The sequence below is a fragment of the Gouania willdenowi genome, chromosome 5 (genome assembly GCF_900634775.1).
Source record: "Gouania willdenowi chromosome 5, fGouWil2.1, whole genome shotgun sequence".
Classification (NCBI taxonomy): domain Eukaryota; kingdom Metazoa; phylum Chordata; class Actinopteri; order Blenniiformes; family Gobiesocidae; genus Gouania; species Gouania willdenowi.
In genome coordinates, this window is record NC_041048.1 from 30,191,802 (window position 1) to 31,276,801 (window position 1,085,000).

The 1,085,000-nt window shown below is 38.8% G+C and overlaps 25 protein-coding genes and 2 pseudogenes across 50 annotated transcripts in view; 15 read left to right on the forward strand and 12 right to left on the reverse strand.

Annotated features, from left to right (window-relative positions):
- Window positions 1–70,663, reverse strand: part of wnt4 (wingless-type MMTV integration site family, member 4) — a 184,944-nt gene extending 114,281 nt beyond the window's left edge. Inside the window, exon 1 of the mRNA XM_028446959.1 lies at window positions 70,506–70,663. Coding sequence (XP_028302760.1) covers window positions 70,506–70,606 — 101 coding nt within the window. The 5' untranslated portion in view covers window positions 70,607–70,663. The remainder of the gene's footprint in view (window positions 1–70,505) is intronic.
- A 63,154-nt stretch (window positions 70,664–133,817) lies between these two features.
- svbp (small vasohibin binding protein) lies at window positions 133,818–138,062 on the forward strand. The gene is made up of 3 exons (XM_028447839.1): window positions 133,818–133,954; window positions 137,027–137,165; window positions 137,236–138,062. Exons 2-3 carry the CDS (start codon window positions 137,052–137,054, stop codon window positions 137,320–137,322), a joined length of 201 nt encoding a protein of 66 aa, XP_028303640.1. The 5' UTR covers window positions 133,818–133,954; window positions 137,027–137,051; the 3' UTR covers window positions 137,323–138,062.
- Window positions 138,063–138,155: 93 nt separating this feature from the next.
- Window positions 138,156–161,103, reverse strand: fbxo2 (F-box protein 2). The gene is made up of 6 exons (XM_028447838.1): window positions 161,005–161,103; window positions 142,572–142,639; window positions 140,776–140,902; window positions 139,259–139,351; window positions 139,049–139,187; window positions 138,156–138,940 (listed from the first exon to the last, which is right to left on the reverse strand). The coding sequence occupies exons 2-6, from the start codon at window positions 142,606–142,608 to the stop codon at window positions 138,806–138,808; spliced, it is 531 nt and encodes a 176-aa protein (XP_028303639.1). The 5' UTR covers window positions 142,609–142,639; window positions 161,005–161,103; the 3' UTR covers window positions 138,156–138,805.
- A 27,994-nt stretch (window positions 161,104–189,097) lies between these two features.
- On the reverse strand, window positions 189,098–663,478 carry LOC114462870 (formin-like protein 20). 2 transcript variants are annotated; one of them, XM_028445952.1, is made up of 14 exons: window positions 663,370–663,478; window positions 661,127–661,331; window positions 660,113–660,174; window positions 659,928–659,993; window positions 658,243–658,450; window positions 657,234–657,295; window positions 657,049–657,114; window positions 194,488–194,698; window positions 193,487–193,548; window positions 193,302–193,367; window positions 193,022–193,169; window positions 192,806–192,913; window positions 192,604–192,697; window positions 189,098–191,642 (listed from the first exon to the last, which is right to left on the reverse strand). In XM_028445952.1, the coding sequence occupies exons 2-13, from the start codon at window positions 661,310–661,312 to the stop codon at window positions 192,638–192,640; spliced, it is 1,305 nt and encodes a 434-aa protein (XP_028301753.1). In that variant the 5' UTR covers window positions 661,313–661,331; window positions 663,370–663,478; the 3' UTR covers window positions 189,098–191,642; window positions 192,604–192,637. The 2 variants fall into 2 exon arrangements, with proteins under 2 accessions (XP_028301753.1, XP_028301752.1); XM_028445951.1 differs by lacking the exon at window positions 663,370–663,478 and adding an exon at window positions 662,866–663,150.
- On the reverse strand, window positions 208,387–208,504 carry LOC114464120 (uncharacterized; annotated as a pseudogene).
- On the forward strand, window positions 213,163–223,508 carry LOC114462869 (lamin-B2-like). The gene is made up of 9 exons (XM_028445950.1): window positions 213,163–213,577; window positions 218,883–219,019; window positions 219,103–219,259; window positions 220,671–220,796; window positions 220,998–221,096; window positions 221,241–221,312; window positions 221,385–221,510; window positions 221,596–221,816; window positions 223,226–223,508. The coding sequence occupies exons 1-9, from the start codon at window positions 213,371–213,373 to the stop codon at window positions 223,485–223,487; spliced, it is 1,407 nt and encodes a 468-aa protein (XP_028301751.1). The 5' UTR covers window positions 213,163–213,370; the 3' UTR covers window positions 223,488–223,508.
- On the reverse strand, window positions 243,979–300,104 carry LOC114462863 (integrin alpha-5-like). 3 transcript variants are annotated; one of them, XM_028445934.1, is made up of 30 exons: window positions 299,759–300,104; window positions 289,171–289,295; window positions 281,366–281,466; window positions 279,633–279,756; window positions 279,478–279,539; window positions 279,338–279,383; window positions 279,079–279,204; window positions 277,957–278,001; window positions 277,813–277,856; window positions 277,632–277,688; window positions 276,621–276,673; window positions 273,690–273,898; window positions 272,654–272,845; window positions 272,516–272,561; window positions 271,828–271,941; window positions 270,038–270,093; window positions 269,484–269,641; window positions 267,174–267,311; window positions 263,992–264,059; window positions 257,374–257,524; window positions 256,292–256,384; window positions 256,052–256,131; window positions 254,271–254,351; window positions 254,074–254,179; window positions 253,541–253,699; window positions 251,593–251,700; window positions 246,561–246,677; window positions 246,296–246,397; window positions 246,095–246,217; window positions 243,979–244,591 (listed from the first exon to the last, which is right to left on the reverse strand). In XM_028445934.1, exons 1-30 carry the CDS (start codon window positions 299,953–299,955, stop codon window positions 244,508–244,510), a joined length of 3,165 nt encoding a protein of 1,054 aa, XP_028301735.1. In that variant the 5' UTR covers window positions 299,956–300,104; the 3' UTR covers window positions 243,979–244,507. The 3 variants fall into 3 exon arrangements, with proteins under 3 accessions (XP_028301735.1, XP_028301738.1, XP_028301737.1); XM_028445937.1 differs by lacking the exon at window positions 289,171–289,295; XM_028445936.1 differs by lacking the exon at window positions 253,541–253,699.
- Window positions 308,611–324,252, reverse strand: bin2b (bridging integrator 2b). Its single transcript, XM_028445944.1, has 12 exons — window positions 323,946–324,252; window positions 321,223–321,303; window positions 317,551–317,605; window positions 316,484–316,578; window positions 314,398–314,493; window positions 314,209–314,316; window positions 314,017–314,102; window positions 313,621–313,696; window positions 313,435–313,517; window positions 312,147–312,834; window positions 309,520–309,615; window positions 308,611–308,959 (listed from the first exon to the last, which is right to left on the reverse strand). The coding sequence occupies exons 1-12, from the start codon at window positions 324,036–324,038 to the stop codon at window positions 308,849–308,851; spliced, it is 1,668 nt and encodes a 555-aa protein (XP_028301745.1). The 5' UTR covers window positions 324,039–324,252; the 3' UTR covers window positions 308,611–308,848.
- On the forward strand, window positions 330,706–342,664 carry txnrd3 (thioredoxin reductase 3). Of its 2 annotated transcripts, none has more exons than XM_028445939.1 (16): window positions 330,706–331,064; window positions 332,132–332,192; window positions 333,392–333,501; window positions 334,084–334,191; window positions 334,325–334,397; window positions 334,487–334,669; window positions 334,737–334,879; window positions 335,126–335,241; window positions 336,318–336,543; window positions 337,280–337,372; window positions 337,908–337,984; window positions 338,600–338,756; window positions 339,796–339,903; window positions 340,057–340,152; window positions 340,232–340,366; window positions 341,781–342,664. In XM_028445939.1, exons 1-16 carry the CDS (start codon window positions 330,948–330,950, stop codon window positions 341,841–341,843), a joined length of 1,866 nt encoding a protein of 621 aa, XP_028301740.1. In that variant the 5' UTR covers window positions 330,706–330,947; the 3' UTR covers window positions 341,844–342,664. The 2 variants fall into 2 exon arrangements, with proteins under 2 accessions (XP_028301740.1, XP_028301741.1); XM_028445940.1 differs by having other exon boundaries at window positions 330,709–331,064; window positions 334,487–334,606.
- LOC114462877 (carbohydrate sulfotransferase 11-like) lies at window positions 357,077–392,180 on the forward strand. The gene is made up of 3 exons (XM_028445963.1): window positions 357,077–357,518; window positions 373,865–373,944; window positions 390,661–392,180. Exons 1-3 carry the CDS (start codon window positions 357,428–357,430, stop codon window positions 391,504–391,506), a joined length of 1,017 nt encoding a protein of 338 aa, XP_028301764.1. The 5' UTR covers window positions 357,077–357,427; the 3' UTR covers window positions 391,507–392,180.
- Window positions 407,849–423,953, reverse strand: LOC114462873 (solute carrier family 41 member 1-like). The gene is made up of 10 exons (XM_028445956.1): window positions 422,878–423,953; window positions 420,715–420,822; window positions 420,194–420,265; window positions 416,457–416,601; window positions 416,211–416,357; window positions 415,048–415,192; window positions 414,840–414,919; window positions 413,819–413,953; window positions 408,763–408,911; window positions 407,849–408,688 (listed from the first exon to the last, which is right to left on the reverse strand). Exons 1-10 carry the CDS (start codon window positions 422,911–422,913, stop codon window positions 408,509–408,511), a joined length of 1,197 nt encoding a protein of 398 aa, XP_028301757.1. The 5' UTR covers window positions 422,914–423,953; the 3' UTR covers window positions 407,849–408,508.
- Window positions 433,323–516,217, reverse strand: phactr3b (phosphatase and actin regulator 3b). Of its 5 annotated transcripts, none has more exons than XM_028445946.1 (13): window positions 515,960–516,217; window positions 477,896–478,054; window positions 477,742–477,813; window positions 473,843–473,983; window positions 473,130–473,363; window positions 472,852–473,059; window positions 469,714–469,904; window positions 468,610–468,763; window positions 444,176–444,231; window positions 439,317–439,378; window positions 439,074–439,214; window positions 436,540–436,616; window positions 433,323–433,895 (listed from the first exon to the last, which is right to left on the reverse strand). In XM_028445946.1, exons 1-13 carry the CDS (start codon window positions 516,069–516,071, stop codon window positions 433,880–433,882), a joined length of 1,623 nt encoding a protein of 540 aa, XP_028301747.1. In that variant the 5' UTR covers window positions 516,072–516,217; the 3' UTR covers window positions 433,323–433,879. The 5 variants fall into 5 exon arrangements, with proteins under 5 accessions (XP_028301747.1, XP_028301748.1, XP_028301746.1 ...); XM_028445947.1 differs by having other exon boundaries at window positions 472,861–473,059; window positions 477,742–477,816; XM_028445945.1 differs by having other exon boundaries at window positions 477,742–477,816.
- On the reverse strand, window positions 517,496–532,068 carry LOC114462862 (deleted in malignant brain tumors 1 protein-like). Of its 2 annotated transcripts, none has more exons than XM_028445933.1 (19): window positions 531,960–532,068; window positions 529,514–529,569; window positions 526,486–526,815; window positions 526,319–526,354; window positions 525,770–526,132; window positions 525,114–525,464; window positions 524,517–524,879; window positions 523,861–524,211; window positions 523,253–523,624; window positions 522,599–522,949; window positions 522,066–522,407; window positions 521,437–521,784; window positions 520,989–521,336; window positions 520,134–520,342; window positions 519,717–519,865; window positions 518,824–519,063; window positions 518,581–518,740; window positions 517,712–517,787; window positions 517,496–517,634 (listed from the first exon to the last, which is right to left on the reverse strand). In XM_028445933.1, exons 2-19 carry the CDS (start codon window positions 529,566–529,568, stop codon window positions 517,624–517,626), a joined length of 4,455 nt encoding a protein of 1,484 aa, XP_028301734.1. In that variant the 5' UTR covers window position 529,569; window positions 531,960–532,068; the 3' UTR covers window positions 517,496–517,623. The 2 variants fall into 2 exon arrangements, with proteins under 2 accessions (XP_028301734.1, XP_028301733.1); XM_028445932.1 differs by having other exon boundaries at window positions 520,977–521,336.
- On the forward strand, window positions 538,766–549,893 carry LOC114462879 (zinc finger protein 827-like). Its single transcript, XM_028445965.1, has 10 exons — window positions 538,766–539,034; window positions 544,881–545,082; window positions 546,049–546,110; window positions 546,230–546,295; window positions 547,882–548,107; window positions 548,984–549,045; window positions 549,165–549,229; window positions 549,362–549,509; window positions 549,618–549,754; window positions 549,821–549,893. Exons 1-8 carry the CDS (start codon window positions 538,958–538,960, stop codon window positions 549,397–549,399), a joined length of 798 nt encoding a protein of 265 aa, XP_028301766.1. The 5' UTR covers window positions 538,766–538,957; the 3' UTR covers window positions 549,400–549,509; window positions 549,618–549,754; window positions 549,821–549,893.
- On the forward strand, window positions 566,948–576,130 carry acot8 (acyl-CoA thioesterase 8). Its single transcript, XM_028445962.1, has 6 exons — window positions 566,948–567,171; window positions 568,311–568,447; window positions 568,581–568,806; window positions 569,869–570,026; window positions 573,137–573,328; window positions 574,995–576,130. Exons 1-6 carry the CDS (start codon window positions 566,972–566,974, stop codon window positions 575,111–575,113), a joined length of 1,032 nt encoding a protein of 343 aa, XP_028301763.1. The 5' UTR covers window positions 566,948–566,971; the 3' UTR covers window positions 575,114–576,130.
- LOC114462874 (arrestin domain-containing protein 3-like) lies at window positions 576,504–585,093 on the forward strand. Of its 3 annotated transcripts, none has more exons than XM_028445958.1 (6): window positions 576,504–576,903; window positions 577,025–577,085; window positions 577,172–577,319; window positions 577,391–577,487; window positions 577,971–578,230; window positions 584,789–585,093. In XM_028445958.1, exons 1-6 carry the CDS (start codon window positions 576,645–576,647, stop codon window positions 585,062–585,064), a joined length of 1,101 nt encoding a protein of 366 aa, XP_028301759.1. In that variant the 5' UTR covers window positions 576,504–576,644; the 3' UTR covers window positions 585,065–585,093. The 3 variants fall into 3 exon arrangements, with proteins under 3 accessions (XP_028301759.1, XP_028301761.1, XP_028301760.1); XM_028445960.1 differs by having other exon boundaries at window positions 576,824–576,903; window positions 577,152–577,319; XM_028445959.1 differs by having other exon boundaries at window positions 576,843–576,903; window positions 577,294–577,319.
- LOC114462875 (arrestin domain-containing protein 3-like) lies at window positions 587,835–594,462 on the forward strand. The gene is made up of 6 exons (XM_028445961.1): window positions 587,835–588,803; window positions 588,909–588,969; window positions 589,056–589,203; window positions 589,273–589,369; window positions 591,402–591,661; window positions 593,134–594,462. The coding sequence occupies exons 1-6, from the start codon at window positions 588,545–588,547 to the stop codon at window positions 593,404–593,406; spliced, it is 1,098 nt and encodes a 365-aa protein (XP_028301762.1). The 5' UTR covers window positions 587,835–588,544; the 3' UTR covers window positions 593,407–594,462.
- Window positions 594,460–599,037, forward strand: LOC114462878 (arrestin domain-containing protein 3-like). The gene is made up of 6 exons (XM_028445964.1): window positions 594,460–596,049; window positions 596,127–596,187; window positions 596,272–596,443; window positions 596,544–596,631; window positions 596,749–597,005; window positions 597,619–599,037. Exons 1-6 carry the CDS (start codon window positions 595,791–595,793, stop codon window positions 597,745–597,747), a joined length of 966 nt encoding a protein of 321 aa, XP_028301765.1. The 5' UTR covers window positions 594,460–595,790; the 3' UTR covers window positions 597,748–599,037.
- On the forward strand, window positions 600,034–608,685 carry ift52 (intraflagellar transport 52 homolog (Chlamydomonas)). Of its 2 annotated transcripts, none has more exons than XM_028445954.1 (14): window positions 600,034–600,191; window positions 600,368–600,506; window positions 602,773–602,860; window positions 603,000–603,129; window positions 603,232–603,307; window positions 603,395–603,466; window positions 603,546–603,672; window positions 603,757–603,840; window positions 603,909–603,977; window positions 605,931–606,085; window positions 606,165–606,252; window positions 608,090–608,198; window positions 608,290–608,435; window positions 608,513–608,685. In XM_028445954.1, exons 2-14 carry the CDS (start codon window positions 600,397–600,399, stop codon window positions 608,552–608,554), a joined length of 1,296 nt encoding a protein of 431 aa, XP_028301755.1. In that variant the 5' UTR covers window positions 600,034–600,191; window positions 600,368–600,396; the 3' UTR covers window positions 608,555–608,685. The 2 variants fall into 2 exon arrangements, with proteins under 2 accessions (XP_028301755.1, XP_028301756.1); XM_028445955.1 differs by having other exon boundaries at window positions 600,034–600,186.
- On the forward strand, window positions 611,340–624,742 carry mybl2b (v-myb avian myeloblastosis viral oncogene homolog-like 2b). 2 transcript variants are annotated; one of them, XM_028445942.1, is made up of 15 exons: window positions 611,340–611,579; window positions 611,938–612,034; window positions 612,127–612,198; window positions 617,240–617,332; window positions 617,425–617,645; window positions 619,479–619,611; window positions 619,691–619,750; window positions 619,841–620,041; window positions 620,124–620,396; window positions 620,508–620,626; window positions 621,572–621,671; window positions 621,762–621,872; window positions 623,784–623,843; window positions 623,940–624,074; window positions 624,150–624,742. In XM_028445942.1, the coding sequence occupies exons 1-15, from the start codon at window positions 611,560–611,562 to the stop codon at window positions 624,276–624,278; spliced, it is 1,824 nt and encodes a 607-aa protein (XP_028301743.1). In that variant the 5' UTR covers window positions 611,340–611,559; the 3' UTR covers window positions 624,279–624,742. The 2 variants fall into 2 exon arrangements, with proteins under 2 accessions (XP_028301743.1, XP_028301742.1); XM_028445941.1 differs by having other exon boundaries at window positions 620,484–620,626; window positions 624,150–624,740.
- Window positions 663,479–668,061: 4,583 nt separating the features above from the next.
- On the forward strand, window positions 668,062–684,154 carry rpn2 (ribophorin II). 2 transcript variants are annotated; one of them, XR_003674043.1, is made up of 18 exons: window positions 668,062–668,150; window positions 668,444–668,634; window positions 669,950–670,045; window positions 670,960–671,135; window positions 671,224–671,299; window positions 671,368–671,502; window positions 672,326–672,502; window positions 672,584–672,702; window positions 672,924–673,029; window positions 675,706–675,797; window positions 675,878–675,992; window positions 678,502–678,696; window positions 678,767–678,853; window positions 678,938–679,033; window positions 679,466–679,541; window positions 680,805–680,934; window positions 681,357–681,462; window positions 683,568–684,154. XR_003674043.1 is itself a non-coding variant. In XM_028445938.1 (17 exons), the coding sequence occupies exons 1-17, from the start codon at window positions 668,138–668,140 to the stop codon at window positions 683,581–683,583; spliced, it is 1,896 nt and encodes a 631-aa protein (XP_028301739.1). In that variant the 5' UTR covers window positions 668,062–668,137; the 3' UTR covers window positions 683,584–683,595. The 2 variants fall into 2 exon arrangements, 1 of the variants encoding a protein (XP_028301739.1); XM_028445938.1 differs by lacking the exon at window positions 681,357–681,462 and having other exon boundaries at window positions 683,568–683,595.
- A 3,689-nt stretch (window positions 684,155–687,843) lies between these two features.
- On the reverse strand, window positions 687,844–694,619 carry ghrh (growth hormone releasing hormone). The gene is made up of 5 exons (XM_028447864.1): window positions 694,539–694,619; window positions 691,602–691,705; window positions 691,315–691,405; window positions 689,676–689,777; window positions 687,844–687,952 (listed from the first exon to the last, which is right to left on the reverse strand). The coding sequence occupies exons 2-5, from the start codon at window positions 691,657–691,659 to the stop codon at window positions 687,844–687,846; spliced, it is 360 nt and encodes a 119-aa protein (XP_028303665.1). The 5' UTR covers window positions 691,660–691,705; window positions 694,539–694,619.
- cdk5rap1 (CDK5 regulatory subunit associated protein 1) lies at window positions 694,323–714,827 on the forward strand. Its single transcript, XM_028447863.1, has 13 exons — window positions 694,323–694,768; window positions 694,841–694,944; window positions 696,163–696,197; window positions 696,276–696,376; window positions 704,024–704,234; window positions 704,464–704,584; window positions 707,536–707,766; window positions 707,832–707,929; window positions 708,024–708,079; window positions 708,978–709,108; window positions 709,207–709,356; window positions 711,809–711,940; window positions 714,602–714,827. The coding sequence occupies exons 1-13, from the start codon at window positions 694,504–694,506 to the stop codon at window positions 714,677–714,679; spliced, it is 1,713 nt and encodes a 570-aa protein (XP_028303664.1). The 5' UTR covers window positions 694,323–694,503; the 3' UTR covers window positions 714,680–714,827.
- A 1,022-nt stretch (window positions 714,828–715,849) lies between these two features.
- Window positions 715,850–725,573, reverse strand: bpifcl (BPI fold containing family C, like). Of its 2 annotated transcripts, none has more exons than XM_028447667.1 (16): window positions 725,274–725,573; window positions 723,269–723,378; window positions 723,068–723,182; window positions 722,842–722,973; window positions 720,206–720,361; window positions 720,059–720,122; window positions 718,431–718,491; window positions 718,264–718,355; window positions 718,008–718,184; window positions 717,864–717,923; window positions 717,620–717,787; window positions 717,477–717,544; window positions 717,345–717,387; window positions 717,207–717,270; window positions 716,482–716,558; window positions 715,850–716,267 (listed from the first exon to the last, which is right to left on the reverse strand). In XM_028447667.1, exons 2-16 carry the CDS (start codon window positions 723,369–723,371, stop codon window positions 716,226–716,228), a joined length of 1,422 nt encoding a protein of 473 aa, XP_028303468.1. In that variant the 5' UTR covers window positions 723,372–723,378; window positions 725,274–725,573; the 3' UTR covers window positions 715,850–716,225. The 2 variants fall into 2 exon arrangements, with proteins under 2 accessions (XP_028303468.1, XP_028303467.1); XM_028447666.1 differs by having other exon boundaries at window positions 725,150–725,282.
- Window positions 725,574–767,937: 42,364 nt separating this feature from the next.
- LOC114462798 (band 4.1-like protein 1) lies at window positions 767,938–899,559 on the forward strand. 10 transcript variants are annotated; one of them, XM_028445797.1, is made up of 25 exons: window positions 767,938–768,064; window positions 830,220–830,337; window positions 835,245–835,412; window positions 842,893–842,997; window positions 855,752–855,794; window positions 855,982–856,057; window positions 856,405–856,623; window positions 858,031–858,118; window positions 858,200–858,352; window positions 862,413–862,510; window positions 866,275–866,450; window positions 869,035–869,264; window positions 869,779–869,814; window positions 870,127–870,171; window positions 871,074–871,214; window positions 872,543–872,629; window positions 874,953–876,311; window positions 878,443–878,493; window positions 879,729–880,076; window positions 880,496–880,621; window positions 888,031–888,090; window positions 890,890–890,988; window positions 893,017–893,097; window positions 893,250–893,366; window positions 896,449–899,559. In XM_028445797.1, exons 2-25 carry the CDS (start codon window positions 830,305–830,307, stop codon window positions 896,452–896,454), a joined length of 3,945 nt encoding a protein of 1,314 aa, XP_028301598.1. In that variant the 5' UTR covers window positions 767,938–768,064; window positions 830,220–830,304; the 3' UTR covers window positions 896,455–899,559. The 10 variants fall into 10 exon arrangements, with proteins under 10 accessions (XP_028301598.1, XP_028301603.1, XP_028301604.1 ...); XM_028445802.1 differs by lacking the exon at window positions 879,729–880,076; XM_028445803.1 differs by lacking the exon at window positions 874,953–876,311.
- A 2,489-nt stretch (window positions 899,560–902,048) lies between these two features.
- cntn4 (contactin 4) overlaps window positions 902,049–1,085,000 on the reverse strand; it is a 325,246-nt gene continuing 142,294 nt past the window's right edge. The window contains exons 5-23 of one of the 2 annotated variants that reach the window (XM_028447019.1): window positions 1,052,616–1,052,711; window positions 1,022,457–1,022,660; window positions 1,017,757–1,017,859; window positions 1,015,674–1,015,858; window positions 995,907–996,046; window positions 989,895–990,024; window positions 988,340–988,490; window positions 943,440–943,567; window positions 923,407–923,582; window positions 920,360–920,477; window positions 918,068–918,226; window positions 917,310–917,459; window positions 915,960–916,030; window positions 915,116–915,350; window positions 914,747–914,862; window positions 912,666–912,852; window positions 912,470–912,582; window positions 911,406–911,574; window positions 902,049–904,797 (exon numbers count right to left, since the gene is read on the reverse strand). In XM_028447019.1, coding sequence (XP_028302820.1) covers window positions 904,706–904,797; window positions 911,406–911,574; window positions 912,470–912,582; window positions 912,666–912,852; window positions 914,747–914,862; window positions 915,116–915,350; window positions 915,960–916,030; window positions 917,310–917,459; window positions 918,068–918,226; window positions 920,360–920,477; window positions 923,407–923,582; window positions 943,440–943,567; window positions 988,340–988,490; window positions 989,895–990,024; window positions 995,907–996,046; window positions 1,015,674–1,015,858; window positions 1,017,757–1,017,859; window positions 1,022,457–1,022,660; window positions 1,052,616–1,052,711 — 2,723 coding nt within the window. In that variant the 3' untranslated portion in view covers window positions 902,049–904,705. Of the gene's footprint in view, window positions 904,798–911,405; window positions 911,575–912,469; window positions 912,583–912,665; window positions 912,853–914,746; window positions 914,863–915,115; window positions 915,351–915,959; window positions 916,031–917,309; window positions 917,460–918,067; window positions 918,227–920,359; window positions 920,481–923,406; window positions 923,583–943,439; window positions 943,568–988,339; window positions 988,491–989,894; window positions 990,025–995,906; window positions 996,047–1,015,673; window positions 1,015,859–1,017,756; window positions 1,017,860–1,022,456; window positions 1,022,661–1,052,615; window positions 1,052,712–1,085,000 lie in introns of both variants that reach the window. The other variant, XM_028447018.1, reaches the window with a different exon arrangement.
- LOC114464160 (uncharacterized) lies at window positions 956,624–956,741 on the forward strand (annotated as a pseudogene).

Here is a 1,085,000-nt window from a genome sequence, read left to right on the forward strand (position 1 = left end):
CTTGGATGGCTGTATTGAAAGTTGAGCTGAAGTCTACAAACAAGATCCTCATGTAGGTTCCTATGGATTCCAAATACTGAAGGATATGGTGGTGGGCCATGTTGACTGCATTGTATAATAATGATAATAACAATACTGGCTTGGATTTATGTAGTGCCTACAGACCTGTTTGTTACAGAGGAAAACTACAGTGCACAAACAGGTCTGTGATGTATTTGAGATGGGGAAAGAACAAGGACTTCATCACCACAGGCTCAGGGCAACTGTCATTTAGTCCACTTTGACTTTTTAGAGACAGTAATGAATAAAACTCAAATACTGTATATATTACTGTACCTTTTTTATTCTAAATGTATTTGTTTTTGTTAATTAAATCAAGAACTGCACATTTGTCATAAGTTAAAATGGGTAAAGTTGCCATTTCTTGGATGGACATGCTTAAATAACATTGTTAACATTATGTGAGACTAAAGGTTACAGATCAGAAGGCTGGATTTTATATTCTTGGACACAATCTGAAATGAATGATCTCAAATAAGTTTTTGTTATGTTTTTAAAAATGTGATGCGCCACGGCTAAAGCACTTGTTTTCTTAGAAAAATTCGGCTCCTAAAAATTAAACACTATTTCTAAATTAACACTATGCTTCGATTGAACATTACTAAAAGCAAAGGTATTAATTGTGGATGTGAATCACAATATAACAGTAGAAAAAGGTATTGACAAACATTGCAGCAGGAGCATAGATGGATCATCATGACCACGAGCCCTGGGCACAAACCTGCCCCCTGCCTACACAGTGTGTGCACCGAGGAACATTGCAGGGATGCACAGCTCTCTGCGTTTCCTCAACACACCTCTTAGCTACACATCAGAAGCATCATGCTTTCAGCTTTAGAGTCGGTTCGTGCATGTTTCGCAGTGAACTTCTGCAATTCATCTGGACTATCAGTTTATCCACGTGATAAAAATCATCTAACTAAAAAGCAAGGAACGTCTGTGTGCGTGTGTGTGTGTGTGTGTGTGTGTGTGCGTGGAACAAATATCTCCCCGATGAGGTGTGAGTTCGACCTGAAACTTGGTCGATGGGTTCCAAATACCCCAGGTGTGTGTATCTGTTATTTTGGAGTAATTTGACATTTCAAAATGTTTATTTTAATTTTATTTCACTTCTGGACGGCCCTGAAATGAAACCTATTCAACTTTTGACCTCAGAATGTGAGGGGGCGCTAGAGCACCATCTATATCTTTTTCACTGCACAGCTCACTTCCGGTGCGTGCATGAGCTCCCGTGGACTTTTCTTTTCTCTTTTGAGGAAAAATAAATTTTTACTATTCATTATTTGGTGATGACATTTCGAAATGTTTATTTTCATGTTAGTTTGACCATACGCTATTTAGACCGGACAGACCTCACCCGGAAGTTATTGACAACAATGGCTGCTGTGTTGAAAGCTGCACATTTCTCAGCAGCGCGTGTGTGTGAGAGAATCAACGGAGGAGAGTTGTGTCCAAGGTAGAGAGTCACACACATACCCACACCGATCAGGTGCGCTTCACTATCGTTCACCGTCTACGTGTGTGTGTATAACGGACCACCATTTAGTCCGGTTACAGTCTGTGTCACGACATCCATCTATAGCGTGGTAGTGACTGTAGTGTTATGCTCTGAGTCAGATCTAAGTGTTTACATGTTACGTAGACGATGCTACATATTGAAGATCACCTGATTACTGCAGCTTCACTGACGACACACCTGCCACTACACCTAACTACTGAAAATAGATATGTTTAGTGACAGTTAGTCAGGCACACACACACTAAACAACAACAAAAAATATAAAAATGACTCAAAATACACAAAACTAAATATTTGTACAAAAATTACACAAAGACCACAGAAAAATACAACAAACGACAACAAAAACATGAAAATTACTCAAAATACACTAAACTAAATACTTATAATCCCACATGATTGCATACTTCCGACGGGCACTTAAAAAAAAAAAAAACACATTTATCATGCGCATGTCTCATAGAATTAAACCAGGGAAACTGCACACGCTATTTTACTTTGCACCTGCAAATATACCCCTTTACAATGCTACAGAGTATGTTGTAAAGCCCATAATTGACAACTCTTCTTAAGCTCCCCCTATAGTCATATAAGGGGAGCTTAAGACTACATACTTCTGACGGGCACTGTACTCGACTTTAAAAAACATACATTTACAGAAAAATACAACAAAAATATGAAAATGGCTCAAAATACACAAAACTAAATATTTATACAAAAAATACACAAAATTACTCCTGAATCACACTACAATAGCAACAAAAACAATAATTATACAAAAATACACATGACTCCAAAAAACATTACAAGAATAATTAAAATAAAATTTAAAAAAAAACGCAAACATTTATGCACAAAAAGACAACAGAAAGATATACAAATACACATGACTCCAAAAAAACATACATTACAGAAAAATACACCATACAAAAAAATATAAAAGTGATGAAGTTATGCACATGTCCCATAGAATTAAACGAAGAAAATTGCACCCACATTTTGCACCAGCAAAAATACCCCTTATGGTAAATGGACTTGATTTATATAGCGCTTTATCACCACACTGAAGCAGTCCCAAAGCGCTTTACATATCAGCTCATTCACCCAATCACTCTCACATTCACATTCACACACCAGTGGGACAGGACTGCCATGCAAGGTGCTAGTCGACCACTGGGAGCAACTTAGGGTTCAGTGTCTTGCCCAAGGACACTTCGACACATAGTCAGGTACTGGGATCGAACCCCCAACCTCTCGATCAGAAGACGACCCACTACCACCTGAGCCACAGTCAGGTGGTAGTGGCTCAGGTAGTATGCTCCCTCATGAATACATACTTTCGACGGGCACTGTACTAGTCTATCTAAAAAGCAAGGAACGTCTGTGTGCGTGTGTGTGTGTGTGTGTGTGTGTGTGTGTGTATGGAGCAAATATCTCCCCGACGCAGTGCAAGTTCGACCTTGAACTTTGTCGATGGCTTCCAAATACCCCGAGTTTGTACATCTGTTATATTGAAGTAATTTGGTCATTTCAAAATGTTTATTTTAATTTTATTTCACTTCTGGACGGCAGCTTTTGACCTCAGAATGTGAGGGGCGCTAGCGCACCATCTATATCTATTTCACTGCACAGCTCCTCACCCGAGCAAGAGTCACGTGTGCAGCCAGAGCAAATTACTGCGCACATAGCCAAGCAGACACAGACTGCAAACACACCAGTGAGAGAGAGAAAGATAGTTTAGACCGGAGTAATTTGGTGTAGCAAAACAGTCAAAATGTTAATTTTATAATTGCGGCTCTCTCGGTAAGAGGGCGATATTGAGCGTGCTACTTCCGGTTCCGGGTTCATGACATCACCGTGTCGCAGTTTGTTTGGGTTAAAAAAAAGAAAAAAAAGAAAAAAAAGGTCAATATTAAAAACGTTTTTGTACCGCTAAAAGTCATTGAAGTTAATATTTCATGGTTATTTAATATTATTCCCGTGATTCCAAACTTCCTTTAAATCTCGGGTCACGGACGTCACTTCCTCCTTCGTCTCCATGACTGTGGGCGATGGCTGTGCTGATGGTCGTTAGCCGATTATATCACATTCTGATTCTTCAGACAATGTAATGTTTTTGTGAGCAGATGGGTCCACAACACGGCTCCACTATGATTATTGTTTGTTCTGCGCAACGGTGAGTGTTTCTTTTTATATTATTCTATGCGCTAAGAAAGATGCTAGCAGCTACAATGTAAAAACACACACACACGGCTGATGCGTGTGCACGGAGTAGATGGATGTACACACACACACACACACACACACACACACACACACACACACACACACACACACACACACACACACTCACACAGTATTTATAATAAAAATATACTAAATGGGTAAAATAAAGCAAAAAAACTAAACAATATTTTTTACAAAAAGTACACAAAATGACAACAGAAATGCATAAAAATATACAAAAAGGCTAAAAGAACACACAAAATTACTCCAAAAAACATACATTACAGAAAAATACACCTAACACAAACAAACATATGAAAATGACTCAAAATACACAAAACTAAATATTTATACAAAAATACACAAAATAACAATAGAAATACACAAAACGACACTAAAAAAGATACAAAATATACAAAATGATTCCAGAGTCACTACAATGGCAACATAAAACAATAATTATACACAAAATGCACAAAAAGACAACAGAAAGATACAAAAATACACATCTCAAAAAACATACATTGCAGAAAAATACATCAAACAAAAAAATAAATAAAAATGAGTATTAAAAAAACAAACACATTTATCATGCACATGTCCCATAAAATTAAACCAGGGAAATCACACATGCTATTTTACTTTGCACTCGCAAATAAACCCCTTCATAACAGAGTACAGAGTATGTACACCTCTTTGTACATTCAACCTTCAAATATATTGTCATTTGGCCATAATTGACAACTGTACTTATGCTCCTACATGAATGCATACTTCCAAAGGGCACTGTACTAGATGGATGTAGACACACACACACACACACACACACACACACACACACACACACACACACACACACACACACACACACACACACACACACACACAAATAAAATAAAACAAAAAACTAAACAATATTTATACAAAAAATTACTCCAGAATCACACTGCAATGGCAACAAAATGTAGGAATAAAGCAGCATGCACATGAATGTTTGCTTCAATGGATGCACACAGCCTGTTTGGAGACGGTGAAGCATGAGGACAGAGATCAGCGATGATGGACTGTCAGGACCAGACAGACTTCGCTGTGATCAACCAAAGAAGCTGCTCTTCATCAACAACTTAAAAGTGCTTTGTGTTTTTATGAGAGAACAGGTTTAATTTGAATAACTCACAGCAGACCAGCCAGTTAAGCCTGCAAGTACAAAAGAGATGAGTGGACATTTTAAATAGTATTTATTTTATTTTATATTGTGCATTATTGGAATGTCAGTGCTAAATGAATATTTGTATATACTGTATGTATTGTTTGTATAGTGCCGTACAGCAGAGAGATACACACAGGTGGTGTGAAAGTTTTCCGGTCGCCGCCAACATCTTGTCTTCCCCCGGTGATTGGAGTAAACTCACCCCAGGGTGACTTAGCTGAGTCATCTGGCAATTGCTTGCCGTCATACTGCAAGCACTGTTGGCTGCGGTGTTAGCATCCTCTGGCTGCTGGTCATCCTGATACCAAAAAGATGTAATGGCGTCAATGCGATTTTCATTTGAAAAATGAAGATTTCGGCGCAACGCTTTTCACCATAGCAGCATCTTTGACCTCTTTATCTTTTTGGATTTCCCGTTTAGCAGATCCGCTCAGGGCTGACTTCTCCATTTACAATTTTAAATTATTTAACATTCATATGATTTTTATTATCATACTGCATTTTCAAAACCACATTAACACTAATATAAATATATTTATGCCCATGCGGTAATCCGTCTATGAGCAGGGGAGTTTGGTTAATGCAAAGTAATGCAAATACAGTTTTCTTACGGCACCTCAGTGGGCTGCTTGGGAGGAGATGAAGAAATCATCCCTCAAAGATTCCGAAGATTTTGTTATGTACTTTGGAAACTGTTAACATTCAAATAGCCATATCTTATTCAACTATTCTTTGATTTCTGTGTGTATGACATCATTAAAAAGCTCAGAAATCACACTTTCAGACACCTCCCATTGACTTGTTCCTGGTGTTTTTTATGGCACTTTGTAAATATGTTTTTTCATCTCTCTTTCATTCTTTTTAATTATGATTGAAGAATGGACTGCATTACTCTTGTGTCTACTTTTCCTTTTTTTATTTATTTATTTACAGTGTGTCACTAGCCCTAAGCAACACATTGTGTTTCACGTTCCCACATGGAAGATTACCACAAAAACCTTGATCCTTGACACCTTAAGGACAGACATACCAGGAGATAGCTGTTTCACTGACCTGCGTCTGTAAGGAGAATACTCAGCAGACCATTCGTCATTTTATTGGGAGTCTGCCCAGATGATGTAGGGAGACACACATACGCACACACAATAGAGTCACTTCATGAGTTGTTCTTCAAAAATTCGCAGAAGTACTTTTTTTTGTCCAAAGTCTGAATCATTTCCGCATGATTTCAGATTGTCCATCTGCTGTTTTTATTCTCAATCATTGACACAACAATGAATAAAAACGTCTTCTAGTTTCAGCCAACATCTTTTGGCAGTGTGCATGCCACTAAATTCATCATAAATAGACAGAGGGTGAAGATGGGTTTACTTTCTGTTAGTCCAGTAATGGGTTATTAACTGAAGCATCACTAGCCAGATCACAGTGCATTGCTTCTTGGCTTCAGTAGTAAGTCACATTATAGCTACTGTGCAGCGAGGGTTGGGGCCAGGTAATTTAAATAAAATTGGAATTCTAATGTGCATTATACATTCTTGAGGCTTGAACTCACAATTCCTGACAAAAAACACAATGCTTTATCTCAGTTAAAGACAACTGCAGTATTAATGTCAAAAACCTATTTTTACTCATAGGAATTCTACAGCTGCAATGATTAGTTAATAAATCAATCAGAGAAACACATAACCAATCTACAACTACGTCATGATGGAACATTCTGCGTGTCACTGAGCTAATTAGCAAATGGTAATGTCACCTGTAGCTTCACTAATTCACTAAAGGCGGGCATATACTGTGCAATTTTTGGCCCATTTTTGACTCGTGCGTCTATTTTTGGGATTGGGCCGAGTCTCAGCTAAATTGTTCGTGGTACATCTTTTAGTATACAAGGGGTCACCAGAAGCGATTAACACTTCACGACCAGCTCCCGATCAGCAATCGTAGGGTTGTAAGAAAATCAAACATGTTTGAAATCCTCGTTGCTCCACGTGAGGGTATCGCACAGTTGTAGCAGTGCTTAACTCAAACTCTCACACTGCGCATGCGTGAACACTGTAGGACCGCTGTAAAATTGATGGACTGTATTGCTCACGTCTGTCCAGCCAGTTCCTGGTCCATCACATCATCGCCACCTTTTCTTTTTGCATTTCCAGTGTCATGTGCGACCATGGCTCAGGTGGTAGAGGGTCGTCTTCTGATTGAGAGGTTGGGGGTTCGATCCCAGTACCTGACTATGTGTCGAAGTGTCCTTTTGCAAGACAATGAACCCTAAGTTGCTCCCAGTGGTCGACTAGCGCCGTGCATGGCAGTCCTGTCCCACTGGTGTGTGAATGTGAGAGTGATTGGGTGAATGAGCTGATATGTAAAGCGCTTTGAGACTGCTTCAGTGTGGGGATAAAGCGCTATATAAATCAAGTCCATTTACCATTTACCATGTATGGACGTATAGTGTGAGCAGTCAGATCATGTCAGAGTGTCGGTCCGTATAGTGTGAGTGTTAGCAATGACTCCAATTGTTCATGTGAGAGTGAAATTCAAAATGTTTTAAAAAATAATAATCAGTTTTTGAGATCAAATTCTGTTTTTTCCAAAAAGTCATCTACCATGATTCCAAAATGTTGTCAAGTATGTTTACAAAATGGTTTACAGTAAAACATTTGATGACTGTAGAATCAATTTTCAATAAATCAGAAATCTGTGTGGATTGTTTGTTTAGGACAGTCTAAAGATGCACAAGTTTTACATCAATTGTGCAAAAATTTTTGGAGGGTATAGGTTTTATACGTTTTATGGTTGAAAAAAAAGACAGAGTGATTGACTTCATAATTGGCAATAGGTTTAAATGTACAAACGTTTCTTGAGTCTGGCACGGAACTGGACCTTAGTCCAAAATTTGGTAATTGTCAGTGCATGGGAAGTATGATTTCCTCAGAAGTAGAAGAAAATGCAGGATAAATAGTCTAAAGAAATGAGCACTTAAGGCATAGTGTCTTAACATCTGTCCTCTGGGTTTGCCTAAATGTCAACATGTTTTACAAAATAAAGCAATGTACTCCATATCAATAAGTTCTAGCCATCTTTTTTGTTCTTGCAGTGCATCTTTCATTCTGTCTCACATTAAATTAAAAACATCTTTGACATTTTGAAGGACATTGACGCGGTAGACTGAACAGAGGATTGTGTCTTCATGGTAGCTATATAACCTCACAGTCCATAACAGTGGATTAAATTTTCTTTTTAAAGTACTTTTTACATATCAAATCGTTTTCCACATGTTGTCAGGGATGTTTTAGTTTTAGTTAAGCTTATACAGTGGTAATAACCTTCACTGTGTCATAAAGATAGGGGTTTCATAAGAAACAGCTGGGACCAATGACTAACTATCTTGCTCACTTCAAATCCTGTGCAGTAGTTGGTTTACTTTGGTGAAACTGTAGCATTGTTTTGCATGCTCTGCCAGGCATTGATTAAACGGTGAGAATGAGGCCCCTCAACATGACAGATTAGTAGGCGGAAACACTCCTCTCTGATTATGACAAAATTGCAAATGCTTTCAATAACTATTTTATTCAGTCTGTACAGGAATTATCCTCTAAATGTATTCTCTGAAATTACACAAAATTAACTTATCAATAGACTCCATTCTCTTAATGCCTCACATGCCTGTGACTTAAATAATTTAGATATTCATTTCTTGAGAACCCATGCCATCATCCTACTAAATCTAAATTTCACAACACCTGGAAAATATCCCAAATTACTCCTATTATTAATTACTAATCGGACGACCCCACTAACATATCTAATTACCACCCAATTGCAGTCCTCTCAACACTTTCGAAATTACTTGAAAAAACACTAAACAACCAAATTGTGGACTATCTTGAGAATAACAACCCACTCACAGATTACCAACATGGTTTCTGACCCCAACGGTTGACCATGTCCGCATTGCTCTTGTTTACTGAACAAATACAGGCTTTCCTGAACAAGGGCACACCATGGGAGCGGTGTACATAGATTTCCCCAAGGCTTTCAACGCGAACCATCACCTAATTCTCCAAAATAAACTTAACTCTAAATTTCTCATCAGATGCCATAGATTTAATGAACTAGTACAGTGCCCGTCGGAAGTTTGTATTCATGTGAGAGCTTAAGTAGAATTGTCATTTATGGCCAAATGAGTATGTGTTTGAAGGTTGGATGTACAAAGAGGTGTACAAACTCTAAAGTGTTAAAAAGGGGTATATACTGTATTGCGGGTGCTCAGTACAATAGCGTGTGCAATTTCCCTGGTTACATTCTATGGGACATGTGCATGATAAATTGATAAAGTTTTGCACCAATGCAGCGGTTTAGGTGGAATCTGATAAAAGACATACTGTACATTTGTACAAATAAAACTATTTATTTAGCATTTAACATTTCTTAGTGCAGTGCTGCCTAGTTTGTGTGTGTGTGTGGGGGTGGTGGATCACTTCTCAATTCATGCACACCAGTCCATCGTACGTGTACCTGCCTGCCTAGTTTTTACTAAACTTACCTAATTAAAGTAGTTAGGTGTAGTGGCAGGTGTGGCGTGACTGAAGCTGCAGTAATCAGGCACGCTTCACTCTGTTGCACCGTCTACGTGACATGTTGTAAATACTTTGGAAAAATTGTTTGGTGTGCAGGCGTACACACGTGTGCAAGTCAGTAAGTGTGTGTGAGTGTTGAATGTTGTATCCTGTCCAATCACAGCAACGATCTGACTCAGCGCGAAACGCTATTCACTACCACTCTATGGACGGGTGTCGTGACACAGGCTGTAACCGGACTAAATGGTGGTGCGTTATACACTCAACACTCACACACACACTTACATACCTGCACGCGTAACAATTCTACATTAAAGTAGGGCTGCAACTAACGACTATTTTCATAGCTGACGAGTCATTGATTGTTGAAACGACTAATCAGATGACAAATCGTACAATTATTTGCTCTATAACGCTACATTCTTTTAAATTTGGCTTGGGTAAAAACAGTAAATAAATGAATAAAAGTGTAAACAGGTTCCTTACAAACACAAATTAAATTGAATACATCAACACTATAATCTGCTTCAGTAAAAGCATTTACACATTTAGAAAATTACTACAATAGCTGCTGACTCAAAGAGCTCATGGGCTGATGTTTTATGAAACATGTTTGTGCATATGGGTCACTACATTAGTGTTGTTGTATATAATTAATTTATTTCCTCATTTATAATGAAATTATTTTCTAAAAAAAAAATAAAAAGCACATGAAAAGTAAAAATAACCACAATAGTGTTTTTACTGCTTATTATAAACCACTGCTGCCGAATCTAGTTTATTTTATATCTGATAATGAGTAACGTAACATAGTAACGAGTAACGCATCGCAGCTCTGCCCAAAAAGTATTGTCACAGTTTTACAGGCTTTAATGGAGGTCGTAGTAACACGCCAAAAATAAACAATCAAACACACAAAGAACCGTCTTACACTGTCATAAACAGTCATAGACACACCATGGGGAACAGAATTCACTCTTTTCCCTGCTTATGCCCGCCCTTTCCCCAGCCACTCAGCCAATCAATACTCAGAACACATGTAAACAAACACACACATTGGCAGAGAAAGCTACACGTAACCATGACGCCTTCTCGGCCATGGGAAATCTCGACATCAGTTAACCACTGAATTCACACAAGTGGAACATAACCAGAACATAGAACCCAGTCCGTTACAGTATGCAGACCAGACCCGGCGGCCCGTGCGTGGAGCGCAGACCTGACTGAAGCACGCAATCATATTTGCTCCCTGCACTCCAGCAGCAAGTGAGGAATCAGCAAAATCAGAAGATAATATTCAGTGAATGTGAACGCTGAACAAACAAAACGCAACACAACACCGTCAATATCCCGTCCCACAACTAGCAGAAATCACTTTAGAAATGATACCACAACAATATAGAAGCGTTTTTGTGTTTATTAAAAAACAACATTAATGTAATAAAAAAATTTTAAAAAAAAAGTGAAAAATGAAGCCCGAGCCCGGCCGGCCTGACAGCTGACTTCGGGCTCGGGCCAAGAGTCTAAACTCTAGCTCCCAGTAAGAGCGCTGAGCTCCCGGTAACAACCACATATTCTTACCGGTAAGAATGTTTTTGATGATATCTCCCTCTAATCATGTCCGTAACTTGCATACAGCTCTGAGCACAGATGGGATGAGACACTCCTCATGAAAAAACAATTTCCAAGACGGTGATGACGTAAACGACAATTGTCAACAAATACATTTGTCGGTGACTAATTCTGTCATCAATTTTTGTTGACAATGTCGACTAATTGTTGCACTGTTACATTAAAGCGTCTGCAAACGTGTTACCCTATCTACAAGGCCCAGGCCTGCTTAGCTTCCGAGATCTAACGAGATTGGGCAATGACAGGCTGGTATGGCCATGTACATAACCAGAGTTAGCTGTTTAAAATTCTCAGCGGAGTATTTCAAACATACTGATTTGTGTCTCTGTCTCACTCCAGAGACACAAATCACTTTCTTCTCCTCGCAATTTCTTTTATGATCACGTAAAAACACGGATTATGACTGAATAATTTTAGCTGCTTCCGTTGTGAAACTAGAAAACATGACAAAATTGTTTTATCATTGCTGAAGATGTAGCTGAGTACCTTTAGATGGATCATCTGTCGTAGCTGAGATTTAGAAATAGCCAGTTTAGTTTAGTTGAGTGAAGTGGCATCAAATATAGTGTGTCAATTTTAATCAGAATGACGCTTTTATCTTGTTAAAGTGTTTGAAATGCATTTCAAAGGCTATGTTCACACTGCAAGCCTTAATGCTCAATTCTGGTTTTGTGCTCAGAAGTATTTTTTTTGTTTGTCTGTTCACATTATTATTTAAAATGTTACCTGTATCAGATTCCAGTGTGAAAGGTTTGCGGCTCCAAACTGACCCGTAATGCGCATTGTTGCGTTCATCTCAAAGTTTCTGTGCAGTGGGAGCTGGAGAATGAATGAGCAGGTGCAGAGGAGGACGTGGAAGAAAAAAATAGAGACAAATATTCTGTGAAACGTGAAACATAATTAAAAATGTTTGCAGTTCAGAAGTTGAGATGGATGAATAGTGATTTTAGTTTGATATTTATTTTACACGATATGTGACATGTTAACTTTTATCCTTCCATACAAGTGTTAAATCTTACCATAAGTAAATCAGTGGCTCTTTGTGGTTTGATGACAGTAAAGACGTGTACTTTTTACTTGGTCTCTTCCTTTTATGAATGGTTAGCATTAGCGCTTAGCTCAGTCTCATGTGTCAGTGGGTTAGCTTAGCTTAGTTAGCGTTAGTCCACTTTCCAGTTAATAAGAGTTACTAGCAGGTGCATCTCTGTAGACGTGTTTGCGGGAGCTTTGGGAGGATCTGACGAAGGATCTTGGACTGGTTCCATTTTTTGGGTGTCTGGTCTTTAACCAAGTAGTGGTCCATGATGTGTCGCTGCACGGTCGCTTCAGGCTGTGACGAGCAGAGCTGTGTGTGTGTGGGAGAGCAGCGGGAGGGGGAGGAGCGGCAGCGGCCGCAGTGCGCACTGACCACAGCATTTACTCACCTCATCATTTCAGGTGGTAAAACATGAAAACTACTAACACAGCTACTTTGGAGCGGCTCAAGCTGTTCATCTGCCTACATCCCCAGAATGCCTTGCGTTTCCGGGTTTTTTGTAACGGAGTTTAGTGAAGTTATCGAGCATTCTATAGCACATATTTTCTATTGATATTGATTACATCTCTATCGCGATACATATAGTTTATTTATAGTATAGTTTATTGCCCAGGCCTACGTCAATGTATCAAACGCGCATCAGATCCGCCCACTCTGAGGTTGCATTGAAAAAAATCTGATCTGTATCTGATTCCGGACCACATATGAAAGTGGTCTAAATCAAAAAAATTGGATTTGGGCCACTTTTGGGCCAAAGTGACTAAATGGCTGCTTTACACCCTGAATAAGTGAGATAAGTTAATGAGGATAAATATAACAGAAATAGAGTTCAGTGTTAGAAAACTGAAAACCTCTAGCTACTTTTAATCCTTCCTAAGTCTAGGTCACATTACATTGCTCATAAGTATTTCATTTTTTATCTTTCCAAGATTTTTACTTCTCCTCAGCTTAGTTTCTTCCACCATATATTTTCCTCTTTCTTCCAACCTCGTCTCTACCATGTAAGACTGTGTCCCATACATGTCTAAGCCTGTGCTCAATGGTGTTTGATGTCAACTAATTTGCTCCAGTGTTGACAGGTGTGTGTGTGTGTGTGTGTGTGTGTGTGTGTGTGTGTGTGTGTGTGTGCGCGTGCAAAAGAGTTCCCTACTTGCCCACTGTGGAGTAATTGCTGCATCTGAATTCGCTGATCAGGATTATGGCAATTTACTCCCCAGGGAGTGTCAAGCACTGTGGGAAAACTGTAAGCAAGAGTGTGCCAGTGTGCCTGCTATTGTGTGTATTTAGCTATGTGGGAAAATGATGTCTGCCCAGAAAAAGTCCACAAAGCCACCTTTTCTCTACTATGTACCTCAGTGGAGTCATTCTAAATTTCCTGGCTGCTCACTATATGTGATTGACCACCAGCACATGAGTTATTCAGTCCGTACTGCCTTTAAATATTTTCTACTCCTTAAGCTAATAACATTCTCGTGTTCTTGACGGACTAGTTACTTGAAGCAATAACTGAGACATGCTTAGCAGAGGTGTAATTTATTAATATTGTGTGGTTAGACTTTTCATCTTGTGCATCATCAAGTAACAAATATGTTCAGCATCAAAACTTTCTTTAAGGACTTTAAATTAATACTATACTACTTTTTTTGCTGCAAAAATTGTTTTGTACATGGTCATCAACTTGGATCACTGTTTAGAAATTAGGAGACAAAGGAGTACCTGCAAAACGGGGCAGATTTCCTACTTGGCAAATGAGCAAAATAGATCTGGTAAAATCTACAATACTTAAAAATCTCTTTTTGCCCTCAATTACCTAATATGTGTCATGTTTCCTCAAACTACTGACTACAGTGCTGTTGAATTTCTGCCCATTCAGAGGATAACTACAAGTAAAACTTTAATGTATAATGCACATTAGAACACCTTTAAAGTGTTTTTTTTTTCCTTTTTTCAATCGTTTTTGTTGGATAAGTGGTCCCACGTGTATCAGCCTTCTGCATTTTACTTGTTTGTACAAATAATGGCTTTTTGGCTGTTTATTCTGGGACATTTTCATACTGGCATGGTCTTTCCTATATCTTCCTGCCTAACACTGAATGGGATGACTTCTCAATGGGATTTTTGTGAATGGACCCATGTTGTCTCTTTGGCCTTGTGTGGCTGGACTGCCAAGCACAAATCTCTGTTTGAGTGCACCAGAAAATTGAGGTCAAACTGAAGGGCAGCCACTCTGAAGACCACAAGACAAGCTCATAAAAGTCTGGTATGGAGTAGACACCTACAAAGACCTTTGAGAAAGAGGTACTAACTATGGCTCTCATACACAAACCTTTATAGTGCCATTGTTCAACAGGATTCCTACCGCTGTGAGCTACAGAAGTAGCTACTTGGACAGATGTGTTTTATGAGATATGAGCTTTCTTTGCTCCTTAAATGGTAACAAAGGAACACAACTCATTTAGCACATTTCCCAGCATCACCATGGAGCACACATGCATTAGTGTCATTTTATATCTTTTTTTTTTTAAAGCCTTCTATTAATTTCTGTTTTGGATGTTTTTTAGGTTTCAAAAATTCCTTTATTCTTTTAAACTCTGTAGTACTTTGAGATTTTCGAATGTAAAGTGCTATACAAATAAAATGTATTATTATTATTATTATTATTATTATTATTATTATTATTATTATTATTATTATTATTATAGTGTAGAACAGTGGGAGAATGCTGTGTTTTTTGTATGCGCCAGTATAGTTTGGTTCTAATATAATGCATTTTTAACAAATAATTGTACAGGTACTTTGTTTTCCAAATAATTAATATAATAATCAATTACTGTATTTCTTGTTTGTAGTCAGCAATCGATATCCTTTACTCAATTTATTCATTTATTGTTTATTTTAAACATTTAAAAATGATTATTTAGACTACTGCAATTAATGTATTCCTAACAACAGAGATACCTTCACATCTCTTCACAAGCACTGTTGCACTGAATTCACACCAATGCCTCTTTTTAATATGGCTAAATATTTTGTATTCACTGTATACTGAAACCCATTGAACATGCTTACAACTGTTTAAATTACACCTAAATTACCCACTGTTGCAAACAAATAGGGAAAATGTGGCGGCCCTCAATTATCAAATTAATGTAAAGCAGAAAATTGCATACAACCATTATCAGCTGCTGGCACACCCTGCTACTGAGCAGGAATGCAGGTTCAACAATGCACTCACGGACACGAGTCACAGTGGAGCGCTGCTTTGGGTTGCTCAAGGGCAGGTCGCTCTGGCTTGGAACAGTGGGGTTAATGCTGCTGTATACCCCAGAGAAAGTGTGCAAGATAATTTTGGTCTGTTTAGTTTTGCACAACATTGCATTGGTGAATGGAGAGCCTTTTGATGTGCCGGCACAGCCTGAGGAGCCAATGCCTGGGGAACTGTGGCCAGCACAGCCTCCACTGGAGTGTATTTGGAGGAGACAGAACTTTGTTGCTTTTAAAATGTAAAGATACCTTAAAATTTTTACAAATGGACTGCAATATCTAATCAGGAATGTGATCTAATGTATCCTAGGTTAAATTGGTTAAGTTAGTTTTTGAGAATTTTATTCAAACTTGAACCAGAGTCTGTCCCTGTACAGCAACCCTGTTGACTGCCTTCGTTATCCTCTTACACACTTCATTTTTACGAGTTCCTTTAATTATAGTTTTTACACTGCCAAAAAGCTTTGTCGTGTTCTCCCCCAGATGTGAGGATGCCGATTTTCATGCCAATGTTCAAATATTATTTGATTTCTTTGTAGGTGACACCACCAAAGCTTAGAAATCACATTTTCAGAATCTGCAAATAACTCAATACGACGTCTGGCCGACTTGTTCCTGGTTTCTCATGGTGCAGCTACAATTACTAAGGGCTGTCATGGGCCAATGTAAGCAAGGAGGCTGCAAAAACAACCACAACCAAGCAAGCAAGTCCTGAGAAGTCAGTTAAATGTCGGGAAAAAAATGTCAAGCCATCAATATGTTTGCACCGGTCATCAAATGCCCACAGGAGGAGATTGAAGCCACAGATATCAACTCAAGAAAGCTCCTCGCCATACAAGGGTTAGGGTTCTACCTCAAGTCCAGTGCCCCAAGGCTATAAACTTAGCAGAAAGCGGGTGACAGAGGACTAGTGAGTGTCAGATCCACTACACAAGTTGATACCAGATGATAACAACATCAGGAAGAAGGAGCATGAGAAAGTGAAAAAGAACCAAGGCCTCAAAGAACAACTCGAGCAGATGTGGAACGTCAAAGGCCAAGTGGTACCAATAGTAGAAAAAGCACTTGAGGCAGTGACTGCCAAACTGGGAGCGTGGCTCCAACAGAGACAATGATATGGTATAATTACTTGCCAGCACAATATTGGCAAGTTTATGCCCAAAACCAGCACTGATCAAATGTGTGATGTGGGCAACATTGGCCCCAATGTCCCACTTAAGCGCACTTGACCCGGTGCCTGCACCAGACACAGCTGAGGAAGTTGACAAGGACAAATGAAGTTCAATAAATCTGCAAAAAAAACATTATGTTTCTGAGCCCATTCAAGTAACAGTCCTTATGTTTATATAGAAGGCAACATTATTGAATAAACACTGTGTACTCGCTGTTCATGCAATTATCCGCTCAGAGGGAACAGCACTTGCTGCTCTCCTGAACTATCACTACTAATTCAATGACTTCAAATTTATCTCTTTTTCCCACTCAGCTCTCCTATGCTTTCCATTTTAAACACTTTACATGCACTAAATGCTCATTTAAAAAGCGAGGTCTAATAGGTATGAAACATCCAAACTGCTTATTTTTACTATTAACTTTTAGTAGAATTATCCTTCCAAAATAGAAATAAAAAGTAGTATTACTGTGTCTACAAGACATTATGGAATTTTAACAAATGCAACTGCTCTGCAACAGCACGAGCAGTAATGTGATCTATTAGCATAAACCAAACCATAATGATGAAGCCAGCATTACAGAGTAGCCAGAGCCTCTCTCCCTGACTTGGTGGTATATGGGTTTTCTGTTGGTTAAATGATTCAGTTTGTTTTTTAGTGTATCTTCAGCCACAAGAATGTCTCTTTCCTTGGCATTTTCATCTTGTTGATCTTCCCTCTCTGACCTTTGTCCATTTTGAGCAGTCATTGCATTCGAACAGTCAAACTCTTCTGCTGTGTCTTGATGATTTCTACGTGTGTGAGGCAATCAAATGTCTGTGTTTCAGAACTAGGCCTGGCCATCTATACCTTCACACTGGGTAGTCTAAAATGTAGGCATCTGGACACAACTAATTGTTTTAAGATCCTTTAATTAAACACTGAAGTGTAAAGGCTGCCGGTGAAGCCCAAATACTTCTCAAGTCTCCCTTCGTTTCCAGGGATTTACGTAAGTAATGTTTCTATGTATTTGTATGTGTTTCCCAAACCACAGTCCTCGTAGTCATAAATCTCAGTATGTTTGGACCTTCATTTGGTGTCCAGGTAAACATGCAGCCATTCAAGATGTTGGTGTCAGCTGCTGCCCTCTATAAATGATAGGCTGTTTGAGCCACTTGGGCCATCTGCTACTAATGATACAGAAGTAAAGTAATTAGTTTTTTCCTCCTTTTGTGTTGCCAGTGGTAACCAAAGACAAAACGTACGGTTTACTTTTGGCCTTTTAGTAATTTTGGTTTGAGCACCAGTTTAGTTCAGGAATCTGATAACATTTGTGCTAATGATGAACTGGCTCACATTTACAAAGTTTATGCAGAACCACGTGGGAACGACTTTTCTCTACATTAGTCAAGTCTAAAATGTTTTATTTGTCTCCGTTGGGAGTCATTTCTTTTTCTGCATCACAATCTCATTCAGCTCAAAATGAAATACTAAGTCTAGAGTAAAAAAAATAAGATTAACAAAAACAACCATGGGCCTCATGTACAAAAGGTACGTACACCCAGAAACTGGTGTACGTCATAATCAATGGTAAAATCCGAATGTTTAAATACTGGAGTGAGAGTAGACAGAGAAGATTTACTGGCCCATGATGATAAGTGGCTCATCAGCCGCTTTCGGTTACCAAGGGCAATTCTCCTTGAACTGTGTGTGGACCTGTGGCCAGCCTTGGATCGCGACACGGTGAGGAGCAGTGCGCTCCCTGTACCATTACAGGTGCTCACCATATTGGGGTTCCTGGCAACAGGATCCTTCCAAAGGGAGCTTTGTGACCAATCGGGGATGTGCCAATCATCCCTGAGCCAGACCAGGCAATTGAACATGCCAACACTATAGCGCAATTTGCAGTGATAGCCGGTTTTCGTAATGTAATCGGAGCAATATCGGCGGTAGACATATTGCTATAAAAGTGCCATCACAGGATGAGTTTATATACGTGAACAGGAAGAAATTCCATTCGCTAATAATGCAAATAATCTGTGATGTGCAACTGCAGATAAACATTGTGGCGAGATAGCCTGGCTCAACACATCATGCGCACATCCTAAATAACTGCATGGTTGGGAGCAGATGGCAGGCGGGCCCTGTGGAGGATAGTTGGATTGTTGGTATTTTATTTTACAAATGTTTAATCCCATTTAAGCGCAGCACAATTGGCTAGTGGTGTGTGTGTGTGTGTGTGCGGTTATTGACTTCCTTCAAAGGGTTAAAACCAGTCATGATTAAACCTGTGTTTAAAAGTGTGAAGGGAATTAATAAGCCACACAGTATCTCCGGCGCACCTCTGTGTGAAGTATTAATGTTGTAGCCCAACATATATTACAATCCTGTTCAATAATTGTATTAAATTCACAGGTGACCGTGGCTACCCACTTAGGACGTGGCTAATGACACCTCTCACCAATCCTCAGACTGAAGCAGAGAGGAGGTACAATGGACTGCATTTATCCGACGTTGTGGCACATACCTGGCTGTCCTTTGTTGCATTGTCTGTTTAAAAGCAATAAAACACAGTCAGCCTTCATTCATAAAGTGGTATTTTTATTCCCAACCATGTCTATCTAAATCTCATGCGCACAATTTGCATAAACCTCCACTTAAACTGTATTGTGTAACAGATGAAATGGTTGATATACAGTCGTCCCTTACGTACTAAGAATAACCCACAATAGACGAACTCCGCGAAGTAGTCAGCTTTCATTTTTTACAATTATTATACATGTTTTAAGGCTGTAAAACCCCTCACCACACACTTTATCCACTCAGACAGGAGTTAACATTTCTCTCTTGTTTAAACACTCTCAAAGTTCAAACCTTCATAGATTTTAAAACATAAACCTGTTTTCAAACATACAGCACTTCAGAGTCACACTGCTAGCAATCAGACATTGATGCCTAATGCAATCAGAGTCTTTGTTGACGATGACGTCATGTCAACACGAACACCGGTCTGTTCACCTGGATGTGACCACTTGGAGCTGTATAACACAGCCTTTATTACCTGGACTGGACTAGGAAGGATTAGGGGTGGAGGAGAATCAGTGAGGAGGTGGTAGTAACAGGTACAAGTTATCTCTGTAGCACTGAGCTAGGATAGCATTAGCTACTAATCACACCAGCTTTTTTCACTGTTGGTTTACACTTACCTTGGGCCTGGGAATAATCGGAGTCACCCACATCTGCTCCGACCACCCCTGAGAGAGCGGTGTTACCCATGACAGAGGCAACCCTCTCGTTTAGCGGGCTGAGTGGCTCTTCGCCCGATCCTCCACTTGTTGTTGCCAGTCTTCTCCGGTTTGCAGATATTCCCCGCTTCATCACCATCTTAATGTCCGATCACTTTTTTTTACTGTGCGTGTTTCCGACCCGACAGCGTTGACAGCAGCACATACAGCACATCCCACTCACTCCTCTTACACTTTGTTGTTATCCCAGATGAGAGACTTCCTAAAAGCATAGCTTTACGTCCCTCCATGCACTTCTGCCACAAGTGCTTCCACCTCACACACATTCAAACGTCAGAATTTTTACGAGCGTACGCCTGTCTGTGCATTGAGACGTATGCTTTTTTCACAGAAGTCTTTCTACATGAGGCCCCAGATCTCTAAATACTAATTTCTACCTAAGCCAAATTAAACATCAATACGAAAGTGGGTCAAACTTGTGATGTGGGAAAAATATGATAAAAGACATTAATAAAATAAAGGCGCACCAGTGCCTTTTTTTTCCAGAGGAGGCTGAAAAGGGTAGGACTGAATGTTGACGTCCTCAGGGTCCTCTACAGCTGTGTGGGGGAGAGAGTCCTGACCTTCTGACTCACAATGCAGAATGGAGAAAGAGATTCTGCGGAGGGTGGTAGAGTTTTCTGCATATTAACTGTTAAGTTTTCTTTTTGAACTAATTTCTTGCTTTTTGCCTAGAGAATTATTTTGTTTATAGAATGAAGTGGGGTAAAAGGAGTCCCAAACCATTGAACTCTGTATATAATAGTTTCTAAATGTTATTGTCATTAACCCAGTCAAACCCACTCAACCCAATCAATTGTAAAATACATTGTTCTGATGGTTACAAAGCAAGCCTACAGAAAGAACTGTAAAAGATAGATATATTTTACATCTTACAATTCTACAGTGCACATTAATATTTGTCTTTTTTTGTTTTAACACAGCAATGTTTGAAAACGTCATTACATTAATGACTTTAAATTAAGGCCACATCATCTCAAGCATGATCTCAACTTAACTGAATGACACTCAAACATTGAGTCCATCTATTCAGATTCAGAGGTATACTGGCTGTTGTATATATTGGACAGAGACCCATTGCATAATCCTTGTGTGTTCAGGCACAAGGTCGCAAACTTCAGTAAGATGTTTTGGTACATATAAGAACTCCCTGATTTCATTAATTACAACAACTCATCCATGTCCCGAAACAGAAACACAACCCAAGACAATCACACTACCAACCGCTAAGTTGGACTGCTGGTGTGATAGTATTTTCATAAAGAGTAATAGTTCCACAGAGTTGGACGTTAAAACTTAGCTAAGTCTAGACCTTTACTTTCACACGCTTGAATCTTCCTCCATGCAAGAGGGATTTTAGCACAATTTTTCCACATCCCACACTAAACTGGCAAAAGCTCTGCAGGGTCAATGAGTAATTTTTCCACTTGCTTTCCTGCTGTAGTTCAAGGACAAGAAGCCTTTTAAAATGTGTTTATTTTATATATATACACAAGGGTTTTCTTAAGTTTTAAAGTATCCTTTAGAAGAGGGAAGGTAGAAGGTGGACAATGGACGTGGGAAGGTGTGTGAGGGGAAGTGTCCCCCTCTCTCTCCCACTGGGCATGGGTGGTCTCCCCAAGGAAATTTAGATATTTTACAAGCTATTTGATGCAAACTAAAAGACTCTGGACTTCCTGTATGTGGAAATGAAAAGAACCATTTACTACTTGTTATTGTGCTTTATTGGCCATTATATATGATACACTGTAGTATAGAGTGTACATGCATGCTGATCTTTTGACTGCTGTCATAACATTGGCTTTACAAGTTATACATTACAGGCAAGTTGTGATAAGGGTGGTCAACACGAGCAAAAGACAATTGAATTACAATGATCATCTGCTCCCAATATTATCCATTACCTGATGGTTTCTTCATAAAAGCTCTTTTATTTCATGTCTTTTCTGATATTTAGTTGGTTTACTGTAATAAACACAGACACACTTGCTCTTGCCTGTAGATTAAAGATATACTATTCAATGCTACCACCTATTAGCTTTTTTACTACTAAGACGACACAGCAGCGGAATGTGTCCTTTTTTCAGGCCAACTACATGTCAGCACTGTAGATGATGACATCACTCATGATAATGGGAACCAATCATTGAAGGAAAGACATTTGGATACTCCCAACTTCCTGTTTCCTGACAGACAGAGCACTGGAAATCTGTTACAGAGAAAAAGATCATTATTCTGCACTTGTTTGATAAAGCATAAATTCTAGGGCAGTAGGGATATTTCATTCCTCGTATTATATCTATAAGTAACTACTTAAAGAAATTCTGAAACCTTTCATTAACTTTGTCTTGTAACACTTGTCCTAACATGGAGAGACAATCTCCCTTCTTCATAGACATTAATTGTAGTAGGTATTTCACTTTTGCCATTTTACTGAAATATTTCCATTATTTAGCAAGCCCACTCCCCACAATAGCTCTAGGTTTTTGAGTGATCCGTTAATAATAATAATAATAATAATAATAATAATAATAATAATAATAATAATAATAATAATAATAATGTTTAAAAAAAAAAAACACTTCCTACCAAATGCTGCTTTTACATAGCCACCTTCTACTATCTGTTGAGATGAGAATTATCTGACACAGGGGCCTAAACTAATCTGTACACTATGACACACTCACCATGGACAGCAAAGCTAATCTGAGAAGCATTGAGCTATCCTCCATGCTGTCATTAACAGACGTGCAACCTACCTGTCCTCCTGCAACTGATTTATTTTACATGAAGCTGACAATTAAACGGAGTGTGGCTGATTACCACGGAGTGCAGCTCAAACAGGTATTTGGGGTACAACGCTGTATCGGTGTGGCCCTGAGTTAAATATTCATATAATTGAGTAACACAAATGTGTTAATTATCAAATTCAACAGCCTGCTCATAGATCCATACAATAGAGGTTTATGTGTAAATTTAATCATGAACCAATTTAAATCAAATATTTAAAAACAAGGAAGGTGAGTCAAGTTTTTTTTTTTTTTTTAAGGCATTGTTGAACAAGGGAATTCTGTGTATTTATCTCTTTCGCAATTAAATATTGCCGGGCTAGAATGGCTTCACGTGTAGTTTGTCCATACACCGGTCCAGGGTCAGGTTTGTAAAGTGGGGAATGTGCTGCTCTTACAGTGGCAGTGTTATGTTGGATTGCTGCATTGTGAGGATACTGCATGCAGGACTATATATGGCACACCTCGTCAGGACTGAGGGACAGCATGCCCTCAGTTCTGTCCAGGCAGTGCCATCGTCCATTAAACAACCCAAATGTTGAGCGGACAAATGGAGGTTATTGTACCTTCACGCTTGATCAGGGTGTGGGAACTGAATCTTTAGCCAAATCTTAAAGAGGTACCAATGGTTTGGAAAAGTGCCTGTTAATGCAAATTGCGTTTGGATGATGGCTTGTTCAACTACACTCTATGGGAATTGTATATACCTGGCATATACAAGGGCAGCAGAGGCTTACTGTAATTGTTAAGGAAGCGGGTTTATAACTAGAGGGCCACTGATTTGAACCTGCTAATTTAAAGTCAGCTATATTATTCTGCGTTCACACCGGATGCATCACGAAATGTTTGCGCAATCAGATTAAATACAAAGTCAATGGGACTGTTGGGCGCAGCATGCATGCTCCCAATTTTCTGTGACATTCCTCATTTGTATTGTGTAAGTCTTTGACAATGATGTCAGGCCGTCAACATGGACACCAGTCTTTTCATCCATTATAGCATGGAAGAGAAAATAATCATGGTAATGTGTGACCACACGGAGCTCTATGACACGGACAGTTTTTTTACGGGGACTGAACCAGGAAGGATTTTGCGCAGCTCCTGAAGAAAACAGTGAAACTCACCGAGTTAGATGCAACACAAGTTAACCTGGTGAATCCAGTGTCAAGCGTTTTGATGGCACTTCAGCTTCACAGAAGGTAAAGAACAGCGATTTTACTGAGGTCTTCCATAGCTGATGGTGAAAATAAAGTGACTCTGGTTGGCAGCGCTTTTATATTGACTTTAGACGTGCATATGAAGCGAATATGGTGAAAATGTTTTTCGATGTGAACACAGTGTGTTTAAAACAGACCAAATGGGGCTGCTTTTCAAGCACTCTGCAAAAGAAATAATTGTCGTCTAACAATAATGCACAAGTGAAGATAAAGGAATGTCTGAGCCTAAGCTGCGGGAGGTTAAATGTTGTTCAGATCAGGGGAGTAGACAAGCACACAGACATATGAAAACATAGTCGAGACAAATGAGGATTTATTCATCACTAAGCTGCAGCTTGGGTTTCAGCACTGATGGATTTGAATTTGTTACTGTCAGTGGGAGTCATTAGCCTTGTGTGTGTGTGTGTGTGTGTGTGTGTGTGTGTTGGTCTCCAGACAACCCGGACGTGGATGTTGAACATGTTTCAGTCACCCTGAGTGATACAGAGTGAAAGCAGCAATCAGAACATCCCTCTGATGAGACACACTTGGCACTGTCCAATTGTGGATCCAGTTGTGTGCATATTTGTTACTGCGTGTGTCTGTGTGTGTGTGCGTGCCTGTGTGTGTGCATGCGTTCTACTAAAGCCAGCCGAAGCTTTATTACCTCTGTAGTGATGTTCAGCCCACAGCTGGATTCTATTGGCTCTGAAATCAGAGAGGAGAAGAAAGGTGGCTGGGCTAAGACAGAAGAGATGAAAGGAGAGAGAGAGGGGACAGCTGAGACCAATGAAAGCCTCTCACCACACAGACCAGCAGCAAGTTCCCTTTTGGAAGTTTCACCAGAATATGTGATGAATCATAGTTATGTCAAGAATGTCACACCTGTTGACCTGTGATAAACAACAGGTTTTTTTCTTATCAAACAAAAACATCAAGGGGTTAGATATTCTTATTTTAGGCAACACATGTATTCTCTAAAAGCTGGAGATAGGCACCAGCAGACCGCCGTGACCCTGAAAAAGGAGCAAGCGGGTCAGAAAAGGTATGGATGTATTCTCTTAATATGCAAGACCTTTCAAAGTTAATTGCTTGGAAGTTATTCAGCTTTCAGGATGTCAGTAGATTCATAATACTGTCTACTTAAGTTTACAATTTTGAAATTTTATGTTCAGTGATGCAATAAAGAAAAACAAAATGCTTCCTCTTACCTTAAGTGAAAATTTAACATGTATTTACATACGGTAGACAGTAATCAAAAACAACAAAAGATACTAGCTGTATATCTCCAAAACATACATCGCCATATACATATAAATAATGCACAACACACTAATAAAGTAAGGAATACAAACGATACATATATTATCAACATTGGATCAGCGGTAATTCTGGCATAATGCAATGTAGCAGGCAGCAATGTACAATACGCTATAGACCGGGGAGGCCACACCTACTGTATGTGACTTGGGATCCTATTTTCAAACTGACTGGGTAATTAAAACTAATCAATTTCAGTCTTGTATTGGCAAATATAACAATAATTAAAGCCAAAAGCAGCGTTGTAGTGTCCAAAGAAGTGGCAGGGGTCGGTAACCCAAGGTCGCGTATCCCCGCGTCTGTGCAAAAGTTAGGGGGAAGGGTGCACCAACGCTCACCATCGCAGACGAAAAGCTGGCGGGAAACTTTGGGGAATCGTGTGGTGTGAGGGAGGGGACACGGATGCACCAAGTAAAACAATGTTTTACCTCAGTTTCAGGGTCTTAACTGGTTCATGGTGCTGTGACTGGAGTGAGTGAGGCCATTATTAGTGATATAAAACAACTATTTGTATGGCACATTTTAAGAATACTGTTACTGTATGCCTTATTGTTTGGATTTCATCATGACATGTAAGCTTTGTCTCACAAGTAGGCTATGTGTGTTTGACGCGTGCACTTTCACTCACTCCCTAGGGGCATCAGTATAATTTTTTCCTCTCTCTATTTTGGCAAATATCCTTCGTACATGATGAGTGTTGAATATTCAATATTTCACACAAATGTATTATTTCACATCGCTGTCTTTAATTTAATCCTTCGGTTGGGGTCGGGGTTTCCCGTTTCACCTGACTTTGTGCATACGGCAGAGTCCGAGCTTCTGTGGAGGTGCATACATTCTCTCTCCAAGTTTTTTTTTTTAATCCCAAACGTTGCTTACAAATGGCGTACCCTTTCTTTTGTACATAGCAGCATTTATAAATGAGGCCCCTGGTCATGGTAACACAGGCAAACTGGCAACTGAGTGGTGGCAGAGGGAGTGCCTGGCCGTTTCTCAATTCATTAAGTATGCATACTCCATACTTGTGAACTCCTGGGTACGGACTCGTCGGAGCAAACTTGGAGAACAAACTTGTGGAGTGCGCAAGCGTGGATTTCACATACTCGTCGTTTTGGGACAAAGCAAACTTCCTGACATCGTTGTGCTCAACAGTGCTCCACTGTAAACATAAAAGAAAATAATATGTATCATTGAGTAGATGTTATTGTTGTAAATATGAATTATTTTGTAAACCAATACATTTGGTGATAAAAAAAAAAAAAAATATGAAAATTGTATGTATAACAACAATAATAAAATATTTCATATCAAAATAAGGTCTTTGAATTCTTAATAATTGTAATAATAATAATAATCCAAAGAATGAATAATTCCGAATAGATTTTGGAAATACTTTAGGCCCACTAACAACAAGAATAATATTGATAATAATAATGATTAAAAAAATAATATAAAAGTAATTCTCCTTTTTGAATAAGGTCTTATAATTCTCAATAATTACATGTTTTAAGTATTACTTTTTTAAAGAAGAAAAAAAAAATTTTGTCCTGAAAATATTTTCCTTAGGACAAAACAGAATCTGCACCACTTCAGGTATGAAATTAAACTCCTAATCTAATGCATTATTATTATTATTATTATTATTATTATTATTATTATTATTATTATTATTATTATTATTATTTTTATGTTCAATATGCTGGTCAATGCATTTTGTGTAACTTTTGTAATGTGCGGCTTTTAGCCTCCTCTGTCGTCATCTTTCAAATCATGCGCTTGTTCGAAGTGCATGCTGGGAGATATAGCTGGCGGAGTACGCACAAGTCTCCTCTGACGCATCCTCGGTAAAATGGGCGGAGCAAGTTCTCATCCGGGGATTTACAGCGGACTTGCTGAGAAGTGGACTTTGGACTTTTCAGGAGTCCATAAGCACACAGTCCGCACAAGTACACAGATGTAGAAACGGCCCTTGAATACAGGGAGCGTTAATAAGCAGATGAGACACAGCTGAGTAGGTAGCAGGAGTAACACTGGCACAGATTACCCAGGGAGGAAGGTGGCATTCAGATTAAAAGTCCAAAGGCAGCAGCAGGCGTGACTAGTATCTACATAACTTGTTTTTTACTCAAAACCTTAAATGAAATTAAGTGTGAAATTAAATAAAGAAATGCACTCTCATCATCCCCATCAAAAACAGAACTCTTTAATGTCATACTGCCATATGTGCATTGTGCTCTTTAACTTCAGCAGCACTGGGAATGATAGGTACATTGGGAAAGGTCACAGCAGGACAAGCATCACATCTATTTGTAAATACTGCTTGAAAGAGCAGTTGAAAACATGACATGTCTTTTATACTAACTTATACTCATATATACTGTATATACATGTGACATATGGATTCAAGTGCATGTATTTGTTACGTTATTTAATATTGTATGGACTGTTTCTACGTAAACTATTTTATGTTTTGGACCCTAGGAAGAATGAGCCAATGCTAATGGGGATCCTAATTAACAATAATCAATACTAAAATGCACTGCTGCTCTGACTGCACTCTTTTGTACTTCACACTTTATACCAATCTGAGAAAATTTACAGTGACTGAGTACTGATGAGTTACCTTGGTGATTGACTTTGCATGTGTTTCTCTCAGAATGAGTTGTCTGCTCATGGGAAAATTCCCACAGCTGCTCAGGAAAATTCACACGGTCATAGCACAACTTCCCCCATGACCTACAGCCCCAATGATGTCACTATTTAAGAGCGGTACCAAGGTATCCCTGGAAACTGATGACCAACAGGAGCAGGCGATTGAAGCGGAGGAAATGGGGCCATATAGCTGTCAATATAACTGTCGCTGTTTCACTGTAGCTGTGACGAACAGCACTGAACAACAATAAATATGTGACCTTGTTGAATGTGGTTTAGGGATTTCACAGTGGTTGTGCATAAACATCTGTGTTTATTAGAGGGGACTGAATAATATTTATTTTTATATAGTTAAAAATAATAATAATTTGGCGATGTAATAAATATGAAAAAAAATGTATCAATCAATATTTTCTGGAGCAAAAATATATTGTCTATCAGGAAATTCTAGAGCACTTCATTCTTCCTTCTGCTGACAAGCTTTATGGAGATGCTGATTTCATTTTCCAACAGGACTTAGCGCCTGCCTACACTGCCAAAAGTACCAAAAGGTGGTTCAATGATCATGATCTTACTGTGCTTGATGGGCCTTCAAACTTTCCTGACCTGAATCCTATAGATAATCTATGGGGTATTGTAAAGATTTAGAGGATAGACACCAGACCCAACAATGCAGATGACCTGAAGGCTGCTATCAAAGCAACCTGGGCTTCCATTACACCAGAGCAGTGCCACAGGCAGATTTCCTCCATTCCATTGATGCAGTAATTCATGCAAAAAGAGGCCCAACCAACTATTGAGTGTTTAAAATATCATTTAAAAAAAAACAAACAAACATTTTGTAATATCCTAATTTTCTGAGACACTGAATTTTTGGTTTTCATAATCTATAAGCCTTAATCATCAAAATTTCAAGAAAAAAAGGCTTGAAATATTATTACTCTGTCATGAATCTATATCATATATGGATTTAACGTTCTGAAATGAGTGACAAAAAATATTGAACTTTTTCATCCATCCATCCATTTTCTGACCCGCTTGCTCCTTTTTTTCAGGGTCGTGGGGGTCTGCTGGTGCCTATCTTTAGCTTTCAATGGGCGCCAGTCCAGCACAGAAACTTTTTCATTATATATTAATTTTGAGATGTACCTGTATTTTGTAGTTATCACAAAATTTTGTCCATATACTGTCCTACATTTTAACAAAATGATCCAAAGGAAAAACCCACAAAAACACCTAAAAGTCGGCAGTTTGAGGATACATCAACTTTAACCCTAACGCTAACGTCTTCTGATCGAGAGGTTAGGGGTTGGATCCCAGTCTATACCTGTCTATTTGTCGAAATGTATTTGGGCAAGACATTGAAGCCTAAGTTGCTCCCATTGGTCAATTAGCGCCTTGCATGGCAGCTCTGTCCCGTCAGTGTGTGAATAGGTGAATGAGCAGACATTGTGAGGAGCTTTGGGACTCCCTTGGTGGTTATAAAGCGCTATATAAATCAAGTCCGTTTACCATATGCTATCGGTATTGGTGATACTGGCCTTATATTTACTTGGAATTGGTTCAATCCAAAATCTTGCAGTATCGCACACCTTTTGCTTTCATGCTTTTTCTCCATTTCTCCCATGCCCACTTCCTAGTTTTGCCACGGTGCATAAAATATTCCGTTAATTCACTAAAATAAATGAGTGTTAAGTGTTGTACCTATCTCTGTCTGTAATCTGCTCATTGCAGAAGGAGAACTGTACCTGCTGCTTGAGTGCATACAGTGGGTTGTCTTCCACTGGACCACCACCTGTTTTACTTGTCAAGGATATTTTAAAGGTATTTTTTCCATTCTTCTTATAACCTGCGATATTTCCTTTACTTCATCTGCTGATCTCCTGGTTATCCCCACAGAAAATAGTCTCCCATATGTAGTTTCTTCTGGTTACAGTAAAATTTCTTTGCTGTAGTTCAAAATCATGTTTATTTGTGTCTTGTAACACCTCCAATTCAACGGCTTCGAGTTTTATTTTGTGCTTTTGCCCACTCAGTTGTCCTACATTTTCCCTGTGCACATGCACAAAATCGTCATTTAGATAGGGCGGTCTCAACCCCGTCGGCACGTACACTGATTTTTGCTGCAATCTTAGTAGATGAGGTCAACAAGTAAGGAAATAGCACATCCGTATTTAGGCACCCAAGCAAATTATAGCCCTTGATTTGATATATTAGTGAATCTGCCTTGTTATTTTTGATTCAGCCATCATATGTAATTTGAGATTATCTGTAGGGAGCTAATATTTGCAGTTTGTCTGAGAACAGGACTTCTAGCAGGGAAGAGTGAGAGCCCAGTTTATGCAGGGGGAGCTGGAATGCTCTCTGGCACTGCTCCCTGTGAGTTATGACCTCCTTAATGAGGTTTTCTCTCTCTCTCGTGTGTGTGTGTGTGTGTGTGTGTGTGTGTGTGTGTGTGTGTGTGTGTGTGTGTGTGTGTGTGTGTGTGTGTGTGTGTGTCTAGCTCATCACTTTTATGTATTTTATTACCCTCAAGTACTTTGTAGAGTTTGAACTTCTTCCTCCAGCTGACAGTTCTGATAACACCTTAATAGCCGGTTCCACATCTGCAGTGCAGTGGGTAAAGGTTTTTTAAACGATAACAGTTTTAATATGCTTACATTCTACACTAATGCTGTGTTTTAATAGATAGTTATGGAAAATATTGACAACAGGTCTGATTAACTGTTGTTACAGTTCAAGTAATCTAAATTGCACCAAAGGTGTTTCTGTATCAACACAAGTATCAACAAGTGAATAGAGTTTGTCCCAATCAAATAAAACACACCTGCATTGTTTTACATTACTCTGGCACATAGACTCTCACATGCTGGGTATTGTTTTTAAAATAAACTAAAAATTTGGGGGGAAATGAAAAATGGTTGCAAATCTCTCAAAACACAAAATTATGTATAATTGTCTCATAATTTTAGAAAATAAGCTAAATTAAAAAAAAAATGGATGAACACATTTTGAAAAAATGCACAACTCGTCCGTCCTTGAAACCAAACCAGCCTAACAGTGCTGACTAATCAGCAGTGGATTTCCCCTCCTCTGAAAGAGGAACAAGAATCATTAAACAGGCCTTCCCATCTTGTCCATTGACCCTGCTTTGCAAGAGATGTATGGTCCAAAAGAAAAGCATAAAACACATAGAAAGCAGACAAAAACTACAAAGACATGATAACAATACCATACATTTGCGTCATAACTAAGCCAATAACACAAGCAATAAAAAAAAAAAACATGAAATAAACATGCATGTAAAACCACACACCAAACTCAGACAGATGCTAGTAGACCACAAAGCCAAAATATATCAAGACCAAAAATGCAATGTATTTTATGAACTTCCACGCAAATCATGCCAACACACATGTACATAAGAGAAACAAGAAGCATGTTTAGGAAAAATTATCAGAAAGAATGTGAAAAGGAGACTGCAGGATGACTCACAAGGATGTGGAAAGAAAAGGCACAACAGAAAAACTTCAAATCTGTAATATTGGACAACTGCAAAAGACAGAATCATGTCATGAACTGGGACAATACAACAATGATTGAGACGGAGGGCAACAAAGGCAAACGTTGGATCAAGCCAAGCCATCGAGATCAGGAAGCGGGGCTTCAACACCATCAACCGGGACAAGGGAGCATTTTCACTCGCTCACACTTGGGATTGTCTTCTCCAGAGACTAGGGTTGAACGATTTTAGAAAATATTGTAATCCCAATTTTTTTTTCCTCAATAATTTGCAATTATTTAATTTTTTCAAGGTCCTCTTCTCATGTATTTTTCAACAACCATAATTAACAAATTAATATAATGTGTTCTAATAAACAATATCAGCTGTATTATACATACATTGTTCTTTCTTATAGGATAGGCCTATATTAAGACAAAGGAAAATCAAGCATGAATTTACATGGGAGCTTTAATTCCTCTTTAAAACAGAATAAAAGTTGATTCCTCTTTAAACTGACCATTAAAACACATAAATCCTAATGCTAATTCAATTCCGAATTAAACTTAAATCTGAATGAGGTGGCTCGTTTATTCCAATTTTTAATTCAGAATTCCTCTTTCTTTTTAACACTTAACTTTCTTAATTCCGTTTTAAGTTCATTTCTGTTGTTTTGCGCAATGACGACATCATCCAAGATGGCCATCCGGACAAGAGCCGAGACTATTTATTTATAAGAGCCTTAGAATACATGGATATAACAAAAAAAGAGTGGATGGACGGAATAATAAACATGCAGACTTTCACACGGACACACACAAACTTATTAAACGCACATCGACCTCGGTAAACTGAACTAGGACCTGGAGGTGGAGTACTGCATTCACAGGCCGTAATATCACCAACTTTATCATTGTACTAGTTGTTAGAGCCACTATCTTTACTAGGGAGCAACTATTTAGAGTTTTACTGGGCTTTTTACCAGTGATTAGCTCCTATCTCTCTTTCGTTCCACAGTCCAAACTGAAACTGTATGTTATTGTCGAGCTGCTGCTTCAAAACTACAATCAAAATAAAAGTGAAAACAGTTCTCATTTGTGGTCTTCTGTGTTAAGCTGAGGTTTGTTGTGTGTTTTTCCCTAATAGGCGTGATCCGTCATGTTCGCTCACTGTCCAATCAGAGCCTTTCCCAACCACCAGAGCTAAAGCGGAATTAAATAAAGCCGCATAAACCGGTTTTCCATGTAAACCTCAATTAGAGCAGGACACTTTAATTCCAAATGATTTAATTTGGAATAACTAATTCCTAATTAAAAAACACATCACCAAAGTGCAAAATGAGTATGACATTGTCAGCCTGAAAGATTCTTCTGTATAGTTCCCAGTAGCTCACAGATCTTTTCCTAGGAAAACCAACATGTCAACTTTTGCTGATTTTAAAGATGAGCGAGTGCAAATCACTATATTTCTTTCGGCCGAGGCAGTGACACAAAGATACTTGCGAGCCATCTAGCACTAATATGATATAAGAACAGTGTAATTTTTAAAGTTTGACTTGTATGATACAAGGTTATTAATTAGAATCAACAGATGATACATACTCATATTCTCTCCCTCTAACTATTACATTCACTCTGTCTCTCTCACACAGACGCGCGCACACACACACACACACATACACACCATCTCTGCTCGCACATGCACGCACTCACATAGTTGTCACACTGGAGTCTTAAGCCATGCTGCCATCACCATGTTCGATGTGTTCTGCATACGTAGTTTTCTTCCTTTAGATTCCAGCTGGCAAGCTTCTCTCTCAGGGCTGTTGCAATGTTTTCTCTCGTGCGGTCATCTGGGAAGTAGGAATCTTGAAGGCAACAAGCTTTGAGATTCAAGTCTTTGTCAACGGAATGCACCGTCAGACTCTGGTATGGCTCCGCTTTTTGGCTTGACCACAGATCAGTTGTTGCTTAAAAAAATTCTAGTGTTTTCAGTTGCGCTGCAACTTTCTGACGTAGCACAGCATCTTTGTTATTGCCAAAATAATTCCACACAACTGACGTGCTGCTCATCTTTGGTACTAAACTTTGTGCAATGTCGGCTTCTTTCAAGCCTGAGGCCAGTGTGCAACAGTTTAAAGCACAGCGTTTACTTATCCACCTGCCTGCTGTGCGCTGGGATCCCCTACAGGTGATCAGGCGTCCTCTGAATAATACACACTTATGTTTAGTGGATACACACACACACACACTTACACACACTCCAACAGACTGTTCACCGCGACCGACGGGTGTGTGAAGTGTGTGCGCGTGTGTGTTTGGGTGGTGTGGGGGTTGGTGGGAGACGGTCGTATCGGGCAGAGGCGCGATTGCTCGAGGCGGCAGGGTTGTCAATTGACGTACAGTACCTTAAACAGACTTCACTTATTGAGCATTTTCCAAAGAGTCACAATTACCTGTTACACATTCACAGCCTGTTTGATGCTCAGATGAAGGTCAGCAAGACAAACTTTAAGCCTGATGTGCGCGATCAGAATGTTTTTATTAGTAGTATATAGCCCACTTCTTAACACACCCACAGTCAAGCATTCAGCTTTGTGTCTATAATATTAATTCAAGTATCTTCAAGTTCCCCAGGGCTCTGTTTTGGGCCCGATTTTGTTTTTACTGTATGTCCTTCCATTAGGAAAAATTATCCAGAGCTTTGATGATGTTTCATATCATTTGTTTGCTGATGATATTCAGCTTTACTGCTTTTTTGAGGACCTCTGAAATGATCCAGAAATTAAGCTCACTGCTGAAATGCCCTGCATGACCAGGCTCCCTCCTACATTAGAGACTTGTTGTGTCCTTATACCCCCTCTCGGAGGTTGATGTCTCTGGATCAGAATCTGCTCATGGTCCCTCGAATTAATTTCAGGGCCAGATGAGTTCGCTCCTTCCAGGTCGTTGCGCCGACGCTCTGGAACGATCTTCCGCCTTCTCTGCGCTCACTTGTTTCTCTTGATATTTTTAAGAGCAAACTGAAAACCAATTTGTTTCAGAAAGCGTTTTAATTCCACTGGATTAAGGGTTGTTTTATGACCATCATATTCTGTGACTGTAAATGTACTTTGTATTTTTATTGTAATTCTGTGAAGCACTTTGTGACTTTCTGTCTGTGCAAGGTGTTATAGAAATAAACATTACTTACTGTTACATCATCTCCGTCATACACAGGGCTTTAAATTAACACCCGCCAACCGGGCCAAATACGGGGTAAAAATTAACTTTGGCGGGTAACAATGTAGCGTTACTAGCCATTGTGGGAATGTTTATGATGACAACGCCACCTGGGGTCCTGCACCCCAGGATATAAATTTCCACGAGATGGGCACAAAGTCTAATCAATTAAAATGATTAAAATAAAAATACAAATTTAGGGCTGAAGCCATACTTACAACCCGGATATCAGGTTGTTGCATCACGCCACAGGAGGAGGTAAACATATGGCTCAGACTCCACAAAGGAGGGCTGGAAAAGAGTTCCAATTAGCTTCCCTAGACCATCCTCCGCTCACCACAAGGCAGACAATCCAGCGCCCTACCTGCAGGATTAGTACTGCGCACCCACACAGACTCCAGGAAGCAGCTCCACTCCCAGCCACACCACGCCACTACAACGGAGGGAACCGGAGTAAACACAGCGCCCAGAGGATTGAAAACCAGAGCATGCATACCTTGTTATGCACACAGCTCCGCATCAGCACAGCGTCAAACGCCCCTTACACACACACGTGTCAGCTCCGTGAAGGAGGAAGAGGGAGAGAGAAGAGGCCAGCTGGGTGCATTTATATGCAGTGCGCTAATCACTTAGTGGCCATACTGCCCCCCTGCAGTAGGGACACCAACTCCCTCTTGCCACATCTACCCCCAGGTTTTGCATCGTCATCCCGACGATGAACTGCAGATCGAATGCTAACACCATGGTCGAAAAATGGCTATTTGGGCATTGGACACAGGCTGTGCAGGCCTACCACCCGTGCCTACAACTGAGGGAAGATGGTGAATATTGGAATGGTGGCCAGCTGTGGAGCGAGCAGTCCATCGTAAAACTTACTGGCTAGGTCCGGGTTGCTCTGATGGGGGCAAAGTATAAGATGGAGTGTTATTGCTCTGAAACCCCTGCTGAGCTGCAGCATAGAAAGTGCTCTGACCTCCACAACTAGGAACCGAAGCTGGTGGCGCAGATGTTTCGGGAACCAAAAGCCACAACTCTCCATCATCGAGGGAGTCACTGTCCACATGGTCCAGGTCACATGGTGAGGGAACCCTCGAGGGAGCATGAAGAGACTCCGGTCTAAGGACAGCTTTCAGCATGTCTCGATGTCCTGTTCGTGCTTTCTGTAGGTCATGCACTGGAGCAACTGTATATACAGCCGCTTGATTTTCTGGGACTTTTAACACCTACTGGGCTCCAGATATCCTGAATTTTGTGATGACCTCGAGCACTGTGATATCTTAAGTAAACCAACTGGCCAGCCTGGAACGGTGCATCACGAACCCGCTGGTCGTGAAGCCCTTTCCGGCGGCCTGCCGGAAAGGGCCAGTTGTTGTTTGTAAACACTTAATATTCACAAAATTTTTCGGTCAAGGCCCACTTGAGTGCCAGAAACCCGAGTTTCATGGAGCTGTACTTATCCATGTTATGCTCAGTTGGTCATAGACCACGGCTGGCATAAGCTACAGGTTTAAGCCCTTTGTCTGTCTCCTGCGAGAGCACTGCCACAAGACCACTAAGACTAGCGTCTACTTCCAAAAGTATTTTTTCAATGCCATTTAATTTACCTGAGACCAACAGAAACTTAAAAGGCTACAAGGAATTCAGAAATAATTCAGACAAAACAACCTGAATATTATTCAGAACCAAAGAAAAAAAAAAAAGTGGCTTCAGCATCATATAATGGTTGTGTTTAGCCATTAGAATGTTCCCTTACAGCTTAAGCACAAAAATTAGGAACAACGTATAACATAAACACAAAAAGCCCTCTAAAATTAATAAATGAAAACAATCTGAATTAACATTTGGAATACATTTGGACTCACTCTGATTGGCAAAAACTGCTTTAAAACTACCAAAAATTATGTGCATATAAAGCACAAAACAGCTGCCCCAAAATTAAATTTAAAATTTTTCAACCCTAGCACAGCTTAAGAGTTACATTGTAAAGTAAACCGTGTGTATTCCAAATTCAGATTATGCTGTTGTATATGCTAATAACAATGAAAATGGAAAAAGAAAAAAATCACTGCATTTTTCTGAGCTACACAATGCAATTCATAGGACATGGTATGAGGCTATTGAGCTGCTGAAAGCAGTGACTCCACAGTAGCGACAGGCTGCATATTTCTAAAAACATACCGTGCAATAGATTTGTTGATCTGTCCCTGGCTAATGGTGTGTTCACACCAAACGTGTGAAAAGCTTAAAACCGGCAGGTTTACATTCACAGTACATGGTGGATGTGCTTCTAGAGAGCGTTGAAGGTCCCGCTGTGCATCCCGCGCCTCCTGTGCGGGGGGCTTTTTGAAGCTTTTTGCACGGCGGACGCTTTTGGCATGCATCTAGTGCTTCCAATGCGGCCGACGCTGGAGTTGGAATTGTGGAACTTTTAGGGCATATCGCGGTTCGTTGACCAATCAGGAGCGTTCCCCAACCGTGACTTATCAGAATAATGAGAAGAAGAAAAAAAACACTAACCGGAGGCAGATGGACAGACTCTCCTGCTGGAATAGAGGGCCTGGAGTTGGGGTCCTGGTAGGAGATGTGAGCGCCGATGCCAGTCCAACAGGTCGTCAAACTGGGCACGGAAGAGATGGAAGTAGTGCTGAAAGTGACTGAATCCAGAAAAGGCGCCGAGGCGCACAGACAACCAAGCCACCTTCTGGATAGTGTAGAGCCGATGAACAGGGGTCGGAAGCGGCGTGTTCAGCAAGGAACTCCAAACTTTTCTTCATTCACCACACTTCTCTATAGCCCTCTGACATCAATCAATCAATCAATCAATCAATCTTTATTTGTTTAGCGCCAAATCATAACCAATGGTATCTCAAGACACTTTACAGTAGAGCAGTCTTAAGGACGGACTCTTCATTTTATGGATACACACATATGCATATATACGTATATACACATACATATGTATCCCACACCCAACATGAATTCATCATGGCGGCAAGGAAAACCTTCTGTTAAGCAGCAGGAACCTTGTGTGGATCCCATTCCTATGATGAACAGCCATCCACGTTATGCTGTGTTGGGTGTGTGCAGAGGAAAGGGTGGAGACAGAGTTGTTAAGACTCTGTAACTCCACACTAAGGATCCCACGGACCTGCAAGACAAAAGCCAGAAGGAGTACAGGAGCAAACACACAAGGGAAGAAGCAGACATAGAGGGAGTGTTTGAGAGAGGAATGGGACCCTCTCCGGTCCCTCTCTAACCTAAATGACCTCTCTCTTAATGCCCTCTCCAACCTCTCTCCAACCGAGCATGCCAGACCCCCCCCCCCGGCAGTCTATGCCTATTGCATCTTAATTATGAGCTATGAGCTGGTTCCTAACTAAAAGCTTTACCAAAGAGGAATGTTTTGAGCCTAACCTTAAAGGTAGAGAGGGTGTCTGCCCCCCGAACCGTGGTTGGTAGATGGTTCCAGAGAAGTGGGGCCTGATAACTGAAAGCTCTTTCTCCTATACTACTTTTAGAGACGAATGGAACAACGAGTAGTCCAGCATTTTGAGAGCGTAGTGTTCTGGGGGGATTGTATGGCACTACAAGCTCCTTGAGATAGACTGGTGCCTGTCCATTTAGGGCTTTATAAGTGAGAAGAAGAATCTTGAATTCTATTCTATATTTTATGGGAAGCCAATGCAGAGAGGCTAATACAGGAGTAATGTGATCTCTTTCCTAGTTTTAGTCAGTACACGTGCTGCAGCATTTTGAACCAGCTGAAGTGTCTTAAGCGACTTGCTCGGGCAGCCTGCTAAAAGAGAATTACAATAATCCAGTCTAGAGGTAACAAAAGCATGGACTAGTTTTTCGGCGTCGCCCTGAGACAGGATAGATCTGATTTTAGCAATGTTACGGAGATGAAAGAAGGCAGTTCTTGAAGTTTGTTTTATGTGAGAGTTGAAGGATAAGTCCTGATCAAATAGAACCCCAAGGTTTCTAACAGTTGTGCTTTGTGCCAGAGTAATGCCATCTAGGGCAGTTAGGCTAGCATAGGTTTCTCTAAGGTGTCGTGGGCCCAGTACAATGACCTCAGTCTTGTCTGAGGTGAGAAGAAGAAAATTTTGGTCCATCCAGGCCCTAATGTCCTTTAGACAGGCCTCAAGTTTAGATAGCTGATTTGTCTCACAGTGCACACACTGTGTCACACCAAAATACATCCGACCAGAAACACTGCCTTCCCAACACAATGTTCCCCACCACTTCACAGTCACTGGGTGAATTATGAACGTAACTGATCACCACAATAGCATCCATTGTATGAACACCACCCCCTTGATCTGCTGGACGCACGTCCCGTGCATCTTCAACACTGGTGACAAGCGTCTGTATTCAATAAGCACAAGCGTCCAACTGCACGATTTTGATGCCCTAAACGCGTTTAGTGTAAGCAGTAAGTTAACAATAATATTTAACATTACAGTATATATGTTAAAAAACATGACCAAAAACTCTGTCAGCGGTGACATGCTTTAAGTGTGAGCTTTTGCATGTGAGTGATCGAGAACGAGCAGGGAGACACGGAGACGTGATTAGTTAAAAAAAAACTGGTTTGTTTCTTTCCATTGGTCGGAGTTATTACAGGTTTACAGCTGCTAGTTGACAGATTTTCGTTGTTCCTTTTTAAGATCATAAATTTTGTAACTAAAGACAATTTCAACCAAAAACTTAAAAAGTGTATCTGGAGGAAATCACCTACCCTAGCTTTAAAATCTAGCCGCTGTTGTTTTGGTACAGAGGCTTCCCTCCATCCAGTGTGTCCACTAACGCAGCGTTAGCTTAGAGGTTCATCGATGCATGTATCTTTTGGAGGCAGATTGGTAAAATAATGCGTGTATTTCCACTGAGAAGCTCCTCTTACTCTGGCATTGACTCGCAATGATTAGCGCACGTCATAGTAAACAGATACAGGCCCACAATGCTTCTTCTTCTTCTGTTTTATGGTGGTTGGCACACCATTCCGCAAAAATATGTAGTGCCACTGTAAACAGGAAGTATACTGCGGCTAGCCAAGTAAAGGACAAAAGCACTATATTGTTTTCTTTAAAAAATATTGCTTTAGAGTACTAGTTACTGTCAAAAGTAACTGATCCTTAAACACATCAAGTGTGTGCTCGGCACAGGTATGTACCTGTACCTTGTCAACTGAAGCCCTATGTTCAGGTTTCTTTGGAAGAAAAGACGCAACAAAGTATTTTACCCTCGATAAGTTGATTTATGGATGGCCTGTACACCAGGAGAGATGGATCTGCTTAAAGTTAAATCTATGGTATGCAACTTAAGTTCTCTGTCATAAATTATCCATCTGGCTTTTTGAGTTTAAAGACCTCACACCAAGTAGAGTTTTCAGGCAGAGGGGCAGAGAGAAAGATGTAGAAATGTTAAAGTTAGTGGACTTGGACTTGATTTTATATAGCACTTTATCCCCACACTGAAGCAGTCTCAAAGTGCTTTACATATCAGCTCTTTCACCCAATCACTCTCACATTCACACACCAGTGGGACAGGACTGCCATGCAAGGCGCTAGTCGACCACTGGGAGCAACTTAGGGTTCAGTGTCTTGCCCAAGGACACTTCGACACATAGTCAGGTACTGGGATCGAACCCCCAACCTCTTGATCAGAAGATGACCCTCTACCACCTGATCCACGGTCAGGTGTGTTTCTTTAGATTAATTAAACACTAATTTTAAAAATTATGACAATACAAATAGAATCCCTTCTCTGGGTAACGTTGGGAGCTAGAAACATCCTAGATGCATTCAGATTGGTAGAATTAACCTAACACAGCCAGGCCTTCCCTTCAATCTGTACCTTCTAAGAGTAAAAAAATATTTAGTCTTTTTGTTTTAAGTAAATATGAGAAATATTTGAATTCAATTTAAAAATATATGCTTAAGGGCTCCAAAATATTGTATCACTGTTCACAGATGCTATTTCTGTTCTCTGGATAAGTCTAATATAGAGAAATAATCACTTACCATACATCTTATGTAGTCCTCAGAGCAAATTACTTCTCACCAACTTCAGACTGGATTTTTTGACAGCATCATAGTTATTTAACAACCACAAAATGCATGGTTTATCCCAGAAGATGTATTATTTACATGTATTTTACTATTTAACAAAGAGTAATATGCCAAGGAGCTACACCTAAAGCCTAAATTAATCTATGTATCACCATCATCATGTCTGCTATCAGTAAATCTGCTCGATTACAAAGGTGTTCTCCCATGTTTTCACAATCACTCAAGCACGAGGAGAACCAAAACCTGACTGACAAGAGGGAGGGTGAACTCCAAAGTATGGGAGCAGGTGAAACAATGTCAAATGAGAACGATGCATGAAGCATGAAACAACAAAGCTAGATTTCCTCTTATTGCGTTTACTTCCGGGACTTAATCAGTGTGTGCTGGACTACAAAGGCTATCGTTTTACGGAGCTAAATCACCATGGTAACTTAGAGAATATTTAGACATTGATGCAATCCTTTCATTTACCGATGACATCCTACAGAAAATCTAGAGATTTTTATTTGATGGACCGATAAAGTAAAATGAGTATCGTAAATTCCGGGCTATAAAGCGCACTGTTTTATTGGCTGCATTACAATAATTAAGCAATTTTCTAAGAAAAATCCACACAAATGCCTCATTCTAACATAGGTTGCACTCTATTGGCTGATGAGGGTGCCCTTTAGACAACTCGGCCACACAGCACGGGCAGGTTGAAACTGATAAGTTTCCTTTACTACATGAAGTCAGCTCCTCGCTGCCCCACGTCTACATATCAGTCCATTTACAGCTTTTTATGGTCACTTTTTACTGGAACCAGACTGATACACCGCTTCGTCCGCTCTTCTTACCGTGAACTACCTCGGAGCGATCACAGCGAGTCGGACTCTGAGACAGAATACGGACGTGATCGCTTCTGAACAAATCCAACATGGTGATTTGGTATCTTCATGCTATTATGCTACGATTATAAATTGGCTAACTTTTACTGTGGACAGAGCGGAGCAGAGATCAGAACAGCCTGGATACAGACTGTACTACATAATGCTTCACAATATGCATTTTTTTTTTAAAGCTGCTGATGTAAAAAAATGATCTACAAAATAGTGTAGTATGAAGTTACAGCTATTTACAGGCAATTTTAGTTGCCAGGTAAATTCTGTAATTTTAATTACAAGATAAAACATGAATACAACTTTTCTGTAAATATACAATAAATTGTTGTAATTATATACAACAAAAACATGTAAAAGTTTACTGTTCTTACAGTAATTAAATGCAATGTTTACAGTACTTTATTGGAATTTTTTTTGCCAAGTGTTTACTGTAAATTCCCCAATAAATTCTTTACAGTGTAAATCTCATTCCTCATGTGATTCTTTTTTGTTTCTGTCTTCACCATTTCTCTTCATATGTAAGTGTGAGACTATCTATTATCCTCCTTTGCCTGTGGGACAGTTTTTAGGTCGGGCCACTGGACTCAAAACGCCACTTACTTTGTTCTTGTTGTTGTGTACACTAGTTAAATTCACTACTCCTCTGTTATTCGTGAATGGATCGGGCTGAAATTTGGTAGGTATAATTTATGGATGTGTACACAGCGATGCTCGGAGCCCGATTTTTTTTATTGGGCCAGCCATTTCCGGTAATTTCCAAATTTATGGGTCGTGTGATATATCGTTTCAAAGGTAATTCAACTTAGATTATGATTACGCCTCGTACAAGTCGATTAGGGGCCCAAAGGGCCCACCCCCTTTTTTTTGGCAAGTTCCATTAGTCGTTTTCTCATTTATTTGTGAGTCAAATATTGTGACAGTTGGTGGTACCGAATCATTGACACTTACCAATACATGAATGGGGCCCATTACTCCGTGTGTGGCACAAGGGTGCCAGGGGGCCCCCGAGGGCCCTATTCTTCAAATGACTACTCCTCCATTAATGCTCGTTGAATCGGGCTGTAAATTGACATGGATATTCTTTGAGCGGATGTCAAGAGCCTCTCGGAGACCTTTTTGAAAAAAGGGTGGGGGGGGCACCACCTTTTCCAGTAATTTCCAAATTTATCGGAACATAGTTGTGTGATATATAATTTCAAAGGCAATTCAACGTAGATTATGATTTTACATTGGACAATTAGATTTGTTTTACTCGGTGGAACTATTTGACTTAATTCTCGGGAACGTGATACGTGCTATTCGGCGCGGAGACATTCCGCGGACCCGGCCGTAGTTCATCCAAACATGTTTATTATTATTTTACATTCAAAGCAATTGCATATAAGCAAAGAAACATTTTCCTTTTGTGAGTCAAGTAAAATGTTATGACCAGAATAGGAACACACACACACAGTCTAGAAACCTTCAATTAGCACTTTCCTCTGCTTTTCGGTGAAGTGCATGTATATAAATCTGAGCAGGCCAAACTCTGTGGTTTCTCTGTTGGTAAGAACTGCGGCAGCGTGCAGCAGCTGAGAAAACACTGCTCGTGTGTAGCTTGGACAGGAGCTTGTAATTGGTACACTCTACTGCTTTGGAACAATTCCATTTGCTTAAGAAATTCTGCAGCACATAGTGTGTTTTTAATCAGTTACAGGTGTCATCAGATTAGGTTAGTTAGTTATTGGGCTGTGTCTGATGCATTGGCAAATATATTATTTACAAATTGGCAAACACATTCTCTGGTAAAAAACATACAGGCAATAATACGTGGACATACCTTTTTTGGACACGTCCTCAGAAGGCCACCTAGGGTTATTGCTTAGTGCTCAGAAGAGCAAACTGCTACAGGTGGACAATACAGACTCAGAGAAAGGAAGGCACCGCTACCAAGTTTGACTATGGAAAAAGTATTGTCACACAGCTGGGGCTGTCACTTTAACGTGTTAATTGCGATTAATTAATTACAGGACAAATGAACACCCCAAAAAAAATAATGCAATTAACTCATTCAGTGCCAGCCATTTTCAAAATTTTGACCCACGCAGTGCCAGACCTGAGAAAAGCGTCTTTTTCTGAAAAAATCTATTAGCGACTTTGAAGCAATTTTTATATTTTTTTTACACCTCAACATTGGTTTCCTACTATAAAACTACAAAAACAACACTGAGATTGGGCTTTTGATGGGACATATATTATTAGTTTGGTAAGTGTCCGTATTTTGTGCGTTTCATAGCCCAAATTACTAAACAGCGCTATTTCCTGGAATGGCTGCCGTCTCACTCCGCTGTAAGGCAGGAAGAGGCCACGCCCCCTCCCAAAAGCACACGGCTGCTCTGCCTCTGTTCCCATTGCGTGTTTTTATGAGTTTGCGCATGCGCAGTCAGTTCCCCAAGATGACAACCAGAGCTGCCTTTGGACGTAAAATGCTAAATGCTATACGTGAGTTCACAGTGCATTAGTGAATTGATCTTATGTGACTGGTGCTGCTACGTTCTCTAGCCAGTGGGCGGTATAACACTACAGGCATAATGACAGCGCTAGAGACGATAGAGAAACTTTTTTTTGAGGCTGAGCTACCAGACCTTCAGCAAAAATAAGGTCAGAAAATTGTTTGTATTTTCTACAGTGAATGATACAAAAGGAAGGATTGACTTTGTGGATACGCCTCACTGAGGCTGTTCCGAGTTGTCATTTTCCCCATGTTTCTGTGTTTCCAACACAAACAACGAATGTGCTGCCGTGTCATGAGATATAACTTGTTGGGAGAGTATGGAGGCTATATTAAATAATTGTTTATGTTTCTTTAATGGTGTTTATGATCTTGATTTTGTTAGATGGCTAAATGCTTGTTCATGTGGATCTTGTTGGGTTTTTTTTTTTCTTATCAATTTTATATTTTGATAAGCGCATTGAGAGGACTGTTGTAAATTGCTTTATACAAATAAAGTTGATATGAATTGAATTAACACTTGCCAGCAGAAACATATGAAATTGTCTTTGGTGGTCTTGATTTGCAACGTGCCTCCCCAACCCCAGTGGTCACAGCACGTCACAGCTGGATAGGGGATATAGTGAAAAAAATGTGGACTCATATGGGGTGCCAAGTGTAAAAATTTAGTATAAAAGTTTTAGCTAACACATTTTCATTATTTATCTCACTTTTCTCATATTTTCCTATGTAACAGTGTGGTTACGGTAGCTGGATAGATAAGGCACTGTGCTAGAAAATTTAAGGTGTTGGGTTCGAGCCTACCATGGGCCATCTTTTTTTATTTCGTCTTTTTTGTCTGCTTAGCAGACCAGTGTTAAAATGACGTGATGGCCTGAAGTTGAGACGACGTCTCTAATGGGTGCAGAATTAAAATTTTTACAACATTTTAGACATCCCCAAAAAGACAAAATTAGAAAAGTGGCCCATGGTGGGCTCAAACCACAGACCTTTGGCTTTTACACTTTACAGTTCCTTTAGTAACTGTGTTGCGGGAGTGTAATGTGAAGGGCAGCTCATCCACCTGCCATGATCACGCGCTCAATCTCTGCCGCACGGAAAGAACCAGCCATACATATCACCTAGCCAAGCGTCGGTGAAGAGGTGGGTGGGAGCGGTTTTGTGTGTCTCTGCTTTTGTATTGGTAGAGGTTACAAGGGGCGGGGTCAATTAGCATATGTGTGAAACATTTAAATTCCACATTTAGATTTAGATTTAACATTTAACATTTAGATTTAACATTTAACATTTAGATATGATATATAACATTTAGATTTAAACATTTGGATTTAACATTTAGATTTAACATTTAGATTTAACATTTAGATTTAACATTTGGATTTAACATTTAGATTTAACATTTAACATTTAGATTTAACATTTATATATAAGATTTAACATTTAGATATATTTAGTTTTAATGCTTTTTTTTACCTCTATATATGTGGGTAAATGTTGTGTTAAATGTAGGAAATGTGCTAAATATGAGAAAAGTGAGATAAATAATGAAAATGTGTTAGCTCCACCTTTCATACTAAATTTTTAAACTTGGCACCCCATAGACTCAGTCATACCAAAAATGCAAGCATTAAAACATTTGTTGCAGCACTCACTGCAGGCATCTCTGGATAATGCTGTGACAAAGACCTGTCTCTCAACCTCAAAAAGTTAGAGCAGGCAAACAGTTCAATATAATTGTGCATGCTCCATTAATAGATTTGCCTTTTCTCAGAATCAGAATCAGAATCAGAAATGTTTAATGGCCAAGTACAGTTTTAAGGACAGTACAAGAAATTTGTCTTGGTAGATGGTGCACGAAACAAAAAAAAAACAAAGAAAACAAGAACAGAGGAACAACCCAGCAACAATAATAATAATAGTGATAAATATAAAGGATGAGGGATAAATAAAGGATAGATAGAGCATAAGGATAAATAGGATAAATATACAGTATATATCAGTGCAGTAGACAATGTCATCATGTTAATCTCTCCCCTCCTTCCAGAAGGGAGAGATTGAAATAGTTTATGACCGGGGTGGGAGGGGTCGGCCACAATCTTTCCTGCACGCCTCAGAATCCTGGAGGCGTGCAGGTCCTGGAGGGAGGGCAGATTGCAGCCGATGATCTTCTCTGCTGAGTGGATGATACGCTGCAGTCTGGCGTTGTCCTTGGCCATAGCTGCAGCGTACCAGATGGTGATGGAGAAGCAGAGGATGGACTGGATGATGGAGCTGTAGAAGTTCACCATCATCTTTGTTGTTCTCCTCCCAATATTTAACGTTACACAGCCTTTTCGCCCAAATATTTGTCAAAGACGCTGTGTTATGTGCGTGAGGAGCTTGTACAAGCAAGAATATGTTTTGCGGTCTATTAAAAAGCAAACCGTGGTGGACAGCCAAGGTGGGCGGAGCAGATGGAACATCTTGAAAAAGGGTGTCTGGAGCAGAGGGCCACATGCCATGGGGTCAGCGTGATCAAATTTTGCCTTAAAGCATAAGAAATGACAAATTAGTTTGACATTGATGAGTTTAAAAGTGGGCCGTCTTCATAAACAGGGAGGACCCTTTTTATTAAAAATGAGCACCCTTTTTATGAAGTGGAAGCAATCCCTATCCAAGCACTTGTCAGACACAGATTGCTTGGAAAGGATTCATATTCCAACCATCTTTAACTACATATTACTAGCTTGTCATTCATTTCAGGGAACTCGAGAGAACAGGGGTAAGATGAGTAAAACATTTTTTTTTTTTTTTTTTTTAAGAATTTCTCACTTGACAAAAGACTTGTGTGGGCCTGCATGCATGTTTGTGCATGTGTGTTAGAAAAAACAAGGCTCATTTGAAATCTCTTCTAATGTATCTAAATCATCATTTTGGTTAATGAGTGATACTAAAATACATACTTAGTCATACAAAAAGATTTGACCAAGATGAAACTATAGCTTCTGCGCAGGCAATTTTGAGCAAATGCTAATTGGATTTAATTCATTTAATGCTTTGATGACAAGTACCACAGTATAATATTAGCTCAATCACACATCTTACAGAGCTTCAATGCTAGTCATCCTCTGAGAGCAGTTTGGGGTTCATTGTCTTGCCCAAGGACACCTCAACACATAGAAAGATATTATTCATCAATTTTCGAAGCCAGTCACCTGTGTGCAAGACAGCAGCTGTTTAAGTTGAAAGGCAGATTTGAAATGGCTGTCAAAAATTCAGATACTAAGACGAAAATAAAATAAAAAAAACACACACAAATTGCACTGAAGCTGCATGGAGATGTTTGGTAATTGGTTTTTGACAAATATTTATTGGCTGGAGTGGAAAAACTGATGTTTAAAAATGCAATTCTTTGCATTGACTCTAATTGTTGGAGTAGTATCAAAATTATGTCAAATATTCAGTTTTTGAGATGAAATCTGATATTTTCCAAACTTCCGGTCTAATGGCTCCAACATTTTGTCAACTTTTTAAAATAGACATTTAAATTGTATATAAATAAATCAAAAATCTGTGTAGAAAGTCTGAAGATGTAGCAAGTTTGGTGTCAGTTGCACAAAAATTGTGGGAGAAGACTTAATGAGTTTTGCATGTGTGACTAAAATTTTAATGTACAAAAGTTCCTTTGGTGTGGTGGTTCCTCTGGCTACATTTGGTGAAAGTTGCAAATCTGTACCATCTATGGTTGATTTGTTGTGAATTTAGTTAAAAAAGAGAACAGTGGATGCCTCTATCCTGACTAACTACAGACAAATTGCTAACCTTCATTGAGAAGCTGGTCTTCAACCAACTGAGTCAATTCTTAACCTTCAACATAATATTGATAAATTTCAGTAAGGCTTTCATTCTCATTACAGAACAGAAACAACTCTTATCTAAATGATTAATGACAAACTTGAACACTGATTCAGGAAAAGTGTCTGTTCTAATTCTATTGGATCTAAGTTTTGTTGCACAGGTTGTAAACCTGGGTTGGACTAAATGGAAAAGTACTGCAATTATTTAAGTCCAAGGAGCAATGTTATTTTGTAAGCATTGGAAACTTTGAATTTGACAGATAAACAATGTTCTGTGGGGTTCCTCAGGGCTCTGTTCTTGCACCCCTTCTGTTTAGCCTCTATATGCTTCCTTTAGGACAAATTCTACAGAACTGTAAGGTTGATTATCAGAGCTACGTAGATGAAAAACACTACTGTATATCTATCAGTGAACACAGATGACTATGGTCCCATAGAGGTGTTGTGTGACTTCTTAGAAAAGGTAAACTGCTGGATGAGTGAAAACTTCCTTCAAATACAGTAAATAATAACAAGATGGAGGTGATTATATTTGATAACAAGGAAAAAAGGACTACTGTCAGCAAGTACCTTAGGTCTCGATCTTTAAAAGCTAAAGACCAAGTCCGAAGCCTTGGTGTTTCGATGACTCAGATCTGACATTCAGCAGTCACATCAAATCTATCACAAAAACAGCTTTCTAACACAAGTGTAAGGTTTCATGGCTGAGATCAGGAGAAGCTGGTCCATGTTTTTATCTCCAGCAGACTGTTGTAATGATGTAATTGTAACGGTCTTCTGACAGGAATCCCCCAAAAGAGCATCAAACAGCTACAGCTGGTTCAGAACGCTGCAGCTCGGGTCTTAACCAGAACAAAGAGGTCAGAGCACATTACTCCAGTTTTAAAGTCTTTACACTGGTTCCCAGTCAGCCTCAGAATAGACTTTAAAGTTCTGCTGCTGGTGTATACATCTGTGAATGGGTTTGGTCCAGAATACATCAGTGACATGTTAGTCAGGTATGAACCCAGCAGGTCTCTCAGATTTATGGACACAGGTCAGATAGATCCTGAGTTCACAGCAAACGTGGTGACACTGCTTTTAGTTGTTATGCTGCAAAGAAGGGGAACAAAGTGCCAACAGAGCTGAAGTCAGCATCCAATGTGATCATTTTTAAATCCAAGTTAATGGTTCTATTTTTCTCTACTGCATATGACTGAAAGGGAGATTTTCAATCACATTGTTGATTTAATGCTTTTAATTGTTAATGTTGTTGATTTTTAAACTATTAATTGTTTTCTGCCGTGCTTTAGCGCCACCTTTAGGATCATTGGCCTATCTTTGCAACTGAGGCAACAAAAGAAGGAAGAGAAAGAAAGACAGGGAGGATAACAATAGGTTCCTGGCAGCAGATGCTGCCTGCTCCCTAATTAAATTTGACCAGTTGCAGCTAGAATATATTGTTTACTTACTTACGCATAAACACTGAACGACCACAATGTGCAGCTGCTGGTAAAATCTGACCTTGTAAAATGAGTGGCTCTGTGTGTATAAAAAGTGTTGAGTGGCTGGGTAAGTGTAATTTCATGTTGGGTTTTATCTGTTGGCGCCAAATCTTCATTCCTAAATATTTCTGACTAGAAACACATCAAGTCAGCCCATAGCATTTTCAATACACACGCGCACACACACCCACAATCTATTCAAAATAGCATTAGTGTTAATATTAGGTGGCTTAAAGATATCCTGCTTCATGTATTAATTGTCTGGAATCTGTTTTTAACTTCTTTAACAATGCAAACTAAAGAAGCGTCTGTTAATTGGAACACATGGCTTTAACTTTTCCTATAACATGGGTGTCTCACCTCAATCCTCAAGGTTTTAGATGTCACCTGTTAAAATGCTTTCATATCTACTCTAAATACAACAAAATTACCTTTAAATTAAAACACATCTCACATCGAAGAACATCTCAATCAATCAATCAATCAATACCTCATCTTCAAAGCACTTTTCATACAAAAATGCAGCTCAAACCAAGTTCACAACACACAGACACAGGTTAAAATAAAGACAATGACATATGACACATGGCTGGGTACAGATGATCTGGGGCCTCATTTATAAACGCTGCGTACGTACAAAGCGTACGTCACAGATGAGCAAAGTTTGGGATTTCTAAAAAAAAAACCTAATGTGCGCACTTCCACGGCAGCTCTGACCCTGCTATATGCACAAAATCATAAGAAACGGGAAACTCCGACGCAAACAGGAGAAGGATGAAAATAATGACAGGTCTGTGAAATTAATAGAATTGGGGTGAAATAATGGAACACATTGAACATTTCACAACACATTATTTGAACGATGCATTTGCAAAAACGGAGGAAAAAAAATATACTGACTGGCTAAATGAACATTAAAACGTACGATCCCCTCGATTGTACTTCAAGTTTTCAGAGCTACCTTCTCATTTGCTATATTGCCCGTCAACATCCCTGCCATTTGCGGCTTCTCCATCAAAGGACTCGTAGCTGGTATCAAATCCATTTGCACTGCACAGATCCCTCTACCAACAGCTGTCAGAAACAATGTATTTAATGGAAACATTTCTTGTCAATTTTTATTTCTGGAATTAATTCTGTTTTCTGTCTTTCATCCATGACCCTCTTCCGGAGATGCCTTTCTCCAACCAGCAACAAGAACCTCTCTTGCATGGAGGAGGGGAGTACAGATGTTGTGCTCAGTTTGCTTCTCACCTTTGCCTTCTCTGCCAAGCATGCGGGCTCCAGCCGGAACGCTACTCTGCCCAATCCTTCAGCTTCAGAGCTGCAGCAACAGCAGCTTCTATAGCCCCTCGGTTATGCCCAAGGCAATGGGCTGCTGGTCATCTTCTGCTTACAAACGACCTGAGGCCAAAGCGATCCCTAAGGCTCCAATACCACAAAATAAAGTCCCTACATTTGTTACTGGTCTCTATGGAGAAAACTGTCGCAAAGAGTTCTACAGTGTGCGTGTGCATGCAAGCATTCACAAGAAGAGCAGTGGGTTTTGTTCAGGAGGGTAGGGTGGATCGTGGAGCTTCTCACAATTCTACAAACTGTAGCTTTAAGGACCCAGATCAGGGCCCCAGAATCAATGGGGATTTTAACCGCTCAAATGAACCAGATTATTTTAGTGAGGGACACAGATGAACCCAGATCCATAAAATCAATCAAAATTTTACCAGTGCTTATAGTGAATGTGCTGGAAAAAAATTTCAACAGACTAAAGCATAATATTCTAAAGATATTTACCATCACAACAATTAGTGAAGCAGCAGATCTTCACATGCACATATAGGTGAGAGAAAGCCAGACCCAGACACAAGATTGTATACTGCAAAAGAAGGTCAAGTTACAGATAACATGGCATGGTTATAATGCTCTAAAATAAAACTAAAAACAATGGAATGTGCACTTTTAGAAAAATGCATCATAAAACACAAATAGCTGGAGACGCTGAAAACATGGAGCGACTGAGTAAGCAAAACACTTAGAGCAACAAATATTCTGACACAGACATGAACACTGACAAGCATAATACAGTACTATGTATGATTCTACTTTATGTAGTCACTTATGGAAAATACAATTTATGAACATAATTTATTAAGTTCTCAAAATGCATTAAACATTTACTTTCAAAATATCAGACCACTGAGAGTGCATCTGCATTTACATTTTATTACCTCACAAACAATCTCATTATTGTGGCTCCAAAGTCTACAAACTGTTCTTACTCTTGATTAAAGGGTCTCTTTATAGGACTGAAAAGGTTGATATATAGTTGGTGTGGCTATTTGTTTTAGTGAAAAGTCCACTAAACAAAGCATGTGCAGGACTAATGTAAAAATCTAGCTCAGCTCCAATCTGCTGGTGCAGTGGCAGAAGAAACTCAAAAACAACATTTGATCATTTAACATTTCTCTTAAAAGTTATTGCAGAACATTGTCCCATCAAGACATTGGCATAAACAAGAAGCTGGCAACATCCCTGCAAAGCTTTCAGTGAAAACCAGGACTGCTTGCTTGGCTAGACAAGACCTCATTGTCCCAGAGTGTAATGAAGTGAAATCAATGTGCTAGTCCAAGGGGGGTGGGCAGCCTTAAAGGCTAGTTTGACCTTTTTGTTTTGGTAATATTTTACCCTTAGTATATCCTATATCACTATATGATACATCAGAGTGCAAAGTTAAATGGCAAAAAGTCAAATTCACAAAACAGTAAAAAAAATCATCAAACATTTTGAAAAATACAATTTCATAACCAGTTCTTAGAAGTTTGAGATCGTATGATAAACAGCTTTTAGGTTGTTTTCATTTTCTGTGATAGTAGCAGAGCGATAGACAAAACATGCAAGATGGGTTATTTGCTGAGCGACAGGCTGCACGCCAGTCCATAAAACCCCCTTTTATAAGGTAACGAAGCACAACCTCTCTCCCCAAGGACCTGCTCATGAATGAACCACTGATATACCCTCTCTATGTTTTAGTGTGTGTGTGCATGGGGAGGGAATGTTATTCTGAATTAGGTTCCTAAATGCAGTCATCAGTGTAGATTTAACAAGTAAATCCCAGATAAGAAAGGTTGATATAGAAAAAGCATTAACGAAGGTATTGTTTTTCATTTGTAGCATTTACCAAGCCAAGCACACACACAAAAACGCACACACATATACATGCTCACATATTAACACTTGTGCCCCTGCCAAATAAACAGTGTTGGTCAACCATGGAATGCTGAGGTATTTACGCTAGATTGTGAGAATTAAATTCCATCGTACTGCCTCATGTTTAACAACACAATCCTCTGAGCTGCTCAGACTGATTCCCCTCGGCTCCAAACTTGCTGAAGTGTCTCCTATTATCCTTGTATGACCCTAATGATTTACCTGTTTGAGTTTAAAAAAAAGGCTTTTTTATTTTCAAAGCAAAACAGATTGTAGCTTTAAAGAACAATATGAAGCTTGGTAAAGAGTTTATCAAGCATGTTATAACTGAAAACTCATCATATTGTTATTGCAATAAAATACATTTATTCATTTTAAGCAATAAAATAAATTTATTTTGTAATGGGAGCAGGTAGGAGAGACTCAAGGTAGGAAATAGAAAGGGTGCAGGGAAGAATAGATTATTTTACAGTGAGGGTGAGATGTGAAGTTGTTGAACATATTGTGCTTATTGTGTTGTGTAATCAAGCCAGTATAGTGACAAGTGTGAAGCTTAGCTTGGCTGTGGACAGAGGGAATGAGTGAGTGGTAGTACCTAAAGCAGGTATTTGGGATTAACGTGTCTAAAGTAAAGCCCAGTATGAGTTTTATCCCACATCCCAAGGCGTGCCAGTGCATCGTAGACCAGTATATGTACAGAAGCCGCTTCCGCAAACCCAGGAACTGCCCCGGGCCCGAAGATGCAGCCAGGCTAGCAGCCCCCCAGACGCCCCCAAGATCCTAGGCCGAGAGGCAGCCACCGCCCCCAACACACACATCCGAGGAAGCCCCAAGCAGCTGAGCACCCAGCGCATCCCACCACCGACCCCCCCCCCATAGACCATTACAAGGCATCATGGTTTTACCCTACTGCTGTTATTTTGTTGCAATAATAACAATGCTCATTAAGTTCTATTTCCACAAAAAAACAAAATTTTGAATATGATTTACCAGTACACCCAGACCAATTATAAATGACCATGTTGGAAAGTATGGATATGGACCTAAAAGTGCTATTTTAGTCAGAGAGATAAATGTTGTTTTTGAAACCATTACTGCACATATTTAGCTGGAGAAGGATGTTTGTGCTGTAACCTTTGTAGGCAGAGGGATTGAACTGTCGTACCATCTGAGTAGTAGCACAATAGGCTATAGTGATAATGGTGACACCTTTTTAACCAATGGCTCACTAAGATAGTGAACCAAGGTTCACTATCTAAGTCTAATGCTGCGTTCACACCGAATGCGTCTTCTGCGGCACCGGTAGCATCTGCCGTACGAAACATACCGCAGGGTCCACAGAATCGAAAAATGTCCCCATTCGCTTTTTACGCACTAAGCAAAGCCCCGCCCACCAGCGACACATCCAACTCGGTGAGTTTCACTGCCTGCTGAAGCGAGGAGCGGCGCTCCTTTTTGTCCTCTAACAAACATAAACCACCAGTGAAAAAAGCCGGTGTGATTAGCAGCTAATGCTATCCTAGCTTGGTGCCGACTTTCAAAGGTGAAATCTACAGAGAGAACTTTTACCTGTTACTACCACCTCCTCACTGATTCTCCTCCACGCCAAATCCAGTGTCCGTGTTGATGGCCTGATGTCATCGTCAACAAAGACTCTGATTGGCTTTCGTCAATTCAATATTTTAAATTCTTGTGGATGTGCGGATATGCTTAAAATTGTGAGCGCGCTCGCACGGCCAAAGCACTTGACGTGCGGATCGCACCACACCGCTGCACAGGAAAGATTTCACATCTGGGATGCATCTATCCGATGACTTTTTTTATTATTTCATATATATTTCAAACAAATGTATTTACCAGTTAGATTTAGTTTCAATCCTTGAGAATTCACCTTTACAGTTCTACATGCAGCCCTGCCCGTAGTCATTTAATATGCTGTAAATCATTATGTTGCAAAAGTAGTTTCCAAAGCTGAGAAATTGTAGTAGCTCTTGTATAAATGTGGTGTAATTGCATTTTTAGAGTCTGGCTCTGTGGCGGGAATCCATTCTTCAACACAAGGCCACTTTAACCTGCAATAATTACAGCAAAGTTATCAAAGTTGCTCTGACTCATTACAGCGAGCAGGGACCTGATGACTGATCACCATGTGTTTGTGTTTGCATCAGTGTTTGAGTGGTCAGGTGAAAGGGATTGCTGTGACCGGGATAGGCTCATTACAGAACCACCTGCGTGTGTGTGTGTGTGTGTGTGTCAGAATAGATGTAGGGTCACAGGGTCATGTTCTAAATCTTATTCTAACAACACAGCGTCTGTGTCCTCCTCCCTCAATAAATAGAGACAGTCATTCATACATACCACCCATCCATCAGAGCCCCCAACACATCAACAAGACAGGAAAAGAGAAACAGAGAGAGAGAACTTAAACAACTCACTATAGAAAAATGTGGTTGTGCTATTTAGCTGATTAGACATTACATTCAACATAGTGGTTTTTTTTTTTTTTTTTTGCTCGTAAAACTGAGTCCCCCCCTTTCTTCACAAAAGGAATGTTATTTCATATGGTGGATTAATTTAATCTAAATAATAACCATTGAGCTATTTTGGTTCTGAGTTAGGCAAAATTAATTAGAGCCTGTCAGTTTAAACAGAAGCAAATGAAGTGGGGTGGATTATAGTTTTATTATCAATGCTTTAATAAGGAGAAATCTATATTTCAGTGAAGACTATGGTAATATTTTCATCATGCTACAATGAATTGATCATCATACCCAGAAAAAATAAATGTAATTCCTGTTGCATCAAACTGCTCAAATGTTGCCCAAGTCATTACTGTTAATATAGAAATACCAAAACGTATGCAGTGATGTTGATAGGTTTTCAGTGTAGTGTTTCAATGTTATTTCTTTCTATTTCTTATATTGTTCTATTTCTTAAATTGTAGTGTTAAACTCTCTTAATGGTAGTATGATATGGCTATAATTAGCAAATATATTAATGTATGTTCAAAATGTATCTGAAATTAAATAAATACAATTCTAAATCTGAAAAGTTTATTGCAGTGGCAGGTTATATTGCACTTTTGTAGCAACATAAAAGAGCACCAAAATAAATTACTAAAATTCAAATGAAAACAAAATGGTGTCTGTTGTACAAAAATAAATTATCAATAAAAGTGCTGATTTTAACACAAACAAAACATTCTCATCATCATGACAGAGTCAAAAAATAAATTGTCACCAAAATAAGACAAAATCTTCTTGTCTGAAGATCAACTAAATCAAATGAACTGAGTCAATCACTATGAAACTTAAAGCACAAAAATTTAACTTAACTCAAAGTCTGTTGAGAAAAATAAAATGATCAGATATGTTTGTGGTGTATTGTAAGCAGCTAGTTAACTTGCTAGTTGTTAATGTAGCGGCTAAACTAGCATGTACACAATGGGATAATGTCTGCGCTGAGTTAATGCATAAATGGGGTCCGCTGACGGCTAGGTTTCTTTTGATAGTTACTGTGATTTTAAACATAAGTTGATGTTCACAATGTATCGTACCTAGCAACATCACTGCTTACTACTTAGAAGTTTATATCTTTGACTTAGGGCCCTATAAAATCCATTTTATTTTTTTCCAAACTTCATTTTTTTTCCCAAATTCTGTTTTCCACTTCAATTTTTTTTAATTCTGTTTTTTTAAGAAATATTTGTCATTTTTTAAGGAAAATATTAGTTTTTAACTCCTGTGAAAAAACAAAATAAATACTAATAAATAAATAAATCATAATTAAACAAAAAATCATGTCAAAAATTAAGGGAGATACCATTAAAAGGTAGATATAAATTGTAGTGACATGGATTATTCTGACAGCTCCTTTTTAATTATTCATATGTCATATAAAGATGTATGAAAACAGCATTAATGTCACCCAATTTCCTCTCAGGCATCAATGGTTTACTGAATCTGATCCGGTTTAATGATTACGGTTTGATCAACTTAGTTTAAATGAACCTAATTTAAATGATCCTATCTTCTGTAGCTCTGATGAGATGTTGTTAGAATGTAACATTCTAATAATGTTTCTCCAACGGACTTTTATTTTGTAAACCGGAAGTTCCCACTTAAACTGTTGTACTTGAGGTAGCTTGCTGACTGTGAACAAGTACCAATAGACACGGACAAAAGGCTGGAATAAGAACTAACAACACGGACTGAGTTATTCTTAGTAAACCAGACACAACAGTTCAAACACTGAGCAGGTGAAAATGACTAAAGCTGATCACGTTCTCACGGAGCACCGCTGCGCTACCCAGAAAACGGACAGAGCTTTACAGGGGGAGGGCGGTGCACTTAATAAGCGGCCCCAGAAAACATTTTGAAATAAAATTCACGTTAACTTGCTAGTTGTTGTTGTAGCGGCTAAACTAGCATGTACACCAGGGGATCGTGTGTGCGTTAAGTTAATGCGTAAAGGTGTCCGCTGACGGCTAGGTTTGTTTTACCAGTTACTGTGATTTTAATCAGAAGTTGTTTTTCACAATGTGTCGTTTTTCATGGGAAAAATGAGGTGCGTCCCTGGGACGCATTGATAGTGGATTTCAGGTTTTTATGCATCAGGGACGCAGGACACGTACCTTGCAACATCACTGCTTATGTAGGCTATTCTGCTCCTGCACATATTTTACAAAGATGCAAACATAGCATCAGGGAATATTTTCCTAGATAGCAGCTGTAGACTGCTGATAAAGAAACCCCTCCATCCATACATCTACAAACTGTACATGAACACATGTACAGTGGTAGCAGAAGGTGTTTGGACAGATCATGTCTGTTAATATGAAACGTTTCTATAAATCTCATGATGCTTTTAGATAGTGCTTCCCAACTTGTACCTCCAGCAGTACTCAAACATTTTGTAAGGAGTGGACTTTTTATGAATTCATTCACATAATGACTACTTTCATATCCTATAACCATATGTCCAAAAAACAGTTTTTCCACCTACTGACATTAAAGCAGAACTAAGCAACTTTTTCACCTTAATAAATCTTTCTCGTAGTCACTCTGAGGGTAATACTAGTGTTTATGGGGTGATTGGGGGGTCTTTCATCTCCCTCAGAAAACCACGGTTGCAACTTTCACTGCTTCCGGACCGTTACTAGTCTCGCAGCTCTGTTCTCGTTCTCGCGACAACACGTACTGCTTTACGACAGCCCGATACACACTAAAGGCGCGTTCACACCGAACGCGACTGTAGTCACTTCAATTGCCCGTGATGAGTCGCTTTAACACAGTGGTGCTTTTTAGTTACTTCATCACTCCAGGGACGTCATTACCATGGAACAATTGTGTGTGTGTGTGTGTGTGTGTGTGTGTGTGTGTGTGTGTAACCACTTCACTTATCATAAACAGGGCTGCTTTTACGCTATAAATGGTCAACTTAGTTACTAAAGGATGAGTTCACTCAGAATGTAGGTTTATTCAAGAAGGTAACCGCTTTAATTTTGTCCCGGTACATTTAGGAAGCCTCCCGCTGCCAGTCTAACTGTAGAGGGAGGGAGGAGCTGCTCTCTCGGGGGGTGCGGAGAGTATAAGACAGTGACATAACCAAAAGAGACCTTTAGGGGGAGTGCTACTTGTTTCTTTGTTCTGTTTTAAGTGACATCTTATGAAACCACTAAATAACTAAGCAAATATATTCCCAGATACAAAATATGTATGAATGCACACAAAGTTGGAAAACACTGCTTTAAGCTAATATCCATTATCCATAGTATTGTATTAGGTGAGGATAGGGTCTAATTCCAGTTGTCGAGGCTACACTGCGCATACATTTTCTCCTCCAGCTTTACAATGGTGTTATAGGGATGTAGACTTTGAAAGGGATACTCTACCTAAATTACAAAGACAGCTCAACTAAAATATGTAATCTTTACTAGTAGGAATTAGATGCGATTTAAAAGCTGCATATACAATAAAAAGCAATTAAAACACATGCTTGAAGTGGTCGACATATTTCACACAGTGATTACTTAAGAAAGTGCACCATCCCTATAACTCCAACTGGCTTTAATAGGTTAAAGACACATCTGATCTTTGAAATTATTGCAATGTCTAACCCGTTTTTGGTATAATCCTTGTTCAGCTGGAAGGCATGCATTGATCTGTAGTAAGATGGTTGATTGTTCCACCAAAACGCTGTGCCACCATGCTGAAGCTCTCTGTCTATCAGCTTTCCTTTACTATGTGCTCTATCAGCCTCAGAGACTGGAGGGGTGACCACTCCAAAACCTAATAAGATTTGGCAACTTCATTACGTTTATTACTTTCTACCATTTCAAACTGGCTAAGATATCATACATTTTAAACCTTATTCACTTTCCTTCCCCTGGTCCAGAAACTTCCATTTATTACCAGTATTTGTTTTTCATTGAAGCAAACGCCTAATTTTAGGCATAAAGAATGAAAACAAATAAGCCTATATAACAGATGTATGACTTCTGCAGTCACCTGCTCCCATGCAATTTTCCTTCACTTGGACAACGTCCTGGGCAAAGGAGGCACATCACATCCGTCCTGTGTGCTGTGCGTGCCTGAGTGTGTTCACTGTTCCCACAACTTCCTAAGTTTGTTTTTGAACTATTCACAGAGATGTCCAGTGGCTATGCCAGTTCTGTCATCTCGCTGCAGAGAAGATGCTCAGTACAGCCTCCTGACTGCTGCTTTCACTGGACAAATGTGTGACGACTTTCTGAAAAATCCACACATAGACCGCTTTGCTATTATGGCCACATCCTCAATTTTAAAGGAAAAAACATAGCGGCCTGTACACTGTAAAATACATATATAAAGTGCATTCATGATTAGTTGCGTTTCGTTTTAAATCTGGAGGTGGTTCTAAGCATATCATTGAAATACAAAACTAACCTGCTTTCATACTCGCTGCACAAAACCCAACTCAAACATTCCGTACCTTGTGTGTACCTTTTCCCAAACTGCCAGATTTTAATTACCCATTGCCCATGACAGACCATCTGACTCACACAGCTTTTTTTCTACTGGCAGATACTCACTGACCTTCGTCATCTTCAGCTAACAATGACTTCTTAACTACTTTAGATGAGATCAGGGATATTCCCATCTGTAATGTGTCCAGTTATCATTATTAACAAGGCAAAAAGACAGTCTGGTGGTTTTAAATCATTGAAAGGGAGTACATAAAGTATAAAGATGGGCTGACTGGACACCAAGTACCATCACAAGTAGACAAATTACAATGGAATCTGATATCCTTGTGCTTGTGTACAATGCCTTTACCTCCCTTTAACATCTGCTTATTATCTATGATAGTGATCGCAATAGTGGCGTTAGTGGAGAAAATGTGCTGCATTTCAAACTGGAAACTTTTGCCAGATTTGCAGCTTAACATCATGGATATTTATTACAATGACTCTTTTCTAAATAGATGAAAGTTTAACCATCACTGAGCAGCTTTATTCTCTTCTGTATTTTGCCACAGAATGCACACATAGACACGTGATTAACTTGATAGTTGAATTTGATTATAGAAACCCGTTAATTTTCAATCAGTCTGATTGACTCGCAGTTACACTGTGTTTTTTTTAACCGTTTCTTTAATTCCAGTCCACTATTTCGTGAAAGGTCCTGAACCTCTGCACAGGCTTTGCACACTGAGATTTAGATGACATATGGACCAAACTAGAATGTTCTTTTCATGTATCCATAGCATGGGAGAAGTAAGCCTATTTAAAAAGCATAATGAGAAAGCAAGTGTAGGGAATGTATGTCTGGTTGTAGGCTCTTGTGTTTGTGCACACACACAGATACTCAACTCCTCCAGGACTACGACATCAAATCAAGACTTATTAAAAGAGCACTATTTCAGTAACATTTACCCACTGCTAGACTCGTAGGTTATCACAATATCAATAAATCCTATTCACTCTCTGGCAGTTAAAGTTACAGTGCGTGTGTTGGTATGCCTGTGAGTGTAAGAGTTTGTGTTTGAGTGATATATTGTCTCTGGCTTTGGGAACTCTTGGAAGTTTCCCTATACTGTCCACTGGAGGGAGGGGACTGTAGTTGTCACGACAACATGTCATTTAGAGGCTGGAACCAGTTAAGCCCACCATAAAGAGACAGGGAGCCCCTCCCTCTGTGCATGCATATGTGCACCACAAATGTTGACGTCTGTTAGCACTTGTCCACTGAGCCTAATAACAGTGACAAGCTGCTGTGATCTCAACTAATGCTGCACACGCAACCAATGCACGAAGCTGTTTCAAAAACAACCAAACAAGTGGTAGCAGAGAAGTAACAATTCTCCAATGGGAATACTCTATAGACAATACCTTGTGAGATTGACTTCTGCAGTTTATTAACATTAATGAAATGAAATGTTCTTGTCATGTTTGATAATCAGGAAACAGAAGTCAAATATATATATATATATATATATATATATATATATATACTTAAAGTTTTAATTAGTTGGAATTTTATATAACTTTTTATAGTTATTGCCGGCCTCCATAACAAACTGTCAGCCAGTGGTATGGTGTTTTAGCACTTCTATCTCATAGAATAAAGCTCTGTGTTTGATTTCTGGAACCAGGGGCCTGTCTGTGTGCAGTTTGCAGGTGTTTCTCAGATTTATGTTTGGTTTCCCTCACAATTAAAACATGTCTGTTAGGGGCTTGTTAATGATTATATAGGTGTGGCGTTCACAGCAGTTTGGGCCAACCAATCGCAGATCTGCTGTTTTGTTATTTGTTCTTCAATGACAGATAAACTTCTTCACCTAAATATTCATTACACAGTGGCAGATGATTCTGCATGTAATGCTTTGGGTAAGGGTTTCTAATGGTCTTAAGAATAAACGGTTGTGTTTAAAATGACTTAACAGATGTGAACCACAAAGTTATCATTTTAGTAGAGCAACACCAGAGTCTGTTTAGGGGAAGAAAACAGTAGCACAGAGGGATTTGAACAATATGTGGAATAAGATGAGAAAACTAGTTGTATTAGCCTCTCATTTGTATCTCATTAATAGACCACAAGGTATCGACATTAACATTATTTTGTAACAGGGTTGCTATCCATGGTAAAGGCTAACCGTAATCAATCAATAACAGATATGTGAGCCTCACCTAAAAAAAAACGGTATTTATTTTAACTAAAAAATTATTTAACTACCTCTGTTATTGATTAGCTTCGAACTATTCCCCAACAACACCACTATGATATATAGTAGATACTGTATATCACCTACCTGGTGCAGGGCAGTCGATAACAGTTTACTTATAGTGACTGCTCTGCCTTTGAATTTGACCAAAGCTTAGCCTAAATTTCAACCTTGAGCCTAAACTCTGCAGTTTTATTTTTCAAAGAATTTTGTTTCATCCATGCTAGTTACTGTTCATATAAGCCCACAGGAAAACTAAGATACCAAATGCATAAAATTGCTTGTTATAAGACAAATCGATTGTATTAGATATAACTGATGACTAATACCTGTAATGTACTAGGTCTGATTTAATCCCTATATTATTTCCAGCATGTCTTTGTGCCAAAACCTTGTCATGACTGACCAAATGTGTTTTTGATATTGCACATTTTAAATGCACATTAATTCAGAACATACCAAATTTTGGTATTTATCATCATCCTGTCCTAATCTTTGGAGCTCAGAGAACTTGACTAACAAAGGCAGCCTGGGTCAGTGGCTCTTGGGGAAAGCTTTCATCACAGTTTGCGTGTATCTGGGAGCTGGGCCGGGAGACAAAATGGGCTTGTATGTGATTTTTAAACATTAAAGCATGCCAAAATTACTTTTATCCAGTGACATTTAAAAGAGCTTTATAGAGCCGTGTGATTATATTTAATGCATGACTTAAGACACTGTTAAGTGGACTCCTTTGGTTAGCAGAGGTTTCAGAATTGCATGGATCCCACTAGTTCAGCTGGAAAACAACTCAAGAGCAAGCATGTCGGGAGTCAGAGAGTCAAGAAGTGCATTTCTTCTTGGGTTTTATCAAAAAATATTAGCACAGAAATTGTATATCATTGATTTATTTGCTACTAAAATTAGACAAATCAAATCAAAGGTATTTTGGGCTGAAAAGGACCACTTCCTACTCAATATGCTCCTGACTGCTACCAAACCTTTATATATAGATATGAAAAAAAAATCTAATTAATTAGAAACTTAATTACTTAATTTAAATTAACTGCTGAACAATATTTCACAATTTAAACGGATTTTGGTATTTGACTGAATCAATAAAATGAGCTTAAAGGTCCAGTATTAAATGCTATTTTTCACCCATCTCCATTTGTTCTAAGTACCCCGAAAACATAGTATTTGAGGTTTAATTTTGCTAAACTCAACTGTTTTCCAGAGTTTTAGCCCTCTGAAAAGTGACTCCAGAGCGGTCCAAAAAATGGGCTGTTTTTGGGCCTACTTCTGCATATACATGAGTAGATGTTTCTGTAGACGCTGACTCCACACAAGAGATGATCACTAGCAATTTTCTTTCACTATCCACACACTCTTTTTATTGTTTTCAGCCACATGGCTGCACATTACAGTAAAACACATGGCTATTTAAGCGGCGATTGTGATTGTGTGTGTGCGGCAGCAGCAGCGAATTCAATCAGCTAAGTCAGCTGCTGCAAACACTCACCGGAGCTGCTACGTCACTTTCTTGTCATCCTCTCCACTATACTTAATACAGAAATAGTCCATTCAAGGTGATAGTCCACTGTTTTGTCCAACCGCTGTGTCACATTTGGTCACAAACACGTCAGATCATCTCAAAGGCAAAACAAGGTGGTGTGACGGATACAAAAAATGGAACTGCTCCGGATGCTACAACATTGCTGCCCACTGCTCCTCAGGGAGGGGTTAAATGCAGAGAACACATTTTGTGTATGTAGCTTTACATATATGACAGTAAAGTATAATACTGTATATAAAACCACATGGTTTGTTTTAGATGTGAGGTAGTTTGAAAAGGAGGAGTTCACTTTCTTATATAGGGTAGGAGGAGCCAGGACTGTCAGAAGGAGTTTCCGCTATGTGACGTCAAGTAGCGAGAAAAATCCAATTCGCCAGTTTGTAGCTGACTTTTTACAAAATGTGGACGAACAAGGGAGGGAAGAAACAGAACATTTTCAACTTTGGCCCTCTGAATGAGGCTAAATGGATTATAACACTGTAGCAAAACCATTTAAGTGATTTTTTTCATAATACTGCCTCTTTAAACAACAAAATTGGGTTTATTATTTTCATCACCGAGTGCTAACGTATTGTGCAATATGAATAAAGAATATTATAATTGCATTGTTCACAGACCAAAAACTTAAAAGTATTTCTTTGTTTCTCACCGTGACTACTAATGATTTGCTGTTTTTTCTAAACATAGCAATTGCATTTGGCAGGAGAAACATTGACTTTTTTTTTAAAGCAGCAGAGGACATCTGTTCAGTTAGACCTTCATGGTAAAGTGCCAAAGTAGCACCGTCCTTGCTAGTAACATAAACAAAAAGGGCTGTTCTAAATTATATATTATATATGGTTTATAATATAATGCACTGAATAAGCAGCTCAAGTACTACCATATATTAAATCCATTTATCCATTAAAACATCATTCAACAATATTTTATGTAGCTCACCATTTAAATAAACGATTATTGGAAATGTTTGCATTGTTTGCAGTGTATACACAACAACTAGAAAAATAGTTTAATTTTTGGATAAAGTTGAGTAGTGATTTGTGGTTTGTGTGTGCATGCATGCATGTTCCTTCAGGAGTAAGTGAGGTAACTTGAAATCACCAAAGCCTTAAGTCTTTTAATGTAGTAAACCGCTGTCTTTTGGTGCTTGTGATCAGATCACCAAAGAATGTTGGTACATTCTCACACACAGGCACAGGATCACAAATTCCCCATCTTTATGACCCTGCCATATATCAGGCCTCTCTGTCCTGCCTCACCCATGCACCCACCCACCACACAAAAAGTGGAAGCGTGCATCTGGCAAAGGTTCTGGTAAAGTTGTGTGACTGTGTTCAGATCAGCGCCTGCCACATGCACACTCCAGTGATCCAATTCAAGTAATGTGTTCTTTGAAGACAGAACTCAGCATCACACACACACACGCATGCGCGCACACACATACACACGGTATAAAACACATTACAATGCACGCATGCACACAAAGACTGTTATCAATCACTGCACTGGCATTCTCACACTATGACATGTTCTCCTTCAGTAAAGCAGAATTTGAGGCAGACCACAGATTTTGTTGGCCACAGACTGTGTTATGAGTGGTCAATTCTCCTCTGTTGTGTCTGAAACTTGTGTTTGAAATGTTTTTATGGTTAAAAACTTAGAGATTATATAATACCAAAAACCTTACTCCGAATGGAAAAGTAAAGAATGAATGAAAATGTCAAAATTGATAAATGACTGAGTCAAGTAAATCTGTTATACCCTTCGTTTTTTGGTTATTTTGTTTTAAAACCAAAACAAAATAACAAATAAACACTGTGGTTATTTTGTTTTAATGATTTAAAGCCAAAACAGAAATACAGCACAATCAAAAACCAGACTAGCAGTTTTTTTCAGTTTTAAAATTAAATCTTCTGTTTGTGTGATCTTTGGATATTTGCGGGAAAACTATAGGACAAGAGCTTCATGTTTTAAGCTCACCACACAGAGAGGACCCACAGATGGGGGCAGTCTATTACTCTACTGTGTTTGATAAAAATGATCTTGGAGCAAGTTGTCCATGCACCTCACACCAATGGCGTAATTTGTGTCAATGACATTCCGTTAAAAAGTTATTGATTCTGTGAATATCTGCCAACTTTACCAAACAGTGTTACGGTCCAAATAGTATCCAAATAAACTGGTGACTATTGACTGTGATGCTGGAGTGAGGAACAATAGGTGTTAGAACTTCTACGATGTGACACTTTTGCAAAAACAATTACAGCTTCTTTGAGGACAGTAAAAATATTTGTTTTGAACGTTATAATACTGTGAGCCACTAACAGCAGCTGCGAAAACACACGGAAGTTGATCACAAGTAATGAGGAGCACCAGTAGATTCATTACACCACCTCTCGTTTCTTTAATCGCATATCATGTGCATGTTTTACATAACATCCTTTTTTGTATTGATGTATTAATAGCATTTCAATTCATTAGTTGCGTGACTTATGCGTTGCTCCTTTTTTTGTCCAGGAGTAAAAGTCTGCCCCCGTGTGTGGGTATACTTTGTGTGGTCAGCTTAAAACATGAAGCTCTCGTCCATAGTTTCACCGTAAATATCCAAATGTCAAATGTCAGAAGATTTAATTTTACAATAGAAAAATGTTGCTTGTCTCATTCTGTTTTGGTTTTAAGTCGGTAAAACAAAATAATTTGGTTTTAAAATGGAATAACCAAAGAACGAAGGGTACATGGATTCAAGTACAATACCAAATACAGTATTTATATGTGCACTTAATCACTATTTCAGTAGTTTTAAAGGATTCAAACATAACGGTCATTATCTGATAGCTCTCAATAATCTAACTTTTTAATTCAGACTAAATGTGAGCCACAATTACTGATTCTTCATTGGGAAACCACCTTCTGCAAACACCTGGGTTTGCAGAAGTGGTTCTTGCGCAAACATTGGTCGTGGACGCACTGGCATGCCTTGGTCTGCAGGTATATCCACTCACCATAAAATAAATTCATTTATTTAATTGCAATAACAAAACATGCATTGATGTCGTAAAAAAAGATTGCACTTCATGTAGTTTTCACCTTCGACAGCATGTGCAAACAAAGTAAAAATAAATACATTTAAAAAAACACTTAAAGGGTACCTGTAGTGAAAATGTATATAACAAAAAATGTGTTTAGTGTATTACCAATAAATAAAATTTGCACCTTAAAAATAAATAAATAAATAAATAAAATTAAAAAAATAAACCATTAAAAGGACTTTTTAGAACTATTTTATATCTTGGAGAATACACTATGGAGAGCCGCCAATTTTGGTCAGGTTATAACGCACTTTTGTTGATTCCTGTTAAGCAGTTGCTAGGCAACAGTGTTCCGTTGGTCTACACAGTTTCTGAACAATGGCATAGTGTAATGCCAATGGATGCAATAACGAGAGAAAAACGGAAGAAATTTGGTGATATATGAGGACCCCTTTAAGCTGAGCTGATATGAGAGGCATCTGCGGGCTAAGGTAATGGGTACAAAATGTCTGAAATCCGACGTGGTCCTTCACAATGCAGCTTGTAAATGTATTTGTTCAGAGCACTACTATATTTCTGCTTACAGAGGATACTCTGGGTAGCTGTCATGGCACTGATCGCATCCCGACCAGATTGTTCCCTCTTTTGTCCTTGTGGCTAACTGATTAACTCTGTCAGGAGAACTTAATCGTTCCTCGCAGTTAGTTGCGCATCATCCCATTAATGAACAGATATCCTTTCATGCAGCTTTCATCCTAGTTGCTGACCATATTTTTGCACTTTCAACACCTAAATACTCATCAATCAGTCTACATCTCTACCTTCCACAATGCATCATGTCTTTAAAGCGACATTGCAATTCAAATGGCCGAAATGGTGGCTCTCCATAGTTTAAGCACATATTTTGTTCAATGGTAATACTGTACATTAAAAACATTTTTGGTTATATACATTTCCACTACATGTACACTGTAAGCCTTTGCTGTAAAATTAGATTAAAATTTGAACAGTAATATATTGTATTCTTTTCATATAATATATTACTGTGACCATATAGCACCTTGGGAACAAAAATATTAACTTACAGCACCTTCACACTTAACTGTAATTTACCACAATTTACTGTAAAGAGCGTTGCATCATGGGAACTTGCAGCTAGACCAAAAAGTGAGGGAAAAAATAACGAGTAGGGATTATTTTCTCTATCAAAATTTTTTTTTCCTGCAGCCAGCTGAGCCAGCCACTCAACGTCTGCTACCTGTACCTGCTACCTGGGTGTCTGAACCAATGTAAGTAACATTTTCCTGGCTTACAATGGCCACATTTACATGGGAGCATTAATCCCTCTTTAATTCAGAATAACAGTGAATTACTCCTTAAAATGACCTTGTAAACACTTAATTCCTCATGCAAATTGAGTTTCAAAATAAACTTCAATCCAAATTAGGAGGCTGGTTTATTCCAGGATGGCCGTCCAGACTAGACCCAAGACCAGGGCCGGTCCTATGCAATTCTGGGCCGGGGAGCAAAACCATTGAGGCTGCCTCCTTTTGTGTACTTTTTTCTTTTCTTTTTACCTCTCTCCATTTCTGGCAACCTGATTTATTTCTATTTAGCAACATGTTTGTGACTGAATCGCAAGCGTCTCTCTCAAGTCTCTCTTGCGCATGCGTGGGCAATACAAACAAGACGGGGAGGGGGGGGGGTGGGTGACGACACAACTTTTTACACATTTTTGGTAATAACTCATTATGGGCAAATAAGGAAAGTGACTGTAAGACCAACATACAGCAAGCCTCTTGTACTGAGTGACAAAAAAAAAAAAAAACTCAACTTTTGGTGGGATTGGGAAGGAGGCCCCCCTCCCCAGGCCTGGGCCCGGTGCAATTGCTCATGTTGCTACCCCTGTAGAACCGGGCCTGGCAAAGACCATTTGTTTAATAAGAGCCTTAAAAGACATGAATATAATGAAACAAGTGGATGGACGGAAACAGAAATATGAAGATATTCACACGGACACATGGACTTACTAAACACACGGACCTCGGCAAACAAAACGGTTTCATCGAGGCATGAAGCACCAGAGCTTCACTAATGAAGCTCAGATCATTATAAAGTTTATTTTTCACTCATCATCCTGTATAGTGGAGGCACAGCAACTGTTGTATTAACTGCTGGCTTTGAGTGACCAAAGTACGGACTTCTATCTCTTTTCTCCTGCTCCATCTCTCTTCTGCTCCGTAGAGCAAAGTGAAACTGTGTGTTATTGTGGAGCTGCTGCTTCAAAACTACAGTCAAAATAAAGGTGAAAACAGTTCTCATTGCAATAACAAAATATGCATTGCTGTCTCATAATGATTGCACTTCCTGTGGTGTTGACCTTTGACAGCATGTGCAGACAAGTAGAAAAAAAAAAAAAAGAAAACAATCACGTTTCTCCCCCTGTCCAATCAGAGCCTTCCCAACCCCAAGGCCGAAAGCAGAATTGAATAAAGCCGAATAAACCAGTTTTCTATGTAAACCTCAATTCAGGAATTACTATTTCCATGTAAACACAAAGCAGAACACTATAATGCTGAATAAGTTTATTCAGAATAACTCATTTCAAATTAAAAAACATCATGTAACCGTGGCCAATATCGTGTGTAAATTAAATGTAGACTTCTGTGGTGAAAGATTTTTCCAATTTTTCTGCATACAATTTGCAGCATTGTGCTTGTCTTAAGACTTGTTCAGCTGAAAGCGTTATTTGTGTTCGTGCTTTTACGCCAAGAACTCGGGCTCGAGCCCCGGTCATGTGCGGTATTTGACTGTCAGGTCTAGGTTCAGCGCTGCGGTCGGGCAGCGTTTTTCAGCGTGACCTCGACGAGTGTGGAGTGGGAATACAACAGTGATGTGCCGTCAGGGTAGGCAAGGTAGGCAGTGCCTACCCAAGGATGAATTGATATTTTGATTATTTGTTTTAATTATAATATAATTATAAATTATTTATTTTCCATTTCCAATAGCCATAAGTTTGAAAGTGTCCGCATTTTGTGTGTTTCATAGCCCAAATTACTAAACAGCGCTATTTCCTGGAACAGCTGCACAATCTCACTCTGGTGTAAGGCAGAGGGAGGCCACACCCCCTGCCAAAGGCACTATATTAAATAATTGTTTATGTTTCTTTAATAGAGTTTTATGATGTTGATTTTGTTAGATGGCTAAATGCTTGTTTATGTGGATCTTGTTGGGTTTTTTCTTTCTTATTATGAATTTTATATTTTGATGAGTGCATTGAGATGACTTTGTTTGCATTGTTTGAATTGCTTTATACAAATAAAGTTGATTTGAATTGAATTAACACTTGCCAGCAGAAACATATGAAATTGTCATTGGTGGTCTCGAATTGGCTTAGTGGTTAGCACGTCCGCCCCACAGCAAGAAGGTCCTGGGTTCAAGCCCTGGGGTGGACTAGAGTCCTTTCTGTGTGGAGTTTGCATGTTCTCCCCGTGCTGCGTGGGTTTCCTCCGGGTACTCCGGCTTCCTCCCACAATCCAAAAACATGACTGTAAGGTTGATTGGAGTCTCTAAATTGCCCATAGGAGTGAATGAGGGAGTGAATGGTTGTCTGTCTGTGTTGCCCTGTGATGGATTGGCGCCCTGTCCAGGGTGTACCCCCGCTCAGCGCCCTATGAGAGCCGGAGATTGGCACCGGCAGACCCCCGCGACCCTGTTAAAACGGGAATAAGCGGGTATGAAAATGGATGGATGGATGGGTCTCGATTTGCAATGTGCCTACCCAACCCTAGTGGTCACGGAACGTCACTGGAATACAACCATATGTGTGTGCCTCTCAGCGCCAATCCTTGGAAAACAGCCAACTCAGGTTGTTGAATGTTATGTACCGTTTGTGACGTTATTGTCCGTACTCACAATCTTAAACCTGTGATGTGTGTGGAAAAAATAAAAAATAGTGGGACAATTATTTTCCCCCTGCTTTGGTGTTAAACACATGTCACGGCAGATTTTAAAAAAACATGGTAAGAGGCGGGCAGCAGTCTCTCTCTCTAACCACATCCACACATACACACACTCGATAGTTACTTACCGGTTTATCCGCTCCGTTTTCCGCTCGGTTTCTCCATCCATCCATCCATCACAGTAGTCTTGGGTGCACACAAGGCCACCGTGAAAATCATCCATAGCCATAGTTAGTAGTCCCTAAAGTAGACAACGTACGATCTCTCATTTCACCATCCATCCATTCAAACCGTGCACCGCGCACACTTCCGGGTTTTATCTTTCACATGCGGGACGTCGGCGTCTGACGTCATCAGTGACGTCAGCGCAACTAACAGTTTTCGTAACAAAACTAATTTAATTAATGTCATGTTGGCAGATACAACGGGGTTGAATTAATAATAAATGGCCCGATTTTTACATAGATGTTAGGGTGGAAATGAATGGGTTTTTAGGTAGAAAACCCTGATTATGGTTTTTAATGGACAAGGGGGAGGAGCCAAGGGCTATAGAAGGGAGCCAGTCTCTGCTCTCCCTGTCAGTGTATGTCCTGCCTGGGTGCAATGAAGCGCTCCTCTTCATCCTGGAGTTTTTTTTGTTATTGTTCACTTTATGGAATAAAAGCACTAAAAATGTATATCCTGGCTATGCCATCATTTATTTAATCGAGAACCACGTCACATATGGTGTCAGAAGTGGGATTAAATATATAAGATGGCCAGCCGCAGAAAGAGGAAAGGACTCCGTTCCCAGCCAAAGTTTGAAGAGGAGTATGCTTCTGAGCTCCATGAAGGGGGTGGTCCCACTGTGCCACCCATGTCGGAATTCATGGGCCTGATGAAGGACTTTATGGATAATCAGCAGAGGAGAGAAGAGGGTCTGATTGCAGAGATCCGTAACCTCCGTACAACGCTGCACTCACCTTCACCTGCATCCAGAGTTGGAGATCCAGGAAGTTCCGGGACGAGTAGTCCGAGTCCGAGGATGGCCCTGCCAACCCCTGGACCTTCAAGACGACCCCAAGGTGAGTCGACAACACTGTACCGGCCACCAGGGGAGAATTCTCGTGGTCTGGATAATGCGCCACCACTGGACTGGCGACCATACTCTGTGGGATACTCTGTGGAGCCAAAGATTCCTCCATTCCAAAGTGGAGAGGACATTGAAAATTACTTGTTGCGGTTTGAGCGCATCGCTAAGACGTGGAGATGGCCAGAGACTGAGTGGGCCTGCCGTCTGGTGCCACTTCTGTCCGGGAAAGCGTTAGAAGCTTATACAGCTATGGACGAAGATGAAGCTCACTGCTACAGAGACTTGAAAACTGCTTTACTAGCAAAATTTGACATTTCCCCTGAAACGCACAGACAGCAGTTCCGTTGTCTCACTGTGCCTTCAGGAGAGACCCCGACGGAGACATATCACCGCCTTAAAAGTTTGTATCGACGGTGGGTTCGTCCGGACCAGCTCACCAAGGAACAGATAGGAGAGCTCGTCATCATGGAGCAGCTTCTTCGTGTCCTGCCACCCGACGTCCGTACCTGGGTTCGAGAGCATGAACCAGAGGATGGCTTCACCGCCGCCAGGTTGGCATTGCAGCACCAGAATGCTCGGCGAGGAGGACCTCCACGCTTCACCAGTTCCACGCCAAGACCTCCGTACCAGTCTGCACCTCCTAGACACACCAGAGAGACCAGCCACGACACTCGAGGTACTGCAAGCTCTGCTCCGACTCAGCCAGCGACTGGTAAGCCCTTCGTTTGTTATTACTGTCGGCAGCAGGGACATAAAGCCTCTGTGAGTCCAGTACGCGGAGACAAGCTCACCGGGGCGTGCTATGCGCCTCGTGAGGAGGGCCAACTGTTCAGTACTCAGGGTATAAAGGAGCGTACTTTTAAGACTGTGACTGTGAATGGCCAGCAGGTGACCGCACTGTTGGACAGTGGCAGCTTTACCTCGCTGGTGAAGAAAAGTTGTGTGCCTGTAAACTGTGTGGATTATGGATCAAAAACAGACATTGTGTGCGTCCATGGTGATCGTCATTTGTACCCAAGAGCGGAGATCACTATGGTAATTGACGGTCAACCATATCTCTTGACTGTTGCTGTGGTCGAAAACTTACCGGTTGATTTAGTTCTCGGTACGGACTTACCTGTTCTCTTGGACCTGTTGCAGAACACTGAATGTAAAATTGTATATGATGATGTGATTGAGATGTCCAGCAAAGTTTCCTGTCCTATAGTTACTAGGGCCCAGGCCAAGGTTGGTGTAGAACCTCTGCCTGACCTAGATAATGAGTTGTGTGAGGGGGGAACTAAGGGTCCTAAAAAGTCTAAACGCCAAAAAAGATTCGAAAAGAACTTGTGGACTGGGAATCCTGATCAGGGGGCGTTAAGTACAAAAATATGGGAAGTGCCAGAGAACATAGGTGCATTACAGAGAGAGGATTTAACTTTGAAGGGCTTACTGGCTAAAGTGGGAGACTGTACCAAGGGGGGCTGTGTGGGGAAGGAAATGATTGTGATAGAAGACGGTGTTTTGTTTTCTATGTATGATGACTGTAAACGTCTGGTTGTACCTGCCACATGTCGACCAGTAGTGTTGCATCTCGCACATTCGCTTCCATGGGCTGGCCACCTTGGTCGTCATAAAACTTACCTGCGCATTAGCTCACGGTTTTACTGGCCTTCAATGTACCGTGACGTGCAAAAGTATTGCGAAACGTGTCCTGTGTGTCAGAAACTATGCGTTCCGCGCAAAAATGACCGTGCTCTCCTTCAGCCATTGCCTGTGATCTCTGTTCCTTTTCGCAGAATCGCAATGGACATTGTTGGCCCACTGGTAAAGAGTAGCAGTGGCTACCAATACATCTTGGTACTCTCGGACTATGCCACCAGGTTTCCAGAAGCTTTTCCACTTCGCACCATCACTGCGTCCGCGGTGTTGAGAGCTCTGGTCCAGCTGTTCTCAAGGGTCGGCATTCCGGACGAGATCCTCACTGACCAAGGGACTAACTTCACATCGCATCTGATGCAGTTGTTCCACCGCCAGCTTGGAATTGCCGGCTTGAAAACAACACCGTACCATCCGCAAACGGATGGACTTGTGGAGCGCTTCAACCAGACCCTCAAGCGCATGTTACAGCGGTTCGTTGATGACACTGGGAAGGACTGGGATCGTTGGCTGCCCTTTGTACTGTTCGCGTACAGAAAAGTACCGCAAGCATCAACGGGGTTCTCACCTTTCGAGCTGCTTTACGGGTGGGATGTTCAGGGCCCGTTGGATTTACTGAGCAAGATCTGGGGAGCTCCCTCCAGCACGGACAATCCAAAGGGGATTATACAGTTCGTCCTGGAAATGCGTGAGCGGTTGGCGACATATCTGGACCAGGCGGAATTGAATCTTCATGAGGCGCAAAAGACTCAGAAGGCCTGGTATGATCGGCAGGCTCGCCACCGTGAATTCAAAGCAGGTGACAGAGTCCTGTTGTTACTGCTATCATCTTCCCACAAGCTTCTGGCAAAGTGGCAGGGGCCATATACTGTCGTTCGGAAAATGGGTCCGGTAACATATGAAGTTCTTCACCCAGAGAAGAAGAAACAGAAACAGACCTACCATGTGAACTTGTTGAAGCTGTGGAAGGAACGGTCCACGCTAGGATCTGTTCTCATGGTCCAGCAAGGGAGCTGGGATAAGGAGGAAGAGGAAGAGGATGTGGACACTACTCTGGAGTCTCTGATCCACACTGCTCCGGCGTCACTTGTTCACCTTACCCCTGAGCAAGCAGCCAGTGTTCTCCATGTCTTCCAAGAAGTTCCTTCCTTGTTTGCACCCAAACCTGGGAAGACTACCCTGGGGGAGTACGTGATCCGTCTGAAGGATTCAAAACCAATCCGCCAGAGACCGTACCGAGTACCCCAGCAGCTGGTGACGAAGTTGCACGAGGAGGTGAAGGAGATGCTGCAGCTGGGCGTGATTGAGCCGTCTAATTCTGAATGGTGCAGTCCAGTTGTCATTGTCTTCAAAAAAGATGGCTCCCTGCGGATTTGCATTGACTTTCGCAAGCTAAACTCCATCAGTGAGTTCGATGCCTACCCCATGCCGAGGATCGATGACCTCCTGGAACGTATTGGCGCAGCGCGGTACATCACCACGCTAGACCTCTGCAAGGGATACTGGCAGGTGCCACTACAAGAGGCATCCCGTCAGTACACTGCCTTCCGGACCCCAGCAGGACTTTTCCAATTCACAGTCATGCCGTTTGGGTTACATGGGGCTCCGGCAACGTTCCAGCGTTTGATGGACAAAGTTTTGGTTGGCTGTGAGGAATGCAGTGCAGCTTACCTCGATGATGTTGTGGTCTACAGCGCAACATGGGAAGAGCATCTGAAGCACCTGTCTTTGGTCCTGGGAAAGATTGCCCAAGCTGGCCTAACGCTGAACCCGTCCAAGTGTGAGTGGGCCAGAGAGGAGACCAAATACCTGGGATACCAGATGGGACGGGGTGAGGTTCGGCCCCAGGTGGATAAAGTTGAGGCCATCATGAAGTGTCCACGGCCACGCACCAAAAAAGAGGTCCGGTCGTTCCTTGGCCTTTCTGGCTGGTATCGGCGGTTTGTACCCCAGTACGCCATGATTGCTGCTCCGCTCACTGCCCTCACTATGAAGAACCAGCGAAATCCTGTGAACTGGACAGAGGAATGTGAGCAGGCTTTCAGTACTCTAAGGAGAATCCTGTGTTCCTCTCCAGTTCTGAAGAGCCCGGATTTTAATGAACGATTTCGGGTGCAAGTGGATGCTTCTGATGTGGGCCTGGGAGCAGTGTTGGCTCAGGGAGAACCTGGTGAGGAACGCCCCATTCTGTACCTCAGTCGCAAGCTGCAGCCAAGAGAAACGAGGTATTCAGTTGTTGAGAAGGAAGGGCTCGCTCTGAAATGGGCCTTGGAAAGCCTTCGCTACTACCTCCTTGGCCGAGAGTTTGATTTAGAGACTGATCATAGGGCTCTCACGTGGATCGAGTCGATGAAGGACAAGAACAGTCGCCTTACGAGATGGTACCTCGCCCTTCAACCATTCAAGTTTGTAATCCGACACAGAGCGGGAAAGTCAAATGTCGTTGCGGACTATCTTTCCAGGTTGCCCCACAGGGTCAACCTCCCAGAGGGGAGGGATGATGTGACGGTGCAAACCCGTCACTAAGCGTACGTTATGGCAAAGCATGGTAAGAGGCGGGCAGCAGCCTCTCTCTCTAACCACATCCACACATACACACACTCGATAGTTACTTACCGGTTTATCCGCTCCGTTTTCCGCTCGGTTTCTCCATCCATCCATCTATCACAGTAGTCTTGGGTGCACACAAGGCCACCGTGAAAATCATCCATAGCCATAGTTAGTAGTCCCTAAAGTAGACAACGTACGATCTCTCATTTCACCATCCATCCATTCAAACCGCGCACCGCGCACACTTCCGGGTTTTATCTTTCACATGCGGGACGTCGGCATCTGACGTCATCAGTGACGTCAGCGCAAATAACAGTTTTCGTAACAAAACTAATTTAATTAATGTCATGTTGGCAGATACAACGGGGTTGAATTAATAATAAATGGCCCGATTTTTACATAGATGTTAGGGTGGAAATGAATGGGTTTTTAGGTAGAAAACCCTGATTATGGTTTTTAATGGACAAGGGGGAGGAGCCAAGGGCTATAGAAGGGAGCCAGTCTCTGCTCTCCCTGTCAGTATATGTCCTGCCTGGGTGCAATGAAGCGCTCCTCTTCATCCTGGAGTTTTTTTTTGTTATTATTCACTTTATGGAATAAAAGCACTAAAAATGTATATCCTGGCTATGCCATCATTTATTTAATCGAGAACCACGTCACAGTAGCTACAACAGTAAGACAAAATTTGCATTTGTGAAGCACATGAAGAGGCAAAATAACAGCTTTTAAGTTACATATGTACAGAGGTCACCCAGCTAGACACCAAAGGATAGATGGAAATGTATTTTCAAATCAAAGCCCAAATTGTGTATTATTTTTTTAAGTGGATTTCTGCACTTTCAGGTTTGACAGCATTTAAAATTTAATCACTTATTTAAAGATGCACATTAGACGAGGTAAGACAGTTACCTGTCAATTCAAAAACTTTGACAAAACATTCATGATGGTGTCTACTTTTTCATCCCATGTTTCAAGAACTCGCAAAAAATGCACTTTGAGAGACATTTCAAACACTTTGCCTGTGGATCTGCGTCACTATCTGGAGTCAAAGTGCTTGGGTGAGAAACCAAATGACACATGTGCCAATGTCAGATAATACTCTGGATTATGCGGATGGTGAGGAAGAAAGCTCAGTTTTTGTGAAGTAAGCAGATGAATCCCTCCGTCAGTAATCCACACCATAATTGAAGATATACAAGATGTCCATCAGATTTAATGCATAATCTAAAAATTATTGACTATCTATATCAAAAGATAATATCAATGATATTATTGACATGCTGAAGTCAGAGGATCTCTTCCGAACATGCCATACTGGTATATTCCAATTGCTTTTTTTTTTCCAACTGCTAACACACTAAAATGACATCCATAACACAATTATTTTAACTGAAACACAGAGAGCAAAACCTCCTCTCAAGTCTCTAAAAGTCTTTACACATTTTCTGCTTTACACACATTTTGCAATTCAAAATGGCACTTTTTAAATGAACTAAGACACAATAATCTGACAGTCACATGTTTGCAATATCAAAACACTGCCATTCAAAATGACACTACATGAGCTAATTGGCCTATATATGTCCCACCTGGCCAAACACCTGAATGCTTACTTGTTAACACTTCAATCAGGAAATAAGCACTATAAAAAGACCAAAGGTGAGCACCTCTTTCTTTTACAACAACAATGGAAGACGTTGCAGAGAGCGGAAGAGGGAGGGTGAGAATGAGAAGGGAGGAAGAGTGAGAGGTAGGGGTAGAGCTGGTAGAGGAGTTCATGGCCAAAGAAGACAACTCTCAAATGAAATCAGAGCACCCTTAGTTGATCATTTCATCAACCATGAGCTGACAATGCAAGAAGCTGAACAGAGAGTGCAGCCCATTTTGAGCCGTTTTACTGTCGCCTCTGTCATCCGGACATTTAGACTGGAGCACAGGTATGGAACCAAAATTTTTTTCACACTATGTAGTACACCACATCTCATAGTGTATCAGTTGGGTGGCACCAGTTTACTTCATGAATGGCTGATGTCATACACTAACTGTACAGGTTTCCTGTGGGGGAAATATATTTAGGCTGCATTGTCCAAGGCCTATATATATATATATATTTTTTTTTTTTTCTTTTTCATTTTTCTAAAAGACAGAGACTCAACCATGGAGGAAGGGGCCAAATGTTCACCGGGGTACAGGAAGCTGCCATTGTAAATTTGGTTTTGTAAAATAATTAAATCAGATTATCATCCAAGACATGGGAATGGATGCTCATGCAATCCCACATGAATTAATCTTCATAGATGAGGCTGGCTTCAACCTAGCAAAGCCCATAAGAAGGGGAAGATTCATCATTGGCCACAGAGCCATTATAGATGTTCCTAGCCAACGTGGTAGGAACATCACAATTTGCGTTGCCATCTCTAATACTCCATCATGCCAACCTTGGACCATACAACACAGCCCATATTCTCACATTTCTGGACAGACTCCACAACATTCTCATGCCACTAGAGCGTATGAATGGAATGATGCAGACCAGCTGTGCTGGCGTCGGGGGTGTCTCATGTCGCCGCGTGGGTGATTGGGGGTGGCCTCCATGGGAGGGGGGTGCTCTGCTGGCAACGTTGGTGTGTGGTTGCGATGCCTGGCTGGGGGTGCATGGGTTCGCCTGCCTGTCGGTCCGTGGCTGGCGGGGTGGCCCTTCCTGGGTGGTTGGTGGCATCCTCTCTCGTTGGGGGGCCGGGGCCACCCACCTGTGGAGGGTGCTATGTTGTGGTGTCGTGCGGGCCTGCGCTGCCCTGGTGTGTGAGCTGGCCTCTCTCCTGCTCGGCCGCCGCCTGCTCTGGCGGGGCGGGTCGCTCTGGGCCGGCTGGCGGCGGGGGTCGCCTCCTGGGCTGCTGGGGGATGTGGTTGGTGCCTGGTTCCACCTGGGGGGGGTCCCGCCGTGCTCCGTATAGCCGGCATGGTTCGGGGGGGTGCCGCGGGGGGTCTCCGGTTGTGCTGCTTGGCGCGTCCCTGGGGCCCGCAGTGCCGCGCGCCCGTCTACGCCATCAACCCTCTCCGGTGGCCCGCCACGCGGATGGGCCGGGCTCCTACCAGACAGGCCTCCTACATGGGCACTTCACATCACTCACTCCCAGCTGGTCTGGCTCACCCACTTGTTGCACCACACTCACACTTGTTACCCAACCCTTGGGGGGCTAGATGGTGGGGCTGGTGGTGGAGGGGGCCACCGCCTGTGCTACTAAGTAGTGGCATGGGGGCGGCACTCCCACCTCTGGCTGCCAAACTAATCCCTCCAATTTTAATTACACCTCAACACACCACCCCTTGGAGTGTGGGACAACCACTTCCACCCTCTGGAGCTATTGCACCACATACACATATATACACATAGGCTGGATGGGGAGCACCGCTCCCCTCTGTTGATGGCTGGGCCGCTGTGTGGGGATCGGGAGGGTGTGGTCGGGCGTGGTGGGGTGGTGGGTCTCTGGGGGCCCGTGGGGGGGTGTTGCTGGGGGCTCTCTTTGCAGTGTCTCTCCGGGCGGTGCCTGACTGATGGGGCATGGGGGTGCCCCTTCCCAACGGGTGGGGCTTGGTGCTTGTCTCGTCTCTTGGTTGCCTTGGGGGCTTGCCTCACGGCTTGTGGGTCTGGGGTGGTCTACCGCGCCGGTGTAGGGGGTGGGCGCGTTGGGGGGTGCTGGCACTCCGGGATGGTACTCTTTGCTGGGGGGCGGCTCTAGCTGTTCCGGTGGTTAAGGTCGGTATCGGACGCTTGGTAGGTCTGTCCTGCTATCTGCGGGCTGGCAGGTGGGTGGGTTCTGCGCCTTTGGCGGGGGGCTGCTGGTCCGCATCAGTTGTGTGCCGTTGGGGTGCCTCGCTCTCGCGGTGGCGGCCGCCAATCGCCCTTGCGCCGGGGGGGGCATTGCCCCGTGGCTTGCGCTGTCCGGTGGGGGGCGGGGCCTGGGCTGCTGTTCTTGCACCCCCTGGGGCTGTGCGGTCTTACTGGGTTGTGGCCTGTTTGTGGGCTAGGGGTGGGGGGCGCCCCCCACAGGGGTTTGGCCCGGGGGCTTGCCCTTGGGGGTTCCCTGTCCTGCAGTGGTGCCCTTGGGGTCTGGCGGGCCTGGTTGGGGGTCTTCTGGGGCAGGTGGTGCGGGCCGTGCCCTACCATGCCTGTGGGTGCGGCGCCGGGTGGCCCCGGCTTGGGCGGCGGCCTGTGAGCCGGGCTCTGCAGTGTGGCTGGGCCCTTTGGTGTGTGTTGGGACGCTGGCGGTCGGTGGCGGAATGCGCTGGGTGCTCGGCTGCTTGGGGCTTCTTTGGATGTGTGTGTGGGGGGCAGTGGCTGCCTCTCAGCCTGGGATCTTGGGGGCGTCTGTGGGGTTGCTCGGCCGTGGGGGTGTGGCCTGGGGCTCCCTGGCCCCCACTCTTTCTGCTGGCCTGGCTGCATCTGCAGGCCTGGGGCAGTTCCTGGGTTTGCGGTTGCGGTTTTTTGCACATATACTGGTATACGATGCACTGACACGCCTTGGGATGTGGGATAAAACTCATACTGGGCTTAACTTTAGACACGTTAATCCCAAATACCTGCTTTAGATACTACCACTCACTCATTCCCTCTGTCCACAGCCACCACCATTATAGCTAAGCTTCACACTTGTCACTATACTGGCTTGAAAAAAAAAAGAATGATGCAGACCATTAAAGAAGCTTTCATCGTGCAGCCCCAGTCAAAAATTGGTTTGCTGACCGCCCACCGTTTCTTGTGCAATACCTCCCACTATACTCACCATTTTGAAACCCTATAGAATAGTTATTTTTACGGCATGGCGGTAGAAGGTATATGACCGGCACCTCAATATGCGCATTCCTTTAGTGCAGGCTTTGGAAGAGACATGTGATGAAATTGATGTGGGTGCGATTCAGGGATGGATAAGGCACTCAAGGCACTTATTCCCTCGATATCTGGCAAGGGAAGATATTGCCTGTGATGTGGACGAGGCGTTGTGGCCAGACCGAGCTGTGCAGCAAGATGGTGCGTAATTATTTTTGTTGCCTATATTTTTTTCAGCAATTTTCTTTTTCAGTTTACTGGGGGTTTTTTGGGAGCATATTTTGTTCATTCCAATGTAAATATATCTGCTGTGCTGTTTGTTTGGGGATAAACAAAATGTTTCAACAGCATGTGAATATCTGCAAATATTTTTGTGCATGTGAACAATCTGAGGAATTTTCAACAACTATTTTAGTATTATGGAAAGCATACTAAAGATGAGAGTGCTTTACATTATGTCCAACAGTGTGTCGTTGGTTAGACAAACATCTGGTAATATGCATGACCTGTGTGCCACTTGGTAGAAAAGTTTGATTTTTACAGTGCTATATGCAGTTTTGGTTGCAGTGCTTCATTTCGCAGGCTATAGGAGGTATTTTGCAGTTTGGGTGTGTGATTCAGTCCTGTTTATGCGGACTGTATATCATAACCAGCTACATCAGAATTTTAATCTCTTCCCGTTTATATGAAATCTAACAGCGACTCCAAAGACTCTAAAATGCAAACGTTTACGGACGAGCCCATGTAAATGAACTTGATTTATATAGTGCTTTATCACCACACTGAAGCAGTCCCAAAGCGCTTTACATATCAGCTCATTCACCCAATCACTCTCACACCAATGGGACAGGACTGCCATGCAAGGCGCTAGTCAACCACTGGGAGGTTCAGTGTCTTGCCCAAGGACACTTCGACACATAGTCAGGTACTGGGATCGAACCCCCAACCTCTCGATCAGAAGACGACCCTCTACCACCTGAGCCACGGTCGCCCTAGCCGTTAAGTTAATGCTATTTTACAGTATACACTTCAGCATATAAGTTTAGCCTTAAAGGTGGAGAGAGTAGCAGCCTCCAGCACTGAGACTGGAAGCTGGTTCCAAAGGCGAGGAGCCTGGTAGCTGAAAGCTCTGCCCCCTGCTCAACTTCTAGACACATTAGGAACTTCCAGAAGGCCAGCAAACTGAGAGCGGAGTGATCTGCTCGGATGATAGGGCACTAACAGGTCTCGAAGATATACAGGAGCTTGATCATGTAGAGCTTTGTATGTTAGCAGGGGAATTTTAAACTCTATTCTAGATTTTACAGGGCACATAACTTTAACTCGGACAAAACTCAAACCTATATCCCCCTTCCTCTTTCTGGCAGGGATAATAAATAAAGTAAAGAATAATTGTATAAATAAATAAAAATAGAAAAATAAATGAAAATAGAAAAGCACCATCCATCCAGGTGGGGTTACACCCTGTGCAGGGAGCCAGTCTAGAAAAACACAATGAATATAAAAAGAATATATACAAAATTATTACAAATATACAATAATATACAAAAACAATACAACACCTACAGCAGCAGCATTAATAAATAATTGAAAAGATTATCGGATTATCGGATTATTCGGACAAGATATTTGTGTTTGCTGAACGCTCCAAAGGTTTAAGAAAATCATTTCCATGTTAAATAATATCTACCTGTGTGATGATTCCTCACATCAAATGATTAATATTGAACTGTTCATTTTGTGAAATTACCTGGGAGACCATTTAGTCTTTTTCTTTTTTTCTTTTTGTATATGTAATCACAAAAATGTTTTAGATTTCATTACAAGATTGAGTTTTTGGTCAGGATTCTGTTCAGAGGTTAATCAATAAAAGTAAAGCTTATGTGTATAAGTAAATATTGATTTTGGTAATACGTTTAATCCATAGTGGTTAAGGACGCTGGCCTTGTAATCAGAGGGTACCTGGTTCAAGCCCCACCTGGGCGATCACTGTGGGATGTTGAGCAAGTCCCTTAACCCCGAATGGCTGCCGACTGCCCCCCAGGGATGGGTTAAATTGCAGAGGACAAATTTAACAACAACATATACCAATAAAGGCTTAAATCCCAATTTAATTAATCTAGGACAAAGCCATGTTTTCTTTAATATATTTACTAAATCACTTCAAAAATTTCGAAAACACTGCAAAATCTGTGTGATCTAAACCTGCTTGGGATTTAGTTGTAAAATAATCATGTATCAGGAAATTACAATTCATTCTACATTAGCTGTAATTTGATTTACTGTAAAACAAAAAACAAACATATTCAGAAATATATACAGTAAACAACTTTATATTGAGTTACAGCATGGTATTGTAATTATAAGTACAGTAAGATACTGTAGAATATTACAGTATTTTACTGGATCACTGCTGCCATTATAATACTGAAATGTTTGCAGTAAAAAGTTTTACAGTTTACCCTTTAATGTTCACTGTATTTCCCAAAGACAAATAATCAATTTAATGCAATCAACGGGCCAACCTTCAGGAACACAGCCCACCTCTAAGTTTTATAACTGAAAAACAAAAATTCAACTTTAAATTCAAAAGTTATACCAGGACTATTATTTGAGTGTATAATTTACAGTGTGTGAGATCATGTGTGAGTGTGCTAGTGTTTGAAGCCTCTATAAAGGACTGACAGTATGTCCAGGGTGTGCCTTGCCGTACACCGAATACCAGAGTGAAACAATAAGTAGACACACCCATGCACTAAGACAAAAAAAAAAAAAAAAAAAAACATCCAATGCACGAAAGAAGAGAATTCAAATGAACTAGACAATACAGAGAAACAAGAAAACTAAATAACCTGACATTAACTGTTACTGTACTACTGGAAAACAATGGCAGAGGCTGAAGTACTGGACAATAGATTCAAGCAGAATTTTAAACTACCAATTTAATAATTGCTTTGCACCATTTAAACTTGGATGATGTAATTTTGTCGAGTTTAAGTTGCAACTTCTTTCATTTCAAAAGCGAGTAATGCAAACCTTTACGAAGGAGCAACCTTTGTAAAGCACCATCGGAAAAGCAGGAGCAAGTTGGCCCGACACAATCTTAGATATCACACAAAATGCCTTTTTTTTCTGAGAAAATAGGCATTTTTTTTTTTTGCTAAATATGTCATTTGAAGTCCTGAAGAAACCAACCCAAGCTTTAGATAAAATTATTGGAGACTATAAAATGGTAAACTTTGTGTTTGAAATTAGGTTGTTTTATAGGAAAATCAAACCCTGAAAAGTGGCTGCTCAAGTATGTCTTTATGGTGGTACTTATTTACTAAAGGCGGGCATACACTTTACGATTTTTGGCCCACTTTGAGCCAATTTTTTCACTCGTGCATATATTTTGGGATCGGGCTGAGTGTGGGCTAAATTGTGTGGCGTGCATCATGTAGTATACAGTAGGCCCTCGCTATATCGCGGTTCGCCTTTCGCGGCCTGTGTTTTTTTTTTACAGTGCAATTTTGGATGCATTTTCTTACAGAGTATGAAAGCGCATTGTGTTCTGCGTCCTGGTTGGCTAATGCTGCGCTCACCCACCAGCGACATATCCAACTCCGTGAGTTTCACTGCCCGCTGAAGCAGTGAAACTCACTGAGTTGGTTCACAAACATAAACGACCAGTGAAATAAGCCGGTGTGAATAGCGGCTAATGCTATCCTAGCAGAGTGCCAACTTTCAAAGATGAAAACTACAGAGATAACTTTTACCTGCTACTACCAGCTCCTCGCTGATTCTCCTCCACGCCAAATCCTTCCAAGTCCGGTCCCGGTTATAAAGGCCTTGTCATACAGCTCCAGGTGGTCACACACAGCTTCTACTCCTTAATAAGACTCTGAATGTGTTTGGCATCAATGTCTGATCGCTAGCAGTGTGACTCTGAAGTGCTGTATGTTTGAAAACAGGTTTATGTTTTAAAATCTATGAAGGTTTGAACTTTGAGAGTGTTAAAACAAGAGATAATTGTGAGAAAATGTTCATTCCTGTCTGAGAAAAGTGTATAGTGTGTGTGAAGAGGGGTTTTACAGCCTTCAAACATGTATAATAACTGTAAAAAATAAAGCTGACTACTTCTCGGATTTTGCCTATTGCAGGTTATTTTTAGAACGTAACCCCTGCAATAAACGAGGGACTACTGTACAAGGGGTCACAAGAAGCAATTCGCACCTCATGACCAGCGCCCAATCAACAATTGTATGGTTGTAAGTATGTTTGAAATCCCAGTCGCCCCTCATGAGGGTATCGCACTGTTGAAGCAGTGCCATGGATCAGCTTACCTCAAACTCTCACACTGCGAGTGTGCGAACACTGCCGACGTCTGCCTAGCCTAATTCCTGGTCCATCACATCGCCGCCTTTTCTTTTTGAAGCTTTTCTTATTGAGATTTGCGAGTGTCTCTCCACTTCCGGGTTCTTCTTCTTTTTCTTCTCTTTTAATGGCGATGCTTCACAGTTCTTCTTCTTCTTCTTCTTCTTCTTCTTCTTCTTCTTCTTCTTCTTCTTCTTCTTCTTCTTCTTCTTCTTCTTCTTCTTCTTCTTCTTCTTCTTCTTCTTCTTCTTCTAATTTGTAAGCTGCATTTCTGGAAACAAGACCCCGACATATCATGTATGGACGTACAGTGTGAGCTGTCAGATTGTGTCACAGTGTTGGTCCGTATAGTGAGAACATAAATTGTAAGCTGCGCACATTCAGACTCTGCAATTTAGTTGCACAATTTGAGCTGGAGCACAACAATTGAAAAAATCGCAGTGTATGCCCACCTTTAGACAGATGTTTTCGATTATACCGCTGCATCTTGCTTTGAATCACAACTAGATGAAGCTAAAAAAAATCAATGAGTGACTGCATTACAAAGAAAACAAAAGGAGCTGGAACATATCAGAAGCTATTGCCACCACAATGATTGACTTCTTTCTGGTCTTTATATGCACACTTCCACACTGTGTATGTGTATGGGTCAATGACATTGCATCGAGACTTGCTAACAAGGTAAGGGTTCTGAGCTCAGGAACACAGACAGATTGTAAGATTTGTGGCTTTATTGCCGAACAAAAGCAGTCCAACTCAAGCTATCTCTGGTCTGTCCATGCAGGAGTCTCATGCATATTATCAGTTGTGTGTGTTTCCTTTTGCTGCTCCCCTGCAATAAATAAAGCAGCTGTAGTTATTCACAATGCAGCACACCTGTAATTGATCAATATAGTCCTTTCCTGACCCTCCTTTCTCGACTGACTCTCTCTCCCTGCTAACCACGGTCCACAATCCCCCACTGCCCGTCTTACCCTGGATTTCCACTGGATGCGTATCTGCACCAAAACTGCTCAATCTGCAGTCCAGCAATCCCCATCGCCTCCAGTTTTGCTGCGCATCTGTTGCAGCAAGGACTCAGGAGATCCGTGTAATCGCGCAATACATACGTGTGACTCAACCATGGATAAATGCAATATTTATATGTGAAATACAATTTTAAAAGTGCTCGGATCGAGCTAACCATGGTAACAACGGAAAGGTCTGGTCCCCTCGAGACTGAATATGTGCTTGGTTTTCGGGTAGAGTCTGATTTGCGAAAAGCAAAATGTTTTGAAAATGTGGTATCAGCGGACAGGTTTTATTCCCCTGAGTCCAAATATGTGTTCGGTTTTGGATAGAATCCGAAATGGGTCCGTTGGAGGTCCCGGAAGGTCGGTATTTTCCCCCTTGAACACATAGTATTTTATTTTGAAAAAAATCCGGAAATTTTATTCTGTGTCTATGTACTACTTCCTGTCCTGCACGGTCTTATTTTTGTTAACTTGCTGCAGAACAACTCCAGTGTTTAGCAAAAATAGAAGTGCTGCTTATTTGCTGCAGAGGGCAGCTGCATGCCTCAGCAGTAACGGTGCTGTGCTGGAGCAGATTCGCATGCGGTGGAAATTGAAACATTGACTTTAATGGAAACCTATCAGCTGCGTTGCTGTTTCGCAGCAGTTACGCATCCAGTGGAATTCCAGGGTTAGGCCTGGGCAACTCAATTGCAATGATTTGACATGAAAAAATAATTTGGACATTTGTTATCTTGCTCCTGAAGAGAAAATTACTTTTTGTTGAATTGAACTGAATTGAAAATTGTGACCACTCTTGAATAAAAGTCACACTTGTGGTGTGACCAAATACAAGTTATAGCCTAGGTTTCTCTTCCTTTTCAGGGGTGGATTCACTAAGATCTCAAATAAAGGGTGGTAATCCAGTTCCCTTCCCTAAATCCTTTATTGACGCAGTTTCCTCACCCACTGCGCAGAATTCACTAAGATTGCAGCAATGATTAGTGCACGTGCAGAACTGGTGCAGACCGCCCTTATTTAAATGAGCATTTTGTACGTGTTGTGTTGAACATGGAGGGTGAACATGAGTGGAAGTGAAAATAAAAATGTGAAGCAGCAGAATTGGAGGTGTTATTAGAGGGAACAAATAAAAAAAATGTATCAATTACATCAGATAGATAAATAGATATTCTTTATTCAACCCGCAGTGGAGAAATGTGCACTGATGTGACTGTGAGTGATGGATGGGTGCATGTGCACGGCAGATCGCGTGCGTGTGTGTGAGACAGTGATCCGCAGAGGGGAGATGGACGCAAGTCCAGCTTCTTTTTCTCTCTCTCTCTCTCTCTCACACACACAAATGGATTCATGAATCGCATTGCTCCCCCTGCATAAATGTATTTGCATTTCCTCCTCCCATATTTTAGCTCTCCCTGGGACATCCACTTACTATGCATATTCATTAGGGGGAAATGCTAAATAGATTGAGGGCGCACTGGGAAGCGCAGCGGTGGCCCACTCCTGATTCCCTGGGCTTTGTACTCCTTATTAGCACAAGGAGTGACATTTGCTCACGTTTTAATACTACAAAACCTTTCGTGAATCCGCCCCCCAGTGTACTGAAATCAAAGTTTCCCAGACATACCTAAGGTCCTGTTTATACAAGAATGTTTTTTAGTGAAAACACAAAAGTTTTATTGCATTTTGGCGGTGTGTTTACAGGGCAACAGCGATTTGGTGCTTGAAAACTGAACTTTTTAAAAACGGGTTCCAGAGTGGATGTTTTGGAAAACGCTACCCCCTCCATGTAAAAAGGAAAATTCTACTTTTTGTGTCACGGGCATACGGTTAAAGCAGACCTACAAAGTTAAAGCCGACCCGGCCCGTAGACATCAGAATACTGCCCGAACCCGAATAAAACCGATCTCTCTTTAAGCCTGAACCCATTGCTGCCTGAAACTATTTACATCTGTGCGCAGCACGAACAAGTAGGCAAGTTTCTTTAATAACTCAGCTTTATTTGATAGCCACTCATTCTGCATTAAACTGCAAACGTGACAAGCCGCTTCATGTATCCTAGACGCTTTGTGCCAGTTTAACGCTGCAACACACACCTGCTCTCTAATTGTGATTGATTAAAATAGCTAAAGAGTTAGTTTAGCAGTTAGCCCGTGAGCTAGTTAAATATGTACAAAATGAGGAACAACATTCTATAGTTTCATGTAAAATGACTGAAACACATCATAAAACACGACTACCACCAGAAAACACAGAGAATTTTGTCCAACGCGTCACAGTAGGGCGTTCTAGTACCTCCAGTTTTAAAAGGAAATGACTTGTATTATAAGGTCAGGTCGGAAAAACCCAAACAATATAACGAAGTAGCACTATGAACAAACTATATTCAGTAACAAAAAGCTTGAAGAAGAACAACAGCATATATCAGTTTTTCAATATTGGCAGAAAAACCGATACCAATGTCCACATGTATTACATTTTATGACAAATATCTGCCATAAATATTGGTGGACCAATAATATCGCTCATACCTAATCCATAGCCTACCTCTGATAAGTCTGCATCATTGTGAGCTTTTAATCAGTTTTGCTCATTCATCTCTTTTTAAACTTAACTCTTTTCTGCTGTACTATTGGGGTATCTGAAAACCTATTTGTTTTTAAGCATTCTTCTGTTGGTTCAACGAAGTGTTGAGAGTTTACTCACTGAAAAACTTGAATCTGGTTGATTCTAAACTTCCCACTGCCTCCATGTACAGGTATTATTGTCTTGGATCTTCCAATTTTTCTGTAACATCTGAGTATTCAAGTTTTGCCAACATGGATATTCCTTGGACTTACAGTCCTGCATTACAAATTTGCTCAGTATTTTGTTCACATATATCTTTTAGGACATCTCCAATCTATCCTTAATCCTATTTTAAATTTATCATTTAACATGATCTTTAAATCTTTGTGCTTTATCACTGTTGTTGCTATAATCAAGTCATCTACTATTATGTTAGCATTACTTTTTACTGTCTTTCTCTTGAGTATAGAAACCATCTCTGACTTGTATACTGTACAAGTTGTATCACTGCGAATTTTTCTTATAACCTTCTTGCTCTATGTAGATTTCACAATCAATCATTGCATAAGAAACAGGTAAGTCCCTAAAAATAATAAGAGGCATTAGGTATCCAAACCACCACTTTAACACTCAGATATACAACTTACATCCAGAGGGGTATTCCATAAAGGAGGGTTAACAAACTCTGAGTCTATCCATAAACTCTGGGTCAACAAACCCCGCGATGGGAAACTCTGGGTATCAGATTCCATTACAGCTTGTATGAAGTGGGTTAATCAACCCTGAGTATGTAAACCTTGGGTTACTGACGTGCACGCGCACCATCAATGGTTCAGAGATTTATTTGAGCTGCCATGGTAACCACCCGGAATAGAGTGATTTATTCACCGTAATGGGTGAAATAAGCCGGTATTTGAGGAATATGAGCCTGTTCTAAAGGTGTGTTCAGTCTTCAGTGACAATAGTGGCTTAAATCACCCATAATTAGTCACACTTTTTGGTTGCTTCATCACTTTATTGCTTCAGTGACGTGACGAGCGGTGAATAATATGAATAAAATGTGTTTGAGGAGACGTGTCAGCAGCATAGGATGTCTGCATAGAGATCCCTCCTGTTACACTGGATAAAAAGACAGTAAATGCCCCTTGATATTGCATCATTTATATTGATTTTTAATGTAATATTGTCACCAGAGTCATCTCAACGTCCTAAAAAATGTCATAAAGAAATCCTGAAGCGGGAATCGAACCCGCTATCAATCACATTCAAGAGCAGCATCACAATTCACTGCACCATCAAATCTTCAAAGATGCATGATCTACAGATTTAACTGTATAACAATATAAAACAACAATCGAGCCTTTAAAGTGGATTTATTTAAATTGTCATCTTCTACTTTATATTATCCACAGGTTTGTATTCAGGGAATTTTACTACAGACGTCAGTAGATGTTTTAATGCAGATCAACCTCTCAGTGTGTTTCACTTAATGATTTGTAGCCACAATGTTATAAAGAAAACTACCATTTTCACACAAAAAACGTAAAGCAACTCAACATTAGTAATGATGTGAGCACGTCTGTGGTGTATGATGTTACTAATGTGTTTCAGAGAAAAGTGTTAAGGTTTATTAAAGTGTTCAGAAACTGGTTCATGTGGGCGGAGCCAGGTAGAAACCCAAGGTTTCTTTGATAAAACCTGCCAGCGACCAGGTTTAGTTCACGGACAATGTTACCATGGTAACATACTCAGAGAAGAACATACCTCTCGTTTAGGAATGGGATACTCAGAGTTTCCCTCATTTCAGCCTGAACATACTCAGAGTTTGAACATAACCCGCTTTATGGAATACCCCTCAGATGTTACTTAAATGTTGTTGTTTCTTGAAAATCCTAACCTATACTTTGATGTGATTAACAGAGTACTTCTGTATTAACATTATTCTGTACATCTTTGTACGGGTCCCCTTATAATAATAATAATAACAATCACCATAGTGAAATTCTTTCTCTGCATTTAATCCGTTTTCCCCAAAGGGGAAACACTGTGCCAGTTGGCTGGCACAGTGTAGGGCCCAAAGAGCAATTAGTGTTAAGGGACTTGCTTAACATCCCAGTGATGGCCCAGGTGAGATTTGAACCGTGGACCCTCCGATTACAAGCCGGCTTCCTCAACCTTAAAAGTGTCAATCTCAGACCAGTACACCCTGAACAGGAAACCAGTCAATCGCATGCCTAACATGTACAAATAGCTAATCAGACTCTCATACCCATTTAATTATACAGTGAATTTAATGACTTTAAATTTACCTAGAAATGATGCTTTTGGATAAGAAGCGAAACGAAGAGTAGCACAGAGAGAACATGCACACTCCTTTTTGCCTTGAGGCAGGACGACAAGACGCCACAGCTGTGCTTCCCACCATTCTCGGTGTAAGCCATTATTTGGAATCATGACATCATACCTTTTTTCCAGCTGATCATATAACAGTACTTTTACTTTACTGTAACCAAATGCTGTGTAATTTCCTTCAGCTTTACTGTTTTTATACATAAATTATACATTTACATTCTCATTGGTAGGGTTTGCGGTTGTTGCGTTTAATATACCAACCCCCAATAAATGTTCAGTATGTCCAAATTCCAACATTCATTATCAAAAAATTAATATTACTTTTCATCAGCTTCCTAGCCTGCTTTTGAACAGCCAATTAACAGTAATTCTACACACTGCAGCCAATGTGAGAAGCGTCTTCTTTTTCCATGTTTGACCTTAATTATCTGTAATTACACAATTAGACTACACGAAAACACACAGATTAGCATATTACTTACACAAACACACACATTTAATATGTAGAAAATTGCAACCATGAGTTTATGTGTGGAGTATTTATTCTGGCATGATTGGTGCTCTGAGAACAGCAAGCCTTTACTGCTGATTCTCCACCCAATAAAACACCATTCTGTTGACAGGGATCGGGATTTAACCAAATATATACAGTACATGCCTGCCATGTACAGGATCACATGGAGTTCACAGTGTGATCGGTGCTGGCGATTGGTCACAAATTTTACCTGAGAAAAAGGACAAAAATATATAAATTTTTTATTTTATTTTTCTCTGTTTGTAAAAGGGTCAATCAAGGCTTTTGTAGTCAGGCCTGCTAAACTATAGAACTACCTACCTGATAGTTGGAAGCTTGTACAATTATTGACCGCATGTAAATGAAGCAATTTCATCTTTTTAAATGGCCTATTGTTCATTTCAAAACTATGCTCCACAGTTTTTATTCTTTTGGTTGTTTATATTTCTATTGAGGTATTTATTCCTTGTAATTTTTTTGTTCAGTTTTCTCCTGCGTGCTACTACCCTCAGAAACTGACATTTTCCCATTGTTGCCACCCATTCAGTTCACAATAGTAGTCAGCTGCAGGTTTTCATCCCAACTGTTTAATCTCAAAATCATGAGTAAGAACTTGCTGCTTGAATGGTCTTTATCAATGAGAAATTATTTAAACAAAAAGAGGACAGTAGTCCTAGAAGTGCATTTTTTTCCATTTCAATAATTTTCTATACCTGGAAGCAATTCACACCAAATCAATTTTGGTCCATACTAAAAAGGAATCTAAAGTGATATTGGAAAAATATACCAGGCAAATTCCACAAACAAATTACAACTTAAAGTAGTAAAAACCTCAAGGAGACCATTCCTAAACTACAGAATACTGTTAGCAACAGAGTCCAGAATATGTGACCTTGTAATAAAATATTTTGATTAATCATACGGAGCTGTATCATTATAATTTTTTTCAACTTGTCTGCACATGCTGTCAAAGGTCAACACTATACGTAGTGCAATCTTTTTGCAACAGCAATGCATGTTTCATTATTGCAATTACAGAAATGAATTAATTTTATTGTTCAAGCTCTCTTTAACAAAGTTAAACTGTGAGAGAGCGCCGTTCACAAACAACAGATCGAATCAAGCTCACAATAACGTTCATTTGGTAGAAATACAATACATTCGGTTCACGTTCTGCCAAATTATAAATGAGTTCATGAATGATCGTTCTGAAGCGATCCAATCCAGAGCTAAGACACGTACACACTCAATCACTCACCATTTCAGAATATAAATCATACTTTAGAAACAAATCAATGATTTTCCAGCAGAGACAGCTCCCAACCTTGAGGGCAGTATCAGTTTGAGACAACCACAAGGTCCAAATGCAGCCAGCCCATTAGAGCAGATTGTCGTGAGCGTGGGCCTGTACTGGTTTCCCATGGTCCAGTGTTTTTATGAGCAACTGGAAGCCATTATAGAGATGAGGGTGCTGAGCAGAGTGGCCCTGTTCCAGTGATGACAGGCCTCTGAGTCTGGGTCACTGTTTCCTCCCATCCTAAATCAAATACAAATGGCACACACACAGAGGCAGAAATGTATGGATATTCAATTTGATTACATTTTTGTTGAAAATAGTATTTTTCCCTTCTCATTTTCAAAATTATCATCATGCTATGATAATTGTAAGGAATCATGTATTTTTGTGAGGAAAAAAGAAACATGGACGTTTAATGAGCTAGATATTTGTTGAAAAAAATGTTGTCATCATGGAACGTACAGACAAGTTTTGGAGTTTAAAGCAACACCATCCACACTCATGGCGCGTTCATGTAACAGAGTTAAAAATGTATAATTCCACTTGCCATCAATATGCACACATTGCATTGAATCAAGTTTATCCCAGCGTCATTGAATGCCTCACCTCTGTGAACGTGGGACGTGCACCCGGAAGGCAGCTGTAGTTCTGACCACGCTGTCTTCTGGTGAGTAGCACAGGCCTTGAGCTCCGGTTTTATTTTTTATTATTTACTTTAAACTTCTAATTTTGTTGATTTTTATATTTTCAGTGTAAGATGTGTGTGTGTGTGTGTGTGTGCAGAAGCAAGGACTGACTGTTTTAATTTCATGCCAGGATCTCGCCAATAAAAGCTGTGTTGGCCAAACGTGACATGGTCTTGATTAAAAACTTAACACAACGCACTGAGAAGAGTCCAGACCGCTACATTCACACCAAACGCAACGAAAGCTTAGAAAGCGGCAGGTTTACATTCACAATACATGGTGGACGTGCTTCTAGGGAGCTGTGCGTCCAGCGCCTCCTGTGCAGCGTGTTTTGAAGCTTTTTGCGTGGTGGACGCTTTTGGAGTTGGAATTGTTGAACTTTTGGGGCATATCAGGAGCGTTCCCCAACTGTGATGTATTCAGAATAATGAGAAGAAGAAGAAAAAAAAACACTAACCGGGGGCAGAGGCAGATGGACAGGCTCTTCTGCTGGAATAGAGCGCCTGGAGTTGGGGTAGGAGATGCGAGCACCGATGCCGGTCAGCAGGTCATCAAACTGAGCACGGCAGAGACGGAAGTCGTGCTGAAAGCGACTCTTGTCCAAGCGCAGCTCTGGTGAATCCAGAAACGGCGCAGAGGAGAAAATAAAGCCAAGCCACTCTCTGGATAATGTACAGCCGATGAACAGGGGTCAGAGGCGGCGTGTTCAGCAAGGAACTCCAGACTTTATTCTCCATTCAACCACACTTCTCTATAGCCCTCTGACATCACAGTGCACACAGTGAGTCACACCAAAATACATCCGACCGGAAACACCAGTCAGGTCTGACCTCGAAAATACTTCCACTGAGTACTTGATAACCCAGCTAGCAAATCATGCTGCCAAACGTCTCTCCAAGCCGCCGAGAACGCACATTTGACGTCACATCCACAGGACTGAGTGGGAAATTTGGACCAAGAATTGCAGTACAAAATGCATCACACAGCCTGTTCAAGGTATTAGGGAGATATGTGTGTGGGCTCCTTCTTTTTGGCTTCATCACCCATTAGCATTCAAAGACTTAAAATTAATGTTTCTTTTTAGGCTGGGCAACTGGAGTCAAAACGCCGCTCACTTTGTTCTTCTTTTGTTGTGTACACGAGTTAAAATCGCTACTCCTCTGTTATTTATGAACGGATCAGGCTAAAATTTGGTAGGTATAATCTATGGACGTGTACTCATCAACGCTCGGAGACCTTTTTTTGAAATGGGGCCTGGGGGCCCACCCCCCTTTTCTGGAAATTTCCAAATTTAGGGGAACGTAGTTGTGTGATATATCGTTTCAAAGGTAATTCAAAGTAGATTCCGATTATGCCTCGCACAATTTGATTAGGGGCCCGAGAACCCACCCCCCTTTTTTGCCAATTTCCATTAATGTGGTTTTCTCATTTATTTGTGAGTCAAATATTGCGACAGTTAGTGGTACTGAATCATTGACACATAACAATATATGAAGGGGGCCCATTACTACGTATTTGCCACGGGGGCCCCCATTTTTCAAATGACTCCTCCTCCGTTAATGCTTGTTGAATTGGGCTGTAATTTGACATGGATATTCTATGAGCGGATGTCAAGATAGGGGGACAGTATTTTTTAATTTATCACAGCATAGTCATGTGATATGTCGTTTCAAAAGAAATTCAACGTAGATTACAATTTGTTTAACTCAGTGGAACTGAGTCATTTGACCGAATTCTCGGGAATTCGGCACGGAGACACCCTTCAATGGTTTCACTCCTACCTCACTGACAAAGCCGAGCGCGTAGCTCTGGGGGATGCAAAATCTAGACACCACACTGTCACCTGTGGGGTCCCCCAGGGCTCCGTACTCGGTCCAACCCTCTTCACCTGTTACATGCTCCCCCTGGGTCGTGCAGTCAGCAGGCATGGAATTAGTTTCCATTGCTATACTGACGACACACAACTATATCTTAAAGTCACTCCCCCTGCTTCCCCTCTGCCTGGAGGAGACAGGAGCGTGGATGAGTCAAAACTTCCTGCAGCTAAATGGCTCAAAAACAGAAGCCATTCAAACTGGAACCTCTCACCAACTCTGCTCCCCCCAATCACCTGTTTTATTTTCTGGACACATCAATCCCCTCTCTCCCTCTGTCACAAACCTCAGGGTTAAATTTGAGCCCCACCTTTCCTTTAACAGTCATGTCACCTCCATCTGCAAAACTTCATTCTTTCACCTCCATAATATTTCCAAACTGCGCCCCTCCCTCTCCCTTCCTGCTGCAGAGAAGCTCGTCCACGCTTTTGTCTCCTCCAGGATGAACTATTGTAACACACTTCTCATCGGGATCCCTGGCAGGAGCCTCCAAAAGCTCCAGTATGTGCAGAACAGTGCTACCAGGGTCCTGATGAAGGTGCGAAGACACAACCACATCACTCTCATCCTCCGTACACTGCACTGGCTCCGCATTCAGTCCAGCATAGAATATAACATTCTCCTGCACACCCATCACTGTCTGCACGGTGCAGCCCCCACTTACCTCACTGAACTGCTCACACCACACACCTCAACCAGGCCCACAGCACCGTCTGGTCACGCCCAGGACACGGCTTAAAACAATGGGTGACAGGGCTTTTGAAGCCGTTGCTCTTCAGAGTGTTAGACAGTTAGTTGTAAGTCTCTTAACTGAACGTTAAGTGATCGGTACCTTACTTATTTACTTTGGGATAATATTTCATCCTGCGACTTTGGTTGCAGCAGAGCAGCCTCAATTGATAGAGATGAATGCATGGAGATTATGAAATATTCAGCCAGAGTTGATTGCCAATTCATCACAAACACACTGCATGGAAAAGCCAAAGGACATTGTCGTGGCATGAATGTTGCTCCGGTAAGAGTTCTTAGACATGACACTCGGACGGTTTTCAATAATATGGCTTTTATTGTTCTTTAGTCACTCACATAGTTTTTTATTTATTTATTTATTTTTTATCTCCTAGCAGTGACTATTAACGACTGTGAGCTCCCTCCAGCCACATCCTGGGTTGATATAATACAGCTTTGATTAATCATATTGCGCCACACCTGTGATTAAGTTGCTAGACCCATATTCCCCTCTAACCTGATATCCACACACCACATACACCAACTACTTAACTTCGGCTGGAGCATCATCACGTCTTTTTTAAATTGGGGCTGTTGAAAGGCTTCCACGTCACCCACTCGCCATGTGACCACAAAAGGCCCTTGCCACTTAGCGAGTAATTTGAAATTGGATGTAGGGAGAAACATAAGCACCTTTTCTGGTGATGTTGCTGGGTGTGGTGCAAATTCTATATATATATACATATATATACTGTATATATATATATATATATATATATATATATGTAATGGTGATATGGTTGGTTTTATGTGAGTTTTTTTTTAAACACAAACCTAAATATTATGGTAGTTAAAAAACACCAGTGTTTTCAGCTGTACTATAAACATGTAACAGATTGACCACCAGTTAATACGTGTATACTTTGACAAGAAGTATGTACTTTAAATCAACTAATAAAGGTTGAGTAGCGACTTTGTTCATCTCTAGTAATCACAAAGCTGTTGCACAAGAGAGAACTTCATCCTCGCCCAGCTGTGTAGGGGCGAATATTCTATAACCTAAAAACACTTGTTTCCGGGTCATATGCAGCACTCCTCTGCTTCTGTCATGCTACATTACATTTGAGATACACATGCACACTTCTCCATGTGTGAACACACGGTTCACCAACTGTTTGATGCTTCAGGGATTTTTTTCCTGCCAACCGATACCAACGATTTACTTAGAGCAGATGTTTCATTTTTTTGTTCTCTGATGCAATAATTTGTCTTTCATTTCATAGGTCAGCACTGTGTGCATTAACGTGCTATTCATTTCATTTTATTTATTCTTTTTCCATGGTAATGCAACATAAAATTGGTACAACAATCCAGCAAACACAACAATAATACATTCCATGAAAAGAAGAACAGGAGTAGGTTGAAGAAAAAAATCTTATAAACTCCTACCCCACTATGATTATTCAGTTTCAAAAATTGCATTACAAAAGTTACCAAACGCTGTAAGAAAAGGTGTAAAGATTTCTGACTTCTTGATACGAGTAACAATTATAAATAATGTTTAGTAACCAATGAAATGTTTCTGGGCAGGTAAACCCCATATGCAATATTTACAGGCTCTCATTATACAAATTAATTTGCCTTGCCTTGCCCTAGTTCATTGAGTGGATGTTCTTCAATTCCAATTTAATGTATTCCTGCTAAAATACCTGAATTTGATGGAAGTGTCATTATGCAGCTTTGTAGAAAGCCTGGTAATCAGCAATTAGGTGCATTGAAGCCGGGATACACCATGTTCAATTTATCCACCGATAGACAGTGTCATTATTCGTGTTTTACAACTTTTTACCATATTATTTAGCTGTAAAATAAATGAGGGCTAATCAGAGAGGGTGGAAAGCCCTGCAGTTCTGCATTATCACACTCATCAGATGCTTAGTGGTTGGTAGTGGAGCAGCACACAGGCCCTCATATGAATACCACATGATGAATGCACAGAAGGGCAGAGATGAAGAAGGTAGACTCTATTTACCCAAAAAACATGCAGCTGTTGGTGTTCATTCACACCATTTCCTTTATTGATTGAGATCAAGATTTGGACTTCTGTTGGTAAAAGCTCATTGAATAGTGGGAAATAATCAGGTTGATCTAAAATGACAAGTCTGTGATATATTTCATCACTTTGCCTCAGATAAAAGTAAGTAAACTTAAACTAACCCCTTTCAATTATAACTATTTGAAATAAGTTTCATAGTAGAGTCTGAAAACTCACATGATCTAGCCATGCATCATGCTCACATGTAAAAAATATGTTCAAAATCCTGATTGGAGATTATATAACACCTTTGACTAAAGATGAGAGTAGGTCAAATAATATCTGCTGTTTTGTTGTACTGTTTTAGCTCATATTGAAGAAGTGACTGCAAAATATGCTGATGAAAAAACAGAAGAAACTATGTATACTTGCATGCTCTGATAAGCATTGATGCTTATTTGTGATAGGACCAATTTGAATTAAAAACTATTTTTCTTTTGGATGCTTTCTTTTTGCATTTTGATAATTAGAGTATTATTCCATATTTATGACATTATATATATATATATATATATATATATATATATATATATATATATATATACATATAGACAAGACAAGATCTCAGGTGTAGACTGTGCATATAACGGCAGGGTGTAAGATGCTGGCAGGGAAAGTTTACACATAGTGTACAGGAACATCTGTGCAGAGTATGGGCTGGAAACCCCAAGGTGAAAGTGGGAAACACCTCCAAACGTTATAGAAAATGACCGAGCTAAGATCCTGTGGTACTTCCAAATACAGATGGACAGAATGGTAATGGCGAACCAACCGGACATTGTGGCGCTGGACAAAGAGCAGAGGAAAGCCGTTGTGGTTGACATAGCAATACTGAGAGACTGCAACATCAGAAAAAAGGAACATGAGAAACTAGAAAAATACCAGGTGCTCAGAGAAGAGCTGGAGAAGGGCTGGAGGGTGAAGGCATCAGTGGTGCCCGTGGTCGTCGGGGCACTCGGGGCAGTGACCCCCAAACTGGAACAACAGCTACAGCAGATCCCAGGAAATACATCAGACATCTTGGTCCAGAAAAGTGCAGTGCTAGGAACATCAGAGATACTGCGCCGAATCCTCAAGCTCCCAGGGCTCTGATAGAGGACCTGAGCTTGAAGGAAAAAGAGACCACCAGCAGTGGGTGAGGAAGAGCTTTATATATATATATATATATATATATACAATCAACTTTATTTTGACATATGTGCAGGAATATACACAAAATTCGTTCTCTGCTTTAAACCCATTCCCGAGGAGCAGTGGGCAGCCACAGTAGCTGCATTTCCATTACAAATTTTCGCAAAATAAAAGCAATATTTCAAAATAAAGTAATAATTTTAAAGTATAATGATAAGAAATGTCCCAGTGTCCTCCTCTGTTTTTCCGTACCAGGCCATGTTTTCTCGGAGAAAAATACCCCTCAGGTCATGTGACCTGAGGGGTATTCCATAAAGGAGGGTTAACAAACTCTGTCTATCCATAAACTCTGGGTCAACATACCCCGCGATGGGAAACTCTGGGTATCTGATTCCATTACAGCTGGTATGAAGTGGGTTAATCAACCCTGAGTATGTAAACCTTGGGTTACTTACGTGCACACGCGCGATAAAAAGCCATCATCAATGGATCAGAGAAGACTCGAGCTGCCATGACAACCAAACGGAATAGAGTGATTTATTCACCCTAATGGGTGAAATAAGCCAGTGTTTGAGGATTATGAGCCTGTTCTAAAGTCTTCAGTCTTCAGTGATTATAGTGGCTTAAATCACCCGTAATTAGTAACACTTTTTGGTCGCTTCATAACTTTATCTCTTCAGTGACATGACGAGCAGGTAATAATATGGATAAAATGTGTCTGAGGAGACGTGGCAGCAGCATATAAAGACAGTGACTGCCGCTTGATATCGAACCAATTATTATTGATTTTTGTTATGTAATATTGTCGCCAGAGTCATCTCAACGTTCTAAAAAATGTCATAAAAAAACACTGAAGTGGGATGCGAACCCACGTGCACTTCCATGACCAGCGTCACAATTCACTGCTCCATCATATCTTCAAAGATGTGTGATCTACAGATTGAACTGTATATAAAACAACAAATGAGCCTTAAAAGTGGATTCATTTAAATTGTCATGTCCTCCTTTATATTATCCACTGGTTTGTATCCAGGGAATTTTACCACAGACTTCAGTAGATGTTTTAATGCAGATCAACCTCTCAGTGTCTTTCACTTAATGATCTGTATCCACAATGTTATAAAGAAAACTACTGTTTGCACACAAAAAAAAAACATAAAGCAACACAACATTAGTAATGATGTGAACACATCTGTGGTGTGTGATGTTACTAATGTGTTTCAGAGAAGAGTGTTGAGGTACATTAAAATGTTCAGAAAAGTGTTCAGGTGGGCGGAGCCAGGTAGAAACCCAGGGTTTCTTCGATAAAACCTGTCAGCGACCAGGTTTAGTTCAATGACAATGCTGCCATACCTTGCGTTTAGGAATGGGATACTCAGAGTTTCCCTCATTTGAGCTCAAACATACTCAGAGTTTGAACATAACCCGTTTTATCGAATACCCCTCTGGTACGTCATGTTTTGTGATGTGTATTTGCAGAAAAAGTGTTGGCATAGGGTTTGTGCGACACATTTCAATATCAAAACACCTTAAATACCTCCTCATAAAAGCGTGAAAACTTTTGAATGTTATGTGAGTGTTTTTTTGAAAATCAGGTGTTTCCATTGTTTTTATTGCACTGTTTAGATTTTAGGCATTACCAAGGGTAATGGAAACGCAGCTAGTGTAGACCCTGGTTAGGATTAAGGGACTTGCTGAACATCCCACAGTGGTGGCCGACGTTGGTTTCCAGCCCACTTAGGTTTGATTGTACTTCTAAAACAGTTTTTTGTTGGTTTTTTTTTTAACATGCATTAAGCTTTTGCACAATGTTATTGCTGTATTCAACTAGAGATATGACAGGAGGAGTCAGTATAGTAAAGCTATAGCATTGGGCAGATGTTGATGTTCAATCTACGAGGTGCAATGCAAGATATTTCTCTATAAGGCTCTAAATTGTGAGACGGTCATAAAGTACTTATATTGCAACCACAAGTTCAATTTTGTTAAACTGAAATATAGTGTGTGTTTTACAGTTCAATGTCAGTGACAGATTTAGTAGCCCAACTGGGGCAGATCACCCCCTAACTCACACCACATTTGAGCTGCTTATAAGAGGACCTGTGCTGTCCAGGCCTGTTTTACTGTGACACCATGTCTTGTTCTCTGTGGGTCAAGTGAATGCATTTCAGCAGCTGTCAGGCTCCAATCTTTAAGCAAACACTGCTGATGAAATCATCTCGGGAAAGCTGCTAAAACTCTTGAACTTCACACTTTCTTCACACAGCCCGTATTGAAAGAGGTTCATGCCTCGGGACGCCCAGAGCAAATTCAAAACAACTGTCTTTTCAATGCACCAGTTAGCTCATGTGGGATGAACAGAGCATCATCATATCAAAATATCATCAATATTTGATTGGAAAACCTGTCTTTGACACAAGTACACCTGGAGCATAATCATACCTGTCAAGTTTTAGATTTGAAAATATGGGAAATCTTCTGGCACCCACTACGAGCCATCCTACCACCCCAACCAAGCTCCAGTATTCCTTGTCTTTTAAAACAAGTGTACAAAAAATCTAAAATATCCAGTCGTCAACCATTTACTAAACACAATTAGGTGATTAAAATGAGGTAGGCCTGACTTTGTTGACATTGAAATGCTGTGAACATTGCTACGTTATAATACAACCTAAATGAAAACATAAAAGGGTAAATGAAGCACATTTTTAGCATTGAATACACTTACAGTTCATATACAAGTCAACACATTGCATATTAATTGTTTATTTTGCATTGTCCTTAAGTTAGACATTTTGTTTTCATTACATTATTTCTTTTAATTTCTCATGCTCCCTAATGTGTTCTCTGGCATTCACTAATTACTTATTATTCACTATTTGTTGCAGACTTTACATCCTTTAAACACTTTTTTTGGAAGGAGTGTATTTGTCATGCTTGTGCTTGGTGGTTTTCCATGCTGATTTACGTTGTTCCTTCCATGGGAAATAGGGATGGGCGATATACACTAAAAAACTTAATGACAACGACGATATATCGCACATTCTTAGTGGGAAATCACAGTTACAAATCTTACAGAACATGTAACTGTGTCCCATCCTGCTCCTCTTTACTGCCACCCAGGCCACTGCAGGTGGCAGTTGTTGCGAGGCTAGTGACAGCGTTCAGTTTGGATAGGCAGAGGAATGTTTTTATTTATTTATCTTTTAATTATTATTACATTACAATACAGGCCATTTACAGGAAAATACAAATTCAGGAAGATGGCGGTAAAGAGGGATAAAATATGATAGTTTCCCGGCCAAAACAGGCAGGAATGAGGAGGTTGAGACAGTGCACATCTATAGGCCAAATGCCACTTTGATAGCTGTTGATGGGCTGATTTTGTGCCATGGAATTGGCTTTGCGCATGTGTAAAAATCATTAATATTACTAGGGATTTAATATATTTTTTTAATTTATTTATTTATTTATTCAGTTTATTTCTGACATGGTTGCATTCACAGAAGTTTTGTTATTCTTTTTTTTTTTTTTTTTTTTTTTTTGTCCATGCCGAAAAAGGAGACGAGAGAAGCAGTTTGCTTATCCAAGTCCTGTCCCCTGTTTTGAACACAGAAAATTTACATCAAAGCTTGTCTCTCTGGTCAAACAGTCATAGGTTGTTCTGAACACAATTTCATTTTTTTTTTTTTTTTGTCCTTTTTTATGTAGGATTTATTTTCATCTGTAGTCAGTGTTGTCTTTTTTCATTCCTCCTCCTCTCCATCGTTGTTCGTGTCGTCCTTGTTCCCTGCAGATTTCATTCCCAGATGTTGTTTGCGTTCCTCCAGTTCAAAAGAAAAGTTAATCTTCTTTCGAAGTTCCTTGTTATCTTCAGATAGATTTCTTAGCATACGAAGGATTGGAAAGACACATACCCCCATCATTAGCAGGCCAAAGATCATGACCCCTAACAGGTAGAGGTCCTCCACATCTTCCACTGAGAGGATTGAGAGGCACAGCATTTGGGTTTTTCCCTTTCCATCCATGACGTAACCACTTGGGAATGTCTCTTTTGGACACGCTGGTTTGTGTTGTTGTGATCTTCTGTTCGTGAAGATTGAGTCGATTGTGTTCATTGACCAGTTGATAAGTTCCATCTCGTTGATGTGTTGATCTCGTATTCTTGTAAGAATGTGTTCCGAGTTTTTTCTTTATATCTAGTCAAGTTTGCAGCTTGTTTTGTCTCTGCATCAAGGTTATTCCAGCTGGTTATAGCTCTATTGACAGTTCTGTATTTTAAAATGTTAGATTTAACCCTTTCTTGTATAAACACATTACTATGTCTTAGTTCATAAGCAGTTTGTTTGTATGTGAAACGTTTTTTGTATTTGATATGGGAGTGTTTTAAGTGAGGCCCTAAATGCGAGAATTTGTGTTTTGTAGTGTATTATTTCTTGCAGTTTTAGGTATTTGGCCTTTTCAAATAGTTCATTGGTGTGTGCGTTGTGTGGTGCTTTATATAGAATTCTGTTTGCTTTTTTTTTAAGGTTATATAAAGGTTCAAGATACGTTTTGTAGGTGTTTCCCCAGATTTCTGAGCAGTAATTTAAATGTGGCCCAATAAGGGAAGAATAGATTGTCTTCAGTGATTTGGTCTGTAGAATTTGTTGTAATTTCCATAGGATGCAGCTGCTTTTGGCAACTTTGTTTTTAACTACTTGTATGTGCTTTTTCCAGGTCAGTTTCTCATCTATCCACACTCCTAGTGCTCTATATTCTTTTACTTGTTCAATTATGTCCGTGTCTAGTTTCAGTCTAATGTTTTCTGTTATTTTTTTTATTTCCAAAACTGATGAATTTTGTTTTGCTGATGTTTAGGGCTAGTTTATTTACATTGAGCCATGTTTGGATTTTTGATAGTTCCTCATTCGTCGTTTCTATTAGAGTTTTATTGTCTTTACCTGAACATAGGATGGTTGTGTCGTCTGCAAACAGCGTTAGTTTAAGGCAATTTGAGACTTTGAAAATGTCGTTTATATATAGAATGAACAGTTTTGCCCCTAAAATCGAACCCTGTGGCACACCACATTGTATGGTTTGGCATGTTGATATGTTTTGTTCAAAGTCAACATATTGTCTCCTATTTCTCATATAACTTTTAATCCAGTTGAGGGCGTTTTGCCTAATGCCGTAGTTTTGAAGTTTTTCTTCCAGAATGCCATGGTTTATTGTGTCAAATGATTTTTTAAGGTCCAAAAAAAATTGCTTTATAAATACAACTATTTTGACACCTGATAATCAAAAGCAAAGGGAGAGGAGATACAGTTTAGCCTCGCCTAGCATAACTTTTAATGATATATTAGTGGACCAATATTAATTGGAGGCTGCTCAAGAAAGGGTTATTTCTTTTTCAATGTTTTCAAAGAAAGACGTTACTTTACTTAGCAAAGGACAGGAAACACCACTGACACTTTAGCCTTAAAACATGATGGCTAAATTCTCCTCAGTCTGTACCTGCTTGTCTAGATTACACTCTCTCTATCTGCCTTCAACACACTCACAGTGGAGGGTCTGTAAGCGTCCTCCTCAATTAGGTGTGTTTAGCTTCAACAGTGTATCGGCGTCGGCTAAGCTGCTGCTCCCCGGAGACCAAGCCTACAATCTTACTGAGTCAATAAATGTATGCATACAGTACTCTGGCTGCCTCACAAAACGAGCTGGACATACACCTCTGACTGCAGCAAAAAGGTTTACTCAGTAGTTTGGTCATTAACAGAGACAGCGACTCCTCTGCAGGCTTCACTCCATGTGTAACACAGGATGGCTTATATAAACACAGCTAATATGCAAGCCTTCCTTTGCCTGTGTGCATAAGCGATAATGTAGCTTTAACCTATGTACAATAGATGTAAAACCACTGTAGGATAGGCCAGATCTCCCTGTGCGTGTGCAAGCGTGTGTGTGTGTGTGTGTGTTGGATCCTCAGAATGCTGCTATTGTTTATATTATTCCTGGTGTGCAGGGAAACCTAAACCTAACTGGGCTGCATGCGCTCTGCACTCCACAGTCCGTCCACAAGCTGTCCCAGACAGAAAATTAGGGTGGTGGGGGTCCAAATTACACTCAGTGAGAGAGGAAAACGCTGCGTTTGTTTCGTTTGCTCAGTGTTCACCATGTGTACAGTGGCCAGAGTGTGTGTTATGGAGACTGGTGGGTATGTTGCTTTTCTCTGGTTTGGCCCACGTTAGACGAGGGCTGCCTCACTGCGACAGGCTCTTTAAGGGGTATTATCGATCCTGTCCAAACTAAACAAGTGTCAGTGTTTGGCAGAGCATAAACAGGAGTAAAAGTGGCACTGAGGGCAAAAATCCTCAATTCTTTCCACTCCTGTCTCAGGGGAGCTGCTCAGGATTTGAGGGAATAATACGACACATGCACCATCCTACGTCATCTCAGTAGTGGAACAATGGTTTCATTTTTGTTGCTTCATTCTGACAACTTTTTAAAATGTTATGAGAGGTCTAAGTGTTAAAGAGGCTTTTAGGGAAATACAGTCACAAATCTCTGCATTTCAGCTCCATACTTCAACTTGAGGGATTTAAAAACAAAATGGGCTTCAGGCACATACTTTACTTAATTTTGAAGTAATTTACATCAAAAGCAATTTACATCAACCATAAGGCTAATACAAAAACATTTTAATTGAATGATATGAGCGACAGTATACAACGGGCTGCAGTGAAGAATGAACTAAAAAAAATAAATAACAATGTAAATCTATTTGAAATATCACATGATAAATAAGTCAAAGTTATAAATGATTATGATTTTAGACATTATTTTTTTTAATAATCTTGTGATTTATTATGTGAAATACTCAGGACTTAAGATACTCAGGGCGACCATGGCTCAGTGGTAGAGTGGGTCGTCCAAAAATCGAAGGGGGTTCAAATCCCGCTCTATCCAAGTCATTGTCGTTGTGTTCTTGAGCAAGGCACTTCAGTCACATTGCCTCGTATGAATGTGTTGAGTGTTGGTGGTGGTCGAAGGGACCGATGGCGCACTATGGCGCTTTTGTCAGTCTGTCCAGGGCAGCTGTGGCTACAATAGATGCTCACCACCACTAAGTGTGGAGAGAAAGAATAATGCACATCAATGTAAAGCCTTTTGAGTGTCTATGAAAAAACACTATATAAAAATCCAATGTATTATTATTAAGAGATATGTGTTGAAAATGTTCAAAATAAAAGCACAGAAATGTAAAAAAATTACATTAATAATGTTGTTAAAATTACATGAACACGGTCCCTTTAAGACTTTTTTGATGCAAAAAAATTGTAATAAGGTGACAAGAGGCATCACAAGAAGGGAATTTGTAACTACATTGGGTTTATGTATGAAATTGATATTTTTTCTATACATTTATATATATTCAGCTGGTTTAGTGGTGCACTTCAGTGGAGTTCAGTGTCTGTTCACAGTGATGAGTCACTTTTTCAGTTGGGCTTTTATTTGATTCTGTCAGATTTTAGTAATCTGGTTGATGATGTGTTCTATAACTTGATGGATTCCTCTCTGTGTTTACACACCCTGCTTGTCTGTGTGTGCGTGTGCATGTGTGTGTTAGTTTTGACGCAGTGTGCACTATAACTGGTGCATTGTCTTGAATCCATCTCCTCTTGTGCCTGGATTAGTTCTTGTATTCTCCCATGTCTTGTAGTTTGGCTCCTTAAAGTTATCTGGTTTTATTTGTGTTTATCTCAGAGCTTTGTTTTAGATTCTTATGTTTTATCATTTTATCATCAAATATACTTTCTAATTCTCTCCTAGTTACCACTAGATAAACTAGTTCATATCTCTATTTTAAAGATATGCTTATAAGGCAACTGATCAGCAATCAATCATATTAACATTCATATTCTTGGTGGAGTAATGGTCTTTATAATATTTTTTTTTATTATAAATATTGCAATGTAAATTAATGTTTTTAATGCTGTGATATGGAGTTTGATGGGAGACATTTTTTAAACTATTTTAAATATATTGCGATTTGTGTTTTTCTTTCTAATCTTCCTTGTTTGTTGCCTTTTTTGTTTAACCATGTTTAATACATACTTACATACATACTGTATGTAACTCAGTCGGTGATGGCGGCCTTCCCTAAACACCCTGAGACTCTGCATTGTGTTTGATGTTGATGCACCGGAGACAGGAGTTCTAATTGCAGCTGGGACCAGGATCTTTTATTTTGGCACACACTGCTCATAGAATGGCTCCACATCTACTTCTGGCACCTTATAAGTGACAGCAAACAATGAAACAAAATGAGTGCAATAATATTCTTGTGCTAACATAAATTACACATTTTCCTAAACTGGCATTTATAACATCACAAGGTAATAAACCAACTTCTCGTTACAATTAGAAATAGACTGAATTAATGAAATTAAAAGCTACTGATGAAATAAAAAGCTATTCCTAACACGCACCCTGCTAACACAATGCTAAAGCTAACTGAAAGGGGGTTTATTCTTACCACACAAAACACAATTACAACTGTATAAAACACATCCCAGTCGGTACATAAGCATAATATATGAACACTTCCATTAAATATATTGGCTGTGTGGCCATTTTAAGTTTAAACAGTTGTATTTTACACACAAAACAATATGTTGTTCTCACCTTATAAGTGACAGCAAACAATGAAACAAAATGGCACCCGCGCCCAGAATAACCCAACCTATGGCGCCCTGTGAGGGACAATCTACATATACAGCCGAACCCTTAAAGGAATACAAAGCGCAACAGCGACACCTTGTGACAACTTTATGTAGCCCAATTTTACCCACTATACTAGGGCTGTGTCCGAATAGTCCCTCCTATCTCCTTTCCTATCCACTTTTCCATAACCCCGTGGATGGCATCACAGGGTTAAGGAAAAATGTTAGGAGAGGAGTTAGGAAACGGCCATCACGTTTGCTTTGACAATAAGACGCACTTCAACTAGGTGACGTAATATTCTAACAGCCGTGAAGGTTAGTGACGTCAGCAGTGGTGAAAAAACTACAAATTTCCAAAAATTGACTGAAATCACAATTATAACACTTTTCGCTGATATTAACTCAAAAATCACAAGGATTGAATGTAAATCAAAGGGAAAAGAGGCTGCCAGGCTACAAGGAACACCAGCAAGGTATTGATACCCTGAAGCCACACACCAAATTTGGTTATCCTATTAAACAGTTACTGAAAAAAGTTGTCCCCCAAATCTATATCCCCCTTCCACACTTTGTGGCGAGGTATAACAAGAACAAAGTGAGTGGCGTTTTGAGTCCGACATAAAAAAAGCGCAAATATTAATTGAAACGTGTTTGTTGAAAGCCAGTATAAGTGACTGCAATCTGAGTGTTGCACTTGCACTATATTCGAATGTTAGATAGATTAGGCCTACCTTTATTGTACAAAAAGGCCACTGAAAATCTTAGCGCATAGCACAAACATGTTTACATTGGTATACCTCTTGACTTATGACCCCCGCAGGTCGCCCATGCGCACTTCCAGAGTTTGAAAAGGCTTATCACACACACACTCACACCAGCCGACTTACTTAGCAATTAAAACCTTGTAGTTGCAGGCCTGAGCAATGCTTGGGAATGGTGAGGCCCAAAACATAATGGCCACTTCACTCTATTCAATTCAATTAAATTCAATTCAACTTTATTTATATAGCGCAAAATACAACAAAGTCATCTCAAAGCACTGAACATAATATAAAGTCCATAGCAAAAAAGAAAGAACCCAACAAGATCATGTTCCCACTGTCGCTAAAACAAGCATTTAGCAAAAGTGGGAAGAAAAAACTTCCTCTTTTGTATAGGAAGAAATTTCCAGCGGAACCAGGTTCAGACTAGACGCATCAAAGGCGTATTGCTGCCCTCCACAGGTTCCGTGTTTCCCCAAATATAGTCCATACCTAAGTGCTGCTTACCCTGTGCTATCCCAGTTCTGTGACTTCAGTTTTAACTATGACTGCAATAGAGGGGTTTGGACTTTCCTTCAATTAATTCCACAATGCATTTTGCGGAGGCCATTTTAGTAGGCTTGTTTACATTCTTCACGGTAGCGTTAGCATTGCACACAGGATTTTTTGGAACTATTCAGTGGAAAATCATATTTCATCGGCTTTGGTACCATATACTCAAATACTCTGAGTCACTCGATAAGAAGGCCCTTACTTGTTACAAGGAGAAAACAGCCGTAATTGAATGTGAGGATTATTACCAGATCGATTACAAGTCTGAGTGGAGTACAAACCATGACAGCTTCCCTGATGTTTCATACCTTCTCGGAATTAACAGACCCAAGTTTGACAACCTGGATCACAGATAATCAATCTTAGATGATCTCAGCACACTGACTGTAAGGCAGAATCGGGAGAATGCTATTCACATGTTGCTTCGGTTTTATTTTATGTGGAGGCTACAATCCGAATGAGAGAAGTGAACACAAAATGAAATGATCAGAACAAATGATTACAGCAATCCATGCTCGCCTTCACCGTTCACTCTTCTGCTTAGCTGCTTCCCCCAGTCCACAGATAACTTTAGGGATGCGGTAAAAGCTTGTTTTAGCCCTCCCACCTCGATTGTGGCAGTTGACAATAGCATATGTTGTTGGCAGTATTTGGAATAACGGCGTTTAAAATAACGGCGTTATGTAACGGCGTTTGTTTTTCAGTAACGGGGTAATCTAACTAATTATTTTTTACGCCGTTACGCCGTTATCGTTACTGAATGTTAAATGCGGTGCGTTACATGCATTGATTGAATAAAATGTTATCCGAAAGCATCCCTGGCTTCTGACTCAACTATTGTGAGGAGGTGGGTTAAAAACAAGGTGAGCGATTATGATTGGCTTAGGCGGCAACATGTTTCATGGTTGTCAATCAGAGCCAGTGTTTTTACACATGTGCCAGCAAGAGGAGGCGGGTTAAAAACAAGGTGAGCGATTGTGATTGGCTAAGGTGACGTGCCAGCACCCGCGACACACACACACACACACACACACACACACACACACACACAAGGTGACGATACAAACACTACTTTAAATTAATTGTGGTCAAAGGCAAGAACGTGTGCGTGAAGTGTTCATTATATCCAGGAGTGAAGACTTTGTCCACATCTGTTGTAAGCAACTCAAATTTAATGAAGCACCTCACGATACACGCATCTAAAAAATGTGAATTATTTGACATAGAGCAACTTCTTGTTTTTTTTTTTTTTGTTAATAGTAACGCAAATTGTTACTTTCCTTGGTAATGAGTTACTTTTATTATAGAGTAATTTAGTTACTAACGCAGTTACTTTTTTGAACAAGTAGTGAGTAACTATAACTAATTACTTTTTTAAAGCAACGTTCCCAACACTGTGTTGGCACTATCGCTCTATGAATGAAGAACAGCAGTTCCCATTCAAACGTTGCCTTCCAAAATGGCAGCAAAATGCATTGTGGGATTAATTGTAGGCAAGTCTCTATTAGCGCTCCTAAGTCACAGACTTACCACCCTAAATTCTTAATTCCCAAAAATGTTTCTGTTGACTTTAGGATTATTTTGATCCTTTTGATTTTCTTTTCAGTTTGAGCCAAGCAGTTTATTACATCCACCATGAACAGTATGAAATTGTTCGTATCCATAATTAAAGTTTCATTCTTTATCTGCTTGCAACCTTTGCACCCCTCTACTTTCCTCACTGTTTCAGTTGTATGTTTTCCTGTATTTCCCCTTTTCCTACTTCCTGCATCACTCGGGGTCAAGCTAGCGCATAGCATTTCCGGTTTTCACTCGCAAAAAGCTAATACAACAAATGACTGGCAGCGGTTGTATACACAGCACTTCCTTTTAGCTCTTCTCAATAAAACAAAAATAAAATACACCAAAACCATCTCATACTTTACATGTTTTTAACTTATACTTTGGTCTTTTTAAACATGTATGAAACGTTATTATTTTACCCATATTTTATAAAACTTATTTATTACTTTTAAACTTTTTAAACTCAAACATACCACTTTATCAATGCATTAACATATTTTTCTTGGATTCATTTAGGCCACTACCTTACACATACAACATAGATGCATACATGAAACTCTATAAAGATGTATGATATTGATAATGGGTTTTAAAGTCAGTCAGTGGTTTCAATCCATGCATTTGTTTTTGGTGCATTAAGTATTTGTATTGTAGTGTGTGTGTGTGTGTGTGCGTGTGCGTGTGCGTGTGTGTGTGTGTTTGACTGATGCCTGGTGTTTACAGGCTCTCCTAAGTGGCACCTAGTCACTGCCAAAGCTAACAAGCCTGCATGTATTCACAACATGTGTGTGTGTGTGTGTCTGTGTGCACCCATATAGATGTGCACGGTGCTGCTAAGTGTGTGTGTGCCAAAGCAAACAGCCTTAATAAGAAGCAGCTCCTGGGACAGAGAGCGAGAAAGTGAGAGAGACGCAGAAAGAGATGGAGGAGATTCGGCCAGGCCAAACACACTGACCCCGCTGTCTCTTGTGCATGGACTTAAAAGGATTCACTGTTCCCCCTGTCCTCCTCATAAGGCATGACCATCACCTTCATCAGTCTCCTCCCCTCACTCCTCCCTGCACGCAGCCTTCACCACTCCATATACCAAGGAGGTGTGAGGGTATAACTATGAGACAGTAGAAGACGGGGTGTATAAGCCGAGTGATGGCAATTAGAGATACATTTGGAGTTGTTAGTGAGAAACACAGTGATTATGCTGGACAAAGTTATTCTCAGTAATGCAGAGGCTTGACAGTTGAAAAAAAAACTGTTTTACATTGTTTTTATTATGAATAGAAGCCCTTCAACCAATTGAGTCCGGTTTCAGAAAATAATTACAAAAACTATGTTCCCTGTAATTATTCAACTGTCAGAGTAATGTTAAAAACCATATATATTGGAGTGTATTTACAAGTAGAAAATACAATAAAGTTATTTTTCATTCCATTATTAGGCTGAATTTTAGGCGTTAGCCAGGGTTTAAGTTCAAAATTCAGCACACAGGGGTATTTCATCAAAGTGTTCTAAAGAGAGCCAGGCCTACGGTTTAAACCTGGTTTACCCAAGCCGTCCGTGACGACGTCTGGACGTCCGAAAACGACGTATTCTAGACATCGCAGAAATACGGATTAGAAAAGTGGTGGCTTCAATCCCTGAACCTTATGCTTTCAAGCACACTTCCTTACCTAGTTTTTACCACTATAGACACATGCTTAAATCAAAGTAACATAACTTGAAGCTTTCGTTACTATACCTCAAACAAAGTGTAATCATATCTTAAACGAAAGCGCTGCTTTGCACTTTAGTTGCAATTCTGAAACACACTTGCTCCTAATGTAACACACTTGCTCCTGCACACTACACACTATTCATAAATAAGACACAGTTCAAAAAGGAAATCTCAGCTGCAAAGATTGATCCAGAATCGGTTGAATTACCTGACAGTAAAAAAGAATAGTTTTTAAAATCCTTCTAACAGCTAGCAACGTAGTATCAGATCAGGCTGTTTACAATAACCTTTTCCCTCATCCAAATGACTATATTTATTTTTTTTTAAAGATAATTCTTGTTTTAGTCTGCACGTTTGCCTGCATGTGTTACTTAGTATAAGTTAATACTGACTGAGTAAGGTAATTGACCTTAAACCTGGTTCCCTAAGGCCACACACAATCTCACAACATATTTGGACAAACACACTATGTCAATATATCAAACTATAAAAGTGTCCACTATTCGTGCAGCGGAGTCTTGTGAGTTTTTACTAATACTTTAACAACAAATACAAGACATTTTTATATAAGTGCAGGGGGATTTTTCTCTTTTCATTACTAAAGGCTTCTGGGAAGGTTTTTTAAAAAGCTTCATTATTCAAAGGTAAGTCATACAACAAAAAAACAATGAAAGTCTGTTTTGATATTCATGAGTCAAAAGAAGGAGACAGGAGATTATGTTTAAAGTCCTTCAGTCTCCAAGAAGATCATAATGCTGGGGGCGTGGTTTAACACAGACATTTCAGGCTATGGAAATTTCCCTGTCAAATGACTTAAGAATTTATATGGACTCTTTTTCTCATCATCTGATCATTGAAGTGACTGAGCCTACAAATGGATACAGCGACATGTTCTGATGTGGAAATGTGAACCTATCATCAATAATAGCTTTACTTTTGTGTGTGCAAACATAAATTCTGCATTCTTTTTGTGCTTAATGTGTTTTGATTGGAAGTTATTTCCTGAATGCATTGGTGTCTTAAAAAGATGACACTTCTTGTAGTCTTGACCTTTGACAGCATGTGCAGACAAATAAAAAAAAATCAAAACATAACAAATAACAAATAAGTGTTATGGTTAAGGTGATAACTCACACTAAAATGCATTGCTTTGCAGTGATGACCCAGAAGTGCCTCAACAGTTGGTGACGCGCAGCATGAATTCATCTTGTGTCACACCACATAGCACATAAACATTAAGTGATGCATGACCCATTATGGTTACGTTCAGTGCAAGCACATTAAATATGAGGAAATTGTGTCCATTTTGTGTGATAGTCACGAAATTTGTGGGCTGGATACTGTGGACGTGTAGATTATTTGATCGGTCAAAAATTAAAGCCACTGCTGAAGGAAAATTAAATTACAAAATTAAAGACAGAACTGCCTAAAAGTGTATAATTGCTTACATTCTAAAATTCTGGTTCAGTGAAATTTGACACAATTCTGACAGCCTGACTCATCAAACGTAAAGAATTGTCTTGACATAATAGCAGTGATTAATGCTTTTAGGCTGGAGATGAGTAACATTTCATTTCATTCAAATCATCATTTGCTGTTATTGAGAATTTAATTCAACACGGAAATGCTGTCCAGTCCCTCCGTTATTTTCCACAGAGTGATTACAATGAGCTTCTTAAATTCCAGTTTTCACAGGATGCTGATTTTGATCTCTGAAACGTTTATTTCCTTGCCAATGTTTGTTTGACCTCAGTGGGCGGGGCCTCCGAACCTGGAAAATTTGAGGGTGTAACATGTTAATGACAAGCAAATTCAGACGCCACATTTATCAACACCCGATCTTTGGTATGCGTAGGTCCTGTCGTACGACACAATTTGCACTTAGATTTTCACGCAAGGTTGATAAATGAAACCCAATGTCCCCCTCCTCCCCGAGGGGCCGAAACATAAGCTCAGGCCGGATGTGGGAATTGAGGCTGCTTCTAACGGGAGACCCTTGTCAGCAGACCCTCACAATATGTTTGATTCTGCCAGGTTTGACCATCAACCTCACCTGCCATCGGCGCCAACTCATCACCAAGTGGTGATCGGTTGACAGTTCCATGCAGTAACACGTTTGTAATGACAGAAAAAATTACATATTGGGCAGATGTTTGCTTTAAAACTGGAGTCTAGTCTTAACACAAGATTTGGTGTTTATGAAAACTATGCAAATTCTATTTGGACTTGAAATAGAGTGAAATGATCTTGACTCCAAGGCTATTGTATGTGATGTTTCTTTGAGAGTTGAGTTTTTGTACTAATTGAGTAAAGGGACATCAAGCAAAAAAAAAAAAAAAAAAAACTGAGAACAGTTTTTTGGCTTCAATAAAGAAAACAGAAAACTTAGACTGACATAGGTCATATTTGGTCTTGTACAACATAGTTTAACTGACCCTGGCAATGTTAGGTCATATCCTGTCTGAATCTTTCTGCTGGTTTCTGCTTAGTGTTTGGTTTGGCCGCTACAAGTCTATTGGGGTTCAGGTGTGAAAAAAGCAGCAGTGTGTTGGACATTTGCATTTGTGTGTGTGTGTGTGCATGCGTGAAACCCTTTGTGTGAATACAGTAGGCCATGTGAACAATAAAAACAGTTTGTAGGAGCGTGCAGTTATTTTAGGCACTATGATGATTTATTTTTAGTTCTCAATACCTCTGTCTGTATCCATATGAACACGTGGACAAGCATTAGTACACTACACACTGCACCGAGGGGTGTGTGTGAACACTGCGTTTGTGTGTATGTGTTTTGGCAGGAGACTGGTGAGCAGGGTTAGGAGGTTGTGGTGAGTTTGTGTGTTCAGGGATGCTAGTGTGAAAGAGCAGTCAGAGCTGTGCTCCTCCGTGGAGAGAGAGTTTCATTGAGCCCAACAAGGCTCTTAACACACACACACACACACACACACACACGCACACACACACACACACACACGCACACACACACACACAGTTGTAGCACAGTCATCTCTTGGGCTGCTCTTTCCACACTTCATGCACCCTCTGCAAACTTCTCTGCCAGAATCAACCCTCTGCTTCCACTTTATTTTCTCCTCTGCTTGTTGACCTTTCACGATTGCTGTCCCTACTGTATGTGCATCACAACACCTGGCTGTCACTGTTGAGATGAACATACACAGATCAGTCATAACATTTTAGAATATCTGACCCAGTTGTTTGCCTCAGCACAATGTTGTCCCTATCACACTGGTTCAAATCAAGAAAGTTTTAAAAATGTATGAATTAATTGCTCAAAATTGAGTCAGAGAAACTGTTCTTCTGCAGGATAGTACTGTGGAAAAAAATAACTAATTAATATGCTCCAGTGTTAAAGAGGCAGACACATGTTGTCTATTCTAAATCACAACACATTTTGCAAAACTTTGCTCATTGTGTCAAAACTCTAAACACAAGCAAATAAGACACAACACTGGGAAATAAACCATTCAAATTGAAACTCTGCTGTCAAAACCTAACAATCATTTGTCAAAATGTCACTGTTATGACAAAATGATACCCACTTCTATTATATGAATAGGCTTTCAAATGAGCAGCAACACGCTAGTCTACTTTATATAAAACACTGCAGTCTATTTTTATTCAGTTCCACAGAAAACACATTTCCACATCAACCAAAAAAAGAAATACTCAATTCAGAAGAATTACAATAACGTATTTTACAGTATAGTGAATTCAGCTAAAGCAGAAATAAAACAAAAATAATTAAAAGAAAAATACACTACTGTAAACACAGACAAACATAATTGTGCACAAGTGAGATTATGGATCCTGCCATCTCAATACGTAACATCCCAAGCAATGTCTTTTCTCGTTAAGCACTGGTAAAATATCCACTGCCTGCAGAAGAGGCATACAGGCATGTGGTTGGCGGTCATATACGCACCATCTCCAAGCAAAGTCCAATGTAGAATTCAGAAATGGTGAGTAACGGGGGCAAGCTACACAACTTAAAATGGGCCATAATTGGTGAACCAGTTCTGGACCAGAGCAGCCCGATGGAGACCAACATTTTCCCAGACAACAATAAACCTGGGCTGCTCTGGTCTATCCTGTGCCAGTGCATCATGAAGTGTGGTAACGTGATATGGTACAGTACTGTAAATACTCTAGATACAGTCTGAGTAGAGAGCTGAAGACATACCTGTCCAATGGGAATGTCATTATAGATGAAACTGTGAACCAGTTTAGATTTGGGTGGACTCTCTATCCAGCTGAGAGAATGGTTTATGGCATGGTCCACCAAAGTTGCTCTTATGTCATCTGAAATATTTGTCCTTGAATGGCCTCTTCAACCACATCCTCCTCTTTGTCTCTTAATCTTCCTCTTCCTCGTCGGCTGGTGGCCTTGGGGGCGGGCCCCGTGGTGTGCGGACCCGGGGCGGCCTGCCTCGCCGGTTTGGGGGGTGGGTGTGCTGGGGGTGTGCTGGTGTCCTCGCCGGGGTTGGGGCGGGGTTGCTCGGCGCCTCGGAGCGATGCTGTTTACTGGGGGGCGGCGCTAGCTGTTCCGGTGGTGGAGGTTGCTGTCGGCCGCCTGGTGGGTCTGTCCTGCCATCTGCGGACTGGTGGGTGGGTCCGGGGCATCTTTGGCTCGGGGCTGCGGTTCCGCACTTGATGTGTGCCATTGGGGTGCCTCCGTCCCCGCGGTGGGGATTGCCGGTTGCTCGCGGGCCGGTGGGGGGCGCTGCTCCGTGGCTGGCGCTGCCCGGGGGGTGGCGGGCCCTGGGCTGCTGGCCTTGGGCTGTCCGGGGCTGTGCGGTCCTGCTGGGCTGTGGCCGGATCCTGGGCGGGGGTGGGGGGTGCGTCCCGGGGGCTTGCCCTTTGGGGGTCCTGGTCCCGGGGGGTGCTCCTGGGGCCCGGGGTGATTGGCTGGCTGGCCGGGCCGGTCCTGGCGGGGGTCTTTCGGGGCGGGTGCCGCGTGCCGCGCCCTTGCATACCTACTGGTACGGCCCCTGCTTGGGGAGTGCCCCGTGAGGCAGGGTGTCGGGCAAGAATAGGGAGCCACATCCCGGCAAGGCGGTCTGGCTTGGCCCTTGGAGGGGGCCCTGGCTTTAAAAAAACTGAAGCCCGTGGCGCGGGCGGCATCAACAAAAGGTGATTTGGGGCGCCATGGGGGGCTAGGTTGGGGTGCCTGGGGGCCGGCGGGGAGACTCCCAGCGGCCCCCTGGTGCCTTATGCGGCTTGGGGTGTGGTCGTCCTCCCTGGGCGGGCTGCTCCTGGTGCTGCGTCCGTTCCGGGTCCCTCTGGCCTGGGGTCGGGTCCCTGCTGGCTCTGGGCTCGGCGGCGGGTGCCCGCCGGCTGCCCGTTCGGCGTGGCTCTGGTCGTCTGCTGGGCGTGGGCTTCTGCTCCTCCGCTGGGGTCTCGGGCGGGGAGCTCTCTGGGCCCTCCCCTCGGGGGGTTGGGCGCGGGGGTGTGTGGGGGGGGGGTCTGGGGGTTGGGGGTTGGATCGGTGGCGTGGTGCGCTGGGTCCTTGGCTCCTTGGGGCTTTCTCGGGTGTGTATGGGGGGGGCGATGGTTGCCTCTCGGCTTGGGATCTTGGGGGCGTTCGGGGGGCTGCTTGGCTGTCGGGTGGTCGCCGGGGGCCCCTAGATTGCCCGCTCTTGCTGCTGGCCTGGCTGCTTCTTCGGGCCCGGGGGCGGCTCGCGGGTTTTGCAGTGGCGGTTCTTGGAAATACATTTGTCATGGATGCACTGGCCTTGGGCTGTGGGATAACACTCATACTGGGCTCAACCATAGACACGTTGTTCCCAAATACCTGTTTTATGGAATTTCCACTCACTTCTTCCTCTGTTCACAGCCACCACCATTATTCCTAAGCCGCACACTGGTCACCAAACTGGCTTGATAACTCAACAATAAGCACAATATACACAACCACAATTTCACATCGCATCACTTGAAACCTATCGACTACTCCCCACCCATTCCATTTCCTATCTTGTATCCCTCTTCCCTGTTAACTTCCCCACCCCTCTCCAACCCCTCACCTTGGTGTAACACTGCCCTCTCTTTTTTACATCCTCCCTTTAATAAAGTATTTCTTACCCTTCCCAAGGGAGAGCTGGTGATGGTCACAATTATGCAATGAAATAAATACATTTATTTAATTGCAATAACAAAATATGCATTGCTGTTAAAAGATTGCACTTCTTGTAATGTTAACCTTCAACAGAATGTGCAGACAAGATAAAAAAAAAAAAAATCTTCCTCTTCCTCTACCTCTACCTCTACCTCTCTATGCCTCCATGCTTGCAAAGTTCTCAAAATGGCTTAACTGAGGGCTTTTTTTTAGCTGGATGATTGGTGTTCAGTTTTTTTAGTAAGTATTTTCAGGTGTGTGTTTAAGTATTTTCAATTACCCAATGTGTGTTGTGTTTTGAATGGATGTGTTTTCCCAATGGTACCCTGAGATTTCCTTTTTGAACTAAGTGTCTTATGTATGAAATAGTGTGTAGTGTGCAGGAGAAAGTGTGTAGCAGAAAGGAGCAAGTGTGTTACAGAATTGCAACTAAAGTGCAAAGCAGCGCTTTTGTTTACGATATGGCTACACTTAGTTTAAGGTATAGTAACAACAACTTCAAGTTATGTTGCTTTGGTTTAAGCAGGTGTCTATAGTGTTCAAGCAGTGGGTAAAAACTGTAACTTATTTATGTTTTACTCAGTTGCTTAGACACAATTCCTGGAATAACTCACCATTTTCTCAAATCTCCACACACAATTTTAAAAACTCACACCCAACAGCAATAACATCTAACTTCTGGGTCCCAATCAGTTTTTACCCTCAGACAATATGTTACACAAGCTGTAAAAACACAGACTATAAGTGTTTGTTACACACTGGAGGGAATAATTCAACACACTGCCACCAAACCGTCCAGAATAGGGTTTAATCAAAGTATTTCCATATTCAGCACATGTACAGGTTCATCAGCCTTGACATCAACATCAGCATGATCTTGTCTTAGGTCAGGGTCAGGCCATAGTATTTCATCAACATCACACATTGGGGAGGATTCACTAAGGGCTCCATTCTCACAGTCAAAAAAGCCACGCAATGACGCTGTTTTTGGCTGTGTGCTATTCTCCCCCAGTACTGATGTCCAACTATTATTACACTGTGTACAATGTAAAGCCACACACTTGTTATTTACAAAAGTTAATAACAAGTGTAACAAGAATGACAGATGACGACTATTGTGTGCGGGTGATGATGATGATGATGATGATGATGATGCGCGCTGATCATTTCTGAATGTTGGAATGTAAGAAGTTAATAAAATCTGGCTTTCCACACAAACAAACGTTATTCTGGCGTTAATATGAGGGGAAAAAAGAGATTTTAACTGTGGCTCAGACTGAAAAAATTATATGATTTTCACCCTGCAGTAATCTGGTCAAATCAACCTGTTACATTGTTTATCAACCAAGGCACTTCAAATTAAAAGTTTGCGTTATCATTTTCACAGATTTCAGTGACATTTACAAGCGTTGGGAAAACTCCATGTTACGTGTTTTCTAGACAGCCCAAAAATAATGACATCATGCCCCAGTCCACCTCCTTTGCTTCAGACCACCTCCATTGACTGACTGAGCGCTTTTGGTCTACTTATGCATGGTGGGCTTGTCGCTCTGGACGCACCACTCCAGTGAGCTCCTGTGTCTTCCTCTCCATGTTTTGACCATCAGGCCAGAATCAGCTGACCGGCTGCTTAAATTACGCAGCAATGGCACAGTGTTCACATATATGATAGTGTGCATGACACAGCGCTACTCAGGAGCTCAGACCTGCTGAACCTCATGTTTTACATGGACAGATAAAAGCAAAGATACATGAATTGGCAGAGTAGCCACATTAAATTAGGAGGAAAAAAGTTAATTATACAGCATTTTTACTTGTTTATTTTGATTTCTACATGATTGAATGTTTGTTCAACAGGCAGAGAAGTCCACCTGCCTACAATTTCACATCTTCAAATGTCATTTTGTGCTTCTGTGTACTTACCTCTCCACATTGAACGAGCAAAATGTTCATTTAAATAGGGCGGTCTCAACCACATCTATAGCGCACCTATTTGCGTTCCATGTTGACCTTCAACAGAATGTGCAGACAAGGTGCTGCTTCGAAACAGCAATGCAGCTGATAGGTTTCCATTACAGTCAATGTGTCAATTTCTACCGCATGCAAATCTGCACCAGCACAGCACCCTAACCGCCAATTTCCACTGAATGCGGCTCTGCTGTGTTACGTCTGCGCCATGTCACCGGAGCTGATAGGTTTCCACTTTGTTCTATGTGTTAATTTCCACAGGGTCTGCTGTGGTGCGCGTCTGCTCCTTCCCAGCTGCGGTAGTCCGGTGCCCTCCACCAGATATACGCAGAGCTTCTATTTTTGGCGGATACTGGAGCACAACACATCAATCAGCACAGAGCAAATGAAGCTAAACAGGAAATTAAGCACGTATTCCGCAATAAAATATTGAGTTACTTTTCAAAATAAAACACTTCAGATTATATTTCAAGTAACTACATCCCCAAAACATCAAAATGTGTAAAAACAAAATCACATTCACTATATTGTTTCCTCTCATACTGTAACTGCACTGTAAACTGCTGCAACTTTGATTTAGTTCATGTTTTACTGGTGCAGTTTTATCTCTTCTCTGTTGGCTGTTGCTTAAAAATGTGGCTATGACAAATCCAGAGAGTCCAACCATCTTGTACTCCTTCGTTAGGAACACTGACCTTGTCATCTGTTAATTGTTGCGTAACACATACCTCCTGCGTTCTCGCGTGATTATATAAATATTGTGAGAACTGCTCTGTCTCGTGATGTCACAGTTGTCCAACCGGAGTGCACCGTGGCACACTCAAAATGCAACCGGTGGAGATTACTGGACGGCGGACAGCGGGACAAACTGGATCGGTGCCGTGGCACGGCGAAGACAGTGGAAACCCCCAGTAAGTGCTGCAGCATGCTGGAGCCCTCTGCTGCAAACACGCAGAACTTCAATTTCTGCTGAACGCTGGAGCTGTGCTGCAGCAATTTAACAAATATAAGACCGTGCAGGACAAGAAAGTAGCACCTAGACACAAAATAAAATATCTGGATTATTTTCAAAATGAAATACTCTGTGTTTAATGCGAATCGTAATTCCATCCATTCACCAAGGTAAACCCTGGTAGAGGAAAACACCAACCTTCCGGGACCTCCAGCGGGCCCATTTCAGACTTTATCTGAAAACCGAGCACATATCTGGACTCAGGGGAATAAAACCTGTCCGTTGATGCAACATTTTTGAAAAAATTACCAGGGGTGGAAAGACTACAGCAAAAACCTACTTTACTTACTTTGATTCAATTACTACTCACGTAAAAGTAAAAAGTAGCTCACTTTAAATGTTACTTACTTTTTTTCTTTTTTTTGGGTGGGTGGGGGCATTTCTCCCATGCAATAAAAAAAAATAAAAAGACTTGTATAAAGATCACACTGTTTTTTTATTTATTTATTTTCTTCAATTAATATTAAAGAACACCATTTCAAAATAACGTGCATGAGAACAAGACATGGTGTGGCTAACCTGGATAAATTAAATAAAATGAATGTCAAGGATGTCAATTCGATGAAGTAAGTGCTTGTGTCAATACATCCAATGTGTCAGAGCATCCAATACATCACCTCTGACAGCAAGAAATGCATACAGTATGTTATATAATGTCTATGAAACATTCTAGGTGGAATGAGCCAGAGAAGGAAAAAATGACACTGACGCCCCAGGGTGACGTGCACACGCCTACAAAAACAGTTCTATATTACTAATAATAATAATTGTAATTAAAATCACATGATCATTGCACAAAACTGCTGATCAATTGGCTACAACACCTGTAGCTGGTATAAAAAGAAATGCGCACACAATGCGTAAAGACGCACAGTGGCTTATTAGGCACTGCTGGAGGACGAGGCGCATGGGAGACCAAAGTCGGCGCCAGGCAGTATTAAATTGGATTAAATTAATTAATCAAATTGTCACATACATATATACTACTACTGAATAGTACTATATGACATATACTGGAATAGCATTAGGGTCTTCAGCTTTATGTGCACAGTGTGCAGCAGGGGTGCAAGAAAGAAGGTAAATAATAGTAAATGAGCATTTAACGACAACCTAATGCTATATAAACACAGCCACAAAAGCAAAGTTAGCTCGCTAACATACCTCTGACCAAGTGGTCGCTACAGACACGGGCCTCAGCAGGCTCTGCTCCTCCTGACCGCAGACGTAGGTTTAAAATGCACTTTTTATGGCGTTGTTCTGTGCCCTCCGTCTGAATTTAGCGCTCTCGCTTTCTCGCGATGCAGCAATGTGAGTAACGTCACCTGACTCAACAGAGCAGGCCATAGACATATACACACTGATCCTAACAGCAGCTCTAGGGTATGTTCAGTAGCACAAATGTAGCAGACTCCCATCCGCATGCAGGATTTATTTTACTCTGTAACGAAATCTATTTCAAATGTAATGAAGTACTGTTACTTGAAACAAAATTTACTTAAGTAAAAGTATTTTAAAAAGTACTCAACAAAAGTAGAAGTACACAAAAAAGCTACTCAAGTAACGAGAGTAAATGTTATTCGTTACTTTCCACCCCTGAAATTAACTTTTTTTTTTTCGGCTCGAAAATTGTGCATTTTGGCTCTCGCGGACGCAAATTGGACTCTGAAAACCAAGCAGATATTCAGACACAGGCGGGACCAGACCTTTCCGTTGATACCATGGTTGGCCCGTATCCGAGCACTTTTAAAATCAAATTTCACATATACTGTAAATATTCCATTTATCCATTGTTGTATCACATACATATATTGCGAGATCATATGTGAATTAGCAGGATCTCCTTGCTAGTGAGACTCTTTGCTGCAACAGACACGCAGCAAATCAGGAGGTGGTGGGGATTGCTGGACAGCCGATTACGCTGCAGTAATGCAGCAGAGCAGTTTCAGAACAGTAACGGATCCAGTGGAAATGCAGGGTAAGACGCCCAGAGACATACGGTAATACACACAATGGTGTGTCTGTACACACATATATAGCGAGTTAATAGGCTGAGATGTGTCAATACAACCACAGGCACCAGTGGGGCGTGCACTATAACTGTTCTCATTCAATGTTCTTGAAGCCAAAATACGGTGCTGAGGAGCGCTTCATCTTGACGTCATTTGGAGCCAGAATTTGTGCAGTTCAGCAGGACGAGCCCTGGTAACACAAGTTTTGATCAACTCAATTTAAATTAACCCAATTTAAATGATCCTGCTGACATCATTCCAGACCATAATGATTAAACAAAAATAAATGTGCATGACACGTAAGAAGTGTTTTTTACCACTAGTAGCTAGAATACTTTAAAGTGTCAGAAGTTATCATTAATCTACAATGTTACAGACTCTACAATCCCTGTTATCGGTGGTCTAGTCCACAACAACAGAACAACTTTTACCACAGACCTTCTGTAGCTCTGATGAGATGTTTAAACGCTCTGAGCAGGTGAAACTGATTAAAGCTGCTGTTGTTCTCACGGAGCACAGCAGTGCTACATGAGAAACAGAAGGAGCTTTACAGACAAGTTAAAGTTAAGTGGGCACTGGTCTGCTCTGCTTGAGGAGTCAGGGATGATTTGCATAGTTTTTTGCCAGGTTAGGTGGTGTTTGAAGCGGCCATGATGAGAGTGGGAAGGACATTTACGCATAAAAAACATCCTTCTGTCCATTTCTGCGTTCAACAATAGATTCCGTTTTCATTGTTTGATTGCGTGATTCCATTAACGTGGATTTTATAGAGCCCTAGTGTAGTTGTTAGCGCACTCAGATACTCGTTGTACCAAAAAAAAAAAAAAAATAGACTCGCTGCAGCGCATACAAGCTTGTGTCCTAGAAACCATCTCTGATTGGCCAGCAGCCCCAGGAAGGCAGTTCTCTGTAATTCTGACTGGTGAACATATACATCACTCAAATGATGAAGACGGAAGAAAAAACCTTAAGCATCTGAGGTTACATTATCGCAGTAGTGAAAACCTTAATATCGACGCGATTAAGGTTAATCGTTCAGCCTTAGCACTCCTGCACTGTTTGCTTTGCTTCTGTTACAATATTTCCCATTGTCTCTCTGTTCTTTTTCCTTCTCTACTCTTTTCACTGATTCAGCATAGCTGATATCATTAAACCTTTTTAACTTTCTCCACTTCCTCTGCTTTCTATCTCATCTCACATTTTCTGTCCATGACTCGGTGCTCTCCTTCACAGTTGCTGTATTTCAGCTGCACGCCTTCACTGCATGCCTCCAACATGTGTTCCTCACTGCAATTTCTGTTTGCCTCTGCATACTGCTGCCATGTGTCCCAACCTCTGGCACATGTTGTACCTCAGTGGAGGGGGTACATAAACCCTCACTGGGTAACTCATGTACCCGATCATTACTCTCTGAAGGACTTCAAACTCAATCATTATAGAGTTCTTTCTACCCTCCTTCCTTCTTCAGTTCTGTACAACCAAATCACTCTTTTTAACTCCTCTAATCTCTTTTTCCAGCTTCTCCAAATTATCCTCCATTGCAATTCCAGTTATTACTCCTTGGGTTACTTTATTTTCTCCAATTGCAATTGTTCCTCCATTTTACAAATAATCTGCAAACTACCATCCCTCACTAACCTCGCCATCTCAATCTCTCCCACTTTACTTTTTAACTCTTTAGTTAACACAAAAGGACCAAACACATGCGCACCCGCCAGCTGTAACTTCAGTATTACTTTGACTCGTTCAGATTTCCTTCGTACTACCTCTCTCTATGCTTTCCTGTAAGTCCTGTTTCTTCGTTATCCCTGTTGCACTGTCATTTCTTCCTCAGTTTTTATTCCCTCCTTTCCCTTTCCCTACTTGAGATCAGTTGGAGTCTGCTGTTGCTTCCTCGTCCTGTGAGTTTTCCTCCTGTGACTCAAGCTCTGACGTGAACACTTCACCCGCCGCCACAGGGCCGGCCTGTGGCATAGGCAGTATAGGCAAATGCGAGGGGTGCCGGCCATCATAGGGGGTGCCAAATTGGCGGAGTGAATTTATTTTATTTTTTTAATTAATTAAACAACCAAAGCACTGATATTATTAGCATACAAAACTAGTTTTAATGAAAATGAAAATAAAAAATGTATTCCCACCCCCCAAATCAATTGACAGGTTGGCGTGACCCAGGCAGCTGGACCGGTTGTTTCCTGTTTGCTGATGCAGCATGTGGCGTCATGTCTAAACAACCAAACAAATTATCTGATGCCCAGGGAAGAAAAAAATGAAAAGAAGAGGAGGACGCACGTGGAAAAGTCAGAGGTAAGCCAGTGTTTGACTATCAAGGATGAATGAATTGTCCTGCATTATCAAACAGGCTAGCAGAGCAACCATGCTAAAGCCTGTTAGCAGCTAGCGCTAAACAGAAATAGATAAAATACTAGCTTAACAAAAGCATTGATTGCATGGCAACATCGGCCTATTCATTTATTTTGTTTCAATTTAGGAGAACTATGTATTATTATGTCAATGTAAGGAGTGAAAAGCCATATATATATATATATATATATATATATATATATATATATATATACAAATGACATGATCTATAGATAGGTAAACATATTATAAAAGGATAAATTATTAAGAAGAATGTTATTAATTCTAATTTAGTTTATAAGTTTTTACTTTTATTAAAACTGTATTCCATATGTAAACTTGTGTTTTATTAGTATTCTGTGTCAATCAACTTTATAAATAATAATTAAATTTCATCTACTTGTATCTGCTTTGTGCTACATCTTAAATTTGTACAGATTTGATTCTCTTTATAAATGAATGAATATTTATCAATTTCTAATCACATCATGCATATCCTATGACTTGGTTTGATTGATAGATTAGCCAGTGGGTTCACATTCTTTATTTTCCCCTTCAGATTCACTAAGGAAATTTGACGATGTCGTCAATGACTTCGCTGACAGGAAAACCAGGAAAATAAACTTATAAGGCTGGACTGAAGGATGAATGGTTGGGGCTTTTATTCAGCTTGTGTTGGTTAAAACTGCTATATAAAGCACCACCAGAAAATGACACTATTTTTACTAAATAGTTATGCAATACCTATGCAAACTGCAATTGTTTAAATTGATGTGTGTTCCTTATTGCAATTTTAGTATTGTTATGTTATGTTATATCTGGAAGTTTTGCATCTTTTCACAAAATATGAATGTCAATAGTAAAACATTTTGGTGATAAGTATTTAAATAAAAAAGAATACTTGATAAGCCAACCCACCACTATCTATCTATCGTTTATCTGTATCTTCTAATTAAAGAAAATGTCAAAAAATAATATTGCTCATGTTTTCTCTTTATGTAAAGCATCTTTGTGGATATGATGAAGACTACTATGCAAGTGTTAGAAATGATTCTTATAATATTGATATAACAATAATGTCAATATCAATTATGTGGTATAAAAAAAAACCTATATAAGGGGGCGCCAAAAGAAAATCTTGCCTATGGCGCCAAAGAGGCTAGAGCTGGCGCTGCGCAGCCATGTCATGCACCTGCTTCTTCTTCTCGACACAACCTGCCCAGAAGTACAATCCGAGGAAACCCTCCTCCCTCCTCTCAGCTTTTATAGGAGGGGCGGGGCCAACAGTGAAAGTAATGACACAGGGGAATTTAAAGAATCTGTTTCAGCCAATATCAAAATACAATTGTAATAGCCGGCGTTCAACCCTTAGTGTCCAGTATATCTGACATTTTACAACTAAATACACAAAATTAAAATACTTTTACTAAAATGTGAAGGGTGGGACTACGATCAATCAACAGCACTACTTGATACCCAAATACATATGTATTCAGCAGATCAAAAACAAAATGAGTGGAAAAAGAAGTGACAGGGAATATACTGTAATTCATGTGTAAGAAGATTACTTGTTTACTAGAAATTATACATTTTAACACGGAATAAGACAAATGTTTTTGATGAGATTTTGAGTCTTTGCTGTTCAAACTAAAATTATGATACCTGCTTCTTGATATTTTATCCATCAATGACTTGTGAGCTACATATAACAACTGCAGCTAGCTTCATATGTTTTTATTTATTTATCCTACGGCGCTGTGTGTTTTACAGTTTAAATAAATCCGATATGAATAATGCAGTTTTAGGAGCATACTTACCTAGCCACGCATCAACAGTAGACCTAATTAACAGAACCCTGACACTCTGGTGGTCTAACATTATTTGTCTTCAGGAATCATCATTTCAATCATCTATTTAAAGCAAATAAGCATGATTATTTCATGTACTGCTCCTTTCTTTCTGTAATTGAAGAGTTCAGGGAGAAAGAATCAAGACACCAACATGCCAAAACCAAATAAAAACAGTGGAGAATAAAGGTTGAGATAATAAGAAAAGAAGGAAAGTTGAAAAGTATCAACGGTTTATCAACCAGGGAGCAAAGGAAGGTCAGACAGTCGATCATGGAGAAAAAGACAGCAAAAAAACAGTATGTTGATGAAAACACACAAAGAGATGGACAGATTTTGCATGGCTTCCACGCCACCTGGCACTTCTAGTGAGGCTGAACTGACACCGGAGCATACACCTGCAGACCAATGAAGGACGACAAAGGCAAAGACGCACAGCAACAGAAAATTACAAAAAATAGTGCAGATGGTCAAAGATGCGCAGCGTACGGCAGCAAAATATTAAAAAAAAGATGTGAGAGGTTAAGGTCCAGGTTGACATTAGACAAATCCAATTGTTCCCCATGAATAATAACACAGAGGGAAGTAGGAAAGCACGGAGTCCCTTCTAGGATCAAAAACCCCCTTTTGTTTCACAATACACTGATTCATCTTTTGCAGCTATAGAAAGAAACATGCATTCAGGAGAGCTCTCTCAGGCAGTTTGCTGAGAAAATACAAACTTGTTTTTTGTTCCAGAAAACAGTAGGTGTCTCCCACAAAAAGTTCAACAACATTATTGACATTCTACATGCAAGGTTCACTTATTAGAAAACTGGTAATCGAAACATTATGGACATAGTCAAAACTTTCTTTAGTCGAGATGACAATAGTCGGGTATCAGCCGGTAAGAATGAAACAATCACAAGATTTTAAAAAAGAAACAAAGAAGGTTCTTCTCTGACACAATGCTGAATTTGCATCAGAAATTGATGTTGGGGGTTGGGGGTTGGGGTCGGTGGTGGGGAGCGCTGGGTCCTCGGCTCCTCGGGTGTGTATGTGGGGGGCAGTGGCTGCCTCTCGGCTTGGTGTCTTGGGGGCATCTGGAGGGCTGCTTGGTCGTGGGGGGTTGTTTGGGCTCCCTGGCCCCCGCTCTTTCTGCTAGCCTGGCTGCATCATCGGGTCTGGGGCAGCGCTTGGGTTTGCAGTAGCGGATTTTTGCACATACATCTGTCTACGATGCACTGGCATGCTTGGACTGTGGGATAAAACTCGTAGTGGGCTTAACTTTAGACACGTAGATCCCAAATACCTGTTTTTGGTATCACCACTCACTCCTTCCCTCTGACCACAGCCACCACCATTATACCTAAGGCTCACGCCTACAACTTCACATCTCACTCTCACTTTACAATAATCAACTCTTCCTCACCCTTGCATTTTTCTACCTTGAATATCTCCTCCCTGCTCCTTTCCCCCTCCACCTCCACCTCCCCAGCTCACACAGATATAACACTGCCCTCTCTTTTTATATCCCCCCTTTAATAAAGTGTTTCTTACCCTTCCTTAGGGAGGGCTGGTGATGGTCACAATTATGCAATAAAATAAATTCATTTATTTAATTGCAATAACAAAACATGCTTTGTTGTCTAAAAAAGATTGCACTTCTTGTCGTGTTGACCTTTGACAGCATGTGCAGATAAAGTGATAAAAAAAGAAGTTGATGTTGGAGATGCCTCATCTGAAGCTGTCCTACTTTCTTCTTTGCAGGATGAAACCTTTTTGAATTGTTGCCCCAAACATCCACAACAGGGAGACGTGTCTGTAAACTGTATGACAATGGCTAAATGAAAGCAGACCAGCTCAAGCACCTTGGGATGATTATCTCACAGAGCTTAAGCAATGTTACAGATCAGTTGTGCTGTGACACACAAGCTAAAGCTTGCATGTAGAGGGAATGTCTCTCATGCAAGAACAAATCACTCACACACCACAAGTCACATCCAGAACAGGAGCCACATGGTGGTACCAGTGGCTCACAAAAAAAACAAGATTACAAAAAAGAAAAAGATGGAGAAAGAGAGAAGGTCACTGAAGCCTGACAGTAATGTCAATGTTTTCTTCTTCTCTTTTTAAAACTGAACCCACGTGGGTAATTATTTTCAATTGATATGTGTACCATAAATGGTTATGGATTAACAGTTGATTTTATTGACCACAAAATAGTGAGATATCAACTAAAATATTATGATACTGATTGCTTAAATGTATGTTCAATTTCATAAATCATTAACTCGGAAATCAATCTGATCAGTGTTATACATTTTAAAAAGAAATTTTGCACATCAATTTTGAAGAATTTTATAAATTGAAGTAAGAACATTTGTTTAAAAAAAATATTTTTATGGATTTTATTGTGAAAAACCTCAATAAGAATTTGTAAAAATAATATTTACACAGGAGCAGTAAACATAATATTAAGAGATTAACATCATATTTTTTTTATTCAAAGTTAAATATTTTGTTTCGGTAGTGACAAATTTGGGGAGAGGAAAAACATTCCCAAACAGTCTGAAAATACAGTATAAAAGTTGACTGTTGTTTTTCTAGAAATGTGTACTTCAGATATTGTACAATATATATATATAGAGACAAAGTTTTGGGAATAAAACATAATACAAATATTTCCAACCTCACTTTGAACCAATTTGGTAGAATGTATGAAGGTAGATATGTTGCAAAATGGGAGAGCTTGTAAAACGTGATGTGAGCTTGTGTATTAAAAAATAAACATACATGAAATAAATTTAATGTCACAAATGATGGAGAAAAAAATGTATAGACTGATATTTACACAAATAAAATTACAGCTGTAAACTTGTAATCCAACATTTATTTACATGTTTTTTTTTTAATTACTTGCGTAAATGATTGTTTACAACCTCAAATCTCCGGTTACAACTTCTCAAATCTGCCGCTACAGATGCACAAACTACTTTTCTTGTGTGAATTTGCACTACTTGAGTTTTGCAAAAATTTTGCGAGACGTCTGTAGCAAAAAATATTTAGGTAAACTTGCAACAGGAGAAATAAAAACACAATACATGAAGAAACATAGGTGGAAAACATGGATACTACATTCACAAACAAAGTGAGGGAAGGTGGTTGACCCCTGTGGTTGATTGCCAGCCATTATATGTCTGTTTTTCATTTGCTGTGCATACGGTACAGCAGGATGGTGGGTGTCTTCAGCTTTCTGCTGAGGGTGTTCTTGGCAGGATATTATTCTGAGGAAGAGTGCTCTCCTGGTAAGAAGATAAATCCAGGTAAACCGTTGGTATGCTGCATGATAAATCTCTGAGGTGCAGCACAGCCAGAGGGAACACATGCAGTCCTCAGGTCCACAAAAACAGCACTGACGAACTTTGGATGACACATAGTTTTGTAGGTGTTTCTTATGTGATGGTTGTTTTTGTCATATCGTCCCCTTATAATGATTGCCTTAGTATTATTAGGATAAATGATTGCTGACCACCTGGATATGGATGGCTATTTTTTTTTTGCACCAAAATGGGAGTAGGTATCAAATGTAAAGGGGTGATCAGTTAGGTTAGGAGAAGTATGTCCAATATTCTATTCATGTAAGTTTCTATTTTAGAAAAAAAAAAAAAAAAAAAAAAAATTATATATATATATATATAATTTTTTTTTTATATATATATATATATATATATATATATACGAGTTTCATCAGGGGAATTTTCTGGTCCAAAATGTCCATTATGCACCTAACATCAGATTTGATAGAAAGTGAGAAAACCGTAGCAGTTTTTACGAGCTAAACAAAGGCGCCATCAGGTGGTCACTTTAAGTAGAACAACAGCACAAAACCATGCTGCGTCCGAATACTCCCTCCTAACTCCTTTCCTAGCCACTGTTCCTTCACCCCCGGAAGTGTTTAAGTGGTGGCCGTGATCAAGAGCGTCCGGGTGCTCTTTAAGCTCAAGAAAATAGGCTCAATGCTTCCCTTTTAACCTCCTTTAGCCTAGGAAACACTAATGCATCCTTTACCAAAGGAGACGAGATAATGCTGACCTTCCTGCAGCGACAACATTTAAAGGGAAACGCACACCGAGCGCTGACAAGTAACGGAGATCTTGCAAGTTACCAATGCAGTAAAATGTCTTCAACAACTTGAAATAATCTAAAACTCATATCCTATTATATGTAAGACATATTATAAGATTAAAACTGACATAAAACAGAGAACTCTGTGATTCAAGAATAAAAAATCAGAGACATTTTTATCCACATGTTTTATTCAACATAATTCATATTTCTGAGTGGAAGGTGAGTATGAGCAACCATTCTCAATGTGATGTTCTGTTTCAATTTTAAATCAGTGTAAAGTTTTATAAATGTGCTTTTAGCAAATTTTTGGAAATTTTTAGTTTTTTCTTTTTTTACCCCCAACGGCTGACGTCACTATCCTTCTGTATACCTTTTGTTTTATGGAGGATCAAGTAATATGGAACGTGTCATATCTCCTTTTTTATAGCTATAGTTTAACGCATATATTGTGCATATTTCTATGGTTTAACAAATAGAGAAGTAGAAATACATTCAGACAATAAGTGGCGGTAATGCCACAACTTGGATGCCGTTCACCGTAAATAACACTGAAGAAGAAGAAGAAGAAGAAGAAAATCGTAATTTGGCTGGCAGTGACTGGGGAGCAGATAGGTTAACTCTGATTATGATTTATAGAGTAATGATAAGATCTGCATTGGACTATGGTTGTTTTGTATTTGGGGCTGTGTTACAAAAGCTGGACAGAGTTCAAGCAAAAGCCTTAAGAGTGTGCAGTGGAGCTTTTAGAACCACGCCCATACCTGCACTGTTGGTTGAAATGGGGGAAACATCTTTAAAAATTAGAAGGCAGAAGCTGGGGCTCCAGTACTGGACCAGACTAGCAGGACTGCAGCATAAATCTGCGGCCAACTGCCTCTTGGAGGATTGTTGGGAGTTTGCAAAAAGGGAGAGAAAAGCGCATTTTCTGAGACATATTTGTCAGCTGGCTGGTAACGTGGGTTTGGAGAATGGGAGTGTTGCTGAGTTAATGTGGTCCCCTGTCCCATTCTGGCTTTTGCCAGAGCCGGACGTTCAATTGGGCATGCTGGGGCTGGATAAGAGTTTTGTTTGTGGCCAAGTAAATGAATTTGTGGCTCTAAATAAAGAAACGGCTTGTCACATTTTAACAGATGGGTCTAAGGATCCGAGATCAGGAAAAGCCGATCTTGGAGTCTACATTATGAATAATGAAATTGGGAAAAGTATGCTTGTATCTGATTATGTATCTGTGTTCACGACTGAGTTGTTAGCCATTAGGTGGGCTTTAGATTGGATTGAACGAAATAAACCTGAGATGTCGTATATATATTCGGATTCCATGGCTGCCTTACAGGCAATTTCTGACCATCCCTCTGGGGCTAGGATAGATACTGTGGTAGAGATTTTGTGTTGCCTTCACCGGATAGAGTTGATGGGGTCTAGTATTGTTTTTTCCTGGATCCCATCTCATTCAGGTATTGTGGGCAATGAAGCTGCTGATAGGCTAGCAAAGAAGGCTCTTCTCGAGACGGAAATTGAATATGTGGTCCGATTGGGGAAGGCTGAGTGTGTCAGTGTTTTCAAAGCTACTGTGTATCAGCAATGGCAAAGGGAGTGGGAGAATGAGTATATTTTAAGTGTCAACCTTGTGTGCAGGGCACTAGACTCCTGTGGGCAACTTGCCGATCAAATCAAGTTAGGATAACTAGATTAAGACTCGGACATTGTGGACTAGCTGCATATTTAAATCGAATAGGCAAACATCCAGATGGATTATGTCAGTGTGGTCAACTTGAGACTATTTCCCATGTTCTATTGGCCTGTGGATGTTATTCTGTTGAAAGGGGAACATTATTTAAAGAACTTTCAACTCTTGGGCTGACAGTGTTTTCAATAAAGTCAATATTTGCACCAAGAACAGAGTCGATTTTAATAGATAAGGCAGTCGTGAGATATCTCCAATCTTCCAACCTCTATTTGAGAATCTAAAATGGAGTGACTCTAAGTGAACAGAAGAGGGCAGCATTACGCTTCTTTTAGTGTACAGCCTGCCGGAAACCATTAGAAGAAGAAGAAGAAAAAAACCCGAAGAAGAACAGCTGCTGGCAAGCTAGTTGAGCTAACGCATGACCATTCCTTTTAGCATTATTAACTTCATTCTTAGAGGTAAGTGTTAATGTGTTAAACTAATTTTGACGTTTTGTTGGCCGAGTTTTAACTCGTCTATGTTTAAGAAGTGTATAAAGCGTTTGTCGTCTGCTTTTGTAATTGTATTTTTCAGAATGTTTTAATGGCCAAGTACAGTTTTTAGGACAGTACAAGGAATTTGACTTGGTAGTCGGTGCGCGAAACAAAGAAACAACTTAGCAACAATGATAATAATAATGATAAATATAAAGGATGAGGGATAAATAAAGGATAGATAGATAATAAATGATAAATAGGATATATATATCGTTTATGATTTATCGTCAAAAATATTCTCACCGGTAAGAATATGTCATCCAACGATATAAACGATAAATTCCGATGTCGGAAATTAGCGAGGATCATGGGCCATTTTTCCCTCAATTTAGCCAAGAATGCCCCCAAAAAACTGTATTCCACGGGCCAAAACTACCCCTGTTTGTTGTCAACTTATTATCCTCTGGAGCGGAACGCTGTTCATGGAAGCTCCGTAGCAAAGCCTCCGCGGTAGCGGTGTGCACCACCGCAGCTTCCGCCACTCAACCCTCCCCACCCACAGACTACATCACGGCTTCCTGAAGCTGCTGAACTGCGATACAATTTTTTGAAAATAACAGGAAAGGATAACAACAGGTTACATGTTTTTTATTATTATTATTTTGCAGAAAGGCTGCACTTGAATTAACTTAACAGTAGCATAACCAACTTAGCATCTGCATTGCTTCACCTCATTGAATTCAATTCAGATGGTCCAGCTCTGTGGGGTCTCCTAACCCTCTTCCCCTGGTCAGCGGTCTGCAACCTTTACTCTACAAGGAGCCATTTTGCCTCATCTCACCCGGAGACAAAAAATACCTTCTCAATAAAGACAATAGTGTACTAAATTCTAGTATAGTTTAAAATAAAATATATTGACATCAAGAAATAAAACAGTATCTTCCATCTTCAAATTCTTACGCATCTCAGTTTACATGAACACAATGTAAGATAAAGAAGATTTTTTTAGTTAATGTATTTGAAAGGTTACAAAAAGTAACTTGAATTTGATAACACATGATCATGTGGTCAACACATGCTAATTGCTCATTTCTTGCCACACATAAAGCATCAGGGCTGGACTGGGACAAAAAATCGGCCCAGACATTTTGAGCTGAGACCGACTCACCGGGTATTGATGGAAAGACAATGAAGCCTATGAATTAAAGCAAACTTTCTTGTGACAATGCTTATACACTGTCTTGTTGGTGTATATGTATTTGTCTAATAAACTTAAACCTACACCATCCTCCCAGTCCCGTTATTCTATACAGTACTTAGCGGAAACCTAAAAGCTGGCTTGGTCTAGTTAACCTCCTGAATAATGTACAACATATAATGGTATCCTAAAATTAGGACAGAGAGGAATAGAAGTGAGACATGATCATTGATGAATATTAAAATGTATAAATAACAGATTTAGTAATATTTTCATAGACTATTTATTCACCACATCAGCACAGAAACACATAATATTTTCTGAGCACTTTACTTGCTTGCACGCAAGTTAGATACAAAGCGTTTTCTCTGGACTGTACTTTGTGCAATGACAGTAAAGTTTAATCTTATCTGATACATTATGATGAGTGTTTTGATCATTTTTATCAGGCTACAAAAATAACTTTCTCAACAGCTCACTCTTCTCAGCTACCCTGTCAATAAAACGTTAAACATGCCTGTGGCTCACCAATAGCTACTCAAAGGGTAAACAAAGAGGGGGCTGGCTCACATCGCGCTACGGTAACCCACAAGGACGGAATGCGAAAGACGTCCGAAAAAACTGGTGGGAAAAAATAATAATAAAATACATCTTTTTTTTTTTTTTTTTTAAACTCAAATTTGCAAAATAAAAATTGTTTTTATCTATAAACTCGATAAATCGATTTATTTATTTTTTTAACCCAGCCCTACTGCATAGTGCACTTATATCAGTTGAAAAATATTGAAGAGAGCTGTAGAGAAACCCTGTCATGCTAGCTAGCATGCACAGCTAGCTAAATTATAAAATGGCCTACTATATCACACCCAAGCTTGATTCATATCTGACCAGCAGTTCATCACTTCTTACCTGTAGTTCAGAGTCCCCTCCACTCCTCCTGCTTCCCCTTCCCCTCATCCACCTGACGCCACATCCACCATCATCACCTGCGGCCGCTTCAGATGCTGCTGCTGCTGAAGATGAAGCTCCGCCATAGCCACCAGCAAACATTTGTTATTTTCACACATTTGGCAACATCTGCCTGAAGAGCTTGTCGTTTTTTATGTAAAATTTTTTCCACACCTCCTTTCCACTTCTTGCTGCTATTCTCCATTTTCTCCTCTCTCTGTATGATTGATTGATTGATTGACAGCCGAGGCCCAAGAAGGAGGGGCATTGGCCCTCGGCTGTAATTGGTCCAGCCCTGAATCAATCATGACTAATGGGCCGATCTACCAGTTTTGTGGACCAATAGGTATCATGAATACCATTACTAATACCATTAGTGCCCGATGGCCAGTCCAGCGGTGTAAAGCATGCATATTTAACCAGCACATTGACTGTTTAAATTAATCTGTTCCCACACAATTAAAATCTGTATTTTCTTCCATAATAGTGTTTTTGTTGGTTTAGTTATCTTACCAGGGATTTAAAACTTAAGCTTAGCCACAGGTGCAGGAAAGTTGATGGTCTGTAGATGTTGCAGGAGGTGAAGTAGGAAACTGCTGAGTCATTGCACAACGTAATTTATTTTTGGTTAACAAATAGTTATATCTTGATTTTATTTGTCATTAATCATTAATTTCCTCTTGTTTATTTAACATTAGTACCAGCTTTATAGGTTTTGTTTTTGTCTAGTTGTGTCTCTCATTACCAGTAATTGTAGCATTTTACGAGTGATTTACATCTCTTTTAAGTGCACTTGTACTTTAGTAGACATTTCATATTTTCTGAAGTCTCAAAGCTATAACATACTTCAATAATCTGTAAGTCTTTTTCACTTGGTTAAAGACAATGTTGCATGTTAATGTTCTCAGGCTGACTGGGTGGCGGGCTGTTGCCATGGAGCCTGCCTGTCGCAAGGACAAGCCAAAGCTGGACTCCACTCCGACCAGAGGAGACCGAGTCAAGCAGAAAACTGCACAGCAAGAGCTCAAACAACGACAGAGAGCAGAGGTGGAGAACATTTCTCTCACTTTGCACACTTTTCTACGTTCCATCTAACATGCAGTGTTCTTCTCATCAGATCTATGCTCTAAACCGTGTGATGACAGAGTTGGAGCAGCAGCAGTTTGAGGCCTTTTGTAAACAGATGCAGTCACAAGGAGAATGATGAGCAATCCACCTGACCTTATAGCCCCTTCATTAGAAACGCAGTACACAAACATACAAGGACACAACATTGTATTCTGATGAACTGGCTAACACTTGAAAAAGAATACTTGTAACAAAAGCGAGTTTCTTTTATTGGGTCTCAGTCATTGACTGTTGCAAAAACTCACAAGGCATATTTATTTTTGCCTATTTGTGCTTGAAGCTGGGATGGACTCTGGTGCCCCTAAATGGAATAAGCAAGTATATGAATTTGATGTGTGGTTTTGAATAAAAATCAACCTATTGTTTGAATATTTATAGTTGTAACTAAGGTGTATTTATATTTCATACTATGTATTTCTGTGATAGCTGTAGCCCCAGTTTAAACCACTTAAAAACCTGATGCTAAGTTCTGTATTTGATGTTAACTGAAATCTCCCATCTGTTTGCACAATTTGGTAGGTTCACAAGAGAACTAAATCTAACTTTTATTATACAGTTGTAGATGGTTGGGAACAAATACATCCTTAAAACATGTTAAGATACTGTTGAATTAACAGGCAGTATTTTTGCAGCATTGCATATGTAAAGCAAGCAGTTTTAAAGAAATACCATGAAGCTGAGTCTCAATGATCCATCAGTAGTGGTGATGATTGACTGCATCTGTGCTGGGATTCTTATGAAGATAAACACTGTGTTCTGTTTTCACTAGAATTTATGACTATGTAAATACATATTAAAAGACAATCACTCACCTTACAACGTTCCCAACTGTAATTTGTTCCATTTTGATACTGTGTGGTCTTACATTATTAAAATTGATCTGCTAATAATGAAATTACTTTTGGTATATGCGGTGTTGTAGTATCTTTATTGATTCATTTAGTCACTTAAGATCAGATGTTGTGAGATTACATACATTGTGATTGTCAACAGCTGTACTTTTGAATTAGATATGATTTTTCCAATTCTGACCCCTTTACTACTCGTAACTACTTTATCTCGTTAATCTTACATTTTCTGGATAAAACTAAGCTGTTAAAGCAATTCAGACCCCCTTTTGTGTGTCTAAGTAGCTCTCAATGTCTCTTACACCTAGTTTTGCCAACATGCAAGCCTGATTGGTAATAATTTTACATCTGCTTTATTTCATAGTCATACACTTCTAGATGATAAGATAAACAATTGAGCAACTCATTGTTCAAATAAGTTAGTTGGTTACCAAGGAAGAGTTAGCATAAAGAGATAGCATTAACAAGTTAGTCCCCAGCTAATGACTAGCTTGTGAGAAAAGCAGCAAACTTTAGGAGTTGGTCAATCACTTAATGTCATCACAACTCTGTGTTCTTATATTCGCCCTAAGATACACAATAAGGTTCTTCACAGCAAAAAGAGAAAAATGCAGAGTAAAAAGATAAGCAATTTCTGCTCAAGGCTAAGCTATTTCTAGCTTATTGATTCTCGTCTTTATTTATTTGTTTCTTTTTAATTCTTTGACTTATTCAGACCTCCACAGTAACAGAGCTTCCAGTAACCCGAACTCCGAACCAGCCATCCCAGAAGTTGGTGTCTTGCCCTCCATGTTCGAAAGAGATAAAGCACAATCCAGGGCCGTAGTCAGAGAATGAATGGCTGACCTGAAAGGCAATCACAAAGATCCCTTAACAGAACGACAGACTGAATGCTACAACATTCCGTAAGATGTCAGCAATCCCCTCCTTCAAAACCCAAGATGGCTTCACAACCTGCTTCCATGAACAGTCGTCACTGTCAGGGTCCAGAGTCACTGGGTCTGGCTTGAATTCCTGAATAACCTCTTGATTGTCGTCCAGGAGACACGCTGTCATCTGGTAAGTACAGCCACAGTCCGTCCTACCGCAGTACCTGCCAAACCAGCCCTGTTTGAATCTCTGATTAGTCTCCAACTCTAGGAGCCAACACTGTTGTCACCTTACCAGTCTTGCACAGTGACCACAGGCTCAGCATTCAGCTGTTCAGTTGAGTAACCTTCAGCTAGCAAGTCGATCACCTGACGCTTCAGGCAAAGCCTAAGAAACAGTGTTTCAGGGGTTCAATGTAATATTAATTCATATTTTTTAAGAGTAATTGACCGTTCCTTCATATTATGTAACGTCGGCTGCTCTGCAGCTTTTTCTCAGTGTTTGTGAATGGTCAAATACTGCAAACAACTATTTTATGTGAGCGCGCACACAGCCAGGTTGGAATCACCTGGTTTAAGTTAATGTGTTAATAACCAGCTTCCAGTGACGTGCAGTCAGGGTAGGCAAGGTAGGCAGTGCCTACCCAAGGGTGAATTGATATTTTGATTATTTGTTTTAATTATAATATATTTATAAATAATGTATTTTTCCATTTCCGAAAGACTACAGTACCTATAAGTTTGAAAGTGTCTGCATTTTGTGCGTTTCATCGCCCAAATTACTAAACAGCGCTATTTCCTGCAGTGTCACTCCGCTGTAAGGCAGGAGGAGGCCACACCCCCTCCCAAAAGCACATTGCTGCTCTACCTCTGTTCCCATAACGTGTTTTTATTTGTTTGCGCATGCGCAGTCAGTTCCCCAAGATGAACCATTTACGTCCAAAAGCAGCTCTCTATGCTGCCTTTGGATGTAACCACGCTATGCTAAATGCTATACGTACGTTCACAGTACATTAGTGAATTGATTCCATGGGACCGCTGCTGCTACGTTCTCTCTCGCTCTAGCGAGTGGGCGGGGTAACACTACAGGCAGGATGACAGCGCTAGAGACGATAGAGAAATTTTTTTTGGCGGAAAAACGACAGCTTTTAAAAGATAGAGACCAACACCTGAGTTACCAGACCTTCAGCAAAGGTCATGTCAGAAAATGTTTCATACTTTTCACAGTGAATGGTACAAAAGGAAGGAATGGCTTTGTGGATGCGCCTCACTGAGGCTGTTCTAAGTTGTTGTTGTTGTTGTGATTTTCTCCATGTTTCCAACACAAACAACGGATGCGCTGCTGTGTCATGAGGTATATCTTGTTGGGAGAGTATGGAGGCTATATTAAATAATTGTTTATTTCTTTAATGGTGTTTATGATGTTGGTTTTGTTAGATGGCTAAATGATTGTTCATGTGGATATTGTTGGGTTTTTTCTTTCTTATTATGAATTTTATATTTTGATAAGTGCATTGAGATGACTTTGTTGTAAATATATATATTTATACAAATAAAGTTGAATTGAATTGAATTCACTTTTGCCAGCAGAAACTTATGTCATTCGTGGTCTTCATTTGCAACGTGCCAACCCAACCCTAGTGGTCACAGCACGTCACTGCCAGCTTCATAGTACGGCTGCTCAGGGAGTGTGAATGTTTGGTTAGATGAAGCCTGCTAATGGAAAGATATCCCAATATATTTATCCAGCTTCTTAGTTTAGGCCTTATAAGCCATTGCTTTGACAGGACATTACAGCAACAATATACTCACTCAAATGAGGTTGCAAAATATTTGGCCACTCCATCAATGTTAAAGTCGTAACCACAGTCTCCAGGCATGTCCTCTACCTTCCATTGGCTCCCACCATTCTCTGTCAGCTCCCAGAAGTCCAGCTCCTCTGAAAAGTGAATTTGCAGTCTAAGCACTGATCTGATCTGATTCAAAAAAATATTGCTTCAGTCAGGCATGTTTGAGTAACAAGTGTCTATACACCAATGACGTTTGACAGTGAAATCTCTTTCTATAACAAGCATGTTGCCATTTGCAATGTACAGGTATGCGCCATCCACCCTATCAATACGCACAAATTATGACAGAGTTTTAAGGTCCCATTGATAACATAAATATTGACAGCAGACAAAACAGACCCAAGAACACAACTGGAACCCTTAAGTCCGTCTTGGACTTTAGTCGCCCTCTCTTTTCTCTCTGCTTCGTGTCTGACAACTTTTTTAAAACAAAGTGGCATTTTTAAAGGGGCGGTATTGTGAAAAAAAAATGACTTTATAATGGTTTTGCTACAGTGATACACATCCCGTTAGCCTCATTCAGAGGGCCAAAGTTGAAAAAGTTATTTTTCCTCCCTTCCTTGTTACAGTATTCCAAATATTTATCCATGGTTGAATCAGACATATGTATCGCACAATTACACGTGAATTGCGCAGCAAAACCGGAGGCAGTGGGAATTGCTGGACTGCAGATTGCGCTGAAGTTACGCAGTGGAGCAGTTTTGGTGCAGATACGCATCCAGTCGAAATCCAGGGCTGTTAGTTTGTTTTGCTTCCAGATCACATCCCCTGGAAGAACTGCATCTGACAATTAATGGTCAAGATATTGCCCAGGTCAACAAAGTTAAATATCTGGGCCTCATCTTGGATTCTCATTTATCATTTGAAAGTCATGTCAAAAAAATCACAAGAGCAGCTAAGGCAAACTTGTACAGCTTTAGAATCATATGGGACAGTTTATCATTTCATGCGGCAAATGTATTTATGCTTGCAATGATTTTCTTGTTTCTCAGTTACCGTTTAACCTCCTGGTCACAGGCAACTACCACAACAATCAGGTCTTTAAGACTGATTTACAACAGAGCATTAAAAACAAGGGCCGGAGTGGGACTCATTTTCAGCCCTGGAGCTTCATACCTCAGACCGGCCCACTTTAGATCAAAACATATTATTATAAATGTTATCATGTTCTTACCCTACATGTTGAGTCTACAATAGCATGCTGTTCTGTAAAGTCTTGTATTTCAGTGGATTGTTCTAAAATATTTCAATTCAGTGCAGGTAAGGGTTGCTTCAAAATGTAGAATTATGTCAAGATGAGCGCACATCTTCAACATTAGTCTTTACAACACGTCCTTTTCAACAATAGCAGATTCTACACTTATCAATGAAGGCAGTGGTTACAAACCTTTTCTGCTGTACCCCCTTAGACAAATGAAAAACTCTCAGGGCCCCCCCACATGCCTGTGGTTATGTGAAAACACCAGCCTTGCAAATAACCAAGTTAACTGTGGTTAGCAGTCTGCAACTATCGTGTTTTTCTGTTCTAAAACTAAAGAAGAGGATGGAAGTCTAACTTTACTCAGTCTCCCTTTGTTAAGTATGACATCATTAAATTCTGACACATTTTAAAAATGGTCTGAGGTCTTGTTTGCTGTTGGCTGCCTAAAGATTTGCCACACGTCCTTTAGTGAGCCTGCACTGCAACATAAGACCATCATATAAAGCACATGTACTGTATATCCAAATGATATTCTTTGACATCATTGTGGACTTTACCTTCTCCACTGGGATTCTTGAGGAGATTTCTGGCCATGATCACAGCTCTCACACACAAAAGGCAGTGCCTGCATGGTAAGAACAGCAAATTGTTTATTATAGATCAATTGTTCAAGTTTATAAGTAGAACATCAAGTACATGATAACACCTTGATTAATAATTAATTTCAAATTATTGAAAACCAGTGTTTTCAGCACCACAGTAGATTTTGGCTCTATTCATCCTCCCTCTGTGTATTTAACATGTCATTACAACTCCTGTACATTTGATGGCGGTATGTATAGCCAATAAAACCAAAGAAGAAGACAAGTTTCTTAAGGCACTTGGTCTGCCAGTGAAGATAAAGATGTTACAGAAGCGGAAAACAAAACCGCATTTTCGGTTTTTGACCGAAACACGTTTCCCACAGAAACAACCCGGAAGAAACAGGATGTGATGATGCAACCAAACACCGCGGCCAGCACACGTGTTTCTGAAAATGGGCAAACTGTCTGTGGAGCGGCTGTATCCCAACTCATCTGAGCACTAAAGAATCTTCTAAGTGGAGGTTGAGACGAAGCAAAAACAATGAAAGTTACACTCTTAAGTGCCATTTATGTTTCTGTCACATCGACGCCTGACACATGGCTCCAAAACTATGCAACAGCAGCATGAAATCAGCTTTAGCCTTTCAGCACGCTTCACTGAGATCCTCTGCACTTCATCACGACTGTACTTGTACAATATAAAGGTAATTACTTAAATTTGGGATTAAAGCAGTGCGCAGAAATGATCCAGATGACGCTCAGAGAACGTAGGAGATAAATTTCACTGTCATTAAGCAGAGAAGCTGCTCTTCATCAGAAACCTCAACGCACTTTGGGGTAGATTCACTAAGATCTGAAATAAAGGGTGGTAATCCAGGTGCGTCCCTAAATCCTTTGGTGAACACATTGTGGCATTAATAGCTACGTGTGTAGACGTGGTTGAGACCACCCTATTTAAATGAACAATTTGCTCGTTCCACGTGGAGAGGTGAGTGAACAGAAGCACAAAATGACATTTGAAGAAGTTCAATTGGAGGCTGGCGGACATCTTTCTCTGCTGCACAAACATTCAATAATGTAGAAAACAAAATAAACAAATAAGAATGTAAATTTTTTTTTTTTTTTTTTAAAAACTGTAACTTTGCTCTTATCAATCCATGGAAAACAGGCAGATTTGGACAGAAACTGTCTCATTGTTAAGGACGCTGGGCTTGTAATCGGAGGGTTGCCGGTTCAAGCCTCACCTGGGCCATCACTGTGGGATGTTGAGCAAGTCCCTTAACCCTGAACTGCTCCCCAGGCGCCGCAAAATGGCTGCCCACCCATCCTCAGGGATGGGTTAAATGCAGAGGACAAATTCCATTGATGTACTAACATTACATGGCCAATTAAAGGCGAAAGCCCCGATTAATTAATTAATTAATCTGAGTTAATGCAGTGTGTCAATCAGTCAGCACCATTTGAAGATGATCAACTGAGCATCATCCAGCAGGTCTGAGCTCTGAGCAGCGCTTGTCACACACACTCTCAGATGTGAAAATTACACAGCTAATCAGCTGACATGGCCTGAAGGTCCTGCCATTAACGCGACACTGGAGTTTTACGGTCAAAACATGTAGATGAAGACACAGGAGCGGTAGTGGTGCGTCCAGCGTGACATGGAGCTCCGTGCAAAGCATCTTCTGCAATGTAGCCACACTTGACTCTACATGGGCAGCCTTGGGTGTCCAGCTAATTTTAGTGAGGTTAGTAACATTCATTGCCATAAATGCAATGGTACTAATAAATGGTATAATCATTGATTTCGGTTTTTCAGTTTTTGACCTAATTTGGTTTTTGGCTATCCTGGTTATTTGGGACAAGTCATTTAAGTTACTAAAATTACTCTAGCAATCGACTTTTTGCAAAAACCCCACCCCCCTTATTTACTTTTATGATGTCCGTCAAGTTCCTGAATTCATCTCGTCTGTAAAGGCTGGTAGAAGTCTGCCGGTGCGTGTTAGTGACTCTTTTTGGAGCAATATATGTGCGATATCCTCCAGATCCAGGCAAAAGGGGTTAGAATGTGCTGTGGAGGGATATATTCGACATACAAAAATAAACAACGAAGGGAACATTACAACTATTGAAGCACAAGCACATCGGTCAATGGTGAAAGGAGAAAAACCCCAGGATCTCTACTTGCTCCTGAACTGCTGGGTACATTTACATATGTTATATTGTTTGTATCCTCCTTAAGCTATAAGAGCATTAACACAGCTAATGGGGATCCTAAAGCTATTGTGGAGGATGTTATTTTGGCTTCAAATTCCGGGTGGATCATCAAGACAATTGGTCCTCCTAATTGTCAATCATTCAGGTGATATGTTAACGTAAGGTTGTTGTACGTGCTCGGCCCTAGCTAGTTGTTGCTTGCTGCACATGCGCACTTTTCACTTACCGGTGGCAAGTCTGACATAGTGGGAAATGTGCAAATCTTCTTTTGGAAAGTAAGCTTGTATGAGAGATGCCAACACCAACTTGTAAACACTTTTAACAGGTGTTCCCTCTTGGGAGCAGGTAGTGTTGCGCATGTGCATTTTTTCAAAAAGTGGAGAGGGCGTTTCTCTGCTAAGCTTCGGAAACATCCTCCTCTATAATAAAACAAACTGTTACATTAGCTAGCTTGCTGAACCTACAGGTGACCCAAGGCTAATAAAATAGCAGCTATTAACGCTGCTAAGTGGCAACAAAGCCTGTTAGTATAGATTGGGAGACTTGTATGCTTCAGGAGGATGTTGACTGAAATATTGTTAATAGCCTAATATAGTAATATGAAAGTTGCTAATAACTGTATACCCCAGTTGTTGTGCCCCCCCCCCCCAACACCTTATTACATCAAAATCACATCAAGCTTTATTGTCATTTTGCTGAACATACAAGATGAGATAAAGTTAAAAACACGCAATACCGACACACATCCTTGAGATGTTTTTATAGTTAAAAAGTTAAATAGTCTAAAAAGCATTCTGAGTGCTTGTATAAAACAGCAGTTAAAGTTACCTTGTGTATTGCAGTAGCAGTAACATTATTGCCATTAGGCTGATTGACAAAAGCAACTCATAGTCGGACCTTGTTTACATTGTAACGGTTGCATATGATTAGACAATGACTGTTTGTGGGCGGGGTTTTACGATAGCTAGAGTAATCAAAGAGAAGACATCATGCCGTAAACAGGTGTGACTTCTGCCAAAGAAGTCAATTGGGCCATTCGACTAAAAGGCTACTTGGGGCAGGAAGGCTGGACATTAAGAAGTTTGGTGAGTCTTCTCAACAGCAGTAACAACAGTATATCAAGTAAACTTAAACTTTTCAGGAGGTCACAGCATTTTTGTTGTGGCCGTGGCTCAGAGGTAGAGCGTTTTGAATCCTGTCCTTGGGCAAGGCACCTTACCCACATTGCCTCAACTCGTATGAATGGGTATGTACGTATTGTATTGCGTTACTTAGCTTCCTTAATTACACGAGTGCGCCGAATGTGAAATCGAGGACGTAAAAACAGCACATCTTGCGTAATAAACAGTATTGTGGGTTTTACAACTGCTCTCCGCACACTCACGTTTGATCTGAGCATGCGCTTGAACAATATTTCTCCACGCTCTCAGATTCAATCTGAGTGCCTGATTGTATTTCTCAGCGCACATTTCACATATTTGGCACAATTCCTCTGGTGAAGCTGTTTGCTCACCTGCTGTGGGGATTTCACTAACATTGCACCACTAGTAGGTGCACGTATAGACGTGGTCGAGACCCTATTTAAAGGAACATTTTGCTCATTTAATGTGGAGAGGTAGTGCACAGAAGAACACAATGAAATTTTAAGAAATTCAATTGGAGGCTGGTGGACTTCTCTGTCTGCTGCATGAACATTTAATAATGTAGAAAACAAAATAAACAAATAAAATAGTTTTTTTTAACTAGTACTTAACTAGTGAATGCTAAAATGTTAACTAGTCACACGAGTGAGAACAGTTTTTACTGTACTAGTTTACAAGTAAACTAGTTGTGCCTCAATGTCCACTAGTTAAACTCGCAGGAGTGTTTTTGGCCTCAGTAGTAAACTACTGGAAGACTTTGTGTGGCACTAGTAAACTAGTTGTGGACAAAACAACATACTAGTGGACATCTGCTTTCAACAATTAACTAGTTGTATCCTACAATTTGACATGTTTACACACTGAGCAGCCAAAACACTTTACTAGTTAACTCGCTGAACACAGATGTCCACTAGTACCCTGACTACTAGTTAACAAGTGATGGACAATTTCTATAAGTACTGCCAAAAAGACCCTGACTAGTGCAACTAGTGGACATTTTGCTCTTACTTGTTAACTAGTTACCTGTGTTTGGTCTCACTAGTTAGATAGCGAGGTCACACAGGGTTTAACTGGTGAAGCTAGTGGACATTTTGACTATTTGTACATAACTAGTACACATTTAAAGCCTCTCTAGTTTACTAGTAAGGACTTAAAGACCCAAGCAGTGATACCAGTGTGTGTTTTGACTTTTACTAGTACTACTAGTAAACATCTTCAACCCTACTTGTTAACAAGTAAGATCAATAAGACTGACACTAGAGGTACAAGGAACACTATGCCCTTATTAATTAAATAGCTAAGCATTTTGAACTACTTTACTAGTAAAGTCCAAATGCATTTTACAAGTGTAACTATTGGACATTTGATCCTTAGTAGTTAACTTGTAAAGGTCATTATACAGTCCACTAGTAGTACTAGTGCCACGAGTGGACTACATGCTAATGAAGCAGGCGGGACAAGGGTTTTGATTGGTCAGTGTCAAACCAGTGTTTTTGCCAGTTTTAAAGGGCCAGCTCTGAATAGTACCTTGAGTTACAGCAGCACTAGGTTTTTTCAGAATTTTATGACCCATGCACATTAGATGTTACATTTTTATTCATGTTACAGAAAAGTTTTGATCTCGAGTCCAATAAACCTTGTTTTATTTGTTCTAAAATTACTAATGATTATTAATCATTGCAGTTTTTGTGGGAAATAAAACAAAAACATGTCACTGAAATATACAGGTAGTAAAAATGTAAACTTTTAAAATGTTTTTTTCTTTGTTTTTTAACAATAAGATCAATTTATTTTTGCGTTATTTCAAGTGACATGTTTTCATGTGAATTGGAAATACACCAACCTAGACATAACGTGATTTAAAAAAGCAAAAAAAGGATCAAGCAATGTCTTCTTTTAAGCAATATATTATAATACAAAATGTGTATTTTATTTAAAACAAATTATTTTTCAATTGTTAGCCAAATATGATGATTAGCAAATCAATATTCAACCACGCTCCTTTTTTAATAATATTGTTTCTAAAATGTTCTCTAACCTCTCTGTCTCTGTTTAAAAATGCTCTTGTCCTCCATCTCCAGAATACCTGTCAGTGTTTTTGATCATAGGCTATGCAACCTAAACCTTTTTATTTATTTAATCTAATGAAAGTTCTTACTATCAATAGATAGCTACTATTAATGACATCACTTTTATTACTTATTTATTTTTTGTATAAAATATGTACTGTTTTGAACAACTGTCAAATGTATACTGTGTGTGTGTGGGTGTGTATGTGTGTGTGTCTATCTATATTTTGTTGTATTTCTTATTTTTGAAATACTGAATTCCTGTATTGTCTGCTCTGCTGTATCTGTCATTTTATGTAAGTTGAGGACCCCCTCAACAACGAGATGTTCCATCTCAAGGGGCTTATCCTCCAATAAATAAATAAATAATAAATAATTAAAAAAATAATAATTATAATTGTTATCATAGCAGAATTGCAATGGAAACTATTGTTATTGTAAAAACAACTGTATTAATTATTAGATTAATACAGTTAATTAATTAATAAATAAAATATTGAGTTTTCATTGGAGTCTAACATTTTCTTACACCTGGACACAGCCTACAGCTGAGGCATTTTAATTTTAATTACTTTAGAAATTAGCAGCATATTATTATATATATATATATGCAACGCACCATCTAGTGGGCATTTGCAAATAGTACGATTTTTAACCTTCACTTAACATAATAAATTCAGTATTAGGATTATTAGAGCCATCTTAAAGAAATATAAATCTACAATTTCGAGGTTAAACTCGTATTTGTGAGAATAAACACATAAATCTACAAGAATAAAGTCATGCATTTACGAAAGCAGGCTATGTAAATGTTAATTCTGAAAGATGTAACCTATCAAAAGAGCAACCTGTGCAAAAACAATGAAAGGAGAACCCTTAAAGCATTTTCCTCTGCCACAAAAGAGACAATTTCCTCCAAGTCAGTGTGATTCTTTTTTGTTAAAAGCTAGTTTCTTTCAGTATCTTTTCAAGGCCCTGATTTTTTATAACAGTGTGATGATGTGCTAAAAGCATGTGTAGTTTCATATCTGCATGACTAAAGCCCCAACACAACTACTCAGATATTTTAGTCAGTTTTTTACAGACTACACAAGGAAGTAGCCTATTTCCTTAAAATCTTTACTAAAGTATAACAAGATGTTCCATGTTTGTCATTTTTGGCGGCTCCTGCTCTTCTGATATAGACTAAAATAACTACATTAATCTCTTAAAGGTTTTAATTAAGGTTCAATTAAGAGTTTAACCTAAAAAAAATGTGAACATTTTCTCTTTAACGTGGCTGTCATACATTTAATTTTGAATGCATTTATTTTTCTTAGTTTACCGTACATTAAAAAATTCTGCATCAAGTTCCAGTTGTTTTAAAATGCATAACTTTGTTGAATTAACAATTTTTCTCCTTTTGTAAGAACTGCATGAATAGTATGATAACGTAACGATTAGAGCTTGGGCTGTCGTTTATCACTCTTCTGACCTAAAGAAGTACTCATACTTATTTTTTCTGTGGATACAGTCATGAAGGGAAACCATGGGAACAGTTATTTTAAGCTTTTTATAAACATAAAATTATATATATATATATATAATTTCCATGCTTTGGTCTCAATGGCAAGTCAGGAAGAAGCAGGTGTATTACAGCACTTGCTCCTTACAAAGGGTTAATTTTTTGGAAGGTGAAAGTCTATATAGAGAACCAATGGGTAGGTTTAGAATATGCTCCGACCCCACCCACTCATTAGCATGTACTTTAACAAGTGTTTTTAGTTAACATTTTTGCCTTCACTAGTAGTCCTAGTGAAATTTAAAACTGCACTAGTTAACAAGTAATGCCAACACGATCCCTACTCAAATAGTGACATTTTGGATCTTACTAGATAACTAGTTTGAGCCTCACTAGTTCACTAGTAAGACTAAAATCATATGAACTAGTGTTACTAGTTGCCCTCAATTGTTAACTAGTGAACATTTAGACTAGAGCCTCACTAATAAACAAGTGAAACGTGTAACTGCATCACTAGTAATTCTAGTGGACATGTGGGTCTTACTAGTTAACTAGTAAACATTTTGAAACTCACTAGTTAACTAGTAAGGTTAAAAAAAGTCAAACTAGTTTAAATAGTGAACATCTTGGCTCTAACTCGTTAACTAGTAAACATTTTGAGACTCACATAGTTAACTAGTAAACACGAAATTAATGTTACTATATTTAGCACCTTACTAGTTAACATGTAGGGATTTTTGTCTCTCTACTAGTTTACTAGTACATGTTTCAGTGTTCTACTAGTAAACTAGTGCAGTCAAAGACCTCACTAGCACAGGAAACTGAGCTTTGATATCAAAGATATCTATTTAATGTTCAATCAGCTTTCCATATACTGGCTTCTGTGCCTGGCAAAGGCCAGTTAACGACAGCAAAACAGTGGAAACCGTTACAGGTTTAATGCTTAAAACCAATTTCACTTCTGTCAGCAGCAGCACTTCATGTCCCTAATAAAGTAGAAGTTCATATCTTTCCATGCAAAAAAATATAGAATAGAAAACTAAAAACATGTCTTACACTTGGTTTAAATAACTTAAATGTCCCACACGATCCCTTACCTTGACCTTCAAGTTCTTTAAGAAAATATTGAAAGTGTCTCAGAACATTCTGTTCAAGGATGTATCGCAAGGTGCCTTTTTCACTCAAGTGTGGCTTGACTCTTGCCATATTGAGGTCTGCATCAGCCTATTAAAGACAAAAACATTGAGTGATAATCAATATAGAGGGATAGATTTCTAATAATGATAGTGGGACAGTATATGTTTGTTTTTAACTTGTTGTCCTTCAGTGGGTCTAGAGAGGTCAGTGTGTTCCTTTAGCATTTAAGGTATGTTAAAAAGTTTCAACCCTTTACAAAGTTGTTCCAGCATAGGGATACGTCGGGCAGCAGGGAGTGCAGCACAATTGATCTGAAAAATGACATCATTCATGATTAATTGATGAACACACAAAAACAATTAGTGTTCTAAGTATTCCACTCAAAGTAATTTATAAAGAGGATGATCCAACGTGTAGTAAAGGCTTAGTAAATAAATTTAAAGTGTCACAACAGACCTTATTATGGAGTTCTTCTTGTTCACCTGTACTGCACTTGTGTAACCACAGGACAGCAGCTCATCACTCATACTTCTAAGGTCCTCATCTGTGGCTGTTCTCATCTCAAAAAAAGGTAAAATAGGCCAAACTAAAACATGTAAATACTAAATACTCTTTAGCCATCTTTACATGCATATGATGAACAACCACAGTGCCCTCACAGGCCACTTTGTTAAGTAGACCTTTAAAACTGTGTTCCCTCGTGGTTTCAGTGACTTTGGACAAAGCATGGTTATTAGAGCAAAATCAATCATGAGCATTTAGAATGCTATACTAATTCAATCAATATGATATCAGAGGTGACTGTGACATCTTGGTGTAGGTATAACCCCAGTTATGCATGAAGTTGGGTACAGGGCCACCTTGTGCCAAACTCACAGCCATAATCTCTTCAAAGCTCCTAAAAAAAGGCTTTTGGAAAAAAAAGGATTATTTCAAGTGATCCCAAAATGTTTAAACCGCAGTATATTCATTTCAAATCTGCATCTTGTTGAGTTTATGGGACTTTTTTCTTTGTTGTCTGTGCCAGGCTCAAAGTAATACAGTTCACTTCCAGACATCATGGTCTGCCAAAGTAGTCAACAAATGAGTTACTTTGGTGGAGCTGTTGTCGAAAAGCCTTGTCATTCTGAAGGTCAAGCTGTAGTAGTGTATAACAGCATGTCTATGGTTCTTCAAAACAAACCTAAGGATACTATCCATCACAGTTCAACCTTTTATAAGCTACTGCTTAGTTACAGAAGAAAAGTAAAACAATACAAGGACAGGTACCTGTTTGGAACTTTTTTTTGATGGCACCCATGTCTACTCCTGCCTCCCCAACATAACCGACATTAAGGGTGCATTTACAACTGCTCTTTTGTGTCTTTGCCATTGTTTCAGTGCTCTATGAAAGAAATTTGATTTCGTGACACAAACAGAGAATGTCTGAGAGGTGTCCACTTGGTCAGCAAAGTTGTCCAATATCTCATCTAGGCTGAGAAAATACAAAAAAAACATTTAAAAACCAAAACCCATTTTTTTTTTTTCCGACATGTTCAGGTTCACTCGTCATTTTCAAGGCAGCTACAGTAAAGTGTTCAAAACATTCTTAAACGTATTGGCGGGAGGTACATTGAGGCAAACAACTTTTTTCCCCCTCAGACAAGCCACAAAACTGGTTCAATGTCCCGAATAATACACACACACCTTTAGGAATAATTTAAAATATCTTGTATGTGTCCCATTCAATACCAATATAATCTTGTGTTAATTAATTTAAGACTCACATTCTCTCTGTTCTCCATCAATCGGTTACAGTGACTCTTCTCTCTTCTTCCGTGTTCAGTCGACGTACTGTATGTAATGTATCATCCTCTGAGAAAACACACCACGTGTGCTGAGAAATACGATCAGGCGCTCAGATTGAATCTGAGAGAGTGGAGAAATATTGTTCGAACATGCGCTCAGATCAAACATACGCGCGATGTGCTGTTTTTATGCCCTCAATTTCAGTTTCTGTGCCGAAAATGCTCTGAGCGCCCTCACGTAATTAAGGAAGCTAAGTATTGCCATAGAATTGTGCATGAATGTTGTTGGTGGTCAGAGGTGGTCTACTTCAGGACAGTAGGCTATGCCATGAAACAATCATTGAAGGTATTCTTACTGGGTTCAGTGGTGACGTGCTGACGTGGTGACGTATCGATCATTTCCTGTTTACACTCTACCGCTGCTTGCAGCGCTCTACTACTGTGTTCTGCTAACTCTAATCAAACTTGTTGTCATTGATATTTTAGCCTTGAAAACACTTGTTTTAATTTTTTACCGTAGAGTTAAACGTACGAAGGTTAAGTAAAAAGCAATCTCGCCTCTTATAGGCAGTGTAATCTCCTTTAAACTTCCTTTTGTCCTTAGCTTAGCTTAGCTTAAATTTAGCACCTATGGCTTCTCTCTCCTCCCCTCCGCTCTCCTGCCCGGTGTGTCAGATGTTTAGTTACTCCTCGTCCTCCTTTAGGGACAATGGTAGTTGCATAAAGTGTAGCGTACTGTTAGATATGGAGGCGAGGATCAACAATCTGGAGAAGCGGTTCCGCACCCCTGATACCAAAACCGAAGCTAGCAAGCAGGACCTAGCCGGTGCGGACCGTGCTAGCTCTAGCTTAGCCTCCCCCCCGGCCAGCAATGAGTGGGTTACTGTCCGTGGTAAGCATAGTCGAAGGTCAAAAAGCCGCTCGGGACACCACCATGTTCACGTCTCAAACAGGTTCTCCCCCCTCCGTGAGGACAACACACTCACCGGGGAACAAACTCTGATAATTGGCGACTCCATAGTGAGAAACGTGAAGCTAGCGAAGTCAGCGGGCATTGTGAGGTGCATCCCAGGGGCCAGAGCGGGCGACATAGAATCAAATCTAAAGTTGCTGGCAAAGAGTAATCGTAAGTTTGATAGGATAGTCCTCCATGTCGGCACTAATGACTCCCGACGTCGTCAGTCGGAAGCAACCAAAGTGAACATTGAATCAGTTTGTGCTTATGCTAAAACAATGTCGGACTCCGTAATTTTCTCTGGTCCCTTACCAAATCTGACCAGTGATGACATGTATAGCCGCATGTCATCATTTAACCGCTGGCTATCGAGGTGGTGTCCAGAAAACGAGGTGGGCTTCATTGATAATTGGAGATCCTTCTGGGGAAAACGAACCTGATAGGAAGAGATGGAATCCATCCTACTTTGGAGGGAGCATCTCTACTATCAGAAAACATGGCACAGTCACTGTTATGACATCTCATGAATGAGACCATGTTACAGAGGGGGAGTCCTCCACGCCCCTCTGCGCTTGCCTTAGGACAGTTTCCCTCCCATTGCTATTATGATAGCTGTGTTCATCACCATGGCAACTGTTGTGATGGTGGTGAATATTATTTTATGGAGACGGTGTCTGTCCCTCGACCCATATTTCACAATGATTTTAACATAAAATCAAATAAAAGAGCTATCAATTATAAAAATCTGAAACACCAAAACATTAAAGCATTAGATGTGCTCTATTAAATATTAGATCACTGAGATCCAAATCTCTACTAGTAAATGACCTTATCTCAGAAAATAACTTTGATTTATTCTGTTTAACTGAAACATGGCTGTATCAAGATGAATATGTTAGTTTAAATGAAGCCACTCCTCCCAGTCATTTAAATACTCATATGCCACGAGACATAGGCCGTGGAGGTGGTGTAGCAGCTATTTATCATTCCTCTCTCCTAATCTATCCTAAACCAAAGGCCAACTACACTTCCTTTGAAAGCCTGGTTCTAAATTTATCTCATACCAAATCAAAAACCTGCCAGCCAGTCTTATTTGCGATAATTTACCGTCCTCCATTTACTGTCCTCCAGGCCCTTATTCTGAATTTCTATCAGAATTCTCTGAGTTTATATCAAACTTCGTCCTCAGTTCTGATAAAATACTGATAGTAGGAGATTTTAATATCCATGTGGACAAAGATAGTGATAGCCTGAGCTCAGCCTTTATGTCCCTAATAGACTCAGTTGGCTTTTTTCAAACTATTAATGAAGCTACTCATCGTTTAAATCATACTCTTGATCTTGTTCTAACATATGGCCTTGATATTAATGAACTAAAAGTCTACCCTGAAAATCCTCTGCTATCAGATCACTTTTTAATATCTTTTAACATTATATTAGAGGATCTCGCACTGTGCAATAAAATAGTTACGAGTAGAAATCTGTCCAATAGTGCTGTGGCTAAATTTAAAGAGGCCATTCCTGCTGCCTTAAACTCAGTGCACCATCCAATAAATAACTATGATATTAATTATAACCCCTCTCAACTGGATCTGCTTGTCGATAGCTCTGCTAGTCTACTAAAATCCACCTTGGACTCAATTGCCCCATTGAGGGAAAAAACTATTAAACGTCAGAGGAAAGCTCCGTGGTTTAGCTCTGAAACTCACACACTCAAACAAACAACCCGTAAATTAGAGAGAATGTGGCGCTCCAATAAAACAGAGGAGTCACGAATACTCTGGCAAGAAAGCCATAGTAAATACATGACAGCCTTACGACATAGTCGATCTACATACTATTCCTCACTAATTGAAGAAAATAAAAATAATCCGAGGTACCTTTTCAGCACTGTAGCCAGGCTAACACAAAGTCAGAGCTCTATTGAGCCCATGATTCCTTTAGCCCTCAGCTGTGAGGACTTTATGACATTTTTTAACGATAAAATTCATAAGATTAGAGATAAAATTAGCCACTCCCTGCCTTCACCTGGGCCTGCTGTACCATTAAATGTAAATAGGCCTAACCTAAACTGTTTCACACATATAGGACTTCAGGAACTTAACTCTATTATTTCATCCTCCAAACCATCGACCTGCCTTTCAGATCCGATCCCAACTAAGCTGTTTAAAGAAGTTGTTCCCCTAGTCTGCCCATCTTTGTTGGAGACAATAAATATATCCCTATCAATAGGCTACGTGCCACAGTCCTTTAAAGTAGCTGTAATCAAACCCCTTCTCAAAAAACCTACTCTTGATTCCAGCACTTTAGCAAACTACAGGCCTATATCTAATCGTCCTTTTATTTCAAAGATTCTTGAGAAAGTTGTGGCGGCTCAGCTCTGTGAATTTCTTCAAAACAACAGCCTGTTCGAGGACTTCCAGTCAGGTTTTAGAGCTCAACACAGCACAGAGACTGCTTTAGTTAAAGTAACTAATGATCTACTCTGGGCTTCAGATGAAGGACGACTCTCAGTGCTGGTTTTATTAGATCTTAGTGCAGCTTTTGACACTATAGATCACTATATTCTACTAGAGAGATTAGAGAAATTACTTGGAATCACAGGGACTGCCCTAAACTGGTTTAAGTCCTACCTATCTGATAGGTACCAGTTTGTACACGTGAATAATAGGTCTTCTGTGTACACTAAAGTAAGCTACGGGGTTCCTCAGGGCTCTGTGCTAGGTCCAATCCTCTTCTGTATCTATATGCTCCCCCTTGGTAATGTTATGAGAAAATACTCTGTTAACTTTCACTGCTATGCTGATGATACCCAACTGCATGTATCAATGAAGCCAGGTGAGACAAATCAGCTATCTAAACTTGAGGCCTGTCTAAAGGACATTAGGGCCTGGATGGACCAAAATTTTCTTCTTCTCAACTCAGACAAGACTGAGGTCATTGTACTGGGCCCACGACACCTTAGAGAAACCTATGCTAGCCTAACTGCCCTGGATGGCATTACTCTGGCACGAAGCACAACTGTTAGAAACCTTGGGGTTCTATTTGATCAGGATTTATCCTTCAACTCTCACATAAAACAAACTTCAAGAACTGCCTTCTTTCATCTCCGTAACATTGCTAAAATCAGATCTATCCTGTCTCTGGGCGACGCCGAAAAACTAGTCCATGCTTTTGTTATCTCTAGACTGGATTATTGTAATTCTCTTTTAGCAGGCTGCCCGAGCAAGTCGCTTAAGACACTTCAGCTGGTTCAAAATGCTGCAGCACGTGTACTGACTAAAACTAGGAGAAGAGATCACATTACTCCTGTATTAGCCTCTCTGCATTGGCTTCCCATAAAATATAGAATAGAATTCAAGATTCTTCTTCTCACTTATAAAGCCCTAAATGGACAGGCACCAGCCTATCTCAAGGAGCTTGTAGTGCCATACAATCCCCCCAGAACACTACGCTCTCAAAATGCTGGACTACTCGTTGTTCCATTTGTCTCTAAAAGTAGTATAGGAGGAAGAGCTTTCAGTTATCAGGCCCCACTTCTCTGGAACCATCTACCAACCACGGTTCGGGGGCAGACACCCTCTCTACCTTTAAGGTTAGGCTCAAAACATTCCTCTTTGGTAAAGCTTTTAGTTAGGAACCAGCTCATAGCTCATAATTAAGATGTAATAGGCATAGACTGCCGGGGGGGGGTCTGGCATGCTCGGTTGGAGAGAGGTTGGAGAGGGCGTTAAGAGAGAGGTCATTTAGGCTAGAGAGGGACCGGAGAGGGTCCCATTCCTCTCTCAAACACTCCCTCTATGTCTGCTTCTTCCCTTGTGTGTTTGCTCCTGTACTCCTTCTGGCTTTTGTCTTGCAGGTCCGTGGGATCCTTAGTGTGGAGTTACAGAGTCTCAGCGGCTCTGTCTCCACCCTCTCCTCTGCACACACCCAACACAGCATAACGTGGATGGCTGTTCATCATAGGAATGGGATCCACACAAGGTTCCTGCTGCTTAACAGAAGGTTTTCCTTGCCGCCATGATGAATTCATGTTGGGTGTGGGATACATATGTATGTGTATATACGTATATATGCATATATGTGTATCCATAAAATGAAGAGTCCATCCTTAAGACTGCTCTACTGTAAAGTGCCTTGAGATACCATTGGTTATGATTTGGCGCTATACAAATAAAGATTGATTGATTGATTGAAAAGGTTAAAAAAAGACTGAAGAGATAGATAATGACACACAATTCGTAGATTAGAAATCCAAACCCAAATTCCTCGACTGCTAACTTGCAGAACAGCAGATCCTCTGTTCGTACATGCTGAATAGGAAAAATAACTGTGGATCAAATGCTCAATGGACAGACGTTAGTCAGCAGGGAAACAACAGGCTCCATCTCCCATCTATTTTGTTGTGGATACTCTACATCAGGGGTACCCACTGCTTCTACTGATCACAGAGGCATGTTGTATCGATTGCGCTCTGAGGCCACAAGACTTCATATATGAATGAGAATGGCACGTTCATGTATACCTGAATCTTTTCTAAAGAACAAAGTAAGCTACAAATACTGAAATCTTTTGTGTGCTGCTCACTGGCACCACTAAATGTGGTTTTTATTGTGGTTTTATCCCCCCACACACTCACCTGCCCTATAACCTCGTAATAAGTAGTCCGACATGGGTCTATCAATTCCTCTGTTTCCTCCTTACTGGATCATATGATTCCTAAGTGTTTTCTTTTGTTTAATTCAGGATTTGGTTAGTTTTCCTGACTTTATTTCTTTGTTGTATGAACAGCCTCTCAGAGAACTCACAACATTTGTGTTATTGCAGATGAGGCATTTGTGTGTTCTGATTCACTGCAGGGATCCAACTCTTTAGCCTGGATCTTTGATGAAGTGAGCAGCTGTGTTTGGTGCGTCCTTCGATTTGACCTGTGAGATTATCTAGGTTAGATGCTGCTGTAAACAAACTGCTGACCGTCACACTTTAATATAGTTTTGGTTATGACATGATGAAATGGAAAGGCAACATTTTTACTGTATATTTTACTAACTGTATTTTCCTGATTGTATTTAAAATAAATTTCAATCTAACTCGGTTTTTAGATATTACAGTTTCAATATTATACAAATATTAAATAATTATTCAATGATCATCAAAAAATTCTTAGCCAGCAGTACACCTTCAAGCTACCTTTTTACATCCATTTTCAGACTCACTTGCTCCTTTTTTCAGGGTCGTGGGTGTATGCAGATACCTATCTCTAGCGCTCATTGGCGTTAGGCTGGGGTAAACCCTGGACACGGTGCTAGTCCATCGCAGGGCAACACACACACAAATTGCCTATGGGGAATTAAGATACTCCAATTAACTTAACAGTCATGTTTTTGTAACTTAAAGAGTAACTAAACCCCAAAAACCACTTTTTTCTGCTGAATACATATGTATTTGGTAAAGGTGTAACAATACATATATGCTAGCGAGAAACCAGAAATGCAGGACCCTCCCCTGTTGCTATAGTCTCCTGCTTGGGAACACTCTGGCTTCCGGGTGAAATACTGCAACGGAGAAAGACCAGTGGATAAAACGAGTGCAGTGTGCCAACATTGTTCAGTTGAGATCGGGTATGTTTCCGGGAACACGACAAACATGCTAACTCACTTGAAACGGCACCACCCGAGTGCGACTATCACTGCGACAAGAAAGAAAACGTCCTTTGTGCAAACGCAGCTGACTTCATCATTCAAGCAGCCTCTGCCTAGCAATTCAGATCTGACCAAAGCTGTAACAACTGCCATCAGAGTCTTTAAAGCAGCGGATAAAAGCTGGTAACAAGCAGTGATGAGCTTATTTCTATATTTCATGTATTTTTTGTTTAAGAATATTATTATTACCAGGCAGCACTTTACAACAGTAAAGTATTTTTTAACTTTATTTTCATATTCTGTATAATGGTAAATATTTTGTTGGTGTACTAAAGTTTTGAATAAACAACAAGCAAATTTATGTTTTGGTTTGTTCCATACTGTACCGAAAATTTACCGAACCGTGACCTCAAAACCGAGGTACGTATCAAACCGTGATTTTTGTGTATCGTTACACCCCTAGTATTGGGGTATTAAGTGGTGCTAATTATTAATCATAGTCCCACTCATCACATTTTCGTAAAAGTATTTTAATTTTTGCGTATTTAGTTGTAAAATGTCAGATATACTGGCCTCTAAGGTTTGAAAGCAGGCTATTGCAATTGCATTTTGCTATTGGCTGAGAAGGATTCTTTGGATTGCCCTGCATCATCAACTTTCACTATTGGCCCCGCCCCTCCTATGGAAGCTGAGAGGATGTCGGAGAGTTTCCTCCAATCACAGCCCTCAATGAGTATTATTGAGGAAGTCCTCTGTTACGTGTGAAACAACCCACTGCAGCGGTGCTGTTTTAAATTTTGTACTTCTATAAAAAGCAGATTCTGCGCCAATCAGGGGGGTTCACCAAGCTATGTGTGTGTTTACAGACACATTTATGCTATGTGTGTATTCCTGTCTGTCTCTGCATGTGCGCGGATATCTTATTGCTATGTGCGTGAAGTGGAGGGAGAGTAGGGCTGTTTGCCCCAGAATGGTGTCTGTAAGTCTGTGTGTGAGCTTTTTACGTTGTGATTTTGTGTACCTGTGGTAGTAGTGACACATCTCAGGTGTGTGAACTTGTTATATGTGTGTGTACAGACACATCATTATGTGTATTGCCGTCTGTCTTTGCGAACATCGCTGACTGGCTGCCTGAGTAGGAGTGTCTTAATGCTACAGCAGTAACGCCCATAATCAAGGCATTTTTTGAATTCCCCCCTAGTGGCAGGTCAACAGAAAGCAGGGGATTAGTTACTCTTCTCTGGACTGTTGGAGTACTCGGAGAAAACCAAAACCAAAAGTGTCCACCTCAGGACTTGATCCCAGGATCTTCTTGCTGTGGGGTGGACAAGCTAACCGCTAAGACACTGTACTCTGTAAAATCTCATGAACGAGTGAAGCTGACTTAAACGCTCCTTTACGGTTGTTCCCGACCCAGACGGAGGTTCAGGTTCTGTTCCACATACTGTACCTGCACAGAAATCATTTCATCATCTATAACCAGTTTTTCCTGTACAGGGTTACAAGGTTTGCTGGAGCAGATATAGGACATATGGGAGTGTAAACTCCCTGGATAGGACTCCAATCTATGGGCATGACAGAGCCAAGTTTGAGGGCCACAACAAAACACAAACCACAAGAGGTTGCAATGGCAATCCTTACCAGTGGGCGACAGACTGACCCCTGCACACCGACAAATGATTTCCTATTAATATATGGGCATTAGGAAAACAGTTTTTAATCATGTATCCTTGACCAGTTCTAAAGGACATTCAAATGGTCATGAAACACTGCGCCTTTGTTCTGCATGTCACTGCTCCATTATGTGCTGTTCCACAAACAGCTGAGTCATCTAAGCCTGCAAAGTTGCTTGCAACAGCATAGCAACACACTTAGTATTTGTCATGGTTATCAAGCTGACTAAAAACACACTGTTCTCAGTTCAAATACACAAGGCAGCATATTAAGCATATAACTCACAGCAGAAGAAGTATGAGCTCCTGTGTCTTCTCTCCGAGCTACACTTGTGTTCCACTGCAGGGTACTGCTCTCATGACTGTGCAGCTTTTATATCCTGGCAGCAGAGAGAGAGAGAGAGAGAGAGAGCGAGAGAGAGAGAGATTTAATTTTTGAATTAACTTTATGTGTCGCTCTTTTTCAAAGAAAACATCTCAACATAACACAACAAAAACATCCACATTGTTACTCCTCAGAGTAAAAATAAATAAATAAATAAACAGTTCATTTACATGAGCACATCTCCAAAATGCAGTGTGTGGTTTTCCACTGAACACAACACCTGGTTAAAACACCAAACCTGCTGGAACGAGTCCAGATCTCCTGCTGCTTTGTAATAGTCTGGACTTCATCATATTAACCCACACAGTGACAGGTTCAACGATAAAACCATCTTCCACCTTCCTCCTATGACTAAAATACACCGACATCTTGACCTGCCCTAAAACAAAGTTTAAAAGCGAGTATTTGTTCTTGTGTTGGTGTGTGTACTTAAAACCCAGGATAAAAGACTGCTTGCAATTGGTAAAAATAGTTTCTAAAAACAGAAACAAGGGTAAAAGATGAAGACATTTGTAAAAACAGTGAAACACAGTCTCTCTTTGGTCGCAGTAGGGACACTTGTCCTCTACTGCCGGGTTGATTGTGGACATAAAGGAGTTCACCGCGATGACCCCATGGAGGACTCTCCAGTGAATGTCTTGTAGAAGGACCTCCACTCAGGTCTGGCTGCAGGAGCCAGCTGCAGATGTTTTCTCCATGGGGTGTCAGCTCTTTTGTCTAGTCTCGTTCTGTTTATTATTTTTTCCATTAGTCTATAGAAGGTTTTCCCTGTGGTCCCATCCAGTGGTGCAGGGTGTATATATTCCATTAAAGGGGACATATCATGGTTTTAAATCCTTCCTTTTTAGATATAAATCATACAGTTGTGGTCTATATAAAGCGGAACTGCAATGCTTGGGTCTGAATTCCTCATTATTATAACTCCCCAGACCCCTTTTCTACCCCTTTTCTGATGTGCTTCTAATAGCAACTCGTTTTGGTGTGGTCTCTTTAAATGCAAATGAGACACTTCATACCCCGCCCCCTCTCCAGGTTCAACTCCACCCTGCTCGGCCATTTTTGTAGTTTGATAGAAGAGATATGGCTATGTAGCGGCGCAGAAAAAGTTTATTCACATGTTATTTACACAATGTCAACAATGGAATACTTGTCTATCCAGCTTTACATGTTTGAGCCAGAGTCGGACCCGGCGGAGCGAGATGAAAATGAAGATGATGAACCTGCAGAACCCTAACAAGTGAGCTAACACAAGCACCGAGCTAACGCTAGCGCCAAGCTAACGTCACGAAATGCATTTTAATACAGTCTTTTCGGAGACAAAAACGGCAAAATGAAATGACTAATGAAAACTTTAGACTTAAATTAAATCACGTAGGCCATATCATCAAGGATCTAAAACGAGCACACAGCGCTAACATATGAAGACGGTGCAACTGCTAATGCTAACAAAACAATGACAGGGACGTCTTATCATCACACTTTTTAGCGTTATTTACAGCTTACCGAAGTGCTCTGTTCGTCGTCTCCAAAGATCGAAGGAATTGAACCCTCAATCAGACAAAGTCTTTCGGCAAATCCTTCTTTATACTGGCGGAGGTTGCTGAAGCAGTCATCCTTGAAGTGCTGCGCGCACACAAAAATGACCTTACCCACAGATGTGGGTACATTTCCGTGAAAAATAAAACTCAACCAGGCACTTTGAAAAGGTTCTGATGCTGGGAGACGTTGTAATGAAGCGTGTGGGTTACTACATCCAACAACCAGACATTTTGATTTCTCCTCTCGTAACTTCTGCATCCTGGAGCTTGGACTACAAAATAAAAGCGAGAAATAAAAATGGCGGATTGCTCGAAGTGTTGGGCCTGGAGTCGATGTCCTAATTTGGCAGTTCCGCTGACGTTATTGTTCAAAAAACGTAATAGAGAATCGAAAAATCGAAACAGATTGAAAAATATGACCAAAACAGAATATAAAGATATCAACGGAGCACCTGAAGAGATTAATTTGAACTTTTCTGTGCTTCTAAACAATCTAAATATACATCAAAATGCATTTAAGGGCTAAAAAAGTGGATTTAGCATGATATGTCCCCTTTAAAGGACCAGAACAGTCCAGTGCCAGGGAAATTGCAGCAAGGGGGTCTTGATCAATCACTGTTTGATTAAAAGAGAAGTTTAAAAGCAAGCAATCATGTCCTGTGAGTCTCTGTCTCCAACGTTCCAAGAGTTTTTGTGTGAGCCTAACTGACGTCAGTCCCAGCTAGGCAGCGAGTCCAGAGGGGTCATCCATCCGTGGTCCAGCTAGCGCCACCACCTGCCCCAGGGTAACAACCCCTGCAGTCTGTAGTCTCAAGGCCAGACTCTGACCTGCCCAGCCAGGAAGGTCCAGACGGGTCCCCCACAGGACTGGCTCTTGGAGAATCCAGTACAGAGAGTTCACCTACCCAATCCTCTCCTTCCTCAGCAGGTTCCACACTTTTATAAAAAGCAGGCAGAGGAGATGTGCTCATGTTTGGTTAAAATAATTCAAATTAAAATCATGACCCAGGCCATTGCCTGGAGGTGACATGGATAAAAAAAAATGCATCTCAGAGAACACAAACTTTGTCGTCGACAATTTTCGGACTTGCAAGAAGTCATAGATTTTATCAGTGAGCAATTGAGAGGCCCTGGGAGACATTCTGGTTACAGGTCGATGTACGGAAAGTGTCTGGGACATGGACTTAAGGTACGAAAAGAGGTCAGCGCTCGATCTGTGAGTAGCAGAGTGCGCCAGAGACGACGACTCAGCAGGAGGCAATATTTTTCTGAAGGACCAACTTTTATTTGGCACTTCGATTCCTACGATAAACTGAAACCCTATGGCATCTGTATTAACGGGTGCATTGATGGGTTTTAAAGAAAGGTTGATCTGGTTGAAAGTAGCCCTAACAAGCAGTGATCCACATGTGATTGGAGGCTACTTTGTTGAAGCCATGGAACAAGTTGGAGGTGCCCCAAGGATTGTCCGCTCAGATCTAGGAACAGAAAACATCATTGTTCATGATATCCAATGCTGGAAGAAATAGGCCTTTACAATTTTTTAAAAAGTAAATATAATATAATATTAATTAATATTATTAATATATTATATTATTGTACTTAACTACAGTGCTTGAGTAAATGTACTTAGTTACTTTCCCACCTTTGTCTAGGTATTCATGCGTCGCCATTGTTTGGATAGCAGAGCAGCCGAATGAAGCTACATTGGAGGAGCAAGCACTGCTAATCAAAGAATTGAAAGTTGGTGGGGTATCATTCAAAAGGAGGGCATTAAATAATGGATACAGCTACTGGGAGAGCTCAAAGATCAAGGCCTTTTTGGGGGAGATTTCCTGGACAAATAATATTGATAGATTGATGTAGCCTACTATATTAACCCTAGGATGTCTTTTATTGTTTGTTTGTTCTGTTTAGTTGGAATTCCATTAGCTAATATACAATATAATTTACAGCAAGAAGAACATTACATTAGCATACTATGTAAAGTAGATCTACCTTTCTTTCTGATTGCAAGAGAAGTAAGCCCTTACACATGTGCATATCTGTATGTATCTTTGTCTTAAGCATTATTTAATTCCAATATTTATTTACCAAGTTTACATGTGGGATAGTGGCTTAAAAGCCCCTGCATATTTGTTTATTTATTATTAACAACTAGTTGTTGTGGCTCAAAGAAAAATATTTAGGCATTGTAATTCCAGATATTATGTTCATAACAAGTGTTATCTCAAGACACTTTACAAACAGCAGGTAAAGGACTTTACTCTTTGTCTGATAACATTACAAATGAGCAGGTAAACAGACCATGCTCATTTTTATTTCCCCAAAAGGCAGGTAAAAAAAAACTTACTTATTGCTGTATTACAAGGACCCAGCTTAATCCGTCATAGTGTGGCAAGAAAAAACTTTAACAGGCTGGAAATCTTCAGCAGACCCGGGCTCATGACGAAACAGCCATCTGTTAAACTGCACTGGGCTTGAAAATGGGATGGGGGAGATAAGATAAGATCCAGAAGGAAGGATGGGATATAATGCGAGGGAGGTTGGTTGTTTGGGCAGGCCATCCTCACAAGCAGTCCCAAGGAACCTAAGTGAGTTCAGGAGCTCCCTACATGCAGGTCGATTCATGCATTGTGTTGTTCTGACGAAGCTCAGAGAGGAGTGCATGAGATACAATGCTGCTATATATTTATGTTTGAAAAAGAAAGTGAAGAGGCACTGGATTTATACGGGATGTTATCCGTCCCCAATTGTTTGAGTAGTATTTAGTGTTGTGTCTCTTTGTCTGTGTCAGGCACCTCTCCCCATTCCACAAAGCCCGTATAGACTTAGAATATAAGAAAATGGGAACATTGAAGGCTAAAGATAATTTCAATTATTGCAGTACTTTCCTTTAAAAGTAACTGCTGCTTCAATTGCAGTGACCTCACACCTGTAACATGCAGCTATGTATTACTGAAAGACCTTAAGTTGACTTATCTCTGAGTGTCTACCTCACTGTCTAATGTGTTTAAATATGTAATCAGACTTTATAGTTTATGAATAAAACATTGTGTGTAAATTACCGTACATGTACCCTTACTCATTTGTAATACATTTGGTTCCATTTCTACACTAGAGCCGGGCCGTCCAAAGTTGGCCTGCAAGCGATTGGTTTTGTATTATTTTTAGTATGTTATGCTCTATTGTTTTCGTACTTTACATACTCTGTATTTCAACCAAAATTAAGGTAATATAGTGCAGTGATTTTTAAGAAAAAAATCTAATGCTGATGTCCAATTATATTATTTTTCTTGAGTTTTAGAAGATTGTTCAAGGCAATGGAAAATAGTGTTTCGATCATATAGGCGGGGTATGGTGTTGCATTTTCTTGAATTTTTATTGCACTAAATGTCTGAAGACATTTCGATTTTATGCCATTAAACACAATAAAGAATAGTGTTCTTCAATTTCAAAACTATGTAAGTGTTTATTTGGCACAGTTATGTTATTGGTATGTTATTTCATGCAATGCAACATGAATGTTTAGTTTTGGCCCGTGGCCCTCCACCGCAATTGATTTTTGGCCCTTCAATGAAAAGAATTTTGGCACCTCTGCTCTCGAGGTACGGAAAAATAGCTTTTAGTCAACTTGATACTTTATCTTCATAGGAGACACCTCCAAACACTGCAGATGTGCTAGTTATATTGTATTAACACACTCTACCATTCAGACAGTTTGAAATAACATTTTATTAAAACATCTTGACTCAAAACCAACTTAAATAAGACTATTGAGCACTATTGGCAGAATTGCAGTAAAAGAGCATGCATGCCAAACATGAAAAACAATGAATGATCAATCTTTCTGCAGACTGAATTCAAACACAGGTAAAAAAAAAAAATATTGATAACTCTACTCCCCACATTAGACATCCATTTGTTGGTCTCAGAATCTAAACAGTTTTCTTAGAACAATACATTTTACAACATGTACCAACTGCTGAATCTTATGTTTGTTTTTTTCTTGGGGAAAAAACAAAAAAAAATCAATCCTTTTGAATTACACTATTTACATTACACTTTGCCAAAGCCCAGTGACCCACGGACTGCATCTATGATGATGTCTGTTCTTCCTCAGACTTAACACCTCTTGGAAGGGAGAAGGTCAAAGCACAGGCAGAAGCGAATGGAAATCTTTTGGTACCATCTTCCTGATCGAAGGATTGGATCACCACCTGCTTTTGGAAACCCAGTGGTGGTTCTGCATCTGCACCACTCACAAAGGCCAGCAAGTCCTCAAAAGAGAGGGAAGCTTGTTTTTCTGTGAACACACACAACATAATATTAATATTTTCTGAGTGTCTAACAACTGCCTAACATGTATATATCCCACGTTCATATTAGATAGTTTTGAATACACTTCAAAGAATTGTGTTGAGGAGACTTTCCCGTGAAAACATTGTGTCCTCCTCAGCATCTCTGCGGTTTGAGCCCTCGTCACTCCACTGAACTGAGAATAAACCCCGAAATGCTGATCTTGTCAGTGGTCCGTCTTCATGTGTGAACACCCTCTGGAAAACATTCCAGTGGCTCTTCACTGTGTCCCATAGCCTTCCACAAGAGTTCATACATTCTATGAACTGGTTCATCATGTTAACAGATCTATGAGTGAACAGGTGTTATTGGTTAAATACAAGAACTTTGGACACCAACGTTAATGCACACAATTATAAGCATTAAGCCATATAATAATAATAATAATAATAATAATAATACATAAATTTTATAATAGTGATTTTTTTGGGAGCTCAAATTCGCTTTACAGAATTAAGGGATTATTCTTTCACTCCACACTTAGTGGTGGTAAGCTATTATTGTAGCCACAGCTTCCCTGGGGCAGAGTGATGGAAGCTTAGTGCGCCATCAGCCCCTCTGACAACCACATTACAAAAGCGTTTGTCTGCTTTTCTCTGTTACTGCCTCCTTAATTTACCTTGCATTTAAACCCAAAGACAACTCATTGGAGAGGAGACCCAAAACATTAAAGAGAGAAGCCACACAAGATTAAAGATTTATAACCCCAAGCTATATTTTATTATCACTGAACCCAAACCCCCTTCAATAATTAATCAAAATTAAATAAACAAACAAAAAGGACTGGAGATCCTGTGAAACAAAACAAAATATGGGAAAGTGTTATGCCAACCATGTAATGGCCCGTTGTTCTCGGTACCTTCCCCTAAAACTGCTTAACCAAAACGAATGTATTGAATAATTCGAAAAACATGACGACTGATCTCCACAGTCCCAACTAAAATAACAAAACCCAGCCATCAAAACGTGTATGAGTAAAACAAAAATAAACATAATAAAAGGCGAAGCAAAAACAGGAAAAAAAAAAAACTAACCACACCGCTCTCCAAATGTTTGTGTGTCTGCTGGCTGTCGTCTTTCCCCACCTGGCTCTACTATATCCACCCCCTCCATCCTGAGCACAAATTATTCTCAGGTACGACACAGGTAGGGGGAGGAGGGAGACCAGAAAAGCAGCGAGAGAGAGAGAGAAAGGCCCAGCACCCAACACCATCTAAACTATTACAATACAACTGTAAAAAAATAAAAATACATTTTGGAGTAAAACACCTTTCCAAAGTGTTTTGTCATTTTTGTTCCTTTATCCACTTCTCACATGTTCCCTTTGCACTGCTAACCCCTCCAGTTGGTCATGTGGCTGGGTGTAGACAACCACGTGTCTCTACTGATACACATGTGATACACATGAGCATCAACAGATGCTTCTTTTCACTTTACAGTAATTTGTTTTGATAGGAGGATGTAACTTACAGTATGTAGAGGAACATAGTAGTACCTAATCATTTTAGATGGATGATGAACACAAAAACACAGGTGATTACAGCATAGCACCTTGCTGTATAAAGTCATCACATACTGAAACCAACCTTTCATAAATACTTTTTACTTTTATATAAAGCATTCTACAAACTCAGTACATTGGAGTGGTACTTATGGAAAATGAAGTGCCTCACAACCTGTCTGAAAATATAATGAAGATTTTGGACATGAGCTCCATAGACTCTGGTACTCCACAGTCAGCTATCCAGTCCTCCAAAGTTGGACGAAGACAGAGCCAGTCTTTTTCTGTGCTGCATGTTGTACCTAAGAAAAAATGTCACTAAGTGAACTTCACAACATGAACATGAGCATAAACATATCAAGTATTACAGAACAATGTCAATATAAATCCAAAAAAAACACCTTCAGGAGTTTTTCCTGGACATCCCTGTCAGGCAATACCTCACACTTGAAGTTTTGCACGTCAGCATCCGCAGCCCACACATCATCTCAAACAATGAGGCCTGGACCACCATGCATAAGAGACCAGGCTGTCAGTCTTCCTGCTGCATAATAAGATTTCTTATCTAAAGCAGACTGATTATATGCAAAGAAGAGGTTTCCTTCCTGTCCCTCAAAGACTCCCATGTACCGGACCTCCTTCATCAGTAGCTTTTTACACAAAAAGAGTAATATAATTTTGGTTTGTAACAAGATACCTACTGGTAGTCTACTTCTTCATGGCAGAATGAGGGAGGAATTGCTTAAAAAATTTTGTTTTTGGAAGAGTGTGTATGTGTATTAAAAATATCATCATCAATGTCATACCTGAATATTTATCTTGTTGGCCCACCATTGTCTTCTGCTAGTTCACCCACAAACTCAATTTTCGGGCGCTTGTGCCAATTAAAGTAACCTTTACCTGAAAAAGACAACAAAAGTATATTGTTATCTAGTGACTGCATAATCGATCTGACTAAAGTAGCAATTATAAATCCATGACCCTATATTCTTTATCAATTCAGTGGGTGTCACTTTCCTCCTCACCAACTCCTTCTGTGTGCGTGTGTGTGTGTGTGTGTGTGTGTGTGTGTGTGTGTGTGTGTGTGTGTGTGTGTGTGTGTGTGTGTGTGTGTGTGTGTGTGTGGACATAGCAGCAACAGCAGATTGGCACACCTAAGAGGGTTCATCTTATCCCCCACTGGCTATATCTGTGTGTTCTCTCCACCACTTCTGCTCTAGATTATAGCATCATATATGACAAGTCGAGTCGGGTCCGAAAATATAAATTCAACCATAACAGTTTGCTGCCATTGAGGTCCAATCTAAAGGAAAAGGGTATTCTCCAAACCAAAATTGAAAATAATTACAGGAACATTACCGAGTGCAGTAATGGCACTTTGAAAAATGCGCTTTCTTCTGACCACCACTGTCAAAGTAGAGTATTTACAGATGTTGTCCCATTTGAAGTCATTCAAAACTTCACCAAGGTCCTTAAGAGCCTTTAGGTAAGGAGTTAAAGAAAACATAATCACTTTCTCTGAATTATCCAACCACTAGTAATTTCAGTGATTGTGATCATATAATTCATAGGAGACGCAGCAGTAAAATTGGTTTCCATTCTAACTAACTGCTCCGGTCGATGGTCACCCCCTCGACAACTTGAAAACAAACCGAAAAATGTGCTACTATTATTTTAGATGGTCATTACTCACACTGAATGGATGATCAGAACGAGGAGATGATAGCATTTAAATTTATTCCTCAGGATCATTCTCTTCTAAAATGTCACTACAAAATCAAGTTAAGAATGAAAAGCAAATCAAAATTAATGAACTCAATAAGGACAAAATAAGCAACAATATTTATTTATTAGTTATGACTAACACTATGTAGATAGTATACATCAGTGACGTGTAGGTGGGGCCATCTTCTGGTATGTCTCCTGCAGTGTCTGCCCTCTGTTCTCTAGCCTGCTGATATACAGTATTTGGGTCTGTGTCAGCAACAGGGATTAAAAAAGTCATCTGAACTTAAACACCAATTGTTAAGTTATCTATTTCAATAAACATTTAGGGTTCAAATACATTAATGACTAGGAGTGTGACGGTACGGCAATATATCCCAATATTTTTTCGCACGATCAATATGCTTACGCTAAGTATCGATTTTTATTTATTTATTTATTTTATTTTAAGATTTATTTTATTATTTTCAAAACCTTTTCTGCTTTTTAACTAAAATGTACAGGTTGGTCTTCACAGAAATGTTGTCACTGTTTGTTGAAGGAACCAATATAAGTGTTTACTGTAATATTGCACTAAAATGGTATCGTCATATCGTGAGATAATCGTCATTGTGAGCTTTGTATCGCGTATCATATCGTATTGTGAGGTACCCAGAGGTTCCCACCCCTATTAATGACTGAGTACTGTAGATATACAACACAGTACTTCCATACTGTTCATTTGTCAAAGAAAACGTACAATGGAGGATGTACTTACATGCTGTGGTGTAGTTGGACTACTACATTGAGGAATGACTGGCAGTGTGTCATCCAAATTGCACTCCAGCTCAGCACTGTGTGGAGCATGTTCATAAAATGACATGTTTACATTACGGTTCAGGAAGAATGTTTTTCATCTCTGGCAACATGGCAGCTTTGCAAGATAAATCACTCTTAAGCAGTAGTGGAAAAGTGTAACCTACCCAAGTACAATTTTGAGGTACTTTTACTTTATTTATACTTTAGTAAGTTACTGCAGAACTTTTACTCGTAACATAGTGAGCCACAAATTATCCATGATTATCAACAAATGTATCCTGGCAACAAACACTGGGAGTTATGAAATACCTGTTTATTGTAGACATGTTGAGTAAATGTCTGTAGAATACCTGAAAAAAATATATCATCCATATGTTTTGAAGACAACATTGAAATTATGTAAATGGAATTTCAACAGAAACATCTGAGTAGTCAGTGCATTATGTAAAAGTAATTAATAGATATTCCTCTGGGGTGCCAGCATTTATGTACACATGCAACTCAGGGGAAGAGTGCGGTAAGGCAGGTGGCTCAAAGACAAAGCATTGTGAGGTAGTTGGCTCGAAGACATAGTATTGTAAAGTAGGTGGCTCAAGGATAAGATGCTGTGAGGCAGGTTGCTCGAGTGCATCACATAGTGTAGCAGGGGACTGGGATGCAGAGTACCGAGAAGCAGTAGACTGGGAGGTAGAAGAGTTTGAGGACTGGTCTGCGTCTTTAGTGAGTTTTGTGTAAAGATATAATCTAAGCAAACAAACTTTAGTTTGATCATAAAGAGCCTCCAATGTGCTGTAAAAGTCAAACTGATGATGGCAAAAGTCTCTGAGTTCTGTCTGACAGTCAGAGAGCTCATGTCTTTCAGACTCTCCATTGCGGAAAAACAGGGATTCTGCTATTACTTTGATTTAATCAACAGTTATAGTTTTTTCAATTGTCAAGTGTACTCTCATCCGACGCTAACGGCTATGCTAACGGCAGTAGGCATGACAAGATCGCTGTTTCCAACTGTGCATCAGAAAAGTGTCCTTTTCACTTTAGCTGGTGTTGGGCACAGAACCTCCTCATGGACATTTCGAAGGATTTAGAGATTCCTAAGTGTTGCAGAGCTAAAGATATCTTGGAATGTGTAACGCTTCACTTTCGGGTCATGTACTTTGGCAAATTGGTAATGGAGAACACAAATAAAGGTGTTCATTTTCTGTTTTTTGTTTTCTGTACCGAAGCAGAAGAGCTTGAAATTGAAAAACAAGGCGTTTTCTGTTTTTTCATTTTGTTTTTCATGTTTTTGTTACATAATGAAAAACAAATGAACGAATGATACACAGATTTTTCACCTCCCAAAACATTAACACTTTGCTGACTTTCCATGGAAAAAAGTATGAATAAAATGTGATATTTATAAAAAGCTTAAAATAACTGTTCTCATGATTTCCTTTTTATGTCATCCCAACATGACTGTATTCACAGAAAAAAAAAAGTAGTTCTTGAGGTCAGAAGAGTGATGAGCCCAAGGTGTAATTGTTACGATATCATACTATTTATGCAGTTCTTCCAAAAGGAAAAAAAAGGTAATTCAATAAAATATGCACTTTAAAACAACTGGAACCTGATGCAGAATTTTTCTATAAACTAAAAAAAAAAATGCATTCAAGATTAAATGTACGACAGGTCAGGAGTGAGCCACGTTAAAGAGAAAAAAATAAAACAAATTTGGATTGAAATCTTAATTTAAACTCGTAATTTAGGAGAACAAAGTCATACATTTAAGAGATTAATGTGGTTATTTTAGTCTACATCAGAGGAGCAGCAGCCGCCGAAAATGACAAACGTGGAGCATCTTGTTATACTTTAGTATGTATGACTTTATTCTAGATTTATGTGTTTATTCTCGTAAATATGACTTTAATCTCAAAACTGTAGATTTATTTTTCTTTAAATACTCCTAATACCGAATTTATTATGTGAAGGTTAAAAATTTTACTACTTGCAAATGCCCACTAAATAGTGCTTTGCATATACGCTGCTAATTTCTAAAGTACTAGTACTGCTAGTGGGTGTTTTTGGCTCCTAATAGTACTACTAGTAGCTTTTATTAGCAGATGATAGTGCATGATGTCTGCTGCCACCTTCTGCTTATATTTGATTGTGCAAAAAGCATAAAAAGCACACAGAACACCTGCAGCTGTACTTCTGAATGTGAAATTATGCATAACAATCTGTCTGTCTGACTTATTGTGGATATTGTTAAAAATAAAAATGCCTCAGCTGTAAGCTGTGTCTAGGTGTAAGAAAATGTTATTGAGACTCCAATGAAAACTCAGTATTTTATTTCACGCTGTCTGTAATAATTAATACAGTTGTTTTTACAATAACAATAGTTTACATTACAATTCTGCTATGACAACAATTATAATTACATTTTAGAAACAATATTATTAAAAAAGGGAGCGTGGTTGAATATTGATTTTCTATCTTCATATTAGGCCAACAATTGAAAACGAATTTATTTTTAATAAAATATATATTTTGTATTATAATATGTTGCTTAAAAGAAGACATTGTTTGATACAACTTTCATTTTGCTTTTTTAAAATCACGTTAGGACTTGGTTGGTTTATTTTCAATTCATATGAAAACATGTCATTTGAAATAATACAAAAATAAATGGATCCTATTGTTAAATAGGATCCAGTGACATGTTTTTGTTTTAACACCCACAAAAACTGCAAGGATTAATAATAATTAGTGATTTTTAGAACAAATAAAACAAGATTTATTGGACTAGAGATCAAAACTTTTCTGTAACACGAATAAAAATATATGGATGGGTCATAAAAATCTGAAAAAACCTAGTGCTGGTATCATACCTGTCAAGTTTTGGATTGGAAAATAAGGGAAATTTTCAGGCGCCCGCTACGATCCGTCACACCCACCCTAACCAAGCTCCAGTATCCCTTATAAGCCAAGTGTACAAGAAATCTAAAATAGCCACTTGTCAACCACAATTATATGATTAGAATAGGTAGGTCGACCTTTATTAACATTGAAATACTGTGAACATTCTTACTAGGGTTGAGTGATATGGACCAAAACTCACATCTCAATATTTTTTCTCAAAATGGTGCTATAAAATATAAATCTTGATAATTTTATTTCAAATGAAGTCTGACCAGAAAGACAATTCTGCATTAAATTTGCTGATGCAAAATGCTACACAGGCTCATTTATTAACAAACAGCTGCACAATGTGTGCCACTTTTGGCTTTTTCACCTGTAAGGGACAGCACGTGTGAGTGAGTTCTGTAGTGTAGCTTGTTAAGGGGAAAGTCTGGGTTAGGATGCACTCATTAATCCACCTAACTAAGCTTTACACATTGTTCTGAGATGTAAAAACAATGTATATATATAAATATATATATTATACATTGTTATTGTTATATGCAACATTGTACTTTTCAATATCGCCAAAATAGAAAACTTGATACATCTTGAATCTCGATATATCACCCAGCCCTAATTCCTAACTTGTACTACAGCCTAAATGAAAACATAAGAGGGTCCTTGAAGCACATATGTTTATTTAATATACTTACAGTTCATATACAAGTCAACACGTTGCATATTTATTGTTAATTTCACATTGCTTGTCTTTAAGTTAGACTTATTATAGACACATTCATGGTGACTTACGTCGTTCCTTACGCTGTGGTAGATGCTAAAATCTCAGTTACTAATGTAGCAGTATTGCTGCTAGCAAGTTAGTCTGGCCTATTAACGGGGTGGGAGAATAAAAGGGATTGAGTTTCTTCCCCCAACCACTCGCTCCTCCCTGGCTTTTTGCTCCTCCCAATACCTGACTCGGGCACTCCTGTTGCACGCTACCGGAACTGCGTGCTCTCATTGATTCCTGGATCGGTAGGTGTGCGACTCGCTCATTTTTCAAATGTTTGATTACCTGATCTTAATGATGGACTCGTGGTGATTACGCATTATAGGGTCATTTAATACCGACAGACGGTGGCGATCATCAGCCTCCCCAAACCTGACCTTGACCTGCAGCGGGTAGGCATTGATTGTGGCTAATGTGTAGGCTACCATTAGCTGTTGTGATAACGTGTCTGTGTTAAACAGAACCGGAACACACCAGCCGCGCAGGACGGAGGTTCTGCTAGTGGGGGAGGGCTGCCGGCGATCGGGACACGGGACCTGCTGGAGAAAGCTAAGTAGAACAAGGACCACTGCTGCTTCGCCTACTGCGTGTCCACGGGAACGCTTACACCCCGAGGCATCGGTAGCTTCGGCTGCCTTAATCGAAGCCGGTGCCCGGCGCGCACTCGGCTGCCTCGGCTTCGGCTCTTAGTGACGGGTATCGCCCGGTCCAGCTTCTGTGTGTATGACGTTGCGTGTCTGTGTCAGTGTGTAGTGTGTGCATGCTTGCGTGGGTGTGTGACGTTTGCGTGCCAGTGTGTGTGTGTGTGTGTGTGTGTGTGTGTGTGTGTGTGTGTGTGTTTTGCCTAAGGGAAGATTCATCACTTGTGTGTTCTTATCGTTCGGTTTTGCATATTGTTTTTTGTCAGATGTATTTGGTTAAAAATAGTTGAATGTTTTGTTTTCATGACAGAATACCCCCAACTGTAGACCTGATTTGTGAACATATTTGTGTTTTCTTTTTGTCTGTGGAATGTCCGCTTATATTGGTGTTTAAATTTGGTTATATTGTATCCTTACTGTGCTTCTCCTCTCGGCAGCAGCAGCAGCCATCGTGGTGGTGGGTCCGAGGTGGTGGTTTTTTTGTGTGCGGTGCAGTCCTGGTGTAGGCGTTTGGGCGTTTCCCCCCCCCCCACATAGTCGTGAGTGTGTCACTTTAATTTGATTTGATTTATTTGGACCCTCCCCCCACGTTGATGGTAGGCCCGGTTGCTGCTGTATATAGTGAGCTTACTCTTTTATATGGACAGTTGTTTTTTTATTGTTAAAGAATAAGCCATTATAAGTTTTTCCACCAAGAAACGCGTCTCTGTTCTCCATTATACACGATCACCTGTGTGTCTTATGTTTACCCCTTGACGGAAGTCTGTTTAAACCTAATTTTGGGGGGTTGGCATTGTCATTTCTTCTACCTAACTGGTGCCTCGCCTTATAACGCCACATTTGGCGTTGTCGACAGGACGTGTATATAGTGAGCGTGGAGACGTGAGGGCTTGGGGTGGTTTTTTTTTTCGTTGACGGTTTCGTTTAAAGGTAGTCCTACGGATATTGACTCTAAGGCGAAGCAGCAGTGCGTTTCCTGATTATAGTGGTTAGATTTAGTGGTCACGGTAGCATAATGGAGGGGGAACTTCAGGATTTGAGGGACTTGGTAGCACAGTTGAGGGCAGACAATGAGAGGTTGCAGCAGGCTGCGCCTGGTCCTAGTGCCGCACCTCTCACTCCCACAGAGCCCCAGCAGGCGTCTTCTGCTACTAGCTTTCCAGTCGCTGAGAGACTGGTCTTAGTACCTAGAGACAGGAAGTGCCCCATCTTTTCAGGTAGATCAGGCTTAGGGCTGGAGGAATGGCTGGAGGAAGCTGAGGCATGTATGCGAGCACGTCATCTGTCAAGATCAGATAAAGCGTTTTTTCTTTATGATCACTTGACAGGAGAAGCACGGGAGGAGATAAATTACCGAACAAACGTAGAGCGCAATGATCCAGACACCATTATTGCCATTTTGCGGGAGCTTTATGGCTGTTCGGACTCCTACGTTGCTTTACAGGAGGCCTTTTTCTCACGACGGCAGCAGGAGGAGGAGACTCTTCAGGAGTTTTTGCTTGCACTCATGAGTTCAATGGCCTCTGTGAAGCAACGGGCTCCAAGTAATGTGCTTAACTCGGACGTTTTATTGCGTGATCAGTTTATTGAGAACGTGTTGGATTGCTCCCTCCGCCGAGAGCTAAAACAGTTGGTACGTCGGCAGCCTGTAATTTCTCTGCTTGAAGTGAGAGCCGAGGCAATTAGATGGGAGAAGGAGGGATTACCAGGAGGGGTGCGGGGGCGGAGTCACTCGGTCCCTTCAGTACTGGGCCTACAGTATGGAGTCCAGCGCGCCCCTCCGGCGGCTAATCCACCACCTAGTGAGCTGCTCGAAGTAAAGGAGATGTTAAAGCTCCAGCAGGTACAGCTTAACCAGCTAATCGAAACACTGGCTAGGCTGCAGACTAACCAGCAGTACAATCGGCCACTTAGCCGGGCTACAGTAATTTGTAGACGTTGTCAGCAACCCGGCCATTTTGCCAGAGAATGTGAGGGAGGACGTGGTCCTCCCCGTCCCCAACCGCGGTCGGCTTGCGCTCTGCCGGGCCTGCAGCCTCATTCCTCTCAGCAGTCGGAAAACTAGTGCCCGCCGAGCTGCAGAGCCAAAGTTCGGAGGGGGCCACCAGAGGCTCATTAGCGATGTCTGGGTACAGGGACCAAGCTAAGCTAGTTGCCGCTTGTCCGCAGTTGGAGGTAGTTATGGGGGGGGGGTACTGGTTCCATGCTTAGTCGATACCGGCTCAATGGTATCCACTGTCACACAGCATTTTTTTAAGGAGCACTTTGAACCGTGGGGCCAGGATAGGCTACAATCCTGTAAGTGGCTGCAACTTCGGGCGGCAAATGGGTTACCCATTCCCTACCTCGGCTACCTGGAGCTTGATGTTGAGCTCTGTGGCAACCTGCTACCAGGATGCGGAGTACTGGTGGTCGAGGACCCTCCTGCTGATGGTTCTCCTCATTTACCTGGTGTTCTGGGGATGAACATCCTGCAAAGGTGCTACAAAACACTGTTTGGCCAGTATGGTCTCGCTCTGTTTGAGCTGCCAATCGTCACTAAAGCACCCCCATCGGTGGCACAAGCATTGCAGAAATGCCACTGGATCCCAATAGACTCGCTCACTACAGTCCCTGGTAGAGTGAAGGTGCGCGGACAGAAGGTTTGTAGGATCCCTGGTGGCACCATGCAGGTGATACAAGCCACCTGTTCAGCCCATTTTTCGGGGGCCAGCGTACTCTATGAGCCCCCAATCCAGGGACTCCCTGCTGGATTGCTGGCCTCCCCATCACTGGTGGATGTGGAGTACAGCACGGCGTATATTCCCATCGTGAATGTCGGTACCGTGGAGGTGGTGCTTTACCCTCGTACTATAGTAGGAGCCCTGGTGGAAGTTCATGTGGCGAGTTCACCCTCAGTAATTGAAGAGGCCTCTGCTCATGTAGCCACTGTGACATTGCAGGCAGTTGCCCCTACGTTATTGGATCAGGTTGAGGCAGTAGACCTTTCCCTCCTGTCCAGAGAGGAGCAGAAGGAAGCGCGCTGTCTTCTCAATCAGTACACTTCTGTGTTCTCTTTCCATGACAGTGATTTAGGTTGTACTAATTTAATTTCCCATCAGATCCCTCTCTTAGATGATGCCCCCATCCGACAGCGCTACAGACGTATTCCTCCCTCGGAATACGAAGTAGTCAAAGAGCATATAAATCAGCTGTTAGGTGCACAGATCATTAGGGAGAGCAGCAGTCCTTTTGCTTCTCCGATCGTCCTGGTTAAGAAAAAGGATGGTAGCTTAAGCCTTTGCGTGGACTACCGTCAACTTAACCTTAAGACAAGAAAGGATGCCTTTCCCCTTCCCCGCATAGAGGAGTCACTAGATGCGTTGACTGGAGCTCGCTGGTTTTCCACTATGGATTTAGCCAGTGGGTACAATCAGGTTCCGATGGCAGAAGCAGATCGGCCGAAGACAGCGTTTTGCACTCCGTTCGGTCTGTTTGAATGGAACCGTATGCCCTTTGGGCTGTGTAATGCCCCCAGCACGTTCCAGCGCCTCATGCAGAGGATTTTTGGGGATAAGCAGTGTCAGGCCCTACTCTTGTATTTGGATGACATTGTTGTCTTCTCCTCCACTTTCCAGCAACATTTGGGGAGATTGGAGGAAGTGCTCCAGCGGCTACAGAGGGAGGGCCTGAAGGCAAAACTGTCTAAATGTTCCTTCTTCAGACCGGAGGTTAGCTATTTAGGGCACGTCATCTCTGCCAGTGGGGTCTCCACTGACCCCACAAAGATTGAGGCGGTAGCTAAGTGGCCGTCCCCCACAACCATCCCAGAGCTGCGATCCTTTCTCGGGTTCGCCAGCTATTATCGTCGTTTTGTGGAGGGTTTTGCCAAACTGGCTGCCCCCCTTCACCGGCTGGTAGCCGATCTCGGAGGGTCGAAGTCCAAGCGGTCTGAGCCTTTGGTTGCGGGCAAGTGGACGTCCGAACATCAACAGAGCTTCGAGGCATTGAAGTCCAAGTTCACAGATGCCCCTGTGCTTGCATATGCGGACTTCTCCCTTCCATTCATCCTAGAGGTGGATGCCAGTCATGGTGGCCTGGGCGCTGTTCTTTCGCAAGAGCAAGGGGGGAAGGTTCGGCCTATAGCATTTGCAAGCAGAGGATTGAGACCGACAGAGCGCAACCCAGTAAATTACAGTTCTATGAAATTGGAATTCCTGGCTTTAAAATGGGCTATGACCGATAAATTTCGAGAGTATTTGCTTGGCCACAGGTGTGTTGTCTTCACAGACAATAATCCCCTGAGCCACCTGTCTTCGGCCAAACTTGGCGCTCTAGAGCAGCGTTGGGCAGCCCAGCTAGCTGCTTTTGATTTTGAGATCCGCTACCGTCCAGGTAAAAACAACTCGAATGCGGATGCTTTGTCCCGTCAGCACCCACCGGTGGCCATAGATTTGGATGCAATGGTTGCCGGTACCGGTCTTCCATCACCCTTGAGGCAAGCTTTGCAAACCCGAGGGTTTGAAGCACAGCAAGCCGCTGTACAAGTATTTCCCCAGCAACTACCCACTGACCTCTCAGCCCTTCAGCAGGCTGATCCGGTGCTCGGTAAGGTGTTGGCATTCTGGCGTGAGAAACGGTACCCAAACCGCGATGAGCGTAGCCAGCTGTCCCGGCTCGCGCTGACACTTCTCAGACAATGGGGTCAATTGGTTGAGGAGACTGGGGTGGCTTATCGACAGGTTTCGCGTTCCGATGGTGGGGAGCCAGTTCGTCAGGTGCTCCTGCCTGTTGCCTTGAAAGCACAGGTCCTTACTGAGCTCCACCAAAATCAGGGCCATCAAGGTGTAGATAGGACCTTGGACTTGCTGAGGCAGCGGTGTTACTGGCCGGGGATGGCGTCGGATGTGAGGCACTGGTGTCAAACCTGTGAATGATGTCAGGTCGCAAAGGATGCCGGGCCATCAGCTAGGAGTTTCCTGGGCCATTTGTTGGCTTCAGAGCCGAATGAAATTTTAGCCATAGATTTCACCATGCTCGAGCCATCTCGTAGCGCACTGGAGAATGTCCTTGTGGTGACCGATGTGTTCAGCAAGTACACCCTGGCCTTTCCGACCCGAGACCAAACTGCATCTACAGTAGCCCAGGTGTTGTCAGTGGAGTGGTTTTCAAAGTTTGGCGCTCCAGTCCGGATTCATTCGGACCAGGGTAGGAACTTTGAGAGTACACTCATCAAACAGCTCTGCAAACTATATGGGATTGAAAAGTCCCGGACAACCCCTTATCACCCCGCTGGGAATGGCCAGTGCGAGCGGTTTAATCGCACACTTCACGATCTGTTACGTACTTTGCCAACATCCCGTAAGCGGGATTGGCACTCCTGTCTACCACAAGTGTTGTATGCTTACAACACTACTCCCCACCAATCGACTGGGGAATCTCCTTTCTTCCTCATGTTCGGCCGGGAGGCAAGGCTTCCAGTCGATTTTCTGTTGGGGAGGGTCCAAGACCCTGTGGGAGGGACTGTGCGTGATTGGGTGCAGGAGCACCAAACTCGGTTGCTTCTAGCTTTTGATAGCGTTCGAGACCGACTAAAGGTCGCAGCCGAGCGCCGTAAGAAGAACCACGACCAGGGTGTTCGACTGGAACCCCTGGTGGAGGGCCAACTGGTGTTGTTAAGAAACTATGGTAGAAAGGGCCGTTGCAAAATCCAAGATAAGTGGGGTTCGGTGCAGCATCGGATGGTAAAAGCCCCGCCCGGGGAGGGCCCGGTGTATGCAGTGGCCCCAGTCAATGAACCTACTGAGGTCAAATGTGTGCACCGGATGCTCCTGAAGGTTGTTGCGGGAGACATCCCCTTTGTGGATACATCCCCTTCTCCTCAAGCTTCTCCTGACCAGCCAATAAGACAGGATGATTCCTCTGGGGACGATGTAATGGCATGGGTGAGGGATACTTCCCCCACACCAGCCAGGCGTGCTTCGACAGTCACCCAGGACTTAACCCCGGCTCTCCCAGCCACGACACTGGCACCTCATCCCGCCGCCAGAGCATGCTCCCCTCTGGGGAGTAGTGGCTTGACTAGGCGGCAAACAACACGCTCCACAGCTGGCCAGCACTCAAACCTCCATCACCTTCCTCGGACGGTTAGGGAGGGGGCCCCCGCAAGACCCGTTTCCTCACAATCAATTGCTATGTCTGTTTTCTTTCGACCATGGAATTAGGCTCATTCATCTTCTATTGGTGCTTCGTCGGGGCGACGATCAGAGAAAAGGGGGGTGGATGTAGCAGTATTGCTGCTAGCAAGTTAGTCTGGCCTATTAACGGGGTGGGAGAATAAAAGGGATTGAGTTTCTTCCCCCAACCACTCGCTCCTCCCTGGCTTTTTGCTCCTCCCAATATCTGACTCGGGCACTCCTGTTGCACGCTACCGGAACTGCGTGCTCTCATTGATTCCTGGATCGGTAGGTGTGCGACTCGCTCATTTTTCAAATGTTTGATTACCTGATCTTAATGATGGACTCGTGGTGATTACGCATTATAGGGTCATTTAATACCGACAGACGGTGGCGATCATCAGCCTCCCCAAACCTGACCTTGACCTGCAGCGGGTAGGCATTGATTGTGGCTAATGTGTAGGCTACCATTAGCTGTTGTGATAACGTGTCTGTGTTAAACAGAACCGGAACACACCAGCCGCGCAGGACGGAGGTTCTGCTAGTGGGGGAGGGCTGCCGGCGATCGGGACACGGGACCTGCTGGAGAAAGCTAAGTAGAACAAGGACCACTGCTGCTTCGCCTACTGCGTGTCCACGGGAACGCTTACACCGCGAGGCATCGGTAGCTTCGGCTGCCTTAATCGAAGCCGGTGCCCGGCTCGCACTCGGCTGCCTCGGCTTCGGCTCTTAGTGACGGGTATCGCCCGGTCCAGCTTCTGTGTGTATGACGTTGCGTGTCTGTGTCAGTGTGTAGTGTGTAGTGTGTGCATGCTTGCGTGGGTGTGTGACGTTTGCGTGCCAGTGTGTGTGTGTGTGTGTGTGTGTGTGTGTGTGTGTGTGTGTGTGTGTTTTGCCTAAGGGAAGATTCATCACTTGTGTGTTCTTATCATTCGGTTTTGCATATTGTTTTTGTCAGATGTATTTGGTTAAAAAAAGTTGAATGTTTTGTTTTCATGACAGAATACCCCCAACTGTAGACCTGATTTGTAAACATATTTGTGTTTTCTTTTTGTCTGTGGAATGTCCGCTTATATTGGTGTTTAAATTTGGTTATATTGTATCCTTACTGTGCAGTCCTGGTGTAGGCGTTTGGGTGTTTCCCCCCCCCCCCCCCACATAGTCGTGAGTGTGTCACTTTAATTTGATTTGATTTATTTGGACCCTCCCCCCACGTTGATGGTAGGCCCGGTTGCTGCTGTATATAGTGAGCTTACTCTTTTATATGGACAGTTGTTTTTTTATTGTTAAAGAATAAACCATTGTAAGTTTTTCCACCAAGAAACGCGTCTCTGTTCTCCATTATACACGATCACCTGTGTGTCTTCTGTTTACCCCTTGACGGAAGTCTGTTTAAACCTAATTTTGGGGGGGTGGCGTTGTCATTTCTTCTACCTAACTGGCGCCTCGCCTTATAACGCCACACTAATCTAACAGAACGTGCAACTGTGTCCCATCCTGCTGCTCTTTAAGAAGGTAAACTCTGTCACATTTTACAACATATTTACACCAGTTCTTTGTTTTTTTCACCGGAAAGTCTTCATTCATCATCTCTCTTCTGAGTTGTTTCCAGGTTTGTTGCCGCTGTCAGCACTAATCTCGCGAGAACTGCCACTCAGGCCATTTCAGGTGGTAATTCTCACAAGGCTAGTGACAGCGTTCAGTTTAGTAAGGCATCTTTTTATTACTATTACATTAAAAACTGGATATTGACAATGGCGGGAAAGAGGGGTAATGTGGGATTTTCCCGGCCAAAACGAGATACTTGACAGGTATGGCTGGTATAACTCAAGGTACTATTCAGAGCTGGTCCTTTAAAGGGGACATATCATGCTAAATCCACTTTTTTAGCCCTTAAATGCATTTTGATGTATATTTAGATTGTTTAGAAGCACAGAAAAGTTCAAATTAATCTCTTCAGGTGCTCCGTTGATATCTTTATATTCTGTTTTGGTCATATTTTTCAATCTGTTTCGATTTTTTGATTCTCTATTACGTTTTTTGAACAATAACGTCAGCGGAACTGCCAAATTAGGACATCGACTCCAGGCCCAACACTTCGAGCAATCTGCCATTTTTATTTCTCGCTTTTATTTTGTAGTCCAAGCTCCAGGATGCAGAAGTTACGAGAGGAGAAATCAAAATGTTTGGTTGTTGGATGTAGTAATCCACACGCTTCATTACAACGTCTCCCAGCATCAGAACCTTTTCGAAGTGCCTGGTTGAGTTTTATTTTTCACGGAAATGTAGCCACATCTGTGGGTAAGGTCATTTTTGTGTGCGCGCAGCACTTCAAGGATGACTGCTTCAGCAACCTCCGCCAGTATAAAGAAGGATTTGCCGAAAGACTTTGTCTGATTGAGGGTTCAATTCCTTTTATCTTTGGAGACGACGAACAGAGCACTTCGGTAAGCTGTAAATAACGCTAAAAAGTGTGATGATAAGACGTCCCTGTCATTGTTTTGTTAGCATTAGCAGTTGCACCGTCTTCATATGTTAGCGCTGTGTGCTCGTTTTAGATCCTTGATGATATGGCCTACGTGATTTAATTTAAGTCTAAAGTTTTCATCAGTCATTTCATTTTGCCGTTTTTGTCTCCGAAAAGACTGTATTAAAATGCATTTTGTGACGTTAGCTTGGCGCTAGCGTTAGCTCAATGCTTGTGTTAGCTCACTTGTTAGGGTTCTGCAGGTTCATCATCTTCATTTTCATCTCGCTCTGCCGGGTCCGACTCTGGCTCAAACATGTAAAGCTGGATGGACAAGTCTTCTGTTGTTGACATTTTGTAAATAACCTCCGAATAAAAAGTTTATGCGCCGCTACATAGCCGTATCTCTTCTATCAAACTACAAAAATGGCCGAGCAGGGTGGAGTTGAACCTGGAGAGGGGGCGGGGTATGAAGTGTCTCATTTGCATTTAAAGAGACCACACCAAAACAAGTTGCTCTTAGAAGCACATCAGAAAAGGGGTAGAAAAGGGGCCTGTGGAGCTATAATAATGAGGAATTCAGACCCAAGCAGTGCAGTTCCGCTTTAAATAGACCACAACTGTACGATTTATATCTAAAAAGGAAGGATTTAAAACCATGATATGTCCCCTTTAAAACTGGCAAAAACACTGGTTTGACACTGACCAATCAAAACCCTTGTCCCGCCTGCTTCATTAGCATGTAGTCCACTCGTGGCACTAGTACTACTAGTGGACTGCATAATGACCTTTACAAGTTAACTACTAAGGATCAAATGTCCAATAGTTACACTTGTAAAATGCATTTGGACTTTACTAGTAAAGTAGTTCAAAATGCTTAGCTATTTAATTAATAAGGGCATAAATGTTCCTTGTACCTCTAGTGTCAGTCTTATTGATCTTACTTGTTAACAAGTAGGGTTGAAGATGTTTACTAGTAGTACTAGTAAAAGTCAAAACACACACTGGTATCACTGCTTGGGTCTTTAAGTCCTTACTAGTAAACTAGAGAGGCTTTAAATGTGTACTAGTTATGTACAAATAGTCAAAATGTCCACTAGCTTCACCAGTTAAACCCTGTGTGACCTTGCTATCTAACTAGTGAGACCAAACACAGGTAACTAGTTAACAAGTAAGAGCAAATGACCACTAGTTGCTCTCGTCAGGGTCTTTTTGGCAGTACTAGTTAACTAGTTATAGAAATTGTCCATCACTTGTTAACTAGTAGTCAGGGTACTAGTGGACATCTGTGTTCAACGAGTTAACTAGTAAAGTGTTTTGGCTGCTCAGCGTGTAAACGTCAAATTGTAGGATACAACTAGTTAATTGTTGAAAGCAGATGTCCACTAGTATGTTGTTTTGTCCACAACTAGTTTACTAGTGCCACACAAAGTCTTCCAGTAGTTTACTACTGAGGCCAAAAACACTCCTGCGAGTTTAACTAGTGGACATTGAGGCACTACTAGTTTACTTGTAAACTGTATGGAGCTTTAATAGTAAACTAGCAATGACGTGCAGTCAGGGTAGGCAGTGCCTACCCAAGGATGAATTGATATTTTGATTATTTGTTTGAATTATAATATAATTATAAACTACTTTTTTTCTATTTCCGATAGCCGACAGTACCTATAAGTTTGAAAGTGTCAGCATTTTGTGATTTTCATAGGCCAAATCGCTAAACATCACTATTTCCTAACCGCTGTAAGGCAGGAGGAGGCCACACCCCTTCTCAACATTGCTGCTCTGCCTCTGTTCCTATACGCAGTCAGTTCCCCAAGATGACAACCATTTACGTAAAAAGGCAGCTCTCTACGCTGCCTTTGGATGTAACCGTGCTATGCTAAATGCTACATGTAAGTTCACAGTGCATTAGTGAATTGATATCACGTAACCGCTGCTGCTATGTTCTCTAGCTTAAAGCGGGATGACACAACAGTCAGGATGACAGCGCTAGAGTCGATAAAGAAACTTTTTTTTGAGGAAAAACAACAGCTTTTAAAAGATGGGAGACCAACACCTGAGCTACCAGACCTTCAGCAAAAATAAGGTCAGAAAATAGTTTGTATTTTCTACAGTGAATGATACAAAAGGAAGGATTAACTTTGTGGATACGCCTCACTGAGGCTGTTCTGAGTTGTTGTTGTTGTTGTCATTTTCTCCATGTTTCTGTGTTTCCAACACAAACAATTGATGTGCCGTCGTGTCATGAGATATATCTTGTTGGGAGAGTATGGAGGCTATATTAAATAATTGTTTGGTTCTTTAATGGTGTTTTACGATGTTTATTTTGTTAGATGGCTAAATGCTTGTTCATGTGGATCTTGTTGGGTTTTTTCTTTCTTATTATGAATTTTATATTTTGATAAGCGCATTGAGATGACTTTGTTGTAAATTGCGCTATACAAATAAAGTTGAATTTAATTAAATTGAATTGAATTAACACTTGCCAGCAGAAACATATAAAATTGTCTTTGGTGTTGACATTGGTGGTCTCGATTTGGAACGCCCTGCCTACCCAACCCTAGTGCTCACGGCACGTCACTGTACTAGTTGACATTTTGGCATTTACTAGTTAAGTAGTAAACATTTCTGAGCCTCACTAGTTAACTGGTAGGGTTTGAAATACTCCAACTACTGTGACTAGGTGACAGTTTCTCTTACTAGTTACCTAAAACACTAAAATAATTCTTCACTAGTATAACTAGTTGACATTACGAGTTTAACTAGATAATTAGTGATAATTTATGTCTTATGACTAGTAAGATGAAGACAAATGTCAACTAGATAACTTGTTTAAATCCTTTAAACCAACTAGTTGACGAGTGTGCAATATGTAAATGAGGTGGGTGGGATTATAACAAAATCCTGGGTCCTGATTTGTGTTATTTTTTATTTTGTTTTGAGAACCTATTGGAAGCCTCAATCTTCACTTATTCCCCACCTCTTCATTATAATTTTGTCCAATAAGTGACATTTTAGATCTAACTAGTCTACTTGTAAAACATGGTCTCACTAGTTAACCAGTATGACTCGTAAAAACAATGCAAGTGCAAGTAGGGAACAAATGTTCTCTTACTAGTTAACTAGTGAACATTTAGAGCCTCACTAGTTTACTAGTATGACTCATAATACCATCTCTACTATAACTAGTGAAACCTTTTGATTTTACTAGTTAACTTGTAAAAACTAAAAACTCCTAACTAGTTAAATAGTAAAGTTAAAAACAGTCAAACTAGTTTAACTAGTGGACATCTTGGCTCTAACTAGTAAACACAAAATACATGTTACTAGTTAACTTGTGGATAATTAGCACCTTACTAGTTAACATGTAGGGAATTCTTCTCTCCATTAGTTTACTAGTACATGTTTCAGTGTTCTACTAGTAAACTAGTGCAGTCAATAACCTCACTACTACAGGAGCATTGATATCAAAAATATCTAATATATGCTCAACCAGGTTTCCATAGAAATCGCAGACATCTGCATGTGTGTAAGTTTCACTAGTTAGCTATCTGAGCCCTTCCTGTCTCTTTTGACCCATATTTATGTGAGACTCAGCACTTTTGCACTTCATGTGCTTCTTATATATTCACATGTAGGGAAGGGTCAGTAATGTATAGATTGTAAAAACATTTTTTTTTAAAGAAGGATGAACTTTTAAATGTACTGATAGTTTTGTGCCAAAATTATTTTTCAGCAGCTATATCCAATGGAAAATGATATTTTCCACTGTCATTACAAATCCTGGTCACTGTACACATTGAAACATTTCTCTTGAATTATTTCTGAAAACCCAGTTTTCTTCTTTATAGATATTTATAAAAATTCTATTGACTCTGAATACTTAAAGTTCTAATACCTTTATATGATGTGTGTGTTTGAGTTAGAAAGCAAGCTCTCTTCTCACTTAGTTCAAATATTATTTTATTTAAAATTTAGATATATAAATATATGGGGGGAGGGACCAAATGTGGAAAAGGGGAGAAACAGATGCAGCGCATTGTGGAGACACTAAGTGGACTTTAGTCAGGAGGCACCCCAGAGTAGCAGAGACCTCTCAGCACCAGTTTCATCCCAAAACTACAGGAGGGACCCTCCTAACACTACCTCCTGCACCAAACCTATGAGAGAGAGAGAGAGTGAAACGGCCCCCAGCTAAAAATAGCACAGCATGGAACCAACTTGATGAGAACCTGAACAGAGTTCTTGAGATTACGCTGGCGTTTTCAGCCGAGAGGAGAATCGACTGTATAACAACCATCATCTTCACCATGGCCAGAGAACGCTTCAGCACCGAGGAGACGAAAAGCACCAGCAGAACCTGAAGCAACCAGCTGAACAGGAGGGAAAAAGAGATCTTGAGATTGAGAGGGGAGATCAAGACTCTCGATAAGCAGTACAAAAGTGCAAGTGCCGAGGAGAAAGAGGGCTGAGGAAGGAGAAGGAGGCCAAAAGAGCCCAGTTCATTAAGGACCCATATAGGTTTACCAAAAGCCTGTTAGGCAAAGCAAGATCTGGGAGACAAACAAGCCCCAAGCAAGTCATGGAGAACTTCTTGAAAGAGAGCCATTGTGATGCTTCCAGGAACCAAGCCTGGAGCACACACACTATGACCGGCGGGACTGAAACTCCTGAGGAGGAACTTGACACCAGCAAACCAACATGGAGGGAAGTAAAGTACCTAGTGCAGAAACCCTGATCAGCATCTGCCCCAGGACCAAGCGCTATACCTTACAAGGTGTACAAGAAATGCCCAATGGTCCTCCGCAGGCTCTAGAAACTCTTGCGGAGAATATGGTCAAAAAGCATCATTCCATCATCCTGGAAAAGAGTGGGGGGTGCTTTGTACTGAAGGAAATAAGACTCCTCTGACATCTGCCAGTTCCGGGCCATTTCTCTTCCAAGTGTCGAATGCAAGATATTTTTCTCTGTCTTGGCAAAAAGGATGACCACCTACGTGGCGAAGAACAGATATTTTTTTTTTTTAATTTTAATTACTTTATTAAAGGGATATTATTCTCACACACACAGGCCCGAATCACACACATGCACAAACAGGACCTGTGAACATACATCAATGGAGAGATGTCAGAGTGGGGCTGCTTCCACAATGAAGGGAGCGCACCAGAGCAGTGTTGGGGTTTGATGCCTTGCTCAAGGGCACCTCGACAGTGCTTGAGAAGTGCCCTGGCACCTCTACCAGAACAACTTCTGTATTTTGGTCCGCATTGGGACTTGAACCGGTCACCCTCCGGTTTCCAACCCACGTCTCTACGGACTGAGCTACTGCCGCCCCATATGTCAATACATCAGTCCAGAAAGGTGGAATACCAGGCTTGATCCAGGAGGCCAAGAAGAGCAAGGGAAACCGTTGTCTGGCTAGACTTGGCCAACGTACACAGATCAATCCCTCACAACCTCATCAATGTGGCTAAGGAGCACTACCATATACCTGACCACATCGGGAGAAAGAGCTCTAGCAACTTCGGAGGATTAAAGTTACGGTTCAAAACTGCCCAGTTCACAACCCAGTGGTGGAACCTCAAAAAGGGACTCGTAACGGGCTGGAACATCTCCCCCATCCTGTTCGTCATAGGAATGAATCTGATCATAACAGCGGCAGAGAAGAAGTTCAGGGGGCCATTAATGGAGTCCGGCACATGGCAAGCTCCAATAAGAGGCTTTATGGATAACCTCACTATTACAAATTCAACTCATGTAGAAGCAAGATGGATCCTGAGGGCACTAGACGATGTGGAAACCTGGGTTGGAACGTGGTTCAAGCCAAGAAAATCGAGGTGCATGGTAATCAGAAATGGAAGAGTGACAAGCAAGTTCCAGCTTCATGTTCAGGGGTAGGCAATACCATTGATCGAGGAAAACCCAAAGTGCCTAGGGAAGTGGTATGACACATCACTCACAGACAGGAGCAATGTTTCCAGGACAGAGAAACAGGTAGACAAATCTCTGAAAAAGATAGAGAGGTCAGGACTACTCGGAAAGTTTAAGGCCTGGCTCTTCCAGCATTGGCTGCTACCAAGACTGATGTGGCTACTGACAATTTACGAAGTGCCCATGACAGCAGTGGAAGGAGTTGAGAAGCGAGTGAATAAACATCTTCGCAAGTGGCTCAGAATGACTTCACATCAGTAGGGCTATACATTCGGTCTGGCCGGATTGAAGAGTTAAAGGTGGCTAAGTGCAGGGTTGTGATGATGTATCAAGATGCCAATGATGAGAAGGTCAGAAATTGCAGGTGTCACAACTAGATCAGGACACAAAGAGGGCAGCCAAAGCATCAGTATCGCAAGCAGTAAGTGATTTGAAGCTGAAAAACATTATTGGAAACCCAGCCTTAGGGAGGCAAGGACTCAGATTCAACCACTTCCAGCAATGGCGTACAGCAGACCCAAGGCAGAAAAGAGAAATGATCCAAGTTGAAGTGGGGTACTTATAGGAGAAGAGGAGGAGGTCTCAGGCAGTGAAACCTTGGAATACAAAGAGCCTATACAAAGTGGGACCTGCCCAAGCCAAAAATCGCCCGGCCAGAACTCTGGAGGCTGGAGCCTTTTTGCATTCCTGCTTCACGCAGTGTACAACACCCTTCCATCACCAACAAACCTCCACAGATGGGGAATGAGGGAGGCTATGTGGAGGGAAAGAAACCATGACGCACATATTGGCAGAGTGCAAGAAGGCTCTTCGCCAGGGCAGATACAGACGGCACCATGATAAGGTCCTCTGTTCACACTGGAACGGGAGAGACTGATAAAGCGGCAGACCAACGAAAGACTTACATCATCTATGCAGTTTGTCAGGGAAGGGCAGAAACTACCAGCCCCTAAGAAAATAAAGAAGGGCCTTCTCCAAGCAGCATAATTATGGGAGATGAGAGTGGACCTGGGCAGAAGACTAGCCTTCCCCCACTGAGGCCCAACTTGGTATTGTAGTCAGTGGAGTCTAAAAAGATCATCCTGATAGAAGTGACGGTCACATGGGAAGATGGATGCAAGGAGGCATATGAGAGGAAAGCTTCTAAGTACCAGGACCTTGTCAAGCGGTGCAGGGATAAGGATTGGCAGGCCTGGCTATTCCCAGTTGAGGTCAGGTGCAGGAGTTTCCTGGCACAGTCTGTGTGGAAAACAGTCACAGCTCTGCGAGTAGCAGGAATGGAAAAAAGACAGCTGTCTGCAGGTTAGGTGAGGCAGCAGAAAGAGCAAGTTGTTGGCTCTGGAGTAGGAGGGAAAAATTGTGCTGGGGGCTAGGAGAAAATGGGTAGTAACTGGCCATCACTGTCGGACCTGCCAACTGGAGGGTGTTGTGGTTTAGGGTTGAAACACCCAGTGAGAGTTGGACACCACCTGGTGATATCTTCTCCTGGGCAAAAGCAACAGTCATGCAGAAATGGCTGTAACATGTAGCATCAATGATGTATTCAACAGTTGCTATTGACGTTGCTCTTGTTGTTGCTGCTGCTGATGCTGTTGCAGCTGTTGATGTTGCTGCTAATTTTCCCCTTGTTGTTGTTGCTGCTGATGCTGTTGTTTCTGCTGATGTTGACATTGCCCTTGTTGTTGTTGTTGTTGTTGCTGATGCTATTGTTGCTGCCGGTGTTGCTGCTGTAGTTGTCGTTGCTGTCCTTGGTGCTAGTAAAACACAGAGAACAGCTAATGAGTCTTCTAAATCTACTGCAGGCTTGTTTCTAGGTGAGTCTCTGACAGAATCCAACATAAAATAAACTAATTCAAATTGTTAAAGGCCATCTTAGATGGCTGATATACACTATTCAAACAATCTATGGAGAGCACAGACACAATTTGAAGTTAAATTGATGCAAACCTCAATACTCTGAAACTGAGACATTAAAACACACATCTGATTAAACTTGTTCTCAGAGTGTGTGTCACTTTAAGGTACACTTCATTTTTGATTAATTATTATTATAGTATTGATTAACTTATCAGCAAACCTCAATCCTCTTACCAGGGGTGTCAAACTCTTTTTAGTTCAGGTCGAAATAAGGACCAGTTTGGTCTTTATTGGGCCAGTATAAAGTACGTAAGGTACCGACAATATCCAAGTAATAAGTAGCAGATATTATTCCCGGCAGGTTCTTCTCTTTAAATTTCCTTGATATTGTAACAAAGTTTTAGATTAATTCAGGGAACCCTTGTGAAATAATTTGTTGAAAATTGCTCAGTTTGGGAAAAACTGAGAGTTCTTTCAACAATTTGCAATTAAAAATGACTGCCATCATATGATATAAGAATGAAAAGACTGTGAGTTTCTTTGAAATTGTGTATTTAGAAAGGCTGAGATATCATTTTTTTGGTCATTTTATTTATTCCCAAGGGGCCGAATTGGATGCTCTAAAGGACCAGAGGTGTTCCACCAGCTCTTTAGTTTGACACGTGTCTTAGACTAAGACAATAAAACACACTGTTGAGATTAAACCTGTGTTCAGAGAGTGTGTCCATGTCTGCACATCACTTTAGATACACATTATTCTTGTTTTATAGTAACTGATTACCTGATTTCCCATTTGTGCTAAAACAATTTTGAAATAAACTTATGAAATATAGTGATGTTTTGAGTAATGATACTTACCATTAGTTGTTAGAAATGTGTTTACACATTCCCATCAGCAGGAGGGTGAAGGCAGTGGTGGAGCTTTAGTCCGGGACTTTTTACTCTTTTTCCCCTGAAAACAAACACATGAAACTTCTAGTCAGCTGATAAAATACTTCCACAGTCATGGCGTCATCACCTCTAAGATTGATGTGTAAACATTTCTGCAGAGTAGACTTACGTAGTTGACTTTGTTGCTCCAGTCGGGATTATTTAAAGCGTGAATACGAGCTTCCTCTTTGGCTTGTGTTTGAAAGGCCTCTCTTTTTTCTGCTGACACTGACTTCCACTGTGGATGAACAATAACAACGTGTCACACACACACGCACACACACAAACACACTGAAGACAAAATGTGAAGATCACAGATCATTCATTGAGAAACAAACCAACTTACACGTTCAGAAAGAAGTTTGTTTACGACGGCACTGTTCCTGATGCCAAGCTCTTTTTGTACCGTCTTTCTCTCGCTTTTTAAGAAAAGCATGAACGCATTGGGAGGTTTCTTTATATACGTTCCCTTATCCTCTTTACGCTTCCTTTTTCTAAAGGAAAACACAAACAGTGAGCAGAGCAGGGAAACAGTAGCTGAGAGTAGTAGAGAGAGAGAGCAGGGAGACACTCTGATCTAGAGTCACTCAGAAAAAAGACAATTAAAACAACTCAAGGACACTCACTTTGGAACTGGGATGGGTTCCAGGGGGGCCTCTGATGGCATGGCTGCCACTACGCCATCCAGATCTCTACAAAGATAACAACATAAACAACCCGGATGAGAAATCATGTCACAAACATGTGAACCAACGTCTGTGATCAATCAGGTCTGTTTGTTTCTTTGTTTGCTTTGTTTTGCTTTGCTTACCGTTCTCCAAAAAGGTGAAAATAATTGTTTCCTTCAGGCATGAGGAATGGCACACTGTAAGACTGGAGACACAAAAACATGAATATTAGACACTCTGTCATGTATCAACCATCCACCAACAAACTAAACACCAGGGTTTTGGTCAATTATAATTATACTCGTGTACAATAATTGATAATTAATTACAATTATGGTGTGGTTAGAATTGTAATTGCAATTTTTTCTTAAATTGTCGCTGTCGTAATTGTAATGAAATTGTAATTCAGTTCAAATAATTGACTCTGTAATTGTAATTACCATGAAAATTCTATAAAAAATTGTCAATCATAATTTAATGCAAAACTGGGGAACAATGTTACAGTTCTATGTACAGTTCTACACGTATGCAGTTAACAACTAATAAAATATATAAAATATTCAAACTTTCCCACATTTTACCATTTAACAAAATATTAAAATATATTTTAATTGATTAGGAAGTCTAACAAGGTAACCAATAGATAGGAAAGAAATTAGATGATAGATATTTGTTGTTAGTGTATTTTACAGCTGATTTAGGACTCGTTATCATAAGAGATGCTAACAGTAAGCTAACACAAGAGGACTGTTACATTTTATGGGGTTATTTATTAAAGTCTCAGTAATTGTGATTAAATGTATTTGAACTTTAGTAATTGAGAATGTAATTGGAATTGGAAAAATTGCAATTGGAAAAAATTCTGGTAACTAATCATAATTGAATTGTAATTGAACATGGATAATTGAAAACGTAATTGTAACTGAAAAAAGTAATTGACCCAAACCTGCTAAACACCACTGCTAGAGTCTGTCAAAGAAACCAAACTGGGTGATATTTAAATGCCTATAATGACTGGATAAAAAGATCTAAATAAATTCATTAAAAACTGTGCTTAACAACAGAGTCTTAATTCTTAATGGCTGAACAAATGCAGGTGCTGATGTTGCCCAGATTGGCTGGATGTGTTTCAGTGATGTCTTACTTGGAGCTCAGTTGAGGATGGAGGAGGAGGAGGAGGAGGAGGAGGAGAAGATGACATCAGGGGGTCAGTAGAGGCCCAGAGCACCATATCTGCAATCTCTGGACAGAGCTCTATCACATCATTAACATCAAGAAGAAGACTGTTAAACTCCTCCTCCTGGACCAAGCTGTAGATGTTGTCCAAAGGCTCCATCAGGATGGTCTTTGGGCTCCTGTGACACAAAGTAAAGAGAATAATAAATAAGCTGCTGAGGCTCATGCATGGGAACCAACACCTTACACAGACCTTAAACTAAACTCACACAGCAGACAAATACAGTATAAGCAGCCATGTGACTGGATATCACCTTTATTTGTATTGTCTTATCTGGATATTAAAGTTTAATTCTTGCATTATAACTAACATTTTTTGAAAACACTTTACAGGACAGGCCTTTGCACTGTTTAGTTAGTTTCTAACACTGACTGAATGGAAAGATGTGTTTACCTTTTTTAAAACTGGGCATTTGGATTCAGACATTTATTAGTTTGTTCCAGACGTGTCAAAAATTACACACACACATCCAGCATAAAATGTCTGAACAGGGTAGAAAGAAGTAAAACATATTTAATCTAACCCTTCTCCATCATTTAATAATCACATAATATAATCATCCAGATTCTACCCATAATAAGGTCCAAATACAATACTTCAATAAAAAAAAAAAATTAATTCAAAGGAAAAAAGGGTACAAATGCAATTATTTGGGTCTCAAATATTTATTTTGCATTTTAAAAAGTTTTTGTTTTTTGAAAATATTTAATTGTGAAGTTACCTTTTTGATTTTGTTTAATTAATTTTTTTTTTTTTTTTTTTTTTTAAATATTAAAGAGACAAATCTACCTCCATACAAAAGTAACGGTCGCGCTTCTAGCCCCACATCCTCCACTATCCACTACAATCCAGTGACTTTGTTCAATTGTCAGTCATGAACGTAATTATTGTGGCTCTGAAACCTGTCATGTTGTCGAGTGTGGATTGGAGACACGGTGAGCTCGGAGCATGTAGCAGCTAGCACTGTCCGAGAGTCCATGCTAGCTGCCTGCTACGTGATTAGCATTGATGTGCTAACTGCTACACGTTTAGCATTGAGGTGCTAACTGCTACACGTTTAGCATTGAGGTGCTAGCGGGAGCTGCAAAGTAAAGTAAACTCTTTCTTGCACAATTTGGACACAAATGGGCTTTTGTTTTCCATCCGGTGTTTTTATTAAATCTAAAATTAACGCAAACAAAGCACAGCAACAACTTCTCCTCTGGGTCTCCTGTCTTGTAGCGTAGTCTGTGCATCAGTATTATGGGTATATCGGGAACTTGTGAATTAAGAAAGGTTCCTAGCTGCTCAGAGTGCAATAAAATAATAAATAAATTAAATAAACTATTAATGCAGTCGTTTTTTTAGTGAGTTATTTTTTCTGTAATTAATTAATCGCAATTAACAAGTTAAAGTCCCAGTTTGAGTTTGAAGGAATAAGTTAATTTGAACGCACTTACTTTGTTTATTGAGAACAAGGTTGTAATATGAGAATTGCTGGCTGATGATGTGGAGAAAAGGCAGCTGGCGATTGTTGGAGTGTTTTCCTTGTTGTTGTGGGAGAAAAACTGCCGACACAAATGATCCTAACTGGAGATTGTTGGAAAACTGTTTGTTTTTTTTCTAACCGCTTCTTATAGAGTGCAGATGTCACGGTTGCCATGGAAAACGTGTTTTTAAAAAAATGCTGTTTTTTTCTTTTAAAGCAACATATTTCTTTTTTTCCAATGTGGATGAAGTAGTGGTTCCTAACCTTTATTGGGTTTTAAGCCCATACAGAGTAGGCCACAATTAGTGCTCAAAGAGACAAAGTGACAAGATGTGTCAGCTCAGATATTTTTATACTGCATTTTACTTGAACTAGATTTATATTTGAGAAAGTGAAATTAATGAATACAGTTATTTAAGATTATATGTAGTGTTTTCTTTTGAGAAAGAAGAATAATTTAAATATATTAAAACTGTATTTTTAATCTTTTTTTTATTATCATTAGTAGACATTTTAGGCGACCCCAAATGTAAAAAAAAAAAAAACTCTGCCTACCCATAATATGGCATAATATGACTCCAATTAAATGTAATATTTTTCAATTAAATATTAATTTAATTTAAATAACATAAAAAAATTTTTAAAAAAAACTCATATTGACGAATAATAGTTAGATTACCCGAAAATTAAATGGGAACGTCTCACGCCCACATTCTATCAAGTTCTATTTTAATCTGGCCAGTAGTTTTTTGGGTAATCTAACAGACAGATGCAGGTGAATGTATAAATGTCTCATTGAGGGGTTGGAAATTGTTAAAATTGTAACTAAACTCCAATGTCACTTTTTTTTTTTTTGCTGAACACACGTATTTAGGTATCAAGTAGAGCTCATTTGTACCCCTTTTATTATTATTATTATTATTATTATTATTATTATTATTATTATTATTATTATTTGGGCCATATTAAGGGTAGTACTTTTGTGTATTTATTATTAAAAAAAAATCAATCAACATTTAAAGTTAAATGTTAAATCTAAATGAGTTTTTATTTTGGTACTTCAGGTGAATTTGCATATTAGCTAAATCTTTAGTTTCACCTGTGACATTTAGATTTAATATTTAGATTTGTTTTAATATATATATATATATATATATATATTGTCCTTTTTTTTCCTCTAACCTTTCACATTACCCATGGCAAAAGGTTTCCTCACTGGATGGAGGAATCAAAAGCACTCCTTTTGGGTGAAGTGAAACCAGTTTTTAGAATGAAAAAGAGGAGACTAGCAGCTAGCTCTGAGGTTTGTCATTTACATATATATATTCTGTACATCTCTGTAAATATGAGTATCTATTACCTACATCTATGTGTGTTATAGTTTGAGGAAGAGGAGCTGGCATATGCTCTCCAGCAGTTTGGCTGGCTTCTGAATGACTCTCCACATAAGGACATTGATGATGATAAAAAAAAAAAAAAATATTTTGGAGCCATTTAAGTTTGTTTTTCCAAACACGGAGGACACGGAGCGGTTTCTAGAAGAAATTGTGGACAAGAGGAGAAACCTGGTTTATTTTGAGACAATAGAACTTTGACATCTAACACCAAGCTTTGGTCTTACAGTAATGTATATAGTTTGCTGTGTAGTTTTATAGTGTTATATATTTATATTTCTTTTCTTTTTAAATTTTTTTATGTGTGTTTTGTCATTCATGGAGAGCACCTTAATTTCTTTGTACATCTGTATAATGACAATAAAAGCTTGTATTATAAAAGTGAGGTTGTTTTTTTTCTCCCCACTGTAACTGATGCTTGTTTATGCAGAATTGTTTTCTTCTTAATTTTATATTTCGTTATGAGCACTATGATTCTTTTAGTTGGGTTTTTATTCTCCATATTACTTGCTTATAACCAACAATACTGATGTGATACTTTGGAACAAAATTGTCCTCAAGGATCTTTGTAACATTTACTGCAAGTGCTCGCCAAGGTAAGTTTTAGTGGCTCAAATGTATTTTTATTTGGCATTGTATACTTAATAGGTTAACAACAGTGTGCCTATGCACAATTGTAACACAATGTACATTTCATATTTTACTGATATCCTCAATATTAGATTTAGGATAAGTATCACAGTGACTATATTCCTTTAGATCTACTTGTACGAGATCTGTGCTTTTACTTCAAAACAATATTTGATTATCAAGCCATGTGATTCTGCATATGGTAAATTATTTCTTGTGTAGTTTTAATGCAGATGTTTATAAATTATGAGCACATGAGACACCATCCTAGTAAAACCTTAAAATTGCAATTTTTAAAAAAAAATAATAGAATACGTAAAACATTTACACAAATTGTCTAAAGTAGAACAACGTCTGGAACGTCTTGATATCGTTTCATAAAACAATAAGCTCCGGACTGTAACAATCACTTTAAGCACAAAAAGAAATATATATATATATATATATATATATATAGATACTATACATAACTGTGACACAGTTATCAAAAAACAGACTTAATGAAATATTTTACCTTCATGTGTTGTACTTAAAATTTTAAAAACATTCAACAACAGGTGTTATTTGAAAAAAACTTAACATATCAGAGAGGGACTATCTTAAGAAACTCACATTAACTAAACTAAAAGAAATTACTGCTATCCGCTCTACATAAGACTCCCTGTTAACAAAAAGCGCTATAGGGAAAAATTAGGCTTTGCTAAACAAAGATTGTTTGAACAGGGGGATAAACCAGGTACTTATCCTACTTGACAAAGAAAAGAAGAGCTCAACTGGGTCGATTGCAGATGGGACCGTGTCTTGTTCTTCTGATTCTATATTTATTAATGATGCTTTTAGGAATTTTTATACAAAGTTATGTCAATCGGATCAGACCAATGATGCTGAAACACTGATGGAGGCTTTTTTCTCCAAACTTGATCTTCCAAATATATCACAAGACCAGAAGTCTACTTTAAATGCACAGATCTCAGTCACAGAACTACATGAAGCCATTCAACATCTTCAGAAAGGGAAAGCACCAGGCTGTGAAAGCCTCTGTAATGAGTTTGATAAAGAATTTCAAAATCTTCTACTAGAATCCATGGTTGACATGCTTAATCATTCCTTTGAGTGTGGCACCCTACCGTCATCAATGAGAGAAGCCAATATTTCCCTGATTCTTAAAAAAGGGACGGACTGCGCCTCCTATAGGCCGGATTCACTATTGAATGTAGATCTGAAAATTGTATCTAAAGTACTGGCGAGACATTTAGAAAAGCTCTCACCTACTATATCTTTATACCCAGCCAATGGCTGCAGTCGTAATAATGGGCCGAGGTCCGTGAACTTTGTGGTCCGGAGGGGCCGCAGACAGGGCTGTCCTTGTCTCCTCTCCTGTTTGCTATAGCACACTGAAAAAACTGATTTTGACCCCTAGTATTTCTTTCATAAGTTTATCTTGCTTGTTTTAATCAATTTAATCATCTAATTAAATCCTACTTATCTTTTTTTAATACATTCAAAATGTACTGTCCCTGTTTCAAATGAGTTGATTTTAATTGTGTACAGGTAACCTAAAAATATTGTGTACAATCAAAAGGCCTGCATACTGCCCTGTCTGCGCATGTGCAAGAAAATACCGCCATTTTACTATCTTCTGGCAGGGACTTTCTCCACCACGAGGAATTTAATTTTCAGCACCAGAGTTTTCTCATTTCTCGGTAAGTAAGCAGTTTATAATTATTGTTGCTTATGGTTATATCTCTAATTTAAAAAAGTGTCTGTAAAAAGTAATTCCTAAACACAATTATTATTTGTATTAACATTGTCAAGGTTATAGCAGCTAGCTTTGGCTGTACACGGCCGCATGTTAGCAACTCTTCTCTAAACTAACATAGGTCAAAAAACTCCATTAGTTTAATGTCAGTATCAAATTAATGGCTCACTAAAGGTTGGCGTTTGTCTTATTTTAATTGTTTTTCATTTACACAGCTAAATAAGATTGTAGGCTTAGCAATTATGTTTCCCACTAGTTTGAATTTTAAGCCTGCCCGGTTATTGAGTTACTCAGGGATTAAAGTTTTCCGTCAGGGTGACGGAATTCCGTCAAATTAAAATTATGAGACGGGAAAATTATTATTATTATTACTACAACAATATTATTATTACGATTACACCGCATAAGAAGAGGAAAAAGACTCTTCTTCCTCTTCTTATGCGGTGTAATCGTTATTATTGTCCGGCCGGACCAGGACCAGGAGCGGGTTCTAGACCGGGTCTGTCCTCACAGCGACCGGTGGGACCGTCTTTTGTGCGGATGAAGCTCTTCATCCCACGGTAATCTGCCTTTATCTCCGCTTGTTCTCAACTGACGACCGAAGGAGCTCCGTTAGCGCGAGAAATGAAGCCTTTTCCCGCTGGAAGCTCGTGCGAAGCCGCGTGGCTCATGTGAAGGACCGCGGAAAGTTGAACGGTTAGCAGCAGCTTGCGGCTAAAGTTAGCTCCGAGTGTTTGTCAGAAACATGTCGGCCAACGACAGCATGGAGGCTCGCTTTGAGAGAATAGACAACATGTTGAAGGACCCGAAGTCAGAGGTGAACACAGACTGTCTACTGGTGAGTACACACACACACACACACAGCCTTTATTGACGTTCGTGACGCGACATCTGTGTGTGTGTGCGTGTGTTTGTTGGTACAGGGTGTCACATTTATTATATAATTTGTTTGAAAGATTGATTATTTATTGATGATTGTATTAAACATACAAACAAAATACACTGTACGACAACGTAAATTCATTAAATGACAACAAAAGTAAACTATGACAAAAACACAAATCAGCCTTTAGTGACGTCAGAGACGCGACACCTGAGCGAGGACAGCAGTGTGTGTTTGTCACACTGCAGCTACACATTGTCAAATTTATTATTACATAATAACACGCATGATCACTATTCATCATTGTTTTCATGTTTAAAACAGGCAAAGCATTGATTATCTATTGATTAATGTGTTTGTTAAACATCTGATGTGTGCGTTACAACTTCCACAATAACACACACACACACACACACCAAACATCTGCAGCATGAAAACATCTAGAAATCATCTGACATCAACAAACGTTTCTACATCTCTGATACAAACCTGGACTGACAACAGACATAGGCAACAGGCGGCCCAGGGGCCACATGCGGCCCTCGTTTTACTTTTGTGTGGGTCTCAAAGTAAAGGCACCTAACTTCAAGAATACATAAGTTCACCGAAATATACAAAAAACAATGACAAAAATTCACTAAACAATAACAAATACACTAAATGACAACATAAATACACTATGGGGGTATGTTATGAATCTAGATTACCTCTATCGCTGTAACTTCCAGGATTTAATTTGTGTGTGCTGGACTACAAAGCTCGTTGAAGCTGAATCACTATGGCAACTAGTCTTTCACAGCTAACCTGGTCCCGACCAAGTTTTTCTCTAGCTTAAATGTTAGCTAGTGATAAAGTCCCGCCCCCTGACCAATCAGATCTCTTAGAAAACGAGCTGTCCAATGAAAGGTGATGTGTGATCATTCACTGTGTTGATCTGATGTGACAGCTGAGCTGACCACAGACTGTAAAACAAAAAACCGCTGACTGGAGAAAGATGCATTCCTTTCATTTACCGATGACATCATATTGAAAAAACAAGATTTATATCTGATGAACTAATAAAAATAAAATAAGTCAGCTGATAACACCTGCGTGCATCGGGCGCTTTCACTCTGATAAATTAATTGATTCATGTAATCTGAGGTAATGCTGAGAGCCTCAGTCCTGTAGATAATATAAAATATAAATATATTCCACTTTATGATGTAGGCTGATCTGTATGAACACAGGATCACAGCCACAGTAGACACGTTAAAAAGAAGAGTAAGTGAAATTTATCAGAATGTCTGTTTATTCTCCATTTATAATCGCACAAATGTAAACATTAACACTCATCAATTACTGCATTAATAACTTTCTGCTTTTACGGCAGCACCAGTGGTGTTTTTGGTCTGAATTATGAATTTTAAGTCTTCATATTTTTAAACTTAAGCAACACGTAACCGATCGGGACCAGGTTATGAAATGGATCGATCTGATCGCGAGTATAAAAGCTCCGCCTCCTGCACTACTGTTGCTCTTCCCTGTCATCTTGGATTTATATTAATTATATTTAAGATCATAAGCTGGTCCTCCTGTGAAGTTGCTCTGCCAGTTTTCTCCATTGATTGGTCAGACGCTGCAATCTCCACCTCTTTCACGTGAGCGCGCACGTACGAGGGTGAAATCACGTTGCTTAAATTAGCGTGTTTTGATCGACGTTTGTAGTCCAGCACATATCTGGAAAGGAATGTTAGGTTAGCTCAAGCCAGCTAACTGAGCTTAATCCAATCTAGATTCGTAGCATACACCCTTTATGACAACAAAAAACGCACAATTCAACAAAATAAATACACTAAACAACATAGATACACTATATGACAACAAATACACAAGACGGCAACACAAACACATAAGACGGCAACACAAATACATTATGCATCAACATCAATTCAATATACAACAATAAAAAACACAATTAAACAGCAAAAATACACAATCCGACAACAAATACAGTAGTCGACAGCAAACCCACATCAGCGGTAGGAAAAATCCTTGAGTTTAGCGCCTTAAGGCTGGGATACACTGTGCGATTTTTTTTTTTTTCAATCATTGTACTCAGCTCTAGCTCAAATTGTGCGACTCATGTGCAGAGCCCGAATGCACGCAGCGCACGATGCATGTTCTCACACTGTACGGACCGACACTCTGACACGATCTGACTGCTCACACTGTACGTTCATACACGACACGTCAGGGTCTAGTTTCCGGAAATACAACAATTAGAAATTAGAAGAAGAAGAAGAACTCTGAAGCGTCGCCATTAAAACAGACAAAGAAGAAAAACCCGGAAGTGGAGAGACACTCGCAAATCTCAGCAAAAACACTGATGGACCAGGTGGTTGGACTGACGTGGGCAGTACAGTCAGTCAATTTTACAGCGGTCCTACGGTGTTCGCGCATGCGCAGTGTGAGCTTTTGCGGTAAGCCGATCCGTGGCACTGCAGCAGTGTTTGGGGTCCAAAATAAAATGTTTACTGTAGTCTGTTTTTGTGAGGTTTAAATAAAATGTGCACTGGAATCCTATGTGGACAATTATTTCTTAAATAAGCTAGGTAAAACCTTTCTTGAAATTATTGAAACCTAAATGGTTTGACCATATTCTTAAGGGCCTTTTTGAGACCAATTTAAATTAGTACGATAAAACTATGATGATTGTCATTCTGTTTTATAGGTGTGTGCAGGTGCCTATGTGGCAGCCGCTTGAGTCGGAAAAGCACTTTGGATGTAGTGGGCAACTGTTAAATCACTATATAATGCATACCATGTGGGTTGGGCTTGCCAATTTTTTTTCAGTCAAATCATTTTTTTTCACTTTAATCCCTGGTTACTCCTTACTGTTTAGCGATATTAAAATTATGCCGTCCACTTTGGTATTTCTAGAAACAAAACTTTATTAAGTAATTCCTTTTATGAGGTTGATTTGCTCCCTCACAAATAGTTAATTCAGCGATATCATGTGGCCATTTAGAAGAAACGCACATACAGGATGTAGCCATTTACTATCTGAAAAGAGAAAAAATAAATAAATTACTTTCAGCAAAAAAAAGAATTTTAATAATTTCAGCCTAATCTTTTCATTCAGGAGACAAGTGACATCAATCTGAGAAGAGGAGCGGTCCTCAAGGGACTTTGCATATACCTTGGAGAAGATGATGCTCATCTGATAAAGGAGTATATGGTGAGGTATTGTTTTTGCATTTGCCTGTCATGTCTGTCTTGTGTCCTCACATGTCTTTTAGCTATTATTATATTATATTATAGCTATAATATAATATATATTATATAATATTATATTATTATATATAACTATTATCTCAACTACATTAAATGTCAACAGCACGACAGTGGCAGCTGTAGCTAAAGGCACAGAGCTGAACAACAGAATTTAATCTCTGAGGGACCAGTGCCAGATGATGTGTGTTCAACAAACTTAAAGCAGCAACTGCGCAGTAAATAAAGATTAGACCGCATACTTGGCTATACCTGTTTGCTAAAAGTAAACCAAGGAAATTAATTTTATTTAATTTTAAAAAAATGGCTCATCCCATTGAACTTTAGTGTTATCATTATTCGTAGTAGTAAGTATATACACCTATGTTAGGTTGGAAGCATGTGTATGTGAAAATCCTTACTTTTGACCATTTCCTATGCTTCAAGTTTTTTTTTTTGAAGGTTCGTCATAACCTTACAATGACATTAAAGAAAATATTTCAGTCTGTTTTACAGAATTACACTGTTTCAGGGCAGTGTAGGAAACATGCAGTTTCTGTTCAGCTGTTTCGCTCTTTCTACTACATTTTTGCCAAGTTTAGTTACCGATCTTGCTCACTGGTGTGAAGTCAGCCTAACGCAGTAATTGTATAAGGGGAGGCGGCTTCACTGGCAGTAATAACGGCATGTATGTGCCAAAGCCTCAGTCAGATAATAGCGCCATCTTTTGGGTAAGATACTATACCACAACTAAATAGCAGTGTATAGGAAACAAATAAATCTATTTATATTATGCTTTGTGTGGGTCACTGACAATAAAGGTAAAAGCACAACCTAATATAGGTAACATAAGGCCAACTGCGCAATAGTTAAATCAAAGAGAAACTTTTCCTGACAAATGTAAAGCCTTTTATTTATGCCCAGTCATAATAAATGTTTTCTTTTGTTTACTTTTTCTCAAAATATACAGGACATCGAAGGAGATGACATCCTGAAAGACATAAAGAAATCTCCTATGGGCATTTATGTCATCAACAAGGAGGGAGGACGGCCGAGACATTTTGATGACATTGGCATTCATGTTGAGGGAGAAATTCTTCTAGACAACATTGGATCTGAAGCTCAAGCCTGCGCAATGATGCTTGGAGTCATTTATGCTCTAAACATGACTTACCCAAAAGAGCTAAGATACTACTACGAGTTCATCCAGAAGGTACTGATGCAGATGGAAAGGGGAAAGCTGTCACCCAGAGTTCTTGGACTACGGAACAAAATGATTGCTGGAGGACTGTAGGAGTGCTAAAGCCACACTCTACATGTAATGCACAGTACATGTTTTTTGGGTCGGGGGGTCAAGAGAACATTCACTCTGAAGTCAAATGCATCGCTAAATGTTGGATGTTAAAAATAAATATTCGTGGACTGTTATTCGGATGTGAGAGGACAGTATCCTCTTATAATGTTCAATGTTAACAACAAATATTGCAGGACTGTCTTTTAATTTGGTTGTGAAATAACACATGTTGAGGTCCAATACATCTAAATGTTGAACATGATGTTAAACACAAATATGCCCATGAGAACATTTGCAAACTAGTCCTAGCATCTGTTTAAAAAGTTTGGTGTTGACCCCCATTAAGGGAACGTTCACTTATACATATCCAGAATATGTTTCAGTTTAGAAACAACTAAATCAGTAAGAGCATGTTCATTTCAGAGGAACAGATCAAAGAAAACCCTTTCTGTTGGACAGCCACACATTGTTAATTTTGTTATTAAAGATGCATTATGTCCTGTATTGAAGGATTGCAAACAGCTCAAAAGAGACCGGAAGAAAAGAACAAAGGAGCCTGTTCTTTTATTACACTGAAGAAACTAAGTAGAAGCTTGTTGTCGTTCATTTATATTTGAGTGAGACTATACAGTCTGGTCAATTTAGAATTTCTTTTGTCTCTTTTTTTTTTTGTGTTAATCCAGCTTTTTTTTAAATTTTATTTATACTTAGTTATGCTTACTTATTGCTCTTTTTGTGGCATTTTTGGGTCATGACAGAATCACAATATAGTGTCTACTGTCCTCCATTGTGGTCTAAGTTCATGTTTGGTATGAAAACTGATACTTTCTTTTTTATATATTCAAAAGGTTATGTGCTGCATTGTATGTTCATGCAGTGAGCATTTAATTCAGTGTGCCTGCAATGGCTGGTTAATGTGGAAATGTTGATGCATATACATTTCATGTAATAAATACAAAATAATTGATTACATTTGGCTTGCTTTATTGAATCAAAGTAAAGACAATATTCTTAACATTTTTAAGTAGATTGAATTAAATTTTATTATGTTTAAATTAAATAATTTAATTGACCTGAATCTACAAAAACAAATTATTAAAAGTAGTTAAGGGAACATAATTTATTTTAGTTCACTGAACATAATTTTAGTTGGACATTTGAGTTGGAAAAGCTTAAACTAATTGAGCTAAAACTACATATTTAATTTATCTGAAATACATTAAAAACATTGAGTTGAATGAATTTAAAAAATACATCTGGATTTAGACAAATTTGTTTCGTGCAACTGCTAAAATTAATAAAATTAAGTTAATTCAACTGAACATTTTTTTCAGTGCAATTGAACCGCTGGCGGAGGCTGTTAGGCGAGACCTTTTAATAATCAGATTGGATGTTAGTGGAAAATCACACAAAATGACGTTATATGCAGACAATGTTTTATTATTTATGTAAAACCGTTCCGTATCAGTCCCTCATTTAATTCAGACAATTGACCAGTTTTCTGGTTATGAAATTAATCTGTCCAAATCTGAGGCGATGCCTCTGGGTAACTTGCAACAGCAGCCTGATATTCCCAATTCGTTCCCATTTAAATGGTCCCTCGCAGGATTTACATTAGAGCATGGAGGATCTATCTTCAAGTAGGAGAAAGGAAACATGCTGAAATGAATCCTAGTTATTAATTAAGATCTGCTTTACAATATAATATACATCAGCTGAGGTTTGTGTGACATTTGGCTTTAAATGGGTGGGATCCATATTTTGACAGGTCAAAAATGCAGCCTGAAAATATATAATTAAAGAGGCCATTGTACGTTCCATAAAATAAAGCAGCCTGTACTCCTGTGCTTGATGTAATACTTATTGTGCTGAGATGACACTTTTTGACAGCAGGTCTAGATAAACAAAGTTCAAAAACAGGTATAGGATACAGGTATAGGATCACAAAACACCATTCAAAAAGCAGCAGTGGTGATCAAAGATGCCGTTTTAAAGTATGTTCTACCCCGTCGGTCTGCCATCGCTGAATGCATGCGTGCTTCCGCGGCTAGGGGGTGCCGATTTTGACGGGGGGAGTAGATTGGCACAACACCGGCTTCAGCGGACTGCATGCCTACATAGACGGTAAAAAAGTCACCTTAAAAGAAAAGTGAGGCTACTCTGGCCAATAGCTTCACTGGTATGACCAAAAAAAAACCTGAATGTGTGTAGTTATTGTGTATTATTATTAGTTGTTGAGATTCTTATGCGAAAATCATCTCCAATGGGACGGAATTAGATGAACATACGTCATTTATTATTATAATATTACAGTGCCGGCAAGTTAGCGCCCAATTTAGTTTATTGTTCTTAACTTCATAATTTTCAAGGTTGGGGAATGTCGCTTTCTATCGTGTCTATAAATGTAAGGGGGATTCGAGAGCAGCTCAAAAGAAAGAGCTTATGTCTTTTTTGTCAAAATAAAGGTGCAGATTTTTATTTTTTACAATCGGTCAGCATGCAGGGGTCACAATACTCATGGGTAAATTCAGAGGACAAATCGTCAAACACATAATCGATACACAGGGCAGGTGGATCATTTTAGTAATCGAGTATAACCACACACAAATTGCATTAATTAATGTCTATGAATCCAATAATCAACGAGTAAACTCTATTATTTTTTAAATGGTGGAAGACAAGATACAGCAGATATGGTCAACTCTCTCAGATATAAAAATTATTTGGGGAGGAGATTTTAATACTGTAATGGACGAGAATATGGACAGAGGCCCCCAAAATCAAGAACAATGATTATAACTGCATTATATTCCTGAAAGGTTGAATTTGATGGATATTTGGCAGACAAAACACCCAGACAAAAGGGAATATACCTGGAGCAATATAGGCAAATTCATGAATTCCAGATTAGACTTTTAATAATAATAATAATGCATCAATTTTATATAGCGCTTTATCATAGACACTCAAAGTCACTTAGTGGAGGTAAGCTACTGTTGTAGCCACAGCTGACAAAGGCGAGGCTGCCATAGTGCGCCTTCGGCCCCTCCGACCAACACTCACTCACGCACGCACGACAATCATATTGTGGGTGAAGTGCCTTGCGCAAGGACACAATGACAGATACCACTGTGGCACCTGGAATTCCCAATGGTCTCCCATCCATCTACTAACCAGGCCCAGACCTGCTTAGCTTCCGAGATCTAACGGGATCAGGAAATGACAGGCTGGTATGGCCACAGCTAATAATTTGGCTAATATCAACAGATACTGAGGATAAGATGGATAAAGTGGAAATCGATCCTGCAATTTTGACAGACCATAAAGTTATATTACTAAAAATCAACCTCGGGAAGCACAGAGCCAATGCATTTACTGACTACTGGAAGCTCAACAACTCTCTCCCTCAAAATAAAACTTTTCAGAATGATATTTTAAAACATATTGAGAACTATTGGAAAATAGCCCAAAAGACAAAAGAGTACAGTAAAAACTGGGAATTGCTGAAATATAATGTTGGACTAATGGTAAGGTCATTCACACAACGTATACCTAAAGGGAAAAAAAAAAGGAAATTCAGATATTGGATAAGCTGATAACCCTCTCAGAGAAAGCCTCTTTGACATCAGAAGAAACAATAGAATTAACAGCAATACAGAATCAGCTTGATCAATTATATGAAGAGAGGGCCAGAGGAGCTTTTATCAGATCATGTGTGAAGTGGTTAGAACAGATAGAGAAATACTCCAAATACTTTTTTAGCTTAGAAAAAAGGAACTATGAAGGCTCCTCTTTACATAAATTAAGAAATAATGATGGACCCAAAACAAACGGCCAAATATGTTGCTGTGTTCTACAGCAAGCTGTATGCAGCTGAAAGGAGGGGGAAATTAATAGATTACTAGACAAAATTAAAACCTCCAATGAGAAGATGAGAATTGATGAAAGTTTTAAGGTAAATTGTGACAAGGATATCAAGCTCCTACAAATCTATGAATGCATTGATGACTTAAAAGACAATAAATCACCTGGCAATAATGGCATAACAGGGGAATTTTACAAAGTTTTTAAGTCATCCATAGCCTCCTTCTTACTTAAAGTGTTTAAAGAGACCATTGATACAGAAGCTCTACCACCAACTCTCAAACAAGACCTAATTAAAGTGATCCCCAAACCAAATAAAACTGGAGACCCATAAGCCTGTTAAATAATGGTAAATGGTAAATGGACTTGATTTATATAGCGCTTTATCCCCACACTGAAGCAGTCTCAAAGCGCTTTACATATCAGCTCATTCACCCAATCACTCTCACATTCACACACCAATGGGACAGGACTGCCATGCAAGGCGCTAGTCAACCACTGGGAGCAACTTAGGGTTAAGTGTCTTGCCCAAGGACACTTCGACACATAGTCAGGTACTGGGATCGAACCCCCAACCTCTCGATCAGAGTACGACCCACTACCACCTGAGCCACGGTCCAAAGTGGTTTGGACCTGAGCCACGGTCCAAACCAAAGTGTTTGCAGCAATTTTTGCTAAGAGACTTAAAAGCGGGCTGCAAGGCATCATTGATGAAGAGCAGTCGGGCTTTATGTAATGAAATATAATGAATGATGTCCGGTTAATTCTTGATATGATTGACTATAAAGAACTCGTACCAACTGAAAGCCTTATACAGTTCATAGATTTCTACAAAGCCTTTGATACAGTGAGCCACCAATTTATGTTTAGAACCCTGGAGATGTTTGGCTTTGGACCCAGATTTCAAAAAGTTGTTAGGGCTCTGTATAATGGATGCAATCGCCAAATTAAAATCGGCAATGGAACAACACCCAGATTTTTCATGAAGAGGGGGATCAGACGAGGCTGTCCATTAAGTCCATTTCTCTTCCTACTGGTTACACAAATTTTGGCTAAACAGGTTAAAATCAACTCTTTTATGCGGATCAAAGCACTCAATACAGAATTTGAGATTGCACAGTTAGCAGATGATACAACATTTTTTTGTCCAATAAGGAGCAGGTGGGAAAGGCTGTGGAATGTATTAAGATGTTTTCATTGGTTTCTGGTTTAAGAATGAACTCCAGGAAATCTGCTATCCTACCTGTCCATACCTGTGAGATGGTTGATATAGCAGGCATTCCTGTTACTGAAACCATAACATACTTGGGTATTACAATAGACAAAGATCCTAAAAAGTGGCTTAACTTTGACCCCATTTTACAGAAAATCTCTAAACATTTCTCTGCCTGGCTAATGAGAGACTTTTCTTTAAATGGTAGAGCGTTATTAATCAAAGTGGAAGGGATCTCAAGGACAGTTTATACCTCATTAGCACTGGAGGTGCCCCTCTCCACAACAAAAAATCTGGACAAAATATTATTTGACTTCATTTGGAGGAACAGGTGCCTTTATTTAAAGGACATACTGTGTAACCCAAGGGACAAGGGGGGGCTTGAGGTGCCGTCATTTACGTCCATGAATAATTCATTTAAAATAAGGTAGGTTAATAAATTGTTCAAGGAAGGAGGTAACATATGGAACATCTTTCCTAACTATATTTTTGATTCTCAGATTGGGAGGGGTTAATTTCTTACTAAGATGCTATAACAGTGTGGAAAAAATATCATTGAAATTAGCACAATTTCACAAACAAGCTTTAACTGCCTGGAAGCTCATTTACAAACAGAACTTCTCTCCAACAAACTGCACAATATGGAATAACACCTGGATTTTTTACAAAATAAAACATTGTTCTTCTCAAGATGGGTGGAACATAATATTAGGTAAACAACTGTTCAATGACCAAGGTTTTTTGTTAAACTCTGAAGAATTTCTTAATCGGTTTAAGTTTCCGGTTCTACCCAGAGAATTTGCTATTGTTTGAAGAAGAAGAGTAGGACATGATGACACCTTCATGCAGCAGCAGCAGCAGCATGGCAGCACAGCAAAATCAAGTCCATTTACCATTTACCATTCCATCACCACTTCCTCACCACCCCCATGACACCACATCACCAGAACAGAAGGTACTCAATTATAGCAAATCAAATAATATCAGATGATCCTGCGCTGGCAAAGGCTATTGATGACAATACAACGCTTGGTGTCAAATTGTGAGAAAAAAACACTCCAAATAACAAACATGGACTTCCCCAAAGTTCAGACAACTCACCTCAGAGATTCACCAAAGAAAATTACAAAATGACAATGAGAAATGGTTAGAAAATTCAATGAGAAATGGTTAGTGTACTTTGCACATTTTAGTTGTGTTTGTTTTTCTGGCATTTACTGTATATATTGTGTGTAAAGTTTGCATGTAGTTTAGATCACGATGTTATTTATTTTATGTTACTTATTTAATAAAGTATTTCTTTACTGTTCCGTCATCCTGGACTTCATTCATCATCATTCTGGGGGCGGGAAGCCCCATAGTCCTTCTTGCCTCCGGCCCCCAGGGGGTCTAGAAACGCCTCTGACTGTAATTATGTACGCACATCATTCCTCTATAGATGTGATGCACTGTAGGAGCGATTGCCACCGGTCCAAGATGGCCGTCCTATAGACGCACCACAATGATGGGCGGCAGCAGTCGATGCGTCTACGTATTATGATGTCTATGGTCTCTACTAAGTTCTTGTATTTTCAGCTTAAAAAAACATATGCTTGTGGGCATGTTTATGTGTACTGTTGATAACACTCAACTGTTTGTGAAAGTTAAGCATAAACAGTGTGTTATATAAATCACCACCGATCGCAGTAAATGTTAGCATGAGCATATGCATGGGTTTTCCCATAGACGTTAGAATGAAGCTAGCTGACTTCTTGTATAGTATTTTCTATTTATGAGAACACTACTATGTATTTGTATGTTCAGTTTACAGTGTTTCCTCAGTAAAGACTCTAGGCGGATCTTCTGAATCAGAGTTTTTCTTGGAAAAAATTATATATATATATATATATATATATATATATATATATATATATATATATATATATATATATATATATATATATATATATATATACAATATCTACAAGACAATGATAATTCATGATGAATACATGTGAAGAGCTAAAAAAAAACATGTGAAAATTGTAAATATATTTGTGGATTTAAAAAACACGTGAAAATTGGGTATCGATTTGTGAATATTTTTTAGTTAAATCTCTCCACATAGATAACCAGTGTTTAATACACACATACTGTGAAGATGTTTTGTGTCCAGATACGTAATTATTCATTTATAGTTTAGTCTTTGCTTACATATTGTTTAAGCAGTCAGCTTTGTTCACTAAATTCCTGAAAAACATCGCTCTACAATCATACAGGTTCTTCCCTTTGTGGTTGTCAACTTTTTTTTATTAACAACAACAAATATACATAAAAAAAACCAAATTAGCAAGGGGGTAGATCACAATATACAATCGCATAATTATGCAATTTCAAATCTATTGTATTTTGAACAAATATTTACAGTTTTCAAAGCCTTTTTGTTATTAGAGCCTTCCAAAATCTTCATATAAGAGAGCGTATCACTATTAAAAAAAGAGTAAAATTAGGTTTCTGTTTGGAGTATTTATATTTATGAAGATACAATTTTGACAAAATATAAAGTAAATTAATAATGAAATAAATGTCTTCATAGCAACTTTGTGGTTGTTGGTTTACATCTTTTTACGATGTGACGTCATCTTTAAAGGTCTTAAAGGTAACAAGCTCATTTTTAACATGTAAAGAATAGAAAGTAGATATTGTTTAAAAAAGTAAGAAGTTAAAGTAACAAGTCGCCAATACAATAAATACTCAAGTAAAGTACAAATACCAATACTTAGGTACAGTTACAAAGTATTTGTACTTCAATACTTGACACCTCTGAAAATTAGTAATTCGTCCAAAAATGTATACTTTGTGTCGACAAAATATTAATATTATTAATTTTTTTTATTTATTTATCACTAAGTCATGTCTGGAGCTTTGTAGTTCGAATCGTTTGCCCTTTGCCTTTTGCGTATACGCAATCGGTTCGAGCACTTGAAAGGACGTTCCACTTTAAAAGAGTCTGACTGTAACGGTGTGTTTCTATCGAGCTGCGTGACACCGGATATGGGGACAACTAGCGCTACTCCGAGCCGCTCAGCGGTCACTGCGCCGCAATCTCCAGCACTAATTTCTCGTTTGCAAGAAAAACACAATTTGCAGAATCTCAACGACAGGTTGGCGAAATACATCGGCAGTGTCCGGGATCTGGAACTACAGAAAGACCGGCTGATGGTTCAAGTATCGAAGAAAAAGGAGGGGGCCACCAGAAAGGTAAGCGGGTTGTTTTAACACTAGAAGTCCCATTGATGGGTCATTTGATCTTTATACCTATAGAGCCCACACAAGGGTCATTTGAGCTGAAGGTTTTTACCTAACACCTTCTCCTAAACTGCAAACAGAACTTAGTTTACATAACTTTTGTTATGTAAACTAAACTAGGCACCACAGGAGGGGGAGCCACTTTTTTTTTTTTTTTTTTTAGTTCTTGCTGAGGTTTATTGATGATGAGTGTGTGACATGAGAAATATACAAAAGAACAACTGAGATTTGTTTTTTGTTTGCTTTTATCATAGTTTAGGAAAACAGAAAAATAGTACACAATACAAGTAATAAAACAAATATTTACAATTTAAAAAAGTATGCATTATTAGGTGTGTGTGTGTGTGTGTGTGTGTGTGTGTGTGTGTGTGTGTGTGTGTCATTTCAACACTCACTCCCTCACTCAGCATTGGTTGGAACATACCTGGCACTGCCATGGTATGTTCTTTCTACATATGCCACATGTGTATTTGTAGCAGTGAACACATCGTACAGAAGCACAATTTTTCTTGCATCAGAATCAGAAATGTTTTAATGGCCAAGTGCAGTTTTTAGGACAGTACAAGGAATTTGACTTGGTAGTCGGTGCCCGAAACAAAAAACAAAGAAAACAAAGAACAAAAAAACAAGCCAGCAACAATAATGATAATAATAATTATAAATATAAAGGATGAGGGATAAACAAAGGATAGATAGAGAATAAATAAATAAATATATATATATATATATATATATATATACAGTGCAGCAGGTGATGTCTTCATGGAGGTGGTGATCGGGTGGTGGGTGGGGTTCATGTGGATGGTGGCATTGGGAAAGAAGCTGTCTGGAGGTTCTGACTAAAACCTCCTTCCAGAAGGGAGAGATTGAAACAGTTTATGACCGGGGTGGGAGGGGTCGGCCACAATCTTTCCTGCACGCCTCAGAATCCTGGAGGAGTACAGGTCCTGGAGGGAGGTTCGAATTAACATATTTATAGAAATAGCCTATAGCTTGCTATACTCCTGCAAATTTGGACCATTTCACACCTGGGCGGTGTCCCTACATGACAATGTGAGAAATGGTCAATCGAGTCCTCTGCTTGTTTTACATGAACGATCCTTTCCAAACTCCCCTGTTTGTACGCCTCTTTTTGTGCCACAGTCAGCCAATTGAGCAACAAACAAGTGAAATCTGCATTACAGTTGATGATACTCATATCCGATGTGAGAAGCAGTATTATATTTAGAGCTCCTCTGCTTCCTACTCTTGTATTTTCTCTATTCACTTTTATTGTTGATAGTTTTTTATTTTTTTATTTTATTTACTTGTAAAGTGTTTTTGAAATGTGCTTATTTTTATTTTTTTTATTTATTTATTCAGTTCATTTCCGACATGGTTGCATTCACAGAAATTCATTTGACATTCAGAGCAAAATCACATCATTGTTTTTTTTTTTTTTTTTTTTTTTTTTTTTTTGTCCTTTTTCATGCCGGAAAGGGCGACGGAAAAAAGCATTATGCTTATCCAGATCCGTCCCCTAATTTGAACACAGATAATTTTACATCCAACCTCGTTTCTTCCCTTTTTTTTTTTGTCCTTTTTTATGTGATGTGTTCTCGTCTGCAGTCATTGTTCCTGTTGTTACTCCTCTTCACTGTCCTTTTTCTCCGTATCTCCTCGGGCTTTCTTTTCCAGTCGTTGTTTACGTTCCTCCAACTCTCCAAACGTAAAGTTCTTCTTCTTTCGGAGTACCTTCATATCCTCTGAAAGTCGCCTCAGCTTACGATCCATCCGGAAGGCACATGCACATGCACATACACATAAATAAAATGTATTGTTATTATTGATAGTAAAGCTAGATTTTCCAGTGTGAAAAGCACAGTATGAGTTCTCACTTTGAAAAGGTAAATTTACAAGGTACACCATTCTCTAACCAGGTCCATGATTATTTTTATCAAGATATTATTTTACAAATTTGAAGGAAGTGCACAAGATGGACAGGCCGATAAGTGAAACAGCACTGTTAGCTGATTGATTTTTTAGCTTGTGTGCAGCATTAGCTTTAGCAGCTAACTCATCATTTCTACTTTGGAGACCTAATGCGGAAATACTGAACCCTAGCGAGAGTGTGAAAAGGCTTGTAAGGTGTGAAAAATTCCTTTCCACCTCCATGTTTGGAGTCAGTCTCTCATCTCTCCCTCCCCTGCTGATTCCTCCAGCAATGGTCACATTGCTTCATTTACAAATGAAAGGATGCTGATTGTCACTGTCAGTTTGAGCTGAGGGTCTTTTGAGCAATTGCCGGGACTTAGAGGGTGTCTGGAAAATCCTGGGACTTCTAGTTAACCACAATGATCTGCTCACCTTGCACCAGAAACAGTCTTCACTGTTACATTTACAAGACGACAGTGTCCCTCAGAACAGCGCTAATCCACCTGGGGTCCCGGTCTACATCCGCCTACTGTGTGAACCTAACCGCGGTACAGAGAGGGTTGGGTGCGTGCTAATTCGCAGCAATTTGTAAATATGCATAACGTGTTTGTTTAGTCACAGTATCACAAATCACGGAAACACCGAGCACGCAACATATACGACTTTTACATTTGAAAGGAGGTTTACTGAGGTATAAATTAATCATAAATCCAATAATACTGCAAGCAGTGGCACAACTAAATAGTTCCACACTATTTAAAGATTAGAATATGTGAGTCCGCACCACTGATTTAATGTGTTTCTGCCTGCTTAGTTCAGGTGTGAATCAGGTGTTTGAAAGTTGAAAATGGGACAATCCTGACAACCAAAACATTTTTCCTGTAAAACTATTTTCTGCACTCCCTGATCATCTCTGTTTTTTCAAAGTTCATGGTGCCAAAAACAATTTTCAAAAAAGCTCATTTTCACATTGTGTCTCCTAAAAAAGTTTACCAGATGTCGTTAGCATCACATATCAGAGATTCTGTACACCTAGGGCTGGCCGATATGGACCAAAACTCATATCTCGATATTTTTTTCTCAAAATGTCGATATACGATAAAAATATCGATACTTTTAAGTAAAATGAAGTCTTACCAGAAATATATTTCTGGGTTAAATTTGCTGATGCAAAAAGTTACACAGGCACATTTATTAACAAAAAGCTGCACTATATGTGACACTTAGGGCTGGATTCACAAAGATCTGAAATAAAGGGTGGTGATCCAGTTGCTTCCCTAAATCCTTTAATGATGCAGTTTCCTCACCTGCTGCGCAAAAGTCACGAAGATTGCAGCAATGATTAGTGCATGAGCAGAACTGGTGCAGACCGCTCCTATTTAAATGAGCGTTTTGCTCTTTTAATGTGGAGACGTCAGTGAGCACAAGCACTGACATTTGAGGAAGTTAAATTTGAGGCAGCTGGACTTCTGTCTGCTGCACAAACATTTATTAATATATATTTATTACCCCTGATTTAAAGTGGGTGCTCCGTCAGGACCTCTAACTTTGCTCTGATCAGTTCATGGAAAATAGGCAGATTTAGACAGAAACGGTACTATTGATCCATTGATCTGAGTTAATACAGCTACACAGTCTGTCAATCAGTCTGCATTCTTTGAAGATTTTGACAAAAGACCTAATTGCGATTTTTCTGACAGATATTGCGATTTCGATTTGATTTATGATTTTTAAAAATATTTTATACATTTAAATGCATATGCGTTTTTTTGTTTTTTTACTCTCCAAATTCTGTTTTCCACATCATCTTTTTTTAGAAATATTAATAATTTTGTTAGAAAAATATTAGTTTTTAACTCCTGTGAGGAAACAGAATACTAATGAATAAAAAACCCATAATTAAACAAAAATGTATATCAAAAATAAAGTAAGATACAATTAACGATGATATAAGTTGTATTGTGAGGAAACAAAATAAATACCAATAAAAAAGAAAACTATAATTAAACAATTGTATGTCAAAATTAAAAATGCAATTTAAAATAATGAGTAAAAGGCAGATATAAGTTGTACTGACATGGATTATTTTATCTGCTCCTTTTTAATTATTCATGTCATATAAAGATGTAACAGAGCAGCATTGTCACCCAATTTACCCTCAGGGATCAATGGTTTACTGAATCTGAGCAGGTTTATTGATTACATTTTTGATCATCTTAATTTAAATGAACCCAATTTAAATGATCCTGCTGACATCATTCCAGACCGTAATGATTAAACAACAATAAATGTGCATGACACATCGAGTGTAAAAAGTGTTATTTCACCACTAGGGGCTAGAATATTTTAAAGCATCAGAACTTGTCATTAATCTACGATGTTTCAGACTTTACAATCCCTGGTATCGGTGGTCTAGTCCATAACAACAAAACAACTTTATCGACAGATCTTCTGTAGCTCTGATGAGATGAGCAGGTGAAACGGACAAAACTTTACAGACAAGTTAAAGTTAAGTGGGCACTGGTCTGCTCTGATTTAGGAGTCAGGGATGATTTGCGTAGTTTTTTGCCAGGTTAGACGGTGTTTAGGTGGTGTTTGAAATGGCCAGGATGAGAGTGGGAAGGACATTTCCGCATTTCCTCACGTTGACGGCATTTACACCTGATTCTGTCCATTTCCGCGTTCAACAGTAGATTCCGTTTTCATTGGTCGATTCCGTTAACATGGATTTTATAGGGCATTATTTAATATACGAGTGGGGACAAGTTAAACATTACATTTTTCAAATTTTATTTTACTGTATAATGTGAATTGTTGGAATGTCAGCACAAAATAAATAAGTTCATATTTTTAATTGATTCTTTCTTTGAAGCATTAACATTGATTTATACAATTGCAATGCTTGCATTTTTGTGAAGTTAGTACACATTTATAGCCATAAATATTAAATACAATGGTACCAGTAATTTGCATGATAATTTCTCTCCATGTTTCAGCCTTGGTTTTCTCATTTTTGGTTTCGGCCAAGAATTTTCACTTTGGTGCATCCCTTGTTATGAGTGCCTAAAAAGCTGTCATTAAGTTTGTTGTCATTTCATTTGAAAGCTTCCTACATCATTTTCAGGATAAGTTAAAGTAAAATGTAACGTCCCAAATCTATTCCTCTATGTTTTCCTCCTGTGTGGTAATAGCAAAAGAAAATCATTACTAAGCAACAACTCTCGGGGTTCCCCGGAGCACCAGACGTAAACCAGCTATGTGCATGCCCTTTCTAACACTGTATGTTTGTTTGGAATTTGTTACGGCATGTCTACAATAGCTTGTGTTGTGTTTCTCTTGTTAGCTGACAGATCTAAAGGTTCTTTATGATTTGGAGTTGTTTGAGATTCGACGTCTTTTAGATCACACTGCTCAAGAGAGAGCCTCGTTCCTAATGGCATTCAGAAAGGTGAAGACAGAGCTTGATGAAACTACAGCCAGGTAAAATGATATGGTGGGGTTTATATCTGAGAACTGAGTGCGTGCTGATAACCCCGTTTCTTCATATTTTTCACACGGTCCAGTGTCAAGAAGAAGGACGAAGATCGTGTGGCAGCCATGTCCAGAGCCGAAGCTTTGGAAAGTCAGCTGAATATGAGTGAAGCAGCTCTCGCCACGGCTCAAAGTCAGAATGCTGCTCTTACTGCTGAGCTTGCTGAGGTCAACAAATGTTTGATACATGTATGTACTGCAGCTTTTTGTGGTTTTTATGAAGTACACAGTGTGCTTTATGATGCACAGAATGCCACTTCCCCAAACGCTTGACAAAAGCAGCCCTAAAATGGGTATGTCTTTGTCTTTAACCTCATCAAACCAGTTGTAGTTTCGTGAGTGGAGCACTTCCTTGAACAACTCCTACACCACAGTTTGTCCATATGCGTGTGTTTGAAATGCTTTTTATTGCATCTGCAACTTCTGAATCTCCTCGCAGTTCTACGAGTAAAGGTTACAGATCATAGTCTTTCAGTTTGGGTATCTTTATAATTTGGGTTTAAAATCCCTTTAAGGGTCCATTCACACCAGTTTAGTCCTGGACTCCATTTGAATGGGCAGAGGACAGCTGATTATTTGATCACCTTGGTTTGTGTTCAGGTGCTATTGTACACAGTGTAAACCTTGTTCATTAGGTACAGCTTTGTAAACGGAGGCAGAACTCAGAGTTTACAGTAGCATATCATGCTAATTAATGAAGCACTGAAGCCTCTGAAACTAAAGCAGTATCTTCAGGCCAAACATCCTACATTTGTGGGGAAGCCAGTGGATTTTTTTCCTTTTAAAGAAAGATTGGCTCTAAATTAGGTTGCAAAGCGGTGGAAATCATCTGGTAAATTTTCATGGGAACTTAAGTTAAAGTTTTTAGTTAAATTTGTGAAATATAAAAAAATAGAAACTTCTAATGGGAATTATTTATTGAAATCATATCCAAACATCAATATTAGCATCCATGAAAATTTATACAATTCAAAACAAAACATTTCAACAGATCTCTTTGTGAGTAGATGTTTACAATTATTCAAGTTGTATACATCTTGTTTTTTAGGATTTAAAAAATCCATTCCTTAACATAAAAAATGGGTTTCAACTCAATGTCTTTATTGCTGAAAATCTGAGCAGCAAAAACAGGAGCACTAATAACAATAACTGCTCCTCAAGCACAAATGGTGCAGTTTTTGTTTTAACTGAAATTATTGCACAATATCTGATTTCACAACAAAAACATCAATATTGAGTAAAAGTTTACGTGCATGAAATATAGTTGTCGAATTCAAGATGATGCTAAAAAAAAAACTATGTTTAACATCCCCATTAAGGAACAACTTTCAGTTCTGTCAAATCCTGTTAAATATCATGAAAGCTTGTAAATTCCTGGGCTTCCTCAACCCTATTCTAAATACAGAAAGAACCACTGACACAAAGATGTCTGTTACCAATAATAATAATAATTTACGAGACATTTTTACCACAAACAACCAAAAAGTATTGGGGTTGAATTTAAAAGCTTTTCAGAGCATCTTTTAAACTATGTTTTTGTTCCACCGCAATCAAAAGCATCATGTTTGTAATACAGCTTGTGATGTGACCTGTTCTACAGAGAGAATACAGCCATGCTGTTGCAAAGTGCCAGCTGAAGGAACAATTTCTGATGCGTGTTAATTTGGAGAACCGCTGTCAATCCATGAGAGAGGAACTTGAATTTCGAAAGAGCGCATTTGAAGAGGTAAGAGGCAATTGTCATGTGCAGTACAGATACCTGATGATAAGATGAAAAATATGCAGCTGCAGGTAATGTTTATCTTTAAACATAAGCCAACAGACTTAAAACTGTTATTAAGAGTTAAGTGTCTTCAATATATTTCCTCAAATTGTCCAGTATTCCTGTTGTGAATATAATCACCACATTTATTTTACTTGAGTTCAGGAGTTGCGTGAATCTCAGCGTCAGCAGGAACAAAGCACATTGGTGGCGAACTCCGTAGTGAGACAGAACTGTGAGTTCAAACTAGCACAGTCCATACAGGTGAGATGTTATAATATTATTTTTCAGCATTTAACTATGTTTGCTCTGAAACCACCACCAATAAACACAAAATGTGAAAATCACAGCCTTGTGTAAAAAACTTTCTCATAATATTTATTTATTTATTCTATTTTATTTTGCCAGGACCTGAGGAAACAACAAAATGAGCAAATATCTCTTTATAAAGAAGAACTGGAGCACATTTATCAGGCTAAGGTGAGTCATCTTCCCTCCCCCAGTTTAATTGAAGGCGTAGTCTCTTAAAAACTTTGTCCTGTCTCCATAAAGCTGTATAATGCTATGGGGGTCACTAAGATAAGTGACAAAGCCATGAGTACAGCTAGAGAGGAGCTCCAGGAGTCCAGGATGATAACAGAGAGCTTTCAACACCAGCTCAGTGCCCTGCAGATTCAGGTTGGTCACACACCTTTTAGCTTGAGGAATCACCCAAGTCACCTCAACAAATAATTCAGATGCTTGTTTTGTCTTTGATTTGAAGGTGACTGCTTATGAGGACAAAATCAGAGAACTGGAAGACACTCTCTCAGCAGAAACAGATAAGCATCGGCGAGCCATTGAAGGAAAAGAGGTTGAGATGTCTGAGATGAGGGACAGGACTTATGCCCAGCTTAGTGACTACAGAGAGCTGCTGGATGTGAAACTTGGTCTCGATCTAGAGATCATTGGCTATAGGAATCTTCTGGAGGGAGGGATAAGCAGGTACATTTGCACTAAAACAAGGTTGGATGATTAATTCAATGTGTGCCTTTTTCTCTAGGTGTTTAATGTTGATTTTGTCTTTTGATTGACTGAAGTCGACTAGTAGATTAGATTTGAGTTAACCGTTAAATAAACACATTTCATGCTGTACAAACATGAGACACGTGACTGACGTGCGCGCTCATACTCGGGGCAGAAACCATGTTGTTTACATATTTGACGCTTAAAAATTGAAAAACCAATGAATGAACCGCTGTTAAGGCTCGAAAAATAGTTCAAAGTATGTATGGAGAAAGCTTGTCACCTGAGGACGCGGCCGCTTATTTAAGGAAACTCACAGGAGAACGATTGCGAGACCCATGCAGCTTTCCCGAAAACGAGTGGTGATCCGATGTGCGCTTCTGGCCCGATGTTCAATGGCCAGACATTTATACATACAGTATCTGATAGAAAAACCCAGTGTGTGTATGAAAGAAAACTTGCAAGCATTAAGTCTCTAGATGCTTATACTGTAACTACTTGTTATGAACAGGCAGGTAGCGGGCAGCTGTGCTCTCGTTAACGAAGGTTTCCATGTATTTCCGCGTATTCTGATCAGTTTCAACAGATGAGTATCCATCTCTACATTATGTCTTCTTCTCACGGTCCCACGGCTGCATATCAGTCCATTTACAGCTTTTTATGGTCACTTTTTACTATCCAGACTGAGATAGCACTCCATTCTCTCTCGTGCACCATTGCCTCAGCAGCGATTATGTTGACACGATCGCTTCTGACCAAACGTAACATGATTATTTGGCAACTTTATGCAGTTTATTTCTATAAATTATCCAGAATGTTTGAGCACTGTGTGTGTGTGTGTGTGTGTGTGTGTGTGTGTGTTTTTTTTTTTGTGACAGGGAAGAGAGAAAGAGAGTTGATCACTTCTTTTCCTTTTTGCTCCGCTTTTACGGTTTAAATGATCAACTTACGGAAATATTAAAGGATGAGTTCACTCAGAATGTGTTATGTGGTTTTCAAGGAGTTAATCGCTTTGATTTTGCCCCGATAAATTGCGTCATTTACATTGATTTTAATGTAATCGCGTTGCTTCAGTCACTTCAGTCGCGTTCGGTGTGAAAGCACCTTAATAAGGACATTTCTAAGGTTCTGACCCTTTAAGGTTAATTTAACAATATTATTAATGGCTAAAATAAGATGATGCTTTATCAGTCCCACATTAGGGAAATGTAGAAACATCACTCAAACAGGTTAATATTTAAAATTCAGAGGATTCACGTCATGCACACTGAGCTGTAATAATATTTTGTGCTCTTATTTTAAGGTGTCAACTTGTGGGTTACACAATGTGATTATGTATGCAAGCTATTCATGAAGCAATATTTCTTTCCTGAAAATGTTTGTTACAGACTGAAGCAGTCCCCCAGCCCTTCTTCTCAGGTCAGCGTCTCCATTGTCAAAGGCTCGTCCCCCAGGCACTCCCCCAAAAGAAAGAGGATAGAATTTGAGGCAGAGGATGTGGCTGAGAAGCATTTAGATAAGGCACAGCTGCTGAATTCTAAGAAGGCCACTTCCAGTTTAAAAATACCCAGCAGTGTTTTGTGTGACACCAGGAACGCAGACAGGTCCGCACGGCCGGGACTGCGCTACACCAGGGCTAGGAGGCGCTAGCCCACTGAGCAAACAACTTTGAAATGATGTGATGGCCCATCTTTGATGGGTGCAAAATAAAAGTTTTTACAACTTTACAAATTCTTGACATCTCAAAAAGACAGATAAGAAATGTGGCCCATGGGGGTTCGATCCATAGACCTTATGCTCTCTAGCACACTTCCTTCACAGCATATGAACATTTGAACAACCAAGGACTGTCGTATTGTCGAATAAAGCCAGATAGTAATCCGTGTCGGGGGTCCCCTCCGTGGGGGGGTGGGGGGCTCTTCTGGCGCCGTTGGTGTGGGATGGCGGTACCGGGCTGGGGGTCGCTCCCTGGGGCACCGGGGGACGGGGTTGGTGCCTGGCTGCGCCCGGGGGTGGGGGGTGCCGCTGTGCTCCGCGGGGCCGTCGCAGTCTGGGGGGTGCCGTGGGGGGGGTCTCCGGCTTTGCTGCTCCGGGGCCCACAGTGCCGCTTGCCCGTCTGCACCATCTACCATCTCGCGTGGCCCGCCACGCGGACGGGCCCGGCTCGCACCGGACAGTCCTCCTACATGTACACTTCACCTCACTCCCAGCTGGTCTGGCCCATTCACAATATGCACCACACACCCATACCCAACCCTTGGGGGGCTGGATGGTGGGACTGGGGGTGGAGGGGGCCGCCACCTGTGTCACTATGTAGTGGCGTGGGGGCGGCACTCCCACCTCTAGTTACCCTACTAATCCCTCCAATTTTAATCACACCTCAACATGCCACCCCCCGGAGGGTGTACCCTCACTTACACCCTCCGGCCTATTACACCACATACACGTATATCCACAGAGGTAGGATGGGGAGCACCGCTCCCCTCCATCCCCCTTCTTTTAATTACACCCCATACATTCACTGAACACACACACTCACACAGGGGATAGGGAAGTGCCTCTCCATTGGGGAATGGAGAGGCACCATAACAGGGTGGTGGGTTGGCTCACATATTTGGGCCTCTCCGGTGGGGGCCTGGCCCCTCTGTTGGTGGCTGGGCCACTACATAGAGTGAAAATACATCAGGATGGTGTGGTCGGGCGTGGCGGTGGGTCTCGGGGGGGCTTTGCTGGGGTCTCTCCTTGCGGGGTCTTTCCGGGCGGTGTCGGCCTGGTGGAGCGCGGGGACGCTTCCTCCCCTTGGGTGAGGCTTGGTGCTTGTTTCGTCGGCTGGTGGCCTTGGGGGCGGGCCCCGCGGTGTGCGGGCCTGGGGCGGCCTGCCTCGCCGGTTTGGGGGGTGGGTGTGCTGGGGGTGTGCTGGTGTCCTCACCGGGGTTGGGGCGGGGTTGCTAGGTGCCTCGGAGCGATGCTGTTTACTGGGGGGCGGCGCTAGCTGTTCCGGTGGTGGAGGTTGCTGTCGGCCGCCTGGTGGGTCTGTCCTGCCATCTGCGGACTGGTGGGTGGGTCCGGGGCATCTTTGGCTCGGGGCTGCGGTTCCGCACTTGATGTGTGCCTTTGGGGTGCCTCCGTCCCCGCGGTGGGGATCGCCGGTTGCTCGCGGGCCGGTGGGTGGCGCTGCTCCGTGGCTGGCGCTGCCCGGGGGGCGGCGGGCCCTGGGCTGCTGGCCTTGGGCTGTCCGGGGCTGTGCGGTCCTGCTGGGCTGTGGCCGGGTCCTGGGCGGGGGTGGGGGGTGCGTCCCGGGGGGCTTGGCCCGGGGACTTGCCCTTGGGGGGTCCTGGTCCCGGGGGGTGCTCCTGGGGCCCGGGGTGATTGGCTGGCTGGCCGGGCCGGTCCTGGCGGGGGTCTTTCGGGGCGGGTGCCGCGTGCCGCGCCCTTGCATACCTAATGGTACGGCCCCTGCTTGGGCAGTGCCCCGTGAGGCAGGGTGCTGGGGATACACAAGGCGGTCTGGCTTGGCCCTTGGAGGGGGCCCTGGCTTTTAAAAAAAAATAAATAAATAAATAAAAAAAACTAAAGCCCGTGGCGCGGGCGACATCAACAATAGGTGATTTGGGGCGCCATGGGGGGCTAGGTTGGGGTGCCTGGGGGCCGACGGGGAGACTCCCGGCGGCCCCCTGGTGCCTTATGCGGCTTGGGGTGTGGTCGTCCTCCCTGGGCGGGCTGCTCCTGGTGCTGCGTTCATTCCGGGTCCCTCTGGCCTGGGGTCGGGTCCCTGCTGGCTCTGGGCCCGGCGGCGGGTGCCCGCCGGCTGCCCGTTCGGCGTGGCTCTGGTCGTCTGCTGGGCGTGGGCTTTGGCTCCTCCGCTGGGGTCTCGGGCGGGGAGCTCTCTGGGCCCTCCCCTCGGGGGGTTGGGCGCGGGGGTGTGGGGGGGGTGGGGGGGGATGGGGTGGGGGGTCTGGGGGTTGGGGGTTGGATTGGTGGCGTGGTGCGCTGGGTCCTTGGCTCCTTGGGGCTTTCTCGGGTGTGTATGGGGGGGGCGATAGTTGCCTCTCGGTTTGGGATCTTGGGGGCGTTCGGGGGGCTGCTTGGCCGTGTGGTGGTCGCCGGGGGCCCCCGGGTTGCCCGCTCTTGCTGCTGGCATGGCTGCTTCCGGGGCCCGGGGGCGGCTCGTGGGTTTTGCAGTGGCGGTTCTTGGAAATACATTTGTCATGGATGCACTGGCCTTGGGCTGTGGGATAACACTCATACTGGGCTCAACCACAGACACGTTGTTCCCAAATACCTGTTCTAAAAAAAAAAAAAAAAAAAAAAAAAAAAAAAGATAGTAATCTTTTCTATCCACATCGTTTTTCAAAGGTACATTGTCAGTTATTTGAAATATTTACCAAATTAATTGTCTGAAACACTATGACAAAATACAACATTAAAATACATTTTAATAACTTTTACACTGTAAGAACATACAGTAACATTCATTTTGGGGTTATTGTAATGTTTATATGAAATTTTGACGTTCTTGTTGTGTGTGCATTTGTTAAATTAACCTGACCCAACGACTTCCGAAAAAGACGTCTTCTCAACGTTGTTTCAACGTTGACTTGCTCAATGGGAGCTTGACAATAATTATTTCTTAAAAAGATTGCAGAGCATAAATGTTATGAAGTACACCTGGATATCTACCTAGTGACTGTGGATAATACTGAATAATGATTTTTAATAAACAGAAGCACATACACACGCATGTGTCAGTGACTGAATGTGGAATTGCAAGGCTGTTTAAATTTCATATGTGAAATTGCTTCAAACGTTGAACGTCATATCAAGGTCCAGATGAGGTCGTGGTCATGACGTCGAATGCCGACCTATTTTGGACATTATATAGACGTGTAGATCAAGACACAAAAGGTCATTGTTAAAGAGACTGGCTGTTCACAGAGCTGTGTCCATGCACATTAATAGAGAGGCGAAGAGAAGGAAAAGATGTGGTAGAAAAACATGTACAAGCAATAGGCATAACCGCGCCCTGGAGAGGATTGTGAAACAAGACTCATTCAAAAATATGGGGGAGATCCACAAAGAGTGGACTGCAGCTGGAGTCAGTGCTTCAAGAACCACCACGCACAGACGTATGCAAGACGGGTTTCAGCTGTCGCATTCCTTGTGTCAAGCCACTGTTTTTTTTTTTTTTAAATATCTTTATTATTTTTTAGAAGAAACAGTTACATGAATTACCAGCTTTTAATCAGTACAGGCAAGAAAAAGCACAAATGATAACCAACCCACATAATGCAAAATTAAGCAAGCGTGTATCACAAAAGCGTGATGTGGGATGAGAAAGGAAACAACAAAACAAAAAAAAAAAAAAAAACACGAAAACACATGAATAAGAGTAAATGTTATTACAATAACAAAAGATTATAAAACAAACTAGAACTGCAAGCATTTATGAAAGGGGGCCAAGCCTTCCCGTGCGACTCTGCCCACAGGTTTCGCGGAGCCCGTGGAAGTACGTCACGAAGGATGACGGACTTTTGGCGAGCGTCAGGACACAGGCCAACGTGTCATTTGCTGTGAACAGGTGGATATGAAGTTTTGGAAGATGTGATTTAAAGTGTGAAAGTTACAGGCCAAAATGTGTTTGCACCCATTATAGCGCCACCTCGTGGTACACTTTTTGGTATGGGTGATATGTGTGCTCTTCTATAGTTACCCTGTTAATATCACAGCCCTCAACATGTTACTTCTGCTGAAATAAAGGTTTGTTTATTTGTATGTTATGTAGTAATAAGCCACGCCCACTTTGACCAATCGCAATTAACTTCGAGATACGGTCCAAGGAACGACCCAAGGTCTTACCCACCAAATTTGGTAAAAATCGGTTGTGCCATTTAGGAGATAATAATTTCTCATAATTGCAGTGCCCCCTAGAGGCCTAATTTATTCAAATTCGGCTCATACACCCACAGTCACATGCCAACCAAGGATCTCTGAATTGGTGGTGTTAGCAATTATTTTGACCAAGATGTGCAACAGTTTGCGTTTTAATAGCTAGCTAGAAAACTACTCGTTATTATTTTGCGCATATTTTACCCGAACAAAATGTTTTGCTGAACTGTAGATCAGGTCCAAATGAAGACTCTACGTGCCAAGTTTCACGCTGATTGGACAAAACCCCAAAGATGAATTTGAAAAATTAGGGTTTTGATATATCGTGACTTACAAAGAGTTGTGTGGAGTGGGCGTGGCCTATGTCAGAAGATGCGAATTTATGTAGGGAAAATGTGGATATGACGTTTTTAAAGATGTGAATTAAATCGTGAAAGTTAAAGGCCAAAATGTTTTTGCAATTATAGCGCCACCTAGTGGTGCAAATTTTGTAAATTTCACTGCCCTCAACATAATAATTCAGCAGAAATAAATGTTTGTTTATTTGTGTTATGATGTAATAAGCCACGCCCACTTTGACCAATTGCGAATAACTTTGAGATATCGCCTCAGGAGGGACCCAAGATCATACCCTCCAAATTTGGTAAAAAATTGGTCGTGCCATTGAAGAGATATAAATATTCGTTATTTGTAGCGCCCCCTAGTGTGGATCTCAGATTTGGTGTTGTTAGCATTTATTTTGACCGAGATATGCGCCAGTTCGCATTTTTATTGCTAGCTAGAAAACTTTACTCATTATTAATTGGCGCATAATTTACCCAGACGAACTAATTTAGTTAACTGTATATCACGTCCAACTGAAGACTCTATGTGCCAAGTTGCACGCTGATTGGACAAAACCCCAAGGAGGAGTTCGAAAAAGGAGGTTATCCAGTTTTTTCGATTTTGCTCCAAGAAAATTTTAGGCTGAAATGGGCGTGGCCTAGCCAAGGTGATTCAGTGCTATTCAAGGAATCTGTGGATATGACGGTTTTAAATTTGCAACAAACGGTGTGGGAGTTATTGGCCAAAACGCGTTGACTTTTGTTATAGCACCACCTGCTGGCGGACATATGTGAATTTTTGCATCCAAGGTCCCCTGAGGGTTTTGGACCCAACCACCAAAGGGCACCGCCCTACCTTGCACAGTTTATTCTGCAGCACCACTTTTACCCAAGGAAAAATAAAAGGTAACAATAATAATTGGAACGATTAAAATAGGGTTCCTAGCACCGCTGGTCCTTGGTTCCCTGGCCCCACGGGCTTGGCCCCCTATTAATAATAAAAATCCTCACAATTACAATAGGGTTCCGAGCACCGCTGGTCCTAGGAACCCCGTGGGGCCAGAGACCACCAATGACAATTTCATATGTTTCTGCTGGCAAGTGTTAATTCAATTCAAATCAATTTTATTTGTATAAAGCAATTTCCAACAAAGTCATCTCAATGCGCTTATCAAAATATAAAATTCATAATAAGAAAAAAAAAAAACAACAAAAATCAACATCGTAAAACACTATTAAAGAAACATAAACAATTATTTTATATAGCCCCCATACTCTCGCAACAAGATATATCTCATTACACGGCATAGCATCCGTTTGTGTTGGAAACACGGAGAAAATGACCAACAAATCGGAACAGCCTCAGTGAGGAGCATCCACAAAGCCAATCCTTCCTTTTGTACCATTCACTGTGGAAAGTATGAAACATGTTCTGACCTTACCTTTGCTGAAGGTCTTGTAACTCAGGTGTTGGTCTCCCATCTTTTAAAAGCTGTCATTTTTCCTCAAAAAAAAGTTTCTCTATCATCTCTGGCGCTGTCATCCTGACTGTAGTGTTATCCCTCCCACTAGCTATAGAATGTAGCAGCAGCAGTCGCATGGGATCAATTCACTAATGTACTATGAACTTAGGTATAGCATTTAGCATAGCGCGGTTACGTGCAAAGGCAGCGTAGAGAGCTGCCTTTGGACGTAAATGGTTGTCATCTTGGGGACCTGACTGCGCATGCGCAAACAGGTAAAAACACGCAATGGGAACGGAGGCAGAAGAGCAACGTACCTTTGGGAGGGGGCGTGGCCTTATAGCGGAGTGAGACTCTGCAGCTGTTCCAGGAAATAGCGCTGTTTAATAATTTGGGCTATGAAATGCACAAAATGTGGACACTTTTAAACTTATAGGTACTGTAGGCTATTGGAAAAAGAAATAATTTATAATTATATTATAATTAAAACAAATAATCAAAATATCAATTCACCCTTGGGTAGGCACTGCCTACCCTGATGGCACATCACTGACAAAGAGCATTATAAAACCTGGTTATTAATTTTCAAGGGGTGGGATCCTGCAGTACTTCTTCTACAGAAGATTGAGAGATCACCCCTGAATGTAGCCTTATTTTTGAGGAGGCAAAGCTCCGAACCTGTAGATACTGGGAAAATTGTGTGGTGGAAGGCTGAACTGAACCTGTAGCTGGTCAAAAGTTTTAATAATACCAATAGCCATTAAGTCTGCTATTATGCAGATACCTTTGTCTGACCAGAGACAGAATGCAGAATGTACAATGCCAGGAGGAAAGTCTGGATTTAGATAAATGGGAGTAAGAGTAGAAAGACAGTCTTCATGAGCCTCTATCTTCCTAATAGCTTTATATACCTTCAAAGTGTTCAGGAGGAGGAAATTGCCCTTCACTCTTTCTGAAACCTATTTTTTAGAAACATAAAATATTACAAAGAGGGATTTGGTCCAGAGGGGCAGCTTCTAAATTGAGCCATGTAGATTTCGAATAATTTCTAACCCATTCCCAAAGATACCTGCCCAGGCAAGCCAGTTGGTAGTATTTAATATTGGGCAAAGCCAGACCACCATCTTCAACTTGGAGCTGTAGCTTCTGTAGTTTCAATCTAGCTCGTTTTTTCTTCCACAAAAAGGATGTCAATCAACTGTTTAGAGTTGAAATCAATTTTCTCGTTAGAAGAACTGGTATCATTTGAAAAATATAAAGCAGCCAAGAGAGTTTTTTCATTTTACCAAGAAAGGACAATGGGGGGGAGGCCAGCGTGACAGATTGTCTTTAATTCTGTGGATTAAAGGCAGAAAGTTTGCTTTATAAAGACCAGATAAATATGTATACCCAAATAGACAAACTCAGAAGGGGACCATCGGAAAGGGGCAGAGCTAACTGATGTCCAACAATTATTATGAGTTAGGGGCATAGCCTCTGATTTGGTGTAATTCATTTTATAGCCTGAGAACCGCCCGAAAGTTTCAATGATCTCGATAACATTTGAGATCGAAACTTCAGGGTTGCTTAAGTATAACAAAATGTCATCAGCTTAAAGCGAAATTATATGCTTAAAGGGACCTATATTGATACCTGTCACCAAAGGATTGCTTCGTATCGCCTCCACCAAAGGCTCTATTGCAAGAGCAAACAAAAGCGGAGAGAATGGACACCCCTGACGGGTGCCATGCCCAACAAGAAATGTAGGTGACTTCCAGCCATTTGTAAGAACTGATGCTCGAGGAGAGTCATATAAAAGAGAAATCCATTTCTGGGGTATCATTCTCAGCCATAAATATATTAAACTGCTCTGTAAAATATTGAATGAATTCTGGATTCTTAAGAAGGGAGTTTTTGAAAAGCCATTGCATTGGAGGACGTTGTTCTTTGCTAGACATGACCTAAAACAATGGGGAGCAATCTGAGATTATAATACTACCACTTGAACATGAAACCACATTCTGGAGGGCATGCCTAGGTGTAAAAAAATAATCAATTCTGGAGGAGGACTTGTGTACCTTAGAGTAAAAAGTATATTGTCTGTCTGTGGGATGAAGAGTTCTCCAAGTGTCAATGAAGCCTATATCGCTACAGCAGGATACAGGATCATGCGAGACGCCAGACCCAACAATGCAGAAGAGCTGAAGGCCACTATTAGAGGAACCTGGGCTCTCATAACACCTGAGCAGTGCCACAGACTGATCGACTCCATGCCTGTGTGTAATGAATAAATATAATATACAAGTTTCACTTTTTGAATGGAATTCAAAAAGTCACCTGTCGCTCGAAGCGCCGCTCCGCAGATGCCGTCACCGGCATCGGGGTGTGGATCATGGGTGGCTTCGTCCGCTGCGCCGCAGCTCTCCACAGGCCGACGAGGAAGTGACTCTACGCCTCGGCTTGCAGAATGCTAGATCGCTAGCCAACAAATCGCACCTCCTGAAGGACCTTTTTATGTCCCGCGGATTGGATTTGATGTACATTACGGAGACATGGCAACGGGAAGATGACTACGTTCATCTTAATGAGCTGTGCCCTCTGGACTGCTCCGTGTTTGGAACTCCACGGCTTATATGACGTGGAGGAGGAGTAGTACTCGTATACCTGGACGCTTTCAGCTGCGGACTGTTGGACATGAACACGTTCAACTCCTTCAAGCTCCAGATGCGAAAGGTTGGAAATGAACACTCTTTTTACTGTGTTTTAATCTACCGACCTCCTGGTCCTGCTCGTTTATTCCTAGATGAATTCTCTGAGTTTATGTCATCTATTGTTAAACTGGAGAGTGTATTAATCCTTGGTGATTTTAATCTACATGTTGATAATTCCTCCTGTCCTATGGCAGCTGAGCTGATGTCTCTAATGGACTCTTTTCACTTTGTACAACATGTGTCAGGTCCAACACACACTAAAGGTCATACTTTAGATTTGGTCTTTTCTTTTGGTTTAATGACTGACCATCTATGTATTGAAGACTTACAAATAAGCGACCATTGCTGTATCGTATTTAATCTGTCAATCACACTGGTACAGACTACTTCTAATGTGAAAAAGCGGAGACGCATTCTTAATGAAGCAGCAATCAGTGGATTTTCTGCCTCTTTTGATCCAACTACATTTGCTAGTTGTGATGATGTTGACACTTTTATGACAAACTTCAATAGCCATTGTCTGTCTGTTTTGGACACAGTAGCACCAGCTAAAAATACTCCAGGCTCTAATAAGAAACCTTGTCCGTGGATGAATGAAGCTATTTTTAGCTTTAGGAGAAGCTGCCGAAAAGTGGAACGGTTGTGGAAAACCACTAAACTTGAGGTGCACAGACTCCATTTAAAAGAAAAGATAATGGAGCTAAATGAATTAATAAAGCATGCCCGCTCTGCTTATTTCACTAATCTTGTTTTGCAAAATAAGAGAAACCCCAAGGTTTTGTTCAATACTATTGAAAATCTTGTTGCACCCTCACCGTCCCATGTGCCTGTACACACACAGGAGGACTGTAACAATTTTTTAAATTTCTTTGTAAATAAAGTACAAGATATCAGGGCTAGCATCACTCCTCCCTTGGTTAGCTTGTGCAGTGCATCAGCCCCTGTGAGCTCATGGTCCTCCTTCACTCCTGTCAGCCTACAGGATGTTCAAGTTTTAGTAGGAAAGATAAAACCCTCATTGAGCACTGTAGACATTGTTCCTACTTCTCTGCTTTTAAATGTTTTTGATGTTGTTGGTCCTTGGGTGGTAAAATTGATAAACCTCTCACTTTTATCTGGCTCGGTCCCCAGCTTTTTTAAACATGCGATAATAAACCCCATTCTTAAGAAACCCAATCTTGATCCGGGGGAGCCTATAAACTACCGGCCCATATCTAAGCTTCCCTTCATGTCTAAAATCATGGAGAAAATGGTTGCTAAGCAGCTAACATGCATATTTATGATAAATATCAATCTGGTTTTAGATCAATCCACTCCACTGAAACTGCTCTTCTGAAAGTTTCTAGTGACGTGATGATGGCCGCTGACTCTGGTCGTTACACAGTTTTAGTTTTACTTGATCTGACATCTGTCTTTGATACTGTAGATCATAGTATACTGGTTGATCGACTCAAATCTGAGATGGGGCTTTCTGGTACTGTTCTCCAGTGGTTTACCTCTTACATTAATGGAAGAACCTTTAATGTTGCTATTAACAATGTTATGTCTAATATGTCCAACCTGTCATGTGGAGTAGCCCAGGGCTCTGTTCTGGGGCCTGTTTTGTTTTTATTGTATCTGATGCCTCTTGGTCAGTTGATCCGTGGTTTTAAAAATGTGTCTTATCATTTTTATGCTGACGATATCCAGTTGTACTGCTCCTTTAATGACTCAGAGTTTCACTTTTTATCCGAGTTCTTAGACTGTATATCCTGTATCAAAAACTGGCTGTCATCAAATTATCTCCAGATAAATTCAAACAAAACAGAAACTCTGATCATTGCTCCTGATATAAACATCCCTCTAATTAAAAACTCACTTGGTGATCTGGGCTCATCTGTTAAAACCAGTCTCAGAAACCTTGGGGTTGTTTTTGATCAGTCCATGTCTTTGGAGGGACATTGTCGTCAATTGACTAAAAACTGTTTCTACCACCTGAGAAATATCTCTAAAGTGAGGCATCTATTATCAAAATCAGATCTGGAACTGGTCATACACGCGTTTATATCATCTCTTATTGACTACTGTAATTCTGTTTTTACTTGTTTTAATAAGTCGACCCTAAACAGACTCCAGACCGTTCAGAACGCTGCTGCCAGACTTTTAACTGGTGCTTCTCGAACATCCCACATCACCCCCATTCTTGCTACTTTGCACTGGCTTCCAGTTAAGTTTCGCATAGAATATAAAATATTAGTTCTCACGTTCCGAGCATTACATGGTCAGGCCCCTAAATATATCTCGGACTTGTTGTGCCCCTACTCATCAGGGCAATGCCTTCGGTCTTCAGGTCAGGGTCTCCTAAAGACCCCAAAAACTAAATTTAAGACCAGAGGAGACCTGGCGTTCCAGGCTGTAGCTCCCAGACTCTGGAATAACCTGCACCAGTCTCTCAGGGAGCTCAACTGTGTGGACACTTTTAAAAAACTGCTGAAGACTACATTTTACAGAAAAGCTTTTAGTTAACTGGATTTTAATTTTTATTTGTCCTTTAATGTTGCTGTTCTTATGATATTTATGCACTCTTGTTTTATTATTCTATTGTGTTGCACTTGTACTTTTACCACAACTCTGTACAGCACTTTGTGATTTTATCTGCAAAAAGCGCTTTATAAATAAACTACTTACTTACTTACTTAATTACTGAAATAAATCAACTTTTCATAATACATATTTAAATTTCATGACCAGCTCCTGGATATCGGTGACCAGAAGGTAAAAACTGCAGCTGCGCTGGCCGATGACTTTGTGTTGACACACAGGCGTAGTTTTGGAGAGGCACATAATCGTGGTGTTGCCTTTGTGGAGGGTCCACTGGCAGATACTCTTCTCATCTTGATAAATTTGAGTTATGTGATGGTGGTGCAAGTAATTTGTAAAAGTTGTGCAGTTATTGTCATAAACTAGGACATTGGAAGGTAGACTGCTGTGCTCTGAAAAATTAATCCAAACGCAGCGATACTCCTGCACAGCCAAAGGGCGCCGGCCTGTCTTGTGTCTGTCTCCTGTAACAGGGACTAGTGGTGATATGGAGGCAGAGTCATTATCTGATGAGCTTGATGCCTTTCTGCCTTTTGTGTCAGATGGTTTGGTTTCCCTAGTTGGTAGTGAAGCCAGAGTGCTCGTTAACATCCTGCGTGACATGGCTGCATTTGATTCCCTCATTCATGCTTCTGTGCTGCCATTTTCCATGGAGAGTGATGTGGGATGCTCTGTTCCCATGTTGTTCCACTACATAACATCATGCTGCACTCTGAACTTTTTCAGGGCCAAGTTGCTGTGGGTCTGCATCCAGCGTTACCAATAAAGGGCGTCACCTTGATTTTGGGAAACGGTGTGGTTTTGTCAGTCCCTCCGATGAGGAAGCAACCTAATGAAAATGAAAGGAATTTCCCAGAGGTATTTACTACTTGTGCTGTGACACGGTCCATGACGCAAAGATAAGTTAGTCTGTGTCAGATGTCGAGGTTTCTGCATTGAGTGTGTTTTCATTGTCCGATGTGCCTCTCAATATTGCTTGAAGACCTGAATAAGAAGTTGATGCTTCTCTGACGGGATTGTTTGAGCAGGTGCTTCCGGTGGAGGAGGGAGGAAGTACCTCTCATGATTACTTTGTGCACAACTCACTGCTGGTTAGAAAGTGGGTGCCTCATGGTAGTAGTTTTAGTGGAGATCACATTTTTTAAGTTGTATTACCATCCAAATACCGTGCCTCGGTGTTAAAGATGGCTCATGATGAATCTGGGGTGTCAGGAAAACTTATAATTGGCCTTGTGTGAAGAGGTACAGTATATTGCTGTGTACATTAAAAAATGTCACACTTGTCAACTCACTCGCAAACCAAATCAGGTTATGGCACCAGGTCCACTGTACCCTATTTCAGCATTAGGAAAGCCTTTTGAGCATTTGATAATTGATTGTGTGGGTCCCCTACCCCATTCCAAATCTGGTGCGGTTTATCTTCTCACAGATATCTCACAGAAAAACGGCTAATTCTGTGGTCCGTGCCCTCTCCCAGTTCCAAAAATTATTCATACTGATCAGGGATTAAATTTTTCTTCCCACCTGTTCTCTCAGGTTGAAGCAACCTAATGTTAAACACAATCGAACCTCTGCTTATCACGCCCAAAGTCAGGGAGCACTAGAACATTTCCATCAGACTCATAAGTCACTGTTGCTGGCTTATTGTACCCAGATGGCGGCCGATTGAGTAGAGGGGCTGCCCAGGCTCATGCTGGCTGCAAGGGAGGTGATGCTGGAGAACACCGGTTTCAGCCCTAACGATTTGGTGTTTGGACATACTGTGCATGGTCTGTTAACCTTATTGTATGACCAGTTGAGAGAGGCAGAGCCTCCCATGAATGTTATCAATTATGTTAATGGATTTCGGCACAGGTTATGTTTTTCTGGGGAGCTGGCAAAACGAAACTTGACTGCAAGATAAAATGAAGAAACTCTATGATTGTGCTGAGCGGCGTATTTTCAGTGTGGGCGACCAGGTGTTGGCTTTACTGCCTATAGTCACTTCCCCATGTCAGGCCAAATTTACTGGGCCGCACAGGGTATTAGAGAAGGTGCCTGAGCATAATTACATTATCTCCACTCCCAGGCACAAAAGAACAACCCAACTGTGTCACGTAAATTTGCTGAAACCATATTACGATTGAGGGTTTGATTCTTCTGCAGCTCAGGCTCAACTCTCTCAGCAGCCTGCGCATCCAGCATGTTCAGTGGGGAGAGTGTCCACAGTGTTTGCTCCTCAAACTGTGGCATCAGAGTTGGAAGATAGGTTACCAGGTCTTAATACTGCTGTATTGCAGGGCCCTCTAAAGAACTCAGTGTTGCTGGGTAAATTACATGTGCAGATTTGTATGGGCTCATTTATGCTTTTCTTTGTCTGTTTGGAGACACTCCCACTCAGACACATCTCAATGAGCATGGTATCAATGTTGGAGATGCTCAACCCATTCGGCAGAGATTTTATTGGGTAACTCCCGAAAAAAGGAAACATCTGGAGGCTGAAGTGAAAAATATTTTGAAAAATGAAATTGCTGAACCCTCATGTTCAAGTTGGGCATCACCTTGCATCCTGGGCCCTAAACCTGACAACACCCTAAGGTTTTGCACAGAATTTCACAAGGTAAGTGTAGTGACTAATCCTGTAAATTTGATTTACTTAAAGGCTATTGGCAGGTCCCTCTGTCGGAACGAGCGAGTGAAATTCTGGCATTTGTAACTCCAAGTGGGTTCTTTTCTTATAAAGTGATGCCTTTTGGATTGCAAATGCTCCAGCCACATTTCAGAGACTTATGACCAAGGTTTTAGGGGATATGAATGGTTGTACAGTCTACTTGGATGATGTAGTGGTTTGAACTGATACTTGGAACAGGCTTTATTTAGCCGAGGCCCAGTTGACAGTCAACCTTGCCAAGTGTGAGTTCGCAAGGGCAACAGTGACATACTTGGGTTGAGTGGTTGGCGAGGGGGTGGTTTGCCCAGTGCAGGAGCTGTTAAGTGCTATCCTACTCCCACTACAAAAAAGGAACTTACAGTATGCGTTTCCTGGGCCTTGTGGGCTATTATAGAGGTTTCTGTAGATACTTTTCTGAAGTAATGGCTTCACTCACTGACTTGTTAAAAGGTAAAATAACCTTTGTTTGGTCCACTGCCTGCCAGGCCTTTGACCAACCCTTTATCCTGCAGGTGATGCCAGTCACGTGGAAGCTGGTGCAGTTCTTTTGCAGGCTGATGACCTGGGTGTTGACAAACCTGTGAGCCTCTTCTCAAAGAAGTTTAACTCCTATCAATTGAATTATTCTACCATCAAAAAAGAGGCTCTGGCATTGATTTGGGCTCACAAGCATTTCGATGTTTATGTGGGTGCTGGCGTTGTGCCTTAATTGTCTGCAATGTCCGAACCAGAGACTGATCAGGTGGTCTCTATTGTTACAATCATATTGGCTGGGAATTTGATTTATTAAGGGTTCGGAAAATGTAGTTGCAGATGCACTGTCCAGAGTTCCTTAAATGCCTAGCCTATGTGTACAGAATGGCCTGTCAGTTAGTTTATCTCCCATGTCACTTCTCCTTTCCCCTTCTTAAATTGCTTCCCACTGGATGCAGGTTGCTGAGGGTGATGGAGTATGATGGCAAGTTTAAGCGAAGATGTGTTAATGCAATGTTTGATTTTTGTGGGGGCCCCATTTTTTTTATGGAGGGGGTTATGACAGTCTCCTACCTAGCAGGGCCCGTTTTGTCTTTTTTGTGGTGTAGTTGTTTGTCTTGCAGATACCTGACTGGTGAGCAGAGCCTCATTAGACTGACTGGGAGCACCTGACCAGTAGGGATGCGCATTGTTTACCGGTTTCATTTGGGAACCGGTTCTTAGTCAAACAATTCTTTGGAATTGCTAACAAAAACTGTTTATGATTCTGCTATTGGTTGTTCCCAGGCTGCACTGCCACTGTAAACAAACCCACCGCACTCGCAAATTTGTGATGACGTCACACTCAAGCGGCTGCAGATCAGAGCTGCTTCATGCCTGCGGTGTGTCGGTCTGGCTGGGCCCTTGGGTGGGGGGCAATCTGGCGTGCTCTGGGGGGCTCGGTCGGTGCGCTAGGCGGCTATGGGCTCCCAGTACTGCTTCTGTTCCGGGTCCTTCTGGCCTGGGGTCCGGTTGCTGCTGGCTCCGGGACTGCAGGCAGGCGCCCACCGGCTGCCCTTTTGGCGCAGCTTTGGGCGTCTGCTGGGCGTGGCTTTGGGGGTCTGCTGGCTGTGGGCTTTGGCTCCTCTGCTGGGGTCTCGGGCGGGGGGCTCTCTGGGCCCTCCCCTTGGTGGATTTGGTGCGGGGGTGTGGGTGGGGGGGGTGCTGGCGCGGGGCCTTGGGGTTGGGGTCAGTAAAGCAATAGAATAAATTGAATAAATTAATTTATTTCATTGCAATAACAAAACATGCATTGCTGTCTCATTATGATCGCACTTCTTGTAGCGTCGACCTTTGACAGCATGTGCAGACAAGTGAAAAAAAACAAAACAAACACTGACCAGGTTTGTAAGATGGAGCTACTGCACTATAGAGATGTCCTGATAACAGTTCTCTTTCATAATATTGCCAATCCTGATTGGCGTATTGAGATAGTGACATACAGTCACTTACTCATAGTAGGTGCTACTTATAGTAGGACTACCTGTGTCTCTTCCCTCGCCAAGGTGCACTAATTGGGGTGGATGGTCAGACCTACTTCTTTTATCAAAGACAAGATATGGCACAGGTGTTGTAAATGTTCATCCCAGCTGGTACTGTACACAACATTGTCTAAGTAGGCAACAGTACAAGTAAAATTTTAATAATCCCATTTGGAATTCAAAAGTATTAACCACATTATGTACATGTAACATATAAAGGTATCAAAAATATATGAATATTAAAAATAATGTCAGATTATATAATTCAAAATGAATAAAAAATATAATTACATTAAATACTATCAAAATTATACAAAAGCCACGTGCTTCGTTGGGCCGGTATGGTTCTGGGGGTGCCGCAGGGCGGGTCTCTGGCTGTGCTGCTCGGCGATGACTTTAAGAAGGAATCACTTGACTTGGGTTTCTTCACCAAACGAAGAGGAAAGTGATCGGCTTGACCATATTTTTGTTGTAGTTTGTTCCCAGTGTTCCCAGTGATATCACCTCATTTAGATAGACATAGATTTTTAGCTGGATTCAGATCAATCACAACTTTCAGTAAAAACACCTTTGGCAGAGTTTTTGGGGAAAATACAAGAAATAACTTCTATGCATCCATCAATAGGACTCCACATCCCACAATGCAATGCACCAAACTTTTCTGATAACATCAATGAACTGAGAGTTTACAATAGAGATCACAACAAACATTTGAGCTGCAATTTTGAACCTTTTACATCTTTTCCTAGAGCAAATGATCTTAGAATTATTCATTTGAGGCCTACACTGTCTATTTGATTTTTAAAAATTATGGTCTTCAGCAGCTTTAAGTACATCCGATAATTCTGAAGCCTCAGTCTGCACAGTACCGTAATTTTCGGACTATAAGTCGCAACTTTTTCCTCACGCTTTGAACCCTGCGGCTTAAACAATGACGCGGCTAAATTGTGGATTTTTCCCAGTTTTATAAACTCCAGGCTGCCACAAAATTTTGCTCCGTCACATCTTCCATGTAATCCTGTTTACAATATCTGCAATGTAACTGAGTCAATAGTTTTCACTTGTCAGAATAGGATCACGTTGAAGACCGAATCTTATTATACACGCCCCTTTTTGTTAAATAAAAGAATGTCCAAGTGGATGGTCGCCGATCAATTCTGTGAGATTGTTTACATTATAACAGGCACAACGTTACCAAATCAATTATGTTTGTTACAAAAAAAACCAAAAAACAATTTTGTTTGTTACAGATGTCAATAGTTTGATTTAAAGATGTCTGTAGTTTTCAATCAACATTTTATACATATGTTTAATTTGAACAAAAGTGTGACACGTTTTTAAATTGTCATCCAATGAATTATGACTTTTTTTTCTTATAATTATGACTTTGTTTCTCATAATTATGACTTTCCTTGGTCATTTTTTTTTTTAGTGGCGACATCGGGCTTCCATAATATCAACATTTTGTATCACTTTTGACTTTTTCCTTCATTAAGGCTGAAATGTGATTAAATTATGTAGTGTTGCTTTTTTCAGGGCCGCTCTGAGTTGCTGAAAGTTGTTTTTAAAATAAATCACATTCAGGACACTGTCTCTTTAAGAATATGGAAACAGCCTCGTGAGCTACAAAGCGTTAGTTAGAGAAACACATGCAGTGTTTTCTCAAACATATTTCAGTGCTTCAACATTGATACTGATAGAGTTTAACAGACAGACAGACAGACATCTGCACTGAGCCTCTGACAGACACCCGCTAACATGGAGGAAGCAGCACAGCTATCTCTGTGTGTCCGTGGACTGGGAAGGAGAGGGAGCGGAGAGTACTTCTGCTCTGTTTAAGCGCTTAATAATCTATAATGTCTGTAATGATGACATGCTGACTAGCAAATGGTGTGATTTGGCAGAGAAAAAAAAAACATTGGATGTTCTGTGTATGGACCACAGACATATGACGCAGACATGGCACCACAAGGGTTAAAATGTGAACTACAGACGGTTTTACGATCTCCATGATTTGGGAGATTGTCGTCATGTTGTAATTCTTAACGATCTAATATTATCAGATCGCACACCCTTAAGCAGAAGTATTGACAAATAGTATTTCCAAACCCTTTCATTTGCAACGTTCAACCAGAAAAGGGTGCCCACTGTCTAATGTTGTTTACTTTAACCATAGAAGCCCTTTATTTCATCCACTCACCCAATGAGAATCGATAAGAGAATTGGTAAGGAATCAAACTGATAAGCAGTATTGATAATGGAATCGGAATTGCTAAATTCTTATCAATTCCCATCCCTATCTCGCGATAAGATAGGAAGTAATGGAGTATTACCTTAGAATCAATATGGATTCTTTAGTTTCACTACATTTAGGCATTTAAAAAATAAATCATTGAAAAGTGATGATTGGAAAGGCAAACCATAGTTATAAATGGCTACAATAGACATGCATGTTTGATGGATTGAAGAAGAAACCGCTGAAGGAAAATGAAGACCTAATCGCTCTAAAGTGCTATATTGCTCAGGCTGAATTCACATTAAATAAAAATTAAAAAAATCCAATGTTAATACTTTATATAGTACAATCCTTTGCATGTTTCTTTTTTGTTAAAATATAAAGTACAACAAATTATTATCACGTCTCCTCTAAAGAAAGGTAAGCTAAGCTTTATTAGAGCAGAAAATGTAAAAAGAAAGGGCAGTGCTACACCATAGTGAGGGGGAAAAAACAAGGAATAAGGAGTTGGGGGGTGTTAATATGAATTATTATTCATGGTTTCTTATTTGAGTATAATTCAAAATCTTTACACTGAATGCCCTTACATTCAATAATCCTGTTAATACACTTTTTTCAAAGCCTATTTTCATGGGACAAGGAGAAACAGTTTCATAACATTGATTTGAACTTAATCTAAATCTAACAACACAAGCTGCACGTAAGCAATGAGACAATCAGATACAAACGACGTCAGGGACAGTCAGATAAAAGACAGTTTGATGGGAAAAAATCAAAACAATTAATATGTAAAAATGTTTGCGTTCTATTTTAAATACTAAAACGTTATACACATCAAACAACTCATATATATCCATCCATCCATTTTCTTCCGCTTTTGAATTATGTCTGACCCAAAAAACGTGTACATGTCTTTATCTCCTGATGAGCTCATGTTTTTGACCCTGACGATCACAAATGCCTTACGTCTCATAACAAAAGAAGACACATGAGAAGCCATGTGTCAGGCCAAGACAAAACTGGATAAAAATGCTGAGAAAACAACATTCGGGGTGAAGTCAGAGGACCCCTGGGGCCTGTTGGTTCAGACCACAGCTGTGTAGGACGAGTGCTTGTTCTTCATATAGACTTGGTATTGTTGTTGATTAATTTCTGTTCATCTGTTAATAAAATGATTGATTGATTCAGCAAAGCAAATCCTCTGACTGTCTCTCTGAATGCAATCTCAGGTTTACACAAGACTATCTTTCTCTACTCTAACAGGGGACATCAAAATAAAGGATTAGAGCTAAGGGATTGTTGTTATGCTGATATTATAATATGATGCTACTATTGTGCAGGTTGGGGGTTCGATCCCAGTCCCTGACTATGTGTCGAAGTCTCCTTGGGCAAGACACTGAACCCTAAGTTGCTCCCAGTGGTCGACTAGCGCCTTGCATGGCAGCTCTGGTCCATTGGTGTGTGAATGTGAGAGTGATTGAGTGAATGAGCTGATATATAAAGCGCTTTGGGACTGCTTCAGTGTGGTGATAAAGCACTATATAAATCAAGTCCATTTACCATTTACGTAGTGAGATTAAAGAGGGTGATAAACTACACAGCTGAAGTACAATAAATGTGACCATGGACAGAGGGAGTGAGTCCTTACACTTGTTAAAAAGCTATTTGTTCGAATCCAATGTATATTATGTCACAACAAGAGCTTTCCCACAGGGCAGATAGCCCCTCCCAGCCAGCCCCCAAACCTTTCAATAATTGTAAGATGTTAATTTCACCTTAATATTTATCGCTAGTTTTCATCTCAATGAATTGCTGAGTGGTACAGACGCCATCGATGCCATATGAGGTCAAATCAGGGTGGAATAAAATGTATCAGTGAGTTGGCAGGCAGAGACATATAGTGATAAGAATGTAAATGTAATAATAATCTGGTCACCATGTCCCACAATATCAGCCAAGCATCACTTTGTTTTTAAAAAGCATGTGAAACTGTTCTCTTTGGTTGACATTTCTCTGCCTGACCAGCAGAAGGCAACCTCTCTCTTTCTGCTCAACCACTATTCCAGTCTTTTCAAGCTGTTCCAGGGCAAGTGAAGTCCACGGTTTGGCAAAGTCAAAACTACCAAATCATTTGCAGAATGTTAGAATGTGCGTCTGATGTCGTCAGAATGACCACTTTCCAACATTTATCTGCACCGAAGGGTGTATAACATTTAAATTACAAACATTCATGTGAGACTATGTTTGGCCCCTTAGTAAAACAATTACAAAACAACCTGTTTTGAGTTGGTATGCAAAGTTAGGCTTTATTTTAGGCCACAACACCATAGGTCATAATATAACGAATACATTACATCATAGGAGAAAGCACCTCCCAATATGGGAGAGGAATGATTCAAGTTAAACACTGCAGTCCATCGGGGGTATCCTGCAGACTGTACAGTTTGACATCCAACAACCGAAAACAACAACAATGTGCCAGAAATTACAAATGTTATACAGATCACTAAAAATCAGAACTTTCCAGAAAACATCAGACACAAGCAATGCAACTCTAGGTAAACATACACCACTTTGGTCAAAAATACTGTAGCTTGAGTACTTTTTGCTGAGTCTTCCCACAGAGACACCTCTGAGGAACTCTGATCTGTAAAAATGTTCTGTCTCCATCCTTTGTGATGTTTTAGTGCAGCACTAGATAGTGTGACTTTCAGTGACACAGCACCCACAATTGTCCCTTAAATATTGGGTTGGTTTGCTTATTATGAGGGTGTCCTGGTATTTCCCTGGTAATGGGACATGTTCCAGTTACTTGGACCAGCTGAACAATAGCAGCTCTGACTTGGAGCTAAGCTTCAGAGGATGCCTGGGGTTTGAGCTCAGCCTTTTCCATGGTTGTACCATACGGATCGGACCGCTTGAAAAAGCCCAACTAGGAAAAGACATGGAAAGATCAAATACAATGTTAAGTGCTTTGAATGCAAAAGTTAGTTTATTGTGTGTCTTGGAATTTTAAAATAAAACCATTGCTATTTTTTTAACAATGTTAAATCTTTAGTTAATTCAGTATTCGCTGAAAATCATAAATTTCTAAAGGTGTGACTGCATCTGATGGAAGCACATGCAAAAGGTGTTTTTTGTGTTTATTACGGTGGCTGAGAAGTGAAAAACACATTTACAAATACCACAACACATTTACAAATTATTGCAACATTTTGAAAATTTACAATTTTGAAAACAAATATACATAATATTACAAAAAAAAAATGCAAATAGAAAAACACTTTGATAAATGTTGAGATAGATTTACAAAGGCACATTGTAATTGTAAAAGTGTTTCCATATTTGTTCATTTTTTTTTACCTTTTGTAAAAGCCTTGAATTCGTAAAAGTGTTGTGGTTGTTAATGTGTTGTGTGAACTCACAATGGAAAAGGAGGGGGGATTATTTTCAAAATAAAATACTCCGGATTGACAGTAACACATGGAAAACACCAACCTTCCGCGACCTCCAGCGGGCCCATTTCAGACTCGGGAAGACCAGACCTTTCCGTTGATCACATGTTTGGCCCGATGCGAGCACTTTTAAAATAATATTTCCGTCACGTAAATAATATTGCACTTATCCATGGTTGAATCACATATATATATATTGCGTGATTACACCTGAATTAGTGGGATCTTCTGAGTCCTTGCTACAACAGATACACAGCAAATCCGGAAGAGGTGGGGATTGAAAGACAGCATCTGTTGTGCTGTAGAATGCACCCCCTTTCTCGCTAGCGTGCACACTTAACCCTGGATTTCCACTGGATGTGTATCTGCTCAGAAACTGATCCGCTGCGTAACTGCAAGGCAAATATATGTGATTCAACCATGGATAAATACAATATTTATATGTGAAATATGGTGGAAGGTCTGTGTTTTCCATCTGTCACAGTCAATCTGCCTTGAACGTTGTGAGTTCACACAACACATTAACAACCACAACACTTTTACAAATGACCACAACAAATGAACAAATATGGAAACACTTTTACAATTACAATGTGCCTTTGTAAATCTGTCTCAACATTTGTAAAAGTTTTTTGCTCTTTGCATTTCTTTTTAATAATTATGTATATTTGTTTTCAAAATTGTAAATGTGTTCTGGCATTCGTAAAAGTTTTGCAATAATTTGTAAATGTGTTGTGGTATTTGTAAAAGTTTTTGCATTAATCTGTAAATGTGCTGTGGTATTCTTAAATGTGTTTTGCACTTCTCAGCCACCGTAGTTTATAGTTTATCTTCTGTTAATTAGTGAAAAATACTTAGCATTCCCATGTTATCCCATGCATATGGACTTCCCATATGCTTGGGTTAACAGAGTGATTACACGTATTTAAAGGTGCTGTACATTTTTACACTTCATTTAGGTTTTTCCACATTTCTGTTACCTTGTACAGTAGATATATGAGCAAGGCCAACAGAAGTAGCCCCACTAAGACAGCCAGGATGATGATCCACACAGGAACCCAAAGGTGACTGTCTGGTTTGTTCCACATCAAAGTAGTCAAAACCTGTATAACATGAAAAGGCACAATTTGATTAATTGCACTAAAATGTACAAATAAATTGAAAAATAGAAATTTTTTTACCTTTTTGGATCCTGATGGTTTAAACTTGGGAGGAATGGAATAGGGCATTTTGTCTACTTTATAGTGAACAGAACACTCCAGTATGTACTGGGCATAGGCCCGCTGTGATAGATTAAACACATCATAATTAATGAAAATAAACAACAACAACAAAAAACCCCACAGCATTTATTCCAGTTACCTCTGACTAAACACAATCTTTCTCCTTCCGTGACACTTGCAGCTTTAAAAGTGACATTTTAGAATCATGGACCTGTTGTCTCACCTCAATGAAGGTTTCTGCCCACAGTCTGGAACGAACTGTTAGGATAGCACTCCCTCCTTTCTCCAGCAGCCCCACATCACAGTGCACCTGCCAGCACTCCACTGCACCAATGCAAGTCTATGGATGAAAACAGACATACAGTAAAAGATTAAACAATATTAATCAGCATTTTTAATCAAACAAATGAATACATTTGACCTACATAGGTAGCATTAACATAACCAATATTAGAATTTTTTGTGATTATTCAAATAAAGGATATTGGTTTGAATTATGCAGGTCACAATAAGTGTGGATAAGAACTTTATAGTGAGGCAAGTCTGAATCATAAAATTGTCACAATTTAAAGGTCTCACACAAGTTATGTTTATTCTAAGCTTAAATCTACTTTAATTCCCGACTGACCGGGAGATACGGATTCTGGTCCAACTGACAGCAGCATCTTTTGTTCTGAAAACTTCCCAATGGATTGTTTTGAGAAGCCTGACACTTCTGATTTTGATAATGTCTCAGGCTGGGATCAGGTGCAGGAAAAGATGAGCAGTGCACCCACACCCACTCAAACACTGTCTGTTGTCATTCAGTAACGTTTTGCGCATTGCATTGTGGGATGTGTTTTTACTTCATTCTTACTGTGATTTCTTGCATATGCCCTCATAAACACTGCTACAGTGACTTTCCAACCCATTTCTGGTGTTTTCACGGATTCAAAGTTTTTGCAAAAATATGGTAAATGTTTATTTTGGGGTTTAAACGGACAGTACAGAACCCGGCCGACATTTATTGACTCGTGGAGTGAGGCAATGTTACAGTGAATACTGGTAAGAAACTAGGAAAAAATTGTCTTTATCTGATTATTAAATGTACTGTATATTGTAGCTTGAACTTAAACTGAAAGCTCCAGTGTTTCCGTCATGGATGTCCATGACTGCGCAGGTCCGCCCCACGTACTGGTCTCAGAGGGAGAGAAATAACAGATGGGATAAATTGCATCTAAACCTAAGAGAAGCATATCCAAGGTGGAGAGAACATGCACAATGAATTTGCAGTCTCAGGGTTTGAGACTGCGATCAAAATGGTTGCATATGCGAGTATGTTTTCAGTGTGTGCAAGTGAAAATTTGATCTGGTCGCATCCGTGCGAGTGCATATGGATGACCTTATTTTGGACGGAGCGGCTCAGCGCTCCGTCACGTCCCACAGAGTGCACTTCTCTCTCTCTCTCTCTCTCTCTCTCTCGCTCTGTGCTGCGGGTGAGCAGACGGTGCACGCTCACGTAACTTGGCTGCGGGTAATGCATCGGTGAATGCACTGAGTATAAACACCAATGTGCTCCTTTGGAGTGCGCGCGGTCCGTGAGCGGAGCCAGGCATAACGAGTCCTTCACTGAGTGCATGCTCACATTGGAGGCAGCAGTAAAAAGGAAAAACGTGCTGAGCTCAGCGATAGAGCGTACACGCTCATCAGAATCAGCATGGAGGGACCAGAACTGAAGGACTATGATGCCAGGCCAGATGTTCAGCTGTGATTCTCCCAGAGCAGGGGTCTGCAACCTGCGGCTCTGGGGCCTAATGTGGCCCTTTGACTCTTGCAATGGCTCCCTATAACTTTAAAAAAAACTATTGAAATAAATACTTATTTTTACAGAGGCTATTAATGATTAATGACAAATAAAATCAAGATATAACAATTTGTTAACCTAAAATAAATCACGTTGTGCAATGACTCAGCACCTTCCTACTTCACCTCCTGCAACATCTACAAACCATCAACTTTCCTGTGACTAACCTTAAATGTTAAATCCCTGGTAAGATAACTAAACCAACAAAAACACTATTCTGGAAGATTTTCATTGTGTGGGAACAGATTCATTTAACCACCAATGTGCCAGTTAAATATACATGCTTTATGTGTGGTAAGAAATGAGCAATTAGCATGTGTTGATCACATGATCATGCATTATCAAATTCAAGTTACTTTTTGTAGCCTTTCAAATACATAAACTAAAAAAAATCTTCTTTACATAACATTGTGTTCATGTAAACTGAGATGTGTAAAAATTAGAATTCATTTAATTTTAAACTGTTTTTAAGTTTCCATTTACATGATCAATATAAATCAAACTTTATTCTATATCATTTTAACTGAATATAATTTAAGACACTGTATTGATTTCATTGAGAAAGTATTTTTTGGCTCCAGGACAACTTTAATCCAAGATTTCGGACCCCTGACCAGGGGAAGAGGGTTACTAGTCTCACATGAGAAACCACCAACCATACTTGGATGACCTATATCACTAAGCATGGTTGTTCCTCCACTTCGTCTTAAAATGGATAAAAAATAACCACTTTTCACATCTGGATGATAACATGTTTGGTTTAAGCACTGATCATTTTTGTCACAGACAGTTTAAGAGCAATCTGATGTTAAGAATTAGAATATACTAAACAGTACAGGTACATACACAACTTTATTTTTCTAACCCATCCCTGAGAAACAGTGGGAAACCACGTAGTAGCGCTTGGGGAGCAGTTAAAGGAGACATATCAGGCATTTAAGTCCTTCCTTTTTTAAATATAAATCATATAGTTGTGGTCTATAACGTGTGAATAAAAAGTTTATGCGCCGCTAAATAATCGTATCTCTTCAATCAAACTACAAAAATGGTCGAATAGGGTGGAGTTGAACCGAGTGTCACCTCTACAACCTGGAGAGGGGGCGGGGTATGAAGTGTCTCATTTGCATTTAAAGAGACCACACCAAAATGAGTTGCTCTCAGAAGCACATCAGAAAAGGGGTAGAAAAGGGGTCTGGGGAGCTATAATAATGAGGAATTCAGACCCAAGCATTGCAGTTCCGCTTTATATAGACCACAACTGTATGATTTATATGTAAAAAAGGAAGGATTTACTGTAAATGCATGATATGTCTCCTTTAAAGCCCAGCACTACTGTTTACAAAATGCAACATGATTCTTTATATAACCTTGCGATGACCTTTCCATGTTTGCAGTTATTATGGTCAATGACAATCACCAATGCTTGGAGAACACAAATCTAATAGCCTCCCTTTCACAAACAATTCCAGCAATCATCGGCAGATGCTGAGCAGAGCTCATTATATCAATTCCTATTTCCTCTGTTAAAAATAATAACTTGGTTAGGATTTAAATGCTTCCCGAATGAGAGCAGCTACCTCTTTCAACAAGCAGGATGAGCTTCAGTAACTACAGGGTGCAAGTCCAAAGACCTGGAAGAAACCCAGTCGGACTGAACTTTTGATAAATGGGCCACTAACTCTTTCAGGAGCCGCTTTTTTTTGACACATGATCAAAACCACACCACAATAACTGAGTCAATGAAGATAATTTCTCTCTGAGAACAAAAACTATTCACTGATGAAGGCAAAATGCTCCTGAATGAAGACAAAACACTAACCAGTAATTTGTTTATTTTTTCTTTTTCTGCCCTTGGAAATCAATGTCTGTGAAATAATTAGTATTTTAGTATCACCCAGTTGAAGTGAGTTTTTTCTCAGAAATAATTTTTTTAACATGTCCAGGTGTTTGTCAGTGGATCATAATTACACTGTGGGGTCCTGGCCTGTCTAATTTTTTGTCCGAACTAAAGTTTTCTACATACGTGATGATAGCAGAACTATTCAACAAGCACTCTATGTGAGCTTTGAGGGAAGAAGACTAACCACTGAGAGCTGTTTTTAGGCCAAGCTACCGGACTCAAAACACCACTCACTTTGTTCTTCTTCTTCTTGTTGTGTACACTAGTTAAAATCACTACTCCTCTGTTATTCGTGAATAGATCAGGCTGAAACTCTGAGCCCGATTTTCAATCCCCCCCCAAAAAAAACAAACAATAGTCGATTTCTCATTTATTTGCAAGTCAAATATTACGACGGTTGGTGGTACCAAATCATTGACACATACCAATATATAAATGGGGCACATATATATGGGGTCTCCAGGTGCAATAATGTGGCAAGAGAAAAAGTCTTCCCTCGAAGAGAAGTTGTTGGGTGTATCAGTTTAACTGGTGGCTATTATTCGTAGTGAGTCATTGCAGCAGATGAGACATTAATGCTTCCACAAGTTCATTTGTCAAACATAACACTAACTCATAAGCGTTCAATCAGTTCAAGTTCAGAAATTATCTGATCCAAAAGAAACAACTGGAACTAATTTAGGAGGTCTAACAGTTGTCTTGATGAGCCTTTGTGTCAGATCACACATGATCAGTTTAATAGCACAAACCGTGTCTGCAATATTACGGAAGCCCTAAAGGGCCATGTTTTCATAATTTTTTTTCCTCCATTTTCCAGTAATAACGACTTAATTTTCTTGAGATCTTGAGATAACGAGACTTGGTTTTCTCGTGATAAGGAGTTAATGAATTTTTAGTACAATAACCTTGTACAGTACGATATGTATTGTGTGTGTTTTGTTACACCAATGTGTATATTATCTGTAATAGCAAGGCATAATGCTATTTCAGCCTGTGTCAGGCCTTGATCGAAAAGAAACCTGATGCTGTGATCTTTATGCTCCTGCTTCTCTGACATTGTTACACTGAATGATGGTTCCTGCAATGATTTATTATACTACACTATTGTTTAGTTTATGATCCCGTTATCTCGCAAAGCAAAGCAAATGAAATGAATTCGTTATCACGAGAAAAGCATGGCCCTTTAGGGCTTCCGTACACTATGTCTCTCACCAATCTGATCTGAAGTTCTGGCAGCATTTCAAGAGAGCCAAGAGAACAAACTGATAGCATTGTGGGAAAAACTATGATCTTTGTTCTCGTGAAGTACTGTATGTAGAAGCTGTACTTTATTACAGGTTGATTTTCCAAATAAAGACAATGCATTTTTTTCTGTATATCTGGATAATATTAAATTGATTCTACCTTTGAGTTACATTTGGGTATAGGGAGCTGCTCACGTCAGGTGTTCAGTAATGAAACTCAAAATATGTTCAAATGTAATAAACAGGGAATAAATGCTTGTTCTCTTACCAGATTAAAATGGTCAGCCAGATGATCTCTGTCCACCTCCCTCCTCTGGATGTGGTGCTCAGTGTTGGACTTCTTGGAAGTGGGGACCTCTCCTGTTGCCAGCTGAAGCTGCATGTTTAGCAGAGGGAGATGGAAATACAATTTAATCAACTTAACAAAGCGAAATACAACCGATTACATGACAGGCATTATAGATGAAAGGTCTAAGGCTGAATAATAGCAAGAAAGTTCTTTGGACTCTTTTGTATCAACTTTTTCCTTCAAACATAGTACAGTAATATACCTTTAAATTGTCCATCGTCATGTTGGAGATTCCAGCCAATCATCACAGAGTATCATGTAGTCATCTCAGACTAACTCTGTATTTCCATTCCCATAGAAAGTCTATGGTGAATAGCATTTCAGTCTCATGTTTTAGTGCTTCATTATGTGTCATCCAGTATATATGTATATATATATATATATATATATATATATGCACTTACCAGGAAACAATAAATTGGACTTTTAAAATGACAGTAGACTAAACATTTGAATTCCACAAATCAGAACAATTGGATGCCTTTAACTTCATAAAACTACTGTAACTTATTGTACTAATCACAGTTTATCAAACATGTCAACCTAAACAAGTGCTTTTGATTGCATATACAGCTTTGAAATCGCCTCTCACTCCTACTAGTAACTACTACGTTACATATAATAGTCTTTTAGTTGAGCTGTGTTCTTGAGGTAAGTTGAGTATCTCTTTAAGAGCCAGTAATGGGATGAAGTTTATGGTGTCCTGGTGATCAAATGAACACAGTGTGAGTGTGTGTTTTTCATAACATCTGGAAAATAACATTTTTCAACACACACTGGGTTGGATTTAGTATATAGGGACTAAATTCTAGAGCAATATACATCTTTAGACAATTATAATTATGTACTTTGTGGTTGAACAAAAGTTTAATGACATGCCCAGGCCTTTGTGCTTTGAGGGCAGGTGTCCTGCCCAACCGTAGATAATGTTTCTCTTAGATTTAGAAGCTATTTATCCCATCTGTTAACCCTATCTTTTTCTGACTCGGGACGGACTGCGCGTTGACTGAAAGCGGATTGCTAACAGTCCACTGCATACACCGAGTTAGAGGACTCCCTATTCTCAGATCGCGAACGCGCATAGACTTTTGACGAGCAGCTCGAGCAGCCAATATTAATGCTCATGGATCGCGCTGTTGGTAGAGAAATCTCTAATTGGCTAAATTCCAGCGTCACGCTCCTGCATTTCTAAAGCTCATTTACAGGGACAGGAGAAGGAGAAGAGATTCACTCTCCACTCAGAACACATTGAATTACAATATGGATAACACCAAAAAAAACTTACATATTGCAGCTTTAACATTAACGATACTGTGTTCATGCATTCTAGTTCTCTTATAACTGCAAGCTATTGTAAAATAACTTCAACTCAAATCTTTTATCATTGATGAATGTACGTTATGGTATTTTTTTTTAAAGATGGAGATGTGCACTCATGTTGAATAAAATCTACATTGTGAGACAACCCTTACTTGCACTTAATTGAAAATATTTTAGAAAAATACACTGAATTACAGTGACTTAATCCGACTGCAACACCCTATCGTTGCATTGTATTGTTAAGTATTCTTAGCATCAATTTCTTTAAAAGCCAATTGTTTATTTAACTAGTAAGTTCTTGAAGAGATTCGAATAAAAAAGTTGATTAATAATAATTGTGACCTCCCCCCATGCATTTCAGACTATAGATGGAGATCTGCAACAACTCCATGAGAAATGTGTTCTTCACTCTTGCCCCATGGCTGCGTATGCATATTTGCAATGGCGTTGCACATAAACCCGTTCATTATGTTTTCACTTCAAAGTTAATGGCCAAGTCATTTGGTGGAGTTTATTTTTTATTGTATGAGTGTGCATGTGTTTTTACCTTGAGTTTCAGAGCATTGAGTGTGGTTTTGGAGGAGCAGCTGATTGGACCCTGTGTGACCACCTCTACAGGGTAGAGCAGCTCCTGACCATGAGCCTTTAGAGGGCATTTAACCTCAAAGGTAGAATGACTCAACACACTTGGACCATTATTCACCAACTGGTAGAAAAAAAAACAAATTACTTTCTGCAATTACATGTGATGGTAAGACACGAAGTTCTATCATGCACATGACATGCCTGAATAAGTGGCTGGTAAGTATATATTTGGGTTTCAATGGACACTTTTTAGAGATACCAACATGACTAGCCCCCTTTTAGAAAAACTTGTTTTTGCACAAGCATATCACTTGATGGAAACATTTCTGATCAAATCTTTTTGTTACCGTATTAATTTCAGTTCACCATCAACAATTCTAAAATATTTCAAAGGTCTGATCATTATCATCAGTCCATTTATAAAGACTGGAGGGATACTTTTTTCAATCATACAAACAGTTAAGAAAGCAGTGAGACAGTGAACTCATAGCGAACCTCGTGAACATGTTGGAGCTCCGGCCCAACATCCTGTTCCTGGCCCAGACTGTGATGAACCTTCCAGTTGGGAGGGGGGAAGATAAATTTGTCAGGTCGAGAAACTCTGTGAACAATTACACACAAACCCAAAAGTTATGCAATAATAACATGGCATGGGGGGGGGGGGGTATTAATCTGTGGCAGTGAAGGCTCACCCCTGCATGATGACAGTTGCCATGGCAGCCACCTTCAGCTCAAACTGCACTACCTCACTCTCAGAATTATTTACATTTTTACTGCAGAACAAACAGACATTATTTGTTTATGCCATGATGAACACCTGCATCCAAACAATATCAGATTTCTAAACATTAGAAATGAATATCAATCAACAATTCTGTTCTTTGTTTACAGAGACTGAAAAAATATCCAATCCAACTTTATTTATAAAGCACTTTAAAAATCCAGAAAGAGGGGGACAAAGTGCAAAAGACAAAGTTACAGAAGTGCATACACTAAAGTAAAAAGATGTGTTTTTTAAAAAGATTTAAAAACAGGCAGAGATGAAGCCTCTCTGATATAAAGCGGCAGTGCGTTCCACAGCTTCAGGCGAAAGCTCTGAGCTTTTTTCTCCTGTCTGGCACCGTTAGCAAGCACTGGTCAGCTGATTTAAGTACCCGAGCAGGGACATAGGGGTGAAGAAGGTCTGCCCGGTATTGGGGTGCGAGGCCATGCAGTGATTTAAAAACAAATAAAAGGAGTTTAAAATAAATCCTAAAATAAACTGTCAGCCAGTGTAAAGTGCTCAGGACAGGGGAAATGTGCTCAAATTTCCTTGTGGCAGTAAAAAGCCGTGCAGCAGCGTTCTGTACCATCTGGAGATGAGAAATAGAGGATTTACTAATCCACATATACAGTGCATTACAGTAGTCCAATCTAGAGGTAATAAAAGCATGGATCACTGTCTCAAAATGTTGCTGAGTAAGCATTTGTTTGATTTTGGCCAGTTGTTGTAAATGAAAAAAGCTTGATTTGGTAACACCTCTGATCTGGCTATCAAAAGTGTGTCATCTAGCTTAAAGCTAAGGGTGCTTTCACGCATATAGTCCCATGTGACCATGTGAACTGTATGAAGAAGAGAGACAAGTCAAATAAATGAATAATGTGGGAGTAATACGGAAGAGGGTGTGAAAATGTGTGTGTTTGTTTGTGTGCTGACAAAGCGGCTCTGAAAATGGATAGATGGATGGATATTTGTGTGTGCTGCCTGACGGAAAGTTAGGTTGTGAGTGTTTGTGCGTGCCTGTTGCCGTGACGACAGTGTGTGTTTGCTGTGTGTTGCTGCTGAGCTGTCACTGCATGGAGTTGCTCCGTTCCTCGGACAAAGGTCTTCTCTGCCTTTATTTTTCTGGCTCCGCCATGATATAAGTTTGAGAAAAGTGTACTGCAGGGTTTTACGTCACAAGCCTTTTACCTGGGTAGTAAATAATAGGGAAAGGTCTTCTAAGCACAGTATATTTAAGTATTAACAGCTAATGAGGTTAGGGATAAAATAAACGTTTATTTGAAATGTATTTTTTTGTTTATTTTATTTTTATCAGTGCATTACCTTTTTTAGGCACATTTTGTCTTTTTCTACCCTTTATCTGTAGTATAGCCATCATTATTACTCTGTATTTGTGCATTTTGTTGTTTTGAGTATTTTCTTCTCTCTCTTCTTCATCCAGTTTGGTCATTACCCCACTATAGGTTTACATAATTGCTGAGAGTTTGCTGTTTCCTGTTTTACCTGATCTGCTTAGTCTGTGTTACATTACTATCAGTTATTTCTGGTTTTCCTGCCGATTACACCACTTAGCTAATAAATAGAGTATTTTGAAAACCTTGGTGATGGTTAGCTTGGACGCATTCTTTATGAGAAGTAAAGGGTATCTCAATATATACACCTGAAGTGAAATAAATAAAATACAACAAAATGCTCTTAAAAAGGGCCTACCTTCTTATCTGGAATCCTATTTGGAGAGTTTTGTAGGTATCTTTTAATCTGGGCACAGTGAAGCGAAGGCCAGCCCATAGCTATAAAAGTATGGAAGCAAAAACAAGACAATTGTTACATGCACAATTGTGAGTAAATGAAAAGTCATTAGCAGGATGATAAGTTTCTTTCTCTATCAGTGAGTTTGTTAGTGTATTAACTGAGGAAGCTCATGTAAACATGTGTGCCATTGGTTCTTACACTGGTGCCAGACTTCATTGGGTTTCCCAGATCACACACCAGATAGCGGGTTAGGTTTTCTGCTTCGTAGCTGCATGTCAGTTGTGTCAGGCTCTGTTGGTAACAGGAATATATCAGATTCAGATGTCACATTCCCTTAAATGTTAAGATAAAGAAACACCACTGATGTCACCACCTTATCAGTCCCAGGTGCCATAAACTACTGTACATCCTTCATCTAATCAAAAACACATTTTAAACAGAGTATTCTGATGATACTGCATGTCTTGGTTTACAGATCTATGCTGCTGGTATGCCTGTCTTAATTAAAAAATGTTGGTGGGAACATCTTTTGCAACTTGGCCAGGCCATCAGGCACCAATCCGAATTGGTACCTGGTAAAAAAAAAAAAATAATAATAATTTTGTTTTGTTTGTTTTTGTTTTTTTAAATGCATGTGTAGGGGCCGTCCTCTGGTCGAGAGGTTGGGGATTCAATCCCGGTCTTTAACAGTCTATGTGTTAATGTGTCCTTGGGCAAGACACTGAAGCCCAAGTTGCTACCAGTGGTTGACTAGCGCCTTGCATGGCAGCTCTGTCCCACTGGTGTGTGAATGAGTTGATATGTAACACTTTGTGACCTCTGTCTGTGAAAGGTGCTACAGAAATAAATATTACTTACTTACTTACTTACTTAAAGCATTCTTAGTGTGCCCCAATTTTTATTCACTGAACCAAATTTTAGCAGTGTTGTACCTTCTGATGGAATTTGTTATGCTGTATATAGGCTAGTTTAGATTCTGATTAAAATATTTTACATCTGAACAAATACTAAAACATCAAATACAGTTTTGTTAATGGTATGGAACTCTAGTTATACAGGATTTTCACAATATACTAAAAATATGTTGTCATTTTTTAATCTTAATAGAGGTGTTTTTTTAAATAATTAAAAAATATATTTTTAAATTAATGACTTTTTCTTCTTTTTATTTGATAACATTTACAAACTTTCTAGAACATGTTACTATTTGATAACCTTGAAACTTTATGCATTGGAAAATTACCAATCCAGACTGATTTCAGTCATCGTTCCAGTCTCACCGCATTGCTACGTGCGATCCCACTGTAGTCCGCCTCAGCAGGTAACGCTACATAAAGCCCAGCCTCATACGCTCCTCCTTCTCCCTCGTTTCTTGCGTTGAAAGTCAGGCTCAAGTAGTTCTCATCGCCAAGGTAAATCTCTGTTCTGTCTCTGAGGAAAGAGCACAAAACACAAATATTCTACAACTGTTCATTTGAACACATTTTTATTCAATCACTACTCACCCCTTGCCAAGACGCTAGGCTAACTAAGCTACCAGAATCAACACAACCTGGATGAGTGATAAACTTTACAAACAACATCTGAAATCACAAGAAAACCAGTCAGTATCTGGTGTGACCACCATTTGCCTACATTTGCTTACAAGTAACTGTTATGTAATCAGTATACAAAAAACATGTAACTGTAATCTGTGACAGTATATTAAAAAATGTGTAATCAGATTACAAGTTGTTTTTTTTTGTAAAAACAGGGATTATTTCAGGGGATTACATTTTAAAAGCAAGCAGAATATGCATCAGTGCATCAACACAGTGCACGCACACACATTGAGACACTTCACGGCAGTTCACCACAACAAATGAACACGTTAAACAAGCTGTAACAATGTAGCGCGGTCACCGCACGCTTGTCTGGAAACGGACCAACGTGTCCGTAGAGTGACTCAGAGCGGCTGGATTTAATACATGTGATCACTGAAGAGTTTTCTAAGCAGAGTTGATAGAGCAGTACGTGTGTTTTATGTTTCTGTTACGTCATCACTGTAGTACTGTGGGACCTCTACACAACAATCTGAAGCACTGCATGTATGGCATTATATTTGTGCCACAACTCTGCTGTTAGTGCACGTCTGAACTTTATCACGACTGTAAATGGTCCACGTTATAAAGATTATACCTTGATTGGATTCAAATTAAACCAGCGCAAATTTTTAATTGATTTATTCTTTTAAGCATTATTTCAATGTATACAATTGCATTGTTTTAATTTTAGTGATTAGTACACATTCAGAGCCAGAAATGCAATGGGGGACTAATAATTTGCATAATAATTTATTTTGGTGTTTCAGTTTTGCCCAAAAAATCAAATCAGTGACCACCCTTGCTGTGGGCGGGTCATTGATTTGACATTGCTTTTACTGACAGCTTGAGTCATGAGGTAAAAGCAATGTCAAAACGCAAATGGAAAAGACAAAGACAAAACAGAAAAAGCAATGACAAAATGGAAAAAGCAAAAGCAAAAGCAAAATGGAAAAAGAATACACGACATTTGGGTATTTTTTCATTATTGATTCTCTTTATATTTCCACATTTTTATTATTGATTCTCTTTTTATTTACAAATTTGTATTATTGGTTTGCTTTATAATTCCACATGCATTTCCTTTTAATTTTGGCACTCCTGTGATTCCAAGTTACACGTGGCCGGTTGGATGAACGCCTTTGGAGACGGCTTACGGTAGAGAAATGAACATTCAATTCACAGGCAACAGCTTTGGTGGACATTCCTGCATTCAGCATGCTATTTGCACACTCCCTCAGATCTTGCAACATCTGTGGCTTTGTGCTGTGTGATTAAACTCAACATTTTTATTGTAGCCTTTTATTGTGGCCAGCCTAAGCTGTGCAGTGATCATGCTGTCTATCAGCATCTTGATATGCCACACCTGTGAGGTGGACGTATCGAGATCTGCAAAGAAGTGCTCACTAACTCAGATTTAGACAGATTTGTGAACAATATTGCTGAGAAATAGTTTTTTGTGTATATAGAAAATATTTTCGGTCTTTGAGTTCAGCTTGTAAAAAATGGGAGCAAAAACAAGTGTTGCCTTTATATTTTTGTTCAGTGTATATACAGTTCAAAGTAGTAAATTTACAGCTTGGAAACTGCTTAACAACATGGAGAGTAATACTCCAAATTGGGCTGGAGCCATGGGTGGAGCCAACAAAGTGAACTAACACAGATCAGTCATTGACATAATATACATGCATTTGTTTTACCTCACATGTAGTGTCAATAACCTCTTTTAGAATATTAGCACATCCTGAGGAATTCAACAGCAATGTTCTTCTAATAGAACGATTGAACTATTTCATGACCCTCAATGCATCAATTACAAAACACAGAGGCTGAATCTGGGCATACATGAATAACTACAGATCCCACAATTAGACATGATTCTTTCCATTGTCAAATCTGTAATTCAAAGATCATATTGTCGACATTTGTAGTGCTTGTTTCATTGATATTTAAGATATCTCACCCAGGGCCAGATTAACACTTCGCTGTACCCTGGGCAACAATTTTCAAGGGCCCTCTCATCACAACCCTAGGATTACTATAATATGGCAAAAGTATAAATAAATTCCAGTAATATACATACATTTACTCACTACGCCAATATCTAACTGTCATCAAGTGCAAATGCTCATAGAAATACAAATGCACCACTATATCCTCCTGTCAAAGCCCCTCACTCACATATGATGCTATGAAAATAAAACACATCAGTATCAGTATAATCTGGCAAAACATAAACATCTGGAAACCTGTCAATTTCTCTCAAAGAACTGCTGATCTGACAAAATACACAGGAGTGAAAAAAATTAACTATATTCGGTATATGCTTCTTTTAATTTTCTGCGTTTCTGATCGCCGCCTTCTTTTTTAGTTTCTGTTTAGCGCTCCCACTTAGCTGCCTCTCAATGTTTGCATATTTTGAGTTGCGTAGTGCAGTGGTTCCCAAACTTTTTGTACCCAAGGTACACCAAAGGACAAGTAAACATCTGAAGGCACACCTATTGTGCAAAATAGCCTTTATAACACGTGTTATCACTCATTTCATGTACAAAATGCAACACCCAATTGCAAATTCCACTCAGGGATCAATGGTTTACTGAATCTGATCAGGTTTATTGATTACGTTTTGATCAACTTAATTTAAATTCACCGAACTTAAATGATCCTGATGACGTCATTCCAGACCATAATATTTAAACAACAACGAATGGATGGTCTCGTCCACAGCAACAAACAACTTTATCCACAGATGTTGTGTAGCACAGATGAGATGTTGTTAACACACAGTAAAGTGGTGGCTCTGTAATTAGGAGTCACTGATGATTTGCGTAGTTTTTTGACAGTTTAGACACGGGGTCTGGGTGGTTTAGGAGCTGTTTCAAGCATCCAGGATGGGAAGGGAGCGGGCGGTGCACCTAATAAACGGTCCCCGGAAACATTTCCCCATAAAAAAATGTTCCATTTTTTCACGGTGACGGCGTTTCATTTATAGGGCACTAAATAATAATGTATGATTGTTGTCCCAAAATCCCACGGCACACCTGGATTTGCATGACAGCACACCAGTGTGCCGCGGCACACTGTTTTGGAACCACTGGCGTAGAGGTTGATTTGCGTCACCTGGCTTTGACCTGTCTGGCCTCCTCTCATTGGACAGGGTCTCAGCTCACAGTCACAGGCAGGTGCAGGGTTTCTGTGCAGCGCAACTGCACCGGGCAGCAGACAGTTTACATTATAAGCAAGAGAAAACCAGATACTTTCCTCATGCCCTCACTGCCACGGGCCCTATAGTGGTCGTGGGCCCCTGGGCGATTGCCCAATTGCCCATATGGTTAATCCGGCTTTGATCTCACCTTCTATTACGACTCCATTTATTAAAGAATAAAAAACTGGTAACAATAGTGCCCTGGCACAATTTAATTTGAACAGTTTCTTTGTATCACATCTGTTTAAAGTCACACTTCTCAGTGTATAACCAAAGTGCCCTGAAAGAATGGAAAAAGCAGAGATGCCAAGTCTGGCCAGACAATCCTGCTCTGTTTCCTTGAGTCTCTAAAGGCCATTCTCTCCTGTGAATGATCTGGGAAATTACCCAAATCTGATCACTGTGATTTGTCTCAGGAAACCCACCCCCACCCTATTCCGCCTGCTTATAATGACGCCACCCTGTGCACAAACACATTTTCCATGTCGTGATAAATCCTCCTGACAACCTTTGGTCTCGAGGCCGTCAAGACCCTCCCCACTAGCATCGCTCACTGGTGTAAAAAATTGGTTGAAGTCTGGTTTGGGGCTCCCATAGGGGTTTCTTTTTTTCATTTAGTTCCATTCTCCCCTCCCCCTTCACAATCCGAGAAGGTATGAACACAGTGACCCCCTTACTAGGCAAGAAAACATCCAGATGATTTTAATTATGCTAAAGCAACCTCAGTCAATGCATAGGAAGCACCACTGGAACCAGACTCCTAAACATGAAGATGGAGATGTGAAAATGACACAAATCTGCACCACACTGCCTGAAATGTATCCCTAATAGGCAACAACTTTAAGTTACAACGCATAGAAATCTGTGACTAAAGTTAGGAAACTAACGTTTTTTTTTTGTTGTTGTTATGCAATTAAAAGGTAAGAGGTTAAAAATAGTACTCCTCAGTTTTGTAAAGAACCAACCTAAAGTGTTTTAAATAATGATAAACATCAAACTCAAAACCACATGACATCAAATGAGAATAAAAAACTGAATAAACACATTTAGTTAAAGGGGAAAAAAATCATTACAGGAAATTTAAATGACCTCCATGTGCCTTTACAATAACTACGAGAGAGAAATCTCATTGCTCAGTCCAGATGTAAGGAAGCACAGAAGCACAGGCATGCTACATTTACAAAGATTTATGGTAATATAAATTATTACAGTACAATAGAATAACAGTTACATTTTCTTTTGAAGTATGTGAAACATGGATTATGAAGCTTAATAAAAACACAAATGGAGCCAGAGGACACAAGCTGAACAGCTGTGACAGAGTCAATGGTAAACATTCCACTGTTTAGGAAAGGCTGGCTAACAGGACAAAGAGCTGCTGAGTCCTCCAGGCTGTCTGTGAAAACTATTTATGTGAAGTGAAAGTGCTGAATCATCTCAATTTAGTTCCACAGCACCCAGAAATGTAGACTTTTAGTTAGTTTCAATGGTGATTGTGTTTCTGCAGCACAGAGAAAGTATCAGTGTGAGCACCTTTTGTGGTTGCACTGTGAATTTTCCAAATACGTGGCTGTTTTTCATTGACAAATCAGAAAGCAGGATTGCTTGATGTGCTGAGCCAGGAAAACATACTTCTGGACAAAAAAAGTACAAGCGTTTCAAAAATGTAAGCATCAATCTCACCTTATATGCTTGCTATAAAACATACCATTTGTGGCCAACTGAGTCAGCCTAGTAAATCCTTGGTCTACAAAGAAAAGTGAGATTAAACACTTTTTGCTATCTGTAGATCAATTCAACAATGTTTAAGTATCTAATCAAAAACTGGACTTTGACTTTTCTTTGCTATTTGCATAGCATCCCATTTTAGTCCAATGACTTTAATGTAGCACCAGGTTACAAGGTTAAAAACTAACAGCAGGATAGAGTATATCTATAGATAGATATAGGCTAGCCATCAAAGCACTCCTTAACTTTAGGTTAATGACAACTAGCATATCTCTTAGACCAAAAGGTCTCAACTCGTGGGTCGGGACCCAAAAGTGGGTCACACTTTCATATTCAGTAGGTCGCAAGTATTTGAAAGTTTGTTTACTCACACCAATACCAGTGTTTACTTTTCTATTCTGTACATCTCACGTCAAAGCATGAACTTTAATTTTAATACATTTCTTGAGATAATTTATTTACTAGTAGGGATGTAATGATTAATCGTAAGGCAGTTAAAAATCGATTCATAGGTATCACGATTCACATCAATACTGTGAAAATTGAATCGCAGTACTTTTTTTAACCAGCAGCTATCCAGAAATGTTGGCGGCGGGCGTAATCTGCTAAAACTTTCTTTCTGGCCGCCTTCTACTTTTAAACATGTTCATAAATGATTCCTTACCCCTTTAGTACCAACAAATATCTGTAAAAGTCACGTTTTTCTATTAGCTATGTCTGCTAGCGTAGCATCTCTTCTTCACTGCAAGATATCTGCATGCCAACCGACCACTGGGTTACCAGCGCCCTCTGCTGGTCCAAACAAATATCTGCCCTAAATACAGTGAAATGAGTGTTTTTTTTTTTTTAAATTGTTAAGGTACAAAATACATTTTCAGTTGCACTTTTAAAAAGAACTATTATGCAGTTTTGCATTGTTATTCCTTTAGTTCTTTCATTCAAGATTTATTTTTAGTTAAATTGCATTGTTTTGAATAGTTTATTAAGGGATTCTTTTGACAATGAAAAATAAAATGAAAACAGTACAGTTTTTTATAGTTTTTTTCCCCCTAAAAAATAAATATTTTTCAGTCATCATTTTTCTACAGTCCCATTTTGTAAAATAAATCGTGAGAGAATTGCATCGTGAACCCAGTATCGTGAATAGAATCGTATCGGGAGTTGAGTGAATCGTTAAATCTCTCTTTACTAGTCCTACATACTTTGATTTGAAAATGTAGAAAAGCAGCCTGTTAGTGATGGAAAATTCAATATTATGTTCATAAATCTATCATTGTCACTCGGGGGCGCGGGCGGGGTAGCTAAACCAAACTAGCAGCACTCAGCCCAAGGGTTTAAGTTGCGTTTGAATGAAGTAAAGTAACAGAAAGGTGATTTCCTCTCACCCATAAACAGCCAGCTTGAGGTCAGGGACACAGATGTTGTCTTCTCCACAATCAAGCTGAATCTGGGCCTGAGATTAGGAACAAAGAGAAAGAGATAAATGAATGAAGACTGGGGAAGAGGAATGGGGAAGTTTGGGATAGCAAGTTCTTAGGAAAGTTAAAGGCTTTGAAGAAAGTGAGTTTTACCAAAGGCCAAAGGATTCATTCATAACAAAATATAGGAGATACGGAATAAGTATATCCTCCAAATGTGCACACAAAAAAGGGAACCCATGTTTTAAACAAACTTATGCTAAGATGTTAGTGAAAGTTTTATTGTGTTCAACAGAAACTGTGTTTCTGTTAAATGTCTTCTTCTGAAACCTTACTTTTAAAAAACGCTAAAACACTATTTAATCATGTATGGTGGAGAAATCTTTCCTGCCATGGCCCTGAAGCTTTATTTCTCCTTACCTAAGTCATATCTGTCTGTTCTCCCATACTGACATTGTTGCCACGGCCTAATGTCACTAGCATATGGGAAGCATTAGAGCCGCAGAGAAAGCTACATTGAGCAAAACACAAAAAACAAACAAAAAAGAATCAGCTTTCGTGAGATTTCAGGTTTTGCTTTAACTTCGGAGCTGCAGGCCATTTAACACCACACAGCCTGGAACACACATGCTTTGTAATACTTACTGGGATCAAGTGAGCAGCCACAACTTATCAATTTCCTCCTCTGAACCACCTTTCATCTCTTCACTTTCATCTCTTTCTCCTCTAATACTGTATGTTTGATCCATTTTTCCTCTGGCTCATTGAGGAGCAAACTGGGCAACTGAATTCCAATAAAAACAAAGCCTGGTAGTTTTTTTTTTTTTTTTTTTTATTACATGGTCCGCTCAGTGAAGCAGAAGTTAGATAAACAGCCTCTCAGGTAGAATACTGTGGATTTGAATCCTTGCCCAGATATAAGCAAGCCTCCCAAGTATTATTTTCCAGTTCCTCGATTTTCCTCCTGAAATTACACACAAGCCACAGACGAAAATGTCTATACTTTACCTGTTATGTTTAAATGAATCACAAGGTTGAATATGTGTGTGATGCACTGACAATCTTTCCTAGGTGTACTTTGCATTCTACTGAGAGTAAGTAAGAGAGGGAAAATATCGTATCTATTCAAAATAGGCCAGCACGGAGTTCATTTCATACTATTTATGATTACACTAATGTACTACAGTTTTATTTTGGGAGTCACTGGCTCTGTCTGTTGGTCCTTTGTGCACATTGGCTGTGTTATTTAAAGCTGAACTTTGAAAGCCATTATTGATTTTACATATCACCTGTTCCCATCAAAGTCTTTAGCAGTTTCAGCTCATTTGCAAATTTGGCTCTGGTTTGAGCACTCTAGAGGTTCAGAAATCTCCATACTTAGTGATTTCAGATTAACAAACCCATGTTTACACCAGTTAAAGTAAAATGAGTTCATGCTTTAGAAAGTTGTACACACCAGTCCAGTTGATGTCAGTAATGTGCTGGAAGATGGCTGTGAACTGCTAATTCAAGGCATAATAGGAAAAAGTGAAGTTTTGTTAGATGTGTTGGCTAATAGATCAAATAAGTTTAAATAAGGTGACAGAATAACAACAATGTTTTCAGTGTTGATTTAGAGGAATCTTAACACTACAAACTTTGGCTCATTCTTTATAAAATTCCAGTTAAAAGCCAATGGTGAATCAGCTCAAACTCAGTTTACCTTCCACTCATATGCACCCTTCAGGCTAGGGTTCTTGCTTGGTGCAGGCGATGACTGGCAGCATATGTAAACAAACCACAACCAGATGTCTTAGAGGGCTGCTCCACCCAAACCCTGACTGTGAGTCCTCCCACTGTGTTTGTGCACAGCCATGACTTGCAAGCCCTCTGCGATCCCTCCGACACCCCAACACAAAACACACTGTTTTTTAAAATAACAAGATAGTTCATTTGCTCATTTACATTATTCGGCTGGAGAGATTAAGCAGTTTGATAATGCATTTAATATAGAAAGCGATGCAAAAGCAAATCCCTATCCAACATAATCTGGAGATGGTAGTAAAAGTTTTGTGCAGATTTGCTGCCATTTTTCACAGCATTGACTCATTTGCACTCTATTTATCCCAGTTCACATCTGGTCCAAGGTACCTCACATTCTATGCCAGTCCATTGCAGGGCCAACACATAGAGAAGTGCAAGTACAGCCTAAATGTGAATGTGGGCTTCCAAATGCACGACCAACATGAACTTGACATGAGCAGACTGGAAAGGTAAGGACATTAATTAGAGAGTAAAGGAGAGAACCAGTGACTGGCCCAGCTACTGACATAAAGATACAGCCAAAAAACACTTGCTTGCTGTTGCAGGTATGTACTGTATGTGGTGCATTGATTTTTATCTAGAATTGAGAAACCATTGATGAGTGCTGCAGTGTTTTTATTGGTGGAAAACCCTACAACTATTGAGATTTATATTTAAAGCAGTATTACATTGTTTCACTTAAAAACTAAAGATTAAGTTAATGCGTTTAAGTTAAAAAAAAAAATCTTCAAGTTAATCAATAAAAGGCAAACAGCAAGACAAATTATGTAGCTGTTTTCATTTTCATATAGTTATATTACTTAGAAAACATTTTTTTTTAAATGTGCAGGTTATTCATTTAAAAATTATAAAAATGTTAAATCAACCCTAAAGTTTAGTCTATTTCTGCTGGAAACTTTTACAATGTTCAGTTTTTGCTTTACATTATTAAGTTATGGATGAATAGAAATTAGATTTAAATAAGGTTGGGCACATGCTTTGTTTTAGAGAGATTTGCTGATCCTAATCTTTTATCACCATCATAAACATCACAAAAGTTGCGCTGCTGCGATGTTTCTGGATGCGCTCTATTCTGCTTCTGCACTTAATTCGTCAACAAGGTCTTTCAAAATAAAAGTGTGCTTTTTCATGTTCACCTGTTTCAATGACAATAAAAGTGTTAGAAAATGCTCCGTATTCCATGATTTCCAGACAGCCAAAAACAATTACATCACGGCCCAGTCCGCCTTCTGGTAAATGAAGCCCATCAGACCGCCTTCATTCACAGACTTATGGTGGGCGTGTCAAGAGCGCATAAAAAAACACCTAAGTGCAAATGGGAGAATATGGCCCATAGTGAAATGTACCTTCTGCTGTAGGTGCTGTTTTGTCTGGTAATCGAGGATGGGACTGAGCCCATACTGATCCAGAGAGGCCTGAGGATCCAGACTGAAGTTCAGACTGATGTAAATCGGTGACAGTTTGTCCCGAAACTCCTCGTCCGCCTGCAAAATGAAAGAAGTAAAGATCCTCAAACACACAAAGTTGTCCATATTGTACATAAAGCCAAAGTTGAATTATAGCTACTGTGCAGCAATGGCCACTGTCAGGCAATTGAAGATAGCAGCTAAAATTCAGTTAGTAATCCAAAAATACACATATTGCATCAAAACAACATGGAGAAGTTGGTAATTTGTTGTTGTTGTTTTTTTACAGTGTTCTATTGTCTCCTAACTGTAACAGTAGCAAGAATTTGCAGGTACAGTTACATTTTGATGCATTTTTCGATAAATCAAAAATTTGTGTGGATCCTATGTGTAGGATAATCTGAAGATTTCCTGTTGAAAGTTTGGTGTCAATAGGGCAAAAATTATGTGAGGAGATAATAAGTGTGAGGGTTTTTGAATTCTGAATTCATTTGCAAATTGCAATAGGTTTAAGTGAACAAAAGTGTCTTTGGTATGAGAGCTACATTTTGCTCAAAGTTGCATCTGTAGCAGATATGGTGCATATGGTACACAGAAAGAAAGAAAGAAAGAAAGAAAGAACGAAAGAAAGAAAGAAAGAAAGAAAGAAAGAAAGAAAGAAAGAAAGAAAGAAAGAAAGTTTGCTCTGATCATAAGAGATTATAGTGAACTTCTCCACTTGTAAAGGTGGCTTTGATCCCAGTCACCACTCCGTGACGCAATCATTGGTGCTGAAGTAGTTTCACCCCAAACAGCACTTCAAACAGTGACCTCAAAGCTTGTTATTTAACCTCTGTCATACCAGTCAGGTAACTGCACTCACCTGCAGTTACATGTGTAAAACAGTCTCTGATTAAAGGACTCCAATTAAAACCATCAGCTTTCAAGCTCCTGAATTAAGAAAGCATCAGAAAACAGGCTTGATTGATGATATGGAAAAAAAGACATGTTCTGATTGCAATGTGACATATGATCTGAGTTCATGAAATACATCAATGCCTCCAATATTTCTTCTTTTTTTGAGTTAATGTTAAAGTGTCATATCAATTTTAGTGAGCTACAAAATAACACAAAGAAGCTTTGGTTTACCACTTACCACCATTTTTAAGAATTATTTTATTTATTGCTGCAAAAAACACAAGTAAAACATTGAATCCCACTACAGGTTCTATTGTATTGGTGTATGATCGGGTGAACCTTAGCTCAGTGGTTGAGCATCACTGGGTCAGATGGTACCAGGCTGGACCAATGTAAGTTTTAAGCATCAGGTTCTGTTTTTTTCTCTCCTGGATTTATATTTGAAACCAAATGTGGGACCACAAACAATATCTTTTTAATTTAAACCTTGAAACAAGCAAAAATTCTAGCAGGACTTTTAACATCTAGATACTTTCCTGTTGCGGAAAGACTTTGGGAAAACAAACAAGGCTGTCAAAGGAATAATAAACAGAGAAAATGATTTAATACAAACAGACGATGCGCATGCACAAATAGATGAGATGCATTCCCAAACTGGGCACTCTTGGATGTAACATGCTAACTCAGGACTGATTGACTTACTTTGGCCTTCCTGCTAGACTGTGAATAAGAAACGTTATAATGCTACCCAGAGGTTTTAGAACAGCAGCAGTACTCAATTTTTCTGACAATTTATACATGTCATGTACAAAACTTAAAGTAAGAAAATACCCATGTATACAATGGGGCAAAAAAGTATTTAGTCAGCCACCAATTGTGCAAGTACTCCCACTTAAAAAGATGAGAGAGGCCTGTAATTTTCATCCTAGGTATACCTCAACTATGAGAGACAAAATGAGAAAAAAAAATCCAGAAAATCACACTGTTGAATTCTTAATGAATTTATTGGTAAATCCCACCAACAAAACCTTGTGAAGACTTACAGAAAACATTTGATCTCTGTCATTGCCAACAAAGAGTACATTACAAAGTATTGAGATTAACTTTTGTTATTGACCAAATACTTATTTATCACCATAATTTGCAAGTAAATTCATTAAAAATCCTACAATATGATTTTCTGGATTTTTTTTCACATTTTGTCTCTCATAGTTGAGGTATACCTATGATGAAAATGACAGGCTTCTCTCATCTTTTTAAGTGGGAGAACTTGCACAATTGGTGGCTGACTAAATACTTTTTTGCCCCACTGTAATTTGTATTTCGGTGCAGTGAGCCTGATTAGTGACTTACCCGCAGGTAGATGTTTTCTTCATGGCACAGGCGTTCTCCCTTAGAGAGCTGAAAAGACTTCACCATGCTTGGCTGCTGGCTCTCCACAAACAAAGTCCTTCTGATGGACTCTCTTTGGTTCTGCTTGACACTGTCCAACTGTACCTCCACCACAAAGCCTGGAAAGTGCAGGATATATATTGTATATATATTTATATACACCAATGATCCATGCTGTGCACAGAGTGAAATTTGGACTAAATGAAAATAAGTAGGAGTATATGTATACGCACCCACCACCCCCTACACACAGACATGCACAGACTTTTGTAAACTGCTGCTTTTAAAAAGCAACCCTGTATTTACACAATTGTTCTTTTATCTTAAACTTGACTGCCAAATTGACCACAATGAGGTTCAACGTACTTGTGGCTACACAAAGAAAGCAAGGTAATGGGCACCATCTGTGTGTGTGTGTGTGTGTGTGTGTGTGTGTGTGTGTGTGTGTGTGTGTGTGTGTGTGTGTGTGTGTGTGTGTGTGTGTGTGTGTGTGTGTGTGTGTGTGTGTGTCATACCTAGCTGAGAGGGGAGGTGCTTCCCATTAGCTTGCAGGCAAAAACTGATGCTGACGCTGGAGGTTTGAGACAGCAAAAAGTATTAAAAATGTTAAACTGAGCTCTAGCAGATGTGTTTCAATTGCAAGAGAAGTGGATTAGATGGTTCACAACTTGTTTTTGTTCACAATCATGTCAGCATGATATACTCCATATAAGACAAAGACTCCTTCAGGCCACAATGGGTGTAGCTGACATGTACATAACACTGTTTCACCAAGCCTGGAGCTGATGGCACAGCTAGATTTCTTCCAATTTCCTCCAGGCAAAAGTGTGTTTTTCATTTGCAGCCCCTTGAAAATAACTTGAACTCACAGTCAAAAGCCACGGTTGTTTATTAAATGTTGGTTTGAAGTAACCTTGCACATGCAGCGCAACCACCTTGTGTTTGGTTGCAGCAGTCTACCTTGCCATGCTTAAGGCCTCCGAAATAAACTTATCTTCAATAACCTCAGTTTGAAGCCTTTTACACAGATGTTTCTGTTTCAGATCATGACTATGAATGAACCTGCATGTGAAACTGATAACTAACAACAACTATTTGGCATCATTGCTTAATTAAGCACATCACATGGCTTTATTATGGTTGAGTCTATGACTTTGCTTTACACAATGTGATCCAATATGGTTTTACATTTTTCACCCAGATTGCATATTGTAAAGTAATCTCGATGAATTATAAATTACACAATAAACTTTATTAAGCGCTAACTTTTGATTTTTGATCTTGCAGTATTTTGAGACAAATATGTGCAATCTATACAATATTGTTTGCAGCATGCTCTGTATTTTTTGGTTATTGTTGCATTCTAAAATAGGCGATAGCAGATTCAATATTATTTTGCAACAGAGGATAACGATTAAGGAATAGTAAGAACACCTGTCTGGAAGCTTTTCAGTCGTGATTACATGTAATTTGACTCCTACATAAGCATCCAATATAAATTGTATTCTTTGTAGCTTGGAGACACTGAAGCAAAAAACTAAATAACTCATTTTTTAAAAAGCATGACTCTCCTCTTTTATGATTTCAAACAGTTTGGTGGAATGGGCAGTTGTCCCTGGTGTACCATTTACTTATTTGTTTCGGATAGCTAGGATAGGTGGAGCAACTCTGGTGAAGGAGTGAGAAACAGATTGAAAAGCAGTCACAATGCTATGTATGGAAACAGTTACTCTGATGCATTACCAGAGTTACAAGTCTTTTCCAACCTTCAGAGAACTTGTTACTGTACTTTGCTTTAACCCCACTTTTTTATCCTTCTTTTAGCTTCCTCTCATTTCCCCCTCATCCCCTCCGTCTGCTCCCTCCCTCCTGTCCTCTTCCTATTTCCATGGCATTTTAAAAAACCACATCAAGAAGCACTAACACAAGACATCCTTGTATCAACCAATGGAGCAGATGTTCAGCTGGCAGCCAGTTCAGCAAAAGCTCCTCAGTGGTTTCCTAACATTCCAATGTGATGGTTGCACTAAGCTGATGGAAAGAGCTTCAGCAAAATTGTATACGCAACTTGTGAAGCAACAAAACCAGTAACCAGCAAAATGTAGCTCGTTTGGCTTTTTCCTTGGGTGAGGTATGACTAGATGTCTTACATAACATTTGAAAGACTTTCCCTTTCAATGGTCCGTTGGCGTCAGAGCTTCTTAGGTACTTTGTATTTAACCTTTAAGAATAAATCCACTAAAGCATTAAAGGTGAAAACCTTTCTGAACGTCAAACATTATTAAGAAGAGGATCCTGCTCTTACCATGACACAGAAGTGGTTTCATTCACTCCGATTAACAAACAAGTCTTCTCCTCCTGGTTGAACATAGTTGGCTTTACTGTAAGGGATGTTACTGCACTCACAATTGGCCGGGCTCTGCTCAAAAGGGCAGAACAGAAAGAATATGCATTGTTTGGGATTTATGATTTGTTGATCTCTAAGCTGGCTTTAAGAAGAAACATACCACTTATAAATCTATCAAGTCTACATTTCTTTTGTAAACATTTTTAAATGGGACTGGTTGAACTAAAAGTGTTTCATAGACAGTGGCAGCCCCCACACTTTTCACAATACTACTCGTACTTGATGATACATTCTGCGACATTTTAATATTTCAATATTTTTACTCATGATGATTTATTTTCCCACCTTTACAGATAGGTATCAGTATTCAAATCATACATTTATCCATGTACCATAGTAAGTAAGTGGTTATAATGTAATGGGTGTTCAGAAAAATAAAAATAAATATAACTATCTACTTTATTTTATTTTTTATCTTATGCGTTGAGAAGGTCATACCCAGAGTTAGTATGAAGTATGTCCAGAGGTAAAGCCAAAAAAAAGCATGGTTATTTTTTAAAATACTGTTTTTTTGCGGGGTTTTTTTTACTCCAAAAATATTGTCTATCATATCGTGAACTCAGTGTATCGTCCCACCCTTACTTACCTGTATAGCACTGCTTTATCGGCCCCAAAAGCACCCACCATCAAATCTATAAAAACAACAAGGGAAAAAAAAAGGTTAACTGACAAGTTACAAGCATAGCTGGAGCACTTGCTGCTTCGTGAGAATAGTCAGCATTACCTGGGTACCCGTTCTGATCCAAATCTGTGTTGCCTCGTAGTGCAAAGCCAAAACTGGCAGGGAAAGTGCTGGAAGCCCATTGGCCAGAAAGAGACTGAGTGGGTGTGTCCATTAAACCATCAACGTGACCATTGAAGATGTAAACCAGTCCCTGATTATCCTCTCCTCCGTAAGGACAGCCGATAGCCATGTCTGTTGGTAAAGAGCAAAAACACTTGATAAATGGTTTCACACAAGCAGGCTGGAGCTGCATAGAAAGAGGCTGGCAGAATGTGAAGATATGTATATTTAATGTGTTCATTGATCAACCATAATATGGAAAGGATCTGAGGGAGTCTTTGTGTTTTTTTACTGGCTAACACATTTGCATTGACTTGCTGTGTTTGATTGAATCATTAATGAATTAGAGACTATGCCATTGAATAATTTAGCACAACCAAGTTATCAATCACATTCAGAGAGGAATCAGGGCACAGTCACACAGCAGTCAAGTAGGGCACCCTTATGGTTATTAACTATAACAAAAAAGCTTTTTTAGTTCTTAAAATAATGAAAAATATTTTGAAATAAATCTGTTCTAAGCTGCACTTGCGGATCTAGTGGGCTGATATCTTCCCCTTTACTAGTTCCAACTGCTTGTCAATGCAAAGAGCTAATCAGCCAATCAAAAGGAAGCAATGCAATATATTTGAGAAATGTTGGGAGTATGTTCAAAAACATCTTATCTACTAAGATTTATACCTACAACAAGGGATTACAAAGATTTGGTGAAAAGACAAAAAGTTAAATGTTTAGAAAGTTAAATAGGCTTTTATTTTACTTTCAGCAGGATAACAAGGCTTCATTTTGCAAAGTTCAGATCATCTCAAACAGGTTTCTTCACCTAGAATAGATATTGGGATGCTGTGATGTCATTCTTGCCAATAAGTTAACCAGCAACAAGGTAGGTGCACCTAACAAAGTGCCTAGTGAGTATTTACAGTAATGATACTACATTCAAACTCATTCAAAATATCCCTTTCTACAATTTGTTTACCATTGAACCCATCTTGATTGAGATCGCCCAGTGGAGCCAAAGAGGAGCCGAAGCGGCTAAAGGCCTGAGGTCCCAGTAGGTTTGACTTGCAAAGCTCCAGTAGAAGAGGACCTTTCTGCAGGTATATGTAGACCTTACCCAGCTCTTCTAGACGTCCATTAGACCCCCGGAGCATGAACATTGGAGCTCCGACTACCAAATCATCCAGACTGAAGGACAGGAGAAGATGTACATGTTGAACAAAAAAGTAAAAAAAAAATAAAATAAAATAAAAAAAAAATATATATATATATATATATATCTATAAATACTGTATTAGACTTTCCTTAGCTGCAACATTGTCTAAGTGGATGTGAGTACATTTTCATTTTTAAAAGTTTTGGACGATCAAATGTAACTATTCAATTACACAATAAACAGGGGTGCATATAAGTGGTGCACACTTCCCGAGCAAATTATGGACACTGTCATCTACACATTTCACATCAAACCAGTGTTTATTTTGTTAAAACTTAAACTAAAACGTCTTATCAACGACCCTTTATTCCATGACCAATTTGTGACAAGAACGTAAATTAAAGAAGTACTGACAGCAATGATTAAATTAAAATCTCTGTTCATGATCAACTGATGAGTAAAAACTAAAACTGATTTCAACCAACTACATTTGAACTAAAACAAAACTGAACTAAAAGACTGAATTATGTGTAACTAAATCCAGTCTTTGGTGAGTGACGAAGACTAAAACTAAATTAAACATTCACACAAGCTCCACAAACAACCTGCACATACATAAGAACAGTCAGTCAGTGACATTAACTGGACTTATAATTTAGTGTTGTAGCATTCTTTTAATGCTAAGTATACAAAACAAAAACATACATATTAAGGCATGATATAATGTAAGTTCTTTCATAACATTTCTTTTGATGTCTCACTATGGGATATACGCCTCTGCGTCATATCTCAGAAACCCAATCTCATTACGCCAATCCTGATTAGCTGGTGGAATGTATTCATCCATGGCAGGTTGTCCCACCTACTAGTAGAGTGGGCAGATGATACAGCGGCATTCAAAAACCTCTTCTCACTCAGAGCTATCTCGCATCGCAGTAGCTTAACCGTCCACAGGTGGACCCTTTTTTCTGGGATTCCGTCGCTGGATGCTGTTGTTTGATGCTTTTTCTGCTCTCGACCACACCAGGTCAACCAGGGCTTTCCCCGCCTCCACGCCTGGTATAACACTGCTTTGAAGCCCTCCAGGGCCGTCGAGGGATGACTTCTGACATACCTGTTTTCGGCTCGGCTCACCGCTTCACTCAACACCACACCAGGGCTGTTGAGCACCGGACTCAACACACCAAGTAGTGGCTCAGTTACGGTCCCCGGTTAGCTTAGCGGCTAGCAGCCGTGGAGAGGGGGATGGAGACCTGTGCAGAGCCTGGAATTCCAGCAGCGTCAGGGGGCACGGAGGGTATTGGTCACACCGGAGTGCGCCAGGGCTATGCAACTCCGGTGCACCCTGCTTTTCCTGACGGAAGGAGTGCCTATGGGTTACCGCGGTAGCATACATCAACCATCAGGGCGGATTGTGCTCCCGTCAGTTGCACCTGCTGGCACGCAGGCTAATCCTGTGGAGTTGTGGTCGCCTCCTCTCGCTGAGAGCGACACACCCCAGGAGCCCTGAACTCATTACGCACGGGCTAAGGTGAATCTGTTTGCCGTAGAAGAAAACGTGCAGTGCGTGCTGTTTTACTCCCTTCGTAGCTTGGGGTAGACGCTCACGATTGGCCGAGTGTACTGCTTTACGCCTTTCCCCCGCTGGCCTTCATACTCCCCACCCTTACCAGGGTGAGGGAGCACGGACACACTCTGATCCTGGTGGCTCCACATTGGCCTGCCATGCACTGGCTGGCGGAGATTCACCGGCTGCTGTGCGCTCGCCCATGGCAACTGTCATTGCGAAGGGACCTGCTGTCACAGGAGGGGGGCTCAGTCTTCGCTATGGGCTTGGCCCCTAAGTGGCATAATCGGTCAGCTGTGGGACTCTCACAGAGTGTGATTTTTACCATACAGCCCGCTCAGGCTTCCTCCACTATTTCTCTGTATGACTGTAAGTGGAGGGTGTTTGAGAGCTGGTGTCACTGTACGGACACACCCCCTTTCAGTGTTCTGTGGGGGTGATTTTGTCATTCCTGCAGAAGCTGATTGACAAACAGAGAGCCTTCTCCACGGTCATCCGCCCACTCTACTCATAGTAGGTGGGACAACCTGCCGTGGATGAATACATTTCACCAATCAGGATTGACATAATGAGATTGGGCTTCTGAGATATGAAGCAGAGGCGTATATCCCATAGTGAGACATCTCACTCATATTATTGAAAGAACCAGGGTTATGTTAATAACCTACAGTTTTTTACATAGTATTTTAGATAATTTTTGCAATAGAGGAAGAAAAAAAGTGACGAGATGATGATGATGATGATGATGACATTCTGTAGCATACATTTTCAAACTTTCCATGCTTTGAAATAGTAACTGTTATAAGTGATATTTGTACTTTCATCCAAAGACTTCATATGTTGTGAGGCTTCAGACTTTTAGTTCATTTAAGAGTTTCTTTAAGAGTGAAAGATTCAACAGTTGATTCAATGATTCACAATAAACAAAATGTAGCGAGTGAATTTTTCAAAATTGAGGATGTGAAATGGAACTAGGAGAGTTTGAACAGCAAGAAACTGTACACATAATGACCAAAGCAGGGTAAATTTGGTGACACAATGGTAAGAAAAGGAACTGATCACCGTCACAGTGTAGAGCATTGATTGGTCACTTCTAATAAGGGTTTAGCTGCTTTAATTTCACTATTCTCATCTCTCTTCACCTATTCTCTATCACCATCTGCCTAGCTATGATTACACTGACTCACCCATCGTTGTTGATGTCTGTCGCTGCCACTGCATAGCCAAAGTAGGACCCCATCTGGAAAGCATCATAAACAAGAGCCAGAGAGCCTGTAATCACACCAACAGACAAAGATCCCTTTCTTTTCCTTTCATTTTTGTCCACTGGGTTTATTTTATTTGTTGCACCCCTCACCACACTCCCCCTGAAGCTTTACTCTTCAATGCCTCAATCTCATAATCCCCAGAGATCTCTACTCTTTTTTTCTTGGAGCTAATGTTGAGGCTTCCACTGGCCTTCGCAGACGTACATTGTGTAAGGAGCAGAAACTCATAAGACTTGAGCTCTTCCACTTTTATTTCATGCTACATTTGGTCATGGTTCATGTTGGGTGACTTCACTAAATTGATTTAACATGCATTTATACAGAATTCTTAAGACTCATTGTGAATGACAAACCTAAACGAATGTCTTCCTTTGCTGAGTCACAATGTGAAACAGCTCATATCAAAATAAAAAAGCTGAAATCCAGGAAAGGTGAAAACTTATATATCTTCTTTTTTTTTGCCATACCATAAAAACAACAGCAATGTTCAGGCCAGGCTTCCTTAGGCAAACTGTAGCCCATGGACATTTAAGCTATAGACATTACTATGTTAAATAGTAATACATACTTTAAAAGCTTCTTGCCGAATCAAAAGGATTAGCACTGGTTAAAAGTGATTTAGTATTGTCTATATTGCAATCATTGTTAGTGCATGGATGATGTTCAGGATTTATGTAGTATTTACATCTTCTAAGGAACACATACTGATTTAATCTAACACCAAATTCACTCCTTTGGCATAAACTGATTCTGGATTTGATTTACAGCTGGATTAAACTATGAGCTGCATACTGTACAGTAAGCTTTTGACCCAGAGGTTTAGGCAAATTCTTTCCCCTACACTCTCCTTATGCAAACGCCACTTAAAATATGTCCCTACATTTAGGAAAAAGGAAGTAGGATGAACTCTGGATCCAGAGTTGCACATACCTGCTCTCCTGTCAAGTTCAGCAAGGAACTCAAATCCCGCCCGTCTAATATAGACACCTAGAGGGATACACATACAAGAGCTGTATTTTTATCCATAAACTTCACTTCCAAAATGCAACATTATGTTTTTTTTTTTATCTCTATACTTTATGTACTACCAGAAAGTTGGGAAACTTCTTACTAAACCATACAGCATGAGTCCTTTGGGAACTGCTGCAATAAAATCTGCAATATAAAAATCAAGAGGCGTGAAGATACAATTTTCTGCGTATCCACATACATTATAGAATGTGCTTCATAATCATTTGCCATTGTTGACCCTCACCTTCCTCATCATCCCCGCTGAACTCACCACCAGCCACTGAGTAACCTGCAGGTCAGAGAAGGAGCTGAAAACAACTGAAACAGGGTCATTGTACATATAATGAAAAGTCACCTAATGATTTTGTTATTGATTGTAAGTTGATATTTTGGAAGTTAGGAATGATCTTAGATTTTACAACCATTTCTATAGTTAAGAAGATTCACATCTATTGAGCAGCAGCTCTCTGTTGGATAGACACTTTACCCATACCTGATTATAACAGTAAGTTTGCTTTTCTCAAACAGTCCTCCATACTCAATAGCTCTGAATCCAACAGATCAGTAAAGCATTGTCCAGCTGCAGAACTGCAGCCTAATATTGTTTAGATTTTCTCCACTAGCTTTTACTTTACAACTGTGATGTGTACAAATGCCAACTTTCACACTCGATACAATCACAAATTCACAAATCCAACTGAAGTCTCAACTAACATTAAAAGAAAATACATTAAGTTTTTATGATGTACTGTAAAAACTAGGATTTAGCAGCCCTTTTAATATTTTGTCTGCCTACGTAAATAAATGATCAACTACTCCACACAAGGTTCCTGCTGCTTAACAGAAGGTTTTCCTTGCCGCCATGATGAATTCATGTTGGGTGTGGGATACATATGTATGTGTATATACGTATATATGCATATGTGTGTATCCATAAAATGAAGAGTCCGTCCTTAAGACTACTCTACTGTAAAGTGTCTTGAGATACCATTGGTTATGATTTGGCGCTATACAAATAAAAGATTGATTGATTGAACTAGTTTTTCAAAATGGAAACAATGTATCCTGTGGGGACCAATAATGTGTTGAAAGAACTGAGGAAAAATACACAGGTAAGACTTTGATTGATTTAGTCCCAAAGGAAATTCCTTGAGGCAAACTCAGAGGCATATGGGGACATTTAGACATATTTGAATCCTCCAGACCATGCAACCCTATTGCAGTCTTTTATTTTCAAGTGGAAATGAAGAATGTTCATTGCTGTCAGACAAAAAGTCAGGAAGCAAAAAATTATTTAGAAAAAAAATCCTCAGTGAACATTAAGATCCTTACTTTAATTTAGTTCCGTTTATGTGTGTATGCTCACCCAGGTAGCTGTCATCATAGCTCCCCTGCACCTGCCGAGTTTGGATCTGCCCAGAGACTGCCAACAGAAAGTAAGACGGGTAGTAGGCCTTTACGATCTCCTCTGTGGTGGCTGAGATTAGCTGACCTGATGCACAAAAGGGAAACAAACAACTTTTAAACTGCTACGTGATGTTTTATGGATTATTTATTGTCTTTAAAATGATGCCCCTGGGGGATCTGCAAAGGATTCATGCTACCCCACATTCCTGTAAACCTACCTTGCCAATAAAAGCTGCCTGGTCCTCCAAGTACAACTCTCCCATTCTTTAGCACCCAGTATCACAGGGGGAAATAAACACGGTGAACACTTCTTCTCACACAACAAATACAGAGAGGGTTCTACAAAAAGGTGTCTTACCTTGGTAAAGTCAACACTAAACCCCCCCTGACAGTAGCCCTGACCAGCAGGTCCATGTCTTTCTACAAAAACAAGAAATCCACAATGAAAATTAAGCATTGCGAAAAATCCTCATTTCAGTTCTCTGTTGATCATCAGTTATTGTGATACCTTACCTGTCCTGCATGGAGCATACTCAACAAAGGTTTTAAGGCCATCTACAGAGAGGTAGCAGGTTCCTGTAAGATCTGCAAAGGGTGTGTCATGTTCTGTCCTCCAGTAATACCTGGGAGCACAAGCCTGTAAAGCCAAACGAGACTGAGTTAAAGCTAACATTTAATCTGTAAGTTTCAGAGAGGGTCTCCTCAGTAGTTCGTAACTACAAATAAAAATGCTTGACAATTAAAAATCTACTTAAATTTCCAATGAAATGATAAAAAGTCTATAAGTTTTAGACTTTTAGAAACCAAGTTCAAATGATCTATAGTAAGGAGTTATTGGTGTTTTGTGACTAATGTATTAAATTTAGCTTTACTTATAACTACTATTATTTAAATTCTGCATATTAAATAACGTTCTTTAATTGTCAAATTTCCCTGAAGAAATATTTGTGGCAGATTATTGAAAAGAAATCATAAAATCAAACCTTTTTGTAATCATGTGATGTTCTAGCAAAATGAATCATTAAAAAGCATAATCAAGTCATTTTTGTACTGATGAAGCTAATACCAAATTTTCTGTTTAATCTACATTTTATTTGAACAGAACTAAGATTCTCTTTTTTTCAGTCTCGCTGCGTCACTATTTAGTATATGTATAATAATACATACAATATAATAATAAGTATATATATAGTATTTGACCTTCTCTAAGAACGCAGCCACTATCTAAGGTGAACAAATCCAGCAGACAGTCAGAAGACAGATTTGGTAGAACACACACACAGTCATTCTTATTCATTCTAATTATTGTAAATAAAAGTCTAATAATATTTTACATATATATCATAAAAAGTTAAAACAAAGCTCATGATTACATGAAACTCGTATATTTTGTTAAAACAAATGATCAAGCAATAATCTTACATCAACACTTTACCTATAGTGTTTGATACAAGAAAAGCGTACATATTTTGATTTTGGTCTTAGAAGTAAGAGAATGTTGTGTTTTGTCTATCACAGGCCAGTTTATTAGTTATTCAAGTTATAGAGTATATAATTAGTCCAAAAAGCAAATTGTACATGGTAATTTATGATGTTACAGTCTATATGACTTGTCATTAGACAAAGTATGTGAGATATTCTGCTTTTGACGAGGGGTTGAAAGTTATATCCAATGCGTATAAGAAGGAGGGGCAGGATAATGTGCAAACGCTAGAAATGCAAAGGAGTCTTAAGATCGGGGCTCAAGGCCTTTGCTCTAAGCTGTTGGCCATTGGTCCTTGTGTGTATAGCTCAGGGTTTGCTTTGAGCCCACAGCTGTGTACATGAGTGTCTTGTTTTTTCCCAAATGAATTGTTGTTCCTGGTTATTTACTTTCATGTTATTTTATATTTAGATCTGGCTAAAACAATTCCTCTGACTCTGTCTCTACGACTAATCTTTGGTTTAAACAAAGAGCACAGAAATTCCAACTTTGCTGTCAGTCGCTACTATTAACATGTTAACTAATAACGTGTTTGTGCAAAATGAATGCCATAGACAAATTAAAAACTATTGTAGTAGACTAAATAGCATAAACACTTGCAATGAAAGAAAACCATTTTAACTTGGTAGACATTTGAATAATCATGTTGCTGTTGGTTCTTCTGTGCAACAGTAGCCTGTTAGAGCTATCAGTCTATTTTCAATGTCATTTACAGGATCATTGATATCACAGCAATATATGCTTTAGACATAACCATGCTTACCAGTGTGCTGTTGCCATTGGAACGTACAGTTGCACCGAACCACTGATGGGACTTGAACTCCACCTGAGTGTTGATGTCATTGATGTAGAAGTAGCGATTTCCTGTGAGAACAGAGGAGATATGTTAAATAAAAGCTGTGATACCAAAGGTAACCTCACATTTTACTTCTCAAAAGGAGAAACTGAGAGTGAATTTCAGCAATTTTGTATTTGTTATCTTAACCTGGATCTGCTTGTTAGCCACGTTTTGATTTTTGGGCTCAAGGAGCCTCATTTAAGTGTTTTCCACAAGTTCCTGGCCTCTTTACATGGAGACTATATGGATGTATTCCTGTGCTCTGCTAGCCTAATCCTTCCTCTATGCATTGGCAGACTAGCAGCTGAAAGGGATCCTGGCCCTTACTGGCACTGTAAACCACATACTGTAGCTGTATTTTATTACTAGAACCTGTTTGAAGAAGAAGCCCTGCTAGTCCTGAAGAAACATAAAGGAAGATGCTGTTTTGTGTTTGAAGCTTTTCAAGAACAATTTTCAAGAACTTTCTAGTGTGAGTCAGTGTTTCTCATGTCAAAAGCAAACTCCTGTGCTAAACAGGGTGAACCTCCAGGCTTTGTATGGCAACAAGAATCAAATATTGAACATTTCCTCTTGTCTCATACAAACAACACACACAAACACATATGCAACAGTATACAGTGCCGGTACATTAATGTTTTATCCCAGTGCATACTGGTAGTGTTTTCCAGCATATGCTTCATACTGGGAACAATTTCTTGTCCACCTTCCTTAAACTTCCTCTTTATTCAGGGCAGTGGCTCAGTAAAATGTGACTGGCAGACTAAAGGTGTGAAGGGGAGCTGGTGGTGTTCCACAGAAAAGCTCATTCAGCATCTCAAGGATGGGGGCACGTTGCACATTCAGCTTTGTGCACTGTACACCCGAGATGGGTACACTCTGTGCATAAGACTGCATTCACATCTTACTTTTATTAATCCACATATCAAAGATAAGAATCACCCATGTTATTGTGCAGAAAAAGTAATGGTTCAATGGTGTGTTCTTTATTACTGTCTGCCGCTCCATCCTCCCTCCACTGGGATCCTGCTCTCACTGTTACAGATAAAGTTGCATTCTTTAGGGCTACAGCAGCTGCAGTAGGAAAGGAAGAACGCTACGCGCAAACAACACTACGTGACCAAACCCAAACACCAGTTCTAAATATCTGTCCAAACCCGACCAGTCCAGTGCTGTTGGGTCCCGTCAGGTATCCATCCTCTATCCACAGTATCAGCTGTGCTCCGGCGATAAACAAACAGTTGATGCGCGCTCCTGTGGCGGCTTGGCTGATGCCACTTTGGATAATAGCATCTGATAAACTCACAATTGTCAGTAATAATAAATACATAATTGATAGTTATTTATAATGTACAGCACTGTGTGCAAAAATGCACATCATTTGTTTTCTAAATGTTGATATTGTTCTCTACACCTCTGTTAATAAAGGTCCCTGTGTGACATTTGGCATGTGGCTTTAACTGACTTTATTTGAAGGGTTTGCCTCTGAAAAGAAAAAAGAAACTAGGATGTACGCTATGCTATAATAGTTAGAAGAAACCCCAATTACACCACAGAGAAAACAATATATATTGAGTAATGCCATTCTGGTTCAATTGTATGCATCAAAGCATCATCTCAAGGCAGGGGCAAAATATCGAGATATATATCATATATCGTGATATAACTTGAAAATATCGAGATATTTAAAAAATAAATAAATAAAAAGGCCATATCGCCCAGCCCTAGCATATACCTGTTTATGCAGGTGAACACTAGTATTGTGTCTTACATCTCAGGGTCCAGTGCAGATTGTAAACGCCTCATGGTGCCCAATGCTGTCCTCCAACTTGACTGCGCTTCAAAATCTCTACAACACGCTTCATTTTTATGGACATGGCTATAACAGTTATTTTTCCCCCGTGCGTAAAAGGATGGCAAATTGCACTCAGCTGGTGGTCCAGTAACAGAGTATATACTGTATCTATATACAGTATACAGTGACTTTCATGAAGTGAAGAAGTAGACGTGATGAATGTCACAAGGTGCTATTAAGGAGTCTTATTGATGTGGGATGGAGGACCTGTGCACCGTCCTTCTGGGTGGATGTCTCAGTCTGCTGCTGAAGGAGCTGTGCTACACCACAATCTGGTGTAGTGGGTGAGAGGGATTGTCCATGATAGCACCGACTGCCAGCACAGACGCTGCGCAAATCATTGCACTATTAGCATTTACGCTCCATTGGTTGTGGATCTGGCCATAAGTGGCTTACAAAAAACATCTAAATATCAAAGCTGCCCTTAAATTAAAAACAAAATTACATGATTAGTGGGCCAAGTGCTAGTCTGGGATTGGCACAAATTGGGGAAAAAAAACTTTAAACTAAAACACAGCAATATTTTACATTGAAGTACAGTACACATCTAAATTACATCTTGAGAAAAGTAATATACACATACTCAAAAAATAAAGGGAATGCTAAAACAACGCAGCATAACTCCAAGTCAATTACACTTTTGGGAAATCAATATGTTCAGTTAGGAGGCATCACTGATTGTGAATCAATTTCACCTGCGCAATTGTGTAAATGGAACAAACAAGAGGTGGAAACGGGAGGCCATTAGGAAGACAACCCCCATAAAGGAATGGTTCTGCAGGTGGTAACCACAGACCATTTTACTGTCCTTGTCCTTTTTGCCTAAACTGTGGTCATTTTTGCATTCTGCCAGTGCACTCACCCCTAGAGGTAGCATGAGGCAGTGTCTTCAACCCACAGAAGTAGCTCAGGTAGTGCAGCTCATCCGAGATGGCACATCATTGCACACTGTGGCAAGAACTTTTTTGTTTTTGTCAGTATAGTGTAAAGCTCATGTAGGAAATACCATGAGACAGGCCAGTACACCAGGAGACATGAGCGGTGTCACCGGAGGCCAACAACCCAGCAGCTAGACCCCTGTCTGCTCCTTCGTGTAAGGAGGAACATGAGGAGCAGTGCTCGAGCCAAAAAAACAACCTCCAGCAGGAAACTAATGTGCATGTTTCTTCTCAAACTGTAAGAAAAACTACATGAGGGTGGTACTGGCCCAATGTCCACAAGTAGGGCCTGTGCTTAACACTGTGCAGGACAATCAGCATATGCCAGAGAACACCAACATTTGCAGCTTTGGCACTTTGTGCACTTCACAGATGAGAGCAGGTTCACATTTAGCACATGTGACAGACTTGTCAGAAATTGGAGAAGTCGTGGAGAAGTTTCTGCTACCTGCAACATCATCCATCATGACCGGTTTAGCGGTGGGTCAGTGATGGTTTGAGGAGGTACCCTTACTACCATTAGGTATCAGGAAGAGATCCACATACCCATTTTAAGACCTGTGTTGCCAATTGGGTTTCTTTTGAACACAATGGGATGGAAAGATTAGCATTGGGTGGGTTCATCAAATTTGGGCTGCTTTTTACAACATTTCACTCTAACTGCTCGCCGGGTGCAACGTCGTTGAAGGACTGCAACCCAAAAGTACTTCTATCCTCAGGGTTTGTGCGTCCTCAACAGTCCAGTTTACTCCCTAACTTCAGCCACAAGAGGGTCAGTTTAAGGGAGAGTAAAGATCTCTTAGGAGAGCTCTTCTTCTCTGCTTCCTTGTCGACTACAAAACTGCTGAGTTGGAACTGTCACCCCCTGCAGTCACAGATTTTTTGGGTCACAACTGTTTTTATTTACTTTTGATAAACAAAAGAGGGTTACATTGACATCTTTAACGTTTCCTGATTTCTTGCACAAGTTAGACCAAAAAAGCTGGCTTGTAAAAACAGTGGAGGATCCCTTTAAGGGAATTAAACATCCCACAGTGGCCCACGTTTGCATTGTGAAATGCACACTTGAAATTAGTTATTTCCTTAGTTTTACGAGTAAATACTAGTTGTATCAATCTAATTATGATTAATATTTATCTGAAAAATGCTAAAAGGCTGCTCTGTTTCCCTGACAGTTTCAACAAAAATTCTCAACCAATAAAAAAAACTCCCATTTCTGCCTCAGCATATACAAACCAATGAAGGACCACCATTGATAATACCGAAGTTAATGCTTTAGAACAGGTTTTCTAAATCCTTAGGAAAATAAACTGCTTTAAAAGCCATACTAGTAGTAATTTACCAGTATGCTCGAACTCACTGGGAATGATAAGAACCCATACTAAGTAAGGGTACATGTATGAGTTATTATGTTGTTCCAGCTGCAAAAGAGACTTCAGAGGTGCCTGGCATCATGTTAACATGTAAATAAAACAAAAGGTAGACAACAAGTGTTGTGATGCGTAGGTACTAATTTGAAAAGAAGCTCAGGGGGAACCCAAAAAGGTTGGGAACCGTTGCATTAGACATTTAGACCACCACATCTACCAAGAATTGTGTTATTTTGAATATGATTCCAAAAGGATTTCCATTGATGATTCTTATGTTATTTTGTTCTAAATGAAATTCACTATTTTATTAATAAAATACATATTATCAACTGGAATATTTATTTCATAAAAGCAAGGCGTGACAAATTAAAAATCCAGGATATGTTGTTTATGTGTTTATTTGATTAGTTTTAGCAATGTAATTTGCTTCATTCTCTTATTGTATTGTGCAATCTAAATGTTTACTGTAAAAAAAAAATTAGAAGCTACCATCAGTGGTTAAAGTGGTGCTTTATTTAGTTGTCACTTTAAGTTTAGTATCAATATATCATTGCATTTTAATATTGTACAAATATTTAACATCTGCTCTTTATAGAAGCACAGTCAAAAACATTGCCGCTGCAAAGAGGAGTTCCTCATTGAGGCTGCCAATCAATGCTCACTGAGGGCTGTGATTGGATGAAACCCTCCTCCCTCCTCTCAGCATTTATAGGAGAGGTGGGGCCAACAGTGAAAGTTGATGATGCAGGGAAATCCAAATAATCCATCTCAGCCATATCAAAATTCTGTTGTAATAGTGGCGTTCAACCCTTAGAGGGCAGTAACTCCGACATATTACAACTAAATAAGCACAATTAAAACACTTTTACTAAAATGTAAAGAGTGGGACTAGGATTAATAAACAGCACTACTTAATACCTAAATACATATGTATTCAGCAGAAAAAAGTGGGTTTGGGGTTTAGTTACTCTTTAAATAAACGTTTTCCTTTTTAACTTTTTTTACACAGTATATAGTTAGTTCTCATTTAGATTTGTGGTTTAAAACTACAACTTGTTTTGCTGATTGTGAGCAGTCCTCTCCGAAGCACTGCAGACTTTTCTGTTGTTTATTTAGTGATGTTCCTGCCCGCTGTGCTTTGTGCAGTGGAGTGGGGACTCTCCTGAATGCATGTTTAGTTAATAGTGCCTGGCCTGTGTTGTGACACACACCATGAATTCTGAGGATGTGTGTGTGTGGGCTCTATCGGAACTTGCACTTTTTTTTTGGTTTCTGTAACAGAAATGTTTATAAACCGTGTTTATGTGTGTTTTAATATTCTTAGCTCTTATTATCATTGATGTGATAGCGGAGTTCTAACACCTGGGATAAGCTACACCCTGTGATCCTCAAACACTGCTCTTTATCGCTTCCTGCTTCTCTGATGGAGGTGATTATTTTTTCGGCAGGGCCGGGGGTCGGCCCAGTTCCTCTGAGGTTCGTGTCCACTTAATGACTCTTGCGCCTAATAAAGCATGCTTATGTTGCTCGGCCAGAGTCCAGAAAATAATCAAAGCTGCATGAAAACACTGCTAGTACAGACTGCACTAAGTGGAGGATGGGGGGAGGAAAAACTCAGCCATTATTAAAATACATCAAAGAGGTGGGTTTCAATCAAAGCGTAGTAGAGCAGTATTAGAAGTAAAATACCAGCAAACTGTTCTTCTAACCCCTGGCTTAAAGGTGCAGTCTGCAACTCTTATAAAAGTAACTTTTTGTCATATTTGCTAAAGCTTTCACTATGTATGGACAGCCTTACATGAAACTAGTAGTTTGTGTGAAAAAAACAGGTTAATTGAGTCCCCCCTGCTGCTCCTGCAGCTTTTGGAATGCACCGCGACCAACCAAAAAGAACCAATCAGAGCCAGGATTGTGCTTGATGGACTATCTGACAGTTGTTGCACACAGTCCCCACCCCCTTCCCCGTGGCTGGAGCACCATATTTTTTTACAGTGTATGGTCTGGAGGAGTAGAAGATGGAATTAGCAACTTTTCTGCTTGAAAGGTAATTACAGCTGCTTCATTAACATTGTTTGATGTGTAATTATTACACTAGAACTCTGTAGTGCATGTGTTGTTCATGTGCGCGCAGCAGCCTCCATGTGGGCTGCTGTGACACTGTGTTGTTGCTGCTGCTGCTGCTGCTGAGGTCTGTGCACATTGAGAGAGAAGCGCTGCAGTAATATGCTTTTAACAGTGTATGTTATATTACTGTGATGTTGCTGTCGGACTAACGTTAGCTTGTTAGCTCCTTTGACGGAGGGACTTTGGAAAGTTTGCAGGCAGGGCAAGAGAGCAGCGGGGAGGGAGGGATCTGAGATTTTGCGGACTGCACCTTTAAGAACAGCAGTGCTTAACCACTGGTGAAACCTATATCCACTTTAATGGCTAATTTAGAGACAGTTGAAAGTTTACCATTCATCACTATATCCGCAGTTTAACAATACTCAGGGCCCTATAAAATCAGTTTTATTTTTTCCAAATTCAATTTTCTTTTTTTCCAAATTGTTTGTTTTCCATTTTAATTTTTTTAAATTCAGTTTTTTTTAGAAATATGAATCACTTTTTCAGAAAATATTAGTTTTTAACTCCTGTGAAGAAACACAATTAAACAAAAATGTGTGTCAAAAATAAAGTAAGAGACAATTAAAAAGTAGATTTAAGTTGTCGTGACGTGGATTGTGCTGACTGCTCCTTTTTAATTATTTATGTCATATAAAAATGTATGAGAACAGCATTAATGTCACAATCTGAGCAGGTCTATTGTTTAAGTTTTTATAAACTTAAACAATAGACCTGCTCAGATTGTTTAAATGATCCTGATGACATCATTCCAAATGATAATGATTCCACAAAAATAAATGGACACAAGGATAAACCACCACTGGGGGCCAGAATATTTTACAGTATCAGAAGTTATCATTAAACTATGACGTTTCAAACTCTACAATCCCTGGTATCGATGGTCTCGTCCACAACAACACGCAACTTTATACCACGAATCTACAGTAACTCTGATGAGATGTTCAAACGCTCTGAGACTCTGAAACTGATTAAAGCTGATGAAGTTTTCACGGAGCGCCATGAGAAACGGACGGAGCTTTACAGGCACAGCAAAGTTAAACGGGCACTGGTGGCTCTGTATTTAGGAGTTAGTGATGATTTGCACAGTTTTTTTTGGGGTGTTTTTGGCAGTGCTTAATGCAGCCAGGACAGGAGAGTGGAGGGCGGTGCACCTAATGAGCGCTCCGCGGAACATTTCCCCATAAAAAAACATTCCTTGCCTCACGGTGATGGCGTTTCATGTTGATTGTGTCCATATCCACATTTAAACGTTTTCATTGGTCGATTCCATGATTCTGTTCACGATTCCGTTAACGCGGATTTTATAGGTATAGGAACTGGGAAAAGTCGCCTTGATTTTAAAAAACAAGCTAGCTTTTTGTCTGATGATGCTTATTGTCTAGGGCTAGGCCGTACAAACAATTCAGCCAACAAATAGGATTCATCAAGACTACCAGTACCTACCATGCTGGTCGAAGTTGATGATACTGCAGCCAGTCTGATTCCAGGAGCAAAGGTACACAGCTCCTCCCTCAATGATATTCGGCTGGGTGGTGTTGCCTTTTGGTGCGCCGATCAAAATACTAATACTGGACAGTAGAGAAGGAAACAGAAGTGGTGAAAAACCTCAAAGCAGGACAAATCTTAAGTAAGCTCCAAATACATCAATCACTTGAACTCATCTGGTAAATTCATTTAAAAGCATGAATTAAGAATGCTGATTATGGTAGACAGAGGTGTAAAGAGTACTGAGTACAAGTGCAAGTAAAAAGTAGTTCAATTAAATAGGATTAAAAGTAAAAGTTACCATGGTAGTTACTCCCCCCCCCCAACAAAAGTAGAGAATTCTTTCGCTACTTCAACATTTCCAAATGAATGAGTTAAAAACTCTCCCATGTTTCTTCTTCTTATGTCTTAGCCTGTTTTCTTGACCTTATCAGCTTTTGTGTGTGTTTCGTCATCACCCCCACATGACTTTTGTGTTTTCCGCTTATACTCAGATTGTTTAATTTTGCCCTTTTGAAAATATCAGGCATCAACTGAATGCATTGAGTGACTAAATATTTGCTAAATCAAAATATGATTAAAATAAGACATCCCTACACCTTCTATACAGTGGGGCAAAAACATATTTAGTCAGCTACCAATTGTGCAAGTCCTCCAACTTAAAAAGATGAGATTTTGAATGAATTTATTGGTAAATCCCTCGGTAAAAGAAGTATTTGGTCACCTACAAACAAGCTAGATTTCTGGCTCTCACAGACCTACACCTTCTACTTTAAGAGGCTCCTCTTTCCTCCACTCTTTACCTGTATTAATGGAACCTGTTTGAGCTCGTTATCAATATAAAAGACACCTGTCCACAAACTCAAACCATCACACTCCAAACTCCACTATGGCCAAGACCAAAAAGCTGTCAAAGGACACCAGAAACAAAATTGTAGACCTGCACCAGGCTGGGATGACTGAATCTGCAATAGGTAAACAGCTTGGTGTGAAGAAATCAACTGTGGGAGCAATTATTAGAAAATGAAAGACATACAAGACCGCTGATAATCTCCCTCAATCTGGGGCTCCACGCAAGATCTCAGCCCATGGGGTCAAAATGATCACAAGAACGGTGAGCAAAAATCCCAGAACCACACGGGGGGACCTAGTGAATGACCTGCAGAGATCTGGGACCAAAGTAACAAAGGCGACCATCAGTAACACACTACGCCGCCAGGGATTCAAATCCTGCAGTGCCAGACGTGTCCCCCTGCTTAAGCCAGTACATGTCCGGACCCGTCTGAAGTTTGCTAGAGAGTATTTGGATGATCCAGAAGAGGATTGGGTGAATGTCATCTGGTCAGATGAAACCAAAATAGAACTTTTTGGTAAAAACTCAACTCGTTGGGTTTGGAGGAGAAAGAATACCACACCTACTGTAAAGCATGGGGGTGGTAACATCATGCTTTGGGGCTGTTTCTCTGCAAAGGGACCAGGATGACGGATCCGTGTAAAGGAAAGAATGAATGGGGCCATGTATCGTGAGATTTTGAGTGAAAACCTCCTTCCATCAACAAGGGCATTGTAGATGAAACATGGCTGGGTCTTTCAGCACGACAATGATCCCAAACACACCACCCGGGCAACGAAGGAGTGGCTTCATAAGAAGCATTTCAAGGTCCTGAAGGGGCCTAGCCAGGCTCCAGAGCTCAACCCCATAGAAAATCTTTGGAGAGAGTTGAAAGTCTGTGTTGCCAAGCGACAGCCCCAAAACATCACTGCTCACCTTGTGAAGACTTACAGAAAACGTTTGACCTCTGTCATTGCCAACAAAGGGTACATTACAAAGTATTGAGATTAACTTTTGTTATTGACCAAATACTTATTTTCCACCATCATTTGCAAATAAATTCATTAAAAATCCTACAATGTGATTTTCTGCATTTTGTCTCTCATAGTTGAGGTATACCTATGATGAAAATCACAGGCCTCTCTCATCTTTTTAAGTGGGAGAACTTGCACAATCGCTGGCTGACTAAATGCTTTTTTGCCCCACTGTATATATTTGAGGCAAGTACAATCTAAGCTGAAATATCTCCATGTTGCAACATTTGCTGTAATTCAAGAACATGCCAATTGGCCTCTTCCACTAAAACCTCCAAAATTCCCTATTGTGAGTGTAGTCAATCTTCTCTCCGAGCTGCGTTACCAAACCAGCATCCCTATCCCTGTCATCAACACTTTTGCGCATGTTAACGGCATTGGCAATCTTAGTAAAACACGCAGTGGCTGAACACACAGCGTGTGCATGAAATTTCGCGTTCCTTATTTGGGATCTTAGTAAATCTGGTTAAAAAAGAGCAGGATTAAAATTATTGTGTTTTATGATCAACTATGCTCCAGATAAAAATGACTTCCATGGACATGAGTATTTTTGCACTTGTACTTTGCTTCTCCATCTGTTTTCAGGAATGAGTTTCATGATAACTCACAGATTTACCCAGAAACATCTATTACACGGCTGTTTTTTAAGTTTAAGTTATTGAGAAAGCATTGATACAAAAAATGGTATAAGCAAAAACAAATGTCACAACTAGAGCCTGGTGATTGATGACATTAGCAGAGATCAGATCGACTTGTTTTCCCATCACCCTTTAAAATGTCTGCAGAGCAGAGGAATATTTACATAAGGTGTTCTTAAAAAACGCTTCACTCCACAGGCTCCGAGGCGACCACAGAGCAGGCTGTAAAGGCTCTCTTTTTCAAATAAGTACACTACTTTTAAACATTTATTCCCTCCTGTGATCCCCGCATTGGGGATATGAAACATTTACGTCCGGGTCAATTAAACTGAACAGTCAACAATGGCCTCTTTTACAACAACATGTGTAATACTGAAAACATGTGTATTACTGAGATGATTAATGCATGTGTGACCTGAAACTAGAATTCTTCTCTTTTAACTTAACAAGAATCTGCAAAGGGAAAACGAATAGTGGCAAAGGATACAACGTGTACTTTTTACAATAGATTTATGAGCTCCAGTCAATGCATCTAGAAGTCAACTTCTTATGATAACTTGTTCTTGTATTAACCATTTAACTTAAATAATAGCCTCTCTTGTTTTCTTTGCTTGTTGTGTGAGACAACATATCAGGTACAGTTCTAACAAAAACAACAGTGACCTAAGTTGATCTCTCCTTGATTTAGAGCTCTATTGACCCATGATGGTAAATGGTAAATGGACTTGATTTTATATAGCGCTTTATCCCCACACTGAAGCAGTCTCAAAGCGCTTTACATATCAGGTCATTCACCCAATCACTCTCACATTCACACACCAGTGGGACAGGACTGCCATGCAAGGCGCTAGTCGACCACTGGGAGCAACTTAGGGTTCAGTGTCTTGCCCAAGGACACTTCGACACATAGTCAGGTACTGGGATCGAACCCCCAACCTCTCGATCAGAAGACGACCCACTACCACCTGAGCCACGGTCGCCCGTGGCTCAGCTGGTAGTGCCACATGATAACGCATAATGCAGACATGATGAAGGTAATCTGGGCACTTACCCTTGCATACTTATTTAGTCTTCTTAAACAGTCACTGATAACAGTTCTTATGTGTGAAACCAAAAAGAGGATCAAACTCTCAGTCAACACCAGGTTGTATTTAGATTTCGCCTTTTACAGATGCTAAGGGTTTGAATAATAAACAGGAAACAGCTTTTATGAGCTCGCCCCTTAAACCAAAGTGTTTACAGTTATTAATATCAAATGAACTTAGGTGGCAAAGTCATCTCTAACCTAAGATTTCACTAGTATGTTCTCTTTCATGTGTCACCAATTAGATAGTAGAAATGTAGAGACAGGTTGTAATAGTTAGGAGAAAAGGAAAAAAAGTTCAGTTAAGTTGTGTTGCACTATTGGCTGCATCAGAAAAGTGTTTCCCAAAAGTAGTAAGTGCAGTAAGTCTACACTGATCGGAGTAACGGACATTACACAGGGGAAAGATAAGAGCTGCACAAAACCTGAGTAAACTGGTGAAACACTGTACTTTGTTTCATTTAAAAGCTCACAGACTCATCAGTAAACAATGGAGGGTCAGTGACATCAGGTCACTACATTTCAAAGGGCAGGAGCAGTTTCACCACTGCCTACTCACTCTGCACAGATTACGGGTGGGTATGTGCTGTGTTTACACAAGCAGAGACGCATAAATAGAAGGCTGCAACAAGCCGTAGGTGGTCGTGCTAGGCTAAAAACTTAAATGAAGCACTGTTGGTTCCGATCAGTGCTGTACACAGTGAATAGAAAGGCACAGAATCCTAATTCTCACTCCAATATGCTTTTATAATCAACACATCATAAATGAACGCTGTAACCTATAGCATACTTTAACTATAGCTAATGCGATAACACATTCAATTATTTATTAGTCTAAGGTCAGGATCAGAACATTTAGGATTGCATTAGCTACTTCTGCAGGAAAGTATGAAGTACAAATTTGGGGTTGTCCAGTAAAATGTCTTGGTAAACTCTTCATACTTATTTGAATCAATCCAGTTTAACAATTTTTTACTGTTTACACCTGTTAATCGAAAACAGTTTTAGCAACACATTAAACACAACTAGAACCTAAGCAGCACACATGCACACACATACTGCTTCTAAATATTGCTGCTTATGTGAGAGATTAACAGTGTAACTAGGGGTGTCCCGATCCGATATTGACATTGGATATCGGTACAGCTGCCAACTTTGGTCGTTTAGTCGCCTAACTGGTAAAAAAAATAAAAATAAATGCAATGCACTTATATACTGTAGGTGATAAGGATTAAATATCAATATAATGTATTTAATGCCTAAACATGATTCTATGTCCAGCAATAGCTCTGTGTGAATGAGTGCGTGCTGCACTGCAAAAGTGTTGCGCTTCAGCTATCAACGCAGTGTGTTGTCCTCAGAGCAGATCAGAGCAGAGAGGGAAGAAATTAAAACAGTCTTGAAACAAGCATCCACTGTTAACTCAATCCTTTTTCTGCACAAGAACATGGATTATCCTTATATTTGGTACGTGGATTATGTAAATAGATCCAATGGTGTCTCTGGCGCCGCAGGCACACAGCAGTGCCAGTGTTTGACGTGTGATTGTTTCCCCGTGCGCTGATCTGATGTTGACAACAACAGTGTATTAATAAAAGCAGGCTTACCACTAAAATAAACATAAATATGTCATTTGTATGATGAAAAAAATAGGTTTTAATTGTCAGTTTCAGGTCGGGCACGGATATAAACCTAATGTCTGTTGGACCTGTAGGTTTCACTTTTGCGTTGTCGGATTCTGGTCAAAGCTTGAATAAGGTTCATATCATAAATGGTCTGTGTTTAAAAGCAAAGCGGCACCACAAAACACTAAAACAAAATATTTGTCTCTTTTTTCTTTCTCCTCGTCCTCCTCTGCACCTGCTCATTCATTCTCCGTTTTGTTTTTTGTTTTTTTCATTCTCCGTTTTTAGGTTTTTTTTAGTCGACTAATCGCTTCATGTGCCATAGTCTTGGTCGACAAACCATTTACTTGGTTGACTACAGCCCTAGATATCAGTCCAATATCAGCCTGAAAACGAATATCAAATATCGGATTCAAATGGGTGAGTTTTTCTCATACCTCCTGTTGCTGACTATTGTTCTCTGTTTGAGTTACATCACTTAATCAAGCTTTTTCTAACATTCCACACTACAAAATCAGTAATTATGATTTTTTTATTAAAGAAAATAAATAGTATGTATCATTCATGCTGGTATCGGATCAATATCGGTTATCGGCCGATAAGCAAAGCCTGCAATATTAGTATGATATTGGAAATTTAACGATAAAATGAAAGCTGCAGGGTTTAAGTTTTTTCTTTTTTTTTTTTTGCGTCAATTTGGTGAAAAATCCATAATAAACTTTCAGAGTATTGTAATTCACAGTGTTCTGAGAAGACCTCCGTGTCTTCTCTTGGCTCTGTATTCAAGCTTTAGAAGACAAGGAGTGTCTTTCTTTCACAGAAATCTTTTAACAAACCAAAGTGCTGCATGAGCAGTTTTGGGCATTACTATTGGCTGCTCAACAAAAGTCAATGCGCAATCATATCCTGTTGGTAGTGAACATGCAAAGCGGAGGTTCGCGCGGACTCAAAAGAAACATTCGTGACGTCCGTGCCACGTATTGTATCAGAGGGAGAATGATAACAGATGTAATAAATTGTGCGTAAACCTTGTACAAGAATATCCGAGGTGGAGAGAGTTTTGTTTGCGGAATGGTGTGGATCTCCCCTCTGCTCTGACCTGTGGCTGGGAGTACTGCGGCCGGGTTCTACTGCGAACATGACCGCAATGAGCGCTTTGGGCCTGGGGAGGGGCACATGGCAGTACTCACTGCACATTGAGGACAATAACTACAGAGTTATACAAGCTTTTAGTCGCTAGATTTGACAGCAGTCGCTTTTGAGAAAAAAGTTGCTAATGGGAGTTTAAAAGTTGCCAGATTTAGCCACAAAAATCATTGTAAACAGCTTGTGTGCATTCAAGAGGATGCCGGGCCGGTGGATTTGAAACTGGGAGAGGGGAGAGTGTTGTTTCCATTCCAGTCTCACAAGTCTATATACCGCAGCTTTAAGGAGAAGACAATACAAAACTGCCACTAAATCAGCCCTTCTCAAATAGTGTCCGTCAGGACCTGTAACTTTGCTCTGATCAGTCCATGAAAAATAGGCAGATTTGGACTGAAACCGTGCTATTGATCTGCCATTGATCTGAATCGATGCAACAAGTCTGTCAATCAGTCTGCATTGTTTGAAGATGGTTGACCATAATCCAGTAGGTCTGAGCAGCGCTGTGTCAGGCACACTCTGAGTAAATTAAATGGACTAAATGGTAAATGGACTTGATTTATATAGCGCTTTATCACCACACTGAAGCAGTCTCAAAGCACTTTACATATCAGCTCATTCACCCAATCACGCTCACATTCACACACCAGTGGGACAGGACTGCCATGCAAGGCGCTAGTCGACCACTGAGAGCAACTTAGGGTTCAGTGTCTTGCCCAAGGACACTTCGACACATAGTCAGGTACTGGGATCGAACATCCAACCTCTCGATCAGAAGACGACCCTCTACCATCTGATCCACTGTCTCTGGTCTGACATCACCATGACATGAGACTTTAACGGTCAAAACATGGAGAGAAAGACACAAACTAGTGAACCTCTAGTGAATCCACCCCTGAGTGTTTACGTTCTAACCTAAAACTAAAGTCATGAAAAATGAGTGAGAGCAGAAATGACAAGATGAGCAACAGGAGGCAGCTCTCTGCAGAGTTCCCTGCAGCTAAACAAGGCAGTTTGTCAGAATACGTGACAACCAACAAATGCAATGCAATGATCAGCAGAGGCAAGAATTAGGAGAGCATTTGTTTCCTGTGGTGATTCACACGGACATGTTTAACAACAGCAAGTGGAAGCTGTCACAACACGAGATTAGTCCAGGACACAGAGTGGTGTTGTTTAGCAAGAAAAAGTCCAGTCTGTACAAATGAGGGCAAACCTTTGGCATTCTGTTAGCTCAACAGTATTCTCTCAAACCACCTGGTGCTTTGGTAACAACAGGACACATTCAACAAATCTGCACACTAAGAAATGTCTACATTAATTATCTGAAACCACAAGGGTGTGAACTTTAGGAAAATAAAAGACATTCACATAAGTGATGATTTGCATGCAATTTATAGGAGCAATTCATCAGCCACAAATCAACAAGAAGCTCACAAACAGCAGAACAGCTGGGAAGCACTTCAACATAAAACTTTATCTAAATGCCTCCTGGATGATGCAACATCGGCAGCAGCTGTGAACAGCTGGCCAAGAGGGTATTTGGGTAAGACAGGTCCAACAGAAAGTACAACCCAGCGAGTAGGCAGATAGATTGAAAATGGTGAGAAACAAATATTATCCAAACCCCGTTTCAACGTTAGGGTTCTTACCAGGAATTTTTCACAGTGTAGGGGGATCACAAGGTGTGCATGCAAGCGCCACCGACATGAGTGTTGTAGGGGCGTCCAGGGGCATCCCTCCAAAGAAACTTTTGAAATGTATAATTCTCTGATGGACAATTTTTGTGAAGTAAAGCTAAAAGGCTTTTTATTTATTTACCTTTGTTGCTTTAAGACCAAAGTTATTTTTGAATAGGTGAAGGGTCATGATGAACTTAGTTAGAGTTAGTCATGCTTGGCATAGGTCCTCCACTAACAAACACTCACACATACTGTATAGTAGGCTTTACACCGATCTGATCAGCTACATCGGATTGGCCAATATTTTGCATTTTATGCAATTAATGTGATCGGCTGTAATGTCTTAATTCGCCAATCCGACAAATGACGTCATTGTCATGATGAAACTTTCTGTAGATGCCCCCATTGCATTGTTTAATCTGTCTCATTTACACCAAAAAGTTGTTTGCTTTACCTGACGTGGCTTTATTTCACTCGCATTTGTGCAAAAAAAGTGAAACGCTATGAGCAAACGGTAAAAATGTCTCTCGGTTAGGGGGGAGAGGCTGAGCGCTGAACTTCTTCGCCGGTCTACTGGCTCTGAAAGCGAGGACAGCGTCTGCTGCTAGTGTCTGTGTGTGTGTTCGTATGTGTGTGTGTTTGTTTATTCAGCCAGAGCATGTTAAAAGTGAGAGTCCTATAGCGGAACGATGTGCTCCCGTTTACTTTAGCTTTCATACAGGACACTTCTTTCCATTTCAGGGTGGTGGTGGACACAGAAGCGTGCGTATGCGCCCCACCTCCACTGTGCACCTGTGAATACAGACTATAAGCAACAGCAGGTTATAAATGATCTGCTCCATTCAAACACGCTCCCTCACTCCGCACACTGGTCGAGCGACCAGCGCATTCATTCACAGTTAAAGGGCCACGCACCCACACACACACAACAAATGTTATGTTCAGGTCCTGCATGAAAATTCTTTAGTTCTTCCACTCAGTCAGAGTCACAAGGCTGTGTTTAGGTCCTGAAACATGGTACCACTTGATTTTCCGTGAATCTGTGTTATGTAGTATCGAAAGATTTCAGGCGGTACCTAAAAAACCCAAAATGAATTCATATGATTGGATTGGTGATTGTTTTTTGAACTCACTGATCGGTGATCGGTCCACTCCTTTGGGTAGTCCATTGTCCATTATAAACATGACGAGCAGCTTCATGTGTCGCTACATGCTAGGTTTGGTTAAAGCACACTGTTTAAATTGGACGTGATTACGGTGACAACGAGGAGGATGCACACAGGCGACTTCGGGGGCAGCTAAGTAGCTGCAGGGGTCCTTGCGGTCCTCAGGTAAAGACAAGAGCATCTGAGCAAATCGCCTATTTTAAATAGATGGTGCAGTTGATGTACGTGTTATTCAGTTTTGCAGATTAAAAAAAACTTTAAACAACACAGGCACGCCTGGAAGTATCCAAAGGGTAAATGACAGGAAAGCTCCTACGGTGGTAGAAATAAAGCGTATGGGGCGACATGCCACTAGCGGCACAGTAAACAAACATTTCCATCCATTCCTCTGTAGCTTCCTCTACCTGGTAAAGCCAGCGCCGCCACCAGGACCAACCCAGGCATCAACAGCAGGAGTCCTGCATGGTGCACCAATGGTCCTGGACTAACACACCTATAACGGTGCCTTCCCTGTGTTAGTAAAAATCTTTTAGGTACTAAGGATTTGGTGAGTTTATGTTGTGGGATTTGGTACGAATTGTATCCTTGAAAGTTTTAAAGCTTTTCTTCACACTAAATTTTAAGAACTTTGCCTTTTTGGCAAAAGAGGAAACACATTTATCCAGGTTGTCTGAAAGTCTTACAAAGCTTTTGGAACTATACCTTCTTGGGATTTTTGGGATTACTTCAAATATATATATATATATATATATATATATATATGTATTATTATTTTTTTTTATCACAAAGAAAGCTGATAAAGCTTTCTTTGTGACTTGTCTGATTGTCTGAGTGCATCTGGTATTTGGAGCACTGAGAACACTTTAGCATGGCATACTGTGTTCAGAAGAGATCTAAACCAGATTCCATTAGACTGGCTAAGTTTGATCTCTGGCTCATCAGTTCCTCATTTTTCAAAAATCGGTGAAGGAAATGTTGACTGAAGGCCCAGAAGGTTCACTATAAGAATATAAGAGCAATGTTACTTTGCTGTAGGTTGCACCCCGCCCCCCGCCCATAAGGGATAAATTATGGACACGTCTTAAAATAGTTTTCAAACAATTGTGCAAGTAAGCCTGTACAGACTGGTTTCATTAATATCAGCAACAATACTACACAATATAAATATATCAGCTATTAATGCTGCCGCTCATTGTTCGAATGCACTTAAAGCCAGAGAGTTACATTATAAATGCGTTTTTTGCACCAAAATTAAGTGCATCTGCATGTCCAAACCTGCAAAACATTATCTGACTGATCAATGAACGCTGTCCATGATTATGGAGGCGAATGACTAGTTTACCTGGACGAATTGGAGAAGAATTCAACAGAATAACCAAAGTAACTCCCGATAGGTCCCGAAAAAACCACGCGTCCATCGACATCCAAGTTAAAGGCAGCGCAGAACTGGATCAGAACCACCGCAGTGAGCAGGACGCACGGCACGGTGCGCTCACAACAGTTCCATAGTGAGCGGAGAGGTGGAAGTCCAGAAACCATCTCTTTGGCTGCGTGTCTCTTCTTTCATTGAACGGCTGCAGCGTTACACGCATCATCCGTGCAGGTATAGACGCAAGTTGGGTTCCTGGACATGTGGTAAACTCCTGAATGATCCTTTAGCTCCGAGTGTTCCAGTGCAATGAACCACAGTCAATGAACCACAGAGAGAGAGAGAGAGAGAGAGAGAGAGAGAGAGAGAGAGAGAGAGAGAGAGAGAGAGAGAGAGAGAGACCATATTACTATGGTCTCCTAAATATACATATTAGTAATTAGTTTATGCATATGTATGTGTATATATACATGTGTGTGTATCCATAAAATGATGAGTCCGTCCTTAAGACTGCTCTACTGTAAAGTGTCTTGAGATACCATTGGTTATGATTTGGCGCTATACAAATAAAAGATTGATTGATTGATTGATGGTTTATGGGAAACAAAAAATGACATAATTGCAAATAAATAAATTAACAAATGTGTAATTAAAATTTTATATAAATGAAGATAAAATAAATAAACATCGATGAATAAACACATATAAAAAGCATGCATAATTGAAAAAATAAATGAATGTGAATACAATCATAGATATATAAATATATATTTATATATCCTTCCCCATGAACATGGGTAAGGAAAGGCCATAAGGCCATGTCCAAATCTTTGATAAAGACTTCTGGCACCACGTTGTCTTTATCCATCCGTTTTCTGACATGCTTCCTCCTGTTTTCAGGGTCGTGGGGGTCTGCTGGTACCTACAGTGGGGCAAAAAAGTCAGCCACCAATTGTCCACCATAATTTGCAAATAAATTCATTAAAAATGCTACAATGTGATTTTCTGGATTATTTTCCTCATTTTGTCTCTCATAGTTGAGGTATACCTATGATGAAAATTACAGGCCTCGCTCATCTTTTTAAGTGGGAGAATTTGCAAATACTTTTTTGCCCCACTGTATCTCACGCCAGCTGTCATTGGTCGTTACTTTGGGTACACCCTGGACAGGGCACCAGTCCATCGCATGGCAACATACACACAGACAACCACTCACACTCCATTCACTCCTTTGGGCACCAATCAACCCAACGTTTATGTTATTGGATTGTGGGAGTAAGCTGAAGTACCTGTAGAAAACCCATGCAAGCACGAGGAGAACATGCGAACTTCACACAGAAATGACGTAAGTGTCCACCCCAGGGCTTGAACGCGTGAGGTGGACGTGCTAACCACTACGCGGTACCCCCATGTTGTCTCATTTTGGTCAGTTATACTCCCTTGAGACACAAAGTATGTACCGGTATGTTTTAACAAAGGTTGGAGGAATGGACGTTAATATTTTGGATTCCTTCAATTTCAATTTAATCAGACATTTCTTGGATGTGGAATCAAACAAGCCAATTAATGAAGGTCCTTCGGGATTAAGCAGCATAAATACACATGAAGGCTAGCGATTTATGATCAAGTATTTGTAGAGATGGATTGTGATATATTCAGTAGACTTTGTTGTATTAGCACTGGAAGATTTAAAACTATGACTGTGGCCATCTGGGACAGATTTCGACACCCAGCACTGAAAGGATCTGCATCAAGTGGTCATTTTCATCATCCTTTGGAAAGATTACCCACAGGAATACTGTGCTTCTTCTTTGTTGTAGCAGCTCAGTGGATTGTGGGTAAACTGCCATCATGAGGTGAGGTTCTAGTCTTCATATTTGTAATATATTGTTATATTAATGCGTTATTCCATAATGCATTCCATCTCAGTGAGTGATTATTATTTGTCATTATTACAGGTAAATCTGTTACAATGTTATCCCCAAATTAAACAGCAGAAGTCTTTCCTTCTTACACACTCTACATGTTACAACAGTTCCTAGTGTTAAACAGGGAAAACCCACAGGCGTCCATCTTCCACTCTGTCCTTCATCATCCTTATAAAACTGAATTTCGTATTATCATGGCAGGCTGACAGGCAGGCACTCATACAGTGGGCTTTGTGAGTAATGAACAGTATGAAGCCATATATTAAGAGTAAGGGTTTCTTCATTGGAGAATAGGAGCCTCAGGTTTAAATAACAGTGACTCATCAAGTGTTAACTGCCAAATTCAACAATAGGACAAAAAAAGGTTTGTCCTTAAAACATGTTTTCACATGACACAGAGGTTGTAAATGTGTAGCAACTGGTAACACATCAGCAGGTTTCCACAGTAAAAGACAAACCATCACTGGCTGCTTCTACCTCATGCTTGTGAACAACTCTCTCACAAAGCCCCCTGCCCTTCCACCCCGCCACACCACTGATTAAACTGCTGGACTGTGAAAACCATTTGCACTACTGCATTGTAATAACTGTTATTTTGACAATTGCACTAATGCCATTCCCCTGCAAATCTGCAACAACGCACGATCGCACTTTAGAATCAAAATGTGTATACTGCTACTCTGCCACTCACATGCTCACTTTATATTTTGTATATTCTGTATATTTTATATTTTATTATTAGTATTATTATAGTCTAGTATTTTAGTATTTTTAGTATTTGGTATTATTAGTTATCTTTAATTGGGAATAGTTGGGTTCTTTTAATCTACCTCTTCATTTTGTTTGCTTACTATTACTGTGAAAGGGAGGACTCGCAAAATAAGATTTTCATTGTGTGGTGCAACTGTCTGGTTTTACTGTGCATATGACAATAAATATCTTGAATCTTGAATCTTGAATGCAGTTTTGACTTTCATAAATACAATGAGATAGCAGTTGTCCATCTTCATATGTGATATGTTAGACATGGTTACACAAAAGATTGGTGGAATTCAAAATAATAAAACAAATAAAGAGAAATAAGATATTACATCAAAAGTATATTGGCTAGATTGTCCAGATTATCAAGCAATGCCCTTTATACAACAATAACTCAAACATCCTGTATAAGTTTCCTACAAATTATTTATGATCGTAAGACACAAACAACAAGATCATATTTTGATAATGTATGGAACAAATTCTTAGTTGCTAGCCCTATCAACATTAAAGAGAATTAAAAGCATTTACAAAGAAAATACTTACTGTAATGCCCGAGCATTGCGCTGATTAGCTAACATGTCAAGGTCGGTAACCTGGTTTCTGCGATCGACCATTAACCACTGGGATAAAAGCAAAGGTGTGTGTTTTGTGATGTTTTTGCTTGTGCCTGTTTATGCTACAGCTATCAATCACCCCAACAATAACACAGGATTTGTCCTCAACTTATATTGTTTGCAAAGAAAATGCCTCTCCTCGTCCCCAAACTACCTCCTCAATCTATTTACATTTATTTATTATCTCTATCTCCTCCATTGGCTGCACAGCGGGATGTGATCCACACCCTTCCACCGAGGAAACTCTTCTCCACTAAATGTGACAGCCATCAAATCATGTGTGCTGCTCCTTGTCAGATGAATCTTATAAGCCTTATTCGTCATAACAGTAGTATTGTAACGTAACTGATATGTATCAGCACAATAGAAAACCATTTTTTTTTTGATAAGCATGCTATAACAGCAAGAGCTCAACTCCATGTGGGGCTTGTTTTGCAGTCTAATTAAAGCACTTTAAAAATAAAAGCAGATTTTTGCAAAAAAAAAAATTCTCATTTCAACAATTATTTTTGCTCTAAAATTACTAGTGAAGTTTGCAGGACCTCATGTTTCATTGTTGAACTTTGTTAACCCTATGGGGGCTACATTTGCCTCCAACACCACTGCTAGCACTCAGACTTCACTCTTTCACACAGGACTGTCTGGTTTCTATCAGGCTACAGGTGATAAGAGACATAACGCACTCCAAACAGGAACATATGTAAGGAATGCAGAGAAGCTCTAGTTTGGCATTCTTTACTCTGTGCACGACACACAGCCACTTCCTTTTGGTACAAGTTTTATTGAACAAATAAAATGACAACATTGTGCTGATTTAGGCATTTCCAAAGTTTTTGTCATAATCGGAGTCCAAAATAATCCTGAAATGACTCACCTTCTGAGGAACTGATTTAACTGTCACTTGCAGAAACCTTTTTTCTTTTTTTTTTCAAGTTCAAAGTTTTTTTCAACTTGCCCTTCAGCAGACTCACTAATTATTGAGATATCTAAAAAAAAAACAAAAAAAAACCTGATTTTAAGATATTAGCCAGATGCAGAGGTCAGTTTTTGGTTTGTCTTTAGTTATATGGCTATATGGACGTCAAAATAAAGCAAACTATAGTTGCTGCGCTGCATTGGTTAGGGCCAGGCAATTTTAAGCTAAACAAGAGAAGCTGCTGTTAGCATGTAGGGGCGGATTTTATGGCTCTCACTAAATTCAGTTATTAAAACAAAAGTCTGAAAATACACAAATTGGAGATTCGTGGAGATGTTGGTAATTTGTTTATAATTGTCTACCTGGACTCTCATCCAGATCTACTTTCCCTCGCTCTCGCCCGCTACGATCTGCCTGTGAAAGACGCCTGGCTCTCAGTATGGTTCTATATCTTTAGCTCGACCCTTTCGTCTGTTGTTCCCAAATGGTGGAAGGAATCAGCCAACTCCGTTCAATCTGCAGAATCCCTTTCTACTTTTACGAGATGTCTGAAGACTCAACTGTTCAGGGAACACTTGATTTTTCTCTTAGTCATAGAGTTAGAATGAATCAGACAATCTAACACCCAGCGCTTAGTGAATATTTAGCACTGACAATGTGTGTTGCTGATTGTTGATATTGATGTTGAATTGTTACTTGTGGTTAGCTGTGGATATATTTATTTATTTTAAAGGCATTTTTTCTAATACTAGATGGCAGCACCTTTGTGTATAAATTACTGTATTGCTTGTGTAGCATTGTAGCTTCTACTAAATGAATGAATGACATTGTAGAATTGTAGATTTATTGGTTCCCTAATTGAAAAACTGATGTTTAAGAATGACATTTTTGCAGAGACTGCAATTGTTTGCATGAGGACAAAGTTTAAAATGCTGTTAAATATTCAGTTTTTGGTATAAAATTCTGATATTCCGAAATAAAAATCATTTGATATAAACATCATCTACCATGATTCCAAAAATGTTGTCATTTTTTTAATGAACATTGAAAATGTAAGTATATGTTTACAACTCCATTTACAGTCAAACATTTTCATGCACTGTTGGCTCAGTTTTTAAGATATCCAAAAGTAAGTTTGGTGTGAGTCGAACAAAAATTTTGGTCGAATATACGATTAAAATGTTTCACTGTTTTAAAATGAGAAAAAAGCCTGAGCTTCAAAATTTACAATAGGTTTTAGATTTAGGCTTTAGATGCTTGCTGTAGCTCCACCTGCAGCGTTGTTGAATTGATCGCTCACATTTGACACGACATAGAATGTCCATTGTTAATCATTTTAGGCATATGTTTGAGCGTTGCCTATGTATGAGTAGCATCTTTGATTTCCAAGTGCATCAAGGTGAGAAATATATATCAATATATATCTGTATTTAAGTAAATCATTGTTTTTGGGTGTACATGCCATGTATGAGAAATCTTTAAAATGGAACATTCTACTCATACTTTATATTTACTATAAGTTTGGAGTAATGTAATGCAGTAAATACAAGGATGACATGTTTCCTTGTTGTGTTTTTAGTCCTTCAAAGCAAGAACTACCCACCGTCTATTGTTAGACACTTTTGTTCTCAGCCATTAGGATTTTGCAGTACATGGAGTAAAAAATATTTAAATCACTGTAATTTACTTCCTAAGTAAAAAGCCCTTCAGTTTATCACAAATGACCTGTGACATCACTGCACTCTACGAAAGCATCCTCATTCAAAGTAAATGGTATTAGTGCAGAAGTAGTCTCAAAGCTTTACAATATTCACGTATTCTATTCACCCATTCACACACCATTAGAACAATGCTGCCATGCAAAGAGCTCGTCAACCATTTAGGATTCAGTGTCTTGCCGAAGGACACACACATAGACAAGTCTCTGGGATCGTTGATGATTCTAATGATGATGATTATAGATGCTTTTAAGTTTGCAGAATAGAAGTAAAAATGGTCAGACTTTTCATAATCCTCTGGAGTGGGAGAAAGATCTATCATGTTACACGTTGTATGTTGCACGTTTTTCAGCCCAATTATTTCTCAATATTAAATAAAAATGAATTAAAATAAAAACTTTGCATTTGAAAAAACCTTTTTTGTCAAGAAATCTAAGCAGCCACTGGCCCAGAATGGTACATGTTGCTCTCACACTAGAGAGATCACAACTTTTGAAACTGGCAATTATTAGCATCTTTGTCACCTGACACCTTATCTGTTCATGCTGTGATAACAAGCATCCCAGAAATCAAAGGTTTAACATGTCTCACTAACATAGCATGGTGCAAATACTTTTAATCATTGCTACAGTAATACTGAAAATGGTCAGAGTTGACTCAGGGACATCATGTTTCAGCCCTTGTGGTCCTCTTTCTGTAGTCCTAGTTTAGTATTTCAGTTTCTAATTCTTGTTCCTCATTTTGCTATCTCTTTGTGTTCACAGGTTTTCCTGCTTGTGTCTCCACCTCCCAGTGATGTCAGTGTGTTTAGGTTGTGAGTGTTTACATCTTACTTGTTTGACACTCAGGCGTGGTCCGTTCCTTAAGTTGTTACGCCTGTCTGCCTCTTCCTTCTCTCTCTGCATTTGGGTCCTCCATCTTCACCCCACCCACTTGTGATACACCAGTCCAAACACACTATCACTCACCAAATCAAGCATGAGTCTTTGAATTGGGGTACCAATGTGTCCCAGGACTCACTAAAGGGGATCTCCACTTTAAAAGCCCCGGATCAGGGTAGAATTGCACTCTTGACATTCCAGTCAATTCTCAACAAGCAAATATGTGTTCGTCTGTTTTTATCTAATCTCGAGATATTGATGAAGTGTGTAAATGTGTGTGAGCTGGTTTATCTGGGATTTTAACCACATCCCTCAGGTTAGAAATGAGTAATAAGTGCTGCCAAGTTGTAGTGGAAAACTAGCTTTTTAGGGAACTAAATCCATGTAATCTATTATCTATGTTTCCACTCCTTCCTGTTGGACCCAAGTTAATACAGCAGTGCCGATACCAACAAGCCCGAGCTAAGAGAAAAAAATTACATCACAAATAAGCAGAGCAGCTCAGAGCAAAAACAGGCCTCAGTGATGTTCTCAGCCTGAGAGAGGTCAATCGTTGCAATGCATTATATTCATATTAGAGGGAAGCCCAGAGTCCTCCACTGAATATCACCTTACATTCTTCAGCTTCAGTGACAGTTAGGGGAGGATTGGGAGAAGGGTTGACCTTGTTTTTATTGTGTTCCCATAAGAAGACAGCTCTCAAACACCAACAATGTTTCCCGTAGTCTGTAAAAAGACTTATTAAAGGAAGAAAGGAAATTGAGCACAAGGGAGTAAAAAAAGACAAACATTTTATTCAAGGATTGATATAAAGTTAGCAGCACCTGCTACTATAACATCCTATATGTATTAATATGTTTTCCTGACTTGTGTATTTTCTATTTGTCTACCTGTTAACGGACTACAAATGTACATTAGCTGTCACGTTAACTCATATCTTTGCATATTTGCAGTATCACCTTTGAAAATAAGTAGGCTACAAAATACAAAATGAACAAAAAAACAGTACAACAATCTAAAGGAGTTATTGCTTATATCACCTTATTTCTGACAGTGCTACTGCCAAAAGGCTTGAGCACATATACTGCATGTGTGTTAAATCAATCCCTGCAGATTTAAAAAAATAAATAAATCTTTACACTCCTAACATTTAAAGTTATATTTGGTTTATTTGCGCCCTAGTATATAGTTATCTTAAAGATGTAAATCCTTGTTTTAATCAGAAATAAATTTAAATAAGTGTCAAAAAACGGACAGAAAAAGTGGCAAAGTGATTTAAAGTGCCAATTTAGGAACATTTAGTTTAAACTGGCAAATAATGAGCATAACAAATCATAAATGTGGTTAAATTGGCAAAAATAAGTGATATATGGTGAAAAAAGCCTAAAAGTGACAATAATGTGTCAATATGTAACATCGGATAGGAAGTGGTGGAAAGGGTTTATAAGAAAATGTCTTTAAAGTGGAAAAAATGTGCAAAAAAGGCATTTAACATTGGTGCAGGGGCAGAAATTAGGGTAATGTAGCAAAAATGCATTAAAAGGAGCAAAAATATGGCAAGAAAAATTTATTAAAATAGTTTAAAATATGGCAAGTTTGGTGTAGTTGCAGAGAAATGGTAAAAATAAGCAAATTGTTAAAAACATATTGTTGGTTTCTTGAAGACATCTGGAAACCACCTCCCAGTGTCTCGTGATGCCAAATGGGGTCCTGACCCCAAGGTTGGTAACTGCTCATCTAAATGGTGTCCTCTCCAGTCATTTATTTCCATACCATACCTTACAATTGTCTCACATTAGAGCCGACAGATTTTTCAACACTTCAGATCGCCCGTCCCGACAAATTTCTAAACATTCCTTGGAAGTGAATCATTCATGCCTTAGTTTCACCTTATCCTTCTTTTGTCTGGTTGTTTAGCTGAACACCATCAGAAAGTCATAGTCAAGTTCCAACCGACTGGAAGTATCGTAAATGCTCAAATCTGCACAATAACAGTAAAGACAGCATCTTTAAAACATCTTTATTCAGAGATTTTACATTTAATCAGATAAAAACTTTCTTTCAAATTCACAGTTTCAAATTTTAAAAAAAAATATATCAAAAATACTGTCAACATTGTCGTGCTGCATTTCTTCTAAAACATGCAACATCACAATGTCTGGGACATGCACTCTTTTGTACATAAACACATTATGAGCCTATTTCCTGTTTGGGTGTGTCACAGACTGTGGAATAGGTCTTGCATCACTCCTGAAAGATAATCTGGACGTGGCTTTCAGGAAAAGCTCCAATGTGATTTAGATCGTGGTGTTGGTTCCATGTTTCCTCCCTGATCCCCAGCAAAAAACCATCATCCTGCAAAACACAAGAAACAAACAACCTCTGATCAGTTACCAGGTGGTTTTTTTTTATTATTTATTGTATTGATCCTTATCATATACTGTAGCTCTAAACAATTTTAAAGAAGGACAAAAGCTGGAGTTTGTCTTGTTTGAAAGATGAGATCATCTGAACTATTTTGCACACCACACCTACATTAAGAGTCTCATTGCCCTGCATCAGTTATTGCGAAATTTAAAAAAAAAACATATTACATCATTATAGGGCTCTCGGAGCAAATACATTTTGCATGCAATTAATTAGGTTCAAAAGTCAAATTTCCTGACAATTAACTTGATATCAAGGAAAAACATAAAATAAAAAGAGGATGCACGCACGCACGTACACACACCTATGAATCGATGTGGTAAATCTTTACAGTGAAACTGGGTAGAAGAGGAAAAACAATCTATTATTGAAGATACAAGGATGTGTGATTAAAAGTGCTGGAGAGGTTCCCATTCTTTAAGCTCATACCGAGTGTGAAGTAGGAGCAGAAGTGCAACATGCTTGAGAACGCACTGAAACACACAAACCTCAGGAGGCAATGCTCCAATCACCATGATGATGTCTCCCATTTCAAACTCCAGCAGGTCACTTTCAGAAGCTGTATGGCTCAGTACCGCCATCACCTGGTGGAGCACGAAAATAACATGAGATCATTTTTTACTTTTATACATAAGGCATCATCTTTGTCTCATATCAAACACCAGGGCTTCACTCTCTGCAACAACAGTTCAGTGGAGTTCAATATCGACACTTACAATAATAATGACCTATAATAAAAATATTATTTTCAGAAATATTCTTAGAAACAAATTTTGGAATCTTATTTAAAAATTTAACAAAAATATAGATATGTCAATTAAAGTCAAACAAGTCACATTTGAATATTTATTTTGATCTCCAGTGTTGATCATCTAAATAAACCAATGTAATGACATTTTATGCAGAGAAATGAGATGATCAGGGTCTGAATGAGATTGTCTACAGCCTAACCAAGAATCATGTAAATTTAAATGTGTCCAACTACGTTTTAACTCATTTTGGCATCAACAACCTGCCAACATCAGCACCTCACATTCTGCAAAGATTATAATCAAATTTACCAGGAGTCTCAAACCACTGGGCCGCGGATCATTGCTTTTTTATGCATGTTCTGGTCATTTTGTTTTGAATTTTTTTTACTTCAGCTTCACCTTGACTACATTTGATCAAACAACCTGAAGCATGGTGCAAAGACGCTGCTGGGGAGATTATTTACTGTTCAGGAGTCGCCTGCACACGCTCTAAACCAGGGGTGTCAAACTCATTTTAGTTCAGGGGACAAATATGTAGTTTGATATCAAGTGGGCCACAGATTTGTGTCATCAATTGTGCCCTGGTTTTTAATATCAGTCCCTGCTGAATCTTCACTTCAAAAATTCTTGATTTTGTAACCAATTGTGGAATTTAGAGGAATTTTGTGGAATTTTCTTTTAACAAATTGCAAGATTTGTGGAAAAACTGAGAGTTCTTTCCACAATTTGCAATAAAAAAATGACTGTATTCATGTGATATAAACAAAGGAAAACTGCAAGCCCCTAAAAATATTGCATTGGTGAATTTGAGATATCTACAACTGGATTGTTCGGTAATTTACACAATAATTCATGTTTTTCGTTTTTTAACTTTGTCTGCACATGCTGTCGAAGGTCAACACTACATGAGCAAATCTTTTTAAGACATTAATGCATGTTTTGTTTTTGCAATTAAATAAATGAATTTATTGTATTGCATAATTGTGAGCATCACCAGCCCTCCCTAAGGATGGGTAAGAAACACTTTATTATAGGGAGAATATAAAAAGAGAGGGCAGTGTTAAGGTGTGTCCCTGATGAGTCGCTTGCACATAGTGGTGCTTTTTGGTCACTTCATCGCTCCAGTGACGCGATCACCAGGGAACAATGTGTGTGTGTGTGTGTGTGTGTGTGTGTGTGTGTGTGTGTGTGTGTGTGTGTGTGTGTGTGTGTGTGTGTGTGTGTTGAGCAGGTGACAAGGTAGAAAGAAATAGAGAGAAAGTTGATGACTTCTTTTCCTTCTTGCTCCGCTTTTACAGTTTAAATGATCAACTTTCGGAGATATTAAAGGATGAGTTCACTCAGAATGTGTTATGATCAGTAGTTACTGTGGTTTTCAAGAAATTAACCGCTTTATTTTGCCCCAATAAATTGAGGAAGTTGTACAGCCCTCCGCTGCCACCGTCTGCACTGAAGCGGGAGGGAGTAGGGAGGGGCTACAGCCTCCGCTCTACAGACAGTGAAGGATGAGGGATTTGTCACTTTCGTTTAAAAAGTTCCGATTTTTCAACTTTGAGCGACGAGGTCACGATTTACATTGATTTTAATGTATTCTAGTCGCTTCAGTCACGTTCGATGTGAAAGCACCTTTACACCTAGGTGAGGGGAAGGGAACAGGGAAGAGGGAGTCAGGGTAGAAAAATGGAAGGTGAGAGTGCAATGTGATATAGTTGTGCATATTGTGTTGTGAAGCAGGTGACACAGCACCCAGCTTAAGTATAATGTTGGTGGCCGTGAACAGATGGAAGGAGTGAGTGGTTATACCTAAAACGGGTATTTGGGATCAATATGTCTAAGGCATGTCAGTGCATCCATGACCAATGTTTGTGCAAGAACCACTTCTATGAACCCAGGAACTGCCCTAGGGTCGAAGGTGCAGCCAGGCCGGCAGCAACAACGGGAGCCAAGGGGGCCCATGCCACCCCCTTACGACCGAGCAGACCCCTCAGATGCCCTAGAAACTCCAAGCCACAGCCCCCACACACACACCTGAGAAAGCCCCAAGGAGCTGAGGACCCAGCGCAATAATTCATGTTATCTTTGTCACCTGCAAGCTGAATCAGATGTTCTAAAGGGCCAGATTTGGCCCCCGGGCCTCGAGTTTGACACATCTTCCCTAGACAAAACCCAAACACCCCTGATCCTTTCGATGTGCAGAAGGAGGGGCAATTAAGAAGCCGTTCCGTGACAGACAAGAGGTTGGGATCAATGAAATATAAGACTTTCATGCCTGACAGTTTTGGATTAAACTGGTGTTGAAATGTCAATTGGCACAAGTGACACAATTTGTTGGCAGTATTAAAAAAGTGTTCTGTAATCTGTACCTTATAAAGAAACCCTGGAGGAATGTCATCTATAAACTCAGCCGTGTCCTGGCTGAGCGATGCTTCCTCCAGCTCTTCCTGCCGCTCACGAACTACAGGACGATTCTCAGTGGAGCGAAAGGAAGCTCGTGGAGTTGGGACTGGAGGTGGTTTGGTCTTGACCTCCTCCAACGGTGAATCAATCCCAGGGTCCTTGTTCTCTGTGGCTTCATAGATGTTGCTTACTTCATGACCTGTAGCTTCTGACTTTGACCCCATAATGTCACAGTGGTTAGATTGAGCCATAGTGGCCGTGGCCTCAGGATCAGCCTCAGGATCAGCCTCAGGATCAGCCTCAGGATCAGCCTCAGGATCAGCCTCAGGATCAGCATCAGCCTGGCTCTGAGCCTCTGTGTTTCTATCAGAATCCACGTTTTCACAGACAGACTCCCTGTTGGGAGTGCTGGTGCCACTGGAACTCCGCTCACTGTCTGATGAGGTGGTATCTTTAGAGCAGACGCTGCTACCCTCTGGTTGGCTGCTTTCTTCAGAAGTGATTGAGCTTTGCTGAACAAGGGACGGGGGAGCAGGGTCTTTACCATTTCGGTTTGAGGACTGCATAGAGACATGATCCTCTGGAAATGCAGTATTGCAGGGTATGGGGTTGGAGATGATCAAAGACGTCCTCTTCTTTGACTTTGCTGTTGTGCTATTAAAAAGAAAAAAAACTTTGATTGCTGCAAAATTTCCATAAACAATAAAGCAATTTGGACAAAAACATGAAACAGAAACATGGTGCATATGTTATCATCATAATATGGTCAGTTGTCAACAGAGAATAACAAAAAAAATGTTTAAATAATTGATGATGTCATAGAGATAACATATTACATATAGAGTTAACATATACCACATATATATATAATTTTGTAATGATATAAAAATAATTATATGAAAAAAACACATCTGTCCACAGCTACGTTTGGATTTGAACCTAAAAAGGATTCCCTGATGTAACGTTACCCTTCAAAGGGACACCAAACTAACAAGACTGAGTAATGGTCACTAGTTCATCTCAACGAGTGAAATGTAGCGATGCTTTGCTTACTGTAGGACCCTAAAATGTACAGTTAAATTATTGTTTGATGATACCATAGCATCCCTTCAGTGGTCTAGTGAGGAACTGGTTTGGGATACAGGGCAGCAAAAGCGGGACCTATACCAGGTGAGTACCAGTAACTATTGGCTGGTCAGCGTTTGTCTCACAGTATTTGTTAAAGAAAATTTCCTCTCATTGACCAAGTAGTACCTGTTCAATCCTTTGATGATGAAGGCTTTGCCCGAGTGCTCAGTTTCTAGTTTCTTCATCACATTGTATAGCTCACGATTCAGCTGAAATCATAGAACCAAAGAACATTTTAAAGACTATTGCCATCATGTTTTATTATCAATGTGTTTTGATGGCATTATTAGAGCTGAAAACATTTAGTCTTACCACGCTCATCTCTTTATAGAAGACATCTCTTAAGTTGGAAATATTCTGAAAGACCGTCACATAGCAGCCTATCCGACTGGAGAGAAAACGCTGGTTATTCTAAAGCACATTCACAGCACTTCTAAACCATCCCAGGAAACAGGTTTAACAAATCAAATTTCACTGTTTTCTTTGCTGCTGTAGAGCAGGTTTCTGAAATGGGGGTATGTGTACTCCTTGGAGTACACAATGGCACTACAGGGGGTACTTGAGAGAGTAAAATTAAAAAATGAAAGCCTAAAAATATGGGGTTTCATAATTTTTATTTTCAGGTAAAATGATAATCATAATAATGATGATGGAAATGATCTTGATTAGAAAATGAACTGAACCACTGTTGCAGAAGGACAACCTTACCTCTGGTAGAGAACAGGCAACTCTTCCCTCAGTTCATTATTTATCTCCTCAAAGACATTCTGTGCTTTGTTAAATTCCTCTTCAGCCTGTAGAAAACAAGTTTGCAAGATGATTTTAAATGCAAACAACCTTATTGATTAAATGCTAGCCTAATCATATTGCTTTAGGTAAAACTTTTAGTTGTGATGCCACCTTGGATATCTTGGCTTCATCCTTTTTCTTGGCACTCTGCAGCGCCTCTAGATGGTGGCGTGCGGAGTCGTAGTCCACTAGCTTGCGACCACGTTTAGCAACTCGTTCCTGGAAGATTAGACATAAAGATTGGGTGACCAGTTAACAATGTGAACCTCCAGTGCTTAAACACAGTGTCGGTCAGCTTACCTTAACTTCAGGAAACTGGCTGGTGTAGTTCTCCATGGTGCGGACAATCTGGTCGCATAGTTTCTCTTCAAAGTCGTTCCACAGCAAGTCTTCACTCTAAGTGGGGCAGTGGGAGTCCCGTTAGTGTTTAAGGGGCTCCAATCAGGGCTTCTATGGCCATCACCGACCACATGTTAAATTAAACACTTCAATTTGATATGTCATGGGAAATTAACTATATTTCTAGAGCACTTTTATTACCACCAAGTAGTCCCAAATTGCTTCATTATCATGAAAAGATAAGAAAGTATTAAAAATGTCACGCTTTTCTATATGAACAGACAAGTGCAACTTAAAAAAGCCTCTGCTTGGGTTTTTATATTCAACAATTTAGTTTCCAGCCTTCTTATGTTTAAAAAAATAACAAAATATTACAATTAATTCTAAATAAGTACAGCGTGCCAAACTACAATAAATTGTATCTATCAACACAGCAGCTCAGATTCAACATAATAAACAAAGGGCTTGCTTAAATTTAATTCTACTTGAAAAGCTGCATCAAGTGCAACAAAAAGCTAAAGCCAAAACATTGTTTCATGTTGGTCAACTATTACTTGTTTTTCTGCAATAACCAAAAGAAACCTCAGGCAATAAAGTAAAACAGTTGTACGTCAATATTTCATGTCTCTGAAAACTGTTAGTTTACCATCAATTTAAGACAACGCAAAAAGCTTTCTGAAAAAACCCATCAATCTGTTTTTACTGGTACCCTGGCAACAACGATCAGTTCCCAATCGATCGGAGTATCATTAATAAGTGCCACGAGGAGAAGTTTCTGTCTATCTCTGAGAAGAAACCCCTTCACTTAAAATAACAAACCTTTTTCCGAAAAATGTACCTCTAAATTCTAAACTAACCACCTAAACCAGACCAGGGTTCTCGGAAGCGGTGTATGAAATAAATATAAAATATTTTTAAAAAACGCGTAAAATATAACAATTGTTACATTTTACAAATGTTAGACAAACAGTTAAAAGTTGTTTGTTAGTACCTAGTAAAATGGGAAGGTGATAATTGTCTATAAACTGTACTGAAAATGAAAATTGAAACTTAAACATTTCCTACCTTTTAAGTTACTGTTGGCCTTTCTTATTATCTTACCCTCTGATTAAAGGGAAAGTGGGAACATTTAGTATTTAAGAAGTGCATTTCTAACTGGTAGCCCTTCAGACTATACATTACCTATGAAGTAGCTCATAGTTTCAGAAAGGTTGGTTACCCCTGCCCTAGGGAGTGATGTCACCTCCTACAGTGCCTTTACAGCAGCGTAGACAGGATTTTCTGTTGTTTTTTCCTTTTTTAATAAGTACCGTCGTAATAATTGTTGCACATTTGGATGGACACGGGTTGTTTCAACTCTCTTTTTAACCTGCATAACAGAGAAACACATACATTAGCCGCACCGTCCATTTATTAGCCGCCCCAAATGCTGCCTTTGTGCATCATCTGATTGGTAACCGTAATCACCGTTCAATATTAACAGTGCTTCAACCAGGAAATAGCGTGTAGCGACACATGAAGCTGCTCGTGTGTCTGTGTGTGTGTGTGTTCATTTAAATTTGAAAAGCATGTCTTGAAATCAGTCTTTTGAATAAAATGTTATTTCTTGCCTCTGCAGTGTCTGAGTATTTATTCGTAGAGGACCTATACCAAGCATGAGTGACTAACTACCAGTACATTTATTATCACCTTCACCAATTCTATAGATAACTTAGTTCCAGTCTTTCTTTAAAGCTCAGATTTAAAACACTACAACAACGCGATCCCCTAATCTGTGAAAAATTCGTGGTGAGAACCCTGCTGACTGTAGGATTGAAGGTGTGTGCTACTAGCTCTGCGATGGACTGGTGACCTGTTTAGGGTGTATGTGGCAGGTCTTGTCCATCTTTGAGAAAAAGATAAACAAAATACACCTAATTTTTAAATAAAGCTACATTAAAAAAAATCTTCAATCAATACCCTATTGAGTGAAATATCCAGTTGTGAAATATTAAATGAAAACATTTTGTCTCGGGGAAGTGACAGTGGCACTCTTTTTACATAGTACCTCTGTAATGGCAGTGAGGTCCTGCACCCCCATCCAGTCTGTTTCATAAATGTCACGCAGTGTCAGGGACAGACGTTTGGACGTCTCATGCACAGCTGCAAAAACACAAGAGAGAGAAAATCAAGAGAAAGACAATTATAACTATAATCATCTAACCGCTAGCGTTGGAGTTGCAACAGCCCACAGAGAATGAAAACAGTATTACTTTTAGGGTTTCGTTGCGCTACTGCTTCCCCCACACCTACATTGAAAATGTCAAAACAACACAAGTTTCCTGAATGGAAACATGTGATACATGAGGAACAGTTAACAACAAAAGACACAGTTTATCAAGCATGAACAGCATGTGTTTGTTTAATTTTTGCTTTTTACTGCAGAAATTGTATATGTTGTAGCCCAACTTGGCAACGCAGACAGAAATGCCAAAGTTGACACAGGATCTAAGAATAGAAAATACCCACTTCTTCATTTTTTCAGCAGTTCTTTTAAATGAAGCATCATGTTACCACAGAGATCCAAAACAAGTATTATTTCCTTGATAGACAGAAATCTACTCTTTCAAAACAAACGTGTTATAGAGGGATCCTTGTTAAGTACAGTGATTCTAGTAATTTTGTTCATCCTTTCTGTCAATAGACCAGCTAAAACTCACTCACAAGGTTTTATTTACATGAGTGTTCTCTTCTCCTCAAATATTCTAATGTTGTAAAGCAGATATTGTGTTATAATTACAAGAGGGACTTACTCAGCTAAGCTAGGTTTAGCTGAGTAAGCCCACACACACCCTCTGGCTTTATTTCAAAACTAACCCTGTTCTATTGGTGGGTGGAGGTAGGAAAGAAGCTAAATTTACTTTTATTGTGCAAACATGTTTCTATGATACAAACTGGAAGATCGCTACTGTCACAAATATTAGATGTTTTCAAGATTTTTGGAATAATTAGAGACTGTACCCTAGTTTATTGTCACTGGAAGATAAAAGACATCAGAAATCATGTTTCAGTAGCAAATCCTTAGCCAAAGACCAAGTCCAACTATGATACAAGTTGGTAAAGAGTTAACCCTACCTTTCACTGCTGTATGGTATGCTTTGACATCTTTGAACAACCTGCTTCCATCAATCTGCATGAATAAAAAAGACAAAGCATTGAATGGACGTTGGTCAGTATTATCTGTCTGAGGCACCTATCAGATTAAACAGATGAAATAAGCCAGCCTCTTTAAAGGCTTTTCTTTCTGCTATGAACATTATGTTATATTACACATGTACCACAATACAAACGGTGATAGATAGAAGTAAAAGCAATGTGCTAAGTGTCTAGTCAGCACAAGAACTTCCTCCCTGTTGCTTCTTAGTTTCCCGAAAATCTGCACTGCACTTGAGTATCTTACCAAGTTGGCCAAAAATGTAAACCAAACAAATTCCACTGCTGGTAAAAGTGGTCAGAGCAGCTAACATTTAAAATGTTACTACAGAAACATTTACAGCTAGTACCTAAATATGAACACAGTTAAATCTGAAAATACTAACTGGAAAAGTTCATAAGTTTGTTAAGAATGTTTGTTAAAAATCTAACTTGAGAGTGGTGTAAGACAAGGTCTGTCATTAGTTATGGTGTTTACCATTACATTACACATCTTCTCTAGTGACAAAGATTACACTCTTATATTTAAGAAGGTCATGAACTAGAAAAAAAAAAAAAAAAAACTTTCATAACCCAACCAGGACTAATATAAAGTTCTGAACATTGGTTTTCAGGCCAAGTGTGAAAAACGTGAACTATGCAACTGCAAACACAGACACTAAAAATAAGTTCATACAGTAGGTGTTAAAGGCAGATTTTTTTTGTCCCTGGCTACGTTTAAATGAGAGCTGTAATTCCCCTTTAATTCAGAATAAAAGTTAAATCCTCTTTAAAAAGATCTAAAAAATCTCCTTGCAAACACCTCATTCCGAATGAAAATGGCCATTCCGAATTAAACTTAAATCCGTAGTAAGTGGCTGGTTTATTCAGATTTTAATTCCAAATTGAATCAGTCCTTGATCTTGTATATGTTTATTCTGCATTAAAATTAATTCCGGTCGTTTTGGGCATGCTCGTCCTTTCATGATAAAGCGTTGGTGACAAAATAATTCAAGATGGCTGCCCGAAGCAAGCGTTGGACTCGAACCGAGACTATTTATTTACTAAGAGCCTTAGAAGCTATGGATATAACCAAGAGTGGATGGATGGAAGAATAAACATTTGAACATATGCAAATGAAATAGGGGACATGAAGCCTTGCACCAGAACACAGAGCTTCACAAATGTCGTGCAGGTTGTCCGAAAGTTCTTCTTCCACCCAAAATCCTTTATAGTAGAGGTGTCCCGATCTGATACTGATATCGGTCCAATGTCAGCCAGAAAAAAAATATCAGATTTTTATCGGACTACATTTAAAATCACCAATCTTTGCGCTCTGATTAAAATTTTCCTCTTTTTTTTAACGTGTCTATCATTTATTTTCACTGCTCAGTAACAGATGACGTCACATCCTGTTGGTCTCAGCATCGGTTCCTATTGGCTTCTCATTCATCGTAAAAGCTGCAGCACATGCATCGTCACTCTCTAATCATTAAATCTGTGATCGATCTTGTGGGTCTTATGAGGACGTGCACTTAAGCTAAACACTGTCAGCTGGCTCGGCTCAGCTGGGGAGCTTCAAGCTGAGAAGAGTTTGATGAAACGAAAAAAGCCAGCATGGTCACAGAAGGCTTAGCTAAACCAGGTTTAAACCATAAGCCTGGTTCTACTGAGAACACTTTGATGAAATACCCCCCAGATCAATAAGCAGGAATCGATAAAGCATTGGAATTGCTAAATCCTTATCAATATACATCCCTAATTGTTGAGCTGCTGCTTCAAAACTGCCATCAAAATAGTTATTATTACGTGGTCTTCTATGTTATAGCTGACAGGAAAAGGTTCGTTTTGTGTTTTTTTCCAGTAAACGTGAATATGTCGAGTTCGCCCCCGTTCAATCAGAATCTTTCTCAACCCCAGACCTAAAGCGTAATTCAATAAAGGCAAATAAATGTGTTTTCATGTAAAACTCAATACGGAATTACTATTTCCATGTAAACACAAAGCAGAATACCTCAATTTTGCCGCCATGATGAATTCATGTTGGGTGTGGGATACATATGTATGTGTATACACGTATATATGCATATGTGTGTATCCATAAAATGAAGAGTCCATCCTTAAGACTGCTCTACTGTAAAGTGTCTTGAGATACCATTGGTTATGATTTGGCGCTATACAAATAAAAGATTGCTTGATTGAATTAAGAATAATTAATTCCGAATGAAAAAATATCATGTAACTATGGCCATTGAAATAACATTTACAGGTAAATGCTTTGTCAGCAAACACTTGTAAGCTTTTTTATTGTAGTGCTTTGTTTTGTGGTCTAAGCTTATATTTGCAACGCCAGAAAGAAAGCCGGCATTAAACCAGTTCATTCTCCACATTCACATCTAGCATCATCTTCTTTTGAACTAATATTAGACTGTTAGACTTTGCTGGTGGTAATGCCAGTGGTTGAAAAGAAAAATGTGGTGGTATGAATGGGGGGTGGGGTAGGCATAATAAGCTTCGGCTTCCATCACCATCACTTTTTAGGCTTTTGCGTATTTTTTTTTTAAACATCGTATCCTGCAATGCTTGGAATGTCTGAAAATGATTGCCTGTCTGTTTGACTGTCTGAATAAACAAAAACAAACAGAAATAAGCTTGATTGAGTCGTGGCTCTCCTCAAAAGCCATTTAATTGGATGTCAGTTGCCGTGTCACCAGATTAATCCTAATAGGACTAGTTAAAATGGCACAATACCATATATGTGCAATTCAAACAGTCATTATTCTGGCATTGTATTATTATTTTTGCATTATATGAAATAAAGCTTCATCTCCTTCAAAACAAGAATTACATACTATAAGTAGAAATGCTAGGCCTGTGGATATCCCTTTAAACAAAAGTCAGAATAGGAGACATAGTATCGTTTGTAAAGAATTAGACAATGTTGTCTTGTTGCTTTAATAAAGTCAGGACAATGTTGTTCCACAGCTTCCCAAGGCAAGACATAACAAGCAGTATTTATGTGGATGAGATGGAGTGCTACAAGTTGTTTGACGTACTTCCTGGAGTCAAGGCCAAGACGCTGTCTGAACTTGTGATCCGAGTAACAGAAAACAACTCACAGCCTGTGCTCAGAGCTGCGTTAGCCACAGACTTTTCACAGTTACAGGTTTTTTTTTTATATCTAAAAAGCTGTTTATAAAGTAGTGCAAGTCTGTCATATACTGATATGAATATGAACCAGCGTAAATTTGGGTACAGATCTAATATTGGAGTCTGTATGACTAACTTTAAGAATGCATGACAACCTTTAGGTTTGACCTTCTCTTAACAATTGAATGCATTCAACATTGTTCAATGTTTCAGTGCTTATTGCATAACATACTGTTCTATAATAGGGTGACCCATTGCAAAATGACTGGTACATTACATGGTTTTCAGATATTGTGCTTTTGTGTTGCTTTATACCCACTACTGTTGCTGGGCTTTGTTTTAATGAAAAGTGTAAATTGAACAAATAAACCTAACTTATTTCTATTAACTCAGTATTTACTTATATAAATGTTGTACTATTAACAGACTTATTTAATGCCTAATATTTGAATTGTTTTTACTTACCTGTTGTTTGTTGAGATTCTGGGAACAAAGTTCAAACTGTTCATCTTTGGTCTCCATGGTTTTGCCCAGTTTTTGCAGAACCTGACAGAATGAGTAAAATCAGAGACTGTACATTTCCGTAATGGACTAATCACCTTGTGTTGTATTGATGACAATACAGTCAAACTATGCAACAAATAACTGTTTCATCACATTTCCATGTCTTCAATACATGATGGTTGCGTCATGCCTACAGCGCCATCTCAAACTTTCATAAACATAGCATATTTATTAGTTTTATTTTGTTAAAATTACTTAAAATACTTGAAGCCACTAAAATGAGATGGTGAACGAATGGTGTGAAGAACCGTAGTTAATGCTGGGTCAGCTGATCACTTCCTTTATAGACCTCCAATAAATACCAGTACAAGCCAGATTTAACATACTCTTTAAATCTGCAATATCTGGTTGGACATTGGTTTTGTTACTGTATGTAATAGATTAACATTATACAGCCTTGTATGTACACAGAAGAAGTGTGAAATAGTTCCTACATGCAGCTTATTGTATTAGCAGTGGTTTTACTGTAGTTATAGAAAACAAAGAAAAATGGAAATGTGAAAAACAATCTGGAGTTAAGAATTTTAGAAGAATATTGATACAATGCGATAGCACTCTCTGGTGTTAGGCTGCAGACAGCTACATGTGCTGGTGCTAGCATGGATAGTGATGGTATTTCTTCTATTTCTGCATTTTAATTTTTCAATGTAAACTTGGCTGTGGCGGGCCCTGACTCTCTGTTGCTCAGGGCGAACACTCACTCATTGTGCACGATTTTCTCATGGCCTCAAGGTAATATATAGCTAAATCACCTTTGGCTAGCCACCTGTGTATGTATTTTAAATGTGACTGTAACTAGAATAAACACCATTGAAATTATGCTAGTATTGTCATCTGTCCTCGGAGCTGTTCAATTAAAAGATCCAGGAAAATGGTAGAGAAAAACTTTACAATAGCATTAATCTCACAAGAGACTTTTGTGGGCGAGACTTTTCATTGGGAAGCTACATGCATGGTAAAATATGGCCTCGATACACAGAGAAGTGCAATAGATGCTCGCGTATATAGATCTTAGCTAATAACAAGAAAGTACATTAGAGAAAATGTACAGGAAATTATTATTCAATTAATTACAAGTAAGCACAATTGAAAAGAAATGTAATAAACTGTGGAGATCCTATTTAGCGCTGCCAAAACAAGCTTGACCCATCATGTCAGGGTGTTTAAGGTGGTTCAAAGTAGGTCATTTGGAGGACACAACACCTAAAACTCTAGTGCTGATACTCACCCTTTCTACAGAGCTATCAATGGTTAAAAGGTATGTAAACAAGTATGAGGGTTCACAAAATGCAATGGAATACATTTTTAAACAAGAACGACTGGTAATCCTTTAGGGTGAACTGGTTAGATCCTGATCCTGCACTACATTCCCAGCATGAATCAGGTCATAATGATTACAGTCAGATTGATAGAACTTCATAAAGACCAAGCACTTCAAATATATACAACCATGACCTCGATTTAGTCATTGTTTGGCTTTTTTGTAATCTAATATTCAACAGTGATAAAGAGACGAGTCCACCAGAGATATACATTTGATCTTCGTCTCAAAATTCAAGAATAGTATGATTTCTTGGAATTGAAAAGCTTTTTGGAATAATAATCTAAATTAATTTGAATAAACATGTAAAAAAAAAAAAAAAGATAATAGATAAATTTCCTTTATTGTCATTCCTCATGACATCAGAGATGCAATAGCCACAACAAAAACAGTTGGATAAGCAGCAAGAATACAAGAAAAAATAAATAAAAAGGATAAAAACCAGGTCAGGTCAGAGAGGGATGCAATATAAATATATAAATATATCAGTGCAAAGTGTATGTGCAATAATATTAATAAAATGGTTAACTGAATGTTAGGTTTTGGTTGAAATAGTATGTGTACCTGTTTAGGGGGTTCAAATACATTCCACCAAAGGATTAAACAGGATAAATAACAAATCCTGCTGATTTAGCTGTTGATCATTAAAGCAGACTTATGCTTTTTAGTTTTAACACAGCACAATGTGTGCCGAACTCACCCCAGTTATGCAGATACAGGTGCCATTCAATGTCTACTGTATGCTACAGCAGCACTAATGTCTAAATCACATTATTCCCTCATTTTTTAAATAGGAATAAAGTGAGTTTTTCAGGAATTATGTTGTGAATGCAGGTTTGTGTAGCAGCTTCTTTTGTAGAGAATCGAAATCTAACAAGTGCAAAGTGTGAGTTGAGCTCAGTGAACGAGAGGAAGTTCATTCAGGAAGTGGCAGTGGAACAGAAGAGTAGAGAGGAGAAGAGCAGCTGTAAACACTGATCAACACTGTGGTGTGGTTAGATGGCCTGATCAATACATTACAATAAAAGAATTTAAAGTTTAACAGCACAACACTGAGGTAGAACTCAATAAGGACCTGGATAACGGTTTAGTGGAGGATTTTAGAGAAAAGTCTAAAATAACCACAATTACAAGAGAAACTGGTTTAATTTAATGCCAGTTGGATATTTTATCCAAACCATTTAATTGGAAAAATCAAGGCATTCAAGTTTCCCCAAAAGGAGAGCAGTCAAGAACAGGGTGAGCCCACATACTGAGTTTCTTCACCAAGCAAACCTGGAAGAACTCCAGTTCTCTTGCTCACCTTCTCCTGGGCCCTGTTTAGAGACTTCTGGACCCGTTTGGCAAGGAATCCTGCTCCAGCCTGGAAGTTCTGGCCCGTCTTGTTGTCTGCCATGGTGGGTTTAACGTGTGTCTCCTGCTCCGTTCTTCAGCTCAGCTCCGTCTAATGAAGGCTGTGGAGGTGGAGCAACAACAACCAGCGAAAAGTTACTCACCACCCACGCACGCACACGCACGCGCACGCACACACACGGTGTGTGTTCTCGACCTGCAGACCCGCGGAGGTGTGTGTGCGTGTGTGTGTGTGTGTGTGTGTCGGTCAAACGATGTGGAAGGTGACGTGTGTGTTTGACGACTCAGCAATGTGACGTGAACACGTGCACGCAAAAAAAGAAAACTTTTAATTTAAAAATTCCGGGAAGCGACTAATAAAGAAAAGCTTATTTGATATATTCAGCGTAAATATCTGTTAAAATCATAAATTAAATTAAATTAAATTAAATTAAATTAAATTAAATCAAATTTTTATTTCATTTTATTTTATTTTATATAATATAATAATAATAATAACTCTTAAACAGCAGCTGTTTTCAGGCAGATAAACTTCAAGGTAACGTACATCAATAAAACTTTCTTTACTCACGAATGAGCTTTAATTATTAGCATTTCAGATATGTAGCCTACGCTAATGAAGCTATCAAAACACAGTACTCATTTTAGCATTGCAAACCAGTGTTAATTTTGTTGACTAAAATTTATCATCATAGTTTTCATCGACTGAAAGTGATTATCGAGACTATGACAAGTTAAAGAAATTACATGTGAACAAAAACTATATAAAAAAAAAAAGAATATATCATTTTTAAACTATAATTCCATTACATGGGACTAAATCAAGTCAGAAAACATGAATAAACAAATTAATTAATTTTATTGCATAATTGTGACCATCACCAGCCCTTCCTAAGGAAGGGTAAGAAAAACTTTATTAAAGGGAGAATATAAAAAGAGAGAGCTGTGTTACAACTTGGAGAGGGGGGGAACAGGGTCAGGGTAGGAAAATTGAAGAGGTGGGGAAGAGTGGGAAGAGTAAGACTGTTTTAAGGTGGGAGTGAAATGTGATGTTATAGTTGTGCATATTGTGCTATCTGTGTTGTGTAATCAGTTCAGCCAGTCTGGTGACAAGTGTGGAGAAATTGAAGCAGGTGACACAGCACCCAGCTTAAGTATAATGATGGTGGCCACGAAAAGAGGGAAGGAGTGAGTGGTTATACCTACAACTGGTATTTAGGATCAACGTGTCTTAGGTTAAGCCCAGTACGAGCTTATCCCACAACCCAAGGCATGCTAGTGCATCCACGACCAATGTTTGTGCAAGAACCACTTCTGCGAAGCCAGGTGCCGCTCTGGGCCCGAAAGTGCAGCCGGCTGGAAGCAACAACGGGAGCCAAGGAGCCCCAGTATGAAGGTAGATATGTTGCAAAATGTGAGCGCTTGTAGAATGTGATGTGAGCTTGTGTATAAAAAATCCACACGTGAATGATCGGAAAAAATTTAGAGACTGATATTTACACATAAAGTTACAGCTGCAAACTTGTAATCCAACATTTATTCACATGATTTTTAATTACTTGCGTAAATGATCATTTACAACCACAACTCTCTGGTTACAACTTCTCCAATCTGCAGATGCACAAACTACTTTTCTCGTGTGAATCTGCGCTGCTTGAGTTTTGCAACACATTTTGCGACGTCTGTAGTAAAATTGATTTGTGCTCGTAGAAATGACCCCTCCCCTCCCTGCTCCCCCATGTGTGGGACTGACCAATCAGAAACGAGGATTTGGAGACAGAGGGCTGTGTCTTTTTAGTGCAGCAGCCGGTGATATGACCGAAACAAAGTAATTTTTCTTCACTTTAAAGGAAGGATGCCGAAATTTGCCTCCACAGATTGTCTGAAAAAGGTTGTTAGGGTCATTTATGTACAAAATTAGTCAAGGAGAGTGCTTCTCCTTGTTTAAATTTAGGTAAACACTATGTGGAGATGAGGATCGAGAGCTGACAGCTGATGCAGTGGCAGAGCTGCCAAGCCTCACGCTTTGAGAGTGACAGTCACGCAATTTGATGCATTCACACGCCACACTTGACATTTCTCACGCTGATATTTCCCCATTCAATATTTATTTTTTTCATGATAATGAACTTTGGTCCTCGTGGCTTGCCGTAGCTCGAGTAACTGACTGAGATAACCAATCCCAGACCAATCCATGTCTCCTTGTGCAGAAATCTAACCAACCACGGCAGGCATCACACAATAATAAACCAATCAGAAGCAACATAAGGTGGGTCTTGACGAGCTGGTCTCTAATGACACCTCACATAACACGCACCGAGTTGTCGACATGCTTTCAGAAAGAAAGTGTTTCTAGTAGACAGACGCCGTCTGAGATGGTATGTAACTACCCAATTTTGTTTTTCTTCTCTAACTAACTCTCTGTGTAGCAGAGCTGCTGCTGAGGCATTTTTAAAGGGACAGTGTCCTGAATGTGATTTACTTTAAAAACTACTTTCAACAACTCAAAGCTGCCCTGAAAAAAGCAACACTACATAATTTAATCACATTTCAGCCTTAATGAAGGAAAAAGTCAAAAGTGACACAAAATCTTGTTATTGTGCTGCTACTGATTAATAAAAGGGTCTTTATGGCTCTACTGACTTTAACCCATTATTTTTTTCTTGTAAAAGTATTGAAAAAAAATAATGATTTATATCGCCTATTGCCATTTTGAGGAAAAATATAGAGATATGAGTATTTGTCCATATCACCCAGGCCTAATGTAACCAAAGCAGTAATGTTTTATCTTGTAAAGGATATGATTGTCTAAACTGTGTGAAATGAGGCGTTCAAACACTGCTTAAAGTAGGATTTTATTAATATGAGTTGTACCTAAAAAGCAAATATAAATCAGATATATTTGATATGCAGATATGCTGCCTTGTTATGTAGCAAATGCAGCTAATGCTACTCCACTTTAATTAAACAAAGTAAAAAGACTGTGTGACTATAAGAACATGTCAGCCCTTTTTGTTTGATGTTAATTGTACTTGGAACCAGTTTAATAAATTGCTTGCATACAATTTAAAAAATATTTGAAAATGACTTTGTCTTAAATGATCTTTTATTCATTTTTTCCATTTAGGGCAATGATTTTGAGTAGGTGAATTGGTTTGTTTTATTGGTAAATAACTTTAAAATAGTCTAAATTATTTGAATGAAAAAAATCGTATTGTGATTTTACAAAGAATAAATTGTGATATGATTTTTTTTCTCCCTATATCGCCCACTGGATCAAGCAAGAGCCCTTTTCATACTTTCATACTTTGTGGCCCATGCTGACATGATCATCTGTAAGTGGTTGTTGATTAAAAGCGTGTGATAATAATGCCGCAATTAATAATCCCTCCAGTTGAGTTGAGATAGATGAATCTCCAGATTCATCTACCGATAAAGCACGTCCATAGCAGCACCAAGTCTATGCACAGTTACAGAATCAGAAGTGCTGTCTGATGACCAGAATGAGGGAGAACAAAGGCATGATGTAGCAGATGTATGTTAAAGAGATGACTCAATGATAGCAGCTATCCAACAGCTTGCCATAGAGAGAAACATCCAGGTAAATCATAGTGAGGTCGTCAGACTCTTTAAAGACACGGCACCAAGGAGGATGCTGCTTTAGAGAGTGGTAATGCTGACTCTTCACTCCTCACTTTGCAAAATGACACTTTGTGCACTTCTTTTGTTCTGACAGGGGAAAAAGAGTACACGAATCTATCATTGTAGCTTGTAACTTGCCTAAAACCTCTCCATGTGCGTTCATTCTAAAGAAATAAAACAATAGTGATTGACTGATCAGGGCTTTAGTGTGAAACTGTACCAGTTCAAAGGTCAAGTAATTTTATTAAGATATTGACATAAATAAATATGCAATTACATTCAACATGTGCCTGTTATATTTATTTATTTTTTAAATCTCCCTCTGCTCTAATAAGGCAGCCATCAGTTCTATATGCCGCATAAAGTGCCCGTATTTTTCACTGAGCACCTGCCCTCTAAAAATGTCTGTGCACGCCACTGACTAGCAGTGTTATGAACACTGCTAGTAGCTGAATTGCACTTGTAGGTTGTATCAGCATAAACACATAGTAAATTAAACAAATGCCTTGTCTAATCTAATGTTCATTTGAACTGTTCTTATGATTATTTTTGTATGTAATAGTGTCTTTCTATGGACGTAGGGTCTACTGCTAAGACATTCATTCAGTCAAAAATCACTTGATGTTTTAATGTTTTTCACATGATTTGCTTTTTAATGACCTTTCTGTTGCAGACAAGGAGAGCTGAGGTAAAGGTAGCACTGCCTTGGGCCACAGTGTTTTAAGTGGGAGCCCCCTGCCTCTGTCATCAAGGCATCAAACACATACAATATGAGACATGTCCCCAGCTAAATGATGGAGAGCTGGTTGAAATGAAATATTGACAAATAAATGTATTTTGTCAAAATTCTTGTTAGTTTTCATTTCTAATTTTTGGTTGATTAAAACTAGCATTAGGGGGCCACAGTGCAGGGAGAGCCGCTGGCATGGAGGTGAGGACATCAGTCTTACGGTAGAAATAAATGTTAAAACAGGCCAAAGCCATGTTAAAAAAGGCCAGAACGCAACATGTCACTAAAGTCTCACTCTTGTCATTTTCTGAAACTTGGCAGCCCTACAGTGACCAAGCGGTTATTGTATTTTACAAAATCTACAATCTGTATAATGTGATGAAGCAATAAAACAATGAACACGTATGTGAACTGTCTCATGAAAATAAAGATTTTGTAAAATACATTAACCGGCATTCCCTCTTGGGAGCAGGTAGAGTTGCACATGTGCATTTTTTCAGAGGGGGCATTTCTTTTTTTCAAAATTTTGGGAAAATCCTCCTCTATACCTTTAACTAAAATGTCAAGTGGGACCAGGATCAAGAAACTGAAAGGATTATTTCTGTATTTCTTAATGTGTGTCTGATAGGCCCCGAAACTACATGTTTGGTTTTAACACTGTGCACTGTTTTCATGACCTCAAGGTCAGCAAAGCAGTTGGTCTGCATGTGATATATGATCATGTTTGTGACACCTCTGGATACCAAGGGGGCCCCAGAAAGAAGATAACTGTGTGTTTTACTGTTGAACAGACAGATAGAGACAGACACAGACAGAAACAGACATTGATAGAGATGTATAGAGAACAGAGAGAGACACAGACATGGAGGAACACAGACGTTTTCCTCTGACCACCTGCGTGTGGGCCTTAGTCTACTAAACTGTAACTGGAATAAACCTCATAAAAATAATATTACTCTTGTCATCTGTCCTTAGAGCTGTTCAATGAAAGGATCTGGGAAGAAGGTAGAGAAAACCTTACAAAACAATACTACTTTATACCCAATTACATGTGTATTCAGCAGAAAATGTTGTGGAGTTTGGAGTATTTGTTTTCTGTGTCCTTTAGCTGTCGATTAGTGAGAGTCACCATACAAGTGTCATTGTATTCCTCTATATCAGTGGTTCTCAAACATTTTTGGCTTAAGTACCCCCTTTCTCTCATTTTTGAATCTGAGTACACCCTTTGTCTGATTACAACATTTTGCTCACAATACTATGGAAAAAAACAACGAATGAATGAGTGATAAACAAGTTGTACTGAAACAGTGTTTAGTGCCTCCTGAATAGATTTATTTACCGTATATAGTCCTTATCATTTCTGGTTATCTCCCACCTGGTGTGGGACCAAGACTGTCCTTGAATTTTCAGTTCATGTTCTAATCAAGATAATTTCTATCACCATTATTATGATTATCACTTTTAACTAAAAAATAAACTTCATAAAACCACAGATTTTTAATGCTGTCATTTGTTAATTTTCCATTCTCTCTCAAGTACCCGCTGTAGTGCCGTCGCGTACCCCTAGGGGTGCACGTACCCCTATTTGATATACACTGCTCTATATCATGACAATAAAAACATTTTTTTTGATTGATAAAGTTAAATCAGCATTATTGATTTTATCCCATATTTTTTGGAGGTATCTATATGTACCTCGGTTTTTGTTTTTTGTTTCTTTGCCACTGCTGTTTTGCACTTTATTGTGTCTAATTCCCTAAATCCTAACACGTGGTTATTTTCCTGTTTCCAACTCATCACCCTCAGAAGGAAAATGTTCATTTGCTGTCAAATTGAAACCATGTACCAACATGTTCAAATTCTTGGGTAATGTTTTGGCTGAACATGTGTCATTCACAACTTTTACCGGTAGATGGCGGCAGTAAACACACTCCATTATATATTTCTATTGACTCCTATGTAAATTAAAAAGGTGTCTGTTTATATGTTAAAGTGAAATATAACCAATTCATGAATTCATAATTAATATATATTCAATGATAATGTCTATACAAATAACTTCAACCTAAAAGGTGTTGTTCTAAAACTGTTAAAAATGTATACATTTAGACGCAGGTTTCGACTTAATCGTTGCCTTTTCTTTTCAACTGAGTTTTACAATATATTGAATGAAAAAAAAAAAAAAGAGTTTCATTTTCGGGCTAGTTGCCGGTCGATGACGTAATTCAGAGGTATGCACGTTTTAAACTGTAGGATCGCTCAGATGGGCGGTGTTACTTCTTATACTGTTGACGCAGAGTAGATGTGAAGTTTAGTCCAAGCGTAGTGAATCGAGTGTACCCTGAGCTACATGTAGAGATAACGTGACAGACGTTTGTCTCCTTACGTAGAATATCTTCTGGCAGCAGAGGGAGAAGAACAGGCTGATTAGCAGCTGCTAGTTAACGCTGAAAAATAAACAAGGCATTAAGGAACATTAGTAGGTTTTCTGGTCGGTCGTGTCTGTACTCTTTGCCTCAGTGAGCCGTGTGTCGAAGCTTGCCCTGCGCAGGCGTACGGAAAGGAAATAATAGTCTGAACATGCCTCCCGTCGAAAATGACACCGGGAAGAGTGAGCTCAAGTCTCGGATACAGAAGCTTATCGACTCCAACCTGGTTATAGTGTTCAGCAAAAGCTACTGTCCGTACTGCTTACAGGTAAGGCTGGTAGTCATTGAATGGAAGCGGGGATACCTTGCTCCCTGTCGGCGGAAACTTCCATCTTAGCCCGCGAACAAGGCGGGCTGCTTAATTAGCTTCAGTGTGTTTCCAGCCCAGTCTGTGGCTCCTCTACACCCGAGGCGAAGGCTCAACTTCTAGAAGTTAAATACAAATGGGATGCGACATGCAGGTCACGTTCTATTCAACCAGCCGCTACAATTTGCAACACTTCTTACAAATGTGTGGTTGCATAATAGATTACTGGTGAATAGGAGGTGAGTGATTCTATGTTAAGTTTAGGAAAATATTTCTCTCAAACATCATAAAATATATAATCACAAACTATCGCTTGTATTGTGATGAATTTGGTCTTTTTAGTGACATGACTATTAGTAAACTGCTCTACAGCATTAGTACTGTTACCCTAAAGAAGACATTTACAGTCACAGCTGTCCACTGAATTTCAGGCAGTTTGTAGGTTTTTGACTCAATACATAAGGTTAAACAAAAAATGTTTTGGTCGTTGTATTTTCTGTATATAAAAGGAAATTGAAAAACAAAAAAAAAATTGTGGTTTTTTTATTTTCCTTTTTAAATAATAATAATAATAAATGAATGCAAGGCATTTTTCACATGAAGGCCAAGAAGGGATAAACATAATTTTAAAAACCGGGTGATTAAATAATAAAATAAAAAACAAAACCACGAAATATCAGAAGACAGAAACCAAAAAATGCATTTTTTTTTACATATTGTGGAAGTACATTACTGATCAGAGTTTAATCAGTTTCTGAGAAGGATTCTGAATCATTTCAATATTTGATCTTTTAGTTTGTTTAAAGAAAAATGAAACTCCCAAAAGTTTACCTCTATTAAATAACATTGTGTAGTAACATGAGCAATGCACTGTATATTAACACTTATTCATCATGACACAGCGGTTTTTTCCACTGTGAACTATTGTTTCACCATTTATCCTTATGATCATGTGAAAGCTACTGGTGCATATGGAGACCATGTGACTGGGATAACTGACTGCCATTTGTGCACTTGTGTCTTTATAGGTGAAGAACTTGTTCAAAGAGTTAAAAGTGGATTGTAATGCTGTAGAGTTGGACCTCATTGGTAAGCAAGATATGAGTCCTTTTTAGTGGTCAGACTTTATTCACGTCTACATAAAACACCAAGTCTCATTCTACTTGTTTTTTTTCAAGCACTTTATGACATATAAAGCAATTTTTTTAAAAAAAAAGTGAATAGATGTGCATTATACCGTCCTATCAAGTTAAGTAATTCTATTTAATTTTGTGTACTGCCAGATTATAACTGAAGTAATTTAGAAATAATTATTCTTTAACCAGGAAGTGGGATTCAGTTAAGTAGCTCCTGAATGAAAGTGGGAAGCAGCTGAAAATTAAGAAAAAGATTATTGGGAAAGAATAAAATAAAATTTCTGAACAAACATTTACAGAATTTAGGATATTTTCCTTAACCGAGGCTTACACATTGAACACCTAATATACTTTTACACTACTCTAATCCAACAACTTTTGTCAGCTGACATGAGAGGGCTTTAAGGGGGAAAAACACATTTAGAAAACAATCAAATTTTCAGGGTTGAAGCCTTAAAATGCAATAAGAGTGTATGTGAAATCCCACAGCAATCTAAAGCAGAAAAAAAATGCTGAGTCACACAGTGTTAATGAGTTTGAACTATTAATCAGTCACCTACCTGTATTTACAATGTCTGCTGCTTTGTTAGGCAAAGCTTTTTCCTCAATGTATGATGTCTGACAAACAAATGACCTATTCAGAGGAAGGATGCTAGTTCTAACATTAAGGGTTTAGCAACACAGTCTGACTGATTGTTCTTTAGAATGTGAATGAAACATATACTGTGCAACAATAAAGTAGCATGTTGCTTTCTCAGGACCAAATAAACTCTTTGTATTTATTCAACCTTAGATGTTTAGGGTTTTCCCCCCATTGATTTGTGTTAAAACACTGCATTAATTTAATTTAACCTGTCCCATTAATCGCTGCGGCTGACTTTAACTCTCTACTGAAACCTCATTTAAATATTGATGACTACAGAATAACATTTTTAAACTGATTTTTTTTTTTTAATGATATCAAGGTAATTTTTCTTGTTAAAAACCTGCAGGCGTTTTAGTTGTTAACTCATTTTCTGGAATCTTTTTTATTACTTTCAATGTTGTTATTCAGACTCTAATTAGGGTGGGATTTTTGCTGGTCTTGGTTAAACTGGTACACAATGTTTGGTCACTATAATGTGTTTGTGTTTATTTTGTTTTTTTTTTCAGAGAATGGAACCGACTACCAAGAGATGCTGCTGGAGATGACCGGACAGAAAACCGTTCCTAATGTCTTCATTAATAAGACCCACCTTGGTGGCTGTGACAGAACACTTCAGGTAGAGAATGTGTTGACTTTAGTGGGAATGTGTTGGCTTTGTGTGTCAACATATTCATATCATAATCTCCACAGAGCTGTGGCTGTTGCATATCAGTTTGCTTGTATTGGCATGAAATGTACATGATTATATGTCAAGGTTTTAATTACAGGTTAAGGGAGTATCAACAACACTGTTTTTGTCATAACAGGAAAGGCAAGATAAGCATACAGGTTTGCCAGTTGAACATTTTCACTGAATCGTGACTGTTCTGCAGGCTGAACATTGAGGGGGAAATACTCCATAAAGACGTCGTTATCAGACTGCAATCTAATTATACCTACCTAGTAGGTTTGACCTCGTTGATTTGATGCAACTTGGCAATAAGTGCCAGTCGTGAGAGCTTTGGTTGGAAAATTAAAGATAAGCAGCAAACACAATCCCACTTCCACACTTAATAAACATGTGTCAGTAACATCCTGCCTTACAGGAAGATAAAGTCATGTTTCACAATCAGGTCCCAGCAGGTCTTATCTGACCTTACTTGACTTACTTTGTAAGCATTATTGCCACACAGTGATTCAACTCTCTGCTTATGTTCAGGCCCATAAAGATGGCAGCCTGCAGCATCTTTTGAGTGGAGAGAATGAAGCCTACGACTATGATCTGATCGTCATTGGGGGCGGCTCTGGAGGCTTGGCCTGCTCAAAGGTGGGGGTTATAGTGTGTGGTCTGAGAATCCCTGTTAAATGAAAGCTGATATAGCTTTGAAATGAGTAACTGCACATTAGTTAGACTGTTGATGCTTTAGGATTGTGTCACACTCACTCTTGTCTCCCAATAGGAAGCTGCTGCATTAGGAAAGAAAGTCATGGTGCTTGACTATGTGGTGCCAACACCAAAAGGAACCACTTGGGGTTAGATGGCTTCTCTTATACCTTGGATATTCTTTTTTGAATCAGGTTAAATGATTGCTCATTTCTATATGCTGTCCTTCATCCACTAGGTCTCGGAGGGACCTGTGTGAACGTGGGCTGCATTCCCAAGAAGCTGATGCACCAAACCGCCCTGCTGGGAACCGCCTTGCAAGACGCACGCAAGTTTGGCTGGGAGTTTGATGAGACAGGTGAGGGTTCAGGACAGCGACCCCGCAGGTCGCGGAGGGGTGACATCACTCCAGCCTACTTTGGTAAATCAGAGTTGAGCCTTTCCCCTCTGAAACACATGATCAGCTGATGAGTGTCATCTTTCCCCAGTGAAACACAACTGGGACACAATGAAGACAGCGGTGAACAGCTACATCGGCTCACTGAACTGGGGCTATAGAGTCGCTCTCAGAGATAAGAACGTCAACTACGTCAATGCCTACGCAGAATTCCTCGAACCTCACAAAATCAAGGTGAAGGTTTCAGAAATATTTAACATGCAATGTCTTTACAGCCAAATATTTAGCTTTGTACGTCTTTTTGAGCTGTCTGTTTTAAAATCCTGTTTAGCCTGTTAGCAAATGTTTGGATTTGTTTGTCTCAAACAAGTCACTTGTTGCTTCTATTAAAGTAATTCCTCCTCTCCCAAAGCAAAGAAGTTTTACAAAACAATTAAAAGCAGCATTGAATCAAACTCACAAAGAGCATTTTTTTGACAGGCAGTGAACAAACGAGGGAAGGAGACATTTTACACAGCGGATAAGTTTGTCTTGGCAACAGGCGAGAGGCCGCGCTACCTGGGAATCCCTGGAGACAAGGAGTACTGCATCACCAGGTGAAGACAAAGACAAAATCAATCTTAAGTGATTTCTAAATAACACAAAGCTTTACTGGTTTAATGCAGCTCAAAAACACACCAATGGGTGTGTGCCCTGGATGTCAGAAAAATGTTGTTTGCAGAAGCTCTGGCTATGCACACCCTTTAATTATCCAGCAGGTTTGGCTCAAGGTGTCCCTCAATCTTTCAACTGTCTTTTAATATCATCCTCAGGTGTGTTTAGTCATTTTCACTCCTGCTACTCACATACTCTAACAAAGCCTCAAATCACAGATGGTTATATGCTGACGGGCCCAACGAAAAGTTGGTCTTGAGTTTGTTTTATAATCTTGTTGAAATCAGATTTGTGATTTTGCGGATCATTTCTGGCCACATTTCCTCTAGAAACTATTACCTTGTTTGCAATCCATGGACAATTTCTTCTTTGCAGATCTGCTATTTTTCTGTTTTTTCACTGTGCCAAAGAAATGATATGTGTGCAAAAATTTGCTTAAATTTAAAATAATTATTTTAGAGCAAGAATAAACTTTTAACACAAACCTGCCAAAATAAATACAAATAAACTGGTTCACTTTCTAGTGATTGAGCATTAGGCGCTGTTACTGAAAAGAAGATGGCATCAGTATACAATGGCAATTCTTCTTTAATGTAATATTAATGATAACCACTGACCAGTCCCACTACACTTTTTATTTACTGAAGCCAGTTTTCAAAAGCCAGTGATGTGAATAATAGTAATGTGACAATTTAATTGTCGTGTTCACTGACAGATAACTGACATCAGTCGTGTCTGTCATCGATCCTGTCTCTTAATAGATGCCATCTATAGTCAGCTTTTGTACCAATGAGAAACTTGCCTGGTTGTTTCACTGAATGAAACTGCTTTGACAGAACCAGTTACCACAAACTGAAATGTTCACCATTGTTCATTTATTTTGGTTAGTGGGTGTGATTATTTTACGTCTGACATCTTTAAAGCAATCGGTGCCAAATAAAGAGGAGAAAAAAATGGCGTTGACGACAAAATAAATTTTACTTTAATGTAAATTGACACTATTCATCTCTCCTCTCAGTGACGATCTCTTCTCACTGCCGTACTGCCCTGGAAAGACTCTGCTGATTGGTGCGTCGTATGTCTCTCTTGAGTGCGGTGGCTTTCTGGCTGGCCTGGGCCTGGATGTTACCATCATGGTGCGTTCCATCCTTCTGAGGGGCTTTGACCAGGACATGGCCAACCGTGCCGGAGCCCACATGGAGGAACATGGCATCAAGTTCCTCCGCAAATACGTCCCTATCAAGGTGAGGCCAAGAAAGGATGACCTGAAAACTCAAGCTAATTTGTGGCTTGATTTAAGATATTTTTAAATCACTTGAGTATTCAGTTCCAATTTAAGATTTTCGAACAGTAAAAATGCAAAGCACAGTGGCACATTGCTTAGCATAGTAATGAATAGTTTAACAATGAATGGCATAACTAAAGGTAAAAGAAAAAGCCATTTTTCACAGCTTTTTGTCACAAACTGGCGATTTGTGTGAAACTTTCCTCTATTCAACTGCTGAATACGGAAGAAACAAGCTAGAAACAAAAATTGTTAAAAATCAGTCAAAATGCTCAAACGGCTGGCACTGAGGGGAAGAAATTTTGAAAATGCCTGGCACTGAATGAGTTAATGAACAGTAAACCTAGTGGGCAATTTTATAATCAACATTTCATGTGTGTGTGATTCTTCCACATCTACTATGTATGTCGACTGAGTTTGCACTCAGTAGCTTAAAATCCACTGCAGATGGAAGAAAATGCCATAAAATCTAGATTATAATTAAATATTATTGTCATGGACACTACATTAGAAATTCTGCAACAGTACAACAATGAAAGGCTCATTATTATATGATGTCCCTGAGCCTATATGGCTATTGTGCTGTTCGGGACTCTGTATAGAAAACTAATTGAAAAAGATATGGTAATTGATCTTCCTGCTGTTTGTGTGTGTGAAAGAGAAACCCAGCTCATTGTAACTGTCTTGTATGTCAGGTGGAGGAGCTAGAAGCAGGCACTCCCGGCAGGCTGAAGGTGACAGCCAAGTCCACAGAGACTGATGAGATAATCGAAGGAGAATACAACACGGTATGTCGTCGTGGTTTTGTTGTTCCACATGTATATTGGATAGTTTTAGTAAAAGTTGCTGCTTATGCTTGTAATGTGTCACTGCCTCTTCAATTGTTATCTTGTTCAATACAAGAAGCCCTTAAGCATCATGTACGGTGGTGTGTTTTAAAATAAAAATAAAAATTGTGAGCTTATGCCAATAGACACCAAGGGTATTGAACATTTTACAGATATTTAAATTTGTTTGAGCTACTTAAAACAACACAATTAAAACAAATGTCAGGAGTAAAAAATTAGTTTAAGAAAAATAAAAAAAACCTGTTAAAATGTTGCCGTTGGTCATCTTCAGACAATGAAAACCAAAACAGCTGGAGTGATGACACACGACATACAGTACACATCTTGCAAACACGCATGTGAAAAAAAAACCTGAAAGAATTAAGAGTGGCAACATTCATTTAAGGTTACACAAGCTGTGTTTTGACTGAAGCTTTAACATAGTTTATTTTAGGGAGTTGCTCACATTTTTAAAACATTTATCTGTGTTTCTCAGGTGCTGATAGCCGTGGGTCGTGACGCATGCACAGACAAGATTGGTCTCGACAAAGTGGGAGTCAAAGTCAACCCTAAGTGAGTTACTCTGTATGCTGGCAGTGGCTGGCCCCAACTCACGTGGACAATTGTGCCTTTAAGAGTTAAGCTGTAGTCACAGTGATTCAGCATTTTTCTCTCTCTCTCTCTCTCTCTCTCTCTCTCTCTCTCTCGCTCTCGCTCACTTGCTCGCTATCAGTGTCTTTTGCTTTTTTCTGATTGCCTTCTCTTATCTAATCGCAATAGCAATCATGGTGTTTCATGTTTCTTCTAATGCTATGAGTTTCTATTCTGCTTTACACTCACTATTCCATAACAACTAATTACTGTTAAATTAATGAGACTGTTGTGTCTGTGTAGTGACAGGCGATAAAATGGCATGAGGCCACTTTGAAGCAGCACAGTGGCTCATGTGATCTGATTTAAGGTCTTTACTATGTTTTATGGTAGTGTGTCAATTGTTTTAAAATTAATATTTCTTAATGCTCCTCTAAAGTTCATTTTAAGGGAGCAGATGTTTTCCAAGTCACTACTGTACACTATTTAGATGGGACCAAAACAAGTTATGCTCAGCTTTAAATTAACACTATTTCTAGTTTTTTTTTTTTTTTTTACTCTTTTTTTTTTTTTTTTTCTTCCCATTTCTACTCTCAGGAACGGCAAAGTCCCTGTGAATGATGAGGAGCAGACCAATGTACCACACATTTTTGCCATTGGAGACATTCTGGAGGGCAAGTGGGAGCTGACACCTGTGGCCATCCAGGCTGGAAAGCTGCTGGCACGCCGCCTCTATGGAGGGTCAAATGTCAAGGTGATTGTACACACCTACTAGTCTCAGGCAGTGGGTGTGTCTGGGGACAAAGCAGTTTTGAGTAGACGTAATACAGGTAATGATTAAAAAAAATCCTGCCAATTGTTTGTTAAAAAATCATAATATTTTAAAGAACTTTATTTAAAAGTGTACAATAGAAGACAAGGAAACTTTAGTGAAAATACTGAGATTATTAAATGTCAGAGCATGGCTACATACAAAAACAGAACCGCATGGGGCAATGGCCATCATTAATCACTCAGTTATAGGTTTTTATCAATTCAAAATAACAAGGACTGAGTGATAATGAACAGTACAATTTTCTGCAGCTTATTTAATTTAACTTGCTTAAAAAAGTCATTGAAAATGTGCAACATAACCATTTTATCTACAACGGTGAATATGGTAAATACTCACATAATAAATAATTATAATACGGTTTTACTGTATCACCCGAGAGCAAAGGCCACAAACCAATTGGAAAAAAGCCCCATCAACTTTCTTTGTGTGTGCATGAATAAATGAATGAATAAAAATACTATAAGTAAATATGAAGAGCATATATTTAGGTATTGAGTGGTTTATTTATTAATGACATATCTGTAGGTATTTATTTCTTTATTTCTTGTTAATTATAATGGAGTTGGTCCTTCATAAAGGTGATTCATTTGAGGTCTGATTTGCAACAATTTAGTTTTCAGATAAGATTTTAATTAAAGCGAAGCGATGCCAAGGATGAAGAAGTGGTCTTTATAACTATGGAGCAGGTTCATCTTTTGAGGACTGTGTAATATGTTATACAGCAATTTAAATGTAAGGATAAATTACTAGTTGTACTATAAACTCATCTTGCATGATACTGAATACAGCAAAACATATATTTGAACGATGAAGAATAACAGATTAAGCTTTACTAATATTTTTTTTAATATATAGTTGTTTGTGAATTTAAAAATAACTGTTTTAGTTATTGATAAAATAACTTGTAGTCTTTGAAAATGAGCACCCAGCAAAGGTTTATTGGACACTTGTGTTGCAGTGTGACTACATCAACGTTCCCACCACTGTGTTCACACCACTGGAGTACGGTTCCTGTGGCTTACCAGAGGAGAAAGCCATCGAGCTGTACGGCACCGAAAACCTGGAGGTAACACTGCATTCATTACTGATGAAAGAAGCGGTCCATTTGACTGCCATCTTTAAATGAATGTGCTCAAGAATAATTGAAGTGTTTCACACAGTGTCAGGTGAAGACGTGATGCAATTATGCCACATGAAACTGTTTTTGTGCTTGTGTCAGATTTTTCACAGTCTGTTGTGGCCCTTGGAGTTCACTGTGCCCAGCCGAGACAACAACCAATGCTATGCCAAGCTCATCTGTAACAAGCTGGACAACGTAAGCTCACTACTGCTTCCACACTGCTGCATAGCCTTTATGTTCTTCCTCTGGCTGACAGCTCTGTGTCCCACTTAAGGATCGAGTCATTGGCTTTCACTACCTCGGCCCCAATGCTGGAGAGGTAACACAAGGCTTTGGGGTTGCCATGAAGTGTGGCGTCACCAAGGAGCAGCTGGATGGCACCATTGGCATCCACCCGACTTGTGCTGAGGTGACAATAGTCATATTTATAAAAACGAGCTGTTGCAACTGGCAGATCAGAAGAAGTTTGACGAAGAAAAGTCTATGCAGCCCTCAGACTTCAGCACTTTGTCACGTTAGAAATTACCTTTTTTGGTCTTAAGATTTTAGTTTTTGAAATTCTTTTAAACATAAGTCCTAATATTTCAACCTGCCATTTAGTCTAATTTGCTAAATTATAAAACTTCTGTATAGACTACAAATTTCTTTAGCAAGAACGGAATGTCCCCTTAAAGTAGTGAAGCAGACATTTTACCGCATATTGCAACATTTTGTTGGCTAATAATAATGAACTCACTGTCCAACCAAACACTTGCTCAAAAGGTTTTTAGTCGAAGAAGTGCTCAACAGTCAGAGTGAAAGCTGTGTGTTATACATGCAGTATAGAAGGTTGAAGGGAACTCTATTATTTCTTCATTGTTTGGTTTTGAGGTTTTACTTCAAGCCTTAGTCATGGGGAGCTTTGAAATTCTCATTGTTTTAAGACATATGGTGCATTTATTGATAATCTGTTTTTAGTTGGCTAATATTGCTGCCCTTATACTTTGTGCAAAACATGTTTATAGAAGTTTTATTAATTTTATAAAATGAAATTGTTCTGTAACTGAAGACCAACCTAACAGTTGGTGCTGTATATCTGCTGGTCCAGTCGGAGATCTGGCTTGGATTAAAGGTTCCTCAATGTTGAGAAATGTTACCAGATTCTCACCAGTTATCATCGATCCTAAATATATTCTGCAGCAGGACAAAAGCCAATGTCCATCTCATGAAAACTTTCTTTAGTAAGGAGGAAAATGAAGTCTTGTTGAATGATGGAATATCCCCCAGAGAGCCCTAATCATGACATCATTGGTCTTTGTGGGGTTACGGGAGGAATGCCTACGTTCATATGAGATCTGTGGTCAGTTCTCCAAGGTGTTATATACTAATATACAAGCTGTTTTATTAAGACACAAAACATTGATCTGAATAATAGTTTTCATCTGTTCATTCACTTTTAGTTTGACAATCAGTAGCTGTGTTTCATTACACTTGAAAAATCTAAATAGCGCAAATAAAAACTGGTAATGGAAACACTTGAATCTCGAAAGAACACTCAAATATCGCTCAAAAGTTTTTACGCTTTCATGAGGAGGTATTTCAGCTGTTTTGATATTGAAATGTGTCGCAAAAGCGCCATGGAAAAACTTTTTCTGCAAATGCATGTCACAGAACGTGACGTACATGGTCACATGATCACTGCTCTCCGAGAAAGCATGATGCGGTACGTGTAAACAGAAGAGGAGACCGGGACATTTATCATTATACTTATTACTGCCACATTAGACGTGTTTTTATGAATGCATCACAACAGAAATAACGAGCATCTCTGCTGTGCTTTGCAGGTTTTCACCTCTTTGGATGTGACCAAAAGCTCTGGAGGAAACATCACCCAGTCTGGTTGCTGAGGTTAAACCCTGCTAGTTTAGCAGGCTGCTCTCACTAGAGGCTCCCATCGTCCAATCATCTTTTAGCTCCCAGTCAGCCCTGCGGCCCCACCTCTCCCACAGGGCCAGTAGTTCCTCAGAACAAACCAACACAGCGGGCTAAGTGCACTCGTTCAGGCTCTCTGGGAGCTAATATTTGACGGGATGTAATCAGGAGCTGAGAGCAGCCTGCTGAACAGCGGGGTTACTCTGCTGACTCTCATCTGGACTCCATTGGTGTGACCTTCTCAGAGGAGCACAACACACACACACAACGTTTTGAGTGTGTGTTGGAGCTGTTTGTGACGTCCTCGCTCTTAACCTGAAAGTCAGGTGGGCGTGGATCGATGTCCCTCTGTAGGAGCACCTGATGGTAGACCAAACCCTTCGTCCGACCTCACCCTCCAAACACAAGAGGTCACACACACACGCATAATGAAACCCTTTTATTATTGTAATTGCTAAAATCCAGGGTTAGGATACTTTGATTACTGATTGTTATTCCAAACATCTTTCTTAGTGTGTCAGAGATTTATACATGTTCTTTTGATCTTTGCTATATTGGAAGCACCAAAGTTTTCTGTCTGCAGGAGACCCTAATCTGCACTGTAACAGCTGAGCAGATGGTTCACCTGTAGTGTTTCACTCAGTTATTTAATTGTTTGTTGGTTGCATTTTGCTGTCTGCTGCTGTGTTCTGTGTAAATGATGTATTTGTCAGACTGCCTTAATAATCTGTGCAAAGGATTGTTGCTGTCAAACCACTGTAGACTGCTTCTAATAAAGGATTTGCTTACATTTGAACTCATGTTTTATTCAAAGGGACAAAAGTGCAGTGTCTGCCTAAAGGCATTGTGGAATAATTTGATGCAAGACCTTTCAATTTACAACTTTAGACCTAACAACCTTTTTAAAGTATGAGATTGTAAAAAAAAGAAAAGAAAAGCTGAGCTTTGCCCTTTTTCATTTCCTTACAGCTTTTGATATAAGTAGAGGTTACAATCATTTTCATTTAGCCAACGTTTTTATTCAAAGTGACATGCAACACGAGCAGTTAGGTTTAAGGGACTTGATCTATATCCCACAGTGATGAACCAGGTTGGATTTAAACCTTAGTTGTTGAATCATCAGATTGAATATCTTGTGCCAAAAAAAGCTGGGATTAAAAAAGAAAAGAAATTGTCCACGTTTATTGGAGTGTCGGCTAAAAGCAGCTCAAACGCAATGCAGCCGCCACCATATAATGTGGGTGTGTTTTTAGGAGACGTAGAAGATGCTTGTGACAAAGTTCAAACCTTCTTGTATCAATATTGCCGTTAGCCGATCTAATAAAAACTGACACCTCATACCAATAAAGTTTTGAAACAGTTGTGTTACCATGTGATCAATAAAAACATGAAAACTGGGATTTTGTCCATTCTTCTAATAACTCATTAGTTAGTGTGGACAGAGAACGTGGGGCTGATCCTGCTGTGGTCCAATTTATAGCTGAAAATTAATGAAAATCTTTTCGAAGATTATTACTTGAGGAAAAATTGCGGCAATATATTTGTCATAGTAAATTTACTTCTTGGCAAAATATTAAATTACAATTTTCCTAAACACAATGTATTATTTGATTTTGGTCCCACAAAACATTTCTCCCACTTTTGTATTTCACGTCTGATTTTAGCAGTGGTTCCCATCCTTTCATGGGTCGTGACCCCATTTTCATATTACAAGACATTTTTTTCTCTAGAATTCCTTTTTGATCATGTTTGTTAAATTGTTTTACAAATGCATAGTAACCAGGATTAGTGCACATGATTAGTTATAATTGTGAAAGTATACTTTTGTTTGGGTTTGTGTGTGGTCAAGAATGACAAATAATTTAATGAATATTCATATATATATATATATATACATAATTTTAATCAGTATTTTTTATTTATTTATAATTTTCTACACATTTCACATGACCTCATTTTAATTGAAAACACTGGATTTTAGTATCAGTATATCGTTATATAATGCTCTTTTTCTGTTGCATACAGATGCAGTTGCAGTGGTCCTGGTATCTCACTGCAGATAAAAAAGATGGTCACAGGATATTTTAGGTGGATCAAACTGAATTGTACTACCTTTTCAAGCTGCCACATCACAGAAGCGTAGACAAATAACAGCCTTCTTTCCACTGGCTCCATTCAGCCTTCACAAGTGGCTCAGATCAATGGGACACTGACTGGTGTGAAGCCTTTGTTTGTTTTCAGCATCTAACATCTAAACACAGTGTAACCTGCTCAGGTTTCCATGACAACTTTAATGAGCTTTTTGTGGCATGATGCCTGTTTGATGGAGGACAGTGTGTCAGTGGGATGGGCTTCTCAATACTAGAGTTGTATGATGTTCTATTTTAACCTTAATGGTTGTCTAAATCCTGGCATCTGCAGAGGAATAAGCCAAAACAACCACTGAAGCAGGAAGAATATATTTATGCCTGGATATACTTTTAGTTATCTATATTTTTTAATCTATATATTATTTTTACTGGGACCACTACTTTATGATTATGGGTGCATCATCTTGTGGTAATAACATTAACACATGAAATCAGTTAAATTGGTGGATGTTCATGACCGTGGGGCCACTAGGTAGCGGCAGTGTGGCTTTATTTATCTCCAACAGGTCAAAAATCATTTTTAGTGTAACATTTTTGTTTCTTTTCCTTTACTTCACAAAAAAAAGCCTGCTTTTAATTTGTGTTGATACATTTTAACCATTATTATATACATAACCATGCATATATCACTATTGTTTACTTCGCACCTTCACTGAGACTCACTTTTTTAACCTAAACTTAAGCATTTAAGTCTGTGATAATGATGAATATGAATATTTCCACGTATCTACATCTAAAGTCTGAGAATAATACACTACTTATGATGTATTGAAACAGATTGAATTAAAGCAAGTCAACTGAAATAGAGAGAATTTGGTCGCAAATCTTTTGTATTCAAATAAATCCATTGATCCTCTAACCCAGTGTTTCTAAAATGAGGGTACGTGTACCCCTAGGAGTACGTGACGGCACTACAGGGATTACTTAAGACAGAGAGAGAGAGGAAAATTAACAAAGTGTCAGCTTGGTCCCACCAGGCATGAGATTACCAGAAATGATTAAAAAATCTATTCAAGAGCCACTAAATCAGTGTTTTTCAACCTTGTGGTCGGGACCCCGTGTGGTGTCACCTGGAGTTTAAATGACGTCGCGTGAAATTTCTAAAACATTTAAATACATATTTTTTGAAATTTTATTCTTTAAAAAAAAAAGAACACCCAATCTTACACAACTGAATTTCTATACTTTCACTTTTTGAAAGATAAATCTGGATCAACTAAAATGCAATAAAAATATATATGACCAAAAACTAATTCTAGGGAAAGTAAATGTCTTTGGGGTTGTCAGAGTTTCTTGATACAGTATTAAAATGGGGCCATGATCCAAAAAATACTGTTTCTTTCCATTTATTTACAAAACACGATTATTTAAAATGTGTGCTATCACTCGTTTATGCCATCATTATGCTCTACAGTTGTTCTTAAAAAGTTTTCTACAAGCAAAATGTTGTAGTCGGACAAATGGGGTACTTGGATTCAGAAATAAGAGAAAGAGCCAAAAAAGTTTGAGAACCACTGCTTCAACCCACTGACATCACATCGTTTTTTTGATGGTTTCCAAGCTTGCAATGCAGCTTCTTTCAGTTGTTTTCTTTTGGGGGAGGTTAAAAAGTTTCAGCTTCTATACATGCAGCTTTATGTGGTTTAAGTCTGGGAATTCTAATGACATGAACCATAAACCTTTTGCCCCTGATGTGAAACTCATTGTTTTAGGTCATTATGTTTCGGTATGATGAAGGATCTCTAAATCGGCTGCGTCTTTGATTCAATTGGTAAATAAAGTGTTTCTGTCGACTTGTGAGTTCTAAGAGGAGTTTGTGTATTTAGGATCATAAGCAGATTCCACAACATTTGAGGCTTGTCTTTGTACTTTTGGGCAAATCCCAGCCTGGCCTGCCTATTCTTCTTGCTAATGAGAGGTTTGCATTTTCTGGTGCGGCCTCTGTACTTTAGTTTCATAGTTTGTATAGTCGTCTATGAACAGCAGATTTTGATACACTACCTGCTACCCAATGCAAATGCCACCAACAGCTGTTTTAGGTTTCTTTCTCAGCTTTATCAATATTTCTGTCATCGACTGCCAATGTTTTTCTTGATCTCTCAGTTGAACATCAGTCACTTTGTACACTAGTGTCTTCTTTCCACTTCAGGATATTCTAAACGGTTGTACTGGCTGTTAATGTTTAAATGCTCCTTGTGTGTGTGATCAATAGGAACTCTGGCTTGGGCCTCTGTTTCAGCAGTCAGCCATTCTATGATATGTTTATTCTATGATAAATTATAAATGATTCACTACAGTGCTATCATGACAACTGTGGTAATCCACTATCATCTAATTGGTTTACAGGTCCACAGTTTCTATGGACACGTCCATGACGACCTACATCTCCTCACACTTGGCTGGGTCCTGAGTCAGCCCAAAGTCCTCATACAGCTCAGCCTGGTAGGCCATCAGCAGGGAGAGGACGTTGAGTGCTCTGGCCGTGAGCTGCACACCTTGTCAGTCAAGGTAGACTGGAGTCGGTCCGTCTTGAACGGCAGGCTCGGCCTTCCGGGGGACACCGCTGAGAATCGCGGAAGCAGGTGTGCTGCGACAAGTGGTTCCACCGGAGGCATCCCCAGCCCCCGGGGGGCAGCCCCAGGCCCTCCATCACCTTGCAGTCAAGGTATGAAACACTGGGCACCGGGCTTCTGCTGCTGAAGGGACGGTCCTTCCAGGAGTGCGCCACTTCTTCAAGCAGCTCAGGGAAGACAGGAAGCTGTTGTCTTGTCGCACCCCTGGCTGCGCAGAGGCAAGATAAGGGCTGTTTTTAATCTGGTGTGACCAAAAGAAAAAAGCGCATGCAAAAGAGACTAGTAACGCAAGCTATATAAGATCTGTCTGTGGACAGTTAAGCTAGCTAGTTTGGACGCGAGATGTGCTCCGAGTGAGAAGAGGTGTTTGAATGATGTGCTGCCATCCACCCCCACTACTTATATTAGATAGGACTACCTGTGGCAGACGGACACGTTTCATCAGCCAATCAGGATTGGCGTAATGAGATAGCTGCTTCTGTGGTCTGCAGCAGAGCGTGCATCCCATAGTGAGACATCAAACGTAATATTATGAAAGAGAACTGGACTCTCTGGTGACAGTGGCAGAGAGGAGTACAGTGGACTAAGTGCTCAATATTATGGACGATGCCAGCCACCCTCTGCACACCGTCATCATCAATTAGGAGCCTGTTGAGCCACGACTGCTCGTTCCAAAGTGCAGGACTAACAGACTGAAGCACTCCTTTGTCCCTCAGGCCATCAAACTGTACAACTCCTGGGGGGGGTAACAGATAGACAGAGGAGGAACAGTAGTTTTTGTCTGTAGCACCAACCTTGTTTGTTTATTTATTATTTATTTCTGTACATTCTGTTTTTTTTTTCTCGTATATTCTTTATATTCTGTATTTATATATTATTTCAACTCTGTTTGCAAATTTTATTTTCTTTCTGTAATGCTGCTGACGGAGCCTTCCCAAGGGATAAATAAAGTCTATCTCATCTAAATGATCTCACACTGTATATTAATGACACCTGCTGGTCAGAGCTGACAATTACAACTACAATTTGGAACTTAGATTTTATTCATACAGTACGCATCAACAAACTAATGCAGCGTTAAGTGCTTGACAGTGTAAACGGATATTCTAAGACCAGAAGCCACTTAACCAATAAAAGATAAATCCCTGACTAAATAATTCAACAAATATCCAAAATCAACAGATGTGTTTACTATCGCACCATTATATTACACATTTAATACAATATATTTCAATTGTGCATAATTTACAGTTGTATAAAATATATCTACAGCATTTTCTCAAAATGGTGTTTTATTTCAGATGGCTTCATAGCCTCATTCGGTCATTGCACAATATACAGTTTTGGGTCCTCGACATCTTCAGTGCAGAAGAAATCAAATTAGATGGTATATTCTCTTCATTTTAGCGCCAGTCTTTCCATGTTAATGCCACATTTGACAACTTTGAGCCAGATTGTTGCTGGCCAACTAACCGCTCCCTTGGGATTCAGTGTGCATTAAATCACTTGTTGGTGTATCTGAACCACTAGTCGTCTGAATCTCATGCATCAGGATGATGCACCTTTTCTGTTGCGTCAAAGTTTCCTTTTACTTTTCTTTTAAAGGAGCGTAGCGCAGGATCCAGAAATCAGACTCCATGGTGACCCCATGGTCGTTAGTGTAACTGCAGTCATCAGCTAAGCCAGCTCGAGAGTCTCTGCGTACATCTTTGGAACCAAACAGTAGTTTAGTCCACTGTGCTTGTTTTCTTTTATTCTGAAAGCCTTCTTCTCATTAGACCCGAGTGCCACGAGGGAAGGGGCAGAGCCTATGGGAACGCCATGTGTCCGTCAGTGACGAGGGACGGGACCCTCGTCATGTCGTAGGTATGCTCCCGCTCTTTCTAAAAATGTATAGTACTCAAAAAGGGGAAACATTATTATTGGGTTCGATTATTATTCTTCGTTTCTTTCCCGGTGTCGGAACCAACTCACCTACTTTTCACCCACTGAACCATTATGTAGAGTTTCAAAATTTCCAACAAAATTCAATTGCCCGCTTCTCTAATTTCTGGCTATTTCCGATTTTAAAAATGCAAAAAATTTGACGTGCCAGCGCCCCCAAGTACGCATTACGAGAGAGGAATTGCCAAAAAAATTAATTAATCGTAGAATCATGAAAATTGACACAGAAGTAGACCATGACAAGACAAGTAAAAAATATTATCAAAACCAAGCCAAAAAAACCACACAGGAAGTGCAGAATCTTAAATTGAAAATTGAAAACAGCAAAATTGCACTTTTCGCTCACGTTGAATTTTAACGCATTTCTCCTAGGGCGTTTCACTGACAGAGTTCAAAATCGCTGGAGATCATCTGGAGAAGTGGGACATTGAAAGCAATCTATGGATTTTTGATAACTTTTAGGGTGTTTGCAGGGTGGAGCTGTGAATCTTTGTCAAAAATGACAAAATATTAAATTTTTGGAAAATGCTCCCATTTGCACATACGAACTCCGATTTGTGTCAAATGTGAATCAGTTGTTGAACCCCAGGCCCTAAACCAGCTCAATGTGGAAAAACGGACATTGGAACGTTAGCGCCCCCTACAGAGTGAAGAGAATTTAATATGGGGCAAATGTATTTTAATGCACTCCTCCTAGGGTGTTTCACTGATGGGCTCAAAATCGCTGGAGATCATCTAGAGAAGTGGGACATTAAAAGTTGTCTATAGATTTTTGCTAACTTGCATTTTAGCCAAAACCTTTTGAAAAGTTAAAATGTTTGAAAATGCTCCCATTTGCACATACAAACTTTAATTTGCGTCAAATGTAAATCGGATGTTAAACTCTCGGCCCAAAACCAGCTCAATGTGGAAATACGGAAATTGGCGCGTTAGCAATTTAATACGGGAAAAAAAAAAAAAAATGTTGGGACTTTTTTGACAAACTTCTGTTTTGGCCTCTCGATCAAAAAAGTCAATGAAACGCATGCTTTATTCTTTATGGTGTTACAGTATTTTGTTTCGAGATTCTCTCCATTTTGTGTTAATAGGAAATTGGCTTTAACATACTCCTCCTGGAGCAACTACTACTACTACTACTACTACTACTACTACTACTACTGCTACTACTACTACTACTGCTACTACTACTACTACTGCTACTACCACTACTACATCTCCAGCAATGTTCTTGGATGTGTTAGTACAACAACAAAAATCATAAATAGGTCGAAGTTTATTTCTCAATAATACATATTTGTCTAAACAAATCAATAATAATGCATTATAAACTTCACTGTTATTTTATGTCTTTGTATTAACTTGAGGCAGTGCATTGAAGGCGACACGACAAAGGTGGCCAGCAAAGGCGGTGCAATTTGGTGAAGGCAGCGCGGCAAAGGCGAGGGCCATTTATCACCGCTTGCGGCTACATTTATTTTTTATTTCCGGTATTAGGACGCATCTCCAAGCCGTCAAAAACGCGCACCAGTGTCATTTGGCTTCACTTCCACAGAACTGCGCGGGGAAATCGGTACTGTAACAGCAATACAAAATGTATCACAATCTTTTCAAGGCAATAGGTAGAAATATGTGTGGACTCATTCTCTTTGGTTTAGAGCACTTCATCAACCATTAGCATTAAAAAAACTTTAAATGAATGTTTATTTTTTTCTCAAATCCTGCCCTATGCTCTTTTAATTGACCAAGTCTTGTGCCTTTCTGAAGGGATGAAACGATACGGGGACCAATGGCGGCCAAAATTATGAATTTGGCAACAGAAATCAAGTTGAAGTATACATGCCTTAATGTGCATGTTACTGACAAACTCCCTGAATTACGCGACACTCCCATCACAGCATCAACTCACCATGTAATTGTACTAGAAATCCAACTCTGCATGTACAGAAAGACGTTTCATGTGCAGGTTGAGTTTTACACACTGGAGTTAAAACAAATATGGTGGCAAAGTTTGCTAAATCTGGCTTTAAACCCTGTGAAAGTCAAAAGCATTAACCAGTTTCACTGAGGCAGAGTAAAGAGGCTAAAATGGATTTCAGTGGTTTGGCTCAGTTTATTTACCTTATCTTATGTGCACAAAGAATCAGTTAACTTTACCTGGGCTATCTTCAATCCAGTTCTGAACTGCACTCATTGTATTTTCTGTTTTATCAACCATACAAGCATCCCTTAAATGCTTGAAATTGAGTGGTTGACTTTTGCTGGGTTTTTTTCTTTTTACATTTTAGTCATTCCATTTATGTTTAGTTTTTGTCTTTTTTTTATTAATTTTTGTGTTGTGTATTTTGCTGCTGTTGTCCTGATTTTTGTAGTCTTCATATAGTTATCTCTTCCTGTAGATGTAGAAGTTTAGTTGCCAAGTTGAATCTGTCTCCATTGATATTTGTCAGGTGATGCCAGGGGCCTCAAGGGTTTACTAAAGGTCAAATGAGCAGCTTTTCTACCTTGTACTAATAACCTTTGGCCAATAAATCGACTCTGAATATCATCTCTTTCCTGATCGGCCAGCCACAAAGAGAATGTAGACAGATATCCAGTTGCCCAATGGCCCACACCCCTCCTTCCTCACTTCAGACAAGTAAACAGGGCCAGACGTCACACCGCCCTGCTATCACACATGGAGTTTGATCAGTCCCATTGCAGCTAAACCATCCTGACTTCTCCCTGGGGTCTGTTCCATTATGACTGTTGAGGTACACATGAGGAATGTGAGGGAAGGTCAGAAGTCAAAAGCAACTCAGTAGGAGGCCCTCTGTGTTTTAATTAGCTGAACCCGAGTTACTGTAGAGTCTGCTCTGCAGGTCGGGTTCTAGTGCAGAATAATATCTAGTCTGTCCTGTGTGTGTCTTTGCTCTAAAAAGGCATGCCAATAGCTTTGACCAAACATGTTTGTCTTCTTTTCAAATGAACAAAACTGATTAAGGTTAAATGGTGTGAACAAAAAAACACTATAAAAACTTAGGGTACACATGTTGATGAAACACACAATGATTAATTTTTAGATGACACAACAGAAAATTGAGTAAGACGGATGAAGATAATGAAACCAAAACAAAGTGAAATTTTCACTATCCAAAAATATATAAAAGACCATAAAATACCATGAGAATTTAATCCCAAATTCAAGAATGTAATTCATATAACCTTGATTATTCTTACAGGACTTTGTGTTGTATCGCTCAAGCGTTCAGTGAGGCTCAGAAGTGACCAATGGCAGACAGGTGGGAACATTCAATGAGAGATTAAATCAATTCACTAAAAGAAAGTGACACATTTGAACTAAGTATTTTACCAAAAAGGTAGAAACACAGTGGGAGGGAAGTAGGTTTAAACACTAAAGGAAAACTAAGAGAAAGAAAAAAATTCCAAACCTAGAGATGGAGCAAAGAGGTACAGCCAAACAAAATAGACTACCATGAAATATTTACATACACAGGAAACATATATTCTGAGAGAGTAGATGGAGCTGTATTACTATACCAAATTTCAGTTTCCTATATGTAATTTTTAAGATATTGGAAGATGAAAATGGAAGAAAAATTGCACAAAATTTGATACATACCCCCCTCACTAAATTGTCCATATGGCAAAAAATGTTAATCCGATCACACTAAAAATTTACAGTATGCCAATTAAATTATTAATGAACAATTGGTAAAAGAAAATACAATTTTCTTAGACCGAAGTGCGTGGGATGTCCTGGAAATGTGTTGAGTGAAAACGACAATGAAAATAGTGAGGATGATCAAATGGAAGTTGTCAATCCTACAGGCTATAATGCGATAGGATAATTCCAATAATGCCATGGCCCGCACCAGAGCAGACATCAGTTGGTTACTGAGTAAACTTGCCTAGCATCACGTTCAGCGGAATAGAGATAGGACTTAATCACCAGTAAATAAAACCCAGTAAAACTCCAGAAAACAATAACCAGGAATAAATATTTGCTCCCTGGTAAAGATAGAAGCTCTAACAACCATTACAATGATAAACTTGGTGATATTACTGCCTGTGCAGCAGTATGGGGACACATTTACTCCGTCTACAGATGAACAGGCTTCACCCATCCAATAAAGCCTGTTCCGTTTGCTGATCTCCGTGTGTAATAAGTCCATGTGTCCGTGTTAATGTCCGCATGTTTATTCCTCCGTTCATACCCTTTTTTCATTATATCCATGTCTTTTCAGGCTCTTCTTAAATAGCGTCGGCTTGATTCCGGGCCATCATGGATTATGTCATCACCCAGTGCATCATTGTCGCAAGTCCCACATGCGCAGAACGACTGGAATTAACTTAAAGCGGAATTAAGTGTTAACTATTTACAAGAAAGAGGAATTATTTATTTCCTCTTTCAAGGGATTTAAAACTTAAGGTTAGCCACAGGTTCAAGAAAAGTTGATGGTTTGTAGATGTTGCAGGAGGTGAAGTAGGAAGGTGGCAGAGTTATTGCACAATATGATTTATTTTTAGGTTAACAAATGGTTTTATCATAATTATAATAGAAGTTAATGTCATTAATCATCAATACCCACTCTAAGAAATAACAATTCCTTATTTTAGTATATTTTTGAAAACTACAGGGAGCCATCACAAAAAGAGTCAAAGAGCCACATGAGGCTCCAGAGCCGCAGGTTACAAACCCTTGTCCTACCCAATAGGTCGACACTGTTAATATTTACTGGAGTGAAGACCATAACATCCACACAGAAAAACAGCTTCTGTCCATGAAAATAAACAGGATAATTGTCACATCCATCACATTGAAGAACCATTCTTTAATATTTAACAAAGTGTTAGACTTGTAAAAAAAAGTGTCTAGTAGTTTTATTTAAATTACTACAGTGCATTATGTTTTTAATTTTACAAAAATATGGCTTTAAGTTGTTTTCACTGAAAGAAACTGTAAGCAGATGGGGAAAAAGTGTCACTGGCATGTTATTATTATTTTAACATTGACATGTTAATGATGCCACACTGTTATATAACTAAGTATAAAAACTTATTTTAAGGGGCATATGATTAATTTGTTATTTTGATTTGGTTTTAAAACGGAATAACCAAAGAACGATTATGATGCTACATATTCATATGCTTCCCAAACGTGTGCACATTCAGAACCTACTGAATACACCCACGTCAGTGCACAAGGTGTGGTTACACTTTAAAATATAGTACTTTGGTTTATGCAGGTGTCTATAGTGTTCAAGCAATGGGTAAAAACTGTATTGTAGCCAAAGAACCGAAATATTCAAGGAACAAGAACTTAACCAATCCTCACAGAAAACTATCTGCAAGAGCATTTAGTATTTGACTCCCTGGCTCAGCCGGATAATTTACCCTGTCCTGTCAAAGTAGTTTGTCTTGAAGTGCTCACTGCAGAGCACGGACCTCTCAGTTACCACAAAACCTTCCCGTTTCACTGCCACTTTCCATTGTCTCCTTAAACTGCTGTATTTGGGAAACCTTAAACATGTGAGCAATGTAGCCAGAGATAAAGAATTGTCTACAACAAAAATAATTTCATCATTAATTAGGCCTATTTTTTAGCTCCAATAGATGCTGTATTATTTGTAACCCATCAATTACTGCAGTAAGTCTGTTTTTTCCTGTGTAACAGGCTGTTGCTAGGAATGTTAGATTCATAACATCGATGGTTCTGTCCATCCTGTAGGCGTATATTTCACTGTAGTGATAACAACCTGCTAACAATACAGAAAGTGTCTATTTGTACGGTTGCCGTACGGACAAAGCCCGGTGCTATTGGTACAGTCATCAAAGTATAAGTACGTAGCGTCTTAGGTTTAGGTTTAGGTTATTACCCAATATCGCAACAATTTTTAGGGTTAGGGTTAGGTTTAGTCTGATTCACACAACCTAAACTGGCCAATGACTGACCTATCATGTGACCTAAACTGGCCAAATGGGGGCGCTGTGTACAGATAGAATGTTGGTATATTAATACAGCAACCGTAGGATAGCCACTGCCAACAATATATTATCCCTTACTAGGGCTGGGCAATTTTGCCTAAAAAAATTGTCTGATTTTTTTAAAGAAAAATATGAGTTTCATTTCGAATTTTGATTTTTTTTTTTTTAATGCAGGCATCAGATATATTGTCAAAAGTGCAACTTTATTGCTGTTATTGTCCTCAAGAGTTAAAATGCATAGAACAATCCCAAAATAAAAAGTAAATGAGGCTCTGTCATTCAACAATTTCAAGCTTTAACCCAGGTTTAAGAAATGAAATCAGATAACTACATATTCTATAACATATAACATTACAATTAAAAAAATAATAAACTCTTCCCTTAGCATCTCAGCATAGTGCAAATAAAAAATTGAACATGCCTGTGGCACACATATAGCCTACTCAAAGGGTAAACAAATGGAAACAAAGAGGGGGCTGGCTAACATCGGAACACGAAAAAGTCAGAAAAAACTGTGGTGGGGCAAAAAAAAAAAAAAAAAAAAAATTATCTACAAATTCAATTAATCGATTAAATCGATTTTTTGCCCAGCCCTATCCCTTACATGTCCATGCACTGCTGCCTCTACCTGCACAGCTCCAAGATGGCAGCGCTTTCGATGCATCCCTTCACAGTCGATGCAGTCTATGTATATATTGTCTATGAGTGAAACAGCACTGATTAGCTGACTTTTCACTGTTTGAAAAATAAGGAAAAACTTGAATTTTCAGCTCGTGTGCAGCATTAGCTTTGGCAGTTAACTTGGTCTTTCTGCCTTGGAGACCCATACCATGGTTCCACAAAAAATCTTTTAAGGAATCAACGCTCCAACGGGAAAAATAACCTATATCTCTGCCAGACCCGCTGCCTGCACCATCAGAAATTGTGAGTTTATCCCTCTAGACCACACGTGTCATACTCAAGGATCAGGGTCCAAATCCGGCCCTTTACCGCATCAAATTTGGCCCGCTCGAGAAAGTAAAAATAATAGAAAAAAACATGAACTATTTTATAATTTAACAAATAATTTAGTTGTAGACATCTCATCCCCTCCAAATAAAAAATATTTGCCAAGCTCAGTGTTTTGGTTCTTATGTCAGAGGAAGGCAGTCATTTTTAATCTAAAATTAGTGAAACAACTCTCCATTTTTCCAAATCAGGGAAATTTAAGTGAAGATCCTGCAAGGACTGATATACTGGTATACTTTATCATTTATATATCGTTTATATGTGGAAGTGCAGACCAGGGCACATTAATGTTGAATTTGCACCTAAAATCTGTGGCCAACTTAAGCTCAAAATGGTCTGTATTTGAGTTTGACATCCCTGCTCTAGACCTTTGACCTCATGCTAGAAAACTGAACGACAGCGAGATTTCCAAGAGTGTGAAAAGGCTTATACATCAAATGTGATTTTTTTTTTTTTTTTTTTTGCAATTAAAAAAAACAAATTATTATTGATTATTCATGAAATTAATTGCATAATAAACAATCAAAATCAGATTATGGCCATACCTGTCAAGTATCCCGTTTTGGGAGAGAAACTCCCGTATTTTACCCCTCTTTCCCGCCATCGTCCCATATTAGTATTTTCCCGTAAATATCCCTTATTTTAATGTAATAATAATTGAGTGAGAACTGCCACCTGAAATGGCCTGAGTGGCAGTTCATACATATACACTGCTTTAAAAAAAAGTGTTAAAGAATGTAAAGTCTGTAACAAATCTATTTAATGTCATTAGTGAATACCAGAGAACCACATGAGTGAGCATGAGAAATTAAAAGAAAATATATAATTAAAATAAAATGTTAATGTCTAACTTAAATACAAGCAATGTTAAATTAACAATAAATATGCAACGTGTTGACTTGTATATAAACTGTAAGTATATTAAATAAACACACGTGCTTCATATACACATTTATGTTTTTATTTAGGCTGTTTTATAATTTAGGAATTAGAGCTGGGCGATATATCGAGAATATGTATCGAGTTTTCTTTTGGCAAAACTATGATATTTCATATATCAATATATATATCTATATATATATATATATCGTATATCACTATTTTGAGAAAATATCTTGAGATATGAGTTTTGGTCTATATTGCCCCCAGCCCTAGTAGGAATGTTCACAGCATTTCAATGTTAATAAAGGTGGACCTACCAGACTCTAATCACATAATTGTATTTAGTAAGTGGTTGACGAATGTGTATTTTAGAATTATTCTACACCTATATTAAAATATAAGGAATACTGGAGCTTAGTTGGGCGGGTGGGACAGCTCGTAGTGGGCGCCAGAAAATGTCCCTTATTTTCAAATCCAAAACTTGACAGGTATGATTATTTATTTGATGACTGAGTCAAACTGACCAGAACAGTATTTGGTCTAGTACACAAAGCAAAAATTCTTAAATGAGAAACACAAAAAAACATTTCCTGCCGTGTCGCTTTAATTTGAAAGTCCAGCAGGCTCTGCTCCCCTAAAGTTGTGTCCTTAGAAGCTTCACTACTACATGTGAAGCGGGCTGTGGGCAGCGAACGGTTAACCTAGCAGGGGTTTGGAAACACCGTGGGGCTCATCGACCCTCTGTGACTAACAGACCGGTGGCCTGCCCCGGTGTTGGTGACCGGCTCTGCTCACGGACGGGATGTCAGTGGATCCGTGTGACCCACTAATGGCATTTGTCTCGTCCACACTCCGTTATTACGGGTGAGTTGTGGCTGCGCTACATGCGAGGATGTTGGAGGAGGTGTGCGGCGGAGCCCGGAGAGCCGGATCAATGCTCCTATTCGTGATCAAATAGAAACAAAGGCCACACACAAAGACAAGACGGGGACCGGGTTCGGGTTCCTCGGACTTAGGATGAGGAAACCCAAAGCGAACCGGATGGTTTTCGCTCTGTGTCTGGGCTGTTTCTTCATGGTCATCTTCTACTACAACACCCTGAAACCAGGTGAGATCTCTGGAACAAGGGTTTTTACTCAATTCCTTCATCATTTTATTTTCTTTTTACAATAAATCAGACATTTAATAACGTAGAATATGGATTTCCAAAATATATGTTTACTTTAACACCTCTGTGAAGACAAAGGGCAAGTCTTTGTCATCAATTGGAAACCAAATCCTGTATTATTTTCATAATGTAACATGTGCTGATATCAGTCATTTGAATCCAACACAGTGACACTGTAATGGTTGTCATAGTCTAAACCAGGGTTGGGGTCAATTACATTTTTCAGTTACAATTACGTTTTTAATCACCCATGTTCAATTACAGTTTAATTACGATTACAGTGTCCAGCATTTTTTCATTTACAATTAAATCACTATTTTTTATTTTTTATTTTCAGAAAGTCAATTACAATTACGTTCTCAATTACTAAAGTTCAATTTCAGTTAATCACAATTACTGAGACTGAAATAAATAACCTAATAAAAAATAACCTACCTCTTGTGCTAGCTTTAAAATCAGCTGTAAAATACACTAAAAACAAATATTTATCATCTAAATTCTTTCTTGTCTATTGGTTACCTTGTTAGACTTCCATATCAATGAAAATATAGGTTGTAATATTTTTTGGGGGGCATCTGAGCCTATTTTGTGTCAGTATACCCCTAGATTTATTTATTTATTTTTAATGTGGGAAAGCTTGATATGAAACATATTTTGATAATTATTAACTACATGTGTATAGAACTGTACATAGAACTCTAACACGATTCCCCAGTTTTGTGTTAAATTATAATTGACAATTTTTTTATAGAATTCTTATGGCAATTGCAACTACCAACTAAATGATCTGAACTCAATTACAATTTAATTAGGATTATGAAAGCTAAAGATTTTTTAAGTTACAATTACAGTTATAATTACACCATATTTGTAATTAATGATCACTTACATGATTACAATGATAAATGACCCCAACCCTCATCTCAACCCACAAAATGTATCTTTGGTAGGCTTAGGCATTATATTGGAGAGTCAAGATCGCATTTTCTGTTTTGACGATATAGAAAATTACAATATTGCCTATATCGATATATTTTTACTTTATGCTTTATTAAAATACTAATTTTAGGAGTGGCTGCTTTCTTTACTTCACAGAACAGTTAGATTGTTCGCTCAGTGCCTACTAACCCTTAACAAACCACAATACAAAACTCACTCACACATGATGTCCCTTATAGGAGAAAAAGCCAAAAGTGGCCCATATTGTGCAGCTGTATGTTAATTGGCTCTCCAGCCACGAGCCCCGGAACACCACCTCACGCATACACATAAACCAGGAAGACACACACAGCAACAAAAAGTAAATGCACGTCCGCGCACACGCAGAGACAGACGGGAATACACGCACACATAGCCTGATGAACCGTCTAATTAGTAGAGGTGTCCCAATCCGATATTGATATTGCATATTGGTCCGATATCAGCCAGAAAACGAATATCGGATTTTATCGGATTGCATCTTAAATCATTGATATAAGCGCTGATAAACACTTCTATCCATAGGTGACTGTGGTTCACACTGGCGGTAATACACCTTAACATGGTGCTGTTCTTACAATTTATTTTTTTTATTTTATTCAATTGTAGAATACTGCAGATCTTATGTTGAAGGTTAACATTTATGTAACCAATTGGTTAACTCATTCATTGCCAGCCATTTTCAAAATGTCTACCCACTCAGTGCCAGGCGTTTTAGAGCATTTTGACTCATTTTTAAAGACCCACAGAATATTTTGTACTATGACATTCTGAATTCCAGTTTCTGAAAGATTAAAGTCTCTAATTTTATCAGAAAAAATAATTTAGTTTCTTGCTTGTTTCGTTCTTCTGTAATCCCAAGTTGAATAGAGGCAAGTTTCACACAAATCGCCAGTTTGTGACAAAAATCAGTGACTTTGAAGCATTTTTTTTATGCTTTAGTGACACCTCAACATTGGTTTCCTTCTATAACACATTGAGACTGGGCTTTTGATGGCAACATTATTATTATTTTGTTATGTCAGAGTTGAATGGATTTCTTACTGTATTTTGGCCATCCTCCAAGTCTCTTCCCTCTGTTAGCTCCCACAAAGGCAACTTTCGCCCCATCTCGGACATGTCGAGTGTCAGCGCTTGCCCCGTTTTTTTGATCATCGCGACACTCTCATTAGTCCACTTAGGTTCCACACATGCTCTGGTCGAGTGTGTGCGCTTCTGTGAGCTGCTGCTGGGAACTTCAGCATTAACTTTCGTAGCGCCATTTTTTGTCTTGTAAACTCCTTTCCTCTCCCTCTGAACTCTGCCCGTAACGGGTGATCTCTCATCCAAAGGTGCGCTGCTGCCACCTACATGGCACCAGTTGGTCACTACATCATTGTAAAAGTTAGATATTCACCGGAGAGCTTGTCACATTGTCTCCTAGCAACCCCAGCCGAAAAACACAATTCACGTCTATAGTCTTCCCTTAATAATAATGGGTCAGTTTTTCCCATACCTACTGTTTCTGACGATTGTTCTCTGTTTGAGTAACATCAATCAAGCCTTTTCTAACATTCCACACTACAAAATAAGTAATACAAGTATGTATGATTCGGCCCATGAGCAAGGCTGCAGGATCGGTATCATATCGGAAGTGAAAAAGTTGTATCGGGACATCCCTACTGCTTAGACCAGAATCAGCTCTTTATAGAAACACAGTCACAAACATTATCACTGAGTAACACAGCTGTCAATCAATGCGCACTGAGAGCTGTGATAGGAGGAAACCCTCCTCCCTCCTCCCAGCTTTTATGGGAGGGGCTAGGCCAACAGTGACAGTGACTCCCGATGGTCCAAATTACACCATGTAATCCGTTTCAGCCAATAGCTAAATTCATTTGTAATAGCCGGCGTTCAACCGTTAGAGGGCAGTCACTCTGACATTTTACAACTAAATACACAAAATGAAGATACTTTGACTAAAATGTTAAAAGTTGAACATGGATCAATCAACAGCACTACTTAATACCAAAATACATACTGTAACTATTCAGCAGAAAAAAATGGGTTTGGGGTTTAGTTAGTCTTTAATTATAAAAAACGTAACAGTCATTTAATCATTAACAGACACCATTATGTTAGATTTAAATGTGCCTCCAATTCAAAGTTGTAGCTTGAAAATGTTTTCCTCACATACAGTATGTGGGTGAAAATAACAGTAATCACAACATATTTGATATAGGTCAAATACTGATGGAGATACAGTAATTTAAAGTGTGAGTGTTGAGTCTATATTTTGTTGGCAGAAGCGTTTCCACGAAATGTGATGAGCTGGATACTCTACGTGTGTATAAGTGCGTGGTCATCTCTTTGGCAACAGAGCAGAAAAAAGCTGCAATAAGATAACCGTGAGATATTTTTACAGTTTATTTTTGGTTTTCACAGCAATATATTATACTGTGTATCAAATATTGTTGATATATCACACTCACATTTTTACGACGTGCATGTTCGGGATGCACTAAAATAAAAATTCTCGGCCCAAACCTAAATAAAGAAGCCAATGCCGAGAACTGAAACGCCGAAAGAAAATATTTTGACAATTATTAATACCTCTGCATTTATGGCTTTGACTTAAGGGTGTGCGATATGACGATATTAGATCGTTAAGGATTAAAACATGATGAAGATCTCCCAAATCATGGAGATCGTAAAACCGTCTGTACTTCACATTTTAACCCTTGCGGTGCCGTGTCTGTGTCATATGTCTGTGGTCCATACACAGAACATCCAAATGTTTTTTTTTCTGCCAAAACACACCATTAGCTAGTCAGCATGTCATCGTTACAGACACCGAAGAATTATTAAGCGCTTAAACAGGGCAGAAGTACGCTCCCCCCCAATGCAAGGACACAGAGTTAGCTGTGTTAGCGACTGTCTGTCAGAGGCTCTGTGTGTTAAACTCCATCAGATCTGAGTGGTGAAGCACTGAAAGATGTTTGCAAAAACTCTCTGTCGCTCCGCAGCAGCTCACAGGACTGTTTCCACATTCTTAAAGGGACAGTGTTGTGAATGTGACTTACTTTAAAAACCACTTTCAGCAACTCAGAGCTGCCCTGAAAGAAGTAACAATACAGAATGTAATCACACATTTCTGCCTTTTTGAAGTAAAAAGTCAAAAGTGACACAAAATGTTGATATTGTGCTGCTAGTGATTAATAAAAGGGTATTTTCTATCCACTGACTTTGACCCATTGTTGTTTTTCTTTTAAAACTATTAAAAAAAATAGTTTATATTGCCTATTGCCATTTTGAGGAAAAATATTGAAAAATGAATATTGGTTCATAACACTCAGGCCTAATGTAACCAAAGCAGTAATGTTTTATCTTGTAGAGGATATGATTGTCTAAACTGTGTGAAATGAGGGATTGAAACACTGCTTAAAGTAGGTTTTTATTAATATGAGTGTGATTCCTCAAAAACAACTGGAAATCACTAGACTCATATGCTGCCTTGTTATGCAGCAAGTGTTGTTACTGCTAATGCTAATGCTACACCACTTTAGTTAAACAAAGTAAAAAGACTGTGTGACTAAAATAACATGTCAGCCTTTTTGTTTGATGTTAATTGTACTTGGAAGTTGAAAATTACCTTGTCTAAAATGATTTTTTATTAATTTTTTCAATTTATGGCGATGATTTTAAGTAGATGAATTGGTTTGTTTTATTATTTTATTTTATACCCCCTGAAAACATTACCTTTAACTTTAAAGGCACTGACAGCACACTAAAAGCATGGCACAATAAACATGCATATCCATGACCCTGAGTTTTTTAAAAAAAATTTAAACAGAGATTAGATTGTCCTAGTCATATGATTGTGAAAGATTGATTTGTAAGAGGTGATCACATTTAGCAACTTTTACAGAGCTTGTCATAAAATGTGATTATCCATGGCCCAAATATAAATATCAGCCTGAAGAATCCATGCTTTGGCATCTTTTCTAGAAAAGCTCAGCTAAACAAATGGACACCTCACAACTTGAATTGTTTTTTTGTTTTTTTTAAAGTTTCTTTGTGCTCAGCTCTTGAGTTGCAGCTGGCTGTTCGTGGGACTAGTCCCTAAGTTGAAATCTGCTTCCACCTCTAGCAGGTTCTACACTGCCTCATACAATGGCCTCATTCAGAGGCTGCATCAGGGGCCAAAAAGCAGATATAGCTCCTGCTGTGGGAGGAAGGAGGTTTTTCTAGCATTTTAAAGAGAAGGCTCAGTTAGTTCTGGATTTGTGTGGTTTGTGACATTTCCAGAGAGCTGGTGGGAATCCATGAAAGAGTATCCTCATGTGCAAAGCGGGTGGAGTCCACGCGATAGGAAATAACTAAATATATAGTTATATACTGTACATCTGCTGGACAGGAGGGACCTCTTGTAGCCCTGAAGGCTGGGCTCTAAATTAAGTATTCATTAATCATGAATTTACATTTTGTGTTTGTTGTATTTGGCATTAATTTGTATCTGATTAAGCTTTTCTTGTTTATAATTGCTAAACAATCTTTCCAGAAACATAAAAATGTGTATCATTTTTTCCTTTAGAAAGGAACTTTTTTGTTTTCAGTTACTCAACCCTTTCTTTTTGCACTTAGCGTTTTCATTTAAGTAAAGTAAATACAAACAATTTTAAAGACATGTTATCCAGTTGCTTTTTTGGTGGGTACCAGTTTGCACTAGGGCCATATACACATAAAAGTATACAAACATTTATTAATAATAATGTTGTGCTTACTTAATCACTATACTGTGAAATCTGTGTCATTCTTACCAATTTTTCTTAGATGGGATTAAGGGTCAAGGACTAATGGCCGTGGTCATGAATACCAATCCTCCAGCCCACTTCTTTGACCACTAGTCCACCACTCCCCTTATACACACATTCCTTCTTACTGCCGATCTCAGCAATTTCATTAACAGGGTACCTGTAGTGAAAATGTATATAACAAAAAATGTGTTCAATGTATTACCAATAAAAACACATTAAAAGGACTTTTTCGAACAATTTCATACCTTCAGGCATAAACTACGGAGGTACACCATTTTGGTCAAGATATGATGCACTTTCATTGATTCCTGTTAGCTGTTGCTAGGCAACAGTGTTCTGTTGGTCTACAGTTTTTGAACAACGGATATCGGATATCAGTCCGATATCACCCGGAAAACGAATGTAGAATTTTATCAGGCTGCATCTAAAATCTCCGATATAAGCGCTTCGATAAGCAGATCATCAAAAAAAATCTCCACATCATGCTCGGACTGCAGAAAGTGGAGATGAAGGAGTAGTAAGGGTAGTCAGCAGTTTACCTATATGACTGAATATTATTTGTTTTCTGCTCTTGTTATTAGAGTGATGTGTTTATTTTGTTTACACTATTTTTTTTAAGTGAAGACTAAGAGCAAAGATCACATTGTTTTGGGCACAGTCAGTGAAACTGGAGCTGTGAACTTTTAACTTTGAGCAGTGGACAGTGGACACCATAGGCTGACAGTAAAAATAACTGAAGTGAACTTTAATTGTTTGCACTTTAAATTTATTTTTTTTTCTTCACAGAAAGTCTCAATGCAGCTTGTAAATGTACTTGTTCAGAGCACTACTACGTTTCTGCTTACGGGGGATACTATGGGTGGCTGTCATGGGACTAACGGCATCCCCACCAGATTGTTCCCTCTTATTTCATTGTGGCTAAATGATGACCTGCTCGTTAGGGCGCTGTCAGGTGCTGATCCTCGGCGCATCTCGTCAATGAATAGATATCCTTTCACGCAGCTTTCATCACAGTTGCTCGCCATATTTGTGCACTTCCTTTTTTTTTTTTTTTTTTTTTTTTTTTTTTTTTCACCTTGTTTGCACATGCTGTTGAAGGTTAACACTACAAGAAGTGCAATCTTTTAACAGCAATGCATATTTTATTATTGCAATTAAATAAATGAGTTTATTTCATTGCATAATTGTGACCATCACCAGCCCTCCCTAGGGAAGGGTAAATACTTTATTAAAGGGAGGATGTAAAAGAGAGAGGGCAGTGTTACACCAGGGTGAGGGGGGTGGGGGGGGGGGAGTTAACAGGGAGGAGGGATACAAGATAGGAAAACGAATGGGTGGGGAATAATCAATAAGTTTCAAGTGATGTGATGTGAAATTGTGGTTGTGTATATTGTGCTTATTGTTGTGTTATCAAGCCAGTCTGGTGACCAGTGTGCGGCTTAGGAATAATGGTGGTGGCTGTGAGCAGAGGAGGAAGTGAGTGGAAGTTACATAAAACAGGTATTTGGGAACAACGTGTCTATGGTTGAGCCCAGTATGAGTGTTATCCCACAGCCCGAGGCCAGTGCGTCCATGACAAATGTGATTCCAAGAGCCGCTACTGCAAAACCCATGAGCCGCCCCCGGGCCCGAAGAAGCAGTCGGGCCAGCAGAAAGAGCGAGAGATCTAGGGGCCCCCGGCGACCACCCCACGGCCAAGCAGCCCCCCGAACGCCCCCAAGGTCCCAAGCCGAGAGGCTGCCATTGCCCCCCCCATACACACCCGAAAAGCCCCCAAGGAGCCAAGGACCAAGCGCACCACGCCACCGACTCCAACCCCCAACCCCCAGGCCCCCCAGCCCCCCACCCCCCCACCACCACCCACACCCCCGCGCCCAGCCCCCCGAGGGGAGGGCCCAGAGAGCCCCCCGCCCGAGACCCCAGCGGAGGAGCCAAAGCCCACGCCCAGCAGACGACCAGAGCCACGCCGAACAGGCAGCCGGCGGGCACCCGCCGGTGAGCCCAGAGCCAGCAAGGACCCGACCCCAGGCCAGGAGGACCCGGAATGGATGCAGCACCAGGAGCAGCCCGCCCAGGGCGAACGACCACACCCCAAGCCGCATAAGGCACCAGGGGGCCGCTGGGAGTCCCCCCGCCAGTCCCCAGGCACCCCAACCCAGCCCCCCCGGGCGCCCCAGATGCTGATGCCGCCCGCGCCACGAGCTTCAGTTCTTTAAAGCCAGGGCCCCCTCCAGAGGCCAAGCCAGACCGCCCCGCCGGGATGTGGCCCCCTAATCCCACCCCGACACTCTGCCTCACGGGGGACTGCCCAAGCAGGGGCCGCACCAGAAGGTATGCAAGGGCGCGGCACGCGCCACCCGCCCCAGAAGACCCCCGCCAGGACCGGCCCGGCCAGCCGGCCAAGCACCCCGGGCCCCAGGAGTACCCCCAGGGACCAGGACCCCCCAAGGGCAAGCCCCCGGGCCAAGCCCCCCGGGACGCGCCCCCCACCCCAGCCCAGGTCCCGGCCACAGCCCAGCAGGACCGCACAGCCCCAGACGGCACAAGGCCAGCAGCCCAGGGCCCGCCGCCCCCCGGACAGCGCAAGCCACGGGGCAGCGCCCCCCGCCGGCCCGCGAGCAACCGGCGACCCCCACCGCGGGGACGGAGGCACCCCATCGGCACACATCCAGCGCGGGACAGCAGCCCCCAGCCAAAGATGCCCCGGACCCACCCACCAGTCCGCAGATGGCAGGACATACCCACCAGGCGGCCGAAAGCAACCTCAACCATCGGAACAGCTAACGCCGCCCCCCCAGTAAACAGCATCATCCCGAGGCGCCAAACAACCCTGCCCCAACCCCGGTGAGGACACCAGCACCCCCCCAGCACACCCACCCCCCAAACCGGCGAGGCAGGCCGCCCCGGGCCCGCACACCGCGGGGCCCGCCCCCAAGGCCACCAGGAGACAAAGCAAGCACCAAGCCACACCCAAGGGGGAGAGGCACCCCCGCGCCCCACCCGGCCGACACAGCCCGGAAAGACCCCGCAAGGAGAAACCCCGGCAAAGCCCCCCCGAGACCCACCGCCACGCCCGACCGCACCGCATATTTGTGCACTTCCAACACCTAACTACACAGCCTAGTTTCTGCTGCTAACAACACCTCTGTTGGGCTAATTCTGTATGCCGAGTCGGTGCAGGGCAGCATACAACAAGCAGGTAGTTGGTGAGAAAGTTGACATTTAGTCGTCTCGTAGCATACAACCTGGATGGTTGTACACAGCTGCTTAGCTCTGAGAGCCAACAGTCAAATGTTTGCCAATGCTGCTGTACCAAGTTGTGCTGCTGTGTTTCGTAACCTCATGTACAGATGTATGTGTCGGCAAATAGGCTCTGTAAATAGCATCATTTGTTCTCTGACCAACCCTGTTCAAAGCTCGGTTAGGCTCTTTTCTACTCTGTGGAAACACTGGCGCTTTAGTTTACATGGCTTTGAATGATCATTCTTTTAAATGTCTTATTTGTTTATATATCCGTTGTGTTATGTCTGCTATGGACCTCGTATGTGTCTGAAAATAAAGTTTTGATGATGATGATGATGATGATGATGATGATGATAAAGAGACCTGTTGTGCCTCTATCTCCCACAATGCACCATTTCTTTATAGCGACAGGCCATGCCGATCAACAGGAGTGCGTCATTTCCGGTCCAAAATGGCGGCTCTCCATAGTTTATGCCAGAAGGTATAAAATCCTTTTTTTTTTTATAACAAGTTCTGATGGACTACGGCCAGACCCGCAGAACGTCTCCGCGCCGAATAGCACGTACCACCGTCCTGAGAATTCAGTGACATGACTCGGTTCCACTGAGTAAAACAAATGAAATTGTGCGACGTAAAACTGTAATCTACGTTGAATTACCTTTGAAATTATATATCACACGATTATGTTCCGATAAATTTAGAAATGACCGGTAAAGGGGGTGGGCCCCCGTCTCCACCCCCCTTTTAAAAAGAGGCTCTTGACAGCCACTCATAGAATATCCATGTCAATTAACAGCCCGATTCAACAAACATTAACGGAGTAGTCATTTGAAAAATGGGTCCCCTGGCACCCCCATGGCACATGCGTCGATGCGTACGCATCCATAGATTTTACCTACCAAATTTCAGCCTGATCCGTTCACGAATAACAGGAGTAGTGATTTTAACTAGTGTACACAGCAAGAAGAAGAAGAACAAAGTGAGTGGCGTTTTGAGTTCGATAGTCCGGCCTAAAAAGGTGTACATATTTTGTTTATAGGTAATACATTAAACACTCATTTTCACAACAGGTACCTTTTAAAGTGGATTTGGATTGTCAGAGAAAGCTGTAGGAAGCATACAAGTAGAATCCACACAGAAAGACCCTGGAAAGGTGCCCTGCCCAGAAAATAAGCACAGGCTTTCTTAATGTGAGGCAGAATCTACTCAACAACCACATCCAACCCGTCAGCGTTACAATTGTCTAATAAATAGAAAGCCTGATTTTATTTATTTTTTATTTATAACTAAAGAAAACTATGTTCAGATCATTAAAGGAGACAAAGGCCATCCTGATTAAAGTTAGTGTATAATAATTTGACCTACAGTCAGGATGAAGTCAGCTTATGCATTACTGTGTTGATGGGATTTATTGTACATCTTGTAAATGTCTATAGATCCTAACAACCAATGCTGTGTACAGAGAGGTCTACCTCTGGCCTTCAGGTTTGAAGTAGTCGCAGCATATCAGGAATGCAGCTCAAGTTTCAGGCATTAAATCCTTTGCTCGGCTCAAAATGAGTCAAAAGTGGCTTCAGGTATTAATGGAATGGCTTCTATCTGCCCCCACTCTCTGGGTTAAAGTTCATATTGTTAGTTTGAAAGCCATATAAAGTAGTGCTAGGTGGTATGACCAAAAATTTACATCACAATGTTTTTCAAAACTATTGATTTCACTGTATATGATGTTTTTGTTTAATTATTTTAATCACAACTGGGTGTTAACTGCATTTTGTAGTGATTAAGGGCCTTATTCTCCAATTTGCGCTTAAATATGTTTTTACGAGAATGTAGTTACGCATGTTTCTTTTCCACATATTGTCCTATCCCGACTCCTGACAAAAAGAAATCTGAAAAAGATAAAGTACACTTATTACACTTATTATTTATTATGCTTTTATTATTGTACATGCTTAATGTAGAAGTGGTATATACCATACATTGTTAAAATCTAAGAATCCTATTGCCAATTTTGACACAATAATATGGTTTTAGAAACTACCTGTAATCTCTACTTCAATGACCTTGTAGTTTTGGCACTTGTTGCAAGCTGTTGTTTGTCATCCATGGTTGTTTAACAAGGTTTACAAAGGAATGTGGTGTTTGGTTTTTATAGCACCTTCAGGATCCTCTCCAGGGAAGCTAAACCCAGGAGTGGTGATTTATAGGGTGGCAACAACACTGCAGGCCCAGATGTGACATGACAACTATCGTGTAGTGAGTACTAACTATTTCATTATGAACAGAACCAGAGATTGAGGGTCAGGCCCCAGCGCCGCTGACTTTCTTGTGAGGCACTTTCACCTCATACCTGCCATGTATGGGCTTGACATGTGACCATAAATATCATTCGCATTTAGGGCTTATTCTCCCAGGTGCGTAAGTCAAACAAGCCACGCAGCGGCACTGTTTCTGGCTGCGGGCTATTCTCCCCCTGCACTTAAGTCAGTCACTGCACGCCTTGATTCTAGTTACCACTGTGGGTGGAGCAGCCCTGAAATGTGGGCGTTCCCATTCAAATCTGGCCTTAAGCAGATTCTCCTGGTGACTTAAGTTCTTTTCCTCTTCTGAACCTTGGAATAAGTTCAGGTGCAGGAAGAAGGTGCAACATTATAGTGCACTGGAAGTATGGACGTAGTTACAATTTAAACGACACGCACTCATAATGTTGAAAAAGAGACTCCCAGAAAGAATCTATCCAAACTGAAACTGTCACACTGTCAAGGGGGTGGCGGGGGGGAGGAGGAGTAACACATGCATGCCAAAGGATTGACCATCAGCATTTCTAATATGTATTTGTTCACATTTACCAGTTCTCGACAGGACAAAATGTGTTACATTTAATTACTTTATTCTGGAATTTTGAGTTGAAGAGCAATAAACATATATTTCAATGTTAAGGAAATCATGTTTTTTTCCATTTCAGATATGTAAATCAATATGTATAAATTGCTGTTAGTCAATATATGGGGAGATAATTGATAATCTAATCAAGTCAAACTGAAAAAAAATGAATCGTTAGATTAATCGATGAATCGAAAAAATAATCATTAGATTAGGATTGGGAACGGGCCACACCTGGGTGCAAGACACGAGGCAGCTAATCAGTCACTGAATAACCAAACACACTGACATCACTGGGAGGTGGAGACACGAGCAGGAATACCGGGAACGCCTGGAAAGACAAGAGTTAACACATGAAACTAGAACTATAATGGAAACTAAACAGAACCAACAAAGACTTACAGAACAAAAAGAGAACCACAAGGGCTAAAGACCACAGAGCTAAACAGAACCTGACAGAAAGCCAGTCAAGCTCACACTTTATTTTGAATTTTGCAAAAATTATGTTGTGAAATAAATGTACGTCAGTAAAAGTGTTTTTAGCATTAAATATCCTTTTTACTTAAAGGGTAACTGTATTACTCACATATATTACATAACATGTGTTTAATGTATTACCAATAAATATATGTGCAACTTTATTTTCAAGAAATCCTTTATTTTTTTATTAATTTTTTTTTTACAGGATTTTATACCTTAAAACACTCATTTGGCTAGATGTGACATCGTCATTGATTACATGCAATGTTCATACCTATACCGATCTGATTTCTCTGATTTTTGTTTTATTTAAGTTTTTTAGTTGACGTCTGGCAGCCGAGTGTATCACTGCGCCTGTTTATTGGTCGATGAACCAGTTATGAGTCAGTTAAGTGTCAATTGTTGTGTCCGTTATGTTCTCACTGGAAATGAGCCTCCACAGGTATCAAAGGGAAGCAAGACGAGACCACCTCAATCATCTACATCTATTATCACCACAAGGAATTTAGTATTTTGCAGTCTTGTTATATTAATACCCTTTATTTGTATTCATGTTAGTTGATTTATGTTATGATTACCAAATATGAATTTATCTTTATTCAGATTTAATGATGAGTTACTTACGTATGTCACAACAGTGTCTAATATTGCTGAATTCTGATGTGATTGTGTCCATGATTTGCAGTAAATTCTTACCAATATATTTGTATCAACTGCAAAGATGCAAAGAGAATGAATTTCAATTTCTGTCATTGTTTACATATGTTATTTAGATGGTAAATAGTTTGGACCCTAGCACTGACCTCTCAGCGACGCCCTAATGTTCAAACATCTAGATGAATTTTCTCTCATTTTCACAAATTGTTTCAGGTCTTTTAAGAATCTTATTAACTAACCTGTTAAAAAGTTTTGCTAACATTTTTGAGAACTGTAGATGAAAAGAAACCGGTCTGTAGTTTGTAAAGTCATGTTTGTGTTGAGCTTTGTTCAACAGAATAACCACTTTTTTCATGCTATTAGGAAATTGTAATAATAAGTTAAAGACGTGTGATAGTGGTTTGGAAATTTCGTCAACTAGTTTCTTTCATATCTATTTCACCACAATCAGTTTAAGTTTTGCTTTTGCACTTGTTGATCTCCTTTTCACAGGCTTAAGAAGCAATTATTACTTTCTCTTTTATTATCATTTGGTGTCATTGGATCCTTCAGGTCTTTTGCTAGTTTTTTTTCCCACATTCACAAAGTATTTGTTAAATCTGTTGGTCACTTCATCTACATTGTTTATAACAGGGGTTCTCAACTGGTCTCACCCTGGGACCCACATTTTGCCACAGCCATTAAATCGTGACCCACTTTTTTTGAATAATTCAACCAACCAAATGTAGTTTTTTCAAAAACAGATGTTGAAAACACACGTATCTAATCTTTTTAAAACATAAACTACAAGACAAGTCTAACATGAGACATTAAGTATTTTTAACCAGCTGTCTGCAACCCACCCGGTACAGGCCCACGACCCACGACCCACTTTTGGGTTGAGAATCGCTGGTTCAGAATTTTGCTGATTTTCATGAAATACTGTGGGTAATGTATCTGTTTGGGTTCATTTATAGTTACTAAATATGTAAACAATTTATAATATTTTTGTTTGAAAGCATTTTTACACATACTAATGAGATATTGGTTAACTTATTTACGGTATATTATGTATTAATGATCACCTCAAACAACTGTAGCTTTTAAAGCCTTTGCTCGTGACTATAACAGGATTATTTAAACAGTTTAAATAGGATTGTTCAACAAGCAGCACAATAAGATGTACTTCTGTTTTTCCTCTCCTTGTAATCCCAGTTGTCTTCAGAGAGATTTATAAACTTCAGACTGTGGAACAATTCATTTGTCATCAATTGTAATCCACAAATCAGATCCTCGAGGCTTGGATCAGAAAGTCTCTGTGTATACAGTACATACTTTGGAGACTCCATAAACAGGGTAGACACCACCCACATGCTGCTGCTTTGACACTGACACCCTTTGCACACACATAAGCAGCATATAGGATCAAGTTTTGCCCTCATAGAGTGTGTCTCTTAAAGAGGTTGGTCATTGGCAGGAGAGGTTGAAGAGGAGGGGGCCCCAATCCTCCTGGTGGACCTAAAAACAGAGCTTCGTTTATGGTCCAAACAGGAGAAACACACCAGTCTTTCTATAACCTGCTTTTCCTCTCCTTTTGGTCCTGGGAAGACTTTGAGGAATGCTGCAGGGTTTTGAGTCCTGATGGTGTTAAACCAGCAGGATTATCTCTTCTTTGAACAGTCGTAGGCCTGGACAATATGAGATTTACAATATATCGAAATTTCTATCTTAGGCGATATAGAATATGACAATATATTTTTATTTTAAAGTTGAGTATCTTGAGTTAACAAGTTTAAGTCACTGCTTTCCCTACTTGTATTCTGTCTGCAGCTCACACTAGGGCTGCGTGATGTATCGAGGTTCAAGATATATCACGTTTTCTATTTTGGCGATATACAAAAATACAATATCGTTTAATGCTGAATGATTAACCTCAATCGCATCGATATTGAGGTTTTCACTACTGCGATAAGTTAACCTTTTTTCTTCTGTCTCCATCATTTGAGTGATATATATATGTTCACTAATCAGAATTGCCGAGAACGCCTTCCTCGGTTGCTGGCCAATCAGTGATGCTTACAGGACACAAGCTTGTATGCCCTGCAGCGAGTCTTAGTTACCCCTTAGTTGAGTGCACTAACAACAACTAAACTAGGGCCCTATAAAATCCACGTTAACGGAATCGCGGACGGAATCACGGAATTAACCAATGAAAACTGAATCTACTGTTAAATGAGGAAATGGACAGAATCAGATGTTTTTTTGTGGGGAAATGTTTCTAGGGACCGCTTTTTAGGTCAAACAGACACCGCATCGGGGAGAAATTTGCTCCACAAGCACACACTCACACACATGCATGCACGCAGACCTTTCTTGCATTATAGTATAGATTCCATTTTTTTTTTGGCATACATTGGTTTTATTTTAGTTTTCTTTTTTATTAGTATTTATTTTGTTTCCTCACAGTATAACTTATATCTACCTTTCACTTTATTTTTGACATACATTTTTGTTAATTTTTTTTATTTATTAGTAATTAATAATAGTTTTAAAATTGTATTAAAAGTGCTGAGATTGGGCCAAGCATGGTATCATCGGGAAGGTCTGGTCCTCCTGAGTCCGAATATGTGCTTGGTTTTAGGATAGAGTCTGCAATGGGCCCGCTGGAGGCTCCAGAAGGTCTGTGTTTTCCGCTACCAGGGTAACCTCTGTCCATCCGCGTTGAACAGTATTTTATTTTGAAAACAATCCCCCCTTTCCGTTGTGTTGTGACTTTTGCTGTTGTGTTGTGACTCTTTGTTGGTGTGTTGTGTATATATACCCATTAGAAAACAACAATCCCAAAAGACACAGGATGTGCATTATGACAGTATGAAAGGGTGAAAAAACTTTACTTTTTGGTAAAATGTAGCAGTACCATAGGTCCTAAAAAACCTACTGTATTTTTAATAAAGGGAGACATTTCTTACAAGCCTTTAAAGTGTGAATGATAATGATACCATTCTCAGGATTACTGATCCAGATTCCTAATATCTGGCAAAGATGTTATTTGGCGCTTGGTGGAGGTTTACACAAAATATCAAACTACACTCCATGTCACAAAGGTAGACGACCCCTGATACATGGCTTTACACAGCTGTCACACCTGTGCATTTATATGGTCTTCTTCCTTGTCAATGAATGTTGAGTCTAACATGGCATTTCTGTTTATATTTAGAGAATATCTTGTTTTAGTTAAACTAAAATGTGTGTGTTTTTTTTTTTCTTCAGCCTCAGAGCCGACTGGAGACAAAAGCAGTGGGCAGAAAACAAGGAGGAGTCCTCTGCAAACACTGTACGATGGTGACCAGGTCAGTACGCTCAAAACAAAGTTTCACAATTTTCCACCTAAGCCGACGCTTCTGTCTGCACTGAATAAATATTTACTTGAAAGGATTTATTCAGGAACACATTTAATTGGAAACCAAGGCTATGTGTATGCACAAAAAATGCATCTTTAGTCCCTGTGACACATTTTTAAAGTTTGAAGTTTAGATTACACAATTTTTTAGGTCAATGTTTGTTAGTAAACACATTTAAATCATGTCATAAATAAGCTGAACGGACGCTCCTGAAGGACAGTAATGATAATATTGATAACAGTATTTTAGAAAAGAGAGCTGCTCTTTACTTCAGTAATGTGGACAGACTGCTGTGCCTCAGCACCTGAATGTAAAACAGTTTGAGTTTGAACAGATTTGAATCTTCATGGCTCAAGTTTTATCTGCAGTTCTCTCATTATGACAATATCTAAATCTTTCAGTTGCATTTTTGTGCACTTTATTTTAACTATTTTAGTTTTAATTTTTTTTTTGAAGAATAATTCATATTTCAGGTAATAATAATGAGTGGCCTTTAACAAAGTCCAAACATCTGAAGTCTGCATCATTCACACTATATTTACCAGTGTTTTCTTTGTGATAAAAAATGTGTTTACAATACTATGGGGCGGATTCACAAAAGGTTTAGGGAAGGGGTGCCATGGTGAAATTGGCCTGAAAGACCAAACACTGACTCAACACATGGATATGCTGCTTGAAATAATTCATCAATACCTACACATCAAAAATAAATTGCATTGGCACCACAATAGCCTCACAATGAGGCCTACAATTACATAGCAGCCTAAAGCAAGTTACCCTCTAAAACGTAACAATGGCCACGTTTACATGGGAGCTTTAATGCCTCTTTAAAGCGGAATAAAAGTTAATTCCTCATTAACCTGACCATGTAAACACTTAATTCCTGTTGCTGGTTTAAACTTAATTCCAAAGTAGGTGGCTGGTTCATTCTGTTTTGTAAACAGTTAACGACACTTAATTCCGCTTTAAATTAATTCCAGTCGTTTTGCGCATGTGCGACTTGTGGCGATGACGTGCTGGGTGACAACATAATCCAACATGGCGGCCCGGAATAGAGCCGACACTATTTAATAAGAGCCTTATAAGTCATGGATTTAATGAAAAAAGGGGATGGACGGAGGCATAAACATGCGGACATAATACGGACACATGGAGATCAGCAAACGACAGGTGATCGGACAGGTGATACTAAGACCCGGAGACGGAGTAAATGCGTCCCTTAATTGCTGCACAGGCTGTAATATCACCAAGTTTATCATTGTAACGGTTGTTAGAGCTGCTATTTTTACCAGGAAGCAACTATTTATTCCTGGTTATTGTTTTCCAGAGTTTTACTGGTCTTTATTTACCGGTGATTAGGTCCTATCTCCCTTGTGGACCAAAGTGTGTTATTGTTGAGCTGCTGCTTCAAAACTACAAGCAAATAAAGGTGAAAACAGTTTGTATGTGTGGTCTTCTGTTACAGCAGACGATAAAAGGCTTTGTGTTTTTCCCAATAGACGTGATCGACGTGATACGTCATGTTCACCCCCTGTCCAATCAGAGCCTTCCCAAACCTCAGACCTAAAGCGGAATTAACTAAAGCTGAATAAACCGGTTTTCCATGTAAACCTCAATTCGAGAATTACTATTACAAAGCAGAACACTTTAATTCCGAATGATTGAATTCGGAATAACTCATTCAGAATTGAAAAAAACATGTAACCGTGGCCATTGTCCTATCCATGCAAGTATCCTACATTTATAAATTAGAAATGCAACAAAATAGACAAAGCACATTTCTTATAAAATAACACAAGTGTAAACTGGAAATCACTTTGATCATATTTATTGAAGGTTTGCACATGTAAACATGCCAAGTATGCATAATTAGGCCAATTAAAAGAAGGTCAGGCCAAGTAGGCCTAAAAGAGTCACAGAAAGTAAGTGGCAGAATAAAGTGATCCAACAACAGGCCGAGTGACTGAATATCCAGTAGGAAAACAAAAAGGTTTTTGAAAAAATAGCCAAATATAACCCATCTTAAAACATGACATTTGCTCAATAACAGATGACATTAACTTTGCCAGTCATCACCAGTAAACTCCAACCCACATTTCCACACACCCATGCCTATGGCACTAGCCTACTGTACAGCCTACATCAGTCAACCCCAAGTCCCAACCCCTTTCATTCCCTCCCACCCATATCACACAGGATTATGTTAAATGGGGAGACAAGCCTTCTTTAGCTACATTTTACTTGTCGAAGGCAGACACCTTTTAACTTTCACCAGCTTAGCTCAGCTGCAGCTCAGGCGGACAGCTGCACCAGACCAACTGACAGTTTCCACTAAAATTATAGGGGACATATGATGCTAATTTTCACCAATCTTCATTTGTTCTAAGAACCCCAACAACATAGTATTTAAGGTTTATTTTCTGGAGTTTTAGCCTTGAAAAGTGACTTTCTGACCAATTCTAAAACCCAACTGTCTGAGTGGGCGTGTCTATAGACGCGGACTCCACACAACAATTGATCACTAGCTATTCACACACTCTTGTTGTTGTTTTCAGCCAAAAAAACTGCACATTACAGTAAAACACATGGCTATTTAAATAGATATTGTGATTGTGAGTCAGAAAAACACTGTTTCATGAAGGGTATGTGCTGTGCAGCAACAGCAGCTTCAACAGCAAAAGCAGCTGTTTCAGCTGCTTCAAACACTTACTGGAGCTGCTACGTTGCTTTATTGTCATCATGTCAGAGATTGCAGGAATAGTCCATTCCTGATAGTCCGAACCGCTGTGTCACATTGTGTCACAAACACAGTGTTGCCAGATATGTGGTTTGTGTTTGGGCTGTTCTAAGATGTGGTTGGGCTGGAAGTTGTCTGATCTGGCAACACTGATTCCCGATTTCACGTGTGATGTCACAGATGTAGAAAATTTGAAATGGGGCAATTTTCTCCTTGTTAGTAAGACTTACACAGACCACAAAGAAACAAATGAATGGGATTATTTCATATGTTGTGTGCTGGTGGACACAAAAAAACAAACAAACAAACATTAGATTAAAAACTTATAATAATAGAAAAATGTCCCTCTCCCATATAAACCACGGGCCAGATGTGATGTACAATTGGGCCGGGTCCAGCCCGTGGGCCGTAACTACGTCACCCCTGGTGTAGGGGTATTAAAATGTGTGCAAACTAGGGATGTCCCGATACAACCTTTTCACTTCTGATACGATACCGATATTGTAGTTTTAAGTTTTGGCCCATACCGATATTGATCCAATACGATATCAGCACGAATCATACATACTTTTATTACTTATTTTTTAGTGTGGAATGTTAGAAAAGGCTTGATCAAATGTTGTTATTCAAACAGAGAACAATAGTCAGCAACAGTAGGTATTAGAAAACCTGACCCATTTTTTTTATTAACTAATTGGCTACATACATTTTAACCTTCAACATAAGATCTACAGTATTCTACAATTGAATTAAATAAATAGAAAATAAATTATAAGACCCTTAAAAATAACCTAAATAAATCCAATACAAACAAGTTATACTTTTAAAGTGCAAACAATTCAAGTTAACTTCAGTTATTTTTTACTGTCAGTATATGGTGGGAACAACTGAGGGCGGGGCCAAAAACAACAGCACAATATTGTCCACTGTCCTCTGCTCAAAGTTAAGGGTTCACAGCTCCAGTTTCACTGACTGTGCCCAAGACAATGTGATCATTGCTCTTAGTGGAAAATGGTCTGCTTATCGGAGCGCTTATATCGAATATTGTAGATGCAGCAAAATCCGATATCTGTTTTCTGGCTGATATTGGACCGAAATCAATATCGGATCGAGACACCTCTAGTGCAAACGTCACTCCGTATGCTGATAAGGGGTACAAACCCCAGGTAATCAGGACTATGCATGTTCAGCGCGTCACAATGTGCCCACAATCCATTTAGCGTGTTTCCCTCTGATGAATATGTAATGTAGGCGAATCACATAATGGGAGCAAAAAACTGGGAGGGTGAAATGCAAATAAATTAAATCAATGGGCGCAGTAAAAATAGTACGACTCACTAGCTGGTGCAAACTCACAGCTTTACACACAGAGATCATAGCTGCAGTGAATGTTGACACAATACACAGCGGAGATGGAAAAAGTTACCCTCTAAAAGTATTAGTATTAGAAAATAATTTAAATAAAACAGTATTAACAGCCACTGGAAGAAAATACAGAGTAAAGTGTGTGAGGGAGAGAAACAGCTGAACACCTGAGGCAGCCTGTGTGGAGTCCAGTTTGACACACTGCGGTGCAGAGAGGATGCTGTGCATGGAGCTCCATGGATGTCGCTCCAGACGCACCTGAGCTGTGTCTTCCTCTCCTTGTTTTGACTCAAACTCTCACGTCACATTGATGGCAAGGAGCGTCAGGCCAGAATCAGCTGACCAGCTGCGTAATTTATGCAGCAATGGCACAAGGTTCCCATCTGAACATTACTCAGGAGCTCAGACCTGCTGGATGATTCTCAGTAGATCATCTTCAAGTGCTGCAGACTTATTTCTCTGTTGCTGCAGTAACTCAGATCAATGGCATCAACAGATTACTCGTATGGTTTCTGTACAAAGCTGCTCCTTTTTGTCCATGGACTGATGAGAGCAAAGTAACATTAGGTTTTAAAGTTCATTAAACATAATTGGTATTTGTTTATTTCATTTTCTATAATATTGAATGTTTGTGCAGCCGACAGAGAAGTCCACCTGCCTCCAGTTTAATTTCTTCAAATGTCATTTTGTGATTCTGTGCACTCAACTTCTATTAACGTATTTTTAAAATGAACATTGTATTTATACAAGAAACTCACTTGATAAGAGTAGAGCAGCTACTAAGAGAATGGGTGGAACATGATATTTCTTCATGATTTTATTCAAAAAAGCACCCATCTCAATTGTTGGAACAATAATTGACCCATCAGGTCACTATACCTTGGTTAATTGTAAGATTTATTCTGAGCACTGGACATTATATATGCTCGAAACAACAAATACACAAACAGAATGTGGATGGTGGGACAGAGGAGCTCAGATGCTGACATGGGGCTGCAGTGGAGAAATGTGATTGGTGCTGAGCAGTGAATAGAGCTGATTGTGAGGCTAGATCGATACGCTTAAAAGAGATAAGTTAAAGGCACGTTGATCAGCTGGTGTTTGTTTTTCCCCACTGGTTGCTATGGTGAAGAATAATTAGCTTTCTTGCAGTTGTCACGCATATGATAATTTAGAGTGAACAAACCAAGAGTTGCCTGAATCACCTTCTTCGGTTTTTCTAGAACCAAGTTTGAGTTAGGAAACCAAACCAAACCCAAACTTGCCTGTTTTTGGGTCTTTATGCATATGCATGAGTGGGCGTGTCTGTAGACACAGACGTAGACACCACAGCTGATCACCATCGCAATTGTCTTTTGCTATCAACACACTCTTGTTGGGGCTACCGTGGCTCAGGTGGTAGAGGGTAGGGGTGTCCCGGTCCAATATCGATATCGGTCCGGGACACCGACAATAAGTAATTATTATTTTTTATTAAAGAAGAGAGAGAGAGAGAGAGAGAGAGAGAGAGAGAGAGAAAGAAAGTCCCTAGTAGAGGGGGTCATCTTCTAATCAAGAGGTTGGGATTTTGATCCCAGTCTATACCTGTCTATGTGTCGAAGTGTCCTTGGGCAAGACACTGAACCCTAAGTTGCTCCCAGTGGTTGACCAATGCCTTGCATGGCAGCTCTGTCCCCGTGTGAATGAGTGAATAAACTGATATTGTAAAGTGCTATGAGACTATTTCAGAGTAGGGATAAAGCGCTATATAAATCAAGTCCATTTACCAATTACCATTTTCATCCAAAAAATTACAAGTAAATCACATGGCTATTTAAGCCACTATTGTGATTGTGAGTTTGACAAATGCTGCTTCAGGGTGTGTGTGTGTGTGTGTGTGTGTGTGTGTGTGTGTGTGTGTGTGTGTGTGTGTGTGTGTGTGTGTGTGTGTGTGTGTGTGTGTGTGTGTGTGTGTGTGTGTGTGTGTGTGAGGCAGCAGCGGCGGAGTAAACTGCCATCTGAGTCAGCTGTTTCAAACACTCACCGGAGTGTTAAGCTGCTTAGTCACTTTCTTGTCATTGTCTCCTATTCTAACCACAGGAATCCTATTAACTTCACGGCCTTCTCTGCCTCACAAGGGGAGCAGCGGCCTCATGTGTTGTGTCCGGTGCGCGCTTACATGGGCATGAATAGAAGCTTCAGAAAGAGTGATCAGCTGTTCGTCTCCTGGGCTCCGCCCCATAAGGGGAAGCCTGTCACATTGGGTGGTGGAGGCGATTGCGTTGGCGTATACGAGTCAGAGCCTGCAACCGCCTGCAGGTTTGTGTGCACACTCGACTCGGGGTTTAGCCTCATCCTGGGCCTTGTTCAGGGGATTGTCTGTTCAGGACATTTGTGTTGCGGCGAGCTGGTCCCCGCCGCTCACTTTTGTCTGGTTTTTCAGGCTGGATGTCTTGGGTGGTGCGGGCGGCTCTTCTGTCCTGATCGGAACAGTGCTTGCCCTGTGGTCTACCATATCCTATAGTGAGGCATCGAAACGAGTATTATGAAAGAGAACTTTAGGTTATTCACATAACCCCGGTTCTCTGAGTAATATGAGTGAGATGTCTTACCAGTCAACCCTTCTTGCTGGGGGAGTGAGAAGAGGTGCTTATTTTGAATGGCGTAGTATTCTCTGCCCACCCTACTTATAGTAGGTGGGACTACCTGCGGCGGACGGATACGTTTCACAGAAAAAATAAATTTTACTTTTTAAAAATGTGAATAACAAGGGAGTGAGGAAACGTTGGCCCTCTGAATGAGGCTACTGCCCCTTTAAACAGGGCCTTGCTCTTTGTGCTGACTGCGCCTGCTCAAACAGTTAGTAATAGTCTTTTTGGAAATTTCCCAGCATGCATTTGGCAGCAGTTACGTGAACTTAACTCACTTTTATTTGTTTTTTGTTTCTCTGACCCTGCCGAGGACTGAGGTTTGATAAAGGATTACATTAATGAATCATCAGCCTCAACCTCTTAATTCCCAAAGAGCTCATTCTATCTCTTAACACGGGAACATCAGCTCCAAATCCAGACAAATGGAAACATTTTAAGATGTCCACAGAGTGATGTATTGTGTAGCACGTCTGCTTTGATGTCCCACTCTGCTGTTATCAGGGATTCATGAGGTGCTGCAGCGGGACTGAGACTGCTCCAGGAGCTTCAGAGATGGAGCCGATGAATAAATGCTGAGAGTTTTTTTTTTTTCTGTTCACAAACTGTGAGGCAACATTTTTAAAAGCAGAGCCATTAGTTTCCATTACTCATTTTTGTGATCACAGTAGAGGTTTTGACCAAATCCACCCTGAAGTCATCTTCACATTTGACTAATCATGAGACTCACAGCACGACATGACTACAGACAAATTTCTATTTCTCCTGTGCTGTGAGATAAATTGTGTGTGTGTGTGGTGTGTGTGTACGTGTGTGTGTTCAACTTTATTCTTGGCTTCTTTCATTACTGAAAGCACACTAAAATTATGTAAGCCCCATTTTATCAACCTAAAGTAGAGAAGAAAATATATTTTCAATTCAAGTTTACTTAGAATTGAGACATCTTGAGTCATTTGTAACTCTGTTGCAGTTTACAATCACTTTTTTTTTCTAATAGGGGATTTTCTCTGCTAAGCAATTTGAGGTGGAGCTCTTGGGAGCTCATTTTCTGTTTAAATCTTTCCTAATACTCATCCATCTGCTTAAATCTCGATAAAGAGAATTAAAGGCACATGTATTTGTATTGCACATTTTATACACAGGGCCATTGACTTGACAGCAGTTGAGTGTAATCCACTGGATTCTAATAATCACTGTTATGACCATACATACTTTTATAGTGTGAGGAATCCAAAGAAAACTCTTTAACATCTGTACAGACTCCCTGGGGTATAATCCGATGACCCTATTGACCTTTTGATTGTTTGTAAACATTTTGACATATTTTGTTGGGTGGGGCTTAGCCTGGATACAAAACCACAATTGTCTTCATTTTTTTCTGATCACGAGTGTCCGCTGGAATCCTATAAAACTTTAATTTACGTCCACTAATGTTATTTATCTTATTCTGGCACCCAAACACACAACAAAGCTGTAACATTACTAGCCTCCACAGTCTTTAGCCAGCGGCGCTTCCTGTTTTTGCCTCCAGCCATGTCACTGGTGACGTGAGCCATTAACTCACTCAGTGCCATTGACGAGATAACTTGTCATTTCAAAGCCATACGCTCAGTGCCATTGACGAGATAACTCGTCATTTACGTTTTTTCACGGGGATTACTAGAAAACACCCTGGCGGAGGTCCCTCATCAATATCTAAGCTGTGGGGTGTTGTAGTGACCAACTGTGCCCTGAAGATGGCTGCAGTGCACCTTTAGATGAGAGATTAGCCACTGATGCTACTGTAGGAGGATGAGTTATTGTTAATGGGTTATATAACTAAGAATATTAATTATGATTATTAATATTACTTCAAATTGTGTGGGGTGCCACTCCTTTTAACAGGAGAAATATGTCTAAGTTTTTAGACTAAACTCATCAATTTGAAACCAGGGAAAAGTTAATTCTAACAGCAAATCTACACCATAATCACAGCTTTAATGAATCAGAGGAATCAAAGATTATGTTTAACCTTTTATTCAAAAGTCAACAATTAACACATTCAAAATATCAATTGAAATGGGATAATTAAATCATGATAAAATGCATTTCTAGGCTAATAAAAGTGAGGATTATATGTAATAAAGTGAAATCACTATTCTAGGAGAATGCTAGTCTACTAAATATTGAATAAAAATGCAGGATACATATTCGAATAATAAGATCATCAAATTAAAGAATAAAATCTTAAAGAGAGCTCATAAAACAAAGAGAGGAAGACAGACAGGGGAGACGAACAAACATGAATGAGATGAACTGTGTGTGGAACATGTTGTGAGTGTGTGTAAGTTTGTAGTTATGGAAGTATGTATGTGATCTATTGTGGATGAAGTTTGCTGATGAAAGTTCATTCAGGTACCTTGAAGATGATGTCAGGGTTGGACCTGGAGATGCTGTTTGAAGAAATGCAGCAGGACGTGCCACCGTTGAGTTCTGTTGCATTTCAACAGAGTATAGCCCCTTCAGCCGTTCCAGGCAGTTCTGGCCTTCGCAGCTGGGTTAGAGAATGGCTCGTGGCTTACCCCAATGGGTCGCGGGCCAGGCTTCTTTCGGCTGTTACGCACGTCACTAGATGCTGGATTCGTCCGAACCAAGCAGCTGTTGATTCCAAAAATCTAACTGTTTCAACTAAAAATAAAATGAAATAAATGAAAAGGTGGGGAAGGGAAACGCGTTGAGCATGAAACGCCAGCATCCCAAAACTGAAGTTAGGAGCGGCTGTCTTCCTTTTAAAAGCTTATCTTTGGGACTTGCCTCCCAAGAAGGAAACTTCGTTGATTGGTTTAAAGTTGCCAGCATCTCAGCTGGCTGCCCTTGGGTGTGTCTGGGGTGTGTGTTTATGTCAGACAAAGACAAACAGGAGGGATGATTCCTAGATTTACACATAAACCATAATAATGAGTTCAGCATATTCAAATAATCTTTTCAACATCATATCTTGAAATATCATGTATTACGAAAGAATTTGATACCAAACACGACTGGAAAATAGCCTAGGATCACTTTAGGAACCGGTTAATGAATTTTACTTGTAATTACTCATAAACATAAATGTCAAAAATCATGTTATGCCTCTTCTGTACTATATGGTTGCAGTAGATACCTCAAACTAACTTTTGTGATGTTTTCTGGTATTTTAAGCACTTTTTAAATGAATGAACATTTAAAATAGCATTCTGTGGGTATAAAATTATCTGAAAAGAGTGGAATTGGACAGACAATATTTGCAATTTCAATTTCCGTAGAAACCATTCCAATAATGTTTTCATTTGTAAATTTTCAAACATAATACAATTTCTTTGTTCTCCCTTTTTCACTGGGACACATCTCAGAGAAGGGGCCTGGAAAGTGTCCTTCTGTGACATTTCACCACAGGGGGTCAGGGGTCAGTGGGACAGTTCTGTGATCTTACAGCATCCCAAAAGTATCTGTTTGTAACAGATACTTTTGGGATGCTGTAAGATCACAGAACTGTCCGTGTGGAGTCGTAAAAAGAGTTCGTACTGAATATTTCAAAGAGTTGGGTCAGTCTTTTCGGCTACGGTATTGGGTTCAAAGGCCGCATAGTGGGGTTAGCTATGCACCTCAAAGTTGCGGGGGCAGTTATTGTGTAAACAGTTTGTGATACAGAAACAGGCTCCTTGGTTAATTCCTGCTAGGAAGAGGTTCTTTAGGCTTGATGTGGTTTGGTTCCCTACACTACCAAGCAAAGGAGGAAGAAGCAGGAACGGTGGGATTATGGCGCTATGGAGTGATATTGTGACGTATCCAGCAGAACATGTATGGTCATGAGTAGATTATTGAAAAAACCATCAACTAACAGGGCCATCGATGCATGTCAGGAGGAGGGGGGGTACAAAATATCCCCAGCCTGTGAGCCAGATAGCAAAATAATAGGTGACATGTAGGAGGGAGTAACACACTTTTGGATGAGAGATCATCCATGTTCAGCAGAGCTCAGAAAGGCGTTTACGAGACAGAAAATGGCGCAATGTACGAGAGTTGACGTTCCTAGCATCAGATAGTCATAGTAGAAAATATTCTGTGGGTCTTCAAAGTCAGTCAAAAATGCTCAAAAATGGCTGGCACTGAGGGGGGTAGAAATTCTGAAAATGGCTGGCACTGAATGAGTTAAGGGGTCTATAGCAGGGCAGAATCCCAAAGCATGAAGTGCACATCATGATTTCCAGTACTATTTGCGGTATTTTCAAAGTGGCCACTTGGTTTTAAATTGTGTTCTGCCTTGACGTGACACTCCTCTAAACAATATATAGTGGATATGGAACACATTAGACTTCCAAATCCTCATGCCTTTAGCTGTTGGACGGTCATGTGTAGATGTTTATGCAAGAAAAACTCCTGTAACTGGGAATGCAGGTGATTCATATTTATCTTAAAGGTCCAATTTCTAGATTTATAATTGAGAGTATATATTGTACCTTCATCATGTAATAGTGTACTGCACCAAATCAGTTTTTACATTTTTTTGTTGGTTCTCTATTGTGTGCTTTATACATGTGTTTTTTATTTAATCTGCTAGTTTATGTGAGCACACAGCGACAAGTTTAAATCAACTCAGTTGGAATTTTTTTTTATCTTGTCGGTTGTTTTAGAAATATTTAATCTTGGGGCTGATTTTTTAATTTGCTGAATTAAAGGGCAGTATTATTAAAAATGCACTTTATAATGGTTTTGATATAGGGCCGGCCGGGACAACGCTTCGACATAATCGATGATGTCGACGCTAAAAATACGTTGACGCAAAATGTGCGCGTCAATGCGTCATCTGACCAAAACAAAGATGGCGGCGCAGGAGAATAACTAACACGAGTGGCTCCTCTGAGTTTCAAAAAGCGCAAGGCAGTAAAGGCACGAACTTTACCCGCAACCTTTGTCCTTTATTCCGGGTGTGACCGGACGTCGACGCGGCAAGGTGGGAACGCCCGCCTTGATATCAGCGGCAGCAGCAGACGCACACACACCGAGCCAAGCGTGAAAAAACACATTCTCCTTACAACCGAGTTGAATGAAGAATTAAAAGATGCGTTTTCAACATAAATCTTAAATTTTGTTGGTTCAGGAAGGACACCATGACAGGCTGCTGACTACCACTGCCTTTTTATTTTTTTTAATGAATGCTACCTCTGACTCTAAATGCATTATTTTGTACTTTTATATTCTTACTGAACTTTATTTTAGAATTTTGAGTTGAAGAGCAATTATATATATATATATATATATATATATATATATATATATATATATATATATATATATATATATATATATATATAATAAACATATTGCAATGTTAAGGAATTTGTGTTGTTTTTTTTTTTTCATTTTAGATATGTTAATCAACATGTATAAATTACTTTTAATTAATTAATGGGGAGATAATCGAGTCGAATCAAATCAAACTGGAAAAAGTAATTGTTAGATTAATCGATGCATCAAAAAAAATATTCGCTAGATTAATCGTTTAAAAAATAATCGTTTAAAAAAAAATAAAAATAAAAAAATAAATAAATAATTGTTTATCCCAGCCCTATTTTGCTACAGTGATATGCATCCTTTAGCCTCATTCAGAGGGCCAAAGTTGAAAAAGTTATGTTTCCTCCCTCCCTAATTATTCCACATTTTGTAAAAAGTCAGCTCCAAACGGACGAGTTGGATTTTTCCCCCAATAATGCGTCATAAGGTGGAAACTCCTCCTCTTGACAATCTTGGCTCCTCCTACCCTATAAGAATGTGAGCTCCTCCCTCTCAAACTACAGTAGTCCCTCGCTATAACGCGGTTCACCTTTCGGGGCCTCTATGTTTCGCTGATTTTTTTTACAGTGCAATTTTGGATGCATTTTTTTACAGCGCATGAACGCATATTGTGTTCTGCGTCCTGATTGGCTAATGCTGCGTTCACCCATTGGCGACACATCCAACTTGGTGAGTTTCACTGCCTGCTAAAGCGAGAAGCTGTGCTCCTTTTTCTATTCTCACAAACATAAACCACCAGTGAAAAAAGCCAGTGTGATTAGCAGCTAATGCTATCCTAGCTCAGTGCTACAGAGAAAACTTACCTGCTACTACCACCTCCTCGCTGATTCTCCTCCACGCCAAATCCTTCCTCGTCCGGTCCCGGTTATAAAGCCTGTGTCATACAGCTCCAGGTGGTCACACACAGCTTCTACTCCATGGTTGAATGGCTGAACAGACCGGTGTCCGTGTTGACGTGACGTCATCGTCAGAAAGGGCTCTGAATGCGATCTGCATCAATGTCTGATCACTAGCAGTGTGACTCTGAAGTGCTGTATGTTGGAAAACAGGTTTATGTTTAAAAATCTACAAAGGTTTGAACTTTGAGAGTGTTAAAACAAAAGAGAAATGTTGTTTCCTGTCTGAGAAAAGTGTGTAAAGTGTGTGGTGAGGGGTTTTACAGCCTTAAATCATGTATAATAATTGTAAAAAATAAAGCTGACTACTTTGTGGATTTCGTCCATTGCGGGTTATTTTTAGAACGTAACGGGACTATTGTACCTCACAGGTAAAACAAACACTCCGGTTTAATATAGAATAAACATTAATTTATTGTCATATATGTAAAGCTACATACACAAAATGTTTTCTCTGCATTTAACCCCTCCCTGAGGAGCATTGGGCAGCCACGATGTAGCACCCAGAGAGCAGTTAGGGTTAATATAAGGGACGAATAGAACCAGTGAGCCTACGATCACAAGCCTGCTCCCTTAACTACTAGTCCCTTTATCCACAGATCATATATTTATCTTCTGTACTGTGTATAGATAATCCAGTATCTACCTATAAAAGCAAGAAAGTTCTGTATGCGCGTGTGTGTGTTTGTGGATCAAATATCTCCCCGGCGCGGTGTCTGTTCGACCTGAAACTTTGTCAACGGCTTCCAATTACCACAAGTGTGTGCCTACGTTATTTTGGAATAATTTGGTTGCAAAACATTCAAAACATTCATTTTAATTTTAAAGTTACGGCTCCTCCTCGGTATTGAGCGCAGTATTGAGCGCGCTACTTCCGGCTCCAATACTCCATCTGGAAAACTGCGGGTTGCCTGTGATGCCGCGCATGGAAGCAAAGTTCTGACCACTCGGTTCGAAGGTGAACGATGATTTTTGTTAAAAAAAAAAAAAAAAAAAAAGAACATAATAGATGTTGATAATACTTTAATTTACTTACTCACTCATGTAGTTTGGAGCTTTACTTCTTGTTTTGCGCAGTTTTGTTACTTTTCTGATTGGTGCTACAATGGCTATGGAGTTTGGTCCTCAGCCTCTCAAACATTACACGGGAGCTCTCTAAATAGATCATTTGAAACCGTCAGCCACTGTTGGGTCTTTTGCCGACATTGTTTAAACCATATAACTGTCAGTGTACAGACCCTTTCCAAAAAATTAGAATATCATGGAAAAGTTGTTTAATTTCCATAATTCCATTCAAAAAGTTAAACTTTCATAGATTATAGATTCGTGGCCTACAATTTAAACAATTTCTAGTATTTATTTGTTTATTTTTACATAATTTGGGCTTCCAGCTCATAAAACCCACGAAAACAGGATTTAAAAAATTTGAATACTGTGAAGAAACCATTATTTACTTTTCAGTTTTTGCAGAAAAAAAAGAGGAGTAGATGGACTGGACTGTTGGCCAGTGGTCCAAGGTCCTCTTTTCCGATGAAAGTAAAGTGTGCTTTTCATTCGGGAATCAAGGTCCAAGGGTTTGGAGGAAGACGGGTGAGGAACAGAACAGAACATTGCACCCCAAATCATGGCTGACTGTGGATATTTCACACTGAACCTCAAGCAGCTTGGGTTCTGTTCCTCACTACGCACACGCGCACACACCGTGGAGCAGCGTGAGTCGGACTCACAATCACAATAGCTGCTGAAGTAGCCATGTGTTTTACTGTAATGTGCAGTTTTTTGGCTGAAAACAATAACAAGAGTGTGTGGATAGTAAAAGAAAATCGCTATAGTGATCACCCTCTACAAGAGCGAGGCATGAAGTCTGCGACATAGACACACCCACAAAACAGCCTGTTTTTAGAAGCGTTGTTTTCTCTAACACGCTGGTCAACCACTGGGAGCAACTTCGGTTTCAGTGTCGAGCACACTTCGACACATAGACAGGTATGGACTGGGATCGAACGTCCAACTTCTTGATTAGAATACGACCCCCTCTACCACCTGAGCCATGGTCGCCCCAACAAGTGTGTGGATAGCAAAAGACAATCGCTGTGGTGATGAGCTGTGGTGTGGAATCTGCGTCTACAGACACGCCCACTCATGCATATGGATGAAGGCCCAAAAATAGTCTGTTTTTAGAAGCGTCATGAAAGTGACTTTTCAGATGGCTAGAACTCTGGAAAACAGGCTAGTTTGGGAAAATAAATCACAAATACTTTAGGGTTCTTGGAACAGATAGAGATGTGTCAAAAATGGCATAATAATGGACCTTTAACTCTTGAGTGTATGATTTAGTTTTTCTGAATGCCATGACTGTCCTGCTATCCATGCTCATGTCTGGGATTAGAATGCACCATATTCTGCACATGAGTGTGAGGAGGAGAGTACAGCTCTCTCTCAGTCACCTAAAGTTCTGATGACAGCGCCTGATTTCTCAAAGTAGCGTTTTTCTCCCTGTACTTATGTAGGCGTGTCCTGAAAAACAAGATATTGCAGATCAGTCCAGTTGGAGGACAGCACATACACTACGATAAGGGATTAAGAAACTGAATTTCATCCATGGAAGAAGGTGTTTTACATCGCAGATAGTGTCCGACGCAGATTGCAGACACAATACAATTCACCTGCATTAACAGGTTTTTAAACCTGTGTGGTTTTAGCAGACAGGGGGCTGGCCTGTGTGAAAATAGGGCCTTGCACTGCTTAAATAAGGCCCATGGAATCCCTAACTGTTGCTCAGAGGAGAGGCCAGTGTGAGCTCTGCACTCTTTGGCCTCTTCTGGGTGTTTGATGTTAAACTGTAAACACACAGAGCTACACATAAGATCACACTGTGAGTGCTCATCTGACTGCTGCAGTGGTGAGCCAGGTCCTACCAATGAGACATGTAAACAGGACTTCTGTGCTACACAGAGGGAGGAATGAACTGCGTGACCTCTAGTTGTGGCAGAGCAGCCAGCCACAAGAGGACAAAATACTCATTTTCTATTGGTGAGCCGAAGAACTCTACTGTATCAAAGCCTTTTCCACAGATTTTGAACAAGCTTATTTGTAGCTGGATACTTAAGGCTAGTTGCTGAATCACTTTCAAGTTTTGGTGTATCTTAAAGTGTAAGTACACCCTAAACCCACTTTTTTCTGCTGAATACATGTATGATTATGTATGAAGTAATGTAGTTTATTGATCCTAGTCCCACTCTTCACATTGCCCTCTATGGGTGACTACTGCAATTTAATTTTGTTAATAGCTGCGATTAGATCAGTGACATCTTTTTGGGTCAGAGACGTCACTAACCAACACTGTTGGCCCCACCCTTCCTATAAAAGCTGGGAGAAGGACTAGGTTTCCTCCTCTCACAGCCCTCAGTGAGCATTGGTTGACAGCTCCATGCAGAACTGTGCAGGGCTGTGGGGGCGGGGCTGCTGTGTACGGGGGCGTGTCTTAACTACTCAAGGTGCAACGCCTGTAATCATGGCATTTTTTTAAATTCCCCCTAGTGGCAGGTAAGCAAAATACTGGGAATTAACTTAATACGGACACTTTGGTTTGGCAGCATACTAGATAAACCCTCAGTTTGATCTACTAGGTTAGTAATTGATTGCAATTTATATAAAAGTAGAATTACACAATTGTTCAGTTAGGTTAATTACTAGAAATAATTGGGTGATGGCTTTTTTCCTGCAGGTGGAGGCATCCGTGCAGGCTGTCCATCAAGGCCGACGGGAGCTGTTGGAGGAAGCATGTCACGCCTACACCCGCAAACGCAGAGTCCTAATCCCTGAGGACCTGAAGCACGTCATCGTGGACGACCAGCACGGCCTGCTCTACTGCTACGTCCCCAAAGTGGCGTGCACCAACTGGAAGCGTATGTTGATGGTGCTGACAGGCGTAGCTGGAACTCACAGAGATCCGCTGGAAATCCCTGCCAATGAGGCACACGTACCAGGAAACCTGCGCACCCTGTCCGAGTACACCACATCCCAGATAAACCAGCGCTTGCGCTCCTACTTGAAGTTTGTATTTGTGCGTGAGCCTTTTGAGCGGCTGGTTTCCGCATACCGCAACAAATTCACACGCAGCTACAACACAGCTTTCCATAAACGATACGGCACTAAGATAGTGCGCCGGCACAGACCACACCCCCAGCCTGAGGCCCTGGAGAGAGGCAATGACGTGTCCTTTGAGGAGTTTGTGTACTACCTGGTGGACCCAGCCACACAGCGGGAGGAGCCCTTCAACGAGCACTGGGAGCGCGTGCACTCGCTGTGCCACCCCTGCCTCATCCACTATGACGTGGTGGGGAAGTACGAAACCCTAGCACAAGACTCCCGCTACGTGCTGCAGCTAGCTGGGGTGGACGACCAGGTTAGCTTCCCCACATCCTCCAAGAGCACCAGGACTACTGGAGACATGGCAGCCCAGTTCTTCCACAACATCAGTCCTTTTTACCAGAAGAAACTGTATAACCTCTATCGCATGGACTTCCTGCTTTTTAACTATTCACTACCTGCTTACCTCAAGTTCAGATAAAGCTGCTTGAACTTTGTAAAACAAGGCACACAAACAAACACAAAAAAAAATGTGTCCCAATTGGAAAATATTTGTGATTATCAGAGACGTTGAGGATGACTGAGCTACTGTGTCTAGTAGGTGGAGGATCTTTTACTGTAAACCGTGAACACACAGGTGTCTGCCTTTGAATGTCAGAATAGTCTTTAGACTTTTTTTGTATTTTGAATGTCGTGTGATGGTTCATTGTTGTGTTTGCACAGCAAAAAGGAGCCAAACAAATGATCAATACCATACAATATCCACGATTGTCTTTAAACGTACGTGCCTTTGATCACCGGCCTTGATTTGCCTCTAGACAACAACCTTTATAACTGTGACTCTGTTCACTTTTTGTACTATAGAAAAGATTTTGAAGTCATTTTAATATTGTTTTTATTTATTGTGTGGTTTCTTACTGTCACTCTTTAGAACACCTAAAATGGATGTCTGCTTTTTCTCACAATTTTTCAAATAAATGCATTTCAGCAAGAACCATTTTGTCCTTTAAATGTTAGAACTTTACCTAAAGTCTTTTCATGAGATTGCCAACCAGAGATGTCATCAAGGAGACAGTACGACAAAATCATTTAACAGCCCATAATGGATTACAGCCCCCTGTCATCACAACTGTCAAATCCAGGCCAGTGGTCCAAATCAGGTATCTCAGAGCATCCAGTTTGAAGATTTTGTTCAAAGTCAGAATTACTGAAAATACATGAGTCATTAGATAAATCAGTTTAAGACATTGTGGTCCCTTGAAATTCACAAATTCAACAAAATATCTTAAAATATGCAATAGATGGAAATGTTTCCCTGTATATATGATTGAAGTAATATTTAATGGTTCATTTTTCAAATAAATGACTCCAAAATTCCCAAAAAAAAGTACATATCGAAACAGGTTTCAACACTAGAGTGTCCAGCTGCAGAACCTCTCAATCTAGGAGGTACTGATATTTTTTAGTTGTCTAAACTTTATTTAATCAGGGAAATCCCAGTGAGATTAACAATCTTTTCGTTTTCAAAAGAGTTTTGGCGAAGATATGCAGCAGCAAGTTAGTTATGACACCAACAACAGATAAATATGTAGTTAAACACAAACAACAAATACATAAATTAAAATTTAGAAAATTTAAAACTAAGTGCAAGTTATGGAATCACCCTCGAGTGCTGTCATTTTGGATTCAAAATTGTTCAATGAAATTATCTCAAGTCTGTTTGCTGTATGTTCCAAGAGTCAGGTACAGATAGGTATGTCAGTGACTTGCTTTATTTTTAGGATATATCAAGTGACAGACAAATTTGTATTCTAGGAATAAACAATAAACAAGGTTTTTCTTGTCTGGCACACTGTTGTCTGGGTCTTATATGACTGCTAAACTAAAATGAGTATGACATCTCTAAACTGATGAAACTTGCACAGTATTAATGCTGCATGCCTACAGTAAATATCTATCATGTGCAGCTCAAACACTGGGGAATGCCACTAACATAATAGGAATACCACAAGCCATTTTAACACTGAGATGCTTTTTGAGATATACAAAGAAGCATGAAAAATGCAACAAGCACAAATGTGCAACATGTTGTATGTAGAGATTACATTTTGAATATATATATATATATATATATATATATATATATATATATATATATATTTTATATATTCAATTGTGGAGTAATAGCCAATTTCTCCTGAGTAAAACTGAATGTCCATGTTAGCATGTGATAGCTTAGCCTTGTTTTCAAATGACACCCCTGGTTATAAAAAGCCTGGTAAAAAAAAAAAAAAAAAGTTTGTCAAAAGCAAATATGCCACAAGCAAGTAGAGACCATGTACCATGTAATCTTCATGCATGATAACGCTAATCCACACACAACCAGGATCACTCAGAACTGTGTAACTACCAACAACATCCCATTGTTCGACTGGCCTCACCTCCTTAAGGCGGGCAGACAATGTGCGATTTTTTTCAATCATTGTACTCAGCTCCAGCTCAAATTGTGCGACTCAATTTCAGAGCCCGAATGTGCGCAGTTCACGATTCTTGTTCTCACACTATAGAGGGTTTTTGCTTACATCACATTCTGGGAAGTAACCAGGATGCATGGCCATTTTGGAGGCACTCGGAGCTAAACACTACGATGGATAAATGTCCGAAACCACAGAAAAGCTACTCAAAATGCATTGTGGATGCAAAAGCATACAGGGAAGGGCACGATATTTGGAAAAATTATGGTTTATTGGTGGTGCAGATCTATATGAGTTGGCTCCTCATCTTGGATCAATGACGACCTGGAGAGTCTTCCGTCTACTATATTGCGTATCCTGATATTGTCAACGACCTGGTTTTAACCCTAACCCAATCTGGGTCATCCTTTTCTTAAAGGTCAGACCTTTTACCTGGAATACAATGAGAAATACAGCACATTTTAGCTTTACATTTTAAGAACTGTGTTGCTACTGTAGCTCGATATGAATTATATTATTATCCCCACTAGAAAATTAGTAAAGAGTTGCTGCTATCAACAATTCACTAACCAAAAATGGGCCGAACGTAAATCCTGGTTTAGCTTCGCTAGCCACAAGCACCTCCTTTCGTCTGATAACTTTTGTCATTGTTCTCCCTGATTTGTTATAACGTTTGGCAGTCTATAAAACTCCAAATGTTTTTCACGATCTGACCGATTTGTACAGCCAAAAACATGGCAATAATTCACCATTTCCTTTTGTTCGACGTTCGGGATCTGCTTTGTGTACTTGCTGAGTACCTCCAATATGGCGACTTCTGGTTTGATGACACGGTGATGACGTGCCGTGACAACCCTCTACACAGACCAACACTCTGACACAATTTGACTGCTCACACTGTACATCCATACACAACACGTCGGGGTCTTGTTTCCGGAAATGAAACTTAAAAATTAGAAAAAGAAGAACTCTAAAGCGTTGCCATGTATACTACACGATGCACGACACACAATTTAGCAGAGACTCAGCCTGATCCCAAAAATCGCACAGTGCATGCACGCCTTTACTCGCTGATATGAACAACATCTAACATCTTAGGGATGTTCTGAATTGAAGATTAGGTCAGCGGAATCACACACCTACAACTTACCAGGTGGTCCCAAATGCACTGTTGGTCGAGTGAGATTAAATTCCACAGAGACAGATCAATCATCTGGTCACGTCAACGCCACAATGAGTACAGGCCCTATGGGTACTATGAAAAAAATACTATAAAGCACAATAATGGAAAGAAAGAGTGCTGCAAATTTTAAAGAAACTTATTTTGTAAATTGGTGGTATGAAAGTATTTAGTGCCTCCTGAATAGATTTATTTCTATATTTTTATCATTTCTTGTTGTCTCCCGCCTGGTGTGGGATCAAGACTGACCCTTGTGTTTTCAGTTGGTGTTCTAATCAAGATAGTTTCCATCATCATTATTATTATTGTCATTTATAACTAAAAATAAATATAAAACCCCATATTTTAAATGCATACCTTTGTTAACTTCCCACTTTCTCTCAAGTACCCCCTGTTGTGCCACGTACCCCCATTTGAGAAACACTGGTCTAGTGGTTATGGAAGGCTTATAATTAGGGGGCCAAGCCCGCGGGGCCAGGGAACCGCGTATGTAAGCATACGCTGGTCCTATTGTAATCGTAAGGATTTTTATTATTATTATAATATTTGTTATGATGTTTCCTTGGGAAAAAGTGATGCTGCAGGCTAAACCTTGCAAGGTACGGTGGTGCCCTTTGGTGTTTGGGTCCAAAACCCCCAGGGGACCATGGACACAAAAATTCACAAATATCCGCCAGCAGGTGGCGCTATAACAAAGGTCAACGCGTTTTAGTCAATAACTCCCACACCGTTTGTTGCAAATTTAAAACGTTCATATCCACAGATTCCTTGAATAACACTGAATCACCTGGGCTAGGCCACGCCCATTTTCGCAAAAACTGAAAAACCTACTTTTTCAAACTCCTCCTTGGGGTTTTGTCCAATCAGCGTGAAACTTGGCACGTAGAGTCTTCAGTTGAACGTGATATACAGGTAACTAAATGAGTTTGTTCGGGTAAATTATGCACAAATTATTAACGACTAAAGTTTTCTAGCTAGCAATAAATATGCAAACTGGCGCATATCTCGGTCAAAATAAATGCTAACAACACCAAATCTGAGATCCTTAGTTGGCATGTGACTGTGAGGAAATGCGCCAAATTTGAATGATGTAGGCCACTAGGGGGCGCTACAAATAACGAATATTTATATCTCTTAAATGGCACAACCAATTTTAACCAAATTTGGAGGGTATGATCTTGGGTCCCTCCTGAGGCGATATCTCAAAGTTATTCGCGATTGGTCAAAGTGAGCGTGGCTTATTACATCATAACACAAATAAACAAACATTTATTTCTGCTGAATTATTATGTTGAGGGCAGTGAAATTTACAGGGTAACTATATAAGAGCGCACAGATCACCCAAAAATTGCACCACTAGGTGGCGCTATAATTTCAAAAATATTTTGGCCTTTAACTTTCACAATTTAATTCACATCTTTAAAAACTTCATATCCACATGTTTCATACATAAAGTCACATCTTCTGACATAGGCCACGCCCACTCCCACAGCACATTGCTCTTTGTAAGTCACGATATATCAAAAACCTACTTTTTCAAATTCCTCTTTGGGGTTTTGTCCAATCAGCGTGAAACTTGACACGTAGAGTCTTCACTTGGACCTGATCTACAGTTCAGCAAAAAATTTTGTTCGGGCAAAATATGCGCAAAATATTAACGAGTAAACTTTTCTAGCTAGCTATTAAAACGCAAACAGTTGCAAATATTGGTCAAAATAATTGCTAACACCACCAATTTTTAGATCCTTGGTTGCCATGAGACTGTGGGGGTATGAGCCAAATTTTAAAAAATTAGGCCTCTAGGGGGCACTGCAATTCTGAGAAATTTATATATCCTAAATGGCACAACCGATTTTAATCAAATTTGATGGGTATGACCTTGGTTCGCTCCTGGGACCGTATCTCAAAGTTAATCGCGATTGGTCAAAGTGGGCGTGGCTTATTACTACATAACATATAATTAAACAATTATCCGCCAGCAGGTGGCGCTATAGCAAAGGTCAACGCGTTTTGGTCAATAACTCCCACACCGTTTGTTGCAAATTTAAAACCTTCATATCCACAGATTCCTTGAATATCACTGAATTACCTGGGCTAGGCCACGCCCATTTCCGCCTAACTTTTCTCGGAGCAAAATTGCAAAAACTGGAAAACCTACTTTTTCGAAATCCTCCTTGGGGTTTTGTCCAATCAGCATGAAATTTGGCACCTAGAGTCTTCAGTTGAACGTGATATACAGTTATCAAAATGAGTTTGTTAGGGAAAATTATGCGCAAATTATTAACGAGTAAAATTTTCTAGCTAGCAATAAAAATGCGAACTGACGCATATCTCGGTCAAAATTAATGCTAACACCAAATCTGAGATCCTTTGTTGGCATGTGACTGTGAGGAAATGCGCCAAATTTGAATGATGTAGGCCACTAGGGGGCGCTACAAATAACGAATATTTATATCTCTTAAATGGCACGACCAATTTTTACCAAATTTGGAGGGTATGATCTTGGGTCCCTCCTGAGGCGATATCTCAAAGTTATTCGCGATTGGTCAAAGTGGGCGTGGCTAATGACATCATGACACACAAATAAACAAACATTTATTTCTGCTGAATTATTATGTTGAGGGCAGTGAATTTTACAGGGTAGATATAGAAGACCACACAGATCACCCATACCAAAGATTGCACCACTAGGTGGCGCTATAATTGCAAAAACATTTTGGCCTTTAACTTTCAGAATTTAATTCACATCTTTAAAAACTTCATATCCACGTTTCATACATTAAGTCGCATTTTCTGACATAGGCCACGCCCACTCCCACAGCACATTGCTCTTTGTAAATCACTACATATCAAAAACCTACTTTTTCAAATTCATCTTTGGGGTTTTGTCCAATCAGCGTGAAACTTGGCACGTAGAGTCTTCATTTGGACCTGATCTACAGTAAATTTCTCTAGCCTGCTATTAAAACGCAAACTACTGTTGCATATATTGGTCTAAATAATTGCTAACACCACCAATTCAGAGATCCTTGGTTGCCATGAGACTGTGGGGATATGAGCCAAATTTGAATAAATTTGGCCTCTAGGGGGCACTGCAATTATGAGAAATGTATATCTCCTAAATGGCACAACCGATTTTTACCAAGTTTGGTGGGTATGACCTTGGGTCGCTCCTGGGACCGTATCTCAAAGTTAATCGCGATTGGTCAAAGTGGGCGTGGCTTATTACTACATAACATATAAATAAACAAACCTTTATTTCAGCAGAAGTAATATGTTGAGGGCTGTGAAATTTACAGGGTAACTATAGAAGAGCACACAGATCACACATACCAAAAAGTGTAGCAAGCATTTTGGCCTGTAACTTTCACACTTTAAATCACATCTTCCACGAGCCCATCATCCTTCATGACGTACTGTACTTCCACGGGCTCCACAAAACCTGAGGGCCGAGTCGCACGGGAAGGCTTGGCCCCCTTTCATAACTGCTTGCAGTTCTAGTTGTAATTGTAATTGGAGGGTCACAACAGTGTTGTCACATCTATGTAGCTCTACATATGTGGCAACAAGAAAATCACCTCATTTGTCCTCATCCTTTTTATAGACAAACACACTACTGACACGTGTGATCCAGAGGACTCATTTTCTTTGCTCGCCACTGTCCTTGTCTGAAATATCAATTATTAAATTATACACTGCTCAAAAATAGATAAATAAATAAATAAATAATGGGAACACTAAAATAATACATCCTAGATATCAATTAATGAAATGTTCCAGTTGAAAATATTTATGAATCACATAGTGGAATGTGTTGAGAACAAAATTACATAAAAATGATTAATGTCAAACTAAATTACTATCGCATCAGTGTCTGGATTTGGAATCCTACTGAAAATAAAAGGCTGATCCATATAATTTTCTCAAGACAAGTCAAAATGAGGTTCAGTAGTGTGTGTGGCCTCCTCGTGCCTGTATGACCTCCCTACAACGCCTGGGCATGCTCCTGATGAGATGGCGAAGTGTCTCCTGCGGGATCTCCTCCCAGACCTGGATTAAAGCATCAGTCAGCTCCTGGACAGTCAGTGGTGCAACATGGCGTTGGTATTTGGAACGAGACATGATGTTCCAGATGTGCTCAATTGGATTCAGATCTGGGGACTGAGCAGGCCAGTCTATAGCATCAATACTTTCATTATGCAGGAACTGGTATTTCTTCCATGCTCTGGACACTCATTGATGTGCCATCTTGGATGAGCAGCACCAACTGATCAACTTCAGTGGGTTGTAGACAGTGTCTCATGGTAGCTCCAGGAGTGGGACACTGTCAAAAGCAAATGTGACCAAAACATCAGCCAGAAAGGATAAGAAAAGATAAATGGTCTGTGGATACCACCTGCAGAACCACTACTCTATAGGGGATGTCTTGTTAATTGCCTCTCATTTCCACCTGTTCTATGTGCTCAACAGCACGTGGAATGGATTCACAATCAGTGTTGCTTCCTAACTGGACAGGCTGATATGATTTCATATTAGTGTGGTTGACTTGGAGTTACATTGTGTTGTTTTGGTGTATTAATTATTAATGATATGGTTAAACATAATAATAAAATTATGTAAATATTTAAATGTTGCTTTTTCAATGCCTCTTAGTATATGTTTGTCACCACCTGTTAGACCCTGCCAGGTCAGGAGATGAATGTCCAGTAAAGTAATTGCAGAAACAAAGAAGTGCCATTTCTTAGACAACAGTAAAAGGCTGAATTGCATGATTCCACTACTTCTTGTTTCAAAATGACATTAGTTCTCCAGCCTGGTAACAAGGCATTTAACAACAAATATGATTATGTTTAAATAAATGCTAACAGTTGTATTTATATAGTACAATTTTTTGCAATCACAGTGCAGTTATTTATATACTGCTCATCCATAACACTTAAACAGCACATCCAAGATCTCAATGACAAAAACAAATTTAAAATCTTCAACTCTTTATTCAGCATGGTGGAATGCGTTGAAAAAAAATGACATACAAATTATCATCAGAAATAAATGTCATGTCCCATGGAGGTCAGGATCCATGCTCATACTCAAAAGATCACAGGCTGATTCATCTTCTGTGAAAATTCCTCAAGACAAGTCAAAATGAGGGCCAGTAGAGTGTGTGTGTGTGTGTGTGTGTGTGTGTGTGTGTGTGTGTGTGTGTGTGTGTGTGTGTGTGTGTGTGTGTGTGTGTGTGTGTGTGTGTGTGTGTGTGTGTGTCTTCCACTCCCTACAATGCCTGGGCCTGCTGCTAACGAGACAACAGATGCCCTCCTGAGTCCTGATGGATCTCCTTCCAGACCTGGATCAAACCATCAATCTACTTCTGCACACTCTGTAGTGTGATGTGGAGTTGGCAGATGAAGGAGATATAATGTTCCAGATGTGTTCAATTGATGTCATGTGTGGGGAATGGGTGAGCTCGGCCAAAGCATCAATGCATGCTTGTGTGGGTTTTCCTTGGGTATTGCAGGTTCCTCCCACTATCCAAAAGGCTAACTGTTAAATAATGGTAGTGTGAGTGGTTCTGTTTGTGTGTATATGACCCTGCAATGGATTAGCACCCTGTCCAGGGTGTACCCCAACCTAGCTCCTGATGACAACTGGAGAGAGGCACCAACATACCCCTGCGAGACTGAAAAGGAGCAAGCGGGTTGGAAAATGGATGGATGGAGTGCCAATGCCAACCCATGGACAACTTGTTTTTCTATCCAAACAGCAGTTGTGTTTGCAGTTATTTCTAATGCACAGTCATACTGGGGGACTTTGTTTTCTCCCTGGAAAAATTTTACTGGCCAACAAGGCAGGAAAGCATTGAATAGAAATGCAAATGCACTTTGTCTTGGTCTGTTCTGTATGTGCAGGAGCCCATTTTAGATCTTGGCTTGACAGGGATGGTCTAGACTCAGAAAGAGTTTGTGAAAGCATGGTTGGCATTCTGATCAGGTTGGTGGTTTTTATAAAGACAGTTTTTATATAGCGCTCTACTTGGAAGGGTGCGTTATGGTCAATGCACTTGAGCAAGAGTCGACATAGCCCTTGCAGCTTATCTGAGTCACGATTTGAGGTGTTGGTGGAGGACTGAGATGCAAAGAGAGGCAGCAGGCAGAAGTAGCTTTTAAACAACTCAAAAATCACCAAAGTACAAAGCAAAGATGAAGCGCTTAATCCTCTTTGCCAAATATCAGTGATCCTGACTATGGTACTATGATCATTCACACTTTTTAAGGCTTTCAAGAAATTGCTATCCTCATGAATAATGATACAGTAGGTCAAAATGTACATGTGAACCCCCATATTTAAAAAAAAAAACAAATAGCAAAGAAATGCGTAATCTGGATCCGATCTAGATGAAACTCGGCGAGCTATTTGAGGAACCATATCTGACATGACTGAGTCAAATTTCATCAAGATTGATCAATTATGAATCAAGATATGATTTATTTTATCTTTTTCAATTTTCCAATGATGAGAGTTAGTAATTTTTTGATTTTTGAAACTGATCCAAATTCTAACTTTGGTTAAAGTTTTGTCAAAATCCGTTAAGTACTTTTGACGTCATCATGCTGACCAAACAAATAAATAAATGCCGGTAAAAAAAAAGAAAAAAGATTTAGACTAAAACAGTGATAAGAATTACAGAGGGGTAATGCACTAATAAGCACAGTAGCCTCCTGTGAAACAGGAGGGAGCAAAACCAGTCACACACACACATTACAAGGAGTGATCAGAAACCCAGTAGGGCCTCAATCATACGACCAGCTGAAAACTAAAACACAACATTAACAAGATATAAACCCAATTTAAAGTGCAAGGCATCACACTTGAACTAAAAGACAAACTTGGAATTCAGTGTCACATTTAGACCAAGTGGATAATTTGGGGTTGGTGTTATTAACCCTTAAAAGGTCGAGCTCGTTCCTCAACTGCTGGAGTATAGAAACAAAGTGACCCGTAAATCATAGGATTAACTGCTGATCCCAGCGAGCTCCAAGAATTCCAACAACACATCTTATTTGGCATGATTTGTAAGATTCCTAGGAGTCAAGTTAATCATACAGTTTCGTCGTCACTCATAACCAGAATTGTCAGCACACAAAACTCTTAAATCTTTGTACTACTCGGTCCTCAGAAAAAACTTCCCCATTTATTTTACAGAATTAAACATGTATCCATTTCAGGACTTTGTCATCTTTATTTCCTATTAAATAATGTGCTATAAAATTATTGTGTGAGAGTGGGACAATTAAGTTTTGGGAGGTTCTTAACAAAAATTGTCCACTTTATTTCTGTAAGCACTAATGTGGATATAACGAGAGCACTCAGATAGTGCAAACCAAGCCAAGGACCTTTTTAACTGAATAACCTGACTAAACATTTAGTGTTATAAATGATTTTCTGATAGAGCTTACAATTAAAATGTACTATATTTACCCTTTAAAAAATTCCAAAATGTCTTTGCTGACCCCTACTGGTCATATTACATTCATTAAAATCAGTCAGCATCATAGGAGATTTTAGATGTTGGTGTTTGGACATTTCGGAATTTATCACAGCTGAGAGCTTTAGTTTAATCTATTTTTTTTTTTTTTACCACAAGTGGAAGTCACTTTAAGTTCTAACAGTTTATCATCTTTAAAATCCTGACAAATGATAAGCTGCAATTTAATCAGGAAGAAATCTCTATCCCCTAACATGGTAGAAACCACGTGCCGTGACCACTTGGGTTGGGTAGGCACATTGCAAATCGAGGCCACCAATGACAATTTCATATGTTTCTGCTGGCAGGGGTTAATTCAATTCAAATCAATTTTATTTGTATAAAGCAATTTTCAACAAAGTCATCTCAATGCGCTTATCAAAATATTGTAGGAACCCTGGTCGATGGTCAAAAGGCGGTAAAAACACTGTCACACGTTTGGAATTTTATTACACTTTTATGACTCAAAAACAGACAATGGAAAAATGGACCAAGGAACATTTCTTAAAATCCCAGCCCTTCTTCCTGCAGACTCTTTGCTGACACCCATCCTCCCCAAAGAACAGACATTCCACAGAGATAACAGGGATGTAGCCTGACACCCTAAACCAGAGACATCCTTTTCAACATGAAGATTAAAAAGGAAGAAATAAAAATAAAACCTATACACCATCTGATGCTTTAAAGGCAGAAATGTGATTTAAACGAATTTCAGACATGGGACCTCAATTTTAACCATTTTTCTACAGGAAAGAGACTCATTGTGTGCCTCCATCTGATATATTTAAGCACTAATGCAATCACATTTCAAGGGAAATGTTTATAACTTCATATTCCATGATCATTGATCAAAGTGTTTTTGTCCTCTTTTGTCATGCTTAAAGCTAGAAATAATTCAAATCAGTCATTTAAGGGATAATCAATTGAAAGTCATTTTTCAAGGGTTCATACAATTGGCACACACCCATGCTCCATTTTAACACCCTATCTAGTTTTATGACTCTTTGTTTAAGAAGCACATGTGGGATAGCCCCACCATCTTGTCTTCTTTACAGGAAAGTCAAGCCTCCCGCTTCTTTCTGCCAACCAATCAGGTTTCACTCATTCCCACACTGCAGATGTGTTTTGATCAATCAGATAACCTCTTGACATGCTTATAAAAGGCCTCGCTCCCTCTGATCACTCTCTCTTACGTCTCTTGCTCTTACCTCTCTTGCTCAGTTCCAGCGCTCTCACCTCTGTCTAGTCCTCCTCTTTGCATCTGACTTAACAGTTAGATGTTTTTCAGTTTAGTGATGCAGAATTTTTGAGATATTGATTGAACTTCTCTCCAGTCATGAAGTGGCAGTGAGAGCAGGGAAGCCATTGTTATTTTTTACCATTGGACACATGTTGACCCTTTCAGACATTTCTGTTGTGTTGGTTTTCAGTGTGTAGACTGGCACGCTCTCTTTTTGCATTGTGAGGTGATGCTCGTTTCTTGATTACCTCCTGTCCATTAGTACAGAGCTGCCAACTCACACATTCGCCTTGAGAGTTGGTTGATACTCACGCAACACCGCAATTTCCTCACTCAAGGTGAGACTTGCTGTAAGAAAATGAAGAAGGGAATTTTAAAGACTTGCATTCATCATGAGGCACACAGTTTAGTTTCGTTTATTTGAGCAATTTACATTCATAATTTTTACAAAACACAAGATACATCAGGAGTAGGATGAAGCATGAAAGTGGTGAAGTGGTTTGCACATCACACAGTCCCTCACAGTCATAAGTTCAAACCCTGGGGTGGACACTACTAGGGTAATTTCTGTGTGGAGTTTGCCAATTTCCTCCTCCCACAATCCAAAAATAAGACTGTAGGTTGGTCAGAGTCTCTAAATTTCCCATGTGAGTGGGTGTGTCCACTTACCATTTATCTTGGAATTCAGAAGCTGGGAATCACTGCCACACACAAATTATTAGCGTTCTAGTCGGGGGAAAAATGGCAACATCTACGAAAGCTATTCTCACACTTGCTTTAAATAAAAATAACCTCTGGACAAATATGTAGTCCTTTGGCAACTTTCAAACACAGTGGATAAAGAGAAGGAAACACAAAGGCACAGATGGTAATCTATTTTAGCTTTTGGCATATGTCATTGTTTACAAAAAGTGTCTACTGCTTTTTGGTCTGTTTGTAAGAAAAAACTAAAGGGCGAGTGCTCATAACAACAGCATATATGCAATTTTTTGAACATATTGATGTAAGGCCAATTTGTGAAAGTTGCTATTTGGTGTCCTCTCTCATTCTCACATTCTGTGTGTGTTTGTCTCCCAGTCACTTATTGATTGATTTAAATGTGTTAAAAATACAAGGCATATACATTCCACTGATAAAAAATAACGGTGAAGGCCGTAAGTCAGGATACCTTTAAAATAATGGTATTCCCCATCTCTAGAATACAACATCTACTGTAAACCTACCAGAATAAGATATTCTGGGGGAGGACTCCAGACCCCCAATATTCCACCATTGTCTCTATTTGTATGTAAGGTATTAGGCACAATCCATCTCCAGCAGCAACTCCCAAAACCGTTAGGAGGCAGGGGGTCCGAATCGCATCAAATCAGTTGGCAAGCAAAGTGTTAATGTTTTAACTTTTTTTTTTTTTTGCAGCTCTGACAAGGTGTGTTTAGTCACTGTCTTGGTGATAATAGTCTGTGTGCACCACAGGTCAGCATCTTGTATTGTTTTAATTTGTTGTATTTTGAAAGCTATGGAAAATGTTGCTTTTGGTTGTGTTATTAGCATTTGTAGTTTATTCATATAGATTTAAGTGCTGGACCACATCTTAAACTTCCTTAGGAATTACTGCAAGAGTGCAAGAGGAACACTGAGCTCCAGCAAGATTCATTTTGTCTTCTTTTTAAATAGTATGTTAAGTTGAGGTTTAATTTATTCAAATCCAATCAAATTTATTCATAAAGCACTATTAAAAACAACACAGTTGACCAAAGTGCTGTACAACAATCAGACAAGGTTTTTCAGAAAATGTTTATCTCCTGACATTTTTTGACTGTAAACTGCCAGTCTTTGTCAGAAGAGTTCTGCTCATTGCCTTCGATGGTTCTTTTGAAGTTTCACTTGACTTTCATGTATTAATTTCAGCAAGATTCATTTTTTCTTCTTTTTGAATAGTATGTATGAAAAACACTGAACCAAAATGAATCTCGCTGGAACGGAAGTCAAGTGAAACTTCAAAGGAACCATCAAAGGCGATCAGCAGAACTCCTCTGAAGAAGACTGACAGTTGACTGTAGAGACATGTCAGGAGATAAACATTTCCTGAAAAGCCTTGTCTGAATAAACAAAATCTCAACTTAAGGAACACTTAGTCAGAACCCATGCCCAACTCACCTCCAACTTGTCTTGGAGTCCCGTAAATGAATACATAGAAGTGTTTTGACTTCATCCTTACCGTGATTTTTTGTTTCTTTTCGCTAGACAAGGAGGACAGCGATTCGCTGGACACAATTTTCATTGTAGTTTGTTTCCAGTGTCACGGTCTGAGTTTACCTCTGTACTGAGATTCTAACCCTAACCCTAACATAATCCAATAAACAAATAAAACATGTGTCCGTTCACTTTGAAAACAAAAATAAACAAAAAATAATTAATTTTTTTAGTAAAAATTAATTTTTTGGTAGTGCGCACGCGCATATACAATCTCAGTACGATGTGAACTCAGACCATGAAACCGGTATTCCCAGTGATATCTCAATGAAGTAAAAACAGTTCTATGTATCTGCCAACTCTTTTTATCGCTTTGGTTTGGTTGTCATTGTGAATGTTTGGCGTTTGGTTCATTCCCGTTCTGTAGTTTTGAATGTATTTTATTCCTGCCTGCCATGTCAACCTTCAGTCTCATGTATCGTATAAAAACCCAACACAAAAATGTTCTTTTACAATGAAAGAAAGACAAAAATGTAAGAACTGTGAGTTTGTTTAAAAACCAACACACATTATTTCCAATGGTACTTTACATGTGTTCATTAAAGGTTACCTGAGATGAATTTTAATTGAACGCAGAGGTTTAATCGAGTAAGTTGATCTTTTTTTTCAGGTTCTTGACAATCAGCCAGGAGTAAAAAAAAGTCACGGGGACACGTTGGCCACTATTTTGCTTCATTTGTTTTGCGAAGTGCAATCTCTGTTTGGTCTTGGGGCATAACAATGGTGAACAATTGACAGCCCAATTTTAAACCTTTTTTTTTGAGTATGCTTGGGTCTAAAAAAATAACAAACTAATTCTAGAGATAGGTCAAAATCATTAATTTCCCTGTCTACACAGCAGGACATGGGTTTTAAACAATGTTCTCTATTGTGAAAGTAGGTTTTTTATATGAAAAAAGTCAGGTATTGTTTGAACAGATTTACTTTTATTGTGTACACGTGTGTACTGTGAATCATTATTATAACTATCCTTAGACAACAATTGGTTGATCTATATTCTCAGAATGCAGTCATTTTACATGTAATTTATGAGCTAATGAGAATACAGTTTCACATATTTAAAAAAATTACATCATATTTTTCACTTACTGCCTAATACAAATTTAATAAATAATCAACCTCTGACAGGACAACGGAAAAACTGTTGTTCTCAATTCTCATGAGTGATTTAAAAAAAATATTAAAAAAAAAACCTTATTGGTTTTCAGGACTTTTAAATGAAGCACTAACATGGGAAAACGACAACATGTTTAACAGTACAGAACAGCAATTTAGGTTACCTTTACACCAGGTAAAGGCAAACAATGGCCTGTGGTGTGTGAAAATTATTTACAATATAAAATATAATTATTAACCTATTTGTATTGCTTACTCTAAAATATATCTCGCCAATAAGTCTCATTTGATCCATTGCATTGATTAAATAAGTGATGTGGTTCTCAAACTTTCTGGTTCTCTTATTTCTGAATCCAAGTACCCCCTTTGTCCGACTGCAACATTTTGCTTATGAAAGTATTTTTAAAAATCTATAGATCATAATGATGGAATGACCAAGTAATAACACACATTTTAAAGAATCTCATTTTGTAAACAAGTGGAAAGAAACAATATTTAGTGCAGTAGTTCCCAACCTTTTTTGGATCATGACCCCATTTTGATGTCATTTGTGGTGACCCAAAATAATTATTTTTCTAGAATTAGTTTTTAATCCTGATTGAGCTCAGATCTTTTTTTCGTAAACTAAATTTTTGTTGAACTGGATTTATATTTTACTGTTACGGCCCTGCCTTTCCTCCCTGCCCTGTGTGTGTGTGTGTGCGTTGTATGTTCTCCCATGTGTTTTTCTAAACAGGCTGTGTCAGTACACACCTGGGATTGATCCCCAGCCACATACTGCGTTCACACCGAATGCGTCTTCTGCAGCACCGGATGCGTCTGCCACACGAAGCGTTCCACAGGTTTTGCAGGATCAAAAAATGTCCCCAGCGACACATCCAACACGGTGAGTTTCACTGCCTGCTGAAGCAAGGAGCTGTGCTCCTTTTTCTCCTCTCATAAACATAAACCACCAGTCCTGTCCCCAAGGTTGAAAAACACTTAGTGGCTCCTGAATAGATTTATTTCTATAGTTTGGAATATTCTGGTCATCTCACGCCTGGGGTGGGACCAAGAATGACACTTTATTTGTTAATTATCCACTCACTCTCTCTCTCAATACCCCCTGTAGTGCCATCGTATACCCCTAAATGTAAATGTATCCCCATTTGAGAAACATTGCCTTAGATGGACTTACTGTATATGGGCAGAGTGTACTTTTTATCTTACTGACTGTTACTGGTGGTAACAAACAGAACAACAGGCAACAAATGCATAAAACATCCATCCATCCATTTTCAGACCCACTTGTTCCTGTTTTTTTAGGGTCGCGGGGGTCTGCCGCTGCTAATCTCCGGCTCTCATTGGGCACTGGGCGGGGGTACACCCTGGACAGAGTGCCAGTCCAACGCAGGACATAAAACATTACAAGTTAAATTAAATAATAAAGGGTACAGGGTCCCACCAGCCAAAATTGTACACCTCGGTTGTATACTGTATTCAGTTTAAAATCTCAAATAACAAAAAAATACTTATTATTATTATTATTATTATTATTATTATTATTATTATTATTATTATTATTATTATTATTATTATTATTATTATTTAATTGTATTCTTACCTTTGTCCTTTAACTTGCTCTGAGCCTTGTGATTTTTCAGAGAATAAACTGCATATATAACATTATGGGTATTTACGTAGGTGCTCATATTGATGTCAAGCTAGTGTCCTAGTTGAAGAGACCATCAGAATTAGTCTGAAGCTTAAAGCCAAGAAGCCAGTCCCAAGTAAGTCACCCAGAGCAGTGAGATAAGGGATGGAGAAGTTATCCGGATCCAGGCCTCTTCTCCACAGCCAGCGCACCATCAGGCTGGCCACGTTCAGAAGAAACACAACCTAGATGAGACCAGAAGATTAAGAAATGTGCCACTTCTCCACTAAACAGTATAAAATACAGCTCACAGTCCAACCTGAAGCAGAGATGCACACAGGTAGCAGATGATGAAGATGGGTGTCATGCTGCTGTGACCTCCCTGGAGGAGATGAATGGCATACAGGAACAGAAGATGTCCTGGGACTACCAATGTCACCAACACTCTGGCAGATTCGGAATTCTGATCTGGTTGAAAAAGGACCAAAACCAGATATTGGTGTATAATGCTTTTCATAACAGTCATTCTGACACATTTTTAAAAGTGGCAAAGATGTTAGTCTATTTTAACTGAAGCTATGAGTGAGTTTGCATAGTGACCTTGTTGCCTTTTGGGGAACAAAGGGCCATAAAACATCCTTTTCATGTGAGGACGTTCTGTGATGAAATCCCTCTGCTCGTCAGGTGGTGGTGGCATCAGGGAGGCATGCCTTGCCACCCCTGCTGCCACCCTAATTTGTGCACACGGGCACGAAACTATGCGCCCGGGTCCGCCGACCGGTAATGACCCGCTGCCGCTTCCTGACTGCGGAGCCAACATTCTAAAACACCAACGAAAAAGACATGGAGAAGATGGAAGTGCGTTGTTTACATTGGCGCACAAGAGGAAAGAAGTAAAAACATAGCTGCCAACCCTTACGCATTTGCTGTGAGCACACATTTGTCTCACTCCAAAAAGAAGTAACGGAGTAACGACCCCGGACTCTCTCTCCCCTCCCTCTTTCCGTGACTGACGTTCCACTGCCTTCAGACATCGGTGAGTGTTTATGCACAGGTTTTGCTCATTTGAGCGTGTTTTGTGCGCTGCAGCTTTTGTGTTCACTTGAGTGTGTGTGTGAGGCAATGTGCACTTACGTGGCTGTGTCCGGTGTGTGCTGAATGTGCACACGTTTGAGGAGGCTGAGAAGAGCTTCATAGATTCTCTTTCAGAAAGGACATTTGTTCAATTACTGAAGTTCTGGAACATAACTAAATTAAGTGCTCGTGAAACTTTTCAGTGAAAACAACCGTTTTAAAGCCACATTTTTGTTAAATTAAAAACACAATGCACCGTAGTAATTTAAATAAAACTACTAGACACTTTTTATCACTCACACAATTCCAAGGCTTACACTTTGTTAAATGTTATAGAATGGCTCGTCAATGTGATGGATTTGACAATTGCCCTGTATATTTTCATTGACAGAAGCTGTTTTTCTGTGTGGATGTTAGTCTCCACTCCAGTAAATATTAACAGCGTCGAGCTATTGGCTAAGAGGTTCATGTCCATTCACTTCTGTGTGTCTATAAATCAATGTCTGTCAGGGAAAACATGGTGAAGCTACTTTGTGAATCTTACAGAAATGAAGAGGCTATAGAATAGAATTCTGCTTATTAAGCAGCACTGATACAGTATGTGTCCATGTTTACAGAGAAGATGATAATGCTAGCACTGAAATTAGTAATTTCTGCATTCATTTTGTTTTTAATGATTTAATGTTAATTTGCACAACAATATTTTGGTGAAGCATTATTTTGAATCAGGCTTTCCTTAAAGACTTAAACATAACACAAGGATTGAACTAGTTGTGGTCAGTGTGTGTTAAGCAGAGCCACTGTGCAGTACAGCATACACTTGGCTGTTATTCACGTGAAATTGATTGACAATGTTTTGTAATTCCTGTGAAATGGATTCAGTGCAGTAGACAAATTCAGAATTTCTTCAGTGACAGTTATCGTGATGTATCGTGGATTAATTTTCTCGCGATGTATTGATTATCGCGGGCAAAATTTTTGATGCTTAAGAAAGCGTACTTGTAATCGGAGGTTCATTGGTTCGAACCTGGGTCATCACTGTGGGATGTTGAGCAAGTCTCCTAACCCTAATTGCTTCTTGGCGCTACACCAGTGGCTGCCCACTGCTCCTCAGGGATGGGTTAAAAGCAGAGAACGAATTCTGTATATGAACATACATATGACAATAAAAGGTGATTATGATTATTAAAATGGCCATTGATCACAGACCCTAATGCTGGTGGTTGCTCCCATTGGCCAAGATCTAGTTGACTCTGACCAGATCACCTCTCCATTGGCTGTGGCGGCATAAGGCCCTCAAAAGGACTTTGCTTGCTTTCTGCTTCTGTTTCTTTCAACTTCCATCCACCTCATTCTTTCCCCTCCTGCTGACATTGCGTTCCCATTTCAGCAGTGAAGGCTCTGTTCTCATTCGGTGATTGCCTGGCAACACTCCAAAGCATCCATATTCAATCAGAGCACAACCCAACAGACTGTGCTCACCTGGTGCTGCACAGCCATTAAAGAAAACTACCTTGCTGGGGTTGGCCATTCAGCAAGAAGCTACACAGACCAGGCCTAAACATTTTCATGTAACTGCATGAACTGATGGACTTTTGCCACACTAATGTAATAGAACACGAACATTCAGGAAGAGAATGCTTTTGTGGACAGGACAATCAAAAATGTAATCCAACTTTACTGATATTTGCCAGTGGGATTATTCCCAGTAGACTTGGGTGTAATGACTCAAACCGATTGCCAAATGGTCTATCTTTGCTCTGGTCAGGTTTAACATGGTGCACATTTCAGCCCTTTGCTTACGGAGCCTTGTTACTCTGAGGGCCAAGATCTCCTATTTTGTTGCAAAGTCTCTGATATAGTCTGAATCCCAAAAATGTGACAATGCTACGGACCTTGGAAACACAAAAGGATTATCTTCCAACACCAAATGCCAGTCTCTGCCTGTCCAGGTGCTCCAGAGAGCCGACAATTATGGGAGTATCAGTTACTACTTGGACCTTGATCTGAAAAGATCAGAAGCTTGATGACCCAAAAACTAATATACTGCTCTTTCATATATTTTGTGGAATATCAGTTCTATTCTCGCTTGAGTATCGGTAATTGCCTAACAGAAATCAACCTCTAGATTACTTATTCCCTAAAGGCACCTGTTCATTGGATTCTTGCCTTTAGACACCAAAAATTCTTTAAACAAGCTCCTCTTTAAGATCACTCTCAGAAATCTAAATGCTTGCTTAGAAATTTCTAGTGTTGTGTTCAAGACCACACTATCCGAGACCAAGACTTGCCCGAGACCAGAATGCACCAAGACCAAGACAAGACCAAGACTGCCAGGAGCCGAGACCGAGTCAAGACCAAGACCGAGACAAGCCGAGACCAAGACTATACATTTTTTTAAAAATTTGAATATATAAATAAATAAAATTATATTTATGACAAGGTTGTTATTCTACATATTTGAAAACAAGATTTTGATGTCAGCTGAATGTACAGCAAGTGTTTAAAAGCATTTCTACCAAGAAATAACATGGCTTGTCACCTACACACCGCAGAGTTTCTTCTTTGCTAGGGTTGGGCATCGTTTGGATTTTAACGATTCTGATTCCGATTCTCATTTTCGATTCCTGTTTTAAACTATTCTTGATTCCGATTCTTTGAGTTGTGCAGATCAACAGGTCACAGATTTCACAAGATAATTTTTTAGTTTGAAAAAACCTTTACACAGGCCATTTTTATTAATTCACTTAGTTGATATAGTTTAATTTGGTTACTGTAATGTAACTAGGGTATTCAATTACAAAGGTCCCAACTGTAACTGTAAAACTGAAACTTGCTGAAATAAAACTACAGACAAGTTTTTCATCAGTCTAAAAAACAAAGAGCTACAGGTAGATGTGAAACTAAATAAAACAAACTCAAACCCTGGAGCAGTCATGTGACAAATTAATCAATAGTTCTTGTTGAGAAAGATTATTATTCTGGATACAGATGAAACAGAAACTATAAAAAATAGTTATATTGTGAACCTATTTATATTGTAGGGAACATATTATATACATAAATGTAATTGGAGTCTAAAGCCATAAAAAAAACACCACTTTAAAAAGAAAATAGACTAATATAAGACCTCTTTACAGTCATTTGAGTCATTCTGCGCGACTTGCGGCGATGACGCGCTGGTGACAACATAATCCAAGATGGCGGCGGCCCGGACTACAGCCGACACTATTTAATAAAAGCCTTAAAAGACATGGATATAATGAAAAGAGTAGATGGACGGAGGCATAAACATGCTGACTTTCACACGGACACACATGGACTTATAAAACACACACGAACCTCGGAACAGGCTTCACCAGAGAGCTGGTGCTAGGACCCAGAGGCGGTGTAAATGCGTCCCTGTACTGCACATACAGGTTGTAATATCACCAGTTTATCATTTTACCTGTTGTTAGAGCTACTATCTTTACCAGGGAGATAATATTTATTCCTGGTGATTGTTTTCCGGAGTTTTAGTGGGATTTTTACTGGTGATTAGTTTCTATCTCCCTTCCAAACTGAAACAGTAGCCCCCCCGCACACACACACACACGCACACACACACGTCACTCAGTCACATTAAGGAAGGTCGCGGTCATTATACGGGGTGGATTAAAGAATGAATAAAGGATTGTTTTATCCCGTTCTTCTTCTTGTTATTATCACATTATAAAAAAGTTTAAAATAGCAGGAATTAGTGCTGGTCTCGAATGGTCTTGAGGGAAAATCCCGAGTCCGGGCAGCCCGAGTCCGAGACCAGACTGAGTCAAAATGCTTCTGAGTCCGAGACGAGATCGAAACCTTTAAAATTTGGTCTCTAGACCAAGACCGCTCTCGACTACTACAACACTAGAAATGTGTATTTCATTTAAGTGTCACTCTAAACAGCTTTTGGAAATCTTTTTTTTTTTTTTTCAATTTAAGTAATATCTTAAAATCAAAACAGTTTATGTTAAAACTGAACTTTAGTTTATTATTTATACATTGCAGTCTGCTTTAAATACCATATATTGTTTTTTTTCCTTAGTGAAGCAGCTAGTGCTAGATTAATAAATGTTAGTCTCTTGCTTTACCCATTACTTTTTATTTAATATAAGCTAATGAATGATCACTTCACAAGTATATTCTATGATACAACCTAACCTTTTCAGTCAAGCACAGCGGTCAAAGTTGAAGTGAGGGTTTTCCTAATAAAGCAGTATTATTGAAGACAATTTTCTAAACACTATTCCTCAGTTGCAGTTATGTGATTATCTGACCTGAAGAGCAGAAGGTCTCACAGGGTCCAGGGCAATTGGATCTCATTTTAGAAGGGAGAGATCCAGGAATGCTCCAGAAGTGGAGGTAGGTGGACATCCTGCTCGCCTGGATGGCAACAAGATTTCCTCCAACACCTGTTGGACATGTTTTAACATATTATTTTGGTAACTATTGGTCTGACATTTACAGGTAAGATTGGGCACAGACTGCCAAAGTAAAGAAAATTAGACAAAAAACCTTAATTCAGATATTTGTGGTAAATACGTTATGGGGGAAATTTACTAAAGGTTTGCGGCTGTAAAAACGTGTACAAACGTCACTATACATGCTAATAAACAGTGCAAAGTAAACCTCACTCAATCAGGATTGTGTCTGTCAAGCACACAACATAAACACAAAAAATTCAGCCTGTTTGCCTCTGATGAATATCCCATGAATAATGTCAGAAGACGAAGCAGAGACAAAAATAATGTACAGTAAGTTTAATGTTCCAGTTAAACATTTCAGTATCAAAAATATTTTATACAAAATAATTTAAATCAAACTATAGTTTATATTAACAGCCACATAAGGAACAAGCAGTAAACTGTGTGTGAGTGAGTGAGTTAGTGCACAACTTTCTTCCTTATAGGAGGAGGAGAGGAGTGCTGACCACGGAGCTGATCTGCAGAGCGCGTAGAGGAGCACTTTACCTCCACTCAGATCAATGTGTTCAATAGATCAATAGGACACTTTCTGGCCTTTACAAAGGAGCCTGTTTTCCATGGACAGATATGAACAATGAGACGGGGACTGACGGAGTCGCCACATTAAATTAAGAAAAAAAGTAAGTGATGGCTCAGGGTGGATTCGAACCAATGACCCTCTGATTACAAGTATGCTTCCTTAACTGTTGCCCCATTATGCTGGCATTTGTTAAATTAATTTATGCAGTTCTCCCTCCAGATTTTACACTCCTTAGAAGCAATTTAGTTATGCATATAAGTATTTAAAACAGTTTAAAATCACCGATTTACTCACCATTAATTACTGGAGTAAACACTGCCATTCCTTCATATTCTGGGTTGCTTACGGATTTATCTAGAATCAGACCACCAATGCTGTAAAACAACAAACAAACGTGATGTAGCCCTTTGAGTGTTAGGTATTAGGATGTATTCTTCACAATCACATAAGAAAAGCATCCCACTAAAAAAACAACAAAGAAACAAACAAGCAACCATCTCACCTACTGATGGACATGGCCAATATGACTGGCTGCCAGCCAGACTTCAGGACCTCTTTTATTGGTGGAGACTGGCTGGCAATAAAGACCCACACTGGGATGAGAAGCACAAAGCAAAAACACACTCCTGGAGGAAGATACCAAATCTCTGCAGAGAAAAAGAATCCTCAGTTGTCCTCTTAATTAAATCTAATGAATCAGTGTTTAAATTGTGAACCTTTGTGATAATCTACAGTGAGCTGATCATCCTCCTTTATTTAAACTGATTGGCCAAACAAAGGTCTGTAGCTGGATTTAACCAAGCAAATAGGAGCATTCCATTGGATAAGTACCACATGGGTGATTATGTATCAGTTGGCAACAAGTTATTTATCGCTAACACTAACTAATGCAGTAAGTAGCTTCTCATTAAGTAAACAACCATGTCAAAGACACCTACTTTAATTGGGCAAAATACTTTCATCTGTTTAATCTGTTTAGGAGGGTCATATTATTGGCATGCATTAAGCCGAGAAAACATTGAAGAAGAAATCAGGTAAAAGAAGTATTCTCCAATGCATTATATTCAAGGGAGGATTGTCCTGTCTTAGAAAAACTATAGGAGAGTTGCTGCGATTGGTTAGGTCTAGGTTCAGCAACAACATGTGTCCAAAGAATGTATTGAATGACCAGGTTATTTCATCTTTGATGTTTTTTCCCCACCCTTGGCAAGAGCATGTTCCAATATGACAAGGCCAGAATTAATCTTGCTCAAACTGTGAAAGAGTGGTTCAAGGAGCATGCAATGTCATTGTCACATGTGGATTGGCCACCATAGAGTCAAGTTCTGAACCTTATGGAGAATCTTTGGGATGTACTGGAGAGGACTTTGCTCAGTGGTCCAAATCTCCTGTCATCAATATGTAGTATAGCAGATGCTTGTGGAAATGATGACACAGCGAGTGTGTCCCTTCTCAAAACTAGAGGTAAATCACAAAATATTAGTGGAACTTTTTTTTTTTTTTTACTAGGCAGACTATCATCATATGAATTCAAACCACCGACCAATCATTGCATTTGTGGATGTGTTTCTGTAGCACATATTTTTATTATCGTGTGTATACAGTGCATGCAGGGGCCAAACTGGTTCTGGTTCTTGATTTTGGAAATATTTTGTAAATTCTGACCTTTGTAGCAGTAGAAGAAGCTGCTTGTCCCAGCAAGCAAAGACAGAGTAATGAGGTCACCTAGGCTGGCAGCGATGGGTGTGGCTACATTATCTGGGTTAATGCCAAACTTCTTGGAGCTGATGATCACTGCCACCATCACCACACCTGTGGTTCCAAATAGAAACCCAGTCAAAAACAAAGTCACACAGAAACACTGTCATTCTCTATGTGGAATATTCCCTTGGAGCAGTTTGTGTTTTTAACCTAGAGAGAATGCAGCAGTGAATGCAGCGGTGATACTGCTGGCACACAGTACGGCTGCTGGGGAAAGATCCATTGTACCTCTGGTCAGACCACCAAGACCCACTGCTGCAACTGCTGCCAGGAAACCCACAACTGTGGCCTGAACCTGGGCACAAATACACAAGTATGGCTTTCAATCCACTTCACACGTCTCTGTAACTTAGTTATTACAGAAATAAGCATCTGGTGGTTTAATATTTCATGGCATGGATTCAACAAGGCACTCCTCCAGAAGTTAAATTAAATCTTTCTCATGCAGAGGTGTAAATCACTCTCTTTGCTTTTTCAGCTTCAGTGCAGGGGATATTAAAGTATTGATCAGAGGCCAATACACAGATTGCATCTCTAAAAGCAATATTTTACATATTAATGTGGTCAACATCTAAAATATTTTAGCTTGTCGACAGAGTTTTTATTACATATGTGAATGAATCAGAGAAGGTGAAGCATGACCTTCATGCTTCTGATACAGAAGGAACTGAATTCAGTGATGTTTTAAAAATGCACAGAAAAAGCTCAGACCAAATCTTCAGGGCCCGGTTTTTCAAAAGATTTAATTCAGAAAAAATTGATCCGGATATAGTAATAATTTTTTTTGTAATCCATGAACACGTAATCCATCTGACTTTTGAGACGGTTTTCAAAGCAACATTGGATTAGATCAATTTTATCCGGATAGAAACTTTTCAGGATCACCAAATCTGGATAACTAGTGTTTATCTTTGTTTGATGAAGGGTGATTCGAGCCTTTGGAGACCCTGGCCAACCTCCTGCGTTCTGCCAGAACCAGCAAACAGGATGTGCAACAAGGGATGCAATAGTGACACACTATTTCTGATTTGGATTTTAAAAACTAGTGATGCCATTGCTTTATTGTCCTGTTTTATCATTGCATGCATCACTAAAAATAATCTAAAAACAAAACTATATTTTTGATTGTGATTAATATTGAATATACATCAATTAGTGACAGAATTAAATATATTATTTGTGGCCAATATTGACAGCTGTTTGGGGAATTATTTGATGAGGCCATACTCTTTCTACTTTGCTGTAGGCCTATACTGAAAGGCTGCAAGGGGCAAGAGGGGGCAGAGCCCCCTCAAATAAATCTATTGCCCCCTCAAATCAAAATTTTAGAAGTGGCGCAAAAATCAGTAGAAAAGAAGCCAAGAAGACGATATAGTATCAGCTTTCTCTCATCTCTTTCTGTCCCTCCGCTGTGAGCGTACACAGACACACCTCCCCTCAGCCTTCATAAAACATCCAATCACTGTTAGTATGTAAATGAGCCAAGACGTAGCCGGACAGTGTGGTGTCAGGTTTCAACGTGGCAACGGAGCGATAAGACTTTGAAGAAGCAACTGCGTTTTCTCAGTCAAAACTGCTTTGCACTGCTTTGTTAATTTAATCACAGCGGTTTTTACAAAGCCAGCTTACTTACAGTATTTCCACTCCGACTTCCTGCAGCTCACAAAGAGAAAGTTAATGCTATGTAATGCATCTGTTTTTCAGAGCTTTTAAAAAGTGTAGTGCTCCTGTGGAGTGGAGAGAAAGAAGATTTTTGAACTGTTCGATTGCTAACAAAAAAAATAAGCCAAAAAATATTTTTTTAAAGAAAGAAAAGGCAAGGCAGATTCATTTGTATAGCGCAGGGGTCTGCAACCTGCAGCTCTGGAGCCTCATGTGGCTCTTTGACTCTTTTGCAATGGCTCCCTAGTCCCTGTCGTTAAAAATAAAATATTAAAATTATGAATTGTTATTTCTTACAGAGGGTACAGACAATTGATTACATTAACTTCAAATAAAATAATGATAAAACCATTTGTTAACCTTAAAATAAATCACATTGTGAAATAACTGCTATCTTCCTACTTTACCTCCTATCACCTTTCCTTGCACCTGTGGCTAACTACACGTTTTAAATCCCTGGTAAGATAACTATACTAACAAAAACACTATTCTGGAAGAAAATAGAGATTTCATTTGTGTGGGGAAAGATTTGTTTAACTGCCAACATGACGGCTTAATATGTTGCAAGAAATTAGCAATTAGCATGTGTTGACCGACATGATCATGTGTTATTAAATTCAAGTTATTTTTGTAGCCCTTCAAATACATTACCTTAAAATTATTTTGTTTACATAGCATTATTCAATATAATGTTAACTGTATATAATTTTACGCACACTATTGTCTTCATTGAAAATATTTTTTTTCCGGCTCCGGAAGGACTTTAATCCAGGCGAGAGTAGACAAAATGGCTCCTTTAAGAGTAAAGGTTGTAGACCACTGGTATAGCGCATTTCATACACAAGGCAACTCAATGTGTTTTACATGATCAAAAAGTGCAACAAACAGCTTAAAATCAATAAGAACATCAAAGTAGACAACAAAACATTTAAAATCATCAGTAAAAACATTTAAAATCATCAGTAAAACATTTAAAATCATCAACAAACATCAACAACATGACCAAAAATCTCCCTCTCAATTATACACAGAAGAGAAAAAGAGTGCCTTTAACTTTGATTTAAAAATGTTCACATGTGATGCTGACTTCAGCTCTGCTGGCAGTTTGTTCCACTTCTTTGCAGCATAACAACTAAAAGCAGCATCACCATGTTTACTGTGAGCTCTGGTCTCCACTATCTGTCCTGTGTTCATAGAACATAAAATGTTCTGTTCTATATCTGTGTGATTTATAAATTAGTTTGAGAAGTGTATTATTTATTATTATTATTATTATTATTATTATTATTATTATTATTATTATTATTATTATTATTATTATTATTATTATTATTATTATTCATAAGACTAGTTTTCAGTTTTGTAAATATTGATTATTGTGTGTGAAGTCTTACTTTATGTTACAATTTATTTGAGAATTAGGCCATCCAGTTAAGATATATGTTATGTTGTTGGTTGATAAAATCTGAATGAAGGATATTTTATTTATTTTAATTTTTCAGTTTTCCCCCTTGAGAGATTGCCATCTTATTGTGGTCAGGGGGTTTGTGTGCCTCAGTGACCTTAAGAGCTATAACAGGAGGAGCTTAGTCTTCAGGTGGGACACCCAAATTGGAGAGGTCTGAAGGTAGAGGCCTGACTGTGCAAAGAACTTCTCTTGGTTGGGGTTGGACAAATAGCAAACAACCCAATTCAATGAAGAAAATACTGTTACTATAAGCACAGGGAAAACAAAGTGCAGAAACATGATGTGTACATATGATGCCCCCTTCACATTTCTGACTGCCCCCTCATATATGCCTGCCTAATCTCTTGAGCCTAATGGATAAACAAATCAAATTCTAACCTGGTGAATAATTTGGAAATCTTGCAGGCTATATTGCATGATCCAAATATAGAATTATTTGATGCACTTTAAAAGTTACATTTACATTACATTTTTGGCCTGAAATCCCTGCTGAAAGCGTACAGCCTTCTACCACTTGGCCCAGGCTACAGGCTTCTACCACCAGGCTCTAATCCGATTACATAATCTGTTTTTCTTTTGAAAAACGCATTTTCAAGATTTGATCTACTCCGTTTTCCAGAATCCGAGCTGATTACTTTTGAAAAACCGGGCCCTGGTGCTTAGTTTGAACTTTCCTAAAGTAGAAGTTACAAACCACACTGATGGAGTGCGTCATTACCAGGAAGGGAAGCTCGTAAAGATATGTGTCCATGTGTACCTGGATAAGTGCCAGATTACTGAAAATCATCCTCCACCGCTGCTGGGCATCTTCCATCTGCCCAGTGTTGGCCTGTGGACAGACAGCAGTTTTCAACGATCATCTCTTGTACCAAGCAGCAGTGTGAAGTGTATGGAAACTATTTTTGAGGGTAAAAGCAGAGGGTCCAGACAGTTTAAATATCCTTTCATGGGGTGCTTTCTCATTTTCACTGCCTGATCTAATAATGACCCTAACCCTAATAATCCATAGGTGTGGTCTGAGGTCTAACATGTACTTTTAGAAGTTGTGTGCACACATCAGTAAAGCACATGGCTCAATTCTCAACATGTTTAGTAACAATTTTAGCCTCAAGACAAATTTACAAATGAGATGGTTTGTTTTGTTTCATGTTTATTATTATTGGCTTGTTTTCAAAAAAGTAATAATAAATAATGCTTATAATAAATAATTAGATGGATAACAAGCTTTTATTGTGCGTTGAGCGTGGTTTGGATATGTCAAAGTATGTGCTCACTCACTGCTGTTGACAGTCTGGATGCCAATGTCATCTCTAGATTCCCCTTCAGTCCCACTAAAGCTGGCACCAAAATAAACACCTCTGAGATCTCCCTGAACACGTCCCAGTGCTGAAAAACACAACACAGCTCTTTGTATTGATCAATTAGAAACAGGGCAGCAGCTGCCTGTGATTTCTGAATAGAAAACACCAAGTGAAACACAGAAATATCATATTTTGCAGATATGCTTTAGTACATGTACTTCTGCTCCAATTCACGTGCATTTTAATTTAATGCTCTGCCTGCACATTATCATACACAAATTGAGCTTTAAAAATGTAGCGCTGCGTTCACAACAGACGCGGTGCAAATGCTTCTGCAAGATCAAAAAACATTTTCCTCATATTCGCTTAATCTGCGCGTCAGAAGCCAATATTAAAAAGGCGCCAAACACACTCCCTTTCCTTTCACCATCAACTATGGAGGACTCCAGTAAAATCGCTGACGTATCCAACTTGGTGAGTTTCAATGTTTTCTTCAGGAGCTGAGCCAAATCTTTCCTGGTCCAGTCCAGGTAAAAAAACCTGGCCATGTTGTAGAGCTCCGGGTGGTCACACACCGCCACAATTTTTTTCTCGTCCATGATAAAAAGGTACTGGTTTCCTCGTTGACGACCTGACGTCATTGACAACAAAGACTCTGATTGGCTTTCGAGCCTAAGTGTCACGTGAAACAGCTGGAGTTCAATATTGTCAACTCAAGCGAATGATGAATGTCACGGGAAAACAGGACACGCATTCCACGGCCAAAGCTTGAACATTTTGCGTCCGTCCGGAGTGAACGCAGCATAAGCCTGCAAGTTTCACATGAAGCTAAATAAATGCAAAAGTTTGATATTCCTTTCAAATGCATTCATCTTGTGTGCAGTCACACCAAATTTAGTTATCGGCAAAAAAGGTTGAAGAGCACCTAAACCTCATAGTCCATCGAACAATCACGTTTAGTAAAGAGAGTCTCCATTTTCTAATAGTACAGTCAGCTAAAGCAAACTGAAGAATGAATGAATTAATAAAGTGGTGATCAACAGAAGGAATTGAACTTGGCTGGACTGAACCGTAAATATTGAGCAGGAGGTAAATAAGATCAATGAGCGTGCAAGAATAGAAGCAAGGTTTTGTCTGTAAACAGTTAAAATGATCTAACAGCTTTAGTGAAATTTAATCAACTCCTCTTTCAGCAGCTGGCTGACCAAACTCAGACTATTACGTACACTACAGCTGGGATTACACTAATGCTGAGGTCTGCATGACTTTGTCCTCCACTGTGTTTAAGATGCAGAAAAAGGACAAGCTCTCACACTTGGTGCATGGTTACAGATAGTATTTTACTTACTGGTAGGAGGTGAAACAGGACACGAGAGATGAATTAAACTAACAGGATTGCAGTCGTGTGTGTGATACCAGATAAAAGGCTGAAGCACTGAGTTATTTTTCCAGTAGAAACAAAACATGGTCTAGGGCCTAGGTTCCCAAAATTATAAACAGCATGACAACATTGGAAATTAGAATATAAATAGATCAGCAGTCAGGAGCCTCCATGCATTGCCACAAATTACACATTGGCATCTGTAAGATGACCCTCTAGCAGTGACAGAAAAACCATCTAATCGAAAAAGCGAATATGGCGAAAGCTACATAACCCTGCTGTAGCCAAAACGTGTGCTTGATGCACTTTGCCAGCATGTACTAGTGTGAAAGTGGATTTTCAGGCTTTGACTTGAAAACAAAATATAGAACAAGACTTTGAGGAGAGAAAGATTATTCCATGTGCATACAGATTATTCTTCTTTTTTTTTAATTATATATTCTTCCTCAACAGGATTGGTAAAATTCAGAGACAAATTTGACTGTCGGGATACAATGTAATTTACATTACATTATTAAGTTTTTTAAGTATGCAGAAGGAGAGGATACATGGCTTCAGGTAAATGTCTGACGGGTTACGAGAGTGTGAAAAGTTTGAGAACCACTGGTCTAGGGTAAACCAGACTGAAAACAAGGGCTTAATGATTAGGTATGGGGGACCACTTGTCTTAAACAGTTTACATTTATATTGAAACCATCAAATGCTACTCTTTAAAACTTGCGGTTAAGATTTAACTAACACAACAAACAAATCACATACTTGCACTGCATCCAAGACTATTCCAGCCGCCACCATGCCCAGTCCAGACACCAGGTAAGGCAGTGGGACCTGCACAGCAATGTTCCACGAGTTTTCCGACGGGAAGCCCAGCGCTTAGCAGCTCTGTTTGCATTGAAACACTCTCAGCTTCTTCACTTGGAAACACAGCTACAGAACCAGATGGGTCACTACCATGTTTAACTTTAACCCATCGCTGTCTGGAAATCCTCAGCTTCAGAACTTAGAAAACTACTTTAATGATGCTGTAGTTCCACTTTGAATAAAAGAAAATATGTTTTCTTTCCTTTGCTGGAAATCCGTTTTATTAGATCAGTTCTTCATCTGTGGCTGCGACACACGCAGAACAGCAACACCAAGGACTTTGGCAAGGGACACACACACACGCACACACACACACACACACACACAACTGCAGCTCTGTCCGGCCTCCTCTGACACTCTGCTACTGTCAGACCTTCAAATACACACCTGCACTCAATACAAACAGTCACTCTCTCTGTCACTCACTCTAAAAACACAATGACACACACACACACACACACACACACACACACACACACACACACACACACACACACACACACACACACACACACACACACACACACACACACACACACACACTCATGCCTCACTCTTGAGCAGCCTCGCAGCCGAAGACGAGCGCTGAAAGCCTGCTCTGTCACGAGGCCTGAAAAGGTTCCAGGTCTTTTTGGACAAGGTCATCCAGAAGGCCAGCAACTTCTTCTCAGCCCTTTGATGTTGCCACTCTTCTTTCTTCTCACAGTTCTTCACTAAGGTACCATCACACCAAGGCCCTGTCAGTGCGTCTTCTCTCTGGACACCTTTCTTCATTTTGTTGTCGGGGTCACCCAGATGTCCTTCAAACCTTTTAGCTTGTAGAAAGCTATTTGATGGTAAAGGAAGAGGTGCCTCTGCTAGGCTTTTGTCCCGTCACTGTCCTGAATGTCCTGCTTCATGAGGATGTTCTCTCAGATCTGTTCAGAGAGTACTGCAGAGGTGCAATCTCTCTCTTTATTAGCTCCTCCTTTCCATGCTTCTGCTGGGATGTGGGTATCGGAGCACTGGCAGCAGGTGTGTGTGTGTGTGTGTGTGTGTGTGTGTGTGTGTGTGTACACATATACTCTTTGCTTGTAGGGATCAAAGCATTTCTTGATGACTGTCTTAGTCCACCCATGTCATGGATATACTCATCCGTTTTCAGTAGTTAGGATTTAGGTTTAATTTAGGAGTTCGAGGTAGAAACAGAATTTAAATTTACAACAGATCCATGTTAGATTTTGGCCATGTCCCTTTATTTACACCATACCACCGAAGTTAAAATCTCATGCAGAGATTCACATACTGCACATTGACAGTGCAGAAAGATGTCCTTGTGACTTCAGTCTCAATGATAAGATGCTTTCTGCAGCTCTCCTCTCTGCCTCCTGCCTGTATATGAATAGTAAAGCAGCAGATGCTGCATAGGGAAACATATGGATATGAGGTTTATAAAGAGGAGTCATGAGAACTCCAGTTTGTCTTTTGAAGGTTACAGATGAGAAAGGTGCAGGACAAAGTTTGGAGAAACTACACTAGAGTATTAGCGATACAGCAGCAGTAATATATGAAACTTTACCATTGCTGGTTTTGAATTATTTTTAATGTCTTACCTTTCTACATGTAAAGGTACTTTGCATTTGGTTTAATGTCTCCCCTCAAAATCGTTGTGTTAAAGGGTTTGTCACTTGGCACCAGTGACAACTGCTGGTTTCTAGCAGTATTGCAGGAGTTACAAGTTTACAGATAATAGAGTGTCCCAGTTTGATGACACGCATACGGATGTTAATACAGACACACAGACAACTTTGTTTACAAATTCTAATTCTACACACAGATCGAAACGCACACGGATCAAGGTACAAACACACAGATTGTATTAAGCACACACAAATAGTTGTGTTACGATAATGGCCCCATAGAAAACAAGTAATTTCAATTTATTGTTACCTAGTGTACACTTTTATGTATACATAAAATACAAAATATGTAAGAAACTGACAACATCCAAGCAATAATTGATAAATATCAGTCCCAACAGGATTTTCACTTTAAATTTACTAGATTTTGTGACCAATTTACACAATTATTACACAAGTCATCTTTACTTTTTCCTGCAGGCCAAACTGGATGCTCCAAAGGGCCGGATTTGGTCCCTGGGCCTTGAGTTTGACACTTATGGTATAGAGAAAGCCTGTAAAATATGTTTATTCAATGTAAGATACATTATTATTATATAAAAAATGCTGGTTTATCTGGGAATAAGCCATGTTTGGTTGTTAGTATCTTGAAGGCATGTTGAACAAAGTGTGCATCAAGAATACTTACTGATGTCTTCAGTTTGTGCCAGTAACTGTTCATTTTTGCCACGAGTGACACAACACTTGAACTGTCCGTAGACCTTGGCAGCAGAAAGTGTAGAACATGGTAGCTTGGAAAAATAAGCAATGATATGTTATGGTAAATCATTCAGTCAACTCAGTTTAAAAATATATATTGATCATGATTAAATAACAAGAGAGGCCACATCAGAAGAATAGTTGTTTTGTGCATGTTAAGTTCTGCTGTTTCTCTGTAAATGGATGCTTTGTTTTATTGTTGCCTCTCTCTCTCCCTTGTCACCATTTTTAAATTTGTATTTTTTCTTGAGCTTGTCTATTGCCAGTTCCAACATCTCTTCACCACATTCCCATTCAATGTCACTTCTCTTCTTCCTGGCACTCCCTCTGTTAATGTTATTCACATTTGTTTCTTTTTCTCTTTCCTTGCCATCTCCCTGTACTCTCCTTAATTTACCTGTACTCAGTGTTTGATCTCTATGACCACGTAAGAATTTTGACTCTGCAACATCGGCTCCTCGTATTGGACAAAGTTAAAATAAACTGATGCACGCTAGCATTGTATATACAGAACTACGATGCAATTCTATAATAGAAGACATAAAGGAGAACATACCTTTTCACTATCATTTTGTGTCTTTCAGAGATCTGGGGCAGTTGGTACATCTTTCAAGTCGGCCTCCCCTATAGCCCCAGCGCACTTCCGTTTTGTTTTCCGCAAACTAGCGTTTTTCTCTTGCAGCGTTTTTCTCTTGCAGTTGTTTTTGGGTTTATGTGTTTTTGGCATTTGCATCATTCTCCCATGCATTTGTTTTATGTGTTTGTGTGTTTTGCTTGTGTTTTGTTTCTCTGATTGCAGCATTTTTGTCTTGCAGTGTTTTTGCTTTGCATGTGTTTCATGCCTTTGTGTGTCTTTGGTTATGCAGCATTCTGTGTTTGCAGCTGTTTTGCTGTTTCCTGGGCCTTTGCTCCTGTCGGCCACCGTACATTTGGCTATCTGTGTACTTTACACACAGCACAAAATGTAATAAATGGGTTGAAGTGCATGTTCACAGTAATACTCAAACACTTTTCAAATACATTTCTTAACAGACAACATCATAATTAGACTCAAATGCAAATTTAATATAAAGTACATTTTAGTTAAATATATTTTTTATAAAATGTAATGGAGTACATTTTTTTTAAGTGCAATAAAAGTATTTCTGTGGAAGTATGATGATTGTGTCATTTGTGTAAGTACACTTTCATTATACTAGTGAACATTTTGATATACTTAAAATCCAATAAAGTACTTTTTCTTCACCTTGTACTTGTTGGACAAAGTTCATTCATCTAACTCACAGGACACGGTCAGTGTGTCCTTGCAAACACTGATTTTGTATTCTTCCTTTTGAACATTTGGATAAACACTGCACCACATTCTTTACTGCTTGTCATTGTAAGTATGTCAAACTGTGTTTAAAATATACCAAACTATGTAATATGCATGCCAGTGTTAAAGATTTAGTTTGTTACACACATGATTTAAACAAGCAGTAAATTATTTGGAAAACTAAACTAACCCTTCCATTATAACAAAGTGAAGCTGCTTCAGAGTTTGAAGGCAGCAGCTTTAGAATAAAAACTCTTTTACTGAGTTTTCTGGGTCAGGATTACCCATTCTCTAGTATTTGTTCCAATGAAAGAGAGATCTATTGTTTTAGTGTTACTAACCTGCACCAGATCCAGCAGCTTTCCTGCCATGACCATTCCCAGCCCAGCCAGCAGGTGTGAAGGCCACACTTGGAGGCAGATAGTCCAGGATGATTCTCTGGAAGAATGAAGCTTTACTTCCTCCATGATGTCAGGACACAACTGCACAGGACAGGATAATGCTACGTTCCATTTGTGTTGCGATGAGCTACTAGCTGTTTGTTTTTTTCAGTCATCGTGTCCTCATCTGCTACTGTTATCTGTAATAAAACAAATACTCTGCCTGTGACAACAAAGCAGCTGATAAATGATGACTCCTCATTTTTATTTGTTTTGGTGAGAATTATATCATTCTTAGCAAACTATTTTTCTGTTTATTGTCTACATTTTTCTTATTATCAGACACTGTGTATAAGGTCAAAGGTAATAGACCAGCCCCATTGTCCTCCTACAGAATCTTCTGCACATTGAGTTATGGTACGGTTTGTGTGAAATAAGCTGTACAAATTGAGTGACCTTGCCTTGTTACCAGAGATGTAAAAAAAAAGTAAATTTACTTAAAAGAGCATATTTAGCAGGATTTGTGAAACAATAAACATTCATTTTAAGTATTTTAATGCAAATGGGTGATGAAGCGTTCAAAACCAAAAAGAAGGAGCCCACAAAACATATTTCCCGTGTAGTTCAGCAGACGTGACGTCAAATGACACTGATGCGGGTTCTCGACGGCTTGGAGAGGCGTCCACTCTGCCGGAAATAAAGAAGAAGAAGAAGAAGACAGTTTGGAGACTGGAAGAAGACAAGTGCAGTGGACGAAACTAATGTTTAGTTCTATGGAGGCATGTGCGGAGATCTTGCAGTAAACGGTCACATGAACAGCATATAAATGAATGAACGTGTTTGAATGTGGATCGGGCCACATTATTTTTCCAACCCAAACCTGACAGGCATTCAGATATTTATATCTGACCCGAACCCGACAAGGCTGTTTCTAGCTTTGTAGGGGCCCAATGCAAGATGCTGTTTGGGGACTTCTATTGCAAAACCTGGGGTCCGTGAACCCCTCCAGGGGGGAGCCAAATATCTTGGGGGGGGTGAAATGCTTTGTCTGCTCCGAGGCAACCAAATAGGTTTGCAAATATTTACTAAAACTGTGATAAAGTCATTATTAAGTCAGTAATACTCAACATGTGGCTCTCTGTGTTTATTTTTCTTTTTATTCCCCAAGAAAACCTTTTTAACCCGTTTACCTTTCTTTCTTTCTTCCTTTCTTTCTTTCTTTCTTTCTTTCTTTCTTTCTTTTTTTTTTTTTTTGCCATTTAGCAAATTCCTTAGTCCCATTTTTGCTCCTTTTCAACTTTTTTCAGATTATAGCACAATTTGAAAATAAATAGCCTTTTTTCACACTTTTACCCAATTTTTGTTCTCTCTTTAATCGTTTTTAGGGCATTTTTATTAAATCAAGCTTCCTTTTGCCAAATAAATACCTTTCCTTTCCTATAAATACTGTTAATCCCCCTATATTTGACCTCTTTTTGTTACACGTTTGCCCCTTTTCACTATTGTTTGCCACATTTTGTTCCTTTAAGACGTTTTTTCCCATTATATTTAACCTGTTTACTCTTTTTTGCCACTCTTGACTAATTTGGCCAATTTGAATCACTTTTCACTCTTTTCTTGCCACCTTTGGACCATTTTATACCACCTGTAACTCATTTTTTGTCACTTTACCACTGAGCCATGGTCACCCTGAAAGTTTAATAGTGGGGCATCCAGTAACCAAAGGGTTGGGGGTTTGATCCTGCTCTATCCAAGTCATTGTGTTTGTGTCCTTGGACAAGGCACTTTACCCACATTGCCTCGTATGAATGGGTGTGAATTGTACATGAATGTTGGTGGTGGCTATAATTGGTTTGTTTAGCGTGCAGAGAGCATCGCTAGGTGGGAGGTTTCAGTGTCCACCCCATCTATAATCCCAGGCCCCAACCTCCCAAAAGCTCCTTCTCTTTTCCAGGTCCAAGAAGTCCTTCTAAAAAGGACAGAAACATAAACAAATCAAGAAAGCATCCAACAAGATGATCAAGAAGAGGCAAGCCCAGTCTCTTCCTTCTCCTGCAGAGAGAGAGAGAGGAAAAAAAACAGTTAAAATCCTTCTGGTCTTTGTTGACTCACTGAGCAGGACAAAGTGAAAGTCTTCAAAGTTCAGGAGCATCTGTAGATGGCACTACATGTTTAGTTTAGTCTTTATTTGAAGGGACAATGCATAGAGACATTAAGATCATAAAAGACAAACATGTCCTACACCAGAGTATAGCTAAACAGCTACGTAGTTTCCATCTGTAGTCCCTGGTTACCTGTATAAAACATACAATAACATGCAATAAAATACAGTGGTAAAAAAATGTACAAGAACACTCAATTAGGAACACTCAGAATAACACACTCTCACTGTCACTGACCCACGCACAGACATGAACAGCTTCTCACACCTTACATTACATCCACACCTCTCATTTACAGCGACACACCTGGACAATACATTCTCTTATTTTGTCATTATTTATAAACTAACCACAAGTTCAATACAGTACATTTTATAAAATACAATTTAATCTGTTCTCATTAATGAATATATACACATTACAGGTAAGTTGTCATGTGGTCAAACATAGTGTCCACCTCAATGTCCGTGTGAGCAGCTTTGATTGTTCCACAGACACTTTTTAAGTTCTGCAGTGAACAGAAAATAGTCAGTTTGACTTTTCAGGTCTGTTGTGAGATCGTTCCATAACTTTATATGTGAAGGATGATTTTTACATCTGGGTATGGTACACTGTCCCCTGGTGGAGGCTTGTGTGGTTCTAGTTGTCACAGCAGAAGTGAATTGTATAAAGTTCCTCAGAGGTGCTGGTGCAGAGTTATTTACGATTTTATGGGCCAATCGTATTAATGCAATCTTTGTTTAAGCAAAGTTTCCAACAACCTCAGCGCAGTGGTGTTCATGTTGCTGATTAGTTCTGAATTGTCCTTCTGCAGGTCACTCCTTACCTCAAACCCTGTTTCCCTCAGAAGATGAAGCCTCAACCAGACTTTGTTAAGTGTGAGTTTGGAGCTGGAATTTGCCATCTGCTACAAAGTTTATGCATCTGATTACCAGGACAACAACAATGGACAGACTTACAGTGACTGTGTCATGTCAGTTTGTAAAAACAATGACAGAATAGAAACAGTTTAAGGATAGTATGTTGCAATTTAAGTGAACGGCCACATGAGAGAGCCATGAGGACTCAATAAACTAACATCTTTTATCTATTCTGCCACATGTACTCTAGGATGTCTACACTTCATACTTAGGCCTATTACTGGAATTCCTGAGATTTTCTTTGTTCATCGTGAATGAAAACAGCAATTTGTTATTAAAGAAGGAATGCTTTCACAGTTTGCTATATACTACTACTACAACTACTATTTCAAATAATAATAATAAAAATAACAATATAAATGATAGATATTGACTGAACTATAAGCAATAGTATAGGGCGAAGCATGAACATATCCTAAAGTCTTTGTATCAATAGGGTTTATGAAAAATGTCATGCTGTAGTTTAATATTTACACAGTGACCTACATTCAGTCACGTGTACCTGGTGCTGGGCAATCTCTTTATCTTGCTTTATTACTGATATTTTTTTCTAGAATTCCCACACACTCTGTGGTTGTTTTACTAATATTGACCCACAAAACTTATTTTTTTAAACAGTAGGCTACTAAGATGCTACTTTACAAAAGCAGAAACATGATACCAGTGCTGGCTAAATAACGTAAAGCTAAAAAAATGAATGTTCCAACATCTAATTCCCAGGTGAAGAGGAATGTATGAGAACATGTAGTTTATGGTATAGGTGAAAAATACATAGCAATTTTACTTTTGGTTTCATACATTAATTTCCATTAGCCTCATTGCAGGGTTAAATAATTTGAGTTTCCTGCTGCTTTCAAATGCATTGGTCACCTCTAAAAAACTTCACCAGATCCACTAACCCTGTGGAAGGATTTAATCACACAAAGCCTTCTTCTGTGCTTAGTTGTTTTCCTCAAACAGTATTTTAACCTGAGCTAGCAAGATTTGACCCCATTTTTTACAGCTTGGTTTGTTTCAGCTACAGGATTATTAGGAGACATGTTTAGATCCCAGTCAGACTTGAAGGACAAGTGCAGCTTGTTTTCTGCTGAACTGCAAGTTTCAGTGCAAAAATCTCTCATCTGAGCTCATGAAGAGCAAACACCAGTCCACCGTGCTGTCTTCAAACCTGGAGTTCTATGGGATCCAACATTGTCCTTCCCAAGCACAGATGAACTGAGACAGAGCACAGATCAGGATCATGGATTCTCTGAGGAACTGGGACAGGCTACAGATCAGGACTCTGTGAGGAACTTATGTTTTTGTTATATCAGCTCAGATATTTTTAGACTGCATTTTATTTGAACTAGATTTATATTTGAGAAAGTTAACGTATAAAATACATTTGTTTAATATTGGGTTTTAATTTTGAAAAAGAAACATTACAATTTTTTTTTTTTTAATCAATTACTAGACATTTCAGGTGACACCACATGGGATCACAACCCCAAAGTTGAAAAACACTATTAGTGCGATCACTGCTGCGTTTTTTGCATACTTACTACTAGATTGTACTTATGGGGGCGGTAAATGAGCTGTAAGGTGATGCATTTCAATACACGTGAGAAAGATGGATGCTGAAGTGATGAATCAGAGGCTGGCCTCTGGAAAACAAATACATGATTTTTAAGGATGTATAAATGGCTCGTGTTGAGCTGTGTGTGCACAGATATGAATTGGCTTCATTCAGGTTCCGACCATATTCTATTGAGCTCAGGCCTCATGGGGTCATTAAAGCTCTAACTAACAGATCTTTAAGATATACAGGAGCTTTGCATGCTAACAGAAGGATTTATAATTATATTATACAATTGTTCTCTTCTGCTTGTCCCTGTTAATATTCTGGATAAACTAGAGATTTTTTAATGAGTTGTTAGGACATCCTGACAGGAAAAAAGGTACAATAATCGAGTCGAGATAAAACAAATGTGCCGAACAATTATTTCGTATCATATCATACTGAGCAAAGATGTTCCTGATTTCAGAGATTTTACAGAGGTGGAAAACGACTGTTCTTGAGGTTTGCTCTTTACAAAGTATAATTCAACATCTTCTTCTTTCTTGGTTATTGGTGTGTAGCAACCAACCTGAATAGTTGCATATCACCAGCTACTGTACATATTTTATTTCATTACTTTAAAGCTCTTTTTGTTGCAGCACTTTTATGTACTACATTCATTTTTTTTCCACAAACTTTTATCGCAATCTTGCAATTTTTCTATAACCCTACAAAGTCTTTGCAAATAATTCCATGAATTGTCCATATTATATGGCATTTTTTGTCATCCTCTTAGCAAATCATCCATTAGCTTTGGTGACAAGTAATAACTGATGGCTTTTGTCTGATGCTAACAGAATATTACTTTAAGTGTTACAGTTCCCCCCTGGTTCAGAAAAAGGCCTTTTAATCCACTGCCTTCTGTCTTCACTCAGCCTCTCATTTTTGTGTAAAAAAACACATCTTACTTCCAAAACACTGGCCCTCATTTATCAACCTTGCGTGAAAACAGGTACAAATTTGAGTGCACATTTGATTGTACAATAGGACCAACGTGTGATTCATGAAACATTCGTATTTGACCAATCCCAGCGTACAAATGATTGGGTGTTGACAAATGCCGCGGCTGAATTCGATTGTCATCAACATGTTTTGCACTCCTGTTTCAGAGGCCCCACCCACTGAGGTCAAACAAGAAAAGAAACCTCACATCTGAGGTGGAGCAAAACAAAGATCTGCTTTTGTGAAAACTGAAATTAATTTGTGTGTGCAGCGAGTAATTTCACAACAGAGATCCTGGAAACACACACGAATATTATGTTTTTATCGCCCTCAGTCTGCAAGCTTTAGGCAATAAATGTCATATAAAAAATTAAAAAAAACGATCGAAGCGCTTAAAAAAGCCCTAAAAATGAGTAAATGTCCCTTGTCTGTGTCTATTACGCCTTCAGCAGCCAATTTCACCTATACTTCATCCCATTACAATTACTGCAGCGCATTTGTGAAAGTTTAAGGAACTATTTACATTTAAAAGCTGTTTCCTCCATAGGACGAATGAATGATAAATGAGAGCCACTGTCTTTACTTCCTGTTCTGTTATCAGTATAGGTTATCCATGTCCATGCACACACAAAACAAGGAAACAAGTCGATTACAAATTGAAAACTTGTATTGTGCAGACAATAAATAATGCTTACAAAGGGATTTCTGTCTTATTGACAGACAAAATTGCAGTTTAAGAACATGTACACTGTTGATATGAAATTAATTAACTGAATCGGTGAGACTCAGACACTAAGGATGTGACTACTCAGGTTGGAGGGGGACTGGTGGACTCAGGTCACATGCACGTTCCCCCACCTGCAGCGTCAACAAGGACAGTCAAAAGTCGATTATCAAATCAAATAAATAAAAAGAATCAAGAAAATTCAAGTCTCTGCTTGTTTATGACAAATCCATGGTCTTGCTTCTTCTCCCGACTCCTCTGATGAGGTTAGATGAGGCTTAGAGGAGTTGTTTCTCTGAGTGGAAGTGGAGCTTTCTGCTGCAATGCATCCTCAACAGATTCTGTTTCTAGAGACATAGCCTCCAAGGTTCGCTGGACCCAAATATCAGGACACCCACTGACTGCGGGCCGGCGCGCTGGAAGACTGCACAGTCCTCACTGACAGAACCAGGTATAAGCAACTCTTCACAGAAGAAACCTTGCTAAGGCCGATGGAATCTGAACAAAACAGAGAAACAAGAGCGTTCACTTCATGGATGTTTATTTGATCAAGAGTTTTCTAATCTACTTATATGGGTCTTGAGATGGTTGATTCTCTTTGACAAAAGAAAAATCTCATCTTAGAGTGATAAGCCATCACATGAATGTTCTTTAGATGATAGGTCTAAAGCTGAATTAGAAAATGTACTAACTCATGCTAGAAATTTATATAAACCTTTAGTCTTCAAAAAGAATCTCGTTTAGGGTTGCAAAATTACGCCAATTTTTAAGGTTGGAAATGTTTCCATGGGAATTATTTGTATTAACAGGAATAAATGGGGAATGTATTATATTCAAGTGCTTAAAACAGACACAAATATATCACTAGAAAAAATATTCTCACATTATTGTGACTTAAACAACCAAATTTCATGAAATTATACTTATTGGAATATTGGAAAAATTGGCGGCCGCATTCAAGCAAAGATAAAGCTTTTTGAACCAGAGACAGAGTTGGACAAATACCATGAAGAGGAGCCGTCAGATGTGAAGGGATTTCAAAAGGACTTTGTTTGTATTTACAAAAGGACTGTATCGTTTTATTTATTTAATTCATGTAATTTATAGTTCAAACAAAACATTAAAGTAAGTGCAGTTATTGGTATCAGTGCCGTGTTTTTTTGTCAGTGAGATTTTTGATTATAAAAGGTATTGATTTAAAAATTACATTTTTGATTTCAAGATTGACAAACTAAAGCTGTGTTTTGGGACATTTTCATTATTACACTACATTCATTTTTTCAACAAACTTTTATCGCAACCTTGCAATTTTTCTATAACCCTACAAAGTCTTTGCATATAACCCTATGAAATGTCCATAGTATATTGGATTTTTTGTCATCCTCTTAGCAAATCATCCATCAGCTTTGGTGACAAGAAATAACTGATGGCTTTTGTCTGATGCTAACAGAAAAACACATCTTACTTCCAAAACACTGGCCCTCATTTATCAACCTTGCGTGAAAACAGTTTTATTTATTTAATCAATAGCTCAAACTAAATTTTAAAGTAAAAAAAAAAAAAAGTAAAAAAAAGTGCAGTAATTGGTATCAGTTGTATTACATAAGTCCTAAAAACAACATGCTTACAAAACTTGAATAATTGTTGAGTTCTACTTACAACTAAATGTGTTGAAAATGTTATGTTTTTTAAACAGTATTATTTACATGGATGTTACTATCTATGTATGAATTTAATGCAGCTGTTTGTGTCAGGTTTACTTAATTCAAATAAGTATTTCTCATTAAAAGTTTCTATTTTTGTTAATTCCCTAAATTCCTGAGCTAAAGTTTATGTGGAAATTTAATTTACAGAAAATGTTCTGCCCCCTTGCAGCCCTATTACCTTTATACTGTATGTGGGCATCGCTATCAGCCAACAGTTTGCATATCATGTTGTCGTCCCGTCAGGCTAACTCTGTATTTCAGGTGCCATAAAAAGTCTATGGTGAAACATTATCTGACGCTTATCTGAGCGCTTAGTTACGTGTCATCCAGTTCCTTGGACAGAAAACAAGGCATGGGACTTTGCCACTGTCAGCCATCTTACTACAGAGCCACGCATGCCTTCAAGATAAACAAGAAAAATGCCTTAAAAGTAACCATCGGAGGCCTTTAAACTTGAATGATGCACATTGCGTAATCTCTTTGTCAAACATGTCGACCTCCACAACCATGTGTTTAAAGTGCTTTTTTATTATATATGCAGCATTAGATTTGGGTTGAGTATGTTTATAATACTCAAGGAATCTGTCCCATCAAGCAGCAAAACTGTACATGCATGCAATGATTGCATCTCATCTGTCATATTGCATCACATCATGGTCACAAGCTTCCTCTACCACACAAAAAACCTATAATCTTAATATACAAGCAGGCAATAAAAATGATGGTTCAGAAACCAATGAGATGACATCACTGCCGCATGTTAAGAAAACACAACCTCCTTACCTTTGACAACTTTATGAATTTTTGCACTCTTAAGTTGTTTTTTAAATGTCTGAACAATCATGAGTCACAACTGTTTCATAAACTGGCCACCAGGTGTCAGAGCGACCACACAAGCCTCCACCAGCGAGGACTGACTTCTTTGGTCAGTCTGCTCTCTCCGTAAAAGGAGTAAAACTGTGGACCTCTCTACCCACGCGTCTAAAATTAGACACTAGTGTCAATGCTTTTAACAATGGACTGAAGAAAAATGGCTAAAATCAAAAGAACAGTGTTCACGTTAATAGTTTTAACTGGTTTCTCGATTGCCCGCGTTGCCTCTGCCCTGTGACTAATGACTGTATTTAACTTTGAATATTGCTTTTCTTTTTGTAATGTTTTGTGCAGTGCAAATTTCCTCCCTATTTTCTTAATATTTCTGTTACTTTTAACCTTTTTAAAAGCCTCCTGTGAACAGGTGTTGTAAATTAGCAGGTGCTAACACACTCAAAACAATACATCTGGGTTACTAATGTAACTGCGATGTCAACATAAAATGGAATCAATCAATATATGCAGACTGTTATAAAAGTGCGGTTGCGTAAAAAAAGGAAAGATCCTCATCATCTGTTCTTTTACACACTGTAGTAAATGGTGAAGCCAACAGTGATGCTGACCTTGTCAGATGCTTGCTCGAGGTGTGGACCTCCATCTCAGTGCTCTTGAACTCGTTTAGCTCCTTCCGAATCGCCGCCTGTGGAACAACAAGAGCACAGTGAAGCAGAAGCTCAGGTGCTGTGATGCAACAAACATCAGGAGTCAGGTTGGAGGGGTTGGGTGCGAGGACTGAGACCTGCACTGATTAGAGGCAGCTGTTCTTTACTAGATGTCCTAATTGCCAGTGCGTGCATGTGTACACACGCACGCACGCACACACATTAGAGCTGCAACTAACTATGATTTTTGTAGTAGACTAATCTAGTATTATCCATTATTTTTTCCATTAGTTGACTAGTCCTCTGTTCGAGAGGTTGGGGGTTCGATCCCGGTCTATGTGTCAAAGTGTCCTTGGGCAAGACCCTGAACCCCATGTTGCTCCCAGTGGTTGACTAGCGCCTTGCATGGCAGCTCTCATTGGTGTGTGAATGTGAATGAGTGGATAAATAAACGTTATTTACTTACTAGTCACAATTATTGATTGGTTTTGAAGCGCATATTATGGACTGCTTTTTTAGCGCACCTGCTTAAATCCTTCCACCTGTGAACTTGTCCCTGTTGTACTGACAGCATGTTTTACATATCACATACTGTAGTTGATTATAACAGGGTTCCCACACTTTTTTCACATTTCCAAAATGATTTACCTAATTCCTATAGGTCTGAACCGCTAAGATCTATTCTACCAAAAATGCACGAACCTAGTGCTAACAATCAATCAATCAATCAATCTTTATTTGTATAGCGCCAAATCATAACCAATGGTATCTCAAGGCACTTTACAGTAGAGCAGTCTTAAGGACGGACTCTTCATTTTATGGATACACACATATGCATATATACGTATATACACATACATATGTATCCCACACCCAACATGAATTCATCATGGCGGCAAGGAAAACCTTCTGTTTACAGAGGTCTGACAGTGTGCCATGGTTAGTAGCAAAAATATGGCACAAAAAATGCAAGTTGTGTCACTTATCTATTATATAGCATCACACAAAAATGGGCGCCTTCGACACCCATTTTGCAAGATTTTTTAAATAACACTGCATGAGCTATTGAATGTAACATTAAACAACAACTAACTAAGTGCTAGCATGTTTAATTATACGATTATAAGATTACAATTTCAATTAGCACACACTTTTATCCAAATAAAACAACAATGTGTTAGGGTTAAGGGACTTGCTTAACATCCAATAGTAATAGCGGAGGCTGGATTTTAAACATTAAAATACAATAGGCTATATTTCCAGAACTTTTCCAAAACAGTTAATTTATTCAATGACTTTTCAAGATGAGAAAACCATTTTTTTTTCCAAATTCCATAACTTTTCCAGGAATTTCATGACCGTGGGGACCCTGTAACAAATTAAAGAGGTTTACTGTTCAGAATAAAGACTAGTATCAGCAGGAGGTTACACCACTAACTCACTGATGAGTGCAGTGCTAAACGTGCTTTCAGAAGTACACACAGACATAATACCTATTGGAATTACAAACTGTCGGGTAACAAACACATTTGCATGTGATTAGAAATAAAAGATTGGGTAAATATCGGCGGTACAGTGATGTCACTCTCTCGGTCCATGTACAAACCGGAGCTCCGCTGTGGTTTTGTTTGGGGTGTCCCTTCCTCTGTGTATCTAAGCTTTAGAAACTCTAGGTTGTGATAAAGGAGCACAGGGCAGGATTTGAGAAAAAATAAATATTCATTTTAAATTTTTTTTAATGCTACTGGGTGATGAAGCACTATAAACTAAAGAGAATTAGGCCACACACATTTCTACCTGATGCACGGAAACACTTCCGTTGCGGAAACCCGGTGGCCGGGAAGTGTCAGGTGAATGCATTTAAAGAAATGAACACAAATGCAAAAAGGTCACAACACGAATGCAAAATGGCTACAACGGAAGTGTTTCCGACGGACCGGTATTACAGACGGACACGTTTCTGGCGGATGTTTTTAACCCACCAGAACAGAGAAGAACAAGAAGAAGACATCGAAACGCGTATGAAAGTAAGTGAAAGTTGATTTGGATACTCTTATATTTTTCATATCAGGCTATCATATCATAATACCCGTCCGACTGTAATACCGGTCCGTCGGAAACACTTCCGTTGTGGCTGGTTTGCATTCGTGTTGTGACCTGTTTGCAGTCGTGTTCGTTTCTGTAAATGCATTCACCTGACACTTCCCAGCCACCGTACTTTAAGCTTCTTCAGTTTTTTCCTCGTTCCGCCATTCTTCTTCACTGTTTACTTACAAAAGGTTGTAGCACAACACTGTTCCTAGAACTCAGTGTAAGGTACTTTAGCAGAAAGAAAGCAGGAAGTGGCCGCGGGCTGGATTTTATCCTTCATTTACAAGATTAAACAACGCTATAAAATATGCATCAAAAAATGTTTGTAGTCAACATTATCAATGATGTCGACTAATCATTGCAGCCTTTTTATACAGGCAGTGAGGGGTGTGTGGTTCTCTTACCTTGTCAGCAGCTGACAGTCTGGTCCAGGGCTTGTCTGCACGCCTGTCATAGTCCTGAGCTTTGGCCACCTCCACGTAATCACTAAAACGGATCAGGATCTTCCGATCCCTCAGCTCGTCTACCGTTGGCCGCTGGTTCAGCTGGAGAGCAAGGAAGGAAGCAGAGACGTGCCAGGTATCATGATTCTGCTCAAACTGGGAAATGCTCCTTTTGTGGGCCTTTTTTAGGAAGCAGACACGTACCTTCCTGTTGAGCCGCTGTTTGATTTCCCTTCTCTCCTCCTGCTCCGTTTGGTCGTTTCTCTCTGAAGACAAAGAAACCAACACGATTGCAATCCAAACTTTTTGAATAATCTTTTTTAGATCCTTTGTGATCTGTCCTATTGTACAGCTGAGACATAATGTGACAACGTCTACAGCTCCTCATATTTCCCAACAATCCTAACATTTCTCCTAATATCTGCTGTACTTCTGTGTGGCTGTAAAGTGAGCATGGTATTATCACTACGTTATCCATAATCAGCTGATATTGGCTTTAGAATTAGGTATCGGACATCAGCCATTCCACTGATATAATTACCCAATAAAATAACAGCCTTTGCTTTCTTTTATCAACCCATAGGCATCATATTCATAGATGCCTCTTCGGCTGTGAAAAGGCATGACTAAGCACTGCCACCTTGTGTGTGGGGAGCAAACAGCAGGAGTGTTTGTAAATCAATAGAGATTAGATGCACTTAATCTCAAAGTAGAATGATTCGCTACATTTACAGATTTATAGCTATGACAGAATGCTTGGACCTTGTAAAAATGCAGTTATTACCACTCAAATACAAACTTTAGGTAAATACAACTAGTTTGAAGTAAGATAGGCTGCAAAAATCTTCATAGTTTTGTTTGAAAAGGATTGTTACGACTAAATATGACATGTTTTACAAAACGTAAGTATTTTTTTTCGCACAACGAATTCTTACCAATATTACATCATTATTTTTCAGCTCTGTCTTAATGAGTGTATTTGCCAGAGGGCCAACATGATAGAGTCTGCAGAATAATTCAGAATGTTAATTCCAAGACAGAAACTAGATTGTCTCTACACAGCCAAATGAGTTGTAAAATATAAGCATATTGGATATTGGCAAAAAGCAAAAAGATCCAATATCATGCATCCCTATAATAATATATAATAATAATGTCACAACTTTTGCTGTCATTTTTTTTTAAAAGCTGCCACAAAATCAAGAGTTTTAGGCTGCAACAACAATCATAAAAATTGGCCACCACATCCTAAAGAGACTAAATAAATATGATAAGAACATTAGAGCATGTGTTCCGGCACTTATCATTTCAAATTTACACTATGGCATTTTTTCCACATCATCTTTTTTATTTAGAATACTGTCAGCAATAATATCATACTGTGGCCTGCAAGGTTTGGGGTAAATTATAATTGTAATTGTGTAATTGATAATTAATTACAATTATGTTATAATTATAATTGTAATTTTTTAATAATCGTAATTAAATTGTAATTGAGTTCAGATAACTGACTTTGTAATTGCCATGAAAATTCTATAAAAATTGTCAATTATAAATTAATGCAAAACTGGGGAACCATATGTTACAGTTCTATGTACAGTCTAACAAGGCAACCAATACATAGGACATAAATTAGATGATAGATATTTGTTTTTAGTGTAGAAAGTGTCTATTCTTACGGTTGCCGTACGGAACACCCCCGGTGCCATTGGTACATTTACTGAAGTACAAGTACGTAGCATCTCAGCGGTTAGGATTAGGTTTAGTCTTAGTCACGTGACCTAACTGGCCAATGACTGACCTATCACATGACCTAAACTGGTCAAGGAGGGGCGCTGCGTACAGATAGAATGTTGGTATATTGATACGGCAACCATACAGATAGCCACTGCCTTTAGTGTATTTTACAGCTGATTTATGACCCATTAGCATATGATATGCTAACAGAAAGCAACCACAAGAGAAAGGTTATGTTTTATTAGGTTATTTATTTCAGGCTCCGTAATTGAGGACATCATTGTAATTGACTCGGAGGATAAAAAAAACAATTGTAATTTAATTGTTATTGGAAAAAACGCTGGTAACTATAATCGTAATTGAATTTTAATTGAACTGGGGTAATTGAGAACATAATTGTAACTGAAAAAATGTAATTGACCCCAATCCTGTTGGCCTGACAATATGGTACTGTGAAATTTAGACATTGTTGCATTCCTAATGTAAAGTACAAACACTAATAAGCAGAGTCCAAGTGAAATTCCATCAGAGCTGCTGAGTAAAGTGCTCGTGAGTCCCACTCCTTATACTTCTTGACACAAATGTAAGCAATACCTCCAGGCATGTGTTGGTGCTGCGTGACAGGACTGATGGAGATGAGTCCGTGTTTACGCCTTAGCACGTTACAGAGCAGAGAGAGAGAGAGGGCGAGCGAGGGAGGGAAAATTGGGAAATTGTAAGCCTGTTCCTAGTTAAATGAAGCCCTGATGTAATACTCACCAAATACTACTGGCCATATGGATTTATAGATTATGCTATGATTAATGAAGCAGTGAAAACGTGTCTATTTTTACTTGAATGTTCTCTACACTCAAAGCTAGCTCATTCTGGGCTATAGTTATTTATATTTTCACCGGCGTTCATTTATTAGTTTGTCTGTTAGCAGGATTATGTCAAAAGTACTTAAGAGATTTTGACAAAATTTTAAGATAGGCCTTATGCCAGGGAAGATTCCATACTGATTCTATATCCCTCTCTCATTATTAGCTAAATTTTAAAAATTCATATACGGTTCATAATTGACCTTTCTTTAGGAAATTTGACTCAGATAAGGCAGGTTGGTTCTTCAATTACCTCAGCAAGTTTCATGCGGATCAATCGATTTTAATGAGATTTTTCGGGGGGGTGGGGGGGGGTAGGGGAATGGGGATGCACATACAATTTGACCTACTGTATTGTTAATAGAATAGAATAGACCTTTATTTATCCCCAGAGGGGGAATTCACATGTTGCAGCAGCCCAATAGGAGAGCAGACAGTAAGACAAACAATAAATACCAACATAGGTTAATAGTGCAAAATGTAAGGCTGCGGGACATACTATACATAAATTAGTAAAGAACAACAGCAGCAGAAAAAGCGAAACACGTACAAATTTTTTTTTTTAATGGGGCTAGAAATGCCTTACAAAAGTGATTGATCAGGGAACCATTATCAGGATAAATGATCCAGATACCTGGCAATATCTGGCAAAAAAGGTTTATCTGATACTTAGCGAAGTTTGCACTGTTTTTTATTAAAATCCTTACTTCAAAGAACAGGTTAACCAAGCCAGTTCACTAACACCAAAGCCTCTTGTACATTAAGAAGGAGCTAATGGAAATACTAATTTGGCAATATTCTTCCTTCATGTATTTTTACCTCCACTATATACTGTAATATGAGGCTACAGGCTATTAGGGATATTAGGATGTTTTTTTAAGCAAACAAAATTGGAAAAGCAACAGAATACCCATTCATGGGTCCATGTCCAGCTAGATCATATGTGTCAAAATCATGGTCCGGGGGCCCAATCCGGCCCGCAAAAGCAAAAAGAAAGAAAGAAAAAAATAGAATCCTTGTATAAATGAAACTCGACAATATTTGAGGCTCACAGTTGTCCTGATGCTTATATGAAACAAGTTAAAAACAGCCATTTTTAATGTTAAACAGTTAAAAAAACTCAAAATTCTTACAGATTTGTAAAATGTTCCTCAAATGATGACAAATTTAGTTATTCGCAAAATCTAGGAAATTCTAAGTGAAGATCCTGTTGATATCTATCACAGTTTCTTATATATTTTGTATTTTATGTTTATGTAGAAGTGCAAACTAGGGCACAATAATGTTTAATTTACCCGTTTACCAGTTTTCTGTGGCCCGCTTGAGATCAAACTGCATCGTATTTGGCCCCTGAACTAAAAATAATTTAAGACCCTTGAGCTAGATCAGTGGTTCTCAAAGTTTTTTTTGGCTCAAATACCCCCTTTCAAGCCCCCCTTTGACCGACTACAACATTTTGCTCAGAATACTATAAAATAACTATAGTATAGAGCGTAATGAATGAGTGATAACACATATTTTAAAGAATCTCATTTTGTAAATAAGTGGAATGAAACAGTTTTTTAGTGGCTCTTGAACAGAATTGTTTCTATAGTTTTTAATCATTCCCAGTCATCTACTGCCTGGTGTGGAACCAATACTAAAGTGTTTAAATGTGTTAGAGTTTAAAGTGTTTAAACGTGTTAGAGTTTAAAGTGTTTAAACGTGTTAGAGTTTAAAGTGTTTAAACGTGTTAGAGTTTAAAGTGTTTAAATGTGTTAGAGTTTAAAGTGTTTAAATGTGTTAGAGTTTAAAGTGTTTAAATGTGTTAGAGTTTAAAAGTATTTAAAGGTGTTAGAGTTTAAAGTGTTTAAAGGTGTTAGAGTTTAAAGTGTTTAAATGTGTTAGAGTTTAAAGTGTTTAAATGTGTTAGAGTTTAAAAGTATTTAAAGGTGTTAGAGTTTAAAGTGTTTAAAGGTGTTAGAGTTTAAAGTATTTAAAGGTGTTAGAGTTTAAAGTGTTTAAAGGTGTTAGAGTTTAAAGTGTTAGAGTTTAAAGTATTTAAATGTGTTAGAGTTTAAAGTGTTTAAACGTGTTAGAGTTTAAAGTGTTTAAACGTGTTAGAGTTTAAAGTGTTTAAACGTGTTAGAGTTTAAAGTGTTTAAACGTGTTAGAGTTTAAAGTGTTTAAAGGTGTTAGAGTTTAAAGTGTTTAAAGGTGTTAGAGTTTAAAGTGTTTAAAGGTGTTAGAGTTTAAAGTGTTTAAAGGTGTTAGAGTTTAAAGTGTTTAAAGGTGTTAGAGTTTAAAGTGTTTAAAGGTGTTAGAGTTTAAAGTGTTTAAAGGTGTTAGAGTTTAAAGTGTTTAAAGGTGTTAGAGTTTAAAGTATTTAAAGGTGTTAGAGTTTAAAGTATTTAAAGGTGTTAGAGTTTAAAGTATTTAAAGGTGTTAGAGTTTAAAGTATTTAAAGGTGTAGTCTGTAGAACTCACGCTTCAGGATGTTGCGGCTCTCCAGCTCCTCCACTGCGGGCCTCTGGCTCAGCCTCCTGCGGAAGAACACCAGGATTACGTTCTGGACCATCTTTCTCCTCCACTTTAACCAAAGTCTTTTTAAAGTCTTTTCACTTCAGCAGCAGAACACAGTCCTAAACAGCGGGCATCCAGCCCCGGGTCAGAGAGGCTCTTACAGAACTCCAAAATCCACATTAGGGTGAAAAAGTGGGGCTGAGCGCCAGTCCAGAGAGAGAGAGACGTTAGGAGACAGAGCTGAATAAACACTAACTCACTCACCACAGACTGCTTTCTTTTACCACAGCGTGGAGAGGGGGCGGGGCCAAGCACACACAGGCTGCACGCACACAAGCACCCACGCGCGCACATGTTTTCCCCAAGTAGTACAAGAATTTACGCCAACCTTTAATATGTCAAGTTTTCAACATGTGGTTACAATGTCTTTGAGTTTATGAAAAAGAAAAAGAAAAACAATTCTCCTATTTTTTTTTATTATTTTTTTTTTTTTGAAGGGGAAATAATTATGCAGCAGAACAGGACTAACTTTTGATAAGATATAAAAAAAATATAAAGCTAGATTTCATATTGAAAATATAGATTATTATTAATGGTTTCTTTTTTTTTTTTTTTTAACATACTATAATTAAATGTCCCATAGCTCTTATTTAACCATGATAAAATATATTCAGGTCAACTTTCTCAAAACCTACAGAACAAATAGTTTTAAAACATCTGATTTCAACTTCATCTAAATCTATCAATAACACAAGCAAGTACGTATGAAATTAGACAAATCAGATCCTGATTTAACCGGGACACTCAGATTAACACTAAAAAAAAAGAGAGTTTGACCAAAGTACACAAAATCTAAAGAATAATTATATTTTAAATACTAAACCTAATACACATTAAACAACTCATATATATATATATATATATATATATATCCCTAATAAATCAAATAAGCATACACAATAGATGATGATAAAATTATAATAATCAATCAATTAATCTTAAACATAATTTGTATTGCTTTATATCAGCAGTAAATGTCATCTTTAACAAACTACAATAACTGATTGTTTGATTTCTAAATGTAAAACATCTGCTGATTAAAAATACTGTAAGATTTAAACTTTTGAAAACTGTGCTTTGACCTATAGAATTTGTGTATGTCTATATCTTTGATGAGCTCATGTTTAACCCTGACAATCACAAATGTCTTAGTATCATAACAAAAGAAGACACACGTGCAGCCATGTGCGAGCCAAGGGAGGAGAAACACCAGATAATAAAATATAATGAGAGATTTACGTTAGAGGCTCAAAAAGTGAGCCGACCCTGACGCCCACAGCTGTGCATTAGATGAGGGCCTGTTATATCCTATGGCCTTGATGTTGTTGTTGATTCTTTTTATGTTCATCTGTAATAAATTGATTAATTCAGCAAAGCAAAACCTGTGACTATGTCTCTCTGTATGCAATCTCAGGTATTGAATACGAGAGTATCTCAAAACTCTAACAATATCATAAATGTTCTACTTCTTTTAAATTGCACTTTTTTTTCAATTCTCTTTAGTTGTATTTAAAGATTTCAGATTAAATGCAGGGAACATTTCTCTCAGCGTTACCTGCCAAACAATTGAGTTTTAGTTAGGGCTGCACAATTATGGCCAAAAGGATAATCACGATTATAATCACAATTATTTATCATATTAGGGGGAAAATCTGTTTATTTTGCAATACTTTCAAAAAACAACATTATATAAACAGATTACAGTGCAAAATTAAGCTTTTAAATAAAACATATACTAAAAAGAAAAAAGAAATGAACCCAAGAATTTAAAATGTACCAAGGGCTAGCTGAATAAATTCACTATTGCAGAGTGCTATCACGTGATGCAACTCATTGGAAACAATTACAGCTAACAACAGGTGGATATAAAATGTGTTTAAAGATGAAAACCAATCAGATATAATTTCATTATGAGAGGCAAGTTAATGGAAAAGTGGGACATGTAAGATGTTTGTGTAATAGAATCCTTGAAAAAGATCATTTATTTTTAGTTCTAAATTCTATAAATTTAGATCAAACTAAACAAAAATTACACTATGGATACAGACTAAACCTAAGACTTAAAAATAGAAATGTGTTGTTCCTAAATCTGTATTAGACACTGTATATACGTAGCTTTCCAGATTCCAAGGGTTTATATTAAGTACAATAAGCAGCAGTTTTGATAAAGCACTGATAAAATCTGTTTGTGAATGTAGACCCAGGATGATGTTTACTTTATCTAATTCACAGCTGGTGTTGCCAGATTGATTAGTTTATCCCCCAAAGTGGGCATTTAGTAAATAAAGTTAATAAGGCAAATTTATTTTAGTTTAAACATTAAACTTCTGATCAATATTTGGGTAGTTTAACAGTATTAGAGTTTGTTTAACAGTCGAGGTGCTGGAAATCATTAAATTGTATCTAGCAACAGGGCATGTTCTTGGGTGCTTATACACTATGTTCCCTTTCACGGAAAAGCATTATATAAGTTTTCATTAAAATTTGACAAAGTCCAACAAAACACGGATAATCAACCTTAATCTTATTTGTACAGAACTCTCCATTCCAACTGTAAAGAACAACAAATACTTTACATTCTTTTCTGGTAGATAAGTAAATTATTAACAGATTTGAAAACACCTGATTGATTATTCACTTTACTAATCATCAGAGCCGTAATGAGAACTTTAGAGTGACAAAATGCAGCCACTTGGCCAAAAAAAGTTAAATTATTCACGTGTGATAGCGATCGTGCAGCTTTAGTTGAGTTTGGTAAACTGTGTTTAGCCTTCGTCAGTCTTAAGCATTCCTCATCAGATGAATTTCAGGATTCCTGACATTACTTTGTAGGACAAATCCACCCCCACCCTAAACACTCACTACCAACACATTTGCCACACAGCTGTCAAGGCAGCCCAAAGGCTTCGAAAGAAGAACACAGACACGCAAGAAGCACAATATCTATGAAGGGGCTAAATATAAGTTCATATGTATTATAATTGCTTGGTTTTGTCAAAACATAAACTGACAACCTTTTTTTTGGATACATTTCAGAAGGTGTTGTCCCATCAAACACTATCACTTAATGTTTTGTTAATTAATATTAGCATATCTTCTTTTCATGCCTATATAAAACTGATTGTTCAAGAAAGGAACCCTTGCCTGGTCAATAGACCAATTATACATCTCTATAAGACTAATCTTGTAGTTTTATCTGAAGTGTATCTTTTATCAAATCGTTACCTGTTACACAACTCTCCACGATCAAACCTGGCAACCCTAAGCCTGTGTTCCCAGTACCCTTTGCATTTGTAGGTCAGCATTGGCTGCTGCTGGTAACGCCGAGGTTACCAGGATTGTTTTGAGATAATATGATACAAAGAAAAACTGTAGCAATCAGAACTTTTCTCCAAATGAGAAAAACAGGGAATAATATTTGCCGAAGCAGCCGAACAGAGCAGGATGGGAGGAATGTGAGATGAGACGTTGTCCTAACAAGCTCAATGGCTTTATGTGCTGACAGAAAAAAAAAAAAGAGAAATAGCTTTTTCTGGGAACATAGTGTATTTTTTCAGAGCAGGATAACCCTCACAACCGGTCAGGGAGGCATCATCTTTAAAATGACCAAATAATCTCTAAAGTACTTGGTGTCTCTATTCAGCCTGGAACACAACTTGTAAAAATGACCATTTATCTCTTTACCTATTATCTACTGATTTGAGGGGACCCGAAGATGCTGAAAAGTATTGTTTTATTATTATTATTATTATTATTAGCAGGTGCAGCACCTTCTGATGGATACAATTTAAGCATCCAATAATTTTCACACAGCAGATAAATATTGTTGTTTCACATGTTTGTGACTCACATGACGCTCAACCCTTTACATTTTAAGACTTTGCAAAGCATTGAAAGTATTTGCGTTAATATTTTAAAGTTGTTGTAGTTACATAAAGTATTATTATTATTACGTTTTTTTATTTTAATTATTCTAAGGGTTCTGAAAAGATTACAGTTACAAATGCACACAGGAAAATTAAGATACACAACAATGATGAGCCACAACATTTGGTCATCTGATGTTGCCAATGTGGTTTTAAAATAAACCTGTCTTGTGATGGCGTCAGCTGTGACTGGGACGACCAAACAGCCATGCAGATATGGCATCATTGGCAGCTGGTTTAGAGTCATTGTGCTAAATGGAGCGGAGCTATGATGGGATGGTCGCTCTGTAGCAGGAAACTTTTCAGGTCAATAGCTCCAGCCTCTGGTTGTAGGGTGAATCAAGTCAACTTCAGTACAAAACACTGTCTTCCATGTACTGTCTAGAACCAAATGTGGGTGTGGTGGAGTACACTAAAAGTCAAAGATTTCACTCAACCTACTTGTGTACAGTCCATTGCAGCTCATTAAGGCTCACATGCTCTATTTGTTCAGAGACTTTTCGTTTTCATGACAACACCAGTGTTTCAAAGCGATGAGCTGCCTGCACGAGCAGGGGCTGATTGAAATGTCAGCGTGAAATAAAAGTGAAGAGGAATGGAATGAGTCCAACATCATAGGCCACATTTGCACTAAAGCACTTTATCATCTGTACTTTAGCTGCAATAGTGACTTTATTTCTGGTCTGTCCTCAGCTAAATGTTGTAATATTTAAGTTTTTGTATTTTATTGTACTGTCTGAGTTTGCGTGGGGCAGGGGGGGGGCATTGCCCCCCCAGTGGTCAAACGTTTTCATTACAGTTTTAGCAATTCCTAATATAAGTTTCATAGTGTACAAATATTTGAAGTGCCATAAAACACAGTGTCTTGGAAATCAAAAAACGGCGATATAAAATTAAAAGGTTCACAAAATAAAATCAAGTAAAAAAGTTGATTTTAAAGGACCACAGCAGCTCTATGACATTTGACCCTCCGGCTTCCCGTAGCAGCTCAGATCTTTGTTTACAACATGGCGGACACCGCGGGGTGCTGCGTGGACTCATGAGTCGGTTGTTTGTAGTGATGAACCGAGAAAACCTATGGCTGAAACAGCGAACAAGCAAACACCGCAATCAGTGCATGCATGTCTGGATACAAAGCGGTGAATTGAGCGGTGCTGTTACAATCTACTCCCTCCTCCCCGAGAAAATTGGCATCCCCCTGCCACAGGAGTACACATGCATTCAGCGTTCAGCAAAGGTGGAGTAAAGTTGTTAAAGACTTTTAATGCCATAATCTAGGCTGTTGGACTTTTAAATGCTTCCAATCCTTATGTATCCTTTTTATGCTATCCTGCTTGTTGTCTAACTTACATTTACAATTGCCAGCAAGTCCATCCCTCCATGTTAAAGTGTATCTCCCATACTAAAGCACATGTATCAAGTGTTGTATGATATAGCATATGGAACATCATAAATATTAATTTGAGCCACTTTACTCTCTCATTATTTTTTTTTACTCTCTCTTTAAGTTACAAAAGCGTGCTGAACACTTAAAGCTGTATTTTGGATTGCAGCAGTTCATGTATGGTACTACACAAAAATAAAGCAGAAAGTGTCCGTCGGCCTGATTTTATCATGAATTTAGAACATTAAACAATGCGTCGATGCAATTTTTTGTAGTCAACATTATCAATCATGTTACAAATCGTTTTTGCATTATTGTTTGTTACACACATTGTGGTTGGCACGAATCTCGAGACACTCTCTCTCTATATATATATATATATATATTTTTTTTTTTTTGCCCCCCCCGGTAAGAATCTCAAACTCCGCCTATGCTGTCCATGCTGTCTGATTTGAAAGTAGTCTATTTTTTTTCTTCTTCTGTTTAAAAAAAACATAAATAAAAAAAATTCTGTTGTACACAACAACACATGACGGGGATTACGCACATTTACATGTTCATGTCCATTAAAGTTCTTTGTCCCTTTTAACAAATAAATAAATAAACTTCTGTTTCTGGAATTTTAGGACTCTAAGGCTTTGAGAAAATTGCTGTTTTTTCCCCAGTTTTACGAAAGACTACGCTATAGATTTTTGTTCGCAAACCTTTTAAAGTTACTAAAGAACCCCCAAATCTTCCAATACATTGGTAAAATCCTGTCAGTCAAAGACAGGCTGATGTATTGATGTTGAATGAATCAATTAAACATCTTGGACATTAAACCACAAATCAATTCTTTATCGAGCCTGTTGTTTGTCTTCAAGGCTTTGCCCTTTACTGTAGGAACACAGATCAAGTGGGATCATGTCTGGCTCACCAACGACATGCTGAGAGCACAGTGTGGAGGCGGTGGCTTCAAATAATATGCGGAAAAATACAAGTTACTGTATGTTTGCTTTCAAATATCAAACTAGCAGATTACTAGATGTCACAGTGAGTGAACCTCAGGCGGTCAGATAAAGCTAGAAATACTGTGGCATTCATGGTTTAAAGGTAAAACTAGTTTTAAAAAATTAAGCAAAAATCTTGAGTTGTGTAAATTTGTTGATCTGTCACAACAATGCTTCAACTTTTCTCCACAGACCTCATTACCTAACAAACACAAACAATTCAACCATTTCTAAAAACCCACTGAAAAAGTAAGCAATGCCTCATCACATTAAGATTATTAAGGATTTGAGACTTAAAAGTTAGTTTGCATGTTCTCCCTAGGAGAGCAGTTTTTATCTGGGTACTCCATCTCCAATAAAATGTGAATTATTCTTGAATATTTTATTTTATCAACATAGGTGGACAGTGGCAATAAATGAAAATCTGGCAGCATCAGCACACTGAGGGGCGAATTAACTAAAGGTTTAGGGGCATTAAAACGTGTGCAAACGTCACTCCACGGGCTAAAATGCCGTACAAACCCCAGAGAATCAGGAGTGCGCGGCTGCTGCGCGTCACAATTCAACCTCAATCCATTTAGCGCGTTTCCCTCTAATTAATTTGTATAGCAGGCAGTTTTTCCGTATAATTTTAGCCGTCAAAGCTTTTTTGCAGTGATGGCAGTAGTGATATTTGTGAGGAGACGGGGCAGAGGGAGAGAAAAGACGACCTAGAGACGGCATTTTCAGACCTTGTGTATATATATTTGGGATGAATGAACTCACAATTTTAAGAATGTGTTAAAACCTCTCTCGTTTCATCTCCCCAACGTGGATGGGGGACACAGCGGATATTTGCACTCTCCATGGCCGGAGGCTACTTCTCCTCCGGGGATCACTTCCGTACACCTCACGCTTGTTAATGATGGTACCGCGTAGGAAGAACAGGCCATTTTTTGTTGTACAGCTGCACTTTATTTTCTGCCGTGTCGGACTCTACCCATATGCACGCACACGTATCTCTCCTCCGCGGCTCACTCTCATACACACGCACGCGCATCAGCCGCGTGCGTGCACCCACTCCGTCACTCACATCCACGCACATTTCCCCACAACGGGACGAATAAAGCATCTATCTATCCATCTGCTGTAATTCATCTATTTTTTTATTAGCTTCCTCTACGAACACCTCCAATTCTGCTGCTTCCAATTTATTTTTTAGCTTCCGCACACTCAGCTCTCCTTCTCACTCCCTGTTCAACATAACACCTAAAAAACGCTAATTTAAATAGGGAGGTCTCCACCACTTCTCCATGTGCACTAATCAACGCTTCATCAGCATCATTGTCTTCATCTATTCTCCCGTCTGGACTTAAGCACTTTTTTGCGCGCCTGCAGTTACGCGCTTCTCTCAAATGCATATTCTACAGTCCAGGCTGCTGACACGCCCACCGCACGTAAGGAGCCAAAAAGCACATATGTGTGAATGAAGGTGGGTTGAAAGAAAGAAGGCGGTGATGTCATTTGTTTGGGCTGTCTAGAAATCACGGAACATGGAGTTTTCCCAACGCTTGTAAAAGTCATTGAAATCCGTGAAAATGATAAAGTTCACTTTTTATTTGAAACGCCTTCATTGATAAACAATGTAACAGGTTGATTTGATCAGATCATTGATCAGATTATTGCAGTGTGACTGAGTCACGGTTAAAATCTCTCTCCTTGATCAACGCTTCATCAGCATCATCGTCTTCATTATCATCATCATCATCATCATCATCCTGTAAAGCAATGCAGAGTGTCCTGCTTTAATACAGAGGGATGTTTGCAGTGACAGAACTATTGGATTCCATAATACGCAGTTTTGAATATAAATAGTTTAAAGCGACCTGAGCTGAGTCTCATTAAAATGTGTGGGAACAGTTGCTGGTCCATCTTCATCCACATATGACAGCTTGTTTCACTTTGTAGTGGATCAAACTGTGACTTTACGTTGGACATAGTATGAAAATAGTTGAATCATTGTGAGCAACGTGGACAGAAGTCAGCGTCTGTCAGAGTTTTAATTAATCGCGCAGCAGCAGCTGAGTGATCACAGCTGCTGTTGTGCGACACACGAGTCCGTGTGGCTTCAAATGTAACTAAGTCCATATTTCTAGTGCAATCTAATGTTTCACCTTATCGGGGCGCTGCACTTATTCCAGGGTTAGAAGCGCGTAAGAGGAAAAGGACTTAACGCACACCAGAGAATGCGCGTAAAGCCAGATTTGAATGGGAACACCCACATTTCAGGGCTGCTCCACCCACAGTGTGTAACTGGGCTGAAGGCACGCAGCGACTGACTTAAGTACAGGGGGAGAGTAGCACGCAGCCAATAACAGCGCAGCTGCGCTGCTTTTTGGAATTAGGCGCATGGGAGAGTAGAGCCCTTAATGAATTCCTCACAGCAGGTGAGGAAACTGCATCACCAAAGAATTTAGGGAAGCAACTGGTTTACCACCCTTTCTTTCAGATATTAGTTAATCCGCTTTTAAGTGTACAGTCAGATCCACATGCATGGGAGAAAACTCAAAATAATATAGACAACCCACACTAAATGACTATTTTGAATCCAAGAGTATGTATAATACTCTTGGATTTGTCTTGCTCTGAGGCAACCAAAATAGATTTGCAAATATTTACTAAAACCATGATAAAACCGATGAAACAGTAATGCTCAACATGTGGTTCTTTGTGTTAATTCAAATTATTTTTCCCAAGAAAACCTTAAAAGGGGGACACAACCTCTTTTTACCTATTTTTATTGATTTGTCCTGTTTTTGCCATATGTTTTATATCAGTCTTTTTTGTTTTGTTTTTTTAAATGATCAAAATACTTTTCCAAGTCATTTTATAATCTTTTTCACATAAGGTCCATGTGGACACTAGAATCTTACTGCAATATCATTAACTTTCTTTACATTTAGCAAAAAAGTCAGAAAACACTAATGGATAGAATCATTTCTTAGTTGCTGAGGTGAGTGTGCCATGTAAAAACTGAATGAAACAAAATCTTTATATATTATACATACTTTATATATTTTGGCAGTTTTTGATGGTAATACCGATACATCAAATTGGTGAGTTTTCACGACAAAATGATTAAACACGTGATATATTTACTTATAACTGAATGGTCAACTATTTCCATCAGTGATATAGTTTGGTTTTCTGAACAGAATCTTAACTTGCCATGTGGCAAGTAGTAGCCACCCTACTGACCTAAGGGACAAGTGACCTTTGGAAGTTAACGTAGAGCTCTGCATGCATTTCTTTGGACTTTGAGAAGAAGCCAAGAGTAAAGAAAAAACTCCAGTACTTTTTCTACATAAACAATCCTTTTACAAAAAGGCAAAAGTGATAACGTCACAGAAAAAATTGACCTGAAGTCCTTCTTTTTAATTTAATCAAGGATACAATTCCAGAAATGCTCTAAAACCAGACACTTATCAGGATGAGAAGTGAAGTGCTAAAAAAATTATCTATGCACTCAATATACATTGTACAGTAGAGGTGGGAATCCCACCGTATCTCACAATATGATGTGATACACAATACACGGATCACAATACTAATATAATCACAATGCAGCAATTCTATGATAATCAATATGTGGCAAGACAATCCAACGATACATTGCAATATCAGTTTCAAAGATAACAAAATACTACAATTTAGTGTTAATTTCACAGAACACTTATCTAAAAGTGTACAAGGTCAAAGTTCAGTGCTTTTTAAAAGTTAGATGAACCAGCATTGCCTTGTCCTATCATCTCTAACCCCTTTACCTTTTTATGCCCGTCCTCACTAAAACTGCTCTCTCTATACAGTATATTATAAATGATAGGGATGTAACTATTCACTCAACTCCCGGTACGATTCGATTCACGATACTGGGTTCACGATATGATTCTCTCACGATTTATTTTACAAAATGGGACTGTAGACATATGATGACTGAAAAATATTCCTTTATTTTTTTTGGGTTCAAAACTATAAAAAACTGTACTGTTTTCCTTTTATTTGTCATTGTCAAAATATTCCCTTGATAAACTATTCAAAACAATGCAATTTAACTAAAAATAAATCTTGAATGAAATAAATAAAGGAATAATACAAATGAAGAAGAAGCCTATTAATTTAAATTCTGGTTCTATAGTAAACAATGCAAAACTGCATAATAGTTCTTTTTCTTTTTAAAAGTGCAACTGAAAATGTATTTTGTGCCTTAACAATTGGACTTAAAAAAAAACTGTATTTAGGTCAATATTTGTTTTGACCAGCAGAGGGCGTTGGTAACCCAGTGGTCGGTTGGCATGCAGATATCTTGTAGTGAAGAAGAGATGCTATGCTAGCAGACAGAGCTAACAGAAAAACGTGACTTTCACAGATATTCATGTAATATTACAGATATTCTTTCGGTGCTAAAGGGGTAAGGAATCATTTATGAATATGTTTAATAGTAGAATGCGGCCAGAAAGAAAGTAGTAGCAGATTCCGCCCGCCGGCAACACTTCTGGATAGCGCCCTCTGCAGTTTATAAAAAGTACTGCAATTCAATTTTCACAGTATCGATGTGAACAGTGATACCGACGAATCGATTTTTAACTGCCTTAAAATTAATTGTTAGATCCCTAATAAATTAAGAATAATAATTTAAAACATTGCACTATAGCTACTGTTAACCTAAAATGACAAAAACAGACAAATGAAATAAAATAAAACAATTATTTAGTGCTAGCATATCAATTTTTGTATCACATGTGAAAAGAGGATGATTATCGCTATATTCATTTTTGCATAAAAAGAACAAATTAGCAGTGATAGCGAGGTTAGATTAAAATGAACAGACACCAAAACTTGGATGAATTTTAGTAACATATTTTGAGGAATTGTTAAAGCTTACTTGCCTTATAAACACTTAATTCCAAATTAAACTTAAATATGAATTAAGTGGCTGACTTAATCCAATTTTAATTCCAAAAAAATAATTCCTCTATCTCGGATATTAGCGAATCGAAGCGTTGGTGACGACACAATCCAAGATGGCGGCCAAGACTAGAGCCAAGACTATTTTTTAAGAGCCTTAAAAGACATGGATATAATTAAAAGAATGGATGGATGGAAGCATAACCATGTTGACATTCACACGGACTTATTACACACCGACCGGACATTGGCAAAAGAAACAGGCTTCACCGGACGGGTGATACTAAAACCCAGAGATGGAGTAAATGCGGCCCCGTACGGCATGCACAGGCTGTAATATCACCAAGTTTAACATTGTACCAGTTGTTAGAGCTGCTATCTTTACCAGGGGCAAATATTTATTCCTGGTTATGGTTTTCCGCAGTTTTACTGGGCTTTATTTTCCAGTGATTAGTTCTTATCTCCTTCTCCTGCTCCGTGGACAAAAGTGAAACAGTGTGTTATTGTCCAGCTGCTGTATTCAAACTACAATCAAAATAAAAGTGAAAACAGGTCTTATGTCCGTCTTCTATGTCGGAGCCGAAAAGAAAAGGTTTGTGTGTTTTTTTCCGAAAGACAAGATACCTCACGTTCTCCCCCTGCCCAACCAGAACCCTTCCCAACCCCCAGACCTAAAGTTGAATTGAATAAAGCCGAATAAACCAGTTTTCCATGTAAAGCTCAATTTGGAATTACTATTTGCATGTAAACACAAAGCAGAACACTTTAATTCCAAATAATTTAATTTGTAATAACTAATTCTGAATGAAAAAAAAACATAATGTAACCGTGGCCATTGACTCATCAAGGAAAACTATGTTTTAAGACATCACTGGACGAAGACTGAGAACTTTCACATTTATTTAGACATTGATTGACCAAGGTAGTAGAAGTACACTATGTAGAAATCAATTTCTGAATAAGGCTTTAAATGTCCTGCATTGTGTGAACTGAAAGGACAAAATCAATGTACAAGGGCCACAGCGAGAGAATAAAAACAATATAACTGTATGTTATTTTTTTTTTTTTACTTAAACATTGGCAGTAGGTGGCAATGAAATTAGCCGTGTGTGTCATGGGTTACGTTCCTGAGAAATGGAGATCCAACTCTAATCTGGCATTAAGTTGATAACATTAGAGAGATAAAACAAGCAGTGTTCAGTACAGGGTGGGCGTATAGGCTCAGAGATGTTGACATTTCAATTACAGAGTACTGTGTTAGATCTGTGGGGAGAGAAAAAAAAACTCACTGTATAACATTAATTGCAGCTTGTGGGACAGGGATGGTCTGTGGTGGGCGACAACGTGTAATTTGAACATTTCGCTTCATGCCATTTATGTCCATACTCTGTCATCCGGTGCCATAATTTCTCCAACTGTTGAGCTACTGTATATCTGCCAGCTAGAGCACTATGAGGGGACTGAGCACAACAGTGACGCCGTGCACTACAAAAAGAGCCATAGAAGGCATGACACAAACAAACTACAAACCAAACAGTAGATACCCAGATGGCTTGAATTGTTCTGTATTATTTAAGCAGGTCAGTTAAGCTTCTCCCATACATGATTCCTGTTTATGCAATGTGATAGATAAGATTGTTCCCTGGATAAGATACAAATTACTTGTGTACTGACTCCTTACACTGTGGAGGTAGATCATTTATTGACCTGAGACAATGTAGAAGTAGCTACTTATTTAGGACCTACAAAATACACAATGAGACCAAAACGACTGAAAGAGAAAATTATTGGGGGAGAAGTGGCATTTTCATGGGTGGTTTCCTGTTTTTTTTTTTTTTTTTTTTGGGGGGGGGGTTAAGAACCACATTGGCCAGCCGACACCCCTGTTGCTTCTAACCTAGCTGCTATTGCTTCCTTGGCACAGAATTTTTGCAAACCAGCAACAATGTGCAAAGGAAACCGTTTTGGGGAAGCTTTAACTCAGCTGTCCTCCAATCTTTGCGTATACTATTTGTACCAAGCCTCTGTCATATTTACTTCTGGGCGGATGAGGAAAGTGAACCTGGGGGCATGTTTATTATCTTTACTGAGAATAATATAAAGAGTATTATAATGCAACTGAAATTATTTCGTGCAACAATGAAGACCAGTTGAGGTCCAGCAAACAGCCTTATGGTCGCCAACAGTAACTGCATAATATTCAAAAGTTTGGCTGTGGTTAAAGTGGCCGAGGGGTTGCCTTGTGATCAAGTGGTTGGGGGTTCAACCGCAGTGCTAAACCTTTCTATGTGTTAGACACTGAACCCTGCTGGTTGACTAGCGCCTTGTATGGCAGCTCTGTCCCATTGGTGTATGAATGTGACCGTGAATGAGTTGAATTGAATTGATTATACTTTATTAATCCCCGAGGGGTTGGTGGTTATAAAGCACTATATACCTGTAAATGAAGTACATTTACCAGTATGTAGAATCACTAGAAACAACCACGCTACGTCATGAACGTGCACAGCTGTGGATCTTTAACAACTTTTTTCTCAATAGAGACGAGTGACAAATGTAGGGACTTGATCTTGTGTTATTAGAGAGTTTTCTGATATTTTAGAGACTCTAACATGAATGCACGTATCACTCTGTAGTTACTGTCCTCAGCTGTGGCTGCTGCCATCAGCTCTATCTCGCCAGAGAACTCACAGAGACGGCCGTGATCTCAGCTGCCCCTGCCGCTCAGGGCAGAGTGACAAAATTAATTACGTCTGTTCTCTCTACCTTAGATAAGCTTCTCTTAGGTTTACACACGATGTATCCCGTCTGTTCTCACTCTCATGCGTGGGGGAGACCCTTTGCAGTCACGTGGATCCACGAGGATATAAAGTTTGTGCCTTTAAACTGTTGTTTCTCCATGTTGGTTGTCCTTTTTCTGCTTGCTTTGCCGTGTATCCACTGTGCCTAATGCTGCGATGAAGACTTGTGCTGGAACCTCCATCATTACACTTTTACTATCGATGGTACGCGAACACGCCTGACTTCAGTTGAGCTGCCAATAGTATTAACCGAAACAGCTCATGGAGTACTCTGTAGAAAAATCTGTGATTGGCTGAATTCAGCATCACGCTCCTGGATTTCAAAATCTCTTTTAGGGGGCGAAGAAAAAGATAAGAGATTCACTGTCCACTCAGAACACTTTGGATTACAATATGCTCAAAGATGGATATTGGTTTTTGACCAAATTATGCCAAAAAAAAAATTACATACTGCAGCTTTAAAGATCTGATTTTCTGTAGTCTTTGGTGCCCTATGAGCCTTGTTTTTGTTCATTTTGCTTCAACAGGTAGAATCCCTGGTGATGACCTATATTTACAGTCCAAAACTTTGAGTTTCCTGAATTTTAGCATCTCTTCTCCAGTTACGTTATGCGTGGTTGGTGTGATTCAGAGTTATTTCCATTGCAGTCTTTGACAGCAGTTGGGGTTTGTTGTTCTGTTGTGGTGTCAGCAGAAAAAAGCTTGTGTGCCAGAATACCCAATTAAGGGATCCTCACAGGCACATGGTGCACAAGCTCGCCTCCAAGTCTTCCTACCCCCTCTTTCTCCTGCTGCTACAATGCATAATAATGTGTTCACCGATTATACAATGACTTCTGTGCAGCAATAATCATGTTTACTTACTAAACCAGGCAGGGTTTACTGCGCTGTACAACGGTAGCTCAATGTTGAAGGAAATTATTTGATGGTAAAATATAAATTCTAGTCACCTTGTTCAGGAATTTTTAAACTGAATTACCATAATCATTTTATGTCAGGTTGATGCTATAAACAGCTTATGTTTGCATGCTCTACCTCCACTATACAAGATAATGAGTGAAAAATCAGCTTTACAATGATCTCCGCGTCATTAGTGAAGCTCTGCTTCATGCCCTGAGGAAGCTGTTCAGTTTGCCGAGGTCAGTGTGTGTGTAATAAGTCCATGTGTCCATGTGAAAGTCTGCATGTTTATGCCTCCGTCCATCCACTCTTTTCATTATATCCATGTCTTTTAAGGCTCTTATTAAATAGTCTTGGCAGGAGTCTGGGCGGCCATCCTGGACTATGTCGTCACCAGCGTGTTATCGTTGACCGGAATTAACTTAAAGTGGAATTAAGTTTTTACAAGAAAGAATCATTTTTTAATTCGGAATTAAAATCGGAATGAACCAGCCACCTAACTCGGATTTCAATTTAATTCAGAATTATTTTTTTAATTAGGAGTTAAGTGTTTACAAGGTCAGTTTAAAGAGGAATTAACTTTTATTCTGATTTTAAAGTAGAATTAAAGGTCCTATGTAAACATGGCCATTTTCAGTCAACATACATTGTTCACTGTCTGCTGTACAATAAGCCTAGGCTATTGTATAGTTTCTTTTTTAACAGGTTCGTATGCTACATCATAATTTCTATGATGCATTGTGACACACGGTGTTTAGTTTTACAACCTGATATAGTCAAAGATTATTTGAGCTCTTGAGGTCACAAATATCTTTTTAGGTTAGCGTGTTCTCCCTGATAATGTAAAAATGTGTATGCCAGGCTGATTACCTCCTGACCTCACTTGTCAGGTCACTCCTTATTCTGTTGTGATAAGCTTTCACAACAAAATGCTACAACAGATGTGATCAGGTGGTTGTGATCTGATCATATAAAACTCAATGGCTGTGTTCGAAACCGCATACTAACGTACTACACACTCAATGAGTATATACTATCTACTATATACTATTAGTATGATTAGGATGATGAACGTATACTTCCAGGTTTTCCAAGATGCATTTCAAACCTACAACAACAAAAACGGATGCATGCTGAGCCTAAATATCTCAGTTTTAAACGAGAGAGTGACCAAGTAGAATATCCACATGTGGTCATTTGATCCATAAAACTCATGGAAACATTTCATGCAGACATTTCAGAGATTTTCGGAGACCCGCCCACTGTGCTACTGAGAAGAGGCCTGTGTACAAAAGCGTTAAAAAACTAATGGAAGACAACAAAAGATGCTTTTGTTTTGAAACGGGGATGTGTGCCGGTCCCTGGAAGATTTTACTTTCCGCTCGCAATGCATCATGGGGTGGTTAAGTATGACTAGTGTGCCCACCATGCATACTTGTCCCGATATAGTATACATCGGGGTATTTCTCGCATAGCCTACTCAATCCTTGAATACTATCTAATTGGAATGCACTACATATTAATTTTGATGTCAAACTTAGTATGAGTAGTACTTTAGTTTTTGTTTCATTTCATTAGCCTATATTTATTCAGGAGAACCACATTGAGATTAATAATCTATTTTATAAGTGTGTCCTGGCAGCAGTACATACAAGTTTACAGTGTTGTATGGGAGTATGTTAGTATGGGATTTTGAACACAGCCAAAAAAGTTGATAGAAAGCTCTAACGTGATGTTTCCTACATAAAGAAATTGACTTTTCTCTGTTTACATGGAACTTTACATGCTTCATTGACTATTCCATGCATGCCACAAAACCATTTTTCCCCAAGGACATCCCCTTGTCCTACCACCAAACAGTCATTACACACACATCTGTACACATATGCATGTCATGAAGAGACAGTTTCACTCTACTCTTATTAGCCGTGCATGGATAAATGGTGGAGCCCTCAATGTCAGCACAATAGATCTTTGTACTGATGGATGGACAACATAGAAATTGTTATTTTTACTGGCTACAATTTTAACTTATAAGTTATAAATAGACCTCCTTACAAAAATGTAGCTTATTTGAGGGTCTGAGAATAACCTTTGTAAGTAAGTAATGTTTATTTATTAAGCACCTTTCACAGACAGAGGTCACAAAGTGCTTTACATATCCGCTCATTCACACTCACACACCAATGGGTGACGAGCTGCCATGCAAGGAGCTAGTCAACCACTGGGAGCAACTTGGCGTTCAGTGTCTTGCCCAAGGACACGTCGACCATTTTCGACAGAGATCGAACCCCCAACCTCTCGATCAGAGGAAAACACCTATACCTGAATAGGGAACATAAGCGTCACTGAAAGGTGATAGTGAAAAGAGTGTTTATTCAAATTCATTTTAACACATTATTAAATGAACATCAAACTAAAAGTAGTTTCAGACAGTGTATTATTCAAATTTCTTATAAATAACAAAATAAATTAAATGAAAAAAGAAAACAAAAACAAATTCAGAACTGCCTAAAATTTTAATACTAAAAAAATGCACAGACTTTGTGGACAATATAATGTTGGCGACAACAAGCTGTTTTTCTGTGGAGACAGGTTGGTATTTCAAAGATGCATTCCTCCCTTAGCTGAAAATATGAACAGCAGTGGCTTCAAAATGTCTGATTGACCAGAGTCAGGTGTGCGGAATTCTATTTGGGGTGAGGGCACCATGTGTTTATCTACACAAGTCCCACTCATTCCTGCTGACCACATGGCCCTGTTCCAACATTCATCCATCACCTGATCATGAACACACCCCATGAATTCTCTCCTTTTTGAGACCCAAAGAAGTTTTTTTTAAACAGAACCGTGTTGCGTTAGTGTGGGTGGCAGACACTAGTGATGTGAATTCGTGTCTGCTACATCAATATGATACATCCACTGTTATTGAGGATAGACTTAAGTTAGAACTGTGTTTTTCAACCTGGGGTCGTGATCCCATGTGGGGTCGCCCGGAATTAAAATGGGGTCGCCCAGAGCCGTATAGAGAGAGAGATGCGACAACTCTGTTCACTCCAATGGTTCGGATTTTTTTATAGCAATGGAGGCTCATGGAGCCTCACATTTGTTCCTAGAAGTGAGCAGTTTACTATTGTAGCCAGTGGAGCTAGAGCAGATTACACGGTTTGTGATGCACTTTTGAACAAACTAGTACATTTTTATTTTCATTTTTTGTATTTTCCTTTTTCTTACTATCATCATTTTTTTTCATTGTGAGATACACTGCTGTTGTTTTCATGTTCAAAACAAAAATTAAAAAAAAAATCTTTTTTACTGGTTTACTTCACACAGTTTTATCTCCCCACATATGCTACACATCTTTTTTTTAATCAAACAATAAGCTTTTCATTTGTGTTATTTGTGGAAAAAGTGCAAATGAAGTGAATATGATCGCCTGACAGATTTTTTTTTATTGTTATAATCCTGATTTTCATTTTTTTTTTAGATTGCTCCTGCTGACTTTGGCTAAACATTTTTCTTTTCTCCGGTTTGGTTGGGACGCCAAACATTTTCACTCCTTTTTCAGAACGAGTGGAGCATCCCCATACAGCACAGCAACTGCATGTTATTAATGTTTCTGACTTTGTTAGACATTTATTTAATGAATTTATCTTGGTACATAAGTGCATAGTTAAAAACGTAATGTCTATTTTTATATATGTATGAAAATAAATATGTTTTATTTAATGACCCCCCTTTTTCTTTTTTTTTTTTTTTAAAGAAAACGAAAGAAAATTCAAAGCAATACATCCTGTATACAATACATATTAACACATTTTAACTATGTCAAAAAAGCAGGTAAGCTAGATGTTTACGCTAATTATTAATACAAATTTATGTCAGGAAAAAAACTATTTATGGAACTACATAAACATATATTGTATATGCACATACATATGACGTGTACTGTATAAAAATTGTCAATCAATGTAGTTATTGATGACGAATTACCAAAAATCCCAGTTATGTCACGAGGAATCAATGGATTCGAATGGTCCGCAACTAACTTCTGGGAACAAATTCAGTCTTACATGAATCACGTGACGATCAAGCATTTTGGACTTCCGTTGTCACAACTCTCTCTCTATACGGCTCTGGGGTCACCTAAATTGTCTAGTAATTGATTTTTTTAAATTACCAATTCAAATATTTTTTCATATTATAAACACCATCACAAAGTTTATTTTTTGAAATTATTGATTAAAATTATATTTGTAATTATTCTTTTCCAAATTAAAACACCATCACACAATCTCAAACAACTGTATTCTATACTTTCACTTCCTCAAATATAAATATAGTTAAAAAAGAAAATACAATATGAAAATATCTGAGCTGGTACATTTAGTCCCTATAGTGACACTACAACACAAACATGATCAAAAAGTAATAAAAAAAAAATGTGTCTGCGGTTGCCAAAAATTTCTGATATTAAAAAGGGGTCATGACACTATAAAGGTTGGGAACCACTGAGTTAGAATGTGCAGTGATCAGGTACAAGTAATAGTGTATTTACACAGAATACATTGCAACATCACTGTCTGCAACACAAAGTTGAGAACAAATGCCAAAAGCATTGATTTATATTACATAATGACAGTGTTCTGCAACGGAATGCATAGGAGTGGGCTGGTCCAGGCCACAAAAAGGGAACCCTCTGCTGCTAAAGTTAGCTCCTAATGGTACATCAGCACCCATAATCAATGGTCCTTGTACGTCATAGCCCACAGCCCTCCGCTCTGTCCAGCTCCGTTCCCCAGAACCCTGTGCCCTTTGATTGAACCTGTCTTCGCTCACTTTTCAGATCAATTCTTTATTATAATGATTGAGTTTTTCATCTGTTTCAGAGTGTGTGACAGAGCTATTTGTTGGACACACACATTTAAAAGAAGGTATGTCACAATGTTAGCCATTCTGAGATGCCAGTACGTGAGGTTCGGATTCTTAGGGTCACGAGTCGATTCAAAATCGATTCTCATTTCAACCGATTCTCAAGTCAAAAACTGATACAATGCATAGTGTGTTGTAATCATGCAAAGGCAAAATTAAGACAAAAGGTAACATTTATTTATGCAAATAAAAATGCGCACGCACACACACACACACACACTCCTTGTGCTGTCTATGTAATACATCAGAGATGGGCAACTGGTCGCCCAGGGGGCCACATGCGGCCCTCGGCCTAATTTTATGCGGCCCCCAAAGTAAACCTACAAAATGACAGAAAAGTACACAAAACAAAAGCAAGAATATATTAAAAAATACAAAAAATTACTAAATTGCAGAAAAATACAGTGAAAGACTAGAAAAACACAGAAAATACTCCAAAAACACACAAAACTACTACAAAATTAACAAACTGACAACAGTAATACACAAAATTACTCAAACAATTTACAAAACTACAGAAAATGACAACAAAAGTACACAAAAAGACAACAAAAACACAAAAAAATGATTCCACAACCCCACAGCACTAACACACAAGCAAAACAGCAACTAAAATACATAAAAATTAATCAAAAAAATGCAAAATGAGAACAAATACACAATACGACTCCAAAAAACATAAATTTTACAGGAAAAATACACAAAAGGACAACAGAACTGCACAAAATGCAATAATAACAGGCAAGACAAGAACAAACATACACAGAATGATTATAAAAAACATTTTGTTCTTTCCTGTGGTAACGCTCAGATTGGTCATTATTCTAAATGCTGACATGAATGTTGATCATGTGGCCCTTTGATCAAACACATTTTTGTGGCCCCTGCTGTGATAGAAGTTGCCCACCTCTGTAATACATTGTTAGTTGGGGTCAATGTTTCCTCTTGGGATCGTGTCATAAACTGTAAAGGTCTGGGTGAGTTTGTGTGTTTTGACCTAAAATTGTTGCCGTAGTAGTCGGAAGTTGCCATCTTGAAAGCCCATGACCTACTTGTCTTTACGAACTAAGTTCTTGTATTTTTGGCTAGTGTCCTGTTTGATAACACTCATTAGACTGTGTTTGTGAAAGTTCAGCATAAACGGTGTGTTATATAAATCATAGCCGATCGCGGTAAATGTTAGCATGAGCATATACATGGGTTTTCCTATAGACGTTAGCATGAAGCTAGCTGACTTTTTGTATAGTGGTATTTTCTATTTATAAAAATACTAATATATATTATATATAGTATGTTCAGTTTACAGTGTTTCCTGAGTAAAGACTCTAAGCTGATCTTCTGAATCAGAGTATGTCTTGAGAAAAAAAAGAAGAAAAAAAAAATCAATTCAGAATTGTGGATGATTAGAATCGCGATTCTTATGTGAATCCATTTTTCCCTCTCCCCTAATGGTCGGTAGGGGCCTTGAGCTCTAACCAGCAGCTCTAACCTCTTCTCACTCATTGTGGTGTTCGTGCTGCCATAACCCAGCGCCCCGCTGTCACACTACCCCCTTATGATGCACGATTGATTGCTTCCTGTTGGTGTTATGCAAGAGTATGTTTGCTTTATTTAAGCCAGTGTGTGGGACACAGCTGGGCCTGCCTGTATCACCCCTGTGGGCCAAAATCAATGAGGCTTTTGATGTCTCTTCAACTGAGTTTGTGTGTTCCGTTTGTTCTGCTTTCTCATGTTGGTATGCATCTATGAGCACGAGAAGCACACAGGGAGTGAAGCGTGCTGGGAACAGCTTTAGTGTACAGATTGTGCTTAGTAAGGTAAGAACTGGCAGCCAGACGGACATGTAGCTGTGAGATGCTTTGTGTGAGGGCGTAGGAGGAAGATACATGGAGGAGAAGAATGCCAGGCTGGGACAAGCTGATGGGCAGCAACACTTCAGCTGTGTGAATGTCACCCTGTCTGTTATCGCTCACACACAAAAGGCCCAGGCTCTGAAAAAATGAGGCTTTATCGAACGCTTGCTGTCCAGTTTTCCTTCAAAGCAGCTCTGACTTATAAACGCTATTTATACATCACATTATATCTGCAGTTATGGAGCAGGCTAAAAACTTTAGGGGTTCACAGTCTAAGGTATCAACAAGTTACACCTTACCCAGTCAAATTAAATAAAACAAGTTCCTCAAAAAATGTGTCACTATAGCTAAATTTACCATATCTGTCTTGAATAGAATAAGATATTTCTAAAAATACTACAATAGATATTATTGTTGGTTAATTTTTCTAAAGTTACTGATGTAGAAATAGTGACAAATCAACAATGAGGGCAGTTCTATCTAAAATTCTATCACACAGAAAGGCTCAGTCAGATAACAGGATACTACTCCAAAGCTAATCCAATACGCACAGTAAAGTAATGATAAGGAATGACCCTTTCTGTAGTGATTTTGAAACATTTATCAGACACGATACATTTACTCTGATTATAATACTCATATAGGGCCTATTATTGCAGACAATATGTAACCCTAGCCCTATAACGCTAACCATAATCTGTAGCAAAGTATTGCAAAGATGCATCTTTCGATGTACACGGAGAAGTCACAGCTATGCATAGCAAACAAAATAAGAGCATAGTGACAATCTTAAGTAAACACAAATTAATATTAACAGGCATTTTAGAGACTCAAGTTTTTGAATTTCTTCTAGCTAACCTCCACTTCACAGAAAGCAACACAGGCCATAATTCAAAACATAAAAAGCCCATTGCTTTTACATAACTAAAGGGAATTTAATTCTAACTATTGTTGTTCCTCATTCAACTTAGAAAGTGCAACTTCCAAGTGATGCTGACACTGGCCAAATCAACCAATCAAACAGGTTTTATTTTCAAAGCGCTTTACAACAACCAAAGTGCTGTACACAATAAAAAAAACAATTTAAACACAGCATAATATACAATTAAAAACAGACCATTATCACATTTAAAACAAGTGCCACAGAACTATGTGTCAAACGCCCTTCTAAACGGGTGAATCTTTAGTTTTTCTTTGAACAGGGGCAGGTCTTTGATGGCACGTAACACAAGCAGCAACGAGTTCCAGAGTTTAGCACCTGCCACAGCAAAAGCACGATCACCCCACTGTGATTAGGATGAATCCAAAAGTCTACAAACAGCTGAATGTGTGAGCCATGTTGAAATACACATCTTAATTTAACAAGGATTTCTAAGGAGGCCAACACAACATCAAGTGCTACAGTGAGAAAATGGACAAAAACGTGCATTTACATGCACTTGAGAATAACCAATAAATGGGTTGGTCGGACAATAACTGGATTTTTAAATGCATTTTAATAGGTTTGTTTGGCTGGAATTGGAAATTTTGTAGTTTTTATTAATACATGTAGATAATGCTATTGACAAACAAGCTAAATGGCTGCAACATGAAGCATCAACAAAAGGAGTCAATCACAGACAAAAGGTGTGTGTTTACATTTATCGCTACTCTGCCTCGTCTCTGTACCTACAGTGTGTGTTTCATTAACAGCAAACAGAGCAACATGCTGTGGAGGCTGCCAGAGGAGCAGACATGACACTTTGTGCCTACAGCTCCATACACGTTTATACCTTGTTTGCATGTTGTATATGTTAATATTGAAGAATAAAGCACACATTTTGAAACCATTGTTATGATGTTTGTGTCCAACAATACACACATAGTTAGGTAGGTCAGTATTTTTCCTGAATTGTATTTTAAGATGCTCAAAATAAAACATTGTTTACTGTGTCTGGAAGAGAAACCAGGGCTTTTTAATGCTCCTCTGAAACCACACATAGCCACAACTTTCTAGCGGCATGGCGACCACTTGCATAGAGATGGGTTCCCTCGGTGCAGAAGTACAGCTGGCTAACCTCTGCATCACGTCGACGCTGTGTCCAAGGCGTAGGTCTTAACGCTGAAGCATATATCAGGCTTAATTCTGCTGAATATCTGATTTAGGGGGTGTGGCCAGCCGGACAGAACTGTTGTTCACACCCTGGCCGCACCCAGAAAAAACTCATAAGGACACATCAAAGCGATCAGCAGATGCCTCTGAGGAAGACCAACAGTAGGCAGTCTAAACATGTCACCTCATCAAAGTACATTTCAAAGAACATTTCCTGAAAAAAAGATATCTGAATAAATGAAACTTTAACATAGCTGAACATATATCTTGCTCTGCTGGTCATTACACACTGTTTCATAAAGGATAGTCGCCACCCAAAGAAGAGTCAGATGGAGTTTTTTTATGAGTTCAGTTTTAGTCTCCTGATATTGATAGCTGTGTGCATGTAAACTCACTGAGTGTGTGTGTGAACAACAATGATAAGTGATGAAACAGACATACTGTACATGAGGTGTGAAGTGATGACAGGGGTTGGGGTCTGTTGGGGATGATGATGGGTCCACACAGAGCCACTCACTTGGCCAGTTTCATCTCTATCTGCTGGCGGATTTCTTGGCGTTCTTGGTCGCTGCGCACAGGGAAGATGTTGCGGTCCTCCAGCTCCTGTTTGCTGGGTCTGTTCCGAAGCTTCACAGCGAGCAGCTCCTTCCTCATCCTGCGTGGGAGGGTCCCTGTTGTTGATGAATCAAAAGTTAAGGTCAGTCACAACATGGTGCATGTGGAGCTGCTGAACATGATTTTCCTGTTAAACCTTCTGAACTGTTGCTAATCGGCTCCCAGTCTTTTGTTCAGAGCTGAGCTGGTACTGAGAAGTATGCAAGGATACTTTAGCAACTAAATACCTACAAACCTGCAGCAAGTGGTTAAATATGTGGTTAATGATCTTTCTCATATAAGGGTTTTTTCAGTTACTTTAAAGTGGCTGTAACCACAAAAAGAGAATTTTGGCCTTGAAAATAATTTCTCGTTTGTAATGATGCTTCTTAGCTTTGGTTATTTCACTATTAACAAGAGCACATGTATCTGCACCATTGATCCTGATCATGGTATCATTATCATTCACATTTCAAAGGCTTGTAAGAAATGTCTGTCCCAATTAATGACAATACAGTATATATGGGCACCCCTATTTGTAAAAATAAAATCACAATGAAAGGTGCATTCTGGGTCTAATCTGAGTCAATTTTTATTAACATTACTCAATTATTGAGTATAAAGACTACTTTTGTAACCTATCCGAATGCCCTGGGAGAACATGCATGCTCTACTTTGCTAACCACTACACCCCTTTGCTTTGAATCAGACTTTAATGTGTTTTTTCACTCTTTAGTGAATTTTCTCCAAATGCTCACATTTGTCACATGTTTAGACACCACAGTTAAGTCTTTCAGGATTTCCCTCTGCAGAGTCACATGTGTTTAACAGCAGGGGGACTAATGACCCACATGAAGGGCTAAGAATTAGGGCATCAGAGCAGATGTTAACAGACAGCTAAAACCCTGCACAGTCCCTCGTGGATGACATTTAAAAAAAAAAAGTCCATATTATATTATTTGAATATTCTCTGACCAGGTGCCATCTCTTTATCAGCAGGCAGATGATTGGTTGCCAGGACACCTACCAGAGATCACTGATTCATTCCAGCTGTCTGGGTCACTCAGGTACTCGTCTAAGCGCCAGTTCTCCTTGTTCTCGTCCGACTCCTTCTTGCTCTGTGACTCTCCAGGTGTTTCCCTCTCCGTGCTGACCGTGCGAGACAGACGGGCGTCCAGCCGGCGTTTAGGGGATGAACGTGCCTCTTTGTTCTGGAAACTGAGACCCAAGATGAATCCAGTTAGCTCGAAGTTAAGTGACAGATGGAGCCAGACACTGTTGTGACAAGTGAATATATAGAAATGCAGACACTATTAGTTATTTTCTGAGCTAAAAACAGAATACCGCCAGAGAGCTGTGTCCGAATAGTCTCTCCCATTTCCTTTTCTACCCACTGTTCCCTGGAAGTGTTCGAGTGGTGGCCACGAAAAAGAGCGTTCAAATTCTCTTTAAGCTAAGTAAAGGAGGCTCAATACTTCCTTTATAATCTCCTTTAGCCTAGGAAACACTGATACATCCTTTACCAAAGGAGACAAGATAATGCTGAGCCACAATTCCTTGCGGTTACAACATTTAAAGGGACACACACAGCCGAGCGCTTAAAGTGACTGACAAGAGACTGAGATCATGTAAGTTACTAATGCGATAATATGCCTTGAACAACTTTAAATAATCTAAAACCCATATATTATTATACGTATACATATCAGATTATTATTGACATCAAACAAAGCACTCTTTCATTCAAGAAAAAGGGATCAGAGACATTTTCAACCACATTATGTTTGATTCAACATATTTCATTCACCTAGGAATGCTTTGTGCGGTTGTACATTTGCACGCCTACAACGTTATGTACGGCTATATCTTGCATAAATGTAACAGTTTCATAAAATCATACTTATTTTGGATACATTTTTATTTGTGTGTGGAAGGTGAGTGAGCAACCATTCTCAATGTGACATTCTTTGAGTTTCACTTTTGTTCCTGGTAGTCTATTTTCCTTTGATTTACATTTAAAATTTACATTTTGTGAAAGTGTTATAAATGAGCTTTTAATAGTCCATTTTCTGAAATTTGTAGTTTTTTCACCACAGCAAACGTCACTAATCTTCGCTGCCATCGGATTATTACGTCACCTCGTGGAAGTGCGTTTGATTGTCAAAACAAAATGATGGCCTTTCCCTAACTCCTTTAGGAAATCTCCTAACACCTTTTCTTAACTCCGTAATGTCATCCATGGGGGTTAGGAAAGGTGGATAGGAAAGGGGATAGGACAGACTATTCGGACGCAGCCTTTGTGTTTACCTCAGAGGACTATAATCTTCATGGTTTTAAGCATCATAATTTGTTCGGACTACTTGAAAACAAATGTGTGTTTCTGCTGGTGTAAGACAATGGAACCCAACAGTAGGGTTTAAAGAGCTGTACCAATGTTTTTTCAGATCAGAACATTTTAGAAAGAGAGAGAATATACACTTAAAACCTAACAAGGTTGTTATTTTAAATAGTTTTGAGTTTGTAAATAACACATGAAAGAAATTTTTCTTCTTTTTTTCATTTCACATTGTTGGTATCAGGAAGTAGATGGTGTAGGTAAGTGATAGACCATCTACGATTGTTTATGTTTAAGTAATGGGCAGATAAGTATGTGAAAGCATACTTCTCTCTTGATACATTATATATATAATGCATTGGATTTTATATAGCACTTTATCATAAACACTCAAAGAGCTTTACAGAATTAAGGCATTATTCTTTCACTCCAAACATGGTGGTGGTAAGCTACTGACGGAAGCGAGGCTGCCTTAGCGCGCCATCGGCCCCTCTGACCACCACATGCACTCACTCACACACTACATTCATACTAGGCAATGTGGGTGAAGTGCCCTGCCCAAGAACACAATGACAGATACCACTGGAGCGACTGTCTCCCACTGTGGCACCTGGAATTCTCAGTGGTCTCCCATCCAGCTTTATCTCATTAATCACAGAAAATGAACGCACAAAAAAAAAATAATGCAGTTAACTGCTTTTTTTTTTGCACTCCAAACAGTGTGGAACCTCTCTCATTTCAGTTCCCAGTATATCCATAATACTGATGCACAGAGTACAATACAAGCCGAGGAAAAATTGTTGCTGTGCTTTGTGGGCTTTAATTTTAGTTTCATTGATTCAGTCATATTCCAAAATCCATTTTAATTGGAAATTAATTGCTTCTCGTGTTAAATATTACTAGGTGATTCATTTCAATTAATTAGTCTGTAATTAATTAGATTTTTTTTTTTTAATCGAGTCTGACCATAATTATATATATATATTGTACATATACACTGTATGTACATCTCTCATCATATAGTTTTTCCACCTAGTTAATCAACTTAATACTGTAGCTCTAAATACACAAATGTTTCTTAAAAAAACAATTTTATCAATTACTGTATATTCAACTTTCTGATTCTCCAATTTTGATAAATTTCAGAAATAAAATAAATAAAAATGCTGCCAGTAAACATATTATCGGAAAAACATGTTATTTCTCACAGCCAATCAGACAAGGTCAAAGTTATACTGTCTGTACCAGGAGAAAAAAAAAATACTACTGAAATATAAATGTAATAGCAATTTAATATTTGGGCAAGAATCAACTTCCATTTTTCTCCTCAAAAGGATGTTTAAAAATCATTGTGAGTGGTTATAGATGTACTTTTGACTTACAAAGTCAAAAGTTTGTAAATCCAAGATATCCTTAACAACTTCCTACAATCTTTTTACAATTACTTCAACAACTGTGCTGTAAAGCCTAATGGGACATTGTCTTGATTTTATTCCTATGTGCAATATGTTAATCCAACTCAGGTTATATTTATTTATCTATTTTTTGTAGAGTATACTTCTGTTCTTTCCTTATTTTACACCTCTACTTATGCTGTCTTTGCTGATTTGTTGCTGTTTGTAATTTTTTTTCAATCTGACTCTGGGACATGCACAAGAATTGTTACTTGTACATATGGCAATAAACTCTATTCTACTCTAAAATGTCATCAAGTAAATTAAGAATATGAATGAATAATTGAATGAAATTCTAATTTATTTTTCCTGTTAATGTGTAAAGGATCAAAAGTAAAACAAAAATACCAGTACAGCTTTAAATAGCTGCACTGACCTGTCCTGCCTGTGTTTGGTGGCCAGTGTGCGGTGCAGCTCCTCGATGATGCAGCTGGGGGGCAGCTGTGGGTGTAGCACCCCGAGGTGGGGGGACCCTGAGGGGGTGGAGATCCTGCCTCTCAGAAGGGAGCCATGAGGGTCTTTGGGAAGCGTGAAGTTCCTGGGTAGGGTGGCAGGAGACTTCTTCACCCGTACAGGTGGAGCCCCTACATGTGAGAGACAAGCGTTAACAAGAGGAGGGTGACCCCCAGGAGGTGACCCCCACACAGAACCAACCATCTAGGCTGCCCAGTCTGGTGAGCAGTCTGACAGGCATGTTGGGGGGAGGAGGAGTGCTTGCTCGTCGCTGAGGCTTGGCCACAACTGCCTCCTGGTTCCCCTCCACAGGCTCCGCCCTCTCCATGGCCTGCTCCTCCATGCAGTCGCCCTGAGACATAATGCTTTCATCTCCTCCATCTTCACTCAGACAGGGATCTCCTGTTGTTCTTAAATCTTCTGTAAGGTCTTGGACTGGAATGAAAGGCAATTATTTCAGTCTATGTCTCCATCTAGTGGACAATCTGACGCATCCAAATACCTAAAGCTATAGGAAGAAAGTCTGTATATACACTTCTATCATTTTATAGAATAGTTATTAAGAAAAACAAATCCTCATTGAAAAATATTAGGACATTATCTGGTTTAAATCAAATGTTTTTCACTGTGATGCATTTTTTTTAGATGCACAGTTTTACAAAAAACTACTTGACAGTTAAAGATAAAGATATTTTGATAAGATATCAGAGGGTGAAAAAAACAACAAAGACTTATCGGAGCATTTATGTCAGAGATTTTTAGATGCAGTCCGATAAAATACAATATTCGTTTTCTCGCTGATATTGGACTAATATCCGATATCAATATGCTCTATTGGTTTGCACTGTGAATGAGACTGTACAGTTGACAAGTGTCTTCCTAAATGAGGATCTATAGGTTTACATGGTCTTTACCTGTTGAGTTTTCTAAATCACTGCCCAGCTCTTCACTGTTGGTGGCCAGAGGAGCTACAGGGTCCTCATTCCTGTCCTCACCATCAGAGTTAGCTGGAGTGTCCAGATCTTCAGTGTTACCTCCACAAGCGACGTCTGATTCTGCACAGAGAGGAAGCCATACATGATACGTCCGCTTTTACCCAGACATGTCTGCTTTTCACGTCCTGTCCAGGCAGATTTTACAAATGCAAGGAAATGTCCAGATTTCCCAGGGACCCTGAACGTATCATGGAGAACACGCTACTTTAAATGACTGTAACTCTGCTAATATTTACTCTATTCCAGAGTATTCACTAGCTTCTGAAAGCTCAGCAGTTTTATTATTGTAATTTTAATCACACGTGACAGAATCACTAATGATGCTGCTTTGTTTTAACAAAATTGTCAGACACAAAGCGGACAGATTATCTATATATTATATACAGTACATAATAATGGTGAATATCTAGGGTCCCCTCTGATTCCAGATTATATTTTTAACCCTCCTATTATCCTTGGGGTCAATTATTATTATAATTTGGAAAATATTCTCGTGAGAACTTTCCAACACCATGGGCATGAATATGTGGGTGTGTAGGTACAGCTCAAGAACTAGAATATCATGATAAAGTTTAATATTTTTGGGCACTCATTTCAGAAAGTCAAACCCATATATGACACAGGCTCATGACGCATAGAGTGAAATATTTAGAGCCTTTATTTCTTGAAATGTTGATGATTAATGCTTACAGATAATGAAAACCCAAAATTCAGTATCTTGGAAAATTAGAATATTACATAAGATCAATAAAAATAGGATATTTTAAACAATGTAAGGCTTGTGAAAAGTATGTTAATTTCTATGCACTCAATACTTGGTTGGGCCTCATTTTGCATGAATAACAGCATCAATGCAGAGTGGCATGGAGGCGATCAACATGTGGCAACTGCTCAGGTGTAATGGAAGCCCAGTTTGCTTTGATAGCAGCCTTCAGGTCTTTTTGCATTGTTGGGTCAAGTGTCTTTCACCTTCATCTTGACAATACCCCGTAGATTCTCTGTGGGGTTCAGGTAAAGCTAGTTTGCTGACCAATCAAGCACAGTAACACCATAGTCATTGAACCAGCTTTTAGTACCTTTGGCAGTGCGTGCAGGTGCCAAGTCCTGTTGGAAAATGAAATCAGCATCTCCATAAAGCTTGTCAGCAGGAGGAAGAATGAAGCGCTTTAAAATGTCCTGGTACATGGCTGCATTGACTGTGGACTTCAGAAAACACAGTGGACTAACGCCAGCATATGACATGGCAGCCCAAGACTGTGGAAACTTCACACTGGACTTCAAGCAACATGGATTCTGAGCCTCTCCACTCTTCCTCCAGACTCTGGGACCTTGATTTCCAAATGATATGCACAATTTACCTTCATCTGAAAAAAGGACTTTGGACCACTCAGCAACAGTCCAGTTCTTTTTCTCCACAGCCCAGGTAAGACGCTTCTAAAGTTGTCTCTCGTGGAGTGGTTTGACACGAAGAATGCAACCTTTGTATCTCACGTCTAGGATTCGTCTGTGTGTAGTGACTCTTGATGCGCTGACTCTAGCCCCAGTTCACTCCTTGTAAAGCTCCCACAAATTCTTGAATGCATTTTGCTTGACAAGGCTGTGGTCATCCCTTTTGCTGGTGCACCTTTTCCTACCACACTTTTTCCTTCCACTCAACTTTCTATGAATATTCTTGGACACAGCACTCTGTGAACAACCAGGTTCTTTAGCAATGACCTTCTGTGGCTTACCCTCCTTGTGGAGGGTCTCAATGACTGTCTTCTGGACATCTGTCAAGTCAGTAGTCTTCCCCATGATTGTGTAGCCTACTGAACCAGACTGAGAGACCATTTAAAGGCTCAGGAAACCTTTGCAGGTGTTTTGAGTTAATTAGCTGATTAGGGTGTGACACCGTACTTTCTAAAACTGAACTCTTTCACAATATTCTAATTTTCTGAGACACCAAATTTTGGGTTTTCATTATCTGTAAGCCATAATCATCAAAGTTTCAAGAAATAAAGGCTTGAAATATGTCACTCTATGTGTCATGAGACAATATCATATGGGTTTGACTTTCTGAAATCAGTGACCATAAATATTAAACTTTTACATGATATTCTAATTTTTTTAGATGTACGTGTATGTGTGATCTACTACTCAATCTGCCTAAGTAGAACTGATATTTTATGTTACGTTCACAAATCGGTGAATTTTCAAACATGAAAACCCCCTGACACACAAAAAACAAAAACAAAAACAAAACAACTGAGCATAAAAACTCTTTAACTCTGGCACTGCCGCACCCAAGAAAAGATTTGGTTCAAAGATTTTCAAACCAAGGCAAATCTATTTGTATAGTGCATTTCATACACAATGCAACTCAATGTGCTTTACATGATCAAAAAGTACAACAGAAAACTTTCAACAATTTAAAATCAATAAGAACATTTAAAATCATCAGCAAAATCAATTAAAATCATCAACAAACACATTACATCAACAACATGACCAAAAATCTCTCTCTCAATCATATGCAGTAGAGAAAAAAAGTGCCTTTGACTTTGATTTAAAAATGTTCAGATGCGATGCTGACTTCAGCTCTGCTGGCAGTTTGTTCCACTTCTTTGCAGCATAACAACTAAAAGCAGCATCACCATGTTTACTGTGAACTCTGGGCTCCACTATCTGACCTGTGTCCATAGATCTGAGAGACCTGCTGGGTTCATACCTGACTAACATCTCACTAATGTATTCTGGACCAAACCCAATGACAGATGTATACACCAGCAGCAGAACTTTAAAGTCTATTCTGAGACTGACTGGGAGCCAGTGTAAAGACTTTAAAACTGGAGTAATGTGCTCTGACCTCTTTGTTCTGGTTAAGACCCGAGCTGCAGCGTTCTGAACCAGCTGTAGCTGTTTGATGCTCTTTTGAGGATTCCTGTCAGAAGACCATTACAATAGTCCAGTCTGCTGGAGATAAAAGCATGGACCAGTTTCTCCTGATCTTTCTGAGTCATTAAATCTTTCACTCTGGAGATGTTCTTTAGGTGGTAGAAGGCTGTTTTTGTGATAGATTTGATCTGGTCTTTAGCTTTTAAAGCTTGAGACTCAAGATACTCGCTGGTTGAAGAGTTCGTCTTCAAGATATAACTCTGAAACTGAAAGTTTGACCTGATGTTTGCACCGTAGGAAATGCCATATCATCACCACAACCAATGAGGTTCATACTCTTGTGGTCATTAATATTGTCAGTAAATTTGAGAAGATTTGGATGAAAACTATTTAAGATATATTAATTGTAATTTCAAGTTTGGCCTAATGGTGGAGTGAGAGAACAGGTCAAGGTTTTATTATCAAGTGGTTATTTATGTGTTCAACAAATAAACAGTGCCTGACACAAAAACGTGGTCAACAATTTTTGGAAAATAATTCACTGGAAGCAATTATCCCTGGAGTCAGATTGAGCCCAAGGGTAAAATATGTTAGTAATATTTGAGGATAATAGGAAGGTTAGATTGCAAAAAACACAATCTGCATTAATGGTGCAGCTTGGTCATTGTAGATGGTATTTCTTCAATCTAACCCTCCTATTATTCTTATATTCATCCTATTATTATTATTATAAAAAGATAAATTACTTTTATACACCTTATGGAAAATAACTTATCTACTATATTTATATTTTGCTGTTACAAGATAATTTTTGAGCATGCTGAAGTCTGCCCAAGTCTCCTCTTTTTTAGAAATCAAAACAGGGTCACATTTATATAAGAGCTTTTGCAGCAGCTGGGTATGTGTGTGTATGTGTAAATGCATGTGTGTTTTTGCTCTTGCACCTCTCTCCGACTCCTCAGGGCTCCTCTTCACAAGGTCATCCTTCTTCTGCCGTGCAGCTGCTTTCTTCTCCACTGCTAAACAACACACATAAAACGTGTCTACATGCTGCAGAGGAAACCAAGGAAGTCACCTATTCCTCACTGCTAAACTCACCAACTGGTGGTTTGAGCTTATCATTTTTCTTTTTCCTCCACTTCCACGGCTTGAAGATGCGTCCCAGGCTGGCCAGCTTACTGTTGCGGCGTATGGGAGGTGTGCGGACCCCTGAGACCAGGTAGCCAGAGTGCAGTGCCCTGTGCTGGTCCATCACATCTGCAAAACAGGACACATCTGCTTTAAAAAGAGCCACTCACTCAGCCATGACATCATTCAGAGATCCCACTTGCTTACAAGCAAATGAATGTCTAAAGTCACTCAGAAGACGATTGGCTGCTGAGTGCGACGGATACTCTGCCGTCATGTGAGAGCAGCAAATGTAGGTCACTGCCTGTAAACAACTTATTGAATCTAGTCTTGTTTCTCAGGGAAACACAGAGAAAGCCATTGTTTTCATGAGATTGACGTCTCTGATTCCTGAAAACCCAACGACAACAAGGAGACACCCACACAGGCACATTCAGAGAGAAAATACAGTCAGCAGGGGCTGCATCTCAGCCTGCACGTCCCACATCAGCTTTACGGGTACAACGTGTACTCCTGGGGCTGTGCTGATTGTGTTAAAGTACACAAGAGTCTGAAAAGGCTCAGGATAAATCTGTAGATCTTTCTCAGGAATCATCAGTATTAAACCACTGATTAGCAGAGGTGTAACGTGTACATATATATTCTACTCAAGTAGAACTACTGTTACTTGATTGAAATTGTATTCAACTACAAGTACGTCATACATAAAATACTCAAGTACAAGTAAAAAGTAGCTCAATTAAACAGTACTCAAAGTAAAAGTTACTTTCACCACCCACATTTATTTTTGGTAATAAATCTGGCCATGGTTCGATTGCATACAGTAAACATCTCATGTATAAACTTAAAAAGTAAGAGACCAAATCTTTATTTTCCACAAAGGCATCTGTATACAGTAAAATAAAAGGTTTGTCAAAATGTACAATTTCTTTTTTTTTAATAAATGAACACCTATGAATTAAATTCAGGCTCTAAGTATAACTACATTTATGGACTCAAAACTGTGCCATGCCAAATATGCCATGTGGGTAACACCATAATAGGTAGAAACCTCAACCTGAACCACAGAAAGTTGCTGGGCGTTGATCAAAAATGGCCGACATTCAATGTGGTTTTGGTTGGTCGGCTATGATGTGATGCATTTGATTGTTGTCTGGTGATTTCATTTTTTGTTGTTCCACAATGTCTATTGATCATTTTAAAACAAAAAAATATAATTTCCTCAGTAATGTTTGGGTGAATTAAGTACGTTTTAAGTTGGAAATATACTCAAAAAAGTACAAGTACCCATAATAGCGATTCAAGTACAGTAATGTGAGTACTTGTAATCCGGTACTTTCAACTCTGCTGATTAGAAGGAGGGCTTGGTAAAGTAGAGCTTCAGCCTTAAAGCAAGAAGGCCAAGATTTAATTCCCAGACTATGAACGGTGCGTCACATGAAAACCATCTGTGTGGAGTTTCCATTTTCTCTGCCTTATACCCAATTATAGCTGGTGAAATACAACAGCAGTCACTCATGTCCCTGAGAGCGTGAATAAGCGGGGGTGGATGGATGAATGAGGTAAACATGGACTGGTCAGAAGATCAACTGTGGCTCAAGTTATTTTAGTTTGACAACCATGCAATTAGGTTCATTGTACAAACAATAAGTGACAGTTTTCAGATTTTCTCTCCTTTGATGGACTAATTAAATGCTGAAGCTTCGGTTTGTCACAATCAATCAATAAAGATCTTAGTATGGACTCAAACTGATGGAAGAACGGTGAAGTCTGCGCTAAAGAAAAGACATTGCAATGAACTGCATACTGAGATCATCGACTTGTGCCAGGCTGTGCTGAGAGCAGAAAGAGAAAAAGGAAGATAAAAAGGTTGATTGGAGCGAGAACAGAAATAGGCCCTCCTACACAGTCTGCCTCCGACACTGAGCTGACACCTCGGGGAGCCGTACAGCTGAGTAGCTGAGCTGTGGGCAGCAAGAGGATGCTTTTATTATTCCTTCAATGCTGTTGGAAATCCATGACATCTGTTCATTTAACACATAAGAAAATAATTCATGCCAGGAGTTTTACAGCAGTGAGGATAAATTAGGGATAAGCTGATTTGAAAATGAACACTGTGTGACATGGGTTTTTAATGTCTTAAACCCAAAAACAGATCACAGCACAGATACTTTAAGTGCTGCTTCAAAAAGGTGTTCAGCTGCTTTCTAAAAACGTAGTGTTATTATACTATACATACATCAGGTCTTTCTTTAGTAATGTGCAGCATGACTGCTTTACATCATCATGTCTATTGAATGCTTTCGTTATTCTGCATCTTGCATAAAACAATGACAAAAACTGAAGACCAAAGGTACAAGCGTCTGCACTGCAACCGCACGACAGAAACTAACTTGTCAAACACTTTTGAAAAGCTACAGTGCATCAAGCATAAAAAGGTGCTAGTGGCACAATATTACTGTACATCACACACCATATAGTGACGCAATTGGAAGGATCTTGCAAGGCTTCCTTCACCGTCACTGGAGCAATGAAACGCCTACAGAGTTAAAAAAAACATCATCATTATTATCTATACACAAATTACTGTCAAAGATGCATTGATACTGTGTAGTAGCTACTTGTAAGAAGACTTCTGCAAATGGAGCCATTAATGATGGCTACGAGCCATAATTACTTCAAGCAGAGAGTTTGTCACAACATATACCCATCGTCACAGAAAGGTGTTGTGACAATTTGTTTTAGCTGACCAATTGATGGTCCTGACAAAATGATATATTCGGAGGCCATCAAAGTAGCTCTAGTTGAAGCCAGATTCTTTAATAGTTTTGATACATACTAACAAATCATTATGGGTTCATAAAGATAAGGCCGAATGACTCCTTTTTGCGTGCTTCAGATGTGTCATTTGCAAACTGGGAGTTCCTCTACTGAAGAAAAATTATGATAAGAAATAAATATTATGGACAAACCAAGCATTGTTTGGCATTTCCATAACTGGATATAGTATAGCATGATATTATTTTTTATATTTATATTATTTATAATTTTTTTTATTATTGAATTTTGAGAAAAGATGTCAAAATTGGCATCTAGGGTAAATTCACCAGGACTCTTTTGGTTCAGCAAACAAGAGCGCAAAAGATGAAAATAAATAAAAAATGATAGAAGAATGAAAAGAAATATGGCATATTGTTAAAAAGAGACAGTTGAAATAAATAACAGATTCTACCAAAAGGTTACATGCTTCTTCATTTTAGTACATCCTTAAAACTCTGTCCTGATGTAAAACACCTCAAATGGTTTGTAACTTGTCCTTTTTGTCTCTCTGCAGCTCAGTGATTATTCTTTTATGAAAATAACCTGTTAGGGAGCAGGTTTGATTCAGGAAACAAGTTACCATGGCAACAGTGTCTTGAGCGCCAGTGTTTTGAACACAAAGTCCTGTAAATGCCCTATTTTACACTGAATATAGCCAGGATTTATTAATCTACTTGAAATACACCCCACAGGAGAAAACAGACTCATGGACTTATTTAAACATTTGTTTACTGCTCTGTTGGCCAGTTTAAAGATTTGAGATGCTAAATAAAAGCTCAGTTTTGATTGCTTTATTAGCACAGCCTACATACCTGAGCTAACATCATGCAGTCATGTAAAGGAGATGTGAGCACAATAGTGGAAGTGGACAATTTTCATGTATATTCAATGTTTTCATCTGTGTTTATTTCTTTGTCTGTTAGCATGATTACATCAAAAGAACTAAATGGATTTTGATGAAACTCTAACCAAAGACAGGCCTTACGCCATGGAAGATTCCATTAACTTTTGGAGGAAATTCGTATTAACAAACTAATTCTGGATCAGTTTTTAAACGATCTAAAAATCCCTATCTCTCATTTGTCAAAATTTTAAAAATTCATATCTTGGTTTGTAATCGACCAATCTTTATGAAATTTGCCTTGAAGTTTGTTGGGTTGGTTCCTTAATTAGCCCACAAAGTTACATCTGGATCTGATCCCTATTTCTATTTATCATGATTTTTCTAAAAAAAAATGGGGGTGTCAATGTATTTCAGCCTACGGTATCTTTATTAATGGAGAAATTTCTTCCAAGCCTTTAAAGTGTGAATGATCATGGTACCATGATCAGGATCATTGATCCAGATATTGAGGATATTTGGCACTTGGCGGAGTTTTGCGCTCTCTAAGTCCTCTTAATGAAATGATCAGAACTGACATAAAAATGAAATACATTTCATTTTTAAAACTTTAATTCTTTCTTTGTGGCCTGGTACCAGCTTGGTGGTTACGGACCACTGCTTTAACAGAACAATTGTTTACAAAGATGCTTTTCCTCAAATAATCTATTATTGGGTAATAATTGTCAAAAAAATAAATAAAGCACAGAGGTAAATCTATTAAATTCAGTCAAGTTAAACCAACTACAAGGTATAAACTAAACATCATGCACATTACTTACAAAGGAAAGCGTGCAGTCTTCACTATTCCTGCTGGTTTTTTCTTCTTTGTCAGTTTTTCTCCAACAAATGTCTGCAATTTGTCTTAACTTTACACTTAAGAACTTCACTCACAACAAAAATGAGCACACTGACTGACAAACAAGCAGCGTATGGTAGCTTCGGCTTTCCCTCACAATAACGCTAGAAGCAGGTCAGTCAACCAAGTCAAGTCACGCGTGCGCGCTGCTTGAATGCTGTGAGAATAAAAAGGAAAAATCAGGTCAAGCCTCGTTACTGTAAAGGAAAAGCACGTCCAGCGTCAGGCTGCTGTTGCCATGGTTACAACGCTGGATGTTGCAAAGAGAAAGTCCTTGGAGGTAAAGAGAACCATTACAGCATGAGGAACAGGGAGTTGCTGGGCGGGAGGGAAGGCTGTTACCACATAGAGAGAGAGACGGAAGGTTTTAGCCAATCACATACCAGCTCCCATCACATGCATCCTGTGTGTGGGGGTGAAAAAATAGAGGGAGGGCTGTGTTTGAATTTGCAAGTTTAGCTGAAATATTCATTCAAGTGTTGGCAGAGTGCAGAGAAAATGATGATTGTGACAAACTGAATTAAGGTCAGAGTCACTCAAGAAAGCAATGTGCTGTTCTGATGAGGATGGTGAGGTTGAAAAACTGAAAATCTAGAGATGTGACAGCATCTTCAATAAACACATACTGTATAATGCATTCCATTAAATTGTTTTACACCTCCTGAGGCTCTCCACTGTCAGTATGTTTAACCATGCTCTTGGATCTCGAGGTGGAATGACAGTGACTATTAATCACAGAGCAACCGAAGCTGGAAATGTATTTCTATTTTTGGAATAATTGACAATTGATTCAATTAGTGTGTTAAAACGTGTATAACAATGGGAGCATTTAATAAAGATTGTGACAAACAGCAAAAAGTGATTTTTAGAAAGAAACGCTTCAATGTCACAATTGTTTCATCCAACAAACACATTTAAAGGAATGGTATTTTGATAAATTAGCTCCCAACTTTTATTTTGTTCTAAATGTTCTAAAACATAAGGTGGAGCATGGGGCTGACCAAGCAATAGTAAAACACAAGGTCTACAAGCTAAGTGGTCAGCTGTCACTTGTGAAGGGCCATCAGAGGGATGGACCACGCACCCTCCTCCTACCCCACAGGACAAACAGAACAACAAACTGGGTACACCCTCTGTGAGTGCGTGAGTGCTTTACACCAACTGATAGTTGGGATAAACGCGTCATATATTTTTCCCTAATATGAGTTTATTCCAAAACCTAAGTCATGCTAGTGGATCCATGACACATGTGCGTACAAAAGCCACTATTCTGAACCAAAGCGCAGTTCCGGACCCACAAGACCAGCCAGGCCGGCAGCACCAATGGGAGCCAAGGAGGCCCAGGCCCGTCTAGGGCCGAGCTGTCTACAAGGCCCACATTTTCCATTCTCAGATGGGAACCATTCCCGGGACTCCCACAATGTAAAAACTTTAGGGATGGAACAATCCGCTGAGTTCAGGATACGATACGATAGACAATGATTGACTTTTAATAACGATGCGGTACAAAAATAGCAGTTGGAAAAAATAACCACGAATTTACAATCAATCAATCAATCAATCAATCAATCTTTTATTTGTATAGCGCCAAATCATAACCAATGGTATCTCAAGACACTTTACAGTAGAGCAGTCTTAAGGACGGACTCTTCATTTTATGGATACACACATATGCATATATACGTATATACACATACATATGTATCCCACACCCAACATGAATTCATCATGGCGGCAAGGAAAACCTTCTGTTAAGCAGCAGGAACCTTGTGTGGATCCCATTCCTATGATGAACAGCCATCCACGTTATGCTGTGTTGGGTGTGTGCAGAGGAAAGGGTGGAGACAGAGTTGTTGAGACTCTGTAACTCCACACTGAGGATCCCACGGACCTGCAAGACAAAAGCCAGAAGGAGTACAGGAGCAAACACACAAGGGAAGAAGCAGACATAGAGGGAGTGTTTGAGAGAGGAATGGGACCCTCTTTGGTCCCTCTCTAACCTAAATGACCTCTCTCTTAACGCCCTCTCCAACCTCTCTGCAACCGAGCATGCCAGACCCCCCCGGCAGTCTATGCCTATTGCATCTTAACTATGAGCTATGAGCTGGTTCCTAACTAAAAGCTTTACCAAAGAGGAATGTTTTGAGCCTAACCTTAAAGGTAGAGAGGGTGTCTGCTCCCCGAACCGTGGTTAGTAGATGGTTCCAGAGAAGTGGGGCCTGATAACTGAAAGCTCTTCCTCCTATACTACTTTTAGAGACAAATGGAACAACGAGTAGTCCAGCATTTTGAGAGCGTAGTGTTCTGGGGGGATTGTATGGCACTACAAGCTCCTTGAGATAGGCTGGTGCCTGTCCATTTAGGGCTTTATAAGTGAGAAGAAGAATCTTGAATTCTATTCTATATTTTATGGGAAGCCAATGCAGAGAAGCTAATACAGGAGTAATGTGATCTCTTCTCCTAGTTTTAGTCAGTACACGTGCTGCAGCATTTTGAACCAGCTGAAGTGTCTTAAGCGACTTGCTCGGGCAGCCTGCTAAAAGAGAATTACAATATTCCAGTCAAGAGGTAACAAAAGCATGGACTAGTTTTTCGGCGTCGCCCTGAGACAGGATAGATCTGATTTTAGCAATGTTACGGAGATGAAAGAAGGCAGTTCTTGAAGTTTGTTTTATGTGAGAGTTGAAGGATAAATCCTGATCAAATAGAACCCCAAGGTTTCTAACAGTTGTGCTTCGTGCCAGAGTAATGCCATCTAGGGCAGTTAGGCTAGCATAGGTTTCTCCAAGGTGTCGTGGGCCCAGTACAATGACCTCAGTCTTGTCTGAGTTAAGAAGAAGAAAATTTTGGTCCATCCAGGCCCTAATGTCCTTTAGACAAGCCTCAAGTTTAGATAGCTGATTTGTCTCACCTGGCTTCATTGATACATACAGTTGGGTATCATCAGCATAGCAGTGAAAGTTAACAGAGTATTTTCTCATAACATTACCAAGGGGGATCATATAGATACAGAAGAGGATTGGACCTAGCACAGAGCCCTGAGGAACCCCGTAGCTTACTTTAGTGTACACAGAAGACCTATTATTCACGTGTACAAACTGGTACCTATCAGATAGGTAGGACTTAAACCAGTTTAGGGCAGTCCCTGTGATTCCAAGTAATTCCTCTAATCGCTCTAGTAGAATATAGTGATCTATAGTGTCAAAAGCTGCACTAAGATCTAATAAAACCAGCACTTAGAGTCGTCCTTCATCTGAAGCCCAGAGTAGATCATTAGTTACTTTAACTAAAGCAGTCTCTGTGCTGTGTTGAGCTCTAAAACCTGACTGGAAGTCCTCGAACAGGTTGTTGTTTTGAAGGAAGTCACAGAGCTGAGCCGCCACAACTTTCTCAAGAATCTTTGAAATAAAAGGAAGATTAGATATAGGCCTGTAGTTTGCTAAAGTGCTGGAATCAAGAGTAGGTTTTTTGAGAAGGGGTTTGATTACAGCTACTTTAAAGGACTGTGGCACGTAGCCTATTGATAGGGATATATTTATTGTCTCCAACAAAGATGGGCAGACCAGGGGAACAACTTCTTTAAACAGCTTAGTTGGGATCGGATCTGAAAGGCAGGTCGATGGTTTGGAGGATGAAAAAATAGAGTTAAGTTCCTGAAGTCCTATATGTGTGAAACAGTTTAGGTTAGGCCTATTTACATTTAATGGTACAGCAGGCCCAGGTGAAGGCAGGGAGTGGCTAATTTTATCTCTAATCTTGTGAATTTTATCGTTAAAAAATGTCATAAAGTCCTCACAGCTGAGGGCTAGAGGAATCATGGGCTCAATAGAGCTCTGACTTTGTGTTAGCCTGGCTACAGTGCTGAAAAGGTACCTCGGATTATTTTTATTTTCTTCAATTAGTGAGGAGTAGTATGTAGATCGACTATGTCGTAAGGCTGTCATGTATTTACTATGGCTTTCTTGCCAGAGTATTCGTGACTCCTCTGTTTTATTAGAGCGCCACATTCTCTCTAATTTACGGGTTGTTTGTTTGAGTGTGTGAGTTTCAGAGCTAAACCACGGAGCTTTCCTCTGACGTTTAATAGTTTTTTCCCTCAATGGGGCAATTGAGTCCAAGGTGGATTTTAGTAGACTAGCAGAGCTATCGACAAGCAGATCCAGTTGAGAAGGGTTATAATTAATATCATAGTTATTTATTGGATGGTGCACTGAGTTTAAGGCAGCAGGAATGGCCTCTTTAAATTTAGCCACAGCACTATTGGACAGATTTCTACTCGTAACTATTTTATTGCACAGTGCGAGATCCTCTAGGATAATGTTAAAAGATATTAAAAAGTGATCCGATAGCAGAGGATTTTCAGGGTAGACTTTTAGTTCATTAATATCAAGGCCATATGTTAGAACAAGATCAAGAGTATGATTTAAACGATGAGTAGCTTCATTAATAGTTTGAAAAAAGCCAACTGAGTCTATTAGGGACATAAAGGCTGAGCTCAGGCTATCACTATCTTTGTCCACATGGATATTAAAATCTCCTACTATCAGTATTTTATCAGAACTGAGGACTAAGTTTGATATAAACTCAGAGAATTCTGATAGAAATTCAGAATAAGGGCCTGGAGGACAGTAAATGGAGGACAGTAAATTATCGCAAATAAGACTGGCTGGCAGGTTTTTGATTTGGTATGAGATAAATTTAGAACCAGGCTTTCAAAGGAAGTGTAACTGGCCTTTGGTTTAGGATAGATTAGGAGAGAGGAATGATAAATAGCTGCTACACCACCTCCACGGCCTATGTCTCGTGGCATATGAGTATTTAAATGACTGGGAGGAGTGGCTTCATTTAAACTAACATATTCATCTTGATACAGCCATGTTTCAGTTAAACAGAATAAATCAAAGTTATTTTCTGAGATAAGGTCATTTACTAGTAGAGATTTGGATCTCAGTGATCTAATATTTAATAGAGCACATCTAATGCTTTTATGTTTTGGTGTTTCTAGAAGTGAGATTTTAATTTTTTTCAGATTTTTATAATTGATAGCTCTTTTATTTGATTTTATGTTAAAATCATTGTGAAATTTGGGTCGGGGGACAGACACCGTCTCCATAAAATAATATTCATCACCATCACAACAGTTGTCATGGCAATGAACACAGCTATCATAATAGCAATGGGAGGGAAACTGTCCTAAGGCAAGCGCAGAGGGGCGTGGAGGACTCCCCCTCTGTAACATGGTCTCATTCATGAGATGTCATAACAGTGACTGTGCCATGTTTTCTGATAGTAGAGATGCTCCCGCCAAAGTAGGGTGGATTCCATCTCTTTCTATCAGGTTCGGTTTTCCCCAGAAGGATCTCCAATTATCAATGAAGCCCACCTCGTTTTCTGGACACCACCTCGATAGCCAGCGGTTAAATGATGACATGCGGCTATACATGTCATCACTGGTCAGATTTGGTAAGGGACCAGAGAAAATTACGGAGTCCAACATTGTTTTAGCATAAGCACAAACTGATTCAATGTTCACTTTGGTTGCTTCCGACTGTATTACAGTATTTGACTTTAACTCCGGACATACTTACACTTTTTCAACACAATAAGAATATAAAAAATTAAACCAATTTGGTGAATAGTAGATTTTGTGTATTCGTGATATCTTGTCGCAGCATATACTGTACTACTTTTTTCTGATTCTGATAAACTCATTCAGTGCCATTGAGGGGTAATTCATCATTTCAAATCCTAACGTTCAGTGCCATTGACGAGAAACTTGTCAATTGTGTTTTATCACTGGGATCGCTTAGAGACATTGTGACAGAGGTCTCCTGTGAATATAAAGCTCGTCTGTTGATATAGTAACATACTGGTGCCCATAAGGTGGCAGCAGGGTACCTTTAGATGAGAGATTAGCCACTGATGCTACCATGAGAAGGGGAGGGAGAAGCACTACGAAGAGATATTGTGATGTCTCAAACAGCAGCTCAAACTAAAACAGAACATGTCTGGACCTGAGTAGATTATTGATATTGTCACGGTCGTAAGGGGAAACCATCATCAAACCGATCCAAACGGGTCGACTCAGTGTGTAACGGAGGAAGAGGAAGTTACGTGTATGCAGAATGACAGGGGGAGGAACTTGGAGGACGGCCCAGAAACAGTAAACAAACCATACAACTGTGAGCCAGATAGCATATTAATATTACTTTTGCCATCAAAAGCTCAGTCTCAGTGTTTATTTTTTGTCCCAAAAGCAAAAAATAAAAAATAAAATAAAAAATAGCTTAATTCAGTGAAAGATTAGTGTGAAACTTGCTCTAATCAACAGCTGATTACGGGAGAACGAAACAAGCCAGAAACAAAAGTTATTTCTGATGAAAGTAGAGAGTTTAATCTTTCAGAAGCTTGTGTCAGATATCAGATTGTCATAGTACAAAATACTTCAAAAATACAGTCATAATGCACCAAAACGGCTGGCACTGAGGGGGGTAGAAATTCTGAAAATGGCTGGCACTGAATGAGTTAAAAAAAAACAAAAACATTTACGGTTGGCAAATTGGAGTTGCTAAAATTGTCCTGAGGAGATAATAAGTCCAACCCTGAGTACAAGAAGAAGCGGGTATAGAAGATAAATGGATGGACTTTATGTTTGGATAGGACTTGGACTAGCTACCCTGCTTTCTTATTCTCTATGCCTATGTCTGTGAACAAAAGATTCTAAAGCAGATGTGGGAAACATCAGATGTGTAGCAAAGTCAATTAATAGCAGTAGGGAGATAATAGGATGAGTTGTTGAAGCTTCCACATATATCTCCTTTTTCAATATTATTGAGTTATAGATGTGTTATTATAGTATTAATTATAGAATTTGAATTATAATAGATATGTCTGGAATTGATAAATAACTGTGGTAATCCAGGCTATATGCGAGTAACAATAATTGTTTGTGTGGAAATCAACAGAAACAATGTTTAGCAACAGCATAATTAAGGAAACAAAGCTTTAGTAAATGAATAAAAAAAATGATTTAATTAATAATCAATTAAACATTTCAGCTCTTGATGCTGGTCTTTGCAAATTATTCGTTTTATTAGCAGGTTGCAAGACTGAACTGAAAGCAGGTGATGTACGGCCTGATTTTATATACAGTATGTGTTTCAGCTCCACAAGCTGCTAGTATTTAAGGCTATAAATGAATTATTCAGGCAGCATTACTCAGTGTGTAAACAAAGCCTTTGTGGTTTCAGATCGATCTTCATGAAAGCCACTTATACATTAACTCCAGGAAAGGCTGAGTTACATAAGAGATGATCAAAGTCAACAGCCGAATTTCTCCTCTGGGAACCACCAGCGGTAAGCAACGCATGTATACTGTGATGCAAGTTACTCAGCAAACATTGATCTAATTCAATATTTAAATAACTTTCTTTACTATTGTCAGTAATGGTGGGTGCATCTGCACACATAAACATGACCACTTAGAGCAATACGCAACCCATTACATGAATATATAATAAAGGTGAATAATGAAATGTAATCATTTGTGTCAGAATTGTCTTATCGTAACATTTAGCTTAAAATATTGTAGTTTTTAAGTTGAGCTATTTCTGTAATTTTGGTTGAGTATCCTTTTAAAAGTGAAGGTGATGAAATGTGTAACAAATCCAGTAGTAAGAACAGATGAGGAGTTTCGTAATTCAAATCTTTATTAGGTGTATTCAGTGTTTTCAGCAGTGAAAAATAATCCACAGTCCAACAATTTTCAGTGTCTTCTATACTTGCTATCATTATAACCATAGTCACAGGGAGCTGAAGCCAATATCAGCTGGCAGGGTACACCCAGGATTTATTTTAAATTCGTTTCATACAAAATCATTCTGTCAGTTTTTACACTAATGAGCAGGAGTTACATGTTTTAAGGGAATGTAATAACCCAAAGAAGAGAAAAGCCACAAAAGGCCTGGGCCCACAATTCTATCCACCACAAGTCTGAGTGACACAAAGTAAAATGTCTTTGCAGAGCATGTCCACATTACATATGACACGAATGACTGATATTGTTCACTGACACACACTCCACCTCGGTGAGGTCGCCGCAATGCGCTGTTTAGCCTGTCACATTTTTGGCAATAAATTACCAACATGACACTTTGGACATCTTTCGACTAAGAATGTTTTGTCCAATTGAGCATGGCTACACACCATAACTTCATCAATGAGCCTTGGGCATCCATGATTTCCATTTTTTTTTGTTCTTTTTGCTTTGTTGGTTAAAGCGAGGGTAGGAGATTTCCTCCAGATACACTTTTTAGGTTTTTGGTTGAAATTGTCTTTAACAGAAATTAAGATCTTATGTGTTCTGAAAAAGGAACGAAGGAAATCTGTCAACTGTAGCAGCTGTAAACCTGTAATAACTTCGACCAATGGAATTTTTTTTTTTAAACCAATCACGTCTCCCAGCTCGTTTTCGACCCCTCGCATGCATGAGCTCACACTGAAAGCACCACCGCTGACAGAGTTAAAACATAGTTTTTGGTCATTTTTTTTAAACATATATATAATGGTAAAGTTTATTGTTTACTTACTGCTGAAGGAGACATGAGACAACACATTTTCTACACAATACCAGCGATGAGCTGACGACTACTGCTGGAGCAGCTGCGCGCAAACATGTGAGTGAGACGGAGCCAAGAGGGGAGGGGCGAGGGGGTAAAGGCGGAGCCATAAGGGAGGCTACATTCAAAATCATGCTAGCTTTTGAAAATCGTTTACCTTACCTTTAAATACTGACCTCAGTAGCCTACGAGCAGCTTGCTCGAGCTGCTATTTTTAATTTTTTCTAACTTACTTTTAGATGTTATGATAAAGAGATCACCCATAACGTTAAAGCCCGTGAAGTTAGAACAGATGTATTTATCAATATCTAATATTTAAAGAAAAGTACAAGTCACATAAAAACACAGAGCTGAAATTTGCATAAGTAATATTAAACAACTAAAGGTAGAATAATAAATGGCAGTAGAAAGACAATCACACACTGCACTGGAACTTTCTGAATTTGTTTTAATGTTTTACTCGTCATTGCATGTTCAACCATTGTGTTCTTTAAATTGCGTAAACACCAGTTAAAAACGAAACTATTTAAAACACATGGCTGGGTATTCCTTTGTAGTCCCTGTTTAGTCTAAAAAATGGTTATAGAATATGTAATAAATAAATACATTCATGAATTTCTCCATCAAAAACATATTTTGGAGTTCAGCCCTTTTTTTTGCATATTCACTTTTATTGACTTGAATGAACTAAGCCTACATGTTATTTAACCCTCTTCTTTTTGAACATTAAATCTACACAATGGTTTTGACTATAACCGTTGTCTTCTTGCTGAGAGACGGCATCACTCAAGCAATTTCAACTGACCCATTTTCTGTTGATTCATCAAAACCGTTTCATATTGCACGTTTAGGTTAGGTTGCTAATGTGACAGTGTAGTAGAGGTTAAGGCATCTCTTGAAAGACCTTTTCCATAATGTGAACACAAACTTATGTGTTAAGTGGCTAGGCTTTAGCAAATGTCAAAGCCTAAAAACATTAGCATCATATTTGCATGATTCTGAATGATTTGAAAATCTATTATACATTATTCTTTGTTGACCGAAAATGAGTAAATCAAGGGGCTTTGTTTGTTTAAATAATTCATGTTTTCTAAATGTTGCACTTTGATCATGTGAAGCACATCAAATTGTCTTGGGTATAAAATGTACTAAATAAATTTGCCTTGCCCTCACCCTACACACAAGAGTTTGTGGTGTGTCAGTATTCAGTCACAGAGAGAGGCTGAAATGGAGAAACACATTATCAGCAGCAAAACAGTTCAAACCTGCAGTAATGGATTGTCCATTTGAGGAACAATTTGCACCAAAGCACTTTACAATTGACCGTAGGGCTCAACCACAAGATAAAGGAACTACTTCAGGGATAAACTTCAAAGTAACTGAATCACAGGGATGTATTAAAAGCCTATCACTAACGTTAAGGGTGTGGGAGGTAAAATGCTTGCAAAAATAGGCCAAACATTGAATTTTTATGCCCTATTTTTTAGTATTGGTAGTTAGTTGAGTTGAGTTGTTTGTTGTTATCTTCTTCCTGTGTGTTTTCGTGTAATTCTATGTCATGTCTGCACTGTCTGTGTGTGCGTGTGATTGAATGACTGGTATGATAATTGGCTGCAGTCGAGTAAATGCAGACTCAGCCAATGGAGACAGAGGAACCATTTTGTTGGGTCACAGATTTAGTCGCAACACTTGTTTCCGACTTGGGGCATAATGGCGGCAACCAAAGTAACCAGACTCAGGCCTTGTCCACACGTATCATTATAAATGAATATCCACCTCCTTCTGTTTTAAAAAAAGTTTTGTACACACATCATCGTTTTAAAAAGAATTCTATACTCACAAAGCCACATAAATGTGTTATTGATAGCGGTTATAAGCATGCCAGACATGTATTTAGAATAATTCTACCCAATTAGAGCAAGCTTCCCAGATAAATAGTACAGGGTGCAAGCAACATTTTAACCACACTGACCGGTAATCGCGTGATAGTGACCTGTCCCTCTATATGAGGATGAAATAACTTTGACAATGACGGAAGCAAGGACTGGGACATGCAGACACTTTTTCGTGCCACTCATTCAGGATGACGTCTTCCTTCTCAAGGTTGTCTCACCCATAGACATAATACACGTACAGTATATGATGTCTAGGGTTCCCCCAGCTGGCAGTTCTGACCCAAAATCGCAGACGCGGTCTTTGATAAGCAGCATGCCTTTGAGGTGGAGGAAGGGTTATGGGATGTAAAAAAGCAACTGCAGCGCAATTCTTTGCTCCTTAAGAAGAAGAAGCAGTAGTTGGACCCCTAACAGCAAGCAACTAAAGAGATATATATGACCTAAAACTTTTTTTCCAAAATGGCAATACACGTTATAAATCTTGATCATTTTAATTGAAATAAAGTCTTACCAGAAAGACAATTTAGGGTTAAATTTTCCGATGCAAAATGCCACACAGACATATATTAACAAACAGCTTCACAAAATGTACCACTTTTGTCTTTTTCTCCTAAAGAGACAGTACGTGTGAGTTGGATTGGGTATCGAAACGCGGGACCAATTAGGAGTGTGACAATATCTCCATACGGCATTATATTTCGCGATATTTTTCTGCACGATTGGTTAGCAATACGCTCGCGCTAAGTATCGATTTTCTTTTTTTGTAATTTTTTATTTTTTCAAAAACCTTTTCTGTTTTTTTCACTAAAATGTGCAGGTAGGTCTTCACAGAAATATTATCACTGTTTGTTGAAGGAACCAATATTTTGTTTACTGGAGAATTGAACTATAATGGTAAGAAAAACCCTATTTTTTTTTGTTTACAGAAAGCACTATTGGAGATACTTATTCGTTTACATTGGTATGTTGACACTTATTTACAGAAATGTTGCACTACAATAGTGTCACTGTTCATAGGACACTTTTTAAATTTATTCTCTTTCAGAGATATAAAATCAAAATTGTATTTTTTCACTTAATTTTTTTTCTTCTTGCTATGTCATAGATCAGTAATTCTCAACTGGTGGGTCGGGACCCAAAAGTGGGTCGCGGTCCTGTACGGGCAGCTGGTCAAAAATAAATAAATAGGATTTGTCTTTTATTTTGAGAGAAACTTTTCTTTTGATAGGCATGCTTTGAAATGCATGTTGCACAGGAAAATATATAGATTCATGTTTTAAAAAAGATTATATATGTGTGCTTTCAACAGCTATTTTTGAAAAACTAAATTTGGTTGGGTGATTTCTAAAAAAAAAGTGGGTCGCGATTCATTGAATGTGGCAAAATGTTGGTCCCAGGGTGAGACCAGTTGAGAGCCACTGTCATAGATTATCGTAGATTGATTTCTGAACAATATATCGGTAATCGCAGGATCGTCATATCGTGAGATAATTGTTATCGTGAGCTTTGTATCGCATATCATATTGTATCGTGAGGTACCCAGAGGTTCCCACCCCTTGTACCAATATGGCACCGGTTCCGATGTAAACGGTAGTAACCAGACTGGAAATAAAACGAACATTTTGGTGATTCATTGTGGTGCCCCGCCACCACCCTGGTTGTTGATCGTGACGTCATTGCCTCTACTCATCAGATTCAGCACACCTGTTGCTCATAACTGATAGCGAGAAGATAAAAAACCACATGGAGTTTACTTAAAAGCCCAACAATGCAAGTGACCCGGAGCTAAGCAACAACAGCAGCAGCCAGTGTCGGCCTCCTCGGACAAATTGAAGTGAGTCCCGCTGCCAGTGTGGCGCACATCATCACAGATAATGACAACAGTCTTTCCTCTTCGGGTCATTCTAGTCATTTAATGCCAGCTAATGGCAAGCTAGCAAACACCGTTGCCATTCAACTTGTGACAACAACATATGAGCTATGTCTATACTTCAACTCAGTGTCCGCTGACTTTCTGTTTAATGTTAAACTCATTACAAGTCGTGTTTGTAGACAAAATGTTGAACTTTTAACACCAGATTTAGAAGGCACAGTTTTGCATTTACACAAGAATACAACATTTTGGCTAGCTAAGGGGTTTACTGCAACCTGCAGCTCAGGAGCCACATTTGACTCTTTTGCAATGGCTCCCTATAGCTTTAAGAAAAAAATGAAATAAAGAGTTTTTTTAGTATTTTTTTACAAAGGCTATTAATGACTATTGACAAATACAATCATGATAACAATATTCATCTCAGTTTATTTCATATTTTACTAGCTGGCAGGCCAAAATAAAATTAATAAGGCTTCAAACCAATGACATAAATGTTAATGCTTTAACATGTTTTTCTCTCAGCAGTCTGCTCTTTCTCCTTTCTCTTCTATTCCTCCCTCTATCCTTTCCTCCGTTTGTGTCCTGACATAGGAGCTCACTGTTTCTGGTCTGTGGTTCGTGGTTCCAGCAGCTTGTGGTTCCTCCCTATTCTTGTGTGATGAGTGCCTTGAGATGACTTGTAGGGATGTAACGATTAATCGTAAGGCAGTTAAAAATTGATTCATAGGTATCACGATTCACATCGATACTGTGAAAATTGAATCGCAGCACTTTTTTTAATTAGCAGAGGGCGCTATACAGAAGTGTTGGCGGCGGGCGGAATCTGCTAATACTTTGGAAAAATGGATTACCCTATTACTTACACATTATGGAGTTCAAGTTATATGAATTACAATTGTTCACAGATACAAAAGAATAACCGTACATGACGTCCTCATAAAAAAATGTAAAAAAAAACGAACCAGTGAGATCCAGTCTGAGATTCCACTTAATGGCAGTGCTTTCAGGTTTAAATCTTAACATTTGTATTCCTAAAAATCTTCTCTCCACCGCAGCACCTCTGAATCATTTATCAGGTACAACTGAACAGCCTGTGCAGCTAACACAGGGACAGATGGGGGGTCTCACAGTGGGGAAGACAGTGTAGTTTGTGTGAGCTGCAAGCCAAATAGTCTGGGATTCAAGGTAAGCAAGAAATTTCAGTTCAAAGCCAAACGTTGCTGGGTGATGATCAAACGTCCTTGGCTCCAAGAAGAAATCTTAAGATGGGTTTTTTTTTACCTGGCAAACTAGAAACAACAGACACTGAATATTATTAAATGCCAACTTCTGACTAGTGTTATTTGTTTCAGTGACAAAGGCCACAAACCGTGAACCACATATCGTGTGTGCGCACGCGTGTATTAGCCATTTTTAACAGTATACATCGTAAATGGTAGTCAGTCAAGTGGGTATACAACCATTTTCTGCTTTAAATGATAGTTTTTGGGATTTAATTCTAGAGTAAGGTTTGAGACAAGCACTCAGATTCTACGGTTGGGTTTTCTGCAGCTGTTAACCCAACACCTCCTCCATCACAGCCTCCAATTTAACACTACAGAGAAATCCAAGTCTGTCAGAGGGTGATAAAGATAAAATAACTATTCTGGACACAAATTGGCTTATTATTTTGCATTGTCTCTGAACAGGACTGACAATTTCTATTAATGACCTTTGAAGGTATTTTTGTAATCATTTCCAGCTAAGATATTTTTATTTAACCCTAGAACACTATTGGCAGGTGATTTTCACCTAAGCAAATGTATGTACAATATTTTCATGAAGTTGTGTTTGTCAGACTGTCTTGGGGTAGCGTCAGCATCTTCTCTGATGTTTAGAAGGTGTGGATGTCCCCCTTGTCCAAAGCCTGCTTTTTCCTACAGGCAAACATTAGGCTGATTTTCAGCCAACAATAGTGATAGTGTCTCATTACTACATTGCATGTACTGACTTCATCTAAAAAATAAACTAAGTAAAGGTTTTCCTGGTCCTGAAATTCCCCTGCTATCTTTATGTAGTCCAGTAGTTGTAAATAAATATCACTAAGTGGTGATTTCCAAGGAAATGAATATGGTAATGAAAATTTTTAGTCAGACAATCAATTTTACCCAATCAAAAAAAGCCATTTTATGCCTTCACTAGAGAAGCCTCAAATGCCCCAGAAATGGGTAGACCAATGACCAAGTTTCCAGTTTAATTTTTTTTCTAAGAAATTTTTGTTCTTTCATTCCTAATTGTTCAGTAATTTTGGTTAATAATTTTAGAGCCCACCCATGGTAGTTTTTTTTTTTCTTCAATTTGTTAGGCTTGGCACAGCTGAAAATAAAATAACAAATGGCTCAAAATATATCCTTTACCGTCATTTACAGAGGAACCAAGTGAACTTAATGCTGCACATTTTGCATTTGGCCTCCCCCCTCTCTAAATCCGCTTGTTGTGGGCACAGGGATGTCTAAGCATCAGCTGGATGCTCTACTGTGTTCTCATGTGCAATATACGCTTTTACTCCACTCTGAAAGGAATTAGGTCACCACATGAAACATTCATAAAAAATACATTAAGTGTAAATAGCTGACAGCTTAAGTCAAGTAGCTTCCCACTGCACAACTCGTGCAGTCATGCTGGCTAGATCTCAGACACCAAATCCTGTTGAGCTCCAAAAATTATTCCAGTCATAACAGTCTACAATGACTTTTATTTACATGCATTTCTTAGGACCAAATCGAATAACAAATGTCTGCTTGTAGTAAACAGTGTTTAGTTGCTGTTAAGGGAAATACAAAGCTACAAATAAATCATTCAAGAATCAATGCATGGGAACCCTCTAGATCTGCTTTTCATTCACCACACAGGAAGCTGCAATATATAGAAAATATCCTCTTTTTTGCTGTATAGATGTCAGATTGTTCTGTTGTTGGGGGAGGGGAGACTGTGTGTGTGTGTGTGTGTGTGTGTGTGTGTGTGTGTGTGTGTGTGTGTGTGTGCTGCTGTGGGGGAAGGGCCTGTGCATTTTGTATTTGTGCAGCCCTTTAATCAAAACTGTCTGTTTTTTTTTTGTTTGTTTGAATTAAATATGATTTAACTCTTCTATTATCCTCAAATATTAATAACACATATTACCCTTGGGGTCTATCTGGCCCCTGGGATATTTGCCACCATCAGGCCAAACTTTTAAATTAGAATGAATTTATCTTAAATAGTTTTCATCCAAATCTTCTGAAATTTACTGACAACATTAATGATCACAAGAGTATGAACCATATTGGTGGTGATGATATGATCTTCCATGCAGATCCACCATCACTTCAAACTTTTAGTTTTAGAGTTTGTGTATCTTGAAAATCTTTCATCCAAATCTTTTCTAATTTGGGGTGCACATTTATGACTCTCACAGAATGAACCATGTTGATTGATGTTGGTGACCCCAACTCCCTTACTATCATTAAAATATGTATTTACTTTTTTTAATACCCTGCTCTTCACAGCATGAGAAATATCAGTTCTACTTTGGATCAAAGGGGACATATCATGCTAAATCCACTTTTTTAGCCCTTAAATGCATTTTGTTGTACAGAAAAGTTTAAATTAGTCTCTTCAGGTGCTCCGTTGACATCTTTATATTCTGTTTTGGTCATATTTTTCAATCTGTTTCGTTTTTCGATTCTCTATTACGTTTTTTGAACAATAACGTCACAGCATTTGCAGCAGAACTGCCAAATTAGGACATCGACTCCAGGCCCAACACTTCGAGCAATCCGCCATTTTTATTTCTCGCTTTTATCTTGCAGTCCAAGCTCAAGCATGCCGAAATTATGAGAGGATAAATCAAAATGTTTGGTTGTTGGATGTAGTAACCCACACGCTTCATTACACCGTCTCCCAGCATCAGAACCTTTTCAAAGTGCCTGGTTGAGTTTTAGTTTTCACAGAAATGTACCCACATCTGTAGGTAAGGTCATTTTTGTGTGCGCGCAGCACTTCAAGGATGACTGCTTCAGCAACCTCCGCCAGTATAAAGAAGGATTTGCCGAAAGACTTTGTCTGATTGAGGGTTCAATTCCTTCTATCTTTGGAGATGACGAACAGAGCACTTCGGTAAGCTGTAAATAACGCTAAAAAGTGTGATGATAAGACGTCCCTGTCATTGTTTTGTTAGCATTAGCAGTTGCAACGTCTTCATATGTTAGCGCTGTGTGCTCGGTTTAGATCCTTGATGATATGGCCTACATGATTTAATTTCAAGTCTAAAGTTTTCATTAGTCATTTCATTTTGCCGTTTTTGTCTCCGAAAAAACTGTATTAAAATGCATTTCGTGACGTTAGCTTGGCGCTAGCGTTAGCTCGGTGCTTGTGGTAGCTCACTTGTTAGGGTTCTGCAGGTTCATCATCTTCATTTTCATCTCGCTCCGCCGGGTCAGACTCTGGCTCGAACATGTAAAGCTGGATGGACAAGTCTTCTGTTGTTGACATTTTGTAAATAACGTGTGAATAAACATTTTCTGCACCGCTAAATAATCGTATCTCTTCTATCAAACTACAAAAAAGGCCGTGGAGTTGAACCGAGTGTCACCTCTGCAACCTGGAGAGTGGGCGGGGTATGAAGTGTCTCATTTGCATTTAAAGAGACTGCACCAAAACGAGTTGCTCTTAGAAGCACATCAGAAAAGGGGTAGAAAAGGGGTCTGTGGAGCTATAATAATGAGGAATTCAGACCCAAGCATTGCAGTTCCGCTTTATATAGACCACAACTGTATGATTTATATGTAAAAAAGGAAGGATTTAAATGCATGATATGTCTCCTTTAACTAACAGCCTCAGGTATGAGGATGTAAGATCACACATGGGTCACACACAGACAAGTTTTACACAGCTAAAACAGAAACACCAATGAATGCAATATGCATTCAGCAGATTAAAAAAATATCATCATGATAATTTTACATGTAATCAATTCTACTTGTGGCTTGTGGGGATAACTAAGCTTTTTTTTTTCTGATATCACAGAATCAAATGAAACCATGACATTTCTTAAAAGCTCAGCTGACTTGACCTCCAAATATGCAAATATGGATCGCCAACTTGAAAATTATTTACAATAAAACTCAGCTTACAGGAGAGACAATATCTGGATATTAGGAAGTTGAGCCCAAATTAAGACCTACAATAGTCACATTCAAGGGACAAAAAGAAAAGAAGAGCTTTACTCCAAGCAGTGTCACTAACAGTGTAATATCTTGATTACCGATTAGGACTGGAGCGGGAGTCCTACCTATCCCGCCATGACAAGTTTGCATCACGGGACAGGTGGCAGCACTACTTGTTGCATACGTGAGGAAAATGGAATAAATGATAACACACGGTGATTTGGATAAGTAACTTTAATCTGATGGTTTGGAAATAGTAATGCATTTATTTACTATTTATTTAAAAAGTAGTCATATTAGAGTAACACTTTACAAGTAAATAAGTTACTGCCATCTATGGCCACTAACCATGATTGTTTAATCCTGAAATCCAGGGAAATGATGCAAGTCACTTCACTTATTTACAACTCCACAAGGCTGTGTTCAAAATGGCACAATAACGTACTATACAATACAAACCTGATGAGTATATACTGTCTACTATATACAATAAGTATGATTAGGATGATGACCAATGATGAACGATGATGACCATTCCCATTGTAGTATACTTCCAAGTTTCCCTAGATGTATTTTGAACCTACAATGACAAAAACCGGAAGCACACTGAGGCTAAATATCTCTGTTGATTCACTACCTTTGAAAGTTTGGAAAACATTTTAAGTGAGAAAGTGTCATTTGATCCATAAAACTCATGTATACACATTTCATTCCAATATTTCGCAGATTCCATATTCTGCCATTTACTACTGACCAGACTTTCGGTTAACTTCAAAATAAGAGCCCTATTTAAAAAAGCATTAAGTTAACAACTAATGGAAGACAAGAAGTGATGCTTTTGTTTTGAAAAGGGGATGTTTGATTTTTAGTTTGAAGCTGGTCCCAGTACGATTTTACGTTCTCCTTTATTTCCAGTTACAAATGCATCATGGGGCAATTGAATAAGTACGCCCATCATGCATACTTTTTTTGCCATGTAGTATGCATCCGGGTATTTCTTGCATACAATTTTTTTCCTCAATATTGCAATTTAATATGTGATTATTTTTTCAGGGGCCTCTTGTCATGTATTTTTCAATGAACACAAGCAATACATCACACTGTTTCATAATAAACAATTTCAAATTTATTTAAACTTTAACTAAAAAAAAAAAAATATATACATTTTAAAGCACAGATTACAACAATAAAGCAAACAAATCTGTGGCTTTACCTGTTCAACATATCTAACAGCTTCACATTTCATGAAACATATAAACATGTGGACTGAACATCCTAAACATTCTCTGAACTTAACAGGACAGGAGAAGAAAAAAATAAAATTAAAATTGCAGCCTATGTGACTAGAAAATCGCGCTTTATGATATCGCAATAATATTGCAAATGCAATTAAATGTTCAGTCCTAATGTGAGTGCACTAAATACTAATTATGACATCAAACTTAGTTTAAGTAGTACATCAGTATGCCATTTCAAACACGGCATAAGATTGTATTTTCTCCTTCTGTGTGCCAAAAGCATGAGAGATAATCCAATCCAGCAAATCAGAATTTCAGTCTCTTCTATTACTGTGATTCAATTTGAGACAGTTACCTCATGTCTATTCTAGATCTAGAGCTAGAATAGACATGTTTGTCTCACAGGGTCACTTTCGTCTTATTCCACTTTTCGAACGTTGTTGCCCTACAAAAGGAGAGTCCCCTGTATAACGATGGTAATGTCCTTTGTCACATTGACTGGAGTGACATCATGTTTAATCCTGTATGCTGTGCTGCTTCTCCCAAGCGCTCTGTTATCAGTCGCTCTCGGGGATGTCACTTCATTGTACAAACCAGCACAGCAAAAAAATAGTGAAACTCTCTATTTAAACTATTGCACTGATTTGACAAAACCAACTAATAAAAAGCAAGCAATCAGGAGTGTCTTTTTTACAACTCACAGACTGGAAAGTTTAAAGTCATAGATTTATATATAGTTGTCAGTAATTAATTTCTAGATATAGTATCCCAAATCTCTCATCACACCGAATTATCAATCTCTGCTTTTCTACCTTTTGATCATATATATATATATATATATATATAATTAACTCTCTGATAGTCAAGAATTGGAGCAAACCTTTTTATTTCAGCTGATCTTTTTTTCTAGTTGATTAATCGACTAGTCGACTTTAGTGTTATCTCGCGACTCCGTCCACGTGATGTCGACTAGTCGCAGTACCTGACTTTTGCCCAAGATGGCGGCGCAACACAGCAAACGAGAGTCCTAGTACTCCTGGACGACAAGGCAGCACGACATCAAGTGTTTCTCGTTCCTCCCTGGTTTGTGATCAAACTGCAGCTGGTAGGCAGATACTACGGCTAATATACATGCTAACGTTAGCTGTAGTGGTAACATGTCTGTGTATTAAGACGATCTGGAAAATATCAGCAGCGCAGGACGGAGGCTCCTTTAGCGGGGTAAGATCGCTGTTGTGCCAAAATTTGTGACCCTAAAAAATCTGTGACCGGAGGTGGCGACAGTTCCAACCCCTGTGGCTTCTCGGCGAACAATAACTCCCCCTTAAACATGTTTGTAATTCTTCTCCAGTCTGTATTTACTTCACCCACCGGAGCGTCATAAGGGGGAGTAAATAGCTATGCAGTTGAAGTAGCACTCTTCTCTACCACACCGGCACAACACCGGCTTCGGTGAAGAAAGTTGAAACTACCGTAAAAACAGCCCAAACAAAGTCTAAATGCCTGGCTCTGAGGAAGCCTCGGGGCTTAACACTTACCGTAGACTCACGGTAGACGAAGCAGCAGTGTTCCTGGGTTTACTTAGCATGTCCCGTGTCCCAGGGGCTGGCGGTTCCAATCCGTAGGGGTCACAGGTTTTTTCGGGTCACAGATTTTGGCACAACACCGGCACTCGGCTGCTAGTTGGCTTGGCTTCCGCTCTTGGTGACGTCGACTCGACTAGTATGCACATAAAGTCGACCTTTAAAATTATGAAGTCGTTCAACCTCTACCTCCGGCAAAAATTCTAAAACTGAGTTGATTCTAAATCAAAATAATACATACAGTATATAATTGGTGACTCTCTATATACACACTCGTCTAGATGATGGAGTGTAGTGCTGAGTAATGCTAAGGCCAGCATTTGTCCGATATCTTGCTCTGCAGATATAGCGACCTTGCACGGAACCATTTGTCCTTTTTTGTGCAAGATGCCCAGGGACTGCAGTAGCGAACATGCCATGACAGTGACAGCTCACCTTATTCGTGCAACATTCTGCCACCTGCCAACTAGAGTTCCCTTGGCAAATTAAGCACATTCGACCTTTCTCCATTTTGCAGCATTTCCAAATGCCATCATTTAGCCTGTAAAGGTAGCTTTAAGATACTCTTGTCTTATCTCTTCTCTATATGTAAAAACCACCGCAATGGATTCTGCTAGAGGCTATAAGTAGGACTCCAGCTCCAGAGTTGACATGTTCTGTGTGTGTGTGATTTTTACCAGGGTGGTGAAGGTCGATTTATGCCCTGAGTATGCTAAAATATGCTCAGGTGCCCTGCAATCCTTTTTTATTTCAGAGCCCATCTTAACTTCATGCTCCTTGCAGGTGCCTTTAGGTTTCTATGAAAATGTACTTCCGCCTGATAAAAATATCACAGTCTAAGTCTAATATTATACCTGCTAGGAGTCAATGACCAATCTTTGCCTTATAGACATGTGATTTTTTCTTTTGTAAGATGTTAGATTTTTAACGTCAAGCCCTCAATTTCAAGCAAAGGCTTCAGTGCTTTCGCTCAACATGGATGAAGGAGTGAGCTGCTCAGGGAAAACGCTCACTGCTCTCTTCATTCATTCATTCATTGCTCAACATATAGAATGAGATGAGGCTTCCAGATTAATAAAACATGAGGCACACTGATTGAAAGGAGAGGAATGCTAATCTTTCTGCCAGGTTCCATCTAGGAACCCAAACCGAGGCCAAACAGCAGCTGATAAGTTGGATAGCTGTACAGTTGATTCGCTGTATCACCTGATGGTGATAGGTAGCAGTAGAGGCAGGAGGAAGTACTGTATGTAGGAGTGCAGCGCGGGTAAAGCTTTTGGACCAGTTGTTTGCATGCTCTCTCTCTTGTTGCTTTAACAGTATCTGTGTGTAGAGGTGTAAAGCGTACTGATATATCCTACTCAAGTAGAAGTACAGTTACTAGATTGAAATTGTACTCAACGTACAACTACAAAAGTAAAAAGTAGCTCAATTAAATAATACTCAAAGTAAAAGTTACTAGTTACTTTCACCCGCCACATTTATTTTTAGTAATAAATCTTGCCACCGTTCCCTTGCATACAGTAAGCACCGCATGTATAAACTTAAAAAGGCAAAATCTTGAGCAATGAGAACTTCATTTATTTTCCACAAAGGCATCTGTATAAAATTAAAGGTTTGTCAAAATGTACAATTATTTTTAAAATAAAGTAACACCAATAACAGATGTTTTGTCATCATGGGTTACATAGTGCTTGTAGAATCTTCTGGCAATGCTGAGAAAATAACCGACATTCAATGTTGTTTTGGCGCGGTGCATTATGTTTAATCTGGTTGGTCAGCTTCGATGTGATGCATTTAATTGTTGTCGGGTTAGTTCATTTTTTGTAGTTTATAACTCATTATAACGGTTGGGTGTAGAAATGTAACCAATTACTTTACCTAAAGTAAAGTCAAATTACTGATTTGGAAATATGCTGAAAAAGTAGAAAAGCATAAAAGTAACTCAATTACAGTAACTTGAGTACTACCTGCTTTCACCTCTGTCTGAGTGTGCTTCAGGTAATTGAGTGCTGTGGGTTTCTAAGTGAACATGTCATTTGTTGATCAGGGATTCTGTGCTGGTGTGATGTGAGTGTGCCAGCGACACATCCATACCTGTCAAGTATCCCGTTTTGGCCGGGAAACTCCTGTATTTTACCCCTCTTTCCCGCCATCTTCCCGTATTAGTATTTTCCCGTAAATATCCCGTATTTTAATGTAATAAATAAAAGATGCCACACTAAACTGAACGCCATCACTAGCCTCGCGAGAACTGTCATCTGAAGTAGCCTGGGTTCTCGCGAGATTAGTGCTGACAGCGGCAACAAACCCGGAAACAACTCAGAAGAGAGATGAATGAATGAAGACGTTCTGGCGAAAAAAAACAAAGAACTGGTGTAAATATGTTGTGAAATGGGAAAGAGTTTATCTTCCTAAAGAGCAGCAGGATGGGACACAGTTACACGTTCTGTTAGATTAATAACTAATAACGTCTCCCACAGCGGAAGTCACCATGAAAAATCAGCCAATCACAAGCGCCACAAATATACACTGCTTTATAAAGTGTTAAAGGATGTAAAGTCTGTAATAAATGTGTCTAATAAGTCATTAGTGAATACCAGAGAACCACATGAGTGAGCATGAGAAATTATAATGAAATATATAATAAAAATAAAATGTTAATGTCTAACTTAAAGACAATGTGAAATTAATAATAAATATGCAATGTGTTGATTTGTATATAAACAGTAAGTATATTAAATAAACACGTGCTTCATATACACATTTATGTTTTTATTATATTTCACTTGTTCACAGACAAAGCTGGTCCCATTAGACAGTAATGTAACTATTGTGATTATTCCACCAGAATACCTTGTTAGTACTGCTCTCAGTAGATTATTGATTAAACCATCATGTCTGATCTGCTTTAATTATAGGAAATCAGAGAGATATTTATTAACCATAACTTTATGTGACATATTATCAGATGTAAAACAAACAAGATTCAGCAGCGGTTTATATTAGACAGTAAAAAAACACTATTAAAGTTATTTTTCCTTTTCATGTGCTTTTTTGTTATTTTTCAAACATAATGTCATTATAAATGAGGAAATAAATGAATTGCATACAATAACACTAATAGAGTGACTCACATGCATAAATAAATTCCATAAAATATCAGACCATGAGTTCTTTGAGTCATGAGCTATTGTAGCCTTTTTTTAAAGTGTCTAATGTTGAAGTTTTCAAATTCAATTGTGTTTGTAAGGAACCTGTTTACACTTTAAGTTGGGAATTGTTTTATTTTTTTATCTATTGTTTTTCATTATTGTAATTTTTATCTTTCCCGTGCTAAATACTAAGGATGTCCCGATACAACTTTTTCACTTCGGATACGATACCATTTTTGCAGCCTTGCATATTGGCCGATATTGATGCGATACAATGCAATATCAGCACAAATCATACGTACTTTTATTACATTTGTCGTGTCGAATGTTAGAAAAGGCTTGATCAAGAGATGTTAAACAAACAAAGAACATAAAGTACAACAAAGTAGGTATGACAAAAACTGATTATCAACCAATTGGTTACAAAAATTCTAACCATCAACATAATATCTACAGTATTCTACAATTTAAAAAATATAATATAACATATAACATATATCGGAGATTTTAGATGCAGTCCAATAAAATCCGATATTCGTTTTCTGGTTGATATCGGACCGACATCTGATATCAATATCGGATCGGGACACTCCTAATAAATACCAGAAATTATCGGGATAAATCTTTTAGTCTATATCGCCCATCCCTAGTGTGTGTGTTTTGCAGGTCTGTTGTGTTTCAGTTTAGCTAAATTAGCTTAAGTTGGGTTTACCATCTGCAGTAGTACTTGTAGTACCTTCAGTCTGTATGGGTCACGTGGACTCCTGTGACTTTGCTGCAGCCTTCATCAGCCTCCTCATCGGTATCTACCTCTCCTTTCCCACCTGTCCCTGTTTGACACTAATGAACCTACTCATTCCCTGATCTTTGGATCTGCCATGTGTTCCTGGACTTGTTTCTAAGTCTGTCTGCTTCAGTTTGGGTCCTGACATAATGCATTTTTTTTTCCTATCAGTGCATCCTTCCTGCCAAGGCTGTGTTGCTAGTCCGTCACCGATATGGTGTCAGGCTTTGGGGAAGCACACACCTTGTTGTATCTTTTCAGATTACTGGACTTCATTAGATCTAAAACTAAATGTAAACATACGTTCTATTTTACAGGACAGCCCTGGCAGCACTGCCTGAGTTTCACATACAACATTGCTGTTACATAACCATAACTACCATGACAACGTGACAAGCAGTGGGAAACTGAGGATAAGAACATAACAGTAGCCCCTTCTGGCAAAGCAATTTGAAGTGCCTTAGTTCTCTGTGCAGCACTGCTGAGGCCCTAGTCTACAAGATGCTCCAAGGGACAACAATATCACTCGCAATGTATAAATATAACAGATGTACTTAGGAAATGTGTTTAACCATTAAATGGTTTAGCCTCTGCGATGTACTGGCGCCCTGTCCAGGATGTACCCCTGCTTAGCGCCCCAATGAAGGTGGAGATAGGAAATTAGGAAATTAGCGAAAATTAGCGAGGGCCACGGGCCATTTGTCCCTCAATTTAGCCAAGAATGCCCATAAAATCCTTGTTCCACAGGCCAAAACTGTCCCTGTATGTTGTCAACTTATTATTCTCTGGAGCTGAACGCTGTTTATGGGAGCTCCGCAGCTAAGCCTCCGCGGCCGCAGTGTGCACCACACCTCCCGCCCCCAGCTCTCACACCCACAGACGACGGTGCTCGTCATGGCTACCTGAAGCTGCCGAGCTGCGATACATCATGGACCGCTATTTGGTAAAGAACAGATAACCATCCAACAAAGTGAACCAATCCAAGTTCCTCCGTCAGATCCACCTAAAGTTCCACAAACACGGGGACAGAGATGAACCCGTAGCAATGATTATGAACTTGAAACTCAACTAAAGCAAACTATGCTAAGCTAACCCAGCGACACACAGACTGGGCTAAGAGCTAATGCTAACCACTCCATATAAGGAATAGGCCAAATAAAAAGAACACGTCTTACTGTCATAAAGCCACAGAGAGCCATCGACTTGTTTATGGTCAGATTAACACTTGTATGAAAGGATAAAAGCTAAACATGTCACAAGTTGTGTGAAATAAATGTTAGCATAATATTAATCACTAATCATCCGTTCAAACTTGTGAAACGCAATATTTTTTAATTATATTTCACATGTTGACAGACAAAGCTGGTCCCATTAGACTAATGTAATTATTGAGACTATTACACCTAAACATACTGAATGATTAAATCATCAGCTTGATCTGGTTTAATTATAGGAAATCAGAGATATTTATTAACCACAACTTTATTTAACTCATAAGATGAATGAAACAAGATTCAGCAACAGTAAAAACACTGATGGAGTTATTTGTGCTTTGCATGTGCTTTTTTTTAGAAAATAATTTCATTTTAAGTCAGGAAATAAATTAATTTCATACAATAACACTAATAGAGTGATCCACATGCACTGGTATATTCCATAAAATATCAGCTCATGAGCTGTTTGAGTCAGCAGCTATTGTAGCCTTTTTTAATGTGTTGATGTATTCAAATGTATTTGTGTTTGTAAGGAACCTGTTTACACTTTAAGTTGGGAATTGTTTTATTTATTTAACATTAACGGAATCACGGAATAGACCAACGAAAACTGAATTTACCATTTAACGCGGAAATGGATAGAATCGAGTTGAAACGCCGTCATCGTGAGGAAAAGGACGTTTTTTTTCTGGGGAAATGTTTCGGGGCCTGCTTATTATGGTGCACCGCCCGCCCCCCTCCCGTCCTGACATCGTCAGTAAACTGCACTAAACCCTGTCTAAAATACTAAAAAACTATGCAAATCATCACTGACTCCTAAATCAGAGGCGACCAGTGCCCGATTAACTTTAACGTGTCTGCGGAGCTCCATCCATTTCTCATGTAGCGCTGCTGCGCTCCATGAAAACATGATCATCTTTAAGCAGCTTCACCTGCTCAGAGTTTGAACAACATCACATTAGTGCTACAGAAGATCTGTGGATAAAGTTGTTCTATTGTTATGGATGAGACCATCGATGCTAGGATTGTAGTCTGAAATATCGTAGGTTAATGATAACTTCTAATACTTTGTCCATTTATTTTTGTTTAATCATTACAGTCTGGAATGTCATTAGGATCATTTAAATTAGGTTAATTTAAATTAAGTTAATCAAAACTTACCTGAAGGGGAATTAGGTGACATTATTGCACCTCTCATACACATATGATATGAATAATTAAAACTGAACAATCCATGTCAGTACAACATATACCTTTTAATTGTATCTTACTCATTTTAAATAACATTTTTATTTTGGACATACATTTGTTTAATTATGGGTTTTTTATTTATTAGTATTTATTTTGTTTCCTCGCGAGTTAAAAATTAATTTTCTGAAAAAAATGATTAATATTTCGAAAAAAACGAAAACAGAATTTGGAAAAAAAATAAAACGGAATTTGAAAAAAAAAATAAAACGCATACGCATTTAAATGTATTTAAATGAGATTTCGATTTTTTTTTTTTCTGTTTTGTTATATATTTCTTTTACTCTCTTCCTTAACAGCTACCTTATGATGAAAAGAATTCCCCATATCATTATACTCTTAACAGTTGATCAATTGTATTTGATAATGTGCAATCATAGCTTATAAATGGTATATCAATTTATGCGTCAACAGATCAATATACCACTTAACAATGGCTTTTATTACAAATTATTTCACATAAAGCTTTCACTTTTGAAAAAGCTAAATGATTATTCTCGGATATTCTCTGCTGTATTTTGTCCTGCAGTCTGATGTTTGTATCCTTTCACTGACTTTTATCTATCAGTAATCTCTGGTTTTATACAACAAAGACAAGATACAAGTGGTAACTCCTCAACCTTTAATCAGCTAAAAGGAAAGGCCAAATTTATATTGACTTATCATCAAGAGCAATTAAGAAATAAATCGTCCAAGTTCGTACTTTTAGAAAAGAGGTTGGCCTGATGCACCACAGTCCCTTATTTTTGTAGAAACCATTTATTGATTTTCCTGCAAGCTCTTATTTACCTTTAGAGAGAGATTCTATCGTTTCAGGCTCCCTGGGGGTTAACATTAGTGATTTATTCAGAGTCCACATTAATCCAACTGCTCAGCACCTTTTAAAATACAATTTCTTTAGCCCCTGAGCAACAGTGAACGTCTTCCCAGTGATTCCCAGCAACAAATGTGAATCCCACCTCACACATAAACCCTTTTCACAATCTAAGTGGCCTTTAGCGTTGAATCACAGGCTGCTGTACATTACAGAGCACCAGTACAGTGAGAGACACCAAGTGACAGGTCAACGCTATGTATGCTCGCAGTTGGGGAGCCAAAGTGCTCTCTTCTGCCATTTGGATCCCCATGGAAACCGTCAAATACAGAAGCAGCACTCTCATCAGCTGTAGCTAGGAGCTGCAGAGATGGTGTGTTAACTCCTGGTCTATTTTAATTTCATTTTGGGTTTACAGTATAATCGACTTATTGAAGGGGACACATTATGCTATTTTTCACCCATCTCCATTTGTTCTAAGCAACCCAAAAACATAGTATTTGAGATTTATTTTCTGAAATTCACCTGTTTTCCAGAGTTCTAGCCCTCTGAAAAGTCACTTTCTGAGCAGTTCTGAAATCTGGCCGTTGTGGGGCCTACTTATGCATATTCATGTGTGGGCGTGTCTATAGACGCTCACTCACTTCATGTCTCACTCTTTTACAGGGTGATCAGTGAACACCAAAGTGATTTTATTTTTGCTATCCACACATTGTTACTGTTTTCAGCCAAAAAACTGCACAATATAGTATAACACATGGATATTTAAGCGGCTATTGTTTCTGTGAGTCCGTCTCAGCGCTTAGGATCTCACAGCAGCAGTCATTCAAACTCTCACGTGTTAAGCTGCTAAGTCACTTTCTCCTACTCCTCCTCTGCTCTTCTAACCACAGGAATAGTGCAATTAATGTGATAATTTGTTTTCTCCAACCGCTGCGTCGGATTGTGTCACAAACACGTCAGATCAGCGATACGAGGCGATATAACAGGTTTGCCAATGAGCCGAACCACAAGAGGGGAGTACACCTCCGCATGAACAAAGAGTGCGTACACTACAGTGTACGTTCACTGTGGAGGCACCGCACCGGCAGCAGGCAAGTTCTGTATTTCATTTTACCGGTAGCCATCACTCCTTCTCTAGCGAGAAAAACAATGGTGGACTTTCGCAAAAGTTTTCATCAGGTTGGGGTGGAGTCCATGAGTGGAGTTACCAGTGGAGGGGAGGGTATTTTCTTTCTCGACTGCATTTGTATCGTCACAAATGTGTAAAATTTGAAATGGAACAAAACCACAAACAAACAACTGGATGGATTTATTTCATATTTTGTGTGCCGTGCGGACACTCAAGTTACCTCATTTGTGTTCAAAAAGACTGCAAAGTGGATTTTTCATAATATGTCCCCTTTAAGTTTGTAATTCAACTTAAACCCATTTCATTTTCCTATTGCTATGGGTGATATACAACAACAAGGCTTGTGTTTTGCAATAATAAATCCATATTACACAACCAATGGGTCACCACAGCTATAGGGAACAAATAAATTAAAAGTAAAGCGATGAGCTGTTGCATCACAGAATTATTTTTTTTTACACATTTATTCATATGAAAGAGAAGGTACACAGGTCAGAATATAAAAGTCACCATATAATGAACTGTTCCTGACTTTATCACAGAGCTAGCTCAATCACGTCACAGAGCACATATCGTTTAGTGAAGCATCTTTTATGGTTATGATTAGCTTTTTGCCCATTAAATAGAGGTCAGAATCAATCAAAAGGCACAACAACAAATAAAACTTTTAATTTTGACCACAAACAAAAATGTAGGCCTAGATTTTAGTCTTCAAACAAATTATCTACTCTAACTGTTTCACCCTGTTCTGAATAATTCACTGTCGGGTTTATTAAAGAAAAAAATACCAATAACTATTGATTTTAATTTAGCCGTAGAAAGACTAATGCTGACCAGATACCACTTTTTTTCAAGAATATTCATAGTAAAGTACTCGAGTTTTTGCACTCACCAAAACTGTATACTATTATGAGTACCTATTAATGCAAAGCCAGCTGTGGTGTTCCTAAACAATTTTGGTCAATTACTGTATGGTAGGCTGCACTGCACTTCCAGGGACAAATGTGGACTGCAGCCTGTCAACCACTCAGCAGAAAAGGTGATTGGCTGCAATCTCGCATCTCTCCAGGACCTGTACATGTCCAGGACCCAAAATGATCCCACCCAGCCTGGAGACACACTGATGGAACCGCTCCACTTTGGCACGAGGTTTGTGAGTGATCAGAACAAAAACCTCATGCCAAGAAAACCACTTTTATCCCTCTGCAGTGCACCTCTGCAACAGGACCATGTCCCCCACAATCCCAACCTGAACTCACTCCTCCATATCACCATCTTACTGTCACTGTAATATACATTTTCATACTGCCCAATATTTTGATATTTGTTTTATGTGTGATCAAAACACCAAAGCAAAGTCCCTGTACTTGCAAACATGCATGGCAATAAAATTTAATAAACTTTTCTTTTCTGTCTTTATTAAGAACATAAACTAATGTATTTAAAAAGTTGCTGGTCCTGCTTTTTCAATGTAGCCATTGAAAGAAACTGAAGGCGCCATTATACACTTTCTTACTTTATTTGTAATTTCACTTTTATTTAATGTTTCAACTTTTTACTTTGTTAAGGTGTCTTTTTCTTTTACATTTCTTTTCTTAAATCCTCAACTTTTAAAGCCTCCAGTGGACAGGTGTAAATGAGCATTTTTGTTACTGTGTTTACATGTTAAATAGGTGTTGAATAAATAAAACAAACAAAAAAGAAACAACTGATGACCACTACTGTGGGTTCTGGAACGAGGCCTTTATCCCTCCAACAATCATTGGCCATGCTTCCATCAGAGGCCCACATCTTTACTATAAATGAGGCAATGTCATTTTCACAAGGTAATTTATTTATCATCACAAAATGTGTGTAAAGATGCATGTACACGAACAATGCCTAACAAGTATATTTTAATGTTTAATTATCTAATGATTACTAAAGTTTAAAAAATAAAACTGTGACACACTGAGTTAGATAGAAACCAATTTGTATATGTTGGGGGGGAAAAATGTATACAGTACAATAAGTAAAGTGAAAATGTAGCCTGATAATCTTTAAATTAACAGTGATCTTTCAATATGGCAGAACCAAAACCCCTTGAGAGTGTGATGTCTTACACTTAAGAATTAAAGTCACCAAAACTCACCAAATGCAGAAATAAAGCACGGAAATACTCATGATGACCAGATTCTACTATGTTAGGTCTGAAAATGCAGCATTAGTTTCAAAGACTTTATTAATTGAACAGCATCAACTGTAAACTCTTCCTCGTTCACACAGCTGTACCTGATAAAATATGTTTATTACTGCTTTTTGTTGAGTGTGTACCACTGCTATAGCCAATTTGTGTTTTGTAATACTTCTCCATGTACTGTCTTGCTGATGGTCTTCTTCAGTTTAATGGAAGATTTAAATGAAAGGATTGGCGCCCTAGCACCATCCCACCATGTAGTGAGAAGATGGATTGTTAGTAAGGACTCCAATAATTGTATAAGTGATATCTGTGATGTTCTCAATCATTGGGCGGTGCACGCGACCCAAGCTTGGGCAATCATTAGCAATATATCAGGGTTCTCACCAGGAATTTTTCACAGCATAGGGGGATCGTGTTATAAATTTAGAAATGTATAACTCTTTGAGGGCCAAATTTAGTAAAGTAAAGCAAAAGTTGTTTTTGTTAATCTGTGTTACTGCCTTACTTTAAAGCCAAAGATATTTGTTAAGACACGGGGTAGGATCATTTAAGTTTATACTTTCTCCTACTCCTTCATGTTCAGGATTTTATAACCAATTATTCATACTCTTTAATTTGTTTGATTTTTATTTATTTTTTATTACTATCATTATTATTATTATTATCATCATTTTTATTGTGGTAAATACACTGCTATTGTTTTCATGTTCAAAATAATACTAAATCAAATCAATTGGTGAAGGGTCATGATGAATGTATTACTTATGCCTGGTATAGGTCCGCCACGAATAAATACAAGACTGTTATGGTCGCCCCCAAATCCCCCGTCCCCATCCATATACACAACCATCAATTTCAGATTTTTCTATTATTTTATTTAGTTGATTGTCTTTGTTTAGATTATGAAGCACACTGTTTATATTTGACGATGATTATGGATTACAAAGTGGAGGATGCACACAGTAGAGCTTTAATCAGGCAGAAAAAAGACCTGACCCGGTCCCAGAACACGACCCAAACCTGTCCACCCCGAATAAAGCCGATGTCAATTTAAGCCCCAGCACGTTTCAACCAGTATTCACATCAGTGTGCGCGCATGTAGAATAATCCATTGCAAGTTATAAACATGACGAGGAGCTTCATGTTTCTCTACTTCCCGATTTGAGGCCCAACGTTTAAGGTTCAAACATACTCAAGCAAACTCCGCTGTCCGCACTCCTCGGAGCTTACATACGTGGACAGTGATTACGGTTATTCAAGCAGAGGATGCCCACAGGCAGCATTGGGGGCAGCTCAAGGGCTGCAGGGGTCCGCAGGTAAAGATGGGAGCATTCGAGCAAATTGCATGTATTAAATAGACGGTGCGGCTCATTTATATGTTTCTCGGTTATGCAGATTAAAAACAGAGTTAAAACAACCCATGCACGCCTGGGAGTCATTTTTGTGTCCAAGTGTGCAACAATTATTACAATGGTAACAATTAAAACAAAAAAAACAACAGAAAACATCCCCGACGTTGCTGAAAACGAAGCGTAGGGGGCGCCATCGCTCTGTAGAGGAGCAAAATTACAATGTCGGGGACCCCTACGCTCAACAGTGCTGGCGAGAACTTTGATTCCATCATTCATCCATTTTCTGACCTGCTTGTTCCTGTTTTCAGGGTCACTGGGGTCTGCTGGTGCCTATCTCCAGCTCTCAATGGGCATTAGGCGGGGGTACACCATAGAGAGAGCGCCAGTCCATCGCAGGGCACACACAGACGGACACACAACCACTTCCACTCACTCCTACGGGCAATTTCGAGACTCCAATCAACCTAACAGTCATGTTTTTGGATTGTGGGAAGAAGCCCATGCAGCACGGAGAGAACATGCAAACTCCACACAGAAAGGACTCAGTTTACTGCAGTCCATCAACATTAGCCCCAGGGTGTCATTGGAGACACTTGGACGGTCACAGATTAGTTTATGGTAGCTGAACAGCTTCAGTAAGCACATGCATGCCCTGTAGTCACAAACAGTTATTAGATATTTGATTTGTGTATTTACAATGTTATTTTACATTCCATAGTTTGCCTTTTGATGTGTATTAAACAGTGGGGTTAAAGAGGAAACGTATTTTTGGAGAAGTACTTTCACCTTCTCCTTGCACCATGTAGCTTAGCCCTGATTGGGAAACACTGCCTGGAAAGAATTACTGGAGTTTGACAGGATCTCACACACACACACACACACACACACACACACACACACACACACACACACACACACACACACACACACACACACACACACACACACACACACACACACACACGTACGTCTTCTTGAGATGAAAGGATCCCTAGGCCCGCTGCGCAGCACTTATTGCGTACATAGTAGTCTAAATGACGCACGATTACAACACACCCATCTTTAAGTGAAAAGCCTCCAAATCCAACTGAATAGCCGTGGTGCGTTTGCGGTTCTCCACCTCCACCACCACTTCTCCCCTATGCCAACAGATGACCGAGCAGGCGATGAGCGCCGCCCCTTCTCCTTCTCCTTCTCCTTCTCCTACCTGCTCTGTGCGCTTCTCCCAGGCGGAGCTCGGAGATGCTGCTCGGGTCACTCAGAGATCTGCCCCGCTGCTGCATCACGCATTCTTCCTCCTGCACGTCCGATGACGCCATGGCCGATGGAGGAGAACGCGGGCTCACCGCCAGTAAAGGTCAGCAGCATCAAGTGGAAAAGGAGCAGAGTTGATGTCCAGCTGCAGCAGATGCGGATCCGTGATCAGCAGCAGACGCAGCAGTGCTGGGAAACCCATTACGCGCACAGCATCATGGTGCCTTCACGGATCCCTCGTAAAAAAACATTCTACTTTTATCTTTGGGAGATATTAGAAAATCTGTTTCCCACCAAAGTGTACATTTAAGTGACAAATTAATATTCACAGTAGAATTGTTATGTAATATTATTAACCTAATAAATCCAACCCCATGAATACACGACATCAGGGCCGTGCAGAGACCTTTGGAGGGACAGGTGCTCAAAGTTAAAAGGGGACACATGGAGCATTAAATTATCATTATTTTGTTTTATTTATTATCATTTTGGGCCACACACATGGACTTTCACTCTCTCTCTCTCACACACACACACACTTACAAAAAAAAAAAATATATATATTTTGATAAAAAAGACACTGTGGGCATCAAGGGACCTGCACGGCATAATAATTTGAAAGAAATGAAAGAGTTTAATTTCAGCCTCAGTAAATATGTTTTCCTTGTCATTGAAAACAGGTGTTGTGCTAACTGATATAAACAATAAAAAAAAAATTCCATGTGGTTTTAATGCATTTAGACCCATATAAAAAAAAAAAACACATGATGATAATGAGTTTGCATGCAGTATATTCTTTAACCTTTCAAAAGCATTTAATAAAGTAAATCATTACATTTTACTGAAAAAACTGCACAAATATGCTTTTCATAATCATAATCATGAATGGTTAATACATTTGTCTTTTCAATAGTTCAAACCGTTTGATTGTGTTAACAGTTGCTATTTCAACAAAGCTAGATGACTGTGACATTCTTACTGGTAATTGTCTTATTTATGTCAATGATAATTCAAATATGGTTTTTCCGATGGTACAACTTTAATTCTTTCCTAGTCAAATTTGAGTTTAGTAATTAAGAATTTTAATGTTTATGGAATTTGCTAACATTCATGAACTATCTTTGGACATTAAAAAAAATCGAACTATCCTTTTCACTGGTAGACAACCATACAATAAGGATCTGCTGTATGATTAAAGTCTGTTGAGATGCCTCAAGCGTCAAATACAACATTCTTTGAATTATTGTTGTTCTGAATATATTCGTGTGATAAGGAGATAACTAATGTATCCTTATCTCTGGCCAGCCTACACACACCTGTGTAACCACCATCATGTGGCTTTCTAATCAGCATCTTGATATACCACACCTGTGAGGTGGATGAATCATCTCGGCAAAGGAGGAGCGCTCAATAAGACATATTTAGTTTAGTCAAACTTGTGAACAGTATTTAAGAGAAATAGGCCTTTTGTGTACATTAAAAAGTTTTAGATCTTTGAGATCAGCTCATGAAAAATGAAAGCAAAAGCAAGTGTTTTATATATATATATATATATATATATATATATATATATTCCCTACATACGTATAGCTTGAGCTCTTTGATACTCTTCAGAGATCATTTCTCCCCTAAATCAGCAAAAGAGAAAAAGAAACAATGTAAGATCTTCACTTTTGATTAGAAACAGCAGTTGAGTCATACTCACATGTGATTGGCCCAATAGTGAGGGGCGTAAGCTGAGTTGAAGTGTGAACAGATCGCCTCTTTCTGCCTCTACAAAACTGATAGAGAGGTGATAGTGAAGTGCTGATAGCAGAGCCCACAGCAAACATTTACTGTTTATTTATATGGGGGGACTTAATATTAAGGTGTGACTGGTTGTGGAGGAATTATTTTTTTTAAATGGTCTCAATGCCCATTTCTGCTTGCTTGAACAATAACAGGCTGAAATAATAATTGTTGTCCTATGACACAAAAAAAAACAATTAAAGTGTAAGTACACCCTAAACCCCCTTTTTCTACTGAACACATATATGAGTAGGTATCAAGTAATGCAGTTTATTGATCCTAGTCCCACTCTTCACATTTTAGTCAAAGTATTTAAATTTAGTGTTTTTAGTTGTACAATTTCAGAGTGACTGGTTTGAACAGCAGCTATTGCTATTGATTGAACTTTGTTATTGGCTGAGATTAGATCTGTGACATCTTTTTGGATCAGTGACATCACTAACCTTCACTGTTGGCCCCGCCCCTCCTATAAAAAAATGGGAGAAGGGACTGGTTTGCTCAGTGAGCATTGATTGACAGCTGCATGAGGAACTGTGTAGCACTGTGGGGGCGGGGCTGCTGTGACTGGGCGTGTCTTAACTACTCTTGGAGCAACGCCCATAATCAAGACCCTTTTTGAATTTCCTACTAGTGGCAGATCAGCCAAAATCTGGGGGTGTACAGATTATTTAAAAGAAGAAAGTTGTAACTTTTATCCTATGCTGTCCAGAAAAAAATTGATGACTAAATCTGAGAGACACCAAAAACTTACCCTGATGGGCAGAAAACAGACTATGTTTGACTCACTGGAACACAGTTGTCACTCCTCTTGTCACACAGGCTTATTCTACAGTGCAGAAAGATGTATGGGCTGAATCCTTGGACAGTGGCCATCTCAGCAGAGAAATAAGCGCTGAGGGAAACGCCATTTTCTACCACCCGCACATGCAAAGGGTCGGTTGGACACCTGGTGAAGGATAGTGATAGAACATTGCTCCAGTATACAAGTATCCATAATTTTAGTGAACTTTCATCCAAAGGGCCACAAACCTGTTATAAATCAGAAAGTTGTGTGCAGCGTCATCTGGGTCCAAAGAGTCTGTGGTGTAGCAGCTCTCCAAAACAGCAGCGAAATCTGAATCACTTTCATTTACAAACACTCCAACATATAAGGGAGAGCCAGGGGGCAGGGTTTCCAAACCTGGAGGATAGCTATGAGCAAAGCTGGAGTCACGATAAAGGTTCATGTAGGCGGGGGCTTTAGGTCCAGATTCTGATAAACCACGTACACTGCAAAAAACAACAGTCAAGTATTATTACATCACTCTGTTTGAATCTGGCCATGCAGTGTTCAGAAACTGACATCAGTAGCCGTGTTTCCATTACAGATTTACACAAAATAAAAGCGATATTTCTAAATGTTGACAAAGTGTAACTGTGCTTTGAACGTGTTTCCATTGAACGTTGTTTTGGACAAGAGCCTCGTAACTCCTGTAAAGTCTCATCTCGCGAGACTTTGCTGCAGAAAGACAGACACTAAGAACCTCCTTATAACACTCTGTATTTTTGTTGTTGTTTCACGTCTAATGTGGCAGTAATAAATGCTAAGAAATATCCCAGTCTCCTATTCTGTTTACACGTACCAAGCCATGTTTTCTCGAAGAGAAGTGATCATGTGACAAGGTAAGTCACGTTCTGTGACGTGTATTTGTGGAAAAAGTGTTTTCATGGTGCTTTTGCGACACATTTCAATATCGAAACATCTAAAATTCCTCCTCATGAAAGCGTAAAAACTTTTAAAGCAATATTTGAGTGCTTTTTTGAAAATTCAGGTGTTACCATTACCAGTTCTTATTGCGTAACGTTATTCAGATTTTACACATTTCTAAGGGTAATGGAAATGCAGCTATTGATTGATACACTGAGGTTGATGGAAGACTCACAGCAGTTCTGGCTTTACAGCATTTAAGTCGGCCATTGTTTCCAAGGGATAGGCACAGGAAAAAGGGATAACCACCGCCTGAGATGAGGACTCATTGTTTTTTGGGTAGAAAAATAGGGAGTTGAAATAAATAGCATGTGTGCTGTTTGTCTGAAAGACAGAGAAAGAATCGTGAATATCTTAGCTTGATGTAAAAGCCTTAAGGTCAGCATCAGGGAGAGGATGTATGAAAACTGAAACAATAAAGTAAATATGACAAATTACATTTTCATGCAAATTATGCTCACATTAAATTAGAAAGTAAAAAAATGAAAACAATTCAAGGTTTTGGTTTTTTAAAGGTCATCTGCAGATAACCCTTTGTGGTGACCCCTAACATGAACAATGAATGGAGAACATGCAGAAGAAAAAGTGGTACCATCAGCATTGTCCCACAGATGTCAGGCCTACGAGCCACTTGGTACCAAAGAATGTTATGATCCACTCTGTAGCTGGAACAGGAAGGGTCAACCATATGAGCGGAGAAAATGTTTAAACCAGCTGACATCAGGCTTCTCAAAGGCACTCCAACTTGGAGCTGATCCCTGGAGCAAACAAGCTGAGAGGCCTGGAGGAGAGAATATTCATCTAAAACAAAGGGACAAACAATGAAATGTCAAAGAACTGCTTTTAAAATGACAAAGTCTCATGAGAAAAAAAAAAATAGTTTGCTTGATATAATCAGTGTTCCCAAAATGCAGATTGGGACACTTCAGGAAATATTTGTCCAACTGGATAACATAAAAACACACAAAAAAACACTTATCTAATCACTTGGATTTGAACCAAAGTGCTACACCACCCTGGTACCCTCAATTCCCAATTTTCATCTTTCTTTCAAATTATTTTGAAATGTTCTATCATCTCCAATCTCAAAGATTTAGGGGAAGAACATTTTTTAAATGGTTCACAGAGTCAGCGTCCACAAAAAGTGTTAGGCCTGAGACATTTCTGGGTATACATTTCATGTTTTTCGGTTTCCCACAATCTAAACCCTGCCTCAGTTTTGGAATTATTTTAAACTCTCAAATTTGATCCGACATTCAAACATCTGGATGATCCTTTGAAGGAAGCAATGGTAGAGGTAAAAGGCTTGGTTTCCCCAATTTCAGCAGTTAATCCAAATCTCGCAAGGCCAACATCGAGTTAACAATACAATCACAATCACAATAGTAACAGGATTACTATTGCAACAACACATCATCAGTAGGGTAAAACTAACCTCTCTCCCCACCTTCACAGATGACGCTGGCCTCCTCTCCACGTCCACAGTTGTGGGATCCAAAAGGTAAATGTGCACAATCGGTTATTGAGGACTCATTTCCTGAACACTGGACATTATCCAACCAGATGGGACCAGTGCCCTCTCCAAACCAAGCCTGTCGTGGTGCTGACACAGCTCTGCCACATGCCAGCTGTCTGCAGACTACCTGTGCATGGGTCAGTTCCCAGATATCATCACACACTGTTCCCCATTGGTTGTCAAACAGGATCTCAACTCTGCCAGAACACCTGCTGTTAGAGCCAACCAGCCTGACTGGAGTGCTTGGTGCTGTTGGAATCTCTATGTCATTGTCTCTCTCTGTTTGATAAAAAACACAAGTTTGACAACACCAAAATTCCTTGATCAACTGTGAAACAACGTTTTCAACATTACTTGTTGTTTTATTTTATTTTTTTACCTTTACAGATGACACTGGCATCTTCTCCGTGACCACAGTTGTGTATTCCAAAACCAGGATGTCTACAGTGCGTTAGAAATGGCTCCCTTCCTGAACACTGAACATCATCCAGCCAGATCGGCCCAGTGCCTTCTCCAAAATGAGCATTCCGAGGTGCTGACACAGCTTCCCCACAACCCAGTTGCCGACATATCACCTGAGCATGGGTAATTTTCCAAATGTCGTCACAAACTGTTCCCCACTTTCTGTAGTAGAAGACCTCCACTCTGCCAGAGCAGCTGCTGTTAGAGCCGACCAGCCTCACTGGTAAACTCGGGGTTGTTGAATTCTGAGTAGTGTTGTGTCTCTCTAGATAATATATAATATAGATTTCTGTGAATCTACATTCATGAAGAGAAAAAAAACATTCTCTCATGTCATAATAAAGAATGCCATGTTTCAAGTTTGTAATATGTACAAACTTGAAACAAGTGGTAAAAATGGAGCGTAATGAGATGCTGAGAAACAATGGGAGCTTTGAATAAGGTGAATAACTTCAAATGCATTAATGCAACACATCTAATTCTTGGAGGCATGATTATTGGAAAAATGTCAAAATATTTACTGCTTGATTAAACTGTAAAGAATACCTTCACAGATGACACTAGCATCTTCTGCGTGCCCACAGTTGTGGGATCCAAACCCTTGATGAGCACAGTCTGTCAGCGATGACTCATTTCCTGAACACTGCACATTGTCCAGCCAGATTGGTCCAGTACCCTGTCCAAATGCTGCTCGTTCTAGTGCAGACACAGCCCGGCCACATCCAAGCTGTCTGCAGACCACCTGTGCATGGCTCTCTCTCCACAGATCATCACAAACGGTCCCCCACTGACCATGGTAAAAGATCTCCACCCTGCCGGAACAGCTGCTGTTAGAGCCAACAAGCCTGACTGATGGGATTGGTCCAGAGGTGGTATGGATTTCATCTCCTTGATATGAAAGAAAGTGCTCTGTTTACCAACATGCACAGCTATAAAAAAGTGGAAAACTTGACAAACAACTAGTTTCTCAGAAGCTCACAGATAAACATCTTTAAACTGTTATTAATCAAAATTTGGGCCTAAAGTAAACATTGTTGGCATAGATACATTGAATATGCCATAAAAATGTGAAGGATTACCTTCACAGATGATGCTAGCATCCTCCCCGTGACCACAGTTATGATCTCCAAACCCGGGATGAGAACATTCTGATAGAGTTGACTCATGTCCAGAGCATCGGACATTGTCCAGCCAAATTGGACCAGTACCTTCACCAAATGCTGCACTTTCTAGTGCTCTCAGAGCTCTGCCACATCCCAGTTGAAGACAGACAACCTGTGCATGAGTCAGTGCCCAGATGTCATCACACACTGTTCCCCATTCGTCATTGTAGAAGACCTCCACTCTTCCAGAGCAGCTGCTGTTTGAACCAACCAGCCTCACGGGTAATATCTGAGATGTATTGTTTGGGGTGATGTTGCTACCATCTCCTGAAATGAAACAAAATTTTTGTGAAACTTGGGTGTCAGGGTTTAAATAGAAAAATATTCTATATTTCTTTATCTATCTTCTTTACTTTTAGAAATCTAGCAATTTGTAACAAGAGTTCTAATTAAATATAATGAAAGCTCATATTTCAGTCAAGGGAGAAGGTATGGTTATATAAAAACACACATTTATTCACAATACATAACAAAACTAATAGGCTAGATGAATAACAGTCAAAAACACGCTGAAATAGTGCTCCTGTCTTTCCCAGCACCAACTGCTGGGAAACGTGTACATCTAGTTACCTTCACAAATTAAGCTGACATCATCTTCATGGCCACAGCGATAGGATCTAAACCCCAAGTATTCACATTCCGCTAATGAACTCTCATTCCCAGTGCAGTAGACATTGCTCATCCAGATTGGCCCAGTTCCCGGTCCAAATGCTGCATTTTGCAGCACTGTCACATCTTCTCCACATCCCAGTTGTCTACAAACCACCTGAGCATGGGTATACTCCCCAACATCATCACACACTGTCCACCACACGTCCTCATAGAAGATCTCCACTCTGCCAGAGCAGCTGTTATTGGATCCAACCAGCCTTACTGGTAAATTTGGAGGGGTTGGAGGGGTTGGGCTATCAGTCGGTATATATGTGCTTCCATGTCCATCTCCTTTGGATAAAAAAACTAATTTTAACCATAAGTAAAGTACTTTAATTCAACATTCTTATATGTTTTATAATATATCTTCTTTATCAGAAGGCCTAAGGACAGCTGTATGAAAATTAATTTACCACAACAATTTAGTTCTGTTTTTATCAATGTAGCAATTTTGGTGTGTAGGTATTAAATGTACTGCAAGACTACACTTTGAATTGATATGACTGTTGATTTTTCTTAAGACTTACCTTCACAGATGATGCTGGCATCCTCAAAATGCCCGCAGTTGTGGTCTTGCAACCCTTGATGAGCACAGTCTGCTATTGATGTCTCATTTCCTAAACAATGAACATTGTCCAACCAGATTGGCCCAGTACCCTGTCCAAATGCTGCTCGTTCTAGTGCAGACACAGCCCGGCCACATCCAAGCTGTCTGCAGACCACCTCAGCGTGGGTCATTCCCCAGATGTCATCGCAAACTGTTCCCCACTCCTCCTCATAGAAGACCTCCACTCTTCCAGCGCAGCTGCTGTTTGAACCAACCAGCCTCACGGGTAAGATCTGAGATGTATTGTTTGGGGTGATGTTGCTACCATCTCCTGAAAATGAAACAAAGTTTTTGTGAAACTTGGGTGTCAGGGTTTAAATAGAAAAATATTCCATATTTCTTTATCTATCTTCTTTACTTTTAGAAATCCAGCAATTTGTAACAAGAGTTCTAATTAAATATAATGAAAGCTCATATTTCAGTCAAGGGAGAAGGTATGGTTATATAAAAACACACATTTATTCACAATAATCTAACAAAACTAATAGGCTAGATGAATAACAGTCAAAAACACGCTGAAATAGTGCTCCTGTCTTTCCCAGCACCAACTGCTGGGAAACGCGTACATCTAGTTACCTTCACAAATCAAGCTGACATCATCTTCATGGCCACAGCGATAGGATCTAAACCCCAAGTATTCACATTCCACTAATGAACTCTCATTCCCAGTGCAGTAGACATTGCTCATCCAGATTGGCCCAGTTCCCGGTCCAAATGCTGCATTTTGCAGCACTGTCACATCTTCTCCACATCCCAGTTGTCTACAGACCACCTGAGCATGGGAATACTCCCCAACATCATCACACACTGTCCACCACACGTCCTCATAGAAGATCTCCACTCTGCCAGAGCAGCTGTTATTGGATCCAACCAGCCTTACTGGTAAATTTGGAGGGGTTGGGCTATCAGTCGGTATATATGTGCTTCCATGTCCATCTCCTTTGGATAAAAAACTAATTTTAACCATAAGTAAAGTACTTTAATTCAACATTCTTATATGTTTTATAATATATCTTCTTTATCAGAAGGCCCAAGGACAGCTGTATGAAAATTAATTTACCACAACAATTTAGTTCTGTTTTTATCAATGTAGCAATTTGGTGTGTAGGTATTAAATGTACTGCAAGACTACACTTTGAATTGATATGACTGTTGATTTTTCTTAAGACTTACCTTCACAGATGATGCTGGCATCCTCAAAATGCCCGCAGTTGTGGTCTTGCAACCCTTGATGAGCACAGTCTGCTATTGATGTCTCATTTCCTAAACACTGAACATTGTCCAACCAGATTGGCCCAGTACCCTGTCCAAATGCTGCTCGTTCTAGTGCAGACACAGCCCGGCCACATCCGAGCTGTCTGCAGACCACCTCAGCGTGGGTCATTCCCCAGATGTCATCGCAAACTGTTCCCCACTCCTCCTCATAGAAGACCTCCACTCTTCCAGCGCAGCTGCTGTTTGAACCAACCAGCCTCACGGGTAAGATCTGAGATGTATTGTTTGGGGTGATGTTGCTACCATCTCCTGAAAATGAAACAAAATTTTTGTGAAACTTGGGTGTCAGGGTTTAAATAGAAAAATATTCCATTTTTCATTATCTATCGTCTTTACTTTTAGAAATCCAGCAAATTGTAACAAGAGTTCTAATTAAATATAATGAAAGCTCATATTTCAGTCAAGGGAGAAGGTATGGTTATATAAAAACACACATTTATTCACAATAAATTAACAAAACTAATAGGCTAGATGAATAACTGTCAAAAACACGCTGAAATAGTGCTCCTGTCTTTCCCAGCACCAACTGCTGGGAAACGTGTACATCTAGTTACCTTCACAAATTAAGCTGACATCATCTTCATGGCCACAGCGATAGGATCTAAACCCCAAGTATTCACATTCCGCTAATGAACTCTCATTCCCAGTGCAGTAGACATTGCTCATCCAGATTGGCCCAGTTCCCGGTCCAAATGCTGCATTTTGCAGCACTGTCACAGCTTTTCCACATTCCAGTTGTCTACAGACCACCTGAGCATGGGTATACTCCCCAACATCATCACACACTGTCCACCACACGTCCTCATAGAAGATCTCCACTCTGCCAGAGCAGCTGTTATTGGATCCAACCAGCCTTACTGGTAAATTTGGAGGGGTTGGGCTATCAGTCGGTATATATGTGCTTCCATGTTCATCTCCTTTGGATAAAAACAAATTTGAACCATAAGTAAAGTACTTTAATTCAACATTCTTATATATTTTATAATATATCTTCTTCATCAGAAGGCCCAAGGACAGCTGTATGAAAATTATTTTACCACAACAATTTAGTTCTGTTTTTATCAATGTAGCAATTTTGGTGTGCAGGTATAAAATGGACAAACCTGAGTCACTTTGGGTTGTGGTTTTGTAGTTTGCTCCTTAAGAAACAAAGAAATATCACTTCTTTTCATTAAAAGAATTGCATCCTCTTGAACACTGTTTAGGTCAGGTTCAGAGATCTTTTTTTTTTAACGAAAAACTCTATAGTCACATATTGTAAAACTGGTACCTGTGCAGTTTACACTGGCATCCTCGTCATGAAAACAATTGTGTAATCCAAATCCTTGGTGTGTACAGTCTGTAATCAATAATTCATTGCCTGAACACTGGACATCATCCAGCCAGATGGGTCCAATCCCAGGTCCAAATGTGGCTCCTTTTGGTGCTGATATGGGTTCGCCACAACCAAGCTGCTGACAAACTACCTGAGCATCGTCAAGATCCCAAAGGTCATCACACACTGTGCCCCAGAGGCCCTCTAGGAATATTTCTACTCTGCCAGAGCAGCGGTTGTCGGAGCCAACCAGCCTTAGAGGAGGACTTGGCACATTTTGAGAAACTGGAAAAAGATCAGATTAAATATTCACATTAGGAATTAAGCTTGGCAATCATTAAAGAAGAACAACAATCATTGTCAATTAACATCAAACCTTGTGATTTTTGTGATCATATCAGTGGAAAATGTTAGAAATGTTTGTGTAGTAGTCCATTTTCGGAAATTTGTAGTTTTTTCTTTTTTCTTTTTCTTTTCCAATTTGTAGTTTTTTCACCACGGCAAATGTCTCTAACCTTTGCGGTCGTTGGATTGTTACGTCACCTAGTGGAAGTGCGTCTGATTGTCAAAACAAACATGATCGCCTTTTCCTAACTCCTCTTCTAACACCTTTCCTAAACCGTGACGTCATCCATCGTGTTAAGTAAAAGTGAATAGGAAAGGAGATGGGAGGGACTATTCAGACGCAGCCTTAGGCTCTGTCTGAATAGTTTCTCCTATCTCTTTTACTATCCACTGTTCCTTCACCCCCAGAAGTGTTTAAGTGGTGTCCATGATAAAGAGGTTTTCTTTAAGCTCAGGAAAATAGGCTCAATGCTTCCTTTTTTACCTCCTTTAGCCTAGGAAACACTGATGCATCCTTTACCAAAGGAGAAAAGATATTGCCGAACCACAATTCCTTGCGGCGACAACATTTGAAGCACACCTGAGTGCTCACAGAAACTCACGATAAGTCATGAAGATCATGTAAGTTACCAATGCAATAATATGCCTTGAACAACTTATTAAAAAATAATCTAAAACTTATATATTATTTTGATATGTAATACATATTATAACTGACATAAAACAGACATTGTGCTTCAAGAAAAAGGGATCAGAGACATTTTTAGCTACATTATGTTTTATTCAACATTATTCGTATTTCTGAGTGGAAGGTGAGTGTAAGCAACCATTCGCATTGTGACATTCTTTTAGTTTCACTGGGAGTCTCTTTTTTTTAATTTACATTCAAACCGTGTGATTTTTGAGATTATATCATCAGAAAGTGTTATAAATGACCTGTTAGTCAATTTTCGTAAATTTGTAGTTTTTTACATACGGCAGACGTCACTAACCTTCGCGGCCGTCAGATTATTACGTCACCTAGTTGAAGTGCGTCTGATTGTCAAAACAAATGTGATCGCCTTTCCCTAACTCCTCTTCTAACACCTTTCCTTAACCCTGTGACGTCATCCACGGGGGTTATGGAAAAGTGGATAGGAAAGGAGATAGGAGGGACTATTCGGACGCAGCCTATGTGTCTAGTCACCACTTTAGCCTTCCAGAATCTTCCAACAATCGAAGCTGCCTCTAGTGATAAACATAATCCTAAACCTATTACTTGAACCTACGTCTACTTTTCTCAAATGTGCTTGTCATTTTTGAGATTCATATATAATATAATGAAACCCTTCTTTACCTGTTTGCATGTATGGGACCAATGAGATTAACTTATTTTATCATATTGAGAGGTTGAAGGTGAAAAACATTTGTTGGTCAATAGCTCGCTTTGGGATTGATTTACTAGTGTTTTGCGCATGTAAAAATGGAAACACCTGAATTTTGAAAAAACACTCAAATATTGCTAAAAAGTTTTTACACTTTCATGAGGAGGAATTTCAGACATTTCAATATTGAAATGAGTAGCAAAACAAGTTTTCCGCAAAAAAATGGAAACTATAGAAATAATTCTATTCAGGAGGCACTAAATAGTGTTTCTTTACGCTTATTTACAAAATGAGATTCTTTAAAATGTGTTATCACTCATTCATTCCATCATTATGATCTGTAGTAGTGTTTTCATAGTGTTCTGAGCAAAATGTGGTAGTTGAACATAAGGGGGTACTTGGATTCAGAAATAAGAGAAAGGAGTACTTGAGCCAAAAATGTTTGAGAACCACTGGTATATACAGTACAACTATATACTATATTTGCTCTTACTTGTTTATGCGTTCGATGACAGTAAATGTGGTTAGTTTGAAAGCAGTTCTGTGACTGCAATTGTCCTTACTTTTTGTTCAAAGCTACACAAAACCTGTTTGTGGGGTATATCTATTTTGGAATTGTACCCCCTGTGGAGAAAAATGCACTGGTGAGAAGGAGGTGCCAACCACTAAGCCACCGTGTGCCTAGTCTCTAAAACAGAACATTATATTCGTCCCAATGGTAATAATGTTCAAAAAAGTGAATTGCAATTTATTTTGTTTTTTATTTTATTTTCTGTTGGTTGGTTTTGTGTATTGTGTTTTGATTCGTTTTTGTATATAGTGTTTTGCAGTGTTTTTACTTTTTGTCTTTTTTTTTTTTAATTTAACAATTAAAATGACCACAAAAACAGTCATGTGCTGTATTTACATATGTACTATTCAAATATTTAACAAATGTTATATAGTCGGTTTACATTCAAATATCACGTCCCAGGAGCTCTGTTGTAAAAATTGCAAGTTCTGAAAGGATCAGGCACATTAAAGTTTGAGAGCAGCTTGACTGTACACCACTCCTTGACCTCCGCTCCAATTTGGCTTGTGTTCGAGACATATCATATCAGCCATTTCAGACGGTCTACCAGGAGATATGCAGTGCTCACAGGTAGAGAACACACGTTAGTGCTGAATGTGTGTTTAGGAAAACGAGTCCTGGGAGCAGCACTTGAGGATGAGGTTTGCTAAGTGCTTTAGGAGAAGAAAAAAGAGAAAAAGAACACTAGACAAATAGACATTACCTGCATATCCTGTTACAGTCTGCAAAACCAGAAGAATCAGCATATCTTGAGTCATCCTGATTGTTAGCCCAAGTAAGAAAACAGGACATAAATAATGTTAGATAGTCTCCTCTAAATTCAATATACCAGACACTGATAACATGTGACGTTCTAGTTTCCAAAACGTGGGTTTTAATTGGTTTGACTTTGATCTTGAAATATGTTTTCTTTCTTTCTTTCTTTCTTTCTTTCTTTCTTTCTTTCTTTCTTTCTTTCTTTCTTTCTTTCTTTCTTTCCCAGCAGACATGGGGCGTAAGGCAGTATGGCGTAAACCCCCCCTGCAGGGGTGAGTGGTTAGGAGCAGGATTGGAGTCAATTATAATTGTAATCACATAATTGATAATTAATTACAATTATGGTGTAATTATAATTGAAATTGTACTTGAAAAAAAATTGTTGCTGTTGTGATTGTAATTGATTTTAAATAATTGACTTTGTAATTGGCATGAAAATTCCATAAAAACTTTATAGCACACACTGCTCTAGGCCAGCCTTGTCCCTGCTTACAAAATATGTGTGTGACTAACAAGGAATTTAACACTCAAGCCTCACAATGGTTCCCCTATTATTTCACACATGCACAGCCTGGCCTGGCCTGGGCTGCAATTGTTCAACTGGCATCCATGTCTCCTTAGTCCTAAAGGTGGGTTATTCCCAACATGTTAATCAGGGTTGCTTGTTGCATTCTATAGGTGTGTATTCATCGGAGAATAGTAGTTGGATGGGAAACCAATGAGAATTCCAGGTGCCACAGTGGGGGACAGTCACTGCAGTGGTATCTGTCATTGCGTCCTTGGGCAAGACACTTCACCCACAATAGTAGCTTACCACCACCAAGTGTGGAGTGAAAGAATAATGCCTTAATTCTGTAAAGTGCTTTGAGTGTCTATGATAAAGCGCTATATAAAATCCAATGCATTATTATTATTACCATGGTAAGGTGGTCATTAAATCCACACACCCACACACACATGAATGTGCAAGTATGTTGTAGTATGTAGTATAAATAGGTTTCTCGCAGCCTCAGTTTTTTTAAATGTGTAAAAGCTAAATGAAAATTTTCAATGGCATCATATCAAAAACATGCTTTTTGAGGAATACCTAGAATATGAAATGATAACAAATTTTTATTACGAGGATATTGCAAGAAAACAATGTCACCGGGTCATTTTGGACCCACTTCTGCATCTAAGGGTTAAAAAATAAAAAAGAGATCAGAAACATATTAGTTGACGGACAATTGCTACAGTGTATTTACAGCTGATTTAAGACATGGTTAAGACATTTAATAATTGACAGCGTAATTGTAATTGACTTTCAGGGAGAAAAAGATCATCGTAATTTAAATAATATTTTAAAAAAATGCTGGTTAGCGTAATCATAATTGAATTGTAATTGAACATGGATTATTGAAAAAGTAATTGTAACTGAAAAATGTATTGACATTTTGCAGTGCCCTCCAACCCTTAATAATACTGTTTACCCTAAATTATATAATTATTTGCAACATGGGTATTTCCCTTATATGTCGAAGCAACAAAATGTGTTAAACATCTAAAGAAAACAAAATGCATGTGATATGTAGTTAATTTAATGAAATAATTTATCATTTGTGTGTGGATCAAATGCCAGCTCCTTATTGCAAAAGCATACATATCAAATAAATGTTTTCCTAAAAGAAAAAAACACAAAGCTTAAAAGTTGAAAGTTTAAATATGTCAAACAACTGCCATGAAAACAGCTAGAAAAGTTCCCAAAAAAAAATATTTACAAGCTACAGTTTAATTTGTCCTTTGTGAATCTGGATGGGGTGGCATGCCCATGCCCCCTGGGTAGGATGCAAGTCTATCGCAGGGTTTGCTAAAATAAATAAATATACCATCTGATAGCTTTGTTTAAGCCATTGCAAAATGTATGCTTGTAAAAAAATTCTTGTTGAAACTGTAAATGCTTTTTTCATTCCATTTAAATGCATACTCTTTTTCAATACAATAAGTCTAATGATGGAATGGCAAGTGTTGGCGTTTTACAGTTTGAATTAACTTAAATTCAGCGTCCTCCAATACTATTTAGAAGAAGGAAAATATATGTATTGAAATAGCAGCCTGACAATGAACACAACATGCAAAAATAATGTCTGTGAATTGTACAATATGAATACTTTTGTGAGGCAATTGAAGGTAAAATCATGCATTTCTAAAGTTAAAAGGCAAAATTGACTATTTCCTTATTTAAAGGATTAGATGTCAGTGTTATGAGGTTTGGCATAGTTTATGAAACATATTTTAACTTCTTTTCACTTTTTTTTAGCTTTGTTTTTCTGAGCTCGCTTGAAGCATAAATCTAAAAAAACAACCAATATATTTATTTTTTTTCTCAATAAAATTTTGAAATCACAATCTCTTACCTTTTTTTCAGTTGTCCGATGGACAACCGTCCTTCTGAGTGACTGCAGAGGTCAAATAAACCAGCTCTGATTTTCTAGCTCTAGTGTGAGGGGAATTTTATAGAATTTGACTCAAAAGACCAGTTAATGATAATAGGCCGCTCCGATGAGACAACCAGGGTAAACTCCCTGGGGTGGTTACTGATATTACACTTAAGTGACCTGAAACCAGACAACAACAAAAAGAAACTACGTAGATACAGTATCCGGTCAATTGTTTTCTACACTCTTTGTAAGCATTATCAGAACAAGGAATTCACATTTTTATATATCTCAGAACAGTGATTCTCGGGAATCGGGACCCAAAAGTGGGTCGCGGACCTGTACTGGGTGGGTCGAGGACAGCTGGTCAAAATTAAATAAATGCTTAATGTCTATCATGTTGTATTTTATTTTGTAAGAAACTTTTCTCTTGAGAGGCATGCTGTGAAATGCATGTTACACAGGAAAATATGTAGATTTATGTTGGAAAAAATATTATAAATGTGTTTTCAACAGCTATTTTTGAAAAACTAAGTTTGGTTGGTTGAATTCAAAAAAAAAAAAAAAAAAAGTGGGTCGCGATTTAATGTCCTTGGCAAATCGTGGGTCCCAGGGTGGGACCAGTTGAGAACCACTGGTCGACAACATGTAATTACTAAATTATTGTTGAATGCATGCACCAACTCAGATTTTCAGCTTATTATGTCTTTGTTGTAGTTTTACAGCGTTGGGTGAGAGTGGTAGTCAAAATGGCATATGCAGCTTGCACAATACATAGCGCTTCTCAAAAGTTCACATATTGTGAAAAATACTTACTTATTACTACTGGAAATATAATGCATTTGAGTATTTTCAAGTTCTAAATGTTTTTAAATCTGTTTAGACCAAATTTGAGTAATTCTGAATAAAGACATACATGATTTCTTCTTGTGGTATTTCAAGCCCTTCCAGTTGCAGTGTTTGAAACTGTGGCTGTATTTTATCTATAAAAATACGTATACAGCTGTTTTTTGGGCTTTGTTTATTTGCTGAAATATCTAAAGCCTACTGCTGTTTGTGTAGGATTCTCACTGTATGGGTGTGGGGACAAGTGTAAATGTTCTTGACTGTCATGTTTGCCCCCTGTCCAATCAGAGCTTTCCAATCCCCCAAACCTAAAGCGGAATTATCTAAAACCGAATAAACGGTCATTAATTCACAAACCACTTTTTCTTGGAAGTCAACCAACCAAATTTAGTTTTTCAAAAATAGCTGTTGAAAACACACATAAATAATATTTTTTAAGTCATATATTTTCTTGTGCAAAATGCATTTCACAGCATGCAGGTCAAAAAATAGTGAGAGATATTAAGTATTAATTTTTGTCCAGCTGTCCATGACCCACCCAGCACAGGTCCGCAACCCATATTTGGGTCCCGACCCACCAGTTGAGAATCCCTGTTCTAGACATTCTAATAATCACAAATAAAAAAAATAATTCAGACATTTTACTTACTTTAGTGTTGAGATATCCACTTCAGTAAAAGAGGGAGATGTACATCCAGGAAAGTTCCCAAGTTGTATTTACTATCCAATCACATTGCAAGGCTAAACAATAAGACCTCATGACTATGTAAATATGATCTTACAAAAAAAAACAAAAGTTTTGGGACACCTAAAAGTGATAATTTTGCAATAGTGGGCCTTACAGGGGTATACCACAGAGACTGTGTCGTGTCCATTTTCCTTCCTTTTGAGATAATCCCTAAATTATATGTCAAATAATCGTATAAAATGAAAAAGTGAATTGGCCTAAATGAAATAAATTAGTAAACAGTACTAAAACACATTTTGATTTGCCTTATGTGGGACATAAAAAGGTGAGAAATGCAACAAAACAGCTGAGGAGAGATGGAGAGAGGAAAGTCAACAGAAGCTGCATTGCCAGGTTGGGTTTTCATTATAATAATGATAATACATTTTATTTGTAATGCACTTTACATTTGACACCAAATCTCAAATTGCTACATCGGACGACAGAATTAACACAGTAATGCACAACATATCTCAAAAACACAGGACTAGAAACAAGCATTAGCTGTTAAAATAAGCTTGTGTAAAAAGGTGGCTTTTCTTAAAAGCATCCATTGTCTGCAGGGCCCTCAGGTGCTCTGGGAGGGCGTTCCACAGGCAGGGAGCAATGGCTTCAAAGGCCCTGTCGCTAATTGTTTTGAACCATGTCCTGGGTACGACCAGACGGCGCTGTTGGCCTGACCTGTCCTAGTTAACGTTTGGTGGATTTTTTACAGTTTATGGTTGGCGCTACCTTGCAGCGCAGTACAGATGGCATTTTGGGTGAGGTGCTTTAAACACTGACACATTGTTGAAAGTAAATTAATACATAGGTAGGAAACAGACAAAGAACACAGAAGCTGCTCATTCATGGACTTAATTTGAAGTGTTTGAAATGAACACACTGGTTTAATAGCATTAGTAGCATAGGCTACATACCTGAGCTTGGCCTCTAATAAGTTAATATTGATAAATGAATGCAAAACCAACCAATGTGTTCAGATGTTACTTTTGAGGGCTATCTGCCTGAAAACAGCTGTTGTTTTAAAAGCAAATTTGTATTGAGTATTGAGTATTAAACACTAAAAGGAACAGAGTGTCTTTTAGGAATCAATACATTCAGGAAAGGACAATACACTATCGCTTAAAAATATTGAAATCAAAAAACTGACTGTGACTGAGCTAAATTCAATTATGTACTAAAACTGAAATATTTCAAGACAGTATTTGTGTTTATAACATACAAAGTGACTCTTCACTCTCTTTTCTCCCAGAATCGTTTTGAGTTATGGGTTTTCGACCAATTTTTTTATTAATCCTGGTTTGTCAAGTCCTGAAAAACCAACTCTTTTGTGTGCCATCAAAATGGCCACCCTACCACCCCAGTGGTAGACAGAATGACAGGAGTGGACTAGCAATGAGTAAAGGATAAGCTAAGTGAGTAACAGGTGGCAAAAATGGTCCAAAAGTGGCAAAAACGTGGTAAGAAAAGCGTGAAAAGTGACTAAAATGGGCCAAAAGCAGTCAAGAGAGGCAAAAATTGGCCAAAAAAGAGAAAACAGGTGGTAAGTAATGGCAAAAGGTAGCTTAAATGGGCAAAATGTGGCAAACAATAGTAAAAATGTGGAATAAAAGGAGGCAACGCGTAGGGAAAAAAGGAAAAAGGGATATTTAAAAAGGTAGCTAAAATCTGAAAAAAGTGTACCTTACCTGATGACTTAATGGGCTGGACTGGACACAAAAACGCCAGGGCTGAGTTATTGTCCCAGTCCACCCTTGCAGATGGATGTAAAAATGGATAGATAGATGGATGGATGGATGGATAGATAGATAAAATGATTAATGATAAAATTCATTTATGACAAAAACATGTTAAATAAAATGATCACAAATGTAGCATGTCACTTCAGGGGGGCTCTCTGATGGCTGCGAAGCCCTGCGGTGTGCCCACGTATAGCAAGAAACGTTTTTCCCTTCTTTTATTGTTCTGGTTGCATCTCCAAGTTGCACATTTACTAACAGCTAACCTAACTCGTGGCTACTGACTATTTTCCTAACTCCCAAGTGCAGCTACATTATGAGTTGCTTAGTATCAATAGGATACTGTAGTCTCATACAACTGAGTTTTATTACAATAAAGAAGGGTCAAATAAAGACGTAACTCGAGTCAACAACATTGTTCCGAGGTCTTTTGATACTTTTAAAACACATGCAAGGTTTTTCCGCCACACCCTTTATTCTCTAAACACTAATCCAGCACATAACTAATAATAGTTTTATCAAAAATGTTCAAATTACTGTAATTCTGCTTGACACATTATCCTTCACAATAGATCGGAAGAATAAAACACCAAATCAAGCATCGGTTTATAAAGGACAAGCGATGTTTTCAGGAAACTTTATCAGTTTTGTGTTACACTAAAACTAAAAGGGTGGATAAAACAGGACTAGGAAGTAAATATTATGGAATAAATAGAAAGACAATTCTTATCCTATTAGTTTTAGTTTTTCTTTTAAGTTGCTCCTGTTATATTTTGATTATTTCCCGCATGTCAATGTGTTTGATGACTTCTCACATACAAAGTGCCAGAAAACTAGAAAGTGATACATAAATTAATGTGATTAAAATGTTATGAAGAAATAGGAAACAATATACAAGTCCAACGTGTGCACAAAAGGAAAGTATTTAGTATTTATTATTATTACTATTATTATTATTATTATCTTGTTATTTTATTTAGTTTGCACATATTAGTTTAACTTCTCTTATATTTATGTTTATACTTCTTTTTTTATTTATTTTTCTTTATTCTAGTTGATTGTTATTATTTAATGTTACACTATCTGAGAGAGCACAGGTCACCAAGACAAATTCCTCGTGTGTATTCATACACTCTTGGTCAATAAAGTTAATTCTGATTCTGATATTTAAAAAAAGAACTCCAGTGGGGGATGGAAGAATTAAAAAAATCGTCCTCGGCTTTGAAAAAAAATACTATGTAGTCTGTATAAAATCAATTGATTGATGCATTTAGTATCTGGAATGCCGAAATCTTATAAACTGCATATAGACAAACACCTTTGGTGTCATCACAGTTGTACATAGATATTTATGGTTTGTATTTACAGTTGTATATTTCCTTCATGCCCACTAACAACCACTCTGCATATACAGTGAGTACATACATGAGAGGGAGTTCCTCTTTGCTTAAAGGCATATTCTTCACAATACACGGCTACATAAAAACTCAACAAACACCTAAATAGATAATAAACAAGAGAAAAAAGAAAAGCAATGTTATTTTACATCAGGTGAATGAGGAGGTATGGGAAAAGACAAGACACTGGTAACAAGACTATCAGTCCAGAACTGTGATGAAGACACTCATGTTTTAGGCAAATGCATTAACAAGGGTCTTAAAACAAACCCAGGTCGCATCTCAAAACAGAATAATCAGAATCAGAATCAACTATATTTGCCATGTAATCTATGTTTTACACATGAGGAATGTGACTTGGTGAACTGTGCTCTCTGTAGCAATGTAAACATTAAATAATTACAATTAACTAGAAAAATATATATATATAAACAGTGGTTAAAGACTAATATATGCAAAACTAAATTAAATATTATAACAAGATAATAATAATAATAATAATAATAATAATAATAATAATAATAATAATAATAATAATAATAATAATAAACTTTAATGTCATAGTTATGAGATACTATCTCATAAATATGACACACTAAATCACAGTTATGAGGTACTATCTTTTAAATGATATACTAAATCATACTTATGATATAGTAATAATTAGGTATCATACTAAGTCCTAATTATGAGATAGTATCTGATAATTGATAATCTGACAATAAAGTTTAAAAATAAAAAAAAATGTCATAATCATATATACCAGTGGTTCTCAACTGGTGGGTTGGGACCTAAAAGTGGGTGGGTTGGGAACAGCTGGTCAAACTTAAATAAATACTTAAGGTCTCTCGCATTGGAGTTGTCTTTTAAATAAACTTTTATTTTGAAAGGCATACTTGGAATGCATGTTGCATTGGGAAATATATAGATTTATGTTTTAAAAAATGTTATGTATGTGTTTTCAACAGCTATTTTTGAAAAACTAAATTTGGTTGGTAGAATCCTAAAAAAAAAAAAAAAGAAAAAAAAAGATGGTCGTGATTAATGACCGTGGCAAAATGTGGGTGAAACCAGTTTTATATATGTCATATAATCCTATAATAAATCAGTCATGAACCTCTCCACATGTCACTGGTTTGGAGATGAAAAGTGCCTGATCTTTAAATGTTCTTTCTACCCACGACACTTATCACAGGAGTTATTAAAGCAGAAACAAAGAAAGGGGAGTGTAGACGTCCTTTTACTTTAGGTAAATGTCTCTGACAATCAGGCCACTGTATATGAGTACAATTGAACTTTTTTATGGATATTAAAAAATGTGTAAAATAACTTTTCACAGGAAATCAACATTTAAATGACAACTTCATTGTTAAAATGTATTGTAATAGTTGAGTTTAAAACAGTTGACTTTCCTGTGCAGTGTTAAACATGTTTCCTAGCCTCTACACGTTAACATCTGGTGTATGGAGGTAGATTTGTGTCTTTATTATTCAATCCAAAGAACATTCCTTCTATCAAAAAAGCATATTCATAAAAAAATAAAGTGTTCAAATGGAAATAAATATTTGACACCCAAAAATTAGCATTTTAACATTTTTTGTAAGATCGAAACAATTTTTTTAATTTTTTTATTGGAAATAATGAATTTGATTGGAGTCATCTTATGCCGGTTAGAAAGAAAACAAACAGTTTTCCAACAATCTCCAGTCAGGATCATTTGTGTCTCCAGTTTTTCTCCCACAACAACAAGGAAAACACTCCAACAATCGCCAGCTGCCTTTTCTCAACATCATCAGCCAGCAATTCTCATATTACAACCTTGTTCTCAATAAACAAAGTAAGTGCGTTCAAATTAACTTATTCCTTCAAACTCAAGCTGGGACTTTAACTTGTTAATTGCGATTAATTAATTACAGAAAAAATAACTCACTAAAAAAACGACTGCATTAATAGTTTATTTAATTTATTTATTATTTTATTGCACTCTGAGCAGCTAGGAACCTTTCTTAATTCACAAGTTCCCGATATACCCATAATACTGATGCACAGACTACGCTACAAGACAGGAGACCCAGAGGAGAAGTTGTTGCTGTGCTTTGTTTGCGTTAATTTTAGATTTAATAAAAACACCGGACGGAAAACAAAAGCCCATTTGTGTCCAAATTGTGCAAGAAAGAGTTTACTTTACTTTGCAGCTCCCGCTAGCACCTCAATGCTAAACGTGTAGCAGTTAGCACATCAATGCTAATCACGTAGCAGGCAGCTAGCATGGACTCTCGGACAGTGCTAGCTGCTACATGCTCCGAGCTCACCGTGTCTCCAATCCACACTCGACAACATGACAGGTTTCAGAGCCACAATAATTACGTTCATGACTGACAATTGAACAAAGTCACTGGATTGTAGTGGATAGTGGAGGATGTGGGGCTAGAAGCGCGCATACTAAAATAAAACAGCAACATTTAGTAGCAAACCGTGTTTAAAACACGTATGTGAATTTTTTTCACGTTACTTTTGTATGAAGGTAGATTTGTCTCTTTATCATTCAATTGTAAAAAAAAAAAAAATCAATGAAATTAAACAAAATCACTTAAGAAAAAAATGTTCAAATAAAAAAAAAATACACATTTGTGTATTTATTATTTTTTTTTAAAAAAAAACAAAAAACTATCAACATCAGTTAAATGTTAAATCTAAATGAGTTTTTATTTTGGTACTTAAAGTGAATTTGCATATTAGCTAAATCTTTAGTTTCACCTGTGACATTTAGATTTAACATTTAGACCAGGGAATCTCCACTGGTGGGTCAGGGCCCAAAAGTGGGTCACGGCCATGTACCGGATGGGTCACGGACAGCTGGTTAAAAATAAATAAATACTTAAAGTTTCTCATATTAAACTTGTCTTGTATTTTGAAATACAATTTTCTCTTTTGACAGGCATGCTGTAAAATGTATTTTTCACAAGAAAATATATAGATTAATATTTTAAAAAACGATTAGATATGGGTGTTTTCAACACCTTTTTTGAAAAACAAAATTTGGTTTGTTGAATTCTAAAAACAAAAAGTGGGTCGCTATTTAATGACCGTTGCAAAATGTGGGTCCCAGGGTGAAACCACTTGAGAACCCCTGATTTAGACTGTGTTTAAACCATGCAACTTGGTGGCAAATGAGTTTCCCATATATATATATATATATATATATATATATATATATATATGTATATGTATATGCATGTACACAGTATTTATATATATACACATATGTATATATAGTATAAATACTGTTGTCAGACTCAGAAATCAGGATGATTATAGTATGTGATTATTAAATGATGGAGAAGGGTTAGATTAAATATGTTTTACTTCTTTCTACCCTGTTCAGACATTTTAAGCTGGATGTGTGTGTGTGTGTGTGTGTGTGTGTGTGTGTGTGTGTGTGTGTGTGTGTGTGTGTGTGTGTGTGTGTGTGTGTGTGTGCGCGTGTGTGTGTGTGTGTGTGTGTGTGTGTGTGTGTGTAATTTATGACACGTCTGGAACAAACTAATAAATGTTTGAATCCAAATGCCCAGTTTTACGTATGATCTCCATTGTTTACTCAACATGCTTCATCATGCATAAAATCATTTTTAAATGGTTAAAATCTGATCTTAAATGTATCTGCAGATACAAAGAAAATGAGTCGCCTTTGTTGTGGAATTTAGTTCATTTTATTATTGGTTAGGAAAAAAAGACATGTTGCTGGGGAAACAGACATTTGTTTAATATAAGGTAAACACATCTTTCCATTCAGTCAGTATTAGAAACTAACTAAACAGTGCAAAGGCCTGTCCTGTAAAGTGTTAGTTATGATGCAAGAATTAAACTTTAATATCTCTTCCTGAGCTAAGGAAGAGAACAGACGTGTTTTTTCAGAGCTCTGGGAAAAGCTATACTCCCGTCTGATAACGCGACCTTGATTACCAGCGAGCAGCGACCAGCTGCATCTGAAGAGAGAGAAAACTGGGCCCAGAAAATGCCACCAAAAATGGAAGAGAACTTTAAGCTCCTCAAAGAAGAGCTTAAAGAAATGATTAAGGACATGATTAAGGACATGAGACAGGATTTCACGTCCTTAGGAGAGGAAATATCTACGAAGATGGAGAACATGACGAATGCCTTGGAGAAATCATTGAAAATACTGGAGAATGATGTCAAGGTACTGAAAGAAGAAAATGCAAAGAATGTTGAAAAGATAAAAACGCTGGATGCGAGGGTTGAAGATTTGGAAAGAAAAGAAAGAGAAAAGGATGTCATCATCACAGGCCTAAAGATAAGGCCAAGGAGTTACGCCAGTGCAACAAGACAAACAGAGGATCCGACCATCGAAGACGAAAAATCGATTGAAGAACAGGTGATTGATTACCTGGACTCGAAAGGTATTGAAGTGAACCCAGACAACATCAACTACTGCCAGCTGCTGCCAAAACGCAAAGACACCAGAGATGTGAAAATTACATTCACCAACGTGAAATATAAAGCTGAAATAATGAAACAAGGAAGAAAACTGGCGGGAACGATGGTGTTTATGAATGAGAACCTGACGAAGCAGAATGCAAGTATCGCATGGAAAGCACGCCAACTGAAGAAAGGAGGGAAAATTGTGAAAACTTGGACCAGAGGCTGCAGGATTTACATTACACCCCTAGGAGGAGAAAATGGAAAACCCGTTCTACTCCAAAGGATGGAAGACCTGGAAAAATACGAATGAGGTACCTAAAAGCCAAGAACACTGATAAAAATCATGGATATGGACAGAACCACTAAAAATCATCCACAACATCATCAACATCAACAACGGGAGATTAATCAAGTAGACGAAGTGGACCCAAATAACTTTTCACATTGGAAACAATACACGAACTGCCATTACTACACAGAGAATGACTTCAAAGTGGAAAATAAAAAGGAAAAAGGTCTGTCACTTGTTCACTGTAATTGTCGCAGTATGTATGCAAATTTTGAAGACATTAAGGATTACATCTCGACTTTGTATAGGTTTGATATAATAGCACTATCAGAAACTTGGATGACAGAAAACAAAGGCATGGATTTTATGATAAAAGGATATAAATTTGTCTATAAGAACAGATTATATAAGCCAGGAGGAGGGGTAGCACTATTCATAAAAGAAAATATTGAGATGGAGATTATGGAGTCTTTGAGTTTAACTGTGGAAGAAGTAATGGAATGTATAACAGTGAAAATTACAAGTCCAGAGGGACGTAAGATAATAATCTGTTGTTTATATCGTGCACCTGACTGTAAAATAGATTAAAACCTCTCATAACGCAACCAACTAGAATTAATAAACACAGCTCAACACTGATAGATAACATCTTCACAAACATACAAAACACAGATGTAAAGAGTGGTATATTAATAAATGACATTTCAGATCATTTACCAATATTTATGATACTAAACACAAAAGACAAGAAGAACCGTGAAAATCATAACACACAGACATACAGGAGACTGGAAGGAGAAAAACAACTAGAAAACTTTAAACAACAGATAAAAAGAGAGACGTGGGAGAGTGTCTTCAAGGAAGAAGACGTGAACGTAGCATATGACACATTTACAGACACAATAACGACAATATACGATAAATGCTGCCCTTTGAAACACATAACAACCAAAAGTAAAATAAACAATGTACCATGGATTAACAAAAAAATAGCCAACGTATGCAAAAAGAAAAACATATTATATAAAAAATATATAACAGAAAAAACTACGTTACAAAAAATACAGAAACAAAGTTAATAATTTACTAAGAGAAAAAAAAAGAGAATATTATGAAAAACAATTAAAAGAGAATAAAAACAAAAACAAAAAGTTGTGGGAAATAATAAACAATATAACCATGCGCAAATGCAAAGAAAAAAATGCAGACCATTTTATAATAAACAATGTAAAAGAACACAATAAAAACATAATAGCACAAGAACTCAACAGTTTTTTCATAAATACTGGAAAAAACATAGAGAAAGGAATAAATAAACACCCAACACTTAAATGGAACCATTATGACAATGAGAAGAAAGACATTGATAAGTACCTTGTACTTGAAGAAGTAACAGAAGCAGAGGTGGAGATAATAATCACTACCTGTACCTCAAAAAAATCCAGAGACGTTAATAATCTAACTATGAGTCTAATAAAAACCATAACAGCTGAAATAACCCCGCCATTAACACATATAAGTAATCTCTCATTCAAGAATGGCGTTTTCCCAGAAAAGATGAAAATTGCAAAAATCAAACCGATTTACAAGGGTGGAGAAAAATGGAATTTTACTAATTATCGACCTATATCAATATTACCACAATTATCAAAAATTCTGGAAAAACTGTTCATGAACAGACTCGAAAAATTTATAGAAGACAATAATATACTACATGAAGGACAATATGGATTTAGAAAAGGACGTTCAACAGCAATGGCTATAATTGACATCACGGAGAATATAAGAGAAGCATTAGAAAAAAAACTATTTGTATTCGGAATTTTTCTGGACCTAAAAAAAGCCTTTGACACAATTAATCACGATATTCTTGAACAAAAACTTCAAAATTACGGAATAAAGTACAACGCCTTAAAATGGATTAAAGGCTATATGACAAATAGGAAACAATATGTTGACTTTGAAGAACACATATCAAAATGCCAAACTATACAATGTGGTGTTCCACAGGGTTCAATTTTAGGGCCAAAACTGTTCATTCTATACATAAACGACATTTTCAAAGTCTCAAATTGCCTCAAACTAACGTTGTTTGCAGATGACACAACCATTCTATGCACAGGCAAAGACATTAACACTCTAATAGAGTCAACAAATGAGGAACTATTAAAAATTCAAACTTGGTTAGATGTAAACAAATTAGCCCTAAACGTCAGTAAAACAAAATTCATTAATTTCGAAAAGAGAAATAAAATGGTAGATATAAGACTGAAACTAAACATGGAAATAATAGAACAAGTAAAAGAATATAGGGTACTAGGAGTGTGGATGGATGACAAGCTGACCTGGAAAAAACATATACAAATAGTTAAAAACAAAGTTACCAAAAGCAGTTACATCCTATGGAAGCTTCAACAAATCCTACATACCAAATCACTTAAAACAATCTATTCTTCACTCATAGCATCGCACTTAAACTACTGCTCCGAAATATGGGGTAATAACTACAAAACGTATCTTGAACCACTATTTAAACAACAAAAAAAAGCTATAAGAATTTTACATAAAGTACCATACAACACACACACAAACGATTTATTTGAGAAGTCAAAATACCTAAAACTGCAAGAAATAATACACTACAACACACAAATACACGCATTTAGGGCTGCATCAAAAAAACTACCACATCGAATACAAAAACGTTTCACATACAATCAAAATCCCTATGAATTCAGACATAATAATGTGTTTAGACCAAATAGGGTCATATCAAACGTTGGCAAACATAGTACTGTGCATAGAGCCATGAACCTCTGGAACAGCCTTGACGAAGAGACACAACAGTCAGATAATCTGAAACAATTTAAGGACAAAACGAGGAGTACATTTTTACACACATACAGATCTCAAGTCAACTATTCATTGAACGCTACAGAGGAACGTAAACAACGACTGGAAAAGAAAGCCCGAGGAAATACGGAAGAAAAAGACTGTGAGGAGGAGTAACAACAGGAACAATGACTGCAGACGAGAACACATCACAAAAAAAAAAAAAAAAAAAAAAAAAAAAAAAAAAAAAAAGGGAAGAAACGAGGTTGGATGTAAAATTACCTGTGTTCAAATTAGGGGACGGATCTGGATAAGCATAATGCTTTTTTCCGTCGCCCTTTCCGGCATGAAAAAGGACAAAAAAACAAAAAAAAAAAAAACAAAAAAACAATGATGTGATTTTGCTCTGAATGTCAAATGAATTTCTGTGAATGCGACCATGTCGGAAATGAATTGAATAAATAAATAAAATAAATAAATATCCAGATAAGACAATACAAATAAAGGTGATATCCAGTCACATGGCTGCTTATACTGTATTTGTCTGCTGTGTGAGTTTAGTTTAAGGTGTTGGTTTCCATGCATGAGCCTCAGCAGCTTATTTATTATTCTCTTTACTTTGTGTCACAGGAGCCCAAAGACCATCCTGATGGAGCCTTTGGACAACATCTACAGCTTGGTCCAGGAGGAGGAGTTTAACAGTCTTCTTCTTGATGTTAATGATGTGATAGAGCTCTGTCCAGAGATTGCAGATATGGTGCTCTGGGCCTCTACTGACCCCCTGATGTCATCTTCTTCTCCTCCTCCTCCTCCATCCTCAACTGAGCTCCAAGTAAGACATCACTGAAACACATCCAGCCAATCTGGGCAACATCAGCACATGCATTTGTTCAGCCATTAAGAATTAAGACTCTGTTGTTAAGCACAGTTTTTAATGAATTAATTTAGATCTTTTTATCCAGTCACTATAGGCATTTAAATATCACCCAGTTTGGTTTCTTTGACAGACCCTAGCAGTGGTGTTTAGCAGGTTAGGGTCAATCACATTTTTCAGTTACAATTACATTTTCAATTATCCATGTTCAATTACAATTTACTGTAATGATGATTACAGTTACCAGCATTTTTTTCCAATTACAATTATTTTATATTCTCCGAAAGTCAATTACAATTACATTCTCAATTACTAAAGTTAAATTACATTCAATCACAATTACTGAGACTTTAATAAATAACCCCATAAAATGTAACCGTCCTCTGTGTTAGCTTTCTGTTAGCATCTCTTATGATAACGAGTCCTAAATCAGCTGTAAAATACACTAACAACTAATGTCTATCATCTAATTTCTTTCCTATCTATTGGTTACCTTGTTAGACTTCCTAATCAATGAAAATATATTTTAATATTTTGTTAAATGGTAAAATGTGGGAAAGCTTGATTATTTTATATATATTATTAGTTGTTAACTACATACAGTATGTGTAGAACTGTACATAGAACTGTAACATGGTTTCCCAGTTTTGCATTAAATTATGATTGACAATTTTTTATAGAATTTTCATGGCAATTCCAATTACAAAGTCAATTATCTGAACTGAATTACAATTTTATTACAATTACGACAGCAACATATATTTTTAAATTGCAATTACAATTATAACCACACCATAATTGTAATTTATTATCAATTGCCATACATGATTATATTTATAATTGACCCAAACCCTGGTGTTTAGTTTGTTAGTGGATGGTTGATTCATGACAGAGTGTCTAATATTCATGTTTTTGTGTCTCCAGTCTTACAGTGTGCCATTCCTCATGCCTGAAGGAAACAATTATTTTCATCTTTTTGGAGAACGGTAAGCAAAGCAAAACAAAGCAAACAAACAAACAAACAGACCTGATTGATCACAGACGTTGGTTCACATGTTTGTGACATGATTTCTCATCCAGCGTGTTTATGTTTTTATCTTTGTAGAGATCTGGATGGCGTAGTGGCAGCCATGCCATCAGAGGCCCCCCTGGAACCCATCCCAGTTCCAAAGTGAGTGTCCTTGAGTTGTTTTAATTGTCTTTTTTCTGAGTGACTCTAGATCAGAGTGTCTCCCTGCTCTCTCTCTCTACTACTCTCAGGTACTGTTTCCCTGCTCTGCTCACTGTTTGTGTTTTGTAGTGGAGGATGTGGGGCTAGAAGCTCGCATGTTAAAATAAAACATCAACTTTTTGCAACATTTAGCAACAAACCATGTTTAAAACATGTATGTGAAATTTTTTTTATGTTACTTTGTATGAAAGTAGATTTCTGTCTTTATTATTCAATCAAAAAAAAAAACCTTTTCAATCAAGGAAAGAAAGTGTTCAAATGCAAAAAGAAATTAAAAAAAAAAAATGTTTGAGACCCAAATAATTGCATTTGTACCCTTTTTTCGTTGAATTTTTATTTATTTATTTATTTATTCATTTATTTATTTATTTATTTATTTATTTATTTATTTATTTATTTATTTATTTATTTATTTATTTATTTATTTTTTGTATTGAAGTCTTTTTTTGTATTTGGGCCATATTATGGGTAGTACATTTGTGTATTTATTATTCAACCAAAAAATAAAACATTTCAGTCAAAGAAAAAAATCAATCAACATTTAAAGTGGAATGTTAAATCTAAATAAGTTTTTTTTGGTACTTCAGGTGAATTTTCATTTTAGTTAAATCTTTAGTTTCACCCGTGACATTTAGATTTAAAATTTAGATTTAACGATTAGACTGTGTGTAAACTGTGCAACTTGGTGGCAAATAAGTTTCCCATTTTAATATATATATATATGCATGTACACAGTATTTATATATATATACACATATGTATATATAGCATAAATACTGTTGTCATATATACATATAGACTCAGGAATCAGGATGATTATAGTATGTGATTATTAAATGATGGAGAAGGGTTAGATTAAATATGTTTTACTTCTTTCTACCCTGTTCAGACATTTTAAGCTGGAATACGTGTGTGTGTGTGTGTGTGTGTGTGTGTGTGTGTGTGTGTGTGTGTGTGTGTGTGTGTGTGTGTGTGTGTGTGTGTGTGTGTGTGTGTGTGTGTGTGTGTGTGTAATTTATGACACGTCTGGAACAAACTAATAAATGTTTGAATCCAAATGCCCAGTTTTACGTATGATCTCCATTGTTTACTCAACATGCTTCATCATGCATAAAATCATTTTTAAATGGTTAAAATCTGAGCTTAAATGTATCTGCAGATACAAAGAAAATGAGTCGCCTTTGCTGTGGAGTTTAGTTCATTTTATTATTGGTTAGGAAAAAAAGACATGTCACTGGGGAAACAGACATTTGTTTAATAAAAGGTAAACACATCTTTCCATTCAGTCAGTGTTAGAAACTAACTAAACAGTGCAAAGGCCTGTCCTGTAAAGTGTTAGTTATGATGCAAGAATTAAACTTTAATATCCAGATAAGACAATACAAATAAAGGTGATATCCAGTCACATGGCTGCTTATACTGTATTTGTCTGCTGTGTGAGTTTAGTTTAAGGTCTGTGTAAGGTGTTGGTTCCCATGCATGAGCCTCAGCAGCTTATTTATTATTCTCTTTACTTTGTGTCACAGGAGCCCAAAGACCATCCTGATGGAGCCTTTGGACAACATCTACAGCTTGGTCCAGGAGGAAGAGTGGAACAGTCTTCTTCTTGATGTTAATGATGTGATAGAGCTCTGTCCAGAGATTGCAGATATGGTGCTCTGGGCCTCTACTTACCCCCTGATGTCATCTTCTCCTCCTCCACCTCCTCCTCCTCCTCCTCCACCTCCTCCTCCATCCTCAGATGAGCTCCAAGTAAGACATCACTGAAACACATCCAGCCAATCTGGGCAACATCAGCACATGCATTTGTTCAGCCATTAAGAATTAAGACTCTGTTGTTAAGCACAGTTTTTAATGAATTTATTTAGATCTTTTTATCCAGTCACTATAGGCATTTAAATATCACCCAGTTTGGTTTCTTTGACAGACCCTAGCAGTGGTGTTTAGCAGGTTAGGGTCAATTACATTTTTCAGTTACAATTATGTTTCCAATTATCCATGTTCAATTACAATTTACTGTAATGATGATTACAGTTACCAGCATTTTTTCCAATTACAATTAATTTCTATCCTCCGAAAGTAAATTACAATTACATTCTCAATTACTAACGTTAAATTACATTCAATCACACTTACTGAGACTTTAATAAGTAACCCCATAAAATGTAACCATCCTCTGTGTTAGCTTTCTGTTAGCATCTCTTATGATAACGAGTCCTAAATCAGCTGTAAAATACACTAACAACAAATATCTATCATATAATTTCTTTCCTATTTATTGGTTACCTTGTTAGACTTCCTAATCAATTAAAATATATGTTTTAATATTTTGTTAAATGGTAAAATGTGGGAAAGCTTGATTATTTTATATATTTTATTAGTTGTTAACTACATATGTGTAGAACTGTACATAGAACTGTAACATGGTTTCCCAGTTTTGCGTTAAATTATGATTGACAATTTTTTATAGAATTTTCATGGTAATTACAATTACAGAGTCAATTTATCTGAACTGAATTACAATTTCATTACAATTACGACAGCGACAATTTAAAAAAAAATTGCAATTACAATTATAACCACACCATAATGACAGAGTGTCTAATATTCATGTTTTTGCGTCTCCAGTCTTACAGTGTGCCATTCCTCATGCCTGAAGGAAACAATTATTTTCATCTTTTTGGAGAACGGTAAGCAAAGCAAAACAAAGCAAACAAACAAACAAACAGACCTGATTGATCACAGACGTTGGTTCACATGTTTGTGACATGATTTCTCATCCAGCGTGTTTATGTTTTTATCTTTGTAGAGATCTGGATGGCGTAGTGGCAGCCATGCCATCAGAGGCCCCCTGGAACCCATCCCAGTTCCAAAGTGAGTGTCCTTGAGTTGTTTTAATTGTCTTTTTTCTGAGTGACTCTCGATCAGAGTGTCTCCCTGCTCTCTCTCTCTACTACTCTCAGCTACTGTTTCCCTGCTCTGCTCACTGTTTGTGTTTTCCTTCAGAAAAAGGAAGCGTAAAGAGGATAAGGGAACGTATATAAAGAAACCTCCCAATGCGTTCATGTTTTTCTTAAAAAGCGAGAGGAAGACGGTACAAGAAGAGCTTGGCATCAGGAACAGTGCCGTTGTAAACAAACTTCTTTCTGAACGTGTAAGTTGGTTTGTTTCTCAATGAATGATCTGTGATCTTCACATTTTGTCTTCAGTGTGTTTGTGTGTGTGTGTGTGTGTGTGACACGTTGTGATTGTTCATCCACAGTGGAAGTCAATGTCAGCAGAAAAAAAAAAAAGGCCTTTCAAACACAAGCCAAAGAGGAAGCTCGTATTCACGCTTTAAATAATCCCGACTGGAGCAACAAAGTCAACTACAACTATGTTTACACATCAGTCTTAGAGGTGATGACGCCATGACTGTGGAAGTATTTTATCAGCTGACTAGAAGTTTCATGTGTCTGTTTTCAGGGGAAAAACAGTAAAAAGTCCTGGATTAAAGCTCCACTTCTGCCTTCACCCTCCTGCTGATGGGAATGTGTAAAAACATTTCTAACAACTAATGATAAGTATCATTACTCAAAACATCACTATATTTCATAAGTTTATTTCAAAATTGTTTTAGCACAAATGGGAAATCAGGTAATCAGTTACTATAAAACAAGAATAATGTGTATCTAAAGTGATGTGCAGACATAGACACACTCTCTGAACACAGGTTTAATCTCAACAGTGTGTTTTATTGTCTTAGTCTAAGACACGTGTCAAACTAAAGAGCCGGGGGAACACCTCTGGTCCTTTAGAGCATCCAATTCGGCCCCTTGGGAATTAGTAAAATTACCAAAAAAATGATATCTCAGCCTTTCTAAATACACAATTTCAAAGAAACTCACAGTCTTTTCATGCTTATATCATATGATGGCAGTCATTTTTAATTGCAAATTGTTGAAAGAACTCTCAGTTTTTCCCAAACTGAGCAATTTTCATCAAATTATTTCACAAGGGTTCCCTGAATTAATCTAAAACTTTGTTACAATATCAAGGAAATTTAAAGAGAAGAACCTGCCGGGAATAATATCTGCTACTTATTACTTGGATGTTGTCAGTACCTTACGTACTTTATACTGGCCCAATAAAGACCAAACTGGTCTCATCTCCAAGACCTTTTTGAAAATGACAAGATCAGGTCATATAACAATCTAACCCAAGCATTCGATATAAATAAAAGTAACTTTCTACAGTACTTACAAGTAACAGAGACAATAAAGAAAACCACTCCACTAGACTTAACTACGTTACAACCTCCAGAACTGGCTATATATATGAAAAAAATCTCAACAAAATCAAAAAAACTCTCAAAAATATACAGAGCGCTTTCGAACACTAACTGTAATTACTTACCAATCGCGAAGTGGGAGGCCGAACTCTCAATCACCCCGAGCACTGATTTCTGGGCAGAAATTTGTTGTAATACTTTTAAGATGACAAAAAACACAAACCTTCAGCTAATTCAATACAAGGTCCTCCACAGATCCCACATTACCCAACAGAAAATGCATAAAATGGGCTTCTCAGCAACAGACATCTGCTCTCAGTGCACCCAGAATACAGCGGATTCCTATTTACATGCCTTATGGCTTTGCTCCCCAGTTCAACACTTTTGGATTCTAATCACTGAAAAACTGTCCTCCATTTTGGACTACAGGATTCCTTTATCTCCAAATCTTTGTTTGATTGGAGACCTGACAATGCTTCAACCTCCAGCAAACCAATCACAATCAATCCTTGCGGCACTAGCCATAGCAAAAAAAAACAATATTACTAAATTGGAAAGACAAAAAATCCTTAAACATAAACCAATGGCAAAATCTCCTCACAGAATTTATTTCCATGGAAAAGATGTCTGCTCTCAGAAAACAAAAAAAAATAACGTGCTTTGAGGAGCGTTGGACTCCTTTTTTAATTGCATTAAATCTAAATTTTTAAAAGCCTGATGATCTAGCCTGCAAGCGACTGCCAGCACCACTCTTTACTAATGCACTAGCCCAACTGTAGGCCGGGGCCGCCTTGGGCCTCTGGGGTGGTCTTGGTCAGGATGGCTGGGGTGGGTTGCCGGGGTGCCTTGTTGCCTCAGCACGGGTGTGCATTCCTTCTGGGTGTTCACGGGGTCCCGGGGCTGTTTGATTTGGCGCCGTTGCCCCTTGCATGCGCATCTGGTTGGTCTCTGGGGCTGGGGCCCTGCGTGCTCCCCTGCCGCTCCTTCCCCTTGCTCCCTGTCCCCCTGTCTCGTCCTCCCCCCCTCCTCCTCCTTTGCTCTTGCGCCCGCCATCCTGTGGGGTTGAGTTTGGGGGGCTCCCGTTGGCCTGGGGCACTGGTGGGGGGGCTGTGGCTCCCGCCTGGGGGACGGGCGGTGCCGTGCCGGGTGGGTTGGCTGGGGGGTGGTCTCGTTGGGGGGCCTGGGGTGGTGGGGTCCTTGGCTCCGGTCCGGGGGGATCCGGGGTGGGGGTGGCTTTGGGGGTGGCTGCTGCCCGGGGTCGGCGATTGCCTCCTGGGTTGCTGGGTGGCGGGGTGTGGCTGTGGGTTGCTCCGTCGGCCCTTGCGGGTCCTTGGCTTGGCTCCCTGGGGCGCACCTTTGCCAGGGATGTCGCTTGCACGACGAGCCAGGCGGGGGCCCCTCGGGGGCTTTTTGTACGACCGCAATGGCCGGGGTGTGGACGTTATGGCTAGAGGGGTGGGGTGGGGGGTGCTATGGGGCCTCCCCGGGGGTCGTATTGGGCGGGTGTGCGGGGGCGCGGCGCGTGGTTCCTGGCCCGGTGGATCCGCGTTGGGATTGGCTGGTCTGCTGGCTGGGTGCACCGGGCGCCGTGGGCGCGATTCCGGGGCGGGGGTGCCCCGGGGGCGGATCCTTGGGCTACGTGTCCGGGGAGGTGCTCTCCGGCCATCTGCCCGGGGACCGGCCGCGGCTCGTGGCGGCGCTGCGCAGCCTTGGGCGGGGCGGGGCTGGTGGCCTCGGGCCCGCTGTTGTTCGGGGTGTGCTGGCGTCGGGGGGGTGTCTCGTGCCGGTGCGTGGGTCGTCGGGGATTGCCTCCGTGGGGGGGGGGGGGGGGGCTCTATTGGCGCCGTTGGTGTGGGGGGGCGGTTCCGGGCTGGGGGTGCTTCGGTACTCTGGCTTGCCGGTCCGTGGCTGGCGGGATGGCCCTGCTTGGCGGTGGATGGTGTCCTCTCTCGTCGGGGGGGCCGGGGCCGCCTCCCGGTGGAGAATGTTGTATCGTGGCGCCGGGTGGGCCTGTGCTGGCCCTGGTGCGGGCATGGGCCTCCCCCCTGCTCGGCTGCTCCCCTTGGTGGCGGGGTGGCGTTGCTCCGGGCCGGCGGGCGGCGGGGGATGGGGTTGGTGCCTGGCTGTGCCCGGGGGTGGGGGGTGTCGCCGTGCTCCGCGGGGCCGGCGCGGTCTGGGGGGTGCCGTGGGGGGGGGTCTCCGGCTGTGCTGTTCCGGGGCCCGCAGTGCCACTTGCCCATCTGCGCCATCTACCCTCTCGCGTGGCCCGCCACGCGGACGGGCCCGGCTCACACTGGACAGGCCTCCTACATGTTCACTTCACCCCACTACCAGCTGGTCTGGCTCACTCACAAAATGCACCACACACCGATACCCAACCCTTGGGGGGCTGGATGGTGGGGCTGGGGGTGGAGGGGGCCGCCACCTGTGTTACTATGTAGTGGCGTGGGGGCGGCCCTCCCACCTCTAGTTGTCCTACTAATCCCTCCAATTTTAATCGCATCTCAACATGCCACCCCCCGGAGGGTGTATCATCATTTACACCCTCCGGCCTATTACACCACATACACATAAATCCACAGAGGCTGGAGGGGGAGCACCGCTCCCCTCCATCCCCCTTCTTTTAATTATACCCCATACATTCACCAAACACACACATTCACACAGGGGATCGGGAAGTGCCTCTCCATTGGGGAATGGCGAGGCACCATAACAGGGTGGTGGGTTGGTACACATATTTGGGCTTCTCCGGTGGGGGCCTGGCCCCTCTGTTGGTGGCTGGGCCACTGCATAGAGTAAAAGTACATCAAGATGGTGCGGTCGGGCGTGGCGGTGGGTCTCGGGGGGGCTTTGCCGGGGTCTCTCCTTGCGGGGTCTTTCCGGGCTGTGTCGGCCGGGTGGGGCGTGGGGGTGCCTCTCCCCCTTGGGTGTGGCTTGGTGCTTGCTTTGTCTCCTGGTGGCCTTGGGGGCGGGCCCCGTGGTGTGCGGGCCCGGGGCGGCCTGCCTCGCCGGTTTGGGGGGTGGGTGTGCTGGGGGGGTGCTGGTGTCCTCACCGGGGTTGGGGCAGGGTTGTTTGGCGCCTCGGGATGATGCTGTTTACTGGGGGGGCGGCGTTAGCTGTTCCGGTGGTTGAGGTTGCTTTCGGCCGCCTGGTGGGTATGTCCTGCCATCTGCGGACTGGTGGGTGGGTCCGGGGCATCTTTGGCTGGGGGCTGCTGTCCCGCGCTGGATGTGTGCCGTTGGGGAGCCTCCGTCCCCGCGGTGGGGGTCGCCGGTTGCTCGCGGGCCGGCGGGGGGCGCTGCCCCGTGGCTTGCGCTGTCCGGGGGGCGGCGGGCCCTGGGCTGCTGGCCTTGTGCCGTCTGGGGCTGTGCGGTCCTGCTGGGCTGTGGCCGGGACCTGGGCTGGGGTGGGGGGCGCGTCCCGGGGTGCCTGGCCCGGGGGCTTGCCCTTGGGGGGTCCTGGTCCCTGGGGTTGCTCCTGGGGCCCGGGGTGCTTGACCGGCTGGCCGGGCCGGTCCTGGCGGGGGTCTTCTGGGGCGCGTGGCGCGTGCCGCGCCCTTGCATACCTTCTGGTGCGGCCCCTGCTTGGGCAATCCCCCGTGAGGCAGGGTGTTGGGGCCAGATTAGGGGGCCACATCCCAGCGGGGCGGTCTGGCTTGGCCTCTGGAGGGGGCCCTGGCTTTAAAGAACTGAAGCTCGTGGCGCGGGCGGCATCAGCATCTGGGGCGCCCGGGGGGGCTAGGTTGGGGTGCCTGGGGACCGGCGGGGGGACCCCCAGCGGCCCCCTGGTGCCTTATGCGGCTTGGGGTGTGGTCGTTCGCCCTGGGCGGGCTGCTCCTGGTGCTGCATCCATTCCGGGTCCTCCTGGCCTGGGGTCGGGTCCCTGCTGGCTCTGGGCTCACCGGCGGGTGCCCGCCGGCTGCCCGTTCGGCGTGGCTCTGGTCGTCTGCTGGGCGTGGGCTTTGGCTCCTCCGCTGGGGTCTCGGGCGGGGGGCTCTCTGGGCCCTCCCCTCGGGGGGCTGGGCGCGGGGGTGTGGGTGGTGGTGGGGGGGAGTGGGGGGCTGGGGGGCCTGGGGGTTGGGGGTTGGGGTCGGTGGCGTGGTGTGCTGGGTCCTTGGCTCCTTGGGGGCTTTTCGGGTGTGAATGGGGGGGGCAATGGCAGCCTCTCGGCTTGGGACCTTGGGGGTGTTCGGGGGGCTGCTTGGCCGTGGGGTGGTCGCCGGGGGCCCCTAGATCTCTCGCTCTTTCTGCTGGCCCGACTGCTTCTTTGGGCCCGGGGGCGGCTCATGGGTTTTGCAGTAGCGGCTCTTGGAATCACATTTGTCATGGACGCACTGGCCTCGGGCTGTGGGATAACACTCATACTGGGCTCAACCATAGACACGTTGTTCCCAAATACCTGTTTTATGTAACTTCCACTCACTTCCTCCTCTGCTCACAGCCACCACCATTATTCCTAAGCCGCACACTGGTCACCAGACTGGCTTGATAACACAACAATAAGCACAATATACACAACCACAATTTCACATCACATCACTTGAAACTTATTGACTATTCCCCACCCATTCGTTTTCCTATCTTGTATCCCTCCTCCCTGTTAACTCCCCCCCCCCACCCCCCTCACCCTGGTGTAACACTGCCCTCTCTTTTTTACATCCTCCCTTTAATAAAGTATTTACCCTTCCCTAGGGAGGGCTGGTGATGGTCACAATTATGCAATGAAATAAATTCATTTATTTAATTGCAATAATAAAATATGCATTGCTGTTAAAAGATTGCACTTCTTGTAGTGTTAACCTTCAACAGCATGTGCAGACAAGGTAAAAAAAAAAAAAAAAAAAGACCAAACTGGTCCTTATTTCGACCTGAACTAAAAAGAGTTTGACACCCCTGGAAAGAGGATTGAGGTTTGCTGATGAAAGTTAATCAATACTATAATAATAATTAATCAAAAATGAAGTGTACCTTAAAGTGACACACACTCTGAGAGCAAGTTTAATCTCAGATGTGTGTTTTAATGTCTCAGTTTAAGGGTATTGAGGTTTGCATCAATTTAACTTCAAATTGTGTCTGTGCTCTCCATAGATTGTTTTGATAGCATATATCAGCCATCTAAGATGGCCTTTAACAATTTGAATTAGTTTATTTTATGTTGGATTCTGTCAGACTCACCTAGAAACAAGCCTGCAGTAGATTTACAAGACTCATTTGCTGTTCTCTGTTTTACTAGCACCAAGGACAGCAACGACAACTACAGCAGCAACACCAGCAGCAAAAACGGCATCAGCAGCAGCAACATCTACAGCTGCAACAGCATCAGCAGCAGCAACAACAAGAGCAACGTCAACAGCAAATGTTGAATACATCATTCAGCCTCTACCATTCCAGGGTGTCAGCCAGTGAACAGAGGACCTTATCATGGTGCCATCTGTATCTGCCCTGGCTAAGAGCCTTCTTGCACTCTGCCAATATTTGCACCATGGTTTCTTTCCCTCCACATAGCCTGCACAGCGGGTCCTCCCTCATTCCCCATCTGTGGAGGTTTGTTGGTGATGGAAGGGTGTTGTAAACTGCGTGAAGCAAAGGAATGAGATGCAAAAAGGCCCCAGCCTCCAGAGTTCTGGCCAGGTGATCTTTGGCTTGGGCAGGTCCCACTTTGTCTAGGCTCTTAGTATTCCAAGTTTCACTGGCCAAGACCTCCTCCTCTTTTCCTCCAAGTACCCCACCTCGACTTGGATCATTTCTCTTCTCTGCCTTGGATCTGCTTTACCCCATTGCTGGAAGTGGTTGAATCCGAGTCCTTGCCTCCCTAAGGCTGGGTTCCCAATAATGTCCTTCAGCTTCAAATCACTTACTGCTTGCGATACTGATGCGTCGGCTGCCCATTTGCGTTATGATCGAGTTGTGACACCTGCATTCCTGACCTTCTCATCATTGGCATCTTGATACATCATCACAATCCTGCACTTAGCCACCGTGAACTCTTTAACCACTGATGATAGGGGTAGGTGTAGCAGGCCAGACCGAATGTATAGCCCTACTAATGTGAAGCTTGGTGTAATTCTGAGCCACTTGCGCAGATGTTTATTCACTCACTTCTCAACTCCTTCCACTGCTGTCATGGGCACTTTATAAATTGTCAGTAGCCACATCAGTCTTGGTAGCAGTCCATGCTGGAAGAGCCAGGCCTTAAACTTTCCTAGTAGTCCTGACCTCTCAATCTTTTTCAGCCATTCGTCTGCCTGTTTCTCTGTCCTGGAAACATTGCTCCTGTCTGTGAGTGATGTGTCATACCACTTCCCTAGGCATTTATTGGGTTTTCCTTGATCGATGGTATTGCCTACTCCTGAACATGAAGCTGTAACTTGCTTGTCACTCTTCCATTTTTGATTACCGTGCATCTCGATTTTCTTGGCTTGAACTACATTCCAGCCCAGGTTTCCACATCGTCAAGTGCCCTCAAGATCCATCTTGCTTGTACATGAGTTGAAGTTGTTATAGTGAGGTTATCCATAAAGCCTCTTATTGGAGGTTGCCATGTGCCGGACTCCATTAATGGCCCCCTTGGACTCCTTCTCTGCCGCTGTTATGATCAGATTCATTCCTATGATGAACAGGATGGGGGAGATGTTACAGCCTGTTACGATTCCCTTTTTGAGGTTCCACCACTGGGTTGTGAACTGGGCAGTTCTGAACCGTAACTTGAATCCTCCGAAGTTGCTAGATATCGTTCTCCTGGTGTGGTCGGGTATATGGTAGGGCTCCTTAGCCACGTTGATGAGGTTGTGAGGGATTGATCCGTATGCGTTGGCCAAGTTGAGCCAGACAACTGTTTCCTTTGCTCTTCTTGGCCTCCCGGATCAAGCCTGGTATTCCACTTTTCTGGACTGATGTATTGACATATCTGTTCTTCACCACATAGGTGGTCATCCTTTTTGCCAAGACAGAGAAAAATATCTTGCATTCGACACTTGGAAGAGAAATGGCCTGGAACTGGCTGATGTCTATTTTCTTCAGTACAAAGCACCCCCCCACTATTTTCCAAGATGAAAGAATGATGCTTTTTGACCATATTTTCCGCAAGAGTTTCTAGAGCCTGCGGAGGACCATTGGGCTTTTCTTGTACACCTTGTAAGGTATAGTGCTTGGTCCTGGGGCAGATGCTGATCAGGCCTTTTACACTATGTACTTTACCTCCCTCCATGTTGGTTTGCTGGTGTCAAGCTCCTCCTCTGGAGTTTCAGTCTCGCCGATCATAGGGTGTGTGCTCCAGGCTTGGTTCCTGGAAGCATCATAATGGCTCTCTTTCAAGAAGTCCTCCACAACCTGCTTGGAGCTTGTTTCGCCCAACAGGAATTTGGTAAACCTATATGGGTCCTTAATGAACTGGGCTGTCTTGGCCTCCTTCTTCTTCATCAGTTACAAACCTTTCTGCCCTTCTCAGTCTGCAAAGTTGCCCTCGGAGTCTACTGGTCAGATCTTTTATGCCCTCTTTCTCCTCGGCACTTGCTCTTTTGTACTGCTTATTGAGAGTCTTGTTCTCCCCTCTCAATCTCAAGATCTATTTTGCCCTCCTGTTCAGCTGGTTTCTTCGGGTTCTGCTGGTGCTTTTTGTCTCCTCTGTGCCGAAGTGTTCTCTGGCCAAGGTGAAGATGATGGTTGTTATACAGTTGATTCTCCTCTCGGCTGATCCCGCTAGCGTAGTCTCAAGAACTCTGTTCAGATTCTCATCAAGTTGGTTCCATGCTGTGCTATTGTTAGCTGGGGGTCATTTCACTCTTTCTCTTATAGGTTGGGTGCAGGAGGTAGTGTTAGGAGGTTCCCTCCTGTGGTTTTGGGATGAAACTGGCGCTAAGAGATCTCTGCTCCTCTGGGGTGCCTCCTGACTAGAGTTCTCCTGTGTCTCACTTAGTGTCTCCACATTTTTCCACATTTGGTCCCCCCCCCATATATGTTTATATATCTAAATGTATAATAAAATAATATCTGAACTAAGTGAGAAAAGAGCTTGCTTTCTGTTTAGAAGTCAGTAGAGTCAATAGAAAACCATTGACCAGTGTCAATTGTGTCAATAGATATTTTATCAGGGACAGGGACCATTAGCAAAACTAAATTTATGATTTTTTGTAGTAAAAGGAAATTTTAGCGTCATTATTTATCAACGGATTAGAAATTGAAAGGGCGGGGTGGTGTGTAGCTCAGTGGGTTGAGCGCCCGCCCCATGTACGGAGGCCATAGTTCCTCACCTGCAGCCGGTGCAGGTTCGATTCCCGGCCTGGGACCCCTTGCTGCGTGTCATTCCCTGCTCTCTCTGATCCCTTTCCTGTCAAGCAACTGTCATATAAAGGCCACTAGAGCCCAAAAAAATCCTTTAAAAAAAAAAAAAAAAAGAAAAAGAATATGAAAGGGCACATGAGTTTAAGTTTCTAGGTATTATGATTGACGAACACTTGACATGGAAATCACATATTGATAATGTCAAAGTAAAGGTCTCCCAAATAATAGCTGTACTGCATAAAGTCAAAGATTCTCTAAATAAGAATGCATTGTTTCTGTTGTATAACTCATTGATTGTTTCACATCTGAGCTATTGCATTGAAGTGTGGGGAAGTGCCTGCAAAACATACATCAATCCAATTTTTCTTTTACAGAAAAGAGCGATTAGAGTCGCCAGTGGAAGTGGATACAGAGACCTCACTAATCCCTTATTCATACAACTAAAAACACTGAAATTTAATGAACTAGTAGAGTATAATCTTCTAAAAACCATGTATAAAGCTCATCTGGAAAGTTTACCAAACAATTTGCAAAACAGATTCACCAAGAGGAAAAGTAGATATGAACTAAAAAGTACTGAGGTTTTTACAAAACCCAGGTTTCAATCGGCTGTAAAGGAAAGATGTATCTCAATCAAAGGAATCGCCCTGTGGAACAGTCTTGATTGTAAAATTAAAACTTCTAAGTCCATTTATGTGTTTAAAAAGTATGTTAAATTATAAATGTTACAGAAATATAACACCGCAGAGTAGCAGATCAACTTTATTTTGTATTTTGTGTTTTGATTAACTTCATTTTGTATTTTGTGTTTTGATGTCTTGTAATTGATAAGACGGCTGCATGAGACGGCTCAAAGGAACTGGAACTGGAAATAATTTTGTATTGATAGGGGGCAGACATAAGTTTTTACTTCTTTCTGCTCCTTTTGATTCATGTAAATGCTGTTGTTGCATTTTTTTTTTTTTAAATGAATGAAATAAAAAAATTAAATGAAAAAATTAAATTATCCTTTAGTGTTTTTTTTATATATATCTATGAAGAAGAAAAGTGGGTTTTCACAAATAATTCAGGAGAAATGTTTCAATGTGTACAGGGACCGGGATTTGTAATGAAAGTAGACAATATCATTTTCCATTGGCTATAGCTGCTGAAAAATCATTTTTGCACAAAACTATCAGTACATTTAAAAGTCCATCCTTCTTTTAAAAAAACAAAATCTTACAACCAATACATTGCTGACCCTTCCCTACATGTGAGTATATCGGCAGCACATGAAGTGCAAAAGTAATGAGTCTCACAAAAATTTGGGTCAAAAGAGACAGGAAGGGCTCAGATAGCTAACTAGTGAAACTTACACACATGCAGATGTCTGTGATTTCTATGGAAAGCTGGCTGAGCATATATTAGATATCTTTGATATTAAAGCTCAGTTTCCTGTACTAGTGAGATATTTGACTGCACTAGTTTACTAGTAGAACACTGAAACATGTACTAGTAAACTAGTAGAGAGAGAAAAAAAATCCTACATGTTAACTAGTGAGGTGATAAATATCCACTAGTTAACCAGTAACATGTATGTTGTGTTTACTAGTGTTGTGGGTTTCCCTTTATCTAAATGTTGATGTGATGATGTGAAGAATTCTCCGCGGACACCTCCTTGATATAAACATAACATTTTATTAATACAAAGTGATGAGTGTCCAAATTAGACCCTCCATGGTAAGGTCTGAGAGCAGCAAAGCCAAACGCTACTCTACGGAAAGACAGGAAAGCAAACAGTTATGATCTGACGAGAAACCTGAAACCAACATGTGGTGTCTAAGGCTTTAGCTTTGACACAAAGAGAGGAAGCAACAATTGATTACTGTGTTCTAAAGGTGGTAAAACTCCTATATATCAAAGCGCCTGAGCCGAAATCAGACACCTTTGTGTCATACAGCTGCAGTTGGAGGAAAAACTAGTCTGAGAACAAGGAACTTTCAAGCCTCACGTGTCAATATAACACTCCAACAGCTGTGCTTCTGTGGTGGCTAGGTTTAATTGCGAAAACATGTGTTCAAGCATGCAACGCTCAAATCTAGGTAAAAATGTATATTGCATTAAATGAATATCATGTGAAGCAGTCAACACACCTCACTAGATAACTAGTTAGAGCCATGAACTCCACCAGTTAAACTAGTTTGATTATTTTTACCTTACTATTTAAGTAAAAGCAAAAATGTTCACTAGTTATACTAGAGATTGCTTTATGAGTCATACTAGTGAACTAGTGAGGCTCTAAATGTTCACTAGTTAACTAGAGAACATATGTCCCCAGTTGCACTTGCATTGTTTTTACGAGTCATACTAGTTAACTAGTGAGACTTACATGTTTTACTAGTAGACTAGTTTGATCTAAAATGTCACTAGTAACACAAAATTTTAATGAAGAAATGGGAATAAGTGAAGATTGAGGCTTCAAATAGGCTCTCAAAACAAAAATAAAAAATAACATCAAATCAGGTCAAAGAGATTTTGATATAATCCCACCCACCTCATTTACATATTGCACACTCGTCAACTAGTTGGTTTAAATGATTTAAACATGTTAACTAGTTGATATCTGTCTTCATCGTACTAGTCATAAGACAAATTATCACTAGTTAACTAGTTAAACTCATAATGTCAACTAGTTATACTAGTGAAGAATGTTCTAGGTAACTAGTAAGAGAAACTGTCACCTAGTCACAGTAGTTGGAGTATTTCAAACCCTACTAGTTAACTAGTGAGGCTCAGAAACAGTTTTTATTGTACTAGTTAACTAGTAAAGCCCCATACAGTTTACAAGTAAACTAGTAGTGCCTCAATGTCAACTAGTTTTTTTTTTTATTTCAGTGCTGGGTAAGGTGATGGAGAGGATGGTCACTAATAGATGTGTATTTATTTAGAAGTCACTGGATTTTTTGTGAATTATCAAAATGGATTTAGGTTTGGTAGACATACCATGGACTCTGTTGCAGTATTGGATCAAGATATTCGAAGGGCAGTGATTAACAAGGAGGCTGTGGTGGCAGTTTTCCTCAACATAGAAAAGGCTTATGACAGTATGTGGCAGGCGGGTTTGCTGTTTCAACTTTTTGATGCCTGTATTAGGGGAAGAATGTTTCTATGGGTTAAAGATTTGCTTAACGGTAGAACAATACAGGTAAAAATGAATGGTATGCCTCAAGGATCTGTAATTAGCCCTGTTTTATTTAATGTAATGATAAATGGTATTTTTCAGTGTGTTAATACAGTTTTTTGAAAATCCCTGTTTGCAGATCATGGCGCTATTTGGCGTAGGGGTAAAAATATGGAGCATGTAATTAAGCAAATGCAGGTAGCCCTGGAACAAGTAGTATATTGGGCAAATGTGTGGGGTTTTAGGTTTTCAGCATCTAAAAGTAATTATATGATATTTGGCCTGAAAAAGCAAATTCCCCAAATGACTTTGTATTTATATGGAAACCAGTTAGAAAAGGTAAAAGTGTTTAAATTTCTTGGAATGTGGATGGATGAGAGGCTAACATGGAACACACATATTGGAAAGACTGTTGGCAAGTGTGAAAAAGTTATTAATGTACTTCGTAATTTGGCTGGCAGTGACTGGGGTGCAGATAGGTCAACTCTGCTTATGATTTACAGAGCAATGATAAGACCAACATTGGATTATGGTTGTTTTGTGTTTGGTGCTGCTACTAAAACTGTTTTACCAAAGCTGGACAGAGTTCAAGCAAAAGCCCTAAGAGTTTGCAGAGGAACTTTTAGAACCACACACATACCTGCACTATTGGTTGAAATGGGGGCAACATCTTTAAAAATTAGAAGGCAGAAGCTGGGGCTCCAGTACTGGGCCAGACTAACAGGACTTCAGCATAATTCTGCGGCAACGTGCCTCTTGGAGGACTGTTGGGAGTTTGTAAAGAGGGAGGGAAAAGCACATTTTTTTTAGATCTATCTGTCAGTTGGCTAGTAAGGTGGGCTTGGAGAATGAGAGTGTTGCTGCATCAGTGTGGTCTCCTTTTCTATTCTGGCTTTTGCCAGAACCAGAGGTCCAATTGGGCCTGCTGTCATAAAACATGACACCACCTTTGCCAATCATAATCCCTCACCTTGAAGCCGGGGATGCTTTCGGATCACAGTTTATTCAATCAATACATGTAACGCACCGCATTTAACGTTCAGTAACGATAACGGCGTTGTAACGGCATAAGAAGTAATTTGCGGTGGCTGCGAAGTGTCAGGTGAATGCATTTACAGAAATGAACACAAATGCAAACAGGTCACAACACAAATGCAAACAGGTCACAACACAAATGCAAACCGGCCACAACGGAAGTGTTTCCGACGGACCGGTAATACAGTCGGATAGTCGGACGGGTATTATGATATGATAGCCTGATATGAAAAATATAACAGTATCCTAATCAACTTTCACTTACTTTCATACGCATGTTGATGTCTTCTTCTTGTTCTTAACTGTTCTGGTGGGTTAAAAACATCCGCCAGAAACGTGTCCATCTGTAATACCGGTCCGTCGGAAACACTTCCGTTGTAGCCATTTTGCATTCGTGTTGTGACCTTTTTGCATTTGTGTTCATTTCTTTAAATGCATTCACCTGACACTTCCCGGCCACCGGGTTTCCGCAACGGAAGTGTTTCCGACGGACCGGTATTACAGACGGACACGTTTCTGGCGGATGTTTTTAACCCACCAGAACAGTTAAGAACAAGAAGAAGACATCGAAACGCGTATGAAAGTAAGTGAAAGTTGATTAGGATGCTCTTATATTTTTCATATCAGGCTATCATATCATAATACCCGTCCGACTGTAATACCGGTCCGCCGGCAACACTTCCGTTGTGGCCGGTTTGCATTCGTGTTGTGACCTGTTTGCATTCGTGTTCGTTTCTGTAAATGCATTCACCTGACACTTCCCAGCCACCGTAGTAATTAGTTAGATTACCCCATTACTGAAAAAAATACGCCGTTGCCTAACGTTGTTATTTTAAACGCCGTCATCACACTGTAAGGAATAGACCAAGTAAAAAGATTGAAAGAAGACGTTTTACTGTCATAAAGCCACAGAGAGCCACCAATTTGTTTATGGTCAGATTAAACACTTCAATGGAAGGAGTAAAGCTAAACATGTCACACGTTGTGTGAAATAAATGTTAGCATAAATACTAATGTCACTATTCATCCGTTCCAACTTGTGAAACACAATTTTTTTCAAATTATATTTCACATGTTCACAAGACAAAGCTGGTCCCATTAGACTAATGTAACTATTGTGATTATTACACCAAAATATACTGAATGATTAAATCATCAGCTTGATCTGGTTTATTTATAGGAAATCAGGAAGACATATTTATCAATCATAACTTTATGTTACTCATTGTCAAATATGAAAAATAAACAAGATTCATCAGCAGTAGAAACACTATTGAAGTTATTCCTGCTTTTTTTAGAAAATAATTTCATTTCAAGTTAGGAAAGAAATCAATTGCATACAATAACACTAATAGAGTGATCGAGATTTTTATCATTATTGTAATAATACCAGAAATTATCGGGATATTTTTTTTAGTCAATATCGCCCATCCCTAACGTCTAGCTTGTTAAGCAGGTGAGCAGTCGGCTAATTTATGCCCAGCTGTGTGGCGTTGAGACAGGCTACTTCACAACAGAGACAAATAAATGCATTCATTTATGTGTTACCTGGCTGGTGGGCAGGGGAGGAGGTGTGTTTTGGGCTACAGCTGTGCACTGTCTGCTGCTACAACGCGCCTCCGTTTGTGTTCGCTCTGCGTGTTCACGTTGACGGAGGTGTGTGCGGGTGGGGTGGGGGTGTATTAATTGGGATATTAAGAGAATATTAATTGGGACCTTAGTATCACGCTTTTAATCAACGAGCACTTACAGATGATCAAGTAAGCAAGGGCCACAAAAAAAAAAAAAGAACTTTCAAAAGGGCACTTGCTTGGTCCAGAGATCAAAGGGCAGGTGCTTTAGCACCACCTAGTGTCTACCTGTGCATGCCACTGGTCTTAAGGTAGAAACATGCCAAAGCCATGTAAAAAAAGGCCACATTTTTTTTCGCCAGAACGCATTATGTCACTAGAGTCTCACTCTTGTCATTTTCTGAAACTTGGCAGCCCTGATTTCACGTTTTGTTGTCCTGTGTCCATTACTCTGTTGAATGAGGAATGTTATTTAAAGAACTTTAAACTTTTGGGCTTACAGTGTTTTCAATAAAATCGATGTTCTCGCCAAGAACAAATTTGCGTTCAGTAGATAAGAAAGTCGTGAGCTATCTTCTCTCTACCAACCTCTATTTCAGAATCTGAAGTGGAGTGATTCTACTGAACAGAAGAGGGCAGCATTATGCTTCTTTTAGTGTACAGCCTGCCGAAAACCATTAGAAGGAAGAGAGCAGCATGGCGTCCATGGCTCTGGGAGGTGGGCAGCGGAAATGTAGGCGCATGGGACTCCCATGGATGAGAGTGACATTTCACAGGAGGAAGAAGAAGAGACACCAGACTCAGACTCAGAATGGTCACAAGTAGGGGGAGGGGAAAAACATCAAGGAAAAACAAATGGGATTTAGAGGCAAGCAGTGACAAGGATAGAGAGAGGATAGTTAGATAGTAGAAAAGAAGGAAGAGACTCGATTTAAAGTAATGCTGAAATTACTACCAATGAACGGAGGGGGAGTAGTGAGTAGAAATCCCTTTAGATTGACTAGAGAACTGATGAGTAATGTTGGAGAGATAGAGATGGCAAGGTTTGTGAGAGATGGGAGTTTTTTTATTATCTGTAAAATGAAAGAACAAAGAAAGCAATGAAAATAGATAGGGTATGTGGATGGAAGGTATTAGATAGGTTTGTGATAGGTGAGAACAGAGTTACACAAGGAGTCATATCTGGGATTGCATAAGTTTGGAGAGGCTGGAATTGGAGATTGAAGGAGTGAAAAGAGTAAAGAGGTTACTCACTATTAGAAATGGAGAGAGGGTAAAAAGTGAGTCTATAATGTTAGGGTTCGAGGGAGTGGTTCTCCCACAGAGTAATGGTGGGGCAACCGTGGATCAGGTGGTGGAGGGTCGTCTTCTGATCGAGAGGTTGGGGGTACCTGACTATGTGTCGAAGTGTCCTTGGGCAAGACACTGAACCCTAAGTTGCTCCCAATGGTCGACTTGCATGGCAGTCCTGTCCCACTGGTGTGTGAATGTGAGAGTGATTGGGTGAATGAGCTGATATGTAAAGCGCTTTGAGACTGCTTCAGTGTGGTGATAAAGCGCTATATAAATCTAGTCCATATTTACCATAAGTTACCCAGTGAGGGTTTATGTACCCCCCCCCCCCCCACACACACACACACACACACACACACTCAGATATGGGAAATGTGAGGTGAGGATGAAGCAGAGGAAGTGGTGAAAATAAAAAAGATTTAATGATATCAGCTGTGCTGAGGCAGTTAAAAGAGTTCAGAAGGAAAAGAAGAGAGAGAGGTCATGGGAAAAAGTGTAACAGAAGTAAAGCGAGCAGCTCAGGAGCAGAGAGAGGAGAGGAAACAACCTGATAGTGGAAATCAAACGGAGAAAGGATATCAGTGAAACATTTCATTGGATAGACTAGTAGTGTTTATTGCATATGTGATAAACTGCACTGATCAGGCTAAACAGAAGACGGAAAAGATCAAGATTATTGTGAAAGGGGCAGAGACAGTTTTTGAACATGAAGGATCTGTCATGGGAGGAGGTGAAAAATATGTTGGAGAATGAAGGCAAAGCTAGTGGAGTGAAAGTGTAGAGTCAGGGTGGACTCCTGGAGATACACTGCTTGCTTGCGGTGAATTTCTGGGGATTATTTTTTATTTTACTATTATTTAACTCCTTTTGCAAATTATGGTCCTCTTAAACTATGATCCACTTAGAAACAGTAGGTGGCGGTAAAGGACTTTTAGTTTGCCAACGGCCATAAAACCCAAGAAGAAGAAGAAGAAGAAGAAGAAGAAGAAGAAGTCCCCCAAACAAACATGGCGGAGAAAAGAACCGATGAGGACGGCTGTTCAGAGGAAATAAACACCACACTGAGTAATGTCAGTCCTCCAGAGTCGTATAGTCCGTCTGAGGATGAGTGCTTGGAACGAGCTGCTTCTCAGCCCGACCAGGACCTGAAGAGCGTCCTGGTGACCAGTGTGTTGAACCTGGAGGAGTTGGACATTGACCTGTTCAGGTGCTGCTGCTGTGGGCAAACTTTACACAAAGAAAGTCATAATTATCATTTTGCAATAAAGACGTATTTGTGTACTTCCACTATTTTCTACACTTTTTACCATGTGTTGATTTCTAAGAACTGAATAAACATCCAAAATATGTTTTGAATTAACTTTTATTCAAAATGTCTTTAAGAATGCTAACAGTCAGTGATGGTAGACTGCAGCAAATGCTCAGTTTGTATCTCATAATTATAAATTTACTCACTCGTAATTATGACTTGCTGTGGTGATTTATATATATATTGTAGCGTAAAGATATGGAAGCTCATTTCCGCCACAAACAAACAAAAAATAATCACTAAATTCATAATTATGAGTTAGTGAAGTCATACTCATGAGATACAAACTGAGCATTTGCAGCAGTCTACTGACACTGACTGTTAGCATTAAATAATATTTATTCAAACACACATTTTGGCTGTTTATTCAGTTTTTAAAAATTAACACATGGTACATAGTGTAGAAAATTGTAGAAGTACATAATTATGCCTTTCTATCTCATAATTATGACTTTCTTTCTCATAATTATGACTTTACTAACTCATAATTATGACTTTTTTCTCATAATTAGGCCTTTCTATCTCATAATTATGACTTTCTTTCTCATAATTAGGACTTTACTAACTCATATCTGACTTTCTGTGGTGAATTTCTTTTTTTTAGTGGCAAGCACGGGCTTCCATAGAAACAGGCCTCCATATTTTATGTGTAAATTGCAGTGTTACAATTGAAAACAGATTCAAACAAATGTGGTTTTAGAGGTAAACGTTTAACTTTAAAACATAAAAAATGCTAGATTTAAATAAATTAAATAACATTAAACTGTGTTTGTATGTAAGTCAGTTAAGATACTCATGTGTCCTTTAATTTTTAAAGAAATAGTTTTGGCTGAATTAATTTAAGATAAAAAAAAAAAATCCATTAATAAAAGAAAAAAAAAGAAACACTTTTACAGTTACTCAATACAGAAAGTTTCTAAACCACAAATAAAAATGGAGGGATTGTTAGATAAAATGGATGCAAACAGATCTGTTATCTAGCTGGGATTTGTTGTTTCAGTACAATACATTTTTAAATAAATTGTTGTCTTTTCCAGAGGAACACACCACTGGGTGCCCCGCAGTCGGCGTTTATTCGGAGGTCAAATCGTGGGTCAGGCTCTTGTGGCTGCCGCCAAATCAGTGAATGACAACCTGTACGCACACTCTTTGCACTGCTACTTCGTACGGGCAGGTAAGTGTCACATGCATTCTAGATTTATAGAACTACCGATCACTGCCATTCACTTTGATATTAATGGCTATATTTATTCTCTAATACTCTGCCTTCACTGACCTGCAGGTTTATTTATTCTGGTGTTTTCCAGGGGACCCTAAGGTGCCGGTCTTGTACCAGGTGGATCGCACCAGAGACGGTCGCAGTTTCACGGTGCGTTCAGTGAAGGCCATCCAGCATGGACAGCCTATACTAATTTGCCAAGCATCCTTTCACATGTCCCAGCCCAGCCCACTGCACCACCAGTTCACCATGCCAGAGGTGCCTCCACCTGAGGACCTGCTCACTGTGGAGGAGCTCATTCACCTTGTCCTCAGGTAAAGGTCAACAGTGTGCACATCAATCAACATTATACGTTTATAGAGAGAATGCCTCATGTTATTTAGTCTTTGTGAAACATAATAACATTCTCCACTTGAAATTGTACTGACTCTGCCACTAGGTGGAGTGTAAGAGCCATTAGTACAAACAGCATGTTGTGATTGATATGATTTGTAACTGAATTCATGTAGAATAATGCAGAGTTTTTCGACCACTGTAACATGGCACACTTGTGTGCTGTGAGAGATTTATGAGAGAATTATTGAATTTATTGTAATTGTTCTAAAAAGCATTTTTGAAAATGTAATAATTATTGTTTACAAATATGCCATTGTGCTGCTTTCAGCCCATCCCCGTCCCAAACCCCACAGACATAACAATAATAATATGTTCATATATTATACATTATTTTAAAAATAATGGAAAATTATTTACTCAGTAATATTTAAAAAAATATATATATATATAAAATAAAATAACTTTTAACAGAATAAAGTTAAATTGTAGTTCTAATCATATTTAAGTTTTTTTAAATTTACTTTTAGCCCTCCCATGATGTGTATCAAGTATGCAAAATATGAGAGACTATAAAACATTTTTTTTGGTTTTATTTGTATTCAATACACTGATAAGAATGACTGCATATTGTTAATTGCACTTTTTGTTCGAAAGAAGAAAAATAAATGATCATAATCTTTTTTCTTGGTGTTTATTTGATTCCTATTCAACACACTTTGATAATAATGACTGTATATTGTTAATGTCAGTTACAAAGTTTCTTTTTTCTTTTTTTTCCTACATTTCTGGTTAGTGGTGTGTCATGGGAATTTTTTCAATGAAAAGATGTACCTTAGCTCAAAAAAGGTTGAAAATCACTGGAATGATGCACACATTCCATTTAAAACATCTGCAAAAATGGTGTTTTGCTAAATCAAGTATCATTTGACGTCTTTAAAAGCTCAATTTTCTCATCCAACAGAAGTCTGACCGATCAGTTATGATCACTGAGGATGCCGTGCATGGCCTGTTAAAGTAGTTCTATTGTGTTTGCCTTGCAGTAAAGCAGACCTGGCAGAAAAGGCCAGAATAGGCCTCAACAAGCTGCTGGCTGAAGAGGTGCCGATTGAGATAAAGCCAATTAACCCACAACACTTTTACACATTGGTGCCTGCAGAGCCAAAGAAGATGTTCTGGGTGCGAGCAAGAGGACACATCGGTAAGGTGGACTTCACTGTTCTTGTCATTTGAAATTCTGTTAAGTCGTCATAAAGACAAGGACCAATGAAAACAGGCTGTAACGGCTCTCAAAAAGGTGTTTTTCTGTCCTAACAAGGGGTTATCATCTGAAATGTTTTGAGCTTTAGTCCTTTTTAAGTCCATTAAATTTACACTGTTTGTAGAATAACTTATAGCAGAACTAAGTCACTGTTTCACCTTAATAAATCTTTCTTGTAGACCCTGTGAGGGTAATACAAGTGTTTTGGGGTGATTGGGGAGTCTTTCATCTCTCCCTGTCTCTGGCCCTTTCCCTGCCTCCGACCCAGTGGCAAGATGTACTGCTTTACGACAGCTCAATACAAACTAATGCTAGAATATGACCAGCCCTGTGGCTGCACACAGTTGTCTACAAATTCACTTTCCTCAAACTTATATCGTGGCGGGAAGACCTTTGTACGAGGAACGGAGCAACTCCATGCAGTGACAGCTCAGCAGCAATACACAGCAATCACACACACCGTCGTCGGACTCGTCACGGCAACAGGCACGCACACACCCTCACAACCCAGCGCTCCATCAGTCAGCACACAAACAAACACATCACCCACATTTCCACACTCCCTTCTGTATTACTCCCACATCATTCATTTATTTTACTTGTCTTTCTGCCTCATACTGTTCACATTCTCACATGGGACTTTATGTGTTAAAGCACCCTTAATGTCAGTGTTGTATTAGGATTTTTCAGTGATCGGTTACTACAGTCTTGGGAGAGCAAAGGTGCACATGTAGCTGTGGGGTGGGGCAGGCGGCGGGGTGGGGGGGTGCAAAGTTTTTACGACAGTGACATAATCAAAAGGGATCTTTAGGGGGAGCGCTAAGCGTGGCCAATCTGACAGAAATAACTCATAAGGACGCATCAAAGCGAACAGCAGACGCCTCTGAGGAAGACTGGCAGTTGACAGTCAAAACATGTCAGATCAAAGCAAATTTCCTGAAAAAGTTGTCTCAAAAAAAGAAAAACCTTAACTTACATTTTATTTCTTTACAAAAACTCTCAATCAAGTTCCTCTTCAATTCAGTCATCATGCATTTAGTCAAAGTCTAATATTCATTGAAGAGTAAGTTGAGATGTTCAATATCAGTCTTTTGCCAATATCAGATATGCCAATTTTATTAACCAATACAATATATACAGTACATAGACCTCCTTCCCCGACCTAATTTTAGGCCACATTACATAATATCTCAATGAAAATAACACATTAAGACTACTTTTAATGTGATACCCCACTGCATGTATCCCACATAAAACGTCACCTGTTCAAAATAAGAAAATATGTTCAAATTCAGAAACAGAAAAAGTGCCGTATTCGGTTTTTCCAGTCGAACAGTTGTGAGAACTGCTCAACAATGTGTCTTTTATGATGTTTACTGTGAAACTGTAACAATACAGAATAAAATAAACTATCAATATTTTAAACAAACCCATCACACATAATATTTGTTATATAGTGTTTACATGTAGTGCAGGTTGATTGACTTAGCTAGCATGTTAGCGTTAGCTTGGCAATTAGCCGTGCACTACAACGATCTATATTACCCTGTGAAATAACTGAAACCGGTTGAGAGAGTGCCTGATTAGATATGCAGCAGAGTAGGGATGTGAATCTTTGGGTGTCTCACAATTCGATTCAAAATCGACTCTTGTTTTAACCAATTCTCGATTCAAAAATTGATACAATGCATAGTGTGTTAAGGCAAATTATGGCATCAAAACAATACAATTTGTATAAGATAATTTTAAATAAACTGATTCCAATAACGTAATCATACAAAGGCAAGTAACATTTATTGATTCTAAACAGATATAAACTTACTTACTGTACATGAAATAACTTGCATAAATAAAATTGCCCTAAATAAAAGCTTAGGCCAGCTGCCCCTTCTTTCCAGAAGTAAGTCTCAACTCTCAGTGACTACAAGAATAAGTTCAAGGTTCACAAAAAAAAAAAAAAAGAAAAAACTTCCGAAATAGAATTGTCTAAATAAAAGCTTTGGCTAGCTGCCCTTTTCTCCCAGTAGTTACAAAAATAAACTTTACACAAATAACACAAATTGGTGTTTCATGGGATTTTTCAAAATAGAAACTTTTAATAGTAAGTCTCAGTTTTCAGTGACTACAAGAATACGATAAGGCATACAAAAAATAAAGCTTCTGTTAATCAATAAAATTGCCCAGCTAAAAGCTTAGACTGGCTGACTATTTTTCTACATTTGATTTCTCAACAAATCACATAACAAGGGTGAACACATCTAGGGCTTAGTGTGTAGGATTACACAGCTCATAATTGTCCATGTGGGATTACTGTCTATCAGGAACATTTAGGTTATTTTGCAAAAAAATAAGTTGATCCACGTGTTCTGGACTGAGATTGCTTTGCTGTCCTGTCAGAATATCTGCAGCGGTGGAGAATACTCTTTCCGCTGCAACACTAGTACCAGGGATGCATAGGTAGTGTTTAGCTTAATTTCCTAGTAGAGGGAAAGTTGTCTCATGGTTCCTCCACCAATGGAGGGGGTCTTCTGAGAGACACAGTGGATCAGCGTCCAGGTACTTATTCAGCTCCTCTTCAGCTGTGGGGCACGCACACTCCTCCTTTTGTTTTATATATACTAGTAGAGTCCATGTTTTAATGTAAATATTGTCAATGATCAGATCAATTTAGTCGTGGCAACCAAAATTGTGATCATGATTAAAATTTGATTAATTGTGCAGCCCTATTACATTTTATGGCAAATATTGGCCGATAATATCGGTAGGCTAATATCTCCCATCTCTTATAGTAGTTATTTGATGAAAAGTGCCAAAAATAATGTAACCCAGGGAGAACATGCAAACTTCAATCAAGAGGATCCATGTGTCTCAATCCTGGGCTTTTTTCATACTTTGTGTGTCTGCGTTAGACAGTTTGCACTTCTTAAGAAATTAATATTGGATAACTGAACTGTTTGTTACAACTCTCATTATTTCGAAGGTAAATATCTTTAGATTAATTTAGTAGTTGTTGAAGTAAAAGATGGGTTTAATGTGCTTTATTTGCACAGGTGAAGGCAACATGAAGCTGCACTGCTGCGTAGCCGCATACGTGTCAGACTATGCGTTCCTGGGCACGGCGCTGCTGCCTTATCCCAACTACAGAGCCCAGTTTACCGCCTCCCTGGACCACGCCATGTGGTTCCATAGCACATTCCGTAGTGACGATTGGATGCTGTATGAGTGTGAGAGCCCATGGGCAGGTCAGTGTGTGTTCCAGAGCTTGTACTGTCTTTGATGAAACATTTACATTCAAGTCCATACATTTTTGGACATAACAATAAATTCACCATATTATGTCTTAGATATAAACTGGCAGATTTATGGTATTCATGGTCGATTCAGATGAGTAGTATAACACTTGCAGGACATTTTATGTGCACATTCTTATTTTGAAAGAAGAAATATATTTTGGAAAATTTGTTGTTCTGCATCTCAAGACAGATGTGTTTTTTATTTTTGAATTCAGAATCAAGCCAACATCCACTTTTCAGGCTGAGTTTCTTTTTGTTGCCCAACTTTCATTAGATTTGAAATGCTTCAAGAACAATTAGGGACTGAAGGCAACTGTAAAGGCCTGGGAGAGAGAAGAGAATAACTAAAGGGCAAGGCCAAACCATCCTGGTTATGTCAGCGGGTTCAAGACCCTAATGACTGCAAACTGACTGTTTTGTACCCAAATAACAGGTAGAATTATTGTTTTAATAACTTTTTGAATATCTTTAAAAGAAAACTGAGTCTGCACATGAAGTGCAACTGGTTTCATTTGATATCTCAAAGATAATGGCCCATAGCTCCCAATCTGTTCAAGATAAAAACAATTCCACAAGCATTGAAACTCACTTGGTGTTTGTGTCTTGCCTGTGCTGCTCACGACCTGTTCTTGGATTCCTAGTTCTAGTCTTAACTAATTATAAAATTAAACAGAGATAAACAATTCTTTTGAAAAAACCTTGATTTTTCTTCTTTGAGGTGTTACCTTTAGGGTTCTCGACAATCGTACTAACCCAAGCTATGACTCAAAAACTGGCAGGTAAATTGTCGTTTTGCATTACCATTGAAAAAAAAATTTACTAAAGCTTGCTGGACACTTTGTGATACGGAAGCAACTGAGGAGTTGCAGTTATTGATACTGATGAATTGCTGTCTCTCACAGAGATATGAATTGAGCCAGGTGAGGACGGTACCAGTGATGTTGAAGTAAGTTTTGAGACAGGAAAGGAGAAAAGAGTGGTAGATGTTGTTGAAGGCTGTGGTGAGATCAAGGATGATGAGAATGTTTAAATGGTCAGAGTCGGAGAAGAGAAGGAGATCATTGGTGACTTTGAGGAAGGCGGTTTCTGAACTTGAACTTTGGAAATAGTTTTGCACATAGCATTGTTGGATTTGGAATCCCATAGAAGACTGCAAATATGTTTGAAGTTACTTTTCTGATATTTGAGAACTGTTTATACTTCATTTTTACCGTGATTTCTTGAGTTTCTTCACCAAACACGGAAGACAGTGATTAGTTTTAAGCTGTTTTTATTCTGGTTTGTTTATGGCGTTCGCCGTGATGTTGCGTTACTCTACGAGACTTTATATTTCAGCCGTATTCTTGTGTTTTTGTGGAAAGCCACAAAACCAACATCCTCTGGCAGACACAGTTTTGAAAATATTAAGGATTGCACACGGCTGCTTTAAAATTTTAGGCACACAGGCTTACGCAAAAACAGAGCACAATAGAAAATCATGATTAGGACTGGCACAAAGAAATACTATCAATATATAAGTAATGAATGGTAAATAACTTATGCCTGGGTTTCTATTGCAAGACAATAATGGTACATCAGCCTAACCTGAGTCATTGGTGTGTTTAATATTTCACAGGGAGTTGCAGGGGGCTAGTGCAAGGCCGACTATGGAGGAGAGATGGGGTGCTGGCCGTTTCGTGTTCACAGGAAGGGGTCCTTAGGGTGAAACCAGTCACCCATTCCAGCAAGCTTTGAGGACACACTGAGGAAATATCAGATATTATGTGCATTTTATATTCTAATCAAGAACTGTGTGAAAATTAATTTATTTTGACCAATGTGGAAAATATGTTGGGTGTTGTTGTTGTTCTTTGACCAGATCATTATTTGTGATACTGTTGATGCTTACACAATTCTCACACATTACGTTAACTTTGTAATTTTGCTGAGTCATTTATGCCTCCAACTAAATTATTTCAGGTTGTGTTCAAAGTCTATAAACCTCAAGATGCAGCTGTCTAAAGTAAAGTTAAGTCCGTTTTTATTTGTCCTTGGACAACCTCGCAAAGTGGCTTAGTGTTACTAACTCCTACTCCACAAATACATTTCTATTTTATGAAATGTTTGTCATATTCATTTGGATATTGAGTAATCCTGATACAAGCAACAGATGTCTATTGCAACATTAAACCTTTTGTGTTAGTGTATGTGTTTTCATTGAGAAACAGGTTTTCATTTTCCAGGTTACAGACTGAGACATGTCAGGACCAAGGGCCAAGTGGGATGACATCATGAAGTTATGTTCCTCAATCACTTTTCAATGGTTTACTATCCAAAGACATTAGTTAGAAATTCCTAGCTCATAAATAGTCAGGGAGGACATTTAAATGGAAGTGTGTCAAAACAGTGAGAACTGAAAAACACTAAAATGGCAACTGGCTTTAGTTACAAACTACTATGAAGCTATGAACAAATGGCTTTATCCATTACAAAGCGAAAAATATCTATTTTAATCTGTATTTTTCCATGTTTGTCAATTGTAGGCAAACTGAGCTGAGTTGCTGTGCCTTGTGACATATGGCAAGATCAAGTTTGTACCAGCCTCTCTTGTGTACGGTGCAAGTAGTGGGACCAGCCCAGAATATAACTGTTCTTGCTTTTTTACTTTTGAACAGACAGACACAAAGACATAGAGAGATATAGGCTTTTTCTGCAAGCCACCTGTGTGTATTTTACTTGTGACTGTAACTAGAATAAACATTATTAAAATAATACTGCTCTTGTCATCCGTCCTTGGAACTGTTCAGTTAAAAGATTTGGGGAAAAAGGTAGCAAAAAACCTTTAAAAAAAGGCATATTCTTACTTAGTGGACATAACACTAAGAACAGACCAATTCCTTCAAACACTACGTTTGTAGTGTCCACTAATGACAGATGAGTGGCAACTGTCATAATTAAGAAATAGGGGACATGGTTACAGAAAAGGAAAAGCACACTTACCAATAAAACCAGCTGCAAGCTGTTGTGTTTTAGCCCTGTGATATACAGTACTTAAACTATTTCACTCAAGAACCCATACCTTTAAGCAATTGGAATGCATCACGTGATATCAGGTGTGCTTCAAATTGTGACACACCTAAAGGATCCACACAAAAAACCAGTCAGACAGGATGAGTGAGTTTATAATCACATGTATCGCAGTCACAGCAGCTTCACAGAGTGAGTGTAGCACGAGTGTATTCTCCGTATTTCCATAATGTTTTGACTTTCCATTTCTCTGGTAAAAATGACCATCAAGAACTTCTTCATCGAATACGATGCCATCAACAATGACAACGTTTTTACAAATGGAGATGAAATCAAAGGAAGGATCATTTTGGAAACATCCAAAGAAATGAAGATCCAGGCACTGGTTTTTACAGCAAAGGGGAAAGCTCGAGTTGTCTGGCATGAACATTATGGACAAAACCAACATCGTGTTTACTGGGCAAATGAGAAATACTATGAAGTTAAGCATCATATTTTGAGAGAAGCAAGACAGGATGGTAATAACTTACAAATAATTTCATACATGTTTGCATGTGCTTTGAATGACTGATGATTAATCAAAATACTGTTTAACTCATGATTTCTGACTTGTTTATTAATGGCTGGTTTCTTACACAGGTTCTGAAGTTATTAGAGAAGGAAGACATGTGTTTCCTTTTACCTTCAAGATTCCTGACAAGTGTGTGATCTACTTTTTCTATCATTTAAATGTGCTGTAGAATTTCATTTTATCCCAATGACTTAGATTATTATTGCTCTTTACAGACGAATTCCATCCTCCTTTAAGTCATCTATAGGCAAAATAAATCACAAGTTGAAAGCAGAGCTTAAGCAGTCCATGAAGCTGACAAAAACAACTAAAACTTACTTTACATTTGTGTCCAAAGGAGACATGGACACCGCTGGGTTATTGGTAAGTCTTGAAATGTGAGTAATCCATTCAATTTAAGACCTTAATGAAATAAAACTCTTTATGTTTTTTAGGATCCTCAATATGGCTGTAAAGATAAAAAAGTTAAAGTTTTCGGCTCTGGAACCATGTGCTTGGACGTTCATACTAACAAGATGGGATATCAACAAGGTAATTATAGCCTATATTGAATGGTGGGAATATCCTTGTTTGTTCCTGTGTGTGAGCCCTTGGCCAGACTAGAACCTTTATGGGTAGATAGGTAGGTAGGTACCTTTAAAGTTACCATTTACTGTCTACTTTAACGTGTTGATAACCTACTTTGTAGTACAGCTGCTCTGACGTTGTGAATGTTTGGTTAGATGAAGTCATCTAACAGAGAGATACCCTGGATATATTTATCCAGTTTCATAGTATAGGCCCACTGTGTTAGTGTTTTTAAATCATAAGAAATGGAACCTATTCTACCACTAAACTCAAACACAGTTTGCGTGAGCCTATCCTCGGTCTCTTCTGGAAACCATACCAGACTATCACGATGCCAACACACAGAGGAGAAGTTGAAAACTTCATTCATCTCTCATTACAATACACACGTTTTTTAAATTCCTGATCTGATTTGAGCTGCTTCTGTGTACCAAAATCCTTTTCCAGGTGAGGCTCTTCAGATAATGGCTGAAATAAGGAACAACACGAGTCGTTCAGTGAAACCCAAATTTACACTTTACGAGAAGAAGAGTTTCCTGGCACAGGGCCGCAGGAAGCTTTACATCCAAGAAATCCTGAAGGACAAAGCTGAAGCTGTTGAGCCTTCTTCTAGCACCAAAACTGTGACCATGACGATTACAATCCCCACAGAATTACCTCCCTCCATCCTAAACTGCGCCATCATCAAGCGAGAATACCGGCTGAAGGTAAGTACAGGTATCAGAATCAGAATCAGAATCAACTTTATTGACCAAGAGTGTATGAATACACACGAGGAATTTGTTTTGGTGACCTGTGCTCTCTCAGATAGTGTAACATTAAATCATAACAATCAACTAGAATAAAGAAAAATAAATAAAAAAAAGAAGTATAAATATAAATATAAGAGTAGTTAGACTAATATGTGCAAACTAAATAAAAATAACAAGATAATAATAATAGTAATAATAATAATAATAATAATAATAACAAAATAAAATAAAAATACAATAATAATTATAATAAGATAATAGTGCAGTAGTGCATTGATGAGTAGTGCAGGTGAACATTTAAATGAAAATATTATGTCCATGAACATTTCGCAGTGACAGGTTGATCCAGGGTTGTTATGTTTAGTTCCAGGTTATTTCATAGTAACAGAAACAGGTCTGACACTCTATGACTTTGTAGTGTTGATCAGAGTGACAGCCTGGGGGAAGAAACTGTTTTTAAGGGCGGGTAGTTTTGGCATACAGTGATCTGTAGCGTCTGCCGGAGGGGAGGAGTTTAAACAGATTGTGTGCAGGGTGAGAGGGGTCTGCAGTGATGCTACCTGCCCGTTTCCTGACCCTGGACAGGTATAAGTCTTGGATGGAGGGCAGATCAACACCAATGATCTTTTCTGCAGTCCTGATTATCCGTTGTAGTCTGTGTCTGTCTAGTTTGGTTGAAGATCCAAACCAGACAGTGATGGAGGTGCACAGAACAGACTGAATGATGGAGGTGTAGAACATGATCTAATCTAATCCTCTGGGTTCAATTTGCTGGGGCGCAAAGTGAGTTGAATTTTCATTTGAAAAAACCCCAATAAAAACAGCCACTACTATAAAAAGGAGTTGAAGATAAATATATATTTTCAAATAAATAAAATGGGTAGTGACTGTGTCATTGCTGTTATTAATATAATCTAAGGGAGGAACCATTAAATCGATGAATTGATTTATATTTCTTCGATTCAACTACATCGATTTGTGCTCAGCAAGTTGGCCTTCCAGATGACACATATCAATCTAAAATTGTTTTAAAAAGTAATCAATTGATTATATCGATACAAGGAAATAACACATTGGATGTAAGCACGGCAGACTTTATAGGGCTGTGTTTTAAAAGCACTTTTATTAATAAAGATGTTACGGCCGACTCGGTTGGCTGTCTGTGATGTCATTGCCCAGCACCAGCAGACAACAAAATATCGCATAGTGGAAAAGCCGGCGAACGAGAAATTGATTGTACCACCTTTGGGGTCAATCCATGTACCCTTCATTCTTTAGTTATTCCATTTTAAAACCAAATCAAAATGACAAAAAAAAATGTTGTTGTGTGGTTATTTTGTTTTACTGACTTGAAACCAAAATAGAAAAATAAAAAAACAGACAAGCAGCTTTTTTCTCTTTTAAAATTAAGTTTTCTGTTTGTGTGATATTTGAATATTTACGGGAAAACTATGGACGAGAGCTTCATGTTTTAAGCTCACCACACATATAATTAGAATATCATGAAAAAATTGATTTATTTCAGTAATTCCATTCAAAAGGTGAAACGTATTATATTCATTCATTACACACAGACTGATATATTTCAAATGTTTATTTCTTAAATTCTTAGATATTTTTTTTTTAATTTTGATGATTATAACTACAACTAATGAAAATCCCAAATTCGGTATCTCAGAAAATTAGAATATTACTTAAAGGCACACTTTGTAACCTTTGGCCACGAGGGGAGCTAGACATGCAACTTTCATGTCAAGCGCCCCTAGTGGCCACAAGCGCCGCAGCACTGTCGCATAAATCGACAGTCAGTCGATTTCCCTTGCCTTGCCTTTTGATTGTGTATGTAGACAGTAGTTGACCTGTAACTTCGGGATAAGGATAGGCTCTAAAGGCTGGGCTCGCGCCGTGGGGCTGAGCTAGCGCCGCGGCTGGAGGAGCAGCAGCTGCGGCCACCAGAGTCGCCACGGAGACCCGGCCCCGGACACCGCCCCGCGCATGCCGGGTTGCCCGTCCGCTCTGTCCGAGGCAAAGTGGGCCGAGTACCGGGTCTCCGGCAGCGGCTTTTGATGTTGTGACATGTTAATGACGATAAAAAGCAGCAGCTGGATTCATTAAAGGAGACATATCATGCCTTTAAATCCTTCTTTTTTACATATAAATCATACAGTTGTGGTCTATATAAAGCGGAACTGTAATGCTTTGTTCTGAATTCCTCATTATTATAGCTCCACAGGCCCCTCTTCTGATGTGCTTCTGAGAGCAACTCGTTTTAAATGCAAATGAGACACTTCATACCCCGCCCCCTCTCCAGGTTGCAGAGGTTACACTCAGTTCAACTCCACCCTGTTCGGCCATTTTTGTAGTTTGATAGAAGAGATACGATTATTTAGTGGCGCAGAAACTTTTTATTCACACGTTATTTACAAAATGTCAACAACGGAAGACTTGTCCATCCAGCCTTACCAGTTTGAGCCAGAGTCTGACCCGGCGGAGCGAGATGAAAAGGAAGCGAGCACACAGCGCTAACATATGAAGACGGTGCAACTGCTAATGCTAACAAAACAATGACAGGGACGTCTTATCACACTTTTTAGTGTTATTTACAGCTTACCGAAGTGCTCTGTTCGTCGTCTCCAAAGATAGAAGGAATTGAACCCTCAATCAGACAAAGTCTTTCGGTAAATCCTTCTTTATACTGGCGGTGGTTGCAGAAGCAGTCATCCTTGAAGTGCTGCGCGCACACAAAAATGACCTTACCCACAGATGTGGGTACATTTCCGTGAAAAATTAAACTCAACCAGGCACTTCGAAAAGGTTCTGATGCTGGGAGACGTAATGAAGCGTGTGTGTTACTACATCCAACAACCAAACATTTTGACTTATCCTCTTGTAACTTCGGCATCCTTGAGCTTGGACTACAAAATCGTAGCGAGAAATAAAAATGGCAGATTGTTAGGCCTGGAGTCGATGTCCTAATTTGGCAGTTCCGCTGCAAATACTGTGACGTTATTGTTCAAAAAACATAATAGAGAATAGAAAAATCTAAACAGATTGCAAAATATTTTTTTTATTTTTATTTATTTATTTATTTATTGGAGGATAAGCCCCTTGAGATGAAACATCTCGTTTTCGAGGGCGTCCTCAACTTACATAAGATGACAGATACAGCAGAGCAGACAATACAGGAATTCAATAAATAATAGCCAGTGAAGCTGTCGTCTAGATGCCAGAGAGAGCCATGACAAATGTTCATACATTTGGCAGTGGTGAGTTCTAAAGGGACAGCGGAGGATAAATCTACACAGACTATTGTAAGTGACATTAAGTGGTTGGAGAATCGTGGCAGTGGTGTTTTGATAAATAATATCACTGTAATCAATAATGGGAAAAATCAATTGGGAAGTGATCCTTTTTCTAACGGAGTAACTAAAACAATTAACTGATTGATAAAGCAATTTTAAGCGATAAGAAATTTTATGTGTAATAGTTTGTATATGAGTTTTAAATGATAGTGAGGAGTCTAGCCATAGACCAAGATATTTGAACTGATCAACAACTGGGACTGGTGACAAATCAGAAAAAGTGAGTTTAATCTCATTAGCTGAAAACCCGCTTCTGGAACAACATAAAATTTGATTTCGAGTTATTGAGTAAAAGTTTATTAGATTGTAGCCAGGATTGAACTGCATTAAAGTCATGCTGAATAGAGTGATTAATATCAGAGATATTGGATTTTGCAGAATAAATCACGGTGTCATCAGCATAAAGTTGGATGTTACAGTCATTGCATGCAAGAGGGAGATCATTAATAAATATTGAAAATAAAAGTAGGCCAAGAGAAGAACCCTGCGGAACACCTTTCTCAATAAATGAAAAAACAGAGTAGCTGCCATTGTAAAACACACACTGCTGCCTATGATGAAGGTAAGAATTGAACCAGAGGAGCGAAGACCTATCCAGGCCTATAGAATGAAGCTTGTCTAAAAGCAAATAGTGATCGACCATATCAAACGCTTTGGTGAGATCTATAAATAAAGCACCAGTAAGCAGATTATTGTCAAAGCCAGAAAAAATATCATTGGTAAATTTTAATAAAGCAGATGTAGTAGAGAAGTGTTTTCTAAAGCCAGATTGAAATGCAGATAAGAGGTTATTGGTTGAGAGGTGTTCAGATAGTTGATTAAAGACTATTTTCTCATAGACTTTAACAATACTGTTATTCATAGAGATTGGTCTATAGTTACAGTATTTATAATACTACTGTCACCCCCTTTATGCAGGGGGATGACCTTTGCACATTTCCAGGCAGAGGGAACTTCACATGTACTAAATGATAAGTTAAACAGATCGGCTCGAGGAAAACATAGAACATGAGAGGCAAGCTTGATAAACTTGGTCTCAATGCCGTCTGGACCAGCACTGCTATGAGAAAGTTCATTTATGATCTGCTCTACTACAGCTGAGCTTACCCTACTGAATGAGAAACTGCTGCAAGATGGAGCATCAGAGGAAGAAAGTGAAGCATGGGGAGGAGAATGGACCTGTGGAAGTTGTGAAAAATGTTGGCTAAAGGCAGAAGCAATTGCACCAGAGTCATTAGTGATTACATCATTAATAAGCATATTATGAGTTGCAGAGTTAGATTTACCTGATAATTTGTTTATTTGCTTCCAAAACGGTTTAGGATGTTTAAAGTTATTTGTAAGACTGTTTTTGTAATAATTTGATCTAGCATTTCTAGTTTGCGTGGTACATATATTTCGCAGGTGTCGATATACGTCCCAGTCAGCAGCAAGCTTAGTGTGATTAAAAGTTGACCAGGCCTTATCCCGTTGTCTAAACAGACTGAGGAGTTCTCCATTCACCCAGGGAAGATGGCTTCCTTTAACTCTGATTTCTGCAAATGGAGCATGAAGATTAATAACATTTAGAAGTTCAGAGGAAAAATAGTCCCAAGCTTCATTTATGGAAGGTATTGAAAAAAAAGTCTGTCCCAGTTCATATTTACAATATCGTTAATTAAGTTTTCACTATTTAACCATTTTGTTCTACGAACTTTGATAATTTTTGGGGGGAGACGTGGAGGTTTAATTTTCCATATACAATACACAATACAGTGATCGCTAAAACAGTCAGATAACACACCAGAGTCTGAAAAGCGCTCAGGGTGAGTTACTAAGATCAGATCAAGAAGAGATTGTGATGTGGGACTAATTCTTGTAGGGTCATTAATCAACTGGGAAAAGTTTGAGCTATTAAAAATGTTTCGCTCAGATGCAGAGGAAGGAGCCAACCAGTTTATGTTAAAGTCACCCAGTAGTATCGTCTCATTATTACAGCCTAAGGATGAAACTGTAGACAATATATTTTTCACGGAATCAGAAGGGGAGTTAGGAGGTCTGTAAATGTTACCAATGATTAATTGTTTATTTTCATGTAAAATAACTTTTACAAACAGACCTTCAAAGTGCACTGGTTTTTCTTTTGGGTGAATAAGCAGAGATTGAAGATTAGATGCTATAAAGGTGGCTACGCCGCTGCCTCTAGAGCCTCGGTCTGCTATGTACAAAGTATAATTCTCCAGATGAATATCATTGTCAGAGATGCTAGAAGAAAGCCATGTTTCAGATATTGTAATAATGCTAGGTTTATTGTAAGTTATCCAGGCTCTCATTTGGTCGATTTTAGGAAGTAAGCTTCTAATGTTCACATGAATCATTTTAAGACCATTAACCATACTTAATAAAAAAGAAAATATAGAGAAAAAATATAAAGCAATTAACAACAAATAAGAGTGAGAACAACCAGTCAAGAGCACTCATAATAATACATACGCTTCCACACCACCACACAATCACACATACATACATAATACAAGAAACAACAAACTGCAACAAGAACAAAACAGAAATCTCAGTCTGCAATATTAAATTAGGGAAGATCTTCTTAGACTAGATAGCATACCAAAATGTATATCAATCAATGACATAGGATTAGTTAGAGAAAAAATAAATAAACCCTAATTAATGTAACAGAAACAGAAACTACACAACCATTAATATTATTGTCTTTATAACAGTCGAATCTGCTGCTCCAGACAGTCAAATAGACGTGACATGCATCACGTGATTGAATCACGACAGCCACCGTTTACAACAAAAAGCATTTAAGGGCTAAAAAAGTGGATTTAGCATGATATGTCCCCTTTAACACCCGATCATTTATTATAATAACAAAATGTGCACTCAAATTTACACCAGTTTTCACACAAGGTTGATAAATGAGGGCCATTGAGTATTGAAAAGGAGAGCAGAAACAGTTAACATCCTGTGTTGGTCGGACTTTGTTAATATAAAATGTGATTACATTTGCCATTAAATGTTGTTTACTTTTTTGTTCATGTCCATGATAACATTTATTGACGATTCCTTTACAAGAAACAACAGGAATCGAGGAAACAATATGAAAATATCCAAAGAATTTATGAAAACTATGAATAATATGTATTCACAGGTCCTGTTGGACATCAAATACTCTCCAGATGCAGAGGTTAAACTTCCTATCATCATCCTACCAAGGACTCGAGCTACCAAAAAACAAGAACACGATCATTATCGTCAACAACAACAACAGCAACCAGCTGCTTCTTATGGATTTGAAGCCTTTGGAGCCTCAAACTATCCAACCTGGAACAGCACAGCCAATCCAGCAGCACCGCCCCCCATGGATCATCCCCCTCCTTATGAAGAATATCCATTACACCCTCCCATCTATGCTGACAATTTGTAGACTGAGCGATAACACACTGCGCAAAAAGAGCAAGAATCGAGAATATCCGGTTTTTGATTCTGTCTAGAATACGGACTTTTCTGATGAATATCCGGAGATTTTTGATATGCCCCATATCTGGTCAAATACGGACCCAATATACTTCATGAAGACATTATATTGTATTAGGATACTAACATCTGCTGAGCATGTTGATCACGTAAACAGACTGAAAAACATTAAAGCAAATGTAGTTACTGTTACGAGTTAGGAAGGAACTTAAATCTCAATATAACTGTAATTTTAGCACTTCATGGCACTGTCAACGTCACTACATTTTGCTGGCTCAGTAAATCAAGAGTATCTCACAGCACAGAGATTATGGGTTCAAGGTCTGGGTGTGTGTGGGTTAGTATGGATACTCTGGTTGCCTCCCACAGTCCATAAACATATGCATTTGTTTCATTCAGACTCTAAAAGAGCTTTATCTTTGTGTATTTGTGCAATCCAGTCTGTTTGTGCATGCGTGTGATTCGGGCCTGTGTGTGAGAAGCATGTCCCTAAAAACAACAGAGTGTAACATAATTTCCCTTCAGGGATTAATAAAGTGATTAAAATTAGAAAAATTCGAAATTAGAGTGTAATTTTTAAATTATTTATATGTAACAAAACTGATTTCTGTAACAAAACTGATTTCTGTAACAAAACTGATTCTGTTTATATTTTTTTCTTTACAATATATCTACATCAGTGGCTGATAAACTGTATATAGCAGAAAAAACTGACCGACAGCTTTTGTTACTTTTTTATTTTTTTTAATAAAACTATGAATTTCAACAGCAAAGGTTGTCCAGAACACTTCATCCAGCGCACAATCTAAAACAAAGGTGTCAGACTTGCTTTAGTCCAGGTTCCAAATATAGACCAAAACCAATATATTCAAAAAAAGAAAGAAAGGAAAGTGGAATTTCAACAGTTTTCTGCATTAAATTTAACGCTTCTGCATATAAATTTTAAATTTCTGTATATTAATCAAATACAGCTCATACGATGCAAAACATTTTATTTTACCTAATGATTTTTTCCCCCTGAAATAGACCTAAACGTATGCATTTGGAGGCCTTTGTTAAGTTTAACTCCCCTGTAACTATAAATTTAGGAGACTTGAATGTAATAATCTTAATATTTGCCTAAAATTAAACCATTAGATTAACAATTTACAAATGTTAGCAAGAGCATGATAGAAATATCTTTGTTTCTGATCAAATAATATAATCTGAGAGTTTACTTTACTCAATTGTTCGTGGAACTTTCTGATCGTTTTGAGTTTATTTGTCAAATCCTCCACTCAGAAACAACAACAAACACATTGTTCCTCTATAAAACAACTAGGGTGAGTTAGTTCTTTCCTGACGTTTTGCATTTTAGATTTACTGTCTGACCATTCGCAGGCGAAAGAGTGGCTGTCAGGTGTTGAATTGGTCACTTTTACTCATTATTTTTTTGTTGCCATTGCCTTGTGGTCACTTGTATTATGCTTAACTAATTTGTTAAATATTCTTTGACCAAATTCAGTTAAAACTACATTTATATCTAACATTCTGTGTTACACAACTTCGTTTATTGAAGAAAAAATGAGACACTCCTCATAAAAGTAATAGTATTTTTTATTTTTTCTTAAAATTCTCAGCACCCCCACATTTCATTCCCGCACCCCTTTAGCACCGGGAGAGAAAAAACCCTGGTGCCGTGCCTGAATGTAGGTAGTACAATAACTAAGAGATCACTAGATTCTCAACTTTAATTCCACAAACAGGATTAAAGCAACATTTATTTGTCTAACAAACTTCCCCCAAGGCTATGAACATGTCTTCTGGACGCTAAGCAGACATCCTAGGGCCCAAAGGAAGTGGATTCAAACTCCTCCACAGAAGACCTTTGTCCTTTACTTACAGGTGTACCCCTCCCCAAAGGAACATTGAACAGATATGTCCCGTGAATTGTGCTGCTTCGGACGGAAGGAACTCCTCAAACCCTACTAAAGCGAACAGAACCTTTCTTTGCCAACTACATATTTAGAGCCGTTGCCACACTTGACAAAAGTAGGGTACACGCACTCACAGCACATATGGCAAAGGGGGCATTAAAACAAGCTAAAACTCTTTGATCAATCCCCAAAAATTATAGTCCCCCTACTTCCATTTTCCCATACATTAGTTTTTTTTAATTGTTTTATTTTTATTTTTCCTCTGAACCGAAAAGAACACACCCAAGGGAAAAGGTATTATAGGTTTTGATAAATTAATTAATTATTAGGGAGAGAAAAAAAACATTAAAGAACAAAAAAATTCTGAAATAAAAAAGTTGATGGTTTAAACCCCTAAAGCCTGAAAACACAAAGTATAGCAAGAAAATTCATTTTTGGAACTGAAAAGTTTATTTAATGGTGCATGGTGGATTAGTGATTAGCATCTCTGCCTCACAGCAAGAAGGTCCTGGGTTCAAGCCCTGTGGTGGACATTTGGGTCCTTTCTGTGTGGAGTTTGCATGTTCTCCCTGTGCTGCGTGGGTTTCCTCCGGGTACTCCGGCTTCCTCTCACAATCCAAAAACATGACTGTTAGGTTGATTAGAATCTCTAAATTGCCTGTAGGAGTGAGTGTGAATGGTTGTCTGTTTATGTGTTGCCCTGCGAAGGATTGGCGCCCTGTCCAGGGTGTATCCCCGCCTAGCGCGCAGTGTCAGCCAGAGACAGGCACCGACAGACCCCCGTGACCCTGAATAACAGGAACAAGTCTGAAAATGGATGGATGTTCATTTAACTTTTTTTGTTGTTGTAATAATCAGACTTAAATATGGCTTCTGGACAGTTTAGGTATTGGAATGCATCACATGATATCAACAAGTGTGATAAATACTGAAGCATAAGGTTCCACACAAAAAACTATATCAATCATATTTCAAACCTAGGGATTCTTCTTAATTAAATGGACTCGGTTGCAGAGTTGCAACAACCTCCTGTGGGAGGAACTATTAAAGATTATTAAATCAATTTAATAAATACATTGCAATGATAACATGTTCGACTAACCCATGTCCTCATGTTTACATTCTTTAGCTATCAATACTCTATTGCTTTTTTTTAACGCTAACTTGGGCAATAATTCCCTTTCATCTAAGGTTGGACGACAGTTGTGCTTTTTATACGGCTAATCAAATATATTTTCTCAAGGTGCTGTTGTGTTTTAGCCCTGTGATATACAGTACTTAAACTATTTCACTCAAGAACCCATACCTTTAAGCAATTGGAATGCATCACGTGATATCAGCTGTGCTTCAAATTGTGACACACCTAAAGGATCCACACAAAAAATCAGTCAGACAGGATGAGTGAGTTTATAATCACATGTATTTCAGTCACAGCAGCTTCACAGAGTGAGTGTAGCACGAGTGTATTCTCCGTATTTCCATAACATTTTGACTTTCCATTTCTCTGGTAAAAAATGACCATCAAGAACTTCTCCATCGAATACGATGCCATCAACAATGACAACGTTTTTACAAATGGAGATGAAATCAAAGGAAGGATCATTTTGGAAACATCCAAAGAAATGAAGATCCAGGCACTGGTTTTTACAGCAAAGGGGAAAGCTCGAGTTGTCTGGCATGAAAGTTATGGACAATATGATCATCGTGTTTACTGGGCAGATGAGAAATACTATGAAGTTAAGCATCATATTTTGAGAGAAGCAAGACAGGATGGTAATAACTTACAATGCTTTGATTTTAATGATTGATCATTGATCAAAATACTGTTTAACTCATGATTTCTGACTTGTTTATTAATGGCTGTGGTTTCTTACACAGGTTCTGAAGTTATTAGACAAGGAAGACATGTGTTTCCTTTTACCTTCAGGATTCCTCACAAGTGTGTGATCTACTTTTTCTATCATTTAAATGTGCTGTAGAATTTCATTTTATCCCAATGACTTAGGTTATTATTGCTCTTTACAGACGAATTCCATCCTCCTTTAAGTCATCTATAGGCAAAATAAATCACAAGTTGAAAGCAGAGCTTAAGCAGTCCATGAAGCTGACAAAAACAACTAAAACTTACTTTACATTTGTGTCCAAAGGAGACATGGACACCGCTGGATTATTGGTAAGTCTTGAAATGTGAGTAATCCATTCAATTTAAGACCTTAATGAAATAAAACTCTTTGTTTTTTAGGATCCTCAATATGGCTGTAAAGATAAAAAAGTTAAAGTTTTCGGCTCTGGAACCATGTGCTTGGATGTTCATACTAACAAGATGGGATATCAACAAGGTAATTATAGCCTATATTGAATGGTTTGTGTGTGAGCCCTGGGACATATTAAAAGCGTTAAGGGTAGTAGGCAGTAGGAGGCCTTGAGGTCATGAACATAACTTTTCACTTTGGGACATTTTGTGTACTCACTGGGCCTGTACTACAAAGCTGGATTCCCTCTTATCGCGTGAACTGCAGGGGTTTCACAGGGTTCATTCGAGGCATCAGAGCTAAATGTTGCACCACATCCCCATCGTTGGAAGTGTGTCGGAAAATGAGGCTTAGAACGTGACTATAGAAACACTTCTGTGCTGTTCAATAAAAGGAAAGTAACTGATCAGAGTGCTGTCTGTTTATTGTCCTACAATCCTCTGACAGAATTTCTTCCTTTTTGGCTTTTGCAGGAACAGTGTTGCTGAGGGCCTGATTATGGATTTTTATTCTTCATCTTTTAATGATAATTGTCTTTTCCTCCATGGTACATATTGCAGGCTTTTTTGGAGCCGGGGTCTCCATGTTTGTGATTGGTTAGTTGCTGCAAATGACGGCCTTTTTATGTGAGCCTGCACACATCCAGATTGGAAACCACTGGCTTAAATTAACGTGTTGATAACCAGCTTTGTAGTGCATTGAACATATGGTTAGATGAAGCCAGCTAACGGAGAGATATCCCGGATATATTTATCCAGTTTCGTAGTATAGGTCCTGTCATTTTGTGTATTTTTTGTAAAAATATTTTGTTTCATTTTACTCATTTAGTATATGTTTATTATAAATACCTTATGTGAGGTGAGGGCGTGTTTTGAGATATCTTCCGTGGGTTCTCTCTCACACACACACGCACATCAGCCACGCGCATGCACATAGTCAGTCACAGATTGTTGAAATGCATGTGTAGAGAAAAAAAAATACGGACTCGCTGGAACTATTTGAAACTTCTGGGAACTCTTCCGTTGTCGCTACTCTCTCTCTAAACAGCTTTGTGTGTGTTCAGCATCTACATCCAAGGTGCGCATTTGGTTTTATAGCATGTGGTGAAAATATCAGAGTTTATAATGCCGTATCCGCAGAGGAATTTGCTTTTGTTGCTGTTTACCTTCAACACACCCGGAAGTTGTTGCTCGTCAGTAACGTGCGGTCCAAACAGCTAACACACACACAGACAGATTGTTTGTGTGTGTGTGTATGTGTGTGTGTGTGTGTGTGTGGCCCGAATATCTCCCCGATGCGGTATCTGTTCGACCTGAAACTTTGTCAACGGCTTCTAAATACCCCGAGTGTGTGCATCTGTCTTTTTGGAGTAATTTGGTCATTTTAAAACGTTTATTTCGCCCAGATGGCACATTCATGTTCACCCACAAGTGAAACCTATTCAGATAGCGCACCATCTATAGCTATTTCACTGCAAAAGCTCGGCTTCGGTGCATGCCAGAACCAATCACAGTGGCGAGATACAGTCACGTGTGCGGCCAGCGCTGAAGACCTGGAGTAGCACCAGACCTGCAAGCAGGCAAACGAGTGAGAGGAGAGAGAGGAAGAAATTTTAAAGCTCTTTCACAAGTTTTGAGCTCCTGTGGACTTCTTTTTTGAGAAAACATTTGACTGTTCCTCATTTGGTGATGACATTTCAAAACGTTTATTTTCATGTTACTTTTGTAACCCCAGTTCTATGACTAATATGAGGGAGATGTCTCACTATGAGATGTCACCTCTGCTACATTTCTCAGCGTTCGTCAGCAGGAAAAAGGAAAATCCCACCTGCGAACATTTCAATTGGTCAGAGCTAAAAACCGCGAGGTAGCTGAGAGGAAAATAGGTTTAAGATGTGCACCGACGTTCTCCCATTGAACTGATGCACTTCACCGGCCAATCAGGATTGGCAAAGTGAAAAAGGTATTCTGATAAATGTAGCAGAGGTGACATCCTATAGTGAGACATCCCACAAAATATTGTGAAATAGAACTTCATTAATCTTTGATTATAATGCACTTGCTTTTTTACATTATTGATCTGATTTGAGCTGCTTCTGTGTACCAAAATCCTTTTACAGGTGAGGTTCTTCAGATAATGGCTGAAATAAAGAACAACTCCAATCGTTCAGTGAAACCCAAATTTACACTTTACGAGAAGAAGAGTTTCCTGGCACAGGGCCACAGGAAGCTAAACATTCAAGACATCCTGAAGGACAAAGCTGAAGCTGTTGAGCCTTCTTCTAGCACCAAAACAATGACCAAGACGATTACAATCCCCACAGAATTACCTCCCTCCATCCTAAACTGCTCCATCATCAAGCTAGAATACCGGCTGAAGGTAAGTACCGGTATACTAATCCTCTGGGTTCAATTGCCTGGGGCCCAATGTGAGTTGAAATTTTATTTGAAAAAAATAAAAACAACCACTAGTCAACAAAGGAGTTAAGTCATTAAACATATATTTTTAATTAAATTAAATAGGTTGTGATGATATTTTGATGGAAAAAAAAGTGTGTGAAAAAAGGGAAGATAAAACACAAAGATACAAGCTTTGTTTGATTTGAAAAGCTTTTCAACACTGTCTAATGTCACAAAGAACATCAAATTCTATTTCTGGTTCCAGAAAAGAGCAATTAATTGAGGATGAACATACAAATAACATCAACTCCTCTTTACTATCTCTTCTGTCACATAGGACATTTCACCCATAATCAGTTTTAAAGTAACGCCTCTGAGAATGAGGCGATGTTATTCTGCATTTTAATAGTAATAAATTGTACATTGATGCAACAAACACATGGCCATTTTTAGGGAAAGTAAATACTGGTTTAGGCTTTAAATGTGATTACCAATACACTGACCTTACATTAAGACCACCTGATTGGTGTGTAGACCTCAGTTTTACCAGTCTATACTGTACATACATGTGCCATGTATCTTCTGGTGCGATTTCTTTAAACCCAAGAAAAAGATGTTTGGCAAACTGAGCCATACTGGGCCTGTACTACGAAGCCGGATTTTTTCTTATCACACTAACTTCCTGGATTTATTTGAGTCTGTACTAGGATGCTTGTTAACTTCTTATTGGGCCAAATCACCATGGTAACTTAGGCTAATATGACCTTCCCATTGTTCGAAGATCCTGGTTGGTGTAGATCTGACATCTGCTTTTAGAAAAGAAAGATTATTAATAGTTAATGCAATCCTTTCATTTACCAGTGATATTGTCGAGCACTCCCCGTATTGCGGACGGATCAACTCATTCATTCTTTCATTCATTCATACATACGCTATAATGTTGCTGTCAGCATCAGCAGAAACATACTACAGTGAAACAACTACGTCTGTGCTGTAATAAAGTGAAACTGATCAGAGCGCCGTTCATTTATCATCCGATGGACTCATATTGCATAATCTTTTGCCAGCAGTGTTTGTTTTTTTTTTGGTCGGAATTATGGATTTTAATTCTACATATTTCTAAAAAATTATCTTTCATTTGTGACTTAAGATCTCCACACAGTTTCTCCATGTTTGTGATTGGTCTGACGCTGCAATTGCCAAGCTGAAATCACCTCACTTAAGTGAACGTGTTGATAGCTAGCTAACATGTGCTTTGTGACGGAGAATGTTTGGTTAGGTGAAGCCCATAACGGAGCAATATCCCGGATATACTTATCCAGCTTCGTAGTACAGGCCCACTAGTCATCCTTTGGATCGCCCACCTACATCTCAGTCTTACTGTAGCTCCATGTATAAAGACAATAAGACGTTAAATAAATGTAAAATACTAGGAATAATATGTATTCACAGGTCCAGTTGGATATCAAATATTCTCCAAATGCAGAGGTCAAACTTCCTATCATCATCCTACCAAGGACTCAAGCTACAAAACAACAAGAACACAATCATCATCGTCAACAGCAACAACGATCACAACAACCAGCTGCTGCTTATGGATTTGAAACCCTTGGAGCCTCAAACTATACAACCTGGAACAGAGCAGCCAACCCACCCACCATGGATCCCCCCCCTCCTTATGAAGAATATCCATTGTACCCTGTCATCTACGCCGATAATTTGTAGACTGAGCGATAACTGCTGAACATGTTGCAGGTCGATCATGTAAACAGACTCAAAAACATTTAGGCAAATGTGGTTTCTATTAGAAGCTAGGAAGGAACTTAAATCTAATTAAAAATCTACTCTTTGTGTCGCTGTTACGAAACAGCCCATTTTAGCACTTGGCTTCTGTCAAAGTCTCTGTATTTTGCTGGCTCAGTAAATCAAGTGTCTTACAGCACAGAGATCATGGGTTCAAGCCCTACTAGTCTGGGTAAGTGTGGGTCTGGAGGAGTAATCTGATTGCCTCCCACAGCCCAAAAACACATTAGTTGCATTCAGTCTCTAAAAGGTCCTTAAAGCTGCAGTATGTAGAATAGTAATACTGGAATGGAAACAATCTCACTCCTCCCTTCTCTCTCTGTTTCAAATCAACCAGCATCCTGATGAACACGCACAACTGTGGAGCTATTTCTTTCTCACCAAATCTAGGGACCTTTTATTATGTTATAAGACAGATTTTGTTTTGTTTTAGAGACTCTGACATGAAAGCATTTATCACTCTGTTGAAACTGCCTTCCCCTCCCTCGTCACAAAGCGCTCATAGGTGGTCAGGTTGACAGGAGCCCCTGGCCACAGCACTCCCAGCTGCAAAGGAGAGAGGAAGAGAGTCTGCATCCAGACTGTCAATGAATTATGCATGTTCTCTCCACCTTGAATATGCTTTCCCAAGGTTTACATGCGATTTTGTTGTTGTCACTCTCTCTCTAAAACCAGGAAGTGGTGCGGAAGCCCACTTTGACCTCCGCAGACTCCGTTACGTGTTTGTTTGGGCCCTAGACTGTCGCTTGTCCACGTCATTCTTCCTTTTTTGTCTCGTTTTGGCATGTAAGCCATTGTGCATAATGCCATGATGGGAACTTTTCCTGTTGGAACGTCCACCATTGCACCATTACTACCTCAAGCAGCCAGTAGTAACACCCAAAACAGCTCATAGAACACTTTGTATAATATCATCTCTGATTGGCTGTAAAAGAACATCACACTCCTGGATTTCTAAAGCTTGAATACAGAGCAAGAGACCACTTTGAATTACAATATGCTGAAAGGATATTATGGATTTTTGAACAAATGACTCCCAAAAAAATGTACATATGCTTTAAGTGTGACTATGATTCAATCTGTGTATTTGTGCAATCCTGTTTAGTGTAATTGTTGAATATTTTTAACATTATTCATATGCAACAAAACTGATTATGTTTATATATATATATATATATATATATATATTATACAATATATCTAGATCAGTGGCTGATACACTGTATATAGCAAAATAAACTGATCAACAGCTGTTTTTAGTATTCTTTTTGTAAATAAAACTGCATGAATTTCCACAGCAATGGTTGTCCAGCCCACTTCATCCAATCTAAAACAAAGGTGCCAGACGTGCTTTAGTCCAGCTTCTGAATATTGACCAAAACCAAGCACTAAAGAATGAAATGAAAGTAAAAATTCAACAGTTTTTTTGCACTAATTTTAACCTTTCTGCATGTAAATTGCAAAAATCTGTATATTAATCAAATATAGCTCATATGTTGTGAGACATGTACTCCATGTACCAAAAGGTCTAAAAACAGTGGTCGGGAACCATTTTTAAACTCCCAGTTCAATCTGGCACATAGTAAAATAATACAAGTAAAATAATTTTGTTATAAATTAGTGAATCAGTAAATGTAGTAGCCTATTAAGTAATTGTATTTTAATCGAGTTCTCATCTTGTTTTCCTCTGAGTTGTCTCTACCTATTGGGCCAAGTGGAGTATAAAGGGGCCTGTAGAGTTACCTGAATGTGGGACTGCAGCATGAGAAAGACCGTCTTTAACCTCCCTCCAGCCTGTTTAGCCCTGAGACTTTTGTTATAGTTTATTTCTTCAATCCTAAATATTTGTTATCCAACAAAATTATTTTAAGTTTTGTTATTGGAATAAACCTCAGTTCATTTTGAAATATTTTTTGTGGACATTATGTTATTTTTTTCAGTGGCGTGTCAGGTTTCTTGCTCAATCACCAGAGCCAGGAATAAATCGTTAGAACCTGAAATCAGCAGGGAAGTTTGACTTTAAGCACTATATTGTACACTTTTCCCCCAAAGGTATTGTTCAAAACAACAAGTTCACACATTGCTGCTTTAAGTAGCCTAATTCAGCCAGCAGAATGGCTGGGCTTAGGTTACCTTTGTGAAAGGGACACCTGCTGACTTTCTCATGTGACCGTGAGCAATAGAGGAACCAGCTCTCTGCTGGTACAGAACTAACATACCAGCATCTGTACATCTTAAGAAAGAACTACTTCCTGGCCTGCTTGCAATCATTTTTGTGGATTTTATGTGTTGGCAACAGTTTTATAATGACTGTGAAGCATTTCTCTGTGACGTACGACAAGGTAAATGACCGTGGCACCTTTTCTCCTGGGGACACGCTCTCTGGGACAGTAACAGTAGTAACCAACAAAGAAACCAAAGTGCAGTGTTTGGTGGTCAAAGCCAAAGGAAAAGCTATGGTGGCTTGGAATGAACAAAAAGGACCAACCGTGATGGTCCACAGCGATAAGAAGATTTACTTTTATTTTGAGCACATAATTGTTCAGGATAAGCAAATGGGAAATGGTGAGTGTCTTCATTTTAGAATAGAAAGAATGCAAATGAACGAAATTATAATGCGGATTATATTGTCATCCCAATAGGCACAGAGATCATTGGTCCTGGCAGGAATGTGTATCAATTCTCATTTGTGCTTCCAAACACGTGTGTGGTTCTCTCATTAATTCATTACTTTCCCTCAGAAGCCTTCTTTCACTGAAAAGAGTACCTCTTTCTTTGTTTTCTTAGTGACATGCCTTCATCTTTTAAAGGAAAGTGGGGCCACATCACCTATAGCGTCCGAGCTCAGCTGACTCAGTCCCTCTGGCTTGTACACAAAGCCAAGGCTGAGGTCCCTTTTCTGAGCAAATCTGAATTTCCATTTGCTTCAAAATCAGAAATTATCATCATTGGACTACAGGTGGGAAAACAGTTTTTCTTTTCCTTCACTGACTTTATTTTACACTTAATCGTTCAGTTATGATCAGATCTAAATATGGCTTCTCTCTCTGATCCTCCAGGAACCACAAAATGCCACCAGAATTTCATTTTTTGGCTCTGGAAAGATTACAATGAATGTTACCTCAGAAAAAATGGGATTAAGACAAGGTAAAGTGATGTATTCTTTTTAATAGGGATTAAGATCTTGTCTGAAAGAAGTATATTCCCTTTCTTTGGTAAATTGTAAAATGTAACACTTAATGTCAAACTGTTCTTCTATCTGAGGTGAGGCCATGGGAGTGACTGTAGATGTTGTAAACAGCTCGGCACGAAGAGTGGTCCCTCAATTTTTCCTGTGTGAGAAGCAGACGTTTGCTGCTCAGTCCAAGATAAAAGTGCACGGGAAGGATGTGTTCTTTGGGACAGGAGACCCTGTTCCAGCAGAGAGCCGGGGAACTATAACAAAAGTGCTGAGCATTCCTCCACAACTTCCCCCTACTTTCTTTAACTGCTGCATGATGAAGCTGGAGTACAGACTCAAGGTAATGTTGTCATTTAAGATATTGAAAATCCATTTCAGAGCAGTGGTTCTTAAAAATGGAGGGTACAAGTAAATAAATGGGTGTCATGCAGGAGCATTGTACCAATGAGGAATGGGATTATTGGAATACACCCACATTTAAAACAAGTAGACCCCACCCTTATCAATAAATTGGAGACAGACAAGTAAGCAAGAGGTAGTGCTCCTAAAAAATATACCCAAAACAATAGGTTTGGGCAGTGGTAAGTCAGAGTTCTAAGTGTGTGGAACAATAATGGGGCACTTAAAAATGATGTGGCCAAAAGGGCAAGCCAGGGAGCAAACAAATACAACAGGAATTGTGTCATTTTAAGTCGACGGGAAGTTTTTAATGAAGGCCATTGATAAAGTAATGGGCTGAATGGTTAGAGGAAAAAAGGAATGAGTTACAATCTTGTTGCACCAAGTGTCAAATTACAGTCCAACCTGTTCTTTCATGCCATAAGGTCAAAGTGTGTACATCAAGGCTTGGCCGTACTGTATATGTGCTTATAGTGCAACTGTATTATTGTATTGAACACAGATTTGTTTTTGCTATGTTTAAAAACTTAGAATGAACGTTGTTATTTTTCCAGATCACTCTGGATGTCCCTTTCGTCAGAGACCAAGTCATTAAAATCCCGCTGGTCATCCTGCTTGGTTCACCAAGACCGCACCAACAAAAACCAAAGAAATCCATCTGGTTTAAGAAGTTTCTTAGTTAAAACAGTGTCTTGGAGAAAGGACCAAAAGCATTTTCAACAGCAGTCCTGTGTACCCCCATTCAAACAATACGTAACACAATACCTTAGGTGATTATGAACAAGTTGTACTATTTGTTCCATTGGTATAGCGACTTGGTTCAGACAAGTTTATGAACTTTTTGTTGTTCATTGGCAACAAAATGGCCACAAAGGTGCATCCATCCATTCATTTTAAAATACCACAGAAGAAAATAATAAATTAAATAAAATGTATGGTCAAAATCAGAGGTGTAAAAACATTGCAGTTGTAGCTGTTACAGTGATGACGTAACAGTTAATGAAGAGGGCTTTTAATTGGAGAGTCTCAGGTTCAAATCCAACCTGGGTGGTCACTGTGGGATGTTGAGCAAGTCCCTAAACCCTAACTGCTTGTGTTGTACATTGCTTTGGATAAAAAATGTCTGCTAAATTAAATTTTAATCATGTGATCTAGTTATAACGGGGCCCCAAAGACAAGATGCCATGAATGACATCCAGAAAAGGAGAAGAAAGATGCTACAAAGCTCAGCAAAAAGTTATTGACGTTGCAAACTTTAGCAAACGCTGGGCTTGTTGCTCATAGTTATCACTTTTCAAAAACGTAAATTTTTGTTATTTTTCCTTTAACACTAAAACAGGTATATATATTGTATAAATAAATGGGCTTGATTAAAAATAAATCAGAAAACATTTAATAAACATGTTCTCATTCGAGTTTACAGGAAAAATAAAATGTGACTGTAAGTGAGCAAAGTAACAGAACAACAGGGGAAGGAAAAGAAGAATAAGTTGAATATAGTATATATCAGGCCAGGGACTGGTCAGTCTGGTCAGGATTACAGCTGTTACAGAGGTCTGACTCCTCTCCTTTTTTGAATACATAATGTATTGACTACTCTCAGGATGGAAAGACCATTTCACCCAGTAAAGAAAATGTGTTTCTGAACAGAATGGGGGACTCAACCCTTCAATGTTAAAATTCTAAATTAGCACTTTGTTTTGATAGCAAATTTAAAATGACTATCTGAGAACAAAATACACATGTGCTCTTACTGAATGAGATGATGTAAAACTGCCCAACAGTTTTCTGTTTGTTAGGTTTATTTTGTTTTCATTGTATATTTTAAAGTGTTCATGGTTGTTTTTATCGTTGTATTTATATTAAATTGTAACTTTTATGCTGCTCTTTTGGCCTGCATTTTGATTTTGAAATTCATTGGGACTATATCTGGTTAAATAAAGGTTAAATAAAAAATAAAAATAATAACTATAAAGGAGACGCTGGTTGTAAATGAGCTGTATGAAAAGCTAAAATAAAATGTGTTATTAATAAATTATTTTTTTTTAATACAATGTGACTCCGAACTCTCTCAGACTCAGATTGTTTGTATTTTTCCGTTTTTATCCTGGCCTTTTGGAGTCTTGAAAATAATCCTCTTTGGTGTTATGGAAATGGCCACCACGGTTACTAAGAACATTACTTTTAATATAGACTTACACATTTGTTCATTTTCACAATTACTACTAGAACTATATGTCATTCATCCAAACATAGGTTACATCTTTGCCTGGATTGAGAAGGGCTACTAGAGAGGAGCCCATTCCTGACCATCATGACAGTGGAAAATGTATTTTTCACATGTAGCGTTTTTTCTTTAACTGTGTGAGTAAATTGCTGGGTGCTTGAGACATTAGAGTTTTGTGGAAACTAAAGTAAATTTTGGTGTTGGAGCCTCAATACAAAATGTGGGAATGTTTAAGGGAAAATTAAATAAATAAATAAATAAATAAATAAATAAATAAATAAATAAACAGCTTATTCTTCCTGCACTATTAGAATAGACCTTTGCTTTGAACAGGAGCACCTACCATGGACAAAGCATGAACTGAAAACAAGTTGTCAATGAGAGGGTTAAATTATTATTCATAACAAATATTTCTTTGTTCCTGTGGCCTAAATTGTAGTTTTATTCAATTTCATATCACACCTAATAACCGCCTTAGTTGTCAAATATTACTACATGGATAAGAATTTTGGAGATCTTGCTATTTTCAAGGTAAATTAAAAAATAAATTGTAAATTCTTAACCAAAGAGTATTTTTCATAATTATACAGTAAAACAGTTTAACTGGCAATATTTTGTGCATTTTTTTAAATTTTTTTTATTATTTGTAGGATATTCTGAAGAGAGATAATCAGCTATTTTTCGGAAAACAAAACTGTCCAACCTGGCAACATCCGTTGCTAGGCGCTCTGGTTACCATGTTTCTCCCATAATGCACCATTACTAAACAAGCCCTGGAATAGTTAACATTTGTTAGCAGATAATGTCTAATTTAATGAACTGGCACAATTCACTCATTTTCATGCATTTGTGGTTGTAGGTGAAGAGATTTTAAGGACAAACAACAGCTGCAAATGTAAGGTAGAGACTGTTCTTAAAATATTAGCTCTGTGTTAGCTTCTTAGCTACGTGTGCTATCGGTACTATGCATTTAGTTCTGTTTACATGTAGATAGACTGATGTTATGGATGATATGTTTAGTAAAGATGGATGGAAGACGTTTCCATAAACAGCGTTAACAGGATTTTTCTCCTCAGGTGGTGTGTGAAGATTTCTACCGTTACACATGGAGGACAACATTGTGGTCATCAATGCCTCTAAAAGAGAGCTGTTTACTGCCAACAATGGATACAAATCCATGCAGAAAAGACTAAGGTCTCAGTGGAAAATTCAAAGGTATTAATTCATTTCATTGTCTTTAATGAGATTGTTTTACATCAGAGGTCTCGTGCTCCTCCTTGGTTTTGTGTGTATTTCTGCTCCCATGCGCCTTGTTCGAGCCCGATATGTTTTTTTTTAATTTTTTTATTTAATTAAACCCGAAATTTAATAACTGGCCAGTAATGCAACAAGATGCTGAGCCCAAAACGTAAGAAGTGTGCGTGCACAAATTTACGCATACGCATTTGTGTATACATGATACTCAGTGGTTCCCAAGCAGGGGTACGTGTACCCCTAGAGGTACAGGAGCACATTGCAAGGGGTACTCGGAAAGATTTAGCTTAGTTTGAAAATAATTGGGTAATGTTCCTAGTTCCTTTTTAGGCAATTATTTGGACAAAGTCACCACAAACGAACAGTCAAATTTGGGTGACTTGGGGCGACCTTGGCCCAGTGGTAGGTCCAGTAACCCACACTATCCAAGTCATTGTCATTGTGTCCTTGGGCAAGGCACTTTACCCACATTGCCTGATATGAATGGGTATGAATTGTGCATGAATGTTGGTGGTGGTCAGAGAGGCCGTAGGCGTGAAATGGCAGCCAGGCTTCTGTCAGTATGCCCAAGGGCAGCTGTGGCTACATTGTAGCTTACCACCAGCGGTAAGACTGATGTGAGAGACTGGTGTAAATGAATAATAGTTTTTGTAACACGCTTTGAGTCTCCTCAAAAAAAGCGCTATATAAATCTAAGCTATTATTATTATTATTATTATTATTATTATTATTATAGTAAAATTGCTCAATAAAAAAATGTTTTTGTAATTAATTGAAACAGGATTATTTGATGCTGTAGAGGCCATTTCATCACACTTTTCACACATATTAAACAATAATTAGCAACATTCAACAAAGGAGACTGTATTTACTTACTACTGAAGCAATTTAACCTAAAAAGGTAGAAAATGTTGATGTTTCAACATGAAACACTATTTCTTGTAATTTATGCAATTGTTTTCATTGAATTTTATAGAAAATCCAGCTTGTGTTTTTTTAAATGTATCTCATATCACATTATATATAACCACTGACCATATACAGAGGTTTGCAACACTTAAAAACATTTGTCACAATGTGTCAGTGAAAATAAACACTCAAAGATGGTTAATTTAATACCAAAACTCCAGCAGTATTTAACTACATCTCTCATCTGTATATATCTTTGTGAATTTGAGTCCTCGAAAGGATCAGATTTTAGATGGAACTCATTGGTGACTAGAGCTCCCGGGGGCACGTCACATGGTACATGTGGGCTACCTGGTGCCCGCAGGCACTGTGTTGGTGACCCCTGGTCTAACATCACAATTTATGAAAAAAAGTTATCTTTTCACTTTTTCTGCATGTACCACCTTCAGGGCAAAATATTCACTTGTGTCCTGATGTATTCCACTTTCTATCACGTATTTGCTCACATGAAGAAATCATTTGATATTTACATGTCAGTGGCAGTAGTGTTTTGACCATGTTTGGGTCATTTATGATTGTAATCACGTAATTGATAATTAATTACAATTATGTTGTATTTGTAATTTAAAAATATGTTACTGTCATAATCGTAATTAAATTGTAATTGAGTTCAGATAATTGACTTTGTAATTGCCATGAAAATTCTATGAAAAAATGGGGAACCATGTTAAAGTTTTATGTACAGTTGTACACATATGTAGTTAATTATTGTTAAATATGTTTCATATCAAGCTTTCCCACGTTTTACCATACCAAAAATATTAACAACCTCTATTTTCATTGATTAAAAAGCCTAACAAGGTAATCAATAGAAAGGAAAGGAATTAGCTGATAGATATTTGTTTTTAGTGTATTTGACAGCTGATTTAGGACCCGTTATTATTAGAGATGCTAACACAAGAGGAAGGTTAACTTTTATTAGGCTTTTATTTCAGGCTCAGTAATTGTGATTAATTGTAATTGAATTGAAGTACTTAAGAATGTAATTGTAATTGACTTTATTGTAATTTAATTATAATTGGAAAAAATGGTGGTAACAGTAACCGGAATTGAATTGTATAAAATGTAATTATAACTGAAAGATGTAACTGAGACCAACCCTGGTTTTGACTGATCCTGCACTCTTCTTCAGTTTTTTACTCGTTCAAATAAATATATAGTAATAGGTGATTATATATTTCCTTTATCTGTTTACACTTGCTATGTTGCAGTTTTAATTGTTGCTGCCGTTTCTTAATGTTCCTGCATGTTGTCATAGTTTGAAGGATGAGATATCTTCTGAGAAGTTGAAGGGTGTTAAGTTGTGGGTGACTGCTGGTCCAAGGGAGAAGTTTACAGCATCTGAGGTAAGATGAGGCTTTCTACTGATTTATTTTTTTTTTTTTTTTATGAGTTTGAAAACCCTGGACTAAAACCATGCTGTAATTTGACGTGTTAAGTTTATGTTTTTCTGTTATTTATACTTTGCATCCACTTTGTTTTCAGCTGGAGGTGCTGAAGCTCTACCTGGACAGTGGAGGCAATATGTTGGTCATGCTTGGTGAAGGAGGAGAAACACAATTTGACACAAATATAAATTTTCTTCTTGAAGAGTATGGAATAATGGTTAACAGTGGTGCGTGTAGAATCCTCAGTCCCGAGTCATCTGAAATTGTTGTCTGTGATAGTTTTTTTTCCTTTTTGCATAACTGTGTTGCACATTTTTCTGCTTTATCAGATGCTGTGGTGAGGAATGTTTATTACAAATACTTCCATCCAAAAGAGGCACTTGTTTCCAATGGTGTATTGAACAGGTTTGTCATTTCATGATTTTTTTAAGACATCGTATTGATGTATTAAATAAGCCGAAGCTCTCTTTTTATTATAATTTTTTATTTTAGAGAAATCAGCCGTGCTGCAGGTAAAGTAGTTACAGGAGTGATTGAAGAGGAAAGCGTTGGAAACAATGCTCAGTAAGCAACTGAACTTTATGTGTACGACAGGTTGGAAAGACAGATAGTAGATCCAAACTAACCCGTTTGATTTGTGTAGAGCTCTGACATTTGTGTATCCATACGGTGCCACGTTGGGCGTGATGAGGCCTGCTGTGGCTGTTCTCTCCACTGGATTTCTGTGCTTTCCCATCAACAGGCCTGTGTTGGCCTTCCATCAGGTTAAGGTCAGTGGCACACAACTTAAATCTACTTCCTGTTTATATATATATATATGCATTTGTGAGTTGATGATGTCATGTCTAATGCAGGAGTCTGGTAAACTGGTTGTTTTGGGTTCCTGTCACATGTTCAGTGACCAATACATCGACAAAGAGGAGAACAGTAAAATAATGGTTTGTATTATTATTTCTGTCCCACACTGTAATTGGCTCATCACTGATGCATGCTATTTTTACACCAGGATGTCATCATCCAGTGGCTGATGACTGATAATATCCAGTTGAATCAGATTGACGCTAAGGATCCAGAGGTGAGCAAGTACCACTGGCCTCATTTTGAACAGTTTCACAAGCACAAAACGAGGCCTGAAAGATGCTTGTTACTGGTTTGAATCCAACCTGGGCTATCCCTAACTGCTTGTGTTGTATTTTTAGATGTGGGGAAATCTCTGCACTGGTGGTGAATTGAAGATTGATCTCATACATTTAATGTCCTCTCAGATCGGAGTTATACAGTAGATATGCATAATAGTGATGTGATGATTAATCGTAAGGCAGTTAAAAATCGATTCATAGGTATCACGGTTGATATCGATACTCTGAAAATTGAATCACAGTACTTTTTTTAAACAGCAGAGGGCGCTACCTATTTATCTATTTATCCTTCTTGTCCAGAAGTGTAGGCGGCGGGCGGAATCGCCTACTACTCTTAAATATGTTCATAAATAATTCCTTACCCCTTTAGCACCGAAAGAATATCTGTAATATTACGTGAATATCTGTAAAAGTCATGTTTTTCTATTAGCTCTGTCTGCTAGCATAGCATCTCTTCTTCACTGCTAGAATAACTGCATGCCAACTGACCATTGGGTTAACAGCGCCCTCTGCCGGGCCAAACAAATATCTGACGTAAATACAGTGCAATGACTGGTTTTTTTTAAAGTCCAATTGTTAAGGCACAAAATACATTTTCAGTTGCACTTTTAAAAAGAAAAGGAACTATTATGCAATTTTGCATTGTTTACTATAGAACCAGAATTTAAATTAATAGGCTTCTTCTTCATTTGTATTATTACTTTATTTATTTCATTCAGGATTTATTTTTAGTTAAATTGCATTGTTTTAAATAGTTTATCAAGGGATTCTTTTTACAATTAAAAATTAAAAGGAAAATAGTACAGTAATTTCTAGTTTTCCCCCCCCAAAAAAAAGGAATATTTTTCAGTCATAATTTGTCTACAGTCCCATTTTGTAAAATAAATTGTGAGCGAATCGTACCGTGAACCCAGTATTGTGAATTGAATCGTATCGGGAGCTGAGTGAATCGTTACATCTCTAATGCATAATCATAAATACCAAAGCATGCTGTGTTTTGATGTGTTTCATTAGTGTGTGATTAGGTTCATGTATGCAAATGTTTTCATATTAGGGCTTTGGAGTGAACCATTACCCACTGGTCGCACAGCCACCTGCACATAGAGACCAGTGTTTTTTTCTGCTCCTCAGAATACAGCTGCTATGATGAAAATGATCTTGTAGCATGTTAACCACCTCACATTGATGGTAAAGAGGTGGAATTTGTGTGTCGATGACTGCGTTAAAGAGTTACTGATGCTGGAAGTCCGAATCTGTGAATATCTTTCCAACTTTACCGTCAGGTATCGGACTCCTGGTAAAATGGAATTAACCTTCAGCAGACTTCAATACTGCCCCCTAGTGGAGGGGTGGTGCTTATTAAACATGTTGATCAGGACCTTTGTGTGTAAATATGAGCGAAACTGCGTTGTTTGTCTGAAAAATAAATGCACACACAGGCTGATCCACAAATGCACTTTACACAATTCACAAGCACAATTGAAGATTTACACACGATAATTAATGAGGATTTCACACACATTATAAAACATATACAGTATATAAATTGTGGATGTATTTGTGAATCTGAAAAACGTGAAAATCTAAAAAAAATACATTTGAAAATTGTGGATATATTTGTGAGTATTTTTTAGACAAATCTCTTCCCATATTATTTGTGACGGCACTACTGTGACCACCAAATGTATGATAGAAGATGAAGTGAATTTACCTGCACAAACTGTAGGGTTGATTGTGATCTTTTTTCTATAAATGAGAATTTGTTTTATGGCAGCACTTTTTCAGATTTTCAGTGCGTGTACACTTTTAGTATGAATGCTATACAACGCTTTATAAAAGAGGCCCCTGATCTCTATCAATCTAACCTGTTGTTTCTTTTTCTCCCACAGATCACAGATTACACCATGTTGCCAGACACCGGACGCTTGTCAGATCACCTCAGAGTTTGTTTACAAGTGGGTGATGAAAAGCCCCGGGACTTCACATCCAGCTTCAGCTTGTCTTCGTTTGACTTGTCAACAGAGGCTTTACCCCAAGTGATCAGGTTAGGCTGTAAAATACAAAGTTAACCAATCAGTGGTGGTGTTTCTGAGTATTTGCTCCATTGTCCTGTTTTCAAACAGTGCTTATAAGCAGCTCAATGTGAAAGACGAGCCCCTTCAGCTGATCACACCACAGTTTGAAACTCCACTGCCTCAGCTTCAGCCAGCTGTAAGTGTTCATCCTTTGGCAGCCTGTATTTGACTAAATTATTTAACACATGTGTTGCTGTAATGTTAAAAGGGAACTTGTGGAATAGGCATGCACAATAAACTTGGCTATGAGATTCTTTTAAAAGCTGTGTGGGAACCTGAAAAAGGACAATACAATTTGAAATTACCCTATAACTTTTAAATTGTATAAAATGTTGAGTGTATGTTGAATGTATGAAAATTGTAGTTCTCTGGTTTATAAAGAGACAGACATGTGACTTTATGGCTACTAGAGTGTATTCCAGGTCATTGAGTTAGTAGGTATTTTTTATTACTGCAAGTGAGGAATGAATTTGCTTGAAGAAAATTTTCCAGTGCCATTTTACAAGGCAATGGGTATAGGGGGAAAGTTGCTCCTTCTGTGAGACTGGACAAACATGCATTCACTCAGACAGACCTGCCAAATAGGCGGTATCCCTTTCCCTGGGCACCACTTTATAAATGCAACTATCTTTGGTGCCATTTTTTTAATACCCGAGCAAGTATTTTAACAGCGTTGCTTAAAGGAGTTTCTCTTAATCCCAGTAGAAAATTAGTTTTTAAATTTCATTATAGGGCATAAAACGTTTTATTCACACATTTTAGATTCATTAATAATAAGTTAAAAGATATTTAGCATGTGGATGCAGCTAACATTTAAAAATAAATAAATAGAGTGCACCTGGAAGCACAGACATCATGGAATGGAATTACCAGGAGAGAAAAATAATAGTCTTGTATTAACTCTTTGATCATTTGAGCAAAGGTGTAAGAGGAATGCCAGTCTAGTGACCCAAAAGTATTTGAAGTATGAAGGTTTGACTCAAAATGTCAGACAGGTGGTTTGTTGAGTCATTACTGAACAAACCAGGGCAAGTTTGTTTTGAAGCTTTTATGAAGACTTAAGCTGTGTTCAAAATGGCACACTCCATACTATACACTACTAACTCGATGATTATAGACCGTCTACGATATACTAAAAGTATGATTAGGATGATGACCGTTGCCACTGAAGAATACGTCCAAGTTTCCCAAGATGCATTTGGGAAGCACACTGAGGCTAAATATTTCCGTAGATTGTCCACCTTTGAAAGTTCTGAAAACATTTTAAGTGAGAAAGTGACCAAGTACAATATCAACATGTAGTCATTTGATTCTTAAAACTTGCGTTAAAGGTAGGGTCGATGATTTTCTCCAGATACACTTTTTAACTTTTTGTTTGAAATTTTCTTTATGTCCTGACAGAATTTAAGATCTTATGTGCTCTGAAAAAGGGACGAAGAAAATCTATCATCTGTAAAACTTCGACCAATGAAAAAAGATGGTTAGTTTTTCTTTAACCAATCACGTCTCCCTGCTTGTTCTCGAGCCCTGCGTGCACGAGCCCACACTCAAAGCGCGTCACCGGTGACAGAGGATGAAGCTACATTGAAAATCAAACTAGCTTTCAAAATCATCTAGCCTACCTTTAACACATTTTGGAGAGCCGCCATTGTGCTGCTGACCTAACTTCTGATAAATTCAAAACAAGCGTTAAAAACTAATGGAAGACAAGAGATGTGTACGACCAGTGTTCTACTCGTGCATACTTAAAATGTTCCGATATAGTATACATCCGGGTATTTCTCGTGTAATCAAACTTTTTATACTATTGAATGTGAACGCACTACTAACTCATTTTGGTGAGAAACAGTATCAATAATACGTTAGTATGTGACGAACGGACTTAGATTTGGTTTAGTACATCTCCATGGTAGACAACCTTTTAAAGAAAGGCCTCCCATTTAAACCCTGGTCCCCTTTGCCCTGCTTTTCAGGTCTTTCCACCAGCTTTAAATGATTTACCTCCACCCATGCTGGATCTGTTTGATCTTGACGAAACATTCTCGTCAGAAAAAGTGCGCCTCGCTCAGCTCGCTTATAAATGTAAGCGAAAAACATTTAATCATGATTTAAACCTTGGTTATTTTTTAAAGTGATATTCATGCTTTTTGTTCTTCTACCCTTATCCACTCAGGCACAGATGATGATCTGGAGTTTTATGTGCGGAAGTGTGGGGAAATATTGGGGGTGACTTCGAAGCTGGATAAAGAGAAGCGAGACGCTAAACACATTTTGGAACATATTTTTTTCCAGGTTGTGGAGTTCAAGAAACTTAATCAGGTACAGTTGTACATCAAGTATTTAAGTTATAATGCAATGCTTAAAATGCCTTTTCTAAAATGGGTTTTGTTTTGCAGGAGCATGATATTGACCCAGAGAACCAGTTCCCTCCTCCCTGAAGAAAAATATTCAACTTATGACCAAAAATTTTGTACAAGTACTATTACATGCATTTTTTATATACATCTTATTGAGATCAATGTGTAATGGATTTACATCATCTTTATTTAATAAATGCTTCTAAAATATGCTCCAAGCTTCCATTTTTTGAATCTGTAACAAAAAAAAAAAAAAAACATTGTTAATTATATAGGGAAGCAAAAAATAAATGTTAAGACATGAATTAACTAAACGTTACCTTTCCCTGATGGCCACAGTAGAAATTGGTCCGATCCTTAAATTCATGGTGATAGTATATGTTAAGAGAAGCTTTAGACAGTGGTGTTGGAGCTTATGTTCGCTTCACTGTTAGAATCCATGAAAAGTCTTGGGCTGTTTCCATCAGATTTGATCACAGACTCGTCCCATGACATCTGTAAGGCATTCAGGTCACTGTACGACTGCTCAAAACCAGTGGTTTTTTTAGCCTTTTGTAGAAACATTTGTGGAGTCGAAGACTTTGTCTGCAGAGGCACAGCCAGATGACACGAATCAACGTCCTGGGGGTTTAGGTTGTTCAGTGAAAACTTGAGACAAGGAGAATTGGTGTCGGATGAAAAGCGGCGAGACACCTGGAAGAACACTCTGATGTCAGAACCATCGGCTGCGTTGCTGTTCAACACCCCCGATGTAGAAAGTGGGTCAATAATTGCAGACGGCAAACTCTGCTCTTCAAAAAACTTTTTGTTGAGCTGTGATGGAGGGGAGCACTCAGAGTCTTTCAGATCTAGAACACAAAACATTTTTGTTATCTTTTTGTCCAGATACACACAAACATTGAAACACATTAAACCACTGTTCATACCTGAGATAACACGCCCTGTCTCCATTGTTTTCACAGGCCACACAATGCAGCTTGAGCTGCCAGCTGGCCTTTTAAAAAGTTGTTAATTTGTCCCAGCTGGAGCCAGGAGGGACTATCAGGAAAGAGTGGGCGGGGCCATTCATTTTGTGGCTTGTTGTTCCAAAGCAAGAGTTTGAAATGGGTATTTGGGACCCCATGGGTTTCCCCATAATATATCCTGTTTTCCTATTCTGTAGCAGAGGCTCCCAGTTTGAACACTGTATCCATATATAAACTATTTTTTTAAGACCTAATTTTTTTTTTAGTTTTTACATACTAATAAAGTATTTAAAACAGATTTTTTTTAAGAGCATTTTCCTTTTTGAAATTTTGGATAAAAATTGCAACTTAGCGTGCTATTTTTTTTTTTTTAGCTGTTGTGTTTTTAATGGTATATCCACAATGTCGTCATAGGTTCACTGAATGAGCCTTTCTCACAAACCATCATAATTAGGTTGCTTTAGACATTATAATATGAATTAATAATAATCATGATTGATCATATTTGTGCACTTGTATTTAATCCTCATTTAATTAACAGTTTTTAACTTAATTATGTACGTTTTATTTTTCTTTCTTTGTTTAGTATTTCTTCTTTTCATTTGTAATATTTCTGGAGCTTCTGTGAGATAAGTAATTTCTCCCTGTGATAAATAAATTACTTCTGATTCTGATGATCCAAAGTGTCTCCTCAAAAGATTTGAGAACCATTTGAAAAGATGGACAAACAAGGAGTGTGTTGGCTATAGACTCAGTATTAGGGTACACAATCTGTATGTCTTTATTCAAGAGTCTTCTCCATGCAAGTTAGGTGAACTGCATTTTAGCTCGCTGAGAGAAAATCTTACGGAGCCCGCCAGGGGACATCACGAGGAAATTAGTTATTGTGTTTTATCGCAAAAATATTGCGTTGTTTTGCAATAGTATTGCTTTATTTTAAAATAGTTATTGCGTTTTATTGCAAATTATATTATATATATATATATATATATATATATATATATATATATATATATATATATATATATATATATATATATATATCACAGGATATCAAATAAACATTCAAATTTACCAGAGTTGGAAATGATGCAAATTCAGGCAAAATACTTGCCTGAAAACAGTGTACGTAGTGTGCTAAATTGTTGGTTTTATGATGAATTTCATTTTTGTGGCAATAATTTCCAACCAGGGGTACAGGAGTACATTGCAAGGGGGTAGTATTCGGAAACATTTAATATTTTTAGTTTTAGTTTTTTACCTTGTCTGCACATGCTGTTGAATATCAACACTATACGTAGCGCAATATTTTTGTGACAGCTATGCATGTTTTATTATTGCAATGAAATAAATAAATTTATTTTATTGCAATTGTGACCATCACACCAGCCCTCCCTAAGGAAGAGTAACAAAAACTTTATTAAAAGGAGAATATAAAAAGAGGGCAGTGTTACACCTTGGTGAGGGGTAAAAGAACATGGAAGATGGGGCCATTTTAGGAAATATTTTTTATTTATTTTTTTTAAATCATAGGAAATCTTTCATAGTTCCTTTTTTAAGCTTTTTTTTTTTTTTTTTGACAATTTAAGATAAACTTCAGTACCGACTTTTCTTGTAGTTTATTTTAAAAGAAGTAATTTTCTGCTTTAGAGGCCAGACAATAATATTAATTAGCTATATTTTATACATTACAAAGGATATTTTTCTATTTACGTATTGAAGTAATCCCATTTCTTTATTTATTTTCTTTTATTTAAATATACTTATTATTTTATGTTGCCTTCCTTTGGGAATCAATGAGACACAGGGACGAGTTATATGGTGTGATATGTTTATTTTATTTTTGTACCTTTTGCGCAGCCGCTTTGCGCACGTACGTCACAGGGAGGATTGAGCTGGAGAAGAGCGCGAGATAGGAACAGTGGAGCGCGGACATCCAGGGTGCTGAGCTAAGCTGAGCTTCAACGGGTCACTGCGGCTTCATGGATCATCATCGTTGAACAGTAGCACATCACTCAGCACAGCTCTCTCATCTTTAACACAAACTGCATCCAACTGTGTTTGTGTGAGAGGTTGAACCGGCGTGTAAAAGTCTGACCTCACAACAGCTTAAACGGAAAGATGTCCTGGTGGTCGCGCGGGTAAGACAGCTGTGTGTTGCTATGGATAACTTTATGGTTAGCACAGTTTCATTCAACGCATAATAGCGTGTTAATATGTCATGTCGTGTTGTCCAGTTAAAGTAAATGTTTAGCTTCGACTTGTCCTGTTATGTATGCTCCCTGCTTGTGCCGCCCTTTTTGTGGACAGACTGATACAAAGATCCTAGCAGTGGGAACGGTTCCTTTTGGCTGAAATAACTCCAACAAACTGATTAAACTCGCACCTAAACATGCATATTTGCATGCGATCTGACTACAAGTCAAACATTTGATGTTATAAAGCTGTCCTGCGCTAACAGCTAAGCTCACCTCACCTCTCAGCTGTTGTTGTTCTCAGAGATGATGGAGAGGAGGCCATGCTCCAAGATACCGACTCAGATGTAGCAGAGCAAAGGGACGGGGGCAAGGGGAAGGTGAAGTGGACCCAAGAAGAGGTGATCTACCTTTTTAGTGTCACAGTGATCCCTAATGTGTGGGAACAGTTAGTGGATGGCGGGACACTGATATCATTTATTTTTCCCCCAAGGATGACAAGCTGAAGGCGCTGGTTAAAAAACTGGGACCCCAAGACTGGAAAAATATAGCCTCCTACATACACGTGAGTCGAGCTAACTGTTATATTAAAGGTGCTATGATGTAAGTCTGGGTTGAAAAGTCCACAGCAGATACAATGCCATTAACCAACACGTTTAAATATTTACATGCTGCAGAGTCTGGTGAACTGACTCATACCATTGTAGAATTAACAAAGTGATTGAGTGAACTAGGGCTGGGCAATATATCGAGATTATAGAGTTTTCTCTTTTGGCGATATAGAAAATTATAATCGCCTTTATCCATATATATATATATATATATATAAAGTGTCTATTTGTACAGTTTCTGTATGGACAACCCCTGGTACTATTGTTACGTTTACCGAAGTACAAGTACGTAGCGTCTTAGGTTTAAGGTTAGGGTTCGGTTATAATCCAATGTTGCAACAATTTTTAGGGTTTAGGGTTTAGAGTAAGGTTTAGTCTTTGTCACACGACCAAAACTGGCCAATGACTGACCTATAACGTGACCTTAACTGGCTGCGTACGGATAGAACATCAGTATACTGATACGGCAACCGTACGGATAGCTACTGCCATATATATACTGCTGCATGATAATGGCCAAAATGATTATCATGTTATTTGGATTAATATTTTAATCACAATTATTTATCATTTTAGAGAAAACGTCTGTATTTTTATCTACTTACTTTTTAACAAACAATATGAGAATACTTTAGAGTGCAAAAGAACAGCTTTAAACAAGAATATTGATAAATACTAAAATGTACCCAAGAATTTGCCAAAATTTACTATGGGCTAACTATCAATACACTGTTACAAACAGAGTGCAACGTCTTGAAAACAATTACAGCGTATAAAGAAACGTTGAGAACATTAGGCCTAAGTCTACAGGTTCTGAGCAAGAAACACCAGCCTGTCAACATGTTCTGCCTTGAGTGCTGCTAGATTCATTAAATGATTACTACTAACTAATTAGGTACTTATGTCAATCAACTCATGGGGGCGTGTCGACACATTCAACACGAGCGCCCCACCTAAAAAAAATCCTAAAACTAAAAAAGATTAAGTGAAAAAATACAATTTTTATTTTATATCTCTGAAAGACAATAAATTGAAAAAGTGTCCTATGAACAGTGACAATGTTTTAGTGCAACATTTCTGTAAATAAGTGTCAACATACCAATGTAAAAAAATAAATATCTCCAACAGTGCTTTCTCTAAACAAAAAATAGGGTCTTTCATTATAGTGCAATATTCCAGTAAACAATATATCGGTTCCTTCAACAAACAGTGACAAAATTTCTGTGAAGACCTACCTGTACATTTGAGTGAAAAAGCAGAAAAGCTCTTGAAAAAAAAATGATACTTAGCGCTGGTGAGAACCCTAGTATTGTGACTAGGAGTGTGATAATATCTCGATACAACGATATATCGCGATGTTTAGTCTAGCGATACGTTATCGATTCACTGGCGCCAAACATCAATATTTATTTATTTATTTAAAGGAAAAAAACACTGCAGCCCAAAAGGAAGGGCTCTGCACTAACTTTTCCAGTGGTGGCACGAGTGTGACCAACTTTTTCAGTTGGTCACACCAGCACAGAATATGGTCGCACCCTTTTTTTTGAACGGGGTGGGTGTACATGATAGCCATGCATGCTGATGTATAGTTGACTTAACTGGCATACCGTAGTTTTGTATGAAGTAAAGATTGACAATGACTTGAGATATTTGCAAAATGTTTTTCTGCAACAAGCAGTGGCTGAAATAACAGGTCATTTATTTTATATATTTTTAAAAGAAAACGTGGCAATTTAAAAAAATAAATAAATAAATAACAGCAAAGCATAACAACAGGTTACATGTATTCTGTTTTTTATTTTTGCAGAAAGGCTGTATACTAGAATTACCTTAACCGTAGCATAACTTAGCATCTGCAATGATTCACCCCATGGAATTAAAATCAGAGGGTCCAGCTCTTATAGTGGGGTCTCCTAATCCTCTTCCCCTGGTCAGGGGTCTGCAACCTTTACTCTACAAGGAACCATTTAACCTCATCTCACCTGGATTAAAGTCCGAAAAATACCTTCTCAGTGAAGACGATACCGTGATTTAAATTCTATACAGTTAAACTTATATAGAATAATGTTTGATTTGATTTATATTGATCATGTAAATGGAAACTTAAAAACAGTTTAAAATTAAATGAATTGACATCAAGAAATAAAACAGTATCTTGCATCTTCAAATTTTTACACATCTCAGTTTACATGAACACAATGTTATATAAAGAAGTTTTTTTTTAGTTTATGTATTTGAAAGGCTACAAAAAGTAACTTGAATTTGATAACGCATGATCATGTGATCAACACATGCTAATTGCTCATTTATTACCACACATAAAGCATGTATATTTAACCGGCACATTGGTGGTTAAATGAATCTGTCCCCACACAATTAAAATCTCTATTTTCTTCCAGAATAGTGTTTTTGTTGGTTTAGTTATCTTACCAGGGATTTAAAACTTAAGGTTCGCCACAGGAAAGTTCATGGTTTGTAGATGTTGCAGGAGGTGAAGTAGGAAGGTGCTGAGTCATTGCACAACGTGATTTATTTTTAGGTTAACAAATAGCTATATCTTGATTTTATTTGTCATTAATCATTAATAGCTTCTGTAAAAAAATAACTCTTCATTTCAATAGTTTTTTTAAAGTTATAGGGAGCCATTGCAAGAGTCAAAGGGCCACATTAGGCCCCAGAGCTGCAGGTTGCAGACAACTGCTCTGGGAGATTCACAGCTGAACATCTGGCCTGGCATCATAGTCCATCAGTTCTGGTCCCTCCATGCTGATTCTGATGAGCGTGTACGCTCTATCGCTGAGCTCAGCACGTTTTTCCTTTTTGCTGCTGCCTTCAATGTGAGCATGCACTCAGTGAAGGACTCGTTATGCCTGGCTCTGTTTGCGGACCGCATGCACTCCAAAGGAGCACATTGGTGTTTATACTCAGTGCATTCACCGATGCATTACCCGCAGCCAAGTTGCGCGAGTGTGCACCGTCTGCTCACCAGCAGCGAGAGAGAGAGAGAGGTGCACTCTGTGGGACGTGACAAAGAGCTCAGCCACTCCGTCCAAAATAAGGTCACCCATACAAAATTTTCACTCACACACATTGAAAATATACTCGCATATGCGACCATTTTGGTCGCAGTCTCGGGCCCTGCCAAAAGGTATTGTAATGACGTGACTCAAGCCGTTATCACAGTTTTACAGGCTTTAATGGAGGTCATAGTAACACGCCAAAAATAAACAATCAAACACACAAAGAACCGCCCTCCACCATCATACACTCACACTACCGTGGGAACAGAATTGTTCGCTAGTCTTTTCTCTGCTTACGCCCGTCCTTTCCCCAACCTCCCAGCCAATCAACACTCAGAACACATGTAAACAAACACACACAGTGGCAGAGAAAGCTGCACTTAACCATGATGCCTTCTCGGCCATGGGAAATCTCAACATCAGTTAACCACTGAATACACACAAGTGGAACATAACCAGAATATAGAACCCAGTACGTTACAGTATGCAGACCGGAACCCGACGGGCCGTGCGTGGATTGCAGACCTGACTGAAGCACGCAATCATATTTGTTCCCTGCGCTCCAGCAGCAAGTGAGTAATCAGCAAAATCAGTAAATAATATTCACTGAATGTGAACGATGAACAATGAAACGCAACACAACACCGTCAATATCCCGTCCCATGACTAGCAGAAATCACTTTAGAAATGATACCACAACAATATAGAAGTGTTTTTGTGTTTATTAAAAAATAATATTAATGTAACAGAGATTTAAAAAAAAATTAAAAGTTATAAATGAAGCCTAGCCCAGCTCGACAGCTGAGCGGGAAAATGAGGCCCGAGCCCGGCCCGCACTTGGATTTTTTATTGCTAAAAATCTAGATTCTGGGGAGCGCTTATTAGGCGCATCGCCCTGCTCCTACCGTCTTGGCTGCATTAAACAGCGCCTAATCCACCTTAAACCCCATTTAAACTGCCAAAAACTACGCAAATCATCACTGACTCCTAAATACAGAGGCAACCAGTGCCTGTGAAACTCCGTCCGTTTCTCATGTAGAGCAGCAGCGCTCTGAGCAGCTTTACCAAATCAGTGTGTTAACAACATCTCATCAGACCTACAGAAGATCCGTGAGAAAAGCTGCATGTTGTTGTGGATGAGACCATCAATGCCAGGGTAATGCACTGACTGAAATGTTTATTTGTCATATGCAGTGAAATTTTCCAGTTTGCATAAAACACATTCATTCTGCTTGTTAAGCAGCACTGATATGTGTCCATGTGCACAGAGAAGTTGATAATACTAGCACTGAAATGACTATTTTCTGCATTAATTTTGTCTTTAATGATTTAAAGTTAATTTGCACAAACATCATTTTGGTGAAGCATTATTTTGTATCAGTCTTCCCTTGAAGACTTAAACATAACACAAGGACATGTGACTAGTTGTGGTCAGTGTGTGTTAAAAAGAGCCACTGTGCAGTATACACTGTTTTACTTGGCTGCCATTCATGTGATGTAGATTGACAATGTTTTGTAATTCCTGTGAAATGGATAGGGATGTAACGATTCATTTGTGGCACAATCTTTAAAAAACACGAAAAGGTGAAGTTTAATTCTAAAATGCTAAAACTGTCACAAATGGATGAATGAAATTCTTAAATCTGGAGTTATTGTTGGACTAATCATAGGAAAGGGTTTAGACGAGCCTGCAGTGTTAACACTACATAACATGAACTTAACTAAGAGCTACTTGTGATATAACAAAAATGATAAGGTACATGGGACAAAAAGGTTGAGAAACACAGTAATAAATCATTGCTACTGACTCAAATACATTGATATTACTAGATCATCATGTTATAATTTAAGAAATAGGTTTTGCTTTGCTTGTGAAATGCTTCGTAATTGTTTGAAGGTGTCCCAAGCTTTGATATCTGATTTGTGTGATCCACATTAACAGGTCATTTTATTTTGTATGTTGTGTTTGGAACAGAATCACACTGAACACCAGTGTCAACACCGTTGGCACAAAGTCTTAGATCCAGAACTGGTTAAAGGCCCCTGGACTAAAGAGGAGGATGAGAAGGTAGGTGCTTCTCCGGTGTTGTTTGTAGGTATTATCCAGTGTGACGAGCGGAATCCACCTTTTGTTCACATTCCCAGTGGTTTGTCTTGCAGGTTATTGAGCTCGTCAACCTTTACGGCAACAAACAGTGGGCGCTGGTGGCCAGGCATCTCAAGGGTCGACTAGGAAAGCAGTGTAGAGAGCGCTGGCACAACCATCTCAACCCTAATGTGAAGAAGTCTTCGTGGACAGCTGAGGAAGATCTCATCATCTACAAAGCCCACTGCCTTCTGGGAAACCGATGGGCCGAGATCGCCAAACTGCTTCCTGGAAGGTATACAATCAGCCTCTCTGCTCGGGCTCATGTTATATGATTTGTGTCTGACTAAATTTATTTTTAAGTCATTCTGGAGTGTCAGCTTAATAACAAATGTAAATGTATTGGAAATGTGACAGAGGTGAAAACTGAAAAGAAGCATCTGTGATGCACTGTCAGACGTCAGAGTTTTTCTGCTGCAAGACAAACCTGAAAATTGGGCTGCTCAATTAATCAAAATTCAATTACAATTTTGATTATTACACTCAACGATTACAAAAATAACATAATCGATTATATATGTTTTATTCGCAAAATAAAACAACCCCACGATTTCTGACATCTACAAATAATAAAGCTTGGCACACACATTATTAATACTAACTTTGAGTTGTTTAATCCACGCACATGCAAGCTCCTCCCCTCCGCCCCACGTGGTGGTTAGCACGTCTGCCTCACAGCAAGAAGGTCCTGGGTTCAAGCCCTGGGGTGGACTGGCGGTGTACCTCCGCCCAGCGCCCAATGAGAGCCGGAAATTGGCACCGGCAGACCCCCGCGACCCTGATAAACGGAAATTAGTGGGTTTGAAGATGGATGTATGGGAACACGTTTGGTTTGATGATGAAGACCTGGAGCAAAGACTCATCAAGTGCAATAAGTGTTGTTTTGTGCAAAGTAAACATACTTGATTTTAGTGTTTGAAGGATTTTATTTATGTTTAAAAAATATATTTTACAGTTTTTTTTTTGTACCAAAAATAAATAACTTTTTGGTTGACAAATAATCGTTTGAATAATTGCGATTTCAATTATGACTAAAATAATCGTGACTATTATTATTTTTCTATAATCAAGCAGCCCTACCTGAAATTCATCAAATCGGGAAGTTGTAGGGTCGCGACAGAACGAGCGCGGGTGCAGCTTACGTACGCAATTGTACGCAGGATTTGTGCGATTGTATTCACATTTTACAGTTCATGTACCGGTACGTGCATTCATTTTCACTCAACGCCTTAATATCATCCATCCATTCAGTTTCTGACCCGCTTGCTCCTTTTTTCAGTTTCGCAGGAGCCTTAATATGAACATTTAATTACATGAGCTAATGTCTCACTGTTGACATCTATAACGCAGCAGGCTTGGGTATGATTATGTGGATCTATAATAGACCGAGGCAATACATCAAGTTTTCTGTTTTAGCATTATAGAAAATACAGTATTGCCTATATCAATATATTCCTATTTTATAGCTTAGGTTATATTAAAATACTTCTTTTTGGAGTTGCTGCTTTCACTACTTCTCAGAACAGCACGACAAGCACAATTAGATGGATTACTGAGTGTGTCCTAACCCAGACCTTCCCCTAAACAAGCCACACTACTACACCTTGCTGGACAAAAGGCAAAAAGTGGCAGAATTGTCTTTTTGTTATGACTTTGAGTTAAACATCTTGAGATTTGTATCGTATATCGCCAATTGGAGAAAAAATATAGAGATATGAATTTTGGTCCGTATCACCCAGCCCTAATATATAACTAACTGATATGTGAGAACATTAAAAGTATGAGATGAATCTTGCTTCAATTCACCACCTCTCCATCAGCACCGTTGTTTCCCCACGTCTTTAAAGTGTCTGTGCGCCAGGTTCAGAGTTAGCGCACATTCTCACGCTACGCTTATTTTTATGAATCACAAGCTTTGCGTGAAAAGGCCTCCTTTTTGGTGCGCGCAACAGTTATAAATGGCCCCTGCAGACTGTTATTGAAATGGGTACTTGAGTAGCAAACTGCTTACTCTGCTTGTTTGTATCACCTGTCTAAGTGATGTGCTCTCATATGACACTGTTTACAGGACTGACAATGCAGTAAAAAATCACTGGAATTCAACTATCAAACGCAAGTTAGAGATGGGTTTCTTTGCCGGGGAAGAATTCAGTCCAAATGAACTCGAAGACCTTTTGGCTGATGTCAACAAAGACGTACAGGTGGGTTACTTTCCTCTAATGTTTCTATTTAAAACCCCCACTTTACTCACAGTAATGCATGAAAATTGTATAAACACAGTTGGCCAGCTGTTCTCACGACGGCCCAGACAAGGACCCAGAACAGAGCAGTTATTCTTTAGTAAGTTGTTGTTCTCAGTCATTTCACCACATTTACAAACCCAAAGCTTTAAATATTGGTGCCACACTACAGCTGTTTCACACGTTACAGGAATTATCAGCCAACGACAAAGCTGATCCCAGTGACGCAGGACACCCAAGCCCCGCCCCCTCTTCAAGGGGCAGTCTCAGCCCCGGTGCTGAAGCTGATGCTACAGGACAGATAAGCAGCACTAGCTGGGTGGTGGACAGCTCAGGTTTTCTGGCTCCCACTGACCCAGTGCTAAAGGAAGTGCTGGACATGGTAGATGGGGTAAATTCCAACAAAACTCTACTCAAACTCACACAAGGTCTGTGTCTATAGATGATAATAAAACTGTTTTCTCTTCACTAAGGACCTGGACAGCTGGTGTAACATTGAAGCCTTTGACCTACCCGAGGACAGTCAAAGCCCAGAGCGCCACCTGTTCCGTCTGGAAGGCAGCGCCTTGCAGGAGCTCAGCAAAGGAAACAAAGGGGAGCTGATCCCCATCTCCCCTGGAGGGGTCACGCCACCCTCCATACTGACCCGTCGAAACCGCAGACGCATCAACTTGTCTCCTGATGCTGATCATTCAATGACTCCAAAGAGCACTCCTGTCAAAATACTACCTTTCTCACCATCCCAAGTATGATCAAGATGTTATTTCTTTGTCTATGATGCTGCTGTTTTATAATGCCATTTTCTGACTGAAAGAATGATTTTTTATTTTCAGTTTCTTAACATGTGGACCAAGCAGGACAGCCATGACCTGGAGAATCCGTCCCTGACATCCACACCAGTCTGCAGCCAGAAAGCCATTGTCACCACCCCACTGCAGCGGGACAAGACTCCACTCATTCAGAAGGAAAATTCAGTGTAAGTAACCAGTGACTCTGTGAAGTAAGGGTCTAAGAAAAAATTGGTATAGCGCTATCTCGTGACATTTCACCGCACGATTATCATATTGATCCAAAAAATGTCTAAATTGATTTTTTTAATCACGTTTTTTAACGAGAAAAAAAACGTTAAATTGCACTAACTATTTAAAACATATTGGCTTTGCAGAGTGCACCACCTGGTTAAAATAGGGCTGTGCCTTTATTTATTGTCATATATGGTTACACGTATATTAAATTTGTTCTCTGCATTTGACCCATCCCCGAGGAGCAGTGGCTGCCCACTCCTAGTCACTAGGTGTCAGTGAATCATATCGCACCTTGTTAAACTACCTCACTTCTCAATGCATTTTAGCTTGAAAGTTGAATGCGCTTTATTTTCATAAAACATACTGAGCACTTTGATAGATGTATGTTGTTCCTTTTTTCCCCAAATAATCTGTTGTAGAAGCAAAAGTTAAACTTCTTTTTTGAAAAAATTAATTTGACCGTTTGATAAACATCGCACTTGTTTTTGATATTGGTACTTGAATTGCAGTTAGTTATCATGTACTTGTTTTAAATAAAGAAGAAATAAATTGTATTTTATTCCAGTTTGTACTTGTAAAGGTGAAATTTGTTATTATTGATATCGTGATGCTTATCGTATTGTTTATTATCAAGATTTATCGTATCGTGACGTACAAATCGTGAATCGTATCGTCAGATTCAAGATCACACAAAAGTTGTAAAAAAAAATTTGATATTCGGTGCCAGTGTATCGATAACATACCGCAAGATGACATATTGCGACATATCGTATCGATATTTTGGCACACCCTACCATATTACCTTTTATATAATATTTAGTGATTCATGCCTGCTTTTTTTAACACAGGTCTTGCTCGGGTCATGCTCAGTTCTTAAACTCTTTATTTCCTCACAGGTTCGTTACACCCAAACGCAAGTCCATGCTGTGTACGACCCCCCGGACTCCAACGCCGTTCAAAAACGCCTTGGAGAAGTACGGTGCCTTGCTGCCTCTGGTCAGTGTCTGCCTTAACCATCAGAGTACACTTTCCTGTATAACTTGGATTTTCCTTCACATGTATTTTTTTGGGTTCTTTCCCCCACAGCCTCAGACGCCAAACCGTGAGGAAGACATAAATGAGGTCATCCTCAGGGATTCAGAGATCGACCTGGTTGTTGTACGCTGCACACCTCCAGAGCAAAAGCGCAAAACTTGGGTAAATGCACGTTTGATGTTAGTTTTTAATTACAAAAAAGGATTTGAATATGCTTACTACACATGTGTGTTTTCACATTTACTCCAGTTTTGTTCCCTCCAAGTAACTCTTATCATGTATTACTAATGCAATTATGGTACATGTCACTGTTGTCCATGTTCATGTGATTACTTTCACTTAATCATTAAAAAGGCTTTGTGTTTCAGCAAATGATAACATTAATTAATCTGCACTTGCTTTTGAGTTTGGTAAATGTACTCTACATAGGCGCTAGGGGTGTGCCATCTAAGGAACCTCACGATACAATTACAATTCAGAGTGCTACGCTTAGTGGCTAGTAGGCTACTTCATATTTTTAAACAAGGTATGTGTCAATATCCATTAACTAAAGTAACCAAACAAATGTATCTCCATTATCTTTTATTTATGTCAAATCACCAAATCCAGCAGGAACCATGTTACAAAAGAAAAATATTATCTTTTGCACTTTATTCAATCTGATCTAACACAAAAGCTCTCTCATTCAATAAAAATAAAGAAAGATTTCCAAACAAAATCCCCAATGAGCAGCATAAATCACACAAGAAACTAAACATTTTGCTGCAGCTTTAAAAACATAAAACCTACAATATTGGGCTTTTAAATAAAAGGTGGATGGATAGAGGAACTCAATGAATAATTAAATCATTCCAGAGCAGGTTAGTGCAGAGGTAAATGTGCAGCAGTGGGACGTGGCTTCTGCGGTACACATCTAGGCAGATAGCAAAATATTTGTTGGCCCTAGCGATCCACCACTCAGGCATTACGAGGCAGTATAACGGCTACTAAAATGTAACTAATTGTGTGTTCACAATTTATCTTTATACTGGATTATCTATATACTGAACGTGAAGATATTTTTACTATGGTCTACTGCCGGTGGTCATTCATATACATTAATGTCTATAAGTCCCGCCTTTGTCATATAGACCCTTATACAAATGCGCCAAGCACCGCAATCTCCCAGCCAATAGGCTTTGACTGTAGCCGAGTGTCAATCAAAGTGAATGTGCGTGCGTAAACTATGCACGGAAACGAGGCCGCACGTCACAACAGCAAACGGGTATCACTCTGAGCAGCATAGCGTCATCATGGAGGAGTGCTCCAAAGCTCTTACCTCAGAAATATCCATCACCAAAAGAATAACGATTACCCATAGACCTACAGTATATGTTCCGCGATGTGCGTGCACAAACGTGCAGGTGTGGCTCCTGGTAGGATTGCAGGGGAGGAAGTGGAACTGTTGAGGGCGGAACATCGAGACATTCTCTCAGAAACTCCAGATAGTAGCTTTAAGGGAGCAGGCTTATAATCGTAGGCTCATTGGTTTTAATCTCCATGGTCCATCACTGTGGGATGTTAATCAGTCCCTTATATTAACCCTAACTGCCCCTCTGGGAGGGGTTAAATGCATAGAGCAAATTTTGTGTATGTAGCTTTAAATATATGAAGAGAAACTGCAGTGTTTGTTTTACCTGAGAGGTCATTTGAGAGGGAGGAGCTCACATTCTTATAGGGTAGGAGGAGCCAGGATTGTCAGGAGGAGGAGTTTCCACCTTATGATGTAATACAGTATTTGAGGAAAAATTCAACTCTCTCATTTGGAGCTGACTTTTTATAAAAATAGGGAGGGAGGAAACAGAACTTTTTCAACTTTGGCCATGTGAATAGAGCTGAAGGACGTATATCACTATAGCAAAACCATTATAAAGTGAAACCTTCACAATACTGCCCCTTTATAAAAAAAAAAAGTGGAAGCCAAACACGACTTGACCAAATTCCCCAAACCTGTTCAAAGTCTTTTCTGCACAGCTTTGGAGTCACTTGTATTTTGAAATGATTGATTCTACTAAGAGTTTGTTTCCCCCACAGCATCGCCCTCCTATGAAGAAAGTGCGAAAGTCGTTAGCGCTGGATGTGATGGAACGCCAGGTGAAACACTACTACCAAATACTGAATTTAGAGCGTATCAGTATTTGGAGCCAACATTATGGTTTGTCCTAACTGCTGGTATTTTCCACCTGGCAGCAAGAAGAACCCATATTGGTGTCACTTAGTTCTTCTGCATTGTGTCATCCGAAGAGAGAAAATATACTGGACCAGGGCTTTCTTCTGGGACCAAGTGACAACCCCTTTATCTCTAACACTGTTTCCTCAGCTCCAGTATGTCTCATCTCTTAATAACACTATCATCAGGAATCTGTGACTTCTTTTTAATTGAAATATTTTCTTTCCCAGATGTCAAAAGAATGGATGACAATTGCATGTGGACAAACTAAAGACCAACTCTTCATGACAGAAAAAGCACGACGTTACCTTCGTACAATGAAGTCTCACCCTCCAAACCGAGCCCTCATTCTTTCCTAAGTCCAACATGTTACACACAGTTTTGTCTGGGGTTATTTATTTTCACAAGTGGCTTGTTTTTTTTTAGGTTTAGTACTATGTTCCAACAAAGTATTGATCCAATAACTACATTCGTCGCCTTCGAGCAAAAAGGATCTTTTAGGCATTGATTTATCTGTCGGTACAGTGCAGTACGTACATAAAAAGAAATCAAGGCTGTAACAAATAATCACTGAAGAAGAAGAAAAATCTGTTTCTGTAAATTAATAGTTTTAAAGTTGTAAACTGTACAAACACAAGTTGTAAGTATTTGAGGAAGGTGAGGTTGTTGTAGGGACAATTAAGCACATGTATAGTCTCACATAAACCACTACCAAAGTGGTTTGCAGCTTGTTAAGAATCAGTTTTGAAGTTTTTAACAATGTAGGTATGTAGTTTATATTCAAGCTGGGGTGTGGTGGACCTGTCAGTCTAAATATTGATGGTGAAGGTGGTATTTCTCACTGTTTGTAAATGTTAAGTTGTATGTTTTACATTATCATACAACCTTTTGTTAATGGAAAATAAAACTTGAATGAACTTGGTGCTTCCTGAGTGTTTCTGATATGAATAATTAAATTAGGATAGTATGATGTCATTTTCTTAATTTAGCTAATTTAAAGGTTTTCTGTGTGATTCTATAAATACATTTAGCAGATGGTAGAACAACATATCATATGTCACCATTTAATTATAAAAGTTGTAGTCAAGACCAGGGACTACCATACCAAGTTATTTGGAGATTGAGACTAAACCATAACTTCAAAACGTGACCTTGTAAAGCCTGAATCATACAATAATTGACAGAAAATTCCAATGTTTTGAAACTGGAGCCTTTATTGGTCCCTAGGAACAACTAAATATATACAGTATATATAATTTGTATCATATTTTATACATCAGGTCTCAATGCTTAAATATTGTTATTTTAAACCAACATGTCAACAAATTTGTAATTCCATACATAACGTACATAAGAACATTATTTAGTGCAACTTTCATGCAACAATGAGATATCCACCAATAGAATGGGCACAGTGAAGTCTAACATATCGCATTCCACTTACTTTTCCTCACTTTGTGGTTCACAAACTTTTTATTGTGCTCTTCATTTATCACAGTACATGTGGACAAAGTGGCCTGCACAGTGCTTGCATCTCTTTCTAATGTTGGTTACCAAATTATACAACTTAAACATTTATATAGTTTACTTGAAAAATAAAAGACTATGTTGCTTTATATGTAAAATACATGAAATTGACTGATTTAGATTTACATGACTTCATACACCTGCTGTATCAAATCTGATACACCATTTTCAGCACGGTTTCACTAAAACAGAGATTATAAAATATAAGCTAATCACATTGCATCAACTCAGTAACTCTTCATATTGATGTTTCAGTAAATCTTTTAATGTTTTTCTTACCTCCATATTTTCAAAATTGGAAAAGTTCTTCTAAAACACATGTGCATCTTTCCTCTTAAATAATGTTGTAGAGTTGCTGTAAAGGCCTCTGTTGAACTAATTACTGCCTCATGGCAGTAATTAGTTCCACCACACCTACCACCACAACTACATCACCTCCCACCACAACTACCACACCTACCACCACAACTACATCTCTCCCACTACAACTACCACACTTCCAATGACAACTACCACATCTCCAACGGCATACCACACTCCCACTACAACTACCAACCACAACTACATCACCTCCCACTACAACTACCACAACTACCTCATCTCCCACCACAACTACCACACTTCCAATGACAACTACCACACCTCCAACGGCATACCACTCCTCCCACTACAACTACCAACCACAACTAACTCACCTCCAACTACAACCACAACTCCTCCCATTACAACTACCACACCTTCAACCACAACTACCACACCTCCAACTACAACATGGCCACACAGTCTGCGCTGTCAACCAACTCAACCACAGGTACTTACTTTTTTGATACTTTTGATTTGGGTTCTGTTATTTTAACCTTAAAGTAATTCTAATACAATTACCCCATAGAGTGGTTAAATTATGAATGCCAAAATATGATAATGTAACCCAGGATTATTTTACTGTTAGAAATATCATTTTATTTTACTGTATAGTGAAAGTGACATTTGACTGTTATGTAAAGTATTGTTTTTTCCCATTGTTATGGTGAAAATTATTAGCCTTGGTTGTAACTTTCCATTATGTGATTTTCATTTCTTCAACTTTGCTCTGGGTCAGACTGCCTTGTCCAAAGCACATGATATGCTTACACACACACTCACATAGTTCCCCAAAACATTCCCAAGGACAGGTGCGTAGGCACTCTCTGTGTGCGCACTCACATGTCACACACACACGCCATACACATCCATTCATTCACACACACAAACACAAACGCACACTCCTCCGTCTCTATGACAACCGACAGATACAGGACTGGTTGTTTAGACCCAAAAGAACAAACTGTCTTTCCTTTTTTCTCCCTCTGTCCTCACCTCCTCCCTCTCTCTGTATCTCTATCTCCTGGGGGGAGGAGGGAGGGGGACTGAGGGGAATATACGTATTGGATCAGAACTGTCTCACTCAATCATCGGACGTCCGCCTGGACGGACGCTAACTTTGTTCCATTTTGTACCTTTTTTCTTAGTTTAGAATAAACATTTTTTATATAAAATCATCAATGCTTCTCCTGGATTCCATCATTCAACCAGAGCAATGAATCATGTCTCAAATGAGGTCAACCGTAAATTCTGCCGTAACAATTGGCGATCACGAACAGGACCATCTTCTGTCCACCCCTCGGACAGAGACTGGATCACGAACCATCGGTTGAACCTCAACACCAATTCGGACTAAGGTAAAGCTGCCTTTATAAATATATATATATATATATATGTAAATTTTCATTTACATATATATATATATTCGCTCTGTGTTGATTTTTTTTTGGAACCAGTCAAGCATTGTATTGATTTTCAGCTTTGAGCTTTGATTTTGATCCTCAGCTGTTCTGTGTTTTGACGCAGTGAATAGCCATGAGAAAGGCTCAAATGGTTGAGGTTCTATGCCTTTCAATGCTGTAGGTTCTCTCTGGTTTTCTTCGGGCTCGGATATTTTGTTTAGGCATAAAATACGGCTGGTCATTATTTACTTTGGTTTTGTTCGGACACCCACAGCCTGTGAGGTCCTGACCATAGATAGACGGGCAACAAGGTTTCTAAAACATCCCAGCGGTGCCATGATCTGAGTTCACCTCTGTACCGAAAGCAAAATAGATTAAAACCCCGAATCTAACCTAAATTGTGTTTCTGTGATGAACAACCCAATAAACAAATAATATATGCATACGCATATACAATCTTGGTATGATGTGAACTCAGATCATGCTTTCAGGCGAGTTTTACTTTTTTATCTTTGTTTTTATTTTGTTTAAACGTGGAATCAGATTTCTCCCTTTGGCTTGGCTTTAATGCTTTCATTTGGAAAGGGAGAGAAAGACAGAGAGCCAAACACACACACGTCGCTGCTGTGTTTTTCTTTTTTTTGGACGTGTGAACACACACACACACACACACACACACACACACACACACACACACACACACACACACACGTACAGAGAGAGAAAGGGAGAGAGAGAGCACACGCACAGGCACGCGCACGGGCGCACGCACACGCACAGCCACACCCATCCCAAGAGAGAGAGGTGGCGCCCCTCACTGGCCAGTTTAGTGCACTACACACTTGTGACACAACATTGTGATTTCTCACCTTTCCTGTGCCTACAGAATAGTGCCATTACACACAGACACTATTTTTATTTTATTTTGATTTCATGTTTGATGGGCAGCACACACTCAAACACACACACACAGATGAATACAGTATTTCATTTTATTTTATTTTACCATCATTATCATTTTTTTTATTATTTAAATTGTTAGTTTCTGTTGGCTTTGTGGTTGTCCCCTGAAGAAACGACATCTTCAATGAAAGAATGAAATCACCTTCAACTCTTACGCTAATGGAATGTCAACATCATTCAAAGGACCAAGCATCAGAAGGAAATGGACAATCAAAGGTGTGTGACCTTTCAGGACTCAAGGACTCAACTCCCATTCAGCAAAGCAATGCTGAAATAACTCGCTCAGTCCCAAGTCAACTCTTCATCGTCTATGAATGGGCCGCATGCCAATGCCCCATCATCAAAGACTGAGAACCTGTGGGCGTCGGAGTGGACACTCCCCCCACCAATGAGTTGCGAGTTAAACGCCACGACTACTGCCTGAATGATGGGCAGCAACTGCAGACTGGTCACACGTCTGCTGGAAATCTTCACCAAAAAGACACTGTTTCAAAAGCCACAAGGATACCAAGCAACAAGAAGTCCACCACAGCCTTTGGTGGTAGTGCTAAATCACTTTAGCCTTGAACTTTGGCATGGAGGGGGACAACTAGCAAATAGCCAACAAGCTTCTCCTTCGCACAATACTAACCCCTCTATCTTCTGACTGTGCACTAGATTATTTTGTTTTCATTTATTCTCTCACACGCAGACAGACCAGACATACAGTCACACACCCACATTCATAACTATGAGAAACACAGAACTTCACACAGAACCCTTCTGTTTGCCACATGAGATCAAGTGTGCCCATCATTTATCTTTGCTTTTATTCATTATGTTGCTCATTTATTTACACTGCTTTGGCCTTTATGAGAAAACAACAAACAAAGGGGAAGAAAATAGTGTTACTGATAAGGCTTTTCTTTCTTTTATTTTCTTGATTGAGGGGAGGGCCCCCACAATGCAAGATATGGTTACATCCGCTGAAGACAGAGCCCTCTGTTGCCTCAGCTTTTGGAGCTGAAGTTTTAATTTTTATTGGCCATGATTTTTTTTGAGCTCACACGTTTTTCTCCTTTGTTATTTCTGAATGATTCTTCTTTTTCTCTTTTGTTTTTACTCAATTTCAGGAAAATTGAGACAGAGATTGAGGACTGCAGCCTCAACAAGTTTAAATTTTGACATTTTTTTTGACCGATACCCTCGTAAACAATCTGTACCTTACCCTTTTTGAAGCTGCTTGCGACAGACAGCCTAGTTCAACATTCATTGTTTTCATTTTGCGCGCCTCCCCTTACCGCGTCGGACTGTCTGGCCGGCCCAAAGCCACTCGACAGCATGGGGGGGGGTACCAAATTTTTCCTGAGAAAAAATGTCCCATTAGTTGCTATGAGTACATAGGCAATTACTTTTCAAACAAGAAGTCCTGGTTTAATGTGCAGAAAAAGGATAAACCTTGCTAGGGAAAGCGCTCTTTGGGGGATAGCGGTCCACCTGATTTGATACATGCTTGGTAACCGAAGACCGTTCTGAACAAATTTCTACGTTCCCTTAGAGTGAGGGTTATTAGAGGTTGCGTGCTCCGTCCAATCTTAGAGGTGCCCAATAAAGTCCTGACAGTCTGCGTTGGTGTTTGTTATTGTTGTTCTCCCCAGTTAGCCGGAGGTTAGAGAGTTGTTCTCCCCAGTTAGCCGGAGGTCGAGAGTTCTCCCCAGTTAGCCGGAGGTTAGTTCTCCCCAGTTAGCCGGAGGTCGAGAGTTGTTTGTTTTGTTCTCCCCAGTTAGCCGGAGGTTAGTTCTCCCCAGTTAGCCGGAGGTCGAGAGTTGCTGTTCTCCCCAGCTTTAGCCGGAGGTCGTTGTTGAGCTTTAGCCGGAGGTTGAGAGTTCTCCCCAGCTTTATCTTTTACAAAGCCGGAGGTCGAGAGTTGTTGAGTTTGTTGAGTTAGACACGGCCGTGCGATTCCTGCCTGATCAGCAGATGAGCAGACTGTCAGTACCACGGGCGATAATCTAAGACTCCGCCAAGGCGGAAGTAAAAAGGAGCGTACCTCTTAGTAATCAGACGATACCAGTAAAAAGCAATTAATTAACACTAAAAGGTTGCCAAGCATGAGGGGGCAATAAGAGCTCATTGACCCCGAGAGAGGAGGTGGACTGGCTATCGCCGCTGGTGGGTTAGATGAGACCTATATTCCACTTAGACACTATGCAGCAAAACCTTGTGAATGCATGGACGTGAAAATTGAGGCATGAACGTGTGCGGTGCATGAATGACTGAATGATGACACGTTACGTATGCCTGAGAGCGTTGTGAGTGCGAATGTGCCGTGGACGTGTCATAGAATGATTGACCGATGAATGGCTGTTTGACTACACATGTTCCTCTGTTTCACCTTCTTTTCCTCCTGGGTTCTGATGCACTTGATCTTCTCCCTGTTTTTGCCAATTATGTAGTGGGGTGTTCAGAAAACACTGCTGCTTGTTAAAAATTAAGGTTTTAGGCCTTGGGCCTTCTAAAAAGTTACCAGGTTTTAAAGGGTTTTTTTCTGGGTGTTTAAAAACACCAAACGACATTTTTTATATATGATACCACTTTCAGTGGAATGACTGGCTTTGACCTTGACTGACCTTACATGTTCAGTGTCCATGTTTTTTTTTTTTGTTGTTATATGTGTATACTCGTTGTGGTGTGCACTTGTCTATGTCTTCGTCTTAGTTGATGTTATTATGTAGCTTTTTCCAAAATACAGGTCGCTGTAAGGGGACGAATCAGATCCAACTAAAGAAAAGAGATATTTTAAATTATCCAGTTAAGTCTTAATGGTTTCCTCTCTTTCTGTTTCTGAGTGTTTCCTAACAGAATGCCACCGCCTTCTCGACTCCGATCCTTCCTCCAGCCGCCATGCCTGGTCACTGCTTGTTATGATGAAGGATGAGAATTAAAGGGAAGTATTGTCCATAACTGTAACTGGGAAGCAAAGGGGAAATAGATTGAAATAGACACGTGACAATATGACATATTGTGGATGTTCTAACATAATATCTATTCCAGAGACTACAGAGACTTCCAATCCAACTGCAAAAGTGGGGACAGATCTTCAAATTTCCATAAGGAGCGTACAGTTGACCCTGGCTTTGACCTTTATGGCTGAGGAGAAGGAGGTCGAGGAGGTTGGAGGGCACAAAGGCAGGCGGACACAAGAGAGAGGAAAACGGAGACACATCCAAAATGATCAGATAAGTGATTTTCCAATGATATTTATCATATGGTTTTAAGAATCCAAATGTATTCTTATGTAAAAAAGGGAAGGGAGGGGCCAACGTCCCTCTGATTTTTGATTTATATTTTATCATAGGAAAATAATATACCCCAAAACCCTCCAACTATTTTCTTCTTGTTCCAACAGCACTTAGCGTGCAAGACCATAAAACACCTTCACTGGGTTTAGACACTTTTAAGGGAAAAATTAAGTGTTCTCAACATTGGGTTGGTGGCCCAATCTGGGTCGCCTGAGATTTAAAAAAGGGTCCTCCTGAAAATCTTGATAATTGATTGAAATAAGAGATAGTTTAAAGTTAAGTAACTTCCAAGTATTTAAGGAAGCTCTCCAAACCGTGCTGGGGCTCGTCACCCCTACGAATGGGATAAATACAGAGAGCAAAAGACAATATGATTGTTCGACTCAACTTAACTTTAATTCTGTCTAACCTTAAAGGGCCAATAATCTTGCTAAACTCTGGTTCAGACACAGAATAGGAGACACTTTTGCCACCAATTGACCTTCAAAGTTAAGTAAATTACATCTCAAATAATAATTATGAGGGAAAATAATGAAATAAATGAACTGACAAATTCAGCTCTATAAAAGAATTAGGCTATGTAATCAGGTGTGGAGTGTTAACATTATTCAGAATAAATAAAGGATAGAATAAGATTTCTCCTTCACAAATAAGAGATAGAAAAAATGAAACAAACAATTTAAATAAATAAATAACATTATTTATTTATTTGGTTAAACTCATTTAGCTTTCTCACATCTCCATGTCTCCCAATTGTATGTTTTCATCTTGAGAAGACATGTAATCACACTCCACACTTCTCCGTCTGACTTGCATGTCCTTCTCCGTCCGACTTGCATGTCCTTGTAAACAGTGGTTCTCAAATTGCTTCTCACCAGGTAAGTAGATGTACCACAGATAATCACTGCAACTCCAGCTATGCTTCTCCTTACTCCAGGAAAAGAAAATCGAATTAATACTTCCTGAAAATCGAATTAATACTTCCTGCTTTTCTTTCAGCCTCATATTTTCCCACTCGCGTGCGAATGGGCTACAGAGCTAGCATGGCTAAAAGCTCACTAACCCACACCTAACCATTGTGTGATTGTGCAGCACCTTTTAGGATCTGAAAAGCTCTCAGATCCTGACCTCTGACCTGTCTCTGCGTTCCTGGCCATACTAACTATTCATTTAGTTAGTTAACTAACCCTAACACCCCTCATCTACAACGCCGACCTAGAAATGAACGACCGAAGGTGGACCGACACTTTCCAAATTCAACTTACGACCCACACGGCAGGCAGTGAGGGTCGCGGAGCGAGCCACGTGGATTCACGCATCACACTCCAGGAAGGTGCCAACAACACCACTGATCGTGGAACCGCAGTAAGGAGCGTTTCCTCTTTTCTGGATTAGGAGCAGTGTTTTGAGGAGCCTTTGTGTGCCCTGAAAGTTGCAACGAAGGGCAGAAGAAAAGTCCCCGGGGTTACAAGCTAATCTTTCTAACGGGGCATATGGTCTGTTGAAACCTTTGAAATCCAACCTTGAGGACATCGTGGGAGATCACAAGCATTTTCCCGCTGTGATGAAGAGGTCACGAGCCCCTCTGTTTATGCCCCAGGAGCAGGCTGGAATTATGCCATTATTCTGTCGTTTCATGTCACTCGTGTTCTGGTCATCGATTGGGGCGATGGTCCTGTCCGCGGTTCCAGTACTCCTCTGGCTCCTGGCCTCCAGGGGGACAATCGAGGACACTGGACTTGAACCAATGAATGCAAGTGTTGTTCCTAATGTGAATGATTCTTTTTACAGGGTGACTAATGCAAGCAGAAATAGACGCTGGATAAACGATATCGTCCTGCACGACACTTTAGCTGCGACCAATGTTACTCATCCGTTTTTCACGAACACCTGGTTCCGATACGCGCACTATCAAGCTAAAAGTAGGGGCCTATCCAACTGTTTTTGTTCTTACATGCCTGTGTCATCAACACACCCCCACTTAACCGCGATACCAATGGATGCTTCCGACTCCTTTTGTTATTTGTCTCACTCTAATTTCGGCATGGGGGACCCCAACCGTTGTTCTAAACCGCCAGTAAAAAAACTGACTACACTACGCGATGACACATCTTCCGCTATGTATGTAGATTACACGCGATCCACACTTTTTTCCCTTCTGTTTCGCCAGAAACGGAACTCGCAAACTAGGCCAGATTCCCGGTCATAATTTCAATTTTACTTAGTCCTGAATGCGACACCGCACATAATTCGCACACATGTGCCCACATTCATACACCCGGGACTAATAGCTTTCATCCACACGACGATCTGGGGTACGGCTGCGCGTCGAAACCTTAGAATACAGGTTTAAGTCCTTTGTTAACGCGTCATTTTTGGCCCTTACTGGCCTCTCTGGGGGAAATCACGAATATACGCTTAATGGTCCCACAAAGTAGAATGGTCCTAGACCTACAGACCGTGGCCAAAAGAGGCGTTTGACGCCATGAACAAAGACCGCCACGTCCTATAACCCTTCCGCCGCCGGAAGCCCAGCCTGAAGTGTTTATGATGAGTGTTTTTGATGTCTCAGATGATGACTCTGCTTACTGATGACACCTACATATGTTTTTGTTGCTGTGCCGTGCTGACATTTATACCATGTGTGTTTTTGCTACTAGTGATATATATTCCATATTCATTGATCACCAATGATGTTAGTTGCTAAGGATATTTGATTTTATTGTGCAGTGTCCCCTGGAAAAAATAATGCTTATATCCATAGTGTTATAACGGTGTCAATATCATTTGTCCTACGGACCATGAGGTTGCGCTAGAATTACACTAATTTTGATTAATGTTTTATGTGTTTTGGGCTGTGCTAAAGTTAAACAACTTACTAACTAATTTCGCTTTTTTTGTGTTGGACTTTGTCCAAAAAGAGTGGATTGTTATGGTGAAAATTATTAGCCTTGGTTGTAACTTTCCATTATGTGATTTTCATTTCTTCAACTTTGCTCTGGGTCAGACTGCCTTGTCCAAAGCACATGATATGCTTACACACACACTCACATAGTTCCCCAAAACATTCCCAAGGACAGGTGCGTAGGCACTCTCTGTGTGCGCACTCACATGTCACACACACACGCCATACACATCCATTCATTCACACACACAAACACAAACGCACACTCCTCCGTCTCTATGACAACCGACAGATACAGGACTGGTTGTTTAGACCCAAAAGAACAAACTGTCTTTCCTTTTTTCTCCCTCTGTCCTCACCTCCTCCCTCTCTCTGTATCTCTATCTCCTGGGGGGAGGAGGGAGGGGGACTGAGGGGAATATACGTATTGGATCAGAACTGTCTCACTCAATCATCGGACGTCCGCCTGGACGGACGCTAACTTTGTTCCATTTTGTACCTTTTTTCTTAGTTTAGAATAAACATTTTTTATATAAAATCATCAATGCTTCTCCTGGATTCCATCATTCAACCAGAGCAATGAATCATGTCTCAAATGAGGTCAACCGTAAATTCTGCCGTAACACCATGTACCGTGAATGCACCGCAGCTCTGCACACGGCATTTTGCGTTAGAGAGAGACAGAACTTTCTATCACTTTCTCCTCGAGTCAGTGAGGAAAAGCGGCTCTGGAAACAACAGTTTTGAGCGCTGGAAGTGTTTCCTGTAAGCTGGAAAGTGATGTTGTCGAGTCCTGTGATGTTTTGAGCCAAGGAAAGCAAAGAATATCCTGGTGAGTGTTGCTGGACGGATGTATGTATGATGGATGTGTCACGGCAAATTTGCGGTTGACCTCATTTGGAGACATGATTTATTGCTCTGGTTGAATGATGGAGTCCAGTTGAAGCGTGATGATTTTATAAAAAGGGATTTATTATAAACTAAATCAAAAAGAGTACAAAAGAAGAAGTGTCCCATCCTGTTGGAATGAAAGGCAGCCCACAACAAGGATGGTCAAAAGGCTCGTGGCAGAGCAAAATGCAAGACCCACTAACTAACAGTTTCACAGCTTAAGCTTTTTATACAGATAACAGAAAAAGTTCCACCCTGAGGTAAGGAGAAGGAGGGAGTCAGATGCCCAACAGTGGAAACGTTTGAGGATGATGAAGATGTGTATATTATGAGGAAGGTTGGGCGCCAATGTTTTCTGTCCTTGATAGTGTGTGTGCGTGTATATCTGCATGTGAGTTTGAGTTTGGCCTTCAGCAGACACAGTGAGTTGCACTGTGGATACAATACAATCTGTACTGTTTAATCTAACATGACTCAGCTGTTCAAAAGTGCAAAGAGTAATGCAGTCATCATGTATTAAAACATGTCGAATTATACACACATTTGATGATATGATGATGAATATAATAATTGCCATAACAATATATATATATATATATATATATATATATATATATATATATATATATATATATATATTATCTTTGTAGATGTGAGAGTTTTTTCAGAGGATGTGCTCCTCCCACACTGTGACCAAACAATGGCATTTTTCACGTTTCTACTAATGTGGTGGCATCATATAAAATCATAGATGCTGAATGCTGCGACACAAACAACTGCAACTCAGAAACTGACTGGTGAGTGATAATGGAGAAATTAATTTGAAGTGGAATGGAACCCATAATATACCTATAAAAGGAATACTTAGAGAAATGTTATCTACATGTAGTATATAAATACAGTGCAATGATTTCCCAGAGCCACCAGGTATCAAACCATCAACAGGTCAAAAGAACAAAAACTCTTCTTTTACTTTCAGCTCCACAAAGTTAAATCAGATCTGACTTAGTAAACAAATCTTTATAATACAGATTGCACACAGTCTTTCACTTACATAAGTAAAGAATCTGCCTCAAAGACAACATACAGTATTAATACAACTGTTATGAAGTCATGTTGTTTATTCTTCACAAAGCTTCACTAACCAAATACGGCTTACTATGTCAATATACATTATTATCATGTCAAAACAGTTTGGGATATTAATGAAAAATTATTTTAGATCTCTTATTATTTTACAAGATTCAATCCCACCTTAAAGAGTAACATAACCCCCAAACAGACTTTTTTCTACTAAATACATATGTATTTGGGTATGAAGTAGTGCAGTTTATCAATCCTAGTCCCACTATTCACATTTTAGTAAAAGTATTTAAAGCTAGGGTTAGGTGATTTTCTCCAGATACACTTTTTAAATTTTTGGTTGAAATTGTCTTTATGTCCTGACAAAAATTAAGATCTTATGTGCTCTGAAAATGGAATGAAGAAACTCTGTCAACTGTAGCAGCTGTAAATCTGTAATAACTTTGACCAATGGAAAAAAAAAACTGTTCGTTTTTTTTTTTTTTTAACTAATCACGTCTCCCTGTCTCCCTGCTTGTTCTCGATCCCTCGCATGCACGAGCTCACTGAAAGCGCATCACCGCTGACAGAGTTTTTGATGACGTTTTTTAACAAAGGAAATGTTGAAGTTTATTGTTTACTTACTGCTGAATGAGACATGAGACAAAGTTTCTACACAGTAATAATTTTCACACTCTTTCACAGAATTGCGCCTGTGCGTCCTGGGTGGGTCATAGGTTGAGAGGGATATAAACGTATCCAGGGTTTACCGCTGATGCTGATTTCGGCCGATCAGAGCACTTTTAAAAACCGATGAAAGCAGCAGTATTGAAGCGAGGCACTCCCCTCGCTTCCACCCCTGGTGAATGAAAACACTGTCCAACACTGGCGGATTAGGACTCTACCCGGAAATGATGCACATATCTGAGCACTTTTGTAAAACCAATGAGAGAAACAGTATCAAAGTAACAGACCACTGCTTCCACACTCCTCTCCCAAGCTTTCAACTTTTTTATTGTTATGTAATTTCTGTATTTACTTTAATGTTGTTGTTGGTTTCTTTTTCTGACTTGTTTAGTTGTTTTAACGACTGTAAAGTGTTTTAGAGTTTTTGAAAAGTGCTTATAAATATTATTATTATTATTGATGGGACAAGTGAGATTTCCGAGAGTTAAAAGCACAGTATGAGTTCTCACTTTGAAAAGGTAAATGTACGAGGTACACCATTCACTAACCACCAGTGCACAAGATGGACAGGTCAATAAGTGAACTGGAGTAATGCCATCAGCTGAAACAGTTTGAAATTTTCAGCTCGTGTGCAGCATTAGCTTTGGCAGCTAACTCGGTCTTTCAGCCTCGGAGACTGATGCTACGTTACGCAAAAAAATCTTTCAAGGAATCAACGCTCCAACAGGTAAAATATTCTAAATCATTGTCAGACTCGCTTCCTACATCGTCAGCCATGACGAGTATATCCCTCTTGACCTTTGACCTAATGCGGAAGAACTGAACCAGTGCGAGAGTGTGAAAAATGCTTATACAAGCGATGAGCTGAGCTCCTCTTCTGCAGCAGCTGTGCGCATGCATGTGAGTGAGAAGGAGCACAGAGGGGAGGGGGGTAAAGGCGGAGCCATCGGGGAGGCTACATTCAAAATCATGCTAGCTTACAAAAATCACCTACCCTATTTTTACATTTTGCGTGTTCAGTTGTAAAAGGTCAGAGTTACTACACTCTAAGGGCTGAATGCTGCTATTACAACTGAATTTTGCTATTGGCTGAAACGGATTCTTTGGATTACCCCATGTCATCAACTCTCACTGTTGGCCCTGCCCCTCCTATAAAAGATGAGAGGAGGGAGGAGGGTTTCCTCCAGTCACAGCCCTCCATGAGTATTGATTGACAGCCTCAATGAGTAACTCCACTGTTCCATTTGTGAAATAGCCACTGCAGCGGTGATGTTTTGGACCCTGTGCTTCTATAAAGACCATTTTCTGGTCTAATCAGAGGGTTCATCAAGCTTTGTGTGTATTTACAGATACATTATGTGTGTATTCCCGTGTGTCTCTGCGTGTGCGCGGATGTGTCTGTGTATGTTTTATCACTGTGTGCGTGAGGTGGTGGGAGAGTAGGGCTGTATGGCTGTGTGTGAGCTTCCCGTTGTGACTGTATGTGCCTGTGGTTGTAGTGACACATCTCAGCTATGAACTCGCAATGAGTGTGTGTGTACAGACACATCATTGTGTGTATTACCGTCTGTCTCTGCGCACAGTGCTGTAGGCTGCCTGAGTGGGCGTGTCTTACTACTACAGCAGTAAAGCCCATAATCAAGGCATTTTTTTTGAATTTCCCTCCTAGTGGCAGGTCAGCAGAAAGCAGGGGATTATTTATTCTTTAAATGGACCTGCTTAATGTCCCGATACAACTTTTTCCCTTCCGATACGATACCAATTTTGCAGCCTTTGGTATTGGTCGATACCAATATCGATACGATATATCAGCATGGAATCATAAAAACTTTTATTACTTATTTTGTAGTGTGGAATGTTGGAAAAGGCTTGATCAAGTGATGTTACTCAAACAGAGAACAATAGTCAGCAACAGTAGGTGTGAGAAAAACTCACCCATTTGTTATTAACCAAATGGTTACATCATTTTAACCTTCAACATATTATCTACAGTATTCTACAATGGAATAAATATAATATATATATGAAATCTTAGATACAGTCTGATAAAATCCGATATTCATTTTCTGGCTGATATCGGACAGATATCAATATCGGATCGAGACACCCATAGTTCTTTTTTTTTGGTACTAAATGTTCTATCTGTCCTCTGCCTTTGTAATATTCTCTCATATCCATGCTCTGTTTATCCTCCAGTTCCAGGACTTCAGTATTTACTGTTTTTAGAAAACTTAAACAAGCTAATTTTTATCTTTGTAAATGTTTCATCAGGAGAGGAGAGTTTTTTCAGAGGATGTGCTCCTCCCACACTGTGTCCAAACAACGACATCTTGAACTTTTATACTGATGTGGTGGCATCATATGAAATCATTAATGCTGAATGCTGCAACACAAACAACTGCAACTCAGAAACTTTGCCTGGTAAGTGATGGTGGAGGTGTTGGTTTGTTTAAGTAAATGAACCAAAAATATGTTCTATGAAAATTATATAGAAAAATGTATATGCATGTCACATTTTAGTCCCCGTTCAACAGGAAGAAAATGACCTTAAGTGTTTCTTTTGTCTCTCTGGCACCAACATTTGCTCGTTTTCTGTCCATTGTGAAAGAGTACAGGACCGCTGCTTTTATGGATATGATGTATTTTTACACTGGAGTGAAATAGATCAAATGTCTCAGACACTTTGTTCACATAGGGGCGAATTCACTAAGATCTGAAATAAAAGGTGGTAAACCAGTTGCGTCCCAAAATACTTTGGTGACGCAGTTTCCTCACCTGCTGTGAGGAATTCACTAAGATTGCAGCAATGATTACTGCACGTACAAAACTGCTGGAGACCGCCTTATTTAAATGAGCGTTTTGCTCGTTCAACATTGAGACGTGAGTGCACAAGCACATTTGACTGAGGAAGTTAAATTGGAGACAGATGGACTTCTCTGTCTGCTGCACAAACATTTAATAATGTTGAAACCTTTTTCCTATTTATACATTTTTTTAAACAACTTTAAAATCTAATGATATATTTTCCCTCTAATTTAATGTGGCTGTTCCATCAGTTCCTGTAACTTTGCTCTGATCAGTCCATGAAAGACAGTCAGATTTGGACAGAAATCGTCCTATTGATCTGAGTTAATGCAGCAACACAGTCTGTCACTCAGTCTACACCATTTCAAGATGATCTACTGAGCATCATTTAGCAGGTCTGAGCTCCTGAATATCGCTGTCTCACCACACTCATATGTGAACTTTGTGCCATCACTGCATAAATTACGCATCTGATCAGCTGATTCTGGTCTGAAGCTCCGACTTCCATCAACGCGACACAAGAGTTTGACGGTCAAAACAGCACTGAAGCGGTGCGTCCATAGCGCACACAGCATCCTCTCTCCACCGCAGCCACACCAGACTCCACACGCACCCGTGCGGGTGTGAAGTTTTTTCTCTCCCACACACACACTTTACTCTGCATTTTCTTATTCAGTGGCTGTTAAATATTGACTATTGTTTTATTTAAAATATTTTCTTATTCTAGAAAGATTAACTGAAACAAACACCACAAACAGTTCCAGATTTGATGAATTGCATTGCGCCCACTGCATTAATATATTTATATTTCCCCCTCCCATTTTTTTGCGCCCCTTATGAGATCCACCCACTTAACATATTCATCAGAGGGAAGCGCGCTAAATAGATTGTGGGCGCATTGTGACGTGGAGAAGACGCGTAATCCTGATTCCCTGAGGTTTGTACCCCTTATTAGCACGTGGAGTGACATTTGCACACGTTTTAATGCCCCTAAACCTTAAGGGAATTTGCCTCCTAATGTATTAAAAAAGTAAGGTTGACTTCAAACTCTAAAAGGCTGTTAAAGGAAGGTACGTATCTTTTATGCTATGTATCGAGATTGTGTTACTATGTGACACAGCTGTACGGGTGTGTTTTGAGTGCGTCACAGCGCAGTCCGGTTGATGTCACTAGACAGAGGAGTTATCACGATACTTACATAATCGCACCAGAAGGCCTTTAAAGGAAGTGTTATAAACAATAAACAGCTAAACAGGTCAGTGTTTCTAACAAAGGAGTACAAAAAGAATTAACGTTTTGGTGATGTAGTTACTTTAAATATGGTCTGAAGTGTTTTATTTTTATGTTTAGTATGTGCTTAACTTCCTGTTTCACTGTATTTGCTCTGTGCTGAGTTGATGCGTCGTGCTCCAGCATCTGCCAAAAATAGAAGCCTTGCGTATCTCTACCATATGGCTCTGAACTGTCAGAGCTGCGCACCATACCCGGTGGAAATTAACACATAGACTAAAGTGAAACCTATCAGCTCCGCTGGCGTGGTGGAGATGTAACGCAACGGGTCCGTATCCAGTGGAAATTGGGGGTTAAAGTGATTATATTACAATTACTCCGCAGACTGGTTAAATTATGAATGCAAAAATATGTTAACAAAAGAAAATAAATAAAATGGGAGTTTAAATATGACGCTAATTTTATTTAACCTGTCCTCATACTTGTTGTGGCGGTTTTGAATGAAATGAGAGAGTCAAGTTAAAGGGTTGCTGGTGAAATGCGGACAAAGGGTTTATTGGGTCAAAGGGTTTTGAGGCAGACCGGCCTGGGATTCAGAGGTTTCAACATGAATCTGTAGCTGTTCTGTGCTCTCAGGGTTTTGTAGCTGCTGATAGCGCTAGCCCAGGGGTGACCAATCCCAGTTTCACAACTCCTACTCTGACATTTAGGTCCTGTTCACTGTCTTGAAACAATAATATTGTGTTTGCTCTGGAAGTAATGAAAAAAGGGGGTCTTGTTTAGAGGCAGAGCCCTATTTTAACTGGGTGGTACACTTTGCCACAAAGCCAACAGTGGAATAGTTCACAAAATTAATTTTCTTATTTTTTTTCTATTTTGTCTGCACATGCTGTTGGAGGCTAACACAATTATTGCATAATGGTCATAATTATTGCATATTTGTGACCATCACCCGCCCTACCTAATGAAGGGTAAGAAGAACTTTATTATAAGGAGGATATAAAAAGAGAGGGCAGTGTTACACCTAGGGGAGGGGAACGGAACAGGGAAGAGGGAGTCAGGGTAGGAAATGTAAAGGGTGGGGAATAGGTGACTGCTTTAAAGTGAGAGTGAGATGTTATAGTTGTGTATATTGTGCTTCTTGTGTTGTGAAATCCATTCAGCCAGTCTGGTGACAAGTGTGGAGCTCAAGTATAATGGTGGTGGTGGCCGTGACAACAGGGAAGGAGTGAGTGGTTATACCTAAAACTGGTATTTGGGATCAACGTATCTAAGGTTAAGCCCAGTACAAGTTTATCCCACAGACCAAGTAATGCCAGTGCATCTATGACCAACGTTTGTGCAAGATCCACTTCTGCAAACCCAGGCACCACCACAGGCCCGAAGAGGCCGCCAGGCCAGCAGAAAGAGCAGGGGCCAAGGAACTCATGATCGAGCACCCCCCCAGACGCCCCAGAGACCACAGGCAGAGAGGCAGCCACCGCCCCAACACACAACCGAGAAGGCCCCAAGGGTATTATAATATGTTGCTTAACTCACTCAGTGCCCCCGACGAGATATCTCGTCATTTCAAATCCGAACGCTCAGCACCATTGATGAGAAACTCGTCATTTTCGTTTTTTCACGGGGATTACAAGAAAACACCCTGGCGGAGGTCCCTCATCAATATCTAAGCTGTGGGGTGTTGTAGTGACCAACGGTGCCCTGACGATGGCCGCGGTGCACCTTTAGATGAGAGATTAGCCACTGATGCTACCATTAGCTGGGTGGGAGAAGGAGGAACGAGTGAGAATATGGCGCTTCAAAGTGATATTGTGACGTATCCAGCAGCTCACAGCTCCACATACTAACACAGAACATGTGTGGACCTGAGTGGATTATTGATAATGTTGTGAGATAAAACCATCAACTAACCGGGCTAAACGGGTCATTGCTGCGTGTCGGGAGGAAGTTACGTTTGTGTGCAGACTGATGGGAGGGAACATTGGAGGAATGCCAAAATACAGTAAGAAATCCATTCAACTCTGACATAAATAATTATAATTTTGCCATCAAAAGCCCGGTCTCAGTGTTTTTTTTTTTATGTTTTATGTTAGGAAAGAATGTTCAGATATTAGAGTTGTCACTAAAGCAAAAAAAAAAATTTGCTTTAAAGTCACTGACAGGATTTTTTTACAAAAAGGCTTTTTTCTCAGCTTTTTGCTCTGAAACTGAAGATTTGTGTAAAACTTGCTCTATTCAATGGCTGATTACAAAAGAACGGAACGAGCTAGAAACAAATGTTTTTTTTCTCATGAAAGTAGAGGCTTCAATCTTTCAGAATCTGGTGTCAGATATCGGTAATAGTCATAGAAGAAAATATAAAGTGGGTCTTTAAAATCAGTCAAAATGCTCAAAAACAGCTGGCACTGAGGAGGGTAGAAAATTTGAAAATGGCTGGCACTGAATGAGTTAAAAGAAGACATTGTTTGGTTTATTTCCAATTCACATGAAAACATGTCATTTGAAATAACACAAAAATAAATTGATCCTATTGTTAAAAAAAAATGAAGAAAAAAAACATTTAAAAAGTTTTTAACATATTTTTTACATTTTTACATATATACCTGTATGTTTTAATGACATGTTAATGATTTATTTCCCACAAATACTGCAAGGATAAACATGATCAGAAAATTTCTGTAACACAAATAAAAATGTAACATCAAATGTGCATCGGTCATAAAACTCTGAAAAAAATCTAGTGCTGGCATAACTCAAAGTACTATTCAGAGCTGGCCCTTTAAAACTGGCAAAAACACAGGTTTGACACTGACCATTCAAAACCCTTGTCTCGCCTGCTTCATTGGCATGCAGTCCACTAGTGGCACTAGTACTACTAGAGGACTGCATGTTGACCTTTACAAGTGTGGTGGGTTCCCCTTTATCTAAATGTTGATTTGATGATGTGAAGAGTTCTCCGCAGACACCTTCTTGATATTTTATTAATACAACGTGAAGATGAGTGTCCGAATTAGACCCTCCATGGTAAGGTCTGAGAGCAGCAAAGCCAAATGCTACTCTAAGGAAACAGCCAAGCAAACATATATGATCTGACGAGAAACCTGAAACCAACATGTGGTGTCTTAGGCTTTAGCTAAGGGGAAAGAGAGGAAGCAACAATTGTTTACTGTGACCCTAGAGGTGTTAAACTCCTTGTCAATACACTCAAGTTAACTAGTAAAGAGCAAATGTCCAATAGTTACACTTGTAAAGTAAAATAGTTCAAAACGCTTAGCTAGTTAATTACTAAAAGCATAAATGTCCCTAGTACCTCAAGTGTCAGTCTTATTGATCTTACTTGTTAACAAGTAGGGTTCAAGATGTTTACTAGTAGTAAAAAGTGTGACCTTGCCAATTAACTAGAAAGGCCAAACACAGTTAACTAGTTAACAAGTAAGTGTAAAATGTCCACTAGTTGCACTAATCAGGGTCTTTTTGGCAGTACTAGTTAACTAGTTAGAGAAATTGTCACGTTAACTCTCACATAAAACAAACTTCAAGAACTGCGTTCTTTCATCTCTGTAACATTGCTAAAATCAGATCTATCCTGTCTCAGAGCGACGCCGAAAAACTAGTCCATGCTTTTGTTACCTCTAGACTGGATTATTGTAATTCTCTTTTAGCAGGCTGCCCAAGCAAGTCGCTTAAGACACTTCAGCTGGTTCAAAATGCTGCAGCACGTGTACTGACTAAAACTAGGAGAAGAGATCACATTACTCCTGTATTAGCCTCTCTGCATTGGCTTCCCATAAAATATAGAATAGAATTCAAGATTCTTCTTCTCACTTATAAAGCCTAAATGGACAGGCACCAGTCTATCTCAAGGAGCTTGTAGTGCCATACAATCCCCCCAGAACACTACGCTCTCAAAATGCTGGCCTACTCATTGTTCCATTTGTCTCTAGAAGTAGTATAGGAGGAAGAGCTTTCAGTTATCAGGCCCCACTTCTCTGGAACCATCTACCAACCACGGTTCGGGGGGCAGACACCCTCTCTCCCTTTATGCTGCGTTCACACCAAACGCGGTTTCTGCAGCACAAGCGAACAGATTACATGCAAAGTCAATGGTTTAGACGCGCTGGGAGGCGAATTATTCGCCGGTGGGGCGGCGCGGACTGTTTCGCGCGTTGAACGCTAAGGCTGCGGCAAGCGCGCTCCCGATTTTCGCGTTATTCGCCGTTCGCTTGAGTTGAAAAAATTGAACTCCAGCGGCTGTTTCGCGTGACGTGCAGGCGCGAAAGCCAATCAGAGTCCTTGTTGGCAATGACGTCAGGCAGGCAACACGGAAACCAGTATTTTCACCCGTTCAACCATTGAGGAGAAGCTAATCGTAGCGGTGTGTGACCACCGGGAACTGTATGACACGGCCTGTTATTTTAACCGGGACCAGGACAAGGAAGGATTTGGTGTGGAGGAGAATCAGCGAGGAGGTGGAGCAGCAGGTAAATGTTCTCTCTGTAGTTTTCATCTTTGAAAGTCGGCAGTGAGTGAGGATAGCATTAGCTAATGATAGCATTAGCCGCTAACACCAGCTATTTTCACTTATGGGTTATGAGAGGAAAAAAAAGTCAGGAGAACCGTAGTGGGTCAGCTGCAGGAACATCCAAACTGTGGAAATACCCTGTGGTCATGTCCTTCATCGACCCCTTTGTTTCACCGCGAGAGACAAGCAGCAACATGGGGTAGAGGGTTGAGGAAGACAGGACCGCAGAGTATGGTCAACCATCAGAGACTGGAGGTTTGTTTATCGGTGCAGACATATAGAAATATATACCAGGTTAATATTCAGGCCTTTATGCATTACAGGGCTTCTTCTAGTGGGGGGATCTAAATCTAGTATAGTGATTTAAAATCTATAGTAATGTGTTTCATATATTGTGTTTGCTGTCACTCAGAGGTAAACAATCAGATGAGTGATGGCGAAGGACAGGGAGGGGGAACAGATAGTGCTCAGGGAGCAGGAGAAGATGCTGATGATGGTGATGGTGCTACAGCAGCATCTCCTGCAGAAACAAGTGCAGCCAAACCATCTGATATGAACATGACAGAAGTTGTTTTGCATTCTGTTATAAATAAAATGTATCTATAAATGCTTGGTATATCAGTGATGACAATGTTGATCATTACCTCATTTAATGTTTAATTAAAATATATCTATGATCTTATTTAAGTAACAGTGACTTGATAAGCTATTATATATATATATATATATATATATATATATATATATATATATATATATATATATATATATATATATAATAATCTTTGTTTATTTTTAAGGAAAAAGAGCAAAGAAGAGGCCCAGCCAAGGCTCTCCAAGAGAGGTGGAGCAGCTTATCCTACAGACCTTCAGGAGACCACCTCCTCTCCACCAGCTCTGACTGAGGATGAGATGTTTTTCAGAGACCTGCTTCCTATCCTGCAAAAAGTGCCACCAGAATTTAGGGAACGTTAAATTTCAAAGTTTTAAACTTCTTGATTATCATCCGGTAACACTAAATTTGGAAAATTTTAATTAGGTTTTGGATTGGGCTGGGGTGGGCGGCACTCTTTGCATGGCAGGAACCACATTGTGAATAGTTGTTTATACTAGTTTGTTTATTATGTAAGTATTATAATATTGAAGTAAATAGTTTGTTTACTCCGGCTTCCTCCCACAATCCAAAAACATGACTGTAAGGTTGATTGGAGTCTCTAAATTGCCCATAGGAGTGAATGAGAGAGTGAATGGTTGTCTGTGTCTGTGTTGCCCTGTGATGGACTGGCGCCCTGTCCAGGGTGTACCCCCGCCCAGCGCCCTATGAGAGCCGGAGATTGGCACCGGCAGACCCCCGCGACCCTGTTAAACGGGAATAAGCGGGTATGAAAATGGATGGATGGATAGTTTGTTTAAAATTGAGGTATTATGTTAATGTACACGGTGTTCTTTCAGAACTGTTGATTAAAAACACATTTTGAAGTGTACTTTTGCTTTCTTTTTAATTTCTATCAATGCATCTTAACAGCAATGTGTACACCACATCAAGGTTATATATTTTGTTCATACAAGAATATATAGTTTCTTCATATTGATTCTCTGTGAGACCTTTAATGCCTTAAATTACTTTCCGAGGTGAGGTTTCTTGGATTATTTCTTTCTGGTTAAAAATGAAGCTGACAGACGTTTCTCTCCCCATTCTTCCATATTTATTATACACATGTTAATACAATAGGAAGTTTGCTCTATAGAAGTATGTGGTTGGCTCTTAAAATAGTCATTTTGGGTGTGCTGGTGCAATATGTCTAGCCATGGAACGGCTCCTGCAGACAAGTACGATGTGAAGACCTCTCGTCCATATCTGTTAGCTGTGGTCCTAAAGGAGTCACCTGTGGCCAGATACCTGCACAGTGAACAACATAGAAAAGCTCAAATCATTGATAATCAGATATATATAATGTGGGTGTGTGTACGTGTGCATAAAAGGTGGAGAGATTAGAGAGAACAGGCCTTATCTCCCAGAATGTGTTGCCAGATGACAATAATTAACAGTAGTAAATAAATGATTTATTAATAAGAGTTAAAAACAATAAATATTAATGAAACAAGCCTCATCTTCCAGAATAGGTCTCCAGAGGACAAAAATAACAATAGTAAATAATTTATTATAATGATTAACTTTTATTTTAGTTGTAATATATTTATGATAAAAACAATAATAAAGCAGGCCTTTTCTCCCAGAATAGGTATCTCCAGAAAACAATAATTTTAATAATTCTGCTTTTAAATTCCCTTGGGATTAATATAGTATCTATCTTTATTGTGTATTTAAGAGATGTGTCTGATGAATCATAACATCTTCGGTTGCTTATGAAACTTACCAGAGACAGACAGACAGTTGTTCGGCTGCAGAGATGGAGCTCCGGTAGTTGGTATCCTGCCGGGACATCTGTGGGCCAATCCGACCCAGCAGGTCGTCGAATCGGGCGCTGGTCATCCACACGTACCGCTGGAAGCAGTCATCATCCAGGTGTAGCTTCTGAAGCAGTCAGTGAAGCTCACCGAGTTGGATGTGGCGCTGGTTAACCTGGTGAAGCCAGGAAAGCCGACGTTTCTTCCCCTTCCGAGGTTAGGAGCAGTGAATTGACGGAGGTCCTCCATAGTTGATGGTGGAAACAAACAGAGCCTGGTTGTCGCCGTTTGGGAGTCTGGTGGGCGGAGCTTCGGTTCAGACGCGAATGTGAAGCGAATAGGGAAACATTTTTTGATCCCGCGAATCCTGCGGAAGGTTTCGCGCGACAGACGCGAACGGTCCCGCAGAAACCGCGTTTGGTGTGAACGCAGCATTAAGGTTAGGCTCAAAACATTCCTCTTTGGTAAAGCTTTTAGTTAGGAACCAGCTCATAGCTCATAGTTAAGATGCAATAGGCATAGACTGCCGGGGGGGGGGTCTGGCATGCTCGGTTGGAGAGGGCGTTAAGAGAGAGGTCATTTAGGTTAGAGAGGGACCGGAGAGGGTCCCATTCCTCTCTTGACCACTCCCTCTATGTCTTCTTCTTCCCTTGTGTGTTTGCTCCTGTACTCCTTCTGGCTTTTGTCTTGCAGGTCCGTGGGATCCTTAGTGTGGAGTTACAGAGTCTCAACAACTCTGTCTCCACCCTTTCCTCTGCACACACCCAACACAGCATAACGTGGATGGCTGTTCATCATAGGAATGGGATCCACACAAGGTTCCTGCTGCTTAACAGAAGGTTTTCCTTGCCGCCATGATGAATTCATGTTGGGTGTGGGATACATATGTATGTGTATATACGTATATATGCATATGTGTGTATCCATAAAATGAAGAGTCCATTCTTAAGACTGCTCTACTGTAAAGTGTCTTGAGATACCATTGGTTATGATTTGGCGCTATACAAATAAAAGATTCATCTGTGTTCAACTAGTTAACTAGTCAAGTGTTTTGGCTGCTCAGTGTGTAAACATGACAAATTGTAGCATACAACTAGTTAACTAGTCGAAAGCAGATCCACTAGTATGTTGTTTTGTCCACAACTAGTTTACTAGTGCCACACAAAGTCTTCCAGTAGTTTACTACTGAGGCCAGAAACACTCCTGCTAGTTTAACTTGTGGACATTGAGGCACTACTTGTTTACATGTAAACTGTACGGGGCTTTACTGTAAACTAGTACAGTAAAAACTGTCCTTACTAGTGTGACTAGTTGACATTTTTGCATTTAAAAATTTCTGAGTCTCAGTAGTTAACTAGTAGGGTTTGAAATGTGACAGTTTCTCTTACTAGTTACCTAAAACACAAAAATAATGATTCACTAGTGTAACTAGTGAATCATTATGAGTTCAGCTAGTTAGCTAGTGATAATTTGTCTTATGACTAGTAAAATTAAGACAAATATCAAGTAGTTAACTTTTTTAAATCATTTAAACCAACTGGTTGACTAGTGTGCAATATGTAAATGAGGTGGGTGGGATTATAACAAAATCCTGGATCCTGATTTGGTTATTTTTTATTGTTGTTTTGAGAACCTATTGGAAGCCGCAATCTTCACTTATTCCCCACCTCTTCGTTATCATTTTGTTTAACAACTGTTACTATTGACATTTTACATCTAACTTGTCTACGAGTAAAACATGTAAGTCTCACTAGTTAACTAGTATGACTAAAAACAAGGCAAGTGCAACTAGTGGACATATGATCTCTTACTAGTTAACTAGGGAACATTTAGAGCCTCACTAGTTCACTAGTATGACTCAGTCATCTCTATTATAACTAGTGAACCTTTGTGCCTTTACTAGTTAATTTGTAAAAACTGTATCCTAACTAGTTAACTAATAAGGTTAAAATAGTCAAACTAGTTTTAACTAGTGGACATCTTGGCTCTAGTTAACTAGTAAACACAAAATACATATTACTGGTTAACTAGTGGATATTTAGCACCTTACTAGTTAACATGTAGGGAATTTTCCTCTCTACTAGTTTACTAGTACATGTTTCAGTGTTCTACTAGTAAACTAGTGCAGTCAAATACATTACTAGTACAGGAAACTGAGCTCTGATATCAAAGATATGCTCAACTGGCTTTCCATAGAAATCGCAGACATCTGCATGTGTGTAAGTTTGACTGGTTATTATCTGAGCCCTTCCTGTCTTTTTTGGACCATATTTTTGTGAGACTCAGCACTTTAGCACATCATGTGCTACTTATATACTCACATGTAGGGAAGGGTCAGTAATGTTTAGGTTGTAAGATTTTGTTTTTTTAAAAGAAGGATGGACTACATTTACTGATAGTTTTGTGCAAAAATAATTTTTCAGCAGCTGTATCCAATGGAAAATGATATTGTCCACAAATCCTGGTCTTTATACACATTGAAAATTTTATTTCTGAAAACCCAGTTTTCTTCTTTATAGATATTAAAAAAATAAATAAAGGACAAAATTTCTGTTGACACACATTGACATCGGTCAATTATTTTCTATTGACTCTGAATACATAGATTTCTAATACCTTTTTGTGACGTGTATTTGAATTAGAAAGCAAGCTCTTTTCCCATTTAGTTCAAATATTATTTTATTGTACATATATATATATATATATATATATATATATATATATATGCTGATGTTGCTGCTGACATAGCACTTGTTGTTGTTGCTGCTGATGTTGCCCTTTACTTGTTGCTGCTGATGCTGTTTTTGCTGATGCTGATGTTGCTGTTGACCTTGTTGCTGGAAAGGTGCCAGGGCACTTCTCGAGCACTACCAAGGTGCCCTTAAGCAAGGAACCAAACCCCAACACTGCTCCCTTCATTGTAAAGCGACTTTAAGTACCCAGAAAAGCGCTATATAAAATTGATGTATAATAATTATTATTATTTCCCCAGGGCCACCAGTGAATTCCAGGAAAGTCTGGATGGCAGCTGGTGATGCTGGAAAGACAGATGACTTCCAGGAAAGACTGGCGCGGGTGATTGAGCTATGAAGCAAATCAATGAGCAATACCTCCAGAATCTCCAGAGAGGGGGGGAGGATGAGAGACTTGATGGGACGGTCACAACGGTTATGGCTACCAATTACACACTGACAACGAGATGGCTCACCCAAACTACACTTACAGGGGAAGTGTTGGAAGCAAAGTGTCATTGCGGGAGGTTCTTTAAGAATGCAAGGGGCCTTAAGATAAATCAATCCATAACCAAATGTGGAAAAGGGAAGAAACGGATGAAGCGCATTGTGGAGAAACTAAGTGAGACACAGGAGGACTCTAATCAGGAAGCACCCCACAGTACCAGAGACCTCTAAGCGCCAGTTTCATCCCAAAACCACAGGAGGGACCCTCCTAACACTACCTCCTGCACCCAACCTATGAAAGAGAGAGTGATATGGCCTCCAGCTAACAATAGTACAGCATAAAACCAACTTGATGAGAACCTGAACAGAGTTCTTGAGACTACGCTAGCGGGATCAGCCGAGAGGAAAATCAACTGTATGACAACCATCATCTTCACCATGGCCAAAGAAGGCTTTGGCACAGAGGAGACGAAAAGCGCCAGCAGAACCCGAAGCAACCAGCTGAACAGGAGGGCAAAAAGGGCATAAAAGATCTGACCAGTGGACTCTGAGGGCAACTCTGCAGACTAAGAAGGGCAAAAAGGTCTTTGAAACTGAGGAAGGAGAAGGAGGTCAAGAGAGCCCAGTTCATTAAGGACAATTACAGGTTTACCAAAAGCCTGTTGGGCGAGGCAAGATCTGGGAGACTGACCAGCCCCAAGCAGGGGGAGCAGTACCATCGCCCCCATCCTGTTTGTCATAGGAATGAATCTGATCATAATAGCGGCAGAGGAGTCCAGAGGGCCATTAATGGATTTCGGCACATGGCAACCTCCAATAAGAGGCTTTATAGATAACCTCACTATAACAACTTCAACTCATGTACAAGCAAGATGGATCCTGAGGGCACTTGACAATGTGGTAACCTGGGGTTGAATGCGGTTCAATCTGAGAAAATTGAGGTGCATGGTAATCAGAAATGAAGGAGTGACAAGCAAGTTCCACCATCATGTTCAGGAGTAGACATTACCATCAATCGACAGAAACCCAATAAAGTGCCTAGGGAATTCGTATGACACATCACTCACAGGCAGGAGCAATGTTTCCAGGACAGAGAAACAGGCAGACGAATGACTGAAAAAGATTGAGAGGTCAGGACTACTAGGAAAGTTTAAGGCCTGGCTCTTCCAGCATTGGCTGCTACCAAGACTTATGTGGCTACTGACAATTTATGAAGTGCCCATGACAGCAGTGGAAGGAGTTGAGAAGCGAGTGAATAAACATCTTCACAAGTGTCTCAGAATTCCACCAAGCTTCACGTCAGTAGGGCTATACATCAGGTCTGCCCCTACCCCTATCGTCATTGGTTAAAGAGTTCAAGGTGGCTAGGTGCAGGGTTGAGATGATGTATCAGGATGCCAATGATGAGAAGGTCAAGAATGCAGGTGTCACAACTAGATAAGGACACAAATGTGCAGCCAACGCATCAGTATCGCAAGCAGTAAGTGTATTGAAGCTGAAGGACATTATTGGGAACCCAGCCTTAGGGAGGCAAGGACTCGGATTCAACCACTTCCAGCAGTGGGGTAAAGCAGACCCAAGGCAGAAAAGAGAAATGATCCAAGCCGAGGTTGGGCACTTGGAGGAGGAGAGGAAGAGGTCGAGGACAGTGAAACTTGGAATACTAGCAGCCTGGACAAAGTGGGACTTGCCAAAGCTGAAGGTCACCTGGCCCGAACTCTGGAGGCTAGAGCTTTTTTGCATCTCATTCCTGCTCCGCGCAGTGTACGACACCCTTCCATCACCAACAAACCTCCACCGATGGGGAATGAGGGAGGACCCGCTGTGCTGCTGATGTTCTCCTTGTTGTTGTTGCTGTTATTGCTGTTGACATTCAATTCAATTCAATTCAACTTTATTTATATAGCGCAAAATACAACAGTCATCTCAAAGCGCTGAACAAAATATAAAAGTCCATAGTAAAAAAGAAGAAAGAACCCAACAAGATCCACATGAACAAGCATTTAGCGACAGTGGGAAGAAAAAACTCCCTCTTTTAAATAGGAAGAAATCTCCAGCGGAACCAGGTTCAGAGGTGGCAGCCATCCGCTTCGACTGGTTGGGGTTAGTGAACAGAGGGACAAACAGAATAGGATAGAAGGATAGTCCATCCAGACTAGTAGAGCCGCGAAACATTGGTCAGTCCATCCGAGTGTCCCAGATTAGTTGTGCCGTGAGCCATCGATCAGGAACCGCCATCTCCAGCATCAAGACACCTGAAACAGAAAAGAGAGCGGAGGGCGAGGAGAAGGCACAGAGTGAAGGAAAAAAAAAAAATATATATATATATATATATATATACTGTATATGGGGTGTATATCAGTGTAAATGGTGTGAAGCAGTGTGAGCAGTATGATGGGTTATGTAACGAGGGACAGAAGTGGGGGGTTGTCTACAGTCCAGTACAACTGTGTCTGTTGTTTTTGCTGCTGATGCTATTGCCACTGTTGATGTTGCTGCTAACGTTGCCCTTGTTGTTGTTGCTGCTGCTGTTGTTGCTGCTAACGTTGCTCTTGTTGTTGTTGTTGCTGTTGCTGCTAACGTTGCCCTTGTTGTTGTTGTTGTTGTTGCTGCTGTAGTTGTCGTTGCTGTCCTTGGTGCTAGTAAAATATAGAGAACAGCTAATGAATCTTCTAAATCTACTGCAGGCTTGTTTTTAGGTGAGTCTCTATGACAGAATCCAACATAAAATAAACTAATTCAAATTGTTAAAGGCCATCTTAGATGGCTGATATACACTATTCAAACAATCTATGGAGAGCACAGACACAATTTGAAGTTAAATTGATGCAAACCTAAATACTCATTAAAACACTTTAAAACACATCTGAGATTAAACTTGTTCCCAGAGAGTGTGTCACTTTAAGGTACTCTTCATTTTTGATTCATTATTATTATAGTATTGATTAATTTTCATCTTTTTCACTCTTTTTAGTTCAGGAGCCAAATAAGGACCAGTTTGGTCTTTATTGGGCCAGTATAAAGTACATAAGGTATCGACAATATCCAAGCAATAAGTAGCAGATATTATTCCCGGCAGGTTCTCTTTAAATTTCCTTGATATTGTGACAAATTTTTTAATTTCATTCAGGGAAAATTGCTCAGTTTGAGATAAACTGAGTTCTTTCAACAATTTGTAATTAAAAATTTTTTTGGTCATTTTACTTATTCCCAAGGGGCCGAATTGGATGCTCTAAAGAGCCGGAGGTGTTCTTTAGTTTGACACGTGTCTTAGACTAAGACAATAAAACACACAGTTGAGATTAAACCTGTGTTCAGAGTAGTGTTGTGTTCAAGACCACACTATCCGAGACCAATATGCACCGAGACCAAGACGAGACTTCTGGGAGCCGAGACCGAGTCAAGACCAAGACCATAAACATTTTTTTTTAAATTTAAAAAAATATATAAATGAATAAAATTATGACAAGTTTCAACAGTTAAATAACATTATCTCTTACATTTTAGTTTCTTTTAAATACATTTGACAGAGAAGAAAGGTGCCTGCAAAAAATTAACTAAAATATTAAAACTACTACTGCTACTGATACATCATAATTATTGTACATATTTGAAAACAAGATTTTCATGTCAGCTGAATGTACAGCAAGTGTTTAAAAGTATTTCTACCAAGAAATAACATGGCTTGTCACCTACACACCGCAGAGTGTTTCTTCTTTGCTAGGGTTGGGCATCGTTTGGATTTTAACGATTCTGATTCCGATTCTCAATTTCGATTGCTGTTCTAAACGATTCGCAATTCCGATTCTTTGAGTTGTGCAGGTACACAGGCCATAGATTTCACAAGATAATTTTTTAGTTTGAAAAAGCCTTTACACAGGCCATTTTATTAATTCACTTAGTTGATATAGTTTAATTTGGTTACTGTAATGTAACTGGGGTATTCAATTACAAAGGTCCCAACTGTAACTGTAAAACTGAAACTTGCTGAAATAAAACTACAGACAAGTTGGCAGCAGTCTAAAAAACAAAGAGCTACAGGTAGATGTGAAACTAAATAAAACAAACTCAAACCCTGGAGCAGTCATGTGACAAATCAATCAATAGTTCTTGTTGAGAAAGATTATTATTCTGAATACAGATGAAACAGAAACTATAAAAAATAGTTATATTGTGAACCTATTTATATTGTAGGGAACGTATTATATACATAAATGTAATTGGAGTCTAAAGCCACAAAAAAACACCACTTTAAAAAGAAAATAGACTAATATAAGACCTCTTTACAGTCATTTGAGTCATTCTGCGCGACTTGCGGCGATGACGCGCTGGTGACAACATAATCCAAGATGGCGGCGGCCCGGACTACAGCCGTGTTGGCTTTTATTAAATAGTGTCTATTTAATAAAAGCCTTAAAAGACATAGATATAATGAAAAGAGTAGATGGACGGAGGCATAAACATGCGGACTTTCACACGGACACACACGGACTTATAAAACACACACGAACCTCGGAACAGGCTTCACCAGACAGCTGGCGCTAGGACCCAGAGGCGGAGTAAATGCGTCCCCATACTGCATCTACAGGCTGTAATATCACCAGTTTATCATTTTACCTGTTGTTAGAGCTACTATCTTTACCAGAGAGCTAATATTTATTCCTGGTAATTGTTTTCTGGAGTTTCAGTGGGATTTTTACTGGTGATTAGTTTCTATCTCCCTTCCACTCCGTGGTCCAAACTGAAACTGGAGCCACACACACACACACACACGTCACTCAGTCACATTAAGGAAGGTTGCGGTCATTATACGGGGTGGATTAAAGAATTAATAAAGGATTGCTTTATCCCGTTCTTCTTCTTGTTATTATCACATTTCAAAAAAGTTTAAAAATAGCAGGAATTAGTGCTGGTCTCGAATGGTCTTGAGGGAAAATCCCGAGTCCGGGCAGCCCGAGTCCGAGATGAGGCAGAGTCAAAATGCTTCCGAGACGAGACCGAGACCTTTAAAATTTGGTCTCGAGACCAAGACTGGTCTCGACTACTACAACACTAGTTCAGAGAGTGTGTCCATGTCTGCACATCACTTTAGATACAAATTATTCTTGTTTTATAGTAACTGATTACCTGATTTCCCATTTGCGCTAAAACAATTTTGAAATAAACTTATGAAATATAGTGATGTTTTGAGTAATGATACTTACCATTAGTTGTTAGAAATGTTTTTACACATTCCCATCAGCAGGAGGGTGAAGGCAGTGGTGGAGCTTTAGTCCGGGACTTTTTACTCTTTTTCCCCTGAAAACAAACACATGAAACTTCTAGTCAGCTGATAAAATACTTCCACAGTCATGGCGTCATCACCTCTAAGATTGATGTGTAAACATTTCTGCAGAGTAGACTTACGTAGTTGACTTTGTTGCTCCAGTCGGGATTATTTAAAGCATGGATACGAGCTTCCTCTTTGGCTTGTGTTTGAAAGGCCTCTCTTTTTTCTGCTGACATTGACTTCCACTGTGGATGAACAATAACAACGTGTCACACACACACGCACACACACAAACACACTGAAGACAAAATGTGAAGATCACAGATCATTCACTGAGAAACAAACCAACTTACACGTTCAGAAAGAAGTTTGTTTAAAACGGCACTGTTCCTGATGCCAAGCTCTTCTTGTACCGTCTTCCTCTCGCTTTTTAAGAAAAGCATGAACGCATTGGGAGGTTTCTTTATATACGTTCCCTTATCCTCTTTACGCTTCCTTTTTCTGAAGGAAAACACAAACAGTGAACAGAGCAGGGAAACAGTAGCTGAGAGTAGTAGAGAGAGAGAGCAGGGAGACACTCTGATCGAGAGTCACTCAGAAAAAAGACAATTAAAACAACTCAAGGACACTCACTTTGGAACTGGGATGGGTTCCAGGGGGGCCTCTGATGGCATGGCTGTCACTACGCCATCCAGATCTCTACAAAGATAAAAACATAAACACGCTGGATGAGAAATCATGTCACAAACATGTGAACCAACGTCTGTGATCAATCAGGTCTGTTTGTTTGTTTGTTTGCTTTGTTTTACTTTGCTTACCGTTCTCCAAAAAGGTGAAAATAATTGTTTCCTTCAGGCATGAGGAATGGCACACTGTAAGACTGGAGACACAAAAACATGAATATTAGACACTCTGTCATGGTATCAACCATCCACCAACAAACTAAACACCAGGGTTTGGGTCAATTATAATTACACTTGTGTATGGTAATTGATAATTAATTACAATTATGGTGTGGTTATAATTGTAATTGCAATTTTAAGAAAAATCTGTCGCTGTCAAAATTGTAATGAAATTGTAATTTAGTTCAGATGACTCTGTAATTGTAATTACCATGAAAATTCTATGAAAAATTGTCAATCATAATTTAACACAAAACTGGGGAACAATGTTACAGTTCTATGTACAGTTCTACACGTATGTAGTTAACAACTAATAAAATATTCAAACTTTCCCACATTTTACCAATTAACAAAGAATTTAAACATTTTAATTGATTAGGAAGTCTAACAAGGTAACCAATAGATAGGAAAGAAATTATATGATAGATATTTGTTGTTAGTGTATTTTACAGCTGATTTAGGACTCGTTATCATAAGAGATGCTAACAGAAAGCTAACACAAGAGGACTTACATTTTATGGGGTTATTTATTAAAGTCTCAGTAATTGTGATTGAATGTAATTTAACTTTAGTAATTGAGAATGTAATTGTAATTTACTTTCGGAGGATAGAAAATAATTGTAATTGGAAAAAATGCTGGTAACTGCAATCATCATTACAGTAAATTGTAATTGAACATGGATAATTGGAAACATAATTGTAACTGAAAAATGTGATTGACCCAAACCTGCTAAACACCACTGCTAGGGTCTGTCAAAGAAACCAAACTGGGTGATATTTAAATTCCTATAGTGACTGGATAAAAAGATCTAAATAAACCCATTAAAAACTGTGCTTAACAACAGAGTCTTAATTCTTAATGGCTGAACAAATGCATGTGCTGATGTTGCCCAGATTGGCTGGATGTGTTTCAGTGATGTCTTACTTGGAGCTCAGTTGAGGATGGAGGAGGAGGAGGAGGAGGAGGAGGAGATGACATCAGGGGGTCAGTAGAGGCCCAGAGCACCATATCTGCAATCTCTGGACAGAGCTCTATCACATCATTAACATCAAGAAGAAGACTGTTAAACTCCTCCTCCTGGACCAAGCTGTAGATGTTGTCCAAAGGCTCCATCAGGATGGTCTTTGGGCTCCTGTGACACAAAGTAAAGAGAATAATAAATAAGCTGCTGAGGCTCATGCATGGGAACCAACACCTTACACAGACCTTAAACTAAACTCACACAGCAGACAAATACAGTATAAGCAGCCATGTGACTGGATATCACCTTTATTTGTATTGTCTTATCTGGATAATAAAGTTTAATTCTTGCATTATAACTAACATTTTTTGAAAACACTTTACAGGACAGGCCTTTGCACTGTTTAGTTAGTTTCTAACACTGACTGAATGGAAAGATGTGTTTACCTTATATTAAACAAATGTTTGTTTCCCCAGCGACATGTCTTTTTTTCCTAACCAATAATAAAATGAACTAAACTCCACAACAAAGGCGACTCATTTTCTTTGTATCTGCAGATACATTTAAGCTCAGATTTTAACCATTTAAAAATGATTTTATGCATGATGAAGCATGTTGAGTAAACAATGGAGATCATACGTAAAACTGGGCATTTGGATTCAAACATTTATTAGTTTGTTCCAGACGTGTCATAAATTACACACACACACACACACACACACATCCAGCTTAAAATGTCTGAACAGGGTAGAAAGAAGTAAAACATATTTAATCTAACCCTTCTCCATCATTTAATAATCACATACTATAATCATCCTGATTCCTGAGTCTTTATGTACATATGACAACAGTATTTATACTATATATACATATGTGTATATCTATAAATACTGTGTACATGAATATATATATTAATATGGGAAACTTATTTGCCACCAAGTTGCACAGTTTACACACAGTCTAAATGTTAAATCTAAATTTTAAATCTAAATGTCACAGGTGAAACTAAAGATTTAACTAAAATAAAAATTCACCTGATGTACCAAAATAAAAACTAATTTAGATTTAACATTCCACTTTAAATGTTGATTGATTTTTTTTCTTTGATTGAAATGTTTGATTTTTCAGTTGAATAATAAATACACAAATGTACTACCCATAATATGGCCCTAATACAAAAGAAGACTTCAATACAAAAAAATAAATAAATAAATAAAAACTCAAAGAAAAAAGGGTACAAATGCAATTATTTGGGTCTCAAACATTTTTTTTCCTTTTTTTTTTTTGCATTTGAACACTTTCTTTCCTTGATTGAAAATGTTTATTTTTAAGTCAACTTTTTTTTTTATGATTGAAAAGGTTTTTTTTTTTGATTGAATAATAAAGACAGAAATCTACTTTCATACAAAAGTAACATAAAAAAATTTCACATACATGTTTTAAACATGGTTTGTTGCTAAATGTTGCAAAAAGTTGCTGTTTCATTTTAACATGCGAGCTTCTAGCCCCACATCCTCCACTACAAAACACAAACAGTGAGCAGAGCAGGGAAACAGTACCTGAGAGTAGTAGAGAGAGAGAGCAGGGAGACACTCTGATCTAGAGTCACTCAGAAAAAAGACAATTAAAACAACTCAAGGACACTCACTTTGGAACTGGGATGGGTTCCAGGGGGGCCTCTGATGGTATGGCTGTCACTACGCCATCCAGATCTCTACAAAGATAAAAACATAAACAAGCCGGATGAGAAATCATGTCACAAACATGTGAACCAACGTCTGTGATCAATCAGGTCTGTTTGTTTGTTTGTTTGCTTTGTTTTGCTTTGCTTACCGTTCTCCAAAAAGGTGAAAACAATTGTTTCCTTCAGGCATGAGGAATGGCACACTGTAAGACTGGAGACACAAAAACATGAATATTAGACACTCTGTCATGGCATCAACCATCCACCAACAAACTAAACACCAGGGTTTGGGTCAATTATAATTACACTTGTGTACGGTAATTGATAATTAATTAGAATTATGGTGTGGTTATAATTGTAATTGCAATTTTAAAAAATCTGTCGCTGTCGTAATTGTAATTCTGTTCACATAATTGACTTTGTAATTGTAATTGCCAAGAAAATTCTATAAAAAATTGTCAATCATAATTTAACGCAAAACTGGGAAACTATGTTACAGTTCTATGTACAGTTCCACACGTATGTAGTTAATAATTAATAAAATATATAAAATAATCAAACTTTCCCACATTTTACCAGTTAACAAAATATTAAAACATATATTTTCATTGATTAGGAAGTCTAACAAGGTAACCAATAGATAGGAAAGAAATTAGATGATAGATATTTGTTGTTAGTGTATTTTACAGCTGATTTAGGACTCGTTATCATAAGAGATGCTAACAGAAAGCTAACACAAGAGGACTGTTACATTTTATGGGGTTACTTATTAAAATCTCAGTAATTTTGATTGAATGTAATTTAACTTTAGTAATTGAGAATGTAATTGTAATTGACTTTCGGAGGATAGAATATAATTGTAATTGGAAAAAATGCTGGTAACTGTAATCATCATTACAGTAAATTGTAATTGAACATGGATAATTGAAAACGTAATTGTAACTGAAAAAGTAATTGACCCTAACCTGCTAAACACCACTGCTAGGGTCTGTCAAAGAAACCAAACTGGGTGATATTTAAATGCCTATAGTGACTGGATAAAAAGATCTAAATAAATTCATTAAAAACTGTGCTTAACAACAGAGTCTTAATTCTTAATGGCTGAACAAATGCATGTGCTGATGTTGCCCAGATTGGCTGGATGTGTTTCAGTGATGTCTTACTTGGAGCTCAGTTGAGGATGGAGGAGAGGGAGGAGGAGGAGAAGATGACATCAGGGGGTCAGTAGAGGCCCAGAGCACCACATCTGCAATCTCTGGACAGAGCTCTATCACATCATTAACATCAAGAAGAAGACTGTTAAACTCCTCCTCCTGGACCAAGCTGTAGATGTTGTCCAAAGGCTCCATCAGGATGGTCTTTGGGCTCCTGTGACACAAAGTAAAGAGAATAATAAATAAGCTGCTGAGGCTCATGCATGGGAACCAACACCTTACACAGACCTTAAACTAAACTCACACAGCAGACAAATACAGTATAAGCAGCCATGTGACTGGATATCACCTTTATTTGTATTGTCTTATCTGGATATTAAAGTTTAATTCTTGCATTATAACTAACATTTTTTGAAAACACTTTACAGGACAGGCCTTTGCACTGTTTAGTTAGTTTCTAACACTGACTGAATGGAAAGATGTGTTTACCTTATATTAAACAAATGTTTGTTTCCCCAGCGACATGTCTTTTTTTCCTAACCAATAATAAAATGAACTAAACTCCACAGCAAAGGCGACTCATTTTCTTTGTATCTGCAGATACATTTAAGCTCAGATTTTAACCATTTAAAATGATTTTATGCATGATGAAGCATGTTGAGTAAACAATGGAGATCATACGTAAAACTGGGCATTTGGATTCAGACATTTATTAGTTTGTTCCAGACGTGTCATAAATTACACACACACACACACACACACACACACACATATCCAGCTTAAAATGTCTGAACAGGGTAGAAAGAAGTAAAACATATTTAATCTAACCCTTCTCCATCATTCAATAATCACATACTATAATCATCCTGAGTCTGACAACAGTATTTATACTATATATATATATATATATATATATATATATAAATATATATATGAGAAACTCATTGCCACCAAGTTGCATGGTTTAAACACAGTCTAAATCAGGGGTTCTCAAGTGGTTTCACCCTGGGACCCACATTTTGCAACGGTCATTAAATAGCGACCCACTTTTTGTTTTTAGAATTCAACAAACCAAATTTTGTTTTTCAAAAAAGGTGTTGAAAACACCCACATATAATCGTTTTTTAAAATATAAATCTATATATTTTCTTGTGAAAAATACATTTTACAGCATGCCTGTCAAAAGAGAAAAATGTATTTCAAAATACAAGACAAGTTTAATATGAGAAACTTTAAGTATTTATTTATTTTTAACCAGCTGTCCGTGACCCATCCAGTACATGGCCGTGACCCACTTTTGGGCCCTGACCCACCAGTTGAGATTCACTGGTCTAAATGTTAAATCTAAATATCACGGGTGAAACTAAAAATTTGGCTAATATGCAAATTCACTTGAAGTACCAAAATAAAAACTCATTTAGATTTAACTGATGTTGATAGTTTTTTTTTTTTTTAAATAATAAATACACAAATATGTATTTTTTTTTAATTTGAAAATGTTTTTCTTAAGTGATTTTGTTTAATTTCATTGATTTCTTTTACAATTGAAAGATAAAGAGACAAATCTACCTTCATACAAAAGTAACGTGAAAAAAAATCACATACGTGTTTTAAACACGGTTTGTTATTAAATGTTGCTGTTTTATTTTAGTATGCGCGCTTCTAGCCCCACATCCTCCACTATCCACTACAATCCAGTGACTTTGTTCAATTGTCAGTCATGAACGTAATTATTGTGGCTCTGAAACCTGTCATGTTGTCGAGTGTGGATTGAAGACACGGTGAGCTCGGAGCATGTAGCAGCTAGCACTGTCCGAGAGTCCATGCTAGCTGCCTGCTACGTGATTAGCATTGATGTGCTAACTGCTACACGTTTAGCATTGAGGTGCTAGCGGGAGCTGCAAAGTAAAGTAAACTCTTTCTTGCACAATTTGGACACAAATGGGATTTTGTTTTCCATCCGGTGTTTTTATTACACCTAAAATTAACGCAATGCACAGCAACAACTTCTCCTCTGGGTCTCCTGTCTTGTAGCGTAGTCTGTGCATCAGTATTATGGGTATATCGGGAACTTGTGAATTAAGAAAGGTTCCGAGCTGCTCAGAGTGCAATAAAATAATAAATAAATTAAATAAACTATTAATGCAGTCGTTTTTTTAGTGAGTTATTTTTTCTGTAATTAATTAATCGCAATTAACAAGTTAAAATCCCAGCTTGAGTTTGAAGGAATAAGTTAATTTGAACGCACTTACTTTGTTTATTGAGAACAAGGTTGTAATATGAGAATTGCTGGCTGATGATGTGGAGAAAAGGCAGCTGGCGATTGTTGGAGTGTTTTCCTTGTTGTTGTGGGAGAAAAACTGGAGACACAAATGATCCTAACTGGAGATTGTTGGAAAACTATTTGTTTTCTTTCTAACCGCTTCTTATAGAGTGTAGATGTCACGGTTGCCATGGAAAACGTGTATTTAAAAAATGCTGTTTTTTTTTAAAGCAACATATTTCTTTTTTTCCAATGTGGATGAAGTAGTGGTTCCTAACCTTTATTGGGTTTTAAGCCCATACAGAGTAGGCCACAATTAGTGCTCAAAGAGACAAAGTGACAAGATGTGTCAGCTCAGATATTTTTATACTGCATTTTACTTGAACTAGATTTATATTTGAGAAAGTAGAATTATTGAATACAGTTATTTAAGATTATGTTTAGTGTTGTCATTTGAGAAAAAAGTATAATCTAAACATTTTAAAACTATATTTTTAATGTTTTAAAATTTAAAATAATTATCAATTCATAGACATTTTAGGCAACCCCAAATGTAAAAAAAAAATTTCCCCTACCCTTAATATGGCATAAGATGACTTCAACCAAATTTATTATTTTAAATAAATAATAATTCAATTCAATTAAAAAAAAAAAAACAAAAAACTTTTTCAATCATAGAAAGAAAAAAAGGTACAAATGCTAATTTTTGGGTGTCAAATATTTATTTATCCATTTGAACATTTTTTTTATTTTTTTTTATTGAATATACTTCGAATAATAAAGACACAAATCTACCTCCATACACCAGATGTTAACCTGTAGAGGCCAGGAAACACTTTTAACACTGCACAGGAAAGTCAACTAACGTCTTATACTCAACTATTACAATCAATTTTAACAATGAAGTTGTCATTTAAATGTTGATTTCCTGTCAAAAGATTTTTTACATGATTTTTAATATTCATAAAAAAGTTCAAATGTACTCATATACAGTGGCCTGATTGTCAGAGACATTTACCTAAAGTATAAGGACGTCTACACTCCCCTTTCTTTGTTTCTGCTTTAATAACTCCTGTGATAAGTGTCGTGGGTAGAAAGAACATTTAAAGATCAGGCACTGGTGTTGGATGAGAATGACTTGCTCTGTTCTCACATATGGGACAGGAGAAGGAAAACCTGCTAAAACACTAGAGCAGCTCAGAAGCTGCTTTCTTTTCATCTCCAAACCAGTGACATGTGGAGAGGTTCATGACTGATTTATTATAAGATTATATGAGATATGTATGATTATGACATTTTTATTATTTAGAAATTTTATTTGGATTTTTTTTTTTTGGACTCATCTTTTTTTTATATATAAAAAATTTAAATTGTGTATGATCTTACCTGTATTTGTAAATGAATGTGCCTATCCCATTTATATCAATGTACTGTTACAGACTTGTTGGTGCAACACTCCCGCCCTCTGTGTGACAGAACAGCATGCAGCTATGTGAACCTGTTAGCTCTTTAATTAATAATAATCAGGTAAACGTTATTTTTTATATTTGACCATATCAATAAAATAATGTTTACAATTCCAGAAAACGCCATTTCTAAGAATGCCCATTTTCTTCGAGGTAAAGAAAGAAGAAGCTAGGAATAGTAAAATAATGATTAAGAAAAATTCTTAAGTCATAATTATCAGATACTACCTCATTATTAGAACTTAGTATGATACCTAATTATTACTATATCATAAGTATGATTTAGTATGTCATTTATGAGATAGTATCTCAAAATTATGAGTTAGTGTGTCATATTTATGAGATAGTATGACTTGAGAAATTATTATTATTATTATTATTACATTTTCTAGGTTTTTTTGTTGGTTTGATTTACTGGCGGAAGAGGGCTTCCATACATTTCACTGTATTTCACCATGGAAATTCATAATTATGAAATAGAAAGTCATAATTATGAGAAATTAAGTCATAATTATGTTAGTAAATTCACAATTATGAGATAGAAACTATAATTATGAGAAAAAAAGTCATTATTATGAGATTAAAAAAAGTCATAATTACGGCCCAAGAAACAATTATTTAATCCCACAATGAAATTGAATTTAATTGGTCACAAACTCATCATCAGACTTTTAATGTTATATTTTCCTTAAAAAAAATATTGCCATATGGGAACCAGAATGGTTTGTTGCTTGGGGTAAACACTATAGAGGGCCTGCACTACAAAGGTAGATTTCCTCTTATCGCATTGACTTTGGGGATTTATTCAGTGTGTGCTGTACTATGACACTGGTAAACTTATTACCGGGATAAATCATCATGCTAACTTACACTGAACGACAAACCTGGTTGAGATCTTTATTTATCTAGTGATAATTACAACAATAGTCATCTCGTAGCACTCATCACAAGATATACATTTTAAATTAAAAAACAAAACAAAACCAACAATTCTGAGTGAGTATAAACTGAACAATCAGTTCTCTTGGAAAATTACCAGACCAGTCTTTGAAGATCTTGGTTGGTGAGCAGATCAAGAAAGAAAGAACATATATGGATAAATGCAATCCTTTCAATTTACCCGATGAGATCCTTTAGAATTTTTTTTATTTGTTGTACTAACTTACATTTGTCAGCTGATGCAGTCATACAATGCAAATGTAACGCATCATAGTTGTACTTCAGAGTGTGTGCATTCAGTTGTGTTTCTTGCCACATTATGAGTCATTAGTGGTTATACTATGGTGGCCGTAAAAGCTCACAATACAACAAAAAAAAACACACTGAGAGCCCACAACAAGACACAGAATGACAAACGCCACAACGCAACACAAAACAAAAACTCAGACAAATACAAACTCCACAACACAACACAACACAACACAACACAACACAACACAACACAACACAACACAACACAACACAACACAACACAACACGGAGTGATGAACACCACAACGCAACACAAAATGAAAGTGCACACAAATACAAACCCCACAACACAACACAAAAGCAGTCCGGTGAAAATCCACAAAGAAGAGTGAGGAAAGGATCAGGCACGTGAAAGGATCAGGCACTGACACTAACGTAACATCACCTTTCTTTGTTGATTTTTTTTTATGTACCTCCATTATCATCACTCTTCTTTGTGGATTTTTACATACAGTGGAGTAAATTAATAAATGGGACACTATCACTATTGCCGGGTGAAAATCACCCCAACATGTTCCTGTAGGAAAAAGTTGGCTTTGGAGTAGGAGAACATCCACACCTTCTGAAACATCAAAGAAGATGCTGAAGTTATCCCAGAACCCAAGACACTCTGACAAACACAACTTCATGAAAATAATGTAAAAACGTTTGCTTTGGTGAAATCACCCACCGATAGTGTTCTAGGGTTAAAGCTGCTAGGGATGATCATTTTTAATCAGATAAAGTCATAGTGTAGGCCTCATAGATCAATAAATCAAAGATTATTTGATTGAAAAAGGTGTTAAAAGATGTTAAAGGTTGAAATTCCTGCTGAAAAGATTGTTTTCATCTTCACTGTAAACACTCTCTTACTGACATTGTCCGAAAGTTTCGTGCATTGCATTGTGGGATGTGGTGGAGTCCTGTACTTCATCATTAGTGATTTCGTATGTGGGGTGAATGAATAATACTTTAATTCTGTAAAGCACTTTGAGTGTCTATGATAAAGCACTATATAAAATCCAGTGTATTATTATTATTATTATTATTATTATTATTATTATTATTATTATTATTATTATTATTATTATTATTATTATAATGTCCAAGGCAGTAAGCTCCACCCAGCTGGAAAATGCACTCATTGATAGATCCACCTCCAACCAGCTATTATATCCGTGGAGCTGAGCTGCCAGGAAACACGTTTACACGCTGATGTGTTCAAAACCAACTACTTTATTTACCTCCGTCTTTCACACACATCACCACAGACTCTATCAGTCAACGTCAGAACTTCTATCAGGCAGGGTTTTCACGTCGCATCATCACCGCATCATCAAACCGGAAGTCGCCATATTGGAGGTACTCAGCAGGTAAACAAAGAAGATCCCGAATGTCAAACAAAAGAAAATGGTGAATTATTGCTTCTAAAATGGGAACGCAGAATGGAAAAAGGAAACTGCTGATTTTCAATTTTCAATTGTAAAAGGTAATCGAAAAACGGGACAATATTGGTTTGTTTGATGGTTTTTTGATTAAAGCGATAAAACGGTTTTCTTGGTTTTTTTTTAAAAGGAGAGGAAGAAGAACCGGTCTTCTATTTTGGTTCACAGATGAATTAGGGATTATTCAATGATACCCAGACCCTTGGTCAACATTGGCTCATTTTTTTTGTTTTTGTAGTGGACAATGTTTTGTTTAGTTATTCTGCAATTAGATATTACATAAACTCCTACTATGATGCTCATATTTAAATGGGCTTTAACAAATGATCTAATGAGACAATGATTTGTTCATTAGATACAAATCAAAGATAACAGAAAGATAAACAAGTACAAAGACGTCCGAAATATATACGTGTCGTCGAAAATCACACAAATCACACACAAATAAAACAGTATACATAAAATATGAGAGTTTAATAAATTAACCATACATTTACTTTTGAATAACAATCACCCGGATGTTCTATTTTTCTATGACAGCTCACACTCCACATCCCCGGAAGTAGTAGTCGGTTTTGGTGACGCTGCATTAGACTGGCACATAGGACTGGAAGACATGGACCACTCTAGTGAGTAAATATAATCAATCATACATAAATATGACTGTACAAATGTACTGTATTGTTTTATATATTCAATTGAAGCTATTCATTTTTGGTTATGAGTAATGCTATAATGTACCGCTTAGAGCATGTCTTTTGCAGACGGTGGTTTTTGTTAGCTTCAAAGCTAACGCTCTCGAATGAGCTACGTTGTATCAATGAATGGCATCTCAATCAATTAAGAGTGTTATATATTTATAGTTAGGATATTTTAATGTAGTTGTGAAACACACACACAGTGACAGACATGTGTGTTTCAGGGCTGCTCGGGTTGTGGTTCTTCAGTCTGGCTCTGGCTGGAGCTCAGGCTCTCACTCCGTCTCACCATCTCTCCCTGTCCGACGTGGCCCGACTGCAGAGCCTCCTCAGCCAGCCGTTCACCGACCTGGAGTCCGCATACTACTCGGTCGTCGGGCTGACGAAGCTTGGAGCAGTTATTCCTGATCAAAACGTGAGTTATTGGTTCATCAGAGCAGATTCTTATCCATCCTTTAGCCAGAACTCACGGTAGTGTAGGGCAATGATTCCCCAACGTTTCACAGTCCCGTACCCCTTCAGACATTTAACCTGAAGCCATCTACCCCTGACTCCAGTCCTTAACACAGATAAAACATAATAATGTACAATGTAGCCCTACAGTGAAATGTGTCCCTGAAATATACCTATCCTGTTAAGAAATTATATAACTTGATTGATTTATTTAATTAGCCTACTGGCATTTTCAGAAAAACTGTTTCTTTTTAATCACCCTGGAACTGAAATACAACTTGCTACAGCTTTAAGGAGAAGGGTGAGGTTGAGGGGATGTTCAGAACTCAACAATGTTTGGCTGAATTAAAGAGAGTCTGAGTCTTAAATTCTCCACGCGAAGTCTTGTTCTGTATTTTGTTTTCATGTTTGTCAAAGCTGAAAATCCACTTTCACTCAAGTACGATGGCAAAGGGCATCAAAGACTTGACAGCATGATTGGCTAGCGAAAAGCAATGGTAAAATGGACTTGATTTATATAGCGCCTTATCACCACAAAGCGCTTTACATATGAGCTCATTCACCCAATCACTCTCACATTCACACACCAGTGGGACAGTACTGCCATGCAAGGCGCTAGTCGACCACTAGGAGCAACTTAGGGTTCAGTGTTTTGCCCAAGGACACATAGTCAGGTACTGGGATCGAACCTCCAACCTCTCGATCAGAAGACGACCCTCTACCATCTGAGCCACGGTCGCCCCAGCAATGTAGCTCACGTCATATTTGCATTTTTCTTATGAGATTTTTTGTCACCACTAGAGGGTAGATCTATAGAGGCCAATGTGTAATTTGTGGCAATGAATGGAGGCTCCCGACTGCTGTCTATTTATATTTTAGTTATGTAACTTCCATATATAGTATATTCCAATGTTGTCACACTGTTTGATTTTTTTTTTTTTTTTTTTCACGTACCCCGATAAAAATTTGCGTACCCCTGGGGGTACCCGTACTCCATTTTGGGAACCAAACAATTGATCTCTAAGAAGTTAAATCCATAGTTATGTTGGCCACATGTTTGTTACAGATGTTCAAAATATGAATAGGGTCAGGTAAAATGGAATCTGGCAAAATTTAGAAAACTTTTTTCTATACCATTATATTGTGAGCAACCCTATCCAACAGTGGTACTGCACTTGCCCTGATGGGTGGAGTAGGCGGTTGTAATGTTGACTGTTTAGTGACCATCCCCTGGTTTATATTTAACACTCTTTTTCTTTTTTTTTTTTTGGACATAGGAGGTGTGCCACTTCCTGAAATCAGAGCTTGATCCTGCCAGTGTGGACTCACTTTTTTTTGCTGTCGAGACGAGTCAGGCCATTTCAGGATGTGAGGTATGATGTCATCTTAATACTCAAAATGATCACTTTTTACTTATTCTGTTGGTCAAGATACGAACCTACAAGGACAATAAGAAATTAAACTATATGGTAATATAAACTGATAGCACTTATATCACTTTTCTTCGCCATGATGCTTTCCTAGCTTGTATCCACCTCTGTCATCTCTCACAGTGGTTTGCAGCAACAATGTTTTTGAATATTCTTCAACAGAATTAATCATGTGATCACCTGTAGTTGGACTGTACTTTTCTTGATTTCAATTTTCTGCACGATTAATAGCTAATGGGCAAAAATAATATCCCACCATTGCCCATTATTGACTTGCAGCAGTAGAGCTAATATGAGTCTTTTAGTAATATGTTAAAATACTAAATTTGGGGGCAAAACTATTGGAATTCAAGTCCAAAATGTATATCTTACATAGCATACAGCATAAATTAAAATATGTTTTTAATGAGAGTATCTGACCCTCGCTGTGTCTGCAGGGAATTTTCCGGCTATGCCAACATTTTTGATTTAAATTTGTAAAAAGATTTTTCTAAATAGTTGTTGATTTTAGTATAGTTTTTAGTTATTGCTGTAGTACACAAGATACTTTATTATATGAATCTGTCAATTAATTGTAAAGGTCATCTTTAATAAAAGGCTAGTTCAGGTCAGTGTTTTCACTGCTGCACTTTTTTTCTAAATTCAGTTCCCCCCCCCCCCCCGATATCTATCGATGACTAATAACTTTGACTGAACTCTGTAACAAATAAACCACAGCATTCCCATTAAATGTAGCACTTTATGGAAAGGTACTTATCAAACAAACAGAAATTAATGATCGATGAATGATTTTCTTATCAGAAATAAACGAAACAGACCCCAATTGTTGAATGTTTCTATTTGATTCTCATCCTCAGATTCCCGTGTCCAATGAAACTCGTGACATCCTCCTGGCAGCTGTCAGTGAGGATTCTACCATGGGTCAGATTCACCGTGCGGTCAGTGCACTGGGCTCTCTGGGGCTTCCCCTGGCGTCTCAGGAAGTCATCGGTGCATTGACGGCTCGTATCGAGAAAGAGGACAATGTTATGGCGTAAGTCTTTGACATTGTCTGTGCCGACCTTTTATCTTATTGGGTTCAAACATTTTAATGTACAAAAATGCCTTTTTTGTTGTGAAAGCATCACCTCTGCCCTGCTGGCAGCATCTCGCTTGTCCCAGCAGGCGGAACTGGGAGGGATACTGGAGGAAATTGAGGTAAGTGCTGTGTCTCATTCTCTGGGGTTTTTGTTTTTTAAGCTAACAGTTTTGCTTCTCTGTTAAAGGATTTGACTGCTCGCCTGGATGATCTTGGTGGCATGTACCTACAGTTTGAGGAAGGGCTCGAGGCGACTGCCATGTTTGTGACTGCTGCCTATTCCCTGTCCGATCACGTGGGCGTGGAACCTCCACTTAAAGAGGTATGACCATTGTTTGCTTTGTCACTGCACAACAGGGTTTGGTTTCAGTTACATTTACGTTTTCAATGACCCATGTTCAATTACAGCTCAAATATGATTACAGTGACCAGCATTTTTCCCAGTTACAATTAAATTTCAATTATAATTTTTCCCCTGGAACTCATTTACAATTATGTTCTCAATTACTAAAGTTCAATTACAATTATTCACAATTACTGAGCCTGAAATAAATAACCTAATAAAACTTAACCTTCCTCTTTGTTAGATTTTTTCCTATTTATTGGTTACCTTGTTAGACTTCATATTCAATGAAAATATATGTTTTAATATTTTGTTAAATGGTAAAATGTGGGGAAGCTTGATTATTTTATATATATTAATAATTGTTAACTACATATGTGTAGAATTGTACATAGAACTGTAACATGGTTCCCCAGTAGGCTTCCTAATCAATGAAAATATAGGTTGTAATATTTTTGGTGTGGGCGTTTGCCCTTCGATTAAAAATTTTTTTTTAAAGGCAAAATGTGGAAAAGCTTGACATAAAACATATTTTAATAATTATTAACTACATATGTGTAGAAATGTACATAGAACTAACATTGTTACCCATTTTTGTATTGACAATTTATATAGAATTTTCATGGCAATTACAAAGTCAGTTATCTAAACCTGAAACAATTACGACTTCAACACATTTTTTTAATTACAGTTATAATGATGCCATAATTGTAATTAGCAATTACAGTTATAATTGACCCCAACTCTGCTGCACAACAAATCATTTTTAATCTAAATTAAATGAGTGCTGTTTGTCTCACAGGACCAGGTCATCCAGCTGGTGAACTCCATTTTCAGCAAGAAATCCTGGGATTCCCTGGCTGAGGCCTTCAGTGTGGCCAGTGCGGCTGCTGCTTTGTCCAGTAACCAGTTCCACGTCCCAGTAGTGGTCAGGACTCACGGCCCAGCCACTGTTTCCCACAGCCAGCCAACGCTACAGGTTAGCATCACACTGGGTCTCACTCAGGCTGTGTATGTTTGAAAGGTGTCATATTGAGCCTGTGATTGGTGCGTTTCACAGCTGCTCGTCACTGACGTCATGTCCCAACCACTGACCTCAGCCAACGTACTGGTCGAGTCTGCAAACGCCGCCTCCTCCAAGAGCTCCATTCTCAGCCAAGCACCTTTCACCCTCAATGAGTGCGTGTAATTGGACAGATAAGTGTGGGCTTTACAGTTGTTAACTAGAGTGTCTAGCAGCTGGATGAACTGTATTTGATGTGTTTGACCATTAGACCACATGATACAAGCTGTAGTGCTTACTGCTTACAGACTACCCACAATTCCACCACCTAAAACTTAAGGCTGATCCCTATCATTAGATTTTACTGAACATGCTTATTCTTTGTTTTTCTTCTCAGTGGCATTTTTGAATTCAACTTCATGTCCAGCCAGCCTGCCAGTGGCTATTACCAGTTCACCATCGCAGTCACCGGTGACAAACGATTGGTAGCTAATCAAGTTGAGGTAAGTTTAATTAGGATCTAGGATCGTAAGTAAATGCAATTTCAAAATGTAATTAATACATGTATGTGATAACAATGTTACTCCTAACGTATTTTAAATCATTCTTAATTTACTGTTGTAAACTGTGTTCATTGTATAATTACTGGGATTCTGTCTGAAGTGCAGCAAAAAAATGCAATTAATGCAGAGAAAGGCCATTTCTAAAGATTTAGGCATGACTAATCTTTCACCATCAACCGTAGCAGCAGCAGGTACAACACGAATAGTGTGTTAAACTACTGCTGAAACTCAGACCTTAAAGTCCGTGCAGGCTGCTGCCCCCAAAAGCAAGCCACGCTACAGAAATCACTCACATGTAGGCCTAACCAATAAAACGATAACGATATCACGATAGAGATGTAATCAATATCAATAGAAAATATGTGCGAAAGAATGCTCAATAACTTCACTGAACTCCGTTAGAAAAAACCCCAAAAACAACTCCTGACCCAGCATCGCAAGGCATTCTGGGGGATGTAGGCAGATGAACAGTTTGAGCCGCTCCAAAGTAGCTGTGTACATTAGTAGTTTTTATGTTTTACCACCTGAAATGATGAGCCGAGCAAATGCCACGGTCAGTGCGCGCTGCGGGCGCCGCCGCCGCTCCTTGCCTCCCACTGTTCTCTCACACACACACACAGTTCTGCTCGGCACAGCCTGAAACGACCGTGCAGCGACACATCATGGACCACTACTTGATTAAAGACCAGACACCCAACAAAGTGAACCAGTCCAAGATCCTCCGTCAGATCCTCCCAAAGTTCCCGCAAACACGTTGACAGAGATGCACCTGCTAAAGCTAACTAAGCTAAGCTAACCCACCGACACATGAGACTGGGATAAGGGCTAACGCTAACCATTCATAAAAGGAAGAGACCAAGTAAAAAGTTCACGTCTTACTGTCAACAAACCACAAAGAGCCACTGATTTACTTATGGTAAGATTTAACACTTGTATGGAAGGATAAAAGCTAACATGTCTCACCTCGTGTGAAATAGATTTTAAAAAATCACTATTCCTCCGTCTCAACTTCTGAAATGCAATCATTTTTAATTATATTTCACGTGTTCACAGAAAAAGCTGGCCCTATTTGAGAGTAATGTAACTACTGTGATTAGTACGCCAAAATATCCTGTTAGTACTGCTCTAAGTAATTAATGATTAAATCATCAAACTTGATATGGTTTAATTATATGTAATCAGAGATATATTTATCAACCATAACTTTATGTAAGTTATTATCAGATATAAAATAAACAAGATTCGGCAGCAGTCGTTTATATTTATATCATGTGCTTTTTTTAAAATTATTTTTTTTAGAAAATCATTTCATTATGAAAGAGGAAATAAATGCCAACATATTTTCTTAATACATACATTGCTGTTAGTTTCATGTCAGAGATGTTAGTTCTACCTCAGGTGTGCACTGATTTATTATTTACAAAATGCTTTGCACATTTTCTTTGATGAAGCATTTATTTAATGTTTATATTTGTACACTTAATGGTTTGTTTTTTTAATTGAGTTTTTTTCCCCCCCCCATAGTTTTGTTTAAATGTTAAAGATTACGTTTAAAATAAAAGTATATAAATTTGGCCTTTTTTCTTCTGGTCCTTATTTTGAATAGGTTAAAAAAAAAGGAATCAATAAATATCGATATCGACTGATATGAAACAGTTATTATGTTAAATCTTTCAGGCATATCGCCCAGCCCTACTCACATGTGCTGTCCTTAATGAGAGAAAATGCCAACTTTTTTGCCAGTGCCTGTGTGTGATTTTGCACCAGTTACTTCTAACCAGAATAGTCTTTCTGGTAAAGACTTTATTGAGTAAAAAATATGTAAATATATACCTCTATCATCTTTTTGATGAAAAATATTGAGACTTGTACCGTACCATCCATTTGCCAGTGATTGAATACTCCTGTATAATCGAAATATGGAAAGCAAAGATTGGTGTGCCATGGGAATTTTTTTTTTTAAGCATAAGGCACAAAGGTTTTGAAACTCAAGAATGCTTCTAATTAGAGATGTCACGTTTTCAGATTTTCTTGGTACAATTATTGTCAGAAAAATAATTGCAATATTCCGATTATCTTGATAATTTTCGAATAAATTAATTTAGCATTACCGTCAATAAGTAAAATGACACAAACACTCCTTATAGGTCGTAAATGTTATTTTATTCCTGTCCGTGGATGCTGCTGTGACACGCCCACGCCTGCAACTGCACGTAGCAACACGAGGTGGTGACATGTGGTTGTGTAACTTTGTTTTCATTCCGGGTGGTTTGCACTGATGTTTCACCAATATTTTCTGGCCCAAAATTGACAGTATTTAGGAAACATTACAATTAAATAATCACAGCATTTGATTCCACATTTAATTGTGAAAAGAGGTAATCGTGACATCTTTATTTCTATATGTAGTCAGCTTTGATGTGTGTGAAAGGGGCTGTAAACTGTAAATCTAAAACTTTGCTATTATTGCTATCAATTTAGCTTCAGGTGAAAATGATTTACTCCTGCCGTTTCTCACTGGGACAGTTTTTTCTTTTGCTGTCTTATCATAGAAGTTCACAAATATTTTCCTGAAGCGTTGCCTTCACTCATCTGCATCTGTATTCTGACCTGCAGCTGAAAGTGAAGGTGTCCACTGAGGTGGCTGTTACAAACATGGATCTGTCCGTGGTAGATAAGGACCAGAGCATCGGCACCAAAACCACCAGGTTTGTTTACTAACAGAGGCTTTTTATTGACTTTGTGGATCAATACAATATATATTTAAGGGTATCTTTTTTTTATTCAGAGTGGATTATCCTTCCAAAGCCAAGAGCTCTTTTGTGGCAGATAGTCACCAATACTTTGCCATGGCCTTCCAGCTGGTTGATGTTAACACAGGAGTGGAGCTCACCCCACACCAGGTGTGTATTCAGGATTACAGAACTTTCACATAATACTAATACCTATTATTTTTCCTGTAAGTAATTTATAAGTATGTTCTCAATTACTCAAGTTCAATTACAATTAATCATGATTACTGAGCCTGAAATAAAGAACATCAGAAATCTTAACCTTCTTCTTGTGTTAGCATCTCTTCTGATTTTTGACATGTCTTAAATCAGCTGTAAAATATACTAAAACACATTATCTATCATCTAATTTGCTCTTCATCTCTTGGTTACCTTGTTAGGCTTCCTTATCCAGGGAAATATAGGTTTAATATTTTTGGGCTCTGCTTCTAAGCCTCTTTTTGTTTCTATATACAGTACCCATATTACCTTTTTAAATGGTATATTTATCTTCAAGAGAAGTGACAGGTGGTGGGAAAAGTTGATTTGAAATATATTTTAATAATTAAATACATGTGTAAGCCATAGCCATAACATGTTCCCCAGGTTTCAGTTTAAATAAATTATAAATAACAGTTTTTTTTTTAACAATATTAATGCTAATTACAATCACAGTCATTAATCTGAACTCAATTACAATACAATTATGATTACAACAGCAACATATTTTTTTCAATTACGATCACAAGTATAATTGTCATAATTGTAATTAATTACAAATTACTTGATTACAATTATAACTGACCCCAATCAGGGTATGAAATTAGGAAAATTAGGCAAATTTGGCCCCGTAGTCTAAATGTGGGGGTATTTTTAAAATGATTGGGGGCCATGTAATAACATTTAGTTTAGTTACAGCTTGAATACTTTTATAGATTAAAATGCACAGTAGCGTCTGCCAATGCAAATAAATGAAAAGCACACCCTTTCTTTTTCAGAGAGAAGTTTATAAATAGTAGCTATTCCAGAAAGAAGAAGACAGATGTAGGGAAACTATAATAGAAGTTTAATAGACTGACAGGTTCTAAATAAATTAAAATAAGATAGAAAGAAAAAAATCCCAAGCGTAAACAGGTTCTTTACAAAAACAAAATAAATTGAATACATCACTAGAATTTACTTCAGTGTTATCATTTACTGCTGCAATAGCTGCTGACTCAGAGTTAATGGGCTGCTATTGTATGGCATATTTTTGTATGTGTGGGTCACTCTGTTAGTGTTGTTGTATGCAATTATTTTTTTTATTATTTATAATCAAATTATTTTCTTCAAAAAATAGCAAAAATAAGTACAATAGTGTTTTAACTTTTTACAGTAATATAAGCCACTGCTGCTGATAATGAGTTCTGATAATGAGTTACATAAAGTTATGGTTAATAAATATCTCTGATTTCCTGTAATTAAACCACATTTGACTTGATGATTTAATAATTAATTACTGAGAGCAGTACTAAGTATATTTTGGCGTAATAATCACAATAGTTACATTACTCTCTAATAGGGCCAGCTTTTTCTGTGAACGATTGAAAAATCATTAAAAAATATTGCTTTTCACAAGTCGGGATGGACAGAAAATGACATTAGTTTTATGCTAACATTTATTTGACAAGTGTGACATGTTAGCTTTTATCCTTCCATACAAGTGTTAAATCTGGTCATTAGCAAGTCTGTGGCTATTTGTAGTTTGATGACATTAAGCTGTGTATTTTTTACTTGGTTTCTTCCTTTTATGAAGGTGTTAGAGCCAACCAGGATGATAGTAGTGACAGTAGTGAGTAGGGATGTAACGATTAATCGTAAGGCAGTTAAAAATCGATTCATAGGTATCACGGTTGATATCGATTTTCTGAAAATTGAATCGCAGTCCTTATTTTGACCAGCAGAGGGCGCCATCCACAAGTGTAAGCGGTGGGCGGAGCCAGCTAATACTTTCTTTCTGGCCCCCTTCTAATCTTAAATATGTTAATAAATGATTCATTACCCCTTAAGCACCGAAAGAATATCTGTAATATTACTTGAATATCTGTAAAAGTCACGTTTTTCTATTAGCTCTGTCTGCTAGCATAGCTTCTCTTCTTCACTGCAAGATATCTGCATGCCAACCGACCACTGTGTTACCAGCGCCCTCTGCTGATCCAAACAAATAGTTTTTTTTTTTTTCTTTTTTTTTAATTCCAATTGTTAAGGCACAAAATACATTTTCAGTTGCACTTTTAAAAGAAAAAGAACTATTATGCAGTTTTGCATTGTTTATTATAGAACCAGAATTTAAATTAATAGGCTTCATTTTCATTTGTATTATTCCTTTATTTATTTCATTCAAGATTTATTTTTAGTTAAATTGCATTGTTTTGAATAGTTTATCAAGGGATTCTTTTGACAATGAAAAATAAAAGGAAAATAGTACTGTATTTTCTAGTTTTTTTCCCAAAAAAAAAAAATTTGTCTACAGTCCCATTTTGTAAAATAAATTGTGAGAGAATCGTATCGTGAACCCAGTATCGTGAATCGAATCGTATCGGGAGTTGAGTGAATCGTTACATCCCTAGTAGTGACACAAACACATGTGTTGCTCTACCAGACCTTTGTGCGACTGCATAACCAGAAAACAGGCCAGGAGGTTGTGTTTGTGGCCGAGCCAGACAGCAAGAACCTGTACAAGTTTGAGTTGGACACCGCTGAGCGTAAATCTGAGTTTGACACCATCTCTGGGACATATTCTCTCTGCCTCATTGTTGGGGACGCGACCCTGGAGAATCCCATCCTATGGAATGTGGTGAGTTTCTGTTCAGGCAGTGAGGGTTGGGAGAGGATCTATCGTCGTGTTTACTAGTTTCTCTCTACAGGCTGATGTTGTGCTGAAGTTTGTTGACGAGGAGGCCCCAGCTACTATTCAGCCCAAAACTCTGTATGTACCTAAACCTGAGATCCAGGTAAGACTGAACTTTATTTCCTGAACAGAGAACATCAAACCATCAACAACCCAGTGTTTTTGATTGCATCATGTATTTGTGCAGCATCTGTTTAGAGAACCAGAGAAGAAGCCTCCCACGGTGGTCTCCAATGCCTTCACCGCACTCGTCCTGTTCCCCTTCCTGCTCCTGCTCATTCTGGTAAAGCTAAAATTGTTAACAAGATTAAAATTGCTAATATAAAAAAACAAACATGATTTTTGTATATATAATTTATGAGAAGTTTGAACAAACAAATCTAAAAGCTGGCCTATTTTTCTCTGCTAATAGAGCATTCATCCTGCTTTATTGTTGGGCTGTGTTTGGCTCCCTACAACAGCTCTTCAGCAGGAAGCTACACAAGCAGTGAATGAGACTTCATAATGAGTGGGACACTTGTTTTACTTTGAAAGCACAAAAGCTGCCGTGTGTTTATTTTTCTCCCCAGCGTTTTCAGCGCTGAGTAACTGTTATTATTGCAGTAGATCAGGGCATTGTGCGTCAGGTGCAAAACAAGTCGTCAGGGCTTTTGTTTGTAGCTCTTGCTGAGGACAATATCCACATTGTGTTTCATCCATCCTCTCTTCTCTTTAGTGGTTCAAGCTGGGAGCCAATATCTCCAACTTCCGCCTCTCTCCAAGCACTGTTCTGTTCCATGTAGGACACGCAGGTTGGTCCCGATCTTATGTGTATTAGAAATGCATAGCTTTTTTTTTTTTTCATTCTGGGTGAATCTCCTTGATCAAACAGTGTCACTGATATTACAACTAATGCACTTTCTTTTCTATAAAGTTTTTTCCAATTATTTTTTTTTTTGGAATTGTTAACAAGGAATTGAACTCAAACAACTGAAAAATATTTTAAGTTGTTTGAGTTCAATTCCTTGCGTGCGTGCTTGCGTGCACACACACAGATCCTTTCCAAAAAATTAGAGTATCATAGAAAAGTTGTTTAATTTCCACAATTCAATAATAAAGTTAAACTTTCATAGATTATAGATTCATTCAAATTATAGATTTGGGCTTCCAGCTCATAAAACCCACAGAAATAGGATTTCAAAAAATTAGAATACTGTGAAGAAATCACCATTTACTTCTCAGAAGGACTGGACTGTTTTCCGATGAAAGTAAAGTGTGCTTTTCATTCGGGAATCAAGGTTCAAGGGTTTGGAGGAAGACGGGTGAGGAACAGAACAGAACAGAACATTGCACCCCAAATCATGATTGACTGTGGATATTTCACACTGGACCTCAAGCAGCTTGGGTTCTGTTCCTCCCCTGTCTTCCTCCAGATCCTTGGACTTGATTCCTGAATGAAAGACACACTTTACTTTCATCAGTAAAGAGGACCTTGGACCACTGGCCAACTGTCCAGTCATTCTCCTCCTCTTTTTCTGAAAAAACTGAGTAAATGGCGATTTCTTCACAGTATTCTAATTTTTTGAATTCCTATTTTTGTGGGTTTTGTGAGCTGGAAGCCCAAATTATGTAAAAATAAACAAACAAATACTTGAAATCGTTTAAATTGTGGGCCCTGAATCTATAAGCTATGAAAGTTTAACTTTTTGAATGGAATTATGGAAATTAAACAACTTTTCCATGATATTCTAATTTTTTGGAAATGGTCTGTATATTTCATCACCCGTTATCCCCCTCCCTTTTTTTTTTTTACAACACAAACAACCTGCTCCCCCTCCCAACTGGAGAGTCTCATTCACATAATATAAAACAAAAAAAACAAGTTATAATAATAAGCAAACACAACTCTCTCCCCCAAAGAAAAAAACCCAGGAGGGCTGAACAGTGACCAAAACAGCTGAAAACATAAAAATGAAATTGACATTCACATTCTTGACTGGATTAAATAAAAGTTATGTCCGAGTCTGTCTGTTTTTATTTGGATGTTGGGCAAATATGTTTTTGTTTACTTTCAGCCATGTTGGGTCTGATGTACGTCTACTGGACTCACCTCGACATGTTCCAAACTCTGAAGTACCTGGCTATCATCGGCGGTGTGACTTTCCTCGCCGGGAACCGAATGTTGGCCCAAAAAGCAGTGAAGAGGTGCGTGTCCAGATGAAGCTTCACACAAGTGGCTCTTATAGAGAGCTCAATGACAAAGTCCCATGGTAGCTCTATGCTCCAGGTCAGAGGAAAAGGGCATTTGTTGAATGCTTGTAGACCCCTGAGGGACTACAATTCTAATTACTGCTCTAGATTCTGCCTGGAGAAGATCTCCACATACTGGGAGCAGAGAGAAGATCTGCCACAGTGATGATCTAAGAGGGTTATTTATTCATCCCAGCGAGCAATTTACAGCCTCTGTCATCAACTCAAGAGATATCTGTATAATTGTTCAGTTTCACTGTTAGCCTTGTTAGCATCTTTTTGAGTATTACAATTAATTCTCATCACTGAGAAGCTTTTCCTCCTTTCTTCTTTTTAACCCCTCTGTCTCTTCCTCGCTGTCTTTCCACTCTTTGTAGGATTGCGTCAGAGCAAAGTAGTAGGTTGGCAAAGTATAGGAGTCTCCGATAAAGTGTCGCCCACCACCAATTGTAACAAATCAGTGGGTTCTGCTTCCAGGCTAAAGTAAGGGCTTCATCACAGCCTGCATCCTTGTTGTATTTCCATCATGTCTGACAGCATGCATGGTGCTGTGGTGCCAGTTAAAGCTAAAGCTCACAGTATTCAACTACCAACCCCCCCTGCCTCCTTGTTTGCGCTGTAGCTCATTAGTGCTGCATGATTTGGGGAAATTTTACGATTGCGATTATGGTAAACAATATTGCGATATGATAAACGATGTAATGGGACTTCTTCCCTGGGTAACAAGCATGCAGATTATGGATCTTTTACCCTAAAACACGTGTCAAACTCAAGGCCCGGGGACCAAATCCGGCCCTTCAGAGCATCGGATTTGATCTGTAGCAGAAAGTGAAAATGAAGGAGAAATCCTGAATCATTGTGTAAATGACCTAATAATTCAGTTGTAAATTGTTGTTGAAAGAACTCTAAATCTTTCCAAAATCCTGCAAAAATTAATCCACATAATCTCCCCAAATGAATTAGAAATTGATTCAAAAAAATAAAGACATTCAAGTATCTCTCAGGTATTGCTTAGATATTGTTGATTTCTTCCATACTTTGTGTAATTTATAACTGGAAGTACAAACTTGGGCACATTAATGTTGAAATTATTAGTTTTTGTCCACCAAAAACCTGCGTCCCACTTGTAATCGAACTTGTCCGTATTTGGCCCTTGAACTAAACACGTTGCAAATCGAGACCACCAATGACAATATCATGTTTCTGCTGTCAAGTGTTAATTCAATTCAAATCAATTTTATTTGTATAAAGCAATTTCCAACAAAGTCATCTCAATGCGCTTATCAAAATATAAAATTCATAATAAGAAAGAAAAAACCCAATAAGATCCACATGACCATGCATTTAGCCATCTAACAAAATCAATATCATAAACACCATTAAAGAAACATAAACAATTATTTAATATAGCCTCCATACTCTCCCAACAAGATATATCTCATGACACGGCAGCGCATTCGGTGTTTGTGTTGGAAACACAGAAACACAGAGAAAATGACAACTTAGAACAGCCTCAGTGAGGAGCATCCACAAAGTCAATCCTTCCTTTTGTACCATTCACTGTGAAAAGTATGAAACATGTTCTGACCTTACCTTTGCTGAAGGTCTGGTAGCTCAGGTGTTGGTCTCCATCTTTTAAAAGCTGTCGTTTTTCCTCGAAACAAAGTTTCTCTATCATCTCTAGCGCTGTCACCTGCCCACTAGTTAAAGAACGTAGCAGCAGCAGTCACGTGTCATCTATTCACTAATGTGCTGTGAACTTACGTATAGCATTTAGCATAGCGCAGTTACGTGCAAAGGCAGCTCTCTACGCTGCCTTTACGCGTAAATGGATATCATATTGGGGACCTGACTGCGCATGCGCAAACACGTAAAATCACGCAATGGGAAGAGCAATGTGCCTTTGGGAGGGGTCGTGGCCTCCCTCTGCCTTACAGCAGAGCGAAAAAAAAAAGACTGTGCAGCTTTTCCAGGAAATAGCGCTGTTTAGTAATTTGGGTTATGAAACGCACAAAATGCGGACACTTTCAAACTTATAGGTACTGTAGGCTATTAGAAATGGAAAAATAAATAATTTATAATTAAGAAAAAAAAATAATTTATAATTAAATAATCAAAATATCAATTCACCCTTGGGTAGGCACTGCCTACCTTGCCTACCCTGACGGCACGTCACTGAATGTCACGTGACCAAACACGCTGCGCACGTACACCCCTCCCAGAAATAACACACGGGCACAGACTATCTGAGCTTTCTGACTCCTGAGGACAAAACTGCACATCTTTTTGAATCGCAATTTGCAGCCGTGCAGTTTTATAATCGCATGTTTTCATATTGCGATTAAATTAATCGTGCAGCATTATGACTCATCTCATTCATGGTCATGACAATTACAGCCATAATGACCCCAGTGTTAGTCCTTTCATTGTGTTCTGAGAATGATGCCTGATTTGAGTTTTGCATCGTCTACGTTAGATCGGTTTGTGAGTTTATACTAAACATTGTTTTCATTGCATTGCACGATACACCCTATCTTAGGCTTAAACCAACCCTGAGCTAACTGTTTTCCTGTGTTCTGTTTTCACAGACTTGAGAAAAAATAAGGACAACATATACAAAAGAAGACACCAACAAGTTTAATCTTATTTGTGTTTAAAGAGTCATGCAGCAAATTCAGATTTTTCCTTTTAAAGAAGCACAGAATGTTCAAAAGTCCATTGGCTGGGTTAAATATGCAGTTTCTCTGTGTTGGTAAGAACAACGGGGGCGCATAGCAGTGCTTTGTAAGACCAGCACTCTGGGACAGAGGACTGTACAGCTACTGATCATTGCACTTCATCAGATTTGTTTTCTGACTGTCCAACATGCCATTGTTTCTATGAGAGCAAGTTTTTATTTTTGGTTTTGTGGTAAGATTTGGGTTGTTGTGACAATTTTTTTGTACGTTCCTCTTTGCCGTTGCTCCCAGCCCATTAAACCTCACTCAAGCTCACATTTTACAACTGGTTAAAAACACTGGGGAGAGCATGGACACACTGTTAATTAATAATTATTACACTTGTGTTTGTGCCTGAGGTTGACTCTTATTTGAAATGGAAAATTAAAACCATCTGGGTATTTTCAGGGAAGTTTTTGTAATGAAAAAGAGGAAATAAAGACATCGAGTTGAATAAGCGTTTTCCTTGTTGTTTCTTAACAGGATAATAAAAGCTTGTACATAGTGTTTGATTTTTTTTTTTTAGGCAGAAGCTGAAACTGTTGCTCATTCATGCAACACACACTGATGGTGAGCTGCATCTGTAGCCACAATCTGCTTCAATATTAAATTCCTTCATATACCTACCTACCAAAGCTTTAAAACCCAGGCTTCACTCACATTTTAAATAAAAGGAAAGGTTTTTAAGATTGATTAATCTTCTTCATTCCAAACAAACATCTGCAATGGTGATGAGGTTTATATTAGCTCTAATTTGGCTTGCTGTCTTGAATAATTGTGGAGTCGTTCAAATCATTTTAACAAATTTTCAGGACATCCCACTCTTTTTGGTCTCAAGAAATTATGAAATATTTACCAATTGTTCTGTAATTATTCAATTGGCACACTGTAATTTTTTTGTTTGATCTGATGTACAAAAGTACACCCTCATTTTTCCAGTTATTTATTGCAATTCAAGTCGTGCAAGCTTGATATGGTACAAAGTTTAGTACTGAACAGCCAGAGGTTTAAAAGAAATGGTTTGGTTACTCAAAACTGAATAATAATGTATATTTCAGAATGATACAAATAGGCCTTTTTCAGGGAACACAAAGTGGGTTGACAATTTAAAGCTGTTTCACAGCAATGAAGGTTGAATCAGCCGTGAAAGCTGGTGCGACTAATTCCTACAGGTGTTCTAACTTTTCTTGATTACTTACAACCCCCTCTGTCTGCATAAAAGCAGTGTTGGAACACTGTACTTTGATGAGTCAAAAGTTTAGAATACATTCTGGTCTATAAATTGATTTCAATTTTCAACTCAAATTGCTTATTTGTTCTATGCTTTCATTTCAAAGTGCACTGACACAAACTGAATTTTTAGTAAAAAAAAAAAAAAAAAACTGGAAAAAGTATGGTGTTCTAAATCTTTTGAATGTTAGTGTATACTTTTTGAGATAAGGACAATTTAGTGAGGGGGGTGTATGTATGTAAATAAATACTTGTAAATGTAAGAAAAACAAAATCTGATCTCTATTTTAATTGATAGTATAAAGATTACTCTTTATTGTGATATAAAACATTTTTCTTTATTCGACCATTTTTATTTTGGACCCCAACTTTGGGTTATTTCACTACTCGTGGATATTGTAAATCCTCTACATTGTAGCTTGCCTCTGTGTCATTTATTGTTTAATAGTTTTTCACTAGTAACATAAATTGCAAAAATCGACACATACCCCCTCACTAATTTATTAATACCTCAAAAAGTATTCATCCGATCAAATAAAAAAATTACAGTGTGCTTTTTGAATAATCACGGAATAATCTAAGAATTTCAGATTTTTTTTTAGACCTAAGTGCGTGGGCCATTTGTGAAATGACGTGGAATGATCCCGTTTGTTAATGACTAAAATGTGTTCACTTCCTGTACCTGTAATAACGATCCAAAAATGTGTGTTATCTGTACAGATGAATGAAAATGTGAAATTCATTTATAGCCACGCTATTCCTGAAGGTGCCACTGTAGGAAGACGACAGTTGTCATTAAAACAAGCGTAAATGCAGTTTAAGTATCAGACATGTTTGTTTTTTGTCAGTTTTTCAATGTAAACTAAGTGCTGTTATAACGGCAACATGAGTTGCAGTCGTTGGTTGCAGGTGTGTAGCTCATACTCAAGGATACAAACCTAAATTTGGTCTCTGTGTAGCATTAAAACACAGTTTGCATGATGGAAACCACTGTTCATCAGTATATTTAAAGCAGTGTCTGTCAGTTATGCTTACCAGTCTCTTTATGTGCCATAAAATCAATGAGAAGCTAAATAGCATCACATTCCTGCTTGACCAATATATTAACATAGTCCCGTCAAAACCCAAAGATTCTCTATTAGAGTCAATCCAGTGTTTATGCTTTTAGGTGTGATGGTTTGACAGGCTGCGCTCAGATGTGATTTTTAAAGTTCCTGCTGCTTTTCCATCATCCTAAACCAGTCTTTCTCCAACCTACTGCAGCTCACTGGATTTCCTCTTTTCAGATCATTCTCTGTAAACTGAAGAGAGTTGTGGCTGTAAATCAGCAGGCACTAAATCACTACCTCACCTAAATCACTGTTCTTCTTCTGGTGCACAGTTTGAACTTTGCAGGTCACATTGACCATGTCTACGTGCCTGGACACATCAGTTGATGCAACAGGAAGTTACATGAGGATGAAGAAACATGAGTATCTGGGTTTAAATACAAGCTTGAGATGATAGTGAAGCTAAAGTGTGGAGATAAAGATATCAGCAAAAATAACAAACACCCAAAGGATCACAGTCGCATATCAGCTACAACACTCATCTCACAAGCTTCCAGACCTCAAGAAGAGGATGAACAAATACTTGCTAATGGGGCCAAGTATAGAGTATTAAGTATGGAAGCTTGTTTCCGCCACTAAAACATAATAATAATCACCACAAGTCATGAAAAGTAATAATGAGAGAAAAAAAAATCATAATTATGTGTTATATTTATGAGATAAAAAGTTATGATAAAGTCATAATTATGAGATAAAAAAGTGGGATGTGATAAAAAGTCAATTATGTGAGAGAAAGTCATAATTATGAGATAAAAGGTCATAGTTATTGGATAAGAATTCATAATCATGGGAAAATGTATGGAATAAAAAGTCAGAATTATGAAATAAAAGGTAATAATTATGGGAAAATCGTTTTTTATTGTGTTTGAAAGAAAATGTCAATTATGTAATAGAAATTCATAATAATGGGATAAAAAGTCATAACTATGAGAGTCATAATTGTGTGATAAAAAGTCATAATTACGAGAAAGAAAGTCATAATTATACCTATCCATCTCCAAAGAGTAACAGAATGGAGGGATGCGTGGATAACGTGGTAAACCTGAAAGTAAATAGAAGCAGGACAACATACGTGTTCTTTAAAGCCAAACAGAATACTAAGCTTTTAGTAATTAAATGAAGGACAACTAAATATCCTCTTTCAAAACCAAATAAAATGAAAGCTTTTCAAGCACTCAAAATTTGGCACTCCTACCTGCGATTGTGAAATTCATCTCATAAATTTGTTACATTAACTAATTTATATAGAAAATACAGCAAAGGTCTGCATTATTATCCCATTACATGAGACCTTATAATATCATCTACAAAAGCCCATCAGAAATGAAAATGGTTGCTAGGAGTGAAAAGATACAGACAAAAACTAATGTCCACGACATGTATTTTTACACACTCTGGAGCCATCTCTCATTGATAAAAGAAGAAGTCAGATGTCTTTAAAGCTTTTAATGTGAATACAAGACAACATAATGAGTTACAGGCAACAAACAGACTCAAAAGAAGAAACGTGTGATGTGCAGTTTAATCTTATTCAACTCAGCAGCCTGAAACAAAAGATAGTCACATCAAAGAGGCTGATTGTGAAACTTTGATGTCTTTAAAGTTTCAGATACCTACCCAGACTTCACAATGTTCCCATTAACTGCTCTGTATTCCCAATTTCTCAGGACAGAGGTAAGATCTTCATGGATTTTTGAATGTTGTTTCATGTAGCTCTCACTCTCATCCCTGTGGTGGGAAAACACACATACAGTATGATATAGTCGGGGTCTCACACACTCCTGAAGATGCAGGTTATGTTGCACTTCTTACCCCAGACGTTTGCCCATGATGGTCTGAAGGAACTTCCTGGCAGATATTTGTCCTAGTACTTTCCTGTAGCTGTTTGTAAATATGGCGTCTGCATGGCGTCCAGAGCTGGGATAATGTCCATACACATAAGTTCACTATTAAACATCTGATTGTGAAAGACAAAAACAAAGATATAACAAAAACAAACACTGGTGTTCAATTTTCTGCCTAATAATCTGAAACTGTCCAACCAGAATAACAGAGTCGATCACTGATTACATTTTGAATAGTAGTGATTCACCTTTACAGCAAACATAGATATAAATAAATATATGGAGCTACAATTATTGAGTAATGAGTAAATTAGATGATGTAAATCAGTGGTTCTCAACCTGTTTTGGATTGTGACCCCATTTTGATAGGAAGAATTTTTGGCGACCCTAAAGCCATTTTTTTCTTTCTAAAATTAGTTTTTGATCATGTTTGTTATACTATATTACAAATACAGAGAAGCCAGAATTAGTGACAAGTTGTGCCAGCTTAGATTTTTTTTACTGCATTTTATTTGAACTAAATTCATATTTGACAAAGTGAATGTATAGTTTGCTCAAGATTGTGTTTTCATTTGAAAAAAGAATAATCATTTCAAAAATGTTCTTTTAATCAGTATTTTTTTTTTAAATGACTAATTACTAGACATTTCAGGTGACCAAAAGCTCCAGGCGACCCCACATGGGGTCCCGACCCAAAGGTTGAAAAGTACAGATGTAAATGGTCAAGGTAAAGAAGTGCACTGTCCTCTTTCCACTGTCCACTGTCGCCAGGGGCAACTGTGGCTCAGGTGGTAGTGGGTCGTCTTCTGATCGCGAGGTTGGCGGTTCGATCCCAGTACCTGACTATGTGTCGAAGTGTCCTTGGGCAAGACACTGAACTCTAAGTTGCTCCCAGTGATCGACTAGCGCCTTGCATGGCAGTCCTGTCCCACTGGTGTGTGAATGTGAGAGTGATTGGGTGAATGAGCTGATATGTAAAGCACTTTGAGACTGCTTCAATGTGGTGATAAAGCGTTATATAAAATCAAGTCCATTTACCATTTTACCAAGTCCATTTATTCCCTGGCTGGCAGATTAACACATACAAAAAAAGGTTCAATATACTCATTTAATTTCAAGTAGATATTGATATTCACTAGAACCATCTTCATTAGCAGATTACACATTGATTATATGAAGTTGTAGCATAGTATATATATATATATATATATATATATATATATATATATATATATGAGACAGTCCCCGCTCATTCGAAAAGGTTGTCTTGTTGCCAAAAAGCTACAAACTGCCTTTAATTTCTAAACAGAAATTCCCCTGGTTTTCCTAATGTGCTCTGAACAAAGCATTCCTGACGTGACAATAAAACAAAAATGAGGCTGAGGTCAAATGTAATCATTCACTGGTGCAGGCTGAGAGGCAGTAATAATATCTGACCAATGAGGACAGAGACAGAAGCAACAAAAGCACTTGGGTGGTTGGTGAATTTATCTTCAAGGCTTTTTAGGAAGAGAAAAAGATCATTCCAGAACAATCTGCTCAAGAATTCCACAGTACAATAAAAAGTCATAAATAAAGCCAAAGGATGAAAGTGCTAAAGAGCATTTTAAACAACCAAAGTGGATCCCTGCTCTGATTTTGTCACAGTTTCTGAGGTAAGTTCAAATTTGTAAAGGTTGTTTTGAATATATTTATGTTGAAAGCTGAGACGAGCATTTAACGGATTAATGATATAACAACTATACGTTTTCTCAGTCATACAGTATTTCTCCACATTATACATCACACACACTAACCGGAGCTCAGCTTGTTCTCTTGCAGGATGAATGTGATCCTCCTGCTCTGCTCCATCATTCATAGAAGACGTCATCAGGATGGACGTGTCCCTCTGACCAAACCTGGGAAACATCTCATAATGACTATTTAGCTATACCTCACACACAGCCTAGTGGACACTGCTTCTTCTTCTTGTTTCTATTTCTATTTCAATAATATTGTGTTAACAGTGAAAGGTTAAAACAGTGTTTTTCAACCTTGGGTTTGTGACCCCATGTGGGGTCACCTGGAATGTGTCAAAAAATAATTACTGATTAGAAATATATATTTTTAATATATATATAATTATTATTCAGGTCCGTGCACAATAGTGTGGGTAGGAAAACCTATTGTAATGCACCTCGTTTTTTATTATTATTATTCTTACAAAAAAATTATTGTATTGTTGAGAACCTAAACACGTTCAAAAACTCATGAAAATTTGAACACATATTAGGACTGACAAAAAATTTCATATTTTAGGGGAATTGGACATGTTGAATGGCAAAATGACTTAATGGCGCCCCCTTGAAAATTGTATTTGCCCCCAGCTGGTACTTATGACATCATGGCTGTAGATTGTATTCATGACTACCTGTCAACATTGAGCTGTTGACTCTTATGACATTATGACTGCTACCATGACTACCTACTCACACCGTTGTGCGTAGGACCTATTACACACACACACACACACACAAACAGACAGCACTTTAACATTTCTACCACACCCCGACATGCAACACACCTCAACGTGCGCTACTTCCCAACATGCATGTGGTTGCGAGGGCCCGTTCATCGCTGCTCTCAGCTTTAATTATTATTATAATTCCAAATTAAAACACAACACACAATCTTAAACAACTGTATTCTATATTTTCCCTTTCTCAAATATAAATCTAGTTCAAATAAAACAAACACATTGAAAAAGGAAGAAAAAAGACAAAACAAATACAGCCACTGTGTGCACTAATCCTGGTCTCTTTGTTACACAGTATTACATCCATCCATCCATTTTCAGACCCGCTTGTTCCTGTTTTTCAGGGTCACGAGGGTCTGCCGGTGCCTATCTCTGGTTCACGCTGTGCACTGGGCGGGGGTGCACCCTGGACAGGGGGCCAGTCTATCGCAGGGCAACACACAGACAAAAACTCACATTCACACTCACTCCTATGGGCAATTTAGAGACTCCAATCAACCGAACAGTCATGTTTTTAGATTGTGGGAGTACCCGGAGGAAACTCACGCAGCATGGGGAGAACATGCAAATTCCAAACAGAAAGGACCCAAATGTCTACCACGGGGCTTGAGTCCAGGACCTTCTTGCTGTGAGGCAGACGTGCTAACCACTAAGCCAAAAAAGGTTGGGAACCACCGGGTTAAAGCATCACAACCATAATGAGAAGTATTGATATATTGGTATATTAGAGCATTTATTTTATACTTTGACTGTGATTTTTAAAGGAATTGACCATAAACAATCCACCTGACAGTTTAGTGTTCTCCTGCCAATGATCCATATATCTAGTTGGATTTACTGATCAGAAATGATTCCCATATCTTTTCAAATCCCAATAATAATAAATGTGGAAGAATTTTGGTGAATTTCTGAGGACTTACCTAATGGTTGGGTAGAGTGGAGACCCAGATAAAGACATAACAAGGCAGCAGAGCAGCAGCAGTGTAGCTTTCTCCATCATCACAGCACGTCCTGGAGAAAAGTGGGCGACCACAATAAGTGACAGGAGGAGAAATCACATCAGAAGAAACGCTGAAACCACAGTTTCTCTCCACAGAAGGGGGGACCCCACACACACGTGTGCTCAGGTGGGAAAAAAAAGACATTTAAAAGCTCTGAAATTACATTTAAAAGCAATAACTGAGAGTTTTTTTTTTTCTCCACTTACCTTTGATGTTGAGTGAACTCTGAGCTGTAGCTCTGCATTCACTGCCTTCTGCTCTCATCGCCTCATGCTGCCAGGAAGGACTGGAACAGGACTGGGAATTACACCTGCATCCATGGTCACTTTATACTGTCACTACCACACACACACACACACACACACACACACACACACACACACACACACACACACACACACACACACACACACACACACACACACACACACACACACACACAGACGCTCATGCTCAGCTGTTATTGGGTCTCTCACCTATTCAAACACAGAAGAACACAAAATGTAGAATGTATTAAGAGATAAAAAAAAAAAAACGTACTGTATTCGTATGTGTATGTTTTTCTCAATAAAACAAGGAATCTCTGTCTGTGTGTGTGTGTGTGTGTGTGTGTGTGTGTGTGTGTGTGTGTGTGTGTGTGTGTGTGTGTGTGTGTGTGTTCCTTAAATATCTCTGCGGGTCAGGATCAAACTGACCTGAGAGTTTCAACATGGCTGCTGGGTGTGCAACGTCAAATTTGTTTGGACGCCCCACCTCCTGAGTCGACGGACTCAGTCATGATGTCATCAGTCCTAGCTTGATGTGTGGTTCAGGGTTGGGGTCAATTACATTTTTCAGTTACAATTACGTTTTCAATTGTCCATGTTCAATTACAATTCAATTACATTTAGTCGATTACAGTGACCAGCATTTTTCCCAATTACAATTAATTGACATTATTTTTTTATCCTCAGAAAGTCAATTACAATTACGTTCCCAATTACTAAAGTTAAATTACAATTGATCGCAATTACAGAGCTTGAAATAGATAACCTAATAAAAGTTAACCTTCCTCTTGTGTTAGCTTTCTGTTAGCATCACTTATAATAACGGGTCCTAAATCAGCTGTAAAATACACTAAAAACGATGATCTATCATCTAATTTCTTTCCTATCTATTTGTTACTTTGTTAGGCTTCCTAATCAATGAAAATATATGTTTTCATATTTTTGGTGTGTGCTTCTGAGCCTTTTTTGTGTCAGTATACCCCACGCTTTTAATGTTTTTACAATGGTAAAATGTGGGGAAACTTGATATGAAACATTTTAATAATTGTTAACAACATATGAGTAGAACTGTACATAAACTGTAACATGGTTTCCCCAGTTTTGCATTAAATTACAATAAATTTTACAATTTTTCATGGCAATTACAATTACAAAGTCAATTATCTAAACTCAATTACAATTTAAGTAGATTACGACATCAACACATTTTTACAATTATAATTACGCCAAAATTGTAATTAATTACCAATTACATGATTACAATTATAATTGACCTCAACCCTGGTGTAGATATTGTTTATAGTTTTATTTTCTATATATGTATTCTCAAAAAATAGATGTAATGATTTATATAGATGTAATGAGGGAACAAATCAGTAAAATGTCAAATGCCAAACAATGCCAAACAAACATAACAGCCAATAACAGTAAATTTAAATTATACACAATACTTACAGTATAGTTTAATTCACACTAAGAAAAAAAAAAATAATAACAAAACAAATCATAAACAAATACCCAAACACTCCAAATTAGTTTTTGAACAACTACAATACAATATAGTTTTAGTCCAAACTTAGTCATCGGGACTATTTTATTTATAGTCTAGTTATAGTTGACTAAAATATACAGGAAAAGACTTTATGCATTTTTTTTTTATTTATTTTAAATTATAATTTATCAACCTGATATAGGATGGTATTAAAGTTTGTAAATACACAGACAGACAGATTTGATTAAGTCAATGCATAAAACCACATTATCACAAGAGTTCTGGTTGGTTTTAATTGGTCGACGGAAATATCAGTTTTAGTAAGGACACTGTTAAATTAATAAAAAAACATATGTTTTGTAGCTGTTATGAAATGTGGTTACATTGTAATCTTTGGAATGTGTCGTTTTAAAGAATAAAATAGTTGTTTTTAAAGACTTACCTGTGCTCCAGCATTACGTGGGTGAGATCATTGATCATCATATACGTATTATGATGTCTATGGATCTGCCTATTAAAGCTGTTCTCGTGCATTGTTGGCTGAGCTACCACACAATAACCAATGGGTGGCGGCAAAGCGACAAATCCAATGCTAATTGCCATAAAACTCCAACAACGAAGAAGAGTAAGAAATCAGATCACTACGGTGCGTTCAAGAGCAACAGTACAGTTACTTCCGTTTTCGCCTCAGGTTTAGATTACCGTCGCTTCACTCAGCGAAAACATCTAAAATTGATATAAATACAAAACATCGATGTCTGACACTATTTTTTCCCAAATAATATATGTTATACGGCTAATCCTCAGATAGCAACAGTTTTTGCCAGTGCAGAATAGCTTGTTCAAATGTACATTTAGGGTATCTATCTTTCATTTGCAATATTATAGGGACAGTCGGCGTTACGTCACTTCCGGATCATGTCGCCGACAGCTTGGTGAAAACAAACCTTCAGAATATTGTTATATTGTTTTTGTACAGTAAAGTCATGTAGCTTTGAACAACTCGCTGACTGAAAACATCTCACGACTTTTGACAGATGGCAGAAGCACGTGTGTGTGTGTTTGATTTCACCGAGTTGCGCCATGAACTGCGCGAAAACCCCACTTCCGGTTCACATCCCGACCAAAAGCATACCCCAACAACGTTTTATTACACTTCCGAATGGACGTAGTTCTCTTGACGTGAATCTATCTTTGGGCTCCACACGGTCCCGGCGCTTGAATGACATTTGTCGAACTAAACTCGAACTTGCAACGGACTAAAGACGGCTATTCATAAAACATGCTAATAGTTTAAGTGAAAAAAACCCAACGTGTTTTAGCCTCTTGTTGCTTTGTGTCGTCCTCAGCATGGAGCACCTCAGAGTGTTAAAGGGTCTGTTCACCTCTCTGCAGCTCAGGATCCATAGCAGACTCTGTTCTAATGCATCTCTAACATCGGCTCCAACACAGAGTGAGAGGAGAACGAGTTCTGAGAAGGTTAGGGCTCACATACGTTCAGGTCCTAGTTTTCAGGACTTCATTAGAGGAACTTCTCTAAAAGAGACAGACCTTACAGATTTAGACACACCTGGGTATCTCTCTGAGGACCTGTACATGGGAAACTCAAGAAAAGGTTTGGTCTGCATGTGTCTAGATCACATTCAAAGTCAAGTGCATGTCAGACTGTAGGTTTGTGTCATTGCAGTTTATTTTGAAACGTATGGATGTCAAATGAACGTGAATGACACAGAGATAGCCTGGTCCATTCTGCAGAACAAAGGCTACCAACGCACAGCTCACCTGAACCAGGTATAAACACCTCACTCACATCTGTCTTTGTGTAACAGAAGAGTACTGATATATTCTACTCAAGTAGCAGTACTGTTACTTGACTGAAAGTAAGTCGTACATAAAATACTCAAGTACAATTAAAAAGTAGCTCAATTAAATGGTACTCAATAGGGGTGTGTATTGCCTGGCATCTGGCAATACGATGCATATCCCGATACATAGGTCACTATACGATACGATATATCACGATGTTAAATTATAAGGCGATTATTGCAATTTTTTTTTTTTTTTTTTAAAAAGTGTTTGGAGGTACGTTAAACGCCATAGCCCCCAGGACTATAGATACATAACCTTTTAAACCAACTTTGACTTTAGTGTAACTTAACTGAGGTACATGCCTAGAACAACAAATACATGCAGAAAGTTAGTACTTTCTTTTTAGATTTTATTGAAAAAAAAAACACAAGCTGGTCAACATGCCTAGGTTTCAGCGCACTTCTTTGTGCAGTTACAATGTCTCCTGCAGTGGAGAAGACTTTCCTGGTTAAATAAAGGTTTTTAAAAAAAAATCGATACGGATGCATTTTGAATCGATCCATGAATCGCAGGACGTAATATCGCAATATATCAACACCCCTAGTCCTCAAAGTTAAAGTTAGTGGTTACTTTCACCCCTACGTTTATTTATGGTAATACATCTTGCTATAGTTCCTCATGTATAAACTTAAAAAGGAAGAGATGAGATTTTGCACGTTTCTAACATAATTTATTTTCCACAAAGGCATCTGTATAAAATAAAAGGTTGTAAAAAAAAAAAAAAAAAGACCACTTCTTTTTTAAATAAAACACCAAAATGATCAGGCTCTAAGTCAAGCTAAATTGATTAACCTTCAAACAGTGCCATGCTAAATGTACCATGTGGGTAACAACATAATAGGTACTAGAAACCCCAACATGAACACAAGAAAGTGGCTGGGCGTTGATCAGAAATGGCTCGACTTAGAACGTTCATTTTTATTCAATGACAATGAAACGAAAACCACAAAAAGTAATAATTTACTCAGTAATGGTTGGGTGTTACTTTACTTCTTTTAAAACATACTTAAGTACGAGTAAAATTACTGATTTAGAAATATACTCAGAAAAGTACAAGTACCCATAAAAGCAACTAAATTACAGTAACTTGATTACTCCATTACTATGAGTATGACTTCACAGTTTGTTTGTTTTTTACAGGCAGATGTTGTTCTTCTGGTGACCTGCTCTGTAAGGTAAGGAAAAACAGTGAGCAGAACTGGATTTCAAAGTAAAACACAAAGTGTTATAATATTCAAACTTTGTGCTGACAGAGAAAAGGCTGAGACGACGATCTGGAACAGACTCCAACAACTTACATCCATGAAGAAGAAACGAATAAAAAGTCCCACACCAATGAAAATAGGCATTTTAGGTAAACCATTTTACATTTTAAATATGCCTGAACAAAATAATCCAAGCTTTTTTTTTCTTTTTTAAAAAAAAAGGAAAATTTCTTCTCTTGGTTTCCATAGTTATTTATAGAGGATAGAGGATTTTTACTTAGTATAATAATTAAGTGTATACTCAGTATAATAAATACCTTAAAAACTCTTGGTGTGTTATATAAAACAAAATACTTAATTACAATTTACTGCACCTTGATACTCCCATATATGACTTTTAAGACCATTGTTAATTATATTGATTTATTACAAAAAAAGAGCACACAATTGATAAAGCAGGATATTATGACCATACACATCCATTATTTGTTAAATCAACAGGCATACAATTTAAAGATATTGTTTATTATAAAATAACACAATTAATGTTCAAAGCTAAATTAAATGCTCTTCCAGAATGCATTTAAAAATGGGATCAATTTATGTTTATTGTACCAATGGCAAGTTGGAACTAAAACAAACGTTTGTCTGTTTTAGGGGTTAAATTGTGGAACAAAGTTGATAAAGAAATAAAAATGAGAGACACACTATTTATTTTCAAAAATATATCACAATATATTTTCGAAAGTTATGTAAAGCAGTAAGAATATGTTTGTAAGGGTATAAAGTTGTGTACTTATATTTATTTTTAGCATTATTTGAAAAAGGCAACTCAAATATATTTTGTAGAATGCTTACATTTCTTGTGTGTATTATTTGAAAAAGGTTACTTGAATGTAATGATTTATTTTGGGCATTTAAGCATTTTTGCTTCTGCCTGTTTCAGTTTTGTTATACAGTATTTTAAAATTGTGCTTCATGTTTGAATGTTTTTGTGAGGCTGACACCAATGTGTGATTATCAGAATCAGAATTCCTTTATTTATCCCAGGGGGAAATTGTTGTTGTTCCAGCCACTCTGTAACGATTCACCTGTCTTTTCCAAGGCAATAAAGCTACAACACACTTTCAGGTCACGGACGGATCGGTCTACCAGCAGGGATGAAAGCCGACACACACATTAACACATAAAATAGCTTTGGCTTATAGGAATTAGCCTTGTATTTCGGGCAGTTCAAAGCACATCCCACCCCAACGCTCGAGCGTAAACCCATGTACAACCAAAAACCAAACACAAAACTACGCTCTATGGCGCGAGAAAACTAGAGTTTATCAGTCCATCAAAAGTCCATGCACGCTGACGTCCAAAACCCCGATGCCTTGCTCCCACCGCAGGCTCGGTCAAACACCAAGCAGCTGCCCTCCCGTGCATCCGAAGTCGAACCAGATGATCCCAGCAGCTCCGCGAAGTCTTGTCCTACCCGTCAATGGATGATCGAGGAAACCCAACGGTACAATCCACAAAGAGGTATGCTCCACGGTATTGCAGCTCTGAGCAGTGTGTCGTTGGCGTGTGACGTCACAACACTAAGCGCCTGGCGCCCGCGACCTGATCACCTCATATAGGCGTGACAGCTCCCATTCACAATTACAGCTCCATTAATAAAACAGTACTACGAAAGAAAATGACCAAAATTAAATGATTTTATATCCACTGTGACCAGGTTCTGCACAATAAATGACATTTAAAAAAGGGTTGGCTCATCCCTGCTGGGTGACACACACGTAGGGACCTATGCGGTCCTTACATTCCCCCCCCCCCCAGCCAGCGGCTTATCAGGACCGAAGAAGGGCTTCATGTCGACTACGTTAATAGTGTCCACCTTCCCCTGATCTGTCATCCAGCGAACTTGGTAGTTCACAGGGCCTAATTTCTTCTCTACTCTAGCAGGCCCTTTCCATCGAGGCGCAAGTTTAGCAGAGAACTTAACGGAAGCTTTGGACAGCGGGTGCGACCTAACCCAGACCAGACTACCAACGGCAAAGTGTACATCCCTGCGTCGTGCATTGTAGTATCTGGCTTGTCTATTTTTGGACACGCCCACATGTTTTTCGACCTCCTCCCGCAACTGTGTGTGTGTTTGAAGGGTGAGATATGCAGATGTGTATGGCGCTGGAGCTCTGTGCACTAGTCTCTCGAGTGGCCCCTTCAGCTCTCTTCCCAGGGTCAGCCTGGCAGGCGTGGCCCCCGTGGTTTCATGCACAGCGGTATTGAGAGCCAAACGGAACTCAGGTAGCCACTTGTCCCAGTCCTGGTGATGGTTTCCAACATAGGAGGCCATCATAGTTTTCAGGGTGCGATTGACTCTTTCTGTCATGTTGGTTTGGGGGTGGTATGCTGTGGTGAGTTTTTGTGTCACGCCCCATGTTTCACACACTTGGGCCATCAACTGACTCGTAAACTGGGGTCCCCGATCCGACACCATGAACTTGGGAATTCCCCAGCGCGTGAAAATCTCATTCTTGAGGATCTTGCAGACCTTGGGTGTCTTTGCATCTTTCATGGCAAACACTTCAACCCATCTGCTGTAGTAGTCCACCACTACCATCAGTATGGAGTTTCGATCTTTGCTGAGGGGGAATGGTCCCATGAAGTCCACCCCAATCATCTCGCCTGGGTCTTTCACCTCCGACGATTGGAGGAGTCCAGCTGGTTTCTCATTGGGGCTTTTGTACTGCTGGCATGTACTGCAGATGCGAACGTAATTCCAGACATCCCTTCGGACCGTGGGCCACCAAGCCACCTGAAGAACCTTCAACAGCGTTTTCATCCTACCAAGATGTCCTCCGAAGGGACTGTCATGGAAATACGCCAGGAATTGGGGCACCAGCGCCGCAGGCACTACTAGCTGGTAGTTGTAACCCCCATGTTTGGATGGTACCCCCCTATACCACACACCCTGCTGGAGTTGGCAATGAATACGGCCCGGACTGGGTTGGTCTGTAGAGGGACCGAGCTCTTGACAGGTGGGGTCCAACTTTTGAGCATCAGCTATTTCTTGGAGTGATCTTGGTAGGTCAGCCCAGTAGGTCTTGGGAACGGCTAAGAGGACTTGCCCTTCAGAACCTTGGGGTGCACGTGACAAGGCGTCAGGTACGATATTACAGCAACCCTTTTTGTAGTGCACCCGAAAGGAAAATGCCTGGAGGCGCAGGGTCCATCGTGTCAATCGCGACGATGTTTTAGGGCAGTTGAACGCCCAGGCCAGGGCGCTGTGGTCGGTGTACACATCAAAAATGGTCCCTTCGAGGAAATGTTTCCACTTCTCTACAGCCCACACCACAGCTAGGCATTCCTTTTCAGCTGTGGAATAGCGCACTTCAGCACCTTGGAGAGCTCTTGAGGCATAAGCTATGGGTCGCTCCTCCCCATCAATACTTTGCATTAGCACAGCTCCCAGCCCCTCATCGCTTGCGTCGCAGTGAACCTGGAAACTGTGGTGAAGTCGTGGCTGTGCGAGGACTGGAGGTGATTGCAATAGGAATTTGAGATGGTTGAAGGCAGCATGGCAGGCCGAGGACCACTCCCAAGGTATGTCTTTCTTTTTTAGATGGTTCAGGGGAGCGGCGATGTCTGCCAGCCTGGGGATAAACTTGTGATACCAGCCGACCATCCCAAGGAACCTCTGGAGGCTTTTCAGGTCGGTTGGAGGGGGATAGTCTGTAATGGCTGAGACCTTCGCTGGATCGACCTCTACTCCTTTGCCCGACACAAGATGTCCCAGGAAAGTGAGCTGGCTTTGGAGCAGGTGACACTTTTTTACATTCAGCGTCAGGTTTGCGTGGTGAAGCTTGGTGAACACAGCTTCGAGATCGTGCAGGTGTTGTTCTTGGGTCTTTGAGAGCACAATTATGTCGTCGATGTATACAAAACAGATCTTTCCCCTGAGGTCACCCAAAACGATCTCCATCAGACGCTGGAACGTGGCCCCAGCATTGCGTAGACCGAATGGCATGACCTTGAACTGGAACAGGCCAAGGTGAGTGGTCATTGCAGTCTTTAGTTTACTCTCTTCATCCATAGCCACCTGCCAGTATCCGCTCTGGAGATCCAAAGAGCTGAAATGCTGGGCGCCTTGCAGGGATTCTAAGATCTCGTGTATTAGGGGCATAGGATAGGCATCATGCTGTGTCTTGGCATTTAGGGCTCTATAGTCCACACAGAACCGTGGGGTACCATCCTTCCTCGGTGTGATGACCACAGGAGAAGCCCAGGGGGAGGTAGATGGTTCGATTACATTGTTCTCAAGCATCTTCTGAATCTGCTCCTCAATGACATTTCGTTTCTCTGGGGACACCCTATAAGCCCTCCGTCGCACTGGCATCTCATCTGCTGATACTATTTTGTGCTTTATCACCTCGGTGGTCCCAGTGGTCACAGTCCAAACAGTTGGCCACTTCTGCAGCAGCGGCCGCACCGCCTCGGGCTGGGAATCTAGGAGGGGGATGACAGATTGGTCGCCCTTGGGAGTTGTCACAGCCACATAGAAGTGCACCGAAGGGGCTTGGTGATCCCACTGAAGATTCAATCTTGACTTCGGGAGAAATGTGTATTCCCTCCCTCCTGGCATGGTGTACCTCCTGAGGTGTGGTCTCAGGGTGATCTGAGACATGGTCATGAAGTCGAGACCGAGCAGCAAAGGCATACACAGGTGGCCATCAGCTAGAACATGGACTGTGAGCGTACCGTGGAACTCATTCAGGGTGAGGAGCAGGGTAGCCTTTCCACTAGGTTTGTTCTCCTGTCCATCAGCCATAACGAACCTTGGGATTTCACTCGGGGCTAGGATCTCGCCTTCCTTTCTCACAGCCTTCCATAAGGTGTGGCTCATCAGGGAGTAGGTGCATCCTGAATCTAGGACTGCGTCGCCCTTGGACCCACGAATACTGATTGGCACTACCAATAGGGACTGCTCGCCCACAGCCGTGGCAAGGTCCGCCCCAGCATTCCGACCTGGACCATGGTCCGATTTTTTCCCCGCTTTTTTAGGGGGGTGGGTCTGTTGAACGCGGCTCCAGTAGTCTCTAGTGTTACTCCAGTCCTTTTCAATGAGCGAGCCCACCTTGACCAGCTGCTCCACCGTGGTCACTGTTCCTCGTAACCCGCTAGCCAGCCTTGGATTGCATGCACTGAGGATACGATTCACAATATCTCCCTCCAACATGTCTGGTCTCCACTTCAAGCAGAGGGCCCGATGATCATATGCAAAGTCTCTCAGACATTGGTTTGGGGCCTGGACGTTTGCTCGGAGCTGTTCCTCGATTTCTGACTGATAGTCCGAGGGCAGGAAAGCTTCGAGAAAGGACTTCTTGAATTGTTTCCAACTGTTTATGGTGTTGCGAGCAGCTACCCACCAACTCCGTGCCGGACCCTTTAAAACAGCATTGAGAGTACCCATCAGCTCCGCATCACACAAAGGCCGAAGGGCCAAGAAGTTTTCACACTGCTCGATAAAGTCCATGATATCCGCAGAGCTCCTGGATTCACCAAACTGGGGAAATTCCATCCGGATGGGCGGTAAAGCAGGAGTTGTTGGGGGTATGGAGAAAGTAGCGTCACTAGGTGTCTGGCGTCTGAAGGACGTAGAGGCGACAGGTGTGGAGTAACTGGCGGGTTTCCACGTCAACCGACTTTTGGCGAGGGTTTGTTTCAGCTCTTCGCTCCACTTTTCATCCCTGCGCCGTAGGCAGGCTGTGACCACTTCGTCAAAATGTTGCATCTTAGCGTCCACGTACTCTTTTAACTCACTCCCTAACCTCTCCATACCCGCTCTCAGGCCATCTTCTCTGCTGAGGGTACTGTCCACCTCCTCTTTAAGCCGGACCTCCAGATTGTCCACCGTCTGCTGTAGGGCCTGGAGCTGCTCCCTTACAGCCTCTGTGGCCTCTGAGCCTTCATCATTCTCTTCCTCAGCTGTGACTGTATTTTGCTCTTGTTCATTGGACTCATTTAAATACATAGTTTCGAGTTGGCTAATGAGCTCTGGTACCCCGTCTTTGGCTTGCCTAACGGTGATATGGCGGTACGGGTCGGTGTTGGCGTCTACTACCCTTTCCCCTTCAGTCTCTTCGGGGTCCACCAACCCCCTTTCTGGTGGCAGATCTTCCATTATTCAATCCAAATGCGCCAGGAGACTGTAGATGTGAATAGGGAACGTGTAGAGGCTAGGTTTGCTTATAAGAATGGGTTTTGAGTTTGGTTCCCAATTTATTTCATTGTTGTAATTTTAATTTTTTTTCCCCTTTTTTTATTCTTATTATTTTTATTTAGTTATTTATTTTTTGGTTACTATTATTATTATTATTATTATTATTTTATGTTAATTAATTTTTTTTTTTTTTTTTTTTTTTTTTTTTTAAGAGAGTGAGTGAGTTTTGCAGCGGTTCGGGCTTATAATTGTGCGCGGGCGTACGTGAACCGAAACCCTATGCGCATGCGTGCGTAAAACAACCCACACCGGCCTGGACACTAACCCCAGCAACTCTATCCGCTAAATACAATGCCGTGGACTTGTTCTGTAGGGAGTTACGCCATATTTATGCGCTACGAACGTCAGTCCGTTTATAGCAAAGTACGAATAAAAGCGCTGAAATGAATGAGAACCTGATCCGCGGTCCCCGTACGGGCCACCACTCTGTAACGATTCACCTGTCTTTTCCAAGGCAATAAAGCTACAACACACTTTCAGGTCACGGACGGATCGGTCTACCAGCAGGGATGAAAGCCGACACACACATTAACACATAAAATAGCTTTGGCTTATAGGAATTAGCCTTGTATTTCGGGCAGTTCAAAGCACATCCCACCCCAACGCTCGAGCGTAAACCCATGTACAACCAAAAACCAAACACAAAACTACGCTCTATGGCGCGAGAAAACTAGAGTTTATCAGTCCATCAAAAGTCCATGCACGCTGACGTCCAAAACCCCGATGCCTTGCTCCCACCGCAGGCTCGGTCAAACACCAAGCAGCTGCCCTCCCGTGCATCCGAAGTCGAACCAGATGATCCCAGCAGCTCCGCGAAGTCTTGTCCTACCCGTCAATGGATGATCGAGGAAACCCAACGGTACAATCCACAAAGAGGTATGCTCCACGGTATTGCAGCTCTGAGCAGTGTGTCGTTGGCGTGTGACGTCACAACACTAAGCGCCTGGCGCCCGCGACCTGATCACCTCATATAGGCGTGACAGCTCCCATTCACAATTACAGCTCCTTTAATAAAACAGTACTACGAAAGAAAATGACCAAAATTAAATGATTTTATATCCACTGTGACCAGGTTCTGCACAATAAATGACATTTAAAAAAGGGTTGGCTCATCCCTGCTGGGTGACACACACGTAGGGACCTATGCGGTCCTTACAACTTTAGAAAAAAATCACAAATAAAAGAATAAAACGTTTAACAAAGACGAAAGAAAGAATAAACATTAAATAAGTGTATAATTAAGTAAAAAGAGTGTTAAAAATAAGGATCAGATACACACACATTATAGCAGTAAAACATAAAGATAGATGATGATAATAATAATAATAATAATAATAATAATAATAATAATAATAATACAAATATGATATAGATATTTACAACAATCAAGCTGTGAGGTTACAGTGATGCATTATACAGTTTGATTGTCGCAGGCAGGAATGATATCCTGTGTTGTTCTGTGGAGCTTTGTGGTTGGATCAGCCTGGTGCTGAAGGTGTTCCTGATAAACATGAGTGTGTGTGTCTAGGTTGCATGGCTGAGAGGTTAAAGACGGAGCTCCTGGAACGGGAGAAGCTGGTTGACGTCCTCGTGGGTCCTGATGCGTACAGAGACCTTCCTCGCCTCCTGTCTGTAGCGGACGGTGGTCAACAAGCTAGTAACGTCCTGCTGTCCTTAGAGGAGACCTACGCTGACATCATGCCTGTCCACCATGCTCCTCATGGATACAGTGCCTTTGTGTACGTTGTGCATATTTAAACTAAATTACTGACGTGGCCTGGTCTGTGTTTTAATCAGACCTTGGATTATTCAATAGGAAAGAGAGTTAGGCTGAGGTTTTCTCCTGATTGCCACCTAAACAGTCAGTATAATAATGTAACAGTAAATGACGCCAATTCTTAACTGATTAGAGATTCTGATAGTGTGTGACCCTCTGTGCCCATGGCGTCATGCTTCTTGTGCTGACAGCTCCATCATGAGAGGGTGTGACAACATGTGCAGCTACTGCATCGTTCCCTTCACCAGAGGCAGAGAGAGGAGTCGACCCCTCAGCTCGATTCTCCAGGAAGTTTGTCTACTGTCTGACCAGGTGAGACAACCTACGGTAAATCCTCAACAATGGTCAGTTACAGGCTCAACATGTTCTGTTTTATTGTTTTTTTTACTTTACATCAGATTAAATCCATTTTGTGTCACAAAACATTCAAAACCCCACAATAAAAACGTATTTAGAAAGTATTTGGTAATTTGACTCAGGGTTGGGGTAAATTACATTTTACAATTACATGTTAAACTGTCCATGTTCAGTTAAAACTCAATTATGATTAAGGTGACCAGCATTTTTCTAATTACAATTAATTTACAGTTATACAATTACAATTATGTTCTCAATTACTCAAGTTAATTTATAATTCATCACAATTCCTGCACCTCAAACAAATAATCCCATAAAACGTAACCTTCCTCTTTTGTTAACTTTGTGTTAGCATTTCTTAAGATAATGGGTCAGTTTTGGCCCATGTCTTAAATCAGCTGTGAAAAACGCTAGAGGGTTTAGTCAGTTTTATTATGAATTGAGATGTTTATTGGGGTGCCAATTTTTTAGAAGACAAATACCGCTGTTTAGCAGTTATTAATAGTCCTTGTCAAACTATCTACTCTTCTATAGCAAAATAGTAGAGGGTTTTCACGGCGCGTCATCAACCACGTCATCAACCCGGAAGTCACCATTTTGGAGATAAAGCAGCAGGTCTACAAACAACACGCAGACGAGAAAATCCCAAATTTTGAGATGAAATGGTGAACTATTGCCGTGTTTTTGGCTGTACCAATCGGTCAAACAGTGAGACACATTTGGAATTTTATAGATTGCCAAAAATCATAACAAATCAGGGAGAACAATCTCACGAGTTATCAGAGGAAAGGAGGTGCTTGTGGCTAGCAAAGCTAAACCAGGATCTACGAGGCAAAAACTATAATTTATCCTGATATCATCAACTACCTGGATTTCACTAAGCCCATACGCAGCGGAAGACCTTAAATTTTATAGAAGTTTGTGGGTTAGCTGCGACTGTAGAGGCTCGCGTTAGCACGAATATATATCGACAGACAACTCAGTCAGTTCTAATAATTTCACAGTGAACCTGCAGCGTAATTACTGTAAAATAGCATACGATCGCCAGGCAAACTTAAATTTAGGCAAATCAAACAGTTATAGTCCGTTACATGCAACTACTCTGGACCTCAATCCTCAAACTGCTACGCCGGCGACATCCAGAGACCTGTGGAGCAGTGGAGCCTCGTACCAGAGGTGTCCCCAGAGGGGACGTAAGCGGTGTGATCGGAAACAGAAGCGGGGCTAGCAACCAAGCTAAAAGCAAAGCTCAGAGAACGCCGCTTCCTTCCATCCAGCGTTATAATGTCCACTCCCTGGAGAACAAACTGGACTACCTGAAGCTGGATTTAAATGCAAGACGGGAGATGAGCATATACATCAATAACAACTGGTGCAACAACGGTGCGCTAGTCTCATGTCACTGCTCTGCTGATGTAGAACTACTGGCTATAAAATGCAGACATTGTTATCCCTGATCTGTTCTAACATTTGGCAGTCTATAAAACCACATGTTTTTCACGGTCTGACCGATTAATACAGCCAAAAACACGGCAATAGTGTTTCCTCTCAAAATTTGGGATTTGTTCGTTTGTGTGCTGTTTATAAACCTGCTGCTTATCTCCAAAATGGCGACTTCCGGGTTGATGACGCGTCGTGAAAACCCTCTATATTGATACATGAACCACAGAGAAATATTTAAGTTTAAATATGTATTCTCAACAAGTTAATATTTACACAAAAAACACTAAAGAGCACTATGTTCACTAAACTAAGTTTAATGCTTGAGTACATAAAGTAAAAAGAGAAAGCTTAATGGAAGAAAGAAAGATGGTGAAATATAATCAACATAGCAGGGTGTGATTTAGAGCCATGTGTGTGGCAGTTTTAGGCTGTTTTTCTTTCATGAAGGGAGTTAGATCACATGATTTCAAGCCCTTCTTTTCGAAAAAAAAAGGTGTGCTGTAGTGTCTGTTAACAGGTCCCAAACTGTGCCCACTACAACACTAAAAAATATGATATATCATCTAATTTGTTTTCCAATTTGTTGGTCTGAGTGTTAGAGCCTTTTTTCTTTTAGTATAGCCCTCAATTTAATTTTTTAAAATTATTTTAAAATGATTCTCAAAAGAACTGACATGTAGTCGGAAAAGTTGATCTCAAACATATTTTAATGATTTTTAACGACGTATGTGTAAGCCATAGAACTGTAACATTGCTGCACAGGTTTGCGTTTAATTAAATTATAAAATTTTCATGTCAATTACAATTACAAAGTAAATGATCTGAACTCAATTACTATTCATTTATGATTGCAAGAGCAATATATTTTTTCAATTACAATTATAAATATATACACATCATAATATTAATTAATGATCAATATTGCGATTATAATTGACCCCAACCCTGACTTATTTAATATAAACATGTGCAGCAGTGCTTGGTACTGTTGGCGTTGAAGCATCTTTTGCAGTAGTTGCATCTTAAAGAGTAACTAAACCCCAAACCCACTTTTTTCTGCTGAAAACATATACTGTACATTTGGGTACATTAGTTTTTGCTCGACTTACATGCGGTGGGCGTGTCAGGAGCCTGGACCGGAGAATAAGAGCAGGAGAGAAGTGCGTAACTGCAGGCGCGCAAAAAAGCACTTAAGTTCATACGGGAGAATAGATTCCTTAGTGAATAATATAGAGGCTGTGTGTTTATGCTTGTGAGCTGTGTATTATATATAGTAGTTGAGCAGGCAGCGGTCTGTTACTGCCAGCACTGACCCAGCTGTCTGAGTGGGCGTGTTTTACTTGCGTCAAGAGTAACGCCCATAATCAAGGCTTTTTTTAAATTTCCCCCTAGTGGCAGGTCAGCATAAAGCAGAGGTTTAGTTACTCTTTAAGCTTCATTGTTATTGGCTGATTTGTGATCAGGGTGTGAAAGAGGTGACGTTGCTGGGTCAGAACGTGAACAGCTACAGGGACACGTCAGAGGAGCAGTTCTGCACGGGGGACCCGACCAAACTGAGCCGTGGCTTTAAGACGCTCTACCAAAGCAAACGTGGAGGGCTGCGTTTCTCCGATCTGCTCGACCGTGTGTCACAGATCGATCCTGACATGAGGATCAGATTTACCTCCCCACATCCAAAGGACTTCCCCGATGAGGTAAACAAACCTCCTTCAGTCTTTGCCAGCATTCAGTGCACTAAAGTCCAGCTTTCACACGGCAGGTTCTGCACCTGATCGCAGAGCGAGACAACATCTGTAAGCAGATTCACCTTCCAGCTCAGAGTGGAAGCAACCAAGTCCTTAAAGCAATGCGTCGTGGGTGAGACAGATTTTTAGGAAGTGTTCAACATTTTTAGGGTTTACGCTCTTCCACTAGTAAACTACAACATTTCTGTTTTTCTTTCAATGTCTAGTTATACCAGAGAGGCCTACCTGGACCTTGTGGAAAACGTCAAGCAAATCATTCCAGGTACTAAAAACAGTCATCATTTAATTTAACTTTTAGGTACAACCAGACCTTTATTAAAGATGTAGCAGATTTTCAGCCTGTATTTAATTTAATGTAGTGATTCCCAAACTTTTTGTGCCCAAGGTACACCAAAGGACAAGTAAAAATCTGAAGGCAGACCTATTGTGTAAAATAGCTTTTATAACGTGTTATCACTCATATCGTACAGTACATGTATATCTGTAAATGTGCTTAATTATTTACTAATGCCAAATAAAATGTGACAAAGACAACTATATTATTCATGAAATATTTGTTAACAAAATATTTAAAAAAATGTTTAGGTATAGAGTTTGCCTCTGTATTATGAAATGAGTGCATACAAAAAAACTCTCTGGCTCTACAATCCCTGGCATCGATGGTCTCGTCCACAACAGTACACAACTTTTCCCACGGATGTTCTATTGCTCTGATGAGATGTTTTTTAAACACTGAGCAGTTAAAGCTGACTCATGTTTTCACGGAATGCTGCTGCTCTACACAAGAAACGGACAGAGTTTCACAGGCACAGCAGTTAAGCGGGCACTGATCGGTTCAGCATTCAGGAGTCAGTGATGATTTACGTCGTTTTTTTTTTGGTAATTTAGACTGTGTTTCAGGTGGTTTAGGCAGTGTTTAATGTGGCCAGGATAGGAGGGGGGGGGCGGGTGGTGCACCTATTAAGTGGTCCCCGGACACATTTACTCATTGAAAATCAGAAACACAAAATCCCATGGCACCCCGACTTGCTTTGTGCCTTGGCTCACCGTTTGGGAAAACAACTGATTTAATGGATGTAAACCAGAAATCAGCAGAAAAATGTACTGGTGGTGTTATATAAAGTTTAGTCATAAACTCTCTTCACTGCTTCTCCTTCCAGACGTGAGTCTAAGCAGTGACTTCATCTCTGGTTTTTGTGGAGAAACGGAGGAGGACCATCAACAGACTCTGTCTCTGATCAGACATGTGGGCTACAACGTGGGGTTCCTGTTTGCCTACAGCATGAGGAAGGTGAACCACCAGCAAGTCCAACATCTCTAGCAAAGAACATTTGTTTTTTGTGTTAAGTGAAATTCAACTCTTTTTTTTCTACATGTTCAATGGCTCAGAAAACACACGCCTTCCATCGACTACATGACAATATCCCAGCGGAGGTGAAGCAGCGGCGCCTGGCGGAAACTATTCAGGTGTTCAGAGAGGAAGCTGCGAAGATCAACACGACTTTAATTGGCAGCACGCAACTCATCCTGGTGGAGGGGGTGAGTACTGCATAGAGCGATGGCTTTGTTTACCTCACTCTTTAGTAAAGGGGTCACCAACATGGTGCCCGTGTCCACCAGGTAGCCCACATGGCCAATGTCACGTGCCCTCAGGAGCTCCAGTCAACAATGAACTCCATCTAGATAATACATACGACAGCTACAATTTTAAAGTATTAAATTAACCATCTTTTGATTTTTATTTTCACTGATTCATTGTGATAAATGTTTTTTTTATATATATATATATGTGTGTGTTGTAAAATGATATGGAACAAATTTTTCTATTTTCATAATTAGTTAAAAGTTGTTTGTTAGTACCTTTTTTAAGTTACTGCTAGCCATTTTTATTAGCTTAGCCTCTAATAAAAGTGAAACTGGAAAAATGTGATATTTATTAAGTTCTTCTCTAACTGGTAGCCCTTTGGACTATTCAGTACCTATGAAGTAAAATAGCTCTGTTTTAGTGCAACTCTGTGTTCTATAGCAGGGTTTTTCAACCACTGTGCTGTGGCGCAGTTGTGTGCTGTGAGTGATCGTCAGGTGTGCCGTGAGAAATAACTAATTATTGTCTGCAGTGCAAATATGTAGTGTGCACTTAAAATCCGGCCACCGAAAATGGCCCAAAAGTGCATTTTTGTTTTTCAGCCAAAACACTTTTCTCAATGAAAGAAGCTGACCAAAAAACGATGTTGTGAGGACGTGCTTGTCTGAAAATGGACCAACTTGTCTGCGGACTCGCGGATTAAAGCGTTTTCTGTGTCTTGTCGACACTGTAGTTACGTGTCACCCTCGGTCAACAAGGACCACAGGGCAGCCTGATGCGTTGCTGCTCATCAGCAGCAGAATCTGGTTTCAGTCTGTTAGCGCACGTTTAACTGAGTTCCTCTTTATTACATCACAACGGTACTTAGTCCGCGTTATAAAGATTATTACTTGGATGGGATTAAATTAAATTAATGATGCACGCCACCACCAAAGCACACTGAGTGTATGCGTCTCTGTGAGCTTTGTAAATTCAATGCACTTTGTAAATTCAATGCACTTTGTGTTGAGAGCACATATTTAATTTGACTCTCTTCTAGCAGCTCAGTCAGTTATAGGCTTGTACAATATTATTTAATGTATGAGTGGGATCAAGTTAAACACTTTATTTTTTATTTTATATTGTACATTGTTGGAATGTCAGTGCTAACTAAATATCTTCTTATTTTGAATTGATTTATTCTTTGCAATTGTATAAATTATAATTAATGCTTCAATGTTTTAATTTTAGTGAGGTTAGTACACAGTCAGCGCCATAAATGCAATGTAATAATTTGCATCGGAATTTCTTTCTGTGTTGTGGTTTTCTGCTTCGGTTTTCTCATTTTCGGTTTTGGCCAAGAATTCTATAAGCCCCTCCCCTCCCTGTACCAAAGCACACAGTCAGTCAGCTTCACAGCAGCTCCCGACCGCAGCTACAGGTCAGAGTGGAAAGGAGACCCCCACCTCTGTGGATGTGTGTAAATAAAGTTACCTCAACTTGTGATATTCATAAAAATACACAATAAAAAACACCATGTGATATTTGCTCGTTATAAGCTAAGCACTGCAGGTGTACTTAGTGTGCTTTAGGGCTGCTCTCACTCTGAGGAGGAACTTGTGGAGCTTGTGTGAAACACAGCTATTAAAAAATAACGAATAATAAGGAATAATGAAAAAGAACGGCACACAACTGCCTGTCATCTCATTGTTCATGTGAATTAACTTGATTTGGTTCATTCTTGAACGTCACATCCCTCAGTAACCCCCTTTCGATCAAATCGGACACTTAATAGTTAACAATAAAGAACAAAATTAAATTATAGAAATGTATTTATTATATATATATTTTAACATAATAATATATTTATATAAGATAAAGATTAATTGCACTTTTTATTCAAAAGAAGAAACTTTTTTCTTTGCGTTTATTTGATATTTGATTATTGTATATTGGTAATATAGGCTACAGAGTTTCATTTTTTTAACCTGTTTGTTTGGTGGTGTGTCATGGGATTTTTTTCAATGAAAAGTTTTACCTTGGCTCAAAAAGAGGTTGAAAAACAGTGTTCTATATAAATGCTGCAGAAAAACACAAGCCATTTACCATTTCTAACTGTCATTTAAGTCAATGACTATGACAACGTTATTTGCATGTTTGTTGAGTCGGTACACAATGACTGTATGACATATTATCAAAGATGCTTTTCAGTTCAGGACACTCATGTGATTTTCAGTCCAAATTTTGAAGCTACATTTTTTTTTTTTTTGTCATTCTACAACTGTACATTTAGGTAGACATTTGGCTCTAATACACTTTGAATTCTTACATTATGTTACCTAAACCACACATGGTGTTAAGAACATACTATTATTGTGTAAACCTAAACCTTATGAAGACATTTGATCTTGTTTCCCTTTATTACAGGATAGTAAAAGATCAACTGAGGACCTTTGTGGGAGAACAGAGGGCAACATGAAAGTGGTTTTTCCTAAAGAGGAAGTGTCTAATGGGTCCAGAACAGCAGCAGTCAATGCAGGAGACTATGTTCTGGTTACGGTAAGAAGTTTAATACAAGTAGACAGAACATACTGTGTTTCAGATCTAAGAAGGACCATCAGAGACACTTGTGTTGAACTTAGACTTTTACCAACCCAGGCCCTTTCTTATCTGAAAATATCCTGATTTATGAAACTTTGCTAAGCTCACCTGCACACCCACAATAAATGGCCAATGGACTTTATACATGCTTTTTGCATTTATTGCATTGATGGAGGCTAGAAACAAAACATTATTTATTTGATGGTCAGAGTAGTGGCATCACTAAAAAAAGAAAAGCAAAAGTGCCATAAAAGTGAAGAAAAAAAGTAGTAATCTTTTTTTTTTGTTGATTGGGACAGTGCATGTTAATGGACATACATGAATAAAAATAATTGGCTCATTTCCATCTGTTGTCCCAATTGGGGCCGGGGTGACAAAGGGGCGAGTTATAAGGGGCTATATACAGAATAAGACAGTAAACCATACTGTACACAAATACCAAAAGTTCATAATGCCACACACGAGATTAATTAATTTCATACATACAAAAAAAAACATATACACAAACCAGACACTACTCACTATTACAGTCTACTCACTATTGCACATATCCTTCTACTATTGCACATGATCTGAAGGTGAAGTGGCATAATCAGAGGCTAAAGGAACAGACTGTAGGCTTGGGTATTTATGATTATGGAGATCTATAACTCTGATATGTGAGAATAATAAATTCAATTCAGTTTATTTATATATCGCAAATTACAACCCAAGTCATCTCAGAGCGTTTTCAAAAATATAAAATTCTTAATAAGAAGGAAAAAACCCAACAAAATCCACATGAACAAGCATTTAGCAACAGTGGGAAGAAACAACTCCCTTTTAACAGGAAGAAATCTCCAGCAGAACCAGGTTCAGAGGTAGCAGCCATCTGCTTCTACTAGTTGGGGTTATTGGACAGAAGGACCAACAGAACAGGATCGAGAGATAGAACATCAGAGGTTCCCAGACTAGTTGAGCCTTGAACCACAGATCAGGAACTGTCAACTCCAGCTTCATGACACCTGACACAGAAAAGAGAGAGAAGGGCGAGGAGAAGGCACTGACTGCAGAAAAACATGATATACTATTACCAGGTCTGCCTGTGTGGAAACGCCGAGTGCTCGACTATGTGTGAGTGGAATGAGAATGAGTATGGGGCGAACATCAGTGCAAATGGTGTGTATGTGGTGTATGAGATGAATCTGGCTTCAATTCACCACCAGTGCCGTCTTTTCCTTGCATCTTTAAAATGTTTTGCACAAAGGTAGTTAACGTACCGGTGCACACATTCTCAAACTACGTTTATTTTTATAAATCACAAACCTTCAGTGGAAAGCGTCGTGCGCATCTTTCAGGCCCTGTTTTGTGCGCGCACAACAGTTATAAGTGAAGCCTCTGGTGCTGAACTGTGGGAGAAAATTGGAGTGTGGCTGCGTCCAAATAGTCCCTCCTATCTCCTTTACTATCCACTGTTTTAGTGGATAGTAAGTGGAAGTGGAAGTGGTGGCCATGATAAAGAGCGTCCGAGTTCTCTTGAAGCTCAGGAAAAGAGGCTCAATGCTTCCTTTTTTACCTTCTTTAGCCTAGGAAACACTGATGCATCCTTTACCAAAGGAGACGAGATAATGCTGAACCACAATTCCTTGGGGCAACAACATTTAAAGGGAAATGCACACCCGAGCGCTTACGGAAACTCACGATGACCGACAAGTAACGTAGGTCATGTAAGTTACCAATGCAATAATATTTCCTTAAACAACTTAAAATAAATAATCTAAAACCCATATTATTATATGTAAGAGATATTATCAGATTATAACTGACATAAAACAGACACACTGTGGTTTAAGAAAAAGGGATCAGAGATGTTTCTGAGTGGAAGGTGAGTGTGAGCAACCATTCTCAATATAACGTTCTTTTAGTTTCACTGTTGTTTCTCGTAGCCTTTTTTCCTTTGATTTACATTTAAACTGTGTGATATTTGAGATTATGTCAGCGGAAAGTGTTATAAATGAGCTTTTAGTCAATTTTCCCAAATTTGTAGTTTTTTCACCACACCTAGTTGAAGTGCGTCTGATTTGACATTTTTTAAGATGGATATAAATGTATTGCAATCAAATGTATATTAATTATGATAAATGCATAGAACTAAAAACAGTTAAAGAAGTAAATGTTTTTAATGCACACCTAAATTATCTTAACATTAGTGCAGTTTCTTTTCAACCTTGGGGTCGGGACGCCATGTGTTGTCACCTGGAGTATAAATGGGGTCGCTTATAATTTCTGAAAAATTAAAATTGATTTTTGAAATGTTTTATTTGTTATTATTCTTTTTTATGAAAACAACACAATACTTTACTCTATACGTTCACTTCTTGAAATATAAATATATTTCAACTAAAATGCAGTAAAAATAAATAAATATCTGAGCTCAAACATGATCAAAATTTAATTCCAGAAAAAATGTATTTCGGTGTCGCCAGAAATTCTTGATATTAAAATGGGGTCGAGATCCAAAAAAGGCTGGGGCTCACTGCATTAGAGGAATAAAGGTTACAGCCCAAAAAATGTTTGTTTGATTAGATCCAGTTGATGTAATACTGATTTCTCTGTGATCTCTGTGTTTTGTGGATGCAGATCTTGTCATCGAGTTCTCAAAGCCTGAGAGGTCGAGCTCTGTGTCACAGCTCACTGAGGAACGCTGTGGAAACGTGACGCTCTCCTCAGACGCCATGACGAAGACACAGAGCTTCTCTTTCCTCTTCTCTTCCACTCAAAAGACACGCAAGACGTTTTGGGAATGTTGTCCATTAGAAAAAAGTTGGACTGTGATAAAGGATGGTTTTTGTTGCTTCATTAGTTACAATGAGTCATGTTGAACTTTTTAGAAAGCATTTGCTGTGGTTTTATTGTGTTGTTGGTTCAATGCTGAGATATCGATATCTTTACCTGTGTGTTCAAATATCATGGCAGCTCACATAGGGTCAACATTGTGTGTCATTTAGATCAGGGGTTCTCAGCCTTGGGGTTGGGAGACACTGGGAGCCAGATGCCTTTAAGAAACTAAGAATATTTTTTTTAATAATTTGAGCCAATTTTATAATTTTTTTTTTTTTGCAACTACACCAAACTTGCCATATTTTCACTTATTTTCATCACTTTTTCTTGCCGTATTTTTTGCTCCTTTTAATGCATTTTTACTACCTTCTGCCACCTCTCCATCAAATGTGAATGCCTTTTCTGCACATTTTCTCCACTTTAATGAAGTTTTCAGCACTTATAAACCCTTACCACCACTTTTCCCACCTAATGTTGCATATGTTGACCCATTATTGTCACTTTTAACCTCTTTTCACCACATTTCATGCTTTTTTTTTTCCAATTTAACCGCATTCATGATTTGTCATGCCCATTATTTGCCGCTTTGCAACCCTTTTTACCATTTTTTCAGTCGGTTTTTGGACACTAATTTGTAACTTTCAACCTATTTCTGTGATTTTTAAAATCCCATTTTCACCACCTTTTACACCATATTCGGTCACATTTGACCCATTTTATTTAAGATGTCTATATACTATGGCACAAATAATAATAAACGTCCTGGATAACAGTGTAAATGTGGCTATCACAGATTTATATAACAATGGACCATTGTTTTACTGACTTTATGGATGGGCCAAAAACCTCTCCCCTTTATTCTCCCTTATAGATGGCTGTGTCTCCACATGACTGTCCTTCAATGTTCATGTCTGTATTCAACCACCTTCAGCTACAGTGGGGGTCCCCGGGCTCTGGAGCCTTTATTTTGGGGGTTGCAGGCTGAAAAGGTTGAGAACGACTGCTCTAGATAGAACACTCAGGTGAGAAATAAAGAACTCAGTCTGATTTGAAGATATAAAACCTATTTATTTCATTTAAAGCTCTGTGTATTGATTACCCAAACAATCAGTCAAGAATAGTCCTCAGAAGTGCTACGCTGTATAGGAGGGTATAGGATGCAGACAAAAATCAAATTGTATGGATGGATGATTGTGATTACAGGGGAGGGGGAGGGGGAGGTTGGGCTCACTTAGAAAAGAAAGTGTTGACAAAAGTGATGACAAACACAACTTTAAAGCATTTTTTAAAAGGTGTTCAGTTGCAAAGTCAAGATTGGAACATCTAAACTTATCATAATGGAGCCAAAGTAATGTTTATTCAGACTGTGATGCACCACACTGACAGTGCAGCAAAGAACCCTGGGAGTTATCAAGGTTGCAGTTCATCCTATGAACTGAACATCTGTCCCAATCAGCACAAAGTCCTGGTGAAAGAAAAGAGTGAATGGAACCCCATGGTTTACAAGTGTTGAAATGTAATTGCGCTCCTAAAATATGTTACAGTATTGCACAGTCCAAATGTTAGTGAGAATTCATAAATATTGCACAATATCTTGATTATAAAAAGGTAGTTCAGAGATAATTAACTTGTCTTTGCTGATCGTAACAGCCGAAGTCCCAACATATATGAATACTGACCTTTAGCACCAGAAGCTTTGTGTTCTCAAGTTTCATTGCTTCAATTGTTGGAAGTGGGTAACCCTTAGCAAGCAGAGCTGTCAGGGTTATAGTGATAAAGGTAAATCAATCAGTAATATCTTTATGACAAAGTATAATAATAACAAATGCTTATGGACTCAAGGGGCATATAGAAACCATTATTCATTCACATTCGTCATACCAATGGTAAAAAAGTACAATGTAGTCACAGGTGTCCTGGGGCATACTGACAAGAGCATGGCTGCCATTTCACACCTATGCCCTTTTGACCGCCACCAACATTCAAGCACAATTCATACATGGCAATGTGGGTGGAGTGCCTTGCCCAAGGACACAACGACAATGACTTGAATAGATCAGGATTCGAACCCCCAACCCTTTGGTTATTGGACAACCCACTCTACCACTGAGGTATTTACAGGAAAATGACCACAATCCAAATATCAACTATTTCATGGATTAAAAAAGTAACATTTTTATTGAATTTTTTTGTAAAATTAAGCTTAAAAAAATAATAGTTGTTGGACCAAATTTAACTCATGTTTTTCTTGTACAGATATTGGAAATATGCTTGCAAACTTGGCTCAATTATAAAAATCAATCTCACTTTGAAAACAGCAGAAACTACTATTAAAAGCATTCTTGTTTGCCTATACTTGATAGAAGTAAATGAAGTGTTAAGAAAGAAAAAAGTGAAACTTCACCGTTCAGTTTGGGTAGTATCACCACTTTGAGAACCATTTGGAAGATGTTATCGAGAGACTTGACCTGTAGGTCAAAGAGATGGTATTTAAAGCTTTTAATGACAATCAAAAAGACTTGTAGAAAAATCCAGCGCTCACCTTAAACTCCCCCACATAACTTGTGGCCAGGGTCAGATTCATTCTGTGCAAATCAGCCAAAAATTATATCTAATTTCCATCTTATAAAAGATTGTGCCGTCACATTTAAATACTTGTTCTTCCATAACTCACTCGTTGAGGGTGATTTCTCCAGCCAGCTTCATTCCACTGACAAACACACGAGCGCTGACACTGCTCTCCTGTCAAAGTGAATGTGGAGTGTTTTGTTATGTAAGTAACACAACACATTTGGTCATATTTGTCGTGGTGCCCACCAGGTTGAGGACAAATAGAGGCGAGAGTGTAGCATTGGGCTGGATGGCGTAGGCCGTCACTGAGCACAAAGCCTGAATAGTCGCGTTGTCCGGTTCAAAAGTGATGACGGGATTTTTTACTGTCTTTACCAGCAGTTTCATCGTCATATTTGGAAACTGCTTTTCCAACTAGTGAGACACAGAAATACATTTTAAGAGCAGCGGCAGGGCGAGTGAGAATTAATGAGAAAAGTCGTCGAATCACCTGTGGGATGAAAACTGAAAATGACTTGGTATTGAGATGGAAAAGAGAACTCTTCGGGATCTGTCGGGACAGAGCAAAGAAGAGTCATGAATCAGTGTAAGACTGAAAGTAAATCTTATATGGTAACAGTGGGAAGCATCGTACCATGTCATCAGTGATGTAGAGGCTGAGCATTCCAGCTGCGTTGTAGACAAAAGCAGCAGAGTTGGCAGTGAAAGCAGAGATGCCCACGCTCAACATGTTGTTGGTTTGCGACTGCATGGAAAAGGTTGTGGCAGAGAATGGAGGCTCCTGATGTTTCCCAATGTTGTAAAATTCACCCTTAGAAGCACAATAAGAAGAAGCTGAGAAAATGCCTCCTTATCTTTGTTTAGATGCTTTCCATAGTTATTTTTTTTACCTTTAAGTTCAAAACTATGGCAGAGTTGGAAATGGTAGGTGACGACACCATGGAATATTCGATCTCTGCGTACTCATCCACCTTTGCTAAGACTGCAACGAGACAGACACATTCACTGAGTTATCATCAGGAAAAATGTGCATGAGGAAATAAAGTGCACAGTATACCATTGAGAGTCTTAAGGCGAATGTTCAAGTCAGAGACTGCATCTGTTACCAGAGGACAAATCTGCCAACAGAGAGAAGAAGAACAGAAACCAAACAGTCATTTTGGTTATTATTTATTTTAAATGTAGAATGTAAAGTGACATTAATTGAGTGAGTCCCAGTAGTTTGTTGGCAACAGCCACCATTGCATTCTATTTTATCTTCCTGCAGTGACATCCTCAGCTGTCTATTGGATTTAGCTGAGAACAGAAAATAACTGCGGTCTGCAACAATTCAAGCAAATCCTGAGCAGTGGGGTTTTTTTTTTCTTTTTTTAATTTTGTCCAAAATGACCTTCTGTTGCTGTTTCAATCACCTAAAAAGAAAAAAAATAAGATAATTCCCCCCCCCCCCCCCCAAAAAAACCAAAAAAACCAAATTGTTGTGGACAAGCACAATACCCACACATGGGGGAGTTCCAAATATTTATATATATATATATTATTTTTATATATTATATTTATTTTTCATAATTAAAATATGTGTATTTTTGTGAGTTTTGAAGAAGAAAAGTTGGTAACACCATACTTGTAGTTTTATACATAAGGCTGACGGAAAAGTAACCTATTTGAAATAAAGAATAAAGGTACGTTTACATGTTTTAACTATTTCATTGACATTTTGTTGCGATGGGAGGGGGGCCCTGAAACATTGAGTTTTTTTAAAAGAATGGCGCACCAGAAAAAGTCTGGGAACCACCTGCGGTAAAACATGGCAGCCCTTTTAGCGTGACTGTGAGCTAAAGTTAGCTAAAAAAATGAGATGCACGTGTTTGATGTAAACTATTATTGGCTGCTACGTAATAATTTGCATTTCCACTTTTACTCAACTAAATACACAAACAGATAGACTTTTAAGCTTTTAGTCTGTTTGATACAGTAATCTCATGTGTTTTGTACAAACACTTACATTGTGTGTATTGGTGCTTTCTTGAAAGGCTCTTATTCTTCAAAACCCTGTCGACCTTTTTCTGTTCAGCTATCCTAATACTGTATGCCTGTCTGATTAATTTAAGCTCTCATGTTATATTTAGGCATTCATTTATTGTCTGGATAATTAACTTGAAACAGTGTTTGGTCACTATTATAGTAACTTTACTCTTTTTTACAATTGTAATGTTCATGAAATTCTTACTCTTCACTTCACGAAAGACTCCAACAATCATCTCCAACCAAAAAAAAAAGAATGCAAATAATTTTTATTCAGGGAGATGTCATCACTTATCCATGCTTTTTTTTTCTTTGGCATTTTGTTTTAATTATTATTATTAACCTGAACATATGTCAGCAGTCCTGAAAAATATCTTAATTAAGGGTTAACCCCTTTTACCAAATTACTAGAGTATTTTTATTTTTTTTTTTTTTAATAATCATAATCTGTTAAGAAAAACACTGCTGGTACAATCCCAGTAGAAATAACAATGATTATATTATTAATATTATAATTTGTTAACCTGTTCCCAGTGTAACCAGGATTGATGTACATCATTTTTTTTTTATTTGTAAAAAGTATAATTTGGCTTAAAGTGTGGAAGAAACTGGAAGAGCTGTTTTACAATAAAAAAATGCTGCATGCTTGTTGGCGCTCACCTGTTTCTCCATCGCACCACGCAAAGCCTTTTCAATGTACTTTCTGAACAGATTGTACAGCCAGCTAAAAGCAAACAACAACAATTAGATATGTAATATACATGTAATTTAATATGTATAGTGGCTTTAACATGATGTGGATCTTACCTGGCTCCACCATGAAACTTGATTGTGACCTCACCCACGTTAGCAGCACAGTTAACACTACTAACCATTGGACGACCCGTCTCATCACTGCTGATCGCTATACTTGTAGAAATACTGAGACCATTCACACTGAGATCAAAAGATCCACTGTCCTTTCTGTAAGGAGAGAATAGTCACTCACTATGGTCCCCAACCACTGGCCCATGGACCAGTTACTGCCAGGCCGCAAAGAAATACTACAGTTTAAAGAATAATATGTATTTTATTTTTGGCTTTATAAAATTAAAAAATTCCAACTTCTGCTTTAACAATCACCTTTCTGGTGTCTTATCTGTGGCGTGTCTTAACCCTCCTATTATCCTTGGGGTCAGTTTGACCCCATTCAATGTTTATCATTAAAAAAAAAAAAAAAAATAGTTCACTTTTTTTTTTTGCTTCATATTTCATTACTTTTCTTAGTTTGATGGGCACAATTGACTAAGCATGAACTTTTCATGATGATATTTTTTTCAATGTGCTGAACACATATTGCACGCATTGGTGTTCCTCTGGGGTCAATTTCACCCCAAGCTGTTTTAGTTGTGTAAAACTTGTGTGTCTCTCCGTGACCTTACATCCCCACACCTGCAGGTGCAGGGTTGATGCTTTACATGGGGTGGGTGGTTGGGGGGGTTATTTACGTATTCAACAAATAAACAAATTGTCTGACACTTGGCCAACAATTTTCTAAAAATCTTTTTCGAGAGACAAATAATCCTGTGGTCAGATTGACCCCATGGGTAAAATATATTTATTTGTAATATTTAAGGATAATAGGAGGGTTTTATTTTTTTTTTAATTTTTTATTTATTCAGTTTATTTCCGACATGGTTACATTCATTTTTTTTTTTTTTTTACATTTTTTTTTTTTTTTTTTGTACATGCCGAAAAAGGAGACGAGAGAAGCAGTTTGCTTATCTGGGTCCCGTCCCCTGTTTTACCATCGCAAATTTACATGGGTTTACATGTCTCTCTGGTCAAACATTCTTGAGTTGTTCTGAACAGTCCTTTTTTGTGTATTCTCATCTGTAGTCAGTGTTGTTTTTTTTTTGTTTTTTTTCTTTTTATTCCTCCTCCTCTCTATCGTTGTTCGTGTTGGCCTTGTTCCCTGCCAGACGTTGTTAGCATTCCTCCAGTGCAAGAATAGTTCCTCTTTCGAAGGTGTTTGGAAGTTTTTTTCCCTTTTCATCCATAGTGTCACCACTCGGGAATGTCTCTTTTGGACACACAAGTTTGCAGCTTGTTTTGTCTCTACATCAAGGTTAATCCAGCTGTTGTTAGTTCTGTTGGCAGTGTTGTATTTTCCACTGTTAGATTTAACTTGTATAAACACATTATTATACAGTATCTTAGTTCATAAGCAAGGTAGTAATTTCATTGTACAGGAAAACGTGTTTCTAACTGCACATATGACAATAAACACTTTGAATTTAAATTTAATGTAATCCTTAATCACCCCACCACCTAGCAATTGAAATGAAGACCTTTTTTACTCTTGGTTTCCACATTTAATTCAGTCTCCGTAAAATAATCGCAGTCTGAGTTTTGTTTCCAGTGTTTATATAGATCTGGGTCCATCTCCATGATTACCATCAGTAATGTTGTTGTTTAGGTGGATCCTTCGTATTTTCCCGTCTTCCATCGTTTTGATGAGGATTGGTTTTCCGTTCTCTTTTCCCAGTGGTGTGATGTAAATTCTGCAGTTCCTTGTCCACGTCTTTAAAATCTTTCCTCCTTTTTTTATTTGGCGTGCCTTCCATGCGATGCTTGCATTTTTTTTGTCAGGTTTTCATTAATAAAAACCTTTGTTTCCTTCAGCTTTCTTCCTTGCTTCAGTAGTTCTCCTTTGAATTTCATATTCGTGAAGGTTATTTTTACAGCTCTGTTATCATTTTTCTTTGGCAGGAGATGGCAGGAGTTGATGTTGTCAGGGTTCAGGACAATGTCCTTCGACTCCAGGTAGTCAATGACCTGTTGTTCAATCGATTTTTTTTTCTTCGTCACTCGCGTAACTCCTGGGTTTTATCTTTAGGCCTGTGATGATGACATCTTTCTCTCTTTCCTTTTGTTCCAGCTGTTCAACCCTGGCGTTCAACAATTTTATCTCTTCAGCATTTCATTCATTCTTTTCTTTCAGTACCTTTGCTTTGCTTTGTAGGTTTTCCAGTGAGTTTTCCAGCGTCTTTTCCAACGACTTTATCTCGGCAGATAGGTTTCGTAGACCCTCGCGTATCATCTCCTTGACCTCTTCCAAACCCAAATTGGGTTCTGAAGGGCCTCCCTGCGGTTTTTTCACCATTTTCCTTCAGTCTTGGGCCCAATTTTTCAGGCTGTTCAGCTGTAGCAAGCTGTAGCCAGCTGTAGCCAAGGTCGTGTTATCGGAGCGAATGAAAACACGTCTGGTCTCTCCAAAGACCAGAGATTTCTGGGTTAAAGCAATTTGATGTTTGCACACACAAAACCAGTGTTTCCATGCGGCCCAGTGGCTGCGTCCTACTGATTTAACGTGTAATGGTGAATCTTCTGCATTCATTTCTCCATGTTTCATGTAATAAATATAATTGGCTTTTACAATGATAATAAAGTACAATACTTACATTATTCTGAGGTATTTAACTCTCCAGCGTCCATTCATAGTGATGAATGCATTTGTGATAGACAGACGAACACCAGTGCCGGGAACTAGATCCACTGCAGACTTTGGTAGTCCTGCATTCACTATATGCATGCTGGAATAAACAATTTTACCCTCAGTCAGCAGTAAGAATTTAAACCTCAATTTCATTAGAAAGCATGTTTGTGAAAATGTATCCGGTTGTGTACTTTGTCAAGCTGTACTGGACTTTGCCTATTGGAGAAATCCTCTCTTTTCCTGACATATCTGGCACTTTGATGGATTTGAGTTTCTGCTGAATGGATGCTATGGCCAACTGCCTTCCTGCAAACAAGGTAAAAAAAACAAAACAAAAAAAAGTGAAATAGTGAACATACTGTTACACGTCAAACAATTGTTCAAACCCTTACCATATTCTAATCCCTTTTCAGTAAGTTCAACCTTCACTCCTGGATTGATGCTGAATGTTGTTGTAATGAGTGAAAGTAGAACCAAGCAATGGGGGAGGAACATCTTCCTTCTGGAACATTAAAGTCATCATCAATATTTCATTTTATGGGTTTGACAGTAAATTATTTAAGAGAGACATTTATTCTGGTTTGCTATACAAGTCAAAACAAAACTAAAATAATCTGCTGTGAAAAATCTCGTTTGTATACCAACATTGTAAGTTTTATGCACCGTTATTGTCTATTCTGCTTTTGAAGGTACAGAAAACAAGATTAAAGAATACTTCCTCTTTTTCATTTTTTTCATTTAAGTGTATGAACCATATGTAAAAGTTCTACAGCAGATTCATCAGTACTACTACATAACAGTTACTGTATATATACAGTATCATCAAGAAAACAAATCTCACAAACTAGCTTATTTTTAACAATAAAAAACATCACCATTACTTGTTGTAACATTTGAGCATAATATATTTAGCAAAAACCAAACAACTAATAATGCAGGGTTCAGTGCATCTTTTGCTTAGCTCACCAGACTTTATGCTATTTTTGCAAAACAAATCACTTAAAAAAATAAAAAATAAACCTTAAACATGGTCCCAATACAGCCTCAGATGTTCAGGTTAATCTCTGCCAAAGCGATGTTCATACAACACTGCTATAGATGTGATTTACTCTTGGACTGACAAACACGATGTATTTACATTTCAAGGTATGGCAGTAATATTCATTTTTATTTTTCTGTAATATCTATTCACAATTTACTACGCTGCTACCTGTAAAGCACTCCTACCACACTTAAGCCATCATACCTTACCATACCATCATAGTTACTATTTACAGTATATTCTTCTTCTGTTGTTTTTTTGTTTTTAGCTGTGTGCACTTTAAGGTGAAGCCAATAAATACTGTTATATAATGACATTAAAGACACTGAACTGAACTGAACTAAGACTTAGTCAACCCACACGAGCAACAGCAGGAACTGTTTTTGTGTTGAAGCAAAAAAAAAAAAAAATGTGTGTTGATAAAAAGTTTACATACAGCGTAATGAGGGTATCTTTAAAAATGATAGTGGAGTCAAAAGTACAATATGTCTTAAATATGGTGGATAAAAACTCGAAACGATTACATCATCACAACAACAATGACTTCTTTTGGTTTGGTTGATACACATCGCCATTCTTTCTTTCATTCTTTCTTTCAAAGAAATCGTACTTCCCAAGCTGAAACAATCACTAGAAGAAGAAATACAGAAAACAATAGTTCATGCTACCTGACCATTATTAGAGGAAGAGTGAACGGACATCGTTGGGGTAGTTGAGAAAGGGAAGTCTATGAAAGGAGATATACAGAAAACAAGTTTCCCAGCAGTTTATGCCACCTGACCATTAATAGCGGAAGAGTGAAGTCTATGAAAGGAGTGTTTGTCCGTGCCTTTCATTATTAGTAATCACATGACCCTAATAAGTCAGCAGACTTGTTTTGATTTAATTGAAATAGCGTGACTAACATTTAAAATCTTTGTGCACATTTCACATTTTCACTTTTGGTTTTTGACTGAAACTAGTTTGTTCCTAATCTTACGACCATGAAATGAAAGAACCATTTAGGATTAGGCAGCAATGATTGTGAAAAATGTAACTTAAGCATTTCTAATGACTACAAAGTGCCAGAACAACCACCAACAGGGGCCATGTCAACATCAGCACAGGATTACTTTATGCACAAAGTATGAATCGCTGTAGTTTTCGGTTTTGTACCTTTGTCTTAAACAGTTTCACAATAGAAGTAGGAATGAAAAATATGTGATCCAATGAAAACTTCATGTTCTCTTACCTGAGCAGTGATTGTGTGGATTCTCAAAGATCTTTTCTGGTGTGTTGGTGTGACAGCAAACAGTGCAGAGTGAAAGAGGAAAAGAGGAAACCAGACAGAAGACGCCTACTTGTAATTCACTTACTCAATCAGGAACTGAACTTTGGAGAGGCCTGGCCCAGCTGTACATACCTGCCTTCCTGATCAATGCACTTTCTGCTCCATTGTGGAGAAATGACTTATCAGTGTGTGTGTGTGTGTGTGTGCGTTAGGACAATACCAGTAAAGCTGGTAAACACGAGCTTTACTATCAGTCTTCACTCACTCCAGGAATTTCCAGTGAAGTTAAACATTAGATTAAAAAAAAAATCCTGATCTGTTCTGAGAGCAATCTGATTTGATCTACTTTAACTCAGAGGTGTTGTAACTTGTGCAAGAGTGACAACATTTCCTCAGACTTCTAATGTTCTTTCTGCTCTGGTTCAATGACATATTGTTTTATTCCATGCGTCACTTCTGTGTTTACAGTAAGCTGATGAGGTGTGCTTAACAGACAATCCTGGATGAGGTGTGTTTGTGGGTGTGTGTGTGTGTGGGTGGGTGTGTGTGTGTGTGTGTGTGTGCGTGAAAAATTCTATTCTATTAAACACTAAGGGAACATGTTCATGTCGTAGAAGGAATGTTAGGCATTACCAAGGGAAGGCAATGCTAAATCTTTCAAATAAGATTTCACAAGGTAATTAAATGTGCTTTACAGGATTAAAAGTGCAACACTTAGAAAACATTAAGCAAAGTTTAAAAATCATTGATACTGTAAATATGAAAAATCTCACTCAGTCATAAGCAGTAGAGAAAAGAAAGTCCATATTGGATGCTGACTTCAGCTCTGCTGGCAGTTTGTTGCAGCATAACAACTAAAAGCTGCTTCACCATGCTTGTTGTGAACTCTGAACTCTACTATCTGACCTGTCTATAGATCTCAGAAACCTGATTGACTGACATCTCATTGATGGATTCTGGACCAGCTGCTGTTTGATGTTTTTTGGGGGAATTCCTGTCAGAAGACCATTACAATAGTTCAGTGACAGTCTGCTGGAGAGAAGAAAAAAAAAAAGCATGGTCTAGCTTCCCCTGATCATTCTGTGTCATTCATTTTTTCACTCTGGAAATTTTCTTTGGGTAGTAGAAGGCTGTTTTTGTGATATATGTAATCTGACTAATGAATGTCAGATCTGAATTAATCCAGACAGATTGACTGAGGATTCTGATTAGTTTCTACAGCACAAAGATTTGAAGTTCCTTTGTTATGTGGTGTGGGTCAAACGCAGAAGCTACAGTTGCTCAATGAGCTAAAAGTTCTGCTGGTTCTGATGGAAAGATGCCCATTTTGATTGACATCATAGAACTCAATCACCAGCAACATAAACATGTGGCCTGTCAAATTAATTTGGTTATCAAGGTGAACACATGGTACCAAGCCAATGTAAGAGCAAAAAATCAAAAGCATTGTGATGCTTGGATCTGATCTGAGAATCGTATCAGTCAGATCATGTCAACTCCTAATGGTGTGTTTCAGTGAGATAATACGCTAAGGGGGTCGTATGGAGTCTGTGAACATGTTTAAGCATCTAAATGGAGGTGAAGTAATAGATTACAAGTACTCAATTTAATGTAACTCAGTTGCTTTTATGGATACTTTTTGAGTGTATTTCTAAATTTTACTTGAACTTAGAGCTGCAGTATGTAAGTTTTTTTTTGGCATCATTTTTTCAGAAATCCATAATCATCTTTGAGCATATTGTATACCATAGTGTTCTGAGTGGACAGTGAATCTCTTCTCCTTCTCTTGGCCCTGTAAAAGAAGTTTATAAATCCAGGAGCGTGACGCTGGGCCTCAGCCAATCAGAGATCTTTCTACAAACACGTGTGCTCCATGGGTTGTTTTGGGAGATACCATTGGCTGCTTGACTGAAGTCAGGCACGTTCATGTATCAAATGCAATGGCAGACGTTTCAGCAGAAGTCTCCATCGCGGCGTTAGACACAACAATTACACAGTAAATCAAGCGGAAAAGGGCAGACCAAGGTGGAGAAGCAACAGTTTAAAGCCACAAACATGCTCGGGAGGTATGGACCACTTTGCGTCCTCGTGGACCTCCGTGACTGTGCAGGGTCTGCCCAACATTCTGGAGTCAGAGGGAGAGTGATGAATAAATTGCATGTAAACCTAAGAGAAGTTTATTCAATGTGAAATAATTTTACAGTCTGGATGTGGACTGATGGTTGTCACTCTGCCCTGAGCGGCTGCTGCTCAGAGCAGCTTGGATCACAGCCGCCTGTTTTTGATTCAAAACTTAACAAACTGCAGCTTTAAATATGTTTTAGAAGTAAAGTAATTGGTTACATTTTTACATCCAACCGTTACTGAGTAAATTATTATTATTTGTTTTAAAATCAGCAATGGACATCGTGAAACGACAAAAAATGAAATGAACAGACGACAATCAAATGCATCACATCAAAGCCGACCAACCAGATCAAACGTAATGCTCCAAGCCAAAACAGCATTGAATGCTGGTTATTTTCTCAGAGCATCTCAAGAAGAACTATCTACTGCTGCTTATGTGGACCAAAGTAAACCATGGACGGCATAGGAGACAGTCCAGAGAAAACACCACGAGAGAGAGAGGCTGATGATTCTGCAAATCCCTGGCTGCACCTTTCTGACATGTTTGCATTTAAACACAGGGAAGGCAACAGTAACATAATGCAATATAAACTTTGCCTTCCTTTCTTTGTTCATACATGAGATGTTTCCTTTATGCAATGGAACTGTGGCAAGATTTATTACCAAAACTAAACGTGGGGGGTGTAAGTACAGTAACTTTTACTTTGAGTACTTTTTAATTCAGCTACTTTTTACTAGTATTTGAGTATTTTATGTATGACTTTCTGTTACTTGACTTACTTTTACTTGTGCTTTAGTACAATTTCAACAGTAAGTCTCAGTACTTCTACTTGAGTAGGATATAGCAGTACTCTTTACACCTGTGGTCTCATGATGATCAGTAGAAGTGCAGTAGGAAACATCACACAGATATTTTGTGGATATTGTGTTCCTGGTGTTCTGTGACTTCTCTGCTTTGCTGTGGAGAAGAATTACTTTTTTTCTGCCTTCTAAAAGATGAATAGATGGGTTGATAGGAGGCAGGCTTTCTGCAGAACAACCACTGCTGGGCCTCCCATTATACAAATCTGACTCAAAGTTATAATGGGTTATAGTCCAAGTGAACATTTGCACACCTGCTGTTTTTCCTTCAGTGTCAGCGTCAGTTCAAATCAACTTTAGAATCTATGGGATAAAGTGCAGAACTGTTGGGTGCTTTCTTTCATCCACTACTCTGTTAGACCCAGGATGCTGGAGGTTATTCCAGCTTGCTTAGTGTTACTGTAAAGGCAGCACTACACTCAGACTTTGAAATGTACGCGCATCTAACTTTATTGTACATGTGGATAGATTGAGTTTGGTGATTTTCAACAGTTGTCCAGGGACTGCAGATGAAAAATAGCCATTAGGATAACTCTGGTACATTTACTGTAATGTTTATGAATGTACATTGTCCCTGTCAAATAAACAAAAAATAAAATGAAAATAAATAAACGAATAAAAATAAAAAAATAACCTACTTTTCGGTGTTGAAGGAAAATGTTGATGCTAGAAAATGCCAGGCCAACAAATGTATTTCTTTCAAAGTTTTTCCTTGAAACAAAGAGGCTTTGTGTTACTTCCTATGTTCTGAGGAAAAAGCTGTTGTTCTTTTTAATTTCTATTTAATAGTTTATAGTGACCTCACATATTTTAAGCAGCTCCAGTTTGTGCAAACTAATTATTTTTGTTACATCATGTCTCTGGGGCATTTAGATCAAAGCAGACTGCTATACATGCTGAATCGCAATAAAACACACAACAACAATGTATCACCTTCCGAAAGTTTATCAAAAAAGAAAAAAAGAAGCCATTAAGGGATTGGTTCTGGACTGTTTTTCCTCTTCTTTCATTTTTAGTTTTTTTTCTCCATATTTGTTTTACAAGTAATGATTTTTAGCTTTTTTTTGAAGAGCTTGTAGGCATGATCAAATTAAGATCTTACACTTACTAGTCACTATGTTTCAATATTTAAATGTCTTTTTTTAATCACACCAATTCTCCAACATTTCATGTTCATAAAGGTGAAGTGAACACTCATTATCTGTTTATTATGGCTACTGTCTATTGGTGTATTATTACAGCTAGCAAATAAATACATTTTAATGTTGTATAATCAGGAAAAACGAGCACGTGCCAAAGGCCAAATTGTGATTGTTTGATGACCTTGGTGAAATCATGTCCATAACTCAGTCTTTTGTGAGGACTTCTCTGGCCTGCAGAGGGCAGCATATATCAGAATAAACTCTAAGAAAGGAGAAGCAGAAAACCTGCAACACAATCATGGAGGACATCCATTAATGTGTTGAACAAAGGCTTTTCCAAAAAACAGCAACTGTTGCTCAAACTGCAAAAAGAAGTTAGTTCTTAACTCTGTCTTTTGCTTAACGAAACTTAAAAAAGGCCAACACAATGCTCTGTTTCATCTGAATCTGAACCTCCATTGATAAACTGTGCAATACATTTTATTTACATATATAATCCAACTTTCTAATTAGATGCAGTCCAGTTAAATGCTTAAATCCTCCGGGAATACCATGATATGCATTTTTATTCTGTTACTTAATCTGCTTAGAGTATGATTTTTTTTTTTTTTTTTGATGTAGTTCTAGTAATCGTATTTTTACTAAAATCAAACTTAGTTTTAGTCAAAATTTAATCATCAGGACTATTTTAGTTATTGTCTAGTTTTAGTCAACTAAATTACGTAAACATTTTATTTGACAAAATCTGTAAAAGAATAGTTAACTAAAATGCAAAGCAAAAGAGTTCATGCATTTTTAAAGATTGAATTACCATTGATCAACCTGATATGGGATTTTATAATTGGTTGTAAATACACAGATTTGATGAAATCAATGAGTGAGACCACAATGAGTTTTGTTTAGATTTCATCCAACATGACAACATTTGTTTAGTTTTATTAGTTAATGAAAATATCAATATATTTTGATATAGTTTTTGTTCTCATGGTTTTAAAAAAAAACTAGTCATGGTATAGTTACTTCACTTCAAACAAAAATTAGTCAACAAAAAATTTTAGTCAACAAAATGAACACTGCTTGGATGCCTCATTAACAGCTAACTAACAATGTAATAATAGGAACATGAAACCACTAGGTATTTTTTTGATTATCTCTGTGACAACACCAAGTGGGTGGGGTTGCAGGTGTGTTTGTTTATGTGTAATCTTTTTTCTTTTTGTTCTCACAGAGCTAACAACCTTAGGTGTGTGTGGCTGCTTCGAAGGCGTGGCTTAACCATCAAACTGACCTGAGGACTCACCCTCTGGCTCTCTCTCTCTTTCTAGCTTTGTCTAATTGTGTCTGCTCTCGTAGCAGGATTGTTGTTTGTTGCCCCAATGTGTTGGGGATTAAACTATAGTACAATCAGTTATCTACCTCTTGCTGTTTTATTCTTGTCATGATCCTAAGCCAGGGGTCTCAAACTCAAATTACTTGGGGGCCACAGTAGGCAGAGTCTGGGTGAGGCTGGGCCGCAACAGGTATTCCATAAAAAAACTTTGGTAAAAAAAAATTAAATCTTTGGGCGTTACCGCCCCAATGTTACTTTTTCAGTAACTAGCACTATAGCGCAATATTTTTTTAAAGAAATAACGCCGTTACCGTTACAATATGGGGCATTTGTCCGTTACTTTGCTAGCAGCAGTGTACTTCCTGTTTACAGTGGCGCGACATATTTTGCGGTATGCAGTGCCAAACACGATAAAACAGTAGAAGAAGAAGCATTGCCAGCGTGTCTCTGTTTACATCACGTGCGCCAATCATGGCGAGTCAAAACGAGAGCAGGACGAGCTTCTCAGAGTGGAAATACGCGTCTTATTTTTGTCTCCAAAAGATGCATCAGTGAAGCTAAGCTAACGCTGCGGCTGGATTTTAACAGACTGTGACTGTCATCCAGGAACAGGTCAGCCAAGCTATTGCACGGTATGTTGTTGTAAATATGTAGCCTGTCGCTGCTGCTGAGTCACTGTTAACAGCAGCTCATTAACCTGATATATTTTGCATTGTGTAGCTGAGAAAAATGCTGTGAATTTGTTTTTCCACATTTATTTTCATAAGCATTTTCAACAGCAGAATGTGCACCTGGAATATGCACAGCTTACTTTACATTACTGTGTTATGGCTGAAAAAATACTGTTTTAATTTTGGGGCAGCTGTTTTGTGCTTTATATGCACATCATTTATGGTTGTTTTAGAGCAGTTGATCAACAGTGAATTATTATATTTTTACAGCACTAATATGAAGCTGTATGGACACAAATGACCCAAAATAAATAATACATTCTTTAATTCTAAGTAACTCAAAAGTTACTTTTTCCAGTAACGCATTACTTTTTGATGTAAGTAATCAAAATAGTTTACTTTGTGAATGAAGTAACTAGTAACGGTAACTAGTTACGTTTTTCAGTAACTAGCACAACACTGGTCATTACTAACAGTGCTTTAAAGGTAGGGTTGGCAATTTTCAAAAGCTAGCATGATTTTGAATCTAGCTTTAATTTCAGGTATTCCAGAAACAACTTTGGTAAAAAAAATTAAACCTTCATAAATGTCATTACTAACAATTCTTTAATGTCAATGGGTTCTTCTGAACATGAACTGCCCTGAACATGAATGCAACATTGACAAACATGAACATTTCTTCTGAACATGGCTTCTCTTGCCTACTTCCTGCTGCCAGAGACCTGGCAGCGCTTCCTCTCACATAGCTGAGCTACATTTGGCTTGAGCGAAGAAATAGTCTGTGCTTATCACCAACCTCTCTTCACTCCAGGCTTTGAACATGACATGATGTTGGCTAATTGCTGTCACTCTTCTAATAAAGTTTTTTTTTTTTTTCAAGCAATACAGTTAAAGTCACGTGTTTAGCCAACCACGTAGAACGTAATTTCCGCTTTGTCTTCCGGCGACAACAAGGTAGATAATGAACCACTCGGCAGCAATTGCCTTTTTGCGCTCAATGGTCATGTATTTTGTGATGACATGAACATTGTGACATTTGTAGATGGTAGAAAGTACCGAGATAGAGAGTGGAAAAAAGGTGATCGCCAGCTGGGCCTTTACTATCCGTCGGGACAGTGGGACATTAGCCGGTTATAGCCGATATAAACCATGGGACGCAGCCACAGAGGCATTATTTATTGGCTTTTATTTTCTATAATAACCCCATGGAATCAGCTGTACGTTTTAGCCAACACCAATGTTTCATTGACTATAACTGAGGCGGGTAGGTCCCCTATGAGCCCCTAGCCTCGGAAGCGGGACGGCGGGCGCGAGCTGGCTGGGTGGGTGGCTCCATCGGAGGTGTGCTTCACTTGGTGACATTGTCAACGCACAATGCTGTAAAGTGCCATTCATATTGTAACAGACTGGGTCCTATGTTACTGAATTATGTTCCACGTCTAGTTTATTCGATGTTGAACAGGTGCATCGTTTGAAGCATCGTTACGTGCAGCCTTCTCTGCCAATGTTCGTCTTTGTTTACATGTGTTCTGCGTGTTGATTGGCTGGGAGGCAGGGGAAGGGCGGGCTTAAGCCGAGAATGAGGGGTACATAATGTTTTAAAGACTTCCATGAAAGGCTGATAAACCTTTGATAATGGCTCGAGTCATGTCATTACTATACAGTATAAAACACACGGGCCGCACTAACATTACATTTTCACATTGTCCTGCGGGCCACAAATCATCGTCTGCTCGCAGGCCGCGAGAATGAGACCTCTGTCCTAAGCCAATCTGAGACGTCTTTAATACTTGCTTATCCTCGAGGGGGCCACAGCATAACTGGTTCTGCTGATACATGTAAGTATGTTACTCTATACGATTTCTGTAGCTTGGTTTAAACTGTGGCTGAACCAAATGTCAAAATACCGTATGGTCGCCCTATGCTAGCTGGTGTTATGGTGTAAAAAAGAGCCTAGAAACAGATATTTTTTTAAAACAAGACTTTATTATAAAAATTCACAACATTAAAACATTAAATAATTGCAGAGTTAGTTTAGACTTAATGACCTGCCAGATTCATATTAGGACTACTAGTCTGCCATTGGCCATCTGGATATAGACTAGTTCTGCTCTCAGTTCATTTTATCAGGGCTGACAAACTCTCATGTGACTTTGTCTCTCAGAAATGATTGCCTACGGGGAAAATCTGTCAGGCCTGGAATGTGTCCTTTACTCAAAGGTCATGGCAACCTGGTTGTTTGTCAAACACTCTCTAATCTGCACTGGATGTTAATTAATTTATTTGGTCAGTTTGTTATTATAAATCATTTTGTAGAAAGTTAAAAGAATTACTTGCTGTTCCACCCAAAATTATTTGTTTTGTTTTAATCATGCTTACTTTTTGTTATCGAGGCTTTGGATTTATGGAATCAAGCAATGGAATTTTTGGGTTTATGAGCCACTTTTGGGGATAAAAAAATGTAGAGATTTCACATTAAATGAACAGACACAAAGGCATTCACTAAACATACACTGGTACATGTGTGGTAACATCACCTTCTTCACCTCACAAAGGGTACCGCTATTAGAAATGTGATGTCTTCTACTCTGTGACGCAATATGTATGATCTAAAGAGGCAATGGAAAATAAAATCCAAACGGTATTGACATGCTCTACCAACTCTGTAATGTATTCACCAATCACAAAGCTAGGATTGAAGAAGTTTTGAGTCCCATGATGAACCAGGATGTAATGTTATTCGCCATGGCTGGAAATTCAAAAACACATTGCATTGATGCTGAAAGGAGAAAGGCATGTTTGCTTTTGCTTCAAGCTTGAAAAAAACTTCAATAATGCAACACTTTGGGTTCTATTTGGTCTTTAACCATTTCTCTATCAACACAAAAGATGAATGAACATACACTACCACTCAAAAGTTTTAGAACACCCTAATTTTTCTAGTTATCTATTGCAATTCAAGTCGTGCAAGTCGTGCAATGAATAGCTTGAAATGGTACAAAGGTAAGTACTGAACAGCTAGAGGTTGAAAAAATGGTTTGATTACCCAAAACTGAAAAACAATGTACATTTCAGAATTATACAAATAGGCCTTTTTCAGGGAACACAAAGTGGGTTAACAATTTAAAGCTATTCTGCAGCAATGAAGGTTGAATCAGCCTAGAAAGCTGGTGCTATTAATTCCTACAGGTGTTCCAACTTTTCTTGATTACTTCCAACCCCCTGTGTCTGCATAAAAGAACACTGTACTTTGATGAGTCAAAAGTTTAAAATACATTTTGGTCTGTAAATTGATTCCATGATTTCTTTTTCAACTCAAATTACTTATTTGTTCTATGCTTTCATTTCAGAGTGTAATGACACAATAAACTGAATAATAATAATAATAATAATAATAATAATAATAATAATAATAATTATTTCCAGTAAAAAAATGGAAAAAGTGTGATGTTCTAAAATATTTGACCAGTAGTGTGTATATATATATATATATATATATATAAAATCATACATGTAAATATGCAAGATTAAAGCCAACATAAGATAATAAAATCAATAAAACAACAGCAACAAGTAAAACAGTTTGCCTTCATGGCCAGTATGAGCAGGAGTAATTACAGAGAGAGAAAATGTGTCCTTGAAAACACAATAGGACAGAAAAAAAAAAAAAAGTGGATCATGAAACATACAGGCTACGGGTCAGGAAACTTTACGTATTTCACCAGTGTTCAATGGTAAAATTAGATATCGAAGAGCTGATTAAAGTGCGAAGTGATGATGTGGTATAGTGTTAGGTGTGTAATTATATTGCAGATTGCCCGATTGCACAGTAAATATAAAGTGCTATTTTAAGTGCACAATACTCAATACATATTACATTATTTTCTCCAGATACACTTTTTAAGTTTTTGGTTAAAGTTGTCTTTATGTCCTGACAGAAATTAAGATCTTATGTGCTCTGAAAAAGGAACGAAGAAAATCTGTAGCAGTTGTAAATTCTGTAATAACTTCGACCAATGGAATGAGACAACGCAGTTTCTACACAATACAAGTGATGAGCTGAGGTCTTCTACTGCAGCAGCTGTGCTCGTGGATGTGAGTGAATCGGAGCACAGAGGAAAGGGGCGAGGGGGTAAAGGCGGATCATGGTAGCTTTTGAAAATTGCCTACCCTACCTTTAAATACCAGCAATGGCAATTATATGACACTGGTAGTACGCTTTTTTAAGAATATAAAGTGCGTCTTGCCGTGCACGTAGCATTAATACCTAAAATGTAAATAAAAATATAATAAATAGCAAATACATTAATAGGAGAAGAGGTAGTAGTAGTAATGATAATAAAGCAGTGATGTTTATGTGTGTACTAAGTAGAAATTGCGGATGGTACCCCAACAATTAGCTAACATTAAACAAATATAAAAGTTTAGGCAGGGTTGTAACAAAAGTGTTGTTATTTCAATAGCCAAGCTTTAAGATGTTTGGTAAAAGAGGTCAGGGTCGGGAGTTCACGTATTGTGTTTATATAGAAATTTACTAAGCTGTGAGAACTTAAAGACGCTTCACCAGAATAAATCTACCATGTCCTCTTTATGGTATTGGTATTGCTTTTGCAGGTTTTATCATAGTACAAAAGAACAACTATAAAGACTTACAAAATGAAGGTTTGTAGTTTGAGTTCTGGATATATGATACATTGACCTTTTTCCCAGGCTGGTTGTGATTTAAATAATGAATATGACAAAAAACTATGTAAGAATTTGAAGAGAAATGTTGTTATTCGACTATGGAGGCCAATGTAGTTCTTCAACTCCTCAGAAATCTATGCTGGCACAGAGGGCTTGACAAGGAGTGGAAGTGGAAAGGTTGCCTTGCAGAATCATAAAAGAGCTGTCTATTGACATACTTCCTCCCACTGAGGTTTCAAACTGGTCAGCACATCAGCCAACCCAGAGTGGCAATGAATATCAAACAGGCCACTTGAGATAGTGATAACTCAGGCAGACAAAGAGAAGAAGACAAAAAGACACTGAGGCACATTTTTTTGCAGCAGTGTTGCTGCTACAGGTGTATGTTTCAGTGCTTATTTAACAATATGCACAATTATGAATAACATGAAACACGGAAACAAATATAACTTCATTGTCCTTTATTACCACAATGGGTAATTTCTGGGCCCAGCTTTGGAATAGTTTATTTTATTTATTAATAGTTTTATGAATAGTTTAAAAGAAAATACTGTGATGAGAAAATGTTAGGTGTAACCACTTTTGATACCGCTCAACAAAGTCATTATTAAATGGGACAGTTTGGTTTTCTGTCTTTGAATACAGTAACTAAAGAGCTATCTCAATTACAGGCACCACTGTTAAGGCCCAACATAATTGCGGTCTAAAAAAAAAGGACTACTTCTAACTGAATTTACATTTTTATTTATAGTTATAGCACAAGTAACACATCTTTAACCTATTTTAGGCTACAGCAGATAAAATATGCAAGGTGTGAAACCTATCACAATTTATTCAGCCGCTTTTTAGCAACTGCTTTTGTTTTGAATGACTGTGAAATTCAAAGTATTTTTAGTGCTATGAGAATAAAGTTTGGACAGTCATAGGGACCATAGCACTGGAGAAATATTCAAAGAACCATCACTGACTTGAGCATGCTCATGCTGTCAAGTATCCTTGCTACTCTCAATTTCCTCAAACACTTTTAAACCTTTTTAAGCATTTATTTTATGAAATGTGGAACAGCGCTGCGTAGATTCTTCTTGTTTTCTCAGGCCAGGTAAAGCTACCACTGGGATGGGCAACCAGACCCGCAGTGCGCTGTTAGCTTAAAAGAATCAATGTAAAGACCTTAGAAAATGCAAATACACAGCCTTGAAACAGAAATGAGGGTGAACATAGAGCAGATTGGGTTGAAACGGCTTTGCCTTGAGAACTAATTGGCTCTCATCCCAAAGCTACATGCTTCGAGCTCATTGATGCACAAGGCAAAGAATTAAAGGAAGAAATGCTCAGATGAAGCATGAAAAAAAGTTTCCTGAGTTATGAGATTGATTAACTGTGCTTTAAAAAAGCCAAAACATCAGAAACAAAAGAAGTTTCCCCTGTGGCAAACATCAAATAAGTTACAGAAAGGAAATATGAATTGTGTATACGTTTTGAACTATAATCCAACATTCATCTGTACCTATAAGGATTTAATCTACAATAAAACTGCAAAATCAGAAGTAAGATTAGACTTATTATTTTAGGCTTGGAATCTAATAAAAATAAAATGTTGCGCTGCTAAAGGCTCTGCCATGCTAATAACTTTTTATGATGTTTTTTTTTTCTATGTTTGTGCTGCATTGAGGTTTTGTGCTTCTTTCATTTTTCAAACAACTGCCACTTAATTTAAAACAATAGGAGAAGTGTGCTTTCCAGTTGTAGCATTATGGGAAATGTGTTCAGAATGTGGGACTTTTTATGTTAGTTTTCTTCTTCTTATGATGCATTTAAAAGTTCACGGATCTCTGCAATCTCTGCGAGAGTTTCAAGTATACCTGAGTGGGAGGCTTTCTTTTTGACCGCAGGCCTTCACACTCAATAGCACACACATTCAGACCCCTTTAGTCCACTGAGAGACATGTATGGGTTGTGATGTTTCGATATTAGACTCTGCTACACACTATTTATCTCCTGCAGGTGTGCAATGAAGTGGAAATTGTTTGAAAAAAGGCTGAGTGAAATTTAAACAAAAACTGCCTTCGCCTGAGGGGAGGAGATGGTAAGAATACAAATGTGGAAAGGATGGTCACATCCTTCTTCATCATTTTCTTATCAATCACAGTGATTGAAGCACAGAACAGAATCACATAAACTTTATTTATCCCAGAGGGAAATAGCTTTTTTTTTTTGTTTCAGATGCTCCAGAAATAATTCAAATGAAAATAAGAAACACTAAAACATATAAAAGAAAAGAAAAAAAAAAACATGCATAATTAAATAAAATACTGTTCATTAGTTTATCAGGGTCGCGGGGGTCTGCCGGTGCCAATCACCGGCTCTCATATATGGGCGCTGGGCGGGGGTACACCCTGGACAGGGCGCCAGTCCATCACAGGGCAACACAGACAGACAACCACTCATTCACTCCTATGGGCAATTTAGAGACTCCAATCAACCTTACAGTCATGTTTTTGGATTGTGGGAGGAAGCCGGAGGAAACCCACGCAGCACGGGGAGAACATGCAAACTCCACACAGAAAGGACCCAAGTGTCCACCCAAGGGTTTGAACCCAGGACCTTCTTGCTGTGAGGCGGACGTGCTAACCACTACCCCACCGTGCACCCTTACTGTTCATTATATAGAGATAAAATACAAGTGCACACCTCCAGGAAAATATGGTACCATCATATTTTGATGGTATTTAAAGAGATGTCCACCACACTCTTCCTGGATTATTATTGGAGATTTCAAACTTTTTAATGTGACAAATTGTGTAAAGTGGGACTCATAGTTATACAGTGCTGGCACGATCTTAAGTGGAAATGCGGATAGCATTGCCAGTTTGTGTTTAGGATGTTTCTGTCCAGTAAATGACAATTAGACTGCACAGTTGTGGGCATGGTCAGGATATCAATCGGATGTCTGAGTGCACTCACTGTAAATGTGCGGAAGTAGTAATTTCTCCACTGTGCAGTTAGACTCCCACATTGTGCCTCCATCGAAGAAGCTGATAATACATTTTGCACTGGGTGGGAGAACTACTAAAATAGGAGGTCTGGTCAGGTTCAGTTCTGCAAGACACATAAATACTGGTGAAGCAACGGCCAACCCAGAGGTGCTTCAGAATACAGGAAGTGATAAATCACGCATTTTAAGATTTGCACAGATTTATAAAGAACATCAAATGATTTAATAACTGAGCAAAACACAATAACACTTTCCTTAATAACCTAACAGCACCAAACTGCAATGATATTATCAGCATCAAGTTTTAGCAGAACCTGACAAATGACTTGTTTGATAGGAGGTGCCACAAACATTACAGTGAATTCCACACGATAACTGGGTTACTTCGGCACAAATGTGCAAGTACAAATAAAGTCAATATACCAATTATGAATTAATTTTGGCATCACCGTTTCATTTTAATATCCATCGGCATCAGATTGAACAAATGCCCAGAAGTAGCCTCTGCATTGTCACCTTTCCTTCCTAAAGCTACAGGAGATCTTTGTTCAATTTACTTTTTAAAAATAACATTTTAAAAGTCATCCAAAAGTAATATGAAAGTAACCAGTTACATTACTTTAATGTAGTGATACTTAGAGTAAGTTACTGATTCTATTTTTTAACAGGTAACTTGTACCGGGTCACTTTTATAAAGTAACCCTCCCAACCCTGGTTAAACGTCATGTGAAATAAATGTTAGCATAAAACTAATAGCACTATTAATTATATTTCACATGTTCAGATCAAGACAAAGCTACAGTAATGTAACTATTGTGATTATTACACCAAAATGTACTATTAGCACTGCTCTCAGTAATAAATGATTAAAACATCAAGCCTGATCTGGAAAATCGGAGAGATATTTATCAATCCTAAATTTATGAAACTCATTATCATATATAAAATAAACAAGATTCAGCAGCAGTGGTTTATATTAAACAGTAAATAAAACAAAAACTATTGGAGATATTTTTGCTTTTCATGCACATTTTTTTAATAAATGAGGAAAAAAAGGAATTGCATACAGTAACACTAATAGAGTGACCCCCATTCACAATTGTGGACAATCAAGTTGGTATACATGCTTTTAGAATTCGCTGGATATAAGCTGAGGAACCCCGAGAAAACCCATTTAAATACTAAAAGAGAACCTGCAAACTCTAAACACAATGGTTTCTAAGTCCATAACAATCAAAGCTAAGGCCTTCTTGCTGCGCTAACCACTATACCACTGTTCCGCTATCATACATGGATGGATATTCACTGACACACCCCTTCGCTCTTATTTTTTGTGGGTACATTTGGAAAAGTACACGATTAGAAAACTCTGCTAAGCTCCAGTACACACTAACGTCTGCCTGTGTAGCTAATGGACCTGCTCCTAGTCAATAGCATCAATTAGACTTCAAAATTATTTACAATAACAGATCTATCATGATAATGTTCTAATGCCATTGTGGGGTTTTACTTATGTCACACTGACAAAAAAAAACATGCTGTTGCAATAAAAGGGATTAAAGGTAGACTGGATTAAATTGGCTCGTGAAGAACAATTAGGGTTGTTCCATGAAATGGTTAGTCAATAACAAAATGTCTTTTCTTCTCTGTTTCAGGTGAATTCTTCTTTTTTTTAAAAAAAATTGAGAGCTGCTATTTTCTTTTAAACCTGGTTATGATTTTTGATGGCAGTATGAAACACAAACTAGTGCTGGGGTTTGAAATATAAGCATGTAAATGTGTAGTAAATAGAAATTGCAAGCTTTGACTGAATAGAAATGTGTTTACGGATCTGCGTGGCCATTTAGAACCTGTACCTGTATTTGTTGTTTGTTTTTTGTCCAAATTCCTTCACCTTTTGCTTTCTGACATTTTACACATTGTACTCACATAACTGATTGAATCTTCAGCATAACAAACACAACATAAAAAAGTTATCCAAACATGCTTATTTCTGTGGCACTCATTATTCAGTATTGTATTGACATTTGGAAATAATCAACCTCACATTGCTTCTTTACTACAAGTATCTACATTTGAGCTGATACTTATTTTGCTGTTCTCATGACATAGGTATAAATGATTACCCCTGCAGTCAATCTCTAAACTAACTGGGGATGTCCCGATCAGGTTTTTTTGCCCCCGAGTCCGAGTCCTTTGATTTTGAGAACTGGCCGATACCGAGTCCCGACCCGATACTTTTATAATACAGAAAATAAAGAACAGATCCAGGATGTCCCTTATTTATTGTATTTACCTTATTTTAATATTCAACCCTAAACAGAGCACTTCTGTGACATAGCTTAATTAATCAAACAATAAATAAAAATAAATAAATAAATAATTTTCGACTTTAGTGCAAGATTAGATAATATTAAATAAAAATGTCTAATATAAAAATGAATAGTGCCTCATCTTAAAATACCCAACAGGCATATTAACAAATAAGAAAATAAAAGTGCCACAGGAACTGCATTCTAAATGCTTACTCTCCTCATTTAGTTTCATAGATTCATATGTATGTTTTTCTTGATGAAAAGTCTGACAACTTAATTTTGTTGGCATTGCAGGTGCAGGTGCAGAGCATGTAATGTATTAGCTGCTCACTAAATAAAGCATGTGAGGTCTGCAGATAGAGGTGGATTTAAACACACCTGCATGTCCTGCTGTAGGCGCTTGTTATAGAAAATACTGCAGTAGATTGACTTACGTTGGTCTATTCTCACACACAAACATGCACGCCACCCGCAAAACACACAAACACTGGCGCGAGCACACAAATACGCATGCACGCACAAGCAAACACTTGTGTGGAGCACATAAACATGTCCTCAAACATCTGTGCGCAGTGTGCACACACACTAGCATCAGGCTTGTTACCAGAGAGGCTAACGATATGTTCGGTCTTTTCCAATCAGAATAAATGTTGTAGGGATTTACCTGCTGTTGAACTCCTTTGTTCACAAACGTGTGGGAGCACATCTGAGAACTTGGGTCTAACTCTTCACCTCCGCTCTGCATCCAAAGACAGTGCTCCTCCTTTTGACACAAGTTCTTCTGTGTCATCATGTTCTACTAGATCTGCAGCTTCAGAGTTTTCTTATCCATTTACACCTTAACCAGAGCGCTACTGTTTACCTTCGCAGTGCAACATTGAAAAGGCTCTGGTCTGACGCTACGCAGAGTAGCATTCCGAACGTTGTGTAATCAATACGGCGATATATTAAACATTTATATCATAAGGAAAATATATAGCAGTATTTGGTATGAATCGGTATACCGCCCGCCCCTATAATAATAATAAATATACATATAAATCCGAGTCCTGATCGGGAGATAACGTCTGATTACAATACGAAACCAACACAATATACAGATGTTCTGTATTTTGTGTTGTCACAGTCATCATCAACTAATACAACCTCAAATTCTGACAGGTTTATTTTTAGTGTTAAAAACTAAAATTACATTCAACACTAAGAAAGCGTCATTTTTCATCATTGTAATCAACTTTCTTGCATTGATCCAACTAAAACCGCTTTGTTAACCTTGCCTGCAAGATTAATTCTCCTGGTGTCCATCTTGTGCTGTCCCCGCCTTTTCCTTTCGAATCCGAACCGAAACGGTTCGAACCAATCATGAGACAGTGTTTAGGGCGGGATATCCGGGTGTGTCGAAGGCAGAAGCGCCGAAGCAAAACTGGCGCATACGCAGTTGCGGGGAGAGGAACTCGCTGAGCTACCGCTATTTGCATAGCTCCTAATCAAAACAGAAAGATGTCGGCGCAGGAGGATGAACATGTGGAAGCTCCTATAAACTCAGTTTTAGAAGATTCCAACATTACCTTTTTGAAAAAGCAACAGCGAGAGACGCTTTGTGCATTTTTGGAAGGTATTGACGGCAAAGCGGAGCCTTGTTGTTGTTATTGTAGCAGCGTCTCTGTGGCGCATGCCGATCATTTGTTACGGTGTGATTGGCTAAACAAATCATGGTGGACAGGCGCTTCGCCCAATCATCTTCAAGCATTCTGTTCATGTCACTCTCTGGTTCCGAAAGGATTCGCCAAACACAGACCCAAATCTTTAGATAGAAAGAGGGCTACACATCTATCTGGCTCTTGCCAGGTTACCACTTTGTTCACAACACACTGAAAAAAAGATTTGCTGGCTAGCTGTGTTAAGATTGTGAAAAGCATTTTCATTCAAAGCAAATGCATGGATATAACAGAAAGCAATTTTAGATAGTGATCTACATGCAGTACATGAAGTATTAAGGCATACATGAGTGGTCAGGCAAACTGGATTTGTAAGGTTTATTGTAACATAGCAAGATAGGATCAAACTTCTTATTTAAACTTGGAAAATATGATTGTGTAATTAATTCCATTTCATTTTTGTTTGTACTATTTAAAATAAAATAAGGAAGGAACAAAAAGCAAAATAAGAAAGTGGACAAATGTTTTCTTTTCTTCAGACCTCATATTTTAAGGTAAGACACGTGGCCCCAAGTGGATCTAAATTTGAGACCTCAGGCTTAACTGAAAGCCATTCATCAAACATAATAAAATAAAGGTATACTTACCCATTTCAAAAGCAACCCATTGGTCAGAAATACTTACCACGTAGATGTTTGTCCGTGAAAATAAGGTCCAATTTTAAAACTGTCTTTGATTTAATAAAGAAAAGTGTTTTGCTGTTTAAACAGCAAACGGATTTCCTGCCTCTTGTCACCTAACAGGATGATCAAAAACCTTACATAACTCAGAAGAAAAGGCAGAAAAATAACTCAAAACCTTAGACTGTCTGTCCCATAAGGCGGTATATAGTGGTCCACAGTCCTCGTAACAAATTAATACTAAAAGCAATTTTAGCTTTATCTGAGGGGTAACTCGAGGTAACAGTTCAATAAAAAACTGCTTACATGAACCAAACTTGCCAGAATTTGGCTCAGGAACAAGAACAAAGGGTCCTTGTGAAGATGAAGAAAAAACTGTGGCAGAAACATTACTCACATGCTGAGAGAGGGCAGGCCCGGTAAGAGCTTGTCATGTCTGTGAAGGACTCCTTGGAGATGAGAACGTCCGTCACGGCGTTCGCGTCCGCTGGGTTCATGTTTGGCCGTTTCGTTCTGTCACGTCCTGAAAACACCCAAGAGTGAGACGAAGACAAAGCAGTGAGTATAGACAGAGGATTGATTCATTGAATATGCAGAGTGAAGCTGATTCTGGTAGCTGAAGGGAAGCCGGGAGTGGAAGAGCAGAGGCAGGCTGGAGGTGCAGGAGTTTGAATAGAGAACACTGGAGGGAAAGAAAAAGAGATTACAATGAGTGTTGGGTAAAGTACAGACACTGGTTCCAAAAACAAATGCTTGTGAGCTCGTGAGAGAGACAGCAGGTAATATCACTCAAGTAGAGGAACGAACTGCAGGTCATTAGCACTGATTCCAGGCAGGTGTGTTGCTCGAGACTCCAGAAGACTCCTTGCAGGAGCCCCATCACAAATCCTCACACAGACTATGCTATCTGTAGCACCGCTTCTAGCCCCGCCCACCACCACCACCGAGAGTGGTTGACTGTCCACTACAATCATTTATCCAGTGACTCATGGATTTATTCATTTTGGCTTTGAACCCAGTCATATTGCCTGTGGATTGGCAATGCCTGCTTGGAGCATGTTGCAGCTAACACTGTCCGAGTGTTCGTGCTAGCTGCTACATGTTTAGTATTAAAGTGGTAGTGCGGGCTGCAAAGCTCTGGTGATCGACAAACTCTTTCTTGCACAATTTGCACACAATTGGACTTCTGTTTTCCGGTGTAAAATTTAACGCCAATAAAGCACAGCAACGACGTCTCCTTGGGTTCTCTTGTTTTGTATTGTAGTCTGTGCATCAGTATCAGGGCCGGTCCTAAGAAATTCTGGGCCGGGGAGCAAAACCATCATTGCTAACACACACGCGCTGTAATGATGGCCTTTTGAGGACTGCCCTTTAAGGGCCCCATGGTAAAATAAGGTCAGAGTTCAGTCAGACCTGCCTACTTCCTGATTTGTAGAGCGCATGGACGGTTACTTTTCTGTTACCGTCCCGTCTGAAACGACACATAAGCAGTGTTTGAGCTTCCCCTGTATACAATAAACATGCAGTGTATAATAATAATCAGGCCTGGGCCCGGTGCATTTGCTCCTGTTGCAACCCCTGTAGAACTGGCCCCAATCAGTATTAAAGAACGGCATACTGGGAACTCGTGAAATGAAAAAGGTTCCGCACAGTTTGGAGTGCAAACAAAAGCAATTAACTGCGTTATTTTTTTTTTTGCGTAATTTTTCTGTAATTAATTAATTGCTATTAACACATTGTTTACATGAACAATGTAACTTCTGTACATCCAAGGTTTTCTCTCACTAAGAAATAGCTTTAGGCTTGTGAGCTCCACAATTGGTGCACAGCTCTGGGGCAAAACTTAAAGTCTAAATATTGCGTAACACTTGGAGCAGAACAGTATCAAGTAGAAGGTACAAGGTTTACATTAATGTAGATTTATATGCACTGCGTTGGCATTATGTGGGCGCATGATTGAGACCTCGCTAAAGCATTTGGAATATAACTCCCACAGCGGTTGGGCATCATACGACTCAGTGTCAGTTTTTGCTGTGATGACCACACGTGGCCCGTGTAAGGGTCACAGCACAGGATGTCATGCTTAGTTTCCCATGAAGGTTTGCTGCCATCTGCAATCATGTGGGCTGTCGGTTCATACAGGCATTGTGGAGCATGACAGGCGAGGTTTCCCACTCTGAGATGCTGCAGGAAATATGGTACAAATGAACACTCAGTGTAGACCAGGTATTTAAAGGACAATGGATAATGTTTAGGCCAGTCAAAGTTTATATAAATTTTTTTATAAAGACATTTTCAGGAATTTATCTAATTTAAAACACACTATATCCTCTTTGTAATGTTACCCAACTCACTAAGATAATGGTTATACTATCAGTCAATGTTCACTTTAGATATTCCACACTTCAGGGAAAGGACACCAAATGTTTACACAAACTGAGGAAAAGTTAAGGCTATGGGTGAACAAATGAAGGAAAGGAAACGTACGTGTCCTGTCAACTAGATAGTAACACAGAGACGACTGAGCGGAAAAAAGATCAAGAGGCGAAAAGACAGGAAGCTGCAGGTCTCCTCAGAGTCTTTTTAAAAAAAGTGAAAATCACATGGTTATCATTTGACAGCAGTATTGGTCACGTTGGGAGAAAAATAGTTGAGGATGTGGATACATACACACTGCCATGAGAAAAAAGCCAAAATGTTTTCTTAGGTACTGAGCTTAATACTGCATACTATATAATTACAGTTCACGTGAATTAGTTCAGGGACATTTCTTTTCTATTGAGGCTGGGAGGAGCAGTGGGAGGTATACATCATGAGGGACCCAGTCGTGACAACTGGCCTGTGTGGACACCTGATAAAAAGTTAATTAAATTTGTCTTTGGAAACCTTTGTGTTAGCTATGAAAGAGCACAGCTTGCTTATGTCCTCATTAATTCTCTTTTAATACACATTAGTTTGGTTTCAACTCCACAAAACCAATGTTCTTTGAAAGTATTTTATATTTATTTTAAAAAAAATAAGCCCTAAGAGGGCCTTAGCGAGCTCCAGAGATACTGTAACAAAAATAGATTGTTCATCATCGGTTCGAAAGACTGTTATATTTGATAATGCATTACTGTCGTTACATTTAATTATGAACATGAACCATTATCGACAGCATTTTAAAATTCAAATTATTAAACGTTTTTAAAAATATTCGTTCTGCCTTAAACAGAGCTGCCTCTTTACTAAGGTTTATGAGTTTAAATAAAGATATGGATTTCACATATTTACCACTCTATTTACAAATAGATGTTTGCCCTGCAATGCTAATCATTGAGCGGTATAGCAGAAAGTCAGTTATCGATAAAAGAAGTACAACTTAACGTGCTGTTGGGGAGGCCACTCAGACAGTTTAAGAACAGACCTATTAAGGCATTCTCTCTACTACTATCATTTATTTTAGAAAACAAAGCAGTAGGTTTCAAGCCATTCATTATTTTTGTGAGGAAATCACAAAGGGGACACTGTTGCTCATCCATTTAATAAAGTAGCATGAAATATATTATTAGATTAATATTTATTTTATCTATTTTACCTTGTCTGCACATGCTGTCGCAGGTCGACACTACATGTCGTGCAATCTTTTTACAACAGCTTTGTATGTTTTATTACTGAGATTGAATACATTTATTTTATTGCATAATTGTGACCATCACCAGCCCTCCCTAAAGAAGGGTAAGAAAAACTTTATTAGAGGGAGGATAAAAAGGCGGTGTTTTCACAATGGTGAGGGGAGAAGGAACAGGGGAGAGGAAGTTAGGGTGAGACTCAACAGAGTCAACTATTTTGGTTGCTCTGAAAGTGTAATGTGATGCTACTGTTGAGCATATTCTGTTGTGGAGAGTAATCTATTGAGCCAATCCAGTGACAAATGCGGAGAGATTGACTACTGTGACGGAACAATCGGCTTAAGTATAATGATTGTGGCTGTGAACAGAGGGAGAGGGTGAGAGCTTACACCTACAACTGATAGTTGGGACCAACGTATCCTTCACTCTCTGGTCTTTGGAGAGAGCAGACGTGTTTTCATTCGCTCCGATAACACGACCTTGGCTACAGCTGGCTACAGCTGAACAGCCTGAAAAATTGGGCCCAAGACTGAAGGAAAATGGTGAAAAAACCGCAGGGAGGCCCTTCAGAACCCAATTCGGGTTTGGAAGAGGTCAAGGAGATGATACGCGAGGGTCTACGAAACCTATCTGCCGAGATAAAGTCGTTGGAAAAGATGCTGGAAAACTCACTGGAAAACCTACAAAGCGAACCAAAGGTACTGAAAGAAAAGAATGAAAGAAATGCTGAAGAGATAAAATTGTTGAACGCCAGGGTTGAAGAGTTGGAACAAAAGGAAAGAGAGAAAGATGTCATCATCACAGGCCTAAAGATAAAACCCAGGAGTTACGCGAGTGACGAAGAAACCAAATCGATTGAACAACAGGTCATTGACTACCTGGAGTCGAAGGACATTGTCCTGAACCCTGACAACATCAACTCCTGCCATCTCCTGCCAAAGAAAAATGATAACAGAGCTGTAAAAATAACCTTCACGAATAAGAAATTCAAAGGACAACTACTGAAGCAAGGAAGAAAGCTGAAGGAAACGAAGGTTTTTATTAATGAAAGCCTGACAAAAAAAAATGCAAGCATCGCATGGAAGGCACGCCAAATAAAAAAAGGAGGAAAGATTCTAAAAACGTGGACAAGGAACTGCGGGATTTACATCACACCACTGGGAGAAGAGAACGGAAAACCAATCCTCATCAAAACGATGGAAGACTTGGGAAAATACAAAGGATCCACCTAAACAACAACATTACTGATGGTAATCATGGATATGGACCCAGATCTATATAAACACTGAAACAAAACTCAGACTGTGATTATTTTACGGAGACTGAATTAAATGTGGAAACCAAGAGAAAAAAAGGTCTGTCATTTAATCATTTCAATTGCTAGGTGGTGGGGTGATTAAGGATTACATTAAATTTAAATTCAAAGTGTTTATTGTCATATGTGCAGTTAGAAACACGTTTTCCTGTACAATGAAATTACTACCTTGCTTATGAACTAAGATATAATAATGTGTTTATACAAGTTAAATCTAACAGTGGAAAATACAACACTGCCAATAGAACTAACAACAGCTGGATTATGGATTGAAAAGGGAAAAACCTTCCAAACACCTTCGAAACTTGAACTGGAGGAATGCTAACAATGTCTGGCAGGGAACAAGGCCAACACAAACAACGATAGAGAGGAGGAGGAATAAAAAAAAAAAAAATAAAAAAAAAATGACAACACTGACTACAGATGAGAATACACAAAAAAGGACTGTTCAGAACAACTCAAGAATGTTTGACCAGAGAGACATGTAAACCCATGTAAATTTGCGATGGTAAAACAGGGGACGGGACCCAGATAAGCAAACTGCTTCTCTCGTCTCCTTTTTCGGCATGTACAAAAAAAAAAAAAAAATGTACAAAAAAAAGTGAATGTAACCATGTCGGAAATAAACTGAATAAATAAAAAATAAATAAATAAAATCTAACGTAACTAGGATCTTTTTGTTATCCGTTGTCTGATGTTTTATTTATATATATATACAGTATATATATATATATATATATATATATATATATATATATATATATATATATATATATATATATATCCTATTTATCCTTTATTCTCGATCTATCCTTTATCTGTCCCTCATTCTTTATATTTGCTGGCTTGTTTCTTTGTTCTTTGTTTTCTTTGTTTTTTGTTTCGTGCACCGACTACCAGGAAAAATTCCTTGTACTGTCCTAAAAACTGTACTTGGCCATTAAAACATTTCTGATTCTGATTGATTTAATTCATTTTGATTGCCAGTGTTACTTGGTCAGAATGTCTTTGCAATTTAAAGAAAAACAGAAAAATAGTCACGAAATTTTGACCAATGCATTTCCTTTCTCAGGTAATATCTCTCTAAATTGCCTACTAGTATGAATTGATTTGAAAATACATCTATAACTTTTTCTTTTTCAGTTACAAAATCAAATGGGAATAACAGACTTGATTTTTTTAAAATAACAATTAACTTGTCATATTTACATGTCGTATTTTAACGAAATAAAAAAAAGTGTTGGATTGAAGTCACCATCAATGTCAATGGGGTTATTTATTGAGTGAAACTTTTCACCATATTAAGCAGTAATGCAAAATAAAAAAGCGTGAATCACAAGATAGGAATGCATATTATTTAAGCAAAATGATATATCGAATCTTTGAGGCACAATGAGGATAAACCAAATAATCATGACCGCATGGTTTGCATTAGCAGTAAAGCTGACGTTATTAATTAAATGTTTACATCCTTCTAAATCTATTTCATTTAGCAAGATTAATATATGTTTGACTACTCAATTTAAGCTCTAAAGCTTCATGCCTCAGATCGGCCCACTTTGATCGAGACATATTATTATAAAAATCATGTTATAACCTTACATGTTGAGTCTACATTAGCATGCTGTTCTGGAAAGTGTTCTGTGAACACTAAAATGTTTTCAATTCAGTCCAGGTAAGAGTTGCTTCAGAATATAGAATTATTTTATTATGAGTGCACATCTCTACCATTAGTCTTTACAACAAGTCCTTTTCAAAAAATAACAGAATCTACGCTTATCTAAAAACTGTCAGGGCCCCCCATCATGACAAGTTGAAAAAATGTTTTCTCAAATCTCATAAAAAATAATGTACAATTTTCAATCACATATTTTAGAACAGTAATAGAGCTCTTTAATAATAATAAAAAAAAAACATTTTCTATTTTTCATGATTCACTGAATTTATTTCATATCAGCATGCACTTATAAGAGAACTACAATAGAGGACCACGAGATCTTTAATTATTCAGATAAATTTAGTTTTAATTCAGATAATTGTTTTTTTTGTTTTTGTTTTTTAAAGCAGAATTAAGTAGGGATTCAAGGCTGATGGGTTGTGGGTGTGCAGGGGGTCATCTGTAGTTCCTACTTCTACACTGACAGATGCATAAACATAATACATCTGCAAAAAAGGAAAGAACTGCCAGCGGAGGAGGAACCTATTAGAGTCCCATTAGAGTCCTATTAGAGGCCTATTAGGCTACGTTCACACTGCAGGACTTAATGCTCAAATCCGATTTTTTTGCCACTATATGCAACCTGTATCTGATCTTTTTATGGCAGTCTGAACAACTCAAATTCCATTTTTTCAAATGTGACCCAGGTCACTTGGACATGTTGTCCTAAATCTGATACATATGCGATCTTTTGCCATGTGACTACAGTGTGAACGGTCAAGGCGGATTTAATAATTTTGATGTGTTGATGTCATTATTAACAGCTGAAGCAGTGAGTAGGGCGCTGCAAGCTGTGCACTGTACTCTGCTCACCATAAACCAGAGAGGGACTGAACTGGGACAGGCTTGAAGCATCCACTGTTGATATAATCATTTTTCTCCACAAGAACCTTGATTATCCTTTTATTTTATCCTTATATTATAATTATGTAAATAAATCCATTGACGTGCGCTTGTTTCCCTGTGAGATGATCTGTTCTGTTGACATTAACAGTTGTTTATTAATAAAAGCAGGCTAACCACTAAAACAAAAGTAAAAATGTAATGTGTATGAGGAAAAAATAGGTTTTAACTGTCAGTTTTGAATCGGGCACCTACCTAATGTCTGTCGGACCTGTCGGTTTTGGTTTTGCTCATTCGGGTTCAGGTCAAAGCTTGAAGGTTCATATCATGACTGGTCTGTGTTTAAAAGCAGAACGGCACCACAAGAAGCCAAAACAAAATAATTGTCCCTCTTTTTCTTTTTCCTCGTCCTCCTCTGCACTTGCTCTTTCATTCTCCAGCTCCACTGCACAAAAACTCTGACAATGTGCATGAGGGTCAGTTTGGAGCCGCAAACCGTTCACACTGGAATCTGATACAGGTCACATTTTAAATGGTAATGTTAACGGACAAACAAAAGAATAGGATCTGAGCAAAAATTGGAATTGAGCATTAAATCTTGCGGTGGCCATGGTTACATGATGTTTTTTAATTCGGAATTAGTTATTTGGAAAACTCTGATTGGACGGGGCAAACATGGCGTATCACGTCTATTTGGAGAAACACACAACAAACCTTTTATTGTCGGCTGTAACACAGATGACCACACATGAGAACCGTTTTCACCTTTGTTTTGATTGTAGTTTTGAAGCAGCAGCTCGACAATAAGACACGGTTTCAGTTTAGATCGTGGAGCGTAAGGAGATAGGAACTTATCACTGGTAAAAAGTGCAGTAAAACTCTGGAAAACTGTCACCAGGAATAAATAGTTGCTCCCTGGTAAAGATAGTATCTCTAACAACCAGTAAACTGATAAACTAGTGATATACACCTTTTCACGTGACGTCAGCTCTTGACAGCAATGCGCGCCGCCATTTTAAGAGTGGTAATCATTTGCCTGACAACCGCTATTTACCGCTGATTTTGCAGTCTGGCTGATTTTTATTGTATAATGCCCAAATCCTGCATAGTATTTGGCTGTCATAACCACACCTGGCTGAAGGAAAAGATACCCTTTAAGAGAATACTGACAGAAAAATGCCAGAAGTGAAAATTATGCATCCAAGCACTGAGGTGAACAAACGTTGATGGAACTACATGGAGCCCAAAATCAAAGTGTTTGTATGTTTGCAGTAGACATTTGGTTAATGGTCGGTTGTGTATTTTGGGGATCTAATTTCTCCCTGACTGATTTTATGATATTGATTATGAATTAGCCTACATTTAAATTGTAATTTATTCAGTAATGGCTGAAATGTTTATGGCTAGTATGTCTAACTTGAAGACAAGCAACGTGAAATTAACAGTAAATATGCAATGAGTTGACTTGTATATGAACTGTAAGTATATTAAATAAACAAATGTGCTTCATATACCCATTTATGTTTAAATTTAGGCTGTATTATTATTATTATCATATTATTAGTGGCGCTAGCCTAGCATAGCCACATCACATAACAAGCCAATTACCATGATGACACAGGCCTATATAGACACAAAAACACATACATAAGCCTACTTTAAATAAAATATATGCATCCAAGCTTTTGTAAGTCCTCATCTTCTCCATTGTGTAGATGGCAGGGCTGTTAATGAGCTACTCCTAAATAGCAGGCCATTGGAGATCTGGCCATGTTGTCGGGTCATTTTTCCATGAAGGCAAGGCAAGGCAAATTTATTTGTATAGCGCATTTCATACACAAGGCAACTCAATGTGCTTTACATGATAAAACAGTCAACAGCTTAAAATTAATAAGAACATTTAAAACATACCTGTCAAGTTTTGAATTTGAAAATAAGGGAAATTTTCTGGCACCCACTACGAGCCGTCCCACCCGCTCAACCAAGCAGTATTCCTTATATTTTAAGACAAGTGTACAATAAATCTAAAATACCCACTTGTCAACCACTTACTAAATACAATTATGTGATTAGAGTCTGGTAGGTCACCCTTTATTAACGTTAAAATGCTGTGAACATTCCTACTAGGGCTAGGCAATATGGACCAAAACTCATATCTCAATATATTTTCTCAAAATGGTAATATACAATATAAATCTATAGATAATTTTATCGAAAAAAGTCTGACCAGAAAGACAATTTTGGGTTAAATTTGCTGATGCTAAATGCCACACAGGAACATTTATTAGCAAACAGCTGATCAATATGTGCACTCATTAATCATCTAACTGAGCTTTACATATTGCTCTGAGAAGTAAAAGCAGCAACTCCTAAAACTAGTATTTTGATACATAATAAGCTATAATATATACATATATATATATATATATATATATATGAAATAATATAGTTTTCTATATCGCCAAAATAGAAAACTTGATACATCTTGAATCTCGATATATCACCCAGCCCTAATTCCTAAATTATAAAACAGCCTAAATAAAAACATAAATGTGTATATGAAGCACGTGTGTTTATTAAATATACTTACAGTTTATATACAAGTCAACACATTGCATATTTATTATTAATTTCACATTGTCTTTAAGTTAGACATTAACATTTTATTTTCATTATATATTTTATTATAATTTCTCATGCTCACTCATGTGGTTCTCTGGTATTCACTAATGACTTATTATAGACACATTTATTATAGACTTTATATGCTTTAACACTTTATAAAGCAGTGTATATTTGTGGAGCTTGTGATTGGCTGATTTTTCATGGTGACTTACGCATTGGGAGACGTTAAAATCTCAGTTATTAATCTAACAGAACATGTAACTGTGTCCCATCCTGCTGCTCTTTAGGAAGATAAACTCTCTTTCCCATTTCACAACATATTTACACCAGTTCTTTGTTTTTTTCGCCGGAACGTCTTAATTCATTCATCTCTCTTCTGAGTTGTTTCCAGGTTTGTTGCCGCTGTCGGCACTAATCTCGCGAGAACTGCCACCAAGCCAGGCCATTTCACATGGCAGTAAGTCATCTTTTATTTATTATATTTACGGGAAAATACTAATACGGGAAGATGGCGGGAAAGAGGGGTAAAATGCGAGAGTTTCCCAGCCAAAACGGGATACTTGACACGTATGATTTAAAATCATCAGTAAAATCAATTAAAATCATCAACAAACTCATTACATCAACAACATGACCAAAAATCTCCCTCTCAATCATATGCAGTAGAGAAAAAAAAGTGCCTTTAATCTTGATTTAAAAATGTTCACATGTGATGCTGACTTCAGCTCTGCTGGCAGTTTGTTCCACTTCTTTGCAGCATAACAACTAAAAGCAGCATCACTATGTTTACTGTGAGCTCTGGTCTCAACTATCTACTGTGTCCATAGATCTGAGAGACCAGCTGAGAGACCTGACTAACATCTCACTGATGTATTCTGGACCAAACCAGTTCACAGATTTATACACCAGCAGCAGAACTTTAAAGTCTATTCTGAGGCTGACTGGGAGCCAGTGTAAATACTTTAAAACTGGAGTAATGTGCTCTGACCTCTTTGTTCTGGTTAAGATCCGAGCTGCAGCGTTCTGAACCAGCTGTAGCTGTTTGATGCTCTTTTGAGGATTCCTGTCAGAAGACAATTACAATAGTCCAGTCTGCTGGATATAAAAGCATGGACCAGTTTCTCCTGAACCTTGAGGTGCTTGATATCGCATCATCCGCGACTTGCGCCGATGATGCGACTTATCTAATTCGGAATTAAAAACAGAATAAACCAGCCACCTAATTCGGAATTAAATTAGCATTAGGAATTATGTGTTACAAGATCAGGTTAAAGAGGAATAAACTTTTATTCTGCTTTAAAGAGGAATTAAAGCTCCCATGTGTGAACGTAGCCTAGAGGCCCAGTGACAGTGGGAGTAGCACGTCATCAACCCAGTGTGAACACTGCACCGGTCCTCGCAGCCCAAACATCAGACCAGCCCCCCGGGAATTATCCCAGTCCTCCCTATTTGCCACTCCGGGCCTGTTTGGATATTTAGTTGGATGGTGGATTGTTGGTAGCATTCCATTGACTCCACTCTCTTTCAATGTCTAATTGTTCTCCTTCAGTGCGGGTGCGTTTCTTGCAAAAATAAAAATGTATGTTCTATTCAATATAGGATCCACGTTAAAAGCAAGTGTTAATGTGTGTTTCCCTGTGATTGTGTTAGCGCTGTAATGAACCGTTGACCTTTCAATGGTGTAGACTACCTTTTGTTCTGTTTCAAATTAAATGGGCTCTAACAATCTACACCCTGAACAGAATATTGTGGAAAAATTGATTAAACGTGTAACACTGTTAAAGGTCTAGTATAATTAAATTTTTCACCCATCTCCATTTGTTCTAAGAACCCCAACAACATAGTATTTGAGGTTTATTTTCCCAAACTTGCCTGTTTTCTGGAGTTTTAGCCTTCTGAGAAGTCACTTTCACAATGCTTCTAAACAGACTGTTTTTGGGCCTTCATGCAAATGAATGAGTGGGCGTGTCTGTAGACGACATGCCTCACTCTTGTAAAGGGTGATCAGTGACTACCATAGTGATTTTCTTCTATCTACACACTCTTGTTATTGTTTTCAGCTGCAAATTACAGTAAAACACATGACTATTTAAATGACTATTGTGATTGTGAGTCTAACAAATGCTGCTCCACGGTGTGTGTTAATCACATCAGTAACGGAGTCAGTCAACTGTTTCAAACACTCACCAGAGCTGCTACGTCGCTTTCTTGTCATCCTCACCTCTACTGACCACAGGAATAGTCCATTTAAGACGATCGTCCACTGTTTTGTCCAACCGATGCATCACATTGCTATCACAAACAGATCAGATCATGTCAAAGGCGATACGAGGCTATTTAACGGCTACTAAAAATGGAACTAATTGTGAGAGCTCACACTGCACTTTGGATTATCTATATACTGAATGTAAATATGTTATCTGTGGATAAAGTGATGTGTGGTTAAGGGAGCGGGCTTGTCACTGGTTCTAATATCCCTGGCCCATCACTGTGGGATGTTGATCAGTTCCTTATATTAACCCTAACTGCTCCCTGGGTATTACACCGTGGCTGCTCACTGCTCCTCAGGGAGGGGTTAAATGCAGAGAACAAAATGTGTGTATGTTGCTTTATATAAGACAATAAAGTATAATAAGGTAAAATGTATATTCTTTATTAAACCGCCGTGTTTGTTTTACCTGTGAGGTAGTTTGAGAGCTCACATTCTTATAGGGTAGGAGGAGCCAGGTTTATCAGGAGGAGGAGTTTCCGCATTATGTCACAAAGCGAGAAAAATCCAACTCGAACTGACTTTTTACAAAATGTGGAATATCAACTTTGACCCTCTGAATGAGGCTAAAAGAATGTATATCACTATAGCAAAACCATTATAAGAAATACTGTATTGGTCATAGTAAAACTTTTCTTTGGCAGGAAATCCTACTGTTACACAGTCAGCCAAGCCAGTCAGAAAACTGTAAAGTTTTCCTCAGTATGTTATTGAAAACATTGTTGCTTTGCATTAGGCATGTGTGGTGGACTGCCTAACTCATTCTTTCTTCCCTGCTGGGATAAAAGCTGTTGGTGAGACTAAAGTGCCTAATTAAATAATTACAGTGATGTTCACAATTTGTATCATTTGTTGCGGCCAATATTAGAAGCCAAACACCATCACATTAGAATTGTGTTCAAATGATTGTCTATGGATTTTTAATCCCCTATGCCAGAATATGTTCACTAAATCCGTGGTCAGGCAATGTGGGTATACACTGAACCTGAAGCAGATAAACTCTGTGCAGCCATGAAGCAGGTCACTGCAGCAAATGTCATGATAAAAGAAAAGATTTGTCTATATCAATGCTGAAGTATTCGAAAAAAAAACAATATAGCTGAATTACACATTTTATTGTGAAGCACAGTAGAGCCTGTTTGGGTAATCTGATTATGTACAAAGAATGCTTAGCTAAATTATTCCCATTGTGACATTTACCCAACCATGAATATTCATCGCTATAATTTTCTTTTGTTTTTTGATTTCTGTATTACAGAGATGTCAAACTACCAGCCCATGATCCACCATCAGGTCCTTCATCTGAGTATATTTGCTGGTGTTGTAGTTGGTTTGGTCAGAGACTGGCTTTTTAATCAATTAATATATTTGCATGATTAAAGTAATATCCAATCATTCAATTTTCCATTAAACAAAATACAATGACAGATAAATAGTCGTTTTAAAAATGTAATTCATTCAAATGATTCTAAAACTCTACTAAATTAATTACTATATTGTTAAAATATGTTGAAATTGACCTACTGTACAAGTACCAGGAGTTATTGCAAAATGTTTGGGTAATGACTGCAGTTTGCATTCTTTTTTACAGAAGCTAAAAAGAAGTTGAAAAGAAGTGTAAAAACTAAATAAACACAAACCTTGCACTTTAATGTTGCTTTGGCTCTGGAAACCAGTGCTGTAGTGCGTTTCTTCCATCTGAGAGATGCTCTGTTAAAACTATTGTTATACGTTTTTTTTGTAACGTCTGTTTTTACTCCTCCTACACCGTTTGTCTGATTTTGCCGAAATTTATGCTTGTACTTTTATAATTTGTAATTTTTAAACTTTTTGACTTATTGGATATTTTAAGCCCTTCATCCCCAGCCATTCTTCAACTGATTCAAACCATTCAACCTTTAACATGTTCAGCTACTACCTTCAACCCATTCAACTTTTTCAACTCATTCCCCATTTAAAAAAAAAAAAAAACTAATTTAAACTTTTTTCAACCTTTTCAGTTTTCAACCCATTTCAACTTTTTTCCACCTTATTGCTAATGTTCAGATAATGCTAGATTGTTGCCATTGCTACGCAAATGCTAATGCTAAGCTGATGCTAGTGCTAGGTTAGTACTAATTAGAGGTTAGTGGTACTGCTAGGTTTATGATAATGCTCGACAAATGTTAATGTTAATGCAAATATTCTAGTTGATTATTTTGTTCAGTTACATTTTAATTGTAATTGAGACTGAAAGGGAAAATAAAGACTCTTATTAACCATTCTTGTGATGTTTAGCATCACTTCATATATGCTAGTTTTAAAAAGGCAGTGGCTATCCGTACGGTTGTTGTATCAATATACTGACATTCTATTCGTATGCAGCACCCCTCATTGGCCAGTTTAGATCACTTCACTAAGACTAAATTTAACCATAAACCTAACTCTTACCGTAACCCTAAAAATTGTTGCAATATAGAATTATAACCTAACCCTAACCCTAAGACGTGCATGAACTTTGGTAAACTTACCAATAGCACTGGGGGTTGTCTGTACGGCAACCATGGATATAGACACTTTCTTTTAAAAATTCCACTACATATTATTTTATCTAGTTTTCCTGCTTCATCCTGTACAGGCTCACCAGGGTCTGCCCTCTTCTGTCATGGATCCAGTACTAGTGGTCACATGACACGTCTTGGCTCTTTCGGTGATGCATTGGGTGTTTTGAGCCTTCGACTCCACTGAACAACAATAAAGCACCTCATCTGTTAGAGCAGATCAGAAGGGCCAGCTTTTGCTCCCTCACACATTAAAAATTCTTGACATTCATCGGACCATTTAAAGTGTAAGTGCACCCTAAAACCACTTTATTCTGTTGAACACATATATGACTAGGTATGAAGTAATGTAGTTTATTGATCCTGGTCCCACCTCTTCACATTTTAGTCAGTGTCAGAGTGCCTGCCCTCTATGGGTTGAAAGGCTGTTACGATTGAAATTTATTATTGGCTGAGATTAGATCAGTGACGTCTTTTTGAATTAGTGACATCACTAACAGTCACTGTTGGCCCCATCCCTCCTAAAAAAGCTCAGAGGAGGGACTAGTTTCCTCCTCTCACAGCCCTCAGTGAGCATTTATTGACAGCTCCATGTGGAACTGTGCAGTGCTGTGGGGGCCGGGCTGCTGTCTTAACTACTCTCGGCGCAATACCTACAGTATAATCAAGGCATTTTAAAAATTTTCCCCTAGTGGCAGGTCAGCAAAAACCTGGAGGTGTACTCATACTTTAAAAAGCCCATGTTAAGCTAAATCGACTTTTCTGTGCTTTAAACGTTATCAAAGTGCTATTTGGGCTTCATACACATGCCCAAAGTGTTTTTTCTCATTGATTCCCTCAATCGATAGTTAGAGGTTGATTTGCTCCTTTCTTACTGCAGGACGAGCCCAAACACCTCACTCCAATTTGATGTCGTTTTCCCACTTTGATGACAAATGTGACGTGGCACTGAGCTGGAGAAGCCATGCCTCCAGGAAGCTCTCTACCGTGATTGACATGTAGACAGACACGCCCACGAAGGTGAGCATTTCAGCATCCTTCGCTCAGTGCTATGTTTGTATTTTCTATGGCAGAGACGCTGCACAGTCTCAATCCGCTGTAAGACAGGAGGAGGCCACACCCTCGCCCAATGTACATTGCTGCTCTGCCTCTGTTTCCATAGTGTGTTTTTATGTGTTTGCGCATGCACAGTCAGTTCCCTAAGATGAAAACCATTTACGTAAAAAGGCAGCTCTCTACACTGCCTTTCAACGTAACCGTGCGATTCTAAATGCTATACATATTAAATCGGGGCTTTCGCTTTTGCCTTTAATTGGCCATGTAATGTTATTACATTAATGGAATTTGTCCTCTGCATTTAACCCATCCCTGAGGAGCAGTGGGCAGCCATTTTTGCGGCGCCTGGGTAGTGCATTAGTGAATTGATAGAGTGTGGCTAGCGAGGATAACACTACAGGAAGGATGACGATAAAGAAACTTTTTTTGAGGAAAAACAACAGCTTTTAAAAGCAAAGGTAAGGTCAGAAAATTGTTCATATTTTCACAGTGAATGGTAGGATTGGCTTTTTGGATGCGCCTCACTGAGGCTGTTCTGAGTTGTTGTTGTTATTGTCATTTTCTCCGTGTTTCTGTGTTTCCAACACCAACAACGGATGCGCTGTCGTGTCATGAGATATATCTTGTTGGGAGAGTATGGAGGCTATATTAAATAATTGTTTGTTTCATTAATGATGTTTTATGATGTTGATTTTGTTCGATGGCTAAATGCTTGTTCATGTGGATCTTGTTGGGTTTTTTCTTTCGTATTATGAATTTTATATTTTGATAAGTGCATTGAGCTGACTTTGTTGTAAATTGCGCTATACAAATAAAGTTGAATTGAATTGAATTAACACTTGCCAGCAGAAACATAAAGAATTGTCATTGGTGTTGACATTGGTGGTCTCGATTTGCAACGCCCTGCCTACCCTACCCTAGTGCTCACGGCACGTCACTGCCTCAAATATTATGTTTTTGGGGTTCTTAGACCAAATGGAGATGGGTGACAAATAGCATGACATGGGACCTTTAAGGTAAAATCTGCCCCTACAGGTCAATTGTATTTTTGGAGATAAACATTTAAAACATTGTACATTTGAATTCATACTCTGAAACCTGTTTGCTATGTAAAAACATTAAGAGGTTCTACTCTGTTAAGAGTGGGTTGGCTCTTACTCTTTAGCTGCATGACGGTTGCATATTTTATTCTGTAAATCTTATTCTAATCCTGCTTCCCTTAAACCTGCTGGCATTTATATGTCAGAGAAGCTGCTCAGACTTATAGATCTTTTTTTGCTTGCTGTACTGAATGTTAGGACTCAGCAAAGTTTCTCTCATCTTCTGAAAATGCAAATACGACAAGAACTAATAATTTGCTGTTGCATTTCTATTTTTAATGAATAGTGTTTCTATAGATTTTCAAAAAAATGTTGATCACAATGTCCTATTTCATCTAAAACATAATGTTCGTGTTAGTATTGTAATATTTAAATCTGTATTATCATGATGCCATAATAATAAAATCAAACCCAAGCTTTTTTTTCCAAAACACATCAAACGGAATTAATTAAATTGTTAAATATTGCTTTGCCAAAGGTTCCACTCAGCTCATCAAGTTTGGACAATAGTTTCAATTTGTATAAAGGAATGCAGGCTTTGATGTGTAAAATGCTACTTTACACATCAAAGTCTTTACAGGTGTTGGGATGCACAGATTCCCAGCGTGTAATGAGCTGCCTCCTGTCCTGCTGCTTCATATGGTTAAGCTTCATAATTTAGGGATGTGTGCCAGGGGAGGGGTACAGTGGAGGTGAGGGGTATAATTTTTTGTATGTGTGATAAAAAAAAATGATTTTGTTCAAAAAATGTATGCGATAAAACTTGTTTGATGACTCAATAAAAAAAAGCTTCACAATTTTAATTCATTGTTGGTATGTGAGAATAATACTGATAATTTTCAGAACGTTGTCTCATAGCAAAAATGCTCCTGTTTGAAAACAGTTGACTATGTGATGTCACCTGACAAAATAAATAGAAAATGATGGAACAAAACCGAAGAACAAAATGGAGAATCAACCAGGATCAGCCTGTGCTTTAATGTATCAAAAATGTATCAAGGACATAGAAACGCAACACACATCCAGGAGAGCCAGTTCCAGAGGTGACTGCCTTGTTCTTATTAAAAGACTGTTTCCATATTGTGCTTCTCAAGTGTGGAATAATAATCGACCCACTGATGTACAAGATCTGCCCATCTTTACCAAAGATTTGAAAACATGGCTGCTGGTGGGTTGGAAATATAAATGTAAATATTCCCATAGGGTAGTAGGATGTATAGGTGTTTGTACTTTAGCCTCACTGTAAAAATGCCCTTGGTGTTTGGCTAGCTTCCCGAACTGAACACCTGGGAATTCTTCTGGAAAACGTTTTAGGTTATTTTAAGTGTCTGAATTGTACATAGGAGTAAATGGATACGTGAGTATGATTTTTGTTCCAAAATGTAACCCACTTTTTACCCAGTGTAAACTGGTATGTGTGTGTGTGTGCAAATATCTCCCCGACGCGGTGCCTGTTCAACCTGAAACTTTGTCAATGGCTTCCAAATACCCCGAGTGTGTGTATCTGTTATTTTGGAGTAATTTGGTCATTTCAAAATGTTTATTTTAATTTTATTTCACTTCTGGATGGCACGGTAAGTGAAACCTATTCAGCGTTTGACCTCAGAGTGTGAGGGGGCGCTAGCGCACCATCTATATCTATTTCACTGCACAGCTCACTTCCGGTGCACGCAAGAGCTCCTGTGGACTTCTCTTTTCTCTTTACTTATTTGGTGATGACATTTAAAACGTTTATTTTCATCTTAGTTTGACCGTTCGCTATTTAGACCAGACAGACCTCGCCAGGAAGTTATTGACAGCAATGGCTGTTGTGTTGAAAGCTGCACATTTCTTCGCGGCGCGTGTGTGAGAGAGAACCAACGGAGGAGATTAGAGTCACAGGTAGAGAGTCTCTCTCACACACACACGTCGATCAGGTGGGCTTCACTATCGATCACCTACGAAACGTGCGTGAAGCCGTGTGAGTGTTGAGTGTATAACAGACCACCATTTAGCACGGTCTGTGTCCTGACACCCGTTCATAGCGTGGTAGTGACTGTAGTGTTATGCTCTGAGTCAGATCAAAGTGTTTACAAGTTACGTAGACGGTGCTACATATTGAAGGTCACCTGATTACTGCAGCTTCACTCACGACACCTGCCACTACAAAATAGATAAGTTTAGTGAAAGTTAGGCAGGCAAGTACACGTGGATGGACTGGTACGCATAAATTTAGAATGGATTCACCCCCCCTTACACACACACACACACACACACACACACACACACACTAAATGACAACAAAATGACTCAAAATACTCAAAACTAAATCATTATACAAAAAATTCACAAAAGACAACAGAAATGCAAAAACAAAAAAAGGTACTAAATGACTCCATAATCACACTACTTAAGGAAACAAAAAACAATAATTATACAAAAAATGCACAAATGACGTGAAACAAAAAACTAAACAATATTTATACAGGAAGTACACAAAACGACAACAGAAATGCACAAAAATATACAAAAGGCTCCAAAAACACAAAAAATTATTCCAAAAAACATATATGACAGAAAAATACACCAAACGACAAAAAAAACATGAAAATGACTCAAAATACACTAAAATGACAACAGAGATGCACAAAACTACACACACACACACACACACACACAAAACCCAAACTAAAATACACAAAATGACTCCAGAATCACACTACAATGGCAACAAAAAACAATAATTATACAAAAATTCCACAAAAAGACAACTGAAAGATAAAAAAATACACATAATGATGACTTCAAAAACCAGACATTACAGAAAAACACAACAAAAATATGAAAATGGCTCAAAATACACAAAACTAAATATTTATACAAAAAATACACAAAACTAAATATTTACACAAACAATACACATAATGACAGCTGCATTAAACAACAATGCCAAATTCTAAAACGAGCAAAACATGAAATGAATAAAAAGACCTAAACTCAAGGTTAATGTTGGAGAAGACACAGGAAAGTGTTTAGACAAGCCTGCAGACACAAATAAATGTATAACATAAGCTATGGGTACTTGCAATAAGAAATAAAGGCTGAGGGGTACATGGGGTAATAAAGTTTGGGAAACACTGCACTAGTGTAAATCAATGCCTCGTTAGTTTAGAAGTTGTTGGTGACCATGTTGCATTGGTACAAGAGCTCTCCAACATCCTAATTTTCATTATCTGTAACTAGGGTTACTGCAGTGCAGAGTCAGCGGCAGGCAGCATTAACTGGGGGGGCATTAAGAAAAAAGCGGGGGGCACAAAAACAATCCGTTCCGAGTAGCATCTAAACCCCCCTCCCCGGAAAAATTGAAATAACGGACTGGTTTTTCAGTTTAAAAAATACTTTTTTTCTGTTTTAAATTAAATCTGGTTCTGTTTGTGTGATATTTGGATATTTAAGGGAAACTAGGACGACAGCTTCATGTTTTAATCTCACCACACTCCTCTGCTGCGTTTGATAAAAAATGATCTTGTATCATATTGTCCATCTCACACTGATGGCAGAAGTGTCATTTGTATGTCGATGACATTTCGTTAAAGAGTTATTGATGGTGGAAGTCTGAATCTGTGAATATCTGCCAACTTTACCGAACAGTGTTATAGTCCATGTAGTATCCAGATAATCTGGTGACTTTTGCTCTCTGAGCCTTGCATTTTCTGTTCATGTTCTAAACAAGATCATTTCCATCACCTTTATTATGTTAATCATTTTTCACTAAAAATAAACATTGTAAAACCCCATATTTTTAATGCTTTTGTTTGTTAACTTTCCAATATTTCTCTCTCAAGTGCCATTGCGTACCCTATGAGTACCTCCATTTGAGAAACAGTGATTTTGATGATAAAATAAGTTGGAAATCACATACCGCTGCACTTTAAGTTGAAACTAACAAGACAAGTTGATATACTGTGTTGGAAACATCTCTGTAGCTAACTGCTTCAATGGCTTCCATCATGTGTGAGTAAAATTACCATAATGATGCATTAGATGTAAGAGCAACATCGAAGCATTGATAAAGTATTATGTTTTTCTGATAGATATATATTAACGTGGGAAACTACAGGCCTCCAACAGGACTTGAAATGTGAACATGTACATGTATGGTCACAATATGAATCTACATTTGTGGCCTATAGTATGTGTGCACCCTCTATCTATGGGGTGCCGAATGTCTAAACTTGGCCACTGTTTTCCTCACATTTAGCTAATTTTTCTTTCATTTGAGACTAATTCATGTAAAACAGCATGTTCTGTATCATTGTTAAAAAATTGTAAAAAAAAAAATCTGAATGTAAATGTTAAAAATAAATGTAAAATCTAAATCTAAATGTCACTAAATCACTCTTCTAACTCACTGAGCTGCAGTAGGCGTGATCGACAGGCGCTGAAATGCCCACATTGCATAAATTCTAAACATTTAGCTTTACACTTGGAAAATCATTAAACATTTAGATTTAGATTTAACATTTACATTTAGCTTTAGCATTTACATTTAGATTTATTTTTCATGTGTACACATTTTTAACAATGATATCAAACATGCTGTTTTACACCAATTTATCTCTCAAATGAAAGAAAAATGAGCTAAATGTTCAAAAATATGTCAGCTGTGAAAAAGTGAAAGAGTTTTTACATTCTGCATTCCATAATCCTTTGGCCACATTTGGATTCAAGTCGAGCTCCGCCATTACCTGCCTGGCACAACCCTGACAGTAAAAGCCACTATCATCTGCTCTAAACTGGTAATGACCTTGAGTGACATATTATAGCTAAATGACTTTTTTATGATACTTGTGTGTGAAGCTCAACAGAAGCCCTGCAGTGTTATAAAAACTGACAGATTAATCAAATCAAGCAATAGCAATCTCTCTTCACTGATTAATTATCGTGGCTCGGCTTGCTTCTCAAAATAATACCTTGTTAATTTCCAGGCTCAGTAAGGAACTTTTTACCTCAGCATTGTTGCTTTCCATGGCCCTTGTTTTTGTGTTTACATTGGGCGGGTGAGGGCGCGTTGCCCTAAGCGCAGCATATAAATCCCATCTTATCTGTATGCAAAGCCTTTCTGTGTTGTTAGCAGCTGTCTAAGTGATTAAATCAAGAATGCATGAGCAACTCTGATAGCACTATGAGCAAAAAAAAGTCTTCTAATGTTGACTACTGCATAAGCCACATGTGTCAAACTCAAGGCCCGGGGTCCAAATCCGGCCCGCAGGGTAAAGTAAAAATGACAATGAGAAAATATGAATTACCAAATAATTTAGTTGTGGGTATCTGGCAAATTTCCACGGGAACTTCAGCTCGGAAATTTTGACAATATTAGAAAATAGAAAAATTTTCATGGCAATTATTCAAATTTGAAATTAACCAGTAATTGTACATCACTGTCTCATATCCAAACATAAATATTGGCATCCATGCTAAATAACACACTTTTTCAATAACACAACATTTCATCAGATTTATTTGGAAGTAGAACTTTACAATTATTCAAGTGGAGTTTCATTGAATTTGTACCCCCTTTTTCGACTGCAACATTTTGCTTAGAAAAATTATAAAAAAAACAACTAGAGCATAATGATGAAATTAATGAGTGATAACACATTTTAAAGAATCTCATTTTGTAAATAAGTGGAAAGAAACAGTATTTAGTGCAGTAGTTCCCAACCTTTTTTGGACTGTGACCTCATTTTGATATCAAGAATTTCTGCCGAACCCAAAGACATTTTTTTCTAGAATTAGTTTTTAAAGTTAGAGTTCAGATATTTTTTGTAACTGCATTTTAGTTGAACTAGATGCACAAAGTGAAAGTTTAGAAATACAGTTGTTAAAGATTGTGTGTTGTTTTAATAATAATAATAATAATAATAATAATAATAATAATTATAATAATAATAATAATAATAATAATAATAATAATAATAATAATAATAATAATAATAATAATAATAATGAAAAAAAAAAATCAAATCTATTTAATTTTTTCTGAAATTTCTCGTGACCCCATTTAAACTCCAGGTCATCTCATGCCTGGGGTGAGACCAAGACTGACACTCTATTTGTTAATTTTCCAATCTCTCTCTCTCAAGTACCCCCTGACAAGAGACACATGAGGGAAAGCAATTTCGTACTCAATTCTTCAGAGGTGAGCTTTAAAACACTTACATCTTTTTAGGCAATATATTATTTTTGATTGAAATTACCTATGGGCCGTCTCGTGCATTTAAATGCTGAAACATTCCTTTTGTGCGTCATATCTTAACTGGAGATAAAATTATTTTCAAAAAATGATTTTGAAGACTACATTTTGCTGCCACCACCAAGTCCTAAGTAGGTGGCCAGTATCCCTATGATTCTAAGCATTCTATATTTAAGTTTTAATAACCAGATAAATATAACAAAGTGGTCATTTTGTTGTTTTAATGTATGTTAATTAACTTGTGATATACCTTCTTATATATATATTTCCCCCCTCGGCTGGGACATAAAAATGTCCCAGCCGACACTAAATTGTAGCAAAAGTATGTCACAAACACAATATTCAATAATCCACTAGAATATAATAGAACAGATTTAGAAAAAAAGCTTATTTATAATAATGGAAGGATACTAGTTACTTAAATTACAATAGGGGCCAAACAAGATAGTTTGTACCCAGGGCTCAAAATGTGGCGCTACCTGCTCCATGCAGTGCCAGGCGTAACCCTAGGGGTACACGTACCCCTATTTGAGAAACACTGCTTTATTTAAGCGATTCATCAAAGGTGGATTTCTGCCCAAAAATGACGAACCGAACACAAGCCAACGGTGTGTTATACATGTCTCTCTCACACACACACACACACACACACACACGCACACACACACACACACACACACACACACACACGGGGTGAACGCAGCTGCAGTGGAAACAGAAAAGGATTGTGTCACACTGTTGGGGTGTTGATTCACAACCAGGCACTTGTTGACAGAGGGTTATTTTTTCTTTTTGCAGGAATGACAGAGGGTTGGCTTGGTTTTACGCATTCCCCGTGACACGCACAGAGCTCGGTGCCCGCCTCTCTGCATCTAACTGTGCCCCTCCCTCTTTCTGCTCCTTCCTCCTCCACTCCTCTCTCTCTCTCTCTCTCTCTCTCGCTCTCTCTCTCTCTCTCTCTCTCTCTCAAATCACCGACGCACTCCCTCTTCTCTCCCTAAACCGGGGAATAATAAGCGCGGAGCCGCGGCTGGAGCAGAGCTGACCACCCCGGTGCGCACCATCCATGGTTCACCTCTGGATATCCGTCTGATCGGAGGGTATGGCTATATCTCTATTCTCCTTGTATGCCTGTGTTATTAAGCTAGAACAAGTACAGTGTTGTTGACAGTATTTACATTTATTTCAATCATTTTGTCCCTTTAAATGCGTAATGTCCTGGTCACGGTTGTGGGCGCAGCAGAAAAAGCGCTGTTTCCTGCAGCTGCTCCACAGGCTGATCCTCCATGTGTTTACAGCTTATATGGACTTTGCCCTGCTGCTGTCTTTGTGGGATGAAATTATGGTTGCTTGGAGCACAAGCTGGAGCAAGTATAGGCAGGCAGTGTCGTTTTGTGTCCACGAGCTGCAATAACAACCCTTATTATTATTATTATTATTATTATTATTATTATTATTTGTCTTCCTGAACTTGTTGCTTTACCAGAAATCAGCTGTGGAGCTTTGTGTCTCTGCTTGTCAGTGTACAACAACTGGATCTGTTATTGGCTTAGTCACAGTTGGGTCACACACACACACACACACACACACACACACACACACACACACACACACACACACACACACACACACACACACACACACTGAGGGACTTACACAACTGTCACACCCTCTAATCAACACTGCTTGTTTGCCCTCACTTTGTTATTCCTGCTCCTGAACCAAAGGGTGTTGTTTTCATCATGGGTTATGTCTTATTTTAACTCACAGTGACTGTATCTGTCAGCACTGTGTGAGTTGTGTGTGTGTGTGTGTGTGTGTGTGTGTGTGTGTGTGTGTGTGTGAGACTGTACTAATGGGGGCGAGTTAAATTGGCTGCAAAGGTAAGCAGCTTGAGTGTTTGTTTACAGGCTGAAAAAGCGTCACAGATAAACACGTCTTCACATTTGACTCTGTCTTCTTTCTGGGGTATTATTTATTGTGTTATGGTGCCGGGGGCCATGTGAGCATTAACTACCTATACTACTGTTTTGATCTTATCTCGTTGTGGGATAGGAACACTACTTTCATCCTGGGCCGCAAGTTTTAAGCGGGAAAATGAACAATTTCAATGTTAGCGTTCAAGTTTGCACTGCCAGTTATAAATCAGACAAAGTATGGAAGGCATTGACAACATTTTTTTGATCAATTTTTATTTAATTTGGGGAGATTTTGTGAAATAATTTGAGAAAAATTGCAGGATTTTGGAAAAATTAGAGGTATTTGAATAACAATTTACAACTGAATTATTGCACCATGATTCATGTTTTCTCTATAATTTTTACTTTCTCCTGCGGGCCGAATCAGATGCCCTGAAGGGCCGGATTTGGCCCCCGGGCCTTGAGTTGGACACGTGTTATAGGCTCCTACAGGCAGTACTATCTACCTGTGGGCTTGTGGGCTATGTGGTGTCGAGTCTCCCATCAAGTGATGCAGTTGCTGCCATAAAGGTTATAACTCAAAAACCCCAAATTATCTGAGTGGAATTAGTCCGTGTTTACATCACTACGTAATGCTGGAAAATGTTTTCCTTTTTCCTTTTTTTTAGGATCCTGATCCATGCAGATAAAAAACTTCCCACTCTGGAGCCAAAATAGTTTTTATTCCAGGGACTCTGAAGACTAGTATTGTGTAAATAAAAAGCACACACACTACAGCTGTCTGCTGTGGGTACCTGCTGTGTTCAGAGAAAAAATGTACTATTCTGACTATGTGATGTTTCAGTAGAACCAACATCGCTCATCGCTACTACTGGTACAGCCTTTTGTTCTCTCCCCACCTGGTAAACAAAAACAGTGTCAACACACAAAGACGTTTGTGTGTTGTTTACACGTCGGCTAACTGCGCAGTATATCTGTTATTACACGTGACATTTACAAAGAACATCTTCTCCATCTGCCACATTATCACTTGTCATCTCTAATAACACAGTAAATGCATGGGTTGGTGTGTTTTAATGGATTGTTTTGTCCTTGTGAAGGTCAGGCAAAAACGGGTTGCTCTGCTTCCTGTTAGCCTGTATGTGGACCTGTAACGCTCCGTCATGCCCTCCCTCCAGGCCACAGGCACACACGCACACTCATAAACACACACTGTCAGCCTCAGCTGGTAGACCTGCTGTCAAACCACGTCCGCGTTGTTACCATGGGACAAACTCCTGCTCCTGCTGTGTCAGCCCATCTCTGTCCAATCTCCATCCCAGCTACAGTATCACCCGAGGCTTGTTTTGATCTCTAGTTTCTCCCTCTCAAAAGCCACTACATCATCTGAACAGTGCATCTCTTTTTTATTTTTAGCTTGTTAGATACTGGGGCTGGACCAAAACTCATAACTCGTTTTTTTTCTTCTCAAAATGGTGATATACAATATAAATCTTGATATTTTTAACTCAATAAGGTCTCACCAGAAAGACAATTCTGTGTTAAATTTACTGATGAAAGATGCCACAAAGGCACATTTATTAACAAACAACTGCAAAATATCTGCCACTTTTGGCTTTTTCCCCTCTAAGGGACAGCACGTGTGAGTGAGTTGTCTAGTGTGGCTTGTTTAGAGGAAGACACAATCAGAAATCCATCTAACTGTGTTTTTCATGCTGTTCTGAGAAGTAGACTAAGCAGCGACTCCTAAAATAAGTATTTTAATACAAAATAAGCTATAAAAAGATATATATCTAAAAAATATGGAAACATTGTAAAAAAGGACACTGTTTGACTGTACTCTATGAACAATATTAAATACTTGTAAGATGTGATTTGTACTGTATGATGGTATAAATCAAAACAGGTTTAGAAAAATATAGATATATCTCGATATAGGTGATATTGTCATTTTCTATATTGCCAAAATAGAAACTCTAAAACATCCTTTGTCTTAATGCAGCTTCAATGTACACAGAATTTCCCTGCTATGTGCATACATGTAGGTGTTTTCGAGCCATTTCAGATGCCCGAGGGTGCTGATGGGATTTAACAGCCCAGCGTGCTGCCTGGGTGATATTTGCAATGCAAATGAGCATGTACAGTACGAGGGCTCGGAATCAGCTCTCTTCTCTTGTGTCTCTTTGGACGTAATCAGGCCAACGCCTTGCAAGGTATCCACAACAATTTCTTATGGTTGTGGTACAGCTCTTTTTGAAACAATAGAGCACACGTAATGTAGCCTGTCTCACAGCAGGACAGGTGTTTGGCACGCTGCAGGTGGTATAGGCAGATGCTAACAGGTACTAGCAGGTATTCAATACAAAAGATAAACTCACATTAACTAATCTGCATAGCAACACCTGTTAGATAACAACGTTAAATAAAACAAGGACAGTTTTCTGAGCAGCCTCCTCCCCCCTCTGACTCATTGGTTTGTTCCTGTTCTGATGCACAAGGACAAAGTTACTACAGTAAAGACATCATAAATTCTGTATTAAAAAATCAAACTTTAATATGAAATGTCTTCCCTTTTAATGCAATGAAACTGAGCTACTTTAACAGTAGTTATCAAAGAGATGCAACTGAGTATTGATCCAGTGTTTGAACATTAACAGCCAGGTACCCTAAACACCTGCCCATGTGACAGGCTCAGTTAACATGACTACAATAGGAGAGGACATATTCTGTGGTGCAACGAGTATTGAACAGGTGTACAGAGAGTGGACATTATGCTCGAGGGCATCACCTTAAGCACTTCCTTTGGCACCTGGTTCACAGGCACAGAAGAGGAGAGGTTATATTAAAGCTAGTATGGCTGTGACATCCAAACCATAATTTGCCGATTGATTATTGACTTAACATGAAATGGTAGCACATCAAGCAACAAATTGGCAAAAAACTTTTTTGTGTATGTCTAAATAGCATGGTAGCATACTTACATGTGTGGCAATCCTTAAAGCTGATATCTGGAGTTTCTGAGAGGGCGTCTCGTTGTCCCGCCCTCAACAGCCTCACTTCTTCCCCCTGCCTCTGCAATCTACCAGAAGCCACGCCTCCACTTTTCTGCATGCGCATCGCGGAACATAACAAGGTCACATCGGGTTGCATTGATCTAGGTCTGTGGGTCAGGTAAGAGCCAAAATCATATTTACCTGTTTGATGCACAGTTCTGCATTCCCTTTGATTGACAATCTCAAAAACACAAAGTCGAAGCCTAATGGCTGTGTGCATTTGTAGAGGGGTCTATAGGAAGAAGAATAGACTTATATTTATTAATGTATATAAATGACCACCGGCAGTAGACCATAGTAAAAGACTAGTTAGGTATTTTTTTCCATTTCAAAAGAATGATACATAAACATAGATTGATGATACATAAAACTCCAGATATCAGCTTTAACTTAAGACAGTGCTTCTCAAAGTGTGTGGCGTGCCCCCCTGGTGGGGAATGGAGACATTGCAGGCTGGGCGAAACGAACTTGAGGGAATTTTCAATTTCATGCAATCTTCTTAACGTCCTAGTGGCATGACAGAACACGTTAATTTTAATAGAAAAAAGAGAACCCAATGATCATTACTAAATGATATATTGCCTCCTAGAAATATTATCGCCTTCAATGTTAAAGCACTGGATCTTTATCTTAAAAGCAACATGCCATTTTTCTTAGTTGAGACCTACGACTTAGGGTTCTCTCTTTGTCACTAATTGATAACCTTGCACCGCTCCAGCTCTTACCCTTTGTAAGCGAACCAAACCGGTTTGAACCAATCATGTGGCAGTGTTGTGGTTTAGGGCGGGATATTAAAGCTGTGACGAAGGAAGAAGCGTCGAAGCAAAACTGGTGCATGCGCAGTTGCGGGGAGAGGAACTAGCTGGGCTAGCGCTATTAGCATAGCTCCGAACCAAAACAGAAAGATGTTGCAGAAGGAGGATGAACGTATGGAAGCTGCTAAAACCTCAGTTTTAGAATAATCCAGCATTTCCTTTTTGAAAGAGCAACAGCGAGAGGCACTTTGTGCATTTTTGGACGTTAAATACGTTTTCACCAGCAGAACCTTGTTGTTGTAGCCACGCCGTGTGATTGGCTGAAACAAATCATGGTGGACAGGCGCTTCGCCCAATCAGCTTCAAGCATTCTGTTCCTGGTTCCGAAAGGATTCGCCTGACATGGACCCAGATTGATGTGGAGAACTGGAGTTAGAGGAAGGGCTACACGTCAATCTGGCTCTTGCCAGGTTAACTAATTGGTGCAAATACAGAAAACTAAAGATAATAAAAAATATAATCCTCTGGTTATACTAACTTACTGGTAACCCATTCAACAATTTGGCCTTTGAAAGTCCCATGTTGTATTTATTATTTCAATAAACTAACAATATTTTAAAATGGTAGCACATCAAGTAGCAAAACACTTTTTTTTGTAGATAATTAGCATGGTAGCATACTAGCATTTGTGTCAATCCTTACACTACGGCAGTGCTTCTCAAAGTGTGTAGCGCCCCCCCCCCCCCCCCCCCCCCCCCCCCCCGGTGGGAAATGGAGACATGGCAGGTGGGAGCAACAAACAGAAGGACATTTTCAATTTCATGCCAGTCCTTAGTCCTACAGTTATGATAAAACAAGTTCATTTTAATAGAAAATAGAGAACCCAATGATTATTTTGATGTTTGTAGTAAGTAAGAAAAAAACTACACATTCAGGGCTCAGATTATGCCATGCTTTGTATCAGTGGATAGATCTAGTCCTCCCAAATCTGAAAATGTGCCAGTCGTGGTGGTAGAGTCTGAATTGAGCCGACTGGAGGCGAAATGCACACTTAATGGAAACAGTAAAAAACCTGCTATAAGAACAATAAAAATCAGTAACACTAAACAAAACGCCTACACGCGAACAAAGTAATAACGGGAAGACAAAACCTGTAGCAGAAATTAAAAGAGCATTAAATTATAAGAGTGTAATAGATATGCTACCGGGAACTAAAGTGTGAAAATAATGATTTACGCCGGCATGTACTCACATAGAGTGGAACAATAAACAAACTTTCAATAGCTAACTTAGAAAATTACTTTCATTAAATGTTTGGCTTTGTGGCACAGAATGCAAACAATGTTATATTTTCATTGACAAAGCACAAAATAAGACAATAGAAAGTGAGATTTGCTCTTCCCTTTATGTTAGTTATTAGTTATCAGTTATCAAAGCTACAGTTAATTAGCATATTTATCCATTAAACTTAACTAACTCAGCTAACCATTCATCTTAAAATGGTCGGCATTCCAAATCCATACAAATCTACAACTGGATCATTATAGCTATACCTCATAATAAATGTTGCTTCCTCTCACGGCAGAGATTTTGAAGTAAAAGTTTGAGGTCTTCCATGGTGCTGTATTTTACTCAAAATCCTCCTAAATATTGGTTAGGAATTGATTATAGGTTAGATTGATTACAGGGAGCAGTTGATAGATGGAAAAAAACTTCTGTCATCTCTGTGAAAATGGCTGTTTAATTCAGGGATGGACATTTTGTCGTCCTTCAGCATCTCTCTTCATCTGCCGTCCGTCCTAGTAAATGATTACCAATAGTGGGCTAAGCATAGCGTCATGAGGCTGTTGGCATGTCAGTTTCATTGTTAACTTGCTTTATGTAATAATCGTACTGTGACCCTAACAGCCATCTTATGATGTAGATGCTGTACAAAAACTCCAGTCTTTGATGTGTACATTTGCCCTCAGATCTGAAAGTTTCCCAAACTGTTAGATGTTTGTTAGTATGCAATTTGGTGTTCAAACCACACTAATCTTTTAGTCCCTGTGTCACTTATGATAATGAGAGAATCAGAGCACTGTATTATCGATAGACAGCCATTAAGGCATTAGTTTCATAAGCACAGTTCTACAGTACAGTGTGCTGGCCCAATATACATGGAGGCTTAAGCTTGTTCTGTTTTACACAGTTTTTTGTCAGCTTTATTCGAGATGGCTAAAAGCGGATAAGGCAACATTTCAGCTGCTGAGTCGACAACATAATCAGAGCAGTTGTCTGCTGTGAGAATGGAATTTGGCCTCATCAGGATGCTGCATTCACTGCAGCCTGACTCCAACATCATATTGTTTCAGAGTGTTTCCCCAGGTTGGTTAAAGTCTATTCAGGACCATTCTGATTTCTCTGTTAAAGGTCTCCTTCCTGGTTATTTGTACTGCTGTTGCTGTCTGACTGGTTTTCTTAGTATTCATTAGCATTTGGTTGTTAACCACACAGGTTTAGTTAATGCTTTTCCTACTAAGAATTGCATAATTGCATCTGATCTCAGATGTAAGAATAGAGAAAGTGAAGGTGTTTTTTGCGTTATCTTCAGGAGCTGCTTTTCCATTTCCCTTGGAAATGCACAAAATCTCAATAGAGCAATAAAAACTGGAAAATGAAAACATCTGAATTTTGAAAAAGCACTCAAATATCACAAAAAGGTTTTTACTCTTTCATGAGGAGGTATTTTAGACATTTCGATATTGAAATGTATCACAAAAGCACAATGGAAACGCTTTTTCCGCAAATACACGTCACAGAAGAACATGATGTACCTAATCACATGACCACTGCTTCCCTGAGAGAACATGGCGTGGTACGCTTACACAGAAGAGGAGACTGGGACATTTCTTTAAAATTATTACTGCCACATTAGACGTGAAACCACAAAGGATTACGAAGCGTCATAAGGAGGTTCTGAGCGTCCGTGTTTCTGCAGCGAAGTCTCGCGGGATGAGATTTCACGGGAGTTGCGAGGCTCCAGCCCAAAACAACGTTCAATGGAAAGCGCAATTATACTTTGTCGACATTTAGAATAATCGCTTCTATTTTGGAAAAATCTGTAATGGAAACCCAGCTAGTGTCTTTTCTCCTTGTGCTCATGTGGCTGCTCGCGGCATCACTTTTCATTACCTACTTCTGATGCAGAAGCAAAGCACTTTCTCTCCTAGCTCGCATCAGCCCCATGATTACAATGAGTCAGCAGGTTTGCCATATTTTTCTCCACTTTTTCTTTGCATACCTGAACTCGCCTGCTTCATTCCCCTGTGCTCCGTCTTTGAGCAAATTCCCTGCATCTCAAGGATGAGACTCATCATGTCGTCTGGCTTTGATCTTGGCAACGTAATACCACTCGTTTTTTTCACCTCCATCAGTAACATGGAATTTTCATCAGTCAAAGTTGGTTTGTGTCAAGTAGATGCTGCTTTTTTCAGGGCATTTGTTTTTTTCTCCAGTCAGAGCTGTTAGTGAAAATGCTTCTTTACAGCTACAGTGTATTGGATTTTTCTTGAAAAGCCATTGTAGCCATTAAATAACTGCAGCAATCACTATTTCAAACCTTTCGTTTTGATTAAAGTGGAAGCATTATTTTATTTTTACCCTGAATATCATTTGCCCTGCTATGATTATTATTATTTTGCAAATCTGACCTCAGATGGTCCAACTTGGTGTAATCTACTTATACAAATATATAATCAAGACTTCAAAAGCCAATCAGGAAGTTTACGTTTTCCAAAGAACTTTAATTTTATAACATCTTTGTGCCTATTGCTGTTGAGTAAAGAAATCAACACTTTAATAAAAAATCCAAACGAGGATGACAATAATGTTTGAATGCAGCAAGAGTGAAATCAGACCAATGATGACAACTGTGGTGGATGCAGTTTTGTTAAAACGGTGCACTCGCACACACATACATGCACACCAACACAAACACACACACGCACACACGTACACAAACACACACACGCACACATGCACAAACACTAACTCTTAGTTTCATAACATGCATCCTACTGTTAGTGACATTTAAAGAACGTGTTCAGTGAAGGTAACGCTACTGCACTACTGTACACTGACAGCTGCTCCACAATTCTTCTTTGGTGACGGTTGTGTTTACATGTAAAAGAGTCATGCATTACTGCTGCATTCAGCCTCCTCTGCTCCTCCTAAACTGGTCTGGTGAGTTAAAGCCATATCTTGACACAGCCCTAGACATTACTTCACACTTTGTACACACATGGAGTGTGTACTTACTCTTATTTTGTTGACACACATTGACTGTTTTCTTCATTTCTTTGTGTGGATTGTGTTCATGCTATATGCAAACGTACATGCTGTTTTATCTGCTTCATAGATAAATGAAACACAGACATGCAGGGGACATTTTGACATTCACTGTGGCCCTCATTTAATAATTGTTTGTACGTTCACATCTGAGTGTACGACGTGTGTTCTACCAAATTCACGCTAACCTCCGTATTGATCAATTCTGACTTGATCGTACGCTACGATCAGATCTCACGTCAGGTCTGACCTCATGTACGCAAACCTGAGTGAGTGGATTTGTGCTGCAGCACAGCAAAATATAACTGAGACTGAAAATAAAGTATTAAACAAGCCTCAGCTGTCATTTAAGCATAACCAGACACACATTCATAATATTTGAAGGCGTAACATGTTAATGACAATCAAATTCAGCCGCTGCATTTATGAACACTCAATCATTGGTGCGCTCGGATTGGTCAGATATGAATGTTTCATAAGTCCCACGTTGGTCCTGTCATACGACACAATGTGCACTCAGATTTGCACCCGTTTTAAAGCAAGGTTAATATATGAGGCCCAATGTATGTACTGGTTAGTTTGGGAACTCTCTTTTTTTTTTTTTTTTTTTTTTTTTTTTTTATTCTTCTATTTTATTATTGCAATTAAATAAATGTATTTATTTCATTGCATAATTGTGACCGTCACCAGCCCTCCCTAGGGAAGGGTAAGAAATACTTTATTAAAGGGAGGATGTAAAAAAGAGAGGGCAGTGTTACACCAAGGTGAGGGGTTGGAGGGGGGTGGGGAAGTTAGCAGGGAAGAGGGATACAAGATAGGATATGGAATGGGTGAGGAATAGTTTTAAGTGATGCGATGTGAAATTGTGGTTGTGTATATTGTGTTTATTGTTGTGTTGTCAAGCCAGTTTGGTGACCAGTGTGTGGTTTAGGAATAATGGTGGTGGCTGTGAACAGAGGAAGAGGTGAGTGGAAATTCCATAAAACAGGTATTTGGGAACAACGTGTCTAAGGTTGAGCCCAGTATGAGTGTTATCCCACAGCCCAAGGCCAGTGCATCCATGACAAATGTATTTCCAAGTACCGCCACTGCAAAACCCAAGAGCCGCCCCCGGGCCCGAAGAAGCAGTCAGGCCAGCAGCAAGAGCAGGCAGCCTAAGGGCCCCCGGCGACCACCCCACGGCCAAGCAGTCCCCCCGAACGCCCCCAAGATCCCAAGCCGAGAGGCAGCCATCGCCCCCCCATACACACCCGAGAAAGCCCCAAGGAGCCAAGGACCCAGCGCACCACGCCACCGATCCCACCCCCAACCCCCAGACCCCCCACCCCCCCCACCCCACCCCCGCGCCTAACCCCCCGAGGGGAGGCCCCAGCGGAGGAGCCGAAGCCCACACCCAGCAGACGACCAGAACCGCGCCGAACAGGCAGCCAGTGGGCACCCGCCGGCGAGCCCAGAGCCAGCAGGGGCCCGACCCCAGGCCAGAAGGACCCGGAACGGATGCAGCACCAGGAGCAGCCCGCCCAGGGAGGATGACCACACCCCAAGCCGCATAAGGCACCAGGGGGCCGCTGGGAGTCTCCCCGCCGGCCCCCAGGCACCCCAACCTAGCCCCCCACGGCGCCCCAGATCACCCTTCACTGATGCCGCCCGCGCCACGAGCTTCAGTTCTTTTTTTTTTTTTTAAAGCCAGGGCCCCCTCCAAGGGCCAAGCCAGACCGCCCCGCCGGGATGTGGCCCTCTATTCCGGCCCCCGACACCCTACCTCACGGGGCACTGCCCAAGCAGGGGCCGTACCAGTAGGTACGCAAGGGCGCGGCACGCGCCACCCGCCCCGAAAGACCCCCGCCAGGACCGGCCCGGCCAGCAGGCCAAGCACCCCGGGCCCCAGGAGCACCCCCCGGGACCAGGACCCCCCAAGGGCAAGCCCCCGGGCCAAGCCCCCTGGGACGCATCCCCTACCCCCGCCCGGGACCCGGCCACGGCCCAGCAGGACCGCACAGCCCCGGACAGCCCACGGCCAGCAGCCCAGGGCCCGCCACCCCCCGGACAGCGCCAGCCACGGAGCAGCGCCCCCCGCCGGCCCGCGAGCAACCGGCGATCCCCACCGCGGGGACGGAGGCACCCCAACGGCACACATCAAGTGCGGGACAGCAGCCCCCAGCCAAAGATGCCCCGGACCCACCCACCAGTCCGCAAACGGCAGGATAGACCCACCAGGCGGCCGACAGCAACCTCCACCACCGGAACAGCTAGCGCCGCCCCCCAGTAAACAGCATCACCCCGAGGCGCCAAGCAACCCAACCCCGGCGAGGACACCAGCACCCCCCCAGCACACCCACCCCCCAAACCGGCGAGGCAGGCCGCCCCGGGCCCGCACACCGCGGGGCCCGCCCCCAAGGCCACCAGGAGCCAAAGCAAGCACCAAGCCACACCCAAGGGGGAGAGGCACCCCCGCGCCCCACCCGGCCGACACAGCCCGGAAAGACCCCGCAAGGAGAGACCCCGGCAAAGCCCCCCCGAGACCCACCGCCACGCCCCGACCGCACCATCTTGATGTGCTTTTGCTCTATGCAGTGGCCCAGCCACCAACAGAGGGGCCAGGCCCCCACCGGAGAGGCCCAAATATGTGTACCAACCCACCACCCTGTTATGGTGCCTCTCCATTCCCCAATGGAGAGGCACTTCCCGATCCCCTGTGTGAATGTGTGTGTTTGGTGAATGTATGGGGTGTAATTAAAAGAAGGGGGATGGAGGGGAGCGGTGCTCCCCCTCCAGCCTCTGTGGATTTATGTGTATGTGGTGTAATAGGCCGGAGGGTGTAAAAGATGATACACCCTCCGGGGGGTGACATGTTGAGATGCGATTAAAATTGGAGGGATTAGTAGGGCAACTAGAGGTGGGAGGGCCGCCCCCACGCCACTACATAGTAACACAGGTGGCGGCCCCCTCCACCCCCAGCCCCACCATCCAGCCCCCCAAGGGTTGGGTATTGGTGTGTGGTGCATTTTGTGAGTGAGCCAGACCAGCTGGGAGTGGGGTGAAGTGAACATGTAGGAGGCCTGTCCAGTGTGAGCCGGGCCCGTCCGCGTGGCGGGCCACGCGAGAGGGTAGATGGCGCAGACGGGCAAGTGGCACTGCGGGCCCCGGAACAGCACAGCCGGAGACCCCCCCCCACGGCACCCCCCAGACCGCGCCGGCCCCGCGGAGCACGGCGACACCCCCCCACCCCCGGGCACAGCCAGGCACCAACAACATCCCCCGGCGCCCCAGGGGGCGACCCCCGCCGCCCGCCGGCCCGGAGCAACGCCACCCCGCCACCAAGGGGAGCGGCCGAGCAGGGGGGAGGCCCATGCCCGCACCAGGGCCAGCACAGGCCCACCCGGCGCCACGATACAACACTCTCCACCGGGAGGCGGCCCCGGCCCCCCCGACGAGAGAGGACGCCATCCACCGCCAAGCAGGGCCACCCCGCCAGCCACGGACCGGCAAGCCAGAGTACCGAAGCACCCCCAGCCCGGAACCGCCCCCCCACACCAACGGCGCCAATAGAGCCCCCCCCCCCCCCCCCCACGGAGGCAATCCCCGAGTTTGGGAACTCTCTAAAGATGTAATGGCTTTGGACCATCTGTGAGAAATCTCCCTGGATCTTTTGCATGTTGTGCACCTTGTCATAAGTGAGAGTTTTAAAAACTTCAGTCAGTGCCTTTGTCATTGTTGGTTACAGTTTATTTTCTGCTCTGGATCAGCTCTCAGTTTGTTTTTATAGTTTTCTGTCAGAAAGGACGTGACTGTGTGACTTCTTTTCACTCTGCATCCATCATTGTTGACACAAGCAGATTTGCTTTGTGACATTGTTATAAGGAGAACAAATAGACTGTGCGGTCAGTTTAATACACCATCTTGTGTTTGTGGAAAACCTTAAAGCGGCTTGATTTGATCAATGAATTGTTGCCATGGAGAGTAGTTTTTGGATAATGTCATTATTTGGAATTCTTTAGCATTGTAGTACTTTCTACTGATCTGCGTTCTTCTGAAGTTTTGTTTACTGTCCAGATAAAGATCTAATAGAGTGGGTTGGGGATAAAGTCCTTATATATGAATCAACATTTTGCAGTACTTTTTTTTCTCACATTAATAATCTCTTTCATACTTTCATACATAACAGTTGGCCCTTTATAAAAAGGCTGTAAAAGTATTCCCATCTCCAGCAAGTGCATGCTGTTGACATATTGAGGCTTTGCCATTGATTATTTATTGATATTAGTCAGAAAGAAAAAAAAGTTTAGTTTTTCAGGCTCATTGAGGCTAATCCTCACTAGCAGATGACTACAGAGGAGGGCTTTAATAAACTAAAAGTTTGATAACTAATGTTCTAGTTTCCTAAATCTCCTTTTTAATTCTCAGAACAACGAAGTCCAAAAGTCATTTAAAACTCTCAAAACACTCAGGCAATACTACTAATCTGAAATTAATCTTTATATTACTTCGCTTAACTGCCTTGCGGTATAATTTAGAGAGAGTTTAACACCAGTAAACTGCTATGGAGTATTCTGGGCAAAACAGTTGCTTTCAGCGTAGCTTTTTCAGGTTCTGTTAAAATGAATAGAGATCTACAGTTAATCTGACCAATTACATTCAAATTCTAATGTCAATGGATTATGGGATTAGTTTTTTGTTGACAAAAGGTTTTCTTATCATAATCCTGTGTTTCATTCTTACTCACCTAAATTAAGTTGGCTGGTGATTTTTTGTCCTACTATTCCTTTAAATTTATCTTAATAAACTACTCCGACTTGTCAGCTTTGCACAGCATTGTGGGATGCATGTTGCATTGTGGAATGCACCACAACCCTCCAGTTTGTTACGATGGCAGAGACCAGAGATATTTGGAAAAATAATGGTTTTAAACAGTGGAGAGTAGCACAGTTGAAAGAATATTGCAAGAAGGAGGGTTGACATTTACTGGCAAGCGAAAGGATGAACTTGTGGCACTTTGATGTGCAGCCAGGGACCAAAAGTGGCTGATTGTTCCTTCAAATCAGAGCAGATGTCACTGAGAGCTGCTAAAAATGAAACCACCAAATTGCTAGTTTTAAACTGCCTTAGCGACGGAGCTGCTTGTGGCTCCTGTGTATGTACCGGTATCATAACATCAAAGAGGATTTAATTGAAAGGAATGCATTGGAATCCATCTCTAGCAAGACTGCTGACAAGGTTTGAGACACCACACACAGATGGGTTACATGTTTTCTGGCCCTTTATTGTCCAGTACTTAATTTATACATAGGCCTGTAAGCTTGTACCTCTCACCTCATGAGAGTTGAGCTACTGTATGGCTGTGGTGGCTTGCAGCGTAATGCAGCAGTAGTGGCACACTATGAACCATGCAGAGCCGGCCGAGCAGAGCCAGGCCGGTAGCCCATTAATTCCCTGATCCTCTCTGCAAACACACACTATACATTTAATTACCTTTTTCGCCCACATTTGAGATTTTTCTCTCTGGCTAACAAATTCAATATAAACTATCAATCACAGATCTACAAGTATGGTAAATACAGTGTAGATCACATTTTTTCAGTTTCCTCCTCCAGAGTAGATACTGTAAATACTGTTAGTACAGTCCTAAAAACAGGACTAAAAACAGTCTGGCTTAATGGAAGACAATGGTATTGTATCTTGGAAGTATTCCACCAATTTATACGACCAGATCAATAATAGACACAGGAGAATACGTCAGACTTCTTCGTTGGTCCTTTATTTAACACTACACTCTTTAACAGATGCGCCCCTAGCCGCAGATACATGTACTGCACCATTATGTAGTAAAGGTGTCAGTATGAGGCCACTAATCCCCACAATATACAACAAATGGGATGATGATTGCTAATGCCATTCCCTGGCAAAAACTCATGCATGCACAATTTAAATCTTGGTAATGTCCATTGTTTTTGGTTCTGATTTAGTTCAGTTGGTGTGTAGAATGACTACTCAGTGGTGCACCAAGTATAACAGATACCTTGGGAACAAACTGGCATGGGTTCAGGGTTCTATCCTAGTGTAGGTTCCTTTTTCAGTTCGGATCTATTTTATATCAGCCGGTCTTGGTTAATTTAGTTTGTATTTATTTTCCTTGTTTCTATCTCTGTCTGTGGGTTTAGATTCCCAGGTTTCTACTAAGGCTGAGCTATTTTGGAAATTGATCTAATTGTGAGTGCAGACAATGGCTCTGATGACTCTTGGGAAGCCTGTGAAACACACATGCTGCATTCAGTATACAGCTCAGTAAACCTACATGATACGTCATAGCATGTACGTTATTGGCACTTCATATAGCCTAGATTTTCTCATAGGACTCTTTGTGTAAAGCAGCACAGCATGCGTTCTTGCTGAGACTTTTACCGTTGCCAACAGCATCCATATAAGTATTTATTAGTGAATATATGAATTAATTCATAGGTCTGAGTACAGAGAGCGCCCGGCGCTCACTGATTCTATCAGCGCAGTTTGTCTGATGAAAATCTTTACCTTTCCTATAGGCAGGTAAATGAAGAGGATTGCATCCATCACTAAATATTCTTTCTCTCTTGTCATCAGTAGGAGGCAGTGCTTTTATATCTGCTGAACACTTTTCCAAAATATATCCTGTCTGTACCTGGTTAGCCGTTCAGCGTAAGTTACCATGGCGATTTAACCCCCCTAAGATGTTTACCAGGCTTAATCCCAGAAGTTAGCTTGATGAGAAGTAATCTGGCTTCGTAACAAAGGGCCCAGGTGTCAGTTAATGAAATGTGCCCTGTATATTGTTTGTTTTGATGGATATTTCACCCTGTTAAGCTTCTCACATTCATTTCCTCAACTTGTCTACCGTAAAGTGCAAAACCTTCAGGGACGGATTCACTAAATTCTGAAATAAAGGGTGGTAATTCTGTTGCTTCCCTAAATCCTTTAGTGACGCAGTTTCCTCACCTGCTGCGCAGAATTCACTAAGATTGCAGCAACGATTAGTGCATGTACAGAACTGGTGCAGACCGCCCTTATTTAAATGAGCGTTTTGTACGTATTGTGTTGAACATGGAGGGTGAACATGAGTGCCCAGAAGCAAAAGTAGAAATATGAAGCAGCAGAATTGGAGGTGTTAGTAGAGGAAACAAATAAAAAAATGGATGAATTACAGCAGATAGATAGATAGATATTCTTTATTCAACCCGCAGTGGGGAAATGTGCGTGGACGTGACTGTGAGTGACGGATGGGTGATCTGCGGAGGAGAAATTGATGCACGACCAGCTTTTTTTCTCACTCTCTTTCACACGCACACATGCACACACACAACTGGAGCCGTGAGGGAAACGCGCTAAATGCATTGAGGACGCATTGGGAAGTGTAGCGGCGGCGCAATCCTGATTCCCTGGGCTTTGTAGTCCTTACAAGCGTGTGGAGTAACGTGTGCACAAATTTTATTACCACTAAACCTTTAGTGAATCCGCCCCTCAGTGTTTTAGGCATCAGCTGCTGCCTGTCTAAAATTATGTCTTCAACTGCAGACTTTGCTATAGATTTATTGTAATTATCATCACGTGTTCCAGGCCGAAAATGACACAGTGAAGGTACTAGACCAGCTTGTAGATCAAGGAAAAGATGGTTCCAGTTAAGAATGTGAGATACTGTATGTTATCGTTTATGATATATTGTCAAAAACATTCTCACCAGTAAGAATATGTCATCCCACAATAATTAGTAAGGGCCACGCTCCATTTGTCCCACAATTTAGCCAAAAATGCCCCAAAAAATCCTGTACCACATGCCAAAATTGCCTCCAAGTTTTTTGTCAACAACTTATGTAACTCTGGAGCGCTGTTCACGGGAGCGCTGTACCGGTTACACCAGGGACCTGTTCATACTTTAAGTTTGGAATTGTTTAATTTATTAATTTATTGTTTTTATTTATCATAATTTTTATTGTTACCGTGATAAATACCAGAAATTAAGGGAATTTTTTTTTAGTCTATATTGCCCATCCCTAGTTCCAGTACCTGATGAGTACCGGAAGTAAAAGGAACAAGTTTAGCCAACGTAGAAAAGAGAAGGCTATACGAGGATAGGACTGAATGGTGCAAACTGACAAGCGTTCCTGACTGTCTGACATCTGCCTACCTGGAGTTTGGTAAGAAGGTAAAAAGCTGCTGCCTTTCTGAAATGATGTCTTCATCTGCAGGCTTTGTTGTAGATTTATGGTAATTACACACATTTCTTGCTACTTCGTAAATAGTTTATTCAACTCATATACAGATTATTCAGAAATTACCTCCCATTTGATTTAAAAAATAATAAGAATTGTCTCCATTATACTGTGTTTTGAAATTGTCTGTCGAGGCCACACTATAAAAAATGCAACCTCAGCACTGTTAGCATCCTTGTTCTACATAATAAGATGATTAGTGTTGGCTTTCAGTTGCCATTTAGCAAGCCTTTTACCTTTCTGCAGAGATAACTGTATGCCCGAAATGTTTTGGCACTGTTCTGAAAGCCTAAATCTGTGTGAGGTTCCTGTTTACATCTAAACAAAAAAAGCACAAAAGTCTTTTTTCAGCATCTATGCAAAACTCTGACACTGACTCCAATAACATAGAAAGCTCCAGCAGTTTCCCTTCAGCCACAGCACTGATCCTAACAATGAGATGAATGGCTTTATATAGTGGAGTTATGCAGGGTAAAGAATGAATGATTTTTTTGCATTTTGGGAGAAATGAATGTGCCAGTTACCTCTGATCTGATCCCTCTAAACTTTTCAGTTTGAATATGACTAGTAGGGCCTCCAGTTTTTCTCTTCGTTTCCCAAATTCCATTTCAGGGTCTGCCTTTTTTTGCGCCCTGTTCATGTTAGGGAAAAGCACCATGGAAATGCGTGACATGGTCCCAAAACTTTATTTGTGAAACCTTTAATTACCACCAACCAGCAAATCACCCTCACTTTTTACACAAACCCTGTGCATCAGTGTGATTGTAGATGCTTCTGCCGTGGTGGGTCCCCAGGTAAAATGACCACCAGTTCAACTAATACACCAAAGAGCTAAACATGTCTTTGTACCTGTGTTTATTCAAATTTGAACACATTAAAAGGAAACTTCAAATGAAGTCAAATTTCCCGATTTGGTTCTGACTATTTAAGCCTCCATTCGATTACAAACCTTTTTTTTTTTTTTTTTTATTATTAACGATTATCGATTAGATTTTTGGTTATTGCTTGTTATTGATCTATGGATGAATACAGTTTTTATAACTGCTTAAAACCTTAAAACATAAAGATACATCGCTGTATTCAATCAAGACGTGATCTTTAGCAAAAATGATCTTTCCTTTTGTTCCGGTTTGACTACCCGCCCACTCTTTGCCTCACTAAATAACAATTGGCAAGTTTTTAACAATGAGGTGTAGTCTGGACTGTCTGGTACATTTCTTAGCACACTATAATTTTCTAGATGCACATCAGACCAGAGGTAGGTGTTATTACTACACTTTGCAGTTAGACTGCTTCCATGCACTTGTATTGGATAGCACCGGTGGGTGGCACCCCTAAGTTGATGGCGCCACTATGCATAAACACACGTGGAATACCTAGAACTTAGTGCAATAAAAATATCAATAGAAATTCCTCCTGTAGACACTGATGAAACACAGTTGTAGAGCTTACCACAACAATGATCTTGTGGTGAAGTGGTCACACACGAAGACAAGTCAGCATACAGGATGGAAGTGAAGGATCTGACATGTTGGTGCAGGGAAAACAGCCTCATCCTCATTATCAGAGGACCAAGGAGGTGGTTGAGTGTTTATTTATCAATGGAGCAGTGGTGGAGATGGTCTCTCCTGTCAGATACCATGGGTACATCTGACAAACACCCTTACCTGGTGTACCAACTACAGCTTTGATATAAAAGGTTTAACAGGATGTTTATTTCCTGAGAAAGCTGAATAGGGACATAGTCAATGTCCTCAGGGCTTTTTTGAGCCATGTAGTGAAGAGTGTCCCGACCTCCTGCTTCACTGTGTGGTATAAAAGCTGCACTGCAGCAGATATGAGGCGCTGCAGAGACTGAGAAATAGCCAAAAAAGAAAAACCATCAGGTGCAGTTTAATACCCATCAGGGATGTTTAAAGGCACCATATGAAGAGAGAAAGAGAAAGAGAGAGAGAGAGCGCCACCTGCATCCTCCATTTTCCCAGTCAAATAATTGCTTCTACTTTAATTTATTTCCTTACCTTTGTGCCCCCCCATAAAAATCCTGGTAAACTGGTTCTAACTTACGTCCTATCAGTGCATCTTGTCACTCTTTGTTGAGACTGAAAACCAGCTTGCTTCAGTGTCCCGAGGTAACCCTATCTCACTAAATTTCGTGAGTAGCTTTGTTTTCAGAATAAAAGCAATATTTCTAAAGTTTTGACAAAGTATAACTGCGCTTTGAACGTGTTTCCATTGAAGGTTGCTTTGAGCAGGAGCCTCGTAACACCCGTGAAATCTCATCTCGCGAGACTTCGCTGCAGGAAGATGGATGCTCCTTCTTGTCTAATGTGCAGTGATAATTTTAAAGTATGATGCTGAGAATGTGTCCTCTTCTGTCCAAACGTACCGCGCCATGTTTTCCCAGAGAGAAGTGGTCATCTATGTATTGCGCTACTTGAATTTTGCGCATTTACAAGAGTAATGGAAACGCAGCTATTGTCACAAAATATAATCTATTGTTCAGTGGGTTATAACACGTTGCAACGTATTTGTCAAGTGACAAAAGACAGCGTGTTTTGCGTGCTGCTTGCCACAAAAATACACTTGCACGAACTCAGCTGTCATAGGGTAGGGCGCTACATTTAATATAAAGGGGGTTGTTTGGTTTATGGCTGGGAGAATTGGGAAACGTTATTGGTTATGGGTAGGATTGGGGTAAGGGTTATGGATAGAGGAACTTCTGATTTATATACATCAGCTTGAATTTACTTCCAAGCAGCACAAAAACTATTTGTGTTGATGAAAAAAACATGTTGCCATGTATGAAGCTAAAGAATCTTCCATTTTCCCCATGAGATTAGGTTGCCCCAGGCTAAACGCAGACCATTGTTGATCAAGAGATGTCCAGTACCTGGGAACAGAGCTTTGACATCAGCCTTATTTTACTCTCTTAACCACATTAGCCATTGATTTTGCTGATTAATTTCTGGGCTTGTTGCCTAAAGATTTTCTTTTCTTTCTACAATCCACCAGCCATAATATTTTGACAGAGGGGGCCTTTGCAGCCTAAAACTACAAACTATGAATTAAGAGCAGCTTAGCAGCTGATGACACTAGTTTTGTTATTGCTTTTCTTAACAAAATGTGCTTCCTGTCATCCTTGATAATTTACCATTTTGATTCTAATACCATGATAATTTCATTGTGTGCCTTATCTTTCGATTTATTTCTGCGCTCATTAGATTACACTTCAGTTTTTACATAGATGGTCATCATTGGTCGTTTCTGTAAAACTTAAGCATTAACCAGTAATTGATGAGATTTAGGACAAAGCTCAGGCTTTTTAAAAGGTCAAGTCTGACTAGTGTCATGTTAAGTCAAGTCAGCCAAAAGGACAATTTTCTGTTGCTAGTGTCAAATTACAGTCATGCTACTCTGTGGATAGGAAGAAAAGCTGACACTTTGTACAGAGATTGGCTTTTGGTGACATGCAGTGGTCAGTTTCTGTTTAAAAGTGATAAAATATAGCAGGGCAACCACTTAAGCTAAACTAAACACTCTTCCTTTGCCCAAAAAGCCCATTTTCAAGTAAATGAATGGACATACATAATGGAAAAACAAGATGTACCATAACCAGATGGTTAGGGTTTTAAATGAGGAGCATTTGTGCTGATAATGCTTTTTGAATATTGAAATATAATACGTTTTATGGCAGATGTAAAAAAAAAAAAAAAAATTTATTGTATATATTATTAGACAATTATTGTTATTCTTGTTAAAATGTCAAGCTTGATCCACTTCAGTTATTCACATTTCACATGCATATCTAATAGAAGTTAATTTAGGTCAAAAATCATTATTGCGCTTCTAAATGGGGGGGAAATACAGCACAAGTCAGTGTGGTCAATTATCCTTGTGTTTTCACTCTTTTTAAAAAACGTGCTACGATACTCACTTGCTAAAGTATTGATACTAGTAGTATCTATAATTCATCTTCAAACTTTTTCTCCCCTCAGCTGCAGCTGAACACACTACCCCATCATAGCATTGAGTTAGCTGATGTCGGCACGGCTGCAGCATGGCTAGTGCTGCTGCAGCGGGGCCTGCGCAACAGATCAGTTGGATAGTAAAAAAAAGAATAATGGTTAAATAATTTGGAATTGGTTTGGCTTGAATTTAAATGTTCTTATTGATTTTAAGCAATTGAATGTTTTATCATGTAAAGCACATTGAGTGGCCTTGTGTATGAAATGTGCTATACAAATAAATTTGCCTTGCCTTGCCTTGCCTTCAGAGTGTCACTGTGTGCGAGGGAGTGGTTGTGTGTGTTTGCTGTAGAGATCCGGAGGTGTCCGCGGGTCGATGACGTTATAAACAGGACTCAAAACAAATAGTTAACGTTACACTGCACGTTTATTGTATGCAGATCATTATATGTCGTTTCAGATGGGACGGTAACAAAAAAGTAACACTAAACTTCGTCCATGCCCTCCGTACGTATCAGGAAGACGGCAGTTCAGACTGAACTCTGACCTTAGTTGCCATGGCTCTTAAAGGGACAGTCCTCAGAAGGCCATCATTACAGCACGTGTGTGTCTGTGTGTGCAAGTGCATGCGTGCGTGTGTGTGTGTGTTAATAGTGGCAACTGTTTATATATTCTGTATCTGATAAATTCACAATTGTCATTAATAACAAATAATTGATAGTTAATTATAATAATTTAAAAAAATTTTTTTTGGTCATCAGCTGAAGTTGTTTTTAAAATGTGCACAAATGCACATCATTTGTTTTATAAATGTTGATATTGTTCTCTACACCTCTGTTAATAAAGGTCCCTGTGTGACATTTGGCATGTGGCTTTAACTGACTTACCTTTTTTTAAGGGTTTGCCTCTGAAAAAAGAAACTAACAGGTAAGCTATGCTATAACAGTTAGTGGAAAACCCAATTATGTCACAGAGAAAACATCAATATACTGTATATTGAGTATTGCCAGTCTGGTTAGGCAAAATATCGAGATATATATCGTACATCGTAATATAGCTTGAAAATATTGAGATATTAAAAAAGGCCATATTACCCAGCCCTACAGTGGTATCAAAGATAATATCGAGTATCAAGTTTTTTTTTCTCCCTGAGTATTGGTATCGAGTTTGAAATTCTAGTATCATGACAATCCTAATGGTAGGGCACTAGGCCAGGTTTTTGAGTAGATATGCTTCACAAACAAACTCTATTTCTTTAAAAGTAATATCCTCACCACACTGCTGTATGCGTGCAAATCATAGAAAACCACAATAGCCATCTGCCTCAAATTAGAAATAGGTAGTTAATAAGAAATTGCAAGGATGTTTACTTTGCTTTGTCATTTTAATAGCCGAGGAATATAGGTAGGGCTGGGCAAAAAATCGATTTAATTGATTAGTCGAATTTGTAGATCAAAACAATTTTTATTTTGCAAATTCGAGTTTTTTAAATTTTTAAATTTTTAATTTTTTTCCCACCAGTTTTTTCAGACTTTTTCGTATTCCGATGTGAGCCCCTCTTTGTTTACATTTGTTTACCCTTTGAGTAGGTTATATGTGCGCCACAGGCATGTTCAACTTTTTATTCGCAATATGTTGAAATGCTAAGGGAAGAGTTAATCATTTTTTTTAATTGTAATGTTATATGTTATAGAATATGTAATCTGATTTCTTAATCAGAAAATTTAAGTTACTGTGAAGTTGCTGTTGCACTTTTGCTTAAACCTGGGTTAAAGCTTGAAATTGTTGGAAGACTTTTTATTTTGGAATTGTTCTATGCATTTTAACTCTTGAGGAGAATCACAGCAATAAAGTTGCACTTTTGACAATATATCTGATGTCTGCAGTCATTTTTAGGTGCATAAAAAATAAATAATTGAAAATCGAATCTAAACTCAAATTTTTCTTTAAAGAATCGGAGATTTATTTTTTTTAGGCAAAATTGCCCTAGGGTTTTGGTTTTCTCCGTAAAGTTTCACCTGCAGAAACCCAATAAAATTACTTAATTGACAAATCCAAGCAAAAACATAAAGATTAGATAGCACTGCACACTAACAGAGGTTCACAAAGTTAGTTGTCAGCAGCTATTCACTGCAAGCAGGTTTGTTTGGCTAGTGCCCATGGTCCGTAAGGCTATAGAGACCATTATTCTAATATATACAAGATTTTTTAAATCTCACATGCGGTCTTAATGAGTTTGGTCATTTCATGATATTAGCACACCCTTGTAGCAGTTACAGCCCCTTTAGCACATTAGCAAATGTACTGAAATGTTTGGAATCATCATAGTTAATTTACCTATGTTGTTGTGTCATCATTTTAACTGTTGACAGGCACAAACATTTCCATAACTCATGTAAATGATTCAGGGAAATGAAACATTTTTCAATTCATGAAAAAATCAGTTTCCACTTTGAAGTTCACAACCAGTTCTTAAACTCGACCGGTTGTAAATAGACACGGTTTTTGACAGTGATCATCAGGTTACGGTAATTCCCTGAGGAACATTCTTATCCCACTACTAGGATTTTGTGTGTGCTTGTTTTTAACTCCCACACACCCTCCCATTATTTGCACTGACATCATGCTTCTGGCTAGTGTTGGAATTCCATCCACAGTTAAGCGTCAGAGGTTAATTAAGCTGCTTTGCTGTAACATCAGCCATCATCTCTATAACAGGAGCTCTCTCACAGGGTAAATAGTGAACAATTCGCTTAGTTTGGAGTCCCTGAGTGTTTTACTCTTCCTAGTCTTATTGGCATTCTTTGTCTTCTTTGTTAATATAAACTAATTAAAACGTAATTGTATTTGGTTATCAAATCACAAATTAAACAGTGATGTATCATTCAGAATGGTGGAACATTTCCTTCAGTTGACTCCTGATTGTGTTCAGCCCTTAGATCACTAACTTCAGCTATTAATGCAGTCAGTGTTTGGGACCTTGCTCCTTGTCCAGTCAATGTGTGAAGAGTGCAGACAGTGTCTGACAGAGGTCGAATAGAGGATTTGTCACAGATTATAATGTCAAGACAAGCAATGACTAATCAGGCAGGCGTACTGATTAAATAACAGCATTCAGGTCAGAGATAGTGCTGAAAATCTGTTGGAAGAAGTCGTTTAAAACCAGACAAGGTGGAAGGTGGAGATTGTGTTTACTCGGCTGACAGTTACAAGGGAATACTGAGGTATTCACATAGGAGCTGATGTGTTCAAAGCCTGCGGCTGAAAAATTGTGCGCAAGCGTCACTATGTTGCAAAGCCTCTTCGAACCCCACTCAATCACGATTGCGTCTGTCAAGCATACAATTTAACAGGGGCAATCCATTTAGCATGTTTGTTTCTGATAAATATGCAATGTGGGCGAATCAGCTTTCAGTTGCAGGATATTGAGATGAGAAAATGTAAATACATTAATGCAGCATGCACATCTATGACTATTAAGCATGTGAATCCCCATCACTGACAACAATTAGATACGCACCTCGATACACTACCAGCGATACAATGCATTAGCAGTACATTTAATCCCCTGGCAATACGATTCATCTCTGGTCCCATCCGATACGATTTGATGGCGGTTAAATTCTACACAATGTGATACAATGAAATTTTGTGCGATACGATGCGATTCAACATGATGCAAATGAACTATACCAAAAATTTAGATAGAAAATAAGAAGCTGCACTTCAGTATGGTACCAGAGGCGGATGATTTATTGTATGCTTTATAAACAGCAAATTCAACAAAACGTAGGGTTGTGATTTGGAACCTGTTTCATCACACTGTCAGACAGTGTGACGAAACAGACAGTGACAGGAAAAAGCGGGTCAGAAAATGGATGGATGGATGAAAAAATTGATGCAACCATGGTTTTTACCGATGCAAGAACTTTAGTTGCACGATACCCACGGTACTCCACAGTGCCAATTTATAACGGTTCCTACTATACTAGAAATTCTAAACGACGTTACTAATGTGGATTACGATACTACCGGTGCAAGTTTCCGCTACATAGCGGCTGCCTCTACTCTTCTCCCGGCTTCTCACCACACAGTCTAAGCTCCACAGCTGCTGAATGATTGGCTATTTGCCTGTTACTGGTGACGTCCGGAGATATGATAAGCTGTTTCTGCACGTTGGGCCCGCCCGTCTGTTAGCTGATTGGCTGTTCGTGTGTTTCTGCCGTCACGAAGGAACTGAAGACAGCTCCGCTTCGACAAAAACTCGCTTCAAAACAAACAACAAGCTAAAGTTGTGTCTCGCCTGGACACGTGCACAGCTTAAAGTCACAAACACGATACAACACATGGCAGAAGCACCGGGCCCGAGTCTGCTGCGGCGGCGTCGACGTCAGTGTCATCACTAATTTTGCTCAAAAAAACAAACTCCAAAAGTCCCATTTGGAACTATTTTGGCTTTAAACGAGGCAGAGACTGTAAAGCAACAGGAGATCCACTGTGCAGGCGCTGTCACCAAGCTATAGGAGCCAAAGGAGGGAACACTTTTTTGTTTGTTTTTTCCGCACAAACTCAGAGCGATTTTTTTATTTATAATTTTTTTTATTTACAGAGAAATGTACAAACAATATTTATAAATTATATACATACAAAGGAGGGATCACATCCAATTTCATAAAACACCAGTGACATCACCCAGAAAATGCATACAAATATAGTTTCCTCAGGGAATCAGTTCCAGTTTATTGTATTTTATCCTCTATGGTTTATTATGTTGGAGAAGAAGTATTATTGTCAAATAGTTTTTTTTTTTAAATGACAGTGGATTTGTTATCCTAAGTTGATTATTTATGTTAGTTAAACATAAATTGATGTGCAAAGGAAACTGAATTATTATTTTTTTAATTTCAACCATATAAATTCTAACTTCATTTATTAGTTTTTTATTGCTTATATGCTTTTGTTCATGTACTCTTATCATGCACCAAACAACACTATAAGTATAATTAATAAGTATTTCTAACTTGTACAAATACATTGCAGTTCATAAAAATAATAATAATAAAAAAAGGCTTCAGTATCGCGATATTACCCGGAACCGCGATACTTTGTCTTTTATAGTATCGTGGTTACTCATTTTAGTATCGTGACAACTCTAGCAGGAACGCAGTGAACGATGTCAATTGTTTCGATGCACACTAATGAATCGATGCACTTGCATCAACCATGTTTGTATCTAGATACCGATTCGTATTGATTAATCTCCACATACTTAATGGCTATCTTCAGACAGCAGGTGTTAATGCATACTTTTTTTTGGAGAAACTTATTTTTTTTGTGTGCTCGTTTATATTACACATTAATTGCGACGTCTGTCAGTTTAGAGTGTCATCTGAATGCGTCCACGTCACGTTTCACCTTTCAGTTTCATCATCTTTCCCAATTTTGTAAGGATAGACCAATACTGTTGTTTTTTTAAGGCAGATACCGATTTTTAGTAATCAAGGAAACCAATAACTTATTTGACTGACTCAATTGCTGTAAAAATTTGAATTTTATTTTCAAAATTGACAACAACACACCTAAGAATATACTGAATACAGTATACTGTTTGTTTTTGCACACTAGTCTATGATTAAAAAAAACAAAAAAAAAAACACCTTAAACATCTGGCCAATGACGACAGCAATTAGGATAGCTTAGAATAACAATATGATGGTGACATTTCCAGTTGTTGAAGAGAAGTTGTCTGGTCTGCTGTTGTCGTTCAACTTTCCTGGTTGTGGCTATTGAAGAGCCCTTTGTCTTCCATTCAGCTCTGTGTGCTGGATAAACCTTTTTTTTTTTTAACTGCACGAGTGTTGTCTCTGCATGCAGATTGTGTTTTCTGGGCCAGGTATGTGAAGTAGTCTGGCATTCAAGTTTCACAATTGACAGAGACGAGCACTGGCTTTGCTTTCCATGCCAATAAGAATTAGCTCCAAAGCGTTTTTTTCCCCTTAGTTTTCATCCCTTTCCCTCCAGTCTGTCCTCTCTAAAAAGGTCTTCATGAAAAATAAATGTGCTTTAGTTCTTCAACCTTAGCAAAGAGGTTGTAAAACCAACTCTGTTTTCCATCCAAAGCTTATTTTTAACAACCCCTGAAATGTTGGTAATGCATTATCCATGCCATATTTAAGCCAATAAATCATCCACAACCCCACTTGATGGGATATTGTTTTACGCTAAATGCTGATCAATGTCTGTTTACTGTACTGGAGGCTTCCATAATGTGTCGGTATCTAAGGGGATCAAGCGTCGTGGAAAAGCTCAAAATGCTTGGTATCTGATACCTGTTTTGATTTTACAATTTTAGCCCCTTCTCCCTATTCATAACAAAGCCTGGCCTTTCTCCAAGTCACAGTTGATGATAATAACTGTCCTTAATCTCTTCTTGTCCGGTTAAATTGCTCCGGTCTCTGCATTGGCTTCCTGTCGCTCAGAGAATAGACTTTAAAATGGCTCTGCTTGTGTACAAGTCTCTTCATGGTCGGGCACCGAAGTATATAGCTGACATGTTACAGCCATATGAACCACCTCGGGCCTTGAGAACCTCAGGGAGGGGTCTTCTGGTGGTTCATAGAGTCACAACTAAACACGGTGAGGCTGCGTTTCAGTTTCATGCAGCAAAGGTGTGGAACAGCCTCCATGAGGACGTGAGACAAGCCTCAACTCTGACTATGTTTAAGTCCAGGCTGAAGTCATGCTTATTTATTGCTGCCTTTGGTGATTGATTGTATTGTAATTCATTTTAATACATCCATATATACGTAGAGTACATAGATAATATTCTTATTATTTATTTATTTATTTATTTTTTTCTTCGTGTAATTGTATGGATTTATTTATTTTTATAGCTTTTTATTGTATTTTTTTGTGTTTGTGTGTTTGGTGAGGTTGTGAGGCACATTGAGTTGTCTTGTACATGAAATACACTTGCCTTGCCTTGCCTTAAATAAAGGTTAAATAAAAATAAACAAAAAAATGCCACATGAACAATAGAGGCTTGGCGTGATCATGGAACTGTGAAATGTTTTTAGCTGCAGCGTTAGAGGAATGAGTTTAACGCGCCCACCTTTCTGTAAATCATTCTTTTATTTTCTTATCAGACTTCATCAAGCCCACGTTTATAATCCAAATTCATATACTTTTTTCATCCAGACGTTTGTTGTGCATTTTATGAATATTTAATGTGTGTGGGCTCAAGTCTCCAGCACATTATGTGTCGTCATTCAGATGATTGGTGATAAGGAGAAAATTGCCCCATTATAAAAGCACTGATTTGTTCTCTTTTTACCTTTGAGTGCGGTTCTGAGTGAAATTACGGATGAGCCATCCATCTAAATCAAATAATTGTATCTGCAAATTTCTTGCTTCAGAGGTTCAGCTGCAATTTGCATTGTGTGTATGTGTGTGTGTTTGTGTTTGTGTGTGTGTGTGTTTTGAGTCACAAGTACTGTCAAAGATGACTGCACCCCCTTGGTTTTTTCTCTCCAACTTTTTGACTGTTTTGCTTTCAGTTGAATAACCTTGCAAATTAGGAAATGCATAATTGATTTAAAGTGCATTTTCTGAATACCTAAAGCAAGTTAGAGGCTTCATAACTTTTATCAATTCTCTCATTAAGTCAAGCATAAAGTTGAATATATTAGTGATTGCAAGCTTTTCTTGAGGCCACTGAGCAGCAGAGCCATGACAGGTTGAGTTAACATTTAGTCATCGAAAGCATTCAATCTTTGCGAGCAATCTGCTAAAAATGCAAAGTCGTAGCCAATAAATCCTTTTTCAACATCCGGGCTATGATTTCCTACAACAGTTTATCTTAACAGAGACATTTGTAGCTTTACTGCTCATTTGATTTATTTATTCAATGTCTGTTCTGCTTAAAGCTGATATCTGGAGTTTCTGAGAAATCTGTTTATGTATGATTTTTTTGAAATGCAAATAGGCAGGGGGAGGAAGTGAGGCTTTTTAGGGCGGGACATCAAGACGTTTCTCAGAAACTTGGGATATCAGCTTTAATGTATAACAGAACTACTTTCAAATGCCTCACAATGTCAGTAGCTGTAGGATTTCTTGTTTGTTGAAACGCTGTACCATGAATTCAGTGTTAATTTAATCTTAGTCACTCATCAACGACTGGATTTAGTTCAAGTCTTGTTTATTTTAGTCTTTTAGTTTTCTTTTGTTTTAATTAATATGTAGTCAGTGGAAATCAGTTTTAGTTTTAGTCAAATTTTTTGGAATTTGACAGTTTTGTTATACTGTAATATTCATCCATCCATTTTCCAACCCGTTTGTTTCTTTTCAGGGTCGTGGGGGTCTGCTGGTGCTGATCCTAGCTGGCATCAGGCACTAGGTGGGGGTACCTCAGTTGTTGTCATTACCCCATTTATATTACAAATTTGTGGTGACCACGGAGGCTCTTTTTTATCTGAAATATTTTTTTCATCATGGTTGTTATACTGGGCGCATGGTGGAATAGCTTGTCTGCCTCACAGCAAGAAGGTCCTGGGTTCAAGCCCTGGGGTGAACACTTGGGTTCTTTCTGTGTGGCGTTTGCATGTTCTCCCCATGCTGCGTGATTTTCTTCTGGGTACGCCAGCTTCCTTCCACAATCCAAAGCATATACATGACTGTTATGTTGATTGGAGTCTCTAAACTGCCTGTAGGAGTGAATGTGAGTGGTTGTTTGTGTTGCCCTACAATGGACTGGCGCCCTGTCCAGGGTGTAGCCCCACCTAGCGCCCAGTGTGAGCCGGAAATAGGCACCGACTGACCCCCGCAACCCTGAAATAGGACAAAGCAGGTCTGGAAATGGATGGGTGGATGTTTGATATACTGTGTTACAAATACAGCCATTATTAGATATTTTTATACTGCATTTTATTTTATATTTATTATATATTTGAGAAAGTGAAAATATAGAATACAGTTGTTTGAAACTGTGTGGTGTTTTAATTTGAAAAAGTATAATAATTATCTAGATAAAATGTAAATAATAATAATAATAATAATAATTATTATTATTATTAATCTTTTTGTGTCTCAAGTTATTGTTCTACCTCCTTCATTCTACTTCAGTAACCTCTTCAACTTTCAAACATCCTCCTATTGATGCACCACTAGTACCTAGACTTAAAGGACAAGTGGATTACACAGGGAGACAACATATTAGTCATCTGATTTGTGAGATCAATATCAGCTTTTTATTTTCTTGTCAATTTTATGCATTTACTTTTGTTTTCTCCTTTATTATTGTTTGACAGATTCTCCATTCAATATATTGTAGAAGCTCCATTTTTTGTTGTTGTGTGCGCTGAATGTTTACAAGGGAAAGAGTTCAGCAGCTCATAGATGTTGCTTAGCGCTCTCTATGTTTATCCTGCTTTTTTTTGACAACTGTATTTGTCTAATGTGTCAACTAAATTATGTTGTGCAACGACATGTCATTCAGAGAAACATACAACTATTCTCTTTTGACATGAACAGTAAAGAACATGCCAGATTTAGTTTTTTTAATTCATTGATTTGGCTGGATGGAAAGACAGTAAAAAAAAAAAAAATATATATATATATATATATAGTCAATGTGTGACCTACCAGTAAAATGATCGGTAAGGGCCAAAATCGTAATGTCAAAAAAAATGAATAAATAAATAAAATACATTTCCCTATAACTGCAGGAAATCGCGCACGAGATCTGAACGTGCACTATTGGTAAAACACGTTGTCACGCAAAAGGATGCACACAAAATATAGAAAAATGGAACATTAGATTACTTGTCTAGAAGGAAAACAACCACTTGTGCGTCCAAAGTTAGTCCAAGACTGACGGTTTGCACCGTGCACGCGCTTCACTATATATCTCGGCAGCCAATGAGGATGCTCCTTTGTGGTCTCTCACTCTCTAAATCCTGTGATTGGAGCTGGAGGGGGTGACAGCCACGACTTTGTCTTCTGGGGTTTTATTAACTAAAATACTCACCTAAAAGGCACAGACAGCACACATAAATTATTACTTTTACAATATACTATATGATGCTAATAAGAATCTTTTTTCAGTATACGTGACTGTGTCAATCTCATTTATTTATGAAGACATGCGGTCCACGAGCACAGTCGACACAAAATGCTTCTGCGATCGACTGTTTGATCGCAATTGGCCGGTAGACGCGATCGACGCGTTGGGCACCACTGGTCTACCAAAGGTCTGCAACCCCGTTGCAGTGTGTATTTATTCATCAAAGGGAATCCAGACTAACGTGGAGAGGAATCTACCGGTATATATTGGTTGGACTTGAACACTGTCCATATAACCTAAACCTTACTGAATCACCTTTTGGGGATTGCCCTGGCCATACCCCATGAAGGAGCTTTGACTACTTCTTTATACTCAAGCTAGAGTATGTGTTGTAACATTTTCAAGACAAGTCCCCTTTCAGGGTTTGAAAATTTTTGTTTTTTTGATACACACACAAATGTAACTTTGTTTTTTCTGCAGCAGTTAACTGATTTCATAAATGCAACACACTATAGTTTGTTTATATACAGCATAAAGATAAAACATTATATGCAGTTTTATCTTCATTTTAATTGTCGAAAGTGTTTGTGGCTCCTAATGGTTTCTTTCCTATTGGAAACGGGTCCAAATAGCTTTTTGTTTGATAAAGGTTGTTATTTTTATTATTGTAGGTAATATTTGTAAAAGGCAGTAGTTAACAGAGCCATTTCTATCTTTTTGGTTTCCCCAAGTTTTCCAAACCTCAGGGAGCGATTCCTAATCCATTAAATGGTCCATGCCATTCTACAATCTATTACACTTTACCAGTTAAACCGGCAACAGTCTTTCTAACATTTCTTTTAAATAATTATGTAGAGCCACTTAAGCAAGTTAAGTGATAAAAAAATAAGAATACAAGGAAAACAACAATCATCTATATGCCAATAAATAAAACATAAATAATAGATGTTTAAGATTGTTCACATTTATTTATTTTGATAACAAAACCCCAAAACTCCAGCCAGAGCTTATGATAGCAGATTATTTTGTTATAAAAAGATTCATCCCACTGAGCTGAAGCCCAGGACTCATCTTTGGGCCCCCCTAGTGGTTTCTGGGGCCCTGTGCATTACATACTCTGCATATAGCCAGAAACGGCTCTGATAGCGACAAGCACGTCCCAATTGAGTTTATAAATTTGTATTTGTATTTCTGTACAATGTCAACAAACATTGGGCGTTGACATTTCTTTTTTCTGAGGCTGGATAATTAAGGCTTTGGTTTGTCTGTAAAAGAGAATGTTAAACCTGCGTGTGTGTGTGTGTGTGTGTGTGTGAGAGAGAGCGAGAAAGAGAGAGAGTGAGAGGAGTGTGTTCCATCACATACAATCCCTTCACGAACAAGGCTCACAAGACAGATAGCCATTTAGCTCCAGAATGCTGACTCAGCACAGTCATCTTCTCTTATTTCAAGGCAGCAGAAAGCAAGCTTCACCCTGACAGAAAGAGGAAGAAATATAAAGGGTTTTTGTTCTGGTGGGCCTCTTCTTTTTCTCACTGAATGAGTTCTACCTTGACCAGCTGACTTACCATTGTCTTGGTTCAACATTGTCACCACTGATATAATTTAACAACCAAAAGAGGAGAGCTTGGAGGGTTGAGTAGAAGGTCAAAAATAAAAAAAAACATTGCTGATTGTGACGGAGCAGCGCCGTCACTAACCGAGCAGCAGCGCACGCACACACACACACACCCACACACAAACACGTCACACACATTCTCACACACACACACGGAAACTCTTACCGGTGACATGACTTCTCTGAGCAGCTGACGGACAAAATGGGGCGGAGTTAACTAAGGGATTATGTAAGGCAGTAGCGCAGGGTGGGAGATCATGTGATCAGGGGTTATTTTGTCTTAATTGTTTTTACATTTATATGGGGATTAATTTAGGATGTGATTTGAAAAATGCATGTGTTTATTAGAAAATCAGTTATCATTTGAAAAGGATGTGAATATTGTTTTTGCTTGTATTCCTTAATAATTGTTTTTGGTTTAATTTAAACCACACCCATGGGAGGGGCTAACCTGTTAAAAGCAGTGTAGGAAGCTGCATAGAGGGCAGTCTTTCTCTGGAGGTGCATGTGGGAGCAACGTACCTGGACATTTCTGAAAGCTTCTCAGCTGGAAGTAGAGCTGGGACCAGGTTGATGTAAATATTTGTGTTCCACTGTAAATATTGAGCACCGGCACCATTTTTGGAAAAATAAATGAAAGTCGACTTGCCATATGGATGGTCGTGGTTCTTCTTTTTGAATGAAAATCGAACCCCGCCACACTGATGTTGACACATTTTCTGTAGCATAGACACATATTTTGTACGAAACACTATGCTTAGCCATTTTAACTTGAATTTAATTTAACTTATGTGTTAATGTTATTGTCCTGCTTGCTTCCTCTACCTGCACACTCAAAGCCTGACCCAATAAAGGTTAGTATGTATAAAAACATGGGCTGTGTTTGAAATGTCACACTCCAGTCTGTACTATGCATTACAAACTCAGTGAGTAAATACTGTCTGTCTACTATATACTACAAGTATGGTTAGGAGGATTAGGATGATGAGCGTTCCTCTGAAGTATACTTCAGAAACAAAACTTAATCATTAAAACTGATCAGATTCAGTAAACCACTGATCCTTGAGAGGAAATTGGGTGACATTAATGCTGCTCTCATACATCTTTATATGACATATAAATAAATAAAAAGGAGCAGTCAGAATAACTCATGTCACTACAATTTTCATCTACCTTTTAATTGTATCTTACTTTATTTTTGACATATATTTTGGTTTAATGATGAGTTTTTTTTTTAATTATTAGTATTTATTTTGTATCCTCTCAGGAGTTAAAAACTAAAATTTTCAAACTGTCACTGTGAATGTTCATGTACATAAACGTATACTATTTAATTTAAATGTTCACCTGCACTACTCATCACTGCACTACTGTACTATTATCGTATTATTATTATTATTATTATTATTATTATTATTATTATTATTGTTATTGTTATCTTATTATCTTTTTATATTATCTATTTAGTTTTGCACATATTAGTCTTTAACTACTGTTTATATTTTTTCAGGTTGATTGTTATTATTTAAGGTTTACATTACTAGAGAGAGCACAGTTCACCAAGCCAAATCATACATTACATGGCCTATGAAGTTGATTCTGATTCTGAATTGCATGGTTGCCCAGGCTTTGTATCAGTGCGATGGAGCAGCAAGTGCTGTTCTCTTGAAGTAGATAACTTTACAAACTCTTGTTTCTTTTAGTGAATACTGGAGGTGTTCTGATACAACTTTTTCACTTCCGATATGATACCAAAATTGCATTCTTGTGTATTAGCCGATACAGATATCAATATGATATTAGCATGAATCATACACAATGTTATTACTTATTTTGTAGTGTGGAAAGAAAAAGGCTTGATCAAGTGATGTTACTCAAACAGAGAACAATAGTCAGAACCAGTAGGGATGAATAAAACTGACCCATTTATTATGAACCAACTGGTTACGTAAAGTTTAACCTTGAATTGATTCTATTATGGAGGCTATACAATGAACATAAATAAAGGTGCTATTGCTGAGATTGATCTTGAGTGGCTGCACTTGTCTGTGGCTTGATCACCCCTGAGGTCAGAGCTGTGTCCAGTATGGTGTGTGCCGTGTGCACTCAGACTTCACATCACTCAGCTGCTTAGCGCTGCTTTTGGGGCTGACACTAACCATCAATGCTCTGGTAAGAGTGGTGACTATGTCTGTCTTTTTTTGCTGGTTTTGTTCAAAGAAAATAGTTTAATAAACAATTGAACTGATTTCATCTGTTTGTTTCACAGTTTCATTGATGACTGGATGACTTGAAATTAAGTTTGTTTGATGTTAAAAACAGCATTCATGGAGTTGAGCTACTTTTGTCATATTATTGTAGCTTAGCTCGCTATATTTCTCTGGAGGGTCGCTTCAGTATAGTGAAGCTTCATTGTAACTTGTTGTAGCTTAACTCACAACATTTTTAAAGTAGCTTGTCCAACACTTCAAGCCGGGTAAACCCAGTATGGGTTGGCATTGCCCTCTCACAATGAAGTTTGGCTGGAAGGCATGTGTGGATTTGTAGTAAAATTGTGGATAGTGGTGTCCAAATGCTGCAGCGACCTGCATTTGAGAGTCAGATTTCTTATCTACAACATCGATAGCCACTTTTCCTAAATGGCAATGTCTATATTAAGTGATCTAACCGACTCCAAATATTTTTATTACACATATTAGGAACAAAGTTAGATTTTTTTTAGCTGTATCTATATATCATCTGTGGTGCATTGATGTGATGGGTTACACATCGCTATAACCCTGCACCAGAATATGTCTGCTTTCAGGGTTGGTGTGAAATCCCCAAAATAATGTTGGTGGGAAAGATAAAAGTACAATAAAGAGGATTACTGACCCTGAATTCAGTTTATTCATTCAGTTTACATGAATTTTGGAATTCTGCTGCTTGAGTCCAGAGTTCTTGTTCTGTTTGGAGAACAATGTTGAATGCTTAATTGCGTAATATCACTATGTAAACATACAGTACGTGCATACTACTGTGCTAAGTACTATATCGCGATTTTGTATTTTGTAATTAAAGTAAAGCTACTTTAAAGAAGTGAACTGCATAAGAACTCCTGAAAAGAAACACACACCTCTGCCTCTTCAACACCCACATACAGCACACACAGTACCATACTTCCTCTCCTGTAATGGCCCTGAACGTGTCCTTCGTAAGAGGATACGAGGGATTTAATAAGCATTTATATAACAAAGCAGTGGAGATTGTGTTAGGTTGCCTTTGTTGTCATTTAGATACAGTTCGGTCATGTTAATGCAATTGTTTTAGAGATCATGTTTAACAAAAGTAAAACAATTAAAGTTACTCTGCTTCAATTTCCCACAAACCTCCCCGGTAGGGGATGACCTATTGTGATAATGATATATATCAGTTTTTAGTTTGTCTGTTTTTAATTTTGTATATAATAACTGTAGATGCAATTTAATATAAAATGATATTCCTTTTTTTATTTATTTTTTTACTAAGAGTGAAAGGGGATATTTCAAACTGTAATAATAGTATTTGCATGGCATTTGGGTTTAGTGATAAACTCTTTTTTTAAATGTTGCCCACATTAATATTATGGTTTAAACTGCTACATTTAAAAAAATATGTAAATTTGAGAGTTTGAACATTTTTCAACAATCTCTAACCAAGCTTCTCTACCTCATGGTTTCTTTACATATCAAAGAGGTTGAAAACATACAAAAATCAATCTTAAAACTAATGTTGCCAACATTTTTGTTTTGTTTCCTGCTATGAAGTTGAACCTGTTCTCAGGTCAGCTAGGTCATGAATCTGAAGCTGATCTGTGAAAACTCTAAATCTAGAGCCTTGTTTATAGCAAGAACGTGTAAAAACATTTCCTCACTGTCACAACTACAGCAGTGTTGGGCTTTTCCTTTCTCCCTTCGGCCAAACTGAGCCATATGTCATGTGAAGATTTTGCACATTTCTGATGAATGTAGCTTTAATGTGTGAGCTAAAAACTGTGAATGGTTTGATTGTGGGAACGTAGTGTCTTGGGCACATCAATACAAAAGTCATGATTTCGGGGGAAAAGGCAAACTTGGTGGAATCCAACATTTATTTAAGAATTTTGTAAAACCTAATGAAGATTTTGAGCAGACTTGAATACTAGATTTTCGTATCTCACTCATATAGTACCCTTATTTAAATGTGCCATAATGTATCACTCTAACCTGACAGCTTTGATAGATATTGTATATATCTGTATTGTATTATTATTATTATTTTATCTTATTTTGTTATTTTCTACTGTAATGTGTGCACTTGTATGTAATCTTTATTTAATTGACCGTCTTTTACTTAATTATGTACGTTTTCTTTTAGAGGTGTCCCGATTCGTTATTGATATTGGATATTGGATATCGGATATCGTTTTTTTCAATTCATTTTTTAATTATTTTATTCAATTGTAGAAGTATATATTATGTTGAAGGTTTAAATATATGTAACTAATTGGTTAATAATAAAAGGGTCAGTTTTTTCTTATACCTATTGTTGCTGACTATTGTTCTTTGTTTGAGTAACATCACTTGATCAAGCCAATTTCTAACATTCTACACTACAAAATAAGTAATTATAATTTTTTATTAAAGAAAAGAGACAAAAAAAAAAAAATAGTATGTATGATTCATGCTGTTATCGGATCAATATCAGTATCGGCCGATACGCAAAGCTGCACTGTATCATATTGGAAGTGAAAAAGTTGTATCGGGACACCCCTATTATCTTTTTTCTTTCTTTGTTTAGTGTTTATTCTTTTTATTTGGAATATTTCTCGAGCCTCTGTAATTAATAATAATAATCTGTAAAGTAATTTCCCCCTGGGATAAATAAGGTATTTCTGATTTTGTATTCATACTCTAGATTAGAAAAGACAAGATAACATTTCTGTAATTTGGTAATAAGAGTTGAAGAGTTTCAGTACACTAATTAATCTTTTGACAATTGCAAAAATTGTCCATGATGCAAAAAAAGACTGTTTTTCTGAATAAATAATTTGACAGTAATAAAAGAACAGAAAATGTCCTGATGGCAAAAAAACTGGTATCAGTAACATGTTGAGCAGATTCTGCAGAGCTGTGTCTATTTAGGCGGGTGTATGCCGGAAGTTGTTGCTCGGCAGTTTTCTAGAGATATTTTACAAATAATACTGGTCATGCAAGGTTGGGGTTAACTTTTCTCTACTTAACATGCAACCAAGAATGTGCATCTGTTGCAACTTCCTTGAAAATAAATAGAGAATAAAAGGACAGTTGGGAAAAGATGGTACTAAATAAATTGGACGAATATACTCCGCCAGTTACACCCAAAAACTATTAAAACTGCAGTTTGTAGAACAGTTTTGAAACCGAAATTTAGCCTCCCTTATCGGTATTTTTTGTGAACGCTCAGCAACTTTTTTTCTCCATAGAGACTACTGACAAATGAAAGGACTTTATCTTGTGTTATGGAGAGTTTTCTGGTGTTTTAGAGACTGACATGAATGCACGTATCACTCTGTAGTTACTGTCCTGAGCAGCGGCTGCTGCCGTCAGCTGTTCCCCGCCACAAGCTCACACAGTCTGCTGTGATCTCAGCTGCCTGAGCCGCTCTGAGCGGACTGACAACCATCACTCCACATCCAGATTGTAAAATGAATTCACCTTAGATAAGCTTCTCTTAGGTTTACACGCGATGTATCCCATCTGTTCTCACTCTTCCTCTGACACCAGTGTGTGTGGCAGATCCTCCGCAGTCACGGGGATCTGCGAGGATGCAAAGCGGTTTGTTCCTCCCGAGTATGTTTGTGTCTTTAAACTGTTGCTTCTCCACGTCGGTCTGCCTTTTTCCTCTTGATTTGACAAGTAACTGTTGTTCCTAACGCTGTTATGGAGACTTCTGCACTTGTTATGTGAACGTGCTTGACTTCAGTCGAGCAGCCAATAGTATCGCCCAAAACAGCCCATGGAGCACACGTGTTTGTAGAAAGATCTCTGATTGACTGAAGTCCAGCGTCACGCTCCTGGATTGATAAACTTCATTTACAGGGCCAGGAGAAGGAGAAAATATTCCCTGTCCACACTTTTGATTACAATGTGCTCAAAGATTATTTTTGACCAAATGACACCAAAAAAAACCAAATGTTTTAATGAGAGGACAATGTTGGGCTTCACACAGAAACGTGCACAGGCACAAAATCACAGGTGACCCAAATGGATGGGGGCACACATTGAAAACTTAAAAGTAACTCTCTGTTCTAGACTTCCTGCATTGTGTTTCTCAATGGTGTCCTGAACCTCCCAAACCTCCTCTCCTCTTTTCTAATAAGGCTCTTTATAACATCTTTAAATATTACAAACATTGTTCTGAATTTCTCTCTGAGCATAAATAAGATGGGTGAAATGAGGTCCCTTTACTTATTTCGTACAGTCAGCAAGTTTTGATTCAGACGCTTAGAGGTGAATCAAATTTGGGTTTTCTTATCTTGATTAAATGTGTGCATTTATTCATATAATATAGCGTGACTGCTTAACCTGGTAAAGGGTCAGGACAAAAAAACACAGATGAGTTTAGTTCAGTAGCCTCATTTTTAACCATTGCACACAGACACAGAGCCTGAAAGATGTACATGGCACTTTCAGAATCAGAATCAGAAATGTTTAATGGCCAAGTACAGTTTTAAGGACAGTACAAGGAATTTGTCTTGGTAGATGGTGCACGAAACCAAAAAAAAACAAAGAAAACAAGAACTTTCCCCGCAAAGTTTGTGATTTATACAAATAAATGTTGTATAAAAATGTGTGCACCGATATGTTCACTTTGACCCCTATGCACAAATATTTTGGAGAAGTGGGGAAATGGCACTGCCAGTGGTGAAGTGGTGAATTGAAGCCATATTTATCTCATACATTTATTGTCCTCACACGTCAGATTTAAAAATTTACGTCATTATGAATACATATGCCTGCAGTGTTATGTGTTCTTTATTTGAACTAATAGGCCTCTTAGTGAAACTTAATGCATGTTGACCTACGTCATGTGAATTCTAAAATATACAACCAATTTACAATCTGACAAAATGTGGTGCACGGTTTATAGTTTGATCAATATTTTTGAATCTAAATTGGATTTCATCACAGGTTTATCTTTCAAAAAACTAGATCTAAAATTCAAAGCATGCTGGTAATGCAGGGCTCTACACTTACTTTTCCAGTGATGCCACTGGATCCTCTGAATTCAATTCCATGGGGTGAAGCAATGCAGATGCTAAGTTAAATACTGTTAAATGAATTCAAGTACAGCATTTCTGCAAAATAAAAAAAAAAATAGAATACATGTAACCTGTTGTTATGCTTTGCTGTTATTTAAATCACTTTTGTTACGTCTTCATTTGAAATTATTATTTCAGCCACTGCTTGTTGCAGAAAATTTGCATAGAATTTGGTCGCACCCTTTTTTTTGGGGGGGGGGGGTGTACAGCATAACCATGCATGCTGATGTATAGTTAACTTAACTGGCGTACCATAGTTTTGCATGAAGTACAGATTGACAATGACTCGAGATAAATTTGAAAAATGTTTTAAAGGGGACGTATTATGCTTAATCCACTTTTTTAGCCCTTAAATGCATTTTGTTGTATATTTAGAGTGCTTAGAAGTACAGAAAAGTTCAAATTAATCTCTTCAGGTGCTCCGTAGATATCTTTTTCTGTTTTGGTCGTATTTTTCAATCTGTTTCGATTTTTCTTTCTCTATTACGTTTTTTGAACTATTACGTCATAGTATTTGCAGCGGAACTGCCAAATTAGGACATCGACTCCAGGTCCAACACTTCGAGCAATCCGCCATTTTTATTTCTCGCTTTTGTAGTCCACGCTCAAGGATGCCGAAGTTACTAGAGGAGAAATCAAAATGTTTGGTTGTTGGATGTAGTAACCCACACGCTTCATTACACCGTCTTCCAGCATCAGAACCTTTTCAAAGTGCCTGGTAAGGTTTTATTTTTCACGGAAATGTACCCACATCTGTGGGTAAGGTCATTTTTGTGCGCGCAGCACTTCAAGGATGACTGCTTCAGCAACCTCCGCCAGTGCAAAGAAGGATTTACCGAAAGACTTTGTCTGATTGAGGGTTCAATTCCTTCTATCTTTGGAGACGACGAACAGAGCACTTCGGTAAGCTGTAAATAACGCTAAAAAGTGTGATGATAAGACGTCCCTGTCATTGTTTTGTTAGCATTAGTAGTTGCTTAGCAATTGCACCGTCTTCAGACTTCATATGTTAGCGCTGTGTGCTCGTTTTATATCGTTGATGATATGGCCTACGTGATTTAATTTAAGTCTAAAGTTTTCATTAGTCATTTCATTTTGCCGTTTTTTGTTTCCGAAAAGACTGTAATAAAATGCATTTCGTGACGTTAGCTTGGCGCTAGCGTTAGCTCGGTGCTTGTGTTAGCTCACTTGTTAGGGTTCTGCAGGTTCATCATCTTCATTTTCATCTCGCTCCGCCAGGTCCGACTCTGGGTCGAACATGTAAGGCTGGATGGACAAGTCTTCTGTTGTTGACATTGTGTAAATAACGTGTGAATAAACATTTTCTGCACCGCTAAATAATCGTATCTCTTCTATCAAACTACAAAAATGGCCGAGCAGGGTGGAATTGAACCGAGTGTCACCTCTGTAACCTGAATAGGGGGCGGGGTATGAAGTGTCTCATTTGCATTTAAAGAGACCGCACCAAAACGAGTTGCTCTTAGAAGCACATCAGAAAAGGGGTAGAAAAGGGGTCTGTGGAGCTATGATAATGAGGAATTCAGACCCAAGCAGTGCAGTTCCGCTTTATATAGACCACAACTGTATGATTTATATGTAAAAAGAAAAGGATTTAAAACCATGATATGTCCCCTTTAATGTTTTAGCGTCAATATTAAGTTTTTCTGCAACAAGCAGTGGCTGAAATAACAATTTTGGATTTTCAAAACAAGGTCACCCTAGGCACTTGCACAGATGCGACCAGATTAAATATTCACTCGCACACACTGAAAAATTCGGTCGCAGTTTCGAGTCTTGAAGGTGTGATTTGTGAAAAAACTAGATTGGGAATCATTTTGAGAAACATTTTATCCCAACAACAGCAGCAAGCCAACATATGAAAACTGTTGTGTCTTGTGTAAACTTTACACTTATAGGCTACATAATGCTGGCGGTAGGTCTGTTTTCAATGTGAACTGAACAGTTGCATTTGCAGAAAGACATATTTTTTAAATGTGCCAAATAAAAATTAATTAATAAAAGTTGAGCTTTTTCCTACATAGCCCCTAAAGGGACACAGATACATGAATATTTTTTATTGCGTGCTCACGTAAAAGTTCCACGTGCTTCAGCCTTTTTTGTTCTGCTTTCCGGTTGACGGGTCAATAGCGTCAATGTGGCGTACCTGCTTCAAAAACACCCCCGCAAATCTGTGGGCCAGGAATAAGGCAACATCAGGTGCATTTACAGAGATGAAAAGCAGATTGTTCAATGTGAATAAGCATGTGAATCTCCATCACTGACAAAGATTCGATACACGACCAGCGATACGATACATTAGCGATACATTGAATCCCCTGGCGATACGATTCACCCCTGTTCAGGATTCGATACGATTTGATATTGATTTGATGGCGATTCAATTCTTCATGCGATACAATGCAAATAATTTATACCAAAAATTTAAATAGAAAATAAGTAACTGCAGTTCAGTAGTACTAGAGGCAGATGATTTATTGTATTCCCTATAAGCAGCAAATTTAACAAAAGGTGCACATTTTGCTTATAATCTCTGAAGCAGCATCAATACAAGTGAGCCCCTCAGTTTGTGTAAGGTTTAGCAGCACACCATTCTTTACAAACCACCCACGTCTGGTCAAGTTTACCATCTTTCTACGTCTGTTTTTATGCTGCTCTCACGGACCTCCATGTTTTTGTAACTTTGTTGCGGTACAAATATGCTTCCCGGCTTCAGTCCGTGTTTAAAACAAAACGCGAAGCAGTGATGGTGCATTCAATGTGTCTCGGAAAAAATGGATGAAATGAAATATTGACCAAAAACATATAACAAGAGTATGGATAGCCAAAAAAAGCGGGTATATTATCAGCTATGGATTTTCCCATCCCAAAACCCATAAGCTGCTCAGCACTATAACAAACCGTTTTAAACACAAATTTCACTGTTTTAAACCATCCAATACTGTGATTTGACGTATGGCGTGCTTTCTTTATAACCCCAAAAATTACTTTTCTCAAAAAATTATAACAATTTTTTGCTTTTCCTCTGTTTCACTCATGCTGACTTGTTCCTGGTTTTCTCACTGCGCCTTACCTATTTTTACATCACCATTGACTCAAACATTCTGATGCTCTTTAGAATTTCACATTTTTTAGAAATTGTGGATTGTGTAAGTTTTACAGTTTTTGAAAAAAGTAAAGTGATGAGTTCATTATTTGCAATATGTGTATCAAGTTTCTTCTGTCTTGGGGCTACATTTTGGTGAAAGTTGCAAATCGGTAGCATTTGTTAGGAATTTTCAGAATTTTTAACTTTAGGGGCTTGCTCTAGCACAACCTTTCTAACGATTGGCCTGTTTTTGCAGCTGAGGCAATCTGGCATGGAACTATACCTTTTGTGATAAATGTAGTGATTGTTCGGGCATGGGAAGTAGGATTTTCTTGGAAGAAGAAGAAAATGATGAAGAAGAACATGCAGGATAACAACAAGTTCCCTGCAGCTTATACTTCCTGGCCCCTAATAAGGCTTTACCTTATCTGATCTTATCACCTTAATCACAGATGGCAATGCTGATCATTTTTCATATATTACATATTTCCCTTCCTTCACTTGAAATCATGCCTTTCTCTGAGGTCCTGTCATCTCTCTCCATTTGTCTACAAGTTAAAACAAAGCGTTTATGTATGATGTTTCTTGCCAGCACTTTGTGATACAACTGATCCCCCTTTTCAGTGGGTTTCAGTTGGTGCAATGGATTGCCATCTAATCAGAATGTTGGCAGTTCAATCCCAAGCGATCCCTGACTATGTCCCTAATTGTCTTTGAGCAAGAAACTGAATCACAAGTTGTTCCTGATGAAGTGCTCAGGTCTTGCATTGCAGCTCAGTCACCATGAATGTGTAAGGATGAGTGCGACGATCAGTATAAGGTACTTGTGCATGCTACAAAGTGCTATATAAGAGAAGTCTATTTAATTAATGTTACACATTATTATTCTATCACAGCACAATACACATTATCACTATCAAGAAGACAGAAAACCCAGATAACATTATTCTCATTTTAAAGAGGAAAGAACGGTTATAGATAGGGTCTATAAGAAGATAAGAGCTAAAACCAGAGGTTATTAGCACATTTAGGTCTCCATGAGAACCCGCAGGGATGTGGTGGATAAATGCTGCATATGAGTTGAACAGAGCTCTGGGCTGTCCATAAACCCTCCCAAACGGTGCTGCTGTTCAACCAGCAGCAGCAGAGGACACACTGAGAAGGACAGATCACTGGCATTGATGGAGGGAAATCTCAAACCACTAAAAGCGAGAGAGGACCGGGCCTCTGCAGCATGTAAAAGCACACTTTGTGTTAAAGTGCAATACACCTATAGGTTTGTGTGGTTGCTGTGATAGGGTTGAGTTAGATTTTCACTAAGGAACATGTATTAGTCGATCATGTTTGCTTGGAGGATGAAGTCTTAAGTTACTGTTATTGATACATGCTACTGCAGTCACAAATATTGATTTTCTGGTTATATTTTAAATGTGATCCGCCATGGCAAAACCAGGAATGGAGAAAAAGCACAAAAAGCTTTTGTTTTATGAGAAAATTGTGATTTTAATTTTTTCTTAACCTGTCAGTTGAAGGTATAAAGGAGCAGCTTCCTGGTTTAGGGGTTTGGAATCCCACAACTGATTAACATAGCGATTGTCTTTGGCTATCCAGATACTCTTGTTATTGTTTTTGGCCAATAAACCACATTTTGAAGTCAAACACATGGCTACTTAAGAAACTATTCTGATTATGAGTTCGACTAACATTGCTTTATGAAGTGTGTTTGCAGCAGCAGCTGATTCAGTCACTCACCGGAGCTGCTCAGTTTTTTGTCCTCCTTACTTTCCTCCTTCCATTTAAGATAATAGTCTATTGTTTTTTCAATGACAACACTCAAATGGCCATAACTTTTTCAAATATTATTTGATTTCTTTGTGTGATACATAGAAAGATTAGAATCCACACTTTCAGAATCTGTAACTAACTCAAAATGCCCCCTGGCCGACTTGTTTCTTTTTTTCTTATGGCGCGTCACAAATGAGAATTTATTCTATTTTGGTAGATTATTTTGCACCTCGTGAAACCTGTAATTTTTAACGATGTGGTGTATATACGGTAAACAGGCTGCTTAAAGGACCATTCTTGCATCTTCTATGGTTTAATTGGAGACTTTTGTAAAAGAAAGCACACTTACCCCTTTCATCACTCATCTGTCACAACCCCACCAACCTCTACCCTAAGGATGAACGATTATCCTTAATCGCATCAATATTGAGGTTTTGACTACTGCGATAACGCAAACCTCCTTTTTCCTCCATCCCCATCTTTTGAGTGATATATATGTTCACTAATCAGAACTACAGAGAACCGCATTCCTGGGCTGCTGGCCATTCAGAGATGGTTACAGGACACACACTTGTATGCGCTGCAGTGAGTCTCAGTTACGACTCAGTTGAGGGCACTAACAACAACAACAATAGGGCCCTATAAAATCCACGTTTACGGAATCGTGGACGGAATCGACCATTTAAAACAGAATCTACCGTTGAACGCAGAAATGGACAGAATCGGGTTGAAACGCCGTCACCGTGAGGAAAATTACATTTTTTTTATGGGGAATTGTTTCTAGGGGCCGCTTATTAGGTGCACCGGCCGCCCCCCTCCTGTCCGAGCCGCTTCAAACACCGTCTAAACCACCCAAAACATCGTCTAAACTGCCAAAAAACTACGCAAATCATCACTGACTACTAAATACAGAGGCGACCAGTGCCCGCTTAACTTTAACATGTCTGTGGAGCTCCGTCCATTTCTCATGTAGAGCTGTATCGCTCCGTGAAAACATGATCAGCTTTAATCAGCTTCACCTGCTCAGAGTATTTAAATAACATCTCCTCAGAGCTACAGAAGATCTGTGGGAAAAGTTGCGTGTTGTTGTGGACCAGACCACCGATACCAGGGATTGTAGAGTCTGAAACATCGTAGCTTAATAATAACTTCTGATACGGTAAAATAACCCTAGTGGTGAAATAGCTGATGCATCCTTGCATCCATTTGTTTTTGTGTTATCATTACGGTCTGGAATGATGTCATCAGGTTAATTTAAATTTGGTTGATCAAAACTTAATCAATAAACCTTCAGATTCAGTTAACCATTGATCCCTGAGGGGAAAGTGGGTGACAATGCTGTTTTCATACATCTTTATATGACATGAATAATTAAAAAGGTTAGTCAGAACAATCCCTGTCAATGCAACTTATATATACGGTACTTTTTAATCGTATCTTACTCATTATTTTAAATTACATTTTTATTTTTGACATACATTTTTGTTGAATTATAGTTTTCTTTTTATTAGTATTTATTTTGTTTCCTCACAGTACAACTTATATCTACCTTTCTACTGTATCTCATTTTATTTTTGACATATGTTTTTGTTTAATTATGGGCTTTTTATTTATTCATATTCATTTTGTTTCCTCACATGAGTTAAAAACTAAAAATTTATGAATGTTTCTAAAAAAACCCTGAATTTTAAAACATTTAAAAAATAAAATAAAACGCATATGCATTTAAATGTATAAAATATTTTTTTTAAATCGTAAATCTTTATTAAAATATTCATGTCTTACATACTTATTGTGCCGTTCTGGACTATTCTTAATCTGATTTTGTGCATCTCTGCAGCCGTATTGTCTTTTTTTACATTTATTATCCTGAGTGTAATAGCATTAAAATGGACATTTATCTGCCAGACAATACCTCACTAAACTCATTTAGCCTGACATAACACCTACAATAGTAGCCTACCTGCTCTAGCTTTTCAGTATGGGAAGAGTCGGTACTTTTTACCCTTTTTGGTTAAAATATAACAAAAGATTTTTTTGCCTGAGACACAGGGTAAGTTTTAAATTCAGAATTCCATTGATAAGGACATGGTTTGAGGTGAGAATATAAGGTAAAAGCTCCGTTAGTGATACTTAAACCACCAACATGCACCAACTATGAACAAGTTTTCCTTCAAACATTCATCTGGATGTAATCTGAAACACATCTAAACGTTTTAATTAAATTTAGACAAGGAAAAGGATATTATTTATACTTTCTCTTGTCTGAAGTACTTCAATCATTAACATCTTGATCGAAATAATGGTTATCATCTGACAGTAGAGTCACCTTACTTCCCATTTCCTTCATAATCCCTGTAATACTTCTGTAATAACACTGCAACCTTAACGTATTTTATATCCATCACAACCTTTATAACAGTATTTCTAACCTGGGAAATGATCAGAACTAAGAGATGCATGTCTTGAGGTAAAATGTAACTTTGATTTGAAACCAAAACTGCACTCTCTAATGATTACAGAATCTAATCAGTGCCTGGCATCTTAGACCATTACGGTAGTGGACAGTAGAACGATCAAGACAGAATTAATGGAATTTATATCTTCTACTAATCTAGCCTGCTCCAAATTCACATACTGGCAGTGTTAAGTGACAATGTTTTTATCTAAACACTTAATTGATGTCTGACTTTTATTGCTTTGTTAATATGGCCTAAAAAGAGTGAAAAGGTCTGCCTTGTGTCCAAAAGTGTCCGGCTAAAAAAGAAATCCTATTCCAAATATCCATTTTTATGCACATATAAGTTAAAATTCCAATATAATCATATTTTTAGAAATTGTAAGTGTAATAATTGTTTAAAAAAAAACGTTAATTTTTTTTTAAACTGCAGAAGGAAGCTCTTGATACCTTGAGAACTTAAAGGTCCAAACATACTAAGGCAGAACGTAGGCTGAGTGGACTCGCGGAGGTACGTGCAGTCCGCAAGGCCAGTGCGCGCAAAGCTCTAATTTTGTATGTCTTGACTCCTGCTAAACCCCTGAGTCTGACTAAACGAACCCCTGGTGTTCATATATAATATATTAACATTCTTCATTCTCTGTTGTACCCAGTTCATGTTTTGTTTCCCAACATGTCATAAGAAAACAAACATAGGGCATAAACCTTTACTGAGTGTGCTGACAACCCACCTCCCATTGTGCCCCTTATTTGGGCAATCTTTTATAGAAATGCTATAAATGCTATAAATGCATGATAATTATGTGTCACTTTGACGGTCTGCACTGTTATTACAGATGTCTGCTGCTGTGCTGCACCTGCTGAGTTATGTGCAGCTTTATCTGCTGGATGTAATGGAGCTGTTAGCAGATAATCGCTTATTATTCCAAGTCTATCAGATCACAAGAGCACACAGGAAGAGATACACACAGAAATTGATGAATTAGATGCACAGCTTTACACAGAAATGTGTGAAGCTGGGTTGATTTTATGTGTTTTAGATGAAGGGCTCTACTGGGTGAGGGTCTGTGGTTTGGATCTCAGATGGGCCTCTGGTATGGATAAGAAGAAAACCTCCCAATTCACAGAAAAAGAGGTTTTCTCATCTCCCACAGAGCTGCATTGTGTCACAAAGAGGAACATATGGTGTGGCCCTGTGCCCACCTCCTTGTATGGCCACTTCCAAATGGGCCATGACAAAGACAGCCGGGTGATACAAGCAATGTTGCTGTTTCTTTTGGCGTGAAACAATTTTCTCCAAATTCCTGATATGTGTCACACGTTTAAAGTCCTCCATCCGCATCCACCCTCTTCCATATCGTTGAATTTGTTTCTTTTTTTTTTGCTATTCTCTTGAAGTGCCTGAGATAGTGATAGCATCACCTTATTCACTGCATGCAGACACTAGAAAATGTGAATTGGCTCATAGCCAAAACATTTTAAAGCGCTCTCGTGATGATGGAAAAGCTTAGGTCCAGGTGATTGTGTAGTATGCATGAGTGCAGCCACACTGCTACAAAGCAAACAACCACTCTTGCACACTTTCAATGCTCTGCACCTGCAGGATGGTCATGAGTGCACGGACCATCAAAGCACCTGTCATTTTTAGGCCGTCCATTAGTGCTGACTTCTGTTGCCTGGGCTGGGAAAAAAAACTGCAATTGGAGAGTTACAGGTGGGCCTATTTATGCCTGAAGAGAACAGTCATACAGAAGATTTTTACAAGTACTATCGGATGTCCAACTTTGACAAAATATTGCAAAGGATTGATTACGAATGCAGCCTTTGTCCCCTTGTATTGCAGCTATTTTCAGATGAGTCTTTCTCCTGCATTATGAATCACCCTCTACTGCAGTCATTTGTTTACCTGAATGAGTTCCATTTAGCATTGTGAAGGTTGGAAAAGAAACTGGAGGAAGAAATCATCTTAAATGTTACACTTAAAGATGTACTCTGTCGTTGCTCATGATCATCTTGGCACCACCAGCTGATCTGTTCATCTACTAAGTATAAATACCATAATGCAGTGTGACTGTTCCTTAAGGCAACCTGTGGAGAGATTTCATGCTTGCCTATGCTGACTGCTTGACAACTTCATTGTCCCTGATGATTTTTAGGGCTTTTTATGAAACCTAAGGTTGAAATGAAATGAAAAAGACCTCCTTTGAGGTGATGAAGGTGTGTATATGCAGCAGGCAGTTTACTGCATCGTCCCCACAACAGATAACAGAAGCTTGTAATGGTTTCATTCCCGCACACACACAGAAGGCTGCTTTTTCTGATTAACTCCATCACAAGGGCAAAGCAGCAGCACAACGTAGCAGGACATGCTCATTACCATAATATATAATATATGAGGTCACAGAGAGAAGCTATAAGGAGAGTAGATAACGACTCTGACTAACCTAACAAGTATGTTTTTAGTGGTGGGAGGAAACTGGAGAAAACCCACACAAAAAACATGATTACTTAACTGTTAACATGCTTCTATAGCTATCACTGTCATAGTGATTGTGAGCTTCTTGATGCTTTCATTGTTGGAAAATGTAATGTGATTTTTTAAAAATGGGCAAAAATAAACAGCAAAGAAACACACAAAAAATTACAGGCTTGCGGAAACAATAAAACAAAACATAAGAAAACACAAATACATAAAAGGTTAGAGCAGTCAGACCTCATACAGAAAGTGAAATCAGAGAACGTGTTTAGTGGGAAGCTATTTGCATTAGTGCTGCAGCTATTGATCATGTTTGTAATCGAGTATTCTGTGGATTTTTTCATTGATTAATCAATTAATCGGATAAATGACACTTTTGTGTTTGTAAACCACTACTGTATATCAATAGTGTTACGACATATGAAAAACCTCTTAAAATCAGCAAGCAATTGTCAATCATTCCTCAAAATTTTATTCAAAATTAGTTTTCAAAACTTCAACACATCAACTTAACAGCAAACAAATGCCAGGGCTATAACCCATCTGGTAAGACCTGCATCTTCCTCCACAGTGCATGAGGGACCTGTCCAAACAAAGCTGTCCATGCGCCGTTGTGATGACCTGTGGGGGACAAAAAAAACATTGATTTGCACAACAAATTCAATAAACTCATCTGGACTACAGATGAAAAATAGCCTTCTGGCTAATTCTGGCTTTTTTTTAACCATGTTTGTTCATGTGTTACATGAAATTGCACTGTCCCCTTTCAAATAAACCAGTCTATATGCTATTGAATGCAGCTTTGTCCATATTTAACATTTTTGGATAAATATTTAGTTTGTTGTTTTTTGGAGTCTTGTGTATTTTTGTATCTTTCTGTTGTCTTTTTGTGCATTTTTTGTATAATTATTTTATATATATATATATATATATATATATATATATATATATATTATTTTTTGTCACCATTTTAGTGCGATTCTGGAGTAGTTTTGTGTATTTTAATTTTTGTATCTTTTTTGGTGTAGTTTTGTGCATTTCTGTTGTCGTTTAGTGTATTTTTCTGCAATGTATGTTATTTTGGAGTCATTTTGTGTGTTTTTTGAGTCTTTGTGTATATTTACAGTTATTTTGTTGGTTTTTGGAGTCATTTTGTATATATTTGTGCATTTATGTTGTCATTTTGTGTACTTTTTAATACCTTATGTGTGGTGAGAACATATTTCGAGGTGTATGTGTGTGTGTGTGTGTGTGTGTGTGTGTGTGTGTGTGTGTGTGTGTGTGTGTGTGTGTGTGTGTGTGTGTGTGTGTGTGTGTGTGTGTGTGTGTGCGTGTGTGTGTGTGTGTGGTTAAAATGCATTACCTTGTGGAGGCTCTGCTTGCAGAAGTGGCATTCACGTGAGGATGTTGCAGCATTGTAGAAGTCGTGTTATGGTAGGCTCGATCCATCTTACAGTATCTACTGGACTACGATGTCCGCCTTGCGAAGCATAAAATGGTCCCAGAAACAGACATTTTCTGTCTGTTTCGCACTCCACTGGTGTGCCCGTCTTCCGCCATTGCCATAGAGCAGATGATGCACGTCAATTAATTCAGTCCGGGTGAAACATGACGCTGCCAGAGACCGCGTACAAAGCGGCCGTGAAATGGACTTTGGTGACACGAATTAAACGAAGCCTTGAGGCCTCAAAGCTTTTTTGTAACCGAATTATTCGAGTTACTCGAGGAATCGTTTCAGCCCTAGTTTGCTTCTTTTCTTGCAAAACTAGGGTGATGATAGTTATGCATGGAAAACTTCAAAATGTGTATGTCATTAATTAGTTGGAGTTTTGGGACTGGAGGGAATGTCTGGTGATGTATGGTGATGGTATTTTATAGTCCGGGGCAGTTCCATGGATGCATTGGTGTAAATGATGAGGAGACAGTGAAGGTTATGGAGGATGGGAGGGATGTGTTCTTGTTTTTCTCAGTCCTTGCCACACTTTTTTGAATGATTTGAGGTTAAGGTTATTGTTACTATTGATCCAAAAAGCTGGGCATTGTAGTTGTTAAATCTTCGTGACCTCTTCCACAATTAGCGATATTATTTTTTTTTACATTTGCTTTTTTCTCTTTTGACCTTGTACTAAGTTTGATGAATGTATATGTGGCCTTGGAAAATCACATGGTCCTTCAATAGGCACATTTAAATAGCACAATGGCCACATTTAAATGGGAGCTTTAATTCACAAGGCTTTTATACAGCAGTTCTACAAGCACATTTTATTAGTTAACAGAAATTAGTGACAGGAGATTACGATTTGTCAGTTTATTTAATCATTTGGTTCTGCCAACAAAAATAGTTCCACAAGTGGACAGCACACCATGTACTGCGATGTACAGCGGAGTGATATGATCCGTAAGAAATCCTGGTGCTTTTGCTGCTCTATATCAGCACTCTTGGAATGTCTGTTGTCCAATCAAATTACTTGGTCGGAACTAACTGTTGTATAATCTAAATTAAGTGGCTGGTTTATTAAATTAATTCCGGTCATTCTGCACATGGTCGTCCTGCATCAGACCACAGAGTTTCACGAATGACGTGTAGGTTATCATAAAGTTCTCCTTCCAATCAAAATCATGTATAGTGGAGAGAGAAAATAAAATAAAATAAAATTGAAAATAGTTATACTTATTATGTGGTCTTCTGTATTGTAGCCAAAAAGATAGACGTGAATGCGTCACGTTCGTCCCCTGTCAAATCACAACTCTTCCCAACCCTCAGACCTAAAACAGAATTAAAGGAGCATAGGACAGGATTTGAGAAAAAATAAACATTCATTTCAAGTTTTTTGTAATGCTAATGGGTGATGAAGCGCTCTAAACCAAAGATAATGAGTCCACACATATTTCTACCTATTGCCATTTGTGTTATACATTTTGTACTGCTGTTACGGGTACGAACAGTGCCGCTGATGGTGACGTCAAATGACGAAGACGAGCACAGTGGACTAAACTACTGTTTGGTTGCACAGATGAATGCAGAGGCATGTGCACAGGTCTTGCGGTAAACAGTCACATGAACGGCGAGTAAATAAATAAAAATGTCACAGTTAGAGTGTGGATCGGGCCGACCAAGAGTTCTAAATATCTGTTCAACCTCTATTCACAGTATCAGCTCCAGTGATAAACAAACATTTGATGCACATTCCCGCGGTGGCTTGGCTGATGGCTGCAGTTACATTAACCACCGTGGTGTCACCATGGAGTCTGATTTTAAGATAATTCCCTATGCAAGTTTAAATGAAGCAGAATAAATGTGTTTCCAAGTAAACCTCAATTTGGAATTACTATTTCCATGTAAACACTAAGCAGAATAATAATAATAATAATAATAATAATAATTCTGAATTATTTTATTTGTAATAATGAATTCTGAATTAAAAACATTGGTCATGTAACCATGGCCAATGTTGTGCTAATATTGTGGCATGCTGTGGTATTCCACGTTGTAATCAAAAGCAGCTTGTAAAGTGAATGGTGAAATGCAATTAGGCTTAAATGTATTAACCACTGCACAGATTAATCAATCTGCACAGCTAAAGTCACCAACGTACCAAACATTATGTCAACACTGTCAACATCAATGCTAATATCAGTGATCAAATTACAGTCAACCTTCCTTCCCACCCCAAACAGTAAAATTGCTTGCTTACACATTTCCACCGAGAGGGATTGAAGATGACAGATACCAAAATACACTGACCTGTTTGTTTCATCGTCATCAGCAGTTTAACAACAGGTCCCAAACAACAACAGCAGCACTAAACCATGTCACCCCCAGCCCTGAGTGAAATTACAGAGATGGAGATTGTGGTTTCAGGGAGTGGAGTCATTTAGGCAGCCTCTCATTAACAGCAGAATAGAGCGAAGCCTTCACACTGAGACAATTGCAACCTTTTCTACTTCTACGTAGCACCGCTTAATGACAGGATGAAAACAAAGCACTTCTCGTTACTTATTTTGCTTGTTTATCTTAGGACATGAACGAGCTGATCACACTGAATGTGGGTGGTGAAAAAAATAAAGACAGCTGAAAAATATTTTTTTTTTTTTTGGAATGGATTCTGACAATTTGAACTGAATTCATAAGGGACAAAAGTGAATATCCTGGAAAACTTCACAAAACAAGTTTCTTCAGCTTCCAAAGAGTCTGATTACAATTATTATGCTGCTTCATCAGCTCTTTGTCATTTTGTCTCAACAAGTGTTTGTTAGAATGCTCCCAAAATGTAGTCTTACTTTAAAAGTAGTAGATTTGAAAATAAATTCAGATCTCAATATTTGAGGTTTGTTTTTGTAATAAATATTTTCATGTAGAAAGCTGTCTCGTTTTTGTAGTGAACAAACATGATAAAGCTGATGTAAGTGTTGAAAGAAATAGCAGTGTTCATTTAAGATCACAGAGAATACTGGGATAGTGGATATTAAGCTGCCACTCCTGAAATGTGATGGAATGTGAGTCTGCGGCAACCTGAGTTTTGGTTATAAAAATAAAGAACAACATAAATTTCACAAAATTGTAACATAGGTACAAAAATGTACACAACATTTGTTCTCTGCATTTAACCCACCCCTGAGGAGCCACAGTGCAGCGCCTGGGGAGTGGTTAGGGTTTAGAGCCTTGCTCCAGGGCCATGGAGCAATGCAGCAATGGAGCATTTGCATAAAAGTTGCTTGCTATTCATCATGAATGGACCTTTATCACCACTTGAGAAGCTGGCGGCCACTTTCACATTCTGACCTACCAATGGCACAACAGACAAAGGAAATTTAATTTGTCAATTATTTGGGATTTTTACATGAACGTTGCTTTTTATATATTAATTATATTTTCTGTAGGGCATTCACTAAGGGTGACTCAGTACTGATATCGGATAACGTCTTAATATCAGCAAAAAATGATATCTAATTAATATCGACCTGTATCAAAAAATTTTGATGAAAGGAGTACTATTCAGACTCCACTCTGTCCACAATTTTTAAGTTTTATTATATTGTACAATAAAATAAGTAATGAAAGTATGTATGAGTCTTGCTGGTTTAGCATCAGATTGATGAGCGGTATTGGCCAATACTCAAGGTTGCAATATCGGTATTGTATCGTAACTGAAAAAGTTGTACCAGGACGGGACACCCTTAGTATTCACATCAACTGGCGCCGTTGGTGTGGGATGGCGGTACCGGGCAAGGGGTGCTTCGGTACTCGGGCTTGCCGGTCCGTGGCTGGCGGGGTGGCCCTGCTTGGCGGTGGATGGTGTCCTCTTTCGTCGGGGGGGCCGGGGCCGCCTTCCGGTGGAGGGTGTTGTATCGTGGCTAACCCTTCCCTGTTTTGAAATATTCACATCAAGTAATAATACAAATACTTGGAAAGCAATAGTTAAAAACGTGTAAGTTTTGGTAAACTTAGTTCACAAATAATGTATGTACAGTATTTATTAAGTAACCAGCTTTTTCTCTGCGAGAAATAACATTGTACAATAGCACACAGTACCTCTGTTTTCATGTTAGTTCAGTTTCATATAGTCTACTGACAGTAAGCTAAAGCCTGGATTTTAATATGAGAGGCAAAATGTGTTTTTTATTCAGCTGTATTTAACACAAAAAACCCACAGCCAGAGATACTGATGGAATGTACGACTTTCTGTGGTTGTTTTTTTGCTGTGTTTCCAGCGTGGTGTCATCTCTCATCATGTGTTCATTCATGCAGGAAATGTATTAGATTAATGAGAGGATACTCCACCTCAGACCTGCTGCAACTGACAGAGCGACACTGCGTCTGAGGAAAACAATCCTTCTATAGCAGGTATCATCTGACTCAGTGTTTGGTATATTAAAAAAAAAAAAAGTTCCAGGACGTTGCCCGATTGACTCCTATCAGTGTTAACACAAGCTGTCAGTGAGTCTGACAGACTGTGTTTTTGTGTGAAGCTAGTAAATTAGAGTCCTTGAGCTATCCCAGCTTCTTTCTGAGCGGTTGAAGGAACTCCAGCAGTCACGTAGCTGTGCTTGTCCGATCACTGAGGCTGAAACGACTTCCAGGGAGGAAGTGTCTGAGGTGTTGACAACTTGATTGAGTATGGGACAGCGGGAGATGCTCAGTGACCTTCAATTATGTGATTTTATTTTTTGTGAAAGAAGTCTGACAATATAAGTAACCGATTTCCCCTATTTTGAGAGATCGGCGATTGGCCGATCTTTGCATATGAAACCGATCTTTTTCGGCATTTTTTTTTTACCTCCGCAAACGTCTTAAAGTCCGTCATAAAGTCAGCCTCCTGCTGTGTGACGACTGACAGACCCGCCTACCAGCTCATGTGTGCATGTGTATGCTGCGCATGCCTCTACTACACAGGATAACAACAACAGTCACAGAGGGTTGGAGGCACGGTTAGCTTAGCATGTCCACAGTTCGGCAATAGTACACAAAAAAAGAGAGCAAAGGATCACAATTTGTAATTCCAGCAACGCGGAAATAAGTCCTGCTGGAGCAGCAAACAAAACGGTGTCATACTCGTACTGAGTTTCGCTACCAACTACCAATGTAGTGCTGCATATTGAAAATTTTTCCTTTTAAATACAAGAGATTGTCACTAAAGACTAACTTATCAGTGGGAACGTTAATGTCATATGCATGAATCACCGTCCAAGTCAGATGCGTGAATCAGAGAAGATTCAGCAGAATCAGGCTTCTGACACTAAAAACAAAACAGCACAAATAAATGAACTGGGAATGTTTCAAAATCCTACTACTACAGCACACTGGTTGTGTGCATTTCTGCTTAGGTGCAGGGTTTGATTATCAGGTAGGGCAGCTATCACCTGTCTGCGTGGAGTTTACCTTTTGTCCCTCTGCTTGTGGTGTGTTTTTCTTGCTCAGGTTGGTTGGAGTTGTTTCTGTCAGGTCTCAGACTGAGGAAACAAACCTTCCCAAAGCACTATGCCTTTTGATGTGTAAGCTTTGATGTCATTACCATGGTAAATTAATCACCAAAGAGTGAGACCATAGCAATGTAAACAAACGGATGAACAGTGTTTCACAATCTAGCTAGCCAGTACCCAGGTGCAATGCTTTTCCTATGTAATACAATGATTGTTGTGTGTCGTAGTTGTATTTAACACCTGCCCTCTGAACTCTCTGACTTTGAATCCAGTTGTTGTTTTTCTGGTATGGATCACATAGAGGTTAGTAGAATTAGCAGCTTTATCTTGCCACAGTGTCTCACCCTTACCGATTATTCTGCATCATATTACTTCCTTCCCTCTTGTCATCTCTTATCTGTCCCGTATATCCTTGATCTTTCTGTCTTTCTGGCCTGCCTCATCTATTTGGTCTCTCATCTTCCCCCTGCTTGTTCAGTAGGTCTTTTTAGTTACTCTGTCACTCCCCCAGAGGAGGGAGGGAGACGGTGATGATCGGCTGTGAAAGGAGAGTACTTTATGGTGTTTCCATGGCAACTGCATCTCCAAGCTGAGCCAGTACTCTTCCACAGACGTGCACACTCCCTCGTCCCCTCTCTCGCTCTAGCTCTAAAAGCTTGTCGCAGATTAAAGCTTACCTCTGAAGGAAACAAGGAGGAGCAAGAAGAAAGAGAGGGTAGAAGGTGCCACTTATTAAGGGAAAGTGTCGTTTCTTCACCCTCCAAGGAAAAAATATGCACTGCTCTGTGATGAGCTGTTATAAACGATGGCAGATATTGCAGAAAGACCTGTGTCGATTAACTGATATGAACAGTAAAAAAGGCAAGTGGTGCATTCAGCACTTTTTAGTTCTTTTCTCTCCTTTTGCAGAAGTGCCAGTCAGTCGTTTGATGGAGGCCATTGTGGTTAATGGGCTGTATCAGTGAATGAATGCTTTGACAGAGCTTTGCAGACACAGATTTATGTCCCTCTGGTAATTAATCTGATTTCATGGGAATGTCTCATTAATTTTTACCATTTTACCACTAACCTATGACAAATCCGATCTTTTATTTATGTTTGATCAACCTGCTCCCTGTCACCAACACACAAGGAAGTACAAATCATGTCAGGCTTTGGTTAAAGGTTTTGTCGAACAAGGCTGTGTTGCAAAAATGGTTTGAGTGGCAATGTTTTCAGGTAATTTGTTCCTGTGAACCATTGAAATGGGTGAAATCATAAAGGACTACTTACTGTATTTAAGTAGTTTTTTCTGGTATCTGTACTTTACTTGAGTATTCATTTTTTGGGCAACTTTTTACATTTACTCCTTACTTTTTTAAACAAATATCTGTACTTTATCCTACTTATATTTTAAAAATGAGCTTGTTACTTTTAAGACCTTCAAAGATGACATCTCAACATAAAAAGACTCAAACCAACAACGTCTTTTGCTGCTTATGAAAGTCTTTTCATCAGCACGACTCATTTTCACACCAACAAGGCCACGTCTCCATTCCACAAACCTGGAGAACATGATTCTGTTGGGGCTAAATAAAATCTTTTTATGTTGGGCAGGTCCCTTAGTTTTATGGTTAACATTTTCAAGTTTTTAAAAATATTAAACTCAAAGCTGCTCTACGTTTAATTGAGAATTAGCTTTTTTTTCTTTACAAATTGTATCTATAATAAGTGATACATTCTCCAGGTGTTCAAAGGTAAGGGATTCAATTTAGTTCCCTGTACCAGTTTTTTTTTTTTACAAGTTCTTAAAATAAATACAAGATATGTAATTTGCTGGTTTAAAAACCCTGTCTTATTATTGAAGGGGCATTTGTTTTACTTTTTTTACTTAAGTACATTTAGTAGCATGTACTTTTTTACTTTTACTCAAGTAAGGGAGCTATATACTTTTACTTGAGTGCTGAAGGCTAGTACGTACTTTTGCCACCTCTGGTAAGATGTGATGTGATAAGAGAAAGAACATTTGTAGATGTTTGGTACCCCTCCAAAGACACAAAGCCCATCAGAGTTTCATAACTCCAATGGGTTTTTCCAACCAGGGAGTTTTCTTGGGATTTACATCAACAACATATGTATTGACGAAAAGTTGATTTAGAATGATTCACAAAAATCAGATTATTTAGTGGGTATAGAAAAATAAGGCCCGGCCCAGACCCACCACTACTAAATTCAAGTCTAATTATTTTTTTTTGCCAAATGGCTCTGATTGTAAATAATGGGACAGTGTTGTTGTGATAAAAAGATACAGGAGGGGTTACCTTTTCTTTTTCAAGTGCAATATGTCAAATATTTCATTGCTGGAGTTTGTGAGAGCACACTCTTTGCTGTGAACCAGTGTGAGCCGGTTGCATTTTAGCCTTGGTGGTCTGGTGTCCACTGTCCTCTGATGCATTATGTGGATGTGATTTGCTACTACAAAACACAGGGCCCTCCAGGGTCGCATACTGTCTGAATTATATACAAGGTCACTGATGCTGTCAGGCAACATCTGCGATATTGCAGATATCATTCCGATGCACTGTGCCATGCCTTCCCTTAATCAAAGGTCAGGAAAGAAGGAGAACATATATTAGGGTTCAAAACATCTTTTGGTCTGTTGGGAAATCTACCAACGTGTTAGTTATAGAATAAGTCCTTGGATTGCAAAAAGTATTTCACATAGTCTATTTTGAGTTCTGGTAGGTAAAGAGCAGTGTAGACTTTATTTTTTCAACTCCACCAACCTTATATAAAATACTTTCATTCAGTGAGAAGCTCTGTGGGGGAGGTGCTGCTGTTTTTTTTCTTCTTCAAATAGTCGACAAAGCAGTGATTTTTATTTTTGTGTTAAGAACAAGAAAAAAAAAGTACCCAACCCACTTGGGCCCCAAGACATTAAAATTAAAGCTACATAAAGTGACTTCAACACATAATGTTTCATTAAAATCTGCAATATGAAACAAAAAAAAAAAACATCCATAAGTCTATGCTAGAAAGCTACCTCTGGCTAAGCAAATTACTTCACTCAGGTTTGAATGTGTCCTGAAGGACATTGTTATTTTTTTTTGCTAGCACACATTCAATCTTTAACTTATTATTAACTATTGTGTTTGCCTTGTAGTAATTTATTAAAACAAAATGTGTATTAATATATAAGTTTTTCCATAAAGAACAATGTTATTTTTTTTTTTATTCTTACTACTAAAGATCTATTGTAAACTCCAAAATGTAATAAGACGCAAGTCACGCTTTTAACTGTTAGCATTTTCCAGAGTGTGCATGGACTCCCTTCTGTAACTTGTAAGCTATCAATTTAAGTGTGTACATTTGCTAATACGTGTCTGTACCTGTCACTAACACCCATTTTAGTCTAAATATTGCATTATACATCAAACACATTGACACACCAAATTGGTTTTTGCAAATAATCTAACCAATTCTTCCAGTCTGACCTATTTAATAAATTACCATGTCATACCATCCATAACACATACACAATTATTAAGAAGCACGTTAATTCCTTACTGACATTTAATACTGAAGAAAATAATTAACACATAACCTTTTCCATGTTTTCAACAACAGTCAATTCTTCCTCCCCGCTTAACTGTATTGGTAAAGGAAATTTCATGTGTCCCAGTAATTACTGTGTAGGAAAATTGACTAAACTGGATTTAAAGTCATTATTACCAAACACACCTGTAATTTGCCATCAAAGGTACCATGCCAGTTTATGGCAAGGATGCAGGATGAGCGGAAGGCGTTTTTTTTTTTTTTTTTTTTGCCTCAGAATCAGAAGTCCTTTATTTATCCCAGGGGGAAATTATTTGCGTTACAGCCGGTCAAGAATTATTACAAATAAAAGAATAAACGTTTAACAAAGAAAGAAAGAAAGAAAGAAAGAAAGAAAGAGAAGAAAAAACTTACATGATTACTTGAAAGACTGTTAATTAAATAAGGATTAAATACACACACATTACAGTAGTAAAAAAATAAATTGAAATGAATAACAATAATAATAATGCAAATATACAATTATAATACAGATATTTACAATAATCAAAGCTGTGAGGTTACAGTGATGAATTGTAAAGTTTAATCGCCACAGTTTTTTGGCATTAATTTGATATAGACAAGAACATTTTATGCTATTATTCAATGAACAGCTTTGGCACAGTTCACATAGAGTAAACTGGAACTGGACAATGGTTCTTTTACTATTTTTTCTGCAGTTATCATCATTTTAATGTCAGAGATTGACCTAAGCAAATGTTTATTATATGGCTTGGCGATGATGTTTGAAATTAAATTTGTAATTGAGGTATGATAGTAGTCCCATCTTTACTTTTAAAACTAGAGATGCAAATGATGCCAATTATTAGTACCATTGAATTTATGGCTTCGAATGTGTACTAACACTCACTAAAATAAAAGCATTGCAATTGTATAAATACATTTTAATGCTACTAAGAATAAATCAATAAAAACAGGCCAATAACTGACTGGACTGCTAAATTTAATATGTTCTCATCTGATATAAAAAAAACAAAGTGCATTTAACTTTTTGATGAAGAGTAACTTCTCTGCTTTATTACAGTCAAATCTGTTCCTGACAGTCTCTCACTGTCAGCTCTGATATCCTCCTCTTCTGTTTTTCTGTTTCCAAGCGGGTTCCCTTTGTGGGGTGCATCATTTCTTGTGCACGCTGCTTTATTCCCACATTCAAGTAATTATATTTATAACACGGATAACAAGAATAGTCGTGATGAATGCAAAGGATCTTGGTGAAAGATCAGAACCCACCACCAAGGACTGTGTGAAGAAATGGCGTCAATGTGACACAGAAACATAAATCATAAATTTTCATTGTTTTCACTCCATGCTCCTTCTCAACCTTTGTTTAAAAGACAATTTAGTGCTCATATGCATTGGCCCATATTCAGACAAGCGTGTGCTGACCATGTTGTTTGCCTTCATCATCACGACATCCTGTTTGGGTCGGGTTGTTTTGGGGCGAAAAGTGTTTTGGCCAAAAATGGACTTTCAGGCCTATTTCGGCCGGAAATTTTCAGTGGCCGAATTTTCGGTGCATCACTAGTTTTAACCGGATATATTGATGTTATGAATTTTCAATTTTGAATCTTTTTTTTTTCTCAGAATTCTTTGTGCCACTTTCTGCTGTTTAGTCATTTAGCAAGTTCTCTGTTTATAAAGATACTGACATTGAATCTATATCTGTCTCTCATCAGGTTGGTGATACTGAAGCATTGAAGCACTGAAAGGTGAAGACGTCTGGGTTGAAGACCTCCTAGCCAACAGGGGGCAACGGCAGAGATGCACGACTCTGACAGCAAGATGGCCAAACAGGTCAGAACGGACTCTTAAAAGGGATGCTCATCTCAAATTACTAAGGCAGCTCAACTGAAAGACTATTATATGTAACATTTACTAGTATGAATAGGAGGTGATTAAGAAGCTGCATATGTAATAAAAATAGTTTTAAATGCACGGATGTGGAGGCCGACATGTTTGACAGACTGTGACATGATTACTTAAGCATGTGCACCGTTCACTAACCTCTAACTGGCATCTGTAGATTTACCCATTTTAAGGTGTCTTCCTTGTTCAGCTAGAAGACATGTGGATCTGTAGTGTAAGATGGCCAATAGTGAAATCCTAATGTCAAATTCTGTCCTCTTGAATTTTCTTCATCTTCTTTGCAATAACATCAAAATGTCCAAAGAAAAGAATGAAACCTAACCAAAACGTCAGATTGAAATGCTATTTCACCATAGACTTACTATGGGAGCATAAATATAAAGAGTTAGCCTGACGTGACGACAAAATGATAATATGAACGTTGATTGGCGGAAATCAAAATGGCGATGCCCACATGAAAACGGATATTACATGTATTTGAATGATATCATTTTTATCAAAATGACTGAAGACATTTCTTACATGAATTAATAACAAAGTTTTATTCTTCAGCTTTATACTTATCTAATATTAATTCATGTGATGGGTTGATATAGCTATTAGCTTAGTGTTTTCACTGATTAGCTAAACCAGTGGTAATGGGTTAGCTAGTAATGTTTAGAGTCAGCCATACAAGGCTAACATCTAATTGTTTGATTCCAACTGTGTTGCACAGTTTGGTAAGTTGAAAGTTAGCCACTTTAATCCTAATTGAATGAAGTGGCTAACAGACATATACATAGTATTTTTTATATATATTCTTTCCAGTGCCAATAACATGTTTTTTTTTTTTATTTGAGCATCCAGTGTGTCCAGGAACCAGGAAGAAGTCATAAAAGGAACATAACCAATCAAAAACCCAATTTCTTTTAAATGCTGTATTGGCTGTTTTTTGCTTTAGTATTATTTTGGGCCCCCAAGAAATTGCTAAAAGCCTCTAAACTACACCAGACCTGATGATGTACTTGAACAAAGCCATATTTCTGCATTGCTTTCAATACTCCCTGTAGTGTAGAACATACTGTTTTCCATCATTTGTTCATCTTTACAATAATGAATGGAGGAACAGCTTATGATCTTAAACAAATATAATGAATATAAATCCATGATGACGGTGAAGAGCCACACTGTTAGTGCAGGGCACAGCAGGAGGGGGAGCTTTTATACTCGCTCAGATCTGATCCAAGTCATAACTTGGTACCGACCAGGTTGCTGAAGATTAAAAAGATGAATAATTAAAGTCCATAATTCAGACCAAAGACAACCCTGTTGTTACAGAAAAGGCAGAAATGAAAGAACTCAGGCAGGAAGTTGCTGACACTGTGGATGTGCAAAAGTGCAAGATTATTTATTTATCATATTGATCCATTGGATGATAAACGGACAGCGCTCTGCAGCTAAACTTTATCACAGCACACACGTGTTTCTATTCAAGTAGACCTCTATCACACACTGGGATGAGAGCACATTGTGCATGTTCCTGCTGATAATGTCAGCCCCAGCATAAATAATGAATGAATGAATGAATGAATGAATGAATGAATTAATTAATTAATGACTTCAGCCGCACATGGATTGACACACAGGCTCCATCAGATGACTGTAAATTAGTTATAAATCTATATCTTTCCAAAAGGATGTCATGAATGAAAGGATTGCATTTATAATTAATAATCTTCTTTCCTAAACGCAGCTGTCAGATCTGCACCAACCAGGATCTATCAATGGGCAGGTCATTTTCTCAAGAGATCTGATTGGTCAGGAGGCGGGGCTTTAGGACTTACTATTATCCAAGCCAGAGCCAAACCTGGTTGTGACCAGGTTAGCCGTTCAGCATTAATTGCCATAGTGATTAAGCTTTAGCAAGTTTTGTAGTCTAACACACACTGATTAAATCCCGGAAGTTTGCTCAATAAGAGGTCATCTAGATTTGAAGCATACTTCCAAAGAGAGAAAGATACCTACTATTACCAACACCAAAACGATAACAAAGATGCACTAAATGTGAGAAAGACACACAAGATCAGTAAAAAATACACAAAAACAACAGAGAAGCATACAAAACAAGTCACGACATAAGAAACAACCAAATGACACCAAAAGCACACACACAGAGATAATAATTTGAATAATACAAATAACACACAAAAATGACAACAAAAACACATAAAATAAGAGAAAAATATACTGAAAATAAAAAAATATATATATTTAGGAGGCACTAAATACTGTTTCATTCCACTTATTTACATCCTCTAAGCAAGAGGTTGGGTGGTTTATCCCAGTCTGTACCGGTCTATGTGTCAAAGAGACCTTGGGCAAGACACTGAACGCTACGTTGCTCCCAGTGGTTGACCAGCACCTTGCATGGCAGCTCAGTCCCATTGGAGTGTGAATGGGTGAATGAGCTGATATTGTAAAGCGCTTTGAAACTACTGTAGTGTCGGGATAAAGAGCTATATAAATCAAGTCCATTATTCATTATGCTCTATAGTTCTTTTTTCACGATTAAAATGTTGTAGTCGGACATAAGGGGATACTTGGATTCAAAAGTAAGAGAAAGGGGGTACAAGAGCCCAAAAAGTATGAGAACCACTGCCGTAGTTAATTTCTACAGCAACTATGTGCTCTGACAAAACCATAACACCTGAGGGGTTTTCCATAAAGGAGGGTTAACAAACTCTGGCGATGGGAAACTCTGGGTATCTGATTTCATTACAGCTGGTATGAAGTGGGTTAATCAACCCTGAGTATGTAAACCTTGGGTTACTGACGCGCACAAAGGTTACACGAACTACCATGGTCACCACCCGGAAGAGAGTGATTTATTCACCCTGATGGGTGAAATAAGTAAGTGTTTGAGGAATATGAGCCTGTTCTAAAGGTGCGTTTACACCGCTTCATCACTTTATCGCTTCAGTGACGTGACGAGCGGTGAATAATATGAATAAAATGTGTCTGAGGAGATGTGGCAGCAGCATAGGATGGCTGTGTAGAGAGCCCTCCCGTTACACTGGCTATAAAGACAGTGACTACTGCTTGATATCGCATCATTTATATTGATCTTTAATGTACTGTCATTTCGACGTCCAAAAAAGACTGAAGCGTAACACAAACCGGCAACCCTAAGCTTCCAAGAGCAGTGTAATTCACTGCACCAACATAAATTCAAAACTACATGGTCTCTAGATCAAACTGTATTACAGTATGAAACAATAATCGAGCCTTAAAAGTGGATTTATTTAAATTGACATCTCTCCCTTTACATTATCCACTGGTTTGTATCCAGGGAACTTTAATAAAAACGTCAGTAGATGTTTTAATGCAGATCAACCTCTTATCTTATAAAGAAAATTACTGTTTGCAAAAAATAAATAAAATAAATAAAGCAACACAACATTAGTAATGATGTAAGCATGTCTGTGGTGTGTGATGTTACTAATGTGTGTCAGAAAAGAGTGTCAAGGTTCATTAAAGTGTTCAGAAGCGGTGTTAGGTGGGCGGAGCCACGTTGAAGCCCATGGTTTCTTTGATAAAACTTGCCAGGGAGCAGGTTTAGTACAATGTTGCCATGGTAACAGACTTAGAGAAGAACATACTTCGCATTCAGGAATGGAATACTCAGAGTTTGCCTCATTTGAGCCCGAACATACTCAGAGTTTGAAAATAACCTGCTTTATGGAATACCCCTCAGTTGTCTAAACTTTGTTGATCAACAACAGTAAACAGATTCTTACTCAGAGCTGTAACTGTTACATCCTATGAATAATTTCATTTTTCATTGCTTCAGAAATGGAAATGGTATGCTCAAATCTCACAAGATTGAGTGCAACAAAGTGTTCTCAGTTCATGTAAAATGATGGCTTGGAGCTCAGACTGAAAAATTCATGATTGTTTCTTGATTTTTTTCATCATTTAGAATATTCGCTTTAAATTAATGGTTTCTTTTGAGTTTATTGAGATGTACAGTGCATCACAGCAGAATCACTATTGTGCAGCACATTAACTAATCTGTCTTATCCGACTCACGCTCCCGATTATTGGATAAATATTCAACATGTGGTGATTTATGCTTTACACCTACTCTATTGGAAGAGCAGGTTTTCAAGGAGAAAACATGTTAAATGTTTGGAAAATCCAAAACAGAAAGACAGTGTACATTTAAATTAAATAAATGTGAAATGTCTGTTTTTTTTTAATTTATTTTTGTATTGAATTTAATTAGCCTAAAAAAATATCTGCCACTCTCCTTTACTTACAATATTTCTTGATATTGCAACAGCTTTGCAGGCTTTAAAACACAACCTTGAAGTGCACACATTAAGTTTTGATTTTTAAAAATTGTTATTTTCCACTTTTATGTTTTTATGGTTAAAAGGATCCTTTACTGTTTTTACAACAGTGGAGGATCCCTTTAATAATTACAGTAGAGTGTTTTCCTTTTATAATTTGCTTTTATGCTGAGCATAAAATAAAGACGTGAAATGTTTTCAATTGAAAAACACGAATAGAAACAATACTTTCAGTGTCTTTTCAAAACCTGTCTTGTCTGACACTTGGTGCAGGTTCTGGCAGGCACCTCATGTTGCTTTAAAGTTTATAATCCTACATAAAACCATTTACATAAAGTTTGTATTGGCTCTACTAAACTGTGGCGATCATAGCAATAATGTTTGTCCAGCTACAACATGTGAAAAGGTTTTATAGCATTTAGAAGTGCCCTCATTCTAATGTTTATATATAGTTATTTCACAGATTTTGGAGTAATATGTTTTTGGTTTTTTTTCTGTTTAAAGGAACATAACTTGAGGCTAATGGATGACCACAGAGAAACAGGCGACATGTCTGAGAAAACTTCACCAAACAAGAACCTGAAATCGCCTCAGAAAGGCTCCAAGCGTCTAAAAACCATCCCTTTCAAAGTGATGCTGCTGGATTCCTCCGAGTTCGAAGGGGAAATTGAGGTACGTGTAGCGAAAAAGTATTTGCACTTGATGCATGCTTTGGGCAATGCTCTGTTTCACTCCTTTGTTGTTGTTGCTGTTTTCCTGCAGTGGCACGTGTTAAGCAGCAGAGTACAGAGGGAAGATTACACAGTCAAAAAGAATAATAGAGGGTTCTTTCTTAGCAGGGGGCAAAACCAAAGAAATGTCACACTTCTTTTCTTGAAGACCCCCAGCGATTTTAAACACAAAGGGGTAAACATTAGCAAGAAACAAAAAAAACAAAACCTCATTAATAGGAAGTCTATGTGCTGGTTTTTATGTACAGGGAAAATGACTTCTGCTATTCTATATAAAAAAAAAAAAAAAAATATATATATATATATATATATATATATATATATATTTCAAGAGGCTGGTAAGATTGAATGTTTATGTTGAGTCTGGAACTGATGACTCTCTGAAATGCAACCACAAAAAAAGATGTGGTGTGACATTTTTGAATAAAGTTTTTTAATTTAAGGACAAATTATTAAGGATGTTTTTTTTCTGGAGAGATGAAGTTCCCCTTACTAAAATGAGCATATATATACATATTTGATGGTTGCACTCTGAATCATAATGGGAATTATTAGGGAGGTTAACTCGAACGGCCTCTGTTATTTTATTATTTATATATTTTGTATATTTTTTTCACAGCGATAGAGGAATTTATTTTTTAAAAGTGCTGATATCAAAGTACAAGTTGATAAAATTGGCATATTTCACAACAATGTAATTATAGTGCGTGGACGTGCCTACACAAGCCTTAACCTCTCAGTGATGAGCTGCTTTGAAATCCAACGTTGAGATCTGTCCACACTAGGATTGGTTTGGTTTGGCTGGAGCTCAGGCATATTTTTAGGATAGTGTATGTGGAACCACCTTGTGGGAACCGGCTCTGGTCTTAAAAAAAGGTTAAACATTGATTTAAATCAGTTGCAATCAGTTACAATGACCTCATGCTCATATGCTAAGAACATTTTGTTTGTCATTTAATTTTCAAATGAATATTTTGTATTTCATTTCTTTTTTTTTCTTTTTAATTTTCAGTATGATCTATTCCACTTTGGACCCCACCTTTAAAGGAGACTTATTATGAAAAAAACTCTTTAGCAGTCTTTTTGAACACAAATGAGGTAACTTGAGTCTCCACATGGCACACAAAATGTGAAATAAATCCAAGAAGTCCTTTGTTTGTGGTCTGTCTAAGAGAAAAGTGCTCCGTTTCAAATGGTCTACATTTGTGACGTCACAAGTGAAATTGGGAAAGAAAATACCCTCCCCTCTGCTGGTATCTCCACCCATGGACTCCACCCCCAACCTGATGAAAACCATTGCGAAGGTCCACCATTGTTTTTCTCGCTAGCGAAGGAGTGACGGTTTCCGGTAAAACGAAATACAGAACTTGCCTGCTGCCGGTGCCGCGCCTCCACAGTGAACATACACTGTAGTGTAAGCACTATTTGTTCATGCGAAGGTGTACTCCGCTCTTGTGGTTTCCAACGCATCTTGTTGTTTGGTGTAGCACCAGGGAGCAGACACATTTTTAGTACCTGTTATATCGCCTTGCATCGCTGTTTGATCTGATGTGTTTGTGACACAATGCGACGCAGCGGTTGGACAAAACAAATGATTGTCACCTTAAATGCACTATTTCTGTAGTTAGGAGAGCAGCTTAACACTCTGGTGAGAGTTTGAATGAGTGCTGCTGCTGGTGAGATGAACACGAACCCTGAAGCGCTGAGACAGACTCACAATAACAATAGCCGTTTAAACAGCCATGTGTTTTACTCTAATGTGCAGTTTTTTGGCTGAAAACAATGACAACAGTGTGTGGATAGCACAATAAAATTGCTTTGGTGATCACTGATTTTCCTTATAAAAGAGCGAGGCATCAAAGTCAGTGTCTATAGACACGCCCACTCATGAATATGCATAAATAGGCCACTAAACAGTCCGATTTTTAGAACTGCTCAGATAGGCACTTTTCAGAGGGCTAAAACTCTAAAACATCCAAGTTTGGGAAAATAAACCTCAAATACTATGTTTTTGGGGTTCTTAGAACAAATGGAGATGGGTGAAAAATAGCATAATATGTCCCCTTTAAAATAGCAATCTGGTGTTCATATTATTATGGCAGTTCTATGTTGACATAAAGGGCCTGTACTACGAAGGTGGATAAGTATATCCAGGATATCTTTCTGTTAGTGGGCTTCACCTAACCAAACATTCTCCATCAGAGAGCCCCTGCACTACAAAGGAAAATATAGATATGTTTAGTTAAGCAAGGCAATTTCAGCCTGGCAACATGTGTGCTCCAGTGATGGCGGTGGAGATTGCAGCGTCAGACCAAATACAAACATGGAGAAACTGTGTTGAGCAATTTAGGTCACAATTGAGGAATAATTCTTTAAAAATATGAAGAATTCATCAAGAATCAATAATTCAGACCAAAAACAACACTGTAGCTGCAGCATAAGCAGGAAGGAAGGAATGCAGACAGGAAGCTGCCAACATTGTTAATGCATTAAAGTGCGATATTATACAATATTAATCTATTGGATGATAAACGGACAGCGCTATGATCAGTTTTACTCACCTCAGTTTATCACACACACGCTGGGATGAGAGCACATTGTGGTATGTTTCTGCTGATGCTGTCAGCGTCACTATAGCTATATAGTATATATGAATGAATGATAGAATGAATGAGTTGATCCGTCTGCAATACGGAGAGCGCCCGCTCTGCAGTCCATCAGATGTAAATCTACGTCTTTCCTTAAGGATGTCAGTAAATGACAGGATTGCATTTATCCATTAACAATGTTTCTTTCCAAAGCATAGCTGTCAGATCTGCACCAACCAGGATCTTCTAAGAATGGGCAGGTAATTTTCCAAGAGAACTGACTAGTCAGGAGGACTTTTGTACTTGCTCAGAACTTATTCAGCCTATAGTTACCATGGTGATTTGGCCCGTTAAGGCGTTAGTCAGCGTCGTAGTACACCACACATCGAATAAATCCTTGAAGTTAGTGCGATAAGAGGAAATCTAGCTTTGTAGCACAGGCCCAAAAAGTTTATAACTCTACCGAAAGACTTATTTCTTGTCTGTCTTTGCCCTGTGCACAGGCTGCTAACTGGGTGTTGAGAAATCTATCGTTATGCAAGCATGTGCAATGGAGGAGAAAATAAAAAAGAAATGCTATTCAGAGCAACTCCTGAGGATACTTATGGACAAGTGCATGAAACTTTTAGTGGTATCAGTATGGTGAAGAAAGCTTTCATATCATTCTTGCATTGTTTTTGCACAGGTTTTTCAAAAAACCAGACAAGAGTCACAAAGCAGCCTCAGATTTAACATGAGCTGTGGAATGTGAAGGCACATGCTGCTGCTTCCTGTTTGGGATTGCTGCGATGGAACCTTATGCTTGTCATGTCTGTCTCCCTGTTGTGCTTCTGGGAGTTATTAGGAGCATTGCTCTAAGGCGGTAAACAGCCGTATCTCTTTGGAGGTGCTGTGTCATGGATCATGCTTTCCATTCCTGCGCTTTCCCTGTAGTCACAGGACAGTGTAGAAGGCAGCACACTCTTACTCTTTCCTACCCTTTCATGCAAGTGTAAATTATTAAGGTCGATGAAAGAAGGTTATTTTGAGCACAAATTAATCTTAGATTACTTTTAATTTTACAATGTTGTGTCAGGGATGTTTCCTGTTTCCAGCTGAGATTAGGATTTTATTGTGAAATGTTGCTAAATGACCTCAGAAATTGCTTTCTTTGTTTGTTTCTCTAAATTCTGCCTTGATGTCCTGCATGCAGACTGCAGCAGTGTCGCTGTCGGTTACTCGTTGATTGACATTGTCAGAGCTTATAAGAAATCCCCACTATTGCCTTCCCACCCTTTGTGCTGAACTAAAAAGCCAAATTTGACAGATATAATGGCTGAGGCAATCACTAGCAGAGCGATTTTACTGCATCTCTCTCTGTAGTAATTGCTTCCTCCATCTTTCTCCTCATATTAGCTCTTCAAGAGTAACAGATATCATGTGGGAAAATATAATAAACAGTATGTTTTAAGTGTTAGACTTATGCATCCATCCAATGCTTGAAAATATTATTGGATATTTTATGTGCTGCATAGCTGTCATCAGTCCAAATACCTTCAAAGCAGTTTTTTCAACCTTTTTTGAGCCAAGGTACATTTTTTCATTGAAAAACATCCCAAAACACACCACCAACCGAAAATTATTTAAAAAAAAAACAGTTTTGAAGCCTATATTAAAAATATACAGTCATTCTTATCAAAGTGTTTAGATTAAAATTGGGGCTCTCGCCTTTAATTGGCCATGTAATGTTATTACATTAATGGAATTTGTCCTCTGCATTTAACCCATCCCTGAGGAGCAGTGGGCAGCCATTTTGCCGCGCCTGGGGAGCAGTTCGGGGTTAAGGGACTTGCTCAACATCCCACAGTGATGGCCCAGGTGAGGCTTGAACCGGCAACCCTCCGATTACAAGCCCAGCGTCCTTAACCACTAGGAATAGGAATCAAATAACACAAAGAAAAAAGTATTGTTAGCATAATATTAATGTCACTGTTCATCCGTCCCAACTTGTGAAACGCAATATCTTTTAATTATTAATTATAAATTCATATATTATTTATAGCTGGTCCCATTAGAGTCTAGACTACTGTAACTATTGAGATTATTACACCAAAATATACTGAATGTTTGTTTAATTATAGGAAATCAGAGTTATTTATCAACCATAACTTTATGTAACTCATTATCAATTGAATGAAATGGACTTGATTTTATATAGCGCTTTATCACCACACTGAAGCAGTCTCAAAGAGCTTTACACATCAGCTCATTCACCCAATCACTCTCACATTCACACACCAGTGGGACAGGACTGCCATGCAAGGCGCTAGAATGAAACAAGATTCATCAGCAGTAAAAACACTGGATTTATTTTTGCTTTTCATGTGCTTTTTTTTTTTAGAAAATAATTTCATTTTAAGTGAGGAAATAAATGAATTACATACAATAACACTAATAGAGTGACCCACATGCACTAATATATTCCATAAAATATCAGCTCATAAACCATTTGAATCAGCAGCTATTGTAGCCTTTTTTTAATGTGTCTAGTTTTGATGTATTCAAATGTATTTGTGTTTGTAAGGAACCTGTTTACACTTTAAGTTGGGAATTGTTTTATTTATTTATAGTTTTTTATTTATCGTGATGTTTATCGTTATCGTGATAAATACCAGAAACTATCGGGATAATTGTTTTAGTCCATATCGCCCATCTCTAGCGTGCACTACTTAGGACTGTCTCACTTGATCAAACAGTAGATCACAAAGGCATTGCCTGAGTATTTTATTGTTTTCACCAAAATCTTAGTATTCTAACCTTCTATTTTACATGTAGTTTGCATCACTGTACATGTTTCATTATGTGACGTATAAGGTTATATGGAGCCCTTGAAGAATAGTCACTACCACAAAGTATCTAGTTTAAACTCTAGAGATGACCTAAATAATACACATTCTCTCCCTATTCCTGGCTTTGTTGAGAGAAAAAAAAAAGACTACAGTGGGCGAGAGCATTTTCAATGACTTTCACAACATCAAAGAATCAGATGAGTCGATATGATGGATATGGAACAATGGCTGCAACTTCTCATTAAGGTTAAGCTGTGGATCTAAAGTAAACTTGTTAAACATTTAGCATTTCAGCTATCTGCTGCCAAATTGATAAAAACATCTAAATGACATTGAAATATACATGTGAACCTCAGGATGAATAATATAAATTATTCATACACTATTCAACATTATGTCTCCAAATGATTTTGTGTCTGTATGTATTGGTGTTATTGATGTTTGGATGCTGAGATTAACTGTTTTCATATTTTGGTTATTAGATTAAACATTTCAGGAACAACTTTTCATTCGCTGTGTAAATGTGATTGATAGGACTTTCAGTCTGTAAGGAAAATATTTATTTGATTTTGGCTGACGTGTGTCTAGGTTCACACGGAGACGGGTCGTAGTCTAAACGGTCACATATTTTATCGTTTAAGCCTTGCGTCCAGACGGCAATGACGATTTGGAAGCCGAACATGATAACTTCTGAAAAGGGGTCCCAGAGTGGGAAAGTCTGTGAACGCCACGCCACCCGCTGGGTCGCCATGCGGATGGCGTATACGCACACTCTGCAAACGATTACGTCAACGCCCCACCTTTCTCTTAACTCGCATGTGCGACCCCTCACAACAACAATAACAGTAACAATAGCAACAAAGCAGTGCTCTACCTTGTCGTCGGACTATGCCAAATTTGAATACTTTGAATAAAATGTCAAGAGTTGGATAAGAATCAATTAGTAACAACACTACTTCATGCCGCAAACCATTTGTTTTCAGCAGAAAAAAAATGGGGTTTACGGTAGTTACCCTTTAAATTGTATGAATCACCTTGAATCTATTTGTCACAAATTTAATTAACTCAGACAAACCATCTTCCTGGATAATAAACTTTAAGCTTTTCACCCATTTTCATTGTTAAAATTGATCCTGATGGTGACCGAATGCTGAGTCATTGAGATATTTTAGTGCCTAGGTTCCCAAAGTGGGGTGAAGCTACCCCCAGGGGTATGCAAATTGTCATGGGGGTACGTGAATAAAAACAGTGTGACAACATTGGAAACTAGAATATAAAATCGACCAGCAGTCAGCAGCCTCCATGCATTACCACAAATTACAGATGCAGAGCCCAGTCATCCAGCCTCAGACAGAGAAACAATCTCAACAAAGAAGCACAAATATGAAATTCAGCCAAACATTGCAGAGTTCTGTGCATCCTCTCAACCTCACCCTTCTCATTAGTTGTAGCGAGTTGTATTTCACAGTTTCATGCTGATCAATTTGTTGTATTACTGGTACATATTCAATCAACAAATGTTTGAAAATGTCATTTTCCAATAAAAAGAGATTGGTTCATCACTGAAAATGCCAGTAATTAATTAAATTTAAAAAAAAGCAAGTGATAATTATGAATAAGATGTTTCATTGTGTGCTTACAGATTTATTTATTTATTATACATTATTCCTCAACAGGATTGGAAAAATTCAGAGACATATTTCACTGTAGGGCTACATTGTATATGACATTGCATTATTGTTTTTTTTTTTTAGCTGTGCAGGAGTAGGGGGTACATGGCTTCAGGTTAAATGTCTGACGGGGTACAGCCCAGGACTGTGAAAAATTTGGGAACCACTGTTTTAGTGCATATAGTCAGAGAACCTTAAAAAAAAACCTAAAGTAGGTTATTTTTTCTTATTAGGTATCAAGTGGGCCAAGTAGAACTATATCCATTTTCAGTCACTTGACCTCTCTCTTGACCCTTTACTCTCTCCTTGTGTTTTTTGTATTACTGTCTTAACAGAAGCACTCTAAAGGACAGACATTGATGGACATGGTGTGTGAGCACTTGAACTTGCTGGAGAAGGACTACTTTGGTCTGACCTTTGCCGACACAGAATCCCAGAAGGTCAGTACACAGTACACAGTAATAACCTTATGGGACTTTTCAGTGCATAAACATGTTGCTCACTCCATGTTCTTACTTGTTGGCTTGTTCAACCCTCATGGGGATGCACTACACAAAGACGAATGCTCATTCTGGTTATGAACAAGTAGGCTCTGGCTCTGCAAGTGTTTAGCTTCTCTGAAGGCTAAAATAGTAGTCAATTACATACACTCAATGTGTATGTAATTGAAGGCATGTCATTAGATAATTAGGTCATCCAGGCTAGCTGTACCAATTATGTTGTAAAAAGCCTTATCTGTTTTAAAATAGTGTTAATGGAGTAGAAAATTGCTTTTTAAATTGGAGGCATGTTTTGTTTTTCTTAAAAGTGTTATAGAATGTCGATGTGAAGGTGGTTAGGTGCACAAATTAAATTCCTACCTATACCTCATGTACAATACAGTCCACTCTTGGTTTGACAATGTCCATGTTGTCAAAAAAAAAAGATTTAAAATAAAGTTTTCAACAATCCATTCCACCAGTGGTTAAAGAATACTCAGGTAAAAGGTTGCATGATAGCTTCCTGCATTCTTCAGATTCAACTGGCAGTGCACCATTGCTGACACTCACTAAGGGCTCTTCATTAACAGGCCATTGCAGTCCAGTAACAGGATTAGAGATATTACTGATGCTGATGCTGATGCTAAAAACAAAACTGTTCCAGGTCTTGGCCAAAAAAACCTCTTCCTTATCTTCTGAGTCTGAATCGTGCTAAGTAAGAAGTGCTGTGTCATACACAGTGGGATTTAGCATGAAGAGGATTCCCACCCATCTAGACTCCTCGGCAGCGGGCAGGATTAATAACGTTGACAGTATTTTGTTTCTGTTCTTGTTGTGGTCTTGAGAGCTGGTTATTTAAGCCAGTTCCACACTGTCACTTCATCATTGACTTAGTATAGCGGCTTATTGAAACTCCTGTCAAAACACTGACACATTTGCTCTCTGGTTAATACAGTTTTTTTTGTACATCGTACTAGTTCCTTCAGACGGCATTTGAAATGTTTTTATAATATGGTAATGTTTATTTTTCGTATTAAAACAAACTAGGGTTTGAAGTACTATTGGGTATGGATTTATTTAAAAACCAAGGTTACACTGTTATGGTTATTACTGAAAATGCCTTGGTGAGGACCCTTCAAGGCCCCTTAAACAAGCACACAGCTAGGAGCTGCTGTGATTGGAACCACGTCCTGAAAGCTTATAGGATCATAGGCGCACTTCATACTTGGATAAAACTGTCCAATGATTTAAAAAAGTGCCAAAATGTTCCCTTTAGGTGAACACACCAAACGCACCACAGCATAGTAGTTCAAAAACGTTTCATCTATGTTGCCAAAACAGTTTTAGTCGATAAATATATTTTGTTCATCCCCAATGGGAAAAATCAGGTGTCCCAGCAGCTCAGATAGTGACAAGAATAAAAATAACATAGAGAAGGAGACAATAATAATGCAAATTGTAAATATGTTTAAATGATATATACATACTATAAATACTGTATACACTTGTGTTAATATATCTATATATAAACATGTACAAACACACAAGTACACAGAGATTCCTGTGTTGCAGTGGATAGTGGTGAACACAATGATTTTTACAGATATAGTGTGATGTTATCAAAGCAGGGTACTGTACATTACAAAAAAGTGTCTGAGTCATTCACTGCTGACTGTGAGTGGAATAATCCGCTGACATTAGCCACAGCTCATCATGGCTTGATTACCTGGGGTTCTCTCAGTCCTACTGCCATTCCACCAGCACACCACAGCCCAGAATAGCACATTATGGTTCTCCAGTGATGCTTGACAGTTTGTGTCGCATCCATCCTGACATACATCAGCCAGCTCGTAAAGTAATACGTGACCTAGACAGTAGGGACGTAACGATTCACTCAACTCCCGATACGATTCGATTCACGATACTGGGTTCATGATATGATTCTCTCACACTTTATTTTGCAAAATGTGACCGTACACAAATGACTGAAAAATATTCCCTTATTTTTTTTTGGGAAAATACTGTACTATTTTCCTTTTTATTTTTCATTGTCAAAAGAATTCCTTGATAAACTATTCAAAACAATGCAATTGAATGAAATAAATAAAGGAATAATACAAATGAAGAAGAAGCCTATTAATTTAAATTCTGGTTCCATAGTAAACAATGCAAAACTGCATAATAGTTCTTTTTCTTTTTAAAAGTGCAACTGAAAATGTATTTTGTGCCTTAACAATTAGACTTTAAAAAAAAAAAAACAGTTATTTCACTGTATTTACGTCAGATATTTGTTTGGACAAGCAAAGGGCGCTGGTAACCCAGTGGTCGGTTGGCATGCAGATATTATTGCAGTGAAGAAGAGATGCTATGCGCTAGCAGACAGAGCTAATAGAAAAACCTGACTTTTACAGATATTCACATAATATTACAGATATTCTTTCGGTGCTAAAGGGGTAAGGAATAATTTATGAGCATGTTTAAAAGTAGAAGGCGGCCAGAAAGAAAGAAGTAGCAGAGAAGGATATATATTTAAAAAAAAAAAGTACTGCGATTCAATTTTCACAGTATCGATGTGAACCGTGATACCTATGAATTGATTTTTAACTGCTTACGATTAATCGTTACATCCCTACTAGGCAGTAATGTCCAGGTGTAGCTGCATGTCAAATAGCATGGGGTGACTATGGATCAGGTGGTGATCAAGAGGTTGGGGGTTTGATTCCAGGGCTATACCTGTCTGTGAATCAAAGAGTCCTTGGCCAAGACACTGGGGCAGATTCACTGACATCTGAAATAAAGGGTGGTAATCGAGTTGCTTCCCTAAATCCTTTAGTGATGCAGTTTTCTCATCTGCTGTGTATCAATGAGTAGTGCACATACAGAACTGGTGCAGACCACCCTTTAAATTTAAATTACGGTTTTGTACGTGTTATGTTGAACATTGAGAGTGAACATGAGTGTGTAAAAGCGAAAATAAAAATTTGAAGCAGCAGAATTGGAGGTATTAGTAGAAGAAAAAATAAATAAAAAATGGATGAATTACAGCAGATTGATATTCTTTATTCATCCGTAGAGAAATGTGCGTGGATGTGACTGTGAGTGACGGATGGGTGCATGCGTGTGTGCGAGACAGTGATCCGCAAAGGAGAGATGGACGCACGTCCAGCTTTTTTTCTCTCCCGTTCCTTGCATGGCAGCTCTGTTCCATTGAGACTACCTCGGTGTCCATTTACTATTTGTCTGTCAAGAGACTGGGTTGGATGCTGTTGAAAATGCTGGAGAAGTCAAAAAACAGGACTGTCACAGTGCTTCCTGCACTTGGTGTGAAAGGGCCTTGATATGCAGTAATGCAAATAGACATGCAAGACATTAACATAGTTCTGGCATCACATGAGAAGACCTTTAATTCCATTAAACTTACACCAAGTCAAGCTGTATCTAAATATTCTGTTAAAGAACCTTCTATGTTTTCTGTCTTTGCCAACTTTTGAAATCCCACTCTATGCTAATTGCAGGTAGTTAGGAAACTATGGCTTAGATCCTGCATAACTATGGGCCTGATACCCTTTTAAAAATTAGGGTAGATGGATCATCAAATTGATGAATTGAAAAACTTTAATGAACTTTCAGTCATTTTTGTAATTTTTCCTTTGGATTATTAATTAGTTAAAAAGAAAAAAAAAAAAAAACGGGTTGAAGGGTTTCTCTCCTATTCTTTCTGTTTCTAAAGCTCTTTCATTTTTTTTTTCATGGTTTTACATATGCACATATTGGTTAAGAATTTTGCTGCACTATGTGTTTGTGTTGAGCTGAGAAATGCGACGTACAACATCAAAACACAAAAAAAAAAAAGGAGAAAATTTAAGTGAAGTGTTAAGTTAAAACTGCTATCTGGAGTTTTTGAGAACCGTCTCTATGTCCCGCCCTAAACAACCTTAATTCTTCCCCCTGCCTCTCCCAATCTACCAGAAGCCACCCCTCTACTGTTCTGCATGTGCATCGCGGAACATAACAAGGTCGCATCGGGTCACATTGTTATAGGTCTATGGGTCAGGTAAGAGCCAAAATCCTATTCACCTGTTTGCTGTTGTGACACGTGGCCTTGTTTCCGTGCACAGTTTCGCATTCCCTTTGATTGACAGTCTCAAAAACAGGAAGTCGAAGCCTATTGGCTGTGCGCAGTCAGTAATCGTTTCCATTTGTATAGCGGTGTATAGGACGAAGGAGGGACTTACAGTATATACATTAATATATATGAATGACCATCGGCAGTAGACCATAGTAAAAGACTAGTTATTATAGTATTTTTTCACATTTCAAAAGAATCGTACATAAACATAGATTTCTCAGCTGGATATCAGCTTTGAGTGTTACTTTGCTACTTTTACATTATGTTCCAACTCAACAAAGCATGAATAACCCAAGGCTGCAAATAGCTTAATGTTTAATAGCCATAATATTTTATTTTGAAGCAGTTTAGCTATGGCTTTTTTCTATATAATACTATGTTCCCTGGTCTTTATAACTAAGCACCCAGACATGACCATTTTCTCAATTATTGTATTTATTGTAATTATTTATTTTTGTTGTAGTTGTTCAGAGTGGGTTCCCTATTCTAATAATATTTTTCCTCGATCACAGCAAACAGAACATAGTCATGGATTTGGCCATTTTATTCGTAACACATTGCATGTACATTATTGCACCAATGGCACCTCCTGCTCTTAGAATAACTCAGAATAGCTATAGAAGCTCAGTCGCCATCCCCTCGATTGTGATAAAATATGATATTGCAGTCAATACTGCATAGCCTTGCAAACCTGACCTTCAGTTTTCCATTACAGTTAAAAAGTTTTCAATTTTCTATCTGAAATAAATTCCTTCCTTTGCTTTTACTGTGCTCAAAACCATAAACACTCACCTAGCCACCAAGTTGACGTACAATGAAACAAGGTCTTGAATGTAGCCTTGGACTGTTGTTAGTTACTTAACACAGAGCACTGTAGGAGCTTTCTGTCTGTAATTGACTCTGACTTAATGGATCACGCCTGTCAGCTGACACGGAGCCCTTTGTTGGATGTGACATTTGGTTTTTGAGTTAAATGAGCTCGCCTAAGGGCAGGTATGTGATTGCTCAACAGGCTATAGAGGGATCTCCAGCCTTTTGAAGATCAGAGAGATGCTAAGTCTCTTTTAACATGTCGAGCATTTGCTCTGTCCAAATCATTGTGTGCTGCAGCTCACCTGCTGGGATTTGATGTGATGGTTGAGGCTTTAGATTCAGCCTAGGCTTTTCCATTATCCAAGCTATAGTGGGTTTACTTTAACATTGTTGTTTCACAGGTGAACAGGTCTTTGTCCTCTTATATTTCATCATTGGATCAGTAGTCAGTGTTGGGAAAGTTACTTTCAAAATGTAATACATATTAGTAGTTACTGTCATTTAAAAGTAATTAGTTACATTACAATATTACTGTCTCTGAATTGTAATGTGTTACAGTTACTTTTGGGATACTTTCACAAAAATAACTGCAGAAGTATGACTAGCATTCTAAAATGCTAAAATATAGTTTATTGCAGCTGATTACATATCCAGTGGAGGGTGATGGGGTATAGCATAATTACTGTATAGGCTACTAACAACTTAATATAATAGGCACAGTGAAGGCTCATGGCGCAATACAATAAGTAACAATGACCGTCAGAATCACAAAAGCAGACATAGTTAAAGTCTGGTAAGTTATGATAAAGATATCGTAAATATTTAAAATCTAGGCCTATTCATATGAAACACAATAGAAATAATAGAAACAACTATGATGTGACCTATAGCCTTATGACATGACAAGACGCACAATCTCTTTCTTTTTGTTTCCATTCTTTTATTCTCTTTTAATTAAAGCTCACAGCACAAAGCTGGCATGCACTGGGATTGGTAACCTTTTAAATGTTGCATGTTAATTTACAATATCTGTCGGCTTTTTTAGTGCGCTGTTTTTTACTGCTGCTTACATGGTGACCAGTAAAATTGTAACACTATTTTATATGAGCGCCCAATACAAACCAGTCACTCGATAACATGACTGCCAGTTAAAATGTTACACTATGCCCTGACATTTAAGAGCAGGAATCTGATCTGTATGAGCCTCAGTCTCAGCCAATACTGACTTTGTGTTGCTGTTTGTAATAATAACACGTTAGATAGCCGCATGACCCAGTGACCACACTGTATGGTGTGGTACCACTCTCTATGACAACGTTAGCTTACCTTGTCAAGTACTACGGCAGAGAAACTTAATTTCTGCTGCTTTCTCTGACTCTTTTCCACACTTTCGTCCTCTGCTCTCTTTCTCTTCGCCACACCTGCATCTCTCTCTGTCAACTTGGTGTTAGCATGGCACCGGTCCAGGTGTTTCTTCAAGTTACTGGTGCTGTTTTTCACATCTCATGTTAAAATGTGTTGTAATGCGCGTTACTGAGATTTCTAACGGGTATAATATTACCGAAATGTTATTAGTAATGCGTTACATTACTGCGTTACAGCAAAAAGTAATACACTACTGTAATTGTGTTGTAACGTGTTACTCCCAACGCTGTCAGTCATTGACAAACAAAAGCTCCTGAATGCAAATCATGTGCCATGCTTACATTTGTAACGGTCTTTTTCTTTAGAATGATGGAAAAGTAGAGTGACCCCCATCATTTACTTTAACTTTTTACAGTTATATATACATAGGTATCTATATGGGCATCTATAAACTCAGAATTATAATGTGCATATAATTCTACCATGACATGTCTCAAAACCATGCATCTAGCTTCCAGGGTGAAAGGGCTTTGTTATCACATTGTTGTTGTTTTTTTGCTGTGTACTACAGATTGAGAACATTAGCTAACTTTAGAACACCGCACTTATTCCAGTTTACTGTGTCATTGCACTCTGAAATGAAAGCATAGAACAAATAAGTATTTTGAGTTGAAAAAGAAATCATGGAATCAATGTATAGACCAAAATGTATTCTAAACTTTTGACTCATCAAAGTACAGTGTTCCAACACTGCTTTTATGCAGACAGAGGGGGTTGTAAGTAATCAAGAAAAGTTGGAACACCTGTAGGAATTAGTAGCACCAGCTTTCACAGCTGATTCAACCTTCATTGCTGTAAAAAAGCTTTAAATTGTCAACCCACTTCGTGTTCCCTGAAATGTAATTCTGAAATGTACAATATTTTTCAATTTTAGGTAATCAAACCTTTTTTTATCCTCTGGCTGTGCAGTACTTACCTTTGTACCATTTCAAGCTATTCATTGGACTTGCATGACTTGAATTGCAAAAAATAACTGGAAAAATGAGGGTGTTCTAAAACTTTTGATCGGTAGTATATTTTTGCTAATAAATCTTGCCACGGTTCCCTTGCATACAGTAAACATCTTATGTATAAACTTAATAAAGAAGAGATGAAATCTTGCACAATTGGACTTCCTTTATTTTCCACAAAGGCATCTGTATAAAATAAAAAGTTTGTCAAAATGTACAATTAATTCTTTTTTGAATAAAATAACACCAATGAATTCAACTCAAAATGAAAAAAAAATCTCAGGCTCTAACTATAGCTACAATTATGAACTCTAAAACAGTGCCGTGCCAAATTTGGGGAACAACATAATAGGTAGAAACCCCAACCTGAACTTAATCAAATGTCTGGGCGTTGATCAGAACATATGGATTATGTTCAATGTGCGTTCATAAACAGTTTATGAAGAGACCAATAAACGGAAATGAAAAGATAATCCCAAATAATTATTTACTCAGTAACAGTTGGGTGTAAAAATGTAACCAATTACTTTACTACGAGTTCAGTGCAAGTAAATTTACTGTTTCAGAAATATAGTCAAAAAAGTACAAGTACCCATAAAATAACAATTACAGTTACTCTGGCTGTAGGTTGGTCTGGAGTGATTTCAAAAAACAGCCTCAATTGTAGACAAAACAAACCTGAGAATTGAGTTTTCCTTTGCCTTTCTTACTGATCACCGTAGGACCTTTTACGGCGGTCTTACGGTGTGAGCGTTTACGGTAAGCCGGTCCGTGGCACTGCTTCAACTGTGCGATACCCTCACGAGGAGCGACCCTATGATTGCTGATCGGGAGCTGGTCGTGAGGTGTTAAACACTTCTCGTTACCCCATGTATACTACATGATGCACGACACACAATCTAGCAGAGACTCGCACGATCCCACAAAATAGTCGCACGAGTTGAAAATTGGCTCAAAATGGGCCAAAAATCGCACAGTGTATGTCTGCCTTAACAGTCCAGAACAATGTGTGTTGGTGTGTGTATTTTTCAATGATGCTCAGATTTGTAGAATATTGTTTGAGTCCTTTACAAGACTGTCTCTGCTCTAGCTGCTGTATCACCAGGTGCAAAATAAAGACTGTCAGCATTAATAGGCAGCTGCTTGATAGTATTCAGGATTACTGTCGGCCCACTTCACCACAGGCAGCCAGGCACTGTGTTGGATGCTTCAAACACACACATGTGTAAAAGCAATTATCAAACAACACACATACACCAATAGTAACACATCAGCTTTGCAAGGTGCTGAAAATCTAGTGAGTTTAGTTCAAGTAGAGGAATAATATCTTGTCTAAGGACACAAAGAGCGAAAGCAAAGTCAGTGTCAACAGACTGTTGTTTTGACTGCATTCTGATTGGTTTAATCAGAATCATCCTTTACTTATGAGCAATTAATCACGTGGGGATATTTTTTTTTTTACAAACTGATAGAATATAAGTTAAAAAGTGGTGGTTTTACTTTATCAGTCTGTTTGAAACAGGGGTGGCAAACTATTTTAGTTCAGGGGCCAAATACAGACCAGTTTGAGCTTAAGTGGGCCACAGATTTTAGGTGGAAAAAGAGGAAATTCCACATTAAAGTGCCCTGGTTTGCACTTCCACATATAAATGATAAAGTATTTAAGTATATCAGTCCCGGCAGGATCTTCACTTACATTTCCCTGTTTTGGGGAATTTGGGAAAATTTACTGGAATTATTTGAGAAAAATGTGCCAGATTTCTGTCAACAATTTGAGATTTTAAAAAATGACTGCCATGGTATGATATAAGAACTGGAAAACTGAGCTAGGCAAATATTGTGGATTTGAATTGAATTTTTGTAATTGAAGGGGTTGAGATATCTACAATTGAATTAGTTGGTAATTTACAAAATGTCTCATGTTTTTCTATCGTTTTTATTTTCTTGAGGAAGGTAAAATTTGATGTTTTAAAAGACCAGATTTGGCCTTGAGTTTGACACATGTGGTTTAAACAATTATTAATATGTTGTTGGCATCCTGATTTATTATTACTTCACTGCCTATATTGTGTGGTGTGATGTAATCACTGTGTTGTAAAAGTTATTTTCTATGGCATCCTGTTCCTTAATAAGACACATTATAATGTGTTGATGAGGCAGAAAATGTTTGACATTCACAGACACTGACTTAACTAAACACGTAGTCTTGAATACACAATCAGCACAACATTCACTATAATGGTCCATTCCTGACTTGGCCCCCAAATGCCTAATCAAAGTGATTTAGTGCACTGACAACATCATTACAGAACCCTCAGTACCAAAGAGGCCATTAAAAGTTTGAGTTTGGTTAATGTTGCAGGCCCATCGTACCAGTGTTGTTAATGTAAGGACAGTGCCCTGACTTTGACTAGATTAAACTCAATTTATGATCCTATTTTTGTTGACATCTTTTCTGCAGCACTCGTGTTAATACTCGATAGTTTATTTAATGAGATTACTAAAAAAAAAAAAAAATGTAGGATTAACAAAGGGCTCCCTGATTGTTCAATCAAACCACCATTGTGAGTAATAAAGTAGAACTTAGTTTTAGTTTGGTCATTAAAATTAAGGAGTTTGGGATAGTTGCAGTGCTGTGTCAGAAGAAATAAAATGGATTTAGTTTTGGTCAATTTCATTTAGATAATTTAGACTCAGTTTTAGCTGCAAAAACTGCTAAATTATATCTTTTTTTCCAATTAACAAGCAGCAAGAAATCTAAAATTCTATTGAATTATTAATGGACAATGAATGTAGGACTGTAGTTGTCAGAATGCTTTATACCCAAAGACCCTATATCCCAAAGTGGGGTACAGGTACCCCCAGGGGTATGCAAATTGGGTACATGAATAAAGAATAAAAATTGGAAACTCGAATATAAATAAACCAGCAGTCAGGAGCCTCCATGCATTGCCACAAATTACACATTAGTTGACTACCCATGGTTCCAGATTATTATTCTTTTTATTTATAATTGTGTATTGTTCCTCAACAGGATAGGTATAATTCAGAGACAAATTTCACTGTAAGGCTACATTGTATGTGACATTACATCAGTGATTCCCAACTTTTTTTTCTAGAATTAGCTTTTGATATTGTTTGTTGTTTAGGATTAGTGCACAATGTGATGTACCAGCTGAAATGTTTTTATATCCTGCATTTTATTTAAACTGGTTTTATATTTCAAAAAGGAAAAAACAAAGTACAGTTGTTTAAGGCTGTCTGTGTGTGTGGTGTCATAATTTAAACAAGAATAATAATTAAAACATTTTAAAACAAATTTTTTTAATCTGTATTTTTTTTTTTATTGTTACAAAGTAGACTTCTCAGGGGACCCTATTTGAAATCCAGGTGACAACACATGGGGACACAACCCCAAGGTTGAAAAACATTTGAATGTTTTTTAAGTGTGCAGGAGTAGGGGGCACATGGCTTCAGGTTAAATGTCTCAACCATACCTGTCAAGTTTTAGATTGGAAAATATGGGAAATTTTCTGGCACCCACTACGAGCCGTCCCACCCGCCCAACTAAGCTCCAGTATCTCTTATATTTTAATATAGGTGTACAAGAAATCTAAAATGACCACTTGTCAACCACTTACTAAAAATAGAATCTGGTAGGTCGACCTTTATTATTATTGAAATGCTGTGAACATTCCTACTAGGGCTGAGCAATATGGACCAAAACTCATATCTCAATATATTTTCTCAAATAGGTGTTATATACGATATAAATCTCGATAATTTTATCAAATAAAATGGGTTAAATTTGCTGATGCAAAATGCTACACAGGGACATTTATTAACAAACAGATGCACAATATGTGTCACTCAGAAATCCATCTAACTGAGCTTTACATGCTGTTCTGAGACGTAAAAGCAGCGACTCCTAAAACTAGTATTTTGATACATAATAAGCTATAATATATATATTGATATATTAAATATTATAGTTTTCTATATCGTTAAAATAGAAAACTCGATACATCTTTAATCTCGATATATCCCCCAGCTCTAATTATACATATACTTATACTACAGCCTAAATAAAAACATAAATGTGTATATGAAGCACATGTGTTTATTTAATATACTTACAGTTTATATACAAGTCAACTAGTTGCATATTTACTGTTAATTTCACATTGCTTGTCTTTAAGTTAGATATTAACATTTTATTTTTATTATAAATTTTATTATAATTTCTCATGCTCACTCAGGTGGTTCTCTGGTATTCACTAATGACTTATTAGACACATTTATTACAGACTTTACGTCTTTAACACATTTTGAAAGCAGTGTATTTTTGTGGCGCTTGTGATTGGCTGATTTTTCATGCTGACCTACGTCGTTCCTTACGCTGTGGGAGACGCTAAAATCTCAGTTACTAATCTAACGGAACGTGTAAAGGTGTCCCATCCTGCTGCTCTTTAGGAAGGTAAACAGTCTGTCACATTTCACAACGTATTTACACAATTTCTTAGTTTTTTTCGCCAGAACGTCTTCATTCATCATCTCTCTTCTGAGTTGTTTCCGGGTTTGTTGCCGCTGTCGGCACTAATCTCTCGAGAACTGCCACTCAGGCCATTTCAGGTGGTAATTCTCGCGTTCAATTTACTAAGGCATCTCTTAATTATTATTATATAAAATACGGGATGTTTACGGGAAAATACTAATACAGGAAGATGGCGGGAAAGAGGGGTAAAATACGGGGGTTTCCCGGCCAAAACGGGATACTTGACAGGTATGGTCTGAAGGGGTATCAGACTGAGAATAGTTTGGGAACCACTGCTTTATACCAATATTTATATTTGTTGAAGCTGTTTCCCAAAGTGTTTTAGAATAAAACAAATTAATAAATCAGATAAATCTGACAAAAGTTTGAAAATAGATAATCAATAGTAGATGATACAGTGAAGTCAGGGACAGTATAAAAAAACTGTGGGCAACCAAAATTTGAATTTTAAAGTATTGCATGTCAAGAAAACTTCTGGAATTTCAACACGTTGCTATCCATGTGTACAGCTGTAGTCACAGGCAAGTCGACATGAAATAATGATGCAATACTCTTGCAAACCAAATCAAGCGTAAATGGTGCCCCTGCTGGTATAGAGTTTCACTACGCAATCAGATGTAATGAGATCAGAATGGTAACTATCTGGCATCGACTTTACATCACAACGGAGAAGCCAATTGGAAGAGCAAAGGCTCACTGGGAGACTGTATAGTTCCTTTATTAACCATATGGAGGGGCTTTCATTAGGAACAGTGATGGCAATTACAGCTAAATGTGACACCGGGGTGCACATTAGCAATGTTTCCAGTCTGCCCTGTCTGATTCATACCTCCTGTCTTTTAGAACTGGTTGGACCCCTCAAAAGAGATCAAGAAGCAGATGCGAAGTAAGTTTATTTTCCAACTGGATGAAGTCAACTGAGAAATTGAATGTGTCAAATAAAATAATGTTAAATTAGTTTGCCACTGAAGTGAAGCCGGTTTGACTTATTTTCAGCAGCGTTCTCTCATCAGCCTCTGTACCATATTGCTGAACAAGTTAAAGATCTTGCCCTTGTGTTGGTCTTTCTTCAGACTCTTCTTGGCATTTTGCCTTTGCAGCCAAGTTCTACCCTCCAGACCCCTCCCAGCTCATGGAGGATATTACCAGGTAACACACACACACGCACACATGCCTCCAACGCCCTTGGCTGTGAAGGCAATTTGCTGAATCACGAGAAATATTTCCCACACTATCGGCTCTACAATAAACTGTTCCTCTTCCATTCTCCAAATGAGGTTGTGTAATAGTCATGTAATAATTCTCTTTGCATATTTGCCTGAATGACAAAGCTTCCATTTCTCTCCACTCTTTTGAAGGATTAGCTCTGGAATGCCGTTAACTGCAGTGGATTATGTGCACTGAATACTTGTCAGAGCTTGAATTGGCTGACGCTTGTTTAACTGCCAACCCTCCTTCTACTGTCTTTCTCTCTTTTTTTTTGCCTCATATGACAGATACTACCTGTGTCTTCAGCTGAGGGATGACATATTGTCAGGCCGACTCCCATGCTCTTTCGTCACTCACGCCCTTCTGGGTTCCTACACTGTTCAAGCTGAGATAGGAGACTATGACCTTGACGATCATGGCCCTGACTACATTAGCGATTTCCACTTTGCACCTAATCAGACCCGTGAGCTGGAGGAGCGGGTGATGGAGCTCCATCGAACATACAAGTATGCCAACACAGCTTATTATATTTAAAATTTAAGATGATGGGAATTTCTTAGAATGCATTTAGCTCGACACTAATGTGCCATCCCTTCAGTAGAAGCCTTACCTTCAACTGTGTAATTATTTGTAGGATTTAGGGTAAACAGTGAGCTCAAACCTCACCCCACAGCTAATATATCAAACTTATTGCATACGTGGGACATAATTAGAGTGTACATTTGTATTAATAATAATCCTTTAGTGAGACCATTCTACTGCTGTACTGTGTGAAAACGCTAGGTCAGACAAAGGCAACTGGTGGCCCGGGGGCCACATGCGGCCCTCCGTTTAATTTTGTATGGCCCCCAAAACTAAATTGTAATTCATGAGTTTGGAAGTCATATGAAGCCCAACATAACACACAAAACACCAGAAACACGGAAAACGACAGCAAATTGCACAAAATGTCAACAAAAGTACACAAAATGATAACAAAGACACACTAAACAACCACTTAAACACAAAGGGGGTATGTTACGAATCTAGATGACCTTTTAACAAGCTAACTTCCGGGATTAAATCAGTGTATGCTGGACTACGAAGCTCGCTAACGTCTTACGGTGCTAAATCACCATGGAAACTTATGTTGAACGACTAGCCTGCTCGCGAGCAGGTGTTTCCTGGCTAGGATCTTAGCAAGTGCTAAAGTCCCGCCTCCTGACCAATCAGACCTCTTAGAAAGCGAGGCGTCCAATAAAAGGTGATGTGTGAACACGTCACTGTGTGGATCTGATCTGACAGCTGACGATAGAGAATATTTAGACATTGATGCAATCCTTTCATTTACCAATGAAATCCTTTAGGAAACATAGAGATTTATATCTGATGGACTGATTGAGTGAAATCAATAAAATAAGTCAGCTGATAAAGCTTGCGTGTATCGGGCACTTTCACATCGATGAATGAATGAATGAATTCATTCATTCATTCATTCATCCCAGGATATAATTATCTAGATTCGTAGCATAATGACTGAAAAACTACAACATATACAAGAGGACTTCAAAGAAACATGCATATTAAATTGCACAAAATGACAAAATACATCACAGAATGAGAATAACACAAAAAATCAATCAAAAACACACATAATGACTCGAAAAACACACAAAAAGCCAAAAGGAAAATTGCCATATTATAAGACAAAAAACACCAAGAAAACCCACAAAAAAGGACTATAAGGACAAAACACTTTTGTTCTTTCCTGTATTAATGCTCAAATTGGTCTTTTTTTTAATTACTAACATGAATGTTAATAATGTGGCACTCTGAGCCGACACAATCACATTTTGGCCCCCGCTCTCATAGAAGTTGCCTATCCTTGCGCTAGCTGAAGCTGGTCACTGATGTGATTCTAATTTTCCCTCCAGAGGGATGACGCCAGCAGAGGCTGAAATTAACTTCCTAGAGAATGCAAAGAAATTGTCCATGTACGGAGTAGACCTGCATCACGCCAAGGTTTGTTTCAGTTTGAGCTACTTTGATTTTCAACATGGTAGCTTTTCTAATCCATCATAAACGTGTGTGTTTCGGCTGCAGGATTCTGAAGGGATTGAAATCATGCTGGGAGTGTGTGCCAATGGTCTGCTGATCTACAGGGACAGGCTGAGGATCAATCGCTTTGCTTGGCCCAAGATCCTGAAGATTTCATACAAGAGAAGCAACTTCTACATCAAGATAAGACCCGGAGAGGTAATAAATGTGATGGAATCACATGTTCAGATATATTTTAGTAGAAAATATTTAAGTTGTATCTGTTAGGCTAAAGGCAAAGCTTTACAATAAAGCAATGGGAGTGGGACACATATTAAAAAAATAAATAAATAAAACATCCTTATAAACTGAGTACTCACAGGTAATGTTGTTTTTATTGCATTTTAAGAAGCTCAGGTACAAACATTAAAACGTAGCCCCCTATTATTTTTATAGTTAGAGATTTGTGTGTTTGTATCCATGTATATGTGATTATTTATGCTTACATACCTTAGCTTTCAGCAGGATATTAGATCAAACAGTAAGCACACTGTTTTAATGTTTTTCTGTTTAGTTACAAATGGATGGACATATTCAGACAGAGAGAGTAAGTCTACATGGTGGAGGTGAAGGAAATGAGAAAAGGGAAACAGAGCAAAGATTGGACACATTTTAATCTCCTGCACAGTTCCAGAGCAGAGTGTAGACTGAGCCATCTAAACATTTCATATCCCAAATGCTCCACAACAACACATGAAATCAGTCCGTCCATCAGTGATATTAACTGGCCTGTTTTTATCGTTTATCAGAACCAAAATTTACTACTGGTTCTGATTCTGTAGGATAACAGGACGTTCAGCTTTTTAAAATATTAACTCTTGTAAGTGCTTCAAAAGCGTTCATTAAATTTGGTTTTCAGATATTCATTTTATAACAAAGCTTCATGTTCTAGAACAGACATTTAGTTTTGCTGCTTCTATTCATTTTCATTTGAATTTAAAGTAATGACTTACATTCCTCCATTTTCTTCCATCTGTGAGCTGGGAAAAAAAATAATATTTTAAAAAAGGGAGCGCCTAACATTAGTCCTGGGTGCTTCCGTGACCCTCAGACCAAAAATGTGCACCCCTGCTCATAATGTAGGTAGTGTTCAATAATATAATGAAGATATTTTGAAGTTCAGCATTTTTGTTGCCAGCTCAGTCTTCCATTATTGATTTGTTTGTAAAGACTCTAATTTGTTTATTATAGCTTTCACAAGGTCTTTTATTTAAACACTTTTTTAAAATATGGCATTGAAAACATTGTCGTTGCATTTTCATTCGATCAATATTTAATCTTCCATTTCTAAAAATCTATTAACTACGGATCAAATTGCTTTTCCATTGAAACAGAAAATTATGTTATTTTCAAATGCAGTGGAACGGACTGGTCTGTCAGCCAGTCTTATTTTTGACAGCAAATTTTGATTTAGGTTTAGTCATAGTCTTTTGAAAAAAATGCAACTTAGTTTTAGTCAAAAGTGTTTGTCATCAGGACTATTTAAGCTGCAGTCTAGTTTTCGTCGTTTACATGACATAAACATTTTAGTCGACTAAATCTGTTACAGGTAGTTAACAAAACATACAGGATAAGAGTTAAAGCTGCAGTATGTATGTTTATTTTGGCGTCATTTTAGGCAAAAATCCATACTCAGCTTTGAGCGGAAGTCAATGCGCGTTCACATACCATCGATAGTAAAAGTGTAATGGCAGATGTTCCAGCAGAAATCCCCATCGCGCCGTTAGGCACAACGGTTACACAGCAAAGAAAGCGGAAAAAGGAAAACCAGTGTGGAGAAGCAACAGAATAAAGTCACAAACGTGTTTGGGTCGAACAGACTCCGCAGAGCTCCCTCTGACTCAGTATGTGGGGCGTGCATACCACAGACTGAGTGAGTAAGAGAGTGATAAGCAGACAAGACAAATTACTTGTAAAACTAAGAGAAACATATCCAAGATGGAGAGAACATGCGCAATTCATTTAGGGCTCTATTCACGTAAGTCAGAAAAGCTGCACGCTATTCTTCCCCTCCCCTATTCGCGCCTCCATCCCGGTTACCACTCTGGGTGGAGCGGCCCTGAAATGTGGGCGTTCTCAATCAAATCTGGCCTCATGCGTATTCTCCTGTCTGCTTAAGTTCTTTTCCTGTTACGCGCTTCTGAACCTGGAATAAGTGCAGTGCCCCGAGAAGGTGAAACATTATATTGCACTAGAAGTTTGAACTTAGTTACAATTGAACCCACGCGCTCAAAATATTGCAGAAGAGACTCCCAGAAAGAATCTGTCCAAACTGACTCTGTCACGCTGCCATGGGGGTGGAGGGAGTCACACAACCAAGGATTGACCACCAGCATTTCTAATATGTTCACATTTACCAGTTCTAAACGGGACAAAATGTGTTACATTTAATAATATTTTATCCGTGCCGGTCACTCCTTGTCCTGGAAGGGGGGGGCGTCGCAGAGCTGATCAGCTGTGTGCTGCGTACTGTGTATAACGTAAAGCCACAGTTTGATCACAGTACAAAATAACAAGTGAAACATTGATGACAGATGATGATGATGATGACGACTAATGATCATTTCTGAATGCAGGAATGTAAGAAGTTAATAAAATCAGGCTTTGCACACAAACAAACGTTAATCTGGCGTTAATATTAGGGGAAAAAAAGAGATTTTAACTGTGGCTCAGACAGAAACGTGTATGATCTTCCCCCTGCAATAATCTGATCAAATGAACCTGTTACATTGTTTATCAATGAAGGCATTTCAAATTAAAAGTGTGCTTTATCATTTTCATGGATTTCAATGACATTTACAAGCGTTAGGAAAACTCCATGTTCTGTGATTTCTAGACGGCCGAAAAAGAATGACATCATGGCCCAGTCCGCCTCCTTGGCTTCATTTCGCCTTCATTCACAGACTACGCGCTTTTTGTTGATTTACGTGCGGTGGGTGTGTCAGGAACCTGACCAAAAAATATGCGCAGAAGAGAGGCACGTAACTGTAGGCGCTTAAAAAAGCGCTTAAGTCCAGACCGGAGAATAGGTTCCACACAGTCTGAACGTGGAGTATCTGTCTGCTCTGCTGGGATCGCTGTATGTGAGGTTTGTGGCAGAGGAGGAGTTGTGAGCCTCTAGTTACTGTCCTCACAGCAGCGAGTGATACATGCTTTCATGTCTCTAAAACATCAGAAAACTCCAATAAAGCAAGATAAAGTTGCTACATTTGTCATTAGACTCTATTAAGAAAAAAGTCACAAAGAGCTCCACAGTTGTGCATGTTCGGGAGGATAAAGGATGATAGGTTTCGAAACATGGAAGGGAGGGAGGAGCGTGGTTTTTTCTATACAAGCCTCACGATTCTACATATTGCAGCTTTTTTTTTTTTTTTTGAAGGATTCAATCACCATTGATCAACCTGATATGGGACAATATTAATTTTTGTAATGCAATGAGTAAGAGCACATGTGACAAAATTACACTTTAGTTTTTTTTTATCATTAAAACATCATTATATTTTGATGTAGATTTCTTTCACGTTTTTTTTTTTTTTTTGTCAAATTAGTCATAGTCTAGTTTTCCTCACATGGAAATTTTTTGGCAACAAAATGAACACTGCTGTCAGCTGCAGCTGGGAAGTAACCTCACAACTGTCTCCACAGTCAGGGTGTATCCTTGCAATGTTGTCCAGTGTAGGGCAGCAGCTTAACACTCCTGCTGAGTCTCAGTGGGTTAGGCTGTCTTGGTGTAACCCAGTCAAGTGACAGTGCTGCACAGTGAGCTGGTGATGGAACCAAACAAAGAGGCCTTTTACCAGGGCTACTGCAGCTGCAGAGACAGTCAGAACAGAGAAATAATAAGAGTAGATATTGATGCTTGAAACACTCTTCAACACTTGACCCTTACTAAACCCTATGTTTCTTTATTTTACCTCTCATCTCCATTACTGTAATAAAAAAAATAATTGTTTCGATGTGTCCACCATTGTGCTGACAGGCACTATGTCTCATGATATCAGTGTCTATGCAAGCACAAAGCAGAGCGTGTTTGTATCAATCGAGGTTCTTGTTCATGCAGTCATAAGATGAGTGTAAGTGTGTGTTATTAAATCACTGTATTAGGTTGCCCTTTCCTCTACTCCCCAGAGGTTGCTGTGTAAGGCCTTTGGCAAGGTTATAGCACAAAGGGCCTGTGGTTTGGTCTACCCATTCTTTATTTATCTTCTCTCTCCTACAGTATGAACAATTTGAAAGCACCATCGGGTTTAAGCTTCCAAACCACAGGGCAGCCAAGAGGCTTTGGAAGGTCTGCATTGAACATCACACCTTTTTCCGGTAAGAACTGACCTGTTTTTTTTTTATTTGAATATTTTTTATTCCACTGCCAATTAAGGCAGGCTAGATGCGTCCCTGTGCACATATTCATGAGCTACAACTATCACCTCCATAGCTTTAGTAGGGACCTTGTATTGAATACTAAATCAAGATTGCAGGAGTGTGCAGGAGGCGGGAGAACACACAGACAAGTACTGAATAATAAAGCTCTATATGTAGCCTGCATGCAAAGGGCTTAAAAGAGTTAGTTTTAGCACAAAGGTGATAAGACTTAAGATAGGTCATAGGGTGCATAACAGGGCACACCATAGAGAAGTGTCCAGTCCATCATACGGCTAACTTGAAGAGATTAATATACATTATTCTACTGAGAGGTTATATAACAATTATCTTATTTAATCAGAGGGTAAAGATCAATTTTAGGGAACTTTTCTTGTAGGCATAGATTCCATTTACAGTAAAGTGGATCACAAGCAACTAGTGAAGTGTTGTATCTAAACAGAAATAAATATTGCTTGCCTATGTCCAAAATGGCACACTAATGTACTATACACTACAAACTCAATGGGTGTATAGTGTCTATAGAGTATATACTATAGGTATAAATAGGATGATGACCGTTCCCACTGAAGTATACTTCTAAGTTTCCCAAGATGCATTTCAAACCGACAACGACAAAAACCAGAAGCACACTGAGGCTCATTATCTCTGTGGTTTTGCCACCTTTGAAAGTTCTGAAAGCATTTTAAGCGAGAAAGTGACCAAATAGAATATCAACATGTCATTTCATCTATGAAACTTGCGTATACACATTTCTTTCTGTCATTTTGGGGTTTTTTGGAGACCCTCCGATTTGTTACTGACAAAACTTCCTGTCAACTTCAAAACAAGAGCCCTATTTACAAAAGCATTAAAAAAGTAACTTTTAGCTTGAAGCTGGTCCCAGGACAATTTTACATTCCGCTCGCAATACATTATGGGGCGGTTGAGTATAACTAGTGTGCCCACCATCCACACTAAAAAAATGTTCAAATATAGTATACATCCGGGTATTTCCTGCGTACTCAATATTTTCATACTATCTAACCTGAACGCACTACATACTCATTTTGACATCAAACTTATTATGAGTAGTACGTTAGTATGCGATAACGAACACTGCCTTTATCTTTTTGACCTTCATTCAGGAAGCCTTTTTTTAAATACTAGTACAGTGCTCGTCGGAAGTATGCATTCATGTGGGAGCTTCAGTAGAGTTAATTATGGCCAAATGAGTATGTGTTTGAAGGTTGGATGTACAAAGAGGTATACATACTCTGTACTCTAGTGTTATAAAGGGTATATTTGCGGGTGCAAAATAAAACATTGTGTACGATTTCCCTGGTTTAATTCTATGGGACATGAACATGATAAATGTGTTTGTTGTTTTCTCACTTTTATATTTTTTTATTTGGTGTATTTTTCTGTAATGTATGTTTTTTGGAGTCATTATGTGTATTTGTGTATCTTTCTATTGTGTTTTTGTATAATTATAGTTTTTTGTTGCCATTGTAGTGTGATTCTGTTGTCATTTTTTTTTTGTATAAATGTTTAATTTTGTGTCTTTTTATGCATTTCTGTTGTAATTGTGTGTACTTTTTGTATGAATATTGTTTAGTTTTTGTTTTATTTTACACATTTAGCATATTTTTATTATAAATACTGTGTGTGTGCGTCTACATCCATCTCCTCCATGCACCCGCATTGTATTTTTCTGTAATGTATATGAACATGATAAATGTGTTTGTTGTTTTTTTAAACTCACTTTTATATTTTTCTTGTTTGGTGTATTTTTCTGTAATGTATGTTTTTTGGAGTCATTATGTGTATTTGTGTATCTTTCTGTTGTGTTTTTGTATAATTATAATTTTTTGTTGCCATTGTTTTGTCATTTTGTGTATTTTTTGTATAAATATTTAATTTTGTGTATTTTTATGCATTTCTGTTGTTATTGTGTGTACTTTTTGTGTGTGTGTGTGTGTGTGTGTATATATCCATCTCCTTTGTGCACCCGCATTCTATTTTTCTGTAATGTATATTTTTTGGAGTCATGTGTATTTTGTATTCTTTCAGTTGTTTTTTTGTGCATTTTTTGTGTTTTACTTTACTCATTTAGTATATTTTTTATTATAAATAAATAAATACCGTGTGTTTGTGCTCCGTGAAATGTTTGAGACGCTGATAACCAAACTCCATAGACATTGTAGCGCCAATCAGAAAAACAACAAAACTGTGCAAAACAGAACGTAAAACTCCAAACTACATGAGTGAGAAAGTAAATTAAAGTATTACCTACAATTCGGCTGTCTTTTTAAAAAAACAAAAATTATGTTTTGCCTTCGAACCGAGTGGTCAGAGCTTAGCTTCCATGCACGGCACCACAGAGAATCTGCAGTTTTCCAGATGGAGTATTGAACAGGTTGAGGTCAATACTGACTCTAGTGAAACAGCACGTTATTGAGCAACAGTTATATGGTTTAAACAATGGGAAAGTTGTCTGCAAAAGACTCACCAGTGGCTGACGGTTTCAAATGATCTATTCAGAGAGCTCCGTGTTTGAGAAGCTAACGATAGCATGGCACAGGAGGAAGTGGAGGAAGAGTGGCTGCACACGTGACTCTTGCTCGCGTGAGAAGCTGTGTAGTGAAATAGATATAGATGGTGCGCTAGCGCCCCCTCACACCCTGAGGTCAAAAGCTGATTAGGTTTCATTTCGGGGCCGTCCAGAAGTGAAATAAAATTAAAATAAACATTTTGAAAAGACCAAATTACTCCAAAATAACAGTAACACACACTCGGGGTATTTGGAACCCGTTGACCGAGTTTCAGGTTGAACTTGCACCGCGTCAGGGAGATATTTGCTCCACACACACACATCCACACACACACACACAGACCTCCCTTGCTTTTATAGGTAGATATCAGTTTAGTTTGCATAAATGGTTGAATAAATTTTTGTTTGAAATATAAATGATGAAAGCACCTCTAACAATTAGGCTAATGTAACACATGGCATAGTCACATGGTCCGAACATATACATTACATTTTCACACTGTTTTAACTGTAAAATTATTGTTGCTTATATAATGCAAAAACAATCTTTATTCATTTTTTTTACTTGACCATGTTCTATGGTAACATGCTAGTTTGTATCATTTTTTTAGATTTGTTAATACTGATGGAAAAGAATGTGAATACTTTTTTAGAGTTACTTCTCTGTGTAATTACATTACAGGCTTCAGATTACACACTGAGCCATGATCAACTTTCAACATTGTTGTAATAGCATTAAATGTGGTCTGAGACACGCCTCTAAAAATCTGATTTGCATTGAGTACATACAGACTTCTTCCTGTAAGGCAGAGAGCTGTGAAGAGTCATTTCTAGTTTCAGACTTACAAACCTCATTAAACATCATGTGTTACAAAGTAGAAGAAAAAAAATCTTTTCTAGGCATTAACTTCCTGCTGGGATCAAATGCACTTCTTGAAAATGTACAACCACTTGGTTTTTTGATTATCTGATAAAACCCATTAAAGTAACAATTTATGAATCAGTGGCTGTGAAAGACATTGAATAATTAGTGAATATATATATCAAATTAAAAGTTTAGGGTAAAAGATTAACAGTAGATTACACACAGAGAAAACATGTTGTACTACTGCAATGTCCTTGGCTAGCTGTGTTAATGAGCACCTGTAAATCCTAGTATTTTTTCCTTCAGACTGGTGTCTCCAGAGCCTCCTCCTAAAGGCTTCCTAGTGATGGGTTCCAAATTTCGATACAGTGGAAGGACACAGGCTCAAACCAGACAAGCTAGTGCTCTGATAGACCGGCCTGCTCCGCAATTTGAGCGTTCTGCCAGCAAGAGGTTTCTGCTCTCCAGGAGCTTGGATGGAGGTGAGAGCAACACATTGACCTTGAAGATAAATGTGGTAATATTTTACTGTAAAAAACTCAAACACCACATATTCTTTAAAGTTAGCAACTAACCATTTTTGGACACTTAATACCAAACGTGTATCGACTACCATGTTTGACAGCTAATACCTAACTTGACTCAGCTTCGGCGGCTTTTTGTTTTTGTCATTTATCCTTTAGTTTATTGATTTTCTGTGCGACAGTAAGGTATTACATTGTTGAGCCTCTTTTTGCTTGTACAATTGTACAAACACGCAAGGAAAAAGTCTCTGTGGTGCAGTTATTTTCAATTCAAGGTAAAGAACAGTTACTCCTAATGACACATACATATATACATCTAAGGGGCAATACTTCCAGAGTAGTAGTATAACACATTCTCTGCCAATCGACAGAACTTCTGAGCTCTTGGAGGCAGCTAGCTGACCTTGGCTATGACTTAAAGCTTGCCACAGCCCAAATTTCTGTTCCTGCTGTAACAAATAGTGTTATGGGACCATTACCTGGTATGCACTAAAGCAATTGTGTCAAACTCAAGGCTCGAGGTCCAAATCCACCCCATCATAGCATTTGTTTGGAGCCACATGATTACAATGGCAAGGAAACTCTATCTACAGGGTCAAACTGGATGCTCGACACCTCAGGAATTATAAGTGAATTATACAGTCATTTACATGTGAAAGGGTTACATTTTTTCTGTCTGGCTCACTAAAGATCAAAGTGGTCCATAGTTGGTTTAAGAACTGAAATTTGTCTCACACACCTGTCCTAAAGCCTTCTAATGATACTTGCATCATATTTAAACCTAAACCTTTCAGTGGCATGCCATTACAAAGGTGATTAGTCTAGGGTTGCCAACTCTCTGAGATATAACTAAGGGACCTCTTGTTTGAAGGGATAAATAGGCTTGTCTTTTTCGAGTTGCAGAAGTAGTATCCTGAGTAGAGAAGCCCAGACTTCCCTCTCTCCTACCACTTCATTCAGCTCTTCTCAGGGGATATTGAGGCATTACCTGCTATGAGGCGCACCTAGAGCCAGAGTTCTGTAATTATTCAAGGTGTGGTCAAAAGATGTGTTCTCTGTTGAGGAGAGGAGGGGTACGTTTCCCCCACATTATTTATTTATTTATTCAGTTTATTTCCGACATGGTTGCATTCACAGAAGTTTTCTTTTTCTCTCTTTTTTTTTTGTACATGCCGAAAAAGGAGACGAGAGAAGCAGTTTGCTTATCCGAGTCCCGTCCCCTATTTTGAACACAGAAAATTTACATCAGAGCTTGTCTCTCTGGTCGAACATTATTTGGTTCTGAACACAATTTCATTTTTTTTTTTTTGTCCTTTTTTGTGTAGGATTTATTCTCATCTGTAGTCAGTGTTGTCTTTTTTTTTTTTATTCTTCCTCTCCATCTTTGTTCGTGTCGTCCTTCTTCTCCGTAGATTTCATTCCCAGACGTTGTTTGTGTTCCTCCAGTTCAAAAGAAAAGTTCATCTTCTTTCTCATTGATGTGTTGATCTCGTATTCTTGCAAAAATGTCTTCCGAGTTTTTTCTTTATATCTAGCCAAGTTTGCAGCTTGTTTTGTCTCTGCATCAAGGCTATTCCAGCTGGTAATAGCTCTGTTGACAGTGCTGTATATTCCAATGTTAGATTTAACCCTTTCTTGTATAAACACATTATTATGTCTTATTCATCTGGAACAAGCATTGTAATTATTCAGGGCTGTGGTCCTTTCGGACAAATCTGCCCGATAGGAGAAGTGGAAAGGGAACTGGCAGTGATCCCCAAGAGAACATTCAGACATCTTGCAAAGACAACCATCGTGCCACTAAGCGATGTCAATCTGTTGTGCCTAAGTTGCCTTGGGATGGGAAGCTGTTCGCAGATTGCTTTTTCTCGCATTGATGTCTCACAATCGGGGGGTGCACTATGCGGCACGTGGAGCGTGCTGCAGAGCAGGTTGGAGAGGGCAGAGCTCTATGGTGCGTTCTCTGTGTTCTACTAAGTGCCTTTTGATGATGGGGTTTTTGTGCAGGGGTACAGGGTTTTGGGGCCTCTTTCTGACTTAGTGTGGCTCAGCTGCACAGCTCAGTGCCCAGTGCTGGCTTGGGGCAGCCAAGCCGCAGATGTCAATCATTAACTGTCATCTTTAAGTAAAGCCTGTGCCATCTTTCTGCAGCCTGTTGTCTTCAAAATTAATAAACATGTCACATTTTATTCAATATTTGAATCTAGGGATACATTTTATTAATGAATCACAAAGACTTATTAGATAAAACCTAGAACAAGTAAAATAAACTCTGTGAAGCATGAGCTAGTGTCTTTGCTTGAGTTTTCTTTCCAAACACAGAAGGTCTACTTTAAATGAAACTGTAATAAATAGCTAAACTTTCCATAAAGTTTCCCTCAACTGTCACCCATGTAAAACTTTCCTTAAAGACACTTCACCTTCAATCTGAGTGGTTTTCTTTGGTGGCATCAGAAGCATGTGTGTTTCAATGAGCCATTGGTCTTGACTTTTGACTAATAATAACTCAACCTTTTTGACGACATTTCTGTCAATTTTTCAGAGTTCTCCCGGCCCATGTCAGCCATGTGTGAAAACCACGACAGCCTGGCTCGTCGCAGCGTCAGCGAGCAGCAACGCCTCCACAATCCCTCTGTGGATGAGCAGGAGGCCGAGCTGGAGCCAAGTCTGGAACAGGATGAGGATGAAGAGGACCAGGAGCATGCCGACGAGATGGAACACAACAGAGATCAGGATGGGAATGTTTCTTCAAGCAAAAAGAAGGAAATAATGGTAATCAGATTAATTGTATTTCCTGAAGAAAATGCTAGTGAAGATGCATGAGCTGAAATGATAAGATAAGGACAAACAGGTTTTAGATCACTTTTATTGTCATGTATGGGCTACATACATAAAATTAGTTTGTACTTCTAACCCATTCCTGAGCAATGGACAGCCACACTGTAGTTCCAGGGGTGCAGTTGGAGGATTAAGGGTCTTGGTTGGTAGAATCAGACTAAATATGTATGGAAAACAAATAAATACTAAAGGAGATAGAACTATGTTGTTTATCTATCATATATTATCCATCAGAGCTATAATGGTGTAGCGGCTCTAGTGGATTCAGTCACCCTTTACTGTATTCACTGACTATTATCGTACATGCTGACACTGCACTGTTGGTAGATCCTGCTTGAAGCTTTACAGTTTTAAACCTTTCCTACTCTGCTGACCAGTGCAACTAAAGCCCAGCCCACTGTTGCTAACTATGCTTCTTTCTATTTCCTACTTCTTGCTGGCCAATAAGGAGGAGGCTGGGTCACCAGTTGACAGTACATGTGAGGTATTTGGAGCCTGGTGATTTGGTCTCTAGTTTCTGTCATCTGTACTTGTTTGTTCAGATGTTGTTTTTTAAAACTCTATCCATCATCATCCACTCCATCAAACTCTCAGTCATAATCGAGCATACCAGGAAATATTTGTCTAATACAGTAATGGTAAAAAGTTGTTTTGCAACCAAATTCTAAATTTGTCTTGGTACTGTACAGAGTGACCAACTCTGTCCCCTGTTTGCCACTCACAACCTGTACTTTTCTTTGGACTTTGTTCCTGTCCTGCACCTCTTTCCTACTCATCGAATTCTGCTCAAACTCAGCTCTCTCAGTTGGATCAGGAGGCCACGCCTCGGCACAAACAGGAGGTACCTGCTCCTGTGTGTAGCTCTTCTTCTCTTTGTCTTGCACGTTATTTTTCTCACTGTTGTCTGTAGTCTTCATTTAAGCATGACCTTTATATATAGATAACATAGAAAAACTGTTATACTTTAAACAACAAGGGAAATAGTCAACAATTGCCAATTTATCAGTTTGAGCTGGTTGGCTAAACGATACAGGTGCCTTTGAAAGGCTCAGCTATTTACAGTACTTAGAAATGGTATTTTAATTTACATTATAAAGAGGAAAAAGTAACACTAAATCAATACCATGGTTCTCACACTTTCTCTACTGTACCCAATTGGTTGAGAAGAAAACCTTTGCAGGGTTTTAAATGTTTTATTTTTTTTATTAGTGCTGTTTTTTAACATAATGTCCACATTTTCTTTAATTTATTGTGTTTTTAGACACACCAAGTTATTTATTGTATCAAGGAGGTAAGATCACAAAATAGTTTAAAAAGACAGAGATATTGGTTTTCAGTTGGAACGAGTTTTACCGAAATTAACTTCTATGATTACATTTTATGCAAGGCAAACCACTTAGAATTGTCTATTACGTCACACTATTTTGTACCACAAGTGTTATTGTCGCTTTCTTGAAGCTCTTGTTTATATTCAAGCCAGAAACTGTAGAAAAGTAAATGATCAAAACTCAGACTGAAAGTTGGGTAACTTGTCACCTACAAACTCACATCTAATCAATAAGAGGAGTTTATATGGGCACAAAAAAATATCTTTGAAAGTATATCATGGTTGCGCTTTTTTCTGAAGTTTAGTTAATTTTTAATTCAATTTTAAATCTTTATCTGTAAGGATAGTTGTTGAATTGCACATTGAGTGTTTATCCCATCTGTTTTCTTCTCTTTCACTCTCCTGCTGCACTTCAGTTTCTAAATAAGTCACAGGACGTCTTGCTGAAGCACCAGGCCAGCATCAATGAACTGAAAAGAGCCCTGAGGGAGCCACAGAGCAAGCGGATAAACCGTCTGTCAGCAACCTCGCCGACTGGCACACCGGAAAAGAAGGCTGTGAGTAGGGGCTGATGATGGTGGGTGGGGTCACGACGTGTATGGCATTCAAGTCCATAATAACTTTGACTTTGTGTGCTTGACCTTTATTGGAGAAACTTCTAGCTGTCTTTTTTGTGTATTTTTTCTGAAACGAGGAAAGAAAATATGTGGAGCAAATGAGCAGAATTAGTGAATGTAATTACAGTTTCCCATCAGGCAATTTACAGGCCTGATGGGAAGCAACTATGCTACTGCTAAACCTGCGCCTAATTAGGCACATTTTATCTTTCTCTGAAGAACCACCATCATTCTGACAACATCTCTTTGGTACTTAACGCATGACTGATGTATAGTTCATAAGGGAACACATGATGAGATTACATTAAGATATTTCAGGGAATTACTTTATGTTAGCCACTTGAGAAATAATCATAAATCCATTTTTCATTGATCAGGGAAACAGATCTTTATCAAGCACGTTGCAGTACTTCTACATTTTGATAATGGGATATAAAAATAATACATTGGGTTTTATATAGCACTTTATCATAGACACTAATGAGCTTTAAGGCAAAAATTTTTCACTCCACACTTAGTGGTGGTAAGCTACTATTGTAGCCACAGCTTCCCTGGGGCAGACTGATGTAAGCAAGGCTGCCATAGTGCGCCATCAGCCCCTCCGACCACCACCAACACTCACGCACACACTACGTAATGTTGGTAAAGTGTCTTTCCAAATGACACAGTGACAGATACCACTGGAGCAATTGTCCTCCACTATGGCACCTGGAATTCTCAATAGTCTCCCATCCAACTACTAACCAGGCCTAGACCTGCTTAGTTTCCAGGCAATGACAGGCTGGTCTGGTCATATACAGTATGTATGTAGAGAATGAAGCCTGTAGATAGGATGCGTTTGCCTTTGCTGGTGTTTAAATTGCTTTCAGACAATGTTGCATCTGTTATATGGCACAAACAGGTTTTTTTTCCCCAGAATGTCAAACCTGTTGTTTGTTCCATTCCGGAGAACTCAAGAGGGAGAGAGGGAGGTTGTTAATCAGTTTGACTGACAGTTGAAGGCAGGGTGGTCTTGCTGCCTCTGAGTGTTCTTGAGAGATTTAGTCAAACTCAAGCCCCTTGATATCCTCACAAAACAAAGATTAGCTTTGCAAATGTCTGCAGATTTGGTTTTGTGGCTATGGCTGCTCAGTACACCAGACTGCATATTTTCGGGAGCCCAAAATTAAACGAGTTTCTTGAATGTTTCTGCACAGTAATTTACACAAATGTTTTTTTTCCCTCTTCCTAACCCTATTCTTCTATTCTTTCTGCCTAATGTGGGTCAGTTGGTTGATCGCGCAGCGGGAAAGGACACTGTCAACAGTCTTTCTGTTGAAGGTTTCGTCCAGAAGACCCTGGTGACTTCACCTGAGGTTGCATGTCTTTCACTCTTCCTCTTTAATTATACTAATTCTTGCATGTTGTGAACTATAGTGAGTATTTAGTCTATTTTGGACATTCATCTTCACTGCTTGCTCCTGTCTTCTACCTCGCTACATTCTGTCACCAATTTGTATTTATTTTAAGATATTTAGACAAGTAAACCCATACTGTCATATTTATTGTTTGAAGAAACTCTACTGCCCATGTCACGTAACTTTTTTTCATAATGACTTATAGCTGTTGTATTGTTTAGTTTACCCCTAATGCACAGTATCATTATCATTATCATTATTAAAGGTCCCATGACCAAATTACTTTCTAATAGTTCATTTTGAAATAATGTATTTAATCCCACAGTTTGGTCATTTGTAACAAGCTTTATGCAGCCTTTGGGTTAGTTGGGGGAGATATTTACTGGCATTCTGTAAAAGTCTGTACTTTATTGAAAAGTCACATTTCTAAGTGCTGTAATGACAGAAAGCTGTGCTTGTGCTTCCTTATGGGTAGTTGCTTGAATTGATACAGAATTTACCTGCAGCTGCATTTTAATGATGATATAATGAACAGGTTTATTTATTTATATCTAGACCAGTGAGCCATTGTTTAATTGAACTGTTACACTATACATAATCTCTGATGGAATTTAGTTCATTTTTAAGACTTCAGGGTGACTATACAACAATACATACCTCTTCACTTTATTTGAATTATATGGTCCAAAAAGTAAATACAAGAAGTCTGTGATGGTTGTAGTTACAACAGATTTACAAACAAAATAAAATTCCTCGATAACCATAAGGTAACACAAGACATTTTAGAATGATGTCATTCATGCTAGTCTAGAGTTAGAGCATTTCAATAGAATTTACTATAGGCCAGTTGTAGACATATTGGCTGAGGTTAAGGCTGGGCGATATGTATCAAAATCCATATCTAATTTTTTTCCCTCAAAATGGCAATTCATGAAAAATGTTCTAAATAAAGTCTTACCAGAAAGGGGATTAAAGTCACTAGTACAAAATGCCAATCAGGCACTTTTATTTACAGTCAGCTGCACAATATAAACATATTGTGCCATCTTTGGCTATAATCTCTTATAAGGGTCAGAGAGTGTGAGTAAATTCTGTTGCGTGGCTTGTTTCATGGCAGGTGTGGGTGGCAGCCTACAGTTTTTAGGGTGCACTCAGCAATCCGTCCCCTAACAACTAAGTGTGGCCACATTACTTCGTGGATAAGGGAGAGAAATTGAGAAAGAGCCTTGGGTGTAAATGGAGAAAATTATGCATTATTGCTCGTAATGTTCAAATGCAGTAAGTTTCTCAGTGATTTTACAGAAGAGAAATACATGCACTAGTTCCACCCCGTTGTCTCATTGCTTTCACTACTTGTATAACTGAGGGAGTTTTGCGAGGAGACAACCGGACTTCTCCCCTGTCCCTATGGTCACACAGAGAAAGTCAACACAGTTTATCGAACTCTCTGTCGTCTATGCCTGTCATCATGTTGAATCTCTTAACCTGTTAGAGTGTGTGAGTGAGGGTGGGATATTTGTACTCATAGAGGTGTTACAGAGCATATTTCGAGTAAGAGACAGACAAGGGAGAAGTAGTAAAAGTAGAAACTCTTAAAACTATGGTATTATTTTAATGCAAAATAAGCTTCAAAATAGATTTAATTGTTAAAATCAATTGTCGTTTTACGTATCGCATAAAATAGAAATCTAGATGAATCATGAATCTTAATATATCGCCCAGCCCTAGCTCAGGTGAATGAGCTCAATCTAAACCACATGTGCGGACTCTTTTATAATCAATTTTTATAATCAACTAATCTACCTGATCTATTGTCCATCTACCTGACCAGTTTCAAATGCAACCATCAAATAAAAAGTTTGTACATCCCTGGTCTAGACTCTAGAACTGAGATTGCATCGAGTGGAATTTTATATAATTTACATAATTATATTGCCCAATTTGATTCAGTGACTTCTAATTCCTTGTAACTGTTTAAAACTATTGTTCTTAGCTGCATCAAGATAGCAATATGCCACTAATTTACCTGAGCAATCTTAATTTTACATAATATATCAAAGCACAGATGCCATTGCTACAATTTAACCATTTTGTTAGGCAGTTCCTGAAATGACATGTATCAATTGAAATAGATCGAATACCTTCCCTTCCTCAGCTCCGCTCTTCGATTTAGTATAGGGTACTTTGTCTCCTATCATGTAGCTGACCATGTATAGGATTCACAATCATGCGCTGCTCTGCTTGACATGTCTAACTCTGTTTAATCTATACCAACATTTAGGGCTCTGAAGAGTGGGTATTGATTGAAAAACAAGAGCCTTTTCAGCAAGACTATGACTGGAAGACCGAAGAAAAGAACAAATCTCTCACATCAGATTCCTCTTGGGAGAGAAAGGGGCTTGAAAAAGAGATACATACTACGAAGGTGATGCATAAAGATAAGGGATATCACAGACAAGAAATGAAAAGCCATATTGATGAGTTTCAATCAACAAAATTGTCCAAAGGGGAAGACTTGAAGACTTGGCAATTTGCTAATCAATTTCCAGACAATGCAGGCACGTTTCAAGACAAATCTCAAACTAAATCTTCACAAGCTTTAGACCCTGAGGCAAACAGCAATGTGGCCCCAGGCACACGCCAGAACAAAGAGCACACAGCCTTCAAACCGAGGAAGAAAAGAAGACCTCAGAGCCTGAATCTAGGAATGCCACCAGAGCTTACCTACAGGAAAGGTAGTGATTCAACTGAAGAAGAGAATGAAGGCTCAGAGTTGGACAACAGTCCAGAAACAACATACAAAAGTGGAGAACAATGTGAGATTTCCCCTGTAGGTATGATGAAAGATGATTGGAGTTTAGTAAAGGATCAGTCTGTAAGGGTCTTTAAAGGCAGCAAACAGGAAAATGTTTCCGGTAGAGAGGTTTTCTCACATGAAACAGAGCAGATCAAGAAAAAAGTGGATGTGGTTGGAACAGCATTTATTGACTATGGCTCAGTGAATGGACCTGGAAAGATAGAACATGATAGTTCATTATCAGGTGTCAAGGGGGAGTGTGTGATGAAGGTGAGGGCTAAGGGCCTTATTGACAATAACAAGTTAGCAGAGGTAAAGCTTCGACAAGTCAAGACACATGACAGAAGAATCAGCAGCTCTGGAGGCGAGGATGTTGAGAGTTTCCTAAGCGACAGAAGCCAGAGGACGTCTTTCCACCGACTATCAGGCAGTAGTCTCCAGTCAGAAATCACCAGAATTGTTCCACTTAAGCCAGAGAGGTCAAAGAGTTTAGCATGCAAAGATGAAAAGGAACAGACAGAACAGGAAGAGCCCACACGGGTTATCGGAAGGGAATATCGCTGGTCGGTCGGTTCTCCAGAGGGATCCTCAGACCTCAATTGGATTGACTCGCCTACTTTCCATCCTGCATTCATGACAGACCTGGAGGTCAGAACAGATCATAAGGATGAAAGTTATCATTCAGCTAGAGGATTTAGTTCCATGTCTTCAGGGCTTTCTAAAGTGATTCCACCAGCCCCTCCAGTGAAAACACAAAAAGCCAGAGAGTCAGGACTCATATTGCGGAACAGCCGAAATGCCAGCAGAGAGCCGAGCCTGGACACTGCCAAGAAAAGACTATCGGTAACTCTCCATGACATCTGTCATTGGAAGTATAACTTTGCATGAGCTTCATACAGACTTGTATGTATTTAAAGTGACTTGAAGCATTCATTCATTTCACCAGCTGGTGCCTGTATGAAGAGCAGGCAGAACTGTGCCTTTGCATCAGTGTGAAAGTGGACAGATCTGCCATTGCCCCCAACAATGCCAATTTATATAACTTATATGATTTGCAGCTTTTGTGTTTTAAACAATGGGCCTAATTTTTTCTTCTGCGTCACGTTCCGTCCGTCAAACATTGCCGAGGGCAGACAGGCTCCAACATAAGCATTGCTCTCATGATTTTTGCACATCTCCATGCCATTAAAACTGTCAAAACAAAACATGCGAATGCATAAAATTGCAACAAATTGAATGTAATTGGAGATAGAAAAGTGCAATCATCCATTATTGTGTCAGATAGAGCTATTTTTTCTCAAAATTAGAGATAAATGGAAGGATATAATTGGTGCACAAATTAATCAGCAAACTGACAAATAAGAACCCAAATGAAATTACAAAAGGTTGCCCTCTCTTGCACATTGTTGTTCGTAAGCCAGAAATTAGCTGCTTTGGTTCTTTTAACAGTACGTGGATTGAAAGCCTCTCAGTGTGAGGTGTTTCTGTCGATCTCACCCAACCCCACCCTGAGCAGGTGGTGAGCAGTCTGACACCACAGCTCGGTGCCTGACAGTCGCATTTTCTGCTTTCATTTTACTCTTGGTTTCACTGGGAGCATGCACGCAATTGAAATGAAATGAATTTGAAGGGAGCAAACATGACAGCTTTCATCATTTCCCTCCTTTTCATCTGAGAGTAGCTCTCACATGTATTGGATTAAATGGGAGAAGAGGTGTTGCTTAGCTTTGAGCACACAGACAAGACCTCAGTGACAATCAAATCACAATTTAATTGAACTCAGGGGAAAATATCCAGCTCTCCTCCTAGTTCTAGTTTGCAAAATCTGGCTATAAAATATATGTAATCACTTTTTAATTGCCTGTTATAACTCAATTCTTAAACTTTTCTCACATTTTGAAGAATGAAGTGTGTGAGGCCTTGCAACCCTTTCTCATTTACATGGCAATAAGTTAGGGTGTGAATCCGTTCATTTATAGGCTGCATGATTCGTCAGTTCTGCTTCATGTGATTACAAACAAATAGCTGTGGCTTTTGTGTTTGATGCAATAAGCTCACTATCTTCATTTCCTTGAAGTTATACTGCTCTGTGTTTCTACTTTAGGATTAGTGCGGGAAATTTCGGTTTTATTGAACTCAGACAGTCAGATCCCACAGGGTTTTACTAGTGTTTTTTTGTGGGAGCATTTTATTTAGTTTATAAACAATATTTTAACATCAGCAATACATATACTGTATACATTTATGAAAACTTTCCACACTTTTCAACAATGTTACACTAGCAGTTTTTATTTATTTATTTATTTATTTATTTATTTATTTATTTATTTTTATCAAAATTGTTCCAGAAGTAAAGTATTTGCACTTGTTGGCAGGAAACAATTCAGACTGATGTATTGGTTAAATTGGTTGAGAATAATTGTTAATCAACCTTTAAATTCTACTTGCAATATATTTTGGAGTGAAATACCAGTAAAATTGAGGCAGAGTTTATATCTAAGAAGAAAATGTTTGCTTCCAATTACCTCAATATCCCGCAGTGTACCAAGCGTATCGTAGAATACGCCAATTTTGACTCATTAAACATTATTAGAATTTAGCAAACTAGTCAATGCTCAATGTCACATAGCAGTATGTTATTGTCTTTGTCACTTTTGATGTTTTATATGCCTTAACTATTGGTTAAAAATGCAAGAAACTTGCATCCAATTGATTTTTTTTTTTTTTAAATCGCAAGGATTAGTTGAATTTTCAATTGGCTTTGGAGCTATAACTAAGGATGGTTGTTTTAATGTGTAGATGATGTGATGATTTATCTGAATGATCTGGGATGCATTAAAGGATTTAGCTCACGGAAAACACTGAGCCCATAACTTCAAGTTCTCTGGGGTGTTTGTGTGTGTTGACCTGTGGTTCCATACTGTGCTAACCTACTGCTGCTTTCTCTGCTTTGCCCTCTGCTTCGTTCATGCAGGAGCCCGTCTCTACTCCTGCCATTTTTGAAGAGCCTTTGGCTGATCTCAAGGTTGCCAAATTTTCATTCTGTTCAAACTGCATGCCATCTGACCTAATGCACATCTATCCATTGAGTTAATCTAATAATGGACAGTCATTATTTAAATGTCTGACAATGTCTGACATGCTAAAAAAATATAGAAATAACAAAGTTCTGACGGCTTCATTATATTAATCATGTTTTTTTTTGTTTTGTTTTTGATGTTGAAAATACAAGCAGAGGCAGTGGGGTTTTTTTAGGCCAATATTTTCCCTGTAAACCTTTAGTAATGCACTGTGCTCTTAAGCTATGTGACCTCCCACATGTTAAGTAAAACTGAGCAGTGTTGCCAGGTAACAAATGTAGGTTTATCATCCCAGAGATTCCAAATTATTGCATTTTGGGGGAGATTTTTGCACAACTATAAGTACCAGTGTGTGTGTGTGTGTGTGTGTGTGTGGGCATGCGTGTGTCTGTCAGTGTTTAGTTTTTATTAGTTGACAGAAATATCAATATTTTTTCCTATAGTTTTTATTCACATGTATTTTTCTGAATTATTCAATAAATGTAGTTGATGAAAACTATGACAACATTTGGCCTAGACACTGTTTGTTATTCAATCTTCAAACGTTTAAACCTATGACATGATTACTACTGTAATAAAAAGAGAACATGGTGTTTTAGATAAGTCTAGTCATAAGTCAAGAGATGACTGTATTAATTACTAAACAAAAGTATTAGTTTTATACATAATGCTGATATTAAGCTGTCATTATTATGACATGACACATGGATAAGGTGTCATGAAGGCTGTCATTAAGTGTTGTTTGTTACCCTAACCCCACTAGATCCCTCCACCTAACCCAAAAATGCCAACATAGCTCCAAAGTTGTCATAATTTAGTGAACAACATTTAATGAGAGCCTTCATGACACCTTATTCATGCTAATGACAGATAATGACAGCGTAAGTAAAGTGTTACCAAGCTGTTAATCAGTCATGACCTTTAAAAGGTTTTACCTCCAAATATTAATAGAAATGAGTATTTTTTTTACCTAACCTTTAACTGCATGTGTTTTTCATTTGATACAATTTAATTCAAAAACATTGAATTTCCCTCCGCTTTCAGTTTGGATTTTCTTTCAGTTCCAACAATTTAACTACAATCATTCCGATGCTATTTCACGCTTTTACATTTTAACGTCCATCATGGAACAGCTTCCTTCATGTATCAGAGTGGTGATCCTGTGTTATGACTGTACCAGAGGGAGTTGGTGGACAGGCGGCCTCAGTCCAGCGTAGCCTTCGAGGAGGAGCAGGAACGCGACACGGTGGCCGACATGAGGGACAGCCACCTGGGCATCGAACGCAAGTGCTCAAGCATGACGGTCAGCTCCACGTCCAGTCTGGAGGCTGAGGTTGACTTCACAGTCATCACGGACCTCCACTCTGGCACTGAGGACGTGTCCATGGGAGTGAGGGAGCTGGGAGAGAGGGAGAGACATTTACAAGACTTGGAGGAAACACCCAGGTTTTACTCAGCCCGTCTAATGGGATCCCGGGAGAAATATCCAATGGAGGATAAGTTTCCAGAGGAGGAAATGCATCATGAGGTAGATGGATGAATGTATTGATCCTTCATCACCATCATTATCCTCATCAGCCAACAGATCGACCTGCTCGTCAGGATTCTGTTGTGTAACTTAAATGCTTTTTTTTTCCTTCTTTTTTTTGATTAGCAGCTTTTTTGTGTACAAGGTTTTTAAAGTATTGAGTTCCGATTTCCATTCATTTTATTTATGTTTTATTGTGTTTGTGTGTTTAAATGTAATGTATACATTTGTCTCTGTTCTTTGGATTTCATTGTCATTGCATCATCATCCTTTGCACATTTCAAACCAATAAAGTAAATTTCACAGTTGCTTTCTTTGAACTAAGAATCTAAGTCCGTTTTGCTTTGAAACTGTCGCTGCTCACATTTCCAGGGTGTTAACGAGTGTGTGTGTGTGTGTGTGTGTGTCTCCTCCCACAGCCTCCTGTGGCTCTCAAAGATCCCAGTGCAGTCAGTGTGGCCCACAGGCTGAAGAAGGCTGAACATCTGCCGGAAACACACACAAACGGATCAGAAAACCATCACATTATGAATGTCTCACTACAGGTGAGTTAACACCAGCTGTGGCTTGTCAGTAGATTCCACTATGGCACCACCTTCTTTTTATCATTTATTGGTTATTGGCGTGTTGCAACCAACTTGAAAAGGTGCATATTTCCAGCGACTGTACATGTTTTATTTCTTTACTTTCTCATTCTACGCTCAATTTCCATTCAAGGAGTGTCTTCCACTCTGCTATGGTACCATCACCCCTAAAACTTCTTTAAAGAAGAGAAATACAACGGTTACAATGTATTACAACCGTTGCATGCATGTGTTGAGTATTTGAATAGTGTTTGGTTTATTTCTATCTATCTGTACATGATTGATGCATCTCTTGTACATCTATGTGGGGCATGTATGTAATTTGAGATTATGAACACAGTCCCATTCCCCTTCAGACATTTAACCTGAAGCCATGTACCCACTACCTCTGCACAGTTAAAAAACACAATAATGTAATGTCATAAACAGTGTAGCCCTACAGTGAAATTTATCTCTGAATTTTACCTATCCTGTTGAGAAATAATATAAATACTGCCAGGACACACTTGTTAAATAGATTATGAATCTCAGTGTGGTTCTTCTGACTAAATAAAGGCTAATGAATATATAATTAAAAAAAAGAAGAATCTGTAAAAACACAAGAATTATAACTTGTTCAATTTATTTAGTTAATTAGTCTAAGCAATTTCAGTGAGAAATAAAATGTAATTTTTTGGAAAAATAAATCTACCAAACATTTGATGATTGAGCATATAATAGTAATACAACATATGAATCACCCTGAAACTGTGAAATACAACTCACTACAACTTTAATGTGAAGGGTGAGGTTGAGAGGATGCAGTGTTTGTCTGAATTTAAATTTGCACTTTTTTGATGGGATTGTTTATCTGTCTATGCATGAGGGGCTCTGCATCTGACTGTCCATGGCCATGCTAGTAGCTCAGCTATCCACAAGTGTACAACTGCTAGCATCTTGGTCCACCGTACACTGTTGCTGACAGGTGACGCTTCAACTGCGGTAGCTAGTGGTAACAGTCGATGTGGAGTGACATTTATCTTATTCATTTTCATCAGTTAGCCGCCCACGATGGAATGAGTGACAGGCAGTCACAGGTGTAAATCAATCAATGTCATTCACGTAAGTCTATGTGAGGGCAGGGCGACTCACCATGTAATTAATTTGCTCACCACTAGAGGGTAGTCTTACAGAGGCCAATGTGTAATTTGTGGCAATGCATGGAGGCTCCTGACTGATGGTTGATTTGTATTCTAGTTTCCAATGTTGTCACGCTGTTTTGAATTTCTGTTCACGCACCCCCTGTGGCAATTTGTGTACCCTTGGGGGTACCCGACTTTGGGAACCTAGGCTCTAGAGCAGCGGTGGGCAACTCTCGTCCTCGAGTGCTGGATTCCTGAGACTTTTAGATGTGTCCCTGTCCAACACACCTGAATCAAATGCTCATTATCATGCTTCCTCTGAGCTTGATGACAACACATTGGTTTCAACCATGTGTGTTGGAGCAGGGAGACGTCTAAAAGTCTCAGGAATCCGGCCCTTGAGGACTGGAGTTGCCTGCTGTAGAGGGATGAGTCAGATGTTGTTTCAAAGTTGTAACATCACCTTAAAGTTAGTTTGAAGTATCAGTGCAATGCATCGTGAGGTTTGAAACACTGCATACAGAAAAAAATGTCGGGTTCTCCCTGTGCCTTTGTAAATTAGGGGTGTAGTGATCACAGATTTTTTTGGTATGATTGTTGTCAGGGAAATATCTACGATATTACGATTATCATGATTATTTTTGCAGTATTTAACTAAACACTACCATGAATAGGTAAAATCACATAAACACTCCTTATAGGTCTTGCATTTTAATTTACTTCCATCTTTGGATGTTCCCATAACAAAAAAATGTTAATGTTAATAAATAATTTGGAATTAAACAGAAATCAAATATGCTGCGTAAACACTCAATAAATGCTTTGTATTAACTATGCACTTCTCTCAGGTGGAAAAAAAATAAATAAATACATATATATATATAAAGGCTAAAGGAGGAAATTATATATAAGAAAAAAATATGTAAATCTTGGAAATATTGCAATTAAATAATATAATACATAATAATATCATATAAATGAATTATATAATTATAATTAATTGATATCAGGAATATGTAAAAGCAACAGGAAGTCATGATAAATGACTTTATAAAATTGCATTACTTTTTCTTATACATTTAGCCACCCTCAGACTGTACCCTGTTGGATGAATTAACGGTTTCACGTGAACTCATGATTGCATCATAATATGGTGACAAAACGTTCTTGGGTGGACCATGAAATTGTGTTATTACTTTAAAAAACACTGTCAGTGATCAAAGTGCATTTACCCATATCAGCTGCACTCACAGCCAAAACACTAAACTGATCATCAAAAGAATCATTCATTGCAAAGAGCTACAGTTAACACTAAATTGCTACAAATTATTTCCTTCTTTATGGTTAACAAATAATTTTTACATTTTTTGTGTCTGACTGATAAAGCCTTATCTATAATTATTGATTCTGTTATTGATATTAGACACTTTATGTGTGTATGCACGTGTATGCTTCATCCATGTTATTATTACTATTACTCATATATATATATATATATATTTTTTTTTTATATATATATCTTGGAAATATATATATATAGGACATTTAGCTTCTTTCTCTTCTCAAAACAATTTTCCAAAACAGATGTCCCATGTAATGTTCTAGGTGAGAATTTAGTTACCTGAAGTTCTAGTTTTTGACATTGATAAAAAAAAAATTCACTCAGTTTTGTGTTTGTATTCCTGAGACTGTGGTCTGCCAAAATATAAATAAATATCTGCTGCGCTACAAACAGAATTTAATTATATATATTTCAAGTCAGCTTGTTCTGTTGACATTATAAAAAAGCTTTTTTGAACAGATAATAATGAAAAAAATTACTGTCCGATGAATGAAGCAATTGTTCGCTCTTTTGATGTCTCCTTGAAAGCTCCTTAAGTCACTAGGCTTTGTGTTTTTGTTTGCACAATCTGTTTAATCTGTAGTAATGTTTCAGTTTGGACTATTCACTCTTTGTTAGATAATTTTTAAGATCTGTATTTTATTTTTCCACAGCATAGTATTTCAAAACCACAATGTTTAAATTATTGTTTTATGACTTTATGGCTTCAGATCTCAACAGAAGGTGGTTACCCTTTAAACCACTACACCTTGTTCTTTTGATAAACTCAATAAATATTCTAAACTTCCTCTTGAGGCGACCACCTCTGCCACATTTAGCTCTATGGCGCTCATGCTATTTATAGAAGTGACGACTGCTCTCACTAATTTGTTTTTCATTTATTAGTGACTATTGTGACCACCGAATATATAATGTTCTTTTTCTGGCCTCGTCACCCACAACACTTCATTCTCCGAATCCCTGTTCCTTGTATTTTCTGTTTAAGCATACGTCATTTATCAGCAGCATGTTTTGATGGAAAAACCATTCATGAGCTCCTTTGCATTGACCTGTTATGGTAGAATGTGGGTGTATTAAAGCTGCAGTATGTAAAATAATTAGACGCTCCACGCTCCCCCCTCCCCTTCTGAACAAAACTTACCGTCTTCTTGTGAACGCTTGCATGCACGCGCACACTGTGGAACTCTTAGCGACTTTTTTCTCAATAGAGACTATAGTGACAAATGTAGGGACTTGTTATTGGAGAGTTTTCTGATGTTTTAGAGACATGAAAGCATGTATCATTCACTGTTGAGAGGACAGTAAGAGGCTCACCTCCACTCCACACACACAAGCAGCCGAGCCCAGCTGATCAGAGCAGACAGACACTTCACGTCCACTCTGCAGATGAATTGCGTCTGTTCTCTCCACCTTAGATAATGTTTCCCTTAGATTCACAAGCCTTTTATCTCGTCTGTTATCACTCTCTCTCTGTGACTTGGTATGTGGGGCAGACTGCACATGGACTGAAAGTGGAACATGCGCAGTCTGCCGTATAAATGTCATATTAACTTACTACTCATACTAAGTCTGACTTCAAAATGAGAATGCAGTGCGTTCACATTAGATAGTATGGAAAAATTGAGTATGCGAGAAATGCCCCGATGTACACATCTTAATTGCATTGTACCTTGTGTATCAAACCTTGTGTATCAAAAGCATTCTATTTTATACTCAACTGCCCCATGATGCATTGCGAGCGGAACGTAAAGTAGTCCTGGGACCAGCTTCAAGTGAAAAATCAAACATCCCCTTTTCAAAACAAAAGCATCTCTTCATGTCTTTCATAAGGTTTTAATGCTTTTGTAAATAGGGCTCTTGTTTTGAAGTTAAGTGGAAGTTTTGTAAGTAGCACAATGGCGGGTCACAAAAAATCTCCAGAATATGTTTCCACGAGTTTCATGGATCAAATGAGCACATGTTGAAATTCTACTTGGCCACTGGAACTTGGTCAATTCTACTTTCTTGCTGAAAATGCTTTCAAAACTTTCAAAGGTGGCGAAACAACGGAGATATTTAATATGCTTCTAGTTTTTGTCATTGTTGGTTCGAATTGCATCTTGGGAAACTTTGAAGGTCCCATACTTCAGTGGGAACGGTCATCATCCTGATCCTCCCAACTGTACTTATAGTATATAGTAGACAATATATACAAATTAAGTTTGTAGTGCATAGTAAGGAGTACTATAGCTTTGCATTACCAACTCAGATTGAGGACGAGGGTTTTATTTCCTGTTTGGACAGTTCTTGTATTTTTTATTTTATTTTTTCATTCAAACCACTGACAGATGTTCACAATTGGTTACCAAATGGAGTGTAAATTATTTAACAATCTGTACAAAGTTTAGGCTTTTAGCTCTGTCAGTATAAATTGACATCAGAACTCAATGACAAAAAGCAGATGAAGATGACATGAAAATAGGTGAAGCTTTTTCCCCCTTTAAAAATGCTAGACTGAATCTGTCTACACCTACATAAGTAAAGTTGACATGTTCCAGTTGACAGTAGTGTTGGTAGAAAGAGTAGATAAGGACAAATGTCCTCCAAGGATCAATTCCATCAGTCAGCCGTGAAATAGCCTCGCAATAAAGATTTTTCACCCTTTTTTTTACGGTGCTTTGCGGTTTGATTAGAGGGAGAAGCATCTTCTTTAGGCTTTGGTGACACAACCTCCATATTCTCCAGACACGGATGACATAATCGCCTCATTGCAGAGTGATTAAAGTATTGACACTCTGTTAATGAGGATGATGAAAGCAAGTTTGACTCCCGTTCATCTCTGGAGGCAGAGATCTAAGTGCAGGTTGGTCGTCCCACAGGTGCCTCATTAAAATCTAATCATGCCTCAGCTCTAGTGGTGGTGGGGGCGATGTCACTGTACATGCCAGATTAGCTGAGAGTAAACCTCCAAAAGTGTGAATGAAACAGTGGATGTTTGTGTGTAAATGCTGGTAATAAAAGATGACGTCATTCATAGACAGACAAAGACCTGTAGCATTTACCTCATGCTGCCAGCAGAGGGAAGCACTTCAAATCTGTTGAAATGTATTTGGTAACCAGTATGTGTACCATTAAGCATTAGACCAGGGATAAGCAACTCTATCACAAATATTTGATTTTATCTGATTCGAGGGCCATATTATCAACATTCATGTCAGAATAATGACCAATCTGAGCATTATAAAATGGAAAAAAAGGGTCTTGTCTTTTTTTTTTTGCCCTTTGGGTTTTTCTGTTTTGTCAGTTCTTACTGATTATATGTGGTTTCTGTTATTTTTGTGTTCATGTTGTAATTTTGTGTATTTTTCTGTCATTTTCTGCATTTTTGTTGTTGATTTGTGTGTTTTTGGGGTCTCTTTCTGTATTTTTCTGTCACTTTGCGTAATTGTGTTGACAGTTTGTGTGAGTTTGGAGCTATCATGTTATGTGTTGATGTTTTTGTGTGTTTTTTGTAGTACTTGTTAACACTTGTTAAAGTGGTTGATGTTTCTGTCGTTGTCATTTTGTGTATTTTTGGTTTATTTTTGTGTACTTTGTGCATTTTGCTTGTGTGGTTTGGGAGTTATTATCCCCCACCACAATGTGTGGAAGGGGGGTATAGTATGTTATAGTTTGAGCTTCGTCCTTCCGTCTGTACGTACGTCCGTGCGTTCATCCGTTCGTCCGAGTTAAAGAGGACAGCTTTCCTCAGAAACTGTTTAAGATAGGATAACCAAATTTGGTGTGTGGCTTCAGGGTATCAATACCTTGATGGAGTTCGAAAATGAGAAGCGCACAATTATTTTTTCCGGAGTTATTGCCCTTGTTCGATTTTTCTTTACTCTGTTCGAGTTATCTTCAAAGGGGACAGCTTTTCTTAGAAACCGTTTAAGATAGTTAGTAATTTTATATTCTGATGTGATAATATTTTCTTATTTATACATCTAAGTGCTTAAATATAGGACATTTAGGAAAAGGTTGTGAGTTATAATGACAAGCAATCTGGAGGGGGATGTTGATGACCATGTCTTCTTGTTTTGTTTATTATGTTGGGCTTTAAATTCCTTCCATCTTCTTGAACTACAATTTTTGGTGATTTGCTTTGGGGGCCACAAAAAATCAGATTGAGGGCCACATGTGCCCCCTGGCTGCCAGTTGCCCACGCCTGCATTAAACCATTCTGCCCCTAGAAAGCGGCTTAATGAATATAATTACATGATAATGATCCTTTGCATGAAGTAAAAGACCACTCTTTGGGAGCTGCAGATGCCTGTAGCAAAGGATCTTTATCAGAAAGAGAGTGCATTAATTAACACAAGTGGAAATTTAAAGCCGTGTACCCCTTTGCATTTTTGTCAAATCATGTGTACGGCCTTTCATATCATAAGTACCCTCTCCATAATTTCATATACTTTTTCATTTATGGAACATAACCCCCCTAACTGCATCTCCAACATTGGTTACCTGAAGCATCTACAATTTCAAAATAATAAGTTTAAGTTTATGTGATAACATCAATAGTAAGTTAATACTAAATGTAGCTAATTATTGTGTCCTATTGTCAGAAATGTGATAAAATGGCCTCTACAGCATAAAATAATCCTGTTTCAACAAATTACAAGGAAATCCAGTATTTTATGGATCAATAATATACTGTTTTTGGTAAAAGTGTCTCCTCCAGCTGTATTACCATTACGCATTCACCTCTAGTTCTAATCTGTACACCCAAAAACCTCATTTTTGGTGTTCAGATAATACCCAGTTATCTTATACCAAAGTCAGTATTTTGTATGTGATTGTTAGAAGTTGTATTCTAATTAGATTGATCACTTGCTGTGTTCAAGGAAGTTATCTGAGTCTGGTATTGAGTTCTTCTTTCTGTCTGCTAGAACTGTGAAGGTGTCGGCCAGCGGGAGGCTCAAGCAGCACTTAAGGAAAACGGCTCCCCTGTAAGTATCTGTAATGAGACACTAAAAGTCCTTGAGTATGTTTGTGTGGACGACTTCTGTTCATACCTCTCAGAGTGAGTGTGGAGTTAACAATCAGATACTCTCAACACTTGTTTGTGTCAGGAAATTCTCTTTTACGCATTTATTGAGGCAGATACCTAAATACGAAACTATTCATAGCGAGCATAAAAGCACCCATCCATCCATTCATCATCCATCCATTTAAAACGGCATTTTAAAACTAGAATGAACTTTTTACATGTTTATGAAAACACCAGAGCATCGAGATTAAATCTGTTTAGGGTCAACTATTATTTATAATTCCACGTATACATTTCAAATATTAATTACTATACACACCGAGGCATCGTTAACTTGTGCATGCTAAAATAAACAACAAATCTTTGCAACATTTAGCAAAAACACTTTATTTTGACCAGATTTACAGCAATATTTGTGTTTATATGTTTTTTTTTTCTTGTGAAAATATAGTCCATCCATCCATTTTCAGACCCACATACTCCTGTTTGTCAGGGTTGCGGGGGTCTGCCGGTGCCAATCTCCGGCTCTCATTGGGCGCTGGGCGGGGGTACACCCTGGAGAGGGCGCCAGTCCAACGCAGGGTAAACATATAATGTCAATGTTAAATATTAAATCTAAATATTAAATCTAAATGTTAAATGTAAATCTTAAATGTCAAATCTGAATGTTACATTTTAGCATTTAGCATTTAGATTTAGATTTAACCTTTCAATTTAAATTTAGATTTAGAAATAAAATGTTAATTTAACAAGAAAAAATATCGCAAATTTCACGAATATTGCTGTAAATCTGGTCAAAAGTAACAAAAAGTAACACACGTACATTTTGTAAATGTGGTTTGTTGCTAAATGTTGCAAAAAGTTGCTTTTAGCATGCACAACCTAATAATGGCCACCCTATTTACAGTGAGCTGATGTGAGGTTATTGTAAAGTAAAGTAATGACAACCTGCATAAAAAAATGAAGAAAAACGAGATATTAAAAACAAGAAGATGGAAACTCCAAAATGTAAGACCTATACCACTAAAAACATTTGTATTATTAACAACTTTAAAAAGCACAAAGTTAGTAGGGCTGAACGAATAATTGCATTTGCGATTTTATCGCAATATTATAAAATACGATTTTCTAACTGCAAAGGCTACCGTTTCTTTTTTCTTGTACTGTCCTTTTAAGTTCAGAGAGTATTTAAGAAGTGCAGTCCATGTGTTTCATGAAACGTGAAGTTAGTTCGATATGTTGAAGAGGTAAAGCCACAGATTTGTTTGCTTTATTGTTGTAATCTGTGCTTTAAAATAAATATTTTATAATTATTTAAAGTTTAAATAAATCTGAAATAGTTTATTATGAAACAGATTGATTTATTGCTTGTGTTCATTGAAAAATCCATGACAAGAGGCCCTTGGAAAAAAATTGCAATTAGATTATTTTCCAAAATCGTTCAGCCCTACTGTAAAGACAGTTGAGTAAAATCAGCCTGGTTATCTCAAATGCATCTTGTCCAGTGGAAGGTAGTTCAATGAGTAGCAACAGACCTCAGTCCATCACAGGGCTGACACACAGCCACCCCCACCCCCCACCCCAATGGCCATTTATAAACCATTTTAACCGACAGCACTATTAACTGATGATTTTCACACGTGCAAATATATTTATGTGATACTCATTTTGTTATGGTGGTATGTTGTGTTTTGAGTGTCATGGGTTGCTCCGTAGCTTGAATGTCGTCTTTAAGGCCGTTGGTCTTTCCATACTCTCAAACCTGCTTTTTCCTACAGACATGTGTTTGCATGATTTTCATCCCAACCTATTCCAATTTAACCATTAGAATTATTTGTTGTGGTAAAAGGGAACAGCCTAAAAGAAAAGCTCAATAGTGAAAGAATTGAAACGTCAATGATGATGCTAAAGCTACCCAGGCATCCGTTACTAAATATATTGACAGCACCCGATACAATATACACAATAAAAAGTACTGGTCATCAAAATATGCTACATTTATTATAGTGTAATATATAATGTAATACTCTAGTTTGTCATGTATTGTGATATTTTGATATTCTTAAATACAAGTTTTTATGCTTTGGGAGGAAATTAGAGATTAAGGAAATTCACTGTGTGCAATCACAGAATGATAATGAGCTGGTCCATAATGCCTTTTTCTTTTTTTTAATAATTTCCTGAACGAAAGTAAATGAAACAAAGAATTGACAAACTTAATGGGCTGGAATTACTATGTGGAAGTCAATGACACATCAAAATGATCAACGGACGCCTCTGAAGAAGACTGGCAGTTGGCAGTTGAAACACGTCAGGAGATCAAAGTCAATTTACTGGAAAAAAGTTGGCTAAATAAATGAAACCTCCAAAACAGATGCAAACCCAGGTGCAGCGACTTACAAGGTGATGAGAAACTACTACGAATACATAGGATTGTGTATGAATTTACACTACTGTTTGTGCAGAAACACAAAAAGAGAAACATTTATTTTAATAAACACAACCTGGAACAAGCCAGTTACAGAGATGCTTTATTAGAAAGACGTTCACTGAGAAGAGATTCACAGTGTGTTGGTAGAAATGTGTTTGGTAAAAATAAACGCAGGAGTAGAATCTTTAGTGAGTCGCGACTGTGACCTTGTTGATGAGTGTTCGGATGACTTTTGCAATAGCTCAGAAAATATTCAAACAGCACAGTGTGTGCATGTACAGTAGATGTGATTTTGTGTGTAATGTTGCTTCTATGAATGTGTTGTAGGTAAAAGCAAGCAGCACCCAAGGGCGAGAGTCTGTTGTGTCTCCTTTGACCATCACCGCTGAGAGTGTCACCTCAGCAACCACAACACAAGTTACCAAGGTAACCAGCTTTTTCTTTACAGCTCCACTTAGTACCTCTGTTTATGTTGGTAATGCTATTTTATGCAGATCAACCACTAGTATTCTGTTTACAGTAAACTACAATCCACTTAAACTTTGATGTTTCCTTTGATTTTTCCTTGACTTCTGCATAATAATTCCAGCAAGATTCTCTTTGTATTTGTTTTGAATAAAACTAGTGCAGTGTTCGTAGGAAGTATGTATTGCTATAGAAAAGTGTGAGGTTCTTAAAAAAAACCCACAATAACAACTTTGAATGACTGTCGCCCAGTAGCACTCACAGCCATAATCATGAAGTGCTTTGAAAGGCTGGTCAAAGGTCACATTACCACCATCCTACCCCCTTCACTCGACCCACTTATAGTTGCATATCGCCAAACCGCTCCACCGAGGATGCTATATCTTCCACCTGTCTCTGGAACACCTGGAAAATAGTAACACAATGGTCCGGATGCTATTTGTGGATTTTAGCTTGGCTTTAAATACCATAATCCCACAGCATCTGATCAACAAACTGGGCCCACTTGAACTGAAGACTAGAATGCAAAATTGGATACTGGACTTTTTAACACACAGGCCTCAATTTTTAGGGGGAGGGACTAACAGGTCAGACACAACTATGCTGAGCAAAGGCTCTTTGCATGGGTGTGTTCTCAGCCCCCTACTTTACACCCTGATGACCCACGATTGTTGCGTTAAGTACAACACAAACCACATCATTAAGTATTTGGACTACACGACAGTGGTGGGTCTCCTCCAGGATGGCGAGGAGAAGCACCACAGAGAAGAGGTGAAACTTTTTGTAGACTGGTGCAGCAGTAACAACCTGCTCCTGAATGTGGAGAAAACCAAAGAACTGGTGATAGACTTCAGGAGGAAACGGTTTGTGCACACCCCGCTCTACATCACAGATACTGCTCTGGAGATCATTCCTCACATCAAGTTCCTGGGGGTCCAGATAGTCAATGACCTCACCTGGTTGCTGCACACCTCCTCCGCTGTCAAGAAGGCTCATCAGCGCCTGCACTTCCTGTGGAGGCTAAAGAGATCACGCCTCAGCCCAGAAATTCTCACCACCTTCTACAAAGCATCTCTCTGTGGCATGAGAGCAGCAGTGTCTTAGACAGGAAGGCACAGGGGAGAGTGGTGAGGTCAGCTAGAAAAAATATTGGGGACACACTGCCACCTGTTGGAGACCTGGCGAAACAACGCTGCATGTTGAGGGCAACAAGAATCACCAGGGACCCAACTCACCCTCCTACCCTCAGGCAGAAGATATTGCAGCCTGCCATGTAGAACTGTGAGGCTTCTAGACATCTGCTACCTAACCGCCATCAGACTTTCGAACACCTTCAAAAACCTCCGATCTTAACCTCCATTCTTTTTAAAGAACTGTTGCATATACTGGAGTGCAGCGTCGCTGGCCAGTCGAGTCAGTTTCAGCTGCGTGGAGCTTTGACTGGAGTGCAGCATCGGCCCGGCAGGCAGCTTGTGCTTCAGCTGACTCAGCATGATGTGCACAGTGCATTTAGGTTCTCTCTTTGTACGATTGGCTTTCGGCATGTTAAATTAGACTGCAAAAGTAAAAACCTTAAACCAAGCAGTAGCCATGTTGAAACTCTCAGGTCAGTTTGATCTTGATGCACTGAGATAGTTGAGGAAACACACACACAGACAGCTTTTATAGATAGATGTTATGGTTCCATTTACATTTATTCAGGAAACTGTTTCTTAAGAAATCCACCTTGAGCTCCTGACATGTTTTGACTGTCAACTGCCAGTGTTCGTCAGAGGCGCCTGCTGATTGCTTTGATGTTTCCTTTGATGCTTCCTTGACTACCGCATAATAATTCTGGCAAGATTATTTTTGTCTTCTTTTTGAAGACAAACTTGATTCAAGTTAAATTTCATTAACGCCTTAATGTCATTGCTATTAACATATATCCTCAAACTAATACACTGTTGGGAATGTGTTATGGATTTATTTGTCTTTCTGTCTGAAATCTAGACTGTAAAAGGTGGCTTCTCTGAGACCAGGATAGAAAAACGAATCATCATCACAGGAGATGATGACGTAGACCAACATCAGGTGAGAAGGATCACACAAATGTGGCATCAGTTGCATGTTTTTTTTTCTTTCCTGTGTGGTCAAACGTGAAAGGTCAACAATTCATGAATGACAAGAGGTGTGTGTTTTAAAAAAGGTCTGACCTGAGTTTTGTTGGGGTTTGATGTCCACAGGCGCTGGCCATGGCGATTCAGGAGGCTAAACAGCAGCATCCTGACATGCTGGTGACGAAGGCGGTGGTTATCAGGGAAACAGAGTCTCCCACTGAGGAGCTGAGGCAAAAATCAGAGGTACACACCACTCTGCTCACCAGTTCATGTGTCCATCCATAACAATTATATTAGAAGCTAATTTTGTGTTTGCTGATGAAGTTTTTCCTTTAAAAGTATAGAGATCAATGAAGAAAGTTTCATAACTGAGTAGCATTAACATTCAAAGGAATGTAAATTAGCTGTATTAACACAAAGAGCAACAGTGAGCTGTAGCACTTTAATATCAGGAAGAAAAAAAATACCAAGAATGACAAAGAAACATGAAAAGTAAGGTGCATTAACTAAATGAAGAGAAGTGGGAATTACTGTCAACACTTTTGAAGTGAAAAATAAAATGATTAAAAATAACATGCTGCAAGATTTTTCAGATATATAAATAATCACTGATCATCACTACTACCTGCAATATTTTACCAACATGAATGTGGTGTTATTCTATTGTATTTTATTCCATTCTTTTATTTTATTAAGATCAACTTTTTCACCTGGTAGTGGGATGCAATAGAACACTAGTAAACAGTTTGAAATAGAGAAATAGCTAAAACATACAAATTTGAGCTGGATTGGCAGGGACAAAGTGTTACTGTATATCTTGATCAAGGCTTTCAAAGTATCCAGGGCCTCATGTACAAAGGGTGTGTATGCACAAGGTGCGTACGTGGTCTGCCCTCTTCCACACAAAATCTGTCACAAGCACACAACTATGTAAACACGAGTCACGTTTTTTATATCCTCTTTTTTGAATTGTTATGTTTAAATTGAAATGAAAATAAAACCAAATGGACACATGTGCGCGGGGGTTGGACTTCACTTATACAGCACTTTACATTGTTAGTTACATTCAACCACTATAGCAAAGGTGAGCAACTTTTATCACAACATGAGTTGTTGTTTTGCTTGTTTGTAGTACTGTGGGTTTGTAAAGTAATTTGTTGTTTTTTCTTTTTGTGTATTTTGTCGTGATTTTCTTTAGACTTGTGTTTTTTGAGTCATTTTGTGTATTTCTGCTGTCATTTTGTAGTAGTTTTGTGTGTTTCTGTAGTAGTTTTGTTTGTTTCTGTAGTATTTTCTGTGTTTTTCTTGTCTTTTTGTTTATTTTTCTGTAATGTAATTATTTCGTGTACTTTACTGTTTTCTTATTGTTTTGTTTATTTTTTGGTCATTTTACACATGTGGGGCCCGGGCCGCCAGTTGGATATTTTTTCCTTTTTTTTTTTTAATCCTCTTAAACTTCTCAACACATACCCACAAACACAAACCAATAAGTGTACTGTTTATATTTGTAGTCTATTAAATCATGTATCCTTATTGGATACTCTCTGTCTTGCATTTTGATGAATAGGAATAATTTGTTTAAAAAACTAAAACCAAACTCTTTCTTTCCCACGTTGCTCATGGTAAGGGTTGCAATTTTCTAAAAAAAAAATGCAAAGCTGAATCCCTGGAATGGGAGTCATTTTATTATGATTTGCATACAGTATGTAAATAAAGGCATGGACTGGGAGATGTCGAGAGAGCTCTTAAATCCACGGTCATTCTGGTGTTCCAGATAATTGGGTGTTTTTAATCTGTATGCTGAGGTTAAAACTGGTACTCAATATTTTTTGCATTTTTGCGATTTGGAGATGATAAAGGTGAATGAGAGGAGTCGGTTGCTGGTTAGAAGGGGGCGGGGCTACAGACTCAGCACAGTAAACTCAGCACATTGGGCAGGAAGGGAGGGAGAGAAACACAGAAACTAAGTGGTGGAGTTGAGAGAAATGAGTAAAAAGCTCCACAAGGCTTTCTTATTTATTTATTTATTTTTACAGATAATTTAGCGATAATTAATGCAAGCTACAAAAAACACGAGGAGCAACTTGGGAGCTGAAATCTTTGAGTGTTTTTGAAATAGATTAAGACAGTCAGAAGGAGAGTGATGATGATGATGGTGATAATAACATTCTGTAGGCTTCAGAAGGATCATGTTTGAAATAGTAACTTCTATTGGTGCTTGAAAAGCTGTCATATAATTTAGTTTTCAGATAATTCTACATTTAGAAAAGACATTTAGTTAATGAGGATGTAAAACATCCCCACTATTGTTTTCTGCACTTTATTATTATTATGGAATATATTTTTGTCTGATAATATTGTTCAATATTACCGACCACGGTACCCCAGGACACACCTGCTATCTTTTGGCATTTTTGTAAATTTAACAGTGATTGATTAATCGGCAAAATTAAATAAAAATTTTTTTCCATTTTTCCATTCAAACCACGAGTGTACGCTAGTATCCTATAAAATTTTAATTTACATCCACTAACGTTTTCTGGCACCCGAACACACAACAAAGTGACATTCTAGAGCTGCAACATTACTAGCCTCCATAGTCTTTAGCCAGCGGTGTTTTGTGTTTTTGCTTCCAGCTAGATGTGACATGACGTGGGCCATTAAGGGGTCTATTGGAGTAGAGAACTCAGCGCCCCCTGCTGTTATCTATGTTTGATACAGTTTTCCCAAATAAATTTGAAAAAATAGTTTTCTGCTGCTTTGATTCTAATGTATTACTGTTAGTTTCATGTCACAGATGTTAGTTCTACCTCAGGTGTATAGTCTGAGTTTTCAGTGAAATGGTCCCAAACTTTTGAGACTTTAGGTTGGTTCTTCTTCTGTTGTGAAATTCTTCTTCACATGGTAAATGGTGAAGCGGCACTGCGCCCAGCAGTTCATGTATGGTACTGCAGCAAAAATGAAGTACCATACATGTCGACGCAAATTTTTGTAGTCCACATTATATATTATGTTACTAATCATTTTTGCATTATTGTATATGTTACACACATTGTGGTTGGCGCGAATCTTGACGGTCTATATATTTAATTATATATATTTTTTGTTTTCCACCCCCGGCAAGAATCTCAAACTCCGCCTATGATGCGCACTCCTGGTTATAATGGTATGACCAATGAGTGTATAATAGAATAGGATGGTACACAGGTAACAGATAAAAACCTGAAAGGAAATCCACAATTATTTGATATTACAGAAATGGTCCAAAAAAGAATAGAAAGGAATCATGTTTGTGTCACACCTGTGTGTTGTGCTTTGGTTGCAGTGCTGATGGAGTTTTTCTGGTTCATGAGATGATGAAGAGTGGGGGAGCGGATTCTGTCACCAACTCCACCAACCCCTATACATTGAGGACTCTGCTGTGTACTTAGCCACTCCAAGAACAGACTTCCTCCCATGAAGCCGTAGACATCCACTCCTGTTTTTAAGACAAACTAACTGTGACTCCGCCTCCTTTCCTGTACCGGCCAGTCCCTGCCCTCCACCCACTAATGTGGCAAACACATGGACGACAAACATTTTCCTTTTTTTCTTCACATTATTTAATCCAACATCTCAATAAGTGATCATAAAATGCTACAATATATTTTATGATGACACAGTTGCTACTAGTGTGTAGGACACAACACTGTAAGTAGGAGGGGTGGGTTCAGGGGGGAAAGAATGGTGGTGTTACTGGTGGAATACACATGCAGTCAAGCAGCATCAGGCAGCACTTAAAGCTTGATGTCGCCACCTCCATGTCATGACACCAGTATAATAAACTGCTGTCTTATTAGCTTTTTACTTTTTTTATCTATAAAGGATCTAATTTAAGTTTGTGTTTGCTTGTTTATGAAATATGTAATATATCAGATAACTACTATGTGCATGATTCAAAAGAAACCAGATTGAATGGGGAAATAGTGATTTCCAACACTGTGATGGGATATGTGATGGAGAGACCAATAAAGGAAGCAAACAAACATGGGATAAAAGTGAAGGAATCGGACTGGTGTGGATAAACTGTACACTGAAGAGACACTTCAAACTGGAAGTGATTCCAGTCCATCACACAAACAACACTCTCCTCATCCAACTCCACTAACTACTTTCCATTTGGAATCACTTTGCCACCAATATAAAAATATGCTGATCACCTGTTTTTAGGAGCAGTTTTAATATCAATAATGTAACTTTTACAAAGTGATGATGTCAACGCTTCTCACTTGAGTTGAATTGCTTACACTGGGTAACAGATTATTATTCTTTTGGTCATTTTTGTTTGAACATGCTGTAACTTTCTTTTTCTTTTTCTTTTTTTAAACAAGCCTATGTTTTGTTGTTGTTTTGCACAGCTGTTGCGTGTATATATCATTATTTGAAAAAGGTTTTGCTTAAAACTACTAGAACTTAGTTTGGAAAAACTACTAATGTGGAGATGTTAAATGTCAATGTTCCTACATGAAGACTTCGAATTACAACAGACATTGACTTTCATTCCATAGAACATGTTATTTGTTGACAATATTTGATGGTCAGAGTTATTAAGACAAGTACAAAACATTTATATGCACAAATGGAATTTCTTTAAAATGTAAATCTTAATCCCAGTCTTCGATTGTTTAAATCTGCTGTAGCTCACAACATCAGCCACTAGGGGCAGCATAACTACATCAAAGAAACATCACGTTACACATTTAAATCTAGTTTGATTATCAAAAGATATCAAAGTGAGGGCATGAAACCATTGATTTGGTAATAATAGCCTACCTATCTGGTGTAGCTAAACTCTTGCTAAACTTTGGTATTTTCATAGTGAGGTACTCTGTTTTAGTTTTCTTTAGTAACGAAGTAACTTTAACGTAAAACAATGAGGACATCCAAGAATGAGCATAAACATAATATAATAAAATAGAATAAACTAAAATATATTCATATTTTCTAAACCGAACCAGCAAATATTTTTTAAACAATGCGTTATTACCTGAAAGTCATAAATAAGCCGTGAACTGCTCTAAACATTTGATCATCATTAACAAAAATGTATTTACTTAGTTATCTGGTTTATTTGCAAAATGTATAAGACTCAACAAAGCACCTTTAAATAACAGTAGCCTATAGAGCAGGTTACTGCGTCAACCAAATGTGTTTTATTTGCTTTTCTCTCGGCATGAACAATCAAACACATGAGCTACTGTGTGTTTCAATCTACCAGGCCTTCTTCAGTGTACATCTCATATACTTGAAACAGGGGCAGGTGATTACAAAATAGAGACTTTCCTAAAAGTAGAATTTAGCAAACTGAAGAATATTGGTTAATATATTTGAATTTAATTCTAAAGTGCATGTTTAAAGATGCTAAAGCCTTTGTTTTCTAACCAGACAATATTAATAACTTCTATTGTCCACATTAGGTTCTGGTTTCCACACATTCCTGGTTGACCTTAACACTCTACTATGCATCCTGTATTAACCTAATAAATTGAGACTACTCCACATTAGCTTTATTGCTATCAATGCTAACCTTGTGCTAATGCTAACTAGAGGAGTGAGATGCACTGCTTGTAACATTTGTAATAAGCAGCCATTATTCAAACTCTAAAGTGCAGAAAAGCGATGTTGAGCATTATTTTAAGACGTTTTCTCACCATGTGACCATTGCTCATGTGTTTTTAACATTGGCCCTTTTCACTCAACTTGAAGATTTATGATCTGATGACAATGTATTTGTAGAAACAAAAGCTTCTCAAAGTAATGGCTGAGGTTTCATCTGATATGATAACTTGACACTGGACTGTTGTGATTCTACATTTACTGACAACTGCTCGTAGTTTCAGCCAACCTGGAGACAAAGAGGTGAATAGAAAAAGGAGGAAGGGCTTGTAATTTAATATAAATACCCAATCGTATGTATTGAACTGTGCTTTTTGTAGAAAGTGACAATAGCAGAGGTGTGTATTTTAATGTCCACGAGACAGTAAACTCTGAAAGACAGAGAGTGGTGGAATAGGAACATTACAAAGGATGGGTGCCTTATGTGTGGAGGTGGTGGGAGTCGGAGCCACTCATTGCAAAGTGCTCTTAATCACCATGAGACAGATGTGGTGAGGATGAGCTGTCTGGAAAGTGAAGTACTGTCCATCAGAATTGCTTTAGACGACAAAGCCTCTGAAACTGAACTGATAACAAATGTCAGTGGAGTGTACGTACCCCATCATTACAGGAAACCAGCACAGTGTGGTTTGGTTTCTGCACAGATGTTTATCATCCACCTTTAATTCTCCACTGCCTTTTGCTCTACATCCTTCCCAGTGCTTGGTGGTGTGTATTTGCTGTATTTGCATTCAGTCTCAATGGAAAACATGCATTAATAAATGTCTCCGTATGGTTCAAACTCTGCTTCACATTCTCATTTATTGATTTATTTTACTTGTCTTTAATCAGCCCCGATCAGTGAAACTGTCCATTAATATCTAATTCTGAAATTTCCAAGTCATTCAGGTCATTTGTTTTATTTTTTTTAATTGCAGCTGACAAACAAAATTTGACTTGGGGTATAGTGCCATCTTGTGGGAGGCTGCATGATTGCAGTCTTTAAATGTGAGCGTACACAAGTGTCATCTCGTGGGTATTTGTATTAAATATTCAAGCAACTAACTGTATTCAGTTCTAGTATTACAGGTATTTTTACACTGAATGACTGAGTTAAATTACAGAACAATTATCAGTTTTAAAGGCCTTGCTACATCGTGTAGAATTTTCAACATTGACATCTTCAGTAAGTTTCCCTTGTTGATGTTTCATTTTTGAAAATAATGAAACATGCAACTTTATTCTGTCAGTTCAGAAATATTTCTACTAGACACATTGCATGGCGCTATTTTACATTTTGTGATTCTCAGGAAGATTATCGGCTTTAAGTCATATCCAGCACATGCAAGCATGTTTGGGCTTTGTATGTTGGACCAGTCGACGAGGTCCCATGTTTTCTCTTATTGTGTACTATTCTCTCGGTAGCTACCCCAGTTTAATCACACGCTCTAAGCACAAATGTCTGAAAAACTATTGGTTTGAGGAAACATTTGTTTTCATGTACTTGTGTGTTTGATCACCAGTCTTTTTCAACAGATTGGCGATCAGCACCCTATGATTTTTTTTTTTAGGTGGGTTATATAAAGAGAAGTTTAGGTCAATTTGGAAAATAGCTGCAGAAAGTAGGGAGTGGAATGAATGGTTTGACAAGTTGATGAAAATTCATTAGAAATCAGTAAAATTCTATTTTAAAATATAAATGAAAAAGTTCTTGACAAAACATCTGCAACAGCAGTTCTCAAACAAGGGCCCACCAACAGTGATCTGCCAACAGGGAGAAATGCATGGTAATTGTCAACAGTTTAACCCTATAACACCAAACATGATACGATTATATACAGTACATACAATACAAGGATAATTCACCATGGGGCAGTAATCAGTTCAGCACAGGCCTTTCCAGCAACTCTACAAGATTGTTATTTATGAGGAAAGATGCACATGTGGTTTTAAAAGAATAACTTTTCCAACCTTGAAAAGATTAAGGTAAGAAAAACTTTTTTTTTTTTTTACTGAAACATCAATAGGAAGAGTTACTGGGTTGATGCAGTGTGATATTATTTTATATTTCATAATCTCTATATTTCATAAACCATGATAAAAATGCAGTATCAGATTTGATAAGTTTGGGAACCACAAAGTGAGGAAAAATAAGTGAAATGTGACATGTTAGACTTCACTGTGCCCTATTCATGGGGACCAATAAAGGCTTCAGTTTCAAAACATTGGATTCTGATTTAATGTTTCAGGCTTTACAGGTACAAATAGTTTTACATAGCATTTGAAAAGAAAAAAAATGCACAAACTGCTTTTTCCACATGTATGAATTTAAAAGTAGCTATAGATGACCCATAACTATCTTACCAACTTTATTGTAAATTATTGTGGTTTTTTTTTTTTAATCCTTAATCTATTTAACATAAAAGCAACTTAAATGTTTTTTGTGCTGTATGTAAACAATGTCAATGTCAATGACTTGCTGAATTTACTTCCAACATGTTACCCTGACAATGGCAAGGAATGTCATAATCAATGATGGACAATTAAATCATGTCTGAAGTAGGGCTGGGCAAAAAATTGATTTAATCAATTAATCAAATTTGTAGATGAAAACTATTTTTATTTTGCAAATTTGAAAAAAAAAAAACATTATTATATATTATTTATTTTATTGTTTTTAATTTTTGTTTGAACCTGGGTTAAAGCGTGAAATTGTTGAATGACAGAGCCTCATTGACTTTTTATTTTGGGATTGTTCTATGCATTTTAACTCCTGAGGACAATCACAGCAATAAAGTTGCACTTTTGACAACATATCTGATGTCTGCAGTCATTTTTAAGCGCATTAAAAAAAAAAAAAGAAATCAAAAGTTGAATCGAAAGTCGAATTTTTCTTTTTTAGTCAAAATCACCCAGCCCGAGTCTGAAGGATTACATATTAAAGCCTCAGGCATTAAATACACCAAAGAATTAACCTGCCATTGAGTACGGCGGGGTTCAAACCCTTTTGAGTACCCTAATGATCTTAGGAAGATAGAGTGTGTAGGCCTTCTTTCTGCCTATAATGTTTGAAGACAGAGTTAAAAAGACAAAATGTTCTACTTTAAAAAAAAATAAATCCTACTGTGACTTAATATTAGAGAAAGTCTCTAGTCTGACATTTAAATTCAGGTCAAATCTGATGTATACATAATAAGCTGAAGGATGTGCCAGAGAGGGAATTCCAATTTGTCACATACGTAGTATTGATCAATATTTAACACAGTGGGGGAAAAAAACAGCTCCACGGTGTTCTACAAATCAATAATCTTTATTAACACAGTATAAACAACAAACAACAACAATGGAAAGTATCCTGTCGAGTGTACATGGACAGTATAGACCCAGTAGATCTGCGAGGGGCTGACAGACAGAAAGCATGGGACAGAGGTTAAACCCATGGAACACGTACAGTATACACAAACCATACCATGTTCCTAAAGCCATTCGGGTGCTTTGCAGATGAACAGTAGAGGGAGAACGAAGCACAGTCATGCTAAGCAGACGGTTAGCTATGATGTTGAAACAGAGTCGTGACATAAAAACCAAGAAAATCTTCTCTTTAGAAAGGTTATTTTATATAAATGATTTTAAGTGTACAAAATGCTATTTCACATCTTTCAAAGCAGAATTCAGAGCGAGACCTTGTAGCCTATACACTTCCCTTTGAAGTACTACAGTCTACTCAACTGGTTTACAAGCTACATTAATAACGCACGCGCTCGTGTGGCACCGCAGTTACACTGGGCATCAAGGGACTATGGGCAAAAGAACAGATCAGCAGCATCATGTTTTTTATTAAGAATACACACACCTATAAAAATGCACCAGGCGTCATATGTCACCGTCATCCCATGCAAAACAGCACATCTGCTGTTTGGACTATTAGTGAGCTTAGCAAGGGACACCCCCTCACCACCCCCCAAAGACACACAACATACAGTTTCTATCAACACAGCAGCATGTAAACATCAGCGCGGCTGTTTCATAGTTCTTATGTTTCTGATATACATATGAGAAGTTAAGGCTCTTTCAGGACCTGAGGATTTAGAACATATGATGAGGCACACAGAAGGCAAAGAAGAGCTCCAGACAGAGGGCTAACTGAAATAATAAAGGAGCACAAGGTAGCCATGGAGGTCAGGTCACCTGTGCAGAACTCATTGACAAATATCTTTTAGGGGATTTGGATGATTTGATTCCAGGGTCAGAGAGAAAGACATGCCAATGCTTTATTTAGCACAACAGTCGTACAGAACTATACATGATTATTTTCTCAGATTTGTCGAGCACTGCTAGAGCTCAATTAGAAGAACGTTCAAGCATTTTTTAGGAGTTTTCTGTTACATTTAATTCATCAACTTTAACTATTAATTATGGGAGCATAAAATTATGGATCTTGTTGGTTGGATTTCTAGGTACCATAGTTTAATGGTAAGAGTTTGAAGCTTGTGTCAAATTACTTTAAAACTCAACAAAATTAATAATAAAATAAAAATATTTAACCCTTATTAGAAAAAAGGCAAACAAATACACATTGAAATGGTGGATAATCAAATATGCAATAGTCAACTTTTTATCCTGTAATTCTTAAAAAATATTAATGAATCATTTTAAATGTTTGATTATTTCCTGAACTCTTGACTGTCTTGCACTTTCAATGTTTTTCATTAATGAGTGCTAAATAAATAAATACAAATACATTAAATAAAACATTTATATGTGCCTTATATAATATTTTTTTTCTCATTATAATAGAAAATAACTATTTATAACTATTTTGCGCAAAAAAAAACTTGTGAGAACTCATATTTGACACCCCAGCCCTAGATACAGATTTAGGCTGAATGCTGCAAAGAAGTTATACCCAATAAAGCAATAAGGATGTGTATTAAAAAATAAGGAAAAATTGATGTGTTGCATTACCTTTCATATTAAATATTAATATGAATGAAATCTCCATTAAAACAAGCATTACACTGATCCAAACTGAATCGGGTTCGACGAAACATTCTGTGTAACTTCTAATTTACATCTTTTATTCTTCACTGACTTTGTCTGAACATTATACTATACTATGTGCACTATTATACACATATATACTATATGTTTTATGTTTTTTCTTGAATTGATGAAAAAACCTATTCAAACATTCTTTTTATGTGTTTAAATATAAGGAGAAAACCAAGTTGCCTCTTTATAAATGGTCACATGTCACTTTATCATGGTAAAGCATCGGCATGTCTCTTAATATCCGCCCTCTCCTAATATATTCTGTAAAGTAACCCAAAGCAGTGGCTATCACAGACGTGTGTATAGACAGTCCTTAGAGAGTTTTTTTTTTTTTTTTTTTTTTTTGTAACAGTTCAGGAACAATGAAAGTTGGAATGTAACATCTGATTCACGTGGGGAAAGAACAGATAAAAGCACTGTGGTCAGTTTGAACCAAAGTTTTAAGGGTTCTAGACGACAAAAGCTGCGCTGTCAATCCCATCTTCTGTCAATATCACCTCCAAACTCCAAAACGAACGAGGATGATGGAACCTGTCATGCCCTTACAGAAACTGTTCTCATCCCATGAGTCAAGAATGACTTCGGCCTGAAAACAAAACTCTCTAAAAGCTCAACATGTCATACAAAAAAAAAAAAAAATGCATATAAGACGTTTATTCCTCATTTTCCTATGAAATCTGCTTTGGTAACAACATAGTCTCAAAAAGCGATTATTCCAGGGCCATGTCATCTTAGTGGTGAATTGTTGTTGAATTTGATTGTTTTTATTTTAAAGCGTCTTCCTCTTGCCTCTATCAGCTAAATGGATGGGTTTAGTTACACCAGAGTGGGATTTGTTTGCGTTCTGCCACAGAGCTGTTTCCACATCAGATGCAACGCTTGCTGGGAGGCGTTTGTCATAAAGATGTCCGTGCTGTGAAAGAGAGAGCTATTGTGCTGAGGGCTGATAGCGTGGAGACCTTGGATGCAGAACCAATGGCATTGGGGCCTGAAAAGGTATTAAAAAAAACAAGATGAAGCTGTTAATTTAACTGTTAAAGATGGAAAAAGGAAATTCAACATTTTCTTTTCTTTGCCTCTGATCTAACATCATGCCTCTGGAAATAACTGTTAATAAGTTTGTCCTAGAACTTACCCAAAGATTAATATTGACATATTCTCGGACAATTTAATACTTCTCTACTTAATGGGGCTATTAATAAATGTGCGGACATTTCAATAGAACACTGACAGTGAGTCATACAAACCTAACCTGCATGAAAATGAAGTTGGTTGTTAGAGTGACTGTGAATGTCTGAGGCACGATCTCACTGGTGTTTTCACACCCACCCACACCACCTAATGTTGGTATCCATATGTCTTTTTTAAAGGCGCAAAGTATTATATAAGATCACTTTATAGTGGTTTTGCTACAGTGAATCCTTTAGCCTCATTCAGAGGGTCAAATTTGAAAAAGTTCCGTTTCCTCCCTTCCTTGCTATTCCACATTTTGTAAAAAGTCAGCTCCAAATGGGCGAGTTGGATTTTTCTTGCAGACATTCCTCCTCTTGACAATCCTGGCTGGCAGGTTGATATTTCAGTTAATCAGAATCAGAATTATGAATCAGAAATACTTTATTGGCCAAGTACAGTTTTTAGGACAGCACAAGGAATTTGACTTGGTAGTCGGTGCGGGAAACAAAAAACATAGAAACAAGCCAGCAGCAACAATAATAATAATAATAATAATAATAATAATAATAATAATAATAATAATAATAATAATAATGATAAATATAAAGGATGAGGGATAAATAAAGGATAGATAGAGAATAATATCTTTATCTAATCCAGTATATAGTTAAACTGAAGAGCACTCACAACCAGTTCCACTTTTAGTAGCCGTTACACCGCCTTGTATTGCCTTTATGGGATGATCTGATGTGTTTGTGACCCAATGCGATGCAGTGGTTGGACAAAACAATGGAATATCGTCTTAAATAGACTATGTTTGTGGTCATGAGAGGTAAGGATGACAAAAAAGTGAGTGTTTAAAACAGCTAAAACAGCTGACTCAGCAGATAGTTCAGAGTTTACTTTCCTGCACCACAGCGTGAGCGGTCACAATTAGGTCCATTTTTAGTAGCCGTTATACTGCCTCATATCGCTTTTATCAGAATCAGAAATGTTTTATTGGCCAAGTACAGTTTTTAGGACAGTACAAGGAACTTGACTTGGTAGTCGGTACGCGAAACAAAAAACAAAGAAACAAGCCAGCAACAATAATAACAATAATAATGATAAATATGAAGGATGAGGGATAAATAAGTGGTCGGCCACAATCTTTCCTGCACGCCTCAGAATCCTGGAGACGTACAGGTCCTGGAGGGAGGGCAGATTGCAGCCGATGATCTTCTCTGCTGAGTGGATGATACGCTGCAGTCTGGCCTTGTCCTTGGCCGCAGCTGCAGCGTACCAGATGGTGATGGAGGAGCAGAGGATGGACTGGATGATAGAGCTGTAGAAGTTCACCATCATCTTTGTTGGCAGACTGAACTTCTTCAGGTGCCGCAGGAAGTACATCCTCTGCTGAGCTTTTTTGATGAGGAAGCTGATGTTCAGCTCCCACTTGAGGTCCTGGTTATGGGATGATCTGACATGTTTGTGACCCAATGCGATGAAGTGTTTGGACAAAATAATGGAATATTGTCTTAAATGAACTATTCCTGTGATGTGAGGAGGAGAAGGAAGACTGTTCATGATTTACTGCTGCTGCTGCTGCTGCGATAAACACACACGGTGAGCAGTGTTTACGCCCACTCATGCATAAGGCTAAAACGCTGAAAAACAGGCGAGTTTGGGAAAGTAAACCTCAAATACTATGTTGTTGGGGTTTTTAGAACAATTGGAGATGGATGAAAAATAGCATAATACTGGACCTTTAAGTCTTTTAGCTTCTGTAATTGTTTTCTTTTATAGCTGTTTTACTTTTACTTCAAATTTGCTAAGATTTCAAATAAAGGTCAATAAATCTCTTGTGTGCCTAAATACTATTTTCTCACCTGATGCGACGTACCAACAGGTACTATGATTGCAGCACAAATCCATTTGAGTTGTGTCCCCTAAATACTGTATAACCCTTACCCTGATCCCAACCATAACCCATAAGGAACTCCTTGTCTCCGGAGCTGAAACAGGACTTAGATCTGGGGGCTTTTAAAAATGAACTAAAGCGTGTTTTAAAAAAGGGACCAAGTGTGCAATCATTTTCAGATTGCACTCAAATGCACTTCCTTTGTGTAATGCACGTCCTTTGTATAATGTCAGAGTTAATGTTACTGTAAATGTATTTTCTGTGTGCAGGGACAGACATTGCAAATTAGCCTTGGCTATAAACGTTGTAGTGGGGTACATGTTGATTGTTCACACTTGTCCCTATCAAATAAATAAATAAATAATTGTATTCTTCTATCAATCCACCTTTTACTTAAAAACCCAAATTCCACAAGAGAGCTGATATTGTAGGTTTTATATGTTTTTAAAGGTGCTTTTATTGTGCAGAGCAAAATGTTACTGAATAAGGTTCAGATTGAATTAGCTGTAGAAGCTAATATTTAACATATTTTTATATTGTTATATTTATCTATCTTATAATATGATTACTGTTAGATTTAGTGATTTGACATAAATAACGATAATGGTGATACATCTGTTTGGTCACTTTAATTAATGGATACTGACACATATACCTTGTTTATAAGTTTAAAATAGCCACAAAGTGAGGAAAAAAGAAACCCTGAATGGTGGAGATGCATTGAAAATCGTGATATTGTAATAATTGTTGATTAATCAAATTGTAGCACCCTGAATCGTAATCAAGTCGAAAAATTCCTGAGATTGCACTCCTATGTGCTAACGCAGATTAGCTGCAGATATTGTCATGTTTAATACAAAATTACCTGTGGTGGCAAACTAAACCTGGTTAATGTAATGTCAATGTCATATACAATGTAGTCCTACAGGGAAATGTGTCTTTATCTATCCTGTTGAGGAATAATATATAATAAAAATAGAATAAGATCTGTAAAAACACAAGAAAACATCTTATTTAGAATTATCACTAGTTTGATTTATTCAATAGTCTCTTGGCATTTTCAGTGAGAAATAAATATTGTTTTTTGGAAATTGAAATCTACCAAATAATTGTTGATTGAACATAGTGTATAGCAGTAATACAGCATATTCAGGCTCTGTATCTGACTGTTCATGACCATGCTAGTAGCTCAGCTAACCACAAGTGTTGCGCTGCTAGCATCTCGCTATACAGTATATATTGGAATATTGTGTGTTGCTGTCACTGGCGAGTGATGCTTTAACTGGTTGGATGACTGAGATTCTCATAAGTCTATGCAAGGGCAGGGCGACTAGTCATGTAATGAATTTGCTCACCACTAGAGGGTAGTCCTACAGAGGCCAATGTGTAATGCATGGAGGCCCCTGACTGATGGTCTATGTACAGTATATTCCAGTTTCCAATGTTGTCACACTGCTTTTAATTGATATTCACATACCCCCCCATGACAATTAGCATCCTTCACTTTGGGAACAAATGATCATTAGTGTACTATATAATCTTAAAATATATTGAGTGTCAAACCCATATAGGGTACTAAAAATAATATAATCAGTTAAAAGTATTGTTTTAAATCCTGGGGATTTCATATTGTAATCATGGCCAGCAAATATCAGCTGTGTTTACTACAAACAGCAATGTTTCTTTGGCCAGTTTTGTTCGAAATCTCATGTTGTTTTCGTATGATGCAAACCCCAATCTGTGTTGATGTTTTTGTTATTGTCTTGGCTGGATGACAGTACGAGTGCAGCTAGGCAACTATGAGAATCCCATGGTGTGTTTATCCGGCTTTGAGCAACAAGTTCTTAGCCTCCGAGGGAATCCGGCACAAATGCAGGCAGCTTTTCAAGAAAGCCAAAGCAAAGCATGATAGGTTTAGAGCATGTTATGCCCCAGACTCTCCTAAAACACAGCCACAAATGAATGAGGGGATTCAATCAGTCTGTAATACTGTCTAGACCTGTCACAGCTTTAGCGTACATTGAGGTTAGATATAGCAAGGCTTCGTGTAGTTAAAATCAGGTTGCACTTTCACATCAGCCATTAAAACATCGCTTTTTGACTACCTGGTGACCTCTGCAGCATTTATGCACAATATAGGCTGGGGTAGACTTCAGTATCCTAACACACTGCTTGGTTTAAATTCAAAAATACAAAAACAAAAAAACAGAACAGGACATCAAAGAAACTGACAAAAACCCAAGCCCAGAGGTGCACCACTAATCACAACAACACCACTATCTCTTCAACCCACTGCCCTCAGGGGGGTGCTAGAGGTCTTTTATGATTTGTAGTACAGGCCAGCCACAAAAAATGAACATAAAAACACTAAAAGCAAACCCTGGCACTCAATATACACTTTGTTTGTTCTGCACTTATTGAGATTTGGTGTTGTCGTGGCACTCTCTTTGAGTGAACATAAGAGAGTGTAGAGGACACATTTTCATGAATATCAATCTGTTATATAGAAATGTATTTTTCATGTAATTACATGTAAACATAGTTTACGACACTGGGTTTATGTTTTTTCTTGAAGATGCTTTTCACAAGGAGTCGCTACAATAATCTTGTACAGCCGTGAAACAAGAAAGAGATTCTACTTTAAGTATACACTTCAAGGGTTTCTGTTATACTGAGTTTGACAGATATGAAAAGCACTGACTTACATAAGACTTACGTTTGTTTCCACTACAAACACAGAATAGAAAATTGATGTTTGTGCCTCAGACTTCGGGAACACACAGTTCTTTTAGCTGTGTCTAAATTTGCTGACATCAGACAGATAATAACACCATTTGAAAAGACCTACAGTTTGTTCTCCTTTGGATGCCTTTTCATGTGTTAGTGAATGTTCTTTTTATTTATTAGTCCTTTTCATGTACATGTCACTCATGATGTCAAGGTCTCGTTTGATTGTAGTCATTTTCAGGTTGTAAGGAATTTGTGGTATAGCTGTAAACACAAAGGATGCAGGAGCAAGATCCGGCACCTCCCAGATTTTGACGGACACTTGGATCCAGCACCATTTTTGCTTTTAGGTGTTTTGATTACATTTTGAAGTATTATATTTGGACAGCTGTGTCTTTTATTAAGTTGAAATTACTGGAAATTTCATTGTAAACACAAAACTGAACATATACACTGCGAGAGTGAGGAAGAGAGGGGAAAGTCAAGCCACGCCCCCACGCTACGTCTGAAGTGTGATTTTGCGCAAAAATTGTTTCTCTGTCAGCTTGGAAGACGATAGAAAATGGCTAAAAAAAAAGTCAATTGGATTTAAAGAGTTTTTTTAAGCCAATAAGTGAAGCTAAGCCTGAGGTTCAGAAGTCCTAGCTTGTTTGTGTGGCAGCAACAGTTAGCGCAGCGAGTAGCAGCACCTGTTGTGATGATGCTAATACAGGAGGACAACTATCCAGGAAACATGAGAATGACTCAGGCTGGACTCAAGATGAGCTGCTACTATTGGCTTATGAAACACAAGGCAGGTTAAAAAGTTGTGAGGATACAAAGTTCTTCATGCCTGTTTTGACAAATAAAAGGTAAGCACACATTATATTTTCATTTTCTGCTGTGCTGATGAATAATTAGAGGAGTTATGGCCTTATGTTATTGGTGTAAAAGTTTGCAAATATTTTGTATTTGTGGGTTCTGAAAGTCTAGTGTTTTCTGTGGCTAAATTAGCACTGATTATGTGCTGTCCTTGGTGCTGACACATGACAGCTGTCACTCAGAGTAAGAAACGGATGCGCTCCGTAACGGGCGATTGTCCTTTCTTCTTTAACGCCGATTCATCATTCTTCTATGAAACATTTAGGTTAATTGGTTGTTTGTGTTCACGTGATATTTTTAGCCCATTTAGTTAGCAAAAGGCGCTTTAAAAAAAAGTATTCCGTGACATTTTTGTCTCTCTCTTAGTGCCAGAACAACACCCCGCCTGTGTTCCGGGACTTGATGATTTACAAATTAAGCACTGTTTGTGGTTTCCTGATATTGCAAAAAAAAATTTTCAAATATGAACTTCTATTAGGTCTTAGAATATCCTCAGTTTGTAGTTTGATCTACTTAAAAATGCTTCATTGTAAAATCCAATTCACATCTTATATATACCTGTGTTGTTCAGGAGCTTTTTACATCCCGTCATGTCAGTACACTATTTATCCGTGAAAACGAGTCACTGAAGCTTAATGTCAGCAGATTTAAGAAGCAGGTTCCACATCTCAGTCTTCTTTTACACCCTTTACTCATGAGATCACACCTCTCACTATAATCTGTTGTGTGATGACAGCTGATATAGCTTGGAGGCATGTACCTAATTTCCTCAGATTAAAAACATATTACACGCATGTCAGATACAGAATAGAGTGCTATTTTTAACCCGCTCTGGTACTTTGGATATGATGGAAGCTAATCTTTTCTGGCAATACCACAGCAGGGGAGTGGATTATTTAGCTCTGCCACAAGGGAGTCGCAAGCAGTGAACTGACCTGGCGTCCTTCGGATGGTGATCTGCTTGCTGCTGTTGCCTTCTCCTCCCTCTCCAAAGGGCTTTATCTGGACAATGTAATCCTCATCTGTGGGCAGAGCGAGCTCCACTGAGGTGGTGTTGGTTTCCATGACGCTGGGGTTGCTATGTCGGTTTTTCTTGTACAGCACCTAAGGAAGAGGTCAATTTAGGAGTCAGGCAATGATATTTTGGCAACAAAGTAGGGCTGGGCGATGAGGACCAACATTAATATCTCGATATTTTTGTAAATACGATGTAAATCTCAATAATGTTAAATGCTAAAATAACATCACAGTGCTTTAAGATAAAAATAAATAAATAACTTGTGCGTGTATTACAAACATGGGCAGCTAGCGCCCCAAAAGCAAATGCACAAAATGACAGGAAAAAATACACAAAATTACTACAAAGACACAAATTAACAGTGAAATACACAAAAGAACAACACAAATACTAAATAGGAAAACAAAATACTTTCAAGGAGAAAAAAATGCACAATGGGACAACAAAATAATGTAAAAGTAAAAAAAAATGTACAAACCAGACAAATGGACAAATACTCAAAAGAACAACAAAATGGGACAACAAAAATCCAAAAACAACATACATACCAAAACAATACAAAAAATGACTCAGAAATACATCCAAAATTAACGGAAAAATACACAACAGAACAACAAAAATACACAATGGGACTGGAATATCTTTTAACAAACAGCTGAAAACTCTGTGCCACTTTAGTGTTTTTCTCTTCTAAGGGACAGCACGTGTGAGTGAGTTCTTTAATGTTTGTTTAGACTCAGTGATCTTCTAACTGTTCTGTTCATTCTGTTCTGAGAAGTAGAGAAAGCAGTGACTCATAAAACTAGTATTTTTTTAGGAAATAAGCTATGAAAAAAACAAAATAGACATATTATGTATCGATATAGGCGTATTTTCTATATCGCCAAAATAGAAAACTCGATATTTCTTCTATCTCAATATATTGCCCAGCCCTACAACAAAGCACAATTGTCTGATTGAACAAAGCAACCAGGATCTTACTTTGTACCCAGTCACCTCTGACTCGTTCTCCAGGGCTTTGACCTGCTCCCAGTTCAATATGATCTTAGAGTTTGATGCATTCCACATCACTTTACCTGGTGGTTGACTGGGTGCTGGGAAAGAAACACACAGTAGTTACAACACAAACCACCCGAAGAGCAACGCAGCGTGAAATAAAGGTCGATGCAACTCTTACGAGGCTTTTTGGTGGTGACGTTGACTGTGCTGCTGGGAGGCCCCGTTCCCGCCGTGTTGTAAGCTCTCACTTTGATGTAATAATTGGTGCTGCCTTTGACCCCGTGGATTATAGCTGATGTTTGATTTCCGACAGTTCTTTGCACGCTGGCTGTGTCTTCCTTTTCATTTTTACTCCAGTACCTCAGCTAGAAAGAAAAAAGAAATACAAAACTAACACGGGATGCCTTCTAAGCCTTGTAAGTAATTGAGTTAAAAATTCAGGGGTTCAAGGAGTTCAGAACTCAAATAGGCACAGATTTGATTCTCTTTTGACCAATCCACGGTCATAATTATAAGGATGTTTTAGAATCCTAATGCAACATATGATGAACTGGCCCACTAGAAATAAAATGTTAAGGTTTCATTTATTCAGACAACTTTTTTTAGGAATGTTAAATTGAGGTTTTGTTTATTCAGACAAGGTTTTTCAGGATTTTTTTTTTTTAAATCTCCTGACATGTTCCGACTGTCAACTGTCTTCCTCATGAGGTGATGTTTTCATAAGGAAAGCATCAAAGCATCTACAGATCTCCTTCATGTGTCCCTATGAATTATCTCAGGCTGGTCACGCCCCCTGTCGCCTGATGGTCTCTGGAGAAGAGAGTCCCAGCTGTGAGAGAGTACCAGATCCACGAGAAAATGTGAATCTTTCTAAACAAACAGATGTTTCTATTTTTTTATGGAAATTCTCTGCATCATATTTACTTTTTCCTGTTAAAATGATCCAATATACAATTGGGTTTAGCACGTGTACAACAATGACTGTTATTTGTGCTTAACAGATAGGTGAGGGAGGCTGAGGTCATTTTAGGAATGAGGTCAAAACTAAAGAAAAACAAACAGAGAAAGAATCCACACAATCCCCAGACATCATCTTCCACTGATAACAGATTTTTCTTGTCACCCTGCTTGTCAGGCCTGAAATAGCCAAGCACGCCTGACAGCACAAATATAATGCGTCTTTCCTCACAGGAAGCGTTTGCTCTGACCAGGCTCTTTTGTTGACTTTTAGTGGTCAGTGATTTATAATTGGGCTTATTTATGCAATCTCAAGGATAAAAATTGTGCCTTTGTTTGTATTTCAGATTTCATTAATAAGCAGAATTGGAATAACAAGGACTTAAAGTAAAGCCGCTGCTTAGTGGAATAGATTACAAGCTGAGGGGCGGATTCACTAAGATCTGAAATAAAGGGTGGTAATTCAGTTGCTTCCCTAAATAATTTAGTTTCCTCATCTGCTGCACGGAATTCACTAAGATTGCAGCAATGATTAGTGCACGTGCAGACCGACCATATTTAAATGAGCATTTTGTACGTGTTGTGTTGAACATTGAGGGTGAACATGAGTGTGCAGAAGCGAAAATAAAAATGTGAAGCAGCAGAATTGGAGGTGTTAGTAGAGAGAACAAATTAAATAAAATGAATGAATTACAGCAGCGGTGATCTCTGCGTGTGTGTTTGCACCTGCTTTTCAGTTGTACCATTTTCTGGTACTAAAACTATCAACACAAACAGTTCCATATATCATGAATCGCATTGCTCCCCCTGCATAAATGTATTTGCATTTCCTCCTCCCATATTTTTGCTCGACTTGGGAGATCCGCTTACTATGCATGTTCATTAGAGGGAAACGTGTCAGTAGATTGAGGGCGCATTGGGAAGTGGAGCGGCGGTGCACTCCCGATTCCCTGGGCTTTGTATTCCTTATTAGCGAGTGGAGTGACGTTTGCACAAGTTTTATTACCATTAAACCTTTAGTGAATCCGCCCCGAATGTTCTGTCCCTCAGTGCATTGCATCAGTGCGCTAATCACAGAGGTTAAAGTGCTTAGTTAGGCAACAAAAGAAACACGACTGAACCTTCCAACCTGGGACCAGACTGCAGCGTTATGCATGCAGAAAGCTATTATCTCCTACGCCCAGGGTGCATGAAGCTGAAACACTCATCAATAATTGAGGAGTACATGATTTGGTTGAATTAGCTGTCAAGTGAATACACACATACAAACACAACTGCATCCAGTGTCGGGCTTGAACTCACCTCGTAGCCCAACACTCTCTTCTTGCTGGCGTTCCAGGGCAAGGCTTTCCACGAGACTTCAATCTCTGAGGCGGATAGACTCTTGGCGCGGACCCTGGTGGGCGCACGTCCAGGTTCTGAGAAGAAACGCATGAAGAATAAACAAAGAACTTACAGCTCTGATGACTGCCTAAAGAAGGAACATCAAAACAGTTTCAAAGCTTTCTTTTTGGTCACAACAACAAATGGAAGGGAAACAGCAAAGGCGCCTGCAAGAAGTCTGATACAAAGGTTGGCTGCTTCCACGCTTTGGATTCAGACTCTCAATCATGCAGCAGCATTTCAGCTGAGATCTAGTGCACCACTTTTGGCATGCGATTAGATACCCACCCTCCTCAGCCGAGTAGATGGTGGCAACTGGTCCGAAGGGCCCTTCGCCCTCATTGTTGTAAACCCCAACTTTCACATGGAATGGTGAGAATGGCAGGATGCTCTCGTTCTTAAAGACATATTTTGATGCCTCAGGGGACGGGACTGCTGCCTGCATCCAGCCGGTTGCACCATGAGGTCGAAAAGCCACTACGTAACCAAAGCCAGGTCCGTTTTGTAGCTCCTCTGGAACAGGCTACACAGACAGCGACAGATTTTAAATGAAATACTACTATAATGTTCAAAAAGGTGTTCAAACTGTGAATGCAGCACATATATTTTTGGGATTTTTATTTAAAAAACAACAACATGCCCAACACATTTTTCATGGCTGGGGCGAAAAAGAGGCTTTTTTCAGTAAAAGTTAGACTTTAATTGAACTTTTGGAAATTATCATCAAACATGGATTCTGTGAGACGCCTCACAGCAGGAGCTAATGATTCAGAGCAGCCTGAACAAATATGAGCTTTTGGAGCCGCGCTGATATGCGGTGGCTTTGTAAAAATAAAGAAAGAACCAGACAGAGAGCAAGATGTAAAAAAAGAAATAAAAAAGAAACAAAAAGTCCATGAAAAAAGTTGGGACTCAGAAGAACCCATTGAGTTTAATTATCGTATTGAAAACTCAGAAGCATTTTTCTCTGCCCTGGGGTGACAGCAGCAGTTATTGCCTCTCTGTTCTTAAAAATGAAATGCCATACATTAAGCTGTTCAGCTGTTATTAATGGAGGATCCCGATCCGTGGAGAGTAATGACATCTGGCTACCTCCTCCACGGGTGAGGGCGTCTCAAACAAGCTTGCTTACCTCCCATGTGATGACTAATTCCGAGCGACTGCCACCGCCTCCGCTCACATTGGCTGGTGTGACCTTCGGAGCTGTAAGGAGATGACGGGATCAGCTTAGCTGTTGGTTTGACATGACACTGTAAAGGCACATGTAATCATTTTGTGCCGCAGCCGCTCCTAACACAGGGCCAGCTTTATGACAGGTTCTGACATCAACATCCTGATAGCCTCGTCTTCAGCTGAGCCTCACCTGAATACACCCAGAAAACATGAAGGATTTCTCCAGGGGATAATCTCCTCCCTGCTTTTTAAGATGAATTTGCATTTTAGTCTTCACCAAAGGTAAGATGGAAAACTGTGGGAAGATGGACTTACTTTTTCAATATTTTCCACCCAGTTTTTACTTACTTCTCCAATTCTATTTCAATGATGATGATCAAAAAAGGTGTAGAATCCTTTCATTGCACAAAAACAAATCTACAAATCTATCTCTTGGGTGAACTATGGGAGTTATTTCTACCATTATGCCAAGTTACAGAACTGGAACCATTATTACCATAGCTACACAACAGCCCCCCTAATCATCTTTTTGAAGTAATCTGTGAACTAAATTTGTGAACTCCACGCTCTACAATATAAATGGAATAATGTCATTATAATAGTGTCATCTATTCTCAATAGATAAGAAAAAAGGTCTGAAGAACTAACCATATTAAATAAATCAATGGGAAAAAAAAACACTACATTCACACTGCAGGTCTTAGTTTGGAGTATGAACAATATGCAAGTGATCTGCATGCGCAGAAGTAAAATATGGAGGTGTCCAGTGTAGGACTGTGTGTCGCGCTGAGAAATTTCCTTTCCAACAGAAGTCAGCACTTCATATCTTTAATTTTAACTTTCATTGTCCACTTTCTGCTGCATCCTCCGCCGTAGCTGTTGTTTTTCCACGCGGACTCAGAATTATGACATTTTCGCATGGTGGTGACGTGGGATTCGGATAAAATGCGCCTCGTCCGTCCAGACTGCAGTCGCATTGCAAAAAATACATATCAGATTTACGACCACACATGAGTGGTCATAAATCTGACCCAGTGACCTGGGTCGGATTTGAAAAAAAAAATTGAGCTGTTCACACCGTCTTCAATGAATAAAGGTCACGTGGGCAAAAAGATGGGACTTGGGTCACATTTGCCTGCAGTTATTGATTAGCCACAGCTACTTGTACCAAAAATTGTTGGATTTACAAGATGAACCAGGGGATTGAGGTGAATATTTACTCGATTTAAGATTTTGACATAAAAGCTGAAATCATCCCAATTATGTTGAGCTTTGAATCAATGTGCTTTTAAAAAACCTCAGTACTTACAGGTGCCCTTAGTCCTTGCTTGTTTAGACGGCTTGCTGGGCTCACCGGCTCCGATGATGTTGCTGGCCAACACTCGAAACTCATACTCCACCCATGGGTTCAGTCCTATTACTTTGGTTGTCAGCCGGTGTCCTCCCACTACCTGTGGAACTGGTAACAAACACACAGTCTCTGTTTAATGTTTTCAATTGTTGCTGAGTCTGACTTTATGTTAAACATTCATTTAATGATTTAAAAATGCATGGTTACAGGTTAATTAAACTTTGAGGACAAGATCACAGATTTACGTCCGGAATCTTTTTGAAAATGGAGCACCTCCAAGGTCATACCGCAGTTCTGTTTCAAATTAATGATCGTGTCATGGCAGATCAATGAGGCCAGCAAATGTATGAGAGATAAGTGTTTTTAATTCATAAAAATATCAATACAACAAGGGATACAGTGTGGCATAAAAGCCCTTTTTGCCAATGGAGTATAAATGCTAAGGGCCCCATTAAAGAGGATGTGGTGGAAAATGACACTGATGCTTTAGCTAAACTATCCTATTAAATTACAACCTTGGCAACAAGCTACATCATCCGGATGTGATCCATGTTTCAGATTCCCGGGAGTCCGATAAAATGGCGGTCAATGACGGCAGTACAATTGGTGCTGGGGTAGAAATTACACCCTCAATATTTTCACATGCTAGCTGGGATGAAAAGCCAATCACCCTCCCCCGGATACTAGGAAGCCACAGCTGGTTTAGGAGAGTTTACCTGTAGTGACAGCCTGCCACCCGAGGGAAAATGGTGTCCTGGCCTGGATGGCGTATGCCGTAATTGGACTGTGATTATCAGGACCGGGCCTCCAGGAAAGAGAGGCTGTGCTATCAGTGATTTCTTCAACATTGATGCTGGTGGGGGGCCCAGGAGGACCTGATAGGTAGCAAAGCCAGCCATGGAAAAGAGGAGAGAGAGTTAGAGACAAATGGAGGGGAGGAGGCACAGGAGGGCTACAATGAGAAATGTAAATTGGGAAGATATGGAGCAATGGCAAAGGGATGAGCAGTGGTTTTAGCACCTGCGGCTATTGCAGTCAAGCAGGCCACTGTGAACCTTTGGGAGATTGTGAATTTTAAAAGTTTCTACACTACATTTGCTGACCATCCTCTACATAGAATTTAAATAATCAAGCTTAAAAGTAAATCACTAGTAGTAGTAGAAACAGACTGGCGCTCTGTCCAGGGTGTACCCCCACCCAGCGCCCAATGAGAGCCGGAGATTGGCACCGGCAGACCCCCGCGACCCTGTTAAAACGGGAACAAGCGGGTATGAAGATGGATGGATGGATGGATAGTAGAAACAGTAGAAATACCGTATATTAATGGTATGGGTTAACTATCATTTACACATTCCCAAATAATCTTTCATACTCAAAATTGAGTTCTTCTTCTTAAATTTGAATCTTTAATTTTGCTCAATTAAATTGATTCTGTTTTATTAATTTACCCCCCCCAGCTTTGCTTGTTTTAACATTGTATTATTACCTCTGACACACCACTAAAGGGTAATAAAGACGTTTCCTATTTCTACAAATTATTGAAAAAAATACTGTCTGATGAGGGAACATTAGGTTTTATTCTGTTGATTTGTATCGCATTGCTTAGTGTTTTTTCAGCACATTGTTTCATATTTTATAACTATAACATTTTCCATACACAAATTATCATTCTTTAGCCTCACAATGGTGTTCCATTGTTGTTGCTGATTTTAGGCATTGGCTTGAAATTCACAATATTGAGGCCCCTATTTCCATGACATAAAGAAAAGCTTTGCACTGCTTTTTGATCACACCACCTGATTTCTTTACCGACAGGAGTCCACAATCCAAAAAGTTTGAAAACCCCTATAAAAGGGGTGAGAGAAGGGATTTGGAATACGGTGTTTTACATTTCAGGCAGATTGCAGACACAAGGCTATTGTTGACCTGCATAAAGAACTTTTTAAAGTCTGTGCTTTTCACCAGACAAAGGTGTAGTGCCGTGTTTGTTTGTGGCTCAGCGATAGGTCGGCATCAGCCTGGTATGTCCAAGCTAAACTCTCATCTTTATGCACACCTTGAATAATTACACAACTCAGCCTGTAGGGGCGCCGTGCGGACCGCAGTCCGCAGATCAGGGCGGAGCTCAACGTCGGCATGCTATTGGCTTTCAGTCCGCAGTTCAGGGTGGAGCTCAATGCGGCATGCTATTGTGCTGTGTGATTCTTATACAGTTAAAAATAATTAACCTGGAAATAAATAAATTGTGCCATATAAATAATTTTTTATGTTACATAATTCTGTAGGCATACAAAATAGATATGGGTTAGGGTTAGAGTAAGTCTGAATGCAATTGGTTTATAGAAAGTTGAGTGCCGCCTCGAACTGCAGGCTGGGGGGTGTGGGGTCGAAAAATACATATCTTAACATAATGTACATAATATTCAAATGTGTTAGGTGCCATAAAACACAGTGTACAAAAATAGTTATTTTTTGGTGCTCGAGTCATGTGACCAATCTTTAGGTTGGTTCTTCTTCTGTTGCACAATTCTTCTACACATGGTAAATGGTGAAACGACACTGCACCCAGTAGCAAAAATGAAGCAGAAAGCTGCCGCGGGCCTGATTTTATCATGAATTTACAACATTAAACAACACGTCAATGCACAATTTTGTAGTCAACATTATCAATTATGTTATTAACCACTGCATTATTGTATATGTTACACACATTGTGGTTGGCGCGAATCTTGAAGCGGTCTATATATCTAATTCTGTTTTATCTTTAATCTCAAACTCAAGCTTACTTTAAATATTACTTTTTTCATTCAGGGTTATCTCTGTGACCGCCGACTAACACAAGTTCCAACAGTTGGTGTTAGAAGAACATTAAAGTGTAGTTCATATTGCAGACGAGCAGTGGTTCCAACACACATGAGGTGTTTACACATCGTTCCCAGAGCAGCAGCAGTTGTTACTCAGAAACGTGGCAAACAAAGATCAAATATTTACCCTCTGCAGCGACTTACCTCTGACTACTAAGTCGATGGCGATGGAAATGCTGTCCACTTTGGTCTGCACGGCACATGTGTACTTCCCCGCATGTCTCAGCTGGATGTTCCGAATCATAATATCACCTGCTGAATGCTGCTGTCATTCAACACAACCACATGAATCCATAAGCAACACAAACACCTTCCATTGTTATTCAAGAACAGCTTCAAGTTCCTTATGGAAACAAAAGAAAATTCACATTTATCTCAATTAGCAGAATAATAACAGCTTTTCTCTCAAAATCTCTGCTTTCACATTGTGAAGATGACTCTGAAAGAACTTTAGACACAACATATTTTTTAACTGCTATAATTACAAGATGCTCTTACACAATAAAAGCCCAAATTAAATGGTTGTATGAAACCTTTTCAGTAAAAAAGGAGCAGCATAATGGCCAGAATGTTAGTCCTTTAATAGGCAATTCCCATTCTTGCATTATCATTTTCATCAGAGTGGAGCTGAGCAGGTTGTGTAATGAAGTGGACAAAGGCGGTGGAATAGTGGCAGTACTAAGTCTATGGAGTAGCTCATCGCTTAATCAATGGAAGTGCAGATGAACAGCAATTTATTAGGCAGAGGATGCTGTAAATCATACTTTAGGAAAACAGAGGAAGCACCTCTGTGCTCTAGATTTTTGGTGTTTGCACTTATTAACGAGCCTTTGAATTTTTTAGGTGAAATGGAAGATTGTGCATCACATGCTGAGACGCAATCTGTGAAGCCTTCTAAGAGCACAGCGGTTAGCTGAGACTGGTTGCAGGGTGCATATGTAAATTTCATTCAAAAATAAACCATAAGCAGCAATTTTCTGGCCATAAATAATACACTTGATACAAACATTCTCTCTGCACTGCGGCTGAATTTATTATGACCCTAGCTAAAAGAGGGAGAAGTGTAATATTGATGTACCAATAAATCTTCAGCTTCACCCCTCGACCTTTATTCAATGAAGTCTCAAAGGGGGCCAAGAAAAATAAATCACTGTCTTTTAAGGTGCATGGTTGAATAGGAGCACAGTCAGACTACAAAAAGAAAGATGAAGTAAAATGAACATCATTAAACCAGGTTTTTTTAAATAATTAATTAGGTACTTTAGCTTATGTTAAAGTCATGCTGTAAAAGTGGGATGAAAACAGGCTGCTGAAGAATGTTGCTCTGAACTGGTTTAGCAGCACTGGATAAGGGGAATTATCTTATTGGGACCGCATCAGCAGTGAGTGGGGAACGCTCTCTGTCACAAGATGCTAACTTCAACATTAAATGAAAAATGGAGATTCCCGTGGAGGGATTTGGTCACAACAATAGTGAGAGAAGGTTTTAAGTGGAGACGACACAAACACGTAAACAGCAATTCAGCTTGGTTAAAAATGGAACATCAAAGCATGTTGATTTAATACATTATTTCATGTGTATATATATATATATATATATATATATATATATATATATATATATATGCTACTATACATACACTTTGGCTTTATAGCTTTCGCTAATATATTAGTTACAGTATTTCTGTATTTTACCTTTGGTTTCTTGTTTGATTGTGCATGGTTGCAGATACATTAACACCTTTCATTTTGTTTTACATCCTCTCATTAGCCTATGTTCATTTCATGCTATACCCTACCTGTGTTACTTCTTTCTTTGAAAATGGTTCGATCAGTTATAGTTATCAATGTTTATTTAGCCTAGAATACAGAAGTGGTAGAATATTTCCATGGGTGTATTTTTCTTCATACGGTTCTAAAATACTTTTAAATTTTGCTTCAATAAATTAAAAAAAAAGTCATTTTTATTGTTCTTTTGTTGAGTTTGTATGGTAAAAACAAGCCTCTCTTCAATTAGGTAACTTACATATGTCTTAATGAGACTTTTAATACTTTTCAGAAAGAGCTCCGACTGTCTGTATCATAACTGACACACACAATCTTTCATATATTTTATTGAAAAACAAAGAGCACAAACCTCCGCCAAGCGTCAAATATCCTGCTTGGCAGATATTGGCAGTTATCTAGATCAGTGACCATGGTAGCACTATCATTCACACTTTAAACTTGGCTTGTAAGAAAATTCTATGGCCATTTATAATGACACCGTTAGTCCAACTAAATGGACACTAAATGGATTTTTTAAATCCTGATGAAATACCCATTGAGGATCCAATCAGGGTGAATCTAATTGAGGAACCAACCCAACGAGAGGTAGGTATTTTTTATTAAAAAAAAAAAAAAAACCTAATCCAGAATCATTATATTGATATGGATCTTTCATGCTGTAAGGTCTATCTTCAGTTAAAATATTGTCAAAATCTGTAAAGTGCTTTCGACGTCATCCTGCTAACACACCAACACATAAATAAACGCTGGTGAAAATATGACCTCCTTTGCTGAGGTTTCAGATGTACATTAACCTTCTGGATCACTAGAACGATTGTTGTTGCTCTGATATCTATCAGTCTGCCATTAGACACGGAAACTATCCACGATTTGTTTTTCACATGTAAACTTTAATTAGCAATTTTAGTATTACTAATTATACTACACTATATACGTATTGTGATACCATTAAAAGTAAAATCTGTTAGGTCTGAACTCAGTGAGTACTTCTATGATGTATCTATATTTGTATCCCTACCCTATTCCCTACATTTGAGTGTAGAGAATTCTTTGAATCACCACATGAATGGAAGCTCTAATTACATATATATATATATATACACACATTTCACAGTGTGCAGGAAAGTATGAGCCTGACTTGGTGCTAAGAAGGGTTTGAAACAATGCAGCATGAATCACATGTTTTTGGTGATGGCGTCAGACACATAACAGCAAAGCATATCTACTGTGCTTTGGTGTTTATTAGCACTCAGTTCTAGATGTTGCTGGGTCTGACAAGAGATGCTTTCAATTGTTGTAAAGACATCTAAATATAAATGGTTTCACTCTCAGATTGGGGTGAATGATCAAATGATTCAACATTTAAAAATTGTTATGAAATAAATGTCAGATATTTGACCTACACCTCCCACTTTCTCAAAGAATCCACCATGGCTCCCAAAATGGATCAGCTGCTCGTTGAAGAACCAGGTGAACTTCAGCTCCAACGATGGGTCGTGGCTCACTTGACAGGGCAGGACAACGCTCTCTCCAACTGAGACATCCAGCGTTGTTGGCAGGGTGGTGATGATGGTCGGCTCTGAAACACATTGTCAGACATACAGTACATTTTTACCAGAGGTGTAAAGAGTACTGATACGTATATCCTACTCAAGTAGAAGTACAGGTAAAAAGTAGCTCAATTAAATAGCATCCAAAGTCATAGTTAGTTGTTACTTTCACCCTCCACATTTATTTTTGGTAATAAATCTTGCCACTGTTCCCTTGCATACAGTAAACATCCCATGTATAAACTTTTAAAGGAAGAGACCAACTTTGGCACAATTGGAACTGAATTTATATTCCACAAAGGCATCTGTAATAACAATACAAGGTTTGTCAAAATGGACAATAAAAATCTAAATAAATAATACCATTATTAGTTTTAATCTGGTTGCTTGGCTATGAAGTTGTGTATTTTAATGTGATCTGATTATTTCATTTTTTTCATTTACTCGCTAATTGTTGGATGTAGAATTGTAACAAATGACTTTACTTCTTTTAAAATGTACTTAAATACAAGTAAAATTACTGATTTAGAAATATATCAAAGAAGCTCAATTAGATTAAAGTAAATTGTAATGCATTACTTTCACCTCGGCATTCTTCATATGCAATCAATATATATATATATATATATATAAATAGTATAATTCTATTGTAATTCTATGTAATAGAAGAATAGACAGGGAGAAGGAGACAGCAAACTGTGGTTCACAGTTACAATACATGGTATTAGTTTGGGCCTGAGCTCATCTCTGCAGGGAAAAGCATTCATGTGTCTGTCAGCTCAGAGTTGAAGCCTGGATCTCCTCCCTACCCTTGACTGCCACGAAAAAAATCCCAAACTACTTCACCAGGAAGAAGGAAGCAGCTCTTCTTTAACTCATCACAACTCCTCTCATTTCAAGCCTGCAGTCAGTGTGTTTCGCAATGGGAAAAAGCTGAGCGTCCTTTATCTGTATTTGTGTGAAGCACCACAGGAGGAAGGTGGAAAGGATGTAAGGGAAACAAGATGACAGAGGAGAGAGGCTTTTGTTCCCAGGGTGTAAAACACCTTTCTCCCTCTAAGGGGTGCTGTAAGCACTTGGTAGAAATAGCCACTCTGGGTAAATGGACTAAATTAAGTATGGCAATTAATCCCTGGACAGACATGGATTGTTGTAGAAAGTGCCGGCAGTACAGTCTTCATTCAGAGTCATTCAATACCTTCAATGTATTTGCTGTCTTGCACACACTCATACACACACTCCTGGTGATTTTTCTGTCCCTTTTCTGATTTCAGGCCAGATGCTATTAACTGGTGGGTTTTTTTCCATACACACCATGACAGTGTGTCTAAGAGGCTAAATGGTGAATGATGGTGCAGCAGTATAAAAAAGTGGTAATAACACACATGAAGTACTTGAAGTTCAACCATGTCTGCTCTGCCTCTGATGTCTGGCAACAAGGACGAGAAAAAAATGGAAATTTAAAGAAAGAAGGGTGGAGAATTGAAAGGTGCATTTTCAATGTCTGCTTCTTTCAGCTTGTCCAGGCTTGGTCCAGCCTTCCAAGGATCTAAATAACAGAAGAACCTGGACATGTCACTAGTCTATGACAAGGCTAACATACCGAGAGCCACAGTCATGCAAAGCAACTTTTTGGTTAATTATATGATTTTTAAGAGAAGGAAGAGTGGCAAGGACAAAAAATCCAATGCGAGAAAAAAACAAAGCATGTCAACATCATTTTTGACTTGACAGAGCAAAGGTAGAGCATTTAATTGAAAGACCAAAAAGACCTTGGTTGTTATAAAGGAATTAATGTTTCTAGAAAGAACAATGTAATGTGGAATTAAGGTTAAAATTGCCTGTATGAGTAAAGTGACGCTTTTCTCTGGTTGGACAGAAACAGGTGTCCACGCCCTTCAACCCAATGATAAATCCAAATGCAGCATAGAATGATGAATCCACCAAAGTGCTGTGAACAATCCTCTACTGTGAGATCAGGTGGTAATACTGCAGGATATTTCTGCAAACACACTTTCCAAAGGTGCTGATTTCCCGAGCTGGCTGAGGGATTCTTTCTTTTCCAACCTCTTGTCTTTTCTAAGAAGTCAAAACCATTAGCTTCCTCCTTTAGCCTCCTTTGTTCGACTCTTTCTCCTGATTGCAAAACATGTCTACTTTCTAGACGACAGATTTACTGTAATGTTATGTCTAATGTGAGGCTGGTGTAATTATTTACGTCCTATTATTTCTCTGGTCTCTGCCCTTTTCAGACACCACCTCTCCTTGTAGTCTTGTCTTCTTTCTGTTTCTTTTATTGGCCTGGGAGATGCCCTATGACAATAATGGTGGGAATATGCTTTCCTTTATTACCCTCCTTTGTCATCATTTGTGACAGACTGTACAGACAACTAAGGTTGGTTACACAACCACACACTGGGCACTGAGCGTAATTTGATTGATTTCTGTCTAGTATAATGCCTTGTTACCTGCTGCCGCTCTAAACGACAGGATAGTAACCTCCTCACTTAGCGGGGTCAGTCTCTGAGTGCATTAATGCACCGAGCCAGACTGAGCGGCACCTAAGGGTGTGGCTGTGGAAGAAGGGAGAATGTGCTGCTGAGGATTGAATTAGTGGTTTAAAGTATTTATTGGACACTCGTTCGAATGGTTTAGAGGGGAATACATCAGTCCTGGGATGTTGAATAGTGTCATATTAGAGAATGTAAGGTTTTTAACATAATAACAGCACTATGTATTGAATCACAGTCTTTAGAACTACTGAAGTCAGGCTTATACTATACTTTCCCATACCCTATTTTAGGGATGTCCCGATACAATTTTTTCACTTCCGATATGATACCAATATTGCAGCCTTGCGTATCGACCAATACTGATCCGATATGATATCAGCACAAATCATAAGTACTTTTATGACTTATTTTGTAGTGTGAAATGTTAGAAAAAGCTTGATCAAGTGATGTTATTCAAACAGAGAACAATAGTCAGCAACAGTAGGTTACTTTGTTGGAGTATGAACCACAGTCACCTATGGATAAAAGTGCTGGAGCGGAAAATTTTATTGGAGAGCTTATATCTGTGATTTTAGATGCAGGCCGATAAAATTTGTTTTATGGCTGATATCGGACCGATATCCAATTTCAATATCGGATCAGGACACCTCTACCCTATATCAACTGAAACATTTCAAAGAAATAACACAGCATTATTTTTGTTTTCCCTTTTTTTCTTGTGGTGTAGCTCTTTGACTTCAGCTGATTGGCTGAGAGAAATCACATGGCATTTTAATGAAACATCACTGAAATGATCACACAAAGTCACTTGCTCAAAAAAAGGCTTACAATGACATTTCGTTAACGACTCAGTCAAATAAGGAAACAGCTCTGAATGAAGTCAGTTACCGCTCCACTACTGGAAGGTCAAGCAGAAAAACCTTGTGTCACAGTGAATGAAGGACAAATCCTACACACGGCAAAACCCAGAAAGTCAATACAGTAAATGAAAGAGACTGAGACAACCTTCAAATAAGAATTCGATGTAATAGATGCAAGAACATTTCCAGCTCAAACTCTGCTTTTGATTTGATTGAAATTGCAATCTAATGAATGAGGAGCTTCTCATACAATTTAACAAGTGAAACCAACATCTGAAAGGACCTTTACTAGTCCTAGTACATGTCACAGGAATTAAAACAAACCCAACCATTAGCAATGTTTTTTTCACACTACACAGGTGTGGTGCATGGTTACGTGTAGACTTGGCTGACCCTAACTTTGTTTCCCACCAGTGGGTCCGACCCTGCTACCACTCGTCTAAAAGTCAAACTCTTTAGGCTGAATTAACATGGCTAACAGATATCCTCTCAGGTCTTTGTGTCATTATTGTGACTGTGTCAGGTGGACTGTTGCTACCAGGGCTGGGCTGGCCATCGGGAGATTCAGGAGTAACCCCCGAATGGCCAGCCTGTTCCAGGCCAAACTGAACATTTCTTTTACCAAATAAAATGCGGCTGCAGTTGCCAAGTTATCAAACTGTTGTTTTCCTGTTTAAAAAAAGAAAGAGGAGCAGGGGAAAATTGCAAATATGCCAAAAAGAAAGGAGCCAGGAAAAGACATGGTGGGAGCTAAAAATGTCAGGAGGAATAAAGTAAAAAAATAAATAAAAGGTTGGTACAGGATGCAGCCACAAGCGCAAAAATAACAGAGCTACAATCAGCCAGGCTAGTGATGACACAGGACAAAGCAGCATGGCCACAGCAGGTCACCCCACAGTTTCGGACTGAAAAAATATGCAAATGACTCGGGCCAGGTCGGCCACTTCTAAAATATCATTGCTGTTCACGTAGGCTGCCCTTCATGGAGAGGGCAGACCTTACGCCGCTGTGTACATACTCACCTTTAGTCTGGGAAATAAACCTTTCATTATTAACTAAGTTTCCAAATGTTTAAATTTCCATCTGCGGTCTGATCATGGTAACAACAAGTAAGTGTATGAGGTAGTGTGTCGGGTCAGGTCGTCATTTTCAGGATTTTTATATTGTATTTGTGTTCTAACACTATGATTTCTTGGCAAAAGTACCATAACATCTATTATTTTTTGCAGTTCTTGTTATTATTAGCTGACAAGGCCAGTGTCGGATGTGGAGCTGATGCAGGATAATGGCAGTCATAGTATAAGGAGGAGGAGGAGACAGATGAGAAGACTTTCTCTTCACTCTAGTTTGTGAAGACAGACTGAGGACCACAATTACACAGAAGCATCTTGAGGCATTTATACTAAAGTCAACAAAGAAAGAGACTGCGATGACTTTAGACAACGATTCAGTCATAGAGTTACTGAGACCAGTCTACTGCTCAAACGCTGATGATGTGAGTGAGGACCGTTTCCTTGTGTTGGAGTTTTTTGAGATGTTATAGCTCTGTGTACCTATAAGTTACTTTTTTTTATTTATTATCATTAAACACACACAGTTTACATTACGATAACTGTGTATATTGCATACATTAACACAGGGTTTCTCAAATGGGGGTACGTGTACCCATAGGGCTATGCGGTGGAATTACAGGGGGTACTTGAGAAAGAGAGAGAGTGGAAAATTAACAAATAAAGTGTCAGTCTTGGTCCCACCCCAGGTGTGATATGACCAGAAATGATTAATATAAATGTTATTTAGAAATAAATCTATTCAAGAGCCACTAAATCAGTGTTTTTCAACTTTGGCTTAAGGATCACATGAAATCTGGGAAAAATTGAAATAGATTTTTGAAATGTTTTAATCATTATGTGTATGTATATATATTTAATTAAACAACTGTTTTTCTATAGTTTCACTTTGTCAAATATAAATCTAGTCCAACTGAAATTCAGTAAATAGAACAAAAACATCTGAGCTCAAACCTAACAAAATTAATTCTAGAAAAAAAAAATATCTTTAGAAAATTCTTGAAAGGGGTACTTGAGCCGTTTGTGTTGTCTTTAATATCAGATTGTTTTTATATTACATATAAAGTATTTGTGTTAAAATTATGGTTCCACTTCCATCTGTCATGTGATCTGTCTCCAAACTAAGCTTCCGGGATGAATTTCAACACCAGTCCGTTCCTGGTTGCTATGCAAAGATAATTGAACAAATGGTGCTGAATTCAGGGTCAGCACAACCAAAATACAGGTTTATGGAAATATGAAAGCACTGGTAGTCCTGAAGTCTTTCTCGCTGTGTATGCATGAGTAAAGTGAAGTAAATAGAATGCAAGAGCGTCAGAAGTTTTTATACTTTTCTTATTCACATTTTTTTTTTTTTATGCGTATTTTTATAGTTTTTGTTTTTTTTTATGTGGTTTGGAGTCGGTGGCAATAGTTAGGAGGAGTTCTGTGTGGGTTTGTAGGCATCATGGCCACGCTTGAAGCCGGGGGCCTGTTTGACAGGCTGACACGCTGTCATGCCATCAAGCTGGTCCCAGCAGTAAATTGTTTTGTGGAGGAGGCCAGCTTGGCTGTGGGTGAAGTTGTCAGATATGACAGCATTAAGTCTGCATTACAGATGAATGAGGCAATAGTCATCTTCTTAGATGAGACAGCTAAAGCAAATTGAGTTGTTGATAGAGTAGTTGTGATAGGTGACACTTTATACACCTGTTCTTAATTCAGCCAAAAAAGATTATAATAACTCAGGAAACACAAACTTAAGGTGCACAAACACCTCATTAATCGAAGAGTTATGTGGTGAGAAACTTTTTTCCAACAAGAATAACTCCTTTATGGATTTTAGACTGTTCTCAGCTTCTCAGAGCTGGGAAAATGTTTATGGGTTTACTGGTTGTGCAGGACCATCACTGGTAAACTCCTCTGTGGCTGATGGTTGTCTGTGGCTGTAGGGAGACAGTCTTTCACTGTTTTTAACACTGTTGGAAAGTATATTCAAATGGGTTGATGGGGAATTTAAATATTACTGTTTTTATGTGCTTTTAAGTATCCTCGCAAATACAAAGGAAAAAAATAAATTGTTAAAAAATGTTATCTCGGACAGGCTAATTTGCTGTATACTGCTGATTTTAATGTTCTGATTGATTGTTTTCTGTTGCACTTTTTATTCATGCACATTGAATTTAAGTGTATTAAACACGCTGTACAAATACATTTGCCTTGCCTATTCATTAGCAGGCAGTGGAAGGTACAAGTGTGGATGTGACTCATGTTTTTGTAAATTCAATCAAATCCAGTCTCATTGTAGAATTTAATTTCTACAGAAGCATTAAAGACCTGGATAGTTTTATAGGTGAGTGGTGTTATATAAATATTATTTGTGCTGTCACAAAAGAGCTCCCCCCATCGACTACACACAGGAGCCGCTTTCAACAGCTTGACAAAAGAGGGTAAAACAAACACTTGTACGTTATCAATATTTTAAATTGTTATAATACATACATTAATTCTACCTGCCTTTGTTATTAATAATGTAACTTGTAAGGCCTTTGACTCTACTTGAACCCACATTTATTCAGTGATTATGTACATACTTTAATTCAGCAGATGGTGGCACACTTTCCCATTATTATTAATAATGATTAATATTACAGTATCAATCATTATTAAACTTTTTCCCTCCTACAGTGAACAGCAACAATCGGTTAAAAGATAAATTAATGATGGTCTAATAGATCTCTCTCTTTCTCAAGGCACCAGCCATCTAATAGAAATGACAGAGGGCCTGATTTCGTAAAGGTTTTGGTGTGTAAAAACGCGTCGTTGATTGCATCAAGAGGGTCAAAAACTCTATTTAAGAGCGTTCACCTCTACCGAGTATGTAATTGGGGTGGATTTGTAGAACATTGGGAGAAGGAGTTGCCAACAGATAAATTTAGCACACGGAAAAGGATTTATCGAACCTGGAGCCAATGTTATGGCTGCTTTGTGAATTTATTTACTGCGTTAGATGGGCAGACGGATGCAACGTAGTGAGGAGGAGACGCTACGTTGCAGACGCTACTTCTGATTATATTTATTTGTTTTGTTTACTTAATCTATTAACACTAGTACAGTGCCCGTTGGAAGTATATGTATTCATATAATGGGAGTTTAAGTAGAGTTGTCAATTATGGCCAAATGAGTACTTTTGAAGGTTGGATGTACAACGATGTTTTTTGGAGTCATTATGTGTATTTTTTTTATCTTTCTGTTGTGTTTTTGTGCATTTTTTGTACAATTATTGTTTTTTTGTTGCCATTGTAGTGTGATTCTGGAGTCATTTTGTGTATTTTTTGTTTGAAAATTTAGTTTTGTAGATTTTGAGTCATTTTCATATTTTTGTTGTTATTTGGTGTATTTTTCTGTAATGTATGTTTTATGGAGTCATTTTGTGTGTTTTTGGAGCCTTTTGTATATTTTTGTGCATTTCTGTTGTCATTTGGTGTATTTTTTGTATAAATACTGCTTAGTTTTTTGTTTTATTTTACTCGTTTTTTATATTTTTGTGTGTGTGTGTGTGTGTGTGTGTGTGTGTGTGTGCGTGTGTGTGTACCTCCATCTCCTCCATGGGTTATCTCTCAAAACTTAGGGTTAGGACCCAATGTGGGGTCGCCTCAAATCAAAATGGGGTCATCTATAATGTCTAGTAATTTTTAAAAAAAGAAGAAAAAAAATGAAAAAACAACAATAATTAAAGATTTAAATAAAAATAATTATATCATGGGGTCACGACCCAAAAATGGTCAGGAACTTCTGGGTTATGTGAAGAAAAAAGAAAGCTGATGTAATAATGCAAGAATACTTGTACAGTTAAAAAGTGTACATAACTTACAGTAGGGGCCCAACAAGATGGTTTGTACCCAGGGCCTAAAATGTCAGTTAGCAATCTTAGTTAATCACGTGCAACAGGCAACACACAACAAGTGCAATCTAAATGCATGCACACCCAATTCAGCGCTCCGTCTTTGGGAAAGTAAATCAATTTAAAAGAAACCTGTCATTACCACTAAAAAACTTGTATAAAACATGTACAGTATATATAAATACAAAATAAACAGTTAAAAAAAAGAATGATTTTTAAAGCATTTTTGATTTAAAAAAATAACAACCCTTGAAACCTAGAATAAAAACCACTCAGCTGGTAGCATAATGATAAGGGCTGCTAGCATGACTTGTTTGAATGGTCCATCCACAAACAATATAAACAGTCATTGCTTGCTTTAATGATCTGAAGTTTTCTCTCCCTGAGTGTGCATATAGACCCTATACAGTACCTTTGTACTCCCAAGGTAAGTGATGCTGAATACTGCATTCAGAAAGACCATTTACCACATGATTTAAAAAAAAAAAAAGAAATCCCCAGAGCAGAGCTTCATCTTCACACTTCAAGTCCTTCAAACCCAGACATAGGCAGATGATCCACAGGCATCCCGTTTTAAGGAAAACAAACACTTAAAGAGTAAAAGCGATTTTCAATGGTGGGTCAAAGGACTTTCCTTAAAAGGATTGACACATTCTGACAGTGCACAGCAGGCAAAGGTTCATAGCATGAATTTCAAGGAAAATCTCTGGAACATTATACTGTACATCACCTTGGAGAATAAAATCCTCAGTCTTCAGTATAATCTTCTGGGTCATTTAAGAACAAAAAAGATAGTAACCCTATGAAAAAGAAATCACTACATATAGCTGCCTTACTCCTTCCTTTTCAAAACAACAAACCAAGTAGAACACTTTTATCAGCACATCACAAACTTGCCTGACACGTATTCTCTCAAGGACTTAACACTGAATTCTCAAGGACAAACTTCAACATGTAGTAAAGCTTTGCTTACATCACTTAGCACAGAGGTGTACAATCCTTCCAGTACTCACATATTGTGCTGTGGCACATCTGTAGCAACCTGCTGGATTACTGACAGATGGCTGCTTATTATTATTTTTTTTATATGACTGTCAGGAATCTCACATAGCGTTCATTCCACACCAATGATCCATTTTCTCGCTCCAGTGTAAAGGAGTGAGGAGTGTATAAATTGGTCAAATGATGTATTGTCTGTCATAAATTTCCAAGTCTAAAAGTCTACAAAAGCAACAAGCACCGCTATCTTTCTTAGTGAGCAGCATCATAAGAGAAAATCTCTGTTGTGGAAAAAGCAAGTGAGATCATTATCATGCAGGCAGTTCTGTGAGACCAGCACCGAGGAAGAAAAACAGTATTAGGCTGCGTTCACACTGCAGGAAAAAGTGGCCCAAATCCTATTTTTGGGGGGTTAAGTGACCAGATCTGATTTTTTAAAAGCAGTGTTAACACTCAAATCTGGCCAAAATCCATTTATTTCAAAACTGATTTAGGCCACTTTCATATGTGGTCCTGAATCAGATACAGATCTGATCTTTTTCAATGCGACCTCAGTGTGAACGGTCAAGGAGGACGTCACTTTATAGCAACAGCTGTAGGCAGCAGTGAGTGCTGTGTGCAGAATTGAGACAGGCTTGAAGCATCCACTGTTGAATCAATCCTTTTTCTGCACAAGAACATGGATTATCCTTATATTTGATACGTAGATCACGTACATATTTTCAATCACTTATGCGTGCACTGCACCTGTGTTTGATGTGCGATTGTTTCCCTGTGCGCTGATCTGATGTTGACATTAGCAGCTGTCTGTTAATAAAAGCAATAAATGTGTCATTTGTATGTGGAAAAAAAATATGTTTTAACCGTCGGTTCAGGTCGGGCACAGATATAAATACCTAATGCCTGTCAGACCTGTAGGTTTCAGTTCAGTAGAATAAGTGAAATATGAAGTCCGACTATATTGTGAGATTAAGGATAGGAATTAGATGAATTATCAGCAAGTAAGACTTTAGCAAATCAAGAGACATTAAATTTTCTTTAAAGTTCTCATCTTTTCCATTTCATTGAAGCAACTCATTTTTCTAAACAGGACGATTTTAAAAACATATTTGTCTTTTTTTTAAAAAAAACATATTTTAAATCCCAAGAGAACAGACAGATCACTCAGTAGGGTTGTTTTATTCAGGATTGCACCAGGATTGTAGTCATATTACCTACAATTTGTTATGTTACGGCCTGATTGCGGGCGCACGGTGGCTTAGTGGTTAGCACGTCCGCCTCACAGCAAGACGGTCCTGGGTTCAAGCCCTGGGGTGGACTTGGGTCCTTTCTGTGTGGAGTTTGCATGTTCTCCCCGTGCTGCGTGGGTTTCCTCCGGGTACTCCGGCTTCCTCCCACAATCCAAAAACATGACTGTAAGGTTGATGGGAGTCTCTAAATTGCCCATAGGAGTGAATGAGAGAGTGAATGGTTATCTCTGTCTGTGTTGCCCTGTGATGGACTGACGCCCTGTCCAGGGTGTACCCCCGCCCAGCACCCTATGAGAGCCGGAGATTGGCACCGGCAGACCCCCGCGACCCTGTTAAACGGGAATAAGCGGGTATGAAAATGGATGGATGGATGGATGGCCTGATTGCACAAGTGATTAAAATACTCTCTATCTTCAAAATCTACCCAAAACATGTAGTGACAGCATGAACAGAGTTTTTCACATATTGGGAAATTTACAGTATTCAAAATCAATTAAAATCAAATTCAGAAATCACATGTAGCCTACGTATTTCACAACCGTTGTTCAATATTTTGTTGATATACCTGTAGAAGAAAATGCAGCTTCAAATCTTTTTGAATACGATGCCACAAGCTTGGCACACCTGCCTTCAGGCAGTTTCACCTATTTCTCTGTGTGGCTCCTCTTAGGCTACATCAGGATGGATGGGAAACATTGGTGCAGAGCTATTTTCAGATCTGTACAGAGATGTTTGATCTGATTCCAGTCTGTACTCATGCTGATCAACTTAACTGAAGGACATTAACAAAATCTCTCCGTTGAAGCGACAAATAACGCCCACAAACGCTGCAGCAGTAGAAATGGCCTGAACGCAGATCAATATTTTCTACAGTATTGGTATTTGTAATAAAAGAACATCACCTGTCCTTTAAAAAAGGCTAAACACAAAGAAGCTTGAGGATATAATCAAAATCTGAGGAAACTATCACAGCAGGTGCAGCTCTATAAAATGAAGTCAGCAACAGAATGATTGATTGGGTCTTGTTTATTGGCTGTCACACTTTCAAAATGAAATGTTGGCCACAGTCCACTGTTGTGTCCTGAGGGGGTGTTTACAAGTAAAGCAACCTGAGATTTTGCTCTTAACCATATTTTAAGGTACTGAAAACAGTTTTTTGGCTGGGAATCGGTCCCAAAGTCCCAAAGTATGTTCCTAATCCTTGAAACAATTGAAATTTTAAATGTGTTTAAAACCTTTTCAAAGTTTCAGACACTTATTTTCTGCATCAGGAATCCAGTAATTATCCTAAATTAGCAAGCAGATGGGATATTAGTGGGAAACAGCATCAACATAACAATGATATGTTTTAGATGATGATTTGTTTTTGTTGTATGGTAATCACAATAGATCCAAAAAACAATTCATCCTACTTCTCCAACTTTAACTGCTAATGGTAAGACAGTACATTGTGGTAATGCCAGACTATCAGTGGTAATGTGCTACATAACTGGAAAACTATCATTTAATATTAATAACATTTATTAATCTAATAATTTTCTTCCATTATACCCCCTTTCTCTGTTTTGTGAGAAGATGCCTTAAAAAAGTAATCACAAAAATGTGTTACTGCTCATGTGACATTCTGGAGAAAGTGATCCCGTGCGTATAAAAAGCTCTTGTGATGCAGTGATCCTCAAGCTTTTGTCTGTTCCACTGGGGGTGGGGTTGGATGGGGGTGCATGTGACTCCCGTGCAGTAATCACTGAGTCCAATCAAATGCAGTCAAATGAGGAGATCTTGGCACAAGTGGAATTGGAAGTGACATTTTCCCCCCAAAAAAACTACACATATATAAAAATGATCTAAAATTAATTTTCAAAAATTTTCTTTGGGGCTCAATACCAAATGGTACATGGAATAGTCACGGTGGTTGGAGAACACTGCTGTTGGATTCATATCTTTCATGCTTTACATGGAGTTTTGGTTGTGTAACAACATATACATGTCCAATAAAGGCAAAAAGCCCAATTTAATTTAATTTAAATTTATTTAATTTGTCGGTCTCTGTAAGATTGATCTTTCAAGTCTAAAAACACTTGTTTAGTTGTTGGTGTCTGTTGCACCCTTTGACCTCATTTCTGAGAAATCAGATACTGGTAGTCAGGGCTTTTGGTTCACATACTGTATAGAATAAATAATTAATAGGGCCATCTATTTGTTTGTCTGTTTTGGAGTTTTATTTAGAACCTCCTCTAAAAAAGTGTTTTTCTTGTAAATCATTCAGGAATCACTTGCTTTGCTTGGGCTACATATACACACACACACATATATATATATATATATATATATATATATATATGTATGCTTTGGTCCGAAGCAACGTAGAACACAAGCAAAAATTTAGACGGCAAACCGTTAGTAAGTCCAATATGTGCTTCAGGTTTGCTTGGCCGCAGGTGCCAAAATATGACACTTTAGGCAAGTTGGATAAGTATTATGATGTTTAATGTTGGAATGCATCTAGTGGGGCATCCCATTAAAAGTGGGCTTAACCTGTTATTTTCATGGAGATAAATATACGGTATATCGTGTTCTATTATTTAATTATGTTGGGATAGGATGTTTATTTATATATCGATTGATATTGTTGTGGGTTTGTTTTTGTTTGTTCCCCTGTAAATAGTTATAAGATGATAATGTACTTTAAACACATTTAGGGGTAATTTGACAAACAATATTATATATTTTGTATATCCTAAAATTGTATTTGCAACCCCCTAATTAAAGTAATAACCATGTAGACAGTCTTTGGCTACGTTGACGGTGCAGGTCTTAATGCTAAATTTGAATAGTTTTGAAAAATCTGATATTTGGTGTGCTTGTTCATATTTACACATTAAATTCAGTTTGGAGTATGAACGGAATGCGACCCTGAAGTGACCCGCATGCGCAAAGGAGGTCCCGAGGTGCTCTGTGCGCACGCGGGCACGCACTGTTTACGGAAGTAAATATGGAGGTATCTCGTCTAAGGGTGTGTCTGGCACTGATAACATGTATAGAATAATATAATAAATATTTAGTCATTTTAAGAACTCGCTCTGCTTCCACCGCCGCTCCGTCTAGGATGCAGAATTATGACTCTATCGCATTTTGAGGACGTAAAGGTCGGGTAGAATGCGACCTCGCCGTTCAGACTGCATTGTAAAACATCAGATACATATTGGATAATCCACATATGAAAGTGGCCTGGGTTGGATTAGTAAAAATCTGAATTTTACTGTTCACATTGACATGAAAAAAATGTCACATGTGGGCAAAAATAATCGTAATTGATCGGCAGTGTGAACATAGCCTATGTGATTCACTATCGAACTCTGGTTGCATGATGTGCACATCTGAAAAATGAGATTTTTAGACAACTCCTAGAGCCAAATTCTAATTCTAATCAGGATTTTTAGAAAAAAAAAACAATCAAAAAACTCCAAATAGACCAAGTGAATCACAAAGTGGAAGTAAATGCTTCAGTCAGGTGCTTTGAGTCCCCTGACCACCTGGAATGAGCATCAGTCCTAATTGCAACAGCTTATCTGCAGCATAATCAAAATCAAGGAGCACATCTATTAAAGTGTAATTAATCTGCTATTATTCCCCCGGTGTTTGCATGACAAGGACATTAACAGAGCTTATCTGCTGTGAGAGCTCCTCCACTGTGTATGTGATGGCTTTTTAACACCAAGAAACACTGAATGCTTTGTGACAGTTGCTTCTCTGCACTCATAGAACCAGAGTCAATTTGAATAAACTACTGTCATCTCCCATAAGGGTTGATCCCACAGCACAAATTTCCCTCTCGCTAAACAGGTTTCCAATTGTAATCCGAGTTGTTCAAGTAAATGAACCCGTCCAATTTAGCAAACAATATTGATCATGACAGAAAGACCTCTGATTATGTGAACATTTCTTTATCGGCACACGATAACATAAGATAGTAGAAAGAAAGCCAGTGAGTGCCAGTGTCAAATAAAACCTGCATTTTTTCACCCTGGAATATTAAGTGCTGGAATAACAGAGTGGCTTATTTATGCTTGAAAAGAAATATGTTTTTCTTTGGAGCTTGACTGAAAAATCTCACTATAGGCCATCGACTTGCACCTACATAGAGACCCACTCACACAGATTAGCTGGTGGTTGTGGTAATGTAGGTTTGTGTGGGCTCTACTTTCCCATTTTCCCATTTTCATTTTATAACCTGTGATGAATGGAAAGTATATGTCGAGAAAGCAACCAACACATTGCATTTCAAAGCTTTCAAGGTTGCACTTTCACTACAATTAACACCTACCAGAATGGATGAAAAGCCCTAAACATGTACCACTTCTTTTATCCAATCGCTTTCATACCGTCAATGATTCTGGGTGAGATGCAGACTTGTCAATAGGAGGCAGAGTGAGGTATCAGCATAAATGAGTGGCTAGGAGCACTCCCATCTTTACCCACATCCTTGACTGCCGCTGACTTTCAAGCATTCATAATATATGAAATCCCTCTTTCATAATTCAACAGAAAAGGGAAACATGCCTTGATAGTGATTTACAGAAGACATAGATGGTACAGAGTTATTTAAAATTCCATTATGTGATGTGCATCTGGTGCAAGGGGGAATTACATTCATTGACATAATGAAGGATTTTTCCCTTTTGCTGTTATTCACATTGACATTAATCAATGTTGTCTTCAAAGTATTCAATACTACGCATGCCTATAAGGCTAAAAAGTCAATTAGTTCTGGTTTTTCTGGCAACTCAATGAAACATTGTGGAAATCTCAAGACACAGACATGTTTTCTGTTGACACTGCATTTTAAACAATGTTACAAGTAGGCAATACGTTGAAGACACACACAATAAATGGGTTGAACGCTAGAGCAAAAAATCATAAATTACACAGGAAAGGAGAGGCTTTGACTTCAGGACACCATGAAAAAAGATTATTTCCTCTCTTTGTTGGATGTGTTAGGTTCACTTTTTGACTGATCAAAAGTTTCACATCAATCATTTGACTTGCTCTGAGCAGGTTTCTCTCTCATTTGCCAGATAAAAATATGATATGAAGAACATTGCAAAGCATGGACCTGCTCTCAAGGTAACACTGTGGTTTTAGGTGATTTAACCACTCAGCAGCACAAATTATTTTTGGTTTAAAAACAAAAAAAGAACTGACTGAGTCTTACTTCCCCTGTATTCCTTGGGTGCTGCTGTACATATGAATAATGGCTTTTAATTAGCTTTTCTTTTCTTTATTAAACAGAGAAGCATTTAGGAATGTGTGTTTAGGAATAAAAGAGGTAGTTCCTTTGATTCATCTGGTATTCCATCAGTTACACCCATAATCCATGTACAAGTAATACATAATATATAATTTATATAATATACTTTATTGATAGATTTTGGCACAAATGCCAAAAACAGAAAAAGAAAAAGGGAGAAAACAACAACCATCAAACCATTACAACTCACAGGGCTCCTAGACCTAGAATGTCAAATATTTTGTTGGGTAAAATGCAATTGTACATATTGTTCAAGAATTTAGTGTAAATATAAACATGATATTTTTCAAATATCTAGATTTCAATTATAGAAATCCGTTTTTAAAAATTATTTGATAGTTCATGTTGTCTTGTTCTAAACTCATTGAGTTGGCTAGTGCATGAAATGAGATATACAAAAACATTAGCCTTGTATTAGTTATTCACCGATTACTCCTAGAGTGGTTAAAACGATCTAGGATTTGTTTGCCTGGAAAGTACGCCGTGTTTAGGCCAGTGTGAACACACGAAGTTTAGAGCAGAGATCACCAAAAGGCGAACACCGGTCCAGATCGGGCCCACAGGGGTCCTACCGGACCTACAGACCAAACAGAAGTTCAATATTTCAATTGAATTAGGACATAATGTACCATTTCTATTTTTTGCCTATTGCAGTCTTTTTTAAACCAATTGCTTACAAGTTACGAAGTCCCATGTCACACGGCTCAACCAATCAGATTTGTGTATTACCGGACACAGATATTGTAACTTTAGAGCAGAAACCTAGAGAAAAATACCACACGAGAAAGCAGAAGAAAAAAAGAAACATCACATTATGGAGAAAAAGTAAAAGAAACAGACGACGAAGTGGAGAAAGGGAGAGACACAGTTGACAGAGTTGGAGTAAGGGAGAGACTCACACAATAGCGTCAGAGAAAGTTGAAAAAGTGACAAGTGAGGCGGAGCTTTGATGAAAAATAAGGAACTCTGAGCCAACAGTGAATAGAAAAAAGCATTGAATCCAAAAATGACTGATTTTCAGTTTTTACTTCCGACAGTACATCCCATCTCTTCACAAACGTTCACACTTGTTAAAAGTGTTGATGTGAAACAACATTATGAGACAAACATAAAGGTTTTAACAAACATACTGACTCAAATCTGAAGCAATGCTGTTCCAGTATGACCAGTCCCTTAGTATACTGAGCCACACAATTACTGCCCAACAATGTGTCCAGAAGTGTTCCCTCAGTTGAAAACATTTTAGAAAAATACACTGAATTACAAGCCTTACAGAAAAGCATGCTATTGTAAACTTAACATCTAAGGTTGCATTTACCGATACATTATCTTAACATTATGTTGTGATCTAAAGTGGGCCGGAATGAGGCATGGAGCTCCAAGGCTCAAAATGAGTCAGACTTCGCCCCTGAATGTTGGTACACGGATAGCTTGATATTTTCTTAGGTGGTACACACTGTACAACGTTTGAAAATCACTGTTCTAGACTATTTGTTTTGGCCGGAGTCGGAGTGTTTCCAATCAAAGTCTCGAGCGATTCAGGTGAGCTGTGAACACAAATGCTCTCAGCTTGGACCAAACGCAGGAGGTGTGGAAGATAATGTTGAGAGCACGACATTGTAGGCTGCAAGAGAACCATGGCAATTTGTTTCTGCTCCATTGTTCAATGCTGTGAAAGAACAGGCGGAAAAGGTGGAAATAATGTAATGGCGCTCCAAGCGACTAGCTCATGCAACTGCATCAGAGGCTGTTTGGAGCGGATCAAAAAGTGTGCTGTGAACACAAACCAAGCCAAACCAAGGAGATAGAATTGTCAGCTGTTCTCCGGCCTTTTGGCCCATGTCCGGGACTATACCGGTGTCAAAACACCATTGGTATAGGTCAGTAGACTTAACTTTCATTACACTTTGTTGTTTTTTGATCACCATTAGCATAGTTTTCAAAGCTTGTCAAAGGGCCCGTGTTAAGGTAAATTGACTTTTCAGTGCTTTAAACATCATAAAAGTGCTATTTGGGCTTCATACACATGGCCAAAGTGTTTTTTTCTCATTGATTCCCTCAATTGTTAGTTAGAGGGTGATTTGCTTCTTTCTCACTGCAGGGCGAGCTCAATTTGATGACGCATCCTACTTTGATGACGAATGTGACGCGGCACTGAGCTGGAGAAGCCGCGCCTCCAGGAAGCTCTCTGCCGTGATTGACATGTAAGCAGACACACCCACAAAGGTGAGCATTTCAGGGTCCTTCGTGCAGTGCTATTTATGTATTTTCTATGTATGTACCGGCGAAAGCCCCGCCCCCACACTCTGTCTCGTGTTTATAAAGCAGCATGAACTCGGCTACTGAGTGGGTAGGAGGATGGCGGGCCATCCTCTGCCCCTACGTCACCATGCGGGGAGTAGGAAGTCAGTGTCCCGTCTATAGACACGCCCACTCATGAATATGCATAAGAAGGCCACAAATCAGCCCATTTGTGTAGAGTTGCTCAGAAAGTGACTATTCAAAAGCTCAGTCCTGCTTACACACAAATGGTGACATGCACGGCTTCAATGGCTTCAATTTGCCCCAAGTGCAAATCAAATAATTTTCCAAAGAAAAAGCTAATTAAAGTGCAGGAAGTTGAGAGCCATCCATGCACGCAATTTATTTCTTACACATTTTTTGAAGGGGGCATTGATGCTATTTAAAAAAAAAATTAAAATCTAGGGTGAAAACTTTCAAAAAATAACACCTGCATATTGAATATTCTATAAATCCGCAAAGCAGACATACAAGGAAGGTCAAGGCTGAACAAATAACATTAACACAAATGACCCATAGGACCACAGTGAAAAAAGAGGTAGCAGTAGGGGTACATTTCACTGAACATCAGCATGTCTCCAGGGAACACATGGAGGTGAGAACATGATCCCCCGAGGAAATGGGACAGTAGAACAGCATTACGTGGAATAAAGTCGCCAAATGTACAGCACTTTATCTACAGCTCACATTCATTTTTAATGAAGTATAATAAGTCACACCACCGGAGCAGAAAAGTAATCCCCAGCCTGGATTATCTAACAACACCAGGAGATATTCCTACAGGAAGCAGCCACCAGAGTTTTCCGATTCCTGCAAAGACGCATCATAAAGCGAGGTGATTTTGTCTCTCTAGTGAGGACACCAAGTAAAAAGCCTTCCTATAAGTGACGTCAGACTAGACGAAGAGCACCAAGGCAGCAAAATAACTCACAAATCTGTTTCTTTCCTCCTAGATATGAAATTAAATACCAGGGCTTGTTTTTCAAGCAGAATAATGGAGTCTTTTACAGCTTTGTTTGCCATACAGTGCACAAGAACATACTTGGATGCCTCCAGCCTGAGCCTCAAGAGAATGACAGTGGCTGTGTTTGAAATGACATACTCCGTACTATGCACTACAAAGTAAATGAGTATATACTTCCAAGTTTTCCAAGATGCATTTCTGGAAGCACACTGAGGCAAATATCCTTGAATCGCCACCTTTGGAATTTCTGAAAGAATTTTAAGTGAGAAAGTGACCAAGTAGAATATCAACATGTGGTCATTTGATCCATAAAACTTGCGGAAACACATTTCATGCTGACATTTCAGAGATTTTTGGAGACCCACCATTGTGCTACTGGCACTTCAAAATAAGAGCTCTATTTACAAAAGGGTTAAAAACTAATAGAAGACAATAAGAAATTATTTTGTTTTGAAAAGGGGATGTTTGATTTTTAGCTTGAAGCCAGTCCCTGGACGTTTTTATGTTCCACTAGCAATGCATCATGGGGCTGTTGAGTGTGACTAGTGTGCCTACCGTGAATACTTAAAAAATGTCCCAATATAGTATATATCCGAATATTTCTTGCATACTCAATCTTTCCATACTATCTAATGTGAACGCACTACATACCAATTTTGACGTCAGACTTAGTATGATTAGTACGTTAGTTTTTTAACACAGCCAGTGACTAAATCTGAAAAAAGAGAAAGAAAATACCTTTAATTGTCACACTTCCTGTGCTGCTTGCTACACCAAACTGGTTTCTTGCCACACAGGTGTAGAGCCCCTCATCCGATTTGGTTGCATTCCATATTCGAAGGTTACCGTTTTCCAGGATGGTGATCCTGTGATTAAAAAAAATAAAATAAAGAGAGATTAACACAACAAGGAAGTACATTCAGGGTTACGTTTAAGCTATGAAACATTGCGAAGGCATAAAAGATGACTAATAATGTGCAAATAACATTTCTCAGACTGTCTAATTTTATTCAACTAATTTGAGGATGACGAAGGGAAGTTGTACTGTAGTTTCAGGGTGATTAATTCAGAGCAAGACTTGAAGGTATCTGGGACAACAGTGGCTCTGTGCCCTTTAAACAATGACCATGCGTGCTTGAAAAAAGGTCAAAAGTTGCTCACTAAAGTTGACATTTTCTAAATAACAAGGAAAGATGGAAATTGTGCCCTTGAAGAGGAAAGTACAGTGAGAAATCAAGGGAGCGCCACCTCATCAGAGTACACTGAATTTTAACCATCATAAATGCTCTGCTGAATCTGCAGACAGTAAATATTACAGCCCAACAAAGAGCAGGGGAAGGATGAGCCACAGAGTGAAAAAAAAAATCTTCATCTATTGTGGACAAAATAGTCAACACATCTGCTGTTACTTTGTAGTTCAGGTGCAGAATTCAGAACTACTTAGTTCTTTGACAAAGCATTTGAAGTCCAGATTTTGCCTAGATGAGTCCTACAACCCAATGTGTTTAGCGTTCTAGTCTTCGGCCTTGGATCTTAAGTCAAGTCTGGAATATCTAATTGTGGTAATGAGTGTTCATCTAATACATACCAGTCTTTCTGCTTCAAACAGAGAATACATTTGTTTTATGAATTCAAAGTCTGGGTCTTCATCTCTGCTGTCATGGTTTTTTTTAATATAAAAAACCCTTAAAAAAAAAAAAAAATCACCTTTTGGGAATTATTCTTTAAAAATATTAACACTGCTGCATTTCAGTAAAAGATTGGTGTTTAATGCTTCTGTGAAAAATTGTGTTCTCCCTGACGGTGTAGGTTTTCAAATGTGGAGTTGGGAGTCGCTAAACTGTGTGTAAAACTGTGCGCGTCTTTGAATGTCTGTCCTCTGTGATTTCCTGGGCGTACCTTGCCCTGTGCACTAAGTCAGCTGGCAAAGGCTCCAATGCCCCACGACCCTGAAAAAGCTACATTGTAATTGAAGATGTATCTTCATTAGTGCGAATTGGTTCTTGCTCTGCTTCAGTAAATTCCAAAAAGGTTCAGAAATGGGCTTTCTGACCAACCCTTACCCTTAATGAATGCCATTAAGCAGTTTTTCAATCTGCTTTCAGAATGCCTTTACATTTCAGCATCTGATGATAGTTTTTGAGGTCGAACATCGTCAGCAATCAGGTCTGGATGTTATTCATGAAGTTAAATTATTTAGAATTCAAGCAGTGGTAGGACAGGTGGGTTTCTTTATTTTGTGAATGATAAAACAGAGTCATTCAATTAATACGTGAATGTGACATCAGTCCATCTGCTTATTCAGAGGGTTCTGCTGGTGCATATCTCCAGCTAACATTGGATATAAGGCCGGATACACCCTGGATGGTGGTGGTGCAACGGTTAAGGAAGTGGGTATGTAATCGAAGGGTCACTAGTTTAAATCCAACATGGGCCATCACTGTGGGATGTTGAGAAAGTCCCTTAACCCTGACTGCTCATGTTGTACGTCACTTTGGATAAAAGCGTCTGCTAAATGAAATTCTAATCTTGTAATACAGAGCAAATAACCATTCACACACCCATTCACTCCTACGGGCAACTTCAGCAGATCTTATTAACCTAGCATTTGTGTTTATGGATTGTGAGAAGTAGGCAAAGCAGAGAAAACCCACAGAAACATGGGGAAAACCTGAAAATCAAACCCAGGTCACTAATAATATTAATAATAATAAAGGCTTAGATTGATATGGCACTTTTTTCAAGGAGATTTAAAGTACATAAAGAAACCATTATTTATTTATTATCAGTTACTCACATAAGCCATCCATTGGTGGTAACCTACAATCTAGCCACAGCTGCCCTGGGCCATACTGAGAAAGGCGTAGCTGCCATTTCGTGCCCTCTGACCACCACCAACATTCATGCACAATTCATAGCCATTCATACAAGGCAATGTGGTTAAAGTGCCTTGCCCAAAGACACAACGACAATGATTTAGATAGAGCAGGATTCAAACCCCTAACCCTTTGGATATTGAATGACCCAATCTACCACTGAGGCACGGTCGGCCCATGCACTACGCTGCCATGCTCCCCCTAAAGGCATATTTCTAGCAATCATTTAAAGCCAAACCAAATGCAATCTAAATAACCATAGAAGTAATTGAACATCCAACCTTTGATGAACAAGGGTCTGATGTGTGCAGAGCAATTCAACTAAAATGGATGTGATTGGCTGACCTCCTCAAGAAAAGTGTTTATACACAATGAGTGTGGTTGGATATTTAGCGCAGAGATCTTTAACACTGCCACAGAGCTACAGATATATTATGCAGAGCTATTCAACAATTCAAAGTACTTGAAAATGCCACCTGTGCTCAAACACAAAAGAGTCAATCAGTCTTATTTTTACAAGCTTTTGTATGTGATGCCGCATATTTGCAGCAAGTGTTACATTTCCATCCACAGTTACAGTAGTTTTAGTCTCATTAAAGAGCGATATGTGAAAGAAAGTTCAGCAACAATTAAAGCCCACAAGCAACTGTTAAAGCCACATGGTATTGGAGGGTGTAGTTTAATGTACAGCTTGGTTTAGCTGAGGGCAAGAGAAAAGTGTTGACTACAATGACCATTAGTTACATGAAGTCGCATTGCAGTGTTGGAAAGTATAGCAATAACAATAAACCTTAGTGCTGATAACATTGGAGAAAATTACCAATAAAATGGCACCACATCCCTTTCAGTTGTTTGCTGTAACTTTAAGCAAAGTAAGCACAATTAAAATAAGGGCTTTACATTATTTACAAAGCTTTGTTGTTTACGGCAAAGTCGCATCACATTTTTTTCAAGAGAAAAAGTTAATGATAGAACAACAGTAGTGGGTGTGTAGAACATATGCGTCAAGTAACTACTTTTGACTCAAATTGTGTTTTTGCGTGGGCAGACTTGCAGCTTTTGGTTGCTTTTTGCAACAAAGATACTAAGAAGAAAAAAAAAAAGGTTTCCTTAAGCATAATTAAATCACTGCTTTTGTTGCTTAGTGGGCAGCCTTTCAAACAAATGCTATTTTGGCCTGAAAGTATATGTTGTTAGGCTATAATTAAGTACAGGTAGTTTAATTTTTGTACTTTTTTGTGGTAATCACCTTAAATGCAGGTCATTTGCTCACCTTTATAGGCAAACAAAGTTTAAACAAACAGAAAAAAAATGTCATTCTTTCTTAGTAAAGCTCTGTAAACACATTTCATTTTGCATGGATGAGGCTACGTGTTAAAAATAGGGTTTTCATTGGGATGTTTATTATCTTTTTAAAAAGTCACATCTTATTTCAGATTTGGTTATAGGCTATATTGAATGAACTGAAATAACTTTTATAACTCTATGCGATTGAGATGTTGATACTCATTTCTTCCACAAAAGGTGGGGATGGCAGTTAGAAAGGGAGAGAATCGCAGGTATCCCTGTTCCTGGTGATAACTTCTTTCAGCTCATCCTACCTCAGAGTTATTCATAAGTCCTGGTAAAGAAAGCCCCGTCATGACCCAACGAAGGAGAAGACGGACGTGGATTGATTGGAAAGGTCTGGAGCCGCCTCTATTTTCTGAGACAGCTGAGGACCTTCAACAGCCACAGGAGCATCTTCAGCACCAGACTGATCCATCACGATGCTCAACAGAATGCAGCAGGAAATCATTCCTGCCTGTGGCAATCAAACTGTACAACCCCTGACTTTAATCACTTTAAAAACAGCTTCTGGATTGTACAATGTAGTTGGCTGAGGACTCAATATACTTTTATATAACTGTACTATGTTGTATATTTCTATATTTGCAGTGTTGACGTCATGGGGGGGCATTCGCGGGCAGTGCCGCCCCAGCAAACCTACTGTGCCATCCCCCACACACACACTCTTCCCGGCCACAACAGGGGAGCTTTTTATAAATCAAAGATATCTGATTGGCTATCAACTGAATGTGTCCATTCACTGACAGCGGGCGGGAGTCTGCTCCATAGATATAATATACTGTGGTGTAATTGTTTAACGTTTGTGCTATTGAACGTACCCTAGAGCTGTTATAATGTGTATATGTCTATGTCCTGCTCTGTTGATTCACGTGATGTGACTCACATTGCTGCATCGCGACAAACCTAGAGTGCTAAATTCTGATGGAGTGCAGGAAACTTGAGAATCTGACATCAATCGTTCTAACCGAGAAAAGGAAAAGAGATTTTATAGAGTACCGAAGATTGTAATTCACAAGGATGAGAAATGTAAAAAGCTCACAGAACAAGAAAGTGGATTTTAAACCTACGTCTGTGGTCGGGAGGAGCAGAGTCTGCTGATGCTGTAGCGACCACTTCATAAGGTATGTTAGCGAGCTAACTTTGTTTTTGTGGCTGTGTTCATATAGCATTAGGAATCCGTGTACCCTTCATTCTTTGGTTATTCAGTTTTAAAACCAAATCAAATTAACAAATAAACAGTGTGGTTGTTTTGTTTTTCTGATTTAAAACCAAAACAGAAATACAGAAAAAACAAAAAACTTTTTTTTTTTGTTTTTCCTTAAAAACTTGTTCTCTTTGCGTGATATTTATGAAGAAATTAGAGCGAGAACTGAAGTATGCTGCACCTCGTTTCCCTCCCCAGGTCCTGGACCAGGTCTCCTCACACAATAGGACTGTTTAGGATTTATTTCAGCAGTTTTCTGGTCCTGCTCATGTTTTCATTCAGTCTGTGGATGTTTTAGCTCGTAAAAATCTGCTCACGCTGTGGTTTTGTTTCACGGTGTTACGGTCCAAATAGTATCTAAATAAACTGTGAGGCTGGTGTGAGGAACAATAGATGTTAGAACTTCTACCATTTGACACTTTTGCAAAAAAAAAATGACAGCTTTTTTTAGGGTAGTAAAAAAAAAATTATTTGTACGCTATAAATACCGCTAACAACAGCCGTCAACACACACAGAAGTTGATCATAAGAAATGAGATGCACCAGTAGATTTATTACATGATTTATTACACCACATACGTACATGTTTTACGTACTACCAAGACAAATTCCTTGTACTGTCCTAAGAACTGTACTTGGCCATTAAAACATTTCTGATTCTGAACATCCATTCTTTGGTTTTGATTTATTTATGTATGGTTTGATGCTACTCGGAACAGAGTGTTTTTGTGCCCCCCGCAGTTTTCTTAATGTCCCCCCTGTTAATGCTGCCTGGTGCCGACTATTTTTGTTTCTTTCTTTGTTCAGTGAATGTAATATTTATTGAGCTTGTAACTGTACTGGAATTTAGTAATAATTCCGTGGGATCATAAAGGTGTATCTGATTCTGATTTATCTCAGCAAAACGTGCCTTCTTAAAATGCTTTTACACCAAACGCGACTTAAGCGACTCTGGCGACAAGATTACATTGAAAATCAATATAAATGACATGACGTCAAGCGATGTCCCCTCAAGCAATGCGACTCCCGCAATTCCAGCAACTCAATCGCACAATCTGAGTTGAAAATGTTGATCTTTTCAAACAACTTCGAGTGACACTGTGTCGGGACATCCAATTGTCAATGAGTTTCTCCCCACGTCACTCCCTCGGTCGTCACTGTCTGTAGAGCCGGAGGCTGCAGTGACAGGGATGTACACTTTTTCTCATTGAGAAAGCCTTTTAAATTCTAAGTATATTTTGAGTGAACAAATTATTTAGTAACTCTGTAAGTTGAGCATTTAAACCGTACAAGTAGTAGTGCTGTTTAGGATAAGTGCTGTAAACGTACAGCTGGAAAAGAAGTGTACAGCCCTCTCGGTGCTGCCGCCTGCTCCGAAAACACACGCTAATCCTTGGTCGTCACGTCACAGGAGCGACATAGGACCAAAAAGCAAAGAGCAATGTTCAAGCGACTCATCATGGGCAATTTAAACGACTATAGTCGCTGAAGTCGGCTAACACCGAACGCGATTTAAGCATCTTCATCAACTCTGGTGGCTAGATTACATTCAAAATCAATGTAAATGACGTGACATCAAGCGACCTCCCTTCAAGCGATGCGACAAACGTAATTCCAGCGACTAAATCACTGGAAGGCAGTCAAAGTTGAAAATGTTGAACTCTTCAAGCGACTTTGAGTGGCAATGAGTTTCTCCCTACATCACTTCCCTGGTCCTCACGTCACTGGAGCAATGAAGCAATGATGTGCTCAAGCGACTCATCACGGGTGATTTAAGCAACTATCGTCACTGAAGTTGCATCTGGTGTGAATGCACATTTCGAATCGAGGTTAGGGAACACCTTTTGTATCCTCCATCAACTCCACCCAACCCATCAATCCCATTTATTCACACACCAAAACTGGTCCTGCCAGCCAAACAAAGCAGAATAGCAGTATTGTAGTGTTACCACTCTAAAAAATAACCAAAAGTTTAAATAAGCAGTAACTGTTAGCAACATACAGATATGCAATTACATGTCACTTCAGTACTACTACAGTGGTTTAATTTGTTGTTCATTACTTTATGTGAATGTAAGCCACAGGTTAATTATCGGTAAGTTCATACTCTCAAAAGCTTTGGAATATGAATATATTTTATTCCCTTACCATTTTAAAAAGGAAGAAACCGGTAAAGTTTATAATTTACTATGTCCAATACAACTATATCAATATACTGAAGCCTGAGCTTTTTATCTCTCACAGGGTCAATATGATTGTATCTTTCATTTCATATAAACAAAATGAGATGTTTTTTACCTAGAGAATGTCTAAAGGTAGGAATATAATATGCTCTTATAAAAGGAAAGAAAAACACTTTGTAATCAATTACAAACGCCTCTTTTTAAGCTTTGACCCAATGTATGATACCCAAGCACAGGAACACAGCAATAACTCAGCATAACTACCTGTTTATGCACCATGCAGCCTAAATCCACACTCTCACTATGCTCAGGGACTAAATAGCTGTCAAGTGACTCGTACACTATGCATCTTGAACAAAGCACGCTGTGTAGTGAGCCAACATACGTGCAACAAAGGGAGTTAAATCCCCCGTTGCCCCCGGACAGAACTGAGATTGTTCTCAGCCATTCAGTGCTTGGAGAAGCTTGCAGATAAATACCAGAGAGGTGCCGTTATCTTCCTGACAAAACAGAAAAGAAAGGCACAGTCTGGCTGTCTGACATCATCTCAGAATGAACCTAATGGAGGAGCAGATGAGGTCAAATACATACAGAAGCCGACCGAGGTGTTGAAGACGAGATGGACTATTTTCTATTAACACGTTTTAGCTTTGCTCTCACCACAACCCAGACAAGATGTCGACTCCATCATGCGAGTAGACATATCCCATCCACACCCTGAGAAGGGCGGGTATCAATAATTCACAGGTGGGACTTACAAAAGTGGCACTCATTTTGTTTCAACCTCACACCAGTTTGATTTTGATTGACGTGAATGTAATTTTCCTAAAATGTCATTTCTAGCTCTAACTGCACAGCTTTTCTGTAATCCTGCAAAAACACACAGAGGTGTGTTTTTTTGGGAAAAGATCCACCCTCGAGTGGCTGATGATCGCCCCTGCTCTGGGACAAGATGAAAGAGTTAGAAAATTAGTCACACGGCAGCTATGGGGCACCGTGAATCACTGGGAAAGCGTGCGGCCCACTGGTAAAAAAAAGAAGCCTGATTTTCTTTTTTTTTCTCAAATTCATTTTGAGACTTTGTCGTCACATTCATATGGTGCTGTCTACTGTGCGCTTCCACACACTCAAAACATACTTTTCTCTTTGACCTGTTTGATAAACATAATGCTATGGGATAAAACTGTGACAATCCAAGTAATTTTCCCCAAACTCACACACGAGAGTTGTATGTTGAGTGTAGCTTTGAGAAAACTTAGTTTTTAAAGCAGGAATGTCGTTGTGCTCAAATACAGAAATCGCATCATATAGTATCTGTCAATATCAAACTCCAAAAAGGGAATAGAATTCAGCATGCAAACAATAATGATGATCACAGCTAAAATTCTAATCATGAAATGGTATTGATTGACAGCAGAGCCAGGATTAAAACGCAAAATAAGTTAAAGCAGTTTGTGAAAAAAAATAAAAGTTAAGACTCTAATTGTGGAATTAGAGTCCACAAACCACAAAAATATTTCACTTCCCTAGGGTTTACTTTTAAGTATCAGGATAGATCCATCCATCCATCCATCTTCTCCCGCTTAGCCGTTTCCGGGTCGCGGGGGCAGCATCCTCAGTAGGGAGGCCCAGACTTCCCTCTCCCCGGCCACTTCCTCCAGCTCTTCCGGGGGTCCCCGAGACGTTCCCAGGCCAGCCGAGAGACATAGTCTCTCCAGCGTGTCCTGGGTCTTCCCCGGGGCCTCCTTCCGGAGGGACGTGCCCTGAACGCCTCACAAGGGAGGCGTTCAGGGGGCATCCTAATTAGGTGCCCGAGCCACCTCATCTGGCTCTTCTCGATGTGGAGGAGCAGCGACTCTACTTTGAGCCCCTCCCGAATGACTGAGCTTCTCACCCTATCTCTAAGGGAGAGCCCAGCCACCCTACGGAGGAAACTCATTTCGGCCGCTTGTACCCGTGATCTTGTTCTTTTGGTCATGACCCAAAGTTCATGACCATAGGTGAGGGTTGGAACGTAGACCGACCTGTAAATAGAGAGCTTCGCTTTTTGGCTCAGCTCCCTCGTTACAATGACGGACTGGTGCAGACTCCGCATCACTGCAGACGCCGCACCAATCCGCCTGTCGATCTCTCGCTCCATCCTTCCCTCACTCGTGAACAAGACCCCGAGGTACTTGAACTCCTCCACCTGGGGCAGAACCTCATCTCCAACCCGGAGAAGGCACTCCACCTTTTTCCGGTCGAGAACCATGGACTCGAATTTGGAGGTGCTGATTCTCATTCCGGCCGCTTCACACTGCGAACCGATCCAGTGAGAGTTGAAGGTCACGGTATGTTGGAGCCAACAGGACCACATCATCTGCAAAAAGCTGTGATGCAATACTGAGGCCCCCGAACCGGACCCCCTCAACGCCCTGACTGCGCCTAGAAATTCTGTTCATAAAAGTTATGAACAGAATCGGTGACAAAGGGCAGCCCTGGCGGAGTCCAACCCTCACCGGAAACGATTTCGACTTACTGCCGGCAATGCGGACCAGACTCTGATTCCGGTCATACAGGGAACGAACAGCTCCTATCAGGAGGTTCGATACCCCATACTTCCGGAGGACCCCCCACAGGAATCCCCAAGGGACACGGTCAAATGCCTTTTCCAGGTCCACAAAACACATGTGGACTGGTTGGGCGAATTCCCATGACCCCTCAAGGACCCTGCTGAGGGTGTAGAGCTGGTCCACAGTTCCACGGCCAGGACGAAAACCACATTGCTCCTCCTGAATCTGAGGTTCAACTATCCGGCGGACCCTCCTCTCCAGTACCCCTGAATAGACCTTACCGGGGAGGCTGAGAAGTGTGATCCCTCTATAATTGGAACACAGGATAGAAATAAATGTAAATGCAAGAAGGATAGAAACATACTTTGAAACTTCAAGGTAAGAATGTGCACTGCAGTATAATTTTAGTGTACCCGAACCTGTAATGTACACTAAAATATGTACATAAAAAGCCATTTATGTTCGACTTTTTGATATACTGCATAGTTCATCAACCTTATGGAGTACTGCATCAAGGGCATTATGTATTTCAAAGGACTGCTTGTCTTACCTTATCTACCTTATATTTCAGCATTATCAAAGACCTCCCTCTGCCTTACAGCGGAGTGAAAAAATAGCGCTGTTTAGTAATTTGGGCTATGAAACGCACAAAATGCGGACACTTTCAAACTTATAGGTACTGTAGGCAATTGTAAATGGAAAAATAAATAATTTATAATTATACAATAGATTAAAAAAAAAAAAAATTATCATTAAAACAAATAATCAAAATATCAATTCAGCCTTGGGTAGGCACTGCCTACCTTGCCTACCCTGACGGCACGTCACTGCTTCTAACCCTAGAATAAGTGCAGCGCCCCGATAAGGTGAAACATTATATTGCACTAGAAATATGGACTTAGTTACATTTGAAGCCACACGGATTCGTTAATTAATTGATTAATTAAAACTATGACAGACGCTGACTTCTGTGAACTATTTTCATACTATGTCCAACTTAAAGTCACAGTTTGATCCACTACAGAGTGAAACAAGCTGTCATATGCGAATGAAGATGGAACACAAACTGTTCCCACACATTTTAATGTGGCTCAGCTCAGGTCGCTTTAAACTATTTATATTTAAAACAGTGTATTAAGGAAGTCAACAGTAATAGCAAACATTCCTCTGTAATAAAGCAGGACGCTCTGCATTCAGGTTATTTCCTCATATCTCAAGCGCATCTAACTCGGTCATGCTTTACAGCAATGATGATGAAGACGATGATGATCAATGAGAGAAATTTTACCTGTGACTCAGTTACACAGCAATAATCTGATCAATAATCTGATCAAATCAACCTGTTACAGTGTTCATCAATGAAGGCATTTCAAATTAAAAGTGAACTTTATCATTTTCACGGATTTCAATGACACAAGCGATGGGAAAACGCCATGTTCCCAAAAAACTCCAGCCCCAAAAAATGACATCACCGCCTCCTTTCCTTCAGCCCGCCTTCATTCACACATGCGCACTTTTTGGCTCCTCGTGGTCGGCGTGTCGACAGCCTGGACCGGAGAATACGCGTAGGAGAGAGGCTCGTAACTGCAGGCACGCAAAAAAGCGCTTAAGTCTAGACGGGAGAATAGACCCCTTAGTGAATGAATATGAATATGGACATACATGTAGTGCATTGACCATCACCAACACCATTGACACTACTACTTTGGCTACATTTCTGCTGGACTACAATAAACAATTGAACCGATGAAGCATTTAGCATTAATGAAATGTGCATTATTTACCCATAATCACTGTTGTGGTTAAGAACCAGGCCCTGTAATCTGCTATCACGATCTGGCCTGGAGGGAGTGTGTTTGATATTCTGTTTGCTTGTGATTGTGAGCTCACAGATAAAGCAATGAGTTCTACTTCTGACCCAAACCGCACAGGCTCTCATCGACCTACCCTGCAGGTGATGTTTCTAATCGTAATTGTATCAAAACCGTCAGCAACTCTAACATCAGGGTGGGCACAAAGACAGGTCACGGTAACCTGTGGGACAGGGTAGGGGGTGTGACCTAACTTCAGGTGTTGATCAAGGCTCTCAACTGCTTCCAAAACCCAGAGGTGTAGAATGGAAAAGGGAGGGGGTGGGGGGGAGGGGGAGTGGGTGGTCCTGTCTGATAAATGGAAAGGCTGTCTCCCCTATGGCTCTCTGCAGTGGGCTGTGCTGGAGAGAAACAGCCTTGTCAGTGACATAAATCTCACCCAGCATGGGCAGCGTAGACCCAGGATGATAGAACATGCAGAGATTGATGCAACCACGTAACGGCCCGTCAGATGTCTATGCTTGATAAGCAGCATCATGAGATTAGAAACTAGCTTTCGTGTTTCCTATGATGTAAGCAACGGCTGCTTTCAAAACTTGGAAAGTGTTTTTTTTTTTCTTTATCTAAGTTTTCATGCTTTGTCAACATAGCGATAGCATTGTATTGGAGAAGCAGAGACACCAGGGCCTTTACTTTGACAATTTTCCAATACAGGTGTAATTGATATTGATTTATTTGCCGTAGTCAGACCCATACCGATGACTCTCACATTGTCACTTGGATCATTAGGTACAGAAAATGATGTGAGCATAACTAAACAGAACCAATCATTAACTTTAGATTGCTTTGAAATGTAAAGCTGCTGTCTTCCAAAATAAATTCAACAATATATTAAGGAGTTGCTTAAGCATTAACAAACAATACAATATTAACTACAGTAAATTTGCTTGGTTGTTTGGGCCATTCAACAATTATTCCATGATTCTGCGTCTGTATACATTCAAAATTTCTGACCTGCTTGATCCTTTTTATGTTCGAATGACCAAATATCCTTTAATGTACAGCAATTTATCTTCAGTGTAATTAGTTAAAAATGAGTAGTTTTGGTAAAATGTGTGCAATCAGGTAACCATCAACATTGGATTCAGTGTTATTTTTATTTTACAGTTTTGCATCTCTTAAAACTACACATTTAAATTCCATATAAACATATATATTGATGTCTTTATTATTATTAAATGCATGATCAAACCTTTTTTATTGTGTTTTATACTAACTCTTATAAAAGCCTGGCTACCTTTGCTTTTTAAAGTCTGACATTTCATTTAAATCTGCAGTTGAAACACTGCAAACTATTGCACACAAAACCAATCCAATACCTTAAATGTGAAAAATCTTTAATGAAGATTGAAACTGAAGAAAACCTGATTCCTCAGCTGGGTTAGCCTGATAACCTTGTGGTCTACGTTGTCCAGCATTAGCTATCTCATGTAATGGAAAACCATCTTCCACACAATGACACAAAGCTTGAGCGTTGATATGCTTGATAGTGGAAACCAGGTCACACAGAACCTGACATGTGGTCATGCTGCACTGACAGGTTATTGACATTTGCAGCACTCTGTGGCAAAGCTCTTTACGATGGCTTGGAGAAGAGAATGCATAGGATAACAGCTTAGAAATTGAGGTAAAATTGCAGGGATAATAACTAATAATGAAAAGTGGCAAAACCTTTCAAATATTACATATTAGTGAATTTGCCATATATTTGTGCAAATACAAGATTGTAAGTTTCCTAAAAGACAGATTCAAGACTTAAAATGATTACATTTTAAGTTTAAAATAACCAATCATTGCTATTAACTGACATTCTTGAGATGTGCACATCACTTCTATAGAAAATGTGTTGAAATTCCTGTAAAATTCCTATTTTTAATGTTAAAATATAGTGTGGCCATACCAGTCTGTCATTGCCCGATCCCGTTAGATCTCGGAAGCTAAGCACATCTGGGCCTGGTTAGTAGTTGGATGGGAGACCACTGAGAATTCCAGGTGCCACAGTGGGGTGGCAGTCACCCCAGTGGTATCTGTCATTGTGTCCTTGGGTGGTGGTCGGAGGGGCCGATGGCGCACTATGGCAGCCTCGCTTCCGTCAGTCTGCCCCAGGGCAGCTGTGGCTACAATAGTAGCTTACCACCACTAAGTGTGGAGTGAAAGAATAATGCCTTAATTCTGTAAAAGCGACTTTGAGTGTCTATGATAAAGCGCTATATAAAACTGATGCATTATTATTATTTATTATTAAATGTGCACTTTAACCCACAGGGTTGATGATAAAGATGTTTAATAAACCTTAAAGTAATATCAAGAGCAGAAAACCTGTACATTGAAAAACTGATATTTAGCCCCCCCCCCCCCCCCCCTTAATTTCAGTGTGTAAGCATTTATTATTATTATTATTATTAGAATTTTTTTTTAATTCAGCTAAATTACAAAAATAATTCACTTGATGGAATTAATTAGCTGGAATACAATTGGGGACTCCAGGCTTTTGACTATTTAAAGGTTGCATGATAACACCATTAACTGTGCAGAAAATGCCTGTCTTATAAGGATCTTTTGGAGCCATTAGTCAAAGCCAAACAACAACGTAACGTACAAAGTGCCTCTACCACTACCAGTGTGGAGAAGTCTTACTTGGAGAAAAAGAAAATGATTGAGAGTTATCGACACAAAATAAAATGCTTGTTCTGCAGTGCACTCTGCAGTGTACACTGTTTTTTTTTTTTGTTTTTTTTACCCATTAGTAGTAAAGTACAGTAAATTGGAACAAGTCTTTCAGTCGTGGATTGAAACTTGTCCTCAGGGCAACTGCGAGCACTCAAACTTCTGTTGAAATATTGTTGCATAAAAAAGTCAAGGGCCAGAGCAGCAAAACAAATTCTAATCTCCTACTTTATGAAAAACAGATTAAAATGATCTTTATGTGTAATACAAGAGAAACATGGTATGGTTAGAAAAGAAAGCAGAACAAAATCACAAAATCACTTAAAGGGGACGTATCATGCTAAATCCACTTTTTTAGCCCTTAAATGCATTTTCATGTATACTTAGATTGTTTAGAAGCACAGAAACGTTCAAATTAATCTCTTCAGGTGCTCTGTTGATATCTTTATATTCTGTTTTGGTCATATTTTTCAATCTGTTTCGATTTTTCGATTCTCTATTAGGTTTTTTGAACAATAACGTCAGCGGAACTGCCAAATTAGGACCGACTCCAGGCCCAACACTTCCAGCAATCCGCCATTTTTATTTCTCGCTTTTATTTTGTAGTCCAAGCTCCAGGATGCAGAAGTTACGAGAAGAGAAATCAAAATGTTTGGTTGTTGGATGTAGTAACCCACATGCTTCATTACGTCTCCCAGCATCAGAACCTTTTCAAAGTGCCTGGTTGAGTTTTATTTTTCACGGAAAAGTACCCACATCTGTGGGTAAGGTCATTTTTGTGTGCGCGCAGCATTTCAAGGATGACTGCTTCAGCAACCTCCGCCAGTATAAAGAAGGATTTGCCGAAAGACTTTGTCTGATTGAGGGTTCAATTCCTTCTATCTCTGGAGACGACGAACAGAGCACTTCGGTAAGCTGTAAATAACGCTAAAAAGTGTGATGATAAGACGTCCCTGTCATTGTTTTGTTAGCATTAGCAGTTGCACCGTCTTCATATGTTAGCGCTGTGTGCTCGTTTTAGATCCTTGATGATATGGCCTACGTGATTTAATTTAAGTCTAAAGTTTTCATTAGTCATTTCATTTTGCCGTTTTTGTCTCCGAAAAGACTGTATTAAAATGCATTTCGTGACGTTAGCTTGGCGCTAGCGTTAGCTCGGTGCTTGTGTTAGCTCACTTGTTAGGGTTCTGCAGGTTCATCATCTTCATTTTCATCTCGCTCCGCCGGGTCAGACTCTGGCTCAAACATGTAAAGCTGGATGGACAAGTATTCCATTGTTGACATTGTGTAAATAACGTGTGAATAAACTTTTTATGCGCCGCTACATAGCCATATCTCTTCTATCAAACTACAAAAATGGCCGAGCAGGGTGGAGTTGAACCTGGAGAGGGGGCGGGGTATGAAGTGTCTGATTTACATTTAAAGAGACCGCACCAAAACGAGATGCTCTTAGAAGCACATCGGAAAAGGGGTAGAAAAGGGGTCTGGGGAGCTATAATAATGAGGAATTCAGACCCAAGCAGTGCAGTTCCGCTTTATAGATGTATGATTTATATCTAAAAAGGAAGGATTTAAAACCATGATATGTCCCCTTTAAGTCTTTAAAGGGCTTTAAATGTGTATATTGATCAACAACTACTTGTGCCCATCTTGGTCAAAGTACAAGTGTATTTTGTCACACTTTATTTGAAGTCTTATACATAAGGCTGACTATACGCTGTCATTATATGTCAAGTGTCATTAAGTGTTGTTTGCTAAGGGGTCTATTCTCCCATGCGCGTAAGTCCCAAGTCTATTTTTGGCTGTGTGCTATTATCCCCCTGTACTTAAGTCAGTCGCTGTGCACATTCATCCCAGTTACGCACTGTGGGTGGAGCAGCCCTGAAATGTGGGCGTTCCCATTCAAATCTGGCTTTACGTGCATTCTCCAATGTGCATACGTTTTTTTTTCTTCTTACGCGCTTCTAACCCTGGAACAACTGCAGCGCCCCGATTAGGTGAAACATTATATTGCACTAGAAACATGGACTTAGTTACATTTGAAGCCGCGATTAATTAAAACTGTGACAAACGCAGTCTTCTGTCCATTTTGGTCACAGTGATTCCCAAACATATTTTAATGAGACTCAGCTCAGATCGCTTTCAACAATTTATATTTAAAACTGCATATTGTGGAAGCCAATAGTTCTGTTTCACTGCAAACATCCCTGTGTATTAGAACAGGACACTCTGCGGCAGCGTTATTTCCTCATATCTCCAGCGCATCTAACTTGGTCACACTTTACAGCGATGATGATGAAGACGATGATGCTGATGAAGCGATCAAGGAGATAGATTTTAACTGTGATTCAGTCACACTACAATAATCTGATCTATGATCTGATCAAGTCAACCTGTTACATTGTTTACCAATGAAGGCATTTCAAATTAAAAGTGAACTTTATCATTTTCACAGATTTCAATAACATTTACAAGCATTGGGAAAACTCCATGTTCCGTGATTTCTGGACAGCCCAAAAAAAATGACATCACCGCCTCCTTTCCTTCAACCCGCCTTCTTTCACACATACACGCTTTTTGGCTTCTTTACTCGTGGTGAGCGTGTCAGCAGCCTGGACCGGAGAAGTCCAGACGGGAGAATAGAGCCCTAAATTGAGACACCTTTGGAGTTATGATGGCATTTTTTGGGTTAGGTGGAGAGATGTAGTGGGGTTAGGTAAGCTTAGGGTAACGAAGGGTTAGAGTAGGGTAAAGAACGACACTTAATGACAGCCTTCATGAGACCTTATTCATGCTAATGACAGGTGTCATGTCAAAATAATGACTTTATAATGTCAGCCTTATGCATAAAACTTCAATTAATGTGTTATATTTCAGGCAGGTGTTGTTTTTTTAAAAAACAAACCTCTAAATTTGCAAACTTTCCGTAACGTGTCAATCTGGAGTCCATTAGCTGAAAGGCAGTGTTGCTAAGCTCGGTGCCACAATGTGCCCCAATCATAGAATAGAATACACCTTTATTGATCACCAGAGGGGAAAGCAGCATGATTAAACAAGAGCAGAGAGTAAAAACAATAATAAATACAAACATACTGTAGATAATAGTGCAAAAAGATATATCAATGAAGCTATAATCACATTACTAATTACAGGGAAAACAATCTATATTAAGGGTTTGGGTTAAAATATATATACAACTGAAGAAAGTTTAAACCCTGACAGTCAATTAATAAAAAAAAAAGAAAAAAAATCATGTTAATTACAGTGGTTAACATTGATAATGTAGGGTTCCCTACCCCCAGCAGTAATGCATGTGGGCATGATACTGTATCATGCCCAGGTGTGTTCTGATGCTGAAGGACATTTAAGACTAGGGAATATGACAAACTATTTCCATCAGTGGATTTTTTACTCTTAAATTTTGTAATTACTTCTAAGAAGTCACTGACAGACACCACCAAGAAACTTTTAATTACTTTCATTAAACCTAAATTCAGGATCCAAATCTTCACAGCTGGGAGACTTTTTTTTTTCTTTTGTAAACAATGGGACTATATTAAAATTGACAATACTCTGTCTCAACAGTTGACTTATCATGTTTTATCAAAGGTTTTGGAAAGTCATTTTTAATGTTGCTGAAGCAGCATAGGATTGTTTTGTAATCTATTCAGAAAAGCAATATTTTTCTATACTTGTCCTCATGTGTTTAACACATTCATTTTACGGTTTAATTTTCTTTTGCAAAGCTTTTATGAGAGTGTTCTCTTCCCATTGAATTTTATTCTTCTCACCACACTGTGCTGGTCATACAGTCTCAGGAATAAGTCTAAATTATTTCTATATGAATTAGTTTCTGCATTTGATTCTTTACTAATATTATACAAAATCGGTAAGTGATCACTTACATCAGACACTAATATTCCACTAGTAATACGGAGCCATGAATTATATTAGAATAAATATGTCATTTGTTATTCTAAAGATCAAAGCCAACCATAATACCAAAATATATTCCTTTTGATATAAAGGAAGATACATTATTTCAATGAATCTAATTGTCAAAGTCACCACAACAAGACAATATCATTGTTGTTTTTTTTTTACACAATGCAGCAATTTCCTTAATACATTGACAAATAAAGGATGTTGGTGCTCTATCAAAATAGGTTTGCTTCTGAACTTAAACATTCAATATATATTATCCAGAGATACCACTGCCCCCTCTTTCAAAACCTATATTATCCCCCTTTAAACTATGCAGCAGTGATTTATTTTACCTACCAAGTCTCTGAAATTGCAAATACACCAAATTATTTTAGAAATACTCAAACGTGTTTAGTTTGTTCTGTTGTGCATTGTGCAAAATCTTGTTGAGTTAAATCAGTTAGCAAAAATACTTTTTTCTTATGACATGAAGTTCAGAGACTTTTTGACCTCTTCCATTCATTGTCAGTCTGTTTGCAGTTTATTTTTCAAGTTGTTACAATGTTGAGAGACAGATATTCCTGTTTATTGAAAAACTCTGCTGCTGCTTTCTCATCCAATTGTGACTCAGGCCATGAAGCACATGCAAAATTATTTTCTCTCGAGAATAAAGTGAGCGTCAGCAAAGCTCAAACTTTTACACTTTGGTGGTTCTCTATTTTCAAGCATTCCTGGAAATACGGATGGAAAACACTGTGCATCTAACATCTGAACATCAGCTATCGTCATTTGTATGCCTACAAAACTTCTAAATTAAAATATTTTAAGGATTCCACAGGTATAAAATTTAAAAAAAAAATTAAGTATTCCAGCTCACTCCTATAGTTTGTAGTGTGAATGGTTTAACCCTGAGTGAGGATAGTGGCTGGTCTTTTTCTGTCAGCTGGAATAAGCTCCTCTTTTGGATTCTACATACTGCAGCTTTAAACTGATTATAATAAGCATAGATGGAAAGATAGATGGAATGAAGAGAAAAGATACTCATCAATATGGAAACTGTATTATAACAACTAAGTCAGCCTTTCATGACACTACAAATAATACACGAAGCAGTAAAAAGAGTGTCCAAGTTACTAAAGTATAACCAAATCGAGAGAAAATGCTTTCAACACATTTCCTTTTACTTTAACCAACTTGTTAAATGCAACACTGGTAAATTCAGGAATAACTTGTCTTTATATTCTGAATTACAATAATATGTAAAACCTTGTTCTGCATAAAGAAGAACTTGTCCATTTTAATTTAAACAAATAAAGGTACTAAGGCCACATGGGATCTCAGTACCAGCTCCAGGCATTAAAACACTGTTACTCTATCAGTACGTTTAATTAGTAAAAAAGTCTCCTTGAGACGAGCACGTACACACACACACAAGTATCAAAGGACCTTGGTGTAAAGGACCCTTCCCAGATTAAATGTTGTGTAAAAGTGAGCGTTTTTAATAGGAAGGTGTCTTAATGAAGCAAATTGACTGAGAACATCTTAATTCTCTCCTGTGGAACATGATGTGATTGTATTGGTAATTGCATTGCAAGGAAAGGGAGTTTATTGGTCCGTGCCCACACGTAAGCACTGGGGGTTGAAGCAAGGTGTATATACTTCCAGAGGATCCCTTTAATCACAAATTGCTCTCCTGGTTTATTCCCTCTTACAGAGATATTCATCTGCGCTTCACTCGAGCGCTAAGATATCCCTTCAGGAATAAAGAGCACACACATGTTCCACAGGAAATTGTCAGAGGAAGCAAGATGGATTACTCATGCTGCGCTGGCGGATTCTCACTTTGAAAAATGATATCAGCCACAGTCTTCAAGATAAAAATAATCCCACTGAGCGCTAAGAACGATGCAGACGTGTAAGGAGGCTTCTGACCTAATCTGAGCAAACAATCTCAGAATGCACTTTATTGCTGGACAGGGATTTAATAAAGGGTAAATCCTCATTGAGAGGATTACGCCATAACTGCTCGATTTTTGGTCCAGAGAAGGATCTGTTAAATTGTAACCATTAGTACTACTAGTAAAATAAAGTAAATTAAAAAAAATAAATAAATGAATGCATTCATGAAATTGAATGCTGCAGGCCAGTGACGTGCAGTGAGCTTTATGGGGGGTGAGGGAATGAATTTTTCAGAATCCGATTTAAAAATATATACCTGTATGTAGGGGTGATCCACTTAAAGCAGGTGGATCGACAAATTATTGATCTTTTAAGGCAGAACTATCGCAACAGGATGTCAATAAGATGTGAAGTGTTATTTCATTACAAGCATCACTGACTCATAGGTTGTAAATCTCAGGCTTACATTGATAATGAAGGAGAAAAATGTTTTACGGTTGTATTGATTTAGTAACTAATACATTTTTTAATTTGAAAATAATTTATTTTATGGTTTTTTTTACAGCACTTACCATAGGATTATGTAAAATGTCTTGGTAATTCAAGACATTGTGCAATAATCATGCTGTCTAATCAGCATCCATCCCACCTGTGAGGTGGGATGGATGACCTCTCAGAAAATGTTTTAGATCTTTGAGTTCAGCTCATGAAAAATGGGAGATAAAACAAAAGTGTTGCATTTATATTTTTGTTCAGTGTATAAAAATGGAACCACGTGTGTTTGTCTGACAAAGGTGAATGCACTGATGAAGCTGAACTGAGAAGGTGAAAATCCATTGATCTTTGAAAACAGTTGGATTTCACTACTCCTTTTGGTAGCACATGCATCCACGACTTTCTGTTAATAAAAGTTATGTGTTCAGGTTGTAAAGCACAGAATACCAGACTGCCTTTTAGTGCTTGTCTTTTATGAGAGTTAGCAAGTAGCAAAAACTACTCCTTAGGCAACACATTACAACACATTACCACAATATGGAACTGCAAGAGTCCAACAAAGACTGTATGATGTGCGGATTAAACCAACATTTCATGGTGTTTGGTGAAAAACTACTTTTACAACAATTTTACGACAATCTGTTTTCAATGCTTGGCAGATTTGCAGATTATGTCAGGGTTTAGCTCAGGGTTTAAAGTTTTCCATCTCTACAACGAATTTCAGTCAATTAAGGAATTTGAAGGAAAATTTCCTTCAATTCATCAAAAAAAATTGAATATATATATATATATATATATATATATATATATATATATATATATATATATAATATTGAAAATGATGCCTCTTCCCAAGGTTATCAGTCCTGTAAAGAAGCCTTGCTTGGCCACACGACCGTGAGTGTGCTTCTGTTCTATGCTTGTGCGTTCCTCCCCTTCTTCACAACACAATGTGTGCTCCGCGGGTGATGCACAGCTCCGTAGCGCTCAGCTCAGTCACAGATAATTGTTTCGCGTTCCCGCACAGAGAAAAGATTGGGCAAATTTGGTCAAATACGCTAAGACAGAGGACTATATAGTGGGTGCCTCGTGTATGGAGCTTTTGAAGAGGATAATGGGAAGAGAAAGACTGAAGGAAGAGTGAAAGGAGTGGCTAGGCTACTAAAACGTTGAAGGTTATAACTCTGTGATGCGCGTGCCTTTGTTCGGGACCAAACCAAACTTATCAGGCTTTCACATGTCCATATTCGTCAGGTATCAACATAACAATTAACAGCCAATTGATGCTGCAAGTTGATCTGAGAGGTGGGGTCAAGCTAACCTAGCATGTCAGCATGGACTCTCTGTTTTTGGAAGAAGGGGCACAAGTAGCAAGTGTCGATAACAGAGCAAAAAATGGGCATTGGCTTGACGAAGTGGGAGACGATGGCATTTCGCAATGAAGGTAGCAGGTGCATGTATGTGCGTGGCTTGCCACAAGAAATTGAAATATGGCAGCAATGGCCAAAAAGTCCTGATCCGCCACCAATCCGAAGCTACACACAAGGCAGCTGTGGCCAAACTTGTCAATACCTCCTGTTTGCCCAGTGCATGCATAACAACAACGGAGACGAGAACCGCCATGCCTAACCGTGTCTGTGAACTTAAAATTTGTGTCTGTGGCTTTAAAGCAGAACACTACCTGTCGCTTCAGCTGTCCCAGCCGCTGGTAGATTTAATCAAATCAATCGCTGTGGATAAAATTGCACTTTTAAGGCTGGCGATATCAAATTCACAAGCATCATATTGAATCAGAATCAGAATCAGAATCAGAATCAACTTTATTGGCCAGGGGTGTATGAATACACACGAGGAATTTCTTTTGGTGACCTGTGCTCTCTCAGGTAGTGTAACATTAAATAATAACAATCAACTAGAATAAAGAAAAATAAATAAATAAAAAAAGAAGTATAAACATAAATATAAGAGTAGTTAGACTAATATGTGCAAACTAAATAAAAATAACAAGATAATAATAATAATAATAATAATAATAATAATAATAATAATAATAATGAAATAAAATAAAAATACAATAATAATAATAATAAGATAATAGTGCAGTAGTGCATTGATGAGTAGTGCAGGTGAACATTTTGTATTTTGTATTTTGTTTATTACATGTGTTCAATAAAAAGATGTAATTGTCATTTCAGTGTAAATAAGCCACACCAAAATACACCAGTTTCCATTGATAGCTTCTACTTAAATGTAACATTTTTCTTTAAAAACAGACCTAAAAAGCGGACTTGTTACGATAGAATAAGAAAAATGTCCATATAACATCATTACACGAATTACATGTGAATTATTTTGGCTGAAAACATTTAATTTTTTTTTTTTTTTGCTTTAAACCCTGGTCTAGCAGTAGTTTCTAGATGCTATGGCTATAGTAGCTCGTTACCCACGACTATTGAGAAAGGAACTTCAAAAATTGATTGGTGAGGCTAATACTAGCAAAAAATAGTACCAAATGCTTAAAAAAGGAGTTAATCAAGATACGATAAAAAGTTAACCAAGTTTCATATAAAATAGTTCAGTGGTGAACAAAGAAACTTAATAAAAGTCCAGTCTGAATTGCTCAGTTGCCTCCGCCAATCAAAAACCCATGTTTGCCTGATAATTACAGCATGTCGTATTAGCAACAGAGTAGTCAACCTCCATATTAGAGTCATAAATAGACCAAGCTATGATTGATGTTAACTTGTAACAGAGTCACATTGTGGGTGGCCAGGAGAAAAAAACATGTGAAAGCAAAATGAGTCTGTGCCCTTGTCAGTCACACAAACCATATTGGGTGGCTCAGGTGGTGGGGAGTGGTTAGGTCTCCGCCCCACCATGTGGCAAGGTGACTTTGGGGGCGATAATGAAAAGAAGGTGATCCAATAATGAGGACCATGCATTGCATCATCCGTACCAACTGTATCCGGTTACGAGTAAATGGGATAAAAACTATCCCTAGGAAGTCCTATTAGTGTGTTAGTGGTTCTACGTGTGTTCAAATGATAGCACTCACAGACATGAAGAGACGCACACACATACACACCCAAACACAGGTGGCATCAACCCACCACACCACACAACCCAGTTTAAAAGTTAACATCCAACCCCTCTTAGAAAACATTTACACTGGATGTACTAAATTGCGGTGTTCTTCTTTTTTTTTTTCAATTCCTGATTCAAATCTATGATTAACCTTCCCCTTATTTAGGGAAGTTTGGGTGTTGGTACAAGAAATATGCACTGCATTCAAGAATGTCTGCTAGAGTTTGTTTTTTACCTGCTATACCCTTTAATCCCCAATATTGTGAAGCCTCTAGACTACACTCACTTTTTAAAGCATTGAAATACCACTTTGGCAGCAGTAGGACAAGTTATCCAATAACTCTAATTGTAACTCCATTGTCACTATGTCTTAGGGCAAATACACTTTCGCTTCATAGTCTTTGGTTCATGTAGGAATTAGTTGGATAGTGCTCAGATTGCCATATGTACAAGCAGTCAGACTGCCCCAAGCACTAATGGCAGCAGATGCTTTAGTATTTTTTTTTCCTTTTCATCAGTTTAACTGTGATGTGAATAAATAGATTGCAGTTCAACCTTTTCATGCCTTTCTAAATGTCAATTTTTGGTTTGCTTGTAAAAAGGGTTTCAGCTCACTAGCCAGTTAAAAAGAGAACAAATTTCGAACAAATATTATTGAAGAGCAATGCGCTGGAAACATTACCCTCTACAGGGATGCATCTAGGTGTAACTGAGCATGATAGGACTATTTGTTAGGTCTGCATATATGCTACTTTATCTTTTTTAAATGCGGACACTATCACCAGAAACAAGCAACTGTTATAATCCTTATGTGCTGTTTTTTATATTTGTTGCTTATCATGTCTTGACTTCCAAAAGTAAAGTGTAACAGCAAACCAAAGAAAAAGAAGATATTATTCCCAGTACAATCAAACCTTCTGGAATAAACGCACCTTTAGCTGTCTTGTACGGGCCAAACCCTCCAATGGGAGCAATTTAGGTTTCAGTGTCTTACTCAAGGACACTGCGACACAAGAACATGTGCTTCCAATGTAATAGCTTTGAAAGTAGATGAAAAGTGCTCCTAAGACCTTTCATTTTTAACAAATAAAGATATAGATATTCTACCAAACTGATGTTTAAAACAAGTCAATAAGGGGAATTCTGCATCCTGAAAAGCTATTACTGCGAGACGTGTTTGGATAAATAAAACATTCAATCTGCTGTGTGGTTGTGTGTGCTGTGCTCGCCCGTCTCAGCGCAGGGCGTTGTCTGCAGCTGCCAGGATCAGCAAAGCGCTAATCCTCCGTTGTCTCCTATCCTCGGCAGAATTGCGACTGCATTTCTTTGTGAGACATTTACAATCTGCAGACCAAGTGGAGAGGTTTACGCAAAGGGGCAATGAAAAGCAACAGTCAGCTTTCCTTGGATATTTTTTTCTAAGGTGGTAAACCTATCCTTCAGGCAGGGTAATGGAATGAGTCCTTCTGGGCCAGTAGGCTTTCAGTATTCAGACCTGGCATTGTTCACTCACGCTTCAAACCTCCACTGAATATCAGGACTGTGCTTTACAAGCAGATGTTCAATTAGAGACAAATGAGAAAATTAGAGATCTGATGTGAAAAAATTGGAAGTGACATTTAAACATGATAAACATTGTTTTTAATAAGACTAACAGCATGCTGCCTGAGAAGGTGCCAGGAATAGCAGTGAAGGGTAGCCCGTTCACACACATCATTTAATCACTGCTATTATTAATAAACATGCCTCCGTACAGTACTTATTAATTTGAGGTCTTCATAACATCAAGCACTGAGACATTTGATGAGGCTCTTATTAAAATCTTGCTTGAAAAAGAACCAAGGAGTTAAGAAAAGATAAGATCTGTGATTGGTAATTTAATGCTAAATTCAATTCCACAGTTTTGGTGTTCTCCTGACGCTGAGTGCGTCTGGCTGAGCAGATGGGCCTATAAATGGAGATCACTCTGCAAGACATCGTCTCGTCTACGTGACAGCAATACTTATTTGCTTTCCCAAAGTAGAAGATGTGTATGATATGCACCAGGGCCCGTATACGGGAGGATGAAGACTACTGTAAATAAAATCAGTTTGAGAGAAAGTTTAGTCCTTAGTAGAATATGGACAAACTAGCATCTCTGCTGTACAAAAAAAAAAAAAAAAACTCCTACATCTTTGATATCTAACTCAATAAGACAACACGTAAAATGTGTAATCTTCGGTTTGGCACATACAAGCTCTAACATTAGCAGAAACCACTTAAAGCTTTTAACACACCCAGCAGATGAATTCAAAACTGCTCCAGGCACGAAATGAGTCAGAGAACATCCTGCAATAGTAATTTCTTATACCCGCTGATTAATTCATCATGCATGCTCCTCAACCTGAGTGTTAATATTATGGTAGAATTAAAAGTTAGATTTTTTTTTAAAACAAAACTCAAAGGGTACATTTGGCCCAAATCATCTACATGAACAAATGTGGAGATGCAAAGCTTGGCATTTAGGTCAATTTCCCAAAACTTATTTATTTCTCAGTTATATTCGAGTAACTATGACCACATTTAAGTTTTATACAGAGACGGCAAGTAAGAATTGCACATATGAGACATGAATTGAATCTTGTTGCTCTTGATGAAGCCAGCCCTCCCAATTATGGTAATCACCATATTCCCCGTGAGAGTGGTCAGGGAGGAGAAGTGGCAAAATTTTTTTACTCAAGCTTATCGGTCACCCCAGAAACTAAACTTAACCAAAATAATTGGGAAGCCTCTCTCTTCAAAAAACAAGATAGAAAAACCCACTGTATTGGTTATAGTTTACCGTCCTCCTGGTCCATATTCAGAGTTTCTCTCTGAATTCTCTGACTCTCACTGATCTGGTGCTAAGCACTGATAAATCTATCATAGTAGGTGACTTTAACATTCATGTTGATGATGAAAACAGCAGCTTAAATAAATTGTTTACCTCACCATTAGATTCAATCGGCTTTATACAAAATGTAAACAAACCAACTCATTATATTAATCATGCCCCGGACCTTGTTCTAACATATGGTTTAGATATTGACCACCTGACAATATATCCTCAAAATCCCAATCTTTCAGATTACTTCCTGTTATCCTTTGAATTCAAAATATCAGCCTGTTTGAATTCTGAGAGATGAGTACATTATAGTAGATCACTGTCTGAAAAAGCTGTGGCTAGATTTAAAGATTTAGTTCCATCAATGCTTACCTCTCTGATCCATATGATATTGCAACAGCACTAATATGGTGAACTGGATTAACTAGAAACGTTATGTACCACAGGCCTTTAAAACCCCTTTAATAAAACCTCTCCTTAAAAAACCTACGTGACTTGTCCAATTATAGGCCAATATCCAATCTCTCTTTTGTTTCCAAAATTCGTGAAAAAGAGCACAAATACAGTGGTGTGAAAAAGTGTTTGCCCCCTTCCTGATCTTACTTTTTTGCATGTTTTACACACTTAAATGTTTCAGATCAAACAAATTTAAACATTAGTGAAAGATAAGTAGTAAATACAAAATGCAGTTTTTAAATGAAGGGTTTTATAAATAAAAAAGAAAAAAATCCAAAGCTACATGGCCCTGTGTGAAAAAGTGTTTGCTACCTAAACCTAATAACTAGATGGGCCACCCTTAGCAGCAACTACTGCAATCAAGTGTTTGCGATAACTTGCAATGAGTCTTTTACAACGCAGTGGAAGAATTTTGGCCCACTTATCTTTGAAGAATTGTTGTAATTCAGCCACAGTGGACGGTTTTCGAGCATGAACTGCCTTTTTAAGGTCATGCCGCAGCATCTCAATAGGATTGAGGTTAGGACTTTGACTAGGCCACTTCAAAGTCTTCATTTAGTTTTTCTTCAGCCATTCAGAAGTGGACTTGCTGGTGTGTTTTGGATCATTGTCCTGCTGTAGAACCCAAGTTCGCTTCAGCTTGAGGTCACGAACAGATGGTTGAACATTCTCCTTCAGGATTTTTGGTAGACAGCAGAATTCATGCTTCCTTTTATCATAGCAAGTCTTTCAGGTTCTGAAGCAGACCATCACACTGCCACCACCATATTTTACTGTTGGTTTGATGTTCTTTTTCTGAAATGCGGTTTTACTTTTACACCAGATGTAATGGGACACAGACCTTCTGAAAAGTTCAACTTTTGTCTTGTCAGTCTACAGAATATTTTCCCAAAAGTCTTGGGGTTCATCAAGATGTTTTCTGTCAAAAATGAGATAAGCCTTAATGTTCTTTTTGCTTCGCAGTGGTTTTTGTCTTAGAACTCCACCATGCAGTCCATTTTTGCCCAGTCTCCTGTGGTGGAATCATGAACACTGACCTTAACTGAGGCAAGTGATGCCTGCAGTCATTTAGATGTTGTTGTGAAGTCTTTTGTCACCTCTTGGATGAGTCGTCGCTGCGCTCTTGGGGTAATTTTGGCCGGCCGGCCACTCTTGGGAAAGTTCACCACTGTTCCATGTTTTGGCCATTTGTGGGTAATGGCTCTCACTGTGGTTTGCTGGAGTCCCAAAGCTTTAGAAATGGCTTTACAACCTTTTCCCGACTGATAGATTTCAATTACTTTTTTTCTCATTAGGTCCTGAATGTCTTTGGATTTCGGAATGATGTCTATAGCTTTTGTGGATATTTTGGTCTACTTCAATTTGTCAGGTAGGTCCTATTAAAGTGATTTCTAGATTGATGACAGGTGTGAAGTAATCAGGCCTGGGTGTGGCTACAGAAATTGAACTCAGGTGTGATCAACCACAGTTACGTATGTTTTAACAGGAGCTGGAGGACAAACACTTTTTCATACAGGGCCATGTAGCTTTGATGATCTGAAACATTTAAGTGTGGAAAACATACAAAAAAGTAAGAAGGCAAAGGGGGCAAACACTTTTTAACACAACTGTACATATAACATCCAAATCTAAGATAAGGTGCTGCCCTTTGGGAGACCCACAGTTCTCCCATTCCTGTACTCCCATGTTATATGTGATTGTCTTTTCATGTTTCTTGGATGGGATGTAACTGAAAATGAATAGCCCCATGTTGATAAATAAAGTATTCTGAATCTGATTTTTTTTTTTATTGTTTCAGTTAGTGGTTATTTTTAGCAATTCAAAATAAAGAGTTTAGTGATAACAGACAGCATTTTTTTCATTTATTTTCTGACAATCAATTTGGCTACAACTCACTTTTTCCATGCAAAGCATTTAAGCATTTTCTCTTCTTAGTGCTTAATGCTTCTGTCACGGAGTGAGCCGTGACACTCACACTATAGGTAGTGAGCACAGTCAGCTAATGCCGGCAGCTTAACATCTGTTGACTTGTTGCTACTGCCATCATCATTCCATTCATCTGTCAGTTATCATTGTTCTGGTTACTGGTTTCATTATGCTTGTTCACCCTCTTCGATAACCATGTTACCAGTCAAACAACTTCCACTGTGCAGGGAAAGGCCTACCAGCATTTGTTTGTTAGCAGCTAACTCACCACCATTTTAACAGCAGCACTTCCAGATTTGCAGGAAACCAGAAAGACTAAACCAAGTCATATAAATATGGGTGTTTGGTGGGCTGGTGTTGGGACAAACCATTTGTACAGGGGTGTTTGTGTAATTCTTGTTTGTTATGGATTTTTAAAACATTGGAGGTGAATGAATTAACATTAGTTTATTGTGGATGCTTGGACAATTCATATTTTGTTGTTTTGTATGTTTATGATAATTTATTTTGTTACTGAGTTAATTGATTTTAGATTGGGTTTGGTTTGCCTATGAGTTACAGCTATAGACTGTCTATAAATGGAGGCCCAGCCTCAGTTGGAGGGAGGAACCCTGAGTGAGCAGAACTGATTAAGCTGACAATAAAGAAAACAGAGTAAAGTAGATGTTCAGGATTTGTAAAATGTACTCTGGCATCCCAATGCCCTTTTCTTTGTGTCGGTTTTTGGTTTACTGTTTTGGGGATTCACTGTAAAAATGTTACACTGTCGTCCCCTCTGCTGCCGGTCATCCTACCACAACTTCATTCCTGTCCCTGGTGTGTTTACATTTTGCAGTGCTGATGAACGAAGATGTGGAAAACAACCATCAAAGTGTTCTTTAGAAAACGATAACCCATATTTATATGACAATACAACATCTTAAAAGAACTAAGTAAACATTTTATCCTGAACATATGTGGTCTTGTTTTTGTACACTTTAAGAACACATGATTGTAGATCTTACTAAAGTGTAAAATGGTCCTAAATGATTTCAGGGTAAACATGTTGGATAATGAATCGTGGTTCAGTAAAAATATTTTCATAGTGATGAAAGCATTGAATACGCAAAAGTTAAAAACTCTGCGTCTCAGATAGATTTCTCTAAGGCTACTATCTGTCTGAGTAGAACAGATCTGTGCCTGCTACTCAATAAATGGACTGCAGGAGTGAATGTGTGTGATTGATGACGCTCTGAGCCAGCCAGGTCAGTGCCTACTCGACCTTGATCAGGATAAGAGGCTATAAGGGAAGGATGGATGGATGGAGGATTAGATGGATGGTCAATGAATGATTAGATGGATGGTTAGAGGGGTATTGGAGGATTACCTTATGCGAAAACAATTTTTATTAACTATTTTTGGAATAAAGTTGGTTTAATGTAATGTTAATTTTTGACTTGCACCACTTTTGAGTGTCGCCTGCATATACTTGTATATCTTCGAGAAGGGATTTAACTGCGTCACTCATTGATGACCTTTGGAAACATGGCACCCCGACACCGCCTGTGAGGTTGGAAGACTCATTGTGTCGGTAACCCATGGCGCCTCCAACTGACTGTCTGACTAAGCAGTGATTTACTCACTGCGTGTAATAAGCAGACAGATTGTTTGCACAGGGCCAAAATAGAGCAATTGCTGGTTTAGGTATTTAGGTGCTAACTACTGAGGCACATTACTTATTTTAATGTTGAAAAATTAGACTTAAATCTTATCATTTAGTCCATAGAAACCAGAGAAAGGATAAAAACATAGTTAGTCGACAGCTTCTTTTTCTATCCAATTGGTATTCTTTTGGTATTCGGGATTTAGCTTTGAACACTGACTCTTGTCTGAATGAACAGAATTATCAATATTCTTTACACTAGACATAGGCAACAAATTAGGCCCTTTGTCTAATTTTATGCAACCCTCAAAGTAAATGTACAAAAAGACAGAAAAATACACAAAACAAGAGCAAGAATACATTAAAAAATACAAATAACTACCACAATGCAGGAAAAGACAAGAGAAAAACACAGAACATACTCCAAGAACACACAAAACAACTACAAAAATGAACAAAAAAAAAGAGTAATACACAAAATTACTCAGAAAAATATACAAAATTACAGAAAATGAAAACAAAAGTACACAGAAAAACACAAAAAAACCCACAGTTCTAACAAACAAGCAAAATGACAACAGAAATACACAAATATTGCAAAATGGCGGCACAAATATGACTCAAAAAAACATATATTTTAATAATTTAACATGTACCCTTAAACACATGACTAATTTAAGTTGATATTGCTTTTCAAGAAATTCAGGGAAACTCACAGAATGGAACAGATACAAAAATAGAAGAAAAATAAACCTGACATAGAGATAACAAAAAGCTCTTTTCAAGTCAGCTCTTTAGTTTCTTTGTAAACATTGCTTGGTAAAACCTTTGTTCCTTTCTAGTAACTGTATTTAAATTACATAAAGAATGGTTGTTTTAATGGGCTGCAACATGACACTGAGGTTTGAAAAACTTAATTCCTATTCTTTTTTAATGACAAAGGTTGCAGGGTGATGCAAACCAAACAACAAATACAGTTTGTTAAAGACAGAACGCACTAGTAGGAACTCGGATATTTCCTGGGCAATCATGAATACACAAACACATGTTTACATGCTCCAGTCATTAGATTTGGGAAGATATCAAATGGGGAACACTGATCTACAATAAAAGAGCGTGTACAGTAAACTCTACTCTACTCATAGCCCAGTCTTGTTGCTCAGATGCAGCCTTACAGTCTCTAATAGAAGTGATATCACAGTGTAGTATGAAAGCAATAATTATTGATATGGTATAAGACAAACAAACCTAAACAATAATGAAAGCTGAGAATTTATATCTCGGATCTTGCAAAAACTTTTGGTTAAAAAATAAACAATTGAAGTGAATTGAGTAAAAACCACAGCTGTTTTCAAGGCAATTTTTGATGCCATGTTCATGACCACTTTGTCCAACGAGTATGCAAGTACAAGTATTCAGATTTGTGTACTCATTGATAACAAGTAACAATACTAGTACCTATTGATGCAAATAAAGTGGCTGTAATATGAATAGTACAGTAGTATCTTTAATTTTGTAATTAATTCATTTCCCCCCCCCGAAGATTACAATGATTTTTCCTGGTAAAAAGGTTTAAGCATGTTTTGTATTTATGGTTAATACTATACCACTTTATTTGCTTTTCCATTAACTCCTGAAACTTTGAGGCTGCTATTCCTAGTACTCGCAGAAACTAGATAGCAAATCATTTTCAAATTTTCTCATGATTAGAAATGTAAACCATTTAAAACTTCACAACTCCACAACTTCAGAATCAGTAAAAACCTCAAAAATGACATCAGACAAATTGCAAGAGTTTTAACCAGCATCAGTCACATGTTCATCTTTAGAAACACTTTGAGCCAAGCTTGTCTTGACAGACATTTGCACGGTACCTTTTGTTCTTCAGGTACCATTTTAACTTGGTGAATATAATCCACACTGCTTCTCTGGAAGGGTTCATGCTGTTCCCCCCAGAGGCTTATTCACTCTTTTTCAGAAAAATACATAACCATGGTAGAAAATAAAAACACACACTAGAATGAAGAAAGATTTTATGTTAGCATACAACATTTGCATAACACTGCCATCTCCAAACGATTTTAGATGTGTGACCTTTTGGACTATGCTTACTTAAGAGGATGTGCAAATTCTGCCTGTCTATCAACTCCCTAGGGAGTGGAGGATGGAGAAATAGATTGAATCCCGAGCAGAAAGAAAAATGCATTGGACAATTTGGAAAATGGTGAAACAAAAACCTCCACAACAAGAGCACTCAGAGAGTGCAAACCTCCACCAAGCGCCAAATATCTTCTTTCAAAGATTTTCACAGTTAACTGAAACAGTGATCCTGATCATGGTTCCACAATCATTCATATTTAACTGCTTGTAAGACATTTCTAACCCCATTAATAATTAAGTCCAAATGTATGGGCACCCACATTTTTTTCACAATATCGCAAAACAGTCAAATCAGATCCAAATGGAAGTTGATGGAGTAACTGAGGAACCAATGCAACATAACTGAGTCAAGTTTCATAAACATTATGGAAAATGAAGGTTCAGAGATTTCACCAAAGCACTGCGATGCCCTTAATCATGCAGATTATGAAGGGAAGCAGTTTTGCGGAACAAAACCACAAATTATTCCAATATGCATTTTTTATTTTATTTTATTCTCAGCAGTAAAAAGAAGCAAACATGATCTTTTGCTTGCTTCTCCTCAGCATGTCAGAGCCATGTGTTTGCTCTCAGCTAACAGAGTTTAGGAAGAACTGAGCTACATCCTCTGCCCTAAATATGTTAAAACATATGAGTAATTTTTAATGTTTTTTTGTCTTTTATTTCCCTTGCGTGTGGTGCTGCCTGAAAGTCAGCGCTCCATCAGAGGTATGAATTTGAAAGGAAACTTGCCTGTTGTCCAGAGTTTTAGCACTCTGAAAAGTCACTTTCATGACGTTTCTAAAAACAGGCTATTTTGGGGCATTTATGAGTGGGCGTATATGTAGATGCAGACTCCACACTACAGCTTTATTACCATAGCCATTGTGTATTGCTATCCACACACTCTTATTGTTTTCAGCCAAAAAAACTGTACATTACAGTAAAACACAGGGCTATTTAAAGGGGACATACAGTATTATACCCATTTTTCACCTTTTAAAACAGTTCCCTGTGGTCTAAATGACATATCTGTGCTGGGGTTTGGTCAAAACATAACATGAATAAAGCAACAGGGGAGGTTTATGACCCTTGTAAAAACCAACTCTTTCAGAGTGCTCCATTTTGGGGGAGTTGCAAAAACCTCCCCCTCCTCCCTCTCTTTGGCGTGGTGGTACACACAAGGTGCTTTCACGCCGAATGCGACCAAAGCGACTAAATTACATTCAAAATCAATGAAAATGTCGCGACTTCAGGCAAACTCCCTTCAAGCGACCTGACTTGCGTGAATCCGGTAACCAGATGCTACGCGACCTAGTCGACAACTCCCCTGTCCTTCACTGTCTGGAGAGCTGAGGCAGCAGCCTCTCCATTCCCGCTACAGTGATACGGCTGCAGTGGCTGTACACTTCCTCAACTTACAGGGGCAAAATTAAAGCGGTTAACTTCTTGAATAAGCCTACATTCTGGGTTTAACGCCGTAAATTGATCATTTAAACCGAAAAAGCGGCGCTGTTATTAATAGGTGTTGTAAACGTACTCCCTGGGAGAAGAAGTGATCAGCCCTCTCTCTCCCCTGTCGTCGGCTCCGCACACTCACACACACTGTTACCTGGTCATCACGTCACTGGAGTGACGAAAGTGATGAAAAAGCACCACTATGTTCAAGCGACTCATTACGGGTGACTGAAGTGACTGCAGTTGCTACAGTCGCGTTCGGTGTGAACGCACCTTTATTCCGACGCTAGTGAGAAAAACAATGGCGGACTTTGGCAAAAGTTTTCATCAGGTTGGGGGTGGAGTCAATGGGTGGAGTTACCAGAGGTTAGGATATTTTCTTTTTTTAGCTTATGATTTAGCTTGTGATGTCATAATCTGAGAAAATTTGAAACAGAGCACTTTTCTCTGTGTTGTAAAACGTACACAGACCACAAACAAAGAACTGGATGGGTTTATTTCACATTTTGTGTGCCAGTGGACACTTAAGTTACCTCGTGTGTTGAAAAACACTGCAAAAGTGGATTTTTCATAATATGTCCCCTCTACTGTATTTGTCAGTCCGACCAACGTTGCTCCACTGTGTATGTTTATCACAGCAGCAGCGGAGTCAGTCATCTGTTTCTAACACTAACCAAAGCTGCTAAATCGCTTTCTTGTCATCCTCACCTCTCTTGACCACAGGAATAGTCCATTTAAGATGACAGTCCACTGTTTTGTCCAACGCTGCGTCGCATTGGGTCACAAATACGTCAGATCACGCCAGATACGAGGCGGTATAACGGCTAGTGGAACTGATTGTGAGCGCTCACACCGCACTTCAGATTATCTACAGTAAATACTGGATAATCTAGCTATACACTGAACGAAAATATATTATCTGTGGATAAAGGGACTAGTGGTTAAGGGAGCAGGCTTGTAATCGTATGCTCACTGGTTCTAATCTCCCTGGTCCATCACTGTGGGATGTTGATCAGTCCGTTATATTAAGTCACTACTCCTCAGGGAGGGGTTAAATGCAGAGAACACATTTTGTGTATGTAGCTTTATATATATGACAATAAAGTATAATGTACAGTATAGTCTACATATTAAACAGGATTGTTCATTATGTAAACTCCTCCTCCTCCTGACAGGATTGTCAGAAGAAGGAGGATTGCTTGGTCTAGATTTGAAGCCTTGAGCAGTTAATGTGCTCCCATCAGCAGGACCTGCAATGCCCTTTTCTCTCAGCTGCTTTGTTCCAGCTGATGTCATCTCAACCTGGTCCCTGCAGGGTTGTCTGGGTTAGATAAGACATCACTGCCCTCGCCCACCACTTCTGCTGCAGCAAGAGCATAAAAAAAAGAAAACAAAACAAGGGCTTCTGCTATGAAGATGGATTACCCAGATTGTGACACCGGTTCCCTTTCTAGTGAAACCGCAGTGGAGAGCTAACCCAATTAAAGCAATTAATCTACAACAGGTTTGACAAGGTGAGAAAGCAAACAGACCAGCTTCAAAAATCTGCATGTCAACAAAAAGAGCAGTAATAATAACCACTGTAAAAAGACAGCAGTTGTGTTTATTCCATGCCCAGTGCAAGGACAAGAAATCCTATGTTGTACAGCACACTACCTACTAACAATAATAACTTAATGACCTATCCAAACATGAACTATTGCTGTTGTACAATGTTAATGTTAATGTGCAAGTGAGAAGGATTTTTTGTGGGAATATACAATTTTATCTTAACACAATGCACGTTTTTAATTATTTTCTTTTAAAATGTTCAGTTAAAGCCTTCCTATTAAACCCTATGCTACATACAAACAAGATTCCAAGAGTGCATCTTATGGAAAGGGGTTGTTTCCATAAAAACTGTAGAGAAAAAAAATGCTGACACTCCTTCTCAACCACCTAAAAAGTGTATTATTGCAAGGCACTCTCATTAAGCTATGAGAAATGTTTGCATGGAAAAAAGAAAGAAAGCACAACATCACGCTGAAAAAGGTCACCTTCAGTTGTCAGAAGTGAGATCATTGAAAACACCTCAATGCGAAGCTTCAGAAAAAGACAATTCATCTCATAATATGAGCTTGGGATACTTTTCCGAATACCAAATATTCAAATACATTCGTTTGCTACAAGTATTTAATACTGTATTTCTATTAGCATTTCAGTAAAGTATATGTGTCAAAGTCAAGTCTGGCCCTTCAGAGCATCTGATTCCGCCAGCAGGAGAAAGCAAAAAAAGACAGCAAAACTAAAACGCGCTTCACCTTTCATGTCCTTGATGTTTCGTGGAAATTTTTTACAGTATGATTTTGCATGCATTTTTTACAGCGTATGAACGTGCATTGTGTTCTGATTGGCTGGGGGAGAACCCGCGCATTGAGTTCTGCATCCCGATTAACTGCTGCGTTCACACCGGATGCGTGACAAAATGTCCAGATTACATACAAAGTCAATGGATAGATGAGTCCCAGATGCAAAATCTTTCCGATCTGCACGTCAAGAGCGTTGGCCGTGCGAGCGCGCTCCCGATTTTTCGTCGTATTCACACATACGCAGGATATGTATATGAAAATATTGAACTCCTGATACTTTCACATGATAAAAGACATTCAGAGTCTTTGTTGACGATGAAGTCAGGCCGTCAACAAAGACAGACACCAGTCTGTTCACCCATTCAACCATGGAGTAGAAGCTGTGTGTGACCACCTGGAGCTGTATGACACAGCCTTTATAACCGGGACCAGACTAGGAAGGATTAGGCGTGGAGGAGAATCAGCGAGGAGGTGGTAGTAGCAGGTAAAAGTTCTCTCTGTAGTTTTCATTTTTGAAAGTCGGCACTGAGCTAGGATAGCATTTGCCGCTAATCACACTGACTTTTTTTTACTAGTGGTTTATGTTTGTGAAAGGAGAAAAAGGAGAAACTCACCGAGTTGGTTGTGTCGCTGGTCGGCGGTGCTTCGCTTCAAACACGCATTTGAAGCAAATAGGGACATTTTTTGATCCTGCGCACTTTGAAGTGCTGTATGTTTGCCAGTTTTCTCCCCGACAAAACCCATAATGTCGACGTCTGTCTGAGAAAAGTGTATATAGTGTGTGGAGAGGGGTTTTACAGCCTTAAAACATGTATAATATTTGTAAAAAATAAAGCTGACTACTCCGCAGATTTCGCCTATTGCAGGTTATTTTTAGAACGTAACGCCCGCGTTAAACGAGGGACTACTGTAATTCAGTTGTAAATTGTTGTTTAAAGAACTCAAAATTGTTCCTAAATCCTGAAATGTTTTTCAAATTATTCCACAAAATCTCCCCAAATTAAATTTGGCCAAAAAAATCAATCAATCAAAGGAAATTTAAGCATCTGTCACATATTTTTTAAATATTGTTGATGCCTTCCATACTTTATGTCTAATTTATAACTGGAAGTACAAAACTTGGGCACATTAATATGTAAATTGTTCGTTTTTCAGCCTAAAACCACTTGTGATTAAACTGGTTCAGATTTGGCCCTTGAACTAAAATGAGTTGGACACCTCTGCAGTAAGGGAACACATTGAATGTAGATTTTGTGGGTTAAATTCTGGTTTTAAGATGCAAACCAAATCATTCTTTTTCAAATTTGTCAGAAAAATCTGAATTTTTAAAACGATAACAAATTCCTGAAAATTAGATGTTTAGTGGGTCAATCTGTGGCACATTGTTTCATCTCAGTGCAGAGAATGGGTGTTCAAGTTTAGCTGGTGGCCCCCAATTTGTCTCTGTCAAACCCTGCAATAGACTGGTGTCCTATCCAGAGAGGTTTACACTGCCTTACGCTATGTCTGCTGGGATAGGCTCTATGCGACCCGGTACAGGAAAAGCAGGTAAAGATGACGAGACATGTTCATTATCAGCACTCATCAGGAATTCACATGCAAATGGGTATCAACAATTTTATCATAGTTTTAAACATCTTCATAGTCTGTAGCCACTGTTCCTGTACAGCTTTACGGGATCAAATCTGAATTACATCCATCCCCATGTCAGTCTCACAAATCAACTGAGTGACTCAGATGTTATTGATAGAAAACACTGTAAGTCTACAAACCAAGTAGGGTAAATGCTTGAACACGTAATGTGCTTTCTAGTAAAAGTAGGAAATGATAACAAAACACAGTTTGACAAATGTACTCAAAAGACATTTAAGGAGAAAATACCATAATATAAAATGTATCTGATACTTAAATTTACCAAGGATTTATGGTTTTCTCCAAAAAATCAATAGGCACAATATTTATATTACCTTTACTTAACCAGTTAAATTACTGAGAACATATTCTCATTTGCAATGACAACCTTGAAGCAATTAGTGTTGAAGAACTTGCTCAAGGGCACACAGTGGTGGCCAATGGCAGATTCCAATCAGAGACATCCAAACACACACAGGGGGACAGTGATACAGAACAGGTAAACTGAACTATTGCTACATGTTGGAGAAGGAGCTCTACTGTGCCAGCAGATGGTGGTAGGAAGGATGGTTGGGGTTCCCCCTGATGAATAACAGTTTTTTCAGTCCTCTCCTCCACTATGTCTACACCCTCCCCAGGGCACCACATCACCTTGGTCTTGGTCACATGATTCATCCCGAACCACCAGCTAAATAAGCACTTTTTTAAGTGACATAACCAGGGATTTTAGCAAAAGTTGTATTACTCTTGTATACCAACTAGGGCAGTTTGAATTTTCATTTCAAAGCGAGGCTTTTATTTTACTTTAAGATTTAAACTAGTGATGCAGGTGGTCCAAGCCAAACATTATTTATTAAAAGCCATCAGAAGTAATAAAACACATAAGAAATCAAACAGAACTGCTGAATGAAATCGTTCCTAATAACAAGTAGAAAGAACTAAGCAAAACGTTTGAAGTAAAGTCATGCTAGTAGAATCCCTACCTTCATTATTCAATGTGAGTTCATTATTCACATGTGGAACATTTAAATCATGATTCATTTATTATTTACAAATGCAGCTGGTAGTAATGTATTGTGCATTTGGCAAAGCCTAAACCATTAATTCCTATATGTACTTACTGACCACTGTTTGGTTATACAATGATTGTAGTTTAGGCCACTATGGGATTGAAAATGACTTTTTTGATATAATGAATTAGATTCACAGAAGTATAGTAAATCTTTCTCGCAGACCTGTTTGTGTCACACGGATGCTAACTTATAGTTGGTGATTCAAACGCTTTCAGTGCTTTTATATGATAATTCTGGTGGGAGTTTTTTCTCCCTATAGTCGAGGATGCTTGTTCATGTAGAATTGGTAGGTTTTTTCTTAAGAACTTTATATTTTGAAATTAGCGGTATAATAATAATATTAATAATACATCAATTTTATATAGCACTTTTTTGGACACTCAAAGTCATTTCACAGAATTAAGGCATTATTCTTTCACTCCATACTTAGTAGTGGCAAGCTACTATTGTAGCCACAGCTGCCCTGGGGGAGACGGACGGAAGCGAGGATGCCATAGTGCACCATCGGCCCCTCCGACCACCACCAGCACTCACTCACTCACACACTACATTCATACTAGGCAATGTGGGTGAAGTGTCTTGCCCAAGGACACAATGACAGATACCACTGGGGTGACTGTCCCCCACTGTGGCACCTGGAATTCTCAGTGGTCTCCCATCCATCTACCAACCAGGCCCAGACCTGCTTAGCTTCAGAGATCTAACCAGATCGGCCAATGACAGGCTGGTATGGTATACGACTTCCTGTTGTAATTACCGCTATATAAGTTGAATCGGGGCTGAGTCATTGATCAATAGACAAATACAACACTTGATCTTTTTATCACCATGAGGTCATTTTTACTCATACACAATGTAGTCTGGTTATATTTTAGTTAAATTGTCTTTGCCTCAAGGGAATTAGTCAGGGTCACAAAATACATTGATCAGCCAGAGCATCATGCCAACAATTTTGGTGTTAAATAAGCTCATAGAGTGAAAACTGCATGGGTCACTGACGTGCTGTTACTCTACATTTCATACTGAAGAATACTGAAGCAAAACTCAGTCTAAGTTTCACATAAACCATAATCTAGCACCATGGCAGTAACTTTACCAAAGTTACGAGGGGGGGCAACTCTTTTCATGTCCACTTGCTGTCACAGACGTTTAATTAGGCAATATCACACAAGATGGGTTCTGTTGTGCTGAATTATGTACAATCAAATCACACCAGTGCTGATATCCAGCACAACAGCACTCCCTCTCATGTGATATTGCTGTTATACAACACTTCTACAAGCGCATTTTATTCATCAACAGTATTGAGCTGCAAGATATTATGATTTGCTTATTTAAATAATTTATTGGGCTCCGCCAATACAAATAGCAACACAAACATTTAATACACACAAGCTTGCTAATTTGTGTCTGCTTATTACTGCTACTTTGTATCATTTCATGTTGACACACCTCATTTGCACTGATGTATCCAGGCCTCTTTCCTTCCTTTCCTCTGAGTCTGATGATCATACATAATTTAGATCAAATGTTATTTGTGGAAATATGTTCATCTTTGCTGTGCAAGTTTGCCACAATCTTAAATAGTTACCGACTCATAATGTTAATTAACAGTTATTAGAATGCCTGTACAGGCATTTACTCATCATCAGTGTTGGGAACGTTACTTTAAAAAAGTAATTAGTTATAGTTACTCACTACATGTTCCAAAAAGTAACTGAGTTAGTAACTGAATTACTCTCATAAAAGTAACTCATTACCAAGGAAAGTAACTATTTGCGTTATTGTTAAAAAAAAAAAAAATTGCTATATGTCAAAGAATTCCAATTTTTTAGAAGCGTGTGTCGTGAGGTGCTTCATTAAATTTGAGTTGCTTACAACGGATGTCGACAAAGTCTTCACTCCTGGATATAATGAACACTTCACATACACGTTCTTGCCTTTGACCACAATTAATATAAAGTAGTGTTTGTATCGCCACCTTAAAAATGCCAACTTTTCATCAGACTGCTCCACACTCGCCATCTCTGCTGCTTCATCTAATCTGTAGTGGTTGTGTGTGTGTGTGTGTGTGTGTGTGTGTGTGTGTGTGTGTGTGTGTGTGTCTGTGTCACGTGTCGCGTGTACTGGCTCTGATTGGCTACCATGAAACATGACGCCGCCTTAGCCAATCGTTATCGCTCACCTTGTTCTTAACCCACCTCCTCACTACAGCTGAGTAAGAAGCCGGGGATGCTTTCAGATAACAGTATTCAATCAATACATGTAACGCACCGGATTAAACGTTCAGTAACGATAACGGCGTTGTAACAGCGTAAAAAGTAATTCGTCAGATTACCTCGTTACTGAAAAAAAAAAAACGCCGTTACCTAATGCCGTTATTTTAAATGCCGTTATTCCAAACACTGCTCATCGTTGCTCATGGAATGTCTGTTGTCCAATCAAATTATTTGTCAAACCCTTATTAGCAACCACCTCAGTCAACACCTCAATCTAGCTGTTGTCTCCCTGTGGCGTGAGTTTTGTAACATGGGTTTGTTTCTGCAAGTGACCGTTTTTTTATCATTTCCACGTGTGACCAATGATTACACAGTATGTTTCTGTAGACAAAAAATGTCCAAGTTGCCAGTAGTTTTTCACAGGGGATGATTCTTTAAAAAACTAGCAATAACTTTGAACATTTACTAAATAAATTAGCATTGAGCTTGAACCCATGATCCCATCACAGATTCATTACCTTAGAGCAACACACCAATTTTGCTCCACGAACTTAATTGTCAAGTCAATATTATTTACCCCTGGATGAACCAATTTATCACATTTTTCACTTGTTAACCTGCAGCCACAACAAATCTCACCTAAAGAAGGTGCAACAACAATAATAATTTAAAAAAGCAGTGTACTTATTATACTTTAGAGGTTAGATTAAAAACTACAACGGTCAAACTATAACTATGATTTTTAGTAGTCCAAAACAAAGTGTTTAACATGTCTAAATCCATTTTTGTATAACATTAGATCATGTTGAACATTGGCTATTGTTGTGAATACGGCTGAATTTCCACCACAGAAAATGTTCCCTGAAGTGCTCTATGACCATGCAGTGACTATAGAATTACTCTTTCATGTGTCTTGCCTGTGGGAAAAAAGATTCAGGTCATATTAGTTCACTTTCTACTTTTGAAAACTGATTTTTCTCTATTTCTGTCAAGCTAATTTCATACATGCAACTAAAAGAACAGGATCTTCAACACTGGGGTCAAAGTCATTTGTTCCTGTGATATACACTACATACTCTACCAGGTTTTAACACTTTTTTTTGTTAAAAGTTATTTCACTAATTGGTTAAGTCAAAGAAATCTGAACATGTGACTGAAATTAAATGCCGATGTCTTTTCACAATAAGGAATAACATAACACATTACATCCATTTTCTTTTCATTCTTTCCTGCCAACCACCTCATCCTAATCATTTGCAAAGTTTAGCTTTACACCCGACACAACACTTTTTCACACGCCAACTTAATTCAAACTATATTTACTTTGCATTCATGTGACTGTGTGTAATTTCACAACAACAACTGTTTAATTTGGAATGACTTTTTTTTAACTTTCACCTCACGACTGAGGTCGTTTTATGTCCCACATAAGACAAATGTGAAATCAATGCACAACTATGAATTCAAAACAACAAAAACAGAATGATCCAAAGGGCACGGCTTGGAGACTGATGATGGGAGTGGCACAGGGCAGCTGAAGGGCACCAGCAGCGAAACCACTATGCAAATGTGCCACACTCTGTTTGACAAGCAATAACACTGCTTTGTATATATGCAAAGCTTGGCAAGACGCTGTGCATACAGCCTTGTCGTCAAACCTGAGTCACGCCACAGTGGTGACACCCAATGGATGACCCTTGTCTCTTAGTGAGGCTGAGGCTGCACACCAAATTCAGACAAATAGATCGACATACACACATGCAGCCACACACACTAAAAGACAATTGCACACATGGCGTCCAAGGGGCCAAGTAACTCAGCATTACGCACAGTGATGTGGTAGCAATAATATTGCTCGAAACAAATAGAATGGATGGTTGATGCACCGGTTAATATTTTTAGTACCAAAAATAATTGAAATACAACTATAGTCTATATTAACAGCCACCAAAGGAACAAGCAGTGTCATCTGTGAGTGAGGTACAGAAACAGAGCTGAACAGCTGAGCCAGCCCCGGTGTGGTGTCTGGTGGACGCTCCGGTGCACGACTTTCTCCTTTAGGAGGTGGAGTGGAACTTTGCATATGGAGGACATCTGTCCAGAGGAGCAGATTACCTCTGTGAGCTCCAGGCGCGGCACTCCTTTCCTTTTCTGTTCATTCCGTGCAGAGGAGCAGAGCACAGACCTGCAGCTCCTTTGTGCTCCGCCTTCCTCTCCATGTTTCGGCTGGACAGATAAGGTTTTACGGTTTAGACCCACGTCAAACACTATCGGTTCTGACCAGCTGCCTGGTTTACACAGCGATGGTTCAACGTTCCCCTCCAAGCACGTGCGACAGAGGGCTACTCCGGACAGCCTCAGACCCCATGGGCTACATAGTAGTTCATCCTCAAGTGCTGCAAACTTCTTTCTTTGTTGTTGCAATAACTCGGATCAATTGAAACAATAGATCAATAGGTCAGGTTCTGGCCTTTGAGAAGGAGCCTCTTTTCCATGTGCCGATATGAGCAATGGGAGATATGGGAAGTCTATCTTTGCGCTTTTACCCACACAGCTCCCTTCCACGTTGAAAGCGCAAAATGCTCCTTTAAATACGGTGGTCCCAGCATCTTCTGCACTTGCACCGATTTGCGCTGCAATCTTAGCAAAATGCCCACAACAGGTGAGGAAACCGCGCCAAGTATTTAGGCCCGCTAGTGGTTTAGCACCCTTTATTTCAGATCTTAAATCTGACCCACAAAGTACTCAATGTTTTAAATACACCTTTAGAATCATATAAAATAGTATGTAACTAGGTAGTTATCCTCTGAAAGGTTTGAAAAAGTCACAGTCCAAAGGTGTCCCACCTCTCAGGTTCTAACCACATAGTGAGTGACTAAAAATACATCTTTAATTTAAACTAGGGGCCAGTGTGATGATTTATCCAGCAACTCACTTCAAATCACTTTATAGTAACCATTTTTCAAACACAAATACTTCAAACTCTGATCAAGCACCACTCAGAGTATTATTGTCAGAGGACATTAGAGCATATTGCAACCCACACGTCTTTTGTAAGTTCATTTTTTTCTAATTAACAACTAAAAGTTTGCTTCAAATTATGGGACTCACGTGATCACTACTTCATTGTTATAATATTCACAAAGGAATTTCACTGCGTCCCTGCTCACTATGTGGAACTGTTGGCTGGCAGTCGCTGAAGTCAAGGAGGTCAAAGCACAGAATCACAGACAAGTATTGTTTTCATATATTAAAGGCAGACAACATTACACCACTGGCAGTGAATGGGAGCTACTACTGTTTTTTCGATTGAGGTTTGAATTGTCAAATCCAGTTATTTGACATACTTTTTTTGTACATTCAAGAATTTGTTTTGAAACTCAAACTGAGGTATACATCAACTATATTGTTTCCTATGTCTTGCTTTACATACATAGTTTCTAAATAATAAAAACATTTTGAATGAAAGGATTAGGTTGAATGTGTTCATGCTCTTTACTCCCATATGAACATGTCAGTTTTTCCAACTAGTTGGGGTCATGGGCAACAGCAGGACCCCGCAACCCTGAACATGAAAAAGCAGGTCAGACGATGAATGAATGAAATTGAGGGCAACATCACTCATGATGAGTCACTCATATTTCTAAAGGTGCGATATGCAGGGAGTGTAGGAAGCACATTTTCCCTTCTACATTGATAATCTTCAGCGTAAAAGTCCAACAAACCCGCAAACTGGGGTGAAAAGAGCAGAAGAAACATTTCTGTGAGCACTGTTACCTGCTACTCTCTCGGAGGGGTTCGCTGCCCTTCCTCCAGGAAATTACACCCCAAGGAGACATCTTGGGCTTGCACTCGATGAGCACATCTCCTCCCACTTTCACTAGTGTCTGACTCCTTAGTTGGTTATGAGAGAAATCGGGGGCAACGGCTGCAAAAAGAGAAACATACTGACATTTATATCATTTTCTTATCCAATACAGCTATGATTTTTTTAATTTTTTGTATCGCATATTACATCTATCCCTCCACATTTTGCACCTATACATTCTATCGGTAATGTATCCATAATTCATAAATAATAGGTATCTACAGATTGTTATACTCTGAATGAATTCTAATCAGAAAGTAATAAAGTGATGATAGATGGTTTTGTGTTTAGATATTGGCTTATCATTGTTCTTAGGCAGCAGGATAGTCCAGTATCTACATATCAATATACATGTAAAAAAAAAGAAGAAAATTTTTCTACCTTCTTTTCAACAAGCCATGTTTTTGTTTGATTGATATCTGATTTGTTAATGTGTAAATATCAACATTTCATCAACAAAGCTTATTTAAAAAATGTTTAACTATCTACAGCCAAGCATTTCCTATGATATTTGTGGATTTTAAAACTTTTAAGTCAAAACATCTTCATAAATAAATATGTCTAAATTATTCTTTAACCACTTTTTTCTGATCCAAATACCAGTGGTTGGATGTTGGACTATCTCCCAGCAATCTATGGGATTCTACTGATCACCATACATATGTAGAGCTTCTGTTTTTCATTTAAGTTTATCTATTTCTTAGTCATTTTCTCCATTTCTGTTTTGTTTCTGTTTCATCTGCTTTCCCCAAATTTGAAGTTATGAGATTATCAAAAGGGGGCACAACAGAAAGAGTTTGGGAACCATTGATAGAGATGATGATGTCGACAATTATTCGTATTTCACTGGAGAGTGAAAAAAAAGAGCGAGGTATCAAATAACAGAGGACTAAACAGATGTTTATACGCTTTTAGACACTTAACTTGCAATGCATTAATGTTTAATGTTTAACACAAGATCAGTTCTTTTTAGATAAAGGAACATAGAAGATGGGATGTGTATTTGAATTATGTGTGAGCATCATCCCAAAGGTCGTACATTTTGACATGTAAATATTTGAAAAGGTGTTCATTAAAAGGTTTAACCCTTCACAGCTGTTTAATGGCCTTCTGGCAATTTTCCCTGGGTTTGCCACCTTGGCTTGATGAATACACTCAGCCGTATTGAGCCACTTTCCAATCGTGATTAGGACGAGAGGCGTTTAGTGAATGAGACGTGCTGCCGGCCAGAGGTGTCGAGTGACAGCCTTGACAAGGCAGATGGGTGAGGCTGGTGAAGGGAGCAGCTCTGGAATACATCACTGTCAACCAGATGCAGAAGTCTTATAACTAATGTTGTTCAATTAAAGCCCAATGAGGGAGGACTGGAGGTCATCCAGCAGGGTTTGGATCAGAAAGAAGGATAAAATATACATGTGGTGATGCTCGAGCACAGTGTGTGTGTCTGTGTGTGTGTGTACTCACCTATGACCCGCAGCTCTGTATTAGAATAGACCTCGCCGTGCTTATTCCCAGCCACGCACTGGTACATTCCTGTGTCAGACAGGGTCAGGCGACTGATCGACAACACCCCGTTAGTGACTTGCACGCGCTCCTGAAGGGACAAAGGGACACATTTCTTTAATACACACTCATCTACATAAAAACAGCTAGCCAGTGAATTATAGTTTGAAAGTGACAGACAGGGCAATAAATCTTGGGTTTTCATCTCTAATGGAGGGAAAGGCTTGGGTGGATGGAGGCAGGCTGGTAGAAAATGACCCTAATCAATCTACATGTTTATGAGAGGAAAATAAAACCATGACCTATTTATATCTCTGGCTACACCATGGGGCCCATTTCCCCTTCATACAAAACAAGGGATCAGACAGAAAGCAGGATCGTAACATCAGAGATGCCCCGCACTGTGAAAATTGCTTCTCAGATCAGTATGCTCTTTACATACTGAGTGTTTTACACATTGTCATGATTTGCCTCGTCGTCATCTTTTCTGGCCATTGTTTATCCCCCAAGCAATCAAATTAGAATCTAGCAAAGGGTGGCCTGTCTTACGATAATCGCTCTGAACTCTCAGGCTTTTTCTTCACAATAATAAACCATTGAGTAGATTTACATGTCTCTGTGCAGCTGTGAGGTGGTCTCTCAATTGCTTCCTTGTTTTTTCTTCAATCTACCTCTCCTACACCGTCATTAGAGCCTGTTTCCATAGAGGTGTCAGAGCATCTTGAACTGCAGTCTCACGGAATTAAAGTGCTGTTACATGGAAAAAGAGACAGCTCTCGCTGAAAGATCACAAACTAATCCTGTGTTTGAGCAGGTTGAGCCTGAATTTCCATAACGCTCTGCGTCTGCAGATGTGTAGGGGCAAATATCCCTGCTGGCAAGGGAAGGCAAATGGTGGCGTATATCAGTTTGCTGCACAGGAAGCACTCGCGTTTATGGCTGCTATTAATTAACCATGACAATCCTCTCAAATCAGCAGTTTTTCATGCTTGGACCTGGGGGGACCATCTGTATACCTTATGTTGAAGTGAAATGATTGGCAATGTCATTGCCAACAACACAGGCTGATTTTTTTATGTTTAAAAGAGTCAAACATAAAAAAGGTTGATGTCTTATACTTCACATTCAGCTTCTTAGTGTCCAATGTCCACACAAGTAAGTGTACTCCAAGAAAACAATGATCAATCAATCCATCCTGGCATTGATTGATTTTGCTCAAGTAATTGTGGACCAATTAACAATAAACCCGTACATTGTATCAGTGAAGTGTCTTGTCTTTTACACACTTTCTTTCTCACTGATACAGATCGAGGTTGCTAAGGTTTACATATACAGGCCAATCATAATGTTTCTGGACTTTGAAGTTAAAGAAAACAAAAGTACCAGAAAAATAACATGCAGCCTAATAATATCCAGCAATATTTTTTTGTCTTCTTTTTGAATAATATGCTATGGTTTCATTTATTCAGACAACTGTTCCTCGTGAAATCAACTTTGATCTCCTGCAATGTTTAAACTGACAACTGCCAGTCTTCGTCAGCGGCGTCTGCTGATCACTTTGATGTTTCCTTTGAAGTTTCCTTGACTTCTGCATTATAATTCCAGCAAAATTCATTATGTCTTCTTTTTGAATAACACGTTATGGTTTCATTTATTCAGATAACTGTTCCTCGTGAAATCGACTTTGATCTCCTGACATGTTTCGACCGACAACTGCCAGTCTTCCTCAGAGGCGTTTGCTACTGTCAGTTGAAACATGTCAGAATCAGAATCAGAATCAGGTTTTATTTGCCAAGTACAGTTCAAAGACAGCACAAGGAATTTGACTTGGCAGTTGGTGTGAAAAGCAAAAATAAATAAATACAATATAAAAAATCAAAGTGGATTTCCTGAGGAACAGTTGTCTGAATAAATGAAATCTTAACATATTGTACGACATGCAGCCTGAAAAAAGACATAGGCTTGGTTTTGACAAAATCAGCATCCCCTTGCCAAGGGAGCGTGCATGCTTTCAGCGAAGGTTTAGTTACGAGATACGCATGGAGTGACGTTTGCACACGTTTTAATACTAAACCTTTAGTGAATCTGCCCCACTGCCTCTAACTTTTGCCGTCAAATAGTTTTTCATCCACAAAGATTTGTTAGACATCTGTTACTCTTCATTGGGAATTTTTGTTATTTTGTATATCATATCATGAGTATTTTGAACCGTGAGCCCTATATTGTATCGTGAGTTGAGTTTGTTACACCCCTAGATGTAACGGCTCAGCTAAATATAAATGAATCTAGAACTTCAAACTCGTGTGCACAACTGTCCTCATTGGAATTCCTCATGAACAACACAGTGTACGACGGGTGGCCCTATGCTGAAACAAACTGAATCCTATTTCATGGCCAGATTGTTTTTAATTGCACAGCTACTTAATCCTAGAGGAACAGTCCGGTCGGATTCCATTGTGTTTACTTTCAAACAGAAAGTGCTTAGGCAGGAGTATAACCAGTACTTATACACAAACTGGGTCACTAAGCAATATGAATGCTCCATTCCTGTTTCTTTAAGAACTAATTTTACCACAGTCAGATATGTCTATTGATTTACTGTAATAAACACCAACCAACAGTACATCTTTTCCCCTCTACTTCTTCCATCATTAACCTTTCCATCTTCCACTAATTAAACCACTGTGCTTAATTGTGGCATTTCAAACAATGCCGCACCTTTGCTGATTAATAAATTTACCCATGCGTTGGGAATTCATCCATTTATTACATCAGTGATGAAGAGGAAACAACAGCACAGACATCAGCAACGTCACTAAAGCCTTTAATCATTATGTTGCGGAGGCATATTTAATCATGTTAAGTACATTTTTGAAGTCGTTGAGCCTTTCATCTGAGACATTGGTCATGTATATATGCCTTTTTTTTCTTTTATTGCCATTTGATAATGTGTGCACACAAATAGGAAATGGTATTTATAACCTCAGCCAACTCCACTATTATTAAATATGATGTAACGATAGGGAAAACAAAGTGCAAAAATGGCAAAAAGAGCTTCCATAATCATTAATATTTTTACAACACACATGTAAACTGCAAGGAAAGCAGTCAAGCCAAATCTGGCCTTTTAGGGTTCATTCACACCGATGGATCTTAGAAAGGATAGTCCAGTGCGTTTGGGCATTTTAAACGCCAAAGCGACATCTAGAACGGATCAAACAGGCAAATTCTAGGGTGATTGTTTCTGCCGGTCTTGGAGTCCAATCAAAGTATGGAGCAACTAGGTGCACTGTGAACACAATGTGTGCTCAGCATGGACTAAAAACAGGAAGTGTGGGAGATGAGATTGAGCGCACGACATTGTGGGTAGTCAGATTATGGTGCAAAACAGGGCTTTAAAACCACCAAAAGCACAACAACTTGTTGCTGTTCCATTGGCCACGGTTATATTAGGTTTTTTTAATTGGGAATTATGCATTTATTTATATTAAAAAAACTCTATTGTATGGTTATGTACCTATTCCTTGTTGTTTAATAGTTTTTTCGATAATCTTTTTCTAGCCACATGCAGGAGAGAAAATGAAACTAGACTTTTTACACTGGTTTCATCGAATACCAATACCAACATTGGTATCGATATTAAAATATTGATACTTTTGTATCGAACCCCCCACCACTAGTTTCCAGTAACATTGGCATATTGTTTATGACTGTGTAGTGGAAAAATAAGATTGCCCAATAACTACAAAATACTAGCTCAAATATACATTATAAATACATACATACATATTTAAAAAATATATATATATATATATATTTAGACAGTGTGCAGTTTTACACCATTGCATGTGCTTTATTTATTTAAATTCCAAACCCAAAATCTCAAAATGAACAATCTTACGCACATACATATTTTAATGTTACCTTGTGTTTAGATGTTTGCCATGGGCAGGGTTAGTGATGGTGATTCCCTGTTTGCAAACCATTCTGTTTTTATAATTGTGTTATCCTCTGTGCAGAACGGCGAATATGAATTACATAACAAAATGAGTATAATGCACATGTGATTAAACTCTATAACAAATATGTGGGTGCTGATCTATAGCCTTCATTTGGGATTGCCTTCCCTTTTTATCCCCCACTTTGCATCTCATTAACATAATACCTCAGGCTTTATCAAGGCAAAGCCCTACCTCAGGCAGTGATCATTATATTCTCAATTGACTCCAAGGCATTACACAAAAATACAAATGTTAATATAAAAGGGTCTTGTTTTTTAAGAAAAAGCAGAGTACAGTTGGATGAGTAAGTGGGTATGGTCAGACCCATAATAGAATAATCTATCACCATGCTGATTATAATGGGTAAGGGGGGAGTGATATAAAGTGAAAAGTGGATGAACAGTGTTTCTATAGAGAACCAGGCTTTTTGTCTTGGAGGCACAGGATTAATAACTGTATTTGGCAAGGACAGATCAAACAGGAGATTAGGATAGCTTTTACATTATGGTACTTTCTAGACTACCATAAAACACTTGGCCTGTTCAAAGTTTAGTGTCTTAATAGAGCAAAGCTCAGCAGACACAGTCTGATTCCTTTGAAATAAAACACTGGTTTGCAGATGTGAAACACATAATGTAGTGTAACTCAGGAGGCACAGTGCTGTAAAAAAGATGACGTTACGTTGCAATTAGTTGGTAAAGCTTGAGCAGGCAGCGCACCATGGCTTTAAAAAGAGCAGATATGGTTCTTTTCTTCTTTCAGTCTGCGGCAAAGTGTATGAGAGACATATACAGCTGCTTTGTGGTTTGACAATGAAAAATAAAAGGAAAATAATACTTTTTTTTTTCCCCCAAAAAAATAAAGGAATATTTTTCAGTCATCATTTGACTACAGTCCCATTTTGTAGAATAAATCGTGAGAGAATCGTATCGTGAACCCAGTATCGCGAATCGAATCATATCAGGAGTTGAGTGAATCGTTACATCCCTAGTGTCAACTGTGGTGACTGTTTTTCACGTTCATAATTCACCCAATAAATGAGGAGTGGCGGGAGGAACTAATTGTGTTGTGAAGGGTGTTTCCAGGGGGAAGTATTTTGGTGCAACACCATGTGTCTCTTCCCCGTGTGTTAGAGAGGTGAATAAGAGCCTGCTTAAATGGAAAATAAAGACTGGAGTTCCATGCTGAATACTCCACCTCTGACTCCTTTTCTTCAGCTCCACACAACCTTATTTTGAGTTCACATTTTTTGGTCAACCCCAGAAACAATTGTTTTCTGTCTAGAATTAGTTATTGATCAAGTTTGTTAAACTGTGTTACCAGTAGCTAGGATAAACAACGTGACAAGATGCGCTAGCTCAGATATTTTTATACAGCTTTAAAAAAAATATATATATATAATATATTACTGAACATTTTAGGCAACTACATTTGAATTATGTGCAATTCCATATGGGGTTACGACCCCAAAGTAAAAAAAAAAAAAATAGCTGGTTTAAAATGTTAAGTTGTGTGGTTTTATGGTAATTTACTATCCTACATAATAAGTGCAGCATGAAGCATGATTTTGGAAAAGACTGGCCTCATATCCAAAATAGTTCAAGTCCCCTCCCAGTGTGTGGATATTAACCAATAACCAACTAATTAAAACAATACACTCATTACTGATGTACTGAGTTTAATTAGATATTCCACCCTCTATAGCATTTCCATGGATTCCAAGAAAATTTCATTTCCTCAAGTGAAACATCTTGCCTTTTTTGTTATACTATCCCACATGGGTCATCTAGCTGTAGGTAGTAGATTTAACCTGAGTCAGCACAAGTAAGCAGCTTCAGATTCAGAACACTTCACACCATAGTTCTTTTAAGCATCTATTACCATGGGAAAAAGGACATTGACCTTTTTTTTAAAAAAAAAAACTTGAAGATTGGTGTATGAAGGGACTTTGCAGAATTATGGCACATCTCACCTCAATGGATTCCAGGTTCTCGCCATTTTTCATCCACCTGTAGGAAGGTTTGGGCTTCCCTGTGGCTTTGCATTCCCATGCGAGGGAGTCATCAATGAGCTTCTGGACATCTTCAGGTTTCTCAATAAGATGAGGAGGAGCTGTAGGTTGGGAAAGGGGAGAGTGAAAATGGAATTCATTCATAATAGTGTTGGTAAGATCAGTTTCTTGCTTTTCAACCTGAAAACTGCATATACAGTAACACAATTGTTACATTTCCTCTGATCCAACTTATTTTATAGTTACCCCAAAATCTAAATCATTATTGTGGCACTAGTAATTGTTAAAGCACCTGACGTTCAGGTAATTCATTTGTTAGAAAAGTAAAATAATTGTTTTTATAATTAAAAAAGTTACTCAAAAGTTTGGTTGTCTTTTCATTAAGTCATGTATAACCCTGAAAATTATTCTCAGACTTCAACTTTCAGTTTTACTATTTCACATACTGGATGTGGTGTAGCTTGCCTTCACCTGCTACAACAAACCTCCTAGCCTACCATGTAGTATTAGAAGACAGAATATTCCCTCAAAGTAAAAAAAAAAAACAAAACTTTCTGAATACTTTTGACAACCATCTTGCCAAGATCTAGAGTTTAAGAAGAATTCAGCTATCAAGTCAAATTAAGGCTATTTTAATAGGGTTGTAAACAGTAAAACCATGTATATCCCAGGTTTTGCCAGCTAGCTACCCATAGCTCACTGTTCCAGTAACTTTCAAACAATGCTTTCATTTCAAATACCTAAGCCGAAATGTTGCAGTACACTTAAGGAAAGCAATTGAGTCAAATGACAAACATAAAATCAATAAAACCAAACAATCAGTTAGGAGGTACAGGATCGGTACAAACAGTGACGGTTTTACAATGATATAGTTTGGGAAATTTTTGTTGGCCATAAATTCAAGGCATTTATGGTCGATAACAATCCAAAAAGTGATGATGTTGCAACTTTGCATAGAATACGTAGCTAGATTTTGTTATCAATCACAACATCATAATTTTCTTTATAAGTATTACTTTGATGGCAAGAGGGCTCCACATAGATCAATACATTTTTTTTGTGTAAAATCTACTTGACAAGAAGACAAAAAAATCAAGGCTCAACTCTGACCTGAGGAACCTAGTATTATAATACTAAATTATAGTAGTTTGTTATGGGGTTTGGTCATGTGATTAAACACAACTGAAGTAGACAAAGCCAATTATAGTGGTCATTAGAGTCATAAAACACCTTTGTTTAACACAATCTCTGTAAATAACTGCAAAATATGTGTGAATTGTTCCTTGCTCTGTCATTAAGGTTAATCAAGGCAAGGTAAAAACAAACAACAACAAAAAGAAAACAGTTAAAAACAAGGAGAAGAGAACAGGTTGGTTAACTTATACTAAATCTGTTTTCGATAGTATCTATTCTTTATATTCACAGTGGGGTGGCAGTCACCCCAGTGGTATCTGTCATTGTGTCCTTGGGCAAGGCACTTCACCTACATTGCCTAGTATGAATGTAGTGTGTGAGTGAGTGTTAGTGGTGGTCGGAGGGGCCGATGGCGCACTATGGCAGCCTCGCTTCCGTCAGTCTGCCCCAGGGCAGCTGTGGCTACAATAGTAGCTTACCACCACTAAGTGTGGAGTGAAAGAGTAATGCCTTAATTCTGTAAAGCGACTTTGAGTGTCTATGATAAAGCGCTATATAAAATTGATGCATTATTATTATTTATTATTAAAATCTTGCTGATCTTTTGATGAGCTCACTATTGTGCTATAGGTATCACCTGATGCCATTGGCAGGACAGGGCAAATGGCTGACTGCACTGTACCTTTCTGCAGACCTCACCTAATGTGCTCTCAAAAATGTGGCATCAGCGGACAGGTTTTACTCCCCTCAGTCCAAATAATGTCCTCAGTTTTCGGCTAGAGTCTGAAATGGGCCCGCTGAAGGCCCCCAAAGGTCAATGTTTTCCTCTGCTAGAGCTAACCACGGTCAATGGAATGAACTACTTCCTGTCCTGCACGGGCTTATTTTTGTGAAATTGCTGCATCACAGCTACGACGTCCGGGAAAAATAGAAGGGCTGCGTATTTGCTGCAGAGGGCTACAGCATGACGCAGCAACCTGGGGTTGAGATTAATTTCTATTTTTAAAACACTGACTCTGGTTGGACTTGGCTCAGATGCTGAGGTGGTGAATGAACGTTCAGGTGTGATGTCACATTTGTAGAGAGCAGATGTCGGGCAGCATTGGGTTCAGGCTTAAAGAAAGATCGGCTGTATTCAGGTTTGGGTAGTATTCTGTCGGCATCGGGCCGGGCCAGGTCAAACTTTGTAGGTCCGATTTAAGCTCTACTCTTTCTTGTGTTCAGCAGAAGTGTGTCTGCACATGCTCTTATTTTGGTTCATTGCTAAATCACACAGCCTGGCATGGATACTACACACATTTTATGGTTTTATAGTTTTGAAAACGTATGAATGTGGAAATTTTTGGAAACGAAAACCGAAACAGAAGCAAAACATTGTCCTGTAAACAGGACCTTTGTCTGAAAGAACTATTTTGGGATTGAAATATGGTTTGTTAAATTGTGTTACGAGTAGCCAGGATAAACAAAGTCACAAGTGACAAGATGCGCCAGCTCAGATATTTTTATACAACTTTAAAAAAAACAAATCATATTTGAGAAAGTAAAAAGTGTATACTAAGTTGTTTTGGATTGTGTGTGATGTTTTTTTTTTTAAACTCAAATATATATATATATATATATATATATATATATATATATATATATATATATATATATATATATATATTAATCAATTACTAAACAATTTAGGCAACTGCATTTGAATTCTGTGCAACTCCACATGGGGTCAGGCTGATTATAGTGGTCATTGATGTCATAAAACACCTTTGTTTAACACAATCTCTGTAAATAACTGCAAAATATTACACGTGAATTGTTCCTTGCTCTGTCATTAAGGTTAATCAAGTCAAGGCAAAATCAAACAAAAACAAAACAGCTAAAAACAAGGAGAACAGAATGGGTTGGTTAACTTAAACTAAATCTGTCTTCGATAGTATCTACTCTTTAAAATCTTGCTGATCTTTTGATGAGCTCACTATTATGCTATAGGTATCACCTGATGCCATTGGCAGGACAGGACAAATGGCTGACTGCACTCTACCTTTCTGCAGACCTCACCTAATGTGTTCTCTAGGACTGACCTTTTAGAAGGTTTCTGCTAACGGCTAAATTTCCACTTTGATTGGCAAAATCTTCAGTAGCAGAAAACAACGTGTGGAGAGCAATACTAAATAAGGTAAATTCATATCTTTACAGTGTACTTTACCAACAATCAATTACCATTATGGATATTCTAAATCAGGGGTGCCTAATGTGTCAATCACGAGCTACCTCATAAATGAATGAGAATGCCACAGTCACATATATCAGAAACTAAACCTAACAATTCAGCATTTGACCTCAATATAAGGGGGTGCTAGGGAAACATTCTGTTCATTTACAACCTCTACTCATAAGTAGAAGAAGAGCCTCCTCCAGCCCAAAGCCACTCACATCGGCCTGACCGGGAATGTATATCAGCAGCATCGTCAGATAACCTATGAGTATGAAAGCCATGGAAGCTCTTCTAAAGAACAAGTTGAGCTACAAATACTGAAACGCTCTGTGTGCTACTGGCTGGCACTGCTTAACGTGTATTTTTATTGTGGGTCTTTGATGAAGTGAGCAGCTGTTTTTGGTGCTTCTGTGAATTTGAACTGTGAGATGATCTGAGATGCTGCTGGAAACAAAGTGCTGACCATCACACTTTCAGAGCTTTGTTTATGCCATGATGAAATGGAAAGGCTACATTTTATGCTGTATATTTTACAAACTTCATTTTTTAAATAATCTTCTTCTGCCTTTTTCTGTTTTACATTGCATTGACAATGAGACTTAGTAAAATAGTGCTTTGGTGTCACAGCAAAAAGGCCCTGTGTTTGATACTGGGAGTGAACGCAGCCTGGAGTATAAGTTTTGGTGGAAACGCTTACTTGTGACATTATCTTAATTTGGCTCAATATGGTGAAGTCCTCACTGGTTGGATCCACCTCCTGCTCTGATTTGTAATTTAGTAATAACGACTAAATAAATAAAATAAGAAGCTGCTTTAAAATGCAAATGATTAATTACATTTTTTTATGCTTGGTTTTTAAGATATATCTTGTGACTTAAAGCGGTCAAAGCTCTACAAATAAATAAAATTAAAAGTATTGAATTCATATTTTTTTTTTTGCCTTCATTTAGTTTAAAACCATTTAGAGATAAGTACATATGATCTGAAAACAAGTATCCATTATCAGTTGCTACCCTTAAATCTATGCGTCACAGCTGAATCATATGGTAGAAAAGCTGTAGGTGTTTAGTAATAAAAGGAAAGGTTTCCAAAGAGTTAAATTAAGGGAGAAGCAGTGACCGGGGGCAGTCTTCTCTAGTTATGTCAGTGTTGCATTCCTATATGAAAGTGAAACATGTGCCGCACCACAGGTCCTTGTGATCCCTTCGGCAGCTGCGGCAGGTTGGCTGAGGTTGTTAACATTTAACTGCTAACAGCTCAGCTAGAACATTTAAACATGCCGAGTGAGCTGCAGTAAAACCAGTGAAAACTGAGCTTGCTCTATTTGAAGCAACATGAAACAAAGCTTTTATCCATGTTTCAAAATGGATGGACTTTTACTCTCATACTGTGTAACACATGGACCACTTTGGTATTCATAGACATTGGTGTACTGTGTTTACAACAGTGCCAGCTTAAATCAGTGGTAGTATATGTGCCTTTTTAACAAGTGAGTGATAAATCAGAATTGAGATGTTGCTATGCAGGGGTAGACGTCAGCATCATATTCCAGCATCACATCCCACTCTCCATCAAACACCACCAGAGTAGTTCCAGTCAAACTGCACCTAATAGGTTTTTCTCTCCTTTAGTTTCTATTGTTTGTTTAAAGGGGCAGTATTATGAAAAAAATCACTTTATAATGGTTTTGCTATAGTGATAAACATTCATTTAGCCTCATTCAGAGGGCCAAAGTTAAAAAGAAGTTCTGTTTCCTCCATCCCTTGCTATTCCACATTTTGTAAAAAGTCAGTTCCAAACGGGCGAGTTGGATTTTTCTTGCGTTGTGATGTCACATCGCAGAAACTCCTCCTCTTGACAATCCTGGTTCCTCCTACCCTCTAAGAATGTGAGCTCCTCCCTCTCAAACTATCTCACAGCTAAAACAAACACTGATATCATATAGAATATATGCTATACTCTATTGTTATCTATCTGTAAAGCAAGAAAGGTCTGTGTGTCCGTGGAGCAAATATCTCCCCGACGCAGTGTCTGATCAATCTGAAACTTTGTCAATGGCTTCCAAATACTCTGTGTGTGCAATTTTGGAATAATTTGGTAATTTCAAAACCAATTTAAAACCAATTTTTGTTCTGGCTACCAATATATATATATAATTATATATATATATATCCCATTCATTTTCCCATCCACACTGTGGAACTCCTGTTAATATCAATATGAATACATACCTACGACATGCACTGTACTTGTATATGTGAAGCTACAAACACAAAATGTGTTCTCTGCATTTAACTCCTCCCTGAGGAGCAGTGGGCAGCCACGATGTAGTGCCCTGTGAGCAGTTCCACTTTTAGTAACCGTTATACCGCCTTGTATTTGACATGGTCTGACGTGTTTTTGACCCAATGCGACACAGTGGTTGGAGAAAACAAACGATTATCTGCTCCTTGAGGAGGAGAAAAAAAGTGACTTAGCAACTTAACACTCCGGTGAGTGGACAGTAAAGTCAGCATCAACAGACACGACCACTCATGCATATGCATGAAGGCACCAAAACAGCCTGTTTTTAGAAGTGTCATAAAAATGACTTTTCAGAGGATTAAAACTCCAGAAAATGGGAAAATAAACCTCAAGTATATATGTTGTTGGGGCTCTTAGAACACATGGAGATGGGTGAAAAATAGCATAATACTGGACCTTTAAAGTTAGGGGATCTGGTAGAATTTAAGACAGCACAGATAATGTATAAAGCAAAAAATAAACTGCTACCTGTAAACATACAAAAACTGTTCACAGAGAGATGGGGAGTTGTAAGTTTAGAGAGAAACTAAACTTGAAACATTATGCTCAGACCAATTTTTTAAAAAAGTATGTGTATTTCCATTTGTGGGGTGATTTTGTGCAACCAACTTGATGAAACGATTAAACAAAGTATGAATATAATACAGTTTTAAAAAATTACAAAAAATACAATCCCTGTCAAAAGTTTTAGAAAACCACACTTTTTCCAGTTTTTTTTTTTTTTTTAATGAAAATGATTCCGTTTATTGTGTCATTGCACTATGAAATGAAAGCATAGAACAAATAAGCAATTTGAGTTGAAAAAAAAAATCATGGAATCCATGAACACTACTGTTCACTTGATGCTCATGAGGGTCTGGTACCACAGTGTGTTCCAACACTGCTTTTTATGCAGACAGAGGAGGTTGGAAGTAACCAAGAAAATTGGAACACCTGTAGGAATTAGAAGCACCAGCTTTCAAGGCTGATTCAACCTTCATTGCTGCAGAACAGCTTTAAATTGTTAACCCACTTTGTGTTCCCTGAAAAAGGCCTATTTGTATAATTCTGAAATGTACATTTTTTTTCAGTTTTGGGTAACCAAAACTAACTTTTTTTTAACCTCTGGCTGTTCAGTACTTACCTTTGTACATTTCAAGCTATTCATTGGACTTGCACGACTTGAATTGCAATAAATAACTGGAAAAATTAGGGCGTTTTAAAACTTTTAACCGGTAGTGTATATATTTGAAAAGTACAGAAACAAGGAAGGATCATGTAAATTGCATGTTATTACTATTTTTTGTTTGTTTGCTTGTTTTTGTTCTGTGTTTTCTTAACCTCTTGATTAAAGTATTCATGTGTTTATTTTATTGGATTTTTCATTTGTTAATTGTGAAGAATGGGGGTAGGAATTGACAAGCTTATAAGCTTCTTCCTGTCCCTCGTCGAACGAGTTAAAGGTGTATTATATTGAAATGATTCTTTTTTATTTTATAGAGATTTCTGTTGAGATGTATTTATTCATTTTCATCTATTTATTGTATTTGTTTGAAATAAATAAATAAATACATTATTGTTCTCACATGCTGTTAAATTACTGTCTCTCTCAATGTTTCAAAAAAACTGTAAAAAAAAAAAGTTTGTGAGAGAGAATCAACGGAGGAGATGAGAGTCCAAGGTAGAGAGTCACACACACACACACACACACCGATCAGGTGCGCTTCACTATCGATCACCGTCTACGTGTGTGTGTGTGTGTGTAACGGACCACCATTTAGTCTGGTTACAGTCTGTGTCACGACACCCGTCCATTGGGTGGTAGTGGCTGTAGTGTTGAGTCAGATCAGTAAACAGTGCTACATAGTGAAGCCTGCCTGATGATTACTGCAGCTTCACTCACGACACACCTGCCACTACACCTAACTACTGAAAATAGATAAGTTTAGTTAAAGTTAGGCAGGCACACACATACTAAACGACAACAAAAAATATAAAAATGACTCAAAATACACAAAACTAAATATTTATACAAAAATTACACAAAAGACAACACAGAAAAATACACCAAACGACAACAAAAACATGAACATGACTCAAAATACACTAAACTAAATACTTATAATCCCACATGAATGCATACTTCCGATGGGCACTGTACATTACAGAAAAAAACACCAAATGAAAAAATATATAAAAATGAGTTAAAAAAACAACACATTTATCATGCGTATGTCTCATAGAATTAAACCAGGGAAATTGCACACGCTATTTTACTTTGCACCTGCAAATATACCCCTTTATAATGCTACAACTCTTCTTAAGCTCCCACTATAAGAATACATACTTCCGACGGGCAGTGTACTCGACTTCAAAAAAACATACATTTACAGAAAAATACAACAAAAATATGAAAATGGCTGAAAATACACAAAACTAAATATTTATACAAAAAATACACAAAATTACTCCTGAATCACACTACAATAGCAACAAAAATAATAATTATACAAAAATACACATGACTCCAAAAAAAATACATTACAAAAAAAAATAAATTAAAAAACAGCAAACATTTATGCACAAAAAGACAACAGAAAGATACACAAATACACATAACTCCAAAAAACATACGTTACAGAAAAATACACCATACAAAAAAATATAAAAGTGACGAAGTCAAGCACATGTCCCATAGAATTAAACCAGGAAAATTGCACCCACATTTTACACTCGCTTTTGAGGAAAAATACTTTTTTACTGTTTCTTATTTGGTGATGATTACATTGAAACGTTTATTTTCATCTTAGTTTGACCGTTCGCTATTTAGACCAGACAGACCTCACCAGGAAGTTATGACGGGCTGTGTTGAAAGCTGTGTGAGAGAGAACCAACGGAGGAGACTAGAGTCCCAGGTAGAGAGTCTCACACACACACACATCGATCAGGTGGGCTTCACTATCGATCACCGTCTACGTGATAAGCGTGCAAGTATGTGAGTGTTGAGTGTATAACAGACCACCATTTAGTCCGGTTACACGACACCTCTTCATAGCGTGGTAGTGACTGTAGTGTTATGCTCTGAGTCAGATCTAAGTGTTTACATGTTGCTACATATTGAAGGTCACTTGATTACTGCAGCTTCACTCACGACACACCTGCCACGACATCTAACTACTGAAAATAGATACGATTATTGAAAGTTAGGCCAGCAAGTACACGTGGATGGACTGGTACGCATAAATTTAGAATGGATTTACCCCAAAACAAAACTAAATGTTTATTCAAAAAATACACAAAAGACAAAAGAAATGCAAAAAACTACACTAAAAAAAGATACAAAATGAATCCAGAATCACACTACTTAAGGCAAAAAAACCCAATAATTATACAAAAAATGCACAAATGACAAAAAACTAAAAACTAAACAATATTTATACAGGAAGTACACAAAACGACAACATAAATGCACAAAAATATACAAAAGGCTCCAAAAACACACAAAATGACTCCAAAAAACATATATTACAGAAAAATACACCAAACGTCAACAAAAATATGAAAATGACTCAAAATACACTAAACTAAATATTTATTGAAAAAATACACCAAAATGACAACAGAAATGCACAAAACTACACTAAAAAAGACACAAAAAATACACAAAATGACTCCAGAATCACACTACAATGGCAACAAAAAAATAATTATACAAAAAATGCACAAAAAGACAACAGAAAGATAAAAAAAAATACACATAATGACTCCAAAAAACAGACATTACAGGAAAATACACCAAACAAAAAAATATAAAAATGAGTAAAAAAAAAACATCACATTTAACATTTTTATCAAATTGCACACGCTATTTCACTTTGCACCTGCAAATATACCCCTTTATAATGCTACAGAGTATGTTGTTTATTATGCCCATAATTGACAACTCTACTTAAGCTCCCACTATATGAATACATACTTCCGACGGACACTGTACTAGTTTAATAAAGTAGAAAACTAAATAAACAAATACAAATTTTTTTTTAAACAACAACTTTAAAACCTAATTATATTTTCCCTCCTAGTGAAATGTGGGTGCTCCGTCACGTTCTGCAACTTTGCTCTAATCAGTTCATAAATAATAGGCAGATTCAGACAGAAACCCTCCTATTGATCTGTTGACGCCATTGATCTGAGTTAATACAGTAACACAGTCTGTCAATCAGTCCTGGAAGATGATGTACTGACCATCTGAGCTCCTGAGTAGTGATGTGTCACCACCACACTCACATATGCACTCATTGTGCCATCATGCATAAATATGCATCTCTGATCAGCTGATTCTGTCCTCACATCAAGACTTTGAAGATCAAAACATGGAGAGAATGACAGGAGCTCACTGGAGCTGTGTCCGAAGCGACATCGATCCATGATCATAACCATGGATATCCGTGCACAGCGATGCTCTGGCTCTGCATCCGAAGCGAACACACACACGGAAACACACCGGCTGCAGGCATCCAGCTGTTTCTCTCCCTCATACACAATTTACTCATGCTTTATTTTCTTCTACAGTGGATGTTAATATTGATAATTGTTTTATTTGAATTATTTTCTTGTAACAGAAAGGTAAACTGGAGCCTTTTTTCATCTTCGCTGTGTTTTCTGTCAACTGCGTGTGTGTCTGCACCTACTTCCCTGTCATATTATTTTTCCGTACAAAAACAAACAGTTCCAGATTTCATGAATCGCATAGTGCCCACTGCATTAATTTATTTGCATTTCCGCCTCCTCTTTTTTCTCCCCTAATGAGATCCGCCTACTATATATATTCATTATGCTGCGTTCACACCGAATGCGTCTTCTGCGGCATCAGATGCATCTGCCGCATGTATCGCAGAATAAAAAAATGTCCCCATTCGCTTCATATGCTCGTTTGAAACGAAGCACCGCCCAAAAGCGACATATCCAACTCAGTGAGTTTCACTGCCTGCTGAAGTGAGGAGCTGCGCTCCTTTTTCTCCTCTCATAAACATAAACCACCAGTGAAAAAAGCCGGTGTGATTAGCGGCTAATGCTATCCTAGCTCAGGGCCAAATTTCAAAGATGAAAACTACCTGCTACTACCACCTTCTCGCTGATTCTCCTCCACGCCTAATCCTTCCTAGTTATAGGTTATAAAGGCCATGTCATACAGCTCCAGGTGGTCACACACAGCTTCTACTCCATGGTTGAATGGGTGAACAGACCGGCGTCCGTGTTGACGGCCTTACATCATTGTCAACAAAGAATCTGATTGGCTTTCGTCATACGAAACAGTCGCAGGAGTTCAGTATTTTCAACTCTTGAGGATGTGCGGATATGCCTAAAATCGGGAGCGTGCGCCTCACAGGAAAGATTTCACATCTGGGACGCATATATCCATTGACTTTGTATGTAATCTGGTCGTACGGACATTTCGTGACGCATCCGGTGTGAATGCAGCATTAGAGGGAAGCGCGTTAAATGCAATGAGGACACTCTCGAATGTGCAGCAGCAGCGCACTCCTGATTCCCTGGGGATTGTACTCCTTATTAGCGCGAGGACTGACGTTTGCTTACGTTTTATTACACCTAATTAACCTTTTGTGAATCCGGCCCATAAAGTAAAAGGGACGACAAGATCCAAGCATTTAGTGACCTTAAACTTAAATTAACTTATATTTCCTTGATATTATGAACAATTTCTATACAATTTAGTAGAGAAATTTGAGGAAATTAGCAAGATTTTGAGAAAATTAAATAAAAAATTTTTTTTTCATCAATTTCATGTGATTTAAGCATGGGAAATGTATAGATTTATATCTATGTATATTTGGAGGGGCTGAGATAGCTACAACTGAATTATTTTGTAACTTCCACAATGATACATGTTTTTTCCTTAATGTTTACTTACTTCTGCGGACCGAAATAGATGCTCTAAAGGGATGGATTTGAGACGGACATGTGATATAAGGCACCTATTGAGGTAATGCTGAGTTCTTCGTCCATTTTGGCTTAAAGGTGTGTTCACAGAGCCATGCCAGTTTATTGTGGTTTAGGTGAAGATGCAGTCAAATGCACTTTCTATGGAAATTGTGTCATGTTTCCACACTTCAATGTGCACAAGTACCATGCAAGACACATATACTCCTGGCCGGGAGTCATCAAACAGCATATTTGTATGTACCATTTGTTTTTATGTTGGGTTTTCATAGGTTGAAGAATGTGCAGCACATACTAAGTGTAATTTCTCCTTAGAAGGAATGAGACAGAAAAGAAGCCTCAGGAGATTGAAGTAAATTAAATTTTTACTTTGATTGTTGTTCTCGGACCCTTACCCTACTATTGTGTAAATTTTTTTGTTCCCCCCACCCATCTATTTTCCTTTCGTTAAATCAATCAAATGCAATTACAGTTCATTCAATCACAGTTTTTGTTAAGGCACGTCTGTTTCCAAACCGACATCTATCAAAAAACTGTGTTGGTGCGCTGAAGCAGTAAACAATGAATGTCCATTGTTTGTTCTATGCATCCTAAAAAGATTAGGCTAATGTGGTTCTGTATAATCTTTGTTTGTATTTCACTCCAAGAAAATAAACTTGCACACTTTCGATTGTCTTCCCATGTAGTCATAACTTGTTCAAGATTGACATATTCTAATTTTTTCTAACTATGGGAAAATCTGCGGTAGCATCTTAATAAGATTATAATTTCTGGTGAAATCCAAAGTTTCTTTTAAAAAATGTTTCCATTTGGGAGTTAAAAAAAAAACAAGATTTTTTTTATCTACAGTCAAAAACATCTTTGAAAATGGCTGCGAAGTCATGATTAGGTGAGATTTTTTTGTTTTTAGTCTTTCTAATACAAAAACCTTTTCGAACATAATGAAATAATCACGTGACCGCTGCTGCTACGTTCTCTCTCTCTCTTGCGAGTGGGCGGGATAACACTACAGGCAGGATGACAGTGCTAGAGACGGTAAAGAAACTTTCTTTTGAGGAAAAATGACAGCTTTTAAAAGATGGGAGACCAACACCTGAGTTACCAGACCTTCAGCAAAGGTAAAAAGTCAGAAAATTGTTCGTATTTTCCACAGTGAATGGAAGGATTGACATTGTGGATGTGCCTCACTGAGGCTGTTCCGAGTTGTTGTTGTTGTGATTTTCTCTGTGTTTCTGTGTTTCCAACACAAACAACAGATACGCTGCCATGTCATGAGATACATCTTGTTGGGAGAGTATGGAGGCTATATTAAATAATTGTTTATGTTTCTTTAATATTTGTTCATGTGGTTCTTCTTGGGTTTTTTCTTTCTTATTATTAATTTTATATTTTGATAAGCGCATTGAGATGACTTTGTTGTAAACTGCTGTATACAAATAAAGTTGAATTGAATTAACACTTGTTAGCTGAAACATGAAATTGTCATTGGTGGTCTCGATTTGCAACGCCCTGCCTACCCAACCCAGTTTGCTGGCCTTCTGGAAGTTCCTAATGTGTCTAGAAGTAGAACAGAACGAAAAGCTTTCACAGCAAGCTTCCAGTCTCAGTACGGGAGGCTGCTACTCTCTCCACCTTTAAGGCTAAACTCAAAACCTACTTATACGCTGAAGCGAATACCGTATAATAGCATTAACTTAACGGCTAGAGTGGACATGGGCTCGTCCGTAAACGGTCGCATTTTAGAGTCCTTGGAGTCGCTGTTATATTTCATATAAACGGGAAGACATTTAAATTCTGATGTAGCTGGTTCTAATTTACAGTCCGCATAAACAGGACTGAATCATAACATAATCTAATCGCTAGAGCAGACATGGGCTCATCTGTAAAAGGTTGCATTTTCTGGTTCAATATACGGGAAGAGACTCAAATTCTGATGTAGCTGGTTATGATTTACAGTCTGCATAACCAGGACTGAAACACAACATAACCTAACCGCTAGATCTGACATGGGCTCGTCTGTGAACGATCGCATTTACAGACCTTGGAGTAGCTGTTAGCTTACCAATAAACGGAAAGAGATTTGTCACTTTTATAATAAGTATTGACTAGGCCACTGGGGGTGAGGCCCAAGGCCAAGGCAGGATGACTTGATAATACTGTATCATGTTTTTCTGCTGTCAGTACCTTCTCCTCATCCTTCTCTCTCTTCTTTATTTCAGGTGTCGTGAAGGTGATGATGGCAGTTCCTGATTTGTGGTTCAAGGCTCAACTAGTTTGGGACACTCTGATGTTCTATCTCTCTATCCTGTTCTGTTGGTCCTTCTGTCCACTAACCCCAACCAGTCGAAGCAAATGGCTGCGACCTCTGAACCTGGTTCTGCTGGAGATTTTTTCCTGTTAAAGGGAGTTGTTTCTTCCCATTGTCCCTAAATGATTGTTCATGTGGATCTTGTTGTTTTTTCTCTTTCTTATTATGAATTTTATGTTTTGATAAGCGCATTGAGATGACTTTGTTGTAAATTGTGCTATACAAATAAAGTTGAATTGATTTGAATTGAACCCTAGTGGTCACGGCATGTCACTGCATACTTCACTATACCAATGATCACATTTTCATATCACAAATAAAGGCTTGGAGAATCATGACTTGTGTTTGTGGTACATTTGGGCCAATGAGAGCTTTCAAAGCTCTTTTAAATAACTGTAAATTGTTTAATGCCCCAAATGAGTCATTTCTCACAGCATGACTTGAAAAGGAGATCGAAGAGTCAAGATGCTATAAAGGAAGGCATTGTCAGTGGTCAAATCACAAGTAACCCAGGCAGGAAAAAGGTTGTACTTTTAAAAAGTCAAAAAGGGATAGAAAATTATGTTACACTGGATGTATTACTAACACTTTTAGACATAATAAAACGGGAATACTGTGTTTTTCATTCAACTGTGCAGTATTTTATTTTCTCTATTGGATTCACCTGTCATTAATACCTGTCTCAGCATCAAATCCACCATGAGTGAGTTATATGTTAACAACGAACAAAGCTTTCCCGACAAACCATCTGATTCTGTGTTTGACTGCGTTGAACTAGGCACATGGTATGGATTTCAACAAGTACTTCCAACCTGCTATGAGTACATTCACCACACATCACTTCCAAACTTATCACCTAATTTCATTAGATAATGAACCAAATGTAAGATTGAAAGAGCTATATTTACAATAGCAAAAAGAAAGCTCACAATAAAGAGTAGCATCTGTTTTTTGGCTAACCTAATGTAATGAGAACTAACAATGCCATCAGATTTATAGGTTTCATGCTACAATATGAAAACTGTAATAAAGACGAGTAAAACCAGAGGACATGGATTTATACAATATCCCTGTTGTTTAAGTCTACATTGAGGTGTCCAAATGTTACAAGGACATGTCCACTTTTAATGTCCTGTATGAGTCATCCAGGGGGTGTACTGTGAATCTAGATTGGATTAAGCTCCGTTAGCTGGCTTGAACTAACCAAACATTCCTTTCCAGATATGTGCTGGACTATGAACGTCGATCAAAACACGCTAATTAAAGCAGAGCGATTTCACCCTCGAACGTGCACGCTCACGTGAAAGGGGTGGAGTTTGCAGCGTCTGACCAATCAATGGAGAAAACTGGCAGAGCGTCTTCACAGGAGGAACAGCTTATGATCTTAAATATAATGAATATAAATCCATGATGACAAAGAAGAACAACAGTAGCGCAGGAGGCGGAGCTTTTATATTTGCCATCAGATCTGATCCATTTTATAACCTGGTCCCAATCGGTTACGTGTTGCTTAAGTTTAAAAATATGAAGAATTCAAATTCATAATTCAGACCAATAACACCACTGGTGCTGCAGTAAAAGCTGAAAGTTATTAATGCAGGAATTGATGAGTGTTAATGTTTACATTTGTGAGATTCTAAACGGAGAATAAACAGTTTTCTAAGAGATCTGATTGGTCAGGAGGCGGGACTTTATTACTAGCTAACATTTAAGCTAGAAAAAAAACTTGGTGGGGACCACGTTAACTGTGAAAGACTAGTTGCCATAGTGATTCAGCATCAGCGAGCTTTGTAGGCCAGTTAGCGCGATAAGAGGTAATCATAGCATACCCCCCCAGGGACAAGTTTATAAACAGTGTTGGGTAAATTACCCTTAACTTGTAATATATTCATATTACTAGTTACTGAGATAAAAATGTAATATATTTGTATTACAATATTATTGTTTTTTAAAATGTAACTGGGTTACACTACGTAGAGTTATTTTTGGTCCAGAAAACAAATTATATCACACTTACAGTGTTTAAGTTTTGTTTCAATTACTTCTGCTCTTTCGGGAGCTGAAAGCTCTTTTTTAATACTTAATAATAGTTATATTTAACTATAATGATCATCTTGTTTTTCCTCAAATAACTGTAAACAGTGAGAAAACATAGCAAATTTGCACTTAAATTAAATATGCATGTAACTTGAGTTAATTTAATTGTAACAAGTAGTAATATATTACCACTTTTCACTTTTGTAATTAGTTACACAGCAATATAATACAAAAATAACTAGTTATTCCCAACACTGTTTATAAATCAATGGAAATGTCCAGATTTCCCACCGATTGTAAACGTGTTGCTAGTGGCACATTTGGCCAAGCACACTTTAGATTACTGTAACTCTGCTAATATTTGTACCATTGGAAACAAATCCAACAGTTTATGTAAGCTATATCTGTCATCATGGTAATTTTACAGCCATGTGATGAAACTAAATTAAACAGCCACTTTATTTGCTGAAAATACACCAAATAATTACAGATTTTAATGACAAATCTTAGCAGGAAGACTCTCCTGGATGATAATACCTCAAATGAGGTTTAGAGAGAGATTTGACAAAAAAGGAGCCATTAGGGGAGGAACTTCTGGGGAAGAGGTTCAGGGAATTAGTCCTGTTCTGCTTTTCTCCAGCTAGTTTACTTTGTTTACATCACTTCATGTGTAATATAATGCTTGTATTTTGTGGTGGGGTTTTTAGAACAATTTTTAGAACATGTTTTTATTTGATGATTTCTTTTTAGAATCGTGCATCATTACCAAACCTTGTTAACGTGTAGATGTTTTTGTTGAATATTTTTTCTCAGTTACTTTCAGTGTTATGAAATATTAAAATATAAAGTTTTCTTCTTCAAAAACATTGAGAAGAGATGTTTGTCACAATTTCAGTTTTTATCAGAAAACTACGAGTTGACCCTGCACAGTTTTCCATCATCCATGTTGATGCCTCAACAGCTCCTCATCTCCACAGGCATCAAACAGAATAAATATGTGCAAAGCGAGTATAGGCATTGGCTTTGCAAACCAACTGTTTAGACTTGAGCGTATTTCTTTAGCCTTCATTTATGAATCTGTTCTGCAAAATTGGTAATATTGTTTAAATGATTTTAATGTATTTTAAAAAATGTTTCAGGACAGATTATTTCATACATAAATGCGTGTGCTTGATTTGAGTCATATCTAATTTCTTTTTTTTTTTTTTTGTCTTTGGTGAGAAGGAGAAACAGTTTTGTTGAAGAAGAAAAAAAACCTTACAGAGGATAACTACACTTAATTTTATATTTCTATTATAAGGCATTATTAAACAAATGTTAGCTTGTGCAGTCTGCTGAGGTCAGGTGAAGTGTCCTCTTTTTTTGGGAAATTAAAATCCAGTCACCCTAGTTTACATGTAACCTTGTGCTAAAGAAATTAGCTTTATACAATTTGCAAGATAGTGAAAACAGGCAGGCCGGTGGAATTTGCACAAGCGCTCGCACACATACACACGCACGCGCACACACACTGATGTGTGTTTGTGGTTTTATTTTTGAAGCACAGCTGCGCTTTAGACCACAGAAGGCTGGGCCCACCTCTTACCAAGTATTTACAGCTCAGAACACACTGAGACATGACAACTCTTTTACTTACTACATTTACAGAATGACGGCATTTCCCTTCGGCATTTGAAAGTGTTTCTGTATTCACACACTTTCATTCAAAGATGAACAAAGTTGCTACATTATGAAGTTGAATGAAGTAAAAACATTGTATGTACACGCTTCAACAAAATAGAAATCTTAATTTTGAGTGGGTGTTTCTTACGTGATACAAATTGCACTCTAGTTATTAAGGCCCGAGCACCAGAAGTGGCGTGAAGGAACTATTGTTCCCAGTATTTTTCTTGTTCTTATTATTATTGTTCTGGTTACCGTCACATTACTTGGATTTTTGAGGCCCTTCCTGAGGGTGCAATTGTGTGAAATTTGGCAGGACGGTATAGTTTGGTGAAAAATGTAAGGTGTCGTTTGTTGATGCAATTTTGGGACTCGTTAGTGCAACCTAGAGTTTGCAACTTTTCAGTGGTTTAAAGTAGCTGGATGGCCTTCAATAGGTATATGCAGTAGACAGTGAGTAGCAAAAATGTAATTTGGACCTATTTTTAAATTTTTTTGTCTGCACATGCTGTCAAAGATCAACACTACAAGAAGTTGAAAATGTATTTTATTGCATACTTGTGACCATCACCAGCCCTCCCTAAGGAAGGGTAAGAAACACTTTATTATATGGAGTATATAAAAAGAGAGGGCAGTGCTACACCGAGGTGAGGGGGAAGGGAACAGGAAGGAGAGACTCAAGGTAGGAAATGAAAAGGGTGGGAAGAGTTGATTATTTTAAAGTGAGAGTGAGATGTGAAGTTGTAGTTGTGCATATTGTGCTTATTATGTTGTGTAATCAAGCCACTCTGGTGACAAGTGTGAAGTTTAGGTATAATGCTGGTGGCTGTGGACAAAGGGAAGGAGTGAGTGGTTATATCTAAAACAGGTATTTGGGATCAACGTGTCTAAGGTTAAGCCCAGTATGAGTTTTATCCCACGGTCCAAGGCATGCCAGTGCATCGTAGACCAATGTATGTGCAAAAACTGCTACTGCAAACCCAAGTCCCGCCCCGGGCCCAAAGATACAGCCAGGCCAGCAGAAAGAGCGGGGGCCAAGGAGCCCCAGGGCACCCCCCACAGCCGAGCAGCCCCCCAGACACCCTCAAGATCTCAAGACGAGAGGCAGCCACTGCACTAATTTGGACCTATAACCTAAATTCATCAGGAAGTCTGCAATTCTTATTTTAGCGGGCCAAATTCGGCACTTTTTATAAATTTTTGGCCAAAACACACCGTCTTTAAAAGCGAACTCCTCCTAGAACGTTCATAATTTCCATATGAAATTTTGGATTTATGTTCTTGACAAATTGGAGACCAATAATGTTCAAAACGGTGTGCTTTCATCACATTGCCAAGACTACATGGGGTGCTAAAGTTTCATCAATCTTAAAACTGGAAATTTTTCAAACGGGAAACGTTTTCCTCACGCAATGTCATGACAATTTGTCATGTCATTGCGTGTGGAAGTCTTAGTGCCCCCAGGTGGTGATCGAAAAGCACTTTTTTCCAATCTACTATGCATTGTGTTGACAGTTTTCAACTCACACTTCCCAAATGTGTTCAGAAATGCTCTGGACAAGTAGATGATCATTTGTCAGGAAGATGATGAGTTTTTACAGAACACACTTCCTGTGGCAAAGCGCCATTTGCCAAAAAAGGGAAGGTTTTCACTGCTTGCAATTTTAATTTGGAGTTGTATCTGAGCAAATCGTGGCGCTGTGAGTGATAACTCGTAGATTTTCCCCTTCCTCCAGCTGCTGTGCTGACGATTATGACCATGACATATGTGCCACTGCTACAAGTATAGTACATTTAATGGCTTTGATCTCAAGTCAAGTTGGATGTCAATCACAATGCCATCTGGTGGAACCCAATATAAGGCTCACCAGCAAGGTCGCATTCAAGGGCTCAGCCTCATCCGCATCACTCCTTTAATCTGGATCAAAATATTAGAGGCATCATGGCTGACAGCCTTTAATCATTTTGATGTGCTGTTTAAACCCAGCTTCTCCACTCGTGTGTGGCATGCCCACCATGGCTTTTTGAAGAGCGCCTGTTTCTGCTTTTTTGCTGCCTTTCAGTCTGAGCTGCTCTGACAGATGTGGTCCATACTGGTCAAATATTCATGTGCCACAGCATCACCTACCGTAGAAGGAGAGCTTTCCTTTCACCATGTTCATGCCTCTGGAGTTCTCTGCCACACATTCATATGTGCCAGCATCCTCCTGTTGGAAGTAGGGGATCTCTAGAACACCACTGGCCTTTCTCATATCCACCTTCCTGGGGAAGGGCACAGCATCTACTCTCCTCCATGTTATGGATGGTGCAGGGCTATGAAGAGAAGACAAATATTCAATAAAAATATCCAATATGGAAAGAGTAACTGTAAAAGCACTGTAATATGTTTTCTGATTGGTTTCCAATCCGTAAATTCAGTCATACCAGTGCATGAAATCTTATTAAATACAACCTAAACTAGTATGCAGAAAATATCTAGTAAACTACTGTAGGCTATGGCAGAATTTTAAAAAACCTATTTCATACGTTATGTGTTCATTTTCTCTCAAATATTTCTCTTAGCAAGCTTTCATGAGATTATATAATAACAATGTTGTTAGATAGGTTCAGGATGGCAGGCAATGATCATGTTCATCTTGATATGATACAAAGCAACTTCACGTGGCACCAAGGTGAAATAGCAAGTATGACTAGCTTGTGGCAAATAACCTGAGTGAGGAATAATACAGTCGATATACAGTACTTGTCGGTAGATGCAATCCAGGCTTCCCAGTGCCATAGAATGCTAATTTGTGTCAATCTATGAATTTTAGGAAAAGCGTAGTACATTAAAAGCACCTTTAAATCATAGTGGTAATCTCATAATATTATAGTTTTTTGCTAGATCTTACTGAAAGCAATTTGTTAGAGCTGCAAACAAGGCACAACACTGCTTTTTAAAAGAAACACCAGTAGGACATGAATAGTGTAAATGAACAAAAATGGGAGATGATTAACTTCAAGTTGTATACATAAGGCTGACATTACGCTGTCATTATCTGTCATTAGCATGAAAAAGGTGTCATGAAGGCTGTCATTAAGTGTCATTCCCTAAATTATGACACCTTTGGAGCTATATTGGCATTTTTGTATCTAGTGGGGTTAGGGGTAGGGTTAGGGATTAGGGGTTAGGGTAACAAAGGGTTAGGGCAGGGGTGCACACACTTTTTCAGCTCATGAGCTACTTTTAACCACTGACAACTCTTCACGATCTACTCCTGTGTTGGAGGGGTTTTAACTGTAAATAATTAGATTGTAACATGTGCACTATGACCATTTTTATTGTTATATTATTATTAATATTACAGTTATCAACTAAATATTCAATATTTGTGTAATATTAAGGCAAGGCAAATTTATTTGTGCATTTCATACACGAGGCAGTTCAATGTGCTTTACATGATTAAGAAATGCATCAGAAATAATAATAATAATAATAACAGCTTAAAAATCAATATGAACATTAAATCAGCAGTAAAAACGTTGGAAATCTCCCTCTCATTCATACGCAGTAGAGAAAAAGAGTGTCTTTAACTTGGATTTAAAAATGTTTACATTGGATGCTGACTTCATCTCTGCTGCCGTTTGTTCCACTTCTTTGTATTAAAATGCAAAAATAATATTTAAACAGTAACACTTAAAAATGAAATTTGATGAAAATATATTTTGAAAATGTACAATGAAGAAAAATATTTTTAAAATACATAGCACAAATAAAAAGCAGTCAGTAGCACACAGAGCGTTTCACTATTTGTAGCTCATTTTGTTCTTTAGAACAACTTCCATGGTTTCCACACACGTAGGTTGTCTGACGATGCTGATAATAAATGTACCTGGTTGGGTCGGTGTGTGCGGGTGTGAGTGGCTTTGAGCTGGAGGAGGGTCTTCTTCTACTTATTATTAGAGGTTGTAAATGAACAGATTGGTGCGCTAGCGTATATGTGACTGGGCTGTTTTCCGCAATCGATAGGTATATCGCGATCAACCTATTGTGCACCACTGGGTTAGGATAATGAATGGCACTTAATGAAAGCCTTCATGACACTTTACTCATGGTAATGACAGGTGTCATGTCATAATATTGACAGCATAATGTCAGCCTTATGTATAAAACTTCAATTAAAGTGTCATCAATAAATGCCTGCAAACAAGCAAAAGTGAAAAAGACTTACTTTCCAAGAGCGAAGCATTCCAACTTTACTGTAGATCCTTTGGCAACGTGAACAACCTCTGGAAACTGAACTTCAATCTTTGGCTCGTATTCACCCATCACACCTAAAAAAGAAATAGAAATAGGCGACAGAGTCAGTGCCAAATCAGAGAGAAAAAAAACCCTTTTCGGTTTCAACTATAAAAACTGAACTTCTGCAACTACCCAGTGACTGCAATCCTTTTGAAATACAGCCGTCTTTTTACTATAAGCTGAAGTGTTTTTGAACTTCCAGCACAGTGCCACAGAGACCCGCACTGCTCTCAGGCGCGGTTACAGAATGCTCCCCCGCTGAAAAATTATGAGAAAAATATGCCAGCACTTCAGTAGACATGCCTCACACTGATGTTCAACAGTGAAACCTAAAAAAAAAAATCCTCTTTTTTTTGAGAATTCATAGATTATTTGAGCTTTTACATCTAAATGAGTTTTGTTTTGTGGACGCACAACCAGCATTGAAGCACACAATAAGCCCTGTTGTTGCTGCTGTCACTGTGTCTACTAAGCATCCCACTCTCTATTAGCTCAGAGAGATTTTCATATTGCAGCTTAGATACTCTGGAGTTGTACTTATAAATGGAGACCACAGCAGCTATCACTAATGGAATATGGATGTGTGCTATGCAGTCTTTAAAATGACACTACACAACTCCGTCACCCCAGGGTGCAAATACCAAAGGTTTTGGTTACTCTCATTCCTTTTTCTTGGGCATTTCTCAAAATCAGCCTAGATGTTTTGTCGACACTTTTCTAATACACATCCTGCCTAAAAACTAAAACTCTTGATAAAATAGCTTAATGGCAATTGATGGCAATCATATGAAGCAGTGTTTCTCAAATGAGGGTACGTGTACCCGATGCCGCGACAGGGGGTACTTGAAAGAGAGAGAGAGAGAATGGAAAATTAACAGTGTCAGTGTCAGTCTTGGTCCCACCCCAGGTGTGAGATGACTGGAAATGATACTATAGAAATAAATCTATTCAGGAGCCACTAAATTAGTGTTTTTCAACCTGAGAGTCGAGACCTCATGTGGAGTCGCCTTGAATGGGTTCGCCTGAAATTTCAGAAAAATTTAAATACATTTTTGAAATGTTTTCATTATTATTCTTTTTTAATTAAAACAACACTCAATCTTAAACAACTGCATTTCTATACTTTTCACTTTGTGCATAAATTCACATGATTAAAACTATTTCTAGAAAATAAATGTCTCTAGGGTCGCCACAATCCAAAAAAAGTTGGGAACCACTGCACTAAATACTGTTTCATAACAAAATGAGATTTTTTAAAATGTGTTGTTTTTAGATAGTTTAAATAGTCAGAAAAAAGAGAAAGGGAGTACTTGAGCCAAAAAAACTTTGAGAACCACTAATATAAAGGACACAACCTGGACCAGTGAGTGTTTGCTGGCATCGGTCACGGATGACAATGCATGGCTTCTTTCATTTCCCTGAGTTTTATAAGGTTTCTGTTGACGTCATGGCGTTAGTTGACTAGCATGGTGTTTTGCTCTCCAGTTATCGTGATCTTTGCATAGAGTTCAAAGCCAAAGTCTTTCAGATCTCGCTTGTATCCTTGGTCCACCAGTATGACGGGTTGTTTCTTGCAATACTCCGTGAAGGAAATGACTTGGCATTCGATGTTTTGGCATTCGATTGACATGGCCGACCTAGCTACGGTCAGTCAACAGTTTTCAATCTTGAAGAAAGCGGACCAGAGCCGGTGATTTCAAAGACACCTTCATTGGTTATACCTGGACCAAGTCTCACATAATCTGATGCTGGAGGCAATATTTTTTTGTCTCATTTACTCACTAGTCACTACCCTACACACTAGGGTGCTTGACTCAGTTCTAAAGCCACTCTTTTTCACTAGTAAAACTATGGATTCTTCCTCTCTTATAATTCTAATAGTGTTCCACAAATGGCTCTAGAGATGGGGAAATGCCCTTTTCCATCCAGCCTGATTTGGTGAGGCATGTGTTATCAGGATTGGCTTGCTAAGTGACTGTGAAAGCTAATTCTGATCCTTATCTCACAGTGAAATGTGACCACAGCGCTATCACCCATGCATACAGCAGACAAGTAAAAGTGGACAGGTAATTGCCCTAAACTATAACCTTTTGTAGAGGGACACCTGTTTAATGTGGACCCTGCTCCACTCCACTCCTCCAATGTGGCAGGACTGACATTTATCAGCTGCTGCAGGAAAGTAAAGCTTTTGTAAGATAAGACAGTAAAGGAAGGTGGGCTGTTGTTCTTAAAGAAAAAAATGTAGCATCAACATTGCAGCGTAGCTTTCATGCCAACATGTAGTGTCAAACATTTATTTAACCCACCCTATATCTCATATCAGTGATAGACTTCAAGCAATAGGCCAAAGGGTTTTGGGCCACAGCCTACAATTGTCTTTGAAATTTGGGGGGGCTGCTAATCTGTAGATCCAGTTTCAGGGAATTTAATATAAAACTCAAAAAAACTTGAGAAAAGTACATTTTTCCTTTTTATAAAAGGGCAGCACAGTAAAGCAATATTTAGCATAGTTAGCATTGTCCCCCAAAATGGTATTTCTCTTAGCCCTGTTTTTGGCTGGATTGACTTTCTAGTGTGGTGTACACAGCCTTGAATCCTGTTTTTGGGGAGATATACTCCTGTTAACCACCATGGAATAAACAGATTAAGAAAATCATAAAACCTGTTTCAGTTTTTTTTTGTCCAGAATGTGTTTCATCCCAAAATGCCAAACATGCTTTAGCAGTTACAGTGTCCCCACAAAAAAATATAGTGGAGAATGTACATAATGGTGTAAATATCCCCCTCCCCGTAATCCTGGTATAATACGAGAATTATTAAAATGCTGTGCTGTCCCAGGTATGTTAATCAACAATTTGACATCCTTTTAAATTTGATAGGTATTTTCCTGCCTACGAAATTTGTAGGCAGATCGGCTGATATAGTAAATGCATCACCCTCATGAACATTTATAACAATTTTGAATCACTTGATCAAAAATACAATGTTGACAGGTAGTCACGATAACACAGCTCAATGTTGACAGGTAGTCATGGTAATCCTGAGTTTACCATGTTACCATGACAGGAGCGTGTTGGCTGAGCTTGAACTGCTTGGCGGAGGTCTGCGCTCTCCAAGTACTTTTCTAGTTTGGTTATTAATTTATTGCTCTGGTATTATTTTATATTTTTTTTCCATTCGATTGGCAGTCAGTTTTGGGTGTTTTTCCTGTCTATGTTCTGTGGGTTTAGCCCCCCTTTAGGGTTTTTAGTCGCTCTCTGCCTTAGTCAGTTTCTAAACTATATAAGGTTAGGTAAACATGCACAAAACATGGGTAACTTGGAAGTAACGCTTAGATTTGGAAGTGGTTTGATTCTTCCTCAGCAGTGGTTTCAAACCTTTTTTGACATACTGAGATTTTTTTTTTGTCATACCATGTCATACCGTCAAGTTATTGCAGTAGGCTTGCATATACTGTAGCTAGGGATTGAAGCCATTCAATTAGGTATTTCAGATTTTTGAGCCATTCAGTTTATTTTCTGCCACAATTTAAAATCCATTGGTAGAATTGTTCAGGGTATGTGTACCATGATTAAAAAAAAATAGGCTCCTTAGATATATTTACATGTTTTCACACATCTGCAGCAATTTTGTCTTTTGCCAATGGTTAAAATAACTATGGAAAAAAGAATAAAAAAACATAAAGAGGGCTTCCATTCACTTTTATGATATTATGGTGAACTTGAAAAAAAAACTGAATAGATTTTTGGATAATAAATCATATGCAAGAATAAGTATGTTGCTTTTATTATATGTATTGTCATTTGACTTTTTTTTTGTGAAAACTACAAAAATCTAAAGCCAGGAGACGAGATGGCTAAGATTGTACACAAATCAAACAAATATCAGGATATTTTAGGTAAAAGACAAGTTTTTATTTGCAAGATTGAGCAACTAACTACTTTTTCTTTTGAAATCAACTGAAAATATAGATAAAACTATGAAATGCATAACAGTAAATGGGGGCTGTTAAGGCTAATCTATATCAGCTATAACTATTGGCGAGAAAAAAAACCCAACTTACATAAATGTCATGAAAGACATTTCTAGTAGTGGAATTAGATTTTTGCTCGGAATTTCCTCATATTGCTTGCATTACTGTAGATACGTAAGTACATGCTTCCAGAATGGAAGCTGCAATTAGATTACTTGCTGACAATGACCTTTCCACTGGTGAGCCTTGATAAGGCCAGCGCAAAGAATCAGATGTACAAGTAAAAGGACATGTTAAAATTAGTGAAGAAAGAGATAATTAACCTTTAAAATCACAACAGTGTTCTTTAAAAGTATATGTGGCATTTTCATAACACTGCATGTTCAACTTTTTGATGTTAATGCCATTTAAAATACTGGATTTGGTGCAGATATCCTACAAAGCCAGATATAGATATAATTTAGTAGTAGCTTTTTTTTTTTTGCACAGATATGTTTTATAAGACTAGTTTAAAAATCATACAGTAATGTAAAAATGTAACACAATACACCAGCAGAATACAGTAGTTTACATTAATCATAACCTATTATTTAAATGTCAAACATGTTATGCAAGTATTATAATATTTTGGCAGATGTTGCTGAAGCAGATCTTACCATCACTGCGCAGCACTAATGGTGTCGGTGGGCCCTGTACACGAGTCTTTGTGACAGTGTTGGTCACCACACAAGTGTAGTTACCAACATCAGAGGGCTCAACTTTGGCAATGTACAGGTTTCCAGTCTCCTGAGAGATGAAGCGACGGGTATCCTGCTTCACAAACGTTGGGTACTCATTAAAGATCCAAGAAAATGTCAGATCTGTGGAAGAAAAACAAACAATAAAAGAAACTGTTATAAGGCCTGGTGTCGGGTAGAAGATGAATGGAAAAAACTAAAACATTTAGTCATTAATTTGTGGTAGTGGCATTAAAAAAGCCTCGTCTCTGGCTTGCAAAATTGGTGACAAGTTGTATCACATGGTTGGATTTGATGAGATCAGCTAAAGGTTACAGGCAAACTTAATTACCTGGATTTACTTCACATAACACATAATCATGTAGATTTGGTTTGCTTGAGCAACTAGCAGTTTGAGGAGACCCTGGGGTTTGAGAGAGAATGCAATATTTCTTTCTCCAGACAGGCGGAAAAAAAGCATTGAAAAGAAAATCTTTATTCGAGATGAATCATTTTGGTTGATTCCAACCAACATGATCAAAAACTAATTCTAGAAAAAAATGGGGTCACGATCCAAAAAAAGTAGGGAACCACTACACTGAAAATTGTTTCTTTCCAATTATTTACAAAATAAGATTCTTTAAAATTTGTGTAATCACTTGTTAATTCCATAATTTCGCTCTATAGTTTTAAAATAGTTTTCTAAGCAAAACACTGTAGTCAGAGAGAATGAATTCAGAAATAAGAAAAAGGGGGTACTTGAGAAAAAGTTTGAGAATCACTGCTATACAAGTTCCCTTTTGTAACGAGTGTGAAATATATGATTTTGTACTGAAGGAGGTTTCATGTTTGTTTCAAGTGGGTCCCAAAATACCACTTGAATCACAAATTAAAAATATACTAAAAAAATAGAAGATGATTGCAAGTCTAAAATATGTTAACAAGTTGGAGCCTTATGCTCATTGTTTCAGTGAGCCACTGCTAGATTTCAGTGCTTTTCTGTGTGATAATAAAGACCTTAACCCTATAGACACCCCAAGTTGTTATATTGTTGCAATAGAACCAGTTGGCAAGCAGATGACACTCTGGATCTCTGTATAGGAGGAGGATTTTAAAATATGTATTGCATTTTACACTGTCAGTTTAATCTACTGTTTAGATTGTCATGTTTGTATAATTTAAATCTTGTTTTACTTTTTAAGCCCCTTATCCCTTTCCTTCAACAGTTCATTTTAAGAATCGTTTTCTTGATCTGTTCATGGATGGTGAAATTAAAATAAGAATTCATATATATATATATATACTGTATCTTAAGACAAAACCTTTAGAAATGGGACAATTATTGAAGAGACTTGAAAGCAGTCAATAGGCAAAAGTTTGTATTTTTTGAATGAATCATTAAATGTCCTATTTTAGTAATGGAAGCTAGAAAAGGTGATTTGCACTCATAGGAAGCAGGGCATGATTTTGCCAGGTACCTGTCAGACTGCCACTTTCAGTAAACCAAGTTGGAACCTAAATGTCAGCCTGTCCCCTGTGTCACAGAATTTCGCGAGAGTTTTTGCCAAGAGCAATTATCATTTTCAAGTTTTTAGAAATCCACAAGGGCTTTTCTTTTAACACTTGCAAAAAAAAATCCACCCAATCAGCTCTTTGTTAGCCACTGAAAAGGTTCAAATGGACGTGAATGATGTTCATAGCATTTAAATGAGGTCAATTTACTATTCGGTTCATTACATTTTGACATTTGACATTACAAGCTAAAGTAGATAAATTAGACATAATGTTCTTAACAAGTATTGATAGTTCCCACAATCATGGATCTACAATTTATTAATTTTTAATGACTGAGATTAACTTTTGTGAGTAACTTGTTCAATAATCTGATTAAGAGTAAAGTACTTATGGTTAATCATGGCAAATTATACTTACAAAAAATGGCTAGTGTGATGGACTCGAAACCTGCCTTGGGTGTACCTTGGTCAGAATAAGATAAAATGGGCTCCACCACCATGTTAACATGATATGCAGGTATGAGATGAATAGATTGGACATAATGGTCCTTTTAAAGAGTAGAACTGGAGTTAAAGCTGCAGTATGTAGAATCGTGAGACGCTCCACGCTCCCCCCTCCCCTCCTGAACAACTCTTATTGGTCTTCTTTGCGCACACTGTGGAACTCTTAAAAATGTAGAAACTTTATCTGGTGTTATTGGAGAGTTTTCTGATGTTTTAGAGACATGAAAGCATGTATCACTCGCTCCTCACACAAGCAGTGAGCCTGGATGATCAGAGCAGACAGACACTCCATATACATAATGTTTCTCTCAGTTTTTTAAGCTATTTATTCCGTGTGCAGTCCACCGCACATACCGAGTTAGAGGAACTTCTTCGGTGTCTGTTCCTCTCAAACACGTTTGTGCCTTTATTCTGTTGCTTCTCCACCTCGGCCTTCCTTTTTCCTCTTGCTTTTCCTTTGCTCTGTGCCAAAAGCTGTGTTAGAAATTTCTGCTGGAACAGCTTCCCTTACACTTTCCCTATTCTCAGATTGTGAACTCACATTGACTTTTGATGAGCAGCTCAAGCCGCAAATAGTAACGTCCCAAACAGCTCATGGGATCACCCTGTTGGTAGAAATATCTCTGATTGGCTGATGTCCAGCGTCATGCTCCTGTATTTCTAAAGCTCATTTCCAGGAACAGGAGAAGGAGGAGGAGCAGATATTTCCTGTCCACTATGGATTACAATATGCTCAATGATGATTATGGATTTTTGACCAAATGACGCCAAAAAAAAAAACTTACATACTGCAGCTTTAAAACAGTGGAAGGCTTTAAAATACACTATGGTTTTGTGAAGAAATAAAAAATAAGCCCCATTTCATCCCTGAATGTCCCACTGTTTACAGTTCATACATGAGCAGAAAATGAGGTTTGTGAATCATTTTTTTATAATTCACAATTCTGTTTATCTCTCAGCGACTGTGTTGAATGAACTGGACACAGCATATTGGTAATATCCCTCAGTCAGTCATATTTGCTTATGAAATTTACTTCTAAATGACTTTTTCGCTTCACTGATGTCTGCTCATCAAATTTAACTGCTGTCTCATAATCTGCACTCTACCTGAAGGATATGTTCTTTTGTAACCTGCTGAGTTTAATCAGTCTTTACAACATGTTCACATTTTAGAAAACCCAAACTGTCTTGGAGGAACACGTTCTGTGTCTCCTTCCTGAGGAGCTTGTACGTTTATCCCAGCAGTATCCTGGACTACCTGCTGGCTGAGGGGGCAGATACTCTACATCTCAGCGTCTTCTTGGGGATGGGGCTTAAGGATTGGCTGCTGTGCATGTGAAGCTGAACTCTAGGGATGACGCGGCATGTTGTTTGTGTTTGTTTCCTCTCCAGTGCCTTTAGACAATGGCTGCACCTGCTCTCGTTAAAGCCCATATGACTACATGGCAAAACATGAGGCACGAAATACCGCAGAGAGCAGGAATATAATGAGACGTCTCACACAGATGGCCAAACGGTCCTGACAAAATATTTCTGGGCATTGATTGTATGGGTTATATAACGCTCTGTGGTATAAAACAGGACATCTACAGGAGAAAATGCAAAAAAATAAAATAAAATACAGCTGCTGTGCAGCACTACAATGACTGCTTAACTAAAATAGCTGCACAGTTTGAAACACAAGAAAACTGATTGTTTTATTACTTGTACTTTATTGATGCAAACATGTAATGCTGGGCAGCTGAAATGCACCATGCGGAACTTAATAATATACAAATTTTCTCGAACACCATAAGAACTCTTAAAGCCATATTATGAACAGCTGTACTGCTTCATTTTCTCTTTTTTCTCTTCTTCCATTATTTTGTTTTTCCTTTTGGGTCCATTCCAGGGGTCCTCGGGGTGGGGTGGGTGGGGTGGATGGGGTGGATTTTAATTTATTCTTCTTCTATGCATTGCATGCTTGTGTTGTAATGACTGAAAACAGAGGGACAGACTTAATTTTGCATGCTTTCTTTTGACCTATCACCTATTTATCATCTGTTGAATATTACTGTATGTATATGCAAGTAATCTTTCACCTCTGTATACTACCTTCTAAGAACACACAACGCTATGAACTGTTCTCAAAATAATAATAATATAAAAATTATAAAAAAAATAAATAAAGAAAACTGATTATTTTGAGGTTTTGGTGTCAGAAACCTCCAAAAATGCGCATATATTTGGTCATTCTCAAGATTGACGTTCAATATTAGGCTTGGCTCTGTAATGATTAATTGAAGAGGGGTCTACAGGAGTCCTGAACGTGTTCATTGTGGATCCCTTTTAAGGCTAAATATTCCTTTGTAGGAGTTCCTATATGAATAAAACTGCTGCACTCACTCATAGAGACCTGGGAGTAGCTTCAAAGGATGAGCTTCACTTAATATTCAAAGGCTGAACAAGACATTCAAGTAAAACCCAGCTAAGATCATGCTCACAAGTGTTAAGTTAGTGTAAGACAAAGCTGGTGGGCAGTAGAGCTAAAGTGGATCTATCACCTTTTATAACAGTTGGAAAGCTAAAGACTTCTTTAGTTGGCTGGTTTATAGGTGGACACACTTAATGTAATCCTAAGGGACAGTTGGGTAGCCTTTACGTGTAGTCATTTTTTCGCATATCTGCTCCTTTTTCCTGTTAGACACATTTACAGTATCACAATATTAGTTTGTAGAACAGTATCAATAATTGTAACATATTTTATGGATGAGTTTGAATTAACAATCCAAACAATCTTCAACAAAAATGAATATACATATTTTGATCTAAATGACATATTTTTTTTGTAATTGCTCACTTTTGTTAATATAATCAGTTTATTCATAGCTTATTCCTAAAGTTTGTTTAAAACCTTCAAAGCAATAACCAAAAACAACACCATGCAGAGCAGCTACACTCAGTTTTTTCAGTGGATAAAATGTGTAGTTTAAAAATAAATATTTCAGCAAAGCAGCATAGTTAGCAATGCTGGAGCTTTCCCTTGTAAACATGTATGGGAGGTAATTTTGAGTCTCGAAATGGCTATAAGAGTAAATCTGTCTGTAGTCTAACTGTCTATGTTCTATGTATTAGACCCGTGACAGATTGCCATCCTGCCTAGGGCAGAAACAGCCTAGCATCTGGTGTTAGCTAGGATAGCATTCCCAGCAGTGACTAAGGATGAGAATGCACACTTGCAACCTTCTTAGTCTTGATTCATGCCTTTGTTTCATGCCTCCTTTTTAGCATTGGAGCAAGTTGAGATTTTGGAGGCGGTTTGAGCCGTGGGTGCGAGCGGTTGCAACTAAATACATAACCTACATTTTGCTTAATTGTCACATATTTATAGTAGAGTATGTTACACAAAACAAGCATTTTAACCTGTCTCTTATGAGCATACTCTTGTGCTGTTAAGAGATAGATGAAAACAAACATGGGCAACCGGCGGCCCTGGGGCCACATGCGGCCCTCCATCTAATTTTGTTTGTCCCCCAAAATAAATGTGCAAAATAACTTTGAAAACACCCAAAATGACAGAAATATGGGCAAAGTAATAGCAAAAATACAGTAAATGACTAGAAAAAACATACACAATTGCAGAAAAATACAACAAAAATTATAACAATTACATACTAAAATGATTATTTCACAAAAACATAATACAAATAACAATCATTGCCTAAAAAAACACAAAAAATGATAGAAAAACCTATAAAACCACAATAGAAATTCATAAAGAACAGCAAAAATGACAGAAAGACATAAAACAACAACAAAAACATGAAAACCCTTGGTTCTGTCCTTTATCATTATTCAGATTAGTTGTTATTCTTAACAATGACTTGAATGTCGATATTGTGGTCCTCGGATCAGACAGTCACATTTTTGTGGCCCCCCGCTATGGTAAAATGTGCCTACCTCTGGGTTAAAACAACATATAAGTTTGGTCACGTACAATAGAATCAATACTCTCCCTGTTAGAGACGTTTCATACAGTGACGTTCACCAGCAGCTGTTGAAAACTAAAGAGATGGAAACATACAACATTAATGTTCACTGTAATGTAATTAATTCTTCCACAGCCTGCTTCCCATCCAACTGATGCAGGAACCTCAGAGCAAAGCCAGGGGAGGTGGTGGTGATGGGGGGGGGATGTTATGTCCCTAGTGTAAGGGGAGTTACATATTTATTTGGTCATAGGCGATGCTTGACAACCATAACTAGCCAACAAGTAAAAACAAGATGAAAAAGTTAGTTTTTTGTCGACAAACAAAGAAGCCATCTGTTAATATAAAGGACTTTAGGATGTTACTGGTTGGAATCATAATAGAGTATCAGGATCTGCTTCCCCATGGCCTAATGTTAATAATATATGTGTGAACCAACTGTGACTACAATATTTATTTTTAATCAACCAATGACAAAGCAGTGCAGTACTAGAATGCTGCAGACAACAAAGCAGTGTATATGTCATCTATCAGATAGGATCACAAACATATTAAGACATCTAATGAAAAAAGAAAAGTGTGATTCTGGATAGAATGTGCTGAAAAGAAATGAACTTTTTTCTTTGGTTGAGTTAAGCAACCAAAACAAATGAGTTCAGATCCCAACAAGGCAAGATTAGCAATGGCCAGCAGGAGAAACTCAAGTTTTAGGCCTTGGAGCAGGGGTGTCAAACTCATTTTTGTTAAGGGGCCAAATACGTAGAAATTTATCCCAAGTGGGCCGCAGATTTTAGGTATGAAAAACCTAAATTGCAACATTAAGGTGCCCTAGTTTGCTGTCCCACGTATAAATTATATATAAAGAATGTTAAGCACCGTCAATATCCAAGCAGTAAATGATCCCTGCAGGATCTTCACTTAAAAATTGGGATTTTGTGACTTTTTGTATTAGAATTTGGTAAGAAATGCAAGATGTCTGAAAAAGTGTCAGTTTCTTCCCACAATTTGCGATAAAATATGACTGGTCGTGTGATATAGGCATGGGTAAAATAAGAGCCCTTGCAATTATTATGCAGTTTGATCAATTTTGTGAATTTCCAGTGGTTGAGAAATCTCAAAACTTTAATTATTTTGTATTTTGCACATGTATTATTAGTGAGGATTTATCTGTTTCAACCAATTTCAAACTTTTTTTTTTACTTTTTCAACTCATTTCAACTTTTTTCAACCATTTCAACCTTTTCAACCAATTTCAACTTATTCCAATTTTATTTCTTTACTTTTTCAACTCATTTCAAGTTTTTTCAACTTTTTCAACCCAGTTCAACTTTTTTCAACCCATTTCAACCAGTGGGCGTGCACTGTAGCTGTTCCCACTCAACGTTCTTGAAGCCAAATTATGGCGCTTAGAGGCGCTTCCATCTTGCAAATTTGACATCATTTGAAGCCAGAGTCTGCGCAGTAGAGTTTGGCGGGAGGAGTCCTAGTAACACGCCCCGCCCATTTAGCGTACTGCCCTGATGACTTACGCAACCCAGCAACGCCAAAAACATAAGTATGTCTCCCGCAAGAAATTCTACCAATGTCTTGTTCAGATCATAGAGGTTAGTACAAAACCATGATATATTTCAACTGAAAAATCTAGTTAAAGGGCGTCTCGGATTTCCTTTACGACGTAACTGCTCAGCGGCTGTCAATCATCATCATATATTATGTAAAATCCAATTTTTCAACCTCAATTAACTTATATAAAACAAACTTCACAGAAAAATGAACACTTGAACACAATGTAGGGTGATAACTAATGCACAGCAGAGTTTAGGTTTGGAAAAAAATTATGTGACGAGTATTTTAACTTTAAAGTTTGACCTAAATCCCATCTGTTATCATTGAGGAAGCAGGGTTTATGACCTATACTGCAGCCAGTCAGCAGGGGGAGCTCTAAAAATAAAAGCTTCACTGTACCGGGGAGATTGTCCCATCCATTCTTTTTACAGTCTATTGTTTCAACCTTATGGCTAATGTTCAGCTAATGCTACAGGTTAGTGAGGCTAATGCTAACACTAGGCTATGCTGATGCTAATTCTAATGCTAATGATAACACTAGGCTAATGCTAACGCTAGATTAATGTGAATGCTTAGCTAATGTGAATGCTGAGCTAATGCTAATGCAAGGCTAATGCAGAGATGTCCAGAAAATAAAAGTAGAAGGCTAAAACTTGCAGTGAGTCGCAGCCGCTGCACGGGGGCATGCCCCCCTCCCCTCGGAAAACTTTGCAAAAATTATGCTATATGGTGGCTTTTGGTGCATTATGTTAGTGTAACTGTAGGACTTTTCTTAACTTGATGTATTTTCTCACCTTGTTTTTGTTTGCATAATGCATTTACACGTTGAAATCTGGTATCCATGATAATGATGACCAATAATTGAGCATCATTATCAGTTGACCTCTTTCCAGTTGAAAATGTACCATCTTATAGTACACCAGTAGTATGGGTGCTTGGTCACTTATTAGTCCTCTGTAGAATGCTGTCTTGCACTGTAACATATCTGCATGATTAACATACTTTTTGTGTGGTTTGCTTGTAGTTGGTTTTGGTAATATATTTAGTTGTATCAATGCACATTCATATTCATAAAATATCTAACACAAGCACATTAATATTCATAATATATCTTACATATACCGTTACATTTGTGATTTTCGTAACCCAGTACCCTAGACACAGGACTTTTAATTAATGATTCATGATGATATTGATCATGGATGTTTAAAAAAAAAAAAAAAAAAAAAAAAAAATTCAATTCCATAAAGAAGAATTAAAAACCCCTTCAAAATTTGCTTTTTTTTCAAATTTGGTGTGTGAATTATTCTTACCAGTAACTATTTTTGTTGTTGAATCTTTCCTAAAGATTTGTTTATTTAATTTAGTTGAATTCAGTAATGTTGTGAATTCTAATATTTATTATATTATTGGGGAAATGTTTAGAGAAAAATATTGTTTTCCTTCAGTTGCAGCCGCCAGATATTTGTTTTGACCAGCAGGGGGCACTGATAACAGTGTTTGGTTGGGATGCAGCTATTCTGCACAGTGAAGAAGAGATGTTATGCACTAGCAGACAGAGCTCATAGAAAAAATTGACTTTTACATATATTCACGTAATATTAGAGATATTCTTTCTGTGCTAAATGGGTAAGGAATCATTTATGAACATGTTTAAGAGTAGAAGGCGGCCAGAAAGAGAGTAACAGGTAATTCCGCCCAACACTTACGCTTCCGGACATGCTAATGCTAGCTAATGCAGTGCATACTCACTTGAATTTTCTTCAGGAAATGCAAATATTCTAGTTGTTTTCTTTGTTGTTTTTACTTTCTCCAGGTAAGCCAAATGTCATGCTCTAGGGCCACATTTGGTCCGTTAAACTATCACAAAAGAATCCTTTGTTAAACTGCTGATTCTGATCTGACTCAAAGCAGCATTACAAAAATCTGCACAATGCCGTAAAAATCCTCTGATCCACTGCCTCCTTTACACTGGCTACAGTACTAGACAGAATGCACATTCTCAGCGCTCTCTATATTAGCCTCGGGTGGGGGGAAATAGAGGAAATAGAAAATAGAGGTCAGTGACATTAAGTCCACGACTAAACACAGTAATCGTGCAGTCCAAAGAGCAGGCTTGGGTCACACTGACAGCCCATTAAGGTGGTTGGCTGTGAGAAAGACACAAACTGACAGCCTCTCGGACACTTAAGATGAATTTGCCTCTACAACATTGGCTGGCTGGAATGTGTGAGACATTTTCATTGAAACCTTAGTGCCTCTTATTTTGAAATCCAAAAATAAATAAAAAAAAATTGAACCAAGTTGGTTTAATTATTTTTCTGGTTTGAAATGCTGTGGATTGTAAAGGCTTTGTCAGATGGAGACTCTGCTGTGGCATGGCAGGATGCGTCATGGTCGACTGTCCTGCAACTGCTGCCTGCAGCACACTGAAAACAGGTAACATCTGATGACAGCACTCACACTATACCACATGTAGTCAGATATAATAGATGCTGTCATACTCTTCTAATGTACATGATGTTATGAAGTACAGCAGCGCCACTATTTATAGACTCATATTCCGTGCAGGTTCAATCATCTTCATCGCAATGATAAATGTGAGAAAGCTCTGACAACTGAACTGTTAACCCTAATTACTAGGGGTGGGGAAAAAATTGATTCACATAAGAATCGCGATTCTAATTATCCACGATTCTTAATTGATTCGAAAACTTATGCCACCTTTTTTTTTGTATACCTTCAATTTACTGTATTGTTGTCATCACTGAGAGTTGAGACTTACTTCTGGAAGAAAGGAGCAGCTGGCCTAAGCTTTTATTTTAGGCAATTTTATTTATGCAAGTTATTTCTTGTGCAGCATGATGAGCATGAATAAATGTTACCTTGTGTCTTAAGCTTGCCTTTGTTTGATTACATCATTGGAATCAGTTTATTTAAAATTAACTTATACAAACTGTATTGTTTTGATGTCATAATAATTTGTCTTAACACATTATACATTGTATCAATTTCGTGACCCTAAGAATTGGAATCAAATCGAATCGTGAGACACCCAAAGATTCCCATCCCTATTAATTAAGGTTAAATAAATGAACATATTTTTACTTTAAAAAAAGACTTAATAGACTGAGATCAGGAAACATTATTATAAACAATGGCTTTTGGATGCAGAGTTTATGCCTTCTTGCCTACTAGCATTAGAGTGTTAGGACCAGGGTCAATTATAATTGTAATCTTTTTCTAATTAAAATTATGGCATAATTATAATTGTAATTTAAAATGCCTGTTGGTGTCATAATCTTAATCAAAATTCTATAACAATTTAAATTATAATTTAATGCAAAACTGGGGAACCCTGCCACAGTTTATTTACAGTTCTACACATACTGTATGTAGTAAACAATTATTAAAATATGTTTTATATCAAGCTTTCCCACATTTTAACATTAAAAATAAAATAAAATTGAGGGGTATACTGACACAGAAAAGGCTTAGACATCCACTCCGAAAATATTTAAACCTATATTTTCATTGATAAGGAAGCCAAACAAGGAAACCAATAGATAGGAAAGAAATTAGATGATATATGTTTGTTTTTAGTGTATCTTACAGCTGATTTAGGAGCGTTATCATAAGAGATGCTAACAGGAAGCTAACACTAGAGGATTGTTAACTTTTATTAGGTTATTTATTTCAGGCTCAGTAATTCTGATTAATTGTAATTGAACTTCAGTAATTGATAATGTAATTGTATTTGACTTTCTGAAGATAAAAAAAAAATAAATAATTGGAATTTAATTGGAATATGTAAAAATTCTGGTCACTGTAATCGTAATTGAACATGGGTAATTGGAACTTAATTGTAACTTAAAAATGTAATTGACCCCAACCCTGGTTCGGACTTATAATCTGTTTTGGCTGTTCCTAGATGTTTACAAAAATTATTATGCATTTGTCTTGACGCAGTGACGAAGGGAGGCGCACAGACAATAGAGTAGCACAGAAGGTATGTGCACACGCTCTCAGGAGAACCACACACCCAACAATCCTGTTAGCAATCCTTTTATTAAGTAAAAGACAGAGTAATTAATTTTGCATTTCATTTTTTCATTCACGTCTGCAGCCGTTGTGCAGAATATGTCAAAGTTGAGAAGAGTGTTCAACAATAAAACTAAATACAAATGTCATTATTGTATGTGTTAAACTTAAAAACATTTAAAAATGTAGTTGTTCTTTCAGGGCAAGGTCCGTTTTCTATTCCCTTACACTTGTTTGGTTTGACTCCCTTTGATGAATAAAAAAATTAAATGATTGAAATTCTACTCAAGTACAAGTAAGTCATACATAAAATACACAAGCACAAGTAAAACGTAGCTCAACTGAATAGTGCTCAAAGTCAAAGTTAGTAATTACTTTCACCCCCCATGTTTATTTTTGGTAATAAATCTTGCCACAGTTCTCTTGCATACAGTAAACATACAGTAAAGAAATTTGCAAGGCATTGATCAGAATTCGCACCACTAAGAACATATGGATTATGTTCAATGTGCCTAAGAGAGAATTAAATGGAAATAGAAAAAAAGCACAAAAAATTATAATTCATTCGGTAACGGTTCGGTGTAGAATGTAACAAATTACTTCTTTTAAAACGTACTTAAGTAAAAGTAAAATTACTGATTTAGAAAAATACTCAAAAAGCGACAAGTACCCATAAAAGCAACTCAATTACAGTAACGTGAATACTTGTAATGCGTTATTTTCACCTCTGCCTTTAAAGCTGCAGTATATATTATCCTCTCTCCGTTTCGTTTTGAAACCAAAACCGAAACTCATCCTCCCTTTGTGAACGCTCTAAGCGACTTTTTTCTCAATAGACATAGTGACAAATGTAGGGACTTTATATTCTGTTATTGGATATTTTTTTGGTGTTTTAAACTGATATGAATGCACGTATCACTGTGCATTCATTGATTTGCTGTGTAACTGTTATGTCTAACGCTGCAATGGGTATTTCTGCTGGAACGTCCACCATTACACTTTTACTACCGATGGTACGTGAACGCACCTGACTTCAGTCGAGCAGCCAACTGTAACACTTAAAACAGCTCATGGAGCACACGTGTTTGTAGAAATCTGGCTGACGGCCAGATTCCAGGAGCGTCACACTCCTGGATTTATAAACTTAATTTACAGGGCCAGGAGAAGGAGAAGAGATTCACACTCCACTCAGAACACTTTGGATTACAATATGTTTAAAGATGATTATGGATTTTTGACCTAATAATGCCAAAAAAACTTACATACTGCAGCTTTAACAAAAGAGGTAAAAATTGTGACCATTCTTTTTTTAAAACTCATAAAAATAACAAATTAAAATTGCAATTACATAAATTTAGATCACTAATAATACATTTAATTGATTGGATTTTTAAAAAAAAAATATTTATGCTTAATGTTCAGCTAGGCCAGTGGTTCCCAAACTGGGGTACGTGTAACCATAGGGGTACTTGAACACTTCTCAGGAGGTACACAGAAACATTTATGTTTTAATTTTAATTTTAATTTTTTTTTCCGGAACACATACTTTTTTGTCATCCATCTTTTTATTTTTTTTTATTGTGCTACAACTCTTTAAAATACACCAAAAAGTGAAGTTCAAATTCTAAAACGAGCACAACATCAGAAAAAAATGAATAGCAAGACCTAAAGTCAAGGTTAATGTTGGACGAGACACAAAGAGTTTAGAGAAGCCTGCAGACACAGATAAATGATGTATAACATGAGCTAAGGGGTACATGGGGCTAAAGTTTGGGAAACATTGAGCAGGGCCATTCTCATGCCCAAACAACCCCCCAATCCATTAGGGGCGTGCTCCCGAGTTTGGAAACCACTGCCTTACACGTACAGAGCAGGGTGCGCCATGTGTTGTCTAATTGGACTACACCACAACAACGTCTGGTTGTAAGGTAAACACTTGCAACACTGCAGGAAGCAAAACGCTAATGTGATAAAGCAGACACTGAAAGCAAAGCTCAAATCTAAAACAGGGCTATAATAAATGTAATATAAATTGTAAATATTCCTTTGCAAATTAACATGTCATCCGATAGATAAATTCGCTAAATACGTTTCCTTTCAGTTATAAACAGTCCTCCAAGACCATAGATATAGGTAAATTGGCATCATTGTCATAATAAGCCTGTTGTGTCCCTCTTCTTAGCCGACTTAAAAATAGTTCTACAATGTAGACTGTGTCTTTGAGCTACAGAACAGTTTCCTGAAGGAGAAGAGCATGATTGCAACATCCACGCTACACCTATCTAATGCGAGCGTAGCTCAGGCACAGGCTTGCATCATTCTTTCAACAGGTGAACGCGCTGGGGCAAAGGGAACATAATTAAACCCCAGCAGTCTTGCTCTCCAGAGAAACACAGCATCACCTCTTGCCTCAGCTAAAGTTAATCAGTATCTCATAGAGAAAAAAAATATCTCACAATAATATGTAATAAGCAGAAACCATTTGACATGGGAACCATATACAAAAAAACAAAACATTGATTCATGTTTTTTGACTGCTCAGAAGCCATGAGGTTCTGTGTCACCAAATATAACATTTGTTTATGTATTTGGTAATTATGTTAGAAATGGCAATGATTTGTTTAGTTATCACATTTAATAATTCCATTATTTTACAATATGACGAAAAACAGATTAGGATGATTTTGTTTTTCTGATGAAACTTCATCTGCGGGACAATTGCTTGCATTTTTAATTTTTGGATATGGTTTGTAGCCTGGACCAAGGCAATCAAAGGGTGTAGATGTCTGGTATAAAGTTGTAGATTTTTGTCCGACCTGACATGAAATTATCCTTAAAGGTACAAGCTAGGGATGCTCATGGTTAACTGTTTAAGTTACTATTAACCAATAACAAAAACATGAAAGTATTAATACTAACCATTTATTTTCTTTTTGTTTTTTAATTAGGTTCTTATGTCAATCAACTCTTGGGAATGTGACAGGACAAGCAACATGTACCAAAATGTTCAACACTTACCAAAATGTGCAACATGTACCGAAACGTGCAACATGTACCAAAATGTGCAAGACGTACCGAAATGTGCATCACTTACCGAAATGTGCGACACGACCAAAATGTGCAAAACATACCAACATATGTAACACGTACCGAAATGTGCAACACTTACCAAAATGTGCGACTCTTACCAAAATGTGCAACACATACCGTACGTGCCACATGTGGCCACTTGTCAGCTATGAAGTGAGCAAAATGGAGCGTTGCATGGGACAATTTGCAAAATATGTGGTACAGCCAGGGACAGTTTTTGCTAAGGGCAAAGTTGGCGACCGCCCAGGGCACGATCTATGTGGGGGCGCTAAACAAAAAAAAAAACTCACCAGTTTTCAAAACAACCGCTCATCTCCACGTTAAATTTGTGGAGCGGACCCTATTATCACATCAACTTGCTGCTGAGAGTCATACAGTTTGTGTGTGCCCCGCGCACCGACACACAAGGGGAAACAAGTGCACACACAGCTGACATGACCGGAATATGTGTGAGAACCCGGCCCAACCCATCTGGTTCCGTCAAGCACGGGTCAGGTATGATATCCATCCTGTGACTCAGAGGAAAAGCCATGAGGTGGGGTGAGGGATGGACTGACATCTGGATGATTGATCACCATTTTTGTTTCTACCTTCAAGATTTCAGCCAAAAGTAGCTGAAGCAGAGAGACTGGTTTTACAGTTAACACAGATTTCCAATGGATGTGTAACTGCTCCGAAACATCTCCGCTGCCTAATGTCTCAGTGCTCTGATGTCCATCACTTCCCACCGGCTGCGTCTGTGAATGAGTTGTAGTCTTTATAAAGAAAACCACAAAACCATACAAACATTTCCTTGTGTCCTTCGAGAGGAGCAGAAAGAAATCGACTTGGCCCTGCCCTGTAGATATTCCACTTTTGTGGAGATTACTGCGATTCAATCATGGATAAGTTCAATATTTATGTGAAATACAATCCACTGCTGCCCCATTCAGGGTGTACCTCCACCTAGAGCCAGAAGAAAGCTGACATAGGCACCAGCAGACCCCCGCGACCCTAAATATGGGAAGGGGGTTGGAAAATGGATGGAAATACGATCGGCCTTGAACACAGAATATTATATTTTAAACCAGATGTTTTATTCTGTGACTATACTCTGCTTCATGTCCCGTACAAGCTTCTCTTTGCTGAATTCATGCACCATGCTGTGCGTATGTTGCGGTGGGTGCCGAACTGCCGGACTTGTTACGCACCCCATATGCTGGCGGTGGAAATTGACACATTGACCAGAATGGACACGTATCGGATCACTCCCAATACAGGCAATCTAGAGACTCCAATCAGTCGTGTTTTGGGGTTGTGGGAGAAAAGTGGAGTACCTCGAGAAAACCCACACAGGCTAAAACGAGCATGGAAACGCCACACAGAAATAACCTAAGTGTCCATGTCAGGGCTTGAACACAGGACCTTCTTACTGTGAGGCATATATACTAACCACTACACTTTGATTACACAACTAAATAATAAATAAGAGAAAATGCTGAAAGCAACCTTGGAAAGTAAACAAATGAAACTTCATTAAAATGTGTAGCTTATAGAGCTTGACATTATAGAATATTTTCAGCATCTCTACTGCACATTATTTACCACTGGGCTTACTCTCAATTGCCTTATTTACAGTGTCTTGTTAATGAGCCAGGTGTTCTTTAAAGTTTGTGAAATTAAAATGTATCGTTTAGAATATATTTGATGTGGGTTGGTGGCACAACATAAGAGGAGGAAGAGCAGCAACAGGACGGTATTAACTGTTTCCATCTGTGGTGTGTGCCAGGTTCTCCACTGGACTTGCAAAGAAAAGTTATCGGTGGCCTATCCCATCTTTGTAGAGTTGCATTATACACACTTCCAATTAAAATTCCCAGGAATAACGACAACAAACTATGCTCTTGAGTGTTTTAAATAATATGTAAGGATAGGTTTTATGGTATTGAGGTGCACTTAGGGGAAAAGGTCCCTCTAACGACACCACACTTGAAACTTTCCTTTTTTTTCTAAAATCATTATTTAAATAGCTCTTGAGAAATCAAAAATCCTGGGACGCCAAAACATCAACTAAAATGATATCCCCCTTCTTCACATCCGAAAAAGTTTTCTATGAGATGTTCCTCCCTTCCCTTCCCTGTCTTCTATACCCTAAAAAAACAATATTATTCTTAGTAGTCTCTAAATTGGCCTTTGGAGTCGAGATGGGCGTTATTATTACCCCTTATATTTGCCATAAAATTTAGTATTGGTCGACATTGGAATCGTTTTATTCAACGATTTTAAAAAACGAATGTGTGCCGTTGTCCTGCCTCAAGCCTTGTCACTCTCTATGTCAAGGCTATGGGCGTATTTCACTTGATGCAAACATCTCCCGTCTCCTCAGTAAAAAAGCTTGTTCCCTGTGTGCGCTGATATACTCATCTGCTGACAATTCTGATTGTGATAATGTAGGAAGTTTCTATAGTTGCTTAATAAAAGTGGGCTTTCCACAAAAACAAACATAATACATATACATATCTTGGGTCGGGTTCGGGTGAGACTTGGACAGACGAATGTGGCACAATCTGCACTCTAATATACATACTACATAACAAGAGTTGCCTAATATTTTATGTATATTATTGAAAGGTTATTTTATTTTATTCTGTATTAATACAATTGCATAATGGATGTTGCAAAGGCACTTTTTTCTAAATACTGAAGTTTATTAAGTATTCTAATTTTGCATAGATGATGCTTATTTGTGGAATACATCAAGTGGGGCATCACATCAAAAGTAGGTTTAATGTGTAATTTCCATCGAGATCCATATTGTGACCGAATGTTAGTTAGGGGGGAGAGGTTACATCATATCGGTTAATAATGAAACTGGAAATTTAGTGTTAATATAAATAATATTGGCAAAAAGCAAATATTAAACACCTGCTTAAGAGTAAGCGTGTGTGTACTGGTATGTTTTATAAATATTTGTAGACAAAACAAAGCAAGAAAATTAATTTGGTCATCCATTTGTCATCATGAAAAAAAAGTCAGTTCATACAGGAATGGCTCAACTGTTACTTTTCAGTTACATACACAATCCATATTTTCCCAATTAAGATCAAATTTACTATTATTATGGTTCAATGCAAAATTAATTCTCTCCATATTTTCAATATTAGCCATAATATTTTCCCAGTCAGTCCGTGTTGGAGGATCAGGCTGCAAACAGTTTCCAGTCACTGCCTCCTTAGTGGCTGCTAATATTATCTTAGCAACTGCTTCTTAAATGTATCCTGCCTCTTTCCCTCACTGAAATGATTTCCATCATTGTATGATGAATGGATTATTGTAGAAGATTACACACAATAAAAATGTATAAATACAAACTATTAAAATCTTTGTATCTCTGCAAATCCTAAGCCAAGCTGCTTTATCATTAGATTATTTTACAATAAGATGCTATGAAATGTCTCAGGGTCTCTTCTTCTGTTTACACGTACCGCGCCATGTTTTCTCGGAGAGTAGTGGTCATGTGACCAGCTACGTCGTGTAACCAGGTACGTCACAATCTGTGATGTGTGTTTGCAGAAAAAGTGTTTCCATAGAGACACATTTCAATTTAGAAACGTCTGAAATACCTCCTCATGAAAGCATAAAAACTTTTTAGCGATATTTGAGTGCTTTTTCGAAATTCAGGTGTTTCAATGACCAGTTTTTTTTATTGCGATTTTATTTTGCTGTTCATAGCAGGTAAAGCACAGATCTTGTGGGATGAAACCCCTACAGACATGGAGGGATATGTTTATGTAGCAACACTGAGGATGTAGCAGGTGACTGTTGCTTGCCAGCAGGATGTGCAGGCAGGTAGACAAAAACCTGCTTTGTGTACGCATGCATTTAAACATTTACACACACACACACACACACACACACACACCCCTCCCCTGGCACAAACACAAGCTCTCGTTCCAGATATGACAGTAACAACAGCTACGCATGCTTTAAACTTTAAGGAGCTTAAAAGGGGATCCAGGAAGCATGCCAGTCACACACATCTACTGGGAAATGTGTGCGTGCTACACATTCGACTCCACTGTGACCTTTTCATACGTGATTATAAACTTCAATCAGCTCACAGTGTCACTCCTGGAAAATACACCAGATCTAATTTCATGCTGCGGTTGTGCCACTGGAATCTTGTCATTTAAGTTTCTCTTCATCACAACGTAAATACTGCAGCATGTCGAAACAGTACAGGTTGAAATGAAAACGCTCTGGGTGGATGGTGGATGACAGGCAATATTATTTCCGAGAACTGAACTCCCCAGACAGATGAAGGGGAGAAAATGATTGAATGAAGGATTTTCACTAAACGGAGATTACTCATGGAGACCTTTAAATGTGTCGTCTGCTAATCAGATCAAGAGCAGAATAATCCCTGATCAGGAGTATGAGCTGAAAATAAATTCCTAGAGCCAAGCAAATATCATCCCATTCTGAAATCACACACTCAAAAAAAGCTTTTAGGTATAAATATAGCAGGACAAGCACATTTTACCACAGCAGTAATATTATCAGTTCTGTGCCTGAACGTGTTCAATGAATGATCATGAATTAACTCATTCATATTTTGAGCAAACACGACCGAACGTACAGTCTTTCTGCCTGATGGACGTTATTGTGAGTGCGTTCATTCTGACATTTGTGAACGGCTTTATATTGAGGAGGGGAAAACACCAAATCTGGCAACCCCAGCCACCACAGAGTGCAGCACAGGCAGCTCTACCTTAGATTCTGTCTCTGTGATTATTACAGCATCTCCGTACGATCACTTAAAAGAAGGTTAGTGATTATCCAGGTGGGAATAATGTTACATTTTTGTGTTATTTTTGCCTGTGGGTTTCAAGATTCAGCTTCACATTGACAACGTCAACAGCAAACCTTAAATGGCAGCCATTCATTCCACAGGAGCAGCTGCAGCTTTCACCTCTACAGTATATTCTTAAAAACAGGAGGAAAAACTTGTTTTTATATGGTCTTTTTCATGATAAATTGTTAAAACAAAAAGAGGACAGTTGTCCTGAAGGTGCAATATTTGTCCAAACCTAGAAACAATTTGGGTGCTTTAGTTCATTGTGGGGAAATGCCATGATTCTGAGGATAATAGTTGGTCGCAACATATAAAACAACAACAACAAAAATAATTTTGAATTAATAATTTTTTTAAACAAAGAACACACTTCCAATTTTTTGAATTTTGAACTGAACTAGTTCATTTTAAAATTTGTGAACTGAACTCTGAACTAGTTTGTGTAGAAAATAAACTTTCCCAACGCTGAATATTATCACCACCTTTCTTCGGTAGGTGTTCTTCTGCTGACTATCAATGCATGGGCTCAAAGTGATACATTTTATTGCCAGTTTAATTTTTTTCAAAATATAAAAACACAAAAGGACAAGCCATTCATCTTGTACCTGTAACTTTCCAACTACAACCAGGTGCTTTAATAAAGGAGGTGTATCTGCTTTCACCTCCTATTGGTAAAAACACATTATAATACACATGTAACATAGGAAATATGAGTCTGACTTCTAGTGATCATATGTATTATGAAAGGCACAATAGATGAGGTTAGTATATAAGTAAATCATTCAATTATTCAAGTCAATTATTTTAACTTATTTAATACAGAAATACAGGATTATTATTGCAACAACACATCAGTAGGGTAAAACTAATCTGTCTAATAATGGTCTAAAGCTATATTTAAAACTATAGCTCTTGTGCCAAGCAATTCATTAATTTTGCCTGTTCCATGTTTATTTATTCTTTCCTGTCTGTTAATAATAGTTATCTTCCTGTATGGGATAAATGTATGTGAATAAAACACAGTGACACATAAACTGGGTGTACTTTTACTTGATTAATAACTGCTCATCACACACAAACACAGTTTATATACTGATTATTAATGGCAAAGTGTGTTTTGTTAGTAAACCAAATTCATACTTCTGTTATCCCTAGAAATAACCATTCAACAGTCATTAGTGTCCACCCTCATATATACAGTATCTCCTTCCTGTCTACATATATGTATCAACAAAGGAAATGTTCTGACCTTAGGAAATGTATTTTCCCCCAAAAAAAGTTTTGAGATTTCACTGATTTAGAGGCGAAAACAATGACTTAAATGTTTGTTGCCATTTGCCATGGTCAATACAAATGTCCATTATAATGTGGGTGGATGGATTTTGATTAAGATAAACTTATTATCAACTGTGTTTGAAAGTAAAAAGAAGAATTGAAAAAAAAAAAACCAATATGTGCCTTCTCATATCTTATACAGGCCATTGGATATTTTATTATCCTTAGGATGACAGTTGTTTGTCTTTTCCTATCAGTTTTCCTGCTACAGTCAACTGCAGTATATGTAGGACACATATCACTGCATGTGTGCTGACAAAATCCTCACGCTCCAACACAGGTGAGTCTCATCTACATTGATTAGCTGAAGTGCTTCATCACTGTGTTTGTTGGGTCATTGGCTGCGTCCAAATAGGGACTGCTATCTCCTTTCCTATCCACTATTCTTTAACCCCCGGAGGTGTTTAAGTGGTGGCCATGATAAAAGAGGAGGCGTGGCCGTAGGATTATTATGTCACATAATGGAAGTGCGTCTGATCGTCAAAACAAATGTGATCACCTTTTCCTAACTCCTCTCCTAACACCTTTCCTTAACTCTGTGACGTCCTCCACGAGGTTAAGAAAAAGCTTATATGAAAGGATATAGGAGGGACTATTTGGATAGGGTTAGGGTTAGGGTTACAAGTACTCATGTTACTGTAACTGAGTTAGTTTTATGGGTACCTTTTTGAGTGTATTACTAAATCAGTAATTTTACTTGCACTTATTTATAGTATGTTTTAAAAAAGAAAGTAAATTAATTCATTACATTTCTACACCCAACCATAATTGAGTAAATTATTATTTTTTGTTTTAAAATGATCAACGCACATTGTGAAACTACAAAGAATTAAATGATCAGACAACAATCAAATGCATCACATCATAGCCGATTAAACAGGTTACATGTAATGCACCGCGCCAACAATGCTGGTTATTTTCTCAGTTTTATAACTCATAAATTGATCTATATACTTAGAACCTGAGAAATTCGTATTTGTTTTGTTTTGTTATCTTATTTAAAACATAATTGTACATCTTGACAAACCTTTTATTTTATACAGATGCCTTTGTGGAAAATAAATTAAGTTCTAATTGTCCTTTTGAAGTTTATACATGAGATGTTTACTGTATGCAAGGGAACCGTGGCAAGATTTATTACCAAACATAAATGTGGAGGGTGAAAGTAACTGCTAACTTTTACATTGAGTACTTTTTAAATGACCTACTTTTTACTTGTACTTGAGGATTTTATGTATGACTTACTTGTACTTACTTACTACTGTACAATTTCAATCAAGTAACAGTACTTCTACTTGAGTAGGATACATTAGTACTCTTTACACCTTTTTGTGAATATGTAGAGGTTTTACGAGTGCTACTACTGCATGATGCCCCCATCCTACTCTGCATTTGGGTCCTACACCACCACACTACAGTTTTAACCGCAGACCTATTGCTTCCAACTCAAAAACTAGCACTGAATCAAAGCTTTATAGTTGGTGGCAAACAAAGTATACTGATGCTTAACACACTCAGTGCCATTGACAAAATAATTCGTCATTTAAAATCCAAACGCTAAGTGCCACTGATGAGAAAACTTGTCAAAATACATTAAGCCTGTGAGCCAGATAGCAAAATAATAGGTGACATGTAGGTGGCAGCAGCGCACCTTTGGATGAGAGATCATCCGTGATGGGCAGAGCTCAGAAGGAGAGGAAAGGAGTTTACAAGCCCTGTCTCAGTATTTTTTGTTGTTGTTTTATACAAGGAAACAATGTTCAGATGTTAGAGTTGTCACTAAAAAAAAAAAAAAAAAAGCTTTAGTCACTGACAGGGTTTTTTTTTTTTTTTTAGAAAAAGGCTGTTTTCTCAGCTTTTTGCTCTGAAACTGAAGATTTGTGTAAAACTTGCTCTATTCAACGGCTGATTACAGGAGAACGAAACAACCCATCAACAAAAATGTTTTCTGATGAAAGTAGAGGCTTCAGTCTTTCAGAATCTAGTGTCAGATTTCAGATAGTCATAGTACAAAATAGAAGTAGAAATTCTGAAGATGGCAGGCACTGAATGGGTTAAAAAAGCCTCTGTAATAACAATGCTTGAAACTTCAGTATTATATTAAACAAACCATCAAATTGCAGGATGGAGAAAAAAGCTTTTTTTTTTTTTTTTTCCCTAAAATCGTCGTGGGAGAGCACAGAAGCAAAAATGTAATATTGATTTTGCACAAGACAAAATACGTCACCTATTTACCACTGATATATATATATATTAAACTTGAATATGCCCCCTGATGTGTCATCTGTAATTTACTATAAGTCCTCAACCTAATTTTACCTAATTGATTTTTATGTATCTTCATATATTATTGAAGACTACTCTTTTCAAACCACAGACGCATCAAAACACTGAGAGTTAAAAGCATGTATATAAGCATGTATAAGATAAGGTGGGCAACAATAACAACAAAGCGACTATTTGATACATGGCAATAGCAGCAGCTCTTATTACAGTTGAGGGCTGTAACTCTCTTTAATGGACCTCTAATTGACAGTTTGTATCATCTATCGTTTATTAGTGAGGAGACAAGTGTCTTAAGGGGTCTTTTTAAGGGCCTGATAAAAGCTGACGTGCAGACTTTTTTTTTCCCTGTTGGTCTTAAAACCAAAACCTTAATTGGACTACTTTTGCACAAATTGGCAGATATGAATATAGCAAGTGCATGTGGTAGACAGTCAAATACGCGTATGTCAGCCTAACAATTTCTAAGATAAAAAACTGTCACTAGTCAACGCCTTCACCTGGTAAAACCTTACATGGATACAAACAATTGTATCCAATTCCTGGCACGAATCAGTGTGAGGATCAGTGATAGCCCTTATGTGGCTGTCATCTGGGAGGAGTGTAATCCTGACAGCTGTTGCATTTTGCAGCTCTCGTAGATGATATGCCGTCAAAGGACATATCTTCTTTAATCACAAGAAAATGGAGAAACACAACACTTGATGGAAGGTTGCGTTCTAACACAAACTGAAGACGATTTGAGCTTTTAAAAATTGGTCATTTTATCCCAACGTGATTTATTCCCTCACTGTCTCAATATTGCATTAATTTGTTAATTTCTGACATCTTTCATTACTTTTATACTGTTCTGTATCATCAAAGGGACAGTTGTAAAATAGGTTCAACAGCATGAGCATTGCTTTTTGACAGATTTATACTTCAGAAAATGTGAACGTCATTAAAATTCAGACCCTTATTGAATGCATATCTTATATTAAGTTTGGTAACACTTTCATTTAGGGAACACCTATTAACTATTCATTAGTTGCTTATTATCATTAGTAACTTATTGGCTCTTAATCAGTCATCATTAAGTACTTATTAATGCCTTAATCTTATTAATGTCTCATTATACACTTAATGGCAGTCTTGCAGTCCAAACAGGATTAGGATTAGAATTAGGGGTAGGGTTAGGATTAGGATTAACGTTAACCATAACCCTAGCATGTTGAGATAGTAATTCATATACAACAACTTGCTTACTTACTACTAATGAGTAATAATTCTGAGGTTATTGAGGGGAAACTCTTAGTTAATGGCTTACTGGTTGTATAATAAGGCCATGCAGATTAAGGCATTAATAAGTACTTAATGATGACTGATTAAGAGCCAATAAGTTACTAATGCTAATAAGCAACTAATGAATAGTTAATAGGTGTTCCCTAAATGAAAGTGTTACCAAACTTAATATAAGATATGCATTCAATAAGGGTCTGAATTTTAATGACGTTCACATTATGACGTAATATTGACTAATTAAGAGTCAATATGTTACTAATTTGCATGCAAATAAGCAACTAATTAATGGTTAATAGGTGTTCCCTAAACTAAAGTGTTACCTTAAATTTTCTAGTGGGACTTATTGAGAATGTGCCTTATGTGTTTTGGTTTAGTATTACTAACTTGTTTTTGTATTTTACTTATAATCTAAAAGATTTTTGCTAGTTGTCTCATAATAAATACCAGAAACGTGTCTGATTAAAATGACAAAGCATGATTAAGGGCTGCTTAATGACTGTAGTTATAAACACTATAGGCCTGATTTACTGAGATGAAAAAATAATGACTAGTAAATTGGGTGAGCACGGAATTGGATTGCAAGTGCTCTGTGTTTGCCCGTTTTCCGTGATTTACTAATATTTCCAAATCAGATTAAAAAAAAATGCAAAAATGGTGAAGCTGGTGGGGAAAAGCAGAGTGGCCTGATAGACATATTCTTAATTTAAAACACACAAATCTGAATATAAGAAGGAAAAACGCAATATTTGGCGACGGTGTCTGAGGAAGTCAATGTTGTGGGATAAAAGCAAAAGGAGACAGCAGATGAAGTCAAGATATAAAACAAATACGTGAGAAATACTACATTTTTATGATAATACACTATTTATATGCATTAGGGTACCCTAAGTGTTCATGTAAACAGGACAATCTGATCTCACTATTAAATAAAAACGAATCCCATTCAAAAGAAAGTGACAATCTAAGTCAGTATTTGTGGCTTCATGAATGAAAAAAAAAAAACATTTCTAGAAATGATGTCTGCGAAAGTAATTTTGCTCATTGAAACTTGAAGTATTTTAATTGGACAATGGGGAAATGAAATCTGGCTCCAGTCGTTAAAAGAAAAACTTAACTTTACAGCAGGGCCAGAGAAAACTTTAAATGCACTGTGCTCTCAAACTACAGCGTGATGTTCCACATGAATTTTAACCAGAGCCTTTCACATCCTCAGTCCTGCACTGTGTGCCAGAGGGTTTGGATTTACCGTAGTGCAAACTAAAGATGAAAAGTCCCTTTAAAAGTACCAAACTTTACAAGTTTCCAGCAAAAAGAGCCAAAATGGAAATAAAGTAGACTGGAACGGAGAATTGGCAAAAGGAAGGACATAAATGCTATGGTTAACTGAGAAAGTCAGCAGATCAATATAAGAGCATTGGTTGTAAGACTAAACTTTACTCACAATCACACAATGGCCCTCATTGATCATATTCACTCAAGCTTTGTTATTTCTCTATTTTGAAGTGAGTGTACGCTACGATCAGATGTCATGTCAGGTCGGGGCTTGTGTACGCAAATCTGAGTGTGTGATGCAGAACAGCAAAATGTGAGTGAAAATAAAGTATTAACCAAACCTCAGCTGTCATTGAAGCATAAGCAGAAACATATTCAGAACAGATCTAAACGGATTATTAAAACAAATTAAACAAAATACAATTAATGTAAAAAAAAAGCCAACGTTATTACTGATACCACTTTTTTTGGTTTTCCTTTCACAGAGTACTGTTTAACCCCGCTGGTACACTCTGCTACCGAGCAGGAGTGCGTAGGTTCTCCCAGTGTGCACACAAGATAATGTTCTGTCTTAAAGATCAAGTTCTATTTCTTAATATTTCCTTAAACTTTTATAAATGTGTTGCAGTAATCGGTAATTCGATGAAATATGAAATTGGCTGAAGGTATAATAAACACAGACAAGGGACAACATTTAGTATATTTTAAGGCTTTTTAAAGTGTTTTGATCGTTAATTTATTTTAATGTGATATTTATTGCCCAAAGCATGCGGACTGAGGCCGCTATAAACATCATATATCCGCGTGTTTTCTCCAGAATCTCTGTTGTGAACTTGTTTGCAGCGCACACAGGAGGGCAGACGTCATCTGCTCAGTAGCTGATCCTCTTGAACAGAGCTTTTAAATGTACTTCTTTAATTCCAGTTTCCACACTGTCAAAAAAATACATCTTTGTTTTGCTTTACCTCTGATGTGAGGATGCCATTTCTTTTCATGTTTGAACTGAGTGGGCGGGGCCTCCAAAACAGGAGGGCGTAACAAATTAATGACAATCAAATTCAGCCGCCAAATGTATCAACACTCGATAATTGTACACTGGGATTGGTCAAATAGAAATAATTCATAAATCACACGTTTACTTTAAATTTAAATTGGCACATATTTTTAAATGATAAGCTGATAGCTCAAATAACTTTACATGTATGTATGTATGTATGTATGTATGTATGTATGTATGTATGTACACTGAACAAAAATATAAATGCAACACTTTTGTTTTTGCTCCCATTTTTCATGAGCTGAGCTCAAAGATCTAAAACATTTTCTACATACACAAAAGAGCATTTTCTCTCAAATATTGTCACAAATGTGTCTAAATCTGTGTTGGTGAGCACTTCTCCTTTGCAGAGATAATCTATCCCACCTCACTGGTGAACTGATTAGACAGCGTGATTATTGCACAGGTGTGCTTAGGCTAGCCACGATAAAAGGATAAAACGATCTCATGAACGATCTCAAGCAAAAACAAGTGTTGCATTTATATTTTTGTTCAGTGTATGTATGTATGTATGTATGTATGTATGTATGTAGGAATGTATATAAAAGTGGGCATGTGCCAAAAATCTGAAAATCAGCTATGCCCGAAACACATTTGAAAACACTGATTTACAAACCAGTGCATATGCAACCTGCATGATTTTTTCTCTTTATAAATCACAATCCACCCTAAAGTTTGCGCAGGTGAATTAACCACATATCCCGCCCTCGACAAACCCATAAACACAACCATAAATGGTCAATACAAAAGAACATCATGAATGTTTTTTGCATCTAAACAAGTCTGCTGACCCATGGTGTTTTACAATCGTGGCAGAAAACACAATGAGAAGAAATTTGGAGAATGAGAGGTGATTATAAGTGTTGGATGGCAGATAAAGTTAATCATTATTTGGTGATAGTGGCATCACTGATAAATGTAAAGTTCGTTACAGCAGTCCTCACTGGGTCTGATCTGAAGGTGGAGGACAACAGAAGAGTGTTTCTGCTATAGGTGGGGGCCACGGCACACCTGAGCCCACACTGTGACACCTTCCCACATTATTGTTCCTGGTTGAAATTCCTATTGTCTGGGATTTGCAGGTCCACAAAAGAGTGAGTACTAGCACGGGCACATAAAAGCCCACCACATCCATGCCAAGATGATAGGTTTAAGCATTCCTGCAGTCTGTCCCTAACACATGCTTTACGTTAGGATTAAAGAATCATGTGTTAAACCAGGCAACCAAAATGTGTTTATGAATTGATTGTATTCACATTTGCAGTCATGTAGTCCTACATGCAATCATTTTCACTCTGAGCCTTAATATGAACACATTTGCGTACATGGACTAAAGTTAAAAGCAGAAAGAGAATTAAAAATAATACCAATAATATATACAGTACACTAAAATAAGCACTATAAACGGGAAAGGACTGATAATAAATAAAAAATTATTTAATTAACAGGTTGACTAACAAAAAGAAAGACTAAAATACTAAAATTATCAAAGTTAGTCAAAGCATGAAAACAAAGGAAACATTTATCAAAAACAATGTTGATCATTGATATGAATTCTAACAGGAAACACATTAATGCTAAGGGTCAGATTTACTGATTTCAAATAAAAGGTGCAAAATATCTTGCGTGCCTAAATACTGGATGGAGGCACTATTTCCTTTGTGTTCAACATGGAGAATGTAGGAGAACTGAGTGTGCAAAATTTAATTTGAAGCATTTGAATTGGAGGTGATTCTACGAGAAAGCAGCAGGTGAACCATCCTGTCAGCTGCACAAACATTTCTTTCATTTTTTAGATGAATACACTGAATTTGTTCAATTATGTTGCCAAAAATATTTTAATGAAAGTGCTGTTACTTCAATGGACTTAAAAATGGAAAGTTATTTTTTTCTTAATTAATGGGACATAATTAATTTATGAGCAAATCAGGCACTGCAAACAGCTCCAGGTTTGACAAATTTGATTGTGTGTACTGCAATAATGTATTTATATTTTCTCCTTCCAATATTTTGTGCCCCACAGTTGATCTGCCCAATTGTGCTAAATGCATTGCGCGCGCTTGACAGACAATTCTGATTACGTGTGGTTTACACCATTTATCAGTGCAAAGAAATACGTTTGTACTTGTTTTTACTGCAGCAAAACTTTACTAAATCTGCTCCTATCAGTGACAAGTTAAAAACAGGAAAAGTTGTCATTTTAATTAGGAGCAAAGTAAAATGGTATGTCATCAGTTTGGATTTAAAAGTTTTAATAATCTCTATGGCCCTGAGGTTCACTGAAAGGCTGTAACACAGACAATGTTAAATGGCTGCCTCACTATTGGTTTTCCTATTAGTTCTCATCATTATTTAAAGGCTAGAGGACCTCAGGCTCTGTGAAGGTACATAAGATAAAAGAAACTCAGAAACGTGGCAAGGAGCAGATCTATTGTGGCATTTCAATCAATATGTTTGCACGTTGACAGTTTTTATATAGAAATCCTAAGGATGAAGCTGAGTATGTCTGCAATGATGATTGATTATAACAAAAAAAGATGTATTACATTTGTAAATGCTGAGGAAGAAAAATATTAAATATGTTTTACTCCATTTTGTATGTATAATATGCAAAAGTAAAATAAAGAGTGATCAAGCCAAAAATAGTTTTAAACACTTTTTAAACTCAAAACGCAAATCAATAATTACTTCGCACTTAACATATTACAATTTGTAAGACGTTATTAGCAAATAATGAAAGTAATCTAGGTTAATGTAACATGCAAATGAGCAAAGATAGAACACTAAAAAAAGAGGGTTAACTTTTGATCGAACCAGAAATGGCTCCTTCATCTTTCAGCTGCAGTAACTCAAGCTAATCCTGGATCAAGATCAGTGTCTAAAGAGCCAGACATTGATCCTCTCGATCAGCTTTCAGAACAAAGCAAACAAACAGGGCCTTAATACGTCTGAATAAACCTTCCATGGTTCCATGCTATGTTTGCTTTCTGAGAGCAAACAATAATTGGTAAATGTGGTCGCACTGCAGATTAATTCGCTGACTGATGAAGTGAAATAAAAAAAAAGGTGAGGCTCTAATCAATGCAGATTCATTTTTGGGAAATTGACAGTGTGGCTGTTGCATTTCTTTGAACTTACACAGTCTGATCACACCTACACAACACGAGGTGTCCTCTAACATTACTCAGCTCTCACAGCTACGTGTTGATTGCAAAGACAAAAAAACGTTTGTGAAACAGCTCCACATTTACAGCACTTCACAGACAACTAACTTAAAAAATTCAGTCCATATTTATGTATTTATAATTGGTTTTCCTGTAGGGTTGAGAAGCAGGTCATGGACATGGGTCTTACCTCCAGAGTGTGGTGGTGGGCCGCACAGCAGCACTACTCCTTGGCCTTCACGGACCGATACTGAGCTTCGTCTGTGGGTCTTGAAGTTTTCCAAGTCTGGAGAAGAGAATACAATCATTGCATTAAGAGGAGCTTCAAAAACTAGGTAAGATTTAGACCAATTTACCTCCAAAAAAAGACGAGGAGATATAAATTGAGAGTTAAATTGATTTAATTGAAGAACACTTAAGTTCAAGATGTCACATGCTCAGAAACACAAAAGAACTCTTAAAGGTCAGATAATAGCAGATGAAGCAAAAGTATAGGCCTCATTGAGAAAAAAATTGAAAATAATTTGCTCAGAAAAAGATGTAAAAGGTTGAAATTGCTGCTTGGAGGTTTGTTTTCATCTCCTCCGTAAATGCTCAGTTTGTTGACATTTTCGTGCATTGTATAGTAAAATGTGGAGTTGCAGAAATGGGTGAAGGAAGTGGCTTTACTTAATTCTGATGTCACGGAGAATACCGGGAACAAACTAGAAGAAAAATGGGGTCAAGTGAATCACAGTCTTCCTTGCCTGATTAAAAACACAAGAAATCAATATAAGAATAAAGTTGAAAATCTTCTATGCATCTGTTTATGGGAATTTTCGGACTCGCTTGCTCCTTTTTTCAGGGTTGCAGTGGTCTGCTGGTGCCTATCTCTGGCTCTCATGGGCATTAAATGGGAATCAGGGATACAGCCCAGGGCGCTAGTCCTTCACAGGGCAACACATACAGACAACCACTCACACTCCCATTCACTCCTACGAGCAATTTAGAAACTCCAGTCAAGTCATGTTTAGGTTTTTTTTTGGATTGTGGGAGGAATCCGAAGAAAACAAGCAAGCACAGAAAAAACATGCAAACTCAACACAGAAAGGACCCAAGTGTCTACCCCAGGGCTTGGACCCAGAACCTCCTTGTTGTGAGGTATACGTGTTAACCACTACCACACCTATGCCCTCAGAACTTTTTTGATAATGCCAACAAACTCTTGAGCAGCAATTTCAAACTTTTTCCTTTCATTTTAGAGTAAATGACATTCGATTCATTGATCTATAAAGCATAAACTATGATTTTATCAAACAAAAGAAACATTCATTTTGCCAATTCAACTAAATGCAAAGTTATTGTTGTTTACACATCCATCCAATAAGGCATCTCCGTTGTCCTAGAAAAAGTTTGGCATTATTCTGAACAGATCCTAGAATCCAAACTTGTGACATTAATCACTGATCCTACAAGTAGCTGCTTTTCTTTCTTCAATAATTTTCTCCCCTCTGAATTTTACTCAAGGTCAAATTGTGCAACACACTGGAAAACACTCTGAACCAGTTGTGTGTGTCTTGTTGGGTTCTTTCTTTCTTTCTTACTATGGACATTATATTTTGTTAAGCGCTCTGAGATGACTTTGTTGTGCTGTATCAATAAAGTTCAGTTGAGTTGTTACAGTTGTTACACGTGTTCATACACACAACACTTTATATGGTGAAGGATATAGTTTAAACCGGCTTTGTGTCCGACCAAAGGGCAAACCACCAAACCTCTCACAGGTCCGAAAGCAAATGAGATTCAAATGGGAAACCATGGGGGTTTTAGCTGGTGATTGGACTGCAATTTCCATATATAAGGATGTATGGGAAAAACAAGACGGATCCATGGAGGCCAAACCTCAACTTAAAGGAGGTGCAGATAACTTCTTGATGCAGAAAAAAGCCCATCTTTGGTGGTCTAGAGTAGGGGTTATCAACCTTATGGTCGCAATACACTGGAAGGGGATTGCCATTCACTAAAGGTGTAGGGGTATTAAAACATGTGCAAACGTCACTCCACTAATAAAGGGTACAAACCCCAGTAAGTAAGTAAGAAATATTTATTTATATAGCACCTTTTACAGACAGGAGTCACAAAGTGCTTCACAATACATACAGTGCATACAATACAATACAAATTACAGTTACAGTCACAAAAATATGATGGTCATAAAACAACCCTTTATCACTGGAATTTTAAAATGCTTTCTGAAACAAATAGGTTTTCAGTTGGCTCTTAAAAGCATCAACGGAATCAAGCAACCGCAAGGAAAACGGAAGATCGTTCCAGAGCGTTGGCGCGACCGCCTGGAAGGAGCGATCTCCTCTGGTCTTGTAACGGGTACGGGGGACCATGAGCAGGTTCTGATCCTGGGACCTCAGCCTCCGGGAGGGGGTATAAGGACAGGTACAAACCCCAGGGAATCAGGAATGCTGCGTGTCAAAATGCGCTCTCAATCCATTTAGCGCGTTTCCCTCTGAAAATGTAAAATAGGCGGATCTCACAAGGGGAGCAAAAAAATGGGAGGAGGAAATGAGAATACACTTCCGGGTCACGTACTTTGGCAAATCGGTAATGGAGAAAACTAAACTAAACTAAAAATAAAGGTGTACGCTTTCCGTTTTTAGATTTCTGTACCGAAGCAAAAGAGATTGAATTTGAAAAACAAGACGTTTTCCGTTTTTTCATTTTGGTTTTGGAAACAAATATCAAATAATGAGTGTTTTTTTTTGTTTTTCATGTTTTTGTTACATAATGAAAAACGAATGAACGAATGATACAAGGATAGCATATTGCAATAGTGTGTTGTGTTGCCACAAAATCCCACGGCACACCCGGACTTGCTTCACGGCACACCAGTGTGCCGCAGCACACCGTTTGGGAACCACTGGTCTAGATGACCTCATGATTCCATTATTCAGAGCAGTTTACTGGCTTTAAAAGATCAAGATGAACAAATGGATGCGGAGGAGGTGAATGGAAGGCTGGCCTCTGGCTCATGAATAAATGATGTCACATATGTGCATATGTACAGAGTAGCGACCTGGGATGTGTGTATTACAGCAATGTTACGACACACTTTACAGCAAAAGTAAACCAGTACCTACCATATAGTGGCACATGAGTGAGTGGTTATGTTTGAATGCAGAACAAGTGGCTAGTAAATAAAGCTGAGTTATTTAAGAAACTTTTCTTTTGGATGGTTTTAGGCTGTATTTTGTCAGGTTGGGGCTGGATAACAGCTCAAGATACAAGTGGTAATCAATGCTCTTGAAGCTATTTAAATAAAATATTTATTGCCACACATCCTGTGCTACATTGCAGCCTGGGTTCCTTCCTTCTTTTCATGTCATTTGTGTGGCTCTATTTGCATGTTTAAAATGTAAAAACCATGTAAACGAGCTGAATAAAACTTTGAAAAAACACGTTTTGCACATGGTAAATCTGATCACCCACCCTAACAAAGCATCACACTTTCTGCAGCGTTCAATTTTTACACATTGGTCCTGCTCTCAATTAATGAAAAGAACAATTGCTGTTATAAGCCACTTCAATATCTGAGTGCAGTAACAGTGAGCTCAGTAACTCCCTCAGGCCCACTCATAACTCAGTAAAAACAGAAATATGTTCCAATCAGGGTTTCTTTAATTCAGCAGGTCCAAAGCTGTGTTTTTTATTCTTCCAAGATCTTCTTGGTATATTTCCATATTTCCACCTTCAAAGGCTTGTACTTGAATGTTTCTGTAAAAGTTCTAGGACATTAGTCAATAATTTAGTTTAGAAAATGTAAGGTCTGTATAATTGTTTAGCCTTGATTAACCAATTGCGTGACTCATTACTTTAATAAAGGATCACTGCTATCAGATGACTCAGGCAGATTGTTGCTAAATTGTCTGGGTAGTAATAAGTACGTAGTTGATGGGATTATTCAAAACAGAGAGATGACATCTCACTTCCCCTCCTGTTCAAAGATGGCCCCTCCTCTTTCACACCACTCTCAAACCATCAATCTTCTCTTGACAAGATCTGTATAATGTTGTCCTTGACGAAATATCCCATTTCCTTCAGATATAGATGAACTGCTGAATCTGGACCTGAGGTTTGACAATGGCCACGGTTACATTATGTTTTTTTTTATATTTATTTCAGAATTAATTATTCAAAATTAAATTATTAGTAAATAAAGTAATTCCAAATTAAGGTTTACATTGACAATTTTGATTGTAGCTTTGAATCAACAGCTTGACAATAACATACGATTTCACCCTCCCTAAGGAAGGGTAAGAAACACTTTATTAAAGGGAGAATATAAAAAGAGAGGGCAGTGTTCCACCTGGGGGAGGTGGTGGGGGAGATGTGGAGGGGGAAGAGAGCAGGGAGGAGCGATTCAAGGTAGAGAAATGGAAGGGTGGGGAGGAGTTGAAAGTGAGAGTGAGATATAAAGTTGTAGGCGTGAGGCTTAACTATAATGGTGGTGGCTGTGGGCAGAGGGAAGGAGTGAGTGGTAATACCTGAAACAGGTATTTGGGATCAACGTGTCTAAAGTTAAGCCCACTACAAGTTTTATCCCACAGTCCAAGGCATGCTAGTGCATTGTAGACCGATGTATGTGCAAGATACTGCCACTGTAAACCCAAGCGCTGCCCCGGACTCGAGGACGCAGCCAGAATTGCAGAAAGAGCGGGGGCCAGGGAGCCCAGGCAACCCCCCCCGGCCGAGCAGCCCCCCAGACGCCCCCAAGACACCAAGCCGAGAGGCAGCCACCGCCCCCCACATACACACCCGAGAAAGCGCCTAGAAGCCGAGAAGCCGGCGCACTCCGCCACCGCCCCCAACCCCCAACAACAAGGCCCCCCACCGACATCCACCCAACCACCCCATCCTCACCCCCGCACCCAATCCCCCGAGGGGAGGGCCCAGAGAGCCCCCCGCCCGAGACCCCAGCAGAGGGGCCAAGGCCCACGCCCAGCAGACGGCCAGAGCCGCGACGAACGGGCAGCCGATGGGCACCCGTCAGTGGGCCCAGAGCCAGCAGGGACCGGACCCCAGGCCAGAAGGACCCGGAATAGAAGCAGCACCGGGAGCAGCACGCCCGAGGACAACGACCACACCACCAGCGCGATGCGCCTCAGTTATTGCTAAAGTCCCCCCGCCGCCCCACCGACTGGTTGCTACGTGCTAAGCTAAGTGGTGGTTGGATGTGTGCATAGGGTGGTGACGTGCTGACGTGGTGACGTATCGTGGTGACGTATCGATCATTTCCTGTTTACGCTCTACCGCTGCTTGCAGCGCTCTACTACTGTGTTCTGCTAACTCTAATCAAACTTGTTGTCATTGATATTTTAGCCTTGAAAACACTTGTTTTAATTTTTTACCGTAGAGTTAAACGTACGAAGGTTAAGTAAAAAGCAATCTCGCCTCTTATAGGCAGTACAATCTCCTTTAAACTTCCTTTTGTCCTTAGCTTAGCTTAGCTTAAATTTAGCACCTATGGCTTCTCTCTCCTCTCCTCCGCTCTCCTGCCCGGTGTGTCAGATGTTTAGTTACTCCTCGTCCTCCTTTAGGGACAATGGTAGTTGCATAAAGTGTAGCGTACTGTTAGATATGGAGGCGAGGATCAACAATCTGCAGAAGCGGTTCCGCACCCCTGATACCAAAACCGAAGCTAGCAAGCAGGACCTAGCCGGTGCGGACCGTGCTAGCGCTAGCTTAGCCTCCCCCCCGGCCAGCAATGAGTGGGTTACTGTCCGTGGTAAGCATAGTCGAAGGTCAAAAAGCCGCTCGGGACACCACCATGTTCACGTCTCAAACAGGTTCTCCCCCCTCCGTGAGGACAACACACTCACCGGGGAACAAACTCTGATAATTGGCGACTCCATAGTGAGAAACGTGAAGCTAGCGAAGTCAGCGGGCATTGTGAGGTGCATCCCAGGGGCCAGAGCGGGCGACATAGAATCAAATCTAAAGTTGCTGGCAAAGAGTAATCGTAAGTTTGATAGGATAGTCCTCCATGTCGGCACTAATGACTCCCGACGTCGCCAGTCGGAAGCAACCAAAGTGAACATTGAATCAGTTTGTGCTTATGCTAAAACAATGTCGGACTCCGTAATTTTCTCTGGTCCCTTACCAAATCTGACCAGTGATGACATGTATAGCCGCATGTCATCATTTAACCGCTGGCTATCGAGGTGGTGTCCAGAAAACGAGGTGGGCTTCATTGATAATTGGAGATCCTTCTGGGGAAAACCGAACCTGATAGGAAGAGATGGAATCCATCCTACTTTGGAGGGAGCATCTCTACTATCAGAAAACATGGCACATTTATGACATCTCATGAATGAGACCATGTTACAGAGGGGGAGTCCTCCATGCCCCTCTGCGCTTGCCTTAGGACAGTTTTCCTCCCATTGCTATTATGATAGCTGTGTTCATCGCCATGACAACTGTTGTGATGGTGATGAATATTATTTTATAGAGACGGTGTCTGTCCCCCGACCCATATTTCACAATGATTTTAACATAAAATCAAATAAAAGAGCTATCAATTATAAAAATCTGAAAAAAATTAAAATCTCAAATCTAGAAACACCAAAACATAAAAGCATTAGATGTGCTCTATTAAATATTAGATCACTGAGATCCAAATCTCTACTAGTAAATGACCTTATCTCAGAAAATAACTTTGATTTATTCTGTTTAACTGAAACATGGCTGTATCAAGATGAATATGTTAGTTTAAATGAAGCCACTCCTCCCAGTCATTTAAATACTCATATGCCACGAGACATAGGCCGTGGAGGTGGTGTAGCAGCTATTTATCATTCCTCTCTCCTAATCAATCCTAAACCAAAGGCCAATTACACTTCCTTTGAAAGCCTGGTTCTAAATTTATCTCATATCAAATCAAAAACCTGCCAGCCAGTCTTATTTGCGATAATTTACCGTCCTCCAGGCCCTTATTCTGAATTTCTATCAGAATTCTCTGAGTTTATATCAAACTTAGTCCTCAGTTCTGATAAAATACTGATAGTAGGAGATTTTAATATCCATGTGGACAAAGATAGTGATAGCCTGAGCTCAGCCTTTATGTCCCTAATAGACTCAGTTGGCTTTTTTCAAACTATTAATGAAGCTACTCATCGTTTAAATCATACTCTTGATCTTGTTCTAACATATGGCCTTGATATTAATGAACTTAAAGTCTACCCTGAAAATCCTCTGCTATCAGATCACTTTTTAATATCTTTTAACATTATCCTAGAGGATCTCGCACTGTGCAATAAAATAGTTACGAGTAGAAATCTGTCCAACAGTGCTGTGGCTAAATTTAAAGAGGCCATTCCTGCTGCCTTAAACTCAGTGCACCATCCAATAAATAACTATGATATTAATTATAACCCCTCTCAACTGGATCTGCTTGTCGATAGCTCTGCTAGTCTACTAAAATCCACCTTGGACTCAATTGCCCCATTGAGGGAAAAAACTATTAAACGTCAGAGGAAAGCTCCGTGGTTTAGCTCTGAAACTCACACACTCAAACAAACAACCCGTAAATTAGAGAGAATGTGGCGCTCCAATAAAACAGAGGAGTCACGAATACTTTGGCAAGAAAGCCATAGTAAATACATGACAGCCTTACGACATAGTCGATCTACATACTATTCCTCACTAATTGAAGAAAATAAAAATAATCCGAGGTACCTTTTCAGCACTGTAGCCAGGCTAACACAAAGTCAGAGCTCTATTGAGCCCATGATTCCTCTAGCCCTCAGCTGTGAGGACTTTATGACATTTTTTAACGATAAAATTCACAAGATTAGAGATAAAATTAGCCACTCCCTGCCTTCACCTGGGCCTGCTGTACCATTAAATGTAAATAGGCCTAACCTAAACTGTTTCACACATATAGGACTTCAGGAACTTAACTCTATTATTTCATCCTCCAAACCATCGACCTGCCTTTCAGATCCGATCCCAACTAAGCTGTTTAAAGAAGTTATTCCCCTAGTCTGCCCATCTTTGTTGGAGACAATAAATATATCCCTATCAATAGGCTACGTGCCACAGTCCTTTAAAGTAGCTGTAATCAAACCCCTTCTCAAAAAACCTACTCTTGATTCCAGCACTTTAGCAAACTACAGGCCTATATCTAATCTTCCTTTTATTTCAAAGATTCTTGAGAAAGTTGTGGCAGCTCAGCTCTGTGAATTTCTTCAAAACAACAGCCTGTTCGAGGACTTCCAGTCAGGTTTTAGAGCTCAACACAGCACAGAGACTGCTTTAGTTAAAGTAACTAATGATCTACTCTGGGCTTCAGATGAAGGACGACTCTCAGTGCTGGTTTTATTAGATCTTAGTGCAGCTTTTGACACTATAGATCACTATATTCTACTAGAGAGATTAGAGAAATTACTTGGAATCACAGGGACTGCCCTAAACTGGTTTAAGTCCTACCTATCTGATAGGTACCAGTTTGTACACGTGAATAATAAGTCTTCTGTGTACACTAAAGTAAGCTACGGGGTTCCTCAGGGCTCTGTGCTAGGTCCAATCCTCTTCTGTATCTATATGATCCCCCTTGGTAATGTTATGAGAAAATACTCTGTTAACTTCCACTGCTATGCTGATGATACCCAACTGTATGTATCAATGAAGCCAGGTGAGACAAATCAGCTATCTAAACTTGAGGCCTGTCTAAAGGACATTAGGGCCTGGATGGACCAAAATTTTCTTCTTCTCAACTCAGACAAGACTGAGGTCATTGTACTGGGCCCGCGACACCTTAGAGAAACCTATGCTAGCCTAACTGCCCTAGATGGCATTACTCTGGCACGAAGCACAACTGTTAGAAACCTTGGGGTTCTATTTGATCAGGATTTATCCTTCAACTCTCACATAAAACAAACTTCAAGAACTGCCTTCTTTCATCTCCGTAACATTGCTAAAATCAGATCTATCCTGTCTCAGGGCGACGCCGAAAAACTAGTCCATGCTTTTGTTACCTCTAGACTGGATTATTGTAATTCTCTTTTAGCAGGCTGCCCGAGCAAGTCGCTTAAGACACTTCAGCTGGTTCAAAATGCTGCAGCACGTGTACTGACTAAAACTAGGAGAAGAGATCACATTACTCCTGTATTAGCCTCTCTGCATTGGCTTCCCATAAAATATAGAATAGAATTCAAGATTCTTCTTCTCACTTATAAAGCCCTAAATGGACAGGCACCAGTCTATCTCAAGGAGCTTGTAGTGCCATACAATCCCCCCAGAACACTACGCTCTCAAAATGCTGGACTACTCGTTGTTCCATTCGTCTCTAAAAGTAGTATAGGAGGAAGAGCTTTCAGTTATCAGGCCCCACTTCTCTGGAACCATCTACCAACCACGGTTCGGGGGGCAGACACCCTCTCTACCTTTAAGGTTAGGCTCAAAACATTCCTCTTTGATAAAGCTTTTAGTTAGGAACCAGCTCATAGCTCATAATTAAGATGCAATAGGCATAGACTGCCGGGGGGGGGGGGTCTGGCATGCTCGGTTGGAGAGAGGTTGGAGAGGGCGTTAAGAGAGAGGTCATTTAGGTTAGAGAGGGACCGGAGAGGGTCACATTCCTCTTTCAAACACTCCCTCTATGTCTGCTTCTTCCCTTGTGTGTTTGCTCCTGTACTCCTTCTGGCTTTTGTCTTGCAGGTCCGTGGGATCCTCAGTGTGGAGTTACAGAGTCTCAACAACTCTGTCTCCACCCTTTCCTCTGCACACACCCAACACAGACTAACGTGGATGGCTGTTCATCATAGGAATGGGATCCACACAAGGTTCCTGCTGCTTAACAGAAGGTTTTCCTTGCCGCCATGATGAATTCATGTTGGGTGTGGGATACATATGTATGTGTATATACGTATATATGCATATGTGTGTATCCATAAAATGAAGAGTCCGTCCTTAAGACTGCTCTACTGTAAAGTGCCTTGAGATACCATTGGTTATGATTTGGCGCTATACAAATAAAGATTGATTGATTGATTGATTGGTTTTGCCAATGTATAGGTATGTGCTCTTTTCACCGAATTTAACTGAGACTAATAAAGGACATAATTGCTATTTTTTGTCATGCATGGACATTGATAAATTATTTTGTATTGTCTCTAAACAAATACAGTATTATTAGTATTACAAAGGTTTGACAATACTTCTATAATCATGTGATGTTGCCAGCTAAAATAATTTCTTAAAAAGCAGTTAATCAAGTTGTAGCTTGTACTGATCAGGCGAGTAGCTAATTATCAAGTTACAAAGTTACAGATGCCTCCACAATGACCAAGCAGAACCGAGCTCGGATTCAAGCTCATTAGCCTCCTCGACACTTGAGCAGTGGTTAAAGCTTGGTGGAAGTGGGAGTTAAAGGTCAGTCTGCCAGGTTTTTCTGCCAAGCCTTCCCAGCAGGCCCTCACTACCCGTTTGGTGTAACCCTCCAGGTCACCATGCTGTTGTCAACGTAAGCATTGAAGTACAATAGATTCCCCAAGCAGGGCACTATCCAGTACCCCTCCCAAAAACTCCAAAAAGGGTGGGTACTATGCACTGCTGTTTGGAGCGTAGGCACTAACAAGAGTGAGCACCCATTTCCCGATACCGATACCTATACCTCAACATAAAGGCAGCGAGCCTGGGGATAGCAAAAAGTCATAAATCATTTGTTATCCAAATACCATGGGTCAGATAAATTGCTTAGGTACATACTGTATATAATGAGATGCAGGCTGAAAACAGAAGCTTAGTCCTTTGCAAAGGTGGAGGAGACTTAAGGTAATAACCGCTGGATGAAATGCTGAGGAGAACTAAAATCCTGGGTGGGTGGCTCCTGGTGGTTAAACATTGATTGGTCTTTGTGCTTATAAGTCAGGTGATTACCTTGAGTCCACAGCTGTACCAGATGAGTGTCTTGTGTTTCCATATTAAATTGGTATTTTGTAGTAGTTTTGCTGCATGTCTCTTATTAAATCATTGATTTAAAAGAAACATTTACTCTTGCTCTTTCTCTGTGACTAATCTCAGGTTTGAACAACTAGCAGAGTAACTTCAACTTTGCTTACACTACATTGCTCTGTTTGTTCCATGGTATTTTGCCCCGAGGGTGAACCAGATTCCACCTGAGAGTGTTGCAGGGTTTAAAGTTTACAGGAATGTGATGGTTCTTAAATATCCTCTTGAGTTACTCTAAGACTTCTGCAACATGCAGAATGTGCTGTTTCTCAGTTCTTTCTTCTCTTCCCTGTATGTCCAGGATGGTTTGGTCAAGTTAATAAAGATCCACCTGGGATAGCCACAAGTTTTAAGGGCTTCCCTGATGTGCCTCTGTTCTTTCTGTTTCCATCTTCGTCAATTCCCAATACAATGTCAAAGGATGCTAGTCTTTTGTCCTTGGCAACCTCCCAAGTGAACTTGATGTTACTGTCCACTGCGTTCATGTGTTGGGTGAATGACTTAACTTAAAGGGGACATATCATGTTAAGTCCCCTTTTTAGCCCTTAAATGCATTTTGTTGTATATTTAGAGTGTTTAGAAGTACAGAAAAGTTCAAATTAGTCTCTTCAGGTTCTCCGTTGATATCTTTATATTCTGTTTTGGTCATATTTTTCAATCTGTTTCGATTATTCTATTCTCTATTACGTTTTTTAGCGCTGTGTGATCGTTTTAGATCCTTGATGATATGACCTATGTGATTTAATTTAAGTCTAAAGTTTTCATTAGTCATTTCATTTTGCCGTTTTTGTCTCCGAAAAGACTGTATTAAAATGTATTTTGTGACTTTAGCTTGACGCTAGCGTTAGCTCGGCACTTGTGTTAGCTCACTTGTTAGGGTTCTGCAGGTTCATCATCTTCATTTTCATCTCGCTCCACCGGGTCAGACTCTGGCTCAAACATGTAAAGCTGGATGGACAAGTCTTCTGTTGTTGACATTGTGTAAATAATGTGTGAATAAACATTTTCTGCGCCGCTAAATAATCGTATCTCTTCTATCAAACTACAAAAATGGCCGAACGGGGTGGAGTTGAACCGAGTGTCACCTCTGCAACCTGGAGAGTGGGCGGGGTATGAAGTGTCTCATTTGCATTTAAAGAGGCCGCACCAAAACGAGTTGCTCTTAGAAGCACATCGGAAATGGGGTAGAAAAGGGGTCTGTGGAGCTATAATAATGAGGAATTCAGACCCAAGCATTGCAGTTCCGCTTTATATAGACCACATCTGTATGATTTAAATGTAAAAAAGGAAGGACTTAAATGCATGATATGTCTCCTGTAATGAGACTTAATGTTAACCATACATGAATGAACGTCTGGGAGCCTGGCCCTGTAGTTTTACGTCCTCCATGTAAAGAATTGCTACTATTGGGGAAACAGTTGATCCAATAGAGGACATTTGTTCTCCATAAAATATATATTTACTACTGAAAACAAAAAGGTCTTACCAGTATAAATCCAAGGTTTCAAAAATATGTTTCCAGAAAGAAAGAAAAAAAATAACTACAATTAATGACTTTCTTAAGAACAGACACAGAAGTTAACACACATTAAAATGCTATCCAAATCTCAAATATTCATAAATATTATGCAAATTGGATTCATTATCCCCAATTACCCATAATTCTTAACACTCAGCATTTGTACACTCTGCAGACCTGCCTGGTCATAAAACTGCAACTGATCTTACTTTAAAATGAGATTACAAATATTTCAGCTTTGAGTGCTTCATGTAAAATGATTGAGATTGATGATATATGAAGAGACCTGGAAGGTTCGGTAATATACAGTATACTGTATTGACTATATGACAAGTCAATTAAGAAGGTGCCTTAAACAATTTCTTTAAACATAAATCACTTCTTAACCTGCAGGCACAGTTGAACTAATAGCTACTGGAGCTACTTAAGGTCAATTAAAATAGCAATTTTCATTCAATTTTCAGAGAATTATGACAGATTTGGCCCTGTTCTTAGGTTCAGGCAGATCTTGTGTCTCTCAGGGTCCACTAATACTCGGACCAGTTGCTCCATACTGTGCCGTGTTGTGCTCAAGTATGAATGTCCCTTTTCCCCTAATGGCTTGAACTCAAACGACTCATAGCATGGTTCCCACTAATAGATTTTGTGATCATGTTGATGTACGCATGGTACAATGTCATTATTAGACTCTTGTTTGTATGTGGTCACAACAACATGATAGAGATCAAGACTGAAAACATGGCCCACACAGTACAGACTGTTGGTTTTTTGGCTCCCTTTGAATAATAATCAGCACTCAAAAATGTCCAGATTTATTGTTTGAGGATGTTTACACATATGGAATCACTCCATTTGTGTATGTTGCGGTCATTTAGTAACGCTGTCTCTCTAATGAAAGTTTTAAATAACTCTGAACAAATAAGTAATCTTTCTTTAAAAATTAAGGTTCCACCCACAATCCAAAACCATGTATGCCCACTGTAGTCGTTAAAGGGGAGGTAATATATAAATCCGAATTTTTCAAGATTTATATCACGTTACTATGTCATTCCCTCATCAAACACATGCCTGGAGTGTTGCAGCAGAGCCTCTCCCTTTTGTAAGAAATCCATTAAAATAAAAAATAAAATAAATAAAATAAAAACGTAAATAAAACTTGTACCCCTCCCCCGCTTCCAGCACCATCAAATAAGCTGCAGTCACAGCAAACGGCTGAGAGATACCTGCGTGTTGATCGGTTCACTCTGCTCATCGTCGTAGCTGCCTACCTTTTCAAATGACTGCTTTAAAACAAGAGCTTATTTGAAAGTGGATTAATAAGTACGCAGACACAATGCGATCTCTATTCTGGACTATAGCAGCAGCAGCAGCACGGGTAGTGTGTGTGTGTGTGTGTGTGTGTGTGACAGGGAAGAGAGATCTACGTCCGTAAGTTAGCATTCCTCACTTTGATAACCATTCTAATGTATTGTAGCGATGTAAAAATGTAGAAAGTAGCCAAATACAGTGCACAGAAAAATAGAAGTAAACATCCATGCGTGTTTGTATGGGCACTGAAGGGGGAGTGTTCGTGGACGCGTCAGACAAGCTTGAAGTTTCTTAAAGCGACAGAGGTGAAAACGAGGCGTCATGAACAGAGGGAAATTTCTTTTAACTTTTTTTTTTTATATTTGCTGAATTTTTCCAAAACATTTGGGTAGCATAGTTGTTTGAGTATGCTATAGAATTGTACTATGGGCCTAAAAAAAACATGGAGGGAATGTGTGTGTGCTTGTGTCCTCCTATGAACAGCCAGGCTTCAAAACCCTGAGAGTTTGCTCTCAAGTGAATTAAGTAGAAGAAGAATAGTTGGACATCTTGAACATGAACTGAGGTTTAAGAATGTTCCAATTTACCAAAGGCCAATTTCCTTTCTATATGACTTTCAATATATTATTTTCATTAGTTAGGTTGACAGTAACTAGAAACAAAAATGGTCACCAATTCAAATCTTTTATTTTAGCTCAATTGCTCTTCTGAACACTCATAATTTAAGCTCCCTGTCCTTTGATGAGATCACAGCTCATCTATTCTCGTACACATCAGTGGAGCTTCCAGAATTTTTTACCAAGGTGCCACATGGGCCAATTGAACCTTTTTTGTTGTGGCACAATTTTACCCATTTTAAAACATTGTATTGTATGTAGAATAAAACACTGTCAAATACACAACCAGATATTTTAGCAGATATATTATTACTGAACGGTCTTTAAAAATTAGATTAAAAAATCCACTTCCTTAAGCCATGGCTGTTTTTGAATAAGAGCAATATTTGTCTTTGTACAAAACAACAACGATCAACGTGTAATGATACACTCTCAAATGCAGATCATTACGAAATCTGTTGTCTTTCTTCTTTTTGTTGCCCTGTTGGGATATTGTCTTTCAGAAAAAGTGTTGAGCAGATTTGTTATAAGTGGAATGGAAAAAAAAAACTCTCAAAATATTTAGCTTTCAGCTTTTGTTCTTCTCTCTTTGCCTCTGGGGTGTTTTGCACTTCAGCACACCCGGAGACAAAAGCCTTGAAAAGCCTCTCAGAAAGCCCAAATGCCTTCCTGATATACACGCACAGAGCACAGTGATTCCATTCACATTTAAAGTAGGATGGCATAACGCAGCATGATCTCTCAGGAAGAATAGTAAAGGTTTGGCTTTCTTCAGCCCAGCAGCATCTTCACACTACTCCTGTGAAGCCGCACAAGCAACACATTGCTGAGTATAAAACAATAAGTCTGTAGTGCCAGATACAGCAGGCGTATGGAGGTGAAATATTTAAGGATTTAGGAGAATAAAGGGATTTCAACAAAAACTGTCTAGAAACAGAGTTTATTCCTGCATCCACACATTTATATCAAGTGAAAACGTAATGCCATGTGATGGACTGGCATAGTGTACCCTGCCTTTTCATATATAAACTTAGACACAGATGTTGTGCCAGTCAGGAAAATAAACCTTGTGGGACAATATTTTTTGCTGATTGACATTTTGTCATCTTATCTATGGGTAGACATATGGGTATAAATATGGGTGGGGATCCTGGAGCAGTTGAGTCATGCCCAGTCTATTACTATAAGACATCCAAAGAACAGTAGTCTATATGCCAGAGGTCAACAAATGGTGGACCCAGTACCATGCCCCAAACCCCAAACCAAAATATTGAGCAGTATGATGCTTAAAAAATGTCAAACTTTTCATCTACTCAGGAAAATTTAGTCCCCTTTGTCCCAAAAATGCATATTATGGGTGCAATTGACCTAGAACTTACAAAAAAGTAAAAACATAAAAATGATCTAAAGCTCTGAATGATGTCAAGAGGATGATGTGATGAATTTAAACCTACAGTAAAATAGGCACTGGTAATCTATGGCGCCACATTAGTGCCATAAAGCCGAACACGTAAAAACCAGAACCATGAGCGTAAAAGCAAGAACCGCATGTGTAAAAACAAGAACCGCGTGCAAACAATCCTTATTCGCTACTCAGAGCTGGATTGGTTCTAGCCTGGAGACAGTATTCTATTGGCTACGGAAACACACGCGTATTGTCACCATAGTCCACCCCTCTTCATTACATTCGAGCAAGCAGAAAGTGATGGTGTGCGCAGGGAGTTACAGAGACTGCAGAAAGTGATAACGCATGTGAGAATAAGGGTTTTATGCAAGAGGTTCTTGTTTTCACAAGCACTTTTTTGGCACTAATGTGACGCCATAATAATCTTTTTAAATATCTGTATTTTAGAATTATTAGAACTCCAATTAAGTGAACCATGGAATTGCCACTCAAAATATAAAGAATATTGTAAAAGTTAATTGTGCTGTCAGTCTACTTTATCTCTGACTGTCCATCACAAATATTTAAAGAAAGTATTTCAACGTGTCAAAAATTTCTTGGCTTCCAGCTCATAGATGTACAAAATAAATATTACATTAAAGACCATGAATTGGGATACCGAGAAATGATTTTCTTCCAAAGCAAATTGGGCTCCCCAAAAAGGCCAATGAAAGCTTCTTTTGTGTGTCACCATACTATGTACTTTCATCTCAAGGTATGATAGAAGGTTAGATAAAAGCTGCAAGCCTTGCTAAAAACCTGTAGAACAAAGTCAACAAAGACAAAAAGACATCTGAGGTACTGAATATCCCACTTCCCCTTCACTCCAAAAGTGTTTTTGGCATTGTTTTTGGTTGACATCAAAGCAGTTACCGTTTCATGAAATGGCTGTGTATCCCTCAGTGATAGTTATGCCCACAGCGACATACGTGGCCTTACATGTGCTGAAAGCATGCTGCAACAAAAACCCAATAAGTCCCAAATACTGCCCCTACCACCTCTACCCCTCCACACCCCATGGCCAAAAAAGAAGCTTTGTTGTGAGAAGGAGCTCAGGTAGAGTAACAAAAAGCACAATTTGTAATATAGACAAGGCCTTTATATGCAGGAGGAGCCCACGATAAACAATTGTGGTGGTGTTGGTGGGGGCTTCAGGTGGGGGCTACACCAAAGGCATATTTTTTATAAGCACAACCAGCTGTGCCGATGTTCAAAAGAAGGTAAAAAAAAAGAGTTTGCCTACATTGGGGAAGGCTGTAAAGGAGAAATCCTGTAAATCCTTTGATCACAAATTTGTAAAAAGAAAATGTGCAAGAATGCACAAAAGCTTTGCTATTGTAGTTTTCAACATGGGTGCACTAACTATGATTAATAGCCTGAGGTTAAGTAAACATGATGTTCCATCTCCATCCATTAGCATCAATTATGGCAAACCTGGGCTGGCGTTCATTCAGAAACAATGATTCAGATTTGGTTGATGATCATATTCTTGACAAATGAACCGTGCAAATGCCAGCAAGACTTATCATACTTCTACCAGCCCGTCATACCTTGACCGTGAGATTTATCACAACCTGCTACTCCTCAGGAATACTCACAGCTCTCAAGTGAGCATTGTGTGCGTGTGCGTGCGTGTGGGTTTTATCAGATGAGCACAAGAAAATACTAAAGCAGCCAGTGAACATTTGTTACCATTGTCCACATAATTGACAGGTAGAATGTGTTTACAAGATGTGTTATTTAAATTGTTTAACTTTTAAATAAAAACCTTGATTTCATTTGATATAATAAGCTTCTGTATGCTTTCTTTGTGTTGTGTAAAAATAACAATGATTCAAAGCCTAGTTTGTCTTGTTATTCATGCCTTGATAAAAACACTGGCTACGTTTTATTGTTGAAAATCAAACAAAGAATGCTTACACAAGCCCGTATGGTCAGTTTTTGAGCAACACAGTTATTTCCGACTGATACTTTACTTAGTTTGAACAGGTGTAAATGCTTCCACCTGCTATTCATTTTTATACTACTGCTGCAATATCTAATTGTTAGAGTAACTTTGGCCAAAAAAGAAGAAGAGGAAGAAGAAGAAGAAGAAGAAGAAGAAGAAGAAGAAGAAGAAGAAGAAGAAGAAGAAGAAGAAGAAGAAGAAGAAGAAGAAGAAGAAGAAGAAGAAAACCTTAAAGTCTATGTCATTTGACATTTTGACTCTGACATTTTGAGCAAGGTTCTTCTTTGTTCAGAAGCATTGAACTCTCAGCAATTCTTGCAATATTTTTTTTCAGATCCCTTTAGTGACTTTTTAAAATGGCATGGCATAGATCATTTTATGTAGCTTCCAGGTCTTCCCAGAGTTGTATTGTTCAGGTGTCATCTGATATTGCAGGCAAAGGCAAGTTTTCTATGTATATAACTGTGTATAGTGGGTCTTTAAAGTGTAATCAATCCCCAAGGTTTTCACTTGGGGAGAAAAAAAAATGCATTGATTATGGCCATTGCTCCTGAAAGAGTTAAAATGCATTCAATCACTTTCTGACCTCACACAAACAACCCTACAGACACAATAGGCTCTATTCACCAGTCTGGACTTAAGCACTTTTTTACGTGCCTGCAGTTACGCGCCTCTCTCCTGTGCGTATTTTCCGGTCCAGGTTCCTGACACGCCCGCTGCACGTAAATCAACCAAAAGAGCGTAGTCTTTCAATAAAGGCGGTCTGAAGCCAGGGAGGCGGACTGGCCATGATGTCATTTTTTAGGGCTGTCTATTCAGTTCAATTCAATTCAACTTTATTTATATAGTGCCAAAAACAGAACAGGATAGAGAGATAGACCATCCGAGTGTCCCAGACTAGTTGAACCATAAACCATTGATCAGGAACTGCCAGCTCCAGCGTCAAGACACCAGTTGAGCCGTGAACCAAACTGAGAGCGGAGTGTTCTGCCTGGACGATAGGGCACTAACAGGTCTTTAAGATATACAGTAGCTTGATCATGTAGAGCTTTGTATGCTAAGAGGGGGATTTTAAACTCTATTCTAGATTTTACAGGAAGCCAATGAAGGGAAGCCAATACTGGAGAAATATGGTCTCTCCTGTTTCTACCTGCTAGTATTCTGGCTGCAAATTTCTGAATTAACTGAAGACGTTTCAGTGAGTTACTGGACATCCTGACAGTAGAGAGATACAATAGTCTCGTCTCGATGTAACAAATACATGGATTAGTTTTTCAGCATCACTCTGGGCCAAGATATTCCTGATTTTAGAGATATTACGGAGGTGGAAGAAGGCTGTCCTTGTGATTTGCTTAATATGAGAGTTAAAAGATAAGTCAGTATCAAAGATAACTCCTACATTTTTTACTGTGGTGCTGGGTGACAGAGTAATGTCATCCAGAGACACAATTTGCTCTGATAATTTCTCTCTGAGGTGTTTTGGACCAAATAAAGTCACTTTGGTTTTATCCTGGTTAAGAATGAGAAAGTTAAGGCTCATCCAGAATGTGATGTCTTTAAGACAGTTCTGGAGTTTTAATAACTGATGAGTTTCCTCTGATTTCATTGACAAATAGAGCTGTGTATCATCTGCATAGCAATGGAAATTTATATTATGTTATCTAATAATGTTACCTAGTGGAAGCTTATATAATGTAAAGAGTATTGGTCCTAAAACTGAACCTTGTGGAACTCCATGGTTAACTTTGGTGTGTGCTGAGGAGAAATTATTATAATGTATAAAAAGTGGGTTCTGTCTAATAAGTAGGATTTAAACCAACCTCGCGTCATTTCTTTAATCCAAAAACACTTTCCGGTCTCTGCAGCAATAAGTGATGATCCACTGTATCGAAGGCTGCACTGAGATCTAAGAGTACTAGAACTGGGACCATCCCTCTCTCTGAGGCTAAAAGAAGATCATTGGTCACTTTTACTAAGGCAGTCTTTGTGCTGTGATGGGCTCTAAAGCCAGATTGAAAGCTCTTGTATACATTTTTTTTATGTAGATGATCACATAGTTCACCTGCAATTATTTTTTCAACAATTTAGGAAACAAAAGGGAGATTGGATATTGGCCTATAATTGGACAAGTCACTTGGATCAAGGGTAGATTTTTTAAGGAGAGGTTTGATTACAGCGGTTTTAAAAGCCTGTGGCACATAAACTGTTACTAGAGATCTAATTAGTGTAAAAACACCTTTAAATAGTGATGTTGGGATCAGATCCAAAAGACAGGTTGGTGTTTAAGAAGCACTAACTATTGAGGTCAGTTCAGATAGACCAATTGGAGTGAAACTTTGTAAATAAAAGCAACATGTTATTTCAGGAGCTGCTTTGTATAAGAAATCATTGAGCACTCTTGCGGGGGGAAACAATTGTTTCTAATTATTAGAATTTATCAGTAAAAAAGTTGGTGAAGTCATCACTGCTCAGGTTGACAGGAATAGAGGGTTCGACAGAGCTGTGGCTTTTGGTGAGACTGGCTACAGTGTTGAATAGAAAGCGAGGATTATATTTGTGAGTAAACAGAGAGCTCTTTCTCCAGACTATACGAACTTCTATCATGTTTGAAGAGAGCCACTTCATTTCCAATTTTCGCCATTACTGTATTAAAAGACGCAATTCAGAATTATACCAGGGACTGACCTTTTTATGACATTTTGTCTCCTTTTTAGGCAGAGCAACAGCATACAGAGCTGTGTGCTGTGACAACAACACAGAGGTAAGCAGTGATGGAACCAAATATTTTAATCTAGCTACAGCTTTTTTTCAGACAGTCATCTAATATAGTGTACTCTTATCTCAGAATTTGAGCAAGCTGATATTCTGAATTCAAAGGATAACAAAAAATGATCTGAAAGAATAGGGTTTTGAGGATATATTGTCAGGTGATTATTATCTAAACCATATGTTAAAACAAGGTCCAGAACATGATTAATATAATGAGAATTTTTTAAAGCCGATTGAATCTATTTGTGAGGTGAATAATTTATTTAGGCTGTTGTTTTCATCATCAACGTGAATGTTAAGTCAGAGAATTCAGAGAGAAACTTTGAATATGGAACAGCAGGACGGTAAACTATAACCAGTAAGATGTTTTTTTTATTATTTTTATTTTTGGGATTACAAATTCGAAGAAAGAGGCTTTTAAATGAATTGTGGTTGAGTTTGGTTTTTGGGGTAACTGATAAGCTAGAGTGAAAAACTGCTGCAACTTCCCCTCCCCGACCACTCTCACAGGGAATATGGTGATTATCATAACTGGGAGGGCTGGCTTCATTAAGAGCAACATAATCTTTATTTTTGAGCCAGGTCTCAGTGAGGCATAATAAACCTAGTTGATGGTCAGTTATAAGATCATTCACCAAGAGAGATTTATATGAAAGTGATCTGACATTTAATAGTCCACATTTAATAGTTTTCTCATTGTTTTGTGTTGTTATTGTAGTTTTAATTTTAATTAGATTTTTATGGTTAACTCCTCTCCTGTGAGACTTAGTTTGCAATACATGCTGCTCTATACTGCTCAGCACTGTGTTTATGGGGTATAAGTGCTCTGTGCTTTGAGTAAGGGGCTTATCTATGAAGTTGTCTGTAACTGCCTGTTTATTCTCAGCTAGTCATGCATGTGTGGAGCTGTGAATCGCAGACTGTAAGTTTGATTTTAGCATTTACGCTCCATTTAAATTAGGATGGACACCATCCTTTTTGTATAGATCAGCACGTTTCCAAAAAAGGTTGAAGTTTTTAATAAACGTGAAATTATGGAGTTCACAACAGGATTGTAAGAATCTGTGCAGCTGTAAAAGATGGATAAAGCGTTCTATACCTCAGTTTAGTGTAGAAAGAGGACCAGAGATGAATACTGATATTCCTACGTCTTTAAAACGTTAAAGAGAAGGTTAAACTCGCTCATGGTTCGCATCAATTCATGTTGGGTGACATCGTTCGTCCCTACGTGCAACACTATATTAGAAACACTTGCTGACAGCGTGGGTAGCATTTGATTAAGTTTGTTTAAGATAGTGTGAACTGTAGCACCTGGGATACAGTGTGTTATGGTATTAAATAATCTAAAGTTCTTAGTTATTGAGTCCCCAATAATAAGTGATGTTGGGGGGAAAGATAGCTGGGAATGTGTGGAGGCTTGATACACTGACCGGGAGCGTCCGGCGGTCATCTCTGGCTGCAGTGAAGCCTCCGTCACCGGAGTTGGCTGGCATTGGGGCAGCTGTGTGGGGGTGTCTTATGGTGTTCAGGTCGCTGAAGGCTGCAGGGAAGTCTTCGTTATCGGCACTGTTCGACATTGAAACGGCGAGGGGGTCACTGATGTCTGTGTAGGATCCTTCGTTATCAACTGACATTCAGCAACAGGCAGAGTAGAGCACTGTTTGTCAATTACTTCGTGCGTGGTGCTAGAATGCCTCTGGACGACTGCTCCAAGGAGTTTACGATGGGCTGCAGATTATTTGGATCAGTTGGAATTTAATCCAAGTGGTGGTGGAGGTGTTTTCCTGGCGGTTGTTTCAGTCAGCTTAATTGGACTGAGTTTGCCTCCATTTTTGTACGAAAGGGCTTCACAGCGATTATGGAGAGTAAGTGGAACGCCATTTTCCGTGTTATTCTTTCGTCCGCGGATGACAACCTCAGCCCACGATGGCAGGCGCGGTGTGGAACAGGACAGTCCTGAACCCGGAATCTCCAAGGGAACAGTATCGTTGTCACATAGAGTACTATGGAGAACAGCGCTATTGACTGTTGTACAACTGTGTCCATATACTTGGTCATCTTTCTTTTTTAGCTCGTTAGAAAGATGACAAACTTCTACCCGTAGTTTGGTAAATTGTCTTTCTCTTATGACAACTGAGGCAACTAAGGAGTAGCGTCTCCACCATCTGTGGATATGGCCATCTTGTCAAGACCCTGTTAACTCTAGAAATCTCTAGAAGACTAGAAATCATGGAACATTTTTCCCACCGCCTGTAAAGCACACTTTCGATTTGAAACTCCTTCGTTGATAAACAATGTAGCAGGTTGATTTAATCAGATTACAGCAGTGCCAGGATCGGCTGCATTTTTCTGTCCGAGTCGCAGTTATAATCTCTGTTTTTTAGCTCTAAAGCGTGACTATGTGTGTGATGCGCTGAAGGTTTGAGGAAATAATGTATGACAAGTATAGTGTCTGTGAGTAACCTGCTTTAATACAGAGGAGACAGAGATGTTTGCAGTGAAAAAGAACAATTGGCTTCCCACATAATACACATTTTGAAATATAAATTGTATAAAGCCTTATGGAGATGATGTGAGTAAGCCAGAACTGAAGCTGAGCCTCATTTTGTTATTTATTCTGTAGTAGTGCTCAATTTGTAAAACATCAGGTCCCGTAGCAAACGCCAGGTGTTGTTCCACCACTGAGAGAAAGACAAAAATGTCACGAAAGTGACGTTTGCTAACTAAATGGGCCAATAATATCATGTGAACACAAACAACCAATCAGAGTTAAAGGAGCACGGCAACAAGGACAGAGCAAAATCACCGCTAATTTAGCCACAAAGGTCACTAAACTGTTAGAACACAAAAACCCACAAATACAAAATGTTTACAAACTTTTACACCATAACATAAGGCCACAACACATCTAATGAACCATCAGTGGAGCAGAAAATGAAAATAAAATGCATGCTTACCTTTTATTTGTCAAAATAGCTCCGGCAAGATGTTGTACACAGTGTTAAAATAGTTGGATATCAGTCTGACGACTGTCAGAGTTTAATTCACCAAGATGCAGCCAAGGCACAACTCGGATGCACATGGCGGGTTAGCTCCGCGACGCAGCACCCATCGTCCTCCCAGGACAAGGAGTGGATGGCACAAATAAAATATAATTAAATGTAACACATTTTGTCCTGTCTAGAACTGGTAAATGTGAACATATTAGAAATGCTGATGGTCAATCCTTTAGCGTGCTTGTGTTACTCCCTCCGCCACCCTTGTGACAGTGTCAGTTTGGATAGATTTTTTTCTGGGAGTCTCTTTTGCAATATTATGAGTCCGTGTGGCTTAAATTGTAAATAAGTCCAAACTTCTAGTAGAATATAATGTTTCACCTTTTCAAAGCGCTGCACTTATTCCAGTTTTGTGTAAGAGGAAAAGAACTTTAGCCACCGGGTGAATGCGTGAAAGGCCAGATTTGAATGGAAACACCCACATTTCAGGGCCGCTCCACCCAGAGTGCGTAATTGGGATCAAGGTGTGCAGTGACTGACTTAATTACAGGGACAGACTAGCACACAGCCAGAAACAGCACCGCTGTGCTGCTTTTCTGACTTAAGCGCAAGGGAGAATAGAGCCCTATATGCACTGGCAAACAGCCCCTGCTCTCAAACATGAGCCTAGGAAAACCAACTCACACACACATATAAACCAGGAAAACAGAAACACAGCAATAAGAAATACATGCACGTCTACACACATGATGTGTCTGTACATACACACAAAATTTGATTAACCTTCTGATTAGACCAGAATCAGCTCATTATAGGAGCACAGTGTGACAAACATCACAGCGACTGAACACAGTCTGCAAGAAAGCTGTCAATCAATGAGCATTGAGGGCTGAAAGAGCAGGAAACACCAGTCCCTCCAACCAGCTTTTATAGGAGGGGCGGTGCCAATAGTGCTCGCTCGTGATGCAAGATGGTCCAATGACAGACAATGTCACAAAATTTTGTTGTCAGTCAATAGCAAAATGTAATGGTAATAGCCTGGTGTCAACCCAGAGAGGGCCGTTATCACTATCTACAGTGATGATATCACAATTCTACAGTGTACTGAAGAACTATTACTTCAGTACACTGAGGATTTCCCTGATCTGGGTAAAGTACTGTTATTATTGTCTAATTATTTACATCTGTTTTATACCCACACAGAAAAAAATCCAGCACCTCCAGTTATGGTTAGGCCTGGGCCGATAATCGATAAATCAATTAACCGGATGGTGAATAAAATTAACTTGATAAGTTTGGCGGCTGCAGAGGCTAGAGTTAGCAACAAATATTAAACAGTAGATAACTCAGTCAGTTGTAATAATTTCTCAGTGAACCTGCAGCGTAGTTACTCTAAAATAGTATTCCACCGCCAGGCTATCTTAGATTTAGGCAAATCAAAAAGTTATAGTCCGGTAGATGCGGCAACTCTGGACCTACTACGTAGCTTCGGATTGTTACGACGACTACACCTAGCGGCCTGTGAGGCAGCAAAGCCTGAGAGTCCATTTTAATTGTTTGTTTTATTTGTTTAAAATATTTAAAAGTTCTTGACATTCCAATTCCAATGGTAAAAAATACTAATGACAAATACAAGTTGATTGCATTTGAAAGGGTGTACTTGCATTTTTATGATATGTTATCATTACATTAGTGGTTAATTTGGTCTAAATAAAATTTTACGATAATATCGTTTATCGGCAATAATTTGTGGGACAATATATCATCCAGCAAAATCTGTTATCAGCCCAGGCCTAGTTATAGTTTAACCCAACCGTCATTTCTAGTCATAGTGCCACCTATTAGTAAAAGGGAATCATAGGCATTATATTTGCACAGAACATTGAGGAAAGTTTGTGAGATATAATTGACTTTGTAATTGTATCTGCCATGAAAATTCTATAAAAATTGTCAACTATAATTTAACGCAAAACTGGGGAACCATGTTACAGTTCTATGTACAGTTCTACACACACACACACATATATATATATAACAATTATTAAAATATGTTTCATATCAAGCTTTCCCACATTTTACCATTTAATAAACATTAAAACCTATATTTTCATTGATTAGGAAGCCTAACAAGGTAATCAATAGATAGGAAATAAATTAGATGATAGATATTTGATTTTATCAGCTACAGCTGATTTAAGACCAGTAAATATAAGCGATGCTAACAGAAAACTAACACAAGAGGAAGATTCACTTTTATTAGGTTTTTTTTTTTATTTCAAGCTCAGTAATTGTGATTCATTGTAATTTAACTTTAGTAATTTAATTGCAAACGTAATTGTAATTGACTTTCTGATGTAATTGAATTGTCATTAACATGTAAAATTGAAAACGTAATTGACCCCAATCCTGGTACTCACTATAATAAAGACATAATTAAAGGTATTTGCTTGATGTATATAAGTTCTCATCATATTGGGTCCGATTGTAAAAAGCTCATTCGTAAAAATTGAATTCTGTGTTCGTTATAATCAGATCTCCAGAGTGATATCTTGATAGTGTACAGGAGATAAAAAAGTTAAAAAGTCAGAGTATACTCATTAGCTATTTACACCTCATTAACTAAGTAAATATACTCATCGCATTATCACAAAAGCTTTGAGGAGTCCTAAAGATGTATTTGCATTTAAATGAGGTGTTCATGTTTCCCCTCAAGGCCTTTAAGCTGAGCTGAGACACTACACAATTTCCCTATATGTTTAGCAGTTTATTAGGTTGATTGATAAATAACTCCACACAGAGCAAGATGCACTTTGAGGCTCAATGTTCAGATTATGATTTTTTTTTCAAGTCTTGGATCTTCAGTTATAAAAAAAACTAACACTTTAAATGAGCTCATCACTGCATTCTAAATAAAGCCTTCTTACTTGTGCCACGTACTGTATATGAGGTCCACTCCATGTTTTCAGGATTGAACTTTCAGCCTGTTCATCAGTATGAATTATGGGTATGCATCTTTTACATAATCACTGATACAGAATCAATAGACATACTAATCAAGGACAGTGGGTATTGAGTGGGAGCGGCCACAGCTCATCCGTTATCTCTGCCTCAGGAGGTAGACAGCCCCGAGCCTTTGCCAGAAGGGACATCATCCATCAAAAGTTGGTGACACGAAGCGGCCTGCTATAGCATCTGGATTTGTCCAATTTCATAGGATGACCTTGACGTCTTTTGATGTCATGGAGCATGTACAGAAACAAGTGTAAACCAAAGTTTACAAAGACAACTAGAACTTTTTCTGAAAAAAGAATTGTGACTGCAGTAGAGATTGATACTGATAATTGCCTACATAGGTATTATTTCAATGAACTGCTGTAATAAGTAAAATATAGTTTGTAACCCAGGTGTACACTGTACTGTACTTCAAGGCAATTTTCCTAACCCATTTGAGGTCTCTAAGCATTTTAGACCATCAGACCATCAGATTACACAATTGGTAACTGTTGATGTGAAATATTATTCATTAATTGTTGCCTTTTGACATACTATAATTATATATCCTTATTCCAATAGCCCTAACATAAATTATCTATATACCAAATATATCCTAACATAAAATACTGATAGTTCTAACTGGTCAGCCAACATTTTTGAGTCCTATTTTCTGTGAGAACAAGAAGTTTCAAAATATCTGATTTCGACCCTATCTAACAAATAAACAGGCTTTACGTAAGCAACGAGACAAGTCAGATATGGCAAACGTCAGAGACACTCAGGTTATCACTAAAACCAAGTGCAAAAATCTATGAACAAATAAAAAAGTCTGTCTTCTCTCCTAATACTTAATACTCCTAATATTTACCACATAATACAAATAAATCATAATGAATAAAAAGCACATACACCTTAGCGCTCTAAATGATAAATAATAACTGATCAATTAATAATGTTGTACGTAATTTGTATTACTTTAAATCAGCAGTAAATGTCATCTTTAACTGCAATAACTGATCATTTAATTTCTAAATGTAGAAGCATTCTAATTAAAGACTAATATTAGATATAACCTTTTGTATTTCTGCTTGGTTCAAAAGAAATGTGTGTATGTCTTTATCTCTTCCTCCGTGATGTACGACAGCTAATGTTTCGACTCTGACAATCAGAAATGTCTTATGTAACAGAACAAAAGAAGACACATAGCAGAAGCCATGTTCCAGGCCAAAAGGAGGAGGGACCATTGACGTAAAAAAGTCTTTTTTGTGAAGGTGTTACTCAAGGACAGAGCTACAGGTGGTCGGGGTAGCATAAGTCACTTCTGGAACCTGAACCTGAGTGTCACCTCAGGTGATTGATAGCTGCTGCACAGGTCTGGTTATTCTCAGTGAGAATAGATTTGGCCTTTTGGTGCACATGTGTGATTTTGTGTGTGTGTGTGTGTGTGTGTGTGTGTGTGTGTGTGTGTGTGTGTGTGTGTTTTCAGTATGTGCCAGTGCACAGTTTAACTAACAAAGGACTGAAAGATGTTAAAACACCCAAATAACTACTGAATTATTCTCATTGATTTCATTTAGAGGGCTACCCAGTGACAACGACGGTTATCGTTACTTAATCTTGGGATTTATGCTGCTTTCACCTCGGTATAATCTCAAACTTGGGTCAAAAAGGCAAATAGCAGCAGATAATTTTATCACTTTGATTTGGCTTAAATTGTGTTCATAGCGCACTTTTTGATCAGCATTAATATGACTGGTAAAAACCTGTCATATTCAGAGCTGCTGGTTTTTGATGCACTATAACTCAGATCTTTGAGTGTGGATATGATTTTCCGTGGCAAAAAGCAGAAACAACAACAGGTTGAGGGTCAGTGACTGCCATATTCACATATTCTTCTAGGCACCTCACAGCCTGTTGTCCTTGCAGGCAGCGCTAACTAAAAACTTATCTGCCCCAAACATGCTGAAATATTGTTTTTCCCTGAGTTTCTTCAAACTTTGTGGCCATACCAGCTTGTCATTGCCCGATACCAGGTCTGGGCCTGGTTAGTAGGTGGATGGGAGACCACTGAGAATTCCAGGTGCCACAGTGGGGTGGCAGTCACCCCAGTGGTTTCTGTCATTGTGTCCTTGGGCAAGGCACTTCCCCCACATTGCCTAGTATGAATGTAGTGTGTGAGTGAGTGTTGGTCGGAGGGGCCAATGGCAGCCTCGCGTCCATCAGTCTGTCCCAGGGCAGCTGTGGCTACAATAGTAGTTTTCCACCACTAAGTGTGGAGTGAAAGAATAATCCCTTAATTTTGTAAAGTGACTTTATAAATTTGATGTTATATAAAATGTATGCATTATTATTACTATTATTATTATTATTATTATTAAACTTCCAGACACACCTGCTCCATTCACTGCTTTCCATCTGCAAAAGAGTTGTTTTTAATATTTTATAGTGTGTGATTTATTTATTTATTTATTTTTTTTACTTTTCTGTCAAAGCTTTGAAATCAATTCAAAACAATCAGAGTCTGGCCAAAACAGAATCTTCTTGCCTGATCCACTCTAGACTTAGGGTCCTTTCACAAATATCCATCCATCCATCTATCTATCCATCCATCCACCCATCTATCCATTTACAGACCCACTTTGTCAGCACACAAACAAACACATCACAAACATTTCCTCACTCCCTTCTGTATTTACTCCCACATCATTCATTTATTTCACTTCTCTCTCTTCCCAAACTGTTCACATGGTGAACAATGGGTGCACACCTGACAGCTCCATTCTACATCCTTACCGGTAAGTTACCAGTGACATGGCGCGTCTGAGCGCTGACAGGTGTGAGAAGGCGCAGCATCAACTCTGGTTGTGGGATCATGTGTAAATCATTATTAATTACGTTTCCGGGGTGTTTGAGGATTTCTTTTGAAAAATACATTTTCTTGACAGATGTGTTGTTTTCGTCTATGGGGGCTGAAGTATTCTGTCCAATAGGCAACTGACAGTTTTGCCTGCGTGACGTTGTTCAGAAAGTTTGGTGCGCTTGGCAAATAACGTGTGAAAGCAGACCGGACCAAATTAAAATGCAATAATGTTGCATTTAACCACACTGAGTCCACCGGACTACTGTATATGTGTGAAAGCACCCTTAATTCGTGTGTAGTGTAGCCAAGATTATAGGGACAACATCCTCTATAATAGACATTTCATACTAATTGGCTAATCAGTATTAAAGAAGACAGTACCCACAACATCTTATGTTGTTTGTTTAGTCAATTTGTAGGCGTCTGATTACAAAATGGCTAACTGTAAACTAATTAGCAACCTTCCATTTATGGCCAAGGTTTTGTAAGCATTGGAAACACTGAATCTGACAAATTATCAATGTCCTGTGGAGTTCCTCAGAGCTCTGTTCTTGGACCCCTTCTGTTTAGCCTTTATATGCTTCCTCTAGGACAAATTTTAAAGAACTGTAAGGTTGATTATCAGAGCTATGCAGATGACACACAATTATATATATATGACTGAACCCAGATGACTATGGTCCCATTGAGGTGTTGTGTGACTGATTAAAAAAAGTAAACTGCTGGATGAGTGAAAACTTCCTTCAACTAAATCATGACAAGATGGAGGTGATTGTCTTTGGTAACAAGGAAAAAAGGACTGCTATCAGTGAGTACCTTGAGTCTTGATCTTTAAAAGCTAAAGACCAAGTCAAAAACCTTGGTGTTCTGATTGACTCAGATCTTACATTCAGCAGTCAGACCAAATCAATCACAAAAACAGCCTTCTACCACCTAAAGAACATCTCCAGAGTGAAAGGTTAAATGACTCAGAAAGCTCAGGAGAAACTGGTCCATGCTTTTATCTCCAGCAGACTGGACTATTGTAATGGTCTTCTGACAGGAATCCCCCAAAAGAGCATCAAACAGCTACAGCTGGTTCAGAACGCTGCAGATCAGGTCTTAACCAGAACAAAGAGGTCAGAGCACATTACTCCAGTTTTAAAGTCTTTACACTGGCTCCCAGTCAGCCTCAGAATAGACTTAAAAGTTCTGCTGCTGGTGTATAAATCTGTGAATGGGTTTGGTCCAGAATACATCAGTGAGATGTTAGTCAGGTATGAACCCAGCAGGTCTCTCAGATGTATGGACACAGGTCAGATAGTGGAGCCCAGAGTTCACAGTAAACATGGTGATGCTGCTTTTAGTTGTTATGCTGCAAAGAAGTGGGACAAACTGCCAAATCAACTCTTTTTCTCGACTGCGTTTGCATGAGAGGGAGATTTTTGGTCATGTCATTGTTGATGTAATGTGTTTTTTGATGATTTTAAATGTTTTTACTGATGATTTTAAATGTTTTTTGTTGCCGATTTTAATGTTCTCATTGATTTTTAGCTGGTGAATGTTTTCTGTTGCACTTTTTGATCATGTAAAGCACATTGAGTTGCCTTGTGTATGAAATGTGCTATACAAATACATTTGCCTGGCCTTGCTTGCTTCACTTTAAATCAAAGCAAAAGGGATGCAAGGATAAGCAAAGGTAGTGTTTTTTTTTTTTTTTTTTTAAATAACCTACAACACCCATATCAAAATGAATTATATGTATTTTCAAACAATGAATTAGAGTTACTGACAATTATAAAAAAGCTCATTATTTAAAGCATTTAGCATTTGCATGGGAATCCCTCGTTCATAAAGCCTGTATTAAACCAAGGAAGCTGATTTAATACAAGATTTGTGCAAAGGTCTGAATTTGCAGCAAAACAAAAAAAAGTATTTTATGGATGATTACTCACCTTGTGAAAGATCAAAATCCGCCAAATGCCAAATTAATAAACGAAAAGCCAACAATCCTCCACATCTTGAGCTAAATGACAGAATTATAAAACAGGACATGCTCACAAGAATAAACAACAGCGTCCTGCAAACAAGAGCCTCTGCTTAATGGCTCAACACCAGTGTTTAATTATCAGTTTTAAGACCTGGTTTAAAATTAAATTTCACTTGACCTTCACACTGAGTCAAAACAATTAACCATGGCATAGATTTTTTAATTGTGCAGAGAGAATAGTGGATTATTTCAGTTTGACATCACAAAGCTTTCACACAGGCATGGTTTCATGGCATTACCAACTGGGTTTTGTCTTAAAAGATGACACCATTTAAAATATAAAAAGGAGAAAAAAAAAGTGCACACGACTGCAGTGTTACTAACACTTTTTGATGCAAAGGTGATTGTCAGGGAGTGTGAGGTGTTGGAGTAGAAGACCAAGGTGTAAGTAGAAAACATACTAGGAAAAGTTCAAACTCAAAATACAACAAAGTACAAATTAAACCAATTCCAGGAACAAAAATGTGGTCAAGTGAAAAAAAAAAAAAAAACACAAAGATACAAATCTTAGGAAACTATAAGGTAGAGAAATCACAGATAACATGATTAGCTTGAACATGGACAACAATCCACTTACAACCAGCTGTAACCAAACACTCCTAAAACAGTGCAGGGAGTTAATCAAGGAAATGGGATTTACTGTATTTTCTGGGCTATAGAACGCACCGCTGTATTGGTCGCATTCCGAGAGTTTTGCAATTTTTCGAGAAAGAACTCATAAAATGCTGTTGCGTTACATAGGCCGCACTCTGCTAATGGCCAGAAATGAAAGTAACAGATTACAAGTACTCACGTCACTGTAACTGAGTAGCTTTTATGGGTACTTTTACTTTTTTGAGTGTATTTCTAAATCAGTAATTTTGCTTGTACTTAAATAAGTTTTAAAAGAAGTAAAGTAATTAATTACATTTCTACACCCAACCATTACTGAGTAAATTATTATTTTTTGTTTTAAAATGATCACCAGACATTGTAAAACTACAATAAATTAAATGACCAGATTAAACGTAATGCACCGTGCCAAAACAGCATTGAATGGAGGTTATTTTCTCAGTTTTAGCGTTCATAAATGTAGCTATATTTATAAGGA

Bases quoted from the DNA above. Each gene is read 5' to 3' on its own strand.
- svbp (XM_028447839.1), top strand. From the start codon at position 137,052: ATGGAGCCTGCCTGTCGCAAGGACAAGCCAAAGCTGGACTCCACTCCG. The intron at 137,166-137,235 runs GTGGAGAACATT...TCTTCTCATCAG, and splicing joins AACAACGACAGAGAGCAGAG to ATCTATGCTCTAAACCGTGT.
- fbxo2 (XM_028447838.1), bottom strand. From the start codon at position 142,608: ATGGCCAGAAATCTCCTCAAGAATCCCAGTGGAGAAG. The intron at 140,903-142,571 runs GTAAAGTCCACA...TTCACTTTTCAG, and splicing joins CAAGAATCCCAGTGGAGAAG to AGGAGCTGGACTTCTGGGAG. The intron at 138,941-139,048 runs GTTGTGAAGCCA...ATTGCCTTTCAG, and splicing joins ACGACTGTTCATGGAAGCAG to GTCAGCCATTCATTCTCTGA.
- LOC114462869 (XM_028445950.1), top strand. From the start codon at position 213,371: ATGGGGACAACTAGCGCTACTCCGAGCCGCTCAGCGGTCACTGCGCCG. The intron at 213,578-218,882 runs GTAAGCGGGTTG...TTCTCTTGTTAG, and splicing joins AGGAGGGGGCCACCAGAAAG to CTGACAGATCTAAAGGTTCT. The intron at 219,260-220,670 runs GTATGTACTGCA...CCTGTTCTACAG, and splicing joins TCAACAAATGTTTGATACAT to AGAGAATACAGCCATGCTGT.
- LOC114462863 (XM_028445934.1), bottom strand. From the start codon at position 299,955: ATGGTTTCTGGACTTCCACCTCTCCGCTCACTATGGAACTGTTGTGAG. The intron at 269,642-270,037 runs GTATGACACACA...TGCACTTTCCAG, and splicing joins GCACCTCCCCTCTCAGCTAG to GCTTTGTGGTGGAGGTACAG. The intron at 254,180-254,270 runs GTGAGCCTTCAC...AATTGTTCACAG, and splicing joins GCAACTGTCATCATGCAGGG to AGTTTCTCGACCTGACAAAT.
- bin2b (XM_028445944.1), bottom strand. From the start codon at position 324,038: ATGGCAGACAACAAGACGGGCCAGAACTTCCAGGCTGGAGCAGGATTC. The intron at 316,579-317,550 runs GTAGGGTTAACT...GTGTTTTTGCAG, and splicing joins ATACCATACAGCAGTGAAAG to CTGTGCATGAGACGTCCAAA. The intron at 313,518-313,620 runs GTAAGACTAAAT...CTATGATTTCAG, and splicing joins TCTATAAAGAGATGAGCGTG to CTGAATCGTGAGCTATACAA.
- txnrd3 (XM_028445939.1), top strand. From the start codon at position 330,948: ATGCCTCCCGTCGAAAATGACACCGGGAAGAGTGAGCTCAAGTCTCGG. The intron at 334,192-334,324 runs GTGGGGGTTATA...GTCTCCCAATAG, and splicing joins GAGGCTTGGCCTGCTCAAAG to GAAGCTGCTGCATTAGGAAA. The intron at 334,880-335,125 runs GTGAAGGTTTCA...TTTTTTTGACAG, and splicing joins TCGAACCTCACAAAATCAAG to GCAGTGAACAAACGAGGGAA.
- LOC114462877 (XM_028445963.1), top strand. From the start codon at position 357,428: ATGAGGAAACCCAAAGCGAACCGGATGGTTTTCGCTCTGTGTCTGGGC. The intron at 357,519-373,864 runs GTGAGATCTCTG...TTTTTTCTTCAG, and splicing joins CTACAACACCCTGAAACCAG to CCTCAGAGCCGACTGGAGAC. The intron at 373,945-390,660 runs GTCAGTACGCTC...TTTTTCCTGCAG, and splicing joins CACTGTACGATGGTGACCAG to GTGGAGGCATCCGTGCAGGC.
- LOC114462873 (XM_028445956.1), bottom strand. From the start codon at position 422,913: ATGGTGGCGGCTGGAATAGTCTTGGATGCAGTGCAA. The intron at 416,358-416,456 runs GTTAAAAACACA...TTGGAACCACAG, and splicing joins CACTGCTGCATTCTCTCTAG to GTGTGGTGATGGTGGCAGTG. The intron at 408,689-408,762 runs GTTGGACTGTGA...GGTCTCATCTAG, and splicing joins TGTGTGCATCTCTGCTTCAG to GTTGTGTTTCTTCTGAACGT.
- phactr3b (XM_028445945.1), bottom strand. From the start codon at position 516,071: ATGGCGTCATCGGACGTGCAGGAGGAAGAATGCGTGATGCAGCAGCGG. The intron at 478,055-515,959 runs GTAGGAGAAGGA...CCTGTTTTGCAG, and splicing joins GGGAGAAGCGCACAGAGCAG to ATGTGATGGACCAGCACAGG. The intron at 444,232-468,609 runs GTGAGTGGCTCT...GTTCTTCCGCAG, and splicing joins ATAGAGATGAAACTGGCCAA to GAGGCTGAGCCAGAGGCCCG.
- LOC114462862 (XM_028445932.1), bottom strand. From the start codon at position 529,568: ATGACTCAAGATATGCTGATTCTTCTGGTTTTGCAGACTGTAACAGGA. The intron at 524,880-525,113 runs GTAAGTCTTAAG...TTTTATCCAAAG, and splicing joins TGCCAGCATCATCTGTGAAG to GAGATGGACATGGAAGCACA. The intron at 521,337-521,436 runs GTAAAAAAATAA...TTTATCAAACAG, and splicing joins TGCCAGTGTCATCTGTAAAG to AGAGAGACAATGACATAGAG.
- LOC114462879 (XM_028445965.1), top strand. From the start codon at position 538,958: ATGGACTCTCGGACAGTGCTAGCTGCTACATGCTCCGAGCTCACCGTG. The intron at 539,035-544,880 runs GTTTCAGAGCCA...TTTGTGTCACAG, and splicing joins CACACTCGACAACATGACAG to GAGCCCAAAGACCATCCTGA. The intron at 545,083-546,048 runs GTAAGACATCAC...TTGTGTCTCCAG, and splicing joins CATCCTCAACTGAGCTCCAA to TCTTACAGTGTGCCATTCCT.
- acot8 (XM_028445962.1), top strand. From the start codon at position 566,972: ATGGCGGAGAAAAGAACCGATGAGGACGGCTGTTCAGAGGAAATAAAC. The intron at 567,172-568,310 runs GTGCTGCTGCTG...TGTCTTTTCCAG, and splicing joins TTGGACATTGACCTGTTCAG to AGGAACACACCACTGGGTGC. The intron at 573,329-574,994 runs GTCAGTGTGTGT...AATATTTCACAG, and splicing joins GTGTGAGAGCCCATGGGCAG to GGAGTTGCAGGGGGCTAGTG.
- LOC114462874 (XM_028445958.1), top strand. From the start codon at position 576,645: ATGACCATCAAGAACTTCTTCATCGAATACGATGCCATCAACAATGAC. The intron at 577,488-577,970 runs GTAATTATAGCC...ATCCTTTTCCAG, and splicing joins CAAGATGGGATATCAACAAG to GTGAGGCTCTTCAGATAATG. The intron at 578,231-584,788 runs GTAAGTACAGGT...ATGTATTCACAG, and splicing joins AGCGAGAATACCGGCTGAAG to GTCCTGTTGGACATCAAATA.
- LOC114462875 (XM_028445961.1), top strand. From the start codon at position 588,545: ATGACCATCAAGAACTTCTCCATCGAATACGATGCCATCAACAATGAC. The intron at 589,204-589,272 runs GTAAGTCTTGAA...TTTGTTTTTTAG, and splicing joins TGGACACCGCTGGATTATTG to GATCCTCAATATGGCTGTAA. The intron at 591,662-593,133 runs GTAAGTACCGGT...ATGTATTCACAG, and splicing joins AGCTAGAATACCGGCTGAAG to GTCCAGTTGGATATCAAATA.
- LOC114462878 (XM_028445964.1), top strand. From the start codon at position 595,791: ATGACTGTGAAGCATTTCTCTGTGACGTACGACAAGGTAAATGACCGT. The intron at 596,188-596,271 runs GTGTGTGGTTCT...TTGTTTTCTTAG, and splicing joins TCATTTGTGCTTCCAAACAC to TGACATGCCTTCATCTTTTA. The intron at 596,632-596,748 runs GTAAAGTGATGT...CTTCTATCTGAG, and splicing joins AAAAATGGGATTAAGACAAG to GTGAGGCCATGGGAGTGACT.
- ift52 (XM_028445954.1), top strand. From the start codon at position 600,397: ATGGAGGACAACATTGTGGTCATCAATGCCTCTAAAAGAGAGCTGTTT. The intron at 600,507-602,772 runs GTATTAATTCAT...ATGTTGTCATAG, and splicing joins TCTCAGTGGAAAATTCAAAG to TTTGAAGGATGAGATATCTT. The intron at 603,467-603,545 runs GTAAGCAACTGA...TGATTTGTGTAG, and splicing joins AGCGTTGGAAACAATGCTCA to AGCTCTGACATTTGTGTATC.
- mybl2b (XM_028445941.1), top strand. From the start codon at position 611,560: ATGTCCTGGTGGTCGCGCGG. The intron at 620,397-620,483 runs GTATGATCAAGA...TTTTATTTTCAG, and splicing joins TACCTTTCTCACCATCCCAA to TTTCTTAACATGTGGACCAA. The intron at 623,844-623,939 runs GTGAAACACTAC...TCCACCTGGCAG, and splicing joins TGGATGTGATGGAACGCCAG to CAAGAAGAACCCATATTGGT.
- LOC114462870 (XM_028445951.1), bottom strand. From the start codon at position 662,942: ATGGACTCTCGGACAGTGCTAGCTGCTACATGCTCCGAGCTCACCGTG. The intron at 660,175-661,126 runs GTAAGACATCAC...TTGTGTCTCCAG, and splicing joins CATCCTCAACTGAGCTCCAA to TCTTACAGTGTGCCATTCCT. The intron at 658,451-659,927 runs GTGAGTGTCCTT...TTTGTGTCACAG, and splicing joins GAACCCATCCCAGTTCCAAA to GAGCCCAAAGACCATCCTGA.
- rpn2 (XM_028445938.1), top strand. The intron at 670,046-670,959 runs GTATGATGTCAT...TCTCATCCTCAG, and splicing joins AGGCCATTTCAGGATGTGAG to ATTCCCGTGTCCAATGAAAC. The intron at 673,030-675,705 runs GTAAGTTTAATT...TCTGACCTGCAG, and splicing joins TGGTAGCTAATCAAGTTGAG to CTGAAAGTGAAGGTGTCCAC.
- ghrh (XM_028447864.1), bottom strand. From the start codon at position 691,659: ATGAGAGCAGAAGGCAGTGAATGCAGAGCTACAGCTCAGAGTTCACTC. The intron at 689,778-691,314 runs GTAAGTCCTCAG...GATGTTTCCCAG, and splicing joins CCACTCTACCCAACCATTAG to GTTTGGTCAGAGGGACACGT. The intron at 687,953-689,675 runs GTTAGTGTGTGT...ACATTATCCCAG, and splicing joins AGAGAACAAGCTGAGCTCCG to CTCTGGACGCCATGCAGACG.
- cdk5rap1 (XM_028447863.1), top strand. From the start codon at position 694,504: ATGGAGCACCTCAGAGTGTTAAAGGGTCTGTTCACCTCTCTGCAGCTC. The intron at 696,198-696,275 runs GTAAGGAAAAAC...TTGTGCTGACAG, and splicing joins CTGGTGACCTGCTCTGTAAG to AGAAAAGGCTGAGACGACGA. The intron at 711,941-714,601 runs GTAAGAAGTTTA...TTGTGGATGCAG, and splicing joins GAGACTATGTTCTGGTTACG to ATCTTGTCATCGAGTTCTCA.
- bpifcl (XM_028447667.1), bottom strand. From the start codon at position 723,371: ATGTTCCTCCCCCATTGCTTGGTTCTACTTTCACTCATTACAACAACA. The intron at 723,183-723,268 runs GTAAGGGTTTGA...CCTTGTTTGCAG, and splicing joins TGAAAAGGGATTAGAATATG to GAAGGCAGTTGGCCATAGCA. The intron at 718,185-718,263 runs GTAAAAAAAATA...TGTGCTTCTAAG, and splicing joins CCATAGTTTTGAACTTAAAG to GGTGAATTTTACAACATTGG.
- LOC114462798 (XM_028445797.1), top strand. From the start codon at position 830,305: ATGCACGACTCTGACAGCAAGATGGCCAAACAG. The intron at 869,265-869,778 runs GTAATCAGATTA...CTGGCCAATAAG, and splicing joins GCAAAAAGAAGGAAATAATG to GAGGAGGCTGGGTCACCAGT. The intron at 890,989-893,016 runs GTAACCAGCTTT...TCTGAAATCTAG, and splicing joins CCACAACACAAGTTACCAAG to ACTGTAAAAGGTGGCTTCTC.